General features: G+C 44.2%; 31 protein-coding genes and 2 long non-coding RNA genes across 64 annotated transcripts in view; 14 read left to right on the top strand and 19 right to left on the bottom strand.

Moving 5' to 3' along the window:
• Positions 1–5,264: 5,264 nt before the first annotated feature.
• On the bottom strand, positions 5,265–12,453 carry LOC131109149 (serine/threonine-protein kinase H1-like). Its single transcript, XM_058060814.1, has 3 exons — positions 12,221–12,453; positions 10,080–10,770; positions 5,265–5,510 (listed from the first exon to the last, which is right to left on the bottom strand). The coding sequence occupies exons 1-3, from the start codon at positions 12,451–12,453 to the stop codon at positions 5,265–5,267; spliced, it is 1,170 nt and encodes a 389-aa protein (XP_057916797.1).
• Positions 12,454–19,757: 7,304 nt separating this feature from the next.
• LOC131109040 (uncharacterized) lies at positions 19,758–290,790 on the top strand. 3 transcript variants are annotated; one of them, XR_009120622.1, is made up of 15 exons: positions 19,758–19,926; positions 20,230–20,302; positions 20,839–20,918; positions 24,660–24,725; positions 35,093–35,145; positions 35,256–35,301; positions 72,970–73,065; positions 104,575–104,656; positions 111,962–112,014; positions 150,607–150,712; positions 182,431–182,512; positions 184,298–184,344; positions 248,102–248,173; positions 274,620–274,861; positions 290,367–290,790. It is a non-coding gene; the product is annotated as an uncharacterized LOC131109040 (long non-coding RNA). The 3 variants fall into 3 exon arrangements; XR_009120624.1 differs by lacking the exon at positions 290,367–290,790 and adding an exon at positions 288,465–288,579; XR_009120623.1 differs by lacking the exon at positions 104,575–104,656.
• LOC131109039 (cadherin-18-like) lies at positions 74,145–176,615 on the bottom strand. Of its 2 annotated transcripts, XM_058060575.1 has the most exons (12): positions 123,948–124,093; positions 109,652–110,153; positions 98,795–99,089; positions 95,427–95,546; positions 88,636–88,803; positions 88,351–88,538; positions 88,021–88,274; positions 87,443–87,579; positions 86,281–86,402; positions 85,059–85,176; positions 78,122–78,373; positions 74,146–74,955 (listed from the first exon to the last, which is right to left on the bottom strand). In XM_058060575.1, exons 2-12 carry the CDS (start codon positions 109,880–109,882, stop codon positions 74,450–74,452), a joined length of 2,391 nt encoding a protein of 796 aa, XP_057916558.1. In that variant the 5' UTR covers positions 109,883–110,153; positions 123,948–124,093; the 3' UTR covers positions 74,146–74,449. The 2 variants fall into 2 exon arrangements, with proteins under 2 accessions (XP_057916559.1, XP_057916558.1); XM_058060576.1 differs by lacking the exons at positions 109,652–110,153; positions 123,948–124,093 and adding an exon at positions 176,565–176,615 and having other exon boundaries at positions 74,145–74,955.
• On the bottom strand, positions 204,073–279,875 carry LOC131109038 (cadherin-12-like). 2 transcript variants are annotated; one of them, XM_058060573.1, is made up of 12 exons: positions 279,623–279,875; positions 253,719–254,121; positions 240,268–240,562; positions 235,295–235,414; positions 234,416–234,583; positions 231,263–231,450; positions 218,442–218,695; positions 213,898–214,034; positions 211,255–211,376; positions 209,143–209,260; positions 207,145–207,396; positions 204,073–205,145 (listed from the first exon to the last, which is right to left on the bottom strand). In XM_058060573.1, exons 2-12 carry the CDS (start codon positions 253,971–253,973, stop codon positions 204,634–204,636), a joined length of 2,421 nt encoding a protein of 806 aa, XP_057916556.1. In that variant the 5' UTR covers positions 253,974–254,121; positions 279,623–279,875; the 3' UTR covers positions 204,073–204,633. The 2 variants fall into 2 exon arrangements, with proteins under 2 accessions (XP_057916556.1, XP_057916557.1); XM_058060574.1 differs by lacking the exon at positions 279,623–279,875 and adding an exon at positions 254,191–255,120.
• An 884-nt stretch (positions 290,791–291,674) lies between the features above and the next one.
• LOC131108561 (cadherin-6-like) lies at positions 291,675–646,199 on the top strand. The gene is made up of 30 exons (XM_058059595.1): positions 291,675–291,750; positions 291,890–291,984; positions 293,098–293,180; positions 305,200–305,289; positions 305,722–305,810; positions 305,996–306,224; positions 366,067–366,291; positions 406,572–406,691; positions 424,126–424,181; positions 453,722–453,809; positions 455,892–455,998; positions 464,271–464,351; positions 501,841–502,008; positions 502,925–503,040; positions 503,107–503,195; positions 503,557–503,620; positions 504,979–505,073; positions 545,921–546,099; positions 595,186–595,422; positions 615,779–616,111; positions 620,237–620,531; positions 621,407–621,526; positions 622,739–622,906; positions 623,515–623,702; positions 640,817–641,070; positions 641,950–642,086; positions 642,666–642,787; positions 642,864–642,981; positions 643,044–643,295; positions 644,727–646,199. Exons 20-30 carry the CDS (start codon positions 615,878–615,880, stop codon positions 645,224–645,226), a joined length of 2,388 nt encoding a protein of 795 aa, XP_057915578.1. The 5' UTR covers positions 291,675–291,750; positions 291,890–291,984; positions 293,098–293,180; positions 305,200–305,289; positions 305,722–305,810; positions 305,996–306,224; positions 366,067–366,291; positions 406,572–406,691; positions 424,126–424,181; positions 453,722–453,809; positions 455,892–455,998; positions 464,271–464,351; positions 501,841–502,008; positions 502,925–503,040; positions 503,107–503,195; positions 503,557–503,620; positions 504,979–505,073; positions 545,921–546,099; positions 595,186–595,422; positions 615,779–615,877; the 3' UTR covers positions 645,227–646,199.
• cdh10a (cadherin 10, type 2a (T2-cadherin)) lies at positions 350,893–371,833 on the bottom strand. 2 transcript variants are annotated; one of them, XM_058059594.1, is made up of 12 exons: positions 371,716–371,833; positions 366,025–366,380; positions 357,016–357,310; positions 355,793–355,912; positions 355,524–355,691; positions 355,264–355,445; positions 354,297–354,550; positions 354,096–354,232; positions 353,899–354,020; positions 353,477–353,585; positions 353,161–353,412; positions 350,893–351,959 (listed from the first exon to the last, which is right to left on the bottom strand). In XM_058059594.1, the coding sequence occupies exons 2-12, from the start codon at positions 366,232–366,234 to the stop codon at positions 351,469–351,471; spliced, it is 2,340 nt and encodes a 779-aa protein (XP_057915577.1). In that variant the 5' UTR covers positions 366,235–366,380; positions 371,716–371,833; the 3' UTR covers positions 350,893–351,468. The 2 variants fall into 2 exon arrangements, with proteins under 2 accessions (XP_057915577.1, XP_057915576.1); XM_058059593.1 differs by having other exon boundaries at positions 353,899–354,232.
• Positions 644,413–825,303, bottom strand: drosha (drosha ribonuclease III). 3 transcript variants are annotated; one of them, XM_058059587.1, is made up of 44 exons: positions 823,480–825,303; positions 820,154–820,315; positions 818,659–818,819; positions 815,986–816,366; positions 815,618–815,906; positions 800,312–800,460; positions 800,048–800,172; positions 798,377–798,515; positions 793,315–793,399; positions 793,043–793,220; positions 749,054–749,119; positions 731,043–731,190; positions 727,604–728,384; positions 727,410–727,478; positions 727,059–727,329; positions 726,862–727,003; positions 725,463–725,623; positions 725,206–725,286; positions 724,982–725,068; positions 724,803–724,889; positions 722,744–722,815; positions 722,352–722,433; positions 722,125–722,202; positions 719,703–719,872; positions 718,044–718,168; positions 713,726–713,825; positions 709,853–709,960; positions 705,009–705,116; positions 696,408–696,546; positions 696,261–696,321; positions 695,736–695,795; positions 693,232–693,331; positions 691,657–691,759; positions 681,828–681,898; positions 673,299–673,346; positions 667,495–667,652; positions 662,869–662,974; positions 660,140–660,281; positions 657,695–657,777; positions 655,282–655,385; positions 652,607–652,699; positions 651,966–652,012; positions 647,662–647,804; positions 644,413–645,785 (listed from the first exon to the last, which is right to left on the bottom strand). In XM_058059587.1, exons 13-43 carry the CDS (start codon positions 728,380–728,382, stop codon positions 647,680–647,682), a joined length of 3,960 nt encoding a protein of 1,319 aa, XP_057915570.1. In that variant the 5' UTR covers positions 728,383–728,384; positions 731,043–731,190; positions 749,054–749,119; positions 793,043–793,220; positions 793,315–793,399; positions 798,377–798,515; positions 800,048–800,172; positions 800,312–800,460; positions 815,618–815,906; positions 815,986–816,366; positions 818,659–818,819; positions 820,154–820,315; positions 823,480–825,303; the 3' UTR covers positions 644,413–645,785; positions 647,662–647,679. The 3 variants fall into 3 exon arrangements, with proteins under 3 accessions (XP_057915570.1, XP_057915571.1, XP_057915572.1); XM_058059588.1 differs by having other exon boundaries at positions 673,299–673,343; XM_058059589.1 differs by lacking the exons at positions 644,413–645,785; positions 647,662–647,804; positions 651,966–652,012 and having other exon boundaries at positions 652,603–652,699.
• On the top strand, positions 740,027–741,553 carry mc4r (melanocortin 4 receptor). The gene has a single exon (XM_058059598.1). The coding sequence runs from the start codon at positions 740,180–740,182 to the stop codon at positions 741,176–741,178; it is 999 nt and encodes a 332-aa protein (XP_057915581.1). The 5' UTR covers positions 740,027–740,179; the 3' UTR covers positions 741,179–741,553.
• Positions 781,121–822,171, top strand: LOC131108558 (cadherin-20-like). Of its 3 annotated transcripts, none has more exons than XM_058059592.1 (12): positions 781,121–781,274; positions 813,235–813,489; positions 815,630–815,924; positions 816,001–816,120; positions 816,214–816,381; positions 817,498–817,685; positions 817,778–818,031; positions 819,117–819,253; positions 820,002–820,123; positions 820,190–820,307; positions 820,484–820,735; positions 820,818–822,171. In XM_058059592.1, the coding sequence occupies exons 2-12, from the start codon at positions 813,289–813,291 to the stop codon at positions 821,348–821,350; spliced, it is 2,388 nt and encodes a 795-aa protein (XP_057915575.1). In that variant the 5' UTR covers positions 781,121–781,274; positions 813,235–813,288; the 3' UTR covers positions 821,351–822,171. The 3 variants fall into 3 exon arrangements, with proteins under 3 accessions (XP_057915575.1, XP_057915574.1, XP_057915573.1); XM_058059591.1 differs by lacking the exon at positions 781,121–781,274 and adding an exon at positions 807,239–808,694 and having other exon boundaries at positions 820,821–822,171; XM_058059590.1 differs by lacking the exon at positions 781,121–781,274 and adding an exon at positions 807,239–808,694.
• Positions 825,304–825,454: 151 nt separating the features above from the next.
• rnf152 (ring finger protein 152) lies at positions 825,455–841,907 on the bottom strand. 4 transcript variants are annotated; one of them, XM_058059600.1, is made up of 12 exons: positions 841,657–841,907; positions 840,184–840,716; positions 839,535–839,656; positions 839,083–839,324; positions 838,751–838,903; positions 838,146–838,429; positions 837,982–838,061; positions 837,451–837,533; positions 836,543–836,604; positions 833,468–833,786; positions 833,230–833,329; positions 825,455–826,545 (listed from the first exon to the last, which is right to left on the bottom strand). In XM_058059600.1, exon 12 carries the CDS (start codon positions 826,414–826,416, stop codon positions 825,778–825,780), a length of 639 nt encoding a protein of 212 aa, XP_057915583.1. In that variant the 5' UTR covers positions 826,417–826,545; positions 833,230–833,329; positions 833,468–833,786; positions 836,543–836,604; positions 837,451–837,533; positions 837,982–838,061; positions 838,146–838,429; positions 838,751–838,903; positions 839,083–839,324; positions 839,535–839,656; positions 840,184–840,716; positions 841,657–841,907; the 3' UTR covers positions 825,455–825,777. The 4 variants fall into 4 exon arrangements, with proteins under 4 accessions (XP_057915583.1, XP_057915582.1, XP_057915584.1 ...); XM_058059599.1 differs by lacking the exons at positions 833,230–833,329; positions 833,468–833,786; XM_058059601.1 differs by lacking the exons at positions 837,451–837,533; positions 837,982–838,061; positions 838,146–838,429; ... (3 more) ...; positions 840,184–840,716; positions 841,657–841,907 and having other exon boundaries at positions 836,543–836,728.
• LOC131108565 (uncharacterized) lies at positions 830,290–833,866 on the top strand. The gene is made up of 3 exons (XR_009120486.1): positions 830,290–830,633; positions 830,977–831,035; positions 833,514–833,866. It is a non-coding gene; the product is annotated as an uncharacterized LOC131108565 (long non-coding RNA).
• A 154-nt stretch (positions 841,908–842,061) lies between the features above and the next one.
• On the bottom strand, positions 842,062–845,484 carry buc2l (bucky ball 2-like). 2 transcript variants are annotated; one of them, XR_009120485.1, is made up of 4 exons: positions 844,431–845,484; positions 842,489–844,239; positions 842,302–842,394; positions 842,062–842,225 (listed from the first exon to the last, which is right to left on the bottom strand). XR_009120485.1 is itself a non-coding variant. In XM_058059597.1 (4 exons), exons 1-4 carry the CDS (start codon positions 844,699–844,701, stop codon positions 842,197–842,199), a joined length of 2,172 nt encoding a protein of 723 aa, XP_057915580.1. In that variant the 5' UTR covers positions 844,702–845,479; the 3' UTR covers positions 842,062–842,196. The 2 variants fall into 2 exon arrangements, 1 of the variants encoding a protein (XP_057915580.1); XM_058059597.1 differs by having other exon boundaries at positions 842,461–844,239; positions 844,431–845,479.
• Positions 845,485–845,808: 324 nt separating this feature from the next.
• Positions 845,809–849,602, bottom strand: LOC131108961 (bucky ball-like). 3 transcript variants are annotated; one of them, XM_058060438.1, is made up of 8 exons: positions 848,711–849,602; positions 848,381–848,559; positions 848,152–848,304; positions 846,650–848,062; positions 846,414–846,500; positions 846,221–846,313; positions 846,095–846,158; positions 845,809–846,032 (listed from the first exon to the last, which is right to left on the bottom strand). In XM_058060438.1, exons 2-7 carry the CDS (start codon positions 848,385–848,387, stop codon positions 846,130–846,132), a joined length of 1,782 nt encoding a protein of 593 aa, XP_057916421.1. In that variant the 5' UTR covers positions 848,388–848,559; positions 848,711–849,602; the 3' UTR covers positions 845,809–846,032; positions 846,095–846,129. The 3 variants fall into 3 exon arrangements, with proteins under 3 accessions (XP_057916421.1, XP_057916420.1, XP_057916419.1); XM_058060437.1 differs by having other exon boundaries at positions 846,095–846,152; positions 846,623–848,062; positions 848,711–848,726; XM_058060436.1 differs by lacking the exon at positions 848,711–849,602 and having other exon boundaries at positions 845,810–846,032; positions 846,623–848,062; positions 848,381–848,561.
• kbtbd2 (kelch repeat and BTB (POZ) domain containing 2) lies at positions 848,784–855,378 on the top strand. The gene is made up of 4 exons (XM_058060433.1): positions 848,784–848,984; positions 850,245–850,823; positions 851,945–852,110; positions 852,187–855,378. The coding sequence occupies exons 2-4, from the start codon at positions 850,651–850,653 to the stop codon at positions 853,735–853,737; spliced, it is 1,890 nt and encodes a 629-aa protein (XP_057916416.1). The 5' UTR covers positions 848,784–848,984; positions 850,245–850,650; the 3' UTR covers positions 853,738–855,378.
• Positions 854,829–861,164, bottom strand: avl9 (AVL9 homolog (S. cerevisiase)). Its single transcript, XM_058060435.1, has 16 exons — positions 860,921–861,164; positions 859,959–860,079; positions 859,567–859,652; positions 859,408–859,479; positions 859,169–859,258; positions 859,039–859,105; positions 858,936–858,976; positions 858,836–858,874; positions 858,696–858,765; positions 858,208–858,632; positions 857,994–858,128; positions 857,704–857,923; positions 857,369–857,486; positions 857,234–857,287; positions 856,390–856,478; positions 854,829–856,245 (listed from the first exon to the last, which is right to left on the bottom strand). The coding sequence occupies exons 1-16, from the start codon at positions 860,987–860,989 to the stop codon at positions 856,118–856,120; spliced, it is 1,824 nt and encodes a 607-aa protein (XP_057916418.1). The 5' UTR covers positions 860,990–861,164; the 3' UTR covers positions 854,829–856,117.
• Positions 861,165–861,417: 253 nt separating this feature from the next.
• On the top strand, positions 861,418–862,792 carry lsm5 (LSM5 homolog, U6 small nuclear RNA and mRNA degradation associated). Of its 2 annotated transcripts, none has more exons than XM_058059456.1 (5): positions 861,418–861,688; positions 862,204–862,299; positions 862,380–862,407; positions 862,481–862,553; positions 862,628–862,792. In XM_058059456.1, exons 1-5 carry the CDS (start codon positions 861,643–861,645, stop codon positions 862,658–862,660), a joined length of 276 nt encoding a protein of 91 aa, XP_057915439.1. In that variant the 5' UTR covers positions 861,418–861,642; the 3' UTR covers positions 862,661–862,792. The 2 variants fall into 2 exon arrangements, with proteins under 2 accessions (XP_057915439.1, XP_057915440.1); XM_058059457.1 differs by lacking the exon at positions 861,418–861,688 and adding an exon at positions 861,701–861,756.
• On the bottom strand, positions 862,777–865,012 carry psme2 (proteasome activator subunit 2). Its single transcript, XM_058059453.1, has 11 exons — positions 864,647–865,012; positions 864,395–864,427; positions 864,188–864,250; positions 864,008–864,094; positions 863,884–863,926; positions 863,586–863,683; positions 863,446–863,514; positions 863,307–863,374; positions 863,176–863,230; positions 863,031–863,117; positions 862,777–862,963 (listed from the first exon to the last, which is right to left on the bottom strand). Exons 1-11 carry the CDS (start codon positions 864,692–864,694, stop codon positions 862,883–862,885), a joined length of 732 nt encoding a protein of 243 aa, XP_057915436.1. The 5' UTR covers positions 864,695–865,012; the 3' UTR covers positions 862,777–862,882.
• LOC131108466 (E3 ubiquitin-protein ligase RNF31-like) lies at positions 863,711–872,865 on the top strand. 4 transcript variants are annotated; one of them, XM_058059421.1, is made up of 24 exons: positions 863,711–863,735; positions 865,575–865,775; positions 865,840–865,986; positions 866,053–866,208; positions 866,287–866,343; positions 866,414–866,540; positions 866,936–867,085; positions 867,159–867,312; positions 867,380–867,483; positions 867,553–867,695; positions 867,771–868,010; positions 868,095–868,370; positions 869,253–869,438; positions 869,512–869,718; positions 869,787–869,960; positions 870,021–870,119; positions 870,245–870,334; positions 870,422–870,536; positions 870,692–870,804; positions 870,885–870,998; positions 871,435–871,483; positions 871,593–871,689; positions 871,780–871,945; positions 872,039–872,865. In XM_058059421.1, the coding sequence occupies exons 2-24, from the start codon at positions 865,602–865,604 to the stop codon at positions 872,084–872,086; spliced, it is 3,186 nt and encodes a 1,061-aa protein (XP_057915404.1). In that variant the 5' UTR covers positions 863,711–863,735; positions 865,575–865,601; the 3' UTR covers positions 872,087–872,865. The 4 variants fall into 4 exon arrangements, with proteins under 4 accessions (XP_057915404.1, XP_057915402.1, XP_057915403.1 ...); XM_058059419.1 differs by lacking the exon at positions 863,711–863,735 and adding an exon at positions 864,857–865,096; XM_058059420.1 differs by lacking the exon at positions 863,711–863,735 and adding an exon at positions 865,101–865,189.
• A 21-nt stretch (positions 872,866–872,886) lies between these two features.
• Positions 872,887–879,060, top strand: irf9 (interferon regulatory factor 9). 3 transcript variants are annotated; one of them, XM_058059442.1, is made up of 11 exons: positions 872,887–873,036; positions 873,238–873,699; positions 873,812–873,934; positions 874,087–874,258; positions 874,816–874,970; positions 875,062–875,143; positions 875,213–875,272; positions 875,339–875,725; positions 876,125–876,240; positions 876,325–876,461; positions 877,733–879,060. In XM_058059442.1, exons 2-10 carry the CDS (start codon positions 873,544–873,546, stop codon positions 876,457–876,459), a joined length of 1,386 nt encoding a protein of 461 aa, XP_057915425.1. In that variant the 5' UTR covers positions 872,887–873,036; positions 873,238–873,543; the 3' UTR covers positions 876,460–876,461; positions 877,733–879,060. The 3 variants fall into 3 exon arrangements, with proteins under 3 accessions (XP_057915425.1, XP_057915427.1, XP_057915424.1); XM_058059444.1 differs by lacking the exon at positions 877,733–879,060 and having other exon boundaries at positions 873,238–873,376; positions 873,617–873,699; positions 876,325–876,547; XM_058059441.1 differs by lacking the exon at positions 877,733–879,060 and having other exon boundaries at positions 876,325–876,547.
• On the bottom strand, positions 876,634–878,242 carry emc9 (ER membrane protein complex subunit 9). Its single transcript, XM_058059454.1, has 6 exons — positions 878,074–878,242; positions 877,724–877,926; positions 877,582–877,658; positions 877,439–877,508; positions 877,218–877,312; positions 876,634–877,133 (listed from the first exon to the last, which is right to left on the bottom strand). Exons 2-6 carry the CDS (start codon positions 877,916–877,918, stop codon positions 876,953–876,955), a joined length of 618 nt encoding a protein of 205 aa, XP_057915437.1. The 5' UTR covers positions 877,919–877,926; positions 878,074–878,242; the 3' UTR covers positions 876,634–876,952.
• On the top strand, positions 877,576–887,584 carry LOC131108480 (neutral cholesterol ester hydrolase 1-like). Of its 5 annotated transcripts, none has more exons than XR_009120466.1 (9): positions 877,576–877,873; positions 879,067–879,316; positions 879,888–880,110; positions 880,271–880,340; positions 880,434–880,605; positions 880,682–882,351; positions 883,233–883,313; positions 883,478–883,570; positions 887,486–887,584. XR_009120466.1 is itself a non-coding variant. In XM_058059449.1 (6 exons), exons 2-6 carry the CDS (start codon positions 879,182–879,184, stop codon positions 881,300–881,302), a joined length of 1,221 nt encoding a protein of 406 aa, XP_057915432.1. In that variant the 5' UTR covers positions 877,576–877,873; positions 879,067–879,181; the 3' UTR covers positions 881,303–883,200. The 5 variants fall into 5 exon arrangements, 1 of the variants encoding a protein (XP_057915432.1); XR_009120468.1 differs by having other exon boundaries at positions 883,233–883,384; XR_009120465.1 differs by having other exon boundaries at positions 883,233–883,398.
• A 21-nt stretch (positions 887,585–887,605) lies between these two features.
• Positions 887,606–891,722, top strand: LOC131108481 (tumor necrosis factor ligand superfamily member 10-like). Its single transcript, XM_058059451.1, has 6 exons — positions 887,606–889,184; positions 889,403–889,528; positions 890,257–890,302; positions 890,365–890,478; positions 890,623–890,867; positions 890,934–891,722. The coding sequence occupies exons 1-6, from the start codon at positions 889,077–889,079 to the stop codon at positions 891,141–891,143; spliced, it is 849 nt and encodes a 282-aa protein (XP_057915434.1). The 5' UTR covers positions 887,606–889,076; the 3' UTR covers positions 891,144–891,722.
• A 789-nt stretch (positions 891,723–892,511) lies between these two features.
• msl2b (MSL complex subunit 2b) lies at positions 892,512–898,308 on the bottom strand. Its single transcript, XM_058059439.1, has 4 exons — positions 896,798–898,308; positions 895,008–896,673; positions 892,906–894,191; positions 892,512–892,846 (listed from the first exon to the last, which is right to left on the bottom strand). The coding sequence occupies exons 2-4, from the start codon at positions 895,147–895,149 to the stop codon at positions 892,544–892,546; spliced, it is 1,731 nt and encodes a 576-aa protein (XP_057915422.1). The 5' UTR covers positions 895,150–896,673; positions 896,798–898,308; the 3' UTR covers positions 892,512–892,543.
• Positions 895,264–901,618, top strand: LOC131108482 (uncharacterized). The gene is made up of 7 exons (XM_058059452.1): positions 895,264–896,695; positions 896,768–896,891; positions 896,966–897,038; positions 900,469–900,541; positions 900,631–900,739; positions 901,028–901,102; positions 901,181–901,618. The coding sequence occupies exons 1-7, from the start codon at positions 896,470–896,472 to the stop codon at positions 901,344–901,346; spliced, it is 846 nt and encodes a 281-aa protein (XP_057915435.1). The 5' UTR covers positions 895,264–896,469; the 3' UTR covers positions 901,347–901,618.
• On the bottom strand, positions 898,374–909,254 carry LOC131108478 (vasoactive intestinal polypeptide receptor 2-like). The gene is made up of 15 exons (XM_058059446.1): positions 909,112–909,254; positions 908,064–908,187; positions 907,828–907,928; positions 906,046–906,145; positions 905,843–905,950; positions 905,050–905,147; positions 904,290–904,387; positions 904,000–904,141; positions 903,510–903,660; positions 903,147–903,207; positions 902,940–903,009; positions 902,772–902,863; positions 902,556–902,694; positions 902,007–902,048; positions 898,374–901,924 (listed from the first exon to the last, which is right to left on the bottom strand). The coding sequence occupies exons 3-15, from the start codon at positions 907,885–907,887 to the stop codon at positions 901,745–901,747; spliced, it is 1,341 nt and encodes a 446-aa protein (XP_057915429.1). The 5' UTR covers positions 907,888–907,928; positions 908,064–908,187; positions 909,112–909,254; the 3' UTR covers positions 898,374–901,744.
• A 521-nt stretch (positions 909,255–909,775) lies between these two features.
• On the bottom strand, positions 909,776–925,353 carry LOC131108464 (disco-interacting protein 2 homolog C-like). Of its 2 annotated transcripts, none has more exons than XM_058059416.1 (39): positions 925,218–925,353; positions 924,419–924,934; positions 920,593–920,664; positions 920,089–920,193; positions 919,886–920,011; positions 919,527–919,817; positions 919,332–919,454; positions 919,102–919,248; positions 918,773–918,892; positions 918,483–918,680; positions 918,261–918,352; positions 917,737–917,847; positions 917,276–917,399; positions 917,033–917,142; positions 916,858–916,960; positions 916,738–916,802; positions 916,574–916,667; positions 916,368–916,487; positions 915,864–915,978; positions 915,526–915,665; positions 915,021–915,157; positions 914,743–914,951; positions 914,387–914,501; positions 914,124–914,325; positions 913,957–914,057; positions 913,807–913,887; positions 913,589–913,712; positions 913,403–913,524; positions 913,200–913,311; positions 913,025–913,134; positions 912,814–912,944; positions 912,240–912,408; positions 911,990–912,160; positions 911,813–911,874; positions 911,681–911,738; positions 910,756–910,830; positions 910,504–910,678; positions 910,273–910,396; positions 909,776–910,032 (listed from the first exon to the last, which is right to left on the bottom strand). In XM_058059416.1, exons 2-39 carry the CDS (start codon positions 924,495–924,497, stop codon positions 909,780–909,782), a joined length of 4,866 nt encoding a protein of 1,621 aa, XP_057915399.1. In that variant the 5' UTR covers positions 924,498–924,934; positions 925,218–925,353; the 3' UTR covers positions 909,776–909,779. The 2 variants fall into 2 exon arrangements, with proteins under 2 accessions (XP_057915399.1, XP_057915400.1); XM_058059417.1 differs by having other exon boundaries at positions 919,527–919,796.
• Positions 925,354–925,819: 466 nt separating this feature from the next.
• LOC131108465 (uncharacterized) lies at positions 925,820–930,292 on the bottom strand. The gene is made up of 13 exons (XM_058059418.1): positions 928,147–930,292; positions 927,968–928,070; positions 927,794–927,883; positions 927,681–927,729; positions 927,469–927,605; positions 927,300–927,401; positions 927,105–927,217; positions 926,786–927,022; positions 926,646–926,722; positions 926,425–926,580; positions 926,253–926,316; positions 926,058–926,189; positions 925,820–925,978 (listed from the first exon to the last, which is right to left on the bottom strand). The coding sequence occupies exons 1-13, from the start codon at positions 930,097–930,099 to the stop codon at positions 925,829–925,831; spliced, it is 3,363 nt and encodes a 1,120-aa protein (XP_057915401.1). The 5' UTR covers positions 930,100–930,292; the 3' UTR covers positions 925,820–925,828.
• Positions 930,293–930,412: 120 nt separating this feature from the next.
• LOC131108475 (gamma-aminobutyric acid receptor subunit rho-3) lies at positions 930,413–937,805 on the bottom strand. Its single transcript, XM_058059440.1, has 11 exons — positions 937,649–937,805; positions 937,420–937,532; positions 933,415–933,482; positions 933,118–933,341; positions 932,848–932,930; positions 932,643–932,780; positions 932,410–932,562; positions 932,270–932,331; positions 932,070–932,201; positions 931,111–931,882; positions 930,413–930,644 (listed from the first exon to the last, which is right to left on the bottom strand). Exons 1-10 carry the CDS (start codon positions 937,783–937,785, stop codon positions 931,580–931,582), a joined length of 1,413 nt encoding a protein of 470 aa, XP_057915423.1. The 5' UTR covers positions 937,786–937,805; the 3' UTR covers positions 930,413–930,644; positions 931,111–931,579.
• Positions 937,806–939,538: 1,733 nt separating this feature from the next.
• On the top strand, positions 939,539–945,933 carry LOC131108479 (CD276 antigen-like). 2 transcript variants are annotated; one of them, XM_058059447.1, is made up of 8 exons: positions 939,539–939,613; positions 940,576–940,759; positions 943,206–943,514; positions 943,584–943,868; positions 943,931–944,257; positions 945,227–945,334; positions 945,406–945,468; positions 945,570–945,933. In XM_058059447.1, the coding sequence occupies exons 2-8, from the start codon at positions 940,690–940,692 to the stop codon at positions 945,647–945,649; spliced, it is 1,242 nt and encodes a 413-aa protein (XP_057915430.1). In that variant the 5' UTR covers positions 939,539–939,613; positions 940,576–940,689; the 3' UTR covers positions 945,650–945,933. The 2 variants fall into 2 exon arrangements, with proteins under 2 accessions (XP_057915430.1, XP_057915431.1); XM_058059448.1 differs by having other exon boundaries at positions 939,608–939,750.
• A 6,686-nt stretch (positions 945,934–952,619) lies between these two features.
• Positions 952,620–956,953, bottom strand: chrnd (cholinergic receptor, nicotinic, delta (muscle)). The gene is made up of 13 exons (XM_058059438.1): positions 956,820–956,953; positions 956,550–956,706; positions 955,971–956,116; positions 955,854–955,898; positions 954,979–955,088; positions 954,757–954,912; positions 954,572–954,681; positions 954,294–954,494; positions 953,996–954,107; positions 953,806–953,920; positions 953,520–953,730; positions 953,329–953,447; positions 952,620–952,810 (listed from the first exon to the last, which is right to left on the bottom strand). Exons 1-13 carry the CDS (start codon positions 956,904–956,906, stop codon positions 952,628–952,630), a joined length of 1,752 nt encoding a protein of 583 aa, XP_057915421.1. The 5' UTR covers positions 956,907–956,953; the 3' UTR covers positions 952,620–952,627.
• A 44-nt stretch (positions 956,954–956,997) lies between these two features.
• On the bottom strand, positions 956,998–965,720 carry cip2a (cellular inhibitor of PP2A). Of its 3 annotated transcripts, none has more exons than XM_058059424.1 (22): positions 962,929–965,720; positions 962,229–962,330; positions 961,628–961,775; positions 961,446–961,558; positions 961,201–961,295; positions 961,034–961,130; positions 960,832–960,954; positions 960,600–960,745; positions 960,442–960,517; positions 960,070–960,309; positions 959,811–959,973; positions 959,595–959,727; positions 959,431–959,530; positions 959,244–959,362; positions 958,978–959,176; positions 958,825–958,899; positions 958,566–958,676; positions 958,282–958,478; positions 958,101–958,214; positions 957,956–958,038; positions 957,730–957,869; positions 956,998–957,298 (listed from the first exon to the last, which is right to left on the bottom strand). In XM_058059424.1, exons 2-22 carry the CDS (start codon positions 962,328–962,330, stop codon positions 957,152–957,154), a joined length of 2,721 nt encoding a protein of 906 aa, XP_057915407.1. In that variant the 5' UTR covers positions 962,929–965,720; the 3' UTR covers positions 956,998–957,151. The 3 variants fall into 3 exon arrangements, with proteins under 3 accessions (XP_057915407.1, XP_057915408.1, XP_057915406.1); XM_058059425.1 differs by having other exon boundaries at positions 962,229–962,285; XM_058059423.1 differs by lacking the exon at positions 962,929–965,720 and having other exon boundaries at positions 962,229–962,602.
• lipib (lipase, member Ib) lies at positions 963,308–969,321 on the top strand. The gene is made up of 10 exons (XM_058059445.1): positions 963,308–964,349; positions 965,066–965,457; positions 965,516–965,624; positions 965,700–965,801; positions 965,876–965,965; positions 966,027–966,194; positions 966,262–966,351; positions 966,422–966,530; positions 966,593–966,766; positions 966,846–969,321. The coding sequence occupies exons 1-10, from the start codon at positions 964,298–964,300 to the stop codon at positions 966,928–966,930; spliced, it is 1,371 nt and encodes a 456-aa protein (XP_057915428.1). The 5' UTR covers positions 963,308–964,297; the 3' UTR covers positions 966,931–969,321.
• zgc:112982 (uncharacterized protein LOC503771 homolog) overlaps positions 965,809–973,773 on the bottom strand; it is an 8,210-nt gene continuing 245 nt past the window's right edge. Inside the window, exons 2-10 of one of the 3 annotated variants that reach the window (XM_058059432.1) lie at positions 973,211–973,254; positions 972,539–973,129; positions 971,597–972,373; positions 968,985–969,160; positions 968,794–968,914; positions 968,668–968,716; positions 968,417–968,593; positions 968,294–968,346; positions 965,809–966,343 (exon numbers count right to left, since the gene is read on the bottom strand). In XM_058059432.1, the coding sequence (XP_057915415.1) occupies positions 966,322–966,343; positions 968,294–968,346; positions 968,417–968,593; positions 968,668–968,716; positions 968,794–968,914; positions 968,985–969,160; positions 971,597–972,373; positions 972,539–973,129; positions 973,211–973,245 (2,001 nt within the window). In that variant the 5' untranslated portion in view covers positions 973,246–973,254 and the 3' untranslated portion in view covers positions 965,809–966,321. Of the gene's footprint in view, positions 966,344–966,371; positions 966,962–967,055; positions 967,643–968,243; positions 968,347–968,416; positions 968,594–968,667; positions 968,717–968,793; positions 968,915–968,984; positions 969,161–971,596; positions 972,374–972,538; positions 973,130–973,210; positions 973,255–973,773 lie in introns of those variants that run through there. The other 2 variants (XM_058059430.1, XM_058059431.1) reach the window with 2 other exon arrangements.

The raw sequence follows: 973,773 nt of genomic DNA, 5'->3' as shown, positions 1-973,773 counted from the left end.
TTCTATTTTTAAACGCTGCATGAGAAAACGGCGAATCAGAGAACCTTTAAGTGACTGTAGCGCTGTAGCTACCCCGAGTGTAAAAACGGGATCTCTTTAGCAAGGCGCACTCCAAAACAAACACACCTTGCCCCGCCCGCCCCTGATCCTGATGAGTAACCTGAAATTAGCCGTGTTGGCTAAATCGTTACCATTAAAGCCATTTCACCTTGAGCATTTGACCATTTCATCTCCATGACGACCCCTTGGAATTGACACAGTGGATGCATGCACACATACTGTACATCTTGTAGGTAGCAATGGAATCCCAGCACCCCCAACTAATCACAGTGAATATCACACATTCCTCCTCCTCCTTCCTCATGGTCCACTGATGCTCCACCATCCTATAACAAGCTCAGAGGTCAGAGCGACAGTTAACCCCGGCAGGATGGGGAGGAGGCGGGGACACGACCTTTGTCTCAAGGACGCCTCTGGCTCAGGATGGATGTTGTTAGTGGAAAGACAATCCCTGCATCCACGCCAATTTGTTCTTCTTGAACAAACGCTATCCAGAAGTATTTTTTTATCAATTTAAATGCGTGTCAGAGGTCCCATATTAGTGTGTTGACCAACATCAGGCTGGTTTCTCCTTCCTGGAACCTTGAAAAAGAGCCCCATGAAGTGAGGGGGAGGTTATAGATTTGGGTCTCATCATCAGCAGCAGACCTTCGGGTAGTCATCCCGTCAAACAAAGACGGCGTACCTAATCAAGTGTCTGAGCACACACACGAGCTGCCACACAGCCCCTCGGAGATGAAGAGACGAGGGCTTCACTTGGCTCGCCCGTCGGGTTTGCGGCTGCCACGCGGCCTCTTTAACCCGGTGAGTGGGAGCCGGTGCATCGGTGACCTTTAAATCTCTGTTTTTCCACTCCTGCCTTCAGCGGGCCGGACCTCCATTTCTCAGCTGGGATTGCAGGACGGGAATCAATTTAGCACGCGCTGCCGAGCCTGCTCCGCGGGATAAACATGATCAACTCCACTGCAACACACACACACACACACAAAAACACACACACACACACAGTGGCAGAGCAAGTAATGCTTTTGGGTTGGAGGATTTATCGACGCTTTCTTAAATGACGCTTGGGGCGCTCTTGGCGGGAAGGTCTGCCCACTGTGGCCATTTTTCTCAGAAAAAGATGAGGCACAGACAACTCTTACTGTATAACGTCATTCTTACCCAAACCACACCCACCAGGGGCATCGAGTAGCCTCTATATTGGGGGGGGGGGCGACTGCCTCATTTATGAAATTAACTTATGACGCTCAGCTCTGGAACCAATTAACCGTGATAAACGAGGGATTACTGTAATCTATTACAAATTCTATAATTATTTCAACATTAAATCAATAAAAATAATTAGTTTAATTTAATAATAATAGTATGACTTTATCCTATATTACCCTAGTTTTCAACAAATTTTTTTGTTTGTTTTAATATGATATATTTCGACTTTATGCATTTTTAATATATTTTTTATATTTTTTAATTGACTTGTTTGATTGTATATTTTTTTCCTGTGCTTTCTTGCCTTAAAAAAATTAAAATAAAAAATAATATATATATATATATTAATATTATTTATATTATATTATATTATATTATATTATTTATATATATATTTTTTTTTCACATCCCTTGTTGCTAGTCCGCCAAGGGTAGCAACAAGGGATGTGAGCACCCTGTCATATATTATTATTATTTGAACAGCTTTATTTTAGTATGTATAAAACATGCAAATGAAATTATTGACTTATTACGTATAATCTCTTATAAATAAGCCTGATTTTTGAATGATGCAGCAAGAATTGTGTTGTGTTTATCTTCCAGTTGCTGCTTAGCTCCGTTAACTCCGTGATGCCGTGAACTGAACCAGAACCGATGGCAGGTATTCCGAAGAAGTGGGTCAGCAGGTGTGGGAACACTGTGACACTGGAGGAGGGGAACTGTGTGTGCGTGGAGAGGTGGGGGGGGGGTTGTCCTTTCGATCGCCCCAGAGGTTCTCCTATGTCCTTCCAGCCTGAAGGACAAAGACTGGCCAGGTTGTTCCATTGCTGCACATGAGGGAGGTTTTGTGTCTTTTTTATAAGCAGCATCAATCCATGAAGTGTTGCAAGGACGCATCCCAGCAGCCACCATCGGACGGATTCCTCGGACATCCTGATGTGTGTTTGAGGTAAGACAAGGACAGCTAGCAAGCAGCGGGGGTCGCTTTCCGCTCTTTGGGTGGGCGTCATGTGGAGAAAACACTGCCGACAAAAGATGAAGAGATTTTCAAGCGCTGTCAATCCTTCAGGAAGGAGGAAGCGGTCGCCGACGGCGTGTTTGTCTTCTTCTACGCATAAATACGCGGTGTATCATTGCATAATGTTACAGATCACATGACACCTTCACAGAGTCAGTGATGAGAGACCAAAGCAAAGAAAGGTAATTCTCTTTCAAAGCCCGTCAGGAATATTTGGTGTCAGTCACGCTTTGTTTTTATTTGTTTCACGGCTTACTTTGCTTCCCAGCTTCCCGGGATGGAGAAGTGTCCCTGCTGTGAGACAACACCAACAAAACCTCTTCCTGTTGGTGTTGCCGTGCTTTGGGAGCGATGGCGTCCTGTTGAGGCAACCTGTTCTCCACTCATCATGAGCTCCCACAACCAATGTTGGAATAGCGGTAAGAAGCAACCTGCTCAGCTCGGCATTAATATCTCATTGTACAGGAAGTCATAGCAACACTTTAAAGCGCATGCAGAGGTATATGCTGATCACTCGTCATCAATCAAATTATCACCAAATGCAGATACCGCCACCTTGTGGGGCACATTGTCATTTATTAAGAGGCGTACTGAACAACACAGCAGCAACAGAACCAATGTTGTAATAGCCTAGCATGAATAGCATTGATGAGTTCATTGTAAGCATTACAGCAAGTATAACATGCGTAGGGTTCACACCAATATTTTAAAGCGCACGCAGAGGTATATGCTGATCACTCGTCATCAATCAAATTATCATCAAATGCAGATACCGCCACCTTGTGGAGCACATTGTCATTTATTAAGAGGCGTACTGAACAACACAGCAGCAACAGAACCAATGTTGTAATAGCCTAGCGTGAATAGCGTTGATGAGTTCATTGTAAGCAGTACAGCAAGTATAACATGCGTAGGGTTCACGCCAATATTTTAAAGCGCACGCAGAGGTATATATATATATAGTAGGTATATAATCAGAAGGTTGCCTACAGCCACAGCTGTAGTCAGGAGTGTATCTAATCTTTTCGCTATGTGAGCATACGCTCAATTTGGAGTTTTCCCGGCCCCCTTCTGTAGCTAAGACGAGGTTCTTCCACACCAAACTCGCAGCCGTGAGTATGTGATAGGAGGCCATTTTGAGCGGCACCAACGCCACGTGACCGCCTCAAAGACAGGAAGATTAATGAGATGCCCAACTTCCACGCCGTCCTCCATGAGGAAAGCACTCAAGCAGCACGGTGGCACACAAACAGCCCACAACCGGAAAGCGAGGCGCGGTCTTTCTTCTCTCATCATTAAGTGAAGTGGATTTGTAATTAGCGCCCGAGGAAGATCATCTCCTCCCCGAGCGACTCGCCATATTTGATCTACTGAGTGGCTGGGCTTGTACAAAAGAAATAAGAGCCACTTGTCTCTGGGCCGGGTGGAGATAAACATGAAGGTGGGAGGCGGGGAAGGACGCTGCCATCGTGCTCCTCATCTCGCTACCTTTATTGGAGGCCACCACGGATGGATACACCTGTTTCGCCACAAAATCCTCAAGTAAAAGTGAAAAGTAAATATGAAAAAATACTGGAATCAAACACGGAATCATCACACAGTGCGTTTACAACATTTAATTATTAGATTTAGGGATGACCGAGAATTATCGACCGATATCAGCGGAAAAATGCAATATCGGATATTTTCCCGATCATGAAAACTGATACTGGAAACAATACATACATGCTCATTCCATCACAGGAGATGGGTCATGTGACACATATCGGTATCGATATCAGAAATTTTGGACATTTGGATTTTCGGCAAAAAAGCCAATATCAGACATCCTAATGAGAATATTTCATTTTGCCTAATTGAAACAAAAATTAAATTGACATTTTATAAACTATCCTTATTCCTGTAGTGTATCATGAGCCCGGAAATGTGGTATTACAGTACCCAGAAATGTGGTATTACAGTACCCAGAAATGTGCTATTACAGTACCCAGAAATGTGCTATTATCGTACCCAGAAATGTGGTATTACAGTACTCAGAAATGTGGTATTACAGTACCCAGAAATGTGGTATTTTCTGTGTTTTTTCACCTAAGATACTAACATAAAGAGAGTATGCATGCTATTGCTTGCTGCCTTGGCTCTCTTTTCTCAATTTGGGGGCCTTGCAAAGCCCCCGAGTGGGACTGTAACCCACATAAAAGCTTATTGATCCAAAGCCAGGAAGCTAAATGAGTTTGTTGGACAGGTTACCTATGCAGAGGAGTGAGCTACCCTCCTTCCTTCCTTTCTTCCTTCCTTCCTCCCTTCCCAGAGCAAATATTAGCGCTGCAGGAGCCAGGAGCCTGGAGCAGAGCCTGAGATAATGGGAGGGAAGGGGGGTGGGGGGTTCTTTAGCCCGATCCAGCAAGGTGAGACCACAAAGCACAAACCCGCAGAGACTCCAAAAACAAGACTAATCTGCCCCTCGGCCCACCTCACACCCACTGCAGACAAAGATGACGCGGAAGTCACAAGCGCGCTTGATTGTGCGTCTTTGAAAAGATAATGGCGCAGAGAAACAAAACGGATCGGCCAACGTCTTTATCGGGATGTGGGCGGAATTTGGTTTGAATGGGAAATTTTTAAAAAGCGTCTTGTTGAATATTATGGAACGGTAGCAGATGGAGAGGACAGAAAAAACAACTAATGGTGGGGGGGTGGGTATTTACATGGAATATTGATCCTGGAGGTCAGCGAGAGAGGGGAGATAATGATCAACTGGTCAATACTTTCTACAGGAGGGGAGAAAATGTGTCACAAAACACAACATGTTATGAATATGAATGGTCGGTTCTTAGATTTAAGGCTGCTTTCACACGCCAGGGCAATAATCCAGAATAATCCAAAACCTTGAGAGAATGGTTCCACTTCACTTCACTTGATCTCAAATGTGAACGCAGAAACCAAAACTTGACAAAGTCAATCCAAACAATCATCACATCCCAGCTGGAAGTCTAGCAGGTCCTCCTCCTCGGCTCTGGCACCGCGAGGAGTTCCGAGACGCCCTCTGCCGCAGGTTCTGGGATATGGATCCATGGAGGTTCTTCATGGAGGAGCTGGAGGCCATGGTAACCACCCAAGGGTGACGGAGGGTTTGGTCGGCGGTCGGACGACGAGCTGGATCCGCTTCCAGCAGACCCCGGATGAAATCCTTGGCAAGTTTGGACACAGACGGCCAAGGCTGTGGAAAGACAGGATGAAGGTGAGATCTAAAAATGACATTTTTAGATGTGTAGTGAAGCCTATGGAATGCTCTTACTCTTACCTCATCATTAAAAAGTCATTAAAAAACATTAGCAATGCTAGCATAGCTACATATGTGATGCTCAAGTGCTAACATTACAGTCACAGTTTGCCTATTTGCTGAAGAAAATGAAATTTTTAGATGTGTAGCGAAGCCTATGGAAAGCCTTTACTCTTACCCCATCATTAAAAAGTCATTAAAAAACATTAGCAATGCTAGCATAGCTAAATATGTGATGCTAAAGTGCTAACATTACAGTCAGTTTGCCTATTTGCTGAAGAAAACGACATTTTTTTGATGTGTAGTGAAGCCTATAGAACATTCTTACTCTTACCTCATCATTAAAAAGTCATTAAAAAACATTATCAATGCTAGCATGGCTACATATGTGATGCTAAAGTGCTAACATTACAGCCACAGTTTGCCTATTTGCTGAAGAAAATGAAATTTTTAGATGTGTAGCGAAGCCTATGGAACGCTCTTACCTCATTAAAAAGTCATTTGAAAAAAAAACATTAGCAATGCTAGCATATCTACATATGTGAGGCTAAAGTGCTAACATTACAGTCACAGTTTTTGCCTATTTGTTGAAGAAAACAAAATTTTAAGATGTGTAGTGAAGCCTATAGAACGCTCTTACTCTTAGCTCATCATTAAAAAGTAATTAAAAAAAAAAGTCAAATCGTTTTTGCATCCGTAAACCACAAACTACCAGCCAAGGCCTGGTGTGTTGAGTCAAAAGTAGCGCAAGACACACCTGGGCGGCCATCTTGGCGCCAAGAGCAGCTTATAGGTAAGCCGTGATAAAGCCACATAGTCGAGGCTCAGACGTAAAGACCCTTCAAAGCCGCTTGAAGCTTTTCATTCAAATAAAGCAATAAAAGTGAGATCCCGGCTGCTCGGCGGGCCTAACGAGCAGAACTAAACCCAAAGGAAGTCTAAATGTCAGCGGGCAAAGCCCAACTAATAGAAGGCCTCAGAGGTGGGACCACACGGCCAACACGTCCGTGTTTATTCCATCCGGCCTCACAACAAAACCAAAAAATACATTTCTCTCGTGGTGACCCCGCCTGACGTCCCGCCATCTGCTTTCAAAACCGCCGCTGCCGTGACATCCATCCGGCGGGAGAACAGACACCATTATCATAATTCAGCATCCTTAAATTATTCATCACCGCTTTGCTGCGCCGTCGGAAGTGCGACACCGAGAAGGGCCGCCTCAGGAAAGCCGTGACCTTTGGAGCTTCCCGCTTGTTTGGGATCAAATATTCCTGATGCTGACGCCGGATCGGACGGATGACTTCACGCAAAATAGCACAAGCACGCAACAACACTTCTTCTCATCCTCTGAATGCCTTGTCTTGGGGGGAGGTCTCACTCTCCACTGAATTCTGCAAACTTGTTATACCGTATACAACAGCTAAACAGAGTGCACCCGTCACATAGAGGATCTTTGACGAGCATTTTTACAGGAGACCCTCAAAAACACCAAGCTCACTTGTCATATAGAGGATCTTTGACGACAGCAGATCACTCCTGTCGACACAGTGCTCTTGTCATATAGAAGATCTATGACTAGCATTCCGTAGTAGGTTCCCTTTGTCATATAGAAACCCTCTGCAGATTCCAAAAAACAGCAAATGTTTCCTGTCACATTTCTGCACTAGATCCCTGAAAACTGCAAAGTGCTCCTGTCATAGAGAGGATCTTTGACTTGTGTTTTTTTTTTTTTGCGCTAGATAAGTAAAAACAACAGCACACTCCTGTCATATAGAGGATCTTTGACTTCACTAGCTCCCTGAAAACAGTGCTCCTGTGATTCAGAAAAGAGCATATACTACTCCTGTCATATAGAGGATCTTTGACCTGTGTTTTTTGTGTGTGCTGCAGGTCCTCAAAACCAGCATGGCAGTTCTGTCATATCAAGGATCTTTGCTGTTTTAAGGGCCGGGGAACTCTGCTCTTTTGAAGGATGGACTGCAAAAAGGCCAGTGAGAGTGCAGAGTGACATAGAGGATCTTTGGCAAGCGTTTTGCAGTAGATCCTTGAATAGAGCAGAGCGCTTGTAAATCCTTTATCCCAGCAAATTCCCTGTTAGCAGCTCCTGCAGCATCCGTGATGGGAAGGACGGGAAGACGTTCCACTGCCAGCTGGAGGAAAAGCAGCAGAGACTACGAGTTAGCGTCTCGTCGGCCGACAAAGACGAGCGTTGTTCCCCTGGAAGCCAGCCACCTGCAGGAAGGTTATCTCCTGGCTTTCTTTTCCAGCGCTCTTCCGGCCAAATAAACAAAGGCTTTATTGTGTTTGGGAGCGAGGAGTGGGTGCAATACATCACCGAGGAGAGAGGAGCGCCGATAAGGCATCAGCACTCAGGGAGCCTTCAGGGCCCGCTTGCTTCATTAAACTACATCTTGTTAAGGAGTGAATAAGGAGCATCGGACTTTCATCCCGTTTGTGATCCATCCTCACCTGACCAGCATGCTAACCGTTACAGACCGAGACAGGCGCTGCACTGAAGCTATGGCGGCCTGGTGCTTCTCCATACATCTACGCCACATCTGGGATCGCTTGCATGCCGAGTGGGCCTCCAGGCTGCAGGGACGTGTGCACGGACCGTCATATTGGATGTCGGCTTCATGGAAATGGGGAAGAATTCACATGCAAGGTAAAAAAATACACTGGGAAGGATTTTACGCCTAAAGTCAATCAATTTAAATGCTTATTTTTAGATTTAAAAAAATAATTAAATTTAGAAAATAACACTTTGATTTATTTTAATTTCTTACACTTTGCCTGAGAATCAAACAGTGAAAAAATAATTTAAATAAAATAAATCACTTAAAAATCAATACAAAATACAATAAAATAAACCATTAATATTATAAATAAATTAATAGTATATAATAAATATAATATAATTTATATCACAAATTTTATAAAGTTCCGGTCAGTGATCGTATTTGCATGAAAACATTTTTAAATTAAAAATAGTGGGCATAACAATACAGCTAAATAATAAGAAACACAGTATGCCGTCCCTAATCAAACAATAAAAAATTGATAAATTAATGATTCTTTTTTAAAGAAAAAGATATAATTTGCATTATTTTATTGCATTAATATTGGATGGAAAAATGAGAGATAATTTAAAATATATATTAAAAAATCCATTACTGCAATGAAAATCCCAAAAGACGATTCAAATAGCAACTTCTCCTTCAAAGGTAGAGTTGATGACCTTGAAAAATGTCTAATTCACCTTGAAAGGCATCCTTTAAATCCTTCCAGTGCATAACAGGTCCAAAAAGGTAAGGAAGGGGAAAACAAGGGGGGGCGGGGGCTGCTGTTCATTGGCTCGCAGCTAAACTTCCTTAATGTAAACATCAATACAGGATGCAGGAGAGATTGTGCTGTCATGTACAATACACACACACACGCACACACTAAGGTGTATGGCGGTTATGTTCATGCGGTGTTCACTAGGGGGCAGGCTGGCCTCACCTTTTTTCCTCCTTTTTATCCCCCCCCCCCCCCCCCAGGCTGCCTTCCTGCTGCAGATGTTTGGGTTGGGTCAAGAAAGTGTGCAGTGGGCGGGGAAGGGGGGGGGGGGCTGTGTGAGGGATTTCCATCACATGCACAAGAGACAAGGAGCCTGGATTCCGGCCGATGTGTGGATTGAGCGATAAGGTGCGAAAAAGCCCCCCCAGGCCACACACACACACACACACACACACACACATACACATACACATACACACACTCCTCCGCACTGTTGGGTAAACACATCAGTGTGACACTGTGTGGCGCATGTCCCCGGGACAACGGAGGAGAGTGTTCAGGGTGGGGGGGGGGTGTAATGTGCGTGTCATTTTGTGTGTTAGTGGTCCCCAGCTTCTGAGGCTTTGGCCGCTGAGTCACCTTCCTCTCATTGCTGTACACCCCCAACCTCCCACATCTGCAGTCAGGTGGGCGTATAGCTAGGTCGGGAGCCAATTAGAAAGGGGGCGGAGACCCGCTCAACTGTTGATGGACCGATGATGCATCAACGCATAACAGACACTGATGATTTTTTGCCTGGGAACCCCCGTGGATGTCAGTACTCCTGAACCCCTGCAGGCGAAATCGTGATAATCAGCCCAAACACGCCGCCCCCCTACTGTGTGCCCCGTGCTATTATTTTTCTGACAAATACAGCACATGGCGGCGCTTGACTGTTCTGGGTGTGACCAACGCCACCCCAGGAAGTAACACAAACGGGATAGGCCGCTCGCTAACTGCTCAATGTGACGAAAGGTTTGACTCTGAAGAACCGGAAATGAGAACAGATCCATTTTGACACATCTAGACAATGCAACAACGCTGATTCTCAAACAGTGGTGCAAGTACCGCTGGTGGTACGCGGGCTCCATCTGGTGGTACTCAAGAACACTCTCATTCAGCTGAATCAGGTGGGTTGGTTTTGCAAAGCCAACGCATTTTTTGAGTTTGAGAACCTGGAAGACTCACCTCTCCATGGAAGCTGCATTTTCCTCGGAGAATGGACCGGTAGAGTCGACTGCGGGACTCGTCCTCAAAGGGCATGGACCCACTCAGCACCACGTAGGCGATCACCCCCAAAGCCCACATGTCCACAGCGCAGGAATAGGGTCTCCTCAGCACAACCTCCGGGGCCATGTACTCTGGGGTTCCACATGTGGTTCTTAAGGACCAGGTGCTGCTACCCCCGGTACCAATTGACGCCCCGGACCCGCTAAAAGTAGCCAGCCCAAAGTCAGTTACCAGCAAGCGGGCGTCGTCGCCCGGGTGGTAGTAAAGAAGATTCTCAGGTTTCAAATCTCGATGAGTGATACCCAGGGAATGGAGGTAGCCCACCCCGGCAAGTACCATCTGGAGGGCCCGGGTGGCGTCCTTCTCGGTGTAGTGCCCCCTACTGACCACGCGGTCCAACAGCTCACCACCGGTGGCCAACTCCAGCACCATGTAGACCCGTCGCTGCCCCTGGAAAACCTCGACCAATCGCATCAAGTTGTCGTGATTGACTCGCCGCAGCACCGCCAGCTCGACCTCGCACACCTCTCGCGCCTGGGGGGCCTCCACCTCCATCAGCTTTATAGCGAATGGGCGGCGGCTGGTCCTGTGCTCGGCCCGCACCACCCGGCTGAAGCTGCCTCGTCCGATCAGGGCCTTGATGTGGTATCTGTCTGGGCAGAATAGGAACGGCGGTGAGTCACTGGAGTGTGACTCAGCATCTGGCGTCACATCTGGATCATGTTGGGAGTCTCCTTGCGGAAATGATGAGGGAAATTCTCACAGATGATGAACTTCCTTCTTGGTTAAAGGTCCCCTATTACGTTAGATTGGCTATTTAATCATGGCTTAACCACTTCCTCCTTAGAGGGAGTTTATCCTGGACTCTGTTGCCAAGATGGGAGTTTATCCTAGACTCTGTTACCAAGATGGTACTTTATCCTAGACTATGTTGCCAAGATGGGAGTTTATCCTAGACTCTGTTGCCAAGATGGGAGTTTATCCTAGACTATGTTGCCAAGATGGGAGTTTATCCTAGACTATGTTGCCAAGATGGGAGTTTATTCTAGACTCTGTTGCCAAGATGGGAGTTTATCCTAGACTATGTTGCCAAGATGGGAGTTTATTCTAGACTCTGTTGCCAAGATGGGAGTTTATCCTGGACTCTGTTACCAAGATGAAAAACAATTGACTTGACTTCATAATCCCCTGTAACACAAAAGTGACTCCATTTTTGTAGTCCCTTGTGAAGTTCTGGATTTTTCATGACGTTGTGAGCAAAAACCATGCTTCCGCAGGCTTCGCTACAAGTCTTAACACAAAACCCAGAGCTATGTTTTCATCAAATCTAATGTGAGCACATATAAAAACAGTTATCCACCACTGCAAACGACAGTCAAAAAACATATTAGTAATTATTGCTGGTAGCTGATTGAGTGGAAATGCCCCCCCCCCCCCCCTTACCCATCAGCCCCCACGCGTCTATTTTTACACACACAATGTTGTTTGTTTAGAAGCCACAATTATCCACTTTCACCATCAGTCCTGGTTGAGTGAGACATTAGACACGCGGCGCTCCACAGATAGCTTAGCTTTATGTTTCAGTGTTTTGATGATGAAGACAATAATTAGACGGGGCGAGGGAAGACGTGCAATTAGCTGTTACTGTGCCACTTGGGATCGTTGGCATGGAGAGGAAAATAAATGAATCAGGAAACAGGAAAGTGCTCCGATAAACCACCTATACGTACATGTTGAATCTTCACAATTGGGTGGAAAAAAATCGGAAGAAATCTGGAATTGTTGGAGGACCGTTCAGGCCAGCAGACTTCAGCAGTTTGTTAGGAATGGAATATTTTCCTCTCAGTTTTGGATAAGTACTGCAACATATTTGTGCTTACGACAGAGAGACCACAAACTTGGAAAACTTGGAAAAACACACCCTATTCTTGGAACCATATCATTGGGACCGCCTCCAAGAGTCCCGACTGGGCCTTTTTCTTATGAATTTATGATTTTTTTCAGTGAGAATGAAGTCTTCCATTTAAAATAAAGTCCTAAACGTACATAATAGCGGACCCTGAAACACAATAATAATTCATTTGGATAAATATTCCGACCTGGCCGTGACACGGGCATCAAACGTGTCCTTGTATGTCTCCGCCTCAACCGGGTGCCGCTGCTCCGATGGTGGATTCTTTCCTTTTGTGGAAAACCAGTCCCCCCTCTCCACTCTGGTCTTCAGGTCCTGGTCCCCGCCAGGGCGGTCAGGCGGCGCTCTGCTGAAGGCCACCAGTGACTGCACCACGCTGCCGTAGCCCTTGGGCAGCACCTTGGCGTTTCCGCAGCCCATCGTCCAAGTGGAGGGGACGCTCCCCGTGAGACCAACAAAATGTGTATGAGCAGGTGTGTTAAGCCCCGCCCACTGAAGAGGCGATGAAATAGTCAGTCAAACAGACGGGGGTTTTTGAAGTCATTGTCACAGGTGGCTTCAGGAGCACAATGGATGGGTTTTGCACCTACTTTCCATTTGGTCAACAGATGCAAACAAACAGTGATAACATTTGGACACAAACTCTTTTGAATTAACTTTATTGTACCATTTACATTTGTTGTTATGTTTTTACATTGTCACACAGAACTAAATAGACACTTTTACTTCCTTTATTGCCATATGTCACCGCCATCGGCTATATTTTATGACAAGCTTAAGCTCACGGTTTAACAAAAGGTGTTTAATAAAGATAAAAACATTTCAGAGTGGGGTTTTATTGCAATTGAGAGTATTAATTAAGCGTTTTAATGCTTTATTAGTGCACATTCATTTGCATTTTAGCACATTTCTAAGTGATAGGTAGGCTTTTGCTAATAAAGCGCTGCACGCAAAAAGGGGGAAACTTTGTCACAACATCACCCCGACTGTACTTCCTGTGTTATTCTTTTTATAATCCACATTTCTTAAAATAACTAGCACAGCTCTACAACTTGCAGAATCATTCCCAAAGTTGGTACACGTCTTTACACGAGACTGACAAGCACACTTGTGTCCAATTTGAGCAAGATTTGTTAAAAAAAACATGGCCAAAATATGAAAAAAAAGCAAAAATATGAACCAGATTAAGTGTTTTTTGCTAGGGAATAAAACCCCTAGCATGACTTCCTGGATTGTTGAGGATACGAGTGTTGCCTCACCTTCTTTCTTCCCTCCAGCAACTCCACTTGGGAGCTTTTCACGGCAAACAGCACATAGCTTAAATATTTTATTCATCTGCAACTTGTTTGTGCTGCAGACACCAGAATGGCCGCTCGGTCGCATGTTGCCGGGTTTTGTTTTTATGCAGCATTTCAAAAACATATTTACTTCCTAAATCAAGAAAGTCGGGGTCATTTGCTGTTTCTTTTAATGTTCACAGAATTTAATTTTGACTTAGAAATAATAGCAGCACATTTTGACCCATTTGCACCCTTTGGTGCGCAACGGTTCAGGAGTAAATAAGCGTCAGATTGCGCTCAACAATAGCGGCGTCCATTTTGTTCTGGCTTTTAATTGAAGCCCATTTGAACTCGCAGGTATATTTGCACTCAAATGCGAGTGCGATGACGCCCTAATGAACACCCCGGGAGCGATTATAGCAGCCGCAACGTGACATTACGACAACGTGGCGGTTACAGAGCAGAGCAGAGGTGATGCTAAGAGCACAATGATTGTGTGATTGGAGGCCATCTTTGGAAAGGTAGAATCAGGTGTTGGACTGTGCAAGCGTTCTACCCTAAATAGTCTTTTTTTTATTCCCTCGGAGAAGCTTAAGGGGATGCTGCGGCTGTCACACACACACATACACACATACACATACATACACAGATGCGAGTGGGGGGGGGGTAAAGCTATCACATCAGCACTGAGGTGGTAAATCGCCCTTCAGAAGACCTCCTCGGGGGAGTCAGCAGTTCAGCGCCTATCGAGCGTCTATCTGATTACTAAAAGGCTGTCCTCTGTTATAAATGAAGCCGCAACACACGCCTGAGGCGCCTGAACGACGACGACGACAACAACAACGGCGGCGGCGGACATGGTTAAGATGCCCGGCCGTGGGCCAGAGGGTCGTGCACCCACCTGTCAGTCGCTTCGCTCTCCTTTCATTAGCCTTGATTGTTTTGTTTGTTTGTCTTCCTGCCCGCCGGTTGATGCCATGTTGTGCGACGCCACACAAAGCGAGGCACCATTTATTATTCATCATTTCATTTTCAATGTGTGGAATTTTTATTCCATTTATTTAATTTAAAAAAATCCCAATTTAGCCCTCATCAGGCAGTAATTTTAATATTTATTTTGTGATTTTTTTTACATTTATGATTAGTTAATTGTTACTATTTGTTATTATTAATTCAAAGTATTAACTTTTATTATATTATCATATATATTATTATGTTACCATTTAATATTAGATTATTAGAAATAATAATAAAAATATAATTGATACTGTAATAATTTTCAATTTATATTACAATTATTTCACTTATATTACATTTTGGATTGAACATTTTTTGATTTAAAAAAATCAAATTTCTCCAACTTGAGGCAGCAATTGATGATACTATAATTAGTTATTATTATTGAGTTTTAGTCTGAAATGACATGAAATGATAATAGAATATATGGATGTAGTATCATGTTATTATTCCATTGATAATAATAAAAAGAGATGCTATATTGTGGTCGAATGAGAACAAATGAAAAATCAGTTTAACTCTGGTTTTGATTTGATAATCTCCTCTCTGCTGAAATAAGAGAATCGTGCAGCCCCACGCCGCCCCACGCACCCCCCATGCACAGCCCCCCGAAGATGATATATTGCATCTGTTGCTGGAGCTTTTCAATTATTTAGTGAGCCGGTGGCACAAAGAGAAGTGACGTGAGTGTAATATCTGTAACGCATCCATCACCGGATGAGAGTTCAAGGCAGTCAGCAGGAGAAGGTCCGATTGGAGGACACGCAGACCCGAGCTAAGGGGTGGCGGTCCTCACTCTACGGCCACCCCACAACTTGAAATCCTATCATCACAAGCATTGAATTCTTTTGAAAAGCTAAAATATGCACCAATGAAGTGCAAAGCGGGCTGACATTATTACAGCCTTAATTAGGTTCATTATTGATAACAACATTGATTTTGGTTCATTATTATTTTTGGAGGGGAGTCACATTTATTACAAAAATTGATATTTTTTTAACCCTAAGGTCCTACTCATAAAAGTGCAATTCCATTTTTTTTTTTACTTTTGCTGCTGAATATCTTTTCAACAACTTAGATATAGTTTTTAAAAATTATATTGTCACAAGAATCCAAAGGGAAAACATAAAAAAATGAATATTTTACAAAAATGACATGAAAGTACTTAATAAAGAACTGATTTGGATGGATAATTATTATATTTTTGGTAGAAATTCAAGTTTATTTAATAAAAAAGTAGACTTTTTGAGATGAATTGAAGCTTTGGGACCCCAGCCAACCACAGTGAGAGCCATTATCCATAAATGGCCAAAACACGAAACACTGGCGAACCTTCCAAGTGTGGCCACTCATCCGAGAGGTCACAAAAGACCCCACAACAACGCCTTTTGTCAGTCTTGAACGTTTCAGAAGGTGTTACATCTGGCGTGGGAGTCGCCCCCCCATTTCAGAGTGACGGTCCTTTCCTACCACTCCATGGAAAAGTGCCGGGAGTGAAAGAATTAGATGTTAAAAAGCGTATGGATTCATTTCTTTGACTTTCTCAGCATCACGCTCACAATCAATCATGACGACATCACGCAGTAAGCGACCGTTTTCACATTTCCTCACAATGCAGTCCGCCGCACGCCGAGAGAAAAATGGCCACCCGAGCCGGAATCAATCAGCCGACAGCGCGGGCTGTGTGCGTTTCATTTGGCCACCTTCACACGCTGGAATATCAATTCATCTCCAAATTTCCACTCGGTCCATCTTCAGGTGTTTATTGAGATGGCCGCCGCTGACGATCAACTGGAGATGACGTCTAAATTACAGCAGAAATGAAGTCGTCGATATGTCGATGCTAATCCTGCACGGCGAGGCGTGTACGAGGCGAGCGGCGTCGCTCTGTATCTTTAACCGCGGGATGATGCTCCATCAGTGTCACGGTGATGTCACTGTGAAAGGTGAGAGGGTGGTCTTTTGCCTCGCCAAAGGAGCGATGCATCAAAGGCAGCGAGTGAAAGGTTACGGCAGGCGTTGGCGTGTTGGTGTCTATGGACGCCATGATTGGCCTCCTCTCTCGCTTTCAACCCCTCTGCTGGCTGAAGAAGAGGACGCTTCATGTGGAAAGGGTGGAAGAGTGACCAGATGCCAGTTGGCGTGCGAGGGTAGCCATATCACGTTATTGTTCTCTCTCAACAATGGTTGAAATAATCAGAATTGGCAATGCAATATTCCATCCATGCATTTTTTGTATGGATTACTATTATTTTTGACAGTAATTTAACATTTCAAACAATTATTAATTTACTAAATAATTGATAAATATATTCCATTTGAGTCAGGAAATATTTCATTTTATTTCAGTGATTTCTATGACTTTTTTGCAGTAATTATACTTACCTAAACTAGTATTAATTCAGTAAATAATTGATAAATGAATACAATTAGAATTAGAAACTATAATAATAAAATTTTACATTATTTCAGAGATTTTTTTAAAACCTGCAAATCTATATTTTATACATGTGATACACAATTATTAATTTATTTTATTTTTAATTTAAAACATGAAGAAATATAGTCATCCAATTATTTCAGTGATTTTTAGTGATTTTTTTACTTACCTAAACTAGTATTAATTCAGTAAATAATTGATAAATATATACAATTTAAATTACAAACTATAATAATAAAATTTGACATTATTTCAGTGACTTTTTTAACCAGTAAATCTATATTCTATACATATTTTAAACAATTATTCATTTACTAAGTAATTTAAAACATGAGGAAATCTAAACATGCACATTTGACGTTATTTCAGTGATTTTTATGACTTTTTTTGCAGTAATTATACTTACCTAAACTAGTATTAATTCAGTAAATAATTGATAAATGTATACAATTTGAATTAGAAACTATAATAATAAAATTTGACATTATTTCAGTGATTTTTACGACTTTTTTTGCAGTCATGATACACGTCCTACTGTACATATTTTAAACATTTATGAATGAACAAAGTAATGATATTCCATTTGCCTGGGGTGCTAATATACAAGCTAAGCTATGCTATGAGTGGAAAAGGGAGCATAATTCTATTTGTACATGTTTGTTTTAGTGCTGACCTGCCAGCACTGCCACTCGTCAATCATCCTCCGTGGGGGCGAGCGTGACAAGCTTGGCTAATTTGTGTGGACGACATCAGAATTTAGCGTCTCCTTGCACATCAATCACAAGCAAAGGTTCATTCGGGGCGTGTGACAGGAAGCGTCGTTTCCAGCCACGGTGCAGCACGCCTTTCCTGAAGTGCTTTTAATTTTTTTTTTTTTTACCGGGAATGAAGTAAAGGCCGCATCCTCACCAATTGGGGGGGGGGGGGGGGGGGGGGGGGGGAATCACACACAAAAGGCGCAGCCAGCACAGGAATGCAGCATCAGCGCAAGCGGCAACGGCTAACGACGACATCCCTCATCAGCCGACAGTCAGCCTGATTGCTAAAGACGCCTGCTTAGCTTGTGGGAAGTATTTGTCAAGGCGGGATGCTTACAATCAGCCTTGCATAAAGTGATGAATGCTAACATTAGATGCTAGACAACGTCACCGTCGCCAACCATCACGCCGAGTGGGCCCGGCAATCATTCCTCCACCCTAAGGAGGCATAAATCCCTGCTGGGAGATGATAAGGCGGCGAGGAGATAATGGCGTCCCGCAGCACCTGAGAGGGCGTTCGTTACCGCCGTGATTGTTGTGACAACAATGTGGCGAGGTGAAAGGGGGGCAACGGGACCTGATTGTCAGCGGTGTTGCCGTCGGGGGCCATTGTGGATGTTTCTGCAAGCTTCAGCAGGCAGGAAAAAGGGCCACCGGTGTCCTAATAGATGGGCGGGGTGCTTTTATTGACGACAAAGAAAAGCTTCAGCAGAACCAATGTTGCAGCAGAACCAATGTAGCAACAGACATCAGACCCCAATGGCGAGCACACGCCCCCTACTGGCGGAAATCATCTCCACGTCCATAATCGGGTCCCTCATCTCCACCCCCGCTTTGCAGCAGCGTTTAACTAGGAAATGCAACTCCGCCCCCTTGCTCGCCATATTGATCATGTGTCAGGCCGCGACTCCCTTGAGGCGACGACAAGCAGGGGAAGCATTACAAATGATCTAGATAAGAGGTGGCCGCCATCTTGTTTTGACTCTCCTCCATCAGCATCCTCCTCCTCCTCTTCCGTCAACTCTCAGGGATGATAGCGAGGAAAAGTCCCCCGTGATGAACGTGTTGTCGCGGCGATGAGGCCGCGCTCCAGCGTGTCATAAATCTCGCCCGGGGAGAGCGGCGTGAGATGGGTGGGGTAAATTGTACTATGATAAATATTGAGAGGCGCGATGAGCAATAGTTTTGTCACAATGCGGCGTGAAATGTGGCTTTGTGATTGGGCGGAGGCACAGAGGAGTAATTCAGGCGCTTACAGGCGAGGACGCTTGTGATGAAGCGGCAGCCTCGAGGACGGGCGAGGGGACGTGTCGTTGGGAGAGAACATGCAAGCTAATGCAAGCTAATGGCTTTGCTTTCTCTGCAACCACAAGGGTCTTGTCTGCTCACGTATGGCAGGAAGTGCCAAATGAAGACACTCTTATATCTAAAGCTAAAAAAGCACTTGACATTTTACAATTTAGATCCATATTTTGTAGCTTGAGATTCTTACACTCATTAGTAGTATAGCTATTTTATGTCCCATGCCCCATAAATGCACCAGGCTTCCCATTTCACATAGTCAATTGTCATCTAAGTGCAACATAATGCAACTCTGTTAAGTAAAGGTACATTTCCTGTCTTATTTCTTGCAATGTTAGGATTTAAAACTACTGTACTGTTTGGCTTGCAATGCATTTTACCAATTGTCATTAGCACTGAAACTGAATATATAATACGCCTAAGCACTCTTATCTCCCATTCCCATAAACGCACCAGGCTTGCTAGCGTAAGCATTTATCCACCCAACCACTTATGCTACGGTAGGTTCTACCCAATCGTCTTCAAATGACCTACTAATGTTAAAACGAGATACAACTGTAGTATTTTTTTATTATTTAAAATAACATTCATCGATTGACAACAAATTGCCTTTTTTATAGTTTGTAGCACGTCTGTCAAGGCAAAGCATATAGCAATAGATGTCGAAACAGATGCCTGACCCAAAAAACGCGAAACATAACTGTAAATATAACTATTCGTTTTAATATTAATGTCAATTTTGAGCCTGTTTATGTTGTATACAACAAATGGAGACACGCTCCTGATTTACCGTCTTAATTATTTGATAGCTATACATATTTTTAGTCAGGCAGTGTACAAGGTGTCATGCGCTGTGAGAGGACCTGTTGTGTGACAGTTCCGGTTTTGGTGCTCTTATTTTGTCGGTACTTCCTGCTTTGCGTTCGCCACGCTCTCGCACCTGCTGCTGATTGCAATTACACTCCTATTTAATTCAGGTGTGCACGTCGTCCTTCGTCGAAGCATTGTCAGCCATCGTGCTCTTTGTTCGAGGTCTGCCGCCGCGCCGCAGCATTTACTATCAAAATGTACTTGAACCTGCAGGTAAGGAAAGAAGGTAAGCAGTCTGGGGTTTGCGTTCCTCGGTAAGTATTTAAGTAGTCCGGGCAGGCGTTCGCATCGCCACCGGGACCAGAGCCAGCTGTAATAAGGCCCAGAATCAGAGCTTGTTATCTGACCACTTAATGATTTTGCCAGTGATTATCAAGTGTCTTGAGGGTCACAGGGTTCCACTTTTAATTCAAGGTCTAATTGGCCCAGGTGCTCACTTGGCAGTGGGGAAGGAAAAAAAATCCTTTGTAGCTCCCTGGAGTCCTCAAGCTTTTTTTGTTTTAAATCTCCAATTTTGACTTTCTTTCAGGCTTTGGTCGTCACACTTCTCTTCACCGGGTTGACTTCATCCTGCGGCGGGGTCACGTCCAGTCATTGTTAATGTGAGTACAATTACTTTGATGACATTTTACTCAAGCGCCTGTCTAAAAATCCACTGGAGCAAGAAGAGTGGCAGTTATAATACTAGTTTTGAAGGAAAAAATACCATCAAATGAGTGTTTAATTCACATATTTAACTTGGTAATGGATGTGGAGTCACTTTAAGTCATTGTGCATGCTGTGGGATCACTGGAGGGACAAAATGGTGGCCATTAGCATAGCAAGCTACAAGTTAAGCTAACTAAGCTAACTAACTGAATCTGTAAATGCCAACCGCTCTGAGTCTTAGACCGGTGAATCTGCTTTCATCACAATAAAGGGACACCATTAAGTTCAACCTTTTGACCAGTCATCTATAGCACTCAAAATCAATGAGGTTCTCGGTGCCCAAGACCTGTACCCATTTGACCTTTGAGCTCGGGTCCCTTGGCCATCTCCAGTCAATCATTGAAAATCAATAGGTCTTTTTATAGTAGGTTAGAACCATTCACATTTACTGGTCGTTTGTCATTTCACTGAAGATTTGTCTGTCTTACAGCTTCTAAAGACCATGGAGTCAAACACTTGGTTCGGCCTTGTATTGATCTTCACCACTATCTACAGTCTACATGCAAGCAGGTGAGTTTCAGTGTGGGGTGGGGGTGAAGAATCTTTTCAGATCTGCCATGGAAGTCATGCATGTGGAAGGAAGCTCCTGATTGCTGCACACTGCAGGTGCCCTGTCTGGTGGGTTGGTGTTTTAGGGTCTTGTCATGTTTAGTATACAGGTACTGTTAAAAGGTAATGGAAGCTCAGGTTGCTTTGATAGCAGCCTTCAGGTCATCTACATTGTTGGGTCTGGTGTGTTATCTTGACAATACTCAGTTTTTCTGTGGGTTCAGATCAGGTGAGTTTGCTGGCCAATCAAGCACAGGAACGCCATGGTCATTGAACCAGCTTTTGGTCCCTTTGGCCGTGTGGGAAGATGCAAAGTCCTGCTGGGAAATGAAATCTGCATCTTCATAAAGCTTGTTAGAAGGAAGCGTGAAGTGTTATAAGATTTTCTGGTAGATGACTGTTTACTATGCACTTCAGAAAACATGGTGGACCAACACCAGCAGATCACATGGCTCCCCAAATCAGACAATTGAAACGTCACACTGGACTTAGTGAGACTTTGGTGATGATTTGGGGAGCCATGTGATCTGCTGGTGTTGGTCCACCATGTTTTCTGAAGTGCATAGTCAACGGTCATCTACCAGGAAATCTTGGAACACTTCACGCTTCCTTCTGACAAGCTTTATGGAGATGCAGATTTAATTTCCCAGCAGGACTTTGCATCTTCTCACACGGCCAAAGGTACCAAAAGCTGGTTCAATGACCATGGTCATTTCCTGTGCTGATTGGCCAGTAAACGCCACCTGAGTATTAAGATGACACCAGACCCAACAATGTAGATGACCTGCAGGCTATCAAAGCAACCTGAGCATTGCCACACGCTGATGGCTTCCATGCCTCGACTCATTGATGTAATTTATGCAAAAGGGAGGCCCAACAAAGTATTGAGTGCACGGAAATGAACATTTCATAATTGTTTAAAATATCATTTTTCCATTGATTCTTATGCCATCTAATTTTCACACTGCATTTTGGGTTTATTATCTAAGCATAATCAAAATGTCAAGTTTGAATGCTTAACTGTAATAAATCCCTATAATATATGGCTGTCAAATTCTGAAATGAGTGAAATTTCTTCATGATTCTTTTTTTTAGATGCAGTAGTCTAATTTGCATGAGAAAGTCCAACTGACAGCTATTGTATAGTGTAGCCTATAGCAACATTATGTAGCATATGTATAACGTTGAGTTAAAAATGGGTTGTCATTACTTCAAATTTGACGTTTTCTCCTTTTTTAAAGGGGGCAACGATGACGTTGCCTCCTACCAGGCTTTCAGCTCCAGTTGGCTCATTAGCAGGGACGCCACCGAAAGGTTGAAAATATTCCCCAAACTCTTAACGTAAACTTTCTCACACTGTACTGTTTATGCCTCTCCCCGGAGCCTCACTAACATTTTTGGCCATTACCAACTTTAGTAGCGTGAATAATGGTGGCGTTATTAATGCTTTGGGGACGCTAAATTGTCTTCTGGGAAATAAACCTTGGGCTTAGTCCTAATTGTTGCTGACTTTTGACTTAAAAAGCAATATTTACACCAAATGTAGGCTAGTATGGGCAGCTAATGGCTTCCAACATTTCAGTAAAGTAGCTATTGGCTGTCGCTTTGTCGTCTAATTTGCATATGATGCTATAGAAGAGACAAATGCCTTAATTACCTATGATTATTGATTGCTGATTAGGTTAATTAATATAAAGCACTTCTAATGGCGACCCAACCACCTGTTAGGACTGCAACAAGTGTACCACTTCCACAGGACATTGGAGCAGACAAATATGCAGCCTGAAACATCACCGCCCCTCGAGCCAAATCTCCAGAGTACGCCATCTCGTGCCTTAGCCGTCGAGCAATCACCCGGCGAGACGCGCTCAATTTGACCCAACAAAGGCGTCTTATTACCCTCCCGTAATTGGAAACACCTCGCAAGGACGTGGCGCCACATCATGATTCCATTTACAATATTTACAACTCAATAAACATTTCGTTTCATCCGGCGTCCTTCATGCCTGCGAGTGGCAGATAAGACAGAGGTTAAAGAGAGCACTAAACAGAAATTGGCACAAAGCAGATCATATATGGACGCCAGCGCCGGAGCGTTCCTTTGAGAAGGATGCAGCTTTACATGGGCATTAGCCGCAAATGATGATGTAGGGGCCAGGCTGGGAATCAAGCGTGGGATACAATCAGGCTTTGGAGAGTTTCGCTGGCGGAAATGAGATGTGCTTCAAGCATGTTGTGCTACAAGGAGGGACGCCACTCTGATATTTATATTAAAAAAATAAAAAATACTCTTTAGCAACGTGGTGGGGGGGTAGCTACACCTTGAAGGTCACATTCAAGCAATGCTAAGATGCAATACATGGATATAAATATGCTATTTGAAAGAATTTTTTTTTACCTGTCGAGTGACGTCAGTAAGCTAGTTATGGTAGCTGCAAGTAAACATTAGGGCCGTAATTGTTAATACTGAACGCAAACATCAAAGGGCTAGCAATTCTATTTTTGAACCTGATGTAGAACGCTGCGCTGCAAAATAAAATTAAGATGGCAACAGTTGCTCGGGCAGAAAAATAAACAAATGGGCAATAATATAATAGGCAAAATTTTTATACTGCTTGTCATTAGGTCGTGGGTATGCTGGAGCCTATCCCAGCTGACTTGGGGCGTGAGGCAGGGTACACACTGGACTGGTCACCAGCCAGGTAATTTATTGGTATTACTATATTCAATGCAAACTAGCATTAGTTTTCAAATTGTGTTCAGGAATGTAGTATTTGTCAAAGAAAGCATCTGCAGTAGTAAAATCGGGCTTAATCCTGTGTCTACGCCCAAAATCCCAGCATGCTTTGCAGGGGTGCTTACAGACCTGCTGTTTGCTTTGATGGCAGCAGAGAAGGAAAAAACACGAGTGGAGTTCACTCGGCGAGCATCTGCTAGGCCATACGAGAGGAGATAAATCTGCAACAGGCGTGATGCATCTTCATTAAAGTCAGCACTCAACACCTCTCTGAGAAAACTGCCAAACTGTCCAGATGCCACATTTAAGCTTTGTGAAGTTGTTTTTTTTTGGGGGGGGGGGGGTGAATTAAAAAAAAAGGGAGCGTTTGGTTGGACATGGACGAGCGACTCCATGTGGGAGTGCCGCATAAATGTAGACATCAATCTTGCTTAAACAATTACACAGCGAGATGGTCATTTGCATAGAGCGCCATGGCAGCGACTGGAGGGGAGAGGAGAGGAGAGGCTCGCTAGCGTGCAGCTGTTTGCACGATTAGCTCACAAAATCACCATGTCAGGATGCATTAGGAATAGACTTCTGTTTTGCAGCAGGAGATGCACGTCCAAAATACGTGGAACTTTGGCGACGGTGACAAAATGGAGTACCCAAAAACCCAACCGCAGATCTTAACCACTTCAACTGGAGGCCTGCCATCTTGGATCAGTCGCTGTTTTGGTGTTTTTATTTTATGTTTCAGGACCTATGCTAATTACATGCAGTTTTAGCTTCCGTTTGGATGTTTTCCTCATGTGCCAAATGCTATGTATTGCTTTGACTGCTGTTTGGTGTATTGGTTAGCAGGGTAGCACAAAAACTACACACACGATTGTCTGTCTCTTATTGAGCAGTTTCAAAATGACAAGATTATTTAATCTTGCTGGAGGTCCGTGCTCCTCTAAAGTGATCTTTCCTGTTTCCTGTAGTGACCTCAACCTTCCTGTCTGCCAGCCACCGGGTGTGGAAGGATGAAAGACCTCCAAGATCACCAGGTGAGGACCTCTGCTAATAACACCACGGGCGCGTCTTCGCAGGCTGCCCTGTGTACATTTCAACATATCAATAATGCATGACGGCAAGCGTTTGACAAATCGATAATCTTTACCACAAACATCACAAGCCTGCGGGGAGACGGGAGTGCACACAACCGACTTGGGACAAGGTCGCACGCTCCCTTAAACGCTCTTAAAATCTGTCAAATAGATATTTAATTAAAAATAAAAGTCTGACTTGTGAAACAAAGGAGTGGGGGGTGTAACGTGTCGCCACTATAAGAAGCAGTCTGTTTAATGAGTGACGAGGGCTGATTTATCGCCACCGCAGGGCCGCCTGGAACAAATCTCTTCATAACGCCGCCCCGATAATATTTTCCATTATGATGGTTTGTTCCACATGCATAACAAATGATCGGTGTTGGGCTTTACATGATAGAAACATGCATTTTGATTACGTTCTACACCATTCTTCCAAGTACTACTCAAACATGCATCTTCTGTGTGCCTTTTCTCCATGTTGCCACGGCAACTTCTCGATCAATATTCAATTTAAAAGCGGCGCCACAAGGAGTGCTACAATTGTCGTCGTTTTTATTGCCGAAATAAATGTTTTGTTCAGATAGCTTAGCATATATTGACCTACATTGGACCGTTTTAATGTATCAAAATGGCTGCCGCATCATTTTTTTTTTTATATATGCGGTACATAATGGAAAATATTTGGACACCTCTTAAACAAATGCTCAGTACGAATGACGATAAAGGCTTAAGACATCAAAGAGACATTCACTGTAACAGGAAGTTGTTGGTGCCGCGTCTCTGGTGAGCTTAATCCGTTGGCGCTCCACGACATCAGCGGGCGGGAGACGTGGGGAGAAACACAAGTGGCCATCCAGAAACACAAGTCGAGTGGCTATCGCTGGTGTTTGCGTTTGACTCCTAGCATTCATTCTGGAGATCCTGGAATCTCTCTCTCTCTACTCCGCCCGACTAGAACCCAAACACCCCCCCAGTGTTTACTGTTGTTCCCGAATCCTGTATTGGAAGATGATCCCTGCTTTATTCAAATGATGAAAAAGCCCTAAGGCTCTCACTGAATCACGTACATGAATAATTTATTGACCTCATGACTCGCATATTAATAATACAAAGAGAAATCTCTGTTACTCTTGTTGAACGTTTGACAGCCGCCACTCATCCTATCATTAGGTCATTGAAACCGTTTTCATCACGCTATTTGTTCTTTTGTATCGAGTGTATATGGTACCCTTGCTAATATTGATATGACCGTCTTCATCATACTTGTAGACGCTTATGCCATCCTTGGCCCTCCTTTTATGCCAGAGTGACGTCTCACCTTAATATTTATGAGCACCAAATGTGACATCGTTTTCCATGCTTAAAAAAAAGCTTATTTTTTTCTTTTTCAAATAGTCCAGCATTACATTGAGAAAAAAAAAAAAAAAAAAAAAAAAAAAAAAATATATATATATATATATATATATATATATATATATATATATATTTATTAATATTATAATATAATAAGAATTGACATTGAACACTGAAAGCGTAAAGAACTTATTTGAGGGCTGAGACGTTTCTTGGCCTACCAATGTGGAAATTCCCCGTCGTGTGCTTTTTAATTCCCGGAATCAGCGGCAGCACCTGTGTTTTATACAGCCGCCGTGATAAAAGCGGCGGATGTGCTGACGCCCCGTTTGCTAGCTTGTGACTGTTTATGCTTTTGAATAAACAAGGCGGCCCTTAAAAGGCGCCTTATCGCGGCGTCCATACTGTCCTCGCTCAATGAGGTGGAGAGTTTACAACTCCATGAAGCCGGGAGACTTTGGGGCAGATGACTCAAGCAGCCACAGGACGTTAGCTGATATCGCCGGCCGCTAGCGAGGCCTGGTATTTGGAGCGCCTTTATCTCTCGGGACGCTTGGGAATGCACCGTGCACATATATTCACACACTGCGCCTTAGCCTGCGGGGTGGAATTAAAGGCTGACGGATGTGTGCAGACGCTACAACTGATCATTCCCGTCACATCCCTCTTGGCTGCGGCTCTCCCAATGGGTGACGGGGGCACCGGGACCCGACTAAACGAACGATGAAAGCCAGCCAGATGGGAGGAGAACAAAACAGCTTTAGGAAAATGAGAAGGTAGGGAAAAAATACAATTGAATGTCAGGGAAAGTCAAAGGGAGCGCGCCATTTCATCCAAGAGTGAGCTCAATTCCACAGCAGGGACCCTCCAGTGATCAGGAAACTCCTCGGTTCCTTGACAGATGACGTGGTCCCATCTAAGGGGGAACAAACTAAAGCTATTCCCGATCGCTCGGTCTTCCTATAGTCCAAAAATAGGGAAAAATGCAGTTGTGGCATTCTCTATAGACATGCTAGCATCATAATCCATTAGACAAGGCTTTATGACTTATGGACAGTTAGTTGCTAAGTTTGGTTTGATGGCAGCCATGTTTTTCAACCAAATTGTACAGATGGGTGCGCATCCATCCCATAATGCTGTGTCCCAAATTTGGTGGTGATAGAAATAATAGCTGACCCCCTTTTAATGTCTATTCAGGACTAGAGTTGGCTTCCTGGTACTTGTTCCACATAATTGTGAATGTGAGTGGTTGTCTCTGCAGGTCAGGTCTTTTGATTGACAGGTGGTCAGTTCAGGGTGTATACATTGCCCCTCTCAGCTGGGGCAGACTGCGGCTTACCAGTAACCCTGAACAGGATAAGCGAAAATAAATGTAATGGATGGACGAATGTCTAAAGTAGAAGTCACGCGAGCCTTGTACACGCCGTGATTGATATGCAGATCAACTGGCGAGCGCCGCGTGACATCGTTTTCCCCGCCCCGGTGATGGATGAGTCCTCCTCCGCCAAGGTCACCCTCGTGATATTTGACCCTCGCTGCGAACACGCCGGAGGGCGAGAGATTAATGCGCCTTAATAAAGCGGTCACCGCCGTGCCGTTATGGAGTCTGACACCGGTATCCTAATAAAAGACGGAGGTTAACGTGTATTTGTGCTGCGCTTTGCTCCGCCGCTGCTCATCATGGCGCCTAGAAGTATTATATACTGTCCGTACATGGTGACCGTAGCCAAATCAAAGCCAAATTCTAGCCTTGATGCTGGACTTCCGGCAGTTTTGTAAGCCCATCTTTGTGACTGTAGCTTTAATGCTAATACGCCGCCATCTTTTAACAGCAACATCATACTTAAATTACTAGGATTTTTTTCTAAAATGTGTAGCAAAGCCTGCTGCTTCCATGAAGTGGTGCTTGAAGATGTGGGACCGCCTTTTCTAGCTCGGGACAGGTCACAGGGTGGTATACATCATCTTTTTCCTCATCAAACAGCCTCCAGATATTATATACTATAGTCATATAGCGTCTCCTTTAAATCAGCAGCATAAGAATCCCCTTGTGATTGACTCGGTCACCGCCGCCTCCTTAGCACACGCAGACTATTGGCCTTACGCAGCCGACACCCGGCACATCTCCACAAACTGGGAAATCAGGCAGGGATACACAAAGGTCAGCGTCTGACAGGACTAAGACATATTGCACCTCCAGAGTTCCTCTGAGGACCGAGCAACTTAGCGATTTCACCTCCTCCCGCCCGTCTGGCACATTCTGGGGCAAAGCGCCATTAGTATTCAAGGACAACAGTCATGCTTCACAAGTCGTTTCAATAGGCTGAGATCTCTTTGGCTTTCAGCCGCTGTTAATGAAAATTGCCCCGCGGCGATAGCATATTTTTCCCATGTAGCGTTTTCAACATTGTTTGCTACATTGATTGCCCCTATACCGCGCTTTAACGATCAATATTTGTGTGCATGTGGAAAAGGAAGCAGACATTCCAGCAAATGCTTTATATACAGTATATATAGTTCACAAATATGTTTGTTTAATATTGTCGCTGTCTTCCTCCTGTTTTCCTGAGCATTACCATTCCATGCCAACCAATCACCATCTTGTGATGTTTAGCTCCACCCCACTAGGCATCTTCCAAACCACTTGACGTGTTAGCAACACCAACATAGGTACAGTATGTGATGCTAAAGTGCTAACATTAAAGTTCATTTTTAATACTGTCATACTGTCATTAAGTCACTTGCAGTACTACTTGTACTTACAGGTACGGATAGCTGCGTTTTTAGCCAAGTCTCACTGTCATTAACACATTTTTTTTTTCTTCAACGGAACCCCCCCCGAGGCCACCGGTTTAGTTGCACGCATCATTCGGCTGTAAATAATGTTTTTTGTTTCACGCGACCGTTGCTACAAGAGCCCCGGACCCGCTGTGCAAACACCTCCCGCTCTGCAGCACGTCCACATGATTAATAACGAGAGCGAGTAGCTCCGGTGCGCGTACACGTCCCAATAATTCACTCGCTGAGGAGTGCAGCTGTTTGCACACTGCCTGGAGAGTCGGGGTGTGCGGCAGGAAGCCTTGGCAGCAGGAGGGGGGAGGGGCTTAAACCGGGAGATGAGCAAGCGATTCGAGGGGAAAAGAAAAATTGCAATAAACGTGTCGGGGTGCTGCTTTTTCTACGCCACGTTAGATTAGAGCGGCGTTAAAAATAGTGCGGGATCGGTCTGTGCGCTCACGGAACAAGGGTTTTTACACCAGGTGTGTCTTAAGTGATAATAAACTCCGCCCTGTGGGTTTCACGGCCGCCATCACAATGTTTTTTTTTGTTTTTTTTTTTTTGTAGATGGCAGCAGACTTCTAATAGGAGTATCAAGAATAGGATTTACAGCACAACACTGCGGGATTTACGAGGTGCTTGTTTGGCAAACACGCGATCATCAAAACACTTTTGTTGTCGCTTTTGTGCCCCGGGGTTCTAACACGGGATAAGACATAATGAGCATTGATAGTAGCTCAGGCGCAAAATGACACACATACACAATGACACCTCCGTGTTTTCAGGCTGCCAAATGTGATAATTACACAGCCGTATTAACGGATCTTATCGTTCTATAAATAAGTTCAAACTACGATCTTTAGCACACAATTTTGGAAGCCGAGTTTGAGCTGTTGACGTTTTGTTCCTAATGCCGCACTTGCTGTGGGGTGGAACATGCATTTAGTTTGTTGCGTTAATGCTAATGCGCTACTTCATCATATTTTGGCGCTGCTTTGCACATATACAGTCATCACTTGCTTTTTCTTTTTTTCCCACATCTGACGCTAGCTTCATTTTAAGATGTGTAGCAAAGCCTGGTTTGTTGTGCATTTTTAATGCCAATTTGGCGAGAATAGAGCACATGTTTTGTATTTAATTAGATCAACTCCTCTGCTCCTCGTTCCAATTCTATACCGTCATTGTTTGTATTCCTGTATCTCTGTTCTCTGTGGGATGTTCCGTGTTCCACATGTAGTCAAATGTTGTGTGGGCATAGAAAAATCAACATTCATTCAGTTCTTTTTTTTTTTTTTTTTTCATGTTTTAAGAAGTGCAGCGCCGGAGCACAAAGCCTGCGTATTAACGAGGCCCACCCACACACATGCACAGGAACAAATGACAAAATAGGCATCAGATGGGTTTCCCCGCATTGAAGTCAAGTGCCGCCGCGACGTGATCTCATTGCTCTCGTTGGAGCGCTTTTGTTTGAGAGCGCGTGGAGGAGGCGGGAGCTTTTCATTTGCTTTACCAGCTCGTGCACACTCATTAAGTCGGGCGAGCCCACATAAGCGCAAGAAATGACCGCCTGATCCGACAAGATGTGAAGAATTAGTTGTTTGAACGTGTTGACCGGGACTTCAGATCTGGACTCAAACTGAGCGTTTACACTTTTGTAGCTTTCTGGAGCTGAACCTAATCTAATCCAGATTCAACAGTCACCTTTTATATATATTTTTATAGGCGTTAATTACTCTGTTTTTGTTTACACACAACTTGGAGGATGAGGCGACATAATGAACATGAAGCAAAACGCCATAATTATCATTGATGGGCTCGGGGGGGGGGGGGGGGGACGGGAGCGAGTGAGTCACAGCGGGTGGGGGAGTGTCTCTGATGAGTGACGAGCATCTCGATAGACAACATCGTTAATGTGCCGTTGTGGCATCTGCAGAGACCATGAATAATACGTCTAATGATGTTTGTACTGCGCGACGACACACATGGAGCGGCGGGCGGCCATTTAGCATGAAACCGCCATTCCAGACACGCACGTACAGATACTCATCCACTCATACATTTCCATTTAGACTAATTGAGGCAAATTGATTGTTTTTCCTGCAGAATCACGTGTGATGAACTCTGCTCACGCTTTATATAGTCGGGGAGCAAGAAGCGTGAAAATGATGGGGTTCTCATTTTCAGGGTGATTTTCGGAAGGATGTGACCTTTTTAATATGTCCCCCACCCCCTTCCCCTCGACTCTCCTCTCCCAATCGTCCGCCCGCTGCTTGATGACTCGGCAGCTTTTTGAAAGGCGTGACTGACAGGTGGGCACAGAGTGGCATTTTCAAGCTCGTCATTTCAAAATGACAATGAGCCCCCAGATAAGCCAAATGCATTCTGCCGTTGACTAATACAATATTGTAGCGCTTGAGCTAGTTTCAGGTCGACTCTTATCGCTCTTAGTTGATTATTTACTTCCTCGCATGCAGGAAAGACTCATTTCCATAGCGCTTTGTAGCTATTCATGCTAATCGTTACATATTATAGTGAAATGTTATTGTTATAAATGTAATCAGAACAGGTCAGGTGATGGACACAAATTTGGAAAACATCACTTTGTAGCGTTTACATCAGTATTTCATTTTTAAATCTCATGTAAATTAGATTAATAAAATCAAATTTCAATTTAAATGTGCTCTACAAATGTAGAATTTGAGTCTACTTTGATATATTAATTAAATAAGTTAATATAGTTTGGATGTCCGACATTTTATTGTACTTTTTGTATTTTAGAAATCCTGGCAAATATATTAACACTACTTCATTTCAATTTGTGGTGATATCATCCTACGCTAATTAGCTCTACCACCCCATCCTTTTGTATTTAAGCCCCCTACAAAAAGAATATGCTGCCGGCATAGATAATTGAGGCATTGATGAGCTCCGTGCTACCAAAGACAACATCCTAGTGACGATGCGCTCCCCAAATATTTTCCAAGGAAGCGTCCGCTCACTAACAAAGAGTGGCCAGAAAGCGATGAAGTCATTAAAATGAATAAACTGATGGAAAGGTCAAGGTAATTAACCTGGTAGATGTGCTTACCACGCTGCGGTGGCGCCGCGCGTCACAATGGCTGCCGGCTGTAATTGGTCACGGTGAGGGGGCGGCTGTTTGTTGTAGCGGCCGGGAAAAGGCCAACACAGTCTCCTTGTAAACACCGAATTACATGCTAATTAATTAACTGTGCAAATTTCAATTACACCAGTGGAGAATGATGCAAAAACCTTCTGCAGCAAGAACTGCAGTGTGTTCCACTCGTGTGGATGCGTTCAGTGGAGAGGTTTTGGGAATGACACGTTATGGCTGACAACCATTGATGGCCTGGTGTTTGCTTTCTAGTGCCTTAGCTCAATGTAAAGCTCAATTACCGGTCTTTTTACAGTTACGGAGGGGGCGGAGTCTAAATTCAAACAGTGGAGCTCTGACACCCACATTGAGGTTTTATTGAATCATTTGTATGGCATTGTCAGGGCCAGATGTTGTCAATCCATTATTATGGACACTGGTATGCATTCATTCATTCCAGAATATGGACTGATGGAAGATGGACCTTACTGTAGCTGTTGGGGCGTCGTCTCTTGCTAAACACGACGGGAAATCAGTTCCCTTTCCAGCAAGGCCCTGACTCCAAAAATGGACAACCACTTCATTATGCTAAGACACTGACTTTGAAACAAAAGCTCAAACCAGTAGGACACTGGCATAGGACCAGTAGAACCAATGAGTATACCGTCGATGAGGCGTTCAGACTGAACCAGTAGAACTAACAGAACCAATGTGATGCTAATCTAGAACTAGTGCGATATGGACATGGAACCACTAGACAACCTAGAACACGTGACAAATGGACTGAACCAGTAGAACTAATAGAACCTATGTCAGGCCAATCTAGAACGAGTGCGATACAGACATAGAACCACGAGACAACCTGTGAGATGCCGACCTAGAACTAGTGCGATATGGACGTAGAACCACTAGACAACCTAGAACAGGTGACAAATGGACTGACAGAACCTATGTCATGCCAGTCTACAACTAGTGCGATATGGACATAGAACCACTGGACGACTTGTGAGATGCCGACCTAGAACTGGTGCGATACAGACATAGAACCATTAGACAACCTATGTGATGCCAATCTAGAACTGGTGCGATACGGACATAGAACCACTAGACAACCTAGAACAGGTGACAAATGGACTGAACCAGTAGAACTAATAGAACCTATGTGATGCCAATCTAGAACTTGTGCGCTACGCACATAGAACCACTAGACAGCCTGTGAGATGCCGACCTAGAACTAGTGCGATATGGACATAGAACCACTAGACAACCTATGAGATGCCAATCTAGAACTAGTGCGATACAGACATAGAACCATGAGACAACCTATGAGATGCCAATCTAGAACTAGCGCGATACGGACATAGAACCACTAGAAAACCTAGAACAGGTGACAAATGGACTGAACCAGTAGAACTAACAGAACCTATGAGATGCCAATCTAGAGCCAGGGAGACACGGACATAGAACCAGTAGAACTGACAGCTAACCAGTGAGACCCGAAGATAGAACCAGTAGAATTGACAGACAACCCCTGAGTTGCCGATCTGGAAGCGGCGACACAGACGTAGAACCCTCCGAATTTTGTCCACTTCCTGTGGGAGTCGTATCTCTTGTGTAATGTGAGCACATGTCAAGTGTGTGCACGGAGGGATGTAAAGTAAGAAAAAGCGATTTGGAGTGTTCTTGTCGGAGCGTAATCTCCCAAAGTGTGCTGTCAGAGTGGAGGAGAAGATTAGCGAGGTGTTGATATTCATCTCCACTCCTCCATCATCTAATGGCTATCTCGGCCAAGGCTCTCATCCGCATGCTAACGGGCCAAAGGCGGGCCGTCGCTCTTTCATGCGTTGAAGTGCGCTCCGTGAGACGCCCGTCTGCCGGGCCTTTCATAATGCATCAAATGCATGCACGTGCATGTTTGACTTTACATATGGCGCTGCCCGAGCCGGCGACGCATGTAAAATGCATGACTTCTTCACGCGTGTGTGCGCTTTCGACAAGGCCGTCAATCAGCGACCTGCTTTGACAGACGTCGTTATTATTCCCCAATCGCTGCATGAAACTGACCGCCTCCTGGTGCTAAATAATGCTAAAGTGCTAACAAGAGCGCTAAGCTAGACTACGATGCGCTTCCGCTCATCCGTAGTTATCCGCTTCCTCCAGTGCCGCTCGCACGTCTGCTGTCAAAGTTCAAAGCGTGCAAACACTTTGGCGAGTCTCTTTGAAGAAATGTAAATGTTACACGGTGCCCTGATTGAAACGCAATCAGACGGAATGCGCACAACAAAGACGACGGCAATAAAAACGTCTCTAAGCTATCATCACGCCGAGAAAAACCTGCTTTTGTCTCTTTTTTTTTTTTTTCATCACTGACAACTTCCAGAAGTTTAAATTAGCATCCGTGTGTCTAATTGAACGGGAAGTCTTATCAAGGCCGCAGTGGCGACATCTCGCCATCAATGTCGCCGCACAGCTGATCGCTTGCGGACTTTCTTTATGCGCTTCATTAAAAATGTCTGCCATCAAAGACTGTTTGAGTCGCCGTGGGCAATCGTGTCCGATTTCATATTCGATGCAGGAAGTAGACATAAACTTGTGTCAAACCCTCGGAGATGACCCGATGGAATCAGACTGCTGCTGAGCGTATGTCGGCAATAGTTGGTGGTATGGGGGGCGGAGGCAAGAACCAGTTTGGACCAGTTGTCTTAACCACTTTCTACTGAGAGTCTGTTCCAGGGTCAAGCTGCCGTCTCACATCATGAAACCAATTTAAACCTATAACTTTACATTGTGATGTCATGTGACTGCTAGCATGTAACCTCCAACCTGGAGTAACATTTGCAATTAAATGCTTGATTGCTAACATTTGCTAACACGTGTTGAGAAGATCAGTAGCAGCATCTTAAGCAGCTAAACAAGTATTATGGTCTATCCAAGAAGGAAATGATGATGATAAAAGTGAGCGTGTTTATTAATATTCATAACTGGAGCCACATGTTTGTGTGTGTGGAGTGGGCTGGGTTTCTGGCACCGTGATTGGCGCTTCTGCTTTTGGATTAATTTTGTTTTTGTGATTTTCTTTCAGGCAATACTCCTGGAGTTGGGCGACGTATGGAGCACAGGAGCCTCATGGAATAGGTATGTCGTGATTTTTAACCACCGTACCGTGAAATATTGTCAGGTGTGCCGTGAGGAATTATCAAATATCTTTTTTTTTTTTTTTTTAATCTTTCTTCTTTTCCTGCCAGGATATCGGCTTTGTGTTCATCTAAACAAGCCCAAGGTTCACACTGAGTGAGTATTTATTCATTTTCTACCACTTATCCTCACGAGGGTCGTAGGGGTGCTGGAGCCTATCCCAGCTTTGCGTATATAGACAAACAACCATTCACACTCTCATTCATACCTATGGACAAATTGGAGTCGCTAATTAACCTAGCATGTTTTTGGAATGGGGGAGGAAACCGGAGTACCCGGAGAAAACTCAAGAGAAATTGAGAAATGATATTATAATTAAATCTACTGTACAATGTCATTTTTGGTTAGTGATATGCCATAATATTTTTCCCCAATGTTAAAAAAAAAAAAAAAAAAAGTGCCACGGTTCAAAAAAGGTTGAAAAACACTGGTCTAGTAGCTGACACAAGGCGCTGGTAATGACTTGAGAAGAAATGGTGTACAAGGTAAGTACTACTCCATTGATGTGGTAATAGAAGACCAATGGCCTTGCTGGTGGAGACAGTAAGAGCATACAGTACCAGGATCAAACAGCCTTAAATACACCATGTGAGTATTTCCATGATTTTCAACAGCGATAGCATCTCCGTCAGGACTTTGAAGATGGATGTGTGAAAGCAGCTCTAATCTGGGCTCATTTCAGCCAAGCGTGCTTTGGAGCGAGTAGGGATGGAGGGAGGGTGGAGGGGTGGATATATAGAGAATTTCCAAGCACATTGATCCCAACTTGAATAAAATGTGTTCCTTTCCCCAGCCTTCAAATGATTTCAGTGTCACATGATCGCTGTCCACATATGCTAACACATTTGCATATTTCTCTTATGTAGATCTTAGCATGGCAACTCCCATCTATCTCTGAACCAATCGGCATGACGCTAAGTACGAAGATGAAGTCTTTGACGGCTTCTTCTCCTGTCAGATCGTAGCAGAGAGCTGCTAAAACATGGCGCCAAGGGTGGTCTCCTGCGGTCTCGCCCGCATCGTTTTGTGCTGATCAGTCGTAATGTGTGCTATAAGCTTAATTGGCCGCTCTCGAGCTTTGGAAAAATCATTAAGCGTATGAGATTATGGCTAATTTCATTGAAAGGACCGCTATAAAAAGCTTGGCTCAGCAAAATGGCGCAGGACGGACGCACGCACGCACGCAGGAGCATCCGTGATTTATAGATGTGGATGGCGAGGCCACGCTTTTGGATAAACTCGGGCTCGGGAGTCAATTCCTCATTGGTGCCGCATAAAATTAGCATGGGAAGCAACTGACGGGGTGTCTGATGAAGTGGTGTCTCGGCAGCCATCTTGTTGTGACAGCCACCATTTTTCATAATTCCGCCATTTGATTACGGCGGGGCAGTGATGGATGAAGCCCCGCTGACGGCTGACTTAACGCTTCACGCCGACTCCAGGTGGGCTTTAAAGTCCTCGCCGCTTTAACTTCATGAGACGTTTGTGGTCATAGTATTTTAGGTTCAAAGTCAGAACTAAATCTGACACTAAGAAACGGTAGAAATGCTCACTCTTGCGTGGCCATTTTGAGTCATTTCTGTGTGAAGGAGTCCTCTGCTACGTTTCTGATTGGTGTCATGATGACGATAAAATCAGCCCACGTGAATGGTTCATGTGCAGTGGCTTATGGGACATGGCAATCCAGTCCTGACATTGCAGGTACGCTTTCACACAGGTACTGTCCCGCCTCTGTTACATTTACTGCGATTCTTCTCTTATGTGGTAATCCCCAAGTACACGTATGATTGGTTCTCTTGCTGCGATAACGTCAGCCCTCCTTTACCTTTATGTGTAAAGGTTCATGGGAGATGTAGGTTTGTATTTACAGCCATGCTACTGAACTCTGTGTGTGTGTGACTTGTCATGATGTTTTGTTGGAATAAAACATGTGGGAATGCGACATAGCGTATGATAACCTACATAGCTCCAGTGTGTCGTCTCCGCGAGGCAACATCAGCGTCAACAGAGCTTCCTTGCCCTGCTCTGTCTTATCAATTTACCCTTTCGCTAGTTGTGCTTTATCACAAGTAATTATCTTTCATCTCAGGGGCCTCCACTGTTTTTTTTATTTTTTTTTAATATGACCCGCTATCTGCTTTTGACTGGCACACAGGATTCACGTCATTTATCGGCCCGCTAACACGCAACCCAATATGCCTTCTATCTCCGTGTCACTATGCGCTCGTGATGCCGGGGTCTGGCGTTATCGCGGCCGCCGGCCACTCCAAAAGGTCCACGGGAGTCACAGGGGACGCTTTCAGCCTTTTTAATGCCGACAAGCTTGACACATAGATGCGGTGGAAACTGAGACCCCCTGGATAAACTGTCTCCTGGGTGGGGGGGGGAGTAGAAGAAATCTGTACAACAATGGCTACAATCTCCATAGACGTACTTTCCATTGAACTCCTGCTATGGTCGACATGTGGTCTGGTCGGTGAATGAATGAATTAAGACCGCTCCCACCTTTTGAGACCTTTTGAAGTTTTTCAGATCATTACATGTAAAAAGAGGAAAAAGGCTTCGCTACATGTCTTAAAACAATGCCTTTAACACAGTCAACTGCTTTAAGTGTAGGGGCTGTAAATTAGATTTTATTTTTCTTCAGCGACTAGGCTAACTTAGTACAATGTTGGTGTTGGAATGTTAGCACTTTAGCTCACATAGCTATGCTAGTGTTGTATGTGTGTGTGTGATATATGGCATCCATTACAGCAAAAACTGGCTCAGTTAGCCTTTAGTATAATTTCATACATCATGTATTGCATCAACGAGGAAGTTATGAGAATATGCATGTATTTTGGCTTTAAAACAAGTGGAAAAACAGCCTCTTGTAAGAAACGCCCCAACCCTGAACTCCCCAATTTCAGGATGTAAACGTCTCCTCAGCATCTGCAATGTTTTGACGATGAGGCTCTTCTTGCTGACAATCTTCCTTCATGGCAATTTCCATTTGTTGATGATTATTTTCCCTGTGAGGACGAGCTCCTAATTGCAGCTTGCCATTTGCTGTCACTTTAATCACCATAATAAGCTCTGGTGTTAAATTAATGGCTTCTGAATGGCACAAACAGCCTAATTAGCGGCGTTCTCCATCACGACGATGACGGCGAAGTCGTCGTTTGACGAAATGTCACGCATGTCCTCTCGCTGGCCAGTCAAGCGCACGTTATTGGCTGTCTTTCACTTCCTTCCTCGCCGTTTGACATATAGATTGTGTCCGGGCCAGACAAATGTGTCCAGGAAGCGTACCATTACTATTGTCATATTGGCTGACGGCACTTTATGGCTCAATAATGCTGTCATCACTCATACTGTCACTGACCACAGTGTGCTTCACATTAGCTTGCCTCTTTGACGCTGATTTATTCCGTCCCGCCCCTCAGCTAGTATCGGGTATGGGGGGGTGAGAAAAAAATCAGTCAGCATCAGTTGTGCCAAACTCTCCTTTGCCAATATTGGATTGCAGTTGGTAGACGCGCCCGCAAAACAACGGCGCCCCCATAAATTACTTTTGGGGGAGCGTGACTGTTTCGCAATCTGATAGACGCCTTCTGCTTTGACCGTCCCGAAAATGTCAAGAGAGAGCAGCCTTGAATCTTTAAACAAAGGCCTTCGCCGCACCCATCTGTCGTGGAACACCCCATAAATAACACGTGACAACACGCCACTCGTCGTTTGACCTTTTCCTCAAAGAGAAACTTGTCCAAACTAAACTGTCCTTGACACAAGGACATTATCTCATTCCCGGCACGGGCGTCCTTCCATTCCGGCTGATATGAGCGCACGTCAGGACAGGGAAAGCAATCAATGGGCTTAAACGAGGGGAGCGCAATTAGGCGGCAGGCCGGAGCGCGCTCTTTGGAAGCGGAGTAAACAAGGAGCGAGCTGCCTCAAACGGCTTCTGTCTATCTCCATGTGCCTCATTGATTTTTTTTCTCTATTTTTAACATTTCTATTCATCGTGTACTTTGATGACGGGATTCTTCAGTAGAGAGAGGGAAAGATTTGACAGATGACGACGACGCAGATGACGAAGAAAAAAAAATAATCACATTATCCACGCGTACGCCGCATTATCTTTTAAAGGCAGGCCTGTTTATGGACAAAAAGCACAACAGACCATTTTAATTACCGACACGCATAAACATGACTGACAATTAGCGGATCAAACCATGCGCCACCTGCTGGCTGGAAGCTTAATTCTACTCTACTTTGCAAATCAATATGCGTCTCATTTTTTTATCAAGTGACTTTTTGGTGGGGGAGGGAAGACATGCTAGGAATCAACTTACCGGGGGGCCTTTGGTCATTCTAAATATTTGGAGACTCCGGAATCATCCACTCCGCTCCACACCATATATCTGCCAGATCTTCTTTTAGCTAAGCCTCAATCCCAACCCCAGAGGTCACCGGCTCATCCATGCCTCTGCGGGGTTACAGTCATTTGTGTGGCACTTGACGACAAGCTTGGCAGGGAAAACGGGGAGAGGGCGGGAGGTCAGTGGTGCGCCAACATGTCCCCACCAACTTGGGGTCCTTGTTAAAAAGGATCCACTGGAAAGGAGGCAAACATCCCAATAGCAGCAGGAACATTGTTTTATTGTGGACCTGCATGAAGGGGCGTACATTTGTAATTCTCAGAATTACCTATGAATCTTGTAGATCCCATATTATAGTATATAAATATATATATTTGAAACAAATATAAATGCTGATGATAGAGGTAATAGATGCCATATATCACAACAATGTTACATTAAACGAGCATAGTGCTAAGAAAAGAAGTATCATGCTAGGTTAGCCGGTTCACTGAAAAAAATCATTTATTTAAATTTTTTTCTGCTCATAACCGTGTTCTAGGGACAAATATTACCGTTGCATCATTATTAAAAAGCCACTCTTGCATAATGGGGGACCTTTAATGATGGTTCTGTCATGCTAGGCTAGGCTGCTTGTCGTTTCTCTCGGAAATAAAAACAATCAGACTTATTCCAATGCAGATGTGCTTTGGGGCGGGAATGTTAAACAGCGTTATCAGTCACCATCTTGACTTGGGGAAGCGTGACATTTAGGGAATAGTCGGTCTGCCATTTCTCTATTTTTTTTTTTCATTCAAGCATCGATACAATCAAAGCAATTTGAATTCCACGTGGTCATGGTAGTTCATGTTCCCCGTTGAGCCTCAGACTTACCAAGTAGGACTTTTTCAACCTTTTTATTGTGCTTCCGTAATCCCGGCAAGAGATGTGCAGTTTGCGGGATCGGCGCTCCCATATTGCTGCTATTCATGTGAAACCTGGGCCGTGGGAGACATTACACATCAATCACAGATGTAAGTGTCTGTGATCGATTTTCAAACACTCTGCTTTGTCATTTTGAAGCCTCTCCCAAGAGAAACTGAAGAAAGCGTCAGGAATAACCATCAGTTTTTCCATAAAGAGCTCGTTAGAAAGGAGATTGTTTCCTTCCAAATATGGCAGCGCTGCACTGAGGCTTGATGATGACTTTTCTCTTTTTCTTGTCCTTGACTATCTGCAAGGTCTGTGCTTTTGAGAGTCAACTCTAGGAGCTATTTTGAGAGTTAAACGAGAATCTGCTTAATTACTTTGCCTGTGTTTTGGGTCCACCTACCCTTCCATGCGGTGTCCCATGGCAATTTTCATTTGTAGTTTTCTGATGCAGTACAGTTGTACTTAAACACACTAGTCACTGATTTTGGCTCAAAGTTTGGTGTAGCGCTGCTGGCTAATTAGTCTCGGTTAAGGCTCGTTCTGGAAAAGTTCCGCTGTTGAATCCCAGTTAATGAGGTTTGAGGAGCAACGTCGGGGAAAGTAGGGGTGATGTTTCCGCCCGGGTCAGCGGCGGGGAGATGCCGGGGAGGGGCCAACCCACTCTCATTACCACGCATGAGAAGAGGTGATGGTGGGTGCTGTGACCCTGGTGGTCCGCTCATTAGCCTGCATCCTTCCGCCCGCTGGGACCTGCTAGCCCGGGAGCCACAATGAGGGGGAAGATGACCACACAGGTGACACAGTGGGAGGGCAGATGGGTCAAAATGTTGGGTTGCTCGGATACATTTGTTACCAATCAGTTATGAAAGGTTGAACGGAAACCAGAAAACCGAGGCAGTTTTTCCCAAATGATGTGTTCAAGACACCCAATATTAACAAAGTACATTTTATCTTGAGGAATTATAGTTTTTCATGCAAAATAATGAGAAATGAGAGGCTGGAATTTAAGCTTAAGTGACAACAGGAAGTATGTTTTCATTTTTTTTTGGTACATGGAGAACATAGTTGTGGTGACCATGAAGGCATATGGAGGATTTGTGTTCAAACTCTGATTTGACATCTCCATTTTGCGTTCTCAGACGTGCATGACAGGTTTACGGGTGATTGACATGCCGTCTATCCGAATGATAACAAGCGTACTTGGTACAACGAGGCCTTTCGGTGCCCGTCCAAACCAAAAATAAATGTCTTGTAGACCACCATGACCCAGATGATTGGACTCCACAGCCACTCTTTAAAAGCTCACCAAGGGACACGTCAGGCTTCCAGCCGTCCTGCATGCAAATGTGATGACACCACATGGAAATCCCATCATTCCTCAGCAGAGCTTGTCACAAAAGTTGGACTCATCCTCTGCAGGACACCTTCTCTTCTTCCCCCCCTCCCCCCCTCCCCGCCGTCGACCTGTCAGCTCTCATCGCGGCACCGCTGCTAAGTCATACGAGTCAGCTCGTGCTAGCTCAACTTGTCACCCCGCCCTGCCACCCATCCTTTGCCTGCCTCTTACTTCCTTCCTTCCTCTTATTTCTTCATTTTGGTGCCGGGGCAAGCTAAAAAGGCAGCAGAAGACCTCCAAAGCCTTCTGTTTGATGCTGGCACCTGTCTGTCTGGGTGGATGTTCCAAGTTGAGCCTCGCTTTGCTCCTCTGTCACTGCCGTTTGTTGTCGGGGGGTGTCGAGAATCCATCTTCTCCATATTACTACTATATATTTGATCTCTCTTCATTTCACATTCCCCTGCCTATTTATGGCCACTTAGTTTTATTTAACATTCTTTATTGATCCCCCAGGGGGAATTCTCAGAGTGAGAGATCACTGTGAGCACAGCTATGTCACACCCCCCAGATCAGCTGACGCTTTAGCATCATGCTCAAGGACACCTCTCTGCTATCTAACGCCAATTTACATATTTCCCGCCTGTAGCGGGTCTTGAACCGTCAACCCCAGCGAGCCAACGTCCTTTCAGACAGTAAAAACGTTTTTGTCTGAGTGCGTTTTGAAAAATATTTCATGGAAACCGAAATGCAAGTGATTCAACTACACAATAGGCTGAGTACGTTAACATAACTATAATATACCTTGGAGGCTGAATAGGCTAAATTAACATAACAAGCAAGGTAGCGGTAAGGCAGTTCACCGAGCTCCCGATCTCATTCCACAGCATTGCAGCCCTTGAATTTGTCATTAGCATAGTTGGTACGTTGCTACAACCCCAGAGCGCCCTCTCTTGGATGTCAGTGGTAATGTTTAACGTGGTTAATGTCAGTCAATATGAATTAACATTTGAAAATATGTTAAAATTTACAATATAATATACTGTATGTCACCAGTCTATGAAAGTTTGACGGTTGCGTTCCCCAGGCTTTGCTACACATCTTAAAAATTTAGTTCTGTCAGTTAGCTTCTGACGTGGGAGCTGTAAGTTAAGTTTTTATTTTCAGTACGATGTTGCTGTAAGAATGCAATGTAGCGCTGCTGACATGCTGTAGCCATGCTAGCGCAGCTGACGTTTGTGTCCTCCTGTCCCGTTCCTTAATGTTCCGTTGCTTTATCTGATATTAAAGAGAATGTGACTGGAGTGTAGTGTAAAAATTTCCCCTCCAGCTGCTATTTCTGCATCAGATGGCAGCCTGGGTGGGTTCAGACGAGAAGAGGGAACATTAAACCTCAGCTGACGGACTCCCGACGTCACTCATGCGGCACTTTGGATGCCACATATATAAATTAGCTACGCCAGTCTCCGAGCCCTTCAGAGATGTGGGTGGTGCAGCGAAATGAAGTTTTCTGACAGACCCCAAAGTAATCTCTGCGAGGATTTAGCTTGCTGTCCAGACTCCAGATCCAATGAAAAATAAATCGTGGCGCCCGGGGAAGAAAATGGACACATGATGACAGCGTGGCAGGTGATGGCGGTCGTTCTCTTGTTCGTATTAACCATAACAAACCACTCGGGAAGATCTTTGTGGGCCTTAAGTGAGTTGTTTTGGTGATTTCTGTGACCGCTTGAGCTGAGGGATTTAGGAAATGGAAAAAGTAGGACAACTTTCACGGAAGTAGAAGAGAAATAACTGGAAATTTGGAGTCCTTTATACCATGCAAATTATATTGACGGTAATAATGTAACTACAACTAATGATGATTGTTTTTGTTGATTCAATCTGAAGCTTGTTTGGAGTGAATAATGGGTTAGACCTGAGATGGACCAAATCAATATGAACCAAACACGCTTGTTGTCGTCATTATGCCCCAACTCGATTTCCCCTCCACTTCATTGTTTCCCGATAGCAGGCGAACCTACAATTTGCACTTTGTTCCCATTTATGTCAGTACTATGACATTTGCATTCATTTAAGATAGAAATACAGAAATGCTACAATAAACAGTACAGCATCTTATGCTGCCTTAGCATCACCGAGATGCTAATTGGCTCTTTGATGGTGTTCGGACACGTTTGTTCCACTTCTTGTCGCTCAACGCCGCAGCCAGTCTGCCAGGCGACTTGAACACTGAGAAGAAAATGAGCTATTAAAGCAACCGGAGGAAGAGCGAAGGAGATTAATCGGACAAGTGTGAGCTCCGCTGGGCGGAGGCCAGGAAGATTTAGAGAAAGCCGTATCTCCACTCCGCCGTCTGAATTATGAATGCAAAGGAGAGCGGTCGCTGTCAAGTTTGTGATGAATATTTCACTCATGCATGAGAGCGTCATTAAAGGCTCGGGAGTGGAGCGCTGTACCTGATGGGGTCCGAAATGTTTGTCTACTGGTGAGGCGCCGTCACTCTCCATTAGCGAATACACCAATTAGCTAACCCAAACTATTTATACACGGACAAAGGTGAGACACGGCATGTGAATTCATCAGGTGGAGGCTGTGCTACAGCCCTGAATCGGCAAGATGCCGTACACTGGAGCATTTCCCCGCCAAGTTTAAATTAGTCTCAGTGGTTGATTGAAGTGCGCTGGCCTTGGTGCTGGAATTTAGACACTTTGAAAACCCTTTAAGTAAGCCCAATTGGCACACTGCGTTCTGTGTGTCTGTAGCTTTAATTTTAATCAGCTGTGTTTGTCCAAGTCCCTTACACCCTTCTTAATGTTTTGTAGTATTATTAGAGCTCTCTAGCTATGAGCTAACACCCCTATAGTCATCTTGATCTTCATTTTATGAACCAATATAGTAGTAGTAGTATGTTTTGTTACCTATCACATCCAAGGTTAGCCCCGCCTCCCACAGCTCCCCTGTCCGACTGATCGATCGCTAGCAGAGCACCTGGGATTCATGGAAGGTTTTCAAGGAAGGATGGACTTTGTAAGCACCTTTTCTGATTTAACGATAATGATTTAAAAAGTCACTATGGCGTGCAATTACATAAGTCAACATGGAGGCTGAGCCAGGCTTGCCTCAGTGTTCTAATTGCCACGCTCAGATGAGAATATGACAATCTGTACAGTCGACGCGCACTTTAGCCTCAATGAATAATCACAATAAATTCCTTTCATCCAGTTTCCCTGATGAGGACTGGAGCCACATGCGGTAATCGACTCAACGATGGCGCGATGAAGGTCGAAGCTGGTCATTGACTTGTTTGATTACAGCACAAGCAAAGCTCTTAATCCAGGAGTTGCCAGGGAATGCTAATGAGTCACCTGCCCGGTTGTGTACAGCGATAACGAAGGTAATCGGGTGGTTTCGGGGCTGGGCCGGGGTTGAGGCTACCTCCAAGAAGCCGGTCCTGACGCAGCGCCGAGCTCTTCGGGGTGTTATTACCGAGTTCAGCCTAATTGCCCGCAGCTGTTTTGGTGCTGGCATGTCGATAACACGGCGCAATTAATGAGACAATGTGACCCCCCATGGCTGGGAGGAGGAGGGGGGCGTGTCTTTCTGGCATTGCATGGAGGTCACATGACAAGTCGGCTGGATAGATTTTCTTCGCAGAGAAACCACATCGTCTTTTTACATTTCATTTAAAATGATTTTACCGTAGCATTTTTATTCGACTTTTGATGACGCCATAAATACCCGAGTAATCTAAATCTGAAGGACTATCAGGCATCCCTCGAGTGTGTTATTACGTCCAAATCGCCGATGCCATAACTCTGATCAACACACTTGTAATTCCTGCCCTGCTTTCCTCAGCAGCAGGATTCCCGCTTTGCTCATTCTGGCTTTTTTTTTTCCCCCCATTGTGAAACCCAGAGAGAGACCACACAGGAGTCTCATCTTGAAATATTCATCACCGTCCCGCGGGGCTCGTCCCGTGGAGATGCTGCCGCAAACGCGGAAAGCAAATAAACTCCAAAGTGGTTTCGCTCACAGTAAACACTTTGCCCTTCCAAATAAGTTGCAATTACGGCGCCTTGGGAGCTGCTAATTCCCGGTGTCTGCTTCCCACCAGGAAGAGAGGAAAAAGGTGCAGATTTCTCTTTTCCTGTGCATGCTAATGATGGCTCCTCATGCTGATGTACACGTGCACCTCGGTAAATTGCAATAACGCGCAAAAGGAGTTCACCTCAAACTAAGAGACCAATTAAAGTTTTGGCAGTTCATTCCTTCATTAGAGTGCGAAGCCGTCGATTTCAATGTTCAACTCTCTGACACTTTTTCATATTTTGAGATGCTGATTTTGGTGTTTAACTAATTAAAACACCCATGTGAGGACTTTTACATTTGGATGTTCATGTAAATATACAAGATTATAGCCGGTGGATAATTTCCATGTTTAGTCCCTGAGAGCAGGTCACGTACACTAAGACTTGATATCAAAGAATACATAAATCAAATAAAATAAGCGATAGGGATAAAGCCATGTATGATTGACAGGCGCACTATAAACCTTGCAATCCAGTGAGACCTGAGCCGCTGTTTTTCATCAGAGTTCAGCTTGCGGTCGAAGTAGAATCTGTAGTAATTGTACACACACGATTAAACCTGCTGAAGATTTGTCAGATCAAAACATGACAACTTCGCAGTACCCTTTTTTTTTTTTAAACACTTTTTAATGATTTTCTAGCAGTAGTATATGTTCCTACAGTCTTTAACATCAACAAACCCCAGTTACCTCATCGGTTCTTTCGATTTTTTTTGCTCTACTTTTGACTTTTTACAAATTACGCTCGGGGCTCTGCCAACTGTCAGTCAGCTAGAGACATGGGAGTATTGGTGTAATGTTATATGCTGTTATATGTGATCCATGGCATCTACTTGCCATAGAGTAGAGTATATATACTATGTATGTATAAACACCATGTATGTAGCATGTTGCTGCTCATTTGTTATGAAGAGAAAGACAGCTATTCAGTCTCAGGACCTTGCAGATCATTTAATAATTGCTGAATTCCCTTCAGAGTGTTTTGAAAAGTATTATGTCTTCCAAGCTCAATAGGACTCTTCAGCCCACGCACAGGTTGGCGCTCTACAATATTTTGTATTTTTCTTTGAATGTCAAATGAATAAGATGAAGGCTGTACGTCCGAGACTTTTTAGGGACAACTCTTAAGTTTTTATTGTTGTATTATCTGTAATAAGCCGGGCTTTACATGGCTTGTACATGGTGGTTGATTTCCGTGTTGAATGACTAAGCACATGCCATCAGCTGTGGACTCGGCTCTCCGTCGCGGCGCCACTGGAGTCACGGAATGTCGAAATCCAGTGGATTTCCTCTGGAACGAGGCCACTAGTGTCCCCATTCCGCTGAGTCACCGCAATTGCCCGCAGCCTTGGACTCCCTCAGGTGCCCGCCGTGTTCCTGCACGCACCTTGGCGTGCTACGGAGCTTGGCCCTATTAGCGCAGCGGCGGCATCATGCAGGGATCACGCTTGATTAACCATTTGGTTAGTCACCCTGTCCCTTTGTTTGGTCCATGCGCTGCACGACTCTATGGGAAATCCTTGAGCGGCTCCATTTGTAAAGTCGACAAAGGAACAAATTTAGGAGTCCAGTGGATCTGTCAAGAAGCTCACTTCCTCTCGGGAGACATTTGTCGCTGCCACATTAAATCGGCTAACTCTGAATTAAAATGCAGCTTCTTTGTCGCTGGATTAAAACCATCCTGGGCGATTAAAGATCCCCTATTATGCAGACGTATCTTAATAATCCAACAGCAACTTGTGTCCTTAGAGTGGGGGTGTCCAAAGTGCAGTCCCGGGCCCCGCGGCGCACTCTGACAGCATAATTTAACAATAAAATGGAAATTGAATTGAAAGGTGATGTTTTTGTCATATCAACCAAGCCCCTCCTTCCCCAGGCTTCGCTACACCGCTTAAAATCAAGTCTGACGCTATCTGAAACGATCTGTCAGACATTCGTGTGTCCTCCTGTCTCACTCCTTACGTTGTTCATGTGATGCGTATGTATGGCATCCATTATGTTGGACAGTACACAATAGCACTTCTCATTAGCATTAAAGCTACAGACACACAAAATTGCGTGTTCCATGAGTTTAGTAGTCTAAATACCAGCATCAAGGCTAGACTATTGTGGCGTCTCCTGTGGTGTCATTAGGCCTATTTTAGGGGGGCTCCAGCTCCCCTAAAATTTTCTTAAGTCCCCCGAAATTTGAGAATTTGATATAATAGGGCAAAAGCAGGCTAATAAGCAAGCCAATAAGCAGGCTAATACTAGCCTACTACTACTATCAGAAGATGAATAATGATGATAGTAGTAATAATAGGCTAATTAATAATATAATAATGATTATTATATAATTGATCACTGTCATTGAGCAGCGGTTTTGCAGTGTAGATTGTGTGCACTTGTGTACATTTAATGGTGGCCCAAAACAATTGAGTATCTCTACTAAATCTGTTCAAAAGTGGGAAAATTATATCCCGGTTCTTGTTCCTTATTTGTTTTTTGGAATGTCTACTACATTCATTCATATCCTGTGGGATAAGGCCCCCTGTCCTCAGAACCTTGTGACGCCCCTGGGCATCTCAGACTTATATACAGTACAGTAATATACTACAGTACTACAGTAGGGGACTTGAATGTGGGACTAAATGGCTAATTTGATTGGTAATTTGTCTCTGTGTTGCTGGAGTTGATAAAGTAAAGCGTCTTGTCGTCTTGTGGTATTTGGCTCTTGTTTACTTGCTCCTTTATTTGCAAAATGTTCCCCTGTGCGTTGCCTCTGTTAATTTGTTTCTTTAATTTTTCTCCCCAATCAATCCTCATCCCCCCCCCCCGACGTGCTCCATCGAATCGGCACACTTCACCTTCTATCTTTTGTTTGTCATTGTTGTCAGTCATGTCATACCCGTGGTCTTTATCACGTCTTTTATCATTTGTTTTGTCATTTCTTCATTGTTTCATGTAATTGCTTATCCAGATGGATGAAGTCAACTTAGATTTTTTTATTATCCTGGATGTCAGGTTTTTTTTTGCAGAACTTCACTTCACCTTGTTTGTTTGTTGTTTTTCTCACATGCATTATTCAAGCCAGACAATGCAAATTACATTTCGTTTAGCTGTAGACATCGCCACAGTACCTTCTTGTGTGTGCCGCTACTTAGCGCACGCTGCTCAGAGGGGCATGAAGAAACCAAGACGAGCGGACACGCGGCAGCGGTAGCAGTAGCGATGCGTCGGCTCGGCCTGAAAAGAAATAGCTGAAAGGCACTTTGAAGCACATACACGCGTTTGACGTCCAATCAATTCCACCAAGGATGGATATCTCTTTCATGCGGATGGATGCTGAGACAGCCTTTTAAGCTATTATATATTATTTTTCATTTGGGGGGAATTTTAATTGGTTGGAAGACTGGCTGGAGATTCCGATTTTAAGCACTAGCCTCTTTTGCAAAAAGTGCAGAGGTATTTTGGACGAAAATTACATTCTAATACACAATTTCCACTCTTGCACAACACAGCTTCTGGTTTTACGAAATTTGCTGCTCATGATTTTTTTCAAATCCTTAGTTTCATTCCCAACCGCACCAATATAATATCCATAAATCTTCCACATGTATACGTCTCTTAGTTCGAATCTCTGGTGGTCCTCAGTACCCACGGATGAAGCCACGTCCCAGCAGTTTGAGAATCGGTGACATCGTGCTTAAACGTTCCATTTCCTTTGCCTTCATTTTTCACCTCTGGGGTCGTACGTGGCGTCATTTTCGATCAATTCAAAGACGACTCAGTCAACAAGTTGTTCATCTTAATCTTCGTCTTGAGGACAAAGATTTAATTCCTGCTACGCCGTCATAAGGAACTGTCATGTCATCTGCTGGGCGTCTACTGTATGTGACACTCCACATTAAGGAACTAATGACATTCCCCTTTCCAAGCAGCTGTCTTATCCCATTCTCCTCCTTGCCACACGGCTGATTTGTATCCCCTTTTTACCGGCGCAATTGAGTATTTAAAGGTTGAACTGAATTATTTGACGGATGAGAATAGGAGAAATCAATGGCAGAAGTCACGCTATCTGATTTTCTAATCAGCCAGCACTGTCACCCATTTCTTTCTGGCTTCATTAAATAGACTTCCTTTTTGCTTCGTTTCATGCGAGAACCTCAGAAAGGCTGCATGGTATAATTTATCGACATCCTGGTGCATCGGTATAGCTTAGAAAATGGCCGCAGGAAAGATCATTTTCAGTAAGTTGGATTGGGATTCGGATAACACGCGGCAACGTAATACGCAAATAACACCGCCAGCGAGGGTATGCAGGTGGACGTCGGTAAACCGAACTCCTTTTTGAGGACGAGATAACGACCAGCATCCAAACTCTTTCAGGGTTTGTGATGTCATAAGTTAACTGGCCGACATCTCATCAACATTACCCCATAAAATCTGTGAATTTATTTAAGCTGAACACCTGAAATCAAACATTTACAAGCCATCTGCCACTGAAATCTGCCTGCCTTTTTTTTTTTATATGAAAAGCACAAAATGCTGTTGGCTGGAGAGTAGAGGGGTCTGCGGGGAGGCGAGCTCGGGCAAAAAAAAGGACTAGTGTGTCTCTGATGTGGTGCTGGCTTCATAATAAGGATAAGCCCACCTCGCTGAGTAAACAATTACTTTTCCGAGGAAGGTAAGGAGTTGAAAAGCTCCAGTCGGCTCCCATCTGTTGTTGCCGTTTCAGGGGCGGGAACGACACTTCGACCTTGCAGGCCGAGAGATCTCTGGAACGCTTTCATGTGTCCCGACAGAGCGAGCAGCGATATTCACCATGCGCAGTCATAGGCTAATTGTGGATTTAAATCCACAGCCTGACCGCATGGCACTCGGAATACCAATTAGGCGAGCGCACGGGGCTCGGAGCGGGGAATTTTTCATGCCAAGCAGCTGTTTGGAATCATGTTTAGTGTTTTTTGTGTATTCCATGAATAAGTCATGACAGGTTGCGGGGTGAACAACAACGACGACGACGACGTCGGTGGTGGGTTCCCGACACACCGTAATGAAAGTGCTGCTCGGAATCGGGAGTTTATCGGATCCTTTTCATGAAGGATGGGAATGGTGCAAAAGGTCAGAGTTCAACCTTCAGTCAGCCATCAAACGAAGCCCAACATTCCCTCTCTAATTGTCAAGCGCCCCGCAGAGCAACAACAACATTCCGGTGCTTAAAGGATTCCCGCAGACCACGATGGGAGGCTTAGGGAACGCTCAATCGGGAAGACGAATTCATTGACGACTTGGGTGCTCATTTGCAACGAGGAGACAAATCTCCTGTGGCTTGTTTCATCCACTCAACCTCAAGCATCATCCACTCCCACTCCCACCAGGGGAGGTTATTCCATCGGGGACCACTGGTAATGAATAAGTTTACATTGAGATACAGTGGTACCTCCCAGTTTTTATATTCCAAAGGTTCTGTCCAACCAGTACGATACGACAGCGGGAAGCACTGTGTCACCAAATAGTTTGAGTCTGTGTGCTTCCATGTTTGACATCCTGTAAAGACACAAGGGGCTGTTTAGTTCATCCACTGCTTTGACTTTAAACCTGCCATTTCAAGGGGGTGGGGGTTTGGGGGGGGGTTGGAGAATCGCAGTCTTTGCATGAGAGGTGCAATGCAGTCAGGCGTCGGGGGCTTGAAATGACTGATTTGTGACTTTGGCTTGTCATCTTTCACACTTGCACCGTGCTTGAGGTTGTCGGAATATAACAAGGCCCCTGGCGTTCTGTTTCCGATTGGCCTGGCTCTTTTTTTTTTTTTTTTTTTTAACTGCTAAACTTAAGAGTGGTGCTAGAGGTGATTTCTTTACATAAACTACAGCAGTGCGGAAACGCCCGTCAAGCACAAACGGGACCTTTTCAATTCTCAAAAGAAACTGAGCGGAATTCAAAAGGCCATTTTTGGCGACCCCTAGGGGTTGTTATCGGAAAGGCCATTAGTCAAAGGCGTGCATAAAGACATTCAACTTGTTTGGGGCCATGTTTCTTGATCCATCTTGCAAGTTTTACACACATTTAGCCTGTCGGTCTCCAAGGTGGTACACAATTTGGTGGTGGTTTGACCAAACACTCTTGTTTATGACCTTTTTAAATATGTATTTTAGAGCCCTCTTGACATGACATAACAGTTATCGTCACCTTTAAACTCCTACTACCCAATACAGTAGACATAAGACGAAAGAGTAAAAAGGACTTATGTGTTTCGTATTTGTTGCTGTCGGTGCTGGACAGGAAATTACATTTTAAGTAAGATTTTAAGATCATGTCTGGTGCTTCCAGGAACATTACTGACATCTAGTGACCATTGTACAGTGCTGCATGTCTTTCAATGCGTTGTCCTGTATACCTGTTATATTCGTTTATTTAGCTGTAAATGCTTATTTTAGGCAAAACAAAGTAATTGGCTTCAGTATGCATATTGTTACCGAATAATAGCCATATTCAACCACCAAACAGCATGATTTATTTATTCATATATTTTTTATAAGCTGTAATAGACTGAACTCCAACTCAAAGTGGCGAGGGAGTACTGTAGTACAGTATAAATGCTAGTCTGATCCAGACTGGATCCCATTCACTGTGCTTCTTTGACAGTAAAAGCACTATCAAATCTCATTACACCAGGTTGTTGTTTAGCGTGTTTGTGTCCTGTTCGATTCCATTTTTCTTCCTTTTGATCGGTGAGGGCACTTTGCTCGATTCAGGGTTCGTTCCATGACTCCTTATTGAGTCACAGGAAAAAAGCACTTCATTCAAAGATGGAGTCACTTGAAAGAGTGTGTGACTGTACGTTGACACGACCCTGCCTCTCCTCTTAAACACAGCAACAAATACCAAAAAAAAAAAAGTACAGTGAATGAAACACAGTGCTTGTGTAACATCCACCCAAGCGGATATCACTTCCCACACAGGAGTTTAGTTTTCATATGCAAATACAGCTCAAGGTCTTTTCTCTGCAATCTCGCCAGTGTGTGTGTGTGTGTGTGTGTGTGTGCAGGAGTGGTATTAAGCAACACGGCGGCCGACTCATCTCCTTGCAACTTCATCAGTTTTAAGAATGCATGCGAGCCAATATAATGGTTCTCTTGGCAAAGACAAAAAGAAAGTAATATGATTATTACGTGCAGGGCTGCCTGCAGCTATGCCTGAGGATAATTAACATCTGATGCCAGATTCCTCCTGACTGAAAAATCAGGAAAAAAAAAACATGATCATTAATTAGGAGATTAGCAACAGCACGAGAGTGTAGTGGACGGTGTGAGTCCATTAGGCGCCATTTCGTTTCCATCTCGAGGTGACATTTTGACGTGTGGATGTTCCTTGTTGGAAGGTCGGGTTCAGCGCCAATAAATAAGACGTGCGGTGTGGATGTAAACAAAGGCGCCATCTCTCATGTTAATGCACCTCGTCATATAATTACTGCACTGTGGATAATCAGCGTGTCCTTTGACCTTTTGCTGTAGAGCCAGATCGTATCAGACGCGACGCTTTATTGGATCACGACTTCCCGGCCTTAATTTTTTAATTAGCCAGCGATTACCGGAGTGCATGTGTTTGTGCCCTTACTAATGAATATTCTGCTCGGGGGCATATTTTCATTGCTTATGTGGCTTGCTATGATATGCCGTGATGTATTCATGTCATGTTTTGCCTTTTTATATTTCCGGAATGCACGATCACGTCTCCGCCGCCGCCGCGACCTTCATACTGTCACAGCGGAGGCCTGCGACACTGTTATTTTTTTGTTTTTTCCTCTCTATTTATATTCACCCGAATCACCGGACCATCAGACAAGCTGTCACCTTTGAAGGATGGGAAAGGTTTTATTGCATTTTGCCGCTTCTTTGACAGAACTTTGCCGGACTACAAAGTGGATTTTGTTTCCACTTTGTCAAGACTTGATGGATCCTTCTCGTTGTATTTCTTTTTTTTTTTTTGTATGTTTAGTCGTATTCAATTAAACGCAACAGACCTCTGATGCTTGTCATTAATATTCATGCACGAGGCGACCTTCGTGAAGCCAAAATGTATAAAGGTAGGGAAACGTGTGTGTGTGTGTGGACCAGGTGTCAAACACAGAGGTGATAATTTAAACCCAAGATCTCAAACACAATTATCAGCTCGTTAGCACAGAGAAATTAAATTGTCTCACCTTGTGGCACACAGGTTAACACTTTTTAGGAAGATATGCCATTTTTCGTCTCATCTGCTTTTATTCATCATTGATGGGAGAGTCAAGCACTAGTGGTCATCATATGTGGTAATAATAGTCATCATAATCCCAAGTATGATATAGTATAATGTTGGAATATATCTTATTGAATCCTTGGCTTGTAGTTTTTTCACCAATAATGCTATTTTTCTAGTTTTTAAAATGTTATTTTTGCCTAAATGAAGCATTTTCAAGCTCAAATACTAATATAAGGCATTCAGAAGAAGCATTCAAAAATGTTAAAATGGCTGTAGTCTGCAATGTCACTGTAATGTTGGGTGAGACACACAAGCACCAGACTTGATCACCACCGCAGGCTTTTTTTTAGTTTTTTTTTTTAAACCCCCGATGTCACTTCCTGTCCACCTCCCCACTCTCCTCCTGTGATACTGGGGCAAATTTGCAGCAACACACTCAAGCTTGAGTCTTATTAATGTCTGAAATAGCTACTATATCGGGTAAAACGAAGTGTAAAAGTCATTATAGGGGTGCTATTTCATGTCTGGAGGGCTCTAATGAGTCGTATTGAGAAGGTTGTAATCTGGTTTGTTTATGCTCTAACCACAAAAATGTTACATTTCTAAATTAGTAGTGACTCAGTGGTACCAAAAAGGTCCAACCAAAACCAAGCGGTCCCAAAGAAAATTATTTTCATCCAATGAATCCGTTCCAGACACCACAAAAAAACAACAAACATTCGATAGATATGAATTATAATGCCAAGTGGATGGGTGAACATTTGATGTCACTGGTACCTTTTATGACTTACACTTAATTTGTTGGCGAAGACGGCAAACGGAGTGCGGAGAGACGAGTGTCGGCACGCCTGCAACGACTTCTCAGCATCTCGCATCGTTTGCGATCTCTGTTTCGGTAACGCCTTTACCGTTTTCACGACATTAGCTTCCTCGAGTCCTCATTTCTTTGCCAAGATGGAGCTTGGTATCGATCGCAGACTTCCTGTCCATCCTGGCGACATCAGCACCATCTTTGTACTTTGCGTATGATGACTTGGTTTTTGTATTCAATGATGTGTCCGACCGTCTTTATCTAATTACTTGGGGTAGAAAATCATCCATAATCATGACGACTACTGCCACTACCACTTGGCTGGTTACTGCCCGCCATTACTGTGGAAGGTGCAAAAGCACTCCACAAGCACATTAAAAGCTCCCATCAAGGTGTTGAGTTGCTTTGATGAAACACCAGGCTGTGGTAGACCTCAGGATAGATTCTCTGCATCAGTTGTGCCGAATTCCTCCATCTCCGCTCTTTTTTTTTTTTTAGCGGCTTTACTGGTGTGACGTTGTTGGCAATTAGTCTTCACGAGTTTCTGTCATGAATAAAAGTGAAAAGAAAGCTTGCCTGTGAAGCTGTTGGAACACTTGTAATCAACTGGAAGTGATAGTTCCCCGAGACGTGATGTGTGAACGCCTGAGACTTACGATGTGATAGCGGTTCCCATGGTAGTTCCACTGGTCTTCCGGCTTCTTCTCCGCGTCTTCATTATGTGGTGATGACGCACGGCCCCCTTCGGTGAGGTCCAAGGATCTGTTTGTCTGGACGACCCTCTACCTTATTGTCCTCATCACTCATTAAAGCCTCCTCCTGGGGGATGGCAATAAACGAAGGAGGTGGGAGGGGGTGGCGATGCAGCCGCCTCAACGCTCTTGGAATCGATGGCGTCCGAGCTGGTTGCAACCGCGGGGGTTGCTCATCACGCCAGACAGGCTGATAGCGTAGCAGGATGCAATTGTGTGCGGCCAAATGGTGTTTTAATTGAGGGCTTTTTATTGGGAAGTGCAATGTGGCGTGGCTTGGTCGCTTCCGAGTTGACCTCCAAGGCGCATGGAGGAGCTCCAAAGACGAGCGCGCTCCAGCCATTGATCGCCTTAAGTGCTATTTTCACCGTTAAATGTTGCAGAAAAAGACTGTTTACACGCTAATCGCTGTATCCTGGAGTTGAGAATTGTGTATCTTTACGATATGCCTTTGTCGTATAAACATGTAAAAAGGGCATCTTTTTATGTGAAGGACATTTTTTTCCCCCCAATTTTAAATGCATCTCGGAGGCGCTATAATAATGTATTGAAAGTGCGCAGTCCGAAATCTAGCCTTGACACTGGAATTTAGACGCACAATTTTGTGTGTGTGTGTAGCTTTAACGCTCATGTGTGTGTCAGTGTGCACTTTAGCCACTCTTAAATGTTCAGTAGAACGTTTGTATTTGAATTTTCTTTGTATATACTTGTCATATGTTGCATTTATATGCATCTGGAATTATTTACTATTGTAAAACTATTAGCACATTTGGCTGTCTGGATTAGATTAATTTGAATTTGCATTAATTCTTATGTGACGATTTCATTTTGGTTAGAGTCAGACCTTCTGGAATGACTTAATGACGCTAACCAAGGTATACTTGGTATACCAAGGTAACTATCGTCCAATGTAGTAGATGCCGTGTATCACCAAGTAACACTAGCAAAGCTACGTAAGCCAGCATCATGCTGCGTTTGCTGAAAAACAAAATAATCAAAGTTCCCTCTCCCACGTCTGCATCATTTTAAGATGTCGTGAAGTCGTTTTCACTAAGATGGTGGGTGTCTACGCAGGGTGAGCTCTGGTCAGAAGTGGCACCATGACCACGGGGAAGGAGAGTGAGGTGGAGCAAACATGGATACATTTTGCTGATCAACAGGCTGGATGGATGGAACTGTATCTGTGACATCCAAACAACATCCATGAGTTGGACACGTTTTCCCAGTCGACTCTTCTGGGAAGACCTCTTACCAGATTTTGGAGTATGTGAGGGATTAGTTTTCCATTCCACCTCAATCTCAAGTCTATTTGATTTTTAGAATTGGAGTCATACAATTGTCCGAAAAGTCTTGACTGATCATAGAGGGATTACTCAGGGCCTAGATGGATTTGAGCGACAATCTATGACAACAATCTGTCCAGTGATGCGGAGTTGGATTTATATGATATATTATTTACTATAAGAGCTTTCCACGCTAGGCGATTGGATGGCTACAATGTCCGCTATTTATGTGCGATTGTCCAAACGCGATGCCTCATTAGACCTTTGGTGCCCCCACGCTTGCCGCTGCCTGGCTCAAACACATTCAGCCGTCTTATTATGTGTGACTCTGGAGGGGGGGGGGGCAGCCGGGGGCACGTCCGCTGAGGGCTCCCGGCTGTTCCAGTCAAGCTGTTCCAAAGCAGGACCCCTTTAGTGCGTGGAAGCATCTGCCAGTGACAAGGTCTGGTGCTGTCGTATTCCCCCCCAAAACAGACTCCCAACCGCTACTGTTCTTTATATAAACCACCTGAAGTGACTCATCCCCCCCCGACCGCCCCCCCTCCACAGTCTTCACACATTCCCTTTTTGGGTTTGCTGCCTCTTGTCACATATTCCCATCCCTTCCTGCCCTAAAACTGTGTGACTCCCAGAGGAAGGAACGACTGAAGCTGGTGAAGTCGCACACGCTCGGCAAAAACCCTGACTTATCCTGACATGACCCCCGAGGGGGGGGGGTTGTAGCGCCTGTGATGTGGAGTCGGCGCGGATCACGGCGACTTTGCGAGCTTCCTGGTGCACGGTTCGACGTATGGTGCAACATGGCGGAACACGGGAAGGACGTCATTTCCAGAAAAAGTCCTAAGACATTTTTCACCTTCTCTCTGATTGGTCAGTTGACACACAAGTCGCTTATGTGCGAAGTTGAGTTGTGGTTCTCGAGCTTTGAGTGGTAGCAGCACTAACCACTGTGCCACCATGCCGCCAAGAAGCCGTTCAGTTGTCAAGTCTGACAGCACGATGGCAGCTTTCGATTAGACGCAAGCTAATTTGCATATTAGCTGCCAAATTAGCGAGGCCGAGCTCACTGCGGCAGGGCGGCGAGTCATGAGACTTGAGCACGCGTGCGCTCCGACTTGTCATTGTGATGAATGAGTCGAAGGAAGTTGCTATGACGTCAATGCACTCTCACTTTTTTTTTTTTTTTTTTTGGTGCGCTCGCACGGCCCTGAGCAGCTCGGCCCACGCGGTGGACGTTCGGCATCACATGTTGCCGCCAATGAGCGCCTTGTTAAAACGTCTGACTCCCGGAGGCAGATGAATCATATCAACTGCGGACAGCGTGAACAGAAAATACCATCCGTCTGGCTTTGTTCTCCGCGCTAATGCCGGCCCCGTGTTTGATGCTAATAGCCTGGCCGCGGACCACGTTAATCAACGCCGTCGCTGGCCTTCAAGAGGCGTCATCAAAGCAAATTGTTTCATCTGGGGTGAACATGACCTGGCAACGCCACGGCTTTTGTAATCAACAGATGCATTGACACCGTTAAGGGAGTTCAGTCATGAAGTCAACAGTGCTAATGCTAATATAGGTGTCATGGTGTCACCTCGTCGTGTTAGTTCATAGTGACTGCTAGCATTAGCAGCGGCCGTTCCGCAGCTTCACGATCGAGCTTGAGCCAGCGCTAGCTTCCGCTCGCCATGCCGCGCAACGCTCCGCTTCCAAAAATAAGCTTCTTCATCAACGTTTAGCACCTGCTGCGTCATGACCATAAATCACGGCGTCGTGTCCAGACCTCCTCCTACATCGTTTATCATTTTGGTCAATTTACAAACAAAGAATAGGCTGAAGACCAGATTGGGACATAAATACTAAATAGTGTTGCTAATGATAACGATGCATCTTCCTGCCAACCGCAATGAGCTGACTATAGGGATGCTATATATTGTTTTTATACAATAACTGTTATGTTCCCCGTGATTCAAAACAATAAAAGATAATCAACTGTTTCTACAGCTACGTCCGCACTCATAAATGACTAGATTTAATCAAAAGTCAACTTATATATGAATAGAAATGACAATAATGATAAAATGAGGCAGCCTAGAGGGTTGGAAGGCTTTGTGGTACGTCCGCGTCACGCTAACACTGATGACCTTCACATATTGCAAAGCAGCGCACGCTCCAAAGTAAACAAGGGGATGACATTTCTTTCATATCAGCGGGGGAAAATAAGAAGAGAGTGAAAAGGCGGCGTGGAGATGGACTCCGCGATGACACGCCTCGCCTCCTCATTTGGAGATAATCAAGGCGTACAATGCGGCGGTTTTATTTTGCAGGAGGAGCGGCTCCAAACGAGACCAAATTAATTCAGTGGGGCCTGCGTGATGGAGCACAATGTCCGCGCTATTAAATGTTATTTCACTCTGTCTTTTCTTTTATTGTGCAAGAAAAAAAAAGTCGGATGCTGCGTGAATGGAAATGACACAATGAGCTCTGATGATGAGAATGCAGCTTGTTTAAATCTGGCCGTTGGATGCGGTACCTCCAACATTAAAATGCTGCTCTTTCATTCCAATTACAATTAAAAATTATCTTTTAGCATCACGGCTACTAGATTTAATCTCCATTTATTACTATTTATACGTAGAATAGTGTATTTCTTACATATGTTGTAGTAGTTAATGATTTTTTTGCAGCGCCACATAGTGAAAAATGAAAGTATATAAGGGCCACATTGATATTTTGGAAAGCAACAGTGCCTCTGCTGGTTGTAGCCACGTATTGCACCCCAATTGCTCGGTGACCCAAATAGACCCAAGTATCACTTTAGAAGACCCATCCACTGCATCAAGCGGTTTGAGAGGTGGTATTTGTTATTCCATGAATGAATTGAAACTTCAACCGCTTTGGTGTGATGCAAAAAGCTCCGAGCACTCGGGGGAGAGCGCATGTTGCTCTTGTGCTCGACACAAATCAACACGCACGTATACATCTCATTGCTGTGTTAGCTCTACAAAAGGACGCCGCACAAAAGAAAAATGGCTTTACAAGCAGCTGACAACAGAGATTAGGGGTCAGAACCGGGAACCCGAGCAGGCAATTAAAAGCGAGGAGGATGCCAAGCAAAACAAAAAAACAAAAAACAAAAAACAAAAACCCCCCAAAACAAACCAGTTGTTGTCGGCGGGAAATGAAGAAGTGAAGCACGCAGACGTGTAGCCTTTTGTGTTGTAAACAAAGTGATGATAACAAACGGCTTGTGCTTCACCTGCATCTCGTGTGTGTGTGTGTGGGTGGGCAGCCAGATATGCTAATGTGACGTGCATGTGAGCAGCGTGCACAATTGCTCAGCCAAGCCCTTCTCCCCGGAGCCCTGCAGACTTCATAGTGTGCATCCCATGTGCGGTAAGCAAAGGCTAATTAAATGCAAAACAATGAGGTTAGCATTGTCTGTTTCTCAGTGATGCTGCAGCTAAAGAGTATGGGCATGTGGACCCAAACCTGTCCTATCATGACGCCAGACATAAGCGCCGACTAAGCAGAAATGGGTGCCGATATTCATTTGAGTTGGTCACATGACCATGCTGTACAGGATACCGTAGAATTGTGTAAACTTCGGTGGTGGGTGAGTGATCCATATTGATACTTTTACATTGTGATGATGCAACTCCACAATAGAAGGGATCATGTTTGTAATGAGTGTTGACGTTGATGACACTGGGTTGTTGGAAAACCGAGGTTTGACTGTAATTGAATTACTCTACCCTGTATGTCACAAAATTCTGTAAATATATTTTTTGAGTTCTGGATTGGTCTGTACCTGAACCTATTTGGCATCGGTATCATATAATATGTATGTAAACAGTTTCCTTTTGCCTAAATGAAGCATTTTTTCAAGCATAGAAATGGCTAACTGATCTAAAATACATTTCGAGGCATTCAGAAAACACATTAAAAGTTGCAATATGTATGTATATGTATTCTATACTGGTAACTGGATGTTACCAGTGACCTACGGAACATATAGCCTTTATGTATATTGACTAATAGGAGTACAAAGGTGACTATAGGGGTGTTATTTTAGGTCTGGAGGGCTCTAATAATGTTAAATTCTATTTTAAAAAGATTTTTTTATGCTCTATGAAAATATTCCATTTATAAATACAGAATCCTACTTTGAGCAGTTCACTTATCATGGAACCAATTAACCGTGATAAACGAGGGCTACCCTATAGACTAAAAAAAGAAGAGAACAGAGGCACAATTGGATCTGAATCCAATAATAAGATTCCTCCTGTTGAAACAGTGCCTGATTGTGTTTAATAAAAGTGCCTTTCAGTCACTCCATGTTCCGACCACCAACAAATGACTACATTTACGCTGAGACTGCATTATCGGCGCCGGAGTGGCGTGAAAAGTACACGCTGTCATTGTTCTCTTCCATTTGTTCTCTTCTCATCAGACCCTAAACAACCCAGACACTCTTAAGAACGGGGCGCGCTGTGCCGAAATTAGCATGAAATTCTTTTATTGCACATCGACCTACCTGCGCGGCGACATCAAAGAGGAACCTGTGAATTAAGGCGAGAGACTCTGATAAGAGGCGTCGTCTGAGGACCGTCCTTCCAACAAGGTTATCGCGCCGCCGAAAGCGTGATTTGATCGCGGCGGTAACTGACACAGTCTGACATGCAAATACGTTGGCTGAGAGTTGCTGTGTTTCATCCGCCTGCTCGTCAGTTCGTTACTTAGACTCGAGTAGGGACGCGCTGGACCGTGCACGACATCGCAACCGCCCCGGGGTCGGCTTCAGACATGGAGGATCCTATACTCTGATACTCTGATACTCCTCTTATACTCTGTACTCTTTTTGGAACAGCAGATGGCTCCTGTCATGTTGGACATCTTTGACCGTCTTTGTGCATAGAGGATCTTTGACTGGCATTGCAGTACGTCCTTACAAACCAGGTTGCACTTGTCATGTAGAACATCTTTGACCAGCAATTTTGTAGTAAATAATTCAAAAACATCAGTGTTCTTGTTGTATAGAGGATCTTTGACTAGCAATTTGTAGTAAATAATTGAAAAACATAAGGGTTCTTGTTGTATAGAGGATCTTTGACGAGCAATTTTGTAGTAAATTATTCAAAAACACAAGTGTTCTTGTTGTATAGAGGATCTTTGTCATTTTTACATTTTACAGCAAAGCACTCCTGTCATATAGAGGATCTTTTATTTAATTTATTTACAACATTCATACAGGCTACATTGGAATTCTTTGTTACAATTCACAGGCATTTTTGCAGCATGTACTTGAAATAACAGATCTTCCATCACGTAGATGATCTTTGACCATTGTGTTTGCAGGCGATTTATTGTATAGATGATCTTGGACGAGTGTTTTTGCAGAAAATCCTGAAAAACAGCAGAGCGCTGCTGTCTTATAGAGGATCTATGACAAACATTTTTGCAGTCGGGTCGTAAAAACAGCAGAGCAAAGTGTCTGTCATATAGAGGATCTTTTACTAGCATTTTGGCACTTAACAGCAGAGGCTGCTGTCTTCTCGGGGATCAATGATGGTCATGTTTACAGTAAACCCTTAACAGCAGAGCACTCCACACCGTCAAATAGAGGATCTTTGACTAGTAATATTTCTTCTGGTCGAATTCCTGACTTTATAAGCCATTTGGGCCTTGCATTGACATGATACACAAAATAAAAGTATTAGTGAGAAATATGCAACAAGCTTCCCTTTCACCGATGGCCGTCCGGAGTCCTTTTATCCGTATTGTGCAGTTGGAGCGAAATAACGTACTTGTGTGTTTGTTTACTGTTGTCTTCCCGGGACTTTCCATAATTGCATTGGCCATATCTCAAGTAACAAGGTCGACGTTCATTATCTGCCAGCAGCAGCAGCAGCGACGGATTCCGGCAAGCCACGCCAATGCTGACGCGTCACACCGTCCTACCATCGTCTTTTTTTTTTTTTTTTTTTTTCCTCTTCTGTCAGCAGATAACGGCGAGTTTCACCTCACCTCTGCTGTGGACCAGAAGCACAATAAAAGCCCGACACTCCAGTTTTCCATTGTGTAACACGGGAGCATCCGGGCATAAAACATGCACAAATCTTAACGAGACAACAGTCCAGGGTTTATTCCAAAGGAGACTGAGGGACTTCTGCAGCCAAGCGGAGACTGTGGCGCACACAACGTAAGCATGTGTGTGTTTCCCATTTCCCAGTATGACTCCAAAGACATCTACAGGAAATATTTCCTCTTTCCAAAGCACGTAATTAAAAACCCACACCCATGCTGCTTGTAATCACTTCCCATGCTGCGGGATTGCATGTGAAGGCGACATAATGGCTCCATCACCGAGCCTTTTTTCACATGTAAATCTCTTCCTCATTGTGCAGTCTCTCAATGTACAGGCGGTGAGGTCCTCATTATGGACGCCCTCTTTCGCAATTCTGGGAAAATGTTAATGGTTGTTTTTGCAAAAGGCATTCATCATATGTGGAGTGCTTTTTAAAAATATATGCTTTGCCTCGGGCTTTGATTTGGAGAGGATGATTGGACGTGGTGTGAACCTGAGAGTAGTAAATAAGCACCGACTAAGATCACATCGCTGCTGTAATGCTTCAAAAGTCTGCAAATGAACGAGTTTTGTCTGCAAGCTAATTGACTTGAATGAAGGCCACCGCCAAACGGAGCGATGGCGTTCCATCAGTCGGCTTCCGACACTCGTTCACGCGTCGGGAACATCCCTGACATGGCTGAAAAGGCTACATTTAACAAGCTAGCAAGCTACTGGTAAGCAACTTCACTAAGCTCCCGATCTCAGGCCACATCCATGTTGTCACCTGCCTATATGGCGCCCTCTTGTGGTTTTAATGGTGATGTTCACTCCTCGGCTTATGTCAGTCAGCATGAAATAAATCGATAAATCGCCCGTCACAGGAACGGCCAAACTAAACAAAAAAAAAAAAGTACTCAATAGTGCTTCTTTTTGGAGCTCATTAGCCATCCATCGCGTGACGCTCGTCACGGTCAACGTGCCGCTTCCTGCTCAAGTGGCCGGCCGACCGCCTGCCCTGCTAGCTCGCCTTGAACGGTGACGGTTGCCGAGAACTGCGACAACGACTCTCTTTTCTTCTCGTCGTCGTTTCCCTCGTAGTTATGCGTACAGTTCAAGGCGGCGGCAAGCTGCCACCACTTTACTTGAAAATGCCGACTCGGTGCTTTTGTGTTGGCGGTTCACGGACACCTATTGTTGGCCACCGTGAGGGAGAGATGGAAAAATACTTGTTATGCTATTAAACTGTATTTAATCCACTATTAAACTCACTAGTCCACTGTAGTAGACAAGAAATATGTATAGGAAGTGACAAAACTGGAATATAATAAATCTTGAATAATAATGATGATGTTGAGACTTCTTTTAAGATGCGGAGTATTTCTGGGCTGTATTTTGCCCCGTCCAGGCTGCTACATAAAATCACCCCCACGTGTCACCTGGCATAGATATACATACGGTATAAATACCAGTATAAATTTGACGGAATATAACGACCGTGTAGCAGAGGATGCTGGCACCCAGATAGCCAGCTATGTGTTGCATTCATTGCATCACTATTATGTCATTGTACATTCCCCCCCCGCTGCATCACGGCCAATGTGTTTACAGCTTGTCCACTTAAAAAAAAACAAAACAAACAAAAAAAAACATCATGAAAATCAAAGTGGAGGAGAATGGAAGAGAATTTTCGAAGCGCCGCCACCCTCCGTGTGAAAATAATGGGATTATTTCTGCTGCTGGTATCCTTGGCTTTGTATCATTAAAACACGGCATTGAATGCTAAATAAAATATTGGTTTAGCTAGACGGCTGGAATATCAATATCATTAGCTTCCTGGGGGGTTGGGGGGGGGGGGGGGCGGCTGACACAAGGAGGGTTGCTTATTCTGCTGAATACAAATTGGACTTACTTGGTTTGTCTGCAGATAAGCTGGCATGCCGACAATCAAACTTTTTATTTTTCTTTGCCGCACAATCAACACAATCTGTTTATGTCATGCAGATTTATTTCTGCCTTTAAAAAAAAAAAAAAAAAAGTGGATCAACTCCGTAAAGTTTACGAACCGTTTTTTTTTACGTCTTTATTTGCTCCTAGAAGTGGTTCGGCCACACACGCGCACGCTTAAATCCTTCCCGCCTCGATTTGTCGCGGTGTGCCGCGGAAATTGAGTCTGAGCGGGGAGGCCTGGCTCCCACCCACTCGGCATGGAGGCAGGGTTTTATCCTCATGCTAATTCCCCCCAAAACCGGAATATGGCAGGTGTTACGCTTGGCGGCGGCTTCCTGTTTTTCTTCTCTTTGCTGATTTTGCCAGATAACCGCTTTATTTCCAACATGCTAACGTCACAGGAAATTACCCTTGCACTATTCAACATGTCTGAAAAGGAGCGGGAAGAAGCAGCTTTACAAGCGCAGGTGTCAAACCCGAGGCCCGGGGGCCAGATTTGGTACGCCACTTTTTTTTTTTTTTTTTTTGGTCAGAGTTCAGGAGTAGTTCCAGTAGCTTACCCAAGTACATATACAGTATTCGTAGTATTTTTTCCACTTGCATATTTCAAAATAATGTTTTAATTTATGCCTGGATGCTGTAGTAGGTTTATTAGGGTGATTAAGTCGTTTCTATTTGTGGCATTATTTTGTGGTTAAAGGCCATTAAAGTTGGACTGTATCGAATCCCCCCCCACCGTGACCGCCCCCTCGTTGCCGTGTCACGCTCGTCTCCACCTGAGCCCAATCAATGATATTTAGAGTGGTTTTCGCCGGTCAGAGTTCAGCCTGAAGCGCTGTTTGGCCCGCCACTGAACGCTTCCTCTTGTGTGTCCTACGTGACCGCGCTCATGTAGAAATGGCGGCGTGCCACGGCCGCGTGGGCCGCGTGCGTTTATCCAGCGCTTGTCTGACTTTGCTCCACTCGGTCCACTCCGGGGCACGGTGTTTGCACTTCCGAATGCGCTTCTTTTGTCTTTTTTTTTTTCCGACGTTGCCACAGGAAGCGTAATAAAAGTTGTGTGTGGGAATTGCACTTGTTTGTTTCGGCGGCAGCAAATAAGCTCACCTCAGAGACGCCGGCTTAACCGCCACCGCTATTAGCTTTGAGTAACGCCGGCGTACCATTTCAATATGTCATGCAAACGTTTCCTCGCTGTTTGCCGCTCTGCTACCGGACTCTGGGGACGCCCATTGTCCTCGCTTTCTTCTTCTTCTTCTGGACCCTGTGACCGGGAACAGGAAATGATCTTACCTGCAGAGTCCCTGCAGCACAAAACTCATCATTCCTCATTGGCGCTTATACTGCTTGTTGTGCAGCAGTTAACACCAGAAGTACTTCAAGTTTATTTTAAGGCACAATCAATTAGGCGGCTCATTTTCCCCTCCTTATCCGCTATCAACACAAATAAATGTAATCCTTGAGTGAAGCAGCTATTTGGGCTTTTTATGTGGAATGGCTTTTGTTGCTTTTATTATCTTTTTTTGTCATTGTACAAGACAAGTATTTGCTCCAAATTATAAAAGGACAAAAACATCTTTTATCGTGTTGTCTTCATACTTAAGCTGCCAATTGATGAACAATTGTAATCAGATTCATCCCAAAATAATCATGATTAATCCCCATTTGCCGCTCTTTTATTCTCCTTCACTGCCTTCCTAATGATCTCCTATGTGCCTTGCTAAAAGGGATGTGGACTTCAGTCACTATTTTGGTTACTTTGGACTTGACAATATCAAAGACTGGCACTTGACTTGGACTCTGACATCACCCGGGATGATACTCTTAATAATCTTAAGTGAAAGTGTGTCCATTCAAAGTTCCACACCCCACTAATGTAAAAGAAAGTAGGAGTTATTCAACATAAATAAATTGAAAATAGCTTGTAAATACGTTCTTTTTTTAACATTAGAGCCCTATAGTCATGACATAGCACCCCTAAAGTCACCTTTATATCGGTATTCCCTAATGCAGTAGACATGGAAAGTGATCATAGGCATAAGTAACCCCTCACTATGTCAAAAATAATCAATTAATAAATGATGTTGGGTGATATTATAAAAATATCGAAAGACAAGTTATATGTAGTATTGTGGTCGCTAGGCAAAGGAGAGACGTTTTTTGGATTAAAATTTTGTTCTAAGGCTGTCGACTGATTTAAAATTGGAATCAGATTAATCGCAAAATTAATCCAAATTAATCACCATCATCATTAATCAACTATGACTGAAATATGGCCATTTTACTGTATTTTAATAAGAAAGATAAATGACAGGACAGCATTATACTACATAACTTCCAGCACCTCCTTCCAAATATGTCATGTACTGTATTTAATACATAAAAATGTCTCCGCTTGGTCTGGTAAGAGTTAAAAACCCCAACAAATACGCAGATGAAACCCTCCTGTGCCTCGACACAAAGTGAATATAAATTGAAATAAAGTGAAAACAATTTGTGGCCTTGGGGGTGGTATTTCCTTATCTTCACTCACACACAAGGTATCACGGATGAAAAGCTTGTAAATGAATAGAATCCCCATCGTGCCTGATCATATCGTGGGCAAAGAGTCGGGTTTGTCTTGTAAAAACCGAGCGCGAGCCTTTGTGAAGAACCCCCCCCACCACCCCCACCCCACCCCCCGCCCCTCAAGCCAGTCATTATTTCTACCTGTTTGATATTCCTTTTAAACTTCCCTCCGCACTTTACATCTCATTTGGTATTCAGCGAGACGCTGTTTAGCAAGCCACCGTTCTCCTACAGAAACAAACATGGCCGGCAGAAACAGGAGAGTCTTGTCCCCCCCCCCCCGAGACTTGCTGTCTCCACATCCAGAATAATGCGGTTGACTCAGGAGACCCCCACCAGTGAGCCACATAAATATACATAATCACCCCAGTGCAAACAGTGGTGAGCAGGGGTGGTCCTTCCTCATGCCGCCATGACGCGTGCTCCTGTTCCTCCCAGCTGGGCTTCCTGTCGCACCGTCCGTATGTCAACATCAACGCTTCGGGGCAATTTTTCTCACAGGGGAAAGGAATTTTGATATCAAAGCTTGGATAGAGAAGTCCTGAAATCTACGAGTTGGGCTCCAAATCCATTGGAATACATGCTAGCATACGGCTAATACGTACAGTATAGCTCTTCTCTGATCTTGCTCCATTGCCGCCATGTTTTTCAAGTCATCTTACTCTAATTTTGTTAGTCGCTTCAAGGTGTGGACCGAATCCTGTGGCCATTTGTAGAGCGTGTTGAGCTGTGTGAGAATTTTCAAGTCAATCCCAATTAGGGATTATAATAACGCCACACGGACTGTACCACTCATGTCATAGTGTGGGAGCTGGAAACGGAACATACGCCAATAAAAATGGTATAAGAGTGCTTATTAACATCTAATAGTGACTATAGGGCTGTTATTTCATATTTAGAGGTCTCTCATGCTGTAAAAAAAGCATATTTAGAAGGTTGTGAACAGTGATGGGCACGCTACTTTAAGAAAAGTAATTATAGTTACAAGTTACTACTCAAAGTTACTGAGTTACTCCACTACAAAAGTAACTAGTTACCAGTAAATCTGAACGCTATAACGAAGCTAACCTGAAAGAAACTAAATTGGCAGCTACAATATGAAATGGGGTGGTTACATGTCCCATTTACACTGATGTATCGTGCATTCTGGATCAGCTCCAGATTGAGTACTGAATTTGTCAGGCTACTTTGAAAGCAAACATGTAGAATTGTACAGCTTTTTCAACAGATGATGTCACCAAATGAACTGGTCAATAAGTACAAGAACGGTTCTTTTTGTAATCGCACGGCAACAGGACGTCTATTGTTTGGGTCGTGACAAAGTGTGTGTTGAAGGCCCATCAAAGTCTTCCCCACACTCTGCTTCTCATTCATCGGCGATGTGAGACGAGCTCATCAGCGGCTCCCCAAAGGCCTCATTATCCTCTTAATTCCCAATTATTTCCCAAAACAAATGAGTACACCTGGCACCCCCTCTCGTACCAAACCTGTCAATGACAAACTCTGCCATGCTCGCTTCTGTCGCCAGAGATAAATGGGCTGACAATCAAACACACACACACACTCGCACAGTAACCGGTAACCGCTACACGGTCACGCAGTCGGGATTGGAACCCCCAATGATGGATGGACGTGTGGCGACTGCCGAGACCTTGGCGATATGAGCTTCCTCTGTTGTGGAATCAAAGTCACGGCAATCATAAACACGGCAGCGACGGGACGTGGAATATTTTAACTTTAACAACAGCAGCGGCACTGGAAACACAATCGGCAACACAACAGCAGCACTTGGTAACCATGGTAACCCCGACTGACACGTATGGATGACTTCAACTAGCAAACGGAGCCAAAAGGACATCGAATGCAAACATATTAGATTCTTGCAATAAGCCAAAGTCAACGGAGGAGATGCCCCCCCACAACATGACCCCCGCCACTCCTGGCTCGGATGTCATCAAAAACTAGTAGAGTTCCCTCGGCCATGAAAAACAATAGGCTCCTTGCTCCATTAGCTGTGCACAGACTGTCGGGGGTGTCGGTGGGGGTGTTACACCTGTGCAGGGGCGTCTCTCTTCATCACCGTCATCCTGCCGCAATTAATCCTGGCACCAGCGAGCACCCGAACACTTTAGAATAATTCTTGGTTAATCGTCTTAGTTACTTGGGTTAACTCCAGCCCATCGCCACAATGGCGACGAGACCTTGTGATAATGACATATAAGAAACACTCTGGTCTTGACAAGACGGGAATAGTCTTCCTACTTCCTACTGCTGATAATTAGCTTTAGCCTGTCAAGCATCTCACTTTCACTTTCTTTTACCACCTACGGTATGTTACTTTTCTATTTCTATTCTCTTCTCTTCACCTGACATCAAAACGACCTTACAACACGAGCCTGCTCATTATAACAATAATAGAAAATGCTAACAGTAGAAGTAGTAACGGTAACGTAAAACTGCTTGTATATGTGTACTGTAAATAAAAACGAGTAATGCAAAAATACTACATGACTAACACTTGGATAGATGTTATTGTGGTGTACTTCAATACGTATTCAAAATATGTATGTCAAAGCAACGTGGATGGGAACGGATTTCCTCGTTTATTTAGTCGGTCAGGATTGCAAGCTTCCCACCTCCTCCTCGAACGCGGCGAGGGAAGCGGATCAGACGCCGGAGCGTTTTGGACTTCATTCCACGCACGTTAAGCGCCGCATCTCGTTTTCACGAGGCGGGTTTCGATTTCAGCGGCGAGGAGGCGGGCGAGCGAGCGGGCGGGCGGCTATGTAGGTCAGCCGTCTGGAACGGAGGCGACGACGCTCTCGTTCTTCATTGTTTATGTCGGCGTGTCGCAGCTAATTGCACGTGAAGCACCCAGGTGAAATGTTAACACGGACTTGACTAATTCAATCAGTCGCCTTGCAGCAAGTGGAGATCTCTTTTGAAGAGGCGGCGCTCGGTTCTTTCATGAAGTATGTGAAGTTATATTGCTATATATATATAAAAAATATATATATCTTTTATCACCCGGTACTGCTTCCGGACACAATTGTGGATTTCTGTGAAGGATTCCTTCACAAACAAGGGATTGAAAAGTGACGAGTGGGTGAAATTCAGTACTTTTAGGGACTTAATGAGTCAAAACTGATTCAGTTTTTGTGTCGGATTCACTATCTCACCTGGGTGGACCAACAAATTAAAGCAGAGGAGGCTTCTTTCTACACATCGAGGGTGCTTTCACACCAGCACCCTTTGGTCTGATTTCAATCTAGTTTCCTTGGCCGACAACTGGTCCTTTAAGACGGATGGAAGTGGTTTAAAAGCCCTTCATCCCTTTTTATTCTGCTTTCACACTGCAAGTTGGTATGAAAGTGGATCCACTTCCCTTTTTGGGCTACTTTAGATGTAATAGAAAGCCCCCTCATTACACAAAGTTTGCCCAAAAAAGGTTTTACACATGTATAAAAATACATACATAAATAATAAAGATGCTGGCAAAGAAAAAAAGTTTGGCTGCAAACAAAAAGTCCCAAAGTTTTGGCTTTGGAAGCCGTCTTAATGACGGCACGCTTGCATTTGAAAGGATTGCGTCGGGCTTTGATGTGTTTATTTCCAAATCACCTTCCTTGCACTCCAGAGTCATGAACATTTATAAGATGCGCACGCTCTCTCGCTGCACGAGCCTCCGACCTCGTCGGCCCCGCGGGTTGTCTCCGCGGATCATTAAATCAAAAGCACGTGCACACGTATGACACGTCCTCCCAACCTGCTGGCTGAAAACCTGACAAGGGAGTCAAAATGTAGAGTTGAGCTCCACTCCAAACTAGCTTCATGTTTTTTTTTTGCAGTGTTGAGTCATAAATGTTGACTTCATGAAATAAATTGATATATATCATATTTTCTGGACTATAAGTCGCTCTAGGCCAAAAATGCATAATTAGGTAGAAAAAACATACATAAGTCGCATTGGAGTATAATTCACTTTTTTTGCGGGTAATTTATTTTCAAACTACTTGACCAAAACACACATTATGTCCTTTTGGAAGGCAAATTCTAACTATAATAAAAGAATAGAGAACAGGCTGAATAGATGTAAGATATGCTAACATAATGCTTATTCAGCTACACAAAAAATAAACAGAAAAGATGTCAATTTTATATGTAAATAAACAGTTTTTTTCATTTATAAGTCGCAGGAACAGCCAACCTATAAAAAAAGTGTGACTTATAGTCCGGAAAATACGGTAATTAACTTAATAAAATGTCGTGTAATGTGGTTCCATAACTATAGCCTAGCCTAGCTTCTTGCTTTGTCAATATTATCTGTGTAGTTATTGATCAAACGGCTCATCATCGATATTGACTTGTACTGCATCATACCCCCCCCCAATCAATATACTGCAATAATGTAACAATTACTGCAATGGAAGTACCATTCCAGCTACCTATGCTAACATAGCATGTCTTCCAATGTCGTGTTGATTTAAATGTGTTGGTCTTCCATCCTCCGTTTTACCAGGGTTGTCCTTGTCCTCCAAATTCAGGCCTCTAATTATCCAAAATGGCGGTGCAATTAGGGGGATGTAGACCAGTTGCGTTGGCGCGCACTTCACAGCATCGGAAATAACGCTCCAGACAACAGTTCTCATCTGGTGAGCCGACTTCTTGGAAAACACGGCATCGCCCCGATAGATTCACAAGGGCTTTCGCCAGAATGAGATCTTTATTTCCAGGAGTGACGCTTTTAATCCGTGTAAACCTCTCAGTGTCGAGCGCTTATCTCCTGGTTCATTTCCCACACACGCTCGGCGCCGGAGCGGAAAATTTACACGGCTTTTTAATGAATTTGCATTCAAGTCTGTTTCTCGGCTAAAACTTGAAAGTGTCATCGCATGCTTAATTAGCTAACCAGTAACTACTCCAACACTGATGGGATTTTGCAATCATGGGCTGACAACACACAGGAACAGGAAATGATGTTGTCATCGCGACTTGCGGGGTCGAGTCGCATCCAATATGGTGTTAATTGTCTTAAAATTGTGCAACTAAATCATCATCTCTGCTCGGTGGACTTTTATTGACTTTTCTCCCACTGGAAAAAAAATTAAGCATTCCAGCCTCTTTTGTTTCCCCTGGCAACAGCATCCAAGCATTGATTTTGCGGAGAAAGTCTGATAATGAAATTGTACCAAAAGACGGACTGTGATAAATGTACAGTGACTGAATAAGACGTAAGGAATGTCGACTCGGGAGCTTCTCCTTCAGTTACCCTTACGGGACCTTCCCAGAGAAGACGGCTGACTGTGTTCTTGTGACAAAGACAAAAACACACTCAGGAGACGATAACAAGCAAGGGAAAAAGACGGGAGCTACAAGAGGAGGATTTAAAATATTCATCAGTCTGCCTTTTGTCTTTTTCCAGAGGCTGTCATCAGCGTTTCTGAAGGAAAAGACCCGACTGGAGCAGGAAGGGAGGACGTGAGGCCAGACCAGCCAACGTTTGCTTCCATTCTGTCAGGTAAGCCCATTCCTACCGCACAAAAGAGGTAAGGGACTGTTTGATGGAGATGGTTCAACCCCAATGACCCCAGTTGGTCTCTCGCACGTACAATAGATAGGACCAAATATTATAAAAGAACCAGAATTCTGGTATAGGTTGACCATCACTTTTTGGTTTTGGGCTTGGTATTGTGACCCAAAGAATAACATCACAGATGCCAGTGAAGGTGAGGAGGTTGGTCATCCAGGAGTGGTACTCCTGGTTAAGTGTTCCGGGTATGTCCAGCCGACACTAGGCCTCCGGGGCCTTATGAACCCATTAGTATCCTCCCGGAAGAGAGGACCCGGGACTTCCCAACTGAGACTGCTGTCCCCAGGACTAAGATAAGCGGAAGATGATGGATGGATGGATGGGTAGCATGAACCAGCCTCCTAAATCCCAGGGTATTCCTCCCCAGCAAACAACCGATGGGCCTACCCACAATCTCAAACCCTCTTCACCCCGTCCAGACCTTAGACCTAAACACCCAACTGGTATGGTTCTAGAATCGTATGGGAACATCCAGGATAAGCCCCTGAATTCCTCCGGAAAAATCGTAGATCTTGAGGTAAACAGAGTAAACCGTCCAAGTCGACATTTCTATAATTTGTTTGCATAGCTTTGGGTAAACACATTAATGCAAATCTTTGCCATTCTATTTGTTCCCACTCCGTATGGCGCTAGGACTTTCTCCAAGAAAAACTCAAACTCTTTTTAATCTGAGCGTGGCCCTAACAATCACGCCTCGGAAAAACGGCTCCACCGCCATGATACTTTGCCTGCCCCTCCTCTAACTGCTCTGCGGAGCATTGTTACGTGCGTCCGTCGCCATATACTCCAGCGCCATAAAGCTAACCGACGCCGTAAAAGAGAGCTTTAATTAACCTCAAAGCTGTGGGACGATACGTCAATAGCCATCCTGGCGGACGCCGCGGTTCAACGTGTTTAAAAAAGGCCGCAGCGAGTAAATTACACGTACGCTGATTTGATCCGTCAGTATCCAATCTGGGAGGCATCCGTTCTCGGTTTAATGACTTGCATGATGGATGAAGAAGACAAGCTTGCACTTTTCTCACGTAATATCCACCCACATGGATATCAGAACTTTTATTGAGCAATAAAAAATATACACAAGGAAAATATCCCTTTCATTTTTCCCCATAGTGTTCTTTCTTCTCAAAATTTGATCGAGTAGTTCCACATGAAGGAGCCAGGATTTAAAAAAAAAAAAAAAAAAAAAAAAGCGGTTTCTTCAAATGAGAAGGTAAAAACCACGAGAGATCTGATTTCGTCACACTGCGTCCGCAAAAGATTCCAAAGGTATTTCAATCCGGTTTGGTTCCCAAAGGAATGGAATCACACACTAACTTTTCATATTTGAATCTGCCTCTGCGTAGAGTTCTGCCAGTCTCTGGAACTGAGGCCCCCAGTTATCCAGGTAGTGATAATCCTGCTCCGATTGCGTGCCCAGAGAGTCTAACGGGCTGATGGACCCCGTGGGTGACCCTTGGCCCTCGTAGGCGTAGGTCTGCAGTGAGTCATAGGGCGGGCCGCTCGTGTCCATGTTGGCCTCCACCAATCTCTGTTTGATGAACTCGTGAACATCCACCTCGTCCAGCTCTAACGAGGGACTCCGGTGGCCCCGGTGCCCGCCGCACAGCTGCCTCCCCTCGGGGCGGACGTCCCGGCGGAACTTGAGCTCCTCGGCGGCAGCCGGATTGCGCAGGGCGATGATGTCAAAGGCCTCCGTGTCTTCCTCGCCGCCACCCTCGTCGTCGTAGGTGACCACGTTCTCACGGATGTCTTCCTCGGAGATGATGAGCGGCTCTTTCTTGCTCCGTCTCAGGGTCACGAAGAGAACCACGATAGCTGAAGGACCCAAAAACAGGCATATTGGAGCATCATTTATACTGGTTAAGCAAACACAGCTTCTGGGGTGCCTCAGGGCTCTTTTCCTGAGCCATTTTCAATTGAAAACATAAGTCATCTGATGTGACGTTGACAGTTTTCCTAACTGTTACCCAAGCGTCATTCCAACAGATGCATCGTTAGTCATTAGTATTGCGTAGTATTTTTTTTTTAATGGTATTGTTGCAGTACAGTTGCTATAAATACTACATGTGACTCCAATGTTAAATCAACTGGATCAAATCCCATTTACAGTACACAACCAACACAAATGTTGCTCATAAAGCAAGCTGATTCCACGTTACATATTTATCCGATTTTTATACGGCGACATTAAATGCGGCCAAGCGTGGAGACACTGTAAATCAATAACACGCTTCAGCCAACAGCAATGGCGCTCCCCACGCAAGCTGTCGGCTTTGACGCTTGTCTGGTCGTCATCTGTACCGCTAATTTAAGCCACATGCCGAGCCGGGACGCAAAATGCAAAACGATGATGAGAGAAAGGGAACATGTGTTTGCGTACGTTTTTATCGCTGGTCAGTAATGGAGGCGCATAAATCTAATATTGCAGAATGGAAATGCCAATGTTAATGAAGTCGACGTGCTATCTGCTGTAAATTGAGTTACTGATGACCTCTGTGTGAGATGTTAACGCCATCATCTGCTCAGATGGTGTCAGCCGTGTGTATGGTGGTGGTGGTGGTTGGGGGGGGGGTTGCTTATTTTTACAGCAGCGTAGCGTTACCATCTGAAGGGAGTTCATTATGCTCCACCGGCAGAGGCGAGGCACACCCAGCAGAATCTTCACGTTGCATTCATACAAACAATCCAGCGCGATGGAAAAGGAATGAAAATGAAAAGCCATAAAACAGCTTTTGAAACATTCCCCCCCCCCCTTCCGCATTCTTGCACCACAGATCTCGGTAAATGACAGATAAGAGCCGTCTTCCGGATGGATAAACAACAGATGAAAATATATTTCATTATGACACTCGTATAGCGAGATGCGGCGGTGAAGGCTTGAAGGGGAGATGCTGCATTCGGATGCTTATATCTCTCTCTCGCGCGCTGATAAGCAAGCTTGACGATGATGACACAGTTGCAGCCCAAACCCGATAAGCAAGCATTTGCATTAATGCAATTGTCAAAAAAAAAAACACATTTCCGTTTTATTATTCTCTTGCTTAATAACAGCGCCGTTGCTCAAACTTGAGGGTGACACTTACTATCTTTTCCTGCAAGATGATGGAAGGTTAGGTGATGGCCGCAAACGCTATGGGGGTTGTGTGATTGCAGATTGTTGTCTTTGTTACTGTTTTGTCTAGCTACTGGGGTAAAATTGTGGAAAAATACTCCATGGAACTTAGCTAGGTGCCATTGTACCGTGCAAGAACTCAGTTCAGCGAGCATTCAAATATTTACATGCGTTTTGTTTTTTTGACTGAAAAATGCATCTTGAGAAGTCCAGTTATTGCGCTTGTTCAACCACAATTGGTGGGTGGGGGGCGGGATTTCGGTCCTAAATGGTCTAGAATGTCATATCTGGTGGTTGGACCAGCGAGCATCAGGTTTTAGCCACGTCTGTGTATTTACAAATTTTCCTTTTTTGTATAAAAATACAGCTTTTATTAATATTGGCCATTTTACGTTGGACCACAGATGTTAAACGAATGGCCTGGGGGCCACATCTGGCCTGCCACATCATTACAAGTAGCCCGCAAAAGCCTGGAAATAATAACTTCCTAACTGTGAGGAACCATACTAATCTATCTGTGACATCACAAAGGGGCAGTTTTACCACACCTTTTGAAACTGAGCGTTTTGAGCCATCCTGAACTTCTTCCCAAATGCGCCAACCTCATTATCGGAAACTTTGGCATGGTTTAACACGAGGATACAACATTGCAAGTACAATTATATGTCATAATACCTACGGAATGCATATTAAAGGTTGGAAGTATTTCCTGTTTCCAGTCATATTTAAGCCTGCTGGACTAATTGGAGATTCTGAATACTCCACAGATATGAATGTTTGCATGTCTAGTCTATGTGCCCCGTCACGCCAGTGAGGACAAGCGCTATAGAAAAAGGACGGCTGGATTATTTTTCTTCAAAATGTGAACAAACTGCAGCGATTGTGTGAACATTCTCCAAAGAGCGATGGAGAAAGTACTTGAATGTGACCACGGCAGAGGTGACACAAAGCATGGGTCTCTCAGCCTTCAGCGTGTAATTTTACAGAAAGCTGCAGCCTGCGGTCCGTTTGACTGACCCTCATCACATCCCACCCACTTCAGGCTTTTGTCAAAACCCGCGCTGACGAGAGAACGCGGCTTCTGCCTGCCGTTTGGAGTGTTTGCGGCGGAGAGAGGAGTTTTGGCCTTTTTCGCCGGCCTCTGTGGCATTGCGTCGAGGAAAGCCAGCATGAATATGCATCATGTTCAACGCCCTGAGACAATCGCTGGCACGAGGCCGTGTTCAATCGCATCATGTCCACCCCGCCACGGCGCACACGTCTGGTATGAGACACCTCATGGCTTTTTTTTTTCTCTGTCTCCTTCACTAAGCATTTGCAGTACAATCTCACAACTACTCTTATCCTATAAAGTGGAAACACAATTCAGAAGTTTATATATATCGTGGTGCTGAGGCAGGTTGCTATGGCAACACGGCACAGCTCCGGGTACCATAGCGAGGTGACAACAACCGTTTAGGCCTGGGGTGTCCCAAAGTGCAATGCGGATGCGGTACACAATAGCGCCTCTTCTTAGAGACAGGCAGGCCGGGACAGCTGGGATAGGCTCCAGCTCACCCGCGACCCGATGAGGACGGGCGCTATAGAAAAAGGCGGCCAAAGTGGACACGAGTTCTCTCCGAGCCGCAGCAACCCTGCACTTCCTGTCTTTTGTCGTCTTTGTCCTCTGCGTTTCTATTCACGCTCTCCTCTCGCTGTGTCCTTCACAAGCTCTTCTTTTTCTTCTTCTGCCCCCCCCCAGGCCTCTTAATTCTCCCCAGCCTCAATCTGAATCCCACCTGCGTCCTTTCAAGTCCACCCGCCCCTTTCTCCTCCTCCTCCGTTTGCCCTTGTCAGACCCTCCGAAAGCTCCCGTCCCCCACCACTCACCCAGCAGGATGACGATACACAACAGGATGGCGATGAGCGCCCCCGTGCTGAGGCCCGCCGAGGACAGGAAGGCCTCGCCTTGGCACATGCGAATCTTGCCGTGGCGCTGGCAGGGGCACACGCGCAGGGTCAAGGTGCCGGTGCTGCTCAGCGACGGCTCCCCGCTGTCCCACACCACCACGGGCAGCTCGTACAGCTCCTGGGTCAGGTGGTTGAAGCGCCGCCGCCTGGCGATGATGCCCGCCGTGCTGTCTGCAACGGCGACAGGGAAAAAAAGTCAGTAAATACAGACACGCTAATGATTGAGGTGCGGCTTACAGCTTGAGATAGTGATGCTAACGTCTGTATCGTAATGACTGAACAGGACAGGAGAGTACATCCCCCCCCCCACCCACTTTCTCTTCCACCACTGCTGTGAGACCTGGCCTCCCTCTCCAATCTGGGCTCCATCTCCCAATAATTATAATGATGGACAGTTGGTATGACAACGCACACTTCAAGCTTTATTAAGTCCGACTTGCCGTATCGCCCAATCGGCACGCAGGCAGGCTGGCAGGCGGCCGTGCGCGTGGGGGGGGGCTGTTTGGTGTGCTGTGAGGAGACGTAGGGGGGTTGTGCAAATAAGCTTTGGATGATGAGTGGAGGCGGGTGAGGGGTAGGGGGGGTGGAGGACGATGCAAGCTAGGTAGGAGCAGCACAGCATCCTCTCCACGCCGACCGCAAAGTGGCGGCGCACTTCAATTAGGACATGCTAATCCCCCCCCCCCCCCCCCCCTCTCAGTCCGCCTCCCGCAGCAGGTCTTGATTATTGCCGCGGCGTGACGAGCCATCTGCCGACGTGCGTGCGTCGGGTGCGAGTGTACGACGCAGGCAGGTAATAGGCGAGGAGGCAAAGTGTGCGCCTAAGAGCGGCTCACATCTCGTTAAATGCCATCTCGGCTGGCTTGGAGATCACAGCCGCTTCCTGTTTGTTCTGAAGACGTCTCACACGCGTGCCCAAGTGCGTCCTTCCAAAGCGTCATTAGAACCACAGGAGCGGTGGCGCTACATTATTATGCAAAATGGACGTCTAAATGATGTTCTACCAGTAACGTGCGTCGTCTCCCTCACTTCTTTGCTTGCTTTTACCACATGAGATGAGGCTTTTTACCAAAACACCTTTTTCCTCAGGCTTCACCGCACATCTTAAAATAAATCTGCCGAGTATCCGTCAGTCAGCTGCAGACGTGAGAGCTGGAAAATGACAAATAGGCTAATCTAGCATCTAGCGTGTTGTTGCGGACTATAATGTTAGCAATCTAGCTCCTGTTTTGGATGCTATCTGAGCCGGATTTACCACTTCATGCTCAAAGACTTGGTAGGCGGCTCTAGTCTGACTAGATAGGACGGACTAGGCTCCATCAGTCCATGCTGAAGGACTAGGTAGCTAGTCCTTTGAACTAGGCTTCATCAGTCCATGCTCAAGGACTAGATAGGACAGCTCTAGTCTGACTAGATAGGACGGACTAGGATCCATCAGTCCATGCTCAAGGACTGGATAGAACAGCTCTAGTCTGAGAGGTTGGTGCAGGATCTTTAGCGAATACAACCCCTCAGACTACAGCTGTCCTATCTAGTCCTTTAGCATGGACTGATGGATCCTAGTCCATCCTGTCTAGTCAGACTAGAGCTGTCCTATCTAGTCCTTGAGCATGGACTGATGAAGCCTAGTTCAAGCTGTAGTCTGAGGGGTTGTATTTGCTAAAGATCTTGCACCAACCTCTCAGACTAGAGCTGTCCTATCTAGTCCTTGAGCATGGACTGATGAAGCCTAGTTCAAACTAGATAGGACAGCTCTAGTCTGAGGGGTTGTACTGGCTAAAGATCCTGCACCAACCTCTCGGGCTGTAGCTGTCCTATCTAGTCAGACTAGAGCTGCCCTACCTAGTCTTTGAGCGGGAATGATGGAGCCTACTCGGGATGAGAGGCGGAAGATCTTCTTAGACAGTCTGAACAGTCCAGTTGCAATCAGTTTGATGTGAGTCTCATCAAGGCTTTGCATTGTTTATAATTTAATGGCTAATCGAACCCGATTTGCTACCAGGTTGCTTGGATAGAAGAGTTTTGTCCAAAATATTCCTTTCTTGTACATCAGTGGAAATACTGGTCTTCATACTCTGCCATAACACGGTTTTGAAAATGCTCTAAAGGGAGCGGAGAGGGCTTGAGGTGTCTTGGAGCAGACTCGCTGGCCAGAGAGGAACGCAAGAGTGAACTCCCACGCTCACAGAGTTCACTCAAGTGGATGGAGCACTCTTGCCCTTCCCGGATGTGCTGAATCAGACATTAGCATGCCTAGCAGGAACATGACTATTGAGGATAAAAATAGACCGCATACGCCAATTAATTGATCATCGTATTGGATCTTATTACTGTGACGTGTGTACCTAATGAAGTGTCCAGTGTGTTTATGTTGTCGGATTAGTTACAAGTGATAGCTTCTTGTTAAGCACATTTAGAGTGTATTTGCACCAATAACACTGCGCCTTGTTTGGGAATTCAACGTGTAACACCCCCCCGCCCCCCGCCCCCCCCCAGCGTGAATGACATGAAGGCTAATTAAACGTCCCACACATCAGCCGCTTGACAGCTCCTGTTCCACGAGCGCCGATCGGCGGTAATATTAGGAGGGCCTTTTAGTATGGAAAGCGGATACCTCCAGAAATCAATTGATCTATTTATGCACGGGGGTTATTTAAAGATCACTTCATCCCCCCCTCGACGGGGAAATGTCAACGCAAAGTGACAGGTAATGAGAACAAAGTGGAACAGTAAAGTTGAACGCATTTAACAAGTTGGTGGCAAAGCGGTGATGTGGCTTTTAACGGCCGACAATTGCGCCGGCCGCTCTCTGGCTAGAGTGAGTGACGTCGCCGAGGCACGTTGACATTTAAAAGCAGTGAAAGCGCTCGCTAATACCTCCTCTTGAAAGTCAACTTTGCAGCGACTGAGCTAAATTACCACTCCATCAATAGAGTCATCTGTCCAGAAGCGGCAAATGCAGACGCCCGAGCGCCATACACCCATTGCCTGGAAATGCATCACGGCAATCTGCGCCATTAGACCGAGCTCTTCTATGATTTGAACCATTACCACCGTAGCTGGCACAGCCTTTTGTGGCAAATTAGAATAAAACATAGCCAGCTTTAATCTCAGAATGTTGAGAATGCTGGAGCCTATCCCGGCTGTATTCGGGCGAGAGGTGGGGTACACCTTAGACTGGCCGCCAGCCAATCACAGGGCATTAAAAAAATCATATACAGGGTCAGGCAAAGTGATCTGATGCATTTATAGGTTAAATAAAAGGCAAATAAAGTAAAATAAAAAAGTGTTTATTTTTACAAAGTACATATAATGCAATTTTTTTTCATATAATGCCAAGAATTGGACTGGTGAGTAACTACAACACAACAAGCGTTCCGTTTGCACTTCAATCTCGGTAGACCTGATCCCATACCAGCTCCAAACACCATCTTGTTATGGGTTACCAACTTCACAGCTACTGGATCTGCATTGAAACCAAAATCAACCGGCCAACCTCACACTGCCAGAATTGATTTAATTTTTAAAACAAACACAATGGCATTATATGTACTTTTTGGAAATAAAAACACTTATTAGTTTTACTTTATTTGCCTTTTATTTAACCTACAAATGTATCAGATCAATTTGCCTGACCTTGTAGTTACAAATTAGTATATTTCGTGACGGATCTGAATTAAATATTATTTTCCTGACTCAAATGTCTCCAAGTTCACTTAAAGACATCTTATCATTGGGAAAAACAAAATAATATCTATAATCAAAGACACACGTTCCAAAGTAAGAACGACGCACTAACCTGAAGTCAAACTCTCCAGTTTTAGTTGGAACCAGAATTTGGTTTCATGTTTTGCTTTTTGCATCCGCTCACGGCAGCCTGTCAGGGATTACGTTGCATATGGAAGCGTGCCGTAATGCTGCTGAATTTAAACGAAACGATGAAAACCAGGACGTTTTCATCATTTATTAAAAAGGACAAGACAGGACAGGACGTGAAAATAGGCCATGTCCTTTTTGCTTCCTTTTGTGCACATTCATCTTGTTGGAGACGAGTACGTGGGTGACGCAGCGACCCTTGGGATTGATGATTAGCATGAATCAACACTTTATTAGCAGCACAGAAGTAGGCTAGAAGTAAGGTCACCGTAAGATCGCAAACAGAAGTCCAAAGTCCAAGCTACTGGACCACTTGACGCTAATGTATGGACCTTGGTGGCAGTGTTGGAACCCTCCCTCTATCTCGTCTTTGGCCCCTCCACGCATTTGAATGGAATTCATATCGCGGGTTTGTACACATAATCCCACAAACAAGCGCCAGGCGAGAACTCCTCATGAAGATCCACGGCGAGGCGAGTGTAACGCAGGCGGAAAAAGGAGGTCATGAGAGATTTAGCGGTGTGAATGACTGAGAGGGATTTTCGTCACAACAACAGAAGGTCTTTTTTTTTTTTTTTTTTTTAAAAGGGGGGTGCCTGCCACCGAGCAGCCAACATAAAAGAAGGAAAAGGGAGGCTGGCAGCGCGAGCAGCTTACTTTAATTACGAGACACAGTCGTCAAACGGCACGCCGCCGCATTGTGCCGCTCTGGCCGACACAGCAAAGGACTTCTAATCCACATTAGGACTTCTTCTTTTTATTGCCGCTGCAGATGAGTGGGTTGGACGGAGCCGCCGGAGCTTAACGCTAAGAATGGAGCTGCTTTGACATCTTTTGGACAAAGTAGACCGGACTCTCAACGACTCAAACTGCAAGTCACCAGGAGTCGGAACATTTGTTCCTCTGAGACATCCTGGTGTAGCGTATTGAACAGCTAATGGTGTTTGTCCAACCTAATTGACACCATACATCACCTAAAACAGCGGAACATTAGAGTGGGACAGGAGGACAAGCACATTGGTAACACTCGCATAGCGACGTGAGCTAAAGTGCTAACATTACACTCATTATGCTGAAGATGTGTAGCGAAGCCTGGGAACTGTTTCTTCTCCCCTTTATGGTGTCATGAAGTAGTGGCAACTCCGTGTTTTTGTGTCGTCCGTATGGCATAATGTCCTTTTTTTTTTGTCTTATGTCATACTTGCAACCCGCATTTACTATAAATTCACGCTAATATTTCGTACGTCCTCCATGCGTGTCGAGTCGTGTCAAAAGGGAATCATCGCTTTGATGCTCCATCCACATAAAAGGCCCAAGAAGTTGAGTCCAGTTCGACATAAAAAAACATTTAATCAGCTCTGATGCCACCCCACCCTTGAGGACTTGGACTCTATAAGAGCCTGGAACAACCTCGCTCCGTCCACACACTCTTGGAGAACCTTCTCCCAGAAGAGCTGAAGAGCTGAAGCTTTTTGGACCATTGAGTGATATTTTGTGTACGGTCCCCTCCAACTTTCTGCAGCAACTGATTAATAGAGGGACAATGTTCTATTTCCATGTCCGACACAAAAGGCGTCCTGTCCCACGGGGGGATTATGCTGCAGTTTGTTTGAGGGGAGAAGGAGGGATGCTGTGCAGCAGGAGCCAAATTTACCATGCGCCATTAGTCGAACAGCGTGATCCGAAAACGCTACCATGGAGCGTTGCAGCGAGAGGGCTTCTCTGCTCCATGCTCGATGCTGCCATTGGGATATTTGGCAGCAGATGGCTCCACGTTTTTGGGGGGGATTTCTCAATGTGCAAAAAACATCGCCATGGACACCGTGTCCTTATGGACCAGCAGACTGTTGAACGTTTCTCCGACTTTCCAAGACCCGCTACCAGAAGACGCCATCTCGCCGGCGTCTCTTAATGGTCCGCCTGATGCTATCAGGGAAGATGTCAAGCTGCTTTTATTGGAGCGCAAATGGCTTCTCTGACTCGGCCCTCTTAGTTGTTCCCATGTCGAGGACAAACAAGTACAGCGAGGCGGCGTTTTATTATCCTCCGGAACATTCGCGCCCGATCCGACGCCCGTCGTCCCGAGCTGAACATCTTTGATTTGATTTAGCTTCTGAACGGGATTGCAAAGTCACCTGGCTATTTTTATACCTCTTTTACCTTGCTTCCTGCTTGTAATATATATCCCATAGAGGACAGTGGTATTTCTGTATGCAAAGAGCCCTTCAACTGACAGCAAATGTAGTTGGAATCAATGTTAAAATCATAATAAAATTGGGGGGGGGTCACGCAAAATGGGGGAGATGAGATTTTATTAAGAAAAGTGCAATGGCTGCACGTTGTGTGTATGCTCGCGGCCCCGCCTTTACCCACCAAGACACTATGACTGACAGGCTCACTCTGCTCATGTCGCTGTCCTAAGTGCCAAGGTGCTGAAACCAACTGTGTGTGCTTGTCACTAGCAAATTTGCCCTGTGGTGTATTTGTAAGTCAAATAAAAGCATAGGCACCACAGTTGGGGTGCATGAAAATGCAAAGAACACACCCCAAATATTATATGAATAAATATAAATAAAACATGCAATGAAAAAGGTATGCATTAGATTGTTTTTTTTTTTTTGCGCTTCTTTGACTTCAGGAGAACAACCGTTTCCTCTGCGACTAACCTAACTCAAGGTATCCACCAGAGGTGGTGATGGTTACCATGGCAACACCTGCCGTTGGCTCCAGCACTAACTTCCACGAGCGCAGTTAATCCGTTTGACAACAGCAAGCACGCAGTCGGCAAAAGCCGTCTGCTCCTCACCAACCGACCTCCTCGCCGTCTGTGTTCCGCCTCCCACATGTCGAGCGGAACCCGCTTGACACCGGCCACATTAAGCCCGGCGATATACGGGCGGGGGTTATAGAGACAGCCGAGGCCTCCCGAGGGAGGCGGGCATAAGGAATGCAAACAAAGCCGCCGGGCAGCTCCATGTACCTTCGTTGTCCTTGAGGGTGAAGTTGGGATTAACGGACATCTGGCTGGGCAAGGCAAAGGAGAAACGTTGTCCGTTGGCAAAGTCGTCCTTGTCCACGGCGCTCACCGTCTGGATCACCTGAAATTGGACGCACCGACACAAGGTCGTTAGCGGGAACAGAAAGCAGGCAATGAATCCAAGATGGATGCCAGTGTGTGTGTGTGTGAATGTGAAGCCGGAAAAGTGTGGCGTGAGGAGTTCAAATATCTCGGGGTCTTGCTCAAGAGTGCAGTAAGGCGAATCGGTGCAGCAACTGCAGTAATGTCGATGTGAAGAGCCAGAAGGCATAGCTTTCGATTTAGCGGTCGATCGACATTGCCCACCTCATCGATGGTCATGAGTTTTGGCGAGCGGCCGAAATGAGTTTCCTCCGTAGGTTGGCTGATGGAGCGCAAAGTAGAGTGGCTAATTCAAGACTCTGGATTCTAGTCTGATCTAGCGGTGTCGTGGGCATGCCCAGCTAGCTCGAGTCCTCTGTGTGCCTGAGATGGACTCTTGACTTCCTGACTGACTGACTGCCGATGGATGATGGATGGGGTGGCTTTAACGTTGACTCTCAGCATTCATCAGCGAGTTTTAATCAGTGTTTAATCACCTTTATTCGCTGTTTGCTGACTGCAACAAAACCACACATATGGTATTATTTATGCAAATGAGGGCCAGTTGGCGCCCGGTAATTAGCGCCCGCCTGCCAACCAATGGGAGCATCCCCGCGTGGCGTGATCCAAACGAGTCGCGTTCTTTAACGTGTGCAGCCAAGCCTTGCCGTGCCATTTAACACAACGTCATTCCTCGCGCTTAATCCGCAAGCAAAGCCTCGGCGGCGTTTTAATGCAAACCTTAATTCAGACTCTCCCCAACTAGTGCAAAATGATTAAAATGTTGCTTTATTCCGACAGCCAGTTGGCCTCTCAGCCATTTCCATGCGTCTGATTGCTCTGTAGCTCAAACAGGGGAAAAAAAAAAAGCTTAATTCAAAGGAATCAAAGAGCACTGAGAGCAAACTGAAGCCGGCTTCCATTGTGAGCTGCCACAGTTTGCACTGAAGTGCTGCTTTTAAACGAGCCTTGATGAAGCGGCCGCCCAGTGAGGCTTCCTCTCAGCCACTAGCTGCTTCTCCGAAGAACCGTTTACAGCAAAATACATTCAAAAAAAGACTAATGGCGGACTTGGGACGCTCACCTGTCCGGCTCGCGTGCTCTCGCAAACGATGATCTCCTCGTCGGCGGCCACTTGTGGCGCATTGTCGTTGACATCCAGGACCTGCACGGTGACCAGGATGTGACTGAAGAGGCCAGGGTTGTCTGGCGCAGACGAGGGAAGACAAAATCAAAGCCAAAGGTCAGCCGCTACTTGACGCTGTCGTCTGTATCCGCACACGGACCGGCCACCATTTTGTGCCTTCGTACTGTAGCTATAGAAACCCACGTCACATTCGATGTCGATAAGATCCAGATGGCAGATTCTAACCTTGCATTGTGGTGGCAGTATTATCAAAACTGAATAGGGAGCATTATTTTTTAGATCAAAAGCTTTAGAAGGGAAGTTGTTGAAAACCTTGGAAGATTGGAATCTGATCTTCAGCAATTTTGCATGTAATTTTTTATACATTTCTACCCATTGCGCAACATTGGTGAAGGCATGTGATGCATTGCTGTAGCAAGATTACCAATACAAATGTGTAACTGTCAGGTTTCAAAGTTTATTACAGAAAATAAATGATTATAGGAAGGTCACGCGGAAGTGAATGATGGAATGTTTATGTTGGCTCCGTCTTGTTAAGAGCACCGACAAAAGGCTTCATCTTGCACATATTTTTGCCTGGTAAGTTTATTTTCCCTTGTCCTTGCGCATTCAAAGCCGCCATATTTCTGCCTTCTGCAAGCTCATGCCTGCATGCTAATAAGCGACGGAGGAGATAATAAAGCATTAGCATGCAGCACCTCGGTTGCTCGGCAGTGGGATTTGCCTAATTGTGATTACAAATTAGCCAAGTTACCTGATAGCTAAAGTTAGCCGGGCCTCTTTTAATTTAATTAATTGTTACATGTATGAAAGGACAGTGAACAATTGGGACTAATTTGATTTGCTAGTCAATTAAAAGGAAGTCCTACTTGAATACATTCTAATCAGTATGTAAATGATCTTCATAACCCCGAGTAAATGCGCTTGGCAATATTTACTTTATCGTTTTGCTGCATCAATGCTTGAAGAGTAGGACAGAAAAGAAATGTGCAACTATAGAAATCCATTAGTATTAAAAAAAAAATGGCCGATTAGTCCATACCGGCCTAGCTAAACAGCGTAGTGTTGGAGTATCGATGGAGTATCAGCGGGTACCTACCAACCTCCGAGGCCATCACAGTGATGTTGTGCCAAGCCGTGTCCTCCCGGTCCAGAGGCTGCGTGGTCCTGATGACGCCGCTGATCTCGTCGATTCGGAAATAGTTCGGACCCACTTCTTTTTTGTCGATGAAGTACCTGAAGACAAGTACCGGGAATCGTTCAGAGTACATCCACAGTCGCCATACGGCGGTGCAACAATGCTCTGGCGACATCTCGCTGAAGCATCAGCGACACGCCATCTCATTAGCGGCTTCACGTCGCCGCCGGGTGCTGCGAGGGGGGGGCGGGCGGGGGGATCGCATGCATGAGTGTCACAAAATGAGATACCTGTGCAGAGTGAAACCCTGGATTAGTCCGCCGCCTCGGGGCTGCTATCTGTCTTTCCCATTCCCACTGCCTCACAAACTGGAAGTTTAGAGCGCATACAAATGTGCTAAGCACTTGTATCGCCTGCGGTTAGCTCACACTGTTAGCACCCGGAAAAAAAAAAAGAATCATTCACGCAAATATTCATGACATCACGCCAGGCTCGGACCAGCTCGACTCGCATGGTTTCTTTGCAACGTTCCGTCTTACCTGACGGGGCTGTTCCTGCTGTCGGGGTCCCGAGCCGTGACGGCGCCCACCTCCGTGCCTCCGGGCGAGTTCTCGTACACGTCCATGATGTAATAATCCAATGAGAAGACCGGCGCTTCGTCCACGTCGCCTACTGTGATCTTGAGAGTGGTAGTGTCTTTGAAGGAGCCCAAGTAGGAATAACGGGGGTCCACGTGGGTGTTGGTTCCCTCGATGTGCAGCGTGTATGTCTTCTTTCGCTCGTAGTTGAGGGGCTGTCGGGACGGGGCGGAGCGAAGATGTCAACACACGCCATGTTGACAAAAGTGCCTATTGAAACAAAATATTGACCTTTTTGAGCGTGATGATTCCGTCTTTTGTGTCCCTGTCAGTAGCAATGGAGAACATGTTGGCGCCCTCAGAGTTGATGATGCTGTACTTGATGTCCGCGTTGGCGCCGAGGTCGTCGTCGTTGGCTTTGATCTTCCCCACCGGCTTCCCGACTTGAGCCGATTCGGGGACATACTGCTGATAATTTTCTGCGGACAAAAAACGGATGTTAGAGCGACATTTTCGGAACACAATCGGTACCCAACGAATCACTGGGACGGTCCTGGGTTCCCATTGGGTACGTACTTTGTGGGAACTTTGGCGGGTTGTCGTTCACGTCGGTCAGTGTGACGTTGATGGTGGTGGATCCGGAGAGGCCGCCGACTTGGCCTGCCATGTCTTTGGCCTGGATGACTACAGTGTAGTGTTCTCTGGCTTCCCGATCCATGTTGGCTAAGGCAGTCCTGATGATCCCTGCAGAGACAATTTACGTTGTTTGTCATTCCCGGGCCAAATAGTTATCAAAAAAAAAAAAACTGTTATCAAAACATACAATAACAATTACAATTTACACCGTTTCTTGCGCACATTTTGTTGACTGACAAGCACAAGTCTGCAACGTGGGTCGGATTGGTTGGAAAACATGGCCGCAATTAAGCAAAACAGCTTTGCAACTAATAGCCCGTAAGTCATCGAGCATTTGTCTTATTGAAACGTCGCAATTATTGCATTGAAGAGGTTCTTTGCTTTCACTTTAGCGCTCAGCCTTGAATCCAGGACTTTCTCACCTCTCCATCACATTTCCAACTACGGTGCACACACACGTTGAGCTAAAGATTGACTCGCGGCGAGTTATCGAATCCAATAAGCGCGCCTCACAATTTCCTATACGAGCGTCACAGTGAGAGCGCTGATTCACTAGCGCCGCGTGGAACGAGATGGAATAATGTTGCTACGCTCACACCCTTCCCCGAGTACCAGATCTGACCATTCCTCCTCCTCTTCCCGAGCCCCGGCACCCTGCGGCGACCATTGAACTTGTGTTGTTGTGAACTTGTGAACCCTGTAATAATACGCATGACTGGAAACAGCGGGACCCTGCGTGGAAAACGTTGTTGATCGCCAAAGGGACAAAGAAAAAAAAAAAAAAGAAACACTCAGCGTTCTCTCGCCTCCTGCTGACAGTTGACACCCACTGATTTGTTTGACAGAACACTTTTTATTTCCCACCGACGCTTGATGAGAGGAGTTTGTAATATTGTGCAGTCGTTTGCATGAGCCGCACAATGCGCCATCTCGTTTGAAGACGGCGACCGAGTTGTAGGTTGAATTAGTCCTCCAAAGACGGCTTTCATTTCTTTGTCAAGCCGACAACTGCGGTTCAACAAGAAACACTTGATGTTGTTTTACATAAACACAAGTGGCTACAGCTAAGAATGCTATGCTTTAACCCAAAGCTTCCACGTGGACGAAAACCTTCATTTCAACCAACTAGAAATGCATCAATCAGCCCGTTATGCAACATGGATAAGACTAACACTGTAGTATTATAGTATTTTTCCAAAAGTGAATAATAGCGTCTCAGGTTTTGCATGATATACCGTATTTTGTGGACTATAAGTTGCACAAGGCCGGAAATGCATAATTCCCGTCTTTTCCGGACTATAAGTCACACTTTTTTTCATAGGTTGGCTGTTCCTGCGACTTGTACTCCAGAGTGACTTATAAATGAAAAAAACTGCTTATGTTACATAAACACTGGACATCTTTTCTGTTTATTTTTTGTGTAGCTGAATAACAATTGTGTTAGCATATCTTACATCTATTCAGCCTCTATTCTTTTATTGTTAGAACTTGCCTTCCAAGAAGATGTCTGTTTTGGTCAAGTAGTTTGTAAAATAAATTACTTGCAAAAAATGCGACTTGTACTCCGGGGCGACTTATAATCCAGTAATTAGAGTCAGTAGAAAAAAACATACATAAGAGTATAAGTTGCATTTTTTGCGGGTAATTTATTTTACAAACTACTTGACCAAAACAGACATTAAGTACTCTTGGAAGGCAAGTTCTAACAACAGGCTAAATAGGTATAAGATATGCTAACACAATGGTTATTCAGCTATACAAAAAATAAACATAAACAGAAAAGGTGTCCATTAGTCGCTCTGGAGTACAAGTCGCAGGAATAGCCAACCTATGAAAAAAAGTGTGACTTATAGGCGGAAAATATGGTATATACATGAAAACGAATGACAACTTAAAGAAAATGAAAGACATGGAGACCAATTTCCGACCATAAACACCCTTGGTATTCTTTTAGCAATGGACTCGACATGTAATATCCAGATCCTCTTACGTTACTGCATGGTACTAATACTCCAAGTCAACCGAGGCGTTTGTCTCCGTGTCATAGTGTAGCTTCAGTGTGAAATAGAAGTCAAACAACGAGACCGCTGCAGCCATTCAGGGACTCCAGCTAATATATTTTATTCAAGCTATTCATTTCAATGAAAGTCTCGACAAGCTTAATTTCGCTTTTTTTCCCGCCCCTTTTTTTACCAAAACGTGCAAATGAAAGCGCTTTCATTACTCCAAAAGGTCATTTTCCTTTTTTTCTGTGTCAAGACCCTGCAGACGGAAATGAATCCAGCGCCGGGCTGACTAGTCATTAAAAGTGGGTCAAGGAGGCAGCATTAAGAATGGTGGGGAGGGGGTCTCAGAGGTCACGTATCATCTGTCACGGCCGGCCCGGGCAGTTTGCGCTCATCAGCAATGAATCAGCACGGAGCGAGACGTCATAAACACAGCCATGCGTCTCGACCGCCGGAGACCGGAGTAGGAAAACGATGAGCTGTTTCCACGAAACTCTCCACTGTTTGTGTTTATTCGCATTTTAACTGGCAGGTGACTTTTAAATGCCACTGTACGCCGAATGGCCTCCTGTTTCAATGTTTCGAAGGTCATTTTTACACTAATCACCGATGTTGTGCCGCTTAAAGAGCGTGTCATTTCCTGCTTACAGCCTTGGAAAAAAAAAGGACACAAACTCCCTCTCTCGCTCTTTTCTATTTATTATTTCTATTCCATTCTTTACAACCAGTCGTTGGCGGCGAATGCGAGAACAATCAGGCGTGATTGTATAGTTAGTCCCAATGTATTCCAGCCTCATTAAGTGCGAGCCAAGTGACCTGTGCGCTGCTGCGGGCGCTCAAGTTTACAACACATCGTGCATCGCCAGCAGGGCTGCCAAGCACGCCGAGACTCGGAACGCTCGCCGGGAGGAAGGACAAGCACGCACACACAAATGACGCTAACTAGATGCAAAAATACATGAAGGCAAAAGTCATTTTGTTTACTCTTTTGTGTTTCCACAATCCAAAGCTGCTGCATTATAAATCCTGCATGGAATTGACATGTAAATTAGGGATGAGTAAGCAGCCTATTACATATTGGATATATCAATTAGGCTGTGCTGTGTAGTGGCATAAAAGGCATTGCGAGCTTGATAGAAACAACGCGCATAATAGCTCAATGATAATAAGGCTCTGTAGAGTTATTCAGCCATTTTGTTATTCTCAAAAATAAAAACATTTTAGTTTGTATGTATATGTATTAAAATAAAAACTTTGCACTAGCTTTGTGTTTAGGTGACCGGGTTTCAGACTTGTTAGACAATCCAAATTAGGAAGACACACAGGAATCCTAGAGCGAAGTCTTCACATCAAACCTTTCACTATGCTAACTGTGCTAACATCAAAACCTACACTTTCTAACTATGCTTCACATCAAACCTTACACTATGCTAACATCAAACCTTTCACTATGCTAATTATGCTAACATCAAACCTTTCACTATGCTAACATCAAACCTTTCACTATGCTAACTATGCTAACATCAAACCTTTCACTATGCTAACTATGCTAACATCAAACCTTTCACTATGCTAACATCAAACCTTTCACTCTGCTAACTATGCTAACATCAAACCTTTCACTATGCTAACATCAAACCTTTCACTATGCTAACATCAAGCCTTTCACTATGCTAACATCAAACCTTTCACTATGCTAACTATGCTAACAGCAAACCTTTCACTATGCTAACTATGCTAACAGCAAAACTTTCACTATGCTAACTATGCTAACATCAAACCTTTCACTATGCTAACTATGCTAACATCAAACCTTTCATTCTGCTAACTGTGCTTCACATCAAACCTTTCATTCTGCTAACTGTGCTTCACATCAAAGCTTACAGTATGCTAACATCGAACCTTGCGCTATTGTAAGCATGCTTCAAATCAAACCTTCCACTGCGCCAAGCATTTCAGTTCATAACATAAACAGGGTTTGATGTGTTTCAGGCCTGTTGGTGTAGAAATAAAAACCGTTCAAAACCACTTCCACACTTTATCGAAAGCGGCAAAGCCTTTTTCTTCCTGTCACCAATTAAACTGTAAAACTAGTGGGTAAACTTTGCGTGATGGTAAGGAAAGTTCTCGTCTGACATCTTAAAAGCACAGCCACCCTTTTTGCAAGAATCCAAGCACGGGTTGTTTAAATGCCAGGCCTCAGCGTGAGCTCGCAGTCTTGTGCATTTCCAAGCACTAAAAGCCTGTTATTAACTGCAGTCTTACTTCAGCTAATGTCCGAGAGACACCATTCAGTAGTCTGAAGTGCTGCTTGCGCCGTTGTGTCATTGTGTGGGGTTCAACCACAGGTGAGGATAAAGTCGGCGGTTCCGCGTCCCCACTTGATACATTGCAAGGAACAAGGCTGCATTTCACTCTAAAGTGGAAATCTTTCACAATACCACAAGACTTCTTTTGGAGTCGCTGAAAGGTTGCGTGAGCGTTGCACCCTTGAACCCTCCCCGGACCACAATACCTCCCGGAGAGTCTCGCCGGAGTCCGTGGGTTCATTTAGAAAATAATTGAGAAAGAGTTGACTTCCTTGAACCTGAGGCCAATTTGACACAGCGAGGTGGTTAGCCTTTTACCCAACCCCCTCCTCGCTCTATTAAAGCAGATAGCATCGCACGATCCACCTCTTTGTCTGGCAGCAAACTTCTAAAGGAGGACAATCTCCTGGGTGAACAAAAAGGATTATAGAAGATTACCAAAACCGCCCTTCAATCTCCGGCTTCAGGAATCCCGGCTCGTCCAATTCCGCGTTATCCCTCAGCGGTGCGCTCTTTGCGGCTAAAGCTAGATGACAATCAAAGCGTGGCTTTTTTCACTATTTTGTCATCCTCAAAATTATGTCTGATTGACAGGATGACAGCTTGAGGCTTTGGGCAAAGTGTAACCGCAGAGGAAGCCTCCATCTGTGTCAGCTCCTTCAATAAAACTCCCAAATCCCACATCGGCAGAGAAATTAGCCTATTTAGGATGCAAGAAGGACCGTGAAGCGTTGCAAAGCAATGCAATGTCGGAATTCTCTGAGACTCGGGCGGGCGAGGTGGACGTGACGACTGACGGCAGCTTGGTCTTTTGATCGGGTTTACTCCTCTTCGGGAATCTGCTCCATCTTGTGTTGTCTGAGCGATTACATGTTTGCGTCAGTCGGGACGAGGATGTCTTCAAGCTCATCGTGGATTGGCTGCATGGCGGCAAACATGCAGATTAGACGTTTATACCGGTATACTTCTACATCTGGTAGGGGACATTGTTGTTGTAAAAGTAGCCTCCCCGAGTTAGAGTGTCAGTGAGCGGCAAAGCGGCAACTTCAAAAAGCCAGCGTTTGAGCGCCTGTCTTCTGAAAAGTCGGTCGAGATGATCGTTTTTTCTCACGTTTGGCGCTCATAAACAGGCTCATCAAAAAGGCCTCTTTTTCCTAACACGGAACAATTTAGCTCCAGTTTTTGTGTATTGGCATTCCAACATCACAGCGTCTTCCTGTTTACGTTCTTGCGACCAATAGAAGAGAATGGTGAGGTCATATGGTTTGTTACGGTGGCTTGTTTGGAGTCGCATACGTGATAGCAGGTTCCGAAAAGGAAATACAAGACATCAATTGCTATTCTCTAACAAGGACCGGGGGAGGTGTAAGCAGTCCCACCGGCCCCCACCCCCCCATGCTCCCCCACCCCCGTGTGCCACAGCGATAAGACTTAACAAGAGAACAAGTGGCATGCGAGCGCCACTTCCTCCTCGTCTTGCACTGACCGCTGGAGTTCTGTGCGTCCTAATTCGAGAGCTGAGGGTGGATGGCCAGTGGCGAAAACAACCACTCTGTGTGTGTGTGTGTGTGTGGGGGGGGTGCAGCATGGCCTGGCTTTACATCGCGTGTCCAATCATCCGTCGGCCTCCAGCAAGAATTACAGCGCTGCCGAGTCAGCGCATGCAAGCTCCTCTTCTCGTGAGGCCGCCGCACGTAGGGAGGTGTGCAGCCAGGTAGATCCACAAACGATATTCCGCCCCCCGCCCTCTGTCAATCCTCCTCTCTCTCTCTCTCTCTCTCTCTCTGGAGGGGCCCAGTGAAAATATGCAGCTTTTCATTTGCGCGCCGTGTTTTACAGCGGCGTCGTGGTCTCGGAGGTTGTTTTGCACGCCGCAAACAATCAATTCATAAGCATGTTTGTTGTTAGCATCGGCACACACACGCCCTCAGACTGGCGCACCAACGACTTTCAAACACTTTGCGAGACAAAAGGAGATCACAAAGAGACACAAAACCACTCCCGACAATGCATTTTTCACATCATATAAAAGTTATATGCCGGCCACTTTGGAGAGATTATTAACATTTAATAGCTTCTACTCCGGGCCTCTCAGACAAAAGATGGCCGCCCCGCCCGCCGCGCAGCTTTCCCGCCTCAGATGGCGAAGAACAACAACAACAAAAAAAAAAAAACAGTAAATGTCTGCTCCAGCCCCCAAGGAGACAATAAGTCCAGCAGGAGCGCCGGCGGTCCGCAAGTCGACTGTGCCTGCTTCGGCTTTTATGACGACGCGCTAAAAGAACAGTGTTCACTGTAGCGATGCAGCAAAGTTATTATCACGCATTTCATATTTATAGATGCTCGCTTTGTTGTGTATGTGTGTGTGTGTGTGTGTACGCATTTTCTATGTGTGTGTGCGTGCCAGGGACTGCACCTGTTTTGGGGTCCACGGAGAAATATGGCTGTCCTTGTAGGATGCTGTAGACGATCCTGGCGCTGTTTCCATAGGTGGGGTCGTCTGCGTCGGTGGCGGTGACTTGCAGCACAGACGTCCCTGAACACAAACACACGACAAAAAGTTTGGAATATATTGGACGTATGCCGACTTGATACACGTATGCTTGCCATAGTATTATGTAAACATGCTATGATGCTAAATGTCCAGGTTGGGGTGGGATGCCATGAGTAGAAACCGCAGTCGGGACTCGGGTGGCCAAATGTCGTCTTCCCAGGAAGCACGTCACTTCCCGGATGCAAGTGTACATAAAAACGGGCAAAAAATCCAAATCCCCTGCAGTGTGAACGTGGACGTTGGCTGTGAAATTGACAGCGACTCGGTGACGAAGCACCCATCCTCGTCTATGCCAATCAAAACTTTCATCAAATTTTGACTGTGAGAACAAAAGCTGTATTGATTCCACTCAGCGTGAGATCCAAGTAGCTGGAGGTAGGCGAGGTTAAGGAGCACATTTTGTTTTCGTCTTCTCATGGTTGTAATTTCCCAGGCATTTTTCCCTCTTCCCGGCTGAGCATCGATGAATTCCCGGGAGCTGCAGGTTATATTGAATCCTAAGACGGATCCCGGCGCTCTCATGCACTGACGCCTTCCACTGTGTTGCCGTGATGACAGGTCACATGAAGTCTATAAGAAGTGTAGAAATGCGGAATCAAACACACACCAATCATATAGTAAGCCGCACTGTGTGCGCGCGCGTGATGACTGTAAATTGAATCAGTGGCCATTTTTCAGGCGTTGACCTTCACTTGAAACAATGCAGCTAGCTTCTTTCATTCCCTGCACCCCCCCCAACCCCCCCGAAGACAAAGAATTATGGAGGGCCGCTTGCTTTATTTACTGTCGTAGCGCACAGAGCCTGACGGCCTTTGTGCTCCGAGTGAACACTCATCCACTGCTCAGCTAGCATTACAGGCTCCATTAACCCTTTACTGTATAATTACCTGATGAGTGCACGCCGAGCTTGTACGCCGCATTAGTAAGGCCAGGGATCATGTGACGAGACCGTGGAAACCGCTGAAGTGGAAGACGTGGTGACACGCTTGAGTTGCGTGCGTTCCCACGCTTGGGAAACCACCGTGCCGCGGTCCCGCTGCTTATGTGCAGTTATTGTATTTGTTGATGATCGTGTGAGTTGTTTGTCGGCCATCGGCAGCGCTCTAACTAACAGGTCGGAGTCACTTAAGCTTCTCCTTCCATTTGCTTCTTCACGCCAGCTAAAAGCTCCCCATTTCCTGCATTTGTACCACAGCCCAGGCGGCCATTAGACAAGATGGCGTGATCTCACCTCTTAAGACGCAGGGCGCCGATACGTGTCTTTGTGGTGAGTGTTGTTTGAGATGATGACCCACGAGAGTAGCTAGTCTAATGGAGGTTGCATTAGCATCCCGAATGTAAGACGACCCTTCTATTTCTGTCCTTGAAGCTCTAACACTCAGATTTGTGGGAGGACTGGAGACTTTTGCTGGCAAATGGAGGTTAGCATTAGCATCCCGAATGTAAGACGACCCTTCTATTTCTGTCGTTGAAGCTATAATACTCAAATTTGTGGGGGCACTGGCGGACTCGAGACTGTTTCTCTCTAATGGAGGTTAGCATTAGCATCCCGAATGTAAGACGACCCTTCTCTCTAATACTCAAATTTGTGGGGGCACTGGAGGACTGGAGACTGTTGCTGGAAAATGGAGGTTAGCATTAGCATCCCGAATGTAGGACGACCCTTCTATTTCTGTCTTTGAAGCTATAATACTCAAATTTGTGGGGGCACTGGCGGACTGGAGACTGTTGCTGGCAAATGGAGGTTAGCATTAGCATCCCGAATGTAAGACGACCCTTCTATTTGTGTCGTTGAAGCTCTAATACTCAAATTTGTGGGGGCACTGGAGGACTGCACCAACTGATTAATTGGTGTAAATAGTATTCCTTCATAGAAAACTACTACTAAATACAGGTTTTAGTATTACGAGACATGAAATAACTCCCCTATAGTCACCTTTACACTCCTATTGCCCCATATAGTAGACATAAGCGTAAATAGGCCATTAAATGCATAAATGAGCCATTTAATGCGAGTGTGGGGAGGACAGGAAGTGAGGTTCGGAGGTCATTCAAAGCTGCAGTAAAAGCCAACTCTGGTGCTACACTACAGTAACATTACTGCCCCCTAGTGATCCATGTAGGATACTGCATTGCATCTACTGAATGCCTTATTTTTCATTTTACTTCATTTGTCCATGATTTGTAGCGTGCCAATATAAGACGACATGTCCAATATTGGGGTCCATATGTTCCTCCTTTACGGTCATTGATTTCCTCACAGACTTTCATTGATTAATGTAAACATTAAACCGTCTATCGAATAGGAAGTAAACAGGAAGTAAGCAGGAACCATGCTTGGTTCACATTTAAATCCACGATAAGACTCGTACTCCTGTATTTATGCTCGCTGAACGATCTTCTTGTAATAAATAGATTCTTAATAATAAAAACCTAGTTGCTCACGTGTGCCCATGAGCAAGCTCCCAGATCCCAACATGACAAACAGCCAGCGTGAGCGTTCTACTCCGCTGTATGCAGCATACATACATATATACATACATATATACATGCATACATGTATAGCATATATTCCTCCTTGATGTGCATGAATACGCATGAAGTAAGATGGCACATATTGATTGTATATTAAGTGGGCGCCTGCAGCTGTGTTGACGCTTGCATAATTAATAAGCATTTACACCGTGCTGTGGTTTCATTGTGACGGTAAAGCATGTGGGGGGGGGGTTAAGGACACGTAGCCGTGATCCTCCATGCTGACAGCGTCCATCAAATCTGAGCATTATTGTCTTTGTCAATTGTTTTATCAGGCAAATCCGTAGTCACAGCAGCAGCTGCACCTTTTGAACATTTGTAAGACGTGCCGTGAAATACGAGCGATTTTGCCGCCAGGCCAAAACTCGCTGGACCGAGAAGAGGCCCGTCTTTTGTCTGGGAAAAAAAACAAGACAAAAAGATAAAAAATAGATGTTGTTGCCACATGATGCATGCGAGGCAGCGGCTCGTCTCCGTGGTGGAAGAAAGCTATTCCTCCTCCCTTGATGTGGAGTGGAGGTCTCCCCCGCTCCCCCGCTCCCCCGCCCTCCCCAAAGGTCTTTCTGCTTGGGACCGGGTCACAGCAAGCGGCTAATTATATCCGCCAGCAGGTTTTTGGCGGTAAAAGTGTCCGCAAGCCGCGTGACAACAATGAGCCGTGTCAAGTCGTGTTACTTTATACAACCACCACTCACCCACTTCAGACATTTCGGGCACCGTGGCTACAAAGGGTCCATCTGGAAACTGTGGCGCGTTGTCGTTGATGTCTTGGACTTTGATGATGAATTCCGACTTGGGTTCCAGCGCCTCCTCAGTGTTGCGGTCCAAAGCTTGGGCGTGCAGGACATAATGCGATTTCTTCTCCCGGTCCAAGCTCCTGGTGGCGTGGATGTCCCCCGTGACCTCATTGATCAGGAATATCGTCCCCGCGCCTTCGCCGCTTAGGATGTAGCGGACGGATCCGTCGCCTTTATCCGAGTTGGAGTGAAGCTGCAAGGGAAAACAGAAGGGAGGCAGCATGAAGGCTTTGAAGTGTTTGATCGTTTTGCAGCCCCGAAATACGACTTAAGCCAGGTCTATGTAGTACTGGATCAATGGGCGGCGTTCAACCACGGTTCTTAGGGTTTTATCCTTAAGCGAAACATTTGAACATATCTGGGAATGCTTTTTAAAGCATACTTGTTTAGTGCTGCTGGTGTACTGTACACCCTTCTCAAAGTTTTAAATTCTACTTTTATTTTGAAATTTATTTGACAAAGCAGTACAATCAAAGTCAAATTTGTAATATAATTATGTAATAATAATAAATACAACAGAACAAATACCACCGTACCACCTCTATTCTCGTTCAAATCCTTCCATAAGCTTCTCCAATGGTCCAGAAATCAGCCGCCCGCATCATCACCGCTTCACCCCCATCCAAAATCCTTCTGTGTACATTCAAGGCCATACACCAGCTCGGCACCCCCCACACACTCACCCACCTCCCTGATCTTCTCCTCATTGGCACCTCCTCCTCTCCCTCAGATCCTCCTCCTCCATTCACCTCACCGTCCCATCTGCTCACCTCAGCACCAGTTTTCTGCTGCTCTGCTCCCAAACTTTGGAACGCTCTCCCACCGGCTATCCGTGACATATTCCAAACCCACATATCAGGACTTCTCACATCTTTTGTTTAACTTTGGATCATTTTTGTCCTGTTTTAGGTGTGTTGCTGTTATCGGCATGTAAAATGTCCTTGGGTTCCTAGACAGGCGCTTACAAATTCTTACAAAATGCATTATTGTTATTATTATTACAGGGCCCTAATAATATTTAAAAGCATTTTTAGAAGGTTAACAGGTTTCTAATTGTGCAAATATTCCAACCACGACAAAGGAGGGATAACTGTAATGCCATCATGATGGCAACCCGAATATACGACCTCCCTGAACAGACAACAGAAGTATGTACACTCCATCAAAGGCATCTCTGTGCCGTGTGAGTGACGGGAAGAAAAGCTCAGACTCCCTTGTGAAGAAGTTATTTGATGCTACGAATATAAGACGACACATCTTTATCCGACTTGGAGGGAAAGATATACCGTCTTATATTCAGGTTAACTTCCTGCAACTTCATCTATCCTTGTGTGTTATGTCCCAAAATGAAATCCCTTATAGATCTTCAAATTTAGGAATTTTGAATGCCCAAGGGATTCGGTTTTTGTTGATTCCCAAGTAAATCTTGGTTTGTAATTGTCTTAGCGTCCCACGTCCAAACCCCTAACCAATGTCGTTCCATCCCCGCCGTGTTCCAAAGATCGTCTTCCAATCCTGACATTTAAGTGACCTCAGATAACAGAAAGTCACGCTCGGCGTCTGGCTCGAGTGATGATGATGATCAAGCACGCCGCCGTCTGCACGGCATCCACCTCTGCTGCATCACCGAACCCCACGCTGCTCAATTATTCTACCGACGTCTATACTCCGACATCAACACCGCGATGCCGACCTCGCTCAAGAGCAGGGGGGGGAAATCAACAGACAAAGGGGCGCTCGGAGCAAAGATCTATGAGGCGCCTCCAGGCTAGGAAGCAGTCCTTTTATTAAATCCACCGCAGAAAGCATCATACATGTCCACTTTATTGTTGCGCCAATGGTTCTCAGGGTACTACAGCAGTGCAACCTCCGTTTTCATCATTAATTCCTTCTCAAAAGGTTCGACAAAGAGTGAAACGCACGGAAACCCGAGCAATGTTTCTCATAGGAAATCATGGAAATCCAATGAGTTTGTTACAAACAACCCAAAATGGAAATAAAATATGCATTTATTGCCGGCACGCTGAACTTTCTTTGGCCTATGGCAGCTTATTTAACAGCAAAGTGGAGGACATTTTCGTCTAAAACCGAATCATCCGAAAACCGGGGCAGTTGAAGTCAAACAGGGCTTGTTGTTGCCGATACCGCCACTGATACTTTGGCATGGCAACAGTTAAATAACACATTAGCAACTAATAAATAATATGTAATATCCTGCACTGGCCACCTGGTGTCAGTAATGTCACTAATGTTCGCAGAGACACACAAGCACCAGACTTGATCACCGGAAAACAACAGGCTTTTATTGCAGGTTTGAATTATCTTACCGCGGGCACAAAAATCCCGTACACTTTTTTGACCATAACCCACGGCAACGTAAAACTCAACTCAGAACCGCTGATGTCACTTCCTGTGTAGCTCTGGCAATAGCAATGGAACACACAGTAACACACGCTAGCACGAGCCATATTTATATGTACTATTGTGTCTACTATATTGGGTAATTGGAGTGTAAAGGTGACTGTAGGGGTGTTACTTCACATCTGGAGGGCTCTAATGTTAAAAGCTGTATTTAGAAGGCTGTAAGAAATGCTTGTATGCGCTAAGTATGAAAATATTCGGTTTATTAATAAGGAATTTTACTTTCGCTTATCACGGTTGGGTGTGGAACCCATTAAGCACGGTAAAGGAGGGATTAAGACTTCTTATTTCTTATCAACACCGTATAGCTGGAATGAGATAGTCGTGGAATTAAATCAATTCATTACACTGCTTCTCCTTCAAATGTGTCAAAATATTCTCATGTAAGAATAGATACCAGTATAAAACCCTTGGTACCAGTAGTGTCTGTATTTTGGTACGGACCAGCCCATCACACCTGGCAACATTTGCATGTGAACGTCAGGGAAATGAGTGAAAATAAGGAAATTTGATCTTCTACCAAAATGTTCTTTTTTTTCCCCCAAAGATAGGAAAGATTCAGGAAACTATTCAAAGGGTTTGCCGCCCAACGCTATCGTCTACCCAGCGCCTCGTTGATTCTGAGATGAAAGTAAAAGACTGAAAATCAGTTTCTCTTCTTTTAAAAGGCAATTTTGGAATCATTTTGGCAAGCGTCTGACGTAGCCTTTAGTCTCGCTTGCAGGCAGGAAGCAGCGCTCAGCCCTCCTCCCAATCAAAGTTATTTAACAACTAAAGGCTGCCCGAGCATTAGCGCTAATCGTTAGCATTAGTCATTAGGGCTCGTCATTAGCGCGCCGCAGTCATAAGCATCAGTGCGTGCTTCTGCTCTCGCAATTCCCCAAAAGCAGCGGTCGTGCCCGACCTCCCGCCGCTTATTTACTCCCTTCATCAAAGCCCAAAACCAAAACATGGACTCGCGGCTACATTCCTGACGCACCATTTCAAATCCTCCAGTCCATTTGTCGGTGTGCGGCGGCGGGGGCGGGGCAGGGGGGGGCAACACCAGATGATTTATTTATGTTATTAATTTTTGGTCATGCAGAAAATGTCCTGACTGCCCCGCAGAATGTCATTAGCTTCCACAGGAAATGAAGTCCAGAGGACCAAAAACATGGGTGTCAGAAAAGCGAGAAGTATCTTTCACCCCCCCCCCACCTCACGGGGCAACAAAACAAGGGATTGTGTTTATCTGCCTCTCTCCGAGTGACTCTATTAAAGTCTAGTGGAGAAGATAAGTAGCGTGTAGCAGCTGGCAACGTATTCTGTTGTGTGTGTGTGTGGGGGGGGGCTTTCAAGAGAACACTGTCGGCTATTTTTTTTGGGGGGGGGGGGTAGCAAAGCATGCTCAAAATTTCATCACCTGGGGAAGCAACATGAGCAAAAATGTAACATTGTACCTTTGCGGCTAGTCAGGTGACTGATTATCGCCCGTTATCGTTTCCTGATGCTTTCTAACGACACACATCTCGGACCCCCCCCCCCCAAAAAAAAAAACAAAACATGATATCCAAGTTACCCATTTGACTCCGTCACTAAGTTCTTGGAAAGACTAGTGACCAATTAGTTCGGTGGTCCTATTGTGCTCCATGGCGGTCATGTTTTTCAACCAACCTTGCTCAAATTTGACACGCCCATGCTTGTCTGTTTGTCACTAAATGTGTGTACCAAATTTGGTGAAAATTCAGCCAAACACCTTAAAGTTTTTGTCGAGCTGTATGTGAAATTCCAAGTAAATTGAACGTCATGTTTGAATAACAGTGCCACCATGTGGTGAATTTGTGAAAATAACAATAGCCGCGTGGATCAGTGTATTAAAATCCACTATCACCAACTAGTTTGGAAAGGCTAGACTAGTGTGTGATGATGACAAGGGATAGTTTGTTTCGGGACAAAAGCCACAACAAAAGATAGAGAGGGAGACTGACAAAGTGTGTGACAAAGGAATGTTTAATTGTGACACTGAAGAAGACTACTTTAGTGGCTTTACTTTGCGGAGGATGACTTTTGGATCCCATCCCTTCATTTATTTTTCTTTGACTAAAATACAATACAAATGGGCATATGTCAGACGTAATGATTAATTAATGTGAAAACTGTGATTAATCCCATTTAAAAAAAATGAAAGTAATCCTTTGACAGCCCTAATTTGTATACATTTCCAGCACGCATTATCCACAAAACATATTTAGTCCCAACACCTGAGCTGATTTTGTCGGGTCGGGTTTGTGTAAAAACCCCAACCTGCAGCAGATGTTCCTACAAAAATAGACCAGATTGCACCTTTTTGAAGCTTGGATCCGATCCACTCACAGAACCAGAACCTTTACCGTGACCTTCATCCATCTTCCTTCCTTCCAAAGCATCACTGGACGTGTCGCTGGCGAATATCGACCCAGATGGTTTTGATGTATGTAGTTCTATGTGATCTATACGTTTCGCTTCTCTCTCTCTCTGTGCTGCTGTTATGGACTCTCGTAAAGCGCCGTCATCTCGACACTGCGGTAGCAAAAGGGATAAGTACGTCATAAAAATGGCGCATGTACTCGTCTACAAGCATCCTATCGGTCCAAAACACTTTTATTTGGACAACCAAGTCATATTTGACAGAATTGCACCGCAGGCTGAATGCGGTGGGTGGTAAACCTGCCGATGAAAGGGGTGTTTGGGTGACCTTTGCCCTTTCACATTCACCGTTAAGTGAAGGTAGGACCTGTAATTGTCGCTTTTATACCTGCACTTTGGTTATCATCATCATCACCATGACGACCGAGCAACCCCACTTTGGAAAAACATCTGAGCGTTCCTTGCCAAGTCGCTATCGGCATCAACATGCCGGCGTACAGTGGAAGCCGGGGATTACGGCTTGCTGGTGATGCATGCCTTGGCTTCCGTATTTGCAATTACCGCGGGGCTCAAGTGGGGCGGGGTTGACTTTTCCATTAATCCCGCTTCTTACACACCTCTCTCAAGAGGATTTAATCACTTTTTCTACGCGATTGTTGTCGTGATCGCCCGCCCCTGCATTTCGGCCGGCCTCCCAATCAGGTGGAATTGATTTGTGACGGTCATGGTAAGCCCCTGATGGCGCAGCCCGCCGCTAATGACCAGCAGACAGCCCAAAGGGTCGGGGCGGGGACGGGGGCCTAATGGTCGTCGTTAGTATGGGAATTTCTGCACAGTAAGATTTCTTATTTATAAATTTTATATTTTCATAGGTGGCTGCATGGCGGACGAGTGGTTAGCACGCAGACCTCACAGCTAGGAGACACGAGTTCAATCCCACCCTCGGCATGCCAGGTTAGTTGCTCGGTTAATTGGCGACTCCAAATTATAAAGCTTATAATGTATCTTTTAGTTGGGAACTGATATTTTCCAGAAACCTAATTATTAATTGCCGACTCCAAATTGTCCATCGGTGTGAATGGTGTGAATGAAATTATGTTTATAATGTATCTTTTAGTTGGGAACTGATATTTTCCAGAAACTTAATTATTAATTGGCGACTCCAAATTGTCCATAGGTATGAATGTGAGTGTGAATGGTTGTTTGTCTATATGTGCCCTGTGATTGGCTGGCCACCAGTCCAGTGTGTACCCCGCCTCTCGCCCCAAGACAGCTGGGATAGGCTCCAGCACCCGCCGCCACCCTCGTAAGGATAAGAGGCTAAGGTATAAATGAATATTTTCATAGTTAGAGCATATAAAACCTGCTTACTAACTTTTTCAACATGGTTAGAGCCCTCTAGACATGACATAACACCCCTATAGTCACATTGCGTACTCCTGTTTGCTTACATATGCATGATTTGATGGAATGATAGAATGAAATCATCTGTTTTTAATCATGTAAAGGCCCGTATGTCTCCAAAACTTGTTGTGTTTTATAACAAAAACAATTAACGAGTGCTAGTTATTAGTAATGAGACTGATCAATGATTGTTTTTTTTTTTATTTGATAGTGTCGAATGAAAAAACGACCAAAAATGACTGAAAGAAGTGTGAAATATGGAGGAATAGTGCCGTATTATCTGTCACTAAGTCTCGTGTTTACCAATCGAAAGGAAGTTACGTAACCACGAAACGCCATAAACCGAGAACCGCCGATACGTTTCGTTTATAGCAGTAGTCCGTGAAAATTCCTCCATCTTGTCGGTCACTTCTGTCTCCTGCAGCTTCCTTGCTTCATCGCTCCTCCAAATCCCAATCCCGGCGAGAGCTTTGTTCTTTCCAAGAAACCGCAAAGGTTGACGCCGATTGGCTGACACTCGCAACCCAGCGGAGCGCTGACAAGGAACATGGCAACCTCCTCCTCCTTTGCACAGCCGCTGACATTTACATACGCGCTCCCGAACACATGTACGCTCTCTTCCTGTTGTCTTTCCGGGACCGTCGAGCTCCCACCCCCCCCCCCCCCAGTGCTCCGGCGTGACAGTTGCCTGATTCTGTCACGTTGGCGCGATACATTTTTAGACGTATGAATAAAACATTTAGTCACCTCTCTGCGATGCTCGGGACGAGAGGGGAGGGTGCAGCACACGCCCCCCCCCGTCTGTCAAAGCCACTTGGTCAACACACAATGGCGACTTTTGTTTGTGGCGTTAACTTGACCGCTGTCCACCCGTCCCCCGGCATCGACATCCCACTGACGCTAAAGCTTGTCGGGCCGTCTCGTCTTGGTACTCGTGCTGCACGGGGCTGTCATTTTCCAAATGCCCCCCCGGAAAGGTGTCACTGGGGATTATGGGATACCTCGCGGGGATTAAAAATGTTCTTGACAGAATGGCCGCTTCACTTATTCCCCGGCAGTCGGTGCTTCATGACGGCACGGTGACTGACGGTAATAAAGTGCAGTGAACTGCTCACAAGTTGGACACGCACTTTTTTTTTTTTTTTTTGCCGCTGTGTGTATCTTCTGGTGAAACTTTTATTTTATGGATATAATTCATATATCTATATTCATATGTGGATTATTTTAGGAGGACGGATCAGGGCAGAAGCGGAGCAATCAATCACTGCCTGCAAAAAGTTGACCTGGCAATTTTCCTGCTTTGGGTGTCGTGTTATAGCCATAAGTAACAGGGGTGGGATTATATATGATATATGATATATTATCTAATATTATATTATGCGGTATTCCTTTTGGAAGAAAAACAAACTACATCCGGTGCCATATCATGTTGCTGTGTGAAAGGCACAGTGGAATAAAAGCTGGAATTTCTCTCATGGATTTAATGTGCTTCCATCCATCCATCCGTCGTCTTCTGCTTATCTGAGGTTGGGTGGCAAAGGGGGCAGCAGCCTCAGTAGCCCAGACGGCCATTTTGGTCCCTCAGCATTCCCAGGCCAGTTGAGATAACATGGCCTCTCTGTGTCCTGGGTCTTCCCTGAGGCCTCCTACCTCCCCGGGGAGGTTACCCGAGCCACCTCACGTAGCTCCTCTCAATGTGGAGGAGCAACGGTTCAACTCCGAGTTTCTCCCAGGTGACCGTAACTGTCACCTGATCTCTAAGACTGGTGGGAGAAAATTCAGTTTGGCAGCTTGTTCCCTCGATCTTGTCCTTTTGGTCACGACCCAAAACTCCCCACCGTATGGACTATTCGGTTCAGCTCCTTATTCACCGCCATGGACCAACGCAGAGTCCGCATTACCGTAGACGCTGTAACAATCTGCTTGTCAATCTCGTGTTCTACGTGGGGCAGGACTTCCGGAGATGGCACCCCACGAGAACCATAGACTTGGACTTGGACTTGAACCGATCCATCCAACCATCAATTAACCCAAATGAGAAAATGTCCTTCAAAATGGTCATGTTTTTGGTCTTAAACATGCTTAAGAAAGGGGCGGGAAGGAGCTCTTACACCCCGTCGTCATATATCAACAATTTGTCCTAGTTCGCTCACTTCCTGTATCACAATATTTATTAGAAATCAATTTTCCGTAATCCTGTAAACAAACAAGCAGAAAAAGGCGAAGTCTCAAACAACAACAACGACAGTACATTTGTGCTCCCCCATCCTTGGCTAATTAAGGGTCCGTCTGCCTCTTGGCCACTTTAGGACATCAGTCCCAACCCACATAATTAAATGTTTCCTTTTTTTTTTCAACCATCTGGAGGCTTCATCTCTTTAAACATGCATGTCAAATTGATTCCTTTCATAATGTTTGTGTTTCTACGCGCCGCTTTATCATAGCCTGGGATTAGTTGTTTGTGCGTCTATCAGCAGCCACAACACACACACACACACACAGAAAAACAACAGCCTTAAGCTAGCGTGGCGTTCGCGAGCAAACAAGCCTTGGTTAGAAAGCGGCAGACGATATAGTGAGCAGCTTTCTCGCACACTTTCTGGGAAGCTTTGCTTTGGGGGGGTCGCTGGCGCTTTGGCGGACTGGCTTCCGATGTCAACCTCCGCTCGGATCGTATCAACAAGGGCGGGGAATCAAACACCAAGCCGCGTTATGTTCCCTTATTCCCTCCATCCACTTTTAAGTCGTCATCTTCCAAAGTGGAGCCGTGTTTGGGAACTTAGTCACAGAGTGGCAGACCACAGAGCGAGTACCACGGCCAGGTCATTGAGTACCGAGGCCAGCGGTGCATAAAAAAAAAAAAGTCCCCCTGCTGACTCAGCAGCTGGCGTTTTACAAACCACCGCGGGCATTAACATGAACGCACACACCAAGAAAGGAGACAAAACGCATCAGGGCTTTCACAGCCAAGCAGCAACACGCAAGCCACGCGTCACCGATCTGGCAACGCAACGCTGGCCATCTTCGTCTTTGAGAAGCTACTGATGGAAAAGCATAGGCAACAACACTAGCGTAGCTTACAGTGCTAACGTATACTCGGGTTTTAGCAGCAACATTATGCTAGCTTAGCCTACATATTACAGTCGTCCTCACTACATCACCATTCAAACTCTTCAAGCTTTGTTTTTTCACGAATCGACTTTGTTTTGTGGTTGACTTATTAGTTATTAATAATAGGTGCCTGCACATTAGCAATGTGGCGTAAAAACAGATGAGTAGGAGCGTAAAGGTGACTATAGGGGTGTTACTTCATGACAACAGGTCTCTAATAACGGTGTAAAAATGTGTTAAAAATGTTTTCTATGCTCTAACTACAAAAATATCAATTTAAAATAAACGATGGGTGACTGTAATGAAATGTACAGCTCCCACTGTGTAGCTAACCGACGGATTGTAGCGCCGGACTTTATTTTAAGATGTGTAGCAAAGCCTGAAGAAGGTTCCTTCATGATAAAAAGTGGTAGCTTCCTATGACGGTTTGAGTTCTACCAAGTGACGGAGTTGACGGACTCTTGCCGAGGACACACGTGACTGATATAACGTTTAATATTAAAAAGTCACCTTCGTCCCTTTTGGCATAATCGGGGACCTTTGAAGACGATCGTTTGTTGGCTGACATTGTTGTAATGGCTGCCGGCGGATCTCCCCGCTGTTCTCTGATGCTGCAGGACTTTTTGGGAGTTCATTCATGCTTCACGTGATATTAGTCAAAACACGCTTTACCCTTCCTTAGCGGCTTTCTCCGCCTGGCAAGGACACTCGGCATTCAAACCCTGAGCTGATTCAATAAACAGACTTTTGAGGCGGAAAGTGATATTTGCAGTTGTTGCCTTTTTCCCGAGCATGTCATGCCACATTTCTTTCTTCCCCCCCCCCACCACCACCACCACCTTCTGAGGCGCACTGAAATACAGACATATGTGCAGTCAGTATGCCGCCTTTCTCTCGCAGTGCAGTTGAGGGGATTAGTCTGTGCCTGAGTGCCTGGAATAATGATCAGTGCAGCGGAGAAACACATTTTCACATTTGGGGAGATAAGGGCGGGCAATCTGCAAAGCAGAGGACTTAACCGGCTCCCCGTGGCTTATTGTGGAGCCAAAAGAAGTCACCAGCCAGCATCTCCAACCGTGTCACGCCGCGCCCTCAGCAGGCGAGGTGAGAACAGCAGCCACTCGGAACAACTCCTCAATGACATTCCCAACAAGCAAGCCCACCGCTTTGCCCTGGCCGTGCTTCATTTCCCAGCACCAGATCCAATCTGGGTTCATTTCCCGCAGAGAGCCTGTTTCTAATGATTTGGTTCATGTGGAGTGGGGGTGTCGTTCATCACACGGAATAAAACATCTCCGACATGAGTGTGGGAGGAATTCTGTCAGACATCGGAATGACACAAACACAAACCAGGGCCGCATTTCCATATCAAGAGAATAAGAACGCTGACGTTGCAGTCTAGCACCTGAACACAGCACGGCTCCCAATTCCTACCTTTCCCACGTACTGCTCCTCTGTCCCCATGTGTTCTTCTAAAACAAAGAATTGGTTCCAGATCCAGCCCCGTTTGGGCCTGTGGTGCACCTCCGTCTCCCCGGTCTGGTTCTTAGCCTGGCCCTTGGCGAGCACCTTGGCGGGAACGTGGTGGCCCGCCCCGTAGGCCCTCTGGATGAAGCAAAGGCAGACCAGAAAGGGGCAGAGACAGGAGGTGGCGGGAATCCTCATGGCGGCGTCTCGTAAGGTTATCCCAACGCTCCCAGGCGGTAAACTCCTGCCGCCGTGGCCGCAGCAGCCGCCGCCACCGCTGCCGGCCGCTCCAAACAAAACTTTAAATCCAAACTACGGGGAGAAGAGTGGTCCGAGTAAATCCAGGAGAGGTCATGGCCCAGAAACTACAATATATTTACATTATGGAATTTCCCAACTGAGCGACGGAGGTGAACGTGGGCGCTTCTAGTCGGAGCGGAGGTTAATCCTGGACGCCATTGTGGATTCCCTGGGAGAGCGGAAACAGAAACACAGAGTTAGGGATTAGCTTGATGGATATTAGAGGCTAAATTCCCACCAATTAAATTGCGAGTCCCAGATAAGCACGTGTGCTTCAGACAACGGCTGTCAGCCATTTTTTGTCCTCGGGAGCGGAGACGTGACAGCGATTAGAAGGTCAGAGCGCCGCGTGCTGACTGATAGCGCTCGGTGAGGTCATTAATCAGAGGCTCCCTGACGCACCAGCGCATGAGTCGACTTTATTAAGAGTAGCCGAGAAAAGCTTTGATTTGGGCTGAGTGAGCTGTGCATCCCATAATGACTGCACGGGGACGCCGTGTCCTGCTGTAAGCGCAGAGGAACCGACAAAATAATACACAGAGAGAGAAAAGGCATCCCATTGGCAGACGGACGGACTTTAACTCTCCGTTTTGTTGGCCCGACATACACTCAAGGCATTTTAACATTCATTCATTGGATGCTGGAGCCTATCCCAGCTGTCTTGGGGCAAGAGGCGGGGTACACCCTGGACTGGTGGCCAGCCAAATCACAGGGCACATATAGACAAACAACCATTCACACTCACATTCATACCTATGGACAATTTGGAGTTGCTAATTAACAATTAAGTTTCTGGAAAATATCAGTTCCCGACTAAAAGATACATTATAAGGATCATTTTATTCACACCATTCATACTTATGGACAATTTGGAGTTGCCAATTAACAATTAGGTTTCAGGAAAATATCAGTTCCCAACTAAAACATACATTATAAGCATAATTTTATTCACACCAATCATACCTATGGACAATTTGGAGTCGCTAATTAGCAAATAACATGTTTTTGGAATGTGGGAGGAAGCCGGAGTACCCCGGAGAAAACCCACGCGTGCACGGGGAGAACATGCAAACTCCACACAGAGATTGCTGAGGGTGGAATTGAACTCAGGTCTCCGAGCTGCGTGGCCTGCGCGCTAACCAACATTTCAACTTCAAACAGTTAATATTTATTTTTGGATGTATGTTTTTAAGGTGGCGTAAAAGGATAAAAAGTTGGGGTCTAACTTCAAAATGGCCGCCCCTTGCCAATCACCCTGCCAGTCAGACGGCAGGGAACAATGCACGCATTGTACTGATAGATAATGGCTCAATTCTTTGTGGGCATAAATAATGCATAGGTGTTGATTAAATTTTAGCTTTGACGCCTGGGATAATCCCTCGCCACGCGCCGTAGTTAGCGACGTTAAGGAGGCGCCGCCGCCGCCGCCGTTCTTGTTGTTGTTGTTGACGGCTGATTTCTGCTGCCAGCTGCAAGTTCCAGTCGGATTAAAGGAACGGAGGATAAACACTCTGCAAACACGTGTAATCTGCGTCCAGATTCTCATCTGCATAGGTAGAGCAACACCCAAATCCCACTTTTCCTCGCTAATGTGATTCCCGACACAAGGCGGGGAGCATCGATAAGACAATTACCGGCCGAGTGCGGGAGTGCTGCGGTGAGAATATATTTTCCAGTGGTTTCTCTTCGGAGCCTCCGAGGGGCTCTCTTCAATCAGCGGCCTAATTGTCTGATAACGGTGTTGTACGTTTGAGGGAGCGATGGAATCTTCTTTTATGGAGCGTGGATGTGACTGGAGGCGGAGGGGCTCCTTTCACTTCCACATTTTACGATGATGAACGCAGTCATCCAAAATGTTCCAGAAATCATGTTACGTATCTCCAAATGACTACAATGCCTGAGTGATGAATAAAATGTAAAATGTCAACTTTTCATACAAGACCTTTCCTAAGTCCTGTGTTTTTTGTGTTTTTACAGAACCTCCATTTGTCTTCCATAATGGACCTGAACGCCTCTCGGACATGGTTGTCGTAAGTACATCTAACTTTCTAATTATTTTGATTTTCTTTATTTGCTTTTTTTAAAACATTGAAAACACGCAGCATTCACAATTTGCGATGTTTTTGTGTGCATATGTTATTATTTCCTTAGCATTTTAATTAATAATTCATAGTGTATATTTGTTCCCGAACCCAGGATTCAGGTATGAAAATCATTTATTTAATTTAAATAATTTATCATAACTTATTTTTTATTTTATGTATTTATTTTGGTCATTGTGCCAGTATAAAACATTTCAATAGTTTGAAAATTATATATTTGTCTGCATATGTTATTATTTCCTTAGCATTTTAATTAATAATTCATGGTGTATATTTGTTCCCGAACCCAGGATTCAGGTAAGAAAATTATTTCATTAATTTAAATAATTTATCATAATTTTGTATTTTTTTTATTTTTTGTGGTCATTGTGCCAGCATAAAACATTTTAATAGTTTGAAAATGATATATTGTTTTATATATTTGGGGGTTTGGGGGTATAGTACCCCCTGTTGATGGGCCATATAAATCTAGGCCAAACAATGGAGTCCTCACCGTCATAATCCCTTAGTCCCTACCGTCTCCTGTAAGGTTGTGTGTTTTGTAAAATAAGTCCTGCAACATAAAATGCGTCAACATGGGAACTGGGATAAAAATTCCGCTCACAGCATGACCCGAGTTGTAACATCACAACACTGTTTTGCTATTTTGGGTTTTTGTCGAGGTGCGCCTGCGGAAAATGTGCACCTTCTTGGTTTAGCAGAAACTTCAACACAGTTTTCCTCCGGAGACCTGGTCAGGATGACATGTTCCATAATTTAACAAGCAACTTTTGTACTTTCACCTCAAGAGAATCCCGGACGGCGTGTTTTTTTTATGTCCTCCTTCAATGCTAAGGCGTGTTTTGTTGTTGTTGTTTTGCCCTGTGCAACCTGTGGCTGGGGCGTCACTGTCAGACACCCCTCCTAAAAAAAAAACAAAAAAAAAACAGCATTTCTACTCTCCAGCCTGCTCTTTTATTCATGCAAACAGGAATTTTAAATCGCGGCGAATCACGTTGTCTTGTAAACAACTTAAATTGGACACGACCGAAGTAGTCCATACCGATGGCGAGGGGCAACCACCATGACGGCCAATAAAAGAAGAGACTTGTCTCGCTTTAGGGCGGGTTATTTGTGTCTTGTTGCTGGCGCCAACAGCGAATGCTGCACCGCCTGCTGGGGGGGAGCACTGATGCCGAGAGCCGGAGTGACTCAAAACATGTCACCGAACGATGGAGGGCCAGCGCAGCGTGAGACGTGTTCAGGAGGGAAAAACACTAAAACCACTTAAAGCCCCCCCACTTTGTGGGCCAAAGTACAATGTCTAAGACGATGCCTGACTCCAAACAATCAAGTAGTATGATTAGCCTTCCGTTTTCTGTCAAGGCCGAAGTCGTCCGGGAATCTACTTAACCCCGATTCTGAGTATCTTCTGGCTACGTCGGAATAAAAAAGCCAAAACAAGCTAGCCTTCCATTGACATCCAGCTGTTTTCCTGGTGTGCCGTAATGCTGCTGTTGCACTAAGGAGCATGAACTCTGGCTCCCGCTGAGATGAAAGTTTTTAACCAGAAAGCCCCATTGAAAGTCTTCTCACATCCGCCCGGGGCGGACTGATTGAAGTTGTGAAAGAAGGCTTTTTTTTTTTTTTTTTTTTGGAAAGAGTGGAATAATAATGGAAACCTGCAGATGTTTCCCGGTCACAACTCATTAGCTAGCTTGGTAGCTTTGCCATGAACATTGTGTCTTCCGTGATTGGTCGTTTAAAGCAACATGAGCAGATGGCAGCCGTCAGAGGTCCAAAGGTTGTAGAGCTTTGGATTCGATTTCCGAAAAAAACGGCACCGATGTTGAGCGGTTGTCTGTGTTCCCGTGTCGCAAACTTTTATGGAACTCCGTGCTACTTAGTGTGCCGCAAGCTCCCAAATCCGTACTGAGGCGCTGGTACTCATCCCCAAATTCTGCCCACACTCGTATAGCGGGTTGGGACCGCTGCCTGACGGATGATCACATCGCAAGCCTCAAATTCGCCACACCCCCGCCAAGTGTTCAGCCCCGAATGCCGCAACAATCTGCCGTTTTTTCTAAAGCATTTTTCGGGCACTTTTTGCAGTGTGTAAAACTTTATCACTCGAACAAAGACAGGAAGTCACCGTCTTTTTTCACTGAAAATGTTTTGGCTGATGTAGTGTTCATAAAGGACAGTTGTGATCAAACTGTGGTTTTGGGGTTTTGGGTGGTTCGGTGTTTGCTGTTTGATTTGCCCCAAATGTTGGCAAATCATATTGCATATACTACATCATATTTTGAACTATTTCTGCATGTACAACTATAACAATTGTGTGTTTTTGATTAGTATATTTGGGTGTCGAGAAGGGATTCATCGATTGATGATCTGCGATTGGCTGCTGACCTGTCAAAAGTCAGCTGGGATAGGCTCCAGCATATGATGCCCTGCAACCTTTGCATAGAAAATGGATGCATGGGATATTTCTGATGGCGACAATCAATTTGCAGGGTTCCCTGCAAATTCGGGTCAAATTCAGGAATACGCTGGAGCCTATCCCAGCTGACTTTGGCTGAGAGGCGGGGTCTGAAGATGTCTGAAGATAATTCCAGTGAAAGGTTATCCAATGTTTGGGTTTTTTTTTTACCGTGGTACTTGATTGCAAACCAGACCACCACTAAAGTGACCATTAAGTATATTGTATATATTATGGGATATTGGTTGCTAGGTAGCAGGCTTTAAGTGGTGAAAATGAGTCAGCCTCAAAGTGTCAAAAGTCTGAGTCTTCCCAAGCAACGGAAAAGACTCCGCTCGGCTGGCTAATCGGGAGCAAGGAGAGCAGGTTTCTAAACACAGATTAGCTGGGAAGCTAATTAGGCCAGCAGCCCTAATGACTCCCAGCATGCGCCTGGGGCGAACTGTCAGTCATCCCCTCCCGCCAAAGTCAACGGCGCCTCGTCCTTTCTGCTTCTCTCCGTTCTGAGCGCCATCTGCGCGGACGCTCTGCGTTGATTCGACAGTCGGAATTCTCGGCGCGTTTTTACGAGCTTAGACGACCTCGCCGAGCAAAGGTGGACTTTCCATTTTCCCCGCGTCACATTTTCGGAAAAACACGCCGGCACTCGTCTGAGACGCTTTATGTTGTTTGGCTGCTTAACGAGCGTGGGGTGGAAGTTGGGAAAACGCTCCATCTGTTGTGTGTTTAATGGCGGCGTTCTCCGACGCTCGTCATAAGCCGGCGGTGCCAGCGTGGAGCAGACAGGACCCATCTGCCGGACCGGGAAAAAGTCCTCAAATGGAGCACGGAGACCGGCCAGTGTTTGTCTCCTCATTTCCACTGTCAAATATTTGCGGAATATCGCTAGCATATGCTCATTGACCACTTGACCACAGAAAACCCACCAATGCAAACTGCGCGCTAACCACTCGACCGCCGTGCAACTTGCTTACGTTTAAATCCCAAATCAAGATGCCAAGCAGAGATTTGACTATACAACTATTCCATAATGCTAATGGGTTAGCTGAATAACAACAGAATATTTGCATGCACTTCAAAATTGGCAGGAGATCTAAATTTAGCAAGAAAGACTTTTTGATGTGGATTATTTTCATGCTTTTGCAGGCCACATAAAGGAAGTGACATCTGTGGCTTGGAGAGCGAAGGGGAAAAGCAGAAAGTCATGAAAAAAATCATAAAAATACAAAATCATCCATTTTCTATGTCGCTTATCCTCACTAGTGTCACTGGTATGCTGGAGCCTATCCCAGCTGTCTTTGGGCGAGATGCATACCTATGGACAATTTAGCGTGGATAATAAACCTAGCATGTTTTTGGAATATGGGAGTACAGAGGAGAACTCCACACTGAGATGCCAAGTGGGGAATCGAACCCAATTTCCTGACTGCTTGGCCAAAGCGCTAACCACTTAAACACCGGGCCGCCAAAATAGAAAATCAAATACATGAAATAAACAAACAAATAAACCGCCAAGCATTGTTTAATGTACATATAAACGCTATAAATAATGCTATTTGTATGATTTACCTCGGGTGTTTTTTATGCTACATTTTGTGCCGGATTGCACGGGAATACACCAAACTCATATTTTGTCGGAGTCATTGAAGGTGCACATCTCGGAAGTTCATTTATTTCAGTCGCGACTCTTAGAGTTGGTGGATTCACTCCAGAGTGAACTATTTTTAGAACGTATTTCTTGATCATTTTGAGCAACGTCGTTCTGTACCTCAGATGATGTCAACAAATTACATTTCTGTTTTTGTGCGCTAATTGGTCTCTTATAGTCTGAACGTGAACTCCTGAAATCCAGTAACGTAACTCTTGTGTCATTTGTGATCTTCACTAACCTCTATAAGTTCAAGTAACATAACATAAGATATGGCTGACAAGCAAGGGATCCTTTTGGGGAGTTCAAGCTGCCAATCTTGTGCTCATTTGCAAACCAACAAATACACAACTCCGCTTGGTGATGTTTTAAAAAAAAAAAAAAAAAAACAACTTGTGCCTACAAGTTATTAAGAGTCTGTGACCTAGATAGATGGCAAGTTTTTCCGTGCGCAGGTTTTAAAAAATGCATCATCACCTCTCGGGATGCTGCCGCACAACAAGCTTTGTGTCGCTTGTGTTTGGGCTGTCAGGTTGTGTTTGTATTAATTGCACGGAAAAGTATGGATTTTTGGAAGTTTGCAATGTATGAAGTGGTACAAAAACACCCCTGCCAAGACGTTTAGCTTCATGGCGGCCATATTATGTAACCCGTTTTGCTCAAACATGACCCAACATGCCCGTCGGTCCTTTAAAGGTGGGTGAGAAATTTCAAGACAATCCGATTCCAGCACTTGGTAGCAATGATGAAACATGGAAACAAACATGGAAGCAAAGATCGGATAGCCACATTCTCCATAAAAATGAGATTTGCTTTGCACGAGCTGGAAATATTGATGAATGGTCGATCCGTGTTAATGCACACGGCGTGGAATGATCCCATGCCAAGTGGAACAGCAGAGGGACCAGAAGAGATGTCCGTGATTGGGAATGGAAATGTATTCATTTCGCCCACAAGCGCTGCGGCGAGCTTTAACGTGGGAGAAGAAGAAGTCTGGCCGGCGTTGGCAGGCGCTGCACGCCTGCGTGAGCGCGCACGCCGAGCGGGGTGGGCTTTGCACCCAGGCGGCGGCGGCGCTGGCAGCGGCGGGGGGGGCGGGAACCGTGCCTCTCGGATTAGCATTTTCACACTGCGATACGGCGCCACCAGGTAGAGTTCCCCTTCGTGCGAGCGCGCTTTGGAGGGGTTTCACACGCTTTTTAAGTGTGCGTGCGTGCGTGTGTGTGAGCGTGAAATAGAAAGCGGGGGTGGCGAGTTATTTTTAGCGCTGCCCTGACACATCATTAGATACACCTGCAGATGTAATGAGATTCATTACAGGAAAAACCATTTGAAAAATATCATCTATAATTATTGACAATAGTGGTAGTATTGGCCCATTTAAATATGGAAATATATGCCGACTAATTAATGGCATAAATATGCTGGAGCCTATCCCAGCTTCCACCTTGGACCGGTTGCCAGCCAAAATGAAAATACGTATATCAGGATATGAAAATAACGGTGGAATTGTGGATTAGCTTGTGTTGGAATCCCAGTAGAACCGATATCCTATGATAAATAACAATAAACGTTCCGTCTTGTCCAGTCTTGGAGTCCTAACAATAGTACACCAAATTCCGGAATTCCTTCTTGGCTCAGGCCTCGCCCCTTTGGGTGGGGTTTGCGTCATCTGGTTCGCTAATAATACCTTATTCGCTAATAATACCTTATTACTTGGGATAAGCATTGACTGAACAATAAGATGGTTTTCAGTACTGCAGTACTCCAGTATAGTACACGTGTACCGCCTTGCTGCTCTCTGGTAAAAAAAAAAAAAAAAAAATTGTTTTCTCCCTGCGACCAAACAAGAATCACGACTCTCCCTCGGAACTCTGATGATTATTTTCCGGAATGTATTCCTTTGCGCTGCCGTTTCTTTGATTCGGACTCATTATATCCCAATTTGTGGCGCTCCTGCGAGGCGTTCCCTCCACCGCGTCAACAAGTCTACTGGTGAAACATCTGCCGCCTTCCGTGTCCCTCGGTGATGCAACGCCATCACAGCCAAATGACTTGTTGATGCCGCCGTAGCACAAAGCCGACACTTCCTTCCAGTTGCTTTGCGTGCACGCCGCCGGTCAATCCTCATCGCCGGGATTGTTCGAGGGTAAACTTGAAAAGGCGATTGAGAAGTCCGACTTTGTGTGGCGACTCTCGGGGTGTCATCTTCCGGCCTCATCATTATCGTCCCGTTAGCGAACGCCGTCCGATTACCTTTCCTGGGTGGAGCCGAATTGGGTTTGTCACAAGGGGGCGCTGGTGCTTCCGTAGGAGATTTCATTGGTGCTCAAGGATGCCGGGGCCACTTTGGTGTTATGTAAGAAACACGTGTAGATATGCTAAGAATCATCTCAGCTTTGTCGTACTGGTGACAAAACATTAGTACTAACTGTATTTCTGCTTCTTAAATATTGGCCATTTTCATTTTGTGATATTTTGACTTTATTCCCAGAATATTACAGCTTTTTCACCAAACTCATTTTCTAAAAATAACCTTTTTTTTTTTTAAACCTCCTAGCTTACCAGGCTAATTGAGAAGTCAAGAAGTAAACCTGATTCTAAGTAGAACAGTGGATAGGCCATCAGTCCTGGGATAGGCTCCAGCTTCTACCATTTCCTTAATGAGAAGCTGTGATATTAATTTATGTATCTGTATGAGTTCAAGCATGAGTAACGACAACTGCCAACATGGAAGAAATGTTCTTGATATCGTCCCCGCCGCACTTCCTGTCCTCGTTACGTGATGGCGATGTTTCAAATCACGGAGTTTCCAGGAAAGCCATTTTTGAAGGCTTTGACTCTCACGTTTCTCAAGTTTTGTTTTAAGAGTAGCATGCCAAGCACTCCCGACACGTCCGAGCGGATAACAGAATTCCCAAGTTAGGAATGTGCAGTGATTGCATAATAACCGCGTATCCTTTTTTAAGAGGCATTTAAAAGGCAGAAGAGTCTCCCCGGAAAGCAAAGCCTCATCGCGTATGAGAGACAGGAAATCCAAACTCACCTAATAGGACATTAACTATTCATGCGGTGGCGTTGGCCGCCGTGACTCGCTTTGCATGTTTGGCAAAGACGCTTAAAACAAAGGGCAAACACGGAGAGAGGAGTCTTCTCATCCCGGTTTCACTCCGCCTCGTCGCACGGCTGAAACGTAAGCGCCGGGTAAACGCACTCCCAGACTAATGGCGGTAATGATGCATGGTAAATAGTCATGTGATACATTGATGCGGTCAGGCGTCGGTATCGAGGTCTGCTGTGTCGGTTTTACACTGCTCCCAAGCCCGCCTTGCCGGACATAGCTGGATTGGCCCCATCCGAGTCCCAAAGCCATCTTGTTTTTGTTTGTCGGTCTCTGAGGTTCTAATTACCAGACAGAACCGTGCTAGAAGAGAACAGACCTCTCAGGTTGGTCCCCGTCGCCGTCAGAACTGCAAATGTAATTCTCATCGGATTCACTTCGGAATACACCCGGGAACTGGAAAAAAACCCACATTCTTCCGGCTCAGTCTAACGCTGACCTGAATGACTGAGACCCCTCAGAGAGACATGAATTCTATTGGAATATTCTACTCTCTTATTCCCCACGCTCGTGTTCTCCTGCCCCGGGAATTTCAAACAATCCGCCTGGTGTTTGATGGGCCGTCATTTCTCTGCGTTGTCGCTTTACATCAAGCGTAAATGACTGATAAGAAGCGTAAGGACGGAATTTCACGCGTCGTTTATCTCTCCCGAAACAAGCAACATTAGAAGGCGGGGATTATTTTACAAGATTGCACCGGTGACACCAGCCATCATCACCGACCTAAAATGAATAACAACGTCTGGAATGGTGGCCGGATGCATGAAAGTGCAATTTGTCTTTGCAATGAGGCGGAATTACGCTTTTTGTTTTTATCCTCTGAATGTTTTGCTCGCCAAAATGGAAATACAGTCATGCCTCGTTTATTGTGGCTAATTGGTTCCAGGTTTCCGCAAAGTAGAAGTCAATATTAATAAACAGAATATTTTTGTAGTTTGAGCTTAGAAAAATACAGTTTTTAACATCCTTAGAGCCCTCTAGACTTGAAATAACACCCCTATAGTCATTTTTACACTTTTATTATTCCTTGTTTACATTAAATTCCGCAGACGACGGGATCACTGCAGGGATAGAAGAGACAGCTGCTGCTAGCATAGCAAGCTAGTGAGCTAACGAGTTAGCCTCTGCAATTTATTCTGAATTTAGTGTTTCAAACTGAGTGGGAAGAAGAACAAAGAAGCCAAAAACTTACCACTTCCACACATAATGAGAGGATATTTTTTTTTGTCAATATTAAAATATTATTCAATTTATAAATTTATATTAAATTTATATTAAATTTATATTAAATTTATATATTATAAAATAATATAAAATAAATAAATAAAAAAAAATATAAAATATAAATATTTATTCAATATTTTTTGTATCTCCTGCGAGCCGGCTTCCCCCGTCAGCCATCACCACCAGCAGCTGCTCCATGATTTCATGGAGAGATGTCCACTGTTTATAAATTATTTTAACAGCCCTGGCTGGAGTGTTAGCATTTATCGACTCGCTGGGCTTCAGAAGCGCGCTCACCTTCATCATTTTTTCCCGATAACTTCTACATTTGATTCAACGCACAACAGGAAATGACAATGCGGATGTTACGGCGTTCAATAGTCACAATGTAGCGAGGCTGGACGTTGCTCCGTGGAGCTTTTAACGACACGACCGATGAATTTTTTTGCCATCCCGTGGGAGTTTGTCACGCTTGGACAACGTGTCAAAGAGCAGTGGATGTGTCAGGAAGCCATGGTGTTGCATGACACGCAGCTGTTTTTTTTTTTGGGGGGGGGGGTCGCTTTAAGGAAAACCACGGCTGACATCACTCGTGCTTGTTATCATCACGTGGGTCTGGAATGGACTGCTTGCATAAGAGTTTTTCAGATGCAGGCAGTTATGATGCGATACTGTTTTTTTGATGTGATATCAGATCAGGACACTCCTAGGAAATATATAGAGGTAGTATACGATAGAACGATACCATGTTATCATGACAGATATTTCAGCACAATCATAAAAAATGCAAAGAATAAATACATGTAAAGCGATTCCATGAAGTCAGTCGGCACTTTGACTCGGACTTCCTGCAGCGTCACCTGGTTGACGCGTCACTGGTCAAAACGTGTCAATCATCATAGCTGGCGCTTCTGATTGGTCGTGGCGTGAGTTGAAATGTCGAGGTTACCGCAGATGAAAGCGAAGTGAAGATTAAAGTTGAGATTAGCGTCATTCCTAACCTATTGATTTGACATTGTCTTGTTAAATGCCGACTACGTTCTTTGGTGTTCATCTGAGCGTCCGCGTTGTAGTCTTTGATCCGGTTGCAGGAAAAAATCCCCCGGAGACCCTTCCACCTCCCCTCTCAGTCTGCTGGTGTTAGTGGGTGCACGTCCACGCGCCGTGACATCTACGCGGCAAGTCAAGATGCAAGTGCTCGTCTTCCTGAGTCGCTGTCTTGGTTAGGATTAATAGGGCTCTAATTAGCTCCGTGGCCTTTGCAGACAAGGGAACATTCACGGGTGATTATATCAGCCCGGCGTCACACAAAGCTCCCTTTTATTATTATTTTTCCCCCCCCCCTCTGAGTCACTCCAGGAAACGGTGGGCACGCATAAAGGATACCGAGACCGACAAAGAGCTGAGGTGGTTGGCTTTGTTGAGTTGTGTCAATTATTGGGCGGGAAATGTCAAAAACAGGAAGATATCACGGCAATAACCGGGAAACTGCACTACTACGCCCCCTAGTGGCTGTTATAAACAAGTACCAACATGATTGACCAGTATTGTATCCATGAACGTATATTCTAGTCATCAATACTACCTAATGCTACTAGTATACTTTATATCACATTACTCAAACTCCACAATTGCGCCCCCTGCTGTCTGGGGCGGTACTTACACGAGCCGAGCTCGCTACTGGATAGCCGCCGCGCCTCGACTTGCCAGTTAATTCGCTCCATGATGGAGCTTTTAACTGAAATTACGCGTATGTCAAATCCGTTTTCCTCATTGAAATGAATTAAAATGCCATTAATTGGTTCCGGGCCCCCCACGGTATTGCCGGCGAGCCCGCTTCCCCGCTTCCCCGTCAGCCACGCCTTCAGCAGCTGCTCCATATTTTTAAGGGATAAACGGCCGCTGTTTAGAAAGTATTTTAACATGATGTTAACAGTTGTAATTCAATGACACCCGATGTTGCACGGATGTTACGGCGTTCGCTGTGGCGTTTGCGTACGCCAACTAGCGGTGGGCCGTCAAGTGAAACACGAATCCCATGAATTTGGGATACTCTAGGTACCGTAACTTGGTACGCTCTTAGCATGTAAGCAGTTTTATGTATTATTATTATGCTTGTGGTCTCCTATAGAGCCGCTACACACAATAACCCACACAGAAAACTTTCTAGGTCTTCCAGAATCTGCACCTATTCCAGCTATATTCCCTTTGATTTGTGATTTATGGGTCAGAAAAGTGGAAAAAAGCTGTTTTGATTTTGTGGAAAAATACAAACCTTTTAAAGAAAGTAGGCTTATATTAATCTCATGTTATTATTTTGTTTCGTTAAATGTCTCGGGGTTATTGAAGATTATTTAATAACATACTTTGGAATTTGGCAGCTGTTTTTGATGAAAGTAACGTGGAAAGTAGCTATCCTTGCTAAATATGACAAGGGATCGAAGTAATCTTATACTTTCTCAATGTTAATGTTAACCAGAATCATATGTATTTGCCCTGATTTTTTGGGGTTTAAATGAGAAAGGTACATTTTTTGTGACCATTGATTTGGAAAATATTGGAAAAGGGTAGTGAATTTATTGTCTGTATGAATTTAATATTGATATATGCTACCTGGAAGAGTTGGCTGCGCCATACATCACGTTTGGATCGCAAAGTGCTTTAGACTCAATAGCGCCACTGCTGGTGGCAACCAAGTAGTGCACTCCTTTTTTTTCTTCTTCCAAACATCATCAATGAATTTCTGAATTTCCTGACTCCAAATCTCTCCCATGCAGTGAAAACGGCGTTGAGTAAAAATGCCTCCCAACATGAGCATGATTATTATGCTTCCGTGGTAGTCATTAACTTGTGCAGGTGAAACCTAATCACGTGTGCACAGCTGTCCACGACACATTAAACGTGTCACCGTGTCCTCTGTAACACGTCTGTAAACTGGCCCATATATCCGAGCACACCATTTTTTAAAACACACGAGCACGCACCGTTAAGCCCAATCAATGCAACACACTTACAGCGACAGAAGCTAGAAGCACCTCCCGGCACACGGGCATTGCTCCACACACACACACACACACACACACATATACACATACATGCACACACACACAGTCTCTGAAGAGGACTGAGGCGTTCTCGCCTCCTTTTGCTGCAGCACTCACTCACGCTCCTTTTGGTTTCCTGCAGTGCGCGTCAAGTCACGTCTGGCAAATCACGGGACATCCTCCAACTTCCATTCTGCACATCCGTCAATCACTTTGCATGAAAACACACACGCAAACACACAAAGCCGGAAAAAAAGGCTGATGATGCCGGAAAAAAGTGTCCTCCTCTTCCCAAGCAGAATCAATCCCAGTCATGTGACAACTTCCCCCCCCAAAAAAAACAAATGGAATAAACTTCCCTACCTCGCCATGCTCCCTCCTGCCTAAAACGCTCCGAGATGCTCCACCATGTTCCTCATACTATCCTCCTCATCCTCTTCTTCCAGGAGGTTGCAGCCCCTCTCGGATATGCCGCCTGCCTGCTTCCCCCGCGTGTGCTCGTGTGCCGACGGGACGAGTGAGTCCAGCCAGCGAGCGAGTGAGCGAGCGCTCGTGCGTGCGTGCGTGTTTGTGTGCGCGCGTCCCGTCCAATCGTGCACGCCTAGCAGAGAGGCTCAGTGCAGGGAGAGGCGCCCGATTGGTCGACTCTTACCGTCAGTCAGCCTCCCCGCTTTTTTCCTACCTCTCTCCGTTATCTGCCTCCCTGGTCGGCTCCTCTCCTTCTCTGTTAACACGTTGATTATATAAGATAGCCATCAGGAAGCGATATGTTATCCCTTTTCTCATTTTTGTGCCGTCTTCCCCTCCGGCACCTAAAAGTACTAAAAAAAACACCTTTACACTCCCATTACCTGATATGGGAGACATAAGAATAGAAAGTAAAACATATTAGACACAAATAAAACATTATTAGATGCATGCAAGTTTTCAGGATGGTGTACTTCCTGCTTTCGCAATTGTCTCAGCAATACTGACACCTAGTGGCCAAAGTACAATACTATACATCACATCTTTAAATGCTTCTGCATGCCGTGTATTTTCCTAAAATCTGCTAAAATATGTATTTTTATTTACTAAAAGTAGGCCGTAGTCGACCACGAATTCATTGAATTAAAAGCTGTAATATTTGCATCGAAAAGTGGCGAATAACGACCTTACAGGAACTAGTTAAGTTAAACCAACTCATCAGTGCCTCTGCTGGTTGCTGCCGGGTACTGCACTCTATTTGGCTTCAATAGCAATCATTTGATTAATCCTTAGGGCGGCACGGCGATCGAGTGGTTAGCGCGCAGACCTCACAGCTAGGAGGCCAGGGTTCAATTCCACCCTCGGCCATCTCTGTGTGGAGTTTGCACGTTCTCCCCGTGCATGCGTGGGTTTTCTCCGGGTACTCCGGTTTCCTCCCACATTCCAAAAACATGCTAGGTTAATTAGCGACTCCAAATTGTCCATAGGTATGAATGTGAGTGTGAATGGTTGTTTGTCTATATGTGCCCTGTGATTGGCTGGCCACCAGTCCAGGGTGTACCCCGCCTCTCGCCCAAAGACAGCTGGGATAGGCGACCCTCGTGAGGAAAAAGCGGTAGAAAATGAATGAATGAATGAATAATCCTTGATTAATCTTCACCTTTCTGTCGTCATTTTATGACCAAATACAGATAAATATTCAGGAAAAATGATTATAGAATTATTGATGCGGCGCTCATATGAGATGGTGTGTACCTAAAGTAGCGTCCAGTAAACATTCCGCCTCCACAACAGTAGTTTTCCTGCTGCTGAATGCATATGCGGTGTTGCTGTGAAGCTTCAATAGGAGGCCACCTGGCAACGTCGGGCGTCTATTTCCATCCTTTTTAGTGTGTATTTGTGTATCTGCTGAAGAGCGACAACTGACTGACTTAAAACAAATCAATGCACGCCCTTAAAAAGGAAAAACAAAAAAAAAAAGAAAGCCTCGTCAGCTGCGCTCAGCTGCAACTTGGCGTAAACACTCTTTGAACCTCGGCGCTTCCTCAGCCCTCGCTTGAATCCAGACAGCGGCATCTCTGCCGGCATGTTTTTGCGCTGACAAAAACACTTTCCTCCTGGAGTGTCAACACATTTGGCGACAATGACAGGCTGTGGCGACCCGCCAGGCCTTCTGACCGCGTCTGTGCTGTGGTTATTATGTGAGCTGGGATTGGATCCTGTTGCTCAAGAGTGCTCGTATCATCACGATGGTGGTGGTGGTGTTGTTGTTGTTCCACACATCATTCCGCTAATGTCCCTTTTCCCTTTTAAAACTGAGATGCCAATGGAAGGGTTCGTGTTTTTTGCGGGGTTACTCATTCCAAAATAATGCAAATCCGATGAATCCATTGCAGATAACCCAAAATATTCACAAAAATACTGAATTGTGCGAATGGATGGATCTTGCAGTTGAAGTGGACTTCCCATACAAATAATAATTGTGTACTGCTATGTATTAGAGCCTTCTATCAATGAAATAGCACCCCTATAGTTACTTTTACAGTTGCTTGTTGTTGTTTTTACTTCCTGTTCTGGACAGTTCTTTCTGCAGTGGCTATTGTCATATCAGTGTAACAATACTGACACCTAGTGACCAGTATGGGATACTACATATCACATCTCTTGAATGCTTTTTATTGTAATTTACTTGTAATGTAATTGGAATATAATTACAGGTCATTTCAGTGTTGCGGTGAGATGTTATGCTGTGCCATTTTTTAATGGGCACATATTGTTTTGATTATTATTATTATTATTTATGGCGGTCCATTTTAATTTCAGTTCATTTAACGAGCGGAAAAAAAACGATCTCAATTTGATTTTTGTCTATAGAAAAAGTATGCAGTTTATTTTCAAGTAAATATGGTTGCCATCTGTTTACAAGCTTCGCCCAGCTCCTATAAAAAGTGTGAATATTAAAAATGTATTTCAGCTAACTCCAGCTAGCGTCATACTGTGCGTGTTGCCATGGCAGCCACCTGTGCATGTACTGGAGATGTGAAGAGTTGCTAATAACGTCAATCTTAGTAAATAACGTCAGTGATATCTCGGAATGTGGGTTGCTATTTAAAAAAAAAAACATACTTCAATTTTCTTTGTCCGAGTCCAATTACGTCAAAAGCAGCCGACCGCTCCGCTTCGTCCATGTTCCTCATCCTGCTGGTCGCTGTCAATCAATTAGTCAGTCAGTCATGTCTGACCTGCCTCTGCCTCCCCCTCAGTCGCCTTAGGCCAGCTGTTGAGTCTGCCCATGAATTCAGCCGTGTCTTTGCTCTCCCTCCATCCAAACACTAACTCAATGAATAATGAAGGCCTCCATGAAAAGAAGAGGAAGAAGACGGGAAGGGGGGGGGGGTGGTCCTTCACCAGAACAACATGATGGAGAGGATACTTGTTAGTGTTCACTCATCAATTAGACCTCGGAGGAGAAATCAACAGGATGGAGGGCGATGCGTCATGGAGCAAGGCAGGGGAGGTGGGTTGCTGGTCAAGATCTATAAACTGAAGAAGAGCGGCTCTCGGGAAGACAAATTAGCCGACGGGAAAAGGGAGCAGCCGGATGAGAGGGACGGCAGGAAGTAATGAGAAAAGCGACGCCCTCGACGATAAACAATGCGCTTCTCGTTGGCTCCGCCCCTTCCTCATCCATCACCTCTCGCGTGTGTCGACATGAACGCTGTAATTAGCGGACGTTTCATACAAAGCCGAGGCCATTGTATCCTTTCTGTGTTTATGGATGTTCAGTTATGTTTCATGTACTCATGTGGTTTTCTATTCAGGTAGCGATAATGGCGAAGGACAATGAATGCAAACATCGGTTAACCTACGCCCAGGTTTTTGTTTACTCAGGGATTTGAATCGATGGCAACTGGACTGTTCGGGTTGTCTTAGATGACTTCATGGTGGGAGAGACTAGATAGGACAGCTCTAGTCCGGGAACTCGGTGCAGCATTCAGTGTTATTTATCAGTGTTTTTAGACAGGAATGTCTGAAATTGTTGGGTGGCGTTACCTTTGTTAGCATTCCGTTGGGATGGAATGGTGGTCATAGACCCCCAGCCCCCCCGAACCCAAGGGGTCGGGGGAGGTCTTGTTTATTTCTTAGAGGCGAAATGATTGAATCTTTTTGCAATGGACGGGAGTATTCCGATACAGCTTCTCCACCTTAACGTAGCTCCCCTTTCAAACCAGAACGTGGACTCGGTCGAGTCCTCATCTAGTCTATGATGTCATCAGCGGTTGGATCTGAAGGATCTTTGTTCCAAAAGGACAAAAACTATAAAAATATATGAAAACCAAAGCGATTTTTCACATAGCAAATGTCGTTTTTACTCACATCCCAAAACTGAATGCCATGATTCCGTGACAAACCAGACAATGTACGAGAACTGACATGAAAACCAGAACTTTAGCATTTGTATGAATTCACCTTAGCCTTCCCAGTCCCAAATCCCACCAAAGCAGCACACCTGGCAACCAGGAAAAACTGTTAACACAGCCACAGAGTTGCAACGCAACAACCACAATGACTTTGCTACTCCGACAACAAGTCGGTCAAAATCCCCTCCGCCCAAAAAACCAAGTATCACGTTCCCTATCTCGGCATCGGCGTATTGAGCTGAGCTCCAGGAGGCCCCCCGTCTGTGAATTCAGGGGATGGTGCTCTTAGATGAAAGCCCTTGAATAAAAGCGTGTGGAAAAAAAGCTCCAGTGGGAGAAAGTAAAGTGGTATTAAAACAGTAGTAAACAGCCTATAAAGCTCTATGATGCTAGTAAAAGTGCATGGATTCCGCTGATGATTTATTAATGGACGTCGGGAGAACTTGCAGCCTCATAGAAGTGTTAATCTCCTGTAAACGCAAAAGGGTCTTCTCCCTAACAACGATGCTTGAAAGGTTAGCGGGCTATCGATTTTTGCCGGGGTTGTTGTTTCTCCGCATGGAGACGATTTTCCTGACGACTTTTTAATGACAGCTCTGTAAATCACGGCCTGGACTGAGGGGCTAATTGCCTAAGACGAGGCGCTTTTTCTGTTGTGCTGAGTGCTGTTTTTTTTTTTTTTTTTTTTACAAACAAAATGGCCGTTTGTTATTGCAGTAGCTAGCCACTAGCTAGAACCTGCCGTTAGCTATTCTTTCATGAAACACTTTGATTTGAAGTCATTTTATGATACAAATGTAATATAAATGTGTATAACATGTTGATGCATATAGTCATTCTTGGTTGAAAATATGCTAGCTTAGCATATTATTTAGCTCTTAGGAGTTAAATACACAGTGGAACTTTGGTTGTGGTCATGTTATTAATGCACCGAGTTAGTCCAAAAGTAGTTTTTAAATCACAAAACGTCTTGTTTGCATTCTTAGCATGCTAGCATGGCAACCAGACGTCGGCTACGTCACCTGTCTATGATGTCATCAAAGGTTGACTCTCAAAAATGTTAATCCCAAACAGGTTTTGATAATTTTACTTGTGTGAAACAATTCTAAATGCATATTGGTAAGGGAATGGAAGGATAAATGAAATAACTCATGGCAAAACAGGAAGGTGGTGTTGATCTTGTTACCACATTGTGTCTTTGGGAACTGTCACATCTTCAAAAATAGTCTTAAATGTTTATGTATCCCTTTAGTTCATCATTTCGTTCATATTTCTGTGTAACATTAATGATGCTAACCAAGGTTCCACTGCATTAACATGCAAACTTTGGTTAAAGACTAATTTTCCTGATTTTCATGAACGATTGTTGACATTTCTAACACGAGCAGCGGTTACGTTTCAATGCAAAAGTGATGTTTCCCACCATGTTGTTTTCGTACGCTAACAAAGCCTGGCACAAGTCGTGCAAGAATGGCTCCATTGTTTCCTCGTTAGAACGGATCAAACGTCTTCCACCTCCAAATGTCTCGGTGTGAGACGGCGCCACATCTTTGTTGTGCATCTTTAAATGAGGGAGCAGCATGCATGTGGAAACCCCACGGCGCTGCCAGAGGCGGGAGCAGGCGGCGGTGGCCAAGTTGCCAACATTTCCCCGACACGTCACGCGTATGCTTTATGACAGGGCGCTGATGCTTCTTTTGTGATCTGGCTGTGAATGTTGGCGTCATCAACCGAGGGCCTTGCATAAATGATGATGCCGAGGGTAAATAATTCATCTGCCGTTACGCTGCTACTCTTGCAGGGAAGGTCACTTCTGCAACAATTAGCCTTAGACTTAGTTTTAAACCTACTAAGTCCTGACTTAAGATGACTATACGCTATTGAATCACATTTCCGCACCTTTTCTTGTCCAATACTTAAGAGAAAAGTTACCCCCCTCCGATCAGAGAAGTACGTTTGAATGGGCTGAGCTACGGCGTCTCCGTTTCTTGATGTTTTGTCCACTAAAGCCGATTAATGTGGGCGCATTCCTTGTTCTACACCCACGGCTGCTCGCCCCGTTGAATCATTGATGAGATCAATACCGGCTTTCTGCAGCCGCGGATGAAATCCAAGTCCCGACTTTGCCGTTCCGAGTGACCGCGAGGCACCGGGCGGTCCGCAGTAAGAATTTGACATCCGACACACTCGGCAGAATGCGGGGGAGGGTGGATTTGATGGATTTCATATTTTGGGACAAACAATCACGCAGCACGGCCCGGTCGATCTTAGAGGTCGGGAGAACTCGTTCAAATGTGACCGTCATCTCCGTTACTTGTGCCTTTTAAAGCCGCAGTACGTCTCAGTACTTCCTGCTGCGTGTGCGTGTCGCTCGGCCGACGAAGCGAGAGTCATATTTATGTGTTCACATTATGGAAAGTCACGGGTCAAAAGGTTTCACTTTCGCAGGCGGCGTTTTGGCCTCCGGCTGCGTTTGGGACTCGTCCGTGGCCGAGGAGCTCGAACACTCCATAAACAGAAGTTTATGAAGAAAACACGGCGGCGCTTTAATGGGCTTTTTAGAACGCTGACCGCAAACTAAATGACCCTACTTATTGTCATAACTTATGGCTGACTATTTCCTCTTCCTGCGAGCAGCACTTTGTGTACCACACAAGGTGAAGAGGTCGCTTTAGTTCTGCATCTTTTTAAAGGAGCCAATGAAACTAATCAGAATGTTTTCAGCTAGTTAGCTAGCACTAGCTTTAACTTGCTTTAAGGGGTTTGTTTTCAAACAATATTGCACACTAGGTTGGCCGCAATAAAAGGCTCCCATTACCCATAAGTCACGATTCAGTTTTGAACGACTCGTTAATGTCTCACACATCTCTAGTTGAGCTATTTTGTGTTCCTATATTCCCATAACTGGAGAACAAAAGTCATTTTTAGCCTTTTTTTTTTTACTTCCTGCATCCACTCCAATTAAATTCATAGAGCTTCTTCCAGCTAAAGGTGTTCATGCCTGGTGAGCAGGAGCAAAGCGCCTGAGAAGTCAGACAAAGTCTACTATTTAACACCAAACAAAGCCCCGCGCTGATGTAACGCGCCTATGGAGGGATACGTTGATGAAACGTGAGGCGACAGGTGTGTGTTTTCCACGTAGAGATGACACAAACCCCGCCGAGGCGACCCCCGGAGCCCCCCCCCGACTGTGCGGAAATCGACACTGTCAGATGTCATTGGCGTGAAGACGAGGCCGAGCAGACGCACACCTGCGTCACTCCCACTGCCGTGGAAAAAAAAAACGCTGACAGAAATGAAAATATCTGTGATGCTTGGAGTGTAGATGGCATCGAAAACGTTGAACGACAAATCTAATTAGCTTCATTCCTTCAACGGAACCGCTTTCTTTTTTTTTTTTTTTTTTTAAATCCGGCCTCCCCCGTTTGTAGGAGTTTTCACTTTAATAACGAGTGAAATTAGTCCTGTTAATAAACAAAGATGGATGATTACGTTCGCGTGTAATTACTTTCTTTTCCTCTGAGGGACACGTACGCCGAGTGTAGCAGCTGCGGAAAGATTGAAAGGCAACCACCGTTGAGGTTAAAAATATAGCAATCAGCCAATGCTACAATTACATAAAAACAGCAATTATTGACTTTGGGTTCTTTAACTAAGGAGGTATTGTATCGTCAAAGCGTTTTTACTCAATAGAGTAGTTCCCATACATTGGGGGTATTTGTGTACGCATCCTAATTCCACTCCGAATACAAGTGCTCATGGAAGGTAAAGTATTCCCATCCAGGCATGCAGGGCACATCCACAAGCCCAGAGAGTGCGCATTGCTGCTGAGGCATGCAGCCTTGGACTCACAGGAGTCATAACTAGCCATAATACGCCATTGTCGGCGGCCATTTATGGACTGCAACTTATATTTTTTAGGGGCTTGAAGCATGATATAGAAATAAAATAAACAAAAATTCATAAATTGAATATTTTTGTAGTTCAAGAACCTTCCAAATACACATTTTAACATTATTAGAGCCCTCCTGACATGACATAACACCCCTATAGTTACCTTTGCACTCCTATTAATCCCATATAGTAGGCATAATAGATAATATATAATAAAATAGAAAATAAAACACATTAGACATAAATAAGACATAACAGGCTCAAACGTCAATATAAAATGACAACTATTGACTATTTTTATGTTTGGAAATGCTTTGATATGATTGATAATAGGCCGTGCACTAGAATAATGTATTTACCTTCTGAAGATCGAACCAGCAACCTTCAGGTTTCCACCAATAGGGGGCGACACTGGAATTGTCCATTCATTAATATGCCACAAAATACTGACTTATGGAAATATGTAAACGGGTCTGATACGGTTCTAGCCTACATTTCCTGGCCGTTGACATGTCAAAAACGAGGTGGAAGACGTAGCGTAATAAATGGATGACAAATGGTCTTGAATGTCGGATAAATGATATCAGACGCTGTGGTAGAAAGCGTTTTGGGTGCCGGTTCCGACGATGTAAACACCGACTTCATTATTTTTGTCCCGTCCCCGGACAAAGCGCTTCACACACAGTTGGCACGGCGCAACGTTTCAACGAGTCAGACTGCATAATCTCGCAGCGGCAAGACGCCTCCCCTGCTGGGCGGCGTGATTGTTCTCCGACGCGGCGAGCCCCTTGATCTGTATGCGGGGTCCGACCTCGGGGTTCTCTCATCTCTCAACCGGTGTGTTCCTTCCTGCGAGCCTTGGGCCTCATTACGTTTTCCAGCTCGGGTTGCTTTGAGCGTGCACGAGTGTTTAAGGTTTGTCACGTATTTCCATAAATGTCCACGTCGGCTTATTCAAGTGTTGTGGAATCTTCTGTGAAGTGGAGCGTCCTTTCTGCCTCAGCAAACAAAGCAATAAGTCTCTTTTTTTGCAGCACGGATGCGCCCATTTTCAGGCTATTAGAAGCTTGTTAGCCTCGTCTTATTTTCACGTTTGCAAACATCAGCCAGACAATTATGCTGACCTGTTGTGTGTTTTTTTTTTCTGTCCAGCTTCCTGCTTTTAGGACACAAAGTCCAAATGTGTTCTTCAGTCTAACTTTTAAGCGAGTTGGAAATAAAGCATTCAACTTAAACTCCAGCAAACTGGCTCGGGATCAAATGGCTCACATTTTAGGGATATCACGTCTGCTTTGTTTTTCGCTCAGACAAAGAAAAAAAAAAAAAAAACCTTCCTGCCTCCCTCGCTTGAGGACAAATTATTATCTAATGAGAGCAACGTTTGCAGACGCTGGAAATAGCTCAACGTTTTAAGGCTGTTGGCTCCCGTCGATGTTTACCCGGAGCTACTTTGGGAAGGGGAAGGAATGGAGGTGTGCCACTTCTCAGCCTCGCGTGTGGTTGATTTCCCCTCTGCTAATCTTTGCGGGACAGATCTGGGATTAGCCAATCGGGGGAGCACCAGGTAATCCAACCTGTGTGTGTGTGTGTTGTGCCTCGCTAGCGGAGCGAGGTCAAGCATGTCCACGTCTGCCGCTAAATATGGCCTCCAGCCGCCGGCCCGGGATAAGCTTCTTGCCCAGTCAGGGTCGCCGAAGCGCTCGGGACAGCGGCGGATTTATACCGGAGTCCACTTTGGAGTGCCGGGACTGTTTAGGAAGGTGATAAATTCACGCCGCAGTGCTCGGCTCGCACGGCTTGTAAACATTTAATAGCGCGTGATCGATGCGTGGCGTTTACAAGGTCAAAGTGCCCTGGTTGTCTTCTTAAAGATCTCACCGCTAAAAGCAGAAACGGTAAACAACTGTTTTCCACATAGATATCGGCATTCGGGAAAAAAAAAAAGCAACTGTCATGAGCATTCCAGGCCACTAGTTGGCGATATCAGTTTTTTTAGCTGACGGCAAACCACAGCCATGCTATGAAACATACTAATAAATAAATACCTCTCCTAGCATCAATCAGAGCTAAGTCTTTTTCCCCGCATTACATGTCTTAATCTCGTATGCTGTTTAATTCCCGTCCTGCAGAGCGATTCAGTGTCGGCGGCGGACGTGTGCGCGTCTACTTTCCTAATCCCTTATTATCAGCTGAGCCGTAAAACACGCCAGATTAGTTTTTTTTATCACCTTGTAGCCCTTAAACTCGGGTCTCCAGTTAGCATCATTTAGCATCGGAGGGCTTTGGTGGTGATGCTTTTATGGAATTAGGTTAGCTCGGCGACGTAGCTGCTAACTTTGGAGGTAAATAGCGATGGAGTCCATTATAGAACGTCCCAGCGGCCTTTAAACGCTTCACGGCCGCGTGATAGCAATACCAAGGCGGAGTGGATCCTCCCACCGTTCACTGGCCTTATCGGAAAATGATCACTAGCGCATCCCGCTGATGGCAATTAACCATCGAGGACTGTTTAGACACGCCACGCGAGCACGGCGGTCGGTTACCGCGGGGCTTTACCGGCTCTGGAATTTTTCAGCAAGGCCGCCCGCCTTCGCTCTGTCAGCCTCGCTGATCTTCAGAGGGAATGGCCCCGAGGAGATAAAGCGGCCGGACAATGAGCGTGTCCACCTGGCAAGGCGAGATGCTCCATCACGGGGACCGGGGGTTAGCGAGGTGTCAGCGCCGCATCCCTCCCTCCCTCCTTCCCTCCGTCCCAGCCCCCCTTGATGCTTCTCTGGCAGATTGGAAAGGCCTCCTGGAAAAGCGAGAGGGACGGCGATGTCTAATTTTACACTAAATTCACAATCCCCCAATGAAAGGCGAGCCGGGCGAAGGAGTGTTATGTAATGCCGACGCGCCGTCTGAATGTGACACTCGTGAATCGGGTGCCCAGAGGAGCTGCGCGGCGTGCTGGCGCTCATGAAATACACGACTGTGACCGTTTCAGAGCCATCCGCCGCTAATGAAAGTAGCAGCTGCGACAGTTTAGAGCCGCGGAGCCGGTAGACGTGTCAGGATGCTCCAACCACAGCGTCTGCTGGCTGGCTGGACTCGCCGGGCTTGGACGTGACTAATATACTGCAATAACGCCGCGCGGTGGACTTGCACTCCGTGTGCTTAAACGTCTTTGGCATCGGCCTGGAAGCCTTTTCCAGTCAGCCATAGTCACATGATTATTATGTTTACACTACAGTTAGTGTTTCGGGATTACGCGCAAACTTACGACAAAAGAATACGAAGAATGTGCGGCTCACATGCAGCCACACGACTCTCAACACGGGACTGTCATGTCCGCCATGAAGGCTAAAGATCATCACATATAATAAAATATAAATATAAGACGTGGCCACCACAGGAAGTATGCTGTTATTTATGTCACTAATTATAAAAGTGAATATAGGGGTGTTATTTCATGTCTAGAGGGCTCTAATAATAATAAAAAAAACAATTTAGAAGGTCGTAAACAGGTTTGCTATCTTAGTACTATGAAAATATTCCATCCTACTTCCTGGATGGAACACGGGACTGTCATGACGTCATCAAATAAAATAAAAAATGAGTGGTTAGCGCGCAGACCTCACAGCTAGGAGACCAGGGTTCAATTCCACCCTCGGCCATCTCTGTGCGGAGTTTGCATGTTCTCCATTCCAAAAACATGCTAGGTTAATATGCTAATTAGGTTAATTAATAGGTATGAATGTGAGTGTGAATGGTTGTTTGTCTATATGTGCCCTGTGATTGGCTGGCCACCAGTCCAGGGTGTACCTCACCTCTCGCCCGAAGACAGCTGGGATAGGCTCCAGCACCCCCGCGATCCTTGTGAGGATAAGCGGTATAAACTGAATGAATATAGTTATATCACTAATTATAAAAGTGACTATAGGGGTGTTATTTCATGTCTAGAGGGCTCTAATAATTATTATTTTTTTAAAGATTAAACAGGTTTGCTATGTTCTTACTATGAAATTTTTCCATCTTACTTCCTGGAAATTCACTTCTTACAGCTGCGTCAGGAGCCAACAAACGGCGATAAATGAGGGATTGGCGTCCACTGGGACGTATGGAAGCAGCATCAGAGTAGTGACTCAAGCTTTGCACCGGCACACGTTTAAAAAGAAATATTTCATGCCGGTTTGACAGAACATCGGGGCTTTGGCCTTCCTCTCTCCTTCTATCTAAGATGAGTGGTGGTTAGGAAAAAAAAGGAGGTGTTGAACAGTCAGCAGATGGCTGAAGAAGGGACAGAAGAAGTAGGTAATCTGGATTTATGACCTCGCACATATGCTGAGTGCAGCGGCATCTGCTGCCTTGAAAGAAAATGGCCGCTATGTTTTTTTTTTTTTTTGAAACCCTGACAGCAATTTTGCAAGTCACACACAAAACAAAGCGACGTGAGACGTTGGGGGTTGGACTTGGCCAATTGGTGTTTGATTAGTTGTAAGGCACCATAAGAGCAGTACTTTGTTTGGGTACAACGACACATTTAGCCAGTAATCCTGTCCCCTGGGTCATGTGGTAGCCCAGCGTCTCTGATGAGACCACCCCCACGACATGTCGTTACGTGTTCAGCCCCGCCGAGAACTGAAAAACACGCTTTTTTTTTCCTAAACCTGGCGCTAGCATTACTTTGGCCTTAACATAAAAGACGTCCGACGGGCCGACGGGGGGGGAGGAGTGTCCGTTTGTGTTTGAGACGCCATCCTGATGACTAATTGGTCGGTGAACGAGTGGCGCACAAGCTCCGTTTTTTGGTTTTTTTTTTCACTTTTTTGTTTCTTTTCATCAAGCAAAAGCGGCGCAGGCAAACAACATCAAGCGTTCATCTGTGATTGTTTGATTGCGAATGGGGTCGCCTCCGTAGGAACAAAGCTAAATCCTCAGCTGTCACCCAGCAATTTCACTCCCACAACTGCAAAAGTCTCCTGAATGCAACGCCACTTTTCTCCTTTTATCTTTACTCTGACCAACTTTGCTTTCTTTCCTTTGGAGAACAAAGTGGCGACTTATACTTCATGAGGTACGCTTATGTACGTACGTGTATGTACTGGTATTCCTACAAAAGGCTGCCTTTGCAATAATCCGACGGACAACTCCACTGCCTACTAAACGTCATAACTTCCATCCAAAGTATTATTACAAACACATTTTTTAATGCACCAAAACTGTCTAGGTGCAAAAAGTAATGCACCTTTTCAAAAATATACTATAAATTATTGGTATTTTGTGTTTGGAAATGGCCAAATATTTGCATATTTCAGCAAATTGTATAAATTTATATTTGTTTTTGTAATAAAAATGATAAAATGAAAGGTCACGCTTTACAATAAGGTACACAAAATTGCAGTACTTACCAGCTAACCCTAACCACTAATCCTTAGGTTCTCAGTAAGTATTATGTAATTATTTGTATTTTTGTGTACCTTATTACAAAGTGATACCAAATTAAGTAAAATACACATAAGGCATTCAGAAAATGCATTCAAAGATGTTGTGATGATGCTGTATGTAGTATTCTACACTAGCCACTAGTTGTCAGCTATCTTATTGTAATGTTGGGCGCGATACACAAGCACCAGACTTGATCGCCCTTTGAATGATCTCACAACAGATACAATGATCCACAATCTACTGTTGTGACCGAAACCCACGCCAAAGTACAACTCTACTCTGAATCCCAGACATCACTTGCTCCCTGTAGGGTTGCTATTTCATGTCTAGAGGGCTCTAATGATATGTCATAAAAGCAGGTCCTGTTTGTGCTAAGTACCAAAATATTCCATTTCTAAATGAGGAAATTTGTTCATCACGGTTGCGACTGGAACCAATTCATTACTCTTGCTCCCTGTAGGGTTGCTATTTCATGTCTAGAGGGCTCTAATAATATGTCATAAAAGCAGGTCCTGTTTGCGCTAAGTACCAAAATATTCCATTTCTAAATGAGGAAATTTGTTTATCACGGTTGCGACTGGAACCAATTCATTACTCTTGCTCCCTGTAGGGTTGCTATTTCATGTCTAGAGGGCTCTAATATGTCATAAAATCAGGTTCTCTATGCGCTAAGTACCAAAATATTCCATTGCTAAATTTGTTTATCATGGTTGAGACTGGAACCAATTCATCGTAATAAATAAGTGAGTCGTATCTAAGTGTTGTGCAACTCTGATTGTGCTATGTGAGTGTGTGTTTGGTGAAGATTATTATTAATAGTCATAATAACAGTGATATCTAACATCACTCATACTGCTATAATTCCTTGCCAGCTTCCAATGAATGCTCCACTCATAGTTAGAGCATTTTTATGTAAATATGTCACGTATTTTACAGCGCTGTATATTAGCTTGTTTATGCGGCCATGATAGATTTGTACAGACAAGGCCAGGCTGCGTCGCATGTTTCACCGATTGTGTTTTACTATTTCCTACACGCTTCAAACGTCCTTCCTGGTCATCACTAAGAAATCTTTGGGATTTACGGCACATTGACATCATTGCAGGAATCTCTCCTCTGCTGCGGCATGAATTAGGAGAGCTCGTCTGACAACCTCTTTGCCCCCATGCGGGGATGGCGGTACGTGAATCAAGCGCTATAAATCTCGCCCGGCGTTTACATTCAGGTGTCTCCACACCAGGACGGGGAAACGCGGTTGGGTGCTGCCGTTCGTCGTGTATTTTTTTTTTTGCAAAGAATGTTCCTCAGATGCCTGGAATCCATGTTGTCTGAAAGTTAGCCAAGTGTTTTAGCTGTTTTGCCCCGCCCCCCCTTCCGAAAGCTGGCTTGTTAAGATTGCCACCGTCTGTCAGACATGCCTCCCTCTGCCGCTCATGATGAATGTGAAAGTGTGAAACCAATTTTCGAGCCTCATCTTGCATCCTTACTTGCTTTTTTTTTTTTTTTTTTTTTTACCCCCGCCCCCGCCATTTAGCTCCTCGCCGCCACGTTTATGACACACGCCTACCACTCATGTCCCGAGCTTTCACGCCAGATCCGCGCTGCAAGACTACCCGCCGATCAGAAGTTGAGCCAATTTAAAAAGCTCACTTCGTGGCGCTAACCAGACTGCACATAACGGCGGTCGGGATGAAGCACCATGCTGCTTGGAGAAAACACACAAATTGATCTACAAACAGCTGAAATCATGCGCTAAGAAAACAACACCCCCAACCACACAGGAGACGGCCATTAAAACTACTTTATGCACAAACACTAAAAGAAGGATATCAGTAGGCAGAGTAAAACTGTGATGGATAAATAACACGCCGTTTACAAGGAATATAACAACCGTACTGTTATCATTTATTCCTCAATACATTCATTCACTATGACTTAATGGATACCAGCATGCCTGATATCACTTATTCCTTGAGACTTTAATGATTTAATGTCTGATATCAGTTATTCCTGAATCCATTCATTCACTATGACTTAATGAATAGCAACATATCTATCATTTATTCCTTGAGGCATTCATGATTTAATGTCTGATATCATTTATTCCTGAATCCATTCATTCACTATGACTTAATGAATAGCAACATGTCTGATATCATTTATTCCTTGAGGCATTCATAATTTAATGTCTGATATCATTTATTCCTGAATCCATTCATTCACTATGACTTAATGAATAGCAACATGTCTGATATCATTTATTCCTTGAGGCATTCATAATTTAATGTCTGATATCATTTATTCCTGAATCCATTCATTCACTATGACTTAATGAATAGCAACATGTCTGATATCATTTATTCCTGAATCTGTTCATTCTCTGTGATTTAATGGATACCAACGTGCCTGATATCAGTTATTCCTGAATCCATTCATTAACTATGATTGAATGAATACCAATGTGCCTGATATCAGTTATTCCTTGAGGCATTTGTGATTTTATGTCTGATATCATTTATTCCTGAATCCATTTCTTATTATTTAATGAATACCACAATGTCTGATATCATTTAACTTAAATAACTTGCATTATGTCATTCCTGACACCTGAAGAAGGGTTGGGATGAAGTAAATTTGGCTTCTTCCTACTCCTTTTCAGACAGGTAGAATAGTTGAATAGTATCTGACTAGCATTGCCGTGATATATGATGTAATCAAGTGGGGGGGGGGGGGGATTGAGCCTCCATCTCCAGGAGCTTCATTGTTCATTCTCACCGCGGGCACGCGGCCTAACGAGCGAGCTAATAAACGACAAGCACTTCCTGTTGTGACATCTGCTCGCTGTTTGTTGTCAAAAGGTTGTGAACGAGTTGGCACGGGGGCGAGCGACCCAGCGTGCCCCCTCCCCACCAGCCTCCGCAAGCTGCTTATCAGCGAGGGGTGCGACCGGACCCGGGCTCCCTAAAGAGCCACCCGGCCTGTATTGACAATTTGCTAATCAAATTAGGAGGTGGCTGATGATGAGCCCAGCATCTGGTCTTTGTAATAACACTCATTATGAACCTTGGCTGCTATTAGTGCATGGCTTCAGCACCTGCACTGCATTTCAATGCAACATTCTACGCAAATTTTGCGTAGAAAAGGAGTAGGTAGAAGCAGAACTCAGCAATTATTGGTCATTTGTTCACTTCCTGTCCTGAGGTATGTCCATTTTCAAACAAAACTATTGCTAACAAAATAAATCATTAGAAAATAAATGAAAGAATGAATCCAAGAGGGCTGCATGGTGGAAAAGTGGTTAGCGAGCAGACCTCGCAGCTAGGAGACCCGAGTTCAATCCCACTCTCGGCCATCTCTGTGTGGAGTTTGCATGTGCATACGTGGGTTTTCTCCGGGTATTCCGGTTTCTTCCCACATTCCAAAAACATGCTAGGTTAATTAATCCAAATTGTCCATAGGTGTGTGAATATGAATGCGCCCTGTGATTGGCTGGCCACCAGTTCAAGGTGTACCCCGCTTCTCGCCCGAAGACAGCTGGGATAGGCTCCAGCACCCCCCAGGACACTTGTGAGGATAAATAGTAGAAAATGAATGAATGAATATAGTTGTCACTAATTATTAAAGTGACTATAGGGGTGTTATTTCATGTCTAGAGGGCTCTAATAATTAAGAAGAGAAAAAAGTGACAGCGGGGGTCGGCAACCCGTCGATACATTCATATTTACTGCAGATTTCATGTTGGGGGGGGGGGGGGGTAAGTGCTAAACCGAGACCAGGGATCATGATCTCAGCATACAGTAGATCACTTCTTTTTTTGCTGATGGTTTGTTCCGGGTGTGACCAGTCCAACATGTACCCCGCCTCTCACTGTTATAATTGTTACATTCCCCCCCCCCCCTCCAAGTTTGAGCCCTAAATATGCCTCACATGCGTATTAAACACATTGAAAATATAACATTTTGTAGGCACTCATCACTAATGAATGATAATGTAAGATGATCCACGAACAGATGGACCCCCCCCCCCCCCCACCTACCAGGATATCAGGATAAATGATATCAGACACTGTGCTTCTCAGCCCCCCCCCCAACCCCCCATACACCTTGTAAACACCATATGCTTGTACTGCCTCTCAAACTGGCTCATCACTGACATACAAAAGTCAGTCTAATTTCATCAAATAACCCCCCCCCCCCCCCCACTTGCACTAAATTACGTTGAGGGAATCTGACTGTTCCACTCCAGTCGACTGGGAGCGCCTCCTAATAAGAAACAAAATGTTCCCATCTCGGAGCACACGTGTTCCTGGAGAGGAGATTATTTGTGTTCATTAGCATGATGGCGAGGCCGCCCACATCATTTCAAGAGCAACGTAAACACAAATCAGGGGGCAAAGAGTCCACGGACGTGCACACACACACATGTTGGAAACACATGTGCTCGTTAGCGGACAGCGTTTATTTATTTATTTATTTTTATTGTGCGAACATGTCACCGCCATGTTGCATAGTTGCATTCCTAATTAGCTCCAATTGAAATGAAGATTAAGGGTAATTACGTTGCCTCTCCTATGAAGCATCGGCAGCAAACAGGCGCTTGTGAGGCCACTCGGAGACGGGATTAGGAAAGTAAAGCAAGAAAGCCTCTTAGCGCCTCGGCAGACGTCAGGTCTCGCGCAGAGGGAATGTGCCAATGTGTGCGCCGCTGTCAACTCGTCAAAGGAGGGGTCCGCCAATGGGGGGGGGCTTCTTTCTTTCTTACATTGCAGGAAAAGACCGCTTTGGGTTCTCTTCTCATCCTGGAAGTGACTTCCAAGGATGCTTAGCTCTGCTCTAAAGATATGATGCATTCAATTGTAATCTGATGCATGTTCAAATAAAATAATAACATTACCGTATTTTAGAAACTTTTCTGAACTAGCAAAGACATCTGGATAAATATCTGTCGTGCTTTTTAACCAATTTCAATCAAATTTGGAGCATATTGGTGCCCTAAACATGTGATTCAGAACAGGCAACACCGTAGCCATGCACTTGTTGACAAATGTTCACCAAATATGCAACAGTTCTGGAAAAGAAGAGTTACCCAAACGCATCATTCCCTTTTCAGTGTCTAAAAAGTATCCCAGCTATAAATGCGAATAGTGACCCTCACTGTGGGGGGGCGGGGGGTGGCGTTTATTCCCACCGTGTCTGTCCTCGGCGAGTAACAGGAGTCAGTGAGGAGCGCAGCATTGATTTTCTGTGTTCTGAGCTATTTCTGCACCATCAACAAGTCTGAGAGGCGAACTGATTCTCTCTTTCTAAAAAAAAAATAAAAAAAAAAAGTCCAAACCGCCAACCACCATCTTAAACGCCGTTCTTCGGAGTCGTGTGTGCGAAGCGGCGGAAGGGATCGGCGAGCAGATTGCATTTGCGTGAGCCGCTGAGCCCCCGACGTTGCTCTCGCTCTCGATGCGGTCTGACCAGGCCGGCAGCTCCTGGCAGCCTGGGAGTTGAGCTGAGGTCTTATTGACACGGAGACAGAATGATCCACTTTGCCGCAAAGACGCCCAAAGAAAACGTCTTGATTACCTCTCCCAGGGAGAAAATACACCATCATCTCCAACACTATACGGACAAATAAGAATAATAAGAAACAGGAAATAAAAGCGATGAGAGCGTGCTTATCATGAGGCAAATGTCGTTATTTCAAACCTCCGCTTCGCTTCTAGAAATAATCATTGATTTTTGCCGCAGTGTAGGTAATTAAATTCAGTATTGACATCCTAGCCTCAAACAATTTACTTTTCTAATTTACTTGTTTAGTTTGATTCCGGCTTCTTTTTTTTTTGCCTTTAGGAGAACAACAACATTAGTATTGGCTGCTTTTATAGCAGCAGGTGGTGGGAATTATGCTCATTAAATGTTGGATAATTGCATTAAAAGTCCACGATTTGTTGATGACGGTGACGGACTCCGGTGTCATTTTAATTGGATTATCTGAAAAATATCAACAATATCTTCGGTAACCTCTCACATCCTTGTGAATGCAGTACAATGTCCAAACAACTGGCAACGCAAGTACTTAGTACATAGTAGGCAGCCATTGTTTCATTGTTTTGTTTACAGTCAAGCACTGTAGAGTTTCGGTAAAAAAAAAGACACTAAACCATCGTCATTTGGGCGCCCATGTAATATCCTCTTCAGTAGACTCATCTTAAACTCTCTGATCTGTTAAAATTGAAGAGGGAGGGGGGGCAGGGGGCCATACTTATCATCAGGCAAATCAAGGGGTGCCGCTATCTTTCTACATCAATCTATTTCCTTTCTACACTGAAATCTTATTCCTGCTCTGAATTGGGGGGGGGGGGGGTAAATTATAGTCACCGCTCTGATTTCCAGTACTCCAGTGGCCCGAGAAAATATTTCCGCTCCCGACGACTATTCCTTTCTCATGTCCATCACACTTTCACCTGTATTGATTATTCTCTGATTGACTTCCGCTTATATCTGAATGGTTTAGCCCCGCCCCATGTTCCGGCGTGGGCTCAAACCAATTTCTTCAGAGTGAGACTCGAGAGCGCCAGCCGTCAAGCTAAAATCATAGGCTGTCACCTCGACATCCAGCGCGGTCATATATACGTACGTACATCCGCATATACGACGCAGTTATTGACTAAGCTCCTTAAAAGCATCTTAAGTCCCAAAGACTTCAAAACGAGATTTTTTTGTGAGCTCCTGGTTTGTCTTTAGGAGACTTTAGAAACATTAATGGGGGGGTTGTGATCTCCAATGCCGAGTTGACACAACCCGGAATGTATAACCTGAACTCTACCGCTCAAACCAAAGAGATTTATCAGCTTTCCCGACCGGGCTACTGGACTTTTGCTCCGTTCTTTGAACATGGCGATAAAGCTAGCAAGTTATCGTCGGCATCCCATCATATCCCTCAGATTCAAACCAATCCGGCCTATGGCAGGAATCATATATTAAGGAATCTGCTCGGTGTTTTTTTGGGGGGGGCAATCTGGGAATTTCTTTGGTTGAGTTTGCTGCGATGGTAAATCCCCAGATCAGATGGTTATGTGATTGTCGATTATTAAAATTATAGCTGACTAGACAGCATGATTATTGCACAGGTCTGCTAGGCTGGCCACAATAAAAGGCCACTGTGAAATATTTTTGAAAATTTTAGCTTTGCCAAAAGTTTCATTTTATGGGTTGAACTCTGTATTGGTCCCCCGGGGGCCTCAGTCAGGACAAACAATATTTACTCTCAATATTTTAGTCTCTAACGCTCTTGACACAACAGGGCTGTCCTTCAAGCCCACTGCTTTTTGCGCTCGCCTTTGAGAGTCTTTCAATAGCACTTTTTACAAGTCCTTTGAGTGCAGGCATATGTAGATACAATGTGCCGCTGAAGGTTCCTCGTCATGCACACGACCTCCTGTTTGTATGCCTCTGACCCCTCCGTCTCCGTCCCCGCCGCCCTCGGCGCTCTTCAAGCTTTCGGACGTGTATCTGACTACAAACTAAGAGCTAAGATTGGAGACATGAGCAAACATTTGCTATAATTGTATACGTCTTTACACTCCATCAGCGACGTTGAAACTTTACTTTTACTGAAAGACCACCACGGTTCCAAGTGGGGTTGCTGCGGCAGTTGCTTGGCAACAACACGAGCCAGAACCATCACTTTTCCCCTGCGTCCCACCTATTAGCGGTGCCATCTGAAAAGTGGCATCCCGCAGACACGGCCCTTACACAAGGAGCGCTTATAGGTGGAGTGGCGCGGTTTGATATGGATTGTGAGAAAGCGCCGGAAAGTGATACTGAGATGGATGGATGGGATGCAATATTAGCTTATTGCGTCTCATTTGTGTTGTTCTAACGTTTTTTTTTCAGCACAATGGATTTCATGTTTAACCACAATATGGCCTTAGGCATGTTGGAATTTCTGCACCGTGTTTTGATCCCTCCCTCCATCCCATCCTTCATCAGGGATTTGGACAATAGACTCGCTTGGATGCTGGAGCCTATCCCAGCTGTCCTCGGGCGAGAGGCGGGGTACACCCTGGACTGGTGGCCAGCCAATCACAGGGCACATATAGACAAACAACCATTCACACTCACATTCATACCTATGGACAATTTGGAGTCGCTAATTAACCTAGCATGTTTTTGGAATGTGGGAGGAAACCGGAGTACCCGGAGAAAACCCTCGCATGCACGGGGATAACTCCACACAGAGATGGCCGAGTGTGGAATTGAACCCGGGTCTCCTAGCTGTGAGGTGTGTGCGCTAACCACACGACCACCGTGCCGCCCAGTTCATGTATTTATTATTGAGAATTTATTCATTCATTCATTTTTTATCGCTTATCCTCACAAGGGTCGTGGGGGGTGCTGGAGCCTATCCCAGCTGTCTTCTTCGGGGACTGGTGGCCAGCCAATCACAGGGCACATATAGTCAAACAACCATTCACACTCACATTCATACCTATGGACAATTTGGAGTCGCCGATTAACCTAATTAATTGATTCACCTAATTAATTAACAAATTAACCTAGCATGTTTTTGGAATGTGGGAGGAAACCGGAGTCCCCGTCTGCATGCTAACCACTCGACCACCGTGCAGCACATAAAAAGGTGTTTTATTATTAATATTATTATTACATAATTCACATTATGTCTTAGCAAGTGTAAAAAGATGCTTACCAGAATATGAAAGGGTAAAAACCATTGAAACGGTGGCCTTTAGCTTTGCTAGCATGACACAAGGTTAATTAGTCAGGTGTGTTAGATTCCCTTGTTCCTTGAAGATCAACAAAACCAGTGCGAGTGTAGCCATTAATCACATCTTGCTAGTTATGTGTCATATTTTTTCTGGTGTTGTATCAAATGAAAAATAGTATAGATGATATAGAGCCTGATACGGAGTGCACACTCTATTGGCCTCTTCATTAAGATGCGGCCATTGAGGTCCACATTAGCACGGCACACAGCCTGCAGGGCCACATATTTCTCCCAGGGTTTTTTTTTTTTTTTTTGCATATTGAATCAAATCAGGCGGAACCCAGCCGGTAACAGCTTCATGGGAAATGGTGCTTCTCCTTCCAGGCAGAAGCTCTTTATTTTGGCACATCATAGCATCTGCAGCATGGGGCGGAGCCCAGCTGATCAATCGGTGCGGTCCTTGTTGACTAAATAGGCAGGCCAACGATGCTTCCTCTACTGCTGTTTGTTTAAATATGAAAGCCGAAGGACTCAGTCATGGTGTGTTTCCTCCTGTGTGTGTGTGTTACCGTGGTGATAATGCTTCACCAGCGGTGAAGGCCTTTTCGGGACAAAAAGACTTGGTTCTACTTTGTCAAACTCTTGTTATCTAAGTGGAGCAAGAAACAGCAAGGGGGGCTTTTCAAGTCGTTACAAGCAACGCCACTTGGCTCCAACGTCTCCACTGCAACCGAAACCTCAAAAATCGTTGTCGAAGAACATTTTTTACATTGTTCATAGGTATGAATGTGAGTGTGAATGGTTGTTTGTCTATATGTGCCCTGTGATTGGCTGGCCACCAGTCCAGGGTGTACCCCGCCTCTTCATGGAAGTCGGCTAGTATAGGCTCCAGCATACCCCCGCAACCCTAGTGAGGATATAGATGTTTGCATCCGGTCATTGTACTCCTGTTTGTATAACTGTTAGGAATATTAGGAATGGAATATGTTCCCTCTACTTTGAACAAGAAATGTTGAAGTCTTGTTGACAGCAGACGGAAAATCCATCCCTTCTATCCATCCTTTTTCTATGCCGCTTCAGGCGAGAGGCGGGGTACACCCTGGACTGGTCGGCAGCCAATCACAGCGCAGAGGGAAAATATGACATTTTTTACATGACGGGACTATCAGGACTGTCTTTGACTAAGGATTTTCATAGTCAAATCTGATATAGTTTACCCATATTCAACTAATTGTCCTGACAGTTAGTTCAAGAAGAAGGAACATATTCCATTCCTAACATAATATAAATAATTGTTGAATCTAATTTGTTAGATTTTGCCTGTATTTGACTGACTATCGAACATTGTTTATTTTTAGAACGCAGCTAAAATATACCAGGAATGTTAGGAATGGAATATTTATATATCAGCTTAGAACAAAACATGCTGAAGGAAAGAGGGAAAATATTCCATTCCCATTGCAGCAGAAATACTGGGGCTGTTTTTCCTAGCCAAATTGGATTTGTTATATTTTGCCCATATCCGAGTCATTTAATATAGTTTTTTTTTCTAGCGCAGCTAATGGGGATCCCTCCAAATAAACACACTGTATCTCTGTAGCTCATTTGCAGCTTTTTCCATCTCAAAGAAAAAGAGGCTTTATTTATCTATTTAGTGACATGGAAAGCAAGACGGTTATTATTTTGGGGACTCATTTTCTTTTCTTTTCTTCCACAACACTGTGAATTGTGAGCCGCAACATTCCAAAGTGCAGACGTAGATGGAGCTGCTCTGGTTAATTGGAATAGTAGTGGTCTGGTCTTGGGGCCTAGGGGGACCCCAGTGTCTGACGAAAGTATCGGGACACAGTGAAGCAACATCAGCGTTTTGTAGTGGTTACGCCCATTTGTGAGGATCACGAGGTAAACAATGTGTCCACGACGCCTTGCTAAAATGAAGAATATCTCCGATTGATCCGCTTATTGATTAGGAACTGTCTCCCGGTACGTTAGTGTTTTGTTTTTTTTTCCATGGATCCGAGAACGGTATCAAATGCCGTCACCAACAATGCAGCCTTTCTTCTCCTGGTTGGTGTAATCAATGCTTGCGCCTCAATAATTGAGCGCTTCTTCCTGGAAGGGAAAATAAGTGTTTGTTTGAGAAAGAGAGGAAGTTAAACACGCACATCAGCGTGCAATTATCACGTAAAAACTCAAACGAACGCGCTCTCGGTGTGATGGAAGCGGTAGATCCCGGTTCCTTCTTTGTGTCGCCAAGACCTCTCGGAGGACGAGCCGACACTCAGACGTCTGTTTGGCTTCAGAGCTTCTCTGCGCCAACCAAGCCAGTTGGCAAAAGCCTTTCAAGACGTCCATGAAGCTGTCAGTGGCTTCGGGCTTTTTGCAAACCTTCACTTTTTTTCTCTACTCGTCAAAGTAAGCAAAGCAAGCTGGAGTTACGAGGAGGGGGGGGGAATCTTCAGCCCATCCTGAAACATATGGAAGAGGACAAATCTCCCTGGGAGTTGCGTCATGTTTATATAATCTGCTGTCGCTACAAAGAGTTAACATGCAAGCATGACTGTTTTTCTTTTTTACACTCGTCTCGACGTTTGTTCGCCTTTTAAGATAAATGAAAGGCTGTTATCAAGTCCCAGTGGTCATTTGCATAGCGGATGCACACACACACACACACACACACACACACACACACACACACACACACACACGGCTAAATATAGGACGGCTAACAATATCCGACCACACGGCTTATTGACTGCCGTGAATTTGTGATTGATTCCACCACCATCGGAAATATCACAGTCCCACTGAGAGGTACGCTTATGCTAATTTAGCTTCTACATGCAACATCGGTCTGTTTGCACTTCTTCGTCGTGCACGTTTGGTTTTATGCAAATCAAAGAAACCTCTCATGTGGGGTACACAGTCATCACGCCTAACTCGCTTTTACGGTACATGCAATATAATAATATCGTAACGTGTACCTGCAATATTAAGAAATAACCTTTAAATTGATAATTATAAAGTTGTATAAATATCCTATATTGTTTACGTATAAAACAGAAAAATAATAAATACTATAAATAAATAACTAAATAACTAAATAAATAAATAAATAAATAAATAAATACTATATAATAATAATATTAAAATAATAGAGAACAAAAGGAGTAGAAAATGGATGAAAAGCTAAAAAAATATATTATCATAAAATAAATTAAATTAAAAATCAATAAATAAAATAAATGGTATAAATAATAATAAATAAATAATAAATACTATATAATAAATAGTATATATGTAAAATACAAAAACAAATTAAATTAAAATAAACTGTAAACATAGTATATAAATAATAAAATATTATATCATAAAATATGATATAAATACATATCAAATAACACAACTAAACAACAAACAAAGCAGCATGCTTTGGATAAAATGCCTCAGTTTTGGCCAATCTGGCTGACATTTGTGAGGAGAGGACTCCTCTCACGCGGCGCTCCCTGAGGCGATTAGCTGATTTCTAATCACTCGGAATGACTACAATCCCGCCAGGAGCTTCCAATTTGTAAATCTCCCGTGTTTGAAGAGCTCCAGACTCCCCGTGACACCGACATGCAAATGGACAGCTTGTGGGAAAAATGCGTCCGTCCTCCTGGTTCTTCATCTTGTGCAGTATGAAGTCCACCACAGTCGCTGTGTGGAAAAACTCTTCCAAAGTCTGGAGTTGAGTTTCAAATCAGATGCTGCTGTTGCATATTCATCAAACTGCATAGTCTGTGGGTGTTGAAAGGCGCTTGCTTGCAATTTTTATTTACTTTTTTTCTTATTTTTTTTTTAAGAAAAACTAGCAGGGAGTCTATTATTCCACGCTTATTGTTGCATTAACTCATGTTAATGAATGCGCCCGCATTAACTGGGAATACAAATTCCAACATGAAAGATGCAACAGTCAGTATTTAACCGTGAAACGGATGCCAGGATGGAAAATAATAACAATGATTAGTGAAATGGCGGAATGTGGATCATTAGATGTTGATTATTTTCATGTTTGTGCTTCCAGTCGCAGATATCAGCGGTGGCTGGCTGGAATTCCGGCTAATAAGCTACACTAATGAAACGCAATAAAGCAGCCCCGCCTCAATAAAGACCAGCGCTAAGCCACCGCCCGCCTTAAATGTCAGCGGAAAACAAACAAACAGACCTTTCCGTTGGACCTGGCCAGCGTTCCGACAAAAAGGATTTGACTAATTTTCCCAGTTATTAAGTCACATTGATAGTTTGCTAGCGTAGGGCGTGATTACGAGAAAAGATTGTTCATCAGTTTGGAATACTTCCACCGCAGTCCAGTAGATGGCGGTATCGAGCATAACAAGGCTTTGTACCTCAAGCTCAAACTTTGTGTAGTGCTACTAGCCTCAATAGTGAGATATTGATTAGCATTGGCTTATCTCGGGAACGATCAAAACCAGACCAGACCAGACCTCCCTGGCGTTGAGGTCAAATATTTGTCCAAAAACACATACTGGAAAAATTCCGAACGAACGAACGTACCAATCAGTAACCGCCTGGATTTTTTGTTGTGTCTTCAGATCGCCGGTCGCCATAGAGATTTCCCTTGGACGTCCAGGAGAAAGTCGGATTTAGAGGGCCCAGATGAGGTTACTCGGGTATCTGGTCAGGATGCCTGACGCCAAGGTACGTCTGACCCAGGTCACATTGGAGTGTTGGGACTTCATTGACATCCATTGATTGATTGATCGATCTGGAAAACAACGCAATTCCATGACGTATAGGCTGCAGATCCGCGACCTGACTGTTGAGAACCGTTCAATCTGCAGTAGGTCGTATCAGAATCCTACTGTTACTGGTAAATATGAGCGAAAAAAATGTTGACCTTCCGGATACTTCCGTCGGTATCGGAAAATTCAGCGGTTGACGTTGATACACCAGAAACTGTGTCAAGCAGACGCGCAATTCCTGACCGGAATAGACTTGTCCGAACACCTCTACCCGTCTACTACCAGTCGTCATCGTGTTGGACTTTCTAGATTACCTTAGGTTTTCCTGGGCGTGTTCCCCACACCAGAACAATGTCCCCCACTGCCAAAGAAGCATGCCATCACATTGCCTGCCACTTTCACTCAGCCTCGCCGCCTCCTCCCCATCACCGCCACGCTCGCATACAACCTGACCGAGACGTCGGCAATCCGGCGGATCCTACGGTGAAAACCTTGGCCCGTCCGCTGATGTCGCTTGCGTTGACAATGATGGATGCAGCCGTCGAGGGGACTGACACGCCGGGCTCTATTACATTATATTCAGACCTTTTTTTTTTTTTTCCCTTCTATTCTCTTCGAGGCTAATGTTGTGATGAGATGAGACACATGTGAGCGGACGGCTCGCGTCCCCGAGACCCGAGGTGACAGCGGCGATGCCGTTTGCGGCTCCCCACCGCAGGGAGACGATTTATCTGGTAATTGTTGAGTGTTTGCCACGGATTGAGGGGCTTGCTGCTGCTGGCTGATATCGCCGTTCAATTTAACGACTTTGTCCGTTGCGAGAAATAACTCCGTGTTCCGGTTGATCGCGTTGGGTGACGAATAATTAATTGACATTTGTATCTTCCTCAGGTGGAATAAGACCACTTTTGTGCAATTATGTTATGCTATATCACTATACCTGCCAGGCAAAGACCCCATAAGGTGGGAGACCCCCTTACTTTTTTTTTAATTGCTATTTATTAAGACACACCCCCCCTTTTTTGCAAAGGTGACTTATTCCAGTAGTAATGTCTGTCGAGCCATCGCAGGGTAAATAAATTAAAACAGACCATTTTGAACATCTAAAAAAATACAGCTGGGATAGGTGCAGGTTCTGGAAGATCTAGAAAACTTTCTGTGCAGGTTATTGTGTGTAGCTGCTCTATAGGAGTCCACAACTCAATACAAACAAGGGCGCTCTCGGTTTGAGGTACTGTAGTTTTTCATTAGCAAATAGGCTAACCTTTAGCTCACTTCGCTATACTAGTTGCTAACATTTATGCCACTCCTTAATGCTAAGTATTTGTATGTGATGTATGTATATACATACACTCTGTCACAGACATACAGCTCATTAGCATTAAAGCTACAGACACACAAAGGGCGTGTTGACTGAAATTCCAGCATCCAAATCCGCTACTGTAACATTTGCATTCATTTTGGACCGTTCCATATTCCGACTTCCAAAGTTTTTGTCTTTAAGTACAGTATGCTGTTGAACTGGTGGCGTGTTTCATCGAATAAATAATAAGACAAGGTCAAACGCTCCGGCACCAGCGTCGAGCATGACGCTGCAAAATGGCACTTGACCTTGTTGTTGTTTCCTGTCAGTCGCTTCCATTCCCACCGGACCGCTCCGCTAAGGGAGGGGCTGACATGCCGATGGAGGCGTGATTGGGGAAGAGGTGTGTGTGTGTTTGTGTGTGTGTGTTGTGTGTGTGTGCATGCATAATGTTGACACCGCTGACACTGACAAGGGGGTACAATATGACCGGATAACTGCCTGGCGGTCATGGGGGGCTGCACTTGGCCTGAGGCGTATTAGCGCCGTGCAGCACACCCGGGTGGTCTTGTCAGGACCTCCCGCTCCCTTGGCGGCGAATAATGGGAGGTCATGAGTCAGGGGGTGTTTGTGAGTCGTGCCACAGCAGGTGAGCAAGGAGCATCACGCAGGTTGTTATACTTGCAGGGAAAAATGATTGGACAAACGGCGCATGTATTGTTTTATCATTAGACCTCAGTATAAGACAATCAGTTGTATTATACTAAAGTGGTGGCAGAAATTCTCATAAAATTATAAATAATATTATAAAATTATTTATATCTTATTATTGATATTTTAATAAATTTTGAAAGTATTAAAAAATGTTACAAATACATTATTATCTAAAGCAAATTATAAATACATAGTATGATTTTTCTAAAAATTGTTTCTTTACAATATGCAGTATATAATTATAAATAATAATATTATAAAATTAATTATATCTTATTATTGATATTTTAATAAATTTAGAAAGTATTAAAAAATGTTACAAATACATTATTATCTAAAGTAAATTATAAATACATAGTATGATTTTTCTAAAATTGTTTTTTTTACAATATGCAGTATAGAATTATAAATAATATTATAAAATTAATTATATCTTATTATTGATATTTTAATAAATTTAGAAACTATTAAAAAATTTTACAAATACATTATTATCTAAAGTAAATTATAAATACATAGTATGATTTTTCTAAAATTGTTTTTTTTTTTTTTTTACAATATGCAGTATTTTTGTTTACATTTTTATATCCAGTCATGCCTCATTTATCGTGGTTAATTGGTTCCAGACCCAACCGTCATAAATATCCTTATTTATACATGGAATAATCTGTTTATGACCTTCTAAATAGGGGTTTTCAACATGATTAGAGCCCTGTAGACATGACATAGCATCCCTATAGTCGCCTTCACTCCTATAGCCCAACATAGTAGATGTAACAAGTGAAAATGAGGGACAAAAAAGACATTGTGTAGGCAGTGGGGGAGTTTTTTTTTCTTAATTTAGTATCATAATTGGTATGATTAATATTCATATTATTATACATGATAGAAATATGATATGGTTATTATACAAAATGATAGAATTTCTATGTTTAGCTTCTCTCTCCAATGACAGAGGTTCTCTGTTAGGTTTGCGCGATGATTGTGATATCTATCAACCTCAGACAATAGCGTGCCGTCTCGTTGCCAAAAATCCGTCGCGCGCGTTGGCATGCAGCCGCCGTCCCTCCGCTTCCACTTCTCCGCCTCCGCGCTCGACTCCTCTCCGAACCATGGCCGTAAAAAATACAGTCCCGCTTCTCCCGTCGTCCCAAAAGCAGACAAATTGAACAGTCAGTGCCGAGGGGGGGTCACACGAGGGCGGCTAATATCGTTATTGCTCACGTCGGACACGCGCGGAATAAAGCAGCTGACCTTCTTTTAACCTATCATCGGTAATAGACGGGGCTGCACATTAATTGAATATAAAGCAGCTTCAATATACTTCTGGCTCCTGTTGTTAATGTGCAGAGATCGCCGCTTGGAAATAAAATGGCCGTGTGTGTTTGTTCCGTGCCAGGATCCATTATTTTAAGTACCGACCAGAAGTCTGTTGGTACGATAAATAAGTGCTAACTGTATGCTAAATTATGGACACGGGTAAATAGCAGGGTGGCTTTTTTTTTTTTAGAAAATATATCTAATACTTCTATTAGCATATTAGCAATTTTATATGTATTAGACTACACTAATGCTTAGTAAGAAAAACAGTCCTGAGGCTAGCAAGTTAGCCTAAGCTGCTAACTGTACGCCGAAGGCCTTAAAATAAAGGACACTCTTAAAAGTGAGTGAGCAGCCGTAATGCTTCATTTGACCCTGGAGTAAAACTTTAATCGCTACACTCCATGATAATGTCCTCTCCATCCTGCCTCGCTAAAATGTTTAGCCGCCGCCGCCACCGCCGCCCGCCTCTCTTTGGGGCAGCGTTGATATTGTATCCACCACCAGAGAGCCTTTATTAGCATCTCCATCTCGCCTCTCTCTCTCTCTCTCTCTCTCTCTCTCCACTCGCAGCCATTCTCCTTTGTCATTCTAATCTTTACCCCTGGCAACGCTACTTAGCTTTCACCTCCACTTCTAACCGGGTGTGTGTCTGTACGCCTTGTGTGTTGGGTGCCATTGTTGCTGTGCTGTGGTTAAAGGAAGAACGACAATGAGGCGGGTCAGTCAAGGAGAGCGCCGATATTTTCATTTTGGAGAGCCGGAGCTGCTTGTATTGTCTCTCTCTCTCTCTCTCTCTCTCTCTCCCTTTCCCTCTCTCTCACCCTCTCTCTCTCTCTCTTAGGATTAGTCATTTGCAAATAATAATTGTTCATTTTAATGTGTTTGTGCAAAATAGACCCTGGAGATTAGAATGCGCAACAAAGACTCCATTGTCACAAACAGGCACAAAAAGTCGAAGATAAAATATTCTGCAAAAAAAACTATATTGCTTTTGTGTGAAGTATATGCATGTACATTATTTCTAAAATCATTCTATGCCAGGTGATGTGCTTATAAAAAAATTTTGACCAACACTAAGGCCATTAAAAAAAAAAATAACAGGAGGCACTGCAGCTATCTGTTGGGTTGTTTTAGCCAATCAGAGACAAGGAGACGGTCATTCCCAGGAACAATAGCATATTTAGCGTACCTACAGTACCTACTTTTACCCCATAGGCTGTTTTATCGTAACTGTAAATTCCCTATAGGTTGTGTTCAAGGAACTGTACATGTATTCCAGATATCCTCCAAGTTTTGGGATCATTCAATCATTCAGCCAATTAGTTGCAAAGTCCCATCAACGTTTAGCTCCATGGTGGTCTATTTGTTCCCTAAAGTTCCCTAAAAGTGTGTGCGGTGATTCAACCAACCACTGAAAAGTTACATCGTGTTGTTTTGTAGAGCGCATTGAGCTGTCGGAGACATTTTGAGTCGGCGAGACTTATGAGAGTCAAACTTTGGAGTTTAATAACAGTTTCACCAAGAGGTGTATTTGTCAGACAAATAATAGCACAGTAGGGGGGGTGCATGCTTTGACAAATTTTCACCCTTTTGGACGCAGTGGTTCTGGTGGAGTACTGTGGCGCTATTGTACTGTGATGTATTGAGTAAACGTCATTATCTGAAACTTTGGCATCGTTTAGTAAGAGAATACAACATTATAATTACATTTATGGGTCAGAAAAGTGGAAAAAGCATAGCGCTTTGCGTGATTGGCAGTCATAATTCTCAACCAATCTTGCTCAAATTTGACACACATGTGCCTGTCGGTTCCCAAAAGGTGTGTACCAAATTACATAGTTGGACGAAACAGCCTATAATGTTTTTTTTGTAGAGCGTATTCAACTGTGCTAGAAATGTCAAGTAGATCAGACTTCAAGGTAATAACAGTGCCAACGTTTGTATTTGTGGAGCACGGGCGAGATTGTCGGGGTACATATTTTGACACATTTCCAGTCTTACACATAAAAATATAGATAAAACTCAAATATCTGTATTTTCTCTTTCCAAAAAGCCATTTTTCTGTGACCTATAAGACCAATTTATGGGTCACGTGTGTGTTTTTTGGGGGGGAAATAACTGTGTTCAGAGAGTCAGTGACAGTGGGTCATGACCAGATGTCACTTTGCAATAAACGGCATGAAAATATTCACTCTTGGCAGATCATAACTCTTCTGAACTGATAAAAATCTATCTGTAAGGAAAACTTGCTGACAAGAAATTGACTTATTGACAACCGTGTCAAGACAAAAAAATAGACATTTTATTTTTGGCATGACATGGACACTTTTCAGTTCAGTATTACATTATATTCACTTTGTAAACACGCTTGATGTTTTGAAGTTGTGGTCGTGCAAGGACGCAGCTAAATGCGCCGGTTAAAATAAATATAGAGAAAAAAAACAAATCAATGCCACTGGAAGTAAATTCCCACTCTGCAGTTCCCGCAACAAGTAAGTTAGTGCATAATTACTTCTTGTCGTCTGGCAGCTCGGTGCACAATTGGCTCACCTTCAGCGACACTCGCACGGAACGTAGCTCAATAAAACTACACTAAGACTTAAATACTCTAAACAGTATCACTTCGAACGTCAAACGCGGGCCTCATTTATATCACGTTTGCATTTTTAGTCATTCATCTTAGGGCTAGATTGTGTCGGCTACTTTAGCAAATTTATCTATATATTGAAATATACAATGCAAATAATTAATTGTCTTAACTTGACGAGGAAGGTGGAAAAGACACACAACGCTAAATAAAAGCTGTGATTACAACTTCGAAGGCACATTTTGGTCCAATTCCCAATCATGGGACTTCCAGTTCCAGTGCATGGAATGCTAACCAGAACGTACACTAACCAAGTTTCCCCTGTAATCTGTCACACCCGAAACACAAGCATGTGCTAAATCAACATTTTCATCCCGTAAAGACAAATAAATCCTAAACGGGATGACCTTAACTGGAGTGGACACATTTCCAGTGGGCTGTTCTGGAAGTCTGGAACAACTTTGTGGAATTAGGCTGGATTCCGTCCCAGCGTGGAATCGATAAGAACTGCTAATAAACTGAAAGTTCTTAAGGTTTCGCCCAGTGAGAGTTAGCCTCGTGTCCTGGTTTAACTCAAATAATAAAGACAATTCAAACTTGCTTCCATTATTGGGTCGCCGTCGCCGTCACACCTCCTCCATTAAGCACCCCCATAAATAAATCAGTGAGCAGCAGGGAGTCTATTGCATTGCAGACAATTAGATGGTCCTAATGACCCCCCCCCCCCACCCAACCTCACTGCACCTTTTTAATACTTTTTTTTTTTCCCAACCAAAAAGTGATTTTCTTCTGGAATCCTGTGATCTATTAACGTGTGCCCCATGTGGACAGAGTCCTGGCGTGAACTTCTTTTCAAGTCTACGGTCCTGAAAAAAAACGAATTGATCATATTGCCACTGCAAGGTTCACAACAAACACAGGAGGTATTTACTACCCCCCCCCCCCCCACAGTAGCATATCTCTTGTCTTTGCATTTCCTAAGCAAGCCGGCAGTGAGATGGCAATCTGCCAAACGTTCCCTTCAAGGCGCCCTGTCTCTCAAAATAACGGCATCACACTTGAGAATAGCCAAACGAGGAAATGCTGTTTGAGTGTTGTGGCGCGGTGGAGGAAACCATTTTCTCCATGTTGTACTTCCTCTAATACAGCATGAGTTATTAGTACGGATGAAGGTTTGATTAGGAATGCGCCCTTGTTGTTTGGGGAATGGATCCATTCCCATAAATGTCATCCACCCAAAGCCTGCTTGGATTATAAAAATCACAACGATGAATGCTGGTGTCAATTGAACATTATAAATGTACGCAATGAAACAGCGTTTGATAACAGGGGCTGTCACTTTTCAAAACAATTGGGGAGTAAATTAGAATCGGTTTAATGAGCTTTTTCCTGAGGCGGGCTTATTAACAAGCAATATCGAGTTGACGTGTGCGTGATAAATCTCATCCCATCATCGTAATGATCTTTAAACACCTTATTTAAAAATACAACACTTGCTTTTTTGGATTATGGATTCAAATGACTGCATTGATACTCGTTGATGGGACTTAAAACCAACGTCAGCGACAGAACCGATGTTGTAATAACTAACTACTCAGCCAGCATCGATGAGTTCATTGTAAACATTTCATTTTAAAGTGCATGCAGAGCTAAATGAAGCTGCTGGATGCTAACCCTTCATAATCATTGAAATGCAACCACAGCGGAACCTTGGTTAGAGTCATTTTAATCCTTAGCCAAAACACTCCAAATTAATCCATGTTTATGTAGGAAATCATTCAATCATTCATTTTCTACCGCTTATCCTCACAAGGGTTGCGGGGGTGCTGGAGCCTATCCCAGCTGTCTTTGGTACACCCTGGTCGCCAGCCAATCACAGGGCACATATAGACAAACAACCATTCACACTCACATTCATACCTATGGACAATTTGGAGTTGCCAATTAATTAAGTTTCTGGAAAATATCAGTTCCCAACTAAAAGATACATTTTAAGCATAATTTAATTCACACCATTCATACCTATGGACAATTTGGAGTCGTCAGTTAACAATTAAGTTTCTGGAAAACATCAGTTGCCAACTAAAAGATAAAGTTTAAGCATAATTTCATTCATACCTATGGACAATTTGGAGTCGCTAATTAACTAATTAACCTAGCATGTTTTTGGAATGTGGGAGGATACCGGAGTACCCGGAGAAAACCCACACATGCACGGGGGAGAACATGCAAACTCCACACAGAGATGGCCGAGGGTGGGATTGAACCCTGGTCTCCTAGCTGTGAGGTCTGCGCGCTAACCACTCGACCGCCGTGCCGCCCAGTAGGAAATCATGTAGTCTGTTCCGGAAAGCCAAAAAGAAGAAAAAAAATGAACATTTACATTTACACTAACTCCACTTCTGTGCGACTCCAGCAAGGAATATCCAATTCCCAACCCTCTGATTCACCTTTAATCCTAAAAGCCGTCAATTGTCGAGCAACGATGCGATGATGAAATAATGCATCAAGGCAACACAACAGTGTTTCTTTGTAATGATTATATTGATTTATGCCACTCCCAGCACACATTAGCGGTAATTAGAGGATGGTGCCGGCGGGTATTTTAAAGTCATTCCATATTTATTAGGTCACAGCTGGAACGTGCCTTCAACACTAAAACCATTTTATCATCTTCCAAATGTTATAGTCATGAGATTAGTCGGGATGTTGTTTTTAAAAGCCAAAAAGATTTCATTAGTGCTTTTTGAAAAAGATGGCTTTTGGTGTATTTTGGGGGGGGGAGTCAAGTTGCAAATTTCCCGGTTTGGGAGGTCGTGTCAAAGCCAAAGCGGAGGTGGGAGAACGGGCGTTTAACACCAGCATGGCGTTGTCGCTGCCTGACAAGATGCTCGCTTGGCTGTTTTCACGCATGTACTTGTCTGATTACGTGATGCTACGTCGCTGTGTAAACACGCTTTGTTGGGTTCTGTGCAACGGGAAAATGAACGGAAATGCGAATTTTGCAAGAACGTCTTGGAGCTATTAATTACTAAGTCACTTCCTGCCGCTGCTGCTGGTGTTTTCCGTGTTTTTTTTTTTTGTGCGTGTGAAAGAGGAAAAAGGGAGTTTCATTATCATTCACCCCGCTCGCTTCATTAGCGACTTTGCCACAGGGACTTCCTTTAAGTTTTGACTACAAGGTCAAAGTCGCCACATTTGAGCTTCATTTAGAATCTCCACACCCTCCCAAAAAAAATGGAAGAATTCCTCACCTTTAAAATGAAATGTGCACAAAAGTATTTGTGGGCTGCACGGTGGATGAGTGGTTAGCGTGCAGACCATCTCTTTGTGGAGTTTGCATGTTTTCTCCGAGTACACCGGTTTCCTCCCACATTCCAAAAACATGCTTGGCTAATTAGCGACTCCAAATTGTCCATAGGTATGAATGTGAGTGTGAATGGTTGTTTGTCTATATGTGCCCTGTGATTGGCTGGCCACCAGTCCAGGGTGTATACCCCGCCTCTCGCCTGAAGACAGCTGGGATAGGCTCCCTCCCACATTCCAAAAACATGCTAGGTTAATTAGCGACTCCAAATTGTCCATAGGTATGAATGTGAGTGTGAATGGTTGTTTGTCTATATGTGCCCTGTGATTGGACCCCGCCTCTCGCCCGAAAAGACAGCTGGGATAGGCTCCCTCCCACATTCCAAAAACATGCTAGGTTAATTAGCGACTCCAAATTGTCCATAGGTATGAATGTGAGTGTGAATGATTGTCTATATGTGCTCTGTGATTGGACCCGCCTCTCGCCCGAAGACAGCTGGGATAGGCTCCAGCACCCCCGAAAGCGGTAAAAAATGAATGAATGAAATTATTTGTTCATCTACAAAAGCGGACGTCTTCAACTCTTCTTCTTGGAAGACTTCCTGCACGGTTTTGTCTATTTGTGATTCCAACATGCCTCCATGGACCGGGAATGGAAAAAGGGTCTTCCCCGAGTGTCCCCACCAAGTCAGAAACACAAACTCGTCCAAATTCTCTTGCATGAATACTGACTTAGGACAAAGCGGCGAGGCACAAGCTTTTCCAAACATCAAAATGTCAGCGTTCTGCTCGTTTATGGAGCACAATTTGCTCTGAAAATGAAGAAGCCGAACCCCAATTTGCAGCTCTTCTGGGAAGACGTTCTCCAAGTTTTTTCCTCATTTGTGAGGCCACGTGTTTCTGATATTTGACCTGCCCTTTCTTCCTCCACATTCTACTCATCCAAGCATGCCGGTGTAGTCCTTAGTACGGAAAATGTCCAGTCGGAATCATACAGTTCTTCCCCGAATGTGCTTGTCAACATTAAAGGTGTTCATGCGCCTGAAGTCTACATTTGACTGACGTGTCTCTCAGAAGATAATGACAGGGTTCAGTTTCGGGGGTCAGCGCGTGTGACATAGCTGCATGGAGAAGTATTAATTGATTTGTCGAAGGAAAGGGGGGGGGGATCGATGGAGCAGTCATTCCGGTTTACGGTGACACCACGGCAGGAGAAAGACACAATGCGTCTCCTTTCCAGGCCAGACAAAGAGAAGAGACACTGAGTTATTGGACTTCCTTCCTGGAAAAATCCTTATTTTCCACATTTGGAGCTCATGATCCAAACCTCAAAGTCAATCAAGGATGTACCGGAAGCGATGATCCGGAATGGCGTTGGCTGTCCTTTCGTGTTACGGTCCCATCCTCACTCCTCTCGCACCTTGGTCGGACAAGGTCCGCCTCCGGGCCGTCCTCGTGTTGCTATGTGACTGTCAATATTAGTATCCCAATGGTGGATGTATACAGTATGGATAGTACTACAGTACTACAGGGAAGCAGCCAAGCATGGTGATACTACTCTCTACCTTCAGTAGCCATGACATAACACCAAACTGTACCCATTACTCCTGCTGATGAGTTCAATGTCACATTTCAAAGTGCAATGCAATGTGATTGGACGAATGCAGCTACTGCCATCTTGTGTGGAGGTTGCCTACAACCGCAGTCTGACCCGGCGCTAATTTAGAAAACCACATGCTTGGAGACTATTGGTAACTTGCCATTAAAGTTGGAGGCGTTAGTTTGAGCATTTACGGCATTGGTGTCCAAAGTGCAGCCCGGGGGCCATTTGTGGCCCGCTTGTGTTTATTAATTGGTCCGCAGTAAGTAAGCAGTATGATGAATAAGAATGATATTTTAGAAGCACGGAGTCGAAATATCACACAATACGAGGTACTTTAAACTTCATCATAGTCTTTTGAGTGGTTTGGCGATGTGAGCACGCCGGCGTCCAAGAGGGAATAATTCATTACACAACTCACTTTGGCCATTTGTCTCCCCCCCAAACCGCTTTAATTCCTTTTTTTTTTTTTTAAAGGAGGGGTCAACGAGTCATTACTATGGTAATGCAATGCAAAGGCCAGAGGCAGTGAGCCAGGCATTGATTTGGAAATTGACATGCTGTCACCAAGGCCGGTTCCCTTTTCCGTCAAGATAAACAAAAAAAAAAAAGACAAATCAATTCAGTATTCTAGGATGTGGGGAGTGGGAAGAAATGATGATTTTTATATATAAAGTTGTGGCCATAAAATAAAAGTACACTGCAGTGTCATCCAAACGTGCAATCATTTACATTGGATTCATCTTGCTGGGGGGGGCACGGGGCGTGAAAGTTAATCACTGGAGTGCATCTTCATTTCGTCTGCTGATCATTAATATTTGTGGGTCTGCCTTCTGGCTCTTTCAAGGTCATCAATGATGGGAGGATTTCATTGAAGCAGTTGATGGAATCTAACACTGGTGGGCTGACTATACATTCTTTTTATTGTCTTTCCGTTTCTAAAGCTCCAAGGTTTTGTTTTTTTTTATATTATCTTTTAATTGGGCTCTTATTTTGGCATATCCATTTCCTGTTTTGAGTTCTCTTGACTTCGTTCTCAGGTCGCTACTGGTCTCCTCGCTAGCTAGGCTAGCAATCAGGGACCTATTATGCTCATTTTTCCACCCTTTGCATTGAGTTACACACAATAACTCTTTAGACTTTCCAGAATCTGCACCTATTCCAGCTGTATTTCCTGTATTCCCGCCCACGAATCCGCTGTGATTGGTCATACGCCTAAAGCTGCAAATTTCCCCCAAATTTCACCTACCTAAAGTGCTTCTTAACTAAGGAAGTCCACCCCTTTGTGACATCACAAAGGGAACGGTTTTACCACGCCTTTTAAAACCAAGCGTTTTGAACCATCCCAAACTTCTTTCAGGACTCTATTCCAAATGCGCAAACCTCATTATCTGAAACTATGGCATCATTTTACACGGGAATATAACATTTTTACTACATTTATAGGTCAGAAAAGTGGAAAACACAGCATGGTGACTGGGACAAAGTGGGTCCATTACGTTAGCGTGGGATTATCACAAGTGATTGATTTCTACTTTGGACTTTTGTATTTATACATTTTTGTTATTTCAGCCTCGGTGAGCCGTGCCGCTCTTCCTGAGCTCGGTTTTGGAGACCGTAGACCTTTTTGAGCATGTCTTTGTTTACATCCTGGGGTAGAACTACGTATAACAAATATCTAATTATAACTTTTGTAAAGCAACACACGTAGTTATGCTAACATGCTAAATCTTCTTTTATCCCATTGAACTTTTTTGTGTGCCCTCAAGCTGCGTCACGCTGCTCCGTGATGGAGACGTCTATTTCAAGAGTTGATAGCTGCGTGAGGGTCAACATGGAAGAAGAAACAGTCCACAGTTCAAAACTCAAGCCATTTCATTTTCACTTTGACGTCAGCGGCTTCATGCATCATGTGTCGCACGTCGGAGTCGTCGGCGTTCATCAGTTCGGCACGGTGAGACAACGACCTTTGTTAGTAAGATGAAGGTCATGGGAGGATTGTTGTTTGGCGTCTCCGAGCTGAAATAATCCCCCGCTCTTCATCAGACCGACATAATGGATTTTGGCTGCCGTTGCCAGCTGGTTGCGTCATATCGGGATTTTTTTTTTCGTTGGGTGTCTCTTTGATTAGATTTTACTTGTGTGAATGCTAACATTAGCTTGGAAGGAATTAATGTCAATGCCAGGGAGACACGGTGGCAGAAACAACAAATGGTGTATGAAGCATATCCAGGGCACATTTTCATCCAAACAAAGAATGATGGATGTTGGCGAACCGGGGGGGAATTCTGTGTGCAGCGGGCGCCAGCTTTTGTACCGGGCGTGTAAATATTTTATGATACAAACGCTCATTTGTTGTTTGTCATTAGAGCTGCTAATGGCTATTTGCATGTAGGGAGAGTCAACATGGCAAAGGTATGGCCAGCTTTGGCCGAGTGGGAGTTACCGCCGTGCTCAAATCTGATGGAAGTGTTAAAACAGGGCTTTGTTTTAAGATGCGTAGCGAAGCCTGGGGACGGTCGCCTCTCATTGTTCATGGAGTCACAGAACTTGTTTGTAGCCCTTGATTATGCCATGAATAGGATTCAATGTTAATAAATGGAATATTTTCATAGTTGGAGCATAGAAAACCGTTTTCTTAATACAATTTTTAACATTATTAGAGCTCTTTACACATCCGTCACACAGCCATTTTTATTCAGCCATCTTTATACTCCCGTTATTTATTGTTTACCACACTGCACAGCTCTTAAGCTGCGGGACTCGAGACAGCCGCTAACAAGCCAGCTAATCAGTTAGCCTTGAATTTAGGGCCATTTGGGTGTTTTTCATTCTGATAAATAATAAACACACCAAAAAACCTAGGAAAAATAATATTAATATGAATAATAAATAATAAATAATTTTACAATAATATATTATAATTAAATTAATTAATAAAAATCATAATCTAATGAAAAACATGCTTTTTAATGTGAATTAAGTTGTATTATTATGAGGAAAAATGCCATTTTTATACCATGATGTAGAAATATTAGGTGTTTTTTATTATTATTTATATTATTATACAGTATTATGAGAGTATTAAAGAGTGAAAAAATAAAGTAAATGTAATAAAAGTATATTTTTTGCGACAATGAACTCATATGAGCAAAGACAATGTCATTTTATTAGCATAGTTTAAATATTAAATACAAAATACATTAAAGAAATCAACCAAGCAAATGATTATTATTGATTAATATTACAACAATAATTGCAGACGAAAGTTGACACATATGGAAAGAAAAACAGACAAAATATGAGGGAAAAGACAGAAGCTGATAATGATGATGATAATATACTTTTTATTGTGCTCTTATTTTGGTGTACATCCTTTTCCTGATTTGCACAGTTTGGACTTGAGCTACTGGTCTCAGCTGTTCCTCGTTAGCAATCAGCAGGCTAACGAGGAACAGCACAGCACAGCATAGCCACTAGGACCTTGACTGGACTGTTACTGGACCAAGACTGGACTGTTACTGGACCAAGACTGGACCATGATGCGGCTTATCGGAAGGGATCTCAATGGTGAGTTTCTAGCGTTCCGTACTTCTGCTTTGCTTTGGGCTTTCTGTCATTTGGACAGTTTGTTGTTAGCCGAGGTGAGCTCAGGTTTTGGGCAACTGACCTTTTTGACCCCACTAGCTAACATGTCTTTGTATCTTTGGTAGCCCTAAACACTTTGTAGACCTTCATTTGGTGAAAAGGTGGACTTTCTGCTGATGTTCCTCCTGTTTCTCAACAAAGTGTATTTCCACTCCATGCAGCACTTAAGTTCTTCATGTGTCAGCGCCAAAAGAAGGAAGTTGCTTCAAATAAACGAGTCCGTGGTCCTGGACCCAACTGGTGAGGAATTAAAGTGTCCAGAGTTTGATGTAGATTGTAATTTGGACTTTATGGTCCACCTCTGCCCTTATGAAACATGTCCGCCAGAGTAATAAGAACCAATCTTTCAGCAGCCATGCTGAAATACGGTTTGGTCGTCATAGCGATGGGTTCCTTTGGTTTAAGGTCCAAAGGATGCGTCTTGGTACCGTTTGATAAACGTGTCTTCAGGGCTTCTTCCTGTCAGGTAGGAGTAGTCAGGCCGGGCGCCGTGACTCGCCGTGACTCGCCATGACGTATCGAGTGAGCGACGCTCGTGGTAGAACAAGAAGGAAGGCTTCATTAAAGATGGCTGAGCGGCCTTGAGGGAAATCATCAGTGGTCGTGTGGCGGGGGGGGGGGGGGGCTTTACCTTAATCCGGAATGCCCGGGTCTGAGTAATCCAATCACGGCAGCTTTATGACTAATAAAGTGGGGAATATTTCAAGACTTTTGGGGTGGGTGCTGTTGACTTGATGCGAACGGACAAAGACCTTCCGTTCTGGATTCGTCACGCACAACCTGATCCCTCCTCTGGCCTCAAGGGGAGGGGCCAGACTTAAGTTTGAATGTCAAGACGCGTAATCTCAAATGAAGTGCACGTTGGAGGTTGTTTGTTGTTATGCGAGAGTCGATCCTCTAGGAAATGGCAGCATTGAGTCGTTGGTAGTTAAATATTGGTTCCATATGTTATTATTAATTAAAGACAATGTTCGACTTTGTCCACTCCTGCATTACGGCAGCAGCTCGCCTCTTTAATATTTGATGAGAATTTATTGGAAAAGCTCTGTTCTCTTCTTGTTATACGTGTTATTTAACCTCTAAAGCCCCCAAGGCCTCGCCGGCTCCAAGCTCCGGTGCCTTTCTGCACCTTTTAAATCTTCTGTATGGAAAATGTGCTGGGGAAAAAATAAAGGCGCCGCTTGTGAGACTTGTTCTGTTCTACGGTTTCAGTTTGAACAGCTTTTGACTGCCGAGGCCAGCTCCGGGGACTACAGTTTAGAGTCAAGCGTGACGTGGTTGGGGGTCCACCCAGGGGTGCGGTCGGTGTACGTCGGATGGAGGTTGGCGTTGTTGGAAATTCCGACACGTTTTCATGTATTTGCACTGGAGTCACTGGGAGGCCACGTACAGGAAATCAGCCTCTGAGCTACACTTTGGACACCCCTGTTCTTGATTGTGTTTCCATTGTAAATACTGGAGTCATTACCAGTAATGGGTTGTTTACCTTTTATTATCTTTTATTAATTCTACTGTAGCTAGGAGACCAGGGTTCAATTCCACCCTCGGCCATCTCTGTGTGGAGTTTGCATGTTCTCCCCGTGTATGCGTGGGTTTTCTCCGGGTACTCCGGTTTCCTCCCACATTCCAAAAACATGCTAGGTTAATTAGCGACTCCAAATTGTCCATAGGTATGAATGTGAGTGTGAATGGTTGTTTGTCTATATGTGCCCTGTGATTGGCTGGCGACCAGTCCAGGGTGGTCCAGGACAGCTGGGATAGGCTCCAGCACCCCCGCGATCCTCGTGAAGAAAAGCGGTAGAAACTGAATGAATGAATATAGTTATGTCACTAATTATAAAAGTGACTATAGGGGTGTTATTTCATGTCTAGAGGACTCTAATAATTAAGCATTTTTTAGAAGGTCGTAAACAGGTTTGCTATGTTCTTGCCTCTCGCCCAAAGACAGCTGGGATAGGCTCCAGCACCCCCCGCGACCCTTGTGAGGAAAAAAGTGGTAGAAAATGAATGAATGAATAAGTCTACTGTAATTACTTGTAATTACTCCTAGAGAAGAACTTTGGTATGGTCCAATTTCTTTCCCTATATTATTGTCTCCACTGTTAAGTCGGTTAACTAAAACCTGGTTCAGGACCCTCGGGTTGGCTGTGAGAGTCGGGTTGTGTCGGTATTCCCAAAGGAGAGGGGGATTGCACTTTGGAATTCCCGTTTCCCTTTCAATGAGCTGCGGCTCCCCAGCGCCGGCAGCACTTGTGCGGCCCCAGACCATAACACTACCATCATCACGCGTGACTGTCGGCCAATTAGCTTGCTACTCGCTTGTGCTGCCAGCTATTTGCTCCGTGCTGCAGTCTTGTCTCTCGGGTGAAATGGGAATGCTTGCTGAAGTGTGAGGAGTGTCCTCGCCATGGATTATGAATGAATGAATGAATGAATGAATGAGGCACGTATGCGGTAGATGCAGACGGTCGTTAGTAAAAAAGTACGGCGTGCGCTCAGCAGTCCAACACCTTATTATTAATGCTCATGATTCGCCGAGTGTTCATTGTTCCAAACCGCACTCCCCAGCTGGGCGCCTCTGCACGGAGCGATCACACGCTTTCTCACAGCGCCGCCTTATTTACTTCGCCGCCAGAAATCTCTAATCTGCGCCCATCGCTCCCTCCCTCCGTTCGTCCCTCCCTCCCTCGCTCTCTCTGTGACTGAGTGGCACTTTTGGAATGGTTCCGCTCAAAGGCGAAAGAAGAGCGAGCCCTCTGAGGATCTCTCCCCGGCACGGCGCCGGATGGAGGACACGTGCGCGTCGCAGTCGGCGGCCATTAGAGAAACGGCTGAGCTGGCAAACGGTGCCTCGGTGCTTCTGATAGCTAGCACACGGCGCGCGCTGTTGTTTGATGTTTGACTGTTGAATATTAATGATGCATCTCATACAGTAAACATCGCCTTTCTACTTTGATGTAGCTCGCTGATTAAACGCCAGGAACTACCCCAGCCTCCGCTAAGTGACTAACAAGGCCTACTTCAGCCGACTTGCATTTTGGCTTGAATGTTCCACTACGGTCCTACAGGTGGCGGTAATGTGCATTGATTGTTGCAATTAATAAATCTGACGTTTGTTTTGATTGATTGGTGATGTGAGTGCTAACAGATAGCGATACTAACTGTACTTTGTACTCCAAAATATATATTATATATTTATATATATATATATAATTTATATATATTATATATTTATTTTGGCCTCTGCCACTAACTTCCACAAGGGCAAAGAGGACGATGCAGGAAATTACAATACATGTCAAAAGTTTAGAGACACTTATAAAAAAAATAATAATAAAAAATAAAATAAATGAATAAAAAAATTAAATAAATATATAAATAAAAAATAAAAATAAAATATTAAAATAAATAAATACCAATTTAAAAAAAACACTTCCCTTTATATGACAGTTACTATGGTACCCATTATGTCATTGTATGGTCATATCACCTCGTACTTTGGTATGTGACAAAAATAAAATTACAAAATAAATAAAAACTACATGGAAAGTGATCATAGACATAAATCACCCGTCACTATGTCAAAAATAATTAATAAATGATGTTAGGTGATATTATAAAAATATCGAAAGACAAGTTATATGTAGTATTGTGGTCACTAGGCAAAGGAGAGACATTTTTTGGATTAAAATTGTGTTCTTCCTAAGGCTGTTGACTAATTTAAAATTAGATTAAAACTATATTAGGAAAGCAGGAAGTGAACAAATACAACATTGTATAACTGTAAAAGTACCAGATGTAGGGGTAGGATTTAATAAGCTTTGCTTCTTCCTACTCCTTTTGGACATGTGGAACTGTGAACTGATTATATGATGCATTCAAATGTAATCTGATGCATGTTCAAATAAAGTAAAACCATTAGCATTACTTTTTCATGCTATATTGAATGAGAAAGTGTCTCCAAACTTTTGACCGTTGCTGTGCATATGACTCGACTTTGCCCCAAATGTAGGTCAAATGTGATGTGCGCTCCTTTTGTTTATGTAGCAGAGCATCTCAAGTGTTTTTATCAGTAGCGATGCATGTAATTACGTAAGTCGGACACACCACGCATACACAAGTGCTTCTATTATTAGCCCACTTAGCACAGACCCGGTCGTCTGTTTACAGCGATAGTATTGCTGTCTGTCCAAATGAATTTGCTGCAGCGTGTCACGCAGACGCCAGTTTTTTTTTAGGAGACGAGAGTGACCGCGATGAAGCAGGATATTGATCATCGGCGGGCAGGAAGTTCTCTACTTTTTAAAGTGGCGGAACTTCAGCCGCCCGTGATGTGATGGATGACGTCCTGACGTCCAATCGTGCTCGCGAGCCAAAACAATCAAATGAAAGATTAAGGCAGCACTTAGCATTTGATATGTCTCTGTAATTAATGTGACTTTAACAGTTTAATTTATGACAGCCGCCGCCGCAGAAGTGCACCGCTTTGAGCCGCAGATGACGGGCCGGCTTCACGCCCCCGCTCCAGTCGCCTACTCGTTAATTCTACTCAAATGGCAAAAAAGCCCACAAACACTGCTGTGACGGCTCAATGATGGAGCGATTGGAAGCGGCGTCAACAAGCTGCCGAGTGGTATTTATCCCAAATAGGGGGTCAAATAAGTCATCGGGGGAAATGTCACGGGGCGGGCTAACCTTTTAGATGCTCCTGACCTTTGAGCGGCGTGTCGGGGCGGAGAGTGATGCGCGTAAGGCTGACTGAGCTCTAATGAGGTCCGCCGCCATGACACAAATTAACTTTCGGTTCATCGTGAGGTAACCTGGATGGATGGAGGAGCTTCACGCTACACGTTCACGCCGGCTATGCCAACATTAATTCTGGTGTTGCTGTGTTGTGCAACATACGTGTTAATAACAGACCATGTCGATAGATATCATTTGATGTGATTGATATCATTGAATTAGACATATGTACAGTATGCCATGAGCAGCATCCAGCAGGTCTATTTAGCTCTGCATGCGCTTTAAAGTGTTGCTAGTCAGCTCACATGTCTTCATGTTGTGTGGTTTACTATTTTTTTATTTTTGCAGTTTGAAACTTTTTATTATTAAGGGAGAAAAAATAAAATACAAAATTAATACATAACCTAACTGAGATTAATTGAGATCTAGCAGTCTGGAAAAGGGACTCCAGCCAACCACAGTGAGAGCCACTATACAAAAATGGCAAAAACATGGAACAGGAGTGGTTGGCCAACCAAAATGACCCCAAAAATATTGATCTCTTGTAGATTTTGTAATATTACAAAAAAAGTGCAAGTATTTTTTTTCAGAAGAACACTGAAATATTTTGAAAATAAAAAAACAGCAGCAAAAATTGAGTAAAAAAAAGCCAAGGTGATATTAATAATGTATTTTTTTTCTTGAAAAATACTTTAAGTAACTTCTTAGCATATCTATACAAAGTATGTTGCTTTTTAAAATATGAAATGGCTTCAGCATCCTTTCATTTTTCAGTATGTAGCCCTTGGACCCCCCCCCCCCCCCTTTTTTTTTGTGGTTTACTATGAACTCATCAGAACTATCCATGCTGGGTGAGCAGTTTTCCCCTTCCTGCTATTACAACATTGGTTCTGTTCTGTTGCTACTGTGTTGTCCTTTACGCCCCCCCTTGCGCAACGAACCATGTGACCTGACTTGCGGTGAGCGTCTCCTATAGATAGTTGTCCAAAAACGACTCCCATCGCCGGCTTCCTTCCTGTGTCCATTCCCACCCTCCCTCTGTGGCGCCGCTGTTTGTGTTTTGTCACTTTATCGCCGTCACAGTGGGAATACATTATCTGCAGCGCTTCCATTTACATATAGAAGATAAGTTGGAGTAAGGCTTTATTAATCCCTAAAGGGGAAGTGGTACGGAGCGCCGTCTCCAAAGTCTGCACATTTTATTTGAAGGTGTCCTCAAAGAAACCGCCCCCAACCCCCCCTCCATCACCACATAGGACATTTCCCATGGCTTTACTTTAAATTTAAGAGCAGTCTTTCTTTAACTAGCCATCTTTTTTTACGGCCTTGTTTACTTGCGTATGTCTATTTTCCACTCATTTGGTTTTGACTATGACTTTCTCCTTGCTGGGGGGGGGGCTGATTGGGCTGATGCTTTATTATGTGAACGGTGCAGTGCCACAGTCAATAAGGCGGCTTTTGAGCGTCCGTCCAGGCAGGTGTACAAGCTCTTCAGGCCTGTATTGACTTTCACCACATAAGAATCACCTGATGGTAAAGATATTATCGATTTTGGTTGCTCATCACCCTCCTCCCCCTGCGAGGTGCTGCTATGATGAAGCTGCCCCCCCCTTCTCTCCTCTTCTTGGTTTAAGTCATAAAAGTGAAACTGATGACCCAGAAAAGCACATTTTCAGCACAGGTAATCATAACCATTAATCATCACGCCGCACCTCGCCTTCCCATCGGCCGGGAAGAGAATGGGTCACGGCCCGAGATTGTGTGGCTTCGCCGTGAGGGTGAATTTGCATCACCCGCCACCCGCTCAAGGCCATTTGGGGTGATTTGTAGGGGCCATCTTGCAAGATCAACTGAGTTGTACTAGTGGAAAGTCAATGATGAAAGAGCTTGAGTCTGTCTAAGCCACTTCGGGTTGGCTCTGTGGACCGTTTGCACTCAGGGAGTGACGTTATTTGCGAGATATGTATTATTCACTTATTACTTACTAGTGTTGTCAATCAGCACATGTGCTAAAACACTCATCTGGTTTGTCTTGTGGAATTATATCCACATCACGTCAGGAAAAAACATTATTTCTAATAGATGATGGAATCAAAATTAACTAATTCATAAAAAAAATATTTATACCTAAGAGAAAATTAAATTACGTATTTATTTATTATATTTACATTTTTAATTAAAAATACATTTTTGTTTTATTTAATTTTTTTTGTAATTTGTATTTATATTTGTTATTTTACTACTTTTATTATTACATTTTTCTTTCTGATAATTGGCCAATTTCAATAATTGATGGTAATTAATTTAAATTACTTATTTATTATATTTACATTTTTTATTAAAAAAATTACATTTTCGTTTTATTTAAGATTTTTTGTCATTTTTATTTATATTTGTTATTTTACTACTTTTATTATTACCCTTTTCTTTCTGATGATTGGCCAATTTCAATAATTGATGGTAATTAATTTAAATTACTTATTTATTTATTATATTTACATTTTTAATTAAAATAAATTACATTTTTGTTTTATTTATTTAAGATTTTTTGTCATTTTTATTTATATTTGTTATTTCACCTTTTTCTTTCTGATAATTGGCCAATTTCAATAATTGATAGTAATTATTAAGCAGTTTTTTGTGCATATAGAATTATTTTATACTGCTCCTACCAACAGGACTTTTTATATATTAAATACATACAAAACGTAAGTACGTTACCTGTCGTACTTAAGTGCCGCCGTGCGCCACTAAGGGACAAATAAGTAGAGAAAAACATCCAATAATATGCGGTAAAGGTGAATATTCTTCTCCAAAGATCAACTCGTGTCAGCTCCCTCTAAGGGGGGGGGCACGTCTGTGAGCTGCTTGCATTGTTTTGTCAGCCACTTGAGTTTGGGACAGCATGAGAACGTCTCTCCGCATTATTATTCCGAGACACGGAAACGTCTTTTCTTGAGAGGTTTGGGGATTGCTTTGCTTTGGCCGCGTTCCAAACCTGGTGTTTACAAATGCAGTCACACCTTTTTGGCACGGGCTCATACAAAGGAAGACTGTGATGAAAATTAGTGCCTAATTACTTTTCGGCGACACTGTAAAAGAGCTCCGTAATGTAAATCCCCTCGTGTCGCCATTTATTCTCTCTGGGGGGGGGGGGGGATAAAAAGCTGACTGATAGCTGACGGAGTACCTGACCTAAAAGTGCTGTGTTGCCTCCGCCGCCAATTGTGCTGACAAACTGTCCTGATGCCGGATAATGCAATTTCTCACGCTGGCAAAGGAAGTCCGAGCTGCAGGGGGGGGCGGCTGCATTGGGTGTTTGAAATGTCAGCTTTTACGTCCGTTCATTGGGGTTAAGTAACACATGCTAACATCCGTCTGTAGCGTATAATGAGCATGTTTCAAACTTTATGTGCTCCCAGTTGTATAAATCAGGGCTGTACCAACTGTTTCCAGCGAGGGTCACATAGCGGTGTTAATATTTAGTACAGCAACACATGAAGGTGATATATTTCCATGCTTGGCACCCCCACGGAGCAGAACAAACCCATATAGGTCAAATATTTGCTTTCCGCGTTTTGAGACGCACTGGGCAGCCGAGGGAGCTTTGGTTTAAGCCAGTGAGATTCTTAGGGGACCGCATCATATTAGGAGATAGCACCAAGCGGCACAGGCTTGTTTGCTCCATCCCATCATCGATTCCATGTGTAATCCCCAAGAAAAGCCTGCTACTTAATGGCAAATAAATAGCAGATAAGAGCTGGACACAAGCGGAGAAGAAAAAGCCAAAACAAAGCAGAAAATTACCCACAATACCTTTGGCGCTATCTTTGCAATATCTTATCACCGCCAGCAGACAAGCAGATTAGTATGGACTGGTTGAAGTCGAGGGAGGGGGGAGGGGTGTTTGTATTTACCCACTGGAGCTATTTATCAAGGAAAACACTCCGGGAGACGCCGCCCAATGTGGGACCAATCAATGGCGATCAATGAAATTGTGGCAAACAAAATGGGGGGCGTTTGACACACAACAGCAGAATGGAAATATGGGGGGGGATGTCAAGAACAGGCTTCGCTGCACTTCTTAAAATAAAACATGGCGGCCTGACTACTGTTGGTCAGCTCCCCATGCTGAAAAAACCAGCAGCTGGTTTATGCCGATTAGCATTAAAGCTACAGACACACAAAAAAGGGGCTTCCTAAAAGTACTTTTAAACAGCATCAAGGCCAACCCACTTCCATTGCGGCACCTCCGGGATGTATTTGCTGAATACGGGACCGACTTTGTGAAATATCTTCTCCAAACTGTCCAGCAGTAAAGTCCAAATGTGCTCATTTGGACTTGAGCTGCAGTCGACGTGAGGAATGAAAGGAGAGGCACATCATACGAGCTGCCGCCATTACGCTTATTGTATTCCCGTGTCGGGGAGCAGCTGTGTAATCGCTGCTGCAGGCAGTTTTAATCAACGCCAATATGGGAAGTCGGAAAAACTGGGAGAAACCCAGATGAGCCGTCACTAATAGTCCTCCCGCGTTACCTTCGCACGTGATGTCCTGCTGTGGCCTTCATTCCTCTGTGCAAGGTGGAAAAACAGAAGGGGAATGGGCTCGAGAATGTGGCCGTTATGGATCCATTTCATCGTTTTACATGAAAGCAAAGGCTGGACGTTGTTTATCCTGAGGTTTTAACGGTATTCCAAACTATATTCCTGTCATTCCAAATATTGCAATATTCATTTTCTACCGCTTATCATCATGAGGGTGGCATGGGGGTGCTGGAGCCTATCCCAGCTGTCTTCGGGCGAGAGGCGGGGTACACCCTGGACTGGTGGCCAGCCAATCACAGGGCACATATAGACAAACAACCATTCACACTCACATTCATACCTATGGACAATTTGGAGTGGCTAATTAACCTAACATGTTTTTGGAATGTGGGAGGAAACCCGAGTACCCTGAGAAAACCCCCACATGCACGGGGAGAACATGCAAAGTCCACACAGAGATGGCTGAGGGTGCAATCGAACTCGGGTCTCATAGCTGCGAGGCCTACGTGCTAACCACTCGTCCACCGTGCAGCCCCCTCACTATACTGTGTGTGGTAAAATAAGGAATGGCCTACTAGACTAAAATATTCTCCTCTCCTTATGTGTGGAAGTGGTTAGTTTTTGGCTTTTTTTTTCTCACTTCGTTTGAAGAGTGTGTAGAATAAGTGAAATGGAGAGCCTAACGACTTAGCTGGCAAGAGCGTTTTTGCAGTAGATCCCATTTCCCATCGAGATCTTTGACTGTAAAAGGGCATTCATACATGGGAAATTCATCAAGCAGACTCCTGAAACAGCAAATGTTCTTCCGGTGCAGATAGCGCCATCAAACCACTTTCTATTTAAGTATATTATGGATTATACTGTATTACGGTATGTTTGTATATTATGTTTGTACATATCTAGATGTATTTCTTCATAAAAGACACGGTGCATCTCCAGTGACCAATTCCCATGAATCCCTGAGGTCAGGTTGATGTTAAGTGTAATAACCGTAACATTCGCCATGAAAGACGAGAGAACTTTAAAGAACCGGCATCAGTCCTCATGCGCTTGGCAAAACCATGAATTTGAGACATAAAGTGCCGGAGTGTCTCAGTGTCTAAGTGCCGTGGCATCAAACCCTGCTGGTCGTGTGCAGACGTACACGGTATTCCTAAGATGGGCTTTTATGGTGAGGATAGTGTATCATGTCTGACATAAGACTTGACTGAAGGATAGAACAGGAACATTAGCACCCGCCTGTCGCTCAATCATCACCGCCCCGTTTAGAGCAGCAGGATTTCGGTTGGGGGGGGGGGCATGTATTCTTCCATAAGCAGAACCCCAAGACGTGACTTTGACATTTCACGGCTGGGCGGGCTCTTCCGAGAGTCATCATTAAAAACTAACGTGTCCTTAATAAGCTGAGCTTCTCCTCCCCGCCCTTTTTCTCGTTTGGCGCATCCCAAAACACGCCTCTGTCAACACCCCGGATAGAGCCGTCTTTGTCTAGCCTCCTTTTCGTAGCCTCATTCACACCCCCCTCCCCATATTAATAAGAGGTCAGAATCTGTAGTGTATGGAAGCTATTCCCCCCCCCCACCACCCTCGGCTTGGGTTACTTCTGAGAATACTGACTTATGACGGTGACCCCGCATCACAGCGGCGATACAATAAATGGTAAGGAAGAAAGCAGCATGAAATATGATGTCTGGTGGGGGGGTACAGGGGGGGGGGGGCACTCCAACAATAACAAACTTTCTGGCCAGACGGAAACAAAATACTGCAGCGCTTTCCCCAAAGACACCTGTGATGCCGCACTCATTTTGTTCTAATTCCGAAAAGGGCTGCCATGGCAACAGCTTCACCCCTTTTTTGGGGCGCTCCCTCCCCTCCCCTCATCTCCTCTCCTCTCCTCTCCCCCCCCAACGAGGAGAGCGGCTGATTGCAAGGAAAAGAAAGGTAAACGATGCAGCCACTCAGAAAGCAAACGCTCCATTTCACAGCCCACAAACTCTGACACCGAGTGGCACTTTTAGCGACACGCTCCCTCCTTACCTGTGCAGCCGCATGCCGACGTACAGGCGGGGGCTTCACGGACGGCTGGCGGCCAGCTGCTCGGACGCTATGCTGGAGTGCACATGGGGGGAGAAAACGGCAAGGAGGGGAGGAGGTGCTGGTGGTGGTGGTGGTGGTGACGGGGAGGGCGGCAAGTGCTGAATTATAGATGTGGAAGGGCGAGAGAGGGAGCGATCTCGTTGCTGCTTTCACTCACCGGAGTGTGAATCATCTTCTGCGTGGATCAAATGGCGGCGTCCACGGAAAGACGAAAAAGGGCTGGGAATTAAGCTAGGTGCCGAATGTAACAGCAGAATCTAATCAAGCCGCTGTGCGCTATAGGGGACACCCTTTGGACACCCGCTGTCACATCTGTTCCCTGCTGCAGGGGGGGACGCTTTATTGGGCTTTTAGTGGCCCGGACAAATTATTCCACGCTTGTCACAGGTGTTTATAGGCTCCGGGAGGAGCACGCGGACAAGATGTAAACACCATATTGGGCCGGAGAGATGAATATGTGTCCCTAAAACGCACCTGTTGCCTTCACGGCAACGTCCAAATGTTGCAGATGCAGCTTTAAAATGCTGACCGCATCCTGGAGGCTGCATTTGAAGTAAATTAAAGAAACACAAAGCCCACTTCCTTCAAATGTGGGCTTTTATTGCAGGATCCACCGCTACCGTCCTGACAAACAAATCCTAAAACTGAAACGTGTTGCAGTGCATTCTCTCGGGCTACACATCTCCCAGTTGAAGGGAGGCTGAACCGTCTTCAAATGCAGCCTTCTTATGTTTTTGGAGCCAATTAGCCCTCGCCGCGCCACAACCAAGAGTGTACCGTTTGAATGGGGTTGAATGAAAGGTTACATTCTATGGAGGAAGCATTTAAAGGCGATGCGATGAACCTTCAAATGCAGCCTATTGGTGTTTTTGGGTCCTTTAATGCCACCTGTAGTATAACTTTCATATGCGGCCCTGTAGTACACCTTTCATATGCAGCCCTGTAGTATACCTTTCATATGCAGCCACATGCTGAGACTGGATGTCCAACGCTGAAGAAGAGACGCATGCATTTGAAGCAATGCCATGTCAACCTTTCTTCAAACGCAGCTTTTTTTTTTTAATATTTTAAGAGAATTTGCTGCTATCCTTCACCGCCACCGTATCCTAGGATAGATTCTTTGCATGCTACTGCTACATATATCTAATTTAAATCCCCACACCTTGGAATTGCTGTAAAAAAATGACACATAAAGTGGGATTGGAATATGGATAATATTCTCTGACAAGCATTGATGCTTTTTTCTCAGGTGCCCTGGGAAGGATACTACCAATCTACCGTGTGCTAACTAGTTGCGAGCAACCTGCAGGAATCATCTGTAGTCTAATAATGATCTGCTCGGCCCTCCCTGGCAAGAATTGATCCGTGGCGGGTGACTGGTTGGTTGGAGTTCAGGATGCATAGAGAATAATCCTAGTATATGTTTGGTGTGGAATGATTCTATAAGAACCGGAGCTAACAGTACGATAGGTGATCAATACCTTTGTCTCCATGCAGGAACCAGACATTGGGATCCATTTGGAGGTACAGTAAACCTCGGATATATCGGATTAAATTGTTCCCACTGGTTTTGTCCGATATAAGCAAAATCCGTTATATACGTATACTGGAAAATGTCCGTTTTACGCATATATCGGATTTATATCCGGTATATGCGTAAATCGGATTTCATCCGTTATAAAAAGGCACTTCCTTGACTATGTTTCCAATGTACCTGGACGCGCAGGCAACGCTGCAAACGCTGCAAACGCTGCAAACGACGTCGTATAGCGGCCTGTCACGATTCGGCGAATCGGAGCGCCACGTGCGGCCATCCGATATATGCGAGGGAAATTTAATGGAAATGCATTGGAACGGGACTGGAGATGTTGTCCGAAATAGGCGAAATCCGTTATAAAAAATCCGATATATGCAATGAATTTTTATTGGAAATGCATTACAGAAAAATTGGTTCTTTTTTATCTGTCCGTTGTGAGCGAATTTCCGATATATCCGAGGTTTACTGTATTATAATCCGTATGTATCCGAGTGTCCTATCTGCGACTCTAATGGCTAAAGTGACACTTTCAATCCACAGCCGTCATTTTCATCCTCATGAAGCATTCAGTGTCATTTTCAAGGTACGCAAATAAGAATGGAAGTGAAACCAAGCCGAGCCAACAGCAAACAGCATGCCTTGATGCATAATACATCATCAAGCTGCGGGGGTGCTTCAGCACTTTTCGCTTTCGTAAAAAGGGCTTCTGCCCCGGTGTCGATGCTCTAGTGTCCTTAAATGTTAAAAAAAAATAATTTTTTTTTAGATTCGCAGGCGAGGAAAAGAGCCCCCGGACGTCTTGTACTTGCAAACAAAACACATTTTATTACCACGCTCGCTGTGATCCTCGGTCTGATTACCGAAAGCGGCGGGATGGATTTATCTCCATCCAAACACATCATCTGTGTGTCTTGGCTTGTTTGCTCGCCACGCCGCTATTACTTTTGTTTTGTGTAGGAAGCGGCTTCCCGAGCGTCGCTTCAATTTGACATGAAAATAAAAAAGGAAGGACTTCCTGTTTACTGCTGCCTGAGATGGGAAGCTGGAATGATGGAGAATATGTTACTTGTACTTCCTTAAGTTCCGAGATGAACGATGGGGACGGTTGGAGTTTGTGTTCTGAAGATTAACGGTGCTTAGCTTATTTTTACACTTAAATATTAAGAAATATGATGAGGCTGCGTAGAAAATGAATGAAGTGGTACGACTACGTTGTTGTTATTGCCTTCTAGCAAATATCCTGCCTTGCCAAAGTGTATGTACTTGTACCCGATGTTCCTTTTTAAAAGCTGGTGCAGCAAATCAAATCAACAATTTTTCCAAGACGACTCGCATCTTCGGCCTCCAATGTCAAAGACGAGTCCGACCCCTGAAAGGTTGTTCCATCCATGTAAAGTGGCGTCCTTTATTGTCTGAGTGCCTCTCCCCCCCCCCACCCTCCGTAATAGCACTGAACTGGACATGTGATGGACATGTGATTTGGGACAAGGACGCCTCAAATGCTTGACATCACCCACAGCCGTTGCTTGTATAATTCCCCAGCTTCCTGCGCCGCCGTGATCTTTTTCACCTGCCACTGCGGTTTTGCCACCACGGTCTGGAATAGCAAACACGCGGTAAACATTAGAGGTGTGCGGTTGCACCCCTGCTAGCATGCATTATGTATAGCAAAAGCTCCCATTTATTTCTAAGCGAATCCGCATGGTCAACAGTGGCGCCTCCTCAAGTATCCATTAGCAACACTGAGCGAGCATTGCTCTCTCGGCGAGCACTCCACTGTGATTGAGCCTTACACCTGTGTTTTCAGCCTTGTTAGTTTTCTGCCTTGTTGAGTCTACCATCTCCACCCCCACCACAACCCCCCCCCCCCCCCCCACACACACACACACCGCCTTCCATCAGTGTCAGCTTGTCAGAGAGAGCAGGGTCACAGCCCATCATCAGCTGATTGGGTTCTTCTGGCTTCTCCCGTAGCTGAGTGATCAGGCCTTCTTGCAGGATGCTCCCGGTTGGCTGTTGATCAATTGGTCCATTAATCTGGCCTTGCCGCTGCTGCGGGACGGATGAGGCTAAGCTAGCGGCGCCGGGGCGTTGCACACGTCGGCGCAACACGCTGACAATGTGGCTGCTTTACAACCCGACCACAAGGGTGGCGGACCAATGTCGACACAATGTTGTCATTCGCCTTTCTTTTCACACATTGGACAATTCTGCATGCCCCCCCCTCACCCCCCCTCCAAGAAAATATATAAAAAGGATCTAGAGCAAGAGGGCAAGTAACTAATGAGTGACTCTTGCTTAAATGAAATGACTCCACACGTCTGCATGCTGTTACCATGGAAACTGGGCCATTGAGTGGAACATAGCCAGTTAGGACTCACGGCGGGAAAAACAGCATTTTTAATTTATTATTTTTTTTTTTTTAGAATGGCGTTCACCCCGTTTTGCACTTCCAGAAGTGTTGAATAACTATCAGGCGGCACAGAAGCTACCAGCGAGAGCTCGCATGTAAATAATTAGTGTTCACGGTCACTCAAGATTGCCAAATAATTCAAATAAACAAGCACTAAGAGCCCAGTTAATTTGCCACAAAGCCATGATTAAATGTGATTTCACGTGGCTCTAATAGCGGCGGCAGAAAAGTTAATTAACAAACATTTTTTTCCCGTCATCACTCAACAATAACCATCCTAATGGAGTGCACGAAGACGCGCACTTCCTTGCATGGAAACGGATGACTTTTGTCTCCTCACCAGCCGCCACCCTTTCCTAGCGAGGAGTCACGTCCCAGTCGTTAATTAACAAGATAAAGTGCGTGTTGTTCTTCCCTCTGCGGACGCTCAAGGTCACCCATTAGTTATTATCGTGGTTTGTGTTTGGCCGAGAGAGCGTGTCACATGACCCACTAAGTTTTACTGGGTCAAGTTCCTGTTGTTACCTCGTAGCGCTAGTTTCTTGCCTATGCAATTTACATTCTGTTTATTTCAACAAGAGAGAAATTAAATTTCACACAAAAATATTTCATGAAAGCAAGAAAGTGTTTTCCAAAGTCTGTATAAAGCAAAAACCTTAATGTTAGCTAGCCAGGTGTTAGCATTAGCTTAGCTCAGACATGCTAGAAAATACTTTATGACATTAATTCCTCTCTATTATTCTGTTTTATCGCCATCTTGCCCGTTTATGCTTGTTTCTATGTTTATTTTTTGATAGCAACATAAAGCAATGCAGCTACATATTTCAATGTAGCGATGTAAAGCAAACACCTTAATATGAGCTAGCCGGGTGCTAGCATTAGCTTAGCTCAGACATGCTAGAAAATACTGTATGACATTAATTCCTCGCTATTATTCTGTTTTATCGCCATCTTGCCTGTTTATGCTTGTTTCTATGTTTATTTTTTGATAGCAAAATAAAGCAACTAGCATTAGCTTAGCTTAGACATGCTAGAGTCCATCACTAAAAATACTAATTTCATTTTTGAATTTCTCACATCTTAATGTTTGGAAGTCCACGTAGGAGAGTGTGAAAATGGCGGCCTGCAAGTTGTTTTTGTGTTTTTTTTATTATGTAAGAACTGCGTAAGGCAGCACTGGAAAGCTTTTTGGTTTTCTTTGGAGCTAGAGACCTAGCTCACGGTCATGTTTGGAAGTTATGATTATTTTATTTGCACCACCGACTGCCCGACAGTGTCGTCTTCCCATTAATGGTCGCCGATCAATGTTGATTATGGCGGCGCTGGGCTCGGTGTTGGCGCAGAGATTTCAGTGTGTGTATGATCCAATCAGATATACGTCAAACAAGCTCTGATTTCTTAAGTCTCCGTCCGAGCAAAGCGGCTAGCTGATTGCACAAATAAGCCGCTGATTAGACGTCTGTGAGCGAGGCTGCACGTGGTGCTCCGATAATTAGCTTGGATGTGGAGTGTTTGTCAGCGGGCTTTCATTATCGCGGCCCCTTGGTCCAGTTCTGCTTGCCGTCGGTCTTGTTGTTTTTGTGTATTTTGTTTGACCATCCTATTAACACCGTTTCTGATTCTTCCTACTCCTTTTCAGAAAATATGCCTTGGAATTTCATCACCTTACAAGCATAAAGTGGTGCAACTTTTAATTAATTTAATTTATTAGATTTGTACATAATATTTGCACTAATAATAATGATGATGGTGCAGTTCCACATGTGAACCTTAAGGGTCCACCAGCTGTGCACCAAATGTCAAAAAGTGTTTTTTGCTTCTGTTGCTTGACAAGCAAATCTGTTCTTTTTGTACAGGAACACAAGTGTTCTTCTCGGGGGTACAAGTGGACTTCTTTGAATTCTCGTCGGACGGCGCAGAGCGGCTTTTGTGACAGAAGTGAGTGCTAAAAGTGTCAGGAGACAAACCAGCTTTTTTTTTTTCAACAGGCTGACATTTTTAGAGCAGCAAAAGCCAAAAAAAATCCATATTCACCGTATTTTTTTTTCAGCTCAGCGGGCCCCCGGTTGAGGGGGACTCGCTTATTGGCGTTGACGGGGTGGAATTTTTCCCATCACTCCTGCAAACACCTCACAAGGAGGAAGTGGTGTCATCTCATAAACGTTTTCCTCAGAGTCCAATTATTATTTGACATTTAAAGGCATTTTTATGTCCTGATGTTCACTCCTGTGCTGCTCTTATTGCATCCCGCCACACCTTCGCTTTCTGGCCGCAAATTTAGCTTTACGTCTGAGCAAGAAGACAATTTATTTTGGATGACAGCGCGGTGATATTCATCAATCCTGTTGTCACATTCAGCACATTTTGTATTTCCAAGACTAGAGAGCAGGGTTTTTTAAAGAAAAAAACAACAAAACATTATTTTTGGAAAATTCAGTTGGGAACAAGTCATAATATTATGAGAATTAAGTTGTAATTGTTAGAAGAAACTTTATTAGAGGAATAAAACAGCAAAATAGAGCAAAAAATAAAGAATAAAAAAATAAATAAAGCTGAGATGCATTTTTTTCTCAAGATATATAGAACATCTTAGCATTACATATTTGACATCCTTTCATTTTTCCAATTCAATTTCTCAATTTCCTAATTCAGAAACACTCATCCAGCTCATCAGCCTCAAACTGAAGCTGAAGCACTTCACGTTTAGTCCAAATCACGCTGCTCTCGCAGTCACTTTGATTCATCACAGCCTCAAACCGCGGGGGGAGACAATAATCATAATAATAATAATAATAATAATAAAAAAAAAGTGCTGATGAAAAGGTTGGCATATGTGTGATTTATGTTTCTGCATCTGCTGGCCTCGTTTGCACGCAGCTAAATTCATTATCCACTCTTGATTGCGCGATGAGGAGGAAATTGAAAGAGGCGCCGGACGACATCGACATGTAATTCATCACCCGCCGCTGGAGGAGTTGTCAGCCACGCGGCCGCACTTGAGCGTTAAGTATCGTATTGACACACATACTTTCAAATAGAAACGGCTAATACCTCAAATACTATCATAGTATAATAAAATAAGACACTACTGTCAGGAGAATATTGATTAATATTGCACATACTCCATTTAACTTGACTAATATTACTACACATTACTGTCACTGACTTCATATTATTATCTTTGATTACCCATTCATTATAATTATCTTGTCTCCAAAACAAGTCCTCCACATGCTCATCACCTGATTCAAATAACTTTGGGTGTCCTGGCATGCGAGTCTGCCCTTCGTCGTCTCCGTCCCTCACGTGATGATGAGATCACAAACAAACCACCAATTCAGCATGAACAGTCAGCCATTTGTTCGGGTTGTGTTAGTTAAGTGTATATATATATTTTTTTGTCACTTTCAGGTGAGTGTGTATGGTGTGTTGCAGAAATATGATTAGATTTAGCCTCAAAGGTGTTATCATGCCCATATTGTATCACAGAAACCGATGCCAGTGTCGGTAGTGTTGATATTTTTTCTGTGGACACGCCCCCGCCATCACTACTGAAAAAGACGCAGATTGTTTCTGATGGCTCCAAAAGTCAGAGCTTTTCTTCCTGTCACTCACAGACCTGTCTAGAATGTGTTGTATTCCTACAGATTCTATGTGTATACAGCTCACTTGATCTTAAGTCTTTATTCTTAATGACGCTCGTCTCTTTCCTTGTAATTACAGGAAGTTGTCAGAATGTCCACGTGTTTTCCCTTCATCAGGACTGCCAGGTACTCCCAGCACACACTTGTATGCTATATTTGCTTCCCTGCACGCTTAATGTGATAGCGTATCAAGTCTCCGTGTTGGGAATGATGTTCTTGTTTTACATCCTGCAATGTACTGCGCGTCCGCCTCGGTTGGGGTAAAATATCCGAGCAGATGCTAGTTGGAGGGCAATATAACATAACAGCGCTTTGCTTTTCGGAAACGACGGCCACACGCTCGTACCGTGGAAGCTCGCCCGTGCTATTCCATCTGTGGAAGCCCGCAAATGCGGCTAATGCGGAGCAGACAGTTGGATTATAGTTATGAGCGCGGCTATATTCCATATTGCAGTTGCACCGTGAGTCATAACAGCCGCTTCCTGCTGGTCCCACTTGGCTGCGGGCTAAACATGACTGACAGCAACCAAAACAGGTCATCATCTCCTTCGTGGGCTTTTCTTTTCCAATTGAATGCAGCAGAGACATCGAAGTGGTCAGGTAGTGTTTTCTCACGTCAATACTGCTTCTCCGGTGGATCTGTTTTTGTTTCTTCTTTTTTCTGCACGAGACAAAAATGCTGCAGAGAAAAAAATGATGGATGACTTGATTCTCTGCCGTGGGTGGAGGAATTACTAGGAAAGTGAACAACAACATCACATGATTTAGTTTTTTAAAGGCAAACACTTTGATTTCCGCAGCTACACAAAGAAACGTGTTTTATTGAAGATTCATGGTGGGGAAAAGCTGTTTTTAAAAATTTGAAATTGACATTTAAGATAATTATTTTGTTTTAGTATTGATTATTTTATTAATATAGTTTGCATTATGTTAAAGACTTCTTTTTGCTGTCTCGGACACCTCAATGAGGGACGTTTGCTTGAAGGATGGTTGTGCTGATTTCGGGTACTGGGTGTATTTCTGTTTTCCGATAGAAACTTCAGGTGCCTAAACAGGATTTGAACCGGTTTGGAAAGGTGCAGTCACTGGTTTTGTCTTATGTGTCTCTTTCCCATTGTGCTATTTAATATTTACTGTAACCGGGTAGAAAACTAAGGATAAAACTAATAAAACTGTCACTGGATCACAGTTCATTTGAACACAAATTGTGTTCAAATAATATATCAAATATTATACAGTGTACTACAAATGTATTTTAGTGTTTTAGAGGTGATGATGCAACCGGACAATAGAAGAGATCATGTTCGGTGCCGTTTTAAGCCGTAAAAAGGAGCATGCTTTAATAGGCTATATTCACCTCCAACCAACATGCTCCTTTTCAAAGTTGGTCAGTGTGAATGTTTCTCAGCCCACACAGTGGACCTTTAAAGCCGTCATGGTGTTCACACTGTATCCCCTCATAAGAAATTCCAAGACCCTGTTTACTGACTGGAGGGACTGGGATTCCTCGGCTGAGCATCCATATTCTGCTTGGATGACATTCCCCGGGCTTCCTCTTCATGTTGCTGCGTGATGAGGAAGGTCCTGTGAAGCCGCAAAGCCGGGATTTGCCGCTTCCCGTCTACTGCTGGAGATGATAAGGCCCCAGAGTGAGGGCCCGCTCTACATTTATTCATCAGCGCTATCGGCCTCCGAGGCTCATGTGATCTGCGAGGCCGAGATAGTCGCTCGGCACCAGTGAGAAATCACAAATGTGTTTTTCTTATTGAACATTCCGAGTATGTGTATGAGCTTTACCGGTGCATCATGACAAGCTAAGGAACGGAACGGGGAGGGAGGGGGTCTGAATAAGCTTTCCCCCCGGTAGGGGTCAGATGTTAGCCGTAGAGGTAATTCCGCTGCTTGCTACTTGGCATGGATCTCATCAATGACCTTCCCGCTCTCGTTTGTTTGCCGCCCTCCGCAAGCTCCAGCAGCATCCTTGCTTGTTTGTGGAAAACGGAACGCCGAGTCAGCACTTGTACTTTGGTTAGGAAACTTTGCAACGTACTTTTGAACGGCCAGTTTGTTCAGCAACGATGGCACTAGTAGAACAGGGGGCGCATTCACTGCAAATGCGCAAATGATGCACATTGCATAATGTACATGATGTACATTAGTACATTAAAAATAAACATAAAGCGTCAAACACTTCCAAATGTAACTCATTTGAGTGGACAGCGCTAGACATCGAGCTAAAAGACGTCAACTTCTAATTGCAATAATCCACAATCCTGGTTCTAGATACCGTCCATTTGTATTTGCCATCCTCCATAAAAACCAATAAACGCTAGCTTTGCTCCCATGCCTTGCACACGCCCTCCATGTGTCCAAGATCTGGACCGCCAGCCTGGATGAATGGCCCTTATTACGCCCTGCACCTCCTTCCACTTAGAACACGTTTGGGGCATTATATTTGATTTTCTTTTTATCCAGTGCAATCGTTGCTAGTCCGCAGCAAGGACCCGCCCCGGTGTCTCTCTTGCAAGGAAAAACAATAACAACACAGCAACACACTTTATCATGCGGCCGTCTGAGCCATGCATCATCTCATCGGCCAATAAAACGGCCGGCCGAATGCAGAACTAGCCGTGGGATATTCATCAACGTCAGGGTATCACCTTTTCTCTCCAAGATCTTCATTGCTGTGTTGTGTTGGTCAAGTTAGCCTGGTGAGGCTAAAACAGGCCTTGGGGGAGGTCTGCCCTATTCCCATATATGGAACACACATCCTTCCGTCGTCTTTTTCCGAGCACACGGTCACACTCTTGACTCTCGTTACCTTCATGATAGAAAGATCCCGAGCAGGAGATGTCACTTTGACACTCGCCTTGAAATGGAACATGGCTGGAGCATGAGGCGGCGCTTCCGCCGCCTCTCCTCCTAACTAGTTTTTTTTGGAAGAGGGAACGCTTGCAGAGTCAGCATATTCGCTAATGGGACATTAACTGAACATGACACACGTAGAAGTGGTGTTCAACTCACTGGACAAAACATTAGGTACAGAACGCAGTGAGATTCCATCCCATCAATCAATCAATCAATCTTGGTCATTGGAGAAAGGTTGTCATTTCACTAATTCCTCATTTATCGCCTTCAATTGGTTTCTGGATTGTTGTAAATTATTTATTCATGGATAATTTTTGTAGTTGGAGCATAGAAAAACACTTGAGCGCCTTTTTAAATATGATTTTAAACATTATTAGAGCCCTCTGGACATGAAATAGCACCCCCATAGTCTGTATTACCCAAAGAAAAAGGAAAAAAAATAACCATTTAAGATACCAAAAAAGACTGGTGCTTGTGTGTGTTGCTGCAAATACTTTATGTTCCACTGCAAGGGGGGGAAGACAGGAAGTGATATCTTGACATGGGTTACGGTTGCAACAACAGTCTGTTTTTATTAGGGAACCTGATATTTAAATACTTAGGTATAAAAATGATATTTCGGTACTTCAATTTTTGTGTTTATGTTGTTTGGACATTTTGGCTAAAATATATGTGGCTAAATTTGTGCCAGTTGTGCTTGAAATGTATCTTTTCAAAAAAAAAAATGTACCTATTTTCTACTGCTGATTACTACTTAAGTCTAATCTTTCTTTGGAATATAGCACAAGAACACAATATTCTGTGTGCCTTCACCCCAAATCATTAAAAATGGCCGCTACCGAGAGGGACGGCTTTTGAAAAATGTCTGGCATTGAACGTGTTAATAATGAAAATAAAAACAAACCACACCAGGAGGTTGCCTACAGCCATTTAATGCTAATGTTTAGTAATAGTGAGACTGGTGTGGATGGTAAATATACATAAGAGTCGACCTCTTAGACCCGCCTCTCATCTTGACTTCTTTGGTCCATTCTTCATTTGTCCAATTCCCCCCAGGCGCTCCACTTTGATATTTTCTGCTTAGCGACCTGCTTGCTTCTTTACATCCCGTATGAAAATGATGTTAGATACTTCTGGCGTAGAAATGATATTTGGCTACTTCCACTATAAGAATGATAGAAAGTCTAAAGCGGCCTTCTTTTTTCTTCCTTTTCTTCCGAGACGCGGTGCTCGACAGGAGTCATTTGTTGTGTTTAGCCAGCACACCGCTGCGAGGAGAAAGAAAGAAATGAATCATTATGAAAAATGTATGGAGCGTGGGTCTCCTCCAATTACCTGCCAGGATGTTTCATGAGTCATAATATGCAAACAGCTGAGGGCCAGCCACACTACACACAATACACACGCTACACACACTACACACGCTACACACTTATATTAAAAAAAAAGGTGGACACACATTTTGTTCCTCCCAAATACTCCATCAGGTGGTCAATTAGCTTCTTATGGGCGCTGGCGTGTTTTGGCTGGCAGACACCGCCATGATTCATGCGGCTGGCTGAGCGTGAGTGCGTCACGTGACCGGAGGTCCATCACATTCTCTACGCTACTTTTTTTTCCCCCTCTCTGCCAGTCATGGTTGGAGGGGGTGAATAAGATATAAGCCTCAGCAGGGGAGCCGGGGGGGTCACAGCGCGCCGTGCTCAAATCCTCCTTCAGAATCTGTCAGGATGGGATAGAAAAGAACCGCCCAAACACGAAGGCATAGAAGGGGAACGACTTCCTTAGGAACGTCGTCATCATGGTGGTATACTGAACGTACAAATTGGAGAAAAATGGAAATAATATAACAATAACAATGTTTGACCTGCTTATGATTCATCCTCCACCCTCGGGTATCTCTGTGTGGAGTTTGCATGTTCTCCCCGTGCATGCGTGGGTTTTCTCCGGGTACTCCGGTTTCCTCCCACATTCCAAAAACATGTTTGTTAACTGGCGACTCCAAATTGTCCATAGGTATGAATGAAATTATGCTTAAAATGTATATTTTAGTTGGCAACTGATATTTTCCAGAAACGTAATTGTTAAACTGACGACTCCAAATTGTCCATAGGTATGAATGGTGTGAATTAAATTATGCTTAAAATGTATCTTTTAGTTGGGAACTGATATTTTCCAGAAACTTTATTAACTGGCATCTCCAAATTGTCCATAAGTATGAATGGTGTGAATGAAATTATGCTTAAAATGTATCTTTTAGATGGGAACTGATATTTTCCAGAAACTTAATTGTTAATTGCCAACTCCAAATTGTCCATAGGTGCGAATAGAATTATGCTTAAAATGTATCTTTTAGTTGGGAACTGATATTTTCCAGAAACGTAATTATTAATTGGCGACTTCAAATTGTCCATAGGTATGAATATGAGTGTGAATGGTTGTCTATATGTGCCCTGTGATTGGCTGGGGTGTACCCCGCCTCTCGCTTGAAGACAGCTGGGATAGGCTCCAGCACCCCTTGCGACCCTGGTGAGGATAAGCAGTAAAAATGAATGAATGAATGAATGAATAATTAATCGTATTTAGGACACTCTATTTACAGCGATACAATATGCGATAATGATTCGGCGAGTCATATGAGTGGTTAGCATGTTGGCCGCACAGTTAAGAGATCGGGAAGATCTGGGTTCAAATCTCCGCTTGGGCATCCGTGTGTTTTCTCCAATTCCAATGCGATACAGTGATTGACCACACTACGCTACGCTAGCCTGCATTGTTTACAGTTGCCTCCACACCCCTCCACTACATAGTACTACATAGTACTACATGATGAGATGAGGCGCTGCATGCGTATCTCAGCTGAACACGCTAATAATTCATAGACGCCCCCTTGCACTGAAACATAACTAATATCCTTCCCAATAAAACTGTTGAGTGAGAGAGCGAGAGAGAGAGAAAGAGAGAGAGTTCCTGTCTGCAGGACAAATTGAATTCTGCTCTGATGGACAAAGTTCACGTTGAGTTTCAGTGAGCACATTTTGTCTTCTTCTTCTCTCGTCTTTTCTGCGAGAGAAAGAACACCTTGTGGCCTTTTTGTCTGGAGGCTGAAAGAAAGAAAAAAAGAATCCATTTCACCGCCGCCCGTGTCAAGTTGCCCACATTTGACGTTCTTCCTCTTTTTGGCCGAGAAGGGAAACGAGTTTTAGCCCGTGACGTGCGGGAGAGTCCAAACATGCGAGCATCAGCGAGGACCCTCATCATGCTTTTGCAATAAAAGTGTGTTAAGGAGGAGTCGGGCCAGCTGGGGGGGTTAAGGGCATCTTTAGCTACAGGCGAGCTCCAGGAGATTTTCATTAGCGGCTAAACAAGACTAATGCCAGACATGGGGAGTGGATCGAAACACAATTACCAAACATTCCTCACTATCACCGCGCGACAAGCGCCTTCATTTTCAGCTCTCGGCTGCACAATTCCATTAGAAATATGTTGTAAGTCGGCCAATTTAACAAAAAATGTCCAATGATGATTCATCGTCTGGCAGCGCCGGAGTTGTGGCAAGCTTCCCCGACCCCCTACTCCCCATCGTTAGTGGTCCTGCGGCGGATTACACAAGTAAATAGCATCTTTTGTGAGGACATCGGAGGTTGTTGTCTTTGTGCTCCATCACTTCCTGCTGCCCGCCTGGGAATCATCTGACCTTGCGTGCCGCGTCCAAGGATGCTCCTGGGATGGACGACACCACATCTGTGCTGCAAAGACCAACCAAAATACTACCTGAGGACCACCGGGGGGTTATATTTAGAACAGCTTACTCCGTTTTTGTTGTTGTTGTGGTTCCAAACGGGTCTTCCCCAAGCGTTGGGTGTCTTTCCAGGGTGAAGGATTAAGATTCCGACCCAAAGCCAAAGCCGGAGTCCAACCTCTGATTGATTGATCATTGATTGAAGAGCGGTGCGCGATAATCACTTTCCACTCCCCCCACCCCCCACCCCACCCCGTGGCGTTAATTATCTGGAGTGCTCGTCATTTTAGTCCATAATTTAATTCAGTGGCGTAAACCTGGCAGATAACAAGCCGACAATTTACTGTTGGGGCGTAAATCAACTCGTTAGCCCCCTTCCACTAATATTCAGCCATGGAAATATATGAAAAATACATCAGAAGGTCAAATCCAGATTAAATCCGGATTGAAACTTTATTTGAGTATTTATTGACATTTTTTTAAAAATAAAACCCTTCAATAAATTGGATTAATTTATATCAGCAAATTTAAAGTTAATAAGATTAATGAAATAATTAGAAATAAATAAATAAAATTAATAACATAAGATTAAAAATATATTTTTTAATTAATTACATAAAAAATTTAGAATTGGAAAAATTATTTTTTGATAGTAAAATAATTTAATTAAGAATTTGAATTAAATACGGATTTCAAAAATGTAAATATGAACATATCTTTAAGATTTTTTTTGTGGAAAAAAAATGAAAAACATAAAAAAAAAAAATAGCTAGTCTACATTTCAAAATCAAATGAAAAATATTCCAGCCAAAGTTTGGCTCTGATATCTGCATGGCTGAAAACACAAAAGTTACAATAAGGTTGAAGACTAAAATACCTTTTTGTGTATTTTTCTCTATTAGCCCTCTTTTGGAATAGAATGAACAATGTCTAAAAGAATGGGGCCATCATAAAAAAACAAAAACCGAAATCCAATCCTGCCCTGATTTGACTAAGAATATCTACTAATAGTAGCACCATCACATGCTATTTAGGTCAAGGCATTCTTTGGAGAGCATCAACAATAAATAAATGATCATTTGGGGCAGAAAAGATGGTAAAAAACGGCATATATAACACATATTTATACGTCCACCTGAGATGGAGCAGAGAACCAAAAACAACGTCCCAGCGTTCCCAACATCAACACAGACATTGTCCCAACGAGCTCCCTGCTCCATGCCAGGAGGCAACAGTTCAGCTCCGGGCCATGCATGGTCTCCTTCTTCTCCTTCTTCTTCTCCTCTGTGGGTGTCGTTTTTAACGAGTGCTGACACCTGCAGGGGCGTAGCAGCACATTCTGGGCCCCACACACACACACACACACACAGACACACACACGGGTACTCTGGTGCAGAGGAGATTTCATTAAGGATGGCGCCACATGGTTTTTAGAAACAGCATTGTATCGCCTACTCTTGGCTTCCCTTTTCTGGCAGCCTGCTTTTTCTTCTTCTTAATATATGAATGGATTTGGTCAGTGTGGGTTTCAGTCACTGTTTGGAACAAATGGATGATGCTAAGCAGGGTTCCCACTCTATTAATATTCACATTTACATGAACAGGTGACATACTTTGACATATTTTCTGAGGGCCTGAAGGTCGATTTGTTCTCCCCGTGCATGCGTGGTTTTTCTCCGGGTACTCCGGTTTCCTCCCACATTCCAAAAACATGCTAGCGACTCCAAATTGTCCATAGGTATGAATGTTGTGAATGAAATTATCCTTAAAATGTACCTTTTAGGGCTGCACAGCGGTCAAGTGGTTAGCACGCAGGCCTCAAAGCTCGGAGACCCGAGTTCAATTCCACCCTCAGCCATCTCTGTGTGGAGTTTGCATGTTCTCCCCATGCATGCGTGAGTTTTCTCCGGGTACTCCGGTTTCCTTCCACATTGCAAAAACATGCTAGGCTAATTGTCGAAATTGTCCATAGGTATGAATGTGAGTGTGAATGGATGTTTGTCTATATGTGCCCTGTGATTGGCTGGCCACCAATCCAGCTGGGATAGGCTACAGCATCCCCCGCCACCCTCGTGAGGATAAGCAGTAGAAAATGAATGAAGGATGTACCTTTTAGTTGGGAACTGATATTTGCCAGAAACCTACTAAAGGATGTTTTATTGCTAATTTCGAAAGATTTTGATGCAATCCTCCTTTCCGTAGGTTCCATGTATAAATATAGCCATATATCACAATATTCTGCTTGGTAATGGGGGGGGTGGGGTGTCTGGTATTTAATGAGCTAAGAAAGCTACTGAGGGTAGATGTAAGTTAAAGATGCGTACGAGCATGGACACACTTTGCACGCAGGTAGCAGACACTTTGTCAAGCGGACACTTTAAAAAAAAAATGCAGAACGTCGTCTCGTGACGGACGACGCCTCCTCGCCTTCTCGGGCGCCGCCGTGCATCACCGGGAAGACACGCGCGACGGCGCTTTAGCTCAATCGGACGCTCAGCTAAATAATTAAAGGAGCCTTTTATTTCCCAGCCTCACCTTTCATTGTGCGCTGTTAAGGCGCTAGAAGCTGTGACATTATATTAGCTGCTGTTGAGAAATGAAACGCTATGCGGCTAAATTGGCTTTTTTGCAGCGTCGGTGCACACGAGGACTCGGTTGCGGCTTACATCACTCTAGAAAATGTCGCCAAATGGGCCACAAGTCATAAAAGGCCCACTTCGGAGAGGTCAAAAGTCATCTGCGGTCAGACTGAAAGTGTTTTCTTTGCAACTTTTGTGTTCATTCAATCAGCAGCGAGGCCATCCATCACGTCGACTGTAAGCCGTGTCGCTGTGACGCCGCGGGAAATAAAGTTAGATGATGTTCAACAGGCTGCGAATACTGGAAAAGTAATAGAAACTGAGTTTTTAGCTTTGTTTTGGGTACTTGGTGAAGTTTTTACATGCGTGGATGTTTACTACTTTCACCGTTGGTGCTGTTGGGTCTTTTCCAGAAGTGACTTTCTTCAGGCTAGCATTGATCAATTCTTAATGTCAATAGCTCTCAGGAAATAAATATATTTTTCTATTTATATTTTGGACATTTAAAAAAATATATTTTATATATAAAACATGCTGAAAAATATTGAAAATGAATATATTAAATATAATTAAATTGTATTAAATACACAATAAAACTGGGAATGTGCATATATATTTTTATTAATTAAACTAAATATTCTAAATATTTTTAAATATTTTTTTAATACAGAAAAGAACAAAATGTATGTTTTTTTTAATATTCCTGACATTTAAATTGGTGAAAGTTACTTGATGGGATGTACCGTATACATTTAAATGCATTTTCTTTTTTTATTTAAGCAACCTGAAGGATTTTAAATCAGTCCAATTAATATTAATACCTATTAACTTTTTTTTTTAAATTATTAGTTGAAGTAGTGATCTTTTTGAGTTTCAATAAACACTTCCATAATGTAAGGAAAAATACTTTTACTGTAGTAAAACTACATCATAACTTCACGACTCATCTGATTTGGAAGTGCAGGTTGGAAATAAAAAAAAATAAGACATAATAAGTTAAAAAAAAAAAAAAAGAAATCGGAAGGTTCTAAAGAGGACACTCACAGAGATGAATGTGAAGTTCAGGGACATCAGGAAAAAAAACAGTCCGCCTCTTTCTTAAGAGCGACTGTAAAGTTGACAGTCATCATGTGTTTGGTTTTGAAGAGCTAAGCAATAATCATCGGGAAAGAAAGCAAGCATAAAAGGACAAGGAGGAATAATTAGGCTGCTAGCATGCCGGGCGGAACGTGGCTTTGACAAAGTGGAGGAGCTGTCACGAGGCACGCGAGCGCCCTGACTGATGGGACTCTCATCAAAGCTGAATTATTCAGTCAAATAAATGAAGGTTCATAAAAAATGTACGTCTTTGACACAGCGCAGGCACTCTGAGTGACGCCGAGCGCCCCGAAATTAAACATGATAAACTTCTTTGAAACGGCGGGAGCGCCTTTTTATTATTGATGCTGCTTGAAAGCCAGACGCGGGACACCGGGGGTCAGCGCTAAGATGGTCAAAAAGATGCTCAGATTTTGGAAGGAACGCAGTCGGAATCATCCTCCTGCCGTTTCTGAGGGAATCCCAAATGAAACTTGTTTTTTTAAAACTTCTTTTCCTGACGACTGTCAAAGTTGCCGTGCAGTACTTTGAATGTTTTTTTTTTTTAAATCTGCATTTTTATACAATAACGTGTGCAGCTTCCTACCAAAAGGAAATACCTGCAAAATATGATACTGTGTTATGAAATAATAATGATCTACACATTTTTATTTCTATATTTTTAGGACTTTTTCAGATTGAAAACATGCTGTATTTATTTTAATAATATATTAATAATAATACTACTACTACTAATAATAATATATTATAAATATTAAATACATAAATATAAATTAATTAAATTTAAATACTAAATACATAAATATAAATTATATATAAAAAATTTATATAAATTAAATACATTTGATATTTATTTAATATTAAATGTACATCAATAATACATAATTAAATCATTTAAATAAATAATAATTACTACCTGCAAAATATGATTAAATAGTCAAAATTACCCAAATAAAATGATATAAATTATCTTTATTTTTATGGCTCTTAGGTCATTGAAAACATGTATTCATAAAAATACTAAAATTATATTTAATATTTAACATGCAGCATAAATTAATTTCACATTAGAATACCTGCAAAAATCATTTTCTAATGTAATGATTTTTTTTAAAATAATATTTCCTTTAAGACATATTTGATAATGATTGCATTATTATATAAATGTTACATCATTATTTGCTGTCGGACAAATAGGAGTCATGCAAGGTCCATTTGGAGTAACCAAATGCGTGTTAAAGCTGCACAGTCAGCAAGAAAAACGTCACGTGATGACTTGAGTTATGATCCCAAAGTTCAAATGGGGACAAAAAGTTCCAAGCGAGGACATTAGCACGCGCCACAAAAAACATCCAAGCGGGGACACTTGAGCCCCAAACTGCATTAGCTTGAATCCTGCATGCAGCTGCTGATGCATGCTGACAAAGTCTCCTTCAACCAACCCCCCCTCACCCCCCCACTGTCGTTTGCTATTTTTAAAGCGAAGGTGGACTTCCCCGTGAGAGTGTGTATTTTGTATTAAGATGTAACAAACAAGCAGCAGAGGTCAAAACGCTTTTGGACACGGAGGATGAGCCTCGTCTTTTATTCCTGGAAAAAAAAACTACTGAAAGAAATATCGACTTTTTTCCGCCTGACGTTAGAGCGTTTTTAGGAGGTTAGTTAGCACATTTTGATAGCTAGTGTCACTCATCTTTGGTCAAGTAATCGAGTTCTGGCAAATCCGGTTAGCATGTTAGCAGATGGCGTCTTTAAGTTTGGCAAAGTTATGGTGGAAAATAGCTAGCGTGTTAGCAAGTACTAGCACAGCATAGGTAGCGGGTTCGAAAACAATCGTCATTATATTGTGTTTTTTCATAAATGGTTAGTTAGTTTAGTTTAAATTAAACTATTAATTACAATTAATTAATTAACAAGTAATTAATTAAACAATTAATTACATATTGAAATGCAAGTCATATTCTGGTTGCTCAATGATTCAAGCTGTTCCATTTGTAAATCCAACCTAGCCACCCTAGCGCGGCATTGACTGTACGTGTAGTTGTGTGCGACACACAAACGACGACAATTAGCATAGTAGCGAGTGTCTGCTAGAAAAGTCCAATGTTAGCACCGAGCATAGTTTAAAGCATGTGATCTGTACTTTGATTGAGGTTATCCAAGTTTAGGAAAGCCATGTGCACCCCTCGCTAATGGCTAACAAGCTAACGGCTAATTTTCCCGATTGAGAGCTCTAGCTGAGTGAACATGAATGCGGCGCCTCCCTTTCAAGACGAGCGCGGCGAGCGGCGGGTGATTGTTTGGGAGACAAACGGCGCTCCCTCGCCTGCCTTGTCATTTAAATGGGGCATCAGCAGGCTGAGTCGCTTTGAACGCTCTGACACCGTTCCAGAAAGACTCCTTGAGGGAGCGCCGATATGAGAGACGATCTCTCCGAGGTGTCAGAACAAAGGCGCAAAGTTGACGAGTCTTGAAAGTTTATTGCTTGCTCATCTGATGCGCAACAGCGTTTGGGAAGGAGCGGGAGCTCGTGGTGAATGTCGTGTCCGTTACCAGCGCTGGGACGAGACTCAACTGGTGCAACTGGTGGACACAGAAGGTAGCAGGTACACTTTTAGGGGAGATCGCTAAAAAATTATGCTTAGTCATAAGATGCAAAATAAGTCCCATTGTAACCACGTTATACATCAATAATACTTGAATAGCATCGCAAACACATCTTATTATCCAGTTCAAGCAGGACGCAGCATATCATGCATTGTCTTCTCTGCTTGAACTCCAACTTCCGTAGTTGGATGATGTGCTACCAGCCTCGATGTAATTTTTTTTATTTTTCCTGAAATCATGGAGCAGTAACATCACGCAGCATATCATGCATTGTCTTGTCTACTTGGACTCCTTCCATAGCTGGATGATGTGCTACCAGCTTCTATGTGGCTGCAGATTTCATCACCAATGTCTTCTTTTTTTCCTGAAATCATGGAGGAGTAACATCACGCAGCATATCATGCATTGTCTTGTCTGCTTGGACTCCTTCTATAGTTGGATGATGTTCTACCAGCTTCTATGTGGCTACAGATTTCATCACCAATGTCTTCTTTTTTCCCTGAAATCATGGAGCAGTAACATCACGCAGCATATCATGCATTGTTTTGACTAATTTTATTGATCACGGAAAACCAGCCTGTATTTGTCCGCACATTTTGGGTCCATTGTCTTTATTTAATTTTTTTTTATTCCTGGGCTAAACAAGAGTTGGAGTTAGCATATCATGCAGTGTCTTGACTACTGCCATGCACTCCTTTCATTGTGAGAGAAGCTTCTGTCATCTACAAATTTTAGATGTTTTGTCTCGTCCGGCGATTGACTCATGATTTGAGACCAGCTTCTATTCGTCAATACAGATTTCAGTCCTTTTATTATTTTATTTCCATCTTCCTTAAATTTGTAGCTAGCTGGGAGCAGCATATCATGCACTCTCTCTGGCTTACTGTTATTGACTCCTTTTGAATACGTGAGACTAGCTTATGTCCGCAGATTTGCACAAATTTTAGGTGTTTGTCTTGGTCTCCCCGAGGTCAGCAAGACATCTCGGCCAACAGCATATCATGCATTGTCTTCCAACTCCTAACGTCAGACCGACTTTTATTTGTAACTCCAGATTCGGTGTCCTTTTTTTTTTCTCTGTGGATAGCTAGAAGCAGCATACCATGCACTGTCTGGACTAAAGGAACTAGAGAAGGGGATACGTAGCCATTTTGTAGTTTTTGCTATTTTTTTTCAAGGTAAAACAGCATCTAAGATATCGTTAAAAAACAGTGAACGAAACATACTTTTTGGACATAACTGACTCATAAATGGTGTGACATTAGCAAAATAAATACAAGTATCTTCAAATGAGGCAGAATTAGCATCCAAAGTGTGTGACTGGGCTGTGATGTGATGACTTGAAGGTCAGCGCCCGTTGTTGACATATTCATCAAACAATTGTGCATCTCGGAAGAAGATGAGAGATGCTGCCCGTGTTACCCGGCTGACCTTTATGCTAAAACTCCAGAACAAATAAATGGCTCACCGGCACACTTTTTAGCCACAACTTCAATTCCCACCTCTGGAAATCCTGCAAGTGAGCATAGTGCTCATTTTTTTGGGTGGGGGTGTTAAAAAAAAAAAACTCCTGCAGTGATTTGGGTGATTTTTAAATCCGGGATGGATCACAAAGCCAATCAGCACCCGTGCAGGAACGAGATGGAGAAGTGTGTGAGCTCCTTTTTCGAGGAAGGCGTGTGAAGTCTGGCAGTCATGGCCGACGACCTCGCTGATCTTGCTATCTCTCGCTCGCAGCCTCGTCCTGCGAGGTCACCTTGTCGCCGTAATCTGCCAACCCTTCCGACAGTCCGACGACTTCCTGCACCCTGCCAGGCTCATAGCGCCTGTTTTCTTACAATGCGGCCATTTTGGATTCAAACACGGAGCTGGTGTTTAGCGTAAAAACATGTGCTGATTGATTGGAACAAAGCGCTTCAGACTAGCAAGACCATTTTGAAGATCCGCTCCAGATGGTCCCGCTTCTTCCAGGGGACCCCATGCTGATCTCTAATTATCCTCACAGGACCCTGAGGAAATCTTAAGAATAGTTTGGGCTTTTTGCTTTCCTCGTGATGGGACGTAATTCCGCCGGATTGATTGGCTCTCCGAGGTGTAAGCAGATTGTCAGCTGGCACACTTAACGACTCATGTCTGCTTGTTAATTACACGAGGCTCAGGTCCTCCTGAGAGATGCAATGTCAGGAAAAATGTCCTCCGCTTTAAGACGAGCTATCGAGCGTCTGATTTGATCGACGTCGACGGCCCTTAGCGGACCCATCCGTCCTCTTCTCTGGCGCTTCCAATCCTGGAACTGGGAATTAAAGTTGGTCCGAAACTTCTTGAAGAATTTGTCATCCATGGCAGAAGCTAAGCTTTCCACTTGGAATTGGGTGCAATTAATAACATACAAGTGTGTGTGTGTGTGTGTGGTACCTACCGGACGTCTAAAATATTTTTCCAGGATGAATCAATGTGTTTGTAATATGACAAACACAACAATGACTAAAGTTGTCATTTCTGGACAATTAGGTTGCAGAAAAGTGGGAATAAAGTCAAAATATTATTGGAATGAATTCATAATTACAAGAAGAAAATAGCAAAACATCAGGAATAGTCAAATTAGTAGTCAGCATATTAAGAGATAAAAATTATAACCCAACAAATGAGCATAACATTGCAGTGTTATGAGGGAAAATAAGGTAATAATATTATAATAAAATATTAAATTAAATTGAAATTTGGGGTAAATTAGGCTGCAGATACGTTATGTTATGAGAATAATCATAAATAATTTATCAGGTACCAAAAAAACAAAACAAAAATGAAAAAAACAGCAGAAATGGAAAAATATAAAGTCAAAATATCAAGAGAAAAAGTCAATAAAATGTTACGAGAATAATATTGTGATGTTATGATGAAATATAATGCAGAAATATTCAAGAGAACATTTTTGTAAAAGTTATAATATGAGAACCAAAACAAAGTTGCTATTTTTCAGAAAATTAGGTTACGGAAACAAGTTTTTATGGTACTGGAATAAAGTCAAAACATTATAAGAATAAAGTCCTATTGTAATGACAAATAAATATTTCGGAAAAAAAGACCAAAGACTGAAGTTGATACTAATAATAGTATTTTTTGGTGAAATAAACTATATAACTTCTAACTAGCATATGCCTTACAAAATTTTCTCGATGTGGTCCACACCGTTTGGACACCCCTGATCCGAGTAAATCTGAGTGACAAAGAAACGTGAAACGTGATCGCCGTGTGACATCCACGCCAAGCTAAGACGTCTCCATCCGTCAGCCGACTATTAAAATCAGAGAACGGATGCAAAGCAACCCTGGCGGAGGTCATCTACCTGAGGATTTAACGCCACAGTCCAAGGTGGAATCTAAACCTGAGGATTGTTTGGGAACGTCGGCGCCAATGAGCCCTGTCCATTTTGCGCGGCGTTCTAATGAGAAAGCCGCGGAAGTGGAAAACGTTAGCGCTGAATGAAGTGGACAATTTCAGGGCGACTACGCTCCGTCTTTCTGTTCGGGGGCCCCCAGGCGGTTGTTGAAGTCGGAGGAGTGCGCTTCTCATCAGTGAACAAAAGTGACAGCGTAATGACTTTCCTCATTTTCTCTCTCGCCAAGGTTTCTTTTTTTTTTTTATTTCAGCCTCACTGCCGCCGCTTTCGGCAAAGTCATTAGACTTGAACCTGCGTCCTCTCGCGTCGGAATTTAGTGCAGCCGAGCTAATCCTCCATCGTTTACCAGCATATAGTTATCATTGCTATAAAATGATAGTTTATTTGTCTCAGTCACTTACAACTACTTGGTTAAAAGCCAAAACAAACCATTATTATTATTATTATTTTTCCTCATAATACACCAGTTTAGTTTTTGTTCAGCAGTTTTGTTTTTTTTAAGCCAAATATTTCTACTTTTTCTTTAACTTTCCTCATAACATTCTTCAATTTTTTCACAACTAAATTTTTAATGCCAACTTTATTTTTGTTTGCTATTCATAAATTGCATCATTCATTAATATTGTTTTTTGCATTTAAAGACATGACCTAAGGATGTAAAGCAGAAATGTTAACAAAATAAAACATGGCTTGAGGGCACAAAGGGAAGAATGCTGGAACCTACTCCATCATGGCCGCCATGACAAAAGAATAGCAAAGTGCTGACAGTGCGGTAATCTATTCAGTCTGGGGGGGTGTGGGGGTGTTGGCCCCCATTTGCGGTGTTAATCAGCAATCGTTTCAATTTCACACGTCAGCTTGAGGCGGGGGGGGGGGTGCCTTTAAATCCAATTTTGACAACTTTGTCGGTGTCAGCGGCTCCAAATTGGATGCCGAGAATGGGAATGTTGGTGTGCCCCCCCCCCCCCCCCCCCCCCCCCCACTCGGAGAAGTAAATATAACCGTAATTAGGACGGTGAATAAGGAAATCCGACCCCCGACCATATTGGGTTGGGCGTAATCTCGGAACGCTGTGTTCCCGCTCGGCAGCTCAGACACTTCCTTATTGGATTTAAAAATAGAAGCCGCGGTCCCCTTGAGCCCGGGTGTGTGTGTGATGCCGGCAGGGAGCTGATTGGATGAACGGACCACAAAGACCCCATTCATTGCTACTTTGCTAGCGTGCTAACGCCGCGTATCTTGTTTTGTGTTTTGGTGCAAACTTTCAATAAGTAGTACGACGACGATAAGTGAGGATTTAAGAAAAATAACTTTGATCTTTTCAATCCCGTCGGCCGCGGAATACAGCTGCTCCGTCGTCGGCGGAGACGTCTTCAATTATTTCCATGTAAATCAACCTCCAAGGCGGCGCACAATGGCGGCGGCTAATCCTCGCCGTGTTGACAGCAGCGAAGTGTGATATGTTTGCTTCGGTGTGTAAGTAAATAAATAAATAAATGTGGTTCCTGGAAGTACAAAGTACCAAAGTACATCGGGAAACATCCAGATGACCGTTTTGGCTCGACGGCTAGCGCTGTGGCGTTCGTGTAGTCCCAACACGTCCTGTACTTTTTTCGATGTTGAGTAAAATGTAAAGCTTTTATAGTTAATTGCTGCTAGCGAGCTGCTCAGCCGGCGCCGTCGGTGACAGTGTGTTGTGTTTCCACGGCGATGTCGTCGCTTCCGTGATGTTCCAAAGGCGCCGTGACATCTCTCCAGTCGTGACGGCTGCCGTGCGCAAATTGAACGCTGTCAAACACCTCTTTGTTCGCAACCAAACAATCGCTCGCTGCGCTTTTTGACGTCCCTGACAATGGCGTGCAACACATCAACTTTGTACTTGATGTATTTTTTTAGATGTCGTAGGAGGGTGGGGATGCTGAGGCGGGATCGAACAATGAAGCTGGACAATGGCGCTCAGCAGACGCTTGAAGCGGCTCCAGTATAAAACGCCATCAGTGGCCTTGTTGCCGGCGTTCATGGCACTACTGAGCTGTTTTGGAGCCAGGATCTTTTTGCTTTAATGCACTGGAAGGAGCCCCCCCTCGCCCCCCCTGGTCTGGACAGTTGGTGTTGGTTTTAATAACAATGCATGGCCACGGTCGTCATTTCAATAGTCCACATCGGGCTGCCAGTAACCACACTTCATGCACAACAATGTCGGCCCTCAAGGAAATGAATTGGCTGCAGGGCTCCTGTAGCCGATCAGCAGGCTGGAAAAGCAACAGCAATCGCCTTGGTGCCCCCCCAACACCCCCCCACCAGCAATTGTCACAGATATTTACACTCAAATGTCCAGTTTTTTTATGATTTGCCAAATTTTTCGTTGTTTTTCTTACAATATTACACATCATAATCTAGTCCATTGCATTGTTCAGCACAATTGACTGACCAAACTTATTATTTTTTAAATATTTTTTGGGGGCCTTAATATTATTATTACATTATTAGGGGAAAAATTTAGTTATTTATTAAAAAAATCCAATATTTCAATATTCGTGATATCCTATGTATACAATGTATACCTATATCGTCGTCCCTCACTTATCACACTTAAATGTTTCCAGGCCCAACTGTGATTAGTAAAATTCTTTATATAAAAATTGAATATTTTTGTAGTTATAGCATTGGAAAAGTGTTTTACAGCCATCTAAAATCACTTTTTAACATTATTAGAGCCCTCTAGACATGAAATAGCGCCCCTATAGTCACCTTTACACTGCTCTTATCCAACATAGTAGACATAAGACTTGTGTGTTAGTATAAAAGTGTTCCCTCGGGTTGAGCGTTGTTATTGGTTCACAGTAGTCTGTGTTTTTATTTGGGATTATTATACCTTTTGTGAGGTTGTTACCGTAACAGTACTGACACCTAGTGACCAATGTTCGACATCTCATCAAAATCTTTGAATGTGTTTATTGAACTCCTATTATTAGTTCATTCAGTAATTTTTTATGCAGAATTTGGCCCCAAAAATACATGACATTGGCTGAAATGTGTTAATCTTAATATATGTTTTGGATAATAGTAAATTGTATTGGACCTCGAAACAGCATGATATCATGTCGGACTTCATGCAGTGTTAAGGTAACGTCATGTAAGGTAACGTCTCCATGTTTTGTGTTCTTGCTCCCGACCACACACTGTACGTTTTGACTAATAACAGACCATAACATAGAAACCGTCATCATTTATGAATTATTCCTGATATAGCTAAGTAGCGATAATTGGCTTCCCTCCATCCCGCCTGTCTGTTATGCTCCTCATCGACCTACGGCAAACATGTCGATCACTCCCCTCTTTCATTTGTCCTTTTGTCAGGGAAAAAAAAAGGGATTATTTCTCAAGTGCGATACGGTAGAAAGTGTCTTATTGCCAGGATTATTGTAAGAAGAGCGGGTCAACTCAACATTGTCTTATCTGATGGATGACAAGGGGGGGGGGGGGGGTGTTGTGAGGTTAATCTCCGGTTGGGAATAATTTCCCCGAGTTTGACAAAAGTAGATGTGCTTTGAGGAGACTTTTTGTCCCAGTGTGGTTTATTTAAGAAAGGGTGTTTTGTAACATGACAGAACTGCAGTATTTTAGCCCTAATGCCTCTTTTTTTTTTTCTTTTTTTTTTTTTACAAGTCTAGTACAAGTCTATTCACCTTACAGGAACGTTGACCCGGGCCTCCCTTAAAAAAAAGTGTCTCCAAAAATAATAAAATAAAAAAAATATACATAAGCATGAGAGATAAATAGATAAATAGCCAATAATCCAATCAGCCAAATAAATAAATAGAAGGATAAATAACATTCAAACATCTTTGGCCTGACGGGGGCCACAGAAGTGACGTCGGTCGTAAAACGCAGGACGTGAAATGTCAAGTTGAGGCACTTTTAAGGATGGTCAAAGAAGTGACATCATCTCCACGGATACGCGTCCACATTCAAATTGGGAGATCTCCGATCATCGTTTTCCTTTCGGTTGTACAATTTTGGGACCGACCGTGAACGTAAAAGAATAGAAAAATACCGATGTTAATGCGGCGTCGCCAACAGAACGTTACATATTTGCTCCTGGAGTCTGTCGTCTGGCCTCAGTGCGGGGTCTCCGCGTTTACCAAGTCCGAATGAGATCCCGACGCCTCCCCGAAGATTCCCGCCAGTGTCTTAAAGCGGGGCCCCCACTCGTTGAGGTAATCGTAGTCCTCCTCCAGGTCCACGGCGAGGGACTCGATGGAGCTGAGCGACTCGGCCACCGAGCCGTTGCCCTCGTAGGCGTACGTGGCCAACGAGTCGTACGGCGGCGCCGAGTTGTCCCCGTCGTGGTCCTTCAGCCGCTGGTTGATGAACGCCCGGATGTCGGCGCTGTCCTTGGACGCCGGCGGTCTCAGACTCCGCTGGATTTCCGGTTTAACGTCGCGGCGGAAGAGGTTGTCCTTGACCACTTTGGGATTGCGCAGCGTTCCCATGTCGAAGGCGTGCGTGTCCTCCTCGCCGCCGCCTTCGTCGTCGTAGTGAATCACGTTGTCCCGGATGTCCTCCTTGGACGACATGAGGGTCTCCTTCTTCTTCTGGCGCCTCAAGCCCACGTAGAGGACGACGATAACTGCCGATGGACAAAATAGTTACTTTATGGACATTCATTCATTTTCATGCTTTTTCCTCACAAGGGTTGCGGGGATGCTGGAGCCTATCCCAGCTGTCTTCAGGCGAGAGGCGGGGTACACCCTGGACTGGTGGCCAGCCAATCACAGGGCACATATAGACAAACAACCATTCACACTCACATTCATACCTATGGACAATTTGGAGTCGGCAATTAACCTAGCATGTTTTTGGAATGTGGGAGGAAACCGAGGGTGGAATTGAACCCTGGTCTCCTAGCTGTGAGGTCTGCGCGCTAACCACTTGACCACCGTGCCAACTTTATGGACATACGTATTTAAAGTCGTTGTCTAATGTAAAGGCGTCCAAAGTACGGCAAAAGAATTTCACAAGGGAAATAAAATTTTGGAAACATTTGAAAAATCAGCAGTAATTTTACAAGAATAAAGTGAAAATAATAATATTATTTATAATTATATTTTTTTATTATTTTTTATTATTATTTTTATTTATAATAATATAAAAAAAAAAACATTGCAGCAGCAGCATCAAATTTTATTGTGGAGTCTTTTGGAGACTTGTTAGCATGCTAGCACCTCCACTACATGGTGTCTCGGGGCATTCCGAGGAAAACACACAATCAAAGGAACACAATGCGGTTCCTGGCAGTGGAAGCAGCTGATGCCGGTTAGCTTGACCTTAGCACAAATTCCCTTTTGACTTTTACGCACGTTAAAGCTCGCTTGAACCCACACGTGCTTGCAGTTGACCCGTGCGTTTCTGCTCACTAGGAATTTGACTTCTGTGGCCGCCTGAAGCGTTACAAAAATACAAAAAAAAAAAAAAAAAATGATGCACGGCAGAGTCTAAACACTGCAGGCAGAAGGGGGGTTCTGGGAAAAAAAACAAAACAGGAGCGTGCTACTGGCTGGAATTTATTTGGAGGTTAAGCACGCAACTCTTCAGCACGTGTGTGTGTGTGTGTGTGTGTTGTGTAATTTCAACATCAACAGTATTTGCATCCCACCCCAGTCTGTAAATGTACAAGATAAAACTAATGTAGTGTATCAGCGCCCTCCTGTGGCTTCTATGCAGAACAACAACAACAAGGCATCACTATGTGTTGTTATATGCAATGCAAATTAGGAGTCTATTTCACTCTTTTTCTTCCCGGTATCCTGCAGGGCTGTCCTGACTGAGCACGGCCGGCATGTGGAAGTGTTCCCAGTGGGAATGCTGTCTTCACTTGTCCTCACTTTGTTGGGGGGGGGGGCAACTGGAGTGAATAAAAGGCAGTTTTAAAGACTCAGCCTGCCCTTGAATGGCACTGACCGTTCACCGGTCACGCTTCACAAAAAAGCCACACCATAAAGCTCGCCATTAACTCCCCTCTCTCGTATGCAAATGAGCGTGGGCATTAACAGGCCGGGAATTAAGGAGTATCGTTTACGACCGTGACCTTGCGAGGAATGCAAATTGACCACATTGATACTGTAGAATGAAAGGACGCACGCACGCACGCTTTCCCCGGCTGCTTGTTTGCCTCCAAAATGGCCAGAAATGCACTTTCATTCCCAGCCTTTGGAGTCTTGTTGTCGCCATGAGGTTGCTATGGCAACCGCTCTCCGGCATAGCAGGCTCTCTGCTGGCTGTGGATTGAGAATGTGACTTCCAAGCTGTTTCTGATCGGATAAAACAACCACAACACGCGTTGCATGCCGTAAACAATTTACTCCTCCGTCCAATCAGATCTCGAGTCTCTTCTAGCTGCCTGGTGCATGCGGATACATGTGGCTGAAGGCAACCTCCGGATGTAGTTTTTATTAGATTATAAGTGGTTTTGTATCTATTTAATCAATTCATGTTTGCTGTCTATTGCCGTTACAACATTGGTTCTGTTGCTGCTGTGTTGTGCAGTATAATTAGTCCCCAAGATGGCATTAGCTGCATGTGAGGCTAGCATCCAGTAATACGCTTTAAAATAAAAAAAAAAAACTGACCTAGCAGTATGACGATACACAAGAGGATGGCGATGAGCGCTCCCGTGCTGAGGCCCACGGGCAGGAAGATGGCCTCGGCGCTGCACGTCAGCAGGGCGCCGTCCGCCGCGCAGCCGCAGACCCGTATGGTCAACGTCCCCGTGCTGCTTTTAGACGGGTAGCCGTTGTCCTCGATGACAACGGGGAGGTGGTAGATCTCCTGCGAGCGCCGCCGGAAGCCGCTGCGCTTGGTGACGATGCCGGCCGTGTTGTCTAGACAGGGGAGGAGAAAGTCAATCATATTAAGTTATGATAATATGAATATAGGTTAAAATGTTTGTTTTTTTCCTTTTTAATGTTGCTTGGAATGATATGTTGTGGGGTTTTCTACAGCAGCCTGTTTAGGCAGTACAGTAGTTCACTTTGACTAAATGGCGCCCTCTTCTGGCTACTCCAAGAACTGCAGTGGTCTGAAGCTTTCCCTTTGTAAATGTTGAATGCCAGTTGACATTTTAGTTTTTATATTAGTCATTTTAGAAAATTCAGAGAAGAATAATATTGTATAATTTTTACGTTTGTTGGCCTTAATGCTTTTCTACAATTAATACATTTCTAAAATATAATAATGGTATATGATATATTCATAAATTAGAAAGGATTCATGTGGAATAATAAAAATAAATAAAACAAATGCAATAATTATCAAAAATAATAAATTCAACACAGCAGGTCAGGTTGTGATCTCCACACAGGAAGAAAAAAATAGCGTTGACAGATATTATTATTAAAAAACTAACCGTAGTCGTCACACGGAGGTGTGAGGTCAGCGGCGCCATGAAGGTCAACAACAATAGATGAGAGCGATGGTGTCAGGTTGAACCGGCCTGGTTCTGTCTGCTCCAGCTGGACTAGTCTGACCCTCCTGTCAGAGCCGCTTTGTTCGTCAGAACAAGGCCGCCGCTTTGGTCTGACAGGAGTTGGGGCATTTTAGCACACCTTGCACCATTTTTGTTTTTTTTTTTTGTTTTTTTTTACTCCAGTTCGCTCTATTTCTCTGGCAATGAACCCTCCGGTGGCGCCGCCACTGTTTACTTCCTGTCCCTGCCCATCACGTCTGTAGCTCGATGCACAATGTGCTTACAGGGCTTGTAGCTGAAAGGGGAGGGGGGGTTAAAGGTAAAAGTGGATGGGGGCTGAATGCATTTGTTTCTTCCCTTGCAGGCCTCATCTATACGCCATTCCCTCTGCTTATACGTCAAAGTCTTAGAAAAAGAAATCAATAAAATTATGGCTTTATTTCAAAATAAAATTCTAATTAGATTATTTAAAAATAGATGTTTGGTTAGATAATTTACAGTTACTTTGTAAAAATTTTGTATTTACTTTTTTTTTTAAATTAAAGTAGGTCTTTTTAGCTTGCTAAAATAAAGAAAAAATATTATTTTATATATGTTTTTTATTTTATAATATATATATATATTTTATAATATTTATTTTAAAATATAATTTTATTTTTATTATATTATTGTTATATATATATATATATATATATATATATATATATATATATATATATATATATATATATTATATATATATATATATATATATATATTATATAATATATGATTGTATTATATATAATATTAGATATTAAATCTGCTTGCTTAAAATCATCAAAATAAATATAATATTTTTATCTATGTTTTGTTTTTTATTCTTTTATTCACAGGCTGAAAGCACCATGTAGTACTTCCATCACAAAAATTAAAGTTGCCAGCCTTTCCTTTTACATACTCCACGTACATATTTGTCATAATTCCAAAGGTTGTAGTAATTCCAACTCGTTTTGAGTCATTGTGGCCAGTTGCTCATTGATGCTTGACATAACAGCGCCCTCTGCTGGCTGCTGCCATGTAGTGGAATGCATGACACTGTGTTGAAACTATACATTGATCAGAATCTAAGATGAAAATGATATCTCATGCCAGTCATATTTCTGAAAAATGCCATGTTTACTTCCAAAGTCCCTGACGGTGAAATTCCTGTTGCTGAAGTCGTCCTTTGTGGCTTTAAAGGAGAACTGTTGTCCAGCGTTTGGAACGTCTTGGTCCTTTGCACTGAACAGTTGAATCACCTTTTCATTGCAAAGAAAAAAAGTAGAAGTAACTCGGTTAGAGAAAGTGTCGTGTTCATTCAAAGTGGACCAATTTCCAGATGTGACATGGAAATTGGACATGGTTATCATACAATAAGGCTGTATTCACACTTGGCTTTGGAGCTAAAATGAAAAGAAAAAAAAACCTACTGGAAGCAATTCCAGTAGAAATGGTGTGTGGATGTTGAACCAAAATGTATAATGAATGTTGAAATATCGTAGAAATGTGTTCAAATCTATTCACAGACTGAGGATCGAACCAGCGACCACTCATGTCACGCATAGAATAAGAATGTCACATGTAATATTAAATGTAAAATTAATGCTCCTTGAAAAATATCAGTTAAAGATATAGTATGTTGAACGAGGATTGAACCAGCAACCATAAGGTTGGGGGTACCACCACTCAAGTCATACATTGAATAAGAATTATGTCACGTGCAATATTAAATGTAAAATTAATGATCCTTGAAAAATATTAAGTAAAAATATAGTTTGTTCGGATCGAATGAGGATCGAACCAGCAACCATCAGGCGTGTGGGGGGGGCACCACCACTCAAATCACGCATTGAATAAGTATGTCACATGTAATATTAAATGCAAAATTAATGATTCTAGAAAAATATCAGATATAAATATAGTATGTTGAACGAGGATCGAACCAGCAACCATCAGGTTGGGGACCACCACTTAAGTCACGCATAGAATAAGAAGAATGTTACATGTAATATTAAATGTAAAATGAACGATTCTTGAACAGTATCGGTTAAAAATATAGTATGTTGAACGGGGATCGAACCAGCAACCATCAGGTCGCGAGCCCACCACTATACAACCCGAGTAATGCCGCCTTGCACCGTTACTACACACATCCGTTTTCTGTGCCGTTTATCCCCACGAGGGTCCCCGGGTGTTTGCTGGAGCCTACCCCAGCCACCGTTGACTGTTTTGACTTGACGACGTGGTGGTTTGCGATGAGGAGCCGCCAGCCGATGTGATCAAGTGGCGAAGCGGCGTGAAGATGCTCGTTAATGAGCTCATTTGCAGGCAGGGGGCGGCTTTATGATTCTTATTACTGGCACATTCACACGCGCCGCATCTTAAATATATCAGGCGGAATGTTCCGTCGGATGTGCACTCAGCGTGACTTTCATTTTCTGGGAATGCATTCCATCATCGGCGGGGACAAAACTTTCATTTGGGGTGACTTTATGGACAAAAGTGTTGGGACACCTCGGAGTTCCGTTCCCTAGACTCTCATGTAAGTGGGACTTTATACCTAAGCTAAATACTAATACTAAAAATAAAGGTGTTGCATTCACTGTCCAGGACGATTTTATGGCAAAAGTGTCGGGACACCTAGGACTTTTGTTCCCTAGACTAAATACTAAATACTAATCCTAAAAATAAAGGTGTTGCATTCAGTGTCCAGGACGATTTTATGGACAAAAGTGTTGGGACACCTAGGACTTCCGTTCCCTAGACTAAATACTAATACTAAAAAATAAAGGTGTTGCATTCAGTGTCCAGGACAATTTTATGGACACAAGTATTGGGACACCTAGGACTTCCGTTCCCTAGACTAAATACTAAATACTAATCCTAAAAATAAAGGTGTTGCATTCAGTGTCCAGGACGATTTTATGGACAAAAGTGTTGGGACACCTAGGACTTCCGTTCCCTAGACTAAATACTAATACTAAAAAATAAAGGTGTTGCATTCAGTGTCCAGGAGGACTTTATGGACAAAAGTATTGGGACACCTAGGAGTTCCGTTCCCTAGACTAAATACTAATGCTAAAAATAAAGATGTTGCATTCAGTGTCCAGGAAGACTTTAAGTGTTGGGACACCTAGGCCTTCCGTTCCCTAGACTCTGATCTAAGTAGGACTTTATACTTAAACTAAATACTAATAGTAAAAATGAAGGTGTTGCATTCAGTGTCCAGGAGGAACTCAGCATGGTGACGTACCTGTCCAACTTTGGCGTTTTCACACACAAAGCTCTCGTATGGGCTGGCCAGCTCGGGGGGGAACTCGTTGATGTCCAGCACGTGCACGGAGACCGCCACCCGACTGGTCAGGACTGGACTATCTGGATGGGGACAGAAGCAAAGACGAGCATGAAATGACCCACATTTTGAAGGCAACACGTTATAACGCTGACATCATGTGAAGAGATGAGGTCATTAGAAGAAGGATGCTGGTCCGGCCTCCTTGTGATGACCTACCTGGTTTTAAATGAGCAAGGCATTAATACGGGGTTAGATTCCCATAATATAAAGAGCGGCCAGATGCTGCTGTTTTACTCGACTGCTAATTGATGATCAACATGAGCGTCCCCGGCTTAAATGAGGCCGTCTTCCAGTCTTCATTAAGGACTCTGCGGAGGCTCCTCTTGCTTTATGAAACATTTTTCTTTTAAGCACACAGACGTGTCGCCCATATTAATGCCAACCAGAGAACCAGCCCCCGGGAGACGGTGTTCCATCACTGTGGAGGGGAAATGTTCTTTTTATACGAGAGCCCCGGAAAGGTAAACTTTATGGATTTGATGTGGGAATAGGCTTTTCTCTGCTTAGTTTGTGTGGAGGGGGGTGGGTAAGAGGGGGGCAGAGGTTGGGGGATCTTGCCGAGTCGACTCAAGGGGATTGAGGATGCAAGCCCCGGCTCACTCGGTAACCCGCTTGTGACCTTGATGGGGAAAGCAATCTTCCCGGAGCCAGGTGCCGACTCGGGATTTGCTCGGAGCTACGGCGCCTTCCGCCGAGGTCCTGAACACTTTGTAGACCTTAAAGGATGCTTTAGGAATGAAATCTGTTGACAAAAAAAGCAGTAGTGTGGATGGAAGGCGTCCCTTTTTAACGGCAGTGTACCATACCGACCGCTAGATGGCGGTATTGCACAAGAGTCCTTTAGGGCCACCCTGAGCCTAATAACACATGCTCTATTTATTTTTATGAATCACAATGCCTGAGCGGCCTTTCAAGCATTTATACTGCTTTTTTTTGTTTAAATGAAACATCCTTTAATAGAAATAAATGCCCCCCCCCCTCCATGCAAACTGCAGATGAATTAAAAGTTGGCTGCAATCAATAAAGAAATAACACAATAGCAAGCACACGACATGAAATTGCTGCAATTAGCCTGCCAGCAGGGTTATTAGTTCACGCCGTAGATCTTCCCCTTCCCTCGTTAGCCCCCACAAAATGACTGCCGGGAGGGGTGGAGTGAGGGGGAGGGGGGGGGTTGTGAGAAGAAGCCAAAAGGCACAACAGTTCATCCAACCCCCGGATCCTCTCCAATGCACCTTCTGCTTGCCGCGTCTCTGGAGAGCTGCAGATGGCGCTCTCTTTTTGCTGCATGACTGCGGCGCCTGCAAAGACAAATGGACAAATCCCCAGGGGGGGAGGGGGGGGGGGGATTCGCCTCCGTTCGTTCCGCGGTCGGAGGGGAGACGATGGTTCAGTTCCTGACAAATCAGAGATGATTGTGTACCATCATGACTTGTTTACTTGGTTTCTCTCGGGGTTTGTGTTTGACAGCGTTGTCTGTTTTCCTTCTAAAGAGGACCTCAGCTTGCAAAATGAGGATTTAAAAAGTTGTCATATGGACCGAGAATGTGTGTGAACTCAGGTTGGACTTCAGAAGAAGTGCAGCAGCTTGAGAAAAGTAAAGAAAAACTGAAAGGACTTAGCAGCCCATGTCTTCAGCAGCTGTAACCATCCAATGTAATGCTATACAGTTAGCATTGGTAACTTACTGTGCAGCCAGGAACAGGAAGCCGCGTTTGTGCGGATGTTGACTTTATAGCGTCTTCACCACGCTGGAGATGACACAATCCAATACCCCGAGCTCAAATCCCATCCAAGGTCGAGAGCAGACTCTCAAGTTGTATGGAAGCAAACTCCGGGGCGCTGAGTTTCTATCCAGTCATTATCCCCCCCCCGCCGCCGCCTTTGTATGTTCCTCCACGTTCCTTCAGAGGCTGTCTTGTGCCGGCGAGATAAGAACGAGGCGCCAGGTGGGCGAGAACGAGACGTTCAGGAATACTCCGGGACTCCACATCCTATCCCATTCGTCGGCACGGAAAGCCCGTCGCCGTGCGCATGCATGCAAGGCACAATTAGCATTGGCGGCGCCGTGACCTTGAGCGGATATCCGTTTCCAAGGTGACGGTTAGCCGCAGCGCCGGGCCCTAATGAATATACGGCATGGATAATTTTGATTGAGCACCCGGCCTGCCTGGCAGATAATGACTTTGACGCTTCTTAGCAGAAATGATGACTTGATGACGATGGATTTGGTTATTTATCCGGAAATTTGCTCCACTTCTTCCGTTCGTTTAAATGTGTTAAAAAAAAAAAAAAACATAATTAGCTTGATGGAGACAGCTCCGTCCGCCATTAATCTGCCGTAAAACTCTGCAGCGAGAAACGCTCCCCATCATCTGAGATATCGTTAAAAATGAAAACAGTGAAGATGAGCGTGCCCGAGGTGTCCCTCAGGGAGCGCTATTGTGCTTTACGGCGCGCCATAAACCTTGCCACAAAACCGTGATTGAGTATTGACTGGCGTAAAACGTGCATTAAATCCATCATGGCGCTCGTACTCACTCAGCTTGGTGGCCACGATGGAGATGTTGTGCCAGGCCACGCTCTCCCGGTCCAGCAGCTCGTTGGTGGAGATGGTCCCCTCCACCGGGTCGATGTCGAAGTAGCTGTCCAGGTCGCTCCTCCAGTCGATGGAGTACCTGCGACGCACGCCACCATCCAATCAGCCAAGAACCTAACTCTCCCCGCGCCGCGTAAGGCAATAATCACGTTGTCAAAGCCTTCATTACTCATTCGGAATACTCATTTCCCGACCAATGTGCCGAATTCCAATCTCGGAATGGCTCACGTGCACTCGGGGCCGTGCTGAGCAAAACATTTCCTCCGCGCAACATAAATGAAGTTTGATTCTGTCTGGCATCAATCTGGCCGCCATTGAGCAACAAAGGTAGACAGCCGTATTTGTCATCCCGCATCCGGAAAGCCGCTTTTTATGGAGAATGATGGGAACGTCAGTTAGTGGCAAACATGCCAGATGTCTTATTAATAGATAAGGAATGGATCTGCTCCTGGCGGGGGTCGTCGTGGTGCAGGCACCAGATTGGATTACCGTAATCCATCAGTTTGAATTTTCTTAAAAAATATATATATTAATTAAAAATGTGGCTTATTATTTGTAATAATAAATGCATTTTTAAGCATATTTATTATTACTAGGCAAATAAAATGAAATACAAATATGAGGCATTCAGAAGACGCATTCAAAGACGTGATGATACGTAGTCATAGTAGTGTAAAGCTAACTATAGGGGTGTTAGTTCATGTCTGGAGGGCTCTAATAATGTTGAAAATCGCATTTAAAAGGTCATAAATAGGTTTTTATACAAAAATACAAAAAATATATATTATATATAAATATAAAAATATAATATAATAAAATATATAATATTAATAATAAATATATTATAAATAAAAAATATTTTAAATAATATAATTAAATAAAATAATAATAAAATATGTAATATAATAAAAATAAATATATGTAAATATTATCCAAAAATACTCCATTTATAAATAAGGAATGTGTGTAAATGTAGTGGAACCAATTAGCAGTGATAAACAAGGGAATACTGGAGTAGTATCTTCTCAATACTGGACAATACTGGGTCCATGTGTGGAGGAGACATACTGTTGTCATGTCATGGAATTCATGTTTACCATCAATGAACTTCAGCTCACAGTGCCGGCAGCACTCGTGCAGCCTCTTCTCTCTGATGTTGTTTGTTGCTGCACGGATCTCCCCCAACAACAAACTCCACTCCAGCATGAAGCGTTCTTAAATGATTGATCAGAGACCGCTGCTGTCGTACACGCGGCCGTCACATCGCTGGACTGCAACGTGAGGCGCCGGCGGCCATTTTTGCTGACTCTTGGGCTACGGTCGGGGCATTTCAAGAAGGCCCGCCTCACGATGCCACCGTCCTTCTTCTTCAAAATGTTGTTTCTCATTCATATTCATGACTTGGATTCTCTTCTTGTCTCGCTGAGCTTCACAAGGCGACCACGACAAAAATACTCAATTCTTCACCGTCTTCCCACGCAGTTTTTCCTTGTTTGTGTTATGTGTTACTGCCTCCTGCAGGGCTGGAGCGGGACTGTATTAATGACAACTTAGGACTGCTTGAATTTGAAGCAGGCTCATTTAATCACGTATTGATTATCTAGGCTGCAAATACTTAAAATGGGACCTTTTATGCTCATTTTCAGCCATTTGCATTGAGTTGTGGACTCCTATAGAGCAGCTAAACATGATCAGATCTTCCAGAATCTGCACCTATTCCAGTTCATTCATTCATTTTTCTACCGCTTATCCTCACGAGGGTCGCGGGGGTTGCTGGAGCCTATCCCAGCTGTCTTCGGGCGTAAGGCGGGGTACACCCTGGACTGGTGGCCAGCCAATCACAGGGCACATATAGACAATGGAGTCGCTAATTAACCTAGCATGTTTTTGGAATGTGGGAGGAAACCGGAGTAGCCGGAGAAAACCCACGCAGAGTTGGTTGAGGGTGGAATTGAACCCTGGTCTCCTAGCTGTGAGGTCTGCGCGCTAACCACTCGTCCACCGTGCAGCCCTCTATTCCTGTTGTATTTGCAAAACCTTTGAATTTACTAATTACTACAACATATAGCAAAAAGTATAGACTTCTCTTGACTTGTACTCCTTAATGATATACTATGACTAGTTACTATGAGGTACTGTTGCTAGTACTCATGGTTCAAAGATTGGCTAGCATGTGGTAATCTCCTACTGGTTGCAGATTAGCTGAATAAGCATATATTATAAACTACAATACACTTCCTGTATCCCACTAAAGAGGCAAAGCATCGCCCTGCTGGGGTCTTCCGGATTGTTCCCAAGTTCACGACCAACACGACGTCATCATATCGAAAGCTCCTCAAAGCCTTTTGTCTCCCCGAGACGCCGCTAACAGCACGCATGGCGCTAAATAGCACCATCGTTGAGTAGCCCCGAGTCTAAAAGCATGCTTCCCTATGCATGATGGGTCATGGTCTCCATTGTTTTCACGTCGGCTGATGGCACAGCACGCCGCCATCGCTTAATATTTAACGCGCAGGAGACAAAGTGCAGTTTTACAAACAAGAGACGTTTTTTTTTTTTTTTTTTTGTGACCGGGGCTTCCGCTCCTTGCTTTTGTTTAGTGTAGTCTTGCGGTAAAATATTCATGAAAAACATCTCCTCAGCAAAGTTACAGGTGTCCCTCTAACACCGACGATGCATCTGGCAACACGCGCTGGGCCCCCACGGCTAATAGATTTTAGGAACAAAAGGCTTCTCATGCATTTTTTAAGACAGGTCTATTGTTGTAGCACTCGTGTAGGCTGAGGGGAGGGAGGGGGGGGGGGCAAAGGGAAGAAAAGCGACAACTTATGTCACATCTATTACGGCCCAGTGATGTTTAAACGTCTCCCCTGGTAATTACCTCGAAGAAGCAGTACTCCTATTTAGATCTTATCGCACCGCTGGACACTCTTTTACTTGTACTGCAGTTTTTTGTGTGTGTACAAAAAAAAAAAAACTAGTTGCACTTCACACTGTTAGCTTTTAACTGTGAGGAGTTCAGGGTCATGGGAAACCTCAGAGCGCCACCTGTAACCCTGAAGAGGATAAGCAGTCAAGGGGACGGTGAGACAGCGATGGTCACGATGTCCGCCCCAGCGAGCTTCCATAAAGTCGGCCTTTCGCAAAGTCACCAAAGACGAGTCGAGAGCGATGACGCAAGCCGCCTCCTCGGCGACAAAGTCAGATGTCGAGGCTTGGGATTGATTGATTGATTGTTCCCTGGGCTGATGAGGCAAACTGACCCAACTCTTAGGATGAAAGCGGCGATGGCCTTGATGAACAAGAGCGGCAGACATTGACGAGCAGATTAAAGACATAAAGGCTTCAATCGCCGCGCTCGGGGAGCCTGGGGAGACCCGTCGGGACATTTCAGTCCAATAAGCGTGCCGGAGTGCGGCATAGGGTTGTTATTCCCAATCAGCCTGCTTTAGAAGACTTCATTAAAAGGCCAAAGCGCTTCGTTTGTCCCGATGATTACATTTACATCGCTAATTGGAGGTAATTGGATTACCTTGTTTATCAACGGCCGTTCTTGGAATGGGCGGGAAATATGATCCACTAAGACACCGTATAACAACAAACTTCTTTCCTGCTTCTTTGCCTTTTTTATATGCATTTTCATTTAATTTTATTAGTTTTTTAATCAATGCAGGCCAAATTAGTTCCAAAATGGAACGGATTGTGTATTAATAATTACTGCTATTTTACATCGCAATATAATAAGTAACAGCAACCGTTGAAACTGTTATAAACTATTAATAATCAGAATTATTCTTAGTAGTCGTAGTAGTAATATTAGTACACTATTAATATTGAGATGAACATGAACACATTATTCAGAATACACATTCAACTATAATAGTATTAATATTTATTTATTCATGATTTACTCCTGATATGAATTAAGATTATATATTATATTAATATGAATTAATATCTATATATTAATATTAATATATATTACATATTAACATACATTCTATATATTATAATATTAATTATATTATATTAATAAGAAAAAATATATATTGTTAATATTAATATTATTCATTTTTTTTCAATTAATACAAATATTAATATTAATGTTAATATTAAAATAATTATGATAATAATAATAATAATAATAATATATTGCACACATGTATATTGCTATGAACATACTATTATTATTATTACTAATATTATTATTATTGCTAATATTAATTATGATGAAAATGATGATATATTTTTGCACGTGTATATTTTTTTATTTTTTTATTTATTATTATTATTATTAGTAGTAGTAGTATTAGTATTAGTATTATTATTAGTCATAGCATTGCTTAGCAATTCTGTCTATTCAACAGCAATGACGCATCATTATCCAACGATGTATGAACGTGACCGTCAGCCAATGACGTTCCAACGCCACAACGTGAGAACTAACAAGTCCAAAATATCCGACGCCAAGCGACTTCAACTTTACCTGACTGGACTGCTGCTGGCGTCCAAATCCTGGGCGGTCACCGCTCCAATGATGGTGCCCGCCGGTGTGTCCTCGTACACATCCATCACGTAGGCGGGCTTATTGAACACCGGGGGCTCGTCCACATCCAGCACGTTAATCTTCACCGTCGCCGTGTCTTTGAAGGCCCCGAAGGTCTGGAACCGAGGATCCAGATGAGCATTGGAGGCGTCCACCTTGAAGGTGTACGCCTTCTTGGTCTCATAGTCCAGAGGCTAGAAGATAAGAGACAAAGAGGGTTCAAGTAACGATCACCCGCCCCGGCTATTTGTCTTTGCAAGCGCCCGTGGCGGCGTTCCAGAGGATGCATTTTACTCCATGAAGGTTGTTTTGGGGCGTCAGTCAGGAAGCATGCTCGGAGTAGCAGAGGTCAAACGGCCGCTTGATGCTTGAGCGCAACTTTGCCAAAGTCGTCATAAATAAAAAAAAAAAAAAATCATCTCAGAGGCGCACGTGCTCGTCCTTCCATGAGCTTCTGACATATCAGCTCAGGGTCAATTAGTCAAAGAAGCGAGCGCAGGAACAGGCGCATGGTCGGCACGTCTGAGGTGTTGAACATCTGACAGCGGTGACACCCTTGTTCTCGCCTCCGCTTGTCTGCTGCCTTCTCATGTGAGACCGCCCCACGCTCGCCGTGGTCACGCTCCGTCTGCCCGCAGTCACATGAGAGACATTCCGTTTTGTGTACTTCAAATGGACTAACAAGTGAACGCACCTTGGCAGAAACGCCGTAACCTTGCAGTCCCGGGATCGGCTTCTTTGGGAATGGGTGCGGAATGAGGACCCATTAAATGTCCGAATGTATTGGAAAAGTCCTCCTTTATCTGGATTTTACAATCTTTTCACTAGTGCCAAGTCCTAATGTGCATCCTTACTGGAGGTGCATCAAAACGGAATAGTTTATTCCTTGGCCGATGCCTCCAAACACTTATTGGCGTCTTGGGTGTTTTTCACCTGACTGTATTTGTGTAAGTATCTCTTCTACGCCTCAGCCGCTACAAAATATGCAATTGTACTGCCTTTTTTGTGGTATTATTTTTCTGACAAATACAGTCCACAAAATTTGACCCCATTTGAAATTTCTCCTACCGCTCAACACACTCTATAAAACAACCCGTTGTAAGTTTAAGGTGTTTAATCCAGTCACAGAAGTTGGTACACACCTTTAGCGAACTAACAAGCATGTGTGTGTAAAATTTCAGCAAGATTGTTGGAAGAACATGGCCACCATCAAGCAAATAGTTAGGGGCACAAGGCAGGGTTAAGCAACTAATTAGTCATTTAGCATCATTGTATAAAATTAGAAAACGTTGAGCAAAACTTACAAAACTTATGATTCCTGTTTTTTTTGCTTGTTCACATGCGGCTTAAATGTGCTAATTTGAGACGAGAATCAGAATCGGATCAGGTGCCAATGTGAATGCAGTATAAAGCGATGGGAGCTCTTCTCCTGGGACCCAGCCAAGTAGGGTCGATAAAACACCCGCGGTTAAAGGAGTCTTCTCCCGTTTCTCCCCAAAGTTCTTGCCAATCGCTTGAATTGTTGCCAACTCGCCTCTTCATCTTAAATTAATTAGCAAACTAATTAAAAAAAAAACCAGCCCAGTAGAAGCAATCGACGCCTTTCTCTGGAGATCTCAGATGTGTTATCAAGACCTCCATCTTCTTGATTTTACACACCTTCCTTTCACCAGCGTAGCAGGTGCCTGTTAAAGGACAGGGGAAGGGAGGGTGGAGGGTGGATGGTGGAGGGTGGACGGCGGCGGTGGAGGCCGTCCAATCTAAAAGCAATCACTGACCATCAAGCGGTGTGATTGGTTTGATTACAGTGCACCAGTTTCAAGCGCACATGCTCCAGAGACAAGACCCTCCGTCAGGAAATACTCCTGTCCTGTCGTTCCGTTGCAGACGGGGACTGACAGCGAGCGGCGCGAGGCGGCATTTTAAAAGACGGATTCACGGCGGCGGATGGCGGATGTACGCAGTTAATGTTTGGCAAACAGCAACACTTCGTACCGGGGATTCAGTCGCCTTAAACACGTCAGTCGAATACCCTTCATTTAGACTGCGTCGCCGACACGGAGCATACATGGAGCAGGGACTGCAGTGGCGGGCGGTCTGACAGCAGGGGGTGCACACCAGGCTTCATTAGCCGCCCTCTCACTGGGGGAATCGCCCACAATTAAGAGAAAGAGCTGTGACGCTGTCCAATGTACTGAACTGTGACGCTGTCCAATGTACTGAACTTGACTTAGTCCTCAGATGGAGAGTAGAAGCCTGGCTTTTGCTTCCTGTGCTCCAATCTGCCAGGAAGCACAGCTGGCGTGCCGGCAAAGAACGTTGGAGTTAATATAATGGAGGATCATTTTAAAGCACAAATGTTTTTTTCTTCTGTGGAGGAGGAAGTAATGGCAGAGGACAGGTTTGCTTTTTATTGTTTAAGCCCGGGAACAGGGGGCGTATTGACTAACATGTTTTGTCTTATTTACTTTGAAAATAGACGGAAAAGACTTTACCACGCCGGCAAAGCAACCAAACCTTATGGAACAAAGTCATGATGAAAACCAGGAAAAGGCAATGAACCCGTTAAAGACACCCAAAACATTCCCAAAACAGTAAAATTACTGACGGGCTGCACGGTGGATGAGTGGTTAGCGCGCTGGCCTCACAGCTAGGAGACCTCTGTGTGGAGTTTGCATGTTTTCTCCGGGTACTCCGGTTTCCTCCCACATTCCAAAAACATGCTAGGTTAATTAGCGACTCCAAATTGTCCATAGGGTGGCTGCACGGTGGACAAGGGGTTAGCGCACAGGCCTCACAGCTAGGAGACCCGAGTTCAATTCCACCCTCGCCCATCTCTGTGTGGATTTTGCATGTTTTCTCCGAGTACTCCGGTTCCCTCCCACATTCCAAAAACATGCTAGGTTAATTAGCGACTCCAAATTGTCAATAAGGTGACTGCACGGTGGACAAGGGGTTGGCGCACAGGCCTCACAGCTAGTTCAATTCCACCCTCGGCCATCTCTGTGTGGAGTTTGCATGTTCTCCCCGTGCATGCGTGGGTTTTCTCCGGGTACTCCGGTTTCCTCCCACATTCCAAAAACATGCTAGGTTAATTAGCAACTCCAAATTGTCCATAGGTATGAATGTGAGTGTGAATGGTTGTTTGTCTATATGTGCCCTGTGATTGGCTGGCCACCAGTCCAGGGTGTACTTGACCCCTCGCCCGAAGACAGCTGGGATAGGCTCCCTCCCACATTCCAAAAACATGCTAGGTTAATTAGCCACTCCAAATTGTCCATAGGTATGAATGTGAGTGTGAATTGTTGTTTGTCTATATGTGCTCTGTGATTGGCTGGCCACCAGTCTGGGGTGTACCCTGCCTCTAACCCTGAAGACAGCTGGGATAGGCTCCAGCACCCCCTGTGACCCTGGTGAGGATAAGCGGTAGAAAATGAATGAATGAATGAATGAATGAATAACATTAGTGACACCTAGTGACCAGTGTAGCGTACTACATATCAGCACAGTATCTATTTTTATATTTACTTCATTTAGCCGTTTTTATGCTTAATTTAAGTGGTAAAATTCCTAACATTGGCTCAAGTATGCATATTTTTGTATGAAACAGCATGATTTATTAATATATTTTTTAAAAGGTTTGAAAAATGTTACCCATGACGCAGCGAGGGGTTGCTGTATTCCTCATTTTGTGAGATAAAATCGGCAAAGGCAGTCCTTTTGATGTTTCCCAGTTTCACTCCAGTGCGCAGATGGGAGCAGTAACACAAACTGGCACGGCGATGAGCGGGAATTGTCTTGTAGCCAATCATTCTTTGTGATGTGACCAGCAGGGGGCGATGATGAGCTTGGGCTTAATGAGAAGACGAGTTAATGTGTCAATGCTTGAAGAATCAAATCAGATCTGGAGGCCGTGAGGGAAATATCCCAGGAAGTCATTCTCGCCCCCCCCCCCCCCCCCCCCACAACCACCTTTTTCTTTTTTTCCCCTTCCTTCCACTCGGATGACCTACTTCTAAGTGATTCGGTTTGAGCGCCGCCCTCGCACATTAGTCGTGCACCTGTTCGACAGCCACGTTTGAAGCGTCTCATTACAGTCCGAGTTTTTTTACATTTATTTATTTATTTTTTGACTCTGCTGCACATCGACACTCCCGAGTTCCTCCTCTGCCGGTGCTGCTGCTCTTCAACATCACAACGGAACGTGCTTGAAATTCCAGACATGTTCCCGTGCCCTTTGATATGTAAATGTGCACCTTCAGTGCACTGCCACTGATACTGAATGGAGCATCTCCTCGCCTCACAATGGAACCTGAACTCCACAAGTCGCTTCCTAATATCGACGAGCGAGCTAATCAAGGCATCGCACGTTGGCGGGGTGTTTTACACCTTCCTCCGCCGCCAAATCCACAACAATCCGCCTGTTGCTACGCAGAAAGCACAATCAAATGGCGTTACAATATCATAATTGATTCTTCAGGGAGGCGATGGATGGTCTCGTGCCAGCATCCATAGGGGACCCCCCCACCCCCTTCCTTCCTCACATGTTTAAGGAATCAGCATCACAAGGTGGCTGATTCCCATTTGCGGGTGCAGAAACGCTAAAGGTATTAGCGGGAGATTAAAGAGGCTGCAAAACACAGGAAAAATGTTCAACGTGTCATAAGCGCCGCGGCATTAAATCTGTTTAAGCACCGCATTATATATTTACAAAGACACTTATGAATCATTAACAAACCCCCGGGATGACTTGTCGCCGGTGTTACACCTCAAACATGTTTGGAACTGTGGACGTGCACCCCTCGGTAGCACGGGTAAGCTAAGTCGTACGATGTTATATGTTATAACTATGTTATAAAATCACACAGTGTGATGCTACGCGTATTAACAATGTTAGGGATGGTTGTACCTGAAAACTTTATACATTAAAGTGGACGTTAAAGTATTAGCATTGCTAGCAACGGCCGGAACGTATGTGTGGGCCAATACAAGCTGGACTATCCGACAAACTGTTGTTGAACTCTGACCCCTTTCCAACATTACTTGATTGTGTTGACGAGTCGGAAAAACAAGTTATCAGTGTCCTAACTCGGTTTATTTTGTGTAAGTAATCGGAATAAAGGGTTTCGGCAGCTCTCCGGAAGTCCTCAGGAGTGTTTGTTAGCATAGTTGGCTCAGGAGAAAATTCCACAAACAGTTTGGGCAGGAGGCAGGAAACCTAAGGAATCACTGCAGTAAGACGCGCACATTCTGGAAGATCTAGAAAGCCTTCTGTATGGGTTGTCATGTTGAGCTGCTCTATAGGAGTCCCGAAAATTTTTGAGTTTGAGTACCCCGTTTTTCCATGACTGTTCCTACACAAAGTGAACAAACTGCTTATATAGTTAGCGTTAGCATCGACAGTGGATAAAATTACAGCGAGCGAATTTTGGAAAAACGACCAACCATCAAGGGATTTTTCCAAAAAGGCCAAAAGAAATGGAAATGGGACCACTTCAAGTCCCAGCGTCACCTCTTGGCCCTCCCATGCGGCACCTAGCACATAAAGACACTCCGACACTTCCTACTCCTGGCGAGGTGTTATTCTCTTCCAGGCGGCCGACCGGATCCCCTGCCGCTGCAAGGTATTGTTTCCTCTCCCCGCCTTTGGCTGCTAGCCTCCGATCACAGCGGGGCTGGAAATAGCTCGCTTCGCCTCCCACTGAAGCCTTCAGCGCTTTAATCAATAGATTAATTCCCGTGCGCCCGCCGTCTGTGTGGGCGAAGAGCCGACGCTGGCTATGATGCCACTGGATGAGCTGGAGCTGCTATCAGGTGTCATTAACCGGCAGCCCTTCCCAAACTTTCCCCGACAGGAAGCACACGGTCTCCCCCCTAATGGGCGGATATCCCCTTTAATCATCAAAACAACATTACGACAATTACCCTGACCTTCGTAGCGGTCTCGGTATGACTCGTCTGCTCCGAAGTGAACCACTATACCACCGGCTCATCCTTTTTTTCCCATCCGTGAAATCGTCTTATGTCACACGGAACAACATCAAAAGGTGCTTTCCAAGCCTTCAAATGGAATGACTCAACGCTTACAGACGGATTTCATTTGGCTAAATGTTCCAAATATCATGTACAAAACCAATAAACATGAGAGGGCTACCTTTAATCCTCTAAAAAAATAAAAAATAAAAATCCAGACCACATCATCCGCAAATGAAAAGCACCATTCATTTTTAATTGGGCTGCACTTGCAGGTTTTTGGTCGTAAAACCAGACTTTTAATGTGAGGAAGGCTTATTTCTGGTCCCAGTGCCCACAAGGCATGCTTGGTCCAACATCATCATAACCTATGATGTCACAAATGGACCAAATTCCTTCAGGAATTCTTCCCGGTAGACTCTCCACGATCATCTGTCCAAATATGTTTACATACTGAATGTAGCAAGAGAGCAGGGGTGTCCAAAGTGCAGCCCGGGGGCCGTTTGTGGTATGCCGTATATTCTAAAAACATCTCATTTGTAAAGCAAACTAATAAAAGAGAGTTGAAATAGTTGGATAGCAAAAACAACAGAACCCCCCCACCCCCCACCCTGACCCAGACTATCAGGACTGGCCTTTCATCATCCAAATATTCCCATTGAAGTCCAGAATCCAACACAAGTCCTGGTATTTGTTAGTAAATGTGATTGGGGGACCCCTAGTGGCCATAAAGTGCATTTGTGTAAGTTGTATTCCCTCACTTCCCTCCTGAGGGGGCGGGGGGGTGACGCTTGGTCGGAGCCCGCGCCATCCATCATGTCCAAATTCACTAAAGTTAAATAACGGCACGCTGCTTCTCGTGGGCTGGCTGAGGACGCGGAGGGCGGGGGTGCGAAGGCGGCGATGGCGTCAGGGCTGCTTAATGTGCGTTTATGAGAATACTCCATTTTTTCCCGTTTCAACTTTCCTGGCATACTTTTCGGGCGTATAGCAGTATCTGTAAAATGTATGCCTGATCCAGAAACAACGGTGCTGGTCTTTGCAACCCACGCTAAAGCCCCCCCCCCCTCAGGTGTGCAGGATGTTACACAAGTGCTCCCACTCGGGCGCACATGCAGAGATGCTCGCTCTCCACCTGTGATGGTGGTCTAAGTCCGGTTCAGTCCAGTTTTTTTGTGGCTCCCCATCGCAGTAGCAGCGATCAAGTAGCACGACGGCTAATCGGCCTTTGTGATGCAGAAAACGAGAACATTTTAAATGTGTTTTGAATTCATTCCGCACTGAACTGCCAGTGAATAGCAGCTTGTTAAATGGGCACAAAGCGGATGTGTTTGAACTCCAACATCTCGTGAAATGTTTATTTAATGATCTGGTCATAAATAGTACATTAATCACACCATAAATCAAAATGAGCTGGGTGATTCTGCCAGGCTGCATATGTTGTTGCCATGTGCATGCGTGTCTGTTTTATTCCTTTCTAGTCTCAAACGGGTTCATTCTGTGCATTGGTTCAGCGTGTAGATGCCTCGTAGAAGAACAGAGTGAGACCTCTTGTCAGTCATACCAAATTTCAGTTTCAAAAATTTCAAAAAAAAATCAAAAATCAGTTTACCAAATGGGAAAAAAATTACACATGAAGCTGCACAGCATTTCCAGAAATGCTGCAAATGTTTAACAGACTGTACGATTGCCTGTGCCACAAATGGTAAATGCGCAACTTTGCAGAGTGAAAGATGGCATATTCAATGAAATATTGCATTATAATAATATATTATCATGCATTATTATGATTATATATTCTCATAACATTAGCTTACATTAGCTAACAATAGCTTACAAAACTTTAATTTCAGCACCAATATCTAGCCGCAAAAATATTTTACCATTAAATGTTTTTGTTTATTTCTCATAACATTGGTTTTGTTCACAATTTTTTTTAATACGAATAATAATGATATTTTTTTCTCATTGAGTGACAGAAGATATTTTATTTCTAAAGTGTCACATGACTCCAAGTACCAAAGTAGCTTTTTTGTCGTATTCTTATGTAAGAATCTAAAAGAATGAATTTCTGCAATGCACATTTTTGTTGGTCTTTTTTTATGTCAAAATGAACTGGTGCTTGTGTATTTTTAGAAACCTAATCAAGTGCACAAAATGTACACGATCCTTTGACAAATCATCGGTAAAGACCGCATGCGTCACGCAAGCACCTGATTGATACGGAATCGCACCAGAGTTGACTTGACTAAAGGAATCGAACCAGCGCTGCAAGCACACCAGACTCTCTTTTAACCGAAGCAACCGTGCCAAGTGTGCCCGGCCTGACGGGCTCCCTGCCGGCTCATTTACTGCAAGGACGGAGTAGGATGAAGGTGTGAGTGAGCTGGAGATAAAGCCTTTATGAGCTGCTTGCTGTGTTCCGACCCGCCCACCGGATTGTCTTATTTGGGATTGGTGCAATATCCCGGGAGACGATCCTTCTCCTGTTCTCTCTTATTTTTTATTTTTTTTTTCCCTCTCTCTCCTTTGACTGGCCTCGTACACAAACACACACACGGAGCGACGGGCAGACAGCAGGAGAGCCACATTGTACACAGCAGAGTTTGGCACAGCCCAAATTAGAGACTGAGGAAGGTTGGCTATGATAAGAGGATCAGGCTGAGTAATGGGTTCAAAGGATGATCATCTGTTTCCCAGCCTGGCGATATAGGGGCGGAGGAGAGAAAAAAAAAAAGCAGGCATGAAGGAGGCTTGCACATCCCATCTGCTAAACATAAGATTACGTGAGACAATAGGTAAATCCGCCAAAAAAAAAAAAAAAATTCCCAGGGAAGCGTGACGTACAGTACGGGGAAGGACACAAACCGGGAAAACAGTGTCGCGAGCACGGCATCCGCTCTGTACGATTAAACCTTGTTTTTGTCCGGCCGCGTGTTTATTTACCTCCTCCCGGATGAGGAACGCATGGAAGACGTTTCATGCAAATCCGTTCCCTTGAGCCGTAATCCGTAACAGCAGCCATAGCTACGCCGTTCGATCGCAATTATTTGATTTCATTTTAGTTTAGTGCGGTAAGTCTGCATTTTTATTAGAGTCCATTTTTATTGAATTAAATCTATAGTGAGTTTTGTACAAATTATTATTACTATCCGTTTGAACACGAATTTGCAGCAATACCTGAGAAAACGGTTAAAAAATATTTTTAGTAGTAGTCTGAATTTCATTTAATTATTTTTTTTCCTTTGTTTTTAAATATATATGAATATTTAAAAAAACCTTTAAATATATTTTCATACAATGGATATGTCATTATTTAAATTTATATTCTGAAACTGGTTCAACAATATTTTAATTAATTTCATTTAAAGATTTTTTTTCCTTCTGTTTTTAAAAATGTATGGATATTTTCAAAAAAAATTTTTTAATATATGTTCATACAATAAATATCTAATTATTTAAATGTATACTCTGCAAAGGGTTAAACAATATTTTAACAGTAGTATGAATTTCATTTAATTATTTTTCCCTATGTTTTTAAAAATATATGAATATTAAAAAAAATCATTAAAATATATTTTCATACAATAAATATCTAATTATTTAAATTTATAATCTGAAAAGGGTTAAACTATATTTAGTCAATATAATAAACAATAAAAGTAGTCTGAAATTCACTTAATGATTTTTTCCCCCTCTGTTTTTATAAAATATATGAATATAAAAAATCCTTTAAATATATTTTTATACAATAAATATCTGATTATTTAAATTTATTGTCTGAAAAGGGTTAAACTATATTTAGTCAATATAATAAACAATAAAAGTAGTCTGAAATTCACTTAATGATTTTTTTCCTCTGTTTTAAAAAATATATGAATATAAAAAAATCCTTTAAATATATTTTCATACAATAAATATCTGATTATTGAAATATATAGTCTGATTTCCATTGAAGTGTAATTGAATTGCTGAATTATTATCCCAAATGAGTCCCAAAGTTAATAGCGCCCTAAAACCTGACTTTTGTCCATTTGCATGTTTATCTCCTTCCTCCGGGTATTAAAGACGCGCCATGCAAATCTCCCCTGAGCCTTAAACCGGTTATAAAAAAAAAAAAAAGTGTATTGTTTGAAGACGGCGTGTGTGGCATAATATTTGGAAGCCATTTGAATATCTCCAACCCACAGTGCTGAATACCCAATACCCAACCGTCGCTGTCGCCTTACAGCTGCAGTTTGTTGTTTGACTATTTGGGGGGGGGGTTAGTCCATTAGTGAGTTCAAAGTAGCTAGTAGTAGGTTGGAGATATCGGACCAAGAGGCGTTGGATGGCATTCCTTCACACCAAACTCACCCGGCTTTGTCCCCCCTCCCCCATTCTCTTCATCTCCTTCAATGGGAGCCGTAATGACATTTATGATGGAGCGAGAGGACCGCACTCGCCTGGCCCGGACCGAGGCGGGCTTTAGTGAAATGAAGTCTTTAATTAATGGCAGGACGGATGAAAAGACTCCTCACCTCCATGCTGTCAATGGCAGCGACTGGAGGAGCTTAAACGAGGCTCATCAGGGATCAATAGCCATGATCCGACACCCCCGGTCGTTCCTCACACCCACGGAACACTCCCATAGACGGGAGAGCACCGTTTCATGTTTTAGACACACACAAAAAGTCATTTTCTTCCCGGTTCATCCGCGTGGAACCTTCCTGCTTTTTTATCCGATAACCCAATTCCCAGATAAGACGGCTGGGGAAAAGTACGTTTTTGCTGATGTCATCCATTTTTCCCGCAGAATGTTGACTCCACAGTTCTATTTTTACAAGAACGTTCGGCGGCGAGAGGGGTAAAGTTTCTGTGTTATCAGGATATCTGAGCATGGGGGGCAGCTTGTTGGGCCGAGGATCATCGACCAGGTGACTGATGGGAAGGGGGACGCGTTGGCAGCGCCCTCTGTGGGTCGCGGTCCAGAAGACAATTGGACTTATTCGCAGTTACTTTAAATCAGGGGTCTCAAACTCAATTTACCTGGGGGCCACTGGAGCTAGGGTCTGGGCAAGGCTAGGCCACATCAGGTTTCCCCCCCCCCCAAAAACCCGCATTTATTAAAAACAGAAAAATATACAAACTTTTTCAGTGCTTTGGTCTACACAAAATTAGACGAAAAATAAATAAACAAATCAAGAATAAAAAAAAATCAATCAGTAATAAATAAATAAATATAATAATAATAATAAAACGGCAAATAATAAAAACTTAAGAAACCACATATAGTTGGTGGGTAGACAAATTATTATTTTCAGATTAAAATTACCAAAGCATTATTAGAGCCCTGTAGACATGACAAAACACGACTATAGTCACATTTATACTTTTTTTTTTATTTACAACATATTGCGCAACTGCGGGGTCTTGAGACACATGCTAACTCGCAAACTAGAGAGCTAGCGACCTAAACGGTAGCCTTCAAGTTATTTCCTTTCAACTTAAATAGCCCAAAACTTACCACTTCCACACGGATAGGGAGGATAACTATTAACAGTTATTTAACCTTTAACATGAACATTAATCAAACGTAATCATTTTTTTCTGGGTACATGATACCATACAGCATCCATATCAAACTTTAACATTAAACTTTCATATCAAAGCGGGGGGCCTTAAACTAGTGTCCTGCGGGCCACATTTGGCCCGCGGGCCGCGTGTTTGAGACCCCTGCTTTAAATTGTTGTCGGTTCTCCTTTCTTCTGGGAAGGTCGCTTCCTGAGATGTGTCTGTGGGAATTCTTGTCACCTTGTGATGTCGGAGGTCCCTGATGTTGGACCGTATGACATAAGGCGTTTCCCCAAATAGTTCCCACAATGCTTTATTGGTGAGTTACTTGAATAATACGTGTGTTAAGTCGTATCTGATGAGCATGAATGTCCTCATGGCTATTTTTAGCCAGCGTGATTTTGAACATATAGGTTAATAACGTACACGTCCAATCACGTTCTCCATGTTTAATAGATTCCGAGCGGCTGCTCTACTTTGTTCCCTAATTTGAGTCTCGAGATGATAGACCTTGGAGGGGTTTATCCTGGTATCATTCGTTCTTCTAATGTCGCCGCCGTAACTTTTGTGTAAAGTTGTCGAAGTGAAACGGTGTCCCCCGTGATTCCCCCGCCCCCCCCACCTGGAAAATGCTGTAGGTTAAAGTGGGTGCTGTGAAATAAATCGTAGATGAAAGCCGGTCCGGTGAAGCCAACGTTGACCTCTTGGGGTCAGCGTGCTCTTAATCAACTTAGCGGAGGAGAACATATGGCCTAGGAGATGAGCTCCGACATGCTGGGGCCTCGTCATGCCGCGTCTCTTTGAGGTACGGTGTCGTGCCGAGATTCCAATAAAGGCCACGGAGGGACCTTAGCGGGGTGTAGGGGGGGCGTCCTTTTGCCTTCATTTCCTACGAAGTCCACATTTACTGCTTCTATTCTAAGCATGGAGTCAATAAAGACAAGGTATCACACTGGGGGTGTACAGCAGGGGGTGCGTCCACAGCAGACTTGACCCCCCCGGGAGGGTCATGTGATGCATGTATAATAAACCAGCTATCATGTATGGTTATTTATGCAGCAATATTCTCGTTGCCTTAGGAACCAGATGGACATTTTTATTGGTGTAGTTTATATTGAATACAGAGTGTTGTCACTGGCTATTTATTAAGTCTGCCTAGCAACAAGTGACCGTTTTACATTGAGTTGTGTTGCTGTTTCAATGGCCGCCGAGGTTGTATCGAGGGGATCACTTACCCGTTTGAGAATGATGATGCCCTCCTGGTTGTGGTCGTTGGTCGTGATGTCAAACATGGCGCCGCCGTCGCCCGGCACGATGGTGTACTCCACTTCGGCGTTTTTTCCCACGTCCAAGTCGTGGGCTTTGATCCTGCCCACGGAGGAACCCACCGGCGAAGACTCGGGGACACGCAAGTGGAAAAAACCTGCAAATAAACGTTTGAATAAAAATCTTGTTCTTTTTTTTTTTTTAGCGCCTTCGCGTCTGACACGGTGGAGCGCGGCTTCTTCTAAGTGTCTGGCTTAGTTGGCTTTAGGTGATCAAATATCAACGTTTGCGAGGCTTTGCTTCTGCCAACAAGAGTCGTTGCTGAGGAATCGTCTGACAAACAAACCGACAAATTGAATTCCCGTGGATGGGGAAAAAAAAAAAAGACCATTTTGCTCCGGATTGTAGTCGACCTCGAAGAAAGATGGATTTAGGAGGATTTTGTGGGAAAACAAATGCATGGAGATTACATAGACAGGTGGTCTTCGGGTTCTGTATGAGTTCTGTCAGTGGATTTTTGGCATGAGCCGCATGAACCACTCAAATTTGGTATAAAGGCAATGAAACGGCAACCAAAATAATGGGAAAAATGGTGCGTTTTGTGAAGCAGTGTCGACATTCCCGTGCCTTTTTTTATGTACAATCGCTACTAAATACAAAGAAGAACATGCTAGGCGTGCTACATTGTCAAAAAAAGAATATTTAAATGAGTTCTGTCAGTGGATTTTTGGTGTGAGCCACATGAACCACTCAAATTTGATATAAAGGCAATGAAACGGCAACCAAAATAAAGGGAAAAATGGTGTGTTTTGTGCAGCAGTGTCGACATTCACGTTCCTTTTGTATGTACAATCGCTACTAAATACAAAGAAGAACATGCTAGGCGTGCTACATTGTCAAAAAAAGAATATTTAAATGAGTTCTGTCAGTGGATTTTTGGTGTGAGCCGCATGAACCACTCAAAATTGGTATAAAGGCAATGAAACGGCAACCAAAATAATGGGAAAAATTGTGCGTTTTGTGCAGCAGTGTAGGCATTCCCGTTCCTATTTTATGTACAATCGCTACTAAATACAAATAAGAGCATGCTAGGCGTGCTACATTGTCATATAAAGAATATTTGAATGGGTTCTGTCAGTGGATTTTTGGTGTGAGCCGCATGAACCACTCAAATTTGATATAGATGCAATGAAAGAGCAACCAAAATAATGGGAAAAATGGTGCGTTTTCTGCAGCAGTGTAGGCATTCCCGTTCCTTTTTTTAATGTACAATCGCTACTAAATACAAAGAAGAGCATGCTAGGCGTGCTACATTGTCAAATAAAGAATATTTGAAGCATGTAGCGTTATGAAAAGCATCGACAGACTGACACTGGGAAGTCATTAGAAGCTAATGTGTGAACATTTCCATCAGAGACACCTCCGTACCAGCAGACCATTTGATCTGCTTCACTTCACCGCTTCATATTTCCTTTTTTTTTTTTTTTTAATGAACTCATGACTCATTTTTACAAGAAAATTTGAGAAAACTCGCTAACTGACACCAGGAGTGCGTCAGACCCGCCGGATGCTGCCGCACATTTTGTCATGCAGTTTGACCCCGGTGTTGATCCAAGAAGCGAGGGCGGGGATTCTGATGGATGTGGTTATTGTGCGCTCAATAAATAATCAAGTAGCTTCAAGGTTATGCGTTGCGTTGATTTTGGGCAGGTCCTGTTTTTTTGGACATGAAATTCAAACAAGTACAAGTTCCCTTTCCGCTCCAGCCGTGTGCTCGTGACTTGCCGGGGTTTTAAACATCGTCAGCCGTGCGCAGGAGCATCCACACGCGGCCCCGAAACCTTTGTGCTGTGACTGAATTATGGAAATATCAATTTTTTGCCTGTATTTACATTCGAGGGAGCTCAACAAGCGGTCTGGCTGGCTGTGGAGGTTTTGTGCTCGGCTGTCATACGCCGGCTGCTTTGCCCACAAACCTCACACATCGGTGACTTGACACTTTTTGTTGATGATTGCGAGAAGGCAAATTCATCAGGTTTAGCAGCCTATAAAAAAAAAAAAAACTGAAAATGGTGGATAAGTACAGCGTTAGCTTGAAATGCAGTGACTCAGCCCCCACAGTGCATCGTGCTAAAACCTCATCTAAATATAGACGGATGCTCCAGAAGCAAAGAACAACGCCAATCCACGTTTATTTACCGGAGCTTGTCTGTGCAGCCATGCAAAAACAAGGCGACCTTTGCGCGTCAAAGACAAAACAACACAATTATGTCTTTTACTGTAGCGGAAGCTGCTATAAATGCTACCATTTTCTCATATATTGCCCAAAAAACCTAGCTTTGATGCTAGTATGTACACTTTAAAAGTGCTTTTAATTAGTCCAACTGGGAACAAACCATTTTGTGTGTCTGTAGCTTTAATGCTAATGAGCTGTTTGGCCACGCCTCTCTCTCTCTGACCTTTTTACATGAAACATAATAGATGCCACATATCATATACAGTAAAGAGTGGGACATGTTAGCATAGTGATGCAATGCTAACATGCTAACATTTTAACGGAATAAAAAAAATAATTTTATATAATATAATTTATAGTATATAATAATATATTATAAATAATATATGAATATATTATATATAATATAATATATATTAAATACTATAAATTATATTGTATTAAATTTATATATATTTATATATATAATATATATTAATATATTATAAATATATTACTATTATAAATAATATATGAATATATAATATATATATATATATATATATATATATATATATATATATATATATACATATTATATATAATTTAATATAATTTAATATATATTATATTATATTTATGTATTTATAATATAATATATATTATATTATATTATATTTATAAATATATTATAATATATATAATTTAATAAAAAATTAAATAAAAAAAATCTTGGCTTTAAGATGTGTAGTGAAGCCCGTTTTTTTAATTTTTTTACAAAGTTAATATGAATGATAATATCCTATGTATTCAAATATTAAGACATATAACCTACAATAAATATTATGTACTATTAATAGCCTGGTGCTCCACTTTTAAAATGTAATAACCAAAGGAGGACACTCACTTTTGGAGAACCTAGGCGGGTTGTCGTTGACGTCGCTGAGGGTGATGTTGACCGTGGTGGTCCCGGCCAACCCCCCCAGCTGGCCCCCCATGTCCTTGGCCTGGATTAAGACCTGGTACTGTTCCTTGACTTCTCTGTCCATGTTGGGTAAGGCCGTCTTTATCACGCCTGAGACAAACACAAATGGAATCAAATGAAACAAGGAACCAGACTCTTAGTTTCCCACGCTACAAATCCAGGGACTCCAGATGCTTCAGTGCAAATATTTAAATCCGAAGACAATTTACGCGTCACCTCGCTTCCCTCCTTTGTTTCTTTTTTTTCGACTGTTCATTTTTTCCCCGTTGTTTGCGCAGATAGATGCTCGCTCAGCAGGGAAAACACTTTCTCACGCAGCGTGACTTTACGCTTCCAGCCGGCCTCGTTTTGCCATCCGGGCTCAGCGTGTGATCCGAGTTGCACAATCGGCGACACCTTCCACCTGTGTCGTCTTTTGTGTCACGTCTAAAGTCGCTGTGATCTGCGCTTCAAGTTTAGACCCGTTTAGATCCGTCAGGATGATGCTGCAGCATTGATGAATTCCCCGGCAGAGCGTTGGCGTAAATAACAAACCAATAGCAGCGTTAATGTTTCAGCGTAATTGTGTTGTGGTCAATTTCAAGCCGCGGGCGTAAACAATCACAAAAGAAGCAAAGTCGGCAAAAGCGGGGAGGTGATGTGAGGTTTAACGGCAACATCTGGCAACATCTGACATGTTGATATGTCGCTAGCATGCAATGGCGACGCTAATGAGGTCATCATTTGTACAATAGACTTCAGTAAATGTAACAAATGCAGTTTGAGGCCTCTAATAGCATCAATTCAACATCTCCGTCTTACCGGTTTTGGGGTCGACGGAGAAGTACGGCTGCCCGTGAAGGATGCTGTACACCACCCTGGCGCTGTTCCCGTACGTGGGGTCATCGGCGTCGGTCGCCGTCACCTGCGTCACATACGTCCCTGCGGGAAAGAGCATGAAGACAAGCTAAAAGGACACTTAATTTGCTAGCCTCCAGGCACAGAAATCCAAAGTGGAGGCTTTATCGGAATGAACTGGCCCGACACTAATGAAGCATAAATCAGGAGCCGGGGAACTGCAGCTAACACGGAAACAAGATGCTCAATGAGGATGGATGTGGCGCATGTGGAGCCATTCGTTCATTGCACAACACAAAAAAACACAGATCCACGCCTGCCAATACGGCTCGCGTGGCCGACGTCCAAACAGCGCAATTACATGTTGGCGCCACCTTTGCTAACAGCATTATTTACCATGCATATTCAATTAACTCATTCCGCTGCATGACCACCAAACAATCACTTTTAATCAACTTTTTTTTTTTTTCTCTACGCAAGTCTTTTATGGAAGCATATGGCTGTCCGTGTAATTACATTTGGATTTGGATGGCTCGCCATAAACACGAGACCCTGACATGTTCATGCTCATGTGGAGAATTCCGCTAAGCTGACAGTAGCCCGTTTAAACTGGCTGTATATTAAACAGGCTTTAGCTCTGAGCAGATTGCAACAATGGCATTAAAACATTAGGTGAGGTAGATTAGCGTCTCAGTCCCGCCTAACAAAGACACACGCGGGCGCCCGTTGAGTCGGACGCCATTGTGTCGTTGCGTGATAACTCGTTCGCACCTTCTCGGCTTTGGCCTGAGGAGAGGACGTCCACGTGCGGTGGGTCCCCTGGTTGTCTTTAAATAGAACACCCTCGCCGGCCAAGATTAGTCCGGAATGAGGTGAGACCATTTGGATGTACTCCACTTACGATACAACATGTGGACAAACCTGAAATATGGACTTTGATTCCTCGTGCGCATGCACATATGGCAATTATATGTTATAATTCATGCTGTCACTCCTCCCACCTGTTATTCATGACTAGCACCACCTTGCATAATGGACACAAAATGACTTGAAATAAGCCACAAAGTCAAAACCAATGGCATCCTCCATCGCTCAGGCACTAGCACATGCCTTTCCTCACACCAGTTATTATTGATGCTAGCGACCTAGCATCAACAAGATGACAAATAAACAAGATGACGTAAAATAAGCCACCAAGTCAAAAACAATGGCATCCTCCATCACTCAGGTACTAGCACATGCCTTTCCTCCCACCAGTTATTATCGATGATAGTGACCTAGCATCAACAAGATGACAAATAAACAAGATGACGTAAAATAAGCCACAAAGTAAAAAAAAAAAAACAATGGCATCCTCCATCACTCAGGCACTAGCACATGCCTTTCCTCCCACCAGTTATTAGTGATGATAGCGACCTAGCGCAATTACAAATAAACAAGATACCTTAAAAGAAGACACACAGTCAAAACCAATGGCATCCTCCATACACGTAGACATATCATATCATTTGTGCTGTCATTCCTCCTCCCACCAGTTATTATTGATGATGGCAACCTAGCCAACAAGAATGACTCAACACGAGCCAGAAAGTCAGAACCCAGGGTACGCTTAATGTCTGATTCAAAAGCACGTTATGTAAGTCATAGTTTCGCCTGCCAGTTATAACCACCACCTTTCAAATAATAGACTTGAAATAAGTTAAAATCTATGGCACGCTCATATATGCTTGCTACACAGGTTCCGCTCATTCCCTCGGCGGTAAGCGACCGATACGGGGTGGGGGGGGCGGGGCTGGAGGACGCCACCGACTGACAGAGAGCACGACCACCAGGAATAATCTGCCAGCGACCAAACGAAATGTCACAGTGACGAGAAAATTGCAGCTTGACTTTTTTTTCACATACGTGCTCCAGTTTGTAATCAAGCTTAGCATCAAGACCGAATGATCTGCCTCATGACGCCCACGCGTCTCAATGTGAAGCAGCCCATCAGGGCTAAACATATTTCAATAAGAAGAAATATCCTCCAAAGGCTTGGAAATCTTGTTGATGCCAGGCAAGGAAAAAAAAAAAACACGATGGTAAATCTATCTGATGTTTGAGGTCTAATCTGAGTTTTAGCTAATTAGCAATCTGTCAATCATTTCATTAATGATCTTCAGTCAATCTGCGAGCTCTTGTTGCCATGGTCACGCTGATCGACTCGGGCTGTGTTGCTCCGTCCCCCCACCTCGCTGTGGTTTGTGGCGCTCCGAGGGCGTCATTGCCATTCTGATCAAGAGGAAGTTTTCTTCCGGCGAATTACCTTGATCTGCTCTTCTGGGGATACGCCGTGAATAGCCGGGCTCTCTTAAATGTCAGAAAACTGCGGGGCGAGGCGGTTTTGCCCTCTGGTTGGAGCTCACCTGCGATGCTCCTCCAAGGCGGTGTACAGATCAAGAAGGAAAGAACGAGCCGAAGAACCTTTCACTGTACTTCCTCTGAGAATCCATCTAAGTCGAGATGAGAGCAGATAGCTTTTGAGGTCAGGAGGGACGTACTTGGAAAACCACTTGACGTGCGTAGCGCAGTTTGCAAACAGGATCGTCGTACTGTCGTCGTCACACATTTTTCAGAGCACCAACTCTCAATTTTGGGACCGCCACCCCAAAGTCGGTCGCCAACACAACCTGGACAATGTAATTAATGCTTTCACTCCTCCCACCGATTAATAATGATAGTGGAAATACACAGAATGACTCGAAATAATCCACAAAGTCAAAGTCCACGATACGCTCAATTACTCACACATAAGCACATTAAAGTCCCCATTAATCACCTTGCATGGATATAGAAATAAACAAAATTTGGCATGTCTGGTTATTAGATCGCTCCTCCTGCCGGTTATTATTCAGATGGCCACCTAACCAAGGCACCCTTCAACGTGCAGCGCTTGTTTCCATGGTTTCGGGGGCCGGGCCCAGGGCTGTGGACGGCGGGGTGCATGTCTACAGAGTGGCAGAAGTTGATTCCCTGTCAAGTATTCGCTCGCAATTTTTTTTTTTTTTTGATGAATTAGTGTCTTGTAGACGGATGGGGAACATTTGCTTGGTGAGGGAATCGACTTCTGTTGGCGAAGAAATGACACTAATGCAGGTGTGCGGGTGTGGTACTGTACTTCCTGTGTGATACATTTCCTTTTCCTGATATTTTTCAATTCCGGCCAATCGCTATTGACTAGTTTGCGACCTCTGATCCGCACTATGTTGTTTTTTCCCAGTGTTTGTCTTCAACATCTGCATAATAAATCCAAGTTTTCTGCCAAGTTTGAGCGTGACTCGACTTAGTCTGCCTGGTGGCTGATCCTACCCCCCCCCCCCCCCCCCCCCCCCCTCAAAAAGGCGGCTTCTGTGGGTGCGTAAGGACTGACTCAGCATACGAACAAGTAGAGGCTGCATTTCTTGCGGGTGTTTTTCATATTTCCGAGGTTGCGGTGACTGATGTCGCTCTTGTGTTTTTCTCTGAGATGCTCAAAACAAGCAGTGAATTATTCAGACCCCCCCCCCCCCCCTCGCCCCCCTTGCTCTCCTGCCCTCCCTGTGGGCTTCAGTGACCTTGGAGACAATTTCACTTCCAAAATGACAAACGTGGTTCCGCACCCCTTCCCCCCACCGCCTTGAAGGTGAAGGCAGTTTTTGCTTAAACATTGACAGCGAGAAATTGGACTGCGGTTTGTAATCGGGGAACAAAGATGGCTGATTGCAGCAAACGAATCTCGAGCTTCATTATGAGCGCTATAAACAAATACGCTGCATTGATAGCTCACGAGTAGGGTAAAAAAAAAAAAAAAAAACAACGGTCTTTCCATGTTTTGCTAATTATGCACATCCGTCATTTCCCGATGTTGGCTGACAAGTGCTCTTCTGTAAGACTGAACTCTCTCACCTCTGCTTGTGCAATTATTTTGTCTGCTTCGCCGGCGACGTTTGTATTATGTCTGCATGTCAGGTGCAAGAAGCCGCGCTGCGTTTTTGTAACCTCACTGAACATGACACGTCTTGATCCTGTTTTTTTTTTTTTGAAACGTACAACTTGAAATATATTAGACAACGTCTGAAATCCTCCTGCAGCTTCCTTGACATCACCCCTAAAGGCTTGTGTCGACAATATTTCTACATTTGTGACATCGACGCTCCTCTTGTTTCCCACGGAAAATTGCAATGACTAAGTCGGGATTCCAACCTGCAATACTTCGACACATCACCGCCATTCCTCTCGGGCTTTAAAGACCATTTATGTGTCTGATCATGAGCACACTTCATTGCCACCGGAAATTAAAAGCGGTGTTCCCCAGGGCTCCATTCCGGGCCCACATTTGCATGATACCTGTTGCTTAGATAATGAAGATTAGCGAAATATTGTTTCTTTTTATGATGCCACCAAACTAAATGGGATATGAATGTTTCCGCTATTAACAAGCCTTCAGCATGTCTTGATCAATGCTAAGGGAAAATATTCCATTCCGAATAGTGGCCTGCTCAGTGTCATCTTTAAGTCACGTGTTGCAGATGGTTGAGTCTGCATTCATTTAAAATTGAAATGAGGCACCCCGGCGGCATGGGGGTTTAGTGGTTAGACCTCACTGCTCGGAGACCCGAGTTCAATTCCACCCTCTGCCATCTCTGTGTGGAGTTTGCATGTTCTCCAAATTGTCCATAAGTATGAATGTGAGTGTGAATGGTTGTTTGTCTATATGTGCCCTGTGATTGGCTGGCGACCAGTCCAGGGTGGACCTCGCCCCTCGCCCAAAGACAGCTGGGATAGGCTCCAGCACCTCCAGCTCTCGTGAGGATAAGCGGTAGAAAATGAATGAATGAGGCACCCCTTCAGTTTTCCGGCCAATCACAACCTCTTACGGCAGGCGTCCCTACGTCCGAATGCTTCGTCTGGTCCCTTACCTACTGGCGACATCTCGGGAACGCTGGCCCGATACGGTCCCTCCAAGAACTTTGGCTCATTGTCGTTGATGTCTTGCACCTTGATGACAAACTCGGACTCGGGCTCCAGGGGTCTGTTGGTGTTGATGTCGACGGCCTGGGCGCGCAGCGTGTAGTAAGGCCTCTCCTCCCTGTCCAGACTCCTTAAGGCATGGATGTCCCCCGTCGTTTGGTCAATTGTGAAAATGGAGCCGGCCCCTTCCCCCGAGAGAGTGTACTTCACCGCGCTGTCGCCCTTATCGAGGTCAGTGTGCAGCTGCGAGACACAAAAAAACCAAGAGAAGACAGGTTGAGCGCAAACACTGACATAGATAATGATTCGTGTGGAGCACCGGTGGTGGTGGGGTGGGGGACAATGGAAGGGAAAGAGCTATCATCGACTCGAGGGGGGACAGTGGAGAGGACTCGTGAGCATCAAAGCTCCTCAGACGCTAACTCATGAGAAATGTGAAACCGTCATACTGTGGGAATGTTCTGTTGACTAATGAGGATAAATCTCTCATACATAAAACATTGTCACTCAGATGAAACCGTGGATCTCAATCCACTCAAGTGGGAGACGACAACAGACAAAGACCTACAAAGGTTCCAATAAACCGGAGTTCCCTTTGACCTTGAAACCTTTCGCACACGTCCAACGGGTGCTTTGCGGCCATTCTGAACCGAGGTAGTGTTTACTTCCTGGAAGATCAAACTAAATATCACCGAGCGCCTCGCTAGCCTCGTCATTAGCCTCGTCTAATGCATGCACTCATTCATGACCTCTATGGCCAATTAAGGCATCATCTTCGGATTTAGCTTCAAATCCGCCGTGTTGGTGTGTTTTTTTTTCTGCCAGTTATGAACTTGTCTCTCCCGAGATGCTCTTGGAGCTCCTTGATTATGTTTTACAGCACCCGGCCTTTTTATGCGGTAACTACGGAAGGGAATTAGGGAAGGTGGATTTATTGACGACACGGGTCCAGCAAATTTAAGAGTCTGTCTGCATAGACGCGTTCTATGGTTTGTGTCTGAAAAACATATATTGAGTAATATGAGTGTAAACACAACTATAGGGGTGCTATTTCATGTCTAGAGGGCTTTAATAATGTAAAAAATATATATATTTAGAAGGTTGTCAACATGTTTTATACGCTCAAACTATAAACATTTCTAAATAAGGACCCCTGGAGGCTACACTACACTTAGCATTATCCGATATTGCCTCCAGCCGGCTATGGGAGTCGGGAATATTTGGTGTCCAGACCCATCTACGGAAGTGTTTTTGTTTGTATGCTGGAGTCCTAGTCATATTTTCCTTGAAATGGCAAGTTTTGGAACAACGGTTTTAGTTCTCTTGTGGTTCTTCTAGTGTTTATTTTTTCCAAGAGGACGTTGCAGAGCCATTAAAGCTTCCAACGAAGCTAATGAGAAGCGAGCGGGACTTTTATGTTGACTTTTGTGCTTCCTTCCATAGCAAAGAAAGACATTCATCCAACAGATGCATCTTTTTTTTGTGTGTGCCTCAAATCAAAGGTACGCATCTCTTTTGGGCATTTTTGGGCTGCCAGCAGTTTAGTTTAAGAGCCTCGTCGCCCTCGGGTGCTCCCCTGAAACGTGAGCTTGCAGGTTTGCAAGTTTTTAATAAAACACAGTGTTTGTTGCGGCGCTGAACAGATTGTAGTGGGGGCGCCCGCGGGGAAGACTAACAATTTGTCAAGCTGTTCTTCATTTAGCATTCGCACTTCTTTTTTTTTTGTTTGGTGCTTTTTGCACAGCCATTCCCATAATGTATGGACTCGTTAGGCCAGGACCGAACCGCACGCAGACTTTAATAGTTACATGAAACCACATTGCTCTCCATCCCCAGACTGGGTGGAAGCTGTTGTTGCCTGCGGCGCGTCACAAATACCGCAGATGGACTGTTGCAAACACCCAGTCATAATTGTGCTCCGACTTTACAATCAAACCAAGAAAAGTGCAACATCTGTTGAGTCTTATGCAATTGGGGGGTAAATGGCTGCAACCGAGACTCGTAAACGTCTCGCTGTTGAGCGCTCTGAGGACTGAAAGTTTGCCGTTGCGGCTGCATAACGAGAAGGCCTTGCGTTCCTTTTCCATAACACTTTTTTTTTGTGATTTGGAGCCTATCCTTTTTGTTCCAAAAGGATTTAAATCATGTAAATCCAATTCCACACACCCAATCCTTGAATAATAATAAAAAAATACAAAATAAATAGTGTAGTTTTACATATATTCATAATATGATTACAATGATAATTAACATCATTGAAATAAAACCAGTCCATAGGTATGAATGTGAGTGTGAATGGTTGTTTGTCTATATGTGCCCTGTGATTGGCTGGCCACCAGTTCAGGGTGTACCCAGCCTCTCGCCCTAAGACAGCTGGGATAGGCTCCAGCACCCCCTGCGACCCTTGTGAGGAAAAAGCAGTAGAAAATGAATGAATGAATGAATGAAATAAAACCAGTCCATAGGTATGAATGTGAGTGTGAATGGTTGTTTGTCTATATGTGCCCTGTGATTGGCTGGCCACCAGTCCAGGGTGCACGCCGCTTCTCGCCCAAAGACAGCTGGGATAGGCTCCAGCACCCCCTGCGACCCTTGTGATGAAAAAGCGGTAGAAAATGAATGAATGAAATAAAGGACCACTGCATCATATGTATTTATCATGTCCAAAAACTGCAGTTAACTCTGCCCCCCCCTCAGTACTTGTACTTGTACGATAGCGCATATTATTTCACCACTGTCTCATAACCCAATGGTGTTTTTAATAAAGGACAAGCAAACCTGCAAATTGGCTGACAAAAACAGGAATGCAAATGGAAAAAAAACAGACAAAAAGAAACAGCGCCTCGCCTCATTAATTATAAGGCTAAAATAGTAGACCGGCTTGAATGGAAAATTCCATGAATTTAAACAAAGAAAATCAAGTGTATCAAATGATTCATTAAATGGCAAACAGACACACAAAAGAAGAATAATGATTTTTTTTCTCTCCCTGTACTGTAGACAGAAAGACAATCAATTAAGACAGTCCTATGTGTGTAAGTGGAATTGAAAAGATGGAGAGGCTGATAAGTGAATGTAAATCTCACTAAAGCAAACACCATTCACAGAGAGGAAGAGCCAATGTGCACGCGGCCGCACCGCATTCATCCACATTAATGGCGCCGCCGTGTTTATTTTTCATGATTCACACCTTGCAACTCTGCCGCCGGTCGACTTGGCGCGCAGAAGAAAAAAGGGAACAGGTAGCAAAAAAAAAAATGAGAGGAGAGAATAGACGCCGGCCCGTTTGAATCGTTCAATAGGCACTCTGCTCGGAGATGACTGCTCATGCTTGTGATTTATTGCCGTGTTTGGATGACGAACTACGCTGCTGACTGCATGTGTTGCTTCTCATCACAGCGGGATGGATGCCTTTTGCTGCTGGTGCACTGACTCGCTTTGCCGGAGTCTTGCACCATTGGTACACGATAACACATCAGGGGCAACTGCGGTATTGGTATACGCTAAAACATCAGGGGGAACTGCAGTATTGGTATATGCTAAAATATCAGGGGCAGCCACGGTATTGGTACATGCTAAAGCATCAGTAGTAATGGTAGTATTGGTACATGCTGAAGCATCATGGGTCACCGTAGTATCGCTACATGCTGGAGTAACCATAGGATCAGTACATGCTAAAGCATCAGGGGTAACCATAGTATCGCTACATGCTATGGCATCATGGGTAACCGTAGTATCGGTACATGCTAAAGCATCAAGGGGCAACTTCGGTATCAGTAGATGCTAAAGCACCAGGAGTAACCGTAGTATCGGTACATGCTCAATATGATGATAAATGATATCGGCTCGTATCGCATTATCACACCTTAATAGAAGCGAATGATATCGTCCTGTATTGCATTATCACACCTTAATAAAAGCGAATGATATCGTCCTGTATCGCATATCACACCTTAATAAAAGTGAATGATATCGTCCTGTATCGCATATCACACCTTAAGAGAAGTGAATGATATCATCTTGTATCGCATTATCACACCTTGAATGATGTTGCCCTGTATTGCATTATCACACCTTAATAGAAGTGAATGATATCGTCCTGTATCGCATTATCACACCTTGATAGCAGTGAATGATATCGTCCTGTATTGCATTATCACACCTTAATAGGAGTGAATATCGTACTGTATTGCATTATCACACCTTAATAGAAGTGAATGATATTGTACTGTATGGCATTATCACACCTTAATAGAAGTGAATGATATCGTCCTGTATGGCATTATCACACCTTAATAGAAGTGAATGATATCATACTGTATTGCATTATCACACCTTAATAGAAGTGAATGATATCGTCCTGTATCGCATTATCACACCTTAATAGAAGTGAATGATATCATACTGTATTGCATTATCACACCTTAATAGAAGCGAATGATATCGTACTGTGTTGCATTATCACACCTTAATAGAAGTGAATGGTCCCGTATTACATTATCACACCTTAATAGAAGTGAACGATATCGTCCTGTATTGCATTATCACACCTTAATGGAAGTGAATATCGCTGCGTGTATCACATGTTAACTGAAGTGAATCAGAGTTGTATCATACGTCTCCCTGACGACCAGCCATGATTGGACAGCTCGTTAGCTCCATGATGAATGTCAGCAAACACCTGAAATAAAAGCTAATGGCGGCCATTCATCTGTTCTGCCAAAAAACATTCAGCATGTTGTATGTCGCCCCCCCCCCCCCCACCACCACCACCCCCGCCCCCGAAAGTCCAGCTCATATTTCCATACCATAATGCCCCCAATCAGTATCACTTGTCCGCACCTTGACATTGATGTGCAATGTCGTTGGGGGGGAAAAATGGCCGGGCCTACGTTGCTTAATCAGGTGTGATATGAGAAAAAGGCATCGGCCGATCGATACCAGCGGTGTGTGCTAATGTCGCACGGCGATAAGAAGCCTGCAGCCTTTCGGGTGATTGACCTGAGAAGCCATACTGTCAACAAAATGCAAACAACAAAAGTGTGTCTGTGGGCTCCTTCCCCGCGCGGCGCGTTTACAACACAACAGCCATCTATCCGTCTATCTGTTCCATTTACAACACGTACAGATAGCATGTACGCTTTGTCCCGCGTGTCCCTTCGCCGTCCCGCATAGCCCGACGCCCAGATAGCGAGCTGTCATCAGCCCGAGAAATGTCCCGGCGACCGATATCGATCAGCTATAATAACCTCGCCTTGCCGTTCTGACATGGAGCCGCTCGCTTGTGCTGCTAGCGCGCTAGCGTGGAGTAGCGTGGAGATAAACGCCAGTCAGGTTACGGGATCCTATCACCTCAATCTGCTCATTACGCTTTCATCAGCGCGATGGCTTATACGGTTTTATTTGGACCGCATTCAATTTGGTGTCAGAAACATGACTTTTTTTTTTTTTGACGTCATGTTTCGCCAATTTCGATATCGGGTGATATTGGTGTTGGACATATTGGTCATATATCAGTTATCATCTGAATTATCATTTCATCAAGTTATTTGCAGGATGCCCATGTGGGTACACTGTAGTCGTCTGCAACCATGCATCCAAGCAAAAGTATGAGGATTCCAAGCTCATTCATCCATTTATGGTGTCCCAGTACTTTTGCCCAGCAGAATAAGGTGCTGATCCAGCCCCCTGGGGGGCTCTGTGCTTTCAAGAAAAAGTGGTAAAAAATTCCCCAGCACCATGTAGCCCACTCTCACACGTTCCACTATCACATTCCAAATGTGATGAATATTCTGTTGCAACACGTCCAGCTCCTTTCCCGGCAGAGAAGGAGTTAATAAGCGGCCTCTTTTAGAAGTAAACCTGATTGGTCAGGGTTCCCGCTCTCATTCCAAAAGCGAGCCGTGCGAGCGAGCGCGTGTGCGTCGTCGTCGTTACGGGGGGAGCCGCAGCCTTCCCGAATACGCATTCCTGAGGTGCGGCGTATAATCCCGGCTGCAGAAATCCAATTACAGCATTTTCTACAGAGGCTGCTTACATTCTGCACTGAAATCACTCCAATTAATCAATATGCACCACTTCTGCATGGCTGATGAGGGGGGGGGGGGTCACGTGCACGGTGCACATCATGCATGGAGCACACGGCAATGCCCTCGTCGTCCCCCCTTCTTTGGAAGACGCAATTAATATGGATGCCACGTTTACATACGTATACCATACATGTAGCATGAAGTACATTCCTGACAATATATGGACACAAGGAATGGGATGATACAGGAAGTGACTGGGGTGCGGGGGTGCTGGAGCCTACCCCAGCTGTCTTCGGCCGAGAGGCGGGGTGCTGGTGGCCAGCCAATCACAGGGCACATATAGACAAACAACCATTCACACTCACATTCATTACCTATGGACAATTTGGAGTCGCCAATTAGCATGTTAGCACCCTAGCATGTTTTTTGGAATGTGGGAGGAAACCGGAGTACCCGGAGAAAACCCACGCATGCACGGGGAGAACATGCAAACTCCACACAGAGATGGCCGAGGGTGGAATTGAACCCTGGTCTCCTAGCTGTGAGGTCTGCGCGCTAACCACTTGACCACCGTGCACAAGATTAAACACATGCAATCCAGAAAATGATATGTAAATGTTACACTTAGGGGGGAAAAAGTGTATAATAAATTGACAATAACGTCTGTAAAATAAAATAATTTTACAAAAAATTGTTACAACTATAATGATGCAAATGGTAATATTAATGATTATAATAATGGTGATAATATTAACAATAATAATGGTAATAATGATAAAGATTATTCATTCATTCATTCATTTTCTACCGCTTTTTCCTCATGAGGGTCACGGGGGGGGGGTGCTGGAGCCTATATGATAAAGATTATGACTAATGATAATAACAATAATAATATTACAATGATAATAATAACAGGGGAAAATAAGACTGGCATGAACATGATTACTATATCTTGCAAAAAGGGGTAGGAATTTATAAGCTTTTGCTTCAGCCTACTCCTTTTTGGCTTGTGATCAGATAGTTGAAAACAAATGTAAATAATGGAAAGTCATATTTTGATTGATGTAGGAAATGCATTGTAATGTTTCATATATTCATATATTTAAAAAAAAAATAAAATGGTATCACACTGTTCCGTATCACAGCTCATGTATCAATAATGCATATCACAGTGGCACATCTCAATCATACCGTATCGCTTCTTAATTGGAGTGCATCTAAATTGCTCATCTTTATGTTTATCAATGGCGGTATCGTCCTAAGTGACGGAGATAAAAAAAAGGACCAATTACTCGACTCCATGGTCACCGTTTGTACCTTATATTTGTCCACGACCCGCTTCTCCAACTGAGCGCGTGCAGTACTTAACTGCAGTCCAATCAAACATCCACTAGATTTAAACATCATCATATCGCTGATAAGCAATCACTTGGAGCCTGTTAGCGGATTAGTCACGCTTCCGCGAGATGTCATGGCCGCATAAACAAGATGATTGTTCGCCACCGCGCTCGTCTCCTGCTACCTCGGTTAGAGGTCAGTGACCGGACCTCGTCACAAAGAACATCAACTCACGCAGCAGATTCTGGATTCATTAGCCACGGCCTTGCAGTTTAAGGACGCTCACCCACCAGCGTAAACAAGTGGCGGCTATTTCTGCTGGATTTGGTGGAATGAATCGTGGATTTTATGTTTTGAAGCCTGAAAATTCCCATTAAGTTCAGGATTATTTACTTATGTCGTATCTCATTTCCAGACTTCCGTGGTGCTTCAATCCGAGCCATTCCATCCATGACTTCTACCCCAACTGCAACCAGGAAGGATTACGGTAAGCTACAGTATGGACAGAGTTGCGATAAAACCGACAAACTAAGCATCCAGTTTAGTCTTAACTTCAGATATAACTTTATTGATCCCCTGTGCATGTACATTCATGGATATTGAGGTTCCAATAGCAGTAAAACAAACTGTATACAGGGGATGGGGGTGGGGGGGTGCCGTCCAGGACCACCAAAGTATGCCAAAAAAAAATTCTCTCTTCGATTGCCGTTGTTCACTCCTGACTCGATCCCAACATATGGTTACTCACCACTAATGAATGATAGCATAAGATGATTCACCAACAGTCACAACAGTCATGGCACACAACTATGGTGCGTTCAAGGACCGCCAAGAAAAGTGCGAAATTTCAATGCTTGACAAAAAAGTGAAGCATAAAGACATGAACATGCAATATTCATTAGTGATGTGCGATACGGAAATATTGATACTTTTGAGGTGTCTGTTGAAATGGGAGTAATACTGTGCAGTACTGTGCAGTATTACTGTGTAAACGTATTCCAGCAGCAAAAATCCCAAAGCGGTCGGTCCGGTTTAACTTTGACTGAACTCGCCTGGGCGAAAGCAGCAAAAGGCTGACGCTCCCTTGCACATCTTGGCCGTTCCGCATGATGTAATTGGCATATTAACCCCCCGACGTCGTCCCCGCTTGAACTACTAATCTGCAATAATGTGGAGAACGTGCACTCCAGGATCTCAAACTAATTAATCACCGCTTGTTTTTTTTTTCGATTTTACTGTAATGAAGTCTTATATTTTCCGACCTGACATTTTCTCCTTGACTCCTCTTTTTTTTTTATATTTACACGGTAGTACTTTTTAACAACATTAAGCATCCAGAGATGAGGCAAGGTGAGCCATTAAGGAACCTGCTTGTAAAAACGTGCTTGATGCCTTATGGTAGTACGAGCGCTTGGGATGGCAGGGATGTTGGATGCCGACCTTATTTGCTCCTCCGGATTCGAGCCCGAAGGACAATTAGCGGCAGCTGCTGTTTGTTTGCCGTTTTCCGTGTCGCCAATGCACACATACGAGGAGTTATGATGGCTGTAAATCAATGTCACCATGTCAGGGTTGGGAATGTGTCCTATAGTAAAGTAAACATTGGATGGAGTCCACCGTTCAAACTCGAGTAGAACATCCGTTCCATCTCGGCTCCTTTGTGCAAGGCATCCAGCACATAACGCATATGACGTCCTCTAACCTCGACAACACAATAGGCCCCCTTCACGGTGTACACGTCGTCTGGCATTCAAGTAGCGTTTGCTTACCTGGAATTTGTCTTGAGCTAACACAGACGTCAAGTGCTGTTTTTATAAGTGATTATTATCGTATTGATATTTGTGCTTGATGTTGAGTCGTTGTGATTACCGGTAGTTTTATTGTGAAAACATAACTTGAAGCAATTTCTATAGAAATGTGGATGCTGAAAAGCTGAACTGAAATGCATGACTGTGGAAGTGTAGAATCAATATAGAAATATGGAGAATGGATATCGAAAAACCTAGAGTAATTGTAGGAATAGTTGTATACCTGAAATGGCTAAAATGCTAACGGCTAGCATGCTACACAGGGTAGCAAAAATGGCAGGTGGGTAATCCATGTGTTGGTTCTGTGCCTTGTTAGTTCATACATAAGAAATTGTTAAGAGGTAGTTATATCATAATTATAATCCATACATTGTATGGTTATACATAAGAAAATAGCTAAAATGCTAACATGCACCTAGCAAGATACCCACACTGCTAAGGTAGTTGTATACTGATTATAATCTATGCCCAACGTAAGAAAATAGCAAAAGAGTTAACATGCTAACAGTTAGCATGGTAGCACCTACCGAGATAGCAAATTGTTAGCAGTGGGTAAAATGTAAACAGCATGCTAGCACCTGGCATCGACTATCTACAGTATGGAAGTTTACACCGATGAAAATGGCTAAAATGCTAGCATGCTAACTGTTAGCATGAATGGTTGCACTTCAATTATAAAATGCCAGGGTAGTTCTATCGTAATTGTAATCCATACATCGTATGGTTATATCTAAGAACATAGCTAAAATGCTAACACGCACATAGCAAGATACCCACACTGCTAAGGTAGTTCTATACTGATTATAATCTATGGCCAATGTTAGAAAATGGCAAAAGAGTTAACATGCTAACAGTTAGCATGGTAGCACCTACTGAGATAGGAAATTATCAATGGTAAAATGGTAACAGCATGCTAGCACTTGGCTAGCACTATGTTTACAACTACAAAAATGGCTAAAATGCTAGCATGCTAACTGTTAGCATGACAAAAAATGGTGTCGATCTAGCAGGGGGAATGATCCATCCTGGAATGGTTGCACCTCAAATGTAAAATGAAATTAAAAAAAGGCACTGAAGGGCAACTAAATGTTAACCGCATCTCGACAATAAGCAAAGGGACAAAGTCACAAGCTATTAGACGAACTAGCTGATCCGTAACGCCGGGCGCCATTCCCTCACCCCTCCTTTAAATTCTCCACACTGTCATGGCCGACATCCCATCTTGTTAGTTGCGTGGACGTAAGTGGCAATTAACTGTGCAATCATGTGACCTGACACCAGAAAATGCAACACATGATCACTCGGCGGATGTCGAGGAAGACTCTGCGTGTTGTTTAAATGTGCTGACAACACAGCAATGTGACTTTTCCAGCGCTAGCGTGCATCTCTCTCTCTGCGTGCACTGACCAAGCAAAAAATAATGGGAGCGATACGGCAGACAAAATGGGATTTGACTCGGGGAGCTCATCGCTCGATGACTCGAATCATTGACTTTTATGGAGCAGCCCAAAGGGTAAGTAAATTGTAAATTAATACAAGGAAAGACTGAGGAGACTTGAAACGCTGCGGCTAGCGACGCACACATGGCAGGTACAACCTGGGCGGGATGAGATAGCAAATGTTTTCCGGGGAATCAAAGCAGGCATGCAGCTGGGAATGCTGTAGGAGTTATTAACAAAAACAGAGGGAGGACATTAAACATGCGGGGTGGCTTATCTGGATCAAAATAATATCTGATAAGAATATCTAACGAGGGGCGGCATGGCGGTCGAGTGGTTAGCGCACAGACCTCACAGCTAGGAGACCAGGGTTCAATTCCACCCTTGGCTATCTCTGTATGGAGTTTGCATTTTCTCCCCTGTGCATGCGTGGGTTTTGTACTCCGGTTTCCTCCCACATTCCAAAAACATGCTAGGTTAATAAAACTATGCTTAAAATGTATCTTTTAGTTTGGAACTGATATTTTCCAGAAACTTAATTGTTAATTGGCGTCTCCAAATTGTCCTTAGGTATGAATGGTGTGAATTAAATTACCCTTAAAATGTATCTTTTAGTTGGGAACTGATATTTTCCTGAAACTTAATTAATTGTCGTCTCCAAATTGTCCTTAGGTATGAATGGTGTGAATGAAATTATGCTTATAATGTATCTTTTAGTTGGGAACTGATATTTTCCTGAAACTTAACTGTTAATTGTCGTCTCCAAATTGTCCTTAGGTATGAATGGTGTGAATGAAATTATGCTTAAAATGTATCTTTTAGTTGGGAACTGATATTTTCCAGAAACTTAATTGTTAATTGGCGTCTCCAAATTGTCCTTAGGTATGAATGGTGTGAATGAAATTATGCTTATAATGTATCTTTTAGTTGGGAACTGATATTTTCCTGAAACTTAACTGTTAATTGTCGTCTCCAAATTGTCCTTAGGTATGAATGGTGTGAATTAAATTATGCTTATAATGTATCTTTTAGTTGGGAACTGATATTTTCCAGAAACTTAATTGTTAATTAGCAACTCCAAATTGTCCATAGGTCAATCAAAGAAAAGAACTCCAGACAAGCTAACAAAAACCATGCTGGTAATTAGTCCGCTAATTGTTTCTTCATTTGAACGCTCCCCCGCTCACACTCTTTTTATTTGGACTCTGCACACCTGCTAACGGCGGCGTCTGAAGCGCTGAACACGGCTGGTGGTCCACTTGGCTTCATTTGTGCCTTTTTCAAAGCCGGTCCTGTCATCTTTTCCCGCTCTTGTTAGTGAACTTGATAACTCCGTTCAGGACCATGTCACTGTCACCCTGCCCTCGGATTCACTCCAGCTTTTATCCCGCTGGCGTCTCAATCGGTGTCTTTAAAAACGGTTCCCACTTTCATCTTCAGAAACTGCTCAGCCATTATCATCTCGGTGGAAGGTCCACGTGGTTTCCAGTCCCAAAGGTGTTTGGTGGGCTCCCAGGTCAACACACTTTTATCTAAAAGTAAGATACTGTGGCTAACTAAGGGCTTGTTTACCCACTTCACTTTGATTGGCCTTTAAAATAAATTCTTAGTATATTAATAATCATATCAAAATACATTGATATTGAGAATGTAGCATGGTTTTTCCCTCGTTTGTCTAAGTTAATTGGTTCCAGATCGTGGTATGTGAATTTCCGTGTACGATTCAGTATTATACATTAGATATTTATTATTATTATTATTATTATTATTATTATTATTATTATTATTATTATTATTATTATTATTATTATTATTATTATTATTATTATTATTATTATTATTATTATTATTATTATTATTATTATTATTATTATTATAGTAATAATGTATTATATATATGTTATTATTATATTATTATAATATATTATTATTATATTATTATTATTGTTATATATTATTATTAATTATATATTATATATATTGCTATATATTATAATATATCTTTATTAATTATATATTATATTATAATAAATGGGATACTTTTGTAGTTAGAGTTTAGAAAACATGTTATGATTTTCTAAATGTGTGTTTTAAACTGTTATTAGAGTCTGTTGACATGACATAACAGCCCTATAGTCACCTTTACACTGGAAATAGCAATCATTTAATGCATTTTTTAAGGGCATAATAGGCTGTAGCGAGTGCTGAAGGAGAAACTGCTCATCCATAATCATGTCGGTGTAAAGTCCACGTGAGGTCCTGGTTTCCCGTCCCAAAGGTGTTTGGTGGGCTCCCAGGTCTAGCACACATTCATCCTAAAGTAAGATACTGTGGCTAACTAAGGGCTTGTTTACCCTAACGCACATCCAGTTCACTTTGCTTCCGTGTGGTACAGCTGGGATCGATAAATCCGGATCAGGTTTCTAGTGCAGGGTGTGTCAGCTGATACTGTGACACGTAATCGTAGTGCAACACAGCAGCTGCCATGACGAGATGAGGAGTACACGAATCCCTGAAATACTCTAATGATACCTTAAGAGTTATGTTCAACACTGTGTTGACAGTCTGACCTTTTAGCTTGATGGCTAGCGCTCCCAGCTCTCATTCTGTGGTTCAAGCCCCAGTGGAACACAGAGCCGACTGGATCGGTGGTTTATAGACACAAGTTCAATCTCCCCATTTAGTCCAGGAAGGTAGACTATATCAATATTTACTATTTAGACTTTTTGATAAATTATGACTTATTCCAACATCCACATCACGAATAAGAAACAAGAGGTTTTACCTTGCCAACATACTGCGGGTCAGACCCCATGTACTCCTCCAGCACAAAGAACTGGTTCCACACCCATCCCCTCTTGACTCGCTGGAACCCAGCCGGCCCATTTCTTGCGGGGCCTACTGAGTTCCTGGCGTGCGCCCTCCCCGCCGTCCTGCCGGGTCCCGCCAGTGGCGACGAGGGCGGTCGTAGAAGAGACGAAACCGAGCCCTCCTCGAGGTGAAACCAAAGGAACAGCAGCAGGCAGTTCCTTGCTAGCATTGGCGTGCTGGTCTGTGCGGGTTCAGGTCTCAAGAGGGGAAGTCGGGCGACGACGGCGAGGGGTGAGCCACGGTGACGGCGCTTGTTGGCGAGAGGGTAGGGAGGATCTGCGTCGATCAGGAAGGAGCTGGCTTCAGGACGTCATCACCTGAAACAGAATTTATGATTTTTATTTATTTTAGTTTTATTTAACTGGTTCTGCATGAATGACACATACCCAAAACCAAAACTTGAATTTGTTTATGATAATTCGTATGGGAGCCTCGTTTCCAGACGACAACAAAACATCGAAATCAAATTTCCACAAAAACTTCCCTCGGTTTCGATAATTCTTTGAAATGTTCGTAGCATTTCATCTGTAATACCAAGCCAGGAATCGTTTACCATCCCTTCACCGTCAACGTGGTCAACGTGGTTACTGCCGTGCTGAGATTGCCGCCGCCACGGCGACAGACTCATGGCTCGCCCCAAAACGAGATAGAGAACGTATAATCCCACTTGCAGACATGCAATTTATTACATAATCTGCTCTTTCTGCCACTCTCTTGCTCGCCGTTTGTGTCTTTGTGTCGCTCATTGGATGTTACAGCGAGGCTTTTTTTTTTTTTAAGCACCGCCTGTCACATCCCCGTCACGCCGCCGCTGCCTTATTGAGTTGCGGCAGATAAAGTGGACGTCTGGAGTAAAAACCCTCTGAAGGGACAGCTTAAACTCTGCAGCGACACAATGGAATTATGGCGGTTGGAGGCGCCTAAGGAGACCAAACATGGATATTCTGCTTATTTGGCTGTTTTTGATTCTTAATATTTCAGTCCATTTCAAGGTTAATTGTATAAAACTTGGACGGGATTTGTTTAGTTTTTTCATTATTATTGTTTTTAAATTCTCACATTGCTCTATTGCAAGGAATATCGGAGATATATGCCGACACTCATTACCCTTGTGACTGATTTGGTCCCATTGACTTCCATTATAATCGCATATTTGTCATATACTGTAATCCTGACATATTGTAATGCTTTTCCTATGAATACCTAATGAGTCTAAGCCAGGGGTGGGCAAACTACGGCCCGGGGGCCACATCCGGCCCGCCAAGTGTTTGAATACAGCCCGCCCAATCTTTCAAAAGTATTTAATTTAAACTCAACATACAACCTGGCATCATGGCCTGAGCCAACCTTTTGATGGTTGTATCAATTTCGTTGTTTGACATGGTCTGTTGTTTACAAAGTGCTCCTGAAAAAAGAGACACAAGCACATAATAATAATAAAAATTAAAATAATAATTATTATATTATTATGAGAATTATTATATTATGATTATTATATTTATTATATTAATGCTAATTATTATATTAATTATATATAATATTGTTATATTTGCATATTTTACATAATAATAATATAATAATTATTTTAATTTTATTGTAATTATTATAATATTTATATATATATATATATATTATTAGATATTATATATATTTATAATATATATATTATTTTTAAAATATGTAAATATAAATATAAAATAATAAATAATAATAGCAGATTGCATGACAATTTTACAGATACAATAATACCAGGTGGACTGTTACGTGTAAAATATATAGTCTGCCCCCTCCCGGAAATTTTTTTATATCAATGCGGCCCGCGAGTCAAAAAGTTTGCCCACCCCTGGTCTAAGCCTTTAACTTCAAAATAAAGGGGGGTGCGATGACCCCCCTTTCCGCAACCATGTTTGTTGTTCATCTCACCTAATGAAATCGTCACTAATTTCATAATCAGAGACCTCAGTCATCAGACCGACTCGCAACGTCGATTGCGGCACGAACCACCTTTTCTTCTCCGCCACCGCTGCATTATCTTTAAAGTCAAAACCGATCTACAAAGTTCCCTCCCCGGCGACTTCTTTGACACGGGTCACACGCGGTTCTCCCCGCAGGTCGCTCCTCATTTAGTGGCGGCATAATAGAAAACGACTGTTCCTGCAATCCCTGCAAAATCACGGCGCCTGGGGAGGGCCCGCATGCATATTTGATGGGCTAACTTCATTAGCATGTGTCGGGCTGGCGGTCACGCGCTCTGACACGGGTCAGACGCCTCATCATCATCATCGGCGTCTCCTCACGCGTCACCTTCACTTCACGCTGTAGACCCGCACCCTGCGGGGAGGCTTCCACGCAACATTAAACCTGGTAGCGGCTGCCAGCAACATGACAAACAAATATTGATGAATAAGACCAGTGAGTCATCTGCCTCTGGATTTTTACCAAATTCAGCAGGTTCCTCAAAGTCTGCATCAAATTCCTAAAAAGTGCAGAACCGCTACCGTTTCAAATGTATTACCTTCAACTCTGCAGCAACTTTAGTATCATAAAAACCTCTTCCTGTTGACCATATAAGGACATGGGTGTGGACCTATTATGCTTTTTTCACTCTTCTGACCTGTAAGTGTAGTTAAAATGTTGTATTCTCGTGTTAAACGTTTCAGATAATGAGGTTTGGGATGACTCAAAACGCTCGGTTTCAAAAGGCGGGGTAAAACTGTTCACTTTGTGATGTCACACAGGGGCGGGTTTCCTTATACGGTTCATAGTTAGGAAGCACTTTGCGTGGGCATGCCTTGAGGCGCATCCTGGTTGGAATAAATGAAAACAGACCGTTTTGGCAGGAAGTAAAAATCAAAGGAAATACAGCTGGAATAGGTGCAGATTCTGGAAAATCTAAATACGTTATTGTGTGTAGCTGCTCTATAGGAGACCTCAACTCAATACAAAGGGTTGAAAACTTAATAGGTCCTCTTTAAAATACATTTTTAGTATATTAATAATCATATCAAAATACACTGATATTGAGATTCTAGCATGGTTTTCCCTCGTTTATCGAAGTTAATTGGTTCCAGACCGCGGTATGTGAATTTCTGTGTACGATTCAGTATTAATAAATGGCATACTTTTGTAGTTAGAGTTTAGAAAACCTGTTATGATTTTCTAAATGTTTGTTTTAAACCGTTATTAGAGTCTGTTGACATGACATAACAACCCTATAGTCACTTTTACACTCAAAATAGCGATCATTTAATGAATATTTGTATATTTAAAAACTGTAGGCTTCAATGCAATGTTATTTTAATGCTGTTGATATTAGCATGCAGACATGCTATGAATATGGATATGCATGCATTGAAAAGTATTATTAAACAGGCGGATGGTTTCATTGAGTTAAATCAATCCAAACAGGACAACACTACTAGAAAAAAAAGCAATATAAAGCTGATTAGGATCGGGTGGCGTGTTTCCACAGTGTGAAAGTAGCCGCCGCCGCTCGTGTTTCAAAGTCGCCGTGTCTGAAAACGATTCAAACGCAATTGCCCTCCGCTCCAGGATGATGAGAACGGCTGTGAAGATGGTGCACCGCCGAGGCCAGAGAGCACTTTAATATCAGTAAAGCCTTCGGGGGGGGGGGGGGAGGGATGGAATAAGAGTGGGTGGAAGTAACCTAATGAAAAGTAGCAACGCAGCACAACGCCCTCGCTCCTCACGCGGAGCGACAAGTGTTGCGCTGACGGCCGACATGTTGGAAGTGGACTTGTTAGCCGTGTTCTCATGCATGTTGCCCGCCAGGCCTCCGGCGGCACAAAACAAAGGGGACTTTAATAACGTCACATTAGTCATCGTCTGCGCTTTGTGCTGCCTCCTGTGCACGCAGAGTGTTGACGGTGTGGGGGTTTGGGGGGGGGGGGCTTTTAATATACAACATTAGTACAATGTAGTATATTTTGGGACACCTACCAACATAAAACATTAAGTAGCACAGTTCTGTGATGCTAAAATGCTAACATTACTGTCACTGAGGTACTTTAAGATGTGTAGTGAAGCCTGATAAGGCTAACTAGCATGGAGGTTTTTCTCAGAAATATTTTTTGAGCAGCTTTGATGAGCTCCCATCCCGATCCCGGAAAGGCCAATGGAGATTGGAACCACCACACTGAAAATGGCATCCGCTGGGTGGGTCTGCATGGAACATAAACAGACACCTTGATAAGGGTTGTCCCACTCATGTTTCTCCCTTCACTTCCTAATCCCCCCCCCCCCATCATATCTCATTCATCGCCGTCATCTGGGCTGTAAATCGACACGCCGGCCGACTCGCCGCCGCAGTTTTTATGTGTTAACATTTAGCAGCGTCTAATTAAGTGAAAACACGGAAGCAGCCACGCAGCGCAGTAATGGCGGCCGTAATGGTCGGGGTGCTGTGCCGTGTGTGCCTTTTATTAGACAGGAAGACCACAGCTGTAAAGGTGCGCCGTGCTTAAAGAGGCGATGCAACACCAACAGTTTGGGTTTCAAGGTCAACGGCTGGGGGAAGTTCTCTGATGGAGGAAGAATCTGGGCAGGGATCGTTCGCAGCGTCGCTTGTTTCAGCTGGGGGTTCGCAATTTGCGGGTTTCTTGGGACATTTCTTTTTACAGACACTCGGAACGCGTGAAGATGTATTTTTAATAGTGATCTATTTATATAGTGATTTATTTGTATTTATTATTTAAGTTTTTAAAAAAAAAAAAACAGGTTCAAATTACATTATGAATAATGAACAACATATAATTCATTTAAATTATTAAAAAAAAATATATATATAATAAAATAATGTAATAATAATTTAATACTAATGCTAAAATGCATGATTAATTTAAATTTTGAGGTCATTTTTAGTTACATTTTAGTTGTATTTTTTATACATATATTGCATATATATATATACATAATAAAAAAATAACAACAGTGTAATACTAATGCTAAAATGCATGATTAATTAAAATTTTGAAGTCATTTTAGTTAAATTTTAGTTGTAATTTTTACATATTACATATATACATATATTACATTAATAATAATAATAATATAATAATAATTTAATACCAATGCCAAAATGCATGATTAATTAAAATTTAGAAGTAATTTTAGTTAAATTTTAGTTGTAATTTTTATATATTACATATATACATATATTACATAATAATAATAATAATAATAATTTAATACTAATGCCAAAATGCTGATTAATTTAAATTTAGAAGTGATTTTAGTAAAATTTTTGTTAAAATTTTTATAATTTCAGTGTGTTTTTTTTCATTGGCCTACGTCACGTCTTGAAAAACTAAACCATTAAAAGACATGATCCCCAGCCCAAAGTGCATCTTGGAGGACTGAATCAAGTCATTTTATCTGGGCCGCACGGTGGTTGAGTGGTTAGCATGTTGGCTACACAGTCATGAGATCAGGAAGCCCTTGGTTCGAATCCCCGTTTTGCATGCATAGAGCGATATGACCAAGGAAAGATGCTCTATCTAGGATTCCTTCATCATCAGCTTAACTCCTCCCGTTTGGTGCGAGTAGAATGAATAGTGCATAAGAGGCATGGCTGTTCTTACGTTACAAAGCAGCATAAAAGGAGCCTCCGTCGCTGCTGCCGGGTTTTGTGTGCGCTCCCATTTGACTTTCAGACTATTTTACGTGTGACTAAACTCCACATCCCATTTTCCCCGCCGCCAATGCAAGGTGTGCTATCTTGCCTCGTTAGAATCTCAGCGTGCTTCTTCTGCACACTTTAATGACGCTCGGCAGCAACTGCAGAAAATTCAAGCCGAGAGGCGTTTTTCTTTTTGCAGTTCAAACCGTAACAGCGGGTTTTTTTTTTTTTTTTCGAATGGAAGCAGGTGAATCGTGCACCAAACACACTGACTCCCCACCCCGCCTTTCAGATTGGCCTGTGGGGTCGGTAGTCAAGCTGGCTTCCAAACACGCCTTTTATTTGAACACGCACCCACTCGGCCGGGATCAGTGGAGGAAGCCACAGGAGGCGACCATCACCTGTACCTATTATCAGTCCATTACATGACGCCTCCGTGCGGGTCACAGCCACCTGCTGGCAGCTTCTCGGGGTCACACGGCAAACGATGCACCCCTTAAGGTCTAGTTAGGCATGTACCACATGACGTCTTTACTCATAGATAACGGCTCCCATCACTTAATAACATGTCTTCTGTCCGATGGTTATTTCCATCCTTGCATGCTAATTGGCGGCTTGGCAGCTGACATCTCTCTGTGCGTTTACCTCGTTGCCATGGCGAAGGCCCAACATGCCTTCCCTCTCTCCCCCCAGACTCTGACCTGGGTAATTTCTGCTATCGCGGCCTCATCGTGCCATCCTGACAAGCAGATTTAAAAAGCTGGCTTGGTGATGGATGGCAATGTTCTCATCTCACACACAACACACACACACACACACAACACACACACACACACGCAATCTTGGCAGCCACAAACGTGTTGGTGTTGGCTTGTAATGAACCTGATGGAAAGATGACAACATTCCAGCTCCTTAAACTTCTGCCGTCGTCCCACTGAGCAGCTGAGACGCTTCCCATTTATTTAGAGAGAGAGAGAAGCGCACGGTACGGACACTCAGGACGCTTCCAGCTTCCAACTGGAAGGCCCGACGCACAAAAACGCCCCATAAAGGGATGCTTTGCTATGCTAATTAATTCACTTCACATGCGGATTTAGTTGTTGAGAACTTCAGTAGGCTTTGCTACACATCTTAAAATAAAGCATGGATTGCTACCAAGTTATGTGCAGGACCGTGTTTTTTTTCTTCAAAGAGTAGGCTAACCGAGCTGTATATATTTAGCCATAATGTAATGGTAATGGTTTAATTTCATTTGAACATACATCAGATTTACCATTGAACGCATCACATCAGTTCCCAGTTCCACATGTCCGTAAGGAGTAGGAAGAAGCAAAGCTTATTAAATCCTACCCCTCCATCTGGTACTTTTACAATCAGGAACTGTTACATTTGTTCACTTCCTGCTTTCCTAATATAATTCAAGTTTTTTTTATTAATTTGTATTAATTTGTATTAATTTTTAATATTTTTATTAATTTTTTTATTATTTTTTATTATTTTTTATTAATTTGTATAATTTTTTTTTATTAATTTTTATTAATTTCTATAATTTTTTATACATTTTTATGTATTTTTATTTTTTTCAAGTACCGAAGTACGAGGTGATATGACCATAAAATGACATAATGGGCACCACAGTAACTGTTAAAAACGCGTTAAAAATCTGCAGGCCGAGCTCTTATAAAATGTGCCACCTTGTGCCCGATTTTCCGGCTTAAAACTGCAGCAAACGTGATCTCTTCTATTGTGGAGTTTCATCATCACCTCTTTGCGACGTAGCAATGAGTTAAAGTTAGCAATTTAGTGAGGCTAACGTCCGTGCTGCTCTTTAATGTTATGTTTTTGTACAGGAGGAAAGGCTTTATTGTCATAGTGAGCGGCGTTTGGATGTACATAGCGCCACCTGTTGCTTAGGCACGCATCCGATGCTTATTGTTGTCTTCCTGTTTGACAAAGAGCTGGAACCGGAAGACAAGATCCTGCATCATCATCATCATCAAATGCTTTCCAGCTGCTGCCTGCGCTCACATCTTTGCGTTGAGATTTGCTCCAAAGTGTTTAATTTTGCACTTTTATTCCAAATACAAGCACATTAGCCTCCCCTCCGCGCCCAGATTCATCACTCTGCTTTTTTCTATTACCGCAGTCATCTAAATGCAAATGGGGAAGTGTCCCTTTTCTCCAGCGAGGAGGACGCTCCTGGCACAGCGTGCGCGCCAGCCGGAATAGAGACGCCTTCCTCGCCGCCGACTCGAGGAAATGTGATCTCCGCCGCCGACTGCTTATCGTGTTGACTTAGTTGGGCTGGAAAAGATGTCGCTGATTGAACGCCAGCGCCGGGCGACGTGCTTCTTCTACGTATTTGAAGCGGAAGGAAAACACCTGAGCTGCTTTTAAATTTTTTTTTTTAATTTTGATATAAACGCTGAAAACCCAACTTCTCCGCTTCTTTGACAGCACGACAAAGAATCAAACAAATGATGCGGAAAAGAAAATTCCTGGAAAGAAAATCTATTTACCGTAGTCTCGGAATTGACTGACGGCGCGACAATCGTCCTTTGTAATTGAACAACATGTTGATAATTAATTAGCTGAATTAATTATCATTTCCTGAAAACCATAAGCTGCTTATCATGTTTGGGGAATGCAGCACAGCAGAAGAACGTCAACAACATGTTCCTTTTAGGAACGTAACTACGTCCTTTTTTAAAAATATTAAAATGATATTTTAAAAATAATTAAACTATACACGTTAAGCATCCAAGTTCTTGGATCTAAGGGTGTACAAAATGAGGCTGGGGGCTCGTTTACGGTTCACCGGATGTCTTCTTATTGGCCCCCGGCATATTTTAAAAATAAGTATGAATTTTATTTTATTATGAAAAGTATTAACATGTCTCATTTCTGGAAACTAATGGTGGGAAAAATGTAGGCCAGGGTCCTTTTGTGAACCGTAGAATGTGTTTTTATTGGCCCCTGGTATATTTTGAAAATAAGTATGAATTTTATTTTATTTTATTTTTATTTAATTATGAAAAATAGTAATGAGTCTCATTTGTAGAAATTAAGTATGTCCAAAATGTGGGCCAGGGTCCTTTTGTGGGCCATAGAATGTGTTTTTATTGGCCCCTGGCAAATTTTGAAAATAAGTATGAATTTCATTTTATTTTTATTTAATTATGAGTCTCATTTGTAGAACTTAAGTATGTCCAAAATGTGGGCCAGGGTCCTTTTGTAGCCCATATAATCACTTATAATTTACCTCCTCTATATTTTTCAAATACTGATGAATTTTGTTGTATTTTATTTTAATTTAATTATTAAAAAAACAGCAATGTGTTTTATTTCTGAAAAGTAATGGTGTCAAAAATGCGTCCCAGGGATTTGTGGCCAAGAGCGCATATTTTAGACACTGCCGCATAGTAACATGTCAGTATAAAGCTCCATTGATATGCTTGAAGAGTTTTCCCATCTGCAAACTTGATTTGTGTACCGAAGTGATGTCCTCCACGTTACCTACTGTAAATGTCAGGAGTTTGGATTTTATCTGCCGTGCGTTCTTTAGGGTTTTAAGGTTTTAATCTCCCCCATGCATCAGCACAGCTTCAAGTAGCTGATAAGAGACTGACGACTGCGTGAAGTTTTTTTTTTTCTTTCTTTTTTTTCTTCCACCGGAGGCTAATTAAATATATTTCCCGTCTCAGCAGAGAGCCCGGTGCTGTCTGCCGCGCTTGCCGCAACATAAAGAGAGATTTAGTGTTGCAATTAACATTTTGGCATGGGCCGCGGAGGCGTGCAGAGATCTCAAGCACGCGTCAGGTGTGTGTAATAAGAACAAACAAATACATCAAGCCTTCTTTATACAGGAAGGAAGACGTGTGGGATGATGCAGAGGCGGAATGCTTGGACTTTCTACACAAGCTCATCAGGGATGGATACCGTACATTTACTTGCTTTATAGTCCAAATGCAACCAAGCAGTAATACGTAACATCCTACCTGTACTGTGTTTTTAGTACTATTATATATAGTCAGGCACCGTTTACTTTCATAGTTGAGTTACGTCATAGTACTTTTTTTTGTTATGTCAACTTTTTAAATGTTTTGGTAGATTTTCATGCCAGTTTGACAGCACATAAAGATTGCGTTATTGTTGGTTTAACTTCAATTTAATCCAATATTTTTTTTTCTCAGCTTAAAATCATTTTTGGATTGTTTTGTTCTGAGCAAATCAACAATTGTGATTAAAAAAAAAGTGTTTCCGTGGTAACTAAAAATGAATGTATCTTGTATCTTAACTTCAGTTCAAGTTAAATGTATCATTTGGATGTATGCATTATTTAAATAGGTTACAATATGTTATATATAAATCATAATGTCAATATAAATTGTACATTTTTATATAATTATATACACCATTTATATATTGAACATTATATATAAAATAATATAACATGTAAAAATATTAAAACTAAAATCATTACACATTACTATAGAAATATTTAAATGTATTTATTATATCATAATTAAATAATAAAAAATACATAAGAAAATAATATTTAAATAGGAATTAAATATAACTAGAATAATATTTTTAATTTAACTTTGCCTAACTTGACTTTTTTGAGTAAACTAAATCCCTTTATTAGCTTAAATACTGTAAAAATGAAAGATTAATGAGGACTTAAATGATCCCAAAGTGTATATTGTGTTTGCAGTGCATACAATGAGGATGCCGCTGTCCATGGTGCTGATTCATGTTCAGCCTCCCTAGCCTTATGTTCCTTACTCTAGCTAGGACTCCACAGTACATCATCTCAGCTGTGTTGACGTCTTGATGCTCCATGCTGATGTTTGAGAGCGTGTACAATGAGGAGGCCGCTGTCCGTGGTGCTGATTCATGATTTCCATCCTCCCTGGCCTTATTGTTACTCTCATGTTCCTTAATCTAGCTCGGACTCCACAGTACATCATCTCAGCTGTGTTGTGCTGTCCTGATGCTCCATGCTGATGTATGTTAGAGAGCGTCTGATGTGGTCCACACGCATTTCGAATAAATAATGTGAATCACTACGTCGCCGGAAGGTCCACTTAATTATTTACATCCTCAAATGGCTTCATGAAAGGGAGAAGAGGGAGACAATTATTGCACAGACTTCTCAATGAGAAATACACTTAAACAATCTTTTTGAATAATAAAAAGACATGGGGGGGGGGTTGGTTACATTGTGTACGGAACCAAGTCACCCGACTTTTGTGCTTGTTGTCGAGGTGAACGCTCATGCTTTAAAGGTGACAGGTCGTCGGTGTTGGTCGGTATCAGCGTCACAACATAGGCGGCAAAGACGGATTACTGTCAGCAGAGACGAATGCGTACCGCCACCATCGACACGTCCGGAATCGCTTTTTTTTTGTTTTGTTTTTAATGGATGCTTCTGTCAATGAATGTCTAAGATGTCTGCTATTGACAAGGGGGGGTCAGAAACGGCCGTATCGTCTATATGGTTATTGTCGCTTGGATTACATCTCTATAAGTGCACCCGGGGAGTCACGGCCGGCGGGTCGTAAAAGGTCGTTGCGAGCATCCCGCCACGTGATTGAGGAATGTTGTATGCTCTTAAAATGGGATGGATTTCCCATTATGTGTGCAGGCTGCACTGTGAATATTTCAAGCAGTACCACCCCCTGTGAGCCATAAAGTCAATACCCCCCTCCCATCTGGCTTAAAAAGGCGGGCTGCCAGCGCAACAAAGTCCAGCCTGCGAGGCATGAGATGGAGTCACAAAACACCCCCCACCCCCCACCCCCCAGCCCCCCGATAGACGGGCTGCTAAATTTGGTGTTTTTCCAGTATGTTAAAAACCTGCTCATCTTACAGCATACTGTAGCTTCTATGATAACTCCATCTGTCCCATCATGATCAATGGGGGGGGGGGGGGGGGGTGCCTCAAACAGACACACTGGTAGTGCACTCATACTCTTTAGTCCTTCAGGGGGCGCTATTGAGATCATTTTGAGGGGTGGGTGGACCCCTCATTTTGGCAATAATACGCGCGCTGGCACAATTTAAGTATCTAAAAACCCCCAAGTTGCCGTAAATGTACCAAAATATATGAGCTCTCCCGTGATCACATGACCACACCCCTTTACAAACTGTTATGTAACATATGTTGAGCAATGATGATTAATCTGACAACACATGAATAGCAAAAAAAATCAACAATTTTTTTTTATATATATTAAATTAATATTTGAAAACTTTCTAGTAATATATTCATGTAAATTCGTGTAAACACAATTTTCTATGAATCATACATTTTCCAAATTTAATGTCATTTTTTAAAATTGATGTATAATTATAAATAAATAAATTCTCATTAATTAAATAATAATAATAATCAATCTACTGTAAATTTAGGTGTTTCAACAAACATTCAATTAAAAAAAAAATTCTATTGTACTGTGTAAGATTTTTGAAAATCACTTTTTCACAATTAAAAGTGAAAAATTATTTAAAAATGTAATGTACAATTATTATATATTATTTTCTATGTTTACATGTAATTAATGTATATTAATAATCTACTTGTTAATTTATTTTTATAAGGAATATTTTATTTAAAAATAAAAAAATAAAAAAATATATATAATGTGTGTATATATATAGTATATAATATTTCTAATATAAAATATTTGTTATACTTTTTCTGTGTGGAAGTAGATGCAAGCACAGTAGTGAAAGTTAACATAACTTCAACATAAAGTAGAGTATGTGCCATCTGCCCAAACGTCCAGGAAGAAGGGGGCGGGGGGGTTTAAAGTCGGGGTCTCCATGCGTTTTTGCCTACGCTCCTTGGTGGAGGTAATCAGTCATAGAAGCTGATTTGAACCATATTTGAGTGTTTTGGGGGGGGGTCAAATACATCAAGAAATCCAAGTTCCTGACCAAGCGTTTTTGGACTTTGTTTCATTAAGCAGCTTTTGCAGAGTCAGTGAGCCAAAAGGGATGCAGTTGGACTCTCATAGTGTGTGTGTGTGTGAGTGTGTGTGTGCATGAAAAGTGGGGGTTCACATCGGGTGAATCCACCTGGGAACTCAACTTCTCCCTCCTTTTTTAAACGTCTCCTCTTTTAAAGCGTACACCGTGGTCATCCACGCGGTCGCGTGATGTTTTTTTTTCCCCCCTGCAGGTGGAAGGGTGGAGTGGAGGGGGGGTGGACGCTAGGCCGAAGCTCATTAGCGGCGTGGAGGCATTAAGGTTCCGCTATGATGGCGATGATGATCACATTGCTGATGCTAATGCTTGCCCACGTGTGTGTGCATGTCCACGCTAATGTAACACAACAGAGCATGGCGGTGTGATAATAGATGTGTTTTGCCTCCGGCCGCCTTCATAGTGGACATCGAGCGCCACATCCTTTTGTCGCAAATAGGATTGGATCCACTCCGAGAGGCATCGAAGCGCAGACGCGCTCGTCTTGGCTGTGCAACAGTGGCACGCCTGCTGACTGACAACGTGTGGCACAAAGCTGGCGTGAAAGCGGGCGGTGGTCATGTTGCATTCCGCGTTTTAACAACACATTTTAGGAGTTGTATTTTGCTGTCAGGTTATTTTGTTTTTTTTTTTTTTTTTTTACTATCTTTGGATTCTCCCACTGAGAGCCCGGACCGAGTGATGGTTGTGGAATCCAAGGCGGCAATACGCCCACGCCATGATTCATCAGGTTTTTCTCTCAAATGTATTCCTGAGTACACACAAAGTACTCGTGTTGTTACTTTCTTTTGTATTTGAATCCTAGAAAATGGACGCATGGAACCAATAGCGCCTCTACTGGCTGCAGCCAAGTCATGCACGCCATTTTGGCTTCAAGATGTGAATTCTTCACACAGTTTTTATCATCAGTGCATCACCGAGACGTGTGTTTTTGTCAATAAAAGCAAATTAATTAGCGCCATCTATTGATTAATATCACGTCATGCCAAAGGCGACTCCGACCCTCAAACGTCGTTAGCCGGCAGCGAGCGGCGGCGGCAGCGGCGCTCCCATCAGTCAGCCGGCTAATATTAAAAGGTGCGCTCTTTGCGAGGCTCCCTGGCGACATAACTGCCCTAATCAAGCAGTTATCACGCCAGAGGCCAGAGGGAGGGAGAGTAATGAGAAAGCAATATCCAAGATTAAGAATTAGTCTTTTCTGTAATGGCTCTGTCTCGCTGGGTCGATAGCCTGCCGTGGCGCCGCATGCAGAAAGAGGCAGGTGGAGGAGCTTTTCACAAACTGATAGAATCGTTTTTAAAAAACACATACGTCCACTTTTATGACAATGTCCACTATTCACTACGGGGGCAAAAAACTATTGTAAAAATCGCATTCACGTTTAGGTTTCAAACATCCGCTAGCATGATTTAGTAGGACAACCGCCGACAAACTCGGATAGCAAATGTCGTGTTTTGAGTTGAACAAGTTTAATTTCACTGAACTGTAAACAATATATTATGAATTTTGTGTTATTTTTGCGCTTTTCCGACAATTTGCATTCATGCATAGGTTTGAAAACCTACGCTAGCGCGTCGGATTTTGGATTAAACAAACAAATTCTCAGGAGTTGCTGTTTGTTTACGTTTTTCGTACGATCCGCATTGAGGCGTAGGTTACGAAATGCCGCTAGCGTCCTTTAGTAGGACATCCGCTAACAAGCCCGGATTGAGTTGAGCTAACTAAAGATATATTAGAGTTGGTTTAAGTTGGACGATAAACTTTTTTTCGTATTCATGCATAGGTTTCAAAACCTACGCTAGCGCATTTCAGTAGGACTAACTCGGATTGTGAATGTCGGATTTTGGATTAAACAAACAAATTCTCAGGAGTTGCTGTTTGTTTACGTTTTTCGTACGATCCGCATTGAGGCGTAGGTTACGAAATGCCGCTAGCGTCTTTTAGTAGGACATCCGCTAACAAGCCCGGATTGAGTTGAGCTAACTATATATGTCGGATTTTGGATTAAACAAACATATTCTCAGGAGTTACTGTTTGTTTACGTTTTTCGTACGATCCGCATTGAGGCGTAGGTTCCGAAATGCCGCTAGCGTCCTTTAGTAGGACATCCGCTAACAAGCTCGGATTGAGTTGAGCAATGAAGCTTTAATTTCGCAGAAGTTTTTGTTTGTTTTATATGCGAGTCACGTTCACACCTAGCCTTCAAATGGTGTGCTAGCCAATTTCAGAAAGGAAACCGCCGAAAAACTCTGATATATTAGAGTTGGTTAAAGTTGGATGATAAACTTTTTTCCGTATTCATGCATAGGTTTCAAAACCTACGCTAGCGCGTTTCAGTAGGACTAACTTGGGTTGGGAATGTCGGATTTTGAATTAGACAAACAAATTCTCAGGAGTTACTGTTTGTTTACGTTTTTCGTACGATCCGCATTGAGGCGTAGGTTCCGAAATGCAGCTAGCATCCTTTAGTAGGACATCCGGCAACAAGTTTTTGTTTGTTTTTTGTGCGATCCACATTCACACCTAGCCTCCAAACCCCATGCTAGCCTATTTCACAAAGGAAACCGCCGAAAAACTCTGATATTGACCTGAGAGTTGGTTTGATTTGGACAATGAGCTTTTTTCCGTATTAATGCGTAGGTTTCAAACCTCTGCTCGCATAATTTAGTTTATTTTAGCATCCGACAAACTTGGATATATTCAAAAATCAAAGCTTTAATTTAGCTGAATCGTTGTTTGCGTTCTTCGTACAGGTGATAAATGTATTATAACAATCTGCATTTTAAGCTAGCTGTTTTGCTAACATTTTGTTGTGTAAAAGCATAGCCAAAAAAAAATGTTAGCCTTGTTGTCTTAGTCATTCTACTCTCCATCGTGTCTCCGTAGGCAGCCTCATGTGACTTTATCGTGATTGACGTCATAGCGAGCAGACGGGGAAGGACTTGAGCGTCTAAATGATGCTAACAGACGCGCCACGTAACCACGTCTGACTCCTCTTCCTGTCTAATTAGCCAAAAAAGAGAGTTCAACGAGCTCCGCCAGACGCCTCTCGAGCGTCGCTGTCAGCGCCGTCACTCAGCTTGCCGCTAATCGCTGTTAATTCTGTGACAGGTGGAAATTAAACATGTCTGCTGTGGACTTTGAGCAGGAAATTCCCATTTGGTGATCAAAGCCGGGCTACCCAAATTGTATTTGTTATCTGGTCGAGGTCTTCCGACGTTCCGACATCCAGACGCACACTTCAGAGAATTAAACACTTTTAAACACTTGACACTTTTAACACACGCTTGCTATTATTTAGTAAAACCACATCATTCCCATGATGGAAGAACCACAATGGCTGCCAAAGCAACACATGGGCCCTTTTGGCCAATCAGAAGCAAGACGAACAACATTTCAGGAAAAGGCTGAAATACTAGATTATTCAACAAATGATTTACATTTCAATTATTTTTATATTTAAATGAATGAAATGGGTTTTTCCATCAGAATTTTAATGAATTTTTTAATTAGCACAACAAGACATTGACGGAAAAGGGGCTATTATTTATGACTTATTTATTAGTCTGTTTATATAAATAAAAATGGGGTGTTTCTCCAACTTTCAAGAATTTTTTAAGAATTTAAAATAATGCGTAGAATGTAACATTATTATTATTATTATTATTATTATTATTATTATTATTATATAAAAAATTAACAAATAAAATAAAATATTTCACAATAAGAAATTTGACATTTTCTTCAATAATTATTTTTTTTATGTTTTAAACAAAAAACTGTAAAAATGTGTGTGTGTGTGTGTGTGTGTGTGTATAAAAAAATATATTTTTTCCATTGTATTTTAAATTAATTTACCCAACCACCCCCTCCCCAAAAAAATAAATAAAATAATGGTCAAAAAATATATTTAAAAATATAAAAACAATAAATACAATAAATACAAATATAATAAATATACATTCAAATTACAAAAACAATATTGTTCCTATACTGACTCCTCATCTGCCGAAAAATAACCCCCAAACATCATGAAGTAGGAGTAAAAGGCAGGCAAAGGAGCTCGGATTGGCGCCTGAATGAATGGCGCTGATTTATGTAAATAAAGCGTAACGTTTGAAAATGAAGGCCTAAAAGGTGGTGCGGATAATATGCATCTATTTTTCCTAAGTATCAGGGTGCGTGGGGGAGGGGGTGGAAAAAAATGATTAAGGCTTGATGAGCAGCCGCGTCTTGTGACCGCCTCTCCATGTTTCCCCCGGCCGCCTCCAGACTCCGATGCTGATTTCCCCCGAGCGAGTGTTAATTATGTAATTCATGCTCGTATCCAGATAACAGCAAGCGTGTGTGTTCGCCGCATGTCGCTTATTTCAGTCTTTTCTTCTCCACCGAGTTTGTGTATCGTGTCCCAATATGGTGACAAATAAAAACCGCAGGACCGAGAATCGGCGTATCGTAAACGGCGACAAACATCGTCATTTTGGCCGAACGCTGAGCTTTTTTTTTTTTTTTTTTTTTTTTTTTGCACTTGAACAGCCAATTAGCACAGACAATGTGTTTCACGACAACGCGTGTGAGCTAACACTAGCCGCGCTTGCAAATGTGGCTGATATTTCAGGACGTTAACGTGCTAACTGTCAAGTCAAAAAAGTTTTTGGTTGGATCTACTCCATTAACGCTTGTCAAAGATCCTCTACGACAGCATCACTTTGCAGTTTTTAAGGATTTACCACTAAAATAGTGGTCAAAGATCCTCTATATGACAAGGGCACTGTTTTGTTGTAGGATCTACTCCATTAACGTTAGTCAAAGATCCTCTACGACTGCATCACTTTGCAGTTTTTAATGATTTACCACTAAAATAGTGGTCAAAGATCCTCTATATGACAAGGGCACTGTTTTGTTGTAGGACCGACTCCATAAACGCTTGTCAAAGATCCTCTACGACAGCATCACTTTGCGTATTTTTAAGGATTTACCACTGAAATAGTGATCAAAGATCCTCTATATGACAAGGGCACCGGTTTGTTGTAGGACCGACTCCATAAACGCTTGTCAAAGATCCTCTACGACAGCATCACTTTGCAGTAAAGTATTTACCACTAAAATAGTGGTCAAAGATCCTCTATATGACAAGGGCACTGTTTTGTTGTAGGATATAGACAGTGGTCAAAGATCCTCCGTATGTGACAAGATCACTGCTCAAAGATCCTCTATAACAGGATATCTTTGATGTTTTTCAGATTTACCAGTAAAACAGTGGTCAAAGATCATCTATAAGACAGAAACACAGCTGTTTTTAAGAACCTCATACTAAAATGCTGTTCTACAGATCCTGCGTATGTGACAAGAGCACTGCTCAAAGATCCTCTATGGCAGGATCGCTTAGCTGTTTTTAAGGATCTACATCTAAAATGCAGTCCAAAGATCCTCTATAAGACAAGAGATCAGTAAGTAGTAAGTAAGTGAGCGTTCCTTTGTTGTGGTTTTCTCCACCTTTCCTCGATTTAGCTCATCTTGTGTTAAAGTCACGACTTCCTGCCACCTGTTGCATTTGTTTTCCTTTATTTCCCTCCCCCTCCAATCCGCCCTCACGAGGAACGAGCTCCTTAGCTCGCACCTCCTTTCATCTCCGCCAGGAAGCAGAAGGCGGTAAACACAATACATTCGCACGCGTCCCAAATCACGCGTTCATCCACCTGGCCGCACTCGCCAGTCCTCCTCCATTCATCACGCCGGGAAGGGACGAAGAGCAACGCGTTGACCTTGAAGAAGTGGTGCCCCGGAAGACTTGGAGATCTCGCCCGTGTCAAGATGATTGCTTATTCTATTTAATGGGAGCAATGGGATGCTTTATCACTTCCTGTACTTCTTCCGTAGGTCGGACCTTCTTTAAATGCGAACGCTTAACTAAGAAACAAGCCATGCCATCACCTTCTCTTCTTCTTCTTCTTCTTCTTCTTCTTCCAGCCTCCCCCCCGACTCCTCCTCCTCCTCCTCCTCACTGACATTTTACTGGAAGGCATTTGTTGCCAGATAAGCTTGAGTGAACACGGAGAAAGTGTCTCTTTGTCCTTCTGCGCTCATTTCACAATGAAAACAACACAACCCACATCGGACTCATCTCCGGGAAACACTTGATGCATTTTTCTACCATTATTGCGCTATAAAGTTTTTCACGAGAGGCATTAATCAGCCACGACACGAAAAAGACACTTTTTTTCCTTTTAGTCATGCAATATGGGTGACCAAAGTGCGGCCGGGGTGTCATTTGCGGTCCATACTTCTTTTATTTACGTATTCTCATATCGCAGGCATATTCAGAAAACATGTTTTATTTGTTTACATGTTTGCCTTCACTCATAAAACGTTCCAACTCGACCGTCTGAGCATTAGCTTGTCGTTGCAACTCCGTACAGAAGGTGGCAGTATGGATTCTAACCCTCGATTGTTACAGGAAAAGTGCATTTTTCTGGAATTTTGCGTGAGACATGAACACATAGTGGATTCTTGATCTTTTCTGTGCATTCTAAAGATATAAAAACAGCTAAAAAATAAAGCGGTCTCTTTTTATCTGTTTGTATATCTTTAGAATGCACAGGGAAGTGAGAGACAAGTTATTATGGTCATAATAATTTTCCTTCCACAAAGCCAATGTGGGTGTTTGAGGGAGAGCAGGAGTCAGTTGAGAGTTTGGATAAGGTTGATGTAGTTTGGGTCGTTGCAAGTCCGTAAAGAAGGTGGCGGTATGGATTCTAACCCTCGATTGTTAAAGGAAAAGCGCATTTTTCTGGAATTTTGCGTGAGACATGAACATATCTTTATCTTTTCTGTGCATTCTAAAGATATAAAAACAGCTAAAAATAAAGAATGCACGTAATGGGGAGCGGTGTAGCTGTGGTCTCTTTTTATCTGTTTGTATATCTTTCAAAAGGAAGAGAGAGACAAGTAATTATGTTTATTATGGACAAAATATTTTTTTTCCTTCGACAAAGCCAATGTGGGTGTTTGAGGGAGAGCAGCATTCAGTTGAGAGTTTGGATAAGGTTGATGTAGTTTGAGGAGTTTATGGAAAGATCCAGTTGATGGAGTTTGATAAGCCATTTTCGCATTATTTCCGACGCTGTGAATGAGGTTGGCTTATCAAGAAGTGCTCAAAGCTGAGGTGTTTATTGTGTTCCAAGAGGATGGGTACAATAACAACACCTCAGCCATGCTACGGGATTAGCGTGCCGTGCATGAGAATAAGAAGGAAAATGGGAGCGTCACCCAGCCAAGGTAAGTCATTACAATATTACACCGCACTCGCAATAACAATGTTTCCTTGCAGGCTTTTGTTTACTGCGTGAATGACGACATTGACGGATTTATTCTCTGACAATCACCAAAAAACAAGCTCTGACACCAGGGGTGTCCAAAGTGGTGCCCAGGGGCTGTTATTGGCACATGTGAACAGTGAATGTGGAAGAATCAGCAGTAACTTTACAAAACAAAATAGAGAAAATACATTCTTTTACAAGAATAGTGGTGTGATTAAAACAAAAAAATCAATTTTAATAGCATGAAGTTGAAATATATTTTTTAAAGTCATAATATTATGAAAAACAAAAACACTGTAGTCATTTTTGGAAAACAAAGTTGGTGAAAAGTCATGATGTCATGAGAATACAGACAAATATCTGAATAAAGTCATAAAAAATATGAAAAATATGTCCATCTACAAAAAATAGAGAAAATACATTCTTTTACAAGAATAATGGTGTGATTGTTTTTTTTTTAAAAGGCCATTTTAATAGCATGAAGTTGAAATATATTTTTTCAAGTCATAATAATATGAAAAACAAAGTAGTCATTTTTGGAAAAGTCAGGATGTTATGAGAATACAGACAAATATTATCTGAATAAAGTCATAATTTGGTGAAAAATATGTCCAAGAAGAAATATATGTTTAGAAAAAAAGCAAAAAAATTATAATAATAAAGAAAAAAAGTAGTAATGATGAAAAATTGGGAAATTAAGTTGGTGCAAATGCATAATATTATGGGAATAAATACATACATACTCTAATAGAAAGAAAAATCAGTTCAGAAAAAGTTGTAAAAAAAAAGGGGGTGATGTTGCATTCAGGTGCACAGTGTATGTTCACTGTCTCACATTTATCCTTGTATATATTCTTCCATTTAGGCTGCGAAGGCCATGGTGTACTTCAAGTCAGCTAAGAAGATTGCTTTCTTCTGACATGTGGACATCCGTCAACATGATGTCGACCTGGCTTCAACATGACACGACGTGGGCGAGGAAAAACCACTGCTGGGATAATGCTATCTCTGATAGGAGGAATGGAGAATGGCTAATGAGGGAGCCGACGCACGGGCACCATGTTTGCATCGAAGGTTCAAAGCTTCAGAAGCAGCGCCGTTACTAAGGTATGCATCCCTGCAACCCTCCTTCACTTCAGAGTTGTTCCCCATTTTGGAAACGCCGGAGCAAAGCCTTCAGGAGGACGTGACAAAGCCGGAAAATGGGAGGCAATCGATGGGCATCATGTCTCCTGCTGCACTTCTACTTTAAACAAATAGGATTCGTCAGCCAAACAAAAGTACAAATACCACCGTGGTGGTGCGACGCTACCTTTTAGAGCCAAACATAAGCAGGATGCAAAACCCTCTGGAGTTCTGGGAGAAGCAAAACCGATTGAAAAAAAAAACTCTTCATTTGAATATCTAACAATATTTGCTTGGTATGTTCCTATGCTCACTTTTTAATGCACCAATTATGCAAATTAGATGTACACCCAATTGGCCCCACTGCATCTGCCATTGCTTTGTTCCCGTTTTCCTGCTTTGACATCCTTGCATCGTGCGCTACCGCCTCCCGTGGTGAGCTTTGTTTACGTTAGCGACCGCTGTGCCTCCTTTGGCTCCCAGTTATTGTGTGGCGTGTGTGGTGATTCGCTCAGAGTAAGCATGATGAAAGCGACTCTGCATCCCGGAGACCACCCCTGAACACAACTGGACAGATACTATGGCTTTTGTAGGAGGGTCATGCAGTACAGGGGTCCCCAAAGTGCAGCCCAGGGGCCCTTTGTAGCCCACGGCTCATTATTTGCCTGTAATAATATAACGTTTTCCAGAAATTGCAACTTTATTTAGTTTTTTCTGATATTATGACTTTCATTCATTAATTTCGCGGGGGTGCTGGAGCCTATCCCAGCTGTTTTGGTGCGAGAGGCGGGGTACAACCTGGACTCGTGGCCAGCCAATCACAGGACACATATAGACAAACAACCATTCACACTCACATTCATACCTATGGACAATTTGGAGTCGCTAATTAGCATGTTAGTGACATAGCATGTTTTTTTGAATGTTGGAGAAAACCCACGCATGCACAGGGAGAATATGCAATTGAACCCGGGTCTCCTAGCTGTGAGGTATGCGCGCTAACCACTCGACCGCCATGCAGCCTGATATTATGACTTTTATTAAATAATTTTTTTTGTTATATTTCAGCTTTATGCTAACAAAATGTTATTTTTCATCATTGTATTGCAACGTTATTATCCTAAAATAATTACCTTTTCCTCTTCCCTGTTTTTTTTAAATTATATATTAAATTATATTTGCCACAGGCCAATAAAGAGACATGCAGGTCTAACACATGGCCCCTGGGCCGGACTTTGGACACCCCTGCATGACATAGTCTATCCATTAAAATGAAACATTGCAACATTGATGACAGCGGCCAGAAAAAACAAGAACTATTGAACAACTAAGACGTTCCGGAAGCTGTATATGATGCATAAGAAATGAAGACATTATTTCAGAAGTGGCATTAATCCACTGGCGTGCATTCCCAAAGATGACACTTGGAATGAAACACAGCCCATATGCTGAAGTGTTACATAATTACAGCACCCAGTACAACGAATCCATGTGTTAACCGCCATCAACGCTGGGGAAAAAGGGAATAATTGCACTGTTGGACATGGAAAACAACATGAGGCCCTTTTAACATGGCTACCGTGGAGCCTGTGTATTTGATTGGACGCGAGGGAGGCGCGTTTAATTGCCAAAAAGCCCCAAAATGAGAAACTAAACAGCAAGATGTCAGCAAAAACAATCCGAGGAGCTCTGATTAAAACAAAGATAGTATAAGTAAGACGACATCAAGCTCGACCAGCATTCACTACGACAATATTGTTTATACAGTCCACACATAAGCAGTGTATAGTGTATATCCACCACTTATTCTTCCTTAATGAAATATAATGAACCCCCTCCCGTGAAGAAATCGTTATAGCGTACCTTTGGGCCCAGTACACTAAAAGTCATTCACCTGCGTGACAGCAAATCTTTGCCCGCTGCCATTCGCGTTTAAGCCGGCGTTGGAGGCTGCTCAGCCTCTTTATGGAGAGGATGGATCCTCGCGACTCCACAATCCTGAGCTCTGCAAAGATGCTCGCTTCTGCTCGCCTCAGGTGGAGAATGTGCAGGAATTCTCCAAGGAACGCCAACCAAAAGCCCCCCCCAGGGGGCTCTTTGGGCTATTTTACAGACTTTTGTTCAGCTGTATTTGGACTGTGTGTAAAAGTGAGTTTCTATATAAATAGCAGCGTGACCTCACTTTAGGTGAGTAGAATCTTCAAATATGGGATGTCAACAAAAAGGAGCTTCAACTAGCACTGCATCTTCCAGTTAAAGATTTCATAGGCTAGGAAAAAAAAAACGCACGTTTCCAGGTAACAGCACCCCTTCACACGTCTATTTCCGACACAGAGCGCGACGCTCACACCAGCAGGGAGGCTTCTCGCAACCCGCCTCCCCGCTTCAGAGGGTGCGGGGACGCGGAGGTCTGTTTCACCGGCTGTTCTGTGTCAATTTGGAACTTAAGTGGGGCAAATTTATTCTGTAGTAGACGTTAGAAAGTATTTTTAGGCAGGGTTTGCTTAAAAAAAAAACAAACAAACCATACCAATATAGTTATGCTGAAGCGTGAGGCTCAGAGCTAAATTCCATCAAATTCAAACAGCGTAAGCTAAGACATTACTTTTCGAGAAAGAAAAGCATGTCACCGTTAAAAAAATCTAAAAACACTACCTGCATGCTAACTTCACTAGTTATGGGAACCTCACTCCATTCATGCAAGCAGCAAACGGTGCCCTCTGCTGGTGGTAGAACACATTACAGCTCCATTGCAAAGCACAACGTCATTCATTCCTTCTGAACTTGAACCAATTTCCAAGCAGTACATGTAATCTTGGAGCGTCACCGCCACATTTGCTCGCTTCATTTAAAGGAAAACCGTGTCAAGATGAGTCGCTGAGGAGGCCAAGGAGACCCCCCCCCCCCCCACCCCACCTCCCCCACAGTTATTGATTCCATTTAAACCCCTCGTCTCTTTAATGGACGCTTGGAGAATGTGGCAACTTTTCTTTTTGGACAAAAGACCAAAGAACTCTCAGGGAATCAAACAGTCTGGGGCTTAGCTTAGCGTGCTGACAGTCCAGCAGAGATCACGGAAAGGACAAAGTCTCCAACTTTTTTTCCAAATAATGTATTCGACTTCTTCTTTGTAAAAACATAAGGAACTTTATACTCAATCTCGAACAGACTCCTGCAGTTCCGTTCACACAGTAAACGCTACAGGACTTCATCATTCCACATGCTATAGAATAGCTCACCCAAACGTAAACGATAATCCATCACATTATTGCGCTGTACTGTCGCCCTTCATTCTGTAAAGTCTACATTTACCGGATTTTACAGACTAAACTAACTAGACTAAGCTAACCTATCTTGGGTTTATCGTCAATAAAGACTAAGAACTGTTCCGTACAATGAACTACGTGGTACCTTTGGTGACCAACAATGCAGAACAAAAGCAGTACAAACCGTCAATAAAGACAATAGGAACCTTTTCCAACGTAAAATCGTAAAGTTTTGTGTTATACTTCCGTACAAATAAGAGGTTTAGCTAACCTATCTTGGGTTTATCGTCAATAAAGACTAAGAACTGTTCCGTACAATGAAGACGTGGTACCTTTGGTGACAAACAATGCAGGGCAAAAGCAGTACAAATCGTCAATAAAGACAATAGGAACCTTTTCCAATCGTAAAATTGTAAACTTTTGTGTTATACTTCCGTACAAGTAAGAGGTTTAGTCAACCTATCTTGGGTTTATCGTCAATAACGACTAAGAACTGTTCCGTACAATGAAGACGTGGTACCTTTGGTGACCAACAATGCAGGACAAAAACAGCACAGATCATGTTGTAGTACTAAGTAGTACTAGGTCGGAGTCACCCGGGTCTTAGCTGGGACTGCACACACACGTACCACAAAGCGATATCATTGGGATAATAAGAGGTTAAGACCACAATTTGCGGTTCTGCTTTGTGCACAGTGGCCCCACTGTGCGCTCTGACGGGTCCAGCTCCTCGGGGGTTTAATTTGATTATTCCCAAGCAGGTGTTTTGCGGCGGAACTCCGATAAGACCACTGTTCGGACTTTAAAGTGACTTGCATAGAAGGTTAGAAGGTTGTTTGTCTGGCTGGAATTACAGACAGGCGAGTGTTTGCATGCATTAGGACCCGAGTGGGAAGGAGTGAGCGGATGGAAAGCAAAGTGCACATAGTGATGGAACGTTTCAATGGAAGTCAATGTGGCTCCTCGGACGGGTAATTCTGACCCACGTCTGATGCTGGGCTCATCTAAATAAGCATCTGCAGCAGGCTGATAGAGGAGGTGGGGCGGGTGGAGGTGGGGGGTGGGGTGGGGGTAGGAGGCAGGGTTGCATGTGTGATCCCTTGTTTCTCTGCAAATCAGATTCCGTCAAGCCTCTCGGATTGTTGCCTCTAATCCCGGGTCCACACGGCGGGAATGCTCAGAACCGATGGTAATATCGCCGGGATACACTGTGGGCAAACAAATGCTTTAATCCCGAGCCTGACACTGAGCAGCGCACACGTCCACTCAGCCACCAAGGGTCCACGTCCCCAACTTCCACACCGGTGCACGCCGGCGTCAAAGTGGCAAAAGCTCTTCTGTCAGCCCACAAATGGGTCAAGCCAATCAAGGCTGTGACACTCTAAAGCTCAATTACCCAGCATTCCGCCCTCATTGCTGTCTGCAAGGTGTGTGTATACCTGCAGACGGGACATGAAGAGACATTCACTGTACTCACCCTCAGTGGGACGCTTGGAAGCCCGTTTTTTTTAAAAAATCCAAACTCTCCGGCCTGGCGGTCCACCACCTCCGAGCTCCCCTCTGGTGTCTTTAATTCCCACCCTCGTCCTGTCGTCCTCGCATGCTTCCACGCTCCCCCCGCTGGGAACACTTGGACCTCAGTGGACCAGGACTGTCACTCAGCGTGTATGCATGCATGCATGCAGAACGGGAGTGCGGAAAGTGGCGTGCTGCATGTGCGCTCTGCAGACTGCCGACTGAGCGCGAAAGCAAGTGGGAGAGAGATGCTCTTGCGTGTGTGTGTGTGTGTGTGTGTGTGTGTGTGTGTGTGAGAGAGTGAGAGAGAGAGAGAGACACACACCATCTCCCTGCAAGAGAGAGAGGGAGGGATGGAGGATTAGAGGCAACTAGAAAGCCCCCACACCCCCTCACATTCTCCTCCCCCAGTTGTGTTTCTACACACACACACACACACACACACACAGTGAGACAATTACGTCTCATCGGCCACTTCATTAGGTACAACCGTGTAAGCAATGTGAGGAAACACCTTGATCCAGATTGACACCAGAATGCAGCAGCTTCCTTCTGGGGCTAATTAGAAGCCCGACACTGACGGCTGTGTACATTGTTTGAGTAGGTTCTGTTATTGTGGTTATGATGGAATATGACGGTAGTGGCCCTCTCGTGCAGACGTTCGCCCTTCGTCCGTCGTTCATAGAATTCCAGTATGTTATGAAGATGTATTAGACCACAGTCTGTTACTTTATTGGACTGGCTTTCACATTTTACTAATAGGATTAGTCATCAACATAATTGATATTAACAATTGACTATTGATTATTAGAACCTCAGCTGGGTCGCCTGAGCGAGACCCGAAACACCCGATGACCTCGGGTAACGTCACTGATGATGTGCTGGCGATCTAGCTTACATCCGAAGATGTATCATTATCATTTTTGGGTATTTTTTTAAAGAAGTTGTACAAATCTAATTATTAAAAATGTGTAGAATTAAAAAAAAAATGTTAAAAATGTAGTGCTGCTTTCTTCTATTTTTTTTTTTAAGGAATTCATTACAAATTACAAAATTAAATGATAGATTTTTGTATGTTGTGCTACTAGCTTCTTTTATTAGCATTTGTATTTTTGTATTTAACAATCATGAAAAAATCTAAAATTTTAAAAATGTAATGCTACTAGCTTATATTATTTTATCATTATTTTTTTAGAATTGTAATTCATTAATATTTTAATTATTAACATTTTTATAAATTATAAAAATATTTAAAAAATACATATATACATATATAATCATTATATAGAGTATTTTTGTAATAAATGTTTTAATTAATTAATTGAAAAAAATCTGATTAAAATATTTTTAAAATGTCACACTGCAAGCATTATTATCATTAATGTGACATGTATTATTTCTAAAAATGTAATTAATTACAATAAATAATTATGAAATGATACTGGAATTTAAACCATAACTAAATATGGTTTCTCACCAGACCTAATATTATTTCACAGAACATAATTATCTCTGTAATGTCACATGACTCTGCTTTCCCAAAAAAGTTATTAATATTATATTTCGTTTTTATCATTCTTACTCATTTCAACCTCATATGTATGTTGCTCTTTTGGTTTCTGAGCAAACCACCCACGTCTTTACTGCATGGCTTGAAAGGCGGTGACTAGACGGGTCTGGTGGGGAGCCGGCGTTCCCGTTTGATGCATCTCTCGCACCCCGCCTCTCCCCTCCATGACCAGGAGGATCAGCGGGGAGAAAGAATTACATCATGAAAACATCAGAACTTAACACGTTTCTCTGAAGTCGGGCGCTCCGCGTATGCGTGACCTCAATTTTATTATTTTCTTGTTTCGTGTGATTTAGCGCCTCGCCGGGTCGGCATCGCGACCCATGTCTGGTGTCCTCGGGGGCGGGGCGAACGGCAGCTTTAACCTTTTAAAATGAGACCTTGACATAACGCGCTGGCAGACATCACTCAGTGGGAAAAGGTTAGCGGGACATTAGCATTTTCTGTCTTATATTTCGGGCTTTATGGCATAAAAACACTTCTGGAAATCCTGTTTGGCAGGTGGAAGTTGTTATTTTAGCATTTCCTGTTAGCATTCTGACTGTAAAAGGGTGTGAAATATTTTATTTTTCACTTATTATATCAGATTAGGCATTTGGTGGCGAGTATGGAGTCAACATTACAGCCCCCTAGAGGACCGGAGTGGAACAGCCCAGGCTGTAACTCACCACTGTTTGATTTAATGGCCGTTTTTTGACAACAGCACACATTGACGCGTCCGTAGCACTTGCAATTATGGAATTAACAAGCACAGCCATAAAAAAAAATAACAAGAGAGAAGGCGCTACCTCGCTTTATCTGCGTTCTACCGAGTGCCATTCTCCTTCAAATTGCATTCCGATCCTTTCAGATGGGAAATAAACAACACTGACAACTGCCTTTTTATTATTGCTCTTCCCTATTATGCTATTTCCTGGTTGTTGTTTTTTTTTTAAAAACAGCAGAGAGCCAACACAATTATAAACAAAATAAATACAAACATCCCCACATCTCGCATCAAGCGGCAATAAAAGGGAAGCGGAAAAACTAAATGCATCCCAAAAAAAAAGCTGAAAGCTGTATTTAAATGTAGCGCTGCAGCTTTTATATGCTGAGCAGTGCTGGCTGACAAGGCTGCTCCCAGATCAAGCCTGTCCAGATGGCACGGTGCGGCCCGAGAGAACTCCGTTTTTTGTTTTTTTTTATTTAATCCTCTTGGCACCGGCCGAGCTAAGCCAGAGGTGGAACGGATGCTTGTAGTCAGGCGTCAGTCAGGACGCGCTGGCCCGCTGCTGCAATGGACGCACGGACGTGCGCAAAAAATAACATTTTGGCAACGGGTCGGTGATGAGGCTTGACTGACATTTCATTGAAGGTCATGAAAACGTTGCTGCTGGCTCGCAGCCTGGATGCAAATCGAGCAAAGTCTACGAGAAACGTCATCGTACGACCGAATGGTGTTTTTAAGTCTCAGACGTGCCACCCTAGTTTATGGATGGTGGAATATGGACACCTTGGAAGGGCTTTTAGTAAAACCAACTGGGATCAACACATTGTGTGTGCCTGTAGCTTTAATGCTAATGAGCTGTGACAGCGTCTATCCCCAAGAAGCGTTTTTGTGTACTTTATCCTCGTTTTACTCTTACTCTTACTCTCATGTATCACATACAACGACGTGGCACAGATGTTAGCAACACGAGCATAGCTATGTGATGCTAAAGCGCTAACATTGCACATAGCAGCAACATTGTGCTAGGTTAGCATCTTTTTATTTTGCCTTAGCCTTTCTTTTTTGTGATGTCATGACAAGCCGCAACATTAAAGCTATTTGAGCTAAAGTGCTAACATACTGGTATATTTTAACAGCAATATTGTGCTAGATTAGCCGCAACATTAAAGCTATTTTTGCTAAAGTGCTAACATACTTGTATATTTTAACAGCAACTTTGTGTTAGGTTAGCCTCTTGTTTTTTTAGCCTTAGCCTTTCTTTTTTGTGACATCATGACAAGCTGCAACATTAAAGTTATTTGAGCTAAAGTGCTAACATACTCGTCTAATTTAACAGCAACATTGTGCTAGGTTAGCCTCTTTTTTTAGCCTTTCTTTTTTTGTGACGTCATGACAAGCCGCAACATTAAAGCTATTTGAGCTAGAGTGCTAACATACTTGTCTATTTAAACAGCAACGTTGTGCTAGGTTAGCCTCATTTGTACAAATTGTTGTTTTAAGATGTGTAGCGAAGCCTGGTTGATGTTGTTTTTTTTTTTTGGGGGGGGGGGAGGGGGCACTGTCAATTTTTAAGGAACTAGGAAGTACTCTAACACCTCCACATTTGTACAAATTGTTGTTTTAAGATGTGTAGTGAAGCCTTTTTATAACAAAGTTATCCTCTGTGCCGAAGCCAGTATCATGTCCATGTAGAACAGGACGGGGTCCCCAAACTTAAAAAAAAAAAAAAAAATCTAAATAAATAATGGGCCGCACTTTGGACACCCCTGCTCTGCTCAATTTTGAGCTTCAATTCTTAGCTTGACAAGAAAAAAGTCAAAGTTGTCTTCAACGCATCACCAACCCGTCATCGGGGGATGATGATGATGTTCCCGTTTTTGACCCGGCGTGCTGGCAGCATGATCAAATGTACCACAAGACTCCGGAGAGTCCAAATATCGGAACATCGCTTATGAATATGAGAGGCGGACGCGGCGGTGAATAATGATGCTGAATGGCTAATCCACCCAGGGAGTGTTTACACTGTAAAACTCATGCACGCTTACATTTCTGTGCTAATTGTGTCGGCTTTATCTGTTAATTGACCACCAGAGGAGTGCCATGGCTCATCTGGCTTCCTCTGTGGCCGCCTTTTTTCCTCCCTTGCATCATCCATCAGAGGGGAAGGCAGACGAAAAAGGTTCAGGAAGAGGCCTTGATGAGATTTTAACTTTACACTCACCGGCCGCAATGTTGGGCACACCCATAAAAACCCACGCAGGACTACGAATGGACTGTACTGTTATTTAAATGTCATTATATAATATTTTACATGTTAACACTTTATATTTCACTTGCTGCCATTTTATCCTTTACATTTTCTTCACTTCCTGGTGTGAAAAGAACGCAAGGTGTCAAAAAAACAAAACATCAAGAAGCTAGTACAGTAGGTGTTAAAAAGAGGACACCGCAAACCTTGTGCGATGTCAAGGAAACAGAAAATAAATAAAGATTAATTTGGAATAAAAGTCATAAGTCAAAGTATGAAAAGAAAAAAAATTACAAGAATAAATTTTAAATTTTGTAAGGAAAAATAATCTCATTTTAGTAGCCTGCAGTTGAAACATTCAATAAAAATGTAATATTATGAGCATTTTGGGGGAAAATTAGGGTTGGAAAATAGCAAATATGGCAAAAAAGTCAGAAAATGTATGAAATATATGCAAGTTTAAATAATTGGAAAATTTATTTTATTTTCATAAAATTATCACTATTACTTTTCATCATCTATTAATGGATTCTGACCAAAATTAAATTATGGTGGCCATAATTAATGGCATTTAAACATACACTGGTCATGTCCATGAAATATTATGCTATGTATTGTTGAAGATGACAATATATATGTTTGCATTGATTATATGTAAATATATCCAGCTTGCATGTGACTGACCCTTTTGGGCCACTGAATATTATATTAATATTGACGCGCACAATTGATCTTTATCTCATTTCTCTGTTGCTTCTTGATGTTATTGTCCGCAGCATCCAAGAGTGCCTCGCAGTGTTTAGGATGGAAGTGGTGGGGGGGGGCTCAGGTGCATCTCCTATTAGGGGCTGTGCTAATGCAATCAGCAGGGGGGGGACTCTCTTCTCTGCATCATGGAGCTCCAGGCAAACTGACTGATTCATCCTCCCGGGGGAGGTTTATTTATTTATTTATATATATATTTTTTCGGACCAGAAGGGGACACTTTGGGCAACCCCACCCCACCCCTCACAAAATTTGCCACTTCCCATTAAGGCGGATGGAAGTTGCTATGGCTTTTTAGTTGATGTTTTGGAGTAAATAGAACGTATTTTTCAACATTGAGGTGACTGATGTGAGTGGTTGCCCCCCTGGAGCACCCCCTATGGGTTTTGGTCAAAATGCTAACATGTAATCCCTCACAACTGTGCACTTTGAATTTCAAGGCTTCACTCTATCACGGTTTTTCATAAATATATTAATAAATCATGCTGCTATGTGGTGGAATACAGCCTGGTATTAGTCCAAATATGTGCATACTGTATGATGCATATTTTTATTTTATTTTATTTTATTTTATTTTATTTTATTTTATTTTATTTTATTTTATTTTATTTTATTTTATTTTATTTTATTTTATTTTATTTTATTTTATTTATTATCTACGCTGGTCACTTGGTGTCATCAATGTTACTGTAATGTTCAGTTAGATACACAAGCACCAGACTTGATCGCCGGAGCAACTGACCTTACTGCGCCTTTGAATTATCTCACAGTAGACTACTAAAACTCAACTTTGAACCCCCGTCGTCACTTCCTGTCCGCCCCCAACTCAGCTCCCCTAGCTCCGGAACACATTTACAGCAAAAGGCAGCAGCAGGACTTTTATTTACATGTTGTTTCCTCTTATTTGTCTACTATATTGGGTGATATAAGAGTTTAAAGATGACTGTAGGGGTGTTATTTTATGTCTAGAGGGCTCTAATAATATTTAACTATGCTGTAACTGTGAAAATATTCCATTTTTAAATAAGGAATCCTTGTAAATGATAAATGAGGGGTTACTGTACGGATTTACTCAATGTTTTATAATCATGAGACAAATGGTCACTGAATTATGGACAATTTTGCTTGATGGCAGCCATGTTTTTCATCCAAATCCGTAAAATTTTACCAATTTTGGTACAATGTGGTGTATTTATGAGAAAAATCACAACGCTATTGGGGTGCATGTGCTGACAGATTTTAGGAGAAGCGTTTTCACATTTCACCGTGCGAAGTTAATGGATAAAATGTCCACACTGCGGCCATTTTGGAGGTTTATGTTCACGCAGATGGCTTGGAGGCCTGATATGTCTGGGTTACGTTCTACTTTCCAGCAACATAAGCAGACATTTTGTCCACAACATCATCTCATTGTGTTCCATCTCATTAAGAAGTCATGGCGTATGTATTTTTAAAAGGCACACGCCATACGTTATGCTCGTCACTACAGCTGCACGCCCAAAATAAACACGCTCTACTGCTGCACCAGCATTTTATTGTTTGTTTGTTTGTTTGTTTGTTTTGTTTTGTTTTTCGAGGACCAGACGTGTCAGGGGACCAAATGTTCTGCAACATGTCGCCATTAAATAAGTCTGTCATTTCCATGCAGACTGAGCTCAGTCTCTCGGATTGCTCAATCAGTACAGCAAGCAAAAGGACCGGCGTTAAGGGGTGGGGTATTTTGCGCTTAATGGAGCGCTAATTAAAGGCGAAACAATGCAGGTTGTCACGAACGACGACGATGACGATGACGACTCTGCAAGCCACCTAATGAAGGTGAGCCTGCAGATACTCCTGACCACTGTTTAAGACGTCAAATTTAATTTCACGCATGAAAAATTGCATTGCGACAGGAGGAGGGGGAGGAAGAAGTCGAAAAAAAAACAGCAATTTGATTTCAACTCCCATCAGGTGCCCCCCCCCCCCCCCCCCCCCGTCTGCAAAAAGTGGATAAATTGTCCTGACACACAAAATGAGGTCACATTTGCTGCAGGTAGAGGCCAACAAGTGTCTTAAAGTTTGGATGATTTGACAATTTGATCAGCCATCTTTGCTGGTAATCGCTCCTCGCAGACGCCGTCAGCGCCACAGGCTGCGGTGATGGCGGCGGTATAGCGAAAACGAAGAAGAAATGAGAGCATATTACTTGTGTGGCGCCCGTACAGGCGGATGGTGCAAAGTTTGGAGAGAGAAACACATTAAGTACAGTGGAGAGATGAAGTGCTTAGCCTGAAGGGATGTCGGGATATTGAGCGAGGATGGCCTGGGGGGGGCCGCAGTCCATTAAAGGGAAGACTCTGTTTGCCTTGTATGATAGAAGACACCATCAGATTTCGAAATGCGGCATTAAAATCTTCCATTCTGGTTGTGTCAAGTGTTGTTGCAGTGCAGTGACGTCAAGGGCTTGCGTGGACAGATTAGCGTCGCCGGCTAACACCGGGCGGCTTTTGCTTTTGCAGTTTTCAGGCAAAAGGGAACGCATTTCACACTAACAATGCATCGACAACTCAGAAATTGTCACGACTTAAGAAAGTTGCAGGTACGAAACAGAACATTTACGAGCACGGAACACAAATTGGCGACTCGCTGTGGCTTCCAGCCGAGCTAAATAGGAACATAATTACCGCTAGCGGGCAGGTGTGCCCCGCTGCTACGCCTTCATTGAAGTGAAAGCGTGGAACGAATTCAATGCATGAACTGGAGGGAAGAAAATAAAACGCATACTGTATTATGATGTAAAAATATTGAAGTGGTTATTAATCATGGAATGCCATATTACAGTAATATCATTTAGAATATTATAATAAAGACAATGATTGTCCAAGTGGTTAGTAGTAGTTGTTGATGTTTTTTTTAAATATTTTAATTTAAATTTATATTGTAACTCTTATTGTTTTTTATTTTTATTTTTATTTTTATTTTTATTTTTATTTTTATTTTTATTTTTATTTTTATTTTTATTTTTATTTTTATTTAGTAGATGCTGATGTTTTAGTAGATGCTGATGTTTTTTTAATATTTTTATTTTTATTTATTTTTGGAGAAATTAAGTCACCCTATAAGATACCATATAAGGTTCCAAAAAAATAAAGGCCTACAGTAAAATTTGAAGCAGCTAACATGGAATAGCTGTGAACTTTGACCCCATGGCTAGCTATTGTTTGACAACATTTTTATTTTTATTTTTATTTTTATTTTTATTTTTATTTTTATTTTTATTTTTATTTTTATTTTTATTTTTATTTTTATTTTTATTTTTATTTTTATATTTGGAGATATTAAGCCACCCTATAAGATACCATATAAGGTTCCCCCCGAAAAAAAGGCCTACAGTAAAATTGAAGCAGCCTAACATGAAATACCTGTGAACTTTGACCCCATGGCTAGCTATTGTTTGACAATGAAATGTTTGGAGCTGAAATCCACGTAGGAAAGCATTGTTTATGTTTGTGTTTGCGTTTCCCCATGGCAAGTGTGACACAGTCGCTTTTCCTGCCGTTCCGGCCCGCTCCGATGCGGCGGGATAAGCGCCCGGGTCCGTCCCGTCGGCGGTGGCGAGCCAACTTGGACGACACGATGAGAGGAGACACGGACGTGCCAGGGACTCGGCTTTAGCTCGCTTCCTCCCTCCCTCCCTCCCTCCCTCCATGCTGCCTTCACAGGGTGATTATACTCTGAATTCCCACGGTGTGGCCAACCAACAGATGTGCTTAAACACAAACGGATTTGCTCTCCCCGACCAATCGGGCCGCACGGAGAGGCGGCCGGCGTGTGCCAAGCTATTGTTTGCAAATGGGCTCAGAATGAAGCGGACTCCGTGTCCTAAATAATATCACACTTACCTCCAGGGCTCATTAACTGGAATATGAAGTCGTAAAGTCCACACGCTGATTATTACACCGCGCGGCCTTGCCCGCCACTCTGTTATGATTATTTCTTGTCGATATTCACGTTACGCGGTTAATATGTTGACTCTCTCAGCTCCGGGAATGCAGTATTTCAGCGTGTAATACCGCTACAAAGCGTACCTAATGAAGTATCCAGTATACCGTATCCCCCAGCATGTTGCGTGTGCAGCCTCCTTCCTTCAAGTAAAAGCCACTTTGTGTCACTTTTGCTTCTTGATGGGCAGGATTTCTTTCCTTTTGAAATTCACACTATATTTTATTTATGGGCCAAATGTCAGGGTGCGGGGGGGTGCGGGGTGGGGGTGGGCGTATCAAATGCACTTTAAATGTCAGTATAGGAAGAATCTTTCCACCTTGTTTGAGAGGAGGCGGGCCCCAAACAGCGAGAATATAAAGCCTTGTTGACTTATTTATCTCATTCGTGCGTTAGGCCAAAGTGGGCGTGTTCAGGTCACAGGAAGTGCAGCTCAGCACAATGCATTGTGGGTTGAAATGTCACAGACTATAGAATAACGGTAGAATGCTTCAACCTGGTCGCCTACAGCCACACCGGCTCATGTTATTATTATTTTTTTATTACTTTGATTCCACTATGCATCCTACCGCTATAGGCGACAGCGCATCATGTGTGTTAGCCACGTTAGCCGCCATATGACGGATTTGGACTGGCGCATCTGTCCATGGATTTGCCTAGCATGCATGAACTGCACAAAAGCATTAATTCTTCCTGAGTACATACATTAAGTGGTCACTCAAAGGACACCACGGGGCTCTTTGTTTGATTTCCGCCACGTTTCTTCTGACCTCTGACTACTCTAAAGCCTGCGAGACAAAACGGTTAAACGAGATATCAGGCTAATATTTAAGGGGACCACTTTTCTGACCTATAAATGGAGTTAGAATGTTGTATTCTCGACGTCAAAGTTTCAGATAATGAGTATAATGCATTTGGGAGTAAGCCCTAAAAGAAGTTTGGGATGGCTGAAAACGCTCAGTTTCAAAAGGCGTGGTAAATCTGGCCCTTTGTGATGTCACAGAGGGCGGAGTTCCTTATATGGACGTGGAAACTTCAAGAAAGTTATCATAAAAAGCAAAGAAAACAACCAATTTAGTTGTATTATTAGAAAAATAATATAAATAAAGGCTGCACGGTGTTCAAGTGGGTAGCGTGCAGACCTCACAGCGAGGAGACCCACGTTCAATCCCATCCTCGGCCATCTCGGCCTAGGCTAATTGGCGACTCCAAATTGTGCATAGGTATGAATGTGAGTGTGAATGGTTGTTTGTCTATATGTGCCCTGTCATTGGCTGGTGACCAGTCTAGGGTGTACCCCGCCCCATCCGAAGACAGCTGGGGTAGGCTCCAGCACCCCCCTCGTATAAGCAGTAGAAAATGAATGAATATAAATAAAGTGATATTTTGACTTTATTCTTCTACAATAACTCTTGTTTTCTCCATTTTTGCAGGTGTGGAAAAGAGCCGCGGACTCCAAACGGGGCCCCCGTGACGCACATGGACACCCCCCGCAGTACACAGTGCCGTGGCTGACCTCTTTAAAAAGTTTTTCGGACACTTTATTTGGGCGATGCAAATGTGGAAACGGGAGTTGCATGTAAAATGACAAGGCTAATTACCGGCGGCATCGTCATTCAAACGCTAAGTGCACTGTAAGATTAGTGTGGCACCGCGGCTGCCGCATATCTCTAACTAATTGGTGGGGCTTGTGTGCGTATTCCCGGGCGCTGGCGGAGGCATGTGTAGCGTTTGCTGTCCATCTGTCATGTCCTCCCTGCAGAACTGTGTGCACACGGCAGCCGTTATTTTTTTTTTATAGAGTTTTGTGTATTTGGGTAGACTGCAAGGCAGAGTTTATATAGTACCATATGTAAAAGTGTGTCAGCTGTGTGTAGCAATAAAGTGCACTTATTTCAATGCTACCTTTTATAAACACCTCCGCGGGACTTTCCCGCCATATGCCTTTTGTTGCAATTTATGCAAAAATGAGCAGTCTAAATGTAGAAAAAGTTGCACATGAAAGTCACGGCTGGGTTGCTCTGCAGGAGGCTTGCAGGAGCGAAGCCGGAATGATAATTCAATAAAGGCGGGTTGCATGGATGGATTCAGGACTTCTCCACAGCACAATCAATATTTGATCAAGGTCTCAGCCATTAGAGTCCAATCCCCCCCCCCCCCCCCCCCCCACACCTCGCCCCACACCTTTCCTTCCTCCCTTTGCAACTTTGAATTCTCACCACAAACGTCCTTAAACTGAGGCAGCAGCTCTCACCAATATTTGATCTGCTGCTACAATCAGTGACCTCTGACCTCTATGGTTCCTGGTATCATTTCCTTGCAAATGGCCTCGGGAAAGCAACAATTGGCACACTTAAAGTTGTTTCTTTTAAACACATTGTGCTGCTTTTTGGTTGAAATATTTGTGTGAAGGTGAAGCAAACAGTGTTTTATATATATATATATATATATATATATATATATATATATATATATATATATATATATATATATATATATATATATATATATAATAAGAATTTAATGAATTTAATGAATTTAATGAAAAATAAATGTAAAATAAATTAAGTACATATTGCAGAATATAAATGAAATATATTTGTAATATAAAATTTAATATTATATTCAATATAAATGTACAGTTAGAATGTACAAAGAAATGCCAGACGTGAAAGTATTGCAGTACTCCAACTGGCCTGAAAAAGCGGGGGGCGCGCGTGAGCTGGCAGGTGCTGGTTGCTGCACTTCCGTAGAGAGAAGAAACGCCAGCGTCCATAAATAAACCTTGATTGAAAAGCACAAACTCTTTGCGACAAGGTAAGAACGTTCAACATACGTTTTATACTGAATGAATGATGCAGTTCATATTCCAACAAAAATGCGAGACCGCTAATGTATTTCTTTTTTGGCTTTTGTTTTATTAAAAAACGGATGAATTCGCTTTGCTGCTGCACAGGTGTGCTAATATGGAAGTGCTGCCAATCATGCACACTTGCGGCCTCCTCGTACGTCGCAGATGAGCAGCAGGCTGCATCGCCGTGGAGAATAAATGTAAGTAAAATCAAATATAATCATTTTTTCTAATAGACAAAACCGGTGTCACTGTCTGGGGGGGATCCTGCCGAGGTGGCTCCACCAACTCGGGCTTTTTGCTCAAGATGTCATCAACAGAAGCTAAACTCCGCAATCAGGCTTAATTAGTCCCCAGACGGTGATTAGTCCGGTTTTCGGCTTAGTGCTAAGTGCTCCTTCACATAAAAAGGAACCTTTGACGTCATATTATTCCACTTTTGCTGAAAAGTGAAGCTATCCCAGCCATTATTATGAAGCGTTATGAGTTCTTAAAGGATTATGAAGGCTCGCCGCCGTGCAGTATATCGATTAACACTAATTATTCCACTAACTATACCCTGCTTCGTTAATTGACACTCATCATTGCACAAGTTGACGTATTAAAACCTGATTTGAAAGTAACTTTTTTTCCATTTTGAGACTTTTTCAAATTCAATATTCCGTTATGACCACTAGGTGGCAGTGTTTTCCCCGTATACGTTTTCTCCGTTAATCAGTGCTTATTCCTTCCGCAAATATTGTAAATAATATAAACATGGGTGGCATTATTTCCTATTACCTTTTAGCAAGCATATCTAGCGTATTCCCATGCCTGAAAATCGATCTCGCTTGTCGATGGGGTTATCGGGGAATGCTCTTTTTACAACTTTTTAAATCCGTGTTCTCAATAAATGGTGACACCGTCTCCGAATTAGTTGCATAGCCGATTTTAAGATGGACATAGTGTAGCCGTGGTGATACAGCTAGCTTTGCTTGCTAACCCACTAAACTGTTTTAAAGCCATTACTTGGCAAGTTCCTTTTTAAATGTTAATGATGTAGATTGCATGAGAAAGCAGAAAGGAAACCATTTGTTTTTGCTGAGATGAGGTTGGAATCTGGGTGGTTAGGGAGGTGGGACTAGATAACTCTTGACTTCTTCCCATTCCCTTTTGAACATGTGTACGTTTATATATACATAGGTATTTTTATTTGTATTGATTTTGGTTGGTTTGTTGTGCTTTGGATGTTTTTTATGTTCAAAATAAACTTAAAAAAAAAAAAAAAAACATAGCTAGACTTTCACTTGTGTAGTTCTGTTTCTATCGTCAAGGTTCCAGAAGCACTTTGACTGGTGCCTTTCCCTGTCGACGAGTCGTCAGCTTGGACATGGAGGATCGAACCATCCACCTTCAGGTTAGTGGACCGCCACTCCGGGCACCTTACTGACTAGTTTACTCTCTAAACATGTTTTTAGTGTCGCGTAAAAGCAATACAATCTAGAGCAGCACAGGCGTAGAGCTTACAATTATAATCAGTGCATTTTTTTTAGTTGAAATCAGTTAGGAAAATTTGCAAAAGTGACGTTTTTAAGCCCTCGACTGATGATCCTGCTAAAGCATCGCCCGGAAAAAAGACAACTTAATTTGTTAAGCTTTCCTATAAAGACGATGCTTTCGGCTCCGTAGGACACAAAGTACTCTGATGCCAGTCCAAATGGTCAATAATTAAAGTTTTATTTGCACAAAACTTCATTTACAGCAAATTTAATTAAACCATTCTCGCACACCGTGACCTCCAAGTTGCTATTTAAAGAAATAAAAAGAAAAGGAAAAAGCCGTACTGCTGTTTCCTTTCCTGGCTCAAAGGTATGCTAACGACTTAATTGGACATATTTTTCCATCCCTGTCTTCATTTGTCTCAAGTGGGGTCTTCAAATGAAGCGCCTGAGCCAGTGAGCAGGACAATTAGGAAAGTCTCGCTGGTGGAAATTAAGCAGATACGGCGCGTCGGACTTAAAAAAAAAAAAAAAAAAAAAAAAAAAAAGAGGGATTAAGTGCTTAAAATGTTCTGCTTGATCCCTCCACCGGACTTGAAAGAGAACTTATATTGGGAAGAGGTGCTAAGAGACGACCACATTAGCGCCATCCTCTGCCCCGCCTCCTTCCGTGCGTCCCTAATGTCTCCCTGCCGCGTGTAGGAAATACACAAAGGTCCAGACCGCCATCCATTTTACACTAACTTTTGTCCTACATAGTAAATGTCATATATTATGTTTATATTTAGTCGGCCAAACACTAGCAAGTGCTAACATTAGTTACATGTTCGCAGCAAAATGCTCGCTCAATTGAGTCACTGAAGAACAAAATGAACATTGATTTTAAGATGTGTAGTGAAGCCTTTTTCTCTAACAAAGTGCAGCAGTCGCTATAAAACCAGCCCGATGTTGCAGTAAATGTTGTTGTTGTACGTGAAAGTGTTTTTCCATCTGACATCAGTGGTACCTTGTTTTATTACTGTAAACGTTGGACTACTTCCTAATTATACTCAAGATATTTCAGCAGTAGCAGCGGAATTTCCGCTAATTCCAAAAGAGCAGATGAAAACTGAAGACATTTGTTCCAGACACTTGGAAATATTAAACAAGAAAATACATTTAATAGAGAAATTATGGTTTTGTATGATTAATGAATGAATGAATGGTGTTGCTAGCTAAACTTTGGTGTGATCCAAAATGGCTGAATAAACATGCAATATCTGGAGTCGTCCATCCACATCTTAATACTTAAACATTTTAATATTTATAAATATAATAAAATTATGGTAATCTTGTGCTATATTGTAGTAACGTAACATTTTTTTACAGTAAATTTTTGGCCAAAATTCATTGTATTTACATTAGCAGGCAGGACTAAAACGATTGTCAAATGTGTCCCGTGTGTTAGTCTGTGCTTTGTTTTAAGATGCGTAGCGAAGCCTGGGGAACAAGGGACCGTTTTTAGAAAAGTGGTTAGTAGATGTTTTTTTTCCTATAGTTTGCTGCTCATAAGCAAGTCAGATGTTTATGGTAAATGGTCTTTCACTTGCATAGTGCTTTTCCACAATGTTAGCACATTTCCCACTGGTGATGAGGATTGAACCCACAACCTTCAGGTTGGAAGAAGACCACTCCACCACCTCAGCCTTGCCGCCCCTGCACATCTTAGTTGTTTCTTGTTCGCCCAGCAGTCCCGACATATCGTGGTATCGTGGAGACACGGAAGAGCGGTGAGCTCCACTTGTATCGCTGCCATGAATTTACCCCGCATGTGACATACAGCGAGCCGACCGCCGTGCATATTCATCAATGACATCCTTTTTATTGCCAGGTGTGCTTTACTGCCACAACATGCATAAATAAATAAGAGAAGCAGCACATTGTTCCCACTAGGCTGCAGGAGGTGGTGATTGATGGACGTAATCTCAGCCCGACAACGTGCTCATTCCACAGCGTCAAACACATCATCAAACTACCTAAACTTGGTCATGAATTGGAGTGAGGGCGGGGGGGAGGGACACAGCTGCATATGTAGTCTCCTTTAATTATGTGGCGTGTGTTAATTACATCATAATGGACATTATCACAACCTGCATGATTGGAGTTTTGCCACAGTTTGTTGTGCTTGAAATCTACTTTTATTTGTCCCGTAAGTTTGAAATGAATAAAATGTACAACAAAAAATATGGAGTTTACTCTTAGTTGGGTAGTCCGATCAGTGGCATGGACCCATATCTGGTAATTATGATGGGTTCATCCATGAGAAAAGATAAGTAATTCTAATGGATTTATTTAATAATGCTACAGGCCATTTAAATACAAAGAAAAAAAAATCATTGAATTAAAACTCCTTTCAGAGGAATACATCAAAATGAACAACATGTAAGTAATCCAAATGTTAAATACAATAAACATAGATTTATCAAGGTTCAATGCTTCCAGGTTTTAACATGATTGGAGCCCTGTAAAAGTAAAATAACACCCCTAAAGTCATGTTTGCACTCCTATCGTTTGTTTACATCATATTGCGCAGGCTACAGGATCAATGCAGCGACATAGCTAGCTACCGAGCTAACTAGTTCACCTCTCCAGTTTACTTCGACTTAAAGGAAAACTGTACTTTTTAATTTTTTTGCCCTTCTGCAAGACCTGAACACGTGTCTTTTCTGGTCGTTCCAAAGATGTAAAAGCAGCTAACTAATGCTAATTAATACACCTAATTAACACCTACTCTGCCTCGAAAGCTGACTATTAAAACACCAATGTTTTATGTACCATTCATAACGCAGTAATTATGTATTTTGCTGTAATTTTAAGTATTATGCAACCTTCTTCCCGGGGGTATTGATATTGATTTCACACAGTAACATAGAACGGAATGCTTTGCATTCCAAAAACGTGTAGTTTCCCATTGTGTTTCAAGCAGAGTGAGAAATAAGTACAAAGGAGCGTACCACTTCCACATGGAATGAGAGGATAAGCTTATTCTCCCACTGAAGTTCATTTTGCCAACAATGCAATAGTTCTGAGAAGGTGACCAGGATCTGGTAATGTATTCCGGCCATTAAGGGTAAAGGTGGAAAAAGGTGGAATCCCCGAGTGTTTTTAACGAGCGCCCTTCAGAGCATTCAGGGAACCTCGGAGGCCATGTTTTAATCGCCATTTAAGTTGAAACTACACGAGCTGAAATGCTCCAGCATGTACTCAAGTGTGCAGCTTTGTTAGCCGGGGGGGCTTTAAAAAAAATGTAATTAGTGAGTACTTTGGAAGAAAACAACAAACTCCTCTACCAGCTTAGCCAAGATTTATACGAACAACGCTCGTGGCACATGCTTGTGTCGCCATTATTAGGCTTTAAAAAAAAATCTAATGAGTCCTGGAGTCGGCGCGTCAACAATGACAAAAGAAATAATTAGAAATCTCGGAGGGTCAGATCTAAAAATGTTGATTTAAATGCTCCTCTGGTCTCCTTTTTATATTTACCAGTTTTGAGTCCACTCCAGTTGAGTGGACAAGAATGGCATAAAGAGCTTTAATAATACCTCGCTCATGCAAATGAGAAAAGGTAAAAGGTTCAGCTCACAATGAAATCACAGTTTAATCAAAGTACATATTAGAGGCAGATAATGTAAAGCAATTACCTTTCTGCAAATTAAAAAAAGACATAAAGAATTTTAGTGGTGAATAAGTCAGCAGGGCTCCACGTCGGACGTCATCCTATTCCAGTATGATACCTCAAGGACGCGGTGGGCTGTGTTCCTTTAGCGGGAATTGGACTTTTTACATTATTTATGCGATAACTAACGAGAAACCGTGATTGAGCTCACGACCACCTCGGGTCAAGGACTACCAGGACCCGTCCAGGCTTATTAGTATTCACACCGGATGCCAGTACAGATGTGGGCAGCAGCCGTGGACGGGTGGAAGAACATCCTAAAAAATAGAACACAAAAAAAAAAAATAAATGTTTAATGGCAGACATGTTTTTCAACCACTCCTGCTTTCCAGACATGATTGTCACTTCTAAAGGTGTGTACCAAATTCGGTGGTGATTCGGCCGCACACGCTAACGTTACAGTAGACTTGTTTTGTAAAGCTGTGTGAGAAACCGCGTCCACAATGTTGCGGCCATACATCCGTACACTCGCCGTCGCTGCATTAGCAGTAATTACAACCATAAAGGAAGTGGAATCTCATCAGAGCCCACACGACTAAAGGCCGCTTTAGATCCCCCAATCGTGCTTCCCGGGACAAAGGCATGGTGGGTAATTAAGTCTGGAAGCCACGCTGGCGTCCACTGATTGGCTTGCGTTAGCCGGCTCTGAGAGGGAGAGGACAATGGTCTGTGCGATGAATCTGGCCTGATTATTTATCCGTATGTAGGGCCACCGAGAAGAGAACAAAGCGGTGTAATGCATCAGCGTTTAAGTGCGGCGGATAATTTGCTGGTCGCTTGAAAGAGTTCCATCCATTGGCGGGTGAGAACACAAGCCGACTGTATGTTTGACACAAGCGTAATTGAATGGTGATGATAGGGTTTGCTTGAAATACCCGCTGTAGTTTGGCACTAATGTGCATATTCCGATTTGGATTCTTTGTTTTTTTTCATCTAATACTGGGGTCTCAAACACGTGGCCCGTGGGCCAAATGTGGCCCGCAGGACACTAGTTTGAGGCCCCCGCCTTGATATGAAAGTTTAATGTTAAAGTTTGATATGGATGCTGTATGGTATCATGTACCCAGAAAAAATGATTACGTTTGATTAATGTTCATGTTAAAGGTTAAATAACTGTTAATAGTTATCCTCCCTATCCGTGTGGAAGTGGTAAGTTTTTGGCTATTTAAGTTTAAAGGAAATAACTTGAAGGCTACCGTTTAGGTCGCTAGCTCTCTAGTTTGCGAGTTAGCATGTGTCTCAAGACCCTGCAGTTGCGCAATATGTTGTAAATAAAAAGAGAATAAATGTGACTATAGTCGTGTTTTGTCATGTCTACAGGGCTCTAATAATGCTTTGTTCATTTTAATCTGAAAATAATTTGTCTACCCACCAACTATATGTGGTTTCTCAAGTTTTTATTATTTGGTGTTTTATTATTATTATTATATTTATTTATTGATTGATTAATTTTCTTTATTGTTGGTTTATTTTTCATCTTATTTTGTGTAGAAAAATAAAAATTAAGATATTTGAGAACAGTGGAATGTTTTATCAGAGCTTTTATTGTAGAAAATTGGAACAAAAGCAAAGTTTATTCATTTTTCTGTTTTTAATAAATGCGTTTTTTTGGGTTTTTTTTTTGGAAAACCTGATGTGGCCCAGCCTCGCCCAGACCTTAGCTCCAGTGGCCCCCAAGTAAATTGAGTTTGAGACCCCTGATCTAATAGTTACTTAACATGTACGTATGTCTTGTATGGGGGCAACAATACGCAAAATTCTCCTTGCTAATACGAGAATGGTTGTTGTCAAACAGACCCATTTTCATGGACCAAAGCGGTCGATTTCCTTGACACCGAGCATGTACCAAGCACAGCCTCGGTAGAAAGTTGACACCCCCAAAGTCGGGGAAACAAAAACTTTTTTTGTTTGCCATTTCAACTATTTTCTCTAATGTGAAAATTCCATTTCAACTCAAAGTGAGTCATCAAACTGCTGAAGTCTGCGCCCCGGAGAAATGTGCCCTGACATCGGCTGCAATTCATTAAACCGCCGACATTAGCAGGAATAATCACCGCACATCTTGTTTTTCCTCTCCGCTCTCACGCTCCGGGCCCAACATTTAAAAGTGCACATTTCTGTCAATCGCCTATTTAGCATCGCCGCTTTATGGCCAACTATTGATTTATGATCGGCACCGCGCCTTCTCCCGCCCTGGGGGTAGTCACACTGATGCGTCCCCCTTCATCCAGCACTGATTAAATGAGGGCCTGCTTTATGGGCTTTTGTTCCTGACGCTCATAAAGTCTTCCCATTTCCCGTCATGTCTTTTTAACATGAGTGCTCCTGTAGTTTAACCTGGGATTTACTGGCATGTGATCAGGACGGGCGCATAAATAAGAGCGCTGGCGGACGCCTTGCCGCTCAAGGTCAAACGCATAGCCGGCCATGTTTATTAGCCGCCCCGTTTAAGGATCTGAAGACGGCACTTCAGTTTGATTCTTTACAATGACATCACGGTGGAGGGCTCTTGTTGCTAGGCTACGCGATGCTATGACAGGGTGGAGATTGGAGAGGAATTTGTGGCGCCCCCTGTGGGTTGTTGTCAAAATGCTTTGGAATGAATGCGAGCTTTCAAGTTTTATTAGACAAACCGATTAGCTTGATGGCGGCCATGTTTTCCAGCAAGTTTTTAGTTTGGTTGGAACAGGACTACAAGATGCAAAGGTCTGGGCTCAGTTCCTTAGAGGGATGTCCTCATGGGCAGGCGTCCCAAATGGTCCCAACATGGGACTCCCATTTTCCAGTGGCCATTAAGTCACAACCCCCTATATTTAAAGTCAATTAAATTTATTTTTATTTTTTTTCTACTTTATTTGGACCAAACCAAGCAAAGGCATTTTTTTCATTTTATAATTCCATTTTTTAAACCGGCCTGTCATCTTTTTTGAAACATTAATGCATATAATTATATGTCCAAAGTGCATTTTAGAGGAATTTATTAGGGCATTTTGTCAAGGAAATGAGCAACATAACCACATGCATACAAATAACGCATAAATTAAATATGGAATACCAAACAGACCACAAATTTAGAGATTCCACCCACAGTCAGACCTGAGTTGGATATGAAATATTGTAATAATAATACCAGCTCATCGGGACCTCAAATAGAATAAATAGACATTCTTACTGTTTGAAATGTGTTGCGCGTTTCCCTAAAACCATCCTGGCGTTTGACCTGTTAATGCGTGATTGCGTTCTCAACGTCATGGCGATATCCCCCCCCCGCCCCCCCCTCCCTTCTTGAAATCCCTGCCGCCGCAGCTTCATCAGGCACAATGAGGGATACATTTCCCACAAGACAAGACCTTTTAATTAGCTGTCTTTTGCCATTAGGCAGAGCAGCAGAAAGTCTTGAGCCCATGAGGGCACCCCCCCACCCCCCCACACTTGCCAGAATCCTACTTTCCATTTGATGAGTTGGCGTGCACGTAAGAAGAAAGCAGTAGGCAATGAAAGAATGTGCTGATAACATCCGTGTATTCATACGTCGTGTTACGTCTCACTATTCACTCAGAGCTGACCATGAAGCGTGGCGGATAATTGCTCTATCTGTCTATAATGAACACTCACGGCACAATCCAACTTTCTTTCCAGACGTATTTTCCCTGAAGATGACTTTTAAAACGCATCATTTATTCCGCACCTTGACACGCGCCCTCGGTCCCCCCCGCCGCAGCGACGGCACAACACTATCATTAGGTTAGCGTTGGACAGGAAATGGTAATTGGGCGTCCCGTGGGCACTGCTGGCTATTTTTTTGCTGACACGCCCACCCGTTGCGTCCTGCCTCCCGTGGACTTCCTCGCCACACAAATCTGAGACGTACGCTTGCCTCGTTTGTGCTTGAACACAAAAGTAAAAATAAAAAAAAAAGCTTTTTTTCTGGGATTAAAGCTCAGTGGGACTCCACCGACAGTGGATTTTCACAGCGAGTTTTGGATGCTACACAGTGGACACTCGGTTAGCATGCATCCCGGCTAGCGTGTGCGCCGTTAACATTGAAAATCCATGCCAAAATGTATATTTCCCAGTTTGTGTCCATGTTATTAGTCAACAAACATTCTTGTTAGCAGCCTGGTAGCTTACTAATATATGCGAACAGGAAGCCCTACGTTGTTAGGGTGGCCCTTTTACAGGGCACTGCCCGCCCATATTCTCAATATGGCTGAGTCAGAAGTGTAACAGTTGAATATTCATATCTGGGTAGACGCAAGTAATTGGTCATCCCAACGATCCCTGATGTCCTTTTTTTGGGACTGGCTTTGGCGGGCGCCGGTGACTACGTGGGCTTTCGGGTGGCTAGTGTGGGGTGTGTTCAGGGTCTGTTTTATTCCTCTTGTGACAAAGTGTTTGCAGTGTGTTCGAGTGCTCCAGGTAGTAGCTCCGTAGTCCATCTTCTCACACCCTACCACTAACGGTGACACCCTCTCCAAATGCTAATGATCCCAAACAGGATGGGGGCGGGTGTGAAGTCATGTTCCAGTTGTTCCATGTCAGTGTAAGCATTTTCCTGGGACTGACAGATCGGCCAATTAACCTTATTTACCATGTCGGCCTTCATCCCCCTAACGAGCTCCGCTGGGTTTCTCCCTAATAACGAGCTGCCGTGATTGGGGACTGCGTCTTTGCCGGTTCCAGTTGTTTGTCGGGCAATAATTAAGGTGACAAGATAGCGGCTCCCGTGTTGACTGAACGGGGAAGGCTCACGCTGTTTGCGCGTGGTGTTTTTGTACCCTCGTTTTAATGGCTCACCTCCCACGGAGTCGCCTGGACTTCACTTGGCGGAGGCATAATACTTATTTGCTCACTTGTCAAACGACTTTGCCTCATGGGGAGTTCATTCATTCTACTCTAATAGGATTAGCCATGCAACACAAATAAATGGTAATGGGAACTTCGGACGTAGCGGTTATAGGCTTAAGCTAGGCTCCTCCTGCTGGATGCAGCGGATGCGTACATGGACATCGAACGCCATCCCCTATCAGGCACATTAGACCAATTTGAAGAGTTGGAAGTGATTTTTAACTCCGAATAGAGAATATTCGCCTCTGTGCCACTGGCTTGGTCTGTTTTCCTCCGTAACAATTGAAGCTGTTGCTCAATGCCGTGGCTCACAAGGGAGCTGGAGCGCACCGCGTCTTAAGACTCGCTATCAGGGGAAAAAAACGAATTTAGGTTGAAGCAGCTTAGGAGAGACTTGTGAAGTGCAAACTTGAAACTCAACAGCTTCCAGGAGATTTTCCTCCGTTAAATGAGTGCTCTTATACTTCCACTGGACAAAAGGCGTGAAGAAAAGCTCACCTTTTTCAACGCCAAAGTACGGAACCCTGATCTCATCTGGTTCGTTTTCAAACAGCTGAACAACCTGCTACCTTCGCGAGGACAAAGCATGCCGATAACCACCGTGTCATTGATCCTGAATTCGGACTCAACTTCCTGCTCCTTTTCATGACATGTCGATGTACTTCAATGTTCAACAGAGAGAAAATATCCACACACAACATTCCAGGAGTGTTTTGAACTGCAGCGACAGCATGCACAATCAAATCAGGAGTCGTCTAAAAAGCCTTTTGAACTCTTAATCCGCTCCTGTTGCTGTAAATAAATCTCATCCCCAGATCAATTCGCGACACTCCTTCTGTGAGCAACGTAAGCAAAGGTGAAAATCCACTTGAGATTCATCTATTCAAGCCTTTTGGAGTCTCCGCTCCGTGACCTTCAGTGGACACACTTGCAGCAGGCAGGCCTGTGATTTTCCCCCGCTGCCCACTGTGCTCGCCGGGTGCCCGTGGAGACGACTAATGCAGCCCATAGTTCACAGATTAATATGGCACCCGGAGCAGGTGCTTAGAATCCTCTTCTATTCAACCTTCAGCCTCCAAGCTGACACTTTGGTGGGACGGCAGAGCAAAACAAAGCCAAACTATGTGAAAATGACTCTTCGGTTCTCCTTTTTTGAAAGTAACTTGTTGGCATGATCGGGTACAGCTGACCACTTCTTATTTACGACGTTGCGTGACCTCTACTATCAATAAGTCTTGTTCAAAGTAGAGGGAAAATATTCCATTCCGAACCTGATGTAATAATTAATTCATCTGCATGCAGCATGTTAATTTGGACAGTCCTATAAATAATACATTTCAATAAAAAGAATAGAAATTGAATTCAAAATAAAGCAATTGCTGAAATTAATAGATCCAGGCGTAAAGTTTAATTGTCTGGAGATGAGGTGACAAACGATAACATGCACAGGAAGTGAACCGACTATCAGTGTTTTTAATAAGATCTATTTTTAATTATTTTCCATGCTTATTTTACTCAGCATGTTGGCGTTACGTTAGAATCTATGACTAGCGTCACCTCACAAAAGATCCTGTTTGACGATGCTCTAATGCAAAGTGTCCATACTTTACATGTTTGTTTTTTTTTAATTATTTTATTATTCACTTTGTCCTTCAATTCACACTCATTACACTCTTCCTTTTTCTCAATTTTCAAGCGGCGGCATTGTGAATAAAAAGCCCATCATGAGTCTGTAGACTAAGTGGACGTGATCATCGCTTAGCCATTGGATGTAACATTTTACTCCTTAGCGGAGGTGAGTCAATGCCATGATGGCGGCTGGAGTAATGACGCCATTTACCTTCTTTCTCCGCTACCGTTATAAATCTTATCTTTGGAACCCACTTCACATTTACGCCAATTAGCTCTTTTTTGAACAAATCTTTTCTTGCGAGTTTGCCGCTAACACCGCCCACCTTTTACGTGAATGTGCTCAGGTTTCCGCTTTTGATATTAAAAGTTAGACCTTCTTGAGAACCTAACATTATTGCAGGACTGCTCTGCACATTCTAGCCATATGTGCTCATTATAAGGCTAATTTAATGACGTCCAAGTACTTTTTTAAGAGCATGGAATTATTGTTGTCCTCACTTGAAATGAAGGTAAACGCTGTTTGATTCCTGGAGAAAAAGACATGGCACTCACTTTGATTGTAAGTGTATATGTGTGCTGCCGTGACGGCAAGCCACTCTATAATCCAGAAAAAGGAGGCCGGCACGTTTGGGCAAGGCACCATTGGGGGGAAAATGCGGCATGTCATCTCCTTTTTAAAGCGGCGGGGAGCCATCTGATAATCAAGCTGGCAAGCTGCACTCACTTTTATTCCAACTATAAAAGTTGATGAATCAGACTTGGCTGAGCACTTACGACCCTCGCGGCTGGTCGGTCCCCCCCCCCCCCCCCCCCCTTCTTCCACTTTCCTTGCCAGGCCAAGATTTGTGTGGCTCATCTTTCCTATTAGGGCGCCGTGCCCTCCAATATGCTCCCCTTCAAGAGGTGTGTGCGCGCTGACCAATTTGAATGACAAAGGCAGGGAGAAGCTGCTTCACCTCGGCTTCAAACTGGCAAGCCAGCAGGAATACCGCGACGGAAACGGGAACCACGCACTTTGGTTTTTTGCTCCGATCTGGGTGTGTTCCTGAGCAGATAATCCATCCAAATATCAAAATGCTGATTAGACATGATTATTGCCTCAGGCTGGCTACAATAAAAGGACAATCCAAAGGAGTTCCTAATGCAAAACGACATGCTCTGACGAACTTACCATGAATGATCTAATAACTGGGGTGTGTTTCCCAAATGACAACTTCAATAATGATTCAGAGTGCATGAGAAAGCAGAAAAGTTTGACCTTGCTGCTCATTCCACAATAGACAGGTTCTTAGAAAATGAGGGGTAGAATTTAATAAAAATTGCATGGATGTTAGTTAAAATAGGAAACCGCATATACGTAGAAAAGGACAGAGCCGATGAGGGCAGACTCACTTGCCTAGACACAAGACACAACACTATATCCCAGTCTTTCTCTCTTGTGTGGTCCAATTGTTTAGTGTCGTTTATCTCTCTCTACAACTCTGACCCAAAATGGCGCCCACCGCCTATGCTGCATTGCGCAATCACATGCAAGCATCGCAAGATTTCGTCTTGATCCAAGATGATGTATTTTGAACACGTAACAAGCAGGTGAATGCAAGGCAGGGCATAATTTTAGTTAACCAAAAACCGTGCTAACCAGGGTGTACGCTAACCAAGGTACCACTGTATTTATGGTCGCTGCTTGTGCTTTACTTCTATTCAACTTTTGTGTGTTTTTTTTTCTTTCTATGAATCAACAGCCTGCCTACCAAGAAGCATCAAAGATGTGACTTCCTGTTTGCGCTGCCGGGTTAGAAGTCGTCACCGTGGCAGGGCAAAAGTCATGGGTGGTAAGTTTACCCACAGTATTGCTAGTGATGAATCACCACTCGCATTAAGAGCCGGTCAAGCTGTGTGTGTGTGTGTGTGTTGTGTGCTGAGTCACCTGGCTGTGTTTAAACTTGATATATTAGGCCATTTTCACCTCCAGTTCAAATAAATGGCTCCAAAAAGGAACATTTTTGCAGAAAGTTTGGCTTTTCCTGGAGGCTGGCCGTGCCGGGGACACTTTAGCATCCCTGCAAGGAAGAAGAGCAATCATGAATGCTGTCGAGACCCACAATGCCAAAAGGGGGGGGGGCAAAAATATCCACTTTTGTGTTTTGTTGGACAAACGTCACGCTAAAACAGCATCACATGAATATTGCAGTGCTTTGCGTCATGTGTCATCACCGCACGGTCTTGTTGTTAATTAGGAACCATTGTTTTTGTCTTAATTACAGTTTGTCGCCGAGGGGTCTCAGCGTGACGCCGGTGGAGGGTGCCTGCTTTGCCGCCGGTGTAATCAATTGACCTCTCAACCTCCAACACGGTCAGTCGCCATGTTTTAAATATGTACTAATCACGTCAATAATTAAATACGCAGGCATCTCCTAAATGGCAAAACAACTATTCATTTTGTCGTATGTGCTTTAGTAACAGCGCCACCATGTGGCGTGTTTGTCAGGAAACTAGTAGCTCATGTTGTGGAACATTTTCTGTGCACTTTCTTTGCAGTGGTCCAGGAGTTAGAGATGTGTTCTTCAAGCTTCGAGGAGCCATTATTGTGTTGTAGCAGGAACCCCGTCTCTACAGGACTACTTGACCCATTATGGTGCTAAAAAGGTCAGGTTGACACTTTCTTGTTCCCTTTCCACTTTTAGGATCGGGTCTGCTGTGTGAAAGAAGCAAGATTCCAGTTGATTTTGGACGACTGAAGACGGGCTGCTGTGGTCGGGATGCACAGGTCAGTTTGTTTCTTCTCCGTTGGTCCAAACTGTCTGGGTTTCGTGTTTTACATCAAAGTCATTGACTTTCAATTATGTTCCAAAACAAATGACAAACACAAACAAAAACGTTTTATGTCGGCTTTAATAGCGTCTGGTAATTTAGATTTCTTTTTCGTCTTGTTAAAGCATAACTGATTAATTAAATTCATACAGCGAATCATACGTTGGCTATCACGTCTGATAGCTTATAGCCAAGCACAACGCCGCCTCGCTATCAGCTGGGCTTTCCTTCATTTCCTTTTGTTCTAATTTTTTATTCCTGTCCTCTGGACACGATCCTCGGAGTCCCGCATGCTCGCCCAGCGTGATCAGTGTCTCTATTGGCGGGGTCTCCGGCGGCGGTAGGCTAGGGACAGGCCCGACTGAGATAGTGACAACCTCATCAACCTTTTTGGCGTGGTGGTGCTGATGATGTTTCTCAAAGTCAAGGACACATGCCGGAGAAAGGGGGGGAAAGAATACACAGCGGAGCATTCCGGCAAATAATCAGCGGCAGACAGAAAGCGAGCAGTGGTCGGTAATGACTTGACTTAAGTGTGCATACGTTATGCACGGCTGCTCATGCCGCGCTCGCTCTTTTAACGTCAGTCCTGTTGCAGTTAACAGACGCTTTCACGGGATTCTTCTTTACCAACATCAGCTTATGTGAAAGGGCATGTCAGTAAATCCATGCACAGACCGTATTTTACAAACTATATACTATATTTTACTGTCTAAAGTACCACACAGGTATCATTTAATGGTTGCACATTACTTAGTCTCCAAGGTATTTCGTAACTTTGTAACGGTAGTGTTTGCTATTCGCTGTGCATTGACTTCCTGTTTTTTTCACGGTGCTGTTTTGTATTAGCCACATTTTTAGCACTGACATCATGCTAGCCCGTTCATGCTATAGACAACCAAAATGAGCAACCTTACAGCTGCATCATCCGTAGCTGACTGATGCTTTTAGGGGGTGTAGCGAAGCCTGGGGTGAAGGGGTAGGCTCATCTTCACGGTACAATTCCTTTAGTACTCGACAAGCAGTGCGGAAATCATATCTGTATGAGTAGTACATTCTGTAGTGACCTTGCTTTTGGACTAAAAAAAAAAAAGAAAATCAGATGCTGTCATCCCCCACCCACACACACCCACGCACACGTCCGCCAATAAATGAAGTCAGCCTGGAAGGTGTTTTCATAATTTATATTGAGTTTATGAGACACTCTGATGGTCTGTGGTAAACGACCAAAGGGTGTTTTGTTTTTTTTAAAGAAAAACTGAACAATCATCTCTGAAAAGCTAGCCTTCTCTCAGGCCACATCCCACAAAAAATAAACTTTTTTTTTTATTGTTAAATAACTCCATTGTCTATTAAAGCTTCTAGGTCAGCGGTCAGCATGATTTTTGTGCCCAAGTTCCCAAGAGCTAGCACCTTTATTGCTTATGGGGTGGGGGGTGCGCGGCTGGACAGCATTGAGGCGTACGGGCATGTTGGGGGGGGGTCAAAATGTGTGTCTGTTGGTTCACTTTCCTGGGGGGGGGGGGGGGGGGGGGACGGCACTGGTTTGATAACACTATCGACTGATCGACTGGTCAATTGCTATCTACGGGTTCTTTGGAATCGATCCTGATTTTTTAAAAAATGTTTTATGGGTCCTTAGCTTGAACATAAATTAGGTGTGTGTCCCCCAGAAGCGGACTTTAACCCTGCACATGTCCGGCATGATAGATGGATGCAAGGAGTTGGAAACCCAGACTTTAGCTGACTGATGAATGAATAGCTGGCAGGAAGTGGTTCCTTCAAGCCGCTCGTGTCAAAGGTGGAGCAACCAAAAGCGTTGCTGTTAAAACATTATTAAAAAGCCACTTTTGCACTGCGCAGTCCGGACTCATTTTTCAAGCATTAATCTCTATGCTTGCCTCTCTGCAGTCCCACAATGGTTCTTTGCCGTTGAGCAAAAGACAATTATGTGTCAGGTCATTGTATTCTCAGGGCTTTGAGTCGATGGCAGGAATTTTAAAGGAAAGTTCCACAGGAATGTTTGGCTCTTGAGCGGTGTCGAATGACAATTGTTAGGATACAATGGAAGGTTGGCGGTTGAATACGATTGTATGCGTCTCTGGTGTCATTTTGTTTGTTTTGTTTCAGTCTGTACAGTACAGATGAATAAATGGATATTGACACTTTCTCAGTACTATTTCAAATTGCGGGGAGGCACAAACATTTCTGTCCCCAGTGGGGGCATGGCAGAAAATAATTGTGAACCAGTGGATTAGTGGGTTTCACAGCGCCAATCGTGGCTCCAGGCGTGTATTTCTCCATTTTCTCTGATGTTCTGGCCACGTATTCCTCCAGCCATGGCAGAACAACCGACTTAGCCTTTCTTCTTCCCACACAATGATGGCAGGGATCACACACGTGTGTGTGTCCACGTGCCTCGACGTCCCACTGGCACGTCTTTTGTCCAGCTCAGCAAAGACCGGCCTCGGCCTGTCGCTGTTTGTCTTGTAGTGCAGAGGTGGACGGCCGGGCGCCCCGGGGTCCTCGCGTGCACGCAGCCTTTTGTTTTTCAGGCCCCAAGAGGACGTCCCTCTCGTGACGGGCGCCGTGTTGAGGTGGAAACCCCCGCTGAGCGCCCTGCTGGCAGGTTAAGTGCTTTGCACATCACCATGGGGACCAAAGGCTCCAAGGCAGGAAAAGTTCATGCTCTTTCGCCTTCACTTTAGGAGCCGAGTGCTGCTCCTTTTGTTGGCCTGTTGACACAGATTGGTCAGCAATAATTAAATGCCATCCCTCCATTCATTTTTTTTTGTACTGAAGGCTGTGTTAGTTGGTTTTTGGAGGCGAAATGTCTCCTCAATAGAGTACAGAAGCAACATATGAAACAATTAAATAGCACATATCCACAATGGACTTACTTCATAGTTAGATGAAATATTCATTGTACATTATTCCACCAAAAATGAGTGCACCCCTTACATTGAATTATATTTTTCTGAATTTTGTAGTTTTCCTTTTTAATTGTATTGTATATGGCGAGGTCCATTTATAAAAAAAAAAAAAAAAAAAAAAAAAAAATAATATTGTCTTCAACGTTGAGGGCTGCATGAGTGCTGCTAGCACTGGGGAGCTGCGGTTCATGTAGAAATTCCGACATGTATTGTTTCTTGAAGATGATATAAAATGGCCGCTAAGATGTGAGGGGTGTTGTACTGTATGGATATGGATGATTGACAGGTGATCAGTCTACGGTGCGCTCTGTATCCGTAAAGAATAAGCAGTACAGAAACTAGACGGGAGCTGTTTTTTGCTGTGCAAGTAATCTTGAAGAAGCAGGCATAAAATTCCCATAAATTAGTTCCTGATGGAAAAACGAGGTTGGCCATTACCCTTTCATCAAAATAAGAGCCTCCGCCTACTAACCACCCGCTGCCTCCGAGGATCCTCCTCATTATCGACCCCCCCCACCTTTCACGGCGCAACGTATTGAGGGATCTGCAGTGGGATTTTCATTTACCTGGAACCCAGAACTTTTTCTGGTCCTGAATTCATGTTTGCTATGATTGCATCCCCGCTGACCTTATTATAAAGGGTGAGAGTCCTAGCGAGAGGCTGAGAGACTGAGAAATGGCTCGTCTCAGCGGCTTCTCCGTCAGGCGCTGACCGGCGCAGTCATGTGACTAATGCTGTAAATGTGCCGGCCTGAGAACAATCCGAAAGAGCCCGAGCGGTCGCCTTTATGGCTCCGTGTTCGCCACGCCGCTGTCTGGCTGATTCATTGAGAGAAGCAATTTAGCCTTTGTCTCACTCGCTTTTTCATCTTCACTCCCAAAAGCCATAGAAGCCAAATGACGGCCGGACAAAGCGGCGCCTCGGAATATAAAGAGCGATCAAGGCTGAAGCGTACTCGTCACTCAAGCGTTCCTAACCACTGTCATTGAGTCCTGTGACACCTGACACTTTACACGCGGTTTGCTCAGAATATGCCGCGTGCTCGTCATCGCCTTAATGGACCCTTGCAACCGCCATCATGTAGTCATTAAACGTCCCATATTCTATTATTTTTCTACAGTTTTCAGTCTCGGAGGTGTCACGGTGTAATGGAAGTGTTTTAGCCTTGCTGCTGGAATTTGGACAGTTTAAAAGTGCTTTTAGTAAACCCACTGGGGACGCGGCGTTTTGCGTTTGTATGGCTTTAATGCAGGGGTGTCCAAACATTGGCCGGCAAGGGCCACGTAGTAAAAGCTGAAGGGGTGCAAGGGCTACAAGGTATGCTCAGACGTTGTACTGTATACTCCGGTTCAAGAAAAAAAAAACTGCATTTCAGCTTTGTGATGGAGGTGGAATTTTTATTTTTTGCTGTTTTTCAATATTCCAACTACCTGAATGGAAACTTTAATAATATTATGCCTTTATTCTCCAAAATAGTCAAACTTTTACACTCATTTTGTGCCAAATATCCCACCTATGCACTTCCATCATTGTACTGGGTTAGCAAGCTGATTGAAGAACATCTCCCAGGTCAGTTAGTAGAGCTTCAGGCTTTATTTTAAGATGTGTAGCGAAGCCCGAGGAAGGACGCCACAACCAAAGCGAGCGTCAGCATGCTATTGTCGGGACGCACATTGCCGTTAGCACATCGTTCATTTGAATCAAAAAGGCGCTATCCAATGTTAAAAGAACCAGGAAACGCCTAAAAGTATTAACGCTTGCCTCTATTTTAAGATGTGTAGCAAAGCCCGAGTAAGGGATGCCTCCTCTCTCAAAAGTGGCGTTTTTTTTTTTACTTTTGGTGCTCATAGACGACGTGTAGGGACGCACATTGCAGTTCATAGGGTAAAATATGAATCTATCCAATGTTAAAGAACCAGGAAACGCCTAAAAGTATTAACGCTTGCCTCTATTTTAAGACGTGTAGCAAAGCCTGCCGTTTTTTGTTTTTCCAAAGCTGTCTTCTGCCAAGTGATGAAGTGATTTTTCCCTCGTGACTTCATGAAAAAGCACAACTTCAAAAAGCGTTTTCTGTGAGAAGTGGAGCAAACAAGTGAGGGAGATGAGTTTAAAGACACTAGGGAAAAACGTGGCTGTGAAAACATCATTAACACTTCACTTAAAGCTAGGTCTTACTGGTGGTTCTTGGCTAAAATGACAATTTTTCTTGGTTTTGACAATGGCCAGAAGGCCCCCGTCCAACCTGTCACGGCATGCTAGTTGATTAGCCGACCTTTTGCCATCTTTTATGTTGCCGCGCCATTCAATCAAACGTGTCAGGGTACCCCTAATAGCGGGAAGTATGGTGTTGGTTGAATCAGCATATCTCCTGCATAATACCTTCCAAAAGAACAATCCCGGCTCTTCAGAAAGCTCCACTTGATCCGGAATGGCTCCGTGGGTCATAACAAGGGGCTAAAAAAGCTCAGCGTATAACTCCACTCCTCAAATCAGCGCGCCAGGCTCGCAGCTGCTCCCAGAATCAACTTGTAAATGCGCCCGCTTCCATCGCACATCCATCATTCCCAAAACCTATTTTTCCTCCCATTGCCGGGCTGCATGTGGCTGCCTCTGTTGTAAATGAGAGCAGCAGATAGAGCTTTGGGCTGCGGCAATACCCAATGGACAAAACACCCTTCAAATGCTCTCCTCAGTGCTGTAATGGAAACTTAGAACACTCGCCTCCAGTTTGGCTTGTCCCGCTTTTCACATTACATTACATCAACCTGTCCGTGCATGGTCACACTTCTACAGCCGCGTTTATTCATTGCGTTGGCTTTTATTGCATTTTTGCTCAAATGCTGGAATATCGTAAAACAAAAAAAATAATCCTGGACATTTTTAAATTGAATGCAATTTCTGCAAAGTTGTCATCCCAGTGTGTAGAAACTGGACTGAAAATGATAAATGTGTATTTAGTCGTTGGCGGACTCAGCAGTTGGTCTCCATGCTAGACGTGATTAGTGTGCTAATTAATCAACGCTCTAAAATATACTTAAGCCACTCATGTATCATATTACTATAGTTGCACATTACTTACAGACATGGCATATTAAAGTATTCCAGAACAAGACGCATCCGTATTTTAACTTAAACATATCACATACTAGTCTGTAGTCGCAGGAGGTCCAGCCAAACTATTAAAAAAAAAAAAAAGGATGCTCGTGAAATATTTACATAACTGATATTATTGAATATAGTATTTCCATAATAATGCTAGCTACTATTGCACACAATACATATCGGGTTTATGTTAGTATATTTTAGTTCATGCTCTAATTAAGTGTGCTGTAACTGCGCTAGGTGTGTTTTGTGAAATAACAGTACACGGCCCCAAAAAGCTGTTAGCATTATTAGCATAACGTCAAAAAAACGCAATACATGACGTGAAAGTTGCGTGTAATCTTTGTATCTTGGAATTAGATTTGGCTAGCTTGGTATAAAATTTAACGTAATGCTATCTAGCATTGATACATTTAATGTTTACAAAAAACTTAAATGTATTTACTTAATAACGCAACATTGGAATCTAAAAATGAAAATCGCACGCGACAGATGCATGTTAGCTCGTTGCGAAGTTCAACTTATTTGGCAACCCGAGGGGCGCATTTATTTCGATCTACGTCGCGGTGACAAAAAACCAATGCCCGAGGAGGCGCCCATCCATCAACGAGATGCCCTTGCGGCGTGTTCCTATTAGAACGTGTCAGGTGGGCCGGACTCATTATTGCATCATCATAATGGTGTCATTTTTGGAACTTCATCAGAGGTAATTGCAGCAATTTGTCAGCGGAACGCCGACGGATGCCGTGGTTAGCTGGCCTCCAGACACCGTGTTATCGTAAAAAAGGAAAACAATAAACACAAAGTCTGGCGGCGCACTATACGAGCCAGGTGCTAACGCATGCTAACATTTAATTAGCATAAGAAACGCTTTGACTCCTGGGTGAAGAATGATAAAATGATGCTTATGTAAAAAAAAAAAATAATAATAATAAAATAAAATAGTTCAGGCGTGGTGGTCAGCCGTTCAGATCGACTAAACAAGCCAGCAATAAATGTCACCGAGGGACCGACGTGGCTCTCTTAAACAAATCTGCAGTGACAGGATGCCCTGAAGTGTGCAAAAAAAAAGGACAACTGGGAGGGGCGGGGGTTGTGCACTCAAAAAAGCCATTTCGATATTACCCCACTGTCACAAAGACACTTTTGTGCTCTTAAAGAACAATAAATAATAGATGTCGTCAAGACAGACACTAAATCCGCCCCCTCCGTCCCCTCTTAAAAGGCTGTAGAGAATTAAATGCACACACCTAATACTGTTAATGCGTCTCGCCCACACACTGGGCGGAAGAAAACGTCAAAGGAGTTACATTGCAATATAACAAATTGTACCATAAAGCACTTACGGTAACGAGCGCTGTCTATTTTGCTAATCCGGTTTATAATGCTGTTTGTTTGTTTTCTTCGACGAAAACATCACTAGTCGGGAAAGTAGTGGATTTTGTAAATAGTGATACCTGACATCCATGAGGCCTTGTTTTTTTCTGTTTTTTTTTAGTCCGTTTAATTCTGGTGGAGGTTAAGCAGAAAAAATATTTTTAAAAAGACAGAATTCAACTAAAGATGGTCCATTCTCGCACACAAACCCGCCCCCTGTTGTGGGATGGCAAGAAGAAGACCGTGTGGGCGAGACAGCAGCTGGCCTCGCCCGGGACCCCTCGCCGCTCCACTAATGGCCCAGTGGACCGGCTCGCTGTCACGGGCCCGCGAAGCCATCTCCCCAGGGCGGGTGGGAGGCCACGGTACTAAGACAGAAGTGTGCGTAAATAGAGAGCGGGTGACAGCACATCAGATATGAACAGCCGCTAATGTATTTGTTCATAAGAGAGCACATTAGGACGGGGGGGGGATGCGCCGCAGGCTTTGTCTTCTCTAGTCGTGAGTAATGAATGGATATTTGGAGTGTGATGATGGAGTCACTGTGTCCTTTAACAATCTTAACTTTGAGGGGGGGGCAGGAATACTACTAACTAAATACTAAAGTGTAAAAATAAGTCGTGAATCTGGACTGAAACATTTCTAGTGAGGTGGCAGCGCTAATACGAGGAACCGCAGTTTGTCTACCAAGCCCAAACACTTGTTCCATTGTTTTCAATGGAAACCTCATGATGTCAGACCATGCAGTATATACCGGTAGCGTACGTAGTATTTGTTGGCCACCGAGGCGTCTCTTTCAACATTGCATGACGAGAAAGCCAAAGGTGCATTCAGGCGTTTCCGGCTTTGCATGTCTGAAAGTGGACATGCATTATTGAAGGCTGTCTTTTTGCACTTTCCACCCTCGCAGACCACGGGATGTGTTGCCGAAACGGCATTTTAATAATGACTATGACACGAGTCTCAGTGTAAATGTCACCACACGGGAGGGTGCGTGCCGTGTTGACGTTACTGCGAGTTTTTAAAATCAAATGTATCGGTTGTAACGCCATGTCATGCTATTATAGACTTAGCAGTTTATTGCTTATCAGGAAAGGCCAAGCTGGAATAGTGGAGCCTTGTTCCGTTCCAGATGTTTGAACCGTAACCTACTCCTAACCAAATGCATTTTTTGCGTAAGTAATCGCGTAAATCCAAGTTTTCATACAGTAAACCTCGGATATATCGGATTCAATTGTTGCCACTGGTTTTGTCCGATTATAAGCGAAATCCGTTATATGCGTATACCGGAAAATGTCCGTTTTACGCATATATCGGATTTATATCCGGTATATGCGTAAATCGGATTTTATCCGTTATAAAAAGGCACTTCCTTGACTATGTTTCCAATGTACCTGGACGCGCAGGCAACGCTGCAAACGCTGCAAATGACGTCGTATAGCGGCCTGTCACGATTCGGCGAATCGGAGCGCCACGATGCGGCCATCCGATATATGCGAGGGAAATTTAATGGAAATGCATTGGAACGGGACTGGAGATTTTGTCCGAAATAGGCGAAATCTGTTATAAAAAATCCGATATATGCAATTAATTTTTATTGGAAATGCATTACAGAAAAATCGGTTATTTTTTATCTGTCGGTTGTGAGCGAATTTCCGATATATCCGAGGTTTACTGTAGTTTACATGTTCTCCCCATGGTTAATTGACAACTCCATATTGTGTGTGAATGGCGACCAGTCCAGAGTCTACCCATGGATAGGCTCCAGCATACCCCGCAACCCTAGTGAGTATAAGCAGCATCAAAGATGGATGGTTACTTTTACCTCCATTAAAGATGCACCTGATTGTTGCCAAAGAGTGAAATGGACACAGATGCCACAGTCGTGTTTTGCCAGGAGTTAATTCAAAGTTTCTCATTTAATGGCTCTGCTTTTCTTTTGATCACGCCTACAAAATAACCCAAAACTGAGTCCAGCGAAGTGCCGGCCAGCATTTTGATTAGAAAAGGTGACACAAAGAGGAGGCCGGGTAGCTCGGCATGTTTTGAATCGTGTTGAAAATGGACTAAACCATTACCAGTTGAGGCGGGAATACACAGATTGGTGGACGCCGTCGCTTTAAGTTTCCCTGCCGAGTGTAACTGATTTGCAGAGTTTCCCTGAAAGGCTGACAGGTAGTACATCTGTGCTAATTGGAGGCATTTGAAGATGACTCCTTTTTATCTCCTGCTAGTGATTACAAGCATGCTCTGCCCTAATCCGTTGACTTTTCAAATATCGCTTTAAGGAGGTGGCAAGATGAATGCTTATTGCTGCTAATCCCTGACTGTGATGTATGAGCACCGCCGTTTTTTCGCCAAAGCTTTAAAAAAAAAAAAAAAAACCTCCAGCATGCAAACACCACTGCTCAATTGCCCTTTTTTAAAAAATGAATCTTCCCCCGGCCAATAGGTGTCAGGGAATGTTTTCACCTCCATAAAGAATTTTCCGCGTTATTGACACCATCTTAGAGGCACATCAAGGCTGTGTCCGGGTGAGCTGTCAGAGGTGCGTAAGGGATGTCATTGTAATCTCTTTATTGCCGTCGTCCCCGCACGCCTCCTTGTAGTGGAAATGGCTTAGTGGGCTGTACCTGCTTGACGCCGCCACAAATGAGATGAGCCTGATTTATCGGCGCCCGGCAGAGGATGGCGCGTATGAATCACGGCGCTTCACATCTTACTCCCGACTTCCAGATAGCTGCGACGCTGCGGTCCTCAGATGCTGGACAGCCATTCGTCACGCCGATTTCCTCTTGTTAGGTCATCCTCGCCGGTTTTTAATCCCTTTGAGACAAATAAGGAAGAAGAAACGCTCAACAGTTTTTCATTTACTTGATGTATGTTGAGGGCGGCCATTTTTTCCAGAGCGGCTGATAATTGAAGAGAGGCTGCGGAAAAGTCATTACACTATACATAAAAAGTGGAAAGGGGAAGGTAGCGTGCTCGGTTATCGGGGTACTTGTTTGCAGTTTTATTAAAAAATATATTTTTATGCTATTTTTCCTCAATATTCTTCAGTTTTCTGATTTTGTTTATTTTCCTACAATTTTTGCTGTTTTTTTAAAAAAATATATTTTATGCTATTTTTCCTCAATATTCTAATTTCAGTTTTCTGATTTTGTTTATTTTCCCACAATTTTTGCTGTTTTTTTCCAGAAAATATTTTATGCTATTTTTCCTCAATATTCTAATTTCAGTTTTCTGATTTTGTTTATTTTCCTACAATTTTTGCTGTTTTTTAAAAAAATATATTTTATGCTATTTTTCCTCAATATTCTGACTTCAGTCGTCTGATTTTGTTCATTCTCATACAATTTGTGCAGTTTTTTTTAAAAATTGTATTTTAGTCCAATAAACAAACCCAGCTGCAGGCCGCAAATAGCCCCCGGGCCGTACCTTGGGGACCCCCCGATGTAGGTGTCAGATCAAAAACAGTACGGGTAATTAAATGAAGCCAGCTGCTGTTCAGTGCGACTCATAAGTGAACTACAATGAAACAAAACACCCAAGGGAACCAAAAAGAATGTAAAATTTCTAAATATGATGCAGCGTGACGAAGCGGCAAAGGAAGCAAAGACGCCCGTGAAAACCTCTCCTTGGCAGAAGTAATCATCTTCATAACCGCTAATGAGGCCGATTGTTTGTCATTATGGCGTGCAAATGCTGCCTGAAACATTTGTAAGCGTGCTGCATAAATAATAAAGCATAGGAGAATAAATGAGTAAATAAAGGGACGCAACAGCCGGCCGGCTTCCTCCCCGTCAGCCGACGGGAGACAATAAGGTCAGTCCAATTATCTGATCCATTTAATGCCATCATGAAGCATGACTCGTTTCTCAGCCCATCCGGAGCCAGCTTGGGATGATTCCCATTATTTTTAATTCTCCGTCTAACCAGGTGAGGCGGACTGATGTATTCATCACACTCTTTTTCTCGGGGGAGTGAGGCGGCGTGCTGAAACAGCTATTTTTAAATAAACATAGCTTTGTTTGAGATTTGTCCAAATCCTACTGAACCCACACTAGGGCCTATTAGGACCGACTCTAGAACCGATTATTATTATTATTATTACCGGGACTTGGCAATGTGGAGTGTTAGAGACTCGGTCGGGTGAGGGTTTCGCACACATCTTTGTCGGACTTGCACATCCCTGCTACTCATCACACTGTTGTGATCACGTGGACTTACTTAATAACGCGTCTTATTACTTACACAAGTGTAGTCAAGGATGAATGCAGCCCGGGGGCCATTTTTATTGGGCCTGACGCACACTGGAGTAATATATTAATAATTAATATGCTTTATCACTGATAACACAACATTTTGTCTTCCAATAATACAATTTTTTAAACGCCAACTGCTATGGAGGATGCAGTTGAGGTGTTGTGGAGTTTTGGGAAATGTGGAGTTACCGACTGTACTTACTGCCAGTAAGAAAAGTAGCGTCTCATTTGCATATTATTTGCCTAAGGTGTAACAGATGGTGTACGATAAAAGCGTAACCTCAGGAGAGACCAAAAAAAAAAAAAAAAAAGGGAGCGGTGACACCTCATGTTTCTAACTCCACGTGAACTTGATTCTTGCTTTCATTTCAAACCAAGAGTCTCAGAGGTTAGATATCCTTTTATCTTGCACTTAGGACTACTTCATTCATTTATCACTCAACGCTCTGATATACTGACACGGAAGTGACAGTCCGAATGAGGCTAGAGTGTAAGTCAGGGGTCTCAAACACGCGGCCCGCGGGCCACATGTGGCCCGCAGGACACTAGTTTGAGGCCCCCGCGCAAGTTTGATATGGATGCTGTATGGTATCATGTACCCAGAAAAAATTATTACGTTTGATTAATGTTCATGTTAAAGGTTAAATAACTGTTAATAGTTATCCTCCCTATCCGTGTGGAAGTGGTAAGTTTTTCGCTATTTAAGTTTAAAGGAAATAACTTGAAGGCTACCGTTTAGGTCGCTAGCTCTCTAGTTTGCAAGTTAGCATGTGTCTCAAGACCCTGCAGTTGCGCAATATGTTGTAAATAAAAAAAGTATAAATGTGACTATAGTTGTTTTGTCATGTCTACAGGGCTCTAATAATGCTTTGTTCATTTTAATCTGAAAAAAATAATTTGTCGACCCACAAACTATATGTGGTTTCTTAAGTTTTTATTATTTGCCGCATTATTATTATTATATTTATTTATTGATTACTGATTGATTGATTTTCTTTATTCTTGACTTGTTTATTTATTTTTCATCTTATTTTGTGTAGAAAAATAAAAAGTAAGATATTTGAGAACAGTGGAATGTTTTATCAGAGCTTTTATTGTAGAAAATTGGAACCAAAGTGAAGTTTTTAAACATTTTTTGTTTTTAATAAATGCAGACCCGAGCTCCAGTGGCCCCCAAGTAAATTGAGTTTGAGACCCCTGGTGTAAGTCATTTAGTGAGGATCAAGAAACGTATAAATTTGAGATCCACGCCGGTGGATTCTCCACTATCTGTATGCCGCGTAAGCAGAAACTGCAGAACAACTTGTGCTTTCACTGTTAAGTCCCCAAATACCAGAAAACACTTGTGTCCCCTTGTAGTTTCTCACTCCTTCCACGAGTGGTAGCAGATAGCATGGAGCCCCGATGCAGCATTACCCTGGCTTACCTCTTCCAACCGTGTACCGTGCCTCAAAGGATGCTCCCGTCAACGTCAGGGCAAAAGTTTGGCTTGAGTTGAACCTGGCAACGTTGTGCACCTCAGCCCCCTTTTTTTTTTTGAAGTCACATTTTCAGATTGATTGTGTCGTCTCAACAACAAATAGAGAACGGAGCCTGACTTTGCCAATTTGTCTTGCAGGCAGGAGAACCCAAGCAAACACATGCAAATGAGATTCACCGCTTGCTAGGGAGTAGTGTAATTTATTGTGCGGAATTCAATCAAAGCTGTGAAGGACCTGTGGCGTTATCTTTGCCGCATCATCTCGGGATGTATTAAAAGTCCTTGGGGTTCGTCGACGGCTACGTAAAAAAACAATACAAACGCTGACATTGATCGTCCCACTTGGCGAGACGCTAAAGAGACGCTTACACCTTCCTTTGGATCCCAGCCACTCTCACTCCGAATATGCGATAAGGGTAAACAAGGCTCATTAGCATGGTTCTAATTAGAGCTCTTCCACAACTCTGTAATTAGCTGGAAAAAGAATAGAAGGGGGGGGAAAGGGCTTTTCGCATCTCGACATCAAACGGGAATCTTTTGCAATTAGAATTCAGCCAAAAATGTGCCGTCTTTGTTTATCGTCTGAGCAACAGTGTGCACGCTATAAAATGGTTCCAACCTTTGACCCCTCTTTGGATAATTGAATCAATGTCACTCGATAATATTAATGTCTCGTCAATTTAACGAGGAGCAGGAAATGATCAGCGGTTTTTGATCAGTTTTACTGTTGCTTACATGATGTCTATTTGAGTAGAAAGGAGCCACAATACTTTACATAAGACAAGTTTACAGTACAATAGTTGTCAATGTAGATAGAAATACATCAAATGCAGGTATTGCTGTAGTAGAAAACAATGTTTTCCTCTCAGCCCCCTAAAACCGAAGCGGTTTCATGCATTGGATCCTGCAAAGACGCATTTATTTTCCAATAAAAGAATAGGAAAAGCAAGCAAGAGGAAAACAAGCAACGGATAAATAAATAAAACATGTCCCCGTTGCTTTCCCCTTTCTTTCTGTTGCTCTTTTTGATCTTTGATTGTCATGTGAAGCAGAGAAGAAAAGAATCCGTGAGTGACCCGCCCTATTAATGTAGAATTATTCTGTCACTCAAGTCCGGCTCGGGCTCAGATATGTCTGATGCTGGCTGCTGGCTGCTGTGTCTGTTATTTGTTATTTGAGAAAGGCCATTTAAATATAACGGGAGGCTGATATTTCATCATTCACTTCCTTTTACAATGGTCAGTCCGTCCCTCCCCTCGTGTTCGGGATGGCAGGCTTCATGGCAAGTCTCTTCCTTGCGTCCTTGTCCTCGCCGACGCCCCCTATTGACCTCGGCATCGCGTTTCGCTCCCCTCACATCGCGATGCGTCCTGATTGGTTAGCCGCTCGTTGTCCTGAGGTTCACCAAGAGGGCACACCATGTTTTAGACTCCCAATCTAACCACGCTGTTATCTCCAAACCATCAAGTCACAGGCACATGGTCAGTGTGGTGTTTAAAGCCATACTCTGGTTTTGTTATTGATCCCTTCCTGAGGGTCTGTTGAAAACCAAATAACCAATAAAAAGACATATTGTCAATATGTTTACATGGAAATGCCTTAGACAGACTAGCCTCGGTCTATTCGTCAAAACGTATTGAAATACAAATACTATGTAGTATTTGGTCATCAGACAGCAGTAATGACACAAAACATCAATACATTACCTTACAATACATTACATTACCTTAACACAGCATGCGGTCAGTCATTGCTTGTGTGACATGATAGTGTGAAAACAAGCTCTCCTCCCAACTTGTGTGGAAGTGGTACTTTGCTTCTTAAGTTTAGAAGAAATACATTTGAGGCTAGCTTGCTAGTTTGCTCGCTAGCGGCCATATTGTCTCTGCAGCATCAGAGTTATGCACTGTGTTATCAATAAGTTAAATAAGTCAATATGTTAATCAGTTCCAGACCCAGTCGCAGTGAATTTCCGCACTTTTTTTTGTATATAAACCATAGAAAACCTGTTGATCTTCGAAGGTTTTTCAATATTAAAGCCCTCTAGAAGTGAAATAGAACCCCTATAGCCAAGTTTACACGCACATTGCCTGATATTAAGATAAAATGACGCGTAAAACATTATACAGTGTCTCTCACATAGCATTGGCAGAGTTCCTTGTTTCTAGACAGTTCTTCCTGTCGTGGCTATTGTCTCGTCACTAAGTGACAATTAGATTTATCAATGTTTGTGCTTGAAAATGCTTACTTTAGTCCACAAATATGTAAAATGTGCTTAAATATAGACTTGTTGACTAGTAATGGGCCGTATTCAACCAGGAAATATTTAAATATTTTTGAAAAGAGTTGAAAGCCAAGAGTTGGCTGTACTTGTTGGGTACCTTTGCTCGGTTGTTCATCAAATCCGACCCCACCAATCTCCTGTGCAAAGTTTGGTTTCAGTTAGACTTATAAAGTTGTTTGTCGGCGGACTGGGAGGATCTTCTCGTAAGTCGACTTTGATTGAATTAGCGTAAAGTACTTCTAGTCCTGTATGGCCACTGCTTGTTCTTGGAATTAGATGTCTTCCCCGTGGATGAAGAGGTCCAGCGGTGATATTACTTACTTCACTCAAAAGTCTTTGGGATAATGAGCTTAGGTTTTAAGAGCACCAGGCCTGGGCACGACCGCAGGAAACGGAGAAGAACTCCAGGGATGCCACGTCTTAAATCCTCATCGCTTTTATGTCAGAACTTTTTTTTTTGCTCGCACTTGAAGCTCCAAGACAAGGATGGAGGCGCAGACGTTTTTTTTAAAAAAAAAAAAAGGAACATAAGCAATTTATCACACTTCTCTGTTGAACGCCTTGCAGTTTTAAATAGAAAGTGACAGCGGATCTCAAAGGGGACGTCTTCACCGTACTTATTTTTGGGATCCAACGCAACAATATGAGCAGAAAGTTCCTCTTGAGTACGCTGAAACAATGATATAGATATTATAGTTTCATGACTTCGCTTCAGACACTTTAGCTTGCGTTCTGATGTTGGAAGGCAAAATCTCGTCAGTTAAACGGCTCAGAACTTGGTGACGTGGAGCACTTTTTGCAAGAATTTAGTCAATGTTCAAAAACAAACTCGGAAGTTCACCGCGGCGGAACCTTGGCGACATCTTACGGGAGTCTTGTCAACTTTTCATTTGTTTGAGTTGCTTTTGGAAGTGTCCCGAAATGCCTAATAATCCAAAGAAAAAGCAAAGCTTCGACTATTTTAAGCAAGTTAATGTTTTGATGCGTTGAGAACTGCGGCTTTTCCAGGCTCATGCTTGACAGAAGTTAGAGGCCTATTTTGAGGAATTGTTCCATATTTTGTAACCTGAGGTCAGTGCCTGAAGTAGTGGGGTGAGGCGGGGGGCAGCAAAAGCTCTGTGTGAGGGTCGACTGTTCAATAGTCAAATCAGGGGTGTGGAAACAAAAAATCCCGTGTGGAACATCTAAGGCTGAACATGCTGGACAACCTTTCAATTGTAACAATGTCATTTGTGTGACAAAGTGCCAAAGACAAAGCCAAGGGCATCAAAAGTGTTTTGAACAGACGGCATATTTTTTTTGAAAACTGACCAATTTCCGAAATATTCTAGCGCTGCAACAATTACCGTATTTTCAAGACTATAAGTCGCACTTTTTTTCATAGGTTGGCTCTTCCTGCAACTTATACTCCAGAGCGACTTATAAATGAAAAAAAAAAAAAAACAGTTTATTTACATAAACACTTTTTGTTTATTTTTCGTGTAGCTGAATAACCATTGTGTTTTGGTCAAGTATTACCCGCAAAAAATGCGACTTATACTCCAGTGCTACTTATGTATGTTTTTTTCTACCTAATTATGCATTTTTGGCGACTTATACTCCGGAGCGACTTATAGTCCAGAAAATACGGTAATTGAGGAATTAACTGAGTATCCAATTAATCAATACCAACTTTATTTTGGTATTTGATTCATCATTTATGTACAAATTTAAATATCGTCTTGATGTCCGCCTCTCTTATGTGAATATTTATATTTCCTAAGTCATCCACAAATCCAGACTTTTTAACTTTGTGTTTTAGGCGGAATGAGATATCCACACAGATCAGCTCATCAATATTTGTGTATGTTTTTGACAAAACTACTCTTTGTTTCGTATTGATTTGGTCCATCTAGGGACTAACCGACTAACCGTTAATGAAGCTTCAGATTAACAGACTGTGAAAATAACCCTAAAATATCCTATTTGGTTTTTAGCGTTTCTGTTGTATAACATTTGATAGTAAGTCCACAGTGTCCGCGAACGTCATATCTATGTTGGAAATGTGTGTCCCCAGTGAAAAGGAAGCCATGACAGCATAATGTTTGATCAGTCGGCCATAATTCATCAGTAATCCCTCAACCGAGTTCCTGCCTGACTCAGTATAAGCGTTACCTGCTAGCGACTTGGTCAAATCAACGGATTGCGTGCATGGCTTTTGTCATCGCTGTCACGTACATGGCTTCCACCGAGCCCCTGTCCACGCCTGCCTCGCCATCACTGTCTTGCAATGTACACAGACACACGGCGAGGTCACTTCCCCTAAGATGATGCATCCTTGCCTTTTTGTATCATCTGTTTAAAGCCGCGGCACGTTCGTCATGAGGAATTGTCATGTGAAAGTGGGTCACAACTTCTGAGCTGAGATGCCGCAGCGTCGACATGACGGAGCTCCAGCAGGAGTAAATATTTGCTATTTTCTGCCACACATTTGGCGGTCTGCTTGTGTGCCGGGTAATGATGCCTTCATTAACATGCACACATTGTTAGTCTCGGTCCCTTCCTGGGATCTGCGGACTCCATCTCATTAATATTTTTGGGAAGGAACTGTAAGGAAGGTGACCTAAAGGCGGGGCGTATCTTACCTTCAAACGCAAACGGGATGACTAAAAATAGGCCGCATGCTTTCAAAACACTTCTGAATTTCCTTGAGAAGTGGCTGCAACTCGCCACACGGCCGCTCAGGGGGAATCGACTCCACTGAAAGTCTTTTACAGACTATTTATTGCAGAAAAATGCTTTCCTCTCCCCTCAGGGGCTGTCGGGGGGGAAAACAAAACAATTTAATCTGCTAGTGAATCAGTAGATGACGAGAGCGACTATTACGAGTATTAAACTTTCTGGGGGCATCTGCCTGGTTTTATAAACAGATGTTTCCTCTAATCCATCATTTAGCTGCTCTGCTGAACTCTTCACTCGGCGTTCTGTCTTATTTGGCGGGCGACTTCCCCAGAAACCAAACAAAACCTGTGTCATCTTGCTCACAAATCGACAAATACTTCCAGACGTCAAAACCAATCCAACGTCAAAATGTTTGGCTCGTTCGGGACACGCTGGTTATCTATCAGGACTTTTTTTGTGACCGATAGAACCACTGATTGAACATTATTTCACAAAAGCATTTGTACCGTTTCTTTCCGGCAAATTAAATCAGAATAAATGATATTAGACTCAATTTATGCAGGGGAACCAAAGAAAAAGGGGTGTTAGTTTTGTACTTTGAATGGCTACGTCTGTTAAAAATACGTCTGCTGTACTGTAGGCATCGATTTCAGGTGAAAGATGTTTTTATATCGTCCCTTTGGGGAAACTCTTTCAGTCAAATCAGCATCTCATTTAGTTTGGAAAAAGCAGTGAGCATCAACAACCCCATGAATTTACCGCACCTATGTTTGTTTGTTTTTTGTTTTTGTTTTTTTTTCCCCACACAAGACCATTAATGAGATGTAGATTGACACAACGGGTTGTTGTGTTTGAAATGCTAATTAAATATAGAAGTCGAAAAAAAACAAAAAAAAAACATGTCGGTCACATGGCAATTGCAAGGCTAATAAAAAATGGAATCACAGGAGAGCGGCTTCTTGTTTTTATATATATATATATATATATATATATATATATATATATATATATATATATATATATATATATATATATATATATATATTTTTTTTTAAGGCGGTCTGTGTGTGTGTGTGTGCTCATAAATAATGCAGAAGTAGAAATCAGCACTAGATAAGATCTCCATTTCATTTGAATATCACGGAAGGGGTCACACGCGATGATGAAGCACTGTTCTTTCATTTACCAGATCATTTTTTTTTTATTAAACATTTCATTAAAACATGGCGACACGAGTTCACCCCGTGACTCGGCGCGTGTTTTTCTTGAAAGTATACTTTGTGTTACTAGATGACGGATCACACACACGGCATATGTCCATGTCACGGTCGGTGCTGACACGGCGTTGTTGTTGAGACTTCAAGTCCCATATGTTGCTGTTTTTCACCAATTCTAAATGATAGTCAATGAGTGTCAGTACCTGTACTGCTTAGGAGTGTCTCCCCTTATTTTTACATGTACAGTAATCCCTCGTTTATCGCTGTTAATTGGTTCTAGTGATAAGTAGGATTTCCTTATTTATGCATTAATATTTTCGTAGCTATAGCATAGAAAACCTGTTTATGATCTTCAAAAATATAATTAAAATTAGAGCTCTCTAGATGAGAAATAACACCCCTACAGTCACATTTACACTCCTACTCCCATTATAGTAGGCCAGGGGTGGGTAAACTACGGCCAGGGGGTCACATGCGGCCCACCAAGTGTTTGAATCCGGCCCGCCAGTTGCTTTTTAAGTATTGCAACTTGTAAGTCGGATGTCTTATTTAGTAAAAAATAAATAAATAAAATGAACTGTAATTAATAAATAATAATAAATTAAATTACATAGTTTGATGTGGTTCTGAAAAAAGGGACATAACATACAGATGATAGTAGAACACTTTTGCTGATAAAATTAGACAAATAATTAAAAAAAAATATAAGCATAAAATAGTGTAAAATTATCAAAATATTTGCCCACCCCTGTAGTAGACACAAGTCATTTAAGACCTAAAGGGTTGTGTTTTTATTAAGGATTATTGTGCCTGCTGTGAGATAAATCAAACCTGCAATAATAACCTGTTGTTCTGGCAATCAAGTCTGCTTTAACAAACATCAGAGTAACATTGACATCTACTGACCAGACTTCAACCCGCAAATGACACTACTTCCTTTTAGCCAACACAACACCACAATGTGTGCAATACCAAACTTCCAAATTTGCATCACATCCCAAAAATTTACGATTTGTTTTATTATAAAATAATGCAAATTATGTTCAGAGCAAAATCAAAAACGCTCCCTGACTCAATACAGAAGTTCTTTTCAATTCAGGAGAGTCCCTATAATCTCAGAGGTGTTTGTAAATTTACTGTACAAAAAGCTAAAAAAGGTATGAAAAGGAGATGCGTCTCCATCACTGGAGTTAAATTCTGGAATGATGCCAACATAAATTTAAAAACATGTCATTCCTTTTTGGCTTTTAAGAAAATGGTTTGTAAAGCTATTTTTGAAGTTTATAAGTGTGATTAATTTTCTGTTGTTGTTTCTTTGCTTTTCTGGAGGTTGGTAGCCTAAAAAGCTGAAATTATAGGATAGGCTTTTATAAGCAGTTTGCTTCTGCCTATGCCTTTTCAGTCATTATTATTCAACACATGAATTTTGATTTTGTGATTATGTTATTGATGTCAATATTGTGTACAATATTTGGTGTTGTCATGACTGAATAAAAAAAAAAAAAAAAAAAAAAAAAAAAAAAAAAAAAAAAAAAAGCGCAGCCATTCACTCCAGTAACCTTTGACCTTGGAGAAACAAGTAGCAGTGAACATAGCCGGGAAAGAAGAATCTATTTGTTTATAAGGTCGACTGCAGGCTTTTTTGTTGGACGTCGAGGCGATGGATGCAGGGAGGGCCATATGGAGGCAGCGCTCGCTCCAGATCGCTCCACCGGAGGAGTCGATTTACTGCACGGCCAAAGGAGCGTTGGCTTGCTAACACGCGCCATTGTTTGCCAACAAGCTTTTCATTTCAGTGCATTCAATGGAGCTTAGCGGATTCAGGGGTCAAGCAATCTGTGCACTGCCATAACCGCTTCCCTCGGCAAGAAGAAGTCCATGAATTAGCCTCCTAATTGGTCTGTAGAGATCTCGCCTCTGTGGATTGTAAGGCAGAGATACCCCCTTCAGGAATACCCTTGTTTGAAGCATACATAGTAGAAAAGTTGGTTAATGATGGCCGAGGCATCAACCTAGGAACCGACACACCCCCAAGTGCAGTTCTGTCAACCATTTCCAGGCTTTTTTTTTTTTTTTTTTTTGATTCAGTCGGCTTTGACAGTGCCTTCATTCAGTCAGCATGGCACTGCTTTCCCACCTTGTCAATGTGGATTTGATGGCAGGTTACGATGACTGATGCCGCCACCTTGTCATATTAGCCTGATGCAGCATTCCATCTCCGAACCGGGGCTTTAAAAAAAAAAAAAAAAAAAAAAAACACAGCTTCAGTAGCTTTGAAGGATTTTACAAACCCATAGCCATTGATGCGCTTTAACGCCGATATTAATACTGACTCAATGGTTGCTTACATGCAGGAGATAATTAGCATCAGATCTGCAGTCGGCTCATGCGGGGCTTTTGCTTCGGGTGTTTGTCACCTAACAGCTGCAGCAGGAAGTTGTCAGGCAGGAATCGACTCACGTGCGCTACCTTCCAGGAAGACTCGGCAAAAAATCAAAAAGACGATTGTGCTGACTTAAAAACGTCCAATGAACGCATCCTCATCTTGTATGAAATTACAGAAAGTAGACAAAGGGAAGTACTTAAGAAACTGCATCCTTGCTTACTGTATCTAACTCTAATTTAAAACTACATCTGGAAAATACTTTGCAGGTGGCGTCATATCTATATATATTTTTGCAACCAAGCAGCAGACAGCAGAACAATTCAGAGCATTGAGCAAGGAAAAAAAAAATATATGACATAATTGGTTATAGAATCACGCTAAGTGAATTTCTAAAGCCGGTTTAAGTATTAATAAATGCCATGTTTACCATTTTTGGAGCCCTCTAGATATGAAATAGCACCCCTATAGTCACCTTTACACTTTTGATTAGGTAATGTAGTACACTTAATAGACCATAAATAAATGGTAGACATAAATAAGCAGTTATTTATGACACAGGAGCTGCTGTCGGCTACTCTCTACGCTGACTAGAACCTTTACTAAATTGCGGCTAACAGACAACTCTAGCCAGATGTCACACACATCACTTGTTTTAGTTTTATTGTAATATTTTTGTCGCATTTTTACTCATAGATCATATTCAACTGTGTAGCGTCAATCGTTTCTTTGTGATTTTATGAAAAAACATGATGGAGCGATGTTCAAATGGCGCTCGAGCGAGTGTCTGGTGTTCAAAAATCTAAGAGGCGTCATCCAAAGTCTGCATCCTAACTTGCTGAACTCCAGGAGACCCCCGGATTTCTGAGCCCACACTTTCGACAAGCACGTAAAATTAGCAGGAAATGAGTTCTCCGTTTTGGGAATAAACAAACGGTCGTCTCCAGAAGTGTCGTTTGTCCTCCCGGGAGAGCGATGGGGAAAGGGAAACTCGGCGCTTGTGACGGCACGCAATCCTGTCACGCTTGTACACGAAGCGGCCACCTGTCTTCGTAATTACCGCGTCTCACTTCAGGCCTAATCGCAGGCGACAACACGGCCCCGTGGACGGCGAGCTGCCTTAGTGGAAGGATGTGGCGGGTCAAGAAAAGCGACGACTGCTTGACGGGGGGGATGCAAATGGACCAAAGACTGCAACACCTGAAGGACTAATGATATAAAAAGGTTGCTAGTTTAACACCGTAGACATCTTTTTTCAGCTGACGTGACGAGACAAATGTTCTTATCAGCAGCCCCTAAGTCAAGAATCCATTCAATTATATTTCAAATGATTTTTGTCCTCTCTCAATCTAGCCAAGCATCATAAAAAAATATATACAGAACGAAGGACCTCTCAATCGATGTTTTCTGACATCTCCGTCTTATTGAGTGCCGCTCGATGCATTAATGGAGTTTGTTTGCCCGGCGGCGCTTTTCATTTTGTGGCCGTGGCGGTGATTGTCACACACACACACACACACACACACGAGACGCGATGGGTCACGTTGATAGGACTGATCGGGGCTTCGTATCTCCGGAGGTGGCTCGTTTGCCTCCTGTTTATGCTTGGGACTCATTAGTCAGCTGATTCCTTCATTATGTATTATTATAGCTCATATTTACTGTATGTGTTAGGCCGTTCTGTTTGTCATCGGAGAATATCCTTGTACTCACTCCCAACAGACAGTGTATCGATGGTTCCCAGCTTTATTCCAGTCCAACAACAAGAAAAGTCATTTTTTGCGGAATCGGCTTATTAAAGCAAACCACAATCATTAACATTCTGACATGTCTGTATCCGACAGTGTCAATTAAAAGTGTGAAGAGATGTTTTCCCAATGTCGACCAAACACTCCGTTGCTTTATTTGAGCGTAATTATAGCCCTCTGAAACACAAGTTTGTTTTGGTTTGCTTTTTGCAATTCACCCGGACACAAGGAGGCGGGTCTGGTTTTGAGGTTTGTGAAACGTTGAGTGCAAATGATCAGACTTTTTTCCCTTGGGGATCTCTCCAAGAAAAGAACTGCTTACGCTAGCAGTTGTTTTTTTTTTATGCATGAAATATGTCTGGAATAACAATCCAGGTGGCTCTGTAAGTCATGTTGACAATTCCGGTGGGCCTTTAAGTCATATTGATGGTGGGGAGGGGGAAACATGCAAAGTTTCAAAAGCCTTCAGATGTCGGCTTCTGTGAATACTCGATCAGAAAGCAACTGGACTGTTCGGGTTGTCTGAGAAGATGTTTGGGGTTATATGCTATTTGGGTAGCACTATTGTTGTCATACAAAGCATCTTTGGCTAGCTTTTTCCGGTAGATCCGTAAAAACGGCACTGATCCGTTTGTCCGGAAGATCTCTGACCTTTCTTCTATTCGTATTTATGACTTTAATTCTTACTATCTCGGCTATTTTGGTGAGTTAAACCCCGACCCCCCAAGGTCTTTAGCTTTGTGAAAATGTGGCCCCCCGGTACGATTTATTTGAATGTCCCCGGTACAGTCACTTAAACAGTGGCTCCACTTTGATTAGGGGCCTCCTGTCACAGAGTGAAAGTGGCAGCGGGGACACCGGGGCCATGTTGTCCTGCCCCGACTTGTCACGCTGCTCATAACCCCGAAAAAACCAGAGGGCACAGTGATATGTGCCACTTCCTGTCCCCATCCACATTTATTTGGATTGTTTTTTTTTTCTTCCATTTTGAACAAAGACAAGGTCGTTTTAATCCTGGGTGGGAGTGGTTAGCCCACAAATAAAAGCTGCTGTTCAGACTGTTAAGCAAGGGAAAAATGGGGGGGCGTCATAAAGGGTCACAAACCTTTTTTTTTTTTTATCATTTGGCAGCTCCTGCTCCCATAGTCACTTTTTCATACAGTTTAAACAGGAAGTGTAGTTGGCTGTTCATTCTTCCATTTTACCCAGCATTTTATGTACTGATTAGTACTATTATAATTTTAATCATATGCATTGTTTTTAAATCAATTGTGTAATTTAATGCCTGCAAGTTTGTCGTTTAAAGACATATTGAATTTGTGCACATTGTCAACTTCTTAGACACAAGACAAGTGATATTTTTTTTTTTTTTTTATAAGTGCAGATAAGTAATAGAACCTTTCATATACCTTCTCCCCCTCCCATAATTATATGTGGAAGCGGTGTGTGAAATGATTTTGTGTGGTTATTGGAAAATAATGACATGGCTCAAAGGATTGGGACATTGCACCGCCCTGTCGGAGAGCTTTGAGTGTTCTTTTTACAACAACGGGATGCTGTTTTGAAAGAAAAGCATTCGTATCGAGTCCAACGCTGACTTTTTGTGGCTGGATGCTTGTCTTTGCCAGCTGTCAACGGGAGAAAAAGCACTTTGCTGATTGCAACTGCTTGTGCAACAATTTGATGAGTGGCCGCGCATGAAATGAGATCCCACTCAACGTGCAGTGATCATTATTATTATTATTATTATGTCATTTCATGTGTGCCGTGCGTCTTTGATTGCGGCGTCAGGCCAGATGCGATCGGGATTGTAAGTGATATGAGCAAATTAGTCAAAAGCAATCTGGTTAATCAAATAACACGGAAAACGTAAGGACGGTGTCTGTCGCTGCAACTTTTCCGCATCTACGGTCGTTTTCGTTGGTCTTTGCTGGGTGGAGCGACTGTTTTGGATGCATCGGGGTTCTTGGATGTGTGGTTTGGACGGAGTTGTGTTAAGGATGTTTGGTATCGGGTAATGTGGAGGATTGGCAGTGCTTGTTTTGGCTTTGGCGGGGTGGAGGGGTGGTGCAGGTTTTTTGGCGGTCTCCACTGCCTTCTGGGGTTTGGACTTTTTCCTCTCTCCTTTGGTCAGTTGCAGGTTTGTTCCTTTTTGTCGTGTTTGCGCTTGGGTGGGGGTGGTAGTGCGGGTGGTCGTGGATGCAATTCTGTATTTCTGGCAGTTCCGTGCCTCACCATTGTGTTTGTCCTGTTTTTTTGCCCTGCCTTTGTCCGACTGTGGGCCCCGTCTGTGGGGGTGGTGGCCGCTCCAAATACGAAGCATAGGCAAACATGAAATAAAGCTAAACACAAACAATACAACAGAAGTATCTCACAAGTACATCAGCACAGCATGTAAGGGAACTTGGATCACCAATACTACTTGGCAAATTGCTGCACAGGAGAGGTATGGGTGGTCTCGGCGTCATCGGCATCAGTATGCTAGGTCACGCAGCTCCAAGCCCCTCTTTCCACCATCTGCTGTAACATCCTCGACTCGAGCTGGACGAGTCCTATTTGTCCTCGCAATTGGTCACTTTATTGAGAAGAGGTGGGAGAGGGGGTAAGTGGTTCCAGCCAGGACTGTGTGTGTATGTGTGTGTTTGGGGGATGGGGGGGTTAACGAGCCCAGATTGATGCACAATGGCTGTTGATATCATGCTAATAAAGTCCAACAGACCCTTTTTGGTATGGGTCTTGCAGTGGAGCTAATGCCTAAATTTGACAAAGGCTAACTGGAACGTCCAAATTGTTCAATCGGCGCTGATGTCGGGCCAATTACGACCTTTATTGCAGTCTAGCGCGTAGCTTTTCTGTGTACTTGTGGTCAAACTTTGGCCATGAGAGTCCTTTTTTTTTTATGAGACATTGGAAAACAAAAACCCAAATGGGCTTCTGCACAACTGAAATGTAGAAAACTCTAGCATGTTTTTGCGGCATCGTTAGCTGATTTTGATTCATTCTGTCACATTATTGTTCCTGCTAAGCACCTGATCTAAATGGGATCTGGTTAAAGTCCCCTGTGTTTTTGGAACAGTACTGATTGTAAACAACGACAATTTCAACCAGTTTACTTTCGACTTTATTTGATGTCTGAGCAGGAAGTGACACGTTTTTGTGACGGTTTTCCAAGTCTGGGAGAACCCTGTTTTTGAATGGGTGGCCTACAGGTTCAAAAAAGCCTTTGCGTTCGCTATCATGGCGACATATTTCACTCACCACTACATTTTTTTGTTTTTGTGTGATTGAAGTCACGAGGGGGCACGGACCAGCAGATTTGAAGCCCGTCGGGTTCATCAATCTTTGCGTTATTCTCTTTTTTTTTTCTGTGCTGCTTGGCTTGTTTGGCTGCGAGGAACAAGCTATCTCTTCTGTCTGCCGTATATCATGCAGATATTAATATATGCATGAAGCTGGGATGTGAGGGTTTAGTGAATGAAGCAAATAATGCTTTGCCAGAGGGGTCTTGTGCTTATGTGCGTGATTGTGTACTCGGATGCATGTCTGATAAGAAAACTTATTCAAGGTTGACTCTTTGTGTGTGTGTGTGTGTGTGTGTGTGTGTGTGTGTGTGTGTGTGTGTCCGTAAAGGCATGTTTGCTGCTCCCTGACAACAAAAGTCAAGACATTTAATTCTGGCATCTTGTAATTCCCAAAGAGACTATTGCATCTGCTGCCGTCGTCTACTACCTCTACATTTCAGCCAGCATCCCGCCAGCATCTTTGCCGCTTGCTCTTGCCTTCAGGATGTCTTTCCAGCTGACATTCAGCTACGCTTTGGCGTCTACCTCCTACGCGGAATGTTAAACAGATATGACACGGGGCTTTGATTGTAAATAATTTGGCTCAAGGTTTGCCGGGGTCACCCGAGCGAGGAGCTTCGACTTTCTCCTCATATCAGGCCCATCTGCTCTGCGGCTGCCCGCCGTTGAGACAGGTGTCATGCTTTGCGCAACACCAAACACCTTCCCGCTTGATGCAATTACGGCGCCCCTGCCCCGCATCGCTAACTTAACCTACAACACGGCTGGGAGGCTCGCCGGCTTCTTCCTGGAATGTTGGCTGCCCTCGTCGGAATACTTTGACATGAATGATCATCGAGATGAGATGAGTTAACCCATCCGCCGTGCCGGGGTGGAGTATTGTTGACGATGAGTTGTGGCGGACTCTTCCAAGTGGTAAAACTTTCTCGGCTGTAGCTAACCTCTTGTGCTTGAAGTAGCCACGTACCGAGGGCTGTTTTGCTTTACTATTAAAAATAATTGCTCGTCACGATACCCATGCTGTATGTCTGTGGAACACGACGAACATCAGCAAGGAACCCTTTGGAGGGAATACGGAAATGGGCCAAAATCCATAAGACTAGGAAGGTAATTCCGAGCTGCTCCAAGTATGATTCCTCTACTGGTAAAATTCACTAGACGGGAAACCCAAACAGTAAATACCGTATTTTCTGGACTATAAGTCGCTTTGGAGTATAAGTCGCACAATGCCAAAAATGCATAATTAGGTAGAAAAAAACATACATAAGTCACACTGGTGTATAAGTATAATTTATTTTAGTGTAATTTAGTGTAATTTATTTTCCAAACTACTTGACCAAAACAGACATTACGTCATCTTGCAAGGCAACAGGCGGAATAGGTGTAAGATATGCTAACATAATAGTGATTCAGCTACACAAAAAATAAACAGAAACAGAAAAGATGTCCAGTGTTTATGTAAAATGAACAGTTTTTTTCATTTATAAGTCGCTCTGGAGTATAAGTCGCAGGATCAGCCAACCTATGGAAAAAAAGCACGACTTATAGTCCGAAAAATACAGTAAATGAACGTCACAGTTTGAAGCGATCTTTGGCGGCTGACTGCATAGGGATTAAGAGGTTCAACCCCAATATTAGGATAGGGGAAGTGATGCTTAATGAAGCACACACCAAAGCGCTAACATATTCAGTACTAGCTTGGCATCAGGAAAGATGTCAACACGTTATTTCCAAGAAGAAGCCTTTCGGGCACCAAGGTCACTGTAATCGCTTTTCATTTTGCTGACAAATAATTGACAGTTTTTTTTTTGTTTTTTTTTTCCACGGGTGAAAAACAAGACCATAATTCATATCTACTATGAATGAACTGTGACGAAATAAACTGACAGTTTCGGCAACGTACAAAAACAAAGTGAAAGTGTTGATTTGAAATGAAATGCAATCATAGGGGAGCCAAACAGAGCCGTCTTTGTCGGGTCGGGCTGCCAAAGCAACACCGTATGCTGCAATACTGTGACAAGATACACAAGTTACACGCTTGCTACGCCGTTACCTGGGAGAACGGGCGGACCGGACATCTGGACACGTTCACGTTTGACGGGGTGGAAAGCATGTGGAGCAGTCATCGACGCTAAAAAAAAAAAATGTTCTTTAGACGACCTGTAAAGCATCTCAATAATACGAGATTTCAAGGCCTTTCAACAAGGAAGTATCCAAACTTTTTTTCCATGTATACTGAAACTACCTTTTACTACTACCCTACATAACTACATTAAACATGCAGTTGAATGACCAGTGACCCTTGTTTAGGAGGTTCTAGCCACACCTATTGACTAGAATTGACCCATCATTTGTTCCGCTAGCAATAAAAGCAGCCTGGCGATAATCAATGGCGTTGCTGGAAAGCGTCTCTCGCTGACATTTTCCCAGCTTTGATGATACGTTGAAAATGGCAAAGCCTTAAAGCTCAAATCTTAAAAAAAAATAAATCACATTTTTGTAGTGATAAAGTCCAGCGGTAAAAGTCTGGCGGAGGCAAATAATCCGATGATGGATTCCAGGCGGCGCGGCCCTTGCTCTCCTCCTGCAGGACAGGCGCGAACACGTGTTTTTGCAGTTTAATTAAAAAACGCGCCCGACCGCGTGTTGCATGATTAATTACCCGGCGGCCCCGCGGTTGTCCACAAACATTGACGGCGCGGCGCTTGTATGCCACGGACGCGACCGACGCCATTCATCACCCTCAACGTAAGGTCAAGCTCAAAGCTACATTGTGGTTCGTAATTACACGTCCCCCCAGAATCGCTCCGCCGTGTTCCCCTCATCGCCTGGGATTTTGACAAATACATTTGTGTCTGTTTTGCCGTGTTTGGAGGTTGAGCGTTCCCATTAGGATTTGAACGGTGGTTCTCGCCTCGCATGGGCGCTACCATGAGTAACATGCGTGTGATGCTGCCGCGTCATTGGAGAGTGAAAGTGAAACCAGAAGCAAAAACACAAGTCTCCTCAAGGTTAAAAGAAAATATTAGGATTCAGCAGTGAGGTTGATATTCAGGAGATAACCGGAGCATCCTTTTTTTTTTTTTTTTTTTTCTCCCGGCGCGCCGGCGAAGCTTTTAGCTTTGGGAGAATGCCACTGAGCAAGAGTGCATCTTCCGACACCTTGACTTAATGATCAGCCAGCCACATTGTATTTGCAGTCAGCAGCCAAGCATGACAATAACCTTTAACATTATCATTTACACGGATATTATACGCCGGGACAGATTGTCTATAGGCCGCCTCGCAGCCATCAGTCACCCGCCGCTGATAGCCAACCTCTCATTTTTTTCCACGTTAAGGTATGCGACACAGTGACGGCTTTGCAGGCCCCGATCGTCCATCTTGTGGAATTTCATTTTGCTGCGGTTCACGATGCCTCTCTCAAGGTGAAATATGGCGCCACCGCCGTAGGCATAATGTTCCCAGATTAAAACGAGAAGAGGACGGGGGGTGGGGTGGGGGGGGAAATCAGGGAAATGAAATAAAGTGAATCTTATCGCGCAGCTTGTCAAACATCATTAGCTAACTGGGAGATTTGAGTTAGTGCGGTTTTAAGGCCGTGTCTTCTGCTCCCGTCGCCAACGCGGGGATGATACATCGGGCGGGAAAGTGCAGGTTGACTACCTGGAATGTCGGCGAGATAACTAACTTCATCATCAAACACTGTCTGATTAGCGGAGCGGCTTGCTGATCAAAAACATGACGTTTTTGGGACATTGTTGACACCGGCTCTTGATTGCGCAATCACAAGACCTCCCACCCACGATCAAAGGACATCCCCAATTTAAACATTATCATGTATTTATAAAATAACAATTAATGTACTTAACAAATTACAAATACATAAAAAAAAACTACCCTAACCTTGCCCCTGAAGGCATCGTCCTGTTATAACAACCAGTTTTATATACCAGGAGCTGCTTTGCCCCTCCCGGGGTGCACGAGGGCCCCGCCACAGATAATCATTGACTGCTCGCTGCTTGGAGATGTACTTAATTAATTAATCCTTTGCTCTCCGCCAACGAGCTGAGGGACAAACCTAGTCCGGGGATTTTTTTTTTTTGGGAACAATTAAAGATGCCCTTCTCTCTCTGCTTCAATCAATGGCAGATGAGGACGACCAAGGCAAAGTTTGTAACATTTACGTAGGGGGGGCCACTGGGAAGGACGGGGGAAAGTTTGGTTGCACTTCATGACCTTAGATTCTCCCACATGTAGAAAGTCTACCGGAAGTTCTTAGTGGAAATGTTCCAGTGTTCGGTACTCAGACGAATGAAAGCAAAGAGGAAGCTCGGTGTGTTTGCTCGTCTGAATGTGCAAACGGCAGACATTTCTCAGGGAGAGGGGGGGAAAAAAGCCACATTGAAAACCTGTTTATGGAATCATCATATCCTCTTCATGTGACGCTGCGCGCCGCTTTCAACGGCTATTTTTGTACATGAATAGCTTGTAGCAAAAGTGAGTACAAAAGAGGGTTTTCTTATTAAAATGGTGCTGGTGTTGATTTGAATTAGATCTCGGTGGCTTTTATGTCGATGGAGATGAGCTCCTCGCTCGACGTGGTCTAGTTTGTGTGATGTGGCTGAGGTAAGCGAAGTCTTCCACTCCTGAAGTGGAGCACACAGAAGGGTAAAAAGTGGTGAAAACGTGCACCCCTGCTATGTAATGGTAATGGTTTTATTTCATTTGAACATGCATCAGATTACAATTGAATGCATCACATAATCAGTTCACAGTTCCACAAGAAACAAAGCTTATTAAATCCTACCCCTCCATCTGGTACTTTTACAATCAGAAACTGTTACATTTGTTCACTTCCTGCTTTCCATAATACAGTTTAAGGTTTTTGTTTTCTTTTTTTTTTTAATATAATGTACCTTATACATTATAACGGGTACCATAGTAACTGTTGTGCAGTTATGTTGCTTGTACTATTATTTTTCTGAAAAAATTTTTCAACTGACTGGTCATCCCTCACATGCTGGAACTCATTCGTTCATTCATTTTCTACCGCTTTTTCCTCACGAGGGTCGCGGGGGTGCTGGAGCCTATCCCAGCTGTCTTCGGGCGAGAGGCGGGGTACACCCTGGACTGGTCGCCAGCCAATCACAGGGCACATATAGACAAACAACCATTCACACTCACATTCATACCTATGGACAATTTGGAGTCGCTAGTTAACCTAGCATGTTTTTGGAATGTGGGAGGAAACCGGAGGAAACCCACGCATGCATGGGGAGAACATGCACACAGAGATGGCCGAGGGTGGAATTGAACCCTGGTCTCCTAGCTGTGAGGTCTGCGCGCTAACCACTCGACGTGCCGCCCACATGCTGGAACTAAATTTGACACTTTTTAAGGCACGTGTGTAACATAAGTTTGATGGACAAACGCCATCAAACGGCCGTCATCCATCAGAACGTCAGATTTTTGTAGTACATTTGCGACTCCAAATTGTCCATAGATATGAATGTGAGTGTGAATGGTTGTTTGTTTATATGTGCCCTGTGATTGGCTGGCCACCAGTCCAGGGTGTACCCCGCCTCTTGCCTGAAGACGGCTGGGATAGGCTCCAGCACCCCACCCCAGCGACCCTCGTGAGGAAAAGCGGTAGAAAATGAATGAATGAATGAATTTTATCCACAGCCCACAGGGGGCGCCACAAGTCCCACGTCTTCACATGCCAATATCTGGGAGGGGTCAGCGCTCCGCCAGCTGCTAAGTGATGTCATGCTGTCATCTGAAGCTGTTTGTTAGTTATTTTTGCACAAGTGGAGCCGGGGAAGGTGCACTATAGATGTCAAATGTGACGCGTTCCCTGCTGGTATGTCGTGTGGCTCAGGTAGACTTGGAGGGGGGGTGTGGGTGTAAGGCTGCACAGTCTGCAAAACAAGCACACTTTTCCCTAGAGTTCCTGCAATAAGACTAAAATAGAAGAAAATAATGCATCTATTCGGGAATGAGTGGTTGGAATTTCAACTCCCTAATTCTGGGGCCATTGACTGACCGCTCACGTCGAGAACAAGTGAAAGTAGCCGATCATCTGCGTCCGCCGCAGAGATCACCTTCAAATAAACAGCTAATTAATTGTGATCACGAGCGATGATAATGTGTGCCGCTGTGCACGCTGCATACTCATCAAGTGACGTTGCCCCCCCACGCCCCCAACCCCCAACTCATGCAACACTCACAATTGTATTTGTGCTGGTTTGGGCTGTTATTTTTTAAATTTCCTTTTGCACTCTGTAGTAGACCCTGCTGTATGAAAGCCACATGACAAAGCATGTACAGCAGGGGTCTCAAACTCAATTTACCTGGGGGCCACTGGAGCTAGGGGCTGGGCAAGGTTTTCAAAAAAAAAAAAAAAAATGAAAAATATACAAATATACTTTCAGTTTGGTTTCGATTTTCTACAATAAAAGCTCTGATAAAACATTCCACTGTTCTCAAATATCTTAATTTTTATTTTTCTGTACAAAATAAGATGAAAAATAAACAAATCAAGAATAAAGAAAATCAATCAATCAGTAATAAATAAATATAATAATATAAAACGGCAAATAATAACTTAAGAAACCACATATAGTTGGTGGGTAGACAAATTATTTTTTCCAGATTAAAATTAACAAAGCATTATTAGAGCCCTGTAGACATGACAAAACTCGACTATAGTCACATTTATACTCTTTATTTACAACATATTGCGGAACTGCAGGGTCTTGAGACACATGCTAACTCGCAAACTAGAGAGCTAGCGACCTAAACGGTAGCCTTCAAGTTATTTCCTTTCAACTTAAATAGCCAAAAACGTACCACTTCCACACGGATAGGGAGGATAACTATTAACAGTTATTTAACCTTTAACATGAACATGAATCAAACGTAGTAATATTTCTGGGTACATGATACCTTGCGTGGGCCGCACTAACATCAAACTTTCATATCAAGGCGGGGGCCTCAAACTAGTGTCCTGCGGGCCACATTTGGCCCCTGATTTGAGACCCCTGATTTACAGGCTGCCATAACCTTTTTAGTTACGTATTTCAGCCAATCAGAAGCTATTGTGCGGCCAAAATGTACCATGAAACATACATGTTGAAATATCAAAGCGTGGGATTCCAAAAGCGGCTTCCTCGTGCGGTACCAGAGCTCAAGCACCCAGCAGTGGAACTTAAGATGAATATTTTAATGTCTTGCGTTGCTGTTTTAATGAGCAGTAACAAACGTTGACTTTCTAAGGATCTTAATGAGCTCATTTTCTTTTTTTTTTCTCTTTCCCGAAACAACACAAGGGCGGCCATTATGGTATTTATTACTGTATAATTGCATCCCCTAGCACGCCTGTAAATAAGGATAGACTGCATTTACATATGGAAGTGCCAGCAATGTGATTCTGTCCCGGTATCGACTCGTAATGCGATCAAAGTCTAACGGCTTACACATTTAAAATGAGTTTAATCCCCAGCGCCTTTCCAATTGGAAACTTTGTGGAAAGCCGGTGCGCTCGTCCACACTTTAGTGTCTGCGCTCATTGACGTGTTGACCATAAAGTGTCTGCCGGCGGCCTCGTAAAGCAAACACATAAAGGGACCCCAGCACCTTTATGCGTCCCTTTAGGCCGGCCGTCAAATAAACATAGCGTCCTCCCAGGAGCCCCTGACTCACGTGCATATGCATACGTGCACGTGTGTGGAGTCGCTGCCTCGGAGAGCCTTTAATTATCAGCACTGTTGTTACACGGACGTTCTCGGAGGAACATTATCTCCCTCTAATATTACATGTCATTAACATGGATGTGTTCATGTCCATGTGGGATTGGGTGATTGTCATGTACAAAAGGCTTAGCACGTATCGTTGGAAGGAAGACCATCTCTGGTGGGGGGGGGCAGTATCTCATGACATCTCCTTTACTTCAGAACTTTATCGACTCTGCAGCTTGCGAGTTAGTGAGGAAATGGTCAGTCTTCCTTTAGCAGAAGCCGATCATGAGCTGCTCAAGCCACTGTATATGTATAATGGCAACATTACGGTGTAATTTTATAACACTAAAGTCATCACACAGCAATTTAACACTAAAATTGTATACCTGAGTAATATACAAACATGTACCAATCCAAGTTTGTAGAAGAAGGGACAAAAAGCACACATTTTTCCCTATAAGGTATTGCGTCTAAGCATTGGAGCGCTGCAATGACATTAGCCTCCTGTTGGGCTCTGAGCTGCTGTGGCTCCCTCTAGTGGACAGAGGCAGTATTGCCCTGCCATCCATGCTTATCCTCCAATGAAATGCTATTTATTATGGGATAACATTTAAATGTTTCTTTTTTTTTTTTCTATTTTAAATATGTATTGGTGCATGTTTATATATTATTGGGTACATAACATAAAATAAGATTTTCAAAACAAAGCATGTAAAGTTGTATATTTGGGATAAGATTAGTACAGCCATCACCCATTTAACACGGTTGTTCAACATTATTTTGAATAAAATGAATAAATATGTGGTTAGAATTTAAGTCAATGTGACCAGAATGGTCCTGAAGGTAGAGTAGGGGCATATATATTTTTTTCTGTACAAGTTGCAATGAAGATATTGAAATAAAAATAGTATTAATGATAAAACAAATCTGGTTCCTTCGGATTTAACCTCACAAACCCTAAAAAAAAAGAGACTTTGTTTGCGCAGGCCAGTAATTCAATATAAGACTGCATGCTGTAATTGACGAGTAACCCTTTTCTCCTTGATAGCGTGGCCTAATTAATGGCAGGGATAATGAACCCATTTCATTGGACACAAAGTGCAAGACAGCAGGCTCCATTATGCCGATGATAACTCAAGTGTCCTTCCTTTCATCTTCCCTTAATGCCATAAAATAGCATCACTGATTGTCCAATTTTTACAAGAGTGCTCTTGGACCTCCAGGGGGAGGGCGCAATCAGCAGAAACTTCACTTTTCGGCAGCAGAGTTAAGGCGGCGGATGCGATGGGTGCTGATACCCGGATCACATTTGGCGAGGGGGAAAAGTGGACTTCCTGCTGCGGCCGGTGAAATTGTTCCATAGGAAGACATCACGTCTCATTCGGAATGGAGTCACCTCCGTCTTTCCGATGTTAACGCTTCGGTTTGATTGTCGGGTACATTTCAAAGGACAGCCCAATCGCCCCTTGGAGAGTCTCCTTAATGCTTCTCCAAAGTGCCGCCAAAGTTTCCCCCTGACTTCCGCCCAACTTTAAAAGGTGACCAACCTTGCCGCCATGTTGGCCGATAATGATTTGCCACCGAGGTAATTTGTAATAAAAGAGACGCGCACAAACACCTCCGGCGTTAATGAAACGGCTAGCGCCTTTATATTCTGCGGGGATTATGAGGAATCAACGCAGCTGCCGTGCAGGTAGCGCTAGCCGGGGCAGATGTTGTTTTTACTGCATGCACCTTCCCCCCCGAATCACACGGCTTCTGTTCCCCGCCAGTGCTTTTTGGCTTGCTTGTTTCTTGCTGTTGTTTTTTTGTGAAGCCATTTGTCCCATTGTGTGATTTATTGACTCTCGTCTTTAATTATTCAAGCCGGAGCATCTGTGAATGCGGCCAAGAAACAAACGCAAAAGTATTTCCTCCACGTATTTGTCTTTCCAGTCCGGTCGTTAAAACGCGAAAAACTAGCCCGTAGTGTTTGTGTGCACACTGTGGCTGTTCAAATGAAGATATTATTAATCTGATACGCTGCCAGAAAGCAGAGTGTGCAGCTGAGAGGCCATTAGCATTCCCGCTCTCTCTCGGCGTGTCACCTGGCCTTAAAATGAGTCTAGCTTGGGGGACGTCTTATCTCCTTGAATACAAACTCGCAAATACGGTCCTCTCACCCCTTGCATGGTTATGAAAAAGACGAGTCGTCTTATATTTGCACGTAAGCTTTTCTCCCGCTCGCTCACGCACCCCACGTAGTCACAAGTGGACACCGGTCGAAGCATCTCTGGGAGGAACCGGAATGCAGATGGCGGCAGGTCCGACATCAGTCATCGCTGACCTCACAAACCTCGCACTCCGGGAGATCATTAGCATTCCCGCTTTGTCTCGGCGTGTCACCTGACCATAAAATGAGTCCAGCTCGGGGGACGTCTCGTCTTCATGAATACAAAGGTGACAACGTCGTTTGCCTTCTGATTCAGCCCGGGAGATAAGGCGCGCATCCTAAAACCCCGCCAAGGTCGCACCTTAAATATCCGGCCCTCCAAAATGGCCCAGATAAGTGCGACATGATGTAGAGCATGCGGCGGGCGGCGGCACCTCAATAAATCTTGTATTGACACGTCCTTATCATGTCCCGCCGCTGATAGTCTTCTTGTTAACAGCCAGGTGGATTCTGGGCGCTGCTCGCCCTCCGTAGTGCTGACTCAGATGTACTATCGACGGGGCGCAGACCCAGACCAGGTCTCGGGTCTTACACGTTAAGGTCATATTACTTGGCTGAGGCTAAACATAGTACTCAACACGGCGGCCATTAAACATTCATGGCGCTTTAATGTTAAACAAAGGACAATGGGATCCAAACCGGTTTGGCTCAATCTGTTGACATGTTTACTGAAAGGACTCGATGGAGGTCAATCACAGCATCCAGCTGAGGTTGTCCGATCCTTTTTTTTTTTTTTTTTTTTTCAGATAGACATTCACTCATTGAAGCCTCCCAGAAAAATCCAATAGACCCGACCGACTGTCTTGGCAACATAAATAATGCATCACAGACTCTTAGGCTAAAAAGGAGGAGGCAGTTATGAAATGTGAAATTGTATTGACAAGGTGCAGCCATGCTGGCACCTGTCAGCGGGAGACAAACATCCCCGGAATACAATGTCCTGGAGGTCACAAGGTGAAAACCGGATGCAAACTTAATCACTACACTCCGTATGGACGCATACGGACACTATACTTGATTAGAACCCAAAGAAATGCAGATGGATGGACATTGTTGCTGATGAATTAACTTCTTGTACTCAGTTTTGTCTGTACCAAGTGTAAAGACTCTTCTGGTGGAAGTGTGCTGAGAAAAAGAAAAGTAAGGTGAAACACCCGCCGGTATTGACCACATTTGAGCCTTCGCTGCTCAACAGTGACATCTATCATTACGATCATGTCTCATTGGTCATTTGAAAGGATGTTTTCCTGTGAAAGCGGGGGTGATGACTAAGCAACATATTGTAGTGAATCCCAGTGAGCGTTATGAAAGGGATCTAGTACCATTAGTTGACTACCTTCTGCGGATTCTCCTCCCGCCTTCCTATTTACAATAAACCACAGAGGTAAAAGGTCTCGTGGTTAGCATGTTGGACGCACAGTCGGGATTTGTGGAGTCTATCTGAGTCTGAATCCTATAGTATTTAGTGTTTCAGTACTGTATTGTATGGCCTTGATATGTTCCTTGTACGGTGTGAGTGACTTCGTAGCTAATTTAGGTTCAAAACTCGACTTACATCAGAGTCTAGGAATGTAACCTAAGATCCACGTGTTGTTGTCATTTAGAGATCCATGCACGCAATTCAAAACAACTTCTCCGCAAGTGAGTCGGAGCTTTTCTACCTGTCACTCACACAGTCACCCGGAGGGATGTTGTGAGTGACTTCGGAACTAATTTAGGTTCAAAACTCGACTTACATCGGAGTCTAGGAATGTAACCTAAGATCCACCGGTTGTCGTCATTTAGAGATCCATGCACGCAAATCAAAACGTCTTCTACGCAAGTGAGTCGGAGCTTTTCTACCTGTCACTCACACACAGTCACCCGAAGGGATGTTGTGAGTGACTTCGGAGCTAATTTAGGTTCAAAACTCGACTTAATCGGAGTCTAGGAATGTAACCTAAGATCCACCTGTCGTCGTCATTTAGAGATCCATGCATGCAATTCAAAACGGAGCTTTTCTACCTGTCACTCACTCAGTCACCTGCAGGGATGTTAAAAAAAAACCCTGCTTGAAAAAGGTGTCTTAAAGGCGTGGTCATCTTACACGGGGTGTCGTCTTCATCCGGGTCAATCCGGTGTGTTGACCTTAAAGCCAACCGTTTGAATGTATAGCCATCGATACTCAACACGGAATGCTGAAATGTCATTGGACACGACACCTCGTTGGACGAGACGGCTTCCGTTTTAATTATTTATGTCGGCACCACATTTTTTCCACAATTGTCTTTATGGGAAGACTTTAGGGAATGCCCTTTTCTGTTCCCGGTGCTTAAAGGAAAGTCCTTAAAGGCATTCCTAGACAGTCAGACATCTTTGAGATGAACTAGAGTGGAGCTGGCAGCAGATCCAACATCGCACAAAAGATTCCCACAGTCGTATTCCAAAATCTTGTATAAATTCTTCCCAAAAAGAGTGTAGTATTGAAAGATTTCGGTGTTTTGCATAGCTATTTTTTCCAAAGACACGACTGAGCCACCATTGGTGGTTGAACAAAGGATTTGTGTCCGACAAGAGAGAAGATAAATCACACCTGATATTTAATTCATAGCAGCACAAAACAGACAAATGAAAGTCCAACATCGGCGGCTTTGTTAAACATCACATCACCCGGGATCAATCCGTCTCCTCGGGTCACCCCAGCATGCCGACAGGCCTTGAACATCCACCGCCAGGTTCTGTTTTGTTCCCAAAGAATGTCCTGCACAATGGAAGCCTGCTGCGACAGGCTGTTTGTTCCCAAGGCTTACAAGCAAAACAAAAATCAGCAAATCCTCTGCAGGCTTTGTGTCCAAACCAAATCAAAGTGTTGAATCTTTTTCCCGTTTTTCCTGCATGCCAACCTTGGGATATAACTTATTGGGAGAATTGCCCCCAGCATCAATATAGAAAGACATGAATCTGTCGGGGTGAGGCATGTTGTCGGACGCCCGTGTCCAGCCACGGGTGAACATCTGAGCTTTTTATCTGTCCATGCAACATGGCTACATGGCGTTCCCCGGAAAAATTGGGCTCACCAAACCGAGCCAAATCACACCATGTTTTTTTTTTTTTTTCCCTTCCACAATCTTTTCATCTCTTGCCGCTGACTGGCTTCCTGCCTGAGGACAACTTGCAGCTCTTTGTGCGGCCCGCCGGGTCTCTTTATCCGGGCTTCATGGCCACCGCTGGCGCTCGGGGGACGCTAGCGACGATACGGCCACAAAATTACACAAGCCGCTGTTGTCAGTCGGTGACGGCGAGGGCACTTTTTTGGCCGTGCGTCAGAGCCTATCAGCGGTGACTTACAGAGGCGGCGCCGGAATTCAATGGCGGAGATGGCCTTGGGGCGGAGGGACATTGAGCTTATCATCCACCTCTTTGACTGCCTGTCAAATTGATGGCACGCTCAAAGTGGCGTCTCATTGACATTGTGTTGAATGTCCTGTGTCTGCCCTGCCTAATTGAGCACAGAATTACCCTATTTGGACATGCTTAGCCGAACGCCGCTTAACAAAGGCACGGGATGGCGGATGAGCCGGCAGCTGACCTCTGGAAGACACCCGCATTGCCCGAACTTGACACATTTGGCGTGGCGCTCTTATCTCGCTTGCGTGATAGCAACGTTTGGAAAGACGTGGGGTATAAATGCTTGCTCCAAAGGCGTGAACCGCGATCAGGCTTATTTCCGCTGCTGTGTGTCAGTACGCTATAGAGATTGTCGACAAGCTTGTTTCCACGGCGAGGCGTGGGCGATACAGTGATGCTGAGTGGCAAATATGAAGTCCAAGCAGTCCTGTTCAGTCTGGTTCAGCATGGTAGACACTTCAGGGTATGTACGATATCCTATTGAGTCTGGCTTATTGGTGTATGTTATGGATTGGGACCAAGCTTGTGGTCTACGTATGTACACTATGGCCTTGGCATTGTCCGCTAAATAAATTACCTGACATCATACCAGCATTTTTACCAGCATACCACCATATTTTTGTGATAATCCGCCATCTTACTTTCCCTGTGTGACGATCAATTCACAGAAATATACCGAGCCTGGTATCCCTATGAAGAAATGCTTATGGAAAAGCATAGGCAGCAACACTAGCATAGCTTACAGTGCTAACATATACTTTGTTATGTTTTAGCAGCAACATTATGCCAGCTTAGCCTACTCGCTGAAGAAAAACATATTACATTGCTCTGTTGTGCTTTTTCATGAATCGACTTTGATTCGTGGTTGACTTATTAGTTATTAATAATAATAATAATAGGTCACCTTTCAACTTTATTAAAGCCGCGCCTGCACATCAGCAATGTTGCGTAAACAGACTAGTAGGAGCGTAAAGGTATACTATAGGGGTGTTACTTCATGACAACAGGGCTCTAATAATGGTGTAAAAATGTATTTAAAACATTAACAGGTTTATTTTACAAAAATATCAATTTAAAATAAACAATTGGTGACTGTAATGAAATTTACAGCTCACACGTGTACATTTGATGCTCATATTCTAAGCGTTATTTAATGAAAACCCAAGTCTTCATAAATGCTACTGCACAAGGCAAATGGCCGCCCCAAACATCCTAGATTCTACTTTTTCTCCGCCATCGGTTTTGTTGTTTCTATAAGATGCTAAAACAATCCATATAGCAAGGTCGTATTGTTTTTAACTCCTGAAATATATTTCCACTTCTATTAACCTTCCCCAAGCGATGAGCTCATCTGGAGCCGCACGGGCCATCAATCTGTCGCAGCGGAAGCTCTGCCCATCATAGTTAAAAAGTCAAAGCTGCATAATGGAGGACATTTTAAATTTGTGTGATATTTACTATGGTCTTATTACTGATGAAGACAAAAAATAATGAGAGTCTGGGTCTAGATGTAGTTCTGCAAAGAGCTCTGCTACCCTCTGCTGGAGCCCAGGGTCGGGTTCTGACTGGTAATACTGTCATCTATGCAACATGTGTACTGTTCATTAGTCACACACGCCATTACCACAAGCACCATTAATGAATTATTTGACCTAAGGTCATAATTATAGCCGAGTTAGACCATCTTGCAGTGTTTTTATTGTGTTTTATGTCATGAACAGTGTTTCATTGGCATATTTTGTCCACTAGATGGCGCCAGATATCCATGAGAGAAAGCCACCATCAAGCTGCATTTCAAAGGCACATATAGCAGCAGTAATAGTAGCTTTTATTCACTATTAGACTTTAATTGACACACACGGACGAGCAAATAGACGCATGTTACTTGGATTTGATTCAATCTGTGTGAAAGAATAGCCCAACCGAAGGTGAAAGAAGCAGCAAATATGCATTTGATGTGTTTTTGTTTTATTGTACGCACAACCGGGGCCCCTGACGGAAGCCCATTTCAGCTCGCCAATTACATTTTCCCTGTAGAAAATTACCCAGACAGGTTTGGAATGTGCAACAATTTGTTTGGTCATTAAGACGCCCTATTTGCAATTGCTTTTGCTCGTGATTATAACAAAGCAAGCAGGGCGCTGATGCATTCCGTGTGTGCCGGCAAAGTCATTTGCCTCCGGGAATAGGCTGAGCGCCAAGAGACGGCGTCAAGATGGGTCCCGCAATGCAACAATAGGGTGGCGCGTTTGCGAGTAGTACAAATGGCACGTAATGTCTTCATTTTGGCACCGAGATGAGGGGTCGGTCTTGTGCGTGGTGACCTCCGTCGCGGACAGGTTGGTCTTCATGTGGTTTTTAAGTCACACCCTGCAAGGCCATCTGGACCCGCTCGACTTTGCCGGGATTTAGTCTCCTCACACGGCGGCCTGCTTCCCTGTGAGGGGTCCTGTTTGTCCACCTGTGCTGTCAACAAGGCTGATGTGAATGGAAATAACCTATTTGGGCTTAAAAATGGTTTCACTTGTTTTTTTGGAACATTTAAAGCAGGTTCAACAAATTTTACATAGTATTGGCCTCAAAGCATTTCGGGGCGTAAAAGAACAAAAAATATTAATATAGGCGGTCGAGTGGTTAGCGCGCAGACCTCACAGCTAGGAGACCCGAGTTCAATCCCACCCTAGGCCATCTCTGTGTGGCGTTTCCATGTCCTCCTCGTGCATGCGTGGGTTTTCTCCGGGTACTCCGGTTTCCTCCCAAATTGTCCATAGGTATGAATGTGAGTGTGAATGGTTGTTTGTCTATATGTGCCCTGTGATTGGCTGGCCACCAGTCCAGGGTGTACCCCGCCAGCAAACCCCCCGGGACCCTCGTGAGGATAAGCGGTAGTGAATGAATGAATATTATTATAGCATTCTACACTGGTCACCCTGTGTCGGTAATTAATAAGACATTAGCCACCACAGGAAGTACAATCTCCAAAAAAAAAACACGGAACTCTACCAATGCTAATGTGTGCTAATGTCTTATTTATGTTTGAGTTATTTTACTTTACTACTATATTGGGTAATATGAGCGTAAATGTGACTATAGGGTTGTTGTTTCATGTCTAGAGGGCTCTAATTATGTTAAAGACATGTTTTCTATGTTCTATGAAAATAATCCATTTATAAGTCGACTCTTTGTGGAAATTCACTGATGATGTTTTGCTGCTGAGCCAGTTTTCCAGTTTTCAACATAAAGATGATCATTTGCCTCCAGACAGCATACGGGAATGTTATATTGCGATAAAAGAGAAGGCAGGGACGAGCACAGGGCGCAGTCGGAGGTCACTACACCTCAACAACTTTAAGATTCTGCTAAGCTTCACAGTAATGGGTTTTCTCGGCGGGCCCCCCACCGCCCCATGCTGCGCAACAGTCGGTCACGCAGTGCACAAGATGGTTACCTGACCCGAAATCCTTTCGGCGGTGCGCACAGCGAGAAAGCAGACGAGCTTGAATTAAAAGACTGCATTGTGTTTGGGCAAAATAAACGAGGCCACAATCTGGATGCCTGGAAGCCCGCGGTGTGAGCACATCGAGGTTCAGTGAGGCGTGTGCAGGTGTGAAGGCCGGGGCTTGAACCTCCTGCTTGTGGTAGAAAGGTGTCAGGACACTCGGGGACTCGCAGATGGAGCAGATGGTCCGTGGAGAAATAGGAAGGATCTGCTGAATTTCTGGTTTTGTTTGGCTTCTTTATTCACTTTACGATATGGCACCGGGTTGGTAGGAAGGTCTTGGACTTTGGAGTTTTGGAGTTCTTGGAGGAACATAACAGCAACCTTCACACTGGTCCAATTTAATACCAATTGAAAACGTCATTTCACCTTACGTTTCATCTTTCTTTGTACCGTAGAAGCTCCACACCGATGCCTGATAACAGGAAGCACGTTCCATGTGAGACTGGCGGGGGGGTCTGGAAAATATTTTCCCAATTTTAAGTGGCCACCCGGGATGATGGCGCAGATGTTTGCTAACCCTCTAGCGTAACAGTCACATTTAAATGTCAAGAATCAACCGAAGGACGATGCAGTCAGTCAAACGATAGTCCGAGATCCTGGCCTCGGTCCACAACCGACTCGGCTGTTGCTACGCCGCTACGCCGCTTCTCCAACATCGGGGGACTGGGGGGGTCAGGCGTTATGTTTTATTCCATGTGACATGCAAATGCCTTTCTTACATCAAACGAGACATGTTCGCCTTAATCTCGCCGTCACGTGGTGGGTCCAGCGAGCGGTCTCGCTGCGGAGATAGAAACCCTGAGGAAAGAGGCAGCCCCCCCCTCCATCTCCTTTTAAAGTTCTACTGGCCACGGAGATCCAATTAGTTACTATACGAGTAGTTCCTTTATTCCACGTTATTAATAATCCTCTTTTCCACAATCATAACAGGAATAAACACCTCAAAAAACCTAAAAGCAGACCGTATTGTTTTTACATTTTATTATAAAAATAAGTATAAAAATATAAATATAAAACAATATGACTCGGCATTCAAGCAGCATGAATCCAGTGTTTGCCTACAACGTTACACGTTCTGGTTACATGTTTACGCCTACATGATGAAAATGACACCAGTGTGACAAAGTAACGGCACCGACCTCACATGAACATTGCTTGTCAGACAAATAATAATAGCAAATAGTATATAGGATGTTCAAAAAACACTTTTGTACAGTATTTAGCGGAACGGGCGAGGAAGGCAGCCCCCCCTAAAAAAAAAAAAAAAAAAAAAAAAAAAAAAACACAATCCAATGCCATGAAACATTGATAGTATACAATACTGCTAGCTCTCTGCTCAATTACAAAACACATTTCCACGCCATTGTTCACAAAAAGTCCTAAAAGTCAAAAGGCATCTTTACTTATGACCGAAAAACAGTAAAAGTTTAAGAACCAGATGTGGAGATCCGGTTCTAGTCCCCATCTCAGGCGGACGATGGCGGCCTTCAGAGTCAGACAACTAGTTGACTAGCGCGCTAGCTAGTGAACCAGACATGGAACATGACAGTTTGATACATAGGTATTTGCTAGTCGGACAAACGGCGGTCTGGCTAGGTCGACTCCTAGGTGTCCCGATCCGGGCTTCTCCCGATGTACATCTCCGCCAGCTTCTTGAACTGCGGCCCCCAGCTGCTGAGGTAATCGTACTCCTGGTCGCCCTCGGTGGCGGCGGACTCCAAGGAACTGAGAGATTCCGCCAGCGAGCCGCTGCCCTCGTAAGCGTACGTGGCCAGCGAGTCGTACGGGGGCGCCGTGGGGTCGGAATCATTCTCCTGAAGCCTCCCGTTAATGAAGTCTCTGACATCCGTGTTATCCTTTATGGGTGATGTCCTCCGAAATGAAAAGAGCATTTCAGGTATGATGTCCCGGCGTAGCTTGTTAGCGTCCATCACTTCGGGGTTTCGCAGCGTCCCGATATCGAAAGCCTGCGTGTCCTCCTCGCCGCCGCCCTCGTCGTTGTAGCTGACCACGTTGTCTCGCACGTCGTCTTTGGAGATGATCAGCGGCTCTTTCTTCCTCTGCTTCCTCAAGGCGGTGAACAGAACCACGATCACTGCACAAAAACAACGAGGATGTACGTAAGCTACAGCATGGAAGCTCTGGTGCGTGCTAACGTGTGGAACGCTTTAGCGGGCGCCATGGAGATAAAGTGCAACGCATTCGCCGCCATTGATAAATCCCCGGCTTTCACCTCCTTTTTATTAAAGATTCAGTGTGAAAGCTTTTTCTTTCTTTCCCCCCTGAATGCCACACGGACGGTCTAAAAACGCACCATAGTTAGAGGATACTTATCATGCTCTCTGGCACAAAATCTTTTTCACTGAGATTTAGAAAGCAAGCTGTGATTTTTTTTTTTTTTTTTTTTTTGACAAATCCTTCACTTTCTCCGTCTTCTCAGCAGGCGAGGGAGTTGTCTACTTGCCTCCTGCTCGGGTGTTAATTACAACGGCGCGATTGCGGGGTCGCACACAGACACAAGGTGGATGTTTGTAGACACCGTGTGGTCATTGCGGACGTTTGGGAGGCTCAAAAAGTCAACAATCAGGTATCACGGTAGTCATGTTGGGGGGTAAATGGGATACCACTTAAGAGGTTAGACCAGGGGTGGGCAAACTTTTTGACTCGCGGGCCGCATTGATATAACAAAATTTCCGGGGGGGGGCGGACTATATATTTTACACGTAACAGTCCACCTGGTATTATTGTATCTGTAAAATTGTCCTGCAATCTGCTATTATTATTTATTATTTTATATTTATATTTAAATATTTTAAAAATAATAAAATATTATAATAATTAAAATAAAATCAAAATAATAATTATTATATTATTATGTAAAATATGCAAATATAACAATATTATATATAATTAATATAATAATTAGCATTAATATAATAAATATAATAATCATAATAGTTATAATAATAATATAATAATAATTATTTAAATTTTTATTATTATTATGTGCTTGTGTCTCTTTTTTCAGGAGCACTTTGTAAACAACATACCATGTCAAACAACGAAATTGATACAACCATCAAAAGGTTGGCTCAGGCCATGATGCCAGGTTGAGTTTAAATTAAATACTTTTGAAAGATTGGGCGAGCCGTATTCAAACACTTGGCGGGCCGGATGTGGCCCCCGGGCCGTAGTTTGCCCACCCCTGGGTTATACCTTGAAATCTAACCAGACATTGTGGACAATGCCAAGTACTTCCTGGACGATAAACATGCTTCCAAACGTCTTGTACTCACTGAGCAGAATGATGACGCACAGCAAGATGGCCACCAGGGCGCCGGTGGTCAGCCCGTCGGAGAAGGGCAGCACCTCCGGACTGCACGACTGCATGTTCCCGCGGCTGTCGCAAGCGCACACGCGTACCAGCAGCGTGCTGGTGCTGCTCTGAATCGGGTAGTCATTGTCCGAGATCACCACAGGCAGGAAGTAGACGCTCATCTCCCGTCGGCTGAAACCTCCTCGCCGGGTCAGTATATTGGCGGTGTTATCTGCGGGAAGAAGTAGTGGTTAGACTTGTGGTATGATGGCGGTCGCCTGTGTGGTCCTACCTACCTTCTCGGTCGCTGATGGTGAAGTTTGGGTTTTCGGGACTTATACTGAAGACAAACTTGTGTCCCACAAGGGGCTCGTCTGTGTCCACGGCACTTATGGTCTGGATCAACTGAAGATAGAGAGTCCAAAATGAAGTATCAGTATGATCTGCAATAAGCGAATTAACTCTTGAACGGCTCCGCTAACAAGCTAACAACAACCTTCTTGTTGTTCAATGTCAGTGAGCAGCCATTTTTTTTTTCCTGCTGCGGCTTGACTGCCAACCGGTCTGGTGCTTTGCCCAATGACAGTTAGCAATGTTCTCTCAACTTGACCGCGTCCCTGACTGGGCAGGCCGTGGATAATTTGCGTTTTTTTAAATGAAACCGGATCTGGGAAATTGGATTCCGCTGAAGTTATGACTCGCATTTGATGCTACCTACCTGTCCTGCTTTGACGTTCTCGCAGACAAACGTGTCGTAGGACATGGCGAACTCGGGAGCGTTGTCGTTAACGTCCAAGACTTTGATGAATACCGGTACACGTGCGATCTGGCGGGGGTTATCTGCCAAAAAACGAAGGTCGTTGTCATTGGTTAAAGGGACGGTCAGACGGAAACGAAGCAAAACTGAAGTCGTACTTATTTCGGCAGCCATCACTGAGATGTTGTGCCATTTTGACATTTCTCTGTCCAACGCTTTGCGGGTCGTAATGGTTCCATTTGAAGAATCGATGTTGAACAGCATCTCCAGGTCGGTGTGGCGGTCGATGGAGTACCTGATCAGATGTAAAAACCTGTACTGCATGTCCTGGCAAATTGCACGGAATCATTTCTACGTACTTGACCGCCTTGTTCTCTGAATCCGGGTCCCTGGCTGACACCACGCCCACGAAACTTCCGGCGGCCGTGTCCTCGTGGACCTCGATGATGTAAGGGTTGCGTGTGAAAACGGGCGGCTCGTCGACATTCTCCACCGTCACCTTGACCATGGCGTAGTCCTTGAACTGCAAGCCTTGGATGTACCGGGCGTCCAAGTACGTGTTCCTCACCTCCACCCGGAATTCGTAGTCCCTTTTGCTTTCATAATCCAGCGCCTGGATTTAAGACGGAATCACACCGCAGAATTGGAATATGCATTTTGTCGGCCTTCATCTCAGCCGCGTTAGGTACAAATCTGAGTGAGGAACGCTGATCTGGAAAAGAAGAATCGTTTTGAAAGGCTCGGGATAGCCGCTTTTATTCCAAAGCAACTGCTGTCATTCCCTCTTTTCTTATCCGTTATCAGGCAGCGCTCGCTCTATAAATCCAAAACGCTGTGATTGTGCCTCCACGTTGAAGTTTCTGGAAGGCTGATAAAAGTTAAAGGAAGGAATACCGCCGGGAATATGCCGCATTTCACCTCATCCACACTTAAAAAGTGACAAGGTAATATTTAAAGGACGATAACCATTTAAGCCTTTTAAAAAGTTGGATATATTTCAGGGTGGACAACATAAAAACCAAGTGCTTAAAAATGTCTCAGGCGCGTTAATATCCTGAGTGCTGCGAGATATTTTGGTGCACGATGACCCTTTAAAGGTACAGGCGTGTAGAAAAAGGACATCCCACTAAGGCATGATAAATTAGCCAATGGCGCACCTTTTTAGGGTGCGCCGTTCATCAAGCAAAACAAGGCGGCCTTGTGGTTAGCATGTTGTTAGCACCTTTTTGGAGTCTTAGGCTGTGTACCAACCCCCCCCCCCCATGTGGGAGAACATTCTCATGTGGGAGAACAATCCTTACTGAAAATGAATAAACAACAAATCACCCTTTTGATGATGATCACCCCCTCCTGCGTGGTCTTGTCCGTCACGATGCTGAACATGTCATGGCCGCCAACCACACTGTACTCCATCTCAGCGTTCCGACCCACGTCCGGGTCATCTGCTTTGATGCGGCCAATGGCGCCGCCGATGTCCGTGGACTCCACGGCGGTGATGCGGAAGGAGTCTGCACACGACAGCGGTCACGTGATTGGTAGCGTGTTATTTAGGTAGCATTAGCGGCGGCCGCTTTTCTGTTGCTTACGGTTTGCGAAACGCGGGGGGCTGTCGTTGACGTCGGAGAGGGTGATGCTAACCGTGGTGGTCCCCGAGAGGCCCCCCATCTGTCCGGCCATGTCCTTAGCCTGGATGACCACCTGGTACTTTTCCTTGACCTCTCGGTCCATGCCGGGCAGGGCGGTCTTGATAGTTCCTGGAAGGAAAAGTCGACTTTTGAGTGTGGAGATGCTTCCTTTAATATTCAACATCACTCCGGAGACCCTGCTGTGCGGGGTGGTGGGGGGGCGAGCATACCGTTCTCGGAGTCCACAGAGAAGTAAGGCTGTCCCTGCAGGATGCTGTAGACTAGTTTGGCGCTGTTGCCGTACGTTTGATCGTCTGCGTCTGTGGCCGTCACCGTGACGACAGATGTACCTGTGAATAACACACACACACACGAAGATGTGTCAACTCTAAGTGTATTTTTTTTTTTTTTTGCTGTAAATCTGCAGGGTCATCCACCTTGCAGTGCACTTTTCAGCCACCAGAGGGAGCTGTGTCTTTACTATTAGCCAGCCACATGAGTTAGAACACAGAACTCCTGTTTAACTCAGACTATTTAATAACCATGCTAACCTGGAAATATTAACCCAATTTTATTGGGCTTATTGCAGCTAAATGTCACGGACAGAACATTAATGAAGGCCGCCTATTGCTTTAAAAAATAATAATAAAAGGGACAAAGAGAAGCGTCCTTTTCACCTCCATATCATCCAAAAGGCCACGCCGCTAATGCCGTCCTTGGCCCTCCACCGTGTCCCGTTTTGGGTCCGGGCGTCTTGGTGCATACTAATGACGCCTCCAACATCTGTCCCACTTAGCGCCACGACTGATGGCCGCTGCATTTCCACGGCTGGCTGACTTGATTAAGCCCAGTGTTCGGTCCAAACTGTTTATTAGCACGCCGATGACTAATGGCGACCCCGGCCCATCTTTAGCCGTGAGACGGCGAAGAGCATCATGAATCCCAAACAACCTTTTTTGTTATTTGTCACATACATAATTGGCTTGTGATTGATCCCCCCTATGCCCCCCCCCCCCCCCCCACAATTCCATCCCAATTGCTCAATTGTATTAATTTGCGGCAGCATAATTGAGAATCTTTGCTGTTTATATTCAGGCCGTTTGCTTTATTTATACACTTGAATGGAATAAGAGCGATCAAGCAAATCCTTAATTGGAAAAGACTGACATTGTGAATGTAAAGCATTTGGACCGCCTATTAAAAATGGAAAATGACATTGCTTGTTGTGCATGTTTAATGAGGCTGACCAAATAACTTGGTAGCAAATAGAACATCACACAAACACGCCACGGGGGTAACTTTCGGTTTATGACTCCCGGTTAATGACTCAATACGGACGAATCAAACGCTTTTTGTCTGCGGAAGCGCCAAAATAGCCGAATCGGCACAATGTTGGTAAACAAAGCAAGAGAATGGTGACTCAGTTCTTTGAGGCTAGCTCGGTTTTACTCACCGACATCCGACATCTCCGGCACGTTTGCGAAGTAGACATCCCGCTCGAATTTCGGCGCGTTGTCGTTAATGTCGTGGATTTTGATGTTGAACTCCGTGTCGGGTTCCAGCTCCTCGTTGGTGGTGCGGTCCAGCACTTTGGCGTGGAGCGTGTACATGGCCTTCTCCTCGCGGTCCAGCTTCTTGGTGGCATGGATGTCGCCTGAGTTTTCGTCAATCAGGAACAGCGTGCCGGCGCCGTCCCCCGTCAGGACGTACTTGACCGTACCGTCGTCTTTGTCCATGTTGGAGTGCAGCTGAGGACGAGATGGAGATGTTTTACCAAGCGTTGCTAAAAGATTGGCTGCCCTTCAAGCGATCAGGCCGCTGAGCATCACTTTCCCGTCTAAGCGGTGCTAAAACGCCATTTTTAAGAGGAATTCTTCTCACCAATTTGCACCACTCCACCATTCATGTCATGCACCCTTTTGTATCGCCCCGACGTCCGCCAGAATCGATGCAACAGCAATTTTGCAGCAGGCAGACGCTTTCGGTGCACATTATATCCCATAAAATCCCAAAGAACATTTTTTAATGCTGCGGTTCTCTTTTCTTTAGCAGGACTTGAACGGTTCTTCCTATTTTGTCACATTAGCACATCTTGCTCAAGGGCTTGGGACACTACGTCGTCTTCTTCGGTGGTTGTTTGTAGCGCAGAGACAAGCCTGTGGGTTGTGGGAAATGCTTTGGAATACATATGGTCAGTGTGACTTATGCATTTTGCTTTATGGCAGCCATGTTTTTTAACCAATCTTGCTCAGGTTTTACATGCATGTGCTTTTATTTTACTGCAACTAAATGCTAGATATCGCTTGGTTGTTAGCTTAGCTTAGCTTTTCTGCAGTCAATATTTTTATTTTAACGCAACATAATACTAGCTATCACTCGGTTGCATGCTTCGCCTAACTTTTCTGCAATTAATGTTTTTATTTTACTGCAACTAAATGCTAGATATCACTTGGTTGTTAGCCTAGCTTAGCTTTTCTGCAGTCAATATTTTTATTGTAACGCAACAAAATACTAGCTATCACTCGGTTGCATGCTTCGCCTAACTTTTCTGCAATTAATGTTTTTATTTTACTGCAACTAAATGCTAGATATCGCTTGGTTGTTAGCTTAGCTTAGCTTTTCTGAAATCAATATTTTTATTTTAACGCAACAAAATACTAGCTATCACTCGGTTGCTAGCTTCGCCTAGCTTTTCTGCAATGAACGTTTTTATTTTACTGCAACTAAATGCTAGATATCGCTTGGTTGTTAGCTTAGCTTAGCTTTTCTGCAGTCAATATTTTTATTTTAACGCAACGAAATACTAGCTATCACTCGGTTGCTAGTTTCGCCTAACTTTTCTGCAATTAATGTTTTTATTTTACAGCAACTAAATGCTAGATATCACTTGGTTGTTAGCTTAGCTTAGCTTTTCTGCAGTCAATATTTTTATTTTAACGCAACAAAATAGGAGCTATCAACTTGGTTGCTAGCTTAGCTTAGCTTTTCTTTACGTCATCTTCTTCGGTGGTTGTTTGTGGCGCAGAGACAAGCCTGCGGGTTGTGGGAAATGCTTTGGAATACATATGGTCAGTGTGACTTATGCATTTTGCTCTATGGCCGCCATGTTTTTTTTTTTTTTAACCAAGCTTGCTCAGGTTTTACATGCATGTGCTTGTCCGCCGCATTGCGGTTTATACCAAATTCGGTCTAAATTTGGCGATCTTTAAAGTTATTTTCAGTTTTGACCTTACCATTTTAAAACGCGTTGGTTGCAAAAAAAAACAAACAAAAAAACAAGATGGCGGAAAGGTTGTTGTCGTTTTCCAACTTCCCATCATGCAAATAAGAATATAAAACCTGGATGGAAAATGCCACTAGCTAATGCAATCCTGTTGCCGCTCGTAACATTCGGTTCTCACCGTCGAGCCCATTTAGATGCAAACAAATTCCCGGGAACAGCTCGGCGCCGTAAAGCTGTCACTCACAAGCCCCGCCTTCACGTCCCCAAGGCCTCGTAAACCCGACGTCCTTCGGAGTGGAACTTCCAGCCGGGTGTCGGCTTTTAAAGATGATATTTTTCGAGCCGTTTTTCACGGCAAAGTGACAGAATCTCGTTTTCCCCGGGTCCAAACCGAACTTTTAGCGCTGTTGACGTCGCTCCTCTCACCGCGGGAAAAAAAAATAATTAGCTTCCTCACAGCGTGCGGACATTAATATTAATAAGTTAGCGACGTACAGCTACTTGTCACAGCCAGCCCGCTCTAAAAATACCTGCCTTGACAGCTCCACCAGCGTAATGAGCTTGAATCAAGCGTCTTCTCTCCAAGGTGATGGATAGGTCAGAGGTGACTAACTTTAGCAGCGCCAGCCGGGGGGGTCGGCTTCTGAGTCCTTCTTCAAGCGCCCAATTTGGAAGACAAATCCCGGACTGATATGATGTGGATGGGTGAAATATGTGACAGGAACTAGCGGGCCGTTTTACCGTGTCTCCACTGTTCGCCCGGGAAGAAAAATCAAGAGTCTTGTCAAACATCAAGAAGGTCTCCGTAGAGCTGAAGGCTGAGAAGGCTAAACGCTGGTGTGTCTTGGCTGCGCGTTGGCTTTTGATGGCGATAGCTGCGTTGGCTTTTGATGGCGATAGCTGCGTTGGCTTTTGATGGCGATAGCTGCGTTGGCTTTTGATGGCGATAGCTGCGTTGGCTTTTGATGGCGATAGCTGCGTCGGCTTTGTCAGATAAAAAATAACCCCTACGCTTTGTTGCTAGCCTACTTTGATCACAATCTTTTTTTTTTGTTTTGTTTGTTTTGCACCCAATTGGTTGATTGGTTTGGCTAGTTTCGTTGCAAACAATTTTTATTTAAACTAAATGCTAGGTATCACTTGGTTGCTAGCTTAGCTTAGCTTTTCTGCAATCAATATTTTTATTTTAACGCAAAAAATTACTAGCTATCAACTTGGTTGCTAGCTTCGCCTAACTTTTCTGCAATTAACGTTTTTATTTTACTACAACTAAATGCTAGTTAGCGCTTGGTTCTTAGCTTAGCTTAGCTTTTCTGCAGTCAATATTTTTTTTTAACGCAACAAAATACTAGCTACCACTCGGTTGCTAGCTTCGCCTAACTTTTCTGCAATGAGCGTTTTTATTTTACTGCAACTTGCAAATTGTTAGCTTAGCTTAGCTTTTCTGCAATCAATATTTTTATTTTAACGCAACAAAATACAAGCCATCAACTTGGTTGCTAGCTTAGCTTAGCTTTTCTGCAATCAATATTTTTATTTTAACGCAACAAAATACGAGCTATCACTCAGTCGCTAGCTTAGCTTAGCTTTTCTGCAATGAACGTTTTTATTTTAACTTAGTCTTATTGTTTTTTGCAATGTACACTGTTTGTAGCTTAGATTGATCACAACCTTGTTTTTTTACAAACAAATTCTAGTTAGTACACTTTGCTGCTAGCTTCGTTAGACCGTGCTTGCATAAACTTGCATTTATGCAAAGTTGTGCAAACCCTGCACACACCCTTGTGCTAAATCTCTTAGTGTGGGCGGCGGCAGGCCTTAATCTTCAACATCTGTGCTAATTATCCTATTTTTTTCCCCCTGCTGTCTGTACAAACAAGGTAGGCGTCTTTGCAGCAGTAAACAATGCGACTAAAAATAATTGTGTTAATGCTACATTAGAGCTCGTCGCTCGCAGCCGCGTCTCGACTAGAGGAACCTGGCACAGCCATGGCGAGTCCACAAGTAGCAACTCTCTACAAAGTGTTGCTTGCAAGTGCGACTTTGAGGAAAATCAAATGTTAGCCCGGCGTATCTGCGGCGATTTAGTGGCTCTGGTGAAGGGGAAAGAAAAAAAAAAAAAAAAAGCACAGAGGAGCGCCTTGATGAGGGAAATTGCCTCGCACTAACACTGAGGAATTGTCTGCAAAAAGCGAGGAAATCATTGGCAATTCTTGTCAAGCCCTCCCCGCCAGCTCCACGTTGCTGCACGCCGGAGATAGCCAAACACACGGAGACGGAATAATGACTCTCCGGTTGTGTCTTTACTATTAAAACGGTGCGGCATCATGTATTGCCATGCTAGCTGTAGGCTGCTGTCTTTGTCTTCTATTTCTTTCAAGTGCAGAGTGAAGGCCCCTGCCTGCCCGCCTTGCTCGCCCGCCTATCCGCCCGCCTAACCGCCCGCTTGCCACGTCTCAAGGCCAGGCAACAAAAATATGAACACAGCTAAAAATGAAATAGTAATCATTCTTGTGAAGGGGGGAAGGCTTTTATGAGGCGCCACAATGGAAGGTGCCAGCACCTTTTAATGGGATTTTGCTCTCTTCTCGCCCCCCCCTACCTCGCTAGCATCAAGTTTGTGGATGTACTGCTAAGTGTTGGCGACACGCAGCCCCCCGTCTTGCTTTGCAGCTGCCGACTGTGAAAGTCACTTCAAATGATGGCTGGATGCTCCCATCATGCTTTTCTTTTCCTTCTCGTTTGTGGTGAGGTTGCAGAATGTGCGCTGCCTTGATTTTTTTTTTTTCTTTTATTATTATTATTATTATTTTTTTATTTTTTGGTCGTCATGTGGCATTTGATTGCCGCAATCAATAAATCAACCTTTTGAGCGAGCGCGCCGGGGGCTGAGTCACGAGGTTTGATTGAATGCGAAACAAACGAGACCTCCCGCCGTGCGCCGCCACCGCCGTTAAATGGTCTTTTACGAGTAGGACCATCAAGGCCGGCTTGCTTCTGGACTAAAAGAACGCGTGAGAGCGGGGACTCCAATTGTCACTTTAATGACGTTCAAGCAAAATACCGAATGAAAGTACTAAACGCATAACTCGTTATTTGGATAGTGGCCTTTAACTTTAATCCAAAATGACAGAATAGCAAACTTGTTGGCGGGATTTGGCATGTCGTGGAATCATCGTTTTTTTTATATTTTGTTTTTTCAACCAAATTGTTACTAGTTTGGTCGTAATCATTGAGGATTGTTTTGCAAACTTTATTACCTATTTTGCAACCCAATGCTAGCCATCGCTAACTTTAGCTCAATGGCAATCACAACATGTTTTGCAATTTTTGGGTGTCAACTTGTTGGCGGGATTTGGCATGTTGCGGAATCATCGTTTTTTTTTTTTTTTTTACACTTTGTCGCTAGAATAGCTAGATCGTTTGGAACTACATGCTAGTTTTTTTTATATATTTTGTTTTTTCAACCAAATTGTTACTAGTTTGGTCGTAATCATTGAGGATTGTTTTGCAAACTTTATTACCTATTTTGCAATCCAATGCTAGCCATCGCTAACTGTAGCTCGATGGCGATCACGACATATTTTGCAATTATTGGATGTCAACTTGTTGGCCGGATTTGGCATATCGTGGAATCATCGTTTTTTTTTTTTTTTTTTACACTTTGTCGCTAGAATAGCTCGATCGTTTGGAACTACATGCTAGTTTTTGTATATTTTGTTTTTTCAACCAAATTGTTACTAGTTTGGTCGTAATCATTGAGGATTGTTTTGCAAACTTTATTACCTATTTTGCAACCCAATGCTAGCCATCGCTAACTTTAGCTCAATGGCAATCACAACATGTTTTGCAATTTTTGGGTGTCAACTTGTTGGCGGGATTTGGCATGTTGCGGAATCATCGTTTTTTTTTTTTTTTTTACACTTTGTCGCTAGAATAGCTAGATCGTTTGGAACTACATGCTAGTTTTTTTTATATATTTTGTTTTTTCAACCAAATTGTTACTAGTTTGGTCGTAATCATTGAGGATTGTTTTGCAAACTTTATTACCTATTTTGCAACCAATCCTAGCCATCGCTTATTTTAGCTCGATGGCGATCACAACATGTTTTGCAATTATTGGGTGTCAACTTGTTGGCGGGATTTGGCATGTCGTGGAATCATCGTTTTTTTTTTTTTTTTTTTGCACTTTGTCGCTAGAATAGCTAGATCGTTTGGAACTACATGCTAGTTTTTTTATATTTTGTTTTTTCAACCAAATTGTTCCTAGTTTGGTCGTAATCATTGAGGATTGTTTTGCAAACTTTACTACCTATTTTGCAACCAATGCTAGCCATCGCTAACTTTAGCTCAATGGCGATCACGACATATTTTGCAATTATTGGATGTCAACTTGTTGGTGGGATTTGGCATGTCGTGGAATCATCGTTTTTTTTTTTTTTTTACACGTTGTCGCTAGAATAGCTAGATCGTTTGGAACTACATGCTAGTTTTTTTTATATTTTGTTTTTTCAACCAAATTGTTACTAGTTTGGTCGTAATCATTGAAGATTGTTTTGCAAACTTTATTACCTATTTTGCAACCAAATGCTAGCCATCGCTAACTTTAGCTCGATGGCAATCACGACATGTTTTGCAATTATTGGGTGTCAACTTCAAAACACTCGTGGACCCCCCCCCCAAAAACAGCCACCCACTAGTAATTCATTAGAGCCCGGTGTTTCTCCTGACAGCGGAATAATGAAGGATGTTGGACAGGGGAAATGAAGCGGGCGCGCTGGCTGTCACGCAGCTGCAGGGGGAACGTCAAGGCGGCATCAAGCGATAACCCGCCTCACTCTTGGCATTTACTTTGCCGCCGCTTCACATAACACAACAAGGCGCATTTCGTCAGGCCGCCCTGATTGATACGCTTTCTTCTTCACTGCCGCTGTTGCGTTTGCGATGCGCTTCCTCACCGAAGTTGTCAGCCCCCCTTCGCCCCCCCCCTGCAGTGCAACCCCGCACACTTGTTTACCGCCGAGGATGTGAGGTGTGTGATGAAAGGCAGCCTCCTCCGAGAAAATTGGCTGTCGACAATCGCCACATTTGCCTCGCCAGAGTTGATAAGTGCGGCGTTTCTTTTCTCATCACACCTGTCTTTACCGCGCCAGCCCCCGAGCTCGCCTGACAGGAACCCCTCTGATCCAGGAGGAGCTCAAATGTCCCACAGCTCATCATTTCTTGTCCAAGGTAATAGATGCCATGCAGCAGATACAACAATTACGGAGCGGGACCGCACAGACGTTAGCGATGTGAGCTGCGGCGCTAACATGTTGTGCTAGCTTTGCCTGTTCGGTAGTCAGGGTTATTTTAAGACGTGTAGCCAAGCCTGGGGAAATGTGGGCTGTTCTCTTGACAAATTCTATCCAATCAAACTCATTCACAACAATCAGGAACTTTTTACTTTGTAGAGGAGCGGCGAGGAACCGTGTTCCAGAGTGACTGTATCGATTAGATCTTATATTTGTGGGGGGGTGTGATGTGCTTAGGAATCAGCTCCTGTTTCCACGTCGAGACAGTCTGGAATCCTTAAGACCGCAATAACACAGGGCAGCAGAAATAGTCTCGGCGCACTTACTAACAAACTCCAGAAGTCTTCAGCCTTGATAAGGTCTCCTGCAGCCCAAGGAGCCTCAGCAGCTCTTATTTTGAAAAAAAATCAATAGTTCACAAGTTATTTTATTTTTTTATTTTTGGGCTGCAGCGTCAACCTTCTTCTAAACTTTTTTCATGTCAAACAAAAAAGTCTGAAACACCTCAGGAGTGGGCAAACACGGCCGTCTAGTGAGCTGTGCCGACATCACCATCAGGACGGAAAACTGGGAATGCCGAACTGGAATGCAAATGCAAAAATAGCTCACTTTTCTAAGCTATATATACAAAAAACAGTGAATTAAGTCTCCAATAAACTCGTATGTGTGTGTGACAGGAAGAAAAGCTCGCTTGGTGCAAATTTGTTTGCCGCCAACTCAACCTCATTTCCTCTCAAGAGTCCATTTTGGGGGCTGTCTGGGTTCAACTAGTTTATCTATCCATCTTCTTCCACTTATCCGAGGTTTGGTTGTGGGGGGGTCAGCAGCCCAGATTCCGGTCTTTCAAGCTGAGGTGTTCCCAGGCCAGTTGAGAGACATGGTCTCTCTGTGTTGTGGGTCTTCCCCAAGGCTTCCTATCGGTCGGATGTGCCCTGAACTCCCCTTTCCCAGGGAGTTTCTCCCGGGTGGCAGACCAAATTCCGGTCTCCCAAGCTGAGGTGTTCCCAGGCCAGTTGAGAGACATGGTCTCTCCGTGTACTGGGTCTTTCCCAAGGCTTCCTACCGGTCGGACGTGCCCTGAACCCCTTGTCCCCAGGGAGTTTCTCCCGGGTGGCAGACCATATTCCGATCTCCCAAGCTGAGGTGTTCCCAGGCCAGTTGAGAGACATGGTCTCTCCGTGTCCTGGGTCTTCCATAAGGCTTCCTACCGGTCAGACGTGCCCTGAACCGCCCCTCCCCAGGGAGTTTCTCCCGGGTGTCAGCCCAACCACCATGCATAGAAACTAATTTTGGCCTCTTGTACAAGCGATCTTGTCATTTTCGATGACGGTAAAAATGTCGATCGATGGTCAAATGCTGAGTTTTAATGTGAATTTTAGTTTTTTGTCACAATCCAGTTGGAAGTACTAATATTTTATTGATTCCCAGGCTTCGCTACACGTCTTAAATGGACAACAACAAGCTATTATTTGAGTTTGTTGAGTGAACAGGCTAACCTAGCATAATAATGTGAGAGCACAATACAAGACACACTTGGCTTGGGCAGACATAGCTCATTAGCATTAAAGCTACAGACACAAAAAACGTTGTCTAAAAGTGCTGTCTAAATTCCAGCATCCAGACTAATGTAGAACTATTATGGGACTTCGGACTAAATAGTTGATTATGCGGGTCTACACAGCAACCAATAGAATGATTAGCACGTCTTCCCGCGGGCTCCACAACGCCATCAGTGGATCAATCAGCCCAACAAGACTTGTACTGATAGCCGGCCCGAGGAAGACAATGTTCAATAGACTTCAGGAGGCAAAGCTCTCGCCGGGGCGTCCCATCCCTCCTTTGGCACCAGACAGCTTTGTGTCAGTCCATTCCTCTTACAGCCAATCAAACGAAAGAGCCGGGCCTCCAGTAATTACTCTACACCCAATCTATCCGGCCGCGTTACCTTGCCGACATACTGATGGTCGTTCCCTGTGTATTCCTCCAGCAGAAAGAATTGATTCCACATCCATCCCCGCTTGGACCGCTGCAGAATCCTGCCGTCGCTCTCCGGCGTCCCAAACACATTCCTGATATTCCCAGGCCTGAGAGGCAGTGCGGCGGCGGCGGCGGGCCACAGCGTGCAGAGCGTCAGGACCACCGGGATGATGAGCATGGTATCCGAGCGGCGAGGGAGGTGACGCACGTCCGGACGACTGGGGGAATTTTTACGGTGAGTAGCTCGTGACGGGATGAACGCTGCAAGGTAGCGTGAGCAGAACACACATTGTACTCCGCACGGTGACGCCAAACTCCAGGTCTCTGTGGGGGGAAAACGGGAAAGGTCTTAGACTACCAAACGTTCTTATCGGAATGGTAATGGTTTTATTTCTTTTGAACATGCATCAGATTACAATTGAATGCATCACATAATCAGTTCACAGAGCTTATTAAATCCTACCCCTCCATATGGTACTTTTACATTTGTTCACTTCCTGCTTTCCTAGTATAGTTATATAAGTTTTTTTGTATTTTTTGTCACATACCGAAGTACGAGTACAATGACATTCCGGGTACCATAGTAAGTGTCAATATAGTGACATATATAGCACATCATGACTGGTTCAAGACTGGGACATAGTTCGAATCCCGTTTCCGGGAGGTGGGGGTGAATCACTTTCAATAATACTACCTTATTTACCGGGTATCTGTGTGACAGGTATACTTTGTCTGTGTAATATTTTCAATGAAACACGTTGGTAAAATTTATTTTGCAAGCGTATGTAAATTGTCGATGAATGGGGCGCGGCCATATTAAATCTCACCCCGGGTGCCACTTTGGGTCGCGCTGGCTCTTGAGCAGCTTTGAGGTTTTAGCAATATACGTGGCTCCTCTTACCACTTCCACCGAGATTAATCGCATCTCTCAAGAGTTAATTCGCTTTGACGTTCATTACTTCCCTTTCCTTGGAACGCCATGATGCACTCCTCAGACGGATCACCCTGTCGCACTTAGGGAAAGCATTTTGGCTGTGTCGGCCGGTCTTCTTCCTCCCAGAGTCCCCACCGGGACGTCGTCCTGATAGGTAATTTGGGGGGCGTACCTGAATAATTGATGGTCTTTAGGAAGTTAATTGTAATAAATCTGCCTTTTCTTTAAAGAGCTATTAGCTATGCTCCCCTTGACTAAAAGCCAGAGTACTTGAGGTGTTGGCTCACCATTCTGGCTGAAAGGTCAACGGGCCTCTTAGAACTGATGGGGACCATGAGGACTAGTCTACATGGGGGTCAATCAGTGACCCTGAACAGGATAAGCAGTACGGAAGTTACACATCTTGGGAAAGAAAATGTATTTTTTTTTAAACGAATCCGCATCCAAAGGACTTTTTCAACCATTTGAAGTTTCATGAAAGTTCTTAAATCCCGACCAATCCCAACTAAGTCCAGCCATGAAGCTTCTGGAAGTGTTTCAGACTTTGACACATGTGGAGGTCACCGAAAAAGACTCGGGAATGATGAGACGGATGGCGATGCAGGTTCCCGAGGTAAACATGTTTCCCCCCGGCTCCGCAGAGAGATGACATTATCTGCTTGTTGTGGTCTTTGATGAGCCCTTCTCCATTTCTAATTTTATTTCCTCCATTATGCCGCGCGAGTGTGACGCACGCCGCCGTTCTCCAGATCAGGGAAAACGCCGCCTGGCAATTAATCTGGGATGACGCTTGTTATTGCATTTTCTAATTAACATTCCCGCCTGTCCTTGGGCTTTAATAGCATTCTGGATATGAATCCTTGATGGGCTGCAGCCTATCAGGCGTCGGGCTTCTTCCAAACAGTCCATTAAAGGATGACGCCTCGCCAGATCCTATAGACTCAAGCGGCATCCAGCCTATTAAAATCAGCGGGAGTGTTAAAAAGTTGTTTATGAGCAGATTAAGTCAAAGGCAGCTCTAAAAAAGTTGGCGGCGAACAGACCAAATTAGAGCGAGTGTGCTTTTAAAGCGCCATCCCGGGGTTGTTATCCTTAATCTTGCGCTAAGACGCGTCCTGGCAGGCGCTCGGCTCCGCTCCATTTGTGTAATCTGCGGAATTATACGTTCTTGTTTTGCTGAATAAGAGCGTCTTTGATCAGACGTAAACGGAGCTGCTCATCACCGCCTGCGAGAGAAAAAGGCCCCGGCTGTACATTTCTATGCGGACCCTAATTGAACGCGTGGCATGAGCGGAGCGTCGCTCGGCCGGGGATTTAATGCTCTTCCGGCTCGTATGTCTCGCCATCTAATGAGATCCTACACCAAAAACGCAAGTTATGCTCGGTTTTTATCAACATGTTCATTATTCTGGGGGTCATGTGACTAGGTTTCCCCGTTTTTGGAAGTAATACGTGTTGACTGACTTGATGGATATTAGGATGTGGACGTGGGGGCTAGAGACGCCAATCGTGACTGGGCACACGGAAGAATCTCAACGTTCCAAAACAAACAGGAAGTCCAGGGGTTGTTTTGACCAACTAGTCTGAGAGACTTCGACCAAATGTAGCTAACCGACACTCGACAGATGGGCGATGATGCATTACGACTATTTTAGCCTACACCATAGCATGTGGGCACAGCATGGTGACAAACTTAGTTGTTTATCAAAGTCATATTTTCCTATTTAGGACATAAAAAAAGTATTTTCTTTTTATATTAGTAGACTCTAGACATGTAATAACACTTATATAGTCAAATACCACTTCTATTACCCAATATAGTAGACATAATGAGAGCCATTTAAGGTACACGTGTTGCCGTACACGTGTTCCCTTCAAGTGACATCAGGAGTTTAAGCTTTCCAAGCTGCGATAAAGGCCTGCTGTTCTGGCAAAGTCTGGTGTTTCCGTGTCTCAGTAAACATTGCACTAGTGGTGAGCAAAACTGTTCATTTCAGTTAAAAAAGATCCGTTTGATTTCGGTCAATTGGTCGTTAGCCTGTGCGTAGACCCGGTCAGCCGTGTTGAGTCAGTCCATACACTCATGTTCACGTTCGTTCCGACTCAACAGAACGAACCGGTCAAAAGAACTAGTTCTTTTTTGTGAACGGAATGAACGAGGTCACCGACAGTCTCGGTCTTTCAGTCAGCTAACCCCACCCACCCACAGAGCGAGGTAAGACAGGCAGGTACCTTCCTACGCAGGTAGTCCCGCCCTGCAAAAGGAACCGTTAACTGACTCTCCAGCCAATAAAAAAAAAAAAAAAAAAGCATTTGCAACTGAACGGACTGAACGGGTATTTTAGGGGCGGTGACCTTGTTTATTCCGTTCACAAAAAAGAACTAGTTCTTTTGGCCTGTTCGTTCATGACAGACACACCACTATAGACTATATACTACATATCTTATGTCTTTGAATGCACCTCCTGAATACATTTTACTTGTATTTTAGTTCTTTTAGTTCATTCAGTGGTTTGGACAGATAAATATTACAGCTTCTCATGAAAAGTCCCCCCTGGGGGGGGGCATGACAGAACATAACTACTGCTATGATTGATCCCAACATAGCAAACCATGTACTTGACTTTATTAATAAGCATCTCTCGTGTGTTATGTATGTTGTGATGATTCATGCTGTCAATCAGTTATTTGAGTATTATTATAGTATGGCATTATTCAGGTGGTCATTTTTACTATGACGAGTAGAACACCCCCCCCTTCATTTGTGTGTGGCGATCAATATATCACATGTAAGTGAAACATGACACATTAACAACTGCTTCAACTCCCCTGGAGACGCTTATAAACGATTAACAATGCAGAATAATTAGCTATTACAGTCCGAAAAGCCTCATCAAGCACCCTCTTCTTCTTCTTCTTCCCTTTGAGGTTTTCTCCCCCCCCCCCTGTTAAATATTCCAATTTATGGACGGGTGTCCGAGAAGCGGCTATAACATGCGACTCGGCTAGTAACTCAGCAGAAGGATGCTCTTTAAAGGCCGCTTTAATTGATTATGCCGTGAAAGGTGAGTGTGCACTTTGTTTTATGAATGCTAATAAATTGTCCAGAGTGCTGGTCCCTTTCACCCTGTGAATGCTGAGGGTTTTTTGGTTAGGGGTGGCGTGGGGGGCACAAAGACGAAACCTTGTTAGATTTAGTCATAAAATAACCAACATCCTGCTCAAAGTGTTCAAAGAAACATGCCATCCATATTTAACTGTACACACAGCGTGTACTACAATGATTGACATCTATGTCCAGCCAATGACAGCACAGGAAGGCGGGGCTTGCACACAAACCCAAGTCACAGCCAGCGGAGTAATGCGTGTAATCATGTAATAATCGGGAAGCCTTTTTTTTATGGATGACGCCACTGAAAATATTCGATTTTATTTCATTTCGACAAAATTTGTTCTATTTTTGAATGCGCTGCGGACCAATAAAAGACAGCTGTGTGCCGGAAGTGGCCCATGGGCCACACTTTGGACACCCCTGAATCAATCAATGAATCTGATTAATCAGCCATTTTGTTATTTGTTTAATCACATGATTATGATTATTAAATTCCCCCGAGTCATCCATGTAGCAGACATTTTATTACCTTTGTGCTTTAGGAAAAACAATCAATCAGGACTGGACCACTTACTGTTTTTGTTTGTGTCATATTGATTCGGTCCGTGTCGGGCCTAACAGATTGCTCGATTAATCGAAACAACAAGCTTGAGATTAATCCACGAAGAAAAGAAGCGCTAGTTGCAGCCCTGCATATGACAGAAGACCCGCGTACGCTCGCCTCTCATGCGGAAACCTTTTAGTCCTCAATGATTGACACGTAATTCCAGTGCAACAGTGGGAAATTAAAAAAAAAAAAAAAGCCGCCCACATCAAAGCAACACTGTGGTCCTCCACGCTCTTTGGGCCATAAAGGACTTAGTAATGAGCAGCTCACTTGTGTTCTATTGTGATGATTAATGCTGTCGGTGAAGACCACCTAGTTGAAAGACAGCCACATGATTGGGTGACGCATCATGGCTGCGACGCCTCTTCTCCACTTGGTGGAGCCCTCGACCTTCCGAAATGTTCCCTTCTCGCTGGCAGGCAGGCTGGCTGCCTATATATATATTTTTTTCCCTTTTCTTTTGGCGGGCTGCCGCCTCCTCTGCCAGAGCTCAGTAAGCCGTGCTGGAAAGCGATATTGTGACACAGAGCACGATCGCTTGTTGAGAAGCTACTCGGCACAACTACAGCAAAAAAGAAAGGCCATCTCATCCACTCCACTTATTAAAAACCGTGTCAGAAACGTCAAACGGTGTTCTTTTACTGCCCTCCGCGGACCGTAGCGTCACCATTTTATTTACTTGCCCACCTGCAAAGGTCGGCACGCATGTTAGCCGATGATTGGATGCGGCTTATAGCTTCCCATGTGTCACTTTGACAGCCGGGATGGGAGCTCTTTTGGATCTCTGACTTCCAATTAAAAAGTACGCAAAGTTGCCATTAAGGCGTTAATGAAGCTAAAGTTAGAAACGAGGGAACTTCTCCTCCAGCGCAAATTAATTCCTCATCCTCTTCAAGAGTTGAGGAGACAAATGCGGCGCTGTTAGTCCGTGCGGCATCTCCGCAATGCCGGGATGGAGAGATGGATGAAAAGAGAGCGAGAGAGGCGAGGAAAAAGAAGATCTTACTTTCTGCGCTCAGCCTCCGGGATGCTGTGATGCTGATGCTGATGCTGCTGTTGCTCCTCAGCGGTGCTTAGCGACCGAGCGTCTGACTCCCGGCGTCAGGCGGCGGCGACATTCCAAGACTGACAACGGCTCAGCTGCGGCGTGCGCACAGAAAAAGAGAGAGAGTCGATTCCTTGTGCTGGTCCTCCCTCCCTCCCTCCATCTCTCACTGTGGCCTCTCCCCCTTTTTTTTTTTCCTCCCCCTACACTTTCTTTCTCTCATCTTCCCACCCTCACCTCACCTCACCCCCACCCTCCTCCTTTTCTGTGGATGTCACCCAGGCTGATGCCGCCGCTCCGGATTGGCTGCCATTCACAAGTTAGCGATAAAGAAAAGCAAAAAAAAAAATGGGCGGTAAAGAAAGCAGAGTGGAAGGGAAGGAGGGCGGCAGCCGCCCGACATGCCAGCGGGATGAACTCCTGCATCCACATGAAAGGCGTCACATGCGATCACTTCCTCCACAGCCCCCGTTCAGCATCTAATCTGTTTCCAGGCCGTAGGAGGGAAAAGGCCACCATGTCCAAATGGGCCCAGCGACGAGAGGCGAGAGCAGCTTGGCGCTCTTCATCTCCCTGTCAGCTCCGTGCCGGATGCTTATCGCTGCCGCGCTACCAGAGCCCTTGCCGTTCTGCTGATCCGGCATTTTAAAGACGGGTGGCGTCTTATATGCGGCTAAGCAAACACGCTATGATTAGCGTGACAGCAGATTGCGTCACACTAAGTTGACATGATGAAAAGAGGTCTCAAACTCCCGGCCCGCAACCTTGAATCCCTTTGCTTCCTTTTAGCAATGCTTCCTTTATTATGCTAGCGATAGCCAGTGGTGAACTAGCAGCACTAATAACAAACACGTTGCCAACACAGCAATTCTAACAGGCAAGTAAACCCATCATGAGGAATAATAAGTTATATAATAAACGTCAGCAACAAGTGCCGCAAAGCATGCTGGGAAGCCGTGCACACTCTCAGCATTGCTGCAACATATTTTTATATTTATGTTTGATATTGATGCGTACCTCCTGCGGCCCACGGCTAAGTGTAGTGTGTCGTGGTTCACTTTCGGTTTTTAAAAGACTACAAGCACGGCCGCCATCTTGTGTCCTTGACTTAGGACGTCTTATATGCTGCGGAAACAAAGTCCACAGGGCTCCTTGTCATGGACTTTAGAGACGACTGTCGATGATAATGTAGTGGTTGACTGTCATTCGTCCTCCTGATACTTGTGGCGTCTTATATCAGGGGTGTCCAAAGTGTGGACTCAATAAAAAAAAAATCACTAATTAAAATCAGTAATTAACAAATTATAGAGTTGCATTGATCAGCTGTGGCCCTGCATGGCTGACCAAAGTGTGGACCCCTTCCCCTTGGTACATGCTAATGCTACCAAATAAACGTATGTGAGTGACATCAGATAAAAGACTTCCAGTGTGTCCTTTGAGCGCTTGGGATGAGACGTCACGGCCACTCGGGGGGGCAGCACGTAATTATGGAACGGCATCTTTTTTTTTTTTTTTTTTATTCCCCCAGATGCTCATCCGTAAGCTCCAGTTTCCGCTGCTCTTCTGAGCAGATTATCAGCTCCGGCAGATAAATACAAAAATGCAAACAGGCCAAAGTAATTAACATGTGAGGAAAGCGTCGAGGTAGCCGACATCTGATAGCGAGCCAAGTCCTCGCACTTCATAACTCGCTCCTTGGCGCCGAGATTAACAAAGCGGAGCCGGATCCGCTCACGTGTGAGGCGAGGCGTTATGGGAAGACGGGGTGCTTTGTTTACCTCCATCCACGTGTACGCATGTGAATCTATTTTGTGTATCTCTTTGTGGAATTACTATTTACTTGCGATTTATGCCCGGGGGAGGGGGGGTGTTAATTAAGACATTGTTGTGCAGCTCAGACATGAACAAGCTTCGTGTTTCAGGAAAATCTTGAGACAAGGTTCCTGCAGGCTCCCCATAAATGGCGCCGGTGAGTTCATTGTTAGTAACAGTCCGGCGAATGTAGCATACGTGACTTTCACACCAACAATTGCAACATTTTAAACAGAACCAATGTTGGAATAGTGGTATGGTGCTGATGAGGTCCTTGTAAACAGTACAGCAAATGTAACCATTCATGAGTTCAACACTAATAGCAAAGTAGCAACATAATAAAGCGCATGCAGAGCTAAATATCTGAATTAAGATCCTGGATGTTTGCTAACGGTGATACTTCAGATACAGCTACTGACTATCTTGTGGACCACGTGGTCATTTAAGTGAATTACAAAACACAGCAGCAATAGAACCAGTGTTGGAATAGTGGTAAGGTGCTGATGAGTTCCTTGTAAACAGTACGGCAAATGTAACTATTCATGTGTTCCACACTAGTAGCAACATTATAAAGCGCATGCAGAGCTAAAAATCTGAATTAAGATCCTGGATGTTGGCTAATGGTAACACATCAGATGCAGCTACTGACTATCATCTTGTGGACCACATGGTCATTTAAGTGAATTACACAACACTGCCGCAATAGAACCAGTGTTGGAATAGTGGTAAGGTGCTAATGAGTTCCTTGTAAACAGGTACAGCAAATGTAACTATTCATGTGTTCCACACTAGTAGCAACATTATAAAGCGCATACAGAGCTAAAAATCTCAATTTAGTTCCTGGATGTTGGCCGACACTGCCGCAATAGAACCAGTGTTGGAATATGGTATGAATGTGGTAAGGTGCTGATGAAGTCCTTGTAAACAGAACGACAAATGTAACCATTCATGAGTTCCACACTAATGGCAAAGTAGCAACATAATAAAGCGCATGTAGAGCTAAATATCTGAATTAAGCTCCTGGATGTTGGCTAACGGTGACACTTCAGATGCAGCTACTGACTACCATCTTGTGTCATTTAAGTGAATTACACAATACCGCCGCAACAGAACCAGTGTTGGAATAGTCAGTACAACAAGTGGAACTACACACGGGTTTCACACCACTAGCGGAGTAGCATTTAACAAAAAGCTGAACTTGTGTAGCGCAGTCACGCTAGAACTATATAAGCGTACGTGGTTAAGTCTGTGCACGTCCCGTTACTTAAACACTCAATACAAGTGTGAAATATGCGGAAAGAATCAACTAATGAGACAAAAAACAGCCAGAAGAGCAGTTTTCCCAACAACAGCCTCCTTCCTCCTCCGGTGCCAGCGCTGATGAGACCTCCATTAAATTAAATCAAAGTTTTCCAGGCTGAGGAAACAGCTTCCTTAAGCGCGTCCGTCTCCTGATCCTCTCCCAATTCCCGGTGTCAGCTCCCATCAGCATCAGGCGCTTGTTGCGCCGGCACTCACCTTCCACAGTCACGGCGGCCGCTGATTAGTTCACTGATTTCCTCCACCCACCCACTTCGTTGCGCCCCCCCCCCCCCCCCCCCCCCATAGGGCCTCTCCAACGCGGATGGCTGCCCACAGTTTGCTGCACTAGCACACGGGCTGCACGGGCGAGGGTGGATGCTTTTATTGATGGCTGACGATGACGAGGCCACCTTTTGAATTATCCGGTCAGGAATTACGCTGCGCCACGACAGCTGGGATGTCATTGATCATGTATTTGCATTGTTCAACTCCCTACGGACACGTTCCCATATGAGCGCCCGGGATAGGATCATGTTATCTTGACCAGTGAGCAATAACCGGATTATGACATGAGTGTAAACACGCCACCAACATATGCTCTCATACTTTGATGTTGGTGTGTAGTTGGGATGTATGTGGATTAGGCCATAAAGTACATACTTTTGATATGTAATGTTTTATTGTTTATAGTTCATGTTGTTGACTACCCAGCATGCTTTGCGGGCGTTTGATAATAACAGTTTTACGCGTTATGTTTAGCGCTTAGTGTTTGATGTGATGCATTAACTTGCTACGGATGTGGTGTTTTAGTTTTATTGCACTGTGAGCAAGTGTATGTGCACTGTACTTTATGTACATATAGGCGGCAAATTTCCATATCGTTCTGCAGCTTAGCTTTCACGTGTTTAACATACAGTACACTCAAATACATTATGCAAGCTAACTGCAAGTAGCGCATGCAGAGTTCATGCACCATTCCGTTGTCCTTTTAACCACCACTCAGCCTTTTGTTGTGGCCAGAGTGACTGGAGTGGAATTGGTCATGTGTTCCATAGGTGACAGCCCTCAATGGAAAAGGCAGCTGGTCCAAATGTGGTGTTTTGTGGAGAACACTCCCAATGCCAACATGTGAGTCTATATTATGTCCTATTGGGTAATAGGAGGGTAAAGGTGCCTATAGGGGTGCTATTTCATGCCCAGAGGGCTCTAATGTTGAAAAAAAACTTCACATTGATGTTGTAAACAGGTTTTATTTGCTCTATAAGTGGAAACATCCTAGTTTCCAGAAATCCAGTTATCGGATGTGGAGCCGATGAATGACCATAAGTGAGGACTTCCTGTATTTTTTTTTCCCAAAAAGTGACAAATCTAGTGATGCACTCACAGGCGTTCCCGTCTTGCTTGTGACAGGCTAGTTTGTGTTTCTAAACGTGTTTGTTTTGTCACCCGAGCATCAAACCGACAGTAGCGACCCACTCGTCACGGCCAATTATGTAAATGAGATGAGCACCACATCTAGATTGCAGTCCTGTGTGAGCCACTGACTGATGTTTCTCATAAATATCGGTCCGTCTTTTGTGTCCCATCACAAACTCCAGAGACAATAACAAAAAAAAAAAAACCCGCATCAGCAGTTTTCCAGCCAAGCGACTCTTTGATTTTATTTGTATTTTCTATATTCTGTCCTCCTTATTTGTTTGAGTGCATCCACTGACATAACCTCCGTCGTCGGCGTCCATTCAGTCTCTTCAGGATTCCGTGCGAGTCTCGGCTCTCTGTGAATTAATGATGATGCCCGGCGTTTGATGGAGCGCCATCATTTGCAGAGTTTTGGACGGCGAGCGGAGTGCTGAGTCGTTAGAATGCAAATGTAACGAGCCCTTCGCTCTGATTTGCAAAAAATTGCTACCTTACGTACATTTGTTGAAACGCCCGGCCTCTCACTGTCTTTACTTCCGAGTAATCAGGGAGGCTCCCGCTAATGGAAGGGGTCTGTGCGTTATTTGCATATCGGTCACTCAAATACTGATGCCCCCCCCCCCCCCCCCCTCCCTTTTCCCTGTCTTCTGGACAGCATCGAAACGTGTAGCTTTTAGGACACTCCTGCGTGACGGGTGCTGGCTAATCCCCACCAGCGCTCGCTGACATTTATGTGCAGGAGAAGAAGAAAAGCGCTACACGATGGCTTCCAACGGCCCAGAGGGGACCGCTGTCCCCGCTGAAGCCATGACACTCCCCTCCCATCTGTGAACACTTCCTTACGGGGGGGGGGGGCTTTTGTTGGCGTCGAAGTGAGGATGGGAGGAAGCGCTTTCCTAATGACGTACTTGGCTTTCTGCTCACCAGAGATAGAACTACGTTATTGTTAGCAAAGAGCAACTGTCAACGATGATTAACCTAATAATGGAAACAACACGTCTCTGATCGTCAATGTTAATTAGTATTTTCAGTCCTCGTGGTGGATTTCCGTTAATCATTATAATCACATACCAGAAAATGCAATCACTTTGGAGGAGCACGCCGACGCTAACAGTTATACATGATATTATTTGCATGGGGGGACTCTAATAGTGGGGCGGGGCCCCCAGGGCCCGTGGCACATTCCAACACTATAATTTAACAACATAGAAAATAGAATATACTAAGAGAAAAAAGTTGTAATTCAATAAATTATTATGGGATTAACAACAAATTAACAGCATTGAAGTACAAGAACAAAAAAAAAAGTTGTTTTTTTTGGAAAATCAAGTTATGAATAATATTGAGAATAAAGTCATAATATTATGGAAATAGTCGTAATGATGAGAAGAAAGCGGCTTAAAACGGCATAAATTTTGTCAAAATATTCTGAGAAAAAAATAACGACAATAACATGACAATGTCATTTTTTTTATGTACATCCTTTTGTTTTTCAGTATGCTTGGTGGAAAAAAAAATATATATTTTGTTGTAAACACATACCTCTAAGGAAACTTGCCCAATATTTGTATTTTTATCTTAATTTACGTCTACTATATTGGGTAATATGAATGTAATGCTGCCTATAGGGGTGTTATTTCATGTGTAGAGGGCTCTAATAATGTTAAACAGTCTTTAGAAGGCAATAAGCAGGGTTTTCTATGCTCTTAACTACGGAAATATTACATTTATGAATAAGAAATCTTACTCAGATCTGGAACCAATTAACGGCGATATTTGAAACACATACTAGGTGTTTTTTTTTTATTTTTATTATTGCTCACAATCATGTGACTTTTGCTTCAGATTAATTGAATTTGTTTTGATTTCCAGTGCAGGCCGTCGTCTGTCTGATGTATTTGTCTTCAAAGCTTCGCCAGTCTTTCCATCTGTTTTTTATTCATTGGCAGTCGTGTGCTTCCCCCCCGCCCCCCTCCCCAGAGCATTACATGGAAGCCGTGTTGCCATGGCAGAATTTATAGAGGTTACAGGCCATGAAATCAAATGATTATGGATTCCAGGGGCCCCTGTTTCGACTTGTTTTTTGCGGCATTTTGTTGTGGGTGGGGGGATGAAAGAAGTCTTAACATACGTGGGGGGGTACTGTTATGTATCATTCACATCACGTCAGTAAAATAAAAGACGAATCATTAAAACAGAGCCCTGCAGAGAGGCATCTTCCTGAAGGACTCGCAGCGAGACCAATCATCCCTGAGAGGACCAAGGATTAATAGCAGGAGACATTTCAGTCATCACAACCTTTCATCCAAACACCGACGACACGCCCCCCCCCCAAAAAAAATCGCAATCCACAGCCTAGCTGGACGATGACAATCATGATCAGCTTTTTGGGAATGAGATCCAGCTTAGAAACTTCTTTCCTTCCAAGAATTATCCGACTTTTTGGACTGAGTTGATAACGAAAACCGAGGTTCCACTGTTCATACGTACTTCATCTAATTGCCACTCCGCTCTTCCACACTCTCGTCTTTTCCTCGTTTTCCAGAAGACTCCCAACTATTTGTAGTATTTGTAGTATTTGCAAATATGTATTGTGACATGTTCTTCGACCTCAGCATTGGAAAAAGGACATTACAATGAGAACGTGCGGTGTGTTTACGCAAACGTGGGGATTTCAGCTTCATCTTTTTGATGGAATGGGTCGCCCATGTTCCGCAGATGGAAAAATGCTGTCTGGGTAATAGCCTTGATATGAGAGGCCGGCGTTGGACAGGAATGCAAAATGACGCTTGTTTCGATAACAAGGAGCCCAGACAAGACTCGTGATGGAGAGGAGCTTTGGTAAAAACCTGTTAGTACACATAAATTTAGTAGAAACTATTTTTTCCCCATTTTGGTACCCTTTTTTGGTTATCAGGAAACGCTAAAAAGGGATTTATGGGGTTCACTAAACATGATGGAGGTCTCTAGCTCCCTCAAAACCAACCTTGTAAAAATGAATACCAGGTATTACTTGAAAACCACTTGATTGAACGCAAGTCCGCAAATGTAGGCTAGCGCCTCCTTTAATGTGCAAGTAAATAATATATCACGCATAAGTGATGCTGATGCACCAAATCCCCTTTAAAGTCAAATGATTCCTGCAAAGCGGTTAACAAGGAGTGATGTATACGGCCGATATCGGCCATATACTTTATTAACATATCACGCCGGGGCTTATTAAAGACGACGCTAATGGATGAAACAAAAATCTGATAACAACGTGGCAGTTTGGACATTTACTGCGCTGGTTTAATTAGGCTAAAATCAAAGGTCCTGCCTCAGCGTACTTGTAACCGTAATTAGTGTAATCATAATAAGATTCCAGCTGCTTCTTACATGCAGCTTAGGCTCTCCAAGCATGATTAGCTTGGAAATATGAGCCAGCATGGACGCATGCATGGCTTGTAAAGCAAAACACCTTCAAGACATTTTATAATGTATTTCCTTCACTTTGGCCAAACATGCAAATTTCTTTTTTTTTTTTTTTTCTTGCTTTATTTTCTTTCCTCTTTTAAAATCAACAGGTTCTCAAGGGTTCCTGCACAATACCGCATGATAATGAAGCGGATGCATTTTCAAAAATAACTTCCCCACACAGTTATGATGAAGCAACGGCGCCGCAGCCGGGGCACAAGGTAATCACCAAATAGCTGCTCTGCGTGGAAAATGTAAAAAAAAATAAAAAATAAAATAAAGTGGCGCTCATGTAGCTACTGAATTACGAGAATGGCGGCTCATAAATGACAAAGACAATAAATAATTCAACTGGGCAAAATAGAGGAGCATTACGTAACAGACAGCTGCTGCTTTTAAGGACCTTAAAACATGCAAGCTCATTTTTTAAAAGGACCAGTCGCTTCCCGACGTCCACGGGGTTTAAAATAGAATTATTACCTTCCCGCTTTCCATTTATTACATACACTGTGTGTCGCTGTTCAACAGGAAAGTGTGACCAAACTCCAAGGCGTTCAATTCATATATATTAGCATTAATATATACATGAAATAATAATAAAAGGTTTTCGTAAATACAACTTTACTGTCGAATTTAGTCTATCATGTGTACATCATAAAACATTCATTCATTTTCTACCGCTTTTCCTCACGAGGGTCGCGGGGGGTGCTGGAGCCTATCCCAGCTGTCTTCGGGCGAGAGGCGGGGTACATCCTGGACTGGTCGCCAGCCAATCACAGCATCATAAAACAGATATGAACAATATCAAATAGAGTACAAATACAACAAAATATTTTCATAAATGGTAAATAAACAATGCTAACAAATTAGCCCCTGTTAGCGGTCCTCGACTATGCCTAACCCTAAATTCTAGCTCGCAGTTCAAAGTCAAAAACCTCTAGAGTATCTAAAAAAAATACTCATTAGTTGGGACCCTCATTTGGCAAGATACTACTGTATAAATGGCAATAAAAAATATTGACATGGACGGTATGGGTCAAGGGTCAAACAGGACATTTTAACGTTTTTTTTTTCAAACTTTGACATCCCTACATTAAATATTTTTTTATATGCAGGTGAATAATACCTTTACTTTTACTATGTTTATATATAATATAGCAAATACATCAAATATAATAGTCAAATATTTAAATAAATGTTAGTCAGATACATAATAAAAACTTGAGTGTAGATAGAATAAAATAATAAAATATAATGAAATATGTTTTCATAAATAGATAATCATACTTCATACATAATATCAGTCACTGGGATGTAAAAAAAAACTGACATGATGTATATTTAATTAGTATTTGTAGATAGAAGGGAATGAATAAGTCCAGTACATATAAAATATTTGTGGATTCAGCCAGCATTAACCTTTACATGCAAGTGTAAAAAGAAGTGAAGCAAAGTTAATGGTACAAAACTCATTGCAGCGATTGGGGTCAACTTCTCGACTCCGATGTGCACTGCGTCTTTTTCTTTCTTTTTCGGCGTTTTAAGCGTCACGCCGTATGCAGACAGAAGACGAACACGTGCGGACGTTTTGCTTCCCTGCTGTTCCTCCCAGACACGCTGAAATCTGCGGCGCAGTCGTGGTCGTCATCCATCACTTAAACACAGCTCGCTTCATTTCATCTATTTGTTCCATTGTGTGTTCATTTAGCGTGTTTGTGCGGCGGTGGTGGCGGCGGCGGCGCCGCCACTGTGTGCACAGCCAGGCTGCTGAGATTTAAGGTAAAAGACCACGGCGCTATTTGTTTTTTATCTTTATGTACTCGCCTTTCCTCTGCTCACTCGTAAATAAGCAAATAAATACTTCTCCATGCCGCATTAAAATCCAATCACCGCCGAGCATAGATCTGTCAATACTAGACGCACCCGGGGGGGCTTTTTAGTGTCCTTAATGAAGATGTATCGTCTGTGCTGCCGTTCGGGTGAACTGTTGTCCGTCTCTTCACCAGAAATATTGCAATCCGTCTTAAAACTCAATGGAGGATCTTGGAGGGGTTTTCTAGTGGATTCTCACAAGCAGCAGAATGCTGCTGTTGTATAGAGGATCTTTGGCTAGCGTTTTTGCAGTTGATTCGTTAAAACAGCAGAGCGCCCCATCATATATGTAGAGGATCTTTGACTTGTTTTTGCAGTTGATCCTTAAACAAAGCGCTCCTGTCATATAGAGGATCTTTGACTTGTTTGTGCAGTTGATCCTTAAACAGAGCGCTCCTGTCATATAGAGGATCTTTGACTTGTTTGTGCGGTTGATCCTTAAACAGAGCGCTCCTGTCATATATAGGATCTTTGACTTGTTTTTGCGGTTGATCCTTAAACAGAGCGCCCCTGTCCTATAGAGGATCTTTCACTAGCGTTTTTGCAGTAGGGTTTCTAAAACGGCAATCCTGTCATACAAAGGATCTTTCACTAGAATTTTTGCACTTGATCCTCAAAAACAGCAGGGCTTTCCTGTTATATGAGCGAACTTTGATTAGCCCTTTTGCAGTTGATCCTTAAAACGGCAGAGTTGGTATTAGAGGATCTTGGACTAGCGTTTGTATCGCTTCTTGAACAAACGTTTGTGTGGTTGGTCCTTAAAAACGGCAGTGTTACTGTGGTGTGGAGGTCAATTAACAAGCATTTTTGGAGTTGATCCTTAAAACGGCAGAGTCTTGGTAGTAGAGGATCTTGGACTAGCGTTTCTATCGCTTCTTGAACAAACGTTTTTCTAGTTGGTTCTAAAAAACTGCAGTGTTACTGTGGTGTGGAGTTTAGTTAACAAACATTTTTGGAGTTGAGCCTTAAAACGGACAAGTGTTGGTATTAGAGGATCTTGGACTAGCGTTTCTATTGCTTCTTTAACAAACATTTTTGTAGTTGGTGCTTAAAAACAGCAGTGTTACTGCTGTGGCATGGAGGTTAATAAGCACTTTTGTAGTTCTTAAAAAAGAGCAGAGCATCTTTCCTGTTTTTTAGAGGATCTTGGACCAGACTTTTTGCAGTTGGTTGATTAAAAACAGAGGCTCTTTGTGTGGCGTTATTTCAGTGGACGTGTGGTACTTGCTTAAACAGACGGGGCGTCATGTGGCATAACCCAAAGCACTTTTTCATCATGTCTTCATCATTTATTATGATTTAACGTCATCAAACGTAATTGGGACCTTTAAGTCTTTCATGTCGTGGTTCTGACGGTAAAGAAACGGTCTTTGTCATTTGTATTCATATTTTTATGTCATGACGGCGCTGATAGCGTGTCATGACGTGAAGTTTCCCAGCAGGGAGCCTGTCACTCATCATTGCGACGCTAAGCCACTGATCCTTCTGATAAAAGTTCTTCCTCTGACTTCAAAGGGCTGCTTTTGGTCATAATGTTCTAACGAGTACAGCGGGAGGCACGTTAAGACTCCATTCTTTATTTTTATCATTTTTTATTTATTTTTTTTTTGTGACCAGCTGCCACAGAAGTCCAAACTGTAATCGCCTAAGCTGCGCTGCTGCCGCCGCTTCTTCTTCTAATCCATCATAGCAGGTTCATCACACATGACCTTGGACACGCTAATCCATGCTTGGCCGTGTTGTCCCGTTGTCTTAAAGGAGCCATATTATACTCCTCAAATAAAAGTGGGCCGCGACTCGGCGACTATTGGAACACGCGCTTCCCGGCTCGCACACATCATCGGCATGCCGGCTTTCAGAAATAACTCTTCTATTACGGTTAAGCGTTCAAGGCTCGAGGCCTTCCACCTCCAAAACAAACCTCATTCCCACGTCTACATACACTGGGAGGCCTTACACATGCGCTCGCATATCTTCTCTCTTTTTACCCTCCCGATAAAGTTTGAATAACTACGTCTCTGTTCCCTCCTCCGGCGGGGGGGCTGCTATCAGACTGCCAGGATTCCGTGCCAACTGTATCCTCCTGCAGATTAAATAATGCAAATTTAACATACTTGAATATTCTGTCTCGACGCCGCTGCTTGGAGCCGGGGTGTCCAAAGCGCGGCCCGGGAGCCGTTTGTAGCCCACGTCACATTCTAAAAAGCCTACTTAAAAGGAAGCAACGGCAACAATGGAAGTCTGAAGTCAAAATATAAGATGAAATGTAATCAAACGAGAGTCATAATTGTATGTGAATAAAAATCGAATTTAAGGCAAAATAACCATTTTAGTAGCAAAGTTAAAATATTGAATAATTTTATTTTTTTAATTAGGTTTTGGGGGAAAAAGTCAAAATATTATGGGACCATGATTGTAAAATACAAATAAAAAACATACAAAAATGAAGAAAAAAAATCTGTAAATTTACAATAATTTGTTTGTCTTTTCAGTGTTTTCTGATTATGGATAAAGTCAAAATATGAAGAAAAAAATGAGGAAAAAGTAGCAATTTTACAAAAATAAACCCAGAATACTAGGAGGTACAAATGTCATTTTTGGAGCATAGTTAAATATCAGTTTGTTTTTATTATTATATTAAATATATTTATTAATATTTATTTATTTTTATGTAATAATCTGAGAAATAGGTTGGAAAATTTAGAATTATGGGAACAAAGAACAATTACAAAAAGTTGAACTAGCTGGAAAATATTCTAACATACCTCATACCACAATATAACAGTAAGTAGTACAGGGTGGACACATGCTAGCAAGACTAGCGTAGCTATGTGATGCTAAAATGCTAACATTGCACTTGTATTTTAAGTCTCTCGAGCTCCTCTTCACTGAAGAAAAAATGAAAAATAAGTAGAGCCGTTTAGAGCTCTCACATCTGTTGCTATCTGACTTATTGTTTTTAAGATGTGTAGCGAAGCCTTTTTTTTTAATACACAAAGTTATGAAAACATGGAACTCACAAAAGCGGTGCAAACAAGTGAGTGATATGATGCTCATTCAATCATTCATTTTATTTATTTATTTTTTTTAAAAGACCTTTTTAACGCGGCATGAATGTTTATCCAGCACTGCTTTTAAAGTGTTGTTTGTTTGTGCTTTTTGTACGAATGCCTGACCTGCATGCACCGGGGGGCTCATCACTCACGTAAGCCAAGACACCGGTGTCACACAAGTCATTATTCACTGCTTGCTGCTAAATAAATAATACCGACCCCCATCTATTTATTCTGCATTTATTTGGCGTAAAGCTGGATAAACACGCTCTTAATGTCAGCATTTCTTTGCTATTGCTTTTCAGTTAAATATAGGACACTCTTCTATTCATTGCGGCTGGGTAAAAAATGGGTCAGAGCAGCAGTAATTGTAAAAAAAAATAAATACATATTTGGGCTGTGAGGGCTAGGAAATAGATGAGAAAACACGGGACACAATGCAACACATTAAATAAGAAAAATGCTCTTTGCCGGTGAGTAAACACGTATGTGCACATCCGGGCTAAGAGAGCATGATGACTGAGAAATGATGCATTTAAAGCCACACAATTTCTCTGTTAACCTACTTCAGGTGTAGTAAAATACGACGTATGGTATTTCTTGTCTGAAAGTTGCAATGATGCCTTCAGGGACTATTCCTCCGTGTTCTGACCTTTTCTCAGTCAATGCTGGATCGATTGCGACAAGTATTTTTATTTTTCTACATTTAATTGCATTTCCCTGAACCTTGAAAGTCTTTCTGTAAGTACTGCAGGCCATCTCACAGTTTGCAGTATGAGAGATTTTCCAGTGATTTAATTAGCGCTCATTTAGCATACGGAGCTCCTCTGTGACCTTGCCAATCAACAGTGTCACCCCACCTGTCATTACTGGCATTACTCCCTCCCATCAGCGAGCACAAATGCCCCACAAACACGCAAAAAAAAACAAAACAACAAAGCAATAATTAGTCAAATATCTTATAGCGTGACTGATGGCGTTACCCCCTCCTGCACGTTTCCTGTCATATATCATGAAAAGCAACATGGAATAATCCAAAGAGCATCTGTCCGCACGTAGTGCAGTCAGCAGGAGCCGCCTCTTTGCATGAGCGAGCTGCCAAATAGCGAGCGGGACTGCAGGTCGTTTTTAATGAGAGAGGACATGTGACGAGAGACAACATGGACGCCGACGCCGGTGCTCCTACCGGCACGTACTTCCGAAGCTAAACTGTGGTTCACTTCTTTTTACACTTTGAAATGATTAGCTTAAATTTTAATGACAATAAGTAAGATTAGCCCTCCAGTCTGAACGCAATGAATGAGCAAAACATGGTGCTAACCTTATCAAAGACAATGTACAGCAGCAGTGCTTAACTTCTTTTTACACTTGCATGACCCTCAAGCGTACATTGAGCCGCCGTTCAAATCTCCGTCGCATTTACAACATGATGTCCACGTCCAATCTGTTTGGTGGCGGGGGAAAAGTTCCAAACGCTGCGTTGATGGATGAATTAAAGCGACGGACACCTCTGTTATCCAAGTCTAATTGACTCATTAGGACATTAATTGAGTAAACTAATGATGTGGAGATAGAAGCCAAGCCACGGATTGGCTTTTAAACAAAGAGATTCATTTATGTTAACGAGAGGACAACAAATGGAGCATCTTATAGAAAGACGCTGCTTTTTCCCATGTGTTATTAAATGTTTCATTCCAAGACGAGCTATATGGATCGTGCTGATGAAGCGGCGACGGCATCATGGTTAAAAAATGTAACGAGACATTAAACCTGGAGGAGAGAGAGAGAGAGTGTGTGTGTGTGTGTTGGCGAATGGAGGCCATTATTAAAGACAAACCTAACCACATCAGCACTTCTGGCGACACGAGTGTCATTTGGCAGATGGATGGCCGCTTGTGTTCATTATCATCTTTGCTCGCTTTCTTTTGTGCAATAAAAAAAAAAGGCTGAAAATGTTAGGTTTTGGTAAGCCGACCATGGAAGGCGGGGGAACGGGAACGCAACAAACGGAATAATCATGACAGGAAGAAGGAATAAGGCTAACATGGATGCATTAGGCACTCATACGAGAACAGACTGGAGTCCAGAATCTAATGGCAAAGATAAATCCAACCACTACACTAAATAGTAAATAGTACACCAGGTGCTAGGCATAAACAGATTATTATTATTATTATTATTAGGCAAAACAAAAGTTTTCTCATATCTCATAAAGCAGGTGTCTCAAACTCAATTTACTTGGGGGCCACTGGAGCTCGGGTCTGGGTGAGACTGGGCCACATCAAGTTTTCCAAAAAAAACCCCCAAAAAAACGCATTTATTAAAAACAAAAACATTTAAAAAACTTTGCTTTGGTTCCAGTTTTCTACAAGAAAAGTTCTGATAAAACATTCCACTGTTCTCAAATATCTTACTTTTTATTTTTCTACACAAAATAAGATGAAAAATAAATAAAAAAATAAATAAAAAATCAATCAGTAATAAATAAATATAATAATAATAATAATAAAATAGCAAATAATAAAAACTTAAGAAACCACATATAGTTGGTGGGTAGACAAATTATTTTTTTCAGATTAAAATTACCAAAGCATTATTAGAGCCCTGTAGACATGACAAAACAACTATAGTCACGTTTATACTCTTTATTTACAACATATTGCGCAACTGCAGCGTCTTGAGACACATGCTAACTCGCAAACTAGAGAGCTAGTGACCTAAACGGTAGCCTTCAAGTTATTTCCTTTAAAATTAAATTAAAAAAACCTACCACTTCCACACGGATAGGGAGGATAACTATTAACAGTTAACCTTTAACATGAACATTAATCAAACGTAATATTTTTTTTTCTGGGTACATGATACCATACAGCATCCGTATCAAACTTTCATATCAAGGCGGGGGCCTCAAAGTAGTGTCCTGTGGGCCACATTGGGCCCGCGTGCCGCATGTTTGAGACCCCTGTCATAAAGAAAATGATTTTCCAAATAAAACAATCTGTGTCCAGGTACAGGGCCCTGCAGCGCTCCCACAACCAATGTTGTGTCAATGCGCTGTAGTAGTTATTACACGGCATGAATGCAGACTTCATATTGGTCCAATGTAAACAACATTAATACCGACACTTGCTTCAGATCTGATAAATGACGATGATGATGATGATGATGATCTCCCGCTTTATTCCCAGTCTCCTCCCCCCGCTGCTCCATGGGGGCTAAATCGGAAAGAGCCATAGATCACCGCAGGCTTGCCAATAATTTATATGCAAATGGGATGCCATCTATTAGCCTTTTCGCTGGAGCCGTTTAGATTATTGGAAGAAACACAGCGACGCCCCGCACCTGCCCCACCGCCCCCTCCCCCCCACTTCCCCACCTCACATCTCCAAGACTGTCATAAATCCCGCTTTTATATACGCCACCTGGAGATGTTTTAAGAGATTTATCCGCACATGCGATGCAACCTGACGGCCCCGCTCGTATTGCTCCAAGGAAGTGTTGGACTTGGGTTAGCAAAGCGCTAAATCTTCTCTCACACACCCAAAGGCTCAGGGTCACTCGGAAAAGGGGGACGCACGATTGACCTCCAGTTATTTTGACGGCGAACGGACTTTCATTAACTTTAGCGATGTGATGCTAACCTGCTGTGGTAAAACGTTTGTGTGTATTGGTAAGTAAAATGTGTCCCTGGGTTCCGTTTATGAGCACAAAACGTCACTTTTTGTGAGAAGAGGCTTTCAAGATGGGGAAAAAAAGCCGCCCCCAGGCTTCGCTACACGTCTTAAAATAACACATGGGGTTCTGCCAACTGTTTGTCCGTCAGCTACAGGCTTTGTTTGAGTGCCCAAACAAAGCACACCCAACATTGTGTCTATTGGGCAACATTACCTTGGTTTTCATGTTTCGGTTTAGGCACCAAATCCCAAAGTCACGCCGTACTTTTTTCCAAAATGGAGTCTCACATGTCTTGAATATTCCTCATCTATTTTTCTATTTAGCATCAGCAAAAAAAACAAACTAAAAACACTCCTTGAATTATCTGTGCCACTGCAGCGATTCATTAAAACAAATCCATTTCCTCCGTTAAAGAGCCTCTTAGCGTGGCGGGGACAGGAAGTTAAAGCTATCCATCGCGCTGATTAAAAGAGCAGCGTTTGCGCGGCATTGTGCGGCGTTGACATCTTCATTTGAATTCCGACAGACTCACAAAGAGGCGGCAAGCGTCAGGGGAGATGTTTCAACTCAAGGCCGCTTTGTAATCTTAACGGCCGCTCGTTTATTGTGCCGCCGTCACCCGTTTGGCTTCTTAGTGCAGCCTCGTATTCCGTTGCCTTTTTCTCAGAAGTTTGGTTTACTAATTGTCAAATAATAAATGAGCCCCTTCTTTCTTTTTGCCTTCCCAAAGTGAATGTTGGACTGCGGATCATTTGCGCGTTTATGCTTGAAAAATGGCCGAATAAATGAGCGTGGCGCACGGCTCATTGAGCAGATCCTTGGCGCTTTGAGAGAGTGTGTGTCCTCTTGTGTTTGCTGACTTTGAGGGATTTCTGCTACATCAAGCAGCTCAAATTCAGACGGATGTGTTATTGATATATTCATGACTCGCCCCGTCACCGGATGAAATATTTACAGCCGCATAAGGCCGGGGAGATCACAATCGGGACTTTTCTTTGCCTTTAAGTCCAACCAAAATGTACCAATTTACCACGTAGCGCAGCCCCACGGCAAATTGTAAAAATTCAACGAAACAAGAAAACTCACAAAAACTACAAAAACGAGAGGTTAACGGCAAAAAGTTTAAATATTAATAATGCGGATAATAACTCACTTTTCACTTATAGCACTAAGCTGTGCTACACATTCACCAGTCAGCATTCACTGCCCTGCAATTTTACTGATTTTTCGTCAAAATATTCAAACCCTACTAAGTTGACTTTAAAGACTCTACGTCTCCCCTACTGGGGGGAAAAAAAACAGCATAGACCAGCTACTAGCATGACCAGCTGGATGTGTAGACCCTGCCGAACAAAAACAGCATAGACCAGCGACTAGCATGACCAGCTGGACGCAGACCCTGCCGAACAAAAACAGCATGACCAGCTGGATGTAGACTCTGCTAAACAAAAACAGCATAGACCAGCGACTAGCATGACCAGCTGGACGTAGATCCTACCGAACAAAAACAGCATAGACCAGCTGGACGTAGACCCTGCTGAACAAAAACAGCATATACCAGCTGAACGTAGACCCTGCCGAACAAAAAACAGCATAGACCAGCTACTAGCATGACCAGCTGGACGTAGACCCTGCCGAACAAAAACAGCATATATCAGCTCAACGTAGACCCTGCCGAACAAAAACAGTGTAGACTAGCTATTAGCATGACCAACTGGACGTAGACCCTGCTGAACAAAAACAGCATTTTCGTGTGTTACGCAACTCTGGCGCCCACTGAACCAGTTGGCACCTTGCTAGGTAGCGCAGATGTTGACCAGCGTGACTTTCAGACAATTGAAGGTTGTTCGTAGCTATCCGTATGGCAACTTGACAACAGATCCTAATCGTAGATCTTGTCCAGTCCAGTCATTTCAGGCGTGTCTCAAAGGCCTTTCAGCCATGGAGCTTTCCAGCTAACGATCTTCATCTCTTGTATTTGACTCGGCGCTTTTCGTGTCGCTGATCAATCATCAAGCGTTTTTGTCAGCGCGCTCTTGCCTTACTGTACCTTTTGTGATCTTTGTTCAACATCCCCGAAGTTGCAGCTGGGCATCTTTTGTGTGGGAAGACGCTTTAAAAAGCAACCCGGCCATTACAACCATCACTTGAACGAGCATCAGAGCGTCGGTAATAACATCGCCAAAGGGCCTGATGCGACTTTGGGTCCTTGCAGTGCAGCTACAAATGGCTAAAGCGTTTTTGTTTGCTTCTCATTTTCCAAGACATCAAAGACAGACAGGAATTGGCAGAGATAACGATACCCAGTCCCGAGGTGTAATTCTGCCCTCTGGTGGCCGTCTTCTCCAGGTTACGCTGTCATACCCACAAAGGTCACCTCTTTTAGCGAGCAAACACCTCGTTTATGTGGCAATAAAACAACAATGAACACCATTATTTACTTTTACCTTTATTGTTTCTGTGCCCGGGTGAGCTGGCATAATGAGGGTTTTTATTTGCGAGACGTCCTCTCGGCGTCCTGCAAAGTGAATCTCTGCGAAGCCTCGCTTCGATATTGAAGCCTGTGAAGTGCAAAGTGATGAAAAAGCTTATTTCATGCTGCAGGGATGCGACATGAAGCCAGTTTGCATCCACACGTGCTCATTAATTTGGCTTGACAACGGATGTTTCAAAGTGGGTTTATGACACATAAAGAAAGGGGAAAAAAAAGTGCAGCTAGTTTGCCTATCTGTCTAGGAAAAATACTTTTGTTAGCAAGTTCCATCGAGTGTGGAAATTGTGGCTATTTAGTTAGCATATGCATATATATCACTATCAATGTAGTTAGCCAGTGCGGCCAATTAGCTACCAAGCGATGTATCTAATTTGTATTCGGCATATCTCTCCAATGTAATCATTAGCTTGTTAGCATATGCACTACTATCAATGTTGTTAGCCAGTGCGGCTAATTAGCTACCTAGCGATGTATCTAATTTGTATTCGGCATATCTCACCAATGTAATGGTTAGCTTGTTAGCGTATGAACTACTATCAATGTAGTTAGCCAGTGCGGCTAATTAGCTACCTAGTGATGTATCTAATTGGTTATTTGGCATATCTATCCAATGTAATGGTTAGCTTATTAGCATATGCATTATCAATGTTGTTAGCCAGTGCTAGTTAGCTACCAGGCGTTGTATCTAATTGGTTATTTGGTATTTCGCTCCAATTGTTAGCTTGTTAGCATAGTAACTACTATCAATGTAGTTAGCCAGTGCGGCTAATTAGCTACCTAGTGATGTATCTAATTGGTTATTTCGCAGATCCAATGTAATGTTTAGCTTGTTAGCATATGCACTACTGTCAATGTAGTTAGCCAGTGTGGCTAGTTAGCTACCAAGCATTGTATCTAATTGGTTATTTCGCATATCTATCCAATGTAACGGTTAGCTTGTTAGCATATGAACTACTATCAATGTAGTTAGCCAGTGGGGCTAGTTAGCTACCAAGCGATGTATCTAATTGGTTATTCAGCATATCTCTCCAATGTAATGGTTAGCTCGTTAGCATATGCAGATTATGTTAGCATTTGCATGTAGAAAGGCGTACAGTATACAATGTATTGTTTGATTCCGGCGGTGGTAATTAGCATGATATGGTTTGAGGTGCAGCATGTCGCCATGGTAGCAGTAAACAGCCTCTGCATGATGGAGACGTGCAAAAGGAGCAAGGAGGCTAATCTGCCAAAGATGCTCTCCTTCACACAGTCAGAGAGAGGACCCCCTCCCCGCCTTATGAGTGGGAGTAAGGATGGAGGATGAAGAGGGGGGGGGTTGTTTGACTTTTTTCTGCTGCCCACCTTGGCACGCCACCGCCTTGTCTTCACATCACAGCTTTGCCTCCGACTGCTGGCTGGCGAGGCGTCCAAGTGGCTGGAGGAGATAAGGCGGCCAGGGAGAGGGGGGGGGGGACGCCAAGAAGCTGAGGCCTTTGATTACCAACACCGTGTTTGCTCCACCCCCACCAACCCCAGCTGCTCCGTCCAGCCCGGGTGCCTCCATGCGATGCCCGCGTCGGTCGGCCATGTTGGCTAACATTGTGCTGTAAACGACTGCCGTGTTTAATCTGCGTTTTACATCGCCGCCATGTTGCATGCATGCAGCAGGCGGCGGCCGGCGACTCCCTCGGGTCCGACATCACTTCGACTTTGTCGCTTATCTAACTGCAGCCAGGACCCCCCTCGGACCTGCCCCACGTGGGGAACACAAACAGAAACGTTGTTGTTGTTAGCTTAGCAGCTGTTACATTTGATACTTGACATCATAATGCTTGTTTTTCTTGTTTACTCCTGTTTAAATGTATGGCGCTTGGTCCCATTTCTCACCATAACATGCATTCATGCATCACGCTAACACAATCCTTTTATTTCATACGTCCTCAAATGACCAGAACCTAATTTGAAAGTTAATATGGAAACAGGGAGAGTCAGGTGGCGGGAAAAATAATGAAGGGTCGCATTAGCGGCGTGATGAAAAATAGCCAGGGTCATCCATCTTAGATGCGTCTCGTCGTCGTGCGGTCCAATTATACTCTGTTATTATATCGATCTAGTTTGCACGTTAGCCTGTGATGCTAGTTTGCTAGCGCAGCGAATGCTAGCTGGCTTGTGACGGCAGTTAATGGATCTCATATTTGTTTCATTGCTAATTTGTTGCTAGCGCTAGTATTTACAGTGTTTTCACTGTAGCGGATTAAGCTAGCTGGCATTTGAACTTAGGTAGGCTATCCAACTAGCCGGTTTGATTGGATTTTTTGTATTTTTAAATGTGAGCCCCAAGTGAGTTGTACATTTTTAAAGCTCTCCAAATATTAAAAAAAAAAAATAAATGTCAGCGTAACCTCCAGCTGCGATCCCATTTAGCGCAAGAGACTCTTGCAGGGGTTCCAATGGACTTCTTTAGGTGGAGCATTAGCATTTCTTCTTAAAAGCATCTTGCCACTGGCTTTTGATGCCCCCGAGCTATTTTGCCCTGTGGGGGGGACATTTTTCTTTTTTTTTTTTTTTTCTTCCAAATCTTAAATCCTCGTACCTACTTTCTCATTTAAAAGGTCGCAACAGATTCCAACATGCGAAGGCTGCATCTAATTATCCTCAAGCTTTGGAGGCACGGACCGTGTGTTTGTGCTCCTCTGCTCCTTAATTGCTCTTCATTAGAAAACGATGTGCACAAACACAATCAAATCAAGGTAGGAAGTGGTTGAAAACCAGCAAACCTCAGCATGTGTTTCATTATAATTCCTCCAGGTTTGCTCAAAGTCCAGTGTTCAGGTAAGCGTTGGCATCATGATGACACTTTTAGAAAGAAGAAACTTAGATCAACTAATTGACTAAAGTAGGTTTTTATACCATATGCTGCATTTTCAAGCCAACCCGTGTGGGAAAAAAGTCTAAATAATGCAACAAACTCCACGACTAATGGTCATCAAAATGAGAGAAAGTGCTATCTAGGTAGCAGCACTTGGTAATCCATCCATGAAGATATCTCGTTAGCATGTCCCGCATCGTAATGGTTAGTCACAGTGTTTAAAAAGCGCTCACTGTTTACTCATTAAGAAACCATCCGTACACTTTTGGCAGCCTTTTTAAAAATCTTGATGCCGCATCTTGACCTTTTTTTTTATTTCATGAAATGTCAGGGAGGTTCATGCTCAGGAAGTCATACAGGATGCTTGGAGAAAGAAAAAAAAAAAAAACAAAAAAAAAAAAACAATTTGTCACACCTGCCAGCTGCAGAAACCTAATTTGACATGTCCGTCGGTAAAAGTGCTAAATTGTGGTGGCAAACTTATATATTTCATGTCGGCCACATCGACTCAAGCTGACATTTATTTGCGATGCAATTTAGCAAAGGTGGAGGATGGCTAGCATCGCCCGGGATGTTGTTGTCAGGCGTCTAATGAAGGAAGCAATGTTAGCGGCTGATGAATATGAGCAGATGCCAGGATGTGATTCGGCACACTTTCCATCAATGTCAGCGTCTACCTATGACCGCTCAAATCAAATATACCAATAAGTCATTGCGGCTCCGTGCCGAATCAATCTGTGTGATAGCATCTGTCATTTGGACACTGGGAATTTGAGGACATAGGCTACTCCCGTTAGGATTATTTTACAGTACAACCTGACATTTCTACCACAGGAAATACTTTCTTAACACGACTCTTTCGCTCCGGCCGCTAGTCGGCGATGTCTCCGCTTCACGGTTGCACAAGGGTATTTAGTTTGTTGTCCTGTCTTCTTTAAATCCGTAAAACATTCCATGGAGTAGTGATGTTATATGTTTCTGCACGCCGGTCACACGTCCGGACACGATCCGCTTCACACGGTAGACATAAAGACTAGAAATAATGCACCGAGTCATTCCCTAGAGCCTGATTATAACCACCAAAGGTGAGTCAAGTTTATTATCTCCTTCACTGGCTTAGTTCGCTTTTGAGAGAACAATCACTGTTGAAGTTTCTTGTCAAAAAAAAACAACAGGCATATCTTAAAATGCTGCCCGGAGCTCTGCAACTATCCATGTGTCAGCTTCAGACGTGAGAGCTGGAAATCGGATCATTTTTTTTTCCCTGCATGGTAGGAATAATGATAACATTCACAGGAATTGGTGAAAAGTGCTAATTGCCAAAAACGACACATCTTCCAATCCAATCCACTTTATATTTATATCGCACATTTTATAAACGGTTTCCAAAGTGGTGCACAGACTAGTAAAAAAAATACAGTAGAAAAGTAGAAAAAATACAATAAATAAATATACAAATTGAATTTAATCCAAAACTAAAATATCAAATAAGAAATAAAATAGTAAAATAGATATTAAAATATTAAAAACAAGAAGCAAAGCAATAAAAGTATAAAAAATAACATATGGAATATATAAATTTATAAATTTTTTATAAATAAATGTTTTTATAAAACTATATAATATTAAAATAATAATAATAATAAAATAAAATATTTTTGCATAATTTAGTTGGAAAGAACCAAATTAAATTAAAATGTAGCTGAAGTTCTGCAAAATTTCTTCTACCCCCGCCAAAAAAAGGCTTCGCTACACATCTTAAAACGACACCTCACAGCTCTGCCAACTACACTTCAATTTGTGAATTTGTGACGGACGTGGGGGCTGTCTGTTTGATCACTAGCTTCATCCAACAAGCTGAGCTAGCATAATATTCCTATTAAAACGGTAGCATAGCATAGCATAGCACATAGCGATGCCGGTGTTGAGTATCAACACGATCTCACAGGCATCACTGCGGACTCCTTTAAGAGATAAAGCACATTGTCTACACAAAGAAAAGGACTGAATAAGAGATGAGTAAATGTAGAGTATGTAAATGCCAGACAAGAGTCCGAAGGTCTGGTCTTGATGTCCCGTTTGCAGCCGTAGTGCAAACATATTGACATTTGAGGAAGAAACACCTTCTGACTTTTCTGTCTCTTTTTTTTTTTATTCTCTTCTGTCAAGGTAACCTTTACGTTAAGTCTTTCCTCACATTAAAAATCCACAAACCGAACCTCCTCGGACAGAAGCCTCCCTCCACTGATGAGCGGTGAGAAAATGGTGTTTGGTGAATGATCTCATATTTCGACTATCATGGAGTAGATCTACCTGGCATTCCGTCATGTCTCCTTTATTTACCGCCCGCCCGTCAAGCTCACCCGCATCGTGACCCTGACGGATGTAGTTATGATACATTCCGCTGTGCATCACGTACTGTACAGTCAGTCGCCTTGCTTTTCATAATTCTTAACATATTCCGCCATTGATTAGTTGTCAGTTTTCTTTCCCAGACACGCGTGATGCAAAGCAAGACACATGCGAGTTCATTTAATTAGCCTTTCGCTCGCTCTGCCTTCGTAAACAGACATTGAGCAAACTTGGACGGCGCACGATTCAGTCTCGAAATAGCATGGTGATAATCTTAGATTCAAACATTTAGTCAACATAAAGCTAACAAGGACAATAAAACGCTGAACTAGGGCGACTATTAGTCTAGCATCAAGCTTTAAATGTTGCAAAATTTTCTGGTAGACTGTCGTAAAAAAGTGTTTTATGAGCATTACCGTAAAGACCCTGTACAATTATGTTTTTCCTGAATAAAAAAAAAAAAATACCGATGTCCCACGTTGGTTCTTTTCCCGGACGGACCAACAGCCCATTTCCATGCCAGACACTGCAGAACTGTGGCAGATGGTAAATGACACATTATCGTACCAGAAGATTAACATTAGCTTATTTTGACGACAGATATTGCTCATGCCCGATTTGACGTCGCTCATCACCATCTGCTACAGTCAATAGCATGTTAGCACAGACCGTGTATCGTATACCTTGTAATGCACTTTAACTAACGTCTGACAACAATGCTTTTGGTTTCCGGACAAAAACACTTAATGGTCCTAGAATTCCTGCCAAAATAATCATAATCCTCGTGTCTCCCGGATGTTTTCCAGATAAAGCCGTTCCAGGATCTCACTAGGTCGTGTTTAAGCTGCACAGAATAAATAATACATCATCTCCCCATCATTCAAGGCAGCCAATCACATTAAGCGCTAACAAGGTCCGCAAAGGGAACAGGTGAGGCGCGTGCGATCAATTTGCTGCTTGAAAATCAAAAACACCGACTGACCAGCTGAGGCTCGCACACGTAAACACGGGGAGAGACTGACAAGCTGACAAGCGAGTAGCGCCCACCCGACCTTCGACCTCGGGCGTCTGGCGAGTATTTCAGGTGTCGTTGATGGGTAGAGGAGTTATTTGTTATGTTCAAGACGAGGTTCTCTTGGCGTAGCGAGCCGGCAACGTCTTTTGTGCACAAAAGGACGCCGTTATTTCTACATGCGAACGCCATTGTGATACGAATGAATGATAGCATCGGAACGTGAGACCATTATTATATAAACCGAACATATCGCCAAGCATAACAATAAGTACCATTAGCAAGGCAGTGTGATCATTCTTATTCATTCATTCATTTTCCACCGCTTATCCTCACGAGGGTCGCAGGGGGTGCTGGAGCCTATCCCAGCTGTCTTCGGGCGAGAAGTGGTGGCCAGCCAATCACAGGGCACATATAGACAAACAACCATTCACACTCACATTCATACCTATGGACAATTTGGAGTCGCTAATTAACCTAGCATGTTTTTGGAATGTGGGAGGAAACGGAGAAAACCCACGCATGCACGGGGGAGAACGTGCAAACTCCACACAGAGATGGCCGAGGGTGGAATTGAACCCTCGTCTCCTAGCTGTGGGGTCTGCGCGCCAACCACTCATGCCGCCGTGATCATTCTTAGCATACACATATTTAGCGAATACCTCCACACACTAACATCGTTTATGATGTTTTATTTCTGGGCGACGCGTCCGATTGAACATGTCTGTTTTATACCGTGCTTTCATATACGCCGCAGTTATTTTTGTCTCATTTTGAGCGGATAAAGTCGATGTAAATGTACAGCATGGAACCTGCATCTGCCTGCATCATCTACATTGCGGACTCGATGTATTACTCTCCAAATAAGGTACTCTTAGCACTCCTCACGTGCTGTTTTGCATCATTGATTCAACTAAATCAAACATTCCGTATGTACAGAAGCAGCATCGACTTGGCGCTAATAAAGTGGCTCGCATTTTCGTAGATGGAATATCATACATCCGGTATGTTGTAGTACGTATATCAACCATATGATATAAAAGCAATCTTGCTAAATGTACTGCAAAAAAGGTCAGTAAGGATAATTCATAATGCCGCCTACACAGAACATACTAACTCCTTATTTTTAATTTTTTTTTTTAAATCACAAATACTTCAAACAGCTAAAATAATGCATAAGGCTAAAAAAACAACCAATTACCTAAAAATGTCATCCAGTACTTCTCTACAAGAGAGGAGAAATATGATCTCAGGGGAGAACTAAATCTGAAACACTTATATGCTAGGACTATGTTAAAAATCCATAGCATTTCAGTATGTGGAATCAAACTATGGAATGGATTGAGTAAGGAAATCAAACAATGCACGATGATGAGCCAATTCAAGAAACAATACAAGCAGTTGATGTTTGCTAAATACAAGGATGAAGAATCTTGAACCAGTCATGATGTGCTATATATATATCACTATATTGACACTTACTATGGTACACATTATGGCATTGGATGCTCATATCACCTAGTACTTCGGTACGAGGTGCATTATTTAAAAAAAAACAAAAAAAAAACCTTAAACTGTATTATGGAAAGCAGGAAGTGAACAAATGTAACAGTTCCTGATTGTAAAAGTACCAGATGCTTCTTCTTCTTCCTACTCCTTTTGGACATGTGGAACTGGAAACTGATTATGGGATGCACTCAATTGTAATCTGATGCATGTTCAAATGAAATTAAACCGTTACCATTACCATATACAGCAGTAGATAATACTACAACTCTATGATAATATCTAGATGAGCATAACTAGTACATATCTGGATGCCATCCAGGCATTTGGCATGTGTGAGCATCCCTTTTAACATGTCGAGACAGTTGTTGTGACCGTCCCGTCCCCGCTGTCAGTGTCCATTGGCAGCAAAACAACGCTTATGCTCTGGTATATGTGGATGGGCCGTGCGCCCGGAGTGTGAGGAGTCCTGACCCGACTCTTTAAAGGTCACCACACCCCCCTCACCGCCACTGTTCCCAAGCCAAACCCCTAAAGTTAAGCCAAAGGCAGCGACGACGACCACGGCTCATACCTTGGCAGCCGCCATATCCTCTTCTGCGCCGCCAAGACTCGCGAATCAACAGTATCACCGAGCAGCGGCGCCGGATCTGGCGCCCGAAAGCCTGGCTGACAAGAACAGAAGATTTAATACGATTAGCATCACCGCGTTTCCTGAGGACACTTCCTTTTGTCGCTGAAGTGAACTCGTGGCGCGTTTCCCCCGACATGCCAAAACATAAGCTGCTGTTTAGCTCGGCCTTCATTAGCGGCGGGCCCGCGGCCAAAACATCGGCAAAGATAGCGGCCATTGTTTCATGATGCTAATTGGTTGCCAGCAGGCTTTGTGGCTGCGGGACGCTGGATTTGCACCACTGTTTGTTTTTTTTTTGTAGCACAATTGATGGCAGAGGTGATCCACAATTAAAGCTATCCTTATCCGGCTATTAGGATCATGGATTTTTTTTTTTTTTTTTATTATTATTATTTTCATGCTTCAACAAGCATCCTCCATTGCAGCATGAGTGCTGCTCTTCCAGCTGTGAGTTGAGACTGTTTTCTTTGACAGACGTTGGCAGCGTGGGTCTGCTTCCTGTTGCTGAGGCTCAACTTTCACATTTCTCGCAGCGATGGGGGGGAGGGTGGATCATCAAAACAAAGACTGGATAGTAAATATTTTATTTTTTGGGTATATATTAGATATATTTTATATCTAATATTTTTATATTTTATATATATATTTTCCCCAGACGGTCATCTGCAGTTCATAGTTCACAGGGTCACCTGAGTGAGTCCTCATCCCGATTGATGGTGTCCTCGGCCCGTTTCCTCATTTCAGTGGACTCCTTGTCCATCTTCCCGACGATGTTCCCGTGTCCCGTTCCGAGTTGTGCTTATTTGGTCTGATCGATGATGCAATATGTCTGAATTTAAGGTTTCTTGTTGTTGTTTTTTGGCTTCTTGTCAGTTTTCATGTTGTCGTTTCTTACATTTTGATGTTTTTTGTGTTGTGTTGGATATGCCAACCACTTTAAGGACAACTTTTATTTCAATCAGGCTTTGCTACACGTCTTAAAGCTGTAATTCTAGTCATTTTGTTTTTTTGTTTATTCTAGCATGATGATGGTAACGGTTTTATTTCATTTGAACATGCATCAGATTACAATTGAATGCATCCCATAATCAGTTGACAGTTCCACATGTCCAAAAGGAGTAGGAAGAAGCAAAGCTTATTAAATCCTACCCCTCCATCTGGTACTTTTACAATCAGTAACTGTTACATTTGTTCACTTCCTGCTTTCCTAATATAGTTTAAGTTTTTTTGGTATTTAATTTAATTTAAATAAATTTAATTTAAATAAATTTAAATTTATTTAATTTAATTTAAATAAATTTAATTTAAATTTATTTAATTTATTTTAAATAAATTTAATTTAAATTTATTTAAATTTATTTAATTTAATTTAAATTAATTTAATTTAATTTAATTTAAGTACAAGCATTGTATGCTCCATGATATGACCATACAATGACATAACCATAGTGCGTGTCAATATAAGTGATATGTATAGCACATCATGACTGGTTCAAGACTCTTCATCCATGATCCTGATGAAATGAGAGTGCTATGTTAGCACGTTAGCATCTATTACAGTGTAGATGTTTGGATTCAAGTCACGCTTCTCGGAACACACTCTTAAACTGTTAAATTTGTGAGGTAAAGTCGATCATTTGTAAGGTTTATGCTCCTGCTGTGCCTTCATGCTGCAGCCCACAATGGAGGCACCGTAGGAGCTTGGTGGGGAGTCAGCCTGGGAGCGGCGCTGCCAAACCTGTGCCACCCACCCACCCACGGGACAGAGGTGTTATTAATGTAATTCGGTATAACACATAAAGCGGTGTGGGTGTTCGTCTCGCTCTGTACTCCCAAATGATCAGCAAACTTTGTTGACTGTCTCCAGTGGGGGGGGGGGGGGGATTGTTGTCTTTTGACGCTGCCAAATGCAGTGACCCCCTGCGACTCTGCCTTCTGACGAGCACGTCTATTTATTCGTCGGCGTGATGCTATCCACTTCCTGCTTTCATCAGGCGGCGTGTGTCAGCGCTGTGTTGTTGCTGTTGCCTTTTGATGGCATCGCGGCTATTTGCTGTTGTCACATTAATCACTTATTTATGATGGCCGCGTCGTTTGAAAACACGTTTGACTGGCTTTGTTTTGTGAAGGCATTAGCTCACAATATACTGTTGTGTTTTTAGCATTTAGACTTCAAGCCAACCGGTGCGATTATAAAACCCTCTTGGGAATAAATCCTCACAAACATTTTTGGATTCTTGCGCTGTGAATATTGTACATTGTTGTACGTATGTCTCTGAAAGTGTCAATCAAAATTCTGGAAAATTCCGGATTTATTGGTATAGATGCAGGCCTTATTAGTGTGCTGACAGAAGTGTCCACGTTCATAGCTTCCAAACATAAAAGGATTGTAGAAGTATCTCTAAAGCAAAAAGAAGCAGGTGTTTCTTGCTGGTAATTGCCTCTTACAACAGTGCAGCGGCTCCATCCATCCAATAATACTCCGCTCTGGGCACTTAATAACAAAACCAAACCCTCCCTCTTCCCAAAAAAAAAAAAAAAAAAAAAAAATAGCAGCAGAAACAGGTCTGACACTGCACTCTCCGAGAGCGTCTTTCCGCATGGCCTCACCTCGACTGGAGCGGCCGGGCTAACTGGCCGAGGGCGGATCGATGGCGGGTCAGAGTGAAGTCAACTGGCAGCCATGTGCTCCTCCTTAACTTACTGATTCCTGCTTGAACTCTTTGGATCCAGCCTCCCTGCCGACGTCTACGTCTGCTCCATCGGCTCCGCTCAGGACCTCCATGCTCAATAAAAAGAGGAGCTTGTTAGTGCAGGAAGAAAAGAAAAGCTTTAGAGGAACATACCAAGGAACGTCTTAAATGGTCCTAAACTCTAATTTAGTTCTTTTTTGGCCACTTTTACTTGAAGTTGCAGTCTCCGTGTTTATTTCTGCTCCACGGCGGAAAGAAACTAAACTCATCATGTCGACGTGTGATGATCAAAGTCCATGAGTGATTCATAATAACACGGAAGACGCCCGATCCGTCTCCACTCTTCCTCCCGAGTGACGGCGAATGAAAGCATTGTTGAATATTCATCAGGGTGTGGTGTTAATTGATGTCGCCCTGACGGATGAACCTCTCCAACTCTTACTTTCTTTTTAGTTTAAAAAAAAAAAAAAAAAAGGTGAGCACCTCACTTTGTGTTTTTATGTCTGTACTAAAAGTAAGATTGGTCCATTATTGAAATCCAGACACACGGGAGAGTCTATTGTCCTCCGTCAAAGAACCAAAGAGACCTATTACATTTAGATTTCCGGCACTTTAATCCCAAGATAATTGAATGAAAATTAGCCGGGGTGAAAGATTAGCTCAGATTATCTTGTCATCACGATGTAGCAGATAGCATTCATGACCAAGCTTCTTCAAACGATCAGGGTTCAGTGCTCAAATGTCAAAGCAAGAATTTGCCACAATATTAATTTAATATTTTCAGGTTGAAACAGTAAAGTATTTACCGGCAGTGGCGTTTTTAAAAACAAAATCTGAGCGTGCCATATTGTCATTTTCTGCTATTTTTTTTTTTAAATGATGAGGTCACCGCTCCAGCTCCATCACCGCCATGTGACTAGGAGGTGTAAGCGGTTGTGTAATTCCACTTTGTTGCAACACTAGACACGCCGGAAGACGACGGACCTTTGGTTTTATTCGTTTTCTAGGACGGACAGGGCCATAAACCTAACCCGTAACCGGACTGTACCACCTAACCCCTCAATCCAATCCTAGTCCAATGATCCTTGACTTTAAGGAGCTGTCCATACTAGATAAGATCGAATATAAGATAAGATATGCCTTTATATGTCCCTTACAGCAACAAGAGTACAGAATCAGTTGAGCAGTACAAAATACACAATATAGAAAAATACACAACAAAATCAACAGTTTTACCCAGAGTTATATACAAATACATTATGCAGATAATATGAAACGAGATGAGATATATGACCAGTCTATACACTGAGATCTTGCTAGTGAGTTAATTAGATTAGATTAGATTAGATTAAACTTTATTGTTATTGCTCATGTCACTTGTACAGGGCAACAAAATGCAGTTAGCATCCAACCAGAAGTGCAATTTTACAAGTACCTTAGTAGTAAAAAAAACTATAACAGGCTGTGACTATAATACAGTGAGGATATATACAGGGATATAAATGACTATAATATGGCTTATTGCATATTATACAGATTATAAACAGTATGCACAGTATGGATGTGACAATATATAATAACAGTAATATGTACAGTATTGCAATGAAGTGACTATGATGCAGTGTGGATATATACCGGGATATAGTAAGTATGGCTATTGCAGATTATATAAATTATAAACAGTATGATCTATGAATGCAACAAGATATAACAGTATTATGTACAATAATATGAAGCATTATAGAAATACTTCACATAGAACATAATATATTGCATTTAGAGCCTTATTATGAGACACCCCGAGACGGTATTTTCGGAAAACAAGCTGGTTTGTCGTTTTCGTGCGGACAAGCAAACCGCTAGTCGACAGCATCAACCGGCATGACTCGCAAAGGTAACCCCACCCAACCATAAAACACAACACAAACATCTCTTTAACTGCTTCACATGGTCCCCCCTCCCCCTATTTATTGTATGTTCTTATTTATTGTATGTTGTCTTTTATCTTGTATTTTATATTGGCATTTTTTATCTTCTGTACAGCGACCTTGGGTGTCCTGAAAGGCGCTTTTAAATAAAATTTATTATTATTATTATTACAAAAAACATCACCTCCAAATCCAAAACCAACCCCTTCAGTCCATTACTCTGAAGGCTAACCCTAACCTCCAATCCGATATCCGTCATTTATCCCGTATCTCCATCTATACCCTCACACACTGCTAAGAAGTAAAGTATCTGGCAGACTTAGGTTGACCTTTCAATTGTTTTGATACAATATGGCGTCCACAATGCCAGCCTCCATGAGGTTAATGTATAATGTAGGGTTATTTTATATTCAAAGTACAAATGTCACATTGGTTTCAGGAAGGCAAAAACATGCAAATGAGACTGTAGCCACCTGCCATTAAAATGCATTAAAGTGTCCAAGCTGGGAGAAAATATGCATACGCTTGAATTGGAAGGGCTCCGCCATATGTTCTCACGGCAACAACAAGAAGCCTTCAACAATTACACTGTCTGTGTATGTATGTATGTGTGTGTGTGTGTGTTCAGCGTCACAATACACTCTCGACTACACAAGTGGACCGCCGTCTTCTCTTCCCGCGCTATTCCGAGGCTGCCGCCGCCGTCGCCGCCACTTCCCGCCATTAGGGAGATGAATCCATTCTGCGTGTGATTTGCATAAACACCTGTCAGTGCTTTGTCTCCCGCCGATATCTAATGAATTTCAAGCATTGACTCTTTCTTTGTTGCAACGCGCACGCACGCATCCACGCACGCACGCACAACATCCCACGCTGACACACGCCGACGTGGAGGTTTGCTTGGCCTCGTGCTCGTTGTCAAATGTCAGACGGGTCGGCGCCCACGCATACTTCCTTTAGTCTCATCTCACTTATTTATTGTCTTTGGGAAATGAGTCGCTTGGAGTATGTCCGCCATGGAGCGCTGGACTGTTTATCCACAATTACATTTCTATAGAAATGCAATATTGCAAATTATTTCAGGTAATTTCAACACACAACTAAGTTTTTCTTTGTGGGAACTTCACTTTTTAGATCAAATAACCAAATATTTTGGTTGTATCAACAATGCAAAGCATGTAATCTCAAATCAGGTTAACAAATTATTTCAATCTCAATTTAATTGTGAGTTGAGTTTACTTGAGCTGATTAGACTAAATCAAAATTACTTGAGTTCTATTGTTGATACATGGTAACGGTAATGGTTTAATTTCATTTGAACATGCATCAGATTACAATTGAATGCATCACATAATCAGTTCCCAGTTCCACATGTCCGAAAGGAGTAGGAAGAAGCAAAGCTTATTAAATCCTACCCTTCCATCTGGTACTTTTACAATCAGTAACTGTTACATTTGTTCACTTCCTGCTTTCCTAATATATATTTTTTGGAATTTAATTTAATACCGATTTGTTCACTTCCTGCTTTCCATAATACAGTTTAAGTTTTTTTTTTGTTTGTTTTTTATTTATTTATTTTTAACTTGATCTTTTAAGTTGGAGAAACTTAGTTGTGAGTTGAAATTATCTGAAATAATTTGCTAGATTTAATCAAAATTTTAAGGCAGCGAGGTTAAAGATTTTTTTAAGTTGAGTCGACTTGGATTTTTTTACAGTATACTATGAAGTGTGTGAGTTTAGCGTTTCTTTCTTATTATTTCTTATTATTCTGCACAAACTTCCCCTCTTTTACTCCAGTATAAAATAATTCATTAATTTGTGTCATTTGAATGGTTATTAGCTCATGTACTGCAGTTAAAAGGCAAATTAGCAATGCACTTCACTGTTGTTGTCAATGACACCTATCCCCATGCTATGCTAGCGGCTAGCTGCCTCCGAGAGTTATAAAAACAGAGCGCGTTATAGCAGCCATGCATCACCTGTGCAGATAGGCCAGTAAAGCCATGATGCGCGCGTCCTTGGTGATGCGGCGGATGGGGAGCGTCGGGGTGGAGGGAGGTTTATGAGAAGGTCTCATAGCTTTTATCTGCGGCGAGCATCAGCAGAGAATAGACGCCACAAGGTCAGCCTTGAAGGTGAAACATCAGCGGAGGGCTCGGGCTGCCATCATCATTCACGGCTGCGAGTGGCGGCGAGGCCTTTGTGCAATTTATTATCGTTCATTTGAATGGCGGATTATTGGAGTGGTGGTGTTCGCCTGATGATGCCGCAACAACGCTGCAATAGAAACGCTCTATTCATGCATATTTTACACATTAATCACAGCACCTCAAGGTCAACCTTTCATCCAAATATGGTCTTTTTTTTTTTTATCCGCCTTATAAGGTAAAATGTTGGACTGGAAGAGTAGTGCTAACACGCTCCAGTAAATAAGACCTTGTCGACGAGCGGCCTCGCTAAAACGTGTCACAACTTGGCACGGTTGTCATTTGTTGTCATTTGCAGTTGGCCCAGAAAGCCGCAGGACCACGTAGGACTCGGTTCTGGTCCACCTTGACCTGTCTTTTGTTGGGAGAGTAAAAGTTTTAGTTCGGCTAACAAGCTTCCCGAGTTAATCGGCTAAGTAGAAATGTTGTCAATAATAACTGTAATAACTATAATGATAACTATACATTATAATAATGTACCAGAATACATCACTATATGTTCACTAACAAATATTTGAAGTACTTAAATACGCAATATGTTTGTTTTTTAGGTCTGTCCCGCCACGTTACCACGCTTCGATAAAGATCCCGACCCGGCGCCCATCCATCAAGAAGGTGGTGCAGGACGGGGCCAATTTATTAAAGGTGCTCAAAACCTGGAGCGAGACGAGGTGAGACCGTCACTTTCAGTGAGGGAGGTGATACATCACGGGGGCCTGTCTAAATACTGGACTCATTTACACTCAAACACACACACACCAGCATCCTGGACACCTCAGCGCCTTCATTAACTCTTCCACATACTTGCTATGGATTCTTTACGGGGGCGGCGGGAATCCTGGTAGACTGAGGTTTAGGGACTCTTTTTTTCCTCTTTTGGAATGCCGGAATGTGTGATGATGGTGAGAGTTGTGACTACAACCACTTAGAAGAGTTCCCAAGTCAAACAAACAAAGCATGAATTTACATGTATTAATATTAAGTGTTGCTCTACTAACAAGGCTATGTGTGTGTGTGTAGTGTGTGTGTGTGTGTGTGTGTGTAAGGTGTTTATCAAAGTGCTGATGATACACAAGTTCATTGTTAAAGAGGTTACTTCTTGATCTCGCCACATGCCTTTTTCAAATGTATATTTATAAGGACCCTGGCACTTGAAAGTACGCCATTCTCCCCTTAATGAATGCATTTATTCAAGCTCATCTTCTAGCTTTGCTTTGCCCTCTCTTTTCAAAATGCCCTCATTTTTTGTTTGTTTGTTGCTAATGGCATAAGACGCATGATGTTTTTTTTTTTTTTTTTGTATGTGTGTGTGTGTGTCTTGCACGGATAGCGACGGTACCTGATTAGCATCCTGCAAGGACACAGACAGACACCTGTCTATACTGGGTTTATCCTTTTTAAACATACAGCTCCTATAGTGGAAACAGCGACATCTAGTGTTTGTGCAACTTTTTAGGCAATGTGACAAAAAAAAATGGTTACAAAATAATCTGCATGTTTAAAAAAAAAAAAATAGTGTTGGGAAAGTCTATTCACTGAATATGGCTTATTCGTTAAAACATATGCATATTCAAGCTAATGTTGTTAATTTTTTTAAGCATACAAATGAATTAAAATTAAAAATATAACGCATTCAAAAATGTTAGAATTCTAAACTGGTCGCTAGGTGTCAGTAATGTAACTTTAATCTCCGGTGAGATACACAAGCACCAAACAACTCTGAAACCGGCACGTCACTGCCTGTCCGCCCCCCCACTCGGCCCCCCTTGGGGGAAATATTTACAGCAACACATGACCATCTTTATGTCTTAAATGTCTTATGTCTACAATATTGGGTAATGGAGTAGAAAAATGACTATAGGGGTGTTATTTCATGTCCATAAGGCTCTAATGTTCATCAACAGGTTTTGTATGCGCTAGACAATGGTCGCTCGGCGTCAGTAATGTAACTTTAATGGCCGGTGAGATACACAAGCACCAAACAACTCTGAAACCGGGACGTCACTGCCTGTCCGCCCCCCCACTCGGGTCCCCTCGGGGGCACATTTATGCACATATGAGTCATCTTTGTCTTAAATGTCTTATGTCTACAATATTGGGTAATGGAGTTGAAAATTGACTATAGGGGTGTTATTTCATGTCTATAAGGCTCTAATGTTCATCAACAGGTTTTGTATGCGCTATAAGAATACTATATATAGATATACTATAATACTATATATACACATATATCCTTAACACTATAAGTTTAACCTTCCAATGCATTTTATTTAGCAAACAGTCCATGACTCAGTAGTGGCCCCTTGAGGGCCAAAATGAAACATGACAGAGCAACATGCTACATAATGTTAAAAGGAAAAAAAAAAAAAACATCAAGTGCCATTAATATTCTGCTACTCTCCCCCATTAATTATAGGGCTTTGTGGAATTAATTAAATGATTTGAAAGCAGAAGAACCACATCGCTAATTAATTCTCGGCCACCTGATTGAGCAGGCATCTGTCTAACAAAGAACGCACCATTTTCTTGACCGCATGCATAGGTTATTAATCATTACACAATCATAATGGCGTCCCTGTAGCCCCGCTGCTGCTGTACGTGAATGCATGCATGCACCGGCTTTTACCTCCTATAATGTATACGTGCTGTTCTTGTTGTTCATTTAGCGGCGAGACACCTGCTTGCTTATATGTGGGCTTACGTATGTTCCAACACTGAATTAGTGCGTGTGATGATGGATTCAAAGTACAAACAGTAGTTTTCTCCTCCTGGTTCATACTGCGGGTAGCGTTAATGTGTCAGTGAGTGTATTCCTTCCTTCCCTCACGAGGCTCGCCGCATGCGTGGAGGCGTTGTCGGTCAAAGGCCGAGGTCGCCCGGGGGGGGTCATTGAGTGGGAAGCCAGCCCATTATGACAATGACCCAAAGAGGTCACGGAGAGGAGGCGATCAATCTCGGCGCGAATGTGACTACTCAAGGCGCAACTGCTGCTCTAAAACGATATGTTATGTTTTTGATATGACCCCATGCAGTACATGGATACTTTACTGTCTCCGTATTACATGTTGGGAACTACATGTGGACGTTTGCTATAGGTGGAAGATTCAATACTGATATAAATATTAATACCGTTATAAGTCTCATACAGTACAGCATTTTTTTTTTTATGAAATATAATTCTATTTTATATCAAATATTTATTTATTGACACTTTAACGCAGCATTAATGGCGATCACATCAAAACTTTTGTCTTTGTCCACATGAATCTGTCCAATCCCGGTCCCCGGTGACGCCATTAATGGCGCTTGCAAACTTTCCCATGATCCCTTAGCCTCGGAAAAAAAGTGGCTGTTGGTAACTGATGTGTGTGTGTGTGTGTGTGTCCCTCGTGGACGAGAGGTAGATTGATTAGCGATGAGGTCATAATTGCTGACGGAATCAGGCGGGTGGTTAATCAATGCGCTTGGCTGAGGGATGAATGTGTTGGCCGAGGGAGGACGATTCCTCACGAGGTGATGCGCGTGTGATAAAGGACATTTTCATTCATCCCGCCCGCCCCCTTGCCTGACGGATAAGCAGGCGTCAATGCGGCGCCCATCCATCAATCAGCGGCAGGTGGCGGCGGGGGGGGGGAGGTCAGCTTTGAAGATCAAAGTCAAGCACCCGGCGAGAGGTGTGCGCGTTAGATGGCTTTTTGAGAGGGATGGGAAGGGGAATCGCGACCTGCTGCATTCCACCTTCAACTATCCCATTTGTTTCCTAATCTTCAGGTTAACTGGACGTGGGAATAGATTAGCTTCCCATTATCGGGCGAGGGAGTTGAGGATACCGTACGGGGGGAAGTTTCTTTAACGGCACGCCAATCCGATATATATATCCGTATAAATGATGTAATAGATAGAATAAGACACACAAGCACCAGACTCAATCGCTTTTATTGCAAATCGGAATAATCATCCTTAATAAAAACACTTTGGCCGTAACCCATACCCCCGACATCACTTCCTGCTTGCTCCCCGAGGAAACGCACATTTCCTGGTATGTCTACTGGGTAATACTAGCGTTAATGTGTTTCTTGTCAGGGTTATATGTAATATTTACAAGCTTGTACACAGGTTTTCCACTACTGAAATTCTATTTTGCAGTAATTGAATTAACACAATCAGTACTGGAACCAATTAGCGGCGATAAACAAGCGATTACTGTACTCGGAATGAAGTCATATAGTGGAAGCCAAGCTTATGTGGGGAATAACGGGAATTGGGATGAACGGGGAGTTTGACAAGAGAATATCGTTGAAAGAATGTGCAAATTCCACTTTTGAGTGCCTCAGTCTGGATAAATAATGCAGACGCTTTCACATATTAAAAAGTGTGCGCTGAATCCAAGAAATATTCCAGGCCTGTGGGGTTGTTCCTAAGTGTTCCAGCATCGGCTAACTGGCGACCCGAGTCAGCAGAAAGTGAGGGCTGCCGATCACCTTGTGGTGTTGACTTTTCCGAGATGTATTACTGTTCCTGTTCGTTTTTTTTTTTTAAGTATATTTCGACCTCTTTATCCCCACGAGGTCGTCATTCCTGCCTGCGTGATTCCAAGCCAAGTGAGTAGTTTTTCAATTAGGGCGGTGAGATAATTGCAGCGACCTCCTTTAGCTTCACCTCCGTGGTCCTACTTCTGCAGACGTCACCTCATTATTTCATAACTCCACGATAAATCAGATTAAAGTCCGACACGGTTGATTTTAATCAAAGTTAATGGGAATGTTACGGTCACCGGCACGAGTAAAGATTTCTCCCGTTTCAATTTACAGATTCCACAAAAAAGGTGTCACACCAGTTCTTGCTGAAGGTTAAACGGACAGTTCTCGGAAAGTCAAGTGGCCAAGCTCTTGATTCTCTCACCGTCTGCTTCCCAAGTCCGTAGAGCTCCGGTTTTTCCAAAGCAAAAAAGCCAGCAGCATTGGGTGTCATATTGTTTTAAAAAAAACGACCCCATTTGGGAATCTTGTGCGCCTCCTCCATGAATCCTCTCTACTGATAAGGCTTCCAAAGCGCCTCTTTCTGAGCGCCATGTTTCAAAGTCTATATTTAACGTGTGAGGAAAAAGCATCATAAATCTGCGAGACCCTCATCGCTCCTCCATGCGCTGGCACTCCAAATCAGTCAGTGCCTGGGAATGGAAGCTATCTCTTTGGAGATCCTTCCGACTTCTAGGATCATTTATCAGTTGCCGCGATATCCCTCTTGCCTTTTTTGTCGGAAAGGTGCCAAAGTCCACGTGGCTTCCTTTGCAATTATTCAGGTACGTTTAGAAGTCAACACCCCCCGAGGAATCCTAATGTTGGGGGGGGCACATGAGGTCAGGACGCTTCATGCTAATTGTCTTAGCCGTCTAAACACACTCGACGCTGATAAGACCGTATTGACTCGACGGCGCGCACTCTAATGAAGGCAAATATGAATAAACGAGTTGAACGGGGGGGTACGGCGCCCCCCCAGTTCATGTAAGTTGAACTCCTCAGATATCCATCCTTAATCCATATTCAGCGGCGCTCTCCATTGATTGGGAGCGCTCCAGATAAGAGATGCTGAATCGGAGCGCAGATAATACATTCTCCGGATCACAGGAATGCAAATCAAATCTGATACGCATGCAAATTTGTGCCAAAGTCATCTTAAAGCAAAAGCTATGTTATTAATTCAAAAGCCCCAAATTTCTTATTTCAAGTCAGTATCTGCGTAATTAGCATTTTAGTCTCCGCTTTCCCGCAATACTTGGGAAAATACGTCATGTTTTCCAGGGAACGTCCCGGTGGCCTTGTTAGATTCCTGATCAAATATCGGTCATCCATTGTACGGGATGGCGATATGGGGGGGGCTTTAACTTTACAATCAATCGTCATATGCTCTTAAGTAAGCAGTCCACCAATCACCTCCCGCTAAGGATTCCACGACTCGATCGGACCTCGTTAGTGGAGCCGACTTTGATTCACTCTGTGAAGGATTTATTGTCACCGGGAATGTCGATGAATCCCTGTGGCGCTTTTCTTTTTCTCCATTAGTTAATGTTGCTTCAATGAACAGAAGTCAGTATTCTGATTGGAGAGGAGGGGGGGGTCGGGCACTGGAAGTAAACTTTGAGGTACATGAACTTTTAAGTGACACTGAGTGGGATTGCTCCTAAGATCGGATCAGGGATCTCTCGCCATATAGGCCATAGTTTTAATAGCAGGTCTTCTAATGGTGGAAGAACACCTAAGATGTTCCTTACTCGCTTCTTCATTCATGATTGATTGTTTTAGGTTTGACGATCCAGTTTTTTTTTTTTTACCTCCTCTTGGCCTGTCTTCCCTCAGTGGGAATCTCTAAGTCCGCTGTCATTAGCACTGCCCTCCTATGGCCCAGGATGAGGAAGATCTGTCTTAGTTGAGCACGGTCCGACAGGCCCCGCTGCTGTGTTGCCTGTCCTCCCCGGAGAGATGGCATCGTCCGTCTGGCCGGCCGAGCGGCCGAGCGGGCAGATAGATGGATGTTCGATAAAACTGATGAGCGCTTGTCCAACATGTCAGGAAGTTTGAGGCGGAACAATTCCGCTCATAAGTGTCACAAAGTCCAGAGGAGAACGGGCCTGTTTCCTCTCTGCTGTCATTTTCCGGAAAGATGGACGGCGTCGACACAAACCTGCACCTCATTTCTGATTCTTTTTCGTGTACTTTTGCAGAATGTACCACATGTGCTGGTTCATTCACTTGTGATAAGCAGTTGAAGTACACGGAAGTACACGTTTTTTTGGGTGTTTCGTCATACTTTTACCCATCGTAGGAATAACTGCACCCACTTAAAGTTACTTATGTGTTTGACCTTGCAATCAAGTCAAAAAGTATCATTGTGGTGCGTTTAAGTGCGGTACAAACGGTAAGTGCAATGTCCAAGCAACAAACCTAATCAACAGGGAGATGCTACATGCAAGGTTAGACGTAAAAAGTAGAGTTATTGACTTTTTGGCTTGTAAACAAGACTGAATACGGTATTAAGACACAATTCTGTAACCTTGCACAAATCATTAGTAAAAACTGCAAATAGCTTAATTGCTTACATAACGTTTGGATGTGTAGCTACTAGTGTTTTTTTTTTTTAAAGACAACTCCTGTATTGGATAAAAAGTCTTAAATCAACGGCAACATTTCTTCCAATAAATGTCTGTGACCGCCGTATGCTTCATCTAGAATATGACAAGTCTAAAATCAATTAGTCCACCCCTCAACGATCCACGCGGACGCCTAAAAAAAAAAGATTGAATTCCTTCAGCGTTTTCTTCCTTTTGGACCTAAAGACTTTTTAGAGCTACGATCAAAACAAAGCCGGAGCTAAGATGCGACCCGATGGCGTTCGATAGAATTATGGTCTTCACACGTCGTTAGAAATGAGAAAAGTGAAGCGCGGCACAAAACAAATCGATGGGAAGTGTAGCGGATGAGTTCAATTCGGCCCTCATCAGACCAATCCTCCGGGATTGCAAACGGTGTGCAGCCATTACTGCTCAATCCCGGCCAAATCCCAACACAAAGCCTGGGTATCCTCGGGAGTTAGCCGACGAGCGTATACTTGACGCGGACATGCGGCGCTACGGGACCTCTGGCGAAAATGTAACCATCAGCAACACTATTGTAATAACCTGAACGAACTCGTGTATTTTTTTCAGATGCAAATATTGACCGGCGAGGCTCAGTGCAAACAACACGACCTCTACGGCATGCACGGGCGCCGCAGGACAACGCGAAATCGAGTTAGTCGTGAGCGCGGGCGGGGACGGAGGTGGGTCGTTACCTGAAGGACGAGGCGACATTGCGAGTTGGAGGTTTGAACCTGCGACCATCTGGTCATGGGACCGTCGCAGTTGAGGCCGAGGCCAACACGCATGCTGTTTGCTAATGAATGTCCGTAAGGTGACGGCTTTTTTATTTTTTTTATTTTTGCAACTTCCCCAAACTGTTTTGAGCATTTCGAAATTGAACAAAATATTTCTTCCACACTGCGTTTTTTGACGAACAAAGGCGTCTCTACGATACTATTGTGTATTGTAAAGCGTGTTGATAGAAGGCCAAAAACGATATACTGTATATATATATATATATATATATATTCATTCATTCATTTTCTACCACTTTTCCTCACCAGGGTCACGGGGGTGCTGGAGCCTATCCCAGCTGTCTTGGGGCGAGAGGCGGGGTACACCCTGGACTGGTGGCCAGCCAGCCAATCACAGGGCACATATAGACAAACAACCATTCACACTCACATTCATACCTATGGACAATTTGGAGTCGCTAATTAACAATTAAGTTTCTGGGAAAATATCAGTTCCCAACTAAAAGATACATTCTAAGCATAATTTCATTCACACCATTCATACCTGAGGACAATTTGGAGACGCCGATTAACAATTAAGTTTCTGGAAAATATCAGTTCCCAACTAAAAGACACATTATAAGCATAATTTCAATTTGGAGTCGCCAATTAACCTAGCATGTTTTTGGAATGTGGGAGGAAACCGGAGTACCCGGAGAAAACCCACGCATGCACGGGGAGAACATGCAAACGCCACACAGAGATAGCCGAGGGTGGAATTGAACCCTGGTTTCCTCGCTGTGAGGTCTGCGCGCTAAACACTTGTCCACCGTGCCGCCCTGTGTGTGTATATATATATATATATTTATTCTTAAACAGAACATCCAAATACTGCTTATAACCACAAGGGCAAGGTTGCGAAACTGAAGGCCTTTAGGGGGGCAGATTCTGCAAGCCATTTTGGGTTTTTTTTGTGGCTTGCAAAAACCTGGGAATCAAACAAAAGACACTTTGACACTCAATTTTGACACAAAATGTGCAATTTGTCCTTGCAAATGAATAAAAAATAGTCGTATCTACGCATATGAGGCAAATATGAGATTTGGATATGGTAACCTCAGAGGTTAACCAAAACTGCGTTTGACGCCCCTGCACGAGGGGGCGCAATTGCATGGTACATGATACCTGATACCTGATAGGATGAAATTTCTTGAGGGAAGATCAATTTCAAGGTAAACCATAATACACTCGTTACGTTGCTCGACATAGACAGTGTCAGTCAAAGCTAGCCGTGACTGAACGCCAACATATAGACAACAATATCATGTCATTACGCTCACATACAGTAAGTCAACATATGCTAACACGTTAGCCGCCTCCTGCCGCGTTCTACGCCGCCTCCGTTGATGGGATCGCGGCGGGGGGGGGGGGCGTCACGCCACTGATATCGCCTCCACTCCAGCACCCGGAAGGGGAGCTGATATTTCTGCCAGACGAATGCCGCGTTGATAGCGGCATGGCAGGTATGGAAGACATGAATAAGCCATGAGTACGCCGAGCTTTCAGCGCCGTTATTCAAGCTCAGCTGTTTAGTCACATAGGCGAGTGTGTGTGTTGCCTTTTTCAAAGACGTACAGTATCTGCCGTGGAGATGAAGACGCTGTGAGTCATAAGTCAGTCACGCCGACATGAGCGGCCATGAGTCACATGACTGAGTGTTTCTTATAGCAAAAACTCTCATTAAGCTCAAAATAAAACCTCTCTTATTCATTTTAAATGTTTATTTAGCATCATGCATTATGTTTTATTATTATTCGTGTGTGGACGCCGGGATAAAGTGGCCATGGCGAGGTGCAAAAAAAAAAAAAAGAGCGAAGTGCTGGGTCATTTTAAAAGCTTTTCCTGCTTCATTTAATTGAAGCCAAGCGAATTCAGCGGGGACGCAAACACGCCAGCACGCTCCCTGACAAATATTCACCCACAAAACGCACACAGACCAATCTAAACACTTTATGTGCACGCTCAACATCCCATTTTTTGGAATGAATAATAACCAGTTTTGACATTTCATTGTCAAAATCATTGTAATTTTTCCCCAAGTCATGCTAGCCGTGAGTACTGTAGTATAATCCAACACCATAACATTCGCTTCCATGAGTTTATTTCATGCATCCGTTTGCCTTTTCCCAGTTTTATTTATTATCAGAGTCGTCCGCCAGCGTCGTCGATCATTTACCTATTGTTTGCATGAGCGGAGTCCTAGCGGAACAGGTGATGCAGTACCGCCGCCTGCACCGTTGTCATAGGTATCTGTCACTGGGGCGGGGGACCGTTTTTTTTTTATATTTGTCACGCTAGATTGGAACGTGGCAGCTTTAATGTCACAGTTGGTACGGTCCAGTTAGGAAACAGTTGACTATATCGCTATTTCTCACCGTCGTCTCTTCGGTTCAGGAATATTGTGTGTGTTCCCAAATGGTGCATCCCACACAGTGCAGATGGAACATAAGATGTGTGATATTAATAAATCCTAAACTTTCATTGTGTAGTACGAGGCCTTCTGTGTAGAATGGATGGATAAACATAACACATTAAACAGAATACAGAACAATATAGTCCCTAATATAAGATGACATTTTTTCTCCTAGAAAACGGTCTGTAAAAGATGGGTCGTCTTATGTTTGGGGGTCGTGAGACTTATACACGCACAGCAACAGCAAAGTTGGAGCTTTTCTTCCTGTCACTCACAAGATGAAACCATCTTGTGTGGCTCAAAGACTGTTAGCACACATAGGTTGTCCTCTTATCGTTTAAAGATTCATACACAGCTTCTCCTCCCAGGTGACACAGAGCTTTTCTTCCTGTCACTCACCAGGAGCAAGATGCAGGCATCTCGTGTGACTCAAAGATTGTTAGCACACAGATGCCATCCTCTTATCGTTTACCGAATCATACAGTTTATCCCCCCCAAGTGACACAGAGCTTTTCTTCCTGTCACTCACCAAGAGAAAGATGGAGCCATCTTGTGTGGCTCAAAGATTGTTAGCACACAGAGGTCGTCTTCTTATTGTTTACAGATCCATATATACAGCTTTTCCCGCCAGGTGACTCAGAGCTTTTCTTCCTGTCACTCACCAGGAGAAAGATGCAACCATCTTGTGTGGCTCAACGATTGTTAGCGCACAGCGGTTGTCCTCTTATGGTTTACAGAATCATGCAGTTTATTCCCCCCAAGTGACAGAGAGCTTTTCTTCCTGCCACTCACACACACCAGTGACTTGAAGGGGTGCATAGACCAGGTGAGGGGAAAGAAAGGTCAAGTTAGCAAACAGAGGGCCCTCTTTAAAAGTGCTGCTGCAGGGGTAGAGAATATACGTCTATAACCAACATATTGTTTTGAAATCATAAACAGGCGATTGTTACGGCCAAAAAAAAGGGCTCACTCACAGGGTCCTCTCCAGGATCGGGGCCACAATGGCTGCGGCAGGCCCAAAGCTTTGAACCCAGAGAGGCGTCACTGCGCTACCAACCGCCGCGCTTTCTTCCTGCCGCCCACGAAGACGTTATAAAAAATGTAAAAGATGCATGAATAAAAGATGGCGACAATCCTCCCAAAGCAGATGTGCATCGAAAAGGAAAATAAGTCATGTTGCCGTGTAGAATTGGACGTTCCCGATGACAAAATGATCAGTTCCCATTTATTATGGATCACTTTTAAAGACTTGGAAAAAAAGTAAATATCCAAGTGAAGAACTGTGATTATCGCTTGGGTCTGAAGTAGCATGGATCTAAATATATACGAGCTGGACCGCCATTAAAGGTCTCGCCGCTGGCATGAGACGCGTCAGCTCTGTAGCGCAGGCAGCTGGCCCAGCGGGGCATCTGCGCTACAAGTGGCACTCTTATTGGGGAGGCAGTCTGCGAGATGATGAACTTCTTCTGGCGGCGCGCCTCCCGGTTTGATCGCACGCACATTTTGTGCTCGCTTGTAAGCTAATCAAGTTCCCTTCTGGAAGCTGATTATCACAGCTGAGTGACGACGAGGCCTTGGGTTCGGCATGCTGAGACGCTGTATCGCTCGCCACTGTGGGCTCTGGAGTCAATCATGTTGGAACGGACAGCTCGTTAGCTTGTAAATTAGCCAACGTGGCGTTGACCACCAAATGAAATTTGCATGTCTGCTTGCAGTTATGTTTTTTTTTTACATGTATGACAATGAAAGCTCCCTTGTTATTACATTTTTAGCAATTTTAAATAAATAATTACATTAATCCTGTAATTTAAATTTAAAAACAATTTTTATTAAACCCTACTGTTAATACACTTTTTTCTGCGTCTGTAGCTTTAATGCTAATGAGCTGTGTTTGCCTCCGACTGTGGTCAATTGTTGGCAGACCCAACAGTGATACATTAATACTTAGAGCATAGAAAACGTGTTTACAACCTTCTAAATACAGATTCAAACATGATTAGAGCCCTCTAGACATGAAATAACACCCCTATAGTCAACTTTACACTCGTATTACGCTAAATAGTAGAGACTTAGCATAGTACGAGTACTCTACAGTACTTCCAGTGGTGGTATCAATGTAACATCACTGCCACCTAGTGACCAGCAGAGAATACTACATGTCATGTATGAGGCAGCCTTACAGTATTACAGTAATATGCTAACATTATGTTTGTTTTAACAGCAACATCACGCCATGTTAGCTTAGAGGAGTAAAACCATCAAAGCTTATGGCTCCCAGGTTGCATTTTAGGATGTGCAGCGAAGGCAAAATGGAGATTTTTCCCTTCATAACGTCACGAAAACCCGCAACGTTTGAGCGTTCCCTTCAAGTGAGGCAGACGATGGCGTTTTCTTTCTCCGTATTGGTTTTAAAGTTCACGTTTCCATCTTAATTTGTCATGATGACAAGTCCTTCAAGATCAGTATCCATCACTCACATGAGGGTGTCAAGCTCGGGTTGTTCCCGAGGCCACCTCTGGGAACATCTAGGACCCTGTTTGCCATTCAGGCTATAATTGTCCCCCCCCCGCTCAAGGCTGCTAAGACCATCAGAAGCTTGCTGGTGCCTGCTGGATGACAGTCTATATCTCAGCATGCATCACAGAGGCTGCCCTCCAAGAGCTAATCCAGCAACCCCCCCCCCCCTCCCCCTTGGTTCTGTTCCAACCAAACTAATTATTCTGTGTAGCTGCACCAGCTGGAACACACACACACACACACACACACACTGGCTTGCTTAGGGTGTCTCCGTCCAATGACCTTCCCTCTCTTGACTCCTATGACTTTCTAGTAATAACATTTCTCCGGACCCTCTACACCTGATCGAGTTTGCAAACCTGCCGCCGACACCAAACGTGGAGTTTCACTCAGCCCCGCCGATTCCGGCCATCCTCGGGCCACGACAAATACATCCCGAAGTTTCCAGTTTGTGGAGCTCTCTGAGGAAATAGGCTCCCTCGGGGGCTTGGAGGCCTTTTCCTGATCCTGTGGCGATAGCGAGGATTTACGGGGACTCTGGTGATTAGCCAGAGGGGAAATGGGAAAACAGGGCAATCACTGCCAGCAGCCGCGCATCACACACAGACAGTATCTCACAAAAGCGAGTATCTTCTCAAAGGGCGGTACTATAGGAGGTAAACGTGGATACACTTTAGAGTAGTCGGTGTACAGCTTTGGTTAGCAGTATACATTTAGTATCCTCAGAAAAGAAGAAGCGAGATAAGTGTCGAGTACCGCTGTGGTAGCATCACGGTTTGGGGATGCACGAGTGCTGTAGCTGCTGGGGAGCAATGGTTCACTACAACGGCTGCGGTAGCATTACGGTGTGGGGATGCACGAGTGCTGTAGCCGCAGGGGAGCAGTGGTTCACTACAACGGCTGTGGTAGCATCATGTTCCGGAGATGCACGAGTTCTGTAGCCGGAGGAGAGCAGTGGTTCACTACAACGGCTGCGGTAGCATCACAGTGTGGGGATGCACGAGTGCTGTAGCTGCAGGAGAGCAGTGTTTCACTACAACGGCTGCGGTAGCATCACGGTCTGGGGATGCGCGAGTGCTGTAGCCGCAGGAGAGCAGTGGTTCACTACAACGGCTGCGGTAGCATCACAGTGTGGGGATGCACGAGTGCTGTAGCTGAAGGAGAGCAGTGGTTCACTACAATGGCTGCGGGTAGCATCACGGTGTGGGGATGCACGAGTGCTGTAGCCGCAGGAGAGCAGTGGTTCACTACAACGGCTGCGGTAGCATCACGGTCTGGGGATGCGCGAGTGCTGTAGCCGCAGGAGAGCAGTGGTTCACTACAACGGCTGCGGGTAGCATCACGGTGTGGGGATGCACGAGTGCTGTAGCCGCAGGGGAGCAATGGTTCACTCCAATGTGTACTGTGTTTTTTTTTTTGAAGAACAGCATGTCAATAACGGCTTTGTTGACGGTGGACAGCAAATGAACCGCATCTCCCTAGTGGAGGCAGCACTCGTGCTCACCTTTTAGTAAGAGACTGTACACAATCAGCATCCGACGTTGTTATTGTGATGCAAAATGCGTCAGCGCTGCGGCTGATGGGGAGAGGTTACATAAACTGCTGTCGGTGTCAACTTTGAAGCATTTGATTATGCATCCTCAGGCAGCCTTGGACATCAGCACTTCCCTGCAAATTGCAACTCCTTCATATTCAAAAACGGGCTGAATCCCACAAGTCCCGCCGAGCCTTGAAGATGAAAGACAATGGATGTGGAGCAAGATGAGCATATGCATCAGTACAATCAAACACTAGTTATGCGATACTGAATATTTTAGACCCAGCATTGATGATATAACATCACTAATCCTTCAATCTTTTCATTTGAGTTTCTCGCCGGCTCCCGGCGGACTCGGTTCCTCCTCGCGTTAAAGCTAGCTAGCTCGTGGGCTAGCAGAAAGCAATTAAAGGCACCACCTGTTTCTCCTTCCCTTCATCCTTCCAGTGCCGGGTAATTGGAAACCTCTGTCTGCTGGCGCTCGGTCGGCTCTTCTGCAGCTGCCCCTAAAAAAGTCTCTTATAAATAAAAAAATAAAAAAAAACAGCTCGGCCAATTCCTGGTCCTTCCGTGATTAAAAAAAAAAAAAATTCCAGTTCTGTGTAGATTCTTAAACGAGTAGCATCACTGTATACGGTTGCAAATGACCTTTCTGGTACACACTATGGGTTGGGGTCACAATGTTTTGGAGTGTATGCTAACTATGCTACGTTTTTACAAAGTTTTCTAACTCTACGGACAATGACTTAGATCTTAGACGTGTTTTCCAACCAATCTTGATCAATTTTTTTAATTTTTTTAAATTATTATTATCAAAAAGCAGCAACTGAATCGAACAATAGAGTCGGGTGATTGTGGGTTCGTCTTTTGGAACACATCTGTGTGGAGTTTGCTTACTGGGATAGGCTCCAGCATACCCGTGACCGTAGTGAAGGCGAGCAGAATATAAAACGGACAGATGTACTTGACTTAAACACATCCCAAAGGTCCATTAACGTTTCCAGTCCACCAAAGACCGATTCCCCAATGGAACGTGAAATTGAGCGCTTCAGAACAGAACCGTCTGAATCGTTTGGATCCCAATGAAATATCCATGTTGTGGTTTGATGCACCTGGTTCATCTGCAGCGCTTGTTCTCCGCGCCGCGCCGTTTAGCACCGCTCCTGACGCTCTCGGGCTCAGGGATTCACCAGACCTGAACCCGTTGTTACTGGAATCCTGCAGGACGCCTCTTTATCACCACTTTGGTCAACGTGCGATCGCTTTCAAGAGCTCGTGGGAATGACTCTTTGCACCTTGTCTTGCAATCGCTGGCAACCTGACCCCCGTGCTCGCTTTAAGTGGGCGTGACAATCCCACTGCGGGGGCGGACCATCTCGTTTGTGCTCAGCTGGGTTCGTTTCAGGAACTCCAGCAAGGCACGTGTGATCTTGGAGCTATTAAATATTTGCTTCTGCAGCTCCCGCGGCAGCACTCGTGCAGCCCAAGACGATGACGCACTTGTTCAATTCTTGGCAGCCGGTCTGAATGTAGAGAGCACCGTTGTGAGATGCTATCATCCTCATCCGTATAGCAGAGTTAAAGCCTCCAGCGGCGTGGTGGATAAGTGGAGATACGGTACATGCCCAAGGTCACGTGCTAAAGTTAGACTGATATCCGAATGACATCACGGCGAAGGCGGTTATGGCGCTTCGTTGGCGTTTTTTTTTTTTTTTTTTTGCTGCACCCGCGCTTGACTCGCGCACAGCTCCCTCGCCGGGGTTTTATTTTGAGCCGGTGTGGTCATGACTCCAGCACTACTGCACCACCACCGCCGCCGTCGCCATGGCAACCCTTTTGAAAGAGCGCCAGCATCCCTTGCACTCATTAGCGCATTTGCGAAGGTGCTACTTTTATTTATTAATATATTTTTTATTTATTTCCCCCTGACCGGCTCGGCATCAGGAATTGACGCGTCCGTGATGCGATGTGATGTTTGTGCGCCGTCACGCCGGCTGTCTTGAAGTGGAGGCTGCTCTTTGATCCGCCACTGACTCACCGCTGCTGTGAATTCATTACCCGCATCAGACGAGTGTAAAACAGTGCAAAGGTCACCGAGTGAGCCCACCTCTCGTCTTTTGTGTTGCCGTCTGATAGCACCGGCAGCGTCGGCCTGCGGGAGACAATGGACGGGGTGAATTCGGACGCAACAGTCACTTTGGCGGGGTACGCAATCTGATCAAAGCCAACACAGGATTGTGTTTGAAAAATGCAGTTTTTATGAATATTATACACCTAATAACACAGTATTATAATACATGCATCATGCTAATATTTTGACTCTGAGTGCAAATATTCCAACTCCCGGTCGATAAACATATAAATAAATGACATGTACTGTAGTATTTATGGAGAAATTAGATGGAGTTCTAAAAATAAAAACGGGCAAAGTTAATTAACAGCTTATTTGATGAGTGGGGATTTTCTTCAATAGCGTTTCCACAAACCCGCTAAATAATATTTGTGGACGTAAGTGTGAGAGAAATCACGGCTTTGCACCCAAGACTGTTGAGATATGCACATTTTCGACAGAATACACAGATATTTACGTTTTGGAGTATTTTAGAGCACAATTGGTGGTATAGTAATAAATGTAAAGTAACCCCGAACGATAATAATCCGACTAATGCTGCATTGTGAGATGACTTGTTACATGCAATGTGGGTTTGGATCCCGATGTCGAGGCTTAAGGCTGGAAGATCGTTATGGCCACTTTTAATGAGAGTCACACCAAGTACAACAACAGCAAAAGACGAGGACGCACAAGCCAGCGGCAATGGTGCGCAACAACTCCTCAGAAAGAAGTAGTTGGTTTGAAGTAGCCAGACAGCGCCCAGTTGTCCCGCCGCAGGAGGAGGAGGGACACACATGAAATAGAAGAGACCCCTTCAGACAGAATTACTGTACAGTAGTCCCTCGTTTATCACTGTTTATTGATTCCAGACCTGACCGTGAGAAGCGAAATTGCACCATTTAGGAACAATTGAATACATCACATAATCAGTACTTTTACAATCGGTAACTTACATTTGTACACTTCCTGCTTTCATAATATAATTTATTTTATTTTTATTTTTATTTATTTTTATTTTTATTTTTATTTTTATTTTTATTTTTATTTTTATTTTTATTTTTATTTTTATTTTTATTTTTATTTTTATTTTTATTTTTATTTTTATTTTTATAGAAAACCTGTTTACAACCGTCAAAATATGTTTTTTTTTTTACATTAGAGCCCTGTAGTCGTGACATAACACCCCTATGTTTACCTTTACACTTGTATTACCCAATATAATAGACATAAGACACTCATGTTAGCATTGGGAGAGTCTTTGTTGCTCCTGTTTCACCTCCAGGTACCATTTCTTCCTGCGTTGGCTATTGCTGCATTAACGTAGCATTACTGACACCTAGTGACCGGTGTGGAATCCTACATAACACAATGTGTCTCTGAATGTCTGAGATTTGTGTATTAGTTCAGGTAGCCATTTTTATGCATGAAAATACTTAAAACGTTCACCCTATCCTCACTTCTTTGGTACACTCCAGTTTTTGAATGATTTGTTTTTTATTGTAAATGTTGCCTCTGTTTTCGGACACTGTATCGGTCCTTAATAGAAATTGCACCTAAGTCAAAATCAGTTGCCGACTCATTGACCTTGCTTTTTTTTGTCTGTTTGTTTTTTTTTAGTGTGACTGCGAAATAACACACCATGGGGCCAAGGAAAGTTGCAAGTGATAAATAAGGTAAGAAACACTATTTAATTAGATTTTTTAAGGATGTACAATAATGTCCATCCATTCCTTATTTAGAATTATTTCACATTAAATGATGTAAAACTCTTTTTATTTTACTAATTATATGAACATTATATGGGGTAAATAGGGTAATAATAATAAAAAGTTAAGTGAGTCGGACTTCAGCGTGGTATCCCTAGCCGCTGTGCCGACTCTTTTTAAATCAGGAAAGAAGAGTGAACATCGCCGGTCAAATCATTTCATTCCCGTTATTCCCGGTGGCGGGAGCACCGTGCGTTCCTCCCCGGTGCACACGGCGCGTTGTGATGATTTGTTTTGCTAAGCAGTCACCTTACAATAGAAACAAGTGAGTCACATCTGATGAAACTCTGCTCTGCTGCATTTTTCAATCTCTCCTTCCTAGCGAGCAAGCAGCTTTTAATAAAAACTACAAGTCACAGAGGGCCGTAATATGGATGTATGAATAGCATGTGTGTGTGTGTGTGTGTGTGTGCGTCATCGATCTAATTACGTGTGCTGCAAATAAGACAATCCAATCCTTTGTAGTAATTGATGCCTCCACCTGAGGGCAGTGCTTTCTAATCTAATAGAAGATAAACGTGTTGCTCCTCTTCAATTAAGCTGCGGTATTGTCGCCTGCCTGGCGCGGCTCACGCAATCATCACGTCGGGAAGGGAGCCATTCAAGCCCAAGCAAAGTAGTGTTTGCTTTGAAGCCTCCTCGCCTCCTTCATGTCTTCTGCTCCGTTGGCCTGGCGCAGCATTCCCTCGCTCGCTCGTCCCGTTTTATTCTCTCCAGAAACAATTATATTCTCCCTCAGCGGTCCCAGCTCAGGAGAAAGAAAGAAAGAAAGAAAGAGAGAGAGAGAGAGAAAGCCCGAGGCTGCGATCCCTCGTCCCCCTCCTCTTCATCCCAGAGACAATCTTTTAGCCGCTGACACGTGGGCACCTTATGGGGGCCACGCAGGATAAGAAAATAGTGTTTTTTTTCTTCCTGAATGAAAAGCAGCAAAATGCTCAAAAGGTCCGTCTTGGAGTGACAGCGTAATTTAGTCTGCAGAATTTATGCCACTCGTCTTCCAGCGATAGAGTGTGTGTGTGTGTGTGGGGGGGGGGGGGGGGGGGTTGTGTTGCTGTTTTTCATGTAGAGTGGATCCCCACACACATCGGCCCTTCAGCATTCACACCCCCACAAATTTGAGGATTTTTGCGCTAAAGAAATTACTATCTGAAAATAGGCTGTTTTTTTTCCCACAGATTTGACCCTCAGTTGCTAAGAGTGTAGAAACAGGAAGCATGCAGCATGCATATTACTAGCGTTCAAATGCAGCCCATATTTTTTACATTTGGTCATGTTTTTATTTTTTCTCTCAAGCATTGAGATTTTGTATTTTGTTTGGTGGCCCTTGAATGCACCACAGTTTCTCAGAGACATCATTTTTTTCATGTTATGCGTGGCAAACAGATTATTCGCTATAAAATGTGTTTTTGGGCTGCACGGAGGACAAGTGGTTAGCACGCAGGCCTCGGAGTTAGGAGACCCGAGTTCGATTCCACTTTCGGCCATCTCTGTGTGGAGTTTGCACGTTCTCCCCGTGCATGCGTGGGTTTTTTCCGGGTGCTCCGGTTTCCTCCCACATTCCAAAAACATGCTAGGTTAATTAGCGACTCCAAATTGTCCATAGGTATGAATGGTGTGAATGAAATTATGCTTCTAATGTATCTTTTAGTTGGGAACTGATATTTTCCAGAAACTTAATTGTTAATTAGCAACTCCAAATTGTCCATAGGTATGAATGGTGTGAATGAAATTATGCTTCTAATGTATCTTTTAGTTGGGAACTGATATTTTCCAGAAACTTAATTGTTAATTAGCGACTCCAAATTGTCCATAGGTATGATTGTGAGTGTGAATGGTTGTGTGTCTATAGGTGCCCTGTGATTGGCTGGCCACCAGTCCCCGCCTCTTGCCCAAAGACAGCTGGTATAGGCTCCAGCACCCCCTGTGGCCCTCTTGAGGATAAGTGGTAGAAAATGAATGAATGAATGAAATTGATAACACAAACCAGCCATAGAACTAACAACAAGTTTTTTTTTTTACTTTATTTGAATATTATTTGAACGTTACGTGTTGCTATTTACCAACTCTTTGGTCAATGCTGCGTCAGCGTGAATATTTACGTGTGAATACAATAAAACCTGCTAATTATTTGCGGTGTCAGCCATAATGAAATAAATCACTTTACTGATCTTTGCTGCGACTTGCTTTCTACTTGGCAGCCATGCCCTCATGCTAAGCTAATTGCTAATTGATGAAACCATTAAGACTTGGAGAAGAAAGCTGCTGATGGTGCTAATCACGATGCAGTCCCTCTCCGCACGGGCCGCTTTATTAGGCACACCTCCGCACTCTATCCCCAGCTCGCGTGTGAGCGAATTTGTCAGCAGATGGCGGGCGTCGCGTCACCGGGGGTGGGACTCGTACGGCTCGGAGCTGCGCACGGTGAATTATCGCGCGTCGTAAATAAACACTGGGAAGTTGCCCCTCCCACACCCCCGTTTTCCTCCTCTTCCTCCTCGCTCAAAAACAAACAAGATTTGCCGACATGAGGTTAAGAGCTTGGCAAAACTATTTAGCGCTCGCACACGCTTCCTGAATCCATCGCCAATAATTGAATCAGTCACGTCCAAATTGTGCCTTTGGGACGTTGCTGTGAAGCGAAATAGGTGTTAGTTAATTAGCTGTATAGTCTACATACGCTTTAGTAGCTTTTAATTATTGAAAACTGGGGCAACGATGTGCAGGAATTAGGCTTCAGGGACCTGAAGGTGAGCTGGAGCTTATCCCAGGTGAGAGGTGGGGTACACCCTGGATGGGTTGTCAGTCACCAGTCATTCACGCTCACATTTTTATCAGTGTGTCCTATCACTTTGATGTGATAGTGGAACAGTATAGTTATCTCGATTTGGAAAAGTGATTTTTTTAATGATGATTGGGGTGTGCACGGATGTAAAAAAAATGGCAATAATGGATAAAAATCTGCAATACGTTTATAATAAATTAATTAATTCATTCATTTTGTATCGCTTTTCCTCACAAGGGTCACGGGGGGGTGCTGGAGCCTATCCCAGCTGTCTTCGAGCGAGAGGCGGGGTACACCCTGGACTGGTGGCCAGCCAATCACAGGGCGCATATAGACAAACAACCATTCACACTCACATTCATACCTATGCACAATTTGGAGTTGCTAATTAACAATTAAGTTTCTGGAAAATATCAGTTCCCAACTAAAATATACATTATAAGCATAACTTCATTCACACCATTCATACCTAAGGACAATTTGGAGACGCCGATTAACAACTAAGTTTCTGGAAAATATCAGTTCCCAACTATAAGATACATTATAAGCATAATTTCATTCACACCATTCATACCTATGGACAATTTGGAGTCGCTAATTAACCTAGCATGTTTTTGGAATGTGGGAGGAAACCGTAGTACCAGGAGAAAACCCACACATGCACGGGGAGAACATGCAAACTCCACACACAGAGATGGCCGAGGGTGGAATTGAACCCTGATCTCCTAGCTGTGAGGCCTGCGCGCTAAACACTTGTCCACCGTGCAGCCCAAAAACACATTTTATAGCGAATAATCTGTTTTCCACGCATAACATGAAAAAATGATGTCTCTGAGAAACTGTGGTGCATTCAAGGGCCACCAAACAAAATTTTACAAGGACGTCATATGAAAGAAATGTCGTTTTAGTAGCATAAAGTTGATATATAGGAGTTACAGTGTTAATGTAAAAAGGGGATAAAGTGTTTACATTAGCGCTTCTTGGCTACAGAAGCTACTTCAAGTCATTTCAATTCCAGCATCAAGATGATGATGTGCACAGCACACGTCCAATAGACTATTACGGTACCTCTGACTTTTATTTACACGTATCCAAACCAAAAACGTTAAAGGAAGCAAGTAAACGTGCGGCTCCTGACTTATAAATAATCATTCATGGTTCTGGGCCAGTGAAACAGAACATGTTCTGACTAAGTGGCAACACAAGGGACTTGAATAAAAACATGACCCTGCCATTGAGGACATGATGTCCAATAAAGTTAAGTGTTAGCGCATGAATGCACTCTGTTTAAAAACATGCTCCGAGGTTCCCGGGTGGGTTTCGGTTTGCTGTCCGTTGAAGACGACACAAAGAATATCGTGTTGCTGCTGTTGTCTCTCCGGAGCGCTCTTGTTGTTGTTTTTTTTTTTTTTTAAATATTCATGGCTGCCGTCCGAAAAGGACATTTTCTTTCGAGGTTTCCCCTAGTGGCGAGCAAACATGAAGTCAACGCACCGCCATCGATTGTATTGCAAATGAGGCAACGTCACACGTGTAGTCCTTTGCACCGCTTCCAGTCTTCTGGGAGGACTTTCCCTGGGACATTTTTCCAGCCAAGTGTTGTCACAAATCTATGTGTTGGATCATCTCAACGGACCCGGTAGGGCCCGGTACGGCCCGGTAGAACCTCCGTCTCCTGATAAGAAACAATATGGTTGCTGATCAGTGGAGACACTGCAGCATTTTAAAGATGCACGGCTAAAAATGCGGTTTATATGCTTACATAATCTTCTACAGGGTCTCTTCCCCGACTGGGCATGCCCAGAACACGTCACAATCCGGGTGAGGAGCAGATGTGAAGGAGTTGTGGTTCTACTTTGATCTCCGAGGTCCTCACCTATGTTTTAGGGTAACACCGACCACCCTACGGAGTGATGTAATTCCGGCTGCATGTACCCGCCATTTTGTTTCGGTCATGACCATAAACGAGGGGGCGGGAACGCACAGTAGCTCAACCACTAAATTGTGAGCTTTGCCTTCCGATTCTCGGTAGCTCAACTCGACTATGTACTCTTAAACACGTCATATTTTTGTGTGTTCATACTTTTCAAAAACCAACACTGACTGCTGTCGTCGTCGAGACGCATCGCTCCCGTACAAAGTCTCGCCGGCATGAAGAGCGCGGCACGTAAACTTCCCTTAATCCCCCGCTGACTGCGCGACAGCCTGCGAGCGCTCAGTGCAGACCGCTTGGCCCTCGTTCATCTAATCTCCTAAAGTAAACGTTTGTGCTGCGCGTGTCTAAATGGTAATGAATGTTGACACGGAACCCCTCTGCTTTGCTCACTCCGTGGCCAAAAAGCACTCGTGGATATATTTGACTTATTATTCCCGCTCCGCGCGGCATCACAACGGCGAGCGAGAGCAGTGCAAACAACCCAAGCGATTCATCAGTCTGACTGTGTGAGTGTGTGAAATGTGTGAGTGTGTGCGCCACCAAAGGCCCAGCAAGCATAAAACAACTCTACAACTTCCAGTCGGAGCGCTTTTATTATTATTATCATTATTATTATTACACGAATAAGACGAATCGTCCGGCGCTCTCGCTCTCCGTCATAAAGTCCCTGTTTACTAATCCCTGAGGAGCTCTTATAAATTATTAATACGAACCAAGAACACCAAGCTACCCTCCATGCAGTCCCTTATGCAATAAAATAAAGGCGCTCCACAGGGGGCGCTGCTGGGTTTTTAACATTCTACATGCTACAGTTCAGCCTGTTCTTTGATTTGTTGTGATGCCGACCATTTTTTTATCCTGATGAACACGGCAAATATTAACTTTAATCGTACTCCTGATCCTGATTCCTATACCGTTTATACCACATACAGTATACCACTTAGATTAGGTGTGACCAATACACAGTAGTCCCTCGTTTATCATACTTAATTGGTTCCTGTGATAACTGAATTTATGAATAGAATATTCATATAGTTAGATCATGGAGAACCTGCTTGACCTAGATGTGCTTTGACATTGTTAGAGCTCTATAGACATGAAATAGCACCCCTATAGTCACCTTATATAATAATAATAATAAATAATAATACATTTTATTTGTACAGCGCTTTTCAAAATACTCAAAGATGCTTTACAGAAAAAAAATTGTTGAATAAAATCAAGTAAATACAGTAAAATATACTACCGGCACTTTAAGCCTATTAGGTCTGACCAATGCACAGTAGTCCCTCGTTTATCATACTTAATTGGTTCCTGTGATAACTGAATTTATAAATGGAATATTTATACAGTTAGATCATGGAGAACCTGATTGATCTTCTAGATGTGCTTTGACATTGTTAGAGCTCTCTAGACATAAAATAGCACCCCTATAGTCACCTTATATAATAATAATAATAATAATAAATAATACATTTTATTTGTACAGCGCTTTTCAAAAATACTTAAAGACGCTTTACAGAAAAAATGGAGTTGAATAAAAGCAAGTAAATACAGTAAAATATACATTAAAATACAACATTCATTAGTTTATACACTGCTAATACATGGGTAAAAGCTAACGTAGAGAACATAATCAAATAAAGTCAACCTTTTAGGACATAAGACGTGTGTGTAGTTGTATATGTGTTCCAGCGTTAGGGGACCTGAGCGTGGGGCGGACAGGAAGTGACAGAGTTTCAAACCTGCAATAAATGCCTATTGTTCCGGCGATCGAGTGTGGTGCTTGTGTCGGGATCGGGACCATGATATTTACTCTGATTGGTTGCTACCATTTATGTTGGTACCAGTGTCGTTATAATACAATCAGTATGCAGTCAAGATGTTTTTGGATGAAGGACAAACAGCTGCTTTGACGTGTAATACTGCCAACTAGTGGATGAGTGTGAGCATCACAACACTTGTAGTCCTTTTGACTTCATAGTCCAGTATTTGCATTCCCGGTAGATTGTTGTGTGGGGGCTGGTTTGTTTGCAATCACCCATAATTACTTGTGTGATTACATTTTGAATTCAAAGCCTTGCCGTTACACAATGCCCTTCAAAGGCAGCACTCGTGTGCGTACGTTTTCCTCTGCATGTGTGTCCGCCATCGCAACGGCAAGCGGCGAGCGGCTCCGTGCTCACTTGAGGTTTTAATGACCATGTCCACTCTCTCTCTTTGGGGGTCAGCCGTGGTGACACACTCTCGCTCTGGACTCCAACTCCATATTGAAAGCGGCCACTCCTTTATCAGCCCGCATTGATCTGGACTGAGACGCCCGGGAAGCTTTTTAGCCTCGTGTCCCTCGATGGAGGGGCGGGGACATAAATAAACTGATCAGCGTCAAGGGACTGAATGCCGGTAATTTAATTTGGGGGCAAAAAGACAAAACAGATCGATTGATTTTTTTGAGTGAAGACTCAAGTAAAAACGTCAGTCTATAAATTCCAGACAAAAAACAAATAAAATAGATTAATATTTAACGATCCGATATTACACTATTTGTCAATAATTGGTTAGTTTGCTAGCTTGTTAGCCTGCTAGCTCACTAGCTAGCGGCCGTCTGGAGTCCCTGTAGCATAAGAGTTGCAATCAGGCGATAATAAGAGTGCGCAGGTGACTGTAGGGGTGTTATTTCATGTCTACAAGGCTCTTGCAGGTGTGCCTTAGGCTGGCCACAATAAAAGGCCACTCTAAAATGTGCACTGTAATATATGCGTTCAGATCATGAAAAAGATAGTTTTAGTAAATTTTTTCATGGAGAAAAAATTAGTTTTAGTTAATTTTTTTATGGAGAAAAAATTAGTTTAGTTTTACTATTTTTTTTAATGGAGAAAAAATGTGTTTAGTTTTAGTAATTTTTTTTCATGGAGAAAAAATTTGTTTAGTTTTAGTAAATTTTTCCATGGAGAAAAAATTAGTTTAGTTTTAGTTAATTTTTCCATGGAGAAAAAAAATAATTTTAGTTAATTTTTTTATGGAGAAAAAATACAATAGTTTTAGTATTTTTTATGGAGAAAAAAAAATGTATTAGTTAATTTTTTTATGGAGAAAAAATAGTTTTAGTTAATTTTTTATGGAGAAAAAAATTGTTTAGTTTTAGTTAATTTTTCCATGGAGAAAAAATTAGGTTAGTTTTAGTTAATTTTTCCATGGAGAAAAAAAATAGTTTTAGTTAATTTTTTTATGGAGAAAGAATAGTTTTAGTATTTTTTATGGAGAAAAAAATTTGTTTTAGTTAATTTTTTTTATGGAGGAAAAATTGGTTTAGTTTTAGTTTTTTTTTATGGAGAAAAAATAGTTTTAGTTAATTTTTTTTAATGGAGAAAAAAAAGTTTAGTTTTAGTTAATTTTTTCATGGAGAAAAAATTTGTTTTAGTTAATTTTTTCATGGAATGGAATGGAATAAAGGCCATTCCATGAAAAATTAATTAAAACTAATTATTTGTGTATATTTCAGCGTTGACGTATTTGGGGGTGAAAAAAGAAACGTAACCTGAAGCTCAGATGTCAACATGATTTTTGAATGAACACAATTAATATTTTGAACAATATTTATCCTTAAATAGCGACTATATGAGCTTGTTTGGACTATTGTTGATGTTTTCAAGCCCATACGCGCACTTGATGAAAACAGACATTGTTATTCCTCCCCACAATTTACCTTCGGAGAGTAAAACATATGTCTGGAAAAAAAATATGTTCTATGACAGGCGAGCGAGTAAATGCTGACTGATTGTGTTCCACCTTCGGTGCGGCGAGCAAATTGCTAACCGTGATGTCCAATTGTTCCCCAAGGAGTTTAAGATGCAATCACGCGGCACACACACACACACACACACAGAACGATGCTCTTACATATGAGGTGTGTATGTTTGTTTTTTTTTCATCTATATTCTAAGCAATCAACTCCAAGGTGCTCAGACGCCTTCTTTAAGTCCCAACGTAGCCCGGCTGATTGAAGTAGATGTATTGGCTGCAGGTGGCGCGCGTCTTTAAATGACTTTCTCTAATCATCGGCGCCGTATGCACCTTTCCATTGCAAAATGGCGGAGAATCATTTCTCCTAAGTGATGCACTGCATATTACATCAACTCACAAGCAAGCTCGTTTATTTACAAAACGAGGAAATCCCCGGTGGCCGAGTTGGAGCCGGCTGTCACAGTCTCTCTCCGTGCCTCACCTGTCACATGTCGCACGGAATGATTGACAACCGCGGGAACAATGCGTCAGGGTGAAGAATGATTTTTTTTTTTTTTTTTTTGCGGAGGTATTTCCCATCTGGGGTGTGACACACGCCGCCAGGAACAAAGATTGTAGTTAAAAGTCATCAGTGTTGATTTGGATCTCATCTACTGACATCATGGAGGACAGTAGAAGTTGGCGCAAAATAGCTCATTTTCTATACAGTATGTTTCACCTGTCATATGCAAGGAAAATTAAGATTTTTTTTCCCCCAAAACTGAGCTTCTCAGGCTTGTTTTTTGAATCCCCCCCCCTGTGGATTTAGCTCTAAATGCTTTGGATTACATGTTGTCATTCATGTAATACGTATATCAGACATATGCTCAATGACTTACGGACACTTAGCTGTTAATTCGTCCTGCCTGTGTTCCTGCAGAGGTATTTTGCTGTTTGGCGGCCATGTTTTTTTAACCAATTTTGCTCAAATTTTACAGCTGTTTTTTATTATGAATTCCAGATCAAATTGTATGGAAAACATAGGCAGGGAAAAACGGGATAGTTTATTACATGCAATGTTGTATGAAGCTGAGATGGTGCTCGAAAAACCGAGGCTAAATTTTTGAGTTTTAATTCTGGGCTGCACGGTGGAAAAGTGGTTAGCACTCATGCCTCACAGCTGGGAGACCCAAGTTCGATTCCACCCTTGTGGAAGTCTTCTCCGGTTTCCTCCCTCATTCCAAAAACATGCTAGGTTAAATAGCGACTACAAATTGTCCATAGGTATGAATGTGAGTGTGAATGGTTGTTTGTCTATAAGTGCCCTGTGATTGGCTGGCCACCAGTCCAGGGTGTACCCCGCCTCTCGCCCGCAGACAGCTGGGATAGGCTCCAGCACCCCCAGCGACCCTTGTGAGGAAAACGCGGTAGAAAATGAATGAATTAATGAGTTTTAATGCTGGGCTGCACGGTGGTCAAGTGGTTAGCACTCATGCCTCACAGCTGGGAGACCCAAGTTCGATTCCACCCTCGTGGAAGTCTTCCCCGGTTTCCTCCCTCATTCCAAAAACATGCTAGGTTAATTAGCGACTCCAAATTGTCCATAGGTATGAATGTGAGTGTGAATGGTTGTTTGTCTATATGTGCCCTGTGATTGGCTGGCCACCAGTCCAGGGTGTACCCCGCCTGAAGACAGCTGGGATAGGCTCCAGCACCCCCTTCATGAGGATAAGCGGTAGGAAATGAATGAATGAGTTTTTAATCTGAATTAATCTATTTAATATATCTAAAATTAATCTATTTTATACGTGTGCATCTTCTTTTTCCTGCATGATTATGCCAACTTTGCAATGAAGGCTGCTCGTCATGGGGTCAAAACATCCATTGGGAATTGTCTCCACCATCCCAACCCCCCCACCCCCCCGTGTTCGCTTTTCATACAGCACTCGTATTCATAATGACTCCGGTGTTCTGGTGTCTCCCAACGGAGCATCTCGATATTACACGAAAAAGGTCAGGAAATAAACGACGAGCCGCCGTCGCCGCTCATCCCCGGCCTGTCAGACCGGGATCATCGCCGCCGACTGACACCAGGCAAATCTACCTCCAAATATTGTGACGTGGAATTAGCGCCCGCTTAGGATTAGAGGCCCGGCATGAGAAGCGGGAGCGGCATTGAAATCATTGACACATTGACTGACAAGCCATCAAGCCCTGCCCGGACGACACCAACGCCAGCGTGCGGTTGATAAGCCGCGGGCAATTCATCATCGTCAGAGAGAAAACATCCCCAGCGTGCACGCCTTCGCCGCTCATAAACTCTGCATTGCAGTTAGAGAGCAAAAAAAAAAAAAACAGACGGAATCGTGTACGCCTCATCTGTTCAATGAGAGCTTGGGTCGCTGCCAGAGAAACGCGCTGATGTCCAATCAAATGTGGTTAGAGCTTTAAGTGTAGCATCTGATTGGCCGGATGACGCAGCATAATCATATTAAAGATTTCTAAACGCAAAAGGGTACGCCGCCTGTCAATCGTATCGATCCACTACGCTGCTAATAGGTGGATGTCATGTGACGTGTTGGACGCGGCCGCCGTTGGTGCGATGACGTGCCAAGCGTGGGTGAAATTCACACGAAAAATAAGCGCTGAATTCAGATTTATCGCCGTTCGTTTTTTTTTTTTTTCTTCTTCTTCTTTTTTCAGGCAATCCACTCAGTTGTGACCTCAGAGCCCATTCCCGATGATAGATCTTAGCGCTGATGGCCTTTTTAATAATACTGTTTGTTACTAAGAGCGTCTGAGTCAGCAGGCCATGGCGGCACGCATGCTTAATGGGGCGGAATAAATTGCCGCGGCGAGGGAAGCGCTAATCACGCCATTAACATTGAACGCCGGCCAAAGTGGCGCCGGCCATGTTTGGTTGAAGCAGGGGTGTCCAAAGTGCTGCTCGGGGGCCATTTGCGGACCACATCTGTGTTCTATTGGCCCACAGTACATACTAAAAATGTCAACATGAATAACGTAATATGAAGAAAAATGCATAGCATGCAGCTGAAATATGAAGGAAACAATAACTCTAATTTTATGAGTCAAAATATGAGGAAAAAAATATTTTAATTAGGTCAAAGTGACAGTTTTATGAGAATAAACATGTAATATTATGAGGAAAAATATTATTTTAGTAACATGGAGTTGAAATATTAAAGAAAAGAAATATGTTTTAAGTTGTAATATTATGAGAAACAAAACAAATGACTTTAGTTTGCAGAAAAAGTTTATATTATGAGAATAAAGTCAGAATATTATGGGAATAAAGTAATAATTATGGGGCGGAATAAATTGACGCGGCGAGGGAAGCGCTAATCACGCCATTAACATTGAACGCCGGCCATGTTTGCTTGAAGCAAGGGTGTCCAAAGTGCTGCTCGGGGGCCATTTGCGGACCACATCTGTGTTCTATTGGCCCACAGTGCATACTAAAAATGTCAAGATATTATTTTCCATGAATAACGTAAGTTGAAGAAAAATGCATAGCATGCAGCTGAAATATGAAGGAAACAAAAACTCAAATTTTATGAGTAAAGTCAAAATATGAGGAAAAAAATATTTTAATGAGGTGAAAGTGAGAATAAACATGAGGAAAAATATTATTTTTGTAGCCGTTTTGTAGAAATATTAAAGAAAAGAAATTTGTTTTAAGTTGTAATATTATGATAAACAAAACAAATGACTTTAGGTTGCAGGAAAAGTTTATATTATGAGAATAAAGTCAAAATATTATGGGAATAAAGTAGTAATTATGAGACAATGTACAAGAGTAACATAGAAATATTTGTAAACGGCTATAATATTATGACAATAAAGCCCAAATATTACAAAGATTTAGCAATCAACTGAACCGATGTTAAACAACATTAGCAACATTTTAAAGGGCATGTAGAGCTAAATAAAGCTGCACAACCACAATAAGTTAGGGAATCGGACGTTTTTACTGTTAATGTCTGAGTGGTCATGCCAGACCCAGGCCCACCTCTTCCAAGTGTTTTCGGAGTCAAAACCGGATTGCATTTCTTCCCTTAGACGTCGCGGTCACCCGGGAAGTGTTGCATCGACCTCAGGCTGTTTTCTGCTCCTTATTGACCACCGCCGCCATGTTCCTTTGTTGCTTGTCACTCACAGGGAACTTTTTTTTTTTGACTGCACACTTTCCCCGCAGAGCCTCCGCTACCAGTCAGCATCTCGGGTCAATGGGACACAAAAAGATATTTTGATTTTTATTCCAGGAAGACAACAAGAGAACCTTGGAAATCCGAGGAATCGATGCGGCCCTTCAAGTTAAAACCATCCGCCGTCCTTTTTAACATTATTGCATGGGGGTTATTTGTACGAGCTTAGGTTTCTATTCCTGAGCCGCTGCACACAAAAGGGCGAACATGTATCAAAACATGCACCCCTGCTGTGTTGCCTGTGCTGTTATTTTCCGGACAAATACGCCACTAATTGCTGCTGCTTATTAAAGCCAATATGTTGGATGGACACCTCAAAACAAACCCTTAATAACTCTATTGGCTTCTGCAGAACCAGCACGGAATTTGATGTATGCCTTTAGTGGACGGACAAGCACATGTGCATCAAATTGGTTGAAAAAAAACATGGCCGCCATCCAGCATAAAAAATATTCACTTTGCTGAAAATGCTAAGTCGTTAGGGACAAAACAACCCACAAACGTAAACAAATCACCAGGAAATTTGGTGAGCATCTTTAGCGGACGGAAGCTTTTATGATTTGAGCAAGATTGGTTAACAAACATGGCCGCAGTGACACTGAACTACTTAGTAAGTCACTGATTATTTGTCTAACAAAGCTACTAATATTAAGTGTATGCTAGTTTGTCTCCTAATGTCATTACCAGTAATGATTATCGTTAACAGAGGCTATTTTTACACTGCCGGTTATGATGTCCAATTCTGATTTTTTTGTGTTAAAATCATTTTTTTTTGTAGTATTATACATATTATACATTAACGGGCTTGCAGCTAGCAGACCCAGGGTTCAATTCCACCCTCGGCCATATCTGTGTGGAGTTTGCATGTCTTTTAGTTGGGAACTGATATTTTCCAGAAACTTAATTGTTAATTAGCAACTCTAAATTGTCCATAGGTATGAATGGTGTGAATGAAATTATGCTTATAATGTATCTTTTAGTTGGGAACTGATATTTTCCAGAAACTTAATTGTTAATTAGCGACTCCAAATTGTCCATAGGTATGAATGGTGTGAATGAAATGATGCTTATAATGTATCTTTTAGTTGGGAACTGATATTTTCCAGAAACTTAATTGTTAATTAGCGACTCCAAATTGTCCATAGGTATGAATGGTGTGAATGAAATGATGCTTATAATGTATCTTTTAGTTGGGAACTGATATTTTCCAGAAACTTAATTGTTAATTAGCAACTCCAAATTGTCCGTAGGTATGAATGTGAGTGTGAATGGTTGTTTGTCTATATGTGCCCTTTGATTGGCTGGCCACCAGTCCAGGGTGTACCCCGCCTCTCGCCGGAAGACAGCTGGGATAGGCTCCAGTAGAAAATGAATGAATGGTTAACAAACATGGCCGCAGTGACACTGAACTACTTGTCCATAAGTCATTGATTATTTGTCTAACAAAGGTGCTAATATTACGTGTATGCTAGTGTGTATCCTAAAGTATTTTTAGCATATGTCATTACCAGTAATGATTATCGATAACAGAGGCCATGTTTACATTTCCGGGTATTATGTCCAATTCAGATTTTTTGGGGTCAAAATCAATTTATTATGTAGTACTATACATTAGCAAAAAAAGTGACTTGTCTGAGTGTATTTACAATAGTAAACAAAACATTACCTGGTGAATTTGTGGCGATTTCAAGTGCAGTCGTACATCCGTACATCTGCGAGTACTTTTCCCCAACTTCGGTTGGCTCTACAAGACCCAAATACATTTGCATCCACATACGTAAGACGCCTGGGTCGCATTACAAAACCGACACTGACATAAAAAAACCGAGGTACAGATCACATATGAGTAAAACATAAACCAGAATTGACCTGCCGTGTGAACGGTAGTCAGAGTGGGAACATTCCGCCTTAGGCCACGTGAACGTGTGGAAGTCTCCTCGCCGCGTTGTTGCTCTGGGTATTCCGAATGAGATCTGTGCATAAACTCCCTTTGATTGACTGCTGATGAATCCTTGGGAGATCACCGGAGGTAAACTACTGTATAATAGAGAGTTTTCATATTGACAGCTATCCAATAAAATGAATTCCCGACTCCGGATTCTTCCGCAGGATGGGTAAACAAGGATCTCCGTAGAGAACGCCGGCTAATGAAATAAATAAAAAGCCCCCCAGCAACATTAGCGTTCTTTTGTGCTATATTTGCAGTTGGAGCCGCTCTAAATGTGCCCGCCTATGAAATATTCATGACTCTTTGGTGTTCCCATGTCGGATTCACCCGCCGCGTTTTGAACCGGGATCTGAATTCTTGTGCCGTGTCGGGATATTTATTGCTCTTACACGTGGAGCACGCGGAGAGGTTTCACCCCTTGAGTTTTACAATCCTCCTCCTTGATTGATGAAGACAACTAATGATCACAAAGGAACCATCTGGAACTCCTGGGAGTAATGTTTCATTCCGATCTGGGAACGACTAAAAGCACAGCTCCATTTGGTCTCCTTTGATTGAATTATCATGAAAGACGAGGCCGCCCTTCGCTGGCTTGTTGTCCTCCCTTTTCTTTCCTTTAGTGACCTGAAATTGAAAATGGACTTATGGAGCGCTGCATTGGTTCACATCGTCTTCAAATGCCACACGAGGTTGTCGATGGATTCCTTTGAAGTGCTCCACTATTGTTACGTTGAGGCGAAGCTCTTCTGGTTTCTGTGGCAGTTGACGAGTGGTCATGTGGTTCAGCTCCCTCGGCCCACAGAACCAATGTTGCAATAGAGAACCAATGTTGCAATAGCCGTAGGGGGTAAACCGACCCAGGCTCTGTAACGGTAAAGGTTGCTTTCATTCATTCATTTTCTATCGCTTATCCTCGCGGGGGTGCTGGAGCCTATCCCAGCTGTCTTCGGGCGAGAGGCTGACTAATGGCCAGCCAATCACAGGGCACATATAGACAAACAACCATTCACACTCACATTCATACCTATGGACAATTTGGAGTTGCTAATTAACAATTAAGTTTCTGGAAAATATCAGTTCCCAACTAAAAGATACATTAGAAGCATAATTCCATCCACACCATTCATACCTAAGGACAATTTGGAGTCGCTAATTAACCTAGCATGTTTTTTGGAATGTGGGAGGAAACCGGAGTACCCGGGAGAAAACCCACACATGCACGGGGAGATCATGCAAACTCTACATAGAGATGGCCGAGAGTGGGATTGAAGTCGGGGTCTACTATCTGTGAAGTCTGCACGCTAACCACTCGACCGCCGTGCAGCCTGAAAGTTGCTTTAAGGGTTGCTATTGCTAAGGCCGCCTTGGGTGTGGTAGGTGGACAAATTAACAAATCCAATCCAATAATCACGTGTGTCACCGACGTGGCTTAAAGGGACCCTGTTACCACCTGACTTGGTAATTAGCGCATTTGGCAACTTCACATGCAAATAAGCAGGAGCAGTGCGAATGTTAGATTGCTTTGTTGTTGCATCACTTTGCACTCCCACTCGGTGTGTTGTTTACTCCTTCATTTATTTAGCAGCTCCTTTGGATCCCACTTCAAAAAGAATACAAAGCCACTGTCCTTTCTGGTGTGCACGCGGATACGAGTACTGGGGACCAGGGGGGCGGGAGGGACTCCTGTATGTAAATTGAACAACACAGCAGCAACAGAACCAATGTTGTAATAGCGGTAAGGTGCATTCGTAGCAGTGATGAGTTCAATGTAAACAGGAACTCAAAGTAGAGTCGCTGTTTCTCCATATTGAGAGGAGCCAGATGAGGTGGCTCAGGCATCTGTTAAGGACGCCTCCCCGGGGATGTGTTCAGGGCACGTCCGACCGGTTGGAGGCCTCGGGGAAGACCCAGAACCCATCGGAAGTACTATGTCTCCCAGCTGGCCTGGGAACGCCTCCAGATCCGCCGGGAGGATGCGGCCAAAGCAGCTGGCGAGAAAGAAGCCTGGGGGCTTCCGGTCTTAGGCGGCATGCCAGGGTGGCACGGCTCAGGTGGTGGAGCGGTTGTCTCTCAACCTGAAGGTTACCGGTTTGAGGACTGTGTGGAAGCATCCTTGGGCAAAGCTGTTTATCAATTACCGAATAGGATTCTTCCCGAGACCCAACCTTGGGTGGACATCAGGAGGAACCTAATCAGTGACCGCGCACCCCCAGGAATGAATGACTTTGGTACTTACCATTGTTCTTCATACCGTTGTCCTTCATACAGGTGTTCCCTAAGGAAATGTCAATCAAAATATTGAGCTAAAATGATGAAACCTTAGTTAAGTGTGCTTGTCTGAACTTGAATGACAGATGAAGGGCTGCTTACTTTGCAAACATCTCAGTATCTTCTTCAGTTTCTCTCATCAAATGATAAAATAAGCTGCGGTACTACAGTCGGAATGGATAAGGCTATAACCTGGATGACAACTTCTACATTTCTTCTGTTGCTTTAAACCGCACAGATATGGCGCCCGACTTTTGGTCCCCGATTGAGAAAATTGATTAGTCTGTGTAAATGTGAGACGGCCTCGATAGCGTTGTGAGCATAAGACAAGGATATACGCTGACCTTTTTGGTAGAGGACGAGAGGTGAGGTTTATTATTCCAACGTACGCTACAGCGAGAAGCGACTGTGTTCGAGCGCCCACCCAAAGTAGCGAAGTGGCTAAATGATTAATAATAGCCTGTAGCTTTCATGTGTGATGAGACCACAGGGAATATTTAATGGCCGCTTCGCCGCCGCTGTCTCTGACATCTTTTGGACCGCCGCAACTTTGCGCCACCTGCGGCGAGAACACCCCCACCCCCTCTCATCCTCCACTCGCTCTTCCCATCATGGCCACCAAGAAAAAGCGCTCCTGGCCAATGAACACATCTGCTGGTTGCATGCATGAGAGTCAGCCATTGCTCATGTGCAATTAGGGATCAGGGATCTCAAATCAGGATGCATCACACTGCTGCTTTCTTCTCTTAGCTGGAGTCACATGAAAGCAATGCATGCCGCCGCTGGAACGGCATGACTGGAAATGGCCGCCATTTGGCGTCAGGGCGCACCCTATGGGTTGTATGCCGGGAGCAAAAGTACAATTTGTGTGTGTGTGTGTGTGGTGAATTTCTGCAAAATATTTTGAAAATTCAAACCTCTTGTTCCGGTGATCAAGTCTGGTGCTTGTGTGTCTCACCGAACATTACAGTAACATGACCAGTGTAGGATCCTACAGTCATTCAATGTATTTGATTGCACCTTAATAATAATTATATTTTTGGGCGGCATGGCGATCGAGTGGCTAGCGTGCAGACCTCACAGCGAGGAGACCAGGGTTCAATTCCACCCTCTGCCATCTCTGTGTGGAGTTTGCATGTTCTCCCTGTGCATGCATGGGTTTTCGCCAGGTACTCCGGTTTCCTCCCACATTCCAAAAACATGCTAGGTTAATTAGCGACTCCAAATTGTCCTTAGGTATGAATGGTGCGAATGAAATGATGCTTATAATGTAGCTTTTAGTTGGGAACTCATATTTTCCAGAAACTTAATTGTTAATTGCCAGCTCCAAATTGTCCATCGGTGTGAATGGTGTGAATGAAATGATGCTTATAATGTATCTTTTAGTTGGGAACTGATATTTTCCAGAAACTTAATTGTTAATTGCCAACTCCAAATTGTCCATCGGTGTGAATGGTGTGAATGAAATGATGCTTATAATGTATCTTTTAGTTGGGAACTCATATTTTCCAGAAACTTAATTGTTAATTGCCAACTCCAAATTGTCCATAGGTATGAATGGTGCGAATGAAATGATGCTTATAATGTATATTTTAGTTGGGAACTGATATTTGCCAGAAACTTAATTGTTAATTGCCAACTCCAAATTGTCCATAGGTATGAATGGTGCGAATGAAATTATGCTTATAATGTAGCTTTTAGTTGGGAACTGATATTTTCCAGAAACTTAATTGTTAATTAGCAACTCCAAATTGTCCGTAGGTATGAATGTGAGTGTGAATGGTTGTTTGTCTATATGTGCCCTGTGATTGGCTGGCCACCAGTCCAGGGTGTACCCCGCCTCTCGCCCCAAGACAGCTGGGATAGGCTCCAGCATCAGCATATGCATATTTTTTGACTAGTAACAGGTCATATTCAAACATGAAACGGCATAATTGACGGCGTCATATATTTTTTTGAGTCTCCAGCTTTGAAAAGTATCTGTAGAAGAACACGTGAACGAGACACTGCACTGCGATAAGTATGGATTTGCGATGATCTCCCGTATAATGTTTCAACTCTGCACCGAAAGGCGAGCGCCACAGTGTTAAGCATAAAGCTGCTTGTTCAACACAATCAATCCTCTTGTCATGCTGCACTGCAGTCGGGCATCCATCATGTTCCACGGCGCGGCGCAAGGTCACTCGGTAATGCGGGGAACTTTTTGCTGCCAAAAAAATCTCACAGATGCTTGTGTTGCATCAATAGTGTGTATACATATACAGTATTCTCTATGTGTGTGTGTGTGTGTGTGCTTGTGTTGGCATGTATTTTTCTTTCTTGCATTTCCATTCATTGTGCTCAGAGAGCACAAAAAAAGGAGCCTGAGGGAAATCAAAGCAAGCATTTCCTCCTCCCCGTGTTAAAGCAGGACCTTTAATAGGTAGAAGGCCATCCAAGCACTCAGCCTCCGTCCTTTGGACTGTAAACACATCATCATGGCCACAACTGCCAGTATCTCCTTTAAGAAAAAATAAGCTCTTTCAAATTTCCATAACACGCATTTATCCTCACGTTGCAGCCGTGTCGCATTCAAAGAGCAAACATTATGAAACACCTCGACGGAGCATGATTTGTCCATAGTGCAAAACGCGTGCAGATTGACCTCTGACACTTGTGTTCCTGCACATACTACATTTATTCTAAACAGCCTCTTTGGCGAAATGCATTTTCTGTATGAAAGATAGTAAATAGAAATGTAGTGTTGATGAAAAAAGGGCTGCAAAATTGCAAACGGCTTCATTACACGTCTGGTTAAATAAGAGACGCGTATACGTCGGGCTTTAGGAAGGTATTAGAATGATACACTCCTTCCTTCCTTTGTTAAAAGTTGCTTTACAGTCCATAACAAGACCTACTGGAGCCGTTAAGTGTCATTTTGGTTTTACCACAGTACCCTAAAGGACCGCTTGTCCGACTCCACGTCCCAAGGGAGGCTCGTATGGCGCACTAATAAGCCGGGAACTTGTTTCTGTGCATCCACCGTATGCTTTAATGCAGTGAGCCCCCCCCCCACCTCAGAGAATATAATGCAACCAGGCCTCCCTGAAAAGCGGACTTTCTGGACCATATTTTGTGGTATTTTAGTTCCACGCTATTCATTTTGCCTTTTGAACTTGCCTGTTTGGTTTTCATCAAGATGTTGCGCATCCAATTCCATTTTTGCAACCTTATGTTGGGGGTCACTGCCAGGCCAAAAAAATATAAATAAACAAAAATTATGTTATTTTAATTTACCATATTTTCTGGACTATAAGTCACTCCGGAGTATAAGTCGCATTTTTCCTGGTATTATTATGTATTATTTTGCTGGTATTTATTATATATTTTGCAAACTACTTGCCCAAAACAGACATTATGTCCTCTTGGAAGGCAAGTTCTAACAATAAAAGAATAGATAACAGGCTGAATAGGTGTAAGATATGCTAACACAATGCTTATTCAGCTACACGAAAAATAAACATAAACCGAAAAGATGTCCATTGTTTTTTAATTTATAAGTCACTCTGGAGTATAAGTCACAGGAACAGCCAACCTATGAAAAAAAGTGTGACTTATAGTCCGGAAAATACACTATTATTATGATTTTATTTTTATTTTTTTTACAGCAGAGTGTCTATTAATACTCAACACTGTGTAGTGCTGTATGTTCTGCAGTGAAATGGGCAGTCAGGAGCCATTTGTTGGTAGTCTTCTGTCATGAAGATGATGAATGTGGCAGGCCTGTATCTTGTTGAGCCTTATTATATATCAGCTGTTAAGTGGAATATCTCTTTCATTGTCACATTTGGAGGAGTTCAAATTGGCAACGGATACTTGTGAGCGCGTCTGTGGGATTTTCAGTGTAGATTAGCATTGGATAATTATGAATAATCCTACTTTGTGGAAATTCGCTCATCACGGTCTGGTCTGGAAGCCGTTACTTGTGTATAACGGTTCTTCTGGAAAACAACTTTTTGCTTGTCTATGGGATTTTTGTGTCACTGATGTTGGCCCAAAGTCATCCAAGCAGGCCTTTCAGGACCAGAGACAGAGAAAATATGACAGAGAAATATGGGCATCCGGTGTCTGGCTTAATAGCGACACATTACCACAGCTTGAGGTGACCTACTTTGTCCATCCAGAGCCGGTTCCAGACCCCGCTCTCAAAGTGAAAATATTTACCGGCATGCTTTGTGCCACAAGTGGCGAATAAAGCACTCCTCCCACTCGCTCACAGGTGGAATAGCGTGAATCTCTGTCGAAACATCGGCTTTACCCAAAGTGAAAACATCTCCTCTTTCTTTCATTGAGGTTAATAGTTTCCAGACACGGCGGCCATTAAATTAATTAAAAGCAAAATGGGGCTCGGCGCATAACAGAGATGGATGGTCGCTCCAGCAAAGATATTTACAGGTAACTTAATTACATTCACCAAATAAAACACATCTAGGTCACAAAGAGGAGAATTCTAAATAGGCAATTAAGCCGATGGTAAGAGCCTTAATAAGGCAAGCAAAGTACATAAAATGAGTGGAAGTAAGCGAGTGTCAGCGCAAAACGATTTTGCCTAACACCATTCATCATGGGACTAAGTGGTAAGATGGTGTCGAGCTTCTAAATTCTAACAGCATTAATCCCAGATAGCGGCGCTCATAGCAGGCAGAAGGGAAAAAAAAATCAATAATGGCAATAATAAGTCATCTATCTGGAAGCCATCCAAATCCTGACTGGCTAATTACGCTTCCCTCATGAATATGCCTCCAGCTTTTTAACAGTGGGAGAAGCGATGAGGAGCCACGGTGGGGGGAGATGAGGGGGCGGGGGCGGCTGAAGGAAGAGGGGCGACAATAGCGCCGTCGCTCATCCGAATGGCTTTTCGCTCGTCGGTCGGGAGGCGTCTCCGCCGCGACACCGCGTCACCTTCGGGGACAGATGGTGGACGTCCACGTCAGCGGATGTGACAAGTTGGCTTTTTGTCTTAAAATGTGACACCGTCTGAAGGAAGGATGGGGACGGGGGGGGCGTCATCACATGACTGCTATATTAGTCTGAATTCTTACTGCTGTTATTAACTCATTATAAGTCACAGGTACGTTTGACTTCATTGTAAACAATCGTAAACAGTCATCAGTTGAGTAGCGCTACATTTGAACTCTCATGCGGCTACTGCCATCAAAAACTAGTAGTAGGTTTTTTTTTACAACCACAGCTGTTCCACTTTTCTGACCGATAAATGTACTTAGTAGTGGTGTGTCGGTCATGAACAAACAGGTCAAAAGAACTTATTCTTTTTTGTGAACAAAATGAACAGGGTCACCGCCCCTAAAATACCCGTTCAGTCTCTTTCCGTTTCAGTTTGGCTGGAGAGTCAGTTCACCGTTCCTTTTGCAGGACGGGACGCCTCGCTCTGTGGGTGGGTGGGGTTAGCTGACTGAAAGACCGAGACCGAGTGATTGACCGTCACCGTCGGTGACCTCGTTCAGTCCGTTCACAAAAAGTTATTTTGACTCGTTCGTTCATGACCGACACACCACTAGTCATCATGTGTTGAGTCGGAATGAACGTGAACACGAGTGAACGGACTGACTCAACACAGGAGGAGATCACACGCTAACGACCAATTGACCGAAATGAACGGATCATTTTACTGAATGAACCGAAATGATTCGGTTCACTGAAATGAACGGTTTTGCCCACCACTGGTAGTTAGCGGCCTTAGATCATTTGATTAAAGGCAAAATCAAGTCCTACGTCGTTGGGTCCAAGTTTAGACCTAAGTCCCAGTCGTGCCTAATCGTGGTGAAGACGGAGCTGGGCCGGAAGACTTGGTCTACGTTTGAGTCGTGACCGAAACGTGACATTATCGAGAGTACAAGTGACTGAAATGAGTTTCCATTTGTTGGTTGGTTCAGTGATTAGCTATGAAGTAGACACTTGCAATGAAGTTGAGCTCCATAGACCACCTTCCAAATGAGTCGCACATCCCAAGTTTGTAGACCAGAGAGGATTTTCCATCCTCCGATTCTGGAAGTCCTTCCAGCTCCCATGAAACTGCTTTAAAGTTGGGAAGTAAGTAGGAAGTAGAATTTCTCCTGCCCAGGAGGAATGGAACCCCACCAGCGTGATATATCGAGGTCACCGCAAACGGACAAACCTTTGTCTGGTTTTCTTTCGCGTTCGGCAATGACAGTGTTCTTGCGAGAGTGCTCGGCGCTCTAACCTAATTCTATCCGTTAAGATGAGTATCCCCTTAACTTTAATCCCCAGTTGGAATAGCAGAAAAGCTTCCGTCCCAGAAGTTTCATCCCTCAGGGCTGGATGCCCAAATTGTGTCCGGCCTATAAAGTAATAGCAGGAGTCTCTTCTTCTCTGGGCAGATTACATTTAAGGAATAAAAAAGCATTTCACGTCAAGACAGAGCTTCTAATCCTATGGGTTAGCTCCATCGGCTATAACGTATGAGAGCTGTATAGCTGTCAAACATTTTCAGAGGACTCGACCCCCGTTTCGCTTGACTCGCCCCTCCTTTAGCGCCCGGTGCTTGATGATATTATAGCGTTAGCGAGGCTGCTACTCGCTTGTCTCAGTTGGGAGAACAATGATAACGGCGGAGCTGCACTACAACTAACCTTTTGTAAAGGTCACATATAATCATGAAAAAAGGTTCAGCCGTGACTTAATGGAAATGGCTCACGGAGGATCGTGTTGGCGAGAAAGGGGGGGGGGGGGGGGGGTGAGGATAGCGTCACCGATACCGGCCTCTCACAGGATGTATTAAGCACTTGGCACAGATGAAAACGCAAAACACTCTCATCCATCAGCAGGCTGGCTCATTCCGTACCTCGCTCCCAGGAAACTTCACAACATGCAATAAACATTTGTGTTATCTTCTAAGTCCTTTTTTTTAAACTGTTAAATATGTGTAAATAGAATTTAAAGTCATAATTACCAGAATTGGAAAATTAATAAAACCATAGGTATGTATGATTTTTGCTCCAAAGAAATTACTATCTGTTTTTTTTCCACAGATTTGACCCTCAGTTGCTAAGAGTGTAGAAACAGGAAGCATGCAGCATGCATATTACTAGTGTTCAAATGCAGCCCACAAGATTTTGCATTTTGTTTGGTGGCCCTTGAAAGCACCACAGTTTCTCAGAGACATACATTTTTCGTGTTATGCATGGAAAACAGATTAAAATCGCTATAAAATGTGTTTTTGGGCTGCATGCTAAGTGAGTGGTTAGCACTCAGGCCTCACAGCTAGGAGACCCGGGTTCGATTCCACCCTCGGCCATCTCTGTGTGGAGTTTGCACGTTCTCCCCGGGCATGCGTGGGTTTTCTCCGGGTACTCCGGTTTCCTCCCACATTCCAAAAACATGCTAGGTTAATTAGCAACTCCAAATTGTCCATAGGTATGAATGTGAGTGTGAATGAAATTATGCTTATAATGTATCTTTTAGTTGGGAACTGATATTTTCCAGAAACTTAATTGTTAATTAGCACCTCCAAATTGTCCTTAGGTATGAATGGTGTGAATGAAATTATGCTTATAATGAATCTTTTAGTTGGGAACTGATATTTTCCAGAAACTTAATTGTTAATCGGCGTCTCCAAATTGTCCATAGGTATGAATGGTGTGAATGAAATTATGCTTATAATGTATCTTTTAGTCGGGAACTGATATTTTCCAGAAACTTAATTGTTAATTATCAACTCCAAATTGTCCATAGGTATGAATGTGAGTGTGAATGGTTGTTTGTCTATATGCGCCCTGTGATTGGCTGGCCACCAGTCCAGCTGATGGATGGATGACCCTCGCTGGAAAACCTTTAGACACCCACTTCTGTCTGTGAGCTGTAACGTGTTTTGTAAGTGATAAAGGATCTCCGCCACCCTTAAGACGGCTTGTTAGCTCTCAGAAAAGTAATATCGCAACGCCCAATATGTAAAGTATAATGACTTATTCATTTATTAATGAATTCTTAATCATTACTCCGGCTCTGCATTTAAATTTGGTGGTCGCCGACATTACTGATGTATCTTTTACTGTACACGTACAAGTCTTGTCTTTACCTTACCGTGGTGACATTTACAGCTTGTTTTTATTCCCCATGCATGCTTTTAGCTTCAGAAGGGAATGTTTTTTTCTTATCATATTTAAGAGGAATAGAACACAGATACCACGTTTTGTTGTGCAATCTGTTTTTTGCAATGTGCATGTGGACAGAACATACGGAAATAATGTGTTTTTTTTCCATATTTGTAACCTGGATCTTCGGTTAATGCCACCGTTATCATGTTGCTTTTATACAAACCATCAATAATATTGCGGTTATTACCAAACCCTTAAATGTGGACAGGTCCTAACTGAGAAACCTAGTGGTTTTCAACCATCCCCACCACTCGCACATCCAGGTAAGCATATTGCTAATTGGGCCCATGGTCATCCCAAGTAGTTGGTAGAAGCCAAGCGCCATCTGTGTATGAATTCACATCGCCGTTGACGGCGCCGCGATAATGCCAGACTCGGCAAACTACTCTGCCCGCAAATGATCATTAGGCTCAAAGAGCTGTTGGGGGAGTACGTATATATATATATATATATATTTTTCCTTCTTCCCCCTCTGTCATTACGAAGTGCATATCTGCGCAGGCATGAAGCGCACGGCGCACACTAAAGCACTCCTTCAAAAGAACTGGCCTGATACAATAAAGGAAGACTGCGGGAGAGAAAATGTAATTGGGCCGTGCAAGATTGAGTCCAAAAAGAATCCCTGATGTGTTTGTCCGCTCGCCGCCTTACATTTTGTCAGGTGGACAAAGTTGTCAATCAAGGCGGCAAAAGCTATTTTATGTCGTCAATAGGACGGAGGCGCCGTCGCCTCCTTCTATACAGGGCGAGAGATTAAAGTAGGCCAAGCAGAGAGGAGGTAATTTTCTGGGCTGACGTATTGACACTAAGACTCGATCATCTCCAGTATTGTATTGCCGGTCCGCGCCGAGGAATGCTGCGACTTTCCGGGCCTTATTTCTTTCCCAAGCCATAATGAGAAGGTAGAGGGGATTACCGAGGTGTTTGCTTGTATTGGGAACACACCAATCAACATTCAAATGACTGGGATTTGCCTCAGAACTCACAGATTTGACTTCAACAGAACCGCAGACGTGGTTTACCGAATTGTTGTCAGGTGTCACCCAAGCCGCATTTTGGAGACCGATAGAATCCGACCAGATAGAAAGTTATTAACATATTTGACTTCACGAGAACCGCGGATGTGGTTTACCGAATTGTTGTCAGGTGTCACCCAAGCCGCATTTTGGAGGCCGATAGAATCCAACCGATGACTTCACGAGAACCGCAGATGTGGTTTACCGAATTGTTGTCAGGTCTCACCCAAGCCGCATTTTGGAGACCGATAGAATCCGACCAGATAGAAAGTTATTAACAGATTTGACTTCACGAGAACCGCAGACGTGGTTTACCGAATTGTTGTCAGGTGTCACCCAAGCGGCATATTGGGGGCCGATAGAATCTGACCGATGACTTGACGAGAACCGCAGATGTGGTTTACCAAATTCAGGTCTCACCCAAGCTGCATTTTGGAGACCGATAGAATCCGACCAGATAGAAAGTTATTAACAGATTTGACTTCACGAGAACCGCAGATGTGGTTTACCAAATTGTTGTCAGGTGTCACCCAAGCTGCATTTTGGAGACCGATAGAATCTGACCGATGACTTCACGAGAACTGCAGATGTGGTTTACCGAATTGTTGTCAGGTGTCACCCAAGCCGCATTTTGGAGACCGATAGAATCCGACCAGATAGAAAGTTAACAGATTTGACTTCACGAGAACCGCAGATGTGGTTTACCGAATTCAGGTCTCACCCAAGCCGCATTTTGGAGACCGATAGAATCCGACCAGATAGAAAGTTATTAACAGATTTGACTTCACGGGAACCGCGGATGTGGTTTACCGAATTGTTGTCAGGTCTCATCCAAGCCACATTTTGGAGACCGATAGAATCCGACCAGATAGAAAGTTATTAACAGATTTGACTTCACGAGAACCGCAGATGTGGTTTACCGAATTCAGGTCTCACCCAAGCCGCATTTTGGAGACCACTAGAATCCGACCAGATAGAAAGTTAACAGATTTGACTTCACGAGAACCGCAGATGTGGTTTACCGAATTGTTGTCAGGTGTCACCCAAGCCGCATTTTGGGGACCGATAGAATCCGAGCGATGACTTCACGAGAACCGCAGATGTGGTTTACCGGATTGTTGTCAGGTTTCATGAATGCAGCCAAGTCCGGCTATCAATCAAACTATAAAAAACTAAAATATGGTAATGGTTTTATTTCATTTGAACATGCATCAGATTACAATTGAATGCATCACATAATCAGTTCACAGTTCCACATGTCCAAAAGGAGTAGGAAGAAGCAAAGCTTATTAAATCCTACCCCTGCATCTGGTACTTTTACAATCAGTAACTGTTACATTTGTTCACTTCCTGCTTTCCATAATACAGTTAAAGGTTTTTTGTTTGTTTTTTAATTTTAATAACCGAAGTACACCATTACAGGAGTGAAAAATGACTTGACAAAAAAGAGGTATGGACTTGGAGTATACACGGCGTCGTCTTATATGCGGGTCAATGCGTTATTCCTGAAGTGAGGTTCCTCTGGAAGTCTTAGGAACAATACCGGGAGACAAGAGCGTTGCGGCATAAAGCCCTCTTAGCCGGACTGAATCCGTGTAAGTGGTTAAGAGGCGTTAAGTATTCATGGCATGAATATTCTATCAAAAGTGTCCGGGCAACAGAGTGATGACAAGCTCTTAAACAGCAGAACTTGCAAGCCGAGCATGTTGAGTCAAAGGCTCCTCTAATCTATTATGCCTCCGATAGGTGAACAAAAGTATCACTACTCTACTCTATTACTGTCCGCCGTTTAATGATCATGTCAGCATTTCCGTTCAAAGGCTTCACTTCTGATCCCCCCCCCCCCCCCCCCCTTCTTCCTTCTACTTATTTGAATTCCCTTGAACTAGAAAATGGATCTTCTTCCCCCCTTTCGTCGTCTATTGAGGAAAGCGAGACCGGGAAGTGCTTTTGGAAAGGAATTTTGATTAAGGACATAAAAGAATGAGAAGTTCAGCGGAAAATGGTGAGGCTTGGGGAAATTCCGGATGGCGGTAATGGGTTTGTTCGTTTGTTCTTTGGCGGTCTTAGCCCGGCTGGGTGGCAATGCCGATAACATGAAAGTGTCAGATCGGTCTCTATCGGAATGCATAAAACGTTCCAGGGAGATGTCCAAAAAAAAAAAAAAAAAAAAAACAGCTCAATAATTCCACGGCGAGGATTAGCTCCTGATGTCTTTCTCGGCGTTGTTTGCAAGTTTGATCGGGACCAACTTAAACGGACACTTTTATCTCTCACCTCGTCCGCGCTAACCTTGAACGGCTTCCCGTTAAATTCCCCGAGTCTGACAAGTATCCATTTTAGCCCGGAGGGAGCTGAAGATAATGAATCAATTGTTGCCTTTATCCACGATCCAAAGCTATGATAGCCGAGAACGCCGCCAAGCTCCGGGGAGGGACACGGCCGACGGGGGGGAAAGTCGAGGTCACCGCAACAATTTGTGTCCGACACTCGGCTCCTTAATCACGCCGCTGTAAAAGTGCTAAACAGCGCTAATATTTCTGATTTAATGCATTTGCGCCTCCTGACTCTCCTCTGCCGTCGTTAATAAAACATTCCCGCCGGCACAAGGCCTCATCGTTAAACCGGGGGAAAAAAACGACTTTCTGCCATTGCTAATGTGACACAGCTAAATATTCTGATTTAAGGCTTTTTATACGCGTGGGTTTTGCTCGCGCCCATATTAACATCTCTTTCAACGACAGTAGAATAAACATTTGTCGGGAGAAGTCTTAAACGCCATAAAAAGCTATAGGAACTCCGCAAAAAGGGGGGGGGGGGGGGGGGGGGGTCATCAAGTTGAATTAATCTATTATGTACACGGCCGAACGTAGCAAAGCGAGTCACTCCCTTGAAGGACTGCAAGCGCCGCACTTTCTAACTCGGAATTTACATCCGCGCCATGCAATATTAACACCTTTTACATTCCGTGTTATCACGGTGAGGGATGCTTCCGTGCAGAATTCCAGACCGCTGGCCTCGATGTTACGGTCATCGACTGGGTTTGACGTCTGCCATGTTCGGTTACAGCGACATACATCGCATCGACCCGTAATGTACTTGATGGGCGTGCAGGGGTCGCCGTTACGTTCAAGTGGGAATTTTCCGTGAAAATCCTTGTTGTCCCAAAGTTTCAACGGGAAATAACACATATGTGCATCGTACACAGAAACCCACTCCGAACTTTGACATATTCCATGTTAAGGTATGGTGGTTTTCCACTAATAGTCATGTGATGCCAGGACGATGTTCAGCTTGAAATGTTTCAAAAATGCGATGCCGAACTTTCCTAACATCCGTATTCATTCCGTGTTTTTGTCCCCTTTTGTGTGCAGGACGTTAGCGTTATGCAAACGCAGTCAGCTGTCGCTCGCAAGGCACTCTAAAAAGGAACCCTGCCGAGATAAGCCTGCTAAAAACTCGGTGAGTCAAGCGTCCACTTTCCAAACCCTGAAGGCACCTTGGGGGGGTGGGTGGGGGGGCACCTTGTACGTGATTCTCACTTTCAAAACTAATAGTATGACCCTAGACCAGTTTTTTGATCACCGGAATTGCAAGGTGGACCTTTTTTGACGGGAGTCATTTTCAGTCCTACGGGGGAAAGTGAAACATTTAGATCAGGGGTGGGCAAACTACGGCCCGTGGGCCACATCCGGCCCGCCAAGTGTTTGAATACGGCCCGCCCATTCTTTCATTTAGTTCTTTCTTAGTTCTTTCTTAGTTCTTTCTTTAGTTCTTTAATAATAATAATAATAATAATAATAATAATAATAATAATAATAATAATAATAATAATAATAATAATAATAATAATAATAATAATAATAATAATAATGTGTCCTTGTTATTATTTAATAATAATAATAACAATATGTCCTTATTATTATTTAATAATGATAATAATAATGATAATAATGATAATAATGATAATAATAAAAATAATAATAATAATAATAATAATAATAATAATAATAATGTGCCATTATTATAGTTATTATTATTGTTATGTGTATGAATATATAATATGTTATATTATTATTATTATTATTATTATTATTATTATTATTATTATTATTATTATTATAGTGTCATGCAATCTGTTATTATTTTATATTTATATTTAAATATTTTATATATATTAATAATAATAATAATAATAATAATAATAATAATAATATCAGTATTATTATTATTACTATTATTGTTGTTATTATGTTATTATTATTACTATTATGAATATATACAAATTATTTAAATATAATAAATAACTAATATAAATAAATATAAATATAAAATAATAAATAATAATAGCAGATTTCATGACACTTTTACACATACAATAATACCAGGTGGACCAGGTGTAAAATATAATATAAAATATATATATAAATAAAATATATATTCTGGCCCCCCCACGTCAATTTTGTTAAATCAATGCGGCCTGCGAGTCAAAAAGTTTTCCCACCCCTGATTTAGCTGACAGTGAATGCAGCATTTTAAGGCTTGTCTTTCCCAATCAAAGCCTGAATTGCAGGAGAACAACAACACAATCAAGCATTCTCCAAAGCCAAAAGGTACCTCACACCTGCACCGATGAGGAACAAACACTTGGCTGCGGTATCAGCGGGTGGGGGGGGGGTCAGAGCTGGATGCTCAATTGGAAGCAGGTGCGGCGTAAAGACCTAATCACATTTGCGGCTCATTACCCGGCGACTGTGTGCACATATTTGCCTCTCTGTGTCCTTATTAATCAAGCGCAGGCAAACCTAAGTGCTCCCCTCCACTTTTCCACATGACTTGCGACGAGCAACAGTAGGTCACGGCAACCTGATGAGACCACCTGCTGCCCCCCCGCCCGCTTGCATGCATGCATGCATGCGTCGCCACACCTGCGACGCCAGCACTCATCATTTCTCACTTGACCTCCAAACGCGCGCCAATTGAAAGAGCATCTGCATTTTCGACGCCTGATTGTCGCCGCCGACACCTGCACTCGAGCTCTAATCGCCAGTATGCGCTTTTCTGTTTATTTATTCTGTCTATTTTTGTTGATGCACCTTCAAGGTGTGCCAATATTAGGATTATCTATTACTTCACTTAAATAGGAAGCGAACAAGCCAATGACAAGTAAGTAAACATATGAATATGTCGGCCATTTTGAAGAACACAAAAGTTTGAAATAAATAAATAAATGAATGACGACGGTAGAATGATTTGATCAGATGAGAGCAGAACTTTCTAAAAATGTGCACAAATTGCTGCTTTTAATTAAAACGAGCAGCGTGAGCGGCTGCTGCGGTGCGAGACGTCCAAATGGAAAACTCGACACGCGCATGAAAGGAAAAGGAGGCTGCCGTCCTTCGTGGATTGGTAGAGAAGGAGGTGATAAAAATAGTCTGTAATAGATTAGGAGAATTTGGAAGAACATCTTTCCATGTAAGCAGTCTTGTTTGTTTTTTTTTGTCCTGCTGGGCTTTCATTGTCCCCGCGTTATCTTCCATGCAGCGCCTGTTCCCAAGGACCACGGGTTCCCGTCCCAGCGTGGCCCTGGAGACCAACATGGCAGCCGCTGTAAGTGGGACAGGAAGCCTCAGAGACCCTGGAGAAGGAAGGTGAGTAAAACAATAGAAAAGCGTATGAATATTTCATTGCGTCTTCACAGTTTGCTGTCCAAACTCAAAAAGACAATTTTCCTTTTGTGTGTCACTTTCATCCCCGTGTAAACAACGAGACCGTGGGAGATTTAACCTCTGACCGACGTGTCCTTGGAGGGTTCTATTCGCCACTCGAGCAGTCGTACTTTTTGTTGGTTCGACGTTGCAGCCGCACTGTTGATTGCCTCGTGTTCCGTTTTGTTGAACTACAGCTAACAGAGCAGCAACACAACCAATGTTGTAGTGGTGCGAAGCAGCAAACTGCTTAGTAGTACTAATTTACTAAAAGAGTATATTTTGTCAACAACAGTACGGCAAATGTGGCTGTGTAGAAACACTTTAAAGCGCATGCGGAGGTAAATGAGGTTGCCAGATGCTGGCCACATGGGCATTAGTAATGTGTATACAGCACAACGGCAACAGAACCACTGTTGTAATCATGATAAGAGGCATGAGAATAACACCAACAAAACAAAGAGGAGTAACATTTTAAAGTGCATGCAGAGGTAGATGAGGTTGCCAGATGTTGGCCACATGGGCATTACTAACAGGTGTACCGCACAACACAACGGTAACAGAACCACTGTTGTAATAGTGATAAGAGGCATGAGAATCACACCAACAAAAGAGGAGTAACATTTTAAAGTGCATGCAGAGGGAGATGGGGTTGACAGATGCTGACATTATGGGTTACAGAACCACTGTTGTAATTGTGATAAGAGGCATGAGAATAACACCAACAAAACAAAGAGGAGTAACATTTTAAAGTGCATGCAGAGGTAGATGAGGTTGCCAGATGTTGGCCACATGGGCATTATGGGTATTATGGGTTACAGAACCACTGTTGTAATCGTAATAAGAGGCATGAGAATAACACCAACAAAAGAGGAGTAACATTTTAAAGTGCATGCAGAGGTAGATGAGGTTGCCAGATGCTGGCCACATCGGCATTATGGGTATTATGGTTAACAGAACCACTGTTGCAATAGTGATAAGAGGCATGAGAATTACACCAACAAAAGAGGAGTAACATTTTAAAGTGCATGCAGAGGTAGATAACGCCGTTGGAATGCTAGTTCTAATGCAGCTACTGCCATCTTGTGGACCACATAGTCATTTATGAACAGGTATATTGCACAGTATATGATATATGACTTTGTATGTTGTAGAATATGTATAATATTTCTTAATGTGCTCAAAAATTCTATACATATATTTTCAAAATTCATTTAAAATAGGATCAATTTCCATACGTACGGCGCTGAAATGTGTCGACAGTATATATGAGTAATATCAAGGCGATAATAAACGTTGAACGGATGTCAGAATATCAGCCCGTGACCAGCGTGACCCCCCCGCCACCCCCACCACAACAATAAGCAGCAATTATTCCATCCAATCATGTGTTGCAGACTTTATTAGTAAACAACCAAACAAGTGCTTGTGGACTTTCTACCTGCATTCGGCGCTCTGCAACCTTGGGGGGTGCGGGGAGGGGGGTGGGGGGCGTCACAAGCCGAATCGCTATCAGTCTCATTCTTATTCAAATTACATCAGGCCGCCTCATAAACATAGCATTAGATTATGCAAATGAGAGGTCTGCTTCTATTTCCATCTAATTCCTTTTGGGAGACGTTTAATTTCAAGCACAAGCGAAAATAAATAAAGAAAGGCAGCAAAAAAAACAAAGCTGCAGCATCAGGTGTTTGCCAAGGCTATTGTGTAAATTTAGCCAAGGCAAAGTGAATAATAATCACTCCATTTGAGGATGTGCACTCAATCAGTCATCAGTGAACACTTCATTAGGACTTTAATCGTCTTTTAAATATGGAAGAGTCTTGACTGGGAGCTGCTTGTCAGTCAGTGTTTGTGTAGCCGCTACATCGTATTACCGCTAATGACCTTCATCACCTTTATTAGCATTGCACAGCTGCAGTTTACTTATTATTATTATTTACTGCAGCTACACCTATTGTGCATGTAATCATGCATTATTCAATAACATCTATTTTACAGAGGCAGTCAACTCGGGAAAAATAGCATTTTTTATATATAATTGCTTATTCTCAAGCTAACTGCTAAGTTGTTGTCATGTTTACGTTCATCTGACGTCATCTCATTTATGGGCTAATTGTCAACAGCGAGTGAGAGACGCCCGCCGGCGACGTTTTTTTTTTTTTTTTACAACTTTGCGAGCACAATTGAAACTAAATGGCCCCTGAAAAGAGGAAGCGAGACGAGAGCGCACCTTTAAAGTCACGCCTTCCTGAACTCTAATTAAGACTTAGAGTCATAAAAACATTTTTAAAAAAAAGATGGGGTTTATGGAGGAGTAAAGCGCCCCCACCTTCTGTTGTTGAACTTGTGGTACTTTCCTGGGCCACTAAGCTAAAGTTGTGAAACTAATCAGGATCAGATAACTGGCTCGTTAGGAAAAAGTAAACACTGCTAACATTGCTAATGTGTATCAACATTGGTGGTGTGCCGGGTCAAAGCAACTTGAACGTATGAACGCAACTACGTAGTGCGGTGGGGTCCTTATCGAGCCATGTCATGTGAGTACAGCGTGATTAACGTAAACGTTCATCGAGATGTAAGCTCCAACGTACATCACGGTCTAGCTGACCCGAGTACTACCTGTTCTTAGAATTTTGCAGCTTGCGCTCCATCACGAATACGACATATTACTCATTTAAAAAAAACATTAACTATGTATGCTTTGGCTCCCTCTAGTGGTCACAGGCAGGTGAATGCATCAGCTTTGAATCCAATTGCATTATAGGAAGAGGTTAAAATTTGTATTTTTATGAGTCACTCCCATGCACCACAATATGACGTTTTATGTGCGACTTATACTGCGGTGTGGTGTAGCTTACATATGTTCAAATCTATTTTTCCTCCATAAATTTAGTGGGTGTGGCTTAAACACCGGAAATTATAGTATATTGTGTATTTTATTGTGTATATTAATAAGTCTTATATGGCTTGTTGTCGGGTAATATGATTGTAAAGGTGACTGTAGGGGTGCTATTTCATGCCTACAGGGCTCTAATGTTATAAATTTGTATTTAGTAGGTTGTAAGCAAGTACAAGTTTTTTTGTTTGTTTATTAAAAAAAAATTGTGGAAATTCACTTACCACGGTCAGATATTGAAATAATTAACTGTGATAAATGAGGGGATATTGTAGTTATTTGTAAATTTTATTTTTGTTAATGTTAAGCACGTCAGGAGAGGATTAATTGGATTTATATTATTTTTTTTAATAGGGAAACAAGGTTTTTTTTTTGTTTTTCTGACCTTGGATTGGATGTAGGAGGCTAAAAGAGTGAGGCAAAAGAATAAAGCAACAACAAAAAACGCGAGCAAAGGCAACAATACCAGAGAGTACTTAGCTTAAGAGAGTACAAACAACAAAAAAAAAACATTTGCAAACATCAGCATCCTTTTGACCTTGACTTCTTGACTCTCGACAAAAAAAAAAAAACAGAAGAAAAGACAACATTCACTGAAATCTTTTATCTGTAGGGAAGGAACACGAATAAACAGCTTCTTTCATTGTCGGCGGCCATTTATGAGTCTTATTTCTGCGACTGTGCCTGAACTATCTCTCCAAAACGTAATGCAACACTTTAAAGCGCTATAAATAAAACATGGCTGCCTGTAAAAACGCCACAGTCCGGAATGGTTGACATTATATTGTGAATCAGTCTATCACGCCGGAGCTATTTAGTATTTGACAGCGACGGAATACGAATGAGAGCCGGAGCCCATAGGATGCTGCGGCAATGCTATGTGGCAAAAGTGTCGGGGAAATGAGATGCAAATGGCTTGAAGGAAATGTTCCATTCCAATAACATTCCCCCTTTTGCCGTCATATCGACTGCTTGCTAGATAAAGACGGCGGGAAAAAGTAAAAAAAAAATAAAAAAAAGGCACTGAATGTGATTAAGAGAAATAATCATCGCCTTCATTAAAATGCAGTGCGACTTCTGCATGGACTCCCAATGTAAACAAATGTACTGTACTGTAAACCACTTGGGTGGTGGTGGTGTTTTGGGGGGGTTTGGGTTGGTGCCGTGATGCTGTTTACTTTCCCGTCGAAGGAGGCGGGCGCCATCTGTGAAGTTCTCAGTAAATCAGTCAGCAGACGAGCGGCAAATAAGCCTCTCAGCGATCCGCCTTTCAGCCGGACTCCAGTCTGGCTCTCTTATTAGTGTCACCGAGGCCCGCCGCAGTCCAGCTGCGGGGACGTCTTAGCAGCCTTCCCCGCGTCAGTCCTACTTAAAGGACGCCCGCGTGGAGCTGAAGTGGCGGAAAGTAATCTTGACAAGTCTTCACGTTGATGATTTCCAATTAGGGAATACCGAGGATGTCTCTTATCAGACATGGCGTCACGCCGACTCAGATGTTACTTTAAGGGTACCGTTTCTGGATCTTCATTGCTTTGGTCTGATCTACTCAGGGAACGGACAGAATGTCAACAAAAGATGCATTTTTTACGGAATATATCCAACTTTCCGATCCGAATATCCATTTATTCCGTGCTTTTATTTCCGTGTGTTAGCATCCATCAGTCCGCCCGTCTCCGCTCTCACTTCCCCCCCTCCCCCAATGTCTGATTGCGAATCAGATGGCTACTTCTCAACAATAGAACCTCTTGAGCGGCTTTTACATCCTATTAGGATTTTGTTTTTGTCATTCCGGAATCAAAGCCTAGCAAATGCCGGGGCTTTGTGTATAATTTGCGGGCCAATTTAGCGCAATATTCTTCTGTGCGAGACAAGTGGAGCGCTGCGATGATATTTCATCAACGCTTTGATGTGCACTTTGGCGATGATGATGGTGATGATGATGTATGCTACGGCCAACTTGGAACGTGTTCTACACTTTGGGATGTGGGCGGGTGATGGTTGTGACGTGTGCTGTAATTTGGATTTGGGGAGTGGAAAGTGAAGGAAATGGGAATTTGTTGCAGCCGTCGAAGCTTTCAACAAATTTAGAGGAATCTTTTCTCCGACGTTGGACTGCCTTTGCCGTAGTTCAAGGTGTTGCTTCTTTCTACTCGAAGCTTTCAAGGCCAAGCGAGTCAACTGATGGCAAACATTTTTTTTTTTTTTATCATTTGGGATGTTTGTCGGTTTACAATCTGATACTTTTATTCCAATGTGGAACAGTTTTCAGGGAAGCAGCAATGCAATTACTGTATTTTCCGGACTATAAGTCGCACTTTTTTTCATAGGTCGGCTGTTCCTGCGACTAATAAATGAAAAAAATGTTTATGTTATATAATTTATTTATTTTTTGTGTAGCTGAATAACAATATGTTAGCATATTTTACATCTATTCAGCCTGTTCTCTATTCCTTTATTGTTAGAACTTGCCTTACAAGAGGACGTAATGTCTGTTTTGGTCAAGTAGTTTGGAAAATAAATTACTCACAAAAAATTATACTCCAGTGCGACTTATGTATGTTTTCCTTTTCCTTCACCTAATTAAGCATTTTTTGGCCTTGTGCGACTTATACTCCGGAGCAACTTATGTATGTTTTTTTTTCTACCTAATTATGCATTTTTGGCCTTGTGTGATTTATACTCCAGTGCTACTTATGTATGTTTTATTCTACTTAATTATGCATTTTTGGCCTTGTGCGACTTATACTCCAGAGCGACTTATGTAGGTTGTTTTCTACCTAATTATGCATTTTTGGCCTTGTGCAACTTATACTCTGGAGTGACTTATGTATGTTTTTTTTTTTCTACCTAAGTATGCATTTTTGGCCTTGTGCGACTTATACTCCAGTGCTACTTATGTGTGTATTTTTCTACCTAATTATGCATTTTTGGCCGTGTGCAACTTATACTGTGGAGCGACTTATGTATGTTTTTTTCTACCTAATTAGGCATTTTTGGCCTTGTGTGACTTATACTCCAGTGCTACTTATGTATGTTTTTTCTACCTAATTATGCATTTCTGGCCTTCTGCAACTTATACTCCGGAGCGACTTACGTATGTATGTTTTTTTTTCTACCTAATTATGCATTTTTGGCCTTGTGAGACTTATACTCTGGAGCGAGTTCATATTCGTTGTGTATTTGTTAAGTCAAGTAAACCAAAAGAAAAGTAGTGTGATGACAAAAGTGTGATGGATGCCTGTGATGTAGCGGCAGCAGCACATGATGCATCTGACATTCATGCTTGTCGTGAAATTACATTTCCAAGATGGCTTCCAGACGAGGCTGTCAGCTTCCATAGATCTGACGCGCGCGCTCGCCAGACTACCCCGTTGGCCGCCGTGTTTATTTGGCAGGCGGCGACGCCGCTGACACCTTGTCAAACGTGACAGTGACTCATGCCGTAAACAAAGAGGGGGGGGGGACACTGTTGTTTGCCGAATAAGATGGAATCAATACGCCGCCTTTAATAACATTTCAAGAAAATGATGTATGATTGATGCGCAAGGAGAGCGCTGTCATTTCTTTTTATAGGACAAGAGCAAAGTGGACGTAATAACAAAATGACATTTAAAAAAAAAAAAATGTTGTAGCCTAAATCAAGAGAAGGGCGGATAACAAAGTAACACTGAGAGAAGTTTAACAGTGAAGTCCCGCATTTGAGAACAACAATTGAATGAAACGGACATCTTGGACAGGAAAATGTGCAACTTTTTTTTTTGTTCTGGAGGTAGATCATTGTGTATCTTAGCAGAAATACATATACTAATATTAGTGCATAGTTATAACAAACCGACTGAATAATGTGCTTTGCTTCTTTTTTTTTAATATTTTAATATCTATTTTACTATTTTATTTCTTATTTGATCTTTTAGTTTTGGATTAAATTCAATTTGTGCCTTTTAAATTTTTATTTTACTAGTTTGTGCAGCACTTTGGAAACTCTTGTTTATAAAATGTGTTGTATAAATAAAGTGGACTGGCGACCGGTCCAGGGTGTACCCCACCCCGCCTCTCGCCCTAAGACGGCTGGGATAGGCTCCAGCAAACCCAGCGACCCTTGTGAGGAAAAAGCGGTAGAAAATGAATGAATGAATAAATAAAGTGGATTGGATTGGACAAAATGTTATAAGTGCAAATCCATCCAATATGAAACGTCTAACTTCTATAAAAAAAAATATGTAATATAGTAGCAGGGGTCAATATTTTCATTTCTGTGGTCAAAAGAATAACATTAAATCTTGTTTTTACGTTAACTGAAATTTTCTATGATCCATCTTTTAACTCATTCAGGTCCTCCCTCTCAGTTCCTGCCGTTTTTAATGATTTTTGACTGATTTTCCAAAGTACATAGAACATTGTGGCTATTGTGGAGTTACATCATCACCTCGTTTTGTCTCACTGTTGCGCAAAAATACGTAAAGGACGTCTTCAGTAGTGAGCAACTGGGTTTGAAAAAAATTAGTTAATAGTCGGATGGAAGATTGGAAAATATAATATACCCAAAAATAATATACCCAACTTTTTGCGTTTTGAATATATTCAAATAGCCTTTGTGACGTTCCTGTTGTCCTAATGAACTACAAGTAATAATAATAATAATAAATTTTATTTTTATAGTGCTTTTCAAAATACTCAGACACTTTACAGAAGAATGGAGTTGAGTAAAAGATACATTAAAATACAACATTAATTCGTTAATACACAGTAAAAGTAAAAACATGTCAATACAACGATACGTACAACTTCTAAGCGCTCAAAAGGCGCAGATGGACAACAACACGACGACTATGGTGACGTTTGAGAGGTTAAACAATAAAAACCAACGTACGTCATAAAATATGATAGCATTTTTTAATGTATCTGCCTGCTAAATATTTGATAATAAAAGCGTTTCTATGATACTGCGGCTTATTATTATTTTTTTTTACAAGTTGTTATGCATGTCGTTATCTAGCGTGGATCCGAGGCATGCGTAAATAATTTTTATTGTGATAACGGCGTCTCCTGATGTTGCTGAGTCAGCATCCTAACGAGGACGTCCCACATTCATGGATGCTTTTGTTTACCTGCAATCAAAGCGGCTAAAATGAACCCCTGAAAAGTGACAAATGGAGGATTAGTTCTCCTCGTGCAGTTTCAAGAAGTTCATATTGTCATACAAATCCTCCGAGCCACCGGAACCAGCCATCGGGGGTTTGGCGTATTAATCCCCCCGGGAACAGAGCGTACATTAGAATTAGCATTTATATGGCTATGTCTTTGTGTGTCCAAAAGCAGACAAGACGCTCCGTCAGTCAGCGGCTGAGCCGATGAGACGGGACCGAGACGAGTCTTCCATCCGGGGGCACGTGTCATGTAAGTCCTGGCATGTGACTCGGGTCTTTGGGGGTCCCACGTTGACTCGGGACGCCGACACAATCTGTTGTATCATATCAGGCTAACTAATAATAGGACATATTAGCTATTGTTGAGCTAAGACTTAGCAACGTAAGTCATTACTGTCCATCTATATAAGTAGAATATTGAGCTAAAGCTAACGATAATACATTAGAAGGTACCCAAATCAATTTATCGGCGGTAAATATTATTAATATTTTGTGATCTGTTTACATCACTCTAGCCAGAATTACCTATTGTTGAGCTAAGACTTAGCAACGTAAGTCATTACTGTCCATCTATATAAGTAGAATATTGAGCTAAAGCTAACTGATAATACATTAGAAGGTACCCAAATCAATTTATCGGCGGTAAATATTATTAATATTTTGTGATCTGTTTACATCACTCTAGCTAGAATTAGCTATTGTTGAGCTAAGACTTAGCAACATAAGTCATTACTGTCCATCTATATAAGTAGAATATTGAGCTAAAGCTAACTGATAATACATTAGAAGGTACCCAAATCAATTTATCGACGGTAAATATTAATATTTTGTGATCTGTTTACATCACTCTAGCCATAATTAGCTATTCTTGAGCTAAGACTTAGCAACGTAAGTCATTACTGTCCATCTATATAAGTAGAATATTGAGCTAAAGCTAATAATACATTAGAAGGTACCAAAATCAATTTATCGGCGGTAAATATGATTAATATTTTGTGATCTGTTTACATCACTCTAGCCAGAATTAGCTATCCCAGCTAGCCTTCTATCTGCGTCAGCCTGTTGATAATATTCCATCTATAAATAATACGCAAAAGTAAATCCTGGCTATTTTACAACAGGCTCAAACAGGATTTGAAACCTAATCCAGTTCCGTTCGGTGGTAAATCACGATCATATTTAGTTGATTTGTGTCCCATCCATCTTTTGTCGCGCATTAAAGCGCCCGAGGAGAAGGATGATGATGCAAAATAAGAGCAATATGAGAATGTTGTTTGTATTGATGCCTTTTGATTGACACGTGTAGCATCCTCAATACCGCTACTGCAAGTTTGTGGTACAACATGTATTTGTAAACAGTAGCGCTCGCATACAATGCAAAGCAGCATGATGACAAATGTGCACGCTCGACAGTCGGCGCCGGGGAAGGGAGAGAGGAAAAAAAAATAAAAAATTGGTCACGGTTGTCATGGCGATGAATGCGAGTGGCGTACTTAGTCAGTTTTTGAAAACGTGTGCGGCGGCGTGAGACACAAATGAGCGACGCTGCGGTGATCTACGCTGCCGGCTCAGGCGGTAGATACGCCCTGATCCCCCCCCCCCCCCCCCCCCCGCCCCCCCACAAATCTGCCGTGCTGGATGCTATCGCTACGTTTTCTTTTGCTGCCATATGCATACACACTCAACTAATGCTGGGGATAATACTACAGCCTCGCCGTAAAGCTGGCATCTGCATTCCTATGTCGGGACGTGTTGTTTTCTCACTTGATTTGGTTCCGTGTGCTTTATTTTTGTGTTCACGTGCCGCATTGTGGAGTTTTTCTTAAATTAGAGACGGCAAAACACAGATTTAATGATGCTTGTATACAGTTTTTAGCTGGTTTTTTGTTATCGGGTATTAGCCAAACTGTGCTAGTCTATGCTACATGGAAGATTATTAGTGTCGGTGCTTGTTCTTGTTGTAGGAAGCTCGAAAAACTTGTCTATGCTACCCTTTTGTACCCTTTTTTCAATGGAAGCACTCGTGCTTCAACACAGCTCTCCCGGGGCACTGCCCCCGGTGGGGGAAAAATGGCACGCAACAAGCGCTTTTATTATGAAGTTGTATTTCCCCCCCACCTAATTGATTAAAAGATGGCGTCCGCCTCCTCTCCACTGTACCGTCCAGGAACGTCCTCCCACCCCCCGCTGAGGATGAAATCAAAGCCTGGGTGTCTCTGGTCTATCTGCTGTCATTTCTCATTACAAAGATAGGAATCGCTGGTGACACCGTGTAATTGCTAAATGCTAATTTCTCCGAGAGGAAATTCCAGGGAGTGTGAGGAGAAATCAACACTTGGGATTGGAGAGGGTGGGGCGGGTGGGGATTATGACACGGGGCTTATACCCACGTCTTTTATTTTCTGTCTGACGGGGACTGAATGTGAAGGTGGCACAGGAAGTGTTTGTAAGGTTTCCACGTAGATTAAATCCCATAAATACATGTGCATCTTATTTTTTAGAATTTTTAGAAATGTAAATAGTAAAAATTGACCTTTCCATGTGGTGATGGATGGTTCGATCCCTTGAGCAGCTCCACGATACTGTGTTGTTGTATTGGCTAAATGATACGCTAGCTTCTCGCGAGGTGGCAGGCTCCCTGTTCAACCCAGGCAAACAGTTAGCATGTTAGCAGCACTAGGCATTAGCATGTTAGCATTACTTCTGCTTTAAAATGTATAAACTTGTACATTGTCATGCTCAATCTGAACTTGTTAACAGTTATCATGTTAGCCTTGCTAATATGCTAATGTTAGCAGTTAAGCCTTTTATATAAGTGTAAACCTACAGAGTCAATGCTGTTATGCTAGCATGCAGCATGTTAGCAGCACGAACATGCTAGCTGTTAACATGTTAGCTTTTCCTTTTTTCAAAGATAAATAACATAGACACTGTTTTCAGGATAGGTGTTAGCATGCTGCCTATTAGCATGTTAGCATTATTTCTGTTTTTAAACTGTATAAACTTGTACATTGTCATGCTCAGTTATCATGTTGCCTTGCTAATGTTAGCATTTAAGCCTTTCATATGTGTATGCTGTTATGCTAGCATGCAGCATGCTAACCATTAGCATGTTAGCAGCATTAACATGCTAGCTGTTAACATGTTAGCTTTTCTTTTTTTTCAAAGATAATAACATTGTTTTCAGGTTGGTGTTAACACACTAGATATTAGCATGTTAAGATTTTGGTATTGTGAAATAAACTAATATGCTAATGTTAGCATTTTAGCTATTTTCATGTGTAAACCTAGTGCATAAAAAAATAAATACTATTATGCGAGGTGTTAGCATGTGGCTAGTACTTTAGCATAATTAGCATACCAAAATGATCATATAAGGTCCGCCACAACCTGTAAATACATTTTAAAACTTTTTTAAACAAACGGCAGCCATCTGCAAGGTGACACAAGATCTGAAATCCTGGTTAACGTCGTTCATTAAATCGAGTGCTCTCCTCCTCCTGCTTCGATTAAAAAAAAAAAAAAAAAAAAAAGTAGCGAGCAATTAGGAACTTATTGCGGCACAAAGACCCCCAGAGGGAAAGACAGTCATACTAGGCGCAGGCTTAATTGGTTTCTGCTTCCCTGTATCCCGTCCGTGATGGTGCCAACATCTTTGACAATCTGTGAGGCCCACCTGAATCAGACGGAACGTTCCAGAAGAGCATGCATTTATTTGACCTCATTTTTTTTGTTCTTTTTTTCTTTTCCACACGACTTCTTTCATTCAAGCGCTTTAATTGCTCAGGTAATATAATAATGCAAGGGCGGAGGGAGGGCTAGCATCTCCTAGCAACAGCAGCTATTGACGGCATGGAACACAAGTGGATTGTCTTTCGAGATTGAATCTTGCTCAAGATGAGGCGATACATGCCCCCCCCACGCCCACCGCCCACCCCCATGCCGTCTAAGGCCAAAAAAAGCGTAATCAAACGCATTACTGATGATCCACGTTGTTAGCTTGCAAGCAAGCTAACGATCCAATCACGCGGTTATTGTTGATCTAATCTTCTTATTGGAGGCGACACAAACAAATAAATCAGCCGCACATTAGACGCCATCCATCACTGCCACTGCATCCAACGCGTGTCCAAACGTGCCCTCGCTATGACTCCTGGACACTTTATTTTGATATTTCTGTAAAGCAGGCTTCAGCATCGTCTTCTTCTTTTTGTAGCTGCCTCCAGCCAGAGCGAAGGGGAGGGTGAAAAGAAATAAAAATAAAGATGGTTTGTTGGGATTTAGCACAGCGAGCGTGTCACGCTGAGAAACACCGCAATGCAATAAATAAAAAAAATGTGTCAAACATTTCTGTTGGTTTGGCAAAAGAGTTTCAGGTTAAAACTTTGGGGATTCACTATTGAATAACTTTTCAGATAGCATATTCCAGTTCTGTTGGAGTTTATATAGGCTCTAACCGAGGATATCCGGATGCACGTATTGGAAGATGAAGGGCTGATATCTCGTTATGATAATGGTTTAATTTCATTTGAACATGCATCAGATTACAATTGAATGCATCACATAATCAGTTCACAGTTCCACATGTCCGAATGGAGTAGGAAGAAGCAAAGCTTATTAAATCCTACCCCTCCATCTGGTACTTTTACAATCAGTAACTGTTACATTTGTTCACTTCCTGCTTTCCTAATATAGTTTTTTTTGGTCATGTACCAAAGTACAAGGTGATATGACCATACAATGACATAATGGGTACCATAGTAACTGTCAATATAGTTATATATATATAGCACATCACGACTGGTTATATATTATACTTGAGTATTAGTTTTTTTTTTTTTTTAATGACCATTTTGCTGCTGCCTACATCAGTATTGCTTGATTTCGGTATCGGTAGCTAGCTTAGCTTAGTTCTAGTTCTAGTCCAACTTTGTCCTGTAGGAAATCATGGTAATGGTAATGGTTTTATTTCATTTGAACATGCATCAGATTACAATTGAATGCATCACATAATCAGTTCACAGTTCCGCATGTCCGAAAGGAGTAGGAAGAAGCAAAGCTTATTAAATCCTACCCCTCCATCTTGTACTTTTACAATCAGTAACTGTTACATTTGTTCACTTCCTGCTTTCTATAATACAGTTTAAGGTTTTTTTTTTTTTTTTTTTTTTAATAATTTTAATATCTACTCCCATTCTGTAATACCACATGTGTAACAATATAATCATAGTGAAATGATGGCAGTATAAAGAGGTGGATTAGGTCCCCCGCGCCCCCATCACTGAACGCCCGGGTACCGAATACACGGCCTACCACTGAGTATAAGAAGAAATAATAATGCTGCTGTCTTTAAAGGATTGTTTTGGATAATGTCCATCCCAACTGTGGTCCATCTGTCACATGATGCACAGGGAAAGAGCTCAGCCAATCAGAGGTGTGGGTCACAGTGGTCTCGGGCCGTGATTCCAAATAAATACACTAATTAGCCTCTGAGTGCGTTGGAAATGGGCGTCATTACGGCACATCTCTACCTTTGCTACAAAGCGATGTGGATCTAAAGTGATTGCTGCGGGATTATCCCAGATTTATTAAGTATTCAGCAATTGGCTTTTGCTCATTTGGATAATTAGGGTTTATTGTAAAATGAAATTGCTATAAAATGTGTGCACGGGAGGGGGGGAGTGGGGGTTGGGGAGCGAGTCATTAGCTCATCAGCGACACGTCATAATTAAGCGTGTTGAAGTTGAAGAGATGTTTGAAATGGTGATAATTGCATTGTCATGCGGAGGGGATGCACGTAGAGGGTGGGCCGTTCGCATCAAATATGGATTGATCCAATCCCGCCACGAGAACATCCAGATCCGTCACGCACGGCGAGGACGGTGCCTGCTCGTCACATGGTGATGGAGCGCCATGGCAACCGTGCAGCACCTCGGCTCCTCACCACCAGAAGCTGTAGGCTCATCGCTCACATGATGGAGCTGCCGGAGCGCCGCTCCCAGTCGCGATTGTGGTGATTAGCGGATGTTTTGTTCCCCATCACCGCCACAGATTGGTGCTTGGGAGTTAATCATGTGACAATGGGCTGCCGGGAAGGTGAGGATGAAAAGGGGTGGGTGGGGGGGGGGGTTTCTCAAGACAACCCCCCCCCCCACTCCCCATCCAAAGTTTAATTGCCTTTGGCTAATCTTATTGTCCGCTGGTTGGAGCCAGCGTTCCAATCCCGTGCTCCGCTCCTGAGGAGCTTTCACCAGTCGACTTACTTTCAGCCGCTGTTGACTCTCGCTCACCTCCGGTCTGCTTCCATTTCTACTTGGCTTAGTTCTAGTTCTAGTCCTACTTTGTCCTGTAGGAAATAATAGTAATGGTAATGGTTTAATTTCATTTGAACATGCATCAGATTACAATTGAATGCATCCCATAATCAGTTCACAGTTCCACATGTCCAAAAGGAGTAGGAAGAAGCAAAGCTTATTAAATCCTACCCCTCCATCTGGTACTTTTACAATCAGTAACTGTTACATTTGTTCACTTCCTGCTTTCCTAATATTTGTTTTTTTTGTCCAGTACCGAAGTACGCGGTGATATGACCATACAATGACATAATGGGTACCATAGTAACTTCCTGCTTTCTTAATATAGTTTTTATTTAATTTATTTTAATTTGATTGAATTTTATTAAATTATTTAATTTATTAAAATTTAATTAAATGTATTTGAATTATTTAATTTAATAATTTAATTTTAAAAGTACGAGGTGATATGACCACACAATGACATAATGGGTACCATAGTAACTTCCTGCTTTTTTAATATAGTTTTTATAGAATTTATTTTAATTTATTTAATTGTATAAAATTATTTAATTTATTAAAATTAAATTAAATTTATTTAAATTATTTAATTTTAAAAGTACAAGGTGATATGACCATACAATGACATAATGGGTACCATAGTAACTTCCTGCTTTCTTAATATAGTTTTTATTTAATTTATTTGAATTTTATTTAATTTTATTAAATTATTTAATTTATTAAAATTAAATTTAATTTATTTAAATTATTTAATTTTAAAAGTACAAGGTGATTTGACCATACAATGACATAATGGGTAACTGTCAATATCGTATATATACATACTACAGTATATATAATATATAGCACATCATGACTGGTTCAAGACTTCATCATGACTCTTCATCCTTGTATTTAGCAAACATCAACCGATTGTATTGTTTCTTGAATTGGCTCATCGTTGTGCATTGTTTGTGTCTGTTGTACAAGCGAAATACGACGTTAACCAATGTTCGGAGTATAGAAGTGTAAAAACAATAATATACTGTTTTTGAGTCCAATATGGATATGTGACTTGGAGCTGCACAGCTCTTAAATATGAGTGAACAATATTGCTGAAATACCCTCGGTGCATAACAAACAATAACTGCTAATAGCATACCGACCGTGCAAGGTTGCCGTCTTTTGATAGCAAACATTTCATCGTCTCTCCCAGTTTGTGCCTCTCAGCGGCTCGCACGTAACCAACAAGATTTACACGCGGCTGAAAGCGCTTGAAAGGTGCACGCACAGATAAAGTGGCAGTCAAATAAACGGAAATACGACTGCGGTGGCGGCTTATGACATGTTGCTGTTTTACAAGCCTTAAATAATGAGACAATCATTTAAAGGCTTGTAGAACAGATGGATTCTTAAACCTTTCCTGTGTTATGTTTCATCTCCAATTCCGCCGCCTCGTATTTCCAGCCTTTCAACCGCAAGCGTGGACAAATGGACCGCAGAGTCGGTGTTTACCCAAGCTGAGTGGCGCACAGTCCAATTTGGTGCACAGGTGTTCCACCAGTCAGTCGGCTCTCTTTATTAAGCCGGCTGCTGCTCCGTGTGGACCGGACTCGCTCTTCATTAATTGGGCCGCCGCTCCCATTTGCTAGCGTGATGCATCCGTTGTCGAGTCAACATCTGGGAGCGCCGCTTGGCAGCTGGAGTCGGTGGAGGGGCTTTGTTAGGACGACGCGACGCAGCTTGAGTGGGCAATTTTAGAGGTGGAATTTCACAGATATTTGTGTAAACCCTGGTGAGGGCAAAACAAAAAAAACAGCTGTGGCTGTGGGCAACATCCTGATGTAGTATTTGTTTGGTTTTGATGGACAGCTACAAGTGGTTTGAAGTATCATGCATGGGAAGCATCCGGCAGCTTCATCTTTGCCTCTGCATGCGCTTTAAACATATTGTTTACAAGTTTCACTCCTTACAACATTGGTTCTGTCGGTTCTGTGGTGCAGCGTACTTGTTGAGAAATGGCCAGAGACCACATTTTCACAAACTTGTTATAGTTTCCACAATTTACAGAATTCTGGTCCAATTAACGCCATAATAATTATTATACTATTATTATATTAAACAATAATTATATGATCTTACAATAACCCCTCATTCATGGCCTTGGTAAGTGTAATTATCTTAATTTACCTTAATTTTAAATGAAATATTTCCATAGTTAGAGCATAGAAAACAAATGTTAAAATTTTTAGAGCCCTCTAGACATGAAATAGCACCCCTATAGTCACTTTTACACTCCTATTATCCAATATAGCAGACATAACAAGAGAAAATAAGACACTGTAAATCATAGTCATGCTCCTGCGTGTTGCCATAAATGTTTTCCCAAGGGGGAGAAGAGAGTGGCGGACAGGAAGTGAGCTGAATATGAAATATCTAGTAGGCTGTATTCAACCACAAAACAGTATGATTTACTGAGACTAAAAAAAACAAAAAATATGCAGAAGGGGTTGCACGGTGGAGGAGTGGTTAGCGCACAGGTCACACAGCTAGTTCAATTCCACCCTCGGCCATCTCTGTTGTGGAGTTCTGGTGCATGTTCTACCCGTGCACGCATGGGTTCCATTGCAAAAACATGCTAGGTTAATTAGCGACTCCAAATTGTCCGTAAGTATGAATGGTGTGAATGAAATTATGCTTAAAATGTATCTTTTAGTTGGGAACGGATATTTTCCAGAAACTTAATTGTTAATTTGTGACTCCAAATTGTCCATAGGTATGAATGTGAGTGTGAATGGTTGTTTGTCTATATGTGCCCTGTGATTGGCTGGCCACCAGTCCAGGGTGTACCCCGCCTCTCGGCCCAAGACAGCTGGGATAGGCTCCAGCGAGCCTCGTGAGGATAAGTGGTAGGAAATGAATGAATGAATGAATACGCAGGAAGGCTAATAAAAAAGTAAAAACATGTCGCTGTGGGCTGGAAAGGAAACAATGGAAACCAGTCCAATGAATCCAGCAGTTGTGTAATGAAGTGATGACACACACGGTAAACAAAAGGATTGCCGTAGAGCAACGCGAGCGCGCCCTTACGTTACTAAAGCTAATAAATGATGTGGCGATGTTTGCTCAAGCTCACTTTCACTTTTATGATGTTTTCATTAAGTGAACAGATGGCGGGTCTGGTCGTGGTTGTAACTCTTTACAAATGGCTAGCCGGTGTTGTGCAGCACGCTATAAAACGGCAAGTGTACAAATGGTGAGTTAGTCAAGTAATTAGCTTCTTCTTTCCTCCTCCTCCTCCTGCTTCTGAGCCAAAGTGGAGGAGGAGGGTGGAGGAAGCTTCCCCTCTCGGGCTGCTTTGTTAGAGAGAATCCTGGCTGGGAAAGACAGAGACGTGATATCGGGTGACGTGAAATATGTTTTCTGGTCGCTTCCAGCCGGCAGCCGGTCGTCTTGTGTGTCAGAGACGGTGCTGCAGAGCTGGACCAATTAGAGCTGAGAGGAGCCAGCGGTTGTCTCTGTTCTCCTGACTCGGTGGTTGACACGTACAACTGTCATGTCCGACACACAAAGACATGGCTCCGCTACAGAGGACCACATTTGAAGGCGAGCCGGACTGACCACGCGCGTTCATTACGACCGCTGTTGCATGGAATCAAACAAGCTGTATAGATCATGGTGGCTGTGTGCATACGCAAACACTTATGGGATTTAGCCGCCATTTTTATGTACAGTATATAGTATGTATATATGATAATAACCCTACATCGCACGTATGGGGCAATAAAAGTAGCAGGAGTTTTTGCTCTATTTTCCAACCATAGCGACTTTTCTCTGCGAAATGTTCTTCCCTTAATTATGACTTTATTCCCATAATATTTTTACTTTATTCTCTTAAGATACCTTTTTTCAAAACCAATATTTTTGTTATATTTTGACTTTATTCTTGTAAAATTACAGCATTTTTTTCTAATTATTTCAATGTTCTTTTTTCTAGTAATTATGGCTTTATTTCCACAATATTTTTACTCTGGTAAAATAACTTTTTCCACAAGCAATTTTTTTTGTTATATTTTGACTTTATTCTTGTAAAATTACAGCATTTCCCCCCCTAATTATTTCAACGTTTTTCTTTTTCTAGTAATTATGGCTTTATTCCCACAATATTTTACTCCGGTTAAATAATTTTTTTCCTCAAGCTATTTTTTTTTGTTATATTTTGACTTTATTCTTGTAAAATTCCAGCATTTTTTTCTAATTTCAACGTTCTTTTTTTCTAGTAATTATGGCTGTATTCCCACAATATTTTTACTCTGGTAAATAACTTTTTCCACAGCCTAATTTTCCAAATGACAAATTCATTTAGTTTATTTTATAATGAATGTTTTACTATACTGGCTCCCAGCATGCCTTGCGGCACCTATTTTGTAAATACTTGTGAAAAGTTAACATAGTCGTTGCCGACCATCCAGTTATAGTATTCGTTTTCTTCTACCTGTGATGGTTTTATGACACGGTGAAGAAGACCTCCTGCCGCTTCCGATGTGCCTCTGAGCGCCTCATGGGCAACTCCGGTCACAGTATTGTAATTTTATATTTAGTATTATTTTTTTATTACTTTTGGCCTTCCAAAACTCTGGCTTGTGACAGCTTCCTGTCATATTTGTTGACAAGTTAGTCACTTGGTTGAAATGTGTTTCCGGTTTGAGTTTGAGACCCGAGTTGGTTGGACAGTCGGCGTCACGTTGCCACCGCATGTGGGAAATAAACGGGAAGCGAGCCTCGCAGGATAAGAGCAGTAGATTATGAACCACCTGTTTGGATTGGTTGACACACAATATAATCAGATTGATTGATTGACACTGTCAGTTATTCATTTAAGGGTATGTCTGTTATTGGACACACTCGCTCGTTCAGTCAGGTTGGCCCCGCTAGTCCGAGAAAGTGATCTTTTATCGGCGGCGAGGAATAAAGACATTCAGCTTTTAAAAAGTACGCACAAGTCACTCGCGCCCGCTGCTGTGTTTTTTAAAGCAAATCCGACCCCATCGATCCGCTTGTTGCCGTCACGCTGAATGAGAAATTGAAATTGATTTACGAGGGAAGTTATTAAGATCCAGCCTGCGACTTTTTCGCCATAGTGGATTTGAAATGTAATTATAGTCGACACGGGCTTGTATTTACATGGGCGACATTTTCATTACTGCCCGCTTTCCCAGATCGCTTTCACCAATTCTTTTTGCGGCGCTGCTGAGACGAGAAGATGAGTCACACTCTTACTCGTGAAGCAATTCATTTTTAATGATTCTCTTTCCAGGAGCTTTACACTTGTCCGACAGTCTTCTTGTGTTTGCAGCAACTTCAAAAAGCTGCTTGTTAAGGCAAAGAGGCATTTTTGCTGCTCGAAATAAACAAGTAGGGCGTGAATATTCAAATCGGCGGCGCTAATGAGCATTAGTCTCCGAGGTGCTCACACTAAATCCTGTTCTTGTCTCATGTTAGCTACGTTACGTAATGTTGTTACATTTACTATCACTACAGGTGGTCCACCGGTTAAGAATGAATTCCGTTCCTAAGTCTAATTTTTTGTCAGGAAATTTGGGACTCATACCGTTATTATTATATTACTCTATCAAAAAATTAATTCATTTTCTACCACTTATCCTCATGAGGGGTGCTGGAGCCTATCCCAGCTGTTTTGGGGCAAGAGGTGGGGTACACCCTGGACTGGTGGCCAGCCAATCACAGGGCACATATCGACAAACAACCATTCACACTCACATTCATACCTATGGATAATTTGGAGACGCCAATTAACAATTAAGATTCTGGAAAATATCAGTTCCCAACTAAAAAAATAAATTTTAAGCATAATTTCATTCACACCATTCATACCTATGGACAATTTGGAGTCGCCAATTAACAATTGAGTTTCTGGAAAATATCAGTTCCCAACTAAAAGATACATTTTAAGCATAATTTCATTCACACCATTCATACCTATGGACAATTTGGAGTGGCCAATTAACAGTTGAGTTTCTGGAAAATATCAGCTCCCAACTAAAAGGTACATTTTAAGCATGATTTAATTCACACCATTCATACCTATGGACAATTTGGAGTCGCCAATTAACCAAGCATGTTTTTGGAATGTGGGAGGAAACCGGAGTACCCGGAGAAAACCCACGCATGCACGAGGAGAACATGGAAACGCCACACAGAGATGGCCGAGGGTGGAATTGAACCCTGGTCTCCTAGCTGTGAGGTCTGCGCGCTAACCACTAGACCGCCGTGCCATGCCCTCCATCAAGAAATCTACTTTGCAAAAGTTCACTTATCACAGTCGGGTCTGGAAGTGACAAACGGCGATAAACGAGTCATTACTGTACTTATTTTTCTCATTCCAAAAAAGCTCAGCTTCTTCTGAAATTCCACATTTCCTGGCCCAAAAAGTCCCCGCTGAGATGAATGGAGACTTGGATGTCGTTCCACATTTCTCAGCAGGTTCCAACATCAAAACATTTGGCTCATTCGGGACTTTCTTTCTCCTTTCATTTGAGAATTCTTCCGACTTCAGCATTTCCGATGTCAAACGTTCCGCTCGTTCTCGCCATCCGTGCTTTGGCGTTAGCATGATGTCATCTAATGGCTAAAGAAAAAGGAGGCAAAGGGTCATTAGGCAGCAGGTTGGGAGACATGGAGTCCCAGCTTCATCAAGATGGATCACTGGCATCTGGCGCCTTGGAGGACCTAGTTAGTCACCCTCTGTGCCCCCCCCCCCCCCCTGCCCCCTCCTCACTGGGGTGTGAATCATGGATGCCAGGCGGTGGCTTGTTGTATCTTTTGTCACGCTGGGTGACAAAGTGTGTGATGAACGACTGCGCGGGGGAACATAAACACACACCGGCGTGTTTAAACGGCGTCAGGCTTTGACAGCGTTAATGACGCTGTGGCTAATATCGGTATATAACACTTAGCGACTAGCATTAATAGTGCCAATTAATGCCTTGACATCACTGAGGATGCATTTGGCACAATGGAGACAGCTGCGACAAGATTGTGATTTAGGAGAAATCGTGTTTTAGCCGCAGTATCCGTGCATCGCTTTAATTATACGGCGAGAGAGGAAAAAAAAAAAAACTGGCTTTTCAGTTTATCCGGTGCGGATCCGCATAATCAATTATAATCACTACTGTAAAGCTGAGGATTTGGCCATGCACCAATCCATATGAGCGCCGCCGGCTGGGGAGGAGGCTCGGCCAGCCGTCATTCCATGACTGACGTGAAAAAATAAATAATCGCAGCAAACTGCGGAGCTGTGGACTGATGGTTGGAAAAAAGGTCAAGACGGGATCGACGGGCCTGAAGGAGGCTAATCGGGCTGCGTCGTTAAAGTATATCTGGGAGTGATGGCGGCTGCCAGCATGCTTTGCGGTACATGTTTAGCGTTAATAGTAGTTAGTTGCCTTATTTGTGTTTGGATGGTTGGGTGGATGAGTGGATGGATGGATGGATGGGTGGGCGGGTCGATGGATGAATGGGTGGGTACCCATCCGCCCACCCACCCATTCATCCACCCACCCGAGTGGATGGATGGATGAATGGGTGGATGGAAGGATGAACGGATGGTTGGATGGGTGTGTGGGTGGATGGATGGATAGATGGATGAATGGGTGGGTGGATGGATGAATGGGTGGATGGAAGGATGAACGGATGGTTGGATGGGTGTCTGGGTGGATGGTTGGATGGATGAATGGGTGGGTGGGTGGATGAATGGGTGGATGGTTGGATGGTTGTGTGGGTGGATGGTTGGATGGATGAATGAATGGGTGGGTGGATGGTTGGATGGATGAATGGGTGGATGGTTGGATGGATGAGTGGGTGGATGGTTGGATGGAAGGATGAACAGATGGTTGGATGGGTGTGTGGGTGGATGGATGGGTGGATGAGTGGGTGGATGGTTGCATGAATGAGTGGGTGGGTGGGTGGATGGTTGGATCCCAGTTGGATACAGTCACGGTTTGGTGCATACCTTGGTTTCAATGACAGTTTTAAGGTCATGGTTCAGTCGGGCGTGGTTCAATACCAACCTCGGTTTTTCAAGGTTCGCCATGTACCCCGGTTTTGGGGTCACCATTCGGCCCGTCATGGTTCAGTCCCTACCTCGGGTTTAAGTTCAGAGTTCAGTATTTGCCTCAATTTTATGGTATGTACCTCGGCTTAAATGTCGTATTCTGAGTCCTCACTAGCTAATCTTTGATGGCGAACAGGGCCCCCGGTGGGCCACAAACGTCCTGTGGGCCGCAGGTTCTGATCAAGGAGATCTTTCCATGATCTAGTCTGGTGCCAGTCAGCTGAAAAGGATCTGACAAAGTAGTAGTTGTTGTTGTAGCAGAGCTGCTGTTATTATGCAGCAAGCTGTGTGTTGTTGCAGCATCGCCGTCTCCACGATAAGAGCGACAGGTATTGAAATCTTCCCGGCGTGTTAATCTGATTGAGACGGGCCCCGCCGAGCGCCATCCCGCCAATATCATATTTTGACTTTTCCAAGGGCGTCGCTCGCTTATTGATTGAGAAAGTGAGGAGATAGGGATATTAGCAAGGCTGAAGGCCGCCTCCAGGTGATGAAGGTGATTCATGGGCGGGCTCATAATTCCCAACCCCCCAGCCCCCCTCAGCCCCACGGACAAATAGTTCATTTCCAGCAGCGTTGGCATTTGAAGAAATCAAATCCCGCAGGTGAATTTAAAGCAGGGCCAGGGGTGGCGCTCAAGCAAGCCTTCGCCGCCACACTGCGGTTATCTTTCAATTATGTCACGGCCGCACACAAACAGCCGCTAATCCAACGCCAGCGACTACCCGATGCTGTTTTTTTCTGACCCCTTCCTCGTTGCAATCATTCTTCATCCTAATGGCGTCCATTGTTGCACAACATGGCTGTGAGATTATCATTCTGCAGATGAGGCTGGGGCAGAAGTGAAATATTTGACTGCAGGGACGAACCATTATCGTTTTCCTGACCGTGTCTTTTTCTGGTAATCCAACTCCATACCGCCCCCCCCTCTCCCTTATATTGCTATATAGCTTCAACCTTTCTTATGGCTGTCACTGCAGGGAGCCAATTAACGCATTGTGTCCGAGGGAGTCATTCCTCCCTTGTGTTTTTGTCACACTGCTGGCTAGTGGGCCGAGCCACACAAATTAGCAGTGTGGGCTGGAAGGCTCAATTACCTTTTAAGGGCTTTGCTGGTGTGGTCGGTGTCGGCTTGCTTCCACCTGCCATCAAATGAAGGGGGACTGGAGTGGGGGGGGGGGGGGTGTTTGGTAGGCGAGGGCGGCGGGTCGCATTTCCAACTGATTTCATTCGCACATCCCCTGTTCGCCACCGCCGCCCCTGCTTCTTCTGTCTCACCTTCCCTCCATCTGGCGTGCGGGGGGGGGGTTAAAAGCCAGCTGAGACGCCATCAGAAAGGGAGTACGGATGGTGGGGGGGTGAGGGGGTGCAGTCCCACAGGGAGGGCCGCATCATGGAAGCTGTTCTGCAACCACATGATACTCCCTGATGCTAGTCTAACCGGGGCGGTGGTATCGTATCCATGTCGTTAAGTTGGGTCTTTTAGGGTCGTTCAGGACTCGGAATTGGATGTTGCCGGAAACACATTTACAGCAACACACACTAGCAAGTGTCGTAAATGGCTAATTTACTCTTATAATTCAAGTATATTGTGTAATAAGAATGTAAAGGTAACTATAGGGGTGTTATGTCATGCCAAGAGGGCTCTAATCATGTTAAAAAATTTATTTAGAAGGTCTTGGAAGGTTTTCTATGCTCTGAAAATGAGTTTGTTTTGCTTTTGAAGTTGTGGGTTGTCATGGACGAAAAATAACTCCTTACTCAGGCTTTGCTACACGTCTTAAAATAAAGCCCTGCCAACTATTGTTTATCGGAATTTCACCTTAAAGGCCAGATTTTGGACAACACACTCTTATGGGAGCCCTGACATTTATTTCAAATTGCTGAAAAGTATTCTAATAAGGCACCTTTAGGATGTAAGTTTTGTCCCGGCGTGCTGTCAGTTTAGCGGGCACATTTAGCGAGGATGACGGCTTCCAATTTTATTTATTGATAGTGATATATTCATCCTGGGGCATACATTATGCATGCCGGTCCTCAGGTCTGCATAAATCTTTGCACAACAGGAAGGGCACGGTGATGAAAGAGCGGGTCGGCGAAGAAGTCGGGGCGAAAGCGATGATTAGTCGAGTTGCCTTCACATGCACAAATCAAAGCGTCGGAGGCGGGCGGGGGTTTAGCATAAACGTAGCGTGTTGTCTTAGCGCAAATACATTTCTTAGCCATTGCGCAATTATGAATGATTTGCATTGAGCTTTGTAAAAAAAAAAAAAAAAAAAAAAAGTGAAGAGTCATTTCGTCACGCAGCATCTTTGTGTTCTAAAGCAGCCAAGTGGCATGGGAGGACCACTTTGCTGCTAGATAATATGCAAATGAGCTGCGAGGGAAAAAGTCACATGATGACAAAAACCATCATCATTCAGCAAAACGGGGGGGGAGAAGAACACTCTCTTTGAACTGCTGGTGTCCACCAGGGGTCACTGTTGTGCAGGCAGCTGGAGCATACATCACCCCCTCCATCCACCCCCCCAACTAACCCCAAAGAGAGAAGATCAATGTCATGTCTCCATAGTAAATGACCCATCTCCCTTCTTTATGTGCATCCATCTATCCATCTCTCTGCAGCTTATACTTGCTGTGCTACTAAAAGGGAAATATGAAGGTTTAAGTGTTGAAAAACATCATCATAATAAAACAAAGGCTGCGTACCCCCCCCCCCCCCTTAAAAGAGGGAGCCATCTGTTTGTGGCCTCCTCTATGATATGCATAATTAGACTTTTGATAACTTTTTTTTTTTTTTTTTTTTCATGGGCTGATAACCAATGACGATTGCAGAGAGACAACCGTCTGATGCTGCGGCACATCTGCAACAGAAAAACATGCTTAATAGTGTTTTATTTATTAGCTACAAGTATGGAGCCCGACTAGTCTTTTTGAAGTTTCATGCCATCTTTGAGTATGTTTCCATGCAGTCAAATAACCACAACATTAGCAATAAACACGCTTCGGTACAGGGTCATGTATATGTCTATTAGGACAGGAATATTAATTTGTAGTATCTTTGCAACTACTTGAAAACACGCTAGTGTTGTGAAAGTAATGCAAAATCCGTCAGAACGTGAGCGAGAAATTAAACGTAGCAGTTTTTGTACGCAGGCATCTTCATCCAAAGTGTCCAGAAGGGTGTTGGTGGATGTTGGCAGGCTATGGATGGCAAAGTACAGGTGGTGGGTCGGTACTAGCACCAAAGTACTAGCAAAAGCATTTATTATCTGCTGTTATTATGCTGCTGTTGTTGGATACAGGAAGTGGAAATGAGGTGCATTGCATGGAGGCGGTTTTTGGTCACATGACACAGTTTCAGAAATCGGACTATTGACATTAACCCGAATATAAAAATGTAGTAATTTGAGGAAAATCCCTCCTGAGCCAGGCTTCGCTACACATTTGATTTTAAGCTAGAGTTGTGGCAGCTGTGCGTTGGGCCTTTTTGTTGCATTTTAGCATCAGCTCAATCAACAACAGCGCCCCTTCTGGTTGAAATCAGATGCTGCACTTTATTTTAAGATGTCATAAATCCCCCCCCCCCCCCCCAAAAAAAAAAAACTGTCCTTATTTTCCAAAGCACTACTTCCACCGCCAGCCTAAAGGTCGCTTGTGTTGCAATGGCTCGCTAACATGAAAGTAAATAAAGAAAAGAGTAGTAAGTGGAATCAAACGTATGAGCACACATTCATCCATCACCGACCGTCGTCAGTTGAGGAGGTAAAAGGTCGCCCCCGGCAGTTAACCTTTATTGGCTTTAATCGTTCGCAGGCGCAATCAAGCGCGTTTGGGATCCCGAGAGGGCGAAGGGTGACGCTGCCCCGCCAGGTTCTCGTCATTACCGTTTGTTCTCATCACTTACGTATGTACACACATTTGGAGGCGAGTTCTCTTTAACGCGAAGTTTTCCTAACCCCGCTAATGCTAATTCATTCATTCATTTTCTACCGCTTATCATCGCAAGGGTCACAAGGGGTGCTGGAGCCTATCCCAGCTGTCTTGGGGCGAGAGGCGGGGTACACCCTGGACTGGTGGCCAGCCAATCACAGGACACATATAGACAAACAACCATTCACACTCACATTCATACCTATGGACAATTTGGAGCCACCAATTAACAATTAAGTTTCTGGAAAATATCAGTTCCCAACTAAAAGATGCATTTTAAGCATAATTTAATTCACACCATTCATACGTATGGACAATTTGGAGTCACCAATTAACAATTATGTTTCTGGAAAATATCAGTTCCCAACTACAAGATACATTTTAAGCATAATTTCATTCACACCATTCATACCTATGGACAATTTGGAGTCGCCAATGAACAATTAAGTTTCTGGAAAATATCAGTTCCCAACTAAAAGATACATTTTAAGCATAATTTAATTTACACCATTCATACCTATGGACAATTTGGAGTCACCAATCAACAATTAAGTTTCTGAAAAATATCAGTTCCCAACTAAAAGATACATTTTAAGCATTGCACAGGGAGAACATGCAAACTCCACACAGAGATGGCCGAGGGTGGAATTGAACTCAGGTATCCGAGCTGTGAGGCCTGTGCGCTAACCACTCGTCCGCCGTGCAACCAGGGTTTAATATTTTAGACTTAATTATTTGTACTTGTGTGCTTTTTGACGAATTGTCACCCTTTTGTGTGCAGCCGCTTAGCAGTGGTTAGCAGTAGTCTTTTGAGGACAGAAATGTACATGCAGGTACATCGATGGCCATTGTTACATCTGAATGGAACACTAACGAGGGTGACGGGCGGAGCCTCCACTCCATTCAATCTTAACGACTGTCGTTAACGTTTGAAATATTTGTTTTTTTTTTTATATATAATTCAAGTGCACTGCTTTGTTTGATGGACTAATAGGGGCTTCCCATGGTGCGTAGTGGTGAGTGTATTCATACATGGCAACCAGCCCGCTTGCGCTCGCAGCCTGGCAACATAATTGTCAAGGAACATGTTGGAGGAACACTCATCACTCTGCTGCCCTCCAATTAAAAGAAGCCAAAGTCTCAACATTACCTTTACCAGGAGTGCTGGGGGTTAGCTTACTGCCGGTGCTCCCCTGCAGGAACAATAAAAAGTGTCTTTCAGGGTGATTAGAGAAGATTCATAAAGCTGCCGGGTAGTTTGCATTAATTACAGCGCCATAAAATATAAATCAAGAGGAGTTTGTCGCAGTCGTGTATTAGCAAGCCGAGCGGAGCGCGCCAAAACAAGTGCAATACTTCTGCGTGAGTGACGTGCACGCTCCATTATTAACAGAACCAATTACGATGCCGTTAATTATTCAAAAGCGCCGCTTCTGCTCAGATTGCCCTCGACTTCATCAGTGATGGAGCAATGTTTGCTTGTTGGAGGCAGACTTGCTTACATGTCGGGACTTTTGGAGTTGCTATTTATTCCCATTTCACACAGAACACAGAATCCCTGTCAGATAATTTGATATGTGATGGTATTGACTCCTGATGTACATGTACATGATTACAACACAACATGGTGGGAGAAGTGAGTCAACACTTCACAGCGGATGCTATCACACAGGAGCTGTCCCACCTCTTTTACTGCTTTGATTCAGATTTTGCACAAATGTGGGCAAAAAGTTTGTGGAATCCCTGTCGGATAATTTTTAATATGTGATGTTATTGACTCCAGACGTACATGTACATGCTTAGAACACAACATAGTGGTAGAAGTGAGTCAACACTTCACAGCGGATGCTATCACACAGGAGCTGTCCCACCTCTTTTACTGCTCTGATACGGATTTTGCACAAATGTGGGCGAGAAGTTTGCGGGATCCCTGTCTGACATATCTCGCTCGAGCGTTCCAAAATCAGCCTGTCAATTGTCTGGTATCGGCTATGATATCTGAGCTGTAACAGAGGCGGGACGGCGCCTGTGTGAAAGTACCTTATGTATGCAATTTTTCCTTTTCCGCACCCATTGAAAGCAACGTTCACGGAAGTCTTCTTGTGTGTTTGTGTTTGTAGATCCCACATGCACAAATATGATGCAGGTATTTTGCGGTATCCCTGTGTGAAAGGCTTCTGTTTACAAAATAGAGCTCGTTTTACTCCAGAATTATCCAGACTAATAATGGCATATCTTATTCTATACTGTTGCATTATTAATTGCAGAACCGTGTCCTAAAAAGAGGACATGATAACGATAAAGCCGAGGGCTAGCTAGACTGTTTTCAGGTTAGAATCCCACATTCCAAGCAAATAGACCTGAGCCAAGAGCAAGAGAAATCCTATTAATAGTCCAATGCAGCCAATAAGAGCACACGTGAGAGTCGCCAGTGTGTTTCATGAGCACCAATGAGCCATTATTCTTCATATTATTTCCTCATTATGGAAGATGTAATCATCTGACTATGAGAAAGGGTCAAATGAATCATTTTTTTTTTTTAATCAGATTACCTCCCACACTACCGCATGGATATTTCTATTCTATACTTTCATATGTTGTATAACTGCAGCCTGACGATGGTGTGAATGTACTGTTTAAAAAGTCGACTGGGGCCTCCGCCGAGCGAGTAAAGGGTGCATAAGAGTACATTGGCGCCCGAGAGCGTAGCTCATTGCAATGCTAAATAGAAACGTGGGGCTTGCTGCTTTATCTTCCAGGCAAAACTTATCACAGCCGCTTACTTCAGCTCGGGGCTGCTTTCACGGCGTGCATTAACCGGCGCCGCGGCGCCAGAGGTCACGCACGGCAGCAGAAACCTATTCGGCGCAGGACCATGTGAGAAGCCACAAATAAACAATAACTATTGAAGATAACTATAGAAATAAATAAAAAATCAACTTGCTAAATGAATAAATCAAATGTCAGCTGATTTCTACACATGCAAGTGTTTTTTTTTTTTGTGCAGATCAGAAACAGTGGAAGCCATTTTGTGGATTTTAATCTGTAAATTTGGCAGGACACAAGTGTAAAAAGTGATTTTGTGGCTTCTTCCACGGGCCCGCATACAGATGCAGAATGTACGGAGGAGGGGATTTCCTGTCACAAAAAGCAACAAAAAAGGACCTCGGTTTCTGCAAATGGCTGCCTGTGAAATTGATGTCCATCATTTGAAAGCAGCGGCGGCTCCTGACTGCTAGCTTCCGAGAACAGGAAAATGTCAACAACTTTAGCCAGAAAACACGTGATGGTCGAGTTAGTTTTATTTATTTTTAGAATCCTTGACAAAATTGTGGGCGGCACGGCGCGCGAGTGGTTAGCGTGCAGACCTCGCAGCTCGGAGACCAGGGTTCAATTCCACCCTCGGCCATTGCATGTGTGGGTTTTCTCCAGGTACTCCGGTTTCCTCCCACATTCCAAAAACATGCTAGGTTAATTAGCGATCTTTTAGTTGGGAACTGATATTTTCCATAGGTATGAATGTGAGTGTGAATGGCTGTTTGTCTATATGTGCCCTGTGATTGGCTGGCCACCGGTCCAAGGGTGTGCCCCGCCTCTCACCTGAAGACAGCTGGGATAGGCCCCAGCACCCCCCGCGACCCTCATGACGAAAAAGCGGGAGAAAATGAATGAATGAATGAATGAATGACAAAATTGTATAGAAATGCTGACATGCCCGTCAAAGTGATGCCCCCTTGTGGTTGAGTGGAGCATATGCATGTTCCAGAAGTCTTATTAAAATGTTTCAAGAAGAAATTGGCTGAGAAACCTGAAAAAAATAATGAATTTTAAGGGTTTGGGCATAAAAAAAATAGTTTTACTGACCAATAGAAGTCTTATTTTATTAGTTTCAACCTTTTTCCGTTTTTTAGTAATCAGCAGTAGAACATACAGTAATAATAATATTCATAAAATGCACTTCTGTCACCTTGTAATGCTTAAAACCGCATGACATGATTGTGGAGTTGCATCATCACCTCCTCGTGCCGACTATATCATCATCCAGGACAAGTAGGAGGGAAAAATATCTTATTTTTTAAGACAAAATCCTAATGTTTGCCACATTCAGAGACAGGAAAACAGGTAAATAATAAATGAGCACATTTGGAGCAGTGTCCAGTACGTCCTGTGGGACCGGTGTCCTGATACTTGGGATTGGGGGGGGTGGAAACATGATCATTGCAGGCAGACCGTCGCACATTCTCACATTTAACTTTTCTTGCAAGCTTTGAGGAGGTGCCAGTGTGAAAGTTGCTTTGCGGAGGCGGCCCATCACACACACACACACACACACACACACACACACACGGAACCGCGAGGTGTTTCCGGAATGAGCTTCTTTGATTGAGGATAAGGACGGTGACATTAGATATCCCGGCGGGTAGAGGATGGGCGATTAATCTCATTGCAGGTGATGATGTGTCTGAAGTGACTCGCTTGTGCTGCCGGTGTCGGTCTCGGTCTGGGAATGCTCCTTTGGCGATGGAGGCCATGGCGAGCGTCCGTGCATTGATTGCACTGACGATTTGATTAAACTCTCGGGCCACGTTGCAAATGTAAGACAATAGCATCGGCATCTCACCTCCCCCCCCCTTGAGGTCGCCCCTAATGCAGTTTAACAATATGGCCGTGCACTAGTGCGTAATGGCTTGGCCGGGACATCGGTGTGTGCTAGCATATACTCGTGCAGCTACTTTTAGCATTACACATTTAGCGGTTTCTATTTCCACACATCTCGCTCGGAGGGCTGGTGCAGCCTATTGGTGCTAACGTCTTAGCAAACCTCATTAGCGCCTCTCCTCTCAAACATCATCATGTGCATTAAGACTCGGCGGGGGGGCTAAAACCCCAGGAAAGCTTTATGATAATGTGGAATTTTACATTTCAATTTACGATTTGGTTAGATTAAATTTTTTTTTAACTTTACTTTTTTTTTACTTTTATTTATTTTTTTACTGTTTAACATGAAAAGGCAGAATTACATTTTTTAAAAAGTCTGAAAATTGTCCGGTATCACCCAGAAAATTGTCCCGTATCACCCTGAAAATTGTCCCTTATTACCCTGAAAATTGTCCTTTATTACGCCGAAAATTGTCCCTTATTACCCCAAAAATTGTCCTTTATTACCCCGAAAATTGTCCTTTATTACCCCGAAAATTGTCCTTTATTACCCTGAAAAATTGTCCCTTATTACCCCAAAAATTGTCTCTTACACAAAAGGCGATTCAGTTCAACATGGAGATAAAGATAATTACACATTATTCATCAACAGTTGTGTTGTTTGATTCAATAATACAGTTGCGCCTTGGTTAATGTCAGAACGTGCGACTCAAACCAAAGTGTACTCTAACCAAAGCAAACATTCCCATTGAAAATAATGGAAATTCAATCCAGACGTTTCAGACATTTTATAGACAAAGATTGTAGTTTTACACGCAGCAAATAATTCAAAAGATTTGTTGGGACGGTGGGACTTTTAGGATGATTTGGGGTGCATGAGAAAGTAGTGTAATGTAACACAACACTGTTGAGTGCGGCCCCAAATGAAGCTAACGTGCCTTTTGGCCCTTCAGGGGGTCAGCATCCACAAGGGTTGCTGTATGAGGAATACGGAGCGCTTCGGCATGAAGTTTGTATTCCCACTTTTAAATCAGATTTCCCGCTGAAGTGAGAGCCGCTTGTTCCCAAGAAGAACTTTTTTTATTTTCCAGCTCATTGTGTCTACTCGACTCACTCCATTAACGCGGCGGCTGCTCCGGCGAATCCCTGTAATGACGACAATTAACCTGGAATAACAGCAATATTAGAAACTCCAATCGGCGGGGCCCCGGCGACGCATGCTAATCGACTCCGCCGTTATTAATTTTGACATTAGGTTCCAATTAAAGATAGCAAAACACTGATTTCATTTTCTTTTTGGTTTAATGCGCGCAGATAAAGAAGCCATTGATCACACCTGAGTGACTCGCCGTGTGTGCGGCTAATTAAAGAGACAGATTGCAATTAAGATTAAAGACGCTCAAAGTTTTCCGAGGTGCAACAATTTTTTTTTCTTTTCGCTGTTGCAAAGAATGTGATGTCACATGACCCGAGGGGGACAACAATCGACACTGGACAATCGGAGAAGGAAAAGAAAGGGAATGCATACAATTTTAGGATCGATTATTCGGTAATAAGTCAATAAATAAATGGGATTTTTGGGCCTTGGAAGAGGTTTCTACAGGGGGGGGGGGGGTGGATTTGGATTGCTCCTGCTGTGCGGGACCATTTGCAAACATGCTGTAATTGTCAAAGTACGCAAACCCTGCGAGGTGAGCTTGTTGTCGGGAAGGCCAGCTCATTAAAAACAATGCGGCGACTCGTGTGCATAATTACACTTTTCCTTGGATTTTTTTCATTTTTTTTCCCTCTCCATGCAAATGCTGACCTGATTTTCCTAATAAGTCAAAGCCAGCCAGCCGGTCGTCCGGCCTGGAGACGTTCCAGTGCCGTGACGTTGAAAGCGATGCGTACTAATTAAATGAAATATTCCTGATGCGACGGGCATCCCGAGCAGCGGGACAGTGTCTTGATTGGCGCGGCGGTCTACTTATTATTGGACCCTACCTTTTTTTTTTTTTTTTTCCTCCCCTGAGTGTGATTCCACATGCAGATCCCTTGCCTAATGCGGAGAATGTGATTTGTCATCCATTATTCATCCCGCCATGACCTTCTTCAAGTCACCGTAATGAGCCGGGATTCTCGTCTGGAGGAGTCGCTGCTAAACTTTAGTGATTTCAGCCTCGACAAGGCAAATACTACGTAATGTACGTTCATCGGTCACACACCAGGAAGTACTATGTGTTGTTTACACCATGTTGTCGCTAAAGACTAGACTTGAGTTGAGTCTAAATGGAAGCCATCATTAATAATCAGGATTCCGGTCCTAGTACTAAATCTGTCATAAACCTTAGTACTTACCATAAGGACTTGGGTCGTTGGGTTGGGTGGTTGGGTTGGAAGCAAAACCTCATTGGTCCAGCCGTGTAGTCCATTGTCTTACAGGCTGGCCAATGATCCCGAGTAAGTCATCTTCCGGCTTCCGTTTAACAGTCGGAATAATTAGGCTGCTTTTGTGGTTAGCAGCCAGGTTGCAAATTGATTGCGCTTCAACTGTTAGTGGTTTTATTAAAATCGCACTTGTTACCGGGGTGGTTGGCTGTCCAATATCATGTTTTACATTGTGGTGTGTGTGTGTGTGTGTGTGTGTGTGTGTGCGCACATACAGCATAGCGATGTGTGGTATTAAGTGTCCTCTTCCATGAAAAGAGTCATTCAGTAATGGCGCCACGATGTACAATACGCCCAATACTTCCAATCTTTCTCTTAGGCTTTTTACACCAGCTCGGGGGGGAAAAAGAAGGAAAAGCACAAGAGGTAATTAGCAACGCTGAATTAATCAGAAATGGGAAAATTATTCTTATTAAGCATGTTCTTAAGTTCAACCATGGAATGATTTTTTTCATTATTGTAAGTCTCGTTAATTAAAAAAAATGGTTTGGTCTTAGAATTTCTGGCCTTTTTTAACGATGAAAACATTTTCAGAAGGTCGTTTTAGCTAATGGAAAAACTTGAGGAAAATATCGGAACACAACTCCTTTACTGACTTCACGAAATTTGAGTCTCCTTCGATCACCAGTGAGTCAGTGAAACACGAGTCTTTGAGGACCTAGGAGTCGGTGAAGCACCCGTGAGTCAGTGGAACTTGAGTTTTGGTCGAGTGCCCTTGAGTCAGTGAAACTCTAGTCTTTGTCGAGCATCTGTGAGTGAGTGAAACATGAGTCTTTGAGGACCTAGGACCTAGGAGTCGGTGAAGCACCCGTGAGTCAGTGGAACTTGAGTTTTGGTCGAGCGCCCTTGAGTCAGTGAAACTCTAGTCTTTGTTGAGCATCTGTGAGTCAGTGAAACACGAGTCTTTGAGGACCTAGGACCTCGGAGTCGGTGAAGCACCCGTGAGTCAGTGAAACTTGAGTCTTCGTCGAGCGCCCTTGAGTCAGTGAAACTCTAGTCTTTGTCGAGCATCTGTGAGTCAGTGAAACATGAGTCTTCAACAACCCCGGGGTCCCTAAAACTGGAGAGGGGGGATGGACAGGCAGGGATCAGATATGTCGCTTTTTTTTGTAAGCTAGCTGAGACGAGTAGTGTTGAATACCGATTCAGTGAAAAAGTTTTGAATGACTTGTTTATGACTTTCACATCTGCAGAAGAAAGTCATTTGTGGAAAACACACAATAAAACGGTGGATTGTACATGTAGATGATTGGGGTTAGATGGTTTAATATAAACATATTGCCATAAAACAACAATAATAATCATTTACCAGCATTTAGTTGTCTTTTTTGAAGTAAAAGACAGATTGCATGCTAAAAAAAAAGTACTAAAAGTAGTCAATGTTCATGTGGACGTTATCATCCTTGGTAGGTACTCTGAGTCAGCTAATCACCGCCGGCTAATGAAGCATCAGATGTTTTTTTTTCCACAACAAAGACCAAGCTTAATGGTTGTTTAAAATGAAAAAAATGAATTTCCAGATGGTTTAACACCGAGTGGCCACACAAACATTCTCAGAAGCCCTCCGAGCATTTCAGGGGGTCGTGTTATGTCGATGATGTTGGTGTTATCAAGCTGTGCAGAACACATGCTGGCCGGCCGGGGAAGGAAAAAAAATGCCACTCCAAATTTCCCTCAAGTTTTTTTGTTGTCCCAGAAGAAAACATAAACCTTTCACAGGTAAAACAAGGTGAAAAGTCTAGCTAGAGCGTTTAGAATATAGAAAATGGCATAAATGTTGGTGGTGATTGGGGACATAACGGTACTGGTATTGGTAATCAGATTATTCGGATGTTTAAGCCAAGGTACAGGCTAACCGTTGAGGCAAACCGTGACATTGACATAGAGGTACGTACCAACGATGACCATAAAACCGAGGCGCATACTGAACTCTGAACTTAAACCTGAAGTAGGGACTGAACCGTGACGGGCCAAATGCTGTCCCTAAAACCGAGGTACATGGCGAACCTTGAACTTAAAACCGACGTAGGTACTGAACCGCGTGCGACTGAACAATGACCTTAAAACTATCATTGAAACCAAGGTATGCACCAAACCGTGACCGTATAACTGGGATCCATACCGTAATTTTACTTTAAAATTGTATCAAAATATGATGTATCGTTACATCCCTCGTGGTTACACAGGTTTAGTTCATCCATCCACCCATCCATCATCCATCCACTCCTCCAACCATCTATCCATCCATCCATCCACCCACCCACCCATCCATACATCCAACCATCTACCCAACCTTCCCACCATCCATCAATCCACCCATCCATCCATCCATCCATCCACCCATTCTTCCATCCAACCACCCATTCATCCATACACCCACCCATCCATCCACCCACCGAACCACCCACCCATCCATCCATCCATTCACCCACCCATACATCCACCCATTCATCCATCCACCCACCCAACCATCCATCCACCCAACCATCCCAACCTCCATCCATCCGTCCATCCATCCACCCGCATATTCATTCCATCCATCCAACCATCCATCCCTCCATCCATCCACCCACCCACATATTCATTCCATCCATCCATCCAACCATCTACCCAACCTTCCCACATCCATCCATCCACCCATTCATCCATCCATCCAACCACCCATTCTTCCATCCATCCAACCATCCATCCATCCATCCATCCACCCATTCATCCATACACCCACCCAACCACCCACTCATCTATCCATCCACCCATTCATCCATCCACCCACCCATCCATCCAACCATCCACCCAACCATCCCAACCTCCATCCATCCACCCACATATTCATTCCATCCATCCACCCAACCATCCATCCATCCACCCAACCATCCCAACCTCCATCCATCCACCCACATATTCATTCTATCATCCATCCATCCACCCGTCCAACCCAGTGTCAGTTAAGTTCCAAAGACGAGATGCTACTACACCTTGTCTGCAAAAACCCGACTGCGACCGCAAAACTAGCGGCAGCTGTGGCTGTCTCCTCGCGGATGGATTAATGTCTCGTAATCACGCTTTAATTATCACGCCCATCTGCCCGTGTACTTCCTGCGACTGCGGCACCTTGTTAAAAGAAAGAAATAAATAAGCCAAAGGCCCAGCTGAAAGCCAAACACGCCTCCCCCAGGAGCGGCTTGAAATGTCACCAGGCGGGTGACTTCTTCTTCGAGGAAGGCTGCCATGTTGCCTTCCAAGAACATTTGGAGACAGTAAGAGAGGGGGGAAAAAAATCCAGGTTCAATGCCAGCAGTCATGGCGGCCTGCAGGACCCCAGTGTCCTTCATGTGTTCCGTGTACAGAAGTATGTTTACTATGCAGTGAGTCGCCGAGTAATTGTGAATTGTGTCTTTAGCGTCACGGGCCAGGGCTGCACGAGTGCTGTCGGCACGGGAGGGAGCTGTGGTTCACTGAAGGAAAAGGTGGGCGCCATGGGGGGTTACCAACATGATAAGCAGCCCAAGCGCACATCCCAGATGATCCAAGTGTCTTGCTGAGGAAGCTGAAGGAGGAATTTTACATTAAAATTTACGGTTTGGTTAGTTTTTTTATTTTTTTTTTAACTTGTATTTTATTGGAATCACCGTAAAACGGGGTTATAAGGGACGGTGGGGTAATAAGGGACAATTTTCGGGAAATGTTTTTCAAACGGTTTGTTCAAGAATATATGCTTCTTTGAAAAAAACAACACAAAGCATCTTATTGTTTAACATGGAAAGGCAGAATTACATTTATTTTTTAATTTCCGAAAATTGTCCCTTATTACCCTGAAAATTGTCCCTTATTATCCTGAAAATTGTGCCTTATTATCCTGAAAATTGTCCCTTATTACCCCAAGAATTGTCCCTTATTACCCCTAAAATTGTCCCTTATTTTCCCAAATATTGTCCATTATTACCCCGAATATTGTCCCTTATTACCCTAAAAATTGTCCCTTATTACCCCGCCGTCCCTTATAACCCCGTTTTATGGTACAGTTCAACTCCCAACATTCAAATCTACATGGAGATAAAGATAATTACACATCATCCATCAACAGTTGTGTTCTTAGGTTCATTAATACTGTGGCGCCTTGGTTAATGTCAGAACGTGCGACTCAAACCAAACTGTACTCTAACCAAAGCAAACGTTCCCATTGAAAATAATGGAAATCCAAACCAGCCGTTCCAGACATTTATAGACAAAGATTGTAAGACAGGAAGCTGAAGAAGGAAGGTCTCCGGACTTGAACCCAATCGAGCACCTGTGGGGCATGCTTAAGGTGGAAGAGTGTCTAACCAGTGATGTCATCACGGAGCAATGGAAGAGGATTTCAGTAACAACCTCTGCTGCTCTGCTCGATTCCCGTGCCCAAGAGGATTAAGGCAGTGCAAGATAGCCGCGGTGCTCAGCTAGACAGCTAGCTTAGCTGTGCATTAGAACGTCAAGTAAACCTGACTCCCCAGCGCGTGGAACTGCAGGCCAATGTGGAGTTGGTGGAACCCAAACAACGTAGGCTATCATTATCGGAGCTGTTATTGCCGCCACACAAGTTGATATTTCAGCAGAGATGACGGCCGCTGCGTTGCACGCCCGCCTTCCCCGGCGTGGAAGCGTACACATTGGAGAGTCAGCAGCCATAATTAGCCGTGCACACAATCGCTTTTCCACACAGAGAAATTTCTGCATCGGTTTGCACTGATCAAAGCTACGTGAGCGTTTGTCTGCTTTCCCTCGGAATTTGTTTGGTATCTCATTAAAAGTTGCTCTGTTTATCTTTCGCCATAACTTAATTGCCGGCGGTGGAAACAGATGTCTCGACACCTTTCATTAGGAGAGGCCGGGCTGCCGGGATCCAAGAGCGCCGCTCCGCAGGCCGCCACAAAGACGAGGGAAAATGCGCGCTCATTGGATTAGCGGCGGAGTCAAATGAAAATTAAATAGCGTCTTAATTTAGCTTTCAGCTGAACAACACAACATTCTTTGGAGTTTAATGAGTCTCCATCCAGCGCTCACGCCGAGTGTTGCATGACGAGGAGTTTAATTACGTTAGAAAGCAAATATATGATGCTGTACTTTTTTTTTTTTGCGTCTCTTTGGCGGTCACCAGGGCGAAACAACACAGGCGGCGTTTATAGGGATGTAATGAAGCGCGCCGTAGAGGTCGTGTTGTCGTACGGCGTACTCGGGAACGCGGATTGGGGCTAAAAAGCGACATGCTCGACAGGAAATTGAATGACAAACACAGACTTCGCGCATGTTTATTTCTCATTTAGTCAACACAAACAGATGAATTTATCACCTCGGCTGTCTTAATGTAACAGGTTCCGCTTCGTGCAGCTGTAATTTAGAGAATAAAGTAGAAATATTCCGAGATATGTAGTATTTAAAGACAGTACCTTACGTCAAATATGTATTATAGGTGAGTATTCATGTTTTTAGGTTCAACATTTTAATGTTTTCTGTGACACGGGCCAATAGAATATACAGTAAAACTCGGATATATCGGAAATTCGCTCACAACGGACAGATAAAAAAGAACCGATTTTTCTGTAATGCATTTCCAATAAAAATTCATTGCATATATCGGATTTTTTATAACGGATTTCGCCCATTTCGGACAAAATCTCCAGTCCCGTTCCAATGCATTTCCATTAAATTTCCCTCGCATATATCGGATGGCCGCATCGTGGCGCTCCGATTCGCCGAATCGTGACAGGCCGCTATACGACGTCATTTGCAGCGTTTGCAGCGTTGCCTGCGCGTCCAGGTACATTGGAAACATAGTCAAGGAAGTGCCTTTTTATAACGGATAAAATCCGATTTACGCATATACTGGATATAAATCCGATATATGCGTAAAACGGACATTTTCCGGTATACGCATATAACGGATTTCGCTTATATCGGACAAAACCAGTGGGAACAATTGAATCCGATATATCCGAGGTTTACTGTAGCTGCAAATGACCCTAGAGCAAGGGTGGGCAAACAACGGCCCGGGGGCCACATGCGGTCCACCAAGAGTTTGAATCCGGCCCTCCAGTTGATTTCAAGTATTCAACTTTTAACATACAAGCTGGCAACATGACTTTCAAATCGAATGTAAAAAAAAACTGTAAAATTCAAATTCATAGTTTTTGTCTGATGAGAACATACAGCTAATAGTATGACACCTTTACAGATAAAATAGTGCATGTGTGTTATATGTATGTTCTGGTCCCCCGGACAATTTTAACTCAACGCGGCCCACGAGTCAAAAAGTTTGCCCACCTTTGCCCTAGCGCCTCACATTGGTCACCCCTAATCTACGTATGTGAAAGTCAAATGAACATGGATTCATATGATGGACCAACCACTACTTTTAAATGTAATATTGGATTATAATTGATATTCCTAATCGCTTATTAGCTCCTTAGATGTGACGGAAGTAGACTGAGTCTTATTAATCAGTTCTGGTACAGAAAAGTGTGATCATCATGGACAAATAGTCCTGAATGGCGGCCATATTTTCCCATAACCTGGCTCAAATCTACGACAGGTGCCCTAAAAACATGCAGCAAATGATTCTATGGCACACCTAGAAGTTACTGTGCATGTTTTGTAGAGCTGTGTGAGAAATTTCAAGTCAATCAATATGGGTTTAATTACAGCGCAATCGTGTGGTGTATTTTTTTTAGAAAAATAACACATTAGACCCGACAACGTAGTACAGTTGCATGTTTTGACACCCGTTTATGTGCGGCGGTTCCGAGGTAGAGCTGCCAAAAAAAAAAAAAAAAACCTGATCCAGTTCCAACAGATCATGTGCCGCTAATAAATCACACATTCCGGTAAAGCGTATGTTGTCCGTCCTCTGCTGGGCTGTCCTGTCAAAGGAGCCATCAGGGTTCCTCCTTTATCATCATCCTGCTCAGCACTGCGGCAGATAAATCCCCGTGACGCTTCGCCATTGCCGCTTATCATCGGCGCCATGATGCGGTCGCAGCACACGCAGCGAAAAGAAGACTGATCTCCTCCGTGCAGGAAGTCGCTACTACTTGCCAGATTGTCACTTTTTTTTTCCCCTCCTCCTCCTTCTTCTTCTTCTTCTCCACCCAAGTCAGCTCATTTCACACGGACAGTAATTGAAGTTGCCAAGTCGACATGATTCTAGTTGAGATTTTTTTTTTTTTACATCTTGATCAGTGGGGAATCGGAAAGTACTTGACAGGAAGGACAGGCTGCTTTTGGAATGTTCCCGCTTTGAATGACAGCAAAGCCAAATCCTTGTCATCAGTACGATAAGACGGAGATAACTTAGAATTTTAGTCACTGCTTGTCCTCGGTGTACCGGCGTCCCGCAACACTTTGCAGTTTGAATTCCGTAGCATAAATTAAGAATTTAAGCATAACAATTTAAGGCATTCAGAAGACACATTCAAAGATGTAATATGTATTATTCTACATTGGTCACTAGGTGTCCACTAGTAATGAGACAATAGCCACCACAGGAAGTACGCTGTCAAGAAAATCAAATAACTCTCCCAATGTTTGTATGTATGTGTGTAGTTCACGGCAGAGGGGAAAAAGCTGTTTTTGTGGCAGGAGCATTTACTCTGAATGGGAGCGTAGCGTCCCTCCTGAGGGGAGAGGGACAAACAGATTGTTGTCCAGGGTGGGAAGGGTCAGCCGTGATCAGAGTCCTGGAGACATACACGTCCTGGAGAGACGTGAGGCTGCAGCCGATCACCTTCTATGCGGCACGTACAATGCTCTGCGGTCTGGCAGTGGTCCCGGTGACGGACTCAATGGCGGTCTTGTAGAAATGCACCAGAATTTTGAATGGAAGAACATACTCTGCTCAGAACATACTCATTTATTCATTCATTTTCTACTGTCGCCAGCCAATCACAGGGCACATATAAACAACCATTCACACTAACATTCATACCTATGGAAAATATCAGTTCCCAACTAAAAGATACATTTTAAGCATAATTTAATTCACACCATTCATACATATGGACAATTTGTAGTCGCTAATTAACCTAGCATGTTTTTGGAATGTTGGAGTAAAACCGGAGTACCCGGAGAAAAACCCACGCATGCACAAGGAGAACGTGCAAACTCCACACAGAGATGGCCGAGGGTGGGATTGAACGGGGGTTTCCTAGCTGTGAGGTGTGCGCGCTAACCACTCGACCACCGTGCAACAAAGTTTCACAATCATTAGACAAATGTTCAGTGACTTCAACTCAAATTTTCCACACACATGCTAGTTAGCCCCCTAAAGTGGTGCACTAAATATTATGATGACTTGGCTAAACACCTTAAAGTTACAGTGGGTTCTAACTTAAGTCAGTCTAACATAAGGGGTTTAGTAACAGCGCCACCATGTGGTGCATTGCCAGTGATATAATAGCACAGGTAATACAGTCGCGGTGCATGTTTTGCATGGCCTTATGCATAGCAGTTCAAGCGTGGAAGACTTATCTTGCACAAACAAGCCCATCTCTGTTTGCTTGCCACCAACAGAAACTTTTTTTGTATTTTTGCACACCCGCTGCGTGAAATTGTCCTGTCCGCCGCAGCACGCTTCACGGACCCCATGCTTCATTTGTGCACCCCGACCCCCCCACCCCCGTTCCCGTCTAACCATGTGACACTCACAACACCACCCATGTGTATAATTGGGCTGCATTTCACAGGGTGGAAGTTAACGTGGCGACACAAGGTCGCACCCGATCATCAATGCGTGTACCTATCATAGCTGCATCATAACAGTTGGACGCCCCCACCGCCCACCCCCTACCCCATGTGGAACCTTTGGGTATGCTCATGTTTAGTAATGCGGCGTCCTTTGCTGCTGATTGCAGGGCTCAGGGTATAAATTTCATCTCCAAGACCAGACCAAGGCCAGGTACAGGGGATGAGTTTTTAGGGGGGGCGGTCTACGGAGGGTTGATCTCAAAGTGGGCTTGACAAGTGTGAAAGATTTACTGGGGGCCATTTAGAGTGATCATCCCTTCCCCTTTGTCAGCAGGTAGACGCGCGTCCTTGCCGTGTCCTTGATCCGGGTTTGACGGCCAAGCAGGGAATCCTCCGCACCACCTTGGCCGCTATGATGCGCAGGCCCGGGTGGCGATTTTGCTCCCTCCCCCCAACCCCCGCCCCGTGCCAATGTCTGTTATCCTTCCAAAGCGGGATGGGGCCTGCATCCTAACCACGTCCCGCGTCGTGCTGATTTCATTCCCCGCACTTACAGCTGTGTGGGCATGGCCGCGCTTTAATCTGCACGTGGTTATCAATCAAAAGATTATTACTGTCCTCTTGGAAGGAATTACCGTTCTTTTGTTGTCCGTTTCCATCCCCCCCTCTCTCGTGTTCCTAATTCGCCTCTGCTTCACTTTCCTCCTTCCCTGGGGTGTCGAACTCGCTCACATCCAAGGAGAATCTCTGCAAACTCTGAAATTAAAATACGGGACCTCCCACACAAATTGGATTCAAACATCTCCATTACTCCTGCAGATGAATGAGGCGAAAAAAAAAAGATTAAGTTTAAAAATGACGGTGAGACTCTTCCACTAATTACCTAATTAGCTCAAGTGTGATGATTCTTAATCCATCCCGGTGGCGAATGCCTGATAGCGTGGATCCATATCGATATTATCACCGTGCCTGAGTTGCAACTTTTTTTTTATTTATTATGGAATAGTTCACAGACAATAGGAGCAAACAATAAGACTTAAATATACAGTTCAGTTTAGTGGCAAGCACCTCCAGGGGATGTAAATTCCTCTTTTTCTATTCTGTTTATTGTTTGGCATCTCTGAGTATTCAATTTCACACTTACTTCACTCTCACTGTCATAATAATGCTGTAATTACTGCTGGGGCTGTTAGTATTATGTATTAAATGTCTTGCACAACACGGCAATGTTGTAATAGCAGTAAGCAATACGAAAGTCTAAAAGCTTGTAATCCCTTGGCGGGGGGGCCCAAACTGGACTGGGGCCTTAAGCAGCACCCCCTGATGTCGCTAATGAGTGTAAACTATATTACACCAATATTTTAAAGTGCATGCAGAGGTAGATGGAACTGCTGGATGCTGACCACTTGTGGTGTTTCTAATGCAGCTACCGCCGTCTCGCTGACCGCACAGTCTGTGTATTAACAACTTTGTTGTAGAACACAACCAATGTTGTAATAGCAGTAAGGAGCAAACTGGCAACCCCAGGTACAACCTGAATAGCAACATTTTATAGTGCATGCTTAGCCAGCATTAATAGCGCTGGTGAGTGTAAACTGTATCACGCCAATATTTTAAAGTGCATGCAGAGGTAGATGGAACTGCTGGATGCTGACCATTTGTGGTGTTTCTAATGCAGCTACCGCCGTCTCGCTGACCGCACGGTCCGTGTATTAGCAACTTTGTCGAAGAACACAACCAATGTTGTAATAGCAGTAAGTAGCAAACTGGTACAACCTGTTTTATAGTGCATGCTCAGCCAGCATAAAAGTGCATGCAGAGGTAGATGGAACTGCTGCATGCTGGCCACTTGTGGTGTTGCCGCTACGGCAGTCTCGCTGACCACACGGTCCGTGTATTAACAACTTTGTCGTAGAACACATCAGCAACACAACCAATGTTGTAATAGCAGCATTAATAGTGCTGATTAGTTCACTGTACAACCTGAGTAGCAACATTTTATAGTGCATGTAGAGCAACTGGAGGTTTGACCGCTCAATGCTTCTACTTTAGCATGTGATATTAATTAAAAGCAAACAGGAGGTTGCCTACAGCCACTTCTGTTAAGCCATTGCAATAATTAGGATACCCTGTGGTCATTTGCATTGCATTTGTGTTGCGTTGTTCTCCTTGAGAGACCCAAAGCACTTCCTGCCACTGACCTCCTGCAGAAGAGGTGTCATGCTAAAGCTGCTACATCAGCTACGCCATCCAAAGGAGGGATTATTTAGGATTACCGTGAATTCCTGGCTTTTTTTAGTCTTTACGAACACAATCTAATGATAATCTGATAATAATAATGTTTATTTATGAGTCGTGTTCATTTTTTTGTAGCGGTGTAGTAGACTGACAACTGGTTGTCTCACCCCCCCAAAAAACTACGATAAAGAGCAAGATAGAGTCTTGCTGGAAAAGTGCAAGAAAAACGGCTTTAGAAGAGGCGAAGTGCTCATTATTAATGGGGAAACACTCGGAAAAAAAACATCCTCAGAAGGAATTTTCATGAGCCCTGGGTTTCTAAAAATAATTTTTAAAAAGCACAGCAATATAAGGGTGCGCTTTGTGAGCGGCTGGAAGCGACTCAGCGGCCCGCTTTGAATTACGATAGCCCGGCGTTGTCTTTGAAAAGGCGCCTCATGACCAGAACAGAACAGCGGAGAAAAAAAAAAAAGCGTCGGATAAAACGAGTCCTGCTGATGGCGGCAAGCTGATACGTAATAAGACGGCGGAGAGGCGGCACGGCGAAAGAGAGACATCCCGGCAATTTGCTCACTTGTCGCACCCCCCCCCCCAAACGTGTGCTCTCCCATGTGATCCATCACGGCCATGATTGGAGGCGGAGGTCAAGTTAGCATCTGGACCCGTTTGGGGAGCGCCAGGGTGGGAGACCGTCCACGCTTGGCCTGTTTAAGATGATGCAAACGCTTCCTGATGGATGAAGAACCTCCCTTCCATCCATCATTCTTCCATCCTGAAGGGCCTTAATCTTCTGCAAACACAATCCTCCCTCATCTCACCTCCAGTGCTTCCAGGCGGGGGCCTTGTTGTGTCCCACGCAACCGCCTGACTGCCTTGGAGGTTCACGGCCTTGAGTGGCGTCGGGGGAGTCGCTCTTGAGCGATGCGCTTCCACGGTGTACCTGTCCCGTTATTTATTAGCGCTGTGACATGAGTAATGCTCAAGTAAATGTTTGTTGACGTGCCATTAATTGGTATCAGCCCAGACGACGCAAGTTCACGCCGACGATGGCGCGGGAACGGCCGCAGAACGACGAAGAATTCGACATACGAGACGCAGATTAATCACAATGAGGTCGTGGATGGCGTTATGTCGGACTCGTGCACAAAGTGACAATGATTTGTAAGATTTGGGCTTCGCTTTGCATTTGTGTTTTTTCACTCGGCTGATTGTCGGCCATGTTGAAGTTATATTGTCTGGTTCTCATGTGCTAAACTGGAGCTAGCAAAAAACAAACCCCCAACACCATGACGTTAAACGTTAAAACACAACAAAAATCACACAAAATGGTTGCTCAGGCACACAGCGATGATGGAGGGAGGAGAGGAAGTGATGTCTGCCTCCTCTAGGCCAGCTCCAGCTGATTGTTAATCGCCCTCACCTGGGATGAAACGTCCAGGTGTGTCACCCCTGGGGGAGAAACAGACACACACAAGCTGTCACACCCACTACAGGACATAACAAAGGTAAAGTACCTTTTTTATGTACTTTTATGTACTTGTATGCTTATAAAACTATCATGTGGCGTTATATAGTGAGTTATATAGCGTGTCACGACAATGTAAATATGGTATTTGGCAGTTTGGCTAGCGTAGCTAAACTAGCATCCGCCTTCTTGGCTTTGTTACAGTCTGGCTTTTGTCTCTCATTTGAAACTTTACCCTCATATTCCTGGTGTTTCCACCAGGAAACGACAGTATTATTCTTTCTTTTTATAGTTTTCAGTGTTTTAACTGTAATAAGAAACTCATTTGTGGTCCTGTTGGATTAGCATAGCTTCCAATCAACTTAGCAACAACAAGTACAGTAATATATCCTGTAGCCAATATAATCAGGCCTTCAAAATAAAAGAGGCAGACTACTAAATTAAAAGGGTTGCACCACAACAGGAAGTCAGGTTATTACACCAAAAAATATTACGTTTTTGCTGGTGGAAGATCACAATTTATGTAAATTTCTGTCAATTATGAATTATTACCAATGTACTTGCTGTTTAACATACACCTGCTCATGAACCTTGCATAACTCCATGCTTGCCCCGACCTTCCCACCTTCAAAAAAACAACTAAAAACCCACTTGTTTTTAATGTCTAACTTTGTATACCTGACTGCTGCGCCCCGCCCCGCTTTTAGCCTTGTTTTAGCTCTGAATTAATGTATGGATATTGTATTTTAATGCATCGTTTACTTTGTTTTTACTCAACTCTATTTTTATTTCCTTTTTCTCTACTGTAAAGCGGCTTTGAGTACTCTAAAAAGCACTGTACAAATAAAATGTATTATTATTTTAACAATGCTAATAGTTTTTAATGAACTAACACTGTCCTCTCATCATCATTATCATCATCTAAGCTGGAATGCCGTAACTTCCTGTTTTGACAGATGTGCTAAAGCAAGAGCCCATAAGCATGGACCATAACACGCCTTTTAGTGGTCCTCAATCTGCAGGCCAGACTTCATTAAGCAGCTCCACTTTGCACCACATCATCATTGGACTGGTGAGTATGTGAAGTTTTTATATGCTGGTGACCTTTTACAAGTTCATTAAACACTTCCTCATTCAGATAGGAGCCTAGGAAGTGACAGCCAGTTGCCCCGAGGTGTTGGGATGGGGCTTCGGGGGGGGGGGGGGGCATCCATCCATCCGCCTTGAGTGAGTATCATTGTCTTGTTTTTGAGATGTTGTATTTTCTTGCTTTTGTGCTTCTTCAGCTGCAGATCCACTCCAGCTGCTTTTTGATTAGCCGCTGCGCTAAAAGAACAGGAATTATTTGACCCGCTCTTGTCCAATTCCGCACGCCTCAGCATTCCTAAATCAATGCGGAAACAAAAAAAGAGCCAGATCCCTCACATCGGTTTCTGTGTTTCTGACTCCTACGCTGATGCGAGCGCACTCCATCCCGTGCGCTGCCAGCGTCTTTGTGATGGTGGGCTGCCTGCCAGCGATGCGGGTGAAACCGGGTGGCCGCTCTCTTGAGTGTATAATCACTGTTATCTCCGCCATGTTCCCACAGGCTCAAACCATCAATCCAGCGGGGGTGAGAGCTGCCAGGAGGGGGAAGGAGAAAAAACATTATTGTGAGTTATCACAGAGAACAACAAAACAAGCCTCGCATCACATGTTCCTTCGCGGCGCAGTCATCACATTCCTCACGGCCGCGGGTTAAACATCCACAAAGGTTTCCTTCCACACAATAGCAACGATAACGTTTCCGTTGCACGTTACGGACACATCGCCGAACAATGGCTTCAGTACATCTTAAAAAGATGCAGACGATGCTGTAAACTTCATATAATGTATGCAATTTACCAGTACGCCCTCTCCTGTCACCCCATTGGCTGCTCTGTCCGATGAACTCCAACACAAGCATTGCGTCACAGAATACATCATATTTTACTATAATATCATGCTCACAATGTTGCACATGCACATGGCGTTGGAATGGCTTCGCTCAAATCCACATATGTTGCGTGAAGCGTTTCCAATTTTAATCACATCGGGAGGCTTTGAAAAGTAAGAGGCTACAATAAAATATGCAAATGAGTAATAGATAGTGTGTACGGAAGTACTCTGTCTTTCAAGGAGGTGCACGTGCAGTGTTGTTTAAACACTAACTTAACATCGCTTAAAGTACTGATTTTATTCAGTGTAAATACTTGAGATGTACTGTACGTGTACCTTTATGTACTGGATATATTGCTACGACTACTCTTAACGCTGAAGCGTCCATTTATCTATCATTTATACTGATTTCATTCATGTATATTAAGTTATTGTTCGTATTATACAATTTTTATGTACTTGTTTATTTGAACCGCAAATGTAAGTCATAATTACGAGATATTTATGGGGTAAGAATGTCATAATTATCACTCTGTCAAGGAGGAGCATGTGCAGTGTACACTAACTTAAAGTACTTATTATTCAGTGTAAATACTTGAGCTGTATTGTATATATACCTATATATATGTACTGGATATATTGCTGCGACTACTCTTAACACTGTCTTGTTGTGAAGCGTCTATTTATATTCATCATTTATACTGATTTCATTCATGTGTATTTATTAAGTTATTGTTTGTATTACAATGCAATACAATACAATAACTCCATTTTTATTTTTTATGTACTTATTTTTTTCAACTGCAAATGTAAGTCATAATTAAGAGATATTTATGAGGTAAGAATGTCATAATTATGATATAAATATGTGCCGCCACCTCCACTTGTGACTTTTTTTTCCCCCTTAATTTTCACTTTTTATGTCATAATTGTGACATCAATGGGTTTTTTTTTCTTTCAGTATCAGAAATACTTAACTTAATACTTAATACTTAACTTATACTGCTAATTTGTAGTATATTAGTATATACACGCTATTAGTAATTGCTACAATGCTGCAATGTCAGCTACCAATGCCATGTTTGTGTTGCAGAACCACACTTCATCTATCCATAATCCCGATTGGCTATGCTATGCTATGCCGGGTGCCAGGGAGGCGGAGCTTATCCGAGAGACAACAATTCCCAGGTAACTAAAAGTCACGCTAAGTGGCACCATACGAGCTAAATAAGTGCGTGCAGTCAGCTGAGTCTCTTCCTGGCCGCACGCTGGATTTTAAATAAGAGCATGGTGAATTCTTACTTAGTTTGTCTTACCGGTGTCAAGCATTTAATTGCGTCAGTTTATTGCCGAGAAGCCTGATCATTAGCGGCGTCTGGAACACCATCTACCTTCATTTAGGCTCTCGATTAAAGCGGCTACGTCAAGTGAGCGCGCCACGCTGCACTGCGCCCTTAATGCTGCTGACACCGTGTTAGCCAATGTGTCACTGTCAGAGTGTTCAGCACAAAATACTGACTGCGAGTCGGAAATTGCCTCCGGAGTTGACTGTGTGAGAGCTTTATTTGGCCAAGGCGAGTGGGAGGGTTTGACGCCAAGCGCTCTCCAGAAATATTTAATGCTTGTGAGAGAGACGTTTTTAGTGCTCAGACTTCATGGCTATGCCTACAAGTTGGGATTGGATGTGACTGATATCACGGGGGGACATTTTTTTTTAAAAACAAACAGTGAGATGGAGGCATATGTTTGAACATAAACAATCCTTATGACTTCAGCCGCCCGGTCTAACAAGACGAGTTAGTGTACAAGTGAGTATAGCATAGCAACTAAGCCATAAGTCACTGCTTTTCCTATCGATCAGTGCTGCAGAATAACCCACAATGGAGCTAAAGAAAGTAGCAAGTAATAGCACTTTGTTGCAGAATGTGCAGAAACACTATTTCAATTCAAGAAATAACACACAGCAAAACATAGCGGCGGCGTCTGTTGGGATCTCACCATCCTTAAGTCACGTCTTATTACGCTCATATTACGTGTTCATGTGTCCCTTTTATTCATCATTTGTTATACTTTCTATATAATATTATTATTATTATTATTATTATCCAACTGTGAGTAATGAGGCACAATAAGAGCCAATTGTGGTCCTGCAGTGTCCCCACATAGGTCATTGGTGTGCATGACAGGAAGTTTGGTGTATTATTGAGCTGGTGTTACGGTTATTTTTGATATTTTTGACATGCAAAGAGATGCTTTCTATGTCTTATCATAGAGCAGACTAATCAGATTAGAGGACAGGGCAGCTCGTGGCTCCTCCTCCCTCCATGGAGGCCTCTCACACGGCCAGGCAAACAGTCCAATCCTTCCATTAATCTTCATTTCCGCTTTGTCCCACATGATGCACCGATATCGCAGGCCTAAAAGAAAAGAAACGAAAAAAAAAAAAAAACACAGCTTTCATATTTCCCAGTACTTCTCGTTTGCCATCTTGCCAGAGCGATTTATATCGTAATTATCCAGGCGTCCCCTCGTGGGCTTGTTGTCCTTTGAGGCAGCCGAAGTGCGAGGTGTGAAACACACTCCCACGCCTCAGACAGATGTTAGCTTCCCCCCCCCCCCCCCCCTTTCCTTTTTATTTTATCTCGCTGTTAGCTACGCGGCCAAGTGAAGTGTAAAATCACAGAAAATGTTGCGGTGCCAAAGCTTCCCCCGGGCTTCAAGTCGGCAACAGGTCGTGGGAATCCCAAAAAACCCACTCACATAATAAACATGGCGCCTGGTGTCACACTCGGCTCCAATGCGTGTCATTAAACGTCACAGTTGTTCAGCCTTAACAGCCTCGTCCCGAGCTTACAGAAATCACGGCGGCGCTCGCTCTTGGCACGGCCGGATCCAGCCGTGGTCACATGGTCGCCGGGAATGGAGGATCGAAAATGGCACCCGTTAAGATTTTTTGTATTCATGTTCCGCAAATCAAATATGTCCATGTTTGATGTGTAGAAAAACTGTTTAAAATACGCTTTTTAACATTAGAGCCCTCTAGAAATGAAATAACACCCCTATAGTCACCTTTACATTCATATTATCTAATATAGGAGACATAAAAGTAAATTAGTTTGTAAATACACAGGACCTGGTGCCTGTCGATGGTGATCACATGACGCGTGGATGTTGACAGTGGCGTGGGAACTTTTATATAAGTATTTTTAATATGCAAATATGAACAGCCGTGGGAACTTTTATTTATTATTATTTCATTAATTCATTCATTTTCTACCGCTTATCTTCACGAGGGTCTCGGGGGTGCTGGAGCCTATCCCGGCAGTCTTCGGGCGTGAGGCAGGATACACCCTGGACTGGTGGCCAGCCAATCACAGGGCACATATAGACAAACAACCATTCACACTCACATTCATACCTATGGACAATTTGGAGTCGCCGATTAGCCTAGCATGTTTTTGGAATGTGGGAGGAAACCCACGCATGCACGGGGAGAACATGCAAACTCCACACAGAGATAGACGTGAGTGGAATTGAACTCGGGTCTCCTAGCTGTGGGGCCAGCGCGCTAACCAGTCCTTTTTTTTGTTTTCATGTTCCGCAAATCAAATATGTCCATAATTGGCGTGTAGGAAAACTGTTTATGACCTTCATAATAGACTTTTTAACATTAGAGCACTCCTGAAATGAAATAGCACCCCTATAGTAACCTTTACAATATAGTAAACATAAAAGTAAATTACTTTGTAAATACACAGGACCTGGCGCCTATAGACGGTGATCACATGACGCGTGGGGACTTTTATAAAAGTATTTTTAATATACAAATATGAACAGTATGTATGTTTGGCTGAGCTACCAATCGAATTTGACTCTAAAGCCCTCACCGCTATGATCACACGTTGTGGAGAAAAACAAGCCAATTATTGCGCGTGCAAAAAGGGAAAGTCGACTCGCCTTGCGTCCGTCTTGAAGTGTAAATGCAAGCGCCCGCCCGAGAAAGTGTTAAAACGTCTGTCTTGTTCCCATCACCTTCTTCACTGAGTGCATATTTGTGTTTAGTTCACACTCGCCTGAGGGCAGAGCGCTGTAACTTGGCATTGGCCGCAACTGCCAGGGGCGCCGCTCTAGCCGGCACTTAATAAATGACGAGCAATAAGAGGCCCTGTTGTGATGGACTATGAAATATACAGCTCAACTTAAACAATTTATACACCAGGGTACTTTGAGGGATAAAGAAATGCCAATCTGGACCGACTTCTGCAGAGCGAAGCCGAACTGACCTGGAAGGCAGCGTGATTTTAGCCAAACTTGTCGAGAAGGAAGTTTGCGAGCTGACTTCCTGCCGCAGCAGCGTCTGACCACCACGGGAGTGAAGGTGCACGGCACGATGCGATGCCGGCTGCTAAATAAATGATTCCCTAAAGAGTTCATGCCCTGCAGGGAGGAACACAACAAGCTGTCTCAACTCTGGAAAATCACCCATCCGAGTTCATTCCTCCATGTCTGTGACTCACTATCGCTAATGCACACTGTGGAGTTTTCAGGATTTAATCGCGGGGACACAAAGGCGATGGCGGTGTGGGCGGACCAGGCAGCAATAATGAGAGGTTTTGTCTGTGGACCTGGACGGTCAAGAGGGATGCTCAGTGTAGCCCGGATTGAATTAGTGGTTTCCTAGTTGGAGTCCGGTCCAGTTCATTTCCCCGCTGTATGGCACGGAAGGGTGACTTACAGTTTTATCGCTAAGGCCCCCGGTCGGTTGGTCATTTTGGCAAAAAAAAAAAAAAACATAAAAATGCTGAAGTGAGAAAACAGAGTACCCGGCATCAGTGTGCAGCCAACATTTATTCCCTCGGAGCGCTTTTATCTTTTGGAGGATGCGAGCGCAACTCGAAATCCAATCTGCCTTCCCTGAAAATCACTCCCACGTTCACCCCACTCGGAGCGCCCCTGGCTCCTCTGTGCGCTGGAGGACTCTTCACACCGAATGTCCAACCCGTGACCTTCCAAATAGAGCGCGCCGCCACCTATAATCAAAAAGCATCTTACACCTAATCTGCTGTGTCCTGATGGGGTGAGAGGTTCTTGACACAGGCGGGGGGGGGACGGGGACCTATAGTGGGGGTGGGCGGCGATTCACGTGGACAATCTGGCTGATTTGAATACACGCATGGCCGAAAAAGAAACACCTTATCGAGATGTGATAAATACGCCGTAGCCGGCTGCATCCGGCTGATAAGCCTCACCGCTGCGTCCTCGCCGCATGGCCGCTCTAATTAAAAACCCTCAACCACACACCTGACGCGCGTTTAAAAATGACGCACAAGATTCGTCCCAAAAAAGCTGCCTTCCCCCCCCCCGTCTTGACCACCTGCCGGCGCCCCGCGATTCATCAGTATTCATCATATCGCCTCCTCCTTCCTGTCACACTGGAGCCCCGAGGCCATCCGTGGTGGACCTCTACCCACATGGGACCTGTTGGTCCTCCTGACACCTGTCTGCCTGGGGTTGACCCCAGTCACGCAAGGAATCACACTACAATGCCTCCAAGTGGTAATCTGCCAGAATGGCCACACTTTGACGGGCAGATACCGCCATTGACATGCGGCAGGATTCTCGACACGAAAACAGCCTTCACTCGGGCAAAAAAAGGCTTTTCATATTTTCTCTGGTCACTTTCACGCTCCGATTGTTTGTTTGTCAATCTTTCTCTTGCTTAGAGGTAGACCTTTATGGGATCTAAAGGTTTTCCGATAGAGATGCTTTATGACTCTTTGCGGATCAATAACATTCACCGTATAGATTCAGGCGATGATGGAGACCTTTGAACCTCCACTAAAATATTAATATTTAATATCTCCCGTGTGGCGTCACGGCAGTCGAGTGGTTAGCAGACCTCACAGCGAGGAGACCAGGGTTCAATTCCCACCCTCGGCCATCTCTGTGTGGAGTTTGCATGTTCTCCCCGTGCATGCGTGGGTTTTCTCCGGGTACTCCGGTTTCCTCCCACATTCCAAAAACATGCTAGGTTAATTAGCGACTCCAAATTGTCCAAATGAAATGATGCTTATAATGTATATTTTAGTTGGGAACTGATATTTTCCAGAAACTTAATTGTTAATTAGCAACTCCAAATTGTACATCGCTGTGAATGGTGCGAATGAAATGATACTTATAATGTAGCTTTTAGTTGGGAACTGATATTTTCCAGAAACTTAATTGTTAATTAGCAACTCTAAATTGTCCATAAGTATGAACGTGAGTGTGAATGGTTGTTTGTCTATATGTGCCCTGTGATTGGCTGGCCACCAGTCCAGGGTGTACCCCGCCAGCAAACCCCCCGCGACCCTCGTGAGGAAAAGCGGTAGAAAATGAATGAATGAATGAGTATCTCCCGTCACATTGTCAAACATAAACACGACGTTCAGGAGCTGGCGTTAAACCGCTAAATTTGATTCGCAGTTGGACCCGTGGTAATTTGTTTCTTTCCAAAGCGCCCGCCGGAACAATGATCCAAAGGATTTTTGTCCTCCAGATGTTGGGATTACAATATGTGGTTTAATTCGTTCAAAGGGATCATCTTCATCCCTGTAAAGCTGCTCCTCCGTGGACGTGTTTGAACGCAAAAACATATGACTTAAGGATATGCTAATAATATATTTGGAAAACAAGAATGTATGTTTTGTCTGTGGAATACCTCGAATGAACAGATAAAATATATGCAGACGTCCCTTTGCTATATTGCAATAAAATATTGCATAAAAATCAACTATTGCTTATTATTAGTGAAAAATATGTAGTAATATGTAACAGTAATGTTGTGAGACTTGACGTTAGATTCAATTACCTTTCACACTGCATGGAGACCGGCTGTGTGTGTATACGCAATGTGGTCACCGCTGCCCGATACAGACCGTCGACATTTTCCACCGCCATTCGTCACTGAGCACGCTCAGTCGGTCATGTCGCACTAGCCTCACCGCAAACAGAGGCGCCGACCTCTCGGGAAGGCGACGTTCAGTTTGTTTGTCATCTTGCTACCTGGCGAGTCGCATGCGATCACGGCCGGCCTGCCAAGTGACCTGTAACATGTTCCCCTCTTACTCTGAACGCGCCCAGAGGAGAGACGGTAAAATGTGGATTTAACCTGATGCCTTTTTCCGGAAGTGTCCTCGGGAGGGAATTTGCCGCTGGACCGGATTCTGAAAACTCTGAAAACTGTTGGCAAGACGCTTAAGTGTCAGGATTTAACCATTCAGCCCGCAGGAGGGGAACCTTTCTGGCTCGGTTAGCTTTTCCAGCGCACTTATGCTCTTTCAAAGTGGCATTGCTGAAATATGCAGCGTGGAGCAGGAGCTCGCCCGGGGTCATCTTCCCACCAACCCGAGGGTGTGATAAGAACACAAAGAAGTTGTAAAATGGGTAAATGTTGGGTAACATGCAGGAGAGGTGCTGCCTGGGATTGATAAACAAACGTCCCGTTAAAGCAAGGCGGCGAGGACATGACCGGGAACAACAAGCAGGCCAAGTGAGTTCATGCTGGGTCCCCCGCAGATGTGTGAAATGTGTTCTTGTCGGCCTTCAGGGAGGGAAACTGGGAAGACTAGACGACAGTTTGAGGAGACGCGGTGGGAGAAGAAAAGATATGTCCTCCGTAGAGACCTTGTCTGTGAAAAGCAGATATGGCGGCTGCATAGATTCATGGACAAAAAAGTTCCCAAAACACAACTCCCAGACTCAAAATAGTGCCGAGTGTTGAAAGAAGGCAGAAATGTCTTGACGGAGGGAAGAAGCTGCCAGCGTGCGCCTGGGGACCTGGGAAAAAATAGCCGTGCGTGTCACATGCTAAAGCCAACATCCTCTTATTTGTCTTTAAAAGTGAAGTGCTGTCAAATACTTCACTCTTTCAAAGTCCAGTCCACAATGGATGTCTACTTTTGACTTGTTTGCTGGATAAGTCATCAAATCAAAACTCTTCATATGAAGGCTGCTGGTGCACGCTTGATAGATGTGTTGTTGACCCGACTCCCATCAAGGACACGGGAGGATGTTCTCTTTTGTTCAGGGTTCCTAAGTCGGTTTGGAAAGAATGGAAGTGGATTTGTATGGAAAGACTGTTGTCCATTTTTGCTGCTGCTTTCACAGTCCCCACCTTGGACACTGTCCCCACCTTGGAGACCGTCTCCACTTTTTACACTGTCCCCACCTTCGGCGCTGTCCCCACCTTGGAGACCATCCCCACCTTTTACACTGTCCCCATCTCGGACACTGTCCCCACCTTGGGCGCCGTCCCCGTCTTGGACGCCGTCCCCGTCTTGGACGCCGTGCCCGTCTTGGACATTGTCCCCGTCTTGGAGACAGTCTCCACTTTTTACACTGTCCCCACCTTGGAGACCGTCTCCACTTTTTACACTGTCCCCACCTTGGGCGCTGTCCCCACCTTGGACACCATCCCCACCTTTTACACTGTCCCCATCTCGGACACTGTCCCCACCTTGTACACTGTCCCCACCTTGGACGCCATCCCCACCTTGGGCGCCGTCCCCACCTTGGGCGCCGTCCCCACCTTGGAGACCATCCCCACCTTTTACACTGTCCCCATCTCGGACACTGTCCCCACCTTGTACACTGTCCCCACCTTGGACGCCATCCCCACCTTGGGCGCCGTCCCCACCTTGGGCGCCGTCCCCACCTTGGAGACCATCCCCACCTTTTACACTGTCCCCATCTTGGGCGCCGTCCCCGTCTTGGACAAGGTCCCCGTCTTGGAGACCGTCCCCACCTTTTACACTATCCCCACATTGGAGACCGTCTCCACTTTTTTACACTGTCCCCATCTCAGACAGTCCCCATCTTGGACACAACTCCTAACTCCTCACTTTTCTGACAACAGGCTCATAAAGGCCAAATATGAAGACTAGTTGACCAAAAGTCCCAAATGGACACATAAAGCCAAATGCAGACTTTGGAATGAATGGAATGAATGGAATTTGTCACTGCCAGTAGGAACTCTGTTGTGTTCTCCATCATAATTCAAAAGCAAACAACTTGAACAACCATAATTCATAAGTAATAATATTCCAAATGAGTGATTATGTTTCATTACTGCTTATGTCAGATCGCTGTGAAGATTAGCTAGCTACCAATGAGTTGCCGACTCCGGAGCCTCGTTTGTTTGTGCAGCGATGCAAGCACAATTCCAGGTGCGGCGCATTTGCATCGCCAAAGTACAACACGCGCCCTGAGACCCGAGCAAATGCAAACATCAACTAACGTTGGAGAAAAGTTGGAGCCGCAGCAGGTTGAATGAGCTTTGATTAGAATCTACAGGAGGAGATTAGAAAAGAGGAACAAACGGTTAGTTGTGGCAAAGCGCTTTCTCTGAACCCGACGCCGCATCTGCTTGATGTGCGATGGGAACACATGCAGGAGACATGAGAGAATACGCGGCAAAGCTAATTTAAATTGAGCTTTATTTTAGCGGCGCAATAGAAAGGGGCCACAGAGGGATTGGCTCATCAAACAAAGCGGGAAGCGTCTCAGTGGGAAGGGAAGAAAGGAATAATAATTGTCTACACTCTGAAGGTCTCGGATTTGTCATTATAGAAGAGGAGAACAGAGGGAGAAATAATGGTCCAGGGACTTGTAACGTTATTTAAAGAAGTTCTAATCATTAGTCGGCCGTGCGGTCAGGGCAGCCGTCGCAACCTCCTCCGCCGTCAAAGAGGATTAAGGTGAAGTTTGTGAACCGGCGGTGCAGGAGCGAGTTCTCGATGATCGCCAAGAATATCGTAAGAAATAACGTGAAGTATGTCAACATGTCAACAGTTCCCAGAAATTGACTCTTTTCTAAACTAATGTTGGCTTATTCGGCGATGGAACCCACTTTGCGATCAATCGCCTCAAGTTGGGCGGATGTCTCCTTGCCGTTCATGTAGAACAATAAGAGCAAGGACATTTCTATGAGCACTTTAAACATCATATTGATTACGCAATAAAGCCGCCGCTTTATTCGAACATGGCCCCTTTATGGCGCAGATTGCAATGAATAGCTTTTAATACAAACTCCAATAAGGTTCTGTTTGTCGAGTCAGCTGCCTCTGAAGATGAAGTTCAGCGACGGGGATGATTTGTTTATTAAGGAACGACTGAATGAGAGCTTCATTAACGGCGTTCCTGTTTTTCTTTTTTTTTTTTTCCAAATGAGCATGTCACATTTCCCTCTCCGTCATTAGTCAAAGAGGCCTAATTTAACGTATGTGATTTCTTGTCAGCGATAAATAACCCGCAGAGGCTTGATGGAGAGAGCTTGGAATACAAATACGAGCTGACAGTGGGAAGGAGATGTAACATCCAGTAACCTTTATCGGTGCTTGTTTTGGTCCGTGGACCTGCAGAAAATGTACCTTATTTATCACGTTTTCCAGACCATCAGTCAAAATATCCATTATGAGGATATTTATTTTGAAATATTAAAAAAAATATTTAAAAAAATATTAAAATTAAGCAGTACAAAATACACAGTATAAAAAAAAAAAAAACAATATAAACAAATCAACAGGGCTGCATGGCGGACGAGTGGTTAGCGCGCAGACCTCACAGCTAGGAGACCCGGGTTCAATTCCACCCTCGGCCATCTCTGTGTGGAGTTTGCATGTTCTGCCCGTGCATGCGTGGGTTTTCTCCGAGTACTCCGGTTTTCCTCCCACATTCCAAAAACATGCTAGGTTAATTGACGACTCCAAATTGTCCATAGGTATGAATGTGAGTGTGAATGGTTGTATGTCTATATGTGACCTGTGATTGGCTGGCCACCAGGCCAGGGTGTACCCAGCCTCTCGCCCGAAGAAGACAGCTGGGATAGGCTCCAGCACCCCCCACGACCCTCGTGAGGATAAGCGGTAGAAAATGAATGAATATAAACAAATCAACAATTCCAACAAGCAAGGTAACAGTAAAAGTTCACCAAGCTCCCGATCTAATTCGACATGACTGTTGTTGCCACAAGCCTTGAGCATCCTCTGGCGGCCGTGGTCAGTATGAATTAATTTTAAAAACATTTTAATGTATATGTTAGGTATATAAGTCGCAACTCAGGGGGGTAAAAATAGCAACTTACAGTCTAGATAATAAATAGTGTTGTTAATCTTTGAAATAGTCGGACTGAGTTTGCGGTCCTTTTTAAGGTAATCCAACCCAAATTGTTTTCCGTGAGTCTGTTGTGTTGAACTCTTGAAGTCTCATAAATTGTTTTTCCTCCGCGGCGAGAAGGAAAGCACTTTTAGGCCCATCTCATCTCGCCGAGTTTAATCTCTTTGACGGCCTAGCCGAGCGACCACGCCGAGTCCAGGTCGGCCGCTACACTGAGCTAAATTAACTCCGGGGAGTTTGGGCAAACATTATTTGTGTCCTGATCTCCGGTGCCCCCCCCCCCTCCATCCCAAGCAAAGCCGGCGTGGTTGTGTTTATGATGATATTGTTCCCGGAGCAGCCCAGCTCAGCAGTCGCCATATAAATAATGAAGCCCTGATAGGACCGAGAACTAACTGGCAGAAAGATATTAGCCGCCTGCAGATATCCAGGTATTGTCTGGATGTGCAGCTTGTTGCCTTTTCATTATTGTCAAAGCTAAACCCCCCCCCTGTCCTCGCCCCCCCTCTCACTGGATGCGCTGGTGGTGCTTTCAAGTGCCGACTGAGCGCGTGTCACAACAGCTGCTGCACAGCATCATCAAACTGTCATGTCGCTCGGATAGAGACGGCGAGGACAAATAAAAGCTTTAACTAAGAATGAAAGAAATTGGCAGCGACCGACGGAAGCGACAAGAGTTTTGGAGAGCTGCCGCAAAGTCGTTTACGCGTCGGCGCTGATAAACAGCTCGTTAATTGGAAGGAGCGTTTCATAAATGTAATTTCCTCTTTAATTGGAATCTTCTGATCATTCAAGCAGATCTCGGCAATTGTCTGTGAGATGTTGACAAAAGGAGACATCAGTGTTTAGAAAACGTTGCGTCTGGTTTGATTCCCGGCATGAAACATCACAGTATTGATGTCTTTTACTACTTGTTTGTGCCTAATTTCCACCGTTATACGTAATGAACGTGGAGTCTCGGAATCCGCTTGGGTGCTTAGTAGCTGGTACCAACTTCCGTCCATGATTTTGGCTTTGAACCTTTGACAGATACTTGCAGTGCAGTTCAAATACCGTCGTCTGGAATCAGGTGCTCCTTCTTCCCGGTGCAGCCAAAACTGAAGTTTAATCCAAAAGATGGATCGGTTGAGCTCTCAAATCTGCTGCCGCATCGGAATGTACATTTGTCAAAGAAAGACGATGATTCTGACGCCGTTGTGCGAACTCATCACTGATGTTCTTTGAAGACCGCGCAGCCTCGGGCGCCGCTGTTCCAGCGTTGGTGGTCTCCTACCTGCACAGCGGCCATATTTAAAAAAAACTCAATTATTAAAGACACTTGAACAAATCACACAATCCCAACACGGAAACAAAACAAAGTCGTCTCTTTGGATGTTAGCAGAGCCACACACTCCTAATATCGTGTGTTTATGTGTGTGCTTGGCTTTTCATTAGAGGCACTCATTATTAATTACACACAATATGAGTTTGATTCCATGCGTTTGTGAAGGAGTAATCCTAACGAGTTATGCAAATAAACCAGGAATGTATTTTAATGAGTGCACAACAAAAGGGCCACAGCTAATTAACTAAATTTCTGCTCTTTGAAAAAAAAAACGGGCATCGCTGACCCCCACTGTTGGATCCAAAACAAAGGCAGCGGCATTGAAATATTCATTATAAAACATATTTATGTAACTGTACGAGGTCTGCGCGACCGCAAGTCCCACGGGAGGAGGAAGAAGACGAGGAGGAGGAGGCAGATTGGATGCTGCAAATATCTGCAGTACAGTTGAAGCTTCAAAGCCAAATAAGGTGCATGCTATTAATTCATTCTGCCTGCAGGGATTCCACAAAAGCATTATGTGCTTTTCCATTTGGAAGTAAAGGCAGGGAAAAACGCTCCCCGGTTAAGTCGCCAATATGAGATGAAGATAGAAGAATGCCGACGTACTTTTTTATCTGCACTTTTACTTTCTCCTTGATGGAAATAACAATGACAAAGCGTCTCAGGAAGCCAGCGGCACGTGGTGCCATCAGGTGGAGTCATTAAGCCAGATTCCTCATAATGAATGCAAGGACACGGGCTGGAGGAAAACCATTAAGAGTGCGAAGAAGAGTCTTATAGCAAAGGTCAGCCTGGTGTCATGTTGTTAATAGCCACAATTATCCATCAAGGAGCAAATGAGCCATCAACATTTACCGTCCGCTCTCAATCACACAAATCACAGCTGATTGCCGCCGCCACCCTGACACCCTTACTTCTGACGGCTACCTTTGCCTCACGCGCCCCATTTGCACCGTCATTAGCCGCCCAAGTGGAAAGTTCACGTGCCAGACAGGGACGAGATGTTTTAATACGTATACCGGTGGACAAAAGTGCAGAAGATGCAAAATATCAAATGTAAAGCAAAACCAAAACATGCAGTTGTTAGTTGTTCATGCTGGAGCCTATCCCAGCTGTCTCTGGGCGAGATTTATTTAATTCATACTGACCATTTAATTTATTCATACTGACCACGGGCGCCAGAGGACACTCAAGGCTTGTGGCAACAACAGCCATGTCGAATTAGATCGGGAGCTTGGTGAACTTTTACTGTTACCTTGCTTGTTGGAATTGTTGATTTGTTTATATTCATTCATTCATTCTCTACCGCTTATCCTCACGAGGGTCGCAGGGGGTGCTGGAGCCTATCCCAGCTGTCTTCTTCGGGCGAGAGGCGGGGTACAACCCTGGACTGGTGGCCAGCCAATCACAGGGCACATATAGACAAACACCCATTCACACTCACATTCATACCTATGGACAATTTGGAGTCGCTAATTAACTTAGCATGTTTTTGGAATGTGGGAGCAAACCGGAGTACCCGGAGAAAACCCACGCATGCACGGGGAGAACATGATTACTCCAGATTATGTTCATAAAATTCCATTATTTGCTATTGTTGTTTTAGCTCCAGGGAAGCAGTGGGGGTCATGGAGGGGGAGGAAGGCCGAGATAGGAGCTTGGAGGGGCGGATGCGGGGATGCCTGATGAGTGCATGGATGCCTGGAGGTACGGAAGCTAAAGGAATACCAAAGCTAAAGTGGCAAATAAAAGGACTCGGTTATGAAATCCTAAATTTTGAGTTGTTTGAACTGCAGGGAGGAAGTGAAAGGGCAGGGAGGCGTGATGGGAGCTCGGAGGGCAGAAATGGAGATGGATGCCTGGAGGTGGAGAAGCGAAAGGAATACCATAGCTAATATGGACATAATGGAACATCTCAAACAGGAAATATAATTTTTTTTGCTAATTAATGATATAGTTGTGATTGTTTGGGTCCTTCCAAGGTGAGCGCCGGCATTGTCTCAAATTCCCACCTCACATAGGAAGTCATCCCAGAAGAACGTCTGCTCTGGTAGCAGCAAAGTAGGACCACTTCCACATTTTCTTCACTTTTCATTTCCTCCTCTTCCCAGACAAGTTTGCAGTTTTGCTTCCCTGCTAATCAACCCGGGCAGCGCTCCTCTTTCCCTGCCTCCATCCCTGCTCCACATGTGCTCATTCATTCCACACAGAGACTAAAATCATCCCGAGCGCTCTGCTGTGTCTTAGCCAGGCAGGAGGTCATTTCCTCCTCATTACTCGCTGCCCCGACGTATGAAATAAACTCATCGACGGCACCACAAGCACTACGTCTGGCTTTTTATTTTTTTATTTTTGGTTCCTTTTTTTTTTTTTTCCTCTCTCCGCAAAATCAAGAAGAAGAATGAGGCGCCGCACGCCTTCACTCTGGGTCCAATCTAACAAATCATCTTTCTCTCGCCTGCCGCCATCCATTCCACTTGCAGACCTTCAGCTCTCCGGGCCGGCGCCACTGGCTATATTGGTTTTGGAATATTTCCACAGATGGGATTGACGTGTGATAGAGTTGTTTCCGTGTCTTTTCAATCTTCTCCCTGCAGGACTTGTCGGGAGGAGCTTGTTATTGAGGAAGTGTTCTTGAGATGAAGTGGAGGTGTGGATGTTGTATACATGTGTTTGGAAATCGAACACTGTGGCGGTGATATGGGGGGGGCCTTTTCTTTGCTCTGAACAACAAAACCCAAAGTTCCACAGCTGTCAATCAGTAAGGCATTAATGATCAGTACTTTCACACAAACCCTGTCCATCATGGATCCTTCTTCTTCCAGTGTTTATTCCCTCTATTTCCAGTATTCCAGTTTTTCCAGTCTAAAGGGCTGTTATGGTGTCATGGTAGTTGATGCCGGTGCCCATCCCGGCATCTGGCATCATATCTTGCCAATTTGTTTACATGTACAGTAAAAACTTTAGAGGTCTCTCGAAAACTAACAAAGAAACGTTAGTTTGGTATGAATCCAAATAAACCGTCCGTGTGTTTAAGGGCCCAAACACCACGCAACTTTTCCTTGTTTAGTTTTTTTTTTTTTTTTTTGGCAGGCGTATATCCTGCTGAAAATGTATTGGCATAAGGACCTTGGACATGCCTCCTCCTGGTTGGCAAGCCGAGCAGACATTTTTGAATTGTTACCAATGCTTCTGATCCGTTTGCGTACACTAATTGAACGATTCACGAAGTCATGGTGTTAGTTCATAGACCGATGAAGTCCTCAAGGTTGAGGTGTACATAAGAATACCTGCTGGAAACACACAGAAAGGTGTTGTTTCTTTTTCTGGACTTTTGAGGTCAACAAACTTTGAAACAGATTACACCAAGCACGCTGCTTGTTTGCGGTTGTGTGTGTTGCCATAGCGACAAGAAGACGGCACGCTGGACCGATCCAGCCTCGCAGTCATCCAGACACGGCAGCTTCTCAATTAGAGGCCGGTGTTGTGCTCGTTGTCCTCACTCTGTCATCGCTTGATGGAAAGTTTTGCCCCAGTTCCGGAGCCGATGAGTCCGGGGGTGAGGAGGAAAAGGTTTGCCTCAGGCGGCGGCAGCAGATGTGGGCTGGTCTGTCACGGGGAATATTTCCCACATCCCACCGGAAACCAAACAACTCCCTGGTCAGTGTCGCTTTTCGACCCACATGGGCGGCGGAAATATGCCACAATCTTTATTTATTGTCCCAAAACAGGGTATATACAGTGTGTATTTGTGAAAAGTACTGCAGTATTGATTGCCTTGTGCTTTATTTACGTGTGGCAGACTCACAATTAATATCTGTTACTCTCCAGCATGGCTCTGGGATGATATTTATTGGGGGATCAATGCTTGTTTGCTGCAGTATTGCTCCAATTTCCGTGTGTGTCACGAAGGCACTCAGTTGGATGCAGACAAGCATTAAACTTGTTGTCCTTGCTCATGATTTTTTTTTTTTTTTCTTTTACAGAAAAACATCTTACCGCTCGGAATGAGCGCACAATGCTTCTCCGGCGTATGTCACAAGTCGTAATGTCCCCGCTTCCGTGTTTCACACGTTCCGATCGATTCCCGCTCATAGTTGTTGTCGCAAACTTTAGGATGTTTGTGCGAGCGGAAGATGATGTCGGAATTATGGAAGAGGGGTGGCTGCAAGTGCTTTTTTTTTGCGGGGGGTGGGGGTCAGTCAGTCAGTCAGTCAGTCAGTTGGTCTGTCCATCCGTCTCGCCGTCCCACGCTGGTAAGCTTGATAGCCCACAAGGCCTGCAGGGGATTCTTTTAAATCAGCTTCAGCCGACAAGAAAAACAACTGGAAAATCAAGTTTGGTGCAAAAGCTCACAGAGGTCATTGACATTTGGCACCAAGGTCACACAAAACCTAAACCCCGATTCAGTACTTTACAGAAGTCAGGGTGAAAATTTGTAATAGCATAATATTGTAGCATCAATTAACATAGGTTCTGCTTCCCAGCATGCTTTGATACACTTGTTTGGCAATAGTCGGTGAATAATAATAATAATAATAATAATAATAATATATAATAATTATATTATTATATTATATATATATTATTATATAATATATAATAATATAATAATAATAATAATTATTATTATTATTGTTATTATGTTATTGTTATTATTGTTATTATTATATATTATAATATATACACATATTATTATTATATTATTATTATAATACATATTTATTTATTATATATGTATATTATATTATATTATTATTATTATTATTATATATTATATATATATATATTATATATAATATATAATTATAAATAATAATAATAAAAAAAAAATCCGAAGTACCTTTGACTGTCCTTTATGCCAGTCAAGATCACCACCATGTCAATCAAAGGTCATGTGACGACAGGAACGAGGATCCGATTACACGATGGAGTTTAAAGGTCATCTGTTAAAATGATGACTGAAGGGGCGTGGCCTATTACAGTGCATGACAATCTGTCCAGAAAGCCTTCCTAGCGTGAGATGTTGGTGGCGTCGGATGACGCCAGCCTTATCTTTTATTTGGTTCCCCCGCACGCAACAAGCAACAATTAAAGGTCATGTGTCACGCTCCCCGGCGCTCCCCGGCGCTCCCCACGCTCCCCACGTTGCCGTAAACACTTGAAAAGGGCAAACGTTAACGAGCGTCGTGATGCGCGTCTAAATACAACGGCATCCATTATTGAAGTGCTCCTCTGTGGACACTTTTCTATTAGTGACCGCTCGTCGTACATAAGCGCGCCCTCGCCGGCGAGGCGCAAAGTGTGGGTGTCGTGACACGCTTTCATTTAGCTGCGTGACAACAGCGTTCACCTTTTTGGCGTATTTAAAACACGGCTGTACACAAAACTGTTTACTCGTCCGATATTGCTTTTCGCCGTCACGGATTCTCAGTCTGAAAAGCGGCGGCGTTCTCAGGGAGCCATTAATATTGTATCATCTCTTTGCAAAGCGGCGAGGAAAGGCAACGTACCTTGACCGTTTTTTTTTTTTAAGGCTTCTTTGGCTGTTTAATATTTCACATGCGTAAGCTGCCGTTGACTGACGTATGTTCGCTTTAAAGCACGCCGCCGCTTCTTCCGTCTGCCGCAGCAGCTGCCAGCGCGTCAACACATGTGACGGCGCATCAGAGGATGTACTAAACATTGACACAAACATCAATCTCCCTGGCAACCTGCTTTTTTTTATGGATTCATCCCAGTTAACATCCCGGCTGTCGTGAATAGAAAAGATTAGCGGCAGCCAGAGAGTGATAAAGGGGGGGTCTAATTAAGATTACCAATCGCAAATTACCACTCTGTGCAGTGGAACCTTGGTTAGAGGCCGCTCTGGTTACAGTCATCCCTTTTTTTATCGTAGTGACTTGGTTCCAGACCCGACTGCGATCAGTGAAGTTCCTCGAAGTAGGATTCAATATTAATAGATGGATGGATGGATGGATGGATGGATGCATGGATGGATGGATAGATAGAAAACATGGGGGCATGCAGGGTTAAAAAAATAAGGTAATTGTTCTATGTAAAATAGTATAATAAAATAAAATAAGGTACAAATAGCAAATACAGTAAAGAGCAAAAATATAAAAAAATATAAATAATATTAAAAAAATATAATATATAATTAAAATAATATAATAATATATAAAAAATATATATAATTACAGGGAATATTTCTGCTGTAAAACACCTCACTATACCTAAAAAATATATGTTTAAACACTCTTAAAGTTAAAATTTAATTTGAATTGTAATGAACAACCTACTTGGTGGCTGCACGGTGTCCGAGTGGTTATCTCACAGGCCACACAGCTAGGAGCCCTCAGTTCAATTCCACCCTCGGCCATCTCTGTGTGCAATTTGCATGTCCTCCCCGTGCATGCATGTTTTTTTTGTTTTTTTTCGGGTACTCCGGTTTCCTCCCACATTCCAAAATCACGCTAGGTTGAATGCACAGCATTGGGGGTCGATCTGTACTGGCCGCCGCTGACTACTATTGTTGTTGTTGTTAAAACAATAAAGCAGAACATTATTTTATAAACATTTTGTGCAAAAGTACTTGCAAGGCCTTTGGGGAAAAACCGTGATGGCGGTCTCCTCCGGGGAACACTACAAGTACGATGGCGTTATCGTAATTATCACATTGTTTACACTGCTGATATTTACACAATCATTGCGCCACTTGAGCTGAATGGGACCTCTGGTGCATCCTCCTCCACGCGTCCGCCAGCTGAATGCTAACATCTAGTTCGAATATTCTATTCTACAGTGACTAATATCATTTAGTAGCCGTAGTATCGTAGTAGCATTTTGGGCTACAAACCACCGACGTTTCAGGTCCAGGAGTCAAACGCAGATCAGAACCGCAGCGCCACCGGCGTGCACTTCAAACACCCGAACGGGCCAGACGTCCCCCAGGCACTAACAGGAATGAAATGGGCTTTCGCTTTTGATGGGGCACATATAGTAGCGCCATAGCAACGCATCCCATCACCTCCCGCGGGAGATTCCGCACTGCGTCTGGAAGGGAGCGTTTGCACTCTTTATTGAGTTAACGATCTTGTTAACAATATCCTTTGAATATCTCACGTCAGAATTACTTGGAAGGCGAACGCCGCTTAAAAACATCCCTTTATAGTCAGCGTTATCTCTATTAAGGAGGGGGGGGGGGGAATGGCCTGCCACTTTTAATAAGGCTACGTTTTAATCAGTCGGCCCACTTCCCATCCGGCGAATGCAATCTATTCCCCGCATGTCTGAAACGACACGAAACGACGGTTAACTCCGGGTCAAAGTTAGACGCTCTTCCTTCTCGCCGCGCCGACTGGGCCTACTTTATTTTCCATCGACTTTCTCACATTAACGAGTCGCAAATGCGCGAGCTGTCAGCTGACGTCTGCCGGTATTGTCCTCCCATCGCCGCGCTCCACGCATCGCCGTCGTTCTTTCCTTGGAAGCTTTTGTTGTGCTGTCACGCACCGCTCGCCGTGCCCTTCCACTCCGCTGTCCTTAGTGTTTTTCATGAAAAACTCAAGCTTCTTTGTAATTGTCGATTGTGTTCAAAGAACTTGTTTTGACGTAGGTAAGACATGGTTGAGTGTTTTCGTTGAAGTGTTGGATGATAGCGGTTTTCTATACGGTCGTGGTTGAGCTGGAGCCTATCCCAGCTGGCTCTAGGACAGGGGTGGGCAAACTTTTTGACTCGCGGGCCGCATTGATTTAACAAAATTGACGGGGGGTGCTAGACTCTATAGTATTTTACACGTAACAGTCCATTTTTACAAGTAAAAGTATCATACAATCTGCTATATGTGCACTTTCAGATCATTTTTTTGATGTAAAGTGCGTTATAAATTACATTTATTATTATTATTAGATTAGGGCGCAGACCTCACAGCGAGGCGACCAGGGTTCAATTCCACCCTCGGCCATCTCTGTGTGGAGTTTGCATGTTCTCCCCGTGCATGCGTGGGTTTTCTCCAGGTACTCCGGTTTCCTCCCACATTCCAAAAAACATGCTAGGTTAATTGGACACTCCAAATTGTCCATAGGTATGAATGTGAGTGTGAATGGTTGTTTGTCTATATGTGCCCTGTGATTGGCTGGCGACTAGTCCAGGTTGTACCCCGCCTCTCGCCCATAGACAGCTGGGATAGGCTCCAGCATCCCCTGCAACCCTCGTGGGAAAAAGCGGTAGAAAATGAATGAATTATTATTATTTTTGTTATTTTTATTATTATGTGTTTGTGTCCCTTTTTTCAGAACAGCTGTCTTCGGGCGAGAGGCGGGGTACACCCTGGACTGGTCGCTAGCCAATCACAGGGCACATATAGACAAACAATCATTTTTGGAGCCCAGTGAGGATAAGCGGTAGAAAATGAATGAATGAATGAATTTTGTAAACAACAGACCACATCAAATAACAAAATTGATAAAACAGCTACTTCCACCATCAAAAGGTTGGCTCAAACTGTGATGCCAGGTTGTATGTCGAGTTTAAATGAAATACTTTGGAAAGAACAGGCGGGCCGTATTCAAACACTTGTCGGGCCGGATGTGGCCCCCGGGCCGTAGTTTGCCCACCCCTGCTCTAGGACCTACCAATCTAGGACTCAGTGTGCAAAGCTTCTTGCAAATTTCTCCTGAAACTTCCATTTTATTTAGTCTTCTTGCAATCGGCAAGGTTTTTGCATCAACGCAAACTTTACCACCACAATCCCGTCGGTTCAAGGCTTTTGTAGAACACTGCTTGCCGCCTCTCAATACATTTCTTATGATGACATCCTGATAGCGGCGCGGTAAAATGTTGAAAAAGAAAACGCAACATAGCGGGCTTGACAACAAACAATCCTTGACCCGCGCTATCCTGAGGTTGGATGCAGGAACAAAACATAATAAAGACACTTTTTTTCTCCTCTTGTATTTGTTCCGAAGGGAACGAAAGGAAGCAGATGTTCAACAGTATAACCTTGACCTTGCAGCCTGAAAAAGCTGAAAACCAAACCAAAAAAAAAAAAAAAAAACGAACACCCGAGCTCTCCTGCTGTGTTTTGGCTCGTGGAAATGGGGCGACCGCATCAGACTCCTCGGCCTGTCACGAAACCATCGCACGGCGTGAGTCAGACACGGTGGCGGAGAAAAAAAAAAAAAAAAATGTGAGGGTACGGGTGAGAGGGAGGCGCGATGAAGGTCGTGGTGTAAAGACACAAGATGAGGCGGGGAGAATATGACACTGTCACGGATCACAGAGGAAGAAAATGAAGTCGCAACACCTCCTGTGGGCTGACGACTCCACGCTGGCCCGGAATCTCAATGGGGTACCACTTGAAACCCCGCGTGGACAGGTCATTAGGTACAGCTGCACAATCGGCACTGACCCGATGGTCCTATGTGGCTACAAGTACTAAATAAAAGCACAATAATAAAATGGCGTGATTCAAAACCGAGCGCTATCATTTTTCCCCCTGAATGCCGGACTTTCAATGGCCTCTTCAGGTTTTTACGTTGCTTTTATGTAAAAGAATAAAACTTGCGATGAAAGCCGACAATGTCGACGCGGGTCTCGCACTCATCCGTTGCGATGACACCATTAGCGAAGCCTGAAGGTCCGGCGACCCGACGTGAGCGGATGACCGCCGACTAATTACACGCCAACGTTTATTTTTAAGTACTTCGGTTTCACAAACAACAGCGCGATTGAAGCGCTATCAGTTTTGGCATCGAGACAAAGCAAAAATAAATGGGAACGCGTCTTTTTCTGTCTGTTTTTTTTGCTGTGGCCTCAGGCCAGAGGGCGCCGCTGCTAAAATGATTAAATACAGTCCGCCAGGGCCGTCGTGACTAATAGAACTAGGAGATTTTTTTTTTTTTTTTTTTTAAAGCTCTTTAGCCGAGATGATGAAACAGGAAACAAGGGTGTAAATTCATCACCATTATTAAATGTAATCAATGATATGGTAATGCAACATCTCTGCAGCCTGCTAACATTGCTAACAAATACAGCAGTGATGCAACAGAGGTGCAGTCTTGACTCTTCCATATTCGGGTACCGCCATGCACAAATGTTGATTTTTTTTTAATCGAAATTCTAAAAACGACAAAGGCTTTATAGGCGGAATATGTTTGTGCCATTACGTTTATTATTAGCCGTCTCGTTTTTGCTGTTTGTTGTGTTCATGTCCGTCATAAGGATTTGAGATGATGCGTTTTTAACTCTGTTTGATCAAGTGTCGATTTACCACAACTCTTGCTCGGACTGCATCCCACGTCTCATCACCGGAGCTAACTGGGAGTATCCCATCGGACAACATGCACATCCGTGGCTTATAGAGGTGAGAAGCATTTTAGGCCTTTTAGAAGAGTGGAAACGGTGAACTTTGCAGTCTTTTCGTCCATATTGTGTGAACCTTCGGATTTGAGCATGTTGCCGTGGATGTTTACATTTATACGCTCGCTAGCTGTAAAGTATTTCATCCGTGCACTCAAGCGTTCCGCGGAGACTGAATACAAGGGGGCATGAGCGGGAGAGTGGAAATAAGAAGAATCAGAGTGGAAAGGTGGCGGCGGCGGCGGCGGCGGCGGCGAAGTAGTGAAGCTTTTGAACGCATCAGCACCGTCACCACCACAAACAGTGCTGACCCGGAATGTCTGTGTGTGTGTTTGGGAATCAGCTTAAAGCCAGGCCTTTTAGAGACCTCCTCAGCGGGATTAGCGCTGTTTCGGCGTTTGCAGTCCATCTCTGACTTCTTCTCGTTTGTGTGTTGGTTTGTGAGGGCCGTCACGAGCGCTTGTCATGAGTCGCTGCCAAAGACGCCATGAAAGGCGTGTGCAGATTCCCTTTACAATCCTCTCTGTGTGTTTGTGTGTGCGTGGAGGACGACAAAGAGCGAGCGCCGCGAGTTAGTCGGGAGTGTTATGTGGGGGCCGATGTGAAAGACGGGCGTAAATAATTCCAGTTCAGTTGTCAGTCTTGCAGTCTTCGTCGAGTACAAGTCAGCACATCGCTTGTACAAACATAAACAAAAAAGATGGCCGACATCTTTTTGTTTTTTTTGGTTAAACTTGGCTTTACGTAATTCATTAAGTTACCATCGATGTTCAGGAAGATGCTAGCACGGCAGTCAGAATTGAGTTGTCGTGGATCTGTCATCCGATAAGAGTCTGTACTTTCCTTTTTAATTCGCTTTGATGGCTTTTATGCGTCGTGCTTCGTCTCGTTCTCAGCAATTATTTGGAGAATAATGACAGGTAGCGAAAAAACGGAAAAAAAAGTGCTGCTTTTGACTGCAGCCCAGCGTGAAGACGCGGGTGAAAACAGATGAAGGCGACGACGAATGATTCGATGTGTTCCCTCCCAGTGAGTTGCGGGACAGTCACGGTCCAAAGGAGAGCTAATTATCACTGACAACAATCGTCGCATCACACAGGTTTTTTTTTTTTTTTTTTTCTCCTTGCGACTGTTTCCGCCGACTCGGCTTCGAGTCGATGACTTTTGACAGAAAACATACAAATAAAACATTTGCCTGGCTTAAAGTGGGAGTCGGCTGAGATTCCCGCCGAGTAAATTATTCATACATTGACTTAGCGAAGGAATGAAAAGCTTGTGTCTCGCTCTAATCCGCCGCAAAGCTTTCGGCTAATAGTGCGGCGCTCGAGAGTTGCCTCTCACAAGACTCCATTCAGCAAACTTCCCCGGTTGTGTGAAATCGCCGTTGCTTCTTCATCACGGCGGCGTTTAGCCCCAAACAGCCTCTCCTTCGCATGGTGATTGCTTTGATTTTAATTGGGATGTTGGAAGGGGGGGGGGGGCTCTAATCCAGCTGTCTCCCACCAGTGACACGAAGCCCCGGCGTTTATTCCCGCTTGGAGAAGCCCATGACGAGGCAGCAGAGACTTAAGCGATGGCAACGGGAGGCTACATGTCGCAGTGACTTTCGGGGGTAATTGAGAGGCGTTATGTGGACCCCGGTCTCCGGAGATGCGGTTCTGCTCTACTAAAGTACCATTTAGCTTGTCCATCCTTGAAAGACTAAGTGGAGACAAACCTTGGGGGGACGCATACAAACCCGCAAAAGGCTTACCTGACTCTTACGGGGTCGTCTCCTTGTTAAACGTCTTTTGGACGCCGTCCTGCAGAGACAATTGGCGTTGTAGCTCCACCGCCAGCAGCGCTAACAGAGCCGCTAAACGTTTACACTCGCTGGTTTTCATTCGTTATCATCGCCATTTTTTTTTCTTCTTCCACAAACGGTCCCTAGCTTTAAAGACAACAATAGCTCGTCTTTTTCAGGAAGAAGGACAATTAAAGCCGCGCCGGCCCACTGTGAATCGGGTCTATGTGCAGGTAACCTCTGCCACGGTGACTCATCCTCACGTCGCCGTCTCCTCACCTCCCCCCCATGCTGATAGATGGGCGCCATGACAGATACCCAGACGCATGCATCAACCACGGCGACCTCTTGCCAAGCGCGCTTGTCAAACTAACAACACACACACACAAAACCCGAATCCACAGCAGGTCTAAAGCACCGTTACCTCTGACACTAAAGGATGTTTTTTTATTCCCCCCCCCCTCGGGAAACATGACTTTCACGTGACTAATTACCGGCAGACTCCCTGGAGGCTGCGGCTATTCATTAGATCACGAGAGCGCCACATCCATCAGCTCACATTTAAAAGCTGATGATAAATTTATGTTGGGATTGTATTTTTAAGACGCCATCAGTCATCATCGGTCACCAAAGCGGGGGGGGGGAAACAAGAAAAACATCCTTACATTGTTCTAGAGGAAGAAAGTCTGTATGTATTGATTCAAACAGGACGCATCACAAATGATATTTTAGTGGAGTATGGACCCAGGCAGTGTCTCTTAACCGTGTGTATTAAAGGGGAGGTTCCAAATTTATAGCACCAAAAGAAAATCATAATTACTAATAATGTCTTCTGTATGTACGCCTAGTGTTTTAAAAGCTGATTTTCTTCTCAAAAAAGTACCGAATCTACAGAATCTAATTGGATTTCACGCATTTTCTTCCATTATGTCACTAAAGTATCATTCCGATTCATTTTCTTTCATCTTCCCTTCAGTAATGACTGAATCCTAATGAGGAAAAACTGCAGAAGTTATACAGGGAGGTGGGCGTCTACAGTACGAAGATCCAAATTAGGATTGTTTGGCCTTGGGGGAGGTCCCCGCTCCGCCGCATTGTTTCCGCATCCCGGGGTAGCCAAATGTGTACAGCCTGCATCAGCCGTCAATCGCGGATGCTTTAATGACAAGCGACAAGGACACGCATGGCTCGCAGGAAGGTGTGCTGCAACGATTTAAATCACTTTTTTTTTATTTATTTTTTTTATAATAAGGCACCCTCCGAGGGGCCCGCAGTGATGCGGCGACCTACGAGCGCCGCCGGTATGCTATTGTTTTGGCGAAGATACTCACGCCAGCGATGTTTTCCCGATTTAATTTGTACCCGCATTAATTGAAAAACGCAGTGGCCACGATGCTTTCAAGGTTAACGCGACACATGCTCCATTGCGTGTGCAGCTGTGCGCTCTTCTCCGATGTCTGTCGTATAAACCCCCCCCCCCCCCCCCCCCCATCCTTTCCACTTATTTGTAATTAAGTTGTGTTTGCTTAGAAAGACGTCAACGAGGAGGAAGAGGAGGGAGCGGGCCTCATTCCGTTGAGTAGATGTCAACCGTTGAATCTCAAAGTCACCTGGGCGGCTTAATAGCTTCCCGAAATGACTCAGCACATTATTTCCACTTGTACAGTAGTCCATTACATGGTGTGTTAGCATATCTATACAGCCCCCCCCCCCTCGCCGTCATCTCAGGCCTGGCACGCATCCAGAAAAACACTTGAGCCTGAATGCTAAATGGAGTCACTTGGCTACGACTTTTAAGGACAGTTCAGGTCTTTTTCAGCTCGCTGTGCTAGATCAAAGTGCGCGGCTTTGGCCGCGGGCCGCGCGTATAGACAGGATGGAACGGAAAGCGGGAGATAAATAGAAGAGGAGGGAGCAAGCGGGAGCAATTAGTGGCGCTCTACAGCATAATCCCTGGGAGACAAGGCCCATCAATCACGTCACTAATCCTTTGTTTCTCAATAAAGATAACACGCTGCAGGGCGCTAACATCGCACTATAAAGTACACCTGAACCGCCAGATTGGTCCATCCTTATCCTTTACGTGTGACATTGACTTGATATGAGGGCATGCATACCGTTAGTCGGCCGTAAATAAAGCTAGCAGATGTAGCAGTAGCGGAGGGATGGGGGGGGGTGCTCGCAAGGGCGGCATAGTCGTATCCCTGTTGGGTTGAAAACAACGTTGCAAAGTAGGTTGTTTGTCACTGTCTTTTTAAAAACGCCCATGTGGCCGAGGCTGCTTTGGCTAATGCTAAGACGCTTGCTACTGAGTGAACACTGGAAGGATGGGACTCATTTGTATACAAAATGTATCCCTAAATACCTCCAATGCAGGGGGGGGTCGGCAACCTTGTAAAAGTTGGAATTTTTTTTTTTAAATGTTACAAGACAAATGCAACGGGCATCTATAAGATTATCTGAAACAGGGATAGGATTGTTTGACAGGAAGTTGTATGATGTCCACATCAGCAGTGTAGTCCATCAACGGTGACGTACCCCCGCTAGGTCCAAAATCGGACCCAGTTATGGTCCGATTTTGAGGCCCGTTCTTAATAGTAATAGTAGTACATTTCTATCACAAACATGGTGTTATTTTCTCTCCGTTTTCTGTGTGTGATGAACATGGCACTGCCGTAGAGCTGCGGGTTGCCGACCCTTTGTGTGTTTGAAAAGTTTAGCTTTTCTATGCGTTCTTAATAGTAGTACATTTGTATCACAAACATGCCGTTATTTTCTCTCTGTTTTCTGTGTGTGATGAACATGGCACTGCCGTAGAGCTGCGGGTTGCCGACCCTTGGTGTGTTTGAAAAGGTTCGCTTTTCTATATGTTCTTAATAGTAGCACATTTGTATCACAAACACGCCATTAGTTTCTGTCCATTTTCTGTGTGTGATAAATATGGCACTGCTGTAGAGCTGCGGGTTGCCGACACTTGGTGTGTTTGAAAAGTTTAGCTTTTCTATGCGTTCAAAATAGTAGTACATTTGTATCATAAACATGGCGTTACTTTCTCTCTGTTTGCTGTGTGATGAATATGGTACTGCTGTAGAGCTGCGGGTTGCCGACCCTTGGTGTGTTGGAAAATTTGGCTTTTCTATGCGTTCTTAATAGTAGTACATTTGTATCACAAACACAGCATTATTTTCTCTCCGTTTTCTGTGTGTAATGAATATGGCACTGCCGTAGAGCTGCGGGTTGCCGACCCTTGGTGTGTTTGAAAAGTTTGGCTTTTCTATGCGTTCAAAATAGTAGTACATTTGTATCACAAACATGGTGTTACTTTCTCTCAGTTTTCTGTGTGTGATAAATATGGCACTGCCGTAGAGTTGCGGGTTGCCGACCGTTGGTTTAATGAGTCCACTAAGTTTGTAGACAGGGTGCTAATGGAGACCCGCCACAAAAAACGGGACCTGGTCCTCTTGGGAATTATTGTTATTTTGTTGCACTGCCCTTCGTGACAGAGGCTGGCATTGTTTTGGAAACCATGTGGGACGGGAATCCACTGGGGGCGGAGAGCCAATTTCAACAAGTCACCACGAGATGGACTGGGACGGAAAAAAGGTCCAAAGGAGCAAGCGGCAGGACAGGAATCCTAATGGAGAAAAGGGCTAGTCGTTTTAAATAGAGCAGGGGAAAGGTGACAATGGAAATGACTGCATGGCCTAAAGTCAACGTTGCCTCACGGGATCGGGACGGGGGGGACAAAAACCATGCTTGGTGGATCGAGTTTTAGATTGAGTTTTTTATTTTTTTCCAATCTTACTCTCGTGTTATTTTCTCGATAATGGACTGAGGAAAGAGCGGTTAAACCCACAAATGTCGGTTAAGGCTTTTCTAGGTCGCTAGTTGGGATAATTCAACTTTTCAATGCCTGGAGATCTTTGGGCTGTTTTAGAGTCCATGGTTGGAGATCTTTGTACTGTTTTAGAGTCCATGGCTGAAGATCTTTGTACTGTTTTAGAGTCCATTGCTGGAGATCTTTGTACTGTTTTAGAGTCCATGGTTGGAGATCTTTGTACTGTTTTCGAGTCCATGGCTGGAGATCATTTTACTGTTTTAGAGTCCATGGCTGGAGATCTTTGTACTGTTTTAGAGTCCATGGTTGGAGATCATTGTACTGTTTTAGAGTCCATGGCTGGAGATCTTTGCACTGTTTTAGAGTCCATGGTTGGAGATCATTGTACTGTTTTAGAGTCCATGGCTGGAGATCATTGTACTGTTTTGGACTCCATGGTTGGAGATCATCGTACTGTTTTAGGTGGCCTCACACAACAAAGATCTTTCAAGTAACTGAAGTCAAACGGATCACTTGGCCGTAGCAAGAGTCTCACTGATTCTGATGTGATCCGACAAGCTAGTGGTGCGTCAAAGTAACAAAATTGGTCCAATCAGCCAGGCTAGTTGGGACCCAAATGATTCCTGCGGTGCGCTAAACGGAAGCATCAAGGAACGTGTTCCTGGATGTTTTCCTCCGAGCTTGCCTTCCAGAAGGTAAACTATTGCTCCGTGTATCCAAATATCAGCACCAAATATGTTTGGATTGAACGGAAACATCAAATGTTAGCGCTGGGAGGCGTAGACATTGGTGTTCTGGTGCGGAGGAGTCTCATCACAGTCGCCCAAAGGCTTGAAGAACGCCTCGGAGGAGATGCCAGGAGGCACAAAAACTGATCCTTTACATCTTTCTTTTCCTGCTGGAATAACATTTCCTAAAGTAATCCAAGCGGGTGACCTTTGCAAATCAAGTTAAGAAATGAAAGCAATCACACGCGACCTTGACGACGTCTTTGTCTGATGCACTTGGCTCTCCTCGAAATGTGACTTCCTGTACAGTCAATCCATCATGGTCTCCTCTTCACCTTTGTCTCAGAGGCAACATCGGCCACCTTGTTTTTCCCGCTCCCTGCTTCCTCTCTCAGCCAAAGCACCTCGGCCCCCCCTCTCTCGTTGACATTTGCGGGTGGGGGGGCGAGTCAGCCACAGATGTGTTGGCGTGGACGAGGCGCGGAAGTGTCACGGATGCTTCAAGGTCAAGAGTGCTTAGCTGGATATTAAAGAGACAGATGGATGCAGGGAGCCAGTGGGATGGCGAAGCAATGCAATTACGAGAGTCCGCCGCCAGAGTCCGAATGGCGGGGGGGGGGGGGTGCAATGGGATGGCGCGACTTTGAGGAATAGATGGACGGCAGACCGCATCTCTCTCCAAACTCTGGTGCAGACAATCCAATACTGTATCAGCGTGAGTGTAAGTGCAAGGCGGTTAGCCGGGTGCTTGTTTGTGCACGTGTATGCGCACATGGAGGGGGGGCGTCTGATAGGAATTGTAATGGCTCATTAAAGCGGCCAAGTGATGGCGAGGATGGCTGCAGCAGGAGGAAAACAGAGTGAATGATTGATACAGTGATACAGAGTGTGCTCCCTCCACAAGCCCATTAGAGGTGATTTAGTGGGACTGTGGAGTGGAGCCGCGATAGAACAGTCTCTCAGTACTCTGCATTTCTGATAGCAAACAGCAGAAGAAGATCTCTCCACTGGCGTGAATAATGGAAATTTGGGGGAGGGGGGGGTATGATTGCACAGGTAACATAATTGGCGACATCATCGCAGCTGAATGCGCCACTGGGTTAATAGTGTTTGTTTTGTGTTTTGGGTCATGATGCAGCCAAACATTTTCTTTCCCATCTAATTAAACGCTTGGAAATGTTTGTTAAGCAGCCCCCTTACGTGGAAATGTGGCTCCCTGAGCCCCGTAATCCTGTGTAGTAGCTTTTTAAATCAAAAAGGCTTGTAAACACCCGGTTTTTGTCACGTAGGAAAATACAAGCCACAGTAGCGTATTTAAGTTTTATCCGTAAAACCAAGGGTGGGAAAATATTTTGAATTGTGGGCCGCATTCAGTTAACAAAATTGTCCGGGGGGGGCCAGAACATATATAGCACTTTAATAATCAGACCACATCAAACTGTTATTTTCATTCATTCATTCATTCATTTGACAAGGTCGCAGGGGGTGCTGGAGCCTATCCCAGCTGTCTTCCTGGACTGGTGGCCAGCCAATCACAGGGCACATATAGACAAACAACCATTCACACTCACATTCATACCTATGGACAATTTGGACTCGCTAATTAACCTAGCATGTTTTTGGAATGTGGGAGGAAACCAGAGTACCCGGAGAAAACCCACGCATGCACAGGGAGAACATGCAAACTCCACACAGAGATGGCAGAGGGTGGAATTGAACCCCGGTCTGTCTTCGGCACGAGAGGCGGGGTACACCCTGGACTGGTGGCCACCCAATCACAGGGCACATATAGACAAACAACCATTCACACTCACATTCATACCTATGGACACAGAGATAGCCGAGGGCGGGATTGAACTCGTGTCTCCTAGCTGTGAGGTCTGCGCACTAACCACTCGACCGCCGTTGTTATTATTATTTTTAATTATTGTTGCCAGTTTATATGTTAAAAAGTGAAATACTTGAAATCTGGCGGGCCAAATTCAAACACTTGGTGGGCCGCATGTGGCCCCCGGGCCGTAGTTTGCGCACCCCTGCGTTAAACATTGTCTGAAAGTGAGAGAAGCTATCATAATGCTTCCGTGTTCTGATTGGCAGAACCTTTGGGTGTCATTTCTATATAACGTAGTATCCAATACCCGTGCCGAGTGGGATGTTGATGTTCAGAATTCCGGGGTTCATGAACGCGCCATTGTTGCAAGTTTGTGATTGAATGCTGCTTTTAATGTGCCAACGACGTTAATACAGTTTAAAAATGGCGTCCGACTCTGTGCCTCCTCCATCGTGACGCTGCATCACTCGCAAGATGTTCGCTGCACATCCTCACCTTCAAGCACTGAGTCAGTCCGCATCCCACCGGATCCACGCTGCCATCCGGGTCACCCTGGAAATAGATTCCTAGCATCAGCAGAGGAGCTCTTTCCTCAAATGGGGAAACTTTGGCTTTTTGTTTGTGGTTGTAAAACATGCTTTGCCCTCTGACCTCCGCCATTAATCACTCGTGGACGTCAGCAGAACGGGATCCCTCCAGGATCCGCTTGACGCAGACAAGAAAGAAAACGTCCGCGTTGTGAAATGGGAGTCCGACTCGTGCTGAGGCAATCGAGAGAGGAAATAGGGGTCGGCGTCGGGTCATCACGTCCGAGCACGCCATGCTTGAGTATTGTTGTTTCCCTCCCACATTGCGGAACCGACCCAACCTCCCGGTCCTCCGACGCCTGGAGGCGAGAGCGTGATGTCAGTCAATCTGTTCAGCAACGGCTACAGCTGTGCCAACCTCCAGTCCTTGCATCTCCTTTCTGCTCCCAAAACCAACCGGTCTGGTGGAGCCGTTTGTTTGTTGTGACACTCAGTTGAAGCTAAAAAGACAAAGTGGAAGTCTTTGTTGCTCGCGAAGCTTTTTCGTGATGTTTTACAAGCAATTCAATCTGTTAGACTCCTCTTTAGGTGCTATATTGATATATTTGGATACAAAGTGCAACACTGCTGGTGTGAAGGATGTGAGGAGGAGGAGAAGCACAGACGGGAGACGAGGTTGAGGCCGATGAAGCAGCAGCGCGCTCCATTTGGACATCAAACGCAGGCGGCCAGATTTAGGGGGGGGCGGCCCGTGGGCCGGAGATGAGGAAGGAAGAGTGTCCTGACTCCATTTCCAGTCCTCCCACAGGACTCCCAAGCATGTTGCAACAATGCGGCAACAGACTTCATCCCATTACGAGCGGCTATAACCCCCGGAGGCCTGTTCCCCGCAATCTGCTCTTGTGACGGAAACCGGCGACTCGAAGCGCTTGAAGTCGTTCAAAGGGGTCCGGGGGTCCTTGGAAAGTATGAAAGGATCGCTTGAGACTTGAAATTTTACATCGTCATCATACAGTACACATGAAACTTTCTATATGTAGTAATTCTAGTAGTATTTCACGATGCATTCAAAGACTAGACACCACGGAACAATTAGTTAACGTGGATGTGCATGTGTGATAAACGAAGGCAGCCCCCCGGGAGCTCAAATCCGTAAGCTTTTTAATGATTGCCAAGTCATGGTGTCCGGATGGGGATGAATATGGAAAAGATTTTCATGCACGGCCATATTCAAGGTCGCCGCCATTGTGTCTGAGCCGCAGAGTGCGCACGCGATACCTACTCTACTTTGCATAGCCGGGGCATGGCGGAGCGCAAAACAAAAAGCGTATCATTGTGTATCATTTATCCAAGATGGATGCCTAACTTCTCGCCTGCATTTTGATGAGCCGCCGCAGCCACTTATTGTTTTTTTTTTTTTAAAAGCTCTCCAGGTGTCACGTCCTTTTCGATGCCGATCCGACCAGCCAACCTCTGTGACTTTTAGAACAATCGACTCTAAACTGCTGTGCAGCACTGCAAAGTGCCACAACACAACACGCAAGGGAGAAAAAAAAAAAAAGTCTCCTAATTTGCTGGTTAACCTTAAATGTCAAGGTGAAACTGCTGGTGAAACGCAAAGGTTGAATGCAAATGAGTGGCTTATAAAAACATGCTCTCCTGACCCCAATCTGTATAGTTCACGGTCTATGTTTGGATTTGCTTTTCACGTTGCTTATCTTTAATTATCAGTGACCCTCGGGCTGCGGTGCTTGGTTAGTTCATTGTGTTAACAGTCCCGCGTGCAAGGATAGTTGACTAATCAAAGTCTGCCACTGACCTGTCCTGGTCTGTTGTGTGTGTGTGGGGGGGGGGTGGCCCAAAGTGCAGCAACGCCACGACTGCTGCTATAGGACATATAAGACTCACGAGGCAGTAAAGGAGATTTCATCCCCAGCAGTAACAGAATGAAGCACACAGAGCAAAATGGAAGTTAAATCCCCCGGAGAATAATATGGAGATCTGCCTAACATAAGATCCTCATGGTAATGCAATTTAAGTTGGAAGGAAAAAAATGTCAGGCTAATCTCATCAGTCCGTCAGAGAGAGAGAGAGAGAGAGGGATGTCAGACATAGCCTGCAGCGAGCCTCCAGCGGGGCAGCTTCTTTTCCGCGCGCTCTCTCACTGCGTCGCAGCGCCGCCGCCGTGGCCGCCGCCATTGTGCGCGATGTCCTTTTTGTCAGTGCTCGCCGCATAACCCAAAAATCCGGAGGATGTAAAAAAAAATCGGAAACAAAAAGGGCACGCAGATTAAAATTTGCATGAGCAAAATGGCGTCGCTTGTCAGAAAGTGACGGATGATGCCTCGGGTACCATATGCGGAATGTCACGGGTCAGCACGGTACCAACTGAGCGCCGTCCGCACAGGAAGCGTGAAATGACAAGCAAGTAAAAAAACATCCCGTCTGTCAGATGGACCCCTTACAGGAATCCAAATCTGTAAATCACTGGACCCTGTAAGCCCTTGTGGGCACGTCGGCACGGCGTAGGGGGGCAGCGAGTCCCTAAAGGTGGCAAAGACGCCCTGAGGCGGCGCCTGTTTAGAGGTCACCGGTCTGTTGGGAAGAAGGAGGGGGCGGGGGGGGCACAACACACAATGGAGGACTCTTTAGGCAGTAAAGGAGTTCTTTGTAGTCCTGCTTTCACCAAGCGGCAAAAAAAAAAAACTACAAACCTTCATCTGGACTCAACCACTCACTTCCTGTTGATTGTACCAGTCTATGATTGCGGTCCACATTCTGAGATTTGACGCCGTAGGATATTTACGGCGGAGGAGGCAGATGACGGCAGATTGCAAAGTATTGATCAGGAGTCTTCTGGTTTTCCAACGCAAGCTGCTGCTAGCTCCCCAGGCCATAAGGAGCCCACATGGTGCTTGGATATCAGCAGGACTTCTGGCCTGATCCATCTAGTGTTACAACAGCAGCACATGGCGTTCCGAGCGTTATCATATTCAAGCATGGGAATTCTGGTTTATGATGTATGAACACCTGAGTGAGTCGTTCTATTCATCCTGCTTCCTGCTTTGAAACCGGCGAGGAACGCGTCCATCTGGCACTTCCTGTACCACTTTGATTAGATAAAGCGTCATTTTCTCGTTCCTCGATGTACGTATGATAGCGTTGATTTGCGAGAAGACTTTTTTTAATACAGCGTTTTTCTGGCCTGGTTTTTCTTCACGAGTCACCTACTGACCCAGAAACATCCGAGCTCCACCTCGTCGGCGTGTGTGCAGCTTTAATGAGGATTTACTATCTTTAGCGAGCATCGCACTGAAGAGCGGGACTTTTAGTCAGAACTCGGAATGGATGCGAGGATCCCACTTTCCAAGAAAAGGGGACGTGGATGTAGGAGGGGCACGGTGAAGAGATTCCAGAGCTCGGCATTTGCACTAGTCCACAGTGTAAATAGTCAATGGGGCCGTGTTGGCTGACCAAACAGAAACTGTTCAATCCCTCACCTGACTGTCCAGGTTTACAGGGTTTTGGGGATTTAACCCGAGGGGTGGAACATCTCTGATTACCTTAATTTATCTCAATTGTTACCTTTCATTAGCCTCATAATGCAGTTAGCAGAGGAACTGGCTAGGTCTAGAGTGGTTAAATAGTCATGTCCCAGGTCTTGGTTTTGGTCTTGGTTGGCCTGTGGTCAAGGTGGCTACTCAGGGAATTGGATAAAGTGTGTTTGTGTGTATGTGACGATCAAAGTGTTGTGTTGTCGAGCAAGAAGCAGCTAGCTCGGCTTAGTAAACAACATTTTTCAAAAATCATTGCAGTATATGGACGTGACCGTAGGGGAGATGCAGGCGTGAAAATCAACAGAAAAAGGAAGAAAAAAAAAAAAAGCAAAAAAAAAAAAAGCAAAAAAAAAAAAAAGCCTTCAGCCTCCGTCCCGAGCTTCCTTTTTGTTCCTTTATTAACGCGAAACAAACATGGCGGTCGTGTGACTGCAGGACGCTGTTGTGCAGGGGGGATATCCCCTTCGTCCTCGCCCACTGATGAAGCGTGACACCCGCCAGCGTGCGACACGTCGCAACGCTCACCGCGCACGCCGACGCATTTCATCATTCATCACATCTCGGCACAGATGTACAACAGCACTTCCTGTCACAAGCATTTCACCCCCAGCCCGAGACCTTTACCCATACGCACAAACACCCACGCGGAGCTACAATACGGTCTCTTTCTTTACTATTAATGTAAACGCACTAAACGCCATTTTTCTTCAATTTATGTTGATGTTTTTAAAGGAAACCCCATCACGGACGCGGCTACGGTATTTGCATATTATTATAATAATCAGATGACATTGGTACTGGAATTTCAAGATGGGAAACCACTTGAGTGTGTTAGTGATGTTATTGAATGCTCTTAAAGGATGTTGTCGGAAATTCATAAATAATAGCTTATTGCTGTTTCCTTGTTGACGACGCCAAAAATATGCATAGAAGAAGAGAACTAGGAAGTGTTTATACAATGTTTTGATCAAAATAGTGACCTCTGTCTATTATTATATATAGTATGTAGTCTAATACATGTGTGAATGTGACTATAGGGGTGTTATTTCATGTCTAGAGGGCTCTAATAATGGTACAGTAAACCTCGGATATATCGGATTCAATTGTTCCCACTGGTTTTGTCCGATATAAGCGAAATCCGTTATATGCGTATACCGGAAAATGTCCGTTTTACGCATATATCGGATTTATATCCGGTATATGCGTAAATCGGATTTTATCCGTTATAAAAAGGCACTTCCTTGACTATGTTTCCAATGTACCTGGACGCGCAGGCAACGCTGCAAACGCTGCAAATGACGTCGTATAGCGGCCTGTCACGATTCGGCGAATCGGAGCGCCACGATGCGGCCATCCGATATATGCGAGGGAAATTTAATGGAAATGCATTGGAACGGGACTGGAGATTTTGTCCGAAATAGGCGAAATCCGTTATAAAAAATCCGATATATGCAATGAATTTTTATTGGAAATGCATTACAGAAAAATCGGTTCTTTTTTATCTGTCCGTTGTGAGCGAATTTCCGATATATCCGAGTCCGATATATCCGAGGTTTACTGTATTTAGAAGCTTGTAAATAGGTTCTATGCTCCAACTATGAAATTATAAGGAATCACAAATAAACAGTGATAAACGAGGGACTTACCGTATAAGAAAAGGTGTCGATACCGTGATGGCGTTGAAAAGGAACCATTTAAGATCACCGACGGCAACGACACTCCCATGTTAAGTCAACAGGTCTGCGGCAGGTCAGACTTAAACGAAGAAGTCAGTGTTTTAATTATTAACGAGTTTAAAGACGGCGACTGGACGGTGACCACGTACTGTAGCTCGATATGCAATTAACCTACTTGGCCGGCTGGAAGTCGTCGCGGCGGCCGGGAGACTTTTGACGTCTAAAAATGGCAGCTCCCCGCATGGAAATCAATCCCCTTTTTCTCTCCATTGATTCCATTAAAAGCCTTTTTTTGGAGATTGATTACACTGAAAGCATCCCTGCGCGTTGGATTACACTTGCACAATCTCATTTTTACCCTTTTTTTTTTTTTTCCTCCTGCCGAAAGATAGGGGCGTTTATTCTATTACACGGCAAGGTGCAAAGCGTGCGCCGTGTGAGCATCAGAGACCACCCTCTTTGTGGGAAGAATACCCCCCAACACAGATAGTCCAACATCCGTCTGTTGGCCTGCTTCCTCTGATAAGCGCTATCGCTCCTCTTAAGATCGCTTTCCCTCCATCAAGATCAAAATGACGTGGAAAAACAAGCTTGCAAAGTGAATCCGCTGTCTTTTTTTTTTTCTTTGTTTTTCTTTATTTTTTCCTAGCCGCCACTGATGATAATACAGCCAATTATTTTGTGACTGCATTGTTTTATGGTAAAGTGTAGCAAAACAGCTCTAAGGTTGAAAGCAGGAGGGGGAAAATAAATTGCATGCAGACATATTTGTATGCCGCCGTCTTATCTGGCTAATGGAATGTTTATCGGCGAGAAATACAGCAAAACTAATGTTGCCTGTCGCAGGACGATGCATAAAACATTTTGTTATTTCCAGACCAGATAACCGATGGCCGGCGTGTGAAGGAGTGCAGGAGGGGAATCCTTAGTCAGCAACGGTGGAGCAGGAAGTCGCCGTTTGCCTGCTTTGAGATTCATTTTGCGTCACGCCTGCACAAAAGGATATAAAAGCAATAAAACTTCATAAAATCTTTAAAATGGTGCCGGCGGCGTGGGGGCAAGCAAGCAGGCAGGCAGGAAGGGCGTGCAGGGCGTGCAGGGCGGAGAGGAGACAGCTGGGTTTTGCATATGGCGGCTGCTGACCTTTCAGCCGCACTCCTCGGTGTCGCGTTGTGGCAGGCCGGGGCCATGCTGGGAGGGGCGACGCGGCCATCCCGAAATCCGAGCTTGCATTGTCAAGGGGGGGGCGTCCAGGCGCTACATCTGATCGGTGGGTGTGGCCAAAGCAGTCCAATACTGGAGGTTCCAGACTTCTACTCAATATCGAAACTAAATGAACACCAATATCACTTACACGGTACATGGGGGGTGTCCAAAGTGCGGCCCCAAGGCCATTTGTGTCCATGGCTGTTTGTTTAATAGCCCTTGACCTTTTTCAAAAATACAATTTAAACAGAAAAGGGGCATAAAAGCACTAATTTTACACATTTATTTCAAGATACACTGCTTAGTTATCACTGTGCATTTCATTGGAGCAGATCCTTTCACATGTTCAAGGATACCGTCTTTGTCCTTCATGGCTGTTTCTTTTTGAGCCATTTTACAATGTCTAATTTCCATGTTTACGTATAAAGTACAACCAGGAAGTGAAAAGTAAATTTTAAAAAATGCTACATCACTTACACGGTACACAGGGGTGTCCAAAGTGCGTCCCCAGGGCTATTTGTGCCCATGGCTGTTTGTTTAATGGCCCTTGACCTGTTTCAAAAATACAATTTAAACAGTAAAAGAGCATAAAAGCACAAATTTTACACATTTATTTCAAGATACACTGCTTAGTTATCACTGTCTATTTCATTGGAGCAGATCCTTTCACATGTTCAAGGATACCGTCTTTGTCCTTCATGGCTGTTTCTTTTTGAGACATTTTACAATGTCTAATTTCCATGTTTACGTGTAAAGTACAGGCAGGAAGTGAAAAGTAAATTTAAAAAATGCTACATCACTTACACGGTACACGGCGGTGTCCAAAGTGCGGCCCCAGGGCTATTTGTGCCCATGGCTGTTTGTTTAATGGCCTTTGACCTTTTTCAAAAATACAATTTAAACAGTAAAAGGGCATAAAAGCACTAATTTTACACATTTATTTCAAGATACACTGCTTAGTTATCACTGTGCATTTCATTGGAGCAGATCCTTTCACATGTTCAAGGATACCGTCTTTGTCCTTCATGGCTTTTTCTTTTTGAGACATTTTACAATGTCTAATTTCCATGGCTGCCTGTACATGTTTACGTATAAAGTACAACCAGGAAGTGAAAAGTAAATTTAAAAAATGCTACCAATCCACGGATCGTGTCCATGGAAATACGCGTATATTGTTTTCGATTGTCCCAAAGCAATAATAGGGTACGAAACCGGGGGGCAGTTACTTTTACCCATGCAGTAGTGCAGTCTGTGTTTCTATCTTTGCCGCTGCTGTTGTGTAGTCATGCACTTGCTTTGTTGTGTGTTGTCTTTCCACTCCGCCTAATTGGAACTTGTGGCAGGCAGCAGACTGAAAACAACTTGACAGTGCGTCCTAATTTTCAGCTCTGCCTCAGTCCATGTTGTCACTGACCTCAGACAGACCCCCCCACACACATACACACACAACCCCCCCCCCCCAGCCAAGGAGTTGAGAATGAGGCAAAAGGAGAAATGGATCGGTGGCGTTTCCGGTAGCATGCGTCAGATGCAGGAGACTTCTGAATCGACCTTTCAAACTTTAAAAATAAAACTTTTGGAGCTCATCTCGACAAGACCGGGCTTCATTTTCAGTCTCATTATTTTATTGTTGTTGTTTTTTTTTTGTTTTTTTTTCTTCCGCTGTCATCACAGCTCAGCAATAACGGCATGACAATAGCAGCTACTCCGATTGTGGCTCGCTGGCGCCCCCTGATAATGTGCAGTAAAAGTACTACTACTTTGTCTAAACATATCTATTTTTTAGTTTATATTTGTATGATTAGCTTTTAGGTGAAATGTGTACCTCTGTTGTTATATATAGTTACATATGGCCATTGAAAAAACGAAACTAATCATAATGGCCAAAATGATGTCCATGCCTCCTTTTTTCATAGTGTATGCCTTCTTCCTGCTCTTCCTGCAGCTGCAAGATAATGCAAATATCATGCAAATATGGTGGATACTCCGGTGCAGGAAATGGTAGTGACAGTGCATACCCATGCGGGAATATGCGGTGCTTAACTTAGGTGTAAGTTAAGGACGCAGACCTCACAGCTAGGAGACCAGGGTTCAATTCCACGCTCGGCCATCTCTGTGTGGAGTTTGCATGTTCTCCCCGTGCATGCGTGGGTTTTCTCCGGGTACTCCGGTTTCCTCCCACATTCCAAAAACATGCTAGGTTAATTAGCGACTCCAAATTGTCCATAGGTATGAATGTGAGTGTGAATGGTTGTTTGTCTATATGTGCCCTGTGATTGGCTGGCTGGCGACCAGTCCAGGGTGTACCTCGCCAGCTGGGATAGGCTCCAGCACCCCGATAAAGCGATCACAAGGGAGTTGTAGTTTTACTAGCTAGCATGGTGGTATGATGCCAAAATTTATACACCTTTGTCCTAATTGGACTGATCCTCGGTCTTAAATGTAAAATGCACAAATATTAAGAAATAGGCAGATTTTTTTTTTTTCACTGAGCACCATCTGGTTGGTACATCTAATGCAAAATGTCCACTGCCCTCTTGGAAGCATTCAGCATCAAAAAGACAAATTCAGACTCCATATTTTGGGTAAAACTGCTGCTAATCTACTTGAAAGCGTTGCATGGATATGATTATTACTGTTGTCTGCTGGAGCAGCCAGGCCTTGGAGTGGACACACACACACACACCAATACACACACCAATACACACACCAATACACACATGACTGGCCGTGACTAAGGGCTGCTAGATTACCTCCATCCCTGCTGGCACGCTGCTGCTTTCGGGAACATGGACCTTGTCCAGAGTGTTTGGCTGTGTTTTGTGTCCTGAGGGGGATCTGCTGTAGTCACAGCGCCTCACTCACCGCTGACCACCACATCGCCTCATTAGGTCGCCGGTGCACGTCTGGCTGGGGGCACGTTAGAAGCGAAGGTCTTCTCCCAGTCGGGACTATACGGCTTTGTCTTGAAATATGAATCGAGCGGAGGTGATCCTGGTGGGCTCGGAGGTGTGTGTCGCACGCGGCGGTCCGCGCCGGGTGTCGGCTTTGCAATGATTGCATCACGGTGAAAAGTTTCACCTTTTATTGCACGGCAGCCCTTTTCTTGTCACAAACATGTAGTCAAGTGAAAAAATGCGGACTTTTGTGGTGCCCGTTATGGGTTGTGCTCAAAATAATTAGCGTGCAATGTAATACAGATAGCACCATCCATCTTCTATGCTAGGTTGCGGTGGTATGCTTATAGTTTTATAAGCATGAGACAAATGCTCAATGACTTTTTGGCAATTACTGTAATTAGTCCCTCTAAAGATGTTTTGCTTGATGGTAGTCTTGCTCAAATGTTTAGTGGAGGCTTGGCAAATGTAAAAAAATGGACATTGTTCACATAATATCAGATACCGGAGTCAAATCCATACTTTTGAAGCAGTGACTGTATTTAAATAAAAGCAAAACATAATCATTTTATACATCTTATTATTATGACATTTTGTGACATGCATGAAGTTCTACTGCATGACACGGCGCTGGGTGCCTTTTTGAAGATTCTATACTTGGGAAATTATTCCGAGACACCAAGTCATTAATTTGAGACTTGGTGTAATTTTAATGAGTCCTTGCATCATTTTTTTTTTTAGGGGGAAAGTATCTTCTCGTAATGACTTGCATGGTGTTAAATTCCAGCAGTATCTCTCTTGCTGCTAATGTACTCCTGTGCATACACTCATTTTTTTACAACCTTTACTAAGCTTTGTTTTATTTTTCCTCCTATTTTCTCAAGCGCTGGGAGGAGGAAAGTAGCATCGTTTTAAGATCCTAGTTATGGTCTGGAGGTGACACGGTCCAGATGGCCGACTCTCCACAATCTAGACTGACATGAGTGGGCAAAGGTCCTCCATGATGAAATGTTTACAAGAGGTTGCAGAGAGTGCGCATGCACACACACACACACATACACACACACACATATACACACACGCTGTCATTCATCGTACATCAGCACAATGCTTAAACTTCCTGAGGCCCCTTTTGCCATCTCTGACAGGTGCCTCTCCGTCTCGGCCAAGCAGCGGTCTCCAGCTTTCCCCAGCTCTGGGCCAACCTTCAGGGTGTTGAATGTCACCATCTGTTGACGACCTGTCGGGTTCACGTCGCTACAGGAAGAGAAGGAGAGCCGGGGATTGGTTGACGCCGGGCCCGTGAGGACCGCACTTTATTGCACAGGTGGGCCCTCGTCTGGTTTCGCTCGCTGACATTATCTGGCCTAAATGTTGCGTGCCTGAGGGATTCTAGTGCAGCATGCAATCTGTACATGCGTCATGTCCACCGTACACTCGGTGGCCACTTCAGTTCTACAGCGGCGCCTTGGTTAGCATTGTTCGTTTGTTCCTGAAACTCCAAAACGGATGCTAACCAAATCATAGCAAATCATGTCAATCCAATTAATTTGTCCCTGAAAGTCAAAGTTCCAATGCAATATAAATAATATTCAGCGCATGAACAACACAACGAGGCGTCCGCCATGTTGTACTCTAACCAAAAAAAGGTCGCAGACGTTAACCGGAATAAAAAGCAAACCAAGGTTCCACTGTAGTGTGGTTTGTTGCGCGGTAGTGAACGGTACAGCGTCTTGTTTTGGTAGTCGTTCGTCTTTGGAATGGCAATAACGGAATTCCGGAAAATCCTGCATTGTTCTTTCGAACTTTCATCCAAAATGACAGAGCAGCAAACTTTGCATTGGCATTGAAGTGACAAAAGCATATTTTTAATATTATTTGAAATAATAAAAATAATTTATTATAAAATATTTAATATATTATTAATATTATTATTATTATTATAATGTATTATAATATTTAATATTTATCATTATATTGTATTATAATATTTAATATTTATCATTATATTGTATTATAATATTTAATATTATTTTAATGTAATTAATATTTATTATATATTTAATATTTTTAATTTTGTTTTTATTCTCGTTGGTCTGGGAAGTTTTTGGGTCAGTAATTGGACCATTAAAGGGCCAGTAATTGGACCCCAAGCATTGACCAGCACCGGGCTGTAGTCCAGTACCTTATATCACATAGTTCGTGTCCTTGTCTGACTTTAGCAAACACTACAAAGGTGTCCCTACTCCTGCCACAAACACCAACAATTCTTCTAAACTTATCAGACTTCTTAATCCCTCCGAGAGGAAACTATATTGTACTACGAGCCCCTGAATGTGTTTCACCTGGAATTATTTCCCGGTAGAACGCTGCCATCAAGTCATTAAAGTGCACTTGGATCTTTTTTTTTTGTTTGTTGATTGGCTGCTTGCCGCGTCCTCTTCAGAGTGAAAACTACTTCAGCGCTCATTCGCAGCGGTTCTCTACACCCCCCCCTACCTTTGACAGTTTTACACGCCTCTTGTCTGTGAGATCGTTTTGTAAAGTTACACTCAGAAGACTAGGCGAGCTGAAGTGGAATCCTCTTGTGTCGGTCTTCCAGGTGGACATCTGGGTCCATCCTGGTGACTGAAGTGCAATAAAAGCTCAATAAAAGCATCCGGCTTTGTGCAATAAATCCCCCTCTTCACTCTCCTTGGCCGTCTCGTTACAGTGTACACATCGGCCGGCTTTTTGTAGTAGTATCTACCTTTTAAGTATTGCTTGTGTACAAATTCTAATTAAATTGTTTCCGTGCGGTGTGGCTTGGTGAAGAATGGATAGCGCTTCTTTTAGGGTCGGAAGTCCCAAACGTCTACCTCCTATGTTAATGACATCGAATCTAATGAAAGGTTCTCCTCGCATTCAGTGTGGAAGTGGTACATTTCAGGCTTCTTTGTCCTTCTTTCCCAGTCCGTTTGAAAGACTAAGTTAAGTACATTAGAAAGGCCAACTAGTTAGCTTGCTAGCTTGCATGTACTGAAGAATGGATAGCGGTTCTTTAAGGCTCACTCTAGTCCTGTGCTACTTCTAAAGTCCCAAAGATCTACGTCGTATGTTAAAGAGATTAAATGAATGAAAGGTTCTCCTCACATTCAGTGTGGAAGTGGTACATTTTGGACTTCTTTGTCCTTCTTTCTCACTATGTTTGAAACACTTTCTTAAGTTAAGTACATTAGAAAGGCCAACGATTTAGCTTGCTAGCTTGCATGTACTGTGAAAAATGGATAGTGGTTCTTTTAGGGTCGGAACACTTTAATCCAGGGGTGTTCAAACTTGTGAGCTGCTTTTAAAGTCCCAAAGATCTACCTCTTATATTAGAGATTGAATGAATGAAAGGTTCTCCTCGCATACTGTGTGGAAGTGGTTCATTTTGGACTTCTTTGTCCTTCTTTCTCACTATGTTTGAACCACTTACTTAAGTTAAGTACATTAGAAAGGCCAACGAGTTAGCTTGCTAGCTTGCATGTTTGGTGAAGAATGGATAGCGGTTCTTTTAGGGTCGGAACACTTTAATCCAGGGGTGTTCACACTTGTGAGCTGCTTTTAAAGTCCCAAAAATCTACCTCCTATGTTAATGAGATTGAATGAATGAAAGGTTCTCCTCAGGGCGACCTCTGTGTGGAAGTGGTACATTTCGGACTGCTGTGTCCTCCTTTCTTAAGTTAAGTACATTAGAAAGGCCAACTAAACACACTACCGGTGTGTTTTTACTCTGCAAAGTCGTACTATTTATTTGAGACGTGAACAAAAAAACTAGCTAAGAAACCAAGCAGTGCCAGGAAGTCTTTTCAGATGGAAGCGTCCATCACTTTACATCACTTTTAACGCAGCCTGTTTGTCTCGGCGTGCACAATGAGACAGACGTATCCTTGAATGATAATTGCGTCGACGACGTCTTCGGAGACGACAAAGACTTCTGTTCCTTTTCAAAGTCATTTACAACTCAAGTCAAAACAAGCAAACGTCTGCTGCTCTTTGTCTCTCTCGTAGAATTAGATGAGAAATGTCTGACATGAATTATCCTCCACCGAAACAAGCAGCCATGATGCCGGCTTCTGATCCGACACTTAAACTCCATTTTAAAGGGATTTAAGACTATTAGTATTATTACTGCTCTTCAATCTGTCAGCAGCCCAGGGATCTTACCAAGCAAGTTACCAGAAGCCCGATGCCCATGAAAGCACCGCAGGTCTAACCACTTAAGCAGGCTCTCATTTTAAGATCCTGACCTGGGGGAGGGAGTCTTTATTGATTAGGATCCATGCAAAGAGGCCACGTCCTCCCCAGCCTCTTAACCGGATGGTTTTGAACACAAAAGTACCCCCCCCTGAAAATGACTCCTTTTGTTTTTGCAATCAAGCCCAAAGCATGTCCGCCCACGTCAAACATGGAGGGCCACGGTTCTCCTTGATTGTGGCACCGTGGCGCCAAAAATTCAATCCGGTCTAATTTGAGTTTGTGTGATTTGGTGTCAGATTGGCCGCTTTGATTGTTCTCGTCCGCCGTGATCATGTGTCACTTTTCATGTCGCCGCCATTTGATGCTTGATTAAACGCGCCACGAGAGACTGACGCTGGCTGGCGTTCAGAACTGGAGCGTTTCTTCGATGGTGACTTTTTTCAGATTTATAATCCCAAAGATTCGGATGCATGATTGGTGACTAAAGGAAGAGAACGATCCTCAAGGCCGTCTTCAAAATCGGTATTTTTTTGGACTGCACACACCTTAAGAGTGTCAGCAGGGGTGTAAAGCTACGTATGAAGAGTGAGTGAATATGTGCGGACGATCTTCGAAAGTTCTTAAAAGTATGTTTTTATGTTTTTAATGGTCCCATATTTGAGTTCTTCTGATGTCAGCTCAGGGCAAAAGGAAAGAAAAAATAAAAATTCCACTTTCACTTTCTTGGGTGGGTCGCTCTCAGTGGCAAACTGGAATGGATTTTTTTTTTTTTCTTCTCCCCGCGAATCTTTTATCTACTATTTCAAAAAAGCCTTTTGATGTGAATCTACAAGGGGGGAGTCTGTGAATGTTCTCATTACGGGCATAATTTCAACCGGAATATTATTTCTCAAGGAAGCTGCACAATAAGTGAAAGTGCCAATTTGAAGATGAGATGGAAAAACAGATGGGGACAGAGACTAAATGAATAATTCCCACCTTGGGGAGGGGCCGCGGTTTGGCGCTGGATAGTCAATCTGCCTGCTTTCCAACGCTCTCCCTCGCAGTCATTCTCCTCTCATTCGCTCTCTCTCGCTCTTTTTTTTAAGTGTCTTCATCTCAAATGAACTCACTTTGTTGCCCGTGCGTTGGTTTATGTGGGAAAACACACATCCGTACATGCGGTCACGTGACCGGAGAAGTCACGTGACGCATGCTGCACAACAGGCAGACGCTGTCCACGTAAGTCATGTTTGTTTTTATACAAAGTGACTTGAACAGGCGTCTCCAGATGGCAATCTCGGTCCAAAAGAGTCCTGCTCCCCACAATCGCATTATAGACCAACACAGGCAACGTTTATTTGGATTGGGGGGGGGGGGGGGGGGTCTGAGTGCTTTCCAGTGAGGGTCACATAGTGAAAAATGAAAGGATGCAAATAGCCACTTTTGTATTTTATATGTATTTTGAGTTTTGTGATATAGGTGGAAAAACAACACAAACTATGTGTTGGGGTGGGGGTTTGAGGGGGGGTGAGCCCGCTGTGCCACAGTCCCAACTTTTTGTTTTATTTATTCACTCAAAGTACCATAAAAGGAAGATCCCGGAACATCTTCAAAGTTCCGGAAAGCTCCTGCAAAAACCGTCCGATTTTCATTTCCTTCCCCCCGCCCCAACCCCAACCCCCCACTTCCTGACAGTCAAGTACGTGAACTGGGTCACCATGTCTTTTCGGCGGTTGTCAGGTGGTCTGTTGATCTTAGCTCTGCCCAAACTGATACATATTTGACTTATCATGTGTACTAGTGCGCTGATGCTGCAGTAGTACCTGTAAAGTACCTGTAAAGTACCTATAAAGTACCTCCAGGTGCGCCATTCAACCTGACGATTGAGGATGTGTGGATGTCAAGTAAGGACAGTTGAGGAATAGTAGCTTGGAGATGAAAGATCATCCAAGACCGATTTTTTTTTCATTCATCTTTTTAGTTCCCTTGGCGGAAAAAAGATGACAGGCAGTGGTTACAAGTGGTAATTAGGTACTTCCACGAATTCTAGCATTTCATGTGTGCAAGCACACCTCTGGTTCACAAAGCATTGACCTAGTTAGCCCGCGGATAAAAATACGAGGCAGTGATTCACAAGTGTCATTAACAGGCTCACACTTCCTGGCAAAAAAAAGTACACAAGGTTGGTGTAAGAAAACGACTTCTGTTCAGTGAGATCCTCAATCCTTTCAATATGGCTGCTTGTGGCTCGTCATTGGAGTGCATATCGACTGAAATGTGCTTCAGGTGTGCACGCGGCGATGGATGGATGAGCGATGGTTAATAATGGCGACGGTGGGAGAGAAATCCATACTCAACATGCAAATGCATCATTTCTGTCTTTTTTTTTTTCATACCGGCTCTCCTCGCGAGCACTCATGCGGCACGTGACAGCCAATCGATGAGCGCTAACAGCTTTGGTGCTAAATACCGCCAACTGACAGCACTCCGACTGTACACAGTATGGTATGCAACAGGGAGGGTGCTCGGGACATGTGGACATGTTTCAGTCGAATTAATAATAAGTCAGAGGTGGAAGTGTGTTGTGTTGCCTTCAAAGTACCTTTAGGAAACCTGACAGGGTAGCTTTAATGTTGACGAGATGTTTCATACGCCATAACTATGCACTTATCCAACGTAATTGGTGCCATATGTGACATATGTTCATGTCGTTGTTTTGTAATTGCATCGTAAATACCCGTAAATGTCGTTGTTTCTGTGCAGTACATGTATCCCTATAGTGGGGGCCCCCTTAAAAGCCGGGTCCCCGGGCAAATACCTGATTTGCCTGTCGGCACGCCCCGCCTCTGATCACATGGGGCCGAGCTCTTGTAAATTGCACTTCTGCCACCTTGTGGCTGTTTTTTACGGCTTAAAACTGCACCAAACATGAGCTCTTCTATTGTGGAGTTGCATCATTACCTCTAGAAATATCTCTTTAGGAAACCTTGCACAGTTTTGTGTCTGTAGCTTTAATGTAATTGGTGCCATATGTGACATGCATGTCGTCGTTTCGTAATTGTATCGTAAATGCCCATTGTCAGCGTTTCTGTGCAGGGTCCCTATAGTGTGGGCCCCCTTAAAAGCCGGGTCCCCGGGCAAATACCTGGTTTGCCTGTCGGCAAGTCCCGCCTCTGATCACATGGGGCCGAGCTCTTAGAAATTGCACTTCTGCCATCTTGTGGCTGTTTTTTCGGCTTAAAACTGCACCAAACATGAGCTCTTCTATTGTGGAGTTGCATCATTACCTCTGGAAATATCTCTTTAGGAAACCTTGCACAGTTTTGTGTGTGTAGCTTTAATGTTGATGAGATGTAATTGGTGCCATATGTGACATGCATGTCGTCGTTTCGTAATTGTATCGTAAATGTCCATTGTCAGCGTTTCTGTGCAGGGTCCCTATAGTGTGGGCCCCCTTAAAAGCCGGGTCCCCGGGCAAATACCTGGTTTGCCTGTCGGCAAGTCCCGCCTCTGATCACATGGGGCCCAGCTCTTATAAATTGCACTTCTGCCACCTTGTGACTGTTTTTTTCGGCTTAAAACCGCACCAAACATGAGCTCTTCAATTGTGGAGTTGCATCATTACCTTTAGAAATATCTCTTTGGGAGCGAGCGTATCTTTGCATAGCGTATCTTTGCATAGCGTATCTACCGTCTGATTCTGTGACATCATGAAAAGCCAGAGCAAAGAAGTATGAGAGACGATAGATTTTTCAAAACGTTTCGTGCTGGTAAACAGACTCTCAGGATGCATTAGTTTGAACATCATTAAAAATCACTTTTCCATCATAGGGGATCTGTAAATCCGCGTTTACTGATCAGTGTTTAATTGTATTTTTCACCAATACAATATTTGCTCCGGGCGGCAAATGATCCCCCCCCCCCCCCCCCAAGTTGCACTTTGGACACCTCTGTTCCTAAATGTATGGATAATGACGGCAGCAGCTGCCATTGACAGAAGCGACCTACATGGACATTTGTTATTGCAGATGGAGCATTCATCCTGCTGATATGTAATTATGGCTGGATATCCATGCGGCTTGTAAACGCGTCGCCAGCACATTCTAATGATTGTGTGCGGTTTTACACCACTGCACATTACAACCATTATAATAAACATATTGTCCGACGACCAAACTGAGCGTTATCGTTGCAAAGGATGAATGATCGGAATGCGTGGATTGATAGAGTATGAAACACGCGGCGGGGAAAAACACAACACCTCACCTTTCATGAAAAGCAACAAGCACCCAAATGACGAATATGAATGTGCACAGAATGACAAGTGGCGACACTAATTGCCTGCATGTATACATCTATAACGTGAACAGGCGATGAAAAGGAGAAATTAACATATCCATCCCGTGAATAAATCAATTACCTTGAGCTCGGCAAATGAGAAGCTCCGGCGGTGTCAAAATGTCAAACGTTTACACGGGGGCTAAGCATGTTCCATTTACATTTCACTTACCACAATAAATCAACTCGTAGTGCTCATCCCTCGCCACCTCGGATGATCACGGTCAACAACGCCACGCCGCCGCCGATGACCTCAATTCACAAGAGCGACGCGGTAGTTTTTTTACGAGTCATGATGATTTTAAAACCAGCAACATGTGTGAGTGTTCAACTTCGGTTCTGTACCGTATCGAGTCGTGGATCGTTTGTCGACTAAGAACCAAGACTGAGTTTTCCGACTGTATCCACTTCATTGTAGTCTCGGAACGTTGATTCAATCGCAACTGGACTCTTGGACTCTGGTTGTGTGCCAGGATCCATCACTTCATTCATTCTCAAAGACTGGTTAGGAAAGCTCTGGTCTTAGGGGACGGTGTCGGACCTCGGTAGTTATCCTCTAAGGTCCCGAAATAAGAATGGTTTCACTCTTTCGGGATACAAAACAGTTGTCAAGGTGGAGTCACCCTGGAGTTGTACCGATGGTCACGGTCACATCAGAAAGCCAAAAGTGGGGGTGCGGTGTTCGCTAGAGGCTAAAAACGGTTGCACATGGGGGGAGCGCTGGTGTCATGGATGGAGATGGTTTCTCAACCTTGACGCAGATGGCCTCCGTCACTCCCCTTTCAAGCCATCTGTGCACTCCACAATATGTACATTTTTGTCCTCAAGAGCCATGGTTCTTCGGGAGACGCAGGTTGACAGCCGAGTCTTGACCTGAGGAGTTAGCCCGCCTGTGTTGTGACAGTCGCCTGCTTGGTGGCTGCTTGGTTTCCCCAAATGTATAAATCAGTGCATTCGTCCCTGCAATGGACAGCATGCACTAGATTGCTTTTTTGAGTACGGGGGGTTCGGTCTTTGACGGGGTACCGGTCTTTGTATTAGGGTGTTACAAAGCGGGAAGTTCTAGAGTGAATGTTGGGTTTTTCAGACTTAATACATACTGAATGATGATGTGTCTGTCCCTCTCAATCATCCTTGATTACAGTTTTTTTATAAACACAGTCCATAAAAGGCTTATTGACATCCTTACGTGTGAACTTGTGCACTTTTAGCTCGGATGTTGACCCATGCGTCATCCACATATGTGCCAGTGACTTCCCTTAAAGAAGTTCAGAGCCCCCTTCTGTTAGCCGATGAACACAATCATGCTTTTGTCTGTAAAATGTTTTCATGAATACAAAATAACGAATCAGTGTGGCGGCAAAATCAGACAAGTGTGAACATAACACGAGTCCTAGTTAGAGCACCTTATTTGTGCATTTTTGGGAGACCATAAATGCCAGGGATGGTCTCTCTGAAGGTGCGTTCATGACCTTTGCTACAAGTGAATGGAATGTCAACAAAGATATGACTGTTGTTGGCTGGCGGAGGTCTCGCTCCGTCGTATCTTAATGACCGTTGCTTTGCATCCTTAAAAACGTGACAGCATTCTTGGTTTGAGGCCTGATAGGATACTTACTTGGAATAAGTCCAACATCCAACCATCCCCTCAGACTCGAGCTGTCCTATCTAGTCTTTCAGCATGAACCGATTGTTGCTCACTTCCAGTGCAGATTTAGTTCAGTTTGTTTGCCGCCGTGAGTGACGTTCAGTGTTTGACTTTAAATATAAATGCTAATAAACATGCTAACAGATGAAATTGAATGTAAAGTAGGGCACAGTATAGAAGAAACGGTTATGCCAGTGATTCACAAGTAAAGGCAACATCCCGCTAACAAAAGGTAAACATCCTATAAATAGTCCTAATTTATAGAATATTAATATGACGCTGATAGAGCAGTGAAAAACAAAAAGACCCCCCCACCCCCACCCCCACCCCCGCAAAAAGAAAAGTGTGTGTGTGTGTTGCGGTATGAACTTTGCACATATCTGAAACAAAGATAAAAGCGTCTCTTTTTCCTGACCAAGAAAAGAAGCGCCCCCAGCTCTGGCCGCCTGCGTCTCGAGCCCGCGGGGGTCGTCTTATGCTCCAGCGACCCCCACGACCCCGCCCTTGCAACATTAGCCACGCTGCTGAACATGCTAGTGAATATTTTTAGAAATGTAAATGCGCTACGCTGCATGGAGACCGACTAAACGCCTCATTAGTAGAGGAAGGGATGGACTGCATGTATGTAAGGACAATTCATTAGGTACACCCGGCATCATCCGCTTGAATCTGTTTTCATCCGTGAGACATTTTCCGCTGAGATTCCGAGAGTGGAGTCTGTCTCTCAAGGGCCGCATTATAGTCTGAAGGTCACCCAAGGAGAAAATGACCCCCCCTCGGCTCCTCCTCCCTCCTCCTCCTCCTCGCTGTAATTGAGTGCGCGGCGTGATGGCGGCGGGGCCCGAGCTCATCGCCGGGCGCCCAACGTGGTCGTTAGTTACACGCCTTTTCACCGTAATTACTGGTGCCCACGCTCGCCTCCGCCATCGCCGCTGCCGCCGCCGCATCTCTTCAAGGTCGCATCAATTTCACAGCCTTGTGTCATCACCTGCCTAAACACCCCCCCCCTCTCTCCCCCCCTCCATCTCCCTACCTTCTTAAAAGCATAGCTAAACCGCCAAATGGCAATTATACCACGCAATCACGCTGTCACCGTCGTGGCGGCACACGACCTGCACTTGTTAGCGGCTCAGTGTCACGCACGTCGAATCGTCTAAATGTTGCTCAAGGTGAGCTTTCTTTTGTGGGGGGTAATCAGGTGAGGGGGGGGCATCCTGTTGTTCAACTTTTATTGCAGCACTTTCCAGGAGTTTAATGTAACTTGAATGCACCTCGTGTTCGCTTGCTACGCCCGGGCGACTTCCGGTTCCGAAAAGGTTTCCTCCGTGAAGCACTTCCACGGTCGTCATGTCATAAACAACAGTTTGAGCATTTTAGTCAATTTGCGTAGCTCGGCAAGCCACCGCCGCCGCCGCCGCCGCCAACTGTTCCACCCCCCAATCAACAACACAACAGGAAACCTCACTCGAACAGCAAACAAGTCATCAAGCCGCCCGACAATGGAGGGTGGTTCCGACGACGTGACCCGATGATGCCGCTGATTAGCAAAGCGCGCCGCTTCACAAAGCCTGAATGAGAAACGGTTGCGGTGTCATTGCACCACTCTCTGATTGAGTCGCAGCGCCTCAGCACTATCGGGCCCCGATCAGTCATCAGCGGGCGTCCGGCATCCTCGACGCTCAGCTGATGGAGATTTATTGTAAAGGTGATTAAGGAGCACGCTGATAACGCGCATCAAGTTCCCGTTCAACGCCAAACAGACGCTAAGAGCAGCCCGAGGTGGTTAGCAAAAGATGCTTCACCCCACCCATCTGTCTGTCCTTCGGCCCCCGGGGGGGACAACCACATCCTGGGACTGGCAGCACTTGGCCTAATGCGTCTCAAAGCTGTCCTTGAGTGGATCCAGCAGCCGCCATGTCATTGCAGCATGATTAATTCCTGGGCCGAGTTCATCACTTTGGGTCCGGGGAAAGAAAAAGGTTGTGTGGACTACCACCCACCCACCGCCCCCCAACCCCCCTCGGGGGAGCAAACAAAGCTGCTTAACCATTTAGAGCCTCCAGATAGCACTCCATCCAGACACCTGGACACCCTGACACCAGGGAAAAAACGTCTTACAGCACTCTTAATCATCCTGCATCTCCTGCTAGGAAGGTTAGCGACATCCTCAAGGTCTCACAGTCGCCAAAAAGACAACTACGGTAAACTACAGTAATCCCGCCGCCTTTTTGTGGTTCCAGTTTGGGGTTTTTCCAAAACATATTAATAAATCATGCTAATTTGTGGTTGAATGCGACCTATGATTAGTCACGGCATATTCTACACTGGCCACAAGGTGTCAGTAATTTTGCTGTAATATTGAGTGATAATAATAATAATAATAATAATCATAATAGCATGCGCTACCGTTGCAGCCGTAATCCACCCCGAGCTGCACAACACATTTACAGCAACACACATTCATCTGAAATGCCTTATTGTCTCTACAAAATTGGTAAATACAAATGTAAAGGTGACTATAGGGGTGTTAGTTTATGTCTGGAGGGCTCTAATAGTGTTAAGCTGTACAAGGTTATACAAGCTAGACTAAACTTCCGGTTCTTGTTCTAATCAGCAAATATTCATTTGTAGTCCAAATATAAAACTGATTGATCCTTTAATTGGTCTACTAGTTGGTCTGATTTGAAGTCATAACCACATAACTTTACATGATATTCTCATTTATGGGAGATAGCATGTGTAGTGTTTATACTTAGAGCATTGATTAGCAACTTTCGCTCTCGAGTGCCTTAATAGACTGACTAGCGACTGTCGCTAACAGCAATTAGCCTTATCCATAATAATGGCGTTAATGTACAAACACGGAGCCTCCACGGAGAGGCTAACCTAGATAAGACGCCATTAATCCCCAAATCCCAAATAATTCCGCCTTATGTTGACAAAGTCCAGTAGCGCCATTATCAGCTCCGTCGTGCCCGAAACTCCAGTCGACTGTTCTCAGAGGCCGATGTGCTCGCGCAGACGTGAGTGTGCAGAAACGGCGCGGCGGCGGCTGAAGTCTGTCCTGATTTTCCAAGCCAATCCCTGCGAGGCGAGCCTCCGAGTGAGACTGCAAACGGACTTCTGTCGGCGCTGATAAGGGGGTCAGCGCGGGCGTCTGACACACGTTGAGATTGGCCGACTCCTCGTGGTCAGCAACCTTTTTTTTTTTTTTTTTTGCTCTAATGCAACCACCTGAGTTGACCCACATTGGCTGACGTCTCCAATTGGCCCTGAAGGAGTCGGCAGCAGATGGCCGTCATACTCCAAAGGCTGAAGATAACGGCCATTTATCAAAGCATTAGAGCAGTGCCACAGAATAAGGCCAGTGGACATGCATCACGCTCTCCTCCCAAATGTAGCTCATAAATAATTCAGCCATCTTTATGGCCTCAGGCCCGTCCAACTCCATGCCATATTTTCATAAATAAGACTGTTTATGGCCGCTGATGTCACCCCCACGTATGTGGCGGCTTCACCTTCTCATGGACTCCCCCCTCGGTGAGCTTTTCCAGCTTCGCCGCTTGACCTTTTTCATCGGCCATTAAAGAAGAATTCCAAAGTCGGAATTCATGAACCGTAACTGATTTACTGGACCCGAGTCGTGTAAAGTAAACTGCGGCAGAAGCGAATTTTATTTTATTCTACCCTGCCCGACAGCTTCCCCACGAAACTCAAGACTGGTCCAAAGGGTCTGACAGATGTACACTTCTTGAAGGCAAGTGGAACCCGCTTGGTTCTGTGAGAGTCGAGCCAAAAACCTGACTCGCTGTCATGGAGCCAGGTTTCCCAGCATGCGTCCACGCTGTTGGCCATTTATTCCAGATTTCTGATATTCGGTCTTCCATTCCACAAGCCATCGTTCATCAGGACATTGATCGGGTTCGATTCTGGCCAAAGTGCTCTTCACGATCCAAATTTTCACAGCACTCATTTTTGAGTCCAACGCTCAACACCTTCAGGAGACTGATTAGCACTTTTCAAGGTCTCGCTGCCCACCAATATGGCTGATTATAATTTCCATCGCATTGTGCGTTGTCGCGGAGCACGGTGTCGAGCTCAAGGCCCCACCTCGAGATGTTTAATTTAGGCTAATCAACAACGCGCCGTGATTAGTTGGCAACGGCGGCGGATAATAGAGGGCGATTTGTGGCGGCTTGATTGGGTATTTGTCATGTGGTAAATCTTAAACGGGCGGCATTAGCGATCTGGGTCAGAACCCCCGCCCCCCAGTGGTAGGAGTCGGGCTGTCATTGCAGACGATCCACTTGGACGTATTTCTTAATTTGTCTGCTCCCCTCAAAATAACTTAGAGTTCGTAAGATGATATCGGTATAACACTTAATGGCTCCCTCATAGGTAGCGTATTTTTGGCTTCGCGTTCGATTCCTCTACATCAGGGGTCTCAAACTCAATTTACTTGGGGGCCACTGACTTACCCACAATCTGGGTAAGACTGGGCCGCATCAGGTTTTCCAAAAAAAAAAAAAAAAACGCATTTATTAAAAACAAAAAAATTTTAAAAACTTCTTATCTTACTTATATCTTACTTTTTTATTTTTCTACACAAAATAAGAGGAAAAATAAATAAACAAATCAAGAATAAAGAAAATCAATCAATCAGTAATAAATAAATACTAAATAATAAATACTAAATAAATAATTTTTTTCAGATTAAAATGAACAAAGCATTATTAGAGCCCTGTAGACATGACAAAACACGACTATAGTCACATTTATACTTTTTTTTATTTACAACATATTGCGCAACTGCAGGGTCTTGAGACACATGCTAACTCGCAAACTAGAGAGCTGGCGACCTAAACGGTAGCCTTCAAGTTATTTCCTTTAAACTTAAATAGCCAAAAACTTACCACTTCCACACAAATAGGGAGGATAACTATTAACAGTTATTTAACCTTTAACATGAACATTAATCAAACGTAATAATTTTTTCTGGGTACATGATACCATACAGCATCCGTATCAAACTTACATTAAACTTTCATATCAAGGCGGGGGCCTCAAACTAGTGTCCTGCGGGCCACATTTGGCCCGCGGGCCGCGTGTTTGAGACCCCTGGTATAACACTTGATGGCTCCCTCTTAGGTAGCTTATTCTTTGGCTTCGGGTTCGATTCCTCTACATGCATCATCTTACGTCAACCCTGATTCTGAGAAGGAGCTGTTAGCAATTAGCATGCAGACAGCTCTGCCAGATTCGGAGTGATTACTCATGGGGGAAGTTCTCCCCTCATTTATTTAATTAGCTCAAGGTATTATTGTTTTTTCTCCTCATAGCGCTGCTGGTTTGTTCCCTAACAACAAACAAATTAAAACCGAAAACAACACCGTGGCTCCTTCCTGTTTTATTTGCTTATGACGCATATGCCAGTAGTGTTTTGTTTTTTTTTTTTTCTTCATAAGAGGGAGTATTGGGACCCGGGGAGACGAGATAACGCCTCACATGATGGCTGTCGTAATTTCATCCGAGACAACGAGGCGCATTAGAACCCCCCCCTGTCTGTTTGCCGTGTTTTATTGCCTCCTCCTCACCCCTTGATGGAATTATTAGCCTATTTGTCCAGAGACGGAGGAAGCCATCAGGACAGAAGCCCATCCCGCGGGGGGAAGATGGTCCCCCGTGATATAGATCCGGAGATGGCGGGATTGGAGGGTTTAGGTAAAGCCGTGTTGCTGGAGCAGCTGCGTCTTAATATCAAGCCCTCGGCACATATTATTCTCGTATATTTATCATAAACATTTTCACCGCGCAGCTGTTGTCCCTCAAAAAGACGCATGCCGCAGATTGTCAGGATTTCCTCCCCCCACCCCCCCACACACCCTCCTTTCTAATCTCGGGTATGGATCTGCTCGACTTTAAAGTCCATCTCCACCAATTGGCTAATGATCCATTTGGAGCGGTTTGGGAAAGATCCGTCTCAGTTAGTCTCGGCGTTGAAAAGTTTGAGAGACGGTGCAAAAGGGGGGAGAGTGTGAAATCAATAAAGCTATCAGGGAATGCTGACATGATGTATGCTCACTTCGCCGGAGCAGAACCGCCATGGAGAGATGGATATGGGCTACTTAAAAAATCATCAACTGCGTGTGGTACAAACAAAACTTTATCTGTAAGTTGTCCGACACAAACAGCAGAGTAAGATTTAGTGCTGCGGAAGCCTTTAAGTCTGAGGTACAAACTAGTGTTATTGAATTTTTAAAAAAAAAAAAAAGAAAAAAAGAGGCGAGCAGCACGGGTACTGCATCGGTTAGAACCGCCGCCTCAGCAAGAAATAGCTTCTGGGTTATTAGCTCAAATTGTGAGCGCGGCGCTTTCGTCTCCTAGTATAACCCCGAGCACCTGTTAGCCGTCTTAGCGGCGAGAACACAGACGCTGATTCTTTGCAAGTTGTTTATGTCCACCAGCAATCTCCCGTCGCTCCCGCCTCTTCTTATGAGTGGGAACACGTCCGCTTCCTTTTTGTCTTTAGACTGAAAATAGTAGGCAAGGACCGCATCGTGTGGCAGAACAGTTGGAGTCAAGGAGAAGGCTGGCCTCTCATTGCTAGTAATTGCACCGGGACACTGCAAAAAACATTCCCAACTATATCCTTTTTTGGGAAAAATGTCTTATTTATTTTTATGTTTCAATATAGTTTCATCTTTTATCACTTTGCTAGCGGGAAACATGGGGAAAATATACCATATTTTCTGGACTAAAAGTCGCTCTGGAGTATAAGTCAAGGCCAAAAATGCATAATTAGGTTGAAAAAAAATATACATAATTTTTTTTTTTTTTTTTTTTTTTATACATGGTATAAATACACATAAGTCACATTTTTGTGGGTAATTTATTTTCCCAACTACTTGACCAAAACAGACATTATGTCGTCTTGGAAGGCAAGTTCTAACAATAAAAGAATAGAAAACAGTCTGAATAGGTGTAATATATGCTAATATAATAGTTATTCAGCTACACAAAAAATAAACATAAACAGAAAATGCGTCCAGTTGTTATGTAACATAAACAGTTTTTTTTTTTTTTTCATTTATAAGTCACTCTGGGGCAAATCTATTTAGCATAAAAGGGCATCTAGATCAACAATAATATTTGCCCCAATGGCTGGACAGGACACAAAAAATAAATAAATCAATAAATATAAGTCGCTCCGGAGTATAAGTCACAGGAACAGCCAACCTATGAAAAAAAGTGCGACTTATAGTCCAGAAAATACGGTAATGGCCGAATAGTTAGCATGACCTTGCTACTCCGGTTTCCTCCCACATTCCAAAAACATGCTAGGTTAATTAGCGACTCCAAATTGTCCATAGGTATGAATGTGAGTGTGAATGGTTGTTTGACTATATATGATTGGTTGGTGACCGGTCCAGGGTGTACCCCGCCTCTCACCCTGAAGACAGCTGGGATAGGCTCCAGCATACCCCCGTCTTTCCATAATGGCACTTCTTGTAAAAATCATACTGTCATCGTACCAATGGTATTTGTTGGGTGTTCAATTTGTGGTTGTGATCCTACAGCGTACATTCCCAATACCAGTATGGTTAGCACCATTCGGTAGCAAGTATCCATAGCCGTGTAGAGTTTAAGCATACAGCATATGGTGAAATTTGAACGGGAAACGCGACGGCCTCTCAAGCGGGACGGCACAAAGCCGGCGTCCCCGTGCTACCTGACTACAACGTGTCAGTGTCGTAATCCTCGGCGAGGACGGCGGAATTATACCTGCAATTACAGCGCTAATCTGAAAGCATTGCTTTCCCTCTCTCTCGCTCTCTCTGCGGCAAGTTGGCATTCTTTTCCAATCCAGGATTTAGCGTCGCGATGGGAGCGGCGGCATTGTCTGAGCATGCACGGCTAAATGAAGAAATAGATTTTGTTAATGAAAAAAAGCAACAGATGGCGGCGGTAAACCCGCTCCCTGCAGAGCTTGAACATGGCGAATGACGGCAAACGGATTAAGGTCATTTTTGCCTGTTTTTTCAATTTATAAATTCATGCTCAGAGAGAACGAAAAAAAAAAAAAAAAAAAGAAACTGGCAACCTGCCTCAACACTCTGTGGGAAATCCAAATGTCAATGAGCACATATTGGAAATGTGCAAATATTAGAAGACAAAAAAAAAGCAGACCACACAGACAGGCTGATACCCAAAAGACAGCTGATCAGAGGTGCGGCGGTGGGGGGGGGGGGGCGGGTTTCTACACATGAAGTGCCATTCACGCCGCTAACGTTCTTTGACTCCGGCTCCGTACTCGTGTAAAAAACCAAACATTCTATTCATGTGGGGGGGGAAAAAAAGCACATAAAAATGCCTTTTCTTCAGCGTCCTTGCACAGACTTGGCCAATGTCGTTTGAATGTCAGCGCTTGAATAGAGCAATTTTTGCACAAGACAATGGCCAATTTCCAGTCGACAAATTGCATTCCATTTTTCTCCCACTGCTAACTGAATTGAAAGTTCTCTGTCATGCACTCCCAACCGTCTCCGGCTCGCATTTCGACGCCGAAAAATACATAGTGCATGAAAATGTCATGTTTGTCATGAGTCACATTATGTGTCATCAGTATGCTGTGTTTGTGCTCCTAGCATATATTCAGCTTATTGTTAGAAAAATGTGCCTTCCAGTCTTCTGGATATAGTAATCTCATGATTTGTCGACGGGGGGGGGGTCACATATCCACATTAGGATGAATGATTTCTCATTTTATTTCAGAGATGAACGTTGTCGCTTACGTTGTTGATGCACCGGCGGCGGGGGCCGTGTTTACGTCACAAAAAAATGTTAAGGCTAAACCTGCACAGACACGCACCGTAGGCGATGTGGTCGCTCGGCTTTTAGTGCATCATTTCTCTTGTGTGTGTGTGCAAGTCGCTCTGAGGCGGTACAACGCCGCCTTCGCCGACGTCTTCGCCTCCATTCTGGAGTCAATGTTTGTATTACAGCGACTGTGCGCTTGTTTGCTTGTGTTTCCTACAGGACTGTCATCTATTGTAGTGTGTGTGTGGCGCCATGATGTCATCTCATTTGCATAATTGTCCCTGATGCATATACAGTCGTCCCTTCCCGTTTTTAATTACACGTTTCATCATGCTGCTTTGTGGTTGAATATGGCAAATTGGGCATTTTATAGCATTAACATGGCTAGAAGAAAATACAAATATAAAGCTATACTGTAATGTTTGGTGAGACACACAAGCACCAGGATTGATTGGCTTTTATTACAGCTTTAAATTATCTCACAACAGGCATAATAAACCTTGAATAAAAATCCCTAATTAAAAACACAGCTACTGTTTTGTTCCCCGCAAAGCTGAAACGCAACTCTGACTCCCTGATGTCACTTCCTGACCCCCCCCCCCCCCCCCCACACACACACGTTTACAGCAACACACACAAGCATGACTCTTATGACTTGTTTTCTCTGATAATATTTACCATATTGGGTAATAGGAGTGTAAAAGTAACTATAGGGGTGCTATTTTATGTCTGGAGAGCTCTAACATTGTTACTTAGAATGTTGTTTAGAATGTTGTGAACAGGTTTTTTATGCTCTGAAAGTGCAAGAATGCTATGAAAGTATTCTATTTAGGAATACGGATTCGTACTTTGCGGCAATTCACTTATCATGGCCGGGTCCGGAACGAATCAACCATGATGAACGAGGGATTACTGTCATTGAGACTGTACAAATAATAAGTCCACCAAATAGAAGACAACCACTTATACCTTTGCCTCTGCAGAGTCTGAGTTGTAGGAAACACGGATCTCTCATGCTACGTCTTCTTCTTCTGTGGCGGATCCCAATACAGTCAATCAGTTATCATGTGTTTATAAGCAAGGGTAGCCCCAAATGTATTTGTCTCCGGAACTGTGATTATTTCGAGCCGTTACAGCTCTAAATATCATGGTCTGTTAGTCCTCCACGGGCAGATGAGTAGCACGCAGATTGGGGACAGAAAAAAAAAGACGATGTTGGCTTAGAGCCATTAGCAGAATAGCAGAACAATCCGGGGTGCCCCCCCCCCCTCCTCCCTTGAGTGGCATGACAGATGTCATGTTTGCATATGTTTCCCTTCAACGTAAAGCATAACACGTGTGATGAAGGTCACCACTTGAAAAACAACACTTAGAATATCATCCTGCTGTGACGGGACAAAGCTAAAAGCCAGCTCACTGATGTCCAGGAAGAAGAGGGGTGAGGGGGGGGGGGGGGGGGGCTTGTTTATCATCTTACAAATTGGGCTGGCAACATTTAACCCTTTGGCCATCTGGGCTTTGACTCCCGGCATCCTTGTTCCCGGCTAACCTCGACTTAGACCACCATCACCACCATGCATCATCACAGCAAGCATGAGGTGTTCACAAGTCAACAAGCGTATAAAACATTCCACTCAAGGAAAGTTGAGGTCCAAGATCGATCCCCGCTCAGGAGATAATTGGGAAAGTCGGTCCAAGAAAAAGAGAGGCGGCGCCGAGGGTGCTAAAGAGGGGGATGCTCTCCCATTGGAATTCAGGACAGGGTGAGCACTTTGGAAAAAGTAGAACAAGGAGCGGCATTCTTTTATTAGAATGTGTAGAAATTTAAGAGCGCCATATTTTTAGAAGCCCATCAACCTGGCCGTTTTTATATATAGCGCCATAAAATAGGCCTCTGTGTTTCTCGCTTCTCCAGATTGAGCTCCGCTCTCTCGTCGGCGTCTGAGGAACGCAGAGGAGCCGGGCTAGGATGTATGAGGCACATCACGCCACCTCATTTAGATTGATGGACGCCGCTCGGCCTGTCGGCATGGCGACAAAATGATGCAGATTACCTCAGGAGCCCGCTGGGAAGCGCGCAGCGAGGAGAGAGGCCGGTTTGTTTATGCACATCTGGCGGTTGGGGGGAAAGGGAAAGGGGGGGGTGATCTTGTTCAGCGACTTTGTTTCTCAAAGGCGAAGAAGAAAGTGGAAAAGAATCAAGTCTGAAAGAACAAAGAGAAAGTGCGCTACCCTCCCACCCACCGTTTTCTCCCCGGGGTGTTCGTTAATCACCCTTTTAGAGCCGTCAGCCAGTGGGTGGGCCCATTACCCTTCAACGCTGGGGAGAGACAGTGCTGCCGTTGCGAGCGCCATCCCTCCCCAAACGTCACCGGAGCTGAGGAACGCCAGAGTTGATGAATAAATAAACAAAACCAAGTGGAAGAGGGGAGTTGGGGCGGTGGGATGCCAGGGATGCAAACTGCTCATTAGGACAAGGTGCCAGGAATCACGCTGTGTTCGGCACCCGGCACCTCGGAAGAAGCGGGACTCACGGCGGCAGAGAGGGGATGTGGGAATGAAAGCATCCACCTTCAAAGTCGTCTGCGAGGGCGGCAAAGACAAAAGGTGGTACTAAGTCTCAAAGCAGGTGCATTATGGGACAAGTCTTGGGTCTTTCATCGCAAGTCTTGAGGAAACTCTCAAGTCAAGTCCTGAGATTTTTCCAGTTCTTACAAGTCATGAGCACCGTTTCTCCATCTTACTTTCTTCTATGCCGCTTATCCCTGTGTGACGTAACTCAAATATTGATATCGCAAGTCTTGAGGAAACTCTCAAGTCAAGTCCAAATTTGTGGGCTTGAGATTTTTCCAGTTCTTACAAGTCATGAGCAGCGTTTCCCCATCTTTCCCTCTTCTATTCCGCATACACCTGTGTGATGTAACTCAAATATTGATATCGCAAGTCTTGAGGAAACTCTCAAGTCAAGTCCAAAGTTGTGGACTTGAGATTTTTCCAGTTCTTTCAAGTTATGAGCGCCATTTCTCCATCTTACTTTCTTCTATGCCGCTTATCCCTGTGTGACGTAACTGAAATATTGATATTGCAAGTCTTGAGGAAACTCTCAAGTCAAGTCCAAAGTTGTGGGCTTGAGATTTTCCAGTTCTTACAAGTCATGAGTGCCGTTTCTCCATCTTACTTTCTTCTATGCCGCTTATCCCTGTGTGATGTAACTCAAATATTGATATTGCAAGTCTTGAGGAAACTCTCAAGTCAAGTCTTCCAATGTCCTCTGAATGCCTCATATTTCTATTTTAATTCATTTAGCCATGTTGATGCTTGAAAATGCTTAATTGTGGGGGCAGAGTGTGCTTAAATAGACATATTTCACACAAACAGGTCGTATTCATTTGCAGTATTTTACAACCGCAAGGTTACCCAGCATGCCTTGCGGGTGTATACTTGGGTATAGCTTTGCAGGTGTGTTTGTGTGTCCATGTATCATTGATACAGTTGCGTCTCGTGTTGCATTTCTGTGGGTTTTGTTGGCACCGTGAGTTATAGATGGAGGTCCGTGTTGACGACCTGCTGCCCGTGTTGGCAGACTTTGTTGGCTCATCGCTTTCAACAAACTTTGTTGGTCTTCTTCTGTGAAAGCATGTTGGGAATAGCACTGCAGAGCGTTATACATGGTATAAATATACCATCTTATAATTGAGTCAATATGTTAAATACGTCCACATTTTGCGATCCTTGCTCCACCCGTAAAGAAAGGTGACCCGAATGAAGGCTATTGGTATGTTCTTACATTATAATGACTTGCAGCTTGGCAAATGAGTCATTACCTTAATTGACCTACTCTTAAAGTGTCAGTAAATAAGCAAGCAATTAGACTGTGTCATTTGGGCTGTTGGTAGAGCCCAGGAGCCATCTGGTCTTTTTTGTAAAGGTGCATGTGTGTGTGACCTTGGCTTAATTAATGACTGTTTAATTTGGGAGCCATTACGAGCTTGCGTCCAAAGAGAGAAGTCTTTGTTTCGTGATGCACTTCTATTCCAGTTATTCCCTCTGCATTGTTTCCAATCGCCGTACTCTAACTTTAGACTACACAATTCCGTACACACATCTATACAATTTGACTGCTGACGCTTTTTGATGAACGCCAGTCAACACTGGCTTGACTGTAGTAGTCTTATCCCATATATGTAGCTAAAACAAACTAGCGGAAGTGCATATGTAACAATTAAAGTATTTGCAAAATCTGTTTGCAGTGAAGATCCAAACACATCATAAAAAAAAAAAAAATCCGTGCATGCAGCGCTCCTGCAGGGAAGACGTTGTTCCCACTCAGCAGAGAAGCGGAGATAAACACGATGGAAGTGAAATAAAATGAAAGAACAAACAGATGGCATCATAAACCAGGCAGATGAATTAAAAAAAACACTTCCTACGTTCACGCGCATTAAAATTCAGAACAATTTCTTTGCTGCGCCATCAAGTTGATATTTCAATTTAAGGGAGAAACACAATTTATTTGCGGTATGAAAAAGGAAATATTGCTCTTCCTCCAACACACACTTAGCATCCACTCCACTACGCTCTTAAATGAATATTCCCAGCTTGATGCATTTTCTTTCCATTGTGGCGACGGACAACATAAAAGCTGGAAGCTTGGAGGGATGCATCCGGATTAGTCGTGATTGGTTGGCCTCGTAATGGCGGCTGACAACACCTTGCCAGGTAAAATCAAGCGGCCCTAAAGGAGACGTCGCCCCAGGGCGTGCGGATGCGTCACATGTCCACTATGCTCTAGCAAGTGCATAGAGTCTAAGTACAAGCTGCAGGCGGTAATATGGAATAATAACAATGATGTCATCCGCCGTGCCGGTTCCATCACATCAAAGATAGCGCAATTATGCTAATTCCAAACGAAGATGACTGAAGGTCAGAAAAGAGAAATCTTTTCAGTACAGTAAAAATCCCAACAAATAACATCAAGTCCTGCATAAGAGCATAAAAAAAAAAAAAAAACATGGCGTCAAAGCAACGTTCCTCTGAGGCTGTGTTGTGTCACACGACATTTTCACCTCATTAACACATCCATGCCGGCTCCGTGCGGCACGCTGACTTGTGGACATAACACCTATCACCGAGATAAACTGCCAAACACACATTCACTTGAAGGCTGCACGGACTATAAGAAAGGGGGCTCAGGGGGTCGTTCTTTGCAGGAACTCTCCATATGGGGACATTTTTTTTTCTCTATAATTCAAATATGTGTATGTGTGGGTTGGGCGGGGGTGAGAGGGGGGGCGGGGGGGTCCATAATGACAATATGTTTGCAGTGGCGAGCAAATGAACGCACGTGCCCACATGATTTTTTTTGCATGCTCTTTGTTTATCGGTAAATAACGCCTGATGTTGCCGACCAGATGTCCGTCAGCCGATGCCAAAGTCTGCGGTAAGTGCCGGAGAACGTTATTCGGCTTTTCAGCGCCGACCCACGAGCCGTTGTTGTCACAGCAACATGGGGGTTGTCGCAAATGTCAATCACAGTCATGTGATTAGAATGATTGATTGGTAGTTAGTACTCCGGTAATTGACAGTTTGACCCTCATCTGCACTTTAAATGTTAAAAGTCTTGCGTTAGTGCAGCCTTGAAGGTATTAAAAAAAAAGGGGGGGGGGGGTCGAGGGGGTGCGGTTCAGTGACAAGGTCAAAGACATCTACATGTGTCAGGGAAGTGCGACATTGGGAAAAAGCACTAGCCCGCGACCACAAAGGAAACGGAGAACAGCATCAAACACGCGGCTCTCAGCCTCTGGGGGGGTTTCCGCTTCCCGTTCACCTTGGACACTGCATCAGTGTCAGCTGTCAGTGTCACACCGAGGGCCCCGAATGCTAATAGAGCCTCACCGCCACCGCCGCCATCAACCCCCCCCCTACTTGTCCCTCTTTGACCCAGGAAGTTAGACCGCTTTGCTTTCAAGCTAATTCCAAATTTGAGTGCAACGACTAATTATTGACTGCGATTGGAGAATATCGCCATCCTGACAACCGGCGCAGGCTCCTCGCCATCACGTTGTGGACAACATCGGGATAATTAGCCTGGAAGAACCCTCCATCCACGTTTCCTCTTCCCGATGCTTTCACAGCATCCTCAGCTGGAAGGAAGTCACCTTCACCGCGGAGGGGATTGAACCTGAGGCAAATCTCCCTGCTGCCACTTCAGCCGTTTTTTTTCTGCCAGGACCATGCCGGGTGCCAGTGATGATGGTGGGTGGTTGGGGGGGGGGGGGGGGGGGGGCTCATGCGGAGAGTGAGTTCTCAATCTGTGTGGACTGCTGAGACTCAAAAGAAGCGAGACTCTACAGGCGGAGACTTTTCGAAAGGGGTCACGAGGTATCAGCCACCAGCAGAATGGAAGATGCGGGGCTGGGGGGGGGTGGGGGTGCGGGGGCCAAGCTCATCGGCGCGCCAACACACGGCACACAAGTGTGTCTGTTAATATCCTGAGCTGGTGGAAATAATCTGGGAAGGGGGAGGGGGGGGGGGGCACAGAACTTCAGGTGAAGGACGTCTGAAGAAAATTGCCCGTCGTTTTTTTTGTATGAGCGCCCCAGTTCTCGGGCTAAAGGCGGCACATTACCATTAGCAATTAGCAGTTAGCGCCATTAGCGCTGAGCAAGTCCAGACACGCTCAGGATGGAGCGTCTGGGGAAGTCTTCCCAAACGGATCAGACCTGAACCCAACATAACAAAGGTGGCGCTGCAGACGTAGTCCAGAACCCTTATACTGGTCCAGATTGGGGCCATTATCCAGACTGGACTTGTGCTTACTGTGACTTTGAATAGAAGTTGATCTGTGACGTTCGGGTGAAAAAAATAATTCGTCCACCTGCCTTCCAATCCATCCGATCGCCCGTTGCTCGCCACTGTCTGACTCATCCAACGTGACATTTTCACAGCCGGCGTCCTGTGGAAAGTGACGAATGAATGGCGAACGTGTCGAAAAGTAATAAGACACGATTCCGGGGAAGTTTCTGCAATTAGATATTCTGAATGGGGTCAAGCACGTCATTTTATGGCGTGGAAAGGAAAGGACGCGGTAGACGATGTGATAGCGCTTCATGGAAGGACGAACCAACCTTTTTGGATGTCATTCGTCACTTTCAGAAACTTCTGCACCTGACACTATTTCAGCATAATTGAATATTATATTTGCACAAAAACCATAATTCATTAACCGGTCATCGTCATGTTCCAAAGTCAAGTCCAACATTTTATTCACCAGCAAACAAATCACGTCCAAGACGGCCGACACATTGTGATGCCGTCAACCGTTGACTGATGCCCGCCCGACCGCCCGCCCGCCCTCTTTCATGTGCACGGAGGATGCCCCAATAAGTCATGCATATTTAATACACTAAATGATCTTTCGCCTCCCATTTCACGTGATAGATGTAGCGCATGCCGCTATACGTGATATCACATCATGGTATTTATAGTCGTGTTGCCACAGCGGCCAGCAGACAAAGACAAGAAGAGGCCGTGTGGGCTGATTATGTTACAGTGATAAAAATAATGCCAGTCATCCATCACGGACCCGGAGGCGGCATGGTTTGTCTTTATGGGGGAGCCGCTGTAAAGTAACCTGACACGCCACATGGATTTGTGATAGAAACCACTGGAAAGCGTCACTAGTTGGAAAAAAAAAAGGGGTAATTGTGTCCTATTGTCACATGACTGTAAATGGCAATTGTAGTGCCCCCTGTTGGTTGACCTCAATATGTTTTGGTATAGTATATACATGCAGTACAGATACATGCAGTTTTATTATTAGATAAATGTGACTTCAGGAAGTTAAGTGCCCCCGCAAAGATGTTTTGCTTGTCAGTAAATGGTTGTTTTGTAGAGTGGTGTGACCATGAGTTTGCCTCATTTTTTTCACATGACTATTTTTTTTTAAAAACTACGTAAAACACTATATGTTTGCCACGCTTTTCCAAAAAAAAAAAATGTTATATTACACTAATGCATTTTAATTAAACTGGAACCTCGTCCCTCGTTTGCTTGAAATGACATCATATGCCACAAAGCTAACCTCCGATCCTAACTTTGTTGAAAATGTGGAAAAATATCATCAGGATATCCATTGGGTCTTAAAAAGTCTACACAGGGGTCTCAAACTGGCGGCCCACAGGCCAAATGCGGCCCACTGGACGCTAGTTTGAGGCCCCCGCCTTGATATGAAAGTTTAATGTTAGTTTGATATGGATGCTGTATGGTATCATGAACACAGAAATGACTGCTTAAATTTAATTTTTTTTATTTTAAGATATTTAAGATAAAATTAAGATATTTGAGAACAGTAAAAACCTGAAACAAAAAAAAAAAATTCAGTTTTTAATAATTTTTTTTATTTTTTTGAAAACCTGATGCGGCCCAGCCTCACCCAGACCCAAGCTCCAGTGGCCCCCGGGTAAATTGAGTTTGAGACCCCTGGTCTAAAATGCAGTTATGTAAATGTAAGTCCATAAACCTTTATTTTAAAAAAATGCATCAACATCAGTCTCTCTTCTGAAATGTTATTGATTTTTGAGGACGCTATAGGGTTACATGGCGGTCGAGTGGTTAGCGCGCAGACCTCACAATTAGGAGACCAGGGTTCAATTCCACGCCTCGGCCAACTCTGTGTGCATGTCCTCCCTGTGCATGTGTGGGTTTTCTCCGGGGACTCCCACATTCCAAAAACATGTTAGGTAAAAAATTTTGCAACAATCTTTGTTGTCAGTATGGATGTGGAATTGGTCTTAAATTGTAGACATTATGGCCTTAAAAAGTCTTAAAGTCTTGAATTTTACATGTTGAATAGTGGTGGGCAAAACCGTTCATTTCAGTGAACCGGATCATTCCGGTTCATTCAGTAAAAAGATCCGTTCATTTCGGTCAATCGGTCGTTAGCCTGTGCTTAGACCCGGTCAGCCGTGTCGAGTCAGTCGGTTGACTCGTGTTCACGTTCGTTCCGACTCAACTGCGCAACAACACGTGATGACTAGTGGTGTGTCGGTCATGAACGAACGGGTCAAAAGAACTAGTTCTTTTTTTGTGAACGGAATGAACAAGGTCACGGACAGTGTAAAAAAAAAAACATTTTGCAACCGAACGGACTGAACGGGTATTTTCGGGGTGGTGACCCCGTTAATTCCGTTCACAAAAAAGAACTACTTCTTTTGACCAGTTCGTTCATGACCGACACACCACTCGTGTTGGAACCTGCAGAGACTCAAATTTCACATTAAAGCTGCTAAAACATTTTCTGACTGTAATGAAGCGCTTTGAGTATTTTTTCATGCTAAGTTAAGACCAGTTTTTCTAAAAGTGCCCTAGGTGGTGCCAGCATTTCCACCAAATGTGCTGATAATGACACTCCTTGGTAAAAAAATGATTAGTGAGAAGACCTGGGTGTCTTCTGTCAAGGTGAGCAAGGATCTGCCAGCTAACTCTTCAAAGGAACATAAATGTATAGCGGAGCTCGCTGGGAGTGCGAGCATCCACGCTCCACCTGGCAGGTTACCGGATAACAAGCTGTTTTTGTTTTTTGGGATGCTTGGCCTGTAATTGGGCAAAAGCAGAACAAAGTCAACTAAAATAATGCTGAAAATAAAATAAAAAAAAAAATACAAAACATCTGTACAATTGAGTAAATGTTGCAGCTCCGGAGGAAGAACCGGAAGAATCGGGAACATCGTCTTTCGAGTATTCCTGCCTTGTAAATAATTAATCACACAAGAATTAATTAATGGCTGCTTTTGCCGAGCACACGCAGCCTTTGTGTTGTTTACACTCCAGAGGTCAAGCATGGGTGGATGCGATCGTCTTGGGAAAACACAGCGGAATTCCCGCTTCGACTTCACAAAAAAAAAAACTGTAAGCCGAGACGTTAAAAGTGGAAATCCACAAAAGCCAATCCTCCTCGGATGCAGATGTTGCCAAGTGAAGGCTGATGTGGTGAAGCGGGGAAGCGAGGCAAGGGCTCCATCAGGGCGTTAACCCTTGGCTGGGCAAGCAGCCATATTTGGGAGATGGAAGCAGCAGCGTAACTACTACTTTCCCTGGGGTTTGCAGATACTACATTATCTTACATTTGTTGATTTTTGGTAGAAATAATGTTCAAGTCCCAAGTAAGGTTTAATATTGAAAGGAGTGAATACAAGCAATTGCAATGCCAGCACCGGAGAGAGTGGTCATCCCCTGAGCCAAAGTCTAGCAAGGTCAGAGTGACCTCTAAAGTTGAGTCTCTACGAATGTATGTAGGTTATCATTCATTTTCTACCGCTTATCCTCACGAGTGGTGGGTGCTGGAGCCTATCCCAGCTGTCTTCAGGTGAGAGGCGCGGTACACCCTGGACTGGTGGCCAGCCAATCACAGGGCACATATAGACAAACAACCATTCACACTCACATTCATACCTATGGACAATTTGGAGTCGCCAATTAACAATTAAGTTTCTGGAAAATATCAGTTCCCAACTAAAAGATACATTATAAGCATAATTTCATTCTCACCATTCATACCTTTGGACAATTTGGAGACGCCAATTAACAATTAAGTTTCTGGAAAATATCAGTTCCCAACTAAAAGATACATTATAAGCATAATTTCATTCAAACCATTCATACCTGTGGACAATTTGGAGTCGCCAATTAACAATTAAGTTTCTGGAAAATATCAGTTCCCAACTAATGATACATTTAAGCATAATTTCATTCATACCTACGGACAATTTGGAGACGCCAATTAATAATTAAGTTTCTTGAAAATATCAGTTCCCAACTAAAAGATAAATTTTAAGCATAATTTCATTCACACCATTCATACCTACGGACAATTTGGAGACGCCAATTAATAATTAAGTTTCTTGAAAATATCAGTTCCCAACTAAAAGATAAATTTTAAGCATAATTTCATTCACACCATTCATACACCTATGACACAATTTGGAGACGCCAATTAACCTAGCATGTTTTTGGAATGTGGGAGGAAACCCCACACATGCACAGGAGAACATGCAAACTCCACACAGAGATGGCCGAGGGTGGGATTGAACTCGGGTCCTACTAGTGCGCTAACCACTCGACCGCCGTGCAGCCGTATGTATGTATGAACGTAAAAAAATTTCAACATCAGCTCACCTCCACAGCCCGAGTGTCACCTTTAGTGGACAACATAATTGGCAAGCGAGATTCCAAGCAGCATTTTTCCATCTTGGTATTTCCCCCGCTCCCCCCACTCCGTGCAATATTGTTGTTGCTGAGTGCGAGCGCTCTCTCGCGAAGGCCGCCGGCGAGCTCTCAGATGCCCTCGAACGACGTCTCGAGAATGAAGCGCCAGGGAGGGAAGAATAAGAGGCGGCGTAACACAAACACACAAACAGGGAAAGACTCCGCCGCCAATCAGCCCAGTAAATCTCAAGCGGGATCAACACGGGAATGACTGGTCCCTCAGCTCATCACAGTCCGAGGCAACGTTAAGGAAGACATGGCCCGCTTTCATAACACTTCCAATATCCCCGGATATGTTTCCATATGGGAGGAACCTGGAGATAAAATGTAAGGGCGTACTCACACTAACGCTTGTACAGTCCAGGACCCCGCTGGCACACATTGGTACTACCACCTGTTCCTTGGGCCATCACGGTTGTCCCGCTTTCTTACTGCCATTTCCTGTGGATTACTTCCTGTCCTGTATCAAGCAACCGTGCTGTCTGTTTGACTTTTGGATTATTTGGACTTTATTTCTGGTATGAAATGTGTTGATGGTGACACGGCTTCTTTGTTGTCTCGCAACCTTAAGGTCACAGGTTCGATTCTCCGTTGTGATGATATGGAAGTGTCCTTGGGGAAGATACTGACCCCCAGTTGCCCCTGATGCTGTCATCTGTAGGTAAATGTGCTAGTCAATTCATATTAATTCATGCATTTTCTACCTCACGGGTGCTGGAGCCTATCCCAGCTGCCTTCGGGCGAGAGGCGGGGTACACCATGGACTGGTGGACAGCCAATCATAGTCGATTAATATTCTTTCATTCATTTTCTAATGCTTTTCCTCATGGGTGCTGGAGCCTATCCCAGCCGTCTTTGGGCAAGAGGCGGGGTACACCCTGGAATGGTCGCCAACCAATCATAGTCGATTAATATTCTTTCATTCATTCAAAAATTTTCTACCGCTTTTCCTCACGGGTGCTGGAACCTATCCCAGCTGTCTTTGGGGCGAGAGGCGGGGTACACCCTGGACTGGTGGCCAGCCAATCATAGTCAATTAATATTCATTCATTCATTTTCTACCGCTTTTCCTCACAGGTGCTGGAGCCTATCCCAGCTGTCTTTGGGCGAGAGGCGGGGTACACCCTGGACTGGTGGCCAGCCAATCATAGTCAATTAATATCCATTCATTTTCTAACGTTTTTCCTCACGGGTGCTGGGGCCTATCCCAGCTACACCCTGGACTGGTGGCCAGCCAATCACAGGGCACATATAGACAACCAACCATTCACACTCACATTCATACCTATGGACAATTTGGAGTCGCTAATTAGCCTAGCATGTTTTTGGAACCCGGAGAGAACATACAGAACTCCACACAGAGATGGCCGAGGGTGGACTTGAACCCTGGTCTCCAAGCTGTGAGGTCTGCGCGCTAACCACTTCACTACCGTGCAGCCCTAGTCGATTAATATTTGAATGGAATTTGTAACACCAGACGGTCTTCAGGTTTTGGTTTAGTTACAGAATCCCGGAACAGCCAGACCATTTTAACTAAGAGTCCAATAGACGTCGTTGCCTGGGACTATTTGACACCAGGTTCCAAATCCAAAAGCAATATTAATGGTGGGAGTGTTTAGAATCCGCCATGCTCCTTTACCCCCAACTCTCCGGCTCGCCTGGACCCTTGTGGGGGATAATAAGTGAGCGAGCTGTGAATTCCTGGTGGAGGAGTGCCGCATTATGTGTCGCCGGCGCGCACAATGAATGGAATATTTTAGAAACTTCCTGCTGAGCAGCTGAGCTCCCGGAGCCCGCAGAAAGCCGGTTTGATTCATGTGTAATTTCATTTTTTACTCCTTGCACCTGACTCTCAAAGGCAAAGGCTCGGAGCAGCTGGGAGAAGAAGAATAAGAGGTGGAGGAGGAGGAGGAAGAGGGCCGTTTGTGCCACGCTGACAATGCCGTCGTTGTTGTCATTCCCACTTCTCCGCTGAAGGAGCCTCCTGCGCCTTTTCCGGGGAGGCTTTTTTGTTCATTCTTAACAATCTGTGTGCAATTATGGCGCCCGGCCCGACCGTACGACCGCAATTATTCCAAATGATATTCTTTGTCAGTCGCAGAAGCCGCGCCGCCACATGGCCGCCACATGGCCGACCTCCCTGCAACGCCTCTCTGTGGTCAGCCGCCACGCTTTCATCATTCCTCACCGTTCAACGACAAGCGTTACTTAACGGCATCTGCAGCCTGACCGCGGGGATTCCAGCGGACGCCTCTTGCGGGAAGCCTTCGTCACTGAGGTTCGGCCTCAAACCGACCATGCAGCCCCCTCTCCACTCAGCCTCACATCTCCTGGCGCACGCCTCCAGCTGCAGTAAACTGGATGAAACCAAATTAGAGGTCATTTTGTGAGCGCTAAAAATAGAAAACAATCCAGGTCTGACCAGGCAATCTCTCTGTGGAGTCTGGGAACGTCTGCAATGGAGCACGAAAATAATAATGCAGAAATCGAACCTGAGGATTCCTGATGGGAACATTATGAATTATATACTAAGAAATAATACTACATCACAGAGTGTGCTTGTTTGTGCGAGAGGCCGCTTGTCGATGTGCGAACATGAGTGATGAAGAGAGCTCGCCGAGGGTGGCAGCTCTAATTTGCCTCGCCGACATGGCGGACACAAGCTCTGATGGCGTCTTAATGAAAGCTCAGCATTGTGACAACATTGGCGGGGAGTGGGTGCCAGAAACTGGACAGGCAGCTTTTTTTCCTTTTTTTTGTACCCACGGTTTTATTGAAGTAAAGCGGGACTTTTATCAGGAGGCGGAGTTTTGGAAATGTTATTGACTGCAACAATAAAGAGCGACAAGCCTAATGAAGTTTACCTAGCTTGTCTATTCGTTTTTTGGTACCAAATTTCCATGGAAGCTGAGGTCAAAAGTCAACTAGAATCAGTTTCTGTTATCAACTCAGGGAGATTATTTTTTTCAAGGTCATTGGTCAAACTCGGGTTTTTGGACATACCATGTATCCGCTGAAGACGGGGGGTCGCCAACCCGTCGATCGTGATCAACCAGTGGATTTTTGGGACTTGGGACTTAATGAAAGCTCAGCATTGTGACAACATTGGCGGGGACTGGGTGCCAGAAACTGGACAGGTAGCTTTTTTCCAAACAAAAACCTTGTATTTTTGTACCCACGGTTTTATTGAAGTAAAATCGCCGAAGTCGCTCATGCACGCAGCCTCTGGCCAGACGCTGTGTAGCGTTTGATGCCCTTTATTTGTGTTCATCCAGCTGGTTGATTGGCATTGATATCAAGTTTGATGTATTGTCTTTGTGGCTTTCATCACCGACACAGACCAACATAGGGCAGCTAAGAAGGACCCTTAGCTGCCCTATAAAGGTGCCCGACTTGAACAGTTCCAGCGATCGATCGGGGCAAGTCCCAAAAATCCACTGGTTGATCACGATCGATGGGTTGGCGACCCCGTCTTCAGCAGATACATGGTATGTCCAAAAACCCGAGTTTGACCAATGACCTTAGTAATGACCTTTAAAAAAATCACCTCCTGAGTTGATAACAGAAACTGATTCTAGTTGACTTTTGACCTCAGTTTCCATGGAAATTTAGTACCAAGCGTTGCCAAATAAACGAACAGACAAGCTAGGTAAACTTCATTAGGCTTGTCGCTCTTTATTGTTGTAGTCAATAACATTTCCAAAACTCCGCATCCTGATAAAAGTCCCGCTTTAACGTGTTCTGCTTTCAAAGCCACACAAAGAAAAGAAAAAAGCACGTCGGGGAAAGAAAAAGTGGAGACAGCTGACAGCGCCTCCAAATGAAAGTCTGCCAAATAGCGAGGCAACGGGAGCGTCGCGTGTGATCCTCCGTGACAGCTTCACCCGACGAGCGACGAACCTTCTGCGTCACGAAAAGGTCGCGACCCTCCTCCACGGCTGCAAAAGTGGGAGGCGTGTTTTCTTCCAGGAGGTTCCGGAGCGAGCATCTCCAGTGCCGTGGTGGCAGACGGCAGACAAAAGGAGCAGCAGGAAGAGGAGGAGGAGGTTGATGACAGGTCGAGATGTTGCTGGAGGATCCTAATGACAAACTCCAGGAAGGATGAAGACATGGAGTCAGGAGGAGGAGGAGGAGGAGGGCAAGATGAGAGGCTTGTTGAGGAGACGAGAGCTCTAATGTTCTTCAAAGTTTCTGAAAAGCTCCCAAAGAAATAATAACCTCCATCTACGCTAATCACCCTCAGCATGTCTGAGAGCTTTTTAGCCAATCAGGAGCTGAAGAAAGTCACTCCAGGAACGGCAAGATAGCAACAATCGTGAATGGGAGAAAAGTGGGATCATACAAGTACATAATGGATTTTAATAACAATGAAGGCATTTGGAAAAATCATTTTACATGTGGAAAAGTTTAATTTGGCTCCATGGTGGACGAGTGGTTAACGCACAGGCCTCACAGCTAGGAGACCCGAGTTCGTTTCCACCTTTGGGTCCATCCATTTTTTTTATGTTCTTCCCGTGCATGTGTGGGTTTTCTCCGGCTTCCTCCCACATTCCAAAAACATGCTAGGTTTATTAATGACTCCAAATTGTCCATAGGGTGGCTGCACGTTGGTAAGCGGTTAGCGCACAGGCCTCACAGCTAAGAGACCCGAGTTCAATTCCACACTCCGCCATCTCTGTGTGGATCTCCCCGTGCATGCGTGGGTTTTTCTCCGGGTACTCCGCTTTCCTCCCACATTCCAAAAACATGCTAGGTTAATTGCCGACTCCAAATTGTCCATAGGGTGACTGCACGGTGGACGAGCGGTTAGCGCAGAGGCCTCACAGCTGAGAGACCCAAGTTCAATTCCACCCTCAGCCATCTCTGTGTGGAGTTTGATTGGGTGGGTTTTCTCCGGGTACTCCGGTTTCCTCCCACATTCCAAAAACATGCTAGGTTAATTAGCGACTCCAAATTGTCCATAGTTATGAATGGTGTGAATGAAATTATGCTTAAAATGTATCTTTTAGTTGGGAACTGATATTTTCCAGAAACTTAATTGTTAATAGGCGGCTCCAAATTGTCCATAGGTATGAATGTGAGTGTGAATGGTTGTTTGTCTATATGTGCCCTGTGATTGGCTGGCCACCAGTCCGAAGACAGCTGGGATAGGCTCCAGCATACCCACATGACCCTGTTTAGGATTTTTTTTGTAATGTGGGAGGAAACCAGAGTATTTGGGGAAAACTCATGCCCGAGCGGGGAATCGAACCCAGGTCTTCCTGAGTGTGAGGCCTACACACTAACCACTCATCCACTGTGTAGCCACATCTCAGAAAAATGTCCAAGTGAATAGTATCTCTATCTTACTTGGTATGGGATCAATACCCAAATGTGTATCCTCGCCCGTGCAGCTCCCGCGTCCACGGCCATGACGGACGTGCTTAACATCCAGCTCATGTTGTTGGAATGAGAACATCATCCGTCACGCCAATGAAGTGGCGTTTAAATGTAAAACTGATGCGGAGGGAGGAAACGTGAGAAAATAAAAACCCTATAAAAAAAAAAAAAAATGATTTTCTTCATGTAGTCTGAGACGCTGATAAACATCTTCATCAGACATAAATCAATATTCCGTGTCGCCGGGGAGAAAAAAACCAAACAAACAAAAGCAGCCTCCCTGCCTTTGTGTCTCCATTACGGATTTGTTGGGAATGCAAAGTGGGACTTAAATGTGGTGTTTTTTACGCTCCCTAAGTGAATCACGACACATTTTCCTGTCAATTCCTGTTGTTAGCATGTCAGCTAGGATGACAAATACTCAACGCTGATTGCTGGCTCTTTATTTTGAACGCCAAAGCAAGAACCCTGTTGATTTTGAACATCATCTCATCCAGTAGGCCTCTTTCTCCCGCTGATGTTCATGTAGCGTAACCATCCATGCCGCAAATCAATAAAACAACTTGTGTATTATTTATCAGTAAATACATACATTGGACTGAGGAGATAATTCTGGTTTTTGGCGTGGAAGGTTCTGTTCATTAGACACGCGTTTTACAGGACCCGTGCGCCATCGATTCGGCGTCTGGGCAACGGCGGGGGAGCAGAATTAACGAGCTGATTGGACGATGATGGAGTGTAAATTCTTTATTTGGCTTCCTAACGACGTGGTTTACTCGCTCAGACGCGTTGCCAGATTCATTTGACACCCTTTTGGAACAATTCTCATTACGGATGGGGAGGGATTTTTATTCAAGATGGACGAGGCCAAGGGCGCCTTGGTGGTCCTCGGCGCTAATGACTACTCAGGACTTCCTAATGAAGCTAACATTTGTTTCTTTGCAAACATTTTGTTTTTCAAACACAAGCCTTGTTCCTCCCCGTAGCGTAGTGTAGCTTCTTGGGTTGCCATGCCGACCACCGTGCTAATTAGGCTGCTAAGTCGCATGCATTATTTGTCCCCCTTATGTTGTTGTCATGCTTCCGCTTCCAAAGAGTTTTTGTTTTTAGCATCCTGTTTTGTTTTTTTTTGGTAAAGACTGCTATCCCGACACAGGCAGCGACTTACGCAGGTAACCTCTGCTAATATCACAAATGTAATGCAAAACATTACCGATACCTCCACAATACCAAAGGTTTGGAGACACATTGTCACTCCATAACATCCTGACTTTGGACTACTACTTTATAGTAAAGACTATTTTCTATTCATGTTTTGGTTTTAGTATAATATTTCAGATTTTTTAAATATATTTTTTAACTAATATATATCAAAACTCCCAAACATAATTTTCCAACAATTATAACTTAATTCTGGTTGTCATTTTTTGTCACAGCTTCCAAGTGGCTATGTGGTCGAGTGGTTAGCACGCAGGCCACACACCAAGGAGACCTGGGTTCAATTCCACCCTCGGGCATCACTAAGTGGAGTTTGTGTTTTCTCCCTGTGCATGCATGGCTTTTCTTTGGGTTCTATATTTTGACTTTATTCTCAAAATGTATGACTTTTTTCCGTAATTTTATTATTATAACATAACTTTTTCCTTATTATATAACGACCCATTCTGGTCAGATGGCAACTTTTTTCTATTTCTATTTTGATTGTGTTCTGGTAAAAGTACTGCTATTTTTTTTTTTTTTTTCATTCACTTGGGGGTGCTGGAGCCTATCCCAGGACTGGTCAGCAGCAAATCAGAGGGCAGACAGACAAACAACCATTCACACTCACATTCATACCTCTCCCAGCTGTGAGGCCTGCATGCTAACCACTCATTAGCATTAAAGCTGCAGACACACAAATCGCCGTGTTCCTAGTAGGCCACACAAGGTGGACTATTGCATCAGTGAAGTCTTTTACCACAACAGGGTAAAACCCAAGCCCCCAGTGTGATGCAGTACAGCACTTTGTACAGCACTACAAACATAGCAAGCACAATAAATATCATAATGAGTGTTAGAGAATCTTCCCCGTGCAGCCTCAAGGCGCTTCCTATCGTAGCGGATGACTCCCGAGCTCGTCCTGCAGCTTTCATGTAAATGTCAGAGGCAAAGGCGTGTCAGCCAGATAAAAGCCGCGATAGCAGACGGGGCGTCAAGGCGCATTTAACGATGCGGGGGTGGAAAGAGAGCGTAAGAGGAAGTGCGAGGTATTGACAGATGCCGAGCGCCGACTTTTCCCATCTCTCAGCGTTTCAATGTGATGGCCTTTTAACCCCCACCTCACCTGCTTTGCATCCGCTCCTTTCGTCTCATTTTTGACGCTTTTTATGACAACTGCTTTACCGGGATATTGATTCTCAAGGATAGTTCTTCTCACGTTCAATGAGGTCAATTTCAATATTTTAACCACAGATGCCTGCAGAAGGTCATGTGATGGTTGATAGGTTGTGTTTTTGTGCTGGTATGCTGGTAGCTGGTCTAAGCTGGTCCTAAAACCAGCATACTAGCATGAAAACATGATGTATGCTGGTCTATGCTGGTCCTAAGACCAGTATACTAGCATGAAAACACAATATATGCTAGTCATGCTGGTAGCTGGTTTATGCTGGTCCTAGCATGAAAACTCAATGTATGCTGGTCCTAAGACCAGCATACTAGCATGAAAACATGATGTATGCTGGTCTATGCTGGTCCTAAGACCAGTATACTAGCATGAAAACACGATGTATGCTGGTAGCTGGTCTATGTTGGTCCTAAGACCAGTATACTAGCATGAAAACGCTATATATGCTAGTCATGCTGGTAGCTGGTCTATGTTGGTCCTAAGACCAGTATACTAGCATGAAAACACGATGTATACTGGTCATGCAGGTAGCTGGTCTACGCTGGTCCTAGCATGAAAACACGATGTATGCTGGTCATGCTAGTAGCTGGTCTATGCAGGTCCTAAGACCAGCATACTAGCATGAAAACACAATGTATGTTGGTCATGCTGGTAGCTGGTCTATGTTGGTCCTAGCATGAAAACACGATGTATGCTGGTCATGTTGATAGCTGGTCTATGCGGGTCCTAAGACCAGCATACTAGCATGAAAACACGATGTATGCTGGTAGCTGGTCTATGCTGGTCCTAAGACCGGATTTTGAAAGAATGACTTGGTAGATCAACAATGAAATACCGACATATGCATGTAATAGCTGTGGGCTCTACTCTTTACTTTTGACCTTTACTGTGAAACGACCTTCAGGATCTGACAGATTACAAACACCAAATGTTCCAGTTGTTCCAATTCTTCCTTGAACTTCCTTTCTGTGTCTCCTAAACTCTATCCGCCCCCAAAATCCTTGAAGCAATCATGTTCGTTATTCCATTCGCTCTTCCAGTGAACTCCCCATAAGGAGGTCACGGCCCAGGGCACAGATGTGGCGACCATGTTTGACGCTCTGTGTGTTTATTTTGAGTGCTCTCACTGAGCAGGGCGGGTAATTACCAAGAGCTTTTTCCCCCCCCTTTTTTTTCCGAGCGCTAATTGCCAAAGACAAATACAACAACTTCCTGAGAGCAAGCATGCGGTCGCCAGAATTCTACATTTGTTTGTTGGCATTTGTGGACCTCAAATTTGTCCTGTAAATATTAATTAAACATGAACCAGTAGGACATTAATCATAGTTGCATGGAGTCGCATTAACGGGAGCCTGGCCTTTGACCAGCTACCGGCTTCAAGGCTGTGCCGACACCTGGAATGCAAGGACGACATCCGCACATAGTGTTCAATCATAGTATCCTGATTAATGAAAAGCCACCTGAAGGCAACTTTGGATTATTTTACGATATTTTTTAGAGGATGGACATTATCAATGAAAGAGTTGTTTGTAAATGCATGAACAGTGGTACCTTTCCGATAGTGGTACACTCCTTTGGTTGTAAGATTCGCACAGAACATCCACATTTAATCCACTTTTATGGTAATGGTAATGGTTTTATTTCATTTGAACATGCATCAGATTACAATTGAATGCATCACATAATCAGTTGACAGTTCCACATGTCCAAAAGGAGTAGGAAGAAGCAAAGCTTATTAAATCCTACCCTTCCATTTGGACTTTTACAATCAGTAACTGTTACATTTGTTCACTTCCTGCTTTCCTAATATAGTTTTGTTTGTTTTTAATTTGTTTTTATATTTTATTTTTTTCACTTTTAAAATGTCATGTCTGTCACCTCTTGTTATATTGGACTTAATCATAGTTTAGGTATATATTTTTTAAGATTAATATTCAAATGTCCATAATTTCCTACTGTAGATGGCTGGCAAGCGACATGAAGGCGCATTACCAGGGATCACATGGCCACAATGTTTTTTTTTTGGCTAAACAATGTCGCCCCCGCTCCCACGCGTCCCCACGGATGCCATCAATACCTGTGGACTTTGTCCCGTTGCTCAGCATAGCAGGGAAGTCTAATAATTGGTCAGACGGATGCTTTCTTCCCTCATTAGAGGCGGCCCGGCGAAGTCTGATTCCGATTTGCTGTTTGTTTGATTGGGGAGCTGCAGATATTCCACACATGACAGCGACTCTATTTATGTCCGATTGTGTTCAACGGTCACTGCGCATGTACAGGCTATTTGTTGTGTGCTTTTATTGTGTTAGCTGCAACCGAGCGTGCACTTTCATCAGCCGACGCCGCATGTTGATGCAAAAGATGCTAAATAGGCTTGTGAGCCACTTGACTGCTTGCTAACGGAACGTTTTCTACGTTATGGAAAGTGAACTTGTTTGTGTGGTTTAGTGCATTTTTGTTGGTACAGCAGTGCTCTAATGGAGTGTTGCTGCTCCCTAAAAGTGTCTGGTGTTGAAGTTAATTACCTGCACTTGATGAGTTACTCTGGGATGCAGTCAGCAAGCAGGACAGGAAGGAAGCCATGCGTCCCTCAGAGTAGAGATCCAGGTCACAGCGGGACAAGGAAACAATTAGGGCTCATTGCTATTTGCTTATTTTGGTTTGGCGCTATTCACATTAAACCGGTGCTTCTCAAATAGTGGGGCGCCCCCACAAAGTGAGAGACTTTTATTACAGTACAACCCTGCCAACATGTACACATTTAGAGTACTAAGCGAAACTAGGCGAAACTAGTCTACATGACTTTGGGGGGTTTTCCAGTCCACCAATCAACACGCTTCACTTACACCTTTTCCTTATTGGAGGCGTCAACCTAGAGTCAGTTTGTGTCCAACTGAGTCTAACTCTGGTTGCCAATGGGTGGGTCGGGAGCCAAAATGTGGCCCAGATATTTTGGTACACTAATTTTGGTACGGAAAATATACCTTAGACTACCTTAGAAAACTAAGACTGCATACGGACATCTTTGAGTACCTCTTAAACCACGTAACCCCAACGGGACTCGGCTCCAAGATGGCGACCAGACAATATTTTTTGTATAACTCCTTGATCATGTCTGGTAGAACCCAGGATAGTCCTGAGATGGCCTGGAGACACCCCTGTATCCCACTTTGGTCAAAGTAGAGTAGGCGACGTCACTCTACTTAGACTTAGTACCAAAATATCTGGGCCACATTTTGGCTCCCGACCCACCCATTGGCAACCAGAGTTAGACTCAAACTGGACACAAACTGACTCTAGGGTGACGCCTCTAATCAGGAAAAGGTGTAAGTGAAGCGTGTTGATTGGTGGACTGGAAAACCAGTCATGAAAAAGTCATGTAGACTAGTTTCGCCTTAATCACATGCTGAGTACTCTAAATGTGTACATGTTGGCAGGGTTGCACTGTAATGAGCCCCACTATTTGAGAAGCACCGGTTTAATGTAAATAGCGCCAAACCAAAATAAGCAAACAGCAATGAGCCCCAATTGTTCTTGAAATGTATGAAAGTCGGCAGAGCATGAAGTCATCAGGTCGAAGCGTTCAAATGATCGCCGGCGTACTGTGAAAGATTTTAAACTTCAGCGCCGAGCAAATTGGGGCATCTAGAAATAATTTGGACACGGCCGAATGCGTACGGAGAGGAAGTAAAAATAATAACAAGACAGACGGAGGAGGAATGGCCACGAGCACGGGAGCGTTTATCGAGGAGGGGATAAAAAGGGAGTGGTGATATTTATCCCCGAGTATTGGGCGAGTGTGCGGCGAAGCCTGCCACAGTGTCACGGCGCTCCGTGGCTTTTAATAGGAACACGGCTTAAGAGGCCCCTTACATCTCTCGTTTCACTTCAAGTTGTCACTCACTAATCCCTCTGTGAAGTGCAATGCTGCCGGATTAGCGCCGCAACCCCGAGATTTTTTTTTAAATTATCATCCACAAAAAGACTACTAATAGGAAGCAAATTATGCAAAAAGAAGAAGATTGGAAGGGGGGGGGGCAAGCAAGGCCAGGCCAAGCAGGGCTCATCACACCCTTTGCATGCCCCCCCCCTCTCCCCGGTTCAATTCATCATGTCACTTTATTGAGTAGAAGTTGTAACGACGCAGATTAGCATGTCGCTAGGTTCATGTCCACTAGAACAAACATGCACATGAGTGTACAACATCACAGAGGGATTTATTAACAGGGCCCCGGTCTCAGTCCATCTGTACCACTAATCCACCCCCCCCCCCCCAACCCCTCACCCCCCCACCACCACCACCACACACACTCTGACTCATAGAGACAAATTCCCCATGAAGGTCCGTGTCGTCTGCTGCTTCTACTGCTGCCGGAGTAGCATCCCGAAAGACTCCCTGGAGGCATCCCAAACTTCCAGGATTAAAATCCACCAGAGTCAGACTTTTTGTTTTGTTTATCGAACCCCCCCCTTCCTCCCACGTGTCCCTTTGCAGCGTCCCAAATAGATTCTATGTGAATCTTGGGTGGACGGGCACGTTGTCGCCGTTCCACTTCTCTCCTCAGCCTGGGGACACACAAAGAAGGAGATGGGGTGGAGGCTTTTGGATGGTGGATGTGTATGATGGTGGCCTCAGTGTGGCCTCGCGGCACAATTGGGCCGCCTGCCACGAGCGCCGTGATTTATGATGCCGTCAAGAATGTACACTGTTCCCTTTTTCCCACCTCCCTTTTCATGCTGTGTGTTGCTGAAGCAGAGGGTCACTGTGCCGCCTTTGATGGGATCCCTCATCCAAACAGGAAGCGCTCATCCCCTCCAGTTATTTTTATTTTTTTGTTTTTTAAATGTTCTCATTGGTCCCTGGAGACCGTGAAGACCTCTGCCCGGGCTTCAATGACTGTGAATTTACTGTTTTACATGAACTAAAAGGAGGTCAAGTTTGGTCCAGATGTAGAATTTTTTGGGGCATCCAAAAAATATATATATAATCATAGCAAATATGCAATCTGGATCAAATCCGCATCTGGATTTGCAGTAAGGTATGGTCATTTCAGACATATAGTCATTGAGCTACTTTGTATGGAAACTTTTGTTCTGAATAGACACTGAGCTGAACCAAATTCAATTCAGATCCAATTCGGTTTGACATTGGTTTGACTTGCTGTCTTGTTCTACTGTATGTGGAAACTTTGTTGTAAATTGGAAGTAAATAATACTAAATTAACTTAAACAGGATTTGATCCAGATTAAACATCCGAATGTTGGAATCTAGTTTGATTCAGGATCGATCTCCATCCTGACATCATATAAAATGGATCTTGGTTTGATCTTTGAACATCTGAATGTCTTATCTGTCCATATTCACATCATATTGAATAGGATTTATGTGTGTAAATGCAATCTGGATCAAATCCGCATCTGGATTTGCAGTAAGGTATGGTCATTTCAGACATATGGTCAGTGAGCTACTTTGTATGGAAACTTTTGTTCTGAATAGACACTGAGCTGAACCGAATTCAATTCAGATCCAATTCGGTTTGACATTGGTTTCTGTCCACCCTGAGTTGCTGTCTTGTTCTACTGTATATGGAAACTTTGTTGTAAATTGGAAGTCAATAATACTAAATGAACTTAAACAGAATTTGATCCAGATTAAACATCCGAATGTTGGAATCTAGTTTGATTCAGGATCGATCTCCATCCTGACATCATATAAAATGGATCTTGGTTTGATCTTTGAACATCTGAATGTTTTATCTGTCCATATTGACATCATATTGAATAGGATTTATGTGTGTAAATGCAATCTGGATCAAATCCGCATCTGGATTTGCAGTAAGGTATGGTCATTTCAGACATATGGTCATTGAGCTACTTTGTATGGAAACTTTTGTTCTGAATAGACACTGAGCTGAACCGAATTCAATTCAGATCTAACTCGGTTTGACATTGGTTTCTGTGCACCCTGACTTGTTGTCTTGTTTACTGTATATGGAAACTTTGTTGTAAATTGGTAGTAAATAATACTAAATGAACTTAAACAGGATTTGATCCAGATTAAACATCCGAATGTTGGAATCTAGTTTGATTCAGGATCGATCTCCATCCTGGCATCATATAAAATGGATCTGGATCTTGGTTTGATCTTTGAACATCTGAATGCCTTATCTGTTCATCTGTCCATGAATAGGATTTATGTGTGTAAATGCAAACTGGATCAGATTTGGATGTGGAGCTAATTGAGTTTCTTTAAAGTGTGGCCGTCTCCATTTGGAAACCTGTTTTTACTTTAATAATGTTATGATTTTATAATGTTAAACGGCATTTCCGAAGACCTAACCAATCTGGATTAGGTCTGGATTCAATTGATTACACTCAGCATACACATTGCTACTGCAAATTAGGTATGTCTAAAGTGCCTTTAGAATTGAATTACAAAAGTGAATTAACATCACAAACCAGATTAACGTATCTCATTCTGTGTATTGTGAAGATACTTGGCCTCATAAGAAACCGTTTTTTAATTTAATGGGAATCTTTGTAACACGCATAACATCCATGAACATCCAAAGTTCAGGTTTCTCCATGGAAAACTGCAGGCAGGAAGTAAAAAGTGTTGCACGCTAATCCCCCGCCAAGGTAGCAACCGCAGTGTCATGCAAATACAAACCCCCACTTCTTGATTTCACTGCGTGTTTGATACGGCCTCGGCAGACGCTTTCATCGCCGCCGCTTCGGGATTTTTGCTTTTTAAGAACATTTTCACAGCGGAAACTCTGATTTTTTTTTTTTTTTTTTGTTACATTGTCAGCATTTGATCCGCTTAGTCGTGGATTCACACAGAAGGACAGAACCATGTGACGATCATCGCTAACATCGGATGCGACACTGGAAATGGGAAATGGCTTCCTTTGGGAATGTATAAAGGAACTATAGATTCATTCACTGGACAAAGACCTTCTTATAGTTCTGTCTATGACATTACGTGAAGGTCAGAAGTCCCAAATGTGAGACTTTCCTCCCCCCCCCCTCAGCGAGAACAAAGACTTGCTCTAACTTACTTTGCTTCTGCTTCACTTTATCTCTCCTTCATTCATCATCTGCAGCATCTCTGCGGAAAACAGCAGTCCCCTCTTTGCCTGATTATCCCGTGATAGTCCGGACCCCCAGAGGCTCGGGAAGGGACAAAGGTTTTCTTCTTGGAAGAGTTGTCTGGGCGCGGTGCCGCCACCTCCTGAAGCTGTATCGGGGTCAAACCTCCAAGGAGGACTTGTGGGAAGACTTGTGACCATCAGCTGTGAAGCAAGGAGGAACACAGCGACGATTCAAACGCTCGACAGCCGCGCCCTCAAACGCGTCCTTGTCTTCTTCACGAGGCTTTTTTTTCTTAGGAACAAACGCAAAGATCCGTAAACATTTTGTTTGTGTGGCACTGAGATATTTGCGTCCCTGTTGGGTATCGATCGTTCGGCGGTGTCTAAAAGGGGACGTATTGATTTTTCACCAGTCCGACAATTAAGCACGTCATAAAAGAAGTCGCATTCATCACACGTAATGAGACCTCATTAAAAAACTATTTAATGCTCGTAATCTGCTAGATTCCGTCTTATTGCAAAGGTCTCCCTGCCTTGCGTCGCCTTATTTGACTCTTTCATATAATGTGGCGGACAAAAGTACCGGGACACACTCAACGTAGCATTATGGAGTTAGCTACAGTGCTAACATTACTCCCATTTTAACAGCAACACCGTTCTATCTTAGCATATTTGCTGCTGAAAAACAAAATACGCAAATTTAGTCTGCAGCAGAAATATGGAGTACACTTTTTTAAGATGTGTGGCGAAGCCTGTTTTTGTTTAATGACGAAGCTGTTGCTTTGGACAAATGTTAGCAACACTAGTAAAATATATACAAAATAATTGCGTTTCCAGCGCTTACAGATGGGGTTGACTGTTTTAAGATGTGTAGAGAAGCCTATTTTTTAATATGTTAGCTTTTGATAAATACTGTACATTACACATGATGTAATATGAAGTGGGACCGGGGGACACGAGTGCTAGCAAAACGAGGATGGCTATGTGAGCTACAGTGCTAACATTACTCCCATTAGTATATTTGCGGCAACAAAATACACAAATGTACAGTCTGCAGCTGAAATATGGAGTACACTGTTTTAAGATGCGTGGCGAAGCCTGTTTTTGTTTTATGACGAAGCTAGTAAAATATAAACACTTGTAAAATATATACAAAATAATTGAGTTTCCAGAGCTTACAGATGGGGTTGACTGTTTTAAGATGTGTAGAGAAGCCTATTTTTGAATATGTTAGCTTTTGATGAATACTGTACATGTATGTACATGTATATGTATGTGTACATGTATGTACATGTGTATGCTGAAGTGTGTTCTTGCCTCTGTATGGTTTTGATTGTATGACGCTGATATGGATCAGCAGCGCTAACAATGAAGAAACCCGGAACAGAAGTCCACAAGTGAAATTCCCGGCATTTCCCTGTCTTTGAACTAACCACGACACTTGCAGCTGTCATGTGTTTCCGGATGGCGGGCCTCTTTTTCTTGCCCTGTGCTGATCTCCTGATGGAGGGCCCGTGCCAAATGGCGAGAGGGCCGGGTGGCGGCAAAAGCGCTTCCAGGGATTAAACTCGTGCACTGTGGCCGCTAACATTACACTTTATTATTTGGAAACAAGTCATCCCTGTTTACAAGTTGCAAAGTAGCACACGGTCTGTTTTTTTTTTGTTCTATCTCATCTTAATTATGCGTCTCCTTAATTATGCGTGCCTTATCTCGTCATCCCTTTTCCAAAATGAATCACACCTGCAATACACGACTGATTCTGTCTTGAGATATCCATGCATCACTTTGCTTATCACCAGATAATAATTATGCTTTGTAATTTAATTAAAACATAAAATTACACCACCTGTATTCATCATTTATCACTCAATGAACAATATGTCTGACAACCTCCTGTCCACTCGTGTTGGCGCCGATTCAATGCCTCCTAGTGGCGGCAAATTGAAAATATTTAAAGAACAAAAACATGTTTTCGATGCTTCTAGTTCTCCAGGGCCCCGTTTCAAGAAGCAGGTTCAACCAACTCTGGAGTCTAACCCTGAACTCTGAGTTGATCTACTCTGAGACAGGAAACTCTGACTTACGGGTTTCAGAACAGGTGATTTCAATTGGTTCAATCAACACAGAGTTTGTTCACTCTGAGTTAAGCGCGTGCACCACGACTTTAAAAAGCCCTGATCAATGGAGCCCTGTTCCCTCGATTCACCATGGCAACGAGTGAGAAGAAAAGATCGTCGTATTTCAGTCCTCTGGAACTGGATATATTAATGCGGTCATACGGCAAATTTGAAAGCGTTTTTAAAAAGAAAAGCAACATTGAAAGCGTTTTTAAAAAGAAAAGCAACATTGAAAGCGTTTTTAAAAAGAAAAGCAACACGGCTGCAGCAGCGAAAGAACGCGAGTCGGCGTGGGAGAAGATTAGTGCTCGAGGCAATGCGTAAGTTTAAATTTATTATATACATTTATGCAATCACAATAATATTAGGCTACAGATGCAAACAAGTAGAATGGTGTTACAGCTACAATTTATGTCACTTAGATGTAATCCCACCGGCGAAAAAAGAACGTGGAAGCAGCTGAAGATGAAATATAAAAACATTGTTCAAACAGGTAAGCCCTCAGCATAACAGTCAGGGTGCCTTTTTTTAATCATGTTTACCACTAAATATCATTCAGCAGCTGTTTCAGTGTGCATTATCTCCAACATAATATTGTTTTCACACACATAAATGTCCTCGCCTGTATACAGTTAAATCAGACATATGAAAAGCAACATCTAACTTCTACTCAGCCAACAGAAAGCGGGCATCTGCCCGCAAAACTGGCGGAGGACCACCCCCACCACGTCTGACCGAGGCAGAGGAGCTGGCCATGAGTCAGACTGTCGGGAGGCCAGTCGCAGAGCGGATCCCTGGAGGAACCTCATCCTCGGACATGATTACACAGGAGCCACCAGCCTTGATAAGATGCAATAGGCCTAGGCCTCAAACTTCTTTTGGGCCTATAGTTCAATGTTAATTTCCCTTTCATGTGTTTTTCTTTTGTCTCAACAGATTCTGAAGACGTACTTGGTCTAGTGGATCCATGTGCCACTTTAACTGTAAGTAGCCAATAGTCCAGAGATTATGCCATATTTAAAGTATAGCATAGTGAAACACAACACTCTAAACAGGATGATGAAGATGATGGGACCACAATGTCTGCTGCCTTCTCTGTGGTGTCTGAGAGGGAGCCTGAGAGGCCTACAGAGGTAAAATCTTGATGTTACTGATTTCCTCTCCATTCACATGTGTTTACATGTGGATTATAGTGACTTTTAGCCTACACTGAAGTATTAACGGATTCTTATCCATTTTAGCAGAGCATGGCTGGGCAGCAGGAAGAGGGTCCCTCAACCTCCACAGCACAGATTGACACAGTGAGATATGTATTCAGTAAATTCCAGAGGTTAATTCAGTGGAATTCATGTGCAACTGTATAATGTCATCCTTATGTGTTCCCAGCTACCACTAAAAGAAATCTACAAAGTGCATTTATTAAAAACAGTACAAAAAACAGAAAAAGAAATGGTGCTGCTGGACCGCCAGATAACTAAAACGGATCTGGAAATTGAATTATTAAAACACAAGTTAGAGGTGGGTGCATGGTCATAGGTGAATTGTGTTGATGATTGTAACAATTAAAAAGTAAGAAACCATTTTTTTTCTTATTTGTAGGAAATAAAGAAGACCAAATAAAAAATGTTTTGTCTTTCTGTTTATTTTACTGCTGTTGGTGATGGTGATTATGAAAAACGACCAAACTGGCTTTAAACACGCACGACAATGAATGAATCACACCGGAGACAGAAAGAAACTCGAGGTTCATTGAAGAAAACCTGGTCCCGACCAGGTTATGTTCACAGAGTCTGTTGCCATAGTAACTGACACCGAGGTTAAGTTACCTCTCTCTGTGAAACAGGCTGGAGTTACTCCTCTGTCTCTGGTTTGACTTACCTCCCTTTTTGAAACGGAAAACTCAGAGTTTCCCTCATTTCAGGGTTAACATACTCCGAGTTTTCACTAAACCTGCTTCGTGAAACGGGGCCCAGTTCTTCTGTGGACTCACCGAGTGCAAAACAGCACCCCCCAGTGGACTGGAAATGTAAATATCTTATCTTATTGACATAATTGATGCCATGTATCAGATACAACTACGTGCTAACGTGCTAACTTTACATTATTCGCCGAAGGAAAACACTTACAGCTCCAAGTATGGCTTTATTTTAAGACGTGTAGCAAAGCCTTTAAAAAAATACTCCATAATGATGCTGATATGAGGTTCTGCGACCTCATTTCCGCCGTCATAACTTGTTTAGCTCATGAACATTTTATTTGTAGTACGCTTAAGAGTTTATTACATGTATATGTACACACACACACACACACACACAAGCGGGAGATTACGGACGGTAATCTGGCGGAGGCAGCGTGCTGGATAAAGCAAGTGATGAGCTGCATTAGTTTGATTACTCGCTAACCCAGCAGTTTACATGTTTGGCCTCTAATCTGATTTCTGGCCAGCATCCACCCCCCCCCCCCCCCCACCTCAACCCCGGCCCCACCCTCAATCTCAGCACGCCTCCCAAAGTGAAAACAGAACTACTAACATTTAGAAACGGTTTGCGTGGAAAGTGGATCCGAAAAGAGGGTGGACGGGACCATTTCAGTTCTAGAAAAGGATTGAATCATATGCTGTGATATTGTTTATTTATTAAAAGACGACATTTACACCATTTATAAGCACTTATCCATAGCTAAATGTGAAGAAATGTGTCTTAAATCTGTCAAATTCTGTAGCTTCTTCCTTATTTGGCATGAAAATGTACGGTAATCCTGCTGCAAATTACTAATATTTCAGGTCAGCGATTATCTAGTCAATACCATGTGGCGTTTAGGGTTTCCGGTTTAGTTGTTTTGGGGGATTTAAAGGATATAAGATCATAAGTCATGAGGAAACAAACCCAACTGAGATGATGTCATATCCTGGTGTAGGTAGTGGCTGTATGTTGACATTATACTAAATAATATTAATAAAAACACATGCATTAACTTGCATACATTTGTACACAGTACACAATAAACATGGCTGCCAAAATGATGCATTGATGCAATGGAGTAATGTTTTTTTTTATATATATTCTGCAAAATAATGTTGTGTAAAACACATGAAATATAGCATAGTGTTAAACTTGGACAATGTTTTTTTGGGGGGGTGTCAATTTCCGTTTGTGTTTCTCTCCAGCACCTTCCTTCCGCCACCCCTCAACCCCCCGCCCCTCACCCGCCGCATGCTGCCGGGGACTCGGCAGCCAATGGGCGGCTGGCGTCCCCCTCAGCCTCGGTGACATCCACCCAGCGAGGAGCGGACGTGTGCGGCGCAGTTGCGGTGTGCGGCCGACGCAGGCTGCTCTCAATCGGATACTCTCCTTTTCCAGACACCGGGGACGAAGAAGCTCCATCACCAGCCACCACCCCCCAGGTGAGAGGCTGCTTTGTTCGCTTTTTGTTTGTGTTCGCCGGCGTGATAATTACGCGCAGCTGGCCTTTAGTGATGGCACATAATGAGGTGACGACTCGCATCAATTCGCTCTGTTTTATTATTCATTAGAGGCACTAAATTCGATATTACTTTTTATTAATGTTGCCAACTTTTTTATCGAGTACCACAGCGGCTCCTCGTAAACAAACAGTCCGACTTTGTGCTCCCTTAACGCGGCTTTCAAAAAAACTCTCGTTAGCTTCCACTACCGCACGGGGAGCTGCGCTCCTCCTCCCCCGGCATTGCGCAGCGATGCCCGCATGCATGCGGGTGGGATGCCCCGGTGGAGGACGGTGGAGATGTTTTGAAGTCCAGCCTCTGGGCTTTTCTTTGATGGCTCTGACTTACATTAGAGTCGATATAGAGGATTGAACTTGTGTTATGATATAATATAAAATGGAGCTGCATATTTAATTCAAGTTGCAGGTGTTAAGTTGAAGTGACTCCTGCAGGGCCGTGCCAAGCTCTGAAGGCTTCTGAGGGCTGGTTCTCCTTGTTGCATGCATACTGATGGTCAGTTATTGGGGGGGGGGGGGTTGTCTTGTGTGTTGCAGAACACTTTTCCTGTACATCAATGAGTCTTGATTCACTTTTCGGTGGGTGATGTGGACAAGTTGTGCAGATGATGATGATGATGGAGAGCAGAGGAGAAGGTGAAAGCAGGCGAGTAGGTTTGCAGTCCAGGTTTGGGTGGGGGGGGGGGTTGATGCTTGAGAGATGAAAGCGGCACAGTGGAATGTGAGGCTGATCAAAGTGGTACAGGAAACACGGCAGGTGCTGAATATTTAAAGGATCTGCAAATAGCATGGCTTCATACGTGTGTGTGTGTGTGTGTGTGTGTGTGTGTGTGTGTGTAGGGGAGCGGTGGTGCATGTTTGGTCCGGTGGGGGGGGGGCACAGGAGATGATGTGACAAGCAAAAAAAAAAGAGCCATCGAAGCCATTTGCATCCTTTAAAGCAGAGCAGAGATTATAAAAGACACTCGCTCACATTTCATTTTGCTCATCGCCCAAACTCAGCAGATTATAGTAGAGGGGGTGTGGGAAGAGGAGTGGGGGGGTCAAAATAAAAGCCTCCATCTGCCTGCCTCCCCTGTCCCTGTTGGGGCCATGACGTCACATGATGGTGGCTCTTCACCCCGCGAGGGTGACCGCTGACCCGACTTGATGATGTTATGTGCGCTCCAGATGGGCGACATCGTTTGGATGATGGCGGATGTTTCCGCCGCTCCTCTGCCAGGCGGCATCTGGAGCTAATAACATCAGCGCGATGTCGTCCTCGTCCCCTGTGGGAACGGCCTCTTTTTTTTTTTTTTTTTTTTGATGCTCGTGGACGTCTCCGGCGCGTGTGCGGCCGGTGGCTCTAATGGACATTTGAAGAAGTAAAGAGCACCTCGGGGCGAGCTAGCGAGCTAGCATGTTTGTTGTTGACTTCATGAGTCAGAGTGGGCATGAAAACAGAAACAAGTTGGAGAAATCCCCCCCCTTTTCCAACCCGCTAGCTTAGCTTTGCATTTGCAGCACCCATTCTTGGCTAGTGTGCTCAAAAAGCTTTTGATGTTGCCACTTTTTGGCTTTAGGGAGACAAGCTACCATCAAAGTGTCCACAGACGTGTGTAAAGATTAACCTGGCTTACGGGGTGTTGAAAATGTTCAAAAACGTTCAGGCGGCGGCGGCGGAGGCGCCCACTGGTGAAGTTTTGTGCTCGTGACATAAACGTTTGCACGCCTTGTCAGTCACTTGTCTCTTTTTGTGCTCTCGCCGTCTCTTTGCCACCACGTTTCTTGGTGTCTGTTTCCAGTTAGGCCGGCTGAAGGTCGGATCGGATGACGCGAGGGGGGGGCGGCGGGGACACTCGGAGATGCGGCGAGGCGGGCTCTCCGCGGGGTTTCCGCTGAAGGGATTGCGAGGCCGGATGCGAGCCAACAACGGCTCATCCCGCTTAGATTCAACTTTAACAACAATGCAAACTCTACCATAACATGGCTTATGCCATATTTAATAATAATACAATATTAATTGTCACTAATAAGTTATTGCTCAATTCATATCAAGAAATTACTCTTTATAGTTGTTTTTTTTTTAGCTTTTGCATTGTTACTTTTTCTTAATGCACAATTACTTATGCACTTATTATACTTATAAATACTTAAGTTACGGTGTGAATGAATGTAATCAGTCATAGATAAAATGGGATCGGAATAAATAGGCTGTGCATCTCCCTGCTCCTTTTCAGACATGTTGAATTGTGCAACCACGTGATGTTCCTACGTGAAACGTAATGAAAACCAAACCACGCTAATACCAAAATTGTCACTAATAAGTTATATAATAAGTTATTATACTTAAGTTATGGCGTGAATGAATGTCATCAGTAATAGATGATAAAAAGGGATCAAAATGAATAAACTGTGCTTCTGCCTGCTCCTTTTCAGACATGTTGAATTGTGCAACCATGTGATGTTCCTACGTGAAACGTAATGAAAACCAAACCACGCTAATACCAAAATTGTCACTAATAAGTTATTAGTTATTATACTTAAGTTATGGTGTGAATGAATGTCATCAGTAATAGATGATAAAAAGGGATCGGAATAACTAAACTCTGCTTCTCCCTGCTCCTCTTCAGACATATTGAATTGTGCGAATGCAACCATGTGATGTTCCTTTGTGAAACGTAATGAAAACCAAACCACGCTAATACCAAAATTGTCACTAATAAGTTATTAGTTATTATACTTAAGTTAAGGTGTGAATGAATGTCATCAGTAATAGATAAAAAGGATCGGAATAACTAAACTGTGCTTCTCCCTGCTCCTTTTCAGACATGTTGAATCGTGCAAATGCAACCACGTGATGCTCCTTCGTGAAACGCAATGAAAACCAAACCACGCTAATACCAAAATTGTCATTAATAAGTTATTGCTCAATATATATAAAGAAATTACTCCAGTATTTATTTAATTATGGTTGTTTTTTTAGCTTTTGCATTGTTACTTTTTCTTAATGCACGATTACTTATGCACTTATTATACTTATGAACACTATGGTGTGAATGAATGTCATCAGTAATAGATAAAAAGGGATCGGAATAACTAAACTGTGCTTCTCCCTGCTCCTTTTCAGACATGTTGAACCGTGCGAATGCAACCACGTGATGTTCCCTCGTGAAACGTCGTGAAAACCAAACCACGCTAATACCAAACGGTAGCATCTCGCCAAAACGGGGCCTCACTTGGCTCCCCATGTGGCGAGAAGATGAAGGCGCATGGATCCCGGCATCCGCACCTCACTTAACAATGGCTAATTAGCTCCCCTGCTTTGTACGCCACTTGCGTTCAAGCCGTAAATGTGTCTTTTTAAAGAAGCGTGCCGCGGATGAAGCTAATAGTTTTCAGCCTAAGAAGTCACGATGAGAGAAATGATGGCGCATGAGGATGAAATCACTTGGATTTGTTGTGCTTTTTTTTTTTTTTTTTTCCTGGGTGGGAGACAGGAAAGTGCTGCCAATGTTGAAGAAGAGGCTGCCAACAAACACACACACACACTTGCTGGATGAGCTCCACAGTGTTTCTAATTATGAGCGTTAGCATCACAAACTGCCAGAGCGACCGTCAGCTCAGGTGAGAGGAAAAAAAAGGTGTGGCCCCGACGCAGGAAGTGAAAGTGCGCCGTCTTCCTTCCATTCTGGGCACAATTGAACAAGATGTATTAGCGGGGCGGCGGGGCGGGAGGAAAGCGTGCTGCAGGCTGCTGTCGGCTGATGGTGATTTACAACAAAGCCGTTTCACAAGCGCCGGGAAATGACAGCGAGCGAGGAGTTGGCGTGCTGCACGCACACTCACACACCAGCCATGTCTCATTTCTTACAGCAGCTGCCTCGGGAAAGCGTGGCGACTTGAGGAAGGAAGAAGGCAGGCTAACTATCAGGGATCCTCCTCCTAAGGATGCCGAGCCGTCCGTCTTTTTCTTACATTGGAGGTGAAATCGATTTTTTGACCCCGGCAACCACACGCGAGCTCGGGTTTGGGATTGGATTTGGAATTAAATCCCGATATCCAATATGTGTGGTGCGAAGCAGAGGGAGGTGTACAATAATCATCTAATAGTGGCAATCACAGATCCAGATCACTATCAAAATCTAATCAAGCCTCGCATGGCTCCAGGCCCGTCGATGCAGCGCCCAAACGTCTTCACCACCTGCACACGCTACATTTACTTCCACAAACCGGAACGTTTCGTTTCCGTGCTATATTATTCTATATGTAGAATTAAACTTACAGGTGTCGTGTGATGTTTCAGACTGGACTATTTTTATTATGTTCAAATCCAATATTGTATGCGGTGGTGCAAATTACCCCCCCCCCCCCCCCAAAAAAAACAAAAAATGAGACCTGTCAATGTGAACGCAAGCGTCCAGGAAGTCACACTAAGATCTGGCGAGATTAAAACACGACAATATCTCGATATGGGAACGTAATTAATTCATCACACCGTAACTTGACATTTTTTTCCACATTTTTTTGATATATTGTAATGTGCATGCCTGTCTGTTTTCCTCGTGTGTCGGTTATTCAGTGTCTTTGTCTTGGTGGGTGGAGGCGGGGGACGCCAGCATACACACAGTGAACGTACTATATGTGAACGTACTATATGTAGAATTAAACTTACAGGTGTCATGTGATGTTTCAGACTGGACTATTTTTATTATGTTAAAATCCAATATTGTATGCGGTGGTGCAAATTACCCCCCCCCCCCCCCCCAAAAAAAAAAAAAAATGAGACCTGTCAATGTGAACGCAAGCGTCCAGGAAGTCACACTAAGATCTGGCGAGATTAAAACACGACAATATCTCGATATGGGAACGTAATTAATTCATCACACCGTAACTTGACATTTTTTTCCACATTTTTTTGATATATTGTAATGTGCATGCCTGTCTGTTTTCCTCGTGTGTCGGTTATTCAGTGTCTTTGTCTTGGTGGGTGGAGGCGGGGGACGCCAGCATACACACAGTGAACGTACTATATGTGAACGTACTATATGTAGAATTAAACTTACAGGTGTCATGAGATGTTTCAAACTGGACTATTTTTATTATGTTAAAATCCAATATTGTATGCGGTGGTGCAAATTACCCCCCCCCCCCCCCCCCCCCCAAAAAAAAATGAGACCTGTCAATGTGAACGCAAGCGTCCAGGAAGTCACACTAAGATCTGGCGAGATTAAAACACGACAATATCTCGATATGGGACCGTAATTAATTCATCACACCGTAACTTGACATTTTTTTTCCAGCTTTGATATATTGTAATGTGCATGCCTGTCTGTTTTCCTCGTGTGTCGGTTATTCAGTGTCTTTGTCTTGGTGGGTGGAGGCGGGGGACGCCAGCATACACACAGTGAGTGCAGAAGAATGTAATGTCATATTTTTCAGATTGTCATTGTACTCATCTTAAACGTGAAGTCAAAATCTTGTCGTTCTTGTAGACTCGGCGGGACTTGTGACATCGCTTAGTGTTTACGGAAGTAAACATTGGCTCCTTTGGTGCATTTGTGTTTATTTTTTCTAATTGTATTTATTTGGAATTATGTGCTACGGGGTCGATTTTCAGCAATAAGCAGCGCCCAGCATCTGCTATGCACACATGCAGTGTTAGCATGCTAACTAATAAACCCGTCAAGGTGACAGATTTGTTGACGTTGCTCTTTTTGTCAACAGAGGTGGCTCTCGCTAGCTAGCTGGCGTGGACAGACATGATTTACTCTTGCGGGGGGGTGTTTGTGTGTGTATTCTAGCCTCGTGCAGAACGTGTCCACAGGTTGCCAACGACACCCTCCCATCCCCCCACCCCCCAACACCATCCTGACTTGTACTGGCTTCTTGTCTCTGCAAAGCCCCCGGGCTTAAGCCGGCCTGCAGTCGGCGGACGCGGCCACGCTGAAGGCTGTCTAGGGCCGCGCCAGCTCAACGTGACAGCCAGTTAATAAGTGCATGACGGAGCGGGGGGGGCGGGGGCGGAGGTGGCAGAAGCTGACATGGAGGTTTGGTTTGGGTGAGGGTGGTGGCGGGTGGGAGGAGGGGTTAATATTGACCCAGGAATGACAGAAGGCTAACAGGGGATCAGAGAGTCCAGTATTAGCGGGTAGCTGGGCTACATAGGCAAGGGAGAGTCACTTAGTGCAGTATAAGATGTAATTATACATCATATACATCCGTAAATATATATAATACATTGTTTTACACATAATAAAATGTATAATTATTTAAAAACATTTATTAATCCAAACAGAAGACATCACTCAGTCAGTGAAATCTGAAGTTCCGAGCTACAAAATCAGCAATACAGTTCAATTCAAAATATATTTTGTTATTAGGTTCCAATAGATAGGCTACATTTATCAATACCTGCATTTATTCACGCCACCCCAGAAACTCCCTCAGTTGCATCTCTATACATTTGAGTTATGATAAATATTTTTTAGAATTGTTATTCTGTTGGCATTAAATAAAAAAAAAGGCTTCACTCGCCATTTCAGTACAAGTTGAGGCTCAGAGCTAAATTTTTTTACATTAATTTACTTATTTGTATATTAAAAACTATAAAATTTAAAAAACAGATGTATACAGAAATATTTATATATATTTATAGAATTTTTATATTTATATATATTTATAGAAATATATATATATATTATTTATATTTAAATATATTTAATATATACAGAAAAATAAAAAATATTTAATATTTTATGTAAATTGTGTAAATTAACTCAACATGACTCTTAAAAAAGCATTTTATAATATATTTTCTCATGTAGTTTTCCATTAAATATTTTCATAAATTATTTTTCCCAATTGAAGGACAATGGGTTTAATGCAAAGAGCACGATTGAAAACAAACAAGTTTTCCAAGTATAAAAAGTGCTGAGTAAAACGTGAGCATGTCAACATGTGACAGTTAGTCCAACGGATAAAACCATCGATTTTCACCTCCAAATAGTCCCCGAAAACGCTTTCTGCAAGCTAACATTTCAGCGGAAGCTCCAAAGTTGTGCTGGAATGAATGAAGTGTGCCTCCGGCTGGCTGCTACTGTCAGGAAACAGATCGATTAGATTTCACATGATGGAAACAAAATTCTTTAAACTGTACTCAATAATTGATTAGTCATGCCTGCTTTTGCTTAGCAGCTGCAAGGCTTCTCTTGAAGGTCGTATGCGGTGACGGTTTGTTTGGCATGCAGCATGTGTGTGTGTGTGTTTTTGACAGACAGCTTGTGCACGGGTGTCTTTGCGTGACTTTTAGCGTGTCACTTTGTCTGCGGCACGGTGAAAGCAGAGTGATTTGATTGTGCTCTCTAACAGCCTGCAGGAGGAATGATGCGCGTTATTGCACATGACAACAACAACACTGCAGCTTTTACACAAAATTGTTCCTTTCCAGAAAGGCTGCCTTGATGTGCACACTTTCTTCTTTTCCCTCCCGGGCCTGTCACCCTCAGATGGGCCCCTCCTCCTGCAGATAATGGTCTCCTGTCTATTTTGTGAATGATATCTGGATTCCATTGTGTCACAATGCCTTTGTGACTTTCTTCTTATCATTTTTTTTTTCTTCTCTCCCGTTTCTGTAAATGAACAGGCGGCACGTCGGCAAAGCTCCTATTTTCTCTGAATCCCCCGAGTGAGAAGAGGCGAGCCGGGCGCCATTGTGGGCTCCCTCTTCAACATTAGGACGGTTCACTGACAAGAATAAAATGGAAGCATCTCCAAACAAACTACCTGTGTGTGCTTCCCCTCGGGAGGGACACAATGCACACATCTGTGCTGCAACACGGGACATGCGGTAATAATAGCGAGCGGCCGTGTAACCCCCGTCGTCTCAGGCTGGGGGCGGCGGGCGGGGGCGGGAGGATCTGTCCACTTTGCAGAAAAGGTCATCCTACTTTGGCGCTTTTGACGCGAATAACTGACAAATGGATGTTTGCCGTCCCGCAGGCCTCCAATTAAGCCGTTTCACACGGAGGAGAAATGGGGCAGGTACCGTGAAAGCCCCTCCAGCGCTCGGCGAGTTTGATCTAATGAAGGCGATGGCAAACTTCGGTTATTGTTTGCCAGAGGACAATCCCGCCGAGCTGAACGCGCCGCCCCGGGAGTTTCTTTGAAATGGAAAAATGGCATTAAACATTCCATTTGTATTAATTACACCATGCGTCTCATTAGCATCGCCGCTCTCCGTTGGTTCGAGGCGTCCGTTGCGCGCGGCCCGAGGCCTCGCGGAGGCTGTGATGTCACCGCATGACACGAGATGCAGCTCTCCTGCGGAGACGTTGCTCAATCGACATCTTCAACGCTAATTCAATTAATCAAAGCTAAGTAATTCAATCCGGTGGCCGTGGCCGAGCAGATGTACGCCTCCGAGTGGCTTTTAAGAGAGTCCGGAGGGGGCGGAGGCAGAGATTTGGTGACACTTGAGAGGTCAAAGGTTAAGCTAACAGCAGCAGGTGGTACTTGAGAAGCTAACATCAAGTGCCGTTTGGCAACCTTGCGTTGATGAAGAATGTCATGAAGTGATGTTGACATCGCTAAATGAAGCTAATTTTATACTTTTGAAATGTTATTCCTGCGTCTACACCGGGGGGGGGTTAGGGGGCTGCTCATTCAGCCACCCACGGAAAGAGCGATACAACACCAACAGCGCAGCAGCGTGCACGTGTGGAAACACGCTCATAAATAATGGAAGCGCCGGCAAAGCATCTGTCAGCTTTTCTGTCAACTCCGCTCCAGTCAGACGAGGCCGAGGGTCGGAGTCCGCGTGTTCCAAACGCATAACGAACCTCCGTCCTGCTTACACCGGACGCCCTCGCTCTCACCTACACGCCTCACCCCATCTGCTGATTTACAAGGTCCTGCACCCCACCCGAAAAGGAGAAGACGAGCGCATATCTTGCTCTGCGTTACATAAATACTAGCGTGGAGGGGTGGCGTTTACGTTCGCTGTGGCGGCGTTGGCTTTGGCATCGGTTTCAGTCAGGTGGTAGTCGGCACCAGCGTGTATCACCGCGGTGGCATCGGTGGTGGCGATGTTTGCATTTCACCGAGCGGTAATGTTTGCATCGATGACAACGGCGTGGGCGGCGGGTTTGCAGTAGTTTGCATCGGTGAAAATCTTTGGGATTCAAACACGCCTCCAGCGTCGAATATGCCACATTAGCAGTTGCTTTCCAAAAACAGTTGGAGAGTTTTCACACTTGGCATCGAGAGCCAGCCAGTGATGGGGAGGCTAAACGGGTTGCTCCATGAGGGGGGGGGAGGCATGTCCTCATGGCGTCATCGGTAGAGTCTCGCCCACCAGCCGGCGCCCTCCGAACCCCCTCCGCCCCTTTTCCGTCCAGCTTGGCACTGCCGTCATAAAGCTTGGCTATCTGTAAACAGTATTCCCGATCATTCATGCCAAGTCTTTTATTTTCAGGACTTCATAAGCCTGGCAAAGGCGCTGCTGGAAAGGGGGCGGGGTCTAATGAATGAGTATGGGATGAGGGTCTTTTTAATTGCAGTCTGGGAGAGAAGAAGAGACAAGTCGGGCCTCTTCATAAGTGCGCCTTTGTTTTGGGTTTTTTTTTCACAGCGAGAACCCCCCCTCGCTCTTTTTTTTTTCCCCCCTCAATGGCAGCTTTGGGAATGCAGATGCAAATTTGCTGCATGGAGGAAGTTGGACCCCACCGCCCGACCTCCCCCTTTCTTTTAAGCATCATCAGAATTCCGAAACGGTCATCAAAATGAGAGCGCACCGTCACTTTAAAATGCCTGACTGGGAATGCTGTTAAAATGTGCATTCCGCGCTCCGAATCGATCGGCGGGATACGCCCCCCTGGCCCGCTATTCCATAGTCACCTTTGCTGTACGCCATCCCAGCAGTAGTTCTTCCATAAAGGAAAACTCTCACGGCGGTGACCTCAAACGTGACGAAACGACATCTCGGGATAATGAAAGGAGTAAAAAGCAAATTCCAATCATTTTTCCAGCCGGTGAGCAAGATTAGTTGCTTAAAGTGGTGACATTGCTCGCCGGCGTCTTTGACTGTGCGGACACGTTAATGCAGTATTGATTGTTTATCTTGAATAACAGCGGCGGCGACGGCGAGGAGGAAGCGAGCGGGTCTGCAGGCGGTAGGTTTGCGATAGATAATTCCGTCTTTTGACTGGTTGCTGCCGATTGTCAATCTGGGCCAAAAAAAGGAACGCGTCCTATCTCGCGGTCGTCAAGGTGTGAAATGGGAAAGAGAAGGTGCGCTGCAATGTGGCCATCGCACGATAAGGACAAATAATTCAATCTCTCGCCCTCGCCGGAATGGTAACTTCCTGGTGTCGATACGGGAACTAGCCTGTATGGCCACTTAGAGTACTTCCTGACCTTTAACCCCGGCAAAAAGCATCCAGTAATTACAAATAAGCGATCCAATCCGGGAGAGAAGTTGAAGCGTTTCCAAGCGTGCGGGTCTGCAGGACTCGGGAATCAAGCGCTAACGCGGATCAATCGGGCTTCTTTGTTCATTAGTGGTTCCGCTCCCAGGAGTCGGGGGGGGGGGGCTGGCCATGGCGGCGCTCATTCCGCCAATGAGGCGGCAGTCCCCGAGGGCGTAACTAGCGGAGGTAAATAAAGGTGAGTCACCGCTAAGGTCAAAGCGTTTCGCCGTCGTCGCTCAGAGGGAGGTGGAATGCGTCAGTAAACATGCGGACATTAAATCGGGAAAAATAGGATTACGGCGGAAAATGTAAATATTAATAGGACAAAGTAGGACAACCATGTATAAGCTAACTCTTTTATCCACTGTAATGTTTAGGGGTGTTTAGCCGGACTCCCACTAGAGTTGGTTCACACAGAGGTGTCCAACATGCAGCCAGGGGGCCATTTGTGGCACGCAGCTAAAAAAAAAAATTCGTAGGAGAAAAAAAGAGGCGGCATGGCGGTCGAGTGATTAGCGTGCAGACCTCACAGCTAGGAGACCAGGGTTCAATTCCACCCTCGGCCATCTCGGGTACTCCGGTTTCCTCCCACATTCCAAAAACATGCTAGGTTAATTAGCGACTCCAAATTGTCCATAGGTATGAATGTGAGTGTGAATGGTTGTTTGTCTATATGTGCCCTGTGATTGGCTAGCCACCAGTCCAGTGTGAACCCCACCTCTCGCCCGAAGACAGCTGGGATAGGCTCCAGCACCCCCGCGACCCTCATGAGGATAAGCGGTAGAAAATGAATGAATGAATGAATGAATGAATGAATGAATGAAAAAAAGAGGATGGGAATAAAGTCAAAATATTATGAGAAGAAAATGTCAAAATATCACCAAAGTTTCGTTATGTCAGAGATAAAGAATCAAGTGGCCTACTTTGCCATAAATGAATACCATTCAGGATTCCACCTTCCGTAACGCCCCCATGCGTCTGTGCTCGTGTTCAGGTACAGTTTAGGGAAAAATGCGGACCAATTTAGGAGCTGTAAAAACGTGAGGCCCCCAGCCGGCGTCGTTAATAACGGCAAAAACGGTAGCTCCCGACTGTCAGCGCGTTGTTTTATGGGAGCGGCGGAGGAAAGGTCGTTACTCTAAGTTGGAGGGGGGGGGGGGAATTTTCTTCTCCGTGCTGGACTTTTATTGCAGCCATATTTTAGCCGTGTCTTTGTTTTTTAGTTCCATGTATTATTTAGTGTTTGACCATCATGTTGTCTTGTTGCTGACCCTCTGCTACAGATGAATACATGTACCCCCTGCCCGCACTTACTTAGCGGTTACTATGGCAACAAACGTGGGAACAGAACTCCACTTTGTGTCAGATCAACCCCCCCCCCCACCACCCACCCAACCCGCTAGAAGTTGTCTGGTTTCTTCAGAGGGTAGCGTGATCATTGCAATCAATGGCAGCGGTGCCACAATGTTGGACTGGTAGCTGGTGAAAGTACAAGTACTGTTCACTTGACTGCACCCTGATTTGCATCCCATCAGGACCGGCGGGTGACCACAAAGACCTCAGCGGGAGGGGGGGAGCAGGAAGCCGGTAGACCACCCACCCCCTGTGATTCTTCCCACCACCTCTGTCCACCCTTCGTGTCGTGCACTCTTTATGCAAAATCACACGTGCGTTTATTAGCCCCCGGGAGGACTACTTAAATGACTTTAAGCTGCAATTTAGACAAATTTCTGAAAGTGCTGCTATAAAGTTGGGCTCTGTACTTGAGGGGGGGGGGTGTGGGGGTTGTGGGGGTGAGTGCAGTAAACACAGGAGCTCAGTTTATTGTTGTCACCAGAAGCAGCGCCAACCTTCAACAATTGAGTCCAGACACAAAATGAAGGGCGACTCCCGCAGCCCTCCGCAAGACCCGAAAAGTGGGCCACTCCACTCCGACTGACGGATGCGAGCGAAGAAGTAGAGGTGGGGGGGGGGGGGGGGGGGGGGAATGGTGGGGCTCTCATCGACTTGGCCCAGATTGCGTGATTTATACCAGTTATTTGCTATGCGGCGGCATGCAGCGGGGGCGTACGAGGCTGCGGGGCGCGAGCTAATTTACCCGTGCCGCTGTCATTCACTCATTCATTCGTTCATTCGGTCTCCGCCACGTGCAGGATGTGAATACATTTTTGATTGGGCATCAATAGAACCAATGTTGTAATAGTGTTTATTAGCAAACAGCTACAATGTCACCAATGAAGTGACTGTAAACAAAAATTGCAATTCAAAGTGTAACATGCAAGCATTTTAAAGCGCATGCAGAGCTAAATGAGGCAGCTACTGCCATCTGGTGGCGTAAAGTTATATTGACGAGTTAATATTGACAAAAATGTTTCATAGGGAATAAATATAATTTGATATGCATGCAAAATCCATCCATTTTCTTCTGCTTGTCCGAGTCGCAGGGGCTGCAGTGTCAACAGGAAGTCCCGCGCCATCTCTTCCTGTTTCACTGGGAGGACACCAAGACATCCGTCCAGCGTGTCCTAGGCTGAACACCTCATCAGGGAGGTGTCCGGACTAGATGCCCGAGCCAACTCAACCGGCTCCTATCGATGTGAAGGAGCCACTCAGATGACCGAGCTGTCGGGGTTAGCGAAAACAAAAATAATGTGAAATAATTTTTCAAATGACATGTGAAAACTGAGGTTAGATCAGGGGTGGGCAAACTTTTTGACTCGCGGGCCACTTTGATTTAACAAAATTGTCCCGGGGGGGGGGGCAGAATATATATTTAATACACACTATTTTACGCTTATAATTCTGACAGTCCGCATTGAATTATTAGTCTAATTTTATCTGTAAATCATACTATCAGCTGTCACTATCAGACCACAGCAAATTACGAAATTTAATTTTACAGTTTTGTTTTTTCTGAATCAAACATCCGACTTGACTTATGTTGCCAGCTGTTGTTAAAATTGTTAAAATTTGAAATATTTAGAAGCAGTTGATGTTTGCTAAATAATCACTAATAAATACAATAAATCACTATATTGACAGTTACTATGGTACCCATTATGCCATGGTATGGTCATATCACCTCATACTTCGGTACGTGACAAACAAAAAAACAAACAAAAAAAAACCTTAAACCATATTAGGAAAGCAGGAAGTGATCAAATTATTATGTCATTGTATGGTCACATCACCTCGTACTTCGGTACGAGGTACATTATTAAAAAAAAACAAAAAAAAAAAACCTTAAACTGTATTATGGAAAGCAGGAAGTGAACAAATGTAACAGTTACTGATTGTAAAAGTACCAGATGGAGGGGTAGGATTTAATAAGCTTTGCTTCTTCCTACTCCTTTTGGACATGTGGAACTGTGAACTGATTATGTGATGCATTCAATTGTAATCTGATGCATGGTCAAATGAAATAAAACCATGACCATAGAAAGCAACTGGCGGGTCGGATTCAAACGCTTAGTGGGCCGCATGTGGCCCCCGGGCCGTAGTTTGCCCACCCCTGGGTTAAATTATATCATATACAGTTGGATTATATGCTGTGGGATACATTATGGTATATTCCAAGCATGCATTTCCTCAGTCGTGTGTGTTTATGGCATAGAAACGGGGGCGGCGTGGGCGTCAGCGCGTCTAGACAGTGAGTTTTTTTGAGCTGCACAATAGATCGATACATATTGACGATGTTCAAAGGGGAATTATTGTTATTACTGTTTGCTGGCCGGCGTGTTTTGTGTTGCAGCTAAGATGATAAACGAGCGCTCCTATATTTCTAACCCGGATTCCGAAACTGCTCTAAAATGTAGAACAGCTCCAGGACCTTCACTGCGGGTTGCCGTGTTTACCTGTGGACACCCCCCCCCTCCCCTTTTTTTTTTTTTCTTCGGTCACTTTCTCTCACCTCCCTCGTGCTCACTCGCCCGCCCACCTGGCTGACATTCTCCTCTCTTACTTTTAATTGCACCCCCGGGGGCCGCTGTGAGGTTTGCCTGGGCACGACGTGCGGCGCAGGGTGCTCGGCCATGTCGCTCACGTCGCTCGTTAAAGAGAGATACAAACACAGAAGAAGAAGAAGAAGAGAATGCACCCCGGTGTAAAATGCCACCCGGGCTGGTGCGTGCATGTGAAAAGGCCATTAGCAGTGCACACGGCGTACGTATCGATGAAAGCGTTTGTATAACTCCTGTCTCTGCCCTCATTCGATAAAACCAATAGCTACCTTTAATCGCTAATTGTTGCCATTCTAAACGGACGTCCAGTCGTCAGGGGTGCATGCTGGGAAAAATTGGCAGCGAGACGCATTAATCTTGCTTACCAGCTCAGGTCTTACCAGCAATTTTCATTTTTTTTTCTTATGCAATTAGGGAGCGCATGATATGAAGCGAGGATGGACGAGGCGGGCGAGGAAAAGAAAATAAAGGGCGCCTCGGTGACGCTTGTAAACAGCGGCTCTTAAATGGGAGAATATAATTATGGAGTCATGTTGTATTACACGCTTCCATTATGACGACAACGCTAAGACCTGTACTGCGGGTCTGCAAGCAGTTTGACGCCACCTTCACTTCAAGTTTAAGCCAACTTTGGTGCATTTGCTCCACCAAATGCAATCTTTAAAAGCATACTTTTGGTGAAATCTAGTAGGGATGAATTTTTTTTTTTCCAAAATTTCAAAATTGATATGTGTGACTGTCTTGTTCTTCATTGGATGACTGAAGAAATGAACAAAAAAATCACATTTTTGAGACTGAAATCAGAGATATTTACATCATTACATCATTAATTTGTGGTTATTGTTGTAACTGTAGTTGATATTGGTATTGGTATTGGTATGACATGCTTGTGACTGTTTTGTTTGGGGGTCCTTGAACACACCATGCGTCACCTCATTCTTGTTCACAATTGTTGTTACATAATCTCATACTATGTGCTCACGTGTCCAGTTGTCTTAGTAATAAGCCTCATATTGAAATTGCCCATTCATTTCTGTACAGTTTTCATTATTTAGGCTTATTATAATAATATTAGTTTCACTGTACTGTTGCTTGCACCTCAAAAGAGCATAAACGTAGACGTTCACCGCAGCTCGACATTTGTTGTAATCGCTCGGCGATATCTCGCTCGGCGATAAGTGTGCAGTTTTTTTTTTATATATAACATCAGAATATATATTTAATCATATATCAAAGATGTATCATTGTGTGTTTTCTTTTTAAGTGTGCAGGAGTTGGGGGGGCGTGGGGGGTTGCATGACTTCCTGTCAGATGTCTGAAGGCGTACGCGGCTCAACTGTTTGGGAACCACGACTACATAGTACCGATATTGTCCAGCATGTCATGTCTGATGCCAATATCAACTACAACAGATGAATAAATGTAAATATGCTCTCATTGCCGCCTCCCTAATGTCCATTTTTGGTCATTTCTTTAGTCATCCATGAAAGCAGACCTATTATCTTCCTGTTTTTGAAGATAACGAGATATTCACACACATCAGCACATATCATGGACATGTTTACCTCTTTTTGGACTATTGATTTGGTCCATCTAGTGCCTAATCGGTTATTTGATTAATCGAAACAAGCTTCAGATTAATCGAGTAAGAAAATGAACATTTAATGCTTCTTTTGCTGTCATATTTCTTTTAAATATTTTCCCCCAACATTAAAGAATTGTGACCACCGGTCAATTAAAATAACTATCAGAATTATTTGATTGGCTTCTTAGTTGACTAACTTTGTTGATAGAAGTATTTTATATTATAGAAGCATAATATATAACATATTATAGAAGTACATATAGTATATTTATGCTTCTATAATATAAAATAAAATATAGAATTATTTTATTGGCTTCTTAGTTGACTAACATTGTTGATAGAAGTATTTTATATTATAGAAGCATAAATATACTATATGTACTTCTATAATATGCTATATATATGCTATATATATATAGAAGTACTATATGTACTTCTATAATATGCTATATATAGGATATATAGCATATTATAGAAGTACATATAGTATATTTATGCTTCTATAATACTAAAATACTTCTATCAACAAAGTTAGTCAACTAAGAAGCCAATAAAATATGCATAAATATATAGCATATATAGCATATTATAGAAGTACATATAGTATATTTATGCTTCTATAATATAAAATACTTCTATCAACAAAGTTAGTCAACTAAAAAGCCAATAAAATAATTCTGACGATTATACCATATGAAAAGCTGCACATTTGTATGCGGCACAAACATCCATTGACGTATGAAATTTTGGACTGATAAATTAAGCGAATGTATTGCAGTATTACCCTAGGTCCATGTGATGGAATAGTAGAAATATACTCCTTCTACACATCCCTTTACTTTGGAAATTGCACATTTATTGACGTTTAAAACGAAACATCATATGCTCCCGTGACAAAAACACTAGTGTGGACTGCGGAATAACGAGTGACTGACGCGTCAATCTTGTAACGGAGGTAGTTTCTTTTTTGGGGGGGATGTAATTAAGTCGAGATAAGAACCCAAAGAGGAGCGTTAGTCAAGTAAAGGCTCTTTACAACATGTCATCAAGTCCGCATGCACTCATTGTCACCGGTTGTCACGGCAACGCCAGCGCGATTGATTTGGTGACACAAGCGATCCGTTCACGCACCGATGGACTGGACACATGGTCAAACGGGTGCCGTTTCTGAACACTCGGAAGCTCCGACATCAGTGGGTAAAATTCCCGCAGTCACCCTCGGAAGTAAGCCGTTATGGGAGCAAAAGACGGGGGGAGGAAGTCTACAATTTCTCACTTTTCAGTCCCCCCAGCTGGAAAATGTCCCATTACTTGAGCGCGTATGGTTATTGGCGTCACATAAACGCGACTAACCTTCATTTAAACCCGTCGGTGGCCACATTATGCCGTTAGCTCAATGGGAAGTCCGCGAGCGTCCTTCAAGTCTCCCTCCATCTTACTCCACTCTGGCACCGGACAAATGTAGCACGGCAGGCATTTTGTCGACACGGCAGCATTCTTAACCGGCTGTGACATTTTTTTTTTTTTTTTTACCCACAAAATAAAGCTTCCGCTGACTTTATTCCTGGTCGTGGTGCACCCTTGTCAGGAGAATGATGGGGGGGGCAGGGAACTGTGGCACAATATGGCTTCCAGGCCATGACAAATGTGGTCAAGGGGGGGCGAGCGTTCCCGGCGGACGTCTGAGCCCTCCATACAGTGGAGGCATTAGCTTTCCGCGGTGACATTATGAAGAAATCCATTGAAAAGGCCGTCTTTCCAGCGCTGGGAGACTGGACGTAGAAAGCTTCATGAGTCCCCCCCCACATCACCCCCAGGGACATGCTGGTATTTCCAAGCACGCCGAGGCCTACAGCTAATCAATAGCTCAAAGTCCCACATGCTCCTCGCCGGCGTCAATTAAGTAAATTCATAAAGTCGAGTGTGCAGGGAGTGGAGGAGGAGGAGGAGGAGGAGGAGGAGGAGAAAGGATCGGAATCATGCGGTCATTTAGTGAATTTGGATAGGAAGCAAAGCTGCAGTTGCGGCTTATAGAGCACAGCGCCGTGGTCAGAGTCCATTCCTCCACGGGCGTTATTAAGCAGCCTGACAGTCCGTCTCACTTTCACCTGCCTCCATCAGCAGCGCCTCGGCTGACCCCGTGCTCTTTTTTTTTTTTTTCTCCTCCTTTTTATTTCCCACAGCACTGCCTGCTGATCCAGGCAGAGGACACATGCAAAGTGAGTGGCTTTCAGCGCAAAGCCAAGCTATAATGCATATGAAGCAAAGCAGGCAGCTGGGGGGGAGAAGATGGGGAGGGGGGGGGGAGGGGGGGCGGGGGTGTATGATACTGCAATGCATGGACCTTCAATTTGCCTCATAAGGGGAAATCCGGGCACGGCCCAGCTGCCTCAAAGAGACAGGTAGCGTAATGGATGGACCCGTGTCCCCGATGGACTGCTGACGCTGCTCTGACAGGACCTTTTCCAGTTCTCCTTCACGCTCCCCCCCACCCCCCCACCCCGCCCCCATCGCCTGGCGTCTGGTGTCAAAAACTTCCTCCGGGTAATACATAAAGAAGTGATGCAAACATATGAATTTGAACAAAAGACAGCAATAGTGGAACATGGGTTTAGTGCAGGGGTGGTCCCAACCTTTTACACTGAGGTCCACACTAAATATCGAAGCGTGCGGGGGCTACTATTTCTTTAAACTCAATTATTTTATTTAATAATAATAATAATAATTATTATTATTATTATTAATAGTATTATTTTTTTAATAATAATAAAATATTATTATTAATTAAAATAATATAATTATAATCGAAGCATGTGGGGGCTCAATTATTTTATTTAATAATAATAATAATGTTTTATAATATTATTTTTATAATAATAATAAAATATTATTATTATTAATTAAAATAATATAATAATTATAATCGAAGCATGCGGAGGCTCAATTATTTTATTTAATAATACTATTGTTTTATAATATTATTTTTATAATAATAATAAAATATTATTATTAATTAAAATAATATAATAATTATAATTGTAGCATGCAGGGGCTCAATTGTTTTATTTAATAATAATAATAATATTTTATAATATTATTTTTATAATAATAAAATATTATTATTAATTAAAATAATATAATAATTATAATCAAAGCATGCGGGGGCTACTATTTCTTTAAACTCAATTATTTTATTTAACAATAATAATAATAATATTAATTAAAATAATATAATAATTATAATATAGTATATATTTTTAGAAATATTTTCCAGTTCCCTGATTTGACTCACTGCATCAACTGTAGACCAGGACTCTGTACTGGTCTGTGGGCGGGACTGAAGTAATGTTTGTTGTGCCCTCGTTTTGGATTAAAGTTAAACGGAACCCTGGTGAGGATAAGCGGCATAGAAAATGGATGGATGGATGGAACTATCCAAAACCTTCCACCAAGGCAGGAAGACATAAAAGGAGTTCTTGAGGTTTTGTTTTGAAGATGCAATAGCGAACATTTGGTGACATCATTTTTGGTGCCGCCGCCCTCTTCCTCGCCCCTCTTTCCTCGCTCCATTTCCCTGCTTTCCCTTCAGACTCCCCGGCTCTACTCTTCCATGCGGGTCAGGCTGCTTAATTCGTGCTACTTCCTCATTTCCCAACATGCACAGCGAGACGAGATGACCGTAGTGCACCCGCCCCCAGTGGGGGCCCGCTGATGAGCCTGCTACCAGAGCCCGCTAGTGCAGTCTCGGAAATGGTCCCTCCAGCTGAGAGGAATAATAGGCAGGAACGTCTTCTTTTTTGCTTCCTTCGGCATGTTGGCCTTCAGAGGACGAGATGGCATAAAAATATTTCAAAGACTTCCTGCCGCCCGTGTCGGCACTTCCCCCCACCCCCACCCCCTCCTGTGTGTGTTTGGCAAACAGTCATTTAGCAGAGTATCTTTACACTGATCTTCAAGTCCTAAAGTGAGCTTGACATTGCTGTGGTCATTCTGCTGTGTGATAACAGCGTGTGCTCCGGCAGATGCTTGCAAACGATAGAAGAAGGCGGCCGCCACTCCATTATGTGTTGATTCAGGCGCTCCATGCAGATAAAAGTGGCATCCGCAGGTGCTATTGCTAATCTGATAGAGGCCTGTCAATCACAGGCGGTGCACATGGATGCTCAATGTGGCAATGGTGCTCGTTAGTGGTGTTTTTTGTAAGCGCTGCATCTGCACTCGGCTAGTCGGGTCTAGTTTTTCCCTGTACTGACTCACCTTTCCCATTTTTTTTTTTGCTACTTCCAGGTGCTAGTTTACAGCATGAAGACCGAGCCGTCACTCTGACCCAAAGACCGCCGCATACAGAGAGGGAAGGACAGCGGGTGGACGAGGACCCTTGTTGCTATGGAGACGGTGTGTGTGCTAATGGTGCTGTGGGCCGCCGTGGCCCAGCTCGGCTCGCCGGCGGCGGGACTGAGGTCCCCTCGAAGGACTACAGTGGCACACAAGGGGTCCGCGGGCCTGACGGGACAGGACGCCAACGGGGTGCCGCTCAGGCGGTCCAAGCGAGGATGGATGTGGAACCAGTTCTTCCTGTTGGAGGAGTACACCGGCACTGACATGCAGTATGTCGGCAAGGTCAGCTCAACGCACACGCCACACCTGTCATTCATCCATCGATCATCCATCCATCCATGCACCGCATCACCTGTACAACATCTACAAATCGTTCTTTTCTGTGCGTCAGAAGGGAATTCTCCGGCAAGGTCATGCCGACGGCGGCGGCGAAGAAAGGCGTTTTTGTTGCGGCGGGGCTGAATGGGCCCGCCGTTTTGCATTCCCGCTGCGCTCTCTCCCGCCCAGGAAGGACTCATTCAAAGCAAATGAGATTGTGCAACATATACATCCTCGCCCGGTGACTTTGAACGCCACTCAAACAGGATTACACGCCCGGCAAACATGCGCCAAGAAACCAAACGAAACATCGAGAAAACAAAACGGAGCCTACAAAATGGGGTCCTTTGGGTGAATCCAGATTTATCTTTGCGTCTCCTTCGTGAGAGTGTGCAGCAGCTGAGGGCGTCATCTTCTACCGGGCGAGTTTGCGCTATCTTGCTTCAATTACTGCGTATTAATTGTGAGAATACAATAGAATTAGCGCCCAAAGGAAGAAAAGACGATAAAAATGAATAGAAAGTAACACAATGACAGGTTAGTGCAAACAATTGTCACAATTATTATCCTCACAAAGCGCAAAGAGACTCGAGAGAGGCAGCTGGTTTTGGCTGCTAATCCCGCCCCTGCCGCCCAATCACGGCGTCTTCCTGCAGCCTCTCATTAGCAGGCGAGCTGCATGCAGGCCTTGCAGCCCCCCCCGACTTCCCAGCTGCCTGTCACCGGGGGAAGAGAATGTTTGTTTATTTCATTATTTGCTACTTTTACCAAAGGGCACGCTCCCATACACACACACACACAAAACACACACACACACACACATACACAAAACACGCTTCATGGCCTGAGAGTGTTTGTGCTGCACTATCATATCTCATAAAGTATTTACAGCCCCTGATAGGCCCCACCAGTTCTGGGCCTGGTGGGCAGGCTTTGCAACGTAGTTTGTGTCTGCATGTGTATGCATGCAAACAACCCCCCCCCCCCCCCCCCAATTCATCCGCCACCCCCAGGCTGCAATAGGGGGGGGTTGGTGGGACTGAAAGCAGACAAACACACATAATAGGCTGCAGAGGGTCCGCATGACTCAGCAAAGACGTGAATGCCTTCTGACGGCCCACAGCAAACGTTACTCTCTCTCTCGCTCACTCGCTCGCCCCCTGTGTATGTGTGTGTGTGTGTGTGTGCGTGCCAGCTGCTCATGCTGGCAAAGAGCTAGCAATATGCTGCTCTACCTGCAACATGGCACCGCCCCCTGCCATGAGCATCATCATAGTCATCATTGCTTTTAATAAGGCTCACCTAAGTCAATGTGTTAGCATCAAAGGGCTAACTTCCTTTTTTTGGCCATCAAATCTATGATTTATTTCACGCTTTTTGGGGGGGGAGTTTTTACCCTCTACTTAACATTATTGGTGAGCTTCTTTTTACGCTTGAGTGACATTCAAAGATGATCTTTAAAAAGGGTTGTAGCGGTTGTTAGCAATATTAGCTCACTTCTTTTTACACTTGTGTGACGTTTGAGAATGCTAACAAATGAGCTGTGGAATAACATAATCTTGTTGGATAGCATCATTAAACAGATTTTTGATCAATATAGTAATCAGAAAAAACATACTTGCTTAATTAAAGTGCAAATATAAACAGAGAGATATAAATAGAATATATAAATAGAAGAGAGAAAATAAAACATTTCACTAAATAATCGACGAGCAATTGGTTACGTTCATGGGTCCGATGGGACGACATGATGATGCTTTTTTGTAGATAACTTTATTCATCCCAGATGATGACTATTTACTGGAAAAGGGGGGAGAAATGATCATTAATTTTCTAAAACTAAATCATATTGTTGATGGCTGTGCATTTAGAAATCATTCATTCATTCATTTTCTACCGCTTTTTCCTCATGAGGGTCGCGGGGGGGTGCTGGAGCCTATCCCAGCTGTCTTTGGGCGAGAGGCGGCGTACACCCTGGACTGGTGGCCAGCCAATCACAGGGCACATATAGACAAACAACCATTCACACTCACATTCATCCCTATATGGACAATTTGGAGTCGCTAATTAACCTAGCATGTTTTTGGAATGTGGGAGGAAACCGGAGTACCCGGAGAAAACCCACGTATGCACGGGGAGAACATGAAAACTGGAATTGGAATTGAACCCTGGCCTCCTAGCTGTGAGGTCTGCGCGCTAACCACTTGACCGCCGTGCCATTTAGAAATCATAAGACCAGAAATATAAGAGAATTTTAGCAGCGTTCAGAGTAAAATGAAGACATGTTATGTTGCTAAAATGTTATTTTCCATCAGTGCTGTGTCTTTGAAATAAAACCTCCAAGAAGAAGGACAGTAGTGATAATTAAGAGAAACGATACATTTTAGTGTTCATATTTGCAGAGTTTAACATTAAAAAAAAAAAATTAACATTTTGTCATTAAAGTTAAGAATTACAGTTATAATGGGTTTTGTTAAACTTTTGATATGATGGGTTGGCTTCTTTTTACACTTACATAACAAAATACAGTTAGGCTAAAATCAAGAATGCAGCATTTGTGCACCGTGACTTTAAATAATGATGTTATGATGGCCACAGTTTGACATTTCTATCCCCATACAGGAAAAAAAAATCGATTGAATGAAAGTCAAATCACGATTACTTCCACGACTTTATGAAACAAGACCCGTGAGTCCCCCCGACGCCTCCACGAGGGTGTCTGAAGATTAGGAACAGCTTTGTAAAGCGGCGTGTTTTGCACCTTTTGAGTGCATTTTGTTCTGTGCCTGCCTTTTGCACATCAACACGCACGTGGAGTCTATTTCTGTGCGAGTGGCGACCATCTGGCTCCTCCAAGGCAGCCAGTTCTCCACAGGCCGGGACACGAGGCCTGCGAGGCTAACTGGCTAATTGCCCTGAGCGCCTCCATCGCGACTCCATCCCTCCCGGTCCCGTGCCGCCTTCGCCCAGGCGTGGAAGAAGTCCTCCAGAGCTCGCTATAGCGAGCAAAGAAGCGCAAAAGTAGTCATTGTGGTGCCGTGGGGGGTAGGGGGGCGGGCTATCGACGCCCACCTTGAATGTGGCGAACACCTCAGCGCCCCCGCTGTAATGCTTTAATTGCGTTTTCAATATAAATTGATCGGCTATTGTGAATGCAGCATTGATTTTCCATTTTCTTGGTGTGAAGAGAAGAGCATCAGGTGGGATGTTGGGGGGGGGGACTCGACCCCCGTGATGTCTCACAGCTTCCAAAGCAATGACACAACGTCTCCAGTCTGGATGTTATCAACAGATGACAGGGGTAGTGTTTTAAGAACAGCTCCTGCCACATAGAGGATCTTTGAGTGGCGTTTTGGCAGCAGGTCAGAAAGAAACCGTAGATTGCACCTGTCATAGAGATGATCTGTGACTTGACGGGTTTTTTTTTTTTCCCAGCAGAGAACTCCTTTAATATAGAGACTCTTTTTTTTCCCTCACAAACAGCAGTGATCCTCTCATCTAGAGGATCTTTGACTATCGTTTGTGTAGTGTACCTTTAAGAAGACTTACTTACTCCTGTAAGATCTTTGATTCATTTTTACAATCTGAAAAAAAAAAAACAAATAGGGAGCAGATAGCTCCCCTCATATAGAGGATCTTTGGATAGCTTTTTTTTTTAAAATGCGGTTGGTTCTCAAAAACAGTCGAATGTCTGAGCTGAGGATCTTTGAGTTGTGGGTGTGCAGTGTTTCACTCTTGTCATATAGATGATCTTTGAGCAGTGGGTCACTTCTGTCATAGATCTTTGATTGGCATTATATGATTGACAGCTCCAATCATTTAGAGGATCTTGGACTAAGTGTAGTTCTAGTTGCAGTTTAGGTCCTAAAAAAACATTTGAGCACTCCTGTCATATAGATGATCTTTGAGTAGTGGTGGTGTAGTATATCCTTAAAAACACTCCTGATGTATAGGAGATCTTTGAGTGCAATAGGTCTTTAAAAATGGCAATGGTGTCCTGTCGGATAGAGGATCTTTGCAGTGGATCATCGTATATTTTGTTTCTACCTGTTATGTTCATAGAACGTTGTCTCTCCTCTTGCATCGCAGCTTCACTCCGACTCCGACCGCGAGGACGGAAGCGTGCGTTACGTGCTGACGGGCGATGGCGCGGGGACGCTGTTCAAGATAGACGAGAAGTCGGGCGACATCCACGCCACCAAGCGTCTGGATCGGGAGGAGAAGGCGTACTACGTGCTGCGCGCCAAAGCCGTCAACCGCTTCACCAACGAGGCGCTGGAAGGCGAGTCGGAGTTCATCATCAAGATCCACGACATCAACGACAACGAGCCGCGCTTCACCAAGGACCCTTACATGGCCAGGGTGCCTGAGATGGCCGACATTGGTGAGTCAGACATTTTTTTTTATCACCATTGTTGATTTTCTTTTTTATTTGAAAAAAAAATGACATACTAACCCCTTACGTTTTTTTTCAAAAATCAACACCCTCAAACTTTGGCATTTTATGCCATTTTGGGGTGCTTCTGGGGCCCCCGTTGAGTGTGTGTGAGGTTTCCGATGTTTTTTTGACCAGAAAAGTGCATTTTCAGCAAGTTGAAAAAACTGAAAAAAACGCCATACTAACCCCTTACGTTTTTTTCAAAAATCACAAAATTTATAACTGGCATTTTATGCCATTTTTGGGCTCTTCTGGGCCCCCTGTTGAGTGTGTGTGAGGTTTCTGATGTCTTTTTGACCAGAAAAGTGCATTTTCAGCAAGTTGAAAAAATTGGAAAAAAACAACATACTAACCCCTTACGTTTTTTTCAAAAATCACAAAATTTAAAACTGGCATTTTATGCCATTTTTGGGTGCTTCTGGGCCCCCTGTTGAGTGTGTGTGAGGTTTCCCCTGTTTTTTTGACCAAAAAAGTGCATTTTCAGCAAGTTGAAAAAATTGAAAAAAACGCCATACTAACCCCTTACGTTTTTTTCAAAAATCACAAAATTTAAAACTGGCATTTTATGCCATTTTGGGTGCTTCTGGGCCCCCCGTTGAGTGTGTGTGAGGTTTCCACTGTTTTTTTGATCAGAAAAGTGCATTTTCAGCAAGTTGAAAAAACTGAAAAAAACGCCATACTAACCCCTTACGTTTTTTTCAAAAATGGACACCCTCAAACTTTGGCATTTTATGCCATTTTTGGGTGCTTCTGGCCCCCCTGTATAGCAGCAACGATGGGAAGTTGGTTTTGCCCCATTGAAAGACCCTCTCCCCCTGCAGGTACCCCCGTCATCCAGGTGACGGCTTTAGACGCAGACGACGCCACCTACGGGAACAGCGCCAAGGTGGTCTACAGCATCCTGGAGGGCCAGCCTTACTTCTCTGTGGACCCGGAAACAGGTCTGTGTTGTCTTCTTCCATCCTTGTCTTGTTGATGCTCCAGGAGACATCTTACTTTAGCATCAAAAGCATCAACCAAACTCCCCAAATTTCCCAAAATGGCGCCACTTGTCCACCAGCTGGCTTGGCGCGGGGGTCGGTTTGGCGCAGACACGTTGGCAAAATGACCGAACCCAAAGTGTAGTTTTAATCATTAATGTGTGCTCTGGATCACATCCTGGTTTGTCTGTTTTCTACTCTGCTTAAACAAACAAAAGGGAAACCAGCATAAAAAAAAGCCATTTGCAGATTAGCGAAAGGGATTAGCACTAATATGTTTTAACCCACATGTGACATCAGCGACCCCCCCCCCCCCCCCTTAGCATCGACATGGCTGGACTTCATGTTATAAGCAGGATTATTTCTTACTCCATCCATAACGTCTGGCAACCCGCATCTTTATTTGCACTTGGAAAATGATGATTTTATTCACATTTTCTTGGAAATAGAACTATTTTTGGAATATTTTTGGAAGTTTTTTTATGTAATCCTGTAGCTTTCCAATGTCACATTGAAGTTTTCCGTAAGAGTTTCTATGAAGAACTTTATTTTATCATTAATGATGAGAGATTATCAGACCAATTGGAAAATTCATCAGTCTCTCCCTCAGAGACCTGAGGTCACATTTCAAAGTAAAGGCATGACAATAAAAGGTAATTAACTATCAAAAATCCTAATGGTGCAAACGATCCTTGTAACGATGCAGATCAATCACGTTAGAGACCGCCCCTAAATTAAAGCAACACTACGAGTCTCCTCCTAATAAAATCTTCTCAGCGACTTCATTACGCGGCGCCAGGACGCATAAATCTCAAAGATGAAAGCGTCGTTAATCCGAGGCCGGGCTGACGCGGCGGCAACTATTTTGAGGTGCGGCGCGCTGGGATGTTTGATGCTCGCTCTCCACCTGAGGAAGGAAGTTCATTATCTTTACGACGTGACTTTATGAAGCTGAGGAAATGTACGGGATGAATTAGACTGCGGGGAGCCTTTTAAAAGTGCAGCGGGCTGCTCTTCTTACTGTACTGTACTACAGTACTGTACTACAGTACTGTACTACACTCGCAGTCTCATGGGATTGCAGTACTCCTCTACAAACAGCAGGGGTGCTAATGTGTTCATTTGAATTGCATTGCATCAATTGAATTAAAAGCATGGTTTATTTTTGTTCAGGCGTGATCAAGACAGCCCTGCCCGGCATGGACCGCGAGGTGAAGGAGAACTACCAGGTGGTCATCCAGGCTAAAGACATGGCCGGACAGATGGGGGGCCTCTCGGGGACCACCACCGTTAGCATCACCCTCTCCGACGTCAACGACAACCCGCCACGCTTCACCAAGAGTGAGTTTTAGGGCAACTACAGGCACTGAAATATCTCACAATGGGGCGCCATCTTGCCCCCGGGCCACCCTTCCATCCAGTCCCATGCTAATTATGTTGAAACCTGGAAAGTATATCGTATTGGGACACCATCCACCACGCTAATTACCTGTTGTGTCCATGTTGCAGTTAATGTTAGTGTTCAGCCGTCGTCCAAGCAACATGCTTTATTACGTGCACACCTCGTGCACGCCCACAATTTACTTCGGTGTCAGCGGCCATCAATTTGATCCTCTTCAAGCGCAAACAATTTGCTATAAAATGAAGAATGAATCCACCATGGAACAAAATTGATGTCAGATTGGCTCCGCCTCCTGATCTCTGCCATCTGGTGATGGCACACATGATGATGATGATGATGAAGGGCGATAAATTCAACAAGCGGCGAGCAGAAGCAGGCGAGGTTACAACCTCCATTGTGACACGCGGACTCCATCTTGGAGCCAATTAACCCTCCCGAGCTCGCCCTCCTCTCCGTGGGGACTTATTGACAATCTTTGTCCCCATTGGAGCGTCATTCCTTCTTTGGAAGAACATCAGGAAGAAGAAAAATGTTTTTGTCTCCACAGCCCTTTATGAGTTCAAGGTGCCCGAGTCCATGGCTCTGGGCTCGGCGGTGGGAGTGATCCGAGCCGTGGACATGGACATCGGGGAAAACGCAGAAATGGACTACAGGATCATTGGGAGCGATGGGCCCGGAATGTTCGACATCTCTACCAATAGGAGCACGCAGGAGGGCGTCATCGTGCTCAGGAAGGTCAGTTGAAAAGAAATGTCACTTCCACTTCCTCTTAGCCAAAAAGGTTCCCGACCCCGGATGTCTAGGGGCCCCTGTTGAGTGTGTGTGTGTGAGGTTTCCGCTGTTTTTTTGACCAGAAAAGTGCATTAGAAGCAAGTTGAAAAAACTGAAAAAAACGCCATACTAACCCCTTACGTTTTTTTTCAAAAATGACCGCCCTCAAACTTTGGCATTTTATGCCATTTTTGGGTGCTCCTGGGCCCCCTGTTGAGTGTGTGTGAGGTATCCACTGTTTTTTTTGACCAGAAAAGTGCATTTTCAGCAAGTTGAAAAAATTGAAAAAAACGCCATACTAACCCCTTACGTTTTTTTCAAAAATCACAAAATTTAAAACTGGGGTTTTATGCCATTTTTGGGCTCTTCTGGGCCCCCTGTTGAGTGTGTGTGAGGTTTCCGGGGTCTTTTTGAGCAGAAAAGTGCATTTTCAGCAAGTTGAAAAATTTGAAAAAAACGCCATACTAACTAACCCCTTACGTTTTTTTCAAAAATGGACACCCTCAAACTTTGGCATTTTATGCCATTTTTGGGCTCTTCTGGGCCCCCTGTTGAGTGTGTGTGAGGTTTCCGCTGTCTTTTTGATCAGAAAAGTACATTTTCAGCAAGTTGAAAAATTTGAAAAAAACGCCATACTAACCCCTTACGTTTTTTTCAAAAATCACAAAATTTAAAACTGGCATTTTATGCCATTTTTGGGTGCTTCTGGGCCCCCTGTTGAGTGTGTGTGAGGTTTCCTGTGTCTTTTTGACCAGAAAAGTGCATTTTCAGCAAGTTGAAAAATTTGAAAAAAACGCCATACTAACCCCTTACGTTTTTTTCAAAAATGGACACCCTCAAACTTTGGCATTTTATGCCATTTTTGGGTGCTTCTGGGCCCCCTGATGAGTGTGTGTGAGGTTTCCTGTGTCTTTTTGACCAGAAAAGTGCATTTTCAGCAAGTTGAAAAATTTGAAAAAAACGCCATACTAACCCCTTACGTTTTTTTCAAAAATGGACACCCTCAAACTTTGGCATTTTATGCCATTTTTGGGTGCTTCTGGGCCCCCTGTTGAGTGTGTGTGAGGTTTCCGCTGTCTTTTTGACCAGAAAAGTGCATTTTCAGCAAGTTGAAAAATTTGAAAAAAACGCCATACTAACCCCTTACGTTTTTTTCAAAAATCACAAAATTTAAAACTGGCATTTTATGCCATTTTTGGGTGCTTCTGGGCCCCCTGTTGAGTGTGTGTGAGGTTTCCGCTGTCTTTTTGACCAGAAAAGTGCATTTTCAGCAAGTTGAAAAATTTGAAAAAACGACATACTAACCCCTTACGTTTTTTTCAAAAATGGACACCCTCAAACTTTGGCATTTTATGCCATTTTTGGGTGCTTCTGGGCCCCCTGTTGAGTGTGTGTGAGGTTTCCTGTGTCTTTTTGACCAGAAAAGTGCATTTTCAGCAAGTTGAAAAATTTGAAAAAAACGCCATACTAACCCCTTACGTTTTTTTCAAAAATGGACACCCTCAAACTTTGGCATTTTATGCCATTTTTGGGTGCTTCTGGGCCCCCTGATGAGTGTGTGTGAGGTTTCCTGTGTCTTTTTGACCAGAAAAGTGCATTTTCAGCAAGTTGAAAAATTTGAAAAAAACGACATACTAACCCCTTACGTTTTTTTCAAAAATCAACACCCTCAAACTTTGGCATTTTATGCCATTTTTGGGTGCTTCTGGGCCCCCTGTTGAGTGTGTGTGAGGTTTCCTGTGTCTTTTTGACCAGAAAAGTGCATTTTCAGCAAGTTGAAAAATTTGAAAAAAACGACATACTAACCCCTTACGTTTTTTTCAAAAATGGACACCCTCAAACGTTGGCATTTTATGCCATTTTGGGTGCTTCTGGGCCCTCGTTGAGTGTGTGTGAGGTTTCCGCTGTCTTTTTGACCAGAAAAGTGCATTTTCAGCAAGTTGAAAAATTTGAAAAAACGCCATACTAACCCCTTACGTTTTTTTCAAAAATGGACACCCTCAAACTTTGGCATTTTATGCCATTTTTGGGTGCTTCTGGGCCCCCTGTTGAGTGTGTGTGAGGTTTCCTGTGTCTTTTTGACCAGAAAAGTGCATTTTCAGCAAGTTGAAAAATTTGAAAAAAACGCCATACTAACCCCCTTACGTTTTTTTCAAAAATCAACACCCTCAAACTTTGGCATTTTATGCCATTTTTGGGTGCTTCTGGGCCCCCTGATGAGTGTGTGTGAGGTTTCCTGTGTCTTTTTGACCAGAAAAGTGCATTTTCAGCAAGTTGAAAAATTTGAAAAAAACGACATACTAACCCCTTACGTTTTTTTCAAAAATGGACACCCTCAAACTTTGGCATTTTATGCCATTTTTGGGTGCTTCTGGGCCCCCTGTTGAGTGTGTGTGAGGTTTCCTGTGTCTTTTTGACCAGAAAAGTGCATTTTCAGCAAGTTGAAAAATTTGAAAAAAACGCCATACTAACCCCTTACGTTTTTTTCAAAAATCAACACCCTCAAACTTTGGCATTTTATGCCATTTTTGGGTGCTTCTGGGCCCCCTGATGAGTGTGTGTGAGGTTTCCTGTGTCTTTTTGACCAGAAAAGTGCATTTTCAGCAAGTTGAAAAATTTGAAAAAAACGCCATACTAACCCCTTACGTTTTTTTCAAAAATGGACACCCTCAAACTTTGGCATTTTATGCCATTTTTGGGTGCTTCTGGGCCCCCTGATGAGTGTGTGTGAGGTTTCCGCTGTCTTTTTGACCAGAAAAGTGCATTTTCAGCAAGTTGAAAAATTTGAAAAAAACGACATACTAACCCCTTACGTTTTTTTCAAAAATGGACACCCTCAAACTTTGGCATTTTATGCCATTTTTGGGTGCTTCTGGGCCCCCTGTTGAGTGTGTGTGAGGTTTCCGCTGTCTTTTTGACCAGAAAAGTGCATTTTCAGCAAGTTGAAAAATTTGAAAAAAACGACATACTAACCCCTTACGTTTTTTTCAAAAATCAACACCCTCAAACTTTGGCATTTTATGCCATTTTTGGGTGCTTCTGGGCCCCCTGATGAGTGTGTGTGAGGTTTCCTGTGTCTTTTTGACCAGAAAAGTGCATTTTCAGCAAGTTGAAAAATTTGAAAAAAACGACATACTAACCCCTTACGTTTTTTTCAAAAATGGACACCCTCAAACTTTGGCATTTTATGCCATTTTTGGGCTCTTCTGGGCCCCCTGTTGAGTGTGTGTGAGGTTTCCGCTGTCTTTTTGATCAGAAAAGTACATTTTCAGCAAGTTGAAAAATTTGAAAAAAACGCCATACTAACCCCTTACGTTTTTTTCAAAAATCACAAAATTTAAAACTGGCATTTTATGCCATTTTTGGGTGCTTCTGGGCCCCCTGTTGAGTGTGTGTGAGGTTTCCTGTGTCTTTTTGACCAGAAAAGTGCATTTTCAGCAAGTTGAAAAATTTGAAAAAAACGCCATACTAACCCCTTACGTTTTTTTCAAAAATGGACACCCTCAAACTTTGGCATTTTATGCCATTTTTGGGTGCTTCTGGGCCCCCTGATGAGTGTGTGTGAGGTTTCCTGTGTCTTTTTGACCAGAAAAGTGCATTTTCAGCAAGTTGAAAAATTTGAAAAAAACGCCATACTAACCCCTTACGTTTTTTTCAAAAATGGACACCCTCAAACTTTGGCATTTTATGCCATTTTTGGGTGCTTCTGGGCCCCCTGTTGAGTGTGTGTGAGGTTTCCGCTGTCTTTTTGACCAGAAAAGTGCATTTTCAGCAAGTTGAAAAATTTGAAAAAAACGCCATACTAACCCCTTACGTTTTTTTCAAAAATCACAAAATTTAAAACTGGCATTTTATGCCATTTTTGGGTGCTTCTGGGCCCCCTGTTGAGTGTGTGTGAGGTTTCCGCTGTCTTTTTGACCAGAAAAGTGCATTTTCAGCAAGTTGAAAAATTTGAAAAAACGACATACTAACCCCTTACGTTTTTTTCAAAAATGGACACCCTCAAACTTTGGCATTTTATGCCATTTTTGGGTGCTTCTGGGCCCCCTGTTGAGTGTGTGTGAGGTTTCCTGTGTCTTTTTGACCAGAAAAGTGCATTTTCAGCAAGTTGAAAAATTTGAAAAAAACGCCATACTAACCCCTTACGTTTTTTTCAAAAATGGACACCCTCAAACTTTGGCATTTTATGCCATTTTTGGGTGCTTCTGGGCCCCCTGATGAGTGTGTGTGAGGTTTCCTGTGTCTTTTTGACCAGAAAAGTGCATTTTCAGCAAGTTGAAAAATTTGAAAAAAACGACATACTAACCCCTTACGTTTTTTTCAAAAATCAACACCCTCAAACTTTGGCATTTTATGCCATTTTTGGGTGCTTCTGGGCCCCCTGTTGAGTGTGTGTGAGGTTTCCTGTGTCTTTTTGACCAGAAAAGTGCATTTTCAGCAAGTTGAAAAATTTGAAAAAAACGACATACTAACCCCTTACGTTTTTTTCAAAAATGGACACCCTCAAACGTTGGCATTTTATGCCATTTTGGGTGCTTCTGGGCCCTCGTTGAGTGTGTGTGAGGTTTCCGCTGTCTTTTTGACCAGAAAAGTGCATTTTCAGCAAGTTGAAAAATTTGAAAAAACGCCATACTAACCCCTTACGTTTTTTTCAAAAATGGACACCCTCAAACTTTGGCATTTTATGCCATTTTTGGGTGCTTCTGGGCCCCCTGTTGAGTGTGTGTGAGGTTTCCTGTGTCTTTTTGACCAGAAAAGTGCATTTTCAGCAAGTTGAAAAATTTGAAAAAAACGCCATACTAACCCCCTTACGTTTTTTTCAAAAATCAACACCCTCAAACTTTGGCATTTTATGCCATTTTTGGGTGCTTCTGGGCCCCCTGATGAGTGTGTGTGAGGTTTCCTGTGTCTTTTTGACCAGAAAAGTGCATTTTCAGCAAGTTGAAAAATTTGAAAAAAACGACATACTAACCCCTTACGTTTTTTTCAAAAATGGACACCCTCAAACTTTGGCATTTTATGCCATTTTTGGGTGCTTCTGGGCCCCCTGTTGAGTGTGTGTGAGGTTTCCTGTGTCTTTTTGACCAGAAAAGTGCATTTTCAGCAAGTTGAAAAATTTGAAAAAAACGCCATACTAACCCCTTACGTTTTTTTCAAAAATCAACACCCTCAAACTTTGGCATTTTATGCCATTTTTGGGTGCTTCTGGGCCCCCTGATGAGTGTGTGTGAGGTTTCCTGTGTCTTTTTGACCAGAAAAGTGCATTTTCAGCAAGTTGAAAAATTTGAAAAAAACGCCATACTAACCCCTTACGTTTTTTTCAAAAATGGACACCCTCAAACTTTGGCATTTTATGCCATTTTTGGGTGCTTCTGGGCCCCCTGATGAGTGTGTGTGAGGTTTCCGCTGTCTTTTTGACCAGAAAAGTGCATTTTCAGCAAGTTGAAAAATTTGAAAAAAACGACATACTAACCCCTTACGTTTTTTTCAAAAATGGACACCCTCAAACTTTGGCATTTTATGCCATTTTTGGGTGCTTCTGGGCCCCCTGTTGAGTGTGTGTGAGGTTTCCGCTGTCTTTTTGACCAGAAAAGTGCATTTTCAGCAAGTTGAAAAATTTGAAAAAAACGACATACTAACCCCTTACGTTTTTTTCAAAAATCAACACCCTCAAACTTTGGCATTTTATGCCATTTTTGGGTGCTTCTGGGCCCCCTGATGAGTGTGTGTGAGGTTTCCTGTGTCTTTTTGACCAGAAAAGTGCATTTTCAGCAAGTTGAAAATTTTGAAAAAAATGACATACTAACCCCTTACGTTTTTTTCAAAAATCGACACCCTCAAACTTTGGCATTTTATGCCATTTTTGGGTGCTTCTGGGCCCCCTGTTGAGTGTGTGTGAGGTTTCCGCTGTCTTTTTGACCAGAAAAGTGCATTTTCAGCAAGTCGAAAAATTTGAAAAAAACGACATACTAACCCCTTACGTTTTTTTCAAAAATGGACACCCTCAAACTTTGGCATTTTATGCCATTTTTGGGTGCTTCTGGGCCCCCTGATGAGTGTGTGTGAGGTTTCCTGTGTCTTTTTGACCAGAAAAGTGCATTTTCAGCAAGTTGAAAAATTTGAAAAAAACGACATACTAACCCCTTACGTTTTTTTCAAAAATGGACACCCTCAAACTTTGGCATTTTATGCCATTTTTGGGTGCTTCTGGGCCCCCTGATGAGTGTGTGTGAGGTTTCCTGTGTCTTTTTGACCAGAAAAGTGCATTTTCAGCAAGTTGAAAAATTTGAAAAAAACGCCATACTAACCCCTTACGTTTTTTTCAAAAATGGACACCCTCAAACTTTGGCATTTTATGCCATTTTTGGGTGCTTCTGGGCCCCCTGTTGAGTGTGTGTGAGGTTTCCGCTGTCTTTTTGACCAGAAAAGTGCATTTTCAGCAAGTTGAAAAATTTGAAAAAAACGACATACTAACCCCTTACGTTTTTTTCAAAAATGGACACCCTCAAACTTTGGCATTTTATGCCATTTTTGGGTGCTTCTGGGCCCCCTGATGAGTGTGTGTGAGGTTTCCTGTGTCTTTTTGACCAGAAAAGTGCATTTTCAGCAAGTTGAAAAATTTGAAAAAAACGACATACTAACCCCTTACGTTTTTTTCAAAAATGGACACCCTCAAACTTTGGCATTTTATGCCATTTTTGGGTGCTTCTGGGCCCCCTGATGAGTGTGTGTGAGGTTTCCTGTGTCTTTTTGACCAGAAAAGTGCATTTTCAGCAAGTTGAAAAATTTGAAAAAAACGACATACTAACCCCTTACGTTTTTTTCAAAAATCAACACCCTCAAACTTTGGCATTTTATGCCATTTTTGGGTGCTTCTGGGCCCCCTGATGAGTGTGTGTGAGGTTTCCTGTGTCTTTTTGACCAGAAAAGTGCATTTTCAGCAAGTTGAAAATTTTGAAAAAAACGACATACTAACCCCTTACGTTTTTTTCAAAAATGGACACCCTCAAACTTTGGCATTTTATGCCATTTTTGGGTGCTTCTGGGCCCCCTGTTGAGTGTGTGTGAGGTTTCCGCTGTCTTTTTGACCAGAAAAGTGCATTTTCAGCAAGTTGAAAATTTTGAAAAAAACGACATACTAACCCCTTACGTTTTTTTCAAAAATGGACACCCTCAAACTTTGGCATTTTATGCCATTTTTGGGTGCTTCTGGGCCCCCTGTTGAGTGTGTGTGAGGTTTCCTGTGTCTTTTTGACCAGAAAAGTGCATTTTCAGCAAGTTGAAAAATTTGAAAAAAACGACATACTAACCCCTTACGTTTTTTTCAAAAATGGACACCCTCAAACTTTGGCATTTTATGCCATTTTTGGGTGCTTCTGGGCCCCCTGTTGAGTGTGTGTGAGGTTTCCTGTGTCTTTTTGACCAGAAAAGTGCATTTTCAGCAAGTTGAAAAATTTGAAAAAAACGCCATACTAACCCCTTACGTTTTTTTCAAAAATCAACACCTTCAAACTTTGGCATTTTATGCCATTTTTGGGTGCTTCTGGGCCCCCTGTTGAGTGTGTGTGAGGTTTCCGCTGTCTTTTTGACCAGAAAAGTGCATTTTCAGCAAGTTGAAAAATTTGAAAAAAACGACATACTAACCCCTTACGTTTTTTTCAAAAATGGACACCCTCAAACTTTGGCATTTTATGCCATTTTTGGGTGCTTCTGGGCCCCCTGTTGAGTGTGTGTGAGGTTTCTGCTGTCTTTTTGACCAGAAAAGTGCATTTTCAGCAAGTTGAAAAATTTGAAAAAAACGACATACTAACCCCTTACGTTTTTTTCAAAAATCAACACCCTCAAACTTTGGCATTTTATGCCATTTTTGGGTGCTTCTGGGCCCCCTGATGAGTGTGTGTGAGGTTTCCTGTGTCTTTTTGACCAGAAAAGTGCATTTTCAGCAAGTTGAAAATTTTGAAAAAAACGACATACTAACCCCTTACGTTTTTTTCAAAAATGGACACCCTCAAACTTTGGCATTTTATGCCATTTTTGGGTGCTTCTGGCCCCCCTGATGAGTGTGTGTGAGGTTTCCTGTGTCTTTTTGACCAGAAAAGTGCATTTTCAGCAAGTTGAAAATTTTGAAAAAAACGACATACTAACCCCTTACGTTTTTTTCAAAAATCAACACCTTCAAACTTTGGCATTTTATGCCATTTTTGGGTGCTTCTGGGCCCCCTGTTGAGTGTGTGTGAGGTTTCCGCTGTCTTTTTGACCAGAAAAGTGCATTTTCAGCAAGTTGAAAAATTTGAAAAAAACGACATACTAACCCCTTACGTTTTTTTCAAAAATGGACACCCTCAAACTTTGGCATTTTATGCCATTTTTGGGTGCTTCTGGGCCCCCTGTTGAGTGTGTGTGAGGTTTCTGCTGTCTTTTTGACCAGAAAAGTGCATTTTCAGCAAGTTGAAAAATTTGAAAAAAACGACATACTAACCCCTTACGTTTTTTTCAAAAATCAACACCCTCAAACTTTGGCATTTTATGCCATTTTTGGGTGCTTCTGGGCCCCCTGATGAGTGTGTGTGAGGTTTCCTGTGTCTTTTTGACCAGAAAAGTGCATTTTCAGCAAGTTGAAAATTTTGAAAAAAACGACATACTAACCCCTTACGTTTTTTTCAAAAATGGACACCCTCAAACTTTGGCATTTTATGCCATTTTTGGGTGCTTCTGGCCCCCCTGATGAGTGTGTGTGAGGTTTCCTGTGTCTTTTTGACCAGAAAAGTGCATTTTCAGCAAGTTGAAAATTTTGAAAAAAACGACATACTAACCCCTTACGTTTTTTTCAAAAATCAACACCTTCAAACTTTGGCATTTTATGCCATTTTTGGGTGCTTCTGGGCCCCCTGTTGAGTGTGTGTGAGGTTTCCGCTGTCTTTTTGACCAGAAAAGTGCATTTTCAGCAAGTTGAAAATTTTGAAAAAAACGACATACTAACCCCTTACGTTTTTTTCAAAAATGGACACCCTCAAACTTTGGCATTTTATGCCATTTTTGGGTGCTTCTGGGCCCCCTGATGAGTGTGTGTGAGGTTTCCTGTGTCTTTTTGACCAGAAAAGTGCATTTTCAGCAAGTTGAAAAATTTGAAAAAAACGACATACTAACCCCTTACGTTTTTTTCAAAAATGGACACCCTCAAACTTTGGCATTTTATGCCATTTTTGGGTGCTTCTGGGCCCCCTGATGAGTGTGTGTGAGGTTTCCTGTGTCTTTTTGACCAGAAAAGTGCATTTTCAGCAAGTTGAAAAATTTGAAAAAAACGCCATACTAACCCCTTACGTTTTTTTCAAAAATCAACACCTTCAAACTTTGGCATTTTATGCCATTTTTGGGTGCTTCTGGGCCCCCTGTTGAGTGTGTGTGAGGTTTCCGCTGTCTTTTTGACCAGTAAAGTGCATTTTCAGCAAGTTGAAAAATTTGAAAAAAACGACATACTAACCCCTTACGTTTTTTTCAAAAATCAACACCCTCAAACTTTGGCATTTTATGCCATTTTTGGGTGCTTCTGGGCCCCCTGATGAGTGTGTGTGAGGTTTCCTGTGTCTTTTTGACCAGAAAAGTGCATTTTCAGCAAGTTGAAAATTTTTAAAAAAACGACATACTAACCCCTTACGTTTTTTTCAAAAATGGACACCCTCAAACTTTGGCATTTTATGCCATTTTTGGGTGCTTCTGGGCCCCCTGTTGAGTGTGTGTGAGGTTTCCGCTGTCTTTTTGACCAGAAAAGTGCATTTTCAGCAAGTTGAAAAATTTGAAAAAAACGACATACTAACCCCTTACGTTTTTTTCAAAAATGGACACCCTCAAACTTTGGCATTTTATGCCATTTTTGGGTGCTTCTGGGCCCCCTGATGAGTGTGTGTGAGGTTTCCTGTGTCTTTTTGACCAGAAAAGTGCATTTTCAGCAAGTTGAAAAATTTGAAAAAAACGACATACTAACCCCTTACGTTTTTTTCAAAAATGGACACCCTCAAACTTTGGCATTTTATGCCATTTTTGGGTGCTTCTGGGCCCCCTGTTGAGTGTGTGTGAGGTTTCCGCTGTCTTTTTGACCAGAAAAGTGCATTTTCAGCAAGTTGAAAAATTTGAAAAAAACGACATACTAACCCCTTACGTTTTTTTCAAAAATGGACACCCTCAAACTTTGGCATTTTATGCCATTTTTGGGTGCTTCTGGGCCCCCTGTTGAGTGTGTGTGAGGTTTCCGCTGTCTTTTTGACCAGAAAAGTGCATTTTCAGCAAGTTGAAAAATTTGAAAAAAACGACATACGTACTAACCCCTTACGTTTTTTTCAAAAATGGACACCCTCAAACTTTGGCATTTTATGCCATTTTTGGGTGCTTTTGGGCCCCCTGTTGCGTGTGTGTGAGGTTTCCTGTGTCTTTTTGACCAGAAAAGTGCATTTTCAGCAAGTTGAAAAATTTGAAAAAAACGACATACTAACCCCTTACGTTTTTTTCAAAAATGGACACCCTCAAACTTTGGCATTTTATGCCATTTTTGGGTGCTTCTGGGCCCCCTGTTGAGTGTGTGTGAGGTTTCCGCTGTCTTTTTGACCAGAAAAGTGCATTTTCAGCAAGTTGAAAAATTTGAAAAAAACGACATACTAACCCCTTACGTTTTTTTCAAAAATGGACACCCTCAAACTTTGGCATTTTATGCCATTTTTGGGTGCTTCTGGGCCCCCTGTTGAGTGTGTGTGAGGTTTCCGCTGTCTTTTTGACCAGAAAAGTGCATTTTCAGCAAGTTGAAAAATTTGAAAAAAACGACATACTAACCCCTTACGTTTTTTTCAAAAATGGACACCCTCAAACTTTGGCATTTTATGCCATTTTTGGGTGCTTCTGGGCCCCCTGTTGAGTGTGTGTGAGGTTTCCGCTGTCTTTTTGACCAGAAAAGTGCATTTTCAGCAAGTTGAAAAATTTGAAAAAAACGACATACTAACCCCTTACGTTTTTTTCAAAAATGGACACCCTCAAACTTTGGCATTTTATGCCATTTTTGGGTGCTTTTGGGCCCCCTGTTGCGTGTGTGTGAGGTTTCCTGTGTCTTTTTGACCAGAAAAGTGCATTTTCAGCAAGTTGAAAATTTTGAAAAAAACGACATACTAACCCCTTACGTTTTTTTCAAAAATGGACACCCTCAAACTTTGGCATTTTATGCCATTTTTGGGTGCTTCTGGGCCCCCTGTTGAGTGTGTGTGAGGTTTCCGCTGTCTTTTTGACCAGAAAAGTGCATTTTCAGCAAGTTGAAAAATTTGAAAAAAACGACATACTAACCCCTTACGTTTTTTTCAAAAATCAACACCTTCAAACTTTGGCATTTTATGCCATTTTTGGGTGCTTCTGGGCCCCCTGTTGAGTGTGTGTGAGGTTTCCGCTGTCTTTTTGACCAGAAAAGTGCATTTTCAGCAAGTTGAAAAATTTGAAAAAAACGACATACTAACCCCTTACGTTTTTTTCAAAAATGGACACCCTCAAACTTTGGCATTTTATGCCATTTTTGGGTGCTTCTGGGCCCCCTGTTGAGTGTGTGTGAGGTTTCTGCTGTCTTTTTGACCAGAAAAGTGCATTTTCAGCAAGTTGAAAAATTTGAAAAAAACGACATACTAACCCCTTACGTTTTTTTCAAAAATCAACACCCTCAAACTTTGGCATTTTATGCCATTTTTGGGTGCTTCTGGGCCCCCTGATGAGTGTGTGTGAGGTTTCCTGTGTCTTTTTGACCAGAAAAGTGCATTTTCAGCAAGTTGAAAAATTTGAAAAAAACGACATACTAACCCCTTACGTTTTTTTCAAAAATGGACACCCTCAAACTTTGGCATTTTATGCCATTTTTGGGTGCTTCTGGGCCCCCTGATGAGTGTGTGTGAGGTTTCCTGTGTCTTTTTGACCAGAAAAGTGCATTTTCAGCAAGTTGAAAAATTTGAAAAAAACGACATACTAACCCCTTACGTTTTTTTCAAAAATGGACACCCTCAAACTTTGGCATTTTATGCCATTTTTGGGTGCTTCTGGGCCCCCTGTTGAGTGTGTGTGAGGTTTCCGCTGTCTTTTTGACCAGAAAAGTGCATTTTCAGCAAGTTGAAAATTTTGAAAAAAAACGACATACTAACCCCTTACGTTTTTTTCAAAAATGGACACCCTCAAACTTTGGCATTTTATGCCATTTTTGGGTGCTTCTGGGCCCCCTGTTGAGTGTGTGTGAGGTTTCCGCTGTCTTTTTGACCAGAAAAGTGCATTTTCAGCAAGTTGAAAAATTTGAAAAAAACGACATACTAACCCCTTACGTTTTTTTCAAAAATCAACACCTTCAAACTTTGGCATTTTATGCCATTTTTGGGTGCTTCTGGGCCCCCTGTTGAGTGTGTGTGAGGTTTCCGCTGTCTTTTTGACCAGAAAAGTGCATTTTCAGCAAGTTGAAAAATTTGAAAAAAACGACATACTAACCCCTTACGTTTTTTTCAAAAATGGACACCCTCAAACTTTGGCATTTTATGCCATTTTTGGGTGCTTCTGGGCCCCCTGTTGAGTGTGTGTGAGGTTTCTGCTGTCTTTTTGACCAGAAAAGTGCATTTTCAGCAAGTTGAAAAATTTGAAAAAAACGACATACTAACCCCTTACGTTTTTTTCAAAAATCAACACCCTCAAACTTTGGCATTTTATGCCATTTTTGGGTGCTTCTGGGCCCCCTGATGAGTGTGTGTGAGGTTTCCTGTGTCTTTTTGACCAGAAAAGTGCATTTTCAGCAAGTTGAAAATTTTGAAAAAAACGACATACTAACCCCTTACGTTTTTTTCAAAAATGGACACCCTCAAACTTTGGCATTTTATGCCATTTTTGGGTGCTTCTGGGCCCCCTGTTGAGTGTGTGTGAGGTTTCCGCTGTCTTTTTGACCAGAAAAGTGCATTTTCAGCAAGTTGAAAAATTTGAAAAAAACGACATACTAACCCCTTACGTTTTTTTCAAAAATGGACACCCTCAAACTTTGGCATTTTATGCCATTTTTGGGTGCTTCTGGGCCCCCTGATGAGTGTGTGTGAGGTTTCCTGTGTCTTTTTGACCAGAAAAGTGCATTTTCAGCAAGTTGAAAAATTAGAAAAAAACGACATACTAACCCCTTACGTTTTTTTCAAAAATGGACACCCTCAAACTTTGGCATTTTATGCCATTTTTGGGTGCTTCTGGGCCCCCTGATGAGTGTGTGTGAGGTTTCCTGTGTCTTTTTGACCAGAAAAGTGCATTTTCAGCAAGTTGAAAAATTTGAAAAAAACGCCATACTAACCCCTTACGTTTTTTTCAAAAATGGACACCCTCAAACTTTGGCATTTTATGCCATTTTTGGGTGCTTCTGGGCCCCCTGATGAGTGTGTGTGAGGTTTCCTGTGTCTTTTTGACCAGAAAAGTGCATTTTCAGCAAGTTGAAAAATTTGAAAAAAACGACATACTAACCCCTTACGTTTTTTTCAAAAATGGACACCCTCAAACTTTGGCATTTTATGCCATTTTTGGGTGCTTCTGGGCCCCCTGTTGAGTGTGTGTGAGGTTTCCTGTGTCTTTTTGACCAGAAAAGTGCATTTTCAGCAAGTTGAAAAATTTGAAAAAAACGCCATACTAACCCCTTACGTTTTTTTCAAAAGTGGACACCCTCAAACTTTGGCATTTTATGCCATTTTTGGGTGCTTCTGGGCCCCCTGATGAGTGTGTGTGAGGTTTCCGCTGTCTTTTTGACCAGAAAAGTGCATTTTCAGCAAGTTGAAAAATTTGAAAAAAACGCCATACTAACCCCTTACGTTTTTTTCCAAAAATGGACACCCTCAAACTTTGGCATTTTATGCCATTTTTGGGTGCTTCTGGGCCCCCTGATGAGTTTGTGTGAGGTTTCCTGTGTCTTTTTGACCAGAAAAGTGCATTTTCAGCAAGTTGAAAAACTTGAAAAAAACGACATACTAACCCCTTACGTTTTTTTCAAAAATGGACACCCTCAAACTTTGGCATTTTATGCCATTTTTGGGCTCTTCTGGGCCCCCTGATGAGTGTGTGTGAGGTTTCCTGTGTCTTTTTGACCAGAAAAGTGCATTTTCAGCAAGTTGAAAAATTTGAAAAAAACGCCATACTAACCCCTTACGTTTTTTTCAAAAATGGACACCCTCAAACTTTGGCATTTTATGCCATTTTTGGGTGCTTCTGGGCCCCCTGATGAGTGTGTGTGAGGTTTCCTGTGTCTTTTTGACCAGAAAAGTGCATTTTCAGCAAGTTGAAAAATTTGAAAAAAACGCCATACTAACCCCTTACGTTTTTTTCAAAAATGGACACCCTCAAACTTTGGCATTTTATGCCATTTTTGGGTGCTTCTGGGCCCCCTGTTGAGTGTGTGTGAGGTTTCTGCTGTCTTTTTGACCAGAAAAGTGCATTTTCAGCAAGTTGAAAAACTTGAAAAAAACGACATACTAACCCCTTACGTTTTTTTCAAAAATGGACACCCTCAAACTTTGGCATTTTATGCCATTTTTGGGTGCTTCTGGGCCCCCTGTTGAGTGTGTGTGAGGTTTCCTGTGTCTTTTTGACCAGAAAAGTGCATTTTCAGCAAGTTGAAAAATTTGAAAAAAACGACATACTAACCCCTTACGTTTTTTTCAAAAATGGACACCCTCAAACTTTGGCATTTTATGCCATTTTTGGGTGCTTCTGGGCCCCCTGATGAGTGTGTGTGAGGTTTCCGCTGTCTTTTTGACCAGAAAAGTGCATTTTCAGCAAGTTGAAAAATTTGAAAAAAACGACATACTAACCCCTTACGTTTTTTTCAAAAATGGACACCCTCAAACTTTGGCATTTTATGCCATTTTTGGGTGCTTCTGGGCCCCCTGATGAGTGTGTGTGAGGTTTCCTGTGTCTTTTTGACCAGAAAAGTGCATTTTCAGCAAGTTGAAAAATTTGAAAAAAACGCCATACTAACCCCTTACGTTTTTTTCAAAAATGGACACCCTCAAACTTTGGCATTTTATGCCATTTTTGGGTGCTTCTGGGCCCCCTGATGAGTGTGTGTGAGGTTTCCTGTGTCTTTTTGACCAGAAAAGTGCATTTTCAGCAAGTTGAAAAATTTGAAAAAAACGACATACTAACCCCTTACGTTTTTTTCAAAAATGGACACCCTCAAACTTTGGCATTTTATGCCATTTTTGGGTGCTTCTGGGCCCCCTGATGAGTGTGTGTGAGGTTTCCTGTGTCTTTTTGACCAGAAAAGTGCATTTTCAGCAAGTTGAAAAACTTGAAAAAAACGACATACTAACCCCTTACGTTTTTTTCAAAAATCAACACCCTCAAACTTTGCCATTTTATGCCATTTTTGGGTGCTTCTGGGCCCCCTGATGAGTGTGTGTGAGGTTTCTGCTGTCTTTTTGACTAGAAAAGTGCATTTTCAGCAAGTTGAAAAATTTGAAAAAAACGCCATACTAACCCCTTACGTTTTTTTCAAAAATCAACACCCTCAAACTTTGGCATTTTATGCCATTTTTGGGTGCTTCTGGGCCCCCTGTTGAGTGTGTGTCAGGTTTCCGCTGTCTTTTTGACCAGAAAAGTGCATTTTCAGCAAGTTGAAAAACTTGAAAAAAACGACATACTAACCCCTTACGTTTTTTTCAAAAATGGACACCCTCAAACTTTGGCATTTTATGCCATTTTTGGGTGCTTCTGGGCCCCCTGATGAGTGTGTGTGAGGTTTCCTGTGTCTTTTTGACCAGAAAAGTGCATTTTCAGCAAGTTGAAAAATTTGAAAAAAACGACATACTAACCCCTTACGTTTTTTTCAAAAATGGACACCCTCAAACTTTGGCATTTTATGCCATTTTTGGGTGCTTCTGGGCCCCCTGTTGAGTGTGTGTGAGGTTTCCTGTGTCTTTTTGACCAGAAAAGTGCATTTTCAGCAAGTTGAAAAATTTGAAAAAAACGACATACTAACCCCTTACGTTTTTTTCAAAAATGGACACCCTCAAACTTTGGCATTTTATGCCATTTTTGGGTGCTTCTGGGCCCCCTGATGAGTGTGTGTGAGGTTTCCTGTGTCTTTTTGACCAGAAAAGTGCATTTTCAGCAAGTTGAAAAACTTGAAAAAAACGACATACTAACCCCTTACGTTTTTTTCAAAAATCAACACCCTCAAACTTTGGCATTTTATGCCATTTTTGGGTGCTTCTGGGCCCCCTGTTGAGTGTGTGTGAGGTTTCCTGTGTCTTTTTGACCAGAAAAGTGCATTTTCAGCAAGTTGAAAAATTTGAAAAAAACGACATACTAACCCCTTACGTTTTTTTCAAAAATGGACACCCTCAAACTTTGGCATTTTATGCCATTTTTGGGTGTTTCTGGGCCCCCTGTTGAGTGTGTGTGAGGTTTCCTGTGTCTTTTTGACCAGAAAAGTGCATTTTCAGCAAGTTGAAAAATTTGAAAAAAACGCCATACTAACCCCTTACGTTTTTTTCAAAAATGGACACCCTCAAACTTTGGCATTTTATGCCATTTTTGGGCTCTTCTGGGCATTAAAAACAAATCGAAGTAGACGCTCCCGTCGTCGAGCGGTAGCGTGTGACAGCGTGTAGGAAGTACGTAGGCACGAGTCATCGTTCCGACATGCGCGTATGGATTTTCCTTGACGTTCGATCGACAGGATGTAACAGTCATCTTATCAGGCGGGGAAGGAGCCCTCGGCGGCCGCCATCGATTGCCGCCATTAAGTGCAAGATGACATAATTGCTCTCTGTTGCCATGGCGGCACGGTGGGCAGTCTGTGTGTGTGTGTTCTGAAGCCCCTAATTAAAGTAGCTCGTCAAGTGGGAATCAGTCCCATCTGGACCCTGACGGTCCTTCAAAGACGCGGGAGTCTGAGGGAGGTGGTGTTGGTTTGACTGCAGGATTTGGAAGAAAAACATTTGGTCCTTTGGACATTAGCATGCTAGCATCCGGGTCACTAATGGTGCATAAATGATGGGATGTTAAGAACTGAATCAGAAATCCTAACCTACGTCCCTGCTCCTGTCTTGCAGCTGCTGGACTTTGAAAGGAAGCGTCAGTATGGGCTACGCGTGCAGGTGGAGAACGTCCACGTCAGCCCGCGTTTCTTCTCGGCGGGGCCGTTCAGGGACGAGGCGTCCATCAAGATCACGGTGGAGGATGTGGACGAGCCGCCCGTGTTTGAGCGAGCCAGCTACATCATGGAGGTCAAAGAGGACGCCACGCCCAACACCATCATCGGGTCCGTCAGCGCCTCCGATCCGGACATCAAACGCAGTCCTGTCAGGTAGCGCTACTTGTCCTCCAAGAAATCATTGAAGTAATTATCTACTTGGCTTATAGTAGGTTCTGTAAGGTAATACAGCAAAATCTTTATAAGAAGCGAGGACCCCGTCCCCCCTAAAAAGGAGACAACAGAGGAGGCTTCCTAAGGACACGTGGTTTTCCTTTTCTGTGTTTTTATGATGCACCGAGGGAGTTGGCTCTCAAGGTTGAAGTTCTCGCACTTTATTGCAGGTGTCAAATATGATATGATTCTCTTTTATCGGCCATCATCAGCCGGCTAGCTGGCCCGTGGCATTTGGAGGCGGAGGGAGGAAGGGAGGTAGAATGCGCCGCCGCCTGAAGGGATGGGGGAGTGTGTGTGGGGGCGGGGCGTGGGGGCGTTTGGCACGAGGGAGCCATCTTTAATAGGACATGGCGAGGGAGGAGGATGATGAAGTGTTGTGTCACTCGTCCTCCTTCAAGTCGACTCGCTGCTTTTATTCCACTTGATCGCTAGCAAACACAAATAGTCTGTTCCAGGGTCAAACTGTGGCCAGCATGTTGATCCTGTAAGTGTAAAAAGAAGATGAGCAGTGAGTTGACATATACATACATAAAGTGGAGTGTTTTGCTAGCAATGCTATATACTATGTAGTATACTATGTGTGTGAATGAGAGGAACCCGAGTGGAAGAGTGAGGTTACAGGGGAAAGAGATAAAGAAGGTAGAGAATTTGAAGTACTTGGGGTCAACAGTTCAGAAAAATGCAGATTGTGAAAAGGAGGTGAAACGGAGATGAGGATGCTAAGGTTCTCATTGGGAGTGACCGGGATGGATAGGATCAGGGATATTACATGTTAGAGGTAAAACGTGTCCTACCTTGTCTCTCTCTCTCTCTCAGGTATTCCATCGACCGACGCACCGACATGGACCGAGTGTTTGATGTCCACGCCGTCAACGGCTCCGTCTTCCTCCTCCGAGAGTTGGACCGCGAGGAGAACGCCTGGCACAACATCTCTGTCATCGCCTCAGAGTTCAGTGAGTACAATACATAGTACATACAAAATACATAATACATACATAAACAAATTAAACACGTCTAAATATTTGCTATACAATATTTACTATATTTGAATAAATTCATTTCAAAATTAAATAAATTAATCAGAAAAAATGTTATTTGCAGGTAGGATAGGATAAATATTTTGATTTGAAAAAGTACAATATTTAATTAAATTTATTTTTAGAAATTAATGACATTTTTTGCAATTTCAAATACTATCAATTTGAAACAACTTAAGTTTATTTAATGCTATTTTTGGATAAATTAACACTTAATTTTAAAGTATTGTAACATTGTCTGTACTCCCAAAGTTGTATTGGTGTACTATGCAGTAACCAAGTACCGTGGGAAAAAAATAAACAATAAATTATGGCAAATACTTAATAGTAATAGTAAGTGTATTTCAATTGTTGTTAGTATATCATAATGTCAATGAAAATGGCTGCTGAAATAAATAAAAAAATATATGAAAAAAAGTATATTTATGTAAATGAATCATTTAAAGTACTTGTAAAGGTAGTAAAAAAGTATTTGACGATGACGTGTTTCCCCAGACAACCTTCGACAGATCAGCCGCGTGCCGGTCCACATCAGAGTGCTGGACATCAACGACAACGCCCCCACCTTCGCCACCAACTACGAGACGTTCGTGTGCGAGAACGCCAAGGCTAACCAGGTGGGGGCGCTTGCGGGTGCTAAGCTAACTAACCAAAGTGAGTTTGTTGTCGCTGACCGGTCTTTTCCGCTTCCAGAGGATCCAAACGGTGAGCGCCACAGACCCGGACGAGCCTCTGGGAGGGCATCGCTTCTTCTTCAGCCTGGCCCAGGAAGCCGCCGGGAAGGCCAACTTCTCCGTCCGCGACAACCGAGGTAACGTCTGACGTTTTTCCAGCGCGATGTCCAGCGGTGAGCGTTTCTTCCGGATGTTTCAGACAACACGGCGTGGATCCTGACGCGGAGGAACAGCTACAGCAGCCTCCTGAAGAGCGTCTACCACGTGCCCGTGGTCATCTCGGACGGCGGCATGCCGGTGCGGAGCAGCACCAACACGCTCACCGTCAGGGTCTGCACGTGCGACCGCGAGGGCAACATGAAGCTGTGCAACGCCGAGGCGCTGACGGCCAAAGCGGGGCTGAGCACGGGGGCGCTGGTGGCCATCTTGCTGTGCGTCTTGATCTTGCTGAGTGAGTACAAACTCTTTTAAAACTTTAAAAACTTACACTAGCCAATTAAAGTTAATAACCAAAATAAATATAGAACCTAAATATGGCGATAAATGTTAAACACTGTTTAAATAAATAGCATTAAAAACTTAAAAACGTAGACTAGCCAGTTAAAGATAAAAACCAAAATAAATATAGAAAAGTGAACCTTGAAATGTCGATTAATGTTAAATACTGTTAAAAAAAAACAAAAACAAATAGCATTGAAAAGATAATAACAGGAATATAGAAAATTTTACCTAAAAAAAACAAATAGCATTAAAAACCTAAGACTAGCCAGTTAAAAATAATCAAAATAAATATACAAAATCAAACCTAAAAATGGCGATAAATGTTAGTGTTTAAAAAAAAAACAGACTGGCCAGTTAAAGATAATAACCAAAATAAATATAGAAAAGTGACCCTAAAAATGGCGATAAACGTTAAATACTGTTAAAAACAAAAACAAAAAACAACAAATAGAATGAAAAACTTAAGACTAGCCAGTTAAAAATAATCAAAATAAATATACAAAATCAAACCTAAAAATGGCGATAAATGTTAGTGTTTAAAAAAAAAACAGACTGGCCAGTTAAAGATAATAACCAAAATAAATATAGAAAAGTGACCCTAAAAATGGCGATAAACGTTAAATACTGTTAAAAAAAAACAAAACAAAAACAAATAGCACTGAAAAGATAATAACCGAAATAAATATAGAAAAATGTAACTTAAAAAAAAACATCAAATAGAATGAAAAACTTTAAAAAAACAGTTAAAAATAACCAAAATAAATATACAAAATCAAACCTAAAAATATAAATTAGATACATTTTAGTGTTAAATATTTAGTGTTTTATTATTTAAAAAAAAACCCAAACAGCATTAAAAACTAGACTAGCCAATTAAAGATAAAATATATAAATGTTAAATACTGTTTAAAAAAAACAAATAGCATTAAAAACTTAGACTAGCCAGATTAAAATGTTAGTGTTTAAAAAAGAAACTCTAAACTAAAAACTAATAGACAAATAGCCTACAAAATCCAAGTCAATATTGGCATAAAAATAATGAGAAAAGTCGTGAATAGTTTTGCGTAATGAAGTATTTAATTAGTAGAAAAACAAACATACATTGTGGTATTAAAGTCCATAGCAAGTGATGTTATGTAACGTTACACGTGAGGACGGTTCCAGGATGTTCCGGCGTACTTGGAGTTAACCAGCCAGGTTGAGTGTGAAGAAAAAGTCCGAGCTAAAGCGCGTCCATGTTTGACCCCGTCAGCGTTGTATTATGTATTGTATATTATATTATGTATTGTATTGTTACTAAATTGTGATGTGGCGCGGCGGCGGAGGACAGGAACACGTGACCTGTCCTCCACGCTTGACTAACTTGTCGCTGTGCCCGCAGTGATCGTAGTTCTGTTCGCCGCCCTGAGGCGGCAGCGAAAGAAGGAGCCTCTGATCATCTCCAAGGAGGACGTACGGGACAACGTGGTCAGCTACAACGACGAGGGCGGCGGAGAGGAGGACACCCAGGCCTTCGACATCGGCACGCTGCGCAACCCCGAGGCCATCGAGGACGCCAAGCAGCGGCGGGACATCCTCCCCGAGGCCTACTACCCCCCCACCCGACGACCGGCGCCCCCCTCGGCCCGGGACGACAACAACGGCGACGTGCGGGACTTCATCAACCAGCGCATCCAGGACAACGACAGCGACCCCACGGCGCCGCCGTACGACTCGCTGGCCACCTACGCCTACGAGGGCAGCGGCTCCGTGGCCGAGTCGCTCAGCTCGCTGGAGTCGGCCACCACGGAGGGCGAGCAGGACTACAACTACCTGAGCGAGTGGGGGCCGCGCTTTAAGAAACTGGCCGACATGTACGGCGCCGACGACAGCGACTCTTAACGGGGCGGCGGACACGGACGTTCTTGGGCCTGGCGTCGTGTGTCCCCCCCCTACCCCCCGTCACGTGTTAGTTAGGGCGCGGTACCGCCCACCTGAGTATCTACCAATGGTTTTTCTGTTTCGACTCCGCCGCTGCCTGTGATGGACACGCAGTCGTCTACTTAAGTGTTTCACGCTGCGTGTTGTGATCTTAGCTTGTGTACGTTACATGCTACAATACACTGTACAGACATCCCACTCCTTTGCTTTTTTCTTCATCTAAACAAACCTCCCAGCGCAGCCGACAGACTAACGCTGGTTGGTCTGGTTCCCGCGACGGAACCTTTTGGAAGACGGCCAATGGAGGGCTAAAGACGCTAGCTACCGTTTAAAAAAACTCAACGCTCTACGGCCCCCCTTACCGGCGAGATGGACGGAGGACGACAAGATGGAGGACAAGCGTTTTGACTCATCTTTTTTCTTCACCCTCCTCTTGACTCAAACATGGCGGCGGCGTCCTCGTAGATGTGTTGGTTGTCCATGTGTAGACGCCGGCGTTGACAAATGTGGTCCTCCGGTTCTGGGGGGCGGGGGGGAGAGAGAGAAAAACATGGTCTTTGTGGTTTGGCCGTCCCATTACTTTTGCTTTGTACAACGTGAGATTTTGTACTGAATATTTATATGACGCGATTAAATATTCTTGGAAAGCCGCCTGTTTGCTGCCATTGTTATTTTTAGAAAGGCTGGTAGGGGTGGAAGCATCCATCTAATTTATTGATTGCTATTCCTGCGATCCGCCTGACATAGCTTGTTCTGCAAGACATGTCGCTCTAAGACGGTTTCAAAGATCATCGAAACGAGACAATGTAACACTACGCGGAGGATTTTAGTACTTTTAATGATAAACAGTTGGATTTTGCTGACGTTGATTAGCTATGCCTGGAGACGGGGGCGCACGGATGCTGTGAAGGCGAGTTAAATTAAAGTTAAAGTTAAATTAAAATTAAAATTAAAATTAAAATTAAAATTAAAATTAAATTACATTAAATTAAATTAAATTTAATTTAATTTAATTTAATTTAATTTAATTTAAATTTAATTTAAATTTAATTTAAATTTAATTTAAATTTAATTTAAATTTAATTAAATTACATTAAAGTTAAGTTAAATTAAATTAAATCAAAGTTACGTAGGAGATGAAAGTCATAAATATGATTTTGTTATCGGATCATTTTGACTGCGGACATACGATTGGCGGCGTGGCGTGGAAACCATGACAACATGCTGCTGTACTGCGCATGCTAGGCTAACGCGGAAACTGTTAGCGGCTACTCTGTTCGGCCTAAGTTAGAATACGTTTTGTCGTACTTGCTAAGGTCCGTGGCGCCACCGTGCTGTTAAAGCAATGGGTACGCTATTTTGGCGGCATGAAATTATTGTTATTATTATTATTATTATTATTATTATTATTATTATTATTATTATTATTATTATATTATATTATGAGATGATCACAGCGCTGTTAAAGCAATAGGTATGCTATTTCGCGGCATGAAATTATTATTATTATTATTATTATTATTATTATTATTATTATTATTATTATTATTATTATTATTATTATTATTATTATTATTATTATATTAATTATATTATATTATGAGATTATCACCGCGCTGTTAAAGCAATAGGTATGCTATTTTGCGGCATGAAATTATTATTATTATTATTATATTATATTAATTATATTATGAGATTATCACCGCGCTGTTAAAGCAATAGGTATGCTATTTCACGGCATGAAATTATTATTATTATTATATTAATTATATTATATTATGAGATTATCACCGCACTGTTAAAGCAACAGGTACGCTATTTCGCGGCATGAAATTATTATTATTATTATTATTATATTATATTAATTATATTATGAGATTATCACCGCGCTGTTAAAGCAATGGGTACACTATTTTGCAGCATGAAATTATTATTATATTATATTAATTATATTATATTATATATTATGAGATTATCACCGTGCTGTTAAAGCAATGGGTATGCTATTTTGCGGCATGAAATTATTATTATATTATATTATATTATATTATATTATATTATATTATATTATATTATATTATATTAGATTAGATTAGATTAGATTATTATTATATTATTTACTTGTATGTTTCTTAGCCATCATTTATTGGTACCGGAATCTAGCAAACTTCAGCATCACACTAAAAAGGAATCGATTTGAACTTCCTGAATGGTTTTGGCTGGACGAACGGAATGGTTATTGAAATGAATGGTTCCACCCCTAACAACTGTAGCGCTAGCCAATTGGATTATTTGCAAATAACTTTATTTATAATATGTATTTAGCTTCACATTCAGGCTTTAACACGTACGTATCTTTTTTTTTTTTGCGTTAAAGATGACGAGTGTGTTGCCACCTGTGCTTGGTTTCGTCTTCACTTCCTGCCGTCGTCGGGCTCGTCGCTCTCCTGGCGCTCCCGCTCGCGTCGCATCTCCTTCAGCTCCTGCCGGTATTTACGCTCGATGAAGCGCTTCTGATGAGCCATCTGTGGGAAGTTATCTGTGGGAGGGGCGGAGGAACAGAGGAGGAGAGCGTTAGCGGCCGTGGCGTCATCGGTCCGGTCAGCCATAAAAGATGGGAAGGCGGGGCTCGGGACGCTGTTCTTTTTGGTTAGGAATGAGGGCGTGGCGGTAAATTAGACCCGCGTGTTGGGCTGACATCATCATTATTAAGAGACTTAGTAGAAATAAGTAGAAACCAGACATTAAATGCTCTTTTATTAGCTAGAATATGACGCAACATCCAACGCCAAAAATATATTCTTTATAGTTTTACATGCGGAAATATGTTCAATTATTATTATTATCACGGCGAGACAGAATTTTGTAGTGTTCATCAAATTGCTGGTACTCAAATTTCTTTGGCCCCGTGGCGGGTCATTTAGCATGAACTAATGGTTAGTTAGTTAATACATTCATTCATTCATTTTCTACCGCTTATCCTCACAAGGGTCGTGGGGGGTGCTGGAGCCTATCCCAGCTGTCTACGAGCGAGAGGCGGGGTACACCCTGGACTGGTTGCCAGCCAGCCAATCACAGGGCACATATAGACAAACAACCATTCACACTCACATTCATACCGATGGACAATTTGGAGTCGCTAATTAACCTAGCATGTTTTTGGAATGTGGGAGAAAACCCACGCATGCGCGGGGAGAACGTGCAAACTCCACACAGAGACTCGGGTCTCCTAGCTGTGAGGTCTGCGCGCTAGTTAGCAATACAGCACAGGGTAAATGACATTAAAAACAATGTTAATAATCGGCTTTGTCGGCTATAGCTAACAGCTTGTTTATTTTAAACGTACATTATCAAAATGGCCGCTGCATCATTTGACTTTTTCCATATGCGGCCTCGGTGGAAAAAGTTAGGACACCCCTGAGTTAAGTTAAGACAGTGGATCATGAACAAAATCTGACATTCCCGACTTTTTAATGACGTTCCGAGAGTAAAGTGCATCCCGAGAGCCTTTTAATGAGCAGCAAACATGGGAAAATTCTATCATCTTTTTTTTTCTTTCTTTGATGCAGTTTGGAGAAAAGAGGCCCTGGGCTTCACTATGCATCTTAAAAAAAAAAAAAAAAAAAAAAAAAAAGTTCTGGTTACTATCTGTCAGTCAGAGACGGGCGTGGGAATGAGAGTGAATGGGAATGAGAGTCTAATGTTAGCACTTTAGCGTTGACACAAACAGCTCATTAGCATTAAAGCTACAGACACGCTAGTCAATGCCGTTCTTAGTTGTACACGTCTTAAACCTAACGCTAGACACTTGAGCTGAAGTGCCAGCGAGCGCTTCGCCTGGACAACGCGGCAGGAAGGCCCTCGAAAAAGGTTCACGCTCCGCTCCGCAGACACTCGTCAACAACAACAACATCAACGACGACGCGAAGCACTCGTGCACCCACGCGCCGACAGTCTATTGGGTAACGGCTCCGCTAAGGAAACCTACACTTGTCTCGAGAGGACAAGACTCCGGCGTTCCATTATTTAACACGCGTGGCGAGAAAGTAGACGGCGCGCACACACGGCGGATATGTTGATGCGTCTCAGCTGTCGGCTCCTCGGAGACGGCGGCTCATCTGCATGCTGATTAACTCCAATAAGTCACTCCTGTTTACCCACAACACTCTACTTCCTGTCCAAGATGGCGGCCGACTGTCGCCGATTAAAAAAAAAGGAAGCGAGGCGACTGAAAATGAGGCAAGACATACGCGTTGACTGAAAAAAAAGACGCGCCCGTAGAGCGGCGGCCATGTCGGCTTTGACAGGGAGCCATCTTTCATGTTTTGCTCGGGGTTGCATCAGACGCTTTCTCATGCTGAGATTAGAGCCAATGGCGCTACAGGGTCTCGCTGAGGCCCCGCCCCCCCCCCCCCCCCTTCTCTCCGGCATTGTCGTGAAGACGTGAAAAGGTCTTTGAGATGCTCCTCAGCTTCACTAATCCAGAGGAACCGCGCTCGCTACCTCGTTTGTCGGCACTCATGTTCCTGCCGGCAGGCGCCTTGACTCAACGTCACATCCAACGGCGGCCCGTCAAGGGCGCTGTGGATGAACGCCGCCGCCATCGCTGAGCCGGGACGGGTTTAATGAGGCCCGAGCTGTCCGACTCAACCCTTTACCTCTGACATGGCGGCGGTCACGCGTTCCATCAGGATGGAACGTCTTCCACATCAGGAAGTCGGGCGCCGACTCCAAGCCAGCGAGCGGCTCGTAGCCAATCAATAACACGGGAACATGACACCGCAACTCATGTCCTTCGTTAGCTAACAATCACAGTGAGAGACGGGGGCGTTTTAATCCAGGGGGGGTCCAATAAATGACAGGACGACGGGCACCATCTTGAGATTGTCGAGCTTTGTTTAGCTAAACGCTAGCATGGCTAATTTTGATGCTTACAACAAAGTCGCTTTGTAAAGGAAACATGGCTAGCATGTGACTGGCGGTCCTTCAAACAAAATGGCGGGTTAGCATCTGTGTTCCAGACCCAACTGACAAATTAATTTCCATGAAGTACTACTGAAATACTTTTGTAGTTTTACCGCACAGAAAAGCTGTTTGACTTTCTAAATACTATTATAAAAAATACTATTATATTTCTAAATACTATATACTACAAATACTATGTAGTCATCTTGACACTCGGCTCATAGCATATATTGTAGCAAGCTAGTTAGCCTCCAACGTATTTATTGTAAACTTAAAGTACTACCACTTCCACACTCAATGGGAGAATAACTTTTTAAATTTTTTTTAATGGCTCTAATGAAAGTTGTGACGCACGTCGTCCTATATGCTACGTATACAAGATGCAGCAAGACAATGTCACCGATGGGCCCCAGGCTGCATGTTGGACACCCCCAGTTTAAATAAAGTGAATTAAAAAAAAAAAAATGCCGATTTCCCAAACGAAGTGACCTTTCTTTCGAAAGGCCGTTCGTAATCTAGTCGCATGAAACGGCAATTTATGAAGAGGAAACGTTCATTTACGAGCGTCCATCAATCAGGCTGACACGGCGGACGCTGGGGAGAGGAAGGAAGGGAGGAGCGAAGGAAGCGTTGCGCGCTGAACCCCGCCCCCCCTGGTGAGGGGAACGCGGCAAATAATGAGACACGAGGAGTCTTCAATAAGGAGCTAAAGCCGAGCCGAACAAACAGTATCCATCATTTAGCGGACAAATAGAATCAAAGTTTGACCTCGGCGACGCCGCCATCGGGCCCCTTTGGGCCGAGCGCTCACCTCCAGCTAATTAGCTCAATGAACAGCTAATTGCAGACATGATTCATGTAGCGTAATGCCGGGTCCTGCCCAAAAATAAGGGCCAAAGATTAAAATGTTTGCTGTAATTACACACTGCGCTCCGGTAGGCACCGTTACGGAGTATTGCGACATTTTAATAAATATTCTATTCAACAGTTTTGTGCCTGTAGCTTTAATGCTAATGAGCTGTGTTTAACTGGATTGTGTACTGCCAATTTACAACATACAACGACGTACATTAAGGAGTGGGACGGTGGCTACGTGATGCTAATGTGCTAATGTGCTAATATTACATTACAACAGCAGCATCGTGAGGTTTGTTGCTCATAAATAGGCTCTCGGGAAGACACGCTACATCGTTAAAAAGTCACGTTTTGCACGAATGCGGACCTTTAACAATGAAGTTTTCCCCCCTTATGTATTTTTAAGAGGCCAATGTCGCGTGTTGTCACTACTCGACTGTGCAGCGAGGCGCGCGTAGCACTTTTATTCAAGTGGACTTTGATGGTGAGATGAAAAACCAGCCAAGAAGGCTCTGAAGAGGACCAGAAGAAGAGTTCTGAGCCCGAGAGGGTCCCCCCCGAGGGCGCGTGAAGCCTGGCTCGTTCAAATATAAAAAAACACAAACCGCACGCAGCCCACGACCACGACGACAACAACAAGCGGCAACGGCAGCAGCGGCGGCAGAGCATTGACATGCTCGAGGATGCTCAGCGCCGCTTGGGCTCGGTCTTGGACGCGGACACGTGCCTGCCAGCACTTCAAACAGCCAAGATGGCGCCACCAACTGGCTCTGTGGCAGCCGCCTCGCACTGTGCAGCCAAGGCTAATGGTCAACGCGAGTGTGTGTGTGTGTGTGTGTGTGTGTGTGTGTGTGTGTGTGGTGTATGCCAAACTGCTCACATTTGTCAAGCGCATCCATGGCGGCTCCCATTTCTGCCTGTTGGATGCTACAAGAAAACACAAAAGCAAAGAAAAGGTCTTTAGCATATTTTACCTTTTTTTAATCTGTCAAAATAACAAAAAAAAAATATGGAGGATTATCAAATATGCTTTCTATTTGTTTTGCTAAACAATCCCAGGTAGGGGCATCTCAAGGCGCTAAGCCTGCCGGCGGCGCGGCGCCAGGCGATGTTTGTGCTTCGCCACGCGGCGTCACCCCCGTGCGCGAGGAGGCTGGGGGAGATTAAGTGGCGTAAATATGGAAAAGAATAAGCTGTCAAAGATCCAATGGAGGAGACAAACTTATCGGCAGATTAGCTCGCTTTCACGTCGGAGGCGGCTGAGGGGGCTTTGGGTGGGTGTTTGATGTATTTAAGTGGGATTGCCGGCGGCTTCCTGTGCACCTGAAAAGGAGCAGAGACGCGCAACCATCTGCTCGAGTCGCCTTCGTGCGCGTTTTTCCATAACGCACTTTTACGTCAAATCAATAATGGATCGATTCATTTTCATTGTGCATAATGCATCGCCCGCTAGGCGGGCTTAATTGCGCTAATAAACGTCGGCGGCCCATTAGACGCCAGACTTTTACGAGCGGAGCTCACCTGGGCCCTTTGCCGCAGCCGATGCGCTCGCCCTTGAAGTAGACGGCGACGGTGTAGGTGCGAGCGTGCGAGGGTCCCACCGTCTGCAGCGTTCTGCAAACAGAGAAACAAACACAAGAGAAATATCATTAATACTCGAGTGAGGGAGGGGGGAAGGGGGAGGGGGGCAAACACAAGGACGCTGGAGGAAAAAGAAAAAAGAAATGAAGCACATTTTTCAAGTGGAACGAATATAATTCATCACAAGGCAAAGTGCTCTTTTATTTGGTGGCAGAGGCCATCTGAGCACCTTTAGGGCATTCGCGCTCGCCAAGTCGCACCCTTGGACGAGCGTGAGCGAACTGATCCGTGTCCAGGCATGGCCCACTTCCTCTCCGTTGGCAGGACTGGAAGAGGTGGGCCGGGGCGCGGCACCATTCCAGCCGAGGAACGCTGCCGAGGCCTGAATGACGGAATCTCTAGTTCTTTAAATTATTACTATTTATTCAAAATTATTTCAATTATTTGTACAAATGACTGTTTACGCTGTACATTGTTCATATTTGATGTCATCTATTTATTATTTATTATTTATTATTTATTATTTATTATTTATTATTTATTATTTATTATTTATTATTTATTATTTATTATTTATTATTTATTATTTATTATTTATTATTTATTATTTATTATTTATTATTTAATGAATGGCAATTTCACTACAAAATTATTATTCATTCAAAATTATTTAAATTATTTGTACAAATTACTGTATACGCTGCACATTGTTCATATTTGATGTCATCTATTTATTCTCCACATTATTTATCATTAATAATAAATTAATAAATGGCAATTTCACTACAAAAATTATTATTCATTCAAAATTATTAAAATTATTTGTACAAATTACTGTTTACGCTGTACATTGTTCATATTTGATGTCATCTATATATTCTCCACATTATTTATTATTTATTATTTATTATTTATTATTTATTATTTATTATTTATTATTTATTATTTATTATTTATTATTTATTATTTATTATTTATTATATTATATTTATTACGGGAAGCAACGACATTTTGACAATAAAGAAAGTATATCTATCATCATGGAATTGGAATCAAATCTCTATTTTCCGTATGATTTCCTTATTATTTCATTTTTGGCACAAATTTTGGCCTCCCTTTTATGCTAACTTTACATATTTATAGCATACATATGGCATTTCCAAGCATAAAATTTAACAATGAACTACAATACAAATATAAGGCATTCAGAAAATGCATTTTGATACGTAGTATTCTAGTAGTATTCTAAACTGGTCACTGGCGTGGCAGTAATATTACAGTGATGACAAAATTTTGTCTAATTTTAGTGTTATTTTATGTTATTATATCCACTGTATTGGTTAATACTCATGTCAACGTGACTATAGGGGTGTTATTTCATGTCTGGAGGGCTCCGCTAATGTTTCAACTGTATTAAGACAACGCACAACATGTTCAGCTGCCAGGGTAAACAAGTGGTTTACACGCGTTCCTTTAAAAGAAAGACAAGCCGTCAGTCGGGATCCTTCCGCGGGGACAAACGCGTGAAACGAGACAGAAAGACAAAACTTGGGAGACGTTTTGAAATGTTAATATTAGCATAAACACGCCGCACGCGAGCTGGGGAGTCGCCCTGAATTATTCACAGACAATTTACTTATTTCAGGAGAGCGATCAATTTTTAATGCGGCGTGGTCACTTATGACACCCGTATCAATAATTCACTCCCCCCCCCCCGCCCCCCTCCTCTCACTGACAAGCCACCACGCGCCAACAGCAAACAAGACACTTGCGAGCGTCGCCTTAGCCCAATCTCAGCAGGGGGGGACGTGTCACAAAGCACCGTTCACGACTGAAAAAAAAAAAAAAAAATGCTAGTCAAAGATCCTTTATATGACGGGAGCACTCCGCTGTCTTTAAGTACATACTTCTTCTACTGTAGTATACGCTGTTCTCTACACAATAAACAATGTTTGTCAGTCGCCATGGCAGCAAATACGCCGCCTCTCAACAAGCATCGAGTCAAATGACACTTGCTACTTGACCTTTTGACAAAGTGTGAGGACGAGCGACTCCCCGGGGAGGGGGCCCCCGTGGTTATTTATCACAACTGCAAGGAGCTTTTTTTACGCATCCGCACGTGTTTTTTTTTTGTGTTTGCAAACAGAGGAAGGATGCCATTTTAGATGCCGAACTGCCGGTCGTGTTTTTAACAAGATGAAATGTCATTCAATTATGATTAAATGCTGTTTATGGATTGGCTCGGAATGAAAACACATTAGTGTTGATGAGCTAGTATAGCATAAGCAGGCATCTAATGCATGTTAAATTACATTTTTTTTCTTTTTTTTACTATTTACAAGTTCCAAGACGAGTTTTTAATGTTAATTTTAGGAAAAGTACAATGAAAAAAAAATTGCCGTCTATTAATTTCATTTCCGCTCTGCACTCTGTGTGTATGCTAGCGGCCCCGCCTCCACCCATCAAGGAAAAGAGACTATAAAAGGGCCGCCCTGTTCATGCCGTTGTTCTATCAAGATCATTTTCATTTCAAGATCTTCTAGTCTGGACCTCGTGGTCCAGCTTGACATTGAAATGACCTTCACAGCTCGGCATGGTGTGTGGGAACGTCTTACTTGTACAGAGGGATGTCGGGCTCCTTGCCCTCGGTCCTCAGGGTCAAACAACACTGCTGCAGCTGAGACTTGGGATCGTTCCAGTCCTGGTTCAGAATGAACTCCTGCAACACACAGGAAGGGTGGGAGATGTTTTTTTTTTTTTAGAGATGTAAGAAATAAAGTCTGTGTTTCGGTGGCTTTTATTTCATTTGTAGCCCAGGAACCCCCGACCCTGCCCAAGCGTCGGCATCCTAGCACTCTGCATCCGGACAAATCACAGCCTACTTAAGAAAAAAGCCAATCCGCAGCCAGAAATACGGAACGACCGGGAGTCTCCCAGGTGTGCAGCCCTGATACATTTCCCTTATCCAGGGGGGACTTCTAAAAGCTCTTCCATTAACAGTGAAGCAGCCTCGTCATAAAAAGGCCGACTTTGAATCCAGAACTGTCTGCTCCTATTAATTTTCTACAAAGAGTGCTTCTGCTGCCTACCCTCTCGCTTTATTGCTCCCGACCTCTCAGACGCTGCACTTTGTTTCCCTTTTTCTCCTTCCCACTTCCCCATCTCTTGGGGTGGGTGGGTGGGTGGACTGTGCTGTGCTGTGCTGCAGCCCAAAGAAGACAAATGGCACAGTTTTCCGAGGAGGGGCATTTTGCCCACTTTTGTGTATGCTTGCTCTCTTCATGCGTAATCACAGTGCAGTAGAGAGAAGAAGAAGTCATTACAAAGGGAGGGCCCTTCATTGCTTCTCTGTTTTCACCCAAATTGGATGAAACGCGAGACAACGCAATGTGAGAAAAAAAAAAAGGGGGGGGGGGGGGGTGGGGGGGGACGCGCCGGCCTCTGCTTTGCAACTTTTTCCTCTTGGAAGTGGAAATGAGGCGGCCATGACGCAAAGCTCAGCTCCTTCCAGAGCCGGGATTCTCCCCGGAGAGACTCACCGAGACGGCAATTAGCCCGGCACATCAGACCGCGGTGGTGGAGCTTCACAGGGGAGGCCCCACCGCACTTTATCCCAAACTAGTGCACGGGCCGCCGCGCATGTGCCTTATGCTTCACTCCGACACAGACGGACGGGGGTGAGAGAGGACATTAAGTCTACGTAGATTTGGATTGGAAATGAATAAATGTGTATGTTTTACTTTACATTTTCTTTGGGGATGGGGGTCATTATCACAGAGCGGCGTAGCTTGGCATGTGTTTAACATAATTAATGAAAAAAAAATTTAGTTACCGCTGTTAATACGCTAGTTTTGACAGCGCCTGGTTTCTTCTTTCCTAGTTGCCAACTACCAGCCAGGCAAGCATAGCATAAATACTCCAATTAACACCTCAATTAACTGCAAAGTCTACAAAGCAAATCACGAAACGGGTCTGTAATTAGCGCCAAATCAAAGAGACTATCATTGACAGCTGCGGCTGCGGGCTAACTGATGTGCTTTTATTTTATCGACGCCCCGAGATAGATAGCGGTACAGCCGTCTCTCGCTACATCGCGGTTCAAAACAACGCTCACACAGTGTTTGCATACCCGCGCGGTGGCCTACTGGTTAGCATGGTGGCCGCACAGTCAGGAAATGTGCAAGATCTGGCTCTTCTAAAAATATGCTAATAATAGGTTAATTGTTGACTCTATATTGTCCATAGGTGTGTCATGGCTGTCTGTCTATATGTTCTGTATGTGACCCGGGTCGCCCAAAGTCCGTTGAGATAGGACTCCTGCGTACCCTCGCAACCCTGGTGAAGATTAAGCGGCATTGAAAATGAATGAATGCCTGATTCGTGGTTGACTACGGCCTATTATCGGTCAAATCGGTCAAAGTATTAGTATGAGGTATCCTGTCAGTAATTCGATATATTACCATAACTTATACTGCACATGACAAAGTGAAAAAAATGTATCCTCCCATGTCGTGTGGAAGTGGTACTTTTTTGGTTTAATTAGAGGTTTAGTTAGCTAGTCAGCATAACGATGTACAACTGTAGCCAAATGTGAAATATGAGTGGTCAGCATCTAGCAGCTGTACTTACCTCTTCATGCAGTATAATGTTTTTTTCATGCCCGTTCCACTTGTTGCACACGCCAAATCAATCAAATGAATATTTAAAAATGTCAATAATGAGTTTTCCTTTAACATTTTTAGGGATTTAAAGTAGTAAACACTACAGCTATATTTTAATTTATGGTATTTATGGTACTTTTGAACATCTGTGTGAGCGTTTTTGAACAACGTTTGATGCCGATCACCTGCTGGAGGTCTTCCTGAATCAATGGCATCCCATTAAGGATGACCAAAATAGCAACCCCCCAGCGCCGCACCATTAGGGCAGCATCATTAACGCCCCTCCGCGACCCCTTTTCTCTCCTGCCCCCAAGTGGTCTCTCGGCGGGCTCATTGATCAGGCCCAAGCAACAAGGGTCTCTCTCACCTTCAGTCGGGGGAAGAAGCAGACGTTCATGAAGGTGTGCACGTATTCCAGATCTTTATCAATGTAGAGCGCTGCGATGAAGGCTGGAATAAGAAGATAAATACATCTTAGCGGTGAAACCTTGGAATGTGGCGTATAAACGGATGAATGGATCATTCAATTGAAACATTTTACTCGGAGCTTCCCCGTCTGTTTAAGGTGCACAATGACGGCCATGCTGTAAAATAAAAGCCAGTTCTAAGCTGCATCTAAGTGAAATGACCAACTATTTCAAATGTAAGCCGCCTCCACCCGTTTGGCTTATTTCCTCAGCCGAGGAGGAATGATGGGTAATATTTGAGGAAGAGGGCCGCCGTCGCTGCGGGGCACAAACATTCATATGTGCGCTCGTTTTCAGTTTGCTGACCCCGGCCCGACACTGCGATTTGAAAGGCAAACGATGGGAGGTGTTTTGTTTTTATCTCTACCTGCATTGCGGCCTCGATGGTCAATGTCGTCCACTTTTTCCCTTTCTCTCTACGCCCATGGAGAGATTGATTCTCAGCATGGTATATAGTGCTCTTGTCCTCCTTCCAATTTAAGAAAAAGATCCCTAGGGAACCGAGTACCAGCTACCTGGTTAGTACATCACCCCCCCGTATATATTCATTCATTTATTTTCTACCGCTTTTCCTCACAAGGGTCGCAAGGGGTGCTGGAGCCTATCCCAGCTGTCTTCCGGCAAAAGGCGGCGTACACACTGGACTAGTCGCTAGCCAATCACAGGGCAAATATATAGACAAACAACCATTCACACTCACATTCATACCTATGGACAATTTGGAGTCGCTAATTAACCTAGCATGTTTTTGGAATGTGGGAGGGAGCCTATCCCAGCCGTCTTCGGGCGAGAGGCGGCGTACACCCTGGACTGGTCGCTAGCCAATCACAGGGCACATATAGACAAACAACCATTCACACTCACATTCATACCTATGGACAATTTGGAGTCGCCATTTAATTAACCTAGCATGTTTTTTGGAATGTGGGAGGGAGCCTATCCCAGCCGTCTTCAGGCGAGAGGCGGCGTACACCCTGGACTGGTCGCTAGCCAATCACAAGGCACATATAGACAAACAACCATTCACACTCACATTCATACCTATGGACAATTTGGAGTCGCTAATTAACCTAGCATGTTTTTGGAATGTGGGAAGGAGCCTATCCCAGCTGTCTTCGGGCGAAAAGGCGGCGTACACCCTGGACTGGTCGCTAGCCAATCACAGGGCACATATAGACAAACAACCATTCACACTCACATTCATACCTATGGACAATTTGGAGTCGCAATTTAATTAACCTAGCATGTTTTGTGGGAGGAAACCGGAGAACCCGGAGAAAACCCACGCATGCACAGGGAGAACATGCAAACTCCACACAGAGATGGCCGAGGGTGGAATTGAACCCTGGTCTCCTCCCCACAAACAGTATCATGTAAATACACCCCCTATTGGCTGCAATCTTGTGATTTTTTTAAGCGATGCTAAACTATAATTTATTGTTTGTTCACGCAGCGTTGCAAAAGGCGTCGAAATAATAAATAAAAAATAAGCCAATCATTTTGTTCCTTCAAGAGGTTGAAGGACGCTGCTGTTATTTTTCCGCTATTTGTAGACACACAAAAGCATATATTTCTCAGCAGGCTCATACAGTGGTTTAAACAACCGGGGGAGGAAATAGCACGCTGCTTTTATAAAAGAGTCAAATAATCAAGGTGTTTACACAAAAGTCATACACGCGCGCGCACACACACGCTGGCTACTGAGCGTTAAAATGAAGATTTAATGACGTTACTCGTCACAGGCCCAAATTAGAGACGCGTTGGCTGGGAATCGTTTGCTACATCTTGTTTATTGTGCCAGCCAAATAGTTTCGGTCACACTTGAGGGCCGGCGCTGGGAAAAAAAAAAAAAATTGAGCAATAACGAGCTATTTAATTAAAAACTATTGAATGCAAAGCCTCTAAGACATGATGGAGAAAAGTTGTCTTGGTGGGAAACTTTTTTTTTTTTTTTTTTTATTGCTTCCTAAATGTGTCTAGCTGTGAACGGATGGTGTGTGTGTGTGTGTGTGTGTGTGTGTGTGCGTCAATACAAAGTACAATGACTGCTGCACTCCGATCAATAAGCTCTACGTTATATAAAACGGTGACAGTTTCAGGGACGTATTGGAACAGCTGGCGGCAATCAACTCACGACTAAACAAGCAGGTCATATCTATCAGCATCCATACGTCCATCACTAATGGCCGCCCATCAAATGGGGGGTAGACGTGGGGGTGTTAACCATAAAACCTGTCCTTTCCAAGTCTGGAAAGTCTGGTGTTCCGAGACACCGCCACAAAGACTTTCAAAATATTGTCGATATTCAATATTTATTTATCATAAACGTGTTTGTGTGCACCTACACTCCAAAAGGTCCGCCAGGGTCTTAGTCCGGAGCGCCACGGGTCGTTTGGTTTTATCGTTGGTGATGGCAAAGTCTTGCATGCCTAGCTCCTCCGCCACTTTGGCCTGAGTGCGGTTGTTGACCAGGGAACTGCGTAAAAGCTGAGAGAAAAAGAATGCAAGGTTTACGTTAGATCAGGGGTCTCACATTCAATTTACTTGGGGGCCACTGGAGCTAGGGTCTGGGCGAGACTGGGCCCCATCAGGTTTTCAAAAAAAAAAAAAAAAAAATGCATTTATTAAAAACAGAAAATGAATAAACTTTGCTTTGGTTTCGATTTTTTACAAGAAAAGCTCTGATAAAACATTCCACTGTTCTCAAATATCTTACTTTTTATTTTTCTATACAAAATAAAATGAAAAATAAATAAACAAATCAAGAATAAAGACAATAATAATAATAAATAATTTTTTTTTTTCAGATTAAAATGAACAAAGCATTATTAGAGCCCTGTAGACATGACAAAACACGACTATAGTCACATTTATACTCTTTTTATTTACAACATATTGCGCAACTGCGGGGTCTTCAAACACATGCTAACTCGCAAACTAGAGAGCTCGCGACCTAAACGGTAGCCTCCAAGTTATTTCCTTTAAACTTAAATAGCCAAAAACTTACCACTTCCACACGGATAGAGAGGATAACTATTAACAGTTATTTAACCTTTAACATGAACATTAATCAAACGTGATATTTTTTTTTCTGGGTACATGATACCATACAGCATCCATATCAAACTTTCATATCAAGGCGGGGGCCTCAAACTGGTGTCCTGCGGGCCACATTTGGCCCGCGGGCCACGTGTTTGAGACCCCTGCGTTAGATGATGTCAAAAATCGATTTTAATGTGTGTAGCAAAGCCTACATTTTCTTTCCAGAGCGGTATCATGCTTCATGGAGAGCCTTTGAGTGTCTATTCTATGAAAAGTGGCATAAACAAGTGAAGGAGATGGTTGTTTTTTTTCACATTTGGCGCTCATAAAAAAAAGACTCCAAGGACGCATATTACTATTTAAAAAGTCAGTTCCATAGTAGGTGACCTGCAAAACAATGTCATTGCCAATGTAGCTTTCATTCTGGTAGATTTTCAGTCCAATTGGCCAACAAAAAGAAAGCGCGAGTGTAACCTCATGTCAGGTTTGCAAAAACAAGCTCCCAAACGCACACGGAGTCAACACGGGCGCACGGAAACATCAAAATCCAACTCCACGTGAAATAATTCATCAAAGACAGAAATGGTAATTCCTAGTAAATGTTTCGGGGAGATTGCACGTTGCTCTGGTAAATATTGCATGGTGACTTGGGGGGGCTGAGCGGACGACGCTGTGTTTCCACAGGCTTGAGGTACATCAACGCTCCCGAAAGGAAAAACACAAACATGTTAAATATAGCTGCAAGATGCTCACGGAGAAGATGGATTGCCGAATGTAAGATGATGGGAAGCTTTCTCGCACTGACACACACACACACACACACACACACACACACACACCACTAGTTGAATGAGCACTTTTATCCCTGAATTGAAATCCATTTCAGATGTACCTTATCTTCACTTGTGTGGCATTGCTGCAGCTATCTGTCTCGTAACGCAGCCTTTCAACATGGCTGACGTCACTGCTCCATCTAGTGAAGAATATCCACCATCGGGCTCTTGTTCGCTTTCAGACCACTTCAAACGCCGCCGCCTGGAGCTGATAGCGGCACGCGTGGAGAGAAACGCTGATGCTCGCCAGAACAAAAAAATATATAAATGAGGGGGGGGTACAGTGCCACCCATAAAAATGGCCTGGTGCCTTTTCATTAAGGTGTGATCGCTCGCTTTGTGACACGCAAGTCTTTATCTCACGCTTGACAGTAGGGGGGTGAAAAAAAAGGTGCCGATAAAGATGAGGAACTGCAAAAAGTGGGGAATGTTTCTGTCCCGCGACAATTGCCACGACACAGTACAGTAAACAGCGCGGCGGCGAAGGAGACGTGAATACCTAGACTGACACTTTTTGAAGAGACAAGGATTGATAGGAACTAAGGAAGGAAATACATCAGAGAAGTACGAGTTCACAAAGAAAAGATGGAGAGCAACGGAATGTTTCTGCGCGGTAACGATTGCGACACCACAGTCCGGTAAAACGCCGCATGGAGTCGGAGAGGAGGAGTCAAAACCTCAAAAGATTGATGGCAGGAAGGAAGTACATCACAAAAGTACATTGCAAAAAATCATAACCCAAAAGGAAGGATGGAAGAGCAAACAGGATGTAAAAAAAAAATGTACCAGACAGTCGTGTCAAACCAGTGCAGGTGAGGACTGATTTAACGGCACACGTTGTCGGGAATGTCGCTGGCAAAGTTCAGCGCATCACTCCCTAAAGAGGAAAAGCAACCGACGACTGCGGAGACATTTGTCAACATGTGCAGCGCAAAAACGTCTCCGCAGACGGATTTATGCTCCCGCGAGGAGGAGTGTGTGTGTGTGTGTGTGGTTTAATGCCGCCAGGATGTGGTGTCAAGGACCGCGGCGGCTGCGGCGGCGGGGCCACACACCTGCAGGATGCCATGTTTGGAAGCTGCGGCTCCGCCAGGAATCCGTGCATAAAGTTCATCCTTGTGCTACTTCGGAGGCCTAAGATTATGGTTTGGCCTCACAATGATCATCATAGGGTCGGATAACGGCGAGTTTTCTCTTACCGTTAAATGTCCCTCGTGGTGGTCGGGGAAGTGGATGAAGAGGTACTCGGTGGCCACCAGCTGCATGATGGAATCTCCCAGGAACTCCATCCTCTGGTTATGACCCCTGGATAAAACGGGACACATGGATAGAATATTTAAAAGAGCAAAAAAGTGCATTGGTACCCTCTGCACCAATGTGAGAACATTTCATTTCATGTAAATCAGGGGTCTCAAACACGCGGCCCACGGACACTAGTTTGAGGCCCCCGCCTTGATATGAAAGTTTAATGCAAGTTTGATATGGATGCTGTATGGTATCATGTACCCAGAAAAAAATTATCACGTTTAATTAATGTTCATGTTAAAGGTTAAATTACTGTTAATAGTTATCCTCCCTATCTGTGTGGAAGTGGTAAGTTTTTGGCTATTTAAGTTTCAAGGAAATAACTCGAAGGCTAACGTTTAGGTCGCTAGCTCTCTAGTTTGCGAGTTAGCATGTGTCTCGAGACCCCGCAGTTGCGCAATATGTTGTAAATAAAAATGTATAAATGTGACTATAGTCGTGTTTTGTCATGTCTACAGGGCTCTAATAATGCTTTGTGGTGTGGTGTCTAATATATGTGGTTTCTCAAGTTTTTATTATTTGCAGTTTTATTATTATTATTATATTTATTTATTACTGATTGATTTTTTTATTCTTGATTTGTTTATCTTATTTTGTGCAGAACAATAAAAATTAAGATATTTGAGAACAGTGGAATGTTTTATCAGAGCTTTTATTGTAGAAAATCGGAACCAAAACACTGAAAAAGTTTGTATATTTTTCTGTTTTTAATAAATTTTTTTTTTTTTTTTTTGGAAAACCTGATGCAGCCCAGCCTTGCCCAGACCCTAGCTCCAGTGGCCCCCAGGTAAATTGAGTTTGAGACCCCTGATGTAAATGCATCCCGACTTTGGAAAAAAAAAACAACACTAGACTAAGTGGGGGGTCCACACTATAGTTGCTGTGCTATTGGCCATCAGTTAAAGAGAATTCTAGATCAGCGTTGCAGATATGAGCTGTGGCGGGCAGCTATAACGGACGGAGGTACCATATGCACAGATCCAGCCGACTGATGTGTCGCATGACGGAACAGGATGCAGAGAAAGGAAGAGGAGGCGACCCATCGGAGAAACATGTCATGAGGTTATTGTCCACCTTGTTAGAATCATAAAAGCGCAGCTGAGCATCCGTCCGTCCGTCAGTCAGTCAACGAGCAGAGGCTGACATATTTGGTTTTGTTTGAACTACAAGGGGCAAGATTTGCTTCAACTTATGAATTATTACATAATTGCACCCGTTTCGTAAATACACACACGGTTATAATTAAGGCCGATAAAGTCCATTATTATTTCAAAACGTCGCCAAACTTATCCCCGGGGGCCCTGCATCGTTTTTTTAATTAAAAACAGGTCCAAATATAATTTGAGGGAGCTACTTGTGTATCATATCAGTCTCTGCTGAGTCACGTCGGCCACGGGGGACGTGCATAGGTTGATATTTGGTTTTTTTTTGTTGTTTTTGTCATTTTTATGTGCCAATACTCAATAAACAAAGTGTACATTAAAGAGAAAACATGTAAAACTGAAGCAGACTGCACATACTGTAAGTAGTATATATATATATATATATATATATATATATATATATATATATATATATATTATATATATGTCATCGACATTCAACCCCCCCATCAACTATTATGGCTCCAATCAGGGCAACAACAGCAGATCTGAGGCTGGTTTGGCAAAAAGGAAGCAGCACGTTTCACACCCAGTAAAAGAGGAGGCAAATCTTGAGGAGTGACGACTGGAAGCAAAAAGGGGGGCTGCGGGGGCGCAGGGGGGGTGAGGTCAGAGAGGAAAAGGCTTTTGCTGTGTGAACACTCGTCCTTTATTCACTCGCACAATGCAGCAGCAGCAGCGAGCTGGAGGGGAAGACGGGGAGTAAAGCATGGTGCTTCCACTTTGATCTGAAACACCTTCATCAGCCTGTGTGAAGAAGAAGAGGAAGAGGAAGAGAAAGAGGAGAAGGAGGAGGAGGGATGCTCGCTCCTCCTGCAAGAGAGAACTTCTCCATTTTAGGAAGCCAACTAAGGAAAAACTGCATACGGTTTCTTTCATGCTAAACTGTAGCAGAACTAACTCAAGGGCGAATAATCATAAACATGAATGGCAAACTTCTTTAAAAGAATATGGCGGCATGTTACAAAGCGGGGGTGCCTGATGATTTTATTCTAGTTTCTTTAATTTTTAATCACCATAGTTCCATCAGGGCTCGGGAGCCTTTTTATTTTGTGTATTTTTTTTTTTTTTTTTTACACCGAATACAACTAAATATGTGCATTTTTAAGCAACACCAACAATTTTAGAATGTAATAATTTTTTTAATTTAAATGAAACAAAAATAAGTAGCTGAATAAATTATTTTTAAAAATATTGTTATACAGAAAGTATCCAAAAATAATAAAAATACAGGGTCAGGCAAAAATAATCTTGACATTTGTAGGTTAAATAAAAGGCAAATAAAGTAAAGTAACAGGTGTTTTTTCAGCCATTTTTTTTCATATAATGCCGCTTTGCTTTGTTTCTTTATAATAGCATTGATTTTCGCTTCTTTTTTAGTTGCTGCCATGAATTGGATTTGTGGAAAACGTTTATCAAAACAAACAAATCAATAACTGCAACACAACAAGTGTTCCGTTTGCATTTCAATCTTGGTAGACATGATCCCGTACCAGCGACAAACACTATCTTGTTATGGGTTACCAATTTCAGAGCTACTGGATCTGCGTTGAAACCAAAATCAACCGGCCTACCGTACACTTTTTTGTTTATTTACTTTATTTGCGTTTTATTTAACCAACAAATGTGTGAGATTATTTTTGCCTGAATTTGTACTTCTTAGCAGTCTTCATCAGTCGAGTTTTTTGGATTAAAGTTCTTGATATCTCAGTGACTCCTGTAGGCTACCACACTATCCAGTATCTGAGAACCAGATGTGTCTACCCAGATTGTCACGACCTCTTGCTGTACCAGCCAGATCTGGTGCGTCACTGCCCCGTTTGGCTCCAATGCAGGTTGACTTTAAAATGTTAGGTCAAAGTAGATTTTTAATGATTTTGAAACGGTAATAAGGGTCTTTAGAGGGTTGCTTTTGGCTATCTGTTTAATTTCTTATAGGAAATACAAGGAACAGAAGTAATCTGCTCCAGGGTCAAGCTGTTGTAATCATAAACTTGATTAAGTGTACACACGTCTTCAATAACATGCACATTTAAAGGTCCTCCATTACACTAAAGTGACTTTTAACGACATTCAAACAATAATATTTATCCCTAGAGCGTCTGCCTTATGTAGTATTTGCTCCACTTTTGATGGTGCGTTTTTTTTCATGACGTCATGACAACGCCAGGCTTCACTACACATCTTCAAATATGAAACTCTGGCCTAAATCCATGAATCCAGAGGTTGCATCCCCGGCTGAATGCATTTCCACAAATAAAACTGTTGCTCAAGTGTTGCCAGGCGAGGTAGGAAGCCCAGCGCCTTGGGGCAAAGGGAGGGCCCCCCCCCCCCCGAGCCTCTCCACTGGGTTGTTTTCAAGGTCAGTGTGTCCTCTATATAAGGCGAGGGGGGGGCGGCAAAGGTCAGCCGGCATCCTGTCTCCTCATCTGTTGCCTACCTGATTGCCTGACCTCTCGCTGTCTTATCTCGCCTTCTTTTTTCTTCCTCCTCCTCACCATCGCTACAGCTTGACCCACTTCGGAGTCACCTTTAGTACTTGGGGGGGAAGGGGGGGCTCTTTCTCTGCGGCGGCTCGCAAGAAACTTGTTTCTCCTCAGCTAAACCTACCTACCAGTCAAAGAACATACATTACGGAAAAAATACTACTGAATATGAAGTACAATTTATGTTTGTGCAATAGAAATATGGCGTAAGTAAAGCTCAAACCTGTAATGGACCACACTGACCTCAAGATAAGGCGCCGGTGCACGAGTGCCAGACACACAGCATCTTCCACAAGTTACCGTCATGGCAGCCAAGCTAAGAAAGCAATTAGAGTGCAGCCTGCCAATAAGACTTCAGGTGTGGCGCTAGCGCTAATTTGCTTTGGCTGTCAAACTCACGATTTGCGCGGCGAGCGAGCTAAAGCATCCGTCGCCACACAAACAAGCGTGAACTGTCTCATTATCGTTTTCTAACAGGAACTGCAATCTATTCAAAGCGAGCGGGGTTGCGCTGCCGAGACACAATGATGTCTGTTGCCATTAAATCGCCACGGCCTCGCCGGGAAACATTAATTAACAGTGAATAATCAGAGCCATAATCTCTCCCAGACAGAATGTACGAGTGCGGTTTGCGAGCAAAACAAAGTGAAGCGCCGCCGTTCACTGACGGGCTTGAGAGAGAGAAGCGTCTGTCAAAGTAGATTACGACAAGGGCAGAAAATGGACAACGCAGAGAAGAAAAAAACATCATTTCCCGCCGCATGGCGCTGACCTCAAGTCGAAAAGAGAGATTGGTGTTTAACGCCAAGAACCGGTGACGAAGTGAGCTAATTGTCTGGAAGTCTGAGGTACACGTGGGGATCGCACTTACAGCGTCAGGTGGTTGAAGCCCACCGTCCTCAGCGTGAAGGCTCGAGCCAGCAGACGCACGTGCGTGAACAGCACCCCGATGGAGTCCTCGAAGCCGGTCAGTTTCTGCAGGACGGGCGACGTCTCGATGAGCTGCCTGTCTGTCTGTGGCTCCTGGACCTGCCGATCACACAGTGTGTACAGTACAGAACATGTTATTATGGTAATGGTTTAATTTCATTTGAACGTGCATCAGATTGCAATTGAATGCATCACATAATCAGTTCACAGTTCCACATGTCCGAAAGGAGTAGGAAGAAGCAAAGCTTATTAAATCCTACCCCTCCATCTGGTACTTTTACAATCAGTGACTGTTACATTTGTTCACTTCCTGCTTTCCTAACATATTTTAAGTTGTTTTTTTTGTCATGTACCGAAGTACGAGGTGATATGACCATACAATGACATAATGGGTACCATAGTAACTGTCAATATAGTTATATATTATATATATATTATATATATTTTTTTAATGACCATTTTGTTGCTGCCTACATCAGTATTGCTCGATTTCTATAGATTTCCTGTAGATTTCTGATATAGCACATCATGACTGGTTATATATTATATATATATATATATTAAATATATATTTTTTAATGACCATTTTGTTGCTGCCTACATCAGTATTGCTTGATTTATGTAGATTTTCTGTAGATTTCTGATATAGCACATCATGACTGGTTATATATTATATATATATATATTAAATATATATTTTTAATGACCATTTTGTTGCTGCCTACATCAGTATTGCTCAATTTCTGTAGATTTTCTGTAGATTTCGGATATCGCACATCATGACTGGTTATATATATATATATATATATATATTTTTTTTTTTTTTTTTTAATGACCATTTTGCTGCTGTCTCCATCAGTATTGCTTGATTTTGGTATCGGTACAGTTGACTACTCGAATTTTTTTCCCAAAAAATTTCTCAAAATTTTTCCAAGTAGGCAGACGGAGGAACACGGAAAAAAATGGCAGACGAGCAGGAGATCCTAGCAGCTGAATTAGAGAAACTGCAGTATTTATATGACAGTAACACAGTAGTGTGAGCACAAGTTGTGTTTTAAGTCAAGATATTTGTTGTTTATTTGATTTTGCCGTGTTTGGAAAGCACATTCTCCTTTCGGGTACAAGTCCCTGTGGTGGGAAGAATGACGAGCTGCAATTGCGGGCACTATTCAATATATGGCAGCGGACACGGCGTATAAAGTCACGCACGGATTTCCGTATAGTACAAGTATAAGTATAACCCAGCCTTTATGCTGCAGGGACTTTCAGGGACGTTCACAAGCTAGCAAGCTAATCCAAAAACTCCCCGCTTCCGCTGCGACAGTCAAGCGTCACTATTATTTCAACATTAAACTCGATTTCTATATTCATAACATACATCCTGTCATTCACGCAAGTTGCCAGCACCATCCAAGAGGTCCAGATGGTCTGAGCACTCAGACTCGTCCAAGAGCACACGGATCCTCAAGAGATCCTGGACCTGCCAATCATGCACAAATCCTACTTCCAGATAAGCGTTTGCTGTGGCATAAAAATAAACATTAAATGCTGACATGCAAGTACTCAGAATGTGACGTGATTGGACTTCCTGTACGAGGTTCTGGAACGCATCAGTCGTCCTTTGACTGCATTAAACTTCAATTTCTAGATAGATATTCACGTTCCATCTGTTCACACAAGATGAAAGTAGTATCTAAGAGGACCAAAAGGTCTTAAAATGACCACATTTACGTCCAGCGAGGGCACTCAAGACGCCTCAAAGAGCACACGGACAAAAAAAAAAAAAAAAAAAAGACTTCTTCAGTGCAGTAATTCCCTGTACGAGTGTCCTTAAATCAAACATGTGCCGCTTAGAGTGTGTTTTTTTTTTCCCTCCGCCTCAAAACAAACTCCAAAGATCGGCGGCAGATGGAATCTGGTACTCATTAAGTGTGAAGTCAAACAGTTCCCTTTTTCCTCTCGCCCAAACGAGCGACTCAAACGGTCCATTAATATCGCCGCTGCCTCGGTTACACTTTAGCGACGAGATCAGAGCCCTGATCAGGCTTTAAAAGAACGGTTTGTTGGACGGTTGTGGATTATTCTTTACCGTTTGCTGGAGGGGCCGCGGAGTCCGGCTAAAGCCAGAAAAGACAAGCGGTTCTTTCCTTTCAGCGTGATGAGTGCCCGTGCTCATTAAAAAAAAAGAAAGAAGTGGTACGCTAAGAAAATATGTATATGCATGTTTGTTTAATCAAGAGCCATCCTTATGGGCGCATTAATTAGGCTACGAGAGACATCTAATTGGTCTCAGCGTGGTACAACTGTGAGCTTGACCGAGACATCCTTTTGCGGAGGAACGTGGTACATTCCAGTGACCTTGTTAGTTTGCTTCATTAGGCCGCTCGCTGTAAAAGCCCCTCAGCAATCAACAATAAAGCAAAGCCCGCTCGCAGGTGACCACCTCTCTCGTCTTGCGGCGCTCTCGTTGTGGAAATTGCAAATAAACGACTCCCGCCTCCTTCCTGCTTTGCACGTGTTGAACCGGTGCAAAGAGCAGAGATGTATTTTTAAACTCAATATTTTAATTGGAATGCTGCCGGTAATATCACCATTCCATCTTAACGTCGTGTCTTATGAAACATTTCATTTTTTTTTTTTGCCTTCGCCGGCCCACTCCGTTAATTAAAGGAAGGCGTTTAAATGTCATGCATCTCAACTAACGACATCTGACGACTTCGGCACTCGTAGGCGCGAGCTGTCCTTCGGGGTAATGGTCAGCGGTGAGGCTTCAAACACAGTGGGGAGGAAGCGGAAAAGTGCAGTGAGAAGAAAAAAAAAATAATAATACAAATAAAAAAAAAACTGCTGCCATGTTTTCCGCACGTCCAAAAAGACTCGCTAAAACCAAAGCAGACGTTCGGAAAACAGAGCAGGTAAACGACGTGGCGGCTAATTATTCCGGAGCGCTGCAGGTGATGACGCGGAGGGGCGAACGTGTACAACATGAAGATGAGCGTGTCAAGCTCGCCGGGGCACGTCGGCGGCTAGGCTAATGTATGTGTGTATTCCAAAGACAAGGTGTTGCCGTAATTTCGCAATGCGCTGGTGAGCTGCCATCGCCGTGCACTCAAAGCTCATTAAGGCAGGACCTCCTTCACCTGTTTTATTCTTGGCGGGGTGGGGGTCGGGGGATACCTGCTCATCTGGTAGCAACAGTTCGGAACACGTTCGATGCTAAAAAACGCTTGCAGCAGTTGCAATTATTAAAGTCAGCTCTGCTTCTCAACTGTGTAGACGTGATGGACTTGAATGGACTTTTGTTAAAAGGAGCTTTTAAAATGATATTTAGTAAGTTTCATTTCATAAAATACTTCAAAATCTCGAGCTGTGTACGCGGCAAATCTGCATTTGTCTACTTTTGGCTGAAATTTGGCTTAGATTTGGCAACCTCCTCCCCCTTAATGACACCGACGATGTTGCAAATAGACCAGCTCTCTCAATCGGTTAAGTGCTGATGGATAGCAAACAGTAAAAAAAAAAATGGGAATTGGGTAAAATTGCAAGAATCAAGCATCAAAATTTTGCACTCTTTGCTACTTTGTTAGCTACCCTAGTCAACTATATATTTTACACGTAACAGTCCACCTGGTATTATTGTATCTGTAAAATTGTCATGCAATCTGCTATTATTATTTATTATTTTATATTTATATTTAAATATTAAAAAAATAATAAAATATTATAATATTACAATAAAATTAAAATAATAATTATTATATTATTATTATGTAAAATATGCAAATATAACAATAGATACAACAAATATAACAATAACAAACAAAAATTGGGCGGGCCGTATTCAAACACTTGGCGGGCCGGATGTGGCCCCCGGGCCGTAGTTTGCCCACCCCTGCTCTAGTCCAAACGGTTCAAACACAGCATCATGACTGCTTTTGTTATCAATTTGTTTTCAGTCCGAAACTCCCAGAATGCTAAGAATATGAAAAATACGTTATGTTGGAAATACACTACCACCATCCGTACCAGGCCTTAAGAGGACGTTTTTGCCTCCGTTAGTGCTTGCCATAAGCTATAAGGTCACGATACTATCAAAGTACAAAAGGCTGCTAGCGAAGAAGCGCCCGCCCACGAGGAAACCTCAGTCCCTCAACGAGCTGTGTGGTAATAATGATGATGTTGCTCTGAAGCAGCTAATGACTGCTCTCCTCACGCCAAAGAGCGGTCCGGGGGGCTGACCCCGGGGTGCTCCACCCCTGACCACAGAGCCCACACCTCCGGAGGAGCAACAGTAACATAAAATGAACGCAACCAAAACAACATCGGTGTTTGGGGATGAAAAACAAACAAGAGCAAGCCTGTTATTTTGGGCCAAAACACAAATATGCAAAGATGTATGTATGAACCCCATGCAGGGAGCAAAGAGAATAACGGCGCTTAAAAAGGGACCAGCCTCGGCAGAGAGACACAAAGAAACACTTGCTCCTCACGAGCACATCAGAGAGCAGGAAGCCTGGCGGTCCCTGTAGGGTCCGTGTGATCCGAGACTGTAATCCTGTTACAGCATCTTTGATGTCGTCTCCTAAATCCTAATTTCAAACAACACACTCTTGACATGTGCGGCGTTTCTGGGCGGATGATGCAAAGGAGAAGAACGGATGGATGAGATGTGAGATGTATATCGTCATCCAAATAAAAGCTAGCGGAGGTCAGCACGACCTTAGAAGCCATTTTTTTCTCCATCGCTGCAGATGCCATCTCTCTTTTGCATGCACATTATCGAGTATTTCCTTTGTCAACAAAGCAAAAGTAATGATATAAAATTGTGATGTAGCTAGGAGACCAGGGTTCAATTCCACCCTCGGGCGTCTCTGTGTGGAGTTTGTATGTTCTCACCGTGCGTGCGTGGGTTTTCTCCGGGTACTCCGGTTTCCTCCCACATTCCAAAAACATGCTAGGTTAATTAGCGACTCCAAATTGTCCATAGGTATGAATGTGAGTGTGAATGGTTGTTTGTCTATATGTGTATATAACAATAAAACAGTCACTAAAGTCATCATACAGCAACTTCACACTCAAATATACAAACACCAATATGAATTAAAAAAACTCACATACTGTATTGCATTTGAGCAACGCATTCATTGGGGTGCTGCAATGACGTTAGCCCCCTGTGATTTGGCTGGCCACCAGTACCCCGCCTCTCGCTTGTAGACAGCTGGGATAGGCTCCAGCACCCCTCGCGACCCTCGTGAGGATAAGCGGTAGAAAATGAATGAATGCATGTAGCATTCCGGTCTTTAGGTGGCAGTAATGACACAAAAACATGGAGACGTTACCTTATGTTACATTACCTGAATTACTACCTTTTGGGAGGGAGGAAACCGGAGTACCCGGAGAAAACCCACGCATGCACGGGTAGAACTCCACACACACAGAGATGGCCGAGGGTGGAATTGAACCCTGATCTCCTAGCTGTGAGGTCTGCGTGCTAACCACTCGACCGCTAGGTTAATTAGCGACTCCAAATTGTCCATAGGTATGAATGTGAGTGTGAATGGTTGTTTGTCTATATGTGCCCTGTGATTGGCTGGCCACCAGTCCAGGGTGTACCCTGCCTCTCGCCCAAAGACAGCTGGGATAGGCTCCAGCACCCCCGCGACCCTCAAAATGAATGAATGAATGAATGTGATGTACTCCAATGTAACCTTGTTAGAAAATAAAAAAACAGACAAGACAACCCACCTGCAGAGGGTGTGGCGGGTAGTTGAGCCAGACATCCCGCAGGTCCTGCTAAGAGAAGAGGATGAGATGTTAATACGTCAAATTATCAATCACATTCTCCAGTCGGCCAACTGGCAGCTCCTAGCTCCCGGCCCCCTGCAGGTGGCGGTGAAATATTAATGAAAGTAGTCAATACGTTTGAGTAAACGCTTCCTAGTCGGGGAGCCAAACGGAGCGCAAACAAATAGGTAAACTCGGCTGATGTTGCCTGCAGCATTTGAAAATCATTGTTTCTCTACACTTGTGAATTAAAAGCACACCAACCGGAAAAACGCCAATAACGCGCACACACACAAACTCAATGCACTCGGCAAACATAGAACTAAACGTTTTCTTAAATAACGCCTCTCTGGTTGTGTCAATCAAAAGTGAAAAATGAGCAGTGTATATATCAGAATATAAAAACAAAATGCAAGATGGAATTTTTGGTTTGGAATATTTGACTTAAAGTAGCACAAAAGCCGCCCCATGATAGAAGTACCCAAATGCTACGTGACCACATTTTAGGTCCGGACCACAGTACCAGAACACCGCACATTACAAAGACTCCAGGAGAGCTAAATGATATCAGCATTAACCTTCCTCTTGTGTTCGCTTTCTGGAACTATCTCTTATATTACCGGGTCGGTTTTGAGCCATGTATTAAATCAGCTATAAAATACACTAAAAACAATAAGTACTTCTCATGTCTTGGTTACCTTCTTAAGCTTCCTCATCCATGAAAATGTTGGTTTTAATACTTTTGGTGTGGGCATGTAGGCCTTTTTTTGTCACTATACCCCTCAATTTCAATAAAGTTATTTCATTTAAACTTAAAAAGCCAAAAACTTACCACTTCCACACGGATAGGGAGGATAACTATTAACAGTTATTTGACCTTTAACATGAACATTAATCAAACGTAATCATTTTTTCTGGGTACATGATACCATACAGCATTTTTATTTTTCTACACAAAATAAGATCAAAAATAAAGAAAATCAATCAATCAGTAATAAATAAATATAATAATATAATTAAAAATTAAGAAACAACATATAGTTGGTGGGTAGACAAATTATTTTTTTCAGATTAAAATGAACAAAGCATTATTAGAGCCCTGTAGACATGACAAAACACGACTATAGTCACATTTATACTCTTTTTATTTACAACATATTGCGCAACTGCGGGGTCTTGAGACACATGCTAACTCGCAAACTAGAGAGCTAGCGACCTAAACGGTAGCCTTCAAGTTATTTCCTTTAAACTTAAATAGCCAAAAACTTACCACTTCCACACGGATAGGGAGGATAACAATTAACAGTTATTTAACCTTTAACATGAACATTAATCAAACGTAATAATTTTTTCTGGGTACATGATATCATACAGCAACTAACATTAAACTTTCATATCAAGGCAGGGGGGCCTCAAACTAGTGTCCTGCGGGCCACATTTGGCCCACAGGCCGCATGTTTGAGACCCCTGGTTAAAACCATCGACGGTAACATGAGCTCGTAGACGTTAGCAACAGGAGCGCAACATTGAGTTGTAGGTGTGCCTAATGAAGTGGCAGCGTGGACTCAACGGCTAATGTTTCAATTATTCCCTAAGACGAGGCAGACAATGGCTAAGCCGGGATGGAGTGGGGATTTAAGAATAACATTTTTTTTTTTTTTAAGTTCCTCTCCCCCCCCCCCACACAAGACTGGGGTAATTACCAAGTGCAAATCTGCATCCGCCAAACGCGCCTCTACAGAGAAAACAAGAAATTTGAATGACGTCGTTAATGAACTAAAAGTAAAGTGAAAGTGGACGCCATGTTGAGGTGGGCCTCAATCAAAACGGAGGCTTTAATCAGCACCGACGGTTTCTGGGCTCAGTCGTGCAGAAGCGCACGGATCCAGCGGCAAGCGTGAATAGGCATCATCGTACTTGAGGGACCGAGGGCCAACCATGATGAGGACATAATGGTGCTCCTCTCTGACAAGGTCCGATGCTCCCTGACAAATTGGTCTCTGGCTGCACTCTGCCAATCAATCCATCAAATGTAGTAGTGCGGCGGAGGAGTCGATAGGAGATAGCCTCTCTGATCAATACCCACATAAAAGTCGGCCCCGAGGTCCGAAACCGAGTCTCCTGTCAGTAGATGATCAAGGTGAAAACTAATTTCAACCCTGCCCGTTTTTTTCCACGTGATCCGGAGCTCTGGCGACATCTTTGTGTGGGCGGGAAGAAGGAATGCATCAGGGAGACAATGGCGAGAGAATGCATGGCTCCCATCCACTTCATATTGCTCCAACCAAGGACACAGTGAAGAATGCACGTAGCCTCTTGCTGAAATATGGCAAATATATACTTTTTGTTGCCGAAAGGGCAAAGAACGCAGGAAGCACAAGTTGAGGTCAGCCGAGATTTCACTGCCAGTGGATGTTTTATTAAAAAGGCTATACAGTACACTTCATCCCCGACCGCACAGCCACGCGCACACGTTTAGAACTACATTTACTCACATTTGAAATGGAAACAATTTCCAAGTACAACATGTAATCAATTTATTTTACTCGGACGTCACGGTTAGTCAGCCATTTATCGCAACTAATCAATGCTTAATCTAGGCCAAGAATATGTTATGTTCATTTTCTACCGCTTATCCGGGGGAGGTGCTGGAGCCTATCCCAGCTGTCTTGGGGCGAGAGGCGGGGTACACCCTGGACTGGTGGCCAGCCAATCACAGGGCACATATAGACAAACAACCATTCACACTCACATTCATACCTATGGAGTCGCCAATTAAGAATGTTACATTTGCATTAGAGTGCATGTGTTGACTACGACGACAACGACAACACAGCTATAATTCATTCATGTTGGAAAAACTAGAGCTAGATAGAGAGAGAGATGGAGAGAGATAGAGATGGAGAGAGAGATGGAGAGAGAGATGGAGATAGAGATGGACGGGGAGAGATGGAGGGAGAGAGATGGAGGGAGAGAGATGGAGGGAGAGAGATGGAGGGAGAGAGATGGACGGAGAGATGGAGGGAGAGATGGAGGAAGAGATGGGAAAGATGGAGGGAGAGATGAGAAAGATGGAGGGAGAGATGGAGGGAGAGATGGAGGGAGAGATGGAGGGAGAGATGGAGGGAGAGATGGAGGGAGAGATGGAGGGAGAGATGGAGGGAGAGATGAGAGAGATGGAGGGAGAGATGAGAGAGATGGAGGGAGAGATGGAGGGAGAGATGGAGGGAGAGATGGAGGGAGAGATGGAGGGAGAGATGGAGGGAGAGATGGAGGGAGAGATGGATAGATGGAGAGATGGATAGATGGATAGATGGATAGATGGATAGATGGATAGATGGATAGATAGCTTTCTTGTCATTGCACAATAACGCAGCAGTGAAACTGCCAACTTAATATTGTTGCCTGGCTCCTGTATAATAATCATAAATAATAATAATAATAATAATAATGTGGTGAATAAATAGATGACATCAAATATGAACAGCGTAAACAGTAAATTGCACAAATAATTTCAATAATTTTGACTAAATAATGAATTGTATTGTGTGTTTTCATTTGATACGTTTGCTTTTCCTTAGTTTCAAACATTGGTACATGCGATTAGTAGTAGATGATTCTGAGGTCTGGTGGGCTCAGAAAGGTTGCGGACCACTTCGTTTATGAATCACTACCATGCTGCCGAACTGGCGGTACGTATGGCATAAAGTATAATATCACAGTGGTAGTCCATTGATAATAATTTGGATGAGTCTTGTTTATATACTCCATTACACGTTTTACAACAACTACAAAAAAAAAAAAGCAAGATCTGCATTTATTGCAAAGGAAGCGTCATGGCACCCATTCTCTGTTGTCAAAGAAAACTTTCCATGTGGGAGTCTGAGTTAATAAAAGTATGAAGATTAGCCAATGGGCATTAAAAAAAAAAAAAAGTGAATTCATCAGGATGATGATTGCTCCTCCACAGAGGGACTTCCCTGAGGACAGCATGGTGGCATTAACATCATCTCTCTGCAATATCACACTATTACTGCAGTTGGGATGGAGTGATGGAGAGATGGAGCGATGGAGCGATGGAGAGATGGAGCGATGGAGCGATGGAGCGATGGAGCATCCCCCCCCCCCCCCGCCCTGAAGAAGAGGCTGTCAGTCTCTCGCTCTCCATCTCTCTCTCTTCTGAGGCTTTAATAACCTCCACTGTGCAGTCATTAGCAAATTAGCATCTCTCACTTCTGCTGGGTTTTTTTTTTCCCTTTTAGCGTGCAATGAAGCTCAATTTGGTCGTGACTGTTAGGAAACAAAAAAGGTGATGTGCTGAAAGGGAAAAAAAAATGAAAAATTCATGTGCTCCATTTGTGATCTAGAGTGAGGATAGTAATCGGCCATAGTCAGGTGCCGACAAACAAACCCACAGCATTTGGCTAGCAATAGTGCAAAGGGGAAGCCGCAGCTTGAAAACCCTAGTATCCTATTCTCTCTAACCACGGTGGGATTGTTGCGCTGCATAAGCGAGGTCTCTCTGAGCTCGGGTGCTAGAAGACAGTCATTTATTATATAATTGAATATGTTTTAAATGTTAATTCGTAGCGACTGTCATGCCCCCCCCAAGGAGCCAACGTTACAGTCGACGGCAACGAGACGGCTTTGTGACAACTACGGTATATGCTGCTCCTGTATTGATTCAGTAATGTGGAAAGAGATCGTGAGCTTGGGGAACTTGTTGGTCTTGAGTTTTATAGTCTAGTAAAGCAGTTTTTTCCCCTCTTTGTGATGTTTTTTTTTTATTATTATTACAGAGCGGCTCATAGTACGGAAAACGGGGTAATTTATGTTTTAATTTGAGAATTGTATTGTATATGTTTTATTGGAAAAATGATTAAAGCCGTTTACACAAATAAGCAGTTGCCTTAGGCGCGTACCATTCAGCAATTAGGGAATTAAAGAGTAAGCGAAATGGCACGCTTTTACGATTTTTGACTTGAGAAAAAAGGTAAGAGGCAATGGGAGGGTTCCGGTTGGGGGCGGGGGGGGACCAGCCATGTGTGAGCCAGTGTTGTTACGAGACAAAAGAGGAGGATATGGGTCTGGTCAGCCAGGTGTGAATGAACCAAACTGACAAATGGAACTTCTCTCAGGGTCTAATGGGGGGGAGAGGTAGACTATTTCGCTACTCTATTGCATACCATTACGTTGGTAATGAGGCCCACTCGGATTCGAGCGCTTCCACTGAGCATAGAAATGTATCTTCCACACCCACAATACCACCCGGCCGCTTTGGTTGTCTGCTCGGTGTGTCCATCTGTCTCCTCTCGGCTTTGTGCAGCAGAGCGGCCATCAGGAGGATTCAGCATGGGGGGGGTTACAAGTCAAGCTATTTCGATCCTCAAGCTGCACGCGTGCAAACTTTCAAAGTACGGCACAACTTCGGCACAACGCGGCTCGTAGTTCTGTAGCGGTGTTACCTACGTGGAGTCCCCCAAGGTACCATCTTAAGTCCCCACTTTATGGCATTGCTGAATATCATGATATACATATTTGCATGATTCACTTTTCATTTAATCTTGTTTGAGTGCATGTTTCACCTCTTTAAATTCTGACGGCTTTTGTACGGGATAAAAAAAAATCCCCTCTAAGGACAATTTAATAAGACAGTTTTGTCAGCATAATGAAACTATTTAAAAACGGCTTTTTCTCCTGTAAACCCCGCGCTAATCCCCATCGGAATAAAATAAAAAAAAAAAAGGCTCCCATTTAAAAGGATTACCTTCCTGAAGGTGTCAAGAAAAGTTGAACAAATAATCTAAATGGTAGAGATTGAGGAAGTATGTTTGCTCACTGGTAACTTTAATTTTATATTTAAATATTTTATATTTAAATATTTTACATTTTATTATTATTGTTATTATGTCCCTTTTTTCAGGAGCACTTTGTAAACAACAGACCACATCAAATAACAAAATTGATAAAACCATCAAAAGGTTGGCTCAAGCCACGATGCCAGTTCGTATGTTGAGTTTAAATGAAATACTTTGGAAAGAACGGACGGGCCGTATTCAAACACTTGGCGGGCCGGATGTGGCCCCCGGGCCGTAGTTTGCCCACCCCTGATCTACCATCTATCCTTCTACTCTATTTTTTATTTTCTTATTTATTATTTTATTACCCAACCGGTCGAGACAGACGGCCGCCCCCCATGGAGCCTGGGTTCTGTCAAAGGATTTTTCCTTGCCTCCGTCGCCCAATGCTTGCTCTTCATGAGGTAACTGCTGTTGTGATTTGACGCTATATAAATAAAGTTGAATTGAAATGACTTTAGAAAAGTTAACGTGCTCAGAGTCGGTGTTCCTTTTTATGTTGCTACGTGAAATCAATGCACCCAGGAAGGAGGTTCTGGTTCATATTAGCTTATATTCATTCATTTATATTAGTTTATATTCATGTCTCACATAAGGATTGAGGATGATGTGCAGTTTTCTTTAAATCCTTCCAGTCATCTTTTAGCAGGTCTGAGTTTTTGGAGAATGATCCATAATTAATGATCATCTTGCCCAGCAGTTTTGTGCGGCGAGACGTACAAATATGTAGTTTTAAAAAAAAAAATGTGCTTTTAATCTTGATGAATCAAAGATCTTCAGGTCCGGACCGCCTGGTGTCCCTGTCGGGTACGTGTGGGAGACTTGCTGTACGTCTTTTTAATTGACTCATAACATGGCGGGGCCCGAGATAAATGCAAATACAAAAGCATTCATCAATTATTTATGGACGCTTCTACGTCTGACCCCCCACCAACCACATTTACACTTCATCTATCTTCACATCTGCAGCTTTAACTTATTCTTCGTCTTTCAGTCCCGCTGCTTTATTTTGGCGAACCGGAGAACAACAAGCACATCGCCGAAGGAACCGTGTATAAAGGGAACGCACAATGCTATGTGTGCTAGCACAGACAGAAACACGGTGCTTGGGGGTGAAACTAAGGCCGCCATGGTACGACATAATGGCGGGACCTCGGCGCTAACCACTAGATCACCGTGCAACCTAGTAATGCCGTGTAGTTATTTCTCAAATTCAGTTATTCAGTTATACAAATGGTAATCCGTGATAATCCGTTATCGGATGGAGCAGATCGGAGCATCGGTGTAGCCTTTTTCCTGGTCGTTAAGCTAGCGCTACAGGCCACGTCTACATAATCCACACTGCTGCTTTATATCGTATATTAATCTTGTTCGCCTCACTGTGAGTCTTTCCTAACAGTGGTACATTTTAGCTGGATTATCACTTGTTAAAGATTATTACCAATGACACATTTTCCGAGGGGAAAAACAGCCTATTTTCTGATTTTTTTTTTTATTATTATTTTTGACCAAAAACCCACACATTTCTGGGTTATGAATGCTGCATTCTGAGTGCGTGGGGATCCACAGTATTATCCTTTGCAAAGACTGAATTTTGGATACAGTGCTTGCAAATAATCTGATTGGATTATGCAAGTGGTCATCATATTAGCCTCTCTCTGTGTCTCCCCCCCCTCTCTCTTTGCTTTTTTACATCCAAGAACATCAGTAGCTGAATCAAACATTAAATATGCAAATGTGAGCATGTTTCATGTCTGGATGTACTGCTTAAAATAATAAGAGCAGACGTTTTCGACTGTGAAGGCGCGTTCTCGCAAATCACAACGCTCGTGGCCAACTTTCATCTTCCTGTGAAGTTTTTTTTTTTTTTTTTTTTATTTGATAGTCTCGCTGTGGATTTTTGCTTTTGACGACGACCAGAGTAAATTATATGCAACAAAAAGATGAGCTTGATTAATAACGACGGAAAACAAACACGGCTGACAAAATACACACACACACACACACACACACACACACACACAGAGCCATGGTCCCCAACCTTTTAGAGCCTTGTATACCAAATATAAATAAATAAAATGAGAGAGAGAGAAGTGCAGTAAAGAGCACATAGTAATCTAATGCTGTCATGTAGTATTGTGTAAAACAGAGAAAAGCCAAATATCAAGTGAAAACACTGCACCCAACACACAAACCCAACACTGAGTCACCATTTCTACCAGCCTGGAGTTTGTTTTCCCAGAGAGGGAATGACGATGATGATGATAAGTGCGTGGGTTTTGATGTGCGCGGGTTGCCAGGTGAAACGGGAGTCTTGTTTTGGTGTTGGTAAGCTAAGTCTTAACACAAGTACTTGGGACAGGTTACGGGCGACATCCTCTTCAAAGCCATTGTTTAACTTTAATCACAAACATGACGGAACGGAGACCTTCTCAAAAAAGGGATTTGGCACAAACGGAAGCCACTGAACCGTATTTTAGTTTGACTCCGACGTCACCGAGTAATTGTAAGCACATTGCTTCCAAAAGGGAGTTACATTTAAATACTTTGAATTTTTTTTTTTCTATTGCGTCTGAATGTTTTTTTGTGGCCCCGCCTGCTTTCAGTGAGGAGTACAGAGGTTAAAAATTACCTGGCCGTTGAAGAGGAGCCTTCCGAAGAGCTGCCTGGCCTCCTCCAAGCCGCCCTCCAAATACACAGCACCTGCACAAGACACGAGCAAACAAGACTTAATTAAAAGCAGCTTAGCGTGTGCATGTGTATATTCTGGAAATATTGTTTTCATCAGGAAATTTTCATTATAATTGGTTTTTAAAGGGGACCTATTAAGACTTTGTATTGAGTTGTGGACTCCTATAGAGCAGGTACACACAATAACTAGCACAGATAGCGTTCCAGTTCTTCCAGAATCTGCACCTATTCCGCTGCATAGTGGCCCATGTGGACGAAACAGTCCAGTGTGAAATGCAGTTGACAGTTTAAAATAATTTTGTTAGTCGGGAATCAGGAACTCCGACCACTTTTGCCTGATGGTGGCGTCTTTAGGAATTGTAATCAAATGTGGATTACCTTTCGAGGCATTGCTAGCGCATTGCTAGCGCATTGCTAGCGCATTGCTAGCGCATTGCTAGCGCATTGCTAGCGCATTGCTAGCGCATTGCTAGCGCATTGCTAGCGCATTGCTAGCGCATTGCTAGCGCATTGCTAGCGCATTGCTAGCGCATTGCTAGCGCATTGCTAGCGCATTGCTAGCGCATTGCTAGCGCATTGCTAGCGCATTGCTAGCGCATTGCTAGCGCATTGCTAGCAAAAGCAAAGCAGCTCTTGGGGGAGGGCAAAGAATTTATATAGAAGGAAGTCCGTCCCTCTGTGACATCACAAAGGAACGGTTTTACCACACCTTTTGAAACCAAGCGTTTTCAACCATCAAAAACTTCTTTCAGGGCTCACTTCTAAATGTGCAAAAGTCATTATATGAAACTTTGGCATCGTTTAACTAACTAACTATAACTGCTATAAAAAATTATAATAAAATAAGCATTTGTGCATTTTTTTGGAGGCAAAAAACAAACAAACCGCAGCATATATTACTTGGATTTTTCCAACAAACTATAAAAGTCAGAGCAAATATTGAAGGGGGGGGGGTGTTGTTTATCGGCGCAGCAGAGACGTTTTAATGCAAGCAGTGCATATCCAAGCACAACAAAAATCTGAGGAACAGAGAATAAATTGGACAAAGGGTTGGTCTACAATGAGGCACGGCTGCTGGCAGGGTGAATATAACAAATGCATCTATCTCTGCGGTGATGATTTGCAGCATCTGGCTTATTTTTTTTATTTTTTATTTTTTCTAACAAGTCAGCTCCCCTTCGCCGTGTTTTGTTCTTTTACTTCAACTTACTCCAACTATCAGAGTGCCTTTAAGCGGCGCGGCAACTTCCAAGCATCACACTTAGGGCGGCTCATTCAATTTAGAAAGCAATAACCACCTGGCAAATTGGGTATACAATCATGCAGCGGTTTTTATTACGTGCATAAATGAGGCGCGGGGAAAATGGGTGCGCGAGTGCGGTCGCGAGTGGGAAGGCGCGCGCCGGGCTTCCATGGAAGACATCAAAAACATATGAGGGATTCATCATCTGGGGAGGAAAAGTGCTTTCAGATGGCTAACAGGCCATTTGCACACCGACGCAGCCTCTGTGAAGACGCGGCGACATCAACGGGAACCATAAAGAAATAGAAATAAATGACAAACACACCCGCTCTGTCTGCAGTGTCCTTCACAAATAAACTTACCGTAACCCCAAACGTTGGTGAAATGTGATTAAATTACCGTCTCACTGGTAGGATCGAGTTCGCTCTTTGTGTACAGGAAAATCTCAGCAGGACATTTTTAATGCCCGGTTATTTCTCACTATGTGTCATTTGTAAAGAAGGCAAAAGGTCCGCTTTTTTTTGCAATATGAAGAGTAATATGGTTCCTTTTTCTTGCTGTTTTATTGGCCCACGGCGTATTCTAAAAATACCTAGCAAAAATGGAAAAAGCAGCAGTAATTTTACCAAAAAAAAGTCAAAATATTATTATATAGGAAAAATTTTTGTTTGATAAATTCAAGTGGTTAGCGCGCAGACCTCACAGCTCGGAGACCAGGGTTCAATTCCACCCTCGGCCATCTCTGTGTGGAGTTTGCATGTTCTCCCCGTGCATGCGTGGGTTTTCTCCAGGTACTCCGGTTTTCTCCCACATTCCAAAAACATGCTAGGTTAATTGGCGAGACCAAATTGTCCATAGGTATGAATGTGAGTGTGAATGGTTGTTTGTCTATATGTGCCCTGTGATTGGCTGGCCACCAGTCCAGGGTGTACCCCACCTCTCGCCCGAAGACAGCTGGGATAGGCTCCCTCTCACATTCCAAAAACATGCTAGGTTAATTGGCGAGACCAAATTGTCCATAGGTATGAATGTGAGTGTGAATGGTTGTTTGTCTATATGTGCCCTGTGATTGGCTGGCCACCAGTCCAGGCTGTACCCCACCTCTCGCCCGAAGACAGCTGGGATAGGCTCCCTCTCACATTCCAAAAACATGCTAGGTTAATTAGCGACTCCAAATTGTCCATAGGTATGAATGTGAGTGTGAATGGTTGTTTGTCTATATGTGCCCTGTGATTGGCTGGCGACCAGCCTCGCCCGAAGACAGCTGGGATAGGCTCCCTCCCACATTCCAAAAACATGCTAGGTTAATTAGCGACTCCAAATTGCCCATAAGTATGAATGCGAGTGTGAATGGTCGTTTGTCTATATGTGCCCTGTGATTGGCTGGCCACCAGTCCAGGGTGTACCCCGCCTCTCGCCCTGAAGACAGCTGGGATAGGCTCCAGCAAAAACTTCAGGCTTCGCTACACATCATAAAATAAATCCCATTGCTATGTTCTCTGTCCATTTTACATAAAAGACACAGTGTTAGATATGTTTGTATTGCTAACAGTTACTGTAAGTACGATACGGAGAAGTAAGTCCGCATCCATGACTCCCCAATTCCGGTATTCAGGATTACGCTAAATAAAATGGCCGTCCAGTCAGACAATAGCGAGGGTGCCATCTGTTGCTTTGGCTTGCACTTCACATTCTGTCCAATTTCCATGTGGACACACATTAGTGTTGACTGAGAGCAACCCAGAAGATATTCTTTTTCCAAAAATACTCCAAAGTTGAACTCCTTTCAGATGTGCACCTCAACAGAAGGCCTGCTTTAATTTTGGCACAACGTGGCCGGGTGGACCACATGAAGGTCTCCAGAGAGGAGTGGTTCTTCCCGGGGTGTTCTCCACTAAGTATCAGCGCCGGATTTGTGGTTTGTGCAGCATGTGGACCAGACTTTGAGATGCTGCTATGTGACAGATGTTGCCTCTGGAGACCAGCTGTGAGACCACATTTCGATGGTTTTTAAGTACCACTCGTGATACGCTTGTGCGTGTGTGCCGAGACTGAATTCGGGATGGGGGGAGGCTGATGTTATTTGATGACGCGGCACATTTGGAAAGCTCTCAAACGCGGGGCGTCAAGTTGTAGAAACCAAACTTTTCGCCTCTGATTACATTTTTGAAACTTCTCCCATGAAGGGGAAGAAGAAGGTGGGAGAAAAAGCAGAAGAGCCTCGCGGGTAAAAAGGTATTAAAAATCTCAAAGCAACACCTTTTGGTGTCAATCAAAGGGCCTTTGGATGAAGAAACCAAGATATGCAGTTAATTCACGCCGGAGCAGTCCTGACAAGGAGGCTGTCAGTGCAAAAAAGTGTGCCCCAAAGCCATCCAATCAATTGCACAACTTGGTGCAATCATTAAATGGAGATGTGTGCTTCGGTCCGGCAGCCTGCCGAAACGCAGCTGACAGCCTCATCGCGCAGCCGCAAAGACACCCCGGCAATTAGACGCTAGCATGGAACCTCATGACCGGGGCCGAACCGGGATCACGGGCGAAACCACCGTCAAGCCACAGAGGGCGTGACGCAGCCGATGAGGGATTGACGGAGCGATGGTCATAACGGCGTACTTCCGTACTTGAACCAGGTGCAGCCAAACCCGTTTTAAAAATTGTATTTCATCGGGAAAGCCGAGCGTTCCCGTGTAGACTTGCCGCAATTCCCACATTTCTAAATCAACCCACCATTTTGTGATAAATAAAAGACGCCTAAAAACTTGGGATGCTCTAATCCAGGGATCTCAAACTCAATTTACTTGGGGGCCACTGGAGCTAGGGTCTGGGCGAGGCTGGGCCACATCAGGTTTTCCAAAAAAAAAAAAAACGCATTTATTAAAAACAGAAAAATGAATAAACTAATAAAAAAAACATTCCACTGTTCTCAAATATCTTACTTTTTATTTTTTCTACACAAAATAAGATCAAGAATAAAGAAAATCAATCAATCAGTAATAAATAAATATAATAATAATAATAAAACGGTAAATAATTAAAAATTAACAAACCACATATAGTTGGTGGGTAGACAAATTATTTTTTTTCAGATTAAAATGAACAAAGCATTATTAGAGCCCTGTAGACATGACAAAACACGACTATAGTCATATTTATACTCTTATTTACAACATATTGCGCAACTGCAGGGTCTTGAGACACATGCTAACTCGCAAACTAGAGAGCTAGCGACCTAAACGGTAGCCTCCAAGTTATTTCCTTTAAACTTAAATAGCCAAAAACTTACCACTTCCACACAGATAGGGAGGATAACTCTTAACAGTTATTTAACCTTTAACATGAATATTAATGATAATTTTTTTCTGGGTACATGATAGCATACAGCATCCATATCAAACATTAAACTTTCATATCAAGGCGGGGGCCTCAAACTAGTGTCCTGCGGGCCACATTTGGCGTGTTTGAGACCACTGCTCTAATCGATCAGCATCAGGAACGCTTCCTGTCCTTCACTCATTGTGTTCCATGTGGGAAACAGGTAAGTACAATACACCACAACCCCATGCCATCAACCTGGGGGGGGCCTTAAAGTCTTCAAGACTGTAAAACCGACCTTCATTTGATATGTAAGATGCCTTCTTCCAGGCATCCTCGGACAATCGGATCTAGCCTGGATTTAGATTGACGATAAGGACTGTAAAAACCCCCGCCTCCACGCTGGAGGTCAGCGAGAACACAAACTCCATAATCAAGTTTTCCAGCGTGAACGAGCCCCGGCCACATCAGGCCTCTGCTCTCTTAATGAATCTCCGCATCTGTCAAAAGCCTCGTTCATTCAGCCGTGCCGACCGGACCGCGCGCGCGTTATGTTTGGGAACAGAATCCCAAAGTCTGAGAGCTTTCCGTGACCACTAAAAAAGCGCGAGTCGGGGGGGCATATGAAACACCGGCGGCTGACAGTCACATTAATAACCCAGAATGAATTATTCAAAAACGCTCAGACTCTAATCCATCAAATAATATATTAAGCTCCCTCTCAGCTCAATAGGGGCTGAAGCAGCAGACGGACGCAGAAAACAACACATTAAAGACGAGGTGGAGGGAAAAAAAAAAATAAAAGAAACTTTCAGCCACAAAAGGCGGGCGCCACTGCGACATCAAACATCTTACTTTTCAAAAAAAAAAAAAAAAACAGTAGCGGGACGATGACAACAACTTGCCAAGCACATCTACAACGAACGGGTGCAATTAACAATAGGAACAGCGCTCGCTCATTGAACGCACCGGCTGCATTGTGCACGAATCTGATATTCAGCGAGCGGGAGATAATCCTTTCTCTCCGTTCTTTTAATAGGAAGAGCTTAGAGAGGGCCCTCACAAAGGTTCACCATCTGTATCCCCCATGGCTGCTGGCAGCGTATAATCCACAGATCAACTGTACAAGGAAATTAGGGCCATAAAAACAGAGAGGGGGGGCTTTTCTTCATCTGCCGCTTTCTCTCAATTCTTTTCAGTCGGAAGGAAGCCATGCGGCTTATCAGAGACAAGGACCTGAGAGGCAAACAGGAGGGCAATGGTTTCTATGAAGGCGGCGAATGGTTTTCTTGCCGACGGAGAGGTAAAGTGGGCGCTGGTGGGCGGGAATGAAGGGAGGGAGAGAGGGGGGGGGCACAGAGAGCAGAAGGTGCGCAGGCCAAAAGAGCCCAAATGAGAATGGCCCACTCTGGCAGAAGTTAATGACAGAGGATCAGAAAAGCAAGATTTCCATTCAACACTTTGAATTATTCAGGGTTGCAGGGCAGCCATTTGCATTGCAGATGCCTTTGCTTTCCATTCCTTCGCCGCCTTTCTTTCTTTCTCTCTCTCTCTCTCTCTCTCTCTCTCTCAAACACAGAGTGTGCGTCGGCAGCCAGAGAATTGCCCTGCCGCCGGCTCAGGAGATAGACACATTCTCTACTGCGAGGACGGGGAAACTTTGCCCATGCAAAGGAGGAGATTATCTGCCACTTGCAACACAGCGCAGGTTCAGCGGTCACCGCAGCGGGAAACAAATAAAACAAAGGTCAAAAAACATGCACACTAAGCCGTCGGCGGGCTGCTCCAATCTTATGAGTGTGTCGGATTCCGGCACAGCTTTTACAGAGAATGAGGCGCGAGGCGCATTGCAAATTGTGCATAAGTGCGCAGAGCAGCGAGGTGGGCGTGACAAATTATCGATTTGGTGGGAAGTGGGTTGATTGCGTCGAACGTAATTGACAGTATTGAGCCAAATATAAGACGTTGGAGTCTGAAAATTACCGGCAGGCTTCTATTCGGGGATACTTGGAAAGCAACAGGTGGCACAGAGCTGAACTACTCATCAAGTCAGAGCTTTTCTTCCCGTCTCACACGAAAAAAACAGCCTTTGTTTGTCAGTAGTCACGTTTACATGAGGACATACGAATGACATACCAGAAAACAGTGTATACATGGAAAGGAATATTCCAATCTCCTGTCAATCAAACGGAATAGTCAATGGGGGCATGCGCAGTAAAACGTAAACAACATCACGTGATTCATCAAAGATGGCGGACGAGAGTGTGATTACCACGGTTGTTGGGACAGTTGCTACGCTTTTTTTAAAGCAGCAACTCCTGAACCACCCCTCAAGTCAGAGCTTTTCTTCCCGTCTCACACGAAAAAAACAGCCTTTGTTTGTCAGTAGCCACGTTTACATGAGGAGATTTCCGGATCTTTCCGAATGACGTACCAGAAAACAGTGTATACATGGAAAGGAATATTCCAATCTCCTGTCAATCAAACGGAATAGTCAATGGGGCATGCGCAGTAAAATGTAAACATCACGTGATTCATCAAAGATGGCGGACGAGAGTGTGATTACTACGGTTGCTACAATTTTTTAAAGCAACAACTCCTGCGGAAAATGACAGCGAAGAAGCGGCGTACAGAGGATGGGATTAATTTTTAATAATAATAAACTTTCCGCTGTAGTCCAGTGATGACTGCTTGCCGCCATTTTCAAAACCTGAGACGTGTCTGCGCGTTACGTCACAGCTGAGCACGCGCCGAAAGAACGCACCCTGACAACTTTCCGATTAGGTGGGTACAAGATACCTCAATCGGATTGGGGAAAAAGGAATATTCCACCCCTTTGATTCCGATTATATATTCATTCGTATGGGCACTTTTCTTTCGGAATGAGGTGTATACAAAGGTTAGATTCTTTCCGTTTGAGCAAATAACCCGAATGGAATTGGAATATTTGAGTCCATGTAAACGTGGCTAGTGACATAAACACATTGGACGCCCACAATTCACAACTGAAAGACTATAGTTACTCAGACGTATGTAAACAACAAATGCTATGTCAGCACAAAATGATCATACACCCGCACGGCTACTTCAAGTACTGTCTCCGTCTCGTGCGTGACGATGGTAATGATTATTCCAGTGCCGTCCTAAACATGCACGATTCCTGTGTGCAATAAAAACGGCATCAATAAAAACGTGAAGTAGGCCTGTCCATTGTATTGATGACATTTTCAATGCACGGAAATACCATGTTGAGATCCCCAAGGCCTATTGTTGTGCGGCATGATAATGCACGGCCCCATGTTGCTAGGATCTGTTCACAAATCCTGGAAAGTGGAAAAAAAAAAAAAAAAAATCACAGTTCTTGCATGGCCAGCATACTCAACGAAGAAGTTGCCAGGTTCATGATATTTGAGGCTAATGGCACAACTGTGAAGTTATCAAACACTTGTGGGATCTGGTATGAATTATAAAAGCTGAGTATTTATAATTGTAAAAGCTAATCCTGATATGATACTGTTCCACTCCAGTTCTATGGGTGGCGGGAATTTGTATCATAAAAGTTTCTTTTTTCCCCAGCACAGATTAATCTAATGTATCTGGTGGGTCACTGCTCCACTTGGCCCCAATGCAAGCGGATTGGAAGAGCCAAAAGCGCAGAGTGATTCTCTGATTTGCACCAAAAACGGCTTCTTCCTTTGGCACGAGTCCAGCGATGTGTCTCCATGAAATGCGAGAGGGGAAAACAATTGCCAACGCTTGTCTGGTTAGAGAGACTTTTTTTTTTTTGCTGACGGAGACTGGGAAGTGTTTTTCAATTTCTTATTTAGCGGGGCGGGTAGTTACGGTGACAGCATGACTCATCACGCGCGTGGCATGTCTCCCAGCTAATAACAGCCAAACCCCGAGATGAAGAGCGGCGGGAAAGAGGCGAGCGGCGGAAACACAAAGACGTCGAGAGCAAGTCGGAGACGGCTCACTAACAAGGTCTTGAAGGGAGTGTTTGAGCTCCAAAACTGAAATGAAGATGACAAAAGTCCCGGCGAGAGAAAAGAGGCGACATCAAGACGACGCCCCTCAAAGGCGCATCACTTTTTAACGTGTCGGATTTCTGTGGATGCGTGCATGTTTGGCAGTGTGTCTCTGACAGCACTTTCCTCGCAGGTTGCCTGAGAACAGCATGTTTATTCATCACTTTTATTAAGTTGAAATTCTAGATGGGGCGAGAGGGGGCGGGGGGGAAGTTGGACGGGATGAAAGCGAGGAGGCTTTCCAGTGCGGCGCTCCCGCCGCCTCACTCCGGTGTGCGCCGCAACGAGCCCCGCCGACAGCCACGGGACAGAATAGATTACCACTTTGTCTCTGCCGATAATGAACCCGTGACAAGCGCGGGAGGGCCCGGGGGCCGACGGGGGGCCACGGTGCCAGTCAGCACTTTCATCTCGGAGCGACACGGGAAGACGGAGGAGGGGAGGGGGGGGCGTGGAAGATCTCTTTAAAGCCACCCGCTCTCCGCAGCCGTCGTCAGGCAGGCGCAGCAATCAGGATGGAGATAAGATAAGAAAAGCTGCAGACGCTGCAGCTCTCCAGGAGCGAGGGCTTAACTCGGCGGGACCATCGGGTCGGGCGGAGAGAGGGGGAACCGACATGTTTTTGGAGGTGGTTTGTGCTCCTGATGAGAGGGGTCAAAGCATCTCCTGAGGTCTAGGATCTTACTCCACTGGAGCAATTTACACAGCGAGGGGGACACACAAAGACCTGGATAAAGATCTTAGTTTAAAGGAAGTACACTTTTAAGGGACCACAGGACGTCCAAACAAATACATAGTCAAGGGAGGGAGGCGACAAGCTCCTTGGTCCCTTAAAAGTGTACTTCCTTTAAACTATTTTTAGGGGAGACGCTGGCTCCTGATGAAAACGCAAGCAGCTCGCCCGGAAAACCCAGCCATGCGTCCGTTGGCGTGACACAGGTCCGATTCCCGGCACAGATCTGGTCCGTGAGCGTAGAGCATGAAGCGATGCAACTCCAGTTTCCACTTTGGGAGCGCCCAGAAAAACGGACGCATGGCCGGTTTTCCGGGCGAGCTGCTTGCGTTTTCATCTGGAGCCAGCGTCCCCCCTAAAAATAGTTTAAAGGAAGTACACTTTTAAGGGACCACAGGACGTCCAAACAAACAAATACATACAAGTCAACGGAAGGAGGCGACAAGCTCACCAATGAGGGCCTCAAAGCAGTTGGCCATAGCGTGACGCAGGTCCGATTCCCGGCACAGATCTGGTCCGTGAGCGTAGAGCATGAAACGATCCAATTCCAGTTTCTGGGGAAGACAACACACAGTCACATGAAACCGAATGGAACTTTTAACGCTAAAAGAAGCAAGAACAAGCATCGAACTCTGTACTGACCCCTTATATTTTATTATAAATACATATTTTATTATAAATAAATATTTTATTATAAATAAATATTTTCGGCGGCACGGTGGTCTAGTGGTTAGCTAGACCGTGCATGCGTGGGTTTTCTCCGGGTACTCCGGTTTCCTCCCACATTCCAAAAGCATGCTAGGTTAATTAGCGACTCAAAATTGTCCATAGGTATGAATGTGAGTGTGAATGGTTGTTTGTCTATATGTGCCATGTGATTGGCTGGCGACCAGTCCAGGGTGTACCCCGCCTCTCGCCCGAAGACAGCTGGGATAGGCTCCAGCACCCCTGCGACGCTCGTGAGGAAAAAGCGGTAGAAAATGAATGAATGAAAAATAAATATTTTCATATATCAGCTAATCATATTTATTAGCTCTTTAATGGTTCTGCGTCACTAATCACAAATTACAAATAACAACTGTGACATGTTGACTAGCATGCATACGTCTCTAAACAACCCAATATAAGACGACCCCACCGTCTTATATTCGGGTCTCCAGTGCCGGAATAACTCCAAATACAAAACATTCTGTTAAAAAGCGGCATTTCCTGTCGATTTTTTTGCAAACTTATCTCCTGTCAAGTGCATCCAAAGCCCAACTTGAGCACCCAACAACCCGCCGGGGTGCTACTTAATGATGGCGGATAGCTGCCGGTGGTTGCCCACCCCCTACGGAACCACAATTCATGAACGCTCCAACTCCGACGGAGCGCTTCCCACTTTAAAGTCCTCCATGTGGTGGACTGTGCCGTTGCTCGGCGAATATACACACATACACATATATATATATATATATATGCATATATATACACACACATATTTATACATATAAGACAGATAATTACGAGTGTTCTTGAGCAGACGGCGTTAGAGCAAGAGAGGCTGCTAAACAAGTTGGCAACGTGGCGCGAGCTGGATCACGCTTGCGTTAGCGCGAGCGGGCAAATTGAAACAAAGCCGACTGCTGCTACGCGGCGCTAATGCAGATTGGAGCGGCTGCATCTTTGTATTCAGCGGGGAGCCACATGAAAGATGGAAGTTTTTAATTGCTTTCTCCACATCGCGGGACCGTTGTTGCTGTTGTGTTCTTTGCAAAGCCAGCCAGCCAGTCGGCGATGCTCTGCTCTGCAGCAAAGACGGGGGGTGGTGGTGGTTGAGGAGACCTGCAGGGGCCCGCGGGTTCCCCCGGTCTCATCCTCCAAAACAACAACCTTTTAACTCCAATTACAAAACCTGTAAGGGCAAAATAAATAAGAATTCCTGGTCTCCCAAGTGCCTCGTTAAGGAAGTGGACTCTCAAACAATCTCCTGTCAGTTTGCGGACCTTTCCACTGGGGGGTGCTTGTTACGAGGAGGTGGGTTTACCTTAGCAAGCATGGCGAGATGCTGGTTCTGTACTATGGCTGTTCTGTAGGTGGCCAGGCCTCCCTCCTCCAAAGTGGGAAACAGGTAGTACAAGTGGACACTGTGGAGAGAGACATTCAAATGTAATGGGTCACTTTTTTTTTGAGAAAAATTCACTTATTTAACTATTCCGAGACCATCTGATGACTTCTGGGAGCGCCCAGAAAAACGGACGCATGGCTGGTTCCACAGCTGGGTTTTCCGGGCGAGCTGCTTGCGTTTTCATCAGGAGCCGGCGTCTCCCCTAAACCGCAGCGTGTCATTTCATTTCATCGGAATTAAAACCGGCCACTTAATTCAAGTCGTTTGTAATCAATCCGGAGACAGGAAAGCAGGTGGCGTTCTGTTTTTCCCAAAATGACGATATGGTCCATTTGTCTGTTTGAAATGAAAACATTTCAACATTTCCAGGTATGTATCCTCCCTCAAAAGTACATGGAAATCTGTCATACCTGACAAGTACATACTTTTAATATTACACACTGTATAATGCCTTTAATACAGGGGTCTCAAACTCAATTCACTGGGTGGCCACTGGAGCTAGGGTCTGGGTGAGACTGGGCCGCATTTATTAAAAACAAAAAAAAAAAAAAACTTTTAAAAAAACTCCAAATTTCTACAAGAAACTAGCGACCTAAACGGTAGCCTTCAAGTTATTTCCTTTAAACTTAAATAGCCAAAAACTTACCACTTCCACACGGATAGGGAGGATAACTATTAACAGTTATTTAACCTTTAACATGAACATGAATCAAACGTAATCATTTTTTCTGGGTACATGATACCATACAGCATCCATATCAAACTTGCGCGGGCCGCACTAACATTAAACTTTCATATCAAGGCGGGGGCCTCAAACTAGTGTCCTGCGGGCCACGTGTTTGAGACCCCTGCTTTAATGTATAAGTGTGACATTGTTATTTTTGCTAATCAGCCAATAAAATAAAGAGAAATATAACATGGCGGCGGACCTGCGGTACTAGAGGCGTGCCTAAGCTGGAAGGTTATTAAATTGCAGCAAGTATGTATTAACGTATTAAATATATGTTCAAGCTTTGTTGAATGAACTTGACTGTCAAGATGGAGGATTACACAGCCGAGCTCAACAGAAGGTGCTCAGACTTTTACAACAAAGTAACAGCTTTCAGTGGAGAAGGATGGGGTGTACTCGTGTTTTATTGGACTCAAGTATATGAAAATACTTCCTCTTTTAGCAACCCGTATTTGAAAAGAATAAGAAATGCCTCACCAACTATGAACCTGGGGGAGTCACATGACTGGCACCATTTTTGGGATATAACTCTTAATTGGAAAAATTAGTCAGATATTTGACAATCTAATTTATTTTGGCCAATTCCAAACTCCTGACTTCAGGGCAACAGATTGAAGAGGCCATTTTCTGTTTTCCCGATGACACAAATGCTCCTCTGACAGAATGGGCATCGACCAACTCCAACAGCCACACATTCAAGATCATTCCTCATCTTTAACCGAGTAGATCTTTGTGGAATATTCTGTAGGACTTTACATCATCTGTTCCTAAAAAGACGTCCCCAAACACGGAAAGGAAGGCAGCGTCTCAGATGGCCTCTGCAGGGGCAGCTCGCTTGTGTGGGTTGGTTAGGGGGCGGCTGGTGGGAGGATGGGAGGATGGGAGGGGGGGTACCAGGCATTTGGTCGGATCTGCTGTAGCTATTTAACTGGACAAGAGGCTGATAAATAATTCAGGGAGCCAGAAGAAGACGGGCTTGAGCATGTCTCATCCGACGCTAACAATCCAAGACGTAGGCAGAGGGATGGGAAGATGGGAGGCACTCGGAAAAATTCTTTGTTGTCGGAATCAAAATGCTGCAAACCAGGGAGGCATTGTTCTTTTTCAATTCCCGGATAGTGAAAAATCTGTTCAATATATATATATATATTTTTTTTTTTTTTATTGCATGAATGCGGTATCTAAGCTAAGCCTTTCCGTCTGAAGTGTACCGATTACAAGACATAAATACCGTATGTCCATAAGAAGCAGTTATTCCAAATATCAAAAAGTATCCAATAATATCTCTGGTGACAAACTCCTGAGTGAGGAGGAGTCCGGAAGAATGAAGGGCGGTTCCGTCTGTAGGTAGTACGCGCGATTAATAATAGCTACGTATAATTAGCTAGGCTAAGTGTCGGGCAGCAGTGACCGTGCACGCCCCGCAGTCAATAACACCCTGAGCATTGCAGACGGCTAATTGCAAGCTGTCATGACAGCTCTCAGGCCAGGGGAGAAAAAAAAATGGAGGGGATAGGAATTATATATCTCGCTTCCAATTACCAGTAAATCGTCTCCTGCGAAGAAGACAGAAGACTTTCGTGACAGACACCCAAAGAAAGAAGGAAGAGGAAAAGAGGTCTGACGGTGTTGCAGTCGACTTCAATTAGCAGCTGCGTCTATCAAGCAAGCGGGGGGGGAGCCATCTTCTCACCTGGTGAGGAACTCCACGACTGCATCGCCCAGGAACTCCAGCCTCTCGTTGTGATTGATCCTGAGAATACGTGGAAGCAAGGGGGGCGGGGGGGATATGAGAAACGTGAAATACACTAGAGAACAAACGCACACTCGAGCGCTCAGTAGATGCTGAACAACACCGGCAGGTAATGGTTGACACCGGCGGTGTGATACGGAACAGCAAAATCAAATGGAATGGTTTCTTCCTCCGCTCATGTCGCATTGATTTTGCAAAAGTTTAATGGAAATTGTTGAGTAGCTATTTGTGTAATCCCACTTAAAAAAAAAAAACAAAAAAACACACACAGGTAATAACAACAGCACTGCCCTTGAAATTAGCTTGTCTCATTTCCGCCCCGAGATATCCCGTCCTTCCACAGTTAAAAGCTAATTTTCCTGTCAGCGGGCCTGCAGGGAATATTAATCACAAGGCCCCGTACCTTTGATTGCCCCCGCGGTTAGCGATAGCATGAACACATATGTGCGTCTGCAGGCGGCCTACCTGGAAGGCGACGGGTCATCCTGGCCCAGGCGAGACATGATGTTAATCAGTGTGTTGATTCCTGAAAAAAAAAAATAATAAAAAAAAAAAACAGGTCTAAAGGTGCGGTAAAGGAAAAGAAAAGCTAAAGAAGAGAAAGACTCTCACCTTTCTTTCTCATGTACATGTGGTGAACCTTCCTGTCGCCATATTTAGGCTGACGGATGCCGCAGTTGGAGAGCGAATTACGGGCGTGGTCGGGGTTCATTCCGAAGTTGAGATGGTGGCTGGGATGCGTCATGGCCAGCTTTGGGAATAAGGAGGAAAAGGATGAGTTACAAAAAAGAGGTGGATTGTTAACCAAGTGGAAATAGAGCATCAAAATGCAAAAGGAACAATCCGCCCTGCGTGTGGTTTTTTCGATACCTTTTACACCGAGTGTGTGTGCACGGCATGAAAGGAGGGAGATTCCATTGTTCAGGAAAAATAAAGTCATCATCACCCTGTCCAGGCTGACTATTGAACTTGCACCTTCCAAAAAGAAACCATGTAAATTAGGGGGGACTCAAAGTACATCCCAGGGGCCATTTTTGGATTAGCATTGTCACCTATAACACTTAATATATCCTCACCTACATTGGATTGGTTTGCTTTGGTGCCACTTGTTCTATTGTTCTGTATGCTATACAATTATTTTCATGTTTTATTGGAGAATTCCATTTTAAATCTTAATTAAAAAAATTATTTAATAATAAAGACACACTGGGAGCGTCACAAGATTTTTCAGAAATCAGAAAAAACATCTCTCACGTCCAAACAGGCAGGAAGAGGATTCACCCTGTGCATGGCTTTCAGAAACTTGGCATGTTTGGACCACAGAACAACGGCATGAACGGAGTGAGCCCTTCATTAATTTTCTACCGCTTATCCTCACGAGGGTCGTGGGGGTTGCTGGAGCCTATCCCGGCTGTCTTCGGGCTAGAGGCGGAGTATACACCCTGGACTGGTTGCCAGCCAATCACAGGGCACATATAGACAAACAACCATTCACACTCACATTCATACTTATGGACAATTTGGAGTCGCTAATTAGCCTAGCATGTTTTTGGAATGTGGGAGGAAACCGGAGTACCCGGAGAAAACCCACGCATGCACGGGGAGAACGTGTAAACTCCACACAAGGATGGCCGAGGGTGGAATCGAACTCGGGTCTCCTAGCTGTGAGGCCTACGCGCTAAAAACTTGGTCGCCGTGCAGCCCCTCATCTCGTCCATTCATTCATTTTCTACCGCTTATCCTCACAAAGGTCACGGGGGTGCTGGAGCCTATCCCAGCTGTCTTCGGGCTAGAGGCGGAGTATACACCCTGGACTGGTGGCCAGCCAATCACAGGGCACATATAGACAAACAACCATTCACACTCACATTCATACCTATGGACAAATTTGGAGTCGCTAATTAACCTAGCGTGTTTTTGGAATGTGGGAGGAAACCGGAGTACCCGGAGAAACCCACGCATGCACGGGGAGAACGTGCAAACTCCACACAGAGATAGCCGAGGGTGGAATCGAACTCGGGTCTCCTAGCTGTGAGGCCTACGCGCTAAAAACTTGGTCGCCGTGCAGCCTCTCATCTCGTCCATTCATTCATTTTCTACCGCTTATCCTCACGAAGGTCACGGGGGGTGCTGGAGCCTATCCCAGCTGTCTTCGGGCTAGAGGCGGAGTATACACCCTGGACTGGTTGCCAGCCAATCACAGGGCACATATAGACAAACAACCATTCACACTCACATTCATACTTATGGACAATTTGGAGTCGCTAATTAGCCTAGCATGTTTTTGGAATGTGGGAGGAAACCGGAGTACCCGGAGAAAACCCACGCATGCACGGGGAGAACGTGTAAACTCCACACAAGGATGGCCGAGGGTGGAATCGAACTCGGGTCTCCTAGCTGTGAGGCCTACGCGCTAAAAACTTGGTCGCCGTGCAGCCTCTCATCTCGTCTATTCATTCATTTTCTACCGCTTTTCCTCACGAAGGTCACGGGGGGTGCTGGAGCCTATCCCAGTTGTCTTGGGGCTAGAGGCGGGGTATACACCCTGGACTGGTGGCCAGCCAATCACAGGGCACATATAGACAAACAACCATTCACACTCACATTCATACCTATGGACAATTTGGAGTCGCTAATTAGCCTAGCACGTTTTTGGAATGTGGGAGGAAACCGGAGTACCCGGAGAAAACCCACTCATGCACGGGGAGAACGTGCAAACTCCACACAGAGATAGCCGAGGGTGGAATCGAACTCGGGTCTTCTAGCTGTGAGGCCTACGCGCTAAAAACTTGGTCGCCGTGCAGCCTCTCATCTCGTCTATTCATTCATTTTCTACCGCTTTTCCTCACGAAGGTCACGGGGGGTGCTGGAGCCTATCCCAGTTGTCTTGGGGCTAGAGGCGGGGTATACACCCTGGACTGGTGGCCAGCCAATCACAGGGCACATATAGACAAACAACCATTCACACTCACATTCATACCTATGGACAATTTGGAGTCGCTAATTAACCTAGCATGTTTTTGGAATGTGGGAGGAAACCGGAGTACCCGGAGAAAACCGACGCATGCACAAAGAGAACGTGTAAACTCCACACAGAGATAGCCGAGGGTGGAATCGAACTCGGGTCTCCTAGCTGTGAGACCTGAGGCTAACCACTTGGTCACCGTGCAGCCTCTCATCTCGTCCAATGTTTTCTAATTTTTTGGGTCATTTACGCCCAACCTTGTACAGTTTGTTGCACCCTTAAGTCGCACTGTCATGGCCTCCTGATGGCGATGGCGTATGTTGAACTGGACTAGAAAGGATTCCATTCCATTATTCCACGTTCAGCTGTGCCTGGAATGAGTGCGGAGCCTCCTGTACTCGTTACGGGAAGGAGCGAGAAAAAAAAAAAAAATTCAACAAGCATTTATCAATCTTACATTAAGAAAACGCTAATCTCAGCCAAAAAAAAAAAAACACACCCAGCTGCTCTCCTACGTGCGCTTGTCTCCTTTCAGCCAACTTCAAATCAATTTCAAGCTCCAATGAGACTTACAGTATACGTAAAAACCTTAACGCCGGCGCTTCCAATATTTAGCGCCGTGCGAGAGAGAGGCCTTCAAGCTTTGAAGCCGTGAACACAGACGCCGCGCGTTCTAGCAGCCATTGTGCTTTTTTGTCTCGCTCTTTTCTGTCCGAGACGAGCGGGCTTTGTTTGGCACATCCAGATGTCTCGGCGCCATATTGACAGTTGGATAAAAAGCAAATAAAATGACAACACTTGCTGTTTTGTTTTGATCTTTGCAACTTCAAGTCCACCACCCCCCCACTTCCCCCCGCCGAGCAAACGAAAGAGAAAGAAAACACATCAGTCATTCTGCAAACACTGCGGCTTGTTTGCACTTAAGGACAACATCCAAAAAAAACAGCATTGTCCTTTTAGAGACGACTGAGGTTTGTTTGCGCAACGCAACTTAACAAATCGACCCGAGCGTCACCATCGCTGGCCGGGATGATGCCCCCGATGCCGCTGGCGGGACGGGAGTAAACATCTGGATGAATGGAGAAGAATAGAGGTAGACGGCATGACTGATGAGCAATCATGACGTCTGCTTGGCGACACCACTCATCCCGCGTCGTTTCATTTCATTTCATGTAGCGCACGGGTAAACAAGCTTGTTTTGGCTGTTGACATGTCAACGACTCTTTGGCACGTGAACGAAGTGTTTCCAAGTCGGGGCTCCCAAACGCTACACACGTGTAAACACTATAAACCGAAATGCCGTGTGTGAATCCTATTATTATTACGCAAGCACTCGTCAAATGATTAATACTAAGGATCGACCGATATATCGGGCCGATATTTGTGTTTTTTCCTTGAATCGGTATCAGCTGATACGCTCGTGGTTCGGCGATATATTTTTCTGCCGCATGATTTACAGTCAGGCATGCGCCGGGGCAGCTTTGTGTTGTTTTTAAGTTGATAATGCCGTTTAAATGTGTGTTTAAGAAAGCTGAATCCCACTGTGTTCAGTGTTTACATTTCATTCATTCATTCATTTTCTACCGCTGGAGCCTATCCCAGCTGTCTTTGGGCGAGAGGCGGGGTACACCCTGAACTGGTCGCCAGCCAATCACAGGGCACATATAGACAAACAACCATTCACACTCACATTCATACCTATGGACAATTTGGAGTGGCCAATTATTTAAATAAAATAAAATAAAATAAAATAAAATAAAATAAAATAAAATAAAATAAAATAAAATAAAATAAAATAAAATAAAATAAAATAAAATAAAATAAAATAAAATAAAATAAAATAAAATAAAATAAAATAAAATAAAATTAAATTAAATAAAATTAAATTAAATAAAATTAAATTAAATAAAATTAAATATAAAAACTTGAAACCTGTAATATTTGTCATTTTTTTCATGTAAATTGAGGGATCAAAAGCAGTATCAGCCATCGGCTAAGGGTGATGAAAAAAAAAATTGGTATCGGCATAGGCCCCAAAAAAAACATATCGGTCGATCCCTAATTAATACTGTACAAAATAAAAAAAAATACATTGATTTTTTTCTTTTTAGTTAACCCCCCCCCTCATTATGTCTCATTAAAAGTCGCTCGGGGGGTTAAAAAAAATTATTATTGAGACTTCCTCCTCCCAATAAGCCTGTTCTCCCTCACTTGCAACGACCCTTGACTGTATTTTATGTGTCCTTTATGTGCTTTCATTTAACAAGAAGACTATCGCAATCTCTACAATTCATTTCAATTAGGAACATATACAGTAAGTCCACTCATTGTACAATATTAATAATTTCTTACATGCTAATTTCGGGAAATGTTTGAGTTTTATTCCTGTACCACTGTGTGTAAATAACGGGCATACTGCCGTGTGCTGGGCATCATATCTGGAGCACATTATTACATGGCACTCATTACTCCATAACAGATAATACTCATAAAACATAACCACATGAATTTGTTTGCCAATGCTGAAGCGCTACTTACTTGTTAACTCAGTCAATATTTGATAGGTATTATGTAATATGTAGTCCGGTCATGAAATAGCGTGACTGCGTGGTGATTTTGATCCCATCACCATGGCGATCGCACACTGTGCAAGCTGGTGAAGAGGCATAGTCCAGCATTATTCATCATTTAGAGAGACGGGAATGCGGTAAAAAGGCAACGCGGGCCGGCGTGCCTCCAATCAGAGGGTCTCCTGGATGTTGTGGCTGGCGAGCGAGCGAGCGAGCTTCGCCGTGAATAACAAGAAAGGAAATAGTGATGCACACACAAAGCAGCATGTGTTTGGAGGGGGGGGGTGTGACATCAGAACCAGGCTGGAGGACTTGTACACTTGAATTATTGAGATCTGCTGTGATGCCGCTCGTTTTGCCAGCGTGGGTCAAAAGTGAAACAGAAGGGGCTCAATCAACAGGGGGGCTGGGGGGGTGCAGGATTAAGGATGGGCCTTGATGGATACAGGACGCCCCTCGCCGAGTTTTACATGTTAAATGTTTAACAGACAGCCTCTCAGTAAAGGAGTTTCAAAGCCTGATGGCGACGGGGGGCGGGTGGGGTTAGTTGGATAAGGGTGGGGGATAAACACAGGCTGACGTTCTCGTCAGTTGCCTCACGCCACCGCCATCTCATGCCACTCCCGATCACACACCACTCCGCACATACAGTACACAGAACAGGAAGTGACTTGCCATTGCTCCTAAAAAACACGTATTCAATTTTCCTCGCAAGCGCCGTTGCTGCAATTAGTCTGCTAATAATTACAGGGATGACCCACATTAGCCCAAAGTAACCCTGCGCACATGCTAAAACTAAATCCAACACGCATTAATAATTAAAAACATAGAATAAGTACCAGAGCTGGATTATTTACCGCAGCATAAAAGAGCAAAACAAAGCAAAAATATGAAAAAATGTAGAAATGATACAATTCACATCCCAAAACTTGAAACTTCTTAGCATAGCTTAGCGCTTTGAAATAAAATGTATTATTATTATTATTATTATTATTATATCTACGGTACTTTACAAAATTGGATCCTTCCATTTTTGACTATGGACAACCATGGTCTACTCTGTAAACAAATACAGTGCAACTCAATAGTGATAGCAATAGTGCCAAGGAGCCACAGCTTGAAAACCCTCTCCTGTTTGGGAACAGCCGGCCCTCCCGGTGAAATATGTAGACAGAAAGGAAGTGGATAAGATCAATAAGTTTCATTCATTCATTCATTTTCTACCGCTTTTCCTCACGAGGGTCGCGGGGGTGCTGGAGCCTATCCCAGCTGTCTTCAGGCGAGAGGCGGGGGTACACTCTGGACTGGTTGCCAGCCAATCACAGGGCACATAAAGACAAACAACCATTCACACTCACATTCATACCTATGGACAATTTGGAGATGGCTAATTAGCCTAGCATGTTTTTGGAATGTGGGAGAAAACCCACGCATGCACGGGGAGAACATGCAAACTCCATACAGAGATGGCCGAGGGTGGAATTGAACCCTGGTCTCCTAGCTGTGAGGCCTGCGCGCCTACCACTTGAACACCGTGCCGCTCCCAATAAGTTTAATTTACAAAAAAAATAAAATAAAGTTATCACTTCCTGTTGCACTTCCTGTTGAAAAATCCTGAAAGCTAAGCAGTTATATGGTTTGTTTTGTGTTCCCTTACTGTACTGAAAATGAACCAAACCACAATTACGGCGTACTGTTGCACATCGAGAAACGTTGAAGGGCATCAACACTGGAGGTTCCGTTATTTGAGTAATTTCTGCGAGGGCGAGGAAAAGAAGGTGACGCCATACACAAAAGAGGGCTTGTCAGCCAGCGGCGAGCCTCTCAGCAGGTCAGCGTTTCCTTCCCGGGGCTTATTATGTGACAGCTCTCCATTGCACACATGACAAATGCCGATATCGATATGTGTAAATTACCGCGTGTAAACCCGAACCGGGGACACACAGTTACAAAGACATGTTGGAGTGTTTGTTAATAATGCATCTACACTGGCGCCTCCTCAGCCTAGCTCGGGGCCTCACAGAGCTCCAGGCCCTGACAGGGCAAAAGCCGGCATTTCCGAGGAGATTTCTGCCAGAGTCCTGAACAATCGGCACTGCTAGTCACAGCGGACCGGGGGCTGCCGGTAGCAAAGATGCTAGTTGGGTCGGCTCCGGCTACCTTAACTGATCCCCTCGCCGCTCTTTCCGCCTGAACTGTCCCTACAGAGGCAGGAGAGCGGGGGCCCGATAATGAGGCGCTGTGGCTTCCTCCCCTGGACGTGCGCACACAGCCCAGATCTCACCACGGGCAGGCTGCCTCCAACCATCACAGGGCCCTGTCTTATTGGTCAGCGCAGGAGTTATTAACTATGCTAGCCTTCATAATACAGCTGTGGCACACTGGCACATCACTCTTGTCTCTTGGCTGTCTGACTTTATCCAAAGGCACAGTCCAACTGATACAGCACAGCACTCCTGTCATATAGAGGATCTTTGATCAGGATTATTGCAGTACTATAGCCCTCGTCTAGATCGACAAAATTGCCAGTCAAAGATCCTTTATATGACCAAGAGTGTTCTGCCGTTTTTAAGGCGTATAGTACTGCAATAATCCTGATCAAAGATCCTCTATATGACAGGAGTCCTCCGCTGTTATAAAAATGTGGCCCCAAGAATAAATTTAGTTGATTAGCCCTCGTCTAGATCTACAAAATTGCCAGTCAAAGATCCTTTATACGACCAAGAGTGTTCTGCTGTTTTTAAGGCGTATAGTACTGTAATAATTCTGATCAAAGATCCTCTATATGACAGGAGTCCTCTGCTGTTACAAAAATGTGGCCCCAAGAATAATTTAGTTGATTAGCCCTCGTCTAGATCTACAAAACTGCCAGTCAAAGATCCTTTATATGACCAAGAGTGTTCTGCTGTCTTTTTTGTAACAGCAGAGGACTCCTGTCATATAGAGCATCTTTGACAAGCTTTAATTTTAAAGTTTTAATTTCAGATTTTGGGACATTTTCCACCATTTTGGACCATTACCTCACATGCCGGATTGTGATCTACCTCACCAGCCGCCCCCAGTACATGAGGACCCCGGGAATGTGTATCAGAGTCTGTTCTCTGCAGTGTAGGGGCCCCTCCGGGGAACAGTGCTGGCACCGTTCCTCTTCACTCGCCACATTTTTCCCCCACACCTGTCACCCTGGTGCCACCTTCAGAAGTTCTCGGACGAACTATGCCAACGTTGGAGAGAAGTACAGAGAAGTTTGTGGACTGGAGCCCCCCAGACAATTGTGGCCCCCAGAAGCATTGAGTTGATTGATGCCGTTAATAACAATACACTTATTATTACTTGGATTAGTTGGCTTTTCCTGAGTTAACCGCCAGCCTGTAACAATCCAGAATTAATGCTGGATTAATAATAAATAAAACAATGATTAATTATGAGATTAATAATAGACATTTATAGAAATATCTGCAGGTTTATGTGAATGTGTACAAGGTCAGCAACGGCCACCATTGTTTGTTTCCTGGTTTGTTGTTGTCCGCTTCCAGTAGCAACATGATGCATTTCTACCAGGTTGTGATCCAGGTGCGTTGCGAATCCCCACAGATCGTATTGTTACGGCTTTGTTGTGGGGTCCAACCCGGAGCCCGTGTCTTTGCTTTGATACAAGCGAGGGTGCGCAAGCGTTACCTGCAGGAGGCAGCGCTCCTTGAAGACGTAGCCGATGAGCTTGTCCAGGTGCATGAGGCACTGGTGGTAGCGGACGTGATGGGTGAGGACAGGCAGCATCATGGCGTGCTGTGGGGAGCACAAAGAGAATGTTGAAAGAAGGCGGGCACGGAGGCGGGGGAAAAAAAAAAAAAAACCTGAGTGGGGCTCATGTCTAATATGAGAGACGAGTGACGGGAGCATGTTGGAGGCGAGCGTGTGATGAAGAGATTGTCAGAAGCAAAGGGTGAGGGGTTGATGGGAGGAGGAGGGGGCGGAGAGAGAAATCAATCAGCCAGTCATTATTTATTAAGAGGTGCTAGGCAACAGATAGATGAAATAATCACAAAAGCAATGGCGGCAACGTGAGCCAGCATGATGGACAGGAGGGAAATTCACTTTTGGGGCAGGACGGCGGAATCGAAGCCCATTTCGCACATGTTGACACACTTACTCTCACACAAACACCGACAGCTGAGCCCGACTGTGTTAAATAAAAAGAAGCTGGTGCAGAGAGAAAGTGAGAACGACGGCGGGCTGAGAGCAGCCGGCGGTCGGCGAAAGAGCCTCTGTCATTAGCGGCGGTTCACACGGTGGCGGCCGCGAGCCACAACCGTGGCAAAGGCGGTTTGGAGCGCATTAACCTCCGAGCCAACACATGAGAGAGGGGAGCCGAGCGTCCGCTTTTTAATTAGCGCTACAGGGCAGGGCGAGACCGGAGGCTTCCAGAGGTGTTGACAAGGAGCCCGGGGGTCCGTCAGGAGGGGCCCCTGCGATGACACACTCCTCTGGAATTGTTAAACAGCCAATTAGCAAAGCCAGAATGGTCTCCTGCTCCTCATCCGTGCTGCTGATTGCAGACTGACTGGGACTGTTTGTCGGCTAAGGCGGCTAAGTCCGGTTCTGGTCCGGTTGATCCGGGCCTTCTTCCGGCATCATCTCCGTGACGCAAACAGAAGATCTGTGCGGACTTAAACAGGCTTTTATAAGTGTCACTTTTTGGGGAACCATTTATTCCTCCGTACTGTACACAAAATAACAATGTCACACTTATACATTAAAGCAGCAGTCTCAAACATGCGGCCCGCGGGCCAAATGTGGCCCGCAGGACACTACATTGAGGCCCCCGCCTTGATATGAAAGTTTAATGTAAGTTTGATATGGATGCTGTATGGTATCATGTACCCAGAAAAAAATTATTACGTTTGATTAATGTTCATGTTAAAGGTTAAATAACTGTTAATAGTTATCCTCCCTATCCGTGTGGAAGTGGTAAGTTTTTGGCTATTTAAGTTGAAAGGAAATAACTTGGAGGCTACCGTTTAGGTCGCTAGCTCTCTAGTTTTGCGAGTTAGTATGTGTCTCAAGACCCTGCAGTTGCGCAATATGTTGTAAAAAAAAAAAAAAAAAAAAAAGAGTACAAATGTGACTATAGTTGTGTTTTGTCATGTCTACAGGGCTCTAATAATGCTTTGTTAATTTTAATCTGAAAAAAATAATTTGTTTACCCACCAACTATATGTGGTTTTTAGTTAAGTTTTTATTATTTACCGTTTTATTATTATTATTATTATATTTATTTATTTATTACTGATTGATTGATTTTCTTTATTCTTGATTTTTCATCTTATTTTGTGTAGAAAAATATTAGTATAATATAATATAAGTAAAAATATAAGTAAGATATTTGAGAACAGTGGAATGTTTTATCAGAGCTTTTCTTGTAGAAAATCGAAACCAAAGCAAAGTTTATTCATTTTTCTGTTTTTAATAAATGCGTTTTTTGGTTGTTTTTTTTTTTTTGGAAAAACTGATGCGGCCCAGTCTCGCCCAGACCCTAGCTCCAGTAGCCCCCCAAGTAAATTGAGTTTTGAGACCCCTGCCTTAGACTGTGTTCATACTTGTGGTTGTTGTAGTCTGGCGTGGAGCAAAAAAAAATACAGAAAAAATACTTTTCATGCGGTTGGCTTCGCGTTCAAACTCCGATTTTTGTCACGCGACCAAAGGCCGTGCAGTCAACATATGCACAAAGTCCGGACTTAATAAGGCGGCCTCGGTTCCAAACCAAAATGCCACCTGCTGGGTTGAATATGTTGGTGACTGTTTATATTCTGCTACATTTACTAGCTTATATTTCACAGAATGCAACTAAAACACTAACACACAGGAAAGCGAGCCGAGTAGAGACTAAACATGTAGCTTTCACGTTCGACCGAGCAGAGCTAACGCTCAAAATGACAAGGGCGAGCACCCGACGCTAGGTACATGTGCACAATGGAATCCGACTCACTTTTCATCAACAACATGTTTATTATTGTGGACGCCCTCGCCGCAATATTGATGAATGTAAAATTACCGAACGGAAACTGCGAGCTAAACCCCGCAGCGAGCCTCACGAGGACTATCGGCGGCGGCTGTCAGCAGAGGCGCAGCACACCTTCCCATCCATTTGAGAGAAATAAACAAGCCTCCTTTGCTTCACATTTCTGTGAATGCTTGATAGCCTTCACATGCACTGATGAAGGACAGCGGAGGACAACGGCGGTGAATTCTCCCCATCTCTGCCTCCGAAGTGAAGGCCGGATCTCGGCTCATGCCTTTCAAGTGAAAAAACCTTGCGGCTGTCAAGCTATGTCAATCACGGGAGGCCCATTTTATTCTGAATTGCTTTTCTGAATGGAAAAAAAAATACTTTCGGGGGCACATATCGGGCGCCATCTCTTGACGCCCGTAACACGTGGTGCCGAGCGGTAGCGCCGCACTTTCGGCCTGAAATTATTCATGAACCAATTAGTCGCAGCAGTCCAGCTTGAAGCAAATATAATTGGGTGGCAATTATGGACCGGATCCTCTTTGCTAGACCTTGCTGCAAGAGAGGTCTGGCTTATGAGAGTAGAACTTTCTGTCATGCCTCTCCAAATGTGAGCATCAGCTGCAGGCGATGGGCGCTGCATGCACGCTCGCAAAAAGAGGACCACACGCGACCGGGGTGCCAATTATTTCATTAGAGCTGACGGGCAGAACAATTGCAAAACAAAACAGCGGAAGAGCGAATCCGCAAAAATAAAAGCGGACAAATCCGTGCTATTCCGCGCACGCGGCCCAATTCAGCAATTTTTGTTTGTGTGCCGCGTGGAATCTGATCAAGCTAACTATGCTAGCAACAGGGTTAAGTTGTGGCATCTCTCCATGTCGGGAGCCAATGGAAGACATTTATTTCAAGCCAAGCTAGCAAGTGAATGGAGTGAGGTTCCCCAGGCTGGTAATGATGGCACCTTGTGACTGCGTACATTGAATTGGGCGAGGTTTTCCAGGCTGTGAAGTTAGCACTTTGCTACTGCATGAAGTCGATGGAGTGTGGTTCCCCAGGTTGGCGAAGCTAGCACATTGTGACTGGTGAAGCTAGCACATTGTGACTGTTTAAAATGAATGGAGTGTGGTTCCCCAGGTTGGTGAAACTAGCACATTGGGACTGGTGAAGCTAGCACATTGGAACTGTTTACGGTGAATGGAGTGTGGTTCCCCAGGCTGTTGAAGCTAGCATATTGGGACTGTTTAAAGTGAATGGAGTGTGGTTCCCCAGGCTAGCACATTGGCAATGTTTACAGTGGATGGAGTGTGGTTCCCCAGGATGGTGAAGCTAGCACATTGTGACTGTTTAAAGTGAATGGAGTGTGGTTCCCCAGGCTGTTGAAGCTAGCATATTGGGACTGTTTAAAGTGAATGGAGTGTGGTTCCCGGGTTGGTGAAGCTAACACATTGTGACTGTTTAAAGTGAATGGAGTGTGGTTCCCGGGTTGGTGACGCTAGCATATTGGGACTGTTTAAAGTGAATGGAGTGTGGTTCCCGGGTTGGTGAAGCTAACACATTGTGACTGTTTAAAGTGAATGGAGTGTGGTTCCCCAGGCTGGTGAAGCTAGCACATTGTGACTAGTGAAGCTAGCATATTGTGACTGATGAAGCTAGCACATTGTGATTGTTTAAAGTGAATGGAGTGTGGTTCCCGGGTTGGTGAAGCTAGCACTTTGTGATCCTGTCACATGCATTTCGGCTAACTGGAGACTCTATATCATACGTCCCTGTGACTACTGGTGACCAGTACAGGTTGCCCCCCCCCAACCCCAAACTGAGGCCTAACCCTAATGTGAACAAGTGGCATAGAAAATGAATGCATGTGCAGTATTTTGTTAACATAGTAAAGATGAATAATCCATACAATATAATCAATGCAATTTCCTCCCAACTCCTAGTTAGGTCCCAGCAGAGGTCCCAGCAGAGGTTCCAGCGCTAAACTGTTTGGCTTGAAGCTAACATAAAGACCACATGGAGATAAAGAGTCGATCGGGTCTACTTTGCTGCCAGCGTGTGCATGAAGGACTTAAACGCTGTGGCCAAATGGAGTCAAATGGTGTATATAAACAAAAGTGTCGGGTGTGAGACATGGCTCGGCCTTAATGAAGGGCGAGGTTTGCGGAAGGCTCAGCGGGGGAGTCCACTTTAGCGATGCACAAACTGAGTGGGGGATGACGCAACATGTGGCAACACCAGAGGTGGCTGTGGCAGTGAAGCCCGGCTTGGGTCTCGTCTCGGTGCCACCGAGCTTGCGCCGCTTGGATGAATATTACACATGAATATGCGATAGTATAAATACAGGGGTGTCCAAAGAGTGGAGTGGGGGCCATTTTTAGTCCACAGCGTGCACATTCGAATGTATTCAAAATGAATTAATGATGAGATATTAGATGTTAACACTATGTTGATATGTCTGATAATGCCCCCCCCCCCCCAGTTGTTTTATTATTTATTGGGCGTGTATCAGTGTTACCTGACAGACGTCGGAGCGGATGCCAGTCTTCCAGAATCCCTGGCTGCTGAGCTCCACCGTCACCTCGCGGCGCATCGTGTTCTTCTGACGGATCTTCTGTAGGGCTTCCTGCAAAAACAAGCAGGCGGTCAATTATTGATCAATGGCAGCAAAGCCGTCGGGGACAGCGCCCATCCCATTCCCATCCCATGACCCCCTTCCATTGCTGCTAAACTTCCAGATACCACATGCCGGATAGGCAAGTTTCAGATAATTGAGGCGCCACCGTGGGTCAGCTTGGACCCAGGGCACGAAGGCATCTCCACCCGACGCACACAAGTCATTACATACACACACCCATGCCAGTGTAAGTGTGTGCGCGCGTGTGTGTGTGTGTATTACATTCACAGTCAACTCTCCCGGTGAGTTGCAATCCGCCTCAAATGGAACGCCAGGAATTTTTGCCTCACAGAGGAAATAAGAACAACAAAGGCATGAATAAATAATGCCATCCTACTTTGAACTGCGCATCAAAGTGAACACGCTCACCCACACCGTCACCATGTACATGTGCACCCACACACACACACACACACACACACACACACACACACACACACACACACACAATCTGTTCACCGTGCGTGCATGGTTGTGTGAATGTAAGTACATTTATGTTGCATGGTCAAGGGGAAGACCATGACCACTAATGGATGATTATTAGAATTATTAGTAATAGTAGTAGTAATAATAGTACTAATAGTAGTAGATAGGAGTCATGCCGGTGTCTGATCACCATACAATGACCTCTTTCTCTATCTATCTATCTATCTATCTATCTATCGTCAGTCTGAGCCACGCTTAAGTCACGTATGAAGCATGTGTGTTTAAGGAAGTGCCTTGCAGACTATACGCTCAACATGTGACAAAATGGGGACGCCCCACGGTGTCGCGCTTCTAACTCCAGAAACGTCACACACAGCGGGGTGGGGGGGCGGGAAATTTGTCAAAACATGCACCCCCGACTGTGTTGCCTGTGCTGTTATTTTTCTGACAAGTACACAAGATAGTGGCGCTGTTGGTAAAAAACCAAATGCAGTGGTGACCAAAGTGCGGCCCACATCTTTTTTTTTTTTTTTTTTTTTTAAATTGGCCCACGGCAACTTCTAAAAATATAATTTAACAGTTGTAAGAGTTATTGTAACAGCAATGTTATGAGAATAAAGTAAAAATGTGATGGGAATAAAGTCAATTGCGAGAATAGAATTTATAATAAGAAAACAGATGGGTGGAAAATAAAACGGAAATAGCTGTAATTTTACAAAAAACTTGCACTATGAGGAAAAAAGTATTGATTTTAGTAGCATAGAGTTGAAATATTCAAAAAAAAATTACGTTTGGGAGGAAGTTATGATATGCAAATACGGGAACAACATTTACAAAGATTATTTAAAAAACAGTATAAATATTTGAACTTTTTTTTAAGCCAAAATATTAGCTTTTTCCACCTTTATCACAAAGCTGAGATGCAGTTATGAAACTTTTTAGCATATCTACATGTGTTGGAGTGTGGTTCCCCAGGCTGGTGAAGCTAGCACATTGGGACTGTTTACAGTGAAAGGAGTGTGGTTCCCCAGGTTGGTGAAGCTAGCACATTGGGAATGTTTAAAGTGAATGGAGTGTGGTTCCCCAGACTGGTGAAGCTAGCACATTGGGAATGTTTAAAGTGAATGGAGTGTGGTTCCCCAGGTTGGTGAAGCTAGCACACTGTGACTGTTTAAAGTGAATGGAGTGTGGTTCCCCAAGCTGGTGAAGCTAGCACATTGGGACTGTTTACAGTGAAAGGAGTGTGGTTCCCAGGTTGGTGAAGCTAGCACATTGGGACTGTTTACAGTGAAAGGAGTGTGGTTCCCAGGTTAGTGAAGCTAACACATTGTGACTGTTTACAGTGAATGGATTGAATGTGGTTCCCAGGTTGGTGAAGCTAGTACATTGGGACTGTTTAGTTGACATTTTCAAAAGAAAATTACTTTTGGGGGTAAGTTATGATATGCAAATATGGGAAGAACATTTACAAAGATTATTTAAGAAACAGTATAAATATTTGAATTTTTTTTTTTAAAGCCAAAATATTAGCTTTTTCCACCTTTATCACAAAGCTGAGATGCAGTTATGAAACTGTTTAACATATCTACATGTGTTGCACTACAAAATATCATTTCATTCATCCTTTCAGCCCTCGCTGGAAAAACTTAGCGTGGCCCGACTGAATCACAAACTTCCAAACAAAAAGAGCTAATCTGCGGAGAGAGAAACGGTAGAAAATCCCCGACATGCCAAGATGACGGAGACGCCTTATGAGCGCTGACCGCGGTTGGGATTCTTATTCAAATGAGAGATGACACAATAAAGAGAGAAAGATAAAACACAACAAGCTCATGTTTACAAAAGGAGCGCTTGAAGTTGCGCCCGTCATGTTGACGACTTCATGCTGCAGAAATAAAACACGATAGAACGAATCAAACACACCTGAAGGTGGTGACGTGTGCTCCAATAGAGAATGTTCCCGCTACTGTAATTGCGGCATTGCACGCTGACAGTCGGACAGGAAGGGCCTGTTGGCCGTAGAGAGCTGCCTGGGAAAGCGGCTAATTGAGTCCAACTTCTTGCTCCTTATTGGTGTTGAGTGTGTCAACCAGAGAGCGAGTCGTAGGTGTCCATACTGCGGGGTGCATGGAGTCCATGTACACCACTTTAACTTACACTACCACTAGTAAATAACTTTTTCGTCCCCATCGCCGCTAAAGACCTTCGCGCTCAAGGCTGACGTAAAAGACATGCAACGTGCACAAGCACTTAGCCCCCGTCGCACGCTGAATGAGAACGACGCGGGATTAAAAGAGAGCAACGACAATACGCTGAAAAGAGAACGAGATGCGCTCGAGTGCTGTAGGTTGTTTGCGTTTAAATGCAAGAGGAAATGGGAAATTGAAATGCCGGCATGCAGAAAAAGAAACAGAGCATCCTCGTGGCTGTAAATGATATGACATTATAAACCAAGGGGTCTCAAATGTAGGCCGCAGGACACTAGTTTGAGGCCCCCGCCTTGATATGAAAGTTTAATGTTAAAGTTTGATATGGATGCTGTATGGTATCATGTACCCAGAAAAAATTATTACGTTTGATTCATGTTCATGTTAAAGGTTAAATAACTGTTAATAGTTATCCTCCCTATCCGTGTGGAAGTGGTAAGTTTTTGGCTTTTTTAAGTTTAAAGGAAATAACTTGGAGGCTACCGTTTAGGTCGCTAGCTCTCTCGTTTGCGAGTTAGCATGTGTCTCCAGACCCTGCAGTTGCGCAATATGTTGTAAATAAAAAAAGAGTATAAATGTGACTATAGACGTGTTTTGTCATGTCTACAGGGCTCTAATAATGCTTTGTTCATTTTAATCTGAAAAAAATAATTTGTGGTTTCTTAAGTTTTTATTATTTGACGTTTTATTATTATTATTATTATATTTATTTATTACGGATTGATTTTCTTTATTCTTGATTTGTTTATTTATTTTTCATCTTATTTTGTGTAGAACAGTGCAATGTTTTATCAGAGCTTTTATTGTAGAAAATCGGAACCAAAACAAAGTTTTTTAAATTTTTTTGTTTTTAATAAATGCATTTTTTTGTTGTTTTTTTTGGAAAAAACCTAATGCGGCCCAGTCTCACCCAGACCCTAGCTCCAGTGGCCCCCAGGTAAATTGAGTTTGAGACCCCTGTTATAAACTATATCACAAAACCGGGTGCAAATTTTGATCGATATCGGACAATCCTCAAGGCTTCGATATCATAACAAATGTGGAAAAAGTTGTATCGCGACAGTTCGAATTCCAAGCTCACCTCTCTTTGCGTCAGCTTCTGCTTGTCCAGTTGCTTGACCTTGGGGCTGTTGGCCAGCAGGTGGCGCAGTTTCACATAGCTCTTCCATAGTTTCTGGTACCTGGAAAAAGGGATGGAAAAAGGAGGCAAAAACAGCGCATCAATATTTCATATTAAGCTGCCCACAGATACGGAATCGTTTGATGCTTTTGTTTCAGGGGGCAGCAGGCGACCGGGTTTGTGTGCGCGCAGTCGTTTGAACGGCGAGTTGCTCCGAGTTCACCTGCCTTTTTTTTTTTTTCTTTCTCCCTGACGCCTCCACATCTACCTCGCCGTGCTGCTCATTTTCATTTCCTACAAAGCCTCATTGTCTTTGTGCTCATTTGCATGTGAAAAGAGGCCCGGTGTTATCGGCAAGGTGACATGTAGCCACCCCGCCGACCATCATGAGGCCGTACCCCCACCCACCTAAACCACCCCCACCCACACTTTTCAATCAGGCCTTGTGATTGATGCACTGAGTGTGACCGTTCTGCTCCCATTCAGCAGACTTTCTCCTCATTTACCCAGAATTATTCAATTATGATTGGTGGGGTGGCGAGTTAAGGTGGTGCGGCTTGGACGATTGGACAGAGTGAAAGGGCGAGAGACTTCGAGATAGCGAGGGGGAGAGAAAAAGAGAGGGAGTAGGAAAGGAGGAGGAGGAGTCGCCGTGGAATAGAAGAATTATAGAGCTTTAATACCGGGGACTTCATTAGAGACCGAGGCGAGGGAATAAGACGGCTTTACGGCGGCGATTATCAGCGCGCCGCCGCCGCCGCCGCCACCTTCGCGCCGAAGCATCCTGAGCGGAAAGGAGACGGAGATGAGGAATACCCGGCCTGGGAGGCCGGCGTGTCTCCAGTCTGCGCCGATGACCTTTCCGAAAGATATGTGGCGAGCTCTCGGCGCCCCCCCCCCCACCCCGACCTTCATTAGCATATGCTCGCTGCACACCTCCACTAACACCCGTGTTATTAGTAGCATGTCTGAGTGGTTCTCAACCGGTGGGTTGCAAACCTGGAGCCGTTTTCAGTGCCTGGGGACAAAAAAAAAAAAAGAAAGGTGAACGTCCCAATGTCAGTGAATGCACCTGACATCCTTATCCTTGCTATAACGAATTAAAAATGCTAACATTCCAGCACACAGCTGCAGATGTCTGCTGGAGAAGGACGAGTGTTCATGTTCTGAATTCGGCCCCCCTCGTTATTTGTGGAAAAAAATCACTTTTTATACCGTATTGACCCGAATATAAGACAACCCTGACCGTAAGACGCTCGTTTCAAAACCTCCTGTCCGACTGTGTCCTTCCAGGGGGGGCACCATCTGCATACATTAGCACTCTTAGCTGCCTTTCCACTCGTTTAATGAGCTGCTTCGTTATCTGGAGAAAAGTTAGCATCACAACCTCTTCTGTTTGCCAACTAGATCACCTCAGAGGGAAAACTTTCCCATCGGGTCGCAGCGGCGTCTCTACGTTTCACTCGAAAGTGTGAGAAGAGGAGGAGAAGTTCTCACTCGTGCGCCACATGTTGATTTGTATGTACAGTAGCCGGTTGCGTAGCTAGTACCGATGTCTTCATATTTAGTGTTTTTCTTAGCACGAATACACGCATATTTCACTGTTTTTACTATTGTTTTAGCCAGGGGTGGGCAAACTTTTTGACTCGCGGGCCGCATTGATTTAACAAAATTGACAGGGGTCCAGACTATATATTTTACGCATATAATTCTAACAGTCCACCTGGAATGATTGTATCTGTAAGTGTCATGCAACCTGCTATGTATATGTGCTTGTGTCCTTTTTTCAGGAGCACTTTGTAAACAGCAGATCACATCAAATAAACAAATTGATTAAAAAAAAAAACTACCTAAACCATTAAAAGGTTGGCTAAAGCCATGATGTCAGGTTGTATGTTAAGTTTGGAAAGAACGTGCGGGCCATATTTAAACACTTGGCGGGTCGGATGTGGCCCTCGGGCCGTAGTTTGCCCACCCCTGGTTTTAGCTGTGTATTAACCAATTAATGTATCTTTTACTCTGTTTACTTGCTTTTATTCAACTCCATTCTTCTGTAGTGTGAGTATTTTGTGTCTGAGTATTTTGAAAAGCGCTATACAAATAAAATGTACTATTATTATTATTATTATTTATTTCTGTTGACTTCCATATACTGGTGTTTTTCATAGCCTGGGGTATATTCAGCATGTATATTGATATTCTGGATCTTGGAATTTTTTTTTTTTATGCCGATAATGTGCTGCTATTTTAATTTCCACATTACAGAAAAAACACAGGGTTATTTTACAGTGTGGGCCATAAATATTAATGCATAGGAAAAATCTATGACGTACATTTTTGCTGTTTTTTTTTTTTTTTTTTTAAGTTTCAGATACCCTTGGGTACTAAGCATGGCAGGGTATGGTGTATAAGGTGACGATACAAGACATAAATCATGTTCTGATTATTATCTTGTCTTGGTTGAGTGGACCTGCCGTGGGTTTTTGTGTACTTCTACGATGAAACGTGTCGGTTATCATAAAGAACTTAACGAGTGGGGACGCTCAGAACTCTCACACTAGACGCGAGGTGTGAAATGGAACCCGAGCGCCGTACGATTGGCGTGGAGCGAGTGCGGCGAGTTAACACGTGTCGCCGCATTTCGACAGCATCGCGTGCCCTCTTGACACGTATCATTAGCAGCGTCGGAAAAAAGTCTTAACACCAATCTTTTCCGATGGCCTTCGTGCATCCACTAATGACGTCCCAGTTCATCCATAAATTTGTCGCCGGCGTCACTTCGAGGGGTTTGACATGGAGGCAGGAGATGAAAGATTCCGGGCGGGGAAGGCGTCCGACACGTAACGGCAAGGGATGAGGACATGAGGGAAGATTGAAGAGCAGGTTTTAGTCCTGTTAATAGTCCTCGTCCTGTTTGCATCTTCAAGAAGAATCCAACTCCTTTTTCGCACGTTGCATCCCGACTCCTCCGGGGACGCCGGCTCTGATGATCTGATACGTCGTTTTTGTTAATTATGCAGGAGCACAGTACACTGTACCCTCTTGCGGCCCGGTGCTGTGCACACACCATTACCTTGTACGGGAAATAAACTGGGCGGCGCTGGTTCCCCACAGCTGACGGAAAATCCCGGGCACCCGTGACGACGCATGCGAAAATGTCACGCATGCACGTCTATTCCCTTTTCCAATCTATCGAGTCTGTTTCGCAAACGCCGCCCTCAACCTCCTCACGGTACAGCACGTTCAGGGAGACCACCGGTCAAGGAGGAGGAGCAGGAACAAGGGTTGGGAGCTGAAACCAGGCTGGGTGACATTTATGTTGGGCTCTATGAAATACATTGGAATTCCTACCACATTCCTCAAGTCAATAAGAAGACGTTGACTCGTGAACTGAGCGTGTCATGACATCATCCCGACAGTAGACCTCATAAGTATCAATAAGATAAGACATAATACAGACCGAGAAGAAGCTACATTTGTTTAAATATGCATTTTTTTTTTTGCTAATAATGCTGGAGCCTATCAGTAGGAGGCGGGGTACACCATGGACTGGTCGCCAGCCAATCACAGGGCACATATAGACAAACAACCATTCACACTCATTCATTCCTATGGACAATTTGGAGTCGCTAATTAACCTAGCATGTTTTTGGAATGTGGGAGGAAACCGGAGTACCCGGAGAAAAAACCACGCATGCACGGGGAGAACATGCAAACTCCACACAGAGATGGCCGAGGGTGGAATTGAACCCTGGTCTCCTGTGCACTAACCACTCGACCACCGTGCCGCCCCACCACGAACATGCAATATTTATGAATATATTTTGATGATGATGGAGTGTTTTGTTTTTTTTCTGGGCTTTAAAAATTGCCCATTTGTGTATGGTAACACAGCTGGGATAGGCTCCAGCATCCCCCCGCCATCCTCGTGAGGATAAGCGCTACAAAATGAATGAATAAATCTTTAAAAAGTGGTTTGATGGCAATATCTGCAGAAATAAAAGACTGGTAATACAGCTATAAATCCAGCAGAGGGCGCTAATTCACAAGTTAATTCTGAGTGATTTTCCAGCAGAAGATGCTTTGACAAAACATGATGTGTACCTTTAAGTACAATACTGTATGCCTTTTGATGTATGTGTCTATTATTTGTGTAAATAAGTCAAATAGGGTATAACCCTATTTAACAGGAAGCGTATTCCCGAATGCAGACAACAACATTCCAGACCGACCTTGAATGCAACATTATTTTGGCATAAGAAGAAAAATCCCATCTTACTGAGGGTCTCCAGCGTAGCTGAGCTGAGCGGGCCGTATCCCAAAATGAACGATGACAGGGAAGGTGATGACGTCTGGGTTGAACTGTTCCCGGTCCAGCTGGTCGATGCGCACCGAACTGGGTTTCTAGGGAGCAGGAACACGGGGCTAGGTGAGCGTGTCAAGAATGTAAACAAGCTCGGCGACAATCATCTGTTGCAAGGGAAGCTAACCATCCGGGCGGGTGGCTTGCATGCTTCTACGTGAGGGGCGTCCCCGGGCGACTCCCGAAGCGCGGATAGCCGGGCCGGACCTTTGGTGGGATCAAACGAGGGGGGAAGCGGAACATACGGTGCGCTGAGTTCGGGTGGCAGATGGCTGGAGGCCGCCGCTCACCTTGACATTATCCGTGTTCTAACGCCACCGCCCCCCCCCCCCCCGAATACAGAGTGAGGACGCGGAACGTGAGCGGCCATCTTTGATTGTAGCCTTGAAAGTCGTCAGCTGGGGAGGTACGGGGCTGACACAAATAAGCTGCTAATTCCTGGAAGCGCACCGCTCCTTGAATGCGGCACAGCGACATTGGTGACCCGGCACGTCTTTGCTGCTAATGCTACTAATAATCACTACCCTTTGATTGGCAGCCCCCATGTGACCTTGAGCAACCGTAGCATGGACAATTTGTGCTTAATGAGTGTGCACGGACGGAATAGTCAATAATATGCTGTTGGTATTTACACATGGAGGGATGCATTAAAACATCCATGGGACGCAAATGTGCCGCACTTTGGACACCACTGCATTAAATAACACTGCTATTATTGTTATTCAATTAGCCACAAATCTTTCATGTAATAACTTATAAGAAATTATACATTTACTAACAATTCTTACAAGACAGCTCATAGGATACAACACACTATATGGACAAAAATATTGGGACAAGCCCTTTCACACTCCCTGTACTGTAAATGTCTAAATACTTTAGTTCACATATAAAAATACAGTAGCATCCGTAGTAATTTTTGGCATAAATCCTGCAAAAAATGGGACAGCGGAAGAAGCAAGCTTGCACATAGTAGGTTTAAATATCATATTAATAATAACTGTTGACACGTTCACAGTCGTGATGTCTTCATGGCGCCCGGGATAAGGAGTGTACTCGGCTGATTTTTATCTTGAGTAGAGTGCAAGGAGGGAGAAGGGGGGGGGCGCTAATAAAACCCCCCACCTATCTGACAACCCTGACAGCGACTATTCAGAGCTGCCATGGCGGCGGTTGTGGAAAGGGAAGGGGGGGGGGGGGGCTGAGTAAAAAGACCTCTCCAAAAGGTTGTTCGTATGCAGTGCTTTTAAGCTAGTGATGACAGCGCGTCACCTTCACCCGGACACAATTACTGTACATCCACCCCCCCACCCCCTCACCCCGCCACCCAAAGCCTGGCCCGACACGGAGGTGAGCCCACGTCGCGGTGACATTAAAGCAGGCGGGGCAGTGCATGGTGACGGTGACAGCAGCAAACGCCCTTGGGGATAATAGGTGAGCTCGGGCGGTGTCACAGGCTAACGGGACAAGCGGTGTTGTGGGTTTGGGGTGGGGGGGGGGGGCGATTGGCGGACGCCCTTGGACCTCCTGTCCTCACAGACAAAAAAAACAAAAGAGGGCTAAGGCCTCACTCACCGAGCCCGGGTTGGTCACGATCATGCCCTTGCACTCCTCTGCATATTTCTGCCACTCCAGCTCCTCCCACTGCAGCATGTCGGCAATCTCCTCCTCCGGGACCAGGGGCTTGCTGCTGCGTAGGAGGTACAGCAGCACCTGGTGCATGGACAGCACCTCTTTGCCCCCGTCTGCACAAAAAAAAACACACTTGAGCTTAATAAAAGTCTTTCCCAGTCACATAACACACAATAGTACTGGTGAGAATGGATGCACCAGTATCAGGGGGTGTAACGCAAACGTCATATTCCTGGCTTCAGTATTCCCATCCCTAAAATCAAATGATGTAGCAGGTCACTTTAATATTTATTATTATTATTTTTGTTAAAATATTTTTTGTATTTACAGCATCTAAATATAGTTTAACATTATTAGAGCCCTGTAGGCATGAAATAGCACCCCTATAGTCATCTTTACACTCATATTACCCAATATAATAGACATTCACGCTGATGTGTTGCTGTAAGTGTGTTCCTGTGGGAGTGTTGTGTTGGGTCGGGGATGGGGGGGTCGGGGGGGTACATTTTATAACGTACCACAGACGAGTAAATAACGAGCCAGGGGATGAAGACCGCTTTGGAAACCCCTCCTTCACGGTTGTGACATCAATTCAACTCCCATTGACTGTTTAGCTTGTTAGCGTCCTTTGTCGGCGGCGAATGATGGTAATTAAAGAGAGAAGAGGAGTGTTTTAGGCATTACTGACAGAGATGAGAGTACTACTGTCAGAAAAACATGCTTTGTTTTGGTTGTTGGTTTGACTAGCATACGTAACACAGTGTGTGAATGTACCATCTGAATGTCACACTGACTTGTTATGATTAACTGCTCAAGGCTACAAGCCTCTTGTCTCCAAAACACATCCTCCACATGCTCATCACCTGATTCAAATAGCCTTGAGTTTCTAAGCATGGGCATAAAAATACTATTTTTCGCTACAATAAGACTCTGTTCTACGGTTGCCATCACATTTATACTTTTGTTAGAAAAAATCTTTGGCTAGAATACCTCATTTCAATTTTGTACGAGTCAAAAAGTATATTTGAAAGGAACGGAAGGTTATGGAAGCTCATCACATTCACAGTTAATCGCAATCTGAGTTACATTGTTTGTTTTTTTAGCCGAAATCACATTTCCTTTCATTGCTCACAAAACGAGGATGCTCGTCATTATTGTAGCACTTGCCGCCGTCGCCGCCACGTGAAAACGTTACTGCACTTTGCCGCTGCGTTCCGGAGTGACCTACTCTACAGAAGCATGGACGCCTTCTTAAAGACTGATATTCAGTACAAGCAAAAAAAAGCGAGCTATGGGGTCAAGCAGAGTGGCTTTAATAAACACTCATGCAACATTGATTGACCCCCATTTACTGTGTTTGCACACCAAGCTCGCACTACTGGAAATGGATGCATGGCGGCACACTCAACCGCCGCCCCCCATTGCACACTGCACTGGACCGTATTTGTGTTTTTGTTAAAAAAATAATAATAATAAAAAACAACACGCATCTACGAGTGTGAGCGCCAGCAACTAAATGGGGGGAGGGGGTGGAAGGGGTGAAATTGTTTATTGATGGGAGGCTGGTAGGCGGCCATGCTGGGGAATCTATGGCAGTGCAGCAGCGCCATCTAGTGTTGCAAAGAATAGAGAGTACAGCAAAATGGGACGTCTAATAACAATTCCCATAATCTGGCACAGTGTGGACGCAAAATGGGTTTCAACCCGACGAAAAAAAAATCCCAGGAAGATCCCGGTGTGGAATTCCGGGGCCTAAATTTTCCAAATAGTTCCACTTTCTTAAATAATCTTTATAAACCTAATACGATGACTGTATTTCATAATATAATTATTGCCATAAGATTCTAATTCAATTTTCTCTGCCGTTTATCCTCACTAGGGTGGCGGGTATGCTGGAGCCTATCCCAGCTGTCATTGGCCGAAAGGCAGAGTACATCCTGGACTGGTCGGCAGCCAATCACAGGGCATATTATAACTCTTACATATTTATTTGTTTTTATAATATTTGGACAGTTAGAAAATAACATCTTTTAAAGATGACTAAATATTTTATTCACATAAAATTGTGAATTTTTCTTTATTGTCATAAAATGAAGAAAGCTTTTTCCATTACTGCTGTTTGTTATTTTATTTCCGAACTATTTAAATTTTCTTGTAATTTTTTTTTGTGTGGAAAAAAAAAGAAAAAAAAGCAGGGGTGACCACTAGAGGGAGACATGGAGCAACGCCAGTCCATTGCTGCTGTTTGTTATTTTATTTCCAAATTATTTAAATTTTCTTGTAATTTTTTTTGTGGGGGGGAAAAAAAAGAGAAAAAAAGCAGGGACTGACCACTAGAGGGAGACATGGGGCAACGCAAACTCACCTGGCAGGAAGCGAACAAAGCGAGGCATGAAGTGGAAACGCTGGCATGACCCGCTGCTTTCATTGTCCAGATCCGGGCCTGGAATGACGGCGAGAGGATAGAACAGATGTTCCAGCTGGGATTGGCATTTCGGAAAATACCGTGTTCAGTGATTCCACAACTTGTGGCCATTCTATCATTCTATGCGGAGCATCTTTGTGAAACTCGAGGCCTTGAATGCAAGGTACCTGTCAGGTTCCAGTCGTACAGCTCCAGAATGTCCTGGAAGAGGTAGGAGGCAAACAGCTCCAGGCCTTGGACGCAGTAGTTCTAGACGGGGGGGGAGGGAGGAGGAGCGTAGGAGCGTGAGCGAGCACTCGCTTGGTGGCAGACAATGAAGACAGCCTTTTATGTAAGTGAATCCGACTTTCCAACTTTATCGCATAAGCCACCTTATCGACGGCATCATCCCTCTTCCCTCCTCTAAAAGGATTAGCACCTCGGCTCAGGAGGCGCTGAGGTGTGAGGAGGGGAGAGGGTGTGGGGGGGGGGGACGCGTGGCTCGGCGGCTCAGACACTTGAGATAAAAACAAAAAGAAGTTGGAGGGGGGGGGGGCGAGATAAAACAGCTTTCACTGACCTCGGGCGTCATCTCCTCTATGAAGTGGATGGTGTAATCTATGTTGAAGCGGATCACCCGGCACAATGGAATCTGGGATGATGAAAGGAGGAGAGGGGAGGCCGTGAAGAAAGGACGCGCTGACTCATTAGCGCCGCGTTAGGCCGAGGTGACGGCTTTGCGAGGGAAGTCATTAAAAGCTCGTCTCGGGCAAAGCGGCGCCTGCGACCGCTGGCGGGGAGGGCGGGAGCCTCGCGTACGACCCCGTACGGGAAGCCGCCTCGACATTTAAGCAACTGGCATATCACTAAACAGATAAGCCTGCCTGCCCCCCCTCCCCCCTTCCCTGTCTTTAATCTCCCCTGTTACACCCTCCTTTCGTGTCCGAGCGGGACCACTTTAAGAGATTAACCTGCGAGACATTCAAGCCGCTAACTAGCGGTGGGCGGATATCGTGGCCTTCTAATCCCACCCTGGCTTTTAAGACATAATGCTTTAAATCAGGGGTCTCAAACACGCGGCCCGCGGGCCAAATGTGGCCCGCAGGACACTAGTTTGAGGCCCCCGCCTTGACATTAAAGTTTAATGTTAGTGCGGCCCGCGCAAGTTTGTAAAATATTACGTTTGATTAATGTTCATGTTAAAGGTTAAATAACTGTTAATAGTTATCCTCTCTATCCGTGTGGAAGTGGTAAGTTTTGGGGTTTTTAAGTTGAAAGGAAGTAACTTGGAGGCTACCGTTTAGGTCGCTAGCTGTCTAGTTTGCGAGTTAGCATGTGTCTCAAGACCCTGCAGTTGCGCAATATGTGGTAAATAAAAAGAGTATAAATGTGACTATAGTCGTGTTTTGTCATGTCTACAGGGCTCTAATAATGCTTTGTTCATTTTAATCTGAAAAAAATAATTTGTCTACCCACCAACTATATGTTGTTTCTTAAGTTTTTATTATATTTATTTATTTATTACTGATTGATTTTTTTTTTCCAAATTGGCGGTAAAAACATACCCAATGCCGTGCTCCGCCTACACCCGCTTGATGCACCGGAGCCGAAAACACAGCTGAAGTCATTGTCAAGATGTGACGCCTTCACCGAAAACTTTTACACAAGCAAATGTATTGGGGGGGGGGGACATTTTTGATTGACAGGTAATTAACTGTAACACAGCAACAAACGCAACAGTGCGTGACTATGAGGACGACGCATCGATGTCTCTGATATCTGTCCGTGTAGCCATCAAGATAATATATCATTAGCATCATGAAAAGTACACTTCCACTTTTAAAAAGATGTTGGTGCTATTTATAATGGAATGAATCAACAGCGCCCCTACTGGACGCACCAGGGTAGTACGCTCTGTTAGAAGTGTAGTTAAATCTATTAGACATGATTTAACTACCAAAAAAATGCACATTTTGTGGACATTTGCCATATGTGATACATGAAAACATACTTATTTCCCTTTTCTGTGTAGTAAAATGAGAGAATACAAGTTAATACAAGATACGCATCAAATAGAAGCAAGCGTCAGAAGTGCCACAATAGTGTTTTAGCTAATAGTGTGCTAGCCAAAATCTAGCCATTAAAAGTGTAAGGAAAGCGTCATTTGGCGTGAGCGTTAATGCTAATGAGCGGAAATATTTTGCACTTTATTCACTTTTTATATCATATATCATGTACAACAACGTAGCATTAAGGAATGGGACAAACGTTAGCAACACTAGCATAGCTATGTGATGCTAATGTGCTAACACCGTCACATTTTAACACAAGGCAGCTAACAATGCACGTGACAGGAAGCATTGTATTATTAGCTGCACTAGCTGCACCGTGCTAGCTCGTATATTAAAGAAAAAAACAAAGATGTGTATTCTTGTTTCACAAAAGGATTATGGATGACAGAGCTTTTTTTTTTTTTTTTTTTTTTTTTTTTAAGTGCTTTCCTTTAAGATGTGGAGCAAGGTGACTTCTGTCCGACATGAAATATTCGATTCCCGTGCAACTTTAAATAGAATTTTTCCGGCCAGTCTGGCATTTTCAGAACATTAAAGGGTACAAGTAGATTATAGATGAGCGCTTACGTTGGTGAGCGGCATGTGGGAGAAGAGAGAGAAGCCCTCAAAGAGATACTCGTGGTCGTCGTACTCGATAACGGTGGGCCGGTCCGTCTGGGGGGGGAAGAAAAAAAAAAAAACGCAATTCAAATTATAGTCTGGGACTTTTCATGTTTTTTTTTTTTGGAAGAAGCAATGTTTGGTACCAGGAAGTTGGTGGGCGGAGACACGGTGATCCTGTAGTGGAACAACTTGCCGGCGTTATTGTTCATCCCCCGACACTGTTTGGCAGGCTGGAAGGAAAGCAAGTGTGTGAAAATAGTTCCAGGTAATAATAATAGTAAAGTTGGCTCCAGCACAAAAGATCTGCGTCCTTGGCCTGGTGAACTTGAAGGTTAAGATGGAGTGATTTATAGGCAGCGTGTCGCACCTCCTCCCCGGGGTAGATGCTGTGGCGTATCCCGGTGCGTCTGGCCTTGGCGCTGCACTTGCACAGGGGACCATCATTCATCTGGACGCCAAGAAAATGATATGTAGATCAGACACTCGTGGCGGCCATGTAGAGCAGAACATTGCTTTTAAAGCCACTTTGAAATAAAACCATCCATCACGTCTAAATCTGATCATCTTTGTCACGTCCGTGTTACAACAAGGTTAAGAAAGTCGGGAGGAAGAAAAGAGCCCGACCTGTCCCGGATCGTTGTACCACAGCTCTTCGTGAAGTCTGTCCGGATGAGCTTTCTTTCTCTTGATTTCTGCGATGACGTCAAAGACATCGGAGTCCGAGCCGCTGGAGCAAGAACTTCCCTCGCCGTCGGACTCGCAGTCGGATTCGCTGCTGCTGTCACCTGACCAAAAAGACCAACAGCTTGTAGTTGTTTGTTGCTTTATACTTAAAGTCCAAACTCTTTTTTTTAATCTTTTTTTTTTTTTTTTACTCGGGGAGTGACAAAATATCCAATTTCTGAAGCTATTGCATTAACCCTAATATGGATTAATCATACGCTCTTGCCATGTACCTCAAACGATACACAACAATGAGCCAATTCAAGAAACAATACAAGCAGTTGATGTTTGCTAAATACAAGGATGAAGTACCAGCATATATATATATATATATATATATATATATATATATATATATATATATATATATATATATATATATATCACTATATTGACACTTACTATGGTACCCATTATGTCATTGTATGGTCATATCACCTTGTACTTTGGTACATGACAACAAAAATTAAATAAAACTAAAATAAATAATAATAAAAAAAACTTAAACTATATTAGGAAAGCAGGAAGTGAACAAATGTAACAGTTACTGATTGTAAAAGTACCACATGGAGGGGTAGTAGTATTTAATAAGCTGTGCTTCTTCCTACTCCTTTTGGACATGTGGAACTGGGAACTGATTATGTGATGCATTCAATTGTAATCTGATGCATGTTCAAATGAAATTAAACCATTACTATTATTAAAACCCAGTTTGTCATTTGTCAACACTGTCCTGCTTACTTGCTATAATAAATATTTATTTGAGTAACGCTTCTACTTAATAGATTTGATCTACTGGAGAGATATGAGATGTTTTGTTTTCTGAACGTGGTGACACTTGGTCCTGTTTTATGGTTATGATGCACCATAACAGTCTCGTTGTTTTTGCACCGTTGCTGGTTCAAATGTGGTACTAAATATCTGCCCATGTTCGATACCGCTTGTTTACATAAGCTGGAGCCTATCCCAGCTGAATTCTGCAAAATATAAACTGAATGAAATCATGAATTCTGAATATGAAATACATTTTTTGGGTGTTGTTTCACTCTATTGAGATAGTATAATGAGCCGTGCATCGCAAATCGTATGTGACATACGGTCCAGCTAGCAGCCAAATCCATGAGGAAGGAGGTTTTACTTTTGCGAAACCTTCAAAATGCTAATAATTAATATTTATAATATTAATAATTAACAATAATTAATAATTTGATGCTCATAAACAGACTCTAGGGACACATATTACTTTTAGAACAGCACTAAAAAGTCAATAAAGCATAACAAGACACTTTACTAGCGGTACCTGGATCCTCATCCAGTTTGGTCTTTGGCGGTTCCCACTTTGGTCGAGCATCCTTGGCTCGCTCCTGCCTTCTTCCCAGCTCCTCCTCGAAACGCTCGTAGAGGTCTCGAAGTTTACTTGTGCCGACCACGGTGGAATCTCCCTGAAAAATACGGAATGTATGATATGGAAAAATATTTACAGATAATAGCTCGTACCACTTGGTCCATGGGGTCATTGGAGTAGTAGTTCTCGGCGTGGGTGCAGCGGATCCAAGCGGGCTTCAGCAGGTCTTCCTCGTCTTTCTCCTCATCTACTTTCTCCTTCTCCCGCTCCGCTTCCCGCTCTCCTCGCTCGGAACATTCCTCAGAATCTCTGCTCCGGGACGAGGGGACGCCGCGGTCTCTGCTTAAACCCGATGAGGACTCGGACCTGCGATCCCTGTCATCCTCCCAGCGGCCTCGCTTCCTGTCCCTGCTTGTGGAGCGGCTGTAGATGACAAATATTAAAGATAAATATAGAAGTAATAAGCAAAGTCGAGCCCAAGAGAGATGATTTTACGCGGGTACCTGCGAGGCCTTTTTCTGTATCTTTCAGGCGACTGGGACCTTCGACACTCACGATGTCGATAACGCTCTCTATGTGTACGCATACACAAAAGTTACGCAACAATAATGATAACATAATAAAAACATTAAAACTAAATCGGCAAACTTATTATCATTGACTATTAATGACAGGAAAAGCCTTGGTGGAGGTCTACCTGCTACGATCCCGGCTCCAGTGTCTTCCAGGTGATCTTCCTCTATCGTAATCCGACCTGTACCTCCCGTGTCTGTCTGGACTCCTGCCGCGCTCCTTCCTCTCCTGCCTGTCGCCATGTGGGCCGTAGCCCCTCTGCCGGTGGCCGTCATGGCGATATCCTCTTTCGGGGGACCGCCTGCCGTCGCTGGGTTTCTCGTACTTGTACGGCCCCCTGTGGTGGAAGCCTTGGTCTGCTTTGAATGACGGGGGGCTCTGCGTGTAGCCGGGGCTGAAGCCAGGTGGAGGGAAAGGAGGGTGAGGAGGGTGGGGGTATCCCATAGTGTACGGAGGGGGGTAAGTCATGGGGGGAGGAGGCATGGGCGGAGGAGGTAATGGCGGTGGTGGAACAGAGGGCGTCATGTAAGGGTGGTAGGCGTTCTGCGTCATTTGCGAGCCGGCCGGGGGAGCGCCAGCAACTCCGGGCAAAGGGGGAGGCGGAAAGTTGGGTGGGGGTTCGGGGAAGCCTCTGACGGGCAGCTTGGGGAAGGGCGGACGAACGGAGCAGGGATGAAGAGAGCCGGGTGTTTGGGGAGGCGCAGGGGGAGGATACTGCATGAAGTCTGGGTGAGGAGGCATGTAGCTGCTGTTGCCATGGTAGCCTGGCGTAGGAGGAGCTTGCGGGTCGTAGGAATACGGGGGTACTGGAGGATGGGGGGGCCTCAGGTTGGCAGGTCGGTAGTTCTGGCCCGGGGGCATCCCTCCTCCTCGAGGAGTATCACGATCTTGATGGAAAGACATGACTGAGAGAAGACAAGGGATGGATGCAAAGTTCAGAACACATAAAACAAAATCTCACATGAATGACAAATTGTGCACATGGTTGTTAAATGCAAAGATTAATTAATTATGATAAATTAATTTGTAACACTGGCACCATAGTTCGTTCACAGCTTGCCAGGATAAAGTACTGCAACATAAACATTTGACATCCTTGACGCTCCTGCAGTTTCAAACACTACCGCCACCGAGAGAACAATTCAATGCAACGCATTATTAAAAACTAAAAATAATAAACGCATGGCTACTTTGACAACATGCAAGCTACATCACATGCTACACGCTAGCGTGCTAGCCGCTACACCTTGCACGCATGCTACCAAAACATTACCTTAAATGGGAACACCGCGATCAGTCACACATTCTCTGGACTCGCCATCGTGGGTTTAAGTCAAAATTGCAAATGCTGCGTTATAGCGTGTTAAAACGCTGGATGTTAGAACGCAAAGAAATGATTGCAGAATGAATAGTAAAATGAAATGCAGCTGTGGTTTCCGGTTGGAGGGGGTTACCGGAAAACACGTTGAGTTGAGCGGACCAATTACGTGTCACCATTTCGGTAGCTGGCCAATCAGAAGGCGGTTGGAGGCTTTTACTTCCTGTGGTCGTGTCTGATAAATGTATACATTTTTCTATTTACGTGGAAATAAACAAAAGTGTAAGTATGATAAATCGTCATAAGAATAGCGTTGTAAAGTATCAAATATTATCAGTATTACAAACTGATTTTTATGACATATTACCTTTTGCAACGCGATCACATTGTATTGATGTAGTTGCACACGGCAGCCAGTAGAGTGCAGCAAAGGAATACTATGACTTTACAGAGGCGACCTAACGTTGTCATGGAAACGCAATAAAAGCCCAGTGAACGACTCAGCGTTGTACAAATAGCAGAGTACATGTATTTCTTCAGGCAAAACTCGCTATCTGCATACTTAAAGAAGCTAGGGAGTGTTTCTGTGGCATTCCTGCATCATTCAGAGCCAAAAGTGATTATCCTTATTTTTAAAGTATTGATGGTCTACTTTGGGTGGCTATCGCAACATCAACTATGGAGGCATGGCACAACGTGCACCTCCAACATCATCCTGAACGCTATTGCAAGATGATTCATCGTGGGAAGGTTAAGATGCAGAACACAGTTTGCCCCCCCACAGCCCCCATGAGGCTACGCCTACGCTCTGTAGTAAACTCTTAGCAGCATGGAGCCCAGAAGGTTCTCTGTGTCAAAGCTAAACATTGGATGGGTTTTTTTTGTTTTTTTTTAATCATTCAGAGATTTATTTTTTTTTTTACTGAAACGTCTGGTTATTGTGTTGGATGAGTTTTCCGGTGCATTGCACATTGCGCCTTATGGATTGATTTAAATGTTCTGCATTTCTTTTGGTCACAAGAGAGGAACACCTTCCTTCCTGGAAGTGTTGCACGTGGCATCGCATGATTATTGCGGCCGCATGCCGAGATAGGAATTATTTTTCATCCGGTTGCAGATGATGCTCTTCACTTGAGTGCTGGCGGAGGAAATGAATTTCACCAAAAAGAAGAAGAAGAAAAAAAAAAAAAAAGAAAGCATGGGTCATGGAGTTTTTCCATGATGTGGGCCTACTTGACAAATTGCGTGGATGCATGAATGTGGCAGCCCGGCGTCAAACTGACAGCCTTCACCTGAAAAATATAGCCAATGTCTACGACAATGGCAGCTGACAATGAAGTGAATATCCGGATAACAGCGGGAGATTTTTCCATGTCTGACATTACGATTACCATGGAAACCAAAGTGTCTCCATGATGCATCCTTGTTGTGTGACTTAGAGGTGTATAATATAATATAATATAATATAATATAATATAATGTAATGTAATGTAATGTAATGTAATGTAATGTAATGTAATGTAATGTAATGTAATGTAATATAATATAATATAATATAATATAATATAATATAATATAATATAATATAATATAATATAATATAATATAATATAATATAATGCAATGCAATGCAATGCAATCCAATCCAATCCAATCCAATGCAATGCAATGCAAAATTAAATTAAATTAAATTAAATTAAATTAAATTAAATTAAATTAAATTAAATTAAATTAAATTTAATTAAATTTAATTAAATTTAATTAAATTTAATTAAATTTAATTAAATTTAATTTAATTTAATTTAATTTAATTTAATTTAATTTAATTTAATTTAATTTAATTTAATTTAATTAAATTTAATTTAATTTAATTTAATTAAATTTAATTAAGGTGCATATTCTGGGAAATCTAAAAAGTTTTCTATGCTGGTTATTGTGTGTAGCTGCTCTATAGGAGTCCACAACTCAATACTAAAGGTCGAAAAATGAGCGCAATAGGTCCCCTTTAAACTCCTCCACAAGGGGCAGGATCTCGATCTCGATCCCGATCCAGTCAAGCACCCACGCAGTGTCATGGTACAGCCCCCGGGCTGCACCTTAGACACCCCCAGGGTTAAGAGCTGTGCCTCAATACCTCAAATCTGCAATCTCGGTGTCTTGCGGAGGACCGCCAGTCATCAAGTTCTTCCAGTACAGCCATTTTACACAACTCGACAGTTAATAGAATTCCTCAAGTGGAAATTACCTCGCCTGCTTTACTCCGCATTGTCATTTCCATCTTCCAGAAGCTTCCAGATGGACGACGGAAAGATTGCAAGCACTCCAGGGATGAGCTGGTCGTGATGGCAAAGGCGCCTCTTCTGTCTTTTTTTTTTTTTTGTCTTCCATCTTTTCTACGACAGAAGAAAGAAATTGATGTTTTACGTTAAGCAGCTATGGTCTGAGGGTTTTGAGTAAAGTGTTAAATCTGCCAGAGTCATCATCATCAGGTATGCAAATGTTGAGCTTTCTAGGAAATGAGTGTTGACTTGGCTTTTCTTTGGATAAGCAATATTGTTATTTAAATATAATAATATAATATTGATATTTATAGTGCATTTAAATTAAAATCTGCACAAGCAATTTGTCATGTCTTTCCAGACCATGTTTAATATTCTTGAATCATATTTAATTAATATGCCCTACCTGTGCTTAAATTGCACAAGGGTATTGTTTAATACCCGAAATCAAGACATCCGGATAAGAAGTCTCAGGTGGGAAGAACAAGCATTCCGGTTCTCCCGTCACCCCCTCCAGGTTCCACAGAGGTGTTCCCAGTCTTTGCCTTGGGAGACGTTACCAGGGGCATAAATCCCCCAACATAGCTCCTGGGATCACTCAGGCACTCCAAGCCATCCGTCACAAGGTCGTGATTTGTGGAGTTATAAAAGATATATTACTTGAAATAGCTTTCTTCAAGTTAGCGAAATAGCATTTTGGAAGTATTTGGCTTCTTTGTCCTTCTTACCCACTCTATTTGAGACCCTTAAGTTTAGAATAAATAAATTGGAGGCTAACTTGTTAGCTCGGGAGCTGGATGTCTGACTATAGGGATGTTATTTCATGCCTGGAGAGCTCTAATCATATTTAGAAAGTCATAAACAAGTTTTCTGTGCTCTAACTACAAAAATATTCAATTTAATATAGAATCCTTCTTCACTCTGGAACCGGTTAACTGCGCTAAATGAGAGAGGACTGCAATGTAAACCCAATTAATCAATTCCAGTAAGCTAAAACAGTTTTACAATTACAGTTCTACGATATTTAACATCACTTTTACGTTGATTTAAGACGTGATTGACTGAATGAGGAGGGTTCACTCAGTCCATTCATTCTGCTATAGAACCAACACGCCCAAGTGCAAAGCCCAAACCCTGTTATCATCCAGCCTGTTTGATGAGAATATTGCATTTATTTGTCACGTGGACAATAAGTTCATGAATAAATGAAGGAAGATAAAATAAAAAGCTGTGGGTGTGCGGATGCCCTCCTCTCGCTAAATAAACCAGCCAGAGCCAATGTACGAGGAAGAGGTTGACGTCAGCTCGGGGAGTCAAACTTAATTAGCTGTGGCTGTGTTGTTCTTAACCTGCCTCAGACGCCCGTCTGGCTAATTAAGACGCAAAGATGATCCCAACAAACCAAGAATAATTAGTTCCCACGCTGACATTCAAGTGGCAAGTGGAATTCTGGCAAAAGAAAAAGAAGAGGGGGTGAAACATGGGGGTGCGTCCACTAAAAACAGAGTGATAGTGGACTGGTGTGGAATAACATGCTGGAACAAGATGTGCAGCACGTATAAATGCTACACCATTTTGAGTGAACAGAACATCAAAGAAGAACCAGCAGACCGAGGAGCACCCCAGGGCAGGAAGCCACTAGCTCGCGCTGAAGGAGTGATGCCAGTGACTCGATGTGAAACGCTTCAAAACATGAATCCGCATGAATGACAAAAGCTTATTTTGCTGTCATGTGGACGGTGTTATCGCCGCTCGCCATCGTATTGTTCGGGGCGCCGCGTCACCGAGCGAGGAAGGTTAATAAAAGCCCCGTGCCGCATTCACAATGAGTCATTTTGGCTGCTTTGCACTTATTTGCCAGGTGATTTAGGGAGTTTGCGCCGCGTTAGCTCCTATAAAGTCTCATGAGATTCGTGGGCATGAACCGCCACTTAAAAGCCGCCAAATGCTTGTTAAGGCCCACCGTTAGGACCGTGGAACCGAACATCTTATTTACAGGATAAACTGCTGACGTACTCTTTCAGACAAACGGGACCTTGTGCTAAGATGTGGGTGCCTCATAGCACACTAAACAACTTATTGTTATTGATTTAAAGCAGACCTATTATACTCATTTTAGGGCCTCTGTATTGATTTATGGACTCCTGTAGAGCAGCGACACACAATAAACTTTCTAGATCTTCCAGTGTTTCCTGCCTCAGTCTGTGGAATGGCCCACTCCAGGTACACCTCCTTCAGAGGTGACTCTGCTGTGATTGGTACACTCCCGAGCGTTCCCGAGGACCTCAGGACAGCTGCTGAACCCCACTCTAATTGTGCCGGATTAATTACTCTAATTATGCTGGAGCCTATCCCAGCTGTCTTGGGGCGAGAGGCGGGGTACACCCTGGACTGGTGGCCAGCCAATCACAGGGCACATATAGACAAACAACCATTTTTGTTATTGATTTAAAGCAGACCTATTATACTCATTTTAGGGCCTCTGTTTTGAGTTATGGACTTCTATAGAGCAGCGACACACAATAAGCTTTCTAGATCTTCCAGTGTTTCCTGCCTCACGCCCAAACAGTCTGTAGAATGGCTCTCCTCCAGGTACACCTCCCGCCGAGGTGACTCTGCTGTGATTGGTACACTCCCGAGCGCTCCCGAGGACCTCAGGACAGCTGCTGAAACCCACTCTAATTGTGTCGATTAGTAATGTTGGAATAATATTATTATTATTCATTCATGACGAGGGTTGTGGAGGATGCTGGAGCCTATCCCAGCTGTCTTGGGGCGAGAGGCGGGGTACACCCTGGACTGGTGGCCAGCCAATCACAGGGCACATATAGACAAACAACCATTTTTGTTTTGTTAGTCTAATTGTCTTTTTCTAAATGGACCAGTATCCCTACAACAACCCCCAATCCTGGTCAAGACGAGACGGTTTTTCCAGGTGCTTTCACCGTAACCGTGACAACCGGTACCGAGAGAACAGGACTAACAGCCTCATTCACAGTTCCAGAGCTTCCCTTTGCCTAGGTTATCGACACGTGTTACGGCACAGCTGGAGTGCCCGGCGACGCGGATTTGTGATTCATTTGGTGGCTCGGATGTCAGATTGATTCCCGCCTGACGGAGACGTCTCTGGGAAATGTCAAAAGAAAGAACGCTGCCAGTGTGAGTGTTGAATAAATAAGATAAATAACATTGCAGAAAAGAGTTTACACACACACACACACACACACCTCATGGTGTGTATGACTGCTGGGCTTTGTTTACTACTACTAATAATCATAATACTACTAATAATAATACTAATAATAATAATAATATTATCATAATAATAATAATATCCCAGCTGTCTTCAGGCGAGAGGCGGGGTACACTCTGGACTGGTGGCCAGCCAATCACAGGGCACATATAGACAAACAACCATTCACACTCACATTCATACCTATGGACAATTTGGAGTCGCTAATTAACCTAGCATGTTTTTGGAATGTGGTCGGAAACCGGAGCAGGAATGCTTGGTGTAACAGTCCTGCAAGGCACTGATGTATGTGTGAGAGACAGGAAGAAAAGCTCTGAGGGTCTCAGGGAGAAGTGGTCTTGCACCACCTGCTTGTTTTGCATATAAAAATTTTATTTTTCCGACTTTTTTCTTGGTCTTATCTATGAGTTACATAATAGTTTGATAGTTTTATGTATATTATTTATTTATTAAAAAAATGCTTATTGTTTTGCACGTTTACTCCCACTAACAGCCACATCCTAAGTGCTATTTTCGCTTTCACGACATTTAAAAGCGTAAAAATAATGGTGGCATTTTGTGAAATGCAATAAAATGGCGTTACGCGGAGAAGAAACAAACGCACGCCATGGCGGTGGAAGTGCGTAGGTGAAGTAATAACAACAATACCCTTTTAAGTGCGCTTTGGCAGTTCTCGCACATACGTATGTCGTGATTCGTGTTGCGAGGCTAATTCAGATGCCGAGTGGAAATAAATGCAAATAAATGCAAACACGCAGCGCCAAAAGGTACAGTACAGCATGTACACTTAAACATCATGTACTGTAAACACTGACCCTGAGCACTTAGTGGTAATATACTGTACTCACATACTGTATATGCTTGGACTGTATGTACATTCTGCTATTTCTTCTGATCAAAGTCACATGATGTCTACTAAATTCATATCGAAGCGACATTTTCCACATCAAATATGTACATTTCTGCATTCATTCCAGCACCAATTCAAAATAAAAGGGATCAGGATGCCGGTAACGTCCATCTCAGTGGGATACCGCGCGGCTTCCTGTCAGGTGGACGACAGAGTTGCAGCATCCCGACTCTCAGTGGCGGAATTATTCATTGGGTTTTTATTCTCTTTTTGCCAAAGAAACACAATAGAGGCTATGAGAGCAAAGTCAAAGCTATGAAGCTATGACTGATGTTTGCAGTGTGGTGCTGCATTAGCATTCTACCATGCGCGCCTTCACTGGTACAAGGTTTTTTTTTTTTAAACAAGTATGACAAATGCAGTACGCAAGTTGAAGATATTGTATAAACATTTCATTTTTTATACCTTATGTTTAAAACCTGAACGCATTTGTGCATCTTTTCCATTTTTGGGGCAATTGCACACAAATTGAAGTCACTGTTAGCATGCAGAAGGTTATGTTTTTACATTATGGTATATTTGTTTAAATATCTGAGCTGTCACAAACGCAACGCGAAAGTCATGCTTGAAATTATGGACGTCCGCAACGATAATTATCGGCTCGGTATCGCTATAAAAATGAAAAAAAAAAACGTTTGATATCAGTGTCGCATTTTTTTCCCATCATGAAAACTGAAAAAAATGGTGTATACAACACAGGCTGCACGGTGACCAAGTGGTTAGCGCACATGCCTCACAGCTAGGGGACCCGAGTTCAATTCCACACTCTGCCACCTCTGTGTAGAGGTGAGGATAAGCGGTAGAAAATGAATTAATGTATACAACACATGCGTTCATTCCACCACAGGAGATATGACACGATACATGTATCGATATCGGCCGATATCGGCATCAGAAAGTGAGAGTTGGACGATATCTGGATATCGATTTTCATAAAAAAAGAGTCAATATCGGTCATTCCTACTTCAAATGTATCTGTTCACAAAAAAAAAAACGTTTTCACTTTTTTGTGTGGAACTGATATTTTCCTGAAACTTACATATGTTGTACTGCTTTTTTTTAACGCTTTCCAATGTCTTAAAGGTCCGCACTTATGCAAATGTTGCTTTTTAACGATCTTCTAACAGTAATATTCATTTCATTCTTATATGCTACAAACGTAACCTTACAGAGCGGATACGTGTACACGCTGAATACTTGCTCACTGACACTTCAGCAACAGGTAGAATCAACCTTACACCCTGTTAAGTGTCCCTTCCGCCGTTCCCTCTGCCACTCGTGTTAACCAGGAACCTTCATACTGTACGTCAACCCCGTAGCAACAGATACGAGTGTTTCTCACCTTCTTTAATCAAAGCCATGCCACTTCAAACCTTTTTCCCCGAAGCAATAAAATGCACAGATTCGGAAATTACGCCACACTCTTGAACGCCCCACAAGATGATGAAGCTTCATTATGAATGCATGAAGAAGAAGATGTTGAACCGCAGTCTATTATTGACAGGCACCGATGCACGGATGCTTTGTTTGGGAACTCGATGTCTCCGTGCCATAACCAAGACGGTGTATGAAAACCAAGACGAATCCTTACCAACAAAAACCAGAGTGTACAAATAGTAAATTGAGCAATTTCGCCACATTGAGATACTGATATCATAGTGGGAGTTCGGTATCGTGCCCAAGGATTTTTGAATCCGAGGCCAGGTTGCCTCAATAACCAAGGTAGCGATGTATTACATGGCATTCAATACCTCGGACAAGGGATACAATATTTATGTAAAAAGTGGATAAAGTGTACGATAGCGCTTCTTGGATACACGCACAGACAAAATGAACTGATTTTATACGGTTTACATTACCCAATAGCAATATTCTCCCACGGGGCCTCGTGTAATACAGGACCTCTAATAAGAGTTTGAGCTCACCCTGCTTAGAAAAGGTTGCTAAGGTACATAATCAACACGCTTTGTTTCATTCATTTTGATCTTTTCATGCGTTTAAGTCGCCAGAGGTTGAGTTGTTACGCAATCAGAGCCATTTACACTTGATCATGTCGCCCACTTAACAATGTCATTCTCCCATAATGCACTGACATAACCGTGTTTACCTCTCGCTAATGATAGGGCCCACCTCCTTCACGGCCATTTTCTCACCACTCAACGCCGCATTATGTTAAATTTGTAGCGTTTTTTTTTTTTTTAGGGGTTGCGTCTCGCTGACTAAGGAGTCCATTTAGCAGTTGGGTCGCTTGTGTTGGCGAGGGAGCGCGCTTCAATTTCACACGGGTCAAATAGCGCTTGATCTGCGGTTTAAAACAATGCGGCAAACTTTAGCATTAACGCGCTACTTGCTTATAAACGATGTTAATGTTTGAACGTATCGAAACTTTTTTTGTGCTCGTGTGTTACTTCGCAAAGTCTGGAGAAGCCTCTCAAGGTTAACGCAAACGCCTTTGTTTATTTATTTAACGGTTTCAGGTTCAGTGGAGCTGTGGAGTGTTGTCATGGCAACCGCAGCACCTTCAGCATATCTTTCTCACACACAATGCGATGCAGGAAGACAATATAAAGGTGGCTTTCAAAAAAGTGACTCGGCCTTTGCAGTACAAGATGAATGGCGGTGATGATGCGTCACCGTGGCGACGGTGACTTTGTGTTGGTACCTTTTAATACACTTCTAAAAAGTGTGTGTGTGGTGGGATGAAACCCGTCCTAATTTCAGCATGCTAATTGGAGGACCTGACTGGAGAGCGAAATAAAGAATTACTTCCAGCAGCAATGGAATCAACACAAGTCTAATTGCGCAACCCCGGAGGCCGCCATGATACAAGGGTGCAGAGCCAATGAGATGAGAGAATGACAAATGTCTGATGATTAGAGGATGCGGTGACGCAAAATGTCACGCGGTCGGACCATCACACTCGCGGAAAGCAAATCAGCGCTTTGCTCAGTGGACATCTTTGTTTTTTTTTTTTTTTTTTTTTTTTTTTTTTAAAGCTGTGGTCGCCTCCAGCCATGCACCGTATCTCATTAAGGTGCATTAGAAGGCGCCCCACGTGCCAGCGCACCCTTCATCCATGAGACTGCGCTGCTACACAATGATGAGATGTTTATTCTCAACTACGACTATGTTCCATGAGGGATTCCTCCACATTTATAATTGGATCACTGACATTCCATGAAATGAAGGAAGGTCAGTGCAGTCATGTCAATCACTCATTCATGTAGTATTTATGATTTTGTTTGCTAGCATTTGGCTGAAAAGCATTATTTAAAGGCCCTACTTCATACTTAATAATGGAAGAGGGAAAAAAAGTACTGGACTATAAGTTCAAGTTCAAGATGTGTCAGGGCCTAAAAGGACAAAACATACAGGGGCAGAGGACAGAGCCAGGGGGAGGAGGTCGTGTTTACACCAACATGCAGAAGAACTAGCTTACTAGCGCTTACTAAACCATTTATCATGGTTGATTAGTGTACTTCCGCATAGAACATCTATTTACCACCTTCTAAATATGGTTGCTAACATTATGAGAGTCCTCTAGACACGTATAGCACCCCTATAGTCACATTTACACTCCTGTCATGTAATATAATAAATATAATAAGATAAAATAAGGCATTGAAGACATACTAAGTAACTCCTGTGTTACTCCGGGGTTACCCCGAACCCACAACATCACTTCCTGTCCACCGCCATAACAAAAAACATTATTTAGGATTTTTTTTTCTGAGGGAATATAGTTCCTGTTGTGAGATGATTCCGACCTGCGATAAAAGTCTGTTCATGCAGCGATCGAGTCTGGTGCTTGTGTGTCTCACCATATATTACAGTAACATACGTCCGCATAGAACGCATCTGTTTACCACCTTCTAAACATGGCTGTTAACATTATGAGAGTCCTCTAGACACGTATAGCACCCCTATAGTCACATTTACACTCTTGTCATGTAATATAATAAAGATAATAAGATAAAATAAGGCATTAAAGACATACTAAGTAACTCCTGTGTTACTCCGAACTACTTTTGCGGTAGTTACCCCGAACCCACAACATCACTTCCTGTCCACCGCCATAACAAAAAACATTATTTAGGATTTTTTTTTCTGAGGGAATATCGTTCCCTGTTGTGAGATGATTCAGACCTGAGATAAAAGTCTGTTCATGCAGCGATCGAGTCTGGTGCTTGTGTGTCTCACTAAATATTACAGTATATTTGAATGCGTCTTTGTGTGTTTTAGTACTTTTAGGCATTGTTATTTTGGAAAAGGTGTCATTTAGGCCAGGGGGGAGGGCTGTTATTGTTATTATGACTACAATAATATAATATGATGAAATGCAGTATAAAATATATCTTATATAGTACTATATATAATAATATCCTGATATTGAGCCCCCATAAGGGGGGGGGGGGGGGGGGTCATTCTCTTTTCACTCGGGACACGCTCACACATAAAATGTTTGAAAAGAAAACACAGCAAGAGGGAAGGTTCGGCCCCCGCGTAGCCTTGAATGCTTTCTGGCGAGCTGACGTTCTTTGTCGCCCCCCCCCCCGTCCCCCCTCCCTCGCAGCCATGGTGATGTTGACGATGATGATGTATCCGTTATTGTTTTCTATCATGAAGTTCTACTTCATTCATGGGCATCCACTTGCGGCCGACCCCGCCTCCGAGCTCAGCAGCCAGCCAATAGGAGCGCGGAGTGGGTTTGTGTGGAGTTGGGAAGGGTGGGGGGGGTATAACAACGTCGAGAAAGAGAGTGGGAGGATCACACTTGTCTTCTCGGGGTTCGTCCTCCCAGCACTCACTCGCCGAGATCACGCTGCCTCTCACTCGCTTTCTCTCCTCCTCCTCATCATTCCTATCAGGGAATCTTCAACCCAGACGGAGATTGTTGAAGGAGCAATGGGGCAATCAGTGTGGAGTTCTTAGGAGAGAAGATGGAAAAAGGAGGCATCATGAACGCCACCGAGTCAGAAGGACTAATCCCAGGTTACAACAACCGGAGTCAAACTTCCGGAGCCCTGCTCACCAAGGAAGAGCGAGCGGGCCGTCAGGATTCCTCGGCGGGATGCTACGAGCAGCTGCTCATCTCCACCGAGGTCTTCCTAACGCTGGGAATCATCAGCCTGCTGGAGAACATCCTGGTGGTGGTGGCCATCATCAAGAACAGGAACCTGCACTCGCCCATGTACTTCTTCATCTGCAGCCTGGCGGTGGCCGACATGTTGGTGAGCGCCTCCAACGCTTCGGAGACCATCGTGATCGCGCTCATCAATGACGGCAGCCTGAGCATCCCCGTGACGCTCATCAAGAGCATGGACAACGTCTTCGACTCCATGATCTGCAGCTCCCTGCTGGCGTCCATCTGCAGCCTGCTGGCCATCGCCATCGACCGCTACATCACCATCTTCTACGCGCTGCGCTACCACAACATCGTCACCTTGAGGAGAGCCACGCTGGTCATCAGCAGCATCTGGACCTGCTGCACCGTGTCGGGCGTGCTCTTCATCGTCTACTCGGAGAGCACCACCGTGCTCATCTGCCTCATCAGTATGTTCTTCACCATGCTGGTGCTCATGGCCTCGCTCTACGTGCACATGTTCCTGCTGGCGCGTCTTCACATGAAGCGCATCGCCGCGCTGCCGGGCCACGCCCCCGTCCAGCAGCGAGCCAACATGAAGGGCGCCATCACGCTCACCATTCTTCTGGGCGTCTTCGTGGTGTGCTGGGCGCCCTTCTTCCTGCACCTCATCCTCATGATCAGCTGCCCCCGAAACCCCTACTGCACCTGCTTCATGTCGCACTTCAACATGTACCTCATCCTCATCATGTGCAACTCCGTCATCGACCCCATCATCTACGCCTTCCGCAGCCAGGAGATGAGGAAGACCTTCAAGGAGATCTTCTGCTGCTCCCACGCCTTCCTGTGCGTGTGAGCGGCCGGCCTCAAATTTGCCGTTATCGATCAGAAGCGAAGGAAGGACGCGGACGCTGGAGTCATGTGACGTCACACGGCGACATGGCTGCATTTTTGCACGACACGGCCTTAAATGCAACATGATGACACAAAAGTATTGGGACACATGCAGGAAGCTTAAAAGTGAAGGGAATGTGGCGCTTTAGACTCTTTCGGGAAGACGATGTTGGACCCCGGCCCCCAGAGAGGGCCCTCATACTCGTTCCCGTGACCCCAGGCGGCAAAATTATTCTCACGGCACATCTGACTTGAAATATTATTGCGAATGTGGCGGTATTTATTCATGAATCTGTGTCAGGTCCAATACCTCGATGATTGGATTAGACGAATAAAAGCACAGCTGTGACTATTTAAAACAAAGTCACAATTTTTTTAATTTTTTTTTTTTTGGGGGGGGGGGGGGGTACTAAAAACACAATTGGATAAATGGAAGAGGGAAAGAACATACAAGATATAAAGTCGTACAGGACTATATGTCGCATTTGGCCTAAGAAGACAAAATATACAGGGGACGAGGACAGAGCCGGGGGGGGGGGGGGGGGTTGTGTTTACACCAACAAGCAGAAGAACTAGAAGAACTGAAGCAGTAATCCCCCATTTATCGTGGTTGATTTGAGTACTTCTGCATAGAACATCTGTTTACCACCTTCTAAATATGGTTGTTAACATTATGAGAGTCCTCTAGACACGTATAGCACCCCTATAGTCACATTTACACTCACTGTCACTTAATATAGTAGAGATAATAAGATACAATAAGGCACTGAAGACGTACTAAGTAACTCCTGTGTTACTCCGAACTACTTTTGCGGCAGTTACCCCGAACCCACAACGTTACTTCCTGTCCACCCCCCCATAGCAAGAAACATTATTTTGGATTATTTTTTTCTGAGGTAAAATCGTTCCCTGTTGTGAGATGATTCCGACCTGCGATAAAAGTCTGTTCATGCAGCGATCGAGTCTGGTGCTTGTGTGTCCAAAAACTAAAAATATTAGTAATATGCCGTGTCGCCCGGAACAAATAACTAATGAGGCTTTTTACAAGACCTGAAACATCAAAAAAAGCGCCCCCCAATCCTGGTTTTTCCATATGACGCCCCCCCGTGTGCAAAGTTTAAATCACCCCATGACGTCTTCAGAATCATGGCGGACATCGAGTTGATAGCTCAGGCTTTTTAGCTCGATGGTGGACACTGATGTGATGGGCTGGTTGGACCGTACAGGTTACACTTATAGCTGCGTTCCCGGGAAGGATATCCTCGGGATAGGGATGGGGTGCAACAGGAAGTAGACAAGGGGGATGGTGTCATCAGAGGACAACATGTCGGTTAGCTGATTAGCTTCTCATTTGTAAAACAAGCGTGTTGTGTGTTCCATAAGGGTCTTGAGGAGCATCAAGTATGAGAAAATATCTGGAACTCCTGGAAAAACGAGTCAGGAACCGCCTGATCCAAGTTGAAGAACATCTTCTCCAAAAAAATTGAAAGGCCAGAATAAAACGTGTCATCGCAAAAAAAAGCTTGCGTAAACGACTGCGTAATAAAAGCTAAATATAGTAGCGCTAAATATTAACATGTGGAGCCAGGAGGGAAAGACAAGCTACATTAATGACAAAGACCGCCACTGATATCCCGGTGGGACGCTGTTTCCCGCCCCCGGAGCTGCTCCCACTAAAAGGATGCCTCTCCTTCGGTCGGGGAAGTCATGAGACGACAGTGCACACAAACGGATCCTCACATCACAAAAAATGATTTGTGTTGGGATTAAAAAGGACACGACTTAACTTAACCGTACGGGCGTCTTCAAAAGAAGTATTGTGTTGATGTTGTGTCGTGTCAGTCAAGCTGCTTGGTCGCTATGGTTACAATCAGCATCAGCATCACTAACCAGCTTCTGTTATACTGTATTTTGTATTTCACGTGTCCTTGACTGGAGGTTAAGGTGGGTGACTTGCTGAGTTAATCCTCTTACACAGAGAACTTAAAAGACGGGGTTTTTTTTTCAATTCTGTGTGAAAGGCACCGACACGGAATGAAAGCATCCCTCGCAATGACCGTTGTTATCTTGATACGCTTGATAAATGCAGGAAAGTTTCTGTTTGAAAGTGTACACAGCTTGATACGTCCTGCCATATGTCATCATATTAACTGTTTCTGTGTAAAAGGCATCAATGGATAAATGAGGGACAGTACGCCGCAATACCGGAATTGTAGTATGACGTTTTACGTCACGCCGGATGCGTCACGCTGATGTCAGTGAATTATCCTACTGTGAAATATTCCTATGATACAAATGCATGTTGTACAGGACTGGTGCGGCTCTAATGCACCGATTTTGCGCGTCAACAAAGCATCGGATTTGGGATGGAGTTGGGAAAAGCAAGAGACGTCGAGACGATAGCTTCGTTCAAGCAAAGATCCCGCTAAATTGCCGCATCGGAGACTCCGCAGCCCTGTCCATTTCACACAGAACCCATCAAAACGGAATATTGACGATGATTGACTAACTGTGTGCACTACAAATGTATAAAATACCGCAGTGTTAAACATCACAACACCGTCCTGCCATTGCAAGATGCATTTTCAAGCAAAAACCTTAGGAATACTTCAGACTTGGGTCTTGCCAGAGACCTGGACCAAAGAAGACTTGGGACTTGTGGACACGAGAATTTGCTGAGTTCTGTCATTGTAGCTTTTGCCTTAAACGTGCGCACTCCAAAGAAGAAATGTGCAGTAAAATACATCTATATTTTCTGGTTTTATGGAATTTTGTTTGGAAAGTCAACGCTACTCTGCTCTCTCTGTGAGTCACGACTGAAAATTATTCGATTAAAAAAAAAAAAAAATCACCTAGCAGTGTCTTTTTTGGCTATTTTGAATGAAAAATGTCGGTTATGACTTTTGTGAGAGTTAATGCATTTTTTCATTCAATCATTCAATTTTAATTAAAAGTGTCATCCATGAGTGAAATGATCTAATACCGATGGCATAGACTAAAGTGTACATTTAAAAGGAGGCTGTATGCTGCAATGGTACGACCCGCATATGATCGGCATTGAAAGGTTTTTTTTACAGAAATCAGGCATTACTGATTGGAGCATCAAACCATGACAATATAAGATGATATAACAAAATAATGGTCATGATATCATAGTAAATGAATGATTTTCTGCAGAGGATAAACGTACTGCTTCATTGATTCTGATCCATTCATTCCGACTACTAATTAACTTCTCCTTCCGAACAAGAAGCAAAAAAAGAGGAGACTTCTTCCTTGCTCCTGAGTCATTACTGTTTCATAAAGATCCGCCGCTGGGAGAAAAAAGGAGAAAGAAGCAGAATAAACACATACAAAAAACATCTTGTTCGAGCGTCATGCTTTATGACTTGATTCCTTTATTCTCCAAACTCCATTTGGAGGATGGAAGAGATGTACTGGAGTGGTTATACTTCATGTACACCTCATCTTATCTCATCTCCATATGGTGTGAACGTCCATTTGGGATTTTTTTTTTAAGACTGGAAATGATTTTTTTTTTGTGTTTCCATTTTGTGGAGTGTTTTTTTGTTGTTTTTTTACTTAGTGTGTTGAAAATGTCACTCAATAAAAATGAATACAAATTTAGTTTGTCAAAATACTGTGTTCGGAAATTCAGTTAACGTCATTAAGCACCAGGCACAGTAAATTTGAAAAAAAATTAATAATTTAAAATTGTGTTTTTTTTGTTGTCAAAATTAAGCATTTGCAAGTACAAAAATGGCTAAATTCATTCATTCATTCATTTTCTACCGCTTTTTCCTCACAAGGGTCGCGGGGGTGCTGGAGCCTATCCCAGCTGTCTTCGGGCGAGAGGCGGGGTACACCCTGGACTGATCGCCAGCCAATCACAGGGCACATATAGACAAACAACCATTCACACTCACATTCATACCTATGGACAATTTAGAGTCACCAATTAACCTAGCATGTTTTTGGAATGTGGGAGGAAACCGGAGTACCCGGAGAAAACCCATGCGTGCACGGGGAGAACATGCAAACTCCACACAGAGATGCCCGAGGGTGGAATTGAACCCTGGTCTCCTAGCTGTGAGGTCTGCGCACTAACCACTAGACCGCCGTGCCGAAAAATGACTAAATAAACTAAAAAAAAAAAAAAAGACACATTCAAAGACGCTGTGAAATGTAGTATTTGACACTGCCCACTAGGTGTCAGCTTATGTTGGGTTAGACAACAAGCTACTGGGTCACGCCGCCCGCCCGCCCCCCCGCCCGGACAGCGCCCTGAAGACAAAGTCACTCAAACACACTTCAAAAGTCAGCGGATGCCACTCAACTCTGCTCGCGCGCCAAAAAAGCAGAAACAATCATGACCGTACCGTGGCGGCAAAGTGCTCATGACTCATTTGCATAAAAGCATCCAGACAGCGTGATGGCTGAAAAAAATAAGGAAAAAGAACTAATCTGTTGCTCTGGTAAAAATGCGGGCTTCTTTAAAAGCATTGAGCGTTCAACAACACTACAACCTTTCTACGGAGTTCTTAAAAACACAAGCTATATTCTACTGGTCCAAAGTTTGGGGGTACTTTTTCATACTTGACGAATAAAACGAATAAATGAACATTTAAGGTTGCTTACCTTCACTGAAGACGCAATGTGGCAGCAAGATCAACACGGGCACCACCTTCCTGTTTTGCCATGAGTTACTCCTTGAATTTAATCACCATTCATTTGCTTTTGACGGCTACAAAATCATGCTAAACTGACGTAAAAGGAAGTAGCAAGTGCCAGTATTTTGACTACAAAATGTGAGAAACGCGACTGATTTCAAGAAATAACTCATAGCAAAACAAGAAGGTGGTGTCTGTGCTGATCAGCTGATCGCCATCACATCTTTATCAGCATCACATCTTAACTGAAGGTAAAAGCGAGCTTAAATGTTCATTAATCACTTAAATTAATTAATTACAGGGATTAATTAATTAACTTACTTGTACGCGTGTTTTGTGCATGTAAAACCAGAATTGTAAACGTGTCATCTAGTAGCAAGGAACTACAGTCAAACGCTGATGACATCACAGATGGGCAACGGAGCTGACTCACGGTTCCTGTTGCCATGTATTAGCGAGAATTAATCGCCGGTTAATCGATGACCTAGTTTGGTACTCGATTAATCTTTTCTTGACTTAAATATCCCTTGATTTAAGGCTCTGAAATGTTTATATATATTTATAAACTTTCTTAGTCATCCATGGAAGCGGACCAGTATTTTGGTGCTTTAGCCAAAACAAGATTAGCTTTGACTTTGGGAAACAGGGATGAAAATAATCTGGGAAAACAGGGAATAACAGGGAAAAAATTAATGTACCAATGAATGAGTTATTAAAATCAATAAGGATGCAACTAATACTGTGATTAAAAAAGTACAGCTGTACTCAACCAGAGTACACCTTATGATATTGTAGACTTCTGGTGGAATATTCTGGTTCCACTGTACTTTGTCTGAAGTACTCGTCAAAAGTTTAAGGACACTTCCCCATGCTTTTAAATGACAATGTGTCTCAAGCACAGCACACTTGACTTCTGTATTGAAATTGAATAGAGCAGTTATCGTTTACATAACAGCGTGCCCCCCTGAGAATTATTATTATTATTATTATTTTTAAATGAGTCTAAAACCTTGCTATTTTTCATACCTCCATTCGTGCCCCTTGTTGCTACTCGACCCTGAATAAGAGAAAGAACTGAAGAGATGTTTCAATGGACTGGAGCCACGCAACAGAACAGTCGCCATCGTTTGCTACAAAGGTGTGAAGAAACAGGTGACACTGGGAATTCACCGAGCTGAAAGGGAATTTGGTGACGGACAGGCGACATTTTATGGAGACAAACCAGAAGGCTGTGTATTGACATCAACCGCCAATCAGAATGAGAGGCGGCCATATTTCCTGCCTACTTTTTCTGTTCTGTTATCGCCAAGGACGAGCCGTGCTGCTTTTGCTACGTGTGTTATAAAAAAAAACATAATCTTGCATAACATTGCCTATTTATGAGTACTTTCAGCTAAATATTACTTAGCTAAAATATTATTTTTCTTTTCGCGTATTTTTGTATGTCACAGGACCCACTGCTCGTTGAGAAGAGCAATGGAGCAACCTTATTACAGGTTTGAATTATCTCATAACACGATAATAACACAAGCTATTGTTGCAGCCGAAACTCAACTCTGAACCCCTGACATCACTTCCTGTCCCGACTTAATTTAATTATCTTATTTATGTCTTAAATGGCTACTATATGCGGTAATACGAGTGTAAAAGTGACTATAGGGGTGTTAGTTCATGTCTAGAGGGCTCTAATAATGTTCAAGAACATACACTACTATGCTGTACTATAGCCAAACATTTCCAATAAGACCCAGCATGCTTTGCGGTATGTGTGTGTATAGACTGTATGGGGCATAACATTGCATATTGCACACGCACACACAACCATTTGGTTGCGTGTCTTTGATTAACGGCATGGAGATGAAAGCAAACACGTCCGGGAGGACGACTGATGAGCAGCAGCAGACAAGCCGATGATCACTCAGGGACTAAATACAAGTTTAAAATATTCCAATATTCCGTCTTTCCACAGATGGGAGCGTTTAATTAACGTCTGTGGTTCGTGTTTGAAGAACATCTGGACGTCACATCGGCAATTAAAAAAAAAAAAAAAGCAATGTTTACTCTCACAAAAGTTAGCTGGAAAGTTCATTAACAGACGGCGTGTTGACAAAGTGAGCAAATGCAAGTTTAAAATGAACAAAGCATTATTAGAGCCCTGTAGACATGACAAAACACGACTATAGTCACATTTATACTCATATTTACAACTTATTGCGCAACTGCAGGGTCTTGAGACACATGCTAACTCGCAAACTAGAGAGCTAGCGACCTAAACGGTAGCCTTCAAGTTATTTCCTTTAAACTTAAATAGCCAAAAACTTACCACTTCCACACGGATAGGGAGGATAACTATTAACAGTTATTTAACCTTTAACATGAACATTAATCAAACGTAATAATTTTTTCTGGGTACATATAATACCATACAGCATCCATATCAAACTTTTATATCAAGGCGGGGACCTCAAACTAGTGTCCTGCGGGCCACATTTGGCCCGCGGGCCGGGTGTTTGAGACCCCTGTTGTAAGTTTTTTTTTTGGGAGGAATCACATTTCACACCAACACCTTTTAAAGCGCACACAGAGACACCTTTCCACACATGAAGACCAACAAACCGCCTGGCGACCGTTCGGGATTGTTGTCGGTATAAGCAGCCAAGATGGCGTCGGAGGCTGAGCTGACATGAAAAAAAAAAACCCCAAAGGTTCAACTCCGACTTGGCTTCCATGTTGTTGCCATGCACACACGGCGCTCCGCAACCCCACTCCGACGCTAATGCATGCGATCGAGGCCGTCTCATAAAAGCGGCGGCAATCGGCGCCGAGCGTCCAGCGCCGCTGCGGCTGGCTAATTGGCTTTGATGGGCAAAGGCCCGCACTGGATTCATTAGCGCGGGTCGAGCCGAGTCGAGCCCAGGCCGCCCCCCGCACCCCCCTTGCTCCAAAATAACAATCACATAATCGCGCAAATCACGCAGAAGACGACGAGAGCACAGCTGCGCTTCGGTTGGACTTCTTGACCTGGACGCTGCAGCGAAAACAGGATTTGACGCACTTAGGAGGAGGATGGACAACATGAGACTCGTACCGACCCCCCCCCCTGGGACGGGAGGGTGTGTCTCTAAGAAGCCATGTTGTGTACTTTGTACTCTTTCTATGGAGCTTACCTTCACAGGTCCTTGCAGTGAGGACAGGAAGTGGAGTAGAAGAGTAGAAGACGAGTGGCGCTCCACCTGGAAAGGAGTGCTAGTTTAAGTCACTGGTGTCCAAAATGTTAAAAAAAAATGTAAAAAATCAAGCAAAAGGGCACAATGTCAAGAGAACATACCATTCACACTCACACATATGGACAATTTGGAGTTAAAACTGTTATTTTTAAACATTTTACTGACAGCAAAAGTGTTAAAAAATGACTAACTCTGTTAGTTCTCCTGCTGGTACCAATATATGTGCAGGGATGCACATTAGACAATTATCGGACTCGGTCAAGACCGTGTTGATCCAAAGTGAAGAAGCGATATCATAAAGTATGTAATAATGCATCAGAAAATGGCCTCCATCTGTTAGCGTGTGTCAGTGAAAACATTGAAATGTAGATTTAGTCCATCAACGCTCGCCCCCCGTCTCCGCTGATTGGGTGCCCCTGTGCCCTTCGGGTTGCCATGGAGACGACGGTACAGCCGCTCCACGGGCTCAGTGTACAAAGACAACAATTTATCTTAGAAGAGGATTCGGGAAAAAATAGTAATAATTATGCTAATTAAGAGGGAGACGTGATGTTGGTGGATGTGATTCAGCTGAAAAACACCATAATAATAAATTCCACATATTGTTGCTCATAACTCAGCATTATCTTCTTTTTAAAGGCCGAATTTGACATACAGATATTGTATTGTTAACTTTAGAGTATATTCCAGCCTAATGTTCAAAAATATTGATAATAAATCACTTTATTGAGCGCTTTTGTAGCAGTCTGACTAACTTATAGAAGGCTAACGGAGATTGGGCAGAAAATTCAGAGTTGTCGTTTGGCGACCTCTGGTGGTCATACTTAGAACTGCAACTGCCTAGAGGTTCTGTGAGGGTTTAATGCAAATTAATGTATTTATTTGATGAAAAAGTAAGGCTTATTATAAGACAAGAGCGAGTTTTTGTGAATATATGATTAACTTTGAGTAATACAATAGAAAATATCTATAGATTTAGAATTCACCAAGAGAAAAAGGATAAAAAGAATGTACACTGGAATTTGTCTCTGCATTTAACCCCTGTAATAATAATAATAACCATCATCATCATAATAATAATAATATAGCTGTGAAAAGTTTATGCCTCGGGTATGATAGCAGATGTTTCCGCATGATGCTCAATTTATGGAAGAGCTAGAGGCAGGAGATGCCAGGTATTTTAATTTGACTCTGTTATCTTGCCAGAAGCTAATGCTAAAGCTATTTCACCATCTGACAGGCGAGGGAATGAACCCGGCAACTTCTCTTAATCCATCATGAATGCGCCAAAAACCGGCCTGACAGCGTGATGGTGTTGTTGTTGTGCCCCCCCACCTCGACTTCTGCATCGCCATGCATTTTTCAAAGCTAACATCTGTGGAGTCAAAGGTTATCCGCAAGTGGCAAGATGACAGGTTTTTTTTCTGTTGGTGTGGTCCCTCAAACGGCCACCAGGGGGCAGAAAAGGTCAACATAGAGTTTTACAGGCAGAAGTGAACTGAATAGTAGCACTGCATTTAACTAACATGGACTTGGGAGCTATGAGAAGGAGATGGAGGGTTTTTTTCGGGGTGGGTGGGGGATGTTTTTCCGTGTGAAGGTGACTCGGGATTACTACTTCCCCATTCCGCAATCTTTCCCTCCCGGTATCTGGACGCCATCATCGCCCGGCGGAATGAGCTCCCGCCATCCTCGTCCTCATTACACGCAGGCTCAACAAGGCTTTCCCGGTGTTGACAAGGCACAAGACAACCAAGATGGCCGACAAAGCTGAGGTCAAAGAGGACTCTCACATCAAGCCATCTTGACATTTCTTCTTCTTCTGCACTTTTCCCTCCCCCGTCTGCATCACTTTTGTTTTTCTTTCATTTGCTCTGGGAGGCAAACTTAACCAAAAGGAAAGCAGTGAAATGTCAGGAGGTGAGCACCTCAACCTTTCGACATTTGCCGGGATAATCAATCAGGCTGACGGCGTGCGCCCGAGGAGGCCACTCGGGCTCACGGTGTAGCTGGCGCGGCGGGCGCGGGGAAGCGGCCCCTTCTCGCTACAAGTAATTAATTTGCAATGGAGGCAAGGAGCAATTAAAGAGACGGCACGCGGGACGTCGTCCACGTTTGGCCTCGCTGCTTCTCTTTCTGTGTGCCGTGAGAACAGTAATGACGATAATGTCATTCCATTAGCTCGCTCGGCCATTAGGATGGACCTTCAGCGCTGCTGGACACCGGCGGAAGCATTAGTAGCCGAAAATACATCACACGGCCGTCTCCTTTCGTGCTCGCTTTGACTTACTGACCAAAATATGGAAATCAGGAGCGGCTGCTGGTTGCATTTTTATTATTAATGCATGTTCAACTATCAATCAAAAGTCACATCAGCTACTTTGAAAGCAATAACAACACGCTGCTTGATACATCACAGCATATCATAGCATAACTGGCTACTTGCAATGGTAGGGTATATCCGTATACTGTACATCAAGGGTGTCCAAAGTGTAAATTATGTTTGTTTTTTTTTAATTGGCTCTTGGTATATTCTAAAAATACAATTTGCAGCGGTGCTGGAGCCTATCACAGCTGTCTTAGGGCGAGAGGCAGGGTACACCCTGGACTGGTCGCCAGCCAATCACAGGGCACATATAGACAAACAACCATTCACACTCACATTCATACCTATGGACAATTTGGATTCGCTAATTAACCTAGCATGTTTTTGGAATGTGGGAGGGAGCCTATCCCGGCTGTCTTCGGGCGAGAGGCGGTGTACACCCTGGACTGGTGGCCAGCCAATCACAGGGCACATATAGACAAACAACCATTCACACTCACATTCATACTTATGGACAATTTGGAGTCGCTAATTAACCTAGCATGTTTTTGGAATGCATGGGGAGAACATGTAAACTCCACACAGAGATGGCCGAGGGTGGAATTGAACCCGGGTCTCCTAGCTGTGAGGCCTGTGTGCTAACCACTCATGCACCGTGCAGCCTGAAGACAAATTATTATTCATAATTACTCACACAGGAGTGATGATGCAACTCCACAATAGAAGAAAGAATGTCTGGTGAGGTTTTAAGCTGAAAATATAAAAACGTCCACAAGGTGGCAGAAGAGCTCAGCCTGCATCTCTCCCAAAGCAACCAGGAAGTAGAAAGGTATCAAGCTATATGTAAACATTTTTGTGTTGTTTAGACATTTTGCCTAAATACATATGGATAAATTTGTGTCAAGTTATGCTTAAAATGTATCTTTTTTCCTGAAACTTAGCTATGTTCTACTGCTGATTACTTAAGAACATTGATATTGGGATATTTGGGAATACGCCATGGCTATATAGATCTTGAACACAGTATTCCGTGTGCCTGGAAAATCAGTCAAAATCATGAAAAATATCCTAAGAGGGACGGCTTATGAAAAATGGCTGGGATTGAATGGCAACTCCAAATTTACGGGAGTTGGTTTTTGTCACCATAAACCGTACTGTACTTGATGGCGTTCGCGTGATGTTGTCGTTATCAAGTGTGACGAGCGTGATCGTGAATGAAACGTCCATTTGTTGGCCTCCTTAATTGCTGCTGATGGATTTGGGGCCCACCCGACTCCTCAACGCTTGTCATCTAAACGTGATTTATGATACCCGGGCAGCGCTTGTCGAGTTTCATAAACACACACACGCACATACGGACACACAAAAAGGAGCGTCCCGGTGATTTAGTGATTCACGGGAAGGAAAAAAAGTTTCAAGGCCGAAAAGATGAAAGAGGTCTGGTAAAGATGGATGACATCGGAGGGAATCTGGGCAGCACGTGGAGCCGAGCGGCAGCTGCTCGGTGGCGTCATTGAAGACCCCCCGCCCGGGCTTCCGGGTTGCATCGAGCGTGCTTTGTTGAGCAACTTGGCATCTCGAAATGGGAAAGGGTAAAAGAGGCAAAGAGGGAAATCTGTTCATGACCTCCTGGCAGCGCTCCATCGACATTTAAAGGAACAGTACGCATCCTCTTTAATATCATGTCTTATATCTCATAGGAAAATTGTTGAAAGTCCATTTTTTCCGTGATTTGGGTCATATTTCCATACAAAGTTTACCCTCAGGACCATATTGGTCCTGTTGAGTCCCATTCCACTCCCAAATGGAGGTGCTGCTGGGGTTCCATTGGACATGACTCCCATTGGTTTCAATGGAACTCAGCCTGACTGCTGATCTGATCTGATCCCAGGATGCAACACAGACACTACTTATATAAAAATGATTTCAGGGACCATTTGGGGACCTCGTGGTAAAAAGACAGGAATTCATTGCATGGGAATGTCTGTCATTTCATCATCAAAAATATCTTCAAGTTCAACGCACATCAGGTGAGGTCGTTTGTAGCCTGGAGTCAAAACTCACTTTTTCAGGGTGTTTTTTTTTTCCCACTTAGAGAAATCTAGAAAGATTTCTGATGTTTTTTTTTTTTTTTTTTTTTTTATAAAGTGCATCACTGCTATGAAGCACGGGCTCTGACAGGTACAAAACACACGGTTCACTCCCAGTCCAGTCCTACTGAGGTGTTGATTCATCTTTCGAAGAAATCAATAGCAAAAGTTAGACTTCTCTTAATAGGCTTTCAGCACCAGGAAGTGTCCCACCAAGGAACCAAAGGAACCATCAAGTGGTTGTCCCCACATCTGCAGCCATGCTCGACCCTCGTCCGTTCCATGGAATGATACCGTTAACGCTGCAACTGCACACCGGGACTCTCATTTCCTGTCAGATGATTTTCCGTGCCAAAAAAGATGTATTTTTTTTTTTCCCTTGTGTTTTTCCTTTCAGGCGGCTGATATTTAAAAATGTCTGCTGAGGGCATGAGCACCCAAAATAAACTAATTCATTTCACCTCCCAGGGGGGTGGGGATGAGCTGTTTTTCTTTCATTAAAGGAGGCAACGTGCATGTTGGGGTGGTGGGGGGTGTGGGGGGCTCTTCCCGCTTGTTGCTTTCCCTCCTCCGTCATCGTCAGGCATCAAAGTACTCCCGCAGACGCTTTTCCCGATTTTAACTCCCTTTCACTCGCAAGTACTTCAATTCATCGTTCTGCATGTGTCGGTTTCTGTACCTGGTCTTTGGGACCGCGTACTGGAGTCACTCGAGTAGCCGACTGAACCTGTGCCCAAAATGTGGCCTGGGGGTCATTTGCAGCACGTGGCTGTTTGTTTTATTGGCCTGCAGCATTTTTTTTAAAATATAACTTAAAAAGGGAACCTGTTTATCGCATTTACATTACAAGAAAAAAGCCATAATTATGAGAAAAAATTTTTTACAAGAAAAGTAAAAATATATTTAAAAAAAAGTATTTTTTTCCGGTACTAAACATGTAATATTATAATATTATATATAAAAGTAATAATTTAAATATTTAAAAGAAAAAGAAAAAATGCAGTTACAGTAATAATATTATAGATATAAAATCAAAATATGATGAGGATAAAGTCATGACATTATATAAGAAAAATTTACAAAAAAAATAAGAAGAAACTGGAAAATATTTGGAAATTTTTGCCCTCCAAAAAACACCAAAAAAAATCCATATTCTACGCTGGAGCCTATCCCAGCTGTCTTTGGGGGAGAGGCGGGGTACAAATATATATACACACAACATCTTAGCATATGCTCTACAAAATATCAAAGTGACCCTTGTATCTTGTGAATATGTATTATGTAATACATAGCGAGTATAAATTTACTAAAAGTACTTTAAAGTGTAAATTCCAGCATCTGTACTAGATTGTGTACAACCCACTTCCAATAGCTATCATGGCACCTCTGACACTTATCTAAAATTAATATAAAATACTCTTACATGACACCACATGTTGATGTCGGGACTATTTCCAGTTTCCGGAGTCATTAGCAAAGAGTGTTAATAAGTAGGCCGCCGCCATGCTTTGTTTCGCCTCCATTTCAACACGTGAAGAATATATTTTTAATGTTTGCTTTTAGGAGTCGCATGCACGCTCCTCTTAGCTCTCACGACCCCAACAATTTGGAAATGAACGGCACGGCAAGGCACCATTACAGACGGAAGCGTGCTTTGTGAACCGGGAAGACAATGCAGGGTCTTCCCTCCAAACCTGGAAGGTCCTGAATGTCCTGCTAAGATGACAAGGAATGATGTAGCACAGGCGGCCATGTTGGTGCATCCAAACCAATGCTTTGTTTTGTTTTTGGATGGAGTTTTTCCTTGCGTTGCTCCATATGGAAGATTAATTGAGCGAGAATCCTACTGGTTTTAATGGACACGGGATCGGTCTGAGGTGCTTTGAGGAACCCGGTTGATTCCGAGGCAGACAAACCGCCTTTGATCTTCTTCTTCATGCTTGTTTACAATAAACAATTTAGAGGAGATTTACGGCGCATCAATGAAATATTGAAATGCACTCCCGGGTTGAGGCCGCAGAGTCGAAGATTATGCATGAATGCGAGATTGCCGCCGCCATCGCTTCTCCTTCCTTGAGCGCGCCTTCCCCGCCTGATAATGCAAACAATAATTCACCGGGTAAACATTCCGGTCGACAGCCATTTCTGGAGCGTTTCATCCTCCCTTATCCCAACACGGAGGGGGTGGAATACGTTAGCGGCTTTTGTGGAGGCTCGCCGTGCGTTGAGAAAGCGCAATCGTTTCCATTATTTCCGCTGAATGCACCGTCAACCCGGTGAGCTGATTTGGCACCCGCCCCTGTCAAATGGCGGCCCCCCGAACACAAAAGGTGGTGGGGCGGGTGCCTCGCAGGGGCCTCTTTGTTGAGCTCCTGGGAGTTTGATTCGCTTTGGGGGGGGGGGGAGAAAGAGGAAGCGGAGTGCTGTTTGGATGCTCTTCTCGTGAAGCGGAAAGCTTGCACAACAGAGCCCACGGCGATGGAGGAGGTCACGCGACCGGTTCAATTTCTCACTAAACACGCCAAATGTATGCCAAGTCTGGCGGGGTGTTTCGCTTTTGACCTCCAAAGTGATGCGTTGGCTGTGGCCCTGCAAACGCGCCGTGCTCTCAGTCTCCAATTGGAAGAATTTGGAGGAGACCTAAGGTGAACATAGTGTTCCGTCGTGGACGTTATGATGCCTGGTCATACGCAAACACAAAATAACTGCAAGTGATGCCCATAAAAATGGCGATTTTTTAACCAAATCCCACAGAATGTATAGCGTAGCGCTACACTGGAGTCCATACAGTCAGAATGGAGTGCATGCGTCCACAGCAGGGTGCATACATGAAGGTATAATGGAGTGTGTACAAGCACACTCGGTGCATTCAGGTACAATGGAGTCCATACAGCTATCCTGGTAGTACTTGGAAGTTAGACCGGCATGCATACACCAGTGTTAGAGCGCATTCAGTTCCACAGTCCGTACAGGTACAATGCACTGGAGTGCATATACAGTAAACCTCGGATATACCGGACTCGGATATATCGGAAATTCGCTCACAACGGACAGATAAAAAAGAACTGATTTTTCTGTAATGCATTTCCAATAAAAATTCATTGCATATATCGGATTTTTTTATAACGGATTTCGCCTATTTCGGACAAAATCTCCGATTCGCCGAATCGTGACAGTCATTCGACGACGTCATTTGCAGCGTTTGCAGCGTTGCCTGCGCGTCCAGGTACATTGGAAACATAGTCAAGGAAGTGCCTTTTTATAACGGATAAAATCCGATTTACGCATATACCGGATATAAATCCGATATATGCGTAAAACTGACATTTTCCGGTATACGCATATAACGGATTTCGCTTATATCGGACAAAACCAGTGGGAACAATTGAATCCGATATATCCGAGGTTTACTGTAGTTAGACTCAAGTGCGTACAGCTACACTGGAGTCAATGCAGCTAATCCGGAGTGCATACAGATACAGTGGAGTCAATAGAGCCAAAACGGAGTGCATACAGATTTGCTGGAGTCAATACAGCTAAACCGGAGTCCATACAAATACAGTGGAGTCAATACAGCTAAACCGGAGTGCATACAGCTACACTGGAGTCAATACAGCCAAACTGGAGTGCATACAGATACACTGGAGTCAATACAGCCAAACTGGAGTGCATACAGATACACTGGAGTCAATACAGCCAAACTGGAGTGCATACAGATACACTGGAGTCAATACAACTAAACCGAAGTGCATACAGTGGAGTCAATGTGGCTAAACTGGAGTGCATACAGATACGGTGGAGTCAATACAGCTAAACCGGAGTGCATACAGATACACTGGAGTCAATACAGCTAAAGTGGGGTGCATACAGATACAGTGGAGTCAATACAGCTAATCCGGAGTGCATACAGATACACTGGAGTCAATACAGCTACTAAACCGGAGTGCATACAGATATGCTGGAGTCAATAGAGGTAAATGATAGTGGTTACAGCTACACTGGAGTTAATACAGTTAGACTAGATGTGGCCTATTGATGAACATGTTTGGTAATTGAATGCATCACCGTCCAGGCTCTTCAGCAGGTGTGTCATGTGACCTAAGGATATAAAGCAGTGTGCAGTCGTCCAACCATCCATGCCTGAAAATCAGCTTCATGCTAATGAATTGTGAAAGTAAGACTCCCAGGAGATGACTCCATTGCATCGTTGGAAAACAATCAACCTGTGGGAAACATGCGCGCTATCAGCGGATTTAAAAATAAAAGGCCTCCGGCTCTGGAGAGAGTGCTGCTCACTCCTCCTACCCTCCTCCTCCTCTCTTTGTTTTCTTCATCATTCATGATATTTTTAAAATGTACCTCGTGTTTTTTTAACGCTGCAGTGAAACTTTAACTTTAACATTGCTGGGGATCGGACCATCATGACGGCGGGGGTCACCTGTGTTTCCAAGCCAATGTTCCCTTTTTGGCAAGCACACGACTACTAAGACTCGGCGTTCTTATTAGTGACATGTTTACGCTTTGTGTGTCGTCATGGCAACACAGGGTCCCAGAGACACCCGCTGCGTGGAAACGACTTTTACCATCTTTTAATGCGGTTCTAATTTGCACCGCCGACTTGCGACCGATGGCCTCCTACGACTGATGTCTCACTCCAACTTATTATTTATTATTAAAAGTCACGGAAATTGACACATAAGCACGCTTGTGGGGGGGAGGGGGCACGGATTCACTGTGATTACAAAGTTTCGGGGCTCCGTCGCTTGGACGTTTCGAGCTAAACTTTGCTGGAAAGAACTTGTATGAAAAGCTAAAAGATTTTTGATATCATCGTTCCAGGTGAGAGATTGTGTCAGCAGGGGGTTGTCGCAAGGAATCGGATTAGCTAACGCTGCTATAAGTATGATAGACTCTAATCTTTCATGTTCATTAACACGACACGTGAAATTAGCGGCCCGAGATTCGTTTTCTTCCGTCATTTACATTTCAAATATCGCCATCCTTCGCGTGCCTGGTGGTGAGCGGCGATGCGGCGTGGGCAACGGGAGATGGGAGCAATTAGGCCGGGAATATTGAAAACATGTCAGAGGTGATGAAAATCCTCCGGCAAAAAATAAAAAAAAGTCACTTTTAACACGAGATGATAGCCAGGCTAAGTTCTTCCAAGGCTGATGAGATCTGACAGGGAAAGCCTTTCAATTTCAGGAGGTGTAACATCTTCTGCACTCGCTATCGGTTTGATTTTTGTCCTCAAGTCCCGTGGGGGGGGGGGGGGGGGGGTACGTTGGGTCACATGATCATAGAAGACGGACAGGCGTTGCAGGCTGAAAGACATGAAGAGGATTTTGAATGTTTGAATTACTGAGGAGAATCGGGGCTGCTCGAAAGCTGACGAGATATGATCTTTCACCCCGGCTCATTCGCACATCTTAGGGTTTAAAAATTGATATATCAAAAGGCTGAAGTGAAATAATATTGCAAGTTAAGCGGACTAAAATCCAGGGAGAATTGTGCGGCTCGAGTGCTGATGAGAAAATAAGCATAAACCTGACCTAAGATCTGTGATTTTCAGAAATAGACAGTATTCCCGAATAATGTAGATTTTAAACATGGTCAAGTTTGTCATGGAAGTGAAAACGGAAAATGGTGCTGCTCGAGTGCCGATGAGAAACAGGCGTCACCTTGACCTCCAACACCAGTTTCACAAAAAAACATCATGTTTAATATGATGTCTCATAAATACATAAGTTTCCGACTTCGTTTTGATAACTATGACGGTCAGAGTGCCGAATAGACACCACTCTGTGTCTCGTAAAAAATGGGTCACGGGTCAAAGTTAGCCCCTTTCACACAGAAATCCCAATCAACAAGACATTTCTGTCTTGGTTAAACTCGACTTGTAGATTTTAAACATGGTCAAGTTTGTCATGGAAGTGAAAACGGAAAATGGTGCTGCTCGAGTGCCGATGAGAAACAGGCGTCACCTTGACCTCCAACACCATTCATTCATTTTCTACCGCTTTTCCTCACGAGGGTCACGGGGGGTGCTGGAGCCTATCCCAGCTGTCTTCGGGCAAGAGGCGGGGTACACCCTGGACTGGTCACCAGCCAATCACAGGGCACATATAGACAAACAACCATTCACACTCACATTCATACCTATGGAATGTGGGAGGAAACCGGAGTACCCGGAGAAAACCCACGCATGCACGGGGAGAACATGCAAACTCCACACAGAGATGGCCGAGGGTGGATTTGAACCCTGGTCTCCTAGCTGTGGGGCCTGTGCGCTAACCACTAGACCACCGTGCCGCAGAGTGCCGAATAGACGCCACCCTGTGTCTCGTAAAAAATGGGTCACAGGGTCAAAGTTAGATCCCAACTAACTAAAACTAACTAAGTTAGTTAGTTAGATCCCAATCAACAAGACATTTCTGTCTTGGTTAAACTCGACTTTGGTGCCGCCACCCTTACGGCCACCGTGCTAATACACCGATGCCATAAAGGCTCGACATCGATTCGCCGTTTCCAGCAGCGACGGAAATCGGGAAAAATGTGTCTTGCGAAAGGTCTGCAATTAAAAACGGTCCAAGCTGTTCTGTGGTGATGTTTCTCACTGTGGGCGTTCACCTCTCCATGCATCAAACACCTATTCCGATGTCGCATGCGTGCTGAGACTCATTCGTCTCCACGTCTTCACACCTCAGATCAACACTGCAGGAATAGGAGGAGGGGGCTGGCTGGGTGGGGGGGTTTGGAATGATGCGTGGGAGGTGCCGTAGTGTACGGTGTCGGCGCCCCGCAGGAAACGAGCTCCATCGCACAGCCGACTGTAACGGCCCCGTAATTAGAGCGCTGATTAGTTTGGACTAATGAGGCAAAAAGAGTGATCCCACTCGCACGTCAGTGTCACCGGGGCGAGAGCTGCGGCGCATGATAGCCGCCATGATGGCGGCCGCTCGCTCGTTAACCTAATTAACACCAGGTGAACGGGCCGTGATGGAGAGGTTGCTGCGGCAGTCACTTTGGGAGGTTTGGGGGAGACAGCTGCTCGGCTGCCATTAACGTCGGCGTTTCTGACTTATGCTGCATTGCAGGGAAGTAGGAAATGTTGGAAATTTCAGATGTCTTATAAGCTAAGGTGCTCAACCCCCCCGCCATCGCCTTCCAGTGACAAGCAATAGTTCTCGGGTATCTTGCTGAAGAGGTGAGACGCACATTAACTGACGGCGCATTAAGTCCGAAATCAACGTCCTTCCATTGAACATGGCGCGTTACTTTTGGGGGTCTGCAACCCAGCAGTTGAGAATCATTGCAATAAAATGCCACTCAACGGCAGGCCCATAAATAAGGTAAATGTATTCATTAGTGGGGGTCTCATTTTAAGTGCATTTAGTAAGCTCTAGTGGGAAAACACCATTTTTATGTGTCTGTAGCTTTAATGCAAATGAGCCGAGTTGCCAAAAAGTGCTCTTCACATTAACAAATTCCAATCCTGACAACCTCCCAGACACTGGAGTTTATGTCGGATCATGATCCCGGATGATGTCGATTGTGTGTCCGCCTCGACGCCGGCGCAATCGTGCCCAAGATCAGCAGCAGAACTATTCAAAGAGATGTCAGCATTCAGAGGATTAGCTAGCTCTAGCTAGCTAGCATTGAGACGTCGCCGGATCAGGTGTCACGGTTCCAGAGCGGCGATACAAGATACATGAGATATCACGAGCAAGCGGCTTGAAAAACAAAAGCGTTCATCTGGTGGCTCCCGAGCCCTTCCTCACCTCGGGGGTGCGTGCGCCTCATTAGTGATGTCAGACGTGAGATAACGGGCCTTATTATGCTCGTCCGGCCAGACGGCTCTTTAGCGTGTCATATCTTAAATGAGTCTTGATTGCGGAGATTTATCCGGAAGGGAACTAAAAGCACATGGCCCGGCGAGTGTGTGTGGTGTCTATTATCACGACGGCGGCAAAGCAAAAAGCCCCCATGGCAGGAACACAAAGCGTATTTAACCACAAAATAGGAGAGCGAGGCAAATAAGGATGGAAAAGTCGGCCGGCGTGACAGACTTAAGTATCCTATTACACCATGGTGACGCTTTCATCTGTTACTTCAAGGCGGAAGAGTAGATAATAAGCGGTGTTATTGGGCCATCTGATGCGCCCTGAGCCCTCCATTAGCGCGTGGCCTGCAGCACTCTCGCAGAGCCCGGCTCTTCATCAACGAGAAGGCTACAAGAAAGATGCCACGATTGCGGCGTTCCATAAAAGTGAGAAACAGGGTAGGAAGTAGAAGTAGCGCTGTCTCAGTTGGACGCCGCAGAAAAAACATGGCCGACGACCGCTGCGACGACAGCAGGGACTATATAGATTTACTACCCGCTGACTGGCTGAGTGATTGGCAACGTGATTGTGTGGAGCATGGTGGGGGAAGCGTCGCTGTCTGGGAGTCCACGAGTGATGCCGGTACAATGGAGATGTGGTTCATTAAAACCCAATTTGGACTACACTGATGGGGAGCATGGCCTCGCAGTGATACATACAGGATGTCTACATTGTCTTCTTGGTGGGAGCCCCATTCTTAGCTAGCGCTGCCTTAATCCTTCATGATGACATCACTTCCTTCCTTCCTTAATCCTCTTGGAGCACCCCTTCATGATGACATCACTGGTTTCCTTCCTTACTTCCGTCCGTCATGGTGACATCACTTGTTTCCTTCCTTCCTTCCTTCCTTCCTTCCTTCCTTCCTTCCTTCCTTCCTTCCTTCCTTCAGCGTTACTGACTCATGCTGCATTGCAGGAAAGTAGGAACATTGGAAATTTCAGATGTCTTATAAGCTTCCTTGCTTCCTTCCTTCCTTCTTTCCTTCCTTCCTTCCTTCCTTCCTTCCTTGCATCCTTCCCACCTTCCTTCCTTCCTTCCTCATTTGACTCATGCTGCATTGCAGGGAAGTAGGAACGTTGGAAATTTCACATGTCTTCTCAGCTTCCTTCCATGCTTCCTTCCTTCCATCCTTCGTTCCTTCCTTCCTTCCTTCCTCGTTTGACTCATGTTGCATTGCAGGAAAGTTGGAAATTTCAGATCCTTATAAGCTTCCTTCCTTCCATCCTTCCTTCCATCCTTCCTTCCATCCTTCCTTCCTTCCTTCCTTCCTCGTTTGACTCATGTTGCATTGCAGGAAAGTTGGAAATTTCAGATCCTTATAAGCTTCCTTCCTTCCATCCTTCCATCCTTCCTTCCTTCCTTGTTTGACTCATGCTGAATTGCAGGGAAGTAGGAACGTTGGAAAAATTTCAGATGTCTTCTAAGCTTCCTTCCTGCCATCCTTCCTTCCTTCCTTCCTCGTTTGACTCATGCTGCATTGCAGGAAAGTAGGAAAGTTGGAAATTTCAGATCCTTATAACCTTCCTTCCTTCCATCCTTCCTTCAGCGTTTCTGACTCATGCTGCATTGCATGAAAGTAGGAAAGTTGGAAATTTCAGATCCTTATAAGCTTCCTTCCTTCCTTCCTTCCTCCCATCCTTCCGTCCTTCCTTCAACGTTTCTGACTCATGCTGCATTGCAGGAAAGTTGGAAATTTCAGATGTATTATGAGCTTCCTTCCTTCCTTCCTTCCTTCCTTCCTTCCTTCCTTCCTTCCTTGGCCACTCCATCACCTTCAGCCTCACAGCAAGGCACTTGATCATCTTGGGCTCCTCTTCATGTTGGAAAACGGCCATGAAGGAGGTCAAGCGCTGCTTCAGATTGTTGGAATCCACGTTTCTCCCAAATCAGGGGTGTCCAAAGTGCGGTGAGGTTATTGGCCTGCGGCACGTTCTAAAAATAAAATTTCACGAGAGAACTACAACAAAAAAATGTCCGACTGAGCAGTAATTTTACAAGAATAAAGTCAAAAAATGAAGTCACTCTTCCACCAGAGGACATCCAATCACTTTGGTGGGGGCCAGACAGTGTGATGCATGGATAACAAGGCGAGGAGGCGGGCGGAATGCAAGTTTCATTATTTCAATCCCCTCCAGCAAAGACTTCTTGGCCAAACGAGAGGATTAACACGTTGATTACATGCACGATTAAGTGGAACTGCACGCCAAGCGACGGCCTGGAGGGAAACATCGGAAAACACAGACACTTCCATTATTTCAGCATCTGACCTGCTGATTTGGCTCCCGGTTGGGCGACCATGTCCTAAGAGACGGGCGTTCGATTCCATGTTGTACCGCCACAATGCTTTGTAAGACCTGCTAGCATACGTGTAATACAAACAGCTCTTCAGCGGCGAATGGACACTGAAGGCTGCCATGTTTATCAATCAATGTTGCTCAAAGATTGGTCAAAAAACAGCAAAGTCAGTTCGACTTATGGGGTTTTATAGCAGCCTCACTGGCAACACAGTCGGGGGTGCATGTTTTGACACATTTTCACCCTTTTGTGTGCAGCGGTTTCAGGAGTTAGCATGAGTGTAGAAAAAGTAAACACATTTCACCAAAGTACAGAAACTATTCCATGTTTGTTGATTTCACCGTTTTTAAGGTTTTTTTCCTCGCTTCTGTCGCCAAAGTTCAATGATTTCAAGCTCAATCATGAGCAGACTTATTTTTTTTTTAAAGATTTTTGCAAAACCATCTGGCAAGCGAAAGGACATTTGGTGTGTTTTGACAATCCTAGCTTTTTAAGGTTGTTATTAAAGGTCCAAAGTCTCCTCTCAAATAGAAAAAAAATACACAATGTACTCTATTCAAAAAAATACACCGCATCTATGTGCTGTTATTATGTAGCATCCTATTATAAGAGAGTATTACTCACTACTTATTTAAGTGACAAGGAGCATTACGTACTCTCATTTGCCTTCAAATCAATTTCCAAGCAGCACGCAGTCTTTCAATAAAACAAGACAAGAGGTACAAAATGACTGCACTTTTTTTTATGCCGGAGTCGGGGGGGGGGGGAAATTGCTCTCACTTAGCGAAATGACTTTGTCACCCAATTTCATCCCGCTGGAGAGCAGCCAGGGAACGCCTCATGCTCTGTAACGACACTTTTCGGACCATTTGAAAGTTCTTGCTGGAGGATTGTGAGGAGACGCAGTCCTCGGTGAATACAGCGGCGCCTTTTTTTTTTCCCCACGCAGACCGACATCAAGTGGGAGTTCTTTTTTTTTTTTTGCAATACTTTCATCCTAGCAAGAGTTTCAATGACTTCATTTCAAATGTCTCCAAATCATCTTGAAGATGTCACAAGGACCCTTCTGTCCAATGGTAAACAAGAAAGGCTAAGAGTGTCTCCTTTGAGTACGGCATGTCTACTGATGTCCATGTTATTATAAATACCAAAGACCGAGGAGCCAATGAGATGCCAGCTGAGGGTCCTCTCCGTTTCATTAAAGAAAATGAAAATAGGCTAAAAATGTTCTGTATGAAAAGTCAACAAAAACTGACTCCGTTGGTCTTCTACCAGAGGAGGTCCACTGTGGTCCAAAGTTCATCATCAGGTTTTTTTTTTTTTGGTCCAAACCCGCAAAATACACAAGACCGTGATCAAGCGGAAAAACTGGTTACAACTTAAATATGACATTAGAGCCCTCCAGACATGAAATAGCACCCCTACAATCATAGTAAAAATAGTAGACATGGGAAAAATAAGCCATTTAAGTCATTGTTGTTGCTGTAAATGCGTTCCGTGGGTGTGGGGGGGGTTTAGAGTTCAGTTTTTTTTTGGAATGCGGGGGTGCCCACATGAAGGGACTTGAAGGTAAAAGATCTTGACAATCACGTTCCCTGGTGAAGTGGAGCGACGCTCTCTTTCACACAATTACCTCCTCCTTCAGCGTTGCCGCGACCTCACCTCGCCTTCCGTTAGCAGCAGCTTCTGTCGTTAGCTCTGCGCGCTCCCGAAGTGGGGAGGAGGGGGCACTTGAAGGTGGCATTACTCGAGGGGAAGAAACACTCAAGACGCCTTCTTGGGTTTTCAGTCGTCACACACGACGAGGGATAATTGCACAAGGTGAGCTAAAATGGAAGAGCCCATGCTAATGCTAGTGGCATCATTGAGGACTTTGACACCTACGCTTACGGGAACGACAAGTTTTGGGTGTGAGTGAGTAAGATGTTTTTTCTGCGAAAATAAAACTTAAATATGACATTAGAGCCCTCTAGGTATGAAATAGCACCCCTACAATCATAGTAAACATAGGAAAAATAAGTCATTTAAGTCATTGCTGTTGCTGTTAATGTGTTCCGGGGGGTGTGGGGGTCAGACAGGAAGTGGTATAGGCGGTTCAGAGTTCAGTTTTTTTTTTCTTGTATTGCAACCCAGTAGCCCCTAGTTAGGGATTATTGTGCATCACACGTCTTTGAAGGAGTGTGCCCGTTTTCGAAAATAAAACTTATATATGACATTAGAGCCCTCTAGGTATGAACTAGCACCCCTACAATCATAGTAAACATAGTAGACATAGGAAAAATAAGTCATTTAAGTCATTGCTGTTGCTGTAAATGTGTTCCGGGGGGGTGGGGGTCAGACAGGAAGTGGTTTAGTCGGTTCAGAGTTCATTTTTTTTTTTCTTGTATTGCGACCCAGTAGCCCCCAAATTAAGGATTATTGTGCATCACACGTCTTTGAAGGAGTGTGCCCATTTTCGAAAATAAAACTTAAATATGACATTAGAGCCCTCTAGGTATGAAATAGCACCCCTACAATCATAGTAAACATAGGAAAAATAAGTCATTTAAGTCATTGCTGTTGCTGTAAATGTGTTCCGGGGGGTGGGGGTCAGACAGGAAGTGGTTTAGTCGGTTCAGAGTTCTTTTTTTTTTTCTTGTATTGCGACCCAGTAGCCCCCAAATTAAGGATTATTGTGCATCACACGTCTTTGAAGGAGTGTGCCCATTTTCGAAAATAAAACTTAAATATGACATTAGAGCCCTCTAGGTATGAAATAGCACCCCTACAATCATAGTAAACATAGGAAAAATAAGTCATTTAAGTCATTGCTGTTGCTGTAAATGTGTTCCGGGGGGTGGGGGTCAGACAGGAAGTGGTTTAGTCGGTTCAGAGTTCTTTTTTTTTTTCTTGTATTGCGACCCAGTAGCCCCTAGTTAGAGATTATTGTGCATCACACGTCTTTGAAGGAGTGTGCCCATTTTCGAAAATAAAACTTAAATATGACATTAGAGCCCTGTAGGTATGAAATAGCACCCCTACAATCATAGTAAACATAGTAGATATAGGAAAAATAAGTCATTTAAGTCATTGCTGTTACTGTAAATGTGTTCTGGGGGGGTGGGGGTCAGACAGGAAGTGGTATAGGCGGTTCAGAGTTCAGTTTTTTTTTCTTGTATCGCGACCCAGTAGCCCCTAGTTAGAGATTATTGTGCATCACACGTCTTTGAAGTGAGTGTGCCCGTTTTCGGAAAAAAAAAAAAAAAAAAACATTTTCACAAATAAGCGAGGATCCGCTGTCATTTAGCACGCCGTTTCATATCGATGCTAATCGCGCAGGTGTCCTGCTCTTGAATTTCCACGTCCAGAGTGCGTGGCTGGTTGTTTTTCACGTAGGAACCATTCAAATGCTAAGTGCATCAAGATGAAGCACCGGCGCCGACACCAGCTGCCCGATTCTTCCGTGAGCTGATTACAGCACCGGGGCAAGAAGAGGGGGGCTTGGATGTCAGCTTGAAATACAGTGTAACCCCCCCCCCACACACACACACACACTCCCCAGGGAGGCTGTTTTAGGTCCGGTAAAAGAAAAAAAAAACGGTGGGATGGGGACTTTACCTGCCGTGTGATGGAGAGTGGCGGCGAGTGCATTTGCACGGCCAATAAATTGCGGAGTGTGTGAGTACGACGGCTCGCTGTATTTACTCTCTGCTCCTCTTGACAGCTCTGTGAATGTGCTGTTTTTCTTCCTCCTTTTTAAAGTCCCTTTCCTGCACAGGGACAATTAAAGAAGGTTCCAGAGAGAGACTTTCACCGCTCCATTGATTTAATCCACACAGCGTCTCACGCCACCCGCCCCCACGCCCGGGAAAAAAAAAAATAAACACTGCGATAGAGGTGAGAATATTGTGCATGGAAAAAAAAAAAACTTTCCATACTGTAGCGTCGTGGCGTCTAATGGCACACTCCTCGTCTCATCGACTTGCAAGCGGCACTGAGCTGATTACGCTTGACCCTAAAAGTAATTGAAAGGCGGCTCGCCAAAGCAGGGAATTAATCCCATACGTTGAACGGAGAGCTTCATCACAAGAGGCCAAACAAACACACGACAATGAGCGTCATTATCGGCGGCGGGCGTCGTCTTTGTTGTGTTGTTGCTTCGCCGCTAAACCTCGCCCAGGGACGACGCGTCTCCGCACCCATGAAGACTAGCAATTATTTGACTTGGTCCAACACGTTTGTAGATTACACTGTGGAACATGAGCTTGGAGGCTCCCATGTTCAACCATCTGGGAAATACGGGGACTCGAGCCTTTATTGTGCATCCTCCTTATAATTACTGGAGGACTACTTCTAATAAGCAAGGTTATTTTTAGCTCTTGTTTTTTACCCAAGTGTGGCCAAAACATAAAGCCATTCAATCGTCCAATCATTGCCGAGTCTCAAGCGACTTTTTGGATATAAGAGACTTTTAGAACTTGGCCTTGCAGCGACACAGAAGTCACCCAAAACCAAAACGCACACACACAAATGCAAAATACACAAGACCGTCAACAACCGGAAAACCTGGTTACAACTTAAATATGACATTAGAGCCCTCTAGGTATGAAATAGCACCCCTACAATCATAGTAAATATAGTAGACATGGGAAAATAAGTCATTTAAGTCATTGCTGTTGCTGTAAATGTGTTCAGGGGGTGGGGGGGCAGACAGGAAGTGGTATAGGCGGTTCAGAGTTCAGTTTTTTTTTCTTGTATTGCGACCCAGTAGCCCCTAGTTAAGGATTATTGTGCATCACACGTCTTTGAAGGAGTGTGCCCGTTTTCGAAAATAAAACTTAAATATGACATTAGAGCCCTCTAGGTATGAAATAGCACCCCTACAATCATAGTAAACATAGTAGACATAGGAAAAATAAGTCATTCAAGTCATTGCTGTTGCTGTAAATGTGTTCCCGGGGGGGTGGGGGTCAGACAGGAAGTGGTATAGGCGGTTCAGTTTTTTTTTTTTCTTGTATTGCGACCCAGTAGCCCCTAGTTAGGGATTATTGTGCATCACACGTCTTTGAAGGAGTGTGGCCATTTTCGAAAATAAAACTTAAATATGACATTAGAGACCTCTAGGTATGAAATAGCACCCCTACAATCATAGCAAACATAGTAGACATGGGAAAAATAAGTCATTTAAGTCATTGCTGTTGCTGTGAATGTGTTCCAGGGGGTCGGAAGGTATTTTAGGTCATGTATTAGCAAGTACTGTATATTATACAACACAATGTTGTAATACACGTTGGCAGCGCTAATACTCTACTTCTTAAAATAAGAACTTTTTGCCTCAGAAGTATTTTGCTCACATTTTTATTTATTTTTTTTAATTATTTTTACATCATATTTAGCTGTTTTTTGTTTGAAGAGTTAAGGATGTTACTTTAAAACGTTCCCTGTACTGCTCGGGAAGGTTTGGAATCTGCAATCAATTATCCCAGATATAATTGATCGCAATGGGACATTTGGGATGAACTTTATCATGAAGGGGAACCCAAGCCGCCAATAACCGTTTGGATGCACATTCATGGCAGGAAACCCTTAAAGATTCACGCTTTCCGTGCCCTAATTTTGGGGCGGGACTAAAGCAGATCCTCCGGCGCTGGAGTGGGCGAGAGCGGAGCAGGAAAAAGAAGAACGTGAAGATGCCAAGCGGAGCTTTCATGTCCTTCCAGTCCTCCCTCTCACATGCAGGGAAGGCATTACTGGGAGAAATGTGCCGCCTGTGCTTCTTCACGCTCTCTGCTGGGATTTGTTTACACAAAAGGGAGACATTTGGACTGGGATTATCTCGGGCCCAGACCTCCAAGCCTCAGCTGTGGTGCCGTGCCAGAGAGGCTCCTCCTACTACCGCTGCCAAGCTCCTGAGACCGTGGAGCAAAACAGCGCAAAGTCGCACCATGTCGGAAAAGTCCACTTTGAAGGAGGGTGGGGGGACGTCTTTTATTTAGGTTCAAAAACACGGCGCTCAAAGTGTAAGAAGAGCATGAACGAGTATTATAACTGCCAGCTTTCACAATAGAAATCAAGTCAAATGGATCTGTATTGAGGTGATGGCCATGCTAAGCTGTTCAGATCAGTGTGGGTGGGGTGGGGCCCCACTCACACAGGAAACATCTCACAGCAGAACGTCCGCCTCATTAAAAGACGCCAGCCACATCCAATCACGCCATAATAGAAATAATAAGCCCGGCGAGGAGATGAAACGGATCCGTGCACATTTGCGGCATCATTGTTTAAAAATGTTCCGTATCCCGGCTTAAATGGGACCAGGCGGTGGAAAAAGATGGGAGTTCCACTTGCAAGGGGGGGGGGGGGGGGAGCCATTAGAGGAGACAATGATGACGAGTTGAATCTGTATTGTGTCACAGCGGTAGCGTCGGGATGGAAGGTGAATCCATCCGCTAATTAATCAGAGGCATTCCGGTCAATTACACCAGATCGGAAAAGGGGTGGAAATGATATCGGGACAATCGTTTGCGTCCCTGCGTGGGATTGCATGTTAACTCACATAAGGGCGGCCATTGTTGGAAGGAATGTTAACAAGCTATGTTGTGTTATATTACCGTATGTTGTCATATTTTTCCCTACATCCAACAAAACATTCATTCATTCATTTTCTACCGCTTTTTCCTCACGAGGGTCGCGGGGGTGCTGGAGCCTATCCCAGCTGTCTTCGGGCGAGAGGCGGGGTACACCCTGGACTGGTCGCCAGCCAATCACAGGGCACATATAGACAAACAACAATTCACACTCACATTCATACCTAAGGACAATTTGGAGTCGCTAATTAACCTAGCATGTTTTTGGAATGTGGGAGGAAACCGGAGTACCCGGTGAAAACCCACGCATGCACGGGGAGAACATGCAAACTCCACACAGAGATGGCCGAGGGTGGGATTGAACCCTGGTCTCCTAGCTGTGAGGTCTGCGCGCTAACCACTCGACCGCCATGCCGCCCTCCAACAAAACAGTATCGGTTAAAAGCACTGTCGATCAGATAAGCGTTTCCTCCCGTGGTGGGGGGGGGGGTTACATTGGCCAGGCGGAGGAAACGGATGTGCACCGTCACCGCAAGGATCAACGCTAACTGTCATTTAAGAGACATTACACGGTAAACGGATTGTGTCGCTTCAATGGCGGATTTCTTCACAAACGTTCGCCATCGGCTTGACAAGCGGCAGGAAGTCGAACAGGCGGCGCTGACAGCAGCCAAAACGAACAAGGTTTTTGTCCCAACCCCGCTGATCTCCTCTGGGCTGGTTCTTTAGCCAGGAGCTTTAGAGGGACTAGCAAGGAAGAGGGGGGGCACAGCAGAAAACGGGGCTAAACCTTCATGGTTCCTTCAAGCATGACAAGTCATGGCGGCATGTCAACAACATCCTTGCAGGTTAATCACTTCCTTTTCCATTTCCAGCACAATTTGACTGCACTTCTTTCTGATTGTTCCGCACACAACATCCTCTACAATTTCTGCTCCATGCACCTCAAACAAGCACTCAAAGTCTGGTTTTTTGTTTTTTTTTTCTTCCAGGGAGGCGGTGAAGTCCAGGTCAATCAGCGTTACTCTCCGGCTGCTTAGCTTTTTCTTAGCAAGAAGCCCCAGAGAACCTGACAGAGCCAATCACCAAGCGAGAGAGTCCGCACGTTCCCTCCAGAACGTCTCCCCTCATGTCCTCGTCATTCCATATTAACGTCCCGCCATCGACCTCCCGGGGTCGTCTGGAGTCTGGTTTCATCAGAGGCCGGAATGGTTTCTACTCTTTCGGGGCTCTTATCTACGTGACAGCTCGGAGCTTCTGATTGGCTGATTTGGTCTTAAAAGACACATTGGCTAATTAGACAAAACTTTTATTCTCACAGTCCACCTTATGGACACACTCGGTCCAATATATGAAATATTATAATTCATAGACGATGACCTCATTCTCTCAGACATTCACGCTCTTGTTCTCATAATCACTTTTAATCATTATTCATATTTTCTATGAATTATTTTAAACTTAAATACTTTCATTCTCTCACTCATACAGCATGTCCTCATACTATATTATTTTCACAATGTATATTTATTCTCTTATATTGTACATTCATATTTTAATACCCTCATTTTCTCATGCGTACATACTTTTATGTCAGATATTTACATCTCATACATTCCCATATGCTTCTCTCATGATTTTATCTTCTCATACATTTCATTATCTCATACTGTTGTACTTGTATTGCATGTCCTCATACTTGTATCATACTCTCATACTCTCATACCCTCATGCTCTGCTTTAATAGTCTCATAACCATGCTCTCAGCTTCTCCGACTCTCACTGTGATTCAGTGTTCATAATCTCATATATCCTCATACGCCATGCCGTCGTTTACTTTTTCTGTACTCGTTTCCTCTCGTGCTTTCATATTCTCATGTTCTCATAAATGTCCTGTAGCGCTTCTATGCCATGTCCTCCATTACCATACCATCTGTCATGCTGGCAGTGGTGTGTGTTCTCATACTTATGATTCCTCCTTCTCATACCACTTTAAAAATGTCATATTTTCATCGCTCAGATTTTCCATATCTCATACTTTCGTGCTCTCATAGTTACATACGAGACATTCAGTTCATGATTCAATGCTAAAAATCTCATATGTTCTCTCATACACTTTGATACTACTTCTACATCTTCTCATGCTTTCATACGCTCATCATACGTTTCTCATACAGTACTATGGTATGTTCTCATACATGCATCATCATCATCAGAAAATGTATTTTCCATCCTTTAAAACTCATGACTCCTCTTTCTCATAACATCACATTGTCATACTTTAAAAATGTCATATTTTCATCTGTCAGATTGTCCATATCTCATACTTTCATGCTCTCATAGGTACATACAGGAGATTCATTTCATGATTCAACGCTAAAAATCTCATGTTCTCTCATACACTTTGATACGTACGTGTTACTTCTATATCCTCTCATGCTTTCATTCTCATACAGTCCTGTGGTATGTTCTCATACATGCATCATCATCATCAGAAAATGTATTTTCCATCCTTTCTCATAACATCACATTGTCATACTTTAAAAATGTCATATTTTCATCTCTGAGATTGTCCATATCTCATACTTTCATGCTCTCACAGTTAGAGATTCAGTTCATGATTCAACGCTAAAAATGTTCTCTCATACACTTGGATACGTACGTGCTACTTCTATATCCTCTCATGCTTTCATTCTCATACAGTCCTATGGTATCTTCTCATACATACATACATTATCATCAACATTTTTAAATGTTCTTCCACCACCGTACGCGCATCATTTCATCCAAGATATCAAACCGACTTGAAGCTTTGAGACCGTCATGACTCCACACTCTCATATTCTCATATTCTCATATTCTCATGTCCACAATAAATAGTGTTTTTGCAGTGCCGGTGGATTACGAGCGTGTCGGCAGAGAGGTCGCGCCTGTACTTGTAAATTTGCATGTGAACAAGTCCCGCTCTCCTTGTTATCTCTCGTATTCGTACAACAGTCCCGCGTGGCGCTGCGGGATGTCAAACGCTAACCGACTGATAGCAGGAAATGTCAGCCCCATCCCTGAGAAAAAAAAAAAAAAAGGATGTGATTATTCTTGCCTGCGAAAGGTCACCGACGACGCCAAAAATGGAAGATAAATTTGGTAATGCCGCTGAGGCCTGTACACAAAAAGTCATAATTGGCTGCAGACATGCTCAACTAGTTGTCAAGATACACGTGTCATGTGACCGGCGGTGGCGCCCGAGCTCTCATTTAGTTTTATTCCACAGGTGGGCGGCGTTGACAGAAAAGATGGAGGAAGATTGCGTTTTATGGATTGTCAGGCGACGAGGGCCGTGTGTTGTGTTCTCGGAAAGGTTCTCCTCTGATGACTGCAGCAATTTACGCTAGTAGATGGAGCGCCGCCATGATAATGGCGGGTGCAACTTTTGCATGATTTACTGCATATTGAAGGTAATGTGAAGCGCAATCTCGGACCAGGAGCTATAGCGGTGGCGGTGGCGGTGGCGGGGGAGCTTTTGATGCTAGGCGCGACTCCCCGCTGAGGCCGGAACACGTTCGAACTCGGCCGACGCCACCCCCCCCCGTCGGCGCCTAACAATGCAAATAATTCAAATGATTTCTCTCCATGCGCTTGCTTGCCTCCAGAGTTAATTGAGGGATCTTTTCATGTTTTCAATTAGCGGCTTCTTTTTGTTCTTCTTACACGTCTGACATTTGTTCTAATTGCACAAGAAGCGGGCGGCATCACAACAACGGCCTCTTTCTTGTTTTCCCCCCGTCAATCTTCTCCAACGGCAAGGAGGAGTGAGTTTACGAATAATTACAGCAGAAGAAAAAAAAAAAAAAAACATTTCTCTCGCCTTTCTGCCTCGGAAAAACGACATATTCCTCTCAGGATGTAATTACGGTGAATATCGACGCGGCGTTGTAGGCAGCACATCTCTTATTCTGCCTCGTTAAGCCTCTCTTTCATTAACTATGCACTAACTTTAAATCAAAGCGTGGCGTAGAATGTGACTTTCAAGGAGTCCAACGCCAACCACGACGGAAGCGTTGGGCTGCTTTCGTTTTTTTTTTTTTTTTTTTAAAGTCGACATTCAACATGTTGACCACCCAAACACAGGAATAAGTATTCAAATAAACAAACATTTTCATGGGGATTTAGACGTATGCATGCCTCCACGCTATCACAATCATTCCATAATTCACAATACCACCTTTTTTAGTCTTTGAGTATCTTTATAATTTAGTGTATTTTTTTAATTCAATGGAAACGTTCTAATGAATAATAAACAACTGTGCCCTCCTGGCTCCTGATGGAGGTGGAAAGAGGCTAAAGCCTGAGGTCCCCTTCCCCTGGGAGGAAGCGGCAGATGCATGCAACCGTACTTGCCCCCCCCCCCCAATATAGTACACAGGCAACAGTCGGTAAAAGCCAGAAGCTCTTCAGAGTTCTGTCTCAAGCCGAGCCAGAAAGCCGAGCTGGGTAATCCCAAAGGGGGAGCTCAACACAGCCGCTGACTCTACCCCCTCAAATCCTGCTGGGTCAGAAAATCCACAGAACAACTGCAGGAGTGGGGGGCGGGGGGGGTCATACGTACAGTCGTGTTTGTCCCGAAGGAGAGTAGAACACGGGGGCCACTCCTGCCCAGTGGTGTTCCGTGACCGTTGAGGTCTCAGCTGATTTGGGGCCGCTTGTTCTAACATGGACCCCCGGCTACGCCACCCCCCCCAACCTTATCTCAGGAGGTTAAACATCATCAAGCTTCTGGTTCAGCGCTCTGAACTCTGCCGGCACAACAATCAATTTGTCCACAACAGACAGCGATGTCATTTCCTGTGCTGAAAGTAAGTCCGAATGAGAATTACTAGCAATGTTGAGAAAATGAGAATCAGACAGAATTAGTATTCCGTTTTCATATTCGAAGATGTATGCGGACCCGCGGGAAAACAAAAGTGGAACAATGTCCTTTTGTTGTCCATTTTGTGATTCCTACAATCTTTCTAATCTGCAGTCGTCGCCTGATGCAATACCTTCAATAAAGCTTTAGATTGGATTCTAACCCCCCCACCACACACACACACACACACATTGGGTTTTTGTGCATGGTCTTGTTGTGCTGCGAGCACACTCCCACACAAAGCGCTGTGAAGACGAGCTAACCTGCAGCGCACTGACACGTCTTTGTTGGAGACAACTAAAGAGACAATCCACTTTACTGGCCTGCTGACTGACATGCAATTGCACATCAGGCTTTGGAGACAGATTAGCTGCACAAGCCCGTCAGGATCAAACCCGACGGGCCTTGGATCCCTCCTCGCGGTCTACTCCTGCATGCCGCACCTCCAAGCAGACGGCTCTCGGCCCAAATTATTCATCAAGCCACTACTGGAAGAAGCTGAGAGGACAAAGGGAACAGACGGAATACTTACTAATTGTAAAAAAAAAAAAAAACGATGTTGTGCTAGCCCAGGAAGAGCAAAAGCACATCTATTATTTATGCAGCATTGACATTTTTGACAGTGTCAACTTTTTTTTTTTGACAATTCACTAACTTTGTCAAACTTTCTGTGGTAGTTTTTTTTATTTTTAGGTACCAATTACAGCATGTCGCTTCCACATGGGGCTGAAAGCACCTGGGGAGCGCACGTTGTTTATACTTGGCGGGTATCCAACGTCTTAATTGCCCTGCGGTACATTTTAAATATATAATGTAAAAAAAAAAAAAAAAACAATCAGTGGCCATTTTACAAGAATAAAGTGAAAATATTGAGGGGAAAATAAGATGCAATTTAGCCAGAAAAATGTAGTAGATTTTAGTCTTTTTTTGTAGCATAATATTGAACATAAAGAAAAAATATATTTAACATAAAAAATTAGCATTACCATGGCATCCGGAATATAAAGGGCTCAAGCCAAAAATCAGTATGTGGATCAAAAAGATCCGCTGTGGCGACTCCTTAAAGGAAAAAGCAGAAAAAACGACAAGAAAAAGTTGTTAAAAAAATGTAAAAAAATTTAACAATTTTTTTTTAATTGAAAAATTAAAATTAAACCTATTTAGAATATAAAATATTGAGGAAAAATAATTTTAGTAGTATAGAGCTAAGACTACGCAAGAAAAAATTTGAACAATTTTCTTTAAAATGAGCAAAAATGTAAGAAAAAAAAGCAAAGACTAAAGTTCATTGTAATAAAAGTCCTTTTTAACCAATATCACAAACCTGACATGCAGTTTTTGTTGATTATATAACGTCTTAGCATACCTAGCATAAACTACTACTGAACCCACAGGTATCCATGTTGTCACACGGCATATTCAGACATCAAAACACACTATAAACCTTGCAATCTACCTACACTCTGTGTTCCCAGCATCACATGAGAAGCTGTAGTAATTCTACACTTGATCAAACTTACTTAAGATTTGTCCGATTGCTGCTCCACTTCACTACTTCCTGAATCTACGCTCAAAAAGCATCATGGGAATTGCAGTTCTTTCAGCCATGAATGAGCTCCATCATTGTTTAAAGCGTGTGAAAAAAGTAGTATTATGCCCCCCCCGGCCCGTTTTTCTTGCGTTGGCCTGTCACTGTATTCCACTGAAACTGCACAGAGATCCTCTGGTTATTGATTCGTCCATCAGTGACAAGCGACCGCACGGATATCAGGACGGAAGATAAAAAAAAATAGAGATATATTATTATTATTATTATTATTGAGGAGCAGAATAAGCTTTTTGCGCATCTGGACAGACTCCACAGATACAATAAACAATTTGGATCAGCAGCTGACAGTTTTTATTGCTTGGCTGCTTTTAAAACACGAATGCGAAGCCAACTGCAGAAAATGAAATCCATTTGCTGCACCGTTTTCTATTTCTAAAATGACATGAAACCACTAAAGGACAATCACGGCTAAAATGAGATGAAGAATAGAATTAATAGGCATCTTTTATGAATTCAGTCATTTCGAATAGCAATTAGCATCTCAATGAGATGAGCTGAAAAACTTAAGATGGAAAACAAGTTGGACTGTTAACTTCAATTTGAAGAACAATCTCGTCATCGCAGGAGCGTCATGCTCGTTTAGAATCTTTGCGGTCATGTTTCACCTCCGCTTCTGGGCGTTTTCTCCTCTAATTGTTTTCTCATCCCTCTCTCGGGGATGCGTAGGCATGGCCTTATTATAGCGGCTGATCGATGTGATTTATAGCTTTAGGAAGCGAGACATGCAAACTTTCATCATCTCCCGGGGCTCAAGCAGAGAAATCAATCACACGCACGGAGTGACTGCGTGGAAAGTACTCTCGGAGGGGAGGGAAAAAAAAACAAAAAAACATCATGGAGTCCGGCGAGTGTGGTTTGCGTCTGCAAATACACAGTAGTGATACATTTGGAAAATAAATTGGAGAAACTGTTTAACTTGTTTTGTGTCTGCGAGCATGCAGATGGCCGCCTTGTTAACATAATCCCGTTGTGGAGGATAGCAGCATGTCCTACAGCTGTGTTGATTGTTCCCGCCAAGATTTCAACATAATCATTTTTGCCGCGTGGCATATCGAGGGGAGGAAACCCGTCAAAAAAATGTGACGGGGGATTTATTTTCACCGGTTAATGACAACTGACAGAAATAAAAAGGAGCACTTGAAATGATATTAACATGTCATATTAACATGTCATATTAACATGATTGCTCCTCCCGCCAGTTATTAGTAACCACCACCACATCGCACAGTAGAAACAAACATTCATTCATTTTTTTACCGCTTATCCCCACGAGGGTCGCGGGGGGTGCGGGGTTGTCCCTTTGTGAGGGTGAGGCTGTTTCTTTGGTTCAGCTTGATGTTGATCTTCTCTGATTTCAGATCAACATTTGCAATAAATGTGACTTTTTCGTCGTTCTCTTTTCGATTTACCATTGTTCACTCGCAATCCTCACACACTTAGTTAACTAATTGAGAGGCCGGACTGACTGTTGAAGCAAGTGCAAACCAATTCCACAGCACACGACTATGGTGCGTTCAAGGACACCAAACAATGTCACATGAGGAAAAAACATAGCATAAACACATTCATTCATTTTCTACCGCTTATCCTCACGAGGGTGGCGGGAGGTGCTGGAGCCTATCCCAGCTGTCTTGAGGCGAGAGGTGGGGTACACCCTGGACAAACAACCATTCACACTCACATTGGACAATTTGGAGTCGCTAATTAACCTAGCATGTTTTTGGAACGTGGGAGGAAACCGGAGTACCCGGAGAAAACCCCACGCATGAACATGCAAACTCCACACAGAGATGAGGGTGGAATCGAACTCGGGTCTCCTAGCTGTGAGGTCTGCGCGCTAACCACGCAGCTCTAGAAACAAACAATACAACTTTCCACAAAGTTCCCATTGCATAAAGTATGTGAATATGCAACACAGCCGTGTCGTGCGATTGCTCAACCCGCCAGTTATTAACCATAACTGAAACCTGGCATGATATGATAGAAATATCTTGAAATAATCCACTACATTTGCATTGATATTGCACTGTATGCTACATATCAGTGCCGGACATCTCCATCCAATCGTTCCAATCCAGTCAGTTATGAATGATTACAGACGACTTACGTAATAAAAATATAATAAAAAGAAACTCACCCACCAAGTCTAAAATCCACGGTGCGCCGACTTGTGTCTTAACACTGGTAACAAAGCTGTGTTGTATAATTAATGCAATCGATCATTCTACCAGTTCTGACAGTATCTGGGACAGTACAAAAAAAATACACACTTGAAATAATCCAAAAGACCAAATCCAGTGTGCTCCGATTCACACACACACACACACACACACACACACGAGCCTTGCTGAATAATTAATACAATCATAGGATGTCCTGAAGGCAAGATTTTATAGTAAGCATATTTTTGTGTGCAGCGTTTGGGTTTGTTAAAAGGCAAACAACGAACGGGACTAAAAAAGAATCACTGGTAAGATTGACGGCGAGACTTGTTTTTCCTATTGATCGTTGTCATGCTCCGAGCTGATTGCTAACAGCTTTGGGACAATGAAAGCCTACTCAAGACCACATTGGATTTTTCTTAATTCCTTTTTATTCCTGATGCGTGGCATCGAGTTGCTGCCAGACAGGGGTATTAAAATCAACATAAGGTGAGCGGTTTTAGTCAGTGTCGATCGATGCGGCACATTTTAACATCCCACCTCGGGGTGTAGGGGGGGCTAAGGCGTACAATGGCGTGAGTGTCTTGCTGCATGTCCGAGAAATGGACACCATTAAAGTTTGTGTCGGATAAAAATAACATTTTACCATTTTTATTGGTCAAAATAATCTGTAGCGGAGAACTATCTTTGGTTTATCACAGGTATCGAAAGTTGACTAGTGGGCGGAGACTGGTCAAGACGACGCCCAATGCTGAATGCGTTTCTGTATTACTTTCTATTGAACTGGAAAAGTTAAAAGGTAGAACCTTTATTTACCCCGCCGTTGCCTTTTTGTTCCAACGCCGAGCCTGAAGTGAACTCCGCATCAGAGTCGCCCGGTGAGCCTCAAGGGAGCTTTCAGGAGAACAATGGAGACACTGCAGAGGAACACAAGACGTTGGGCGCTTGCCGTTAAGATCCTCGTCGCCTTTCTCGGAGGACAATGAGCTTTACCGGCCTCTGCCGCAGTATGGTGACGTCACGGATTTGGACTTGGGCGCTTTTCACCAGTTGTTTCAGTCTTCAGTAGGGGTCATGGCACCAACTGGTCATTGGGTTTGTGTGTTTCATAAACCGTTTGCCCCTTTCACATAAAAGTCAACTTTTTGCCAGATTTTAGCCACCGATTTAGGTATATTCCTATTCGGATTCGGAGTCGCTAATTAAGCTAACATGCATGTTTTTTGGGAAGGAAGGCAAAGACAGCTGGGATAGGCTCCAGCATGCCTCGAACCCTCGTGAGGACAAAAAAATGGATGGACGGTGAGAGGAACCTGAAGTACCCGGGAGAACATGCTAACTCCACGCAGATTGGAACCCGGGTCTTACGGATCACCCGACTGTGTAGCGCAGGGGTGGGCAAATGTTTTGACTGGCGGGCCGCGTTGCTTTAACAAAATTTATTTTAATTTTTCAGGAGCACTTTGTAAACAACAGACCACAATAAATAACAAAATTAATAAAACATCTACTGTAAAACAGCTAAAGCCATAATTGGTTGTATGTTAAGTTTAAATTAAATACTTTAGCAAGAACATGTGTGCCGGATGTGGCCCCCGGGCCGTAGTTTGCCCACCTCAAATGCACGACTGCTGCGACAACTTTGCGGGTATATGTTTAGCTGAAATCCGGGTTCTGTTGATTCCTAACGACTCAATTTGTTCAATTGGCTCGGACAATGAATGATTAATTAGCAAAGGGCCGCGGGTGGTAAATATTTACTTATTCATCAAACATATTCCTCTTTAATGCTCATGTTTGTTAATGACTTCATTTCCTCATGCGTACACGTATGGACGACCCGCAGTCCTGTGAAGCTCGCTCAAACCTCCCCCCCCCCCCGTCGTACCCCCGCGCCCACGCTACTTGTGTGGGATTGTGCCTCTGAACAAATAGAAAAGTAGGAGAAAGTGAAGGAGAAGCGAGCGTGTTTTTAAAATCCTGCAGGTTAATTTGGTGCCTTTGGGCTGCAATTGGCGTGTCTAAACATTCATGAGGCGTGCAGCGAGGGAGGAGGGAGGGAGGGAGGGGAGACGGGAAGGATGGAAGAAGGGAGGGATAGGGGAGGGGGAAGCAAGAGGATGGGGAGAGCCGGGAAGGCATTTAGAGCGAGCTGAGGCTAGGCGGCAAGAGGAGGTCTGTCTCATCACTTGAAGATTACTTGGAGTCAGAGTCGGCGAGCGAGGAGGAGCGAGGAGGAGAAGACGCTGGCTTCTTTTATTTGCCTTCCTTTCCTGAGAGGTGCCTGAAGAGGAGGGCGGCTACTTCTGGGACACCTTAAAAAGGTAACATACATAAACAAGCTGATGGTTTGTCCTCGCAAGGTAAGCTTCTTAGTTTGTTGGCGTGAGAAAGTTGAGGAACAAGTGACGAAGAGCTGATAAGGGGGTGTCTGGGGGGAGGAAGAGTGGCCGCCGGCTCCGCTCCCGTAACCACGGCAGCTGAGGCAAGGCAGCGCCAACAAGGCATGTGGGGGGGGGACAGTAGGATTTCTATTTTTTTCACCCCCCTCGCTGATACTACGCAACCCTGCCAAGTCCTGCAAGGATAAAGATGCCATTGTGTGCTCGTTCAACATCTAAATCATGCCCCCCACCCCACCACACACCCCCCCCATCTCCATGACGGCCTTAATAGTATTGCATCCACACTTCCACGTCCTAAAAGTGCCGTCTGAATATTAAACAGTTCATTAAGCAGCTTGGGGTGTGCAGCTCGGGGGCACGGGGGCCACGCTGGAGCCGACGCCTCCGAGGGTCCTCGTCGTGTCCCCACACTCATCATACAGATGTTAGCGATTTCCGGGCTGGCCGTCAATCTGAGAGTGGAGGTCATCACATATGCTACTTTGGAGTAAGCCAAGCTAAAAAAGGTTAGAAACCGGGCCGGTGCATCTGCTTGGCATTTACATGGACATGAATGCGGAATCAAAGTATGCGGCGGATGGAGTCCAACTTCAATATTATGGATCGTTGGCATCAAAGTTAGGCGGCAAATACATTGGTGCCCAACATGGACGTTTTCCTCCTACCAGTTATATTGACTCCACGACCTTCTGCAATACAAATAAATTAGTGACAACCGCCTTACATAATAGAATTAAAAACCAGCAGCCACTTTACATTGTAGAAATCAAACTATGTTGCGCGGAGTCAAACGTCATAACATAACCATAACCACCAGTTAATGATACTATGTGCCACTTTTCACAGTAGAAATTAGCAGAATTGTACGTGGACAGACAGACTTGCAGATGGCACAACAGTGTTGCGTAATTAATGACATACGTAGCTCCTCCCACCAGTTAAAGATAACCACCACCTCGCATAACAGAACCGGAACTCCAAAAAAAACACACACAGTCCACACATCCGTAACATAACCCTGTCGTATAAAATTAACGCCATTAATGATAACAGCCACCTTGCATAATAGAACCAGAACTCCAGAACAAAAAACACACAGATTCCACAGTGGGGTAACACGTCTGTAACATAACCCTGTCGTATAGAATGAACGCCGTTAATGATAACAGCCACCTTGCATAATAAAAACAAAGCAAACAACTCCTAAATAATCCACAAAGTCAAAAGTCCACTGGTGTATGAACACACATGACCTTTTATGGACTCGACCGTGTGCGCTAATGTAGCCACTTTTTCCGCCGCTTGTCAATAACCTCGTCGTAGCCGTCCCTCACGTTAAAGACCAAAGTCATCATCACCTCGTCCGATAAACGTCTCCTTGTTGTTTCCCAGACGCGAGACACTTGGCGCGTGGTAAAAAAAATCAATAGGCCCGTAAATCCTTAATTGAATGACTGCAGGCTCTGGAGCCTCGTGTTAGCTTTATGGGCCGACGCCACGGCGAGGATCTGTGAGAACATCAAGGACCTTGTCGGCATCGTGTGTCGACATTTGTATAACCGACAGCGGCCATGTTTACGACCTTCTTTGACGGTCTTCTGTTATCGGACACCGGGGGTGTGGCGTCACAGATGTCGTCATGGTGACCGGAAACTAAACAAAAGCTCCAGCTCTTGTTGGCAGGTGATGGAGCGTCATGTAGTTTTTGTGTCGTTTGAAGCCTCGCTGGCCGACAACGGATGGTCTTACCTGGGGGGCTCGTGTTGCAACTCGAGCTGAGGCAAAAATAAATCAATGTTTGGCAAGTGTGTCGGGATCCCCGGCAGCTTTGAAGCCTTGTGCTCAACAAGGTACAAGGCTTTTTTTTTTTTTTTTGTTCATAATGTCCTCTGATATTTGCAAGGTCCTTGTTTGGATCAAGTGGGAACAAATTCCTCAAAGCCCCGCGTTGCTCTGCAAGCGGTGGATGCATGCGGGCTTTCTTTTCATGAAGCAGCTGCTGCAACTGGCTGTAACCTCTGAATTATTCCGAGGGTTTCTTGGCTGGAAGAAAGCAATCTTTACCGACTCTCGGGCAAAAACAGGCTTTCGGAATGACTTCAATTAATAGACACAACCACCTCATCTATGAATGGGAATGGGATTGATTCTTACAAGTATTCCAAGACCTATTCTGCTTTCTCTACACTTGAAAAGATGCACACTTTCACCAAGTTTCACTTCTGCCAGGTTTAATGCGGAAGCTGCAACTTACACGCATGACAATGTAATCCTTTTGTACTTTTTCCTGCTTACACGTGTACTTCTGGAAAAAGTTCCCGGTCTACATTTTCTTCTTAGAGCCGCAGGTATGATATTAATAGGGGACAGGTGTCGGCTGCCTTGTGGTATGGGTACACCCGAGAAACACGAGACGCAACATGCACAAACACCCGGCCTCATCATCCACACCTAACAGGGTCTCACCATGATGGAAGTATCAGGTTTCCTAATAATAAATATTTTATGTATCAGCAAACGTCTTCCTAATGATGATATTTTTGAAACATTAAAAAAAAAACGTACTATTAGTAGTAGTATTGTGCTTGACAGCTCACCTATGGGGCGGCACGGCGGTCGAGTGGTTAGCGCGCCGACCTCACAGAAAAAAAAAAAAATCACACATACCATATTCTGTAGTTAGCGGTGTACCCCAAGGGTCAATACTGGGCCCAAAATTGTTTTGAGTCTTCTATGATTCCTCTGAAGGCATATATTTTTTTAACTTAAAATTTTTTTTTTAACATATTTAGACAGAACGTAGACCTCACAGCGAGGAGACCAGGGTTCAATTCCACCCTCTGCCATCTCTGTGTGGAGTTTGCATGTTCTCCCCGTGCAATGCGTGGGTTTCCTCCCACATTCCAAAAACATGCTAGGTTAATTAGCGACTCCAAATTGTCCATAGGTATGAATGTGAGTGTGAATGGTTGTTTGTCTATATGTGCTCTGTGATTGGCTGGCCACCAGTCCAGGCTGTACCCCGCCTAGAAAATGAATGAATGAATGAGCTCACCTATGCGTGTCTTTTCGATATAAAACGACAATGTGCCTGAAAATGACATGCAGACATATGCCAAGTTGAGGCTGCTTTTGCCTTAAGGCTTGTTTTTTTTTATTTTTAATTTTTATCCCGAATATATTTCATGAAAAAGATGAGTCTTCTATTTGGAGTCAGAAAATTCATGCATAGTATTAGTTTAAATTTTCATATTGGTGGTCATTTGTATGTTTGCTGTAGTTCTAGTCCGCAGAGCCGAGTGCTTGAAGGCAGTTGCGCTCTTTAGAAGTATATTTTAGAAGCTTTTTGTGAAACTTTATGTAAAAGATCTAAAAAAAATACTAGTGTGAATGCTAATCAAACCCAAACTGTGTACCGAGGGTGTCGTTTTATATTTGAGTCGGTACAGCAATATGCTTGTGTCTTATGTCCCGTGTGGGTGCACATGTGAGGTGTCGCACACGTGTAAACAAAGCAAGCGATTGGAAAAAGCTAAGCCCCCCCCCACACACACACACCCCCCAGAGTGTGGGATTGTGGATTTGTCTCCTCGTCTCCTGGCAAAGTTGTCATCTGTTTGGGGCGCTTGAATCAACATCTGGCGGAAGAGACATAAACAACGCAATCTGAGCCGTAAGTGCTTGGCAGCGGGGGGGGGGTGGATAAGATTATACACTTAAGTGTTGTACGACATGACGCAAGGAGTCAGAAGTCTGTAGTTAGCGCTCGCTTTGCTACGAGACAAAACCGAGCGTTGTGAAAAGATTTTTGATTTTTGAGGCGACGCTCGTGTTGCATTCAAAACGCAGTCAGTTGGAGATAAATGGCTGCGCGAGTCGCGCCACGTAATGCAACACAGGACTAAATTTACCTCAAACAAAATTCCCCCGTTATCTCGTAAATGGAGTGGGGACAGCATCGCTTGCAGACATCGCGGGTCGTGCGGCGACACATTGTCGTATTTGGGTCTCGAGGGACACGGAGATGTCCTACATGGACTTTTTTTATGGGAGACCTCATCCACTCGCAGTTGGAGTCAATTGTCAACATGATTTATGGAGATGTGGGCCATTGCGCGCTGCCTCCTCAATCTCCCCCCTGACAAATGGCTCCCATCAGCCCATTGTTTGTTTCCCTCAGCCAGACAGACAAGTTTAATCTGCCATGTTTTTTTGGGAAGCAATTTTAGCCCTGCATTGGAAATTTTTTTTTTTTCCCGTATATCACCCACTTGACAGTTTGCGTGCGATTGACAGGAACGGAGGAGTTCTTGCCGAGCGGTGTGAGTCACACTTGTAATGGAGCTATAGTGTCCAAACACTTAATGGCTGTTTGGATGACACGCATCTCTCGGGGACACGCACCACTTATTGTCCCAATCATCCGCTACCGCTCAGCACCACTTGATTAATGCGACTGTCTGGATAAAAGGCTGTGCATATTAGTGAGGTGATTACACACCGCCCGGGAAACTCTTCGGAAAAACAGGAATGCCTGTGCAATCAACACCGTAACTTTTTCAAAGTTTGCCTATTTAAGTTTTCTAATTGACCCTAAAAAAAGGAAATGAGGGTCTCTGGTGAGCAATCAGCTTCGTCTTCATCAAGTACTTGGGCTGCTTCGCCCTGCAGATTAACGACGGGTAGCGGGATAGCAGGATAGCGGGACCCCTTCGATGCCCGGACAGGAGCACCAATAATAAAGTAACACAGGAGAGCTTCAAGCCAGGTTAAGAAAGATAACAATGGAGGTCTATTGTAAGGAGACTTAATGAGAGTCCCCCGCTCAGAGGACCAAGGGGGTGCAACCTGTCGTCTCCAATGCTTTCACTGCGGAGACACCGCTGCAGGAAAAAAAAAAAAAAACACGGACTAGAGGAATGCTAATGAGGTTGCCTGAATCAACAACACCTCCGCTAACATTATGGTGATCGCAAGAAGATTCTAAAAGACTCTGCATCACCACAATGGAAAAGGTTTTACTGTGCTGGACTTGGGGCCCCTGCTGGCCTGCACTCCTATTCAGTATTTATGCGTTTTGTTGGAGTCAAATTATTTCTACTATGCAAGATGGCGACATCGTTTACTTGCAAAACGAGCCTCAAATTAGATGACATGTAGGATTCATTCATTCATTTTCTACCACTTATCCTCATGAGGGTGGCGGGGGTGCTGGAGCCTATCCCAGCTGTCTTCGGGTGAGAGGCGGGGTACAAAATCACAGGGCACATATAGACAAACAACCATTCACACTCACATTCATACCTATGGACAATTTGGAGTCGCTAATTAACCTAGCATGTTTTTGGAATGTGGGAGGGAACCGGAGTACCCGGAGAAAACCCACGCATGCACGGGGAGAACATGCAAACTCCACACAGAGATGGCCGAGGGTGGAATTGAACCCTGGTCTCCTAGCTGTGAGGTCTGGGCTCTGTTTAGATATGTTAAAAAAAAAATTAAAGTTAAAAAAATATATGCCTTCAGAGGAATCATAGAAGCAATAGAAGGAATCATCAAAACAATTTTGGGCCCAGTATTGACCCTTGGGGTACACCGCTAACTACAGAATATGGTATGTGTGATTTTTTTTTCAGCTTCACAAACGACTTCCTGTCAATTCTGATTAATCATATATATATATATATATATATATATATATATATATATATATAATATATATATATATATATATATATATATGTTTTTGGAATGTGGGAGGAAACCGGACTACCCGGAGAAAACCCACGCATGCACGGGGAGAACATGAAAACTCCACACAGAGATGGCCGGGGGTGGAATTGAACCCGGGTCTCCTAGCTGTGAGGTCTGTGCTCTGTCTAGATGTGTTAAAAAAAAATTAAAGTTAAAAAAATATATGCCTTAAGAAGAATCATAGAAGAACTCAAAACAATTTTGGGCCCAGTATTGACCCTTGGGGTACACCGCTAACTACAGAATATGGTATGTGTGATTGACTTCCTGTCAATTCTGATGAATCATATATATATATATATATGTTTTTGGAATGTGGGAGGAAACCGGAGTACCCGGCGAAAACCCACGCATGCACGGGGAGAACATGCAAACTCCACACAGAGTGGAATTGAACCCTGGTCTCCTAGCTGTGAGGTCTGCGCGCTAACCACTCGACCACCGTGCCGCCCCATGTGGGATTATTTTGCATTTATTTATAAAATGTCAGTAATCCTTAAGAACCCGTGAGGAGCAAATGGCGTCACAGCAGCTACCTGGTTCAGCCCAGACCTCCACCAAGGCCAAACTGCTACTGGTTTCAGAAAGGACAGACCAACAGCGCTACCAGTCACACCCGCCATCATCACCTTGGAAAGACTCGCCCTGAGAGTGATGGATGCTCTCTGATTTAGTCTGCACAATGTGGCCGACTTGTTCTCTCTGGAGCGTGTCTCACCTCTCGTACGCCGCTTGGGTTGAGCGAGAAGATGGGGGGGGGGGGGGGTTTGAAGCGGGGTTGCTTAGCTCCCTCCGCTGCTCACAAGATTGCCTCTCCCTCTCTCCTGGCGAGAAGGCCGCTAATGGATAAGCTCAGCGCCACGAGCGGAGGAACCCGTTGCTTTAGCGCCATAATGAGAAGCCAAATAGAAAGAGTGCACTATGTGGTCGGCGTAGGGAGATTTGGGCTCGGAGTGGGGGGGAAGTAAACAAATAACATTCCTCCTCCTTCGCTGTGAGACTTTATCAGGAGGCAAAAAGTAAAAGGAAGAGAAACACTCGCAATCCCAATTTCATGCACACAAACAAACAGACGACTGCTCAGTCTGCCCCGGTTCTGCTTGTTCACCTCGCGACACGGTTCTTGTCGATGTGCTCAGCAGACGCACCTTTAGGAAGGAGAGACAACAAGGCGATGCTTAACAGTTGGCAGCTCATCATGGATGAATCTGCGGCGTGATAAACAAGTAGACAGGTGGGGGGAGAAAGGGGGGTCGGAGGAGTGTGATGAGACAAGATGGTCTCACATTGACTCATCGGATAATGGCTATGTCTCAAGATGCAGATGTTTAACCTCGACAAGGGGTCAAACCGCTTTAGCTTCTGGATGACCACGTGTTGTAGCATCTACTGGAAAGGAGCCACAGGAACCTGACCTAGCATGCACGACATAGCATGGCATGGGGTTGGGTTATTTCCAGAAGGGAAAATGGAGCCCATCCCAACTGATTTTGGACTGATTGACCTGGTCTTGGTATCCATCCCTGCCTTTGGACAAGTGGGTCAAGAAGCGAGGGGTGAAGCCTGGTATGATACTTTCAAATCTGTCCTGATTCAGTCCAGGACTGAGGTCTTGAACCCAATTGGAGTCCTTAACTTCCTGAGTTCCCCGTGTGAAAACACTTGTGTTCCTCCACCTTCTCAGACATCAACTAGACAAACACTGATTGACAGTCCGACCACTGAAGACAACAAGATGAGTTGGTAGAAGATAAAGGTCCAGCCAAAAGATGATTAGCTGAATATTATCAAGCATGGCCGACCAGACCAGGTCTGGACCGCTTCAGGTTCCTCCTCGACTCCTCCAAAATGTGTCTCACACACAAGGAGCACCACAAAAGTACAATATTTGGAAAAGTGTTTGTCTTCTGTTGCCGTGCGGGAAGAGCAAAGATGATGCGGCGATGCAAGGATTGATAGCCGGCTTAGCTAAACCTCATCGATTTTCACATGTTCTTTGTGGAGATGCCCCCCCCCCCCCTGGTGCCAAAGCCTTCAGCAGACTCGCCGGGGAAGCTTGTCAGAGTGGAAGAGACTGATGAGGAGAAGGGAAAAAAAAAAAAAAAAAGCTCTCCGCCCACACTTTGCAAACAGCAAACACATTTCCTCTCTTTAAACAAGAGAGCGGCGATAGTCCTCGCAGACACACGGAGGTGTTTGTGCAGAGACACACCGAGCAGAACACAAGTAATTGGCCTCCATGCCTGGAGGTCCACTTGGCGAGTGTTGAACCCATCAGCCTATTTTAAGGAGCACGTACGCCTACTGAAGCATGGGCTGAACATTAGAGTCACGGAACATTAGAACAACAGACAATCAGCTGATGTCACCTGGAAAAAACAGTCCATGCTTTCAATCATTTACTCCATTTTGGACTGAGAATGGGCGGCACGGCGGTCTAGTGGTTAGCGTGCAGACCTCACAGCTAGGAGACCAGGGTTCAATTCCACCCTCGGCCATCTCTGTGTGGAGTTTGCATGTTCTCCCCGTGATCTGATGAAGGTATTGGATAGGATTCATCAGAATTGACAGGAAATCACTCATAGCATATTCTGTAGTTAGCGGTGTACCCCAAGGGTCAATACTGGGCCCAAAATTGTTTTGAGTCTTCTATGATTCCTCTGAAGGCATACATTTTTTGAACTTTATAATTTTTTTTAACCTATCTACACAGAGCACAGACATCACAGCTAGGAGACCCGGGTTCAATTCCACCCTCGGCCATCTCTGTGTGGAGTTTGCATGTTCTCCCCGTGATCTGATGAAGGTATTGGATAGGATTCATCAGAATTGACAGGAAGTCATTTGTGAAGCTGAAAAAAAAATCACACATAGCATATTCTGTAGTTAGCGGTGTACCCCAAGGGTCAATACTGGGCCCAAAATTGTTTTGAGTCTTCTATGATTCCTCTGAAGGCATATATTTTTTTTTAACTTTATAATTTTTTTTAACCTATCTAGACAGAGCACAGACCTCACAGCTAGGAGACCCGGGTTCAATTCCACCCTCGGCCATCTCTGTGTGGAGTTTGCATGTTCTCCCACATTGCAAAAACATGCTAGGTTAATTGGTGACTCTAAATTGTCCATAGGTATGAATGTGAGTGTGAATGGTTGTTTGTCTATATGTGCCCTGTGATTGGCTGGCGACCAGTCCAGGGTGTACCCCGCCTCTCGCCCCCAAGACAGCTAGGATAGGTTCCAGCACCCCATGCCACCCTCGTGAGGATAAGCGGTAGAAAATGAATGAATGTGTTTATGCTTTCCTGATCATGTTTTTTCCTCATGTGACATTGTTTGGTGTCCTTGAACGCACCATAGTCGTTTAGCCTTTAGGAAACTAGGACTTGCGTGACAACTACTTCCTGTCCTGAATGGCATAACACAGACATGTGTTGTCAGGTTTCATGTTAACATCGCTTCCTGTCGTATATCCATGAGGAACAATAACGTTGCGGGAAGCGGTCCACCTGCTGACAATGAGGAACATCTCATTTTGCAGATGAGAAGTTGTGTACTTGTCAGGAGATGATGTATGTTCCAGTAAGATGATGCCGTTACCCTCTGGGTATCACGTGAAAGTTGGGTCCCAGTCCAGTCCGGCCTCTGATGAACATAATCCGGAACATCATCTTTTTTTCCATCTTAACCTCCAGGCTGCAAGTTAAGTCAGTTCCATAACTTCAGTCCAGGTGTTGATGGGATCTTACAAACCAAAAAAAAAAAACACCTCTGATTTATGGCACCATTTATCTGAAATAGAGCTGCTGAGGTTTCGAGGGGGTTTGTGATCCCAGTCAAGGCTGTGTTGCGTGGAAGTCCCCAGAGATGGAAATGAGCTATGGGGGGGGTGCACTTTTATCCTTCACCGACATGCACCCGCACCACCTCCTTTTGAGGGTTGCTAAATCATCTTTACTGCCGTGCCAACATCCATGCACCTCTATTGCCAAGTGTCATTGTCTCAGCCGCCACCCAACAAACCTCAAAGACGTTTATGATGATGATGATGATGCTGCTAGCGCGGTCCGCTGGAGTAAAACTGTTTATTTATGGCTGCCGACGTCCTCAATGTGCTTATCACTTTGAAAACAGCATGAATATTGTAGTTGATCGACACAATTATGTTCATTTGTTTTCAGCTTGTCATTGTCCCAGTTGGAATAGATGACATTTCTTCAACCAGTTAACACGCTTGATGGTTGATTTGGGTTGAGTGGCGGCCCACGCTGAATAGGCACGTGTGCTAAGAAGAAATGGAAGTATGGAATTGAGAATGTAAACCCTACGAGAAACTGTCACTTTAATGCAGGGGTGTCTAAAATGTTACTATTTGTAAACCAATTCCTGTTACTATGCCAACAAACAGCCTCACATCCGAGTTGGGTCCTACAGGGTTCCAAACTTCCAAAAAGCCATGTACTCCCTGCTCACGTACTCACTACTTCACTAGTTTCGATCCCACTATTTGAGCATGAAGTGTCCATTACCGAACTGGAATAAATTCCATAGTGTCCCAACTCTCTAAAAGAATCACAATCTTTTTAATAGTAATCGAAAAAAAAAACAAAAATGCATACAACCACCAAAGCCTAAATTTTCGAATCTCCACCGTGACAGGTTTTCACTGCTGCGCCGTGTAGGGATGAATTGGAACGCCAATATAAATACAGTCTTCCGAGGTGAGACGGCTTGTAATCATACAGACAAAGTAATCATTCAGACTTATTTGTTGTGATGCATTCAGTCTCCTCGCGCCGTGTTTGTAATGTCCAACTCCATCCACTCGTCTAGTCTAGTCCAATGTAATACATGCAATATCATACCATAGTTGTACAGGAGGACAAATATTACAGACACTAGCATAAGTTATGTGAACTATAGTGCTAACCGTTACACTCAAATTTGCTAGGTTAGCCTATTTGCTGCAGAAAAAAATGTATTTACACCACTCATATGTCATTTCGTCTCGTTTACGTTCATTAGATGGGTGATTTTCCCTTCATCAAAAGCAATTATTTGATCAAATGTTGCCAATCGAGTGTCCGGCTACATATTTTCCCTCAAAAAGCGACTTTTTCCTGACATTGGTGTTTTCTGGTATTTGGGACTTCAGTGAAATTCATTGTAGTGAGCAGCAGGGGGTGCTGCCGAGCAGCTCGGACTTTGTCACTTACCTGCCCATGTGATAAATTTAATAAGTAGATTAAACTGAAAGATTAAAAAGGTAACATTTAGGTAAAAAATTTAAATATGTTTCTGCTCACTTTTGAGTATTAGGTTATGCTTTTCCTGCAGCATCTATTAAAAGTTGATACGCAAATAGCCGATATCTAGCAACTTAGCTACATTTCTTTCCGCGGTTTTGAGCGCACAAATGAGGGAGATATTTCTTCTTTTACTTTTGTTGGGCAAACAGACTCCAAGGACACATTTTACCGACGGAACAGCTTTTTAAAAAGGCCATTTTGCATAATGAAGGGGTTTTATGTTGCACATCCCTGCTGCTAAATATTGTTGACAAAATATTTGTTAAAAAAAAAATAAAATGTCTCACTCCGGTGGTCTCCGCTCGGATCCACGGAAGTGAAATGTCAAGGAAGCACGTTTGTGTACACTGTTCTTTGTTCAAGTCTGACGTGTGAAATAGACAATTTGTGCCTGAGGACTCTTTTTGTAAACATTTTTTTTTTTTTTTTTTTAAAGGAAGCCGCATGCCAAGCAAACATTAGCATGTCTGGCTACTCACCAGCACGCTGTGTTTGGGTTCTGCTGTGTGTCACAACGGTTTTACGCCACATCCGCGACAAGTGAAGGCAGGACACCGACATAAAACGTTTAACTCCCGCCCGCCCGCCCGCCTCGCAGCAGCACTTCACATTTTTTATATTTACCTCCACAGACAGTCGATGCTCCACTTAGCTGTTCGTAGATCAATCCTCAGCCTATTTAGCTAATTGTTGCGAGCCATGTGTACTTCATCCCGGTGGAGCAGGGAGGCGTGATCCATCAGTGGATCGATGGTATCGGCGTGGAGAAGTCTGCATGTCTTGACATGTGTTTATCACCTTGCTGAACCAAGGAGGTGGAGGGTTATTAGTCCCCTTGATGGATGGTTCACCTCTACGATAAAAATAATATAAAAAAATTGTGTGTAAATACTTACAAAGTGACTAATACTGCTTGAAACGTGACAGCGGTCCACGGTGATCTGATGGTATTGGATATGATTCATCAGAATTGACAGGAAGCTGAAAAAAAAAAATTACACATACCATATTCTGTAGTTAGCGGTGTACCCCAAGGGTCAATACTGTGCCCAAAATTGTTTTGATTCTTCTATGATTCCTCTGAAGGCATATATTTTTTTAACTTTATATTTTTTTTTAACATATCTAGACAGAGCACAGACCTCACAGCGAGGAGACCAGGGTTCAATTCCACCCTCGGCCATCTCTGTGTGGAGTTTGCATGTTCTCCCCGTGCATGCGTGGGTTTTCTCCGGGTACTCCGGGTTTCCTCCCACATTCCAAAAAACATTCTAGGTTAATTAGCGACTCCGAATTGTCCATAGGTATGAATGTGAGTGTGAATGGTTGTTTGTCTATATGTGCCCTGTGATTGGCTGGCCACCAGTCCAGGTTGTATACCCCGCCTCTCGCCCGAAGACAGCTGGGATAGGCTCCAGCACCACCGCGCGACCCTTGTGAGGAAAAGCGGTAGAAAATGAATGAATGAATGAATGAATATCTAGACAGAGTTTGGACATGTTTAAAAAAAAATTCGACTTCACGTATGTTACTCTGGCGGTTTTTGCCGCCCCCCCACCAAGACTCTAGCACAAACCTACCAATTTGTAGACTTTCATGGCAGTTGAGGACGTGTTTTAGTGTTATTTAGTCCAAAATAACAGTATTCCAAGGTAATTGTGATCCAAATGGACTTTCAAAACTTTAGTCTTGTAAAGCCGTTCCACCGTGCACCCCTATGGGGGAATTGGACACCCCTGGTCTACTTATTTAGACAGACGCATATGGAATAGTTAATCATGACTGACACGGAGAATGAGTAAGATTACCTAGTTATTTACAGTATAGTCTTAACTTAAATTTAAGCCAAGTTGATCGTTGAAAACCGAATGGGTTTTGTATTCATATCAGCCTTGCAGAAGCTGTCAAACGTTTGCGCGTGTAATCGATACCGAAGCTGACGCGGCTGTTGCGGATCAATTGTAGTGCAAAGGCACAGCGAAGTGGACAAAAACCCATCTTCACGCCGCCGCCGCCGCCTCCTCGGTTTGGCACAAACAAGCCAAGGAGGCTTCAGTCAGCTGAGAGGTGATAAGACATTAAAATGCATTCACTTGTAAGCTCCCTAATGGAAGAGCACTTTCAGGCGTTTCTTAATGAGCTCGCTGGTTATGCATTATACAATGGCCGGCGTGCACGTGTGTTATTAGTCACGTTATGTGCTACCTTATCTTCATAAGGGGGGGGGTGAGAATGGGGGGGTCAATTCTTGTCATGAAGTGAAATATGCTCAGTTTGTGTTTGAAGATGAGACACTGCCACAAGCAAGTCACAAGGAGAACCGAAGCTAGGGTGATTCATGTGTTCCCGCAGGGGGGGAACAGTTCTCACGTTGGTGAGAACTGATCCCAGGAACCACCTCCTGGAGGCTCTGAAACTGAAGCCTAATGTCAGGATAGTGCAGAATCATGTACACACATTATACTCAACATACAGTAGTAATGTTACACTGTAAGTGCTTTAAGGGACCGACTGTATGTGTGGAAATACTGTCATCCCTCGTTTATCGCCGTTAATTGGTTCCAATTTCGGAAAAGTAGTATTCAATATTAATGGTTATGGCATGGAAATCCTATTTAGAGCCCTCGTGATAAGAAATAAGTAACATAGTCACCTTTACATTTGTACATAGTAGATATATATGACGCGGCGGAAACGGGAAAGCGGGAAATCTCCATGGTAATTTATGTCAGAATATAAAGAATATCACTTAAATTGAGGCAGGACAAGCAATAAATTCTAGTTTTGTCCAGCGGTGTCACAATAAATGTGTTCCCTAAGGAACCTGAGTCTAGCGCCTTACTGCCACCTTGTGGACAAAAATGGTTCTTCATAAGAATACGTTTTCTGCCTAGTTCAGTTAGCCATATCTATACTTGAAAACACTACATTTAGGCCAAAAATAAGTACAATTGGCTTATATCTAATAATAATAATAGTTGTCCGTATTCAACCACAAACAAGGATTATTAACTTAAGTTAAAAAACGCAATGAGTCAATATAAATAGAAAAAAATGTTTTTTAATTTACCCGCTCTCCTCTTCAAGGCTGTTTAAAGCCACCGAAATTCAATTGGAACGGCCACCGCAATGTTTCACATGAGATGATGAGCTAAATCGGAAATATTCTTCTTTTTTCTCGTGCGCTAATGAAAAAACAACAAAAAAAAAAAAAAGCATAAACAGTAAAGCGTCACATTTAGCCAGCCAGACAAAGGGGAACACAGAAATACGGATAATTACAATTCCTACCTTTCTCCACCAGTGGCATCCATTGTCCCAATTAATTTCATTATTTTTGAGGCGCTGGCTGTTGAGAGCAGATTAGTTCTGTCGGGAGTCGCGGGGATAAACACGACTGTAATTGCTTATTACGCTCAGAGGCCGCGCAAGATTATAGCTAAGCTAATGAATGAGAAAATATCCAATCACCTTTAACACCGTGAGCTCTCGGCTGACGCTTTTGTTTTGTTGGCTTTTGTTCCGCTCCCTGCGACGCGTGAAGGTCGGCGTCTGAAGGAAGACGTTCTTTTTGAAGGTCCGCGATGGCCAGGTAGACCAACCCAACCCACGAGTGGGTGAAAGTCTCGACAGCGTTTGAAGCTAGAACCCATCACATTCTTCCAGGAAGACTGGAAATCTGCTTTTTGGCTCAGCTTGATGTTGAGCTTCTCTGATTTCAGATCAACATTTGCAATAAATGTGACTTGTCATCGTTCTCTTTTCGATTACCATTGTTCACTCGCAATCCTCACACACTTAGTTAACTAATTAAGAGGCCGGATTGACTGTTGAAGCAAGTGCAAACCAATTTCACAGCACACGACAATGGTGCGTTCAAGGACACCAAACAATGTCACATGAGGAAAAAACATGTCATGCATTTTCTACCGCTTATCCTCACGAGGGTGGCATGGGGTGCTGGAACCTATCCTAGCTGTCTTGGGGGCGAGAGGCGGGGTACACCCTGGACTGGTCGCCAGCCAGTCAGAGGGCACATATAGACAAACAACCATTCACACTCACATTCATACCTATGGACAATTTGGAGTCGCTAATTAACCTAGCATGTTTTTGGAATGTGGGAGGAAACCGGAGTACCCGGAGAAAACCCACGCATGCAAGGAGAACATGCAAACTCCACACAGAGATGGATGAGGGTGGAATTGAACTCGGGTCTCCTAGCTGTGTGGCCTGCACACTACCCACTCAAAAAAAGGTCCTTCTCCAAAAGGTATCCCCACAAACCTGGACCAATATATTTGTCCGAAACGTCTTGCTAGCATGGAGAATTTGTGAAGAGCTGATTAATAGCTGTGTCCCACAACCTTCTTGTCCATGTAGCGTATAAATGTCTTTCTGCTCTAATAATACTAATAACGCCTTTGACCCGAGGCTCACTATGTGGTTAGTGTGTCAAGCCAGAATCCACCAATGGGGGAGTGTGCTAGGAGAGGCGAGGAGCAGATCAGAGACGAGAGAGAGAGAGACAAGTCGCCGACACAGAGACACAAGTGTGTTCTGTCAGGCGGCATGAAAGCTCGGCAAAAGAGCCGGCGTCAGACTTTAAACAAAGACTCTTTGTGTCGCGGTTGCCTTTCAACGCCACTCGGTGAAAAGCAGACGTAACAAAATACACAAGGGGTAATGGAGACAATGACAAGGTAGATAAAAGAGACACAGGAGGAGCTGAACATGGAGGACGGTACTTTATGCTAATGGCCTTATTTGCTTCCGACGCGGTTAACAAAGTTACATTAAGGAACATCACATGGGCAGGGAAGAGAACAGAGCATGTGTCACAATACATGAGCGGACACAAAAAGTAAGTAATAAAGAGGTTGCAGAATAATAAATAATAAATCAATACAGGAGTGAAAAACTGACAGATTGTGGCTATGAGATCAAATACATCAAATATGCCTTAGCAAAAATAATAATATTAGATTTTGATGCCAGTATTAAACATAACTGTCAGTAACTCCACTAACTATATAGATAAGTATGTTGTGTACTCTTTTTTCCGACATTTAATGGTAATGGTTTTATTTCATTTGAACATGCATCAGATTGCAATTGAATGCATCACATAATCAGTTGACAGTTCCACATGTCCAAAAGGAGTAGGAAGAAGCAAAGCTTATTAAATCCTACCCCTCCATCTGGTACTTTTACAATCAGTAACTGTTACATTTGTTCACTTCCTGCTTTCCTAATGTAGTTTAGGTTGTTTTTAAATTAAATTAAATTAAATTAAATTAAATTAAATTAAATTAAATTAAATTAAATTAAATTAAATTAAATTAAATTAAATTAAATTAAATTAAATTAAATTAAATTAAATTAAATTAAATTAAATTAAATTAAATTAAATTAAATTAAATTAAATTAAATTAAATTAAATTAAATTAAATTAAATTTTATTTCATTTAATTTTAATTTTTGTCTTGTACCGAAGTACGAAGTGATATGACCATACAATGACATAATAGGTACCATATGTAAATGTGTTGCCATCACAGTATAGCATAGCAATCCAGATACAATACAAGTGTGCCCCCTAGTGGCTCTGATCAGTAAAGCATGACATCAGACATCAATCTGATTAGACTACTCAGTAAGTGCTATGGTCTTCTGGTACGACCATGACATGAACAGCGTTAACGAAAAAGCGCTCTGCAGTCCCCTCCCTTCTCTTCCCCCCACCCCCTCCCTCCTCTGGCACATGAGCGTCATAGACTCTCAGATCAAATCCACGTTCTCACTTTCCCGCCGTCAAGTAAGTGACAAGGTGGCCCAAAGTGCAGCGTGCAGCCGAGCGGAGGAGCTCTCCGCTGGGAATCGTCGCTAAAGGTAATCGGGTCGGACAGCTGCATATTATCCGTGCATCATGTGCGCTGACACACTGTGTGCATTTACCTGGACCTGCGAGGCATGCTCAGCCTCGCTGGAAAAGGGTTCAGGACTGGAGCTTTCTAAATGCACCTCGTGCCCTGCAGGCTCTCTGTGCCCACTGAAGAGTGACGACTTTCAGTCTTCTTATATAGGCTGGAACATCCTGCATTGTTAAAGAGAAGGCAGAGATTGTCAGTAGCCATCAGACCCGACCGATTGCTGCTTAAAGATGAGACAAGAAGCTCAGCTAATTGTTTTCCGTCTCGTCTTGTCACCGCGAATTAGCACACAAAGCTACATGTGGCGTGCACATTTAACAACGCATAGCCACTAGAGGGCATATTTGCATGCTATCAGAGGTTTGCAGTGATAGATACTATATGCTAATAAAGGCCAAGCAATTTGAAATGAGTCTCAGAGGTCCCTCAGCAGCGTATTGGAAGTGTGTTGTCCAAAGTCCGGCCTTGATCATGTTTAAAAGTGTTTTTAGTAAGCCCTACTGGGAACACACCGTTTAGCGTGTCTGTAGCTTCATTGCTAATGAGCTGTGTTTGTCTCCCGACAGTGTTTCTCAAAGAAGCGCTATTATGTACTTTATCCGCATTTTACATATGCACTGTAACTCTTGAGAGGTGATGATGCAACTCCACAATAGGAGAGCATGTTTGATGCCGTTTAAAGCTGAAAAAGTGAAGTGTAAAACGATGCCAAAGTTTCAGACAATGAGGTTTGGGTATTTGGAAGAGAGCCCTAAAAGAAGTTTGGGATGGCTCAAAACGCTCGGTTTCAAAAGGCGTGGTAAAACCGTTCCTTTGTGATGTCACAGAGGGGCGGCCTTCCTTATATGGTTCATAGTTAGACCAATGACAGCGGAGTGGGCATGCCGTGGGTGGAATAAATTAAAACAGGACGCATAAATCAAAGGAAATACAGCTGGAATAGGTGCAGATTCTGGAAAATCTAAAGTTTCCTGTGCGGGTTATTGTGTGTAGCTGCTCTATAGGAGCAAGTCAATACAAAGGGTTGAAAATTTAGCATAATAGGTCTAGGAAAAGGTAGAAACAAAAAAATAGTGAGTGTAATGTTGTGTTTTTTGGCATATACTATGTCTATATAGCGGCATGGTGGTCGAGTGGTTAGCACGCAGACCTCACAGCTAGGAGACTAGGGTTCAATTCCACCCTCGGCCATCTCTGTGTGGAGTTTGCATGTTCTCCCCGTGCATGCGTGGGTTTTCTCCGGGTACTCCGGTTTCCTCCCACATTCCAAAAACATGCTAGGTTAATTAGCGACTCCAAATTGTCCATAGGTATGAATGTGAGTGTGAATGGTTGTTTGTCTATATGTGCCCTGTGATTGGCTGGCGACCAGTCCAGGGTGTACCCCGCCTCTCGCCCAGAGACAGCTGGGATAGACTCCAGCACCCCCGTGACACTTGAATGAATGAATGTCTATATAAAAAAAAATATATAATCTAAAATCTAAAATCTATGAATATAATGAATATATATATATATATAATGAATATATATGAAAAAATGGCCGGTACAAAGAGGGACGACTTTTGCAAAATAGCTGGGATAACGTTAGCAACATTAGCACAGCTATGTGAGCTACACTGCTAACTTTACATTCACATAATAAGAGCCGCATCATGCTAGGTTAGCCTATTCACGAAGGAAAAAAACAACTCACTGATGTATAGTCGGGCAAAGCTCCGGGATTTTTTTTTCAAGATGTGCAGCGAAGCCTGATGAAGGATGCCGTGGCATCAATGTAGAGCTGCGACTTCAAAAGCCAGCGTTTGTTTTGGGGCTCATCTGAAAAGCGGAGCAAACAAGCAAAAGGAGATGATAAGATTTTTCTCATGTTTGGTGCTCATAAACAGGCTGTAAGAACACATATTGCCGTTAGAACATCATTAAAAAGTCCGTTTTGCATGCAACCAGCGCTACAGACCTCCATTTGTTTTTGTGTCTTTGAACATTTGATCTCGGCGACTCTTATCTTCTGGTTGTAGCGGTTCTCTCTGACTGTAACGCACTCCAGCCAGACACCCCGAGATTAGATATCAGACTTGACTTTCTGCTTTTACGCACCTCCTCCACCTAAAAAAAAAAAAGATGACGCTTGAATGTGTCTGTGTGTGTGTGTGTATGTCCAAAGGTGTCACATTACGTATCCTCCAGGAATGAATATCGGTGTTATTCACCCCCACCACCCCCTCACCTCCCAAGGTGATGGCGACTATCAGCCCCAGAAGTGTCACATTCTCAGAAAATCATCCAAGCTATGAGTTTGTTGATGGTGAATAATGCCGACTTTTGGCCTGATTTCCGTACATTTGTCTTAAACATGACCTTATAAGGACATTGTGTGTCACATGGCGGGATCACTCTAGTACCTTGATCTACATGATTCCTATCTTGAGGCATGGGAAATGTTACGTTACATGACGTTATGTTCTTTTGTGCTATCTCCTTGTAAGGACAAGTTTATGGGTGGATCATTTTCGAGTAACTAGATCTACCTGATTCCTATCTTGAGCCACATGAGACCGGGTTGTTGGTAGTAAATCATTAAAGAAGTCATCCTAAAGTCATTTCCTCCCGACGTGGATCAGTCAGCACGCACCTTTAGGGTCACAAGAGCCAGGAGGAAGTGGTGCACTTTGGGAAAGGGGTCATGATCCAGTTGGAGATTCTGTTTATTTATGAATTCAGACTAGCAGGAAGTATTTGGAGCTTTGAGTTGTCAGGTGATAAACACCGACTCACACCAGGTAAAGTCAGATGTGGTCAGGTGGGAGCACAATCCCGCACTCTAGTGAAGGAGTCTGATAAGGCAGGTTTGTCTGACGGTGGGGGGCATCTGTTGTAGACTTGTGTCATTGTTCAACCCCCCCCCCCGTGGAACTATTTCCTCCTGTGATCACTGCATCAGCAGAACTCTAAAAAGACGCCAAAAAGCAACACAGGAGACATTTATCTGTCGTCTTCCAGGTTAGAAGCAGACACCCCCTCCGCTCCTGTCCCCCGTACCCCCCGGCCCCCTTCCTTTGCATGCCAAACATGTAATGAAGCGTGCACGCTCTCTTCTAATTGTTATTCCATTGACTCTTTGAGGACCAACTCGGGCCGACCTGCTGATGCGTGCGCATGCGACCGCGACATGAACCAAAGATAGTGAGTCCATTCAAGGGTGGATGTTTCATTTCATTCCCCCAAGGAGGAGGTGGCAGGCAGGAAAGATGATCGCCCCTTCACAATAGTGTGTAGATAGTACACAATTAAACTAAATCTGTTTACTGGATTCTTGCTACTTGCTTGGGTTATGTTATCTTATGTTATGTTATGCTATGATTGATGTAGCCCTTTATTCTTGTCACTTATACAGAAGTACAAGCGAAATAGTGCAATCACTATGCTATGCTATGCTACGTTACAGTATGCTGTTATGCTATGTTACGTTACATTATGTTACATTACATTACCCTACGCTATGTTACACTACACTGTTACATTACGTTATGTTATGTTACACGTTATTTCACGTTACGCTATGCTAGTATGTTATGTTACCGATGTTACACTACACTGTTACATTACGTTATGTTATGTTACATTACGTTATGCTATGCTACATTACATTATGTCACGTTACGCTATGCTAGCATGTTATGTTACATACGTTCGTAATGTTATGTTATGTTACACTACGCTATGTTGCGTTACATTATGTTGCATTACATTACCCTACGCTATGTTACACTACACTGTTACATTACGTTATGTTACATTATGTTATGCTATGCTACATTACATTATGTCACATTACGATATGCTAGTTTGTGATGTTATGTTGTGTTACACTATGCTGTTATGCTATGTTGCGTTACATTATGTTACATTACATTACCCTACGCTATGTTATACTACACTGTTACATTACGTTATGTTATGTTACACGTTATGTCACGTTACGCTATGCTAGTATGTTATGGTACCCGATGTTATGTTATGCAATGTTATGTTGTGTTATGTTCACAGGTGTTGTTATGTTAGGTTGTCAGGTATCTTAAGTTACGCTCTGTTGTGTTGTTACTCGCATTATGTTAAGTTTGTGTTACCTTTTGTTATATTTGTGTTAAGCTACATTAAGATTGAGCATCGCGCTGTTAATGTATGTTACGTTATGCTGTCTTATGTTACTGTATGTCGTGCTGTGCTAAGCTATGTGATGCTATGCGATGTTATATTATTGTAGGTTTATGTTAGTAGTAGTTTAGTAGTAAGGACTTTGCCTTGTAAGACAGTCATTCCTGAAAATATGAATCCCGACTCCCCCATCTTGTGTTCCCTGTCATCTTTCGGTGAAAGCACTCGTGTTGACGTTTAAGTGATTTTTTTTTTCCAGCCTGCTTGCTTTAGGTAAATATTTAAGCAAGAATACGATTGCACACAGACTGCATCCATAATTGAGCTACTTGTGTGTGTGTGTGTTTGAATCTTGCGTCAGTCACAACATGCGCCTACTTCAAAAGTCACTTTGCTCTCTCAGATGTGGCGGCGCAGGCGGGGTCACGGGGACCGAGCGGAGAACAGGGGTTATGGGGAACGACATTAGGGGGAGGGGGAAGAAAAATCAGAGAGGTTTACAGTCCCTCCGCTCCAAGGCCCCACCATGTCTCCTCGGTTCCCGTCAGTTCATCAAGGCCGCGTCCTCGCTGGAATACCGCATCAAACGGCCCGGGGAGCCTTTTATCCCGTACGGAACGCCACTGTCCCTCCGCCCCCCCCCCCCCTTTCCAGTCTCATCCAAGGATAGATGACAATGTTTGACGTGGCGAAGCGAAAGTCAGTACCCCGCTGCACAGACTGGAGGGGAGGGGGACCATGAAAAGGTCACATGGAAAAAGGATCTGGGAAGAAACAGCTTGTCTTAGGGCGGGCCACCATACAGGAAGTCACATGACGCCGGTTAATGTCACGGTTCACTCTGTCGACCTTGTGCCCACTGTGATGTCTCACAATTAAGGGCAAACCTTTCTGTCCACCAATTACCGTAAAGGTTGCCGCTTTGGCGAGCCCCCCCAACAACAACAGTTCAACAACAATATCGCTTTGTCCCCTTTTAATTAAGTTTTGGACCTGCAGCCCAAGTCGGACATGAGATGCTTTGAAAGACACGGAGGAGCCCATTTTGAATGTGGAGCCTGAGCCTCTTATCGTAGATGACACGGAGGCTTTGCTCACGCTCATCTTCTTCCTCTACCAGCATAACCTGCTTTCATGGTGTCGTGATATACCCCCGGTGAAACCCCCCGGCTTCCTGCTCCACCAAATGCGAGGGCAGATTTCGGCGTTTTTTGTTTTTTTTTTTCCATCCAGACCCGCACATTATTTTTAATTGCCTGTTCGACGTGCAAAATTAGCCCGAGCTCATGCAACTTTTGATCTCAAGAGTCGGGATTGTTTGTTCGCAAGGAAGATTATCCCGACCTGTGAGTCACTGCTAAAATGGCTGTTTGCTCACGCTGGGAGTCAAATGAATCATGCACAATCTTCCTAAAGAGGCACTGACTCGTTATTTTTACATGCTGACAATTATCTTCAAGTCTGGAAACTTTGGATCACTGTCAATAGTGAATTGCGGTTTGAAACCTGCGAGCAAAGACTACCAATAACATTTGTTAGTACAGTAAACCTCGGATATATCGGAAATTCGCTCACAACGGACAGATAAAAAAGAACCGATTTTTCTGAAATGCATTTCCAATAAAAATTCATTGCATATATCGGATTTTTTATAACGGATTTCGCCTATTTCGGACAAAATCTCCAGTCCCGTTCCAATGCATTTCCATTAAATTTCCCTCGCATATATCGGATGGCCGCATCGTAGCGCTCCGATTCGCCGAATCGTGACAGGCCGCTATACGACGTCATTTGCAGCGTTGCCTGCGCGTCCAGGTACATTGGAAACATAGTCAAGGAAGTGCCTTTTTATAACGGATAAAATCCGATTTACGCATATACCGGATATAAATCCGATATATGCGTAAAACGGAAATTTTCCGGTATACGTATATAACGGATTTCGCTTATATCGGACAAAACCAGTGGGAACAATTGAATCCGATATATCCGAGGTTTACTGTAATCTAACCAATGTGCCGGTCCTGTCTCTTGTTGAGACTTAGAAAGTACTATTTCCATGCAAGTATTTAATGTTTGTTATGCTTGTTTGTCATAGCTGGAGGTGTTGCTTAAGAATGCATTGTTCCCGAAATAATCATTATTCTTGTTTTGTCCTGGTACATTGTTATTTTTGCACAAACCTAAAATTCTAATTCATTGTTCCTCTCGAACAAAAAAAAAAAACGTCTTAGGAAATTAGCGGTCGGGGCTAAAAAATACGTAAAATACATCTTTGGCAGCGAATGAGTTAAGGAGTGATGGTGACCAGTTGACAGCCACTGGTATAGACCACGGCTCTTGTTATTGCTTTGGTTATGGACTTTAATATTTAATCCAATATTTAATTTAAACATTACCGGCACTTAAGGACAGGGTGCGCTTGTTTGAATTTTATGCTTCAGCGGCTCCTTCACTCATTTGTTTAAGATGTGGATTTTTGCCCCTCGATGCTCTAGAATGCAAATGGTGTCCTGCCGTTTCGGGTATTTTATGTCATGACTGAACTATCCTTGCAGATTAAAGCGGTATGTTAGCAAACATGCTCGTATTAGCTCAAGTGGCTGATGTAAACGCAGTCTTAAAACTTGGCTCATATCGTCCGTTATCTACTAAGGTCAACTTACGACAAAATGGCAAAATGGACAAAAAACGAAGAGTGTTTTCGAAAGCTGTGAATAAGTTGTATAGACGCAAACAGAAAGTCGACCAGTGATGTGTTTCCATGGAGATGCGCAAAAAGCCTAAGCCAACCTTCAGGGAGGCTGATTTTGACGTTAGCTTAACTGCAACGCGCTAACCAAGCTTCACTCACCTTTTTGTTCCTCAAACAGAAAAACCAAAGCGCTCCCCGCTTGCTAACCGTCCCCCGTGAGCTCATTAGCCTAGCATGATAGCGACTGCTTGACTCACTTCCTTTAAAAAGACAAAGTTGTGTTCTTTTGGCGCGTACTTTTTCAGCTCCCGGAATCAGAGCGTGAATAAAGAGCGCTCCAAATAACGTTCCCTTTTCAAGCCGCTGAAAGTTTTGCAGAGTCCAGTTCGGGGAGACTTTGTGGCCTTAGCAGACGGAGATGTTGGAGTCTAACAGGCATAAAATCAGCTTTCCCCCATGAGAGACCTGAAGAGGACTGCAAAGTTTCGGGTGGCGGTGCTCCGAGGTGACCCGACAAGCGGCGGTCTTAAAGAAGCTTTAAGAGGAGGCGTACCTGACGTGATGCGTGAAAGCACCGTGTCCGTTTTACATCCCGCATATCCCGAAACCAAAGTCCACAAGCGTGCACAACGCAACTGTATCCAATCTATTTCTACGGCGGATCAGGGCCTTTTGTGAGGCGGACCCGCGGGGACTTGTTTTTCTGACGCCCCCACCACCACCACTAAAAACAGACTTTTCAAAGCTGCTCCATAAGCCTTTTAGCTTCGATTTGTTCTGCCAATTATCATCCCTGGTTGTGCCACTGTGATGGAAGCTGCTGCAAGGCGGGAGGGGGGATTTTTGTAGTCCACTGTGGGAGGTGGGGGTCTAGTCCGGCACCTGCTGATAGATTGACTTGGGCACTAAACACAGACAAAGCTGAACCGGGGGGAGAGAGAGGAAGGGGAGTGACTAGCATTGAAGAATGACCGCCACAAGAGGAAAAAAGACGTGTTGAAAAATGACAAAAAGATGTTTTGAATCAGGAAAAAAAGACGTGTCGAATGCGGAAAAATGATGTGATGACTGAGGAAAACTGACGTGATGAATGGCATTTTGAATGATGAAAAAAGACAAATGATGAAGGACTGAGGAAAAGTGCATTGAATGACAAAAAAGACGTGCCAAATGAGGAAAAATGACATATCCAGTGAGGAAAAAAATCTACATGTTGATGGAGAAAAAAAGATTTTGAATAATGAAAAAAAAGACATGTCAGATGACAAAATAGGACAGGAGGAATGATGAAAAAAGACGTGTCAAATTAGGAAAGACAACATATCGAATACAAAAAAATCCTGATGGTGAAAGAGGAAAAAAGATGAAAAAAAGGCATTTTGAATGATGAAAAAGGACTAAGAAAAAATGACAAAAAAAGTAGCGTCAAATGAAGAAAAATGATGTGTTGAATGAGGAAAAAATGTGTTGTACGACATGGAAAAATGATGAAAAAAGTTATGTCAAATAAGAAAAAATGATTAACTGATGGTGAAAGAGGAAAAAAAGATGAAAAAAGCCATTTTGAATGATGAAAAAGTACTAAGAAAAAATGACCAAAAAAGTAGCATCAAATGAAGAAAAATGATGTGTTGAATAAGGAAAAAATACATCTTGTACGACATGAAAAAATGATGAAAAAAGTTGTGTCAAATGAGAAAAAACGATTAACTGATGGCAAAAGAGGGAAAAAAAGATGAAAAAAATCAATTTTGAATTATGAAAAAGTACTAAGAAAAAATGACCAAAAAAGTAGCGTCAAATGAAAAAAAATGATGTGTTGAATGAGGAAAAAATACATGTTGTATCACATGAAAAAATGATGAAAAAAGTTGTGTCAAATGAGAAAAAATGATTAACAACTGAGGGAAAAAGTACTGAATGACAAAAATGAAAAATGACATGTCTGATGAGGAACAAAAATTATACATGTTGAATGAGGAAAAATGATGATGTAGAAAGAGGAAAAATGATGATGTAGAAAGAGGAAAAAAGATGAAAAAAGGCATTTTGAATGATGAAAAAGTACTAGGAAAAAATGACCAAAAAAGTAGCGTCAAATAAAGAAAAATGATGTGTTGAATGAGAAAAAAATATGTGTTGTACGACATGAAAAAATGATGAAAAAAGTTGTCAAATGAAAAAAAAATGATTAACAACTGAGGAAAAAAGTACTGAATGACAAAAAAAAGATGAAAAATGACATGTCTGATGAGGAAAAAAAATTATACATGTTGAATGATGAAAAAAGACATGTCAAATGAGGAAAAATGATGATGTTGAAAGAGGGAAAAAAGACATGAAAATGAAAATCTTTGAAAGATGAGAAATGATAATGAGAAATGACGTGTTGAATGACCAAAAAAGTGGTGTCAAATGAGTAAAAAGCACATATCAAATAAGGGAATATGATATGTCGAACGAGGGAGTTGACTCTTCCACCATCTGGCTCAACAGCCTTCGTGTATTTTTATCAGGCGGGGAGGGGCGGGGACTGCAGAGAGCGGAAGTTTGCAAGTTTGAAGCAGCATCACTTTGGTAAATCCAATATTTAAACACTTGCGAGCGCGTAATGAAAAGCAAGAAGGCGTGCACGCGGCCGCCTGTTTCCCCCGTAATATATTCTCATTCCGCTTTTTAAACACGCTTGAGCGCCTCTCCAATATGATTCCCCCGAGGAGGAGGAATGCACCGTGGCTCTGAAATGCCTCTCTCGGCAGCATTAATTCCGTGATTGCCTCAACTAGACCCCTATCGCTTTCTTCCAAAACAAGGATCAGATCTCTGTGACCGACGCTAAATCTTCCGCCGCACGCTCATTTTTCAGCATCTTTGCACCAATTTGGGAAACTAATTGCTCCTCCTTCTCCTGACTGGGCAGGGATGGGATTCAGTCGGAAGCTTCTTCTTTTATGCTCCTAAATCCCTCAACGGGAGCACAAGGCCTCATTAAGATGCATTAGAGCAGGTTTTGCAGTACGGAAGGGAAGGTGTTTGCCTCTTCTTTTTGTTCCTTCACTCTAGAACATGTTTGGTCACCGGCCAAAGGACGTACGCACGCTGGTCACACACGAGCTGGTTAATTCCTGTGTCCCCCCCAACATCCTCCTGGCCCGCTTCCCCCCTCCTCTTTCGTCCACTCCTCCCTTTTTGGATAGCTGTATTAACAAGGCGGGGGTAGAGGACTGTTCCCCTCGCTGATTGTAAAGTCGAGGGACAATTGGTGTTCCAGTCTGATTGGCTCCCCAGATAAGGAACGCCAGCCTCCCTGCGAGGGGAAGACGTTAGAGCGAGGACAAGAGCGAGGCAGCCAGAGAGAGAAGATGCGTTCAGTGTAGCAGCACAAACGTGCACAAAGCAGCGGGACGGCCTGAGGACTGAAGGTGACTTTGATGCAAACTTGGACAAACATTTAGCGATAAGCGACAAGGACGGGATGAAAAGCAAAAAGGTAGGCGAGCTCTCGGCTGTCAATAACTTCGGAATGTGGACGACTGCGGCATGCTAAGTGGTGTTTTACCAAGAAGTGCGCTTTGGTTCATCTTTTTGGTTGACTTTTGGGAAGAGCATATCTGTTCAAATGTGACGTCATATGTTATGAAGGGTACCAAAATATCGGGTCGAAGAAAAGTACGTAAAGCCATTTTTTATAAACCGTACTTTAAAAAACACTTTTCCTGAACTGTTGCACACAAAAAGGTGAAAATGTGTCAAAACATGCACACCACATGGTGGCGCTGTTATTAAAACCCGTAAAGTTGCATTGACTTGAATTTTTCACACACAACCTACTGTAACTTTAGCATGTTTGGTCGAATCACCGCAAAATTTGGTAGAGTACTTTCAGGGACTGCCAAAATTTGTTGAAAAACATGGCCGCCACCAAGCAAAAGGCAACTAATATTTATGATTAATTGTCTAATGATTATAAAATAATGCTGAATGCTAGCATGTTTTTTTTGTCAATAATTTGGACTACAACAGATAGTGTCTTGTATGTTTTTCATTGGGCGGCACGGCGGTCGAGTGGTTTATGACCTCACAGCTCGGAGACTAGGGTTCAATTCCACCCTCGGCCTTCTATGTGTATGTTCTCCCTGTGCATGCGTGGGTTTTCTCCAGGTACTCCGGTTTCCTTCCACATTCCAAAAAACATGCTAGGTTAGTTGGCGACTCCAAAATTGTCCATAGGTATGAATGTGAGTGTGAATGGTTGTTTGTCTATATGTGCCCTGTGATTGGCTGGCAACCGCCTCTCGCCCGAAGACAGCTGGGATAGGCTCCAGCACCCGCCGCGACCCTCGTGAGGAAAAGCGGTAGAAAATGAATGTATATCATTATCAAATTAGCTATAGGCTAAAGGCTATAATCTGGCATATTTACATTTGTAAAAATGTTCATTAGTATGTGCTGTTCCTCTTTAAATCAATCAATAAATATAATAAATAATATAATATATAAACTCATTCATTCATTCATTTTCTACCGCTTTTCCTCACGAGGGGCACGGGGGATGCTGGAGCCTATCCCAGCTGTCTATGGGCGAGAGGCGGGGTATACACCCTGGACTGGTCGCCAGCCAATCACAGGGCACATATAGACAAACAACCATTCACACTCACATACCCATGGACAATTTGGAGTCGCTAATTAACCTAGCATGTTTTTGGAATGTGGGAGGAAACCGGAGTACCCGGAGAAAACCCACGCATTCACGGGGAGAACATGCAAACTCCACACAGAGATGCCGGGGGTGGAATTGAACCCTGGTCTCCTAGCTGTGAGGTCTGCGCGCTAGACCGCCGTGCCGCCCAATATAATATAATATATAATAAATATAAAAAATAAACAGATTATTATGTATTTCCCACAGAAGCAAACTGTGTTGCGTTATGATGCTATCCGTAAACAAACGACCTAAACAACAATAGTTCCGTACCATTCCACTCTACTTTAACAAGGAAGTAACCATTCATTCGACCAATCAACGGACAACAGTGCGTCTGCTTGACGTCTTCGCCCATGCGTTTACGTTCCACTGAGTTCAGGTGCAAAGTGTAATCACGATCAGGCCCGAGCCAAGGTTCTACTCTCTGATGGTGAAGCTTCTCCCCCGGCCATCAAATCCATTAAAGCTCCAGACGCTCTCATGAGCGCCCGGCTGAAGACTGCCGCTATAGATTGGCAAGCGAGGTTCAGAGCCAAGAGGAAAGGCTTTCTCAGTCATCATCAGCGAGGAGACGTTTGCATATTAACCTTCGTCTCTCTCCAGCGTGTGACGGCGCTCATTGACTCGGCGAGAGCTCATTTGATCGGATGCGGCGTTTAATTTGACTGACACTGATTGCAAACTTTTGCAAAGCTGATGTTTATGCGTGATGACATCATCCCCCTCAAAACCGCCGCCGCCGCCGCTGCCTTCACCGGGACCGCCGCCAGTTTGTGTGATTTAATTTCCTCGTAAATGACAAGACGGCTTTTACGGCTTTTTTTTTTTTTTCTTGCCTAGCACTAAATGAAGTCGCCAAGCGTTGAGGGGAAAACAACGCGCTCACTTTGCTCTGATGGAGGAAGCAGATGCTGCCTTTTGAAAGACGCGCAATGTGTTAGCAAAAGTATTGAGACACAGGAAGTCTCTCCTAGACGATTTTGGTATGTCAATTTGTGAGGTCACAGGATGCCGATGCTGGTCATAGTTTATATTATATTGATATGGTATTATATGGAATGGTGGTAAGCACGGTGGCCTCACAGCTTGGAGACCCAAGTTCAATTCCACTCTCGGCCATCTTTGTGTGGAGTTTGCATGTTCTCCCCGGGTTTTCTACTCCGGTTTCATCCCACATTCCAAAAACATGCTAGGTTAATTAGCGACTCCAAATTGTCCATAGGTATGAATGTGAGTGTGAATGGTTGTTTGTCTATATGTGCCCTGTGATTGGCTGGCAACCAGCCTCTCGCCTGAAGACAGCTGGGATAGGCTCCAGCACCCCCGCCACCCTCATGAAAATGACTGAATTATGTATGTATTGTATGTGTATGTATGCTAGCATAGCTTCACTCTCACAACAGCATGCCGATGGGGTCGCATTCCAGCCTTAATTCAATCTAATATAAGGACGCTAACTTTCCCAAGGCGGCCCCTCTCGCCGGGATCTACCGTGCAAAATCAATTGTGGTTAACAAATTGGCTGTGACCCTTCAACTAGCGGGAGGAGGAGGGGGGCATCTCCCCCTGTTTCACGGTGTACGCCCAGTCTAAAAGAGCCTTTTCCACGCTGTGGGGGGTTTCTTTTTTGGATTTGAGGTGAGCGTAGCACAGACACATCCACTGTGAAATCAGTACTTTATAATCCTGCACACATTGTACGTTTATGCCACACACTGAGATGACCTTGGATGACCTCAACTTACGGGATGACACAGTGGGACCTTCATGAATCTTCATTTATGGAATTTTGAAAACCTTTATAGCTACAAATCACCTGTACAACTGCAATGAAAGTATATATTTTTTTCATATTTTTTGTGTATTTTAAATCTTTATCTCCTGTATATCAATCCAAAACATGTATCTCCATAATGCTCAGTTTTTCCAATTTTTAAAAATAAAAAAAAAATATTAATATATATATAAATAAGACAAAACGTTACGCATTTATGTCTACATTTTCTGACTTTTTTATTTTTATCTTAAAATCTACAAAAATACCTTTCAGTGGTTTTTTTTCGATTTTAACTCACACAAGTTGGCTAGACATCGGCACTGAGAAATTAAACAAACAGTGCAAACTTTGATTGTGCGGATCGCAGTATGAGCGCGGCATCTATCGATTTTTGCTATCATACGGCGTTGAAGGTGCGACATTACGTGCGGTGATGGACTGTGTTGTCTGCAGCGGCGGGAAGAAGAAGACGCAACGGCGTGTGTCCGTCATTTTCTCCCACCAGCTGCTCGCTGACAACCTTGGTGTAAAAGGTGTTATTTTTTTTTCCGTGCATCCAAAAGCTGCTTCATCCGTGTGTCGGAATGCAGTGGGAAAGTCAGCTTGTGGCTTTAAGCTTGTTCATATGATGGCCTCCCCCCACTCCCCCGCTACCACCCCCCCCCGGTGTTCCTCATCTGCTGCACAATGCCAGCTGCTCCCTCTTAAACAAGTCACCGGCTTAGCGGGGAGAAAGTTTTGCCAGCGCATGTCACCTCATTAGGCGCCACAAAACGGAGCAAAACGCCCAGGTTGCAAGCTGTGACCTTTCAAGGGGGGCGGAGCCAGGAGCCTGACAGGGAGCAAATGTGGCTTCATTGTGGAAAGCGGACGGCGTGAATGTGCTGAAAAGACCCAGAAAAGGAGAGGGAGGGGGGTCAAGTGTCAGCTATCCTGCCAAGCACACACACACACACACACACACACACAGTCGGCCCCGCCTCTTGCTGACAATGCAGCCACGCCCCCAACCCTTCCATGCCTTTTGTGGCAGGTCAACAATAATTAAGTTAGAGTCTGCAGAGGCACAATGCACTCACAAAGCAGAATGGAGTCAAACAGTCTGTTCTTCTGAAAACTTCTCCCCCCCCCCACCCGGATGCCTTTTTAACCACCTCCCTTTGCCTGCCGCTCCTCAACGTCCTCAAAGCCGAGCGAGCAGATGCGTCTGTCCTCCCAGACGCATTAAAAACCAGCATGCAGATGGGCCTGCATGACAAGTGCTATTGATTAGCCTTAATCAATTGAACAGCGCCTCCTGGCAGGCAGACTCCACTTTTGATGTCGGAAAAGCAAGGAAAAACAAGTGAGTGACAGCAAGGAGGAGGATCCTGGAAGTTGCCGGGGACCGCATGAAGTCGTGTCCTCGCCTCCAGGAAGCAGTGGCGAGTTGTAATGTGTTTTCAAGTGAAAGGAAGCATGCTGGTCATTCTTATGTCTCCTGTAGCGATCAACAAGAAGGTCCATGATGAAAATGCTTCATTTTTTTTTCCTCTTTTCTTCTAGCACACCCGACAAAAGACAAGAAGAGAGGATCACAGCAGCAGGCTTCACTTCAATATGGAACCCCGGCGACACCTTCCTGCATTCGGACGCACGTGGTTGTACGTGACGCTCATTCTGCTGAGCCTTCTGTGTCCTGGCCTTCTGGGGGCCAGAAGCTCTGCACGGAGGGTCCAGAGAGTCAAGCGAGGATGGGTGTGGAACCAGTTTTTTGTGCTGGAGGAGTACACCGGGCTGGACCCGCTTTATATCGGAAAGGTTGGTGAACAACTGTATTCTATTAACCGCGCTTATGGTCTTCTAAAGTGGCCGGATCACATTGGTTACACAGTGGCCAACATACAGCATCTCTTGTTGCCCAGGTAACCATATATATGTACTATATATGTACATGTATACAGCATACATATTCACACATACAACATCTCACTCTGAAGAAATGACATCTTTATCAAATATGAATGTCGGAACCCCCGGAAATATTCTGATGCTGAGTCACGGGCTTAACGGGCCTCGAAGATTTCATCGTTATCCAATCACAGCGTGAGCAGAAAACCGCAGGATCACCACCCCCCGCTGGCGGCCCGAATTCCTAACAACCCGCAGCCTTGATCCTAAAAAGCCTGTTCAACTTGAACTGACATTAGCATGATTGACTCTGATGGTGTTGCGGTATTAAGCATTCATCCTCTGAAAGTGCCCTTTGAGAGTGATGCAAAAAAAAAAAAAAAAACTGCCTAATGAGGCGGGGTTAGGGATTCCAGGGAAAAATCCCCCCCCCCCTAAAAAAAAAAAGTCACGTGCCGTGATCGGTTAGAGCGCTAACGAGTCCTGAGGGAAACCTGTCTGGAGGAAGAAAAGTGCACCATCTGCACTTGTGGACTACCTCAGATGATCCATGATGGGTGAAATAGCGGATTCTCGTCCCTCAGCAGCGACAGAACCGATGTTGTAACGGCGCTAAATCAAACTTCTCATTCAGAATGAATAGCATTGATGAGTAAACAACACACATATGAACACTTATATGCTAGGACTATGTTAAAAAGCCATAGCATTTCAGTATGTGGAATCAAACTATGGAACGGATTGAGTAAGGACCTCAAACAATGCACAATGATGAGCCAATTAGAGAAACAATACAAGCAGTTGATGTTTGCTAAATACAAGGATGAAGAATCTTGATGATATATATCACTATATTGACAGTTACTATGGTACCCATTATGTAATTGTATAGTCATATCACCTAGTACTAAAAAAAAACTTTAACTATATTAGGAAAGCAGGAAGTGAACAAATGTAACAGTTACTGATTGTAAAAGTACCAGATGGAGGGGTAGGATTTAATAAGCTTTGCTTCTTCCTACTTCTTTTGGACATGTGGAACTGTGAACTGATTATGTGATGCATTCAATTGTAATCTGATGCATGTTCAAATGAAATAAAACCATTACCATTACCATTACATGAGCAGCAACAGTGTCAAGCGCACCCAGTGGTGGCTACAGCTGCTGGATGGTGACTACTCATGACAGGAGGTTGCCTACAGCCACAGCTGTTGATGCTGAAAAATGTATTTCCGCCTCCTTTTGTTGTTAAAGTTGCGTACAGGTGAGAAGCTACAGTTTCAATGTGCTTCCGATGAAGAAACGTTGTCGTATGAGACAGCAAAGATGGATGTCTTTTCTGAAGAATATTGTGACTAAATTGAAGCGGAGAGGACTCAATCGGCCCGACAAGACCACCCCCCCGACCCCGTGATGGAGGGGAAGCATTGTTGGTTCTGTTGATTATACACAAGACGGCCATCAAGGGGTGCATTTAGTTGTGATGTTTGACGACGAAGGGGCCATCAATAAAGGGCCGAGCGATTTCCCATCAACGAGCTGCCATTTGCACTCCGAGGCCACAAAAGGCTTCTGATTGCAGTGCCGCACTGTTGCCCCGGGCAACAAACATCGGGGCCATGATTAGGTGTTGCCATTATGGTGCACGAAATTTCACCGCCAGGTCTAATCAGGGTGGGTCAACATGTGCTTTGATGCTGCTTTTTCTTTAAATGTCAAGATTAGCATTAATTACTTTGCTTATTCTGGCCTGTGTTTTTTTTTTTCATTAGTAGAATTGGACAAGTGACATTATTATTATTCTAATATACAGTATACATAGGCATGCTTGCCTGATTGCTTTCATGTTATTCATATATTTATTATTTATGTATGTATTCCTCCCTAGTGGAAGACCAGAATATTCCCTATTTTACGGAAAATTGCCCTTATTTTCAAATGCAAATATCGACAGGTACTGTATATGTATGACATGTGACCATGTCAACAGTGGTTAAGGACAAATGACATTCATTAAAAATATAAAAAAAACCTACGTGTGCATGCAGCTCCACTCCGACATGGACAAAGGCGATGGTTCCATCAAGTACATCCTGACGGGCGACGGCGCCGGCTCCACCTTCACCATCGACGACAGCACGGGCGACATCCACGCCATCCAGAGGCTGGACCGGGAAGTGAAGGCCCAGTACGTGCTGAGAGCGCAGGCCCGCAACCGCCTCACCGACCGACCCCTGGAGCCCGAGTCGGAGTTCATCGTGAAGATCCAGGACATCAACGACAACGAGCCCAAGTTTTTGGACGGACCCTACCACGCGTCAGTGCCTGAAATGTCCAAAATAGGTAAACATAAATTATGCCACTGATAAATATTCATGATATTCATGTAGTGTTTTCACTTCACTTGTTACTTTCCCAGGAACGTCAGTGATCCAGCTGTCTGCCACCGACGCCGATGACCCAACGTACGGCAACAGTGCTCGGGTGGTCTACAGCATCCTGGAAGGTCAGCCTTACTTCTCAGTGGACGCCAAGACCGGTAGGCGCATATGCTTCCATCCCCAGCTGATCCGTCGTTCTTGATTTTGAAACGCCAATTAAAATTAATTCTTGGGTACGTGTGTCTCCTCAGGCGTGGTGCGGGTCTCTTTGGCCGACATGGATAGGGAGATGAGGGAGAACTACACGGTGGTTATCCAGGCCAAGGACATGGGCGGCCAGCTGGGCGGTCTGGCCGGCACCACCACTGTCAGCATCTCACTCAGCGACGTCAACGACAACCCGCCTGTTTTTGACCAAAGTAAGACATGACGGTCGGGGGCGTTAACTGGACAAAGAGAGTTACTTCCCCAATTCCAAAACTCATTACAGTAATCCCTCTTTTATTGCAGTTAATTGGTTCCAAACCGACCGTAAAGTTGGATTTTACTCCATAGAAAACCTTCTAAATACAGTTTTTACCAATATTAAAGCCCTCTAGACACAAAATAACACCCCTATAGTCACCTTTACACTCTTGTGACCCAAGACAGGAGACATAATGTGTGAAAATAAGACATTTAAAAGGAATAACAGTCATGCTTGTGCGTGTTGTTGTAAGCGTGTTCCGGTCTGACAGGAAGCTGACGTCGGTGGTTCGGAGTTGAGTTTTAGCTTGGCGTAGGTTACGGACGCAGCAATTATCGTGCCTGTTGACAGATAATTCAAGCCTGCAATAAAAGCCTGTTGTTGCGGTGATCGGGTCTGGTGCTTGTGTGTCTCAAAGAACATTACAGTTAAAATCCTGACACCTAGTGACCAGCGTACAGTAGAATACTACATAGCATGCATCTTCACAATGCCTTATATTCCTATTAGCCATTTTTATGTTTGAAAATGGGATTACTGTAAATAATAACAAGACATGGGGCGTTTGTGTGCACAGACATTTAAGCGTCTTATTAGTATCTTAGTATGCTTGGCTCAAGCTTTGCTGCTTCGCCCCGGCCATCCTGTCTCTTTGATTAGCCCAGTTTCTCTCAATTCCTCCACGGTCCTTTCCGAAAGATCAAAGGTCACGCAGCATGTCAGCCCCTGGGCCGACTGGTGGCCTCGCTCGTGTCACCCGCAGCCACCACCGCTACCCACTCCCTTCGTTCGTTAGTCCGCAGCCCAATTAGCGCCATCACTCGCAGGAAGCTGTGATGGCTTGGGGGATTCCCTTGCGTCAGGCGACGGCGTTCCTCCTCTGCACACAGGGAACGCCGCAGATTGGGAAGCTGTCACCTCCTCTTTGAGGTTAAACAGGAGATGAAATTCAAGTTGACCCACAGGACAGGAAGTAACCCAGTTGTGGAGCCAGGAAATTGATTTTCACAGTGGAGGTTTGGCTCCCTCTAGTGGACGTTGTAGGAATTACGTGTGTTTGTCTTGTCAGGGCTGTACCAGATGAGTGTGCCGGAGTCAGCATCTTTGGATTCAGAGGTGGGCCGCATCTACGCCAAAGACCGGGATATAGGTGTCAATGCCGAGATGACATATCGGGTCATCGACGGGGACGGAAGGGACACTTTTGATATCATCACCGACCCCAGCAACAGATTTGGCATCATCACAGTCAAAAAGGTTGGACTACTGAATATTCCTTTAAAGTTAAAATTCCAAAATCAAACTGCCTCTAGAGGTCAACATCAGCATCTTCTCTCCTCTCCCGGCAGCCGCTCAACTTTGAGGGCAAGGCCAGCTACACCCTGAAGGTAGAGGGCGCCAACACACATCAGGACCCTGCCTACCGCCAGCGCGGGCCCTTCAAGGATGTCACCATCGTGCACTTGAGCGTGGAGGATGTGGATGAGCCCCCTGTCTTTGATGTAGCCGCGTATCAGGCGGAGCTGCCGGAGGACGCCGAGATCGGGACCATTGTGAGAACGGTGTCGGCGAGGGACCCCGACGCCGCTAACACCAGTGTGAGGTGAGCGCGCTTAAGACTTGATGCTGCACTCTGCTCGCTTCATTGGGTGTACAATTTAATAAGGTCCCATTATAACTAATCTAATTATAACCAGGGTGTTTATATATGTACCTAAACCAGTAGTTATATGATTTGAAACCTATAATATGTATTTATTTATCCATACAAACCACTGTTTGAGTTGCTGGCACAATCATTTCACAAGCTAATAGACCTGCATTTTATGAATATTATGACTGACTATCCTAAGCAAGCCATAATTGGAGGGTGTAGTATCCTAAAGTGGTCACCAGGTGTCAGTATTGTTACTGTAGCGATTGTTGTATTGTGTTGCTTTGAGCTGCTGTTTAGAGCTGCTGTTTCATTCTATTTTTGAACTTTAATAATAATTTGGAGTGAATGAGAAAGTGGAAAGGAAGCTTTTGTAAATGTAGCATAGTCAACAATAGAATAACAGGCATGAATTTCACATTTTATATAATTAAACAGATGTGTTTAGTGGAGCATTTAAAATCTTGACTAATTTAATGCTTATTATAGTTTGTAGCTAAATTAGTTAGCTAACTTCAGAGTGTATACTGTACTTTTGGATTCAAAGAATGGTGTAATGAGAGGTGCAATACTCACTGTTAGCCAGCAGGGGGCGGTATGTCTCCATAACGGCTCTAGGATGAGAAGGTGACCCCAATGTTTGCCACCATGTTCAAGCAGAGCACTTTTGCCTGGTTTTGTTTTTCCATCAGCCGTTCTATGATGTGATGGCGCCTCCAGCTTGTAGCCCTCCTCGGCTAATTAGACGTAAAGGCTTTAATTAGGTATTTAATCATGTGGAGAAATCGATGAGCACACTGTTTAGCGTGCCAGATGTCCCTCCTTGTTGCGTACTGCATCCAAGAAGGCCCAAACTCACACGCTCTAAAACTACGGTACAGAGGAAGCCAAGATGGCTGCCTGCAGGTTGGCGGTGGATCCTTTTTCCCCCTTGTCTTATCACGCACCTGCACACACGCATCCTCTCATGGGATTACACGCTTCCCCCAGCGAGAGGAAATGGCTGACGCGGCGTGTTTTGTGTGTGTCGCCAGGTACTCCATCGAGAGGTCCACCGACCCGGACCGCTTCTTCTACATCGACATCACGTCCGGCTCGCTGATGACGGTGCGCTTGTTGGACCGCGAGGAGCTGGGCTGGCACAACATCACGGTGCTGGCCATGGAGATGAGTACGTGTGTTTTTAAAAAACATGTCAGAGTCCCGTAGCGGTCCCTGCGGACAGGAGGGGGCGCTCAAAGTCACCTTCATCCTCCTCTTCATCTAAAAGCAGACTGCTAATTAGCTTCATGCCTAATTAAATAACCTCCCCAGCATGGCGGCTAATTAATGATAAAAGTCAAGTTTGTTTTTAGCAAAGTACACAACATTTGCTTTCATGTTTGATTTTTTTTTCCCTGTCATGAACATCAAAGAATGCTGAAAAGATACATAAAACGCACTGCAATATTTTAAACTTGAATAATAATTTGGTGTGCATGAGAAAGTTGAAAGTAAAACAATCATTAGATTAGAGAGCGCTCCTTTGTAGACCACGCCCCCTCTGCGTCTAGGAGACTTAATTGAATTGAAGCGTTATTGGAGCGTTAATATTCCTAACAAGTCAACGTTGTGATCCTCTGTTGCCATGACAACTCCTTAACCGTGTTATTTTGTTTGTGTTTTGGAGGGAAACAAATTAAGGATAATAAGTTATTAATTCCACAAGCCTTCAAGTGTTTCTAACTTTCATAAAAAAACGACTTATTAACAATCGCTCGTGGTCATCGACCGCTCCTTGATTGATGAGTCATGTGATGAAAGCTGAGAAAGTCGTTAGTGTGCGCTAATTGTCTTTCCACTGGCTGGTTAGCATATGCTAATGTATGATTTCTAATAAAGAGTAATGCACTGCTAACGTGCATCTCGCTCATCTGCAGATAACCCGTCGCAGATCTCCAGCGTCACCGTGGCGATACGCGTCCAAGACGTTAACGACAACGCTCCGTCCCTGACGGACTACCTGGAGGCCTACGTGTGTGACAACGCCAAAGCAGGACAGGTAATGCAGCCTTTTTGGCTTTGTACTTACATATGCATGTTGCTAAGACATCGTTGTTCCGTACAGCTCATCCAGGCGGTGACGGCGGTCGACCCGGACGAACCCCCGAGTGGACATCACTTATCCTACGCCTTGGCTCCAGACGCTGCCAACAATCCAAACTTTACTCTGCGAGACAACCAAGGTAGGCACCTAAATAAAAAAAAACAAAACAATATGATTATGATCACAGCAGTCAAAGATCCTCTATATCAGTGACGCACCATCACTATCCTGTATGAGCGTTATTCTGATAACCGCAACCCAGTCGAGAATCTACTACTCCCAAGACGCTCATGTCAGCTTCCTGCTTTTTTCCAGACAACACGGCGTGGATTCTGACACGGCGCGGCGGCTGGTCTCATCACGAGCAGAGCGTCTTCTACCTCCCCATCGTGGTCACCGACGGGGAGCAGCCGATCCAGACCAGCACCAGCACGCTGACGGTGCGCGTGTGCGGCTGCGATCACGACGGCAACGTGATGTCGTGCAACGCCGAGGCCTACAGGCTTCCCTCCAGCCTGAGCAGGGCGGCGCTCATCGCCATCCTGGCGTGCATCTTCGTGCTTCTGGGTGAGTGGAGTGGAAACGTTCCTTAAAAAAGGGCGTATGGGGGTTCTTTGATGTGCGTTGTAATGTTTTTCATTGTGTTTAGCAGTGATGATCCTGCTCATGCTTTCCCTGCGAACTCACCGTAAGAAGCCCTACCCGCATGACGAGGAGGAGAACGTCCACGAGAATATTGTACGCTACGACGACGAAGGTGGCGGCGAGGAGGACACGGAGGCCTTTGACATCGCCGCCATGTGGAATCCACGTGAGGTGCACCCTCAACCGGGGGGCAAAATGAGGCAAGACATGCTGCCCGAGATCGAGAGTCTGTCTCGCTATGTCCCGTGCGTGATGAGCGACGCCGTTGGCGTCGGCGGCGAGAGCAGTAACGTCCAAGGATACGTCCTGTCGAAGCTCCTGGAGGCCGACTTGGACCCGTGCGCGCCGCCGTACGACTCCCTGCAAACATACGCCTACGAGGGCGAGGGCTCGGTGGCCGAGTCGCTCAGCTCGCTGCAGTCGGGGGCGTCGGGCGGCGACCACGAGTACGACTACCTCAACGACTGGGGGCCTCGCTTCAAGAAACTGGCCGAAATGTACGGAGTCCTGGAAACAAACAATGCTCCCATGTGGTAGCACGACTAACCTCCATGCCTTTTGAACTCCTTGAAGAAACATCCGGAATGATCGGATATCGGAGTGACAACAGGCAAACTGACTGGTCACCTACGTGGGTCTGGATTTACGGCTTCAAGGCAGCATCGACAACACCCGGCGCGCCACCGTGTCATCTTAATTTATTGCTCTTTATTTATGTTTGAGCTAATTTATTGCACGGCAGAAAAACAGAGGCCGTCTCATTGATTTTATGTCGAGCGCCTTTTATTGTGGACACCATCGTGCCAGCTGGAGTCCGACGACGGCGACCGCTAGGCCACGAACGCGACCTAGAGCGCAGAGGACATCTGCATTAAGTGCCAAATGTAAAAAGGACATTTTGGGTTTATAAAAAGAAGAAAAAAAACACACAAAAAAAAGACTTTCAAATAAGAACTTTGTGAGGATTTTGATATTTTTACTTGAATTTCATGTGGTCGCTCATGCTACGCTACACGGTGTGTGAATGTAGATACTCTTTTGTATTCTTGGTAATAAAAAGCTAAAAAAAAAAACTTAAACTTTGTACTTAGTTTGCCTCAAAGTATTTAATTAACTTGTTTATAGCCGGATGTGTTTCTGTAGCAAAAAATAACACAAATGAAAAACATGCTACACGCTTTCCCACAAGGACTTAATACATTATTGTTAGCAACAGTGAATCTATTAGACCTGAAATTCTGGCTTAATTGCTTCTGTCAATCAAAGCAGGAACGGAAGCAAGACATTTTCATGTATTTTTTTCCTATCCTTGAGAATTTAATCATAACTTTATTAGGGCTGGTTGCCACCCAAAAAGATTCCCACGGCGTTATATATAATTAAATTATGCGCAATTTGTTTTTCTACAGCTAATTTATCATACAGGTTGCAATAATTCCTACTTGGTTCATTCAATAAACACCTACTTGGCAACTACTACGCCCCCTAGTGGCTGGAGGTGAAATGCAACATGAGCAAAAAGTATTTTTTTCTTGACTATGTGTTGATTTAACATTCAGGTGTAGTTTTAAAAATAGAGTAGTTCCTTTTGGAGAGGCGATCAGTCTACAAAGTCTTGGTCAAAGCTTAGAAGATGCATGTAGTGTGTGTGTGTGTGTGTGTGTGTGTGTGTGTGTGTTTGGGTGTGTTTGGGGGGTGTGGGGTTCTCTGCACTTGACATATTTGTTGTGCGCACACGGTGACCTCCTTTAATCCGTCTTGCCGCCTCCCAGGCCTCCCTGGTGCATTCATTAAGGCGGGGAGGCGTAAACAGATCGATGGGAGCAGGTAAGACCGCAGCCATGGGCCACGCACGGTTCATCCCCTGCTTCCGCGGCAAACATGGAAAAACACCAAAATTCAACATTCCAGAATATCTCAAGGAGCATCCCTTCTGTAAATGAACTTGGGGGGGAAAAAACAGTCGGAAAGGCAGGAAGTCAATGGAGAACCATAGCGATGGGAGTCATTTTACCTCAAGGTCGGCATCCCCAGAAGGGATGGGCTCCTTATGGTTCCATCAGGAAGGAAGGAAGCAAACATTAACACCACCTAGGCCGGGAGAGACTTGTTTTTCCACAAAGGAAATGAAGCCACTCCCAAAATATTTTACTTTTGCTATTACATAAAATTTTCTTCACTTTTTACTCACTGGAGATGTCCCGATACTTTAGTCTCACACAGAGACTGTTTTAGTGGCCTTTGCCCTTTACATTTTTTTCATATTTGAGTGTTTTAAAGGTGACTGACAGCGTGCTGAAAAGTCGTATGAAATATGGATATTGCTTTTAGTCACTTGGCTGCACAACGCTGGCTGCTACAAATAGGAACCATAACTTTTTCTTTTTTTTTTTAGCTGGAAGAGAAAGAAGCTTCATCAGCTTTAGCACATGAAAAAAAAAGTAATCCAGAGCACACACGTTAACACACAAAGACTCACATTATTGAATGAGCACACTTATATATAGCTTTCCCGCTTCTATAAAACAGTTTGTCTAGACTTAGAAAATATATTAAAATATGACCTTGTCCTTTAACCCCGAGAAAGTGTGTTTTTTTATAAATATTATTGATATGTACCACATTACACCTCCCAAAATGTATTGAGTGTGACGTCATACACTTACCTTCTTTTTGCTTTGTTGCTATCTTGGTTGACTGGAAATAATATCTCCTTCTGTAACTCGTTAAATGGAGTTAAAAATGTGAATAAATCCGTGTCGCCGACGTGAAATAAATGAAAAAGTGCTTATTTAGTCTCAAGTAGGTCGTTAGCTTTCGTGTGATTGTGTTAGCTGTTTCGCTAGCTAGCTAGCTTACATGGCTGCCGACTACGGCGGCTTTTAAGGATCATAATTGATTGGAGACGCGCGCGTTGTAAAAAATCAAATATTAAATGAAAAGGCATCGAAGACAAAATTATTATTTCGCGTATCTTTTTACTTGTACACGTTAAAAAGTAAAACATACTTTTGTGTCTCTGTGTGGTCCCCTACGTTACCCTTTTGACCCCAAAGACTGGCTCGTTTTGAGTAACTGAATGCTTTTGTCTTGTACTGCTTTATAAAGCAACTAAATGTCAAATGAAAACGCCGTATATTACACACAAAATTGAATATTGACTCCCCATCAATGAGAGCCTGGAGTTTGTCGTCCAGAGGGAAGATAATAGCATGTTTTGCTGTGCGTGAGTGACAGGCGAGGCAGTTTTTTTTTTACCTTATATTTTGCTGCCAGATTGTTGTTTTGGCAGTGGTCAAAAAGCCAGTGTTACACAAGTAATTGGACGGGAATAACAACATTACTTTCAATTACTTCATTCTAGAAAGTTCTGTATAGTTGTGTTGAACTTTAATCCAAAATGACAGAACTGCAAACTTATCCAAGGGATTTAGCATATTAGCATACCAGGAAGTGACGAAACTATACATATTTTAAATAGCTGCTGTCATAATGTTGTTTTTATTGACTCCCCATTCATTATCATTATTGGCTTAGGAAGTAAAATTGAAAGTAAAATTATTGATTTTATAGTATAATTACATAAAGGAAACCACATTCTTGCAACAATAGCAATGATCATAATTAATTGCTGTGCACACACAAACAAATAACAACAAAAGTAAGAGAAGCATCCATTTCTGTGCACGCCGCAAGATTGTTCATAAGCGAATAAATCGATGTGCACGTCATTAACTGAAAGCCTGCAGCGGCCCGCCCACTCCTAACCGCTTACTGACCCGTACACACACATACACACACACAATTGACACAATGTGCCAAACAGAAAAGCAAGAATGGCGTCCTTTCTTAACGTAAGAAAAGCAAGAACACGGCTTGATTCAAACGGTGTGAAAAACAGTGCAGGGACACACAAAATCCACTTGGCGTCTTATTTATCGGCCATGTGTGTGTCGCCAGCCTGCGGGGGTTTACTGTATTTATTGTTCCTGCCAAGAGAAGGATTAGGACATTGAGCCCATATAGCGGTGCGGTAACAGCAGCCTGTGGAAGCTAATTAGCTTAGCGTAAAAGGACTGGCGGCAAGACTGTGTCTAAGATAGCCCAAACCTTATAAATTCTGAAATACATAAACATTTAAAAATATGGTGGATGAAGTGTTTTCCTGTGGTTGGTTTATGCTAAGCTATGCTAATCATCTCCTGACTTGTACACATATGAGAATAAACAATCTATCGATCGGTTAAAAAATTGCTAGTTTTCATTCATTTTCTACCGCTTATCCCAATGAGGGTCGCGTTGCAAGCTGGAGCCTATCCCAGCTGTCTTCAGGCGAGAGGCGGGGTACACCCTGGACTGGTGGCCAGCCAATCACAGGGCACATATAGACAAACAAACATACCTATGGACAATTTGGAGTCGCTAATTAACCTAGCATGTTTTTGGAATGTGGGAGGAAACCGGAGTACCCGGAGAAAACACACGCAGAAATGAGGGTGGAATCAAACTCGGGTCTTCTAACTGTGTGGCCTGCACGCTAACCACTCGTCTGCATCGCTAGCTTGATGCGAGAAAATTTTTTAAGCAGCCATGTTCAAAGAAAACGACAACGTCATCAATGAACAAAGACTACAAGCCATATTTAGCGTTCTAACTTTTATTGACAACATGGACCCGGATGGCGGCATCAGCTCTGGTGGACCAGTCACAGGAAGTCATTCCAAATCAGTCCGAACTGAGTCCCAACTCTGGACACGCTTCACACGGAGCCGCCACTTGGCTAAACGACAACAACTGATGTACTTCTACTCATCACAAACCAAATCATCGAAAAAGGGAATAACTGACAAAATGGCGATTCATCCAAAAAGAGATCACTTTGTGGATCTGGTCGGCTTCCTCTTTGGCGTCTCTAGATGTTTGTGATGCGAGTCGTCCTCCCCCTTGCCCGTCTCTCCCCTGCTTCACCCGCAGGATATGACAGTGAAGCGCTTGGAGATGCAGGACATGTTGTGCAGCACGATGCCCAGCAGGAAGAGCAGCACGCACGCCACCAGGATCACCGTGCACACGCCTGACCACGTGGACCCCTTCCCGCCGCCCGCCGCCGGCCCGATAACCCTCCTCTCCCCTTCGTCGCCATCTAGGCTCAACCCCTCTAGACCCACAGCCAAGCCCAGAGGCTCCTCCTCGGGCACGGTCACCACGGCCACGCCCTTCTGCTGACCGCCCGGCAGGAAGCGACACCCCAGCTCTCCGGGCAGCCCAAGCGCCCTCTCCTTGGCGACCGGCAGCGGCAGCATGTAGCAGCCGTTGCTAGGCAGGCGTATGAACACCGGCGTGTGCTCGGAGGCGTGGGGGATAGCGATGACGGTCACCACGTCGGGGTCGTCGGGCAGGTGGGAGACGGAGAGGCCCGGCGGGAGCTTGGTGACGCCGCGGCACCACGGGCAGCGGATCTCCTTGTGGCTGCTGCGCATCTGCGACAGGCAGACTGAGCAGCACGTGTGCCGACAGTCCAGCAGCTTGGGACGCCGCCGCGGGCTGTAGTAATTGAAGCAGATCTGGCATTCCAGCGTGGAATCTTGGGACAAAGTCTCCATGGCTGCCGAAGTCTCTTAACAGTCCCTCAGTGACGCCGACAATTACCGAGCTTATCCCGAAAGGTGTTCAGCGTCCTCGTCCGTCGTCGATGCTCTTCACGGCCTGCTGACGGCGACATGGTCATCCATCTGGAAAAGACCAGATGACACAGGTGAGCAAATAAAGGGGATTTAGGGAATTAGGATTAAGACGCTTTTGATGAAAAATAGCTTAGTGGCTAGTAAAATACTGTAAAGTTCTGTGAAAAATCTCCTGAACCGCGGCATACAAAAGAGGGACATTTTGTCAAAATATGCGCCCCAATTAAACCACCATGATTGGGACTGACTTGAAATATCTGACACAGCTTAAAGTACTTTATACAACACCCGCCGTAGCTTTAAGACAGTCAAATCCCCTGCTTCACGCTATCACGTTTTTCAAAACTATATAGAAATACATTACATTACTATTAAGAATTTGCAAGCATGAAAATGGCTAAATGAACTCAAATACAAATATAAAGGCATTTGATGTAGTAATCTACACTGGTCACTAGGTGTCAGTAATGTTACTGTAATGTTGAGTCAAACACAATGATCACCATAGCAATAGGTTTGAATTATCTCACAGCAGGCACAATAATCCCTAACCCACGGCAAGCTAAAACTCAACTCTGAACCCTTGACTTACTTACTTCCTGTCCGCCCACCGCTCACCCACACCAACACACATTTACAGCATGAGTCTTATGTCTTAAGAGGGTTTATTCACTCTTATTATGTCTTTTTTCCTGTGTAAACTGATTGTAACGGTGAATATAGGGGTGTTATTTCATGTCTAGAGGTCTCTAATAATGTTGAAACCTACAAAAAAAAACAGGTTTTCTATGCTATAACTACCCAAATATTCAAATTTATGAACGAAGAATACTACTTTGCGGATATTTACTTGTCATAGTCAGGTCTGGAACAAATTCATCGCAATAAACGAGGGATTTTCGTGAAGCTACTTCCTGATAACAGCAGAAAAATTGGCATGACAAAATGAGTGTTGTACCGAGTGGCCACACAACGTGTACGACGCTTAGTGATTCATTTTTCATAAGTCATGATGAATATAAAACATAAAAGCACAACCCACAGGATACCACTGGTATCACAGCCTCCACTTGAAGCGGTCAACATAAGCCAAGTGTCTGAGTTGTGACTTGAGTCAATATATTTCTGTACACATTTGTTCATGTTTGCCTTAATTTAAAGAACCACCCCGATGTGTCCGCTGAGGCACGGTGTCCTTTAATGCCGAGTCACAGAGATTAATTAAAGCTTCTCTGGATGTGTGAAAAGAGCCCGATCAGCGGGAATCACACTTCCCACAGATGGACGAAGAGAGGGTGATGGAGAGGACGGCTAAGGAAGTAGTTTTTTTTTTTTTCTCCTGTAAAATTGGTTTTCAAGTACATGCAGCGCCTCACTTGAAAATGATTTTTCACACTTCATTTCAGCAAGCGATTAGTCAGCTTTCTTCACGCATATGGCGAAGCGCCAAGCATTAGTCATTAGTCAGCATTTTTTCACCTATATGCGACCCAGGAGAACTCTGACCTCTGAAATGAATCACCTCCAGACCACCTCTGGTCTCATTTCAGAGGGTCATAGTTGTGGCAAAGTACGAAAAGGAGACATTTTATCCAAGAGGAGACTGAGGGCAGCACGTCATTAGTCAATATTTTCACTAATTATGGAACTCTGACCCTGGGGGTCTGTCCCTTTAAGGGGGACCTATGATGCCCTTTCCACTTTTCTGACCTATAAATGTTGCATGATCGTGTTGAATAATGCCAAAGTTTCAGATAATGAGGTTGCGGCATGGCTCTTTTTTCTAACACTGTGACATCACAGTGAGCCGAACTTCCTTATATGGGCGTGCTCGGGTACAAGCTGTTAGCAGTATGAACCGAGTGTGACCAAACACAGTTGAATGGAACTAATTAAAATAAACAGTTTTTGAAAATCCAAGGAAATACAGCTGGAATGGGTGCATATTCTGGAAGATATGGAAAGCTTATTATCTGTATCTGCTCTATAGGAGTCCACAACTCAATACAAAAGGACCAAAAGCACCTTCTGTAACCCCACAGAAGGTGCTACAGGTATCCCAGGACCGACAAGACATCCAAAGATGAGTAATTAGCAAGCTAGTGACCTCAATGTGCCCCTCAGTTTCGATCCGGAGCCTCATCCCAAACATCCCCACTCCCACATCTGACCCACTTTTGCCTCCTTTGCCAGTCAAGGTCAAGGAGAAGTGAAAGCAAATCCTCACGGACTTGAGAGGAGAGTGAACGGGCAAAGATGAGGATTAGCTTTGATCTGACATACATGTGTTTAGTGGCTCAATATTCCCACACGCAGCCTTTCTTCATCCTCTCATACGTTACATCATCATCGCTTCATGTTTTGAGTGTACTTGGGATTTTATGCTGACGTCAGCCTCCCTAATTTTAAGGGTAAAAAAAAGCCACTTGCCTGCGATGGCTTCATGTGATTTATCTGCTGTGTCACTTTGTAACCCATTTAAAGCAACAACTGCACAATAAACAACACAGATTTAGGTTTAACGGCCACTTTGTATTTTTTTTTTTCTTTTTTTGGGCCTCGAGACGTGACTACTAATGACTCCACCAGAGGGCAGTCGTGACATCACTTAATTTCGTCATCATGCAAGTGGCTGGGCAGCACAACACAACCCCGCTGAGAGGTAACATGCACACACATGCACACACACACACTCCTTCAGGGGCTCCACAATCAGCCAAAGGAAAAGTGCACAAGTTAAAAATAACCACACACACACACACACACACACACATATACACATGCAGCTGACCAAGGAGGAAATCGTAAACTACCTGGAAGAAGCCAAGCTCGTTAATATGAACACCGCAAGGGAAAATGTCATCCAAAATGTCACGCTAACATAAACTCCACGTATGTAAGCATGTTAGCAAACATGTCAACATCCAGCAGGTGCAGGAACAGGATCGCTTGTTGTCCGGCCGGCTCCAGACAAAAGCGTCGCGATAAAGAAAAAGATGGAATGGCGCAACAATGAAGGTCAATCATTCATAAAAATGAAGCTAATAAACATTAATGGCCGCATTTTACTGCACTGCATTTTCTTTTTGGACGTCCGCCAAGAGCAGCGGCGGTTAACGACACCCTGCTCGTCGGAGCTCGTGGAAGCACAGACACCGGGGCATCAGGTGCAGACGGTTCAATGTGGGAGCAACCCTTTCTGAAGGTTACACAGCCCTAAAAAAAAATCACTGGGTTGGAAAAAGTTACACTCATAAACACCAAATATCATATTTGATGATTCTTATATTTATATTATATATGATATATTGCATATTTAGGGCTTCAACGGGGATGTTGAGAGATGAACAATGGCAATTGAAGAGAGAAAGGGGGAAGCTTCTGGAGCTGAGTCTGTCACCTTTATTGCAAAGGTTGAGTCAAAATCGGAAGAAAATGTCAACATAAAGCCGTTCATTCATTCATTTTCTACCGCTTATCCTCACAAGGGGTGCTGGAGCCTATCCCAGCTGTCTTGGGGCGAGAGGCGGGGTACACCCTGGACTGGTCGCCAGCCAATAACAGGGCACATATAGACAAACAACCATTCACACTCACATTCATACCTATGGACAATTAGCCTAGCATGTTTTTGGAATGTGGGAGGTAACCGGAGTTCCCGGAGAAAACCAACACATGCACAGGGAGAACATGGACTCCACACAGAGATGCCCGAGGGTGGAATTGAACTCGGGTCTCATAGCTGCGAGGCATGCACGCTAACCACTCTCCCCAAGAAGGAGGAGCTAAGGTGTGATGTCAACAGTCAGGAAGCAAAGTCCGACCCTCACACAAGCATCTTGTCTGCCTCTATCTAATCGCCCATCACAACAAAGCACTTTGCCCCCACCCCCGCCGCCCTTTCTGCTACATCATCATGTGCTACATCAGATTAGCGCAGAGGACGGATGCACTGTTACCTCCGCCAAGGAGAATGCGTTCTTATCTGTGTTCCAATTGTTTTTGCGTTTGTGTGCAACTTCCTGCCTACACTTGTTGATGCTTGAATAATGATTGCAGCTTATCAAGGGTGGTAGACTCGGACTTGAACTCATCACGGCTACACTGTGGGGACAGACGTATGAGGATGCCTTCAGGTACAAACATTTCTCATACATTATTCTATGTATTTTATGATGTGTTTTTATACCCAAAGTGCATCAATTAACACCTACTCTATATGCGATCATTGGTAGTAACAGCTGTGGCTGTAGGCAACCTTGATGCAGTTTTTCTATCAACCTAACTTTTAATTCATATTTAAGCAAATTTTACACATTCCTGGCCTAAAATTAGCATTTTTCATGCATGAAAATAGCAAAATGAACAAAAATACATATACCACGCATTGAGAAGATGCGGTCAAAAACGTAATGTGACTATACTGTTCGGTGAGACACACAAGCACCAGACTTGAATGTTTGAATTACTTCACAACAGGCACAATAATCCCCAAGACGGACTACAGTTGGGACTGGACTACACATTTAAAGCAACAGGTGACCTTATTAACTCTTATTATGTTTACTATATTAGATTATATGAGTGTAAAAGTGACTATAGGGGTGCTATTTCATGTCTAGAGGGCTCTAATAGTGTTAAAATCTGTATTTAGAAGGTCGTAAACAGGTTTTCGATGCTCTAACTCCAATAATATAAATATTAAATATTTAAAAAATATTAAAAATATTAATTTAAAAATATTCAATTTATGAATAATTTCTACTTTGTAGAAATTCACTTATCACGGTTGGGTCTGGAACTGTAATTGCATTGCATGAGAACAGTATACTAAAGTCTTCAAGTGAAAACAGGATGTGGACACCTGCCGTTGCCACGACCACAGGCACCGCTAACGTTAAACGAAATTATCCCGCGGAAAAACTGCTGAGGTCTCAACCTTTATTAAAATCACGCCTAAAGCAAATTACAGGCAGCCTGTGCAGCGCGTAATAACTAAACGTACGTCAAACAAGGCCCTCGCTTTTTCCCGCTTCTACCTAGCTCCCCCGTCATCACTTTGTAACAACTTTATTGAGACGCTCTCTCTCTCTCACGGGAGACAAATAAAAATGTCAGGACACGACACCGGGCTCATCCTCCTCCGCCTGGCCTTTTCCCTCCTCATTCATGCCTCCATTCTTCATCCTCCATGCTTTTCTCATTCATTCCCCGTCATGGATGTTGGCCGTGTAAGCAGAACGGGTTATTTCTAAATAAATCACACATAGATAAAAATGTGCACGGAGTTGACTGAATGTGTCTCAGCTGCATCCTTGTTTCATCGAGTAGCAGCTAGCATTTAGCGAGGATAATATCGGAAGTCTTTGTCGCCATCGGTCTCAGCATGAAGAAAGTTAAAAAACACTAAAGAAAAGAAAATGTGCCCCTCAAGGAGGCAAATTAAGGTTATTGTTTTTGAGGACGCTTGTATAAACAAGCGGTGTCACACGCTAATTGCCGCGTTCATTTCTTCGCACTTGTCGTTAATCATCCGAGATAAGCCATCATAATTATCTCCACTAACACTTTATTGATGACAAACTCACAAGTGTCTGCATTTACGCGCATCTGTCCGCTCCCCCCTCCCCAATCCCGTTATGAGTCGTATTGTTTATCCTGGATCAGCATCCGTCCAATTAAAAGACTGAATTATTCCGTGCTCGTCTGCAGCAGGCCCCCGCGGGGGCTTCTTTCTCATTAGCGTCGTCATTCTGTCCTGCGGCGGCCAAGCGGGGAGGCTATTAATAACATTTTGTATTCACAATCAACTAAGTTGCCGTGTGCGAGCAATGCTCCGCCATCCCAGGTGTGGGAGTCCAAAGTGAGATTAATCCACAATCCAATTAATTCCAAACGGTGTGGAATCCATTTGCTCACACGGAGGGGCGCAGGTGTGCCGCTTTGACTTCCTGTTCATCATCAGTAGGAAGCATAGGCATGGTCAGCACACTCCATATGCTAATTTATGTTATGGATAACATGGTACGTTCCGAGACCACGCTTTTCGGTTTTGTATCAATGATAAAAACGACTGTTCTAACAACACGAGGGTAGCGGGGGTGCTGGAGCCTATCCCAGCTGTCTTTGGGCGAGAGGCAGGGTACACCCTGGACTGGTCGCCAGCCAATCACAGGGCACATATAGACAAACAACCATTCACACTCATTCATACCTATGGACAATTTGGAGTAGCTAATTAACCTAGCATGTTTTTGGAATGTGGGAGGAAACCGGAGTACACAGAGAAAACCCACGCATGCACGGGGAGAACATGCAAACTCCACAGAGAGATGGTCGAGGGTGGGATTGAACTCGGGTCTCCTAGCTGTGAGGTCTGCGCGCTAACCACTCGTTATTCAGCCTTATTCTTGTGTTAAACGATGCAGAAGAATCAGATAATTAGGTTTTTGAACCCTGAAAGACGTTTTGGGTTGCAAATTGCCTTCACTGGAAGTCCTCAGGAGCACTTGGGCGTGTGACCAATCACAGCGGAGGAAGGCCCCAGGGTGGATTAAATTAAACAGGCCATTTAGGTCGGAAAAGGGAGTTAACAGAAACACTGCAGAAAGAGGTGCAGAGTCTGGAGGATCTAGCAAGCTTTGATGGTGCGTAGCTGTTCTAAATGAGCATAAATATGCCTCACACACTTATTACACGCATTTTCAATTGTAAAAACGTATAAGCACTCACCCTTAATGAATGGTAATGATGACTGACAGCACAGATGAAAGCAGAGACAGTCTAGCCTTTAGCCAGGTCGTCAGGCTAGCGCTTCCCCAGTTCTGTGCCACTATGAGAAAATAATGCATGACATGTTTTGCACTCAGCTGCTACGTCTTTGTACTGCCAGACGGCTGATTCAGAGAAATGATAGTACAGGGCAAACAGTATTATAATATTATATTACATAATATTAACATGCCCCTACACTATGCATCACGACCCAAATGAACTATGTAGCGTCTCTACCGCAGCCATCAAGCCCCCCACGTGACCGTGGACCTTGCCGCCAGCAAGGTGCTGGGCGAGGCCCCCGCCGGCCCGGCGTAGAGGTGAGGCGAGATGTTTGATGAAGCGGAAGGTAACGCCGCCTGGCTCGGCTTCTCTTGCCTTGCTGTCGTGACGCACACCAGCAGACAGGTGGACGGAAAAGAATACCTCCACGTTGTCCTCTCTAATAGCAAGCCACGTCGGACCACGTGTTCTCGTTGGCTTCAGCGCCATCCGTCAAGCGCTCACAATCCAGCCTGTCGTGCAGAAAGGACGACATCGATCATGGCGGTAGACAGATGCTAAACAACAGGAACACCTGGGGGGATGGTGATTGATTCTAACTGGATTCTTTTTTGGGGCCATGAAAAGTGAAGGTACAAAAATGAGGACACTCTGGGTGGCATTTTTTTTTTCCGTATGACTTTTTGACATTTGGAAAAATGCTTTGGAAGGCATGCTAGCGTATGTCATATAATTACTTTCAAAGTTTTATAACCATTAGACAAATGGTTAATGGCCTATGGACTATTAGTTAGCCATTTTCCTTGATGGCGGCCATATTTTTTTAAACAATTTTGCTCAAATTGTACACACGTGTACCAAATTTAGGGGCCATTCGATTTTACAGTGACATGCATTGAGAAATTTCAAGTATATCCAACTTTAGCGCCACCATGTGGTGAATTTGCCATAAATATAATAGCAGGGTTGCATGTTTTGGCACATTTTCACTCGTGTGCATGCAGCAGCTAAGGAGTACAAGACTTCCATACAAGGTGGGGTGTCCTCATTTTTTGCCTGTGTACTTTATTCTTAGAATACACAAAGAACGGTGACAGTCAAACATCCATTGACTTTACACAAATGGATCTCAGCCAAGCAATCTAAGCCCAGCCTGGGAAAAAAAAATCTATTTTCACATTCCATTCCCCCCCCCATCTGGCACGTCTGGACCCATTTCCTCATCGATCAAGGTCATCGAAAACATGGTCGTCATCTTCGGCTCCCGGAGGATCGCCTCACAGATGTGACAAATAGAAGGAAAGCACGGAACCTGAACAGCTGCCAAGCTAGGAAAAAAAAAAACATTGGACCTCGACTGCCACAAGAATCCTCACTGAACATCAACTTTGGTCCTAATCGAAGTGACAATGGCGTCATCACCTTTAATAACTCAAAAAGTACAGCAGCACAATCCAATTTCTGTTTTGTAATGTCGGCTATATTTAGTTTTATCTGGAGAAAATGGCCGCCGGACCACTTTGAGGATGAGGACTGATGTTATCTTTTCTTACCGTGGCAAAACAAGCATCATGGAAAGGCATGATGATGAGAAAAGAACATTAACATGTCTGATAGCACTTCCTGTTTAGCTTTGCTACACACGCCCACTTCCCCTCTGGGGGTTAACCGCTGGCGTTTAGAACCTCGCAGAATTAGGGACCGACTGCAACAATTACCAATCAAACGCCATAATTGATGCTGAGAGCAACCAACAACATTCAGTCATGTGACATTCAGGCAATACTTTCAATGATAATAGCTAAACCTAGCCAAATAGCTATCATTATCTGGCAACAAACATAACTGGTTTGCATGCTACATCAAGTGTAGCTTACGTACTCAAAGCAGGACATCACCCTCACCCTAGCTACATCCAGGATGCATCTGCAGCATCTTCCCCTTCACCATCAACTGCACACAGTCATACCAAAATGCTGCAAAAAAGTCAAAGTGGAGGTGAAAAAAAAGGTGAATCGATTACTCAAATTTAGTCCGACAAAGGCCACTTGGTCCCAGCAGATGGAGACCAATTATTCAGCTGATGCTTGACAAACATACTTGGCCTGCAGAGGAGGAATTGAGGGCCGCCACATGCAAATGAAACATGTAAACACCGATGAGACTTGTCATTTTGGCTCAAGGAAAAAGAATAATTGGTGTTCTGCCACACCCTCCCTCATAACACAAAGAGATATGCTTCAATAATCATATGCTCAAAATAATCAATGGCCTAACGTAGCCTCCTTGGGGGAGGTACAGTAAATATGTTTTTCCCCAGCAGGCAAACAGCACTGACGGTGAAAGGGTTCATTCTTCCCCGCAACACAGTCATTCCCCGGGGGCTCTTCAGAGAGTTAGTCCAACCCTGATCATGGGGCCAAAGTGACGCCTTCAAGATTCCTTGTTTGGCCCAAGAAAGAAAAACAACAAACCAGGGAATGTTTGGCATGTTCTTGGGAGCTTGCAAACCTCTAATTTCCCTCCCAACGCCCACATACACGCATGCACAGTAAGGATGGATTGACACTACACATTTCAAATCACACAATTTTTGGCTCCACTATTCATATTTCAGTTGCATGGCAAAAACATGCTAGTAAAAAAAATGTAGCCAGGTTTGGCCAGCAGGGCACCAGTTGATAAGCTTTGGCTTAGAGGTTTACATATGGTTTTAATATGGTACATTAGAGGCGCACAGACCGTTAAATGAGGAAAATGATGGATGTCATATTTAATATGTGCCTATATTGTTGACACTGGTGGTGTGCACGTCAACTCTGCTATCTAAAAGAAAAAAAAATACAATATAACATGCAGTGTGAGGAGAGCAGCGTGGAGACATGAAGCAAAGCCCACTTAAGAGTCAGTAATCCTCCGGGCAATTACACTGCAAGATTAGTTGACACTTTCTAAATGTCGCCTATAAAGACTCTGGCAACCTCCAAAGTCTTTCCGGTGTGACCTTTATTTCGCACATCTGGATGAGACGCCTTGTGTGAAACGCTCTTTTTTTTGCTCTCAAAGTTTGTTTGCTTGATGTCGAGTCAGCTGCTGGCTGGGACAATGGACGACAAGCACCGTGGGTGAACGCTCAAACAAACAAGCATCACTCCCCGACCGTGAACGCATCTTTGTTCCAGCCACGAGCTTGACAAACACGCGCACATGCAGGCGCGTTCGCCGAAAATCGTCACAGTCGGACGAACAAAGGAGAGCGAAGACTCACCTCATGCGGCGGTGCGTGTCTTGCGCTTCCCGTCTGCAGCTCGTCCACCCCGTCGTCGTCGTCTGAAAACAACACAACGGCGGACACACACATAAACACACACGCACACACAACGAGCCAGGCGGCCGCCTCTCCTCCTCCGGCAGGCGGACACGCCCTCCCCGCCTGCCTGACTGCCTCGTGCACGCGCACGCGCAGGTTGTTCAAGGCGGTCTGCGTCGAACGCCATGTTGAAACTTTTATGACGTCATGCTGCCATCACTCGCCTTCTGCTAATTGTCCTTGAGTGTAGTATTTTTCTGGATCTGTCAATGTAAATAATCTCAAAACGAAGGACTCAAGTTAACTTGACATGTTTGCTGCTTGCCCGGCTTTCACGCTGCCCTTAAAAGCCCTCTTTTACATACATTACATTTGTTTAGTGTTAGTTAGCTTTAGTGTTAGCTTGTTTAGTTTCGTATTTCAGACGAAATTTTAGGTATATTAGACGGGGTTTTTATGTATAATTATTTTATATATAAATATTTCAGCAAAACGATATTATTGGAAACGCATATATAAATACAATTCATGCATGTTGTTCCAGTGATTTGTGTATTACAGATTACTGACACCTAGTGACCAATGTAGAGTACTACACATCACCACAATGTCATCGATTGTGCCTTCTGAATGCTTTATATTTGTACTTAAGTTCAATTAGCCATTTTTATGCTTGAAAATGCTTAAGTTTGGTATTAAAAAAAAAACACAATTTGCCTTAATATGCATATTTTTTTACAAATAACAGTCGCCCTCATCAAGCTATGACAACAGCATCATGATGCAAGGATGGCGCCCGGCATCCATCATGCCGTCAAACTGCTGAGACAAGTTCCAGAATAGGAAACTAGCGACCTGGCCCTCACCTCGTGTCCCTGTGTTTGTCCTCTATGGATGACACCGTTTGTTTGCCCTCTCTGTCAGCGATGCCAAATTCGGTCAACATTTCCTGCAAGAGCACACAAACACAAGTGGCAGCAGATGCTTGGCGAAGTCAAAAAAAGTGTTGCCACCTAGGTTGTCTGAACTCCTTTTCCAAGCAGTCTTTGTGTCCTGTCCCCCGACTGACAGGATGCGGGGGGTGGGGGGGGGGGGGGTAAAGCGGATGAGACACTTTTAAAGTGCTCGTGCGGATGCTCAGGTGGCTGGAGGCGGTCCTTTGGGAATCTGACATATGTCCTCGCCTGGGGGCCAAAACACTTCCAGTGTTGCATCGCATCACGTCGCCTGCCGGGAAGGAAGTGACTCTCCGCACCAGCGAGCGGCAGTGTTCATCATTGAAGTGTGGTTATTGAACGCTACTCTTTGACAGGGTTTTGGGAGTAATTGCAGTTTTTGTGTGGAAGCTCAGAGCTTATGGGCCCCACTTTGGACACGTTTGGTGTGTCACAACTGACCTGGTGACGCCTGGGGATCCGCCAGGAGGGTGTCTGGGCCCATGATGTGTGGATGGATGGATCGGTAAAGAATCACGACCCTTAAAGACACCGTGAGACACGCTCATTGTCAACAATCAGCCAAAGTGTGCAATATTAGCAATGTTTCCTGTCGACATACTTACATAATTCTTCCCTGTGACCTGTTATCGACGTGGTTACTTTTAACGTCAACTTCACTGCGGTTTAACTATTGTAACCATGACAACAGCATCCCCAGGTAGCATCCTGTAGCGCCGGCGTTCCCACAATCAAAGACCTCCTTTTTCCCCATCTCTCGCCGATGAAGACACAGCAAGGTGCAAGCAAGGTGACCTCAGCGCCAACGCCAGGAGCCGAGACGTTATAATCGGATCCGCGGTAGCTGCGAGATTGAGTTTGTTCGAGGTATTGAAGGATCCGGAGCTGGCTGGAGAGATGAAGAGAATCACTTTACAACAGACCGAGATGGAGACCGAGTAAGAAGGTTAACCTTCAGCTTGCTGTACGATCACCATTCACTTATTGTTTTGTTTCTGGAGCCCACTTGACTTATTGGCTCCAAAATATTGGAAGAATCACAACACTATAGCTAGCGCTATGTTTGTTTACAACATACGAGAAATGAATACATGAATCATCGTTTTCCAATTTAGGTGAGGTCGTCCACTGTAAACGTGCTGCCAGATTGGAGGCTAACGAACATCTCACTAAGCACTTGGCCTCCTCCCCCACACTAATTAATTCTCACATCTTGCCTCTGCGGGTGATGAATGATGGCCGGCTAATTCAGTTTTCACTTTGGACACAGGAGTGTGGGGGAGTCTGCGGCGCTGACATGTCAGCGGGCGCCACATGTGAGATGAGATGAGCGTTCAGGAGGCCGCATTAACATCTCGCAGTCCTGAAATGAAGCAGAAATTGAATTTTGGAAGCAGAGCGTCTCCTATTTTTTTTTCCCCAAGACCTGACCTTCACTTGCAATGCTAAGTGGATGAATATATTTAATGTAGCACACACACACACACACACACTGACATTTCCTCATTCTGCAATATGGATGCTTTTTTTTTTTAAATCTACCTTCTGCAGCATCCGCAGGTCTAATGACCTTTTTCATGAGATCCTCTCCGCCGGGGTGGTTTATACATTCTGAGGCGAGCCAAAGCGTGACGGTAAATGTGTGCACTTGAACGCGGCCATCCCGAGTCCAATCCACCCTCGATGATCCGTGATAAAGTGGCGGCGGGGGTCTTCCGGAATTCAGCGGCCCGGGATCGGATGCTCCCTCATCCCCGAGAGGATTAGAGAAGTGAGGCGGCGGACTGAAGGGCAGAGAAGAAGAATCACTATCTTGTGTGAGCAGGCAGTGAGCGGCAAGGCGGCAGGATATTCAACTTGTATTCAGAATTTTTTTGAACAAGAGGTGTGAGAAACAGTGAAACGGGGGGGGGGGGGGGGGGGGCGGAGAGTATGCAGCAGGATTATCTTCAGAAGAAGAAACATCTCGCTGTGTTTATTCCACGCTGCCTTACCTAACTCGGCATCATCAGCACATTCATGCTGCTTGGTAGCGTTCGCCGGCCTGTAATCCTTCCCAGACGGGGGGGGCGCGGCCTCAGACAGGAACATCTGTTCAGTTTTTTGGCAGTTAGATCTGTTGAGGAACATGCTACATGTGTGTGAAATCACCATGACGAGGACGGTTCTTGTGTTTTGTTGCTTCTGAAGGATAACCGCGGTTTACTGGTACGTTTGTGGTACCCACTTTGAACCAGAAAATGTGAGCCATTAGCACGAAATATTAACTCGATGTGCAGCGCTGCTCTTAATTTTTTGCTATTTTTTGCTAACGAGCATCACAAACTGGATTTGAACTAGGGTTTCCAGAAAGCCACTGAGCCAAGTCTTACAGCATCTGGAAATGATGACCTCACACCCCCTAAAAGTCAGTCTCAGCAGAATGTGTATTGGTAGCGCTAGCCATCGAACCAAAAGCCTGACTTGTCTACTCAATATCCAGTGCTACTTTTTACCGTTTACCACCGCACTTTTGCACGGTTGCACCAACAGGCATCTGTTACACTTGGATGAGTTTGGTTCCCAGAATGGCTAACACTATAAACATTCCCATAGACACACTATGTGCGTCTTCTCAAGAGTGGAAAAAAGCAGTGAACTCACACTTCCTGTAGGCGTCCCAATACATTTGTCCACACAGTGTATCGCAACAGATAATCCTCTCCCTCCTGATTTTGTGTCAAGATGGCGCAGCCTCACCGGGCCCTCTGGCTCCTGCTAGGTGAGGTTATAAACACAGGTCATTTGTCAAGTGGAAGACATTAAAAGTGTGAAAAGCCAGAGAGGGTCTTAGGGCGACACGTGTTGATCTCGCCACCGTGGAGGAGAAAGCGCTGAGCCTGCAGTGAGGCTGGCGTCTTCGTGATGGAGCTGTTTTGCAGCTCCACTCTCGGGCGCCGCTAACAAGCGAGAGCGCTGACCTTTACCGCAGCCGCCCTCCCTCCCTGAGAGAGAGGCCATTAGGCGACACGACACCCGGAGGTTTGACACAATAGTCCTTTTCACCGGGGTGCTGAGTCAGTCTCTGTCGGGAACCCGGGCTTTGTTTTTGTTTACAGCTGCAGGTGGGACTGCTCATCATTGTAGTTATCACTGTGTCCAGCAGGGCGGCGAGATGCTGGGTTAGTCTATAGTCACTGAAGAAAAACAAACATTTTAGGATGTGTAGCAAAGCCTACCACACTAACTTCATAGTGTTGACGCTAATTTCGGACACGGAATGTTTTTCTTCCAGATTGAGGAAGAAGCCAAACTTGTCAAGGTCATGCTGTTTGGCTGATCACGTCTGTTCCAGCTGCTGCTAGCAACCGCCGCGACCTTGAGCGTGTCATTGCTTAATGGCGTGCGTGCTGCACACACCTGAGCGTGGGAGGTCCCAGCGGAACGCCAACTGGCAGGCCGGCCATGTTTGCTCGGCTGAGCCTCATGAGACGAGGCGTCGGTGCAGAAACGCCACCACATGTTCACTTTCCTCCTTTCTCACACACGCAAACCGTGCCGCCTCGTTAGGTACATATGCTCAATCTCTACCTTTATAAAAAATAATAACGCTGAGTTTTTATACTGCTTGACTAATTAACGTGGTCATTTAGTTGATGCCACTGTGTATGATCCCTCAGTCATGCAGCCCGTCTTCTCTGGAAACATTTCCGTATTTACTTGCCCTCCAGCCAAGAAAGCCATTATAGCCTCACATGCTATGACATGATTCATTTACAGCTAGCGCAGCAAAATGGGCTTCATCACCTGATTCAACACTAATGCTTTGATTCAACATGATTCATTATTTATTCAACACATTTGTGTATTTTCATACCCGGCGGGCTGACGTTACATATTATGGAGCCAATAATGGAGTTCACAGTCGCCTGCGCAGCTTGATAGAAATACCGAAGATTGAGCGTACGCCTCGTGTGGATACACAGCGGTGAAATATCTTATCGGATAACCTGTAATTCATTTAAAAACATGTTATTTTCATGAGTCAGCTGACAGGAAAACTAGGGCAGAACGCTCTCCACGGCTCACGTTGGAATTGTTGGGGAAAGTTTCTAAGCTGTAATGAAGGCAGCTTACCCGCCAAGATGGGGATAATCAACCGGCGGCCTGCAGGCCCGTCTGATGTCATTCAGGGGCCGCGGGGTGCCAGTTAATTAGTGCCTTGGAAGCGATTGCGATTGGTTGCAGCCGATTCCTCAAAAACACCAGAACACTCCTGTCTTGCAGAGGATCTTTGCAGTCCGGTTTACTGCTCCTGTCACATAGAAAATTACCGACTAGCATAAACATTGTTCTGTTTTAACGCACATAAAGACTATTAGTCATTTGGTGGGGTTTGATTTAAGGTATGGCATTTAGTTGAATCGAAAAGAGGGAGCCAACCAAATTAACAGAATGACTTGAGTCTGATTTTTTTTTAGTTGAGAAATGTCTCCCTCTAGTGGCGATATCGGTATTGCCTCATAGCTCATACAACACTAGTATAGTTCAGTGTTTATTGGATGGTTAATAAATAGTGAACATTGTGATAAATAGATATAAAAGTGAAAATAATTTAAGTGTACAAATCTTTAAAAGTGATTTCCCCAAGTCATTGAATTGTGCTCTTGTGCAAAATCAACATCGGGTGTCTTTTCTATGAGTTCCTGCAGAGAAAGCGAGAGAGAAAGGGTTAAAGATGGCGACTTCCTACAGCAGCAGCCATTTTTCTTCATAACAGACCTTGTGATTGTGACGTCTTGTGTTTGTTCAAATGCTGTGATCTGGTGTCATTCAAGACTTCGGGAATGGTCGTTACAGTTTTCCATGACTTCTCTGGTGGAGGACAAAGTGAGACAAATCAGTAAGAACATCAACTTGTTCTTCAATGGGAAAGGCTACCTGTCTGCCATTTGTGTGTCCAGTAAACCTGGTCTGTGGGTCTCCATCTGTCCTGAGATGATGCGGGCAAGTTCTCGTCCAGTTCTCGGATGGCGTTGCCGTGGGGACAGTGGCGCAGACGCTGGACATGCAGAGTTTCATCACATGTGCAGTTCTTCTCCCTCATGGCAGGAGGATCTTGGTCCAAGTTCTGTTTGGAGCCCAGAGGCCTCTTCTGCTCAGGTCTCCACTTGAGGCTTGTGCCACGTGTGCCGTTCTCCGAGGACTCGCCCTCCGTGTCGTGACGTGGACATCGAACATCCGGGACAGAGCCTTTCCTCAAGAGTCGCTTCTTGGTGTGAAACCTGCAGGCGTCACACGTCGGCTGGAGGGCCTCGTTGCACTGCTGGAAGGGGACGGCTTTTCTTTTTAGAACACGCCCATCGAGACCTGGACCGGGTTTAGCCAGACATCTTGAGCAAAGTCTGTCACTTTTGTAAGCAGCAAAGATGTTCTCGTTGAATGTTCTTGTGAGGCAGCACTCGTGGTCAGAGAGACTTCGCCGATCCACCTTGCCTTTCGGCTTGTACTTCTCCTTTGGCTTATGGACTGAAGGCTGGCTCAGGTCTAGTTTTTTTCTCCTGGTAGGAACATCTAAGGCCGTCCTGCTCACAGGTTTGTTGTGCTTCTTGGGAGTGGGCGGCCTCCTGCTCCAATGGTAGATGTTATCAAAGTCAGCTAACCAGCTGCTTGAGGGAAGATAGGCTGGTAAGGACTCGAATGAGGTGTCCTGGTGGTCCTGGAAGTTTGGATCTTGTCTAGGTTGTGTTTTATCATCCTTATGAGGAGAGCTACCTGTTGAAAGCGGGGCAGGTTTAAGAAGAACATCCTCTACTTGCGATTTGTCCATGTAGCAATCTGCCCAATCCTGAAGACCCTCCACAGTGGGAGCCTCTTCTGGAGGAATGTCAGCCGACACCTCACCATGTTCTTCTGTGGCGGGGGTTTGTACTAGTGGATCAGGGGAAGGAACCAAAGTTTCCTCCATTGACCCGACCGCTTGCTCCTGCAGATGATTGGGATCAAACGTCAAGCCAACAACTTCAGACGAAATACCGTTTGGGGACATCTGTAGATCTTCCTCATTTCTCCTCTCCTTGGTGAATCCATCTGGGTGGTTCTTGGACTCTTCCAGCTCCGGGATCTTCTCAGTGGGAGTCCCGACCAACAGGATGTCAGGACAAGCTTGACGTGTCAGCTCCAACTGCTCTTCAGGAATACCCGACCTGTCCCCTGGTGGAATCTCATGTGAAAACCCATGGGAGACCTCAGCGGTTTCACAAGAATGAAGAAGCTGGAGTCCCACAGGCGTGGTGCAGCATTCGATTCTCACCTCCTCCGTCTGGATGACAAAGCTTCCGTTTGGAGGCGACCTGGCAGAGCAAGAAGCCCCAACGTCCTTAAAGTCTGGAGAACGCTCATTACTCTGCACAGTCGAGGCCGTTGAGAGGGGCTGACTGGAGGGGGCCCTCGAGGCTTCCGGGTCACTTGACTCAGGTGTGCTGGTTGTCTGGGCACTGCACAGTGGCTCCGTTTGGACCTCCGAGTTGGTGACCTCTCTAGCTGGCCCGTTGTGCTGGTAGCGGTACCTGCGGGCGTGGTAGGCCATGGTCTGGTAGTACTGGGGGTTCAGCATACGCCTGTAGTCCACCAGGTGGAGGTGGGAGTGGGGCATGACAAAGCCTGGAGGGTCCATGTAAGGATTGGGCTGGTAGTGAGGCATCATTGGCATACCAAAACCTTTCATGGAAGGAAAATGGAATACATGCTTTAGTAGTATAAATATCAACAAATATTACTGTAAAATAGGGCCCCCAAAAGGTTACCTGGAGGGGCCCACATGTCTCTGAATCCAATTTCTCAATTCCTAATATGTTTAGCTCAATGGCTTGGATGAATATACAGCTGTTCAAGACCTTTTCTGAAGTTACCTAAAGCGTGGCAGCCGTAGTATGGATTGTAGCCGACCGGCATGGCCAAGGGCAGCGGCCATTGCAGGCCCTGCAAAGGCAGGTAAGGCTGAGATGGCTGAATGTAGAAGAGCGGCTTGTGGTGCTGCTGCTCCTCAAGACGTGGCCCTCCGGTAGGTTCTTGAGCCGGCGTGTGTGCCTCATGGCAGCCCGGCTGAGGTCCATGCTGCAGGTTTGGACCTCGAGGTCCTAAACCGTAGGAAGTGTGCACGTTCGAGGCGGCTGCCTCCATATGAGAAGAAACCGAGAAGGTATTACACCAGGAAAATGTGTTGAAAGAATGCACTCACATGCGAATAGACTCTCTCGGACAACTCAGCTCTGATAGTACGATCTAAACCAGACTCAAAGGTGTGGGTTCTTGATAATTCTCCTCCTGATTGGGTGGATCCTGGCACCAGGTGATGCGGATCCAGTCAGATTGATGATCTCTTGCGGAAGCCAATGAGAAATCTCCCTCAGATGAGCCATGCAGACAAGCAATCAGAGACAGGTGCACAGATTATAGGGTCAGATTAGCACATCACTGTTATTTTACAGGAAATAATCATATCAAAATAAAATTTAAACATATATATATTGTCCATTTTGGTTCTTTACCCATTCCAAACAATCAGCAGCAAAATAAAACATTACCAGCATCATACTGTACCAATATGTACTGTATATATACCACAAAATTAACTTAAATGACCTCCATTTTACTTGTGATTAGAAATTTTTCTTATTTCCTTTTTAGATGAACATTAGTGTACAATAACATTAAAGCATGTCGTCTCATTCTTTGTGTATCTGATTCGCTAGCACATCCAATCGGTGCTAGTCGAGGCTATTCGCATCCAATGGGTCAGGCTTTGTTTCACACAGCTAGTAGGCCTGTTAGCATTAGCGAATTGACATTTAAGGCTTTTTTTCATAAACAACTCCAAAGATCACATGTTTATCAAAACTCACCATATCTGACTATAGTTCAAATCGTGTTTTTTCACTTTAAAACACATTTTTACCAACCTGAAACAAAAAAGAGCGGGAAAAGTTGGTCAGTCCGACACGGCATTTATTATTCTTCTTCTTCACTGCTGTGCGTGGCCTTCCTAACTCACCGAGCCGCAGCGCCCCCATGTGGCGTAACTGTGTAACAACATCCAGTAGTAGAAGTGCCTTAATATTATGTATTTGGAACTACCAATTACAGAAAGATTCAATGAAAACAATATAGATGCAATTGATACCATTATGACAATATGTAAAAAAAATGTTTAGGGGTCTTAGTTAAATGTATTAAATCTGTGTGTATGCGTAAATGAATCAAACACCAATTTTTTAATGATGACAATTTATTGGACTGGCCCAAACAAACAGTGACACAACATCTACTGCAACACAACCTTTGAGCCCACCTGCCTCATTGTGACATTCACGTAAACATGAATTGTGGAAGGCAAAAACTATACTATATATTTTTTCTTTATTATATATATATCTTTAGGAAAACAAAAAAAAACAGTGCAGTGTGCTACACCTGGTGCCCTAAATATATAATTCTGGAACATCTTTGGGAACCTGTGGAAGGGAAAAATCGGTGATTACAAACAAGAGGGATTGATTTAATAGCTAGGACTTACAGTTCAATGCTTTTTGTTGTGTCAGTCATGAGAAATCAACACCTCGGTACTGTTGGACCTGAAACTAATGGAGGTTAAATGAGCCATTAAAAGAAGAGTTAGTATCTCAAAAGACAAAAAACAAACCTCTGTCCCAGTGTGAGGACGGATGCTCTTTGTCGTCCTGGTCGTCCTCGTCTCTGGGCCTCTGGTGTATTCCTTTCCTCGGAACGCTGGACTCTGTCAGTCAATCAATCAATGCGAGCAGACGGTAATCTTATGTGATTTACATCTCCAGCAGACAATAAAAAAAAAAAAAAAAGTGTGAGAATGTTTGAACCTTGTCGCTGCAGAGGAGCCGCTTGACGTCTTCTGGGAATCCCGCCGCCATCCGCCCACTTGCATTGCTCCGAGAAGCTGAGGCTCTCTGTGAGTGGTCACAACCGCCGTCAATTATATGATAGGAACTCAAAATTAAGCCCACCAGGCACCCCCCCCCCCAAACGCTCATGAGATACCATACACAATAAAACATCTAAGAAGACACACCCTGACATGTTCTGCACTGCAGCTCACCGCCAGTCATCTCCCCAGGCTTCCCGTCCGCCGAGTCCACCTTGCAAGAGTCATGACCCTCGTCAAGGTCAAGCGGCTCCACTGGGTCTTTGTGCTGGCTTCTCTTGTACCACGGCTTAGGTTGTCTCAGGGGGCCGCAGTGGGGCTTCCTGGGTGCCGATTGCTTCCTGAGCACCACTCGAACCGGCTGCTCACACCCTCTTCCGTACCTGCAGTCCTCCTCGGAGTCCGCAGCCTCGTCCCTGTACACTTTGTAACCTTTCCCGCGACTTCCCCCTTTGGGTAGACTTTTCCCGCAGCAGGCGCACATGAACCTCTTGGAACCAGGAAGCCACATGTCCTCCGTTGCGTTTTCAGGGGCGTGGTCGCTGCCGACGACTTCTGCTAGTCTTCTTCCTGAGTAGGTTTGTCTGGGGAAAAGATCCACATCCTCCAGATCTGTGGAGAACATCTCATCCCGGGATGAGAGCTCATCCAGAGACGGGCTGAGGACGCTCATGCGCTCGTGGGTGGTCTGCATGGAGAGGTGGTGGTAGAGGTATGGAGTAGTGGACGGAGGGAGTGGTGGTCCTGCTCCTGATGTGAAAACACTATCAAGAGGCAGCTTGAGAATCTGGTGGCCAGGATTTGCCGCTTTACCACCGCTTTGTGGTTCCTTGAGAACAGGCTGGCTGGAAGAAGATACGAGAGATGGTGACGGAGGCCCACTGGGATCCGTTCGCTTCATGAGGTCGCCGCCATCACATTTAGGAGATCTGTGATCAGCCACAGGAACATCTGACCGGATATCTGTGACCTCTGACTTCTCATGAGCGAGGAACGGGTCCAGCGGTGCCGGCTTCTCGGCATCAGAACCATCCTCGTGGACGGAGGAGCTATCAAGAGGAAGTTCCTCTTCCAGGCTCCCTGACCAGCACACCTGAGGACTCAGGATGTCCAAACTCCTACGGCTGGACTCGCCGTCGTACACCGCCGTGGTGGAGTCGCTGAAGACAACAGCCGGAGACTCCGAACATGTCGCATCAAGCGCCGTTGGCAAAATATCGGCATCACCTTTCTCTTCACCTTTCTTCTCCTCGGATGGAGAGAACATCCCGGAGGAGTGAGACGCCACACCCGAGTCCAGCTCTCTCTCCGCTCCCTGCAGCTCAGTGGCTCGGATCTTGTCCAGGCATTCAATGAGCTTGGTTATGGCGTCACTGGGGTCCGTTTGGACCTCGGAGGACGCCGTCTCTCGTCGTACGTGAGAGTGGTGATGCTGCGGGCGTGGCCCATCGTTCCAAGCGGGCGTGTAGAAGCGGGGCTCAAACATGCGCCTGTAATCCATGGGATACAACGGGGTGTGTGGGAAAACAAAGCCCGGATACGGCATGTACTGATAAGGAGCCATGCAGGGACGTCCAAAATTAAAACCTGGATTCATAACAAAAACAAATATGCAATTTGAGCTTTATGGATTTTACTTCTGACTTTATTTTTAAACATTTGGGCTAACTTGTTACCTCCAGGCAAACCATAGTGGTTGTACGGGTTGTTCAGCTGCCAGTGCTGATAAAGGTAGTAAGGCTGAGACGGTGGCTGCACGTAGAAAAAAGGCCTGGGGTGCTGAGTCCTCTGTTGTCCATTCCCACATGAATGTGGTGGCTTGCCTCCATCTTTAAGAAAAAAAAAGTATAACATGTTATACCCAAGCTCCACTTTTCATTCAGGCATACACATGAACAGCCTTACCGTCCATTTCTTCTTCCTTTTTTTTTTTACTCAACCCGTTCGAAATAAAACACAGCAGAAAGATGCACTCCAACAAATACACATCCCACGGCGGCGACCGACCTTCAAACTTCTTGACAACTCAGTTTCTCGTTAAACAAAGTGCGTCACTCTGAGTTAATTACTCCAATGGCGCACACCTGCGGCGATACCATCCTCAAACTCAAACATAATTCAATTGTGGCACAAAGCAAACGTAGCACGTTTTTTGTATGACAGATTAGGTTGCTTAACCAGTTTAAATTATACGACAATTAAGAAAATAATCGATAAATAATGTTATGTTGTTACCTTGCAGTGCTGTCATGCCACCTTGCGTCCACTAGAGGGCACTAGTTCTTTAATGATACTCCGTGGGTTGCACGCATGCGCAGGCTGGTCATTCGGCCTCCCACTCAGTGCTGAGTGCTGGGCTTTCAGGCGCTTAAGATGCACTGGAAGCTTGTTAGAGCGCCTCTCCTGAGTACAATTGTTTACTGTATGAACTCGCTTTTTGAAAAACAATTCCTCTTGGAAAGAGAAGCTTTCACTACGCATCGTCGCCTTGAGTCATTATCGAATTGCGGTAAGTAAGCAAGTTTGTTTTGGGAAAGCGGCTAGTATGGATTTAGCATAACTGTGTGGTTGTTGCTAGCTGGCAATCAGACTATGATCGGCTAACTGTATCTGAGTGTTGTCTATCTTGTCATTTAGTGACGCATTTTAAAGGTGATATAATTTTCGTTTGCAAATCAAGCCAATATGAATCGATCGCCATCTTTTGGAGCGAAGAGAGAGGCTAAAGCTGCTAACTCCCCATCGTGTTGCTAACGTTACTTGAGCCGCCTATGTAACATTGCATGGACGCGGACTGATTTAGATGCTCGATCAAAGACCGTCCTGAAATGTAAGCTTTACCGGGTTTTATTCGTGAATTGTGTGGTATTGCCGTGCTATTTGAGTAATATTTATGGGCTTTGCCTGGAAGACAGTGGTTTGTTTTGGTGAGAACTGGAGCGACGATTAAGAGCTAACCTAGCTAGCATCGTAAGGTTAAATTCAAACGCGATACACCGATGCCACAAAGCAACACGTTTCCGTTGTAACACATAAAAATATTAATGTTAAATATGACCATCCGGTGTTTCCGGCGCAAGGACAATGTTGCCATCATGCCGTGAGAGGGATGTCATGTAATCACCATGTAACCGAGCTAGTAGCATTAGCATGACACCACACCTCGTAGGCGAAATTAACGGTTTGTTTTCTGCCTTTAAACGTCTCACCCCGGTGTCTGCTTCGGCGTGGCTAACTGAGGTTAGCTGTCAACCGACAAGAAGCGAAGCTAGTCATCGGCAATCATAAATAGAGGTGAAGAGTGTTGCTCGGTACGATTAAATGCATTAATTATAATTAAAAAAATGTATATAGAGTTTTTTTTTATTTCAGGCTGTGAATTTCCCTTGGGAGATGACAAAAGTATCGATCTAAATGATTCGTCACTCCGATACGCTAGGGGGCGATTGAGAGCTTTTCAGTTCGTTTAATTATGTGGGTAGAGGAAGAGTTCCACTATAGCGCAGGGAATGTTTTTTTAATGATCTTTTCCGCTGTTATTGTTGTCTACTTATCACTGATTAATGCTTTACACATTAACAGTGATCCTCCACAGAGCCTGCGTTATGGCTAGAAAGCCCACTTTGATGATTGATGGCTCTAATTTAAGGTGTTATATGTACATATATTTAAAAAAGCTGATGCCATAATAATAATAATAATAATAATAATAACACAGTGGAGTGTGTGACTCATCCCCGCTCTGCTTGTTGTCTCCTGTCCTCTCCAGGCTGACGTAGGAGCATTGTGACAGTTGTCCCACTCTCCTCCCTCTACCTCTGGCCCCCCCCAGTGCCTCGCTGCATGACCGCCGACCACCACTCGTCAACGCGGAGCTACGGGGCTGGCGGGAAACGGCCCCGACCTCGCCCAGGATTCCTCTCTCTGGACTCCTGCCACAAGCGTCTCCCCTTGGCTGTCACTTCCTCACTCGGGAGCAGCTGACCATCCAGCGCCTCCACTTGGACCAGTGGAGGTGTCGGAAGCTCCCCCTTCCCCTCCCCCACCTACCTTCTTCTCCTCCATCCTCAAAAAAAAAATACATAAAGAGTTTTTTTTCTTCCTGGTGTGATTGAGCCCGGTTCTGCCGGCCACGTGACCTGTCAAAACTGGGGCGCGATTCATGTGATGCGACAATGTCGGATCTGGGCGAGCGCAGGCCGGTCAACACGGACTATGCTGTCTCCCTGCTGGAGCAGCTCAAGTTCTTCTACGAGCAGAAGCTATTGACTGACGTGGTGCTGCTGGTGGAGGACACGGAGTTCCCGTGTCACAAGATGGTTCTGGCCACTTGTAGCTCTTACTTCAGGTGAGTCGGAAAACGCCATTTTGTTTTCAGTGCCACAGCTGGTATGAATAATGGACAATCATGTTGCATGGACACGCCTCCTGCAGTTACAATGAATAATGCATCGTGTGCTATAGAGACAGCCTATACGTGCAGGATGGAAAAAAAAAAGAGGGAGGGGGTGCAGATGGTGTTTCCTTAAAACAAGACCATTCAACTAAATTGTTCTGGGGGGCCTCATTTTCAGAAAAGCCAAGGACAGGGTAGAGCGGACCTCTCGTCACTGTTTTATGTATAACTGGGGGGCGGGACTTAGGCCTGGGGCACCAGTAGGGCATCCTTGCCTTAAAATCTCAATGGCAGTTGGTCGTGGATATTGACATGTGAAGTGGTGTGTAACCTGGAGTTGTACACGCCATGCCCCCGAGGCCTCATTTGTACGCACAATGTGTGTGTGTGTGTGTGTGTGCGTGTGCGTGTGTTGACAGCCTGAGCTCTGGGAAGAGTCCATCTGCACACAAGTACCGCTGCATTCTAACACGATGTCAACCTCTTTGCCTCACCCCCCCCTCCTTTCCTCCGCTCACACCGCATTCCAAGAAACTACCCCCCCACCCCACTGTCCCATGCACTTGTTATCTGGTGTGAACATGTGAGGCATTTCCCCTTCAGGGTTCAGAGGTGTCGCGCCGCTTCCTCTTTAAATGCCATTCCGTCCCCCTCACTTCCCGCTGCACACACCACCCTCCCACCAAGCACCGCAAACCTCTCCCCTCTGCCACCCCCACACCTCACATGCCTCGCCTTGGGCGGGGGGTGGGGTGGGGTGCTGTTGTCAACGAAAGTCTGGTCACGTAGGTCCCACTGAGAGATGGAGAGGAGGGCCAGGAGGGAAGAAAAAAAATAGGGAAGGGGTGGTGCAGGCCTGCAGGGTTGCGTAATGCAGCATGGCAGGTTTACCCCCGATCCCACCCACCCCCCCACCCACCAATTGGCTTGAGTGGAGAAACTATTGATGAATCATTTACGAGCTCTGCATGAATGCAACACGTGAATTTGGTCCCCATTCAGGTTATTTCATTGAAACGTTCATGTTGCTGCATCTGACAATGACTTCCTGTTAACTGGCGTGGTCCTCCCAGGGCGATGTTCATGAGCGGGCTGAGCGAGAGCAAGCAGACGCACGTGCACCTGAGGAACGTGGACGCGCCCACGCTGCAGATCATCATCACGTACGCCTACACGGGCCACCTGGCCATCAGCGACAGCAACGTTGAGCTGCTCTACGAGACCGCTTGCTTCTTGCAGGTCAGGCGAACGCCGTATTTCATCCCGGGAGTCGCATTTTGTCAACACTGAGTGCGTTACTGTGCTTCCCGTGCAGGTGGAGGACGTCTTGCTGCAGTGCCGAGACTACCTCGTGAAGAAGATCAACCCGGAGAACTGTGTCCGAATGTTGAGCATCGGCGACCTGTTCAGCTGCAGCGAGCTGAAGCAGAGCGCCAAGCGCATGGTGGAGCACAAGTTCCCCACCGTGTACCGACAGGACGCCTTCCTGCAGCTCTCCCACGAGCTCCTCATCGACGTCCTGAGCAGCGATAACCTCAACGTGGAGAAGGAGGAGACGGTGCGTGAAGCTGCCATGCTGTGGCTGGAGTACAACATGGAGGCGCGCTCGCAGCACCTGTCCTCCGTGCTCAGTCAGATCCGCATAGATGCGCTCTCCGAGGTGACGCAGCGGGCCTGGTTCCAGGGCCTGCCCCCCAATGACAAATCTGTAGTGGTGCAGGGCCTTTACAAGTCCATGCCCAAGTTCTTCAAGCCCCGCCTGGGAATGACCAAGGAGGAGATGCTCATCTTCATCGAGGCCTTGTCCGAGCCACAGGAGGAGGTCCGCGTCTTGTCCACGTCCGTGCCCACCACCGTGGTGTGCTACAGCCCGCAAGCCGAGAAAGTCTACAAACTCTGCAACCCCCCCGGAGACTTGCAGAAAGTGGGGGCCCTGGTCACCCCGGACAACGACGTCTTCATCGCCGGTGGACAGATCGCCCTCAAGAACTCCATCAGCAACCTCGGCATGGCGGGCTTCCGCTCGGTGGACAGCTTTTTCTGGTTTGACGCGCAACAGAACTCCTGGGTGGCCAAGACCCCCATGCTGTGCGCCCGCATCAAGCCCTCGCTGGTCTACTGCGATGGCTACATCTATGCAATCGGCGGCGATAACGTCGGCGGGGAGCTCAACAAGCGCACAGTGGAGCGCTACGACTGTGAGAAGGACGAGTGGAGCATGATGAGCCCGCTGCCTTTCGCCTGGAACTGGTGCACGTCCGTGGTGGTGCACGACCGCATCTACGTGATGACGCACGACATCATGTACTGCTACTTCTCCCGCGTCGACGCCTGGGTGGAGATGGCCATGCGCAAAACCAGCCGCTGTTTCGCCTCCGCCGCCGCCTTCGGAGACCTCATCTTCTACATCGGCGGCCTCCACGTGGTCAGCAACTCGGGCATCCGCTTGCCCACGAGCACCATCGACGGCCCATCCGTCACAGTGGAGATCTACGACCTCAACAAGAACGAGTGGCGCCCGGCCGCCAACATCCCCGCCAAGCGCTACTCGGACCCTTGCGTGCGCGCCGTCGTGCTGCTCAATTCTCTGTGCATCTTCATGCGTGAGACTCACATGAACGAGCGTGCAAAGTACGCCATCTACCAGTACGACGTGGAGCTGGACCGCTGGTGCCTGCGACAGCCCGTGTCGGAGCGAGTGCTCTGGGATCTGGGCAAGGACTTCCGCTGCGCCGTGGGCAAGCTGTACCCCTCCTGCCTGGAGGAGTCTCCGTGGAAACCGCCCACCTACCTCTTCTCCCCCGACGGAGCCGAGGAGTTCCAGATAGACGGGGAGCTTGTGTCTCTCCCTCACGTATGGCTCTGAAAGACCCCACCCCAGCCCCCGGGGAAGGTGGGACTCCACCTCATAGACGATGCAGCCAACACGCGTTAAAAACATTCAACGACGTAGTAGTCTTGCTAATTTTGTTTTCTGACATCTGAGAGTCGCTCTGGACGTGATGACGCACTTAACTTGCCCCCCCCCCCCCTCCTTCTGTCCTTTTTTAAAGGCTAGTCGTCTTCTTAGAAATGCAGCACATCATTGGATGGATCCGCTCCTTCATAGTTACCTTTCAAGCCTGGGCGGGTGGACGAGGGGACCCTCCCACCGAGTTAAATCATGCATCCAATTCCTCCAACAAATCGGACTCGCATATTTTTAGTCCAAAAAAAAAGGTCGTTCAGAGCGGGGGGGCTGGGTGGTTTGTTTGTTTTTTTTCTGTTAGGGTGTTTTTGTTATTTTTTGTTTTTTTTAGGGGAGTTCGAGGGTGACTGCAGGTTCGGTCGCTTGCCACCTCGCCACCTCCACAGGCCACGCCCTCCCACTACCCCCCCCCGCTCAGGCCTTCCACACAACCAGCAGTTCCACCTCACGCCGTGAGTCACATGATGGTCGCAAACACACACCTCCACTATCAGTTTTTTTATTTCCAAGCTGCTGAAATATATATTATATATATATATATATGATAAAAATATCTATTTTTCATATGTTAAAACACGTGTTCTAGTGTGGGTAAAATAACCAGGTCTATTTTGTATTAGTCTTTTTTTTGTTTAGGTTTTTTTTTTATTTTTAATTTAATATCAGACATTACTGTAGTGTGACTGTGGCTAGAAATCCATTCTCCCATCCCAGTAACATTTCCTGGAGTGAATAACAAGGAACCTGATTGGTTGCAAAGGGAGGGGGCTGGCCCAGGGCTGTTGTCTTGGAAACGGCTCCTAGCAACCACTAGCAGTAGTACGGGAACCTAGTAGGGAACCTTCAACCGTGAGCACAGGTGCTTCACGGGGAACATTTCGAGCATGTTTGGCTGCATTATATTCCTTCGGCACTGTATTTGGAATGAACATTAATTTATTAAAAAAAACGTACCAGAAACATTCTTGGAAAAACTGACAATTCTTTTCCCCGAAAGGAATAAAAGCTTTGGTATAGTTTTTATTTTCAATACATCAATATAGCATCTTGCAGTCTCCTCAATAACATTACAAGCATCTGTCAGGAAAAATAGTCTGATCATTTCTTAAATACAAAATTAAAATATATCAGAGGAATAGAAAAAGAAAAACATTCAAATAAGAAATGAGACAGCAGGAAGTTGGGGGGGAAGTGATGCACATGTGACATGCTTCTCATCCAGCATAGTGTGAATAGGAATTTAAACAAAAAAAAAACACTTTACAAGCTAAAACATTACAGTTAAAATTTCCACTGTGGGGAAGTAAAAGGCTGCAAACATCAGGACTGTTCCAGTGTCCAGACAAAACACAAATATATGTATATATATATATATATGATTTATGACGTTTTACACAACAAATGAATACAATGAAATATTTTTGCTCTGTACAAAAAGGCCAAACATGCAACCTGGCTTTGTCAGTTTGTAGGTTTGATTGCACAAATATGGATGTCATAACACTGTGGCTATTTTAGTAGTAGCAGTGAAGTGGAATATACCTGATAGAATGTTTGAATAAAATAAATGGGTCTTTTAAAAATATTAATATTTATTATAATTTATATTATATATATAAAAATATGCAGTTTTTCTGTCCTTAAGTCAATTGTTAGCATGCCAAGCTAACATGGAATACTATAATATGACTATAACCTGCTGTTAAATTTAGTTGTTTGTGCAAATGGGTCTTTTAAAAATATTAATATTTATTATAATTTATATTATATATATAAAAATATGCAGTTTTTCTGTCCTTAAGTCAATTGTTAGCATGCCAAGCTAACATGGAATACTATAATATGACTATAACCTGCTGTTAAATTTAGTTGTTTGTGCAAATGGGTCTTTTAAAAATATTAATATTTATTATAATTTATATTATATATATAAAAATATGCAGTTTTTCTGTCCTTAAGTCAATTATTAGCATGCCAAGCTAACATGGAATACTATAATATGACTATAAGCTGCTGTTAAATTTAGTTGTTTGTGCTGTTACCAAGGTAACCACAATGTTATGACTCCAGCAAGCTTGTTGGACCAAAATGGGGGTCGGGTTGCAAAGCATCTTTTAAAGTCTCACAGGAAGTACTCGTCGCTGCCACCTTTCCTGTCAGGAGGTGGACTAGCTGATGTGTGTGTGTGTGGGGGGGGGGACCAACCTCTACCACCACCCTTCCCTTCATGACGCCGGATTTAGGGTAGCTTAGCCCACTCTCACAGCCACGGTCAGGGTCAGGGTTTGACCTCTGTGGCGGGTTCGGGATCGCCCGCCTGGGACACTGCTGCGGGCTGGGCCAGAGTGGAGAACCAGGAGGACATGGCCGATTTGGCGCTGGTTAAGGCTCCGCCCACGGACTGACCTAACGGGATAAGACGGGAGACACCCCATGTATGATGTATGTATGTGCTTTTACATTAACAGCAGGGGGGGCCCCCTAGTGGCTGAAATGCATAGCTACCACTAACCCACTACATTATTTCTATTGATTTAGACGTATCCTTACCCACGGCCCTGCTGGTCTGCACGACGCTCCTGCTGGTGGTCATCATGGCGTTCCCGAGCTTCTTCCCTCGCTCGCTGTTGTTCACCGAGCTGCGGCGGGTAGCATGAAACAAAGGTGAGAAATAGCATCACTACATCACATCAGGCTAATTAAATAAAACTATGTTCCCGTTTGCCTTGTCGAGACTGCGGCACGTTTACGGTGCACGCCTGTCAATCAAACACATTTCCCAATGAAATAATCTCATGTTTAATCCGTTCCTTATTCCTAACATGGCAGTGAAGCTCACACTTTTATATATTGCCTTTGCTTTACTTATAAATGATTTAGTTAGGTTTAATGGCATAATGGGGGTGTGTGTGTGTGTGTGTGAGATTTTACAATGCCACCTGAACACACCATAAAACGAGTCGTATATGAGCGTGTGTAACACTAGAAGCTTCCAGCTGTGCTCGGAGTCACGTTTCATCCACACTTCCAGGAAGGTAAGTGGAGATTGGGAAGTTGAGAAGTCACTAGGGGGGGTTGTGTGTGTGTGTGTGTGTGTGTGTTTTTTTTTTTTTAAAGAATGAAACTAGCTCATAATTAATGACTTTAACCATGACGTTACCGCTGACCCTTGAGTACATTTTAATGAGGTGATAAATTCCTTACTTGTTGTTCATAAATGAGCACGGCTCATTGTGTGGCTTTAATAGTTCGCTATTTAATTAACATTAAATTGTGTTTGCGTTTAAATAACGAATATACACTTAACTAAGAAGTACATATTTCCGATTAACAACACTAGAGGGCGCCAATACAACTTATTGTCAGTTGGTTTTATAGCTTGAAAAGGACTCACTGAGACAGGCGCAGTTTCACGTCAGCCACGCTGTACTGTCCCTGGAAAGGATGTCTGTGGGAGAGAACAGGAGCGTACGTCATCGGCAGGAAGACGCCATGTTTATGGTTAGAAGACTGCAGAAGGCGATGGTACCCCGGGGTGATGGCGGCCATGGCCGGGTGCACGTTGCTGTGCCAGAGGCGGTAGTTGTGTGTGATCTTCCAGGCTGTCACGAAGGGTGCGCCGTAATCCGCCAGTAGCCTCTCGTTATCTGAGATTTACAAAATAATAATTCTAATGAGGTGACCTAACAAGCAGTCTAGATTTATTGCAAATGTTGATTTGAAATCAGAGCGCGTCAACGTCAAGCTAGCAGCAGGAGTGCGAGAAACAGTAGTCAAAGATCCTGTATATGACAGGAGTAGTGTGTTTTTAAGATCCAAGTACGCGGACTACAATACCCTGCTTCAAAAATAGACTCCTCCCACCTTGCTGCAAGGAGGACGCCAGCAGGGCGTGGATGTAGAGCGTGAACTGCGCCCGAATCCACTCATCCCCGCCCTCCCAGCCCGTCCCGTCCAGGAAGACATCGTCACGGTTCTCCGTCACATGTTTGACAAGGTAGTCGGCGAAGCGCAGGTCAGCCGTGGTCAAGCTGAGGATCTTGCGGAGCTCGGGGTCCTGGATGTGTACTGCGGCTTCCTCCACCTGTCATGGCGGCAAGGATCAGACAATAACGAAGAAGGGGAAACACTCAAGTTGAGAGTGATGGGCTTACTTCAATGATGGCGTCGCTGAGGTGCCTCTGCTGGCGGAAGAGGATGTTGGTGGCGCCGGCAACAAAGCCTCGCACCGTCACGTCCGACAGGAGGTGATGCTGCTGCAGCGCCATGTAGGGCAAACACAAATAACCCTGGAAGCAAAGCCACCCAAGGTTTACAACTGGCGCCTGGAAAAACATCATCGATATTATCAGCAGCGGCTTAGCTAACTTTGGTGAAGATGGCGAGCGGCAGCCCGTACTGGTCCTCCTCCAGACCCGACATCAGCCCCTGCGTGACCCCTCCCTGGCCGCTGATGGGCTGCACCGTGATAGGCGTAGTCGGCTTGGACTCAAATGCGTCCGGCATCCCTGACACCGCCGCCGCCTCCTTCCCCTCATCCACCCGCTCCTTGGGCCCCTCCTCCAACACGCTTGGGTCCAGAGTCTCCCAATCGCTCTCGGAGGACTCTGGGGACGTGCGGGAGGGCGGTTTCAAGTGGTTGTCATCCCCGCTGGCGCCGTTCCTCGCTGGCATGGACGCAGGTGCGACGTCGCTGGCGGACACGGACACAAACTCCTCGGTCAGCAGGTCCTCGGATGTGCTGCTCTTGGGTCTGTAGTGAGACGAGTCCACCAGGCCGTGCTCCAGCACACCTGGACACGACAAAAATGTGAGTCCAGGGACGATTCATCTGCGTCCCACATTAAGTGACCCACCAGGGAACAGGGACAAAACGGTCATCAGTGTTCCAACTAGTCTGCTGACGGGGGACACGTAGAAGAGAACCTGCGAAGGCGGCGAGTCATTAGTCACAAAATGAAGACAAGTCAAAAATGTGTGAGCGTTTGATTGACACCTTCTTCTCCAGCAGGATGAGCTTGAAGAGGATGAGGACCTGTAAAGACAGCAGACAATCAGCGTTTCATCCATCCATGAGATTGGAAGTCCTCTCCTACCTTGTGTCTAAAGTGCAGGATCAAATCTCGCGGGGACAAGCCTGCAGAGATAGAAAACATCAACAACAAGGAGACAACAAGAAGGACGCCGAGGAGGTCCTACCAAGGAACACCTGCGAGCCATCCAGAGCCGAACCCCTCAGGGAGCCGTTCATGTGCTCGTACAGCTCCTACACAACCAGATGGAGGTGAGCGACGTGCGAGGACAGAAAGGCGAATCGGATCGGTCTCACCTTCAGGATGGAGATCTGCGAGAAGTCTTTCTCCTCAAAGTAAGCGTGCGTGATGAGCTGCAGCTTGGCTTGGAGGAGACCGAACAGAGGCTGCACAGAGACCAATCAATCAATCAATCAGGTTCATGACACATGTTGGACAAGTCTACGCTTCCAAATTTGTGGAAGGCCTTTTCTTTTCTTTCTTTTCTGTTCCATTCAAAAACAAACAAAGTCTGATTGGTTCTGGTCCGACTCACCACACGACTCAGAACGCACACGCTCTTCTGCACCGTCTCCCGCGTCACGTCCGCCTGTCGGACCTTCAAAGCCTGCAAAGCGGAGTAGAAGTGACGTCCATCGATCCATTAAAAGGTTTCACATCTCCACGGCAACCGAAGCAAATGAGGAGAACCGACCTTTGCCTCGATCTGCCGGTAGCAGGAGACGCCGTACACGCACTTGGTGTCTCCGCTGAGGGGGGGCAGGTGGAAGTAGACGGTGTCTGCGGGGGGGGGGATAGTGACAGCGTGTTTTTCATTAAAAGGCGTCTAGTCAGTTACCTTCACTTTGTATTTAAAGGGAGTCACAAATTTAAAATTCTCCACCAGAGGGCACTGTTTCGCTCTATTGTGTTTTGTTGTTTTTACTATACTGAATAGAGAACAGTGATAAACAAATGTATTTAATGTGTATTTTTAAAAATTGTGTACAAATAAGCCTCTTATTGTTGCCATATGTTTTTTTAAGCAAATAAACAAATACAAAAGTTTGAAAAAAAATCAATGTAATACATTTAAAGGTGTCTCACCTTCCTGGTAGTTGTGAGCGCCGTCGGGAAGAGCCAGGAAAGGGAGGTACTTCCACTCCTCGGGCAATATGTTGCTGTCGTGAGCTTCCTGCGGCATCAGCGGAGGGTAGGAAAACTCCACCTTGAAGAAGACGAAAGAATATTTGAGGTAACCAAATCTGAATCACAATTTTCTTGCATATCCAGTGCAGCTAACTTGTCATTTACAAATAAGTCAAGCTTTTTTTCCCTAGATGTTTTTGTGTAGCCCCACTTAGCAGAAGTGGGAGTTTGTTCACCTCCTGCCAGAGCACCACATGTGCAGCAGACAAGGTGTAAGAGGAGGACGGGTCCATGAAAAAATGTGATAGCCGACAGGGGGTCACTGACTACCATATCGCATGGCCTCCAGCAAGTCAGCTGGGACATCAAGTCTATTTTTTTTTTGTTTCCAGGTGAAAAGCAGAGGCCACCAAAGATGTGTTGCATGCTTTCCCTTTTGTCATGCTGGAGGCAAAGTGCCACATAGCATGCATAACAGGTTTACCGTGTGAATCAAGGCACAATCAGCATTTCTGATTGTACCAACAACAATGCAGGTGATCTAGATTCCCTGTGAATAAACACAGGTTTCCAGTGCTTTGATAAAAGCGCCATGTTTCTTTCTTTGCATGAGAAAGAATTCAGAATGCCCAAATTCAGAGTAAACAGTGCATGAGGCAACACAAAAGCAGTGCACACCAAAGTGATGACATGAGGCTCAGATTGTGACGCTCCAGTGCATCCAAACAGGAAACATTGATGTTAGTAAATGTTGCTGGTCAGCTGGAAAGATGCGCAGGACGTCTTACGTAACCGCCGCAAAAACAGCTGATGCACCACCAGAACAACATTATCATCAACAAGCACTGAGTCTTGCCTCCATATACGCAACATGAAGCAGTTAGCATGTTGTTAGCAAGCTAAGCAGGAGCTTTGCGGACCTGGCATCCCTTCTTGTGGTGAAACCCGACCACCACGATGTGGAGCACCGGTCCTCGTTGCTCGTCCATGTCCCCGCTCCACCGCCTCCCCCGGAGGTTATTGCGATCCCGGGGTGTTTTGGAATTTGGTGCCCGGATATAAAGAAAACGACAAGCCGCTGTTTGGTCCTCCGTATCGCTCTCAGTTGACAGACCAACAGAAACAACTGCGTTTCACTTCCGCTTAGAGCGAGGAAGTAGACCACAGTGAGAGAAGTCACTGCGGTGCACTTCCGGTTTCACACCACGCTCGACTTATATAAATCTATGTGGAATTAAATTAACCGGGAAAGACGATTCTAGCTCTAGTAGTGAGTGCGTAGCTAATACGTTACAAAAAGTTTCTTTGATGTTGCTCAAATTAGTTATATTAATGACCTCCTCCGCCATCTAGTCAGCCAAACAGGGAACTATCTTGTTTTGTGTTGAGTGTTCCGTGCACTCTTTGTTCAAGTCGTATCGAATACGTCACTGCCAAAAGAAACAGCCGAATCACGTGAAACACATCGAGTTAAATTGTTCTCTTATATTTCATTTAATAATATTACTCCGAATAATAATACAGTTATATTGAAATGGTATTCAACACTTAGAGTTGCGACAGTCGTTGACAGAAAATCGTTGGTCGATTGATTTCGCCTTCGCTCTTCTTGAATCGATTGCTTCTGTCTGCGTACATCAACATGGCGGTTACACAGGCTACCAACCCCTCACAGTTGCTCCCTTTGGGTTTGTACTGCATTTAATATATTGTGTAACACTGCTGTGACTTAGAAATGATGCTAAAAGTCGCTGAGGTGACAAGAAAATAATAATATCAATTTATTTTTTTAGCGAGCTAGCTAGCTAGCTAATGTAAACGTCGTTCCTCGTACGCGTGCTTTAAGGCGGAAAAATCAAATGCTACATTTTTAACGGAAATGGCCACGAATGGATGCTGATTAACGCTAATTGATGTAATTAAACTCAATAGAAACAACATAACTGAGGTATAATTGTCTTACGTGAAGCACTGGATGAAGTGCAGGACTAGACGTGTCTAACATTATGATTAATATGCCACAACAATATTTACACTATAGTACTGCAAAATTATATTGACTGGGTTATGTTGGTAGACCTAAATTTGTTGTTGAATGGTTTTCAAACGCCTTTAACACCTTAATATTACTGATATTGTTACTAAATACTAACCTTGCTTAATATAGTATACTGTTTTTATGATAATTTCTTTTGTTCTTCAGAGCTTGTGGACAAATGCATCGGTTCTCGAATCCACATCGTCATGAAGACAGACAAAGAAATTGTCGGCACTTTGCTGGGCTTCGATGACTTTGTCAGTATCCTTAAAAGGGAACAATGTCTACTATTATTGTTGGTTTCTTTACATGGTAGTTGTCCTTTACATTGTGTCTTTCAGATATGGTCTTAGAGGACGTGACAGAATTGTAAGTAGACGTCTATCGCTGCTTTATGTTGTCTTGTTCTGCTAATTAAATCCTTTTATAAAATATGTTTTAGTGAAATAACGCCAGAGGGTCGCAGGATAACTAAGCTGGACCAGATTCTGCTCAACGGCAACAACATCACCATGGTAACTGAGTAATTTGAGTCGTAAAACAGGTTGACGAAAGAGGAATACAAATTATTTTCCTGTCTCCTGTGCAGCTCATTCCAGGTGGAGAAGGCCCAGAAGTTTAGCACCTGGACCTTAATGAGTTCTTTTGGGGGTTTTTTCAGTTTGTTAGTGAAATCTATTTTTTTCTAAGTGTGATATGAAGCACACATAACCTTTTGTTACAAATAAATGGCACAAATTGACAAAAGAGTTGTATTTATTGATGTGTTAGTGTTTTCTGCACTGCTTGAATCTGATTTGGCGGAACTACAAGCTGCAGAGGAATGGAGCAAGTTGGACTGCTTTCAGTACATGGATGGCTTCTCCTCGCCTTTGGGGTTGGTCACCTTCTCCATGTTTTTGTGCACCATATCGTAGAGTTCCACCTGCATGATGCAAAACGGTGAAACAACTCTTTTGATAATTGATGCTCTTAAGGTTTGACTGACTCACGTAAAATCCACGCAGGTCCAGGACAATAACTCTGATTTCAGAGTAGATGGCCACATCCTTCTCGTGGACGAGGGAGCGGTAGTCCATCTGGAAAGGAGAAGAGCTCAGCGCTTCTGAGGTACTATCACAAGATGTTGAAACTCACCACATGAGTGTCTTTGGATGCTTTGGCAACGGCGTCTCCCCTCTCAGAGAAGTACCTGAACGCCACATGAGGGAATTCACGTGAGTTCCAGCAAAACACAATAATTAGATGAAGTCAAAATAGGAGCTTACTTGTTGATGGTCGTCTGAAAACTGTCCACTTTTGTCTTCATTGCTGCGATTCGCTCCAAGATTTTCTCCTGTAAGGACAAATAAGCTGTTTTGTAACTTTCTCTCTCCAGTCTTCACTCCTCAACATGTGCAAACGTACCTGAATGGCGACGCCAAAGTCATTGCCGTCTTCTATTTTTGGAATGAGATGCTGAATCCAACAGGTGACCTGCATCCAGAAGAGGAAACGTTGAAGTGAGGAAGACCCGACCTGCTGATGCGTCCTTGACCATGACTCACAGCAATGATGGTCTCCCGCAGGCTGACGATCTCCGGTTTCAACCTCTCCACAAGTGCCACAATCTTCTCGTTGGCTTTGATGAAGCCACATTTGGGCTCTGAGGGAGAAAGGCAGCATTCGAGCTTCAGGATCGGATGTAGCGTTTTTAGGTACCCTTTGTGTTTACCTTTTGCAATTCACCTTACAAACTATATACAGAGTCACGGGTGGTGGTGGTGGTGTTTTGTTTTTTTCTAATATAACCCCAGCAGTATTTTTTAATAGACACAGAGAGGTGTTTAAACAGGAATACTTTACTTTTCTTCTTCTTCTTCTCCTCGTCATCCTCCGTCTCCATGTCCTGCCAGAAACACATTACACTGTCACATGGTCAACTGATCAAACAATTGTTTTTATTGTTTTACAAGCTGCAAAAAGTCACCTCGTCATCAGGGGAGGGAGGGTCGGGTATGGGGATGTCCAGTGGAGCCTTTAGCGAAGACATGTCTGTAACACTGAGGGCTGTATCCTGGCAATAGATCAATCCCAAACAAACATGGCAAGCGTGAACACACCCTATCTACTAGTAGATCATAATAAAGAGCCGGAATATGTTGCTGACCCCGAGTAGAGCATCCAGCTGGACAATCTTGGCGGGAATTTGCATGGAGAAGAGATTGTTTGCCTGGAAGAGAATGAATTTTGCAAGTCATTGCTCACTTGTTGAATAACAGCATGCAGCACAGTGATGCAACACAATACATAAGTTTCTATTTTTTATTTTATATTTTTAAATAGTTAAGATATTTGTCTTATTTTGAAAACAAACCTCATGATGCAAGGCCTGGCGGTATTTTTCCACCTGTAGATTATAAGGCACAAAATATGTTAAACCGCTGACTCATGTTTCATTTCACTTTCGTTTTCTTTGCATAGACGTGCTTTAAGTTGCTTCATCTGTAACTGAAAACTACTCTGGTTATTTATTCCACAAATTACTGTTCTAGTGATTTTAGAAACACTATGAAAGCAAGTCTGTTGTTTTCTTTCTTTGCTTTTAAGTAAGTCAAACCAAACTTACCAGAGCGGCACTTTCGCGGCTTATTTTCAACACGGAAGCTTTAGACATCTCCACCACCACGCGAGGATTTTTTTTTAAATTATTATTATCAAAACAAACCGAACTTACAAAAACACCAGTGCAGGAGTAAGGACGACGCGCGTCTCTCTTATATTTCCTTATTCAATTTTACTTTCGACTCTTGTCCTTGATGCACCTCCCACAACTGCCTGCTCGACTGACACGATTTCATCTAACTTACAGCTTCATCACAGACGTTCATTTCTGATACATACAAAAGAACACGGTTAATATAAGTATAATCTTAGGCATTAAGTCTGATATTCTTGAATATCTGACTTTTTAGCGTTTCGTAAATGATTTTACTTTGAAAATAACAAAACAGGAACTACAGGAAGGAGCCGTACTTCCGCCTTCATGCTGCCTTCAATGCCACAATATCAAATCCAGGTCAGGAAAACGACGTTAAACCCTCCTAAATGTTATCGTAATTTTGATTAAACGATGTCTTTTGGGACTCGGGCGACAGCATTTACAAGTTGGGTGTGTTGAAAGTGTAAATATCCAAAAGCTTTGGCGCTTCTTGTCGCACTAACTAACTCAAAAGTTTTGTTTTCAGGCTACAATGCACTCTGGCTACCTTTCGGTTTAAGCTAGTTTTGACTTGTGTGATGAAACCAATGCAAAACATGATGTTATTGATAGAATGTTATCAAGTTATTGTGACACGGTCGCAAATGTGTTGTTGTTCTCTTCTGGGTTGGACTTCCCCGGGTTGAAAAGTGAAACTTAAAACGAGTCCATGACAGTTCAAAGCTTGAGGAGATAGTCGCAGAAAACTACTCCCAAGTTTCAGTGTTGTTGCTGTTAAGTACAACGGAACTGTACACTTACCAAAGCTGTTCAATCTGTTAATAATGTTTTGCAGTGAGCAGCGACCTCCATTCACGCCAGGATGGAGGAAGTCAGGAGGAGAGGACAGGCCCTCCTTACCTCAGGCTTGGTCCAGGATGTGAAGGCTGAAGTCCAGAGGATGGCCAACTTTCCTCTGCCTCTGTCCCAGAAATACCATCACATCCAGGCAGAGACCATGCTGACGGAAAACATGGCTGGAAGAAACCAAGACGAGGTAAACATTTCACCCATTGTCGATCACAAGACACACAACCATTCACCCTTCATTTGTACCTCAGGTCTTGGAGTCATTGAGCAGACTGGTGAAGGCCTTGAGCATCTTGGAGAAGTACGGCTGCAACCTGACCAGCCCCGCTAGGCCCAGATACTGGCGCAGCGTCAAGCACAACAACCCGGTCTTCAAAACAACAGTGGATGCCATTCAGGTGAGCGGAACCCGAGGAGGTCTTCACTCCGGTGTCTTGAAAGTTTTTTTTTTTTTTTTCTCGTAGGGCGGCCGGCGAGTCCTCTTTCTTTACGGCTACACCAACCAGCAGCAAGACGGTCTTGGTTTCCCTGACGACGTCACAGAACCGGATCGGGAAAAAGTGGCCATGGTGACGCTGGAGGTTATGACTTTACGTTTGGAGTTGGACATGCTCATGAAGGTTTGGTGTTTTTTTTTTCCCTCAATGAGTACCTCATGTCAGTGCAATGAATACACTGTCATATTTATTGATCTATAGGGGACACATCCTCACCAGGAAGTCTTCAAAGACGTCGTCCCGTATGTCGTCCAACAGGTCCGCGCCACCCTTCGTATTGATTTCGACATCTACACAAGTTGCAACAGTTTTTCTTTTTTTGTGCCAGGGTACAATCGCAACGGATGTGGAGGTGATCCCGCCGGAAGAGAAGGAGCCTGCACCTAAGCCGCCACCACCGCCTGTGCTGCCTAAACCCAAACTAGATCTCGTACAACCTCAGAAAACGACATCGCGTGAGTTGCCCAAAAACACACTTTTTGCTACGTTTTTGGCTCTTTTGAATGTTTAGGTGGAATAGATAGTCATTGCACAATAACACAGCAAGGAAATTGCCAACTAAATGTCGTTGCCTGGCTCCCGTATAATAATAAATAATAAATAATAATGTGGGGAATAAATAGATGACATCAAATATGAACAATGTACAGCGTAAACAGTAATTTGTACAAATAATTTGGAATCTGTCCACAAGAGGGCGCTGCAGCTCTTTTTGAGTTCAGGTGTGCAGCAAAGAAACATGTTTTTCAGCGCTGAGCCTGCCATATCGAATAAGTCATTGTATCGTTTTTGTAACTTTTGGTGATTAAGGTTTGTCCTGACCTTGAATACTATTGTTGTTTTTTTGTAGCAAATCAGTGCAATCTGTGTGGAGGCTCAGCAGCCGTAGTTTGCCCCTCATGTGACAACCAGGCCTTTTGTGACGCGTGTGACGACCTCTTTCACCGCCACCCCGCAAGGACCAACCACAAGCGAGACAGCAGACTGAAAGCAACACAGGGTATGTGAAATTAGATTCCACGTGGTGACCTCGTCCTTTAAGGCATCTCTCCTGTTCTTCGTTTTTCCTAAAGATATGTGTACCATCTGTGGCGTGTCTCCCGTCCACGCTCAGTGCTCCACGTGTGTGCAGAGGTTGTGCGTGAAGTGCGACGGTCTCTTTCACTCGCACCCTGAGCGCAAAGGCCACAGCAGGACGTCGGTCACACTTGCCCAAAAAACAAGCAGGTGAGGTTTGCATTGTTGTTTTACAAAAGTCCTGCATCAAACTTAGCAATCTTTGTTTTGCGTTCAGCGTGTCGTCATCTACATGGGCTTGTGCCCACTGTGCCACAGTCAACAAGCCACTAGACACGCTCTGTGCCACTTGCAAACGGAGCCCCACGTCCCCCAATGCAGGTGAGACCACATTCTTTGTGTCAAGCGATGTCAGATGATGTGAGGGCGCTGTGGTCTCTGTGTCCGCAGAGTGGCGGTGTAAGAGCTGCACGGTCATCAACCAGGGAAGCAGCATCCTCTGTGAGGTGTGTGAGCGCCCCCGTCTGGCTCCTCGCCCTTCTGTCTCCCCTGTGCATTCAGGCCCGAGTTCTAGTTCCGGCACCAGAGTTCAGGTTGGTTTGTGGGTGCTCTGTGTTGGGACATTGGGACAAAAGAGGAGCTGTTGTTGACCTCAATATTATTATCAGTGGACCTGTCAGTTCTGCACCTTCGTCAACACCGAATCCACGGCGACATGCGAAATGTGCGGCTCTCCGGGTAAAGACCCGGGTGGACCACCACCGGTGTCATCACCAAAGACCTCGCCGTCAATGACGCATCAAGCGCCACCCGGTGTGAAGCCCCAGCCAAAGCCCAGAGTCAACTTGGAGCTGAAGAGGCAGGACCGCATGAAGGAAGATGGACTCAAGCTCATCCGCCAAATCAAAGTAGCCACCCATCACCTCCTAAAGGGTCTCATGAAGATGAGGACCTCATGAAGGTGAAGTGTAACGCACCCTCTCGTCCCGCAGGAGGCAGAGAAGCGAGGCATCAGCCCCGAGGAAGTGTACGCCGCCATACGTGTGTGCGACAGCAGCAGCACCGACCCGTACCATTGGCAGGCGTCAGAACTGCCCCACCTGCTGGACGAAATCTGCGCCATGGCCGCCTCTGTCCATGCAAGCACCTCTGGCACCACCGGGGACGGCATGAAGCTGTCACGAGCCGAGGCCAAGCTGGCCTGGCTGGCGACGGGGGGCGACACGGAGCGGGCGGCAAGACAGCTGCTGAGAGATAGACAAGTTAAGGTCTGGACCACCTTCAAACATTTTTTTAAAATATATTTTTATTGAGCAATACGTGCATCTATACATTTAATCATATATACAGTCGTCCCTCGCCACATTACTGTTCCAACTGTGGGTTCATTCTATTAATCAAATATAATAATATAATCAAATATATATCAATAATCATGCTGTTAGCCTAAATTAAAAATGATTTCAATTATCTCAGTACAGGCGCAATAATAATAATCATAATAATAACCAGGGCTACTGTTGCAGCCCGAATCCACTCAATGATAACAGTCCACTCTGAATCCCCCGACACTCCACACATTCTGTCCCCCACATCCACATTTTCTCTGATTACGTTGTTGGCTAATCCGAGTGTAAACGTGACTATAGGGCTGTTATATCATGTCGAGCGGGCTTTAATAATGTTAAAACCCACATACAGTATTATCCAATTCAATAATACAAACACTTATATACACTTAATATACAATAATTGTAGTTTTACAAGCAGAAACGATCTGAAAGGCGGATAAGTGATGAATTCTCTTTCAAAGTATTAACACAGAGTAACAGACACACTAATCTTCCCAGGGATCTTCCCAGGATTTCTTGTGCAGCAGTGAGCTGAGCATCTTGGAGTGGTAGCCTTGAAAGATAAGATAGAAATGTGGGAGGGATGTGCACCCTCAACAAAACATCTGTCTGAAATGTAAAAGCTTCCCAGAGGGAGGTTAGTCAAGACTACTCCTCTCCTTTCTCTGCCTGGAGAAACGCTACGTTGATGAGGTCGTTAAGGTCTATGGAGGAGTACCAAATACCAAACCCATGCGTTCATCCATTCATAGCATGTAGTACCTCACAAACAACAAAATGGTGGTGGTGTCTCCACAGATGAGGGAGCTCCACTCTTTGGGCTTCAGAGATGTGTCACAGTGCGAGGAGGCCCTGCGTCAGAGCGGCGGCGAGGTAAAGGGCGCCCTGTCCGTGCTGCAGCGTCCCCTCTTGGACCCCTTCCACAGGCGCATGTGGAGCGAGCAGCCCGAGCCGCCCATCGACCCCAAACACCCCGACAAAGAGGTTAGACGCGACTGTGCCTGGGAAAAATCCATCTTTTGTTTCATTCTCATGCCCTGTCATCCGCCCTCAACAGAGGATGTGCCGCCGTCTCCTGGCGCTCTATGACCTGCCCAGCTGGGGGCGCTGCGAGCTCACCCTGTCGCTGCTGCAGGAGCCCGGGGTGGCGTACACCTTGGAGGACGTGGTGCAAGCCGTGCGGGAGTCGCACGACCGCGACTTCATCAGGCGCATCCTCAACAACGAGTGTCCGTGCTGCCTCAGCATCTTCCCTCACAGCAAAGTCGGTATTATATTATGGGATGTCGTCCCGAAAGGCTCACGGAGTCTTAACGCAACATCTGTGCACAGATGCAGTCGTTGACTTCTTGTCAGTGCTCCGTGTGCCAGGAGTGCTTCACGCAGCACTTCACCATCACGGTGCGGGACAAACACATTCGGGACATGGTATGTCCCATCTGCCGCGAGCCGGACATCAACGACCCCGAGCAGCTGGACAGCTACTTCTCCACGCTGGACATCCAGGTGAGACCACTGACGCCAGGCACTGTGGACCACATATAAAACCGAGACCTTTGTCTACAGCTGAGGGAATGTTTGACTGCTGACGTCTATGAGCTCTTCCACAAAAAACTGACGGAGCACGCTCTGATGAAGGACCCCAAGTTCTTGTGGTGCTGCCACGTGAGTCACGTCAAGTTTTAACCAGAACCACATGTCCCTATTTCAGTCTCTTTTATATGTGTTAATGTTTTTAATGCAAGTATAGGCCGTTTAATTGTCTTCATGTCTAACTGTTTTCGTCTCAGTGCACGTCAGGCTTCATCAATGAAGGAGACCAGCTGAAGGTCACCTGTCTGTCTTGCTGCAAGAGTTTCTGCGCTCAGTGCAAGAAACCTGTGAGGCACAACGCAGACCTTGAGTTTTGTTTTTTTTTTCTTCGTTTAAGTGATTGACGTGGATGTTGACTTACGGTGTGTTGTCAGTGGGAGCCTCAACACCAGGATGTGTCCTGTGAGCAGTTCCAGCAGTGGAAGAGGGACAACGACCCGGAGTACCAGAGGCAAGGCCTGGCCGGCTACTTGAGAGACAACGGCATCAGTGAGTGTCAACATTGTCTTATATTCTTTCATGTTGCTACCAATACATCTTTTTTTTTTTACCCAAAAAACTCACTCGTGTTTTTTTTGTAACCAAAATTCTTACATTTTGTCTCAAAATCTTTCTTTTTTTTTACCTTGTCATCTTGTTTCCAGCCTGTCCTCACTGCCGCTTCCAGTACGCACTAACAAAAGGCGGCTGCATGCACTTCAGCTGCTTCCAGTGCAGGTACCAGTTCTGCAGCGGCTGCAACAATCCTTACTACAAAGTGGGTCCACCCGACAAACACTGTATACTTGATGTAGTACTACCAGTAGCATGAGCTAAAAAGGAGCCATCGGTGTGCAGATGTGTTGCAGGACGGAGCAGTGCAGCTACACGGGCCTTCACGCTCACCATCCTCGCGACTGCCTCTTCTACCTGCGAGACTGGGAGGCGGCCAGGCTGCAAGCGCTGCTACAAGTACGTACGGGTGGTCCCCGTTTTTTTTACGATGTTCCGTGTTCCGACATTTCATATTAACACTGTACAGAAAGAAAAACAGAACTAGTTAGGTGTGTCCGGCGGAAGAATACGTAGGCGGAGCAATCCCGGGTTGTATTGCGACACTGAGGAAGGACAGTGTTGCTTCTGTGCTTTTCAGTTAACACGTGAGTCACAATCTTCTGAGTGCCGTGCATGAAAGGAAAGCGAAAAGTGAAGTGAAATGAGACGTGAGAAAGAAGCTGAAATAAGTGAAGTGAAATAAGTAAGCCGTTCAAACTTAAAATATATATTTGAACATATGTGGTACAGTGATACCTAAACAGCGTAGTGGTCTTGTTATTGAGACTTGGTCCTGGTTTTTATTCGCTGGCTTTGATGTTTGTCATCTTGTTGCTGTGGTTCTGGTTGTCAGAGGAGCGGCGTGGACTTCAACACCGAGCCTTCTAACGGACAGCAGACAGGTAAGAGCAACCCTCCTCTTATCATATATGCTCACTGTCCCCATCCAGAGGAGAAAAGCGGTATTGCAGCGTTATGTTCAACTTCATGCAACCACTCACGCATCTGCAGATACGTGCGGCGTGATGGAGCAGAAAGACGAAGGAGGTCAGCAGATCGATTCGCCGTGTGGCGTCCAAACTCAACCGGGACGAGCCGGACTCTGCGAGTTAGTTTTTTGTTCGCTGGCGAATTGATTCTCACCTTGGCGGTCAACACGGTCTGTGATACGAGGCTGGGCTATTGTCGCCGTTTGCAGGAAGCACTACAGAGAGTACCTGGTGAGTCTGATTAACGCCCACTCCATAGACCCCGCCCCTCTCTACGACGCCCATGACCTGACCCGAGCTTGTGAGAGGTACCAGGTGGACATGCAGCGGGGAGAGGGCGAGGACGACAGCGCTTACCACGCTCGTCTGCTCAAGGTGAAACATGTGACGCCACGTTATGAGAAATATACTATTCCCTGAAATTCCCTGACTCATGGTGTTGCGGTAAAAATGGATCCTCTCTTACAGAAACTGATGGAAGTTCCCCTCGGTGAAAAGGTTCCCCGAAACAAATGAAGACGCCAAGCTGTACCTACAAGCTCGCTATCACACCCTTGTTCAGGTCCAACATTGATCTCGCAAGGAGATAAAGAAGCTGTTCTATCCTGTTACCTTCTATACCAGTGGTTCTCAAACTTAAAAATCTTTAGTACCGCAAGTACCAGCGTTGACTGTCACCGTTAGCTTGTTGGAACATGTGGCTTGGGCGTGTGAGGGGAATTGAACATGTAACATAGAAATGATATTTCACCAAAGGAACATTTTATATGAATTCTATTTTAGCACATATCCATCCATTTTCTATGCCGCTTGTGGGGGTATGCTGGAGCCTACCCTAGCTGACCTTAAGCGAGAGGCCTCCAGCCAATCACAGGCCACCTTAAGACAACAAATGGGTAATTTAGACTCTCCAGTTAACCTAATATGAATCTTTAATGTGGGAAGAAACCAAAGCACAACTGAGAAATCCCAGTTCTTCCCCATTACCCGGACTATGCGTCCAACATGCCACCATGCTGCTAGCAAAATTTTATAATAAATTTGTAAAATTATCTTATGTGTACATTATCCATTTTTGTATATTTTTTATTGGGGGAAAAAATGTCTAAATGGAGCCCGTGTATTACCATGGTACTTATACCACAGTTTGAGAATCACTGTTCTCTTCTATTGTGTGTGTGTATTATTTTTGTTGCTCCCTTTTACTTGAATGCTTAACTGTTTAATGTCCCGTTCATGCTGTTAGGTTTGCTACTGGTCAAGAGCAATAAACATTTACTCGCATTAACTAACAATTAAGTTATTGTTCATTTTAACGATTCTGTTCTCTCTCAAGTCTCCTTAGAACGACTCCATGCCAAAGCTCATGAAGTGCACAGGATACGACTATTACTCCACACAATTGGTTGAATTTGGAGCCATAATTCCCCTTATTGTCTATGATTTTCTAATGCAGATGTTGACAGGTATGTTCTAATTGTCTAATAATGGGGTGTGTTTTTTGTAATGTATCCTTAAAAACAGCAAAACTATCCTGTAATATAGAGGATCTTTGTGTCGCATAAATATATTGTTGTTTTACTATGTATTTTATATATGACTACGAATACATCGTTCATTCGGTACATACTGTATGATTAGCCATTGTGTGATTTGTCGACCCCTAGCGGCCATAGCGCGCCCTCGTTTCTCGAGAGTCACGTGGTTTCTCGGAAGGGACTTTGCATAGCAGAGCGCGCCCACGCCCCTCAATGATACAGTACAGCACAAACAACGACGCGCACCGGAGCACTTGGAGTTGACGAGGTAAACGACACTTTAATCCACTTCTTACTTTTGTCCGCCATAGTTTATTTGACACATTATGTGACACAAATGTGTCACACACTCCTGGCTGTTTTTGTTGAGTAAAGTTAGTCGATTGTCGATCAGGTGACTGTTGAATGGTATGACCCATAACGCGGCCATTAAACATGTTTGGCGCTTGGAGGAAATGGGTTGTCGCTGTGTTTTATTCATTTATTGACTTAATGGTTTGTGTAAAAGAGTTCACTAAAAAGCCTCCTGGGACCATGGCCGCGGGCAGGATGCGGTGCACCCGCAAACTCCGCTCCTGGATAGTGGAACAGGTGAGGAGAGGGAGGTGACGTCACTCCGTAGCTTCCAAATAAGATAACGCATTGGCTTCTCGTCGAGTTATGTCCTAATCATAAGTTTTTACTTTTTTGTTCCCCAAATAAGGTTAGTAGCGGTAAATACCCGGGACTGGTGTGGGACGATGAGGACCGAACCATGTTCCGCATCCCATGGAAGCACGCTGGCAAGCAGGACTTTCGCAAGGATGAGGACGCCGCCATCTTTAAGGTCAGGAGGTGATCTTGATCATGTCACTTTAAAAGATCATGTACTTTAAAAGCAACTGTTCCTCTGCTGGTCCCGGCCCAAGTACTGCACATACATTGTGCCTCAACAGCAAAATGGAGATATTAATGTTGTCAATCAATCATGTGGTGCAGGCGTGGGCCGAGTTCAAGGGCAAGACGGCCGACAGCAACCCGGCCGCCTGGAAGACGCGTCTGCGCTGCGCCCTCAACAAAAGCCCAGAGTTCAGCGAGGTTCCGGAGCGGGCCCAGCTCGACATCTCGGAGCCATACAAGGTGTACCGCCTGGTGCCCCTCAAAGAACAAGGTGAGTCCATGCCCACACCGGCGTTAACCACTTTGAATTCTGTTGGAATTACGTTTTAAATAACTTATTCTATTACCAATTTTATTTTTTGTGTGTGGCGTAATTAAATGCGTACATACGTTTTGGTCGCACACATAAAATATCTAATATGTAAATAGCTAATTTATACTTTCATTCATTTTCTATTGCTTATCCGCACGAGGGTCGCGGGGGTGCTGGAGCCTATCCCAGCTGTCTTGGGGCATGAGGCGGGGTACACCTTGGACTGGTGGCCAGCCAATCACAGGGCACATATAGACAAACAACCATTCACACTCACATTCATACCTATGGACAATTTGGAGTGGCTAATTAACCTAGCATGTTTTTGGAATGTGGGAGGATTGAACTCCTACCTGTGAGGTCTGCACGCTAACCACTCGCCTACCGTGCAGCCTAATTTATATTTTAATATGTGTTGTAATTTTAATGCATTACATGTTTTTATATATCGTGGCTCTCTGTTATTACATTTGTTTTTTGGGGTCCATAATTAAATTGTGTGTGTGTGTGAGAAGGGATCCAGATGGCAAAGAGGAAATGCCGAGAAAAAGCCAGCAGAAGATGCAAGAGGAGGAGGAGCAGCAGCAGCAGCAGCAGCAGCGACGAGACGGAAAGCGTAGACATCACTCACATGGAGGAAAAGAAAATGGAGGATGTCAAAGTTGAGCTGGTAGGGAAAATAAAACTGATTAGCTTCCTTTCGTTGAATGAGGGAGTTGTCGCTGTTAGCATGCTAGCATGACAAACTTGGTTTGTCTCAGGATGATGATAACATACTGGAGAGCAACCGCGTCCCGCAGGCGGACGACGCGGTCCAGCTGCTCGGCTTGGTGCAGGAAGGCGGTGAGTTGGAGACATTTTAAAGGACATGAAACAAAACAGTTGACCCGCTCAATTCTCGCTTCCCTGCAGCACTAAGTGAGATCCAATTGGACGTCCGGATTGACGAGAGTGTCCCGCCTCCTCAGGAAGGTAAAGAATTAATCTGCGAATTTGGCTATCTGCATAAAATATATGATCTATGTTTGTCCCCTTCAGACCAGGACTCATTGCACGTGTCCGTTCACTATTTGGGCCAGGAAGTGCTCAAACGTCTGATCCACGGCCCCGATGTTAGGGTCCTCTACGCGCCACCGTCCCCTGCTCCACCCACGCCGGCCCCCGCCGTCTGCTTCCCACGCATCCACCTCCCGGAGCCTGTGCCCTCGCTGTTGGCCAACAAGGAACTGGGATGGCTGCACAGGCTTCTGTCCCACATGACAAAAGGCGTGGCGCTCACCTCCACGGCGCAGGGCGTCTACGGCAGGCGCTTCTGCCAAGCACGTGTCTTCTGGACTGGTCCGCACATTTCCACATTGGGGTTGCAAAAGATGGAGAGGAACTCCGAGCCGGTTTTGCTCTTCAGCAAAGACGTCTTCAAGCAGCGTGAGTGTGCTATTAGTGTACTGTATCCCATATTATAGTACTGAAATCAATACAGAAATCATTTGCTGCATCACGCCATTTTGTGTGTAAATGTGAATGAGCTGTGTTTGTTTGTATGTGTATCCAAGAAGCGCTACTAATGTATCACAGATGACAACATAACGAGTAGGACAGGAGGACTGTAGCTCCGGTCAGCCTATTAGCAGAAGAAAAACAACACACAGCCTGTAGGTCTGTAGGTGATGGCTTCAATTTAAGATGTGTAGCGAAGCCTGGGGCTTCAAAAGCGTGCCTCTTCTCTCAAAAGAGATATGGTAGATTTGTAACATTTGCTGTTCTTGTTCATTATTACATAATATTGTATATTTGAACTTTAAACAACGCCAAGTTTTCTTCCAGAGCTGGATGAGTATCGTTTGAACGGCCACGAGGCTCCTCAGTCCAACTTCACTCTGTGCTTTGGAGAAGAAATAAGCAGCTCAGACGAAACGTCCACAAAACACATCATTGTTAAGGTAGTTGAACATCAATGATGTCACTTCCTAATCCAGCTTCTTTTTTCCGGGTTAACGAAGAAACGCTGTCTTCCTCCTGTGTAGGTCACTTTGCCATGGGCCGAGCAGCAGGTCCAAAACACTCGCACCATCCTGGAGTCCTTCACCTTTCTGCCGTCTTCGCTGGACGTGGTCACGCTCAACCTAGTCGCCGTCCCAATCCCTGAACTCACAGCTTGAAGGTTTTTTCTTTCTATAGTATTCATTTCATCAAGTTTGTGTGACTGAAATGACAATCCACTACAAGTATAAAACCGTGCACATGGTTGTTTGTAAGCTGCTCTGAAATGTTACCATTATGCTGTGTTAACCCAGCACACAGTCATATACTGTACCACTAACTGAATCAGCAGGGGTGTCCAAAGAGAGGCACTGGGGATATATTTGTCTTTATTGACCCTCAGCATATTATTAAAAGAATAATAAATTGATGAGGTACGAGGGTAGGCTGAAAAGACCGATGCCACAGTATTACACATTAGTATGAATTCCTACTGGGGAGTGGTGGTTTAATGCCAGGGATCAAAGGAGCTGGTGGAATGTCACTGTTGTTATTTTGTGCAGCTTGTCGGAACGAAATTGTGTGTGTGCGTTGCAATGAGTCAGTCCTTAAACTGAGGGCGGTGTCGGCTCGCAGCACAATACACACACGGTTACTATTTGCAGTTAGTGCTTAGATGTTTCCGTTTGCCGGTGAGGCCAGCTCGGCGATCTTGGCGTTCACTTTCTGATTGGTCCAGTCTCGCGTGATGTCATCCAGGTGGCTGTCAAAATCCACCAGGAGAGCGTGGTCTCCCGAGTCCAGCATTTGGCTGGCGATGGCTCGGGTCTCCTCCCACTGCCTCAACATGATCCTGGACAGGAGAAATAAAAGACGTAGAATCTTTAGAAATGTAGCCGTCACGTCATCAACCTTAAACGTTTAAGGTTCTTCTTACGTGTGTTTGTCTTTGAGCGTCCATCTTGAGTCTCTGCGCTCATACATGACAATGGGAGGGACGCGAAAGTCTGGCGACATCTTACTGCCGTCGAGCTGTACATAGTGACAAACATTCCATATACATTTGATAAACGAGGTACAGGTCACAAACCCGGTCCTTGATCTGACTTTGGACACCCCTGTCTTAAAGGGAAACCGTAAATATTGTGTTGTACGCACCATCAATAAAACTGCACCATCAAACTGCTCTGCGATCTTATCAGCTATTTTCATGGCTCCTTGTGTTGGGCTGTCAAAGGAAGGGGGTTACAAAATTAAATTAGAACCGATTATCATAGCGCCAACTTGTGGTTGAGACTTGCCTACTGTCTGATGCGCAGGCATTGGCTTGGTAGTATCCCACAATCCTCTGCTGTGTTTGTGAGCACCACACATCCACCTGCAACAAGAGTTGTGTGTTATGCTCCAAACACAAGTATTGGATGGAAAATGGTGTGTTCTTGCCTGTGTTAGGGCCAGCTGAGTGATGGGAGCCAGAGACAGATGAGAGTGAAGCAGTGGCACACAGTCAGACACGCAAACAGCGCCCCCCGCCGGGCTAGACGACAGCAGCAGCCCATTGACGCTGCACCGGGGAAACAAACAGGCGTGCAGGTACATCTTCACATAAGCCCGACAGGACAACTCCACCTCGCCCATGATGGACGCTGTAACGAGGGCACAAAGATTGTATAAGACCACATTTTATCATACACGGCCATTGCAGCTCCAACAACGCTTGTTGGCCATAAATGACTCATACTGCACATTAGCACTAGCATCAATGCTTATCAAAGCAGTGAAAGTAGTATTACCTCAAGAGGGATACAAAGAGCAACGGAAATGCGTCGGGTGGCCTTTCGCCTCGAAATTTTAAGTTTTTAAACAAATGTAACCATTTAATTTCATCACCCAAGAGCGAACAAACAAACGGGTCTTCTGTTAACAGCGACTGAATGCAACCGTATGGCTAATGCTAACGGAGGGCGGGGGTCGATGCTGTTAAAGCAACGATTGGTCGAAACAATGCTGTCCTCTTACTTGATTGGAGGATACGCCTGTCGATCGTTTCCTCGTCTTCTTCGGTGGTATTGTCATTGCCTGCAGTCCTCTGCCAGTCTTTTTAGTGGGAGAAGTATCATAGTCTGTATCGACGTACTGAAATGACGATTTTTATTTCACAAAGTATTTTTTGAGTAAATGGATCACAAATGATTACTTTTCAAAAAGATTACAAGGGTTAGTACAAGACTAAGGTTGGAAAGAAATATGTAATATGTAGGCTAATACGAAGAGTACTTTAAAGGATCAGTAGATGGCAATGTTTTGCTAGTTTCTTTCTACTACTGTACTTATGTTCTGCTAACTGACGAGCATATGTGCATATGGCGTTCGTTGGTCAGTTTTAGCATACTACTGTGTACATTTCTTTTCGAGAAAGTGCTGCATGTATATATGGCGTTAGTTTGCTAGTTTTAGCATTATACAGTGTACATTTATATTAAAAGTGCCCAAGTATAACCTAATAACGATAGCATGTACCCTTCTGAATCACAAAAGCTGTAACTTAAACGAAAACTTAATCTAAATGCAAAGACCAATTCCAATGTTAAACCATTTTAACAATGTATTCCATTAACTTGTACTGTAATACCATTAGCAACCCGAATCGCTGTAATAACAACGTTACGCAATGCGTGCACAACTTCCGCTGACGAATTTTCAAAATACGATCTCACTTTGCTTGCCCCATTGCTCGCCTGCGCACCAAATGGTCCAGTACGCCAAACCTTGCTTTTATTTTGAAGCCGGGGTTATTGCCCGATGTTCGCTTGATCCTTGCCCCACAAACGGAGACCCGGGCAGGGTGTTCTCCCGAGCGGACTGAGGAGGATTCAGCCCGGATGCAACCAGAGCTCCACCATGAGGCTACGTATTGCTGGAGCCGTGCTGCTGTCAGCGGCCGCCTACTACGTGTACCTGCCCCTACCGAGCGGCGTGAGTGAGCCTTGGAAGCTGATGCTGCTGGACGCCCTCTTCCGGAGCTGTGTGCATGCGGTGAGCATTGACATGACAGCTGGACAAATATTGGAGGGGGGGTCAGTGTGATTCACTATGTGGTTCTAGAAACCAACGAATTAAATGCTTATCATAATGTTATTAAAACAGGTTAACAGTTGATTTCAACTAAATAAATAATATGCAGTTCAGAATAGTAACAGCATATTACATGGGCCCAACATGCAGTTTAAATTTAACAGCTGTTAATTATGAGCTAAATAACCACATATTTTGATGTCAAGTAATTACATGAAGTACACATGCACTGACTGATGTTTCTATTAACTGAATAGAAAGTCTCACATAGAAATCACACAATTTTTGTATAAGACTGGGAAAGTGTGGATACTGTACATTTTACTGTACATTACTGTCACATGACCCTGATTCCACTGCAGCCGCAAGATGACCTTTAACCTGCACTTGCACTCCTTAATGGCATTACCCTTTCAGCCACCTGCTCATCTTGTTCTGCTTGAATGCCACTCCACCGGTTCATCCCGCCTTGCTAATTATTCCCTTCCCACAATGCACCTCTGCATGTAACAACATGAGTCTTTGTCTCCAGGGCGAGGTGGCCGAGGCACTGGGTTTGTGCCATCATGTGCACTTCCTCAACGGGGTGGTGACCTGGCTCGAGGTGATCGAGGCGCGCTCCAGCCCCACTGTGGAAGTGAGCGACGCCCTGCTGGGAGGCGTGTCGGCGCGGGTCTTCCAGGCAAAAGGGGGCCAGAACCTCAAAAGGGGGATTGTTTACTTCCATGGTGGGGGATGGAGCCTGCTCAGCGCACGTGAGTAACAGCAAGCATGTAGCTAAACACGCACAGTGCAAAGGTCAAAGTTCAGTTTAACCGGGTTCTGCAATTTGTAAGCATGGCAGCCAGAGGTCGCTGTTGCACCTTTAAAAAAAAAAAAAACATTCACGGCCCCATCATCACTCTTCTTCCACAGGGATGCGATCATATGACCTTCTATGCCGCAAGATGGCGGAGGACCTGGACGCCGTCGTGGTGTCAGTGGAGTAAGCATCACAGCATACCATAGGAACCACTATGCAAATATGCCCCCTAGTGGCTGCAAGAGTGACTGACACGCTTACATGACATTGCTATAGTTACCGTCTGGCCCCAGATGCGGTGTTCCCGGATCAGTACCATGATGCGTTAGCGGTGGCGCGAGCCTTCATTTCCGATCAGGTGTTGGAGCGCTACCATTTGGATCCGGACCGGCTGTGCATCTCCGGAGACAGTTCTGGAGGAAACCTGGCGGCGGCTGTTGCACAGGAGGTAATCAAGGACAATTTTGTCCCATGGTTGCCATTGAAACAAAATAACACCATCCTGTGTGTCATTGTGTTTTCAGCTGGGCTCTGATGACAGTCTCACGGTGAGGTTCAAGGCTCAGGCGCTGATCTACCCGGTTCTGCAAGCACTGGACTTCCACACGCCATCCTACCAGCAGAATCAGGCAGTTCCCATCCTCTACAGATCCCGCATGGCCCATTTCTGGCTCCTCTATCTGGGCGCCAACCCCTCCCTGGAGCCTTTGCTGCTCGCTAACAACCACAGCGCCTTGGATCAGCAGGCCATCAGCGCCGCCACCCGGTCCAAGCTGGACTGGACCGCTCTCCTACCAAGTGAACATAAAAAGAGCTTCCAACCGGTCGTCGTGGAAACTGGATTGACAGGGTTGCTGGACGAGGTGCCGGCGCTCCTCGATGTGAGGGCAGCACCACTGCTGGCCGAAGAGGCTGTTCTCGGTAAGACGCCCAAAGCGTACGTGTTGACGTGTGAGTACGACGTGCTGAGAGACGACGGCTTGATGTACGCCAGGCGGCTGCGAGACGCCGGCGTACCCGTCACCAGCGACCACTACGAGGACGGGTTCCACGGCTGCGTGGCATTCGCTTATCTGCCTGTCATGTCGAGCGTCGGGCGCCGCAGCATGGAGAATTACATCCGATGGCTGGACCAGAACCTGTAGGTGAACCAAAAAACAAAGCTGTTCCAGGGAACGTTCTTTGGACGTGGGATCCACTTCTGTATCACATGGAGAAGAAATGAGGATAATCTCCATCACAACCTATGACATCATCACTTCCTGAGGAGCATGATGACAGATTGATCATCATTTGCAGACAGATTGTACCTACAACCAAGGACACGCCCGTTATAAAACCCTAAATCAACAAAAACACTGAAGTGAACCCAGCCCAAAAGATGATGATTGACACTTTCTTTTTTATTTGATCACTGGAAGCTTCCGGCTTTTTTTTATTTTATTTTCCTCCCTCTTTGTCCAAGTTGGCCTTTAACTTGGAAAGTTAATGTGAAATGAAACAATGAGCCATGGAAATATGCTTTGATGCACTGAACACACACACACGTATACACACACGCACATACTCATATACAGTACATTTCCAGTCTTACATATACTCACACAAACACAGACCTATTCAATAATGTGTGCTAGAGTTCACAGCTGTGCACACTCTCTTTGGAGATTGTGCAATAGTGCACACTGCTTTATGAGCATTTACAACTTATGTATTGTGGGCATATTTAAACGTTTTTTTCTACCTAAGAATCACCACTGAAGGTACTAATTATAATAATGGGTTTTATTCTTATTTTGCAATATTGTCTTTTAATCCTGAGAGCATACACAGTGTGATGCACTTTAATTTGAAATTCGTACTCTGTTTGTATATGTACGGCGCATGCGCCGTAAATACTACAAGTCACATAATGCATTGCAATAGAGGCAGTCTAATGGCTAAGCTATATTCCGTTGACAGTAGTACAGTCAGTAATTAGCGTTCATTTAGTTACTTTTAATCAAGTTAAGGTTGTAACTTTATTACACGATATATTAGGAATTATTGGCTTCGAAACACATTTTAAACGCGTCATTTTCTTGTCTAAATTGCCTCGCTAGTTCGCTAGCTTAGCGCTGTTCACTCGCTAGCTTCCACGGCTAACACAAGAGTAGGCGGCCTGGGGGGGTCAGAGGTTCGGCTACCAAAATGGGTGAGTTAACATTTTGTTTTGCTTTAAGTGTAGCGAATAATTGTATATAACGTTGACTACCTAATGTTGAATTTTTTGTCACTGGAAAAGACAAAAACTGCACCACTATGATTCACTCAACATAACACACACCCATCATGCCACCATTTTGGGAACACCTGCACAGCTCATAATGGCGTTTATTGTTTGTGTTTGTTCTTTATTATTTGTTTGAGCCACTTAAAACCTATGTCGCTTTTGAACCTTACTTGACACTGTTATACCACATGCAGCCAGGGTCAAATGCCACTTGTCAAACACAGGGTTCTATGGCCCACCATGATATATGTGTTGTGGTTGTGTGTCCAGTAATGACTACAAGATGACATGAAGACATAACTATGATGTCTCAGCGGGTACCACAAGAACACACTGGCATGTTTGTCTTTACTACTGGCCTTGTGGCTTTACTGGGGGTCACGAAAGGTTGCCCAGGCAGCTGCAGATGGTTTTGAGACTGTGGGCCACGTGGGTCTGGTCGTCAGATCTTTACACCAGTGTCACACGGCCCCCCCTGTCTGAAATATGACTGTGGCTTTGAAAAATGCCGAATGTCCAGAGTGGCGCTGTAATGTGCTGATACTTTATGACCAGACGGCTCTGATCATCTGGAATGGAGCTCCACATGTGTGGCACTGACTAGCAGAAAAGTGGAGCTTTGTTCCCAGTGCAGCTTGTGCAATTTATATCCATTCAAAGTTGAGTGGACCACAGCCTGGAGCTACGCTTTGTTTGGGACTGTTTAGGGAAGCCGAGACCTGTTATTGTTGTCTCTGTCAAAATATGCAATAAATGTGATGAGTGACTGATTTGGTGGCTTGTTGTTGTCTTTCCCTGTCAAGTCCGGGCTCGCAGACACTCGAGATACTCGCCTGTCAAGTCATGTGACCCGAGGAAACGGTCGTGTCTCTCCTGACAGACAGGTTTGGCTCCGCCCATCAGGACGACTTTGGCTGCCGTCGTGGTTTTCCCATCGTGAAGCCTGGCTGGCCATGTGCGTGACACATGGTAGCTAATGTGGGACATGTCCGATCCTCATCGTTTGCAGATGACACTTAATTCTTCTGAAAGATTCTTTGTTTTTTAGGATGTTTCCTGTTGCTGGAGTGTGGCCTGCCAACGCCGAACAAACCACCGCTTTTGTGGCCCGAATGGCTACCTCTGCTTCTTGCTTGACCAGGTAACCTTCATCAACCCTTAACATAGCCTTAAATAAAACACCCCCGTCCTAACCAGCACCCCAACCGTAACCAAAACACCTAAACTTGTGCTTTAAAATGTGCTCAAAACACTGTTGATTGCAGTTTACCACAGGCTGCCCCCTACTTGTATGGAGGCTAAATAACGCCCAGAACACCAAACTATTATTTTTACAATAGTAAGTAAATAATGTCATTAGTTCTCATGAGAACTCTTTTACGTCTTTTTTTTTAATCTTATGGGCAGATTGCGCTTTTATTTAAAAGGTTCACACTACTTTTGTAGAAGAATGTGGAGGTGGGGGATGTTCCAAGGGGCCCCATAGAAGGTTGTGTACCCCCCCGGGCCTCGTTTGAGCTTGTTACACCCCTGCAGCATTTGTCAGACCAAAAAAAAGCAACGCCACTTCCAGCAGCTTCTCGCTGATTGAAAACAAACACATGATTGGGGGGGGTGGTGTGTGCTTGACTCCCTAAATTACTCCCACCTCCACCCTTGCTCATTAATCAGATGAGGAAGAAAAACAGAGGCGGCAGTGAAAACAAGCGGTGAGAATGTGATAGGAAAGCCAGGAGGAATTCACAAGGGAGAAATGTTATCGCTGCAGCTCAGGGTCACATTGTTCACTCTTCCTGACGGGCCCGCGACGAGGGGTGGGGGCCAGAAGGGGGGTGCTGTTTGAGACTGCACCTCCACTTGGGTGATTGTAGACTTTTTTTTTTTTGTTAGCTGGGCTACCATGTGCATGCGAGCTAATTGGACAGGAAATCAGGCAGTTTAACTTTGAATCTAGAATATCCAATCAGGAGAAACAAACATGTAACATTTTGTGACATGCATTGGCAATGGACACTTACTAATTTGCAGTGCAGTTTCTGTCCTGCTGCGACCCCCACTGCAAAGAAAAAAGGTACCCCCAACTCCCAGTTGAAAAAGTCAGTTTTGCTTCAAGACAGATAATTGACCCCCTTGGAATTTTTCCAAAATTCGTGCCCTCAGGAATGTGTATTCTGCCCTTTAAGGGTCCTGCTGGGGCTCCCCACGAGGGCCAGGAACGTCTCCCCCAACCAGATCCCGGCCTGCAAATGAGTCATTTTGCATAAAGGCTGTTGAAAAGTTTTCTGCTGTGAAAAGTGGATAGATTTTCCCCAAAATTGACGCCTCTGGAAAAATGTTTCATCCAACTCCAAATCCAGAAAGGTGTCATGGAAGCAAGATTTTTCTTAAAAATTCACCCCCTTGTAATTTTTTCTATATTCATGCCATAGGGAAAGTGTTGTTTTCTGCCCCTGATGGGTCTTGCTGAGACCCCCAGTGAGGGGCAGGTCGTCTCCCCAAACCTCTGGCCTACATAGTGGAAGACATCTTGCACAAGGGCATGTCTTATGAAAGTTGCTGATAATTGGCCATGAAAAAATGTCATGTGAATTTACAGATATGCCAAAAATCAACCCCTCGCAGAAGTCTAGTTTGCGACAAGACAAAACACTTACCCCTTCTGAATTTTCCTGAAAAGCACATTTGTCTGTGGTTTTTGCCTCCTCTGAGGCAAAAATGAGCAGCAGAGATATTTCTCCAACCACCAGGCTGGAAATGTGGCGTCTCGGCAACATGAAAGAATAATTTTGTGACAGGTGTCGCTTGTGGATTTTTCCACAAATCAATCCCTTACCATGCTGTTTTTTTTTTTTTTTTGACAATTTGGGATATTTGACCCGTAATAAGAGTCAGGGAGGTTCCCCCCACCCTCCCACAACTGGAAAGCAACATGACAGGAAAGAAAATGAGAGAATTCTGCCAAAAGAACTGTCCCTGTGATGTAAGGGGCCTCAGACAATTTAGTCATTTTATCTCAGCGCAAGGTTTTATTTTCACTCCTTTAGCGAGCCTCTGAACTTTACTCCTCATTCCTCCAGTGAAATCAAACAGTACACACACTTGCAACACACACACACACATTTGACCACATGTGGCCCACAACCAAAATACTTGTCGATATGCAGAAAAATAAGTTGGAAAATAACAAGTGCAGGCATGAGAAAAAAAAAAAGACATTTGGAAAGTCCCCAAAAGTTTCCCTGTGTGATGATTGGAGCTTTTCTCTCTCTCTCTGTGTGTGTGTGTGTGTGTGTGTGTGTGTGTGTGTGTGTGTGAGGTATTGTTCATGCAACCAAGGCGTTGTCTTTGGCATGCCAATGAGAAAAAGTTATCAGATGATGTTTGGATTATTTTGCTACGCCAACAAGCTGTGTTTGTATTGCTAAGCAGAACAAATGGAGACTAACACCACGATAAAGACGTGTAGTCGTTGACGTGCATATATCACACTGTTGATCACACTCGCTCGCCTCTTTTTAAAACTGTAAAGGAAAGCCCCGCCCCTTTTAGGTAACCTATCACCGCCCCTGAATACCTGCTGGGGTAATAAGTTGACAAGCGAGTAGGGTTATGTCACAGTGACGTATTAATGATGTCTTAAGAGTAATATGCGTGTTTATGAGAACCAAAACATCACTTTTCAAAGCGGAGGCTTCGCTGCACATCTTAAAATAAAGCTCGGAACTCCGTCAGGCGTGCAAGCTAGGTGACATAGTTAAAATAGTTATTTGTATATTTCTTATATGATGACATGAAATACTTTTTCTTCCCAGTGTTCTTCCTAATGGACAGTTGAACGTCGCGCAAATGGGCACCCTGGAATACACCCCAAAATTTAACCCCCGATTTTTTACTTTGAGGTAGAAGAGAAGTCTCTGATGAGGGCGAGGAAGGGATCACCAACTGTCGTCCTCGCAGATGTTCTGGCAGAGACCGTAAGCAGTAAACATTTGCGCGCCTCGGTTAGCCGGCGAGCTAATCAGCGCAGCAGGATATGCTGCCCCAAAATAAGCTGAAGCTATAAAATAGATACAATGTTGCCAACATGTGGCTTTTTAAGACAAATTAGAAGACGAAGGATGCACTCGTGTACACACACACACACACACGTTGCCCCCTGCAGGCCTCGTAATGCGGTGGAACGGTGTGTAACTTAATCGCAGAACGTCTCCCGTGGGACGGCAGGGCGTACGATCCAGATTGAGGACAGATGTTGCTCATGCTGCAGCGAGCCAGCAGAACCAGGATCCATTTATAGGCCGAGACGGGTTCAACAACACTGGCTGTGCACATTGGGGCGGTGATTGGCTTGGGAGTGGGGGGTTCCAGTGCAGTGGTCCGGCGTGGATTTAATGAAGTCGTAAGGACGACCGTGTTGACACACACTCTCAGTGGGAGTTGAAATGAGATACACAAGTGGTCGTAAACACGTCAGTCACACTTCGCCGTGTCCCTGAACGCCACACAGGAAGTCCAAAAAAAAAGTGCACAGAGCAGCTAGCATGTTAGCATAGTGCCTCATATTTCATTTGTCTGTGTTTACTGCGGATCCGAAGGATGTCGGCGCAGCAGGACCGTAATCAAATAAACATGATAGCAGCAAGCACTGAAAAACGGTTTCCTTCTTGCGTTGTTTTCTTTTTGTGAAATGTTTCTGCTGCTTTCCAAGCTATCATCTTTTTTATATTTGTACATCTTCTAATCGTGAAACACTCATCACGGCTGTTAGCTTATCGATTGTAGTCCTCATGTCCTCCAGATCTTGACTAGTGTTTTTGGATGAGTGCGCTTTATGGAGACCGTACTGAAAAGAAGTACATCAGAAATATTTTCTAGGTACTTTGTGTGTATACATGGCGAAATAGCTTATTGGGGCTAACCCATACACAAGATGTGTTTCTTGTTGGTTTTTAATTGCGGGTTTTTGTTGACTTCCAGCTGCATTATGTCTTTTGTGAGCTCTGTCTTGAGTTTCCTTGTAGCTGAGATTATGTTGTCACCTTCAATGTTTGTCCAGCTCCCCCACGTCTGTGACTACAAGTACTTTGGCTTCCTCCGGTACGAGATGTGCTGCACGGAAGACGACTTCTGACGGTTCTGAAAAAAAAAAAGGTATGTTTAACTTCTGTGTTTTCACTCCAGAACACTTTTATTTTATTGTGGTTTTCAATGGGCTTCTTCCTGTTGGGTGTTGCAATGTGTTGCTTGGTTAAACACCAAATGAGTGACTCATCTGTAGAGTCTGGAGTTGCTTTTCCAGAGAGATGAAGATCATTGAGGACAGGCGGCATTGTTTGTAGTGTTGTTGTTTGGTGGTAAGCAATGGCAATCTAGTTTTGGGAGACGATAACATCTTTGATGCGAAATAGAACTTTAATCCTAAATGATTAAATCATGAAGACAAGTGGAGGTTTTGCACATTGAAGCAATAGAAACATATTTTAGGTTCCTGCATCATTTCAGTTTCTTGTCCCCCCCATTATGCCATTTTCTCTTAGCATCCACAGTGAGAACATTCAGTTTCCAGCAGCCTTGTGTGGCCCCATCCATGGACAAGTACCAGCAGAGCAGCCCTGTGGATGGGGAGTCTTGATAAAGATGATCTTTGACTAGCTTTTATCCTAAAAACAGTGCTACATTCCTTTCAAATAGTGGATTTATTAATTTAGCAGTATACAATGGAACCTCGGTTAGCATTTTTAATGACTTCCAGAAGTTCTGACTCTAAACGAATCAAGAGATCATACAAATTTGTTTTACAATTGTAGTTTTACATGCAGAGAAAAATTGCCACCGCATATAAATGATGAATGAAAGGGATAAATGAACAGTTCAGGTGGCTTGTGATTCTTTACAAATATGGCCACCTTGAATGTTCATTTAGCTCTTTTTCATTCAGAATTTATATTGATTCTGAATAGTTTTATGCATGTAAAAGTATAAAAACGTGTTTTCTGTTAACATTTTGACACCACAGACTGGCCACCTAACTTCCGGTCCTGGTTGCCATTTTGTTCACTAGCTAACAGGACGCTAGCATCCTAATTAATTAAGAAATGGATACTGATGTTATGAATATAGAGGTTCTACTGTATACTTTAAAAAAAATAGTATATTGAGGGCTCTTTGACCGGTGTTTTAGTAGTAGGTCGTCTTCCATTGTGAATCGTGTCTTTAACGTTACTGCCACAACGCTTGTCAATCTGTTCAGGAAGTGACAGTTCTCCGTCCACCAATCAATGCACTGCAGTGTTTCTAGCTCCGCCCACTCCAGGTAGCCTACCAAGACGTGTATGCTAAGTAGTATATTATGCTTATTTTACAACGTCAAAGCCAAATAATGGGGCCAAGGTGTGTCTTGTGAGGTGGCCCTCGTTGGTTGTTCCGTCTGAGGAACTTTGGAACCGAGAAGACGACGAAGTGACATAAAACTTTTATCATGTTTGCGCGGCACACTTTCCAAGCCCCGCCCCCCTCTCCTTCCAGCGCTGGGAGGTTCTAGAGTTCCCGAGTCGCTGCTCTGCCATTGTTGTTCCTCTCCGGGACGTCGGCGTGTGTGGACTGTGTGGTCGGCCGCGTCCTAGCGAGCGAGCGGCGCTCTGTCTGCTATGACGGGCTCCGCTCCGAGGTTGGGGGTCCTGCTGCTGGTGGCGGTTCTTCTGCAGACGGTCGTGGTCACCATCACGGTGCTGCACTTCTCCACCTCGCTCAACGCGGTAAGGACAAGGCTTGCGAGGCGTTTGTGTGTGGCGTTCACGTCGGCTTCCGTGCGCAGGATATGTTAAAAGACGAGGAAGTTCAGATGCAGCAGATGGTTTTGGTTTCTGCTGAGTATCAGGAAGTTTTTTTTTTATGAGTGCGCGCCTTTTGGATGCAGTCCAACAAAGTCAAGTTGATGGACAACACTCTCAAGCTGTCCTTCTTTCATGTGCAGATGAAGGAGACCTTCGCCAGGAGCAGCGTTTCCTGTCTGAAGGGTTCTGACCTGCACAGCATCTCAGCGGTCCAAGGTGACCCGTGTTGGAAGGTCACGCAGCAGCTTCACCTCCTCATCGAGAAGGTCAGACGCGTGAGAGCCGGCTAGTCTTAAGATCTTTTCCACTTTTTGGACATCTCCAAAGACGTTAGGACTTTTTGAGCTCACATTGAAAGTCAATAGAAACCTTGCCATAGTTTGTGGAGCTGCTGCTCTTGAATGCAACACCAGTGTCTTTTAACCTACTTGGACTATTAATAGCCCAGACTTTGGTGAGTAGGAGTCATGCTAGCATAGCCAAGGAGGAGCCAGAGCTTGAAAACCTTTTTTTTTTTTTATTGTCCTTGGCCGTGTTGAAATAGAAATAGAATATTAGCATATTGATATCATGTTTATCGTATGAAATGTTATCAGCTGTGAGGATGCTCAGCAGCTCCATCCCATCCATGATGGCGGCATCAAGCTAAGCTAACATGATGGGAGATCATGATGCTAATCACAGCAATGCACACACAATGAGCTCATTGATGGCTTCATGTGTGATGGGATACTTGAGCTTTCAGCAGCGCAGGAATGCATGCACCTGCCCCCCACACCCCCACCACTTCCCCATCTTGTACTTTTTTTAATCAAAGGAAGTGGCAACACGCATTTGATGGTATGCAGCATGACTTCCTGCTAAGACCTCCTGGTCTGTAGGGGGCGCACTACAGCACAATAGTAAAGCAGACATGCATGTCGTGTTTGCATCATTTTATTAAGGCCTTATGAGGTTCTTGATTATGGTGCTCATATTTGTGGTTCTTCCACAGTCCTTGTCCCAGCGCTACCAGAAGCAGATCTCCTCGGCGGTGAGAGGTAAGTCTTCTTCTACTACTACACAGGTTGGGTACAAATGTTACATGCAAAGCTTCTTCCAGATGAAGTATCTCGGGTTCTGCCCTCGCTGGGGACGGGGGACAGGACATCGCCTCGGCCTCAGGTTGCTGCCCACGTCACGGGAAGCTTCATCCCTCAGCTGGAGAGAGAGGGAGGTGAGGAAAGCTCTGATAACTTACCTTGTTAGTCGAGATAACACGGAAAGTTCCAGTTGTGGTTCCTTTGCTTGGAGAACAGACATGATGTACGCCTAAAGCTGATAAACGTAAGGTTTTCGTGTTGACCTTTCCTCTCCGTAGTCGCAGGGACGGGCGGCAGGCGAGTTCACGGCCAGAAGATCACGTGGTGGGAGGGTCAAAAGGGGCTGGCCTTCCTCCAGGACGTCCAGCTGGTGGATGGCGAGCTAGTGGTGCCACGCCCCGGCCTCTATTACGTCTACGCCCAGACGTACTTCAGACACATCAGCTCCTTGGAGGGCGACGCCACGGAGGACGAGGCGGTGGGGGACACGGGAAGGCCTCTGCTGCAGTACATCTATAAAAAGGTGAGAGCGCCGCTCATGTTCTTTTTGTCCACATGTTTTTTGACTTATAAACAATGTCCTCCTCAGGTGAGCACCTACCCTGTTCCCATCCTGCTGATGAAGACCAGCCGCACCTCCTGCTGGTCCCGGGAATCCCAATTCTCACTGCACTCGGCCCACCAGGGCGGGCTTTTCGCACTCAGCCCCGGGGACCGCCTCTTTGTCACGGTGACCAACGCCTCTGCCGTGGACATGGACGAGAAAAGCAGCTTCTTCGGGGCGTTTCTCATCAGCTAAGACGCCCACGGACCCACAGAGGAGGCGCGGTCAAACTTTTGACGGAACCTGTCAAGTCATCACTTGGCGAATGCTGACGCACAGAGACACAACGGCACAGGTATGATTGGCACAACATACTTGCACTACCCGACTCGGCCACTAGAGGGCTCCCATCCACACAGCAACAGTGTTCACAGGTGATAAGCTTTAAAGTTACATTTTCTTATTTACACTCACTAGCGTACATTTTGGAAATCAGACACTTCAATTGTTCAATCACTCCAGCTTATGTAGCTGTGCATTAATCTATGTAAAGATGCTAATAATTAACTATTTTTGGTCATCTATTGTTCACGGCCACCGGAAAAGTCATTGTGTGCTAGCCAAATTCCAAATGTGGGTGGGGACAAACTTTTGTTCAATCTCATCTCTCCTGACTGCCAAACATCCCACAGTCGTGAATGCAGCATTATTCTTAAATGTCATTATAGATCAACCCATTTTGATACATTTTAATCTATAAAAAAGGTGTAAATCAAATGTGAATGTAAATAGGTTTTATCTGTAAATGTGTGAAATAAATTGATGTGAAATACTTACCTTCTTCTGTCAAGTAACACGATTTTGAATTTCAGCAGTTAATTAAAAAGGGGGGGGGGGGGGGGGGGGCTAAGTAAAGTTCAATTTTAACTACTGCTGCGTATGCTAATAAAAAAATGACAGCGCCTTTAAATGGCCTTTGTCTGAACTCCTGAAATGAAACAATACTGTAATTTGAGATGCTCACATACTGGTTGCTTCAATTGTTTACATGCATCGTGCTGCCATCTAGTGGCTATTTGAAGAAGTGCACCGTAAGAAGGAAAAGAGCCATTTGAACTGTTTTGATTTTCTTTCTTTTGTGGAAATATGTTACACAGTTATATTACATAGATGTAAATGCCCGGGGTGGGGTGGGGGGGGATAATACACGCTAATGCTAAGACAGGACTGCAGTGGCGCCGAGGGATCGCTCCAATAAATAGTCAAGTGTGGTGGATGTACTTAATGCCAACAAACTGGCGACAGTATTTTAGCAGCAAGGTGACCCAATAGTGGGGGGGGTGTAAACGCAATTCATCAAAATTCACATGAAGCTGATGGGAGGTTTTCACGTCACGTTTTTATCGCAGCTTTTTAACTTCCTGTCCCTGTCAAACGCTGGTGAAATGCGTTTCATTTTTGTTTTGATGTTAAAAAATAGATCATAAATGTTCCCGATGGATTTGTGTAGAAAAACTTGTAGAAATGACTGATGAAGATGATGATGATGATGCTAAACGTGACCGACCCGAGACAAATGTCCTGGCGCCGCTGCGTGTGCGTGACGACCGTTTAGGGTGGGGCGGGGTGGGGTGGGGCAGGGTGGGGGCTTTCACTCAACAGTCAAAGTGCATTTCCAGCGAATCGTCAAACCCCCTGCTGTCGTGCCCCGTCCCCGATAAGAAGGCGGCGGCAGCGACCGGGGCCCCGGTGGCGGTGGCCACGTTAAGGAGGGTGTTACCGGGTGAGCTGTTGGCTGGGCTGCGGAGGGCGGCGGCGGTGATACTGGTGAGGTTGATGCCCAGCGTGAGACGCGTCTGCTCCAGAGCCTTCTCGGGCACGGCGAAGGCCTCCAGCTTCTTCTCGCCGTTTGCCATGTACGAGTTCTGGCAGCCGCGGCAGATGCAGTCCTGACACGCCTACGAGACAATCACGTCAGGTATGATGGTACGCTTGGACGCGTATGAAAGCTGCTTACCTTGCGGTTGGAATAGCATGGACAACGCTGCCCCCTGCAGGTCAGCACCGATGGATTCTGGGTGGCTCGCCCGCACTTGCAGCCTTTCTTCTCCACGGGCTTCTTGTATAGCGGCTTGGAGGGGCTGGGCGGGTGAGTAAGGGGGTGAGTGTGAGGGTGGGGGGGTACGCGGGGCTGTGACCGGGGTTTGGGGGCACCTTGCCTGGCCTTGGCATGAGCCTTCTTGGGGACGCCATGGTGCTCCGCAGTCTTTTTCAGCGGCTTCACAAGCACAGTCTTTCCAACCTTGGGGGGGCCACCATTAGGCACTGGTGCCAGGTGGTGGGGCGCAGCAGCTGGGAACTTGGGCTCCAGTTTGACGGGGGCGCTGAGGTTGGGGTGAAGGGGGGAATTATTGGGAGGGGGCCCCCGGAGAAGGCTGGAGATGGGAAGGGGCTGCACCTTCTCGCTGTCACTCTCCGAGCGAGAGCGCTTGCGGTGGCAGCGAGGGGGCGAACGGGTGACAACAGTTGAGGGCTGGAGGGGGTGGTGGCTGTTTTCTAGCGGCAGGGGTCGAAGGTCAGCAGGACAGCAAGGACCATTGAGGTTAGAGAGAGGTATGAGGGGGTCGTCGAGTTGGTGGGTGGGCTCCGGGGAGGGGTCACCATCTGTCTCCAAGGTCCGAAGCACCTCCTCAACACTCAACAACAGCGGACCCCCAGCGTGTTTCAAGTCCTCCCCAAAAGTGCTGATGTCACAAAGGCCCGCCTCCCCCGTCGCCGTGACGCTGACGCAAACCGGGAGCGCCTCGGAAAAGCCCCCCTGCTTGACACCCCCTCGACTTAGTGTCTCTAATGTGGCGGGCGGCAGCGAGGCAATCAAACCGTTACAATCATGAAGCCCGTTCAGGCTCACGTCGTCGCCTTTCACCTGGCCAGGGGGCGGGGCTTCATCGGGCGACACCTCCTGCGACACGGAAGCCGTCTGAGGTGAGTTCCCAGCATCCAAAACGTCGCGGTCTTCGCTCTCGGCCAACTTGAGGCCTTCGTTGAGGACGGCCTGCAGGTCGGGCGAGTCGCCGGCGGCGCTGGCAATGTGCGGGGCCAGCGGCGACTGCGTGATGTAGAGGCACAGCTTCCTGTAGCAGCGGACCAATAGGGAGAGCTGGCGGTTCTCCTGGAAGCGGGAGTAGTCCTTACACCAGCTGCAGGACGGCTTGAGCTGCATCCTCTGACCTTTGCAGGCGCGACACACGTAATGCTGACACGAGGAGTCGGTGGGCGCGATGGGGTCCTGCAGCAGGTTGCCTGGGCGACACATTCAAAGACATCCCGTTAAAGTCATCTCCATATCAGCATCAACATCCGTATATGTTTCTTATCTGCTATATTCCGCCCTCAAGCCGGGCTTGGTTACAAGCCGCCTTTCATTCTTTCAGCGCAGCTTCCTTAGCAACGGCTGGTTGCTACGGCCTGCAGCTGCAGACAGGAAAAGGCATGAAGGCCCATTGATAAGAGCACTTAAGACCCCCCTCCGTTGGATAGATGGATCCTTCTCACACAGCTCTAAATTTACCATCTCCAGCCATATTGATCTAGGCATTATCGGCACGTATTAATAATTGCTGCAGTAAGTATAAAAATACAGCATACAATATGTATATATATTATATATAATATTATCTTTTTATCATTACGTTGTTTAACTTCGCTATCAGGCATTTATTTTGTCAAATACAACTCGAAACAATGCTGCTAGCTAACATAGCATAAAAGGGGGTGTGTCAAAGCGGCTGCATTTAAAGACTCCGGAAAACACAAACACTCATACAATGTCCAGTTTCCTGAACGCAACCACGTCACAATAACACGTATTCGATAGCTATTAAAATGTAAAGAGACATTTGTCAGTTTACTCCGTGGAGCCATTGTGATTATATCGGAGGCTATTTTGGTACTCTTTCATTATAACTCGGTTTTCCCACAGCACGTGAAAGCGGCATTATTTAAATGCTAGCTGTTATACAGACGACAACATTGAGGTGAAGCACCACCCAAAGCACGCAGTAACAAACTCATAACACATTACTATTATTAATAATAATAATAATAATATTAACTCACCGCACACCAGGCAGGACAAAGATTGCCGGAAGAAGGGCAGCAGCCTGCACAGCTCGGCCAGGGCTCGGGGGTCTCCGGGGTCGCATTGCAGCACGGAGCGGCTCGCCGACACGAACAGCGACGTAGCGTTTACCGGGTTCATCTCCGCGGCCTGGCCCGGGACCCCGGACCGCTCGGTTCCGATGTCTCTAACGAGTAAAAGCAGTAAATGTGTCACACGAACACAACCGAAGAGCAAATTGACTCCGGGGGCTTTGAAGACATCCGGTCCCCCCCCCCGAAAAAAAAATCACAGTTCCTTGGTGCAGTTTAGTCACATTCAGTCCATCCTCGGTGCCGAGACAGTTCACAAGCGGGCCCTCCTGTACTTCAATCGGGCTGAGGTTCTACTGAGCATCGTGTGTCGAGCGGAGCCTGAATGTAACACGACAGCTCTAAAGCAACGGCGGCCCGGGCTCTGTGGTGGGAAAATGACCCGCTTTGCTCCGGTTGCCCAACGATGCTCCCATAGTCCAAAGTCGCTGCCGTGTTGGCGTTTGGAAAAGACCGGGCCCGCTACCGAGCCCGGTACCGGCAGGCGTCCCTCGCTTGTGGACCGCCTAGTGGCTTGTCGCGGATCTTGTTATTGTTCACTCAAGATTCATGGCGACCCAAAACAAACCAGGAGGCCGCTCCGCCGCCAGAAGCGTTCCTTCGACCAGAAAGGCTTTCGCTCGACTCCCACAAAAGCGCCCAACGGACCCGGAAAGAGTCAAAGTGAAGAAGTGACAAATTTCAGAACTGTACTGGCTCGGTTGGTGCAGAAAACCAGACTCCACCGGAAGCCTCGGTCTCGAGTGACAGTGCTAGCCGCTTGAGCTTCACCGGAAAGCGGGCACACAGGGAACAGGCCGCAGGCCTCTTCTGGTGGTTAGCGGGGCTCTCCTCTTCCCGCTGCTCCTTTCGGCACAGCAGAGGCAAACTGAAGGGAGATTTAACGTAAAACAAAGTCCTCTTGGAGCTTTTGGTGGAACCAGTGGTGAAGGGAAGTGGCTTTAGTCCTTGTTTGTGTTCGATGCTACAGCTAGCAGCGGCGTACTCCTCATTACCGCCCGTAGCTTTTCCCGCTTGCGTCCACAGTGGGGCGCTGTTTCCAAATCTCGCGATGACTTCTGTGACGTATTTAAAACAGTGAACGTCACAAGGAAGCTCATGTAATTAAATTTGATAAAAGCCCACGTCGTTAATTTGACTGATGCTTTGAAGACGAGTTAATTTTAAGGTTGTGTCACATGTTATGTTCCCGGACACTTACATTTTGGATGCTTCCTTCCTTAATTATTATTTCCTCTTTTTTTTTTAGGAGTTTCTTGTTCAATTTCATGATCATAACTAAGAATAGTCTGTGGGTCTGCATGAGGTTTATTTTTAGCAGGCCTAGAATTCCCCTTTGCTACAAATATACACAAACTTATCGACATATATGGGAATGGTGGTGCCAACTTCCGAGCCTCCTTCCTCTAAGTTGTCAATATTTTCCATTACAGATAGATGTTTCCTATTTTTACACGTCTGGTCACAGTACTTAAGGACATCTCAGGTCTGGCTTCCATCAGTCGTCAAGAGTCCTTTGATGAAGATGTGGAGCGCTCTTCTTTGCGTCAGCCGTTGGATGTTGCTCCTCACCCTGGCGGCAGTAATATTTCAAGGTCATTTCTAATTAAGTACTTCATGCTTCTAACTGCAGATGTGTTTATGTTGGATGTGCTTGGATGTTGCAGTGGATGCCTACGTTCCGGATGTGCGTCTACCTTGCTGCCGCAGCGTCGCCTCCAGGAGGGTGTTGAGAATCAAGCGGTGTTTTGAGCAAAAACCACGAGAGGACTGCAACCAGCACGCCTTCCTGTAAGCATATTATTAAACACAGATCCCGCCTGCTTGTGGATGTGGGGCTGAATCGTTAACTGCGATGTTTGCAGCATGGTAACCAAGAGTGGGAAGCAGTGGTGCATCAGTCCTGCAGCCAAGTGGCTCAAAGACAGGATGGACAAGGTAAGGACCTCTGCTAAAACTGCTAAAAGAGTTAAAGGAGTTTGTATATTTTAAGACTGTTTAAAGTGTTTGTGACATTTCGAGTGTTACCTGACAAGATGGAATGTTAACAGCACAAAAGAAGAGCAACATTCCCACAGGCCCTTAAAGCCAATAAAACAGCCGGCCTTGCATTAACGTTAACATTAACATTGCAGACCAACATGCTTTTCTGACTTCATACATATTGTCTCATTGTGTCTGTCTTCCATTTAGAACAAGCTGCACTGTCTTCCGGATCTGTCCATACTGATGACCCATTGAGCCATACCCATCTGAGAGTTTCTATTTATATTTAATTTTTAACATAAATATTTCATAGTTATTTTTGTATGCTTTTTTTGTAATTATAAAGTCGTCGGTTCAAAAAATAAATGCTCTCATACACAAACAGTTGAAGGCATTTATTTTGCTGTTGTGGTCCCCGGTTGCAGTACTACTTTGCTCCGCTGGATGGCGACAAAGTAAAGCGAGGAATTTAAAAGCGAAAGTCATGTGACGCTGTTGTCTTCGTATTGTAATGAACACAAGTGGCTGGCTGGGGGGGGGGGGGGTCATACAAAGCGAAATAGTTTTGTATATAGCTTGAAATAGCTTGCCAGCAGAATGGGGCACTTGGTAGCAACAGTGGGCCATGGTCCTTTGGACCAGAGTTCAATACCCGCTCATGTCAGATAAAGTTTGTTTTGCTAGTTTTACAGGTTCGGCATGTATTGTGATCATCACCTCCATTATAACAATGAGCCTTACCTGGCTGGGTGGCTCAGGTGGTAGCACCACTGATTCATGGTGTGGGAGCTCTTGGTTCGAATCCCAGTGGCCCAGGCAATCTAAAGGCCCCATTCATTGTTTGATTGTTTTCCCCAGGTCCAGCTTGCAGTGTAATCATCACCTCCATTATAACATCCACCAAGTATGCCAGCTGAGTGGCGCAGTTGGTAACTGTGTTAGTTCACCACACATGGGACCTTAGTTCAATCCCCGGTCTCGGCATGTTTTACTATGCTTCCAGGTTCAGCATGTATGGCGATCATCACCTCATTATAACACCATGCAAGTTTGCTGGCTGGGTGGCTCAGGTGGTAGCACCGCTGATTCATGGTGTGGGAGCTCTTGGTTCAAATCCCAGCAGATCTACCAATAAAAAATAACAGTCTTAAAAAAATATATTTTAAAGATTTAAAAATTTTTTTTAAAAGCCAGCCTCCTAAGCCCCTCCTCCCCACGCGCGACCTCCCTCACGACCCCCTCCCCACCTCCCGCCTCCCCACCTCCCCACCTCCCCACCATCCTCCCTTCCGGCCATCCCCCTCGACCGTTCGGCTCCCACTTAACTCCGCCTACTTGTCATTTTATGTTGACTTCACCCAGTTGGACAAATCTCTTTATTTAACAATCACTCTGGAGGCGGGGCCACTTTGGGGGCGGGGCCACCAGGCAGGATTTTCAACATAGCATAATTTCAATTTGAGGGGGGGAAGTTACACACCCCCTCATTTACATACATGTACCAACTGGGAAGGCAACGCCCTATCACTTTTTTAGTATCCCCGACTGGGATTTGATCACAGTACTCCTGCACCATGAATCTGCGGTGCTACCAATGGAGCTAGTCGGCTGGCAAGGATCCCTTGCTCTTATAATGGAGGTGATGACCACCATTCATATTCTCCAGGGCCAATATGTATCATCATTAGCTCCATTATAACACCTTGCATGTTCACCTGGTGGCTAGCTCGGGGGATAGAGGTAGTGGCTCATGGTTCAGACTCTCAGGGTTCAATACCAAGTCACGGCATCCTTCTTATTTAGTCTTAATGGTGACATTTGATGAGGTTTCAAACCAAAAATCACAAAACATGAATTAGCATCTTTTGGGTGACGAAAGCTTTTTTTAGTGCAATACTGATATGTGATGACGCCGACGACTGCACACATCCTTCCTCTTTTAACGCTTTAGTGTGTGAGAGTTTGGAGAACACGTAACGGAAGGAATCACGGAAGTGACTTATTTGTGTGTCTCTATGAGATTTGGACATGTTGGAATAGTCTAACTTTTAACACACAGGGGGGTAGGATGTTTGAGATGGCTAGCATCCTTGTGTTTTTATAAAAAATGAAGTATATTATTCTTGTAGTGGTTACGCCACACTAAATACACTAATCTACGCTACATTACACTACACTGGTGGATGTCAGACTTCCTCTGTAAGTGACCAATGACACATTCTTTCCATGCAAGTCATGTCATGACATGTCATGAAGTGAACAATAAGTTTAAAAAAAAAATTAACATTATCAGCTTTCACAATATGCCTGAGAAAAAGAGATATTTTTGTCTAATTTGTCATGGATTAAAAATAATGTAGTGTAATTGATGTGTGGTTTAACAGAATATTGATATAATTTATTTTTTTAATTTTTACTCATATATTTAAATCAGGCACGATTGCTTTCAAAACCCTAAAAATATTTTTTTACATTGATTTACATGTGTTGGCTTCGTGGATACAATAAGACTTCTCTCTGTAAATAGATTGTGCTAAAGTCAATTAAAAGTACAGTTGCAGTCATAAGTTTCGACACACCTTTTTATTCAACAATTCACTCTGAATCTCGGACCTCACTTCCTGTCCGCTACCCTCTAAGCTCCCCCTAGCACTGGAATGTATTTACATCAGCACACACAAGTCTTATTTATGTTTTATTCACTCTTATTATTGGGTAACAGGACGATAAAGGTGACTATAGGGGTGTTATTTTATGTCTAAAGGGCTCTAATATTGTTAAAACTCTATGAAAATATTCAATTTTTGTTCCTATTTTGTGGAAATTCTCTTTTTATTGGGTTTGGAACCAATAAACCACAATAAAGGAGGGATTACTGTTTATCAATTTGTCACTCACTGTCACCACCTGTGGTAGAAAGTGGTATTGCAGGACATGACTTAGCCTGGCTGGCAAGCTAACACTAAATCAAAATGGCATTAAAATAATTCTTTAAATGACATAAATGTCACTAAATACATGTAATATGATGAGTTGAGTGTTTTCATTCATTCGTTTACTCATCAGCGTGTTGATTAATGATGATAAATAAAGACACCTGACCTCAGCTTCCGGTCTCCCTGATATTGGTCACTTTTAGTATTTCCCAGCAAACGAGGGTGTCACACATTCGGAATAACCGAAAGGAGATGATGGAAAAAGAAAATGAGGGATGACTAACCGGAAGGCGACTTCTGCTTTTTGAGACTTTAAAAGCGTCGCTCCTAGCCTTGTCACTTCATACACTTCTCCGAAGCTTCAAGAGAGACCATCTCAGCTTTTGACCTTTTCTGTCTTTTTTCCCCGTCTCATTCATCGCCTTTGTTTAAAAAAAAAAATGCAGAAGCTTGTGAGTCTGCAGAAGAGCTTGCTGATGGTGGTCATGCTGGTGACTCTGGTCAAGTGCGGACAAGGAGGTGAGTTGACGACGTTCGGCTTGTGTTGCTCTGTTTCAAAGCCTCAACCGGGACGCTAAACTCTTTCTTGGGTTCTGTCACTTTTCCAGTAATCAAGCCCCATGAATGCTGCACCAAGGTCGGCACCAAGGAGATAACGGAGGAAGTGTTGGGGTACAGCGTCAGGAAACCTGTTAAACCATGTGTGCCCGCTGTCATGTGAGTTACTTTAGCTTTCCTGAAATCGACCCCAAGTTGAGAATCTGACTAAATGAGCTAATCTAACATCATTGTGGTTGTAGCTTGTTCCGTTTAGCATTTTAAAAAAATGTAAAAATGCTTCATTTGGCATTGTTTTGATTAATTAAAAGATCTGTCTGACTCACTGTCACCACCTGTGGTAAAGAGTGGTATTACAGGGCCAAACACATGGCACAAAACTTTGTGAAAATGATGTAAATACGCCATTTTAGAAGAAGCTAACAATGCTAAACGTTTGTTCTCCAGCTTCTACACTACAAGCGGCCATTACTGCGCTCACATCCACGCCCCGTGGGTCCGAAAGAAGGCAGCGGCAATCGAGTGAGTTCCCCATCATCCTGACATCCACTCATCATGCGTTCATCCTCAAGCTAACTCCTCACGCTCTCGCCCACACAGGAAAGCCAACGCGCAGAGAATGAGCACCCTCTCGCCGCCCAAAACCACGCTGCTCTCCATCCTGGCTTCCACGGCCTCATACGCGTCCTCGGCGCCTTCGCACACTCCCTTTGTGTCCTCATTCGCTCCCTCAGCGTCCCCCTCGCCTTCCTCCGCTTCACCGTGATGCCATTCAAAACTCCATTGAGAAAATTTGCACTTTTGTTTTGTTTGCTAGGATGAAAATTGAAGCACACTCTTACTTGAGCCCAATATTTACTATCTTGCAATTATTTATTTGTTTAATTTAATAGCCGGTTTATTTATAAGTTATTTTGACTTTCTGGTAGGGTAGATTTTATTTATGATGTTCCAGTGTTAACGCTTAGGAAAGTATGCATGTATGTTATTTTGCCAGTTCTGTACTATTCACGCATGGACAATAAAATGACATCTGCATGAAACCTCAAGTGACTTGAATGAATGATTTAAGTATAAAAACTCTAGCTAAATATTTGCACTATTTCATAATAATAATAATAATAATAATAATAAAGAGTTCTTTCCTTTTTCCGCTGAGCGCCATCACAGCAAAACAGTCTCCGTCTGCAGGATGGACTGAGCTCGGGAGTTTCTTGGCGCCGAGTCGTCGCCGCCGCAGCCGCCGCCGTTCGGGCCGAGCGAGGCGGCGTGCAGCCTGTAGTCCCGCCCCACGTAACTCCTGAGAAACAAACTCCTCCTCGTCCTCCTCAGCTCACACTGGACCTGGAAGAGCCGGTAAACAAGGACACATTTAGGAGGACGAGGATGATGGTGGAGAGGAAGGATGAGGAAGCAGCAGGCTCACCTCGCTGTTGAGGAAGCAGTAAAGGACCGCCACAATAAGACCCTGAAATATAAATATGTACAGAATTGGAGTTAATTCTCAATTATTCTGAATCAAATGTGGCTTCATTGGATGAGGAACATATTTCAGAACTTAATAAAAAATAAAATGCTAATGGTTCATTTCAAAGTGTATAATAATATAACAATATATTATTTAAATATTATCAAACTAGAATAAATATAGTAATATCATTATAGTAATATCATAGTAGTTTTGTGTTATATTTTATAATATATTGTATTATCATCATTATTATGAAAAGTAATAGGATATATTTTAAATAAAAAAAATTGCATTGATTCCCATTATCTCATGGTTACAAGGTAAAAAACAAAACATTGCAAAATAAACTTACTTACTTACAGTTAATTCTATTAACTTAAATATAGTAAAAATATATATATATATATAGTAAAAATATAGAGTAAAATATAATAATAATTACAAAGTCTCATGGTGCTAGAGTTTGTGTAGTATTGTGTGTTTGACATTGTGTGTGTGTAAAACCTGGAAGGATCCGAGCCCCAACTCAAAGAAGATCTTGATTTGACGCAGGGTTTTATCGGTGGGCTCCATCAAGTGAACAAACACCACGTAGTTGATCCCGAACAAGGGGATCAGCAGGAGGGTGGACTTTGCCAGACGTCTAAACACAAACACACAAACACACACACAGTACTATGACTTCAGAGTGGCTACTATTCAAAATGTCCGCCATCCTACTTGTACTGCGATTGTTCGTTGCCGCCCACGTCGGTGCAGCGCAGCTTCTGGACCAGGATGCGGATGATGCTGATGAAGAGGATGAAGTTCATCTGGTAGAGGGATCAGGACGCACAAATATAAACAAAGTTGTTAGAATAGCATAGAATAGTCGTTGTGTTCACGTACGATGACACATGCCAAGATGGGCCAGTCCAGGACTCTGCTGGGTACGGGACTCTCATTCCTCTCCCAGCACCTGGAAACACAAACTAACAGTTTTATCACAATTTTTCTACACTTTATACCGAATTTTACCTTTTAAGACATGTAGCGAAGCCTGTTTTGTTTTTCTTTTGTCACTTCCACTTCGCTCAAATGTGTATTGTGACTCACCAGGTGTTATCCAGGTGTATGCGACACAGGATCCACGCCACGGTGAACACGCACGGGATCCCTAAAGTGGATAAAGAGTGTTTATAAGCCCTGAAAGGTGCCGCCCTTGAGTAGAAGCTCTCTCACACACACACACACACACACACACGCGTATTTATGATGGATGGTGGAAAGAGGAGACTGTTTAGAAGTTACGCGGCTGAGTGCAAACAGTCGGGCACCCTGACTGACAACAGTTTTGCTCACAGTGACGTGTTTTGGCAGCATGTGAGGAGTAGAAACACGCTGGCAGCAGCGGTAGAGCTACAAACACATGAATGCTCCGTGTTGCATTCAAGTGTGGTTAAAAAAAAAAAAAATTACCCCAGCCAATGAGCATGTAGACAAAGAGGCGGGCGGAGCACGTGTGGATGACCAGCAGCAGCGTGTGCAGGTAGAGCGCCTCCACCAGCAGCCAGAAGAAGTTGGCCATGATGGCGTAGTTGAAGAACACCAGGCTGGTCTTGCAGCCCACCTGAAACACATCACATCATAGCATATCATAGCATATCATATCATATCTGATACTACGACCAGTCCGGGGTCTAGCCTGCTGGGTACTCCAGTTTCCTCCCACATTCCAAAAACATGCTAGGTTAATTAGCGACTCCAAATTGTCCATATGTAGGTATGAATGTGAGTGTGAATGGTTGTTTGTCTATATGTGCCCTGTGATTGGCTGGCCACCAGTCCAGGGTATACCCCGCCTCTCACCCCGCAACCCTCGTGAGGATAAACAGTAGAAAATGAAAATACTACAAGATGGAGACAATTGATGGTCGTGCCATGGACGTCCCATAATAACGTCACCAACCAGTGAAGGTTGAACGCTGCAGTCGGTGGTCTCCTTCTCCTCCGAGAAGAGGAGAACGTCTTTGGTCAGCACGGCCACGGCCCTCAGCATGAAGGACACAAACAGGTTGAGATGGATGTAGTTCCTCATGCAGCGTAGCCTCCTACACACGCACATCCAGGAATGTGCTGTTTATACACGCGAATGTAAACATGCTCAAAGTGGGCGAATGAACAGCTGGAGATGATCCAGGATGGACTACCGCTTGTGCGTGTGCATGTGTGTGTGTGTGTGTGTGTGTGTGTGCTGACCTGAAGAGACAGATGATGACGGTGCTGGTGAGAAGGCTAATGAGGGACAAGCTGTGACCCAAAGTGGATAGAACCTTCACCACCTTGTAGAAAAGGAGCTGACAAAAAAAAAAAAAGATGATCAGCAGCAAAACCTTACTTCAGAACTGAGGACAAACAATTCATTAATTCTGAGGGTTGTGCTTTTTCTTTGGCTTTTTGTGAACTACACATTGTTCCATAATAGTAGAAGTAGACACTACACTTCAAAAATAAACTCCGCCTCCTCCTCCTCCACTCGTGCAGCTGTTGCAATTTTATGAGCCACTTGAGTTCAAGATGTCCATTTTTGGGGAGATTTTGTCTTTTTTCTTTGTTTGGTTCTGGCCTGTCCACTAACACACACACACACACACACACACAAATAGAGATCTATTGGGTAACAAACATGAAAATGGTTCTGACTCAATTGAACCCACATGTTTCTATGTGATGCTTCCTTCTTAAAAGGTGGTCATGTGACCGGCGCCTTGCACAAAGACGCTTCCAGGCGCCTCACTCTGCACCTTAATGCAGTTCTGAGCCAACCAGTGGGTGTCTGGTCCCCTACTAAAAGCTTTCCAGATGGAAAACGCACACACGCACCTGATGCTTCTGGAGAAGATCACATGCCAGGCGTGGGTGTGGGTGTGTGTGTGTGTGTGTTGATTCATCATGTCAGCCATTTTGGCAGAAAAATTAATTTGGTGATGTCAACATCGAAACACACAAACCATCTCACCTCGTTCGGTTGGTTCGTGGTGTTGGACGAGCAGGCGACGGCGATGACGGGGTAGACGTCGGACCAACCTCCCTGTGTGCACTTCCTGCTCAGGTTCCCTGGGGGTCAAAGTTCACTTGTATCACTCAATCACAGCAAATTCATTGTTGTCATTAAAAAGAGAGATGCTTTTCTCTGCTACCGCCTGGCAGGTTAGCGGGCTAGCACCTGGCTAGCTAATATCTTATGCTAATATTTAAATCTCACAGTTGGCAGAGCGTGCTCGCAAAAACGCCGTTGTGTAAACAAAGCTGGATTTATGCTGCTGCGTGTTAGCTCGTTAAGCTAGCTCTGATAGTATTTTTACCCAGTTTCAGATGTCCCACTGTGGTGTATTGGAAGTGGGTTGTCCAAAATCTAACATTTAGGAGCGGGACAGTGGGAAAAAAAACATTAGCAAGGCTAGCAAAGCTATTGGATGCTAAAGTGCTAACATTACACTCACATTTTACCGGCAACATCATGCTAAGTTCGAGTATTCGCAAAAGAAAAACAGAAAAACAACATGCTGAATAGCTGACTGATGGATAGTTGCTTTTTAAGATGTGTAGCGAAGCCTGCTTTTTTTTTTTTTTTTTTTAAACAATGGGGAGACATATAACTGTTAGAATATCTCTAAAAAGTAAAGATGCATAACAAGGGACCTTTAATCTCAAGAAGCTAACTTTAGACTTGAGTTTAATTGGCGGTCAGGAAGCTAACACGAACCGCTCCACAAAAAAACAGCTAACAATTTGTGTAGGTTCTGACTCACCGTTCTTTCCAAATAAGTGTAGGAGAGGGGTCGGGCAGGGGAGGGTCACCACTTCGCCCACCACTGCACTGTCCCAACACGAAACATTGTCCCACTCGCCGAGACATCCTGCAGCATTACAATGTCTATTATTATTATTATTATTATATTTCTATTATGTGTTTTTTATGTGAATGACAGGTGTTGTGAAGGTGAAAGTGCACCTGAGTGGGGCGCTGTGAGCTTCTGCAAGCGAGCATGACACTCGTCGCTGGCTCTCTTCATCTCCCAGGCGAAGTGGCAGTGAGGAAACCTTCCATCAGCCTGTCGGGGACGGGAGGAAATAAATATTTGGAAAGTGACGTTCCACCTCCACAGAGCCACAGATGTCTGCTTCAGTCAAAAGTTCACTTTGATAAACGCGGCTTTGTGGCTTTGTGGACTAAAGTTCACCTTTCTGCGTGTGTGTGTGTGTGCTCTCCTTCGGGTTTCACAATAAAAAGTTACTTAGGAGACGCAGCAGATGTTCCACTCAAGCTTTTAGCAGATGATTGGATTTTTGCAAGACAGCAATGCATTTTTTTATTGAGTCTGATGCGTCATTCTTTAGCGTGTGTTTTTGTGTGTGTTTACACCAACACTCAACAGCATTTAAGGCCTGGCATTTTGTCAGTTTGTTTAACACACACACATACAACATGTGTGTATGTGTGTGTGTAGCGATACACACATGGCAATGAATGATTCATTACCAAAACAATCTCTACTGAATGATCACTAGGGCAGATCGTGAAGATAAAATATGATATTTACGTCTCTGAGAGTGTGTGTGTGTGTGAACAGTTTGTTCATTTCCACACTCAAAATGATAACAAAGTTTCAGCAGCCGGCGTGATGATAAAGTCAATGAAACATTAACCAGAAGCAGCAACATTAGTTTAACACTTTTTCCAATGTGGGCCCCAAAGTGAAATATGGATGATATTTTGGATATTTATGCTAAGAGGTTATAGAGTAGTATATGCAGTATTTCAAGAAAACTTTGTGATGTAAAAAGTGTGATGATGAAAGTGTATTATTAGTATGATCTTTGGGATCTTTTTAAAAAAAATCCAAATATTTAATCTTTCTTCTTGTAATATTCTGACTTTATTCCATAATATTAGAACCTTTTATCCCTAACCAAATAAGCTATTATTTAATATTCTGGTAAAATTGGGACTTTTCCCTCATTAGAATATGAATTGTTTCTCTTCATATTTTGACTTATTCTCATAAAGTCTGTATGTCAGCGCATGAGAAGATGAGGAGACGACTTCCCTGAATGAGAAAGTGGTGTCAGGTGAGATATGTCACAAATTAGGATATTACAAGAAAGGTGAAAGTGATATCTTCATGGGTGAAAAAAAATTGATGTCCTCCTAGAACACAGGATATCATCACAAATGAGAAAAGGTGAGAAATCATGTCCTAGAACATGAGAATAACTATTTCTCAGTGAAGATGTGAAGATGATAGCACAGCCGGCAAGAAAGTTACCTCAAGTGTGAGATGATGACGTCAATAAAGTAAGAAGAGAAATGAAACCAGATGAGATAGGGTGAGAAAATGAGGATGCCATGATATGACACGACGTCTCAGCAGGTGAGAAAAATAATAACACAATTGAGAAAATACAACATGAGAAGTATAGCCACGTCCACTGGAATGCAGTTCTTAAGACGATGTGAGAGTCCATGACATGATAACGTCACGGGAGGTGAGAAAATGAGGTTCTGCAGTCTAATGAGATGATACCAAGTGAAAGAAAATGGTGTCTCAAATGAGAAACAATGACCTAGGACATGGGAAAAGGTGAGAAGGTTTCATCAGGTATGAGATGAGGATGCAGTAGTAAGAATAGGTGTTTCCATGAGACAATGTGGCTACAGGTGAGAAAAATAATGACGCAAATGAGAAAAGATTTGTGTGAGTAAAGTGCATGAGAGAGGAGATGATAAACTGACCTCATGCAGGAGGAAGGTGAGCAGCAGGAGCACAGCGTGCTTCTGCGTGAACTTCCTCATCTTCTCATCCAGCCCGACGTCTTCTTCTTCTCATGCAGTGACTACAGTGGACCAAAACTTTCATAACAAGTCCGCTAAAAGTTTGTTTTTTCTTTAGAGAACTTTTTCATGAATGTTCACTACAAAGTAGCACAGAGGTGTGTGTGTTCGTGGTGTGCGCCTCGGGAGTGACTCACTCATGTCCACCACTGGTCCACAACCAGTGCGCGTCACCGTCACAGGAGTAGAGGATGCGCGTACCCGCTTCCAGACATGGCATCACAGCGACCTCTGGCGGAGGACGTTGTCTCCGTAGTCGACCTGTTAAGACAAACCACAACTGTCACGTCACTGAGTTCTCACATGACAAATATGAATAAACATGAGTCGTGTTGCCAATCAAAGCACTTTATTGCACTTGTATAGTGTGACGTGAGCCAATAGGAGCTCTTATAAAAGTGTCATTTCATCTTTTGTAGTCTTTTTAGTGTACAAAACAAGTCACACACATTTGTACCGTACAAAATCAACACTATTTACATACAATACACACACGCACACTCACACACACTTGATGGGACGTCCTTTGTCGCGCTTGAAAGCGGCTAACTTAGCACGCTAGCATAGCTAAACTAGCTGATATGCATAAAGACTTTTGTTCTTCTGCCGAGGACAAACGTGGTGGAAAATAAAAGACACAGGACCTTTCCACGTGATAAAAACAAATAGTGCTCTAAATATTCTACATAATCTGCTGTGTCACAGTCTGTGGAGTACCGCTAACTATGCTAACAGCTCCAAGCTAGCCAAGATGACAGCCACTTTTTTTTTTTTTGGCATAAATCGACAATATTCAAGTTTTATTTATGTATTTTTAAATAAATATTCATCTTTAATCTTCTGCATTCGTTCTAGACTTTAATAAACATCTGAGTTAGTGCAGATAAGAGCGTAAGAGTTGTGCTAAAGACAAAAAGGACAAGCTTCTCTCTGGACATTTTAGCAATAAAAAAAGTGTTAAAGTGTTGTCAAATCAATTTCGAAATGTGTGAATTTAACTAATAAAGTTAGTAATTTCAATTACTGACCAATTGAATGGCAAAATCCCAGGAAACCATAATAGCAGCTAAAGCAGTGCAGCTAATTAGCACCCATGCTAATGTAAATGTTAATTTAACTGACGAATTCTTTTGTTAGCAATGTCAAAGATGAAACTATGCCTTTTATATCACTCAATCATAATACCCGCCAAGAGGAACGTCGCTTTGGGTCTTTTATTGCTACAGTGTTAGCTTAGCAGTCAGCAGCTTCCTTTCCACGCCTGGCGTCCCCTTTAAACGATGGACACGTCCCATTTTTTTATCATTTAGGGACATGCTTCCACGGCAAATGATGTATCCATGGATACCCCACTCCACTTGCAGCTTGAAACGGTTTTCCTCCTTCCGTGTGCTGATGGACGAAATCCGTTCAAATTCCCGTTAAAAGCGACACAAAATGTCCCCGTCTCTTTCACGCACACGCACACACAGACACTCACATGGTGCGGGTGGAGAGGGCTGCATATAGGGGCTACTAGACACCTCCTCGTCTTTTAGGTTCCTCTCCATATAGATTATGTCAATGTACAATATTTATATTTTTACAAGAAGCTGGCTGCCCCCTTCTCCTTCAATGAAGACTTCCGCCCCGTGTTCTTGTCCCCATAAACAAGGCGACACGTGCACAGTGTTCCTATAAGGCTTCCTTTAGCTGAGGGCGGGGGGAGTGGGAGGGGGGTCCACCAAGGCGCTCAACTAGCAACAAAGAAAAGAGACGAGTCGAGAGCACACGATGCAAAAAAAATAAAAATAAAATCCATATCGATTTTTTTTTGGGAGGGGGTGGTACGCATATGCACAAGCACACACACGCTACATGTTGTAGGCCACGTAGATGGGGTCCAGCTGGTCCTGCAGGAAACCGTCGCGCAGGTGCATGCGCTGCTTCTCCCCGCGCGAGTTGATGGGGATGACGCCGATGTCCGTCACCACCACCACGCCCACGATCAGGTAGTGCTCCTCCAGCACCGCCTTGGTCACCATGGGAACCAGGTCCAGCGCCTCCTGCTCCGAGCCTTCCAGCTCCACCACCACCACCAGCAGGTTGGTCCACGGGAAGACGGCACTGTGAGGGGAGCGCATCAGTTAAACCCCGGGACCACCAGTCATTCACACGAAAGGTCTAATATTTAACAATAGCGAAATCTAGCCTTGATGCTGGAATTTACTGAGCGCTCTTAAAGAAGCACTATTGTGCACTTTATTTTTTACATGTACAATGATATGATGCCATATATCACATTTAGTGCTGAGATTACGTTCATATGTTTGTCTCCTCTCTCAAAAATGGCGCAATCCAACTCACCATTCCATGATGCTCTTGTGTGCACGGATTACCGAGGTCTCGATGTCAATGGGGTGGTACCTCATACCCCGCAGCTCCATTGCCTCCTCCAAGGCGCCGACCACAAACAAAGCATCGTGTCTCTCTGTACCAACAAAAAAAAAGAAATGTTGACATGCTTCACATACTAAAACTACAATATAGTCCAGGAGACTATCAAGCCAATAAAATAACAAAAGAGTCAACAATGACCTCCGTTGGCGTCGGTGAGCTCAGTGCGGCGGAGGAAGCCCAGGTAGCCCGTCCTAGCCCACACCGTCTGAGTGTCTCCAAAGCTGAGCCTGGAGTTGAAGTGGTCGGACTGGAGGACCTCCTCGCCGTAGCCGCTGTAGTAGCCGCTGCCGTTGTGAGCGCTGTGCACCCAAATCTGTGATCAAGAAGACGACATATATATATTAGCGACATATCGGGCAGGTCACATGATCCACTGTTTTGTCTCAGGACCTCTCCCAGGTGTGAGTCCCCGAGAGGTCCTTTGGTCTCGGGGTTGGCGATGATGATGCGGACTCCAGGAAGGATCTGAAAGGAGAAAGCAAAGTTAAGCTAAGCATTTTCCTCATTTTTATCCAGCCATGCTTTGCTTTTAATCCCATAGTAAGCCACTAGGGGGCACATTTGCATGGGATCTGGGATTGTTATGATATGCTGTGATGTATTAAGCAGCACTTTTTGAAAGCATCTGTATTTGTAGGTGAATTAAAATCTGTTAGATCATCATGCCACGAGCACACACAGGAATCTTCCCTTTTTTTTTTAGGTTTCCCATGACGGCGGAAAACCCTGAGACTACTTTTGAGTCCTTGACGAGAAAATAAACCAGCAGATGGGGCGGCAGACGGCGGCAACATTTGCTTGCGTTCTATTAATAAAACTGACTTTCCTGGCCTGCTTTCTCGTTCTTCAAAACTCAGTTTGTTGCTTAATTATCTTCTTTTTTTTCCCCTCTTGCAGATTTCAAGCAAGCTCTTGGTCTTCTATTCTCCATTCCTGCTTATTACTGATAATGACGATTAGTCGTTGTGTTTTTTAATATGCCGAGGGGGCCCCAGGCCACAATTTGGACACCCCAGATATCAAGCTGTGCACATGTTGTGTTGCTTTAAAAGCGACGCTCTGCTCGCTCACATATCCACAGATGAACAGGAGGATGTGGACTCAAACCTGACTCAGCGAATGTGGGAGGACATGGAGTTCAGTCCAAGCACCAAAATAGTCTTTTGACATTTAATCAGAACTTGTTGTTGTGTTGCTGGAGAAAAAAATGACTGCTACAGATTCCCTTGTAAAACCGCACGAATCATCTTTAAATATATCCCTCACTGTCGCTATGGTGTCAGCTCTGGTTCAAATGAACTCAAAGTGTGCTCACCTTGCCGGACTCCATCAGAGGCAGACTGTGAGGAGAACCTCTCTCCACCAGCCGTACCCTGAAAGAAAGAAAAACACGCATGCTAACATGCTTCCTTGGTCACGTGAGGTGAGGTGAGGTGGCATCACGGACCTGTCATGGCGGAGTGCCCTCATGTCCACATAGACTGTGGTGGGGTCTGGACCTGAGGTTCCCTGCAGACAATCAAAGCAGGGTGAAGACAGGAACACATGGATTGATGCCAGACGTGTAACAGTGATGGTATTTGTACCAATAAACACCAGTAGGAGCGTTCGATGCCGTGTTTACCTGCAAACAAATGGCCAGGTTGACTCTGCATCCAAACGCCGTGCTGACAGAACGCGGGTGAAGTCCGAGGTCTTTGAAGAGCTTGGAGAAGGAATGCGTCAGGGACATCCTAGGCCTCTCCTCGGCCACCACCACGCAGGCCCGGACGCGGGACAGGTCTAGACCGCGAGCCTGCACATGTGAAGCAACAACACAAAGTGACGCACAGGTTGCTTCTTTACCCGTGACCCCAAACTAGCAAGAACCTGACCTTGAGGGCTTCGGTCTGCAGGCCGAGACCCTTGGTGCACAGCTCCATGACACTGTAGGAGCAGAAGGTGTCTCGCACCCTCAGCTGGCTGACGGCCAGCAGCCAGAGTGCCGGGTTGGACTCCAGCTCTACGGGCGGGATCAGGATGGACTGGTGGCCCGAGTAGACGCTAAAGACACACATTTAAATGCTTCCATGCGGCAAAAAGGAACATTCGTCTGTCCCGAAGGGGACAGCGTCTCACGGTCATACTTAATAAAAGTGGTTATTAGTGAGTCGTCCTCATTAAGGGATCAGGGGGTACAAGACCATCTATTTAGCTAAAGTGATTTGCAGCCTGATTTATTTCAGCTGGCCAAGTTTAGATTTCATTAGCAGGGAATTTAAAACAAAGAAGACGATGAGATGCCATCAAGAACTCTCAGATTAGATGTAGTTCTTCATTTTAAAATACTCCGCAGTCAGAAATATCTCAGTCCACATGAAAAAAAAAAAACTAGCACAGGAAAAACCACAACAATAATGAGTGGAGAAAAAATATTAACTGCTATGTCATACAAGTACAATTACCAACCTGCAAAGACACCAGAGGACAAAGCCCAGGCCGCAGTATGGGTCGAGGCAGATGGCCACCTCCCTGGAGGGGTACAGCTCACACTGCAGTTTCACTGACCGACAGAATGCTCCAACTGCATTATGGGACATCTGTAGGGCAGAGGAAAAAGGGATGGATGATGACAAAGCGGACCGGGAAGGTTTTAGCGGAGTCGGGGTTCTGGGCAGACCTGAACGCCAGCCAGCATGCCGGTCGTGGACACGCTGAAATCCAAATACGCCAAACCATCAGGGTTGGTGGGTTTGTACAGAGAGGGGGGCTTCTTCTTCGGAAGGTCATCTGCGGTGGACACAGTCTGCTGAACAACATGTCTTCTCAAGGAGGACAGCTGATTTGGGTGTTACCTGTGTCAAGGACAGGAGGCCAGTTCCTGATATCCACCGTCGCCGTGGCCTCTTTGGAGCGAAGCAGCTTGCAGATAACCGCCGTAGTCATCACGCACGCCGAATGACTCACCTGCACGGGGGAGAGGAATTGGACAATTGAGGGGACAAATTCTCTGCAGCATTTTGGATAGAATATGTTAATGTTGCATCTTCACTCTCACCTCCACAATCATCTTGACGGTGGGCAGCGTGGTGGAGATGTTCTGCGGGTGCGGCGGCCGCACCGTGATGGGCACGCAGCCGGCGTACAGGCTGCCGTAGAAGGCTGCAATTAGGTCGATACCTGCGGGGGACACATGCGGCGTCAGCACAGAAACCAATGAGGCGAGCCAAGAGTGAATCTGGACCTGGCGGGTAAACCAGAGCGACGTGGTCCCCTTCCTGTAGGCCGCCTCTCTCCATCAGCAGCGCAGCCACCCGCTCCGCCCTCTTGTGCAGCTGCAGGCAGGTGAGCGAGCTGGAGACCGCCCCCTGCAGGAGACAACAGGAAGTGCAGAGAGGCTCTTAGAGCGGGATTGGCTGACTCATTCTTACATGTGACTTTTGATGAGTTGTGTATCGTTACCCGGGAGCTGAGCAGAGTATAGAGAACGTGGTCTGGAGTGGTCTGAGCTCGCCACTGCAAAACCTCAGACAGGAAGAGGAACTACAAAAAAAAAGACCACCAGTCAGAACAGAAAACAACCGCTTTTAGACAAAAACGGACTCGTCTCACCTGGTCATTGTCATCGGTCTGCCCCAGATCTCTACCGCTGGCCTGAGCGATCCGCTTGCCCGACACCAGATTGCCCACCATCACAGAGGCGGGACCGATCTCTGCAACACAGCGTTAGAACATTAGCGGCCTGCAGAGCGCACACACAGAACCGGGTTGGTTCCTACCAGGCTGCTTCTGCCGGGGTTTGGGCAGGTTTGTGACGCAGGTGTGGGGGCACATGAGGACGTTGCAGGGGTGCAGCCCCCCTTCCAGGTAGAGCTGCTTGATCTCAGACAGGTGGATGCCACCCAGAGGTGTCTTGGGTAGCGTGTTGGCCGGAACCAGAGCCAGGCAGAACACGCCCACCCCGTGGATGCTGTCTATGGCCTGTGAAACATGAGTGACAGTCGAGTAGGAAGAGTTTAATAGCAAACGTGCGGCACTCTACCTGCAGGACGCGGCTCATCCACTGAAAGCTGTCCTCCTCCGTGGAGTCCGGCCGCTGCTCGGCGACCACCACGATCCTCTCATCCCTCAGCACTGTGACGGAGAACACCGCTATCCTGCACGGCGGGACGTCAGCGTCACTCTCACAGTAGCATCTACTTACTTAAGCTCGTATTGAAAAAGCTCATGAAAGCTTGGCGGCGGGAGATGCATTTCCATTAAAGTCCCCTCCGTTAGTGTTTCTCATTCATCATGAGCATAGTCACATCTGGCTCCTTTTCAAGTACCGATGTTTCATTATACACCTTCTAATTTCTCAAAGTGACTTCTATATGGTCGGCCAGCAACAGAAATCACCTTCCCCTGTAGACAAACTTCATGGGCTCCACCGCCAGCGCCGTGGCGACAATGTCGTCCGCGTTATGCCTTCGCCCGCTGACCATGATGAGGCCATCCATCTTGCCGGTGATGAAGACGAGGCCTCCCGGTCCGATGAAGCCCAGCAGGCCGGTCCGCACAAAGGCGTACTCGCTGATTAGCCCGCCGCTGGAGCTCACCGGGTACACCTGTAAAAACACGTGTGAGGTGCGGTTTGCTTGTTAGGTACGATAAAAAAAAATCACAATTTAACTCGCCTCAAAGGTGTTCTTGGTCATGCCGGTGAGGCCGTAGTAGGAGGTGCCGGTGGCGATGGCGCACACGCACAGCTCGCCGATCTCATCGGTTTGACAGAGCTGGGGGACACCTTCGGGCTTGACCACACACACCAGACCTAGAGGATGAAGACACATTAAAAATGATGAATTGCTAAGATCTTTGACAAATCGGCTGCACGGTGGAGCAGTGGTTAGTATCTTTTCCTCATTTTTTTTTTTTTTTTACAATAAATAATTAAAAACAAAGCGGACACCCCTGGTGTAATTCATGTTGTGAACACCGGGTGGTGCCTGGCATAATGTACTGTTGGTCCGTTCTGCAGATGGCAGCCTTCTTTGAGGATTAAAAGCGACAGAAGGGCTTCAACTCACGATGGTTCTATTTGCAGGCACTGGTTAGTGATTCAAAACCTCAGGAAAAAAAAAAAAACCTGACATGTCTCCCGATGTTTTTTTTCCTGTGTACACATGTTTACCGACGCACCTCCGGGGGCCACCGTGCCGACGTCTTGCACGGTGAGGACGGACAGGCGCTCCTCTGTGTCGACGCGGACCACGCCGTAGCTTAGGCCCTGCATGGAGAGGACGCCACGACCTGGGGGCTGGCTGCTGTCCTCCACCGGCCTAGGGACACGCACCAGGATTACCCAACAGCTGTTTCTCGGACAAAAACAATGTGGCTACAAATTGGGTTAACTGCCAGGGTCACATGATCCCGTCTGTCTCGCACGTTCTAGTAACAAAATTCACACACTTCCTGCCTCAGTGCTTCTCCGCGTGCACTCAGATGTCTTTAGCGTGGATGTAAAGCTGTGCACGTACCTCCTGATGGCGACCGTAAGGGCCTCGGGCGAGCTGGCGCAGGGACAGATGACCTCAGCTCGCAGGCCTTTGGTCTGAAAGACGTTGAGGAAGGCATCACAGGATGAGATGGACCCTGGCAGGGAGAGAGATGTTTCTATTTAGGACTCCAAATGTGGTCACAATCGGGGGACTCGGACACGGACACACAGCTTCTAACAAAGTTCTAAGATGAAAGACACAAAGGCACGATGAAGGGCTGGACTATCTCAAAGTGTTCCCATCACAGACACAAAAAAAGACTCTTTAATGAGATGAATTATGATGAGAAGCAGCTGTAATTAAACCAAAAAAAGACATTATGCTGCTTCTTAACGAGCTAAAACATAAAAAAAGTGTCCAGTCTATTCACAATGTGTCCATTTTTCCATCCGAGCATGTCTATTTCTGTCGAACACAGACCTGCCAACCATGAAGAAATGTATATAAATTAATATATAGTATAGTTTTTCAAGATGGTCTTACAAGGGTTGGAGCCGTCGGCGACCAGCAGCATGCGCAGCGAGCTCAGGTTGATGTCTTTCTGGTCCTTGTGGGCCACCAGAGCCCAATGCATGTCTCTGGACTTCACACATGACACCTTGGCTGCGAGACACACACATTTGCATTTAATCTATGTGACGGACAGATAAAGTGGGCGGGCTGAGTGGCGTGAGGAGTGCGCTCCTGACCTTTGTACTGGCACACTTTCTGGATCCACGATAGAGGGTTGACCTTCATCAACGAGTACGGCACGCTGATCACGTGCATCATGTTCATTACGCTCTACACAACACATATTATAGCATTTTAGAACTGTGGTAGGTTCATCATCACCCCGGTTATGAACCCTTACCGTCAGGATGCCGTGCCACAGGCCCACGTCCTTCTTAAAGTCCAGAACGTTGACGATGGTCTCGGCTGCGGGAGGAGAGTTTAGAACAGGGTCTGCGTTGCACAGCGTAAACATTCTTACCCTCAGTGTAGCAGCAGGACTGAGTGAGGGCCTGGCAGTGTGTGAGCAGAGCGATCCTGGTCACCGTGACGCCCAGCACGCTGCCGTCTTTGCATGTTTTATACTGCGAAAACACACACACACACACACGCTTGGATCAGAACATGCGGCAAACTAGATCGCAGAGTGAGCTCACCTCGATGTAGGCGGTGTCGTTGTTGGCGTCCTTAATGTGAGGGAACCAGTCCCGGGGCGGCTTGGAAAGGTGTTTGGACTCGGTGACAAACCAAAGCAGTTTGGGCCACCCTGCACAAAGAGAAAAGTTGGAATGTTGACATGTAGCAACCAGGCAAGGCGACGCCGTCCCCTTAAATGTTGACAAAGCTTTCTGTTGTATTGTCCACCGACCGCCCCCTCTCTCTCTCTCTCTCTCGCTCACCTTTGAACTGCGGAATCTCTCCTGTTGCGCTCTTAGGCAGCCCCTTATGGCAGGCATCGCTGGTCAGCGCCACGGTGACACCACAGCTACCCAACAAGAATCCGATCTGCTGACTGCCTGCATCCTGTTTGAAGGACCGCAGGAGACGGGTCGGCTTTGGCATAAATCACTCGCCCCCATAACAGTACTATGCTATGAATGTGTCACGGAGCGATAAATCTGATTGACGGACCTCAGCGCCTCCCCTTAGGCACGATGCGATCCCCTTATTTCCTTTTTCATTCACTTTGTCCCGTAGAAGGTAAATGTTCTATATGACCACATGTTTGCCAACAGTATTCTCATGAAAATAGGCGGGAGGCCATCATCAAGCCGTAGCCATGACGACACACAACCACAGACGGGAAAGGTTTTTCCACAAACATGTTACGCAGATGTAGGACGTAGGGGTCACAGCATACCTTGCGGCTAAGGGGCACCTCTATGGGAACCGGGACAACCTCTGCCAGCAGGCAGCCGTAGAAGGCCACCACAAAGGCCACTGGGTCGTTGTTAGGGAACACCAGCGCCACCTGTGGGTGAGATAATGGCAGAAATGAAAAAGCGGATAATTTCTTTGAGAACAATGAGCGGTAATTTCATAACAAACCTACATTCTAGGAGACAAATCAATACAACAATGTAATGTCATTATATAGGGTGTGTACTATATGGGAGGAGAGGGGTGTTCTATTACAGCTAGCTATCACACATTCAGATGCACAAGGCTATATAAAGAAAGATACTAATTAGGAATATAATTGTAGTTTGTTTGCGAATATAACATATTTTTATGACACGTAATAACTCTTTGTGAAATGTGCCATATACTGTAAAACTATGCTACAAAAAACAGATGTAGGACTAGCCGTTGGCGTTTACAAAAACACAGCGGGTGGTCAGTGAGCTCATGTGACCAGTATGGTGTGCAGGGCGTGGCACTCACCCTGTCGCCAGGTCGCACCATGGGCTCCTGCTTGCTGCCCAGTTTGTGGAGGATGTTGTACGCCAGCTTGATGCTGCGAGACCACAGCTTCCCTGCACGCAAACAAAACAAGTTAGAAATGAAGGCTGTGCAATTGTTTCCAACAGAGAACACACTGAAAAAGCCAAACTATGCAGCGGCCATTTTTTTTTTTAAAAAGCCTCGGGTGGTGCTGCTGCCTACCATATGTGAGGACGTAGAGGGGTTTGCCAGACGTGTCCAGGCTGGTGAGGCAGGGGGCTTTAGGGGAGATGGTCCCCCAGCGTTGCAGGGCGGCCTCCAGCGAGGGGGGCCAGTTGGTAACCACGCCAAGCGAGTCTCCCCGCACCGGCATCATCTCAGCCCCCTCAGGACGAGGCTGGTTGGGGTCGGGCTGTTGGACTGGACATGAAGAGATGTATTGTGATGTTTGCGTGTGAGAGAGCTCGAAAAAAAACCTTGAAGACTTCAAATGCGACAGCACGGCGTCTAACCTTCGAGAAGTTCATCAAAGTCGTCGACGAAGAACTCTCGCAGGGGCGGCCGGCGAGGTTGCTTGAGCGTGTTGACAAGCTGTTGGATCTTGGCCGACACGCGGCTGCTGACTGGGACGCCTGTGAAGCGAAGTAAAGCAAAGACGTCAGACGTCAGCGTCGCTGTGATCACAATGGTGGCCTCAGGTCAGCCTGCAAAGACGTGCCTTTAAGAACTTGTTTTTTTTTTTAATAAGGATTTGTTGTCCTTCCATAAATGGACACAAATCCAAATGTGACCCCTGCGCTGCATCCAATAAGAGGTCTCCCTATTTTTAACTTCCTCTTACCGTCGCCTGTCTCCATGCGCTCCGCGTTCCCGTACTTCTGCGTGTTCCGGGCGATGGTCCCCATGTTGGACATATGATGACGCTCCGTGTGGGAGTGGGGCGAGTCCGATGAGTAGCCCGTGACGTCCGGGGGTCCCGAGTGGTTTTCTAGAGGGAGGAGCGAAATGTGACTCATGGACGAGATTAGACCGGACATCATTCTCCAGAGAGCGCAGTGACAACGTCAGTACCGTCGGATTCCAGCGGGGGCGGCCACAGCATGTCAGATCCGAACTCACAGGACCGCCGTAAAGATCCTCCATTCTCAGCGACGCTCAGCGCTCCTTTCCTTTTCAGTGACAGATGTCCGATGCCTTCACACACGCACACACACTTGTGAGTGACAACACCATGCGGGGCCCCCGTGAAAGGCGTCAGTGTCCTACCGTGATGTGACGGCACCAAGTGGCTCTGCTGCAGGTGCGACTGCCCCAGGTGCGAGTGCGCCAGGTGTGCCAGGTGCGAGATGTGCGTGTGCGCTAGCGAGTCGGCCAAGCGCCCGGCATTACCGCTTCCACCGCTTTGCGTGGATGAGGACGACGAGGAGGTGGAGCCCAGGTGAGCGGGGCCCAGCTGGGAGGGGCGGCCCATCCAGTGCTCCATACCCGACATGTCGTCCCCCGGCCCCGCCTCCTCCTCTGAGCCCGACGAGGAGTCTGAGCACAGAGGCGACAGGCCTAGTGAGAGTCAGTATGGCGTTACTGCTGCTGCTCGACGGGTCATGTGCAGCGTCATGTGTGGTCACCTGGAGGCGTGTAGGCGTCCATGGAGGTCTGCACCACCAGAGAACGTCTCTTGGAGGGCATGGGCACCGCCACCTTCCTCTCCACGTGTCGCGCCAGCATAGCTTGCACCGCCTCCGTGTGGACGTCTGAGAAACAGAGACGCACATCATGTGACACCATCACCCAAGTGCCCATTCTGTGTCAGTGGGCGGAGCCACTCTACCTGAGCGGTAGCGTTCGTCTCTCGTGCCTGATGTTCGCCGGCGATGGAAGCGGGCGGCAGAGGGCGGGCCGAGCGGTACCCGGTGAGACATTGGACCTTCCATACCTGCAGGGACGAGCATGCATGTGGACACGTGCACATACACAACAAACACACAAGCAGTTTGACGACAGTAGCGGAGACAGCAAATAAAAAAAAAAAAAAAAAGGAAACACAAACATGAAGATGATTTGATTTGGCAGGAGGAAAAAAAATGACATTTTTCTGAATTTAATGGAAGAAGTGAGAAATAAAATGTGATCGGCTGCTTCCATCATGTCAGAATTTGCACGTGGGCGCGGCGTGCACGTACAGAGGAGCAGGCCCAAGCTGAGCTCGAGGGGGCGTTAGCCTACACCAGCTAACGGCGTCTAAATCGATATAGTGCGATTGCATTTGTCGTGATTAGGGGGTTTACTTTAGCTGTGTGAGAGTGGAGTGGGGGGTCAGAGGTCGCTAAATTACCTCCAGCGTGTGGAATGTACGCCCTGATCAGCTTGGACCTCTTCTTCTCATAACCCTTCTGAGTGATGTCGCCTGCAAACAGACAGAAAGAGCGTGAGAAAGAGCAGTGGCGACCTCCTCTGTCTCGCCCAATCGATGAATCGGAAACCAAAATATGAAAATGATGGATGGGTGATATGAATAGATGAGCTAGGCTAAGAATAACAACACAACTGCTAGCTTCGTAAGGTGACAAAATGATAATTGCCGCGTTCCAAAGTCAAAGTGTTCAGATGGACAGACAGACCCTGTTGCCTTGGCAACCGCCTCCACCGCCACTATGTCCTGTCACTCAACAAGCCCCAGGGTGCGACCGGCAAAGTCTAATAGGAGCGAATTCCTCCTTGTACTCCATTAAACGCACCACTTCACTAATTATTGATCCTGAGACTCGACAACAACAGGAACACAAAAACTTGGACAGACTTTGTGGAAAGATTCTCCAATTTTCAGGTCCAAAATGGAAGCCGCACTTTTTTTTTTCCTGGACAGGAAGTCGTAAGGTCTTCATTATAAAGACCCAAGAGGACAAGGAGGATAAAGTCCAATCACAGCACACATACGTAGATGTTTCTACCACCCACGAGAATGTTCACATCTGGGCCCAATCTGCTCGTGCAGATCAGCTGCAACATAACATCCTCCTTTTTTCCCCTCTCTCACACACACACACACACACGCACGCAGAACAGAGTCCACAGGGAGACGCCATCTTCCCCTTGCAGCGCAGCAGAACAGGGAGGAAGTTGCCTAGCAACGGCTCTCCTGGAGAGAAGGCCTGAGACGGCCATCTTGGATCTGGAGCGTCAGATTTGAGAAGTGGGCTAATGATACCTGCTAGGGAGTGAGTGTGTGTGTGTGTGTATCGCATCAGCCAGCGTCTGCAGCCCCGTTACGGCCTCATCATTCCCTGATTGCGGTCTGGGAGGCAGCTGATGGATTGGATGGATTTTTTTCTGCTGGATGACGTGGAGAGGGTGAAACATTTTTGTTGAACTGTTTTTAAACATCGTACTTCTAGATTACGATAAAAACAAGATGGTGCTCCGCCTTTGCCGTCTCGTTTCTCTTTGTGTGCTTCAAGAACCTCTTTTTATTTGATCCATCTTTTCCTCCTCACATCGCACACCGGCACCATGGTAACCAGATCCAGCGCACACACACACACACACACACACGCACAAGCATGCGTCATGCGCTGGGACCTTGGGCTGTCACACTCACATGCACGGGCCCGTGTGGTGGTCTGCAGATCCTCCGCAAGCTGATTAGCTGATGTATGTGTCCACTCTAACAGCCAGGGGCCACACACACACACACACACACACACACAAACAAACACACACAGTCATGTGTCAGCAGAAAAACAAAGTGGGTCGTCGTGGTGATTCAGTGGGTCAACATGTCATCAAGTGTAAAAATAGCATGATGTGACTTCAGGGGTTCAAAACGTGAACTCTCTTGTTCACCAAGGTGGCGGCGTGATAATACATCCAATGAGCACTGCATGCCGCACGTTTGATACCAAGAGGAGCTTCCAAACACAGAACGGTGTCTCGTGTGTTTCCATAAGCCAAGAAAGCATAGGAACTTGACATTGGTGCACCTTCAACAACCGCTTCAGACAAAACTTGTCTGTATCCATGACAACGGAGCGACTTGACAACCTCAAAATTCTAAATGCACCAACAGACACACAAATTCCCACAAAAAAAAAAACACACAGTCTCCAGCTTCTGCTTTTACCTTGATCAAGTAGAGTGAGAGCACACTTCACTAGAACATTTCACTGATTATTCAAGAACGTCCCGACAACACCACCTGACCTTAAATGCACCGCTTTACACCTCCTCTCTCTCTCTCTCTCTCACACACACACACACCCTCAGTGTCATTGACTCCTTATGCGAAAAGCGATCACACCGCTTCAGTGAGCGCCTTCACAAACAGACTTCAGGTGAGCAACTCAAACGCACCACTCATATGCGACAGACTCAGGTGGTTACTTCAAGGCCTGCTGGACAAAAAACATTGCAGCATCACTCGTCTTTCAAGCCCTGGGGACACCTAAAGAGTCACTGATGATGAGAAGGTTCCACCAACTAGAACCTTTCATCAAGTAGAACCTACCACTCCACGTCATAGGACAGGATATTGTTTAAGTGGAACAGGAGGATTCTGGGTGATTTTTTTTTTTTTACTGCAAAGCATGGTACATTCTAGAACATGTTTTCCATATTCCACTGGCGGTATGCAGCCACATCTGGTCCAAGAATGACATCAGACCAGCTCACAAGTTCAGTCCAAAACTTGGGAGCGACTAAGATTCCTAAAAACAGCAGAATACTCCTGCCATGTGTCAGATATAGAGGATCTTTGACTAGCGTTTCTGTAGTAAGTGCTTAAAAACAAGAGTGCTTCGGTTATATAGAGTGTCTTTGCTGAGAATATTTGAATATTTCAAGTAGGTCCTTAAAAGTAAGAGTGCTCGTCATGCAGATGATCTTTGACAAGCAGTTTTTTTGTAGGCGGCCCTTAAAAACAGCAGAGTGTTTAGTGAGTATTTGACTAGCCTTTCTGTAGTAAGTGCTTACATCATATAGACGATCTTTAATGATAATATTTCACTATTTGAAGCAGGTCCTTAAAAGCAGCAGAGTGCTCGATATGTAAATGATCTTTGACGAGCCTTTTTTCTCCCCTAAAAGGTCCTTAAAAACAGCAAAGTGCTCCCGTCATATCAAGGATCTTTGACTATAGTTTTTTGTAGTAGGTTTTCAAAAACAGCAGCACTCCCAACATATAGAAGGATCTTTGAGTAGCTTTTTTGCACTATGTACTTAAAAACTGCAGAGTGCTCCTGTCATATTGAGGATCTTTGACTAACATTTTTTAAGTTGGTCCTTAAAAACAGTGCTTCTCTCATATAAAAGGAAAATCTCTTGTGTTATAATTTATTTTAGATTATATTAAGCGAGGTATGGCATTGGTATTATATACACTAAATAAAAAGAACAGTGAAGTCTCTCCCCAAAATGTGTCCCCCAGAACAATCCAGTGTAACAGTCCTGTTCTAGGCCGTCCAATCCTGTATGAATAAAAGATGTGGCCTCCATTATATAAGGCGCAAATGTTCCAATGTGAGATGGTATGTATCCTAACAGCTGTGACTGAGCTCTACTGCCTTACTGTGAGTAAAAAGGCGGGATGGGGGGGTTTTGGTGAGGGGGTAGAGAGAAATATTCCCGAGCATCCTTATCCTCAGCTGCAGCAAGGCCTCAAAAACATCCAGACAAGAAGCACTAATGTCGGAGCTCCAAAAGGCCAGAGATGCTGCATCGCAATGCCATCGTAACACGCACACGAACATGCACGCACGCACACACACATGCACACAAGCCCAGGTAAGATGGGTAGACCTTCACGATTGTGTCAACATCTCAAGGTCAAACGTGGGGTCGCTTTCCGGACCGGAATGGACCGACAGGAGCGGGCCACTGAGACAAAAGAGTGGCGGACAGAGATTGCAGCGGCACCCCGCTCCGGGCTCACCGTGTGCCGGCTACGCGGCGCTGGCCGGGCCGGTCCGCCTGGCTGACAAACATCTGGATGGGAGGAGCGGGGTGGGGGGGTGGGCGGTGAGGAGGGGCGGGTGGGAGCTAACAATTAATGGTTAAATTCCGTCAGACACAGCAGGGCTGCCAGGGTGGATGGCGATGAGATAACAAGAGTACCGGGTAATGCTGGGGGGGGGTCATGGTGGGGGGGTTGTGTGTGACATTCTTACCCTCTGACAGCTCGAGTTCCAGCTCCGCCAGCCGGGCTCGGATCTCCAACGGTATCGGCGACGCCTCACGGTCCGCCATTCCGCCTCAAACACCTCCTCCTCCTCCGCCTCCTCCTCTTCCTCGCTGCAAAGGAAGCGAGCTTCTCCTCGGCGAAGGAGCGCGACGACTCGCGTCGAGGGAGAGAACAAAGGGGGGGTGGGGGGTTGGGGGTTCAAAATCCTGGCTGTAGCTCTCTAACGGGGGCCAGCCATGGTGCCCGGACCCTTCGGATGGCTGACGTCCGATCGCTCGGTGGGCTCGGTGCGTGGCTGCCGCGGTGGGTCGTGCTCGGCGGTGGGGATGGGGATGAGGAGGCGAGAAAAGACCACAGGAGGAAGCAGCGCCGTTTGCTTCTTGCTGCGGGGTCACGTGACTCTGGAGGAGGGAAGGCGGGAGGGAGGGAATCGACGGTAGTACCTGGCATCACCGGCAGGGGGAGCAGCCGACAACCACACCTAGTACACGGTGACGTGTTACTGTGTACGATACAAATACGCTGTATATTTAAACATTCTCAATGAAATTACAATATCGGGCAAAATGTATTTGATTTCAGGAATCATAATTCTTAATTTTACTTGGTTAATTTCCTTTATATTACTACAATTTGTATACAAAATATTTCAACATATTTTGTATTTGCCTTATAGCGATACAGTACATTTTCTAGTCAGTCAAACGTTTACAAAGAAAATGTAATTAAAAGATTGGTAATATGAAATGTATATTAAATACATATACAAATGTAAATACACATACCCGGTATTAATGATGATGCTATAACGTCTATGAACAAAGTTAATAATGAAGCAGCAAATGTTGTGTACGCCTCCATTCATCTATTGGATTGTCCACGAAGAATCACATCCACCAAATCCTGCAGCACCGCTGTGATGGCACTCAGCTGCCCCCTACTGGATACTACGTGGTCCTGTTTTTTTGTCAACACAAATTATAATGCACAGTATGTTGTTAGCCGGATAGCTTACAATCAAAAAGGCACTCATTTAATATTGCTTGGTATTATATACATCTGTACAAACCCACATGTGCCTGATTCACATTTCAAAAGATTGCATTTCTTTAAAAAAAACGACTTAAAAGTCAAACTCTAATGTTTACAAACCATTATTACATTTTAAAATGAATCCGGAAATGAAAATAGTCAAACTCATGCAAAAGGAAACTTTTCATGTGTGCTTTTGTTTCATTCTTGGAGGCAAATCTCACCAACATTAACAAAGAGGAAGTGCCCACCACCACCAGGAAAAACAACACAATAAGTGGAACCAAAACAAACATGTGAAAGATGTAAAGCCCCACTCCACTGCACTAAATCCACCAGTGCAATAAGCTAATAGGACTCACAACTACTGTGGCAACAAGGCTGAGGGAGATTCAGAAGAAGCCGAGTGGGGCTCCTCAGAGGAAGAGGCGGCGGTGACGGGTTCAGCAAGCAGTGCCGACCCGTCGGATGAAGACCGCTGGCAGATCTCGGCGTAGCTCAGCTTCTTGGAGGTCTGAAGAATCACAAGGCAGTTTCGGGTCTTCTCCATCACACACAAAAGTACCAAACTAGCAGCAAAAAAGGTGCTTTACCTCACTGGTGAGCTCCTGGGTGCTGTCGGGTGAAGTTTCTGCTGGCTCGCTTTTCTTCTGCACACCGAGCGGAGGGAAGTTTGAGATGCCGAGCTCGATGGGGGACGGCTGGCGAGGTGGAGAGGGTGTTTTCTACACAAAACACACAATGTCAAAAGTTGCATTTCATGATAAAAATGCTGTGTTCAGACTTACTTGGTGTACCGTTTTGGTACCGGAGCGCGGGTTCTCTCTTCTCTTCTGGTTGCCATTTATAGGCCTGATCAGAGTAGTTACATGTACTTAGTTATACATTATATTTCATTATAGTAGTATCACTCTTGTACACTGGAACCCACATAAGTCAGGCCGTCTATGTCAATTGTACCTTCTGTTATGATGAGGCCCGTTCCCTCGAGAGTGCGACCATCCCCGCCCCGACCTCGAGAAAGAGGAGCGGTGCTCTGAGGTTTGCTCTGCCGAGTGAGAGGAGTCCTTCTGGTTCCTGACTTGATCTGAGCTGGACGTCTTTGCACCCTTCCTGCTATAAAGGAACCAAAGATCCTCGTTGAGTGTCCAAGCATGAGGGGCGACGAGCCTGCTGCGTACCTGTTCCTTCGTGGGAAGTGCGGCTTGAAGTGGGGGGCTGCTGGGAACCCGTTAAGGGCGTCATCGAGCTCAAGCGGCTGCAGACAAAAATCAGATGTTGCGGATGGAGGGGTTACAGAAGTCTTCATCGGCAGACTCACCTCAGCACAGTCGGAGTACGCAGACTTTGACCACACCGGGTATGTGAAGTCATACAGCTGCTGGTAGGCGTCCGGGGGTAAATAGGACGTTCCATGATCACCCATGATGTTGACCTGGGCCGGGCCGTAGCCATTGACGGGCGCACGAGAAGCGAATGTTGTGGTTTTGGCCTTCATCCTCACCATGATGGGCTTTCCCTGGAATACCTGAACCTCCTCTCGCAGGTACCTGAACGCCTGCGGACACAAACGCAGCATTTTCAAAAAAGATAGACATCTCAATGCTGGCTGCCATGACAGGTGAAAAATAAAAAATTACCTGTTGTGCGTCGGCCTCCGACCTGAAGGTGATGAACCAGTTATCGCTGCTGACGAACTCACAGCTCAGGAAATCGGGCAGGTTCTCATCACTGAAGAGTGCTACTACTTCCTGCAGGAGAAGTAATAGATTACTTTTAGGCACGACTGGAGCAAAACGACAGAGTGATGATGAAGGGTCGGGCGTATCTTTCCTCGCGAGACGTGGTGCTGGGGACCTCGCGCAAGATGAGGACATATTGACTTTGGCTGGGTTTCACTTTGAGTCCGCAAGGTGCCATCTGGACATGTGGCAGCGCTGAGGAGCGAGGAGAACATGAGTGATGTTGGCAATGACATGACACCAGAGCACCAGAAACACGGACTTTTGACAACGTCCGTGATGAGCTGAAGATCCGTGCTGATGCGCTTGACGGCGTCCAGGCCGGTTAGTGTTGCTAAGGGGATGTGCTGGTCGTCGTCCATCTGAGACTGGAGGTACAAGTCGTTGGCCAGGTGCTCCCTGACAAAAAAAAAAAAACCGACAGCCGCTATAAGATCTTGCAACGGGTGGTCTTTGTTTCCTGTGTGATCTTACCTGCTGAGACAAAACTCCAACACAGATCTCAGCTGTTCCATCAGTCCTTCTGAAATGACACCAAGTCATGAGCTCACACGCAAAAAACCGGACATGATGCTTTGCGTGGGAACCTGTGTCGGGTTCCGGTGGGATGTGTTCCTTTGCTGCTGCGGGTTCCGATTCAACCTGAGCCAGGCTGGTGTTGTGCGGCTCAACCTGGCCTGCAGAGGAAGAACATAGCACCATCATAATGATTAAATAGAAGAACCGTCTAAGTCATAAACACTAAAAGATAGCAAACTCACTCTGGGTGTCCACCTGCTCACTGGGGAGATGCATCCATGGTTGCTGATCCTGCAAGAAATTGTATCTGCATCCGGTCCACACCTCAGCATCCGGGTTTAGGGTCTGCACAGAAACAGGCGGCTGAAACAACAGCACACACATCCTCCATCAGGTGCTGACTGTGAGCGGTAACACTTACAGCCCGAGGGCCGCCCATGTGCCACCCCCACTCGCACGGCCCCTGGGGCATCACGGCGCAGTATGGGAACGCCCCTAGCAAAACCTCTCCCTGGCTTTGCGGCGCTCCCCGGGACCATGCCTCACATCCGCTCTCCAAAGCGGGCCTGATCCAGGAGTCAGGATCCAGCTGGCACACGGAGGGGTCAGTGTCCTCGCCCAGCAGCTCTGACACCATCTCCCTCATCCCGCCTTCACGCTCGACCTCCTCGCTGGGTGCGGGGACCTCCTGACTTAGGAAGTGGATCTCATAGGAGGGTGTGGAGGCGTAAACGTCCAGCTGGTGCGGCTCCACTAGGAATCTGTGGTCTTGCTGCAAGGACACAACCTCAACCGGACCACCTGTTCCATTTGGAGTCGCACAGGAGTCCACTTGGACTATTTCTGTGTCAAAACCTTTTGGATTGGGACACGTCTCAGAAGATGAATATATCATTTGCACTTCATTACACACAGGTCCATTTACTAGGTCTACTGGATCACTCGGACTCTCTGTAGTCTGCGGTTCTTCCTCCTGTGGAGCTTCTACCTTCAGCTGTCTGCATGGGCTGGTCCCCTCGATAGATGGAGAAAACACACTCGGACATTCACAGGCAGGAAGACAATTTAGGCTGTTTTTTTCTGCCATGAGATCCAACCCATGACGCTGATGTCCTGAACATGCGTCCTGTTCTGAAATGTCCCGGACTTCAGCAGGTGAACTGACTGTAACACTCATGTCTTCATGATCCCGTTGAGATGGTTCTACACTTCCATGCTCTTTAAATGTGAAGATGTGAGATTGGACGGCTGTGCTGCTATGGCTGGTTTCACTATGTATTGATGTTTTATCCACGGCAAACGGAGAGAGGTCCTCCTCTTTGTGCTGCTGTGTGACGTCAGGCTCTGGAGTGCAGCCCACACTGGAATGGACTTCTTCTTCTGAAGCTTGTACATGGTCGAGTGGGTTCTCCTGGAAAGTGACAGCTGTTTCCTTTGATGTATGAACATCTGAAGACACACAGTCTGGAAGCTTCATCATAGTAACCACCGACAGGGCACATTCAGAGGTTCCACTTGATGACTGTGGGTCACATGTGCCAACGTGATGGTCTGTGATGCTTCCAGAACCGTTGCAGAGTTCTACTGGATCAGAAGGTGGGCTCTGCAGTTGAGGAAGAGGTGAGGGCTCTGGTTGGCTGGGGGGAGCAGATGTCCGGGCCCGAATGGGGTCATCATGGTCAAGGTCATCAATGGAGCAGATGCTGTAAAACCGACGGGTCCTCGTTTGGAAGTCCTGACCCAGTGTTGCAGTGACAATACAGGTTTCCTCCCGATCTTCATGCTTGGTTCTGAGGGATTCCTGCTCAGCCGGGTCGTCCCCCAACTTTGGGTGGTTGGGATCATCCTGACTCGTGATAGCCGGAGTGGACCAACATCCTTCTGGTTTAGGGAGTTTTTGGCCTTGGTGGTTCTGAGTGAACCACAAAGCTCGGCGTGCAGCATTCTCCATGATATTCTGTTTGGCCGGACTCTGGCTGAGCACCTCCATATAGGGAGCCGGGTCACAGCTGTGCGTGGGGGAGTGGGTCAGACGTGCTTCAGAGCCCGGGTCCGCCTGTACACTTGTGTCAGCCGGGATAAGAATAGCCAACTCCCCCTCGTGAGAGATCGCCGTTCTGAGGTTCTTCTCGCTAACAATCACATGCATTTTACCATCAAGTTCTGGATGACCTTCGTTGTGATCGGGAGGTTTCCGCTGGGGCGGCCCGGCCTCTTCTTCCTCCTCCAGGCACACATGCTGAGCCATGGCCACAGCCTGTTGCCTCACTTGCTCCACAGACTCGTGGAGGCCATCCTGGGGCGGTGGGTGCAGCAGGCTGCTCCTCTCGGTGGTCTGGCCTGGCCCGGCCTCCTTGCTAAAGCAGCAGCCCATCTTCTCCAGAAAGAAATTAAACACAAGAGGACGCAACGATGAGCAGGTCCTCGTGTGGCCTTGCTCGCATGCAGAAAGAAAAAGAGTCTCTACTACCCACCCGGCCTCCCCTCCCTTACCCAGAATAGCACATGTGAAGGGGTTCACATGTCCCTGCCACTCAACACTCCACTATGTGTGTGTGTGTGCGCCCCTGCAAGCCTATACAGTGAGTCGGGTCAGCACATGGTCCAGTGGCCCCCAATCACAGTCCAGGACAGTAGCTGTAAGCCCCCCTGTCCCCCCACATCCAACCATTCAGCTCTCATCCCTCCCCCATTGGCATCTTTCACTAACACTAACGTGGGTCCCTCCCACTCTGCACAAAGCTTCCCTGACGTGTGTAATATACTGTATGCCCATTATTCTATGTGAAGTGGCTGTTGGAAGCGAAAGTACTTAGGGACCATCTGAGTTCCAATTTGAAGTAATGTGACTGGGGACCACTACCACCTCCACTGGAAGAGCTGCCGTTGATGGTCGCCATGGAGACTGGACAGGAAGCACTGAACAGCAGACAGGGTGGTAACATCAAAAAATACATTGATCTATTTGAATACACAGCAAAAAAATACTTCAGGAAATGTGTTTTCTTAAAATTAACAATATCCTCTAAATAGTAATTATAGTGAAAATAGTTATTTTAATCATGAAGACAGAGGAGCTAAAGCCACCTAGCATCGTTACCAAAGTTATGTCAGCAAAACTTGTTAAGACGAAAAAAGATACACCTTTAAAAACTATTTCAAGGTCTTGTTAAGCAATCAAACTAGCAGGATTTGAGGAAGAAAAATAAAAGCCAAGTGCCGTCTTCGACGTAGGCTAGCTAGCTAGCTAGCTAGCTAGCTATCCGCCGGTGTAGCTGTTAGCTGTTGGTATGAATGAAATTGAAGTTTTTCAAACCTTTAAACTTTACTGCAGGCAATGAGGTAAATATGTACATTTTTTTAGGTAGGTACGTCAAAAACTCACCTGTCAATTTCCAAGGTAGGGCACAAGTCCGGTGTGTAGTTAGGCTTCGTTGCGCTTGCGCAGTTAACTGAAGCCGCCATTTTCAATGCCCTAAATTAGGTTTTGGGTTACTGTGGCAACAGGGAAATAATGGCCGCAAAGCATTTTCAAAGGTCGTAAATAATGTTATCACAGTTTTGTTATTATCCCGTGTTATTTATAAGCTATCTCCATTTATTAGTCATTGCTGAAAACATACACAATGAAGAACAAGTTATAAAAAAAGTATTTTTCAAAAAGTACGGTAGTTTTATTTCATTTAGTTGTGTGATTCCGCCACAAGACGGGTATATTCAAGTATGGTGCCCTTGTGGTTAGTGTCAGCCTTGCGGTCTGCAGATCCGGGTTTGAATCTGCTGGAACATCTCTGTATGGAGTTTTCATGGTCTCCACGTGCATGTGTCGGCTACCTTAGTGTAACCTCAGCGGCTCAGGAGTAGAGGCTCCAGTAGATGGTGTTGAAGAGGAGGTAGGACAGAGGGAAGGCCAGGCGGGAGTACGAATCGATCATGTAGCTGTTGCTCACCAGGAGGTCCACGTTCTCCCGCAAGGAGCGCTGCCGACGCAGGCGGGTCCCCTCTGAGGGGCAGGGGTCCTGGTGCGGTGAGGGCGCTGTGAGGGGGTCAGAGGTCAGGGCCTGAGCCATGCTAGGGAAGGGTGTCAGCTCAATGTCGTTGTCATGGAAACAGCCGTCGAAGGCCATGGCCTGGCTGGCGTTGAAGGTGGAGGGAAGCTGGAAAGACACACAAACGACATCTAACATCTCATTGCTAGTTTGTTAGCGCTGACCTTCTTCGTTATGGAGAATTTTGGTGCAGGGAAATGATTAAGCATGACATGCCGCCATTTTGCCACCAGAGGGAGCTGTTTGTATGCTGGAATGCTCAAAACAGGTGCTCATGTTGAGCTCCTTTCCTGACCTTTCCCCTCCTCATTTTCCTCATCTCCTCTAATGTGGTGCAGTAGTTCACAGCCGCATACTCGATGACGGACAGGAAGACAAACAGGAAGCTGGTCCACAGGTAGATGTCCACCGCCTTCACATAGGACACCTGAACAGCACACAGACAGACGAACATTTTATAGTTCTTTTTGGCTGTCTCCTCGGTGTGCATCTCACCTGAGGCATGGAGGAGGACACTCCTGTGATGATGGTGGACATGGTAAGCACTGTGGTTATACCTGCAGGTGGAAGGACAACAAATGAGAGGTCGGACATGAGCTCTTTAGATGTTTTTCTTCATCTTTAGGAAGGTTCACCTAAAGAGACTCGAGCAGGGACGGCCCTGCGGTCGATCCAGAAGGACACCCAGGACAGAACCACCATCAGCATGGTGGGGAAGTACGTCTGCAGCATGAAGAAGAAGATGTGCCTCCGCAGGATGAAGTTGATGAACAGACGGTTGTACCATCCTGACACACACACACACATACAGGTTCTATGTGACATTCTGGACCAGGCTGAGGCCGCTTCATTAGGTACGACTGCCCACCTGTGCTGCTGTAGAAGGCCAGGCCGCTGGAGGGATGGAAATGCTCGATGAAGAACTGAGACAAGACGATCTCGTCGGTCCTCAGGGAGTCGTTCCCGTTTTTCCAGTACAGCATCAAATCGTTCTCATTGTACGCATCTGTGGCGAGGAGGTGAGACGATTAGCGTCATGACTGTGCATGTGTGTGTGTGTGTGTGTCTCTTACAGCTTTCCAGCTCCAGTGAGCAGTTCTGTGTGTCCAGAGGGAAGCTGCTGAAGTCCATGGAGCACAAAGCCGTCACGGTGACCCTGAAAAACCAAACCAGGAGAGCAGCTTTTCATCTTGTCCCGGACTGACCTTTCTTGCTGTGTTGCCACGGCAACCGCCCCTCCTGTGTCACACTGCTTAAGCTTTATTCGGTACATTCCGGAAATCTTCCAGAAGGGGTACAGGTTAAAAGCTCATGCTAACGCTAACAGCGCTTGGCGAAGTCACCTGACGCTGTAGAGGATGTTCCCGTCGGGGTAAACGCGCAGCATAATGTTCTCCGTGGTGGTGTCATGGATGAAGGAGCGCTTGGAGTGGACAAAGAAGACATCGGGGACCCAGATCTTCTTCACCAGCCGTGAGTCGAAAGTCCTGCTCTGGTTGTTTCGAGACGGGAAGGCCAGGCGCTCGTCTTTCCAGTAGTGGCGAAGGTACAAGGTCATGGTGAAATCCTGCAAAAAAAAAAAAACACAGATAAGTCTAAAAGCGAAACTAAAAATATTGATTGTGTTTGCCGTTTGTCACCATGTTGACTTCTGAGATGCTGTCGATGCTCTCCACCTGCACGTCGATGCCCACCGGGATGGCCGATCCTGTCAGACAGGTTCAAAGGTCAACTCCAGTAAACTGCTAGTAACTATTATTGGTATTAATTAACTATTATTTCACCAAGATGTCTACTAGAAAGATGTCTCTTAACATTGTGAGCCTCTCGCCGTAGCCAAAAAAAAAATCAACAAAAGCAAAAGCGTAATCTTTGAAAATGCCTTCTGACCTACTAATCTCTGAATTGCGTCCGCAAGTTATTAAGCTTTCGTATGTTTGTTTTATGTGACAGCAGCATGAGCATAAAAAGAACCCGTCTTTACATTGACAGCGTGTGTGTTTGTGTGTCATTGTGTGTTAATTCCACCTGAGCGTCAGCATGACAGCAGCTCAATAAACACTTTACCTAATGAAGCCAGGCAAAGCTCCCGCTGCAGCAGTCGCCACGACAACCGCAAAAGTGAGCCAGCGGGTGACTCACTCTGTTTTTTTTTCCCCATGTCACGCCCCGGCCCTGTGTGTGTCTTTTTTTTTTTCTCCCCGAAGTTCAACTCTCGCTCGGCCTTAAAGGCTTAAGGAGCTTCAGGTGTGTGTTGACATCATCTCAAGCGGCAAAGTGATAAAGACTGAGATTACTTTTACTTTCAAGTATGAGAGCTGAGAGACCAACAATTCATTTCTAGTTTTGTTCAAAGGCTGAAAATCACTGTCAATTCCCCAATTGACGCCACACCCTGACAAAATTGACAAAACACACCCTCTTTGATAATCCCTGTGTATGTGTGGGCGGTAAAAAGAAATATCCAATTGGTGGCAGTAGCTGCATTAGTAGTATCATGAGTATCTACCTCTGCATGCGCTTTAAAATGGTATTACTCAGCTTGGTGGTGTGAAAGTCATGCACGTGATACTTTACAGTGAACTCATCCGTGCTATTAATTCTAGCTGAGGAATCTGCGCCTTCATATTACAACATTGGCAACATCTACCTCTGCGTGCACTTTAAAATGTCACTACTGTTTGCATTGTTGGTGTGAAACTCATGTGGTTGTGCCATCAGCGTTCATCAGTGCTATTAATGCTGGATGATCAGTTTGCTACTTAGCAATATTACAACATCGGTAACATCTACCTCTGCGTGCACTTTAAAATGTCACTACTGTTTGCATTGTTGGTGTGAAACTCATTTAGTTTAGCCATCAGTGTTATTAATGCTGGATGATCAGTTTGCTACTTAGCAATATTACAACATCGGTAACATCTACCTCTGCGTGCACTTTAAAATGTCACTACTGTATGCATTGTTGTTGTGAAACTCATGTGGTTGTGTCATCAGCGTTCATCCGTGCTATTAATGCTAGCTGAGGAATTTGCTCCTTCATATTACAACATTGGTAACATCTACCTCTGCTTGCACTTTATAATGTCACTACTGTTTGCATTGTTGGTGTGAAACTCCAAGCTGGATGATCAGTTTGCTCCTTCCCGCTATTACAACATTGGTTCTGTACCTGCTTCTGTGTCATGCAATATACTTGTTCATAAATAACCATGTGGTTAAAGACTCTGATATCATGTATACTATATACTAAATACTGCTAACGAACACTAGGGAGCATATAAGCATGGTTTATTTTTGCTAAACTTCATTTGTGTTTGGTTTAGTTTGGGTTGAAAGGTCGCAGAGGTAAGAGCTAACATCTATCACGTTGTCCTGACCCAAACCTGCCACACAAACATCCCATCACCATCATTACTGTCATTCCCTTCCATTGTCGAGTGAAAAATCACGTTGGCTCGCATACACTGTCGACGAGTCAGCCTGCATTTTATAAACGTCACCTGAGCATTGACGGATGAACATGTTTGTAAGGTGAACACTTGGTCAGGTGGATCACTGGATGACAGGCTTCAATTTCATCATGTGATTATTGTTAGCACCAGGGAGACGCTCCTCCATGATTCATACGCACTCAATGCAACTACAAAGCCACAACCTCGACATAAAAATGTATTTACGGTTATATATAACATGACAATGGCACGTAAATAGAGTTTAAATAGAGTTTCACGAGGGTCGCGGGGGGTGCTGGAGCCTATCCCAGCTGTCTTCGGGCGAGAGGTGGTGGCCAGCCAATCACAGGGCACATATAGACAAACAACCATTCACACTCACATTCATACCTATGGACAATTTGGAGTCGCCAATTAACCTAGCATGTTTTTTTGGAATGTGGGAGGAAACAGGAGTACAAAACCCACGCATGCACGGGGAGAACATGCAAACTCCACACAGAGATGGCCGAGGCTGGGATTGAACTCGGGTCTCCTAGCTGTGAGGCCTGCGCGCTAACCACTCATCCGCCGTGCAGCCCTAAAGTATAACAAATAAATATAATTTGCACTTTTACACTAATATGCATTGACATCAATACACAAGTATAATCATGCATTCTCACTAATTGACACTCACACAAAATGTGGATGTGGTACTATGTTGAAACAACTAGAGGTCACACACGTGGTTTTGGGACAGTGTGTGTTTTTTTGTGTGTTTGCTGGGTGACAAAATGACAGGTCACACAGTCAACAATGTGGAGCGGAGGCGGTAAGGGTGGACATAACTTCCAAGTTTGTGGACATCCAAAGTGTTGTTGCTGAGGACGTCCTGTTTATTTCCTGTATTCACCGGCGACACAAACATGCTAGCCATAAGTCTTTTTGTGTCCCGCTGTGTTGTTGTGTATCGGCCATTTTCAACGTTTGTTTCCATCTGCTTCAGACCTGGAATATAATCCAGATTATTGCACACGACCCCCACCTCCCAAACGCACACAATGGCAACACGCACTCACAAAGGCTCCTGTCGTATTACAATAACACACGCGAGGATACACAATCCTGTTGGAGTGATCATGGGTACACACACACACAAACACAAACACACACTCAGGTCCAATCTGGGTCAGTGTTGGGTGATTGTGGCTTGAGACAGCCGTCGTCATGGTGACCCAGTGCCCTTCATCACATCATCAGGTCATCCAAAATCTGTACATCATTATCACAGTCATCGTCTGGACAACCTCAGTAGAGGCGTGACGTGTCATGCAGCCTCCTCATTATCATTCCCATGTTTATCATTGTCATCTTTATCACCGTCATCATCATCATCGTCCTCGTCAATCAAGTGCCGCCCAAAACATGTGTGCACCATCCTCATGTTTTGTCGTTGGTATCTGTGTATCCGTATCCTCATCAGCATCATTGTCATTTCATCCAATCAGTGTGTGTCAGTATCATTCTCATTTTTGTCCATGTCATCTCATTGTATAATTATCATCATCATCTTTCTCACTGACAACTTTCTATCATTCATATCCTCATTGTCGAGCCATGAGAGCGAACACGTGCAATCCAAAGGGAGTGTCCATCGTCCTCATTATTATCGTTGTCGTCATTGTAACAGCGTTCTCATTCTCAGGCCAAGCGAACCATCATTTATCTTTGACATAATCCATTCTCTGTCTTTCTCACTGAGAACTCATTATCATTATAATCATCATCCGCATCCTCATCGTCGAACCATGAGAGCCAACGTGTGCTATTCAATTTTATCATTCTCATTTTTGTATCATCGTCAGGCCAAGTGAACCATCGAAAAAGAAAGCACCGTGCATCATTATCCATCTTTCTCATTGACAACTTTCTATCATTGTCGTTGGAAGTCATCACCTTCATCATCAAGCCATGAGAGCCAACACGTGCCGTCGTCATCCTCATTTTTATCATTGTAACATCATTTTCAGGTGTGGACTTTTGTCATTGTCATCATTATCATCATCATCTCACCTCATCCTCATAGTCAGGCATGAAGAAAGTCAATCCACCCAAATTTTACCGATTCTTATCTTTGTCATTATTATTCTCATTCCCATGTTTCTCATTTAGTATGTACATGTGTGTGTGTGTGTGTGTGTGAGAGACCTCCAAAGCCAGGTCTGATGGCAAAGTCGTGCTCCTCGATCCTCAGCAGCTGTTCACTTTTTATCAAAAGTGTTTTGGTGCTGTCCTGCTTCTTCAGCTTGTAGTCGATCCGTCTGCTCAAAACACACACACACACACACACACACACACACACACACACGCACACACACACACAGTGATCAGTGCCTATAATAGTTCCTCAGCAGTCTCCAAGACATGAAGTCCTCACCCTCCAAACTTGAACTTGCTGTTTTCCCCCAAGAAGACTTCCTTGTGCTTCCTGCGTCCGGAGCTGCGACCCCCGGTCACCATGGCGACAAGGCTCGCGGCGGCCACCGTCAGACAAGCCAGCACATCCACCTTCATCTTTCATAGCATCCACCTCCGGCCCGCCCCCACAAACTCCTCACCCCCCGAGCACCTCCACGTCTCCCCAGTCAGGCCTCCAGCTCGTGCGGACTAGCGTGGGAAGCTGGGAGCGAACATCTCACAGCTCACGGCGGGGACGGACGCACTTCCAGACGCGTCCCAGGAAGTGGTCCCGCTTCGTCTTGTTATCGCTGCTGCATCCCTCATCATGTCCAGGAACGTCTGCCTTTTCAGGGGTCACATCACTCCTCCTCTGCCTGCCTCATCTGTGAATTGTTCTCTCTCTGATTAAAATCGATATGAATCTATTCCTCCCGGCGATGGAGGAATGACACTAATTCCACCCTAATCCTCTTATCTACAGCCACAGCAATCTTTCTCTAACCTACAAACACACTAATCAGGATTTTATCAGCGCAGCCATGAAAAAAAAACAGGCACCTGTTGGGGTTGCATGCACACCTTCAACTTGTCTGTGTGTGTGTGTGTGTGTGTGTGTGCAAATTGGGAAAAAAAAATCCCAAATCTGGAGGCGGCTCATAAACAATAAAAGGTTGTCAAGAGTTAATCCCTAATCCAGCCTCATCTCGCCCCTCAATTTACACCTCTGGAAAGACATAATCCAACACACACACACACACACACAATTGGACTTTCAATGTTCTGGATATTTTCTGACGTGGTTTTGTCTGAAATAATCCAGATCCACTCAGTGCCTGAAAAAGAATCACAAAACAGGACAGATGATTATTCTCATGTTTGTCATTGACATCATTGCAACATTATCATTTTATCATCTTCATGGTCAGGCTGAGAAATCTGAGACATGTCGTCTCATCTTTACCGTCTGTTTTATTACCATCGTCAACATAATCCTCACAGTCGGACCAAAAGGGTTCAACCTCATTATTTGTCTCATATTTTATCATTATTATCTCATCTTCATCGTGACATGAAGTGACACTCCACTGAACTACTGTGTACATTGTCCTCATCTTTATCATGACCGTGATCGACAACATCCTCATTCTCATGCACCATGTGCATCATTCTCATGTTTGTATATTTTTCATCATTGTCGTGTTTCTCATTGCAATCACCGTGAGGGTCAAATTGTGCCTCATTCTCATTGTTATCATGTTTCTCATTTTCATCATCATGCACAACCTGCTCTCATTTTCTCATTTTCCAAGAGAGTCAAGACATACATCACTCATTGTCATGACCATTCTCATGTTACTCATCCTTATAATCATCCTTATCATCGTCAAAAAAATGCACATCCATTAGAATCCTCATGTTTGTCATTTTCTCATTCATGTTGTGATCATGTGGTTGCTTCAAACCACAGTAAAAAATAATAATAATTTCAGGGTTTTTACGAGTTGCAGTGCAGTTGTTTGTCCACTTGGGGCAGCAGAAACAAGAAGCAAGTAGACTGACAGCACACTGACTTCTGCTTTCAGCTGAATCCCACTAGTGGGTTGTGATTATTAAGTATTATGACATAGAAGTACAATATATAGAACTACATGGTGACACAAGAGGATGAAATGTTGAAGAACATCTTTCATTTGAGTGATTGACACCCTCGAGGCCGGTCTTCACATTCCCACTTTGTAAACAAAGCTCTCTGACATTTGAATGGACTGTGTGTGTGTGTGTGTGTGTGTGGCCAACCAAACTCCACCCCATCCTCAGACAAGTGTGTGTCGGAGTGTGTGAGCATGCGGTGTATTCTCTAAATAACCTGTTGATCCAGTCACGCTAACAAGGCTCGGAGGGCGCCGGGGCTCGACTCTTCCTCTTTTGGACAGATTTTACTGTAAGTGACCCCTGACGATTTTTAATCATGTCTCACTCCTCTCTCGGGATTTCCTCACGTCTTCTTCTTCAAGACTAAAACCACAGCCAAATTGATGTCGGGCTGACGTCTTCCTGACAGGCTGATGTCTCACTCCTGTAAGGAAATTACTGACTTCTCCCTACTCACACAGACGTACTGATATCTCACTCTTTGCATGGACATACTGATGTCTCACTCCTCTCACGCTTGTCAGACTTCTTACACAGATTATCACTCTTGACAGACGTATCAATATCTCAAGGTGAGCTCTCACTCCTAACATGAAATTAGAGTTACAGACTTTGTAGGAATGAACCTTCATTGGACATCTCACTCCTCTCACGCTTCTGTGTCTCATTGACATCTCACTCCTTTCACTTTCTTGGAATTTAAACCTTACACACGAACTTACAGTAAAAGACTCCCGACATGTCACTCCACGCAAATGTTTTGATGTCTCACTCCCCACATGGACTTCCTGTAGACTCCCTACTTGATTTTTTTTGTAGTCTGATGCCTCACGGGGGCTTTCTGACTTTGCACATTCTTCACAAAGACTTCCTGACATGTTCACTCCTCAGTCCTCACTGACGCGATGTCTCAATAGAAGACTTAACGTGACGGCGTATAGGAGCCGATAGTGGACACTTATCACAGTATTCATAGTGCCGCCATGTGGCGTGTTATCAGCGTGTACTCAAAGGCTTCATCTCAATTGAAGCGTGAAGAGACAACGCGCTTCTTAAGAGATGAAAAGATGCAGACGAAAGAACGAAAAGCCAGAAGTGATGAAAAGGGAATCCTCCTGGATTCAAACCGCTTTCTACTCAAAGGGCCGCCGCACGTGTTCCGTCACGTCTAACCATCTTGCTGTGTCCACATCAGTGAGGAGGTGTCTGTAATTTTGTCTTTTTTTGTTGTTGTGTGATGTCAAACCACAGAGAGGGAAAAAACCTGGCCACGCACACGTGCACACACACACGCACGAACGCCAGAGCCAAACGAGAATGGACTGAAGCCTGAAGACTCACTGTGAGTGCGTGTCAAAGCCAACCATGTCGACGTTGAGCATCTGGGCCTGCCTCCTCTTCGCCATCAGCGCCGCCGCGCAGGACAAGACACCAGGTGAGACACAAATGCGCCTTTGTCCCCGAGCCTCAGTGATCCGTCAGCAGGGGGATTCAGGTTCGAGCTGCAAACAAAAACAGGAGTGCCCGTTGGGTTTCATGGCTGATTAAATGTAGTCCTATTTGGTTACTGGAGTGCTTTATTCGCTCTCTAGTTATGCAATAAATTTCTTAAAAACAGCACCGCTCTTCTGGAATATAGAGGATCTGTGACTTATTTAACAGCAGAAGGAGCCTGTCATATAGTAGATCTTCGATTCACATTCTGCAGTAGGATTTTGCAGCATATGACTAAAAACAGCAGAATTCGCCCAACAAATAAAGGATCTTTGACTCACATTTTTGCAGTAAGTCCTTAAAAACAGCAGGCGGCTCCTGTAAGAAGATCTTTAACTATTATTCTTAAAGAAGATTAGGAAAAACAGTAGAATATTCTTGTCATATAAAAGATCTTTGACTCACATTTTTGCAGCAGGTCTATTAAAAAAACAGCAGGGCACTCCTGTCATACAGAGGATCTTTGATTCCTGTTCAAGTAGATTACGAAAAACAGCGAAATGCTCTTGTCACATAAAGGAGCTTTGACTCACATTTTTGCAGTAGGTTCCTAAAACAAGCACAGCACTCTTGTACTATAGAGGATCTTTGACTAGGTTTTTTTTGCAGCAGATGACTAAAAACAGCAGCATTCGCCCAACAAGTAGGGGATCTTTGACTTTTTTTGCAGTCTTTAATCTTTAACTAGTATTTTAGTATTCATAAGAGGATTAGGAAAAACAGTAAAATATTATTGTCATATAAAATATCTTTGACTCACATTTTTGCAGCAGGTCTATTAAAAAAAACAGCAGGGCACTCCTGTCATACAGAGGATCTTTAACTCGTGTTCAAGTAGATTACAAAAAACAGCGGAATGCTCTTGTCATATAAAGGAGCTTTAACTCACATTTTTGCAGTAGATTCCTAAAACCAGCAGAGCACTCTTGTACAATAGAGGATCTTTGACTAGGTTTTTTGCAGCAGATGACAAAAAACAGCAGAATTCGCCCAAAAAATAGGGGATCTTTGACTCCCGGTTTTTTTTTTTTTTTGCATTTTTCAATGAAATGTTAGATTTTCAGAGTTGGCGTGCCTCTGAAGGGTTAACTAGGCAAGGGTTAATTGGAAATCTTTCCAGACGTAGCTTGACTTCAACGTCACTCAGTTTATGTTCGACTTACTGCTGAGTTAAGCCTCAGTTTGTGTTTTTTAGAGGATGGGAACGTTTAAGAGTTTAGTGACTTTACCTCATTCTGAAGGAAAGTCTCTACGGTAAGGGGAAAAAGAAAGCGTCTAACTAAACTACACAAAAGCTGCAGATTTGGAACATTTCTTCTGTGGAGACATCACTTTTTCTATCCAGCAGGGTGAGAACTTTCCAGTGTCTGACCACACACGTTGTCCCCCTGTCCTTTCTTACAAATATGGCACGTTGAGCCTGTAAAGACAAGTCTCAGGGCAAAAATGTGCTGCAGGGTCATTGGTGACCCTTTGACCTCGACTGCTGTGTGCAAGTCAAGGGACGTAATGTATCACCGAGCATAGTAAGACAATGAAATACATAGTGTGCCTACATGTAAATAGACATGGCCGCCTTCCAGGCCTATTTGTTCACATTAAAGCATTTCCTAATCCATGTCGAACACACGCAGGTGAGCACGCCACTTGTCATGTCAGGGTGTTTTTTTTTTTAAATATTTATTTCAACACAGATCAAGTGAGTCAAAGCCGTGACTCATTGCTCTGCTACTGTCTGTGTTGAGCTTTAAGAGGAAGAATGACAGGAACGTCCGACTGAAACGTACGCGAAAGCCAGAGGAAAGTCGGGATAGTCTCGTGAATAGCGCCCCAAAAATGCACACTTGCCCCTGCAGGCTCTTGATCCAGCACGAGAAGAGACATTCCAGCTGGATCTCCATTTTTAAAAGTTGAAAAACACTAAATAGTTGCCAGACAAGGTGCCATTTGAAGTAAGTATGAGGATGTTTCTAAAGAAATACGGTCTAATTTCCTCTTTTACGTGTCAGGGTGCATACAAAAAGCAGCGTCATCACCATGGCGACCTGCCTGTGATGTCATCAAGGGGGAAGTGACACCGATTAGTGTGATACTATTATCACCTCAGTATGGAAACAGAAGTTTGATTCAAGGTGCACTTTCTGTCGCCCTCTTGTGGCTGTACGCGACACTGCAATTGTTGCTTTTAAATGTGACTTAAAAAAACAGTGTAAAAAGATTCTCAGACTTTTTACACAAACTACCACCTCTGGTTTGCTTGTGGCGCATGTACTTGCTGTTGCCACTAGATGGAGCCTGCGTACAATCCACTTGTACCACAGTTTTGAGACCACTTCCACAAGGCCTGGCACCGCTTCCCAACCATCATGACTTGTGTCTTCTCCCAGATGTTACTATGACCTGTCTGGTCTCAGAGGAGTGCCTCCTCCCCTGCAGCTTCCCGCCCGCCACGCAGGAGAGTGTCCGCTGGTTCCAGCAGGACGTGGTGGTTTTCAGCTTCCGTCGAGGAGACATCAGCGGCCACACCGCAAGCCAGGCGCTCGCCGGCCGCGCCACCATGTTCCCACAAGTGATCTCAGGGGGCAACGCCAGCTTGGTGCTGAAGGAGGTGGGTCTGAAGGACCGCGGCACATACAGGTGTCACGTGCGCACCTCCACGGGGGAACACAATGCCAAGGTGGTCTTGAAGGTGGAGGGTAGGTTTGATGCCAGCATGCTCAAGTGTAAGAACTTTCAGGACTCATCAAGAACCTGTTTTTGCGTAGCGCCCATCCAAGGACTGTCGCTGGAGCTCAACAGGCTGAGCGGCTACGAAGAGATGAAGTGCATCGTCCGCAACGTCTTCCCGCCGCCTCGGGTCACATGGGCCACGGAACCGCCCACCTTTGAAGACTTGCGACCGATCACACGCATGCTGGCTGACAAGCGGGGGCTCTACACGGCAGACAGCAGGCTGAAGACCCTGAGTGGCCAACCGGACCTCATCTACATATGCAAAGTCAGCACTTCCTACGGGGGTTCCACATGGATGTCCTCGCTGCGGGAGAGAGGTGAGACCATGTCATTGGACACGCCTTCTTCCAGGATGGCAGCCAATCTTACTCTTTGACAGAAATAAGAGGAAGCGAGGGGCGTGACCTGACCATCCCCTGCTTCGCTCCACCCTACCTGAACAACCCCACCCTCCACTGGAGCTTCACCAACGGCGAGGACCCGGCGCACATCCTCACCTACGACAGTCGCTCAGGGGACAGCGTCTCCACGCCGCCCTGGGACAACCACGTGGAGCTGGACGGCTTCAGGGTGCCTTTTGGGGACGGCTCCCTGCGCCTGATGGACCCTGAGCACGCCGTGCACACGGGAACGTACAGCTGCGTGTTCTCTGTGCCGTACAACACGCACACGGAACGCACGGACGTCTCCATCGATGGCCCCACAGGTGAGGAGGTGAGGGGTGGGGCATCTGCACTAGATCTGTCATATAGGGGATCTTTGACTAGCAGTTCTTTGGGGGAGTATGTCCTTAAATACAGCAGAACACTCCTGTCACTTTTACGATCTTTGACTCGTGTTTCTGCAGTAGGGCATAAAAATCAGGAGAGTGCTCTTGTCAAATAGAGGATCTTTGACTAGTGTTTTTGCAGTATATGCTAAAAAGAGCAGAGAACTCCAGGACATATAGGATCTCTGACTGTTCTTCCAATGCATGTATAAAAACGGCAAAGTGTTCCTGTCAAATAGAGGATCTTTGACTAGTGTTTTTACAGTATATGCAAAAAAGAGCAGAGAACTCCAGGACATATAGGATCTCTGACTGTTCTTCCAATGCATGTATAAAAACGACAAAGTGCTCCTGTCAAATAGAGGATCTTTGACTAGTGTTTTTGCAGTATATGCTAAAAAGAGCAGAGCGCTCCAGGACACATAGGATCTCTGACTCTGACTTCCAATGCATGTATAAAAACGACAAAGTTCTCCCGTCATATATAGAATCTTTGATGAGTGTGTTTGAAGTACAGTGAGTGCTCCTTTTATATAGAGGATCTTTGACTAGGTTTTCGCAGTGTTGCAGGTCCTTAAAAACAACACAGCGCTCCTGTCACATTGAGGAGCTTTGATTTTATTTTTACAGCGGGCCCTTAAAACATTAGAGCTCCTGCTTTATAAAGGATCTTTGACTGATGCTTTGCAGTAGATGATTAAGAACAACAGAGCACTCCTGTCATATTGAGTATCTTTGAGTAGTATATACAAAATAAGATAAATAAGGTGTACTCACATTAGCTGAACATGTATGGCGCTATTGTTAGCTGACCTTATGTGGCGCTAGCACCTGCAGCGACTTCACAGCTGTGAAATGCCCTTTGCTACGTGAGTGCACGTGTGTCACATATGTGTGTATGCGCAGTGAATCGGAGCACATCGGAAGCGGCGTCATACTGGTGGATCGTGGCCCTGGCGGCGGCAGTGGTGGTTCTGGGACTGGTTGCCATGTTTGCTTACCTGAAGCTTAAAGGTGAAGACGACACACATGAAGCGTTGCAGTCGCATGTTTCCAAATGTCTCATTGTGTTTGTTTTTGGTCAGGAAGCGCCGCCAAGCCACCCAGGAGAGACCCTGAGGAGGTGACAGAGCTGAACTCAGTCAAAGGTCACCAAACTGCAGTTACATAAATGCCCACTAGATAGAGCCATTGTGTTGTGAAGACATAAGCAGTCACTGTTGGTCTAATTTGTTGTTGTGATTTTTAGGTGTTGGTGATGAGAGTCAGATGAGCGAGGGAGGGCGTGTTCTCGCTGGCGGCACCAATGAACAGTCGGGCCTCTCCTGAGCCCACCAATGCCGATATGTATCCTAGTCCACATATTTGTGACCAGCTGTGACGACAAAGGAAAAAAAAATTCAATTGGGAAATAAGTCCAGATGTTCTGCTGAGAAAGGGAAGGGTTTTCCTGGGAAGAACCCACAAGAAACCTTTTGTTTTTGTAGCCGACCCTTTGCGGTTAGCTGAGGGTCACTCCGGAGTCAAGACCAAAGTTTTTGGGAAGGGTGGAGATTTTCTTCATGACAATAACACTTTCTGTCATATGTGGAGCAATGTGCCATATAGTTAATAAATAATAACTATTCATACAGATTGTCAGTGCATTGGAATGAATGAAGGAATGTGAAGGATGTCTGCAGGGGGGCTCTCGGTAGGGAGGGCCCTATCACGAGCCTGGCACCGCCTGCTGGGCGTGACGCAAGCAGTTTTGTTGAGAAAGCACTTTAAACTCTGACCTAAATTACCATTCCAGGCATGCAGCCGGACCGGGTTGCTTGGTGCGTACACACTTTCTGTAAATGAGAAGAAAATGGAAACAGTGTCTGCGGCATGTTTGGTGGTCGTGACCTTTCTGTGCCATGTCGTCAGCGGAGGTAAGGAGGACCTCACACTTTTGAGTCCAAAAAGCAGCTAAATGTTTTGTGAATGTTTTCGTGTAGTGGTTGGCTCACCTGACGGGCGTTCATGTTTCCGTGTGAATGCTTGTGATTGACAAGCGTCCGTTCCTGGGTGTAGCCTGCCTCTCGCCATGATGATTGAATGGGTGCAGATAGACATTATTGTCATTACAGCAGCGCTGCGAGGAGGATAAGCACTCTTTGAACAAGTAAAAAGTTACAATTTCACATAAAACTAAATAGTACTGTGTCACATATGACACACACTAACACACCCTGTCAGAGCACGTTCTTTCTGTACTGTATTTCCTTGTTTCACTTTAAACTACAGTGAGGATAGTCTTGAACTAGTCATGATGTGTTATATATATATATATATATATATATATATATATATATATATCACTATATTGATGGTTACTATGGTACCCACTATGTCATTATATGATCATATCACCTTGTACTTCGGTATGTGTCAAAAAAATACATAAAATAATTTTTTTTTTAAAAATAATTAAAAAAAATAATATCAGAAAAGCTTTTCTCTGGGTACTCCGGTTTCCTCACACATTCCAAAAACATGCTAGGTTAATTGGCGACTCCAAAGGTATGAATGTGAATGGTTGTTTGTCTATATGTGCCCTGTGATTGGCTGGCCACCAGTCCAGGGTGTACCCCGCCTCACGCCCGAAGACAGCTGGGATAGGCTCCAGCACCCTCCGCGACCCTTGTGAGGAAAAAGCGGTAGAAAATGAATTAATGAATGAATATAAGAAAAGCAGGAAGTGAACAAATGTAACAGTTACTGATTGTAAAAGTACCCGATGGAGGGGTAGGACTCAGCTCAGCTTTGATTCTTCCTACTCCTTTTGGACATGTGGAACCGGGAATTGATTATGTGATGCATTCAATTGTAATCTAATGCATGTTTACATGAAATTAAACCAATACCAATACCAGTACAATACATCTAATATAAGCAAAATATGTGCTTTCAGTATAAAACCTTTGACTTCATTGTTACAATATGCCGCGAGCCAATAAAACGACAGTTGTGAGCTGCAAATGGTCCCTGAGGCAGATTTTGCACACCCCTGTGTTCCTCCAGGTGACAAAGATGTTTGGTGTGGTCTCAATAAGAGCTGCCTTTTAGAGGCTAACTTTCCTGTTGGAGACGATGTGGTCATACACTGGCTCAAGGTGACATCAAAGGACATCAACGTCCATTCCTACTACTACGATAAGGACCAGCTGCAACTCCAGGACCAGCACTTTAAGGGCAGGACCTCAATGTTCAAGGAGAACATTGGAAAAGGGAATTCTTCTCTCCTTCTGAAGGAAGTACTCGTTGCCGACGAGGGAAGGTACAAGTGCTATGTAGGAACCATCACAGACAAAATGACCTCATTCCTCAACCTCCACGTGGAAGGTGAGCACGCTCTCAAGAGATAAACGTTAGCTAGATGAAAAGTTTCTTTGTTTGTTTTCCAGCTCCAGTCACCAAAATCCACATCCAGGAAGCTGACAACAAGTTGGTGTGCAGCTCAAGCGGACTCTACCCTGAGCCTCAACTCACCTGGTCCACCAAGCCTCCACTTCCTCACGCACTGCGGAACACCACACACACATTCTGGGATGAGGGGACGCAGCTTTACAGCATTAGCAACTTGCTGGACCTGCCGGGGGACGACACTCGTCAGGTGGACTACATCTGTGACGTCAGAAGTCACAGCAGCAGGAGGCTCACCTGGAGGAACATATGTAAGAACTTAAAGTATCTCACAAAAGAAGATAAGGAGATACTGTACATACAAGTATCAGCAGGCCTGCTTGTCTTCTTTCGTTCATTTCCAGCGAATATCATCGTTTCTGAAGGAGAGACCACTATCGACTGTTTGTTCTTGACTCATAAAACGAACCTCGTCTGGACGTTCAACCAAAGTCAGACCATCGTCAACAGAAGCAGCAGTGTCAGCGAGGACTGGAAGAAGCAGGTGAAGAACGTGTCCGCTCAGGGAAGACTCGCTCTGCACCATCTGTCCAGCGACCACGAGGGAATGTACACGTGCAAAGTGACCAATGCGACAGAAACAAGCGTGACCACCTTTTTCCTGAGGATGACGGACGGTAAGGTCATACTGGAAGATAGAAAAGCTGACACCTTCATAGTACATCACCGCAGTCCACACATGCCCCATAATGGAGATGGATGACATGTGATGATGCCAAGTCATGATTTGACCTATATATACACACACGTGATAAACCCAAAGCCATGTAACTATAATTATATATTATACAACTATTATTTATAATGAGTGACAGTCATCTCTTGGTCATATCAGGCTAACTGGTCCATTTTTGTTGCAGGACCTTCACAAGGTCGCACGCATATTGTGGTCGGGGTGGTGGCAACGCTCGCTGTGCTGGCAATTCTAGCGTATTGTGTTTTTTGCAAAAACAACACAGGTAAACGTTTTTTTTCCATGCTCTCGCTGGTCATGTGACTGCATGTGTGTAATCATCAACAGCTGATGAGAATGCTTACCTGCTGGTTGTAGGCCAAGGGACAAGCAACGTCATTTAAGGGGAAAGGAGGTCAACAGGAGGATCGCCGTCGGGACTCAGGAGGAGGAGCTTGATCTACACACAAGTTGCCACAAGTCATGAAGAACAATGGACATAAGACATTTTTTTTTAAACATAAAATGTATTTATTAAAACAATGTATGTGCGCTGTCTTTTGTTTTTCTTCCTTTCAGTATCGTGTAGCTCAGAGTGCACAACATAAAAATAACCTCACCTAGTTTGATCCAGGCTAACCTAGCTTCAGGTTGCTGTTAAAAGTTTGAGTGTAATATTAGCACTTTGGCATCCACATACTACGAGCGTTTATGCCCTCCTATGCCACTCCTTAATGTTATTGTGTTGTATGTGACATGTGGACAGGAGATACAGTATATATGTAAAAGGTAGAGCAAGTACATGAGCAAGCTCATTAGCATTAAAGCTACAGGCACCTAAAACTGCTTCCCAGTCGAGCTTACTAAAGCATTTTAAACTGAAGCAGGGCGATAAAGGTCACTTCTAACCCTTGAGGTCAAACTTTTAACTAACTAGCTTTTCTGGGTCTGATAATCATCTGAATGTCGTCAATCCAGTTTGTCAAATCAAAACAGAAAGTGTTATACCAGTGTTTCTGAAAATTATCATGGCGAAGGACCGATATATCGTTCTCTGCTCTCTTCACGTGTTGCTGACCTTCGCACAATCCTCAGCCGAAAGTGAGTGAAGCCTTTCTCTGACTTGTTTTGTGTACCGAATGTCACGGCCGGTGCTTGTAGTCCTGTACTCTTGTTATCAGTAAGTGACTCTTACCTGAAACGTAAAAGTGTGACAGAGGGGAGGGTCTCTTATGTGACTTCCAGGAAGATAAACACACCCCAAATGGCGCTAAAATGGCTATTTTCGATACCCTAAAATCTAGAATATGTCGCTCACATTTATTAAACAGTAGTGTACTTACAAAACGTGCAGCGTCACGTGACGGCTTGCTTGTTAAAGCGTCCTCCAGCTGGATAATGTTGAGAAGACTGACTTTTGAGACAGCGCCCTCTGCTGGATTTAAATGAACTTGAAACTTGTTAAATTAGGGTTAAAAAAGGTCAGGATGATAGAAAAAATATTCATAATGTCCATATTCATGTGGCATAAATGCAGGTAATTAAACATTCATAATACAACAAAGCAGTCAGAATCTTGCAGAACCGGTGGGTGCGTTCACGCATTATTCTAGCCAACAACGGCATAGTTTACGTGCACTAACATAGCTCTGCGATTGTGTTGACAGAGATCAACGTCACATGCCTGGTGACAGACGAGTGCGTGCTCCCGTGTCAATTCGCGTCTGACGGCATAGGGGCCCGCATCATGTGGTACAAGAAAAACGCTGTGGTGAGTTGCACGCGTTACGGCAACACCAGCTGGGTGGTCGGCCACAGCTCGCCGGCAGACAAGTACAAGGGCAGGACGGACTTGTACGCCGACCAGGTCCTGGAGGGCAACGCCACGCTGCTGTTGAGGAACGTGACGCCACACGACGAGGGCAGATACGTCTGCATCACCATAACTGCACCGCAAAGTGACGAGTCAGGTGTCATCATCCTGACGGTGAAAGGTAGTCCGATTCAGAAAGTACCACCTTTGGGGGGGGGACATGAACGAGACTGTTGTATCGTCATGTGTGATGCAGCTCCTGTCGAGAAGATCGGCATGGAGTTCAGCGACGATGTGGTCTACTGTCGAGCAGAACGCATCTACCCGAAGCCCTTCCTGACCTGGTCTGTCGAACCGCTCAAAGAAACTAAACTCTTCTACAACAAAACCAAGACGGAGGAAACCTATCTGCGCTTCTTCGACATTGAGAGCACCCTCCAGCTGAAGGCGGCAGATACCAGCATCACGGCGATGACCTTCATTTGTAAAGTCACCAGCGAGGACTCGTCCAAAAGAGCCTACCTGAAGGTGGAAGGTAACAACCGACTCAAACTGACAAACTCACAAAACCTGGTTCATGTCGTCTCTTCTCTGCAGCCACCATCCGCTCACCCGCCGGCAGCGACATCAAAGTGCCCTGCAGTCTCCCACGCGAGGACCTTGATGCCTTCGAGCTCACTTGGAGGATCCGGCGCTCCGAGCACATCCTCTCCATGAACGTCAGCGGCCTACACAGCCACCTGAGTCTCTCGGACGACTGGAAGATTCGCGTCATGGACAGCCGCTCGGCGTGGCGTCATCTGAAGCTGCCCAACGTGGAGTCGCTGCATCAGGGTCGGTATACCTGCGAGGTTCGGACACCTGACGTAACGTACTTCACGCAGACTGACGTCATCGTGACCTCAGGTAAAGACATCATCACTTGTAAATTTAGCCAAAAAGGTTGAATTAAGTGGAGTTAAAACCAGCCAAGCTGTTTGAATCAGGTGATAAGCTTGTGGTGGACTTGGAGGCAGATAATAATATATATATATATACAGTAAACCTTGGATATATCGGACTCGGATATATCGGAAATTCGCTCACAACGGACAGATAAAAAAGAACCAATTTTTCTGTAATGCATTTCCAATAAAAATTCATTGCATATATCGGATTTTTTTATAACGGATTTCGCCTATTTCGGACAAGTCCAGTCCCGTTCCAATGCATTTCCATTAAATTTCCCTCGCATATATCGGATGGCCGCATCGTGGCGCTCCGATTCGCCGAATCGTGACAGGCCGCTATACGACGTCATTTGCAGTGTTGCCTGCACGTCCAGGTACATTGGAAACATAGTCAAGGAAGTGCCTTTTTATAACGGATAAAATCCAATATATGCGTAAAACGGACATTTTCCGGTATACGTATATAACGGATTTCGCTTATATCGGACAAAACCAGTGGGAACAATTGAATCCGATATATCCGAGGTTTACTGTATATGTATCCCAGCAGAAATACATAACCAATACCCAATTAGCATATTCCTTATTATTTGTTAAAAAAAATTGCCCAACAATCAATATTTTGGATGTATTGGCAACAAAAGACTACATTTTCCTCCGTCAGGTGATTATGGGTGGAGGTTTTACTTCGTCATGGCGTTGATCTTATTGGCTGTACTCTACATAATCACAGGATACCTGTTGTGTAAAGGTGAGTCTGTGCCAAGTTACGTCAAAAGGAGGAGTGATTGGTGTGAAGCTGATAATAACTATGCGGTGCTCCCTCTTCCCAGTGCAATGCATTGACAAAACCAAGGACAAAGAACAGAAGGACAACTCGCAGAGCAACTACAATGTCGACATGGAGCACAAAGACGACGACGATAAGGACGAGTGAAACATTCGAACCCGTGGACAAAATCTTCTGGCAGCTTTTTCAATGCTGAATGTTGCTGGGCAAATTTAAGCCGTTTATGAGCGTTTGTTACATTGTTTCAGTCTGGAACTCGCACATGTTCATTACATTTGTTTGCAGGGTGAAAGTACAGTGGATCCCCACAAATTCAGCATTCACAGCTAACAGCTAACACCCTGTTCTCTTTGCGGGTTTGGTAAATAACTGCCCCGGCTATAATGGCAGCATTTACAATAAATGTTTTTTTTTTTGTCGCTGTTGTCGCCCTCTCGATTACTTTGTGATGATCGTTCACATCCAGAATACAAAACCAATGGACGCTTTCTTTGGTGTTTTCCATGGCAACGCTCAAATTTCATTAGTGAGCTCAAGTTACAGAAAAAAAAACAGCACCAAAGTCAAAACAAAATTAGAATGTGTGCATATGTGCGTGTGTAGTGAGTGTGTGTGTGTGTGTGTGTGTGTGTCACATCAGACGTGGGTTTTCCTCCCTGTAGTTGTAGGAGTCACCAGCAAAGGGCAAAGGTGGAGGGTGGTTGTAAAGGCCCATGAGGAAGATGATGATGGTGCCAAAGGTCATCACCGGGGTAACCAGGAAGAGACAAAGTCGGTCCACCGTGCGAGCGATGCCACTCCAGTTGTCTTTCTCCTGCAGTCATTACGGTATATGCTAAGCTATCTGAACAAAACACCAACGTCCTAGCTTTGTGTAAAAGATGTTAGCGTCATAGAGCCCCTTGAATATGAAATAACACCCCTATGGTCATCTTTACACTCCAATTATTCATTGTTTACACCACATTGCCACTCATGCTGCAGGGACTCCAATCAGCCACTAGCTATCAAGCTAACGAGCTAACCAGTTATCCTCAAATGTATTTTTTCTTCTAAACTTATCCAAAAACTTACCACTTCCGCACAGGATGTGAGGAGAACTTTTTTTTGCACTCCATCATATGGGACATGCCATGGCTGACTTCATGCAGTGTTAAGGTAATGTAATGTAATGTAAGGTAATGTCGCATTCATTTCAATAATTGAACAGTGATAATGTGAGGGATGACGATAATGTAATGGCTGCATACATGCTTATGGAGGTTGTCAACCATGTTTTTTTTTTTACTTAAACGCCACATCATCATGGTTTGCGGCCATGCACCGCCTCACCTCGTTGTAGTCGTTCTTGTTGCGCATGTGCTTGATGATGTAGTTGGCTCCGTCCACCGCCGGCTTGATTTCCCCGTAGAGCTGCTCTGTGATGCCGCCGTCCTCCTGCAGCTTTTTCACTGGCAAAGACCTCAGGGTGTTCAACTGTTCCTTATCTATCGACCCGTTTCGGGGGGTCCGTGTTTGCGTACCTGAGGCATGCGTGGGTCGGGCAGTGAGGCCGTGTCTCACCGACTGTCTCTCGAACATGAGGTCGCTGCGGGACTTGACGCTGTAGTACTCCTCCGCCGAGGCGATGTAGCCTGCCGAGCTGGAGCGCCGTGGCAACGCTCCATCCCAGTATGGCTCCGCCTCGGCGGGGCGGGACATACGTAGGATGCGAGGTAGACGCTCAAGGAAGAACTGTGGTGCAGACAAAATAGTCGTTGTCGTCCTTAACTTTGTCTTTGGTGCTATGTGTGTGTGTGTGTGGGTTACCGTCTTGGTCCACTCAGACATGACATGAGTACTCGGGCTCCTAAAGTGCAGGTTGAGGACCACTACGCAGTTCAACACCACCACCGTCACCAGCACCATGATGAACATCAGGTACCTGAGACACATCAAGCTTTAAAAAAAAAAAAAAAAAAAATGCTCATGGATGTGTGTATATGTCAGTGTGGCTTACTTGACAATAAGCGGAACAGACATGGAAGTTTCCGGCAGCCTTTGAGAGATCAGCAGCAGGAAGACAGACTGAGCGAGCAAGACCGAAATGGACAAGGTCATCTTCTCGCCGCCTGAACACACACACACACACACATGAATGAAGGAGCAGAACTTCACTAGCGAGGGCCCTGCTGGACGTTAGTGTCATTTTCAACTAGGTTCTTTGAATAGCAAGAGGATCTTTAATTAGCGTTATTTATTTTAGCTCCTGTCCTACTGATTGAAGTATGATTAATAGGTGAAGAAGCAGCACTGACTGTCGGCAGGCAGGTAGTAGACGAGCGAGGCGAGGAAGGAGATGAGCACGCAGGGGATGATGATGTTGACGATGTAGAAGAGAGGTTTGCGCTTGATGATCAGGTAGAAGGTGATGTCCTGGTGCTTGTTGCTGTCCATGGGAATGTGTCTGTAGGTGTTCCTCTTGGCCGGACGGTGGATCACCTCCCACTCGCCGTTCTCTGCGGGACAAGGGAATGGCGATTTTTAGTGCTTGTGGAGACACTCGGCAAAAGACGAGAAGACCGAGATAACTTACCTGTCCAACCGGCAGGGTCGATGATGATCCACTCCACCGTCCACTTGCTTGAATCGTCGCTCTCTTCCTTCAGGAGCATCCTGATCTCCTTGGCGTTGTAAGTGAGCGAGCTGCAAAGGAGGGCATCTTTCTCTGCTGTGTGGAAAAACGCCATCTTCTGATGAAAAATAGTCGTGGCGGCTTACGTGAATTTGAGCGTGCAGTTCTGCCAATCGAAGGGGAAGTAGTTGACATTGATGGAGCAGGATGAGCGGAAGATGGCGGGAGGCAACCAGTAACACAGACCATCGTTGCTCACCAGCACGTTGCTGTAGTAGGCCACCTGGAACTGGGCATCATTGCTTGGGGGCGGGGGGGTCGTGGTTAATTGGGGTCATAAATAGGTTTATTTCAAGTAAAATAATTACTTGTTTTCCAGCACAATCTCTGGCAGCCAAACCATGCTGGACGGGAGGCGGAGCATGTCAATGCCGTCAAACTCAGTCGTGTTCCACGTCAGTCGGTAGTCCGTCCATGTCTAACACACACACAAATTACATTTGTGGCGTCCAATATGGGTTGTCGTCACGGCTAGCACGCAGGTAATCCCCATAACCATGACGACAAATGCTCATTGACTTACAAACAATGAGTTAGGTTCCACTGAAAAGCCATTTTCTGTGACGGCGGCCATGTTTTGTCAGTCCCTTAAATGTTTCTGAGTAATTGGGGCAAAATTAATCACATTTGTCCTTAACTCCTAATTATCGTATTTTCCGGACTATAAGTCGCACTTTTTTTTCATAGGTTGGCTGTTCCTGCGACTTATAAATGAAAAAACTGTTTATGTCACATAAAGACTGGACACCTTTTCTGTTCATGTTTGTTTTTTGTGTAACAGTTAGCATTGTGTTAGCATATCTTACACCTATTCAGCCTGTTCTCTATTCTTTTATTGTTAGAACTTGCCTTCCAAGAGGACGTAATGTCTGTTTTGGTCAAGAAGTTAAAATAAATTACCCGCAAAAAATGCAACTTTGGTATGTTTTTTTCCGACCTGATTATGCATTTTTGGCCTTGTGCGACTTATACTCCGGAGCGACATTTATTCTCAGATGAAAAAGGGTTTTCATCTATTACAAGTAGGGGTGTAATGTAAATCTCTTTGTGGTAAACATTTTGATGTGTGAATACAACGATAACGTCTGCCAGAAAAACAGTCCCTTAGTGTCCAATGGTTCATGATTAGAAGATTTGCAACTCATTTTGAGACAACAAAGAAACATCTTCCATGCAAACTCACATGGTCGATCCAAACGTTGGTGAGCAACGTCTCGTCCACTTCTTTCTACGGAAAGGAACACAGAAGCTGCATGAGCGCCAACACAAGTCCTGTACATCTATCCATCCTTCCGGTTACCAAGGAGATAAGGTTGGAGAGGGTGAGAGCGAGGTAGACGTCCACGGCGTCCTGCTGTCTCTGCACGGGACGCAACTCCTTGCTGTAGGCGCGCTCCTTGAACAGGAAGTTGATGAGGCGTTCCTCTTCGTTCCTGCACCAGCAGCCTGCAAAGAGTCGCACAAAAGAAGAGAAGACTCAAAGACCACAAAACCTGAAGAACAACACCATCGCTTTCCATCATGTGACTTTTTTTAGTTTGTTTCGAAGCGGTAGAGAAAAGAAAGAAGGCGAGCTCCAATTTCACAGCAGCTGCCTCCACTCGGCCTGCAAGTCTGCTTTAATCCACAACACACACACACACACAAAAATACCTCCACCAAGGCTTATACATTAGTCATTGTGAGAGAACTTCTACCACCATCTGGATCTTTAGCACACACAGTATGTTTCATTCAAATTTGAGTTTTTGGACTTTTCTACAGGAAGTTAAGCACAAACAAAAAAACCCTTCCTGGGTGAGGTTAACCAAAGTGACCCCTAACTGATCTGATAGTACTGCTAACTGAAAAAATCATAAATAAACGTATCATTACTGACCAGGCCAGAGCAGTGAGAACAGAAACACAGCAGCAGCGGAGGCGGCAGCATGTCGAGGCTTCATGTCGAGCTTGAATGTTGTCAAATGTCGGTTACGCTCGCTCGTCCTTCCGCCCGCTGACCTTCTGCCAAAGCACGTTGGATTGACAGCCGGCAGCTGCAGAAACACAGGCGGCAGAAAATAGAAGGCAACAACCAGCACGCCACCAACACCTAAATGTTCTGTGGTGCGACAAAAACAATGACTGAACTTTTCATTAAGTTTCTTACCTCCATGAACTTTGAGCAAAGCAGCATTAAACAGCCACAGGCACAATTACAAACATAAAACAGCCTCATTGAAAGCAAACTAAACATAACAGATAATAAAACTCAACACAATTCTATTCTATACACAGGTCTCTTTGGGTACTAAATTGTGCAAATGTTCAATTGCTACACAAAAGAGCACATTTATCAACATTTATTGACCAAATACTAAAAGATACAAGACATGTTCTTTAAATAGAAACATAGAAAAAAAAAGCAGTTTTAAAGAAATCATCATGTGATGTTTAAAATAAAGTTGATGTCATTTTTCCATTGTGGTGGTGTTGTGCGTCTCACAGCGAGAGGTTGACATCGCTTTTCATCTTGCCGCTGCTCAGACTGTGGATCATGGCGATCATGGCGGAGTGCTTACTTAGCTCGTCCTCCTTCTGCTTCAGTTTGCCTTCCAGGTGACTCTTCTGAAGCTCCAGAGACGACGCCTGGAATATACCGTTATCATTATCATTTTTTTAAAAGAATTTTAATTGTGACCCCTGCGGCTGCACGGCATTCGTGTGGTTAGCGCGCAGACCTCACAGCTAGGAGACCAGGGTTCAATTCCACCCTCGGCCATCTCTGTGTGGAGTTTGCATGTTCTCCCCGGACTCTGGTTTCCTCCCACATTCCAAAAACATTGGAATTGGAAACATAATTGGCGAGTCCAAATTGTCCATAGGTATGAATGTGAGTGTGAATGGTTGTTTGTCTATATGTGCCCTGTGATTGGCTGGCCACCAGTCCAGGGTGTATACTCCGCCTCTCGCCTGAAGACAGCTGGGATAGGCTCCAGCACCCCCGCGACCCTCTTGAGGATAATGCTTCGATTCCAGTTATACTGGGAATCACAAAAATGACCATTACACCTTATTACCTTGATGCTAGCATCCTTTCTGGCTTGCTCCGTCTTGTTGAGTTCCTTCCTAAGAACGTCCAACATCTCCTCCATCTCCCTCCTCTCCTGCTCCTTGACCCTGGCTTTCTCACCGTGTGCCCGCAGCTCACCTCGCAAACCTAACGACAACTCATTTTACTTAGTTGTTCCCAATATGGCCTGCAGGTGGCGCCACAAATTTGTGAGTTTTTTTTTTTCATCTCACCTTCGATGTCATCCTCCTTCAGCTGCAGATCTGAACGCAACGACGTCATCTCCTTCTCCTTCTCCTGCAGCAATGACGCCGTCCTGGCGACAGTGAGGAGTGAGGAGTCAGGTGCGCAAAAAAAACGAGGTGAAATGCCGCATACCTGTCGTGCTGCTGCTGCAGTGCTTCGTGGGTCTTCCTCAGCGTGTCGAGCTGTTTGACGAGGCTGCTGTGAGCCGCCTGAAGCTCTCTCAGGACCCGCTCGCTCTCGTTAAACCTGACACGCAGAGAAAATGATGTACTGCGATTACTGCCTCCACTCGGGTATGGTCCCGGGTTCTCGCCTGTTGAGCAGGGTGTTGTAGCTTCCTTTGAGGGCCTGATGCTCCTCTGAGTCGTGTTGCAGTCGCGCGTTGTGCTGCAGCAGCTCCTCCATGTCGGCCTTGGAGCGTTTCACCTCCTCCAGCTGGCCGCCCAGCTCGCCCTGCAGCTCCTCTCGCCGCCGCTCCGCCTCCTTCAGCAGACTGGCCAGCTTACGAGCCTGCGTTCCAGATCAGATAATCATCACTCATCATGCAGGGTCACGCCTTTAGAAGTTTTGGTGGGGTGGGTGGGGGGCAAACATCACCTCAGCCTCGGCCTGAGCTCGCTGGAAGTGATACTGAGAGATGAGGCGGTCAGCCTGAGACAGCGCCACAGCTTTCGCCTCCAGCAGGTCCTGGAGGCGACTCTCCTTCGACTGACAACAAGAACATCATTTTGGAAAAACATGGAATCATCTTGTGGTTGCCACTTTTTGGCAGCCAACCTTTGGGGTTTTAACCTCCAGCAGGACCACACTTGGAAACTTGGCTATGATTAAAAAACGGGACTTGTTCATGACTCACAGCGAGGGTAGCGAGCTTCTGTTCATAAACGTCAATGATGTCAGACACATGGCCGTCCTTCGCCTGCTCCTGCAGCTATAAGGAGACATGGGTCACTTTGTGAGTACAAGTGGCAACCAGGAAGTGGACAAAGAGACAGGATATCAATTTAACCTCCAAGCCACTGTGGAGCTTGTCCACCAGGCTGTGGACGCCACTACTGGATGCGCTGGACACCTCCAGGCCACTGGTGTTGATGCGAGAAGAAGGAAGAGCAGAAGGAGCAGGGATGTCCTGCACTGCGATGCGCTTGACAGACAAGTCAGCCTCCCTTTGGCGGTAAGCATTGTGGGCGGCGATACTTTCCCCAAGACTGCAAGGAGAAATCAGGACTATAAACGCAGACACTAGGACTATTTTACACATCACTGGATACTCACACCAGGGACGGAAAGTCCGGGAGGGCCGTGGCCTCTAATAAGAGAGCGAGGCCGGTCTGCACGTGCTCCCTGTGATGAGAGGTCAGGGCCTGAGAGAGGGGTGTGGCTATCCTCTGGTCCTGTCAGATAGACACACGGACTGTGAGGACTACCGTAGGACGAAGACAAAAAGAAAGATGGAGGCTACCTGAAGTGTGCGATAGAAGCTGGTCTCCATGTCCTTCACCTGCTGCCTCAGTTTGCTCATCAACTCCAACGTCTTCAGCAGAGCCTCGGCACAGACCTGACTGTCCACACGTACACACGTGTGTTATGTCCACTGTGGAGGACTTTTACGCACCATTCACTCACCTGAGGTTGTTGTCCGAGCCGGGAGGGTTGTTGCTATGACAACCGGCAAGAAGCATTTCCACCTGCGAGAGGCAGAGCTGAGCGCTCACCTGCTTGGACACCAGAGCCCGCGTGGCGTCCTCGGCGCACATGAGTGGACGAGTTAAGGCTTAGATGCACAAGAAAAACGTGGCAAGGAACACAGAGAGGCCGACGACGGTGTGACGGCGAGGATATCGAGCAGCACGTCGTTGACATGAGTGATGCGCTCGCAGTGTTGTCTCAGGGGAGCGTCTCTGTGGGCGGGGTCCGCATCTTTGACGAAGCCAAGCAGGACGGGAAGGAGCATTTCCACGAAGCTGCGCACGCCATCGGACACGGAGGCGGCTCCCAGTGCCTCCTGGATAGAAAGACCGCAAAACAAGCATCAATGCAGCGACCAGCAGAGGGAGCTATGAAAACTGTATTAAAAATTAACTATTAATGTATTAACTACCTCCAGCAGGTCCTTCAACAGCTGCAGAGCCTTAAGCGAGCAACCCTCGGCGCCCTTCACAGGCAAGCTCAGCCATTGCACCAGTGCCAGCCCCGGCTCCGCCATGGGTTCTCCTCCAAGCGCCGCCGCCTGCCTACGACCCGTCGCCCTGAGTTTGGGGGCGGCTGGCTTGAACAGGACCTGGCACAGCAGCGGTCGCAGGCCCGAGACGCCACACATGGCGAGGAGCAGATCCAAAACCTGCAGACCCACAACATGACTTGAATCTTCTTCAATATCATGACCGGCACCAAACAGTCAGGTGTTTTAGTGATCATGTGATCAACTCCTCACAGTTCAAGGACAAAACAAACCTAATTACACACAACTCACCTTGGCCGCAGAGTCAGAATCCTTTAACTGCAGCAGTCCTAAAACCTGAGACACACATGCTGAGAAGTGCTGATACCTGTGAGACCACAACACACCTGGCTCATGACACTGCTTGTACACATCAAACCTTAATGTGCGTGTGCGTGTGATTGTGGTACCGGGTGAGATAATCTGCAATTTTAGGGTTCTGCAAGAGATCAACCAAAAGGTCCACAGAGTACTTCCGAGTGAGAGTGCCGTCTCCGTTCACAATGATGTTGAAGACCAGCTGGAAGGTCTGGTGGATGTTCTTGGCATCAAACAGCTGACAAAGACACATACCATGAGTCAGGAAAAGATTTTCACCTGTGTAACAAACAAAACGTGCATGGCGACCGCTTCAGCACCCACCTTTTCTCCAACCTTCTCGTTGAGAGTGAGGCTGGCCAGAATGGACAATGTGAAGACCACCACAGTGAGGCTGTTGTGAGCCAGAAAGTTGATGAGCGTTCGATAAAAGGGCTTGATGTTATCCTGCAAGAGGTCACACGCACGTAAAAGAGATTTACTGCACAATAAGATGATTAAACAACATTGCTTAATTAAAACCCACCAGTGACTTGATGTGACTCTGCACCGTGGGGTTGTCCCGACACAGGTTGGCCATCAGGCCGAGGCACGGCATGGTGATGTCGTCATTTTGGGAGTGGCTGCGACGGAAAAGATCCATGTGAGTGACAGGCAGGGAAACGTTCGCTGCTTATCTGCTACCGTTTTTACATGTTGGTCATGAGGAAGCCGATGAGCTCGTGAATGTAGCTGGTGGACGGGAACACACGGGTGCTGTAGGTCAGCTTCTGCAGCAACTGTAGACTCTTAAAGTGGTCATATGAAACGACATTACGAGCACACATCTGACAGTGAGGCAGACATGTTCACCACTAGGCCACCGTGCTGCCATAGATGAACATGCTTTAACACGCTTTATTATACAGAAGCAAAATGGAGGTCGGCAGGGGTCTAACCTGAAGTACCAGAGGATCTTCTGGCGTGGCGCTGTGCCGATGTATGACGGATGCCATGATGCTGGTGAGGTTGAAGCTACTGTGAAGTATCCTTCTGCTGTCATCATCGCAAGCTGAAAATAATGGGCAGGCCAGTTTAACACACATTTTAATGAGTCACATGAGACACTGCCAGAATGTACCAAGCTGAGCCAGCAGGGAGATGATGGCACTCGCCAAGGTGGGGCATGTGTTTGGGTTCCCCGTCAGCTCCACCAGGCTGCGAACACACTCGGTGGGTAAAAGCTGGCCTGAGGACAGCAGCTGCTCGCATTTGAGGGAAGAAATCTCCTGCAAACATTCACACTTGTGACACTTGGAAGGGAGCACAAAATGTATTTGTGGTGGGCCACTGCAAATAAATGACAGTATAGGAAACACTGCATTCCTCCATTTGCTATTATCCAATGGTACCATTTAAGTATACTACTTTATATATTAGTAGGCATACAGAAACATTACCAATCAATAGACTGATTCTATCAAGTGTACTATATGGTTAAGGCGGAAGGCTCGATCCAAATATCAATATCAGGGTAATATTGTATTGGAATACAATATTTTTTCCGTTCTTATATATGTTTATTTTCACAAATATGTGTTTTTGCTCTATATATGTGTCCAAATATATCGTACGTATTGATATATCGTTATAAACTCAGGGATTAAGTCCTGCTATATACTAGCATGCAAATACAGTACAGTACATAAGTCATATATATTGCAGAAATAACAGATAATTACCTCCACTTGTTTAAGGAGCTGTGCAGCATTGTGAGCGCTCCTGCCTTCTCCATATTGCTGTATGGCGAGTAGAAGAGACTTCAAGCTTGTCGTCACGTCCATCTCGAAAAGAACGACGACCCACTTAATGTCACTTAACAGAACTTAAATGTGCCTCAGATTCCCGGCGTTCAAGTTAAAAACACGGTGAGCTAGCAAAAAAGTCGGTTTAACAGTCTGTGTAGCTTCTAAAACGACTTTCAGTTCTATTCAACACCGAAATAAAATAAAAGCAAGAGATAGTTATTACACTTTGAGCTACTTTGAAGCCACTTCATGCCTTTGAATGGACACCAACTTCCGGCAACACGGCAGCAACTTCCTCCCGCTCGCAGCTTCGAACCGGAGAGGAACAAACCAAGTCAGCAATAAGGGGGGGGGGGGGGTATGGGCGTCTACTGACACCGTAATGCTTAGTATGGTGTGCAGTTTAGCAACGTGTGTTGTACCAATCATTATAGACAATAAAGGATAATTTAATTATACTTATGTGTAATTAAGTATTATTTAATTATACGTTACTATTATGTGCTTGTCTTTCTATACTAAAAACTTTCTGGTCTTCCTAATGTTGCTGTTCCACTCAAGCCCAATAGGTGGCGGTAAAAACAGTTGTACTGAATGCTAATGATATTAATTCTATGAGGAATGCATGCAATACCTGTCTTCTCCTGCAGATGGTGCTGAGTGCTGCTGGGGTGTCCAGGTGGAGCGGGTCGCTGTGACGAACCTGAGCTTCCCTGCCGGTCTCCAGTGTTGTCTGGCCTCAGAGGCTGCAGCTTCCAGGAAGGAACGAGAGCCAAGGTACCAGAAAAGAAGTCTGGTCTTTTAGTAGTGCACCACAATCTGTCGGTCTGTTGCCGCCTGGACAGATTGATGTTGTTGGGTCTGCCGGCCCACTCTGACCTGACATCGCCATCTGTGTGAAGGCTGAGCCGCTATAGGTTCAAGTGAAGGTCATGTGACCTATTTCAAGTCATGGTGGACGTGACGGGAACATGTACCGGTAGTTGAAAGTAACGTTTTTCATGTTGTGTCCAAGATGATAGCAGCCGAAGGGGAAGCGAAGGCGTCTGAGGCTTTAAAGGAGGCGGCGTCCAATCTCCGTCTCGTGGCGCTCCACCTGAGATACCTGCAGCCTCAGCCTCAAGCAGCACCAATGTCCTGGTCGTCTTGCTACCTACAGAACTAATGGACACCATCGGCAACAGCAGTACTGTTAAGGAACCACAAGTGTAAAATAATCTATATGTTTGGTTGTTTTTTTTTTAAACTAACCTGAGTGCCTTTTATTTTAAAAGAGCCAGAAGCTGCTGCAGACTGTCAATCATCTGCAGATCAATTAAGTTTCCATTCAAAATAAGATCAGACCCACGTCTCATGTTCTAATCTCCTATCTTTGCCAAGTCATGTGACTGACGTTTGTGTATGTGACGTGGGGTTGCTTCAACTAATAAGCTCTTTGGCAGCCAGAACATTGTGACCTTTTCCCTGATCCGTTATCTGGCTGTCCACAAGTTCTGGACCTCAAGTCCTCAAGATGGTGAAGACTTGAGAGTGTCCCAGTGTGTTGACTTCACGCGGATCTCACAATGCCAGCAGCTTTGAAGTACTCCCAGCATGCAGCAAGCTAAATTATATGTGTCGGTGCCGATTCTAGAGGGCAGGGCCGCCTTTGGAAGCTATTAATAACCCTCACAGTCACTAATCTGGGATGGAAATCATTGCGGGACCACCAGGCGAGTTCTCCCTTTACTTCGCGGACATCTTTTGTGGACCACAAGGACCCTTAGTTTGATAGGCCTAAACCAAACCCGAAAAAAACGCCTCATGTCGTACCTCCAGCTACCAGCAGAGGCATGCTTGGACATGGTGTTACTGGTGTGCAAAATAAGCCATATGATTAGCCGACTCCTACTCTTACTTTTAGCTCCTCCCACAAGGAGCCTTCCCTGCCTTCTTAACCAACAGGCTCAGCCCGATCTTCCCAGGAACGCCGCTCGCTGTCATTCCCTGAGAAACTCGGAAGGATGCTGTCCTGCAGACACCTGGGTCTGCTGGGAGTCCTCGTGCTCTGCCAAGGTAAGATGGCAATTTTTTGCACCACGACTTAAATAGCAAATCCGAAAAACATTCCCAGAATATGCAATCTAAATTCTTAGTGAAGTAGTAACAGTAATGGCGTTAATTACTTCCATCTCCATGCAGTGGTCCCACCCTCCTGCTTTGATTGACTACACTAATCACCTCTTGCGTCGAAGGATGAGGTGTTTTTAATAGCAGGCTGATCCGATTGAGGGCAGTGTCGCACCCGAGTACCTCCAGTGTCCCATAAAACGTACTCGAGACCGGGACTTTGGATTGTTTGTTTTTTTTCATCATGTAGTAATGTTTGTCGATTCTATTTGTATTTAATTAACATATCAATACGTGGGATAAAACTATGGAACTCACTGAGCTATAAAATGAATGTACTGCAACAGATGCCCGCTATTCACAAGCTAAACCGAAACTTCCTGTCCGCCACCACTCACACCTGAGCATTGTAGCTTCTTCATTGGGTAATACAAGTGTAAAAGGTGATTCTACACCTGTTAGTTCAAGTCTCAAGAGCGAAAATACTGCAAAAAAAATGTTGTGAACAGGTTTCCTTTGTTCACATTACAAAAATATTTCCTGGTAATTTATCAATAAGGAATCCTACTGTACAGAAATTTACCTGGAACAAATTGACAATAATAAAGAATTGATACTGCATACCCGACTTGTAAGTCTCGCTCTCCACATGCCTGGTCTAGGCTGGGAGGAATCGGGTGCTGATGATCCCTGCGACAACTTCACCGACCTGAACCTGTCCCACTGCTTCATGGGCACCAGCCTGTACGTGCGCCTGCTCCTCTACACGCGCTCCAACCTGGACTGCGGCCGCGAACTCCATCACCACCTCTTCCCTTCGCAGCCGCTCTTCAACCTCTCCCGTCCCACCGCCTTCATCGTCCACGGCTACCGCCCCACTGGGGCGCCGCCAATCTGGATCGACCACCTCGTGCGCCTGCTGGCAAAGCAGGAGGACATGAACGTGATTGTGGTGGACTGGAACCGGGGGGCCGCTAATCTCAACTACATCACCGCCGTTAGCTACACCAGGGAGGCGGCCTACAACCTGACAGGGTTCATCTTGAGCATGCAGGTGAGCCTTCACGTGGACATGGCAGCAAATGGGAGCTCAAGATGGAATGTGTCCTTAGGAGGAAGGAGCCTCGTTGAGCTCACTTCATCTCATTGGGGTCAGTTTGGGGGCTCACCTGGCTGGGTATGTGGGCGCCAACCTAAAGGGAAAGCTTGGACGCATCACAGGTAATTAATAAAAATAAAATCTCACATGCACTGCCTGTAATACTGCAAGATTAACTCTGTTTGCCTGTGGTCCAGGTTTGGACCCAGCGGGGCCCCTCTTCACTAGCGCCACTCCAGACGACAGACTGGACCCGTCGGACGCCATGTTTGTTGACGTGCTGCATACAGACATGGATTGTGAGTCCAACAACACTTCCCAAAACCAGAACCAGTTTTGTGTTTACACATGCTCCCTAATTTCTGTGCTGCAGCTTTTGGCCTGCGAGGTGCTCACGGTCACATTGACTTCTACGCCAACGGGGGTGCGGACCAACCAGGGTGCCCCAAAACCATATTTGCCGGTAAGCACATAAACACAACGTCTTGTCGGCAGCGGCATGAACCCCCTTCTCCACTCTACAGGAAAGTCTTATTTCGTGTGTGACCACCAGCGGTCAATGTTTTTGTACTTGTGCGCGCTCAACCGAACCTGCAGCCTTACCGCCTACCCGTGCTCCTCCTATGCCGACTTCCTGGATGGGCGGTGCATGCAGTGTGAGGCCTTTAAGCCCGCCCCTTGCCCCCAACTTGGTGAGCATTAAAAATGGAGTACTGTCTCACAGTCGTGGACTTTATGGGTTGATACTTTTCCTCTCAGGTTACGACGTCAGCCAATGGCGTGAAAGCCTCCTGCGTTTGGGGCAGACCAAAGTGTTCTTCAGCACCACAGCGACCCTCCCCTATAGAAGTGAGTCACATGACCTCTATTTTCATTCACAATTCGGATTCTCAAAGCGCTTGTTATACATGTGTGCCAGAACTCAACTACAGGGTGGACATGGTGACGTGGAACCAGTACCTCCGCTGGGGTGTGGTCTACATCCGCCTGCACAGTGGCAGGACCATCACTGAGGCCCGGATAGACCAGTAAGCACCCCCCGGTTCTAATACATGTATCCACCGTGGTCTCATCACACCTCCCTCCACAGCAAACTCTTGCGCTTCGAGCAGTTCACGTCCACGCGTCTCCTGGCCCAGTTCGATGAGGACCTGCCGCACGTGCAGAAGATCTCCCTACGCATCAACACCGGCAATGTGATCGGCCCACGCTACAAAATCAGACTGCTGCGGATACGACTGACGGCGCTGGAACGACCTGAAAGGTGAGTGGTACTGGAGACGGCCTCGAGACCAGAAGGGTGACAGGCAGCCATGTGTAACTGATGTTTTGCGTTCCATTAGGCCGCTGATGTGCCGCTTTGATATCATCATGGAGGAGAACACGGAAGTGGCATTCAGGCCGTTGTCGTGCGATTCCCACCTTTAACTGCCGCCTTCTCACCCTTCATAAGAGACCTCTGTGAATACAGGAAGTCACATTGCATGGTGGATATGTCGGTGGACCGAAAGAACGGCTATGTTTCAATTCGCACACCTCCACACTTCACTTCATTTCATTTGATGGTGGTTCGGGCTCACCATTTAACATCCGGGTACTGAAGTGTGGAAGTGTGCAGACTGAAACACAGCTAAAGACGTTTTACCTCATGAAGACTCATAGAAACCAACTTCTTGCCAACTAGGCTGCATTTTACACTAAGGTTTTTATTTTGTATCACGTTTTCCAGATTCTATTTTGCTGTTTTTTTACTTTGTTTGTGCCTTTAGTCATTACTTCCTGTGTGTTACGACGTAGCGTGTGTGTTGGAGGCGGAGTCAAGCTCTCCAACTGTATCATTTATACCGTTTACAAACGCCACACAAAAGCTGGGGTGATTTTTTTTTTCATTTATTCCTATAACTTTTAAATGTGTCAGATCTAAATAAACTAGATCTGCTACCAGCTAACGATTTCAGCGTTGAAATGTGTCGAAACAAAGGAGAGCGAAAAGATACGACAAGGAAGGGAAAGACATACAAACAAAGACAGGAGGGTGAAGCAGACAAAATGTGATGACAGCCACTTGTTGGCACCTTCTTGAGCGGGTCGGCAGACGGCGTTCCGAGCCAACGGTGGGTTGGCCATCACCAGTTGGGACCTGTGGGTGGCGGCGACGGCGGCGACACACACACAAAGCAGAAGGAAGGGAAAAAGACATTCAGGTTAAGTCAAAGAGGCGGCGACTAATGCGGATCAGCCCTCAAACACAACAGTGGAGGAGTTTTTTTTTTTTTTTTTGCCTTGTGGGCAGTGACGAGCGAGCGCAGGAAATGGGATTGGACGAGCTCCACGGTGCAGGGAAACAGTCACTAGGTCAAAGGTCAAGGGCTCTACTGAGGCTGTTACACAACCGAGAGGCAGAAAAAGATTTCTAAAAGCGACTCACTGAGCCTCACCAGGTTGAGGGTCAAGGTAGAACTAATTCAGGACCAACCGTCTTACCACTAAGCAGCCACTAGAGGGCAGTAGCCAATGTTTTAACTCCATTCAAGAGCACACATCATGGATACTTCAAATGCACCTAGTGCCATATTGCTAAATTAAAGAAACACTACATCAGGGGGTTGCCTACAGCCACATTGTTTTCATTTTTCCTATGCTAATTAGATTTTATTGGATACAAACGTTTTAATTGGAGTCTTTATGTTTTTGGTGAGTTAGTTATCTAGTTAGTGTGGACTATTCAAGTATTAAGTCACCTGCGTTGCTGTACTGGTTCTGGCCCCTCATGGGTTGACGGTTCATGTACCTTTGTGGCGGGCCGGCGTTCATTCTGTGAGGAGCTCCTCCTCTCCTGGAACCCTACAGACAGAAGGTCAAAGTTTGGCGGCCCACGTGCCTCATGAAAGGTCAAGCCAGCTTTCAGACTCACCATGTTGAGCTCCCAACCCTGCACTTCCGGAATCATCACATCATCGCCGCCGAACTTCACCGTGCTTAGCGCGCCTCTCTGGCCGCTTCCCGGTATGGTGATAGTCACGCCATCGAGACGCTGCTGTCGCCGCCGCTCCAGATCGTGCCTCAGGTCGCCCGGTCCATGCGTGGGCTGCTGTAGGCAAACGTGGCGACATGATGTCTACACAAGTCTGGTGGTGTCAGAGAAGGCAGGGCACGTTTGCTTACGTGGGGGAAGAGGTCGTCTTGAGGCTCTGCAGGCACGTTGGCGTTGAAGCTGCAGAGAGAGGCCACAGACTCAAGTCAAAAGTGGACGATAAAAACAGAATTCCGACATCACGGCGGGTGGCGTACTGGTTGGACGAAAACCTCTGGTCCAAAGTCATCCCCACACTCTCTTCTTCACTGTGGCTGCTTTTTTGGGGAGCGGAGAAGCGTTTGTTCAGCGTTATGCCTTCGCCTTTAAAGTAGAGCTCTGCAGGAGACAAAGTACATTGGAACTTCCACTTACGCATACAAATTTACGCCATGCGAGACACGCTGACCTTTGACATGGTGAACCAGTGTGATGATTTCCTGTGCAAATGTTCCAGTGTGCACGGTGCCTTCCTGGGTGCTCCCGGACGGCTCTGCTGAGGAGGGCAAGAAGTCCAGACGCTGGCGGCCCACGTTGACCAGGTCTAGAGAGAGCTGGCGATCTGCAGAATAAGACAGCGTGCTGCTGCAAAGGGGGAGGGAAGGTCGAGATGGAAGCGGAAGATTTAGGGACGGAGATAAGGAGAAAGATGTGAGGAATGATGAGATGGGGGAGGCATGGGGGCGTGGCCAAACTTATTTAGCACACTGCAAGGAAAGGATTTTGATGTTCGTTCACCGGGTTGTCGTTTTTAAAACAAACAAAAAACTCTAACCTACTTACCTGACTAGGTCAATACTTCATGACCTAGTGTTCCTACACAAACTAACCCACGTTCATACGCTTGAGCATGAACAGTAAGGTGAATATATGGCTCCTGTCATCATGGCGGCTTGATGTACTTCCTGTGATGAGACATATTCGCTCCAGTTTTCAACCATTTGCTTCTTGGCGGCTCTGTGGCGTCCCCTGCCAAGATTTCTCCTCCTGATATGGAAGCAACAACTTCCACCTTTTTGGGAGACATTTTCTTTCCAAGCTGGAGTGTTTCTCTTTGATGTTCTTCACCTGTTTGGGAGACATTTTCTTTCCTGTTCTTCACGTGTTTGGGAGACATTTTCTTTCACGTTCTTCACCTGTTTGGGAGACATTTTCTTTCCACACTGGAATGTTTCTCTTCCACGTTCTTCACCTGTTTGGGAGACATTTTTTTTCCACGCTGGAGTGTTTCTCTTGCACGTTCTTCACCTGTTTGGGAGACATTTTCTTTCTACACTGGAGTGTTTCTCTTCCACGTTCTTCACCTGTTTGGGAGACATTTTCTTTCCACACTGGAGTGTTTCTTTTCCACGTTCTTCACCTGTTTGGAAGACATTTTCTTTCCACGCTGGAGTGTTTCTCTTTCGCGTTCTTCACCTGTTTGGGGCACATTTCCTTTCCACGCTGGAGTGTTTCTTTTCCACGTTCTTCACCTGTTTGGAAGACATTTTCTTTCCACACTGGAATGTTTCTCTTTCACGTTCTTCACCTGTTTGGAAGACATTTTCTTTCCACTGGAACATTTCTCCACAAGTTCTTCACCTGTTTGGGAGACATTTTCTTTCCACACTGGAACATTTCTCTTCCACATTCTTCACCTGTTTGGGAGACATTTTCTTTCCACACTGGAACATTTCTCTTCCACGTTCTTCACCTGTTTGGGACGCACTTTCTTTCCACACCGGAGGATTTCTCTTTCACATTCTACAAAGAAAAGCAAATAGAACATCCTTCACTGGCTCTCGGGTAGATGACGTGCGGCACCAAGTCAGGCAGGCTCACTCCAACCCCCCCTTCTTCAATCTCATCTAAAAAAGTGAGAGCGCCACTTGTTTTGTGGCTGTGATGTTCCTCCTCATCCCGACCGCTGCTGGCGTTTCATCTTTCCAGGAAAATGACGGTGATGTAACCAAACTTCAACCACGAGTAGAGGTCCTTTTCTTCCACGCTTAAAATGTGGGGCCTTTAACCTCACATTTGCCCTTGAACCTTCCTCTGCTTTGTTATGTCTTCATGTGGACATGTGGTCGACTCCATTAATGAATGAAGGAATACTCCTGGTGGTCCAATCAGTGAATGACACAACATTTTCCTTCCTGGTTCTCCTCACGTGCATGCTCCAAAGATGCGTTCATGCTATTATGCTTTTCAGGAGGACTGCAATTTGTAACATGTTTACAAATGTGTTTCCGTAGAAGAGCGACCATTTTGTGCCATTCCTTTTCAATTCCTAATTCAGCCATGTTGCGCTACGTCAGCCTTGCTCACAAGGTCCTCTGTAAAGCAATCAGAACAAACGCTTCCAGCTCTCTGGGCACCATCCTGAATGAGATGAGCTTCCTGGTTGTCAAATGGCCGCTGGCAACCGGTGGCGGCGTTTTGGTTAGCCATATCAGACCAACTTTCATTCCCAAGCAGAAGGGTCCATGTTCTGGAATTGACTGAGCCAATGGCCAATAAATGCATTGCATCTTTATATTCCCAATATAAGGAGTGCTTTGACGCCGATTCCCAGGCCACCTTTAGCTACTCCTGATGATCCGTGAATGTTGATTTCATCCTCGAATAGTCTTTACAACATCTCTTCACCTTCCATGGTTCACCTTCAAGTCATCAAGGATGCAGGAGAAGCAGCTGTCAGATTCTTGTGCACCAATCATCCATGGATGTGGTTCCTCAGAGCACTTGCAGCGAAGTGTTGAATTCCCATGAATCCAGGAGCAGGCCAAATCGAAGATGTTCCTCCACCACTTTGGGTGGCTCATGTGACATCATGAGGAAACATGAGAAGGCATGATGAGATGTTTAACAGGTGGTCAAATTCCAATTCTGCCACATGCTGTCCTCCTCGTTGTCATCATCGTCGTCATTCCCGATGTCAAACTCTCTTCCCGCCACGTCTTTCCCTACCTGCTTTTCCCTTTCCTCTTCCTGTGTCGTTTTTACTCACAAGAAAGGTTGAAATCAAACTAAATACGTTACCTTTTGTGCACCGGCCGGCTCATGTCCACTTTAATGGTTAGCGTTTCCTCCGTTACCACCGTCATGTTTTTGGACTTCTCTTCCTCCCAGCCGTCACCCGGCCAATTCTGCTCCTTTCCCGGGTTGTCCCCTCGCAGGTGTCGGTCCAGACTCGCAGCCCTGGTTTCTTCCAAGTGTCCATCTTCCCCTGTCCAGTTTTGCTCCTTCTTCTCCTCCTTGTCATTTGAGTGAAGAGCTTCCTCATGGGGTTTGAATCCCACTCGCTGATCCTTTGGAGCATTTCCATGGTACCCCCGGGAAAAGTGATGAAAGTTCGACCGGTACTTCGGGGGTCCGACGTTTCTGACATGGTTACGACTGAACTTCTCTCTCGCAGAATGATGTCCACCCCTCCCTCTTAGGGTTGTGTGACCGCGTCTGGCAAATCTTGGGACGTTTGCCCGCTCTTGTGGCGGTGGGCTCCTCCTGCTTTCATAGTCTCCCCTCCAGTTCTCTGCAAAGGGGTGTCTTCGGGAATCTTCATGGACATCAAGCTTGTTATTTGATGTCCTGAATCGCTCCTGTGAGGAGCTCCGTGTACCAGAGTCTCTATGCTGGTTGAGGTCATGGTCTCCATGGTCCAAATGTTCCTGCTTGGGTGGCTTCCAGTTGTCTCGGTTGTAGTCACCGTGGTCAAACGCAAATGGTCCTGATCCGTGAGCATCTTTATATGGAGGACCCCCGCGGTGGTCTCCTTCAAAGGCTGGTTCGCCAAAGACCTTGTTGTTCCGTCTGAACCTGCGACAGCGAGAGGAGGCGACATTAGTGGTCAACATCATCTCAACATGTACGTTACTTTAGGACAGGAAAAGAAGAAAAATGAGAAGATGAAAGAGCACAAAAAAGAAGTCCGGAAGCTGATTTCTTGCTTCCCTTTTTCGTTTCAGTTAGCTTCAGATTTACCCGCTGTGATGCTGAGGCTCCATTTCTCTTCTTGGCCTCTTCCAAGGGGGGCACAGATCTTCTCTTGGTCTGCTTCTGTGAGGACCCTCAGCGTTCTTCTCTCTTCTGCCTCCTCTGTGCTCATCTGACCTGACACTGGGACTGCCATCTCTGATCCGCCCGCCGCCCTGCCCCCATTCCTCCCTCCGCCAGCCCGGTGCTCCTTTTGAGTGATCCGAGTGAGAATTAGGGGCCAAGTGCTCCCTGGAGAACCTCGGAGGGGAACATGGTGCCCAACTCCTATTACTAAAATGCATGTCTTCTCTTCTTTGTCTGTCCGTGTCTGATCCTCCATCGCGTTGAGGAGATCTTGGAACACGGCGGTCCATTGCATCACGACGAGGTGATTGCCTCCCACGGTGATACCCATCTTGATCCTGGTGACGCCAAATGTGATCCTGTGGAGGTGGGGAGGCTCTTCTGTGGCCTTCCGAGATCATGCCATCACGGAACCTGTGATCTTCATCTCTGTGAGCGGAACTCCAGTCAGACCGACTTTTACTGTATCCTGCAAAGCCCTTGTAAGATCCACGGTCGTTCCACGAGGGCCTCCTGGACAGGAAATATATCGGAAGATTGCACATTAGTGATTTGTAGAACATGTGACATGACTTTAGGTGTCAGTCAAGCTACCTGCTTTGAGGTGACGAAGACCTTGGTCTTGACATTTCAACCTTCTAAGATAAGGAAAAAGGTGTCAACACAGTACAGGCGGAACATGACGGACACCTGTTACATCTCCCCAAGAACTGTGAAGTACACAAATATTACTCAAAATGAAGTAGTAGCGCATTCAGTGTGCAGTTTGTGCTTCCAACTAATCATAGCGTTTGACGCTATGTTCAGATGGCTTCTTAACATACCCCATACACACCTGTTGTCAGGGAATAACTTACCCACTTTATGTTATTTTTAGCAAATAATCAGACCACTCTAGATTATGTTTGTTTAAAAAATTATTGTTTTATTTTCATGTTTTTTATTGTCTCCCACAGCATATATAAAATGAACATTCGACTGCGTCGTGGTAAATTAGATGGCGTCTTCTAGAACACGCACTCACCGCCACAAATGGATAGCAGTCCTTTGGGAAACTGCCCTGGTGTGTTAAATTACACAAAAGTAGCTTCAACAAAGCCCTCAAGCACAATTCGACTACTACAACAACAAAACGTTTGATAAACCAACAAATGCTA

This window comes from Doryrhamphus excisus, chromosome 21, assembly GCF_030265055.1.
Source record: "Doryrhamphus excisus isolate RoL2022-K1 chromosome 21, RoL_Dexc_1.0, whole genome shotgun sequence".
Lineage (NCBI taxonomy): Eukaryota > Metazoa > Chordata > Actinopteri > Syngnathiformes > Syngnathidae > Doryrhamphus > Doryrhamphus excisus.
Note: the sequence above shows the minus strand (reverse complement) of the source record. Positions and strands in the feature narration are given on the sequence as shown.

What these genes read in the sequence shown, in the direction of transcription:
- LOC131109149 (XM_058060814.1), bottom strand. Translation starts at nt 12,453, where the DNA reads ATGGGCTGCGGAAACGCCAAGGTGCTGCCCAAGGGCTACGGCAGCGTG. An exon ending in GATGCCCGTGTCACGGCCAG is followed by an intron (nt 10,771 to 12,220) that starts GTCGGAATATTT and finishes CTGCCCAGACAG; the next exon opens with ATACCACATCAAGGCCCTGA. An exon ending in AATGCAGCTTCCATGGAGAG is followed by an intron (nt 5,511 to 10,079) that starts GTGAGTCTTCCA and finishes GTCTTTCCACAG; the next exon opens with CCTTGGCCGTCTGTGTCCAA.
- LOC131109039 (XM_058060575.1), bottom strand. Translation starts at nt 109,882, where the DNA reads ATGAGGATTCCCGCCACCTCCTGTCTCTGCCCCTTTCTGGTCTGCCTT. An exon ending in AGGAGCAGTACGTGGGAAAG is followed by an intron (nt 99,090 to 109,651) that starts GTAGGAATTGGG and finishes TTTCCCTTGCAG; the next exon opens with CTTCACTCCAACTCGGATAA. An exon ending in TGTGATGGCCTCGGAGGTTG is followed by an intron (nt 86,403 to 87,442) that starts GTAGGTACCCGC and finishes CGTCTGCGCCAG; the next exon opens with ACAACCCTGGCCTCTTCAGT.
- LOC131109038 (XM_058060573.1), bottom strand. Translation starts at nt 253,973, where the DNA reads ATGCTAGCAAGGAACTGCCTGCTGCTGTTCCTTTGGTTTCACCTCGAG. An exon ending in CTCCGTCGACCCCAAAACCG is followed by an intron (nt 234,584 to 235,294) that starts GTAAGACGGAGA and finishes TGTTTGTCTCAG; the next exon opens with GCGTGATAAAGACGGCCTTA. An exon ending in CCCGCCTAGGTTCTCCAAAA is followed by an intron (nt 231,451 to 234,415) that starts GTGAGTGTCCTC and finishes GTTTATTTGCAG; the next exon opens with GTTTTTTCCACTTGCGTGTC.
- cdh10a (XM_058059593.1), bottom strand. Translation starts at nt 366,234, where the DNA reads ATGCTCATCATCCCGGTGGTCCTGACGCTCTGCACGCTGTGGCCCGCC. An exon ending in CCCCCCGCGTTTCGCAAACC is followed by an intron (nt 355,446 to 355,523) that starts GTAAGCAACAGA and finishes TGTCGTGTGCAG; the next exon opens with ACTCCTTCCGCATCACCGCC. An exon ending in CACCATCAGCGACCGAGAAG is followed by an intron (nt 353,413 to 353,476) that starts GTAGGTAGGACC and finishes TTCTTCCCGCAG; the next exon opens with ATAACACCGCCAATATACTG.
- LOC131108561 (XM_058059595.1), top strand. Translation starts at nt 615,878, where the DNA reads ATGGAGACGGTGTGTGTGCTAATGGTGCTGTGGGCCGCCGTGGCCCAG. An exon ending in ACATGCAGTATGTCGGCAAG is followed by an intron (nt 616,112 to 620,236) that starts GTCAGCTCAACG and finishes CTTGCATCGCAG; the next exon opens with CTTCACTCCGACTCCGACCG. An exon ending in TGTCATCGCCTCAGAGTTCA is followed by an intron (nt 642,087 to 642,665) that starts GTGAGTACAATA and finishes GTGTTTCCCCAG; the next exon opens with ACAACCTTCGACAGATCAGC.
- drosha (XM_058059587.1), bottom strand. Translation starts at nt 728,382, where the DNA reads ATGTCTTTCCATCAAGATCGTGATACTCCTCGAGGAGGAGGGATGCCC. An exon ending in ATGACCCCATGGACCAAGTG is followed by an intron (nt 727,004 to 727,058) that starts GTACGAGCTATT and finishes CGTATTTTTCAG; the next exon opens with GGAGATTCCACCGTGGTCGG. An exon ending in CTTTGTTCGCTTCCTGCCAG is followed by an intron (nt 719,873 to 722,124) that starts GTGAGTTTGCGT and finishes TTTTTTGTGCAG; the next exon opens with ACGGGGGCAAAGAGGTGCTG.
- mc4r (XM_058059598.1), top strand. Translation starts at nt 740,180, where the DNA reads ATGGAAAAAGGAGGCATCATGAACGCCACCGAGTCAGAAGGACTAATC.
- LOC131108558 (XM_058059590.1), top strand. An exon ending in ACCCGCTTTATATCGGAAAG is followed by an intron (nt 813,490 to 815,629) that starts GTTGGTGAACAA and finishes GTGTGCATGCAG; the next exon opens with CTCCACTCCGACATGGACAA. An exon ending in TACTCTGCGAGACAACCAAG is followed by an intron (nt 820,308 to 820,483) that starts GTAGGCACCTAA and finishes GCTTTTTTCCAG; the next exon opens with ACAACACGGCGTGGATTCTG.
- rnf152 (XM_058059600.1), bottom strand. Translation starts at nt 826,416, where the DNA reads ATGGAGACTTTGTCCCAAGATTCCACGCTGGAATGCCAGATCTGCTTC.
- buc2l (XM_058059597.1), bottom strand. Translation starts at nt 844,701, where the DNA reads ATGGAGGCAGCCGCCTCGAACGTGCACACTTCCTACGGTTTAGGACCT. An exon ending in CTACGGCTGCCACGCTTTAG is followed by an intron (nt 844,240 to 844,430) that starts GTAACTTCAGAA and finishes CTTCCATGAAAG; the next exon opens with GTTTTGGTATGCCAATGATG. An exon ending in CAAGACGTCACAATCACAAG is followed by an intron (nt 842,226 to 842,301) that starts GTCTGTTATGAA and finishes CTTTCTCTGCAG; the next exon opens with GAACTCATAGAAAAGACACC.
- LOC131108961 (XM_058060436.1), bottom strand. An exon ending in GCAGTGCAGAACATGTCAGG is followed by an intron (nt 846,501 to 846,622) that starts GTGTGTCTTCTT and finishes GACCACTCACAG; the next exon opens with AGAGCCTCAGCTTCTCGGAG. An exon ending in GGCTCCTCTGCAGCGACAAG is followed by an intron (nt 846,314 to 846,413) that starts GTTCAAACATTC and finishes ATTGACTGACAG; the next exon opens with AGTCCAGCGTTCCGAGGAAA.
- kbtbd2 (XM_058060433.1), top strand. Translation starts at nt 850,651, where the DNA reads ATGTCGGATCTGGGCGAGCGCAGGCCGGTCAACACGGACTATGCTGTC. An exon ending in ACTTGTAGCTCTTACTTCAG is followed by an intron (nt 850,824 to 851,944) that starts GTGAGTCGGAAA and finishes TGGTCCTCCCAG; the next exon opens with GGCGATGTTCATGAGCGGGC. An exon ending in AGACCGCTTGCTTCTTGCAG is followed by an intron (nt 852,111 to 852,186) that starts GTCAGGCGAACG and finishes CTTCCCGTGCAG; the next exon opens with GTGGAGGACGTCTTGCTGCA.
- avl9 (XM_058060435.1), bottom strand. Translation starts at nt 860,989, where the DNA reads ATGGACGAGCAACGAGGACCGGTGCTCCACATCGTGGTGGTCGGGTTT. An exon ending in TGTGCGTTCTGAGTCGTGTG is followed by an intron (nt 859,259 to 859,407) that starts GTGAGTCGGACC and finishes GTCTCTGTGCAG; the next exon opens with CCTCTGTTCGGTCTCCTCCA. An exon ending in TCAGCGACGCCATCATTGAA is followed by an intron (nt 857,924 to 857,993) that starts GTAAGCCCATCA and finishes CCGCCATGACAG; the next exon opens with GTGGAGGAAGCCGCAGTACA.
- lsm5 (XM_058059456.1), top strand. Translation starts at nt 861,643, where the DNA reads ATGGCGGTTACACAGGCTACCAACCCCTCACAGTTGCTCCCTTTGG. An exon ending in GGGCTTCGATGACTTTGTCA is followed by an intron (nt 862,300 to 862,379) that starts GTATCCTTAAAA and finishes TGTGTCTTTCAG; the next exon opens with ATATGGTCTTAGAGGACGTG. An exon ending in ACGGCAACAACATCACCATG is followed by an intron (nt 862,554 to 862,627) that starts GTAACTGAGTAA and finishes TCTCCTGTGCAG; the next exon opens with CTCATTCCAGGTGGAGAAGG.
- psme2 (XM_058059453.1), bottom strand. Translation starts at nt 864,694, where the DNA reads ATGTCTAAAGCTTCCGTGTTGAAAATAAGCCGCGAAAGTGCCGCTCTG. An exon ending in CTCCCTCCCCTGATGACGAG is followed by an intron (nt 863,927 to 864,007) that starts GTGACTTTTTGC and finishes TGTTTCTGGCAG; the next exon opens with GACATGGAGACGGAGGATGA. An exon ending in TGGACCTGCGTGGATTTTAC is followed by an intron (nt 862,964 to 863,030) that starts GTGAGTCAGTCA and finishes TGCATCATGCAG; the next exon opens with GTGGAACTCTACGATATGGT.
- LOC131108466 (XM_058059421.1), top strand. Translation starts at nt 865,602, where the DNA reads ATGGAGGAAGTCAGGAGGAGAGGACAGGCCCTCCTTACCTCAGGCTTG. An exon ending in CAGACTGAAAGCAACACAGG is followed by an intron (nt 867,086 to 867,158) that starts GTATGTGAAATT and finishes TTTTTCCTAAAG; the next exon opens with ATATGTGTACCATCTGTGGC. An exon ending in TGAGAGATAGACAAGTTAAG is followed by an intron (nt 868,371 to 869,252) that starts GTCTGGACCACC and finishes GTGTCTCCACAG; the next exon opens with ATGAGGGAGCTCCACTCTTT.
- irf9 (XM_058059442.1), top strand. Translation starts at nt 873,544, where the DNA reads ATGTTTGGCGCTTGGAGGAAATGGGTTGTCGCTGTGTTTTATTCATTT. An exon ending in AGGACGCCGCCATCTTTAAG is followed by an intron (nt 873,935 to 874,086) that starts GTCAGGAGGTGA and finishes CATGTGGTGCAG; the next exon opens with GCGTGGGCCGAGTTCAAGGG. An exon ending in CAAAACACATCATTGTTAAG is followed by an intron (nt 876,241 to 876,324) that starts GTAGTTGAACAT and finishes CCTCCTGTGTAG; the next exon opens with GTCACTTTGCCATGGGCCGA.
- emc9 (XM_058059454.1), bottom strand. Translation starts at nt 877,918, where the DNA reads ATGGGCGAGGTGGAGTTGTCCTGTCGGGCTTATGTGAAGATGTACCTG. An exon ending in GCCTGCGCATCAGACAGTAG is followed by an intron (nt 877,509 to 877,581) that starts GCAAGTCTCAAC and finishes TTCCTTTGACAG; the next exon opens with CCCAACACAAGGAGCCATGA. An exon ending in ATGGTGCAGTTTTATTGATG is followed by an intron (nt 877,313 to 877,438) that starts GTGCGTACAACA and finishes CACTATGTACAG; the next exon opens with CTCGACGGCAGTAAGATGTC.
- LOC131108480 (XM_058059449.1), top strand. Translation starts at nt 879,182, where the DNA reads ATGAGGCTACGTATTGCTGGAGCCGTGCTGCTGTCAGCGGCCGCCTAC. An exon ending in ATGGAGCCTGCTCAGCGCAC is followed by an intron (nt 880,111 to 880,270) that starts GTGAGTAACAGC and finishes CTTCTTCCACAG; the next exon opens with GGATGCGATCATATGACCTT. An exon ending in CGGCGGCTGTTGCACAGGAG is followed by an intron (nt 880,606 to 880,681) that starts GTAATCAAGGAC and finishes TTGTGTTTTCAG; the next exon opens with CTGGGCTCTGATGACAGTCT.
- LOC131108481 (XM_058059451.1), top strand. Translation starts at nt 889,077, where the DNA reads ATGACGGGCTCCGCTCCGAGGTTGGGGGTCCTGCTGCTGGTGGCGGTT. An exon ending in TTCACCTCCTCATCGAGAAG is followed by an intron (nt 889,529 to 890,256) that starts GTCAGACGCGTG and finishes GTTCTTCCACAG; the next exon opens with TCCTTGTCCCAGCGCTACCA. An exon ending in TGCAGTACATCTATAAAAAG is followed by an intron (nt 890,868 to 890,933) that starts GTGAGAGCGCCG and finishes TGTCCTCCTCAG; the next exon opens with GTGAGCACCTACCCTGTTCC.
- msl2b (XM_058059439.1), bottom strand. Translation starts at nt 895,149, where the DNA reads ATGAACCCGGTAAACGCTACGTCGCTGTTCGTGTCGGCGAGCCGCTCC. An exon ending in TTTGTCCTGCCTGGTGTGCG is followed by an intron (nt 894,192 to 895,007) that starts GTGAGTTAATAT and finishes TGTGTCGCCCAG; the next exon opens with GCAACCTGCTGCAGGACCCC. An exon ending in CATGCTATTCCAACCGCAAG is followed by an intron (nt 892,847 to 892,905) that starts GTAAGCAGCTTT and finishes ATTGTCTCGTAG; the next exon opens with GCGTGTCAGGACTGCATCTG.
- LOC131108482 (XM_058059452.1), top strand. Translation starts at nt 896,470, where the DNA reads ATGGGAATGGTGGTGCCAACTTCCGAGCCTCCTTCCTCTAAGTTGTCA. An exon ending in GGCGGCAGTAATATTTCAAG is followed by an intron (nt 896,696 to 896,767) that starts GTCATTTCTAAT and finishes TGGATGTTGCAG; the next exon opens with TGGATGCCTACGTTCCGGAT. An exon ending in AAGAAGGCAGCGGCAATCGA is followed by an intron (nt 901,103 to 901,180) that starts GTGAGTTCCCCA and finishes TCGCCCACACAG; the next exon opens with GAAAGCCAACGCGCAGAGAA.
- LOC131108478 (XM_058059446.1), bottom strand. Translation starts at nt 907,887, where the DNA reads ATGAGGAAGTTCACGCAGAAGCACGCTGTGCTCCTGCTGCTCACCTTC. An exon ending in GCAGCGTTCAACCTTCACTG is followed by an intron (nt 903,661 to 903,999) that starts GTTGGTGACGTT and finishes GATGTGTTTCAG; the next exon opens with GTGGGCTGCAAGACCAGCCT. An exon ending in CTACATGCTCATTGGCTGGG is followed by an intron (nt 903,208 to 903,509) that starts GTAATTTTTTTT and finishes TATCCACTTTAG; the next exon opens with GGATCCCGTGCGTGTTCACC.
- LOC131108464 (XM_058059416.1), bottom strand. Translation starts at nt 924,497, where the DNA reads ATGGCGGACCGTGAGGCGTCGCCGATACCGTTGGAGATCCGAGCCCGG. An exon ending in CCGTCAAGATGATTGTGGAG is followed by an intron (nt 913,312 to 913,402) that starts GTGAGAGTGAAG and finishes TCCCCCGTGCAG; the next exon opens with GTGAGTCATTCGGCGTGCGT. An exon ending in GTCCTCTGGTGTCTTTGCAG is followed by an intron (nt 912,409 to 912,813) that starts GTTGGTAATTGT and finishes GTGTGTCTTTAG; the next exon opens with CGTCTACTCGGGCCACCAGT.
- LOC131108465 (XM_058059418.1), bottom strand. Translation starts at nt 930,099, where the DNA reads ATGGGCTGCTGCTTTAGCAAGGAGGCCGGGCCAGGCCAGACCACCGAG. An exon ending in ACATGGGCGGCCCTCGGGCT is followed by an intron (nt 928,071 to 928,146) that starts GTAAGTGTTACC and finishes GTTTCTGTGCAG; the next exon opens with ACCCTAAACCCGGATGCTGA. An exon ending in CCCACCGGAACCCGACACAG is followed by an intron (nt 927,730 to 927,793) that starts GTTCCCACGCAA and finishes GTGTCATTTCAG; the next exon opens with AAGGACTGATGGAACAGCTG.
- LOC131108475 (XM_058059440.1), bottom strand. Translation starts at nt 937,785, where the DNA reads ATGAAGGTGGATGTGCTGGCTTGTCTGACGGTGGCCGCCGCGAGCCTT. An exon ending in CCCTGCTCGAGTCTCTTTAG is followed by an intron (nt 932,332 to 932,409) that starts GTGAACCTTCCT and finishes TTCCACCTGCAG; the next exon opens with GTATAACCACAGTGCTTACC. An exon ending in GGAAAATGAGGAGGGGAAAG is followed by an intron (nt 931,883 to 932,069) that starts GTCAGGAAAGGA and finishes GTGTCTTTCCAG; the next exon opens with CTTCCCTCCACCTTCAACGC.
- LOC131108479 (XM_058059447.1), top strand. Translation starts at nt 940,690, where the DNA reads ATGTCGACGTTGAGCATCTGGGCCTGCCTCCTCTTCGCCATCAGCGCC. An exon ending in CGCGCAGGACAAGACACCAG is followed by an intron (nt 940,760 to 943,205) that starts GTGAGACACAAA and finishes GTCTTCTCCCAG; the next exon opens with ATGTTACTATGACCTGTCTG. An exon ending in AGAGCTGAACTCAGTCAAAG is followed by an intron (nt 945,469 to 945,569) that starts GTCACCAAACTG and finishes TGTGATTTTTAG; the next exon opens with GTGTTGGTGATGAGAGTCAG.
- chrnd (XM_058059438.1), bottom strand. Translation starts at nt 956,906, where the DNA reads ATGTTTAGTTTGCTTTCAATGAGGCTGTTTTATGTTTGTAATTGTGCC. An exon ending in GAGATTGTGCTGGAAAACAA is followed by an intron (nt 954,913 to 954,978) that starts GTAATTATTTTA and finishes CCCGCCCCCAAG; the next exon opens with CAATGATGCCCAGTTCCAGG. An exon ending in AACTGCACGCTCAAATTCAC is followed by an intron (nt 954,682 to 954,756) that starts GTAAGCCGCCAC and finishes CCTCCTTTGCAG; the next exon opens with CTCGCTCACTTACAACGCCA.
- cip2a (XM_058059424.1), bottom strand. Translation starts at nt 962,330, where the DNA reads ATGGACGTGACGACAAGCTTGAAGTCTCTTCTACTCGCCATACAGCAA. An exon ending in GGCTTCCTCATGACCAACAT is followed by an intron (nt 961,131 to 961,200) that starts GTAAAAACGGTA and finishes TTTCCGTCGCAG; the next exon opens with CCACTCCCAAAATGACGACA. An exon ending in CCGGACTTTCCGTCCCTGGT is followed by an intron (nt 959,177 to 959,243) that starts GTGAGTATCCAG and finishes TTCTCCTTGCAG; the next exon opens with TCTTGGGGAAAGTATCGCCG.
- lipib (XM_058059445.1), top strand. Translation starts at nt 964,298, where the DNA reads ATGCTGTCCTGCAGACACCTGGGTCTGCTGGGAGTCCTCGTGCTCTGC. An exon ending in AAAGCTTGGACGCATCACAG is followed by an intron (nt 965,625 to 965,699) that starts GTAATTAATAAA and finishes CCTGTGGTCCAG; the next exon opens with GTTTGGACCCAGCGGGGCCC. An exon ending in CCCCAAAACCATATTTGCCG is followed by an intron (nt 965,966 to 966,026) that starts GTAAGCACATAA and finishes TCCACTCTACAG; the next exon opens with GAAAGTCTTATTTCGTGTGT.